Source organism: Lithobates pipiens, unplaced genomic scaffold (assembly GCF_037356315.1).
Source record: "Lithobates pipiens isolate NorthernLeopardFrog02 unplaced genomic scaffold, aLitPip1_a1.2 Scaffold_19, whole genome shotgun sequence".
Lineage (NCBI taxonomy): Eukaryota > Metazoa > Chordata > Amphibia > Anura > Ranidae > Lithobates > Lithobates pipiens.
In genome coordinates, this window is record NW_027507764.1 from 287,119,334 (window position 1) to 288,272,766 (window position 1,153,433).

Here is a 1,153,433-nt window from a genome sequence, read left to right on the forward strand (position 1 = left end):
GTTGGTAGAACTCTGCCCTGTTACCAGCACTTCCGCTGGGGACTCCACATCCTCTGTTCTGGCTAATTATTGGGGCAGGAGGCTGGATTCCTCCACTCCCAAACTGGGTAGCTGCCATTGGGGAGATGAGCTGGCTGCTTCCTTTTCCATTCCCTCATCTGGCTGCTGGGACGACATGTCTCTGGTACTGTGTCCCAGGTGCACAAATCTTTGCTGGGGAGGAAAGACCGCTTCTTCTACCCTGGCCAACTGTTGGGGAGGGACGACAAACACCTCCCTTCTCCCCCTGTATCTGCTGCTGGGAAGTAATTGCCACCTTCTCACCCTGAGCCTGCGAAACTGCCACAGGTGTAGGGCAGAGGTCTTGGACTCTGTCCGTTGACCAGCGCTTCAGCTGGGGAAGTTCCTTGTAACTCCACAGATACTGCTGTTGGTGCTGGGCAGAGCACAGTGAAGTTTGGCCCTAATACCAGCTCTTTTGCTGGAGGCTCAACAGATTGTTTTTCCTCAGCAGAAAAGTCTATCAAATCCCCTATCTCTGTAACTGGTGTCTCAGGATAGAGGTTCACCATCTTCTGTCCATGGAACACAGAAGATGCTATCAGTGCTGGGCGGTGGTTAGCAGAGCTCTGCCCTATTGTCAGCACTTCAGCTTTGGGGATGGTAATCTCCAGATTTTCCACTGCCGATTCTCTGGCATGCTGCTGGACAGGCACATTCCTCCATCCAAGATCATCCCATGCAATAACAGGATCATCAATGTCAGTCAGCACTTGCTGCATCCGCCATAAGACCTCCACGTCCTGCGGGGGCAGGTTGGCAAAGTCCACTGTTACTCTGCCACATTGCTGACTCTTCAGCCAGGATTTCAGAGTTGTCAACTGGTATTTCCTGATAGTCCCAGGGAAAGGGAACCCAGCCCTGGCACTGAGCAGAGTCTAGCAGCCATCTGTAGGCGATCTCCAACTCCCATTCCTGAACGGCCAGAAACTCTATATCTTCCAGTACCCAGTGCACTTCCGAGACATTCAGTAGCCCTTCTCTAAAATCCATGATTTTGTCCAACCGCCATTCCAAATCACTCCCAAAGTTAGAGTCCCCTGTCAGCTTCACATACAACAGTCCCAGGCCTCCGTAGCTTAAGACTTGGGCTGTCATCCGGTATCCAGGGACATGCTTGGGATACATGCCACTGGAGGGCTCTTTAACTCTCATCCAGCTTCATCTCTGCCCAGGGCAGCCTGCTTAATTCAGCTGTCTGCTCCTTGTGCAGTTTTTCTCCAAAAAACAGTACCCACAATCCATACTGCGACCAGTACCTTTCCTGGTTGGAGGGGAGAACCTTTCCCTGGTGACGCTGCTCACAGGCTAGCGCTACCTTCCAGAGTTTGCAGCGGATAGAGTCAAACCATCCCAGCAGGACCTGCTCTGATACTGGTCCTCTGTGCTGTATCTGCATCTCTTGCAACCTCCTTCTGAATTCCTCTTCTATGGCGGTAGTATCTGTACCTCTCCCTTCCTTCTATCCAGACCTTGGATCCAGGTGGAGGGACCCAGACTGCAGGAAGCATCTCACTGTTTGCCACCAATGTGATGAAATGTCCCTACACTCTGCTTGAGTACTTTCATCATATATCGCTTCCTCCCAGTCTGAATATAGATATCAGATATTCCAACCGCTCCCAAGCACAAAACAAGACGAGACTTGTTTCATTGCTGACATGGACTCTTTATTAGAACCAGAATACAGTCTTTTTATACACTTTTAACACAAGGGGTTAGATAACGAGGTAGGGCTGGCTCCTGGATACTCCCCTCTCCCCTCTAGTAAACACTTAGGAGACAACTATATAATTAGCATGTTAATTAACACAAACAACAATAGGTGAAATACTCTGTGTCAAGGCAGACTAGACTCATTTGCATTATAGAAGACAACAGACAGGTGGCTAGAGTTATTATATTAGCATCTAACCGTTTGTGTCCCAACAGTATGATTCAGTCACTATTGCTAATATTGCATATACATATCCAGAGTCTGTGTGTCTTGGGAGGGACATGGAACTGAATCCAAAGTAATACCACCTCAGGGACCGTAATCGCAAGGCAGGAGACTGGCATTCAGTCCCCTCCAAAATCCTCTGTCTCGTGTGAGTCTGTCACACCGTACTTGCACAAGTACTCATTGACAGCCTGTTGCTGCAGGTTCAGTATGGTCAATGTGGAGTTTCAGAGCAAGGGTGTATTTCATATCAGGCAGCTGGTAAGTCGATTGAGTCACCACAGATTTTTGGCCAGGGGAACAATCACTGAAGTGACTACACACTTTCTGGCCTGCCACAGGACATCATGCATAGCTTCCAAATGTCCCTGATTTCGAGGGACCGTCCCTCATTTGGAACAAAGTCTCTCTGTCCCTCTTTCCTCCTCAATTGTCCTTTATTTTGGTCTGATCTATATAGTTGTATATAAAATGCACTACTTATCTATAAAAACTGTTTTACTGTGATAAACCTTTCATTCAATTTCTACATTTCGAAAATGTAATTTGTTATTTTGTGTGATCTTGAATTGAATTGCTATTGAGCTCTGACTCTGTCATCCACCTGTGAGGTGCCCAGCATTTGTTAAAGGCCTCTGAAGTAGCCCGTTGCAACAACATAGCTCCTCAGTGCCATTTTCTGTGTTCTTGTATGAATTGTATTCATAGGTCATCGGTCATAGTCGGAAGCAGTGCGTGTAGGTAGATTTGCCTAGCCGCCAGGCAGCCTGCACCATATGAACTCTCTATTAACTGTATATTGATTATTTTCTTATTTTAATTTATATGTAATTACATTTTTGACAGGTTTTACATGACTACTTTATTTTACAGTCTCAATTAAAGCATTTAACTGTTTTTTGACATTGTATGTTATGTTGTGTATAATGTATCCACTATTATGGCGTTAAAGCAAACAGAATGAATTTTTGTTCTTACAGGGTCATGTGTTAATGCATATGGAGACAATCTTACTTGATTAAAAAAAACATGTTTGCTTCTCTGTTCTGTAACTTCGTTTTGAGCTCTCACATTTTTCTTTCATACCGGTTACAGATAGTCTGGGTCCACTGAAGTGGACGTCAATTGTCTAGGGCTGTACCAAATTGTTACTGATCTAGAAATCTGCTCTGTGAATGTGAATGCTAACAGCCACAGTCTGAACTATGGTTTCAAAGTCAGAGGCTCACAGCTGGTAGTTGGGCCTTTGATTTATATAATAGCAGTCTTTTCACTCTGAGAAATTGTCAGTCTTGGTGTGACATTAAAAGGCATCATTTCAATGTAATGTGTAAGTTAAAGAGTACTTTCAAGAAAGACAATAATATGGATGTCATGAGCCTTCTATATCATCAGGAAGCCATTATAGTGTATATAAAAAAAATTCAAGTTCTAAGTAAATCCTTAGCAAAAATGAACATTTGGTTTTCTAAACTGCTGTGTTGCCAAAATGCTTCACCACTGTTTTCCTCCACTGTTGCATCTTAATGCTGGTGATCTCATACAGCCCCATTTCCATCACTTCTTATCTACATGCACTCCAGCGATGGTCATATGACATTGCTCTGGGTGATAGTGACAAAAGTGAGACATGGCTGCCCAATGTGTTTTGGCACAATTGTTTGTAGTCTTCATTGGGATTATTGATGAGCCAAATACACCTCGGTTCAGTTCAAGCAGGTTTCGGCAAACATTAGTAGAGTTCAGGTGCTGAATCAATATCCCATTGATATCATGGAGAAATGTTAAAAATCAGTTCTGCCATTTTTCAAGTTAATAGATAAGGTATTGACAAACAAATATTGTGGGGGTAGGGGGGGCTGTTCACTGCCATGGGGGACATGTACCAAATTAAAAAAATATAGTTTGGCAGGAGCAGCAATTTTAGTGAAGTAAAGTATTGCGCAAAAATGCAAAATTTCATTAACTTGCCTACTGGGCACTTTTACCCTCTATCTGCCCAGGCCAATGTTCAGCTTTCAACGCTGTTGCATTTTGAATGACAATCGAGCAGTCATGCAATGCTGTACCCAAACAAAATTTTTGTAATTTTTTTTACACAAATAGAGCTTTCTTTTGGTGGTATTTAATCACCACTGGGTTTTTAATTCTTTGCTAAATAAATGAAAAAAGACTGAACATTTTGAAAAAAACAACTTATAGTTACTCATAGTTTGTTATCAAATTTTGCAAACAGGTAATGGGACAGTAAGCAGCTAATTACATAATCTCCAGACAATAATTGAATAAATACACTAAGACAACATATCTGTTTTAATAAAATAACTTTATTTTATTTTATTGGCCGCGGCTTATTTATTGGTTTACCAAGTTCAAAATAACTCATATTAAACCACTCTATAATTAATTCATCCATCAGAATTCATCAATAACTTTTTGCATCATAAATACCAATATCAAACTGAACAACTCAGCTTTTATAGCTCGAGTTGTATAACAATCATAAATTTAATAACTTGTCCCCCTTTCATTAGAAAGGTGACCCAGACCACATAAATATTATAGCTGCAACAGTCCAGGGAGGGAGGGAGGGGAGCTCTGCCGCTGACGACCTCCTGAGGTGACTGGCAGTTATTCCCTGATAGGACCCCCTATATATAGGGTTCCTCAAGGCTTCCAGAAGCTTATATGGCCAGTTTACAGGTCTCAAGGATCCACCCTTCACCTGTTTCAAGGTACCCTGACCTACTTTTAAAAGGGGGGCCTGGAAACCTTTTTTAGCTGCCACTGTCCCATTAGAAAAGGGGCCGGGGGAACTTGAAACCCCTATCCCTTTTCTTTCAAATGGGACAGTAAGCAGCTAATTACATAATCTCCAGACAATAATTGAATAAATACACTAAGACAACATATTTGGGTTAATAAAATAATTTTATTTTATTGGCCACGACTTATTTGTTGGTTTACCAAATTCAAAGTAAATCATATTAAACCGCTCTATAATTAATTCATCCATCAGAATTCATCAATAACTTTTTTCATCATAAATACCAATATCAAACTGAAGAACTCAGCTTTTATAGCTGGAGTTGTATAACAATCAGATTTAATAATAACTTGTCCCCACAAAGGCAGGAGCCATAACAAGCCTCCTGCATATCCCCAACCTGTGCCCCATTCAATTATTGTCTGCAAATTCAAATTCAATATATCCAGGCCTATATCCGAAAGATGAATGCCATCCCTCCAATACAGCCTCGGAAAAACTCCTTCTAAATCCGTATGTCTAAAAGACATACCAAAACCTAATGACATAAACTTTCCTATTCTTCTATTAATACGATTCCTTACTTTTTCAAAAAACTGAAAACATATCATTGTGTAACCAAACCAATCGAGGAATAATTTCTGAGAAGGCAATGTCGGTCCTGGGAAAAGACAACTTTAGTTCTTGGATGGTTGATCTAATTTTAAACAATATATTCAGGGTTTTTAACCTGCTAATATCATTACCACCTAGATGTAAAATCAGAACATCTGGTAAAGGCCATCCATAAGTCAATCTTCCCAACCCGACATCAATTCTTCCCAAATCATGTCTCTTTTACCAAACCAATAAATCTGAAAAATGTTCGGATTCAAATCCAAATTTTCTCCGTAAACCCTGTTCAATGCTCTCTTATTGGCCCAGAACACAAAGGAGTGTCCGATGAGCCATACAATTTTTGGAGTACCTGCAATTCAAAACTAGACATTAGGTCTCACATATGAAGTATAAGCTTTTGATTTCCATCTGCCAATCCACTTCATTTTAGTCTTATCTAAACCAAGTTTTGGAGCTTCTGTTGCAGCTCCAATTCTAAATGAATGACAGGACAGATGCAGGTTGTCTAATTTTAAGAGCATGCAGACATTTATTTAAAACTCTACTGAATTGGAATCTGGTCAATGGAATACTGTCCTCATGAAAAAATAACCATTCATGACCAAGTGGTGAAATATTAAAATACTTATTCAATAGCTGTAGATTACCGGATTATTACAATTATAAAGTGTAATCCATGAGCCTTTTCCTAATTGATCAGTTTTTGATGGATGTAGAAAAATACGCATGCAATGTTCACTACTTTTCACAGCTGCAAACTGAAGACCACTTTTTTATTGTTTGTTATTAATTCAGAAATTCTCAATGCTGCAAAAAAAAAAAAAAAATAAATGGAATAAGCAGTTTTAAAGCGGGACTGTACTGGGGAAAAAAATATTAAAAGCCAGCAGCTATAAATACTACAGCTATAGGAATTAGCCGCGCTGTCTCTGGGACCCGTGTGTGTCCCAGCAGACAGCGCGGCAGGACAGGAAGAGGCATAGACTCCCATGGGAGTCTATGCCGGGAATTGGGTGTAAATACCTGTCTTTGACAGGTATCTGCACCCCCCTCCCCCCTGAAAGGTGCCAATTGTGACATCGGAGGGGGGAGGGTTCTGATCAGCGGAAGTTCCACTTTAGGGTGGAACCCCGCTTTAAATAAACAAGCTTCATATTTAGAAAAATAAATACTATCTTTAATGAAGCTTTTCCAATTAACTCAGATGAAATTGGACGTCTGTCAGCACTCAAAAGGTTTGATTTTTTTTATAACCTTTCAGTGCTTGACTTAAGGAAAAATATGTAAACAATGAAGGAAAACCATGTAATTTCTGAAAAATTTAGATAGCATATATTATTTTATTGATATGTGACCACGAAAATTTGTTTTCCTTTAATCCATTAAGGAAAGAAAGAGCCATATTTTCATCAAAGTTTGTCCAATGTACATTCAACAAATTAAAATAATATATCCATGAAAACCAAGGCAGATGAATACCCTAGCCAAGTCTTTGGTGCCAGTTATTATTATTATTATTTTTTATTGTCATAGTTTACACTATGTTCCAAAGATTGCATGGGCATACCATACCTATCTTGTCCGCCTCTTGGAGCAAGTTGAAAAATCGTGTCATCTGTAACCAAGAGAGAGCATCCGCTACCATGTTATCCTTACCTGGGATGTATTGTGCTTTCAACCAAATATTAAACAATAAGCATTTCGATCTTAGATACCTTAACAGTTTTATAACAGGAGGAGATTTGGATGATAAGCAGTTAATAGCAAATAACACCCCTTTATTATCTGTACTAATAAATAAATGATGGTTACTAAAATATTCTTCCCATATTTCAATAGCTACTACAATAGGGAATAGTTCTAATAACACACTATTCTTCAATAAACCCAGATTTTTACATTGTAAAGGCCATCTTTCTGCACACCAATGATTGTTCCATACAGCAGCAAAGCCTATCAAAACTGCTGCATCCATTGCTAGGCAAACATTTTTTAATCGGTAACAAATTCATGCTGCAAATGTTTTTTTTTTAAAAATTATTATTTATTTTTTTATTGAAGTTTGCTAATAATTGAATCCATACAATCATGTCTTCTTTCATGTCAGAAGACATGCGAACCTGAGAATATGGATTCTTTAAACCTGCTATAGCAAAATAAAGTCTTCTTGAAAAAATTCTACCAACTGGCAAAATTCTAGTGGCAAATGCCAGAAATCCTAACAATTTTAGTATGTCTTTCAATAATACTTTTTTTTTTTTTTTTTTTACGGATTAAGATTAGCAATTTGTGCATGGGAAGTCTAAATTTCATAAGGGATGTATCAATGGTTATTGCCAGAAATTCTATGCAATTGACGGGTAAAAACTGTCTTTTCAGAAATGAAAGGAATTCAAAAATCTCTGCATCCCTTAAAAAATAACTGAAGGAAGGGGGCGCATGCGCGAAGCTCACCATGACGGACGCATCCCGTTAGAGCTCCGCTCTCACCGCCGCAATCCCGAGCCATAGCACTGCATTCCCAGTCGGCAATCACCTCGATCTTTGAGGACCCACGTAGCGGACCGCCCTGTGCTTCTCCCGGAATGGTTCTGACCGGCCACCGGGGCAAAAATAAGCCGAAACCAATCAAAGAAGCACTGGCGCGTGCTTCCTCCAAAATGGCGGCGAAGGCCTCAGCGGCGGCCCAGCTCACTACCAGCCCGCAACATCATGGGAGCAGCGATGAGGAGGACACCTCCACGGAGTGTATGAACATAACGCAACCTACCTCACAGACAGGTATGTCCCAAGCAGACTTCTTGAAACACATGGAGACCATGCTCCACAAAGCCCTCAAAGCCACATCCGACCAAATAACCGACCAGATCCGTGACCTAGGCCAGCGCACAGCAGACCTCGAAACGAGGGCAGACGATACGGAACTCACAATACAAGAATTGGTCCGTGACCAAGCAAGCCTCCGAGATGACAACGCGGTCCTCCTAACCCGTTTAGAGGACGCAGAAAACCGCTCACGGAGATCAAATCTTCGCCTTCGTGGCATCCCCGAGACGGTAGACGACTTGCAGTCTTTTACGACCGCTCTCTTTCAGGAACTGTCCCCGTCGATCCCGATCGAACGTCTTGAATTCGATCGGATTCATAGAGCCTTAACGCGTCGTCAACCCGAAGGCCCTCCCCGAGATATCATAGTGAAACTTCACTACTTCCGAACGAAAGAGCAACTGATTTCGGCCGCACGAAACAAACAAGATCTGCTATTCCAAGGCCACGCATATCAGCTCTTCACCGATCTTGCACCCTCGACGATTGCAAAGAGACGTGCCATGAAACCGCAGCTCCAAATATTGATGCAACATCAGATAAAATATGCTTGGCGCTTCCCTTTTGCGCTCCACTTCTCCTTTCAAGGTCAACAACATACCTGTTCTTCATCCGAAGCCCTACAGAATTTATTGGAATCTCTCCACCTTGTGGCACCTGAACCTCGAGACACATCTCTCCCACGCACTCCAGCTCGTCCTGCTCCCTACTCCTATGCAGCCACACCAAGACGGAATCGTCAAGCTACTCCAAGCTCCTCTTCTGCTAAGCGGGACACCCCGAAACGTTCCTCCAGCATAGGCTTCCCTAGCCCGAAGGTCTTTATTCCCCGCTGAGAAACGCTCTTACCAGCTTTTTTGCCCTACTTTTTGCTTTGGCGTCCTCATTTTTTTGAGTCGTCAGTTCTTGGGACTTGCAAACCCTGATCTTCTCACAGTATTCTGTTTATCTCTTTTTCTTTTTGTTTTTTTGTTTTAGCATGGACATCTCTACCAAACATACGATTCTTATGATAGTTTCTCCACAGCTATATCGTAAAGCGAATCATATACTTCCCTTCCCCCCCCTCCCCCCCCCCCTTTTATTTTTATTTTTTATTTATTTATTTTTTTATATATTTTTTATATATATATAATTTTTGATCTATTTTTACCCCCCATACTGTTACTTCACGGTTCACTTTTTACTGTGATTGAAACCCCTTTACACCTCTTTTATGTATACTTGAACTGCCACATTCATCTGGTAGAGTTTGTTATTAAGTTTTGTTTTTTAACTATACTGTTAAATGTTACTTCAACGGGTACGCGGCGGTGAGCAGTCACTGCTCCCCCCATTTGTTGATGCACACTCCGCCTGCCCGCCCTCTGGTTGGGCGGACCGCAACACCAATTTGTTGGGCGGTGTGCCTTTGCTCGCACCGCCTCACACCTCTTCCCCCCTCCCTGCACAAACTTTTCCTGCTCTTACTTTTTCTTTTCCTCTGCTATACCTCTCCCCTCCCTTTCTTCTTGGCTGGTCGGCCCACTCGGGCCCTAACGGGTCCCCCGAACATACTCTTTCCCTCACGCAATGGCCCCCCTGAACATTTTGTCCTTAAATGTTAAAGGACTTAACTCACCACAAAAACGGGTCAAGGCATTTCGCACGTTTCTTACCCTGAAGGCCGGCATAGTGGCCCTTCAGGAAACCCATTTCTCTAAGCACGCTACCCCCAAATTCTTTCACTCCAAATATCCTCAGGTCTTTACAGCCTCCGCAGACACGAAACACAGAGGGGTCCTTCTTGCCTTTTACCATACCCTTCTATTCACCCCCGGAACCGAAATTAAAGACCCTGAGGGTCGATACCTTATACTCACAGGTCTACTCCAGGTCACAATAGTCTCCTACTACGCTCCTAATACGAATCCCAACCCGTTCTTCTCCCACCTCCTTCAGGTCATCCGAACACACCACGTCGGTGCCCTATTTATGTGCGGTGATTCCAATCAAGTTCTTTACCCACACCTCGATAGGTCACCCTACTCCCCGGAACAACTGGCCCCCTCCATGAAACTCCGCAAACAATTTCAAAAGGCGGCACTGGTAGACACCTGGAGGGAATGTAATCCCCTTAAGAAAAACTATACCTTCTATTCTAATCCCCATAAGGCTTTCTCTAGAATAGACCATATCTTTATACCCGTAGCATCTGCTCCCACTCTCCTTCACTCACGCATTTACCCCATTACTTGGTCAGACCACTGCGCTACAATCACGACTGTTTCTTCCATTATCCCTCCTCCCGTTAGCAGAGAATGGAGCATGAATGAAACTCTCCTTTCCAACCAATCATATTGTCTAGATATCCAAGTAGCCCTCACGGAATACCTCACCCACAACACCACCCCAGGTATCTCCCCCACTCTCCTCTGGGAGGCTCACAAACCGGTTATTAGGGGCACGTGTATCTCTGTCGCCTCACAGCTCCAGAAGATCAGGCAAGAGCGTTCCTCCCAACTAGAGGCCACCCTCCACCAACACTATCTCTCTTTCCAATCTGACCCTACGATTTCTAATAGGTTGGCGTTCGAGAAAACTAAACTGGAGCTAGACCTACTTTTAACTGAAGAAGCTGATAAGCAACTCCGTAGATCCTCCCACACTGCTTACATTAAAGCCAACAAGCCCGATACTTTTTTGGCGATGCGTTTAAAGAACCCCGAGAAATCATATAAGCCCATAAGACTTCGAATATCACAAAGAGGTCCCACCAGTAACCCCGCTAAAATTCTCACTGAGTTCTCCACTCAATTGTCAAAGCTATACGCAGCCACATCATCCTTCCCTACTTCTCAAGCTGATGCCCTGCTCCGCCCTCTACAACTACCCCAGCTATCTCCTACAAATCTCGACACAATCGAAGCCCCTATTGCTTTATCTGAAGTATTGGCGGCCATCAAATCTCTCAAACCTCATAAGCGTCCCGGACGGATTACCTGCAGCCTACTACAAAAAATTCTCTGATACGCTAGCCCCAATCCTTACACACTCCTTTAATTCTATCCTCCAGGGTCAGTCTCTGGGCAGGGACACATTGACAGCCATTATCACCATGATCCCCAAACCCAATTCTGACCACTCAATTTGGTCCAATTTTAGGCCCATCTCTCTGCTCAATGTGGACATCAAGATCCTTGCCAAGGTCTTGGCCCTACGCCTGAACCCGATTATAGGTAGATTGATCCATAAAAGACCAAGTGGGATTTATTCCCCAGAGGCAAGCTAGTGACAATATCCGTCGTGTGATTCTCCTCCAACATATAGCAAAATCGAGAAACATCCCTATGCATTTGCTCTCGCTTGATATACGCAAAGCGTTCGACACGGTATCCTGGCCATACCTTCACTATATTTTACAACGTTGGGGCTTCGGCCCCCATTTTCTAAGTTGGATAAACGCTTTGTATGCCCATCCCCAAGCTTACGTTAGATATGCTGGTTCACGCTCATCGCCCTTTCCCATTCAAAGGGGGACGAGACAGGGATGCCCCCTCTCCCTCATCCTATTTGCATTAGCAATAGAACCCCTGGCGGCTCTGATTAGGGCACACCCCGATATACGCGGTCTCGAGTTAGCTTCAACATCACATAAGTTATGCTTGTTTGCCGACGACGCCCTACTTTTCGTCACAACCCCCCACATTACTTTACCTAACCTCTGTAAGCTTCTAGATAGCTTCGCTACTATATCGGGCCTAGAAGTCAATCAAACTAAATCCAAGGCCCTCAATGTGTCCCTGCCAACAGATGACCTTAAACGGCTACAAAATAATTTCCCTTTCTTATGGTCCTCATCCTCCATCCCTTACCTAGGCATCCAATTGACGAACGACCCGTCCTCCCTCTACCGTACAAATTACCTTCCCTTACTCAAGAGATTTACGAGTATCTTGGCTTCTTGGCAGCCGCTTTGTGTCTCGTGGCTGGGTAGAATTACAGCGGTCAAGATGTCCCTTCTACCTAAATTACTCTACCTCTACAGAGTTCTCCCCACCACAGTTCCCCCGTATTTCCATCGTATCATGCAAAATAAAACCTTTAAATATATTTGGGAGCCGACCAGACCGAGGATTGCTAGATCTGTTCTCTTCCGCCACAAGACACAGGGCGGCCTAGGGGTGCCCAACTTCTTACAGTATTATAGAGCAGCTCAAGTGGCCCAACTAGCTCTTTACCATGCTACATCAGAAATTCCCTTGTGGGTTAGCCTTGAAGCTGTAGATGTCCACCCCATTGCCATTTCCAACCTACTCTGGTTACCCCATTCCAAGAGAGGCCCCCTCACAAATCCAGTTACCGTGCATTCCCTGAAAATTTGGGACGCTTCTCGTAAATCCTCCGCACTCATATCCATGCATACTCCATTGTTATCTATTTTTGGTAACCCGCTCTTCCCCCCGGCTCTCACTGAACCAGGCCTTTTTACAACCTGGTTCGGAGCAGGCATAACCAGAGTCTTAGACCTCTTGAGGGGCGGATCGCCAAAAACATTCCATGAACTCCAGGAACAATATCACCTTCCCAGTGTGGAATACTTCCGTTACCTTCAGATTCTACACTTCTTACAATCTCTCCCTAAGCCTAGCCCGACCCAACACCACATATCATTTTTTGAAAAAATATGCAACTCAGACCCACATGCCCCAGGTGTCATATCGCAATTATATGCTCACCTCAATTTCCCCCCCCCGTCCCTCCCACCATACGCAACGAGGTGGTCGGCCGATCTGTCTATAGACCTAGACGTTGACGCCTGGAGCGAGATTTGGACTAATACCAAGAACGCATCTCAAAATGTTGTTGCCTCTGAGGCCAATTTTAAAGTATTAATGCGTTGGTGTGGTACCTAGTGCCAGCTAGAATCGCCAAATACGTTCCAGGATACTCGGCGTTCTGTTTTAGGGGTTGTAGCACTGCTGGCACCCACCTGCACATCTGGTGGACGTGTCCGGTAGCCCAGCAATTCTGGGTAGCAGTGTTCCAAATGGCATCCACTTTATTCAAACTCACTTTACAGCCAGACCCTGTCTTCGCTCTACTCAATAAGTCTCCTGAATGTTGCACTCGCAATCAATTGAAACTTTTTCTCCAGCTTACAACTGCAGCGAAACAAACCATAGCACACGCCTGGAAAACCCCAACTTTACCCCTGCCTGCCGTTAAGAATAGGGTAACGCAGGCCATGATCCACAGTAGGACTGAAGCCAAATTCCTTGACCGTCTCCCCAAGCATAATAAAATCTGGCAACCATGGGCTGATCACTTTTTTCCTGTTAATGTCCACTTAGATGCATTGGACTGCTGATATAGCATGTTCAATACTACCCGAACTCTTGTTCTTTGTAGGCCCCCATGCCTGGGTGGGTCGGCCAGCCCTTTCCCTCCTGTCTCACTCCCCTTCCCCTTCCCTGTTTCTCCCAGTCTTACTTTCACACCTCTTGCTTTTCTTCCCCTTCTCCTAATATGTCCCCCTCACTGAAAATTGTCTATTACACAGGCCAACAATCCCTACCTGGGATTGACCCACAAACTGAGGAAGGTTTTTTCCCTCGTTCTGAAGTTTCTATTATCTTATTACCTTCCTGTTCTCATATTTGTTGTGCATTTGTAATGTATCTTTTCATGCCTACTCTACTTTACTGTTTGGGTCTTGACACCCGTTGTATATGCAAAGTACTTGATACATTGTCGCAAAATGTTCTGTAATTCTGCACACCAACAAGTGAACTACACTGTGTAACTGTTATGATGCTTGTTAATAAAATATGTTTCAAGAAAAAATAACTGAAGAAGATTCATGCACTCAGCAGACCCATATGATCCAAGAAATAAAAATCATGTAAAATATATGTAGAGCCTGAAATTCCTTTTACTACCCATACTAAAAAACTTCAAAATACCGACAGAAAAAGGGAACATCCCATCGGTAAACATTTATCAGTACTTTCCTTCAAAATAAAAGCCTAAAGAGCTAAAACAGTCTGGATGAATTGGCAATAGTCTAAAAGCAGATTTCACTTCATTTTTAGCCAATAGTGTGTTTGAACCCAATTGTCTTACCAATTCAATTGTATCTTCAAATGATGCATATTCTACTGAGCAAATTTCATCGGGAATCTGATCATTAAGAGACTTACCTTCAGGAAAAGATAGTTGATGGATAACCCTGAATTTATTAGGTTCTTTTTTAGGCAATATTCCTAAAGGTGAAATTCTAAAATCAGAAAACGGTGGATTTTGTAAAGGATCCGCAATTTTATGTGCTTTAATTTCATTGGCAATTTTTTCTCTCACAATATGTTTTAAGTCATGTTTTTAACAATTTATAACCCCTTTTATTTAGTTATTATTATTTGTTTTTTAAAAGGGGGTAAATAAAAACCTTCTGTAAAACCTTTATAAAGCATGGTTGCCGTAGGCTGATCTGGATACCCGTGTAACCATGGTAGCATGTTTTGAATGACCCCTGGAGACGGAGCTTTTAAGAAAGGACTCCTTGCCTTGAATTTGATTTGAAACCATTTTTTTTTTTAAACATTTCAATACAGAGTGTGGACCAGTGCAAAATGCACACTCATGTCTAATATCTACCATTAGTAGCCCATTTACAGTGTGCATCATTAAACACAAAACAAATACCTTTTTGTAAGATGTTACAAGACTATTAACTGTTAAATTTTGCATTGTTGCTATTTTTTTGTGTAAATTTTTCATCATAGATGAAACAACCGAAACTTCCAAAATTTTTTTTTTTGCTTCTAGAATGATGTCTATGTGGTGGAATAAACCTACACTACATTCAGGATAATTGTCACTAGACATGTGCAAAAGGAAAAAATTTGTTTAGTTTCGTTTCGTTTTAATTTGTTAATTAATTAATTTAGTTTAGTTATATTCGTTAAATTCTTTAAATTAGTTTTCGTATTTCATTTAGTTTTCTGCCAAATTCGAAAAATCGGTCACATTCGAAAATGTTTCAACCAAATTCGAAAATATTTCTACCGAATTTGAAATGATTTCAACATGATTCGAAATTATTTTCAACCGCATTCAAAACTATTTCAACCGGATTCAAAAATATTTTGTGACCCGACTTTAGGGCCATGTATCTCGGGGTCACTTAGTGCTAGAAATTAGAATTTGGATATATTATAGTGCTAGTTCTATTGTGTTTGCATACCAAATTTGGTGTTTCTAGCTATAAGTGACCCTGAGATATGTGGCCCCAAATTCGGGTCGCAAAATGTCATTCTCTGCTGCAGAAAAGTACTTTCATATTGCCCATATCTGGGGTCGCTTGGTGGCAGGTGACGTGGCAAGTGGACTTGGTCACATGCCACTTGTGGCCGGTCACATGGCACTCGTGTCAGGTCATGTGGCACTCGTGTCAGGCCACATGGCACTCGTGTCAGGTCATGTGGCACTTGTGGCCGGTCACGTGGCACTCGTGGCCGGTCACGTGGCACTCGTGGCCGGTCACGTGGCACTCGTGGCAGGTCATGTGGCACTCATGGCAGTTGTCGTGGCAAGTGAACAATACACAACTTGTGGCAGGTGACGTGGCAAGTGGACAATACACAACTTGTGGCAGGTGACGTGGCAAGTGGACAAATACAATACACAATTTTTGGCAAGTGGACAATGACATACAGCATATGCACTTGCCTTGCGATCGACATCTGTGACTTCTTCAATCAGGCATGCTGACAACTTCATTGATACCATAAATATAAATGAAATAAGATGTGTGTGTTTTTTTTGCACTGGTACACTGCAAGTATGAAAAGTTGATGTGACAGATATATATAAGTAAGTATAAGTAACTAACCATCTTTCAAAATTTCTAATTCAAATCGAAAAGATTAGAACAGAATAGAAAAAAAATTTTTTAATAGAATAAAATAGAAAGAATATACAACCATCTTCTGAAATTCAAATTTGAATAGAATAAATTTGAATTTTGAATAGTATGAATTCAAACTTTTAAATGAATTAATTTTAAATTTGGATAGAAAAGATTATAATAAAATAGAAAATAGACTAGAATAATGATAGAACAGAAAAGAATAGAATATATACATATATATATATATATATATATATATATATATATATATTTCCAACATTTAAATTTCGTATAGAATGAATTTGAATAGAAAAGATTAGAATAGAAATAGAGAATAGACTAGAACAATAGAACAGAATAGAATATAGATACTATCTATTTCATTTTTATTTTTTTGCAGATTACCATTTGTTTTAATAAGATCTCCTGCAGACTATTAGCATCTATTTCATTTTTTTTTGCAGATCTCCTGCAGACTATTTGTATCTATTTCGTTTTTTCACCAGATCTCCTGCAGACTATTAGCATCTATTCTTTTTTAGCAGATCTCATGTAGACTATTAACAGCCATTTCACTTCTTTTTTTGCAGATCTCCCGCAGACTGTTAGAATCAATTTCATTTTTCTTTTTTTTGCAGATTACTATTTATTTCCATCAGATCTCCTGCAGTATATTAACATCTATTTCATTTTTTGCAGATCTCCTGCAGACTATTAGCATCTATTTCATTTTTATTTTTATTTTTTTGCATTAGAACAGCCATTTCCTTTAGATATAGATGCTAATAGTCTGCAGGAGATCTGCAAACAATGAAATATATGTTATTATACTGCAGGAAATCTGATGGAAATAAATAGTAATCTCCAAATCTCCCAAAAAAAAATTAAATTGATTCTAACAGTCTGCAGGAGATCTGCAAAAAAAAAAAGTAGTGAAGTGGCCGTTAATAGTCTACAGGAGATCTGCTAAAAATAGATGCTAATGGTCTGCAGGAGATCTGGTTAGAAAAAAATAGATACTAATAGTCTGCAGGAGATCTGCAAAAAAATTTAAATAGATGCTAATAGTCTGCAGGAGATCGTATGGAAACAAATAGTAATCTGCAAAAGAAATTAAAAATGAAATAGATAGTATCTATATTCTATTCTGTTCTATTGTTTTTCTAGTCTATTCTCTATTTCCATTCTAATCTTTTCTATTCAAATTCGAATTCATTCTATAAGAAATTCGAATGTCGGAAAGAAATATATATATGTTATAAAACCACCATCTTCCGAAATTCGAATTTAGTATATAATGATTTCGATTTTAATAGAAAAGATTTTAATCGAATATAAAAGAATAGACTAGAAAAACAATAGAACAGAATAAAATACAATATATTCTATTCTGTTCTGTTCTATCATTTTTCTAGTCTATTTTCTATTTTATTTTCTTGATCATACATCAGACACAGGAGCTTCATTACATAGTGGGTTATATAGGCACCTCTGGTGATTGGACACTGGTTAACCCCAATTAAGGAGAATTCCTCCCCTATATAACCCCTCCCATATGGGAGGCACCTCAGTTTTTTCGCCAGTGTCTATGGTGGTTGGTCACGTAAAACTTTAGCTCTGTGCAGGTCCCTGTGGGGGCCTAAGGGCTACAACAAACCGGATCCATATCTCGGGCTGATATTTGACTCCCAAGATGGTATGGTACCCCGGCCTCGTCAGCCAAAGAAATGAGGTTTGGCCTGTAAGTCCTCTCCTATTGGAAGACTGGGCTCTGGGAAAACCAGACTTGGTGTACTGTTTACACAGAGTGCACAAAAGTTTCTGGCAGAGTCTTGAAGAGCCCCAGATAAACCTGAAGGTTGGCTAACACTGCCTGCCATGATGGGTGAAGGCTGGAATTTGTCTGTTTCAGCAATTCCTGCGGCGGGGACAGGTAAGGGAAGTTAATCCTATATATATATTTATATGATTGATTTCTTCATTGTTAGTAGTTGTATGTCTTACCTGGTTTCCACCACTAGAGGGAGTAAGAGCAGCCTGATGCATACTTACATGCCTTTCAGTACACACGCTCAGTGAAGCCTGGTTCTCCAGCTGTCTCACGTCTCCACTGCAGTCCCTGCCACAATAGAGATAATATAAGGGTCCCACGTAGTCTGGAGGTCCCACGCAGCTCCGATTGAGTTTTCCTTCCCCCCCTGGATTCCGCGGTCCTCGTGCATGCGCGCGTGCACGTACACGCATGCCGGGAGCGTTCCCAGCCTAACGGAGGAGGGGGGAGTGTGGTTGTGAGCCGTGCACGTCAGTGTGCACAGCACTGTACTGCGCAGGCGCCAGGCGGCAATTTTAAAAAGCCCAGAGCATCAGGGGGCTTTAAGTAGAGACACAGGAGCTGTGGGCAGTAAGCATCCCAGGGGATTGTATCCAGGCAAACCTTAGACACCTACTCAGCATCAGGTTGTGCAGTTTAAGCATATATGTTTATTGTGAGACTTTAAGCACAACAGTGATTGCACTTTGTACTAGTACCTCTGCTTTGTAGCTTAGGACTATGTCTCCTCGTAAGAGGGTCTCAGGGGGAGGTAACAAGAGCACTGGTAAATCACCGCCTAGGTCCAGGGGTTCTAAAAGTGCCTGTAAGTTACCATCCCCCCCTGCAAGACTGGAGCCAGCCTCTCAGGACGAGTCAGTGCCCCTGTCAGGTTTTGCAGCCTCTCCTAATGTGCTAGCCCCGGTTTATGTTACTAAGGACTCCCTTAGGGCTACATTGGAGGGTTTTGAAGGGAGAATAATGAATTTTATTTCTGCTTCCCTGAAAGATAGCAGGAAAAGGGGTAGATCCCCTCCCTCTGCTGAAATTCCTCTCTCAGATGATTCTTCTGACAATGAGGAGAGATCCCTATCTTGGGACAGGGATCATGAGCAGTCGGATGAAGCAGAGGAAGAGGAGAGAGTCCCCTCCTCCCAGGCGCTCAGAAAACAGGTGCAGTATTATACTGAATTGGTAAGTACCACATTCAGAATGCCTGCTGCTGAAGTCGCTACGTCCTCTGTTTCTTCCCTGGGAGTCAGGAAAGCCCCACAGACTGCCTATTCCTTCCCAATTCATCCCTTAGTGGATGAATTGTTGTATGAGGATTGGGGACATCCTGATAAACTGTTTGCTCCTCCTAAAAGGTTTTCTATGCATTATCCTCTGGAGGAAAGTTTCACCAAGAAGTGGGGGGTCCCATCCGTTGATGCGGCTGTTTCTTGCGTGAATAAAAACCTGACTTGTCCCTTGGATAATGCGCAGGTATTTAAAGATCCAACTGATAAGAAGCTGGAAACTGTATTAAAAGTCTCCTTTTCCATGACTAGCGCTGTAGTGCAACCTACAGTCGCAGCCGTGGGGTTGTGTCAGTTCCTCAAGGAACAGGTTAAGCAGATGCTTGGGCTCCTTCCCAGTGAGGAAGTAGAGAATTATGCAGAATTGCCTCATATTCTGTGTTTCATGATTGATGCGATTTTGGATTCTGTCCAACAAGCATCACGTTTGTCTCTCATGTTGGTACACATGCGAAGGGCCCTATGGCTAAAGAATTGGGCAGCTGAGCTGTCATGCAAGAAGCATTTGACTGGGTTCCCGTTTAAAGGGGAACATTTGTTTGGAGAAGAATTAGACAAATTCGTCCAAAGAATTTCAGGAGGTAAATCTACTCTCCTTCCAGTCAAAAGGAGCGTCCTTCATTTAGGTGTGCTCTCTCTCCCGGAGCATCAAGCTCTAAGCAGTGGCGACGGCCTTCTCAACCCTCCTCTACAGGAAAGGCTCAGGGTCGAGCCCAGGGGCAGAAAAAGACTTGGGGCGAAAGCCTGCCAAGCAGAGCCCAAAAGCTTCCTTGTAAAGGGGTGCCCCCGCTCGGCTGAGTGGGGGGAAGGCTCCTGCAGTTTGCAGGAGCCTGGCGGGAAGAGATCCGGGACAAGTGGGTGATCTCTTCGGTATCTCTGGACTACAGGCTAGAGTTTCAGGAGATTCCACCTTCTCGTTTCCTAAGGTCAAGGATCCCCAGGGATCCAGTAAAGCAAAAACCGCTATTTCTGGCCTTAGATCACTTACTATCCCAGGGGGTGATAGTAGAAGTGGACCCAAAAGAACAGGGTTCAGGGTTTTACTCAAATCTCTTCACCGTTCCGAAGCCAAATGGAAGTGTCAGACCTATCCTAGATCTGAAGGATCTGAACCGGTTTTTATGCATCCGGTCCTTCCGAATGCAGTCAATCCGCACTGTGGTCTCCTCCCTGCAAGGGGGAGAGTTTATGGCATCAATAGACGTCAAAGATGCATATCTCCATGTGCCAATTTTTCCCGCACACCAAAAATTTCTAAGGTTCGCGGTAGAGCGCTCCATTTTCAATTTGTGGCCTTGCCGTTCGGGCTTGCTACGGCCCCTCGAGTCTTCACAAAGATTCTGGACCCTCTCTTGGCAAACCTAAGAGCTCAGGGTATAGCCGTCATGGCTTATCTAGACGATTTACTGCTCATGGAGAAAACAGTAGCGTTCCTGAACCACAGCGTTACCAGGATGCTAGAACACCTGGAACGCCTAGGTTGGATTATAAACCTAGAAAAGTCGTCCCTACAGCCTGCCACCAGGTTGGAATACCTGGGTATGATCATTGACACCGCTCAGGGCAAGGTGTTTCTTCCAAGGCCAAAAGCCTTGGCCATTGGGGATCTGGTGCGCCTAATTCTGGGCAGGAGATCATCCCCCATTCGATTGTGCACGAGACTGTTAGGGAAAATGGTCGCCTCCTTCGAGGCCGTCCCTTTTGTCTAGTTCCACTCAAGGCCTCTGCAAAGATGCATCCTTGGGGCTTGGAACAGGAAGCCCCAATCCTTGGATCTTCTTATGCATCTATCCCCAGGGACACGCAAGAGTCTCGTCTGGTGGTTACAAACCAAGAATTTGCTGAAGGGTAAAACTTTTCTTCCTCTTCCATGGAAGATTATCACGACAGATGCCAGCCTGACAGGCTGGGGAGCAGTGTTGGAGGAGATGTGTTCGTAGGGGAAATGGTCTGTGATCGAGAGGCTATTGCCCATAAATGTCTTGGAGATCTGGGCAGTTTATATGGCCCTCATAAAGTGGTCTTACAGACTACGAGGTCTCCCTGTTCGAATTCAGTCCGACAATGCCACAGCAGTGGCTTATATCAATCACCAGGGCTGTACCAGGAGTCTGGTTGTGCAAAAAGAGGTGAATCGCATACTTGTCTGGGCAGAAAAGCATGTTCCATGTCTTTCTGCAGTCTTCATTCCAGGAGTGGAAAATTGGCAGGCATATTTTCTGAGCCACCAGCAGCTGTGCCCAGGAGAATGGGCTCTGCACCCCGACGTGTTTGGGAACATATGTCACAGGTGGGGTACTCCAGACGTAGATCTGTTTGCATCCAGGTTCAACAGGAAACTGGACAATTTTGTGTCAAGGACAAGAGATGCACTTGCTCAGGGGTCAGATGCTCTGACAGTTCCCTGGGATCAGTACAATCTGATCTATGCCTTCCCCCCGAGCCTGCTTCTGTCTCGGTTCCTGGGAAGAGTCAATAGGGAGACAAAATCGGTCCTTTTAGTGGCCCCAGCTTGGCCCAGGCGACCGTGGTATGCAGAGATCATGAAGTTGGCAGTAGGCAGGCCATGGATCCTCCCTCTCCGGCCAGATCTGCTCTCACAGGGTCCAATTTACCATCCTGCTTTACACAGTCTAAATTTGACGGTTTGGCTGCTGAGACCCACATTCTGAGAGACCGTGGCCTTTCGGGACCAATCCTTTCTACTCTGGTCAATGCCAGAACGGCCTCGAGGCTTATTTATTACAAAATCTGGAGGGCATATGTTTCCTGGTGTGAACTCAGGAAATGGCATCCTAGAAAGTATGCCATTAGTAGAATCTTGGTCTTTCTCCAGTCAGGCCTAGAAATGAATTTGGCCATAAGCACTATCAAGGTGCAGATTTCGACCCTGTCAGTGTTTTTCAGAAGCCACTTGTATCGCATTCCCTGGTGCGGGCTTTCATCCAGGGTATGATAAGACCGCCAGTCAAACCTCCGGTATGCCCATGGGATCTGAATTTGGTTCTCTCGGCTTCGCAGGGGCAACCATTTGAACCTTTGCATCTGGCTTCATTAGTTCTCCTGACTAAAAAATTGGTTTTCTTGATAGCCATATCCACAGCTAGAAGAGTATCAGAGCTAGCAGCTCTTTCCAGCAAGGAGCCGTATCTAATTATTCATAAGGACCGGGTGGTCATGCGTCCCAACAGGTCCTTTCTACCTAAGGTGGTTTCGGGATTCCATTTGAATCAAGATGTAATCCTACCATCCTTTTTTCCGGACCCACAGTCCGCAGAAGAAGAATCTTTGAACACTTTGGATGTGGTTAGGGCAATCAGTATATATCTTCAAGCAACTGCTCGGATAAGGAAAACTGATTGCTTGTTTATTTTGCCGGAAGGGCCAGGCGGCGTCAAAATCCACTCTCTCAAGGTGGATTAGACAGATTGTTTCTCAGGCTTATAGTGTTAAAGGGAAAATCCCTCCTTTTCCAGTGAAAGCGCACTCTACTAGGGCTGTAAGTGCTTCTTGGGCAGTGCATCACCAGGCCTCCCTGGCTCAGATCTGTAAGGCTGCAACTTGGTCATCAGTCCACACATTCACCATTCTATCAGGTGGATGTCAGAGGGCAAGAGGATATCGCCTTTGGGCGCAGTGTACTGCAGGCTGCAGTTTAGGTCCTCCGGTCCCTGGCGATCTATAATTATGATCTGTATCTCCCTCCCCTCAATCTGAGCATTGCTTTGGGACATCCCACTATGTAATGAAGCTCCTATGTCCCGTGATGTATGATCAAGAAAATGGGATTTTTATATACAGCTTACCTGTAATATCCTTTTCTTGAGAGTACATCACGGGACACAGGGCTCCCGCCCCTCTTGGGTTTTACGGGGTTTCTTATTGCTTTGCTACAAAACTGAGGTACCTCCCATATGGGAGGGGTTATATAGGGGAGGAATTCTCCTTAATTGGGGTTAACCAGTGTCCAATCACCAGAGGTGCTTATATAACCCACTATGTAATGAAGCTCCTGTGTCTCGTGATGTACTCTCAAGAAAAGGATTTTACAGGTAAGCTGTATATAAAAATCCCATTATAATCTTTTCTATCCAAATTTAAAATAATTAATTAAAAAATTTGAATTCATACTATTCGAAATTCAAATTTATTCTATTTGAAAGTGACCAAGTGACCCCAAGTTATGGGGCCCCAAAGTCGGGTCGCAAAATGTCAAGCACTTTTCTGAAGCAGAGAATGACATTTTGGGGCCAAGTATCTCGGGGCCACTTATCGCTAGTAACCCCATTTTGGATATGTTGTAGTGCTCGTTCTACTGTGTTTACATACCAAATTCGGGGTTCCTAGCTATAAGTGGCCCCGAAATACATGGCCCCAAAGTCGGGTCGCAAAATGTCATTTTTTCGAATTTGATTTGAATTTAAATTGGATTCGTTAGCATTTCAATTCGGTTATTCGGATGCATCCGAATGTCCGAATAATGAAAATTCATCCGAAGTTCGATTCGTAACGAAACAAAATGTCTATTTGTCACAAATTATACTAGCATAAATACATAAGGCCTGTAGCCAGTTATTAAAATTCCTGGCCACAGGCCTTCTTCTATCATGTCATTTTCAGATTTCTCTCTATCATTTTGAAGAAATTCTTTAATAGAAGGAATTAATGATAATCATTCCATAAGTTCCTTATTCCAAATCTTTTCTTTAACAGAACTGATATGTCATATTTTCTTTTATACATGTTTCAGGAATAGTGATGGGCGAACTTCCGACGGGACGTTTCGCGCATGCGAAACGCGAACGCGGCCGATAGTTCGCGAACCGTAACGTTCGCGGCGGGCCCCATTGACTTCAATGGGAGGCGAACTTTACAAACCTACAGGTCAAATTTGCAGCCACAAAAAAATTACTAGCTGTGCACACATAGTCCCACCACATGGCCAATGACATAACACATGTATGAGGTGAATCTGGGATCGACAACTGCAAGCATTCTTTTTTTATATGTGAAATTCTGACAATTCAGGACTCTGGAGCGCATGAAGGCAATGGAGGAGAGGGAAGGTCAGAGTAGGCAAAGAAGAGGGTGCAGGAGATGATCACCAGCACCGTGATATAGAGCACTGACACCTGCACCGTGATAGAGTCATCTGACACCAGCACCGTGATAGAGAGCACTGACATCAGCAGCGTGACATAAAGCACTGACACCAGCACCGTGATATACAGCACTGACACCTGCACCGTAAGCAGCCCCAGGAGGAAGTCAGCATAGCACAGGGATGGTGGGAGCCCCTCATAACAAGCAGCCCCAGGAGGAAGTCAGCACAGCACAGGGATGGTGGGAGCCCCTCATAATAGGCAGCCCCAGGAGGAAGTCAGCATAGCACAGGGATGGTGGGAGCCCCTCATAATGAGCATAGCACAGGGATGGTGGAAGCCCCTCATAATGAGCATAGCACGGGGATGGTGGGAGCCCCTCATAATGAGCATAGCACAGGGGTGGTGGGAGCTCCTCATAATGAGCATAGCACAGGGGTGGTGGGAGCTCCTCATAATGAGCATAGCACAGGGATGGTGGGAGCCCCTCATAATAAGCAGCCCCAGGAGGAAGTCAGCATAGCACAGGGATGGTGGGAGCCCCTCATAATAAGCAGCCCCAGGAGGAAGTCAGCATAGCACAGGGATGGTGAGAGCCCCTCATAATGAGCATAGCACAGGGATGGTGGGAGCCCCTCATAATGAGCATAGCACAGGGATGGTGGGAGCCCCTCATAATGAGCATAGCACAGGGATGGTGGGAGCCCCTCATAATGAGCATAGCACAGGGATGGTGGGAGCCCCTCATAATAATCAGCCCCATTAGGAAGTCAGCATAGCACAGGGATGGTGTGAGCCCCTCATAATGAGCATAGCACAGGGATGGTGGGAGCCCCTCATAATGAGCATAGCACAGGGATGGTGGGAGCCCCTCATAATATGCACAGCAGAGGGTGCAGAAGAGTAAGGCTGAGTGAGCCACTCAACCAATTCTGGCGCTTCCCTTGACGTAATCGCACTCACCTTCTGCAATTTCCCACTTTGGCTCAAGCCTGTTACTCCTGCCCTACCCCTACCACCCCTGCAGAAGGGCCTGCCTCTTCCTCTGCCTGTCATTTTTTAAATGACCCTGTGACAAAACTCTAAAGAAGTGCAGTATGTATGTGGAAGAAGGTATATAACACCCCGCTTTAATCTATTGTTTTTGGGGGCCACTGGTCTATCACACCAGTTACAATACTTTTTTTGGGGATTGTGTTTGTCACTATTTGTAGTATCGCTGCAGAACCGCTCAGCAGTCACAATGCTGGACAGTGGAAAAGCACTATACTATGCTTTCTATATGTGCAAGTATTTTATACGTGTCTTACACAACTATATACTGCACACCAAATAGTACACCTATACCAGTCCTTAAGGACCTTTGTGAAACTAGTAGGTTGTGATTAGCAGACTGTACCTCAGTCCCTATACTCATAAAGGACTACTGCAGCAGAAGGGCAGAAGTCAGCAGTAGTGCACCTCATCCCTATATATTGTGGACCTATATCAGTCCTTAAGGATTAGCAGACTGTACCTCACTCAACCCTATATACTGTAGTACACTATACCTTACCAGTCCTTAGAAGGACCTTTGTGGAACTAGTAGGTTGGGATTAGCAGACTGTACCTCAGTCCCTATACTCATAAAGGACTACTGCAGCAGAAGGGCAGCAGTAGTGCACCTCAACCCTATATATTGTGGACCTATACCAGTCCTTAAGGATTAGCAGACTGTACCTTACTCAACCCTATATACTGTTCAAATTCAAATCCCGTATTAATATAAACAAGTACAATTTGAAGTTCACTATGACATATATGAAATTCAGAGCATTAAGTTTTTGGACGTTGTGATAGGCCGTACCCCAGAGAACTTAATTTTTACCTCGTTGTACCGTAAGAGCACCGCGGGCAACACGGTATTGCACACGGACAGCTTCCACCCCACTCCCTTAAAGCGGTCCATACCGTATGGTCAATACCTGCATCTCCGTAGGAATTGTTCAAATGATAGCCTTTTCAGAGAAGAGGCTTATAAGTTACAGACTAGATTCCTTGCACGAGGAGCCATTCATGCCTGCGTAGGGCTTATAACAAAGTGGTGGTATTGCCTCGCCGGGATCTCCTGTTTACTAAAAAGGAGCATGGCGACCCTACTTTGGATCCACCTAGGATCACTATGCGTTTCTCTAAACAACATAACATTATTCGTAACATTATTCAGAAATACTGGCCTATCTTAAAGGATGATCCTAAAATTGGATGCCTTCTTCCTGTATGCCCTCCCATTTCTTATAAAAGGGCCTCTTCATTATATGATAGGTTGGTGCAGAGTGAATATAAAAATGAAACTAAAAGATCTAAACACTGTTCGGTCGTCTGTTCTTTTCCTTGCAATCACTGCTCTTGCTGCAAATACATCAGACGTGATAAGCTGTTTCGCTTACCGAACAGGGTTATTTTTCGACCTATCCATTTTGTAAATTGCCAAACACGGGGTGTGGTATATCTCATGGAGTGTGAATGTGGGGCATACTACGTTGGTAAAACCAAACAAGAATTTCATTGTCGAATGTCCAAACATGTCTACAGCATGGAAATTGGCAATCACTATTTGCCAATAGGACGACATGCTGTAACAGTACACAACTACAGAATGCCCAAGATTACATTCACCGCCCTGGATCGAATACATATACCAGCTCGGGGGGGGGGGGGGGTGACTGGAATAAGACTCTACTTCAACACGAACAGGGGTGGATACATAAATTGAATGCTGAAAGAAAAAAATTTTGGGACTTTAAATGAGGCCAAATCACCTCCATCCCTATTGACACGGTAAAAAAATGAGAAAGGGTTGGGACTTTGACGAAGCATGCGATTTTGGAAGCAAAAGGCAGAAGAACAACAGAAACCAGATGGTTCTTAATTATAGGTTACTGGCGCTACCTCCAACCAACTTATTCCAATACCACTATTTATTTCCTCAAACTTTTATGTCTATTACCTCAACCAGTCCCCAGGGACTACGTGAATTGAACCCCTGTTCCGTGTTTTAATTCAGCACCACCCCACTTATCCAACACCTCAAACTCAAACCAAAAGTGATTAAGCACCACTTTATATCTCCTCTACTAGGTGAGCTGATACCACTTATTCTACATATAATTTCATTAGTACTTCAAATCAAAAAATGTAAGTATAAGTGAAAAAGTGATAAATGATTAATAAAAAAATGATTAATAAAAACCTCTACCGCAAAAAAAAAAAAAAACCAACATTTTTTAAAAAAAATCCAAACAAAAAAGACAAAAAAACACAAAAAACCCAAAAAAGAAGGTAAAAAACCCCCAAAAAAAGGGGGGAGAGAAAAAGCTTCCAGGTGTTATATAGTGCAAACACTTCCTAACTGGGAAGCAAAACTACCTTCAATTTTTGTACAAATTACTTGTGCTAATTATTAAATATCCCAAATATCCCTACATTAGTAAATGTGAAAAATATAAAGAAATATATAAAAAGTCCGATTACATCCAGTGATATATGTACCAATCCAAAACCATATAAAATTGTGAAAGGATCAATAAGGCAAATATATATACAAAATAACCAGTGTATGTATCATAAAAATATTTCAGTCCACAGTGAGTCTTCTATAGCCGTATCAATGTGCCATTACACCTCTTCAAAATACAGGAAAGGTGACTTTCGTGAGAGTGCCTGCGCTTTATTAGTGACTTTCGTGCTTGTTCCCCCTCAAGGATCCCCACTCACCAGATCCATTCACCCCCTAAGGGGTTATACGCCCATAATCTGTATCCCGTTTGTCCGGAGATTCCACCAACTAGTTGTGTCTTCAGCGGATCCTTCTCAGGGTTTTTGTAAAGAGATGCAGGAAGATCCTTATATCCACTAGTAATTCCTCAAATAAAAGAAAATTCCCTCATGGTGTAGTATTTTTGATTATACTTGGGAAAGAGGGGAGAACAGTCTGATATTCTTCTTTAAGGCAGGTATTTTTAATTATGTAGAAACAGTAGGAGGCTAGTATCCACTTAAAAAAATGCTTTATTACCAAAAACTTTATACAACACTGTATGCAAAACAAGGGTTTTTTTTATGCAAGATGCAGTTTAACAAACCATACATCAGCATACACCGTATATGAATTGTATTATACGGCTAACAAAAAAAGGACCAACCCTTTTCAGCAAAAAAAGAAAAACAATATATCTTTAAAAAATGTAAAATAAAAACAAAAATACAAACCAAAAAAAAAAAAAAAATATATAACGCACTGATTCCGGAGTGCAAAAAATAAATATATATATATATATATATATATACCAAAAAATCCACAAATTGTAAGAGTAAAAAATGTAAAATAAAAATAAAATCCAAAGTCACCTACAGCCCTTGCAGCAATAACTGCACTTCGTCCCAAAAAAGCCCTATTCCCCCAGTGCTAGAGTCCCCTTACTGTAATGGAGTTAGATGATGGTCTCCCCAGGGGACCGTTTACCAGGCTTAAGTAGGTTAAGAATGGGGCTATGTAGGTGAAAACAGCCAATATAGGATGAAAAAACCATAAAGGTTAAAAGGATTTGAAAGGTTGTTATTGGGCTCGCTTTCTTCAGCCCAAGTATTCAAACTAGCCGGTCCGCCGCGATGCAATTCCCCTGAACGCTCGGCGTGCGCTCCAGGCTGCGTTCCAGCGGGTCTGGCGCACCGGAAGTGACGTGTGTGCGTAATGACGCTGTACGCGTTTCGTCAGAGACGTCCTCAGCAGCGATGGGGACAGGTTGAGGTAATAGACATAAAAGTTTGAGGAAATAAATAGTGGTATTGGAATAAGTTGGTTGGAGGTAGCGCCAGTAACCTATAATTAAGAACCATTCCATGAAAGCAGGTTGTCAATGCAGCCTGTGCACACTAGGGTGGCAGCAACCTCATAAAATCAGAGAAAACTCCTAATAAACCTTTTAGGTTAAAGAATTAGAAAGTAGAATTGTAACCAATAAACATCATAAAAAAATCATACAAAATACAAGGTTACAGGTATAAATTAACACCTATATATATTCCTGCTGGCCAGAACCCATTCCATAGCGCGGTTTCACCTGCTTAATTCTAACAGAAACCAGATACTGTAAATTTATTAACTATAAATTAAATGTATAACATGGGGCGCAGAGATACACATTCTATAATCCATAATCCATCATAAGTAGTAAATATATTAAAGTATTGCACATCAAAAACATCAATCCCATGATTCATACATCAAAATAATTAAATTAATGTATAAACATATTGCACATAGTAAGAGTCAATAAAGTTAAGTAAAAACATTACAGAGTCTGGTAAAACTGCGTGTTTTAATGTAATTTGTAGTATTTAAATCTCTACGCGTTTCGTGGCTACATTGCCACTCATCAGGAGCTGATATATGATGAATATCTGTGGGTCGAGAAATGGTGTGCCAACAATTAGTCAAGTTTATATAATAAATAAGAAAAAAATGGGGGAAAAGAGCAATGTGTCCAATTCGAGCGCCCATACTTACGGGTCAAGGGATGGCGGGAGGCGCAACTAGGGGCATCGGAAGTAGCCAGGAGCATCATCCGATATTGGAGCTGAGGCGGACAGAGCGTACGGTATCGTGATGAGGCAGTGTACCATGATTGTAAACCAAAAAGTGATCATCACCCTAGGATGAATGATTGCATGTGTAAGTGTAAAAATTAAGACATCTAAATGACTGTGGTGTGATGTGAATTGGATTAAAATTGGTGTGGCATAATCAAAGGAATGTAAGATAGTGAAATCATGTTGAGAGCAATAGAGATGCTCCAACAGTGGTGAACACCATCGTGTATGAATAAAAATAAAAAATGAACTTAAACAAACCAAAAACAAAAATAAAAAAGGTGAGTGTTGAAAACAAAAACCACGAAATGAGTGTACTGTGAAATAATACCTGGATATATTGAACATAATGTTCATTCCATCTAAGTGCATTGGGCTATCAAGGGCAACAATCGCCATACTAGTAGTGTCCGCTAGTCTTGTGCCAAAAGTTGTTTGCGCCTCACCGCGGCCGCGCGATGCCGCCAACGTCACGCTGGCAATCCGAGTAGGAGGGGGCGGCGTCGTCTCCCGGAGGAATCAGCCCCCCGGCGAGCGGCGCCAAAAGCTAGCTCTCTCCCAACAAGGCGCCAGGTAAATACACGGCGCCCACGTGATGACGCCAGTCGGCGTCAATCACGTGACGTCTGATGCGTGACGTTGATGCGCAGCGGGGAAACCGCCCAATTCCCCAACAGGGAGGAAGGGCGAAAGCCCCGGTGCGCATCGCAGCTCCCATAGTCAGAGGAAAACACCAACCACAGAACCAAAGACACAGAGTTTGCGCCCCATACCACAGCAGACCCAAATTGAGTATAATAAAATAAAATAAAAAGTTGCACAAACATTATCATGAAGGGAATTTAATCATGACCTTACCCTGCAGTATTGCAGGAAAAGGGGCTAGATCTGACATGAAGGTATGATGTCAGAGTGCTCCAATAGCCTATCCTAAGTCCCATTCCGCAGTTTTGCAGGGACAGGAGAAGAGGAAATAAGCCTAACACGTTGGATTAGCTGTGTTGGCTAGGATGCTACACCAAAAAACGCATGCTTCCATCCCTGGTTCATATAGACTGAAAGAAAAAAATGTTGGGACTTTAAATGAGGCCAAATCGCCTCCATCCCTATTGACACGGTAAAAAAACAAGAAAGGGTTGAGACTTTGACGAAGCATGCGATTTTGGAAGCAAAAGGCAGAAGAGCAACAGAAACCAGATAATGTAAATTTATTAACTATAAATTAAATGTAAGAAGATTACCCTCGCGCCACAGTAATTATAGAAAAAGGAAAGTACACAAAATTAATAAAAAAACAAAAAGGATTATGGTTGCAGCAAAGCACCGACAGGGGTTCAAACCCTCCCCTAAGTGAGTGAAATCTAAATGTATACAGTGGGGAGGAAAACACTGATGTCCCTGCTCGCCTAGTCTCCTGTTGCCATGCAGTGGAATAGAGCTGCACAGACTGACTGACAAGACTGACGCACATATAAGACTCTATCTGTGTAGCTCTATTCCACTGCATGGCAACAGGAGACTAGGCGAGCAGGGACATCAGTGTTTTCCTCCCCACTTTCCCCGTATGGACTAGACTGTGTGTTTTTTATTCTAACTGTTGACTTCCAGGAGAGGAAATTCGACAGCTCACTATACTCACCCAGGTGCAGCGTTTTCTCTTCTCCTATGGATGTATATGCTGCCTGTGACTGAGGACCTAGAGAGGGGGGCACCCATTGCTGTTTACATCTACCACCTGCTTAAAAGGATATATGCTGTTACCTTACAGCAGTAAGGTAAGGTAGCCATTGCTACCAGTGTGTGGACACCTTGCACGTTATCACCTATGGAATAACGATTCACTCACGGGATTATCAGATATTTGCACACAGAGTGGATTTTTTTCAGTGCATGATTTAATACGGACTGTGGAATATACTTTATATAATTTTTTTTTTTTTTTTTTTTTTTTTTTTAGAATTCTTATATATATTTTTATTGCTTTATTTATTTCCCTGCTGCACCTTTGGACATTATATTATCAAGCGTTTAGTCACGTTGTAGATCCTGCTATCACTGCAATCTGTGCACTTTAGATTGAGATATATTATATACCTATACCTGCTGCACCTTTGGACATTTTATTATCAAGCGTTTAGTTACGCTGTAGATCCTGCTATCACTGCAATCTGTGCACTTTAGATTGAGATATATTATATGCCTATCTTTGCACCTAAATGCACTTTATTTAATGCACTTTTTGGATGTTAAATTATGTATTTATAGTTAAACGTTTGTAGGATTACTCACTTTTTAATTTTTGTACACTGTGTACTTCACATATTTATTGACATAGTTAATTAAGGAGCGCAACACCACTGTATACATTTATATAAATTAAATGTATAACATGGGGCGCAGAGATGCACATTCTATAATCCATAATTCATCATAAGTAGTAAATATATTAACCACTTCCCGACCGCCGCACGACGATGTACGTCGACAGAATGGCACGGGCAGGCATATGGGCGTACCTGTACGTCCCTGCCTTCCTGCGGGTGGGGGGCCCGATCGGGCCCCCCCCGGTGCCAGCGGCGGTCGGTATCCGTGCAGGAGCGATCTGGGATGAGGGGGCGGCCATTCATTCATGGCCACCCCCTCGCGATCGCTCCTGACGAATGGGAGTGAAGCATTGCATCACTTCCTCTCCTGTAATGTAAACACAGAAGAGGAAGTGATGTAATCTCTCCTCCGTGTCGGTATTTTTCGTTCCGGCACCGAGGAGAGAGGATCGGTGAGTTGCACCAACACAACACTTCACAGTAGAACATGCCAGGCACACTCACACCCCCCCTTTACCCCCCGATCACCCCCCCAATTACCCCTGCCCCCCCAGTCACAGTGACACCAATGCATTTTTTTATTTTTTTTTTGCATTGGTGTCATTTGTGACTGTAATAACTGTTAGGGCAGTTAGGGTTAGCCCCCTTTAGTTCTAATGTACCCCCTAACCCCCCCAATAAAGGTTTAACCCCGTGATCACCCCCCGTCGCCAGTGTCACTAAGGCTGGGTTCACATTGCAGCGGTTTATGAGAACGGATGTGATTCGCACCGCACTGCAGTGCAAATCACATCCGATCTCTGCGATTCGAGTTCAGCCATTCGCCGCACCCGCCGCAAATTCGCACGGGACCCTTTTTTTGGTCCGCAGCAGAATCAGATCGCATGGGTGTTCACACCATGCGATCCGAGTTTGCAGATCGCACTGCGATATGCGAACTGATCTGGGGGTGTCATTAACATTTCACTGACACTCCCAGGACTTAGCATAGGGCAGTGTGAACTGCCGCCGGGAGGCATGCGATGCGGGAACCCGCCGCGGATTTGTGGCGTTCCCGCATCACTCCAGTGTGAACCCAGCCTAATAAGCGATCGTTTTTCTGATCGCTGTATTAGTGTCACAGGTGACGCTAGTTAGGCAGGTAGGTATTTAGGTTCGCCGCAGCTTTTTATAGCGCCAGGGACCCCCATATACTACCGCATAAAGCCCCCTGATTGCCCCCTAGTTAACCCTTTCACCAGTGATCACCATATAACTGTTACAGGTGACGCTGGTTGGTTAGTTATTTTTTTATAGTTTCAGGGCACCCGCCATTTATTACCTAGTCCCACTAGTGTACCCCTAAATTTAGGGGTGTCTACTTTCCAAAATGGGGTCATTTGGGGGGGGGGTTTGTGCCATCTTGGCATTTTATGGCCTTCAAAACTGTAACGCCCTTAGAAAGCCTGAAGGCGGTGCTTGGTTTTCGGGGCCCCGTACGCGGCTAGGCTCCCAAAAAGTCCCACATATGTGGTATCCCCGTACTCAGGAGAAGTAGCAGAATTTATTTTGGGGTGTCATTTCACATATGCCAATGGCATGCGTGAGCAATATATCATTTAGTGACAACTTTGTGAAAAAAAAAAAAAAAAGTTTGTAATTTTCCCGCAACTTGTGGCAAAATATAAAATATTCCATGGACTCAACATGCCTCTCAGCAAATAGCTTGGGGTGTCTACTTTCTAAAATGGGGTGATTTGTGGGGGTTTTGTGCCATCTTGGCATTTTATGGCCTTCAAAACTGTAATAGGTAGTGAGGAGTGAAGTCAAATATTTACGCCCTTAGAAAACCTGAAGGCGGTTCTTGGCTTTCGGGGCCCCGTACGCGGCTAGGCTCCCTAAAAATCCCACACATGTGGTATCCCCGTACTCAGGAGAAGCAGCAGAATTTATTTTGGGGTGTCATTTCACATATGCCCATGGCATGTGTGAGCAATATATCATTTAGTGACAACTTTGTGAAAAAAAAAAAAAAAAAAATTAAAGTTTGTAATTTTCCCGCAACTTGTGGCAAAATATAAAATATTCCATGGACTCAACATGCCTCTCAGCAAATAGCTTGAGGTGTCTACTTTCTAAAATGGGGTCATTTGTGGGGGTTTTGTGCCATCTTGGCATTTTATGGCCTTCAAAACTGTAATAGGTAGTGAGAAGTGAAATCAAAAATTTACGCCCTTAGAAAGCCTGAAGGCGGTGCTTGGTTTTCGGGGCCCCGTACGCGGCTAGGCTCCCAAAAAGTCCCACATATGTGGTATCCCCGTACTCAGGAGAAGCAGCAGAATTTATTTTGGGGTGTCATTTCACATATGCCCATAGCATGTGTGAGCAATATATCATTTAGTGACAACTTTGTGTAAAAAAAAAAAAAATATTTTTTTTGTCATTATTCAATCGCTTGAGGCAAAAAAATAAAATATTCAATGGGCTCAACATGCCACTTATCAATTTCCTTAGGGGGTCTACTTTCCAAAATGGGGTCATTTGGGGGGGTTTTGTACTGCCCTGCCATTTTAGCACCTCAAGAAATGAGATAGGCAGTCGTAAACTAAAAGCTGCGTAAATTCCAGAAAACGTACCTTAGTTTGTAGATGTGACAACTTTTGCGCAAACCAATAAATATACAGTTATTGACTTTTTTTTTACCAAAGACATGTGGCTGAATACATTACTGAATATCGCAAAAAATAAAAATCGCAGAGGCAATCAAATACCATCAAAAGAGAGCTCTATTTGTGGGAAGAAAAGGACGCAAATATTGTTTGGGTACAACATTGCATGACCGCGTAATTACCAGTTAAAGCAGCGCAGTGCCAAAGTGTAAAAAGACCTCTGGTCATTTACCAGCAAAATGGTCCGGTCTGAAAGTGGTTAAAGTATTGCACATCAAAAACATCAATCCCATGATTCATACATAAAAATAATTAAATTCATGTATAAACATATTGCACATAGTAAGAGTCAATAAAGTTAAGTAAAACATTACAGAGTCTGGTAAAACTGCGTGTTTGAATGTAATTTGTAGTATTTAAAGCTCTACGCGTTTCGTGGCTACATTGCCACTCATCAGGAGCGGGCTTGTCCCGCCCAGTCATGGGGGACACCTATTCCCTTGCCGATGGCATCCTTGGACACTTCCGGATGCGTATCTCACGCGCGCGCGCACCTTAGCGGGCGCACGTGACGTACTGACGTCACGCAGTTGCGACGGAAGTGACGTCATTTCGGGGCCGCTCGCGGCCTTCCGGGATGCCGGGGTGGCCACACGCGGCTTGCCTGATTAGGCGGCCATGCGGAATGAGGCAAGTACCGGCCATTAGGCAGGTGGTCCACACCTGTGAGGAATCCCAGGGTTCAATATAAGTATCCCTCCCTATAGGAAGTGAACACTCATTGTCTATTATCACATGAGGAAGGACTCAGGAACCTCTAGCTCTCGGACGGTATGCTTGGCTATTTTCCCTCTTGATCTGCATTTATCCATTTACTATATCTATGTAACATTTTGAAATTCCTGTAGAATAATATTTTGATTTATTTATCAAATTATAGATTGGGTGACTCCATATAATTGAGTCAGCGACTGCGTCTGTTACCTTTCCCGGGCTAGATTTCTGGTCACAGTCCCCCCTTCCCCATTTGGGAACCCTTTTACCAATCTTATTCATTCAGGTAATAGCCTTGATTTTTACTATGGAGTTTGTTCACCTAATTAGGTTAGCATGTCCACTTTGGTTTTTGTTGTTGTTTGTTTTACTTTTTCACCTCTCCAGCACTTTTCTTCCCCTTATGTAATTTTTTACGCATAAGTCAGCATTATGTTTACCAACACACACCTGGTCCTTTTTAGGTACCCCGTCACTATTTGTCCCTCACATTACTTACATATTTCTCACATTGACTCACCTTAGTATACATACAGCTTTGTTGCTTCATACACACATTATACCTCCTCACTGGCACTTTTTCTACTTAGCGTTCCTTCTTCTCACCTATTTTTGCTGTTTTTGTTGTTTCCTTTTATTGATTCATCTATTTATTTATTTATCATTTTTTAATTGGTTTTTGGTTTTTCACTTTTTCCTTTTTCTTTCTTTTTCTTTTCTTTTCAAGTGCACAGTTTTGCCCCCCCCCCCCTTTTTTTTTTTAATCAGAAACCGAGTCTGTGAGTGTTGTTTTCCTTCTTCCTCTTCTTCCTTCTCAAATTATCATATAGATATACCTAAACATCTAGGTGTGGTTATCCTCTATATACATAGATTATAGGTATGACAATAGTTTCATGCCGTATATACACCTTGTGTTCATACGTTAAAAATATATGTCCCTAATTTTATTTATATATTGGGATTCTATCATAGGTGTGACTCACCATATTATCTGGCTGCCAACGTCCGCACCCACTCCCTATACCCATGGGTGGTGAGGTATCTGTGTGACCTCTCGTGAGCCACGCCTCTGGACCTTTGACCTTTCCCTCCTGGCATTTGGTGACATCTTTGGATTTGGTAACATTCTTTATATGTGAAGGGAAATCAAGGCACTACCCCGAGGGGGAACTCCACTAAAAGCACTTTAATTTATTTTATTTCCTTGGACGTGCATTATTGGGTAAATTATACAAAAAAATATAAGGTATTCCCAGTATAATTAACATTTGATGTATTTATTTTACTGCATCTTTGTTTTAGAACAGACCATTTCTCTGGAGAAGACCCCCTGAGTGAGTTGAAACGCTTTAGGACTATACTTCTACTGTTGTTATATTGTACAGTGTCATTTATAGTTGTGTCTGCTTGTGCACATCCATTGTTATTATTGTACTCTTTATACAGGAGACTTTTTAACTGTTCAGGTGGAGCTCATGTTTTTACCTCTGCGCCATGTTGCTATTTTTTCATGGTAATAAATATTAAAATATTTTTCATGTTACCCTGATATGCATTTATTATTGTTTTTTGCTGCCTAAAAACCCCGATTGTGGGGGAACTTGTTCCATTTTTTCATTCGTGTGGGGTGAGCAGCACTCTCCAAGCCCTTTGTGGCAGTGTGTTCTTTTCCAATGTCAACCCTATATACTGTAGTACACTAGACCTTACCAGTCCTTAGAAGGACCTTTGTGGAACTAGTAGGTTGTGATTAGCAGAGTGTACCTCAGTCCCTATACTCATAAAGGACTACTGCAGCAGAAGGGCAGAAGTCAGCAGTAGTGCACCTCAACCCTATATATTGTGGACCTATACCAGTCCTTAAGAATTAGCACACTGTACCTCACTCAACCCCATATACTGTTCAAATTCCAATCCCGTATTAATATAAACAAGTACAATTTGAAGTTCACTATGACATATGACATTCAGAGCATTACGTTTTTGGACGTTGTGATAGGCCGTACCCCAGAGAACTTAATTTTTACCTCGTTGTACTGTAAGAGCACCGCGGGCAACACGGTATTGCACGCGGACAGCTTCCACCCCACTCCCTTAAAGCGGTCCATACCTTATGGTCAATACCTGCGTCTCCGTAGGAATTGTTCAAATAATAGCCTTTTCAGAGACGAGGCTTATAAGTTACAGACTAGATTCCTTGCACGAGGTTATAGCCGCTCATGCCTGCATAGGGCTTATAACAAAGTGGTGGTATTGCCTCGCCGGGATCTCCTGTTTACTAAAAAGGAGCATGGCGACCCTACTTTGGATCCACCTAGGATCACTATGCGTTTCTCTAAACAACATAACATTATTCGTAACATTATTCAGAAATACTGGTCTATCTTAAAGGATGATCCTAAAATTGGATGCCTTCTTCCTGTATGCCCTCCCATTTCTTATAAAAGGGCCTCTTCATTATATGATAGGTTGGTGCAGAGTGAATATAAAAATGAAACTAAAAGATCTAAACACTGTTCGGTCGTCGGTTCTTTTCCTTGCAATCACTGCTCTTGCTGCAAATACATCAGACGTGATAAGATGTTTCGCTTACCGAATGGGGTTATTTTTCGACCTATCCATTTTGTAAATTGCCAAACACGGGGTGTGGTATATCTCATGGAGTGTGAATGTGGGGCATACTACGTTGGTAAAACCAAACAAGAATTTCATCATCGAATGTCCAAACATGTCTACAGCATGGAAATTGGCAATCACTATTTGCCAATAGGACGACATGCTGTAACAGTACACAACTACAGAATGCCCAAGATTACATTCACCGCCCTGGATCGAATACATATACCAGCTCGGGGGGGGGGGGGGGGGTGTGACTGGAATAAGACTCTACTTCAACACGAACAGAGGTGGATACATAAATTGAATGCCACCTCTTTTCCAGGACTCAACGAGTCGGTCTCCTTTGCTCCTTTTTTAAAGGGGTTTACCTCTGGAAGGACACAGTAGAGACCACCTGTTGAGCCCTTTCCCATTTGGTTCCTTCTTCCCTCCCACTTCTTAAGTAATTCCTTAGTGATACTTCCTGGCTATGTCTCTTTAAATTATTAGAAACACCTTAGCCACTGTTACCACATTTGGGTCTTAAGTATTGTACCCTATATGGCCAATTTTTAGAGATTGCACCTTATATGGTTAATTTTCTAGAAATATTATTTATTTTGCTATTATAGAATCATTGTGGTTGCATATTCATTGTGGTCGTGCTCTAGGTAATGCATGCATCTGCATGCCAGTAAATGCATGATATATATGTGAATCAATTTGAAATTACACAATATGACCGGTGAAACAAATGTGCGTTAATGTGTTGTTATGCTTTGACTTACCGTTTATGTCCCCCCCATGCCCCCCCCTTTTTTTTTCTTTTCTTCCTCCCATCCCTTTCACTCCCACACTCCCCGTCCTAATCAACCTTTTTTAGGCGCGGTGGGGGTGTGGACTGATGCGGTGTGCCACAGCATTGGCACCACATGTTCTATCCCCCTTGGGTGAATGCCACTCCCCACTATCATGGTTCGGTCACCAGTTGCTTTGGGGGAGGTAGGTGCTCTGCCGTGACTCCCCGGCAAGGGTAGGAGGGGCTTTGGTTATTCACACGAGCCCCTCCACAGGTCTCCCTTTGTCTTATGGGCGGGCTTGTCCTGCCCAGTCATGGGGGACACCTATTCCCTTGCTGGCGGCATCCTTGGACACTTCCGGACGCGTACCTCACGCGCGCCTGCACCTTAGCGGGCGCACGTGACGTACTGATGTCACACAGTTGCGACGGAAGTGACGTCATTTCGGGGCCGCTTGCGGCCTTCCGGGACGCCGGGGCGGCCACACGTGGCTTGCCTGATTAGGCGGCCATGCGGAAGGAGGCAAGTACCGGCCATTAGGCAGGTGGTCCACACCTGTGAGGAATCCCAGGGTTCAATATAAGTATCCCTCCCTATAGGAAGTGAACACTCATTGTCTATTATCACATGAGGAAGGACTCAGGAACCTCTAGCTCTCGGACAGTATGCTTGGCTATTTTCCCTCTTGATCTGCATTTATCCATTTACTATATCTATGTAACATTTTGAAATTCCTGTAGAATAATATTTTGATTTATTTATCAAATTATAGATTGGGTGACTCCATATAATTGAGTCAGCGACTGCGTCTGTTACCTTTCCCGGGCTAGATTTCTGGTCACAGTCCCCCCTTCCCCATTTGGGAACCCTTTTACCAATCTTATTCATTCAGGTAATAGCCTTGATTTTTACTATGGAGTTTGTTCACCTAATTAGGTTAGCATGTCCACTTTGGTTTTTGTTGTTCTTTGTTTTACTTTTTCACCTCTCCAGCACTTTTCTTCCCCTTATGTAATTTTTTACGCATAAGTCAGCATTATGTTTACTAACACACACCTGGTCCTTTTTAGGTACCCTGTCACTATTTGTCCCTCACATTACTTACATATTTCTCACATTGATTCACCTTAGTATACATACAGCTTTGTTGCTTCATACACACATTATACCTCCTCACTGGCACTTTTTCTACTTAGCGTTCCTTCTTCTCACCTATTTTTGCTGTTTTGTTGTTTCCTTTTATTGATTCATCTATTTATTTATTTATCATTTTTTAATTGGTTTTTGGTTTTTCACTTTTTCCTTTTTCTTTTGTTTTTCTTTTCAAGTGCACAGTTTTGGGCCCCCCCCCCCTTTTTTTTTTTTATCAGAAACCGAGTCTGTGAGCATTGTTTATCTTCTTCCTCTTCTTCCTTCTCAAATTATCATATAGATATACCTAAACATCTAGGTGTGGTTATCCTCTATATACATAGATTATAGGTATGACAATAGTTTCATGCCGTATATACACCCTGTGTTCATACGTTAAAAATATATGTCCCTAATTTTATTTATATATTGGGATTCTATCATAGGTGTGACTCACCATATTGTCCGGCTGCCAACGCCCGCACCCACTCCCTATACCCATGGGTGGTGAGGTATCTGTGACCTCTCGTGAGCCACGCCTCTGGACCTTTGACCTTTCCCTCCTGGCATTTGGTGACATCTTTGGATTTGGTAACATTCTTGATATTTGAAGGGAAATCGAGGCACTACCCCGAGGGGGAACTCCACTAAAAGCACTTTAATTTATTTTATTTCCTTGGACGTGCATTATTGGGTAAATTATACAAAAAAATATAAGGTATTCCCAGTATAATTAACATTTGATGTATTTATTTTACTGCATCTTTGTTTTAGAACAGACCATTTCTCTGGAGAAGACCCCCTGAGTGGGTTGAAACGCGTTAGGACTATACTTCTACTGATGTTATATTGTACAGTGTCATTTATAGTTGTGTCTGCTTGTGCACATCCATTGTTATTATTGTACTCTTTATACAGGAGTCTTTTTTAACAGTTCAGGTGGAGCTCATGTTTTTACCTCTGCGCCATGTTGCTATTTTTTCATGGTAATAAATATTAAAATATGTTTCATGTTACCCTGATATGCATTTATTATTGTTTTTTGCTGCCTAAAAATCCCGATTGTGGGGGAACTTGTTCCATTTTTTCATTCATGTGGGGTGAGCAGCACTCTCCAAGCCCTTTGTGGCAGTGTGTTCTTTTCCAGTGTCAACCCTATATACTGTAGTACACTATACCTTACCAGTCCTTAGAAGGACCTTTGTGGAACTAGTAGGTTGTGATTAGTAGACTGTACCTCAGTCCCTATACTCATAAAGGACTACTGCAGCAGAAGGGCAGCAGTAGTGCACCTCAACCCTATATATTGTGGACCTATACCAGTCCTTAATGATTAGCAGACTGTACCTCACTCAACCCTATATACTGTAGTACGCTATACCTTACCAGTCCTTAGAAGGACCTTTGTGCAACTAGTAGGTTGTGATTAGCAGACTGTACCTCAGTCTCTATACTCATAAAGGACTACTGCAGCAGAAGGGTAGAAGTCAGCAGTAGTGCACCTCAACCCTATATATTGTGGACCTATACCAGTCCTTAAGGATTAGCAGACTGTACCTCACTCAACCATATATACTGTAGTACACTATACCTTACCAGTCCTTAGAAGGACCTTTGTGGAACTAGTAGGTTGTGATTAGCAGACTGTACCTCAGTCCCTATACTCATAAAGGACTACTGCAGCAGAAGGTCAGCAGTCAGCAGTAGTGCATCTCAACCCTATATATTGTGGACCTATACCAGTCCTTAAGGATTAGCAGACTGTACCTCACTCAACCCTATATACTCTAGTACGCTATGCCTTACCAGTCCTTAGAAGGACCTTTGTGCAACTAGTAGGTTGTGATTAGCAGACTGTACCTCAGTCCCTATACTCATAAAGGACTACTGCAGCAGAAGGGCAGCAGTCAAGTATAATATTCTTTCTATATTTGGAAGAAAGAATATTATAAGTGTACAACCCTATTTCCATACCAGTCCTGAAATGGAGCTTTGTGGACCTAATAGTAACAGCTAATGATTAAACTGACTGTCCCTCACTGCTACACACAGCTTCCTGTCTGTCCCTATTTAAACTGACAAAACACAGGCTGCTGCAACAATAACTTGAATAGCACTGCACTCAAAACTATATCCTGTACTACTACACCATACCAGTCCTGAAAAGGACCTTTGTGGACCTAATAGTAACAGCTAATGATTAAACTGACTGTCCCTGCTGCACACAGTGTCCTGTCCCTATCTGCACTGAGAAAAGACAATCTGCTGCAACAATGATTTGAATAGCAGTGCCTCAAACCTATATCCTGAACTACACCTTTACCATACCAGTCCTTAAAAGAACTTTTGTGGACCTAATAGCTAGCGATTTATGTCACTGCAGTCTCTCCCTGCTCCACACAGCAACCTCTCCCTATAGTGACAGTAGAAGGAATATAAAATGGCCGCCGGATCGGGTCTATTTATAAGTTAGGGGGAATGTCCAAGTGTCCATGTGCTGTAATGTCTCATTTGGCTGTCCTGTACCACATGATGGATGTGTCATCATAGGTCAAAGTTCTTTTACACAGTAAATGCGTGGGTCCGCTGGGCGAACAGCGGCAATAGTCCGCCGATCGGGCGAATCGCGAACAGCCGAAATTCCCCGCGAACAGACCGCCGGGCGAACAGTTCGGCCATCCCTATTCAGGAACATTCGTTTTACTAATATCGGCTCTGCACAACATGATCTATATTGGATGTATGTATATTAGACATATTATTCATAGATATTTCTTTTAGAAATGATAAAGAAAAAGCTAAATTATAAATAGAATCAGACAGGTAGTCATCATATTAATATTACCTAACTCACCTTGTTTTGCAGCAGAAGGCAATGACATTTCACTACTATTGTAAATTTCAGTGTTGTCTCTTGCTGCTGTTCTAAATGAGCTATGTGCTGTTTCATCTCTGCTGGGCATGACACCACTGCAGCTGCTGCTTGCCCTAGCATTACCTTTATTAGGTTGCCTAGATAACCTCCTCAAAGGAATTGTTGATAGACTCCGGCTCCTCTTCGTTTTGTTCCCGCCGTACATGACGTCATTTACCTTCGTTCGTGCCCCTTGAGAAGACGACCTTTCCGCTGCTGTACCACTTGCTGCCACCACGGGGTTGTACAGTCGTCGTGCTTTGCTCTTTCTCTTCTCCCTGGAGGATACAATGGATCTTCCAGCCGCCTTCCAGCAGCTGACCTTGATGCTCCGGAACTAGAAGGAGGGGAACTTCTTCCTGCATTATTTCTGCCAATGTTTCTTCCATCCAGCCACCGACACCGCTTCTATCCGCCCATTTAGGCTCACTGTTGGGGATAATTCTTCAGCCTCCAGCCCTGAAGATAAGGCAAGGCATTGGCGCAGCCACTCTTCTCCTCCTTCTTGCTCAGCTCTTTTCTATTTAGCTGGCGTAGTAAGGTCTTCATGTCACCTCAGGAGTTAGCGGTAAAGAGCTTAGTAATATAGATTTTCCGCAGAGCTCTGCCGCTGATGACCTCCTGAGGTGACTGGCAGTTATTCCCTGATAGGTTCCCCTATATATAGGGTTCCCCCAGGCTTCCAGAAGCTTCTATGGCCAGTTTACAGGTCTCATGGATCCCCCCTTCACCTGTTTCAAGGTACCCTGACCTACTTTCAAAAGGGGGGCCTTGAAACATTTTTTAGCTGCCACTGTCCCATTAGAAAAGGGGCCAGGGGAACTTGAAACCCCCTATCCCTTTTCTTTCAATTTTTTCTCCTTCACTGATGTGTGCCGATGACGCTGCACTGATGGGCGCTGATAGGCAGCACTGAAAAAAAAATTGAGCAGGGTAATTCCACATTCTCTTGATTATTGTGTGGCGTTCTCATTAAATCTATATCAGGTCCATGGAGTCATGTACAAATCCAGAAAAGAAAGCATGGTATCTCCCTCAAAAGTCCCTACCAGACCCTTTTCTGACCTTGCAGTCTGGAAAGGGACAAGCAACCTGATCCACACTAGGCCACATGCCTTTAACATGAGGGGTACCATGCCAAGCAGGTCCACCCTGGTAAAGCATCCTGCCCCATCCTGCTTATCAGACTCTTTAAGCCTCCTTTAATAATGAGGCAGCCCCCAGATACTGCCCCCCTATGTGAATGAGTAAAGGGTACAAACCCCCTTAATCAATTACAAAAAAATGTAAACGATAAAAAGCCACACAAACACACACGTTTTTTGATGATGGAACCTTCATGATATCTAAACACAGTTTTGCAACTTTAGCATGCGTTAGTAAAACTATACATAGCATCGCAACTACTTAGTGTATCCAGATTGTCATGGTTATGCAGTGATCTTCCTCTGGTTGCTTACATCCCCTCTTGTGTTCTGACTAAGAGGCCAGCCACTTCCACCTGGTGGTTTTTATAAACTCTCCTTTAAGCATGGCTCCACCCCAGGCCCTATCAGGGAACCCTATATTAACCTGTGCACTGCAAACCAACAGTGCTGATCAACCATTGTGTATTCATTGTGTGTTTGGCTTCCTGGTTCCTGCTTGCCGTGTGTTCTATGTTACCGACCTTGGCGTGTACTCAACGATTCCTGTCTGCTTGTGACCTTGACCTTTTGCATGTCCCTGACCATCCCTGTCTGCCTGTGACCCTGAACCTTTGGCATGTACTCTGTTGTTCCTGTCTGCTGGTTGCCCTTACCTCTACCATATCCCCTTACTATCCTTGTCGTTCCAGCCTGCTGCTTCCTTCTCATGTAGTCTACTGTGAGCAAAGTCCATCCTCACCACTGGAGGCTCTGGCGAACACCCGCTATGCTATGCTCCAGCTCCCATTGGGATCTGTGTTAGTGATCCTGTAGACCTGTGTCCTGAATATCCCTGGGTACAATCTGCAGCAGTCAGTCCTAAGGCCCACTACCTAGCGGTGCACATGCGACTCCTATGGAGTGCATCTGTCACCTGGTCTCAGGTGACCTGACACAGATGAATTATACCTTGTTTTTTTCAGGACAAATTGGGTTTTCATTTAGTGGTAAATCGATAGCTCCTAATTTTTTTAATTATCAAATAAGAAAAAAAATATCACTTTTTAAAATGTAGCTGTATATTTCTTTCTATTACCATAACCTACCCCCAAGAACAACCCAAAATATATTATTCTGCTCCTGATGATTGCAGCGATACCACATATGTATATAATATATTTGTTTGTGCACATTTTGCTTTTTTATCCTACCTAAAACACACTGGTAGGAATTCAATAAAGCTGCTGCACCACTTTTCTGGCATTGTATTAGCATAAAAAGTCAGGCTACTTAAGTGAAATTAACCAATAATAAGTAAAAAACATATAGACTCTCCCCTGTTCAGGGGTAAAGGCAAACCAAATAAAAAAAATAAAAGTTCATGTATAACACAAGACTTAAAATCAAGAAGCAAAGTCCTCTTCTTAAGTGTTCATACAGTATCTCACAAAAGTGAGTACATCCCTCTCATTTTTGTAAATATTTTATTATATCTTTTCAAGTGACGCCTGAAGAAATGACACTTTGCTACAATGTAAAGTAGTGAGCATACAGCTTGAATAACAGTGCAAATTTGCTGTCCCCTCAAAATAGCTCAACACACAGCCATTAATGTCTAAACCGCTGGCAACAAAAGTGAGTACACCCCTAAGTGAAAATGTCTAAATTGGACCCAAAGTGTCAATATTTTGTGTGGCCACCATTATTTTCAAGTACTGACTTAACCCTCTTGGGTGAGGAGTTCACCAGAGCTTCATAGGTTGCCACTGGAGTCCTCTTCCACTTCTCCATAATGACATCACATAGATGGTGGACGTTAGAGACCTTGCACTCCTCCACCTTCCGTTTGACGATGCCTCACAGATGTTTAATAGGGTTTAGGTCTGGAGACATGCTTGGTCAGTCAATTACCTTTACCCTCAGATTCTTTAGCAAGGAGGTGTGTTTGGGGTTGTTCTCATGTTGGAATATTGCCCTGCGGCCCAGTCTCCGAAGGGAGGGGACCATATTCTGCTTTAAGATGTACAGCTTCAAGTACATGTTGGCATTCATGGTTCTCTCAATGAACTGTCACTCCCCAGTGCCGGAAGCACTCACGTAGCCCCAGACCATGGCACTCCCACCACCATGCTTGACTGTAGGCAAGACACACTCCTCACCTGGTTGCCACCACACGCTTGACACAATCTGAACCAAATAAGTTTATCTTGGTCTCACCACACCACAGGATATGGTTCCAGTAATCCATGTCCTTAGTCTGCTTGTCTTCAGCAAACTGTTTGAAGACTTTCTTGTGCATCATCTTTAGAAGAGGTTTACTTCTGGAACAACAGTCATACAGACCAATCTGATGCAGTGTGCGACGTATGGTCTGAGCACTGACTGGCTGACACCCCACCCCTTCAACCTCTGCAGTAATGCTAGCAGCACTCATACGTCTATTTCCCAAAGACAGCCTCTGGATATGACGCTGAGCACATGCATTCAACTTCTTTGGTCGACCATGGTGAGCCCTGTTCTGAGTGGAACCTGTCCTGTTAAACGGCTATATGGTCATGAAAAGATATAATAAAATATTTACAAAAATGTCAGGGGTGTATTCACTTTTGTGAGATACTGTATGAGATTGTGCATAATAGGCATCAATCACCTTTGAGGAATAAACACAGTGACACCACAACCTCCTTATGGAAGAATTGCAAACTTACCAGCTCAATATGACCTTCTGATTAGAGAAAGGTCAAATGAGCTTGTGGCCGAACCACCTGGCCATGGTCTTCCCAGTGCAGTTCCAGAGGTTCTCCACAATAGCAGATGGTTAGACACGCATGATCATCCCAGCATCATCCCAAAAGGCTTACTTAGAAGGAAAATGCTCCAGATAGTGTAAAATCTTCTGGATATCTTTACCTAAGTTTTGATTTGGAAGAAATATTTATTCTCCAGTTTATATAGTACCAGATAATCCGCAATGCTGTACATAGAGCAAGAAAAAGTTAGGGTCTGGAAAAACCATTCTACCACCTCCATCCTTACAATACACAAAAAAGAACAAGAGCCCTAGGACTTTGAGTGAGGTGGGAGAAATTTGGCAAACGTTCACAAAAAAATGCAATAAGGTCAATTTATTAATTACAAAATGTTGCATAACCAATGGGAACAGCAATAAATGTGCATTACCCGGCATAGTGGCCCAGTTAAGAACACAAGCAAAGATAAATATCAAGTCATTACATTGAATACACATCCATTAAATAATAAAATTGATTTACATTGGTAGAAACAATTGATATATATACATCATCATAGGAGGTAGAAATTGTACATGCGTAAATAAAACACTATGTAAACAGTAGTAACACACTGCAAAAAGTGCCCAGCAGTGTAAACATAACAGGAAGCATCGATCGTGCCCTACGCGTTTCGCGAGTCTATTGCTCGCTCTTCAGGGGCAGATGCATTATTCTCTGAAACAAAAAATATATATAATGCAGAATTAATATAAAAAATATAAAATATAAATAAAAATAAAAAATTGAAAAGGGGAAGGTTTGGTTGGCAGGAGGGGTCAAAAAGACGAGAGCCTCCTACTTACCAATCCGCTGGGCTAGGTCTCCAAAAACTGATGACAAGACGGCGGCAGTAGAAAGTGTCCAAGTCGGGGACTGAGGGGACGCAGCAAGTGAACCGCAGAAGGAAGGAACCAGGACGTCCAGCACAGGCTGCACAAAGCACTCGGTCAGCGGTCTCTAGTATATCAAACACGTATCTAGAAAGTATGTGTATATAGATGTATAAGGGTATGAATAGATATGCACATGTCTAAAGAGACAGAGTGAAACCATAGAGAAAGCATAACATACTAAACTCCAATGATAGGAGTCAACATACTTGTCTAGGTTCATACAGGTTAAAATGCTCCATATCTCTGTATGCATATAGTAGTCAATACTCTAAATGGTATGGGGGCTGTGCTAAATTAAAATAAATTAAACAAACAGACAATACAATATGGGTGGATAGGTAGTATTGAAGTAAATCCATGAGTCTGCTTGATGTATTACCTTTAGAAACTAAAAAGAGCCACAGCACGGGACGTGCATGCCTAAACCTGTGACCACTACATCAGACCGACATCCCGCAAATGCAAGTTGCAGCCGCGCCGGACATCCGGATATACCCACGGCAAGTCCACAAACTCCGCCCCCAGCGTCATGTACGGATGGTGATGTGCTGGCGTCAATGGCGCCAACCATCACAGGGGGTGTGCACCTGCAATCACCCAACCTCCATCCGAGATGTTCCACACAGCCCACAGTAATGTGAAATCGAAGGACATCACAGTGTGGGCGTGGAAAACATGGCGCCGAAGTGCAGGTGGCCACGCCCATCGGAAAGACAGGCGGGGACAGCAGGAGGCCAGACGAGCCTCCCTTTTGCACGACGCAGCCCCCGAGCTGAGCAAACACCGCCGCCATCAGGGCAAAAGGTGAGAAGAATTAAAAAAAAACCCGGAATACATCCCCCAAAAATAACAATAAACAAAACTAAACAACAGTCAAATGATGTATTGGATGAGATAGTGAACACTTGCCAGCAGTTTAGACAGACCGGATTGTGGGCAAATTGGGTGTCTTCCACCCGGATTAATGTGAGCAAGAAAAAGTTAGGGTCTGGAAAAACCATTCTACCACCTCCATCCTTACAATACACAAAAAAGAACAAGAGCCCTAGGACTTTGAGTGAGGTGGGAGAAATTTGGCAAACGTTCACAAAAAAATGCAATAAGGTCAATTTATTAATTACAAAATGTTGCATAACCAATGGGAACAGCAATAAATGTGCGTTACCTGGCATAGTGGCCCAGTTAAGAACACAAGCAAAGATAAATATCAAGTCATTACATTGAATACACATCCATTAAATAATAAAATTGATTTACATTGGTAGAAACAATTGATATATATACATCATCATAGGAGGTAGAAATTGTACATGCGTAAATAAAACACTATGTAAACAGTAGTAACACACTGCAAAAAGTGCCCAGCAGTGTAAACATAACAGGAAGCATCGATCGTGCCCTACGCGTTTCGCGAGTCTATTGTTCACTCTTCAGGGGCAGATGCATTATTCTCTGAAACAAAAAATATATATAATGCAGAATTAATATAAAAAATATAAAATATAAATAAAAATAAAAAATTGAAAAGGGGAAGGTTTGGTTGGCAGGAGGGGTCAAAAAGACGAGAGCCTCCTACTTACCAATCCGCTGGGCTAGGTCTCCAAAAACTGATGACAAGACGGCGGCAGTAGAAAGTGTCCAAGTCGGGGACTGAGGGGACGCAGCAAGTGAACCGCAGAAGGAAGGAACCAGGACGTCCAGCACAGGCTGCACAAAGCACTCGGTCAGCGGTCTCTAGTATATCAAACACGTATCTAGAAAGTATGTGTATATAGATGTATAAGGGTATGAATAGATATGCACATGTCTAAAGAGACAGAGTGAAACCATAGAGAAAGCATAACATACTAAACTCCAATGATAGGAGTCAACATACTTGTCTAGGTTCATACAGGTTAAAATGCTCCATATCTCTGTATGCATATAGTAGTCAATACTCTAAATGGTATGGGGGCTGTGCTAAATTAAAATAAATTAAACAAACAGACAATACAATATGGGTGGATAGGTAGTATTGAAGTAAATCCATGAGTCTGCTTGATGTATTACCTTGAGAAACTAAAAAGAGCCACAGCACGGGACGTGCATGCCTAAACCTGTGACCACTACATCAGACCGACATCCCGCAAATGCAAGTTGCAGCCGCGCCGGACATCCGGATATACCCACGGCAAGTCCACAAACTCCGCCCCCAGCGTCATGTACGGATGGTGATGTGCTGGCGTCAATGGCGCCAACCATCACAGGGGGTGTGCACCTGCAATCACCCAACCTCCATCCGAGATGTTCCACACAGCCCACAGTAATGTGAAATCGAAGGACATCACAGTGTGGGCGTGGAAAACATGGCGCCGAAGTGCAGGTGGCCACGCCCATCGGAAAGACAGGCGGGGACAGCAGGAGGCCAGACGAGCCTCCCTTTTGCACGACGCAGCCCCCGAGCTGAGCAAACACCGCCGCCATCAGGGCAAAAGGTGAGAAGAATTCAAAAAAACCCCCGGAATACATCCCCCAAAAATAACAATAAACAAAACTAAACAACAGTCAAATGATGTATTGGATGAGATAGTGAACACTTGCCAGCAGTTTAGACAGACCGGATTGTGGGCAAATTGGGTGTCTTCCACCCGGATTAATGTGAGCAAGAAAAAGCCTCCTGCTGTCCCCGCCTGTCTTTCCGATGGGCGTGGCCACCTGCACTTCGGCGCCATGTTTTCCACGCCCACACTGTGATGTCCTTCAATTTCACATTACTGTGGGCTGTGTGGAACATCTCGGATGGAGGTTGGGTGATTGCAGGTGCACACCCCCTGTGATGGTTGGCGCCATTGACGCCAGCACATCACCATCCGTACATGACGCTGGGGGCGGAGTTTGTGGACTTGCCGTGGGTATATCCGGATGTCCGGCGCGGCTGCAACTTGCATTTGCGGGATGTCGGTCTGATGTAGTGGTCACAGGTTTAGGCATGCACGTCCCGTGCTGTGGCTCTTTTTAGTTTCTCAAGGTAATACATCAAGCAGACTCATGGATTTACTTCAATACTACCTATCCACCCATATTGTATTGTCTGTTTGTTTAATTTATTTTAATTTAGCACAGCCCCCATACCATTTAGAGTATTGACTACTATATGCATACAGAGATATGGAGCATTTTAACCTGTATGAACCTAGACAAGTATGTTGACTCCTATCATTGGAGTTTAGTATGTTATGCTTTCTCTATGGTTTCACTCTGTCTCTTTAGACATGTGCATATCTATTCATACCCTTATACATCTATATACACATACTTTCTAGATACGTGTTTGATATACTAGAGACCGCTGACCGAGTGCTTTGTGCAGCCTGTGCTGGACGTCCTGGTTCCTTCCTTCTGCGGTTCACTTGCTGCGTCCCCTCAGTCCCCGACTTGGACACTTTCTACTGCCGCCGTCTTGTCATCAGTTTTTGGAGACCTAGCCCAGCGGATTGGTAAGTAGGAGGCTCTCGTCTTTTTGACCCCTCCTGCCAACCAAACCTTCCCCTTTTCAATTTTTTATTTTTATTTATATTTTATATTTTTTATATTAATTCTGCATTATATATATTTTTTGTTTCAGAGAATAATGCATCTGCCCCTGAAGAGCGAGCAATAGACTCGCGAAACGCGTAGGGCACGATCGATGCTTCCTGTTATGTTTACACTGCTGGGCACTTTTTGCAGTGTGTTACTACTGTTTACATAGTGTTTTATTTACGCATGTACAATTTCTACCTCCTATGATGATGTATATATATCAATTGTTTCTACCAATGTAAATCAATTTTATTATTTAATGGATGTGTATTCAATGTAATGACTTGATATTTATCTTTGCTTGTGTTCTTAACTGGGCCACTATGCCGGGTAACGCACATTTATTGCTGTTCCCATTGGTTATGCAACATTTTGTAATTAATAAATTGACCTTATTGCATTTTTTTGTGAACGTTTGCCAAATTTCTCCCACCTCACTCAAAGTCCTAGGGCTCTTGTTCTTTTTTGTCAATGCTGTACATAGGAGTGCTTAGTCTTTGGCGCTGGCAGCCTGGCACAGTTGTCTTTGGCATGGGGCTGCTGGCAATTGAAACAAGTAAAAGAGGTGTAATTCACAGGAGCTGACCCCCAACTCTCCCAGAGCCTGATTCTTAGAGGAGACAGGAGGAAAGAGTTAACAGTGAACAGCGCAGTCTCTAGTCAGTCTATTAGCTTGGAGAAGTGAGGAGGAGGAAGGAGCAGAAGAGTGCCTTAGAAAAAGAAGCCTGAAAAAGAAAACTAGTTCAGCCACCAAATTTCAATTGCCGGCAGCCCTGCGTGCGTGTGTGAAATACCCCATGGTAGAGTCCCTGCTTCCTGTCACTGTATTATTTACTTCTGTTTAGCTCAAGCGCACTTTCTGTGTAATTTTGCACTTTTCTGGCATTACTCCCTCTTAATGTATTACACCAGATTCGTGAAGCATTTGTGACATTTTTGGTTCTGTCAGCAAATTGTACACCAAATTCAGTTAGTTCTAAAATACACCACTTCTACATTGTGGCACTATGAATGCTCCAAATTCAAAGTAGAATACTGACAGTTTGTATCTTATGAAAGTGGAGCTAATCAACCACTTCAATATCAGACACTTTCACCCCCTTCCTGCCCAGGCCAATTTTCAGTTTTCATCCCCATCTCATGCTTGGTGCCCCGAGTCCTATGACACAATCTGCTCACCACATATTTCATAACTTACTGCATGGTCCGGTAATTTTTACTGTGAACATCCAGTCCTTACAATTTCCTTAGCAGGCTGGCTTCCTGGTGAAGGTGATGCTCCTGTGCCTATGCCCCTTTTCCCTTTTGTACATTACCTAGTTTTGACTGTTGTACTTGACTAGTGTAGTCTGAATGTTCCCCTTATACTATTTCTTACCTATTAGGAACGAGACCACACCATAGGTTGGAGTAAAACTGGCCACAACAGCCTTTATTAAACATAACTCAAAATTCACTCCAATAACTTGTAAATATGAAAATATATAAATATATAAATATATATAAATATATAAATATAAATAACTTTATTAACATTAAACCACATTAACATAACATTAACTGCCCATTCTGGTGATCTCTGACGGTGACCCCACTTAAGCCAATACCAAATCACTGCGGTACACCTGACCAACTTCCCAAAGGCCTCCACCTGTGACCGGTCGGAGACAACTTCCGCCAGTGAACATAACCGTATTCCCTCCAACGTTCAGGAATACCCAGAGGGGCCGATCGTTAGATGAGCCCCCCACACCCTCAGATCCCTTCTGAGTACCTGTCTACCGTCAGAAACCACCAGAAAACACACCGCCAACACGAAAACTTTCAGCTGCCGTGACAACCGATGAAACCTGCAAAAGACGAAAAAAGACCAGCAACAAAACACCATAAAACAAACACATAACAATAGGGCGGGAGGGTGGGAAAAACTGCCTCCTCTGTATCACACTGGGCTCCGAATGATCCCTTAAAGCCACGCCTCTCCCTTTTATGTGACCCCTCCCCTACCCTGAACTTGTTTCCTGCAAACCTCTTTCTCCACTCCACCCCCTAAAGCTTAACCCTCTGTGTCCCTCATCCACACTGTCATGTCCAGCACTCCTTATATCATTTCATTCTTAATCCGTGCTTCTCTTGACTAGTGTAGTCTGAATGTTCCCCTTATACTATTTCTTACCTATTAGGAACGAGACCACACCATAGGTTGGAGTAAAACTGGCCACAACAGCCTTTATTAAACATAACTCAAAATTCACTCCAATAACTTGTAAATATGAAAATATATAAATATATAAATATATATAAATATATAAATATAAATAACTTTATTAACATTAAACCACATTAACATAACATTAACTGCCCATTCTGGTGATCTCTGACGGTGACCCCACTTAAGCCAATACCAAATCACTGCGGTACACCTGACCAACTTCCCAAAGGCCTCCACCTGTGACCGGTCGGAGACAACTTCCGCCAGTGAACATAACCGTATTCCCTCCAACGTTCAGGAATACCCAGAGGGGCCGATCGTTAGATGAGCCCCCCACACCCTCAGATCCCTTCTGAGTACCTGTCTACCGTCAGAAACCACCAGAAAACACACCGCCACAGCCCGAAAGGGTGACCCCCTCAACCTTGAGGGCCACCCCACACCCGAAGAGCTTTCTGTATCCCCTCCTGCAAGCCAAAGGACCAGAGGTCAATCCCCACATCCGATAGGTGAACGCCATCCCGCCGAAGATAAAGCCCTACATTCACCTCCAATTCCCTATGTCTAACCACAATGCCCCCGTTCTGCACTACAAACCGCCCAACTACCTTATTAACCCTAATCCTGGTTTTTTCAAGGCTGGCTAAAGACCTAGCCCCCCGCCACACCGTTCTGGCCACAATGTCCGACCACACCAAAATGGTGCCCGGGAAAAGGACTCGCATGCGCAACACATCAGCCTTAATATCCGCCAAAATGTCCTTCACCTTCCGAACTCCCAGGTCATTGCCCCCCGCATGAACAACCAGCACATCCGGGGGCCTATCCCTCAAAGCGAAGCGCTCCACCTCCCTCATGACACGCTCCCACCTCATGCCCGGGAAACCCAACCACATCACCCTAGCTACCCCCCTGGGGATACCCAATTGCCTGCCTGCTGGTAGAGAATCACCTCTCCTGGCCCCCCAGCAGACGTACGAATGCCCCAGGATCCAAACGAGGCGTTGAGAACCTCCATCTGGAATGAAAACAAGAGAAATAACACAACAACCAAAGGAATGTTACAAGCACTGCCCCCCCCCCCCCATAAAACCAACAGCAAACAACACCCCCAGCCGCACCCACCTTATCCCAGTAGCAACTGCGGCCGGACATAGGACCGGAACCTCCGGGACTCCCATCTACCAATCCGGCGAACCACCGCCTCCTCCAGCCCACATCGAGCCGCTTCCGTAGCCGCCCCAATCCGAAAAGAGTGGGACGCGTAGTCCCGCTCATCCAAACCCACCGCCCTCAGGCATTGCCGAAAGACCGACACAAACTGAAACCGGGATAAAAAAGAGCCCTCCGCGTGCACCAAGAAGGGGCCCGCCCCCACAGGCCGTACCGCCCGGAAAGCCCGTACCGCCGCCACCGGGCACACTACCGAGCCCGGAAGGGCGAGCAGCGTAATCGCTACTCCCTTGCCCCGTTGATCAGTCTTGGACCTACGCAACCGTATACTCACCCGATCCGCAACCACCTGCACATCCTGATCCAACAGACCCCCAGCCACCCGTTTTGAGCGACACACCAACTCCCCTATCCTAAACGCCCCATAAAACGCCAACGAAAACGCTGCCGTAAACAGAACGGTCTCGTAAGCAGACGAGCAAACGTCCACCAGCCGAGAACAAATTGCCACCAAATTGTCAAACGACACCGGCCGGCGCGCATCCCGACCCTTCCAATCCCTCCTGTACCCCTTCAACGTTTGCCGCACCCAAAAATCCTTCGTCCCGTCCGGCTCCCCCCACAGTTTGAACAAAAAGGCCAACCCCGCCAGCTTCCGCTCAATCGACGCGGGAGACAGGCCCGTCTCAATGTTCCGGGTCACCCAGTACAATACCACCCAGCGCCGGTCGGATCCCCGACCAGCCACTCCAACATCCCGCAGGAACGCCCACCATTCCGCCCACACTCTAGAATAAGCGGACCATGTAGCCTCACTCAACGACCTTTTTAACCAACCTGCGGCGATTCCAAGGGAAGCTCCCACATCCACCCGGGGCAGGGCGCCCCTGACTCTTCCGCTCCCGGCGCCAGCTGCCGGAACTTGTCCCACTGAAAACGAGAGAGCGAGTCAGCCAAAGAATTCTCCACCCCAGGTATGTGCACAGCATAAACGTAAACATTGAGCCGCAAACAGCGAAAGACCAGCTGTCGCAGCAGCTGGATGACCGGGGGGGAGGAAGCAGTCATCCGATTGATGACCTGAACCACCCCCATGTTATCGCAATTGATGCGCAACTTCAAATTACGAAACTCCACCCCCCACAGCTCCAATGCCAACACTATCGGGAACAATTCTAGCAAAACCAAATTGCCCAACAACCCCGCAACCTCCCAGGAGCGTGGCCAAGGTTCCGCACTCCACCGGCCCCGGAAAAATGCCCCATAACCCGTAGAGCCAGCCGCGTCAGTAACCAACTCCACATCGAAGTTGCTCACTGGCCCCGACATCCACATAGCCCGCCCATTATACGACTCCAAAAATTCATGCCAAGCCCGCAGGTCCTCCCGGTGTTCCCTTCGCAAACGCACAAAATGGGTAGGGGCGGTTACCCCGGCGGTGGCCCCCGACAGCCGTCGGCAGAACACACGGCCCATAGGGATGATCCGGCAAGCGAAATTCAGCTTGCCCAACAGGGACTGCAGGGCCCGAAGCTGAACCTTCGGCCGGCCCTGCATTCCTGCCAACTCCGCCTGCAGATCCCGTAATTTATTCTCTGGCAAGCGACACTCCATTGCCAGAGAATCAATCACGATCCCCAAAAAACTCAATTCCGTCACCGGGCCTTCCGTCTTATCCCCCGCCAACGGCACCCCGAACCTGCCCGCAATGTGCTGCAACGTGGACAGAAGAATCGCACACACATTGGAGGCAGGCGGGCCCACGCACAGAAAGTCATCCAAATAGTGGATGACCGACTCCAGGCCCGAAACATCTCTCACCACCCATTCCAAAAATGAGCTAAAAGCTTCAAAATAGGCGCATGAAATGGAACAACCCATGGGCAGGCACAAGTCTACATAAAACTTGCCCCGCCAATGGCATCCCAACAGCCGGAAGCTGTCCGGGTGGACCGGCAGAAGACGAAACGCCGATTCCACATCCGCCTTGGCCATGAGAGCCCCACGACCATACCGCCTGACCCACCGAACCGCCGCGTCAAAAGACGTGTAGGAAACCGTACACGCCTCCGGGTCAATGAAATCATTGACCGACCCCCCTTTCGGAAAAGACAGGTGATGAATCAAGCGAAACTTCCCCGGCTCCTTCTTAGGAACCACACCCAACGGGGAGACCACCAGGTCCCCCCACGGCTGCACTTCGAAAGGACCGCCCATCCGGCCCAGTGCCACCTCCTTACCCAATTTTTCATCCACAACCCCCGGGTGATCTAAAGCTGATCGCAAATTCTTGGCCAACGGCGGCACCCCTCCCAAAAAACAGGGAATCCTAAAACCGTCCCGAAAACCCGAAATCAACCCCCGCACCGCCTCACCATCCGGATACCTATTTAGGAAAGGAAGCATCCTTCCCAGGTTCACCGGCGTCATCCCTTTTGTGACCGGCGGCACCGGCGCGCTGACCTTTTTTGAAACAGCGGGACAGGGGGTGGGTGCCGCCGCACCCGGAGCACTCATGCTTGAAACGGCACGCGCCCCCGAATTTACAAGCCCCTTCATTAAAGGGCCAGCACACCCCCCACTTCTTTCCGGCCGGCAGCCCCGAGGACGACGCACTCCCGGCCCCCCCCTGAAGAAACGGAGTGGGCGTCCGCGGAGCAGACATAAGCCTCATCCAGAGGCTTATGTCCTTGTGATCCCAGCGCAGGTCAGCCCGCACTGCCTTACGCTGACGGAACTGCTCATCATAGCGCAGCCACGCCAGCCCTCCGTACACCCGATGAGCCTCACCAATCGCGTCCAGGTAACAAAATAACGCCGAGCAATGCTCGGGGTTCTTTTCCCCTATCATGCTAGCCAAGATAGCGAACGCCTGAAGCCAATTCGCAAATGTGCGTGGGATCAGCCGATACCTACGCTTCTCCTCGTCGTCCTTCTTGGAACTGTCCGGCTTGACCCTGTCCAAATTAAATTTCTCGAGGGGGAGCAAAGAGAAAATCTCCACATACTCACCCTTGCCTATCTTGTCCCGCACCTCCTGCTTCAAATGCGCCCCCAACGGGCCTTCAAAACAAACATAGACTTCGCACCGGGCAGCATCCGCGATCCTAACCAGGTCAGACCGCGCCCCCGGGTCCGCGGGCACCGGGGGGACCCCCGAGCCCACAGCCCCCGCATCCAGGCCCCCCGACACCGCAGCAGGCGGTGCATCCCGCGCAGGCATAGCCTCCGCCCCCCCGCCCCCCCCCCAGTACCCAACCAGGGGGCCACCTGAGGCGACCCCGAGCCCCCAGCAAACTTACCAACAAGGGCCTGCAGCCCCTCCAACAGCTCCTGCAACGGACCTGACGGCCCCCCCGGGGCCACTGGCCCCGCCCCCTGCGATGAACCAGCCGAAACCCCCCCAAGACATCCCGGGCTCCCGTGGGCACCGCACCCCCCTGCGCCACCCCCATCAGATCCCGCAAAGCATCCGCCAGCAATGTAGACTCCCGCAACTTACCCGGCCCCCCTGGGGCCTCGGCGACCGGTACCGGTCCGGGTGCAGAAAAGGACACCTCCTCCTCCTGGGACAGCTCGCTCTCCGAACCGACCTCACCAGCGCGCACCGGGGACGCAGCCATCCCCCTGTGCTCCGAGCGGTCCGTCCGGTCCCTGCGATCCGGGACTGCAGGCAATGTCCTCCTCCCCCCTCCGCCCCCGGCATGCCGGCGTCTAAAACCAGCCCTGCCAGGCACCTTGGCGGCCTTCTGCGACCCTCCCTCCCCCCCCTCCAGCATGCGACCCCCCCGGTGCGCCCCCCTCCCCCCCACCGCGCGGATGCTGGCCCCTGACCCAGCATGCCGCAGATCCCCCGCCACGTGCACCCCCCCTGGTCCTCAAACCCAGATCCATCCGCACCCCCCCCCACCTCCACCGGGCCCCGTGCAGTCCCGGCGCCATTGCCATGCGGCCGCGAAGCCCCGCCCCCCTCCGGTCGGCGGCGCAACGACCGCCCGGACCGGGGGGAGCCGAGAACCTTCCGTTTCGCCGGGGGGACCGATCGGTCCTCCGCCGGGCTCCGGGAGTCACGAGGCGGCCGAGGAGTAGGCCCAGGAGAAAAACGCGCCGGAGGCCGAGACCTCCGCGCGCGCAGTGTAACCTCACCTGTCCCGCCGCCGTCCACATCGCCGTCCGCCAGGTCACCCACGCGGTCCCGCAGCCAGTCCGCTCCGTGCACCTCCGCCGCCCGTCGCAGCCGCGCGAAGAGTCCCTCGAGGTCCGCCATAGCAGAGGAGCAGCGAAAAACTGCCTCCTCTGTATCACACTGGGCTCCGAATGATCCCTTACAGCCACGCCTCTCCCTTTTATGTGACCCCTCCCCTACCCTGAACGTGTTTCCTGCAAACCTCTTTCTCCACTCCACCCCCTAAAGCTTAACCCTCTGTGTCCCTCATCCACACTGTCATGTCCAGCACTCCTTATATCATTTCATTCTTAATCCGTGCTTCTCTTTATACACAATGCTGTACATTACCTAGTACTTACCCCTGATTTACTTGGAACAGATAGGGCTTTCGTTTGGTAACCAATTTATTTAAATATAATTTTATTTTCTAGGTTTTGTTTAGGAACAAAATTTCTCCAACGTTTAATTCATTTGATTATCCTCAGCTTTTCTTGCCAACACATTTTTAACAAAGCCTCCTAACATAAACAATATAACATACTGTAAGTGTTATTTTGTAGCACAGAGGAATGGTAAAGTTCAAATAAAAAAGGTCTGCATTTAAATTTAGAAGAGTATGTTTCCCCTTGCGGAGTCCATCGCAAGGTACACAGAAAAAATGTTTGTGTTTTACAGCTATCAAGGCAGATGTGTGTGTGTGTGTGAGTGTATATATATATATATATATATATGTATATATATATATATATTTTTTTTTTAAAGCCCAACTGAAGTCCCAGCTAAAACATTTATTTTAGTTGAGGCTGTACAAAGAAAAGGAACAAGGGTCCAACAATGTGCTGCTCCTATTTCCTTACCCAGCCCAGTCCTGAACTTCTCTCCCCCATGTTGCAAAGAAGGACCATTGCTGAGTAAGAGAAGCAATCTCTTGAAGTGCTCTGACAAGCCCCCCCAGGTAGAGCCCTTTTATCAGTAAAAAGTGTGAGGTTTGCTGATTGGAGAGCTCTAGCTCTGACTCAGCAAGGTAGGATGAAAAGTTGAAAAGTGATGCAGACTTTGAGGGCTTTGTGTGCCAGTGGTTTTGGCATGTTACAATCCCTGAATAATCTAGTGATTTAAGATTCGTATAGCCCTTGATGAATGTTGTAATTAAAATGGATCTAACGCCTCAAGGTTTTATTTTTTTACCTCAATGCATTCTATGCATTACAATAAAAAAACTGCTCTACTACATGATCTCCTAGCCCCCCCGCCCCCCCCATTCTTACCTGAGCCCAATTCGATCCAGCCATGTGCACAAGAGCAGTGGCTCTCGATGCTGTCCCCCCTCCTCAGTGCTGTGATGAGGGAGCGGGGGTAGTATCCTTCAATAAATACATTGCAAAAAAGAGGAATTAGCACAATTAGGTAATTTGTTGCAGATAGACATGATTACCTGAGCTACCTTGGCTCTACTGTAACACAGGAATACTAAACTATATGAGCTCTGTGGGCCTTATTTCATTTATTATGGGAAGACTACTGTTTGATGCAGAGCCAATGAAAGAGTTAAACAGCAAGTGAACACTTCTGTGTACTGACATCCATGATAAGAAAGTCTTGTTGATGGGGTATTCAGTTGGAGCTGGCAAAGAAAAGTAAATCATTGTAAGGGCAACAGAATATCATAAAGCTTGAACGCTGTAGGAGTACTCTGGATTGATGTAATTTCTCTCCTATTTTTCTGTAAATTTGATCCCATGATATATTTGATGTCTCCTCTCCCTTTTATGCTGGGGGGGGAGTCTAGGCACTGCCCAAACTATTAGAACTTTCAGTTCTTACAATGTTGTAAAAGTAATGAATGGGATGGAACGCGGGGCATGCAGACCATGCATTTTACCAATATACTGTAAGTACTGGTTCTCAACCTGAAAACAACGCTTTTGCTGTAAATATTGAGAGAAGAATCATTGCAGACTTTTTTCTAGAGATACAGAACAGAGGAGTTCAGCCACCTCCATTTGTTTCCTGCTGTGGACAGCTCCATTGCAGAACAGCCTGCCTCTGCAGACACAGTACTGTATATACCTATAAAATGATCTTGCTATGAATCTGAATCAGTAACAAAGACATTTCACTCAAATCAAATGGAACTGCTTTAAAGAGGCTGGAGTGCCAAGACGCAGGAGGGGAGAATCTTATCGTACTGTTCCCTGTTTTTAGATGATTCTAAACTGACAAAATGAATATTATTATTAATGAGATTTATGAACTTTTTTTTTATATATATATTATCTCTGATTAGCTTCCTGTTTGAATGCACTTGTCTTGACACTTACTGTATATCTGGGATTCCCTATTTAGTACTGGTAATATCCTTTGTTTACAGGTTGCAGTCCAACAAACTGATGACTTCTCTATGCAGGGTCGGGACAAGGAGTGGGGTGGGTGAGAGGGGTGGGTGCCCTGGGCGCTGTGGTATCATGTGAGGTGGGAGGGCACCACAAGATGATTGGGGGGAGGGGATTTGTGTTGGGAGGGGGAATTTGGAGGGCTGCAGGAGGTAAGAATTGTTCTAGGAGGGGAAATGTGGGGCTGTATTCTAGCAGTGATGATTTAGGGGGATTTGTGCTGGGAGGGGGGAAGATGATTTGTGCTAGGAGGGGGATTTGGGGGGTTTGTGCTATAAGTGGTCATATGGTAGAGGTGGGAGGGGAATTGTGCTAGGAGGGGACTTTGGGGGGGGGGGATTAGTGTTAGCAGGGATAATTATGGGGTGGGGAGGATTTGAGCTAGGAGGGAGATGGGCGATTTGTACTAGGAGGGGGGATTTGGGGGGTCTGTGCTAGAAGAGGTGATATGGTACAGGAGGAAGGGGAATTGTGCTAGGAGGGGAAATATTTTTTGTGGGGGGGGATTTGTACTAGGAGAGGAGATTTGAAGTGTGAGCGTGTGTGTGTGTGTGCGTGTGTGTACGTGTGTGTGCGTGTGCGTGTGTGTACGTGTGTGTGCGTGTGTGTGTGTGGTTGGGGTGGTTGGAAGAGGACGTGTACTCAGAGAGGAAATTTGAGGCATTCGAAGGGTAGAAAAAGTGTGCTAGAAGGGTTAATTTTTTTGGGGGCATTTGTGCTGGTAGGATTTCAGCAGGGAAGCCGATTTATGCTGGGAGCAAGGGAAATTTATGCTTCGATGATAAGCATGCAGATTAGTGCCCAACTTTTTTTTGTGGGTGGGTTGCTGACACATAATGCTATTACATCAGGGGGGGGTGCAGTTTGGCATGTTTGCCTGAGCCCTGGGCTCTAGAAGATCTTGTCTTAGCATTGTCTGTATGAAGAGCATGTGCTATATGTTTTGAAAACTAATGTTACACCTGAACTGCAGTTTGGTTTGGGTATAATTGTTCCAAATTAGGACCTCAGCATCATGACTGGACTAACTGGACTATAGGGTGTTCGACCTGGCCATAGGGGGCACTGTCTCTTCTGGCAGGCATGAAACCGCAGTCTGGTTGGGTGCTTTAAGGTTACTTTCTCTCAGAGCCTGCCCAGCGGAAGTGTCACTCTTGCTGCGCTTTCTGGGAGAGGGTACTTAAGATGCGGATGTCACGTGGTTCGAAGTTCCGGTCCAGAAGTATGTTCTGACTCCATGGTCCTGGTCCTCCTGACCAGACCCCAGCAAGACTATGGCCTGAGGTGCGGATCCCCCCGACTTTATGTCTCGGGACTGGCTAGCTCGAAGCAAGGAAACTAAAGAAAGGATTCCGAGGTGGAACAGTGCCGTCTCCAGTTGTGGAGAGGCCCAGCAACTTCGCAGCTATCCAGGGGAGGACTCTTCAGAAGAAGGCCATGTATGGGTTGGCTTCTTAGCAAGAGCCTGGTGAGGCTGGGGGACCTAAGTGAATCCAATCTTGTGGGTATTGCTGAATCGGCTGAAAGATCCAGGTACCACACAAATGTTCTACAAATTCTAGTTTCCCACATGTTCTACAACAACGTCTGTGGTAGAGACTTACTCCCACATGTTCTACAACAACGTCTGTGGCAGAGACTTGTTCCTGAATTAAGCACCTTGTTGGCTGCTAGGCCTTGTGAGAGAGGGACTATCCAACTTGAGTGAACATCCAGTTGTAAATGGCTACTTTCTGGATTTAGTCAAAGTAAGCAAGTCCTTTGTCATTGACTTTGACACTAAGAGTACCTGAACCTAACCCTCTGATCCTATTTTAAGTGACTGTTCGTTAACTAAGTTTTTTGCAAATAAAAATCCCTTTATGCGGATCTGTCGTCAGTCTCTAAAGTTACTGGGCCATCTACCACGGGACACCCCTAGACGTAAATCGAGGAGAAGAAGGTAACGTTAAGCCCAATTAAACCAGCAGCTCCTTCGGGGCTTAGTGCTATATATATACAGTGGGGACGTGGGAAGTATTCAGACTCCCTTAAATTTTTCACTCTTTGTTATATTGCAGCCATTTGCTAAAATCATTTAAGTTCATTTTTTTCCTCATTAATCTACCCACAGCACCCCATCTTGACAGAAAAACACAGAATTGTTGACATTTCAGACCCTTTGCTCAGTATTTAGTAGAAGCACCCTTTTGCTCTAATAGAGCCATGAGTCTTTTGGGGAAAGATGCAAAACGTTTTTCACACCTGGATTTGGGGATCCTCTGCCATTCCTCCTTGCAGATTCTCTCCAGTTCTGTCAGGTTGGATGGTAAACGTTGGTCGCATTCATCTTTCCATCAATTGCAACCAGTCGTCCTATCCCTGCAGCTGAAAAACACCCCCACGCTGCCACCACCATGCTTCACTGTTGGGACTGTATTGGACAGGTGATGAGCAGTGCCTGTTTTTTTCCACACATACCGCTTAGAATTAAGGCCAAAAAGTTCTATCTGGGTATCATCAGACCAAACAATATTATTTCTCACCATCTTGGAGTCCTTCAGGTGTTTTTTTAGCAAACTCCATGCAGGCGGTCATGTGTCTTGGACTGAGGAGAGGCTTCTGTCGGGCCACCCTGCCATAAAGCCCCAACTGGTGGAAGGCTGTAGTAATGGTTGACTTTGTACAACTTTTTCCCATCTCCTGACTGCATCTCTGGAGCTTAGCCACAGTGATCTTTGGGTTCTAGTCCTATACCACAGGCAGCTACAGCAGTTACAGTCGGTGTATTGTGCCCCCTGCACAGTGTACACCTGAAGCTACCCCAATTGCTGGTGTTGTTCTGGTCCTATACCACCGACAGCTGTAGCAGTTACAGTCGGAGTATTGTGCCACCTGCACAGTGTACACCTGAAGCTACCCCAATTGCTGGGGTTGTTCTGGTCCTATCCCACAGGCAGCTGCAGCAGATACAGTCAGTGCATTGTGCCACCTGCACAGTATACACCTGAAGCTACCCCCAAATGCTCCTGTTGTTTTGCAACGTGTCCTCTTCCCTCATCTCAATGGCATCAGTCACTCCTTCCCTACACCCACCATGTTCTCCTGAGGAGTCCCCCGAACTATTTGAGCACAGTGTTGGGTACATGCTCCAGGAGGATGCCCAGCGTTTTGAAGGCTCGGATGATGATGCCAAGCTAGAGGAAGGCAGTAGCATGAGCCCAGAGAGAGGGGATGCTCAAGAAGGACAGCAATCTGGCAGTCATGTTCCACCAGCTGCAGCATACTGCCAGGTTTGCTCCAGTGATGAAGAGGGAGGGGATGATGAGGTCACTGACTCCAAATAGGTGCCTGATAGGAGAGAGGAGACGGAGGAGGAAGAGGAGGCACATCTACAATGAGGCAGGATGCCCTCCAGGGGCCAGCTTAAGGGCAGCACACTGACTGAATCACACCGCAGAGCTCCGCCTGTGCAGGGCGCTGCCTCTGTGCATTTTTACAAAAGTTCATTGTGGGCTTTTTTTGAGACGAGTGCATCAGATCGCACCGCTGCTATTTGCAACATATGTCTCAAGCGTATCTTGCGTGGCCAAAGCATCAGCCACTTGGGCACCACATGCTTGACCAGACATATGTTAACTTGCCATGCAGTTCGTTGCCAAGCGTACCTTAAAGACCCACACCAAAGAACAAAGCGGGCCTCTCCTTGCTTCTCATCAGCTGGGATCTCCAACCCCACTAGACCTTCAGTCCTCTCTGAAACCTGCACTGAGAGGAATGAAGGTGTAGAATTAGGTGTGTCACAGCCAAGTACTTGCAGGAACTCTGCTAGCAGTACACCAACGTCCGATTGTACCAGGCAAATTTCCCTGCCCCAGCTGCTGGACCGTCGAAAGAAGTTCACTCCACATGCCCAGAGGTTGAATGCTAGCTTGGCTAAATTGCTAGCACTTCAATTTCTGCCTTTTCAGTTGGTAGACTCGGCCCCCTTCTGTGAGTTTGTGCAATGTGCGGTTCCTCAGTGCCAGGTTTCCAAAATGCCACTTTTTCTCATGGCAGGCAATTCCAGCTCTCTACCGGCATGTGGAAGGCAATGTCCATGCCTCGCTAGACAGGGAAGTCAGCCATAAGGTGCATATTACCGCTGACTCATGGTCCAGCAGGCATGGACAGGGACGTTACCTATCTTTCACGGTGCATTGGGTCACTCTGCTGGCAGCTGGCAGCTGGGAAGGATGCAGGAAAAGGCGAAAGTAGTGTTGGAGGTTGTTCCACCACCCCACCTCCAAAATGCTACTACTGGTTGTTGCACACCTCTCTCCTCCACCCCCTCCTCTTCTTCTTCCTCCATGGCCTCTTCCTGTGCTTCGTCCTGAACCAGCGGTACTCCGTAGGCATTCAAGGGGCTACGCAAGTACGCAGGCAAAAAGATGCTATGCCGTACTTGCGCTGGTGTGCTTGGGGGACAGGAGCCCCACTGGGGCAGATATTCTGTCTGCTCTGCAGGGGCAGGCTGAGAGGTGGTTGATGCCATGCCAGCTTAAGCCAGGAATGGTGGTTTGCGACAATGGCACCAACCTCCTCTCCGTCCTCCAACAGGGACAACTGACCCATGTGCCCTGTTTGGCTCGTGTTCTTAACTTGGTGGTGCAGTGGTTCTTGGGCAGGTACCTGGGCTTACAGGATGTCCTGAGGCAGGCCAGGAAAGTCTGTGTGCATTTCTGCCAGTCATATAATGCTAGTGCTCGGCTGGCTGAGTTCCAAAAGGAATTGAACCTGCCCAAGAACCGCCTAATCTGTGACATGCCCACCAGGTGGAACTCAACGTTGGCCATGCTGCAGTGGCTGCACACACAGCAGAGGGCAATCAATGAGGAAGTCAGACTGTGCCCCTGTTGAAGACTTTGAGGTCGAAACGCGTAGGGATAGCAGTTGTCTGCTCCCCACATTGCTATTTTTTATGTATCACGTGATTTTATATTTTTAGTTCTGTTCATCGAAAACTTTTTTCAATAAACCATCATTGGTTGTATTTCACCATGCAAAGCGTTTTTATGCTTTATTCCTTTTATGGTGAACTCTTACGAGACGTCTGGCATCAAGTTCGATCGCAGTGTATGGCACGGAAATCCCACTCACCTTTTCTATCTGGAGACCGTGAGAAACCCTGAGAGGAAAACAACATTGGGTCGGTGTATTGGGGTGAGTGGCTGGAGCCCCCCCATAAGCTCGCAAGACACACTACTATAAGGTGGATGTGTCCAACCCATCCGGTAAGGGTACTTATTCTTTCTACTTGCTTACAATCCAATTCCAAGAGTTGCCGAGGGCTGAGAACGTAGCAGGATAATTCACCTCGAATGCCATCTGTGGACTTGTAATTTAGCTTTGGACGCACCAGAGTGAATAATTTTGGGACTGTTCTCAAATATTTCATGAACTTTTGTATTCACTTGCTTATATTTTCAGTTACGCACATTATTCACTTTTTTCACCTATTCAAATAGGTGCCTTTAAGCGCAGCACTAATTGTATTTAGGCAATCAATGAGTACCTGTGCAACTACGGCACCAGGACAGGTCAGGGGAGCTTGGTTTTTTCCCCACGCCAGTGGGCCATGATCAGGGATGCATGCACTGTCCTGTCACCATTTGAGGAGGCCACGAGGATAGTGATCAGTGACAGTGCATGCATCAGTGACACTGTACCTCTTGTCCACCTGTTGGAGCATACACTGTATGGAATAATGGACAGGGCACTTGAGGCAGAACAGGGGCAGGAAGAGGAGGTCTTCCTTGCCTCTCAAGGCCCCCTTTATCCGAAAAATCCTCTGGGTTACTGGGTCTTGAGGATGGATCACTGGCCAGAGCTTGCACAGTATGCAATTGAGCTACTGGCCTGTCCTGCATGCAGCGTTCTTTCGGAATGCACATTCGGTGCTGCTGGAGGCTTTGTAACCGATCACAGGGTGTGCCTGTACACCGACTCGGTTGATCGACTGACCTTCATAAAGATGAATCAGTCTTGGATCACCACCAGCTACCAAGCACCTGAAGCTGATATAACCGAATAATTTTTTCTGAAATGTCACATCCCTTTAAGACTGCCTATGCTGATGCTGAGTGACAAACCTGTTATGCTGACTGACTATCCTCTTCCTCCTCAATGATCCTGCTGATAGCTTGGAAAAACATTTTTGGTTCTGGGCTCCGCCACCAGTGGCTAAGGCCCAATTTTTCAGCCCCTGTATAACAGGGGCATGTAATTTCAATTTTTGAAGCAATACTTTGCAGCAGAGCTCATTCCTGCACTCAAACTAGAGTATCTGTGAGGGGTTGCAGTGTCGTGGCACCAGCACCAGTGTCTAAGGCCCAATTTTTCAGCCCTGTTTAACAGGGGCGTGTAATTACAATTTTTGATGCAATATTTTGCAGGAGGGTTCGTTGCTGTGCTTAACTACAATATTTGTGAGTGGTTGCAGTGTTGTGGCACTAGCACCAGTGCCTAAGGCCCAATTTTTCAGCCCTGTTTAACAGGGGCATGTAATTACAATTTTTGATGCAATATTTTGCAGGAGGGTTCATTGCTGATCTCAACTACAATATTTGTGAGTGGTTGCAGTGTTGTGACACCAGCACCAGTGCCTAAGGCCCAATTTCTAAACCCCTGTTTAACAGGGGCATGTAATTAAAAATGTTGATGAAATGCTGTGCAGCAGGGCTCATTCCTGCGCTCCAACTAGAGTATCTGTGAGGGGTTGCAGTGTTGTGACACCAGCACCAATGGCTAAGGTGCAATTTTTCATCCCCTGTTTAACAGGGGCATGTAATTACAATTTTTGATGCAATACTTTGCAGCAGGGCTCATTCCTGCTCTCCAATTAGAGTTTCTGTGAGGTGTTGCAGTGTTGTGGCACCAGTGCCGAAGGCCCAATTTTTGTTTAACAGGTGCATGTAATTACAATTCTTGATATAATATTTCACAGCAGGGCCCATTACAGCGCCCACCTAGAGTAACTGTGAGGACTTACAGTGTTGTGGCACCAGCACCACCACCACCACAACCACCAAAGGCCCAATTTTTCTACCACTGTTCAACAATGGCATGTAATTACAATTCTTGATATAATAGTTCACAGCAGGGCGTTCCAGCGCCCACCAAGAGTCACTTTGGGGGCTTACAGTGTTGTGGCAATACCAACACCTTAGGCCCAAATTTCTGCAGAGTATATAGGGCAGACCCCTACTTTTAAACATCCAACTTACAAACGTCTCCTACTTGCAAACAGAAGGAGTCAACAGGAAATTAGGTGAAAAAATATGGACGATAAAAAAAAATATACAGGGGTGATAACCCTTCCCTATGTTTTCCAAAAAGCTTAAAAATAGATTTTTTGACTGGAACTACACTTTAAAAATGTACCACTTCAAATTTACAAACAGATTCTACTTAACACAACAAACCTACACAGTCCCTGACTTGTTTGCACCGCCTGTATACTGCTGTTCTGAGTATACAGGGCCTGGGGGTCCCACGCCTTTCCTTTTTTTAATTTTAGTACAGGGTTCCACTTAATATCCATACAAGACCCAAAGGGGCTGGTAATGGGCAGGGGGGGCTACCCATGTTATTTTTCTCAATGATTTTCATCCATATTGCCAGAACCAGACATTACATTAAAACCGCAAGCAGTTTTAAATGACTTTTTTTCCGTTAGAAATTTCATTTTGTGCAGGGCCTGTTCTAAACACAGGAAACATGTGCCACTTCACAGGCATACTATAGACATCCCCCAGGCACGATATGTAAAGGTATATTTTACTTTTTTTTTCACGTTAAGCGTCATTAAAATCAGTGCTCCCGAAAAAACTGCAGTTTTTAAAACTTTATTTTGCATTGATACATGTCCCCAGGAGGTGGGTCCCCAAACCCTTTTTAGGACAATAACTTGCATATTAGACTTTAAAATGAGCACTTTTAATTTCAAAAGTTTGAGTCCCATAGACTTTAATGGGGTTCTAAAGTTAGCACAAATTTTTGGACCGTTCGCAGGTTCTGGTGCAAACTGAACCGGGGGGGGGGGTGTTCGGCTCATCCCGAATCAGAAGAAATGGACAATCACTCAGTTAAATATATGAGTGTCACAGCAAAGGGTCTGAATACTTAGGACCATGTGATATTTCAGTTTTTATTTTTTAATAAATTTGCAAAAATTTCAACAATTCTGTGTTTTTCTGTCAATATGGGGTGCTGTGTGTACATTACTGAGGAAAAAAAAATGAACTTAAATGATATTAGCAAATGGCTACAATATAACAAAAGTAAAAAATTTAAGGGGGTCTGAATACTTTCCGTCCCCAATATATATAGGAAAATAAATTGCGCTAGACAAAAAACAAAAAATATATAAAATAAAATTAATCTATAAAGAAGGCAGCAGCAATAAGTGGGATACACACACCTAACAGCAATAAGGAAGTATAGAAAGCTGCGCCAACATACAAAAATTGTTATATACACCCACTACCCAAAATATATATAAAAAAATTTGTAATAAAATTATAAATAATTAATATATTTCTAAACTTATGAAAAATAATAACAGTCAATATGAATCCATATTCAATGAGTTCATGAAAAAAAGTCCATAGATAGTCAACACTTGCGATCCTATGTAAGAACACCATGGTGGTTACACACACTTGAAAATGCGCACACGTGCCCGTCACCTTATAGTGAGTGCGCTTACCAGATTAAGGCTTAATGGAAGCGTTGTAAATATGTTCTTAATGGCCTCAGGATACTCCTCCTCTTAATGGATCAGTACACGGTAATTAAGAGCAATATTCATATGCACACATCTTAATCCATGATCCCACAAATTGAGAAAACTGTTTTCCCGGTATGGTCATTGGAACATGCTTCAGGCTGACAAATAAGGTTCACTTTTACAATAAAAGAATAAATACCTCCGATACAGGCAGGCAGTTATGCTCTCACAGGAAGCTCAATGAACTACCTAGAGCGATCAACGTGTGTCCAGATCCAAAGCACGCAGCAGAAACAGTAAGAGATAGCAGGGCTGCCACACACACGTTGATCGCTCTAGGTAGTTCATTGAGCTTCCTGTGAGAGCATAACTGCCTGCCTGTATCGGAGGTATTTATTCTTTTATTGTAAAAGTGAACCTTATTTGTCAGCCTGAAGCATGTTCCAATGACCATACCGGGAAAACAGTTTTCTCAATTTGTGGGATCATGGATTAAGATGTGTGCATATGAATACTGCTCTTAATTACCGTGTACTGATCCATTAAGAGGAGGAGTATCCTGAGGCCATTAAGAACATATTTACAACGCTTCCATTAAGCCTTAATCTGGTAAGCGCACTCACTATAAGGTGACGGGCACGTGTGCGCATTTTCAAGTGTGTGTAACCACCATGGTGTTCTTACATAGGATCGCAAGTGTTGACTATCTATGGACTTTTTTTCATGAACTCATTGAATATGGATTCATATTGACTGTTATTATTTTTCATAAGTTTAGAAATATATTAATTATTTATAATTTTATTACAAATTTTTTTATATTTTATATTTTGGGTAGTGGGTGTATATAACAATTTTTGTATGTTGGCGCAGCTTTCTGTACTTCCCTATATATATATATATATATATATATATATATATATATATATATAGATATACAGTATATACAGTATCTCACAAAAGTGAGTACACTCCTCGCATTTTTGTAAAGATTTTATCTTTTCATGTGATAACAGAAGAAATAACACTTTGCTACAATGTAAAGTAGTGAGTGTACAGCTTGTATAACAGTGTAAATTTGCTGTCACTCAAAATAACACAACACACAGCTATTAATGTCTAAACTGATGTCAACAAAAGTGAGTACACCTCTAAGTGAAAATGTCCAAAGTGGGCACAATTAACCATTTTCCCTCCCTGGCATCATGTGATTCGTTAGTGTTACAAGGTCTCAGGTGTGAATGGGTTCTCACTCTCTCATATTGGTCACTGGAAGTTTAACATGGCTTCTCCTGGCAAAGAACTCTCTGAGGATCTGAAAAAGGGAATTGTTGCTCTACACAAAGATGGGAAAGGCTACAAGAAGATTGCCAAAACCCTGAAACTGAGCTGCAGCACGGTGGCCAAGACCATACAGTGGTTTAACAGGAGAGGTTCCACTCAGAACAGGCCTCACCATTATCGACCAAAGAAGGGCAGTGCACGTGCTCAGCGTCATATCCAGAAGTTGTCTTTGGGAGATAGATGTATGAGTACTGCCAGCATTGCTGTAGAGGTTGAAGAGGTGGGGGGTTAGCCTGTCAGTGCTCAGACCATATGCCACACGCTGCATCAAATTGGTCTTCATGGCTGTCACCCCAGAAGGAAGTCTCTTCTAAAGATGATGCACAAGAAATCCCGCAAACAGTTTGCTAAGGACATGGATTGCAGGAACCATGTCCTGTGATATGATGAGACCAAGATAAACTTATTTGGTTCAGATGGTGTCAAGCGTGTGGGGCGGCAACCAGGTGAGGAATACAAAAACAAGTGTGTCTTGTAGGCTACAGTCAAGCATGGTGATGGGAGTGTCATGGTCTGGGGCTACATGAGTGCTGCCGGCACTGGGGAGGTACAGTTCATTTAGGGAATCATGAATGCCAGCATGTACTGTGACATACTGAAGCAGAGCACGATCCCCTCCCTTTGGAGACTAGGCCGCTTGGCAGTATTCCAACATAATAACAACCCAAAACACACCTCCAAGGCGACCACTGCCTTGCTAAAGAAGCTGAGGGTAAAGATAATGCACTGGCTAAGCATGTCTCCAGACCTAAATCCTATTGAGCATCTGTGTAGCATCCTCAAACAGAAGGTAGAGGAGCGCAAGATCTTTAAATCCCACCAGCTCTGTGATGTCATCATACAGGAGTGGAAGAAGACTCCAGTTGCAACCTATGAAGCTCCGGTGAACTCTATGCCCAAGAGAGTTAAGGCAGTGCTGGAAAATTATGGTGGCCACACAAAATATTGACACTTTGGGCCCAATTTGGACAATTTACACTGTTATTCAAGCTGTACGCTCACTACTTTACATTGTAGCAAAGTGTAATTTCTTCGGTGTTGTCACATGAAAAGATATAATAAAATATTTACAAAAATGTGAGGGATGTACTCACGTTTGTGAGATACTATATATATATATATATACACCCTATTCCAAAATATTATGCAAATTCTATTTCAGTTTCACAAAGATTAAATATTTTGTTTTTCAGTTTAACTCATGGATCGCATTGTGTCTCTCTGCTGCCGAAAAGAGTGATTTGGAGCACAGACGGGTTTTGTGATGATAAAGGGGCATTAAGGAAGATTTCTGCCAAATCCATGCATCGAATCAAGAGAACAGCTGCTAAAACACCATTACATAGCAGCACACATATTTGAAACTCTTGGTGCCTCTGGAGTCCCACAGACATCAAGGTGTAGAGTCCTCCAGAGTCTTGCAACTGTGCATTAAACCTTTCATTCGCCACCACTAACCAATGCTCACAAGCAGAAATGGCACAAAAATACATGAAGACTAATTTTCAAACAGTCCTGTTCACTGATGAGTGCTGTGCAACCCTGGATGGTCCAGATGGATGGAGTAGTGGATGGTTGGACGGCCACACTGCTCCAACAAGATTGCAATGTCAGCAAGGTGATGGTGGAGTCATGTTTTGGGAATCATGGGAAGAGAGCTAGTCGGCCCCTTTAGGGTCCCAGAAGGTGTAAAGATGACCTCTGCAAAGTATGTAGAGTTCCTGACTGACCACTTCCTTCCCTGGTACAGAAGGAAGAACTATGCTTTCCGTAATAAAATCATCTTCATGCATGACAATGCACCATCTCATGCTGCAAAGAATACCTCTGCATCAATGACTGCTATGGGTATAAAAGGAGAGAAAGTCATGGTGTGGCCTCCATCCTCCCCTGACCTCAATCCTATTGAGAAGCTTTGGAGTATCCTCAAGCAAAAGATCTATGAGGGTGGGAGGCAGTTTACCTCCAAACTTGTTACATCTGAAACAGGTTACATCTGAACTTGTGAGTTTTTGGACATTTGCTGCTTGAATTTGTTTGCAAGATGTCAGAGTAGCCTCCCAGAACTTCTGTTTGGATGTAAACTTCATGGGGATACTGAGATCCCTCTACTCTGACTCTGAAGCGAGAGTCAGACTACAGGGTTACTAATCCAGCCTCATCAAAATCGTCAGGGGAAGCAGGCAAAGTTGTCCTTTGTCCCCAATAATCTTCGCTGTAGCGATTGAAACGCCATATTTCTGAAAGCCATAGCGATCAGATCAGATCACAACATAAAAGGTGTACAGCGCACCACTTATTGTGGTGTCCCCAAATGTCCAGACCCCCAATAATGTCCCCTACACTTTCCATCTCCATTAAATTATGGGATGATGAGATACACCTTCCTTCTCTGACATCTGCTACACGCTCACTAGCTCACATCTTCCACAGCCCCCTCTTCAAGCCCAGTATGGACATAAAATCATTCCAATGGCGGTTGGATAAGGGAATGTATTGTATTGGACATTTCTTCTCCACTTCAGGCCTGATCTCTCTGTTGAAAAGTTGGAACTTCCTGAATCAGAAAAATTCAGACACTTACAGATCTCTCACTTCTTGTCCTCTATATAGAAAAACAAACCCACTCCCCCAGAGTTTACACACTATGAGCATTGGTGTTACCAGGCAATGGAGCAAAGAGGGGGTATATCTATAATATACGCATCACTTTCAGAACCCACCTCCAAATTCCCATACATGGAAGCATGGGAAAGAGACTTTCAGGAGACCTGGGACCTGGAGGAATGGCATAAAATGGGAACAAGAGTGTATAACGGTATAATGAATATCTCTTTGATAGAAGAAAATCTGAAAGTGTTAACTAGATGGTACCTGGTCCCTGCTAGATTGGCAATGATGTTTCCCTCTACTTCACCGTTACGCTTTAGAGATTGTCAAGCACAGGGTTCCATGCTCCACACATGGTGGGATTATCTGAGAATCAGAGGATTCTGGAACAAAATATTCAATCTTATCAGGAGAGTCTCAGGCCTCTCTATTCCGAAATTCCCCCAAATAGAGCTATTGAATGCCCCCATTCCCAAGATCCCTAAACAGTCTCATAAATTAATATAATTTATGCTTCTGGGAGTGAAAGTCATCATAGCTAAGGCCTGGAAGCACCCAACGGTCTCTCTTTTGGCCGCCAAGAAGATCTTATGGATCATGTCCCAGGAAAAAATGGTCAGTACAATAATGGACACCACAAAAATATTTGAAGCGATTTGAGAACCCTGTGGTAGGCACATAGGGATCTCCCTAATCCCTGGAGTCAACATAAAATGAACAAACACTTAAATTTCAAGCATTGGCAACTTCCTTTGGTACCCTCTCTCACCTATTCCCTCTCTTTCCCTTCTTCTCCCTAAATAACAATACTATAATGTTTAAGATAGCAGGTGTATATACCCCAGTAACCGCTTTCTGGAGTATATGTTTACACCATCATCTTACTTGCAGGAACATAAACTATAATCTTTCACAGTACCTCCTACTCCACGTGGGATTGTAGCAGAAATGAACAGTTTATTCACCTTGGGACGCTCTAGCTACCTGGGAAATTACTGTTGTGTCCTAGTCTCGAAAGAGCACTTATACTAACTCCCGATATAGTTGGCCCCTGACACAGTGTGAACCCTTACGGGGTGTCAGGCCCGACGTTCGAAACTAGTGCACTTACTTTTTGTACCCCTGTTCAGCTGACACTCAGGAAGAGTCCGTAATGTAAGGATCATCAAGTGTTGAGTGATATTCATTTATCCGGTTGCATATTTCTGTTAATCGTTAGGGATGGCCGAACGGTTCGCCTGGCGGTCGTTTCGCAGCGCATTTCGGCTGTTCGCGGTCCACCCGATCGGCGGACTGTTGCCGCTGTTCGCCCGGCGGACTTCCGTGTTTACTGTGTAAAAGAACTTTGGCCTATAATGACACATCCATCATGGGGTACAGGACAGCCAATTGAGACATTACAGCACATGGACACTAGGACATTCCCCCTAACTTATAAATAGACCCGATCCGGCGGCCATTTTATATTCTTTCTACTGTCACTATAGGGAGAGGTTGCTGTGTGGAGCAGGGAGAGACTGCAGTGACACAAATCGCTAGCTATTAGGTCCACAAAAGTTATTTTAAGGACTGGTATGCTATAGGTGTTAGGTGTAGTTCAGGATATAGGTTTGAGGCACTGCTATTCAAGTCATTGTTGCAGCAGCCTGTCTTTTGTCAGTGTAGAGAGAGGGACAGGACACTGTGTGCAGCAGGGACAGTCAGTTTAATCATTAGCTGTTACTATTAGGTCCACAAAAGTCCTTTTCAGGACTGGTATGGTAAAGTAGTACAGGATATAGTTCTATTCTATTCTATACAGAATAGAGTGCTATTCAAGTTACTGTTGCAGCAGCCTGTGTTTTGTCAGTTTAAATAGGGACAGGCAGGAAGCTGTGTGTGGCAGTGAGGGACAGTCAGTTTAATCAGTAGCTGTTACTATTAGGTCCACAAAGGTTCTTTTCAGGACTGGTATGGTAATAGGCTTGTACACGTATAATATTCTTTCTTCCAAATATAGAAAGAATATTATACTTGACTGCTGCCCTTCTGCTGCAATAGTCCTTTATGAGTATAGGGACTGAGGTACAGTCTGCTAATCACAACCTACTAGTTGCACAAAGGTCCTTCTAAGGACTGGTATGGTATAGCGTAATAGAGTATATAGGGTTGAGTGAGGTACAGTCTGCTAATCCTTAAGGACTGGTATCGGTCCACAATATATAGGGTTGAGGTGCACTACTGCTGACTGCTGCCCAATTCTGCAGCAGTCCTTTATCAGTAAAGGGACTGAGGTAAAGTCTGCTAATCACAACCTACTAGTTGCACAAAGGTCCTTCTACGGACTGGTAAGTTATAGCGTACTAGAGTATATAGGGTTGAGTGAGGTACAGTCTGCTAATCCTTAAGGACTGGTATAGGTCCACAATATATAGGGTTGAGGTGCACTACTGCTGACTGCTGACCTATTCTGCAGCTGTCCTTTATCAGTATAGGGACTGAGGTACAGTCTGCTAATCACAACCTACTAGTTCCACAAAGGTCCTTCTAAAGACTGGTAAGGTATAGCGTACTAGAGTATATAGGGTTGAGGGAGGTACAGTCTGCTAATCCTTAAGGACTGGTATAGTTCCACAATATATAGGGTTGAGGTGCACTACTGCTGACTGCTGACCTATTCTGCAGCTGTCCTTTATCAGTATAGGGACTGAGGTACAGTCTGCTAATAACAACCTACTAGTTCCACAAAGGTCCTTCTAAGGACTGGTAAGGTATAGTGTACTACAGTATATAGGGTTGAGTGAGGTACAGTCTGCTAATCACAACCTACTAGTTGCACAAAGGTCCTTATAAGGACTGGTAAGGTATAGCGTACTAGAGTATATAGGGTTGAGTGAGGTACAGACTGCTAATCCTTAAGGACTGGTATAGGTCCACAATATATAGGATTGAGGTGCACTACTGCTGACTGCTGCCCTATTCTGCAGCAGTCCTTTATCAGTATAGGGACTGAGAGTTTTGTCACAGGGTCATTTAAAAAATGACAGGCAGAGGAAGAGGCAGGCCCTTCCGCAGGGGTGGTAGGGGTAGGGCAGGAGCAACAGGCTTGAGCCAAAGTGGGAAATTGCAGAAGGTGCATGCGATTACATCAAAGGAAGCACCAGAATTGGTTGACTGGCTCACTCAGCCTTACTCTTCTGCACCCTCCTCATCCTCTCGATCTGCACCCTCTTCTTCACTCTCTGCTATGTGCACCCCCAAAGACACTACCACCAACAACACCACCACCACCACCACCACATACCTTCTGCTTGAGTCACAGGAATTATTTTCCGATCCATATCAAGACATTTCTGATGTGCAGCCACTCTTGGCATTGGATCAGGAAGAGGAGGTAGCAAGAACCGCCACTCAGCAGTCTGACGACAGTACCCAGATCAGCCCAAGGAGGAGGTTGGTCACCGGTGTTGCTGCCTACTCCGAGATCTCTACTTATAGCGGTGGGGAAGGTGACGTTGATGATGACGTGTCTAGTGATGTCACGTGGGTGCCCACAAGAGAGGAAGAGGAGGAGAGTTCAGAGGGAGATATGGACCAGCAGATAGGGAGGAGAAGCAGTAATAACTTACATTGCACAGGAGGGACAAAGCAGACTGCTAATGTATCAGGAGCGAGTCATTGACCATGTACGGTCACATCTAGCGCTCTCAGGACGCCGACACATGGCTCTGCAGTGTGGGCTTTTTTTAACGTGTCCGCTGCTGACAATAGTGTTGCCATCTGCAATCTTTGCAGTCAACGCATTAGTCGCGATAAGCCCAACACTCACCTAGGGACGACCGCCTTAAGAAGGCACATGAGCAGCCATCACCGAGCTCAGTGGGAGCAACGGAACACACAAAGCCACTCTCCAGGCTCTCACCGTCCAGCCTCGTCTTCTACTTCTCCTTCTTCTCTCTCCTCACAATTGTCCTCCACTCCACCTTCCATCACGCCAAGCTCACGTTTTTCTGCAAAAAGGCAGGCTTCCGTGGGCCTAATGTTCGAGCGTAAAAAAATGATGACGCTGGATAACCCTCTTGCCCAACGGTTGACGGCTGGCTTGTCAGAACTGATAGCCCGCCAACTACTGCCATATAAACTGGTGGACTCGGAGGCCTTTCGAAAATTTGTGGCCATTGGAACACCACAATGGAAGGTCCCAGGAAGGAAGTATTTCTCACAGAAGGGCATCCCAGAGCTATATGGCCATGTTCAGCGGCAAGTGAATGTATCTCTGTCACACAGTGTCGGTGCCAAGATACATCTGACCACAGACACGTAGTCTAGCAAACACGGGCAGGGAACCTTCTGACGGCCGTCAAGCATGTAACCCGTGGCACCCGTGTAGATTTGGTTTTACCGCCACGGATTGCATGCAGGCCTGGCTCTTCTTCTCCTCCTCCTCCTACTCCATCCTCCTCCCTCTCCTCCTCGGCTGACTCCTCCTTTTCTGCTGCTAGCGTCTCTTCCGTTGCGCCGCCCAAGCTCCCCAGAACCTATTCGACATGCCAGGTGAGACGTTGCCATGCCGTGCTGCGTCTGTTGTGCCTGGAAGCCAAGAGCCACACTGGCCCAGCACTCCTTTCAGCTTTGCGTTCACAGGCAGATCAGTGGTTAACACCGCTCAATTTGACAGTTGGTAAAGTGGTGTGTGACAACGGTGCCAATCTGCTTAGCGCATTGAAACAGGGCAAAATTACGCACGTGCCATGCATGGCACACGTCTTAAACTTGGTCGTGCAGCGATTCGTTGTCAAATACCCTGGGGTCCAGGACATCTTGCGGCAGGCAAGGAAAATCTCGGGCCATTTCAGAAGATCTTACACGGCCATGGCTCGCCTTGCTGACATTCAGCGGTGACACAATCTGCCGGTCAGACGTCTTATTTGCGATTGCCCGACGCGATGGAACTCAACCTTCTATATGCTTGATAAGGCTGCTCCAGCAGAAACGTGCAGTTAACGTCTACCTGTATGAACTCTGCGGCAGAACAGGTTCTGGGGAGCTGTTTTTTTTTTCACCACGCCAGTGGCTGCTCATGCGCGACGCATGCAGACTTCTGCGGCCATTTGAGGAGATCACCAAACTGGTCAGTCGCAGCCATGGCGCCATCAGTGACATGGTACCTTATGCCTTCTTTATGGAGCATGCATTGCGTCGTGTCATTGATCAAGCTGTGGACGAGCAGGAGCGGGAAGATGAGGAAGTCGCAATGCTGGATGAATTCCCAGGGGGGGCTACTCTATCCGAGACAAGTCAACAACAGGAGTCTGAAGAGGAGTCAGAGGAGGATGGTGCCGGGACGGATGAGGAGAAGCAAGAAGAGCATGCTTTAAACCTTTCTGGGATCCCTGTTGTTGTGCGTGGATGGGGAGAGGAGAATGAAGAGGACGACATTATCCTGGATGATGAGCAGGAGCCAGGCCACCAAACCGCTTCCAGTTTAGTGCAAATGGGGGCCTTCATGCTCCAGTGTTTTAATAGGGACCCCCGTATAAAAAGCATAAGGGTCAAGGGCCAGTACTGGGTGGCAACGTACTTAGACCCCCGGTACAAACACAAAATGGCAGAAATGTTACCGCCGTCACAGAGGGCTGTCAGAATGGAGCATTTCCAGGCCTTGCTTCGAGAAATGCTTCATTCTGCTTTTGCGTGCGCTGGCAGAGGAGCAATTTCCACTCCCAGAGAAGGAGTTGCGGGTACCAATCCAACAGCGCCTGCAAGAAGAGGCCGGTTTGAAGATGTGTTGGTGACTTCTGATATGAGGTCATTCTTTCAGCCGACCCATCGACAGGTGTCATCCGGATCCAGCATCAGGGAACGCCTAGACCGGCAGGTGTCCGACTACATCGGGTTAACGGCCGATGTGGACGCTCTGAGGAGTGATGAACTCCTGGACTACTGGGTGGGCAGGCTTGACCTCTGGCCAGAGCTTGCCCAATTTGCAATCGAACTGTTGGCTTGCCCCTCGTCCAGTGTCCTGTCCGAAAGGACGTTCAGCGCAGCAGGGGGGATCGTGACCGATAAGCGTACTCGCCTAGCTCACGACAGTGCTAACTACCTCACATTTTTAAAGATGAATGAGGCATGGATCTCGGAGGAATTCAACACATGTGACCAGTAGACCATGTATATGTCTATAAACAATTTTTTTAATTGAGCACACAGGCCTTCTTTCTTCATTTGGCTCACTTCCTTGTCCAAAAAAAGCACACTGTACTATATGCCCGTACCCTCCTGTTTGAAGAGGTTGAGCGGTGTCATATTTCTACTGGGGCTGCTTATTATGACGGGATCCGCCCATCCCTGTGCTGTGCTGACTTCCTCCTGGGGCTGCTTATTATGAGGGGCTCCCACCATCCCTGTGCTGTGCTGACTTTCTCCTGGGGCTGTACCTCTGCTGTGCATATTATGAGGGGCTCCCACCATCCCTGTGCTATGCTCATTATGAGGGGCTCCCACCATCCCTGTGCTATGCTGACTTCCTCCTGGGGCTGCTTACGGTGCAGGTGTCAGTGCTGTATATCACGGTGCTGGTGTCAGTGCTTTATGTCACGCTGCTGATGTCAGTGCTCTCTATCATGGTGCTGGTGTCAGATCACTCTATCACGGTGCAGGTGTCATTGCTGTATGTCACGCTGCTGATGTCAGTGCTGTATATCACGGTGCTGGTGTCAGTGCTGTATATCATGGTGCTGGTGTCAGTGCTTTATGTCACGCTGCTGATGTCAGTGCTCTCTATCACGGTGCTGGTGTCAGATCACTCTATCACGGTGTAGGTGTCATTGCTGTATGTCACGCTGCTGATGTCAGTGCTCTCTATCATGGTGCTGGTGTCAGATCACTCTATCACGGTGCAGGTGTCATTGCTGTATGTCACGCTGCTGGGGATCATCTCCTGCACCCTCTTCTTTGCCTACTCTGACCTTCCCTCTCCTCCACTGCCTTCATGCGCTCCACAGTCCTGAATTGTCACAATTACACATATAAAAAAAGAATGCTTTAGTTGTCAATCCCAGATTCACCTCATACATGTGTTATGTCATTGGCCATGTGGTGGGACTATGTTTGCACAGCTAGTAATTATTTTGTGGCTGCAAATTTGACCTGTAGGTTTGCAAAGTTCGCCTCCCATTGAAGTCAATGGGGCCTGCCGTGAACGTTACGGTTCGCGAACTATCGGCCGCGTTCGCGGTCCGCGTTCGCGAAACGTCCCATCGGAAGTTCGTCCATCACTATTAATCGTATGCTATGTCTCAAAGTGAAATGATGGCTTTAAGTTGTAATGTACTGCTTTTCAATACAAGATTCAAAAATCAAAAAAAAAAAGTTAAAATGTTGTTCAAAGTTTGATTGAAATAGCTTTTGATTTCAGTAAATATGCTGGAAACACAACAAATGACAATTTTCATTTCTTTACAACCTATAAAGTGTTTTGAAACTTACTGTGCATGATAATTTGGAACAGTGCATTGTAAGTTTTTTATTTGGAAAAAAAAATCATTTACATCAATTATTTAGGTAAATGAGAAAAATATCATTGACATAATAATTTGGAACAGGGTGTGTGTATATATATATATATATATATATATATATATATATATATATATATATATATATATATATATATACTAGATACTCTTATAGAAGTTGCAGTACAGTACCATTGATAATTATTGAATTTTTTTTTACACTTTATGAAACTCATCCCAAGGTTCCCCTAAATGATACCATGAGACTACAATTGGGAGGCATGTCTTTGATTCATGGCATAAATTGTTGTGTGCATTATTATATTTAAATCATGTGCATTAGAACTCTGTTGATATAATTTCTGGTGAATTTCTGGATTATTGTTTTTTTTTTCATATTAATATTGCAGACATACCCTATACATCCTGAAGAAGCAGAACTTTTGAATATTGGAAATACATTGAGTTACCCTCTAACCGCTACAGCAATAAGCATATTCTCAGCAATGAGAATACTATAGATTTTATTATAATATATCAACATAATCTGCAATTATATTCCGTGACAATATATTAATAAGCTGAATAGTGGTTTAGATGAAACTGTATATGGGGTTACATACTAAGGTTGATCAATACTATTTTAGCTATATGAGGAGCGTTCAAGTCAAACCCGGACTTTTGAGTTTATATAATAAAAGAACAAATTCCAAGGAGTGAAAACTACATTTATTTTTTGACATACTCCCTGCTATATTTTTACACTTATCCCAGAATTTAACCACTCAAGCCCCACACCATTAGGCTGCCTAAAGACTGGAGGACTTTTTACAATTTGGCACTGCGCTGCTTTAACTGGTAATTGCAGGGTCATGCAATGTTGTCAGGGCTGCTGTTAGAAATCATGGGGCCCGATACAGCCTACCTGACGGGACCACCTTTAACCCCATCCCTGGCCCCGCCCCTATACCGAGAGGCTAGGGTATACAGACAGCACCCCCCCCCCCCCACCAATTTAACACAACTAGAGGATGATCAAATGAAATTAAATCAGTATACTGAGGTGAACTTTTACTGAGAGATATTAAAGGAACACTCTAACCACAATGACCACTTTAGTGATTTGAAGTGATCAAAGGTGGTAGGAGTCAGTATGTGGGATGGCATATGAATATACTAAGGTGGTATAATGATCAGCTTTTAACAGGGAGGGCTACACATAGATCAAAATTTGTCCGATTACTGCTAAATTGAATTTTGATGTGTGTGTACCCAGCTTTACCCAATTTCTTTCTGTAGCTGGCTTCTTCCAGCGCTGAATGGTTCCTTACAGCGCCTTTGTATGTTTTACTGACTATGCTCAGTTGCTCACACTTCAGCCCCCTTGCGATGTGATGAGGCTAAGGTTTGGTGCAGGAAGAGGGCTCTGCAGCTGGCTGGAGCATGGAAACAGGTAAGTGAAAGAATCTATTCCCCACACACACACACACTGCAAGATTGGATTTTATTTCATTTCCTGGAGATGGGCTGTATTATATATATGTATACACTTTATTTGCTGTTAATACTCAACTTTATAAATATGTTAGGAATATACTGGGACTTTTCAGGTGCTATATAAATATATTCAACATACACATATATTAAAAGAATGATTTTGTGAAATGCATCTGTGTGTAGTATCTGAAAAGTCCCATTATTTTCCTTACATATTCATGAATTTAGCTTTCACTTCCACCAGACCTGTCCTGCTGAGAGACAAGTTTACAGCACAGATTTGTACAGAGGCAGAACAGTGGGGATCACAGGAGAAGAATGCAATCTGTCACCTGTTATCTTGCCTTGAGGAGAGCTCTGGTGCTCTGTCCTTCCCGAGCAGGGGGGAGGGAGGCTCGGGTGCTCATAGGAATACAAGTCCGCTCTTCTCTTATCCATAGACACGTGTGTTATCTGAGCGTTGGTGATATCCAGGCTCCTGGGGTGATGCTCTCCTCCTTCCTCGGTCAGCCCTATGCAGTCAGACTTTTTTTTTTTTTATTATTCTAAATGCTGTTAAGATTTCTCGGGCCCCCCCCCCTTCTGGCCGGGCCCGGTACAACAGGGTCAGTTGTACTGGCTTATCAGTGGCCCTGAATGTAGTACCCAAATGAAATTTGCGTCCCCTTTTCCCCACAAATAGAGCTTTCTTTTTATGGTATTTGATTGCCTCTGTGATTTTTATTTTTTGAAATATAAATGGAAAAATACCGAAAATTTTGAAAGAAAATTATATTAAACTCAATTTTAGTCATACATTTAGGCCAAAATGTCAATAAGCATTTATTTATTGGTTTGCGCAAAAGTTATAGCGTCTACAAACTAGGGTACATTTTCTGGAATTTACACAGCTTTTAGTGTATGACTGCCTATCCCATTTCTTGAGGCGCTAAAATGGCAGTACAACCCCCCCCCCCCCCCCCCAAAATGACCCCATTTTTGAAAGTAGAGAGGCATGTTAAGCCCATTGAATCATTTTTTTTATTTTTTGTCCCAAGTGATTGAATAATAACAAAAAAAAAATTACAGAAAGTTGAATGATATATTGCTCACACATGCCATGGTTATATGGGGAATTGCACCCCAAAATACATTTTGCTACTTCTGAGTACAGGGAATACCACATGTGTGGGACATTTTGAGAACCTAGCCGTGTAAAACCAAGCACCTCCTTCAGGATTTCTAACAACGTAAATTTTTGATTTCACTCCTTACTACGTATCCCAGTTTTGAAGGCCATAAAATGCCAAGATGGCACAAAATCCCCCCAAATGACCCCATTCTGGAAAGTAGACACCCCAGACTATTTGCTAAGAGGCATGTTGAGTCCATGGAATATTTTAGATTTTGACACAAGTTGCTGGAAAATGACAAACCTTTTTTGGGGGGAGGGGGAGCTCAGCAAGAATAGGCTTTGATAGATGGATAGTGGACCATCCTCCAGTCCCTTTCCCATAGACAGGGTCTTTCTCTTAGGTGCCTCCGTTATCGACAAGATTAGTCATCAAAGAAGAGAATGGAGAGGGGGCTATGGACTTTACAAAAGGTTCTTATTAAAAATGTATAATTTTGTTTACAAAAATAGCATTTACATAAATAAATATATAAAAAAATCATAAGCAATCAAAAAGTTCATCAACAAAAGATGTTACCACTATTGATATCACAGTCATAATATAATTACTAAGAGACAAAGATTATTTTCTTCATTGATAGGTACTCCAAGACTTTGATATAATAGACACAATAGTGGAAAATCAGAGATGACAAAATGCTGATACCGGATTTGTGCTCGACATGTTTTGCCTACCTTTACACTTCTTCTGGAGAAAATTTATGACTAATTATTAAACAAAAAACAACAAAGAAATTATTTAATATGAAAAAGATTATTATATTACAGTATCATATTTTATAGAAAAAATGGAAGAAGCGATCTGGACAGTCTAGGCTAAAATGATGTAAAGGAGCAAAATTAGGAATAGCTTATAAGGGGGCACTATGGGGACACACATAAAGAAAAGTGTAAATATAGAAGAAAAAAAAATGTTATATATATAAATTGTGTTGAGTCCATTCCCTTTGCCGCTCTGTTCATTTTTTGTTTCCCTCTGTGACTGGGAGTTTCTATGGATGTTTTTCTGTAACCCATTACCATCTAATAGTTTGTGCTTGTGTTTGAGCCTCTCTCCCCAATATTCTATTGTTAGCGTGTCAGCCTGCTATTGTGACTAAGCCCTCAATACAGTAGTAACTGACAGTTTGATAGGGAATGTAGTTGGGGTGGATATACCCCCACATTAATAGTTAGGTAATCTTTGCCTGTTAATAATTGTTCTAGGTAGACCTTTTTTTATGATATTTAACTGTTTTTATTATTTGGTAAACCTTTCCTTTACAATAATGTTAGTACTGGCGTAGGGGTTGATTTGCCAGTCTCCTATATGGAGCTTTGAGATCCGCCACCCGAGAATCGGATTGAGGCGTGGCTCCTCCTGTGTACTATTTAGCGCAGTGAGTTAGTGTGTCATCCGTGCCCCAGGAAGACATCAGTTTATGACGAAACGCATGTCGGAAGGAGTGCTGTGCTGACGTCATCACGTTGTGATCCCAAGAGGACGGGTGTTCGCTAGCTGGTCGGCTCGTTTTACGATTGATGCTACTTTTTAAAGTGTTTCATGTAAGTGAAACCTTTAATATAAATAAACCTGTGAGTTACATTTAACACTACGGCAAGTTCGTTCCTTTTTTTGTGTACCTGGCTCATGTTTATGACTGCTGAAACCCGTATTGCCCTGGTCTGGATGTGTGGGTGATCTGCCTAATATTTACCAAGAATCCATTGTGTGCTGACAACTCAACAAATGCTGGATAAGGTCCCTGGCTGGGTTGATAGCTGCAAGCACGATTAAGCTTGCCTCTTGTAAGCACGCATTTTATGTGGTGGAGGTTCACTAGTCTGTCGTGATGTCCAGAAGCTGTTCAATCAGTCAGAATATTCAAGATATATACATTTCACTTGCAACTGATGGACTTTGTTATGTATCAGTTATAATTAAGTTCATATTCAATTGTGGTGATTCACAGATTGTTTATGTATCATTATGGTGATTCACTAATTGTTTATGTATCATTCACTATTGCGTTCACATTAAATTATGGCTATTCACGGAATGTTTATTTATTTACATGTTTGTCACATATTAGCGTGGCTCCTTTATTTTTATTTTTACCACAGTAGCTTTAAATTTGTGGTATAAACCAACATGGTGACTCACTGTTTGTTTTTTGCTGTTTTGAATAGAATACATATGATTCCGAATGCATTTCCACAAAGGTCTTTGCATTTTTCCTACATAAAAGGCTTTACAGGAATGTTGCATAAAAAATACAACACCCACAGTTTGGCAATTGATGTTACACCATGGGGTCCAATGTTCTCCATTTGGTAACAAGATACTTTTATCTGCATGAATCCAATTACAAAAATTATATTTTCAACATTTGAATGTACCTGTCTCCTAATGTGGTAAGGTGTAAAAACAGATATATTATTGAAATGGCTGTGTTAAATAGTCGCAATAAGCAACCTCACCCGTCTTAGGGTAACTTGAGGTTTTGTGCCTACATATTTTGCTACCACTGGGCCATCAAATAAGATAATGCTAATGTCTTTTCAAAATATTAAACATTTTACCATGTTATTGAGAATACTGAGTGATGATACAGCATAGTCGAAGGAGTTGATGCACGTTTCTGTTTGTAGATCAAAGATTTACTTGATCAAAGTGTAGCAAGGTCTCTGGCCTTGTCCAGTCTAATGAGAACTTTCCAGGCCAAAGATAGCTGACATCTTTCTGTATGTGGTGAGTTGTGAGGCATAGTGGGTACGAGGTGGACAAAGTTATTGGGCGCCAGACACTTCTTGGATGTAAAAGAGGTTTTATTTCTCTTAACAGTACCTTTTGTATTTTTGGGGGAAAGAGGGTTAGGGCCAGGACACCCTTAAGTAGTTGTAGATTTAATTGGCAGACTCCGAGACTTCAATATTAGGACAGCCATGCAGGGAAAGGCCCCAGCAAGACACCATATCTGTACATGCAGGAATGCTGTCTCCTATGGCAACAGTTTTTAACAGTTCCTAACGCAAACATAACAGTTCCTTCAGCTTCACTACAACTGCCTCTTGTAGTTGTTTAACACTAAGTTCCTGGTCTCTCACTAGACCTTCTGATTCAATGACTCTGAATCATTGAGCTCCTCCACTCTATGCGGTAGTCTCTTCCTCAAGCATCACCCCCGCTTCCCTGCTGGGTCCCTAGCTTAGCACTCCAGATACTTCTTAAGCTTCAGCCCTGCTGACCAGCTCAGTCCCTAGCTTGACACACAAGGCTGCTCTGCAAGCATCACCTCTGCTGGTTGGGTTCCTGACTTGATCACCGCCTGAAGTTTCCCGATTCTCCACCGTGCCCGTTCGGTGTGAATGTTGCTTCGGTACTTGCTTCAGTTACTCACTGTGGTCCGTGGTAATAAGGTGGTGGGTCCCTTTGTGGCAACAACTTCCCTTCTACCTCTGACCACTGACAGGTTCTCTGGCCGGCAGAACCGCCACTTCTGGTTGGACTGAAAGCCACAATCCCAACCCTGCACTGCTCTCTTACTTCTGGATAGGCCCTCACACAGCCTAGCAGCTAGATGTCCCACAACACATGTCCAACCAGACAGCCGTCCAGGTGGCACAGAACATAGATCACCTGACTTCACCAAAATATATAGGTGCTCCCAGCAGGCCAAAGGATTCCCGAAAACCCCTGCCCATTGGCTGAGATACCCCACATACTCATAACTTTACCTTGGGTTGCTCTTCTCATATCTAGTACCACCAAGTACACAGCCACCTAGTGGTAGAAGAGAAAAGTGCAACAAGGCCAAACTTAGGGAAAAATCAATAGATCTCTAGCAATCAACCAGGATAACTACTCTTGGCAAGTAATTTGTAAGGAGCTTTCTGCCTAAACTACAGGTGCTACATAAGTTTTGATGTTTGGAATACTTCCTTCAGGAACTTTTTACTTTAACCCTTTGTAATAGCTGTTTTTGAGGTTTTTTCGACTGAGTAGTAAAATCCTCCTCCCTTGTTCGATTTGAATATCCAAAAAGGTAACATGCTGTTGGTCACATGACATTGTAAATTTCAGAATAAACTCATTGCAACTGATCCATGTCATAAATGTATCCAATTCTGAACATGATCCTATCCAGATCATAAACACATGTTTGATCTACCTATGCCACGACAATATGTGGCACAGGTACACTGATGAACCCTAGTCAAAAATCTAAGATCTCCCCTACACCCGCCCAGGTACAGGTTGACATGCGATGGGGTACAACATGTCTCCATTGCCCTCCCCCTTCACTTGGATGTAGTGGGAGCAATTAAACATAAATACATTTCTAGAAGGGATGTATTCCAAAAGTTCCAGAATAAACTGGTTATAGGACTATGGTATGTGAAATTTAAGTTACCATTGTGGCCCCCTTGGAGGGCTTCTGGGAAAGCTATTGCCAAAACAAATACCATGTGAAGTAATTGCTTTGCCAATTCAAAATAAATGGAAATCTAGTTGAGGGAGGGGTAATAATATTTCAATATTTAAATCACACTTTATTCCCAGCTCTTACAGTATGCCAAAACAAATAAACAATCCCAAATGGCCAAACTTAGTGTGACATACTTGTATCTTCACTATAAATGCCACTTCAGTGAAAACAATTGTAAAAGTGAGCCCTCACCAAATAATAAAACTCTCCAGTGTAAATCGTTCTTAGAAAGAAAAAAAGGAGCTGTGCCAATCTAAGTTTAGCAATAAAAACAGATGAGTTTATTTAAGGTAATGCACACATGAGAGTAAAAGAATATAGACATGTTGTAGCTGTCATAAATTGCAAGTGCATGAGCATAAAGGTAAAATTCACATATAAGTAAAACAACGATGGCGGACCCAATACTTCTGGTTCTGGTGTTTGTATAATATTTGCACTCTGGGTTTGATATATATATTTTTTTTAATATGATATTAAAAACTTTGCAGTCTGGTTCTACTTTTATAAGGTTATTTTAAAGAGTTTTAAAATGAATAAAGGTGTTTTGTATTCAAGACAGAAGGTATAGATACAATTTTTTTCAGGTTTTGAGTATGCCTTGTCATTTTTTACATTTTGTAATAATTTCTACTTTGGTAGTCTCAAAAGTTAGGAAAATATATAAAAAATTATTAAAACAAATACATTATTAAAGTGTGTTATTAAGATTTTCTATTAATTAAATAATCAGCATTCATTCCCTCTATACATTTTAAATTATTTTCTCAGATCACACATTTTTTTCAATTGCAACTTTTGATAAAAAAAATTTCTAAATACATTTGTATTTACGACAGTTATATAAATATCAATTAATGCTTGCTTTTTCTAATGTGCAAGCATTCACTATAAGAATTACCATGTTCCCAAAATACAAACACAGTTATGTGTAATAGTATTATTAGTATGTGTTAGTATTATTTGGTAAAAAAAAGATTCACGAATCACACTAGCTTCCAATGAAGGCAAACTTCAGCTTGTGCTAAGTGATTGGGACTCATAAACAAATTAAGATTAAGATTGCAATAATGTGCAAAATTAATGTTAAATATAGAGGAAGATGTGAATACAATACTTTTATCCTACATTTTGTTACATAAATTGGAAGGGGTGAAACAAGAATATTTGCCATCAATAGAATATAGTCATACTTTTTTATTCCCCAGGTGTCCACAGTTACATTAAAATTTCTCTGCACCCTCTTTTACTTTTCAATCATACTAGTTCTGAAGTGCTACATCCTCTTTTGTTCCAGCTACGCTCCAATACCTTTTTTATTTGAGCAGAGTAAGGCCTTGTACACACAGTCGGAGATTCCATCGGAATGTGTCCGATCAGAGCATTTTGTCGGATATTCCAACTGTGTGTGGTCTGCATTGGACTGTTTCCGTCGGAATATCCGTCGGACCAACTTTTCCAACTTGCCGGAAATATTTTCCGACAAAATGCTCCGATCGGACATACTTCGATCATGTGTAGAGCATTCCGATCGGACAAAGTGCCACGCATGCTCAGATCAAATTTCTACACCAAAGCTATTGGCTACTAGCGTGAACATAGTCCCATCGTAATGAAATAACGTCATCACGTCGGATTTTCCGACAACTTTGTCCGACCGTGTGTATACGACGGACAAAATCCGACAGGATTTGGTTGTCGGAATCTCCGACCATGTGTACAAGGGCTAAGACTGAACAAAGCAAAGACAAGAAGGGATCAAGTATGAAGAAGGAGAAGCTTTTCTATTCTGCATGTTTTCTAAATTCTTTTGAATATGATAAAAGCTATTTCATGTTGTAGAATTATTAAACATATTGTGTATTATTTTTTTATTAAGTTAAACGTGAAATTTTAGTATTTGAACAAATGATTTCCCAAACCACTAAGAATATAGGCTTTATTTAATTGAAATTTAATTGATGTTGTTGATTAGAATACGCAAAGAGCAATGTTAACCAAATCTGCTATTCAGTTTTGTGTAGTTGTTAGAAAGCTAACTTGCATGTTATATTCATATACCTCTCGAGACTCCAGTGCTAGAGTACCACCAAAAGAATACCAAATAGTCAGCGTAAAATTACAGGATTAAATCACTATACCTTAATATATTTGTCTATAGTACAGAACAGACAAATAAATAAGAAGGCCAGTTGACTTTGAGGTATGCGCCAAGGTGTAGAAGAAGCAGAGAAGATATTTGGAAAAAAACATGCTCCGATTTAAATCAAATAAAGTACTGATTGATTGAATTGAATTGAATCCAGTACCACCATAAACATTACAACAAGCTGCCTTTAGGCAGTGCCACCTTAAAAGCGTCATGAGCCCCTGGGCAAAGTAATGCTCTGGGGCCCCTACCAGAAAGATTGAAACCTGCGGCGTGACATACAGTGGGTGTGCCTAAATTATGATACAAATTGGCTGTGTTTTTTTTACTCTGATTAGAAATTTTAGTCCATTTTTTACATTTTTTTTATAATTTTTTACAATTTTTAAAAATAATTTTCACACTTTTTTCACAATGCTGTTGAGGTGTTTGGTGTGATACCAGGAGTCTAAACAGATCCTTGAAGTCTCAATTTTGAAGCAGGAAAAGGGACTTCAGAAACATGTTCCTTTCTGCAGCTGAATAAACAGGAGACAGAGGCTCCTGTTCATTCATAAACTGAAGCACGGTAAACACTGTTTACTGTGCTTCGGTTATGATGGAATACAGTGAGTGATCAGTACCAATCACTCACTGTGTTCATTTAGAAAAAGAGGGGGCTGGTAAAATACGTATTTACCAGGCCCTCCCCCATGTCCCTGCAGTTGGGAGAGGAGAGGAAGGAAGCTAGTAGTGCTGTGGGGGGGGGGGGGGGCACACAGGGGAGAACAGGCAGCTGGGGGGGAATATGACAGTGATCAGTGTGGCCATGGGGGCAATAGCTGGCATCAATCTGTTGTGTAATATTTGTTAATTTCCGCGCTTAGGTGTAAGTTAGGCTGCTGCCTCCCTCAAGGGGCTCCAACCAGAGTACCAATAGTAAAAGTGCGATGTGCCCAATGTCCCCACTGGCTGGAAGTGTCTATCTTTGTCCCTCTCCCTTCTGGGGCCGCGAACTCCGGCTCTGTGACTGGCCAGAGTTGCATGACGTCACTCCCGCACAAGCATGGGAGCAGCCAGTCACGGCATGACCCCAGCTAGAAACGGCACAGCGTGCCCTTTCCAAAGTGTGCATGTGCCGAATACATCGGCGCTAGGGATGGGCCGGGCACCCGCCCCTTCGGTTCGCACCAGAACAGGCAAAAAATTTGCTCGAACACGCAAACACTGTTAAAGTCTATGGGACACAAACATGGAAAAAAACAAAAGTGCTAATTTTAAAGGCTTATATGCATGGTATTGTCTCAAAAACTGTTTGGGTCTTGCCAGAGGGGACATGTATCAATGCAATAAAAAGTTTTAAAAACTGCAGTTTTTTGGGAGCAGGGATTTTAATAATGCTTAAAGTGAAAAAATAAAAGTGTAATACTCCTTTAAATTTGTACCTGGGGGTGTCTATAGTATGCCTGTAAAGTGGCGCATGTTTCCTGTGTTTAGAACGGTCTGAGAGCAAAATGACATTTCTAAAGGAAAAAAAGTAATTTACAACTACTCAAGGCTATAATGATTTGTCGGTACAAGGCCTGAAGGGCTTGGTATGGAATTTGGGGGGAGCCCCCAAGCATTTTTTTTAAATTTTATTATGGGATTCCCCTGTGGGGGGAGTCCCATGCCATTTTTTTCAATTAACGTTTATGTGTATTGCCGGGACCGACAATTCATTATAGCCGCGAGTACTTTTAAATGACTTTTTTTCCTTTAGAAAAGTAATTTTTTTTTATACAAACGTTTTTATTGGGGGTAAAAGAAAAATAAGTAGATCAACAGACACAAGTACATGACTGCATCAATGGAAAGCATAAAAGAAATACACAACATACAAATGTTGCTGGCACAGCAGCGGACCAGGCACAAAAAGGAACTTTTACAAAAGTGATTAACGTACACAGCCTAGACCGTATGCACCAGATGATGCTTATCAAGTTCAAATATGTATATAATAGAAGGTTAGTAAAACAAGGGAAAATAAACTAAACACAAATAAAAATTTAACCGTGCAATAATTATTACAGTTGACTTCACGAACAGATAGCGAATATTCCACAGTACTGTCTCCAAGCTGGTGCTAGTCCTAGGCCTGGGTCAAAGATATGGGAGAATAAACCATCAATAGCAAAAATAGAAAGATTCAGTGGAACCACCTGGACTCTGCTGCATCCCCTACTGGGGGTGTTAGGGGGAAGGTCCCCCCGTGGGACCGGAACCCACCGGCCATTCGGACCATTTGGCGGTATGGACATGCATGGTGTCCATAATGGTGTGGTGTACCCGTTCCATTAGACGGATAGCGTCCATCCTACTAAGGACCCTTGACCAGGAGGTGATCTGCGAGCGCCAATGTAGCGCAATCGTCCAGTGAACAGCGCAGAACAGTGTGTTGATCAACCTTTGGGTGGGACGGGAAACCCCTGTTATAGGAGCGAACAATAAACAGTGTGCAGGTGATAAGTTGACCACGGATCCAACAATCGAGGACACCATGGTGCGTACTCGATCCCATACCCCCTGGAGCTGGGGACAGCTCCAGAAAATATGGACCAGAGAGCCCGTTTCCGGGCAACCCCTAAAACAGTGATCAGGAACCGTGGGGTAAAACCTGTGAATCCTATCCGGGGTGAGGTACCAACGAGTGTGAAGCTTCACCACGGTGTCCCTCACCGCCATAGATCTGGCACACCTATGCATATTCACGAGCATCGTACTCCACTCATCAGGCGAGAACTCTGTGTCTAGATCAGTTTCCCAGAGGCACATCGCCCTAGTCTTCTCTGGCATCTGGGATTCCAGAAGATGTTTGTACACTGTAGAGATAATGCCCCTGTCTCTGGAGTGTCCATAGCATAAAGATTCAAATTGAGTATTGGAGATGGTGTCTAAAGAGCTATAATGTGTTTGAAAAAAGTGTCGAATCTGAAGATATTTGTAAAATTCCGCCCTAGGTACCTCATGTTGTGACTGGAGTTGTGAGAAGGAGGTGAGGACACCTCGTCTACCAGATAAGGCCCGCAGAGTGACCAAGGACTTCTGGATCCACCATCTGAAGGCAGCAGGAGACCCAAACGCCAGAGGGAATCTCCTATCGCCCAAAAATGATGCCAAAGTGGGTCTATTAGGCCGCAGTTTAAATTTAATCCTATACAGTGACCAGAGGTAGAAGGAGCTACTCACTATGTTATTAAGAGGGGCTAAGTCCCTTGGACGGAGACTCTCCTGCCACAGGACGCCCGGGAGGAAATAAGGCCGCAAAGACTGAGTTTCAAATTGCAACCACGGTATACCAACCGTAGGGGCATGCCATTGAGCCGTCTGGGCCAACCTGGCCGCTAAGTAATATAGCCATACATCTGGGAGTCCCAAGCCGCCCTGTAGAAGTGGTCGATGTATTAGGTGTCTCCCCAGCCTGGGCCTCTTGCCCTGCCAGAGAAAAGTGTTAATATTGCGTTGTAAAGCGGTGAGGGCTTGGCGTGACACATAAATAGGGAGAGCCCTGAAGTAATACAGTAGTTTCGGCAAAATAGACATTTTAATAGCTACAACCCTCCCTATCAAGGGGATGCGATAGGTCGACCACAAACGCAGCCACCTCCGAACCATTGTAAAGGTCGGCGGATAGTTGGCGCTATAGATTTCTGGTAAGGAAGGAGCTAGATGGACCCCTAGGTATAATATGGTGCTTTTAGAGAGAGAGAGTCCAAAATAGGAGCGAATATTAGATACGTCTGCGGGGGTAAAGTCGATAGGAAGGGCAGTACACTTAGCTAGATTCACCCCCAGGCCCGAAAGCTTGTGAAAAGTGCCCAAAAGCTCGAGAAGATTGGGAAGAGCTATCAAAGGATTGGGTAAAAACAAAAGGACATCGTCCGCGTAAAGGCTAAGCTTGTACTCCCCTTCCTCTTTCAAGTACCCCCCTATGTTGGGATTAGTAATAATGGCCCTGGCAAGGGGCTCCAGGGCCAAGGCAAATATTAGCGGGGATAGGGGGCAGCCCTGGCGGGTGCCCCGACCTATAGGAAAAAATTCTGAGGAACTACCGGGGAGTTTGATCCTAGTTGGGGTCTATGATACAGTGCTTTAAAACCATTAATAAATTCGCCCCCGAACCCAAGCCTGGCCAAAACCCGATCTAAATAGGGCCAGAGGACACTGTCGAATGCTTTTTGGATATCCAACCCTAAAATCAGGACTCTACGGGAGAAAAGGTTCGCATCTTGAATGATATTCGTTGCCAAACGGATGTTATCAGTGACCTGCCTATTGGGGATAAAACCAGTCTGCTCCGGGCCCACCAGGGTACCCACAATAGGGGCTAATCTGTTTGCCAATATCTTTCCTAGGATTTTAATATCATTATTTAACACCGAGATGGGCCTAAAATTCTGGGGCAGGGAGTGGTCTTTATGGGGTTTGGGGATCAGGGTCATATTAGCACGCAACATCTCGTCAGGGAGAGTCTGTCCTTGTAGCGTCTGGTTAATAAGTCTGGACAATTTAGGGGCCAGGATCTGTGAAAATTTCTTGTAATATGAGGAGGTGTAGCCATCCGGGCCGGGGGCTGTAGAGGATTTGAGTGTCTTAATAGTGTCCAACACCTCCTGGTCAGTGCAGGGGGCGTTAAGTGCAGTCCGCTGTGAATCGGAGAGGGGTGGAAGAGGGAGCGAGTCCAACCACTGATCTACAGTGTTTGGCAGGGGTTGTGAGGGAGGGGATAATAGGTCTCGGTAAAAGGAGGAGAAAATTTTCAGTACTTCGTTAGGGTGTGAAACCAGATTACCCTTGTCATTTTTCAATTTATAAACATGAGTAGGTTGTAAGGATTGGTGTAATTTCCGGGAGAACATCCTGGAAGCTGTGTTAATGTGTAGCAAAAATCTAGCTTTTGACCACCGAAGCGATTTCTCGGTACTCTCCGAGAGGATAGTGTCTAGTTCGGTCCGCTTTTGATTAATCAAGAGAAGGGTATCTGGGGAATGTGCCTGTGCGTGGGACTGGTAGAGGACTCGCAGGTCCCGTGTGAGGACCTGGATCCTAGCATTACTTTGTTTCTTCCTAGTGACTGCTATTTCAATTAAACGGCCACGAAGAACCGCTTTATGAGCGGTCCAAAGAACCTGGGGTGAGATGTCAGGGGTGTCATTAATAGCGAAGTAGTCTGCTAGGTGGTTCTCAATCTGAGTATAGGTAGTGGGGTCAGAGAGTAGGGAATCATTCAATCGCCAGGAGGCGAGAGAGGGGGAGAGGCCTACATGGGAGGTATGGAAGGCCACAACCTGATGGTCAGACCATGGGCACGGGTGGATAGTAGTGTGTGTGGAATTGGCCAATAGAACCGGAGAAGCAAAGATATAATCTAATCTAGCATAACTATCATGAGGATGAGAGTAGTGTGTATATTCTCGAACTCCAATGTTAAGGGCCCTCCAGGTGTCGATGAGCTGCAAACCATCAAATGCTTTAGAGAGGAATTTAGGGAAAACCCTAGCGCTATGTGATGTTCTGCTCCTATCCTCCACGGGATTAGCCACTAAATTGAAATCTCCACCCACTATCAGGTGAGGGGAGATGTATCTGTCAAGAGTACGCAGGAAAAGGTGATAGAAGGCACTCTGTGCAGTATTCAGGGCGTACAGATTAGCAATCGTAACCTCCTTGCCCTGTAATTTACCCTGAACAATTAAGAATCTGCTATCCTGATCTTTAAACACATGCGAGGGTTCAAATGGAACAGTATTACGAATATAAATTGCCACTCCTCTGGTCCTGGAGCCAAACGTAGTAGTGTAATGTAATTTATATGACTTATCAAAAAATGTGGGGCAGGCCCCCGAGGAGAAGTGCGTCTCCTGTAGTAAAATGATATCCGCCCCAATCCGCTTATAGTATCGAAAGGCTTTCCTCCGTTTGTGGGGGGAGTTAAAGCCCCTCACATTATGTGAGATAACATGGAGACCCATATCAGCCAGTGTTTAACCGCAGATGTGCGGTTGGTCCGCAGGGAGAACTGAGATCACTATGACTGGGTCCAGAACCAGAGGAGCTCGCAGCGGCCAACATCAGGCCAAATCTAGTACATATAGGGCCATCAGGAGGTCCGATATGAAACGGAGATCCATCAGCCCCGGGATTACAGTCACAGAAAACACATTCCGTCGTGAAGTCAGCAAAACAAATAAACAAAAACGTGAAAAGAAAACTTAACAGTCTATGGGGTCTGGGTGGAAAGTCCAGCCAGATCAAGAAAATTGTGTAAATACCAGGCCTTGCGGCCCAACTGCCACCTGCTCCACACATGTCCCACAGTGGGTGAAGATCGTTAGCCAGCTGAGAGACTAATCGGTGATGAGCGTATTCAAATAACCTGGTACCCAGGTCTCTGGGACTAAGGATAAGTGGGGAATGGTGTGCAGGTATGGAAGGGGGGGAGCGCAGCTACGAATGTCAGAGAGGGAGATACACAGGAGAAGTAACGTAAAAACAAAGTCACCTCCTTCAGCCTCCCGGGACGTGGAGAAAACAGAAGATAGAGTAGCCGAGAACGTGCTGGGCATTAGGAAATGGGGACTCTGGAAGGTCCAAGGACAGACGAAGGGAGGACTTCTTAAAAGGTTACGGTCCGGAGAACAAGACCTCAAACGTCCAGTAGTGGCTGAAGTCTGCGGGACCTTCTGTCTCTTTGAGGCGATGGTGTAGCCCAGATGGGGGATGGTCGTGGGGTCGGTGGGTGACGGGGTGAACGTTGTCGTTCCAGGAGACCCAGCTTCACCAAAATATCTTTGCCCTCGGATACCGAAGAGGCGATGTAAGTAGAACCGTTGTGAGGCACGATCAGTTTAAATGGGAAACCCCAGCGGTACCGTATGTGGGCCGTCTGCAAGGAGGAGGTAATCTCCTTCATTTTCCTTTGCTTCTCCAGCGTTGCCGGTGAAATATCCGGGTAGATCTGGACAGAAGCACCGTCCAGTTGGATACGAGGCATGTTTCGTGAGGCACGAAGGATTTCCTCCTTTATAAGGTAGTCCTTGAGACACAATACGATATCTCTGGGCGGCTTCTCGGGAGGGGGTTTAGGTCTCAGAGCGCGATGTAAACGATCGCATGTAAAGGCTTCGTTAGGTTGGTTCGGAAGTAGTAATTGAAACAGACGGACGATCGTGGCTGGGAGGTCCGTCACCGACTCGGGGATACCTCGCACATGAACGTTATTCCTCCTGTTGCGGTTGTCGAGGTCCTCCAAGTGGTTTTGAAGTTGAACGACCGTGTCATCGAGCAGCTCATGATCCCTTCGTAAATCCGAATAGGCAAGGTGCAGTTCGTCGTGCTTAACTTCCAGGAGGTCAGTCCTATTGCCAAGGGCCGCCATTTCCTGCGATAGCATGCTCGTGGATTTGTGCAGCTCCGCTTGGAATTTCTTCGCCAGCTTGTCATACATAGAGGACAGGCTGTCCTCCAGGTCAGCCTTAGTGAGGTGAGTGTCGCCCATACCTTTGAGCGGGCCCGCCGGCCGCGAGGCTGCATCAGCCCTGGGGGATTGGGCGCCATCTTGGGACATGTCTGGTCTGTCCGTGGTCCGCAGAAGGTAGGCCGTAAGAGAGCGTTGAGAGGTTTTCCGCTTGCCTTTCTTAGATGTCGGCATGCACAAGTGGTCCCGCAGGAGATTAATGTTATTTATGGGCCGGTAGACGGTCCAAATCGTCCTGGGGAGTGTTGTTTATTCTCCCCTGCCCCGGGAGCTCAGAGACTTAGCTGCTGCCTCGTTCCGCACCGCGCAAGCGCCCCCCTAGAAAAGTAATTTTGATGTGAGAGTGTTCTAAACACGAGAAACATGCACCATTTACTGGCATACTATAGACACCTGTCAGGACCTGGACTTGCACCCGGGACCTCAGCTGTGTTTGGCAATGAATCTTCTCTCTGAGCTATCTGAGATGCTGGACAGTGCCTTGTCAGATCCTTTAGACAACCCTGCCTTGTACCTTGATTTCAGCTGAACCTTGAACTCTTTGCTCCTCCCATGAACTTCCTGATATAAGCCATGTCTCTGCACTTCCTCCTTGCCAGAATATTGTGCTATCTCCAGCCTGTATCTCGCTCCTGTCTTTCCTGCTGCCGTTTATATTTGCTACTGCTCATTATCGACCCTTGGCTTGTTTCCACAACTACGCTTCTGCCTGATCCCAACCTGCAACAACTCGTTACAGACCTTTTGGCTTGCTTACTGACCACACTTCTGTTTGATCCTTACCTGCTCATCCGCTACTGAACCCCGGCTTGCTCACCTCCTGGTGGGGCGATCCTGAGGACCGCGACCTGGTACTAACACGCAGCTAAATCCATCTCCACCATCTGGAGCTCTGGGGAAAACCGGTTAGTACTTAGACTCAGCACCTCAGATGAGCCTGTGTCACTTGCCAAGAACAATTCTCCGTACTGGAAGGTGTGGTGAAGGAGTAGATCCATGCTCTGACAAAACAATTGCTGGATCTATGTTCCCGAGATGATACTAACGCACATATGCCTCACCCACCCAAGTTTAATGGCGACCGCCACCATTACAGAGGTTTTCTTAACCAGTGTCGCATCTATTTTCAAATGCGACCCACTGCATTCATTTCTGAAAGACAGAAGGTAATGTTTATTATCAACCTCCTGACTTGGGAAGCTCTAGCCTGGGCCTCCCCCTATATCGAACAAGACATGCTGAATAATTTCCAGACTTTTGAGGATGCAATGAATCAAGTTTTTGATGATCCCAACCACTGCGCTACGGCTGAAGCAAAGTTGCATAGTTTACGGCAGGGTAAACGCTCTGTTGCTGAATACACAGCTGAATTCAGACGCTGGATGACATCCTTATTTTTTCCAATAACCTGGAAGAGCACCGCAGGCATGTTTGCACTGTCTTTGAAAGATTAAGGCAGAATCAACGTTACATCAAACTGAAGAAGTGTGAGTTTCAACAAGCCCAGATCCAGTTCTTAGGGTATATTATTTCTCCAGATGGAGTGAGCATGGATCCCGAGAAGATTAAAGCAGTGGTAGACTGGCCTGCCCCTGGAAACATTAAGGAAATCCAATGATTTGTCGGGTTTGCCAACTTTTACAGAAAATTCATAAGGAACTTCTCTAAGGTGATAGCTCCAATTACCCAACTAACAAAGAAAGGGGTGCCCTTTGTGTGGTCATCTGAGGCACAGGCTGCTTTTGCAAAGTTAAAAACTCTTTTTACTTCTTCACCAGTATTGGTACATCCCAATCCTGAATTACCTTTTATAGTGGAAGTGGATGCTTCGGACTCTGCCGTGGGAGCTATCCTCTCTCAACGACGTGGTGAAAAGATGCAGCTTCATCCTTGCGCTTACTTCTCTCGTTTAATGTCTTCAGTCTAAAGAAATTATGATATTGGGAATAAGGAGTTACTGGCAATTAAGGAAGCATTTTCTGAATGGAGGCATTTGATGGAAGGCGCTAAGCATCCTGTGACCGTTCTCACAGATCATAAGATCCTGGAATTAATTCGTTCTGCCAAGAGATTGTCTTCTAGACAAGCACGTTGGTCATTGTTCTTTTCCAGGTTCAATTTTATTATCTCATATTGACCTGGGTCAAGGAATGGTAAGGCTGATGCCTTATCATGAATGTTGTCTGGACCTCTCCAGGAAAACAACTCTGAATACATAGTCCTGCCTCAAAAGAACTTTCTAGGTGCTACAAGTTCTAAAGCACTCTTGAGTCTCCTCAAGGAAGGGTATAAGAATGACCCACTCCTCCAAAATCCTTCTATGGACATCATCCTTGAGTACAATAATGGCTTCTGGACTCAAGCACATCGCCTCTATGTACCTGAAGTTGCTCGGCTTGAAGTCCTCAAGTTGGTTCATGACTCCAAACTTGCTGGACATTTTGGTGTTTCTAAGACAGAGGAACTTTTATCCCGTTCCTTTTGGTGGCCTGGGTACAAAAGAGATGTCAAAGGTTATGTAGCCTCGTGCCTGGTCTGTGCTTGCAATAAGACACCCCGAGCTTCTCCTTCGGGGTTGCTCCAGCCACTCCCTGTCCCATCAAGACCATGGGGATCAATTTCTATGGACTTTGTAGTCGATTTACCCCCCTCTAAAGAAATGACCACCATCTTGGTTGTTATTGACCGCTTCACGAAGATGGCTCACTTTATACTGGTCAAGGGGGTACCCTCTGCAGAACAAACTGCAGAGTTGATGGTTCGAGAAATCTTTAGACTCTTCAGGATGACTGGGTGGACTATCTTCCTACAGCGGAGTTTGCTTATAACAATTCTAAACATAGCTATACCTCTCAGACCCCTTTTTCCTAAATACCGGGCATCATCCAGCTTTTATCCCTGATCTCCCTATCTCCACTCCGATTCCTGCTGTTACCAACAGATTAACTGCTTTACAGGAGATCCAGGATAAATTGATCAAGACTTTGAGGGAAGTTCAGGAAAGTTACAAAAAGGCTGCAGATAGACATCGCAGAGCACTTCCTACCTTTCATGTGCGTGATCAAGGTTGGTTATCTACTAAAAATCTGAAGGTTTATGTTCCATCTGCAAAGTTGGAACAAAAGTTTGTGGGACCTTTCCAGATCTCGGCCCAGATCAACCCAGTCGCCTTTCGCCTAAAACTTCCAGCCAGTATGAAGATTCACCCTGTGTTTCACATATCGCTACTCAAACCTTTTCACGAAAATACTTTTTCGGGAAGAATTCTTCCACCCCCTCCACCTGTTAAGGTACAGGGTGAAGAAGAATATGTGGTGGCGAAAATTCTTGATTCCAGGATCTATAGGAACAAATTGCAATATCTGGTTCAATGGGAAGGATATGGGCCAGAAGAAAATTCTTGGGAGCCTGAGCAGAATGTTCATGCTCCTAGATTAACAAGAGAATTCCACCAGAGGTTCCCTCACAAACCGGGCCCTAAGACGTCCAGTGGACATCCTGGGAGGAGGGGAGTACTGTCAGGACCTGGACTTGAACCCGGGACCTCAGCTGTGTCTGGCAATGAATCTTCTCTCTGAGCTATCTGAGATGCTGGACAGTGCCTTGTCAGATCCTTTAAACAACCCTGCCTTGTACCTTGATTTCAGCTGAACCTTGAACTCTTTGCTCCTCCCATGAACTTCCTGATATAAGCCATGTCTCTGCACTTCCTCCTTGCCAGAATATTGTGCTATCTCCAGCCTGTATCTCGCTCCTGTCTTTCCTGCTGCCGTTTATATTTGCTACTGCTCGTTATCGACCCTTGGCTTGTTCCACGACTACGCTTCTGCCTGATCCCTACCTGCAACAACTCGTTACCGACCTGTTGGCTTGCTTACTGACCACGCTTCTGTTTGATCCTTACCTGCTCATTCGCTACTGAACCCCGGCTTGCTCACCTCCTGGTGGGGCGATCCCGAGGATCGCGACCTGGTACTAACACGCAGCTAAATCCATCTCCACCATCTGGAGCTCTGGTGAAAACCGGTTAGTACTTAGACTCCGCACCTCAGGTGAGCCTGTGTCATCTGCCAGGGTGACTGCCTGTGTTCCTATCCTGCTGGTTACATAGTTACATAGTTAGTCAGGTTGAAAAAAGACACAAGTTCATCCAGTTCAACCTTAAAAACAAATAAATAAAATAAAAAATAATCGTACAATCCAAATACCCAATTGTATGCCCACAATTGATCCAGAGGAAGGCGAAAAAAAAACCCCAGCACAGCATGCTCCAATTTGCTACAGCAGGGGAAAAAAATTCCTTCCTGATCCCCCAAGAGGCGATCAGATTTTCCCTGGATCAACTTTACCTATGTTAGTACCTAGTTATATTATGTACAATCAAGAAAGTATCCAGGCCTTTCTTAAAGCAATCTACTGAGCTGGCCAGAACCACCTCTGGCAGGAGTCTATTCCACATTTTCACAGCTCTAACTGTGAAGAAACCTTTCCGTAAAGTAGTTAGTGGTAGTCCTTCAACTGCTATAGCAATTGGCCTTCGAGCCTGACCCCTGATCATGACAACACCCCCCAGGTACGAAATGTAAAGAAATATTACACTCTTTTTTTTATTGTTTATTTATAACGTTTTTTTCAAAAAAAGAAAAAGGTACAATACAGTATAAAGAAAAAGCATTTCAACTTTCGATAATACAAAGCCATGTATATATAAACGTACGAAATTGAGCGTACATACAGGTATGTTCATAAAGTAAGCATCTTCCAACTATGGATCATTCAAGTACATTTAGCATACCATATCATGTGATAAACAAAAGCGGAAGAGGATATATAGTTACGAATAACAACAATACAGAGAAAAAAAAAAAGAAAGAAAAAGATAGCAAGGTACAACTTAATCAGAAGTTTGCATCATGGGAATCAGGAGGTTTGAGGGTTAGCAGACTCAAGGGGGAACTCAGAGTTGTCCCATTTCTTCCATATTTTATAAAAGGAGGGTAGTGTGTCTTCTGTTTTAGCAGTCAAGTGTTACATCCTACATATATCTGCCATTATGGAAAGAAAAAGATGGAATGTGGGGGGAGTGGTGGAGAGCCAATGTCTAGGAATTGCTCTCTTAGCGGCCAGAAGGATAAAGGACATCAGGTTGCGCGAGGCTTTAGACAGTCTCAGAAAAGGGAGGCCTAGAAGGAAGTGCATGGGATTCAGAGGGATAGGTGTCGTTAGTACCGTTTGTAAAAGATCCTGAATTTTAGTCCAATAAGGGTTAATAAAAGGGCAATCCCAAAATATATGGAAATCAGAACCTATGGACTCGCTGCATCTCCAGCAAATATTGGAGATGGCTGGGTTGCGAGCATGCAGCAAGTCTGGGGTCCTGTACCAAAACATCAAGATCTTAATAGCAGTTTCCCTCTGCACTACACAACGTGAAGTTTTGGATGTACATTCTCATATTTTACCCCAGTCTAATAGAGAGATTGGTCGTTGCAGTATGTGGGACCATTTTTTCATGTAATTATGAGTGAGTTCCGTTAGAAGTGGGGTTTCCTGTAGGATTTTGTATATAGATGAAATCTGGTTTCATAGGGGCCGTTGGCACACAAGGCCTCAAAATCAGTCGGTTTCTCCAACGAAAGAGTTGGAGTGGAAGAAATGTTTAAACTGTATGTATGAGTATAGAAGGGAGGTAGGCAGGTCATATTTTGTTTGCAGGTCTGAGAAAGGCATAAGTTTACGTGTAGTCGGATGTACGAGGTGTCACAACTGAAAGATTCCCGCCTCAGTCCAGGGAAGCACCCTCGTATAAGACAGACCATCGGGTATATCCGGGTTAAAGAGTACATTTAGAAATGGGGGACATTTAGAGGATAGGGAAAACTGCTCCACACATCTCTTCCAAATGGAAAGGGTGAAAAGCATTGATGCTAGTCATAAGGATCTCAATTGAGGCATAAATTTAGCAGAGGAAGGCCATAACATGTAGCACAGATGTACTGGAACAGTGACCCCCATCTCAATCTCAGCCCACCTGCTCGGAGCCTTTCTAGAGATCCAGGAAGACAATACCCGGAGGTGAGACGCGTAATAGTATTTAATGATATCTGGTTGATGTATAAAATACCTCTGCGCCAACCAACCAAACAAAGAAACAGAAAACTGCTGCGTACACTAGAAAAGGGGTTTACCTACCCCAAAAGTTTTGCCAATTATAAATGATAGTGTCGCACAGTATGAGACAAGAAAGAAATAGAAAGAAAGAAAAAGGGAAGAAAAAAGAAGGGACAGGGTGGGGGGGGGAAGCAAACAGGGAGGTTAGATAATGGAGCTATAGATGAGAAATAATGAAAGAGAACTATATAAATGGATATGGACTTGATATAAAAAGTATCTTTTACCTTATATGTTGCGTAATAAGCTAGGTAAGTAAATATATAATAGCAATCATAGGCCAGTATCTGGACAACAGAAATCCATATACGTACACTCTAATAATAGTAAACACAACTGTGCAAAAAATGCAATATAGCGTGCCAAGTGAATGTGCAAAATATAGAACAAATCTAAATATATCAAATAAATTAACTAAGAAAAAGTAGTGGCAGCAAAAAAAGAAATATAAAACATGGACTACTAATTCATACAGTGCATTACATTGTGCAAATACTGCTAGCAGCAAAAAAACAGTGCATAGCTTTGTGTAAACGTTGCAAGTGGCAAAAAGGAAAGTAAAGTGCTAATGATACAAATTGATAAGTCCTGAAATATTAAAAAATAGACGTTCAAAATTCTGCAAAATAAAAGTTCAGCTTTGTTTCAAACTCAAGTGTTGGTGTTATCATGCAAACACTTCAGTGCAGTGGTTGTTTCTTTCTTTCATCCAATAAGTGAGTGGATGTGCCCTTACCTCAAGGCTGTGAGGTTACAGCCTTATTATAGTGTAGGTGTATATATCCTATCGCTCCAGTTCTGAAATCTTAGGATGGGTATACCTCACAAGATATAAAGATGGTAATCCATAGTGTAGTAGTTCAGCAAAATGAATTTTATTAAAATATAACAACAGGGTACTCACATTATGGAGCACTCATAAACAGTGGTGTATGAATAAAAAACGAGCGGTGCACTCCAGCGTTCCTTCCGGTTTCCCTCTCACTTTCTCCTTCCTTACGCGTATTCGTCACCGTCACGTGACTTCATCAGGGAATGAATAGAGAGAAGGAAGTATCCTTTATATACTAGAATTTTGTCATTGTGGCGGCCATTTTGTTGGAGTCCGGAGACCGGAAGTCTCATTGCGGCCATTTTTTGTGGGTTATGTCGCCGGAAGTAAGCCGGTAGACATTATTTTGGAGGTTTTGTAGCACAAAGGTTTACTGCGTGCTGGTTAGAGGAGTGATGATACCGGAAATCTACTCGAGCACCTAGATCTATTTAAAATGTATGCTGGGATAAATTAAAATTACAATTGTAAGCCAGGTATTAAATAATCACATAGCTATATATTTCTAATATTTTACAATAGGTCACAAATAATAATATTTGTAAAAATGTGTATATTAAAAAGGAAAATGTAGAAAAAAATATATAAAATATATAAAAAAATGTATAAAAAGATAGAAAAAAAAAATATATATATATATATAGGTGTAAAATATATAAATGAACCCCTAGATGTTACATCGCACTAAAATTATTAAGAAAGGGGATAATGGGGGTGTAAACTATTTAAAAAGAGCCACAGGTGTGATAGGGGGAGTCTAAAAAGGTAATAGATTTGTAAATAACTAGTGTAAATATTAAAAATCACTAATAAAACAATTCAAATCAAAATCTATGTTTAAGCCTTGGGGTGCAAAAGTGTCCAAAATAAAAATCCATTTGGATTCCAATTGGCTCAGTGTTCTTACTTTATGGCCACCACACCAATGTTTGACATAAGGTTCTACACCCCAAAACTTTAAATGAGAAGGGTCTTTGTTGTGGACAGAGGCAAAGTGTCTCGACACACTGTGCTTGTCAAATCCTTTTATAATATTCTGTACGTGCTCTTTCAGACGTATTCTCAGGGGTCTTTTTGTATGGCCTACATATTGGAGGCCACAGTTACATTCCAACACGTAGACCGCTCCCTCAGTATTACAACTTATAAAGTCCTTTATCTCATATGTATTCCCGGTGGTTGTGGATGTGAAGTCCTTCCTTTTCTTATTCTGGCATCCAGTTTTTAAGCAAGCATAGCATTGTTTACAGGGAAAAAAAACCCTTCCAGAGAAGAATGAAAAATTATTTTTGGGGGGGTCTGGGATGTTTTTTACTATCTTATCCCGGATAGTTGGGGCCCGTCTGTATACAAATTTGGGTTTTCGGAGGAAGTATTCGCTGTAGTTGTCTGTCTGCTAACAAAATGTTCCAATTACGTCTAATTATTCTTTCTACATCCTTAAATTGGGTATTGTAGTCGAGGATGATCGGTACTAGGTCATCTGTAGGTTTTTGTTTCGGTTTATCTTCTAGTAGTATTTTTCGATCAATGTCTGCGACTTCCATCATTTTTTTATTAATAAATTCATTATCATAACCTTTCTCTAAGAATTTGTATCTTAGAGTCTCTGCTTGTGCCTTAAATACTTTATTATCAGTACAATTTCTCCTTATCCGCATTATTTGTCCTTTTGGTATATTGAACAGCCAATTGTTATGGTGGCAACTTCCTATTGGGAGGTAACTGTTCCTGTCCACCTCTTTGAAGTGTGTTTTAGAAGAGATTATATTGTTCTGCATAATTTCTAAATCCAAAAAATTAATATATTTATCACTAATCTCCCAGGTTAGCTGAATATTTCTGTTGTTGACGTTCAGGCCTTCCAGGAAATTGGTAAGTTGTTCTTTACTGCCCTTCCAAATTATTATGATATCATCAATGTACCTTTTGTACAATTATAGGCCTTCTGGGATGTCCTTAAATACCTCTTCTTCCTCCCATTGTGCCATAAATAGGCCAGCCACGCTTGGAGCAAATTTGGCTCCCATTGCCACTCCAGTTTTTTGGAAAAAGTAGTTTCGGTTGTACCAAAAATAGCTGTTTTTCAGGACAAAGTCAAGGCATTTGATAATATATTTCCTCTGACTACAAGGTAAAGATGTGTATTTCCTTAAACCCCATTTAGCCGCTTCACATGCCTGGTGGTGTAGAATTACCATATAAAAAGAGGATACATCTGCCGTGGCCAATAGCCATGGCTCTTCATTGACAGGGAGATTGTCTAACAATTGTAACATTTGTTTGGTGTCTCTTAAGTATGCTTGTGTATTTTGGACTGCAGGCTGTAGATAAAAATCAATATATTGTCCCATGTGTGATGTTAATGAATCAATCCCATTTACTATGGGTCTTGGTGGGGGATTGCTTTGATCTTTGTGTATTTTTGGGACTGAATAAATGATGGGGGTCCGGCACGATTCAGGTATAAGATATTTTGCCTCTTTCTTACGTAAAATCTGTCTTTTCAGACCCAAATGAACTACTTGTTCTAGTGCCTTTCTGCATTTAAACATAGGGTTACTTAAAAGACGTGTGTATGTATTCTCATCTTGTAACAGACATTCCATACTTTGATTGTATTGTTCCTTGGAGAGGATCACAATACCTCCCCCTTTATCCGCTGGGCAGATTACTAAATCTTTTCTTTTTGTTAGCTTCCGAATCCCACTCTTTATATATTTAGGGTCTTCTTTCTTTTTAATTTTCAGTGACTTTAGTTCATCTGTCACAATCCTTTTAAAAACATCAATGTGCTTGCTATCTTTTGCTGGTGGATTAAAAGTGGATTTGTTCCTCAAGGTGCTATGTAAAATATCATCATTAGTATACAATGTTTTAGATCTACAGGGATTACTAGAGATATATTTCTTAATATTGAGTTTCCTCACATACTTCTGAATCCCTATATATGCTTGGAACTTATCCAAATTTTTTACGGGAGCATATTTAAGACCCTTATCAAGTGTTCCAATTTCTTCATGTGTAAGTTGTTTACCACTAAGATTAAAAATACCTCCTCCTTTATATATTTTACACACATATATATATATATATATATATATATATATATATATATATATATATATATATATATTTTTTTTTTTTTTTCTATCTTTTTATACATTTTTTTTATATATTTTATATATTTTTTTCTACATTTTCCTTTTTAATATACACATTTTTACAAATATTATTATTTGTGACCTATTGTAAAATATTAGAAATATATAGCTATGTGATTATTTAATACCTGGCTTACAATTGTAATTTTAATTTATCCCAGCATACATTTTAAATAGATCTAGGTGCTCGAGTAGATTTCCAGTGTCATCACTCCTCTAACCAGCGCGCAGTAAACCTTTATGCTACAAAACCTCCAAAATAATGTCTACCGGCTTACTTCCGGCGACATAACACACAAAAAATGGCCGCAACGAGACTTCCGGTCTCCGGACTCCAACAAAATGGCTGCCGTAATGACTAAATTCTAGTATATAAAGGATACTTCCTTCTCTCTATTCATTCCCTGATGAAGTCACGTGACGGTGACGAATACGCGTAAGGAAGGAGAAAGAGAGAGGAACACCGGAAGGAACGCTGGAGTGCACCGCTCGTTTTTTATTCATACACCGCTGTTTATGAGTGCTCCATAATGTGAGTACCCTGTTGTTATATTTTAATAAAATTCGTTTTGCTGAACTACTACACTATGGATTACCATCTTTATATCTTGTGAGGTATACCCATCCTAAGATTTCAGAACTGGAGCGATAGGATATATACACCTACACTATAATAAGGCTGTAACCTCACAGCCGTGAGGTAAGGGCACATCCACTCACTTATTGGATGAAAGAAAGAAACAACCACTGCACTGAAGTGTTTGCATGATAACACCAACACTTGAGTTTGAAACAAAGCTGAACTTTTATTTTGCAGAATTTTGCACGTCTATTTTTTAATATTTCAGGACTTATCAATTTGTATCATTAGCACTTTACTTTCTTTTTTGCCACTTGCAACGTTTACACAAAGCTATGCACTGTTTTTTGCTGCTAGCAGTATTTGCACAATGTAATGCACTGTATGAATTAGTAGTCCATGTTTTATATTTCTTTTTTTGCTGCCACTACTTTTTCTTAGTTAATTTATTTGATATATTTAGATTTGTTCTATATTTTGCACATTCACTTGGCACGCTATATTGCATTTTTTGCACAGTTGTGTTTACTATTATTAGAGTGTACGTATATGGATTTCTGTTGTCCAGATACTGGCCTATGATTGCTATTATATATTTACTTACCTAGCTTATTACGCAACATATAAGGTAAAAGGTACTTTTTATATCAAGTCCATATCCATTTATATAGTTCTCTTTCATTATTTCTCCTCTATAGCTCCATTATCTAACCCCCCTGTTTGCTCCCCCCCCCCCCCACCCTATCCCTTCTTTTTTCTTCCCTTTTTCTTTCTTTCTATTTCTTTCTTGTCTCATACTGCGTGACACTATCATTTATAATGATATCTGGTGCCGCCAGTCCACCTCTAGACTTTAAAGAGTAGACTACGGAGCGTGCAATCCTATGGGATGCATTATTCCATATGAACTTGAGGCATTTTCTTTGGAGAAGTTTCAATTGCGACATTGGGACTGGGATTGGAAGTGTTTCAAATAGATACAGTAATTTAGGAAGTATCGACATCTTAAGGACATTAATTCTACCGAGGAGAGAAATAGGAAGAGGGGACCACAGGTTTAAGAGACGGGTTACTTCTGCAAACATGGGAGGAAAATTAGCTTGATAGAGGGAGTCGTACGAGGAAGTGAGATGAACTCCTAAGTACTTCAAGGAAGAAGGGCACCAACGATAGCAAAAGGTGCGTTGGAGGGTGTCAAGCAATGTTGGTGAAATGTTAATGGATAGGCCTTCTGTTTTTGACTGGTTGATTTTAAACCCTGAGAGAGAACCAAAGGTGGAGAGAATTGTCTGAAGAGAAGGTAAGGAGATGAGGGGATGGGTGAGTGTCAGTAGAATATCGTCAGCAAAAAGTGATAGTTTGTATTCTTGTTGTCGCAACGATACCCCCCGGATGTCTGGGTGGGACCTGATGGCTGAAGCTAGAGGTTCTAAGCTTAGAATAAACAGGGGTGACAAAGGGCACCCCTGTCTAGTGCCATTGCTGAGGGGGAACCGCTGCGACAAGTATGAGGACAATTGAACCTGAGAAGAAGGTGTAGAGTATAGAGCTTGCAAGGCTTGTATAAAGGGTCCTGAGAATCCGTATCTGGAAAGGGCCGCAAACATAAACGGCCAACTTAGGCGGTCAAAAGCTTTTTGTGCGTCTAGGCTTAGGACAATGGTGAATTGCTTAGTTTTAGTCAAAAGATCTATCAGGTCTATAGTCCGTCGCGTATTATCACCTGCATGTCACGTTGGGACAAAGCCTACTTGGTCTTTGTGAATCAACATCGGTAGTAGTGGGGAAAGTCTGTTGGCCAGTAGTTTAGTGAAGATCTTATAATCCGAATGTAATAACGCAATAGGGCGATAATTATCTGGGAGTGACGGATCTTTACCCGGTTTAGGGATGACGGTTATGTATGCATGTAGGAACTGTGAATGTGAGACGAAACCCTTGAGCAAAGAGGAAAATTCTGCAAGTAGGGATTTAGAATTGGAGCGAAGATTTTGTAGTAAATATAAGGGAGCCCCTCCGGGCCTGGGGATTTGTGAGCTGGCAAAGCTTTAATCACCTCCGCTATCTCATCCACAGTAATAGTGGCGTTGAGCTTGGAGTTTTGTGCAATGGACAGTTTGGGTAGGTCTATGGAGGACATAAAGTCATCAATTTTGTCTGGGAGAATTGGGACCTAGAATCCGAACTTAAGCAGTTATAAAGTTTTTTGTAAAATTCACCAAATACCTGGGACTCAGCCTTAGGGCAGTGGGTAGGAGTGCCGTCTGATCGCATCAAATGGTCAGGTATCGAAAGGAAGGGATGTGATTTCAATCTATTAACAAGCATTCTATGTGGTTTGTTTGCAAATTCATAGTACATTTGCCTGGCCCATAGCATAGATTTGGAAATCCTGTTCATGTCAAAAGATTTGATGCGGTTCCGGAGAGAGGTAACTACTCTCAGTCGTTCCACCGTGGGGGAGTTGAGTAGGTGCATCTCTGCGATTTTCAGTTGAGCAAGGAGATCAGTTTTGAATTTGATGGAGTCTCGCTTACGGCGGGATCCTGCAGAGATGCATTCACCCCTGAAAAAAGCTCTATGGGCCTCCCACACGGTGGAAACCTCTGCAACCGATCCATCATTTAGGTGGAAAAATTCAGATAGTTTTTGTTGCAATTGGGTTTGGATTGCTGGGTCTTTTATCAGAGATTCATTAAGACGCCAATGGCAGGTCTTGGGGGTGGAGGCCGTCAAGACAATGTCAAGTTCAATGGGTGCATGATCCGACTAAGTAATGGGGTTGATCTCAGAAGAGACAATGTATGGAAGGAGAGGGGCAGTTACAAAGAAGTGGTCCAATCTGGAATACATCTTGTGAGCGGGAGAGTAAAATGTATAGCTTGTCTGAGTAGGGTGTTTCACTCTCCATGCGTCAAAGAGGTTGTGTGACCTAGTTAGTTTACGGAATGAGGAGGAAAGCTTCTGGACCACGGTTCGCGGGGTGTCTTGAAATAGGGCTCGTCTATCCTTAGTCGGGGACATGCACACATTGAAATCTCCCCCTATAATCATAAAAGGTTGAGAAAACGATTGGAGTTTCTCCAAAACTTTTGTAATAAAACCAATCTGACCCACGTTTGGAGCATAGATGTTAGCCAAAATGAATTGAGTGTTCAGATGACTACAGCTCAGGAGCACAAAACGACCGTGTGGATCCAGATAGGAAGAGAGGATGCGTAGCGGGCAAGAACGTTTAATGAGAATTGCCACACCGGCCTTCCCAGAGGGATCAGAGGCTATATAGGCCAAAGGAAAATGCTTAGATGCGAATTTAAAGGATCCACCCGGTCTGAAATGGGTCTCCTGGACCATGATCACCTCCGCATTGGAGGACCTGAACTCCTTCAGAGCTTGCCATCTCTTGCTGATGGAATTCAGGCCCCTCACATTACAGGAGTATATCTTAAGAGCCATACTAAATCAGACTTGAGTATAGCTAACGTACCATAGTTTGTAAACCAACAGTAATATAACGTTGGTGCAACATGTACAGAAACAAGTAAATATTTAAGTTGAAATGGTATCATAAAAGAAACATTGGTGACCAAAAAAGGGTCAGAAAAAAGGCTTCTGTGATGTGGGATTGAGAAGCTATAAAAAAAGAGAAAAAAAGAAGAAAAAAACAATGGAAAAAATAATTTGAAGACATTTTTAGAGACCCTGAAGAGAAAAAAAAACTTCAGGGAACCCAGGCAGCAGCCTGGGGTATTAGTGAGGGACATGGCAGACTATGCGATTCCCGTCTCTTCAAAGAAAAATAGTCAGCTCCATTCAATGGATGGTTAGCAGTTAAACAAAAGGATTGTAAGCTATTGTAAGATTTGGTAAGTTTGGTAAGTGCTGTAAAAAAGAAAAAGGGGTTTAGAAAGGAGTTCTCCAATGGGAATGGAACGACCCGGTTTCATAGGGTCATTTGCACGACCAGGTAAAAAATTGTCCAGCCGTGGAGAGGGAGAAAGGTAACAGAACCTCAAGAGAGCCTTGAAGAGGGAGCCCCCTCTGGTAGGAAATCTTGCAGGATTAGCTCGTTGAGGAGTGGAGAAGGACGTACGGGGGTCCATATTTTGGCTGGTGTCGTCAGAGGCTTGGGGCTTTGGATGGGAAGCTGTAGGTTCTCCTCAGGGATGGGTGGGAGACCTAGGTTACGAATTAAGGCTTCACTTTCAGAAAGGTCACGTAGGGAGAATTGGGCGCCATCTTTAGATACAGACAGACGAAAGGGAAACCCCCAGCGGTAAGGCATTTGATGGTTTTGTAAGTGCTTGGTAACTGGGTGGAAGCTGCGTCTTTTCGCCAGGGTGATAGGGGAGAGATTGCTGAAATGCGAGACTTGTTGCGAGTTGCGGTAGTGAGGGCTTCCTTACTCTCATAATAATGAAAACGGACAATGACGTCCCTGGGGTTAGAGCCGAGTGGAGGTTTAGGAGCCAGAGATCTGTGAGAAAGAATATATATAAAAAAAATATATATATATATATATATATATATATATATATATATATATATATATATATACCGTATATACTCGAGTATAAGCCGAGATTTTCAGCCTCTTTTTTGAGGCTGAAAGTGCCCCCCTCGGCTTATACTCGAGTCATCGCTGTCTGCCCGCTCGATCAGCGTGTCGAGCAGACAGACAGCGGCCATTCTGATTCAAAAGCCGCGCCTCCGGCTCCCCCTTCGCCTGTGATAGGCGGAACACTGAATTTCCCAGCAGCCTGTGTTCCGCCTATCACGGACTTCGTATCATCCTCGTACTACGGACGAGGATGATACGACGTCTGTGATAGGCGGAACACAGGCTGCTGGGAAATTCAGTGTTCCGCCTATCACAGGCGAAGGCGGCGGCGCAGCTTTTGAATTTTACAATGGCCGCCGACGAACGAAGAGGGCACGGGACGGAGGCAAGGCACAGGACGGCACGGCACGGGACGGGACGGGACGGGACCGGAGGCAAGGCACGGCGGCGAGGCACGGCGGCGAGGCACGGCGGCGAGGCACGGCGGCGAGGCACGGCGGCGAGGCACGGAGGCAAGGAGGCTCGGCACGGGACGGAGGCTCGGGACAAAGGCTCAGGACACAGGTAGGCTGGACACACACACACACACACACACACACACACACACACACACGGATACACACACACACAGGGATGGATGGATGGATGGAGACACACACACACAGGGATGGACGGACACACAGGGATGGACGGACACACAGGGATGGACGGACACACAGGGATGGACGGACACACACACAGGGATGGACAGGCATGTCTTACCCTCGGCTTATACACGAGTCAATAAGTTTGCCAGTTTTTTTGGGGGTAAATTGGGGGCCTCGGCTTATATTCGGGTCGGCCTATACTCGAGTATATACGGTATATAATGGTCCTCGTTTTAGTCTCTACAAACAAATGTACCTATATATTACAGATAGGTGAGAATGCTTGGGACCATATATGTCCCCCTTGCTCCCCCCTTTTCATATAGTCATATTAGATTATATATTATTCATTTGCTTTTTATTTATTTGGCTTTTTTATCTCATTATAGATACCCCCATTTTCTGCATCTGCTCCTGATGAGTGGTATATAACCACAAAACGTGTAGAGCTTACCTTTGATGCATTGTCACAGTGTTTTTATTTATTATTTAGAAATTATTATTTTTTATGAACCTATCTATCATTGAGGTCTATACGCTTTTACTACTATAATTCAGGTCTACATACTGAGGTTGAGTGCTATGCATATTATAATGAATTATCTATGTTATACTATGAAGTATTCAGTTTTTATGGATTTATAATTACCAATTTATAATCAATATAATTTTTTATGAGATGATTATGTGTTCTATTGAATCAATTATGTATTATGATTATGACTCTTTAGCTTAATTATTTATTAATTTATAACGTACTATCTACCTATTGTATGTATGGCTTGTATTAATAAATGGAATAATATGTAAATTGAGTGGTTCATTTAATATAGTGACATGCTTCATACAAAGTTCCACCATTTTCCTTTTTTTCTTTTTTTCAATATATCGGGGATGGAGGTGTATGTATATATTGTATACCGCCTCATATAAAGTCCCAATGTTCACTCTATGCTTCCTACCTATGTCCTGGCTGACCGACGTAGTAGGCTTGGGAGCAGAATCTGCGGGCTCCACTGACCGCGGGGGAAGGGGTGCCCAGCTGTAGATCAATCCGGAAAGGAGATGCAGGTGTAGGAGAGCCGGTGAATCCAGAGAACAGCGGAGGTGTTGCTGCCGGGTAGGCCAAGATGGCCGCCGTTTCCCCCAGACAGGCCGGAGCCGCGGAATCCACTTCAGGCGGCCTGGCTCCAGGAGATCTTTGTGTACCCGGGCCTCAGCGGACCCCTAGCAGGCCCGAGGAACAGCCACGGGAGGGCCCGGGATGGCTGGAGGCAGCAGCGACCGTTGCGCGGGGTGTACCAAGATGGCCGCTGTACACTCCAACTAGGCCGAAGCCGCGGACTCGCATAGTAGCGGCCGCGGCGAGTGCGCAATCCGCGCCTCCGGTGCCCGGAGGCCCCCAGATGCCGAGGGACACCGGGATCCGCGCTGAGGACCAGGCAAGGCCAGAGGGACCCGGCAAACCGTAATGTGGGCCTTCGGAAGGCAGGAGATCCCAGCCAGAGGGTCCACTCAGCTCAACGTCTGGCAACGACCCCCCCCCCCCCCCCCCGGAATATTACACTTTTATTGTTTCACTTTAAGCATTATTAAAATCACTGCTCCCGGAAAAAACATCAGTTTTTAAAACTTTTTTTTTTGCATTGATACATGTCCCCTGGGGCAGGACCCAGATCCCCAAACACTTTTTATGACAATAACTTGCATATTAACCTTTAAAATTAACACTTTTGATTTCTCCCATAGACTTTTAAAGGGTGTTCCACGGCTTTCGAATTTGCAGCGAACACCCCAAATTGTTCGATATTCGGTGAACAGTCAATGTTCGGGTTCAAAAAGACCTATTACCTAAGTGTAGCATTTATTAAAACAGGTTGGTCAAATAAAAAAACAATAAATATGCACTCATATTTAACCACTTGCTTCCTGGGCACCTAAACCCCCTTCCTGCGATTTATTTTGGTGGTATTTGATCACCTCTGGGTTTTTATCTTTTGTTAAAAAAATAAAAAAAGACAGATTTAAAAAAAAAAAATACAAAACTGTTTTATATTTTGTTAATACATTTTGCAAATAGGTCATTTTTCTCCTTCATTGAGGTACGCTGATGATGATACACTGATGGGCACCGATAGGCTGCACTGATGGGCTCCGATAGGCTGCACTGATGGGCACCGATAGGCTGCATTGATGGGCACTGATAGGCGGCACTAGTGGTCACTGATGAGGTGGCACTGATAGGGGGGCATTGGTGGCAACTGAGAGGTGACACTGATGGGTGGCACTGATGGACGGCGCTGAAGGACATTGATAGGTGACACTGATAGGTGGCACTGATGGGTGGTAGTGATGGGCACTGATGGGTGACAGTGATAGGCACTGATCAACACTGGTAGGTGACACTGATAGGCAGCACTACTAGATGGTACTGATGAGCCACTGATTGGCACTACTGGTGGGCATTGATAGGTGGCACTTGGGGGCACTGATAAGTGGCACTGATTGCTGGCACTTACTGTGGGCACTGATTCGTGGCACTGGCAGGCGATACTGGTGGGCACATAGGAGGCTCTTCCTCTTCTGGACCGATCTCCCTTCAAACAGAAGCTGGTGAATGGCTTTTTTCTCCTCATGCTGTCAGCATGAGAAGAGAAAAAACATGATTACCTATCTTTTGTTTACATCACGTGATCAGCTGTCATTGGCTAACATTTGATCACGTGGTAAGGGGCCAGGATCGGCCCCTTACTTGGATCTGTGATCACCCGAGTCTCATTGACTCAGGTGATTACAGTGCGCACCACGCATGTCCTTCAGGGGGCGTGGCAAGCCTACAAAGGGGAGGACGTCAATAGATGTACTCCCGACAAAGCAGATCCACGCTGTAGCCATCATTTGGCTAAAGCAGATTTGAAACAGTTAAAATACATAAGGCACATCTATAGGTCTCCAGCAGATGGCAACCATTTAGGTGTTCAATAGAATTGTTTATCATTCCTTCCCTTTTTTTTGCCAGTTGCACCAGTGCCCCCCTTTTTTGCTCCTGGTTACATTTAGGGTATTAGTGCCCTTTACAAACCTCTTTCAAGTCCGTACAGATGTTGTGCTCCAAGTGACATGAATAGGGCTGCCTGCACAGGGATACATGGAACACCAGTGCATTCCCAGCAGGTAAACATGGCCCTCACATGGGTGTACACTGTGTGAACAAAGCCTTAAAGTGTTACTAAACCCAGGACCCTGCATTAATTATATCTGGTCTCCCACAGTACAAAGAACATAGAAATGCAATTATTTAGGTAAATATAAATGGCCTAATATATACAGTACCTGCCTTTTTTCATCAGCAGTTAGAGCAGTCTTGTGACTTCTATCAGTGTCTGTCTGGTTAAAGCTTGCAGGAGGAGTTTGCATTCACCTCTGATTGTCCTATGAGGCTGCAAACCCCTGACCCTTTGTCTGGACAGTGGTGATTGGACCTGTGCTGACCACATCCACTCTCTGAATAACAGAAACCCCAAAAGCTTTTTAGCAATATACACCAAACTGTGCATGTGCAGCTTGTCCCCAAGGCTCTGTTCTATCAGCAGATAGACTAGGGACCGTGGAAGAAGGAGAGGCTCATAGAAGACAGAATCAAACAGCCTTTTTACAAAATACAGAGCATTAACCCCTTGGGTTCCACAGTAAGTACAACAAGCATGCTTTACTGCATATACGGACTGATTTTACTTTTGTGGGTTTAGTAACAATTTAAGGTGTGTAATTGTAGCAAAGTCCCGGGCCCCTTTAAGCCTAATGATGACCTCCAGAGTCAGGGACAGCTGATATCCTTCCACGTAGAGTGGGTTGCAAGGCACGGTGGGTGTAATGCAATATGAAGCGGTGGGTGTAGAATGCAAAGAGATTTACCCCCATCCCCACTTCCCTGTTGGATCCCTAGATTGGCACTCACAGATACTCCTCAAGCATCACCCCCGCGGACACGCTACATCCCTGGCTTGGAGTGTGCCGATGCTCCACAAACATCTCTTGTGCTTTCCCGCTGGCTTCCTGACTTGGCACTTAATGAGGTTTTCCCACTTTTTCACCATCTCTGAGAGAAGTCTGCTCTGGTAATAGCCTCAGCTTCCTCATGAACAACTGTTTCCCGGCCGGTGGAACCATTACTTCTGGTTGGACTACAAGCCTCCAGTCCCAACCCTCTGCTACTCTACTGCTTCTAGATAGGCCCTTAGACAGCCTAGCAGCTGGATGTCCCCAGGATAGGCCTAAGGCTTATGGCCTAGTAGCCTGGGGTAACATATCACACATCCACCCAGACAGCCATCCAAGTGGCAGGGAACCCCAATCACCCGACCCCCACCAAAATAAATAGGCTCTCCCAGCAGGCCAAGGGACCCAAGAAAATCCCTGCCCATTCATTAATAATCTGTCCTTGCTATGCCCTTGATTTATCCAATGTCACCAGATACCAGGCCGCCTAGTGACAGAGGAGAGAAGTGCAGCACTTTCAGAATTAGGGGGAAATCAATTGATCTCCTAACAATTGGCCAAGGTAACTATCGCCTGGCAACTAAACTTAATAGCAACCCTGCCTAAACATCAGGGTCCTACATCATATATGGCAGCTTACAAGTCCTTTAACCACTTGCTTACTGGGCACTTAAACACCATTCCTGACCAGACCAATTTTCAGCTTTTGGTGCTCTCACACTTTGAATGACAATTACTCAGTCATGCAACACTGTACCCAAATGAATTTTGTGTCCTTTTTTCCCCACAAATAGAGCTTTCTTTTGGTGGTATTTGATCACCTCTGGGGTTTTTATTTATTGCGCTATAAATGAAAAAAGACCGAAAATTTTGAAAAAAAACGCATATTTCTTTGTTTCTGTGATTAAATTTTGCAAATGATAATTTTTTTTTCATAAATTTCGGCCACAATTTATACTGCTACATATCTTTGGTAAAAATAACCCAAATTAGTGGATATTATTTGGTCTTTGTGAAAGTTAGAGAGTCTACAAGCTGTGGTGCGAATCATAAAAAATTGATCACACCTGATGTACTGGTGGCCTATCTCATTTCTTGCGACCCGAACAAGTCAGGAAAGTACAAATACCCCCCAAATGACCCCTTTTTTGAAAGTAGACATTCCAAGGTATTTACTAAGATGCATGGTGAGGTTTTTGATGTTGTCATCTTTTTCCCACAATTCTTTGCAAAATGAAGATTTTTTTTATTTTTATTTTTTTCTCACAAAATTTTCAGTGTAATAGGTTATTTCTCTCACATGGCATGTGTATACCACAAATGACACCCCAAAATGCGTTCTGCTACTCCTTCTGCACCAGGACAATGGAAATGCCCACAAAGTGACCCCATTTTGGAAAGCTAACACCCCAACGTATAATCTAGGAGGCATATTGAGTCGTTTGAATGGTTCATTTTTTTTCCAGAAGTTTTGGGAAAATGTGGAAAAAAAATGAAAAAAGCATTTTTTTTACGCAAAGTTGTCCATTTATAAGATATTTCCAACACATAGCATGTACATAGCAAAAATGACATCCCAAAATACGTTCTACTACTCCTCCTGAGTATAACGATACCAAATGTGTGAGACTTTTACACAGCCTGGCCACATAAAGAGGCCCAATATTGAAATAGCACCATCAGGTGTTCTAGGAGCATAAATTACACATCTTATTTCTCAACCACCTATTACAGTTTTGAAGGCCCTGGAGCACCAGAACAATGGAAATGCCCACAAAGTGACCCCATTTTGGAAAGCTAACACCCCAATGTATAATCTATGAGGCATATTGAGTCTTTTGAATGGTTTATTTTTTTCCAGAAGTTTCAGGAAAATGTGGAAAAGAATTAAAACGCAAAGTTGTCCATTTATAAGATATTTCCAACACATAGCATGTACATAGCAAAAATGACACCACAAAATACGTTCTGCTACTCCTCCTGAGTATGGCAATACCAAATATGTGAGACTTTTACACAGCTTGGCCACATGCAGTTGTCCACAGGATGATAGCACTGGTCCAGGCAGCAGGCAGGGACTTGGTCAGCAAAAGTGAACACAATTTTCCAGGCAACAGGCAGGTATACTGTCCATAGTCAATATTGGCAGCAGGCAGGGATACTGTACATATACAGTCCAAGGTCAGTGCAGGCAGAGATCGTCAGCATTGCCAAAATATTGATCCTGGTAGTAGGCAGGAACATGGTCCATCCATGTGGTGTGGTCAGTTCATGCGACAGGCAGAGGCATGATGGTATAGGTCCTACAGGCAGCAGGCAGAAGTAGGGCCTTGTTCAGGACAGAATGGGGATAGGGGTAGAGGCTTCTCCCACCCAAATCTCTTTGAAGCCTCCGAGTCTCCAGACCCTAATCTAGGAATGAGAAAACAAAGGAAATTGTCTTCTTCATCCAAAAAAACTATTCTGGAGCCCCTCACATATGTGAGACCCCTGTTATGAATCCCACTAGTCCACTGAGAGGGTACAAGATCAGTCCAAGAGGCAGCAAAAGGCATGGTCAAACAGTCCAGGGTCAGTTCCAGATCAGGCAGAGGTATGTACAGAATCAGTAGGCAGAAGCGTGGTCGAATAACAGTCCAGGGTCAGTTCCAGATCAGGCAGAGGCATAAACAGAATCAGTAGGCAGAAGCGTGGTCGATTAACAAGCCAGGGTCATGTTACAGAGCAAGCAGAGGCATAAGGGGTGTGAAGGTAAATGGCAGGAAGTGAGGGTTATGGTTACCATACTTCACTAATAATTCACTGAAGTATGGTAACGGCGGAAACAGTCACCTATGCAGAGGCCTGGTTGGGAAGGGCATTGGGCACAATGATAAGTGGTGTCTCTTCTCAATCCTCATTTGCTGCACACCCGACATTTTTTCTGATGTCTTCGGCCTGTTGGTCTGGGAGGGATTTTATCAGGAAAGTGGCGTTCAGAGAGTCTGCTAATTACATTGGATCGAATGTTTTGTGGTGGGCCGTTGGGGTATATAAGGGCAGTGGTGATTTCCTCCTGGTAGCCAAGGAAGGGTATGGGTCTTTCTGTGGATTTACGATAAATTACATATGTGTTGTATATGGCCAAATTAAAGAAAGAAATTGAAATTTTTTTTATACCACTTGTATGTTCTTCTCGTGGCAAGATAGGGTTCGAGCATCTGGTCGTTCAAGTCGACACCCCCCATGAACATGTTGTACTCATGGATACAAGTGGGTTTTTGTATTGGGCCATCCCTCCTGGTGATCTCAACAAAAGTGTTGTTGTGGATCGAAGAAAGCATGTAGACATCCCTTCTGTCCCTCCACTTCACAGCCAAAATTTCCTCGTTCCGTAAAATCGCCGCTTCGCCTTTTCTTAGCCTTTTGTTGACGAGGCTTTGAGGAAAGTCCTTCCGGTTCGTTCTTACGGTGCCACATGCTGGAGTTTGCTTTCTATGGAGGTTACGGAACAGGGGTAAACTGGTATAAAAATTGTCCACATACAGATGGTAGCCTTTCTCCAGGAGTGGGTTTATGAGTTCCCAAACAACTTTCCCACTCGATCCGATGTATTCGGGGCAATTAGGGGGATGTAGCTGGGTGTCCTTCCCTTCGTATACCATGAAGGAATATGTATACCCTGTGGCTCGATCACACAATTTATACATTTTCACCCCAAAGCGGGCCCTTTTGGAGGGAATAAATTGCTTTAGGCCCAGCCTGCCAGAAAATTTGATCAGGGACTCATCCACACATTTGTGTTGGTCTGGGGTAAACAACTGGGGGAAAATCTGAGAAAAATAATTTATTAGCGGCCAAATTTTGTAAAGTGTATCAAAATTTGGGTCATTCCGGGGAAGGCACTGGGTATTGTCGTTAAAGTGTTGGAATCTCATTATCATTAGATATCTGGTCCGGGACATTATTGAGGAAAGGCCTAATGTTCGAGCGTAAAAAAATGATGATGCCGGATAACCCTCTTGCCCAACGGTTGACGGCTGGCTTGTCAGAACTCATAGCCCGCCAACTACTGCCATATAAACTGGTGGACTCGGAGGCCTTTTGCAAATTTGTGGCCATTGGAACACCACAATGGAAGGTCCCAGGAAGGAAGTATTTCTCACAGAAGGGCATCCCAGAGCTATATGGCCATGGTCAGCGGCAAGTGAATGTATCTCTGGCACACAGTGTCGGTGTCAAGATACATCTGACCACAGACACGTGGTCTAGCAAACATGGGCAGGGAAGGTATATCACTTTTACTGCCCACTGGGTGAACCTTCTGACGGCCGTCAAGCATGTAACCCTTGGCACCCGTGTAGATTTGGTTTTACCACCACGGATTGCATGCAGGCCTGGCTCTTCTTCTCCTCCTCCTCCTACTCCATCCTCCTACCTCTCCTCCTCGGCTGACTCCCCCTTTTCCGCTGCTAGCTTCTCTTCCGCTGCACCGCCCAAGCTCCCCAGAACCTATTCGACATGCCAGGTGAGACGTTGCCATGCCGTGCTGCGTCTGTTGTGCCTGGAAGCCAAGAGCCACACTGGCCCGGCACTCCTTTCAGCTTTGCGTTCCCAGGCAGATCAGTGGCTAACACCGCTCAATTTGACAGTTGGTAAAGTGGTGTGTGACAACGGTGCCAATCTGCTTAGCGCATTGAAACAGGGCAAAATGACCCACGTGCCATGCATGGCACACGTCTTAAACTTGGTCGTGCAGCGATTCGTTGTCAAATACCCTGGGGTCCAGGACATCTTGCGGCAGGCAAGGAAAATCTCGGGCCATTTTAGAAGATCTTACACGGCCATGGCTCGCCTTGCTGACATTCAGCGGCGACACAATCTGCCGGTCAGACGTCTTATTTGCGATTGCCCGACGCGATGGAACTCAACCTTCTATATGCTTGATAGGCTGCTCCAGCAGAAACGTGCAGTTAACGTCTACCTGTATGAACTCTGCGGCAGAACAGGTTCTGGGGAGCTGTTTTTTTTTTTCACCGCGTCAGTGGCTGCTCATGCGCGATGCATGCAGACTTCTGCGGCCATTTGAGGAGATCACCAAACTGGTCAGTCGCAGCCATGGCGCCATCAGTGACATGGTACCTTATGCCTTCTTTATGGAGCATGCATTGCGTCATGTCATTGATCAAGCTGTGGAGGAGCAGGAGCGGGAAGATGAGGAAGTCGCAATGCTGGATGAATTCCCGGGGGGGGGGGGGCTACTCTATATGAGACAAGTCAACAACAGGAGTCTGAAGAGGAGCCAGAGGAGGATGGTGCCGGGGCGGATGAGGAGGAGCAAGAAGAGCATGCTTTAAACCTTTCTGGGATCCCTGTTGTTGTGTGTGGATGGGGAGAGGAGAATGAAGAGGACGACATTATCCTAGATAATGAGCAGGAGCCAGGCCACCACACCACTTCCAGTTTAGTGCAAATGGGGGCCTTCATGCTCCAGTGTTTTAACAGGGACCCCCGTATAAAAAGCATAAGGGTCAAGGACTAGTACTGGGAGGCAACGCACTTAGACCCCCGGTACAAACACAAAATGGCTGAAATGTTACCGCCGTCACAGAGGGCTGTCAGAATGGAGCACTCCCAGGCCTTGCTTCACGAAATGCTGCATTCTGCTTTTGCGTGCGCTGGCAGAGGAGCAATTCCCACTCTCAGAGAAGGAGTTGCGGGTACCAATCTAACAGCACCTGCAAGAAGAGGCCGGTTTGAAGATGTGTTGGTGACTTCTTTTATGAGGTCATTCTTTCAGCCGACCCATCGACAGGTGTCATCCGGATCAAGCATCAGGGAACGCCTAGACCGTCAGGTGTCCGACTACATCGGGTTAACGGCCGATGTGGACACTCTGAGGAGTGATGAACCCCTGGACTACTGGGTGGGCAGGCTTGACCTCTGGCCAGAGCTTGCCCAATTTGCAATCGAACTGTTGGCTTGCCCCTCGTCCAGTGTCCTGTCAGAAAGGACGTTCAGCGCAGCAGGGGGGATCGTGACCGATAAGCATACTGGCCTAGCTCACGACAGTGTTAACTACCTCACATTTCTAAAAATGAATGAGGCATGGATCTCGGAGGAATTCAATACATGTGACCAGTAGACCATGTATATGTCTATAAATGATTTTTTAAATCGAGCACACAGACCTTCTTTCTTCATTTGGCTCACTTCCTTGTCCAAAAAAAGCACACCGTACTATATGCCCATACCCTCCTGTTTGAAGAGGTTGAGCGGTGTCATATTTCTACTGGGGCTGCTTATTATGAGGGGGCTCCCACCATCCCTGTGCTGTGCTGACTTCCTCCTGGGGCTGTACCTTTGCTGTGCATATTATGAGGGGCTCCCACCATCCCTGTGCTATGTTCATTATGAGGGGCTCCCGCCATCCCTGTGCTGTGCTGACTTCCTCCTGGGGCTGTACCTCTGCTGTGCATATTATGAGGGGCTCCCACCATCCCTGTGCTGTGCTGACTTCCTCCTGGGGCTGCTTATTATGAGGGGCTCCCACCATCCCTGTGCTATGCTGACATCCTCCTGGGGCTGCTTATTATGAGGGGCTCCCACCATCCCTGTGCTGACTTCCTCCTGGGGCTGTACCTCTGCTGTGCATATTATGAGGGGCTCCCACCATCCCTGTGCTATGCTCATTATGAGGTGCTCCCACCATCCCTGTGCTATGCTGACTTCCTCCTGGGGCTGCTTACGGTGCAGGTGTCAGTGCTGTATTTCACGGTGCTGGTGTCAGTGCTGTATATCACAGTGCTGGTGTGAGTGCTTTATGTCACGCTGCTGATGTCAGTGCTCTCTATCACGGTGCTGGTGTCAGTGCTCTCTATCACGGTGCTGGTGTCAGTGCTGTATATCATGGTGATGGTGTCAGTGCTTTATGTCACGCTGCTGATGTCAGTGCTCTCTATCATGGTGCTGGTGTCAGATCACTCTATCACGGTGCAAGTGTCATTGCTGTATGTCACGCTGCTGATGTCAGTGCTCTCCATCACAGTGCTGGTGTCAGTGCTGTATATCATGGTGCTGGTGTCAGTGCTTTATGTCACACTGCTGTTGTCAGTGCTCTCTATCACGGTGCTGGTGTCAGATCACTCTATCACGGTGCAGGTGTCATTGCTGTATGTCATGCTGCTGATGTCAGTGCTGTATATCATGGTGTTGGTGTCAGTGCTGTATATCACGGTGCTGGTGTCAGTGCTTTATGTCATGCTGCTGATGTCAGTGCTCTCTATCACGGTGCTGGTGTCAGATCACTCTATCACGGTGCAGGTGTCATTGCTGTATGTCACGCTGCTGATGTCAGTGCTCTCTATCACGGTGCTGGTGTCAGATCACTCTATCATGGTGCAGGTGTCAGTGCTGTATGTCACGCTGCTGATGTCAGTGCTCTCTATCACAGTGCTGGTGTCAGATCACTCTATCACGGTGCAGGTGTCATTGCTGTATGTCACGCTGCTGATGTCAGTGCTCTCCAGCACGGTGCTGGTGTCAGTGCTGAATATCATGGTGCTGATGTCAGTGCTTTATGTCACGCTGCTGATGTCAGTGCTGTATATCATGGTGCTGGTGTCAGTGCTGTATATCACGGTGCTGGTGTCAGTGCTGTATATCACGGTGCTGATGTCAGTGCTCTCTATCACGGTGTTGGTGTCAGATCACTCTATCATGGTGCAGGTGTCAGATCACTCTATCACGGTGCAGGTGTCATTGCTGTATTTCACGCTGCTGATGTCAGTGCTCTCTATCACGGTGCTGGTGTCAGTGCTGTATATCATGGTGCTGGTGTCAGTGCTTTATGTCACGCTGCTGATGTCAGTGCTCTCTATCACGGTGCTGGTGTCAGATCACTATATCACGGTGAAGGTGTCATTGCTGTATGTAACGCTGCTGGTGATCATCTCCTGCACCCTCTTCTTTGGCTACCCTGACCTTCCCTCTCCTCTATTGCCTTCATGCGCTCCACAGTCCTGAATTGTCACAACAATTTCACTTATAAAAAAAGAATGCATGTAGTTGTCGATCCCAGATTCACCTCATACATGTGTTATGTCATTGGCCATGTGGTGGGACTATGTTTGCACAGCTAGTAATTATTTTGTGGCTGCAAATTTGACCTGTAGGTTTGCAAAGTTCGTCTCCCATTGAAGTCAATGGGGCCCGCCGCGAACATTATGGTTCGCGAACTATCGGCCGCGTTTGCGGTCCGCGTTCGCGAAACGTCCCGTCGGAAGTTCGTCCATCACTAATCCTAAATACAACAATCTGTCCCTTTCCAGTCTTTTGGGCTCCCTCAATCAGAAATATTTCATTACCTTCAAATTAAGAACTTTTGTATTCCTTTCCTAAGCATTGACGACTCTGTAGATGATTTTACTAAGTTTAAAAATATATGCATGAAAGACTCTCATGCCAGAGGTCTCATATCAACAATATACTCCACATTGCTAGTTAAATCAGATGTTAAATTACCATCTTATGTGGTGATATGGCAAAAAGATCTTGCTCGAACTATAGATAAAACAGAATGCTCTGTAACCTGGTCCAATATCAAATCTTTTCCTCCTAATGTGACAGATATTGAAACCACCTACAAGGTACTCTCACGCTGGTATTTGGTTCCTGCTAACAATAGCTAAATTCGTGCCTGATTACTCAGGTCTCTGCTTTCGTGGCTGTTCAGAACAAGGAACATATATACACATGTGGTGGAATTGTTATATTATAAAAAAAAAATCTGGAAAAATGTTTTTTACTCGCTTCAGAAATGTTTGAAATAGCAATAATACCAGATCCAGAAATTGCACTTTTAATATACACCTGATTACATGACTCGTAAACAATTCAAGCTATTCATACAACTTATGACGGCTGTGAAACAGACAATAACTAAAGCATGGAAAACTCCTTTACTAAACATAGCAGAAACCAAGCACAGAATGAATCGATCAATGTTGCATGCAAAAATGGAAGCCCTAGATAAAGAAAATCTGAAAGGATATGAAGGTCTATGGAAACCATGGATCACACATTGTTTACCTATAAACTTTGACCACCAGGTACTCCAGTCATGGTAACTAACATTTTTATATGCAACAATGATAAAACTATAAGAATAGATTATGCCTCCGGAACACCCCATGCCCTCTGCCCCCCCCCCCCCTTTCCTTACCCTTATTTTCTTTCTTTCTTTTTTCTTCTCTTCCTTATTTCTCTCTTTTTATCATTTCATAAGGTACCTAACAGCAACAGGTGATATGGAATATATTTAAAATATCAAACTCAGTAGTTTATTCAAGTGTGTAACACACATAAGAACTAACCTAATATTGAAACAGTCTGAAAACCATATCATTTTGATAAAAAGAGAACTTATCTAACATTAATTTTGCCTTCTGTGTGCTATATTAATACAATGCCATAACCTGCTTCTTTAACCACTTTCAGACCGGACCAATTTGCTGGTCAAAGACCAGACCACTTTTTGCGATTCGGCACTGCGTCGCTTTAACTGACAATTGCGCGGTCGTGCGACGTGGCTCCCAAACAAAATTGACGTCCTTTTTTTCCCACAAATAGAGCTTTCTTTTGGTGGTATTTGATCACCCCTGCGGTTTTTATTATTTGCACTATAAACAAAAATAGAGCAACAATTTTGAAAAAAACGCATTATTTTTTACTTTTTGTTATAATAAATATCCCCCAAAAATATATAAAAAAACATTTTTTTCCCTCAGTTTAGGCCGATACGTATTCTTCTACATATTTTTGGTAAAAAAAATCGCAATAATCGATTATTGATTGGTTTGCGCAAAAGTTATAGCGTTTACAAAATAGGGATAGTTTTATAGCATTTTTAATAATAATTTTTTATTATTTTTTTTTACTAGTAATGGTGGCGATCAGCGATTTTTATTGTGACTGTGACATTGTGGGGGACCCATCGGACATTTTTGACACATTTTTGGGACCATTGTCATTTATACAGTAATCACTGCTCTATAAATGCAGTGATTCCTGTGTAAATGACACTGGCAGTGAAGGGGTTAACCAGTGGGTGGCAGTGTAGGGGTTAAGTGTTCCTAGGGCTGTGTTACTAACTGTGGGGGGGTTGGGCTTTCATTTAGTGAATACTGATCTCTGCTCCAATCACATGGAGCAGAGATCAGCGTCACTAGTTGCTAGGCAGAATGGAGAAATGTTGTTTACAACGGCACTTCTCCATTCGGCCGCTCCGTGAGACGATCGCGGGGATGTCCGCGGCGATCGAGTCCGCAGGTCCCGCGACCGGACTCACGGGGGTCCCGACCAGCGCGGGAGCGCCCCGCCGGCGGCACGCTCCCGATGGCAGGGCGGCAAATTTAAAGGGACGTACATGTACGCCCATTTGCCTGCCCGTGCCATTCTGTCGACGTACATCATCGTGCGCTGGTCGGCAAGTGGTTAATTTACATGTAACTACTAAAATACCTGGGCTCCTTAAGGGTAGGGACCGATGTGAGCGTGCAATGTACAGGGATAGGGACAATTGTAGACACTCACAAGTTGAACTGGGTGGACTTGTGTCTTTATTCAACCTTACTAACTATGTAACTATGTACCTTTAATTGATACATTATACTTGTTACCTTATGTTGATCTTTCAATAAAAAGATAGCAACAAATGTAACCATAACACCTAAAGACTGGTAAGATGCAGTATAATACATTTTTGGTTTTGGATTTAGTGATGCTTTAAAGAGTCAACTGTGTGTTTGAAATTGAAGTGGAACGTTGTTGCCTGTTAGCTATGGGTCAATGAATTTTGTTTGAATTGCAATCATTCAATACAGCTCCAATCTCTTCTTTAGGCCGCGTACACACGCGGGGACTGTTCGCCCAACTTTGTTCGTCAAACAGTTTGAGCGGACAGTCCGCTCAAAATTAGCATGGACGGACTTGGCCACACACGACGAACGAACAGTCCGCTGAAACTTGCGCGATGACGTGAACGGCACGTACGACGGGACTAGAAATACGACGTCCTATACACTGCAATGCAACCTTCGCCGTGTAAATCCTTTCTGAGCATGCGCGGAACTTAGTTTGACGAACAAGCCTACACACGGGCGGACTGTCCGCTCAAACCAAGTTTCAGCGGGCAGTTTTACGGAATTTCCGAAAAACTTTGTTCGTCAGACTGTCCGCTGAAACTGTCCGCTGAAGCCCACACACGAGCGGACTGTCCGCCGAAACACTGTTCAGCGGACAAAGTTGAGCGAACAGTCCCCGCGTGTGTACGCGGCCTTAGACATGGTAGTCTAAATTGTAACATACCACAAAATGCTTTACTGTCTTACTGTTACATACCTTATACTATCTCCACGTTTTGCAATGTAACATATGGAACTAATAATATTTTGTTGATACAGAAAGCCGGGACTGACACAAGGTGACAGTTGTTTCAGCAAGTCATTGGATTGGAAAAAAGATCAGCATTTTCTTCTCTGCTTTCTTTATAGGCAACAAAGACCATGGGTATCAGGGCTAGCAGAGATGGCACACAGCTACCTCTAGACATGTCACTGTCAGTATCACATTCTGATGCACACAGATTTCAGAATGCCACCCTTTCTGCTGGTGAAATTCATTTGGGTCCTTAATGTTGCTTTCTTTGCAAGAGAAATTTCCTCTTATGCCTGGTACACACGATCGGACTATCCGGCGGACTTAGTCCGGCGGACAAACCGCCAGACTTTGCCGCGGAGGTCTGCCGGACTTTCCGAACTAGCGGACCTGCCCACACACGACCTGACTTTTCCGGCGGATTAGGTCGCTGGACTTTTGAAATGAACGGACTTGCCCACATACAGAGAAAAGTCTGATCATTTTGAACACGGCTCCAGGTAGACGGGACTAGTGAAGGAGGTCAATGTCGCCTGGTATGGACTTAAAGGGGAAGCCCTATACCGAAAAAATGGCGTGGGGGTCCCCCCAAAGTCCATATCAGATCCTTATCCGAGCACGTAGCCTGGTCGGTCAGGAAAGGGGGTGGGGGCGAGCGAGCGCCCATCCCTCCTGAGCCATACCAGGCCATGTGCCCTCAACATGGGGGGTGCTTTGTTGAAGGGGGCCCTGCGGCCCCCCACTCCAAAGCACCTTGTCCCCATGTTGATGAAGACAAGGGCCTCTTCCCAACAACCCTGGGCGTTGGTTGTCGGGGTCTGCGGGCGGTGGGCTTTTCAGAATCCGGAATCCGGAATTAAAGGGGACCCCCAGATACCGACCCCCCACCCTATGTGAATGAGTATTGGGGTACCATGTATCCCTAACCATTCACCTGGTGAAAAAAGTGTAAATAAAAAAACACAACACATGTTTTTATTGGACAGCTCTGGTGGTCTTCTGTCTTGGGGGGTCTTCTCGCTGGACTTCTCCGCTATCTTCTGCTCTTTTACTAGCTCTTTTACTAGCAGAGGAGCCCGGCTTTCTTCTTTGTTGCCGCCATCCGAGGGTCTTGTCCCGCTCTTCTGGGGTCTTGTCCCACTCTTCTGGAGACTTGTCCCGCTCTTCGGGGGTCTTGTCCCCCTCTTCGGTTCTTCTGCCGGGCCTCCGCTTTCTTCCAGCTCTTTTACTAGCGTTGGCCTGGTCTTCTGTCGCCGCCGCCTTCTCTTCTTTTTCTTCCTTGAGATGTTGACTCAACGCTCTCTCTGGCCGCAATGACAGGGACGCATTGTGCAGCGACTTATATAGGGACAAGGGGCAGGGTCACCAGCTGTCCAATAAATTATTTAAAAAACTTGTGTTGTGTTTTTTGCTTTACACTTTTTTTCACCAGGTGAATGGGTAGGGGTACATGGTACCCCAATACTCATTCACATAGGGTGGGGGGCCGGTATCAGAGGGCCCCCTTATTAAAGGGGGCTCCTGGATTCTGATAAGCCCTCCCACCCGCAGACCCTGACAACCAACAGCCAGGGTTGTCGGGAAGAGGCCGTTGTCCTCATCAACATGGGGACAAGCACCCCCCCATGTTGAGGGCATGCGGCCTGGTATGGCTCAGGAGGGGGGCGCTCGCTCGTCCCCACCCCCTTTCCTGACCGGTAGGGCTGCGTGCTCGGATAAGGGTCTAATATGGCTTTGAGGGGGACCTCACGCCGTTTTTTCGGCGTAGGTCTTCCCCTTTACGTCCATACCAGGTGACAGGGCCAGCAAGGTGTCAATCTCGCAGATGGAGGCGGCGACATTAACTTCCTGTGCTAGTCCCGGCTACCTGGAGCCATGTTCAAAAATTGGACTTTGCTCCGTGTGGGGGCCACTCCGTTCATTTCAAAAGTCCGGCGGACAAGCACACAGATGGCCGGATTGTCTGCCGGACGACAATTTTGAGTCAAAACTTCTTTCTAAGTCCACACATGGGCAGAGTCCGCCGTACCAAGTCCGCCGGATTGTCTGATTGTGTGTATGTGGCATTAGGGTTATCTCCTTACGTGTTCTATAGCCAAAACAGAAAGTGAGAGAGAATCCCTCCAAAGTAAAGAAATCCATGGTTGTCACTTGGGTCACCAGAAATAGTGATCCCTTTTACATTTCCCCTTTGTTACTGTTCTGGTGACAACCCACATTTTTTTTTCTTTCACTTCACTCTTGGTAATCACAGAAAACAGGAAAAATAAAGAGATTATGGCTACTTCTAACAGGGTACAGGCAGCAATATAACATCTGGAAGGTGGCAGGATCTAAAATTTTCCGACAACAAAATCTGATTACCTAAATTCCAATTGTGTGTAGAGAATTCCGATGGACAAAGTGCCACGCATGCTCAGAATAAATTACGAGACGAAAGCTATTGGCTACTGCCCTCTTTATAGTCCTGTCGTACGCGTTCTAAGGCACTGCGTTCAGAATGATCGGATTTTCCGACAACTTTGTGCGACCTTGTGTATGCAAGACAATTTGGGGTCAAAATCCAACGTATTTTGTCGTCGGAATGTCTGACCGTGTGTATGGGGCATAATGATCAGTTTTTAGAAAACTTTAATTAAATTTTTGAAGCTCAAGTAAGTTTGTGACGTTTACGTCTTATGCCCTGTATACACGACCAGACTTTCCAGCAGACTAGGTCCGACGGACTTCCCGCCGGAATTCCGGTGGAGTTCCGATGGACTTTCCGAACAGACTTGCCCACGCATGACCGGACTTTTCAGTAGACTAGGCCCGTCGGTCTTCCTGACGGAGTTCCGGCAGACTTCCAAATGAACGGACTTGCCCACACATGGACTAAAGTCCATTCATTTTGAACGTGATGAGTTACGACGGGACTAGAAAAGGAAGTCAATCTCGCTGATTTTATCGGCGAGATTGAGACCTTGCGAGCCCTGTCGACTGGTATGAATTTTAAGGGGAAGCCCCTATGCCAAAAAAAAGGCGTGGGGTCCCCCCAAGATCCATACCAGACCCTTATCGGAGCACGCAGCCTGGGCCGGTCAGGAAAGGGAGTGGGGACGAGCAAATGCCCCCCCTCCTGAGCCGTACCAGGCCACATGCCCTCAACATGGGGGGTGGGTGCTTTGGGGACGGTAGGTGCCCTGCAGGCCCCCCCACCCCAAAGCACATTGTCTCCATGTTGATGAGGACAAGGGCCTCTTCCCGACAACCCTGGCCATTGGTTGTTGGGGTCTGCGAGTGGGGGCTTATCGGAATCCGGGAGCCACCTTTAATAAGGGGCCCCCAGATACCGGCCCCCCACCCTATGTGAGTAAGTATGGGGTACATCGTACCCCTACCCATTCACCTGGGGGAAAGAAAGTCAATAAAAAAACACACTACACAGGTTTTTAAAGTAGTTTATTAGGCAGCTCTGTGGGTCTTCTTCTGACTTCGGGGGTCTCTTCCGACTTCTCATCGCTTTCCGGTTCTTCTCCCGCTCTCCGGCCTCTTCTCCCGCTCTCCGTTCCTTCTGCCAGGCTTCTCCACTATCTTCTGCTAGCAGTGGCCCGGCTTTCTCCTTAGTTGTGGGCTCCTTGAGGGTAGGGACCGATGTGAGTGTGCAATGTACAGGGTTAGGGACAACTGTAGACACTCACTCAGGTTGAACTGGATGGACTGGTGTCTTTATTCAACCTTACTAAGTATGTAACTGTAATCGTCGTCGTCTTCTTGTTCCTTCTTCTGTTCTTCCGATGTTGACACAGCGCTCTCTCCCACTGTAATGCTGTGGACACGGTGCGCAACGACTTATATAGGCATAAGGTGTGGGGTCACCGGTTGATGTCACCCAGTGACCGCACCTCTTATGATGTCAAAATCCCAGCATGCCCTATTACATCACCCGGTGACCCTGCCCCTTATGCCTATATATGTCGTTGCGCACAGTGTGAATGAATGAAATACTTGTTTAGCGCACAATGCAAACTTAATCGCCTCAAGGCGCTGTGGCGAGCTTTGATAATCAGCTAGAAGAGGAAGGTCTTGAGTTTTTTCCTAAAAGCCAGGTGATTTTCTTCAAGGCGGATGTTGATTGGTAGAGCATTCCATAGCCGAGGACCTTGGACAGCGAAACTCCGATCCCCTTGGATTTATACCGGGTTTTGGGCACGAGGAGGAGGTTTTTTTTGGCCGATGGAAGACTGCGGTTTGGTGTGTAATGATTTATTTTCTCCATTAGGTATTGCAGAACTTCTGTATGCCCGCATTTGTGGGTGAGGTAAAGGGTCTTGAATGTGATCCGATGTTTTACGGTTAGCCAATGTAGGCTCCTCAGGGAAGGAGAGATTGATTCCCAGGGTTTTTTTCCTGTTATCAGCCTTGCCGCCGTGTTTTGGATAAATTGTAATCACGCAAGTTGATATTGTGGTAATCCTATGTAAAGTAAGTTTGCGTTGTCCAGTCGTGAATTAATGACGGTTCCAACGACCACTGCTTTGCCATTCTTTGGGATAAAAGGTATGAGTCTACGAAGCATGCGTAGCAGATGGTGAGATCCACTGACTACTGCTCCTATTTGTGCATCCATTGACATTTGTGCATCTAAAATAACCCCTAGACTCTTGGCCTTGGTCCTTGGGGAGATGGTCTGCCCAAAGACGGTGGGTGGAGTCCAGGTGGTTTTGGTTACAGGATTATGATTTGGGTGTAAGATAAGAAGCTCTGTCTTTGATTCGTTGAGTTTGAGGGAGTTAGTGGTCATCCAGTCCTCTATTGATTTGAGGCAGTTTTCAAGTTGTTGTTGGTGATCTTTTTTTCCATTGATACGGAAATAAAGTTGCGTGTCGTCAGCGTAAGAGTGGAAGCAAAGGTCTGAGCATCTGATGATTTGGAGGAGTGGGCGGATGTAAATGTTGAAGAGAACGGGCGACAAAAGAGATCCGTGAGGGACTCTGCAGGTGACTGCCCAAGATTCTGAGAGGAATTTTCCTAGTTTCACTGTCTGTGAACGATTTCCTAGGAAGGACGCAAACCATTGGAGATGTACATCTTGGACTCCAGCTACTTCTGTGAGCCAGACGAGTAGAGCATTGTGGTCTACTGTATCAAACGCTGCGCTTAGGTCTAACAGTACGAGGAGACATGGCTCTCCGTCATTCGCTGCTTCGAGGGCGTCGTCCCAAATCTTAAGGAGTGCTGTTTCTGTTCCATGACCCGGGCGGAAGCCTGATTGCAGCGGGTCCAGGAGTTTGTGAGTATCCAGGTGGAGTTGTAGCTGTTGTACTACTGCTTTCTCCATGATCTTTGAAATGGTGTTGAGGCTTGTAATTGGCCTACGGTTGTTTGGGTCCTGAGGGTCCAGGTTTGGTTTCTTGAGTAGAGGTTTGACGATGCCTTGTTTAAGGATGCTGGGAACAATCCCTTCGTGGAATGATCGGTTTATGAGGTGCGTTATGGTTGGAGCCACAATGTCGGAGTATTCTTTCAGTAGTTTTGTGGGGATGATATCAATTGGTGAGATATTGTCAGGAAGTTTATTAATGATGTTTTTTGTGGTGTCCGCAGTAATTGGGGTTAGTGAAAATTTTGGCGGTTGCGGAATGTCGGTGTAGACATCCTCTTTACGTATTTGCTGGCTGAGGTTGGAAGTTTTCTTCTGACAAATTGTTCTCCTGATGGTTTTGACTTTATCGATGAAAAAATCCAACAGTTTGTCACAGTAATCCTGAGATTCATGTTCTGGGGGTTCTAGGCATACCGGATTCATTGATTGACTAGTTTAAACAGTTCCCGTGGTTGGTTTGCGGCCGTTGAGATTGTATATGAGAAGTGATCCTTTTTGGCTTTGAAGATTGCTTTGCGATAATTCTCTGTGAGACCTTTGTAGTTGAAGTGGTTTTCCTCGGTGGGATTTCTTCTCCATGTTCTTTCCGCTCTTCTGCATTCTTGCTTTGGTATGGAGAGGGAGCTATTAAACCATCCAAAGTTTTTCTTCCTGATGAGAGCCCTGCGTTTTGGAGCTACCGAGTCTGCTGATTGCAGTAATGCCTTGTTCAGGGAGTTGAGTGTTTCCTCCGCAGAGATTGTTTTAAGGTTATTGTAGTTATCTTATTGGATAGAGTGGTTTTTAAGGATTCGGAGTACAGTTTTTTATGTGATCTGGTCCAGTGCGTTGTTACAGGTTTCCGTTTTTTTGTGGGTGATGTTGGTGGCGATTTTGAATTTGATAGCGTGGTGGTCCTTCCATGGCAATGTTATGTTGTCGAGTATGTTGACGTCAATGTTTTGTTTGAAAATTAGGTCCAGGGTGTGTCCTGACCCATGCGTGGGAGTCTTTATCAGTTGCTGGAGACCCAATTCTTCCAGTTAATTGATGCAGGCAGTCGCAATGGAGTCTTTGGGCTCGTTTGCCACAGTATGACAGCGGAAGAGAGCGTCGTGTCAACATCGGAAGAAGGCCAGACCACCGCTAGCAAAAGAGCAGAAGATAGTGGAGGAGCCCGGCAGAAGAACCAGAGAGCCATAGAAGAGGCTGGAGAGCGGAAGAAGAACCGGAAAGAGCGGAGAAGTCGGAAGAGACACCCAAAAGTCAGAAGAAGACCCCCGGAGCTGCCTAATAAACTACTTTAAAAACCTATCTAGTGTGTTTTTTTTTATCGTCTGTCTTTCAATAGGTAGTGGTACGATGTACCCCATACTTATTCACATAGGGTGGGGGGCCGGGATCTTGGGGCCCCCTTATTAAAGGGGGCTCCCGGATTCTGATAAATTTAAAATATGTTCTATTTCTAAAGTCCGTCTGATTTTTGGCAAGCAAAGGTCCGATGGAGCCCACACACGATTAAATTGTCCGACTGATTCGTTCCGTCGGACCTTTGCTGTCAAAAAGTCCAGTCGTGCCATTAGGGTTTGTTAGTGAACATTTCCACTATAGTTTTGGTTCCATTTTGTTACACGCCACTACTATTCTTTAGCACGATACTACATCTGTTTATCCAAAGTATAGACTGTCTTTTAACGTTTCCATAAAAGATAATTGATAAGAACATGAGTCTTCTTACATCTGTACATGATCCCTTTAGTCTCTTGTCACATGGCTAGGGAAGATTTTCTTGTACTTTTATGTAGTGATATCAAAACGTGTTAGTTTTATTTCTGCCAGAGATGAACTGCTTTAGAGATAAAATTAGCATACCGAGTAACTTTCAAACTCAAAGCAACGTCTGCCCATTGTCATTCGGCGTTACAGAAATATTTTATTACTTTCATTTGCAGAACACGTTGACATTATCTTTACAGCATATCCTATTTCTATCAGCACGTCCTTTGCCATCATCTTAAAAAAAATGCCATAACTTTAGGAGAAGGTAATGGCTCAGATAATAGTGACTAAAGTAGATTTGTTGAACTGAGGTCATAATAAAGTTAATTTAACATTGAGAGGCTGCCATCAAAGACGTGAGTGCCATCACATATGTCTTATCACAGTCTAGTTCTTCAACACACCATAATTAAAAGAAAATCACATGATTCAAAATAAACCTCAGATTGTGAAGCAGAAACAAAGGTTTCAGGGAAAACATTACTCTTATTCATAAACATGAACTTGTCATTTGTGGATTTTAAAATTGTCCTTAGCTTTCAATTTAAATTACAACATTTAATAGCTGAGTTAAAGCAGTTTCATTTTGTAAGTCTTTGTAGTTTGTAACTCACTTCTAGGTAAAAAATATTATAATGAAGTGCGTGATGTGAATGTGTGATAAATTAGGACATCACTGGTGGGGGTGTATTTTTAACATGTTAAATTAAGAATTGGCGATGACAGAGAGAGTCTTAAAATGGTTCTAAAGTCTTAATGTTTTTACGTTAATGCATTAAGGTAAAAATCTTTTTGTGTAGATGATTCCCCCTCAGCCTTCCCCCCATACATACCTAAGCCTGATTTTAATCTAGCACTGTGCATGAGAGCAGTGGCTCTCTCCACTCTCCACCCTTTTCAATATAAAAACAACTTTTCTCTTTTAACCACTTGCAGACCGGACCATTTTGCTGGTCAAAGACCAGACCACTTTTTGCGATTCGGCACTTTGTCGATTTAACTGACAATTGCGCGGTCGTGCGACATGGCTCCCAAACAAAATTGACGTCCTTTTTTTCCCACAAATAGAGCTTTCTTTTGGTGGTATTTGCTCACCCCTGCGGTTTTTATTTTTTGCGCTATAAACAAAAATAGAGCGACAATTTTGAAAACAACACATTATTTTTTACTTTTTGTTATAATAAATATCCCCCAAAAATATTTAAAAAAACATTTTTTTCCCTCAGTTTAGGCCAATACGTATTCTTCTACATTTTTTTGGTAAAAAAAAAACCGCAATTAGCGATTATTGATTGGTTTGCGCAAAAGTTATAGCGTTTACAAAATAGGGATAGTTTTATAGCATTTTTATTAATAATTTTTTATTATTTTTTTTTTTACTAGTAATGGCGGTGATCAGCGATTTTTATTGTGACTGCGACATTGTGGGGGACCCATCGGACATTTTTGACACATTTTTGGGACCATTGTCATTTATACAGTAATCACTGCTATATAAATGCAGTGATTCCTGTGTAAATGACACTGGCAGTGAAGGGGTTAACCAGTGGGTGGCAGTGTAGGAGTTAAGTGTTCCTAGGGGTGTGTTACTAACTGTGGGGGGGTTGGGCTTTCATTTAGTGAACACTGATCTCTGCTCCAATCACATGGAGTTGCTAGGCAGAATGGAAAAATGCTGTTTACACGGCATTTCCTCCATTCGGCCGCTCCGTGAGACGATCGCGGGGATGCCCGCGGCGATCGAGTCCGCGGGTCCCGCGACCGGACTCATGGGGGTCACGACCAGCGCGGGAGCGTGCCGCTGCCGGCGCGCTCCTGATGGCAGGGCGGCATTGAATATTGGACGTACCTGTACGCCAATATGCCTGCCCGTGCCATTCTGTCGACGTACATCGTCGTGCGCTGGTCGGGAAGTGGTTAATGTGATCTTCCTGATTTATAAGTAGCTAATATAGATATAGTACTGATATGCAAGTCCTTACAGAAATTAAAGATGTTAAAAATCATCACTAGGAAATCTACTGTGTCCAGTTTAAATGATTACCGTCCTGTGGCAGTTAAACCAATTATAGTGAAATGTTTGGAGAAACTGTTTTTTGCATTTAGTTACCCAAGTTACAAAAAGAACTGAATAACTTTCAAACTTTATCTGGCCTATGCATTGTCAGGGAATTAGTAGACCAGACTGTGTGGACTGCACAGAGGAAACCAGAAACACATGTAAGTGAATAATAATGGTATTTATTTACATAGGTGACAAGTAAGTGAAAATAACAGTGCACAACCAACCCAAACCCACAAACAATGGTATATACAAATATGTGAAATACCGGAATTGTAGGAAGTGTTACCTGCTCCATACTGCCAGGATCCATCCGCTGATGGACACCAGTACTGTGGCCCAATGATGACATAACACCAGCAGGGAAAGTCTCTCCTGACAGTTACAAACTGCAGGGAGACACCTGCTGGTGGACCTCAGCATTACATGCCAAATGATGGCTCTTACCAGTGGATGGACCCTTTCCTGACAGGACCCCCCCTCAAATAAAGCAGCCTCTGGACGTTCCAACTGGCTGAAATTGTCCATAGTCTATGGCATCAAGCAGAACACTGGACGGGGGTATGTCAGGCTGGGCAACAGGCTCTTCAGGCAGGGCATCTTGTACATCAGGGCTGACAGTGGGCTCCGGGTCATCGAGCTGGGCAGCAGGCATGGGTACTTTAGGCTGGGCAGCAGATAACGACACCTCAGGCTGGGCAGCAGACTCCGGGTCGTTGAGCTGAGCAGCAGGCTCCGGCTAATCGAGCTGAGCAGCAGGCACTGAGACATTAGGCCAAACAGCAAGTACCATAGGGGAAGGCTGGATCACAGGCACTGGCTCAGCAAGCTGGATAATGGGCCCCAGCCTAGTGGGCTGGGTGACGGGCCCCGGTTCAGCAAGCCGAATAACGGGCACTGGCTTAACAGACCGAGTGATGGACTCTGGTTTAGCAGACTGGGTAGCGGGCACCGGTTCCGCAGACTGGGTAGCGGGCACCGGTTCCGCAGACTGGGTAACAGGCATCGGTTCCGCAGACTGGGTAACGGGCACCGAAACTTCAGGCTGAGACACTGGGACTTCAGACTGGAACACCAATATCAAAAAATCAGGCTGGAAAGCTGGCACATCAGACTGGGAAGCTGGCACATCAGACTGGGAAGCTGGCACATCAGGCTGGGAAGCAGGGACATCAAACTGAAGGGCTGGCACATCAGACTGGGAAGCTAGCACATAAGACTGGAAGGCTGGCACATCAGACTGGGAAGCAAAACAAACTGGAAGACTGGCACATCAGACTGGGAGGCTGGCACATCAGACTGGGAGGCTGGCACATCAGGCCGGAAGACTGGCACATCAAACTGGAAGACTGGCACATCAAACTGGGAATCAGGGACATCAAACTGGAAGACTGGCCCATCAAACTGGGAAGCTGGCACATCAAACTGGGAAGCTGGCACATCAGGCCGGAAGACTGGCACATCAAACTGGGATGCAGGGACTTCAAACTGTAAGACTGGCCCATCACACTGGGAAGCTGGCCCATCAGACTGGGAAGCTGGCACATCCGACTGGGTAGCAGGCGCTGGGGCATCCGACTGGGTAGCAGGCGCTGGGGCGTCAGACTGGGTAGCAGGCACTGGGGCATAAGACTGGGTAGCAGGCACTGGGTTGGTTGGTGTGGAGGCAGATTGGTTTACTGGCAGGATGGTGTGGGTCAGAAAGAACTTTCTTTTCTTTTTTGGCTTTGTCACTGCAGCTTTGTATGTAGGTGCAGGGCTGTAGGAAAAGAATGTAGCTGGGCAAAAGGAAGACCAAGGAACAGTGGCTGGAGTAGGGTTCTGTGGGATTGTTACAGGTGGAGGAGAAGAGGCAGGTGGATTGAAGGCAGGATAGGTGCTACACTTGGAGACTGGGTAATAAGGTGCTTTGGGAAAGGGGGCCCGCAGGGCCCCCCCCTTCCCCAAAGCACCCCCCCATGTTGAGGGCACGCGGCCTGGTATGGCTCAGAAGGGGGGGTGCGCTCGCTCGTCTCCACCCCCTTTTCTGAGCGGCCGGGCTGCGTGCTCGGATAAGGGTCTGGTATGGACTTTGGGGGGACCCCACACAGTTTTTTCATCGTATGGGGTTCCCCTTTAAATCCATATAAGGTGACGGGGCTCGCAAGGTGTTAATCTCGCTGATGGAGGTGGCGACATTGACTTTCTGTGCTAGTCCCGTCTACCTGGAGCCACATTCAAAATTAACAGACTTTACTCCATGTGTGGGCAAGTCCACTCATTGAGAAAGTCCGGCGGACCTTTGCTGCAAAGTCCGGACTAAGTCTGACGGATAGTCTGATCGTGTGTACGCGGCATAACAGTGTATTATCACATTATAGAAGTGATGGGCCGTAGAGTTCCACTCACTATACTGCAATTGCCAGCTTCACCTACCAGGCAAAGGAGATTAGCAGAACATACTAAAGTCAGCTGGGATGACATGGTGACCCTTTTCACCTAAGCTAGAAATCTACTGATTGTCTATCCTGCAGTTTTATACAATAATATTTTTGGTTATCATTTTTAATCAGAATCATTTTACATTTTGATTGTACTGTAGATCATCAAAGTAAAGTAAATCAGTATTTCTAAGGAATGAAATTGGCAACAGGAATTATTGATTAAACGTTGTACAGCAATGATTTAATATATAATCTCTTCAAGTTATGCAGAACCCAGGTGGAGACAGGCTCTCTAACTACTTTAATAAAACTTCAATAGTGTAAAGGAGAATAAAAGTGCTATTGATTCCCAGCCTAACGACTGCTTTGCGCTCCTGCATTTTGTCAAAGGCTCTGTAGGGAGCACAGTGTATGTTATGTGCTGTTTGACTGATTAATTATTTTATCATGTTGCTTCAAAGGCCCTGCTCTATAGAAGCAATATCCTGTAATAATAAGGAATAGCAAGCCCAAAACAACTGTTTGCAAGTTCCAAAATATTTTTCTATAATTTTAGGATGAATCAGTGTTATGGAAAGGTATATCTAGATTAAAGCCCCATACACACGAGTGGACTTATGTGCGACAGACTTCCGAAGGAGTTCTGCCGGAGTTCTGCCGGAGTTCTGACAGAGTTCTGACGGACTTTCCGAATGAGCGGACTTGGCCACACACAATCACACCAAACTCCGACGGATTGGAACGTGATGACGTACAACTGGACTCGAATAAGGAAGTTCATAGCCAGTAGCCAATAGCTGCCCTAGCGTCGGTTTTAGTCCGTCGGAATAGCATACACACGAGCGAATTTTTCGGTAGGAACTGGGTCCGGCCGAGTTCCGTCTGAAAAATTTGAAGCATGTTCCATTTTCTAAAGTCTGTCAGACTTTTGCGAATCAAAAGTCCGTTGCAGCCCACACACGATCGAATAGTCTGCCGGAATCATTCCGTCAGACTTTGGATGTTGAAAAGTCCGCTCGTGTGTAAGTTTCCTTAAGGGTGCCTCTGCTTTTGGGGGAATTCTCAGGTTTGGAATCCCCTGAAAGCAGCCTTAATATAGTATTGAGCTATATTGCTCTTAATTTCAGTTATTGCTCTCCCACTGTTACTTTCCCACAGAAATATTGCAGTAAAGACAATTTCTGTGTTTTTATCATAACGTGTTTCTCATTTGTCCTTACACTTACACTATTGCCAGGTGTGCCAGAGGGGGTTGAGACTGTTATTGGGGTTGAGAGGCAGTGTGACAGACTGAATAAACTTAAGTGTGTCCTCCGGGGGTAGCGCTACATAAAACCTGGGAGGTGTTTCTAACTGTGGAGGGGGAGTGTTACACTGGAGGAAAAAAGAGATCGTTATTCAGCTTAGCTGTAATGCGATCTCTCACATTCCCTCCCTGACAGATCAGTGGTGTGCTTTGTTTACATTGGCACACCGTTGATCCGTCTCTTCTGTGAACAATCAGCCATCACAGCCACCACAGCTGATTGACTCCTGCTGTGTCCAATCACAGCGGGAGTGGTGCACCCCCTGAATGGCATGCATGAAATCACGTACAGGTATGTGATTTTTTTGCACCTGGGCCGCCCTGCTGCAGTAAATGTATATGGGACAGTTCGGAAGCGGTTAAAGGGGTTGTAAAGTCTCATGATTTTTCACCTTAACCATTTCAGCCCCAGGAGGATTTACCTGGCCATTTTTTTTGTGATACGGCACTGGTTCTGTTTAACTGACAAATGCACGGTTGTACAACATTGTACACAAACAAAATTTATGTCCATTTTTTCCCACACATAGAGCTTTCTTTTGGTGGCATTTGATCCCCTCTGTGGTTTTTATTTTTTGTGCTGTAAACAAAAAAAAGACTGACAATTTTGAGAAAAAAATATATTTTTTACTTTCTGCTATAATACATATCAAAAAAATATATATATTGAAAAAACTAATTTATTCATCAGTTTAGGCCATGTATTCTGTTGCTTATTTTTGGTAAAAAAAATCGCAAGAAGCGTATATTGATTGGTTTGTGCAAAAGTTATAGCTTCTACAAAATAGGTACATAGATATAGGGACTAGGGATGGCTGAACGGTTCGCCCAGCGGTCGGTTCGCAGCGAATTTTGGCTGTTTGCGGTCCGCCCAATCGGCGGACTATTGCCGCTGTTTGCCCGGCAGACTTACGTGTTTACTGTGTAAAAGAACTTTGACCTATGATGACACATCCATCATGTGGTACAGGACAGCCAATTGAGACATGGACTGGTATGGTATAGGTGTAGTTCAGGATATAGGTTTGAGGCACTGCTATTCAAGTCATTGTTGCAGCAGCCTGTCTTTTGTCAGTGCTGAGAGAGGGACAGCATGCTGTGTGCAGCAGGGACAGTCAGTTTAATCATTAGCTGTTACTATTAGGTCCACAAAAGTCCTTTTCAGGACTGGTATGGTAAAGTAGTACAGGATATAGTTTTGAGTGCTATTCAAGTTATTGTTGCAGCAGCCTGTGTTTTGTCAGTTTAAATAGGGACAGACAGGAAGCTGTGTGTGGCAGTGAGGGACAGTCAGTTTAATCAGTAGCTGTTACTATTAGGTCCACAAAGGTTATTTTCAGGACTGGTATGGTAATAGGCTTGTACACGTATAATATTCTTTCTTCCAAATATAGAAAGAATATTATACTTGACTGCTGCCCTTCTGCTGCAGTAGTCCTTTTTGAGTATAGGGACTGAGGTAAAGTCTGCTAATCACAACCTACTAGTTGCACAAAGGTCCTTATAAGGACTGGTAAGGTATAGTGTACTACAGTATATAGGGTTGAGTGAGGTACAGTCTGCTAATCCTTAAGGACTGGTATAGGTCCACAATATATAGGGTTGAGGTGCACTACTGCTGACTGCTGCCCAATTCTGCAGCAGTCCTTTATCAGTATAGGGACTGAGGTACAGTCTGCTAATCACAACCTACTAGTTCCACAAAGGTCCTTATAAGGACTGGTAAGGTATAGTGTACTATAGTATATAGGGTTGAGTGAGGTACAGTCTGCTAATCCTTAAGGACTGGTATAGGTCCACAATATATAGGGTTGAGGTGCACTACTGCTGACTGATGCCCTATCCTGCAGCAGTCCTTTATGAGTATAGGGACTGAGGTACAGTCTGCTAATCACAACCTACTAGTTCCACAAAGGTCGTTATAAGGACTGGTAAGGTATAGTGTACTACAGTATATACGGTTGAGTGAGGTACAGTCTGCTAATCCTTAAGGACTGGTATAGGGCCACAATATATAGGGTTGAGGTGCACTACTGCTGACTGCTGCCCTATTCTGCAGCAGTCCTTTATCAGTATAGGGACTGAGAGTTTTGTCATAGGGTCATTTAAAAAATGACAGGCAGAAGAAGAGGCAGGCCCTTCCGCAGGGGTGGTAGGGCAGGAGCAACAGGCTTGAGCCAAAGTGGGAAATTGCAGAAGGTGCGTGCGATTACGTCAAAGGAAGCACCAGAATTGGTTGAGTGGCTCACTCAGCCTTACTCTTCTGCACCCTCCTCATCCTCTCGATCTGCACCCTCTTCTTCACTCTCTGCTATGTGCACCCCCAAAGACACTACCACCAACAACACCCCCACCACCACCACATACCTTCCGCTTGAGTCACAGGAATTATTTTCCGATCCATATCAAGACATTTCTGATGCGCAGCCACTCTTGGCATTGGATCAGGAAGAGGAGGTAGCAAGAACCGCCACTCAGCAGTCTGACGACAGTACCCAGATCAGCCCAAGGAGGAGGTTGGTCACCGGTGTTGCTGCCTACTCCGAGATCTGGGGAAGGTGACGTCGATGATGACGTGTCTAGTGATGTCACGTGGGTGCCCACAAGAGAGGAAGAGGAGGGGAGTTCAGAGGGAGATATGGACCAGCAGATAGGGAGGAGAAGCAGGAATAACTTACATTGCACAGGAGGGACAAAGCAGACTGCTAATGTATCAGGAGCAAGTCATCGACCATGTACGGTCACATCTGGCGCTCCCAGGACGCTGGCACATGGCTCCACAGTGTGGGCTTTTTTTAACGTGTCCACTGCTGACAATAGTGTTGCCATCTGCAATCTTTGCAGTCAACGCATTAGTCGCGGTAAGCCCAACACTCACCTAGGGACGACCGCCTTAAGAAGGCACATGAGCTGCCATCACCGACCCCGTTGGGAGAAACGGAACACACAATCCAGGCTCTCACTGTCCAGCCTCGTCCTCTACTTCTCCTTCTCCTCTCTCCTCACAATTGTCCTCCACTCCACCTTCCATCACGCCAAGCTCACGTTTTTCTGCAAAAAGGCAGGCTTCCGTGGGCCTAATGTTCGAGCGTAAAAAAATGATGACGCCGGATAACCCTCTTGCCCAACGGTTGACGGCTGGCTTGTCAGAACTCATAGCCCGCCAACTACTGCCATATAAACTGGTGGACTCGGAGACCTTTCGAAAATTTGTGGCCATTGGAACACCACAATGGAAGGTCCCAGGAAGGAAGTATTTCTCAGAGAAGGAAATCCCAGAGCTATATGGCCATGTTCAGCGGCAAGTGAATGTATCTCTGGCACACAGTGTCGGTGCTAAGATACATCTGACCACAGACACGTGGTCTAGCAAACACGGGCAGGGAAGGTATATCACTTTTACTACCCACTGGGTGAACCTCCTGACGGCCATCAAGCATGTAACCCGTGGCACCCGTGTAGATTTGGTTTTACCGCCACGGATTGTATACAGGCCTGGCTCTTCTTCTCCTCCTCCTCCAACTCCATCCTCCTCCCTCTCCTCCTCGGCTGACTCCTCCTTTTCCGCTGCTAGCGTCTCTTCCGCTGCACCGCCCAAGCTCCCCAGAACCTATTCGACATGCCAGGTGAGACGTTGCCATGCCGTGCTGCGTCTGTTGTGCCTGGAAGCCAAGAGCCACACTGGCCCGGCACTCCTTTCAGCTTTGCGTTCACAGGCAGTGGCTAACACAATTTGACAGTTGGTAAAGTGGTGTGTGACAACGGTGCCAATCTGCTTAGCGCATTGAATCAGGGCAAAATTACACATGTGCCATGCATGGCACACGTCTTAAACTTGGTCGTGCAGGGATTCGTTGTCAAATACCCTGGGTTCCAGGACATCGTGCGGCAGGCATCTCGGGCCATTTCAGAAGATCTTACATGGCCATGGCTCGCCTTGCTGACATTCAGCGGCGACACAATCTGCCGGTCAGACGTCTTATTTGCGATTGCCCAACGCGATGGAACTCAACCTTCTTTATGCTTGATAGGCTGCTCCAGCAGAAACGTGCAGTTAACGTCTACCTGTATGAACTCTGGGGCAGAACAGGTTCTGGGGAGCTGTTTTTTTTTCACCGCGCCAGTGGCTGCTCTGCAAATGTGGCTATTTGAGGAGATCACCAACTGGTCAGTCGCAGCCATGGCGCCATCAGTGACATGGTACTTTATGCCTTCTTTATGGAGCGTGTCATTGATCAAGCTGTGGAGGAGCAGGAGCGGGAAAATGAGGAAGTCGCAATGCTGGATGAATTCCCGGGGGGGCTACTCTATCTGAGACAAGTGAACAACAGGAGTCTGAAGAGGAGTCAGAGGAGGATGGTGCCGGGGCGGATGAGGAGGAGCAAGAAGAGCATGCTTTAAACCTTTCTGGGATCCCTGTTGTTGTGCGTGGATGGGGAGAGGAGAATGAAGAGGACGACATTATCCTGGATGATGAGCAGGAGCCAGGCCACCACACCGCTTCCAGTTTAGTGCAAATGGGGGCCTTCATGCTCCAGTGTTTTAATAGGGACCCCCGTATAAAAAGCATAAGGGTCAAGGACCAGTACTGGGTGGCAACGTACTTAGACCCCTGGTACAAACACAAAATGGTGGAAATGTTACCGCCGTCACAGAGGGCTGTCAAAATGGAGCACTTCCAGGCCTTGCTTCGAGAAATGCTGCATTCTGCTTTTGTATGTGCTGGCAGAGGAGCAATTCCCACTCCCAGAGAAGGAGTTGCGGGTACCAATCCAACAGCGCCTGCAAGAAGAGGCCGTTTGAAGATGTGTTGGTGACTTCGGATATGAGGTCATTCTTTCAGCTGACCCATCGACAGGTGTCATCCGGATCCAGCATCAGGGAACGCCTAGACCATCAGGTGTCCGATTACATCGGGTTAACGGCCGATGTGGACGCTCTGAGGAGTGATGAACCCCTGGACTACTGGGTGGGCAGGCTTGACCTCTGGCCAGAGCTTGCCCAATTTGCAATCAAACTGTTGGCTTGCCCCTCGTCCAGTTTCCTGTCCGAAAGGACGTTCAGCGCAGCAGGGGGGATCGTGACCGATAAGCGTACTCGCCTAGCTCACGACAGTGTTAACTACCTCACATTTCTAAAAATTAATGAGGCATGGATCTCGGAGGGATTCAACACATGTGACCAGTAGACCATGTATATGTCTATAAACGATTTTTTTAATCGAGCACACAGACCTTCTTTCTTAATTTGGCTTACTTCCTTGTCCAAAAAAAGCACACCATACTATACGCCCGTACCCTCCTGTTTGAAGAGGTGGAGTGGTGTCATCTTTTTGGGGCCCAGCAGCAAGTTGCTGGTATCAGTGCTGCTGTTAGTGCTCTCTATCTCGGTGCTGGTGTCAGTGCACTCTATCACGGTGCTGGTGTCAGATCACTCTATCACGGTGCAGGTGTCAGTGCTGTATATCACGGTGCTGGTGCTGGTGATCATCTCCTGCACCCTCTTCTTTGCCTACCCTGACCTTCCCTCGCCTCCATTGTCTCAAGAGTCCTGATTTGTCAGAATTTCACATATAAAAAAAGAATGCTTGTAGTTGTCGATCCCAGATGCAAATATGACCTGTAGGTTTGTAAAGTTCACCATCCCTGTGCTGTGCTGACTTCCTCCTGGGGCTGTACCTCTGCTGTGCATATTATGAGGGGCTCCCACCATCCCTGTGCTATGCTTATTATGAGGGGCTCCCACCATCCCTGTGCTGTGCTGACTTCCTCCTGGGGCTGCTTATTATGAGGGGCTCCCACCATCCCTGTGCTCTGCTGACTTCCTCCTGGGACTGTACCTCTGCTGTGCATATTATGAGGGGCTACCACCATCCCTGTGCTATGCTCATTATGAGGGGCTCCCACCATCCCTGTACTATGCTGACTTCCTCCTGGGGCTGCTTACGGTGCAGGTGTCAGTGCTGTATATCACGGTGCTGGTGTCAGTGCTGTATATCACGGTGCTGGTGTCAGTGCTTTATGTCAAGCTGCTGATGTCAGTGCTCTCTATCACGGTGCTGGTGTCAGATCACTCTATCAGGGTGCAGGTGTCATTACTGTATGTCACGCTGCTGATGTCACTGCTCTCTATCACGGTGCTGGTGTCAGATCACTCTATCACGGTGCAGGTGTCATTGCTCTATGTCACGCTGCTGATGTCAGTGCTCTCTATCACGGTGCTGGTGTCAGATCACTCTATCACGGTGCAGGTGTCATTGCTGTATGTCACGCTGCTGATGTCAGTGCTCTCTATCACGGTGCTGGTGTCAGATCACTCTATCACGGTGCAGGTGTCATTGCTGTATGTCATGCTGCTAATGTCAGTGCTCTCGAGAGGTCGACCGATATGGGTTTTTCTCTGGCCAATGCCGATATTTAGAAATCGTGGCGGCCGATGGCCGATATATGATGGCGATTTTTTTGTGCTGATATGTTAGGCCGATTTATTTATTTATTTTTTTCCTTTTTTTTTTTCCCCCTTCATCTCATAAAATCTAAGTTGGACACCTTTCACACTGGGGCGTTTTTCCGGTCGATTTTGGGCTAAAACTAGCGCCTGTAAATTGCCTTCAAAACGGCTCCCCTGCAGTCTGTGTGAAAGCCCGAGTGCTTTCAAAATGAGGAGATGTGCTGGCAGGACGTTAAAAAAAAAAAATAATAATCCTGCAAGCAGCATCTTTGGAGCGGTGTAAACCTCTCCTCCATCACTCCTGCCCATTGAAATGAATGCTCACCACTGCTGAAGCACATGCAATGCGATTTTGCAGCAGTGCTTCACTGCCCCGCTAGCAGCCGAATAGCGGGGCTAAAATGACGGTAAATTGCTGCTAAAACTAGCAGCGTTTTACCATCAACGCCTGCCCGATCCAGTGTGAAAGCAGCCTTAATAAGTGATGCAGAAAATTTTTTACACATTTATTAAACAAAACAAACCTCCAATCAGTTCACTTGTATGTATAATTTAGATTAAAAAAAGAAAAACTATTTATTAAATACACAAAAACAGGTACTCAAAACTTTTGGACGAAAAAAAAGGGCTAACTTGCGTTTGAAAGACCTCTGCGCAAATACCGCGTCACATAAAATATTGCAACAATTTTATTCCCTAGGGACTCTGCTAAAAAATATATATAATTTTTGGGGCTTCTGAGTGATTTTCTAGAAGAAAATACTGGATTTTTACTTGTAAGCAACAAGTGTCAGAAAAGATTTAGTCTTTAAATGGTTAAACTGAGAACTTCTACACAGGGAGTTCAGCCCATTGAAGAAGAAACATTTGATCTTTTCTTGGCAGCCTGCCCAGAGAGGAGGAAAGTCCTTCACTGATGTCTTCAGGCAACTTACATTGACTTCTATTACAGAAGTCTTTTGCAAGTCGCGCTGAACATGTATTAGGCTTTTTTATCAGCACAATCGGCCGATGCCGATGAATTAAAAAATGACAAATATCGGCGGATATATCGGTCGACCTCTAGTGCTCTCTATCACGGTGCTGGTGTCAGATCACTCTATCACGGTGCAGGTGTCATTGCTGTATGTCACGCTGCTGATGTCAGTGCTCTCTATCACGGTGCGGTTGAATATCTCCTGCACCCTCTTCTTTGCCTACCCTGACATTCCCTCTCCTCCATTGCTTTTAATGCGCTCCACAGTCCTGAATTGTCACAATTTCACATATAAAAAAAGAATGCTTGTAGTTGTCGATCCCAGATTCACCTCATACATGTGTTATGTCATTGGCCATGTGGTGGGACTATGTGTGCACAGCTAGTAATTATTTTGTGGCTGAAAATTTGACCTGTAGGTTTGCAAAGTTCGCCTCCCATTGAAGTCAATGGGGCCCGCCGCGAACGTTACGGTTCGCAAACTATCGGCCGAAAAAATAAATAATTTTTATTAGTGGAACTGCGATATTGTGGCGAACAAATCTGACCCTAAGTGACACTTTTTGGTGACCAGTGACACCAATAGAGTGATCAGTGCTATAAAAATGCACTGATCACTGTATAAATGACAGGGAAGAGGTTAACACTAGGGGTGATCAAAGGGTTAAGTGTTCCCAAGGAAGGTGTTTCTAACTGTCAGGGGGGTGGACTGACTGGGAGTAGAGAGAGATCGCTGTTCCTGATAACTAGGAACAGCTGATCTCTCTCTCCTCCCCTGTCAGATCGGGGATCCGCCTTGTTCACATAGGCAGATATCCATTCTGCTTCTCTTTACCACAATTTGCTGTATCTAATGCATTGACCGACGTACAGATACGTTGGTTCATGCAGCCGGGCCGCCCTGCCGCAGTATATGTGCGGTGGGCGGTCCAGAAGTGGTTAATACTTTCCTTGCATTAAGATAAAAAAACCTTCTTTGCTACAGCTGCCCCGAGAGTTCCCCCTTTTTCTTACCTGAACCTATCCATTCCAGCGACATGCATAAGCCCAGCGGCTCCAGCTTTAGTCTCTGTCCCCATTGGCTCCCTCTGCTGTCAATCAAATCCAGTGACATGAGAGCTGGAAGTCCTGCTGTCTGAGTCAATAGCCCTGAGCACGCTGGAAAGCATCTCTCTGAGGGGGCACCCGATGAAGAGGAGGAGCCAGGAGCGCCAATGGGGCATCCCAGAAGAGGAGGATCGGGGCCGCTCTGCAAAACCCTTGCACAGAGCAGGAAAGTATAACATGTTTGTTATTTTGATTTAAAAAAATGCAAACCTTTACAACCACTTTAAAAAGGTATAGTCTCTACATATGGTGGGGTTTTCTCAAATTTGATTGAAAAAAGTGCAAATATGCGCTAAGGTACCACTACACCATACACAAGGACACCTAAATCTGAGGCGACACATTGTACATTTTAACTTTTTACAGTAGCTAAAATGTCACATATTGACAAAGCCACATATTTTTCGAAATTGCTGCACTTTCAGAACTTAAAAAGCTTTACAGGTACATCAAGATTGGTAGAATGGGGGGGGGGGGGGGGAGATGCTTTGAAGTATGCTAATCTATTTTGAGACTGACATAATTACATAATGGAAGACTGCTGCAAGAGAAAGTTTAATATTGCATCATGAGTTAAACAAGAAAGGGCAGCAGACAAAATTCACAAATTTCACTTAGATAATTGCCCCACAAGTGATTGGAAATATGATAGGCTAAGCATAAAGTATGAATTAAAGAATGTGATATTTAAAGCGGAAGTCCGCACACTGCTGCAAAAATTAAAAGCCAGCAGCTACACATACTGCAGCTGCTGACTTTTAGTAAACGGACACTTACCTGTCCTGGAGTCCAGCAATGTCGGCACTGCAGCTGATGTTTCCATCAGCTGTCGGGTGCATGCCGCCTCCATTGTAAGTAAGGGAACTCGGCAGTGTACATTTAGGTACATTAGGTCCTTGGTTTATTCCAAGACAGTCTGTTCCTTCCAGCAGCATAGCCAGACATTTGCATGCAGGGCCACTAGTACTGCTTGTGTTGATTACAAAGAAGGGGCTGGCTTAGTGCCAACAGAACAGTCTGCTTTTACACAGTAATATCCCCAATTAATAACATACCCTCATATACTCAGCCAGACATGACAGAGAAGAGGGACAGCAATCATTGCTTCTTGCCTGAAGCTACATTCTCATGCAGTGCTTAGAACTTTACAGGCAATGGAGAATCTATGTTACAAGACAAATAAACACGTGCATTGTGCTTCTGTGTACATTCCATGGAAATACTGCTAATTTTAGGACATGACATTGTATAACAGATACTACTACATAATAAACTAACTCTGCCAGACCAATACCCAGCTCTGCTTTACCTTGCCCTTACTCATGAATGGAAACCACACCAAGCTGGAGTAAATATTGGCCGTAGCAGCCATTTTTTCTCGTTCAAAAGTTTTTATTTTATGTTAAAATAAATTACATGTACAGAATATAAGACAAATTATGTGATACCAGAAATAAAAAGTAGACATATTGAAGTACGGATGATACAAAGCAAAGAAGAATTTCAAGATATTCTCATGGGAATGACAATAAATGGCCTTATATATTTTAGAATTTGAAAACATTCTTATATCTGAGTTTTAAACATTTTAATCCCAAGAAAATATAAAAATGTCTAAAAGAAAATATATGATTTTAAAGTTTTGACCATAACTTCTAAAGTATGTTTATAGTAAGTATTATATAGTAAGGGAAGAACATAAAAGGTATATAGGACGGGAAGGGGAGGGAATAATTCTCCGGAGGGGGGTTTTATATATCAGCTAATTGTAATTCTATAAAAAATCTTAATCACCATAGCAATAAAACTTGGTTATCAATATTATCTGACGTATAATATTTAATCCAGGGTTTCCATATGATATCAAACTTTGTCATCTGGTTTTTATCTATAGCGTCCATTTTAGCATGGATGAAAGATTGATTCATTCTACGTTTGGTTTCTGCAATATTCACCACATCTGTTTTCCACGCATTGGCTATAGTCTGCTTTGCGGCTATCAGGAGTGTAAGAACTAATTTGAATTGTTTCGGATTCAGAAAGGCTGGTTTTAAATTAAGGAGAGTTATAATTGTGTCTGGAAAAATTGGACGATCAAAAAATTTTGTAATTATCATAAAGATCTTTTTCCAAAATGATTGTACAATTGAGCAATGCCACCAGGTATGTATATAGGTACCTTTTTCCTGACAACCACGAAAGCAGAGGCCAGTGTTGTCTGTTGAGAATTTGGCGATTCTCGTAGGAACCAAATACCAGCGTGTGAGAACTTTATATGATGATTCAGACACCAATATATTTATAGAGGAAGATTTTGTGAAAGACCATATGTTGGACCAAGACCTAGAATCGATCGTACAATCCAAATCTTTTTCCCACTTAGCCACATATTTAGGTATAACAGTATTAGAATTAGATATCAATTGTGTATACAATGATGTAATACGACCTTTAGCATGTGGTTCCTTGAGACAAAATCTTTCAAATTGAGAAATATTATGTAAGTTTACATTTAAATTGAGAAGAGGAGTATAAAAATCTTTGATTTGGAGATATCTGAATATTTCTGATTGTGGAAGCTTATATAATTCACATAGATCTGTAAAAGATTTTTTTGATGTAGTTGAAGTTAAATTATATAGACAAGTGATACCAGCCTTAGACCAAGCTTTAAAGGTTTTGGGATATTTCCAGGCTGGGTAAAAAGTTCCATTCTTGTGGAAAGATAATAGCGGATTTTGTGGAGATTGCAGACCATGTGAATTTCTATACCTATCCCATAAAGATAGAGAGTGCTTAGAAATGGGATTATTTATAGACTTACGATCCACAGGTTGTAACCATAATATATTGTTTATAGGAAGAGGATCACAGTCTACAGCTTCAATGAGGACCCATAAAGGAATCTCTGTAGAAGAGTGATATTTTGTCAATTGAGATAATTGAGCTTCCTTATAATATATGTTAAAGTCTGGAAATCCAAAACCACCCAAAGCTTTGGGGAGAACAAGTGTTTTTTTGTGAAGTCTGGGTTTTATTTTCCCCCAAGTAAATTTTGTTTCTTTTTGTTGAATCAGCCTAAGAAAATATGCAGGAATATGAATCGGGAGAGTTCTGAATAAATATAAAAATTTCGGAAGAACAGACATTTTTATTGTATTGATTTTCCCAAACCATGATATCGGCATTGATGACCAATTAGATAACGACCTTGTAATATTTTTTAATAGAGCTGGGTAATTAGCTGCAAATAAATCGGAGGGGTTAGGAGTAAACTGCACACCCAGATATGGGAGGCTATGATCTACCCACTTAAAGGGTAGTGAATTTTGTAAAGATTGTTTATCTTTCTCGACAAGTGAAATGTTTAATGCTGAAGATTTTTGAATATTGACCTTAAGGCCCGAAATAAATGAGAATTCTTGTAGTACAACCATAAGATTTGGGGCCGAAACATGTGGAGAAGATTATGATGAAAGCCACCCATTTCAATACCTGTTATAGTGGGTTCCATCCTAATTCTTTGTGCTAAAGGTTCAATGAGTAAAGCAAATAATAATGGTGAAAGTGGACATCCTTGACGAGTCCCCTTCAGTATATTAAACTCGTCCGATTTGTACCCTGCATATCTGATATAAGCTTTGGGATCTTGATACAAATTAGAGATCCCTCGTAAAAAATGAGGGCCGAATCCCCATTTGGAAAGGGTATAGTTCATATATGACCATGATACTGTGTCAAAAGCTTTCATAATATCTAAAGAAAGAAAACAAGTGGGAATACGTCTTTTTTTAGCGGCATGTGACAGGAGTGTTGCGTGTCTAATATTATCTCCTGCTTGACGTAATGGAATGAAGCCCACTTGATCACGATGTATAAGATTGCCTATAATAGTATTTAATCTGTTAGCTAGAATTTTGGCTAAAAATTTTATGTCCAAATTTAGTAACGAAATAGGGCGATAATTAGACCATATTGAATCATCTGTGTGAGGTTTAGGGAGCATACAGATAATTGCAGTTAGGGTTTCTCTTCTAAAAGAATGACCTTCCAAAAGGGAATTAAAAGTGTTTGTCAAGACTGGAGATGGGGTGTCTACAAAAGTTTTGTAATACAGCGCAGAAAAACCATCAGGACCTGGCCTTTTATTTAGTTTCAGATTTTTGATAACTTCAGATACCTCTATAATTGACACTGGTTCCTCCATAATTTCCATTTGTGTCGGTAGAGATATATGAGAGAAAAAATCATTCGCTCTACAAGGGTCCAACTCATTATTAGAGTATACATTTTTTAATTGTGTTTTGAATTTTTGTAATATTTTTAAAGGATTATTTGTGTATACCCCCCTAGAGATTTTCAGATGTATCGGTTTCGTTGGGTTCTGGCAGGATTTTAATGCCCTGGCTAATAGTGTGTGAGGTTTATTCGCATTGATATAGAAATTGTGTTGTGATCTCTTGATGGTTTTATCCGCTGCTTCAGTAAGGAATAGATCAAATTCCAATTTAGCTTTGTCAAGATTTATTTTAGATAAAGAAGAAGGGTTATTTTGGAATGCTGTGTGACATTTATTGAAATTTGTTTCTAAAGTCTGACAAAGGATTTTCCGCTCTCTGTTGAATATGTTTGCTTGCTGTAGATATATGCCACAGAGAACAGGTTTGTGTGCTTCTCATAATGTAGTCGGAGAGACGTCAGGTGTGGAGTTATATTTTATATAATCTTTGAGCGCAATTTCAATATTATTTTTATGAGCTGGATTTTTGAGTAGGAAATCTCTTAATATCCATGTTGGATCTTTTTTGGGGAATTATTGAGGCAACAGTAATGTACAGTGCACTATGATCGGACCATGGGATGGGAATACTTTTTGTAGATATTATTTCTGGAATTAGCCCTATGGACATAAATATATGGTCTATCCTAGAGAATGAGCGATGAGGGAACGAGTAATGTGTGTATTGTCTCTTGGTTGGATTCAATTCTCTCCAAGTATCTACTAGGTTATGTTTTGTAATTAGTTTTGATAAGAGTTGTTTGTCTGCTGTATGTGACTGTGGGATTGGTGATTTATCCAAAAATGGAAATATGGTCTGATTAGAATCTCCACATAGAATTGTAGTACCTATTTTGTGGTGTTCTATAGTTTGAAATAAATGAGAAAGAAAAGAAATAGGATTTTTGTTAGGAGCGTAGTATGATGTAATGGTGATAGCGGTATCAAGTAGGTGTCCTTTAAGAATCAAGTAACGACCTTCTGGATCCTTGATTTCCTTCATTAGTGAAAATGGTGTATTGCAATGGAAAGCTATAAGCACGCCTTGTTTTTTAGAGGAGGCCGAAGCTGTGTATACTTGGGGGTAGTCTTTACTGAAAAATTTGGGAGTGGATTGTGACGCAAAATGAGTCTCTTGGAGGCAAACTATATGTGCTTTTTTGGATGAAAATGTGCGGAAGGCTTTAGTGCGTTTGTGTGGAACGTTTAGTCCCTGAATATTTAATGATATGATGTTTAATGGGGCCACTGAGTTGGGAAAAGTAAATATATGTTGGTGTTTATGTTAGAATGTGTGTCATATAAGAAATTATTTGTCTCCAGAGTATAGGGGTGGAGGGAGGGAGGGGAAAGGAGATAATGACTGAAAAAGAAAATACAATTAATATACAATATTGAAATATATCTTAACATATCTATGTTCTTAATGTGTCCGTTGGGAGGAGAAAATCGCTCCCTCCAAGGGTATATGAGCCACTGTCAACTGCCCGGTGTACACCGAGCTGCTGAGGGTAGCAAGAGAGGGTGCAAGGAACTTCCCTGCAGAACACCAGGAGCCAAACATATACCGTATTTATCGTCGTATAACACGCACTTTTTTCCCCTTAAAATCGGGGGGGAATCATGGGTGCGTGTTATACGCCGATCCCCCCGCCGATCTGCCGATTTGCGCTGTCTGTGGAGCGCCGCCGTCATTTACCGAGCTGAGCCGAGTGTACTGTGTACTCGGCTCCGCTCTCAGTCACGCCCAGTCCCGCCTCCTAGCCTTTACGTCCCGCCATTGGCCCGGTGTTGTGTCCATCACAGGAGCCAGGACAAGGGGCGGGACGGGGGCGTTACTTCGAGCAGAGCCGAGTAGCCGAGTACCCTCGGCTCGGCTCGGCTCTGTCTATGTTGGCGGCGGGAGGAGCCGAAGATCTGGATGGCGGCGGCGGGAGGAGCCGAAGATCTCGGCGGCGGTAAATTTAAAACTAACCAGTCCCGCCTCCTAGCCTTTACGTCCCGCCATTGGCCCGGTGTTGTGTCCATCACAGGAGCCAGGACAAGGGGCGGGACGGGGGCGTTACTGCGAGCAGAGCCGAGTAGCCGAGTACCCTCGGCTCGGCTCGGCTCTGTCTATGTTGGCGGCGGGAGGAGCCGAAGATCTCGACGGCGGCGGCGGGAGGAGCCGATGATCTGGATGGCGGCGGCGGGAGGAGCCGAAGATCTCGGCGGCGGTAAATTTAAAACTAACCATGCTGCAATTGTGGGAAAGGATGTAGGGGGACAGTTGAAGGTTTCTAGGGGTACAGTGGAAGGCTGCAGGGGGACAGTGTAGGGCTGCAGGGGGACAGTGTAGGGCTGCAGGGGGACAGTGGAAGGCTGCAGGAGAACAGTGTAGGGCTGCAGGGGGACAGTGGAACGCTAAAATGATGGGCATTTAAAATGTAAGGTTTTTTCCTTAAACTTGCCTCCTAAAAGTTTTTTTCCTTAAACTTCCCTCCTAAACTTGGGGTGCGTGTTATACGCCGGCGCGTGTTATACGCGGATAAATACGGTAATTTCATTTTTCAAGCAAAAAATAAAAATGTAAGATTAAGGCAACCTCAGAGACAAAAAAAACTGTTATAATAAGGTGCCTAAATTATTAGGAACATTTCTTAAATAAGATTATGATAAAAATATTGATTGGAAGTCATAGAAAAAACTCGGCAGTAGCCATTCTGTTGAAAAAGCAAGATAGTAGCCTCAGTACAGGTGTTTATCAGTCCATAGTGTCAGCCAGATCTGGATCCGGAGGTGGAGATTGTATGCGACTTCTTTTCTGTGGATTGTAGTCTTCTTCTCTTCTGGAAGCAGAGGAGGGATTATCAGCATATGAGGATGATTTTTGGCGAGTGTTCGCAGCATCTCTTGATGTATTTATCATCCCTAGTTTCTGTAAAGTAGTTTGCAGGTCCTTAGCTGTTCGGCACATATATTTGCGACTTTGGAAAGTAAAACGCACTGAGAAAGGAAACCCCCATTGGTAGATTATGTCATTTCGCTGTAATATTTGCAGTAGTGGTTTCAGGGTTCTTCTTTTGTTGATTGTAATTTGTGAGAGGTCTGTGAATAATTGATATTTATGACCCTGGAAAATTAGGGTATCTTTATTTCTAGCTGTATTTAGCAGTAGTTCCTTAGTGCGGTAGAAATGCAATTTTGCGATAATGTCACGGGGAGGACCATCTGTTTTCTTTGGTGTTAGGGCTCTATGAACCCGGTCCATTTCAAGACGCTCTAGTGGGATAGCTGGTTGTAATTCTTGAAAAAGTGCAGTAATAGCACCGTTTAAATCAGTCACAGATTTGGGTATTTCTACTACCATAATACGTATATTGGAGCGTCTTGCACGATTTTCGAAATCCTCCAATTTGGATTGTAATATGTAATTTTCCTCTTTAAGAAAATCAACTTCTGAGGCAATGTTAGATGTATAATTTTCCAGATCGTCTGCTCTAATTTCCAGTGCTGATGTACGCTGACCAATTTCATTAGTAAGGTTTGTGGTGATGGTATCTGCAGTGGATTTTAGTGATTTTTGAAGCAGATTTTCTATTTGTTTCAGCGTTACAGGAGGGGATAAGTCTTTTTGTGTGGAAAGTTCTAAATTCTCCAGAGCTGACATATTTTTCTCAGGTATTTGGTTAGAGAGACTATGTGCCTTTAATGAGAGAACATCTTTATGTAAAGCAGCAGAAGGGGCTGTCTGTTTGTTCTCCTCACTGTGTCTCCCCTCAGAGGGGGAGGGTTTCAGTGCCATACTGCTGTATGTGTGAGGCGGTGCTTTCTTGTTAATTTTCTGCCTCATGAGTCTCCTCTGACCCCCCCCCCCCCCCCGAATGTCACCTATGTAAGGTAGGGATATTTATCTACCGTTTGGTATGATATATGTGCAGAGGGTCGAGTTACCTCCGCCGTTATATGGCTCCGTTGTCCTGCTGAGAATGGAGCTCTAAGCCAGCATTACCTCTCGGCTCGGCTCAGCCTTCTCCCTAGCCAGCCATTTTTTATTAACACTCGAGTAAATTTACATAACTTTATAAAAACCACCGTTAAACCACCACCCATCAGTTATGTACTTGTGTTGGTTTTTGCAGGAAAACCTCAAGCTTGTCACATGATCCAATCTGGCACTGCGGTACCTTAAACTTAAATAAGCCTCCAGCTGACATGCTAGCTCGGAGAGACAACCAAACACTGACCGCAGTGCACCTATTAACCCAGTTCCAGCGAAACCCCCGTTACTTGAAATACCAACAAAGAGTCCCATACCACCGATGGGTCCCAAACTCTTCCGTATCCAAGGTTACTTCCTTCAGCCTCCACGACCAACAACCGCCACAACAAAAAAGGGGAAAACCTTACCCTTATGTGCACCGCCACACCCTGTACGCTCTGTATCCCATCTTGCAAACCTAGAGCCCACATATCAATCCACACAGCATTGAGGTGCACCCCATCTTAACGAAGGTAACGCCATGTATCGACTTCCAAGTGTCTGATCACCAACCCACATTTCCGAATCACAAATCTGCTGACTTCTCTGTTTATTTACGATATTTGATCACCCAACCCCAAAGCCGCCAAAAATTTCTTAAAGACTGCAATAAACTGAAATCTTGTTAACGAACTGCTGCCCCTATGTACCAAGAATGACCCATCACGTCTGGACATACTGTTATGCCGCGTACACACGAGCGGACTTTTGAACATCCAAAGTCCGACGGAATGATTCCGTCAGACTATTCGATCGTGTGTGGGCTGCAACGGACTTTTGATTCGCCAAAGTCTGACGGACTTTAGAATATGGAACATGCTTCAAATTTTTCCGACGGAACTCCGCCGGACCCGGTCCCTCCGAAAAATTCGCTCGTGTGTATGCTATTCCGACGGACTAAAACCGACGCTAGGGCAGCTATTGGCTACTGGCTATGAACTTCCTTATTCGAGTCCAGTCGTACGTCATCACGTTCGAATCCGTCGGAGTTTAGTGTGATTGTGTGTGGCCAAGTCCGCTCAGTCGAAAAGTCCGTCAGAACTCTGTCGGAACTCCGGCAGAACTCCTTCGGAAGTCTGTCGGACATAAGTTCTCTCGTGTGTACAGGGCTTAAGGAATCCCTTCACCAACCCCTCTGGGCAAAGGGCAAATTCAGTATTGCAAATACCTGCACGTTTTTCCCCTTGCCCCGCTGATCCATTTTCGATCTGCTCACCCATATGGGAAACTGATTATCACCACAGATGACCTCGGTTGACCCCAAACCCCCCTTTAACTTCTTGGAAGGGTAAAGCAACTCACTGATCCGAAAAGCCCCAAAAAATGCCAGAGAAAATGCCGCTTTAAAGAACACCCCCTCATATTGGGAAGAACACGTATGAACCAACTGCCCCAATAACCTACCCAAGAGCTCAAAAGAAACGGGTCACCAGGAATCCCTACTTGGCATGGATCACCTGTATCCCTTCATTGCCTGCCTTACCCAAAAATCTTTAGTAAAGTCTGGGGAACCCAGGAATTAAAAATTAATAGGCCCAGCCTCGCCAACTTCTTTTTCAATCCTGATACCGACACCCCCTCTTCCAAATTACGCAAAACAAAGTACAGTACCATCAATCTCAAGTCTTGCTCCTCCCGGTCACTCGTGACCTCCTGCAACAGGGACAACCATTCTTGCCATACCCTATTATACACCACCCATGTCGCCAAGCTCAACGACTACCTTATCCATCCAGATACTCTTCCAAGGCAACTCTCCACAGCTCTTCGGGACAAGGAACCCCTCGTTGCTCCGCCTCTGGTGCCAACTCCTGGGAACTTGTCCCACTGAAAGCGAGAGACAAAGCGTCAGCAATGACGTTTACTCAATAGTAACTGCAATGTCCGAAGTTGCACCTTGCATAGTCCCAATCTCAGCCTGTAGTGCCAACAGCTTATCCTCTGACAGTCTGCACTCCATGGCGTCCGAATCCAGGACAATGCCTAAGAATCTCAGCACCGTAGTCGGTTCTTCCGTCTTTTCTAGGGCCAATGTGATGCAGAAACGAGCGGCAACATGTTCCAGCTTAGTCAATAGGACTGCACAAACGCCCAACGAGGCTGGGCCCACACACAGAAAATCATCCAGGTAGTATATGATTGAATTCACTCCTGCGATGTCTCAAACCACCCACTCCATGAATGAACTAAACTGCTCAAACAAGGCACAAGAAATAGTGCAACCCATAGGCAGGCAGCGGTCTACATAACTCCTCCTGCCAATGGTAACCTAGTAACCTAAAACTATCCGGGTGTACCGGAAGAAGTATAAAAGCCGATTCTATATCAGCTTTTTCCATACGGGGCGCCCTGCCTGTACTTGCAAACCCAAAATACAGCCGCATCAAAAGATGTGTATGATACTGCACACATTTCCAGGTTAATTGCGTCATTGACCAATCCCCCTTTGGGAAGAAAAGATGGTGGATAAACCTAAATTTATTTGGCTCCTTCTTTGGCACAACCCCCAAAGGTGAAACCACCAAATCCGGTAATGGCAAACTAGGGAATGGGCCACCCATGTGGCCCAAAGCCACCTCCTTCCTTAGTTTCTCGGAAACTATGTCTGCATGCTGTAAACTTGAGCGCAGATTGTGAGCCACCGGAGGTGCATTGACCAGTGTCGACTGAATTCTAAACCCCTCTAAAAACCCCATGCTCAACAAGCAGGCCACACCCCTATCTGGGTGCCTATCGAGAAAAAACGGCTGCCTTTTTTCCACTTTCACCGGCGTCGTCCCTCTTACTAATAGACTCCCCGGCATGGCCCTTTTCTTGCTTAAAGCAGTGGGACAATGGGTGCCCACCTGAGCCTCCTGAGCACTCGTGTTTGTACTTGCAGGACCCTCCAAACTTGCAGGAGCCCTCGTTATATTGCCAGTACACCCCCTTTTTTCTTTGTTTCTTGTGGCCGATTGGCTGGGGTTGGATGAGCCACCAGCCCACCCTGGAAAAAACGGACTTGTTGTCCTCGCCGATGTCATAAGTCGCATCTACAGACTAATATCTTTGTGGTCCCACCCTAGTGACGGCCATATCGCCCTCCTCTGCCTGAACTGCTCATTATAGTTCCCCCGTAGACTCTGTGCCTCACCCATGGCGTCCAGGTAGCAGAAAAGCACTGAACAATGTTCAGGGTTCTTCTCACTGATCACACTAGCCATTATGATGAAAGCCTGGAGCAAAGTCCGCGGAATAAGCCTGTATCTCCTCAACCTCTTTGTTATGATCCTCCGGCTTTGCCCCATCTAAATTAAATTTCTCCAGTGACAGACGTGTGAATATCTCCACGTACTCACCTTTCCATATCTTCTCCCTAACCTCCAACTACAGGTGCGCCCCAAGAGGCCCCTGGATACACACATAGACCTCACATTTTGCAGCGTCTGCCAACCTGACCAGATCATGTTTTTTAGAAGCCTCCTCTGCTGTGTCCCCCGTTGCCATCTTGGGAGACTCCTCCTGTCCTACCACCATCGATACACCCACAGTGGGCGTTGCCACTGCCATGGGCACAACCCCTGCAAGGGGATTCCCCGCTACTGTGAACCCCCCCACCATTTTCCATGCCATAGCCGGTGACGGGACCCCACTCGCCCCTGGCTCAAACCGTTTTACCAAATCCTTAAAACCCAGCAGAAACCCCTGTAACCCCAGGTCAGCTGTGGCGTGGTCGCTGACCGACGCTGCCAGAGTGGGGGAAGGGGTGGAAACACCTGCTGCGGGGGGTCTGACTACAAGGCCTTATCCCAACACCTGCCTAGCATCCCCCGCAATACACATTTGAGGGAGAGTCCCACCAGCTGGCGGTCTCGCCTCCATTGCCGCTGGATGTGTTCACTGCACTTCATCATCCGACAGTGACAGCTCACCCTCAGATCGATCTCCCACCATTTCTTGGGCTCCTGCTGACAGCCCTCTGGTGAATTCATCCCCAGATGCAGAGGCTCCGCGCTGCTCTCTGCCATGCCTCCGTCCGTGGTGGATGGGCCCCAGGAGGACGTAAGGTATTCCGAAACATGTTGGGCTGTTTATGCTGATACCACCACGTTTACAGTATCCCCCAGCATGGGTGTATATTTGTTCTTAATTTAACTGTTTTTTTATTTTATGTATTTATTTCCTTTTTTATTTGTTATAACCTGGCCATTTTTGGGTCATACCTCTGGTCCGTTGTATTTTTTAATTTTATAAATTCGTTGATTGTTTAATGGTACGTTCATGATTGGAGTCCACCTTTGTTTCCCCTTCCCGCCGCTCGCGGCCGGGCGGCCCGAGCGTTTTATGTCTTACTACAGGTTTGTCTATTGAGGAACCTTTGTGTATGATAGCCTATCGGAGAGCTCTTCAAAACTCCGGAAACTAACAGTGATTGGACGGTCATCCTGTCCATCTGTTCAGCGTCAACTGAGAGGGAAGAAGGACGTTCGGCTGGTTCCGGAAACTTTCGGCCCGCTTCGGAAATCTTCAGAGGATCCACACGTGCTTACGCCCTCAGCAGCGTGTGAGAACAGAGTACGCACCTACGATCCTTGCAGAGGGTCTGCCAGCGCTAACGATTCCGTTGGTCTGGAGTCCATCCATTGCGGTAAGAGTGCAACTTTTTTCTGGTCATAGAATATATGTTGGGGTCTTTGCTTTCCAAAATGGGGTCATTTTGTGGGCATTTCCATTGTCCTGGTGCTCAAGGGCCTTTAAAAATGTAATAGATAATCAAGAAATTAGATGTGATATTTATGTCTCTAGAACACCTGATGGTGCTCCCTGCATATTGGGCCTCTCTATATGGCCAGGCTGTGTAAAAGTCTCACATGTGGTATCGCCATGACCAGGAGGAGTATAAGAATGTATTTTGAGGTTTCATTTTTGGTATGTACGTGCTATGTGTTAAAAATATCTTGTAAATGGACAAATTTGTGTAAAAAAAAAAAAAAAAATGTTTTCATTTTCTTACCACATTTTCCAAAAACGTGTGGAAAAAAATGACTTTTTTTTTCATCATTAAATTTTTATTAAAGTTTTTACAGAGTACAATAAGCAAATCATAAAGACTTGAAACCAAAAACAGAGACAAGGAATTGCATAAGCAAAAACAGAAGAACAGAAAAAGTACAATATACACAGTCTAGCCTCACATAGTAGATGAAAGGGTATGGTGGGATTCCGCCACAGTCTATTAGGAGCCCAAAATCGAATACGTAAAGGCATATAACCAGATATCAGTGTGATCAATACCGAGAATTTTGAATGAAGCTTCTTTGGAATCAAGTGTTCCATTCACCTCTCAGGGACTATTATGTTTAGTCCATATGGACCAACTTTTATCAAATTTCCCACTTTGTAAAGAGTTAATAGCAAGAAGACGTTCAAATGTGTAGTTTCTGTGGACTGCTTTTGATATATCAGAAAGATTAATGGTAGTATTTGTTTTCCACGTGCGTAATATGACCACTCTGGTCTCTAATAGTATATAACTAACTACAGCCTTATGCTCAGGTGGGAATCTAACAATACCTATATGGAGTAATGCCAGGGCCAGCGAGGGGGAGGATAGTATCCCAGAGATAGAAGAGATTAGACCAAACGCTTGATTCCATAAGCTTCCACATTGGGACAATCCCAAAACATATGTAACATATTTCCTATTTGTCCACATTGTCTCCAGCAGTATGGTAGGGAGCTTAGAAAATACTTTGATAGTCTATATGGAGTATATTGCCACCTATTTACAATTTTTATTGTCATCTCCCAATGCTTAACACAGTGTGTTGAGTTATGTATTCCTTTAAAGGCTGATTGCCATTGGCTATCCGAGAATGTGGCATTTAGGTCAGTTTCCCAGTTGCGCATTGCTGTAGTTTTCTTAAGGGTTAGTTTATTTTGTAAGTGGTTATAGAAAAAATAAATACCCTTTGTGTTTATATTCGGATTAGTGTAAAATTGCCAAGTTGTTGGTAGGACATAGATTTCTGAATTTGGATGGCTTTTGAGGAAGTTCAAAATGCGCAAGCAAGAGAACAATTTAGTATTAGGTAGGTTGTATTGGGTTAGTAACTGTCCTATGGATTTGGGTTCGGCGGCCATCATACAAGTCCGATATCAAGGAGATACCATGGCCTGTTAAGCCTTTTACTGATAACATTGGGATTTTGGCTTTGAGTAGAATTAAAGGTAGCTGATAAGTCATAGGTTGGGCTACGGTACTTGTCAACCTAAGATAAAGCCTCCATGCTAATAAGGAAGTTTGCATGGGCGGAGACAGAGATGTTAGATTCCAGGGAGTCCAGTTATTGCTCAAAAGGAGTAGTTTTAGGTCATATCAATATTTGATGCTGTCAAGTCTGACTGCATGCAAGTAGTCCTGTATATCCATCAGTCCAGCACCACCAACTTTCTTATGGGCGATGAGGTTGTTTCGTGAGCATCTAGCTTTCTCCCCCCCCCCCCCCCCCCCCCAGATAAATGACCAGGCCATACCCAAAAGCTTGTTAAGGTATTTAGTAGGAATATGAACTGGAATGGTATGAAATAGATAGAGAATCTGTGGCAAGATCATCATTTTGTATGCCGTAACCTTTCCCATCCATGAGAGTTCTCTCTTGGACACCTCTTTAAGTTGGGCATCCAGTTTAGGTAATAGCGCAGCCATATTGGTTTTAATGAGAGTGGAAATGTTATCTGTTAAGGTAATGCCTAGATACACAATACCGTTGTCACTCCATGTATAAGGTAGTTGTGTTTGCATTAAATATCGTATTTTAGGATTTTATGTGCCTGTGGTAATGATCGTTTTGGGTCAGTCAAGAGTAGAATGACATCATCCGCGAAAAAGGTTAATCGAGTGCATGCTGGGTCCACATGGAAACCCTTGTATAAGAGGATGGGTTCTAATAGTTTCGGCTAAAGGTTCTATCATGAGATTGAAAATGGTAGGCGACAATGGACAGCCTTGCCTTGTCCCATGCTTTATATTGAAGATTGTGGATAAAAACCCTGCAGAGTGCACTTGAGCTGATGGACAAGAATAGAGAGCTAATATAGCCGTTAGGATATTGCCTTGAAAACGAATGAACCCGGTCAAATGCCTTCTCTGCGTCAATAGATAACAGCAGAGAAGGCGTTTTGTTCACCCCAGTAGAGTGTATCACATTTATTATCCGCCTAGTGGCGTCCGAAGTCTGTCTCCCCTTCATGAAGCCCATCTGGTCGCGTTGTATAAGTGTCAGAATTATAGACATCAATCTTATGGGCAGTACTTTGGCATAAACCTTCACATCCGAATTGAGTAAGAAATTTGGGCTGAAAATTTGCTGGGGTTGTAGGATCTTTCCCTGGTTTTGGAAGCGTGACTATGTGAGCTCTTAACGTTTCTTGGGGAAAAGAGGCGGTGTCAGCTGCTTTATGAAAAACTTGTGTTAGGTATGGAATTAACGTGAGTTTAAATGTTTTGAGATATTCATTAAAGAATCCATCAGGCCCTGGTGATTTACCATTGGGAAGGTTATCTATTACTCGTTCTATCTCTTGGTCTGATATGGCAGAGTTAAGGTCGGATAGTTGTTGTGTGGATAGACAGGGAAGGTTTAGGTGACGTAAAAAAGGATTGAATCTTATTTGTGGATGGTTGGACTATAGTGGGGTCCTCGTGGAGGTTATATAGTTTGCGGTAGTATTGAGCGAAGTGGTTAGCTATGGCTTGTGGGTCTACAATTTTATGGTGGCTCGTGGGATGGAGGAGAAATGGTATTCTGGATTTTCTATGTGCAGCTTTTAATCTGTTTGATAGGTAATTGCCTGCTCTGCTGGCATTGGCATAACAATTTAATTGTAGGCGACGTAGGTGTTTGTTGTATTGTTGGGAGAGATGTGTCCGTAGTGACTCCCGGAGATGTGAGAGTTCACTAGTTAATTTATGTGTTGGGGTTAATTTATGTAAGCGTTCTGTGTCATGGATTTCTTTCAGCAAGGTGTTTAACTTTTGTGTGTGTGTTTTTTTTTTCCTGGGCCCCTAATTGGATAAGTACACCACGCATAAATGCCTTATGAGAATTCCATAGGACAAAGGGGTCTTGGACTGAATCTTTGTTGTCTGCGAAGAAATTTTGTAGGTGGCTTCGGATTTTAGCATGTGTGTTGGCTTCCTGCAGTAGTCGGACATTACAGCGCCAGATGGGAGGTGAAGAGGAGACACCCTTCTCTAATATAGACAAAGAAACAGCGGCGTGGTCTGACCACGTTATTGTATAAATCTTGGTAGAGTCCACATATTGAAGCAGCCACTTGTCCGTTAGGAACAGGTCAATACGTGAATAGGAGGAGTGCCTATGAGAGAAGAAGGTGTAGTCCTTTTTGTTGGCATGGCGGCACCTTCACACATCAAAAAGTTCCTCAGATTGCAGTATGGTTTGAAGGGAAGCCGTACCTTTAGGTCTGTCTGTGGTGGTATCCATTGTCAGGTCCGGAACTACATTAAAGTCCCCGCAAATGAGGAGATGGCCGTATTTCATAGAGGCCGCTTTTTTAAGTACCTTCCGTAGAAAGCGAAGTTGGTGGGAGTTGGGAGAGTATAGCGTGATCAATGTGTAGGGTTTAGAATTAATATCACCATGGAGGATGATATACCTCCCATTCTCGTCCAGGAGAACTTCCTTGAGTTGAAAGGAAACTGAGTCACTTATAGCCATAAGGACTCCCCCTTTCTTGCGGTCAGGTGTGCTGGCTATAAAAATATGTGGATACTTTTTGTGTGAACAGTAAGGGACTTTAGTCTTTTGGAAATGTGTCTTCTGGACACAGAGTATGTCTGCTTTCTGTGTCATGGCCTCCTTCCATAAAGAGAATCTTTTAGCGGGGTGGTTCAGACCCCTAACATTAATAGATAAGCAGTTAATTACCATTGTTTGGTTGGTGAATGTTGGTATGTGTGCACATGTAGTGGTTACTCACTGTGCGGATGGAGGTTCCGGCGATGGAAGATGGCCACCAGGGCAGGGTGGAAGAGGACCTGGCGGATGCCGTGACGGAAATCCCGTGGACTTCTGGAGATCTGTGTATATCGAGTAAAAAACATGAGGAGTATGGGGTAGTAAGAACAAAACAAAAAGAAACAGTCAACATAGTAAGCATAAGAAATGGATCCAAAAACTGATCCTTGTGCAGAGTCATCTGCTATTTGTTACCAAGGGTGGATGGAGGAGAACTAAGTATTTGTCTCCTGTCCCCGGAGAAACATAGGAGATAGCCATTCGTTATTTCCCGAATTTCCACCAGTTGTTTTCTTCTGAGAACGTTTACGGGATACCACGCCCCATTCCTCCTGCATGTGTGTCGGGTGTGCCTTCTGCGTGCTGGTATCTGTTAGCTCAGGTAAGATGCCCCACTTCCTTAGGGTCTCAATCCCCTCCTCTAACTTGGAGATCATTACTGTAAACCGGTTGTGTGTGATAAAAAGCGTAGCTGGATATTTCCACTTATGGGGAATGTTATGGTTCTTCAGTGCTTTAGTGAGGGATGCCAGGTTTCTGCGGCGCTGTAGGATGTGTCTGGATAGGTCAGGCATCATCCTGATGTCAGCGTATTGTGGGGACAGTTTGTCCAGGTTGCAAGATGCTAACAGGATTTTTTCCTTCACGTGATAATAATGGACCCTTAATAGGATGTCCCTTGGTGTTTCCTCAGGGAGAAAGGTTGGTTTTGGTATCCTATGTATCCTGTCCACTATAAGGTCCTGCACTGTCAATTCAGGCACCAGTGTAGAAAACATAGCTTGGGCATATTGCAGGAGTTGGGTAGGGGGGATAGATTCAGGAATACCCTGCAGTTTGAGGTTGTTCCTCCTGGACCTATCCTCGAGGTCTGCGATTTTATCCTTCAGCCATTCTATATCTTCCCCCTGTGCAGCATGTGCTTCTACCATGACATTGTAGGAAGCTGTATATTCTCCCATTTTTTGTTCCACCCTATCTACCCTGGCACCCAGCACTTGTACTTCTTTGTGGCAGTTGTTAATGCCCCTCATCAGGTCAGAATGAAGAGACGCCCACAGACAGCAGCATTTCTTTCAGGGTGTTCTCTGAAACTGATGCGTCTGTGGTTGGGAAGTCTTTAATAGGGTCTCCTCTGGGTATGTCCTGTGGAGCTGTGTGGTGTTGCGGCCCGCTTATCTCCATGAATGGATCTGGCGTGGTGTTCGGCCTAGTAGGCGATTTCCTCCACAGCCTACATACATTGGGGTGTTTGTTTTCCAAAATGGGGTCATTTTGTGGGCGTTTCCATTGTCCTGGTGCTCCAGGGCCTTCAAAAATGTAATAGGTAATTGATGTTCCTAGAACTCCTGATGGTGCCCCTTGCATTATGGTCCTGTGTATGTGGCCAGGCTGTGAAAGTCTCACACGTGGTATCGCCATAACCAGGAGAAGTAGCAGAGTGTGGCAAATGCCATGTAAGAGAAATAACCTGTTAATATGACAATTCTGTGAAAAAAAAAATCTTCATTTAGAAAAGAATTGTGGGATAAAATTACAACTTTAAAAAACTCACCATGCCTCTTACTAAATACCTCTGAATGTCTACTTTCCAAAAAGGGGTAATTTAAGGAGTATTTGTACTGTCCTGACTGATTTTTGTTTTTTACAAAATTTTCGGTCTTTTTTTATTTATAGCACAAAAAAAGAGATTAAATACCACCAAAAAAGCTCTATTTGTGTGAAAAAAGGACAAAAATGTCGAATAGGTGCAGTGTTGCATTACTGAGTAACTGTCGTTCAAAGTGTAAGAGCACTGAAAGCTGAAAATTGGCCTGGTCAGGAAGGGTGTATACAGTGGTGTGAAAAAGTGTTTGCCCCCTTCCTCATTTCCTGTTCCTTTGCATGTTTGTCACACTTAAGTGTTTCGGAACATCAAACCAATTTAAACAATAGTCAAGGACAACACAAGTAAACACAAAATGCAATTTGTAAATGAAGGTGTTTATTATTAAAGGTGAAAAAAAATCCAAACCATCATGGCCCTGTGTGAAAAAGTGATTGCCCCCTAAACCTAATAACTGGTTGGGCCACCCTTAGCAGCAACAACTGCAACCAAGCGTTTGCGATAACGTGCAATGAGGCTTTTACAGCGTCCTGGAGGAATTTTGGCCCACTCATCTTTGCAGAATTGTCCTAATTCAGTTACATTAGAGGGTTTTTGAGCATGAACGGCCTTTTTAAGGTCATACCACAACATCTCAATAGGATTCAGGTCAGGACTTTGGCTAGGCCACTCCAAAGTCTTAATTTTGTTTTTCTTCAGCCATTCGGTGGTGGACTTGCTGGTGTGTTTAGGATCATTGTCCTGCTGCAGAACCCAAGTTCGTTTCAGCTTGAGTACACAAACAGATGGTCGGACATTCTCCTTCAGGATCTCTTGGTAGACAGCAGAATTCATAGTTCCTTTTATCACGGCAAGTCTTCCAGGTCCTGAAGCAGCAAAACAGCCCCAGACCATCACACTACCACCACCATATTTTACTGTTGGTATAATGTTCTTTTTATGAAATGCAGTGTTCCTTCTACGCCAGATATACTTGGACACACACCTTCCAAAGAGTTCCACTTTTGTCTCATCGGTCCACAGAATGTTGTCCCAAAAGTCTTGGGGATCATCAAGATGTGTTGTGGAGAGATTGAGATGAGCTTTGATGTTCTTTTTGCTTAGCAGTGGTTTTCTCCTTGGAACTCTGCCATGCAGGCCATTTTTGCCCAGTCTTTTCCTGATGGTGGAGGCATGAACGCTGACCTTAACTGAGGCAAGTGAGGCCTGCAGTTCCTTGGACGTTGTTGTGGGGTCTTTTGTGACCTCTTGGATGAGTCGTCGCTGCGCTCTTGGGGTAATTTTGGGCGGCCGGCCACTCCTGGGAAGGTTCACCACTGTTCCATGTTTTCGCCATTTGTGGATAATGGCTCTCACTGTGGTTCGCTGGATTCCCAAAGCTTTGGAAATGGCTTTATAACCCTTTCCAGACTGATAGATCTCAATTACTTTCTTTCTCAATTGTTCCTGAGTTTCTTTGGGTCTCGGCATGATGTGTAGCTTTTAGTGATGGCCGAACGGTTCGCCCGGCGGTCGTTTCGCGGCGAATTTCCGACATTCGCGGTCCGCACGTTCGAACGCCTTTTTCCGTCGTTCGCCGCGGCGGACTTACGTGTTTAATGTATACAAGAACTTTAACCTTTGGTGACACGTTTATCATGTGATACAGGACAGCCAATTGAGACATGACAGCACATGGACACTTGTACATTCCCCCTAACCTATAAATACACCCGATCCGGTGGCCATTTTACATTCTTTCTTCTGTTAAGATAGGGACAGGTTCCTGTGTGGAGTAGGGAGAGATAAACCACTAGCTATTTGGTACACAAAAGTTCTTTTCAGGACTGGTATAGGTGTTAGGTGTTGATAGGTTTGCTGTGCTGCTGATTCTTGCAGCAGCCTGAGTGTCTTTTGTTAGTTTAGAGAAAGGGAAAGGACGGTGTATGCTACAGGGACAGCCAGATTAGTCTTTCATCATCATCATCATCATCATCATCATTAGCTGTTACTATCAAGGTCCACAAAAGAGCTGTTCCAGTAACCACTAATCGTTCTCTTTTTTTGCCAATTTGTATAGGGACAGGAAGGAAGCAGTGTTGTCAGGCAGTGAGGGTAATTTTAAAGACTTGCTGTTATTATTAGTTCCACAAAGGTTCTTTTCAGGACTGGTATCAGTGGTACAGTAATAGGCTTGTACATGTATAATATTCTTTCTTCCAAATATAGAAAGGATATTATACTTGACTGCTGCCCTTCTGCTGCAGTCTGCTAAACATTCACAACTCACTTGTTCCACAAAAGTTCTTATAAGGACTGGTAACTTGGTATAGGGTGCTACGGTACATAGGCTTGAGTGCGGTACAGTCTGCTGTTCTGTAAGGACCGCTATCGGTCCACAATAGATAGGGTTGACGTGCACCACTGCTGACCGCTGCCCTATACTGCAGCAGTCCTTCAGCGGTATAGGGACTGACGTACAGTCTGCTAATCACTAACACACAACCTGCTTGTTCCACAAAAGTTCTTATAAGGACTGGTAACTTGGTATAGGGTGCTACGGTACATAGGCTTGAGTGCGGTACAGTCTGCTGTTCTGTAAGGACCGCTATCGGTCCACAATAGATAGGGTTGACGTGCACCACTGCTGACCGCTGCCCTATACTGCAGCAGTCCTTCAGCGGTATAGGGACTGACGTACAGTCTGCTAAACACTAATACACAACCTGCTTGGTCCACAAAAGTTCTTATAAGGACTGGTAACTTGGTATAGGGTGCTACGGTACATAGGCTTGAGTGCGGTACAGTCTGCTGTTCTGTAAGGACCGCTATCGGTCCACAATAGATAGGGTTGACGTGCACCACTGCTGACCGCTGCCCTATACTGCAGCAGTCCTTCAGCGGTATAGGGACTGACGTACAGTCTGCTAAACACTAATACACAACCTGCTTGGTCCACAAAAGTTCTTATAAGGACTGGTAACTTGGTATAGGGTGCTACGGTACATAGGCTTGAGTGCGGTACAGTCTGCTGTTCTGTAAGGACCGCTATCGGTCCACAATAGATAGGGTTGACGTGCACCACTGCTGACCGCTCACCTATACTGCAGCAGTCCTTCAGCGGTATAGGGACTGACGTACAGTCTGCTAAACACTAATACACAACCTGCTTGTTCCACAAAAGTTCTTATAAGGACTGGTAACTTGGTATAGGGTGCTACGGTACATAGGCTTGAGTGCGGTACAGTCTGCTGTTCTGTAAGGACCGCTATCGGTCCACAATAGATAGGGTTGACGTGCACCACTGCTGACCGCTGCCCTATACTGCAGCAGTCCTTCAGCGGTATAGGGACTGACGTACAGTCTGCTAAACACTAATACACAACCTGCTTGGTCCACAAAAGTTCTTATAAGGACTGGTAACTTGGTATAGGGTGCTACGGTACATAGGCTTGAGTGCGGTACAGTCTGCTGTTCTGTAAGGACCGCTATCGGTCCACAATAGATAGGGTTGACGTGCACCACTGCTGACCGCTCACCTATACTGCAGCAGTCCTTCAGCGGTATAGGGACTGACGTACAGTCTGCTAATCACTAACACACAACCTGCTTGTTCCACAAAAGTTCTTATAAGGACTGGTAACTTGGTATAGGGTGCTACGGTACATAGGCTTGAGTGCGGTACAGTCTGCTGTTCTGTAAGGACCGCTATCGGTCCACAATAGATAGGGTTGACGTGCACCACTGCTGACCGCTGCCCTATACTGCAGCAGTCCTTCAGCGGTATAGGGACTGACGTACAGTCTGCTAAACACTAATACACAACCTGCTTGGTCCACAAAAGTTCTTATAAGGACTGGTAACTTGGTATAGGGTGCTACGGTACATAGGCTTGAGTGCGGTACAGTCTGCTGTTCTGTAAGGACCGCTATCGGTCCACAATAGATAGGGTTGACGTGCACCACTGCTGACCGCTCACCTATACTGCAGCAGTCCTTCAGCGGTATAGGGACTGACGTACAGTCTGCTAATCACTAACACACAACCTGCTTGTTCCACAAAAGTTCTTATAAGGACTGGTAACTTGGTATAGGGTGCTACGGTACATAGGCTTGAGTGCGGTACAGTCTGCTGTTCTGTAAGGACCGCTATCGGTCCACAATAGATAGGGTTGACGTGCACCACTGCTGACCGCTGCCCTATACTGCAGCAGTCCTTCAGCGGTATAGGGACTGACGTACAGTCTGCTAAACACTAATACACAACCTGCTTGGTCCACAAAAGTTCTTATAAGGACTGGTAACTTGGTATAGGGTGCTACGGTACATAGGCTTGAGTGCGGTACAGTCTGCTGTTCTGTAAGGACCGCTATCGGTCCACAATAGATAGGGTTGACGTGCACCACTGCTGACCGCTCACCTATACTGCAGCAGTCCTTCAGCGGTATAGGGACTGACGTACAGTCTGCTAATCACTAACACACAACCTGCTTGTTCCACAAAAGTTCTTATAAGGACTGGTAACTTGGTATAGGGTGCTACGGTACATAGGCTTGAGTGCGGTACAGTCTGCTGTTCTGTAAGGACCGCTATCGGTCCACAATAGATAGGGTTGACGTGCACCACTGCTGACCGCTGCCCTATACTGCAGCAGTCCTTCAGCGGTATAGGGACTGACGTACAGTCTGCTAAACACTAATACACAACCTGCTTGGTCCACAAAAGTTCTTATAAGGACTGGTAACTTGGTATAGGGTGCTACGGTACATAGGCTTGAGTGCGGTACAGTCTGCTGTTCTGTAAGGACCGCTATCGGTCCACAATAGATAGGGTTGACGTGCACCACTGCTGACCGCTCACCTATACTGCAGCAGTCCTTCAGCGGTATAGGGACTGACGTACAGTCTGCTAATCACTAACACACAACCTGCTTGTTCCACAAAAGTTCTTATAAGGACTGGTAACTTGGTATAGGGTGCTACGGTACATAGGCTTGAGTGCGGTACAGTCTGCTGTTCTGTAAGGACCGCTATCGGTCCACAATAGATAGGGTTGACGTGCACCACTGCTGACCGCTGCCCTATACTGCAGCAGTCCTTCAGCGGTATAGGGACTGACGTACAGTCTGCTAAACACTAATACACAACCTGCTTGGTCCACAAAAGTTCTTATAAGGACTGGTAACTTGGTATAGGGTGCTACGGTACATAGGCTTGAGTGCGGTACAGTCTGCTGTTCTGTAAGGACCGCTATAGGTCCACAATAGATAGGGTTGACGTGCACCACTGCTGACCGCTCACCTATACTGCAGCAGTCCTTCAGCGGTATAGGGACTAAGAGTTTTGTCACAGGGTCATTTAAAAAATGACATGCAGAGGAAGAGGCAGGCCCTTCCGCAGGGGTGGTAGGGGTAGGGCAGGAGCAACAGGCTTGAGCCAAAGTGGGAAGTTGCAGAAGGTGCGTTCAATTACTTTAAAGGATGCACCAGACTTGGTTGAGTGGCTCGCTCAGCCTTACTCTTCTGCACCCTCCTCATCCTCTCGATCTGCACCCTCTTCTTCACTCTCTGCTATGTGCACCCCCAAAGACACTACCACCAACAACACGACCACCACCACCACCACCACATACCTTCCGCTTGAGTCACTGGAATTATTTTCCGATCCATATCAAGAGGACATTTCTGATGCGCAGCCACTCTTGGTATTGGATCAGGAAGAGGAGGTAGCAACAAGCGCTACTCAGCAGTCTGACGCCAGTACCCAGATCAGCCCAAGGAGGAGGTTGGTCCCCGGTGTTGCTGCCTACTCCGAGATCTCTACTTATAGCGGTGGGGAAGGTGACGTTGATGATGACGTGTCTAGTGATGTCACGTGGGTGCCCACAAGAGAGGAAGAGGAGGGGAGTTCAGAGGGAGATATGGACCAGCAGATAGGGAGGAGAAGCAGCAATGACTTACATTGCACAGCAGGGACAAAGCAGACTGCAAATGTATCAGGAGCGAGTCATCGACCATGTACGGTCACATCTGGCGCTCCCAGGACACCGGCACATGGCTCCGCAGTGTGGGCTTTTTTTAACGTGTCCGCTGCTGACAATAGCGTTGCCATCTGCAATCTTTGCAGTCAACGCGTTAGTCGCGGTAAGCCCAATACTCACCTAGGGACGACCGCCTTAAGAAGGCACATGAGCAGCCATCACCGAGCCCAGTGGGAGCAACGGAACACACAAAGCCACACTGCAGGCTCTCACCGTCCAGCCTCGTCTTCTACTTCTCCTTCTCCTCTCTCCTCACAATTGTCCTCCACTCCACCTTCCATCACGCCAAGCTCACATTTTTCTGCAAAAAGGCAGGCTTCCGTGGGCCTAATGTTTGAGCGTAAAAAAATGATGATGCCGGATAACCCTCTTGCCCAACGGTTGGCGGCTGGCTTGTCAGAACTCATAGCCCGCCAACTACTGCCATATAAACTGGTGGACTCGGAGGCCTTTCGCAAATTTGTGTCCATTGGAACACCACAATGGAAGGTCCCAGGAAGGAAGTATTTCTCAGAGAAGGGCATCCCAGAGCTATATGGCCATGTTCAGCGGCAAGTGAATGTATCTCTGGCACACAGTGTCGGTGCCAAGATACATCTGACCACAGACACGTGGTCTAGCAAACACGGGCAGGGAAGGTATATCAGTTTTACTGCCCACTGGGTGAACCTTCTGACGGCCGTCAAGCATGTAACCCGTGGCACCCGTGTAGATTTGGTTTTACCGCCACGGATTGCATGCAGGCCTGACTCTTCTTCTCCTCCTCCTACTCCATCCTCCTCCCTCTCCTCCTCAGCTGCCTCCTCCTTTTCCGCTGCTAGCGTCTCTTCCACTGCACCGCCCAAGCTCCCCAGAACCTATTCCACATGCCAGGTGAGACGTTGCCATGCCGTGCTGCGTCTGTTGTGCCTGGAAGCAAAGAGCCACACTGGCCCGGCACTCCTTTCAGCTTTGCGTTCACAGGCAGATGAGTGGCTAACACCGCTCAATTTGACAGTTGGTAAAGTGGTGTGTGACAACGGTGCCAATCTGCTTAGCGCATTGAAACAGGGCAAAATCACGCACGTGCCGTGCATGGCACACGTCTTAAACTTGGTCGTGCAGCGATTCCTTGTCAAATACCCTGGGGTCCAGGACATCTTGCGGCAGGCAAGGAAAATCTCGGCCCATTTCAGAAGATCTTACACGGCCATGGCTCGCCTTGCTGACATTCAGCGGCGACACCATCTGCCGGTCAGACGTCTTATTTGCGATTTCCCGACGCGATGGAACTCAACCTTCTATATGCTTGATAGGCTGCTCCAGCAGAAACGTGCAGTTAACGTCTACCTGTATGAACTCTGCGAAAGAAACGGTTCTGGGGAGCTGGGTTTTTTTTCACCGCGCCAGTGGCTGCTCATGCGCGACACATGCAGACTTCTGCGGCCATTTGAGGAGATCACCAAACTGGTCAGTCGCAGCCATGGCGCCATCAGTGACATGGTACCTTATGCCTTCTTTCTGGAGCGTGCATTGCGTCGTGTCATTGATCAGGCTGTGGAGGAGCAGGAGCGGGAAGATGAGGAAGTCGCAATGCTGGATGAATTCCCAGGGGGGGCTACTCTATCTGAGACAAGTCAACAACAGGAGTCTGATGAGGAGTCAGAGGAGGATGGTGCCGGGGCGGATGAGCAGGAGCAAGAAGAGCATGCTTTAAACCTTTCTGGGATCCCTGTTGTGCGAGGATGGGGAGAGGAGAATGAAGAGGACGACATTATCCTGGATGATGAGCAGGAGCCAGGCCACCACACCGCTTCCACTTTAGTGCAAATGGGGGCCTTCATGCTCCAGTGTTTTAATAGGGACCCCCGTATAAAAAGCATGAGGGTCAAGGACCAGTACTGGGTGGCAACGTACTTAGACCCCCGGTACAAACACAAAATGGCGGAAATGTTACCGCCGTCGCAGAGGGCTGTCAGAATGCAGCACTTCCAGGCCTTGCTTCGAGAAATGCTGCATTCTGCTTTTGCGTGCGCTGGCAGAGGAGCAATTCCCACTCCCAGAGAAGGATTTGCGGGTACCAATCCAACAGCGCCTGCAAGAAGAGGCCGGTTTGAAGATGTGTTGGTGACTTCGGATATGAGGTCATTCTTTCAGCCGACCCATCGACAGGTGTCATCCGGATCCAGCATCAGGGAACGCCTAGACCGTCAGGTGTCCGACTACATTGGGTTAACGGCCGATGTGGACGCTCTGAGGAGTGATGAACCCCTAGACTACTGGGTGGGCAGGCTTGACCTCTGGCCAGAGCTTGCCCAATTTGCAATCGAACTGTTGGCTTGCCCCTCATCCAGTGTCCTGTCCGAAAGGACGTTCAGCGCAGCAGGGGGGATTGTGACCGATAAGCGTACTCGCCTAGCTCACCACAGTGTTAACTACCTCACATTTCTAAAAATGAATGAGGCATGGATCTCGGAGGAATTCAACACATGTGACCAGTAGACCATGTATATGTCTATAAACTATTTTTTTAATCAAGCACACAGACCTTCTTAATTCATTTGGCTCACTTCCTTGACCCAAAAAAGCACACCGTACTATATGCCCCTACCCTCCTCTTTGAAGAGGTTGAGCGGTGTCATATTTCTACTGGGGCTGCTTATGATATCCCTGTGCTGTGCTGACTTCCTCCTGGGGGTTCTTATTATGAAGGGATCACACTATCCCTGTGCTGTGCTGACTTCCTCCTGGGGGTTCTTATTATGAGGGGATCACACCATCCCTGTGCTGTGCTGACTTCCTCCTGGGGCTGCTTACGGTGCTGCTGTCAGTGCTGTATGTCACGGTGCTGCTGTCAGCGCTGTATGTCACGGTGCTGCTGTCAGCGCTGTATGTCACGGTGCTGCTGTCAGCGCTGTATGTCACGGTGCTGCTGTCAGCGCTGTATGTCACGGTGCTGCTGTCAGCGCTGTATGTCACGGTGCTGCTGTCAGCGCTGTATGTCACGGTGCTGCTGTCAGCGCTGTATGTCACGGTGCTGCTGTCAGCGCTGTATGTCACGGTGCTGCTGTCAGCGCTGTATGTCACGGTGCTGCTGTCAGCGCTGTATGTCACGGTGCTGCTGTCAGCGCTGTATGTCACGGTGCTGCTGTCAGTGCTCTGTATTACGGTGCTGCTGTCAGATGCCTCTATCACGGTGCATGTGTCATTCCGGTATGTCACGCTGCTGGTGATCATCTCCTGCACCCTCTTCTTTGCCTACCCTGGTCCCTGACCTTCCCTCTCCTCCATTGCCTTCATTAGCTCCATAGTCCTGAATTGTTAGAACAATTTCCCAAATAAAATAAAAATGCTTGTAGTTATCGATCCCAAATTCACCTCATACATGTATTATGTCATTGTCCAGATGGTGGGACTACGTTTTACCCCCTAATAATTACCACGTGGCCGCAAATTCGACATGAAGGTTTGCAAAGTTCGCCTCCCATTGAAGTCAATGGGGCCCGCGGCGAACGGTCGGTTTCGCGAACGTTTGGGTCCGTTCGCATTTCGCGTTCGCGAAACGTCCCGTCGGAAGTTCGTCCATCACTAGTAGCTTTTAAGGATCTTCTGGTGGACCTTACTGTGTCAAGCAGCTCCTATTTAAGTGATGCCTTGATTGTGAACTGGTGTGGCAATAATCAGGCCTGGGTGTGGCTAGAGAAATTGAACTCAGGTGTGGACAACCACAGTTATAGTATGTTTTAACAAGGGGGGCAATCACTTTTTCACACAGGGCCATGATGGTTTGGATTTTTTTTCACCTTTAATAATAAACACCTTCATTTACAAATTGCATTTTGTGTTTATTTGTGTTGTCCTTGACTATTGTTTAAATTGGTTTGATGTTCCGAAACACTTAAGTGTGACAAACATGCAAAGGAACAGGAAATGAGGAAGGGGGCAAACACTTTTTCACACCACTGTAAGTGCCCAGTAGGCAAGTGGTTAAGCTATATTCTGGTAGGCATGTTACATTTTTTTTTTGAGGCCTTAACCCACTGGACCTGATGATAGATGTATTCACTGGAGTGTTGCCAAGTCAACACCAAAAAAATTGTCATGATTGTCATATGAGGTAAATGCATCATTCTGTTGGATGGATGGACCAAACCATTCATATGGTCCCCAAACGTAAGTAGACATCTATATGAATACCTGATTTGTGGAGCATACCACTTACTTTTGTTGTGTAATGAATATCTTTTAGGTTTACGATATTTTTTATTGTTTTTTCAGAAAACAAGATTACATGCTAAGCTCACCATCAAATAGGTGATCATGTATAAGGAAAGCCATAAACGTACAGTTGCAAAAAAAATTATATGAACCATTTTGGAATGATATGGAGTTCTGCACGAATTGGTCATAAAATGTGATCTGATCTTCATCTAAGTCACAACAATAGACAATCACAGTCTGCTTAAACTAATAACACTAATAATTAAATGTTACCATGTTTTTATTGAACACACCATGTAAACATTCACAGTGCAGGTGGAAAAAGTATGTGAACCCCTAGACTAATGAGATCTCCAAGAGCTGATTGGAGTGAGGTGTCAGCCAACTTTAGTCCAATCAATGTGATGAGTTTGGAGGTGTTGGTTACAGCTGCCTTTCCCTATAAAAAACCCACACCAGTTCTGGGTTTGCTTTTCACAAGAAGCATTGCCTGATGTGAAAGATGCCTCGCACAAAAGAGCTCTCAGAAGACCTACGATTAAGAATTGTTGACTTGCATAAACCTGGAAAGGGTTATAAAAGTATCTCCAAAAGCCTTGCTGTTCATCTGTCCACAGTAAGACAAATTGTCTATAAATGGAGAAAGTTCAGCACTGCTGCTACTCTCCCTAGGAGTGGGCGTCCTGTAAAGATGACTGCATGAGCACAGCGCAGACTGCTCAATGAGGTGAAGAAGAATCCTAGAGTGTCAGCTAAAGACTTACAAAAGTCTATGGCATATGCTAACATCCCTGTTCGCGAATTTACGGTACGTAAAACACTAAACAAGAATGGATTTCATGGGAGGATACCACAGAGGAAGCCACTGTTGTCCAAAAAAAACATTGCTGCACGTTTACAGTTTGCACAAGAGCACTTGGATATTCCACAGCAGTACTGGCAAAATATTCTGTGGACAAATGAAACCAAAGTTGAGTTGTTTGGAAGAAACACACAACACTGTGTGGAGAAAAAGAGGCACAGCACACCAACATCAAAACCTTATCCCAACTGTGAAGTATGGTGGTGGGGCATCATGGCTTGGGGCTGCTTTGCTGCGTCAGGGCCTGGATGGATTACTATCATCGAAGGAAAAATGAATTCCCAATTTTATCAAGACATTTTGCAGGAGAACTTAAGGCTATCTGTCCAGCAGCTGAAGCTCAACAGAAGATGGGTGTTGCAACAGGACAACGACCCAAAGCATAGAAGTAAATCAGCAACAGAATGGCTTAAACAGAAGAAAATACACTTTATTGAGTGGCCCAGTCAGAGTCCTGACCTCAAATTGATTGAGATGTTGTGGCATGACCTCAAGAAAGCAATTCACACCAGACATCTCAAGAATATTGCTGAACTAAAACAGTTCTATAAAGAGGAATAGTCAAGAATTACTCCTGACCATTGTGCACGTCTGATCTTCAACTACAGGTAACATTTGGTTGAAGTTATTGCTGCCAAAAGAGGTTCAACCAGTTATTAAATCCAAGGGTTCACATACTTTTTCCACCTGCACTGCGAATGTTTACATGGTGTGTTTAATAAAAACATGGTAACATTTTTTTTTTTATTATTCCATATGTTTTTATTAAATTGTATGAAAAAGGGTGGTACAAGTAGTAAAGCAATAGAAAACATGGTATGTTATTACATTCATATCGTATAACATCAGTTTGCAATCTAAACCTTAGATTTGTGAGAGAGGCAATATTAGGTCATAACACAAGGTTGTGTCCGATATCTCTAGTCGTAAGTGTAGATCAACTTGCGAGCAAATCACTATGCATTCAGATAAAAGTGTAATTCCAAATTAACTTTAACTGTCACATAGGGCAAAAGCTACTCTATAGAAAACTAGAAAACTATACGAATACAAATACAGCTGTGTTCAGGGATCAGGCGGTCTAGCCTAGAGTTGGAAAAAATTATCCCTTTAGGTCGACCCTCCGCTCAGGCACCCCTAATGGGAACACACTGTGCCTGGGGGGGGGGGGGGGATTGTAGACACAGGGAAACGTTTATAGAGGTGGTCTTAAATGTAAGACAGGGTTTCCTCTGATCGCAGAATGACGTGCAGTTCAAACTCTTACTAATCAAGCCCATGTGTGTACGATAGAACAGGAAGTGAGTATGAGGTGATTAACAAGGGGGGACTTGTCAAGCGTGTAATAAGAACGGTGACTAAAGTCCTACTGAAAGACTGGGTATGCCCATGTTTGTGGAGGGAGTGTGTGCTGAGGTGGGTTAGGGATCGAATTTATAAGTTACAAAGAGATTCAGGGTATGTGAAAAGAGGAGTAGGGGAGGAATGTTGAGAAGGGCGGTTATGAACACTTCGACCCAGGTCAGACAACCACCACGTATGAGTGGAGGCTATCTGGTTATATCGGAGGTTGAGGCGACGGGTCCACGAGTAATGCCTTACATTTAGGGGAATCTCGGAAATGAAGCCAGCAGGCCCAGGTCTTACGGTATCGAGTTGGGTTCTCTTTGACTTGATGTATTAATTCCTCCATTTCCGCTATTTTCTCTGTACGTTTCAGCCAGTCTGATATTAACGGGGTGGAAGATGTTCTCCATTGCAATGGGATGCATTGTTTAGCTGCATTGAGAAGATGTAGCAGGAGGGACTTCCTATAGGTGGACTGAGGAAGGGAGGTATGGTGGAGCAAGTACTGAGCCGGGGTGTAGTCAACTGTGTAGGTAGTGATTTGGGTTATCAGAGAGTGCACCTTCTCCCAGAACGCAGTTATGAGTGGGCATTCCCACCAAATGTGAAGAACAGAGCCTACTGCCGAGTTACATCTCCAACAAAGCGAGGATATAGATGGATGGTAGATGTGAAGTCGGTCAGGGGTACGGTACCATCTAGAGTATAATTTATAATTGGCTTCTTGTGCAGAAATATTAACAGAGCCCTTATGCATGTGTTCGTGAATGTTTTCCCAGTCTTTATGGGTGAGGTCTATGTTAAGTTCGTTTGTCCATTTCTGGTTAATTTTAAGAGAATTATGGTCAAAGTCTTCAAAAAGCATAGCATAGATGGCCGAGATGAGATGGGATTGTGGGCTAGAGTTAGAGCAAAGACTCTCAAATGGGTGTTGTTCCCTGTGCCAAGAGGAGGTGGGATTAATACTGTTCAGAAAGTGTCGTATCTGTAGGAATTGAAAAAAAGGGATGTTACTCTCGGGTACCCTAGAGGGCAAGGATGGGAAGGAAATAATGGAGTAGTTTTTTAAAGAAGTGATGAGCTCTAATAGGAAATCCCAGTCTTTCCAGAAGTGTTTTATTGCTATGAAGTCCTGGAGGGATGGCAGGGTTACCGAGTCATCAGCCCCGGTGAAAGATCGACACACATGTTTGAAACTATTAAGTGTAGCACCAGTGAACGGGGGTGTGAGATATGTTCCTTAGGGGTGAGCTTGGCATCTAGTAACATTTAATTATTTGTGTGTTATTAGTTTAAGCAGACTGTGATTGTCTATTGTTGTGACTTAGATGAAGATCAGATCACATTTTATGACCAATTTATGCAGAAATTCATATCATTCCAAAAGGGTTCACATACTTTTTTTTGCAACTGTATCTGCAACAGACAAGTTCTTTAACAGTAATGGTATCATGGGAGAACATCCACCCAAGCTCATGAACATCATACACACTGGAATAACGTTATTTAGTAGCCTAGCGCTCCCAGAAATTCCTTTTAAGACCTGTGGGAAGATAACACTGGGCCACCAAACTAAAAGATAGAGAAGTGCCTACTAGGGATGAGCTTCGAGTTTGCCTGTTCGCCTGTTCAGCGAACAGTGAACAATTTGGGCTGTTCGCAGCAAATTCGAAAAGCCGGAACACCCTATACAAGTCTATGGGAGAAATCTAAAGTGCTCATTTTAAAGGGTAATATGCAGGTTACTATCCTAAAAAGTGTTTGGGGACCCGGGTCCTGCCCCAGGGGACATGGATCAATGCAAAAAAAAGTTTTCAAAACGGCCGTTTATTCAGTAGCAGTGATTTTAATAATGATTAAAGTGAAACAATAAAAGTGTAATATTCCTTTAAATTTCGTAGCTGGGGGGTATCTATAGTATGCCTGTGAAGGGGCGCATGTTTCTGGTGCTTAGAACTGTCCCTGCACAAAGTGTCATTTGTGCAGGAAAAAAAGTCTTTTAAAATCACTTGCGGCTAAATTGTCGGCTCCCCGTAATACAGAGAACACTCAATGAGTGTTCTCTGTATTAGCGGACAATTCATTCATTCATTGATAAAAAAAAAGCGTGGGGGTTCCCCTAAATTCAATTACCAGGCCCTTCAGGTCTGACATGGATATTAAGGGGAACCCCGTGTCAAATTTTTTAAAAAAATGACGTGGGGGTCCCCCTAAATATCCATACCAGACCCTTCAGGTCTGATATAGATATTAAGGGGAACCCCGCATCAAATTTTAAAAAAAATTGACGTGGGGTCCCCCTAAAAATCCATACCAGACCCTTTATCCGAGCACGCAACCTGGCAGGCCGCAGGAAAAGAGGGGGGGACGAGAGAGCGGCCCCCCTCCCTCCTGAACCGTACCAGGCCACATACCCTCAACATTGGGAGGATGCTTTGGGGGTCTGTGACCCCTCAAAGCACCTTGTCCCCATGTTGATGAGGACAAGGGCCTCATCCTCACAACCCTGGCCGGTGGTTGTGAGGGTCTGCGGGTGGGGGGCTTATCAGAATCTGGAAGCCCCCTTTAACAAGGGGACCCCCAGATCCCGGCCCCCCCCTGTTTGAAATGGTAAGGGGGTACAAAAGTACCCCTACCATTTCACAAAGAAAGTGTAAAAATGGTTAAATAAGACAAACACACTTTTGAAAAATTCCTTTATTAAAAATAAAAAAAAATAAAAAAAAGATTCCAGCGGTACTAATCCACTCTTGCTATCCAGCGACGTATCTCCAGGGTCCAGCGATGGATGATCACATCCAGCGACGGGGGATCTCTCAGTCCAGCGCTGTCCATACATCCTTCTTCTGTCTCCACTGTGGAGACTGCGGAGATCCCAGCGCTGACGTTTCTTATATTAGGAGGGCGGGGCCACCCGTCACCTGACCCCGCCCCTCTGACGCTGGAGAGGGAAGCCAGGGGTTCCCCAGTGACGTGTGGGTGACCCCGTCCCCTCTGATGTAATGCAGGTTTCCGTTACATCAGAGGGGGCGGGGTCACCCACACGTCAATGGGGAACCCCTTGCTCCCTTCACCAGCGTGATCATTTTAGATTGTGAACATTCGAGTCCCATAGACTAGTTTAGGTCTGTTCGCAGGTTCTGGTGCGAACCGAACAGGGGGGTGTTCGGCTCATCCCTAGTGCCTACCCAGTTGTTGGCTTATACTGGACACCAGTCCTGCCTCCTACACCGATATGATATTGGATAGGAGAAGGCTCCAAGGTATAGAATGGACAAAAGACCATAATCAGGATAGTCAGAAAAATACAAAAAGTATAAAAATATATAAATTTATTGGATATATAACAATATGGACATCTAAAAGCATAAAGTGGAACTGAGATATCAATATAGAAATGCAGTTTGCTCAATACTGCAGTGTACAATGCATAATTGAACTTTAAATCAAAAGAATTAGTACACTGTAAATAATGCAGAAAAAACACTACATGTTTCGGAAACCACAAAAAAATATTTTTTTTCCTTTTTGTAGAATATCTACTTCCTCCTTCTGGGGTTGGATAAGAGCTTGCTTATATATTTCTATCAAGAGAAATATATGTATAAATAAACAAGCAATACTTAAACCGTAATATAACATGTAACAATTGTTACAAATGATACACAGCATCATTGCAAACGGATGGTGTCCCACTTCCAAAAATCCACTAAGTTGTATAGCAATCATGGGGTAGGGCAGATAGAATACTGCCCTAATCACTACGATCGTGCTACTGACTAAAGTATATCAAGCATTTGGTATTACATGGATCTGTATAGGAGGCCGGAACAATTTCCACTCACGCAGGGCGGCAAGTCAGAGCTCACAGGAACCACCAAGAAAAATGGGGGAAGTGTGCATGGAAAGCATAGATCTAGCAAATAAAAAAACACTGATAAGATATTGAGCTGGCTGGGGGGCCCAGTGAGACCATTCCCCTCTAATTTGACAACTAAGCGGTGGAGACCTGAAGGCCGGACTTGTAAGGAGTCCAGGGTGAATGATTACCCCGGTCACCTAGACACCCATGGTCTGAACTTTAACACTCTACTCCACGATATGGAGATCCATATCTACTGGAGTAGTTCAAAGATCACCAGCGAAGGTCCATCTTGATGGAGAAAAAACAGAAAGAGATGGTTTGTCTCTGGGAGGAAAGGAAAGATAAGGGGAGAGTGAGGATAGCGACAAGAAAAGGAAGGAAGGTCACCTAGGGTTATGAAGTAGGGGCCGCACTGCCGCCTGGATGCCGTATTAGTGAACACAGTCCAAGGATCCCAGATTAAATCAAACATACGGGTTTTGTCTTGGAGAATGCTTACTATATTCTCCATGCCATGATCCAGGATATTTTGCATTTTACTGCAGAGAGCGGTACCAATGGCCTCTTCCAGTTTCTGGCTGTGGTAATTTTGGCTCCCAGGAGCATGTAGAAGATCAGAGATTGGGTATTTTGGGGTATTTACTCAACTTCGTGGTTAAGAAGAGCTATTTCAGGAACGTGTGGGACCGAAACTTCTGAGGAAGAATCTGTTCCAAAAGCTCTGTATTCATGGGCAATACCACCACATGTGGAATAGAGAGCCCAAATGATCACAGTACCTAAAGCACATAGGAGAAGTGTCTGGATATATTTTAGCAATGATAGAGGGGACTTGATACCAGCGTGTGAGAATTTTAAAGTTGGCTTCCATCAATGAAAAGTTCAGGATGCCTTTAAATTAATTTTTAAAGCACTGATACCACTTGTCCAGGTCCCATTCTTCCTCCAGATCAGGATCCCAGAGTCTAGCCTAAAGAGGTTTAACTAAGGCCTTGGCAAGAGAGGAATAGATGATGGATATCCCCCCCCCCCCCCATCCTTGATGTTGGAGCACCAGATTTCATAGTCGATGTAGGGGGTTCAGGTTTATTATACCATATGGATTGTAGAAAGTGTGAGTTTTTTGTGCTAGTGTATACCTCTCCATGTTTGGTATCTCTAGTTTACTGATACAATATCTGGCTGAGAGGTGCCCCATTGAATTGAGAAAGTGTCCTATCCTATATAGGCCTTTATTGAGCCATCATTTGAATGCCAGGATGTTTTGGCCTGGGGGGGGGGGGGGTCTGGGTTATGGAATAGGTGGACAAGTGGTTGGTAGGTAGAAATCAATGAAGGATGCTTCTGTAGTCTATCCCAGAGTGCCAATGAATGGGAGAGGGTGGGGGCTGGTATTGCCAGTCTAAGGCGGGAAAGGGGACCAAAGTAGAAAATCAATGGTATATTGAGATACTGCATGTCTCTCCATTAGGAGACAGTCTGGTTTAGGGCCGTGTGTGTATATCCAATGGAGATCTGTGCTATTTGTGCTGTCTGGTAATACCACAAAATGTTAGGAAGGGGTAGGCCTCTCTGGGATTTAAGAGTATGTCTTTGGAACTGCACCTTTAGACCCCCATACAAATTTCAGAATTGAAGACTAAAATTGTAATAGCTGAGATTTTCTATTCGGGATCAGAAGGGATCTAAAGAGGTACAGGAGATGGGGTAGAAGCATCATTTTGATTAAGTTCACTCGACTCAGCCAGGATAGATCATGCTTGGACCATGTGGCCATATCTAGCTTTGTAAACATTGGGGGGTAGTTACAGGAGTACAGGAGATCAAAATTAGAAGTTAGATTAACCCCCAAGTATGGTATAGACTTCAGGTTCCAGGAGAATGGAAAATGTACCCACATATGTTCCAACAAGTCAGAGGGGACCGATATGTTCAGAGCGGAGGATTTTCAGACATTGACCTGGAGACCGGAGGCAGCACCAAACAGTTGAAGGAGGCCAAGAATATTGGGGGTGGAGATAAGGAGAGATGTAACAAAGAGAAGCAAATTGTCTGCAAAGAGGGCGCATTTATGCTTCTGAGGACCGCACACACAGCAATCGCCAACGTTTCTATGGCAATAGCGAATATAAGGGGTGAAAGTGGGCAGCCCTTTTTTTATATCAAAGGAAGCTGAGTATCTGCCCTGCATTCTTACTTGAGCACTCGGGTTGGAATAAAGGGAGTTTAGTATGCCTAGGAAGTTGGGACCCAGGCCCCACTTCTCCAGGACCCTAAGGATATAAGGCCAAGTGACTGTGTCGAAGACTTTCTGAAGATCTATGGAAAGCAAAAATCCCTCTTGAGGGGCACCCCCATGCCAGTGTGATCTAAGTAAGTTGATAACATCTATGGCCCTTCTTATCTGGTCTGGTCCCTGCCTCCCTGGAATAAATCCTTATTGATCCTTATGAGCATACTGGGCTATGAAGAACGAGAGTCTGTTTACAAGAATTTTCATTAAAAGCCTAAAATCATTATTGATCAGAGAAATTGGGGTGATAGTTCCCAATTGCACTTGGGTCTTTGCCCGGTTTAGGGAGGATGAAATGGATATTTTATAGATAGGCAACTCAAATCCTCATATTGAATAGTGGTTCCAAATTGATAACTACTGCAGTAGGGAACAGACACAAAAGATACGCTCGGCATCTTTCCAAATAACTGTTCTCCTTTATTATGATGCATTTGAAGGGTTTTATACACATGACTACATAGGTATCACATTAATATTACAATTGTACGTTTATGGTAACAAAGGGCATTACATAGGCAGGCTAATTTTAATCAGGACTCGAAAGAATGCAAAACATTTACTGAAAACATTATTAGTGTCGTGTGCACAGTGAGGGTAGAGTGCAATACATATAAAATAGAATACAATTATATAAAGAACTTACACATTTCCATTACAATATCTATGCTAGGTTTAAGGATTTTTCTGATGGAGTACCCACATGGAGAGCAAAGAACCGGACCAGGTAAGGTGATAGGACAACGGATTTTTTTTTATAATAGCCCATTGAAAAACCCATCTGGGATGGGGGCAGAGCCCTGTTTGAGGGACTTGATGGCCTTGATGACCTTGGGTGAGGTAATAGGCTGTTCTAAGAGGGCTGTATGGTCATTTGAGAGTTTGGGTAGAGATATTTTATCAAGGAATTCTTCCAGTCGGGTGTGGGAGCGGAATTAACGGATTTATAGAGGGTAGCGTAGAATTTGTGAAAGCACTCCATAATACGTTGGGGTTTCTGTGTTAAAGCTTCAGAGGGCGTGCGGATTTTAGGAAAAGCAAAAGATTGGGGTTTGGGTGACAGTTGGTCACTAGTTTAGAGCCAATCTTATCCTTTTGGGAATAAAACCGTGCATTAGACCATCTGAGGCACTTTTCAGCTTCAGTGGTAAAGGCCAAGTTTAGGCTTAGTCTGGCTGCCTCCAGCTCATGAAGAGAGGGTCAGGTAGGGTCCTGTTTATGTAGCTTGCTTATTGTATGAAATGTCTTGGTGAGTCTATCTATTGAGGCTCAATGCTCCTGTTTTAAGTGTGATGATAACTGAATAATCTTGCCTCTCAATACAGCCTTGTGAGCCTCCCACAGAGTAGCTGGAGTAGTGGTGTCAGTGTCATTCATAAGAAAATAATCTTTCAGGTCCTTTTCTAGGAGGTCGCAAGAACCGGGTTGCTTAGGAGAACTTTGTCATCATGTAAATTCTTTGCTCGAGTTGTTGCAATAGTTCAGAGATAGCATTACCATGGAGTGCTCTGAGATGGGGGAGTCCCTAATAGCTGATTTAACAGCAAGCGGAATGTTTGCGACTTGTATGAATATATAATCTATTCTGGCATTGGTCAGGTGAGGGGCAGAGTAATGAGTTACAAAATCTTTGGAGCGGGAATTGAGTTCCCTCCAAATGTAAAAAAAACTGGTATCTTATAGAAGTTTAGCTATCTTTAGACTTTGTTTAAAGGGCCGTCTGGTGCGGGGGAGTCCTGATCCTGATTTGTCTATTGAAATGTCAAATGCCACATTTGAGTCGCCCCCAAGGATAACTGCTGATGGAGAGATTTCAGCAGGGATGAAAAAAATTCTTGCTTGGCGACTATTTGTAGTGAAGAATGAAACAAAAGAGTATAGTGTTACATAAATTGTGCCTTTTACCAAATTATATCTGCCTGCGGGGTCCCTGACTACCGACAACATGGAGAAGTTTTAAATGTTTGGAGAAACATATAGCTACTCCTTTCATTTTATTCACTGTATTGGAGAAGTAGAACTTGGGGTAGTGTTGATGCAAAAAGGAGGGGTTGAAAGAAGTGGGGAAGTGGGTCTCTTTTAGCAGGAGGACGTCTATTTTTTGGGATTGGTATAGTTTGAACAGTTTTCTCCTTTTGATAGAATTAAGGCCCTGCACATTATGTGTGACTATGTGTAATGGTGGTGGTAAAGGGTTATCTACGTGCATGGATCAGAGGGAGGGGTAGCTGCATCATCTGTGTGGATCTTACCGAGAGCAGACCAGAGGGAGAATTCGGACCTGGAGAGAGATTGACTTCTAGGTGACTTTCTAGGGAGAGGAGAAGAAGAGAAGAGCAAGTGGAGGAGAGGTGGACCATCTGGAAAGAGAAAAGAGAAGCAAAACATGTGAACATCAGAGTGCAATTAGGGATGGGCGAACGGTTCGGCCCGAGCATACGGTTCAGGAGGGAGGGCACTCTCTCGTCCCCCCTCTTTTCCTGCGGCCTGCCAGGTTGCGTGCTCGGATAAGGGTCTGTTATGGATTTTTTTAATTTTGGTGTGGGGTTCCCCTTAAAATCCATTCCCTTCAGGTCTGGTAATGGACTGGGGAAATCCCATGCTGTTTTTTCCATTAATTTTATCTGTATTGCCGGGACCGACAATTCATTATAGCCGTGAGTACTTTTAAATTACTTTTTTGCTTTAGAAATGTAATTTGGTGCAGGGACTGTTCTAAACACGGGAAACATGCAACACTTTACAGGCATACTAAAGACACCCCCTGGTACGAAATTTAAAGGAATATTTCACTTTTATTGTTTCAATTCAAGTGTTATTAAAATCACTGCTGTGAAAAAACATCAGTTTTTAAAACTGATTTTTGCATTTATACATGTCCCCTGAGGCAGTACCCAGGTCCCCAAACACTTTTTATGACAATACCGTGCATATAAGGCTTTAAAATTAGCACTTTTGATTTTTCATGTTTGCATGTTCAAACTAATTTAATTCCTGTTCGCATGTTCTGCTGCCAACCGAGCCGGGGGGTGTTCGGCTCATCCCTACTTCTTATAGTTTTGCAATTAGGAGGGAGCTCTGTGAGTGTTCAGATTTTATTTTCTTGAAGTGACTTTAATTCTTCTCCTGCTGCCTTTCTCTATTTATTTGCTTCACATTTTAGCAGTTTTTCTATGTCTTACCAGAATGTTGGTTCAAGTGTGCTATATGTTTTGACGGTGTATGACGGCTTGTAAGGTGGTATCCCCTTTGTAGTCCGAGTGGATCTTCTGATTTCAGGCACTTCAGCAGGATCTGGTGAGAAACGTGATTTAGGCATTGTGAGTTCCATCTGTTGTTCTGACTCCTGCACAGGTTCGCTTTGTTGAACCTTTTCTTCTGGTTTGCTTGGCATACTCACTTCACAGCTTTCAGGCATTGTGATACTGATGATGGGCTTTCATCAAAATAAACACTATTGCTTGTCACTTTTTCAGTCTTTGGGTGTAGGATTTTGTAACCCTTAGTTTGCTCCTACTAGAATGTCCGCCATGACTCTGTTCTCCAGCTTGGACCGCTTTTCACTTGGAATATAGGCATATGCTTTACATCCAAACACTCTAGTGTGCCCTATGCCAGGCTTTGATCAATGCCATGTTTTGAATGCAGTACTTTTAATGGTTCTTGAGGGTAATCTGTTATGCAGGTAGGTTGCAGTTATGACTGCTTCTCCCCAGTACTTGTGAGGTACGTTGGCATCTGACAACTTGCATCTGGCCATTTCTATAATAGTGCGATTTTTATTTTCTGCTACACCATTTTGTTCAGCATATGGTGTGGTTGTCTGATGTACTAGTCCTTGTCTCTTCTGGTATGCGGCCACTTTGCTTATTGTAAAGGAAATTTGTAAGTTCTGTATATAATTGTATTCTATTTTGTAGGTATTGCACACTGCACTAATAATGTTTTCAGTACGTTTGCATTCTTTTTGAGTTCTGATTAGTATTAGTCTGCCTATGTTATGCCTCTTTCTACCATACAAGTACATTTGTAATATTAATGTGATACCTACAGTACTTCAATTGTGTCATAATAAAGCAGAACAGTTGTTTGGCAAGATGCGGAGTGTATCTTTTGTGTCTGTTCCCTACTGCAGTAGTTATTAATTTGGAACCATTAATCAATATGAGGATAGGCATTGCCTATCTATAAATTTCCATGTCACTGTATTTTCCCCTATTGTCATTGTGAATTATGGCAATGAACTCTTGAAGTTTCTCTGTTTTGTTCTTGTGTTTCATCAGTTAAGTATTTTTGTACCTGGAATAATTATTAGGGTTGCACTGATACCACTTTGTTAAGACCGAGTACAAGTACCGATACTTTTTTTTTCAAGTACCCGCCGATATTGATTACGATACCGATTATGAAGAAGAGAAGAAAAGAAGAGAAGGCGGTGGCGACAGCGGTGACAGAAGACCGGGCCACCGCTAGTAGTAAAAGAGCTGGAAGAAGAAGTGCAGGCCCGGCAAGAAGAACCGAAGAGGGGGACAAGACCCCTGAAGTCGGAAGAAGAGGCAGTGGTGACAGAAGATCGGGCCACCGCTAGTAAAAGAGCTAAAGGAAGAAAGAGGAGGCCCAGCAAGAAGAACCGAAGAGGGGGGCAAGACCCCCGAAGAGGGGGACAAGACCCCCGAAGTCGGAAGAAGACCCCCGGGTGGCGACGAATAAAAAAGCCGGGCTCCTCCGCTAGTAAAGAGCTAGCAAAAGAGCAGAAAATAGTGGAGAAGACCCCCCCAAGACAGAAGAAGACCCCCGGAGCTGTGCAATAAATGATTTTGAAACCTTGTGTGGTGTTTTTTTTTTATATATTTTTTTTACCAGGTGAATGGGTAGGGGTACATTGTACCCCATACTCATTCACATAGGGTGGGGGGCCGGTATCTGGGGGCCCCCCTTATTAAAGGGGGCTCCAGGATTCCGATAAGCCCCCCGCCCGCAGACCCCGACAACCAAAGGCCAGGGTTGTCGGGAAGAGGCCCTTGTCCTCATCAACATGGGGACAAGGTGCTTTGGGGTGGGGGGGCCTCAGGGCCCCCCTTCCCCAAAGCACCCCCCATGTTGAGGGCACGCAGCCTGGTACAGCTCAGGAGGGGGGCGCTCCCTCATCCCCACTCCCTTTCCTGACCGGCCGGGCTGCATGCTCGGATAAGGGTCTGATATGGACTCTGGGGGGACCCCCACACCGTTTTGTCGGCGTAGGGCTTCCCCTTTAAGTCCATACCAGGTGATGGGGCCAGTGGCGTGTCAATCTCGCTGCCAAAGGCGGCGTCATTGACCTCCTTCGCTAGTCCCGGCTACCTGGAGTCACGTTCAAAATGAATGGACTTTTCTCAGTGTGCGGGACGTTAATCCGACGGACTAGCACACAGACGGCCGAATTGCCCGCCGGACTCGTAGTCCGGCGAACAATTTTTGAGTCAAAACTACTTTCTAAGTCCGCCAGACTTTTGGGGAAAAAAAAGTCCACCGGAGCCCACACATGGGTGGATTGTCTGGCGGACTCTGGTCCGCTGGACCAAGTCCGCTGGATAGTCTTGATCGTGTGTACGTGGCATTACAATCACTTTAACTGTGATGCCGCATACACACGAGTGTAATGTCTGACAGAAAAAGTCTGACGGGAGCTCTTCATTATATATTCCAATCGTGTGTATGCCCCATCCAACTTTTTAAGTTGAAAATTTTGATGGGAAAGATTGTTTGTGTAAGTTTCTGTCCTTGTTTAAAAGAAAAAGAGAAAAATAAAGAAATTAAAAAAAAAATAAAAATTCTGATGGACCTAGATGGACCATGTTCTAAATATTTTTGATGGAACCAATTCCTATTGGGAAAACCGCTCATCTGTATGTTGATCCGACGAACCAAAAAACGACACATGCTCTGATGCAAGTACGAGACGGAAGCGATCGGTGTCGTAAAACTAGTGTTCCTATTGGAGCTAGCACATTTTTCATGCTGCTTATGATCTTTTATTAATGCAGCACATTCTTTTCTTCTTTATAATGCTAGAAGAATGAAGCTGTTTTGCAGCTCTTATTTACCCAGAGTTCTCACAAACTGATTTCTTCATTATTTATCCTGATCTCATGAATAATATTATATTTTTTAAAAGCCTGATCTCCATAATAATGTTTACAATAATTTTTTTATAGTCATCTTTTAGAATTTTTTATTTCATCAAGACTTATTTTAGGATTACTTAAAAATAATTTTCTAGTGATCTCCATATAATTAGTTTTTTTGTGTGTGTCAAGTTACCACAATAACATTATTATCTTATATTTTTTTATTAACCTCAAGGAAGTTGGTGTCCCTTGTTAATTTGACATTGTCTTTTTGAAACGTACCTGCATACTCACAAACAAACTGTCCTTTTTGAAGAAAAACAAATAGGAAAGTATTTATTGAAAATAAAATATCCATTTATTTTGGGTAACAAAATAAACAGGAAGTCAACGCTGGAGAAACTTTTGAAATTTGCAAAGCCTTTTGGCTCCCAGGGCACACATCAAGTGTGTGGAAAATAAATTGGAAGCTTGAGGAGTCCATATAATAGGGAGCACATTCTGGTCCAGGAATCCCAGAGATCAGGACCAGCAGCAGATGACATATCTGTCCCCAGGCTGTGGTACTACACCAGCCTGTGTCTGCTGTCAGACCAGACTGAACCCAGGTCATCACTTTCTTGTCTTCCCTGCAGACTTCCATGCAGCCTTCCTTGCAGCCTTCCCTGCAGCCTTCCTTGAAGGCTGTGGCTCTGGTGGTGGACTTGTGGCCGGAAAAGGAGGAGGAGGAGGAGGAGGATGGGCTTGCTCATATATGTTGCTGTTCTCAGTCAGCTGGCCCCTAAACCCCTTCTGAAGGGCATTAAAAAAAATCCCCCACAGAGGAGGCGTTGGCCCTTCTCCAATTCCAGCAACCTGGTGGCTAGATAGATAGCAGCCATAGGCCTCTTCAGCATTGGGGAGGCTCCTGAAGAAATCGCTGGCTTCCCTAATGAGGCCCAGTGCTGCCTCCTCTATCATTGTCCCCTTCCTGGGCCTTTTGGTGGTAAGGCAGAGGGGAGGCAACTGGGATTGGGTGAGGGTCCTACTGGGCCCAGCCACCTCCTGGTTGTCACTGGGCACAGCCTCCTCCTGGCTGCCACTGGGCATGGCCTCCTTCTGGCTGCCACTGGGCACGGCCTCCTCCTGGCTGATGCTTTCCAGACCCTCCTCCTGGCTGAGCTCATCGTCCGGAAACCACAGTTTGTTGAAGTACCACAGCCTGGGGACATAATCATTCTCTGCTGATGCTCCTGATCGGAGTGATTTCTGTATCTTATTATTCTCCTTTTTATACATGTTCCTCAAGATCCCAATTTTATTTTCCAAAAACATCATGTTTGCATCGGGGACCCGAGTATTCACAAATTCCAGGAGTTTCTCCAGCGATGACCTCCTAGCTTGTTTATTAGAATATAAGCTGTGTTTCACCTCCCACAAATTCCTATTCTCCCTGTATCTGTCTATGAAACTGGTCATAAATTCTGGGTCATTAAAGTGATTCATCTTTGCTGTAAGACAATACACAAGACAAAAACACTAATGTCAGCCTAAACTCTCATTATCATATCCCAACATAGGCATCAATCTTGAAGTAGTATAGGCCACTGTGATGGGCCAAATTCAAATTATACTTTTGTTTAGGACACTCACCACTTCCATTCGCCCTTCCTCCATACACAGATCGGACATACGACATATGCGTGTTAGCTTGATATAGACTGCGCATGTGTGAAAATCGCCCACCCCTGACATTCTTTCTCAAAGATTCCCCGCCCCGTCTCTTTCATCGCAGTGGGAGAGGAACATGGTGGAGACACAGCAGCTGGTCACTACTACTAGTAGTAATGGGGAGGAAAGCTCGGAGGCCAATATGCAGCAGCATAAGATTATGTGGTTGAGTGTATACTCTGCCATGTGTATGGCTGACAGAAACTGGCTGACCATTCTTCACGACTCTTCTGACTCTGGCCAGCTGGTAGTTAAAGACCCTCCTCTCCGAAGTGAGGGTCCTTTGGGGGAATGGCCTCATCAGGTGCTCACCTAGACCGAAGGCTTCATCTGCAATAAAGACGAAGGGGAGGCCTTCCACATTATCCACATCATGTGGCAATGCCAGGCCACCAGTCTAGAGATGCTGGTAAAATTCCATCTGGGCAAAGACTCCTCCATCCGACATCCAGCCATTCTTCCCCACTTCCACATAGAGGAACTCAGTGTGCCGACACCACCGTCATTAACACTACACTATTAAACCCCTTATAGTTATAATAGTAAGACCCCCGAATGGGGTGGTGGCACAATGTGGACATGCTTCCCATCTATAGACCCTCCACAGTTGGGAAAGTCTCAATGGTCAGCAAAATGGGAGGCCACAGTCTGCCATTCCTGTGGCATTGAAGGAAACCATGGAGTCAAACAAGAAAAAAAATATATAAGTACTTTTGCACATAACATTGCAAGCAGATTACACTAAAACAATTCTTGCACAACATCAGTATAACATTTATTTTAAGGAGGGTTTGAGGTGACTTTGGGAGCCAAAAAAAGCTTTCAGAATTCTGCCTGAATTTAAGGACACACATAACATTTGGACACATTTTAGGGGGTGTTTCAGAGAAATCAGTACAATGGAGCTGACAATATGCATTGTTAAGTGACTAGGCTATAGGTGTATATGGGCCCGGGATAGCATGCTGGGGAGGTTAGTGAAGGCAAATATGCATGTAGGCAAAAAAAAGGAGCATTAAAAGCTTCCAGCATGCATGAGTATAAAGGGGACATTCACAGCATATTCCAATCATGGTAATTAGAGAATGATGAAATAAATACCATACATTAGCAAACATTAAATACATATAATGTGATGTTAAAGGAGAAAACTTACCTTAATATAGTCCTTCTTCAGGACCCACATGATGGCAGAACAGGTCTCTGGAATAATGATCCCCAGAGCCTGGGGGGAGATGCCTGTTGAGAACTTGAGGTCCTGTAAGTTTCTCCCAGTTGCCAAGTACCGCAAGGTGGCGACTAGCCTCTGCTCTGGAGTAATGGCCTGCCTCGTGCAGGTATCCTTCCTGCTGATATAAGGGGTCAGCAAAGCCAACAGATGGTGATAAATGGGGTCCGCCATGAATGAATGAATGAATGAAATACTTATATAGCGCACAATGCGAACTGAATCGCCTCTAGGCGCTGTGGCGAGCTTTGATCATCTGCTAAAAGAGGAAGGTCTTGAGTTTTTTCCTAAAAGCCAGGTGATTTTCTTCCAGGCGGATGTTTATTGGTAGAGCATTCCATAGCCGAGGCCCTTGGACAGCGAATCTCCGATCCCCCTTGGATTTATACCGGGCTTTGGGCATGAGGAGGAGGTTTTTGTTGGCTGATCGAAGACTGCGGTTTGGTGTGTAATGATTTATTTTCTCCATTAGGTATTGCGGAGCTTCTCTATGCACGCATTTGTGGGTGAGGCAAAGGGTCTTGAACGTGATCCGATTTTTTACGGTTAGCCAATGTAAGCTCCTCAGTGAAGGAGAAATGGATTCCCAGGGTTTTTTTCCTGTTATCAGCCTTGCCGCCGTGTTTTGGATCAGTTGTAATCGCGCAAGTTGATATTGTGGTAATCCTATGTAAAGCGAGTTTGCGTAGTCCAGTCGTGAATTAATGATTGTTCCAACTACCACTGCTTTGTCATTCTTTGGGATAAAAGGGATGAGTCTGCGAAGCATGCGCAGCAGATGGTGAGATCGACTGACTACTGCTCCTATTTGCGCATCCATTGACATTTGTGCGTCTAAAATAACCCCGAGACTCTTCGCTTTGGTCTTTGGGGAGATAGTCTGCCCAAAGACGGTTGGTGGAGACCAGGAGGTTTTGGTTGCGGGCTTATGATTTGGGTGTAAGATAAGAAGCTCTGTCTTTGATTGGTTCAGCTGGAGGGAGTTGGTGGTCATCCAGTCCTCTATTGATTTGAGGCAGTTTTCAAGTTGTTGTTGGTGATCTTTTTTCCCATTGATCCGGAAATAAAGTTGCGTGTCGTCAGCGTAAGAGTGGAAGCAGAGATCTGAGCATCTGATGATTTGAAGGAGTGGGCGAATGTAAATGTTGAAGAGAACGGGTGACAACGGAGAGCCTTGAGGGACTCCGCAGGTGACTGCCCGAGTTTCGGAGAGGAATTTTCCTAGTTTCACTGTCTGTGACCGATTTCCTAGGAAGGACGCGAACCAATGGAGATCTATGTCTTGGACTCCGGCTACTTCTGTGAGGCGGACGAGTAGAGTATTGTGATCTACTGTATCAAACGCTGCACTTAGGTCTAGCAGTACGAGGAGACACGGCTCTCCGTCATCTGCCGCTTCGAGGGCGTCATCCCAAATCTTGAGGAGAGCTGTTTCTGTTCCATGACCCGGGCGGAAGCCTGATTGCAGCGGGTCCAGGAGTTTGTGAGTATCCAGGTGAAGTTGTAGCTGATGTACTACAGCTTTCTCCATGATCTTAGAAATGGTGTTGAGGCTTGTAATTGGCTTACGGTTGTTTGGATCCTGAGGGTCCAGGTTTGGTTTCTTGAGTAGAGGTTTGACGATGCCTTGTTTGAGGATGCTGGGAACAATCCCTTCGTGGAATGATCGGTTTATGAGGTGGGTTATGGTTGGAGCCACGATGTCGGAGCATTCTTTCAGTAGTTTTGTGGGGATGATGTCAATAGGTGAGGTACTGTCACGCAGTTTATTAATGATGTTTTTTGCGGTGTCTACGGTAATTGGGGATAGTGAAAATTTTGGCGGTTGCGGTATGTTGGTGCGGACATCCTCTTTATGTATTTGCTGGCTGAGGTCGGATGTTTTCTTCTGACAAATTGTTTCCCTGATGGTTTTGACTTTATCGATGAAAAAATCTGACAGTTTGTCACAGTAATCCTGGGATTCGCTTTCTGGGGGTTCTAGGCACACCGGATTCATTGATTGATTAACCAGTTTAAACAGTTCCCGTGGTTGGTTTGCGGCCATTGAGATTGTATATGAGAAGTGGTCCTTTTTGGCTTTGAAGATTGCTTTCCGATAATTCTCTGTCAGACCTTTGTAGTTAAATAGGTTTTCCTCGGTGGGATTTCTTCTCCATGTTCTTTCCGCTCTTCTGCGTTCTTGCTTTAGTACGGAGAGGGAGCTATTAAACCATCCAGCATTTTTCTTCCTGATGAGAGCCCTGCGTTTTGGTGCTACCGAGTCTGCTGATTGCAGTAATGCCTTGTTCAGGGAGTTGAGTGTTTCCTCCGTAGAGTGGTTTAAGGTTATTGTAGATATTTTTTTGGACAGAGTGGTCCAAATCATCAGGATTATTCTCCTGGATCTCACGAAGCAAAGGCATGTGCGAGAACTGGTCAGGCTGGAGTAACCAATTCTTGGTCCATGAACACCTCCTCACCCTGTTCATGGACTGGCCTTGGGTCAAAGTATGAACCCCAACACCAAGCCCCTACACGAACTGTACGACGAGTATGTACCCCCATGGTTTCAAAATGGTTGGCTGGTCAGAAAAAAATAAACAGAATGCACTGAAGAACAGCAAGGCCTGTGAAGAGTGAGCTGAAAATCAGCAACGAGTGGAAAAGAACACACTGAAAAACAGATACGAAGTGACTACACACACTGAAAACCAAATAGAAACCCACAAGCACAAACGGAACATCAGTAAAACGATCTGAAAAAGCTGGAGTCTGAAAAGCGTGAGTTGTCTTTCACCAAACTTCTACTAACACGAGATTAGCAGAAGGAGCCCAAAGGGTGGCGCACTGGGCCTTGAACTTCCTTTTTCTAGTCCCATCATACGTGCTGTATGTCACTGCATTCTTGTCGATTGGACTTTGGTGTGATTGTGTGTACGCAAGACAGTTTCAGCGGAACTCCGTCAGAAAAACCTTCAGAGTTTATTCCGACGGGAAAACCGGTCATGTGTACGAGGCATGAAACCGTTGTTTTAAAAGACTTTTCACTGATAGAAGGCTGCCTTCTAGTTCTGGAATGTACAGCACTTTCTTTACAAGGATACTATGCTTGTCCTCCTTGTGGTGTAATGCAGTTCAGGAAGCCCTGGCCTTTACCTTCTGAAGTGCTTTTCCTATTTGCTAGGAAAACTTTGTCATTTGCACTGTAATCAATGTTTGTAAAGAAAGTCTCATCGCTAGTCATGTGGCTTGTCGCACCTGAGTCTATGCACCAGCCGCGTGTCTTGCCCCTCTGTGTCACTTTAAATGTTCCACTCCATGATGTGTCTTCAATTTCCTTTGTGGCTGCTCTGACTTTCTTTTGTGGATAGCTCTAGCTTTCGCCGCTCGGCTTTCCAGATAGAACAGACCTTTTTTTTAAGTGACTGGTCTTTTTACAGCAAAAAAACAGGCTCTGCTTTCTTTGTTGTGCTTTGTGCCTTTGTACATGTTGAAAGCTTTGTCATCATGGTGCATATTTTCTTTCCTTCTGCCATATTTATTGATTAATTGCCCTTTGACATAATCTATTTTCAGCTGCTGCTGGAGTCTGGTTTCTAAAGCTTCAATAAGAGCAGTATATGTCTCTGGAAGACTGCAGAGGAGCAGGGCAACAATACGGTTATCTTTAATATCCTCTCCAATGGTGTGTAGTTGCTCTATGATTTATAGCATAGCTTTCATGTGGCCACACATTTTCTGGCCTTCTTCTAGTCTACTCTTATAAAGCTTTCTTAGTAGAAATGACTTACTATTGAGGCGTGAACGCTCATGCAGTATTTGTAATGAAGTTCACATACCTTTGGCTGTTTTCTCTGTTCTTATGTGGTTTAGCTGGTCATCTCCCACTAGCAAGCTTATAATCGCTTTTTCTTGTCTATCCTCCCTATCTCTATCCTCCATCTCTCCGTCTGTGGGTCTGGCTGTATTTAGCACTTGCCACAAGTCATCCTTGCTGAGAAACACTTCCAGTTTAAACTTCCACAGCTGGTAATTAACATGGTTCAGCTTTGCAATTGCAAATTTCACATCTGTTCCGCTTGCCATCTTTCAGTAGCTTACATACAGTACTCACTGACTCAGTGTAGAATTCTTTCCAGTGCCTGGGGGACTGTGTGCCTGCTGGGTGTGCTGGGTTTGCTGCTGGGTGTGCTGGGTGCCTGCTGGGCCCATAACCTGTTGGCTGAGTATAGAAATAATGCGCTGGAAGCTTCTTGTATACAGAAATAAGTTTTTATTTTATGGAGGAATATCAGAACATGTCTTTTCTTGGAAACAGGAACAAGGAGCTTAAGAGAACACATACGCTGAGAAAGATAACACTTCCTCTGATGACATTACCATAGACAGACACTACAGTGCCACCTGCTGGATAGATAGGTATAATGCATACAGTATATAGTTCACAGTATTTTACATTACTTGTTGTTCTTTCAACAGGCCCTTGGCTCCTCTAGAAAGTAGCACAGACTTGAAGTAACTGCTTGCATATAACCTCTGGCTGAGGCCATGCGATTAAATCCAGATATAAGTGGAGTGGTGATGCGACAGAAGGAATATAAACTCTCTTTTTGCAGACGTTTTGTTGACTCTTACTGACCTCTTCATATCACTCCCTTCTTTGCATCGCCTTTTTTCCTCCTTTAGTGGCATTTCGGTGTATAATATATATATATATATATATATATATATATATATATATATATATATATATATATATATATATATATATATATAAATATTCACCTGGGGTCCCTGTTGTGGTGTCTCAGTGAGCAGTTTTTACATAATGATTCCTTTTTTAAAGTGTATGTGCATTACTCCAATGATCTAATGCTTTCTAAGGTTCTCTCTCTCCTCACCATGCCCCCGCCCCCCCCCCCCCCTACTATTTTCTACTGTTTTCTATAATACCAGACAGTTTGTCTCTAGGCCATGTAATGTCATGGATTTAGGTTTCCCTTTTCTAACTTTGACATTTGGTACACCCAGTCACATGTAGGTTACATACTTTTGATGAACTCCGGAAGAAAATTGATATCCCTGCACATATATTTTATTTTTATCTACTAGTAAGACATGTTTTCTACTCTTTGTCCATGTCCCTGACACTAGATAAGCCCACCTCTTTTGAATATCTCTGTGCCCAAGGTCCACAACAATTACATTTGGTGTCCTTCATATACCGCATCCTTCAAGACGTTACCCCTCTCACAGAAAATACTAATTAATACATGTGTAGATGGGCACAACTGTTCCATAGGCCTATCACCTCTCAGATGTGGGACAGAATTTGGACCTCTACTTTTAAAAGTTTCAAATGCGTGGTGCAGAGAGAGACTACCATTCAAACTCTGATGCTCTGGTATAGGACTCCAGAGTTTATACACAAACACGACCCCTCTAGTTCAGCGTTGTTGGCGTTGTTGACTCAAAGTGGGATCATTGCTCCATATTTTCTGGCAATGCACTCTTATATAGCCTTTCTGGAATGAGGTGATGCTATTGCTTCAGAAAGTTGCCAATTTATCTATCCCCCTTGATCCAATTCACAATCTACACGGCCTGCCCTTTTCTAGGGTTGCCAAGCCCATCAAATGATTGATTTCCGTTATTCTCCTGGCCACCAAGAGAGTTATCCCACTTTATTGGCTGTCAAATATACTTCCGTTGTGGTCTAGGTTTCTCCAGCTGATAGCTGACATCCAGAGAATTAAATATTTACTGCCACTGTACATGATGCTGTCCCTGCAATTTAATAAAATATGGGAATGCTGGGATCTTGGGTCTCCTCTGCCAAGCACTATGACTTAATACTTGGAAAATCCTAATTTTATGTTTTGCTATGCATTTCTTATGCCTAATATATTTTAGGCCATTACCTCACAATTTTATTGTCCACATGAGCCCGCTTTAAGTGTACAATACTAATATGTTGATTCTCCTTTTGCGATATCTGCAGAGACTCTGTGTTTTGTGTTATTTTGGACAGTCTATGTTTTTGTTTAATTTATTTTATGTCATGTGATCTTCATATATTCTCTTTGTCCTTTTTATTTTTGGAAACATTAAAATAAAAATACAATTATATAAAACGTAATTGCTTGCCAGAGTGTATCCCCTCCCTCTGTGGATCCGGTCCCAGCTCCACTAATCTGGCTGCTCTGGAGATCACTCAGTGTAAGGATGAAGGGATGAAGCAAAACCCTGTGCCTCCAGAATGCTAACTATTAGACATGTGCAGAGTAAAATATTTCGTTTCGGAATTTCGTTTTCGTCTGAAAACTTAATTTATTTAGTTACTCCCGAAATTCGTTTTTATTTATTTCGTTTTTCGTTCAAAAATTGCATTCGTCCGAAAATCCACATGAATTACGGTCGAATCTGTCTTGGAAGGCTTATGGTGTCTGTCGAATGTATAAAGAAGATTCGACGGAGCTAACTATATAGCATACTTTAGAACCCTATTAAAGTCTATGGGACTCCAACGTTCAAAATCTAAAGTGCTAATTTTAAAGGCTAATTTGCAAGTTACTGTCCTAAAAAGTGTTTGGGGACCCGGGTCCTGCCCCAGGGGACATGTATCAATGCAAAAAAAAGTTTTAAAAACGGCCGTTTTTTCGGGAGCAGTGATTTTAATAATGATTAAAGTGAAACAATAAAAGTGTAATATTCCTTTAAATTTCGTAGGGGGGGGTTGTCTATAGTATACCTGTGAAGGGGCGCATGTTTCCCGTGCTTAGAATTGTCCCTGCACAAAGTGTCATTTATGCAGGAAAAAAAGTCCTTTAAAATCACTCGCAGCTATAATGAATTGTCGGCTCCCGTAATACAGAGAACACTCATTGAAAGTCATTGATAAAAAAATAAATAAATAAATAAATAAAAAAAAAAGCGTGGGGGTCCCCCAAATTCAATTACCAGGCCCTTCAGGTCTGGTATGGATATTAAGGAGAACCCTGCCTCAAATTTAAGAAAAAATTGGACGTGGGGTTCCCCCTAAATATCCATAACCAGACCCTTCAGGTCTGGTATGGATATTAAGGGGAACCCCGCGTCAAATTAAAAAAAAAATTGACGTGGGGTTCCCCCTAAAAATCCATACCAGACCCTTTATCCGAGCACGCAACCTGGCAGGCCGCAGGAAAAGAGGGGGGGACGAGAGAGCGGCCCCCCCTCCCTCCTGAACCGTACCAGGCCACATGCCCTCAACATTGGGAGGATGCTTTGGGGGTCCGTGACCCCTCAAAGCACCTTGTCCCCATGTTGATGAGGACAAGGGCCTCATCCCCACAACCCTGGCCGGTGGTTGTGGAGGTCTGCGGGCGGGGGGCTTATCAGAATCTGGAAGCCCCCTTTAACAAGGGGACCCCCAGATCCCGGCCCCCCCCCTGTTTGAAATGGTAAGGGGGTACAAAAGTACCCCTACCATTTCACAAAGAAAGTGTAAAAAATGTTTAAATAAAACAAACACACTTTTTAAAAATTCCTTTATTAAAAATAAAAAAAAGATTCCAGCGGCGGTAATCCACTCTTGCTATCCAGCGACGGACGGTCAGCTCTCCATCGATGTCTAATGTCATCCAGCGCAGCGCAGCATCCTTCTTCTGTCTCCTCCACGGAGACACTGGAGGCATTCCGGCGCTGACGTTTCTTATATACGGAGGGCGGGGCCACCCGTCACCTGACCCCGCCCCCCTCTGACGCAAGGGGAAACCCGGGGTTCCCCGTGACGTATGGGTGACCCCGCCCCCCTCTGATGTAACGGAAACCTGCCTGTGTTACATCAGAGGGGTGCGGGTCACCCCTACGTCACAGGGAACCCCGGGTTTCCCCTTGCGTCAGAGGGGGGCGGGGTCAGGTGACGGGTGGCCCCGCCCACCCTATATAAGAAACGTCAAGCCGTCGGAATGTCTGTAGTGTCTCCTCCACGGAGACAGAAGAAGGATGCTGCGCTGCGCTGGATGACATTAGACATCGATGGAGAGCTGACCGTCCGTCGCTGGATAGCAAGAGTGGATTACCGCCGCTGGAATCTTTTTTTTATTTTTAATAAAGGAATTTTTCAAAAGTGTGTTTGTTTTATTTAACCATTTTTTACACTTTCTTTGTGAAATGGTAGGGGTACTTTTGTACCCCCTTACCATTTCAAACAGGGGGGGGGGGCCGGGATCTGGGGGTCCCCTTGTTAAAGGGGGCTTCCAGATTCTGATAAGCCCCCCGCCCGCAGACCTCCACAACCACCGGCCAGGGTTGTGGGGATGAGGCCCTTGTCCTCATCAACATGGGGACAAGGTGCTTTGAGGGGTCACGGACCCCCAAAGCATCCTCCCAATGTTGAGGGCATGTGGCCTGGTACGGTTCAGGAGGGAGGGGGGGCCGCTCTCTCGTCCCCCCCTCTTTTCCTGCGGCCTGCCAGGTTGCGTGCTCGGATAAAGGGTCTGGTATGGATTTTTAGGGGGAACCCCATGTCAAATTTTTTTTAAATTTGATGCGGGGTTCCCCTTAATATCCATACCAGACCTGAAGGGTCTGGTTATGGATATTTAGGGGGAACCCCACGTCAAATTTTTTCTTAAATTTGAGGCAGGGTTCCCCTTAATATCCATACCAGACCTGAAGGGCCTGGAAATTGAATTTGGGGGACCCCCACGCTTTTTTATTTATTTATTTATTTATTTTTTTATCAATGACTTTCAATGAGTGTTCTCTGTATTACGGGAGCCGACAATTCATAATAGCTGCGAGTGATTTTAAAGGACTTTTTTTCCTGCATAAATGACACTTTGTGCAGAGACAATTCTAAGCACGGGAAACATGCGCCCCTTCACAGGCATACTATAGACAACCCCCCCCTACGAAATTTAAAGGAATATTACACTTTTATTGTTTCACTTTAATCATTATTAAAATCACTGCTCCCGAAAAAACAGCCGTTTTTAAAACTTTTTTTTGCATTGATACATGTCCCCTGGGGCAGGACCCGGGTCCCCAAACACTTTTTAGGACAGTAACTTGCAGAATCTTTTCTCTCTGTCAAATCTTTTTTCTCTGTCGAATATTTTCTCTATATAATCTTGGACTAATAGAGGTAAGGTTAAGCACATTCGACCACAGGTTCTATAGACACAGATTGTTATCGTCAGTGTCATGTCGAATCTCTTATTCTATATCGAACTGTTGTAACAATGAAAACGAAAATAAAGCATTTATTTATGTCGGATCTTTCGTTTTTCGGATTTTGTGCTTTCGTTATCGTTTGTCAAAACGAAAACGAAAATAGCTGAAATTCGGACGAAAATGCATTCGGACGAAAACGAATGCACATGTCTACTAACTATATATGGAAGACTTTACCCTTGTAGTATCCCTGGGTGTGCTGATGTACCCACTGTCCTCTCCTTGCTCCCACTGCTCCCAGGTGGTGATCCCAATCACACTGCACTGCAGATGGGATCCTTCCTGAACCAGCCCAACCCTCCTGGCTGTGCCGCCCCCCCCCCCCCCCCCCCGACCTAAAGAGCCCCTCAAGGCCACCAACAGATTCACCAGCACTCTATCTCCTTCTTTAATTAATAATTAAAAGTTGTAATGCCCATAACTAATTAAATTATTGTACTTTGAAAATATTTGCAGTGTGAGTCAAAAGCAAGATCAAAATTTTTTTATTTTTATTGCAAGCAGCAGCATGGGATTCTTATTAATTCACTATAGTCTGCCCTATAGATGCACATAACTTTGATCTTTTATGATATATTTTTGAAAGGAAAGCTTATAATGACAGTGTCCTTCTCATATTTTAACAAGTAACACAGAGAGAATAGTAATTTAGTTGGTGATTCACCCTAGAGTAAAATATTCATCTCAAATCAAGCCATTTAGAAATTGCTTAAAATTACACTATATAGCTAGATTTGTGTTTTTACAAAACAAATCCAAAGTGCTTTTGTATCCATACTGTGTCTATTATAAGGTTTTTGCTCTAAAAGAAGGATGTCAAGTAGGCTGGCATGACAATTATATTGGTATATATGCCTGGATTGGGGTGTCTGTTAACAGCTAACATAATTTAATCAGATGTAAAAAGCATACTAACATTTTAGGATACCTGTCAGTACATTCAGTACTTAGGCTGCAACAGCTAACTTCATCCTGAAAATGTCAGTATATAAATCAAAGGACCAAAATGATTTCCTGGCTGAACACATTTTCAACTTCTCAACTTTTATCAGTGGAGTTGTTTTAAGCCAGCCATAAGTGGTTTGAAATTTGGCAGATTCAGGCGGAGGAATTTTGATCAATGTATGGGCACCATAGTTGTACACAAGCTGATCAATCAATCTACTTGGGTACAAACAGCTGTCAGTTTTTTCTAGAATGAAATAGCCTCTGGCTATAGCCTGCAAAACTAATCATTGTGTTCCCTGCCAGCAGAACACAATAGCACTGCAGCAGGGATTCCCCCATCAACACTGATTGTGTTGATGGATAAATCAAACAATTTTCATTCCTTCCACCCAAAATATTAATAATATCCAGGCTATTAGGAAGTGTAACTTGTGAGGTAGGGACAGAAGAACATATAGCTATTTCCTAAGGGAAACCTGATGTCTCACAAGAGGGAGCCTTCACAGTAGAGGTTGGAAGGGATACACAAGTAATTTTACTACAGTATTTATCCAGAGTATGAGATTGTTGTTTTTATAGGGTCTGATTTTGGTGGGTCTAACTACCATACCAAGGCCAAACGTTTCCACAGGCCCTGTGAACATGAGACCTTTTGGATATTTTCTTTAATCACCTTATGTTCTCAAGGCCTGAATGACAGGATTGAATGCAAAACATATATAAGTCAATAAAATCATTAGGAGATCATCACCTTTGAAAATCTTTTTTTTTTTTATATTTCCAATAATGTCTAATAGAACATCAACAAATGAATCATAATCATAAAGTCATAAGGTAATTCTGAATTCAAATAGAACATAACATAACAATCGTGGACTGCCATCACCACCTAATTAGCATTCTTGCTGTTTTTTCCATTCTCAACCAACAAAAAGATCTGCTGCATAGCAGTCTTGAAGTAATTCATTTGAGTTGCACATTTCCCATTCATAACTATTTAACCACCTCAATACAGTGCAGTTACACCCCCTTCCTGACCAGACCAATTTTCAGCTTTCAGCGCTCTCACAGTTTGAATGACAATTACTCAGTCATCCAACACTGTATCCATATGAAACTTGCGTCCTTTTTTCCACACAAATAGAGCTTTCTTTTAGTGGTATTTAATCACTAGTGGGTTTTTTATTTTTTGTGTTATAAATAAAATAAAACGTAAATTTTTTGAAAAAAATGCCTTTTTCTTTGTTTCTGTCATAAATTAGTAATTTTTCTTCATACATTTTGGCCAAAATTTATACTGCTACATATCTTTGGTAAAAATAACCCACATTAGTATATATTATTTGGTCTTTGTGAAAGTTATAGAGTCTACAAACTATGGTGCCAATCACTGAAAATTGATCACTTCTGATCAGGCCTTCAGTACATCAGGTGTACCTCATTTCTTGAGACACTAACAAGTCAGGAAAGTACAAATACCCCCCAAATGACCCCTTTTTACAAAGTAGACATTCCAAGGTATTAAGTAAGTAGCATGGTGAGTTTTTTTAAGTTGTAATTTTTTCCCACAATTCTTTGCAAAATGAAGATTTTTTTTATTATTATTTTTTTTTTACAAAATTGTCATATTATCAGGTTATTTCTCACACACAGCATATGCATACAACAAATTACACCCCAAAATACATTCTGCTACTCTTCCCGAGTACGGTGATACCACATGTGTGAGACTTTTACACAGCCTGGCCACATACAGAGCACTAACATTGATGTAGTACCTTCAGACGTTCTACGAGCAAAAATGACGCATCTCATTTCTCAACCACCTATTACATTTTTGAAGGCCCTGGAGTACCAGGACAATGGAATTTCCCATAAAATTACCCCATTTTGGCAAGCAAACACCCCAACGTATAATCTGTGAGGCATAATGAGTCTTTTAAATGGTTAATTTTTTTTCAGAAGTTTTTGGAATATGTGGAAAAAAATTAAAATGCATTTTTTTTTACACAAAATTGCCAATTTATAAGATATTTCTAACACATAGCATGTATATAGCAAAAATTACACCCCAAAATACATTCTGCTACTCCTCCCGAGTATGGCGATACCACATGTGTAGGACTTTTACACAGCCTGGCCACATAGAGAGGTCGAACATTGAAGTAGTACGTTCAGGCATTCTAGGAGCATAAATGACACATCTCATTTCATTCCTACCTATCACACTTTTGAAGGTCCTGGACCACCAGGACAGTGAAATTACCCACAAAATGACCCCATTTTGGAAAGCAAACACCCCAACGTATATTCTATGAGACATGGGCTGCAAATAGGTACTCGGGTACTCTGATGGCCTGGTGACAGGTACTCGGGTACTCTGATGGCCTGGTGACAGGTACTCGGGTACTCTGATGGCCTGGTGACAGGTACTCGGGTACTCTGATGGCCTGGTGACAGGTACTCGGGTACTCTGATGGGCTGGAGATAGGTACTCTGGTACTCTGATGGCCTGGTGACAGGTACTCGGATACTCTGTTGGCCTGGTGACTGGTACTCGGGTACACTGATGGCCTGGTGACTGGTACTCGGGTACTCTGATGGCCTGGTGACAGGTACGCGGGTACTCTGATGGCCTGGTGACAGGTACGCGGGTACTCTGATGGCCTGGTGACAGGTACGCGGGTACTCTGATGGCCTGGTGACAGGTACTCGGGTACTCTGATGGCCTGGTCACAGGTACTCTGATGGTTTGGTGACTGGTATTTGGGTACTCTGAAGGGCGGTGACAGGTACTCAGATTGACTGGAACAGGTACTCGGGTACTCAGATGGGCTGTGACAGGTACTCGGATACCCTGATGGACTGTGACAGGTACTCGGTACTCTAATGGACTGTGACAGGTACTCGGTACTCTAATGGACTGTGACAGGTACTCGGGTACCCTGATGGACTGTGACAGGTACTCGGGTACTCAGATGGGCTGTGACAGATACTCGGGTACCCTGATGGACCGTGACAGGTACTCGGGTACTCTGATGGGCCGTGACAGGTACTCGGGTACCCTGATGGGCCGTGACAGGTACTCGGGTACCCTGATGGACTGTGACAGGTACTCGGTACTCTAATGGACTGTGACAGGTACTCGGTACTCTAATGGACTGTGACAGGTACTCGGGTACCCTGATGGACTGTGACAGGTACTCGGGTACTCAGATGGGCTGTGACAGATACTCGGGTACCCTGATGGACCGTGACAGGTACTCGGGTACTCTGATGGGCCGTGACAGGTACTCGGGTACCCTGATGGGCCGTGACAGGTACTCGGGTACCCTGATGGGCCGTGACAGGTACGCGGGTACTCTGATGGGCCGTGACAGGTACTCAGGTACTCTGATGTGCCGTGACAGGTACTCGGGTACTCTGATGGGCCGTGACAGGTACTCGGGTACTCTGATGGGCCATGACAGGTACTCGGGTACTCTGATGGGCTGTGACAGGTATTCGGGTACTCAGATGAACTGTGACAGGTACTCGGGTACACAGATGAACTGTGACAGGTACTTGGGTACTCAGATGGGCTGGGACAGGTACTCAGGTACTCTGATGGGCTGGGACAGGTACTCGGGTACTCTGATGGGCTGGGACAGGTACTCGGGTACTCTGATGGGCTGTGACAGGTACTCAAATACTCTGATGGACTGTGACAGGTACTCTGATGGACTGTGATTGAAAGGTACTATGAGGGGTGGTGACAGGTCCTCTTTATTGGGGGGGCAGGCAGGCAATCAGTGTGATTGGTGTACACTAGGCGGTAACGAGATGTTACCGCAATCTCCTCCTCACACACGATCGGTGTGTGAGGAGGAGAACAACCCGGTAACATCTCGTTACCGCAGTTTGTTTACATTTTAGTGATCGGCTGTGAAAGAATCACAGCCGATCAAGTGGGTAAACAGCCGGCCAATGGCTGTTTACCAGCGTCGGTGACGAGCAGTGTTCCCGGGGAACACGCCGCTACCGACGTGCACGCGCAGCGCACTCACGATCGCGCGCATGCGCCATGCACAACCGGGGTGTAACCATCTGTGATCAGCTGTGACTTCATCACGGCCGATCACGTGGTAAACAGCCATAACCAATGGCTGTTCACCCCCTTCGGTGGCGAGCGGTGTCTCCGTGACACGCCGCCACCGAAGAAACAGGGATGCGCGCACACGATCGCGCGCATTCCCGGTTTAAACGGGAGGCCGTCATATGACGGCCTCCCGCCACAATAGGTGCGCCGCCTGGCCGTCATTTGATGGCCGGCGGTCAGCATCTAGTTAAATAAGGCTGTAATCCAACCTATACTTATTTTTTTGGCCTGAAGGGGCAGTCCCAAAATGCCCTCTTATGTCCTCAACACCAAACTAAAATAAATATGAAAAAATATATGCAGCGCTACCTCACTTCCTCAAAAAAACTAAAGTAGCATGAAAAATGATGATAACCCTGATGCAGAGAAAACTGTGCAAATAAAGCCGCGTACACACGGGGCGGACTGTCTGGCCAACTTAGTCCGTCAGACAATCCGACGGACAGTCCGTCATACTTTTGAATGAACGGACTTGCCCACACACGGCACTTTTTGAGCGGACTAATACGGCGTACTAAGTCCGCCATACTACCCGCCCTACTTTTGAAATGAACGGACTCGCCCACACACGCGGAGGAAAGTCCGCTCATTTCTAGCGTGTCTCCAGGTAGGCGGTGCCCGCGAAGGAGACGTCGCTGACCCCGCCGCCTGGAATGGACTTAAAGGGGAACCCCAACGCCGAAAAAAATCGGCGTGGGGGTCCCCCCAAGTCCACAACAGACCCTTGTCCGAGCACGCTACCCGGCCGGCCAGGAAAGGGGGGCGAGCGAGCGCCCCCCCCCCCCTCCTGAGCCGTACCAGGCTGCGTGCCCTCAACATGGGGGGGTGCCTTGAACGGAAGGCGGCGGCGACAGAAGACCGGGCCACCGCCTGTAAAAGAGCCTGTAAAAGAGCTATAAGAAGGCGCGGTGGCCCGGCAGAAGAACCGAAGAGAGGGACAAGACCCCCGAAGTCAGGAGAAGAGGCCGGCGGCGAGGAAGAAAGCTGGACTCCTCCGCTAGCAAAAGAGCTACAAGAAGATAGCGGAGGAGTCCGGCGAGAAGACCCCCGAAGACGGAAGACCCCCGGAGCTGTGCAATAAAGTATTTTATTTCGTGTGTTGTGTTTTTTTTGGTACTTTTATTTTACAGGTGAATGGGTAGGGGTACATTGTACCCCATACTCATTCACATAGGGTGGGGGGCCGGTATCCGGGGGCCCCCTTATTAAAGGGGGCTCCCGGATTCCGATAAGCCCCCCACCCGCAGACCCCGACAACCAACGGCCAGGGTTGTCGGGAAGAGGCCCTTGTCCTCATCAACATGGGGACAAGGTGCTTTGGGGTGGGGGGGCCACGCGGCCCCCCCTTCCCCAAGGCACCCCCCCATGTTGAGGGCACGCGGCCTGGTACGGCTCAGGAGGGGGGGCGCTCGCTCGCCCCCCTTTCCTGGCCGGCCGGGTAGCGTGCTCGGACAAGGGTCTGTTGTGGACTTGGGGGGAACCCCACGCCGATTTTTTTCGGCGTTGGGGTTCCCCTTTAAGTCCATACCAGGCGGCGGGGCCAGCGACGTCTCCTTCGCGGGCCCCGCCTACCTGGATACCCGCTCAAAATCAGCGGACTTTTCTCCGGGCGGGAAAAGTCCGCTCATTTCAAAAGTACGGCGGACTGGCACACACACGGGCGGATTGTCTGCCCAAATGCGAGTCCGACGGACAGTATTACGGAAAATTCGGAAATACTTAGTCCGCCAGACTGCACGCTGAAAAAGTCCGCTGAAGCCTACACACGAGCGGACTGTCCGCTGAAATGTGTTTCGGCGGACTAAGTAGGCCAGACAGTCCGCCCGTGTGTACGCGGCTTAAGCAAATATAAAACAATATAAAGTGATACGTGCAATATAAAACAAAATTCAGAATGCAATATAAATAAATAAACACTATAATGCAGAATCAAAGTGCAGTGTAATCAATACAAATAATCAGTGCAGTACAGTGTCCTAATAGCAGCAATGTTCATAAAAGTGCAAAACGTGCAGATGGTTCATGAATTCCAAGATGCTGTGATCATATAATAAATCCATGCAGTGGAAAAATAAAACTCCTCCAAACAAGTAGCTCAGAAAAAACTGTGACAGTCCACCAATCATTCAGTGCTTGGGCTTGTGCACCACCTATTTCCCCCAGCCTCTCACCTCCAGTAAAGACCATTAATGGCCAAATCCAGCGTAATGTGTGTGTCCCACTGGCTGCTTTCTCCTCTCCTCGTAATGTCAGCCCATCAATATAATAGATCCACCAGATAAGCACCGGATAATAAAGAACAAAGAAAGGGGGGGGGGCTCCCATGTGTAGAACATATTAAACACACTTTATTATAAAAATATCCACACTTACAGTTATGTTAGAACACTTGCGAGATAGTAAACACAGGAACTTCCTGTCTCGGCCGCGGCCGGTAGTGACGATCGTGACACCTGGCTCCTCCCTTTCTCCCTTTCGTTAATCACTCTCTGCAAAATCCACTCTTGTATCCTACATGTGTTGTATCGTTTTCTCCTTGCTAGAGAACAAGAATGTATACAAATAAAAAAAAATCTAGGTTAATTTTTTTTACTACTACTACTAATAATAATAATAAAGATAAAATAGCTAGATCAGGACTTGATCTAGGTTGGTGTCTGGGTCAGAGTCAGGGTGTCAGGAAATTTTCCATCCGCTGGTAATATCTGTCTTTTGGCGTGCAGTACTGAGGTCCACCAGCAGGTGTCTCCTGGCAGTTTGGAACTGTCAGGAGAGTTTTTCCCTGCTGATGTTATATCATCTTTGGGCTGCAGTACTGGCGTCCACCAGTGGATGGATCCTGGCAGTGTGGAGCAAACAGCACCTCCTGCAATCAGGTGTCACTTGAGGCCAATCACAGGCCTTAAAATATCCGGCAAGCACTCACACGTTTGCCTTGGTTTTGTCCTTGAGCCCTAACCTGCATCCTGTTATCCTGATCCTGAACCTTGATTCCCGCATCCTGAACCTGTTATACATGATCCTGTCTATTCTTGCATCCCTGGAACCTTGTCCTGCAACCTGATCACTTTCTCCTTGTCCCCCCATCTTCTGAACTCCTGTTTATGACCCTGGTCTGACTTGACTACAATTCTGGTATCCCCTTTGTTATATATACTGGTTGGTTGTCACTGTTGTTTATTTTTCTAACGCTGTTTGGTATTGGTGGTGTATTCACATTGTATGCATTTATCTTAATAAAATCACTTACTTTCACCTACTTATGTTTGGTTTACTCTGTCACAGTCACACAGTTCTGGTCACATCCGGTTTATGACACAGGGCCATGGTCAAGGTCAGGGTCAGGATGTTTTAAATATAATAAAAAAATAGGTTATAAGGTTATCACATACCTGGTAGCAGAGACCAGGCACCCACACCCCCGCTGTTTGCCGGTTTGTCTGGCACTTACCCCATCGGCGGGGGAAGGTAACAGGCAGCATGGTGCAGCGAGCTCCGGTCCTCTCCTCCATGGCAGCTTGCAGCTCCTCCCCTCCTCCTCCTAGGCATCTAATAGGTTCGCCTGGGAGGTTCAGTCAATCGGGTGACCAATGTCAAAACCCGCTTCCCACGGACGGGAGGAGGATCAGTGTTACAACAGCGAATTTCATTCACTGTTGTAACATGCCTGGGTGAGATTATAGCGCACTCTCTGCAACCCAAACCCACCCTATATTGAAGACAATTAGAGCCTCTGTCTCTAATTGGTGCTTCAAAAAAACAGCCTCCCCGCATTGGAATAGGGGAGGCTTTGAAGGACAGGAGACTGTGAAGGACATTAAGGGCGCCCATGCGCCCTTAATGGACAGACCCTCCCTGGTCGTCTGTAGTCTTTAGTGAAGCAAGCGGGCCGGTAGACATCTGGTAGAGGGCAGACTGAAGCAGGCTGGTACTGGCGACAGCAGGTGCGTGAGGTACAGTATACACTGATAGCAGACTGCAGAACAGCAGGCACAGCAGGCAAGGCAAGTCCTGGAAACCTTAGGAAGATTAGCAAGGTGAGGCAGGCTAGGTCATACCCTGGCAGGATGGATCAGGTAAGGAAGAGCAGGCAAAAGCATGGTCTGGGTACAAGCTAGGTCAGGCTGGGTACAAGCTAGGTCAAGAGAAGCAAAGGGCAGACAGAAGCAGAGGTCAAGGACAAGCCAAGATCGGTGCAGGTGAAGTTTAGAGAATGCTCAGACAAGCCGGGTTTGCAACTATGAGCATATTGATGTGTGCACCTATTTGCGTGCCCGTATGCATGCGCATAAGTAATAGCCATATTCCTACATCAATGAGAGAAAGTCTCATTGAATTTGTGTGTGAAGAGGTAAAGAATTCCATCGAGAGGGGGCGTGGCCTGGACCGAGACCGAGATGGCTGCCTAACTTGGGAGCTCCCGCGTTCTGGGGATATAATACCTGCTCATACGGGAGCCTACCACCCTTTCATGCTATGCACAGGTCCACCAGAAGCTTGTCTACCTCCTGCACCCCTAAGGAATCCCAGGCCCTTCAGGGGAGACACATCCCGGAGATATTTCGATCGCAGAAACACCAGGCACACGCGCCTCCACAGGCCCAGTCCACAGCCTCTATATACAAGTATTATGGCGCTCATAAAAACACCCACCCGCCTATCACTATTTTTCAAGAAGTGAAAAACACTTAATAAACACAATATTTAAAAAACATATTTAAAAGGCATAATGATAATGCAGCAAGTAATAATGCTATAGGTGCAATTAGCACAAGAGGGGGAATGGAAAGGGATGGGGGGGATGGGAGTGAAAGGGGCGGAAGTAAGGAGAGGATCCCTTCCTTAACTAGGACTAAAATCCGACAGGGAAGGGGTTAATCACTCTCGGGGGGGGGGGGGGGTAAAAACTCTCAGGGGGGTAAAAGTACGGTCCAAACACGGCAGCCATCCAGTGGAAACTGAAACAGGTTCCCAATTAGTACTGTAAAGATAAGAGAGAGAGGCGCCTCTGAGTGTAGACTGTAAAATTCTTATTTAATGCACAGGTGGTTAAAAACACTCACATTAGGTAGTATATTAACAGGCAATGTAAAGATTCCAAACCGGAGGGAGAACCTCGATGTGTCATCTGTATCCCTTGCGCTGGGGGAGTCCTGTTGGCGTGTGTCCGCTCCTGGGGGCTGTATTACATGTGCAGAGCCGGCCGATGTAGAGCCGTGAGCGTTAGTCCGAGGCGTGGAACGCACGAGGAACTCCAGGCGATGGGAGATGACGTCACAGGGCATGCAACGCGTTTCCTGAGCTGGCAAAACCGTGTATGACAGGACGGCTGCGCTCCTTTATCAAGCTGGGCTCTTGGAATCAGGGCAGGCATATAAATAGCACACAGGGGAGGGGAAGGGGGCGGGGATGCCGGAACCAATATACAGGCATAGGAACTAATAAGGCACGGACCAATGGGGGGGGACCATAATAATGTGAGGACACAGAACTAAATACAATGGAAACAGGAAGAAGAGGAGTAAATGGGAGAAAGAGTGGTGCAAGATATATGTATGGACATGTATATATATTTATTTATATATGTGTGATGAAGTAAGAGGAGTTAGTAATGAAACTAAAGTGAAAAATGATAATAATGAAAAAAAAAAAAAAAAACACACACAAGTGAAAAAATGTGAAAAAAACAGAAAAAAAAAAAAGAAAAAAAAAAATATAAGAATGAAGAAGAAATAAAAATGAAAATGATGGATGTGGAAATAAAAATAAAAATAAAAATAGATATAAATATAAAAATAAAAAAATAATTAATAAAAATAAAAATAAATATAAAAATAATAATAAAAAATAAAATAAAAATAATAATAATAAAAATATATATGAAAAAGGAAAAATGGATGAAAGTGGGTGGGAATTCGTAAATATTAGCAAGGTGGATACAAAGGATACTTGACAACAGAATATATACTATTCCTGTAAAGCCAACTGTATGAAAGGGAAAAAAAAAAAAAAAAAAAAATATATATATATATATATATATATATATATATATATATAAAAAAAATAATAAAAAAATAATAATAAAAAAAAATATATATGTATACATAATAACAAGTAATTATAGAAAGAGGAGGAATCAAAGAATAGTCGAAATCTCAATACTTTCGTTAATTCCACCAGGCGCTAAGGTGTCTAGGCAGTAGATCCAGTAAATTTCCCTGGCGCAAAGTTTTTTGAAGCATTCAGCTGGGGGAAGAGAGCTGGAAATTTGTTCTATGACCCAAACCCTGAGGCCAGAGGTGGACCCATGGTGTGCAGTGATAAAATGTCTGGGGACACTGTGTGGGTCAGTTTTGCCTTCGATCGACTGCCTGTGTTCCCCAAACCTTTGTCTAGCCGGCCGGATAGTTTGGCCAACATAGATAAGACTGCAGGGGCAAGTAAGGCCATATACCACATAATCTGAGGAACAATTATAAAAGTCCCTCAGACTATAGGTAGTGCCTTTGGTGTGGAAAGACTTCTGACCATGTTCCACAAAGATGCACATTTTGCACAGTTTCTTATGACACCGGTACATTCCCACAAGAGGGATGAGGGTAGGTACCGTGATAGACATGGGAGTCGTTTTTAATTTACTAGGAGCAATTTTACTCTTGAGGTTGGGCGCCCTACGGTATGTTGTTCTGGGCCGGGACGGAAGAATAGGTTTCAGGTGGGGGTCTTGTTGTAGTATACCCCAGTGTTTTTCCATGATTTTCTCAATTTTTTTGTGTTTACAGTGAAAGATGGTAATGAAGTTGCTGGAATGGTCTCTATGGCTAGGATCGACTTTTTTAGGTTTGCCGTGTAGGTATAGCTGGTATGTATCCTCCACGAGACTCTCGGGGTATTGTTTTTCTTTGAATTTTGTTTTGAGGGATGAGCTGGATTGGATGTAATCAATGTCCCGTGTGCAGTTCTGTCTCAAACGACAGAACTGTCCCTTAGGTATATTTTTAATCCATTTTGGAAAGTGACAGCTTTTGAAGTGCAGGTATGAGTTCCCCGCAGTAGGCTTTGTATAGTTTTTTGCATATATTAGGGGGCCGTCATGGCCGAGTTCGAGATCCAGAAAGGCTAAGGATACTTGGTTACTCTCATGGGTGAAAGAGAGGCCATATGTATTTTTATTGCAGTACTCAATGAATGGCCTGATGCTATCTGGAGTACCATCCCAGATGATTATCAAATCATCTATGTATCTCCCGAAGAAGATAATGTTTGGGGCAAAAGGATTGTTGTGTTGAATGTAGTGGTGTTCCCAGTAGCCCATAGCGAGGTTGGCGTAAGAGGGAGCAAAATTGGCTCCCATAGCCGTGCCCTGTTGTTGTAGATAGAAGTCACCGTTGAAAATAAAATAGTTGTGGGTCAAACAGAATTTAGTGGCCTCAATAATGAAGGAAGCCTGACGGGCATTCATTAGAGGATCACTGGTCAGGAAATGTTCGAGAGCCATAATGCCAAAGGAGTGTGGGATCGATGTGTATAATGAGCTAACATCTAAGGACACCCACATGTATGTGGGTTCCCAGGTGTATGAGGACAAAAGTTCCAGGAGGTGGGTTCCGTCTCTGATGTATGACGGAAGGGATTGGACTAAAGGTTGTAGAAATTGATCAATGTAGAGACTGAAACCAGAAGTGACGCTGTCCATGGACTACTCTCAGACCAATCCACCTATATCAAGCTAAAAACAGACCCTACTAATATTTTTGCACAAGAAGCCGACCAACTCATCAAAATTGTCCTTTCAAATGGCATCATTACCAAAATTGAAAGTTCCTTTTTACACAAAGATTTTTACTCCATACCGTATTTTTACCATCTTCCTAAAATCCACAAAGATCAGCTACATCCCCCCGGCAGACCCATAGTGGCATCCATGGACAGCGTCACTTCTGGTTTCAGTCTCTACATTGATCAATTTCTACAACCTTTAGTCCAATCCCTTCCGTCATACATCAGAGACGGAACCCACCTCCTGGAACTTTTGTCCTTTTTTTTTTCTTTTTTTTTTCATTATTATCATTTTTCACTTTAGTTTCATTACTAACTCCTCTTACTTCATCACACATATATAAATAAATATATATACATGTCCATACATATATCTTGCACCACTCTTTCTCCCATTTACTCCTCTTCTTCCTGTTTCCATTGTATTTAGTTCTGTGTCCTCACATTATTATGGTCCCCCCGCATTGGTCCGTGCCTTATTAGTTCCTATGCCTGTATATTGGTTCCGGCATCCCCGCCCCCTTCCCCTCCCCTGTGTGCTATTTATACCCCTGCCCTGATTCCAAGAGCCCTGCTTGATAAAGGAGCGCAGCCGTCCTGTCATACACGGTTTTGCCAGCTCAGGAAACGCATTGCATGCCCTGTGACGTCATCTCTACCATCGCCTGGAGTTCCTCGTGCGTTCCACGCCTCGGACTAACGCTCACGGCTCTACATCGGCCGGCTCTGCACATCTAATACAGCCCCCAGGAGCGGACACAGGCTGACAGGACTCCCCCAGCGCAAGGGATACAGATGACACATCGAGGTTCTCCCTCCGGTTTGGAATCTTTGCATTGCCTGTTAATATACTACCTAATGTGAGTGTTTTTAACCACCTGTGCATTAAATAAGAATTTTACAGTCTACACTCAGAGGCGCCTCTCTCTCTTATCTTTCCAGTCCACAGCCTCGCCTGACGGACCGCCACCCGCTCACATGCCTGGAGCGTCTTCATCTAGCCTCTGGGGGGCCCTTCCCCCTAGCCTCCTGGACTTGGAGAAAGTCACTGAAGACATTAAATGCACGGTGACAGCGGCGATTGCGGATTTAAAGGCAGACCTGCTTGCTGTCGCCCACCGCATTGACAGCGTAGAACAAACAGCCCAGACTCATGCTGCAGCCATTCGTCAGGTACAATCTGCCTACGATTCCCAGCTCTCCCAGGTTTTTGAGCTCCATAGACACGTAGAAGACCTGGACAATCGTGGGCATAATATCAGGGTGCGGGGAGTCCCCAAAACCATCGAGCCCGACGCCATTCAGTCAACTCTGTGTGCCATATTTAATGATCTCATGGAACGCCCGGCAGACTCCCCCATAGACATGGAAAGAGCTCACCACACCCTCCGTCCCCCACCCAGGGATTCTGAGCCTCCTAGAGATATTATTTGTTTTATTGTGAACTTCCCCCTCAAAGAAGAAATTCTCTGCAAGGCACGGAAACTGTTTCAGGATCTCTCGCAGATCACCCTCCAGAATAGGAAGGCCCTGCGACCACTGCTAGATGCTTTGCGCTCTAGAAACATTTAGTATCGCTGGAGATTTCCCTTTGACCTGTTTGCATCCTCCAGAGGGCGCTCCACCCTCCTCCGCACTCCAGAAGATCTTCCAGCCTTCTGTGATCAACTCGACCTTCCACACATCGAGCTTCCGGACTAGTACGCAATCTTCTTCCCGACGGAAACCCTGGCGTCCTGTTTCCCTCAAACCTTCGCCGAAAGCCGCCCGGCAGAGATCCCGTCGTCGTAGACCTGGACCAATGTCACCGAACGCCCGCTCGTTACGCCGTGATCTGCACCAACGTAGCCCCTCTCCTCCGCTAGCGAGAGGTGAGGTCTTGGAGGACTGAAGGACTTCGATGTCGCTAGAGGCCTGCCGCATGTGAGTACTTCCTTCAGCTTACCAATCCCACCTGCCACCACCCCATCCGAGACTTTTGTTGCCCCCTCTCCTACTTCCACCCGTGCCATCGCAGCCTTCTCCGGCTGAACACCCCGGCCAACAGCCTCTCCCACTATCCGTGACTATACGAGACCTCCGAGACTTCTGTGTAACACCTCATGCAGCCTTATTTGCACCTGCCAGCATATGGCTGCCCCCTGGCATTGACGACGCTACTCCTGGGCTTCTCCGGTCCCCCTGGAGCCCGGAGGTTGACCGGAGTTGCCCAGGACCTACCATGCTGCACCCGTTAAGATGCCTTTTTACCCCAGACTGGTCTCTGCATCCATGATGGTCTCGCCATGCTACCTCGGACCCCCGCCCGGATCTTTTGCTCCATGGATATACGCTACACCCTCCCTATGACTTATTTTTGTTGAAACTTTCCCTACACCACCATCAGAGGTCCCGGGGCCTGGCTGGGCCTACGATTCCTGGTGGGGGGGCCCCTGCCTCCCTTCCTTTTGCAGTTCAGAATGCTTACCAGGCTTCCCCCCCCCACCCCCTCTACTGAAGCCGGGAGGGTGTGATCCCAACTGTCTATCACTTCCCCCTGCGACCGCTTGCCTAGCGGCTTCCTCCGGCTTGCTCCAGACGGTGTGCATTTGTTCTTACCCCACCCTCCGGACTGGATTTTTGCTCCAAGGTTGCTCCTACCCCCCCCCCCCCTCCCTCCCCATCCCTTCCTTCCCCCCCTTTTTTCTCTTTTCCATCTTTCCCCCCTCCCCCCTCTCTCCCATCTTCCTCCAACGCTCCATCCCAATGTGGATGGTTCCCCTATCCTCCTCCCTGGGGGGATTGGTACCCGATTAGGATACTCCGCAGGGCTATCTTATTGGCCAGGTCTCGTATTTTGCTAAGGTTCTGATTATTGGCCGAATCGTTTATACACTGTTTCTATATTGTTGATACTCTGTGGCTTATGGCCCGTGAATCCTGCTTGCTAAGTTATATTGTTCTCAAGGTTTTTTCTTACTGTTCATATATATGTTTTCTTTTCAGGCTCCCTCTCACTGGTAGGCTCCCCACTACGCTATGACCCACCTCATCGTAGGTGAGGTCCCTCCTATCTCTATCTCGCCCCCCCAGACCGCGGCCATCCCGTGGTCCCCGCCCGTTCTACAATCCCCACACAGCAGTCTCTCCGAGACAAGGCTGACATACCAGGTTTCCCCCTCCTTGCCTTCAGGTGGGTAGCTCGACTAACCCTACCTCTGGTTTACTTTCTCCACGGATCCCTGCCCTCACCTTCTCTTCCTCTCCTTTCCTTTTCCCTCCTTCCCTATTCTTCCCCCTTGCCTTTCCTGCTCTCCTCCCTTGCCTGGCTCTCTCATCCCCCCCACTTTTTCTTTTTTTCTGACCTCCCCTTTCCCCCTCCTTCCCCCTTCTTTACTTCCCCATAGGGGTGTAGCCCTCGCCCCTCCTTCTTCCGTGCAGAACCCAGCATCTCCATGGGTAATAGCCTCTCCCGCCGTTTAGCCTCTCACGATGCAGCCCACTCCCCCAATTAGCAACCCTCTGAAGCTGAAGTGTGTATCCCTTAATGTGAAGGGTCTCAACCTGCCGGAAAAGAGGTCCCAGGTTCTCTCCTCCCTCACTAAATTCAAAGCGCATTTTATTCTTCTACAGGAGACCCACTTCCATTCTGATGCCATCCCTAGGCTGTCGAACCAGATATACCAGTCTGCCTTCCATGCCACCAATCCTGATGCGAAATCGAAGGGCGTCTCCATTCTTGTTTCTAAATATATCTTCCTTAAGGGCACTTACGCTTCCACACCGATCATGTTGGCCAACATCTACTGCCCCATGAACATCAGGTGACTTTTTTCCGCAAAACCTGCGCCCTTTTATCCTCTTTCCAGAGCGGGCTACTCCTTCTGGCCGGCGACTTCAATGTGCCCCTGAACCCCCTTCTAGACACGTCTACGGGGTCATCCTTGTTGACGTACAAGGCCCTACGCCAGATCAAAGCCCAACTCCAAGCCTTATCTCTCCATGACGCTTGGCGCACCCTCTACCTTTCCACCAAAGACTATACCTACTTTTCGGCCCCCCACCAAAAATACTCCAGAATTGACTTATTTTTTCTGTCCCAGACTGACCTCCCCCTCTTACAACACTCCTCCATCGAACCCATGTTCCTCTCTGACCACCATCCCATTACAATCACGCTGTCTTTCCCCGAATCCTGTCCCAAAACTAAAATTTGGCGCTTTAACCCATCTCTACTAAAGGACCCACTTGCCCTGGAACGCATACACACGCGTATTCGGTTATATTTCCAAGAGAACACTGACTCAGACGTCTCCCCTGTTTCCCTTTTGGGAGGCGCACAAGTGCGTGATCCGAGGAGAACTGTTAGCTATGTCCTCACAGGCCAAAAAACTCCATCAGGAACGTGTGACTACTCTCCTGAAGAAGTTGAAAACATTGGAACTGTCTCACAAACAAACACAAGCACAGACTGCCCTTCAAGAACTGATCCGCACCCGCACTCTACTCGCGGAGGAGTTGGGCAGGCGCACTAGAAGACGGTACATCCTTGGCCAAAGGATCTTTTATGAACATGGCAACAAGTGTGGCCGCCTCCTGGCGCGATCAGTCCAATCGGCCAAACTGTCTTCTACTGTCCATAATTTACGCAGTCCCAGAGGCTCTCTACTAACTAAAAATTAGGACATTGAGAAGGAGTTTGAAAACTTTTATGCCAAACTCTATAACCTTCAGCCACACCAACAGTCCCAGACCGCTCGCGATGCGCACAACACTCTTATCGCGGACTTTCTCTCTCTCTGCATGGCCCCAAATCCATTTCCCCCCAGTGTGTGCAATCTCTAGAAGCACGGTTTTCGCCCCTTGAGCTAGACACCGCTTTGAAACAAATGAAAATCGGCAAAAGTCCGGGACCCGACGGGTTTACGCTCCAATATTACAAGACCTTCCTAGATATCCTCTCCCCTAACCTTCTACACACTTTTAACGCCCTGGCCAATCCACAAGTGCAACCGGATAGGATGTTGGCGGCCCACATCACCGTAATACCTAAGGAAGACAAGGACCCCCTTCTAGTAGCAAATTACAGGCCAATATCGTTGTTGTATGTGGACATAAAAATTTACGCCAAGATCCTTGCCAATGGATTGTTGCCCCTGATCTCTGGTTTGATTAGGTGGGTTTTGTTCCGGGCAGGGAAGCCCGGGACAACACCACCCGTGCTCTGAACCTACACCACTGGCTTACTTCTTCCAAAGCCCAAGGCTTCTTTCTTTCATTAGACGCTGAGAAGGCGATAGAGTGGCCTGGGACTACATGCGAGCAGTCCTGGCAGCAATGGGACTGGGAGACCGCATGCTCGCTTCCATAATGGCATTGTACTCTGGCCCCACTGCGGCGGTGAGAGTTAATGGCCACCTATCGAATGCCTTCCCCATCAGCAACTGCACTCGCCAAGGTTGCCCCCTTTCCCCGCTGATCTATATCCTCACCTTAGAGCCCCTCTTAAACAAACTTAGAGCGAACCCAGATATCAGGGGAGTGCTGGTGAAGGGCAGGGAGTTCAAGGTCTCAGCTTTTGCTGACCACATCTTGCTTTCCCTGACGTCCCCGCGCACCTCCCTGCCATCACTCCTTCAGGACTTGGAGGCCTTCGGGAAGATCTCAAACCTCAGAATCAACTATACCAAATCTCACGCTTTAAACGTCACCTTACCCCCCCAGGATGTGGCCCACTGCCAAGAATCCTTTCCATTTCAATGGGAACGAACCCGCGATCTCCTACCTAGGAATTAAAATTCCGCACCGTCTTTCAGACCTTTATTCACTCAACTTTCATACTGCCTTGGTCCAAGCCCAAAACTATCTTAAAGACTGGCTGCATTTAAATGTGTCATGGTTTGGCCGTGCAGCCTTGATCAAAATGATTGTTTTACCTCGTTTCCTATACCTGATCCAAACCATTCCTATGGCCTTACCTGCTTGCTTTTTCTTCTCCTACCGGAAGACTTGCTCTTCCTTTCTTTGGAGGGACTCCCCCCAAGGATCAAGTACGCTCGACTTACTTTACCCAAATCCAAAGGAGGTATCGCGCTTCCGGACTTACATAAATACTACATAGCCTGCCACCTCACAAGAATTGCGGACTGGAATATCCATCCCCTCGAAAAGTTATGGGTCTCCCTTGAAAACGCTTTTTCCCCCACTCCTGTCCACCTTCTTCCCTGGCTGTTCCTGAAACAATGGCCACAAACGCTCGCCACACACCCGTTCATTTACACTTCGCTGATGTTATGTAAGAAAATCCCTGCCAGCACAGCTCTCGCACCGACTCCAGGCCCACTAACCACACTGAGAGGCAATCCTGACTTCCCCCCTGGAAATTCACCTAACTTCCTCAGGCAGGAATGGCCTTTTGAGGATGTTCTTGCCTCCCACTTTTACCCAGAGGGCAGGATCGCTTCCATAGATACTCTTAGAAACCTCTCGAGAACCTCGTCCTTCTCGTTCTGGACGTACAGACAAATTAGCCACTTTTTATCCACCCATGCTGCCCCAGACAGTTGGACGAGACGACTCACCCCATTTGAGGACCTATGCAACCGTAAGACGCCTCAAAAACATCTCGTCTCCCTCTTGTATGCTCTTCTCCTTGACCCTGGTGACTTGACCCTCTCTCCGTCGCAATCCTCCTGGCACAGAGACCTGACGACTTCTTTAACTCCAGGGGAATGGACCAGGGTCCACGAATACGCACATGGTGGCTCATTGAAGGTCGCCATTCAGGAGAATAGCTATAAAATTCTCACTAGGTGGTACAGGACCCTCTCCCGCCTCCACAAATTCTCGCCCGCCATACCGAATATCTGCTGGAGATGTAACGCAGACGTAGGGACCATGATGCACATTTGGTGGGATTGTCAAGGTATCCAACCCTTCTGGAGGGAGGTCCATAGACTCATATCAGCAGTCACCACCTTTGCTTTAGACTTTACACCGGCGCAATTCCTCCTTCATCACATGTCTCTATCTAAAATGGTTTACTTCAAATCCCTGGCCATGAACATGGTCAATGCCGCAAGACTGTGTAACCCCAGGCACTGGCGTACTACCCACACCCCAACTCTGGGGAATGGTTTGCGAGCATTTCAAGGATTGGTGACATGGAAGAGTTGATCCACATTTCACAAGAGAGAATGGAGAAATTTTCGGTTACCTGGGCCTGTTGGTCTCATTTCACAACTACCCCAGAATACAAGCAACATGTCCCTCCAGATTGAGAGACGGCTCTCCCCTGGGGACCTGCAACCCCATTCCACTCCACCTTACAGAAATAGGGCGAGTTGCTACCCCCCTTTCTTCCCCCCCCTCCTTGATCCCCCCTCTCCCTTTCCCCCTTCTGGTCCCTCCGTTCCCATCCCCGCTGCCCCTTCTCCCTTTACCTTCTTTCCTTTCTCTCTTTTTTCGTTGCTTTTACCTACCCTAACCTCTGGCCCATATACCTTTCCTCCAGCGATACAGGCATGTGCTGGTAGCCGCCTGTGTCGCCCTCTTCAACAGTAATGGTCATACGCAAGTGAAATTAGAACTAATGTTCACATAGACTTCAGGTTGGGCCTCCCTCCCCTATATCTAACTGGGTACACCCAGGAGTCTCCTCCTGGCTTATCATAGATTGTGTCTTTGACTGTATCGTACGCTGTATTTGTTTAATTGTAAGTACCTGTTTCTGTCTTTATTGTAACCTCAATAAAATCTTTGTGGAAAAAAAAAAAAGAATTCCATCGAGAGAAACCATGTTGTCTACTGGCTTGCCCTTCCTGACAGTAGATTGTGCACCCATGCTCCCAGCTCTGGTGCACAGATTTTTTTTATTTATTATTGTCTACTGTTTTTATCCAGTGTCAATCACATCATCCAGTGATGTAATCCACATCAGTAATGATAACTGCCAATATTTACCTGCTGAACTCCTGTTGCTAAATAGTCTATTCCCAGCGCTTTGAATGTAACTACTGAACATGCAATCCAGGGTGACATGATGTTATTGACTTTATTTGGTCCCATGAGGCTTAATGTTGCATGTTACAGGGCGGCATCACTGGTTGTTTAGTCCAAATTTAGATACCGTCCTGTGCATGAATGGTGGATGGAGGCCTATACTTACCATCCTCCTGGCCCTTACACTGTTAACCCCTTCTTTTCAGTAGTACTTACAGCCCTGATCCTAGTGCACACTTGGCCAGGCTTGCACCAGAAAGCACACCTCTCACTCTGTGCCTCAGGCAGACTGTGATAGGAACTTTTTTAAACATTTACACGAAGGCTTCAGAGTAGTAAAATAAATGCCTTTACTTGCTTAGAGGTAGCAATGAAACATAACAGTCCAGTTATTGGTATAGACAGCATTGCTGCAATTAGGAGGCATGAGATGTCTCTTGGCTCATCCTCAATCATGCATAGTCTTTCTCCTATGCACTGTAACCAGTAATCTGTGGTAGCACCAGGGACGGACTGACCATTGGGCCACTCGGGCACTGCCCGAGGGCCCCGGGCCACTAGGGGGCCCCATCAGGGATGACAGCCTCAGTAAAACCAGGGACAGTATGTAAAAATCTGTGTTTTTTTTACATCTGTCTCTGAAATGTCCCTTACCGACATGCTTTTGGTCTAAAAATCCTGAGATTATAGCTGCCCCACCTCTCCAGTACCTTCTCAGCCAATAGAAACATGTCTGTGTATACTGTGTGATTGTATACTGTGTGTGTGTATACCATGTGGCCCCATAATCTCCTATTGCCCGGGGGCCCCATGAGTTGTCAGTCCACCCCTGGGTAGCACACTACGCTCCCAGGAGGGGAGTGCCAGGGGAAACATCAAATCATCTTCCTGATGGAACCAAGCCTGAGAACCCCAGAGCGGCCCTTCCCCGAAGGGAAAAACAAGAGCACCCCCTGTAGGCCTCTCTCTCTCCCCAATCTTTCCTTGGGCCGAAGACCCTATATAGGGTTACCCATAATACTCCACCAGCAGGATGAGTAGCCCTTAAAGAGAAAGCCTAGCTCTACCTGCCTACAAGTATTTTAAAAAAAAAATAGTTTACTGTAGATATAATGGGGATCATTTATGATAGCGCCGCACTAATTAGCGCTAAACAGTATTCACTATAACACTGGTGCAAAAAATACTCTCAAAAATGAATTTACTATAGCTTCCTAAAAACAATTAGTGTCCAAACCATGACTCTTGTTAGGACCACCACTATTGCGCATGGAAATAATGTTTAGAGCATGATATAATTGCCTAATAAATGGTACTGAAATATGCAGTGATTTCTACACTGAAAGTCGGAGAAGAGATAAATTCCCCATCTCTTTACAACTGGGTGCCAACACAACTGAGCATGTTCAGACCTGCAAACTCATTTTAACTCCCGTGACTTTTTTACCAAGAGTTATAAAAAAATACCAAAATGAGCACTAGGTTAAAAAAACATTTTTTGGGAGTGAAAATTAGTTATGTAGCCCAATCCAAGTTTAAGCCATTGATTCTAATGGTACAATTGTAACTTCCCCAAATAAATACTTTTCATGTTGAGATGAAATGTATCTTTCTCTCAAAGAAATTGTCTTTTTCATCTATTTTGTTTTTAAGAACACTAGAATGTGTAATGTTTTCATGTTTTGGTAAAATATATTTGTATCTGTCACTTTCACTTGTTGCACTCCATCTCACAAAAATTGTTATCCAAAAATCATTATCCAAATTCACCCAGGTTTCTTTACAAAACCCAAACAATACTATTGCTGATGCAAATTTAAAATTAATTTAAATGTTGTGTGTTTTTTATTATCTCAAAATAATCATAATTTGGGCCCAAAAAATGTGATATATGTACCAAAATCAGAAATCAAAATGCTATTCCCAAAAATCAGAGGGTAACATCATTCTACACTCACACACCAAGAACCACCAAATATCACAGAATAAATCAAGAAGAATAACTCCTGACTAATGTAATTTCACCACCTATATGTCCAAAGTAATGCAATATTTATGTGTATTTATGTGTAAGAGGGCTTCACATGTGGCAGCTCAGTGGCTTAGAGGTTACCGTTTCTATCTACCAGCACTGAGTTTCTAGGTTTGCATCCCAAACATGCCACTTCATGTAGAGAAGTTCTGCTCTCCCTATGTTGTTAATCCTGACTCTGGGACTTCTCTAAATGTAGTACCCACAAAATGACAGCTGTTTATTTCGCAGCATGCTGGCAGTAATCAGCCATAACCATCCTTCAAAACAGATGGCATATGCCAGAAGCAGGTTGTTCACTGGCTCTCTGGCCTTCCACAGTACATCTGCATTGATTAACATCTTGCACCCCTGGGACTTAGGACAGACAGTTTGACACCACAGAGATGCAGGCTTAAAACATGGAACAGCATGGTGGCTCACAGCCTAGAGCTTCTACCTAGCAGCCCTGAGTTTTTGGGTTTGTTTTCCAAACCTGTTAGCTGGCTACAGGTTTATATGTTGTGCTGTCCATTTTTTTATTTTTTTTAACCAGTGCTAACATTTTTGATGGGTTTCACATAATGGAACCCCAAGAAATCACTTTATAAATCAAGCAAGTCTGGGTTTGCACCAAATCTAGAACTGGGGTGTTTTGGCCCAGATATGGATGTATATGTCCAGTGTGATGCTGCACACATATTTTAATGTTGTATGCTTATGATGAATGAGGCCTTTTTTCATTTGTAAATAGTGTGCATTCCTAATGAACAGGTGAGTCCACCTCAAGAGACAGAATCAATTAAACTGGTGGGTGTGTCCTTTACTGGGTGTGTGGAGGTGAGCAGGCTTAGGCCCTTTTCACACTGGGCCGTTTTTAAGGTGCTACAGTGCTAAAAATAGCGCCTGAAAAAAATCTGTCCCCTTTCACTCCAGTGTGAAAGCCAGAGGGCTTTCACGCTGGAGCGGTGCACTAGCAGGACGGCTAGCCACATCTTTGGAGCGGTGCATTCACCGCTCCTAAACCGATCCTACCCATTGAATTCAATGGGGCAGCGCTGCTATATAGCCGGCAAAGCGCCGCTGCAGCGGCGCTTTGCGGGTGGTTTTAAACCCTGTTTTCGCCCGCTAGTGGGGGTTAAAACCGCCCCGCTAAAACGATGGTAAAGCGGCGCTGAAAATAGCCGCTTCCGCCTCAGTGTGAAAGGGGCATTAGGGGCAACATTTGTAGTGCCTTTTTGGCATAAGAACAGGCCTGAATTTTTCTTTGCAGGAGCCTAAGAACAGAACTGAATTTTTCTTACAAAGATGGCGCCTCTACCTCCTGACTCAAGAGCGGGTTTCATGTATGCCTAGGCTTTGGTTTGGGGTATTCTAGGGGCCCTTCTTCCAGGGGGACCCCCTGGATAAACGAGAGGCCAAATAAAGGTGGAACTAATAAAGGTCGTCGCTATGTTGCAGGGTTCAATGCATTTGTGAAATTCTATGAGAATACAGGTAAAGCCTGAATACCATGGTGAAGTGGGTTTGAAGACGATCGCTGTGGATGTTACAGAAGTTGCTGAATTTACAGGTCTGTGATAAATTCGCTCTCCAGGATATTGTGGCCAGTGGTCAATACAAGGTTTCTTTTCAGTCTGAGGATACCTGTCAATTTGCATATGAGAATTTGGGTGAAGATGGATCTGGAAGGGAATATGCTCACTAAGAATATGGATACTGGATTATTTTTTGATCCTGAATTGTAGATCATGATTGTACATTGTTAAGTGAAAGATATATTTGCATGATTATTAAAATGTACTGTGTATTATTGTTAATTTGTTTGGTGCTCATATGATGTGGAGGAGGCAGTCACTAAGTACTGACAGTATATGTGTACTGTTGTCCGTTTACTGAGACTATTAAAAAAAAGCATATATTGGATTACAAATAGATGTGGTTTTGGGGAGGGTTGCATAATTCCTAACCCTGCACACCCCACTAAGGCTGTTTGATGATTGTTTCTAAATATCACATGTTAGACTTACAACTGCTATGTAATGTTTTAGATAAAAAGGATTGTTCCTACTAATTCATTCCTGGTGTGTGTGTGTGTCAATGTGTCAATGTAGATTGTCCTCTGCCTTTTTGTATTTTGTATTTTTTTGCTTATAATTCTGCCATGTAAATTTTTGAGGGTTTGAGGCGAGGACTTCTGATCATAAGAAAGGTTAGTCATGCATGTTAACTTGATTTGTACCCCTGCTTTTCTAATGTGATTGGTTTAATGTGTCTAATTTTTAGTGTCCTACCCTTGTAGATTGTAAGCTCTTTTGAGCAGGGCCCTTCTAACTATTGCCAAATGCCGCAGCATCATTTCCATGCATTTTTTTTGTTTAGCCCAAGTACATTAATGTAACAAATATTTATACTAATGTTGAAATAAAAAGTTGATTGTTTGTTTGTTTTTTTGCTTTGACTCTTGCAGACTCGAAATACATATTTTATAAGTGCAAACAATTCATACCCATTCAAATCTGTATTAAATCTAGTTGCATACAAAAGTATTTGGTTGTACAAGTCCTTGAGTAGAAAATGTAATGGGGGGAGTGGAGAAGAAAAGACCCAAAAAAAACAAACAAAAAAAAACCTGCTCCAAAGCTGAAATTCAGGGCTCTACTAACAATTTTTTAGACTAGGTAAGCCATGACACATGTCAACTAAATGTGAATTCCCTTTAAACACCAAATTAGGCACAAAATACCTCAAAAAACTGTTGTTTAAAAAAAATGGTGTAGGGCTCCTCCTAAGATCCATATCAGGCCCTTTGTTGTGTGGCGTCTCTTACATAACCATGGATTGGGCTCTCCGGATGACATCATCAGATGGCAAAGCCCCATGGCTATGTAAGAGAAGCCACACAGTGGGGGGGACAGAAGCTGCAGAAGAGGAGAGGCTTTTTTTTTTATAAGCGGGTAACCGGCATCGCAGAAGAACACAGCAGCAGGAGAAGACGGCAACTGCAGGAGAGATGCCACGGGGAGAAGATGGCAGTGGGAGAGACAGCAGCAGAAGAAGATGGTGGCGGGAGAGATAGCGGCAGGAGACGATTGCAGCGGGAGAGACATCGGCAGAAGAAGATGGCTCGGAGCTATTTTACAATAAAGGACTTGTCAAAAAACAGCTATAGTTTTTTTTTTTTTTTTTTTTGATGAATGGGCAGGAGTACAATTTCCATTCACATGGGGGGTGGCAGAGTCTGGTTGCTCCCTTTTAAAGGGGGCTTCCAGATTCTGATAAGCCCCCTGCCCAAAGCACCCTCCTGCAGAAATCATGAATCAGACTGAGACAGAAGTACAGTTAAATCACACTTGTTTATTAATAATAATAATAATAAAAAGGTAAACAGAGTAAATGTAGTCAAAACATAGCCAGAGTTCAGGAACTGGATAGTCAGGGAGTCAGAGATGAACGTAGTAGAACAGAAGGCAGGATCTGGAGCCAAAAGGAATGTCAGCTAAGCAAGTCTTTAACAGGAACACAGGAGAGCGTCTCTAGAGATGTGACCAAGGCGAAGGCAGAGAGCATCTGGGCTGGATGGCTTCAGTAGACAGGACTGAAGAGTAGGATATCATAAACAGGTGAGTCACTGTGGAGAGAAAGGAGCTGGCAATTAGCTGACAGCTGAGCAGCCAGCTTTGAAAAGGAAGAGCTGAGCCCAGCCCTGACACCTCCCCATGTTGAGGACATGTGGCCTGGTATGGTTCGGGGGGGCTTGCTCGCTCCCCCTATCCTGACCTCCCGGCTGCATGCTTGGATAAGGGTCTGGTATGGATTTTGGGGGACCCCATGGCAATTTTTTACACTTTGGTGTGGAGTTCCCCTTAAAATCCATACAGGACCCAGAGAGCCTATTATGGATTTGGGGGGGACACCACACAATTTTTTTTAAATGTTAGTGTGTGTGGGGGCGTACCTTCCAAATCCATACTAGATTCAAAGGGCCTGGTATGGACCTGGGGGTGGTTTTATTTTTTTTGGCAAGTTTTTTTTTTACATTTACCCTGCTGACAGCTGAGTACTAATCGGATGTTAAGGATGCGGTGTCCGGCTTCCCTTTTTTTTTCCCTCTTGCTTAGCAACCAGCTATATACGGTGCATATAAAAAGCGCAAAGTTTACATCTTAATCAGCAGCATATGCTGACAATAGGCAAATGCCTAATAGCCAATGCCACAGGAGCATGGTTGTTACCATAATATTACTGCCTCAAATGCAAAACATTATTAAATAGAATGAAAATAATCAAACATTAGTAATTGTATTTTCAATCTATGCTCAAGCTCAGCTCTGTAGTGTAGTGGTATTCTCTGCTACCTTCAAAGGTTCAAGGTATGGGTTTGAATCCCACTGATGGTATCACATCCTGAAAATGTGCTTTGTACTCAGCAACATAATTAGCCAATGCATATATGTTTGGTTTATTCCATAATTCTAAGCCCTTGTACACACGGTCGGAGATTCCGTCGGAATGTGTGCGATCGGAGCGTTTTGTCGGACATTCCGACTGTGTGTGGTATGTAGGGATGAGCCGAACACCCCCCGGTTTGGTTCGCACCAGAACTTTCGAACGGACCCCAAATTCGTATGAACTTTAGAACCCCATTGAAGTCTATGGGACTCGAACGTTCGAAATTAAAAGTGCTAATTTTAACGGCTAAAATGCAAGATGCTGTCTTAAAAAGGGTTTGGGGACCTGGCTCCTGCCCCAGGGGACATGGGTCAATGCCTAAAATGTTTTTAAAAATGGCCGTTTTGGTGGGAGCACTGATTTTAATGACGATTAAAGTGAAAAAAAAAAGTGAAATATTCCTTTAAATATCGTGCCTGGGGGGTGTCTGTAGTATGCCTGTGAAGTGCCACGCGTTCCCCGTGTTTAGAACAGTCCCTGCACAAAATGACATTAAACGGAAATAACATCATTTAAAACTGCTTGCGGTTTTAATGTTATATCTGGTTCCTGCAATATGGTTGAAAATCATTGAGAAAAATGGAATGGGTAGCCCTCCCTGCCCATTACCAGCCCCTTTGGGTCTTGACGCATATTAAGGGGAACCCCGTACCCATATTAAAAATAGGAAATGCCTGTGGCCCCCAGGCCCTAAATACTCAGAACAGCAGTATACAGGCGGTGCAAACAAGACAGGGACTGTGTAGTTTGTTGTGTTAAGTTGAATCTCTTTGTAATTTTCAACTGGTACATTTTTAAAGTGTAGCTCCAGTCAAAAAAACTATTTTTAAGCTTTTTGGAAAACATAGGGAAGGGTTATCACACCTGTATAATTTGTTTTGTCGTCCATCTTTTTTCATCTCACTTGCTGTTGTCTCCTTCCGTTTGCAAATAGGAGATGTTTGTAAGTTGGATGTTCGAAAGTAGGGGCCTGCCCTATATGCTCTGCAGAAATGGCGGAACAAGGTGTTGGTTTTGCCACAACATTGTAAGCCCTCAAAGTGACTCTTGGTGGGCGCTGGAGCGCCCTGCTATGAACAATTATATCAAGAATTGTAATTACATGCCATTGTTGAACATTGGTAGAAAAATTGACCTTTGGTGGTTGTGGTGCTGGTGCCACAACACTATAAGTCTTCACAGTTACTCTGGGTGGGCACAGGAACGGGCCCTCCTGTGAAATATTATATCAAGAATTGTAATTACATGTCCCTGTTAAACAGGGGCAGAAAAATTTGGCCTTAGGCACTGGTGCTGGTGCCACGACACTGCAATCTCTCCCATATACTCTAGTTTTATTGCAGGAATGAGCCCTGCTGCAAAGCATTGCATCAAAAATTGTAATTAAACGCCCCTGTTAAACAGGGGCAGAAAAATTGGGCCTTAGGCACTGGTGCTGGTGCCACCACACTGCAACCTCTCCCATATACTCTAGTTTTATTGCAGGAATTAGCCCTGCTGCAAAGCATTGCATCAAAAATTGTAATTAAACGCCCCTGTTAAACAGGGGCAGAAAAATTGGGCCTTAGGCACTGGTGCTGGTGCCACCACACTGCAACCTCTGCCATATACTCTAGTTTTATTGCAGGAATTAGCCCTGCTGCAAAGCATTGCATCAAAAATTGTAATTAAATGCCCCTGTTAAACAGGGGCAGAAAAATTGGGCCTTAGGCACTGGTGCTGGTGCCACTACACTGCAACCTCTCCCATATACTCTAGTTTTATTGCAGAAATTAGCCCTGCTGCAAAGCACTGCATCAAAAATTGTAATTAAACGCCCCTGTTAAACAGGGGCAGAAAAATTGGGCCTTAGGCACTGGTGCTGGTGCCACCACACTGCAACCTCCCCCATATACTCTAGTTGTAGTGCAGGAATTAGCCCTGCTGCAAAGCATTGCATAAAAAATTGTAATTAAACGCCCCTGTTGAACAGGGGCAGAAAAATTGGGCTGATGGCATCACCCAGAACCAGAAATGTTCTTCCAACATATCAGCGGAGGAGGAAGAGGATAGACAATCAACATAACAGGACAGCCACTCAGCATCAGCATAGGCAGTCTCGAAGGGATGTGATATTTCAAAAAAATTATTCGGTTACATCAGCTTCAGGTGCTTGGTAGCTGTGGGTTATCCAAGACTGATTCATCTTGATGAAGGTCAGTCGATCAACTGATTCGGTGGACAGGCGCACCCTGTGATCGGTAACAAAGCCACCAGCAGCACTGAAGGTGCGTTCCGAAAGAACGCTGGATGCAGGACAGGCCAGTAGCTCAATTGCATACTGTGCAAGCTCTGGCCAGTGATCCATCCTCAAGACCCAGTAAGCCAGAGGATTTTTGGTGGGAAAGGTGTCCAAGTCTGACCTTGCCCCTAGGTATTCCTGCACCATGTAAATCAGACGCTGGCGATGGTTGCTGGAACCGATTATACCTTGGGGCTGCGGACTAAAAAATTGTGTGAAAGCATCAGTCAGACGGCCACCTTCTCCATCGCTCCTTCTGACCAATGCCTCAGCAACACGTTGTCCAGGACCAGGAGTTTGTAACCTCCCAGTCTCTGGGAACGCATTGCACAGACCTTTCTGCAAGGCCTCCCGGAGATGTCTCATACTCTGCTCCCTCTGCGATGGCAAGATAAGGTCGGCAACCTTACCCTTGTACCGTGGATCAAGGAGAGTGGCCAGCCAATAATGGTCCTTCTCCTTGATCCAAAGAATACGAGGATCCTTCCGCAGGCTTTGCAGGATCAGGGAGGCCATGCAGCGTAGGTTAGCTGAGGCATTCGGTCCGGAGTCCTCTGGGTCACTAAGGACAACATGATCCTACCTCCTCCCAGCCACGTACAAGTCCACGGGTTTCTTGGGACTGTAAATCATCCCTACAAGACTGCTGCTGCTGCTGATGCTGAGTGCCAGCCTCCACCTCCATGCTGACACAATCATCCTCCTCCTCCTCTTCCTCCTCCTCATCCTCTTCCTGTGTGATGGGTGGCACAGCAGGAACACTGTCTGGATAAAGGGGGCCTTGAGAGGCAAGGAAGTCCTCCTCTTCCTGCCTCTGTTCTGCCTCAAGTGCCCTGTCCATTATTCCACGCAGCGTATGCTCCAAGAAGTGGACAAGAGGTACAGTGTCACTGATGCATGCACTGTCACTGCTCACCATCCTTGTGGCCTCCTCAAACGGTGACAGGACAGTGCATGCATCCCTGATCATGCCCCACTAGCGTGGTGAGAAAAAACCGAGCTCCCCTGACCCTGTCCTGTTGCCGTAGTCGCACAGGTACTCATTGATTGCCCTCTGCTGCGTGTGCAGCCGCTGCAGCATGGCCAACGTTGAGTTCCACCTGGTGGGCATGTCACATATAAGGCGGCTCTTGGGCAGGTTCAACTCCTTTTGGAGCTCAGCCAGCCGAGCACAGGCATTAAATGATCGGCGGAAATGCACACAGACTTTCCTGGCCTGCTTCAGGACATCCTGTAAGCCCGGGTACCGGCCCAAGAACCGCTGCACCAACAGGTTAAGGACATGAGCTACACAGGGCACATGGGTCAGTTGTCCCTGTCGGAGGGCGGAGAGGAGGTTGGTGCCATTGCCGCAAACCACCATTCCTGGCTTAAGCTGGCGTGGCGTCAACCACCTCTCGTCCTGCCCCTGCAGAGCTGACAAAACATCCGCCCCAGTGTGGCTCCTGTCCCCCAAACAAACCAGCGCAAGCAGGGCATGGCATTGTTTTGCCTGCGTACTTGCGTAGCCCCTGGAACGCCTACGGAGCACCGCTGGTTCTGAGGACAGAGCACTGGAAGAGGCCATGGAGGAAGAAGAAGAGGAGGGGGTGGAGGAGAGAGGTGTGTCACAACCAATAGTAGCATTTTGGAGGCGTGGTGGCGGAACAACCTCCAACACTACTGCACCTTGTCCTGCATCCTTCCCAGCTGCCAGAAGAGTGACCCAATGGGCCGTGAAAGACAGGTAACGTCCCTGTCCATGCTTGCTGGACCATGAGTCAGCAGTAATATGCACCTTACCGCTGACTGCCCTGTCCAGCGAGGCAAGGACATTGCCTTCCACATGCCGGTAGAGAGCCGGAATCGCCTTCCGTGAGAAAAAGTGGCGTTTGGGGACCTGCCACTGAGAAACCGCACATTGTACAAACTCACGGAAGGGGGCCGAGTCTACCAACTGAAAAGACAGCAGTTGAAGTGCTAGCAATTTAGCCAAGCTAGCATTCAACCGCTGGGCATGTGGATGGCTGGGAGTGAACTTCTTTCGCCGGTCCAGCAGCTGGGGCAGGGACATTTGCCTGCTATAATCGGACGTGGGTGTACTGCTAGCAGAGTGCCCGGAAGCACTTGGCTGTGACACACCTAATTCTACACCTTCATTCCTCTCAGAGCAGGTTTCAGAGAGGACTGAAGGTCTAGTGGGGTTGGAGATGCCAGCTGATGAGGAGCAAGGAGAGGTCCGCTTTGTTCTTTGTTTAGAAAAGGTTTTTACAACAAACCAAGAAATTGCGTGCATCAAAAACAGTCTTTCACCTAATTTTTGTTTACTTGGTGTTTTTGTGTAAACAGGCATGTGTCAAAGCGTAAAATACAGAACACAGGAACTTACAAAGTTCAACTTTGAAAAGCGAAGACAATATCAGACATGAGTATGTACAAACTGGGCTGATATTGCCTTCATCACATGGGGTATCACCCCTGTAAAATCCAAATTTGGAAGATGCACACAGTGTGTCAACATGTGCTGTCTCCCATCATGGGGGATCAATGTACATGTTTTGGGGCTGCAACCCCTTCATCTCAGCCACTTTCCACAAATTGGAATCAGAAAAATTGGGAGAGAAGTCTGGTCCCGAAGTCCTAGAGATCAGGAAAATCAGATGCCATTTATGTCCCCAGGATGTGGTTCTTCAAGAGGCTGCATCTTCTGGCAGACCAGACTGAACCCAGGCCATCACTCTCTCGTCTTCCTTAGGAACTTCCCACCAGGCATCCTTCGAGGCGGTGGCTAGGCTCCTGTAGTTGGGGCAGGAGGAAGAGAAGGAGGGCGTTGGTCGACCTCCTGGCTGCCACTTGCCACAGCCTCCCCCCCGACTGAGGTCTTCCTGTGTATGAAAATGGGACATAGTTTTAGTTTTTTGAACATCAATCACACCATTTTGAGCTCCTGACTTTTGCAAATTGAATGTTACCAAATAGAACAGACTATCATTCTGAGCCCAGCATTTTTCTTTCCCGTCCCAATCATTTTTGGTCACTACTGTCTATTGATATGTAAACCACTTTGTTAAATCACAACTTACTGAGCAATTAGAACATCTAGTTAACATCATTAAATGTACCACAAGAAATATGTTCAACAATGCAATACCTGTCTCAAGCTGGACCCCACCACATGTTGCTGCCTGGAAGGCCCAGGTTGGACGTTGGAAGCCTCAGCTGGGGGGTGAAGGATGCCTTGAAGGAAGACGGTCGAGTGGTGGCCTGGGTACCCCCTGGTCTACCAGAAAATGCAGCCTGTGGAAGTAAACCATCCTGGGGTAATAAACGGCATCTGGATCTCCTGATCTCAAGGACTCCAGGTGCTTCTTTCTCTCCCTGAGATATGTAATCTTCATGGCCCCAATTTTCCTATTCATATAGGCCATGTCTGCCGTGGGGACCATGATCCGCACCAAAGAAAGAAGTTTCTCCAGCGCTGCCTTCCTCTTTCTTCTGTCGTAATAAAACTGGTTGTTGATCTGCCACAGGCAGGGCATCTCCTTGTACAGTTGGAGGAATAGCCCCATAAAATTGGGGTTTTCGAATGGATCCGTCTTGTCTGCAAGACACAACACAAGACAAACCCTAAAATACTAATAATGCCATGAAAAACCCTCCTAATCTTGTCCCAACATCGGCCTAGATAGAAGCAGTCTAGTCTAGTGATGCACCAAGTTAAAAATGTTACCTTCGTTTGCACAATCGTCACTTCTGCGCCTCACTCTGTTCCCAGATCGTACGTACGACACATGCGTGTTGCATTTTATATACAGTGCGCATGCGTGAAACTCCGCCCGCCCCTGACGTTCTTTATAGACTATTCCCCGCCCCTTCGCTTTCGGCGCAGTGGGGAGAGCACATGGCGGAGAGAACGCAGATGCGCAATCACAGTTCCACCAACGAGGAGGAGGGTGAGGAAAGCCCGGAGCCTGAAACGTCCCGATCCAAGAAGAGAAGATTTAAGGCCTCAAATATGTCTTTTGGAGAGATGTTGGAGATGGTGAACATATTGAACAGGACTGACTATGATGGGCAGTATGGACCTTACCCAAACCCAAATATCAGAAAGGCCAAGATCATGACTAAAGTTGTGAAGAGTCTTCAGAAGAATTTTGGGGTACGCCGATCCAAGGATCAACTGAGAAAACGCTGGTCAGACCTGAAACTGAGGGAGCACGAGCAGTACATAAGGATCAAGCGTGTTCTTAAAAAAAGTAAGTAGTTGTCGTGTGTTCATATGATTATTGTTGCTTGCATACTGCTCCATGTGCTTTGATTTCATGTTGAGCATTTTAAAATGGCCACTTTCAAGTTCATGGTTTCATTCGTTCGTAAGAAACATCGTTTTGCAGGTAAGTATTCCAGCTTAACAAAGTGTCCACAATAATGTTCTCACCTTGGAACTCGGCCAAAAAACACAATTGTACAACACTTCCAAGCAATGTTTCATATTCCTATTTCTGCCCTCTGTGTGCTAATTATTCTTTTTTTACATTCTCATAGGGGAGAGAAGACTCGGCAAGTATGAGGACACCAGGGACCACACCCCTCCCAAAGAAGACCAAATTCGAAAACCAGAAACAGAGGAGGAGGAGGAAGGAGAGATCGTTGAGGTTGGACAAATTGTCACCACAACAGGTGAGTGTCGGAGAACACAGCTTCCGTCACCATATTTTTATTACATGGTGTGTTTTTTTGCTTTGTTTTGTAGGTGATGTGGAAGAAGATTCCCGTTTTACCAGTGAAAGTGCCCAGATCCTGATTGGAGAGATAATGGGGTGCAATCGGGATTTGAAAAATATACAGCAAAACATCAATGATGTTAAAAATAAAATGAAGAACATCATTGATGTTTTGGGGAGAGTGTGAAACAGCCCAAACTAGCTAGGGTTTTAGTTTTGCTATTTTAAAACACAACTTTAGTATTTTTCTAAATTCCAAATTTGGAAGATGCACAGAGTGTGTAAACATGCGCTATCTCCCATCATGGGGGATCAATGTACTCGTTTTGTGGAAAGTGGCTGAGATGAAGGGGTTGCAGCCCCAAAACATGTACATTGATCCCCCATGATGGGAGACAGCACATGTTGACACACTGTGTGCATCTTCCAAATTTGGATTTTACAGGGGTGATACCCCATGTGATGAAGGCAATATCAGCCCAGTTTGTACATACTCATATCTGATATTGTCTTCACTTTTCAAAGTTGAACTTTGTAAGTTCCTGTGTTCTGTATTTTACGCTTTGACACATGCCTGTTTACACAAAAACACCAAGTAAACAAAAATTAGGTGAAAGACTTAGATTAGTGTTTTTGATACACGCAATTTCTTGGTTTGTTGTAAAAACCTTTTCTAAACGCACATGTGAATGTGCTTGGATTAAAAAGTTAAATTATCAACAATGTGTGGCTTCCTTTTTCATTGCGCCAAAAATGTATTTGGAGTAAAATTTTAGTTTGTGGTGAGAATGGGTGTTATTTACTAAAGGAAACTCCACTTTGCACTCCAAGTGCAGTTTCAGGTGCACTCTTGCAGTGCACTTGTAGTGCATAGTGGATGTGCCTTTAGTAAAAAACACCCACAGTGATGTGTAAATTTAGACAATAATGCAATTTTCCTGCCATGGTGCTGAAAATGAGCACGATTTTGGTCAGTAATGCACTACATACATTAGTTACCAAAAACAAGGTGTGTATGTAGCAGACTGTTAGGAATTTCCCTTGTGATCAGTAAAAACTCCAGGTGTTCTTGAGAAGCAAACAATTTATTTCTGATGTGGCCCACAACAGGGAGACATGCTTACAGGACAAGCTGCAGGAAAAAAGTCTCAACAAAAGAAAGTGTTCCGCCCTCACATATCCCACAAGAATAACATCTCTATGCTTCTATTGGCTGAGGGAACATAAATAACGTTGTCATGGTACGAACTAGTGCCTTTATTAGCTATCCATGTTCCGTACATTCTTAGGCTATCATATTTAGTTAAATCTAATCATCCTACTTACTATGGAGTTAATTAGGACAAAACAATACAATGAGTTAATACAATAATGTGCTCAGAAGTAAGCTTTTTAACAAATCAGTCTCAGGACTATTGTTTTTCTAATAGTCACACAATAAACATTTAAAACTTTTCTAACATTCCCTCCTCTTTGTGTGACTATTTTATCTCAACACATTTCGATGAAAGTCCCTGTGTTATACACTTTCGGACTGTATGTCATTAAGTTGAGCTTCAATGTCCACATAGGTATCCTCAGAGGTAGAGAGGGTTTGATACATTGTTCTTGAGACTGCAGTTTCAATGAGTTTTTGTGAAAGTCCTCGAATACAGGGAATGCAGCAGCATCCGCAAGTGACCAAAACAGCCAAAGCCACAGCGATTGAGATCAAACATGATGTGATAAATCCAGTCCATTTACCGAACCATCCTTCAAGCCAAGTTGTGAATGGATCATTAATACCTGAGTTTTCCGCCAATTCATTCGATAGCGCAGTCAGTCCTTCCAAGGCTCTGGTCACTGTCCCTCCAGGAGCTGTATTGTTGGGGATAAATGTACAACACATGCTACCAAACATTTTGCATACCCTCCTCTTTCAGCTAAAACCATATCTAAAGCCATTCGGTTCTGCCAGGCCATTAGAGATGTGGGGGCCAACTGTTCTGCTAGGCCCTTCACAGCATCCCTAGTATAGTTTACAAATTGTTGTTGGTTATAATATATATAATTAATCCAGTCAACATTTTTATTTATAGTCACCCACCAGAGAAGAGACTCAAACCCAGCTGTCACCTGATTCCTGGCTTTAAACTCGTCCGGCACCCCGCGAGGAACCCCAATCTCATCTATGTAGATATGAGAGTCAAATGACCCCAAGGGAGAGGTGTCCCTACGATACTGTCGGTGACTCTTAGTCCACGGGTATTCTGACAGGATTCTCAGGGGCATAGCCAGCTGGACCATAGCGCAATCCCCTTGGGCATTGGCTGGTAGTCTAGCTCGCAGTTTCTTATCCCCACACATCCACCAGACATCAGCTCTCTGAATGTCATGTTCAACCCAGTCACCGTTGTCCGTGTTAATCCTCTCCACACAGTAGTCATCAGGTAGTGACCCAAGATCCACCGCGCTACGGGTCCCTGGGAGTGCAAAACAAGTAAAGTTGCCCGGATAAGCGGTAACCGCTGGAGGTATCTGAGGTCTCTGTACTGGGGGAAACAACAAACTCAATGTGTGACAAGTAGAATTTGTTTCAGGTTTATAGCTCTTATTATACAATTGCAACATACATTTTAAACCTACTGGATCTGTATTGTGATCTAGAGGAAAAGGAACTGTTGCTAAATGTGGTCTGGCTCCGGCACAAACTAAACAGTTTTCCTTTTTCAGAGTTCTAACCGTGTACCTCAACCATTCTAACCACTCATTTTTTTCTTGGTAGCCCGTCTCCAAAGCTATGGCATCTTCTATTGTTAGGTTAGTGAATCTTATAGTTATACTCAGAACTTCTATTTTAGTATGGCCTTCTTCTTTCCCTTCTGAGTCTACTTTTTCCTGTTGTTTAATTTTATTAGGTGGTAATACCTCAAGGAAAAATGTTCCTGAGGGATCAGTTCCTGACACCCATGCTCCCATGGAATACAACCGCTGATCTTCCTTCCTCGGCTCCTTTAATGTTATTAATAGTTGGTTACAGTTCTTACTATGTATGCAGTGGGAGTTGGCCGCTTTTGTGATTATGAGTCTCTCCGCTATACCACTCTTTTTAGCCCTTGGTTGATTATACCCCCAATCTTGATGCACTGTAGTCCACAGGGCCTGATCCCATGCTTGACATCCTGCCTTATTCCAGACCCAGCAGATATATTTATCTGCCCATAGAAGTCCTCTAGCCCCAGTTGTATCCCCACAATCTGCAATCTGACAGAAGTCTACCAGTATAGTGCTAGTTATTCCCTCTATAAAGTTTTAGATTTAATGCTTTTCCTATTCTTTCCTAATTCAAAGGTTCCTCTACTCTTCCATAGCGCCTACCCCCTCTTATGGATGCCTCTCCTAGAGTCACCAGTAACCCAAGGATAATTACTGTCCCTTTCATCCTAACCAGCTACAGAGTTCCAGCGGATAGGATAGGGGAGTTGGAAGGGGAGGGAGACTTCACCGGTTTGAGACAAGTCCCACCTTGTGTGAGACCTCCCTTTGTAGCCGGATTTTCTGGACCTCTTGTAGCCAACTGGCCCTACTCTGCCTGTGAAACGTTTTTAAAATGGGACTGGTGAATCCAGGTAGACCTCTCTGCAATCCTTATCACAGTAGGGGTAGTTAAAAGGACTTTGAAAGGACCATCCCACCTTGGGGAGTTACCACTGCTTTTTTTTCTTATTACTTTTTATTGAGACCCCAATCTCCCACATGCACCTTTTTCATCTTCTTTTGTGGGTGTGATATACATACTGGTCACAGCTACTAGTAGGCAATACATCCAATTATTTTTACCTATTTCTTCCATAGCTTTTCTCAGTTTGCTTTTTAGAATGCCATTATGTCTTTCTACCAATCCAGCTGATTGGGGATGATAGGCACAATGGTATTTCCCTTTAACCACTTCAGATCCGCGCTATTGCCAAATGACGGCATTAGCGCGGACCTACATTTTCGGGACTACGTCTATTGACGTAGTCCCGGTTACGAGCGGCCTGCGCGCCCCCTGAGGGGCGCACGCGGCGCGCTCTGTGATCGGCGAGTCCGTGAGACTCGCCTGATCACCGATCCGTGTAAGGGGTCGATCCCGACCCCTTATCACGTGATCAGCTGTCAGCCAATGACAGCTGATCATGTGATAGAACGGAGCCGGTAATCGGCTATTATTCCTCCTCGCGCTGACAGCGCGAGGAGAGAAAAAAAAAGCCGATCACCGGCGGCCGTGATCGGGACATCAGTCCCGATCACGGCCATCAATACAAGGGACCACCTGCCACCTGCCTGTGCCCACCTGCCTCCCGCAGTGCCATCCTGAAATTAAATAAAAGCAAAAGTAAGTGCTCCCCGTCAGTGCCCCCCGTCAGTGCCCATAGTGCCCACAGTGCCACCCACAGTGCCACCCACAGTGCCACCCCACAGTGCCACCCACAGTGCCACCCACAGTGCCACCCAATCTGCTCAAAGGTGCTGCACCCCAGTGCCGCCCATCAGTGCCCAGCAGTGCCGCCCATCAGTGCCCAGCAGTGCCGCCCATCAGTGCCCAGCAGTGCCACCTATCAGAGCCACCTATCAGTGCCCATCAGTCCCATCTATCTGTGGTACCTATCAGTGCCCATCCATGCCACCCATCCGTGCCACTTATCCGTGCCACCCATCCGTGCCATCTTATCTGTGCCCATCTTTGCCCATCAGTGCCGCCTTATCTGTGCCCATCAGTGCCGCCTTATCTGTGCCTATTAGTGCCGCCTTAACTATGCCTATCAGTGCCCACCGGTGCAGCCTATCAGTGCCCACCAATGCAGCCCATCAGTGCCCACCAATGCAGCCCATCAGTGCCCACCAATGCAGCCTATCAGTGCCGCCTAATCAGCGCACTTCAATGAAGGAGAAAAATGACCCGTTTGCAAAATTTTATAACAAACTATTAAAACATGATTTTTTTTTTTTTTGCATCTTTTTTTGTTTGTTTAGCAAAAAATAAAACTCCGAGCTGTAACTAAATACCACCAAAAGAAAGCTCTATTTGTGGGAAAAAAATGATAAAAATGTCATTTGGGTACAGTGTTGTATGCCCGCGTAATTGTCACTCAAAGTGCATCAGCGCTGAAAGCTGAAAATTGGTCTGGGACTGAGGGGCGTTTAAGTGCCCAGTAAGCAAGTGGTTAATTCTCATCACTTCTATCAAATGTTGTATATTTTTTAATTACAAAATGGGGTCCATTATCACTGTAAATCCTTTCAGGGATTCCAAATCTAGGAATAATATCTCTTAGTAATGCTTTGGCTACAGTCTGTGCATCTGCACTTCCTGTCGGGAATATCTCCACCCATTTGGTCAGGGTGCCTGGGTACCAAACAATATTTCTTCCTTTCACATTTGTCTAATTCAATAAAATCCATGCAAATGTGTTGGAATGGATATTGTGGTGTAGGGAACTTCCCTTTCTATGGTCTTATACCTCCCTGAGCATTGTGTCTTGCACATATAAGACATTGAGAGCAAAAAGTTTTTTTAGTAATTTGTGAATCCATAGGCTGTACATACTTTATTTAACATCTCAGTCACCCCCCTGTTTGACACATGCGTTACTCCATGTGTCAATACTGCTGCATACCTAAATAAAGATTTTGGTAATACCGGTTTCCCTTCAGGTGACGTGTAAATGTCATCAATTATTGTGCAACCCTTTGTTTTCCAATATTGTTTCTCCCCAGGGGGGGGGGGCATTTTGCTGCATATCAGTAAGGACTGTATGATCTATCACTATGATTTCTCGTCATTATTTTATGTGCAGCTTCATCTGCCCTTTTATTTCCCTTTGAGATGGGGTCCGTATATTTTGTGTGTGCTTGACATTTACAGATTGCAAGCTTTTTTGGTAACTGTATTGCATCTAGGAGTTCTAAAATGAAGTCCGTATGTGAAATTGGTTTACCACTGGAGGTGACCATCCCCCTGTTTTTCCATTGTTGTGCAAAAACATGCACTGTTGAAAAGGCATATTGACTGTCAGTGTATATGGTTACAGATTTTCCTTCTGACAGTATACATGCTCTTGTCAGTGCTACAAGTTCTGCAACTTGTGCTGAATAATGTTTTGGTAGTGGCCCCGCTTCCAAAATCTCATCCTGTGTCACTACTGCATATCCTGTTGCATTTGTGCCATCTGGATTTTTCTTACTAGAACCATCAACAAAAAGTATCATGTCAGGGTTAGATAATGGTACATCTTTCAGATCACTTCGTGGCAGTACCTTTTCAGTGATGGCAGCAGTGCAGTCATGTTTATACCCGTCAGTAGGAAGTGGTAGTAGTGTGGATGGTTTTAATGTAGTACACCTCTGTATTGTTAAGTGAGGTTTTGTCAAGAGTATTGTCATGCAGGAAAGATGTCGTGCTGGGCTCAAATGTGATATCTTTTGCTGTAACAGGATAACAAACACTGCATGTGGTACCTTTTCAGTTAGTAAAGTTGAATAAAGACACCAGTCCATCCGGTTCAGCCTGAGTGAGTGTCTAGCCTCTACCCCTGTACACCCACATCGTTCTCCACCCCCAAGGATCCAACGTCCCCATTCATATACCAGGGCCAAACCGGGACAGAAGCCAATCAACCCACCTGCATGTCCCCGGAGTGCAGGAGGAAACCAGAGCACCCGGAGGAAATCCACGCAGGCACAGGGAGTACATGCAAACTCCAGGCAGGCAGCGTCATGATTGGGATTCGAACCAGTGACCCCCTTCACTGCTAGGCGAGAGTGCTAACCACTACACCGCTGATGCTACCAGTGCTTGTACACAGGGTGGAAGTACTCTCGTTGCACTGTCTATTTCTGTAGAGTAATCCTTCCTCTAAAACCACCTGCGCCTCTTCCTCTATGAGACCCCTCTGGTTTTGCCTCAGCAGTGTACTCTTCTGCATCCTCCTCTCCTTCATCACCTTGCACAAAAACCTTTACTTTCACATTCTTTTTTGCTTTTAAATACTTATCAGAATGCTTAGCATATTGTAAAACATCTAAAACTGATGCAGTTCGGTAAGTAACCATGTTTTTAACAATGTAATCCTTATGATCCTGTTTCAATCCATTTAAAAAGCAATCTTTAGCTGTTGCTGATATGCACTATTCACATCCTCAGCTTCGGGGAGCCCGGAGAACACTCTAAAAATCTCTCGTAATTAATTTAGGTAGTCACTGACACTTTCTTTATCTTCTTGTACTGTCATATTTATTTTTTTGCCAATCAGTCCGTTGTACCCATCTAAGCTGGCATCTGTTCAGTAGGGCAGTCAACCTGTTTCCTAAGTCTGGGTTTTCTGGAGGCAATGGATCCCCCCGTCCATGTGCATTTGCTGGGGCGCAGGGGTCCCAATCCCCCTTCACCGAAGCCCAATCTGATCCTAATACTCTCCTCAGGGCTCTCTCTACTTCCACCCCATTCAATTTATAACTGTTCCGTAATCCCTCTATGTTTTCAATGAATTCAGCTGGACCTAATTTTGGATGTTTTATGTGTTCTGTAGCTTTTTGTATATCACTGTCAGTCCATGGTCGAAAAACAGTCATAGTCAAGGGATATGGCTGGCCCAGTGCATCATTCTGTCCTCCCCTTGGGTTTGGGACCTCTATCAAGGGGTATTCCTCACCGTCCTCCACACCATACCTAATAGGAGGTTTACTTAGTCTCTTGGCTCCTGCTGGGGCACCCAGTGCATGAGTTATGGCGTCAGTTAATGTTTCAAGGATCGATCTGTTCATCTCCAGGACTGAACTACTGTCTGGAGAGATTGAGGAAGTGGAGTTGGGGTTTTGTTCAGAGGCGGTTCCTTTGACAGGGGTGGATGTCACAGGGAAGGTGTTACTCTGGGCAGTTACTTGCACCTGAGGGGGAGGACCACCATAGGGAGGTGGTCTCTGGGTACAGCAGATGAGATCATCCTCTTTGTCCACTAGGGGCAATTGGGCTTGGCATTTTTCCTTTGTTCTTTTTCCTTCTACCCTAATTCTAGCATGCTGAAGCCAATACTCCGCCATTTCCAACCCATACCTTTTTTGATCTTTAGCCTTTTGACTTTATAAATGTATCCAAATATAAACAGCATTGCATCATTAACACTTCACAGTTGAAAGTCTATGAATTCTAAAAATAACTCCAATCCAATATAAATATTTACTTTAAGACTATTATTCAGACTCTTTCCCACCAAAAGTCCTAATATTTTCACAGATGCACAAATTAACCTCTGTCAGGCAATCTGCATTTTCTTGTTTCTGAGAAACAGCTTCTTGACCTTCATAGCAATGAAAACATTCTCAGCCTTTTTTTCTTTTCTTTTTCACATTCATCAAGCCACCTGATAATTCTACACATTCTTTTTACTCCAAAATGCAATCTACCTTCTTTTTCTTTTATGCTAAGTTTCAATATTTACAATATAACCCTTCTGTATTGTCATAGCTAATCAAGGGTTAACTTTTACAACTTCTGGCAGAAGCAATCCTTCCATGAGGGGAGGGGGAGGGTGAGTGCAGTGCGTTAGGTGAAGAATGACTTCTTATCTCCATTTAGAAATATGCAGCACAAAAACATGTAAACGAACAAAGCAGCAATACAAGAGAAAAAACATCAGCACTCCCCACACTATCGAGAGAATCAAAAAGGGTTAAACATGAACAAAGATAAGTAAACACACACAGAAAAAAGATAGCCTTGCGATCTTTGTAGATCACTTAACTAAACAGCGCTGAAATAGTCAGGCATTCAACCTCTGACATTCGGTATACCTCAAATCTTTTTGTTATCTGTCCGGACAGCGGGCGACGTAATTTTTTACCTTAAACAACGTCCCCAAGTGTCTCTGTCTACGAGCACTGGATCATCTAGATATTATACGATCAATACCAATGTCGGCAATTACAACACATTAAACCAGAAGCAAAGAGAGAGAAGAAAAGACTCAGAAAGAATTAAGAATAATTTAAATGATCTTACCTCTCAAACACCTGGACTGGATCACACAAGGTTCGGAAACAGACAGTGGAATTCAGATCTGTGGCCCCGCCCCTTTTTCACCAATAACATTGATTGGGGGGACTTGTAAGCGTTCGGTGAGCTTCAAAGTCCAATACTCACCGAAGTGTTGTCGGGCCGTCTGATCTGAAAACCAGCGTGTTGCTTCCGGCTCGAAAGACCAAAAATGTTAGGAATTTCCCTTGTGATCAGTAAAAACTCCAGGTGTTCTTGAGAAGCAAACAATTTATTTCTGATGTGGCCCACAACAGGGAGACATGCTTACAGGACAAGCTGCAGGAAAAAAGTCTCAACAAAAGAAAGTGTTCCGCCCTCACATATCCCACAAGAATAACATCTCTATGCTTCTATTGGCTGAGGGAACATAAATAACGTTGTCATGGTACGAACTAGTACCTTTATTAGCTATACATGTTCCGTACATTCTTAGGCTATCATATTTAGTTAAATCTAATCATCCTACTTACTATGGAGTTAATTAGGACAAAACAATACAATGAGTTAATACAATAATGTGCTCAGAAGTAAGCTTTTTAACAAATCAGTCTCAGGACTATTGTTTTTCTAATAGTCACACAATAAACATTTAAAACTTTTCTAACACAGACCCACAGCATAATAAGATTATCTGAAGAAGAGACTGTCCCCTCATCTCGCTCAGAAATTGGGTTTGCACTGTTGGTGAAAAAGGCACAACTTGAAAAAAACTAAATATACCTAGGAGTAGGGATGAGCCGAACACCCGCCGGTTCGGTTCGCACCAGAACTTTCAAACGGACCCCAAATTCGTATGAACGTTAGAACCCCATTGAAGTCTATGGGACTCGAACGTTCGAAATTAAAAGTGCTAATTTTAACAACTAATATACAAGATACTGTCCTAAAAAGGGTTTGGGGACCTGGCTCCTGCCCCAGGGGACATGGGTCAATGCAAAAAAAAGTTTTAAAAATTTCCGTTTTGGCAGGAGCACTGATTTTAATGACGATTAAAGTGAAAAAAAAGTGAAATATTCCTTTAAATATCATGCCTGGGGGGTGTCTGTAGTATGCCTGTGAAGTGCCACGTGTTTCCCGTGTTTAGAACAGTCCCTGCACAAAATGACATTTAACTGAAATAACGTCATTTAAAACTGCTTGCGGTTTTAATGTTATATCTGGTTCCTGCAATATGGTTGAAAATCATTGAGAAAAATGGCATGGGTAGCCCTCCCTGCCCATTACCAGCCCCTTTGGGTCTTGTACGCATATTAAGGAAAACCCCGTACCCATATTAAAAAAAGGAAATACGCGTGGCCCCCAGGCACTATAAACTCAGAACAGCAGTATACAGGCGGTGCAAACAAGACAGGGACTGTGTAGGTTTGTTGTGTTAAGTTGAATCTGTTTGTAATTTTAAACTGGTACATTTTTAAAGTGTAGCTCCAGTCAAAAAAACTATTTTTAAGCTTTTTGGAAAACATAGGGAAGGGTTATCACCCCTGTATAATTTGTTTTGCCGTCCGTCTTTTTCAGAGCACGCAGACAGCACGCACAATCTCCTACCGCTGACTGCAAGCTCTATTTAAAACGAGCAAGATAGTTAGCTATATAGGTGGATATAGTGTGGTATACTGCGTTCAGAGCACGCAGACAGCACACACAATCTCCTAACACTGACTGAAAGCTCTATTTAAAACGAGCAAGATAGTTAGCTATATCGGTGGATATAGCGGTGTATACTGGGTTCAGAGCACGCAGACAGCACGCACAAGCTCCTACCGCTGACTGCAAGCTCTATTTAAAACGAGCAAGATAGTTAGCTACAGGGCCGCTGATAAGCCAGTACAGCCAGCCCTGTTGTACCGGGCCCGGCCAGCAGGGGGGGCCTGTGCAGCTTCAAAGACAGTTCAGTGGAGAAAACCCAAAAAACGCTTTCTAATTTACAAGAGGCTCCCTGCGCTCATTGTACACTACACACTGGATCTTTCCATTACAAAATCCTGGAAACAGAATCCAGGAATCTGTGTCTCCCAGGACCTCAGCTGAGCTCTGTAATCCAGTCCAGAGCTTCTAGATTGCCTTCTCCACAGACCCAAGACCACACCCCTCCGCTGCTCTCATTGGTTGGTGGAGAGAAGTCTAAGGATTAGCAGCCCGGGACGGGAGCTTCTTAGGTAAGAGACATGCTGCTGTGCAGGAGAGTTCTCTCATGTTGGCACAGATTAAAACAGGCCCACTGACACTGCATCTGGCCTGCCAGCACAGACACAACACGAACAGTAAGAAATGTTTTGTAATGTAAACGATCCTAACACCTCCTGAGAGGCCCCCTCCCCCACCAACCTGAAATGGGGACTGATGTTGAGAGGTGCTCTGATGTGATATAAGGGGCTCTGCTGTGATGGAGGGGGCTCTGCTGTGATGGAGGGGGCTCTGCTGTGATGGAAGGGGCTCTGCTGTGATGGAGGGGACTCTGCTGTGATGGAGGGGGCTCTGCTGTGATGGAGGGGCTCTGCTGTGATGGAGGGGGCTCTGCTGTGATGGAGGGGGCTCTGCTGTGATGGAAGGGGCTCTGCTGTGATGGAGGGGGCTCTGCTGTGATGGAGGGGACTCTGCTGTGATGGAGGGGGCTCTGCTGTAAAAGGAGGGGGCTCTGCTGTGATATAAGGGGACTCTGCTGTGATGGAGGGGACTCTGCTGTGATGGAGGGGACTCTGCTGTGATGGAGGGGACTCTGCGGTGATGGAGGGGGCTCTGCTGTAAAAGGAGGGTATGGAGGGGACTCTGCTGTGATGGAGGGGACTCTGCTGTGATGGAGGAGACTCTGCTGTGATGTAGGGGGCTCTGCTGTGATGGAGGGGGCTCTGCTGTGATGGAGGGGGCTCTGCTGTGATGGAGGGGACTCTGCTGTGATGGAGGGGGCTCTGCTGTGATGGAGGGGGCTCTGCTGTGATGGAGGGGGCTCTGCTGTAAAAGGAGGGGACTCTGCTGTGATACAAGGGGCTCTGATGTGATATAAGGGGCTCTGATGTGATATAAGGGGCTCTGCTGTGATGGAGGGGGCTCTGCTGTGATGGAGGGGGCTCTGCTGTGATGGAGGGGACTCTGCTGTGATACAAGGGGCTCTGGTGTGATGGAGGGGACTCTGCTGTGATGGAGGGGACTCTGCTGTGATGGAGGGGGCTCTGCTGTGATGGAGGGGACTCTGCTGTGATGGAGGGGACTCTGCTGTGATACAAGGGGCTCTGCTGTGATACAAGGGGCTCTGCTGTGATATAAGGGGACTCGACTGTGATGGAGGGGACTCTGCTGTGATGGAGGGGACTCTGCTGTGATGGAGGGGGCTCTGCTGTAAAAGGAGGGGACTCTGCTGTGATACAAGGGGCTCTGCTGTGATATAAGGGGATCTGCTGTGATATAAGGGGACTCTGCTGTGATATAAGGGGACTCTGCTGTGATGGAGGGGACTCTGCTGTGATGGAGGGGGCTCTGATGTGATGGAGGGGGCTCTGATGTGATGGAGGGGGCTCTGATGTGATGGAGGGGGCTCTGATGTGATGGAGGGGGCTCTGCTGTGATGGAGGGGGCTCTGCTGTGATGGAGGGGGCTCTGCTGTGATGGAGGGGACTCTGTTGTGATGGAGGGGGCTCTGCTGTGATACAAGGGGGTCTGATGTGATATAAGGGGACTCTGCTGTGATGGGGGGGACTCTGTTGTGATGGAGGGGGCTGTGATGGAGAGGGCTCTGCTGTGATGGAGAGGGCTCTGCTGTGATGGAGAGGGCTCTGCTGTGATGGAGGGGGCTCTGCTGTGATGGAGGGGGCTCTGCTGTGATGGAGGGGGCTCTGCTGTGATGGAAGGGACTCTGCTGTGATGGAGGGGGCTCTGCTGTGATGGAAGGGACTCTGCTGTGATGGAGGGGACTCTGCTGTGATGGAGGGGACTCTGCTGTGATGGAGGGGACTCTGCTGTGATGGAGGGGGCTCTGCTGTGATGGAGGGGGCTCTGCTGTGATACAAGGTGCTCTGCTGTGATACAAGGGGCTCTGCTGTGATACAAGGGGCTCTGCTGTGATACAAGGGGCTCTGCTGTGATACAAGGGGCTCTGCTGTGATATAAGGGGACTCTGCTGTGATGGAGGGGACTCTGCTGTGATGGAAGGGGCTCTGCTGTGATGGAGGGGGCTCTGCTGTGATGGAAGGGGCTCTGCTGTGATGGAAGGGGCTCTGCTGTGATGGAAGGGGCTCTGCTGTGATGGAAGGGGCTCTGCTGTGATGGAGGGGACTCTGCTGTGATGGAGGGGGCTCTGCTGTGATGGAGGGGGCTCTGCTGTGATGGAAGGGGCTCTGCTGTGATGGAGGGGGCTCTGCTGTGATGGAGGGGACTCTGCTGTGATGGAGGGGGCTCTGATGTGATGGAGGGGGCTCTGATGGAGGGGACTCTGTTGTGATGGAGAGGGCTCTGCTGTGATGGAGGGGGCTCTGCGGTGATGGAGGGGGCTCTGCTGTGATGGAGGGGGCTCTTCTGTGATGGAGGGGACTCTGATATGAAATGGGGGACTCTGTCCGTTGTTCTACTGACCTACCCCCCGCATCTTCTGCCAGTTATACTGACTTTGCTGCATATTTTAATATAATGCACATAAATAAAAAAAGATTGTAAGTTTACAAAGTAAGACATGGGCACCTCTTGGCATCATTAACCCCTTCCCACCTATATCAGCCCTTTCGCTGGATGGATAGGTGGGGTTGAGGTTGGGGCAGAAGGGGGCCCCATCAGGTAGGCTGTACGGGGCCCCATGGTTTCTATCAGCAGCCCTGGTTAGCTATATAGGTGGATATAGCGTTGTATACTGCGTTCAGAGCACGCAGACAGCACGCACAATCTCCTAACACTGACTGAAAGCTCTATTTAAAACGAGCAAGATAGTTAGCTATATAGGTGGATATAGCGGTGTATACTGTGTTCAGAGCACGCAGACAGCACGCACAATCTCCTAACACTGACTGCAAGCTCTATTATAAAAGATAGATATATCGCTAGCTATATAGGTGAATATAGCAGTGTATACTGCGGTCAGGGCATGCAGACAACAACCACTACAGAAGAGCAAGAACGAAAAATCGGCCGATAACGATCGGTGTATACTGTGTTGAAGGTACACAGAACACCCACTAACTGCTACAGACGCCAACACACTACACAAGGTTGCCGCGCTGGCGGCCTTATATAGTGTGGGGCGTGTACTACACAGCCTGAGCTATGCTTGGCCACAGGCATCCTGCCTGTGGCCAATCATGGCTCTCCTCGCTGCCGGCGCTGTGATTGGCCAAGCATGCGGGGTCACAGTGCATGCTTGGCCAATCATGAGCCAGCAATGCACTGCACCATCACAGTGCATTGTGGGCCGTGAGCGTCACACGAATTTGGCGCGTACGGCCCATAACGTTTGGAATTCGCCGAACGGGCGAACAGCCGATGTTCGAGTCGAGCGTATGTGAATATTGAAGCTCATCCCTACCTAGGAGACACCTAAAACCAAGCCAAGCTGTCATGAAAATCGCATGAAGAGACTGACCCCCAGGTCTTCTGGTTTACATTCGCGGGCGTCACCGCGGGTGCGCGCGTTCGTGCGCGGGCACGTGCGCTGTCGCGTGCGCGTGTCCGTGTTGGCGCCAAACGGCCTATTTAAACTAGCCTCTTGCTAATGGTCTCTGCTGTCTGCTCTACATCGTTATACCTGTGAGACCTGATCCGTAGTATTCGTTCCTGATTGACCCGGCCTGCCTGTGACCCATCTGCTATCTGCCTGCACCCCGACCACGGCTTGTTGTGACGATTCTCCTGCCTGTACCCTTGTACTTCGCTTCCAGTCTGATATCTGACCCGGCTTGCTTTGACCATCCATCTGCTAAGGTGAACCTGCTTATATTGAACTACGTCATCTGCTGCAAGTAACCTGCTTATATTGAACTGTTCACCTGCTGCAAGTACCTGGTTATATTGCACTGTTTATCTGCTAAAAGTTACCTGTCTTATTGAACTGTTCACCTGCTGCAAGTACCTGCTTATATTTAACTGTGTCATCTGCTGCAAGTAACCTGCTTATATTGAACTGTTCACCTGCTGCAAGTACCTGCTTATATTGCACTGTTCATCTGCTACAAGTTACCTGCTTATATAGAACTGTTTCATCTGCTGCCAGTTCCTTACTATTCATCTGCTACAAGTTGCCTGCTTCTCTGCACTGCTTTCATCTGCTGCAAGTTACCTGCTTCATTGAACCGTGTTACCTGCTATAAGTTTCCTGCTTTGCTGAACTGTGACATTTGCTATCAATTACCTGCTGATCCATCCGCTGTGATTAACTGTTCCACTGAACTTCACCTATCCATACTTCTCATCTGTTGATCCTGCCAGGCACCTGTACCCCTCCTTACTCCTGTGTTCCCTGTTACATTACCAGGAAACCGGTAGTGGGAGTTGTAAAGGGAGGCCTCTTTCCGCAATCCGGGCTCGCTACTAAAAGGTACGTGACAGTAGCAGACAGCCAATGTCTGAGCCCGAGCGGGGAGCCTCCGCCATGGAAGAACTTTGTCAACACCTGGCAGGACTTTCTGAGGCAGTTAAGGGCCTCCAGCAAGGCTACACCCGGCTGGAAGAATGGGTGATCGCCCTTTCCAACCCCTCTGGATCCTTGGGGGCCCCTCAACCATCAGTTTCTTAAGCTGAAGCTGGACCAGCACCTACAGTTGTGATGTTACCACCAGAACCTAAAGTTCCAACACCCGAGCGATTTTCTGGGAATCGCAGTGGCTTCAGGGCCTTCCGCAACTCCTGCAAATTGTATTTCGCCCTCCAACCACGGACCTTTTCTCTGGACGCTACCAAGGTTGGTTTTGTGGTATCTTTACTCTCTGGAGACCCCCAGACCACCGCCTGTTAGAACAGAAGGACGCAGCGTTGGCTAATCTTACTACCTTTTTTGATGCAATGGCTCAATTATACGAAGATCCCCAACTTTCAGCGACTGCAGAAACCGCTTTGCGGACCCTCCAGCAGGGACGAAGGGCGGTAGAAGATTATGTGGCCGAGTTCAGGCGATGGGGTGCGGATACGAACTGGAATGATGCTGCCCTTCGTCATCAGTTCCACATGGGACTCTCTGATTCCTTGAAGGATGAGCTTGCTAGAGTCGGTGTTCCACAGACCTTAAATGCACTAATTGACTTGGCGATACAGATCGATCGTCGTCTGAGAGAGAGGAGAGCCGAGAGGGCCACAGGTTCCTCTCGCCCAACCTGGATGCTTCCAAAGGCCCCAAGCCATTTACATCCAGCACCTGCCGCCCGATCCGGGGCCACGTCTGACACACCTGAGCCTATGCAACTTGGGGTCTTGCGACCATCTCTTACCCCCGAAGAACGTCAATGTCGGCGGAATAACAATCTATGTCTCTATTGTGGAATGTGGACATTAGGTCAGGAACTGTCCTATTAAGCTCCGTAAGTGTCCATCTATGCCTCCTGGTCTCCCAGACTCTTCAATAAAGTTTTCATCTCATCTTATCATTTCTGTCTCCTTTCAGTTCCCAGGAAAGACTTTACAGACGCCCGCCATTATTGATTCCGGGGCTTGCAGCTGTTTTATGAATTCATCCTTTGCTGCCCAACATCAGATTCCTCTCCTACCTAAGACCCGTGGACTCTCTATCCATTTGGCCGATGGCTCCGCTATTAAATCTGGTCCTGTAATTCAAGAAACTGCACCTCTATCTAATGTTATCTCTGGTTCGCATTGAGAACTTCTCCGTATGGACATTATCACCTCTCCACTTTTTCCTGTAATACTTGGGATGCCCTGGCTACAGGCCCACAATCCAACCATAAATTGAGCCACAGGAGAAATTACTTTTTCTTCACCTTATTGCCAGAAGTTCTGTGGTTCCTCCGGTTTCCTGAGACCAGCAACCTTATTATCTATCGACTCAGAGACCGAATTATGTCAGGCCATTCCCGAAGTTTACCATGAATTCCTAGACATGTTCAGTAAACAAAAGGCAGAGGTGCTCCCGCCCCACCGAGCTTATGACTGCCCCATTGAGTTACTTCCTGGAGCCAAAATTCAGTTTGGAAGGGTTTTTCCCTTAACGGAGGTAGAGCAGGAGAAACTCAAAGAATACCTCGAAGAAAATTTAAAGAAGGGGTTCATTCGCCCGTCTACGTCCCCAGCAGGTGTGGGTATTTTTTTTGTTGAGAAGAAGGACCACACTCTCCGACCCTGCGTAGACTACCGCAAATTAAACAACATCACTATAAAGAACCGGTACCCTCATCCTTGTAAGGAGATTCCATAATACATTGCGTTATTGATTGTTGATTCTGATTATTGCTTTTACCCTGGAGATATATTGCTTATATCAATACAATACAAATCAATACAGGATTGCTTATCTGCTTAAGTGATTTAAAGAAACTTTTCTTAATACAATTTAGAAAATCTATCTCATGATAGTATTGCTTAATACTGAATTATCTCATGATCATGTCTATCTATTTCTGTTAAAATGTCTTTGTTTCAGGAAGCATCTGTTTGTGGTTTTCCTCTCTGTACACTGTTACTGGGTATGGAAAGGCTAGACTTGGTTTTTAGGAAGTTGTGGCTGGCACGTCATGGTCAGCAGACGGTAACAGAAAGTAAGGAATTATTGAACTTAAGCTTTGAAATACAGAGGTTAAGGTCACAAGACATTACAGAATAATGAGCTAATGAACAATGTGAGCTAATGTGTATAATTTTGATTGGTCCCCAAAATTGGGGCAGAGTCTTGTAAAAATAGTATAAAACGGCAAAACCAGAATTAAAGATTGTAACCATTTCAGCATCACAATTGTGTATGAGTCATTGGTTATCTCGCCGGCGAGGACTTCCACTGAGCCATCTCCAAGAGCCTAGGCCACAAGGAGAAGTCGGGCGACCTAACAGTTTTGGTACCAGAAGTGGGGTCTGGCGTTTGTTTGAACAGGTAAGACACATTCTGCTCCTTTTTACCTATTTTTGGTGAACTGGTGTTGGTGCTTGCCTTGTTCAAATAACCTTGTATATCCACCCACTTACATAACTGTGCCTTCGCAACGGGCTAGGCTGGCCCCTTGGAAGGTTAGAGGGGCTCGCAGGTATTTTGTTTTTTTTTAGAGTAGTCTGACTAGGCTGGTCTGACTGTATTGAGTATGTTAGGTAGAGGTAGAGGTATATATAATAAGTGTGTTTAAAACTCGGGAAGTATAGGATACGCCCGCAGTATAAGGAGTGGCTGAGTGGACGCCCAATCTTTTTGGGGGAAATATAGTGCACTTATAATAACATGTTGATATAATGTAAATTTGTTTGGCCATTGTATATATATATGATTTTGCTTGTTTTTCTTTTAGGTACCACCGTAAGTATTTAGGGTGTATAGAGAATTAGAGATAAGTGTATGGTATATATATGTATGACAACTGAATGTAAAGTATTGTATTGATTTGAAGGGTTTTATTAAGGCATTACACATATATGCACTAAATGAACAACATAAATCAGGAACCCGATTGTAGTGAGATAGCGCCCGCCTGCCCACGTTGCACCTTTGGTTTACTGTTCCTTAGTGTTGACAGGACGTGGATCCTGCTAACTACTAGACCAACTGGGTTCTCATACCGACTTGGTGCAAGGGGAGTATATCCTACCACGAGGAGGGGTTTCCTATACCGAGTACTGAGGGTTAACCTTCATAGCTATATCAGCCCCACAGCAATAACAGACGAGGGGACATATTCACAAGTCAGGGAACAGATTATAGCACAAACAGGTTGCTTTCATCTCTGTCCCTGTACTAGACACACCCTACCAAGGTTATTCTGCAGCAACCCAGACCACGGCCAACCCATCCCCCTATGAGTATGTTAAAAACACACTACCGGGACCACAGGTAGAACCTTTTTGGACACAGGTCAGAGAACGGTGCCAACAGCTGGGAATACATGACCCAGGACCACTAGGTCCCTGTTCAGAGGATGAATGGAAAGAGGTGAGCAAGGTGTGTCAGGTGCACAAGCACTCTTATCCACCTGGGAAATGGGAAGACACCCAGTACATGAAAGATTGTTACAAAACATGGAATAAATGCTTAGCCAAGTACAAAACAAAGTATGTAACTAAAGTCCCCACAGTAAAGCCTGTAAACTCACCCGCCCTATCTCAGCAACCTGAGGCACCACCACCCCCCCCTTATGTGATGGTTAAACAGGAAGATGGAACATTGGGTCCATGTCTTCAGCTGTATCCATCTTTAGACTCAGCAGTGTTGGCCACCATAGTGTATGGGGCAGCTGATCAGGCACAAGTTACACGATGGGAAAACGAAAGTAGAAGCAGGAAAGAGGAAGTCCGGGCAGAGGGTATACAAAGTAGGGAAGAAGAGAGGATTAGAAAAATGGAAAGGGAATTAGAAGAGAAGTTAAAAGAGCTTAGAGAAAGAAAGGAGGAAATAGAGCAGAAAATGTCTAGAAGGGAGGAAGAGCTGGAAGAGTACAAAAGAGAGCTGGATAAGAGGGAAGGTGAGATGAGAGAATATTCTGCGATAACTAAGGAAGAAAGGGATGGAAAGACCCTGAAAGAGGGGGGAGAGGAAGGAGTCGGGAAGTTGAGCCCCAGGGAAAAGGAATGGGAGGAGAAACAGGAAGAATTTAATAAGAGACAGCAGGAAGAGGAAGAAAGAATACAGAGGAAAAGGGAAGATTTAGAGGCATACGAAAGGAAACTAGAGAAAGAGGCAAGAAGGATTGAGGAGGCCAAGGGAAAGATAATTTCACAGCCATCCACCACACTCAGAAGCCAAACGAAATCGGCCATAAGCCAGAAACCCCCACAGGAGGAAAGGGAGCAGGGTGAGAAAGAAATAGACGTGGAACAGGAAAGTCTGGGTGCCACCTTTAAAGCACCGCTTATGCATATAGGGGAGACGGAAGTCCATATTCCCCTACCTTTAGGCACACTGTCAAAAATAAAGGAATTATGCCCCAGCCCAAAGAAAAGCCCAAGGGAGGCTGGCGCTTTCCTTGCAAAATACAGTGCAGGGACAAGCTTGGATAAGGAAGATATAAAAGGGATCCTTAGTATAATTGACCCTGACAGTCCAGAAGGGCATCCCGTAGAGGCCTTATGGACAGCCCACATAAAGGAAGATAAAGATTGGGTATCTTTTTGGAAAGGCATGGGGAATCACTGGTCTACTATATACAAGGGTTCATCCGCACTCCAGGAACTTATCCTAGCAAAACAGGGACCAAAGGAAAAATTCTATGAATTTTGTACCCGGGTGTATGGCTTGTGGAAAGCAATAGATAACGCCACCCCCCAATTGTTCACCTCCACCATTATGGCTGGTGGCGATACGAAGGTGACACAGCTGCTTAAATTCACTAATCCAAAGTGGGCAGAACAAGCCCCAGATGAATTTATGAAGGATACTAGATCACGAGAAACATCAGGGGTATTTGAGCAGAAGGGTGGCATTTTTCCCTCCCTGACACCAACCCAGACTCCGCCCACCCACATAATGACAATGCAACCTTATCCACCAATGCAATCTTATCCCCCAGATCAGGCTTACCCACCAGACAAGGGATGCTTTAACTGTGGGGAACTGGGACACTGGAAGTCCCAATGTCCCTACAGAATTGGAACAAACGCTCAGAGAGGAAGAGGTAGGAATCTAAACACCACCGCCCCACATCGCCTTCAGGATATCAGGTATCCTCACCCACCACAACCCCAATACCAGCCTCAGCCTCATAGACCACCCCCACGCATCCCGATGCAGTGGCCATCCGCTCGGCGGACCCCACAATAGGGATGCCAAGAGAATGTCCCGTCCCTCAGCCTTGTGTGTTATAATTCATCGTGGAAAAGTCTTCCGCAGGTACTATTGCGGGTAGACAATCACCTGATATGTCTATTATTAGATTCAGGGGCTACATTCAGTAGTTTGAATGATGCCATATATGACACACCGCACTGTACTGAGGGAAACTCTATTGGTATAAATGGGACATCAATTACCCACCCCATCACTCCACCATTGCCCGTGGCTACTCCAGAAGGGCAGGAACTATGTACCCAGAGTTTTGCTGTCCTTGTGGATTGTCCAGTATCTTTAATGGGGAGGGACCTACTCTCAAAACTGAATATCACCATTAAATTTGACAGAGGGGGCTCCCTCACTGCCAGCTCACCATTTTGCGATTTACATGCTCCAAAGAGACACACTTACAGGGGACTCTTTGCATCATTACCACCCACTCTAGAAACACATGCCATATGGGCAGAAAACAAAGGGAGTGTGGGTTTTATTAACTGTACACCTTACACACCACAAATGCGTCCAGACGCCAAAGTACAATATCACAAGCAATACCCCCTGCCACTCGAAAAAATTGAAGGCATCACACCATTAATTGATGATTACATAGCAAAAGGGATTCTGAAACACATTATAAGCCCCTGGAATACACCAATCTACCCTGTGAAAAAGGCGAATGGGGAGTGGAGGCTTGTACAGGACCTAAGGGCCGTCAACAAGCAGGTTATACCTCTGCCACCTTTGGTGGCAGATATTACTTTCATCTTTTTGAAAATGCCTGCTGATTCCCTTTGCTACACAGTAGTGGACCTGGCAAATGCATTTTTTAGCATCCCGATCGATGAAGGGGTATTGCCCATGTTCTCGTTCTCATGGGGATGGGGAAAAAAGGCTCAGCAGTTGACCTGGTCAAGATTACCGCAGGGGTATGTGGACAGTCCGGCAGCCTTCTCCATGGTCCTTAATGAGACAGTTAAGTCATGGACTGCTGAGCGCGGGTCGGTACTAATACAGTATGTGGACGACTTGCTCCTGTGCAGTCGATCTGCTGAAGATTGTGCGGTCGATTCCACATCTCTGTTACATCACCTGGCCAGGTCTGGCCACCTAGCATCGCGGAAGAAGATACAATGGTGTCAAAGTCAGGTAGAATACCTGGGATGCATTTTGAAGGAGGGAACCAGGCTAGTATCCCCCAAACGTGCCGCAGCCCTGCAGGCTCTCAGTCCTCCGAGAGACAAAGCAACCTTGCTGTCATTCTTGGGCGCAATCGTATATTGCCGCCAATGGATCCCAGATTGTTCATATTATGATGGCATTCTGAGGGAGGCTACCTTGTCCACCGCCCCAAAGACAGTAGATTGGACAACAGAAAGGCTCCATGCTTTTCAGGCCTTGTTAAAAAGTCTGACTCAGGCCCCCGCCCTGGGATTGGTAGAATATGGCAAACCTTTTCAATTATACTGTGTGGTGTCGAGAAATTCTTTTGCTGCGGTTTTGACACAGCAACATGGAACCGGGTACCGGCCAGTCTCCTATCTCTCAAAAAAGTTGCCTACCCAAGTACAAGGGATGCCATCTTGTTTACAAAACCTTGCTGCTTGTGCAATGGCAGTTCAAGAAGCTAACAAATCAGTATTAGGCCATGAGCTGACTCTCTACACTACTCATTCAGTGACTCACCTCCTGCAAAACATGAACACGCAGCATATGACAGCACAAAGGCTTAGTGGGTATGAGATCACACTTCTGAATACTGATAACCTCACCCTCAAACACGCACCACCAAGTAATCCCACTGTCCGCCTTTTGCATTCTTTGCTCAGGCTGCCACGAGACCCTGATCAGAAACACAATTGTGTTGAACAGGTTGCAGCAATAACCAGCCCTCGCCCAGATCTCACTGATATTCCCCTGCCAGGAGTACAGGACGTCTTCATAGATGGCAGCTGCTCCCGCCCCTCTGATGCAACATTCCTGACAGGGTACGCCATTGTCCAACTCCCTGATGTGGTGTTGGAAGCAAAAGCTTTACCACCCTCCTCGGCACAGGTAGCAGAATTGGAGGCGCTCACAAGAGCTTGCATACTTTTCTCAGATCAGGAGGTAAACATCTACACAGATAGTAGGTACGCTTTTGGGGTCACGCATGACTATGGCGTAATATGGGCAAATAGAGGATTTAAAACTGCTGACAACAAGCCAATTGCTAACTCTACGCAAATTAAAGCACTCTTGCAAGCGATTCTTCTCCCAAAGCGGATAGCGGTCATCAAGGTAAAGGCACATTCATCAAATAACAGCAGAATTTCCAAAGGAAACGCGCTGGCAGACAGAGAAGCAAAAAAGGCCGCTGCCCTATACATTGGTCAGCCAGCCCCCACAACAATGTTCTTCAAAGAACATTTTACATCACCCAACTTTAAAACCATTGTGGCACAGATACAGGGATTAGCTACAAAGGAGGATGTTTCTTTTTGGGTCAAGGATGGTTTGACCAAGGACCAAGAAGGTCTTTGGTCAAAAGAGGGGAAGATATTGGGCATACCAGAAGCAAGCAGTGTTCTCATACTTTCCTATCTCCATGGTCCAGGACATATAGGTACCACCGCCCTAACAAACATATACACAAAGTCTTTCTGTACAAACAACTTAAATAAACAGGCAAAACTCCTCACCAGCAGTTGTATGACCTGTGCACAAAACAATGTCCAAGGGAAACATCATGGATTACATGGCCACCTGCCCCCACCCCTAGGTCCCCTAACAGATTTACAAATAGACTTTACACACATGCCCAAACAAAGAGGCAACTTGAGATGCCTTTGCGTAATCGTATGTAAATGGTCAGGCTGGATTGAAGCTATTCCGTGTGCAGGTGAGACTGCTAGAATTGCTGCCAAATGCATACTGAACCATTGGGTTTGTAGGTTTGGAATACCAACGGCCATATGGTCAGACAGAGGACCTGCCTTCAGCTCCTCTGTTACACAGACTTTAGCTAAGCTACTAGGCTTACAGTGGAAACTGCACATCCCTTACCACCCACAAAGTGCAGGGGTAGTGGAAAGAATGAACAGGAACATTAAAGACAAGTTAAAAAAGGCTACGGGGGGCACCATGAAAGGATGGTTGGATTACCTTCCTTCTGTCCTATTTCAGATCAGAACAACACCACATGCCAGAACAAAACTCTCGCCCTTTGAGATTTTGATGGGAGTTCCTGCAAACATAGAGCTGCCCCTCTTAGATCAAAACACTGACATTAACATCTATTCCCAACAGGAAATGTACGTGAAAAATCTGGTAAGTATGCTACAGGAAATGAACGAACATGTCTCTGTCACCTTTTCTCCTCTTCCCACAGAGCCGACACACCCCTTCATCCCAGGAGATCAAGTGCTAGTCAAGCAACTGGCCCACAAAAAGAGGATCGGACCAATCTACTCTGGACCTTGGAAGATAGAGAAGGTTTCCAGAACTGCTGTACTGACCGATCTAGGAAACACCTGGATCCACGCCAGCCGGCTAAAGAAGTGTCCACAGCAACCCCAGACCCCAGACCCGCCTCCAGCACCCCAGGACTCCTCTGACCAGGAACAGCAACCAGATTTGAAGGACGTTCAAGAAGGCATAAAGCAAATCTCTCTGAACAACGAGACAAATCCCTCACCCACAGGAAGAAACGAGTAGCAGAACTTTGTACACAGTACCTGACAAAAATGATTTCCACTTTTGTGTCAGGAAAAACATTATGCTTCTGGACATGTCTGATTCTGATAGTATTCTGTTTGGTTAATAGCAAATTGTGTGTACCATCCAGAAGATTCAGGGCTACTAGAAGGCATATGTGGGAAAGCACAGACAGCCAATGCACCACCTAGTTTAAAATATAAAAGAAGTATACACCCCACTGAACCCCCTTCAGGTTTCACCGACAGGATGTTGTTGTTAAAGTTTAAGTACAGTTATGCACAAAAGTCTGGTTTTGAGAAATGTTGGATATGCAGCAAACTCCACCCTAGTACAGCCAGAATCCCATTAATGGCCATTCCCTTAAACATCACTCCTTTCCTGAATGGAACACCCCCTATTGTTCTTGTATGCATGCTTCATGTTACTCAAATGCCTCTGCAGGAAGGGTAGCGAAGCACGTTCCGAAACCATGAAGCTGACTTCCATTTCCAGAGATCCCACTGTATGGTACGAGAGTCAGGAACATGAGGCCGGAGGATATGAATCCATGAGGCCTAACGAAATGGGTAGAGAATGACCATTTCGATAATATCGAATGGTCAAAGGGAGGATTGTAAGGAGATTCCATAATACATTGCGTTATTGATTGTTGATTCTGATTATTGCTTTTACCCTGGAGATATATTGCTTATATCAATACAATACAAATCAATACAGGATTGCTTATCTGCTTAAGTGATTTAAAGAAACTTTTCTTAATACAATTTAGAAAATCTATCTCATGATAGTATTGCTTAATACTGAATTATCTCATGATCATGTCTATCTATTTCTGTTAAAATGTCTTTGTTTCAGGAAGCATCTGTTTGTGGTTTTCCTCTCTGTACACTGTTACTGGGTATGGAAAGGCTAGACTTGGTTTTTAGGAAGTTGTGGCTGGCACGTCATGGTCAGCAGACGGTAACAGAAAGTAAGGAATTATTGAACTTAAGCTTTGAAATACAGAGGTTAAGGTCACAAGACATTACAGAATAATGAGCTAATGAACAATGTGAGCTAATGTGTATAATTTTGATTGGTCCCCAAAATTGGGGCAGAGTCTTGTAAAAATAGTATAAAACGGCAAAACCAGAATTAAAGATTGTAACCATTTCAGCATCACAATTGTGTATGAGTCATTGGTTATCTCGCCGGCGAGGACTTCCACTGAGCCATCTCCAAGAGCCTAGGCCACAAGGAGAAGTCGGGCGACCTAACAATCCTCTATTCCCAGAGTTATTCCAAAGACTGGGAACTGCTATTGTTTTCTCTAAACTCGATCTCCGCGGGGCTTACAACTTGATCAAGGCCGGAGATGAGTGGAAGACCGCTTTCTGTACCCAATTCGGACACTTTGAGTATTTGGTGATGCCCTTCGGTTTGTGTAATGCCCTCGCCACCTTCCAATACTTTATCAATGATGTGCTCCGGGACTTTCTGGACTTATTCGCTGTCGTTTACTTAGATGATATTTTAATTTTTTCTTCCTCCCTTGAAGCCCATCGCAAGCACGTCAAAAGCGTGTTGGGTCGGCTCCGCCAACACGGTCTATATGCAAAAGCAGATAAGTGTTTGTTCGAACAGGAAAGTATACCATTCTTGGGGCTGATTATTTTTACTAAGGGTATAAAAATGGACCCCCAAAAGATCGCTGCGATTGGCCAACTCCTGTAGACAGGAAAGGAATCCAACATTTTATTGGATTCGCCAACTTCTATCGCAAATGTATTAAGGGTTTCTCGGCTATTGTCGCACCCATCACACAACTAACTAGACAAGGAACCCGTTTTCATTGGACCTCTGAAGCTCAAGAAGCATTCGAGACTCTCAAGGGACTTTTCACCTCCGCTCCTATTTTAAGACATCAGGATTCCTCCCTGCCATTAGTTTTAGAAGTGGATGCATCCGAAATCGCTTTAGGGGCTATATTATCCCAAAGACAAGGAACTAGGGCCCTGCTCCATCCTGTGGCTTTATTTTCGCGCAAACTATCAGCAGCCGAGAAAAATTACGATGTTGGAGACCGGGAGCTGTTAGCGATTAAATCTGCATTAGAAGAATGGCGCTATTTGTTAGAAGGAGCTTCTCATCCAATTTTAATATTTACCGATCACAAGAACCTGGAGTACTTAAGATCTGCAAAAAGGCTAAAACCAAGACAAGCCAGATGGGCACTCTTCTTCTCCCGGTTCTCTTTTCATGTAACTTATCGCCCAGGGTCTAAGAACATAAAACCAGAGGCCTTGTCACGGATGTTCCACAAGTCCCAGGAAATTTCTCCTCCAGATACCATTCTCGCTCCTGGGAATTTCCTTCTGCTTCAGGAAGATCTTCTCTCCCGGCTTAGACAAGCCTCCATGGAACAAAGACCTTTTTCAGAACCAGAACTACAAACCAGAGGTGGGTTACTGTGGTATAAAGACAAGATCTACATCCCCAAAACTCTGCGGGTATCTATCCTAGAGCTGTGTCATGACCACGCACTCGCCGGACATTTTGGTATCACTAGAACCATTGATTTGGTACAGCGTACTTTTTGGTGGCCTCAGTTACGGGAGGATTGCAAGAAATACGTGAACACCTGCACTACGTGCATTAGAAGTAAGAACTGTAAGACTAAGGCCTGGGGCCTCCTTAAACCGTTGTCTGTTCCGGATAGGCCATGGAAAATGCTGTCTCTAGACTTCATTGTTGAATTGCCTCCGGCAGACGATCATACCACTATCTTTGTGGTGGTTGATCGTCTGTCAGAGATGACACATTTTATTCCCATGAAAGGTACCCCCTCAGCCTCTGAAACTGCACAAGTGTTCATCAAGGAAATCATTAGGCTCCATGGGGTACCAGCCAATATAGTTTCGGATCGAGGGGTACAGTTCACCTCTCGATTCTGGAAGTCCCTCTGCAAGGCTTTGAATATTGAACTGTCTTTCTCATCCGCCTATCATCCTCAGTCCAATAGGCAGACTGAGAGGACGAACCAAACTCTCGAACAATATTTACGCTGTTTTTCCTCTTTTGCACAAAATGATTGGATCTCCTTGCTTCCAGTAGCTGAGTTTGCGTATAATAATTCTCTCCATTCCGCCACCAAACAGACGCTCTTTTTCGCCAATCACGGCTTCCACGCTTCATTCCTACCCAACTCCCTTCCTGAATGCTCAGTACCAGCAGTCCAGGAAAAGATTAACTTTTTCTCAACCAACAACAAACTTCTGCAAGAAACAATGACTAGAACTCAAGAGCAAAACAAGACAACCTTTGACAAGAAGAGACGAGGAGAGTTAGTACTGGTACCCGGTGATTTGGTGTGGCTATCCACGGTAAACTTGAAAATGGCGTGCCCTTCAAGAAAACTAGGTCCCAAATTTTTAGGACCTTTTTCAGTCAAAAGGAAGATTAACGAAGTTGCTTTCGAACTAGAACTTCCAGACTCACTAAAGGTCCATCCGGTATTCCATGTGTCCTTATTGAAACCTTTCACTCCCAATCCATTTCCTAACCGAAATACCACTCCTCCTGATCCGATCTTGGTTGATGGTGAAGAAGAATTTGAAATGGAAGCCATCCTAAATTTCAGAAGAAGAGGAAACCAGAACCAGTTCTTAATCAAATGGAAAGGATATGGTCCCGAAGAGAACTCCTGGGAGCCCGAGGACAACATTCATGCAAAAAATCTGATTCAATCCTTTAAAAGGGCCCATCCGGAAAAATTTGGCCGAAAGGGCATGCGGAGGCTGCCCCTTGGGAGGGGGCAATGTCATGAAAATCGCATGAAGAGACTGACCCCCAGGTCTTCTGGTTTACGATCGCGGGTGCGCGCAATCGTGCGCACGTGCGCGGTCGCGTGCGCGCATCCGTGTTGGCGCCAAACGGCCTATTTAAACTAGCCTCTTGCTAATGGTCTCTGCTGTCTGCTCTACAGCGTTATACCTGTGAGACATGATCCGTAGTATTCGTTCCTGATTGACCCGGCCTGCCTGTGACCCATCTGCTATCTGCCTGCACCCGACCCCAGCTTGTTGTGACGATTCTCCTGCCTGGTCCCTTGTACTTCGCTTCCAGTCTGATATCTGACCCAGCTTGCTTTGACCATCCATCTGCTAAGGTGAACCTGCTTATATTGAACTATGTCATCTGCGGCAAGTAACCTGCTTATATTGAACTGTTCACCTGCTGCAAGTACCTGCTTATATTGCACTGTTCATCTGCTACAAGTTACCTGTCTTATTGAACTGTTCACCTGCTGCAAGTACCTGCTTATATTGAACTGTGTCATCTGCTGCAAGTAACCTGCTTATATTGAACTGTTCACCTGCTGCAAGTACCTGCTTATATTGCACTGTTCATCTGCTACAAGTTACCTGCTTATATAGAACTGTTTCATCTGCTGCCAGTTCCTTACTATTCATCTACTACAAGTTGCCTGCTTCTCTGCACTGCTTTCATCTGCTGCAAGTTACCTGCTTCATTGAACCGTGTTACCTGCTATAAGTTTCCTGCTTTGCTGAACTGTGACATTTGCTATCAATTACCTGCTGATCCATCCGCTGTGATTAACTGTTCCACTGAACTTCACCTATCCATACTTCTCATCTTTTGATCCTGCCAGGCACCTGTACCCCTCCTTACTCCTGTGTACCCTGTTACATTACCAGGAAACCGGTAGTGGGAGTTGTAAAGGGAGGCCTCTTTCCGCAATCTGGGCTCGCTACTAAAAGGTACGTGACACAAGCAGTAAATGAAGGAGTTTCAAAGAAAAATGTATTGGGATAATGCCTCTCAGACATTGTCTGGCATATCAATGGCCCCCCTACCCACAAAGTAGTCCATGTATTGGGTTCTAACCTCATGGGCGCTTTAGGGGGGCAAGCCAGGATGAGCAGGTTCAAGGCCTGAGAGATTATCATCATTTTCAAGCAAGTCTGCTTCTTGTTGGCCAACTGAGACCGCATAGTTCGCAGAAACTTTTTTAAGAAAATTGTGCAGAACACAACACGCCAGCACTATATGATTGAATTTGTATTCCGCCATGTGAATAGGCGTTAGAAAAAGGCGGAACCGGCTGGCCAGTATACCAAAAGTGTTCTCCACCACTCTTCGGGCTCTGGACAGGCGGAAATTAAAAATCCTCTGGTCTGGGGTGAGGGTCCTCATCGGGAAAGGCAGCATCAGATGGTTCGCCAGGGCAAACGCCTCATCCGCGACGAAGACGAACAAGAGTCCTTCCTGATTATCTTCTGGGGGTGGCAAGCCCAGACTGCCACTCTGGAGACGCCAGTAGAACTCCGTCCATGCGAAGACTCCACCATCCGACATCCATCCCATTTGCCCCGTGTCCACATACAAAAACTCATATGTCGCAGACACCACCGCCAACATCACGATACTATGAAACCCCTTATAATTATAATAGTACGACCCCGAGTTGGGTGGTGGGATGATGCGGACATGCTTCCCATCTATTGCTCCTCCACAATTGGGAAAGTTCCAACTACTGGCAAAGTGGGAGGCCACAGTCTGCCATTCCTGTGGCGTTGAAGGACACTGTGGAGTGAAACAAGACCAAAAATTAGTAATTTGACAAATCAACATTGCAAGCAGATTAGACACCAACATTTTTGGGCTAAATTAGTCTAACATTTTGGGAACTGAGTATTTAAAGCCTAAAGTATAAGGTCCCCTTATCAGAGTCATCACCCCCCCCATCCCTCCCCCACCCCCCATCCCCCCATCTGATGGGCCCTTGCTAAAAAATGAGGAGGGATGTTTTGGACAGGTAACCCTCTCCACTTGATTGAGAGCTGAATGCCAAAATAATGTATGATACTTTGGGAAGCCCCTCCTTAGTTACACTATTGGCAGCCCACCGGACAGGTAAGAAGTGCCATAATACCAAAAAGAAACAAAAATGGAAGCACATTTTGACATTCTTCTATTACATATCAAGATAATTAATAGGTGAAAAAACTAAATAAAAATTGCATTTGAAAGTATTGAGACAGGCCCTTGCACTACATGCTTAGGTGAATTCATCCATAAATGTGACCATCAAAAAGGTAGGTATAGTGTGTATTGCGTTTGGTAAAGTCATCAGATAGAGGATTGCTATCAGCTGAGCTAGCAGTTGGGGGGAGGGGGGTTCCTAATGAGTTTGGCACAACCAAAAAATTTTTTAAAAGTCACTCTGCATGAATTGAAGCACACACATAACATTTGTAGAGATTTTAGGGGGTGTTTAGGGGAAAGCAATACTATGGAGCTGACAGAAGACATTGGTAAGTGACTAGACTATAGTTTTATGGGCCAAGAAGAGCATGGTGGGGAAGTTAGTAAGGCAAATATGCCTGAGGACAAAGGGGCAGAGTATATGAATTAGAGCATATTGCAATGATGGTAATTAAATAAATGCAAGACATTAGCAATCATGAAATACATAGAATGTGATGTTAAAGGATAAAACTTACCTTCATATAGTCCTTATGCAGGACCTGAATGATGGCAGAACAGGTCTCTGGAATAATGATCCCCAGAGCCTGGGGGGAGATGCCTGTAGAGAACTTGAGGTCCTGAAGGCTTCTCCCTGGCGCCAAGTAGTGCAACGTGGCGATGAGCCTCTGCTCCGGAGGGATGGCTTGCCGCATGCAGGTATCCTGCCTGGTGATATAAGGGGTCAGCAAAGCCAGCAGACGGTGAAAAACGGGGTTCGTCATCCGGAGATAATTCCTGAAATCATCAGGATTATTGTCCCAGATCTCACGGAGCAAAGGCATGTGCGAGAACTGGTCACGCTGGCGCAACCAATTCTTGGTCCACAAATGCCTCCCCTCCCTGTTCATGGACCGGGCTTGTGTCAAAGTAACAACCCCAACACGAAACCCCTGCACAGCACAAACTCTACGACGAGTACGTACACGAAGCATGGTTTCAAAACGGTCGGCTCGTCAGAACGGACAACAGAAAGCACCGATAAACAGCAATGCCTGAAAGAACGAACTGAATAGCAGAAGCAAGCAGACAATAAGAAATGCAAATCAAAGCGTATTATACCAAGATATAGTCCACAATGAGAAACAAATACTGACTGCATGCACTAATTATCAGATACGCAAAGACAAGCACAAACTGAAGAGCAGTAGCGATCTGAATCACAAATCTGAAAAGCACGAATCGTCTCTCACCAAACTTCTATTAACATGTGATAGACACGAGATCAGCAGAAGGAGCCCAAAGGGTGCCGGACGTGGTGCTGAACTTCCCTTTTGTAGGCCAGCCGTACACGTCTTACGTCACTGCGTTCTTGGCAACCGAAAATTCCGACGACTTAGTCCGACCGTGTGTATGCAACATCACTTCCGGACCTCGTCCGGAATGAATCCGTCGGAATAACTCAGACGGATTTGGTCGTCGGAATCTCTGACCGTGTGTACAAGGGCTAACTCTTCAAATGTATGTAATAATATTATGGTGTGGAATTCCAAAAATCTGGCTATTCAAAAATCAAGAAAAAAAATGGCGTAGGGTCCCCCCCCCGGTATGGACTTTAAGGGAAACCCCACGCCTAAATTTTTTAAAAAATTGATATGCCCCCCACCCGAAAATCCATACCAGACCCTTATCCGAGCATGCAGCCTGGAGGTCAGAAAAAGGGAGGGCAAGCAAGCGCCCCCGCCTCCTTAACCATACCAGGCTGCATGCCCTCAACATAGGGCGGGTGCATTGTGGTCCCCCCAAAGCACCTTTTCCCCATTTCGATGGGGACAAGAGCCTCTTCCCGACAATCCTTGCCCGGTGGTTGTCAAGGTCTGCGGGTGGGGGGTTTATCGAAATCTGGAAGCCCCCTTTAACAAGGGGACCCCTAGATCCTGCCCCCCCATGTGAATGAGTATGGGGTACATTGTACCCCCACCCATTCCCCAAAAAAGTAGTGTAGTGTGACAAAAGACAATAGCCAATTTTTGACAATTTATTTATTAAAAATTTCTGCTTCCCCGCTTAGTCTCCTGGTCTTCTCCTTCTTCCTTTACCTTTCCTCTGGCTTCTTCTTCCCCCGCTTCTTCCATTCATCTTCTTCCTCCTCTGCTGCCTCTCTTGCCACCAACCCACTGAACATGAAAAAAATGACCCTCCTTCAAACCTGCGGCCGATCTGTCCTCTTGCATAGCGCACATTTCATATATAACTATGGGGCATGGCCACTGGATGACATCATACAGAGACTCCAGCCCCTTGTCACATCATGGACCCATCATGCCCCGGGCGGTGAAGTCACAAGGGGTAGGGTCATCCACCCTATTGCAGCATCGGAGGAGGCTTTTTTTTTCATCTTCAGCAGCAGTGGGAGTGGTGGCAGCAGGAGCGGTGGTGGAGGAAAAAGAATGGAGGGTGAAGCGGGGTAAGAGGAAGACAGAGGAAGAAGAAGACATTTTAAAAAAAGGAATAGTCAAAAACCAGCTATTGTCTTTTGTCACATTACACTACACTACTTTCTTGGTGAATGGGTAGGGGTACAATGTACCCCTACCCATTCACATAGAGGGGGCCTGGAATCTGGGGGCCCCTGTTAAAGGGGGCTTCCAGATTCTGATAAGCCCCCTAACAGCCCCCGACAACCACTGGGCAAGGATTGTGGGGAAGAGGTCTTTGTCCCCATCAACATGGGGACCCCAAAGCACCCTCCCCATGTTGAGGGCATGTGGCATGGTATGGTTCAGGAGGGGGGCACTCACTCCTCCCTCCCCTTTTCCTATTCTCCAGGATAAGGGTTTGGTATGAATTTTGGGGAGGGTCCCACACCAATTTCTTTTTTAATTTTGGTGTGAGGTTCCCCCTTAAAGTCCACATCAGATCTGAAGGGCCTGGTATGGACGGGGGAGGGCTACACCATTTTCTCATAGATTTTTCATCTATATTGCCGGGAGCCCGGAAATGCATTACAGCCACAAGCAATTTTGAATGAAATTTTTTCCTTTACAAATGTAATTTTGCTGCAGTACTGTAAAACACATTGACTAGGTGAGCTAATTTACAGGCAGACTAAGGGGATCCCCCAGGCAGGATATTTAAATGAATTTTTCATTTTTATTGTTTCACTTAAAGCATTATAAAAATCACTGCTCCTGAAAAAAACGATCTTTCTATTTTTTTGATTGATACATGTCCCCCAGGACAGTATCCAGACCCCCCCTGAAAGAACTTATGTATATAGTGTTAGGATCAGGGCCGGTGCTTCCACTAGGCAAACTAGGCAGCCACCTAGGGCGCATTGCTGCCTAGGGTGCCCAGCCACTGGTGTTCCTACTTTCTTCTCTCTGCAGTAAGCAACTCAGCCTCAGCATCAGCAAGCAGCTGCGTTCGCACATGTCAGAGGTGCAGCGGCGGCAGAGGACTGTGCCTGTGTCTCAACTTCCGAATGAATGGAAGCAAGCAAACATTCATTGATGAGCACTTGCAGGCTGCATTAATGGGTGCTGGTGAGGCTGCATTTTATGGGCACTTCATTATAAAGGTGGGGTATACATGGGCAGGCCAAAGGGGGTGGAGTCAGGGGTGGAGCTGGGGGGGGTGGCAAAATTAGGTTTCGATTAGGGTGTCAAAAAAACCTTGCACCAGCCCGGGTTGGGATCAAAATTAAATGCAGAATATTTCAAGAACTTGGTAAACTCACTGAAGTACAATTCATATATACAGAATATATATATATATATATATATATATATATATATATATACTTATTGTTCTTGCATCTTAATTCTCCTATTGAATTCAGATGTAGTGACAATTTTTTAAAGTGAAAATCAGTATATTAAACAAGAGAAGTACATTTTTCTGTTAATACTGAATAGTAATGAACAGCACTCCAAACAGAACTTCCTTTTCTCCTAGCTGAGTTTCCGCCTTGCCTTGTGTGTGAAACCCTGTATTGTTCATCTGTCTTTGGATGAATCCTAAGTCACCATTATGCCAGTGGTTTATAATTTTATACTTCTCTCTTTCATTAGCCCCCCTTTGTTAAGACAGCAATTCCTTTATTGCCTTATTTGCATGTTCTCCAATTCACACTGTGGATTTTCAGATGCTGGCTGCCTTATTCGTGTGTCTTCTCTTTTTCATTTGACAGTTGTATTATGTTCCCTGCTAAACATTTGTGAACACTGATGCTTAGCCATTATTTTTAACACAGCATTAAGTGTTGGAAGGATAGATTGGTGAGGAAACACATCTGTTTAATTCTGTTCTTGTTAACAATATAGCCTACAAAGAATGATGCATCTGAACACGGGCATTCATCTTTTCTACTTCTATCTCTTCTAGTACAATGTATGGTATGAATAAAAGATATGTTTATGTCAGAACACAGGTTATTTTACAAAATGTGCCTCTGTTGCTGATTTTATTCAATTACAGAATAAATACAAAATTACAGATGCAGCAGGACACTACATATTTAGGTAGCTCATGTAAGATATTATATTCCATCCCCATAGACCATGGAAGGACTAAGAATGAGAAAAGGGAGAAGAGGAAAAGAAGTGGTAGGTATGAAGAAAAAGGTAAGACAATTGGACAATGGTGTTGGTATAAAGAGAAAATGTGTAGCTACACTTGGAGGCTGATATTAAAATAAGTTTCTGATTAGAGTTGGAAATACAAAGGAGTACAATGCCAGGGGTGAGAAGGTACAACAAATATGTGACTCCCTGATATATATTCAGCAGGACCAGCTGCCACAGAAAGACATATAAATATTGTGCACAGCATAAACTCCTCTATTCACATGATGGCAATAAGAGTAATGCCGCATACACACGGTCAGAATTCTCGTCGGAAAAAGCTCTGATGGTTTTCCCATCGGAATTCTGACGGAATTCCACTAAAACTGTCTTGCCTACACATGGTCACATCAAATTTCGACCGCCAAGAACACGATGAAATACAACACGTATGATAGTTACATAGTTAGTCAGGTTGAAAAAAGACACAAGTCCATCCAGTTCAACCTTAAAAACAAATAAATAAAATAAAAAAATAATCGTACAATCCAAATACCCAATTTTATGCCCACAATTGATCCAGAGGAAGGCGGAAAAAAAACCCCAGCAGAGCATGCTCCAATTTGCTACAGCAGGGGAAAAAAATTCCTTCCTGATCCCTCAAGAGGCGATCGGATTTTCCCTGGATCAACTTTACCTATGTTAGTACCTAGTTATATTATGTACCATCAGGAAAGTATCCAGGCCTTTCTTAAAGCAATCTACTGAGCTGTCTAGAACCACCTCTGGCGGGAGTCTATTCCACATTTTCACAGCTCTAACTGTGAAGAAACCTTTCTGTACTTGAAGATGATATAGATATAGTCTAATGGGACTATAAAAAGGAAGTTCAATACCTAGTAGCCAATAGCTTCCATCTCGTAGTTGAATCTGAGCATGCATGAGTTTTTGCTCGTCGGAATTGCATACACACGATCTGAAAGTTTTTCCATCTGGAAAATTGAGAACATGCTATAAAATTTTAGCGGGCGGGAATTCGGCCAGCTAAATTCCAATGGAGCATACACATGGTCGCATTGTCCGATGAAAAGCTCTTATTTTGCTGGCTGAAATTCTGATCGTGTGTACGCGGCATTCGGTTCTGGGACTTTCAATATCTAGCTGCTCAAAGTCAAAAAAACATTGGAGCTGGGGCTCATAGAGAAGAGTTTACATGGATTCCTAGAGATACATCATTAGTTAATTCACCTTGTTGATTAGTTGATTCACCTTGTCCAGAACTCTTAAATTATTGTGTAAAACCACAAAATGTGTAATTAATTTAACCCTTGCAATTGCATTCCCAGCAAATACTGGAGGAACCAGCATGAATAAAGATAAGGATGAATGGAAATGGGATGACTACACTCTCAGATCCCCTCTTGTGCAGATATTTTCTGCTATGGGACAACAATCTAAGCACCAGCAGAGTGATTATCAACTGGGGGCAGGTTAACTACACATGTAACCCTACACACATACACCGTTTTAATGGAAACACATACCATTCACAGCATCTGCTGTTGCAAGTCTGACCTTTAAAGTGATATTAAAGGTTTTTTTTTCATATAAAATAATAAATATGTCATACTTACCTGCTCTCTCTATTGTCGCAGACCAGGCAGCTTGATCTCACCCTCAAACCTCGTCACATTTGATAGACAGCATCAGAAGCCAATGACTCCCTGTCAGGAATCCGTCCGTTCCGTGCGATCGGGTCTCCGTTCGCGCACGCGCGTTCGTGCCGCGGGTCGTCGTGGGCACGCGCGTCTCCAAACGCACGCGGGTGCACGCCGTTCGTATGTGCGCGCGGCACACGCACGCACGTGTGCGCGCTAGCGCGATTGGCGCCAGTGGCCCTTTTTATTTTTAATACGAACTTTTATTGAGACAGAAAGAAAAAAATAGGCACATACATTAAGCGACTGATTGCTCCAGAACATGAGCATCATATCACAAGAAACAGAGTGACAACAGTACAATGATTGCGGTAATGGAGTAACAGGCTTTCTAGTGCATAACAGAAGATTGTCTGAAAAGTACCTGCCACCCAACATATTAGTCATCGCTCGTGGGGGTATGGAAAGCAAGGAATCAATCAGGGTCAGAGCATCCCCCACTATACCAAGCACTGGAGTAGCGACTGTAACGTCAAATAAAAATAAGTATGGATATGCCATTGAAAACCTAAGAAAGACAAGAAAAATAGCACAAAACATAATCTAAATTGTAATAACTAAATAAGTGCTCCAAAAGGTACGGGACTAAAAGATCCTCGAACTAGGTCAGTGCCCCGTTTGGGGGCGAGCAGACTCCCAGACTGTCCCAGCCCGAAGGCACAAGGCCTCAAGGGGTCCAAGACTTCCACTTAAGGTCGTATACCTGCATGGTGTCCAAAATTGTGTGGGAAATCCTCTCCATTAACTGTATTGCAGCCATCCTCTTAAGCACCTGATCCCATGCAACCGTAGGCGATCGCCAGAATAAGGCAATCGACCAGTGTACTGCACTAAAGAGGGTATGGGAAAGTTTTTGTTCAGGGGGGGTAGAACCAGGGATATCAGCAAAGAAGAGGCACATTTGGAAGGTAAGCGTGATAGGGGTGCCAATGAACCCCGATACTCTATCCTGCACTTTCTGCCAGAGGGTCCTGAGAGCCGGGCAGCTCCAAAATATATGGAGATGAGTACCTGAGTCAGGGCAACCCCGAAAACAAGATCCAGAAACGGTGGGGAAGAAGGTATGTATTTTCGCAGGGGTGTAATACCACCTGGTATGTAGCTTCATCACCGTTTCCTTCACCGCCTCGGACCTGGTGCACTTGTGCATATTAGAAATCCTGCGAGTCCACTCCTCCGGGGAGACTTCCTCTCCCGTCTCCAGCTCCCACTTAAGTATGGCCGCAGATTTCTCCGAGAGGCCCACGTCAGCAAGGGATAAGTATATGATGGAGATACCGCCCCTATCTCTAGATTCCGGGCCACAGAGTCTCTCAAAAAAGGTGTCTGCCCCCCAGGTGGCCTTTGGGAAGTAAGTGTTATAAAAATGTCTAATTTGCAGGTAGCGAAAAAATTCTGAATTAGGCAGGGCGTGGGAGGACCGGAGAGATCCGAAAGACCGAAAAGTCCCCCTGACATGTAGGGAACCGTAGGTGATCAGATCCCCCCTAGTCCATAATGCAAAACCATTGTGATCATGGAGGGCAGCCGGGAACTCAGGATTCCCGATAAATGAGGCCATCTTCGGGTTAGGGGGACGAAGTGAGAATTTCCCACTGTACAGGGACCGCAGGCGAAGTGACTGGCTCACAACTGAGTTCAGGGCCGAGATCTCTTTTATGTGTAAGGATTTATTCCAGAGAAGGCCGGGGAGGTAATAGGGGGCTACCGAGGAGCGCTCGAAGCGCAACCAGGGCACTGTCCTCGGGGAATAGTGCCATTGGGCTAGTTGGAGGAATCTGGCTGAAAGGTAATACAACCAGATGTTCGGCAGACCCAGACCCCCCCCTGTCTCTGCTCCTGTATACCATATGCTTGCCTAAACGGGGCTTTTTGTTGTGCCAGACGAACTTATTGATATCACTTTGTAAAGATTCTAGGGTGAGGCGGGAAATATAGTTGGGTAGGGATCTGAATAGAAGTTTAGGGAGGATCGACATCTTAACCGCCTGAACCCTGCCCAGAAATGAAATATGGTAAGAGTCCCAGGTGTGTATCAGTTGTCTAACGCGGGAAAACATAGCCGGGTAATTAGCGAGGTATATTTTATGGCTAGAAGCTGCTAGTTTAATCCCCAAATAGGAGAAGGTCTGACCATCCATAGGAAAGCCAAAATTCGCTTGATTCTGTGCTGCAGTCCGTTGGGGAAAATTAATCGGTAGAGCCGAACATTTCGCGAGGTTAACACCTAGACCAGACAGACCCCGGAAATCATGCAGGATGGAAACTAGGTTAGGTATGGAGACAATGGGGTCCGTCAAAAACAGGAGCACATCGTCCGCATACATGCTCAGCTTAAACTCCTGATCCCCCTTAACATAGCCCCTAATATTGGGGTTAAGGTTAATTGCCCGGGCCAGAGGTTCTATGGCCAGGGCAAATAGCAAGGGCGATAATGGGCACCCCTGCCTGGTTCCACGACCCAGAGTAAAATAGTCTGAGTTACAGCCTGGCAGCTTAATTCGGGTGCGGGGGTGGTGGTAAAGTGCCCTGAAGCCGTGAACAAAGGCTCCGGAAAAAACAAATTTCTCCAAAGCCAGTTCTAGATAGGACCATAACACACTATCGAACGCCTTGTGGATATCAAGGCCCAACAGTAAAACTCTACGGGAAAATAGATCAGCATCCTGTATAACATTAGAGGCAAGCCTGATATTATCTGTGATCTGTCTGGTCGGTATAAAACCCGTTTGGTCTGGGGAGACTAGAGAGGTGATTATTTTAGAGAGCCTGTCGGCTAAAATGCGCCCAAAAATCTTAAGGTCGGTGTTAATAACCGAAATCGGCCTAAAATTCTGTGGGAAAGTGTGATCCTTATTAGGCTTGGGGATCAGAGACATATTCGCTAACAGCATGTCCTCCGGGAAGGTATTACCCTCAAGGACATGGTTGAATATGGCCCTGAGGTACGGTGTCAGGGAGTCCTGAAATTTTTTATAGTATTGGGCCGAGAATCCATCCGGCCCGGGAGTTTTGGAGGGTTTAAGGGATTTAATAACTTTATAAATTTCCTGATCAGAGCACGGGGCATTTAATTTTTGAAGCTGGTCCGGAGTTAGACTAGGGAGTGGCATCCCCTCCAGCCAAGTCTCGATCCAATTTCTCCATTCTGTCCGACAAGATTCTGTCAAGTTCTAGTCTGTGCGAGTTGATTTGTTGTAGGAGGTCAGGGTCGTGATTTTGAGAGTGTAAGTGATAAAGTCTATCAAGTTCGATCGTGAGTCTGCGAGTGTCTGCCAACCTCTGCCTATTTCTTTCTGCCGCTAACTGAATCAGGTGTCCCCTGACCACTACCTTATGTGCAGCCCACAGTATAGAGGGGGACACCTCATTCGTATCATTATGAGCAAAATAATCCGTAATATGGGAGGAAATCTGCGTTACCAAGATTGGGTCGGAAAGAAGTGCCTCATTTAGCCTCCAACCCGCCACCGAGGGCTTAAGGCCCATATGGGACAGGTCCAAAGAAACCATCTGATGGTCCGACCATGGGCAGGGGTGAATGGTCGCAGTAGTGGAGTTTGCCAGGAGAATCGGTGAACAAAACAAATAATCTAGCCTGGAGTAACTGTCATGAGGGTGGGAATAAAAGGTATACTCCCTGGCCCCTGTATTATGGGCCCTCCAGGAGTCTGTCAAATTATGGGAAAGAAGCAATGCTTTTAGAGATTTCGAAAAGGCGTTAGCGGAGCCTCTGTCCCTACTACGGTCTAGCACTGAGTGAGCTACCAAGTTGAAATCACCCCCCACTAACATGTGAGGAGAAATAAAACCGTCTAGGACCCGGAAGAACGCCTTAAAAAAAGCAAGTTGTGAGTCATTGGGTGCATATACATTTGCCAAAGTGACCTGTTTACCCTGCAAGGAGCCCTGAAGGATGATAAACCTGCTCTCAGGGTCTTTATACACTCTATCCATGTTAAACAGAACCCCATTACGGAAAAAAATAGCCACCCCCCGGGATCGGGAAGCATAAGAGGAGTAATAACCACGAGAATAAGCCTTATCAAAAAATGAGGGGTGATTACCCGTAGAGAAATGCGTCTCCTGCAGGAGCAACACATCCGCATTTAACTGTTTATAGGCTCTGAATGCTTTTTTTCGTTTTTGAGGGGAGTTAAACCCCTTAACATTATGTGAGATCATCTTAATCCCCATTGGATATATAGAGGGGCAAGCATAACCCTATAAAAGAATATATCTCTGATCCCGAGGGGGGGGGGTGAAAAATAAACATATACACACTGTACAGCCCAATAGGCCGCACTGCAGAAGAAAGCAATAAAAGTATACAAATAAGTGTCTCCAGAGGATCATATCCTTAGTTAACCGAGCAGTATAACAGAAAAGTGTCTCGTACCTGAAAATAAAAACAACCATAAAAAAACATAGTGAACAAATAAACCATTGGGGTCGGGAGGGGATAGACCATCCCGACATAACGATAAACCATATCTGTCAGGTGAGTGACCTTCCTGAACAGTAGGACCTCAGGGTCCAACACTCTGGTCCTCCTGAGAGGAGACAGAGGGCAGGAGGAGCAGGGACCAACTCGCCTCCGCTCACCCCAACTCTCCATGCTCCCGCGGGGACGTAAGAGCGGGGGGACAAACAAGCGCGGGGCCTGTATCCCAACACAGCGGGGACTAGGTAGAGCTAAAGGTGCATCAAGAGTTGCGCAGTGGGCCAGAGGGGGGAAGGGTGTTGCAGGCACTGTAGTCAAGGCAAAAAATCCCCCATCTGGCCGATATACCAGTCCACCAGTCCCATCAAATCCCAGGCCAGGGAAAAAAACTGGGCCAACGGGTTAAATAGCAAAATGGAAAAAACAAGCCCTCACATGAGGTGGGCTCTGAGGTTTTGCCTTTGCCGCCTGCGGTCTCTGTGTGGGGAAGGGGTGGCCCAAATGGCCGAAGGGCGAGGTGTAGAAGGCATCCTGGGGAGGTCTTCCTTCGCCATGAGTCCCAGCTTGACCAGGAGCTCCTTGCCTTCCTGAATGGTGGTAACCGAGTACGTGGTGCCGTTTTGAATAACCTGAAGTTTGAATGGAAATCCCCATCTGTACCGTATTCGGGCTTCTTGCAGGGGAGTTGTGATTTCTTTAAATTTACGCCTCTTGTCAAGGGTCGCCGGGGAAATGTCCGGGTAGATTTGGATCTTGACCCCCTCTAGGGTAATGTTGGGGGTGGCTCGAGAAGCCCTCAGGATCTCCTCCTTCGCCAAATAATCTTTGAGGCACAAAATAATGTCCCTTGGAGGTTTGTCTTCCGGGGGCTTGGGCCGCAAAGCTCTATGCAGCCTGTCGCATGTAAATGCAGTGATAGGAGAAGCAGGCAGTAGGGATTGAAACAGCTTCAGCACGGCAGGGGCTAGGTCAGTAATGGCCTCCGGGACCCCCCTGAGCCTCAGGTTGTTACGTCTGTTTCTATTGTCAAGGTCCTCCAAATGGCCCTGGAGCTGGGAGACAGACTCAGAGAGGGTTTCATGATCCCTGCGGAGGTCAGAGTATGCAAGCTGTAGCTCATCATGCTTAGTTTCCAATAAATCAGTTCTGCCCCCTAAAACAGCAAGCTCCTGTTGCAAAGTGCTGGTGGACTTATGGAGTTCGGTTTGAAACTTCTCCGCCAGTTTTGTATACATAGCTGTGAGGCTTTCATCTAAGTCCCCTTTAGTGAGTTGTAGAGGGTACTCACCATCCCTGATCGAATGTGCAGGGGAGGCTGCAGGACTGCCTCTGAGCTCCGGCGTGCGTCCCAGGTCAGCGCCATCTTGGAAATTCCCCGCCATCTCCCGGGCCCTGAGGAGATAATTTGTGAGGGACCGCTGTGCTGGTTTCCCGCGACGGGACTTGGCGGACGGCATGCACCGATCTTTCCCCCGGGGGTGCAGGTACTTCAGGTGCTCGAACAGCGTGTTAAATGGCCCCGGGGAGTGAGATGGTGTCCCCGCTGTGACGGAGCTCCGCTCAAGTGCGACCGTCCAGGTTCGCGCCGCGCATGCGCCCCTCCAGTGGCCCTTTTTAAAGGTACAGCTGCAGATGTTCTGTGCTGTTCGTCTGCAGCTAGTACCTGAAGCAACCCGTTATTCTGCCTGTATCCTACCTGACACCTGACCCGGCTTCCGTTTGACTCTGCTGCCTTCTCCTGCTCTGACCCCGGCTTGTTTGACCCTTCTTGGACTGATACCTGTTGCCGAACCCCTGCTTGTTACCTGATTCTTCTGCTGGCTCCTGCTTGCTGCTGTTTCTGCTGCTCTCCCACCCAGTGATCCTTCCGGGCTTGCTTCTGCCTCTCCAGACCCGTGCACTACCCGGTCTAATACCACAGCCAGTTTGCCAACCATCATCGGCTGCCTTCTGCTGCAGAGAGCTCCTGCATCTGAAGATCTTCACCTTCACCAGCACCTGCTGCTGCATCTGGCCAGACGCTCCTACCCCGCTGTGCTCCTGTCCCTCTGTTCCCACTTCAGAGAGACTTGAACCAGAGTCGTAAGAGAGGTCTCCTTCCACCAAGTCAGACTCACCATCCGAAAAACCTAACAGTACGAACAGCCATGACTGAGTCTGCGGAAGGGGCCTCCACCATGAAGGAGATCTGCTCGCACCTTGCGGCCCTCACTCAGGCCGTGAAATCCCTTCAGGACGGTTACACCAGGTTGGAAGAGCGTGTTCAGCATCTATCTACTTCCGGTCCATCAGTTACCGCACCTCAGCCTCCTCCTGTTCAGCCAGCCACCCATTCAGCCGTTATGATGCTTCCACCTGAACCAAGGGTTCCCATTCCGGAGAGGTTTGCAGTTGACCGCTCCAAATTCCGGCCCTTTCGCAACGCCTGCCAGCTGTATTTTGCCCTTCAGCCTAGGACCTTCTCTCTGGAGGCAACTAAAGTGGGTTTCGTTATCTCCCTTCTGCAAGGAGAACCTCAGTCCTGGGCCCATCATCTTCTGGAGAATGACAACCCCCTTACCCAGACCCTCTCTTCCTTCTCCGAGGGAATGGCTCAACTCTACGATGATCCCCAGCGATCCGCCACTGCGGAATCCGCATTAACTGTGCTCCAGCATGGCCGTAGGGCGGCTGAGGACTATGTATCGGACTTTAGACGCTGGAGCGCAGATACCAAGTGGAACGAGTCGGCCCTAAGACATCAATTCCGCATGGGCCTGTCTGAGGGCCTAAAGGATGAATTAGCCCGTGTCGGTACCCCAGACTCTTTGGAAGACTTAATTGCCTTGGCCATTCGGATTGATCGGAGACTTCGTGAGCGTAGGGCCGAACGCTCCTCTCAACCCCGAAGACCAGCCTGGATGACCGCCAGAACCCCTTCTCCAGCACCTTTCTTCACTCCTTCCCCTCAAGGGGGGCCTGCCAGTGTTGCTCAAGCTACTGAGGAGCCCATGCAGCTCGGACTACTCCGGCCTACCCTGTCACCTGAAGAGCGAGCCCGTCGCCAACAGATGAATTTATGCCTGTATTGTGGCGGTTCCGGACATTACGTGACCAACTGTCCAGTTAAGACACGTAAGTGCCTCTCTTCTGTGTCTCGCAGTTCCGTAACCTTGCCTTCCAACACTTTCCATGTTGCCCTTCTACTCTCATTTCAGCTGCAGGAAAGAACAATTCACGTCAACGCTATCCTTCATTCCGGGGCCTGCGGTTGTTTCATTGACGCTGCCTTCACCAACTTGCACTCCATTCCTCTTCCGAAAAAGTCTCATGAACTTTCCATCTTCTTGGCCGATGGTTCACAAATTAAATCTGGCCGAGTCACCTAGGAGACCCTTCCACTACCAGCTACCACCTCCTGCCAACATACGGAACTGTTAACACTTGACGTCATCTCATCACCACTTTTCCCTGTGATCTTAGGCATACCATGGCTGCGGGCACATAATCCCTCCATTGACTGGTCCTCCGGAGAGGTGAGGTTTCTCTCCCCTTACTGCCAGGATCACTGTCTTCCTGGGGTTCCTGACCAGCCCAGAACGCTCCTCTGTCTGGACCCAGACCTGGACTTGTGTCAGTCAGTTCCCGAACCTTATCACGAGTTTCTGGACGTTTTCAGTAAACGGGGGGCTGATTCCCTTCCCCCGCATCGCCCTTACGATTGCCCCATTGAGCTTCTTCCTGGGGCAGAGATCCCGTTCGGACGTGTCTTCCCGTTGTCTGAGAAAGAACAAGAGGCCCTGAAGGTCTATATCTCCGAGAACCTCAAGAAGGGGTTCATCCGCCATTCCACATCTCCTGCCGGTGCCGGAATATTCTTCGTTACAAAAAAAGATCAGACCCTTCGACCTTGTGTGGATTACCGGGAGCTGAACAGAATTACGATTAAAAATCGTTATCCCCTACCTCTGATTCCGGAACTTTTTCAAAAACTGAGGTCGGCTACTGTTTTCACCAAGTTGGACTTGAGGGGAGCTTATAATCTGGTCCGTATACGAGCGGGCGACGAGTGGAAGACTGCGTTCCGAACTCGTTTTGGGCACTACGAGTACTTAGTAATGCCTTTCGGGCTTTGTAACGCCCCCGCCACCTTCCAGCATCTGATTAATGATGTTTTCCGGGACTTTCTGGACATTTTCGTCATTGTATACTTAGACGACATTTTGGTTTTCTCCGGGTCTCTAGAACAGCATCGTGGGCACTTCAGCAGAGTGCTGCTTCGGCTCCGGCAACACGGACTATACGCTAAGGCCGAAAAATGCAAATTTGAACAGCAGAATATCCAATTTCTTGGCCTTGAAATTTCCCCAGCAGGCATCAAAATGGACCCGCAAAAGGTTTCCGCTGTTCTTGAATGGCCAGCTCCTACGGATAAAAAGGGGATCCAGCGCTTTGTGGGCTTCGCCAATTTTTATTGAAAGTTTATTAAGGGGTTCTCGGCCATTATCTCTCCCATCACCCAGCTCACTAAGCAAAATATACGTTTTCATTGGGGTCCTGAAGCACAGGCTGCCTTCGAGAAACTCAAGAACTTGTTCACCTCTGCCCCCATTCTCAGCCATCCGGATCCGTCAAGACCCTATATTCTGGAGGTAGATGCTTCTGAGGTAGCAGTAGGGGCGGTGGTTTCCCAGCGTCAAGGTAAAGATGACCTGATGCACCCCGTGGGGTTCTTTTCTCGAAAACTCTCTCCGGCAGAGAGGAACTATGATGTGGGGGACCGGGAGTTACTTGCCATCAAGTCTGCTTTGGAGGAGTGGAGATACTTACTGGAGGGGGCGGTACACCCCGTACTCATCTACACGGATCACAACAACCTTGAGTACCTCCGTACCGCTAAACGGTTAAACCTCGGCAGGCCCGCTGGGCTCTCTTCTTCTCTCGGTTCTGTTTTCACATTACCTATCGTCCTGGTTCAAGAAATGTGAAGCCGGAAGCGCTTTCCCGCATGTTTGATAGCTCCAAGGACATCGCACCTCCAGATACCATCCTCCCTGCTAACACCTTTTTGCTCGTCCAGCCAGACCTATTGTCCCAGTTAAGAAGAGCTTCCCTCATATCCTCCTGTCCCCCAGAAATTTCATTAGTATCCAGAGAAGGGCTGCTTTGGAAGGACGATTTAATCTTCGTTCCTGAAAACGTCCAGATAAGGATCTTGGGTCTCCTTCATGATCATCCCCTCGCAGGGCACTTTGGTGTCCGCAAAACATTAGAGCTTGTACAGCGCACCTTCTGGTGGCCAGGCATGAGGGAATTCTGCAAGCAATATGTGAATTCTTGCCCCGTTTGTAGTCGGAATAAGGTTCCCAGAAACCGGGCCTGGGGTCTGCTTAAACCACTTCCCGCACCTGATCGACCCTGGCGGATGATTACTATGGATTTTATTGTAGAACTCCCTCCTTCTGAGAACTGTACAGCCATCTTTGTGGTTTGTGACCGTTTGTCTAAGATGGCCCATTTCCTACCCTTGAAGGGAACCCCCTCCGCATCTGAGACGGCTCACATCTTTATTAGGGAGATAATCAGGCTTCACGGGGTGCCCACCAATATCGTATCCGACAGGGGGGTCCAGTTCACCTCTCGTTTTTGGAGAGCCCTATGTGAGGCCTTGAAAATAGAATTGGCCTTGTCCTCCGCCTACCACCCGCAGACCAATGGGCAAACGGAACGTACCAACCAAACCCTCGAGCAGTACATCAGATGCTTTTCATCCTTTGTGCAGGACGATTGGGTTTCCCTTTTACCCCTGGCGGAATTCGCCTATAACAATGCCAGCCATGCTACCACAGGGCAATCCCCGTTTTTTGCTAACTATGGTTTTAACTTGTCCTTTCTTCCTGATATCCTTTCAGAATCCCATGTTCCAGCGGTACAGGACACAGTGTCTTTTCTCCAGCGGAATAACCGGACCCTACAGGAGGCCATAGCCAAGGCTCAGGCTGACAGCAAGAGGAACTTCGACCAAGGAAGAAGGGGAGAATTAATTCTGCAAGTCGGGGATCAGGTATGGCTTTCTACTTCTAACTTGAAATTAGCTTGTCCCTCTAAGAAGTTGGCACCCAAATTTCATATGAACTGTCCTTACCTGATTCCATGAAAATACACCCAGTCTTCCATGTAGCTTTGCTTAAGCCTGCTGTACCTGATCCCTTCCCCGGTAGAGGAACAAGACCACCTGACCCTGTGCTGATTGATGGCAATGAGGAATACGAAGTAGAGGCCATTTTGGACTTCAGAAGACGACAAGGACAAGGTCAGTTTTTGATTAAATGGAAGGGCTATGGTCCGGAGAATAATTCATGGGAACCTGCTGTTAACCTACATGCTGATAGACTAATTCAGGCCTTTTTTTCTGCACATCCGGAAAAGAGAGTCGCTAGGGGCACCCGGAGGTTGCCCCTTGTGGGGGGGCAATGTCGGGAATCCGTCCGTTCCGTGCGATCGGGTCTCCGTTCGCGCACGCGCGTTCGTGCCGCAGGTCATCGTGGGCACGCGCGTCTCCAAACGCACGCGGGTGCACGCCGTTCGTATGTACGTGCGGCACACGCACGCACGTGTGCGCGCTAGCGAGATTGGCGCCAGTGGCCCTTTTTAAAGGTACAGCTGCAGATGTTCTGTGCTGTTCGTCTGCAGCTAGTACCTGAAGCAACTCGTTATTCTGCTGCTTCTGTTATTATTCTGTATCCTACCTGACACCTGACCCGGCTTCCGTTTGACTCTGCTGCCTTCTCCTGCTCTGACCCCTGCTTGTTTGACCCTTCTTGGACTGATACCTGTTGCCGAACCCCTGCTTGTTACCTGATTCTTCTGCTGGCTCCTGCTTGCTGCTGTTTTTGCTGCTCTCCCACCCAGTGATCCTTCCGGGCTTGCTTCTGCCTCTCCAGACCCGTGTACTACCCGGTCTGATACCACAGCCAGTTTGCCAACCATCATCGGCTGCCTTCTGCTGTAGAGAGCTCCTGCATCTGAAGATCTTCACCTTCACCAGCACCTGCTGCTGCATCTGGCCAGATGCTCCTACCCCGCTGTGCTCCTGTCCCTCTGTTCCCACTTCAGAGAGACTTGAACCAGAGTCGTAAGAGAGGTCTCCTTCCACCAAGTCAGACTCACCATCCGAAAAACCTAACACTCCCACTGCTATCAATCTGCCCAGAGAGGAGGAAAGATGGGAGCAGCTCTTATGTACTCTACTGGATCATAAATCAACTCAGGTGTGTATAAGGGAGGGCAGGGGGTGGGATTCGGTTACACAGAAGGTTTTTTTACCTTCATGCATAGAATGCTTGAAGATTGCATGAAGGTAAAAAACCTTTAGTAACAAGATACCGCTGCTCACAGGTGAGTTGATATGGCCGTGATACCACATAGCATAATGCAAACGGGAAGGTGTGCGTCCTGCCAATGCTTGCACAGTTTTCTTTAAATCAAAAGTCGGATGGCTGCAAACTCACACAATGCAATTTTGGCTTTATTCAATAGTACAAAAATTCTTTAAAAACAATCAAGCCCAGACTGGCAGGGGGGTACAAGGTTGATGCATTTCACACGAAATCTGTGCTTTATCAAGACAACAAGGGAATGCAGTCACTGACCCAGTATATATATGAAATTACATGTATAACAGGTCACATGATTGCACATCCCCTTAAAAATTCCATAGCATATATGTTTATATATTTGAAATATTTAGTATTCGAAACCCAAAGTATCTTTAAAGACCCAGACAGTCGATATTTGATTTTAAAAGGTTCCATAAAAGGATGCTCGGTTACCATTGCTTCAGCATATGTTTCCAATAACAAGCTTTTTTTCAAAATTCTTTGACACCCTTTGCCGCATACACATGATCAAATTGTCCGGCGGACTAAGTACTTAGTCCGCCGGACCGCATTTCACTGAACAATCCGATCGTGTGTGGGCTTCAGCGACTTTTTCAGCGTAAAGTCCGGCGGACTTAGAAAGTAGTTTTGCAGCCCAATCTTTTAAGAATGACGCATGCTCAGAAGCAAGTACGAAAAGGAAGCTATTGGCTACAGGCTGTTGAACTTCCCTTTTCTAATCCCATTGTATGTGCTGTACGTCATCACGCTAGCAATTGCCGGACTTTCCGTGCATCCGTGTGTGGCCAAGTCCGTTCTGTAGAAAGTCCGCCGGACTATCCGCCGGATTGTTTGCCGGACTAAGTACGCCGGACAATTCAATCGCGTGTACGCAGCATTAGACAAATTCCACTCCACACATTTAATAGTAGGGGGTGCTTTCAATCTAGCTGCACAATCAACATTAGACAGAAGCAGAGTAGTCCCATCCTCTAAATCATTCCCCAAATCTTTGAATCAATCGGTATACAATCACCAACTAGATATATGGAGAGCTCACTATGTAGGTATCAAAGCCTACACATTGTACTCTCACCCACATGATAGCTTCACACGGCTGGATTATATTTTTTGTACCCCAATGCTATTAGCCAATTCATCAAAAGCAGAGATCCACCCATGTCCCTGGTCAGACCACAATATAGTCTCCTTCAATACCTCACACATAGGCATAGCAACCACAACACACAAATGGCGAATAAATGATCCCCTGCTAACTGACCCAACAATCACGCAACAAATTTCATCTCACTTTGAACAATACTTTGCACTTAACATCACCCCAGACATGCCACCTACAACTATGGATGGCCCACAAGGCAGTTATGAGAGGCCATTTGATAAATAACGCATCAAAAAAACCAAAAATCAAACTTGCTGATATAAGATCTCTCACAAAATAACTAGATATCTTACATCACAGAAACAACCAAAACTCCTCCAGCGATCTCTTTAAGCACTTCCCGACCAGCGCATACTCATATACGTCGGCAGAATGGCACGGACAGGCAAATGAGCGTACAGGGACGTCCCTTTAAATTTGCCGCTGTGCCGGTCGGGACCTCCGTAAATCCGATCGCTGGTCCAGCGGAAATATCCGCGATCGTCTCACGGGGAGGAAGAACGGGGAGATGCTAAAGTAAACAAGCATCTCCCCGTTCTGCCCAGCAACAGTGACACTGATCTCTGCTACTTGTGATTGGAGCAGAGATCAGTGATGTGTACAACACAGCCACGCCCCCCCCCCCACAGTTAGCAACACGCCCTTGGAAACACTTAACCCCTACACTGCCACCTAGTGGTTAACCCCTTCACTGCCAGTGTCATTTACACAGGAAGCAGTGCTTTTTTATAGCACTGATTGCTGTATAAATGACAATGGTCCCAAAAATGTGTCAAAAATGTCCGATGTGTCCGCCATAATGTCAGTCACGATAAAAAAAAACGCTGATCGCCGCCATTACTAGTAAAAAACAAAATTATTAACAAAAATGGCATAAAGCTATAACTTTTGCGCAAACCAATCCATAATCTCTTATTGCATTTTTATTTACCAAAAATATGTAGAAGAATACGTATTGGCTGAAAATGAGGAAAAAAAATGTTTTTATACATTTTTAGGGGATATTTATTATCGCTAAAAGTAAAAAATAATGCGTTTTTTTAAAATTGTTGTTTTTAGCGCAAAAAGTTAAAACCGCAGGGGTGATCAACTACCACCAAAAGAAAAAAAGGACATCAATTTGTTTGGGAGCCACGTCGCACGTCCGCGCAATTGTCAGTTAAAACAACGCAGTGACGAATTGCAAAATGGTCCGGTCTGCAAGTGGTTAAACAGATCCAAGAAAGACGCACAGCCTTAGACTCATTTCTTACATCAGACACAGAAAAAGCCATTAGATGGTCTCAAGCTAGATTTCTACTTAATAGAAATTCATACTCTACTACAATATGTTTGCCAGAAAACTAAATCAAACCACAAAACCTCCCCACACCTATAATGTAAGGAATTCATCAGGCAACTTAGTATCCCATCCCAAAGGAGTTATGAACATATTTTTTTACTTTTATAAAAAGCTTCTCTCCACTCCTCAATCATCACCTAAACAATCCTCCCTTAATCAGCTTAAGGATATTACACTACCCGCTCTCTCTAACCAACAAATAGAAATCCTCAATTCTCCATGCTCAGACATAGAAATCAACAGAATTATAAGCTCATTAAAAACCTTGACAGCCCCAGGCCTGATGGTTACTCCACATCCTATTATAAAAAAAAAATTGCCTCTACATTAACCCCACACCTTACAAAATTATATAATCATATCCTACAAGGAAATAGTTACATAGTTAGTCAGGTTGAAAAAAGACACAAGTCCATCCAGTTCAACCTTAAAAACAAATAAATAAAATAAAAAATAATCGTACAATCCAATATACCCAATTTTATGCCCACAATTGATCCAGAGGAAGGCAAAAAAAAACCAGCAGAGCATGCTCCAATTTGCTACAGCAGAGAAAAAAAATCTTTCCTGATCCCCCAAGAGGCAATCAGATTTTCCCTGGATCTACTTTACCTATAAATGTTAGTACCCAGTTATATTATGTACATTCAGGAAAGTATCCAGGTCTTTCTTAAAGCAATCTACTGAGCTGGCCAGAACCACCTCTGACGGGAGACTATTCCACATTTTCACAGCTTGTCAGGTCACCTTGAGGCGAGGTGACAGATGCACACCGTAGGAATCAGGAGTGCACCGCAAGGTTGTGGACCCTACGGCTGACTGCTGCAGACGGGAGACAGATCCCACTGGGGTTAGAGCGTAAGATTCCCTGGGGCGCGGAGTCTAAGGCCGCGTACACACGCGCGGACTGTTCGCCCAACTTTGTTCGTCCAACAGTTTCGGCAAACAGTCCGCTCAAACTTAGCATGGACGGACATGGCCACACACGACGGACGAACAGTTTGCTGAAACCGTGCGCGATGACGTGAACGGCACGTACGACGGGACGAAAAATACGACGTCCTATACACTGCATTATAGCTTTCGGCGTGAAAATCCTTTCTGAGCATGCGCGCAACTTTGTTTGACGAACAAGCCTACACACGAGCGGACTGTTCGCTGAAACAAGGTTTCAGCGGACAGTTTTACAGAATTTCCGAAAAACCTTGTCCGTCCAACTGTCCGCTGAAACTGTCCGCTGAAAGCCCACACACGAGCGGACTGTCCGCCCAAACACTGTTCAGCGGACAAAGTTGGACGAACAGTCCGCCCGTGTGTACGCGGCCTAAGAGCCAGCAGGTGTTCACCAGCGCCTCTAGTGGTGAGGATGGACTTGGCTGCAACTGGCTCCAGGTCGCGACCCCCAAGGTCCCCCAGCTCACACCCACAGTAGGCAACAGGAGGATAGGGATAGTGAGGGACAAAGCCAAGGTCGGAGCCACAAGCAGACAGGAATAGTCAGGGACACGCCAAAGGGTCAGGATCACAGGCAAACAGGGATAGTCAAGGACACGCCAAAGTCAGTAACGGAAAACAACAGCAGAGCACACGGCAGGTAACAGGAAGCTAACACACAAAGGTTGATCAGCAGCATTGGCCTGCAGTGCACAGGTTAATATAGAGTTCTCTGATAGGAGCTAGGGTGGAGTCATGCCAGAGGATGGATTACAAAAGCAGTCAGGTGAGGGTCGGCTGGTCTCTAGAGATGAACACATGGAAACAGGTAAGCAGACCAACTCTATTGCATAACCATGACACAGCTCTTACTGTGAAGAAACCTTTCCGTATTTGAAGATGAAATCTCTTTTCCTCTAGACGTAAAGAGTGCCCCCCTGTCCTCTGGGTTGACCAAACAGAGAATAACTCAACACCAATTTCACTATATGGACCCCTTATATATTTGAACATGTTGATCATATCCCCCTTATTCTCCTCTTCTCAAGAGTGAATACATTTAGTTCCTCTAATCTTTCCTCATAGCTGAGCTCCTCCATGCCTCTTATCAGTTTGATTGCCCTTCTCTGCACTTTCTCCAGTTCCCCGATATCCTTTTTGAGAACTGGTGTCCAAAACTGAACTGCATATTCCAAATAAGGTCTTACTAATGATTTGAGCAGGGGCAAAATTATATTTCTCTCTCTCTGGAGTCAATCAATTCCCATCAGAAATGCAAACATGTCCCTTCTTCCCAAACCAAATAAAGATTATTCCATTCCACAAAACTATCGCCCAATTTCAGTCATTGATAATGATCTTAAAATATTTGGCCGTATGCTAGCCGACAGATTAGCTGCAGTCATCTCCCCATTAATAGATCCAGAGGAAACAGGATTCATTCCGAACAGACAAATAACAGATAACATAAGACTAACTACAAACATCATTCAAGACTCTAACCTTGAAGGTTTGTATTTCCTCCCCAGGAGACAGAGGATTCATTTCCAAAAGTTATAAAAATCTAAACTAAATTCAATATGCCTGAAAAATCACACCCCATGCTACAATGGGAATCCGACCTAAACATATCACTCTCCCCTGAACAATGGGATACCATATATTTGAAAACTTACACATATGCACTAAAACATCAGAGAATCTGCCAAACTCAACTCATTCTACCCATCAACATCCCCCCTCTGTTTCAGGGGCTGCCCTACATATGGGACACCACTACATATATTTTGGGATTGCCCCCATCTAAAAAAACATTTGGCACAATACAAGTCTCATGATTGAATCAATCTCAGGCAGAAAGATACCACTAACACCCCAAATATGTCTTTTATTCTCCCCCATACAAGATATACCAATAGCAAGTTCCAGATTAATCCACACTCTATTTAGCTCTATCCACTGGACCATTGCTTTCAACTGGCGTTCATCCAATGTCCCATGGCCACAGGTTCTTAAACGTATGGCGAACATCAAACTATCAGAAAGAATACATCACACACTATATGACACCATGCACATTTACCAAAAGAAATGGACTCCATGGGAAACCTCACTCCTGGCCTAATGTCCACTACTGTTATTTTATTTAAACAAGTTTATTGATCCTTACTCACAAATACAATATGGGTTTATAATCTAATATATGTATTTTCCCATTTGATATGTAAACGCTCATATATAATGTATAATCAAAATTACTTGCTTACCTATATCTTTTCTACCACTGTAAATACCTTGTATTATGACCTTATTCAATATTCATAATAAAAACTGTTTGTAAACAAAAAGAACTTGAGGACCTTCAATAAAGTAATCTTAATAAATAATAATAATAATATTAAGGAAAGAAAAAAAAATATTTACAAAAAAGAAAGCAAAAACAAGAAAAATAAATAACTAAAATACCAAAAAAAAAAACACTATAGAACTAAAAACATAACAGATGCAGTAGCACATCACTGTGGAAATTTCCATCATCCAAGCACCACATAAGTGGAAATACCTGGAAATACAGGAGAAATATATATAGCTGATGACAGATAGTGCCAAATATATACCATAAAACCAATACAAATTGTTAAATATAGCAGTATACGTCATGAGCTATTATAAAATAAATTATATGTATATCGTTAGACTTTTTGAGAAGAAATACTAACACCTTTTTAATTTTTATATGTCCCATGAGAAAAAGGTTAAAAAAGGGTCACAATGACTTCAGTTACTTCCAAACTTCTAAGGGCTTATCAGGCCTTGAATACCCCAAACAGTTTGCAGAGTTGAAAACCAAAGAACCAAAGATTTTTACATTCTCTGGTTTGTTAAATAAAAGGAGGAGGAAAGCATGATACCACTAAGATAAGTTGACAATACAAACACTTGACTGATTGTTCTTTAGTAAAAAGACCTGTCTTTAGACCAAATTTATTGAGAAAGCTTTAAGATTTGTTTGTCCAGCCTACCACTTTCTAGAAAAATGAGCAAGGCTGTTCAAAGTCCATTTGAGAGGACTACCAAAGAAATACAATCTCTTGTTACTAAGAAGTGTCATATTCCCTCTTCTAAACGTGTATGATTATAAGTCATTCATAATATAAATAATATTCCATCTCATAAATATAGTCATGATTTCAGTATCGATTGGTGCAATAGTCATGCTGTATAACATAAAAATATATTATTTAGACTTAGAGCATATTAGAAGTAAGAATTGTATTAAGTATACCAATCATTGCTGTGAATGACATATATACAGTTGTGCTTATAGGTTTACATACCCTAGAAGAATTTATGATTTCTTGGACATTTTTCAGAGAATATGAATTATAACACAAAGACTTTTCTTTCACTCATGGTTAGTGTTTGGCTGAATCCATTTATTATCAATCAACTGTGTTTACTCTTTTTAAATAATAATCACAACAGAAAAGACCCAAATGACCCTGATCAAAAGTTTACATACCTTGGTGATTTTGGCCTGATAACATGCACACAAGTTGACAACAAAGGGGGTTGAATGGCTATTAAAGGTAACCATCCTCATCTGTGATCTGTTTGCTTGTGCTACACTTGTAATTAGTGTGTGTGCATAAAGGGTCAGTTTCTGGACTCCTGACAGACCCTTGCATCTTTCATCCAGTGCTGCACTGACGTTTCTGGAGTCATAGAGAAAGCAAAAAAATTGTCAAAGGATTGCCAGAAACCATTAAATTAGACCAAGACAGAAGTACAGTTGAATCACACTTGTTTAATAATAAAAGTAAAAACAACAAACGTAGTCAAAACATAGCCAGAGTTCAGTAACTGGAATGGATAGTCAGCCAAGCCAGAAGTCAGGGATCAAAGTAGTGGAACAGCAAGCCAGATCTGGAGCCAGAAGGGATGTCAGCAAAGCCGTTCTTTAAACAGGAACGCAGGAGATAGTTTATTGTGAGGTGACCAAGTCGAAGGCAGAGCTCCTCTGGACTGGATGGCTTAAATAGGCAGGACTGATGAGCAGGATCATCAACGGCTGAGTAACTGTGGAGAGAGATGCGGGCTTTCAATTAGCCGACAGCTGAGTGGCCAGCTCAGAGAAGGAAAGGCTAAGCCCAGCCCTGACAAGGATCTGCGGGAAAAGGTAGTTGAACTGTATAAAACAGTAAAGGGATATACAAAAAATATCCAAGGAATTGAGAATGTCAATCAGCAGTGTTCAAACTCTAACCAAGAAGTGGAAAATGAGGGGTTCTGTTGAAACCAAACTATGGTCACGTAGACCAACTAAAATTTCTGCCACAACTGCCAGGAAAATTATTTGGGGTGCAAAGAAAAACCCACAAATAACTTCAGGCGAAATACAGGACTCTCTGAAAACATGTAGTTTGGCTGTTTCAAGATGCACAATAAGGATGCACTTGAAGAAAGATGGGCTGCATGGTTGAGTCGCCAGAAGAAAACCATTACTATGCATATGCCACAAAGTATCCCGCTTATAATACGCCAAAACAGCCAGAGACAAGCCCTAAACCTTCTGGCACAAAGTCATTTGGAGCGATGAGACCAAAATTGAGATTTTTGGCCACAACCATAAATAGTACATTTGAAGAAGAGTCAACAAGGCCGATGAAAGGTACACAGGTATGTACTGACCATTGGGATTAACAGGAGTTTCCCTGTGGGCTGATGGCTCAGTGGGCCAGTTTCAGTGACAGACAGCCTGTCAAAGTAATGGCTGTGCAGCTCACGCAGCTATTACTGTGGGCACCGCTGTACTGCCCAGGGCCGGCCCTACCATTGAACTCAGGCGGCAATTCAGGGCTGGACTGGGCCAGGATGGTGGGGGCCTACTGTGAGCTTCAGTGCTTCTTATTGTTGGCCGGCCCGCCCACCACCTGTAGCACAGAGCCAACAGGCTTTTGGAGCACTTTGTTCAGCTCCGCTGCTGTGATAGGTGTACGAAAGGTCAAGCTGGTGGGTGGAGACAAAAGTCATCCAACAGCCGCTGCCACTCCATCCTCCGGGTCTTCCTTGATGTCAGTGTGTGGCAGGTGACAGCCTAGAAGAGGGGATCCACACACTGCTCCACCCAGCTTGCCTGAGCCAGCTTGTGACACATACTGCTTCTCTCGCCCCTCTTTCCCTGCCCGTTTGCTGCATCTATGAAGAGGAAGAGGGGGCGGGAAGATTAAACAAGTAGCCGACAGCCACATTAACCACTTTCTGCCTGGCCTATAGCAAAATGACGGCCGGGCGGTGGTTCAGTTATCCTGAATGATAACAGACGCCACGCGCCTGTGGGAGCATGCATCATGGCGATCAGTGGAGCGGTGTGTCAGTCTGACACACCGCTCCACTGATCTTGGTAAAGAGCCTCTGTTATATAATGGTGCCAGTCAGTGCCCATTTGTGGGCACTGATTGGCACAGATTGGGCATCATTTGCACATGTGGATGGCCATGAGGTACATACCTGGCCATTCACAAGTTGCCCCCTTCCCTGGTGGTTCTGGCGGCTCTCCTGGTGGTCTAGTGTGGGCATCCAAGGGGGGCTGCGCTGATAAATAATCATTGCAGACCCCCCATCAGGAGAGCGGCCGATCGACTCTCCTCAGATGCGAGTGAGAAAAAGCTGATCAACGGCTTTTCCTGTTGACATCATGATCAGCCATGATTGGACACGGCTGATCACGTACTAAAGACCCTCTGTCGGAGGCTCTTTACCAAGATCGGTGGAGCCGTTTGTCAGACTGACACCGTTCTACCAATCGCCCATTATATAACATGATGCCCAGCAATGCCGTCCATCAGTGTCATCAGTGGCACCAATCAGTTTAATCAGTGCCACCCATCAGTGTCCATCAGTGCCACCTATCAGTGCCCATCCGTGCCCATCAGTGCCCATCAGTGCCCATCCGTGCTACCTATCAGTGCCACCCATAAGCACCCATCAGTGCCACCCATAAGTACCCATCAGTGCCACCTATGAGTGCCCATCAGTGCCACCTATCAGTGCCCATCAGTGCTCATCATCAGTGCCGGTCAGTGCCACCTCATCGATGCCCATCAGTGCCGCTTTATCAGTGTCTGTCAGAGAAGCCATATCAGTGTCCGTCATTGAAGAAGAAAACCTACTTATTTACAAATATACATTTTTTTTAACAGAAACAAAGAAAAAAACGTTTATTTTTCAAAATTCTATTTTTTTATTTGTTGCGCAAAAAATAAAAACCGCAGAGGTGATAAAATACCACCAAAACAAAGCTCTATTTGTGGGAACAAAATGATAAAAAAAATTGTTTGGGTACAGTGTTGTATGACCGCGCAATTGTCATTTAATTTGCAATAGCGCTGAAAGCTGAAAATTGGCTTGGGCAGGAAGGTGTCTAAGTGCCTGGTATTGAAGTGGTTAAAGCCACTGACTGAGAGCCCCCCTGGACAATCCAAGTGAGTGAGCTGAGCACTTTCACTGACTAGACCATGAGCCATCTCTCTACCCCTCCTCCCTCTCTCTCCCTCCCTCCTCTCTCTATCCCCTCTCTCTACCCCCTCTCCCTGCCCCCTCTCCTCTCTCTCTCTCTCTCTCTCTCTCTCTCTCTCTCCCTGTCTCCCCTCTCTCTGTCTCTCTCTCCCCTCTCTCTGAACCCCCCTCACCCTCTCTCCATGCCCTCTCTCTGGCAGCAGGCTATGGGTGATAAGTGACATGCTGCATCTGGGTGGCAGGTGATGGTAGCAAGTGACAAGCTGAATCTGGGTGGCAGGTGATGGTGGCGAGTTACACACTGCATCTGGTGGCAAGTGACGGTGGCAAGTGACATGCTGCATCTGGTTGCAAGTGATGGTGCCAAGTGACACACTGCATCTGGTGGCAGGCGGCAATGGCAAATTACATACTGTATCTGGTCGCAGGCAATAGTGACATGTTGCATCTGGTGGCAAGTGACAAGCTGCGTCTGGTGGCAGGAGACAGTGGCAAGTGACACACGCTGCATCTGATGGCAGGAAATGGTGGCAAGGGACATGCTGCATCTGGTGACAGGCGACAGTGGCAAATGACTTGTTGCATCTGGTCACAGGCAATGGTGGCAAGGTGCATCTGGTGGCAGGCAACAGTGGCAAGTGATATGCTGCATCTGATAACAGCCAACAGTGGAAAATTACATGCTGCATTTGGTCACAGGCAATGGTGACACACTGCATCTGATGGCAGGAGACAGTGGCAAGTGACATGCTGCATCTGGTGGCAGGCGATGGTGGCTAGTGACCCGCTGCATATGGTTCAAGTGACAAGTTCAGGGTTCCCACTGATTCTGCACTATGGTGAGTTGAACTATTTCATTATATATTACAATGTAGTAATATAAATAATGTGAGTTGATCATCCTGACACCACATTAAGCATGGTGTTGGGATGATTTCAGTGCTTCCACCAGCCATTCACCTGACAATTCCTCATCAACCCTGAGACTACATACCCCCCCCCCCCCCCGGGTACTTGGTAAAATTGTCCCTGAATGGCAGTTTGGAAATGTGGTCACCCTACCAGGGAGCAGGGTGGCAATTTTCCTTCGGGCCATTCTGATGCCCCATACAAAGGCCACACCACTTCCCTCAGATCCATCTAGGTGAAGTCCAGGGCCAAATTTTTGTCCCAGTCCAGCCCTGAAGGTACACCATTCCTACTGTGAAACACAGAGGTGGATTGCTGATGTTTTGGGGATGTGTGAGCTACAAAGGCACAGGAAATTTGGTCAAAATTGATGGCAAGATGAATGCAGTATGTTATCAAAAAATACTGGAGGAACATTTGCATTCATCAGCCAGGAAGCTGCGTATGGGATGTACTTGGACATTCCAAAATGACAATGATCCAAAACACATGGCCAAGTCTACCTGTCATTGGCTAGAGCAGAATAAAATGAAGGTTCTGGAGTGGCCATCTCAATCTCCTGACCTCAATGTCATTGAGCCACTCTGGGAAAAACATATGGTTCATGTAAGACAGACCAAGAATTTACAGGAACTGGAGGCTTTTTGCCAAGAGGAAGCCCCCGTACACTCGGTCGGACATTCCGGCAACCAAATCCTTCAGATAAATTCCGATGGATTTAGTCCAGAAGTGATCCGGAAGTGGTGTTGCATACACACGGTCGGACTAAGTTGTCAGAAGTTCCGGTTGCCAAGGATGCGGTGACATAAGCCGTGTACGACGGGACTAGAAAAGGGAAGTTCAGCACCACGTCTGGCACCCTTTGGGTTCCTTCTGCTGATCTTGTGTTTATCGCGTGTTAGTAGAAGTTTGGTGAGAGACGATTCGTGCTTTTCAGATTTGTGCTTCAGTTCATTACTACTCTTCAGTTTGTGCTTGTGGATGCGTATCTGATTATCAGTGCGTGTAGTCAGTAAGCATTTTTTGCTCATTGTGGACTATATCCTGGTATAGTACACTTTGATTTGCATTGCTTATTGTCTGCTTGTTTCTGCTTTTCAGGTCGTTCTTTCAAGCATTGCTGTTTATCGGTGCTGTCTGTTGTCCGTTCTGACCAGCCGATCGTTTTAAACCATGTTTCGTGTACGTACTCGTCGTAGAGTTTGTGCTGTGCAGGGGCTTGGTGTTGGGCTTTTAGCTTTGACACAAGCCCGGTCCATGAACAGGACGAGGAGGAGTTTGTGGACCAAGAATTGGTTGCACCAGCGTGACCAGTTCTCACACATGCCTTTGTTCCGTGAGATCCGGGAGAATAATCCTGAAGATTTCAGGAATTATCACCGGATGACGGACCCCGTTTTTCACTGTCTGCTGGCTTTGCTGTCCCCTTATATCACCAGGCAGGATACCTGCATGCGGCAAGCCATCACTCCGAAGCAGAGGCTCATCGCCACGTTGCGCTACTTGGCAACAGGGAGAAGCCTTCAGGACCTAAAGTTCTCCACAGGCATCTCCCAACAGGCTCTGGGGATCATTATTCCAGAGACCTGTTCTGCCATCATTCAGGTCCTGCATAAGGACTATATGAAGGTAAGTTTTATCCTTTAACATCACATTCTATGTATTTCATGATTGCTAATGTCTTGTATTTCTTTCCTCATTCCTTAATTACCATGATGGGGGGGTGATGACTCTAATAATAAGGGGACCTTATACTTTAGGCTTTAAATACTCATTTCCCAAAATGTTATACTGATCTTGGCCAAAAATGTTTGTGTCTAATCTGCTTGCAATGTTGATGTGCAAAATGACACATTTTTTGTCTTGTTTCACTCCACAGTTTCCTTCAGCGCCACAGGAATCACAGACTGTGGCCTCCCACTTTGCCAGCCATTGGGACTTTCCCAATTGTGGAGGTGCAATTGATGGGAAACGCGTCGTCCCACCCCCAACTCGGGGTCATACTATTATCCGACTTACAAACAGATTCAACTTAAGAACAAACCTACAGTCCCTATCTTGTTTGTAACCAGGGGACCGTCTTTATCTCCATTATGGATCCCATTAAAGTGTCCAGCGACATTAGTGGCACGTTCCTTATCAGTATCCTGGACATAAACGTTTAATCGATCTCTTAATCTTCTAGTTGTGCAACCTACATATTGAATATTACATTCTTTGCAGGTAATCAGGTAAATAACATTTCTAGTATTATAATTTATAAATGTCCTGATACTGTAAGACCTGCCACCAATGCTAGACTGAAAATGGTCTCCACTAATAATACGTGGATAGCATGTTAGCTCCACATTTAAAATTACCGACAAAGTCAAGCCATGTTATCTTAGAGGTATGTGAACTAAAATCACTGGGTGATAGAGCACTGCTCAAAGAGGGAGCCTGTTGAGATACTGTTTTAAAGCCCTTAGACAGAATATTGGCATAGACACCGTCTTCATATAAAATGGGGACGTGTCTTTCAACTATTTACCTGATTTTATGAAGGCTATAGGGGGTAGAGAAAAATGGAACTCTAACTGGAGATTGTTTACATTTTTTTATCTTGCAAAGAACCCCATAACCACTGGGCAAGGGTTGTGGGGATGAGGCCCTTCTCCCCATTAACAAGGGGACAAGGTGCTTTGAGAAGCAACCTAAAAGCACCCTCCCAATGTTGAGGACATGTGGCCTTGTACGGTTCAGGAGGTCGGGCGCTCTCTCGCCCCCTCTTTTTCCTGAGGCCTACCAGGTTGCGTGCTCGGATAAGGGTCTGGTATGGATTTTTGGGGGACCCCACACCATTCCCGTTTACTCGGCTGCCAATGGCGCCGGTTTTAAAATAAAAATTGGCGTGGGGTTCCTCTTAATATCCATATCAGACCTGAAGGGCCTGGTATGGAATTTAGGGGGACCCCCACGCCTTTTTTTTTTAATTTTGGTTCGAGGTTCCCCTGTGGGAAAATTCCCATGCCATTTTAATCAATTAACTTTTATGTGTATTGCGGACTGACAATTCATTGTAGCCGTGAGTAGTTTTAAATTACTTTTTTTCCTTTAGAAATGTAATTTTGCTGTCAGACTGTTCTAAACACGGGAAACGTGCACTCTTTTACATGCATACTATAGACACCCCCCCAGGTACAAAATTTAAAGGAATATTACACTTTTATTGTTTTACTTTAAGCATTATTAAAATCGCTGCTCCCGAAAAAAAAGGGCAGTTTTTAAAACTTTTTTTGCATTGATACATGTCCCCTGGGGCAGGACCCAGGTTCCCAAACACTTTTTATGACAATACCATGCATATAAGCCTTTAAAATTAGCACTTTTGATTTCTCCCATAGACTTTTAAAGGGTGTTCCACCGCTTTCGAATTTTCTGCGAGCACCCAAAATTGTTCACTGTTCGGCAAACAGCCAATGTTCGACTCGAACATGAGTTTGACTCGAACATGAATTAGCCTATCATGTTGTCAACAGGATGTAGCAATGCAGCCATGCCCATATAGGAATATAACAGAGTTTAAAATACCGTAGCTCCTTATAGAGGCAAAAGTTCTTTAACCCCTTCCCGCCTAGCGTACGCAGATCTGCGTACTTGGCTTCCGGGGAGTGTACTGGGATGATGCCGGCACCTGCAGGCATCTTCCCGGTACCGTTTTTTCCAGCGGGCGATTGGCTATCCAGCCATAACAACCGATGTGGCTAAAAGCCACTCGGCTGTTATGCCGGAGGAGCGGGAGGGGACGTTCCCCCCTCCCGCCGCCTCCCGCCATTGTTACCGGTGCTCCCGCTCGATCGGGAGCACCGATTCCACATCCGCTGCCTCTGGCTGCTGGGGAGAAACTGGAACAAAGATGTTATCGGCTTCGTTCCAGTATCCAAATAGTAAACACAGAAGCGACGTCATGACGTCACTTCCCGTTTACTCGGCTGCCAATGGCGCCAGTTCTAAAAAAATATACGGTATTCAGAATAGCCGTTTTTGGCGATCTGAATACATTGAAGTGTAAAGGAGGGATGGGGGGTCTTTTAAGAGTACCTGTCACCACCTATTATTATCACAAGGGATGTTTACATTCCTTGTGACAGCAATAAAAGTGATCAAATTAATTTTTTTTTTAAAGCAATTTAGTCATTTTAAAATAAATAAAAAACATATAAAATAAAATGTTTTAAAGCGGAAGCGGAAGTCGCGCCCGCATATGTAAACGGTGTTCAAATCACACATGTGAGGTATCACCGTGATCATCAGAGCGAGAGCAATAATTCTAGCACTAGAACTCCTCTGTAACGCTAACCTGGTAACCATAAAAAAATTTAAAGCGTCGCCTATTGAGATTTTTAGGTACCGTACTTTGTCGTCATTCCACGAGTGCGTGCAATTATAAAGTGTGACATGTTTGGTATCTATTTACTCGACGTAACATTATCTTTCACATTATGCAAAAAAATTGGGCTAATTTTACTGTTTCATTTTTTTAATTCATGAAAGTGTCCCTTTTCCCAAAAAGTTGCGTTTAAAACACTGCTGCGCAAATATCGTGTGACATAAAATATTGCAACAATCGCCGTTTTATTCTCTAGAGTCTAAATAAATATATATATAATGTTTGGGGGTTCCAAGTAATTTTCTAGCAAAAAATGTGGATTTTAACTTAAACACCAAATGCCAAAAATAGGCTTAGTCATGAAAGGGTTAAACTTCAAATTATAGCATTTAGATATTAATGTAACAGTTTTTCCATATGGTTTTTGTGACAAACACAGGTGTTGAATCCCTGCCCTCTTCGCTAACTTGCAACAAAGGACCGGCCAACCTCACACCATGCTGTCACTTACGTAACAATGCCACTCTCAGCTGCACCCAGCACAAAGATTTTCCAGCTTGCGGGACCACAATATAGGTGCCAGCAGCCTGAGAGCGATTGTCACTGGGCTAATTATGCAATTAACTCTTTAACTGCCACCACCCCCGACAGAGCCGGGAGAGACTCGTAATTTTAGCAATACCAATTATAATTTTAGAATAAGCGTCTCCAACACACACTGCCACCACAGACAGGTCTGCTCAGAGGCCTTACTCTACAACAGTAGCACTCTTTAAGAGGCAGGTTAGCTTGCATTAAGCGCTTCGGAGACAAAGTTAACACTTTTCAACATAAGGGTTTATTATGAAAAGGTCAAAGTTGGTGCAAATAAACATTTACAGAAAAAAAATGTTTCAAAAAGAGAAATACAATATACAGCCACAAAGAAATAAGGTAGAATTGGGGAGGAAGAATACTCGCAATTAATGTCCGAGGGTTGATCAGAGTTTGATCAATGAGCTGGGTAATCGGTTTTCAAACTTGACAGATGTTCCTCTTTGGATGGTAAAAGGGGAACTGACCATTGTCTTGGCAGCTCCCTTTTCTGTCAGATCAAAGGGGTGTTGACAGGGCCGCCATCAGAGGGGTACAGCAGATACACATGTACCGGGCCTGAGTGTCTGCAGGAGCCCAGCAGCAACCAGGAAGTGTGCAGGAGCCGGAGGAAATATAGTGAATGTCTGCAGGAGAGAAGCAGCCGTAGGCTAAGCATAGTAAACTGGCACAGCTGGGACTCCGGAGATGGTATGAGGTAGGGACTCAACAGCCTTTCAGTTGCTCATTGACTCCAGAGATGGTATGAGGGAGGGACTCAACAGCCTTTCAGTTGCTCATTGGCTGAGGAGGCAGCAGGAGGTGGCCTGCTCCGCCTCCTGCTGCCTCCTTAGCCAATAGGTACACAGAGTGCACTGTCCATTAATGAAGAGCCTCCTGCTTCCTGTGTTGGTGGGAGGGACAGAATTCCTCTGTAAAGAAGCTGCTGCAGAGATCGAGGGAAGTGAAAAAAATAAGTGTTTCCCTGAAGCTGCTAGAAGACATGTACAGTGCACAGCCTTTGCTCCCCTATTAATACCAATCACTGTATTGTCAGACCTAATGACAGTGGCGGCTAGTGAAGTTTTAGGATGGGGGGGCCAGACCCCATCCTTCCTTTTCGACCCCTCCCACTTGGTAAAAATGGGCATGGTTTTCAGCAAAATAGTGGGTGTGGCTCTAAGGTGGTGTGGTTAGTGTCTTAGATGAATGAGGGATGGAGGGAGAGGGAGAGAGGGATGAGGGAGAGAGGAATGGAAGGACAGCAGGGACAGATCCTACACAACAATAGAAATATGTGTATTCTAGAAAGTTTAACAATCAGCAGATAAAGATATTCAACTCACCATAATGCAGAATCAGTGGGAGCCCTGAGCGTGTCACTAGCTACGTCGCCTGCCACCAGATGCCATCAGGTGTCCTCAGCGGAGTCCCTCCTTACATGCAGCCTGTGTCCCACCAAATGCAGCCTGTGTCACCATCAATTGCAGCAGTATGTGTCATCACTAAATTGCAGTAGTATGTGTCACCATCAATTGCAGCAGCATGTGTCATCAGCAAATTGCAGCAGTATGTGTCACCATCAAATTGCAGCAGCATGTGTCACCATCAATTGCAGCAGCATGTGTCACCATCAATTGCAGCAGCATGTGTCATCACCAAATTGCAGCAGCATGCTTCATCACCAAATTGCAGCAGCATGTGTCCTCATCAAATTGCAGCAGCATGGGTCACCATCAAATTGCAGCAGCATGTGTCACCATCAAATTGCAGCAGCATGTGTCACCACCAAATTGCAGCAGCATGTGCCACCATCAATTGCAGCAGCATGTGTCACCATCAATTGCAGCAGCATGTGTCACCATCAATTGCAGCAGCACGTGCCACCATCAATTGCAGCAGCATGTGCCACCAACAAATTGCAGCAGCATGTGTCAAAATCAAATTGCAGCAGCATGTGTCACCTTCAAATTGCAGCAGCATGTGTCACCTTCAAATTGCAGCAGCATGTGTCACCACCAAATTGCAGCAGCATGTGTCACCACCAAATTTCAGCAGCATGTGTCACCATCAATTGCAGCAGCATGTGTCCCACCAAATTGCAGCAGCATGCATCCCACTAAATTGCAGCAGCATGTGTCCCACCAAGTTGCAGCAGCATGCATCCCACTAAATTGCAGCAGCATGTGTCCCACCAAGTTGCAGCATCCTGTGTCACCATCAATTGCAGCAGTATGTGTCATCACTAAATTGCAGTAGTATGTGTCACCATTAGGGATGAGCCGAACACCCCCCTGTTCGGTTCGCACCAGAACCTGCGAACAGACCTAAACTTCGTGTGAACTTTAGAACCCTATTAAAGTCTATGGGACTCGAACGTTCACAATCTAAAGTGCTAATTTTAAAGGGTAATATGCAGGTTACTGTCCTAAAAAGTGTTTGGGGACCCGGGTCCTGCCCCAGGGGACATGGATCAATGCAAAAAAAAGTTTTAAAAACGGCCGTTTGTTCAGGAGCAGTAATTTTAATAATGATTAAAGTGAAACAATAAAAGTGTAATATTCCTTTAAATTTCGTAGCTGGGGGGGTATCTATAGTATGCCTGTGAAGGGGCACATGTTTCTGGTGCTTAGAACTGTCCCTGCACAAAGTGTCATTTGTGCAGGAAAAAAAGTCTTTTAAAATCACTTGCGGCTATTGTCGGGTCCCGTAATATAGAGAACACTCAATGAGTGTTCTCTGCATTAGCCGACAATTCATTCATTCATTGATAAAAAAAAAAAAAAAAAAGCGTGGGGGTTCCCCTAAATTCAATTACCAGGCCCTTCAGGTCTGACATGGATATTAAGGGGAACCCCGTGTCAAATTAAAAAAAAAATTGACGTGGGGGTCCCCCTAAATATCCATATCAGACCCTTTATCCGAGCACGCAACCTGGCAGGCCGCAGGAAAAGAGGGGGGGACGAGAGAGCGCCTCCCCTCCTGAACCGTACCAGGCCACATACCCTCAACATTGGGAGGATGCTTTGGGGGTCTGTGACCCCTCAAGGCACCTTGTCCCCATGTTGATGAGGACAAGGGCCTCATCCTCACAACCCTGGCCGTTGGTTGTGAGGGTCTGCGGGCGGGGGGCTTATCAGAATCTGGAAGCCCCCTTTAACAAGGGGACCCCCAGATTGAAATGGTAAGGGGGTACAAAAGTACCCCTACCATTTCACAAAGAAAGTGTCAAAATGGTTAAATAAGACAAACACACTTTTGAAAAATTCCTTTATTAAAAATAAAAAAAATTAAAAAAAAGATTCCAGCGGTGCTAATCCACTCTTGCTATCCAGCGACGGGTCTCCGGGGTCCAGCGATGGATGATCATATCCAGCGACGGGGGATCTCTCAGTCCAGCGCTGTCCATACATCCTTCTTCTGTCTCCACTCCGGAGACACTGCAGAGAGCACAGCGCTGACGTTTCTTATATTAGGAGGGCGGGGCCACCCGTCACCTGACCCCGCCCCTCTGATGCTGGAGAGGGAAGCCAGGGGTTCCCCAGTGACGTGTGGGTGACCCCGCCCCCTCTGATGTAACGCAGGTTTCCGTTACATCAGAGGGGTGGGGTCATCCACACGTCACTGGGGAACCCCTGGCTTCCCTCTCCAGCGTCAGAGGGGCGGGGTCAGGTGACGGGTGGCCCCGCGCTCCTAATTTAAGAAACGTCAGCGCTGTGCTCTCTGCAGTGTCTTCAGAGTGGAGACAGAAGAAGGATGTATGGACAGCGCTGGACTGAGAGATCCCCCGTCGCTGGATATGATCATCCATCGCTGGACCCGTCGCTGGATAGCAAGAGTGGATTAGCACCGCTGGAATCTTTTTTTTATTTTTTTTATTTTTAATAAAGGAATTTTTCAAAAGTGTGTTTGTCTTATTTAACCATTTTGACACTTTCTTTGTGAAATGGTAGGGGTACTTTTGTACCCCCTTACCATTTCAAACGGGGGGGCGGGATCTGGGGGTCCCCTTGTTAAAGGGGGCTTCCAGATTCTGATAAGCCCCCCGCCCGCAGACCCTCACAACCAACGGCCAGGGTTGTGAGGATGAGGCCCTTGTCCTCATCAACATGGGGACAAGGTGCTTTGAGGGGTCACAGACCCCCAAAGCATCCTCCCAATGTTGAGGGTATGTGGCCTGGTACGGTTCAGGAGGGAGGGGGGGTGCTCTCTCGTTCCCCCCTCTTTTCCTGCGGCCTGCCAGGTTGCGTGCTCGGATAAAGGGTCTGATATGGATTTTTAGGGGGACCCCCACGTCAATTTTTTTTTTAAATTTGATGCGGGGTTCCCCTTAATATCCATATCAGACCTGAAGGGCCTGGTAATTGAATTTAGGGGAACCCCCACGTTTTTTTTTTTTTTTTATCAATGAATGAATGAATTGTCGGCTAATGCAGAGAACACTCATTGAGTGTTCTCTGTATTACGGGACCCGACAATAGCCGCAAGTGATTTTAAAAGACTTTTTTTCCTGCACAAATGACACTTTGTGCAGGGACAGTTCTAAGCACCAGAAATATGCGCCCCTTCACAGGCATACTATAGATACCCCCCAGCTACAAAATTTAAAGGAATATTACACTTTTATTGTTTCACTTTAATCATTATTAAAATCACTGCTCCTGAAAAAACGGCCGTTTTTAAAACTTTTTTTTGCATTGATCCATGTCCCCTGGGGCAGGACCCGGGTCCCCAAACACTTTTTAGGACAGTAACCTGCATATTACCCTTTAAAATTAGCACTTTAGATTTCTCCCATAGACTTGTATAGGGTGTTCCGGCTTTTCAAATTTGCTGCGAACAGCCCAAATTGTTCACTGTTCGCTGAACAGGCGAACAGGCAATGTTCGAGTAGAACATGAGTTCGACTCGAACTCGAAGCTCATCCCTAGTCACCATCAATTGCAGCAGCATGTGTCATCACCAAATTGCAGCAGTATGTGTCACCATCAAATTGCAGCAGCATGTGTCACCATCAATTGCAGCAGCATGTGTCACCATCAATTGCAGCAGCATGTGTCATCACCAAATTGCAGCAGCATGTGTCCCCATCAAATTGCAGCAGCATGGGTCACCTTCAAATTGCAGCAGCATGTGTCACCACCAAATTGCAGCAGCATGTGTCACCACCAAATTTCAGCAGCATGTGTCACCATCAATTGCAGCAGCATGTGTCCCACCAAATTGCAGCAGCATGCATCCCACCAAATTGCATCAGCATGTGTCCCACCAAGTTGCAGTAGCATGTGTCACCACCAATTGCAGCAGAATGCATCCCACTAAATTGCAGCAGAATGTGTCCCACCAAGTTGCAGCAGCATGTGTCCCACCAAGTTGCAGCAGCATGTGTCCCACCAAGTTGCAGCATCATGTCCCACCAAGTTGCAGCAGAATGTGTCACCAAGTTGCAGCAGGATGTGTCCCACCAAGTTGCAGCAGCATGTGTCCCACCAAGTTGCAGCAGGCTCACATCAAACCCCCCTTACTTAACTTGTAGTGTGTTGTCCTCTCCAGTGATGTGTCCTCATACTTCCTGGTACCTCTCTCCTGGGCGAAATTGGAGAGAGAAAACAGGAAGTGACATCATCTTAGATGTCAATCAAACCGCCCGACCACCATCAATTGCAGCAGCATGTGTCCCACCAAATTGCAGCAGCATGCATCCCACCAAATAGCAGCAGCATGTGTCCCACCAAGTTGCAGCAGCATGTGTCACCCAGTTGCAGCAGAATGTGTCACCAAGTTGTAGCAGAATGTGTCACCAATTTGCAGCAGAATGTGCCATCAAGTTGCAGCAGCATGTGTCACCAAGTTGCATCAGAATTTGTCACCAAGTTTCAGCAGAATGTGTCATCAAGTTGCAGCAGAATGTGTCACCAAGTTAGAGCAGCATGTGTCACCAAGTTCGAGCAGCATGTGTCACCAAGTTGCAGCAGAATGTGTCACCAAGTTAGAGCAGCATGTGTCACCAAGGTGCAGCAGAAAGTGTCACCAAGTTGGACGGGCCGCCCCTGCCTATTGCTGTCCTTTTAGCAGAGTGAAAGAGAAAGTAACATTACACATGTGTAGCATAGGTGTCAGCTTATGTCAGCATGTTAAAAGGACAGCAATATGGGTAGCATTACAGTGATTGTTATTAGTCCAGGTCCACTAAACTAGCCAATGCTCTGAAAAGCAATCCATGCAATCCATACTGTCTGTGTTAATGGGGGAATGGAGCAATTTTTTTCCTGCAATCCGTGGGACACAGATGGGGGGGGGGGGGGGGGATCATAATTTGGCCAAAATGGGGAAAAAAGTGCTTGCTTTATATATATAGTTTAGTATGATACATAACTAGAATATCTAACAGGGTTATGTCATTGCAAGAGATTTCCCCTCACTTTCTGTCTTGATGTCACCAGAACAGGAAGTGAGGGAATCTCCCTGTGGGAATATAGCCAGCAGTATATATAAAATAAATATTATAATTTGGACATTATAAGGCAACAACTGCAAGCTATTTCCCCACAGTGAAATCCCCCCACTTCCTGTTCTGGTGTCACTAAGGCAGGAATGAGGGTAAATCTCATGCAATGATATAACCCTATTAGATGTTCTAGTTATGTATAAAAAGTATATATAAAACAAGTCCTTTTTTTCCATAAAAGACCATACAGCAGGACAAAATATTATAGCGCACACATGCAAAAAAGACATTTACCTCCTGCAAGGCTATTTAAAACATCAAGACATTTTCAAAAAATATGGGGATTTGGTCACTCCATATTGCTATATGGTGCTTAAGCCCACTTAATGCGACAAAGTACCCCATGGTAAGTGGGTCCTATGCTATCCATAGACTGGGAGATCCTGCTTCTCTGAACCATGGGATCATTAGTGTCCACCTGTCATAGATGGAGACCTCTATTTCTCCCATGGTTCAGTGTTGACAGCGACCAGTGACCAATCGTCTGGTCATCTTGTTTAGGGGTTAGTTGCTGGGAGGTGTCTACACTCATGACCATGTCCCAGGTACACTTTGTGATACATATTCATAGCTCTGTATCTATAGTGTTTACAGACTGCAAATATCCATATTATTGTTCAGCATGAGATTTCCTTCAAAACAGATATAAACATGCCTTGTCTGTACTTGAAATGTTACAAATTATCTGAGGAAACTAAATATGTTCATATTATGGCTATGCTATTATTACTTTGGAAAATATGAAACATGCTGACATTTCATACTTATTCCGCTGTTTAAGCTTTATGTGCACTAAAGTATTTACAACCGGTGTCTGAATTGAGAGGGTAACAGTTTTACGATAGGCTGGGAAATCCTGCCAGGCTGACATGAACAGTTTTTACAGACCTAGCATGGTTATGCTTTCTCTGTTGAGATAACAGCCCCTTTGATGAATAAACCTATGAATTCCTGAACACAAGGAAGGAGGGAGTGTGTTCAGATTTTTCTGTAATATTACATGGTTAGCCAAGCTGTCATAGCTGCCCTAAGGTTCTCAAACAACATGGTCACTAGCTGCAGCTTTTGTGATATTGGTACAGCTTTAACCATTTCAGCCCTGGAAGGATTTACCCCCTTAATGACCAGTATTTTGCGATATGGCACTGCGTTGATTTAACTGACAATTGCGTGGTCAAGCTGCATTGTGCCCAAACAAAATTTTTTCCCACAAATAGAGCTTTTTGGTGGTGTCTAATCTCCTCTGCATTTTTTTTTTTTTTTACGCTATAAACAAAAAAGAGCGACAATTTTGAAAAAAAATATATATTTTTTACTTTTTGCTATAATAGATATCCCCCCCCCCAAAAAAACGAAAAAAAATAATGAATTTCTTCATCAGTTTAGGCCAATATGTATTCTTCTACATATGTTTGGTAAAAAAAAAAAAAAATCGCAATAAGTGTATATTGATTGGTTTGTACAAAAGTCATAGCATCTACAAAATAGGGAATATATTATGCCATTTTTAAAAAAAAAAAAATTTTTTTTTACTAGTAGCTTGCGACATTGCGGTGGACAGATCTGACACTTTTGCCACTTTTTTTGGACCATTGACATTTACACAGCGATCAGTGCTAAAAATAGCCACTGGTTACTGTATAAATGTCACTGGCAGGGAAGGAGCAATCGAGGAATTAAATGTGTTCCCTGGGAAGTGTTTCTAAATGTGGGGGAGGGGACTGACTGGGAGTAGAGCGAGATCTCTGTTCCTGATCACTAGGAACAGCAGATCTCGCTCTACTTCTCTGTCAGAATGGTGATCTGTCTGTTTACATTGACAGATCCCCATTCTGGCTCTCTGAGGAGGTCTGTACAGGAGGTTTTTTACAGAATAAACACAACTAACACCACACAACTAATTCATGGCACTTAGGGGTGTGCTAAAGGGCTTGTTGAAGTATTTTATTATGCTCATGAACACACCCTTAAAGCCAACTATTTGTTAGAGACCACAGGGGTTATTTAACGAAAGGCAAATCCTTTTTGCACTACAAGTGCACTGCAAGTGCACTTGGAAATGCACTTGGAAGTGCAGTAGCTGTATATCCGAGGGTGACATGCAAGGAAAATAAAAGACAGCATTTTAGCTTGCACATGATTGGATGATGAAATCAGCAGAGCTTCCCCTCATTTCAGATATACCCCTCAGATTTACAGCGAATGCACTTGAAGTGCAAAGTGGATTTACCTTTCGTAAATAACCCCCTATATGTGATATGGATTTTATGCACATCTTACCTAGGAGATCTAATGTGTTAACCTCGTAGACCTGGTAATATAAGTTTGTGTAGTGTCTAACTCAGTGATTCTCAACCAGGGTTCAGTGGAACCCTAGGGTTCCTCCAAAGGTTGCTAGGGGTTCCTTCAGCATTGGGCAATTTCTGCCCCTCAGATAAGTTCCCACTGACTCCATTGATCTTTTTAGCTATCTGTAAGGAGGTAATTCTTCCCAATGACCACAAGTGTAAGTACCATTCTTTCCACTGACCATCACACTAATGTATCATGAGTTAAAGATTTCAAATTTTTAGCAGAGGTTCCCCGAGATCGGAGAACTATTTCAAGGGTTCCTCAGTGTTGTAAAGGTTGAGAAAGGCTGGTCTAACTGATTGACGCCTTCCTATTCATTAGTATAATTTTGTTTTACAAAGGTTTCCCCATCACAGTAAGAATTCTAGAGATGATATGAAGCTTAACTCGGTGCGTTTCATTTGTACATTAGCATAGGTCACTACCTCCATTCTCGGACATCCCAACCTGCGAAAACTCATTTCAGGGAGGTGGCAAACTCATCTCAGGGAGGTAGCGCTCCACGCCCCCCCCCCCCCCCCATACCTGCGGCAAAATATTATTTAAATCACCTTTTCAATATTTTTTCACAGTGCTTCTAGGGAAGGGGGTGGGCAGTGGGTGGCCGTGGATGGTTCATTAGTTGTTTTACTTTTAATAATTGATTTATTTACATTTTAATTTTTAATTTTTTACACTTTTTCTTTTTTTAGAATTGTTTTACAATATTTTATTTTTTATTTTTGGGGGGCTTTGGTGAGATGTCAGGGGTCTAAACAGATCCCTGACATCTCCCCTTTGAGACAGACAAAGGGACTGAGGACACATTCCCCAGTCCCTTTCTCAGCACTAAAGATGAATGAACAGGAGACAGAGGCTCCTGTTCATTCATAAACTGAGCAGAGTAAACACAGTTTACTCTGTTCAGTAATCACAGGACACAGGCGCGATCTCACTCACTGTGTCCTATTACTAGTTCCCCCCACAGCTGGTGGGAAAGGAGAGGAGCTGGTTGCGAGGGGGGGGGGGCGGAGAAGGACACAGAGGGGGATGGGGGTGGAGTACACAGAGAAGCTAGGAGTGATCATTCCAGGGAGATTGGGAGGCGCTTGCGGGTGTGCAGGAGCCACCACAGAAATGCAGGAGTCTCCCGCACCTTCCGGGAGACTTGAGATGTCCGCTTTCTAGACATTGTGTATTCATTGGTTATTCTGCAGATAGCTTACAACAGGACATTTTTCAAAAAGGCCCAATCCTCCATTGGGGATTTTATGACATCTCTCTTTTTTTCCTGCTTGGGCTGTTTTATGTCAATTGTGCATTAAACTGGAACATTTTTTTTGTTTAATATCATGCCTTGCATGGCTAGCACAAACATGTTTTTATTTATTTATTTATTTTTTATAATAGAATTCATTATTCAATTCATATAAACAATAATAGGAAAAGGAATAAACGTAAATTATAATGGACAATGGATCTGGAATGTTTTTTTGTTTAATTTCATGCCCTGCATGGCTAGCACAAACATGGGTTTTTAACACTTGCCGTTTTGATTGTTTTGGGGGAGATGAAGATGGAGTGGCCTTCAGAATGACTCTCCCATTCTTTCCGCTCATCAGACCTCAGTATCACTACAGGAATGATATACCTTCTAGACAAGATGATGTGCTGATTTCCCTAAGCATTGGATGCAGTAGTGAACTTACAGGTGAAGATTATAGCTAGTCATTAGCCCTAAATGAGTTATTCAAAGCGATGTTCTATCTCCTGATAAAGATAATACCCTTATCTGTTGTCTCATTGCACAGCAGTCCTAAAAGCAATGAAATTATAGATTTATTGGAATGTGCCAGGCATCACAATTTTTACTGAGAAGATTGGAGAGCATGTTTTTATCCAGTCTCTTGGTGAAGACCGGGGCCTCTTATAAGCCAGTACAACTGGCCCTGTTGTACCAGGCACAGCCAGCAGGGGGCCCCAGTCAATCTGACAGCAGAATGCACGCAGAATTAAAAAAAAAATCATCACCAACCAGTGCCCACTCCAACTTATTTGCAGGCTTGTTTTAACTTTCTGGGTCCCTGTGTAGATGTTCTTGTGGGTGTGTGGGAGGGAATATTTCTTGTGTTTCCGGTGAAAGGTCACCACCGCTGCCGACCGTGCTGACTCAGTGCTGGCTCAAGTCCCGGCCAGCCTTCCCTGGCAAAGTGATTTATCCCTCTCCACAATCAATCATGGGGGCGTTATGGAGCTGGGATCTGAACTGTTCGGCAACCGTCCACTCACTGTAACAAAGCCCTGCCTTCTAAACCATGATAGACAGAACACTGATCCAATGCCGGGAAATTGGATCAGTGTTCTGTCTATCACAGTCTAGGAAGTGGGGCTTTGTTACAGTGAGTGGATGGCAGCTGAACAGTTCAGACCCCAGCATAACACGGTGGGAGATAGAAATATGGAGGACCAAGGGTACACAGGACATCAAAGACACCCACCGGAGTTGAGTTCAAGGAATGGATGGGACAGCAATCAAGGAAGAGAGATGGGGCCGATACAAATAAAATTATAAACAGGAAACAGACAAGAGGAAAAAGAGGAAGGAAGAAGAAAAAATGACTAGGGGAAGGAATATACAATCTAAGTAACATTCAGTTTTTAGATGAACAAATGAACGTCTTAGACCTAGGACTAAAATTCGCACCTGGCAAAACATTGGATAAATTTAAGGTCTATATAGATCTCCAAAAATTCATGATTAATTTCAAGAAACACTTTGCATTAAATGAGGACAAGAGGATAATAAGAGATCCAAGATATGTCCAAACTAAACTCATAAACAATTCTATTTTTAATCCAAAGATACTTGGGAGTCAATGTCTTGGGTCTTTTAAGGAAATGGTTGAAGATGACCTAAGAAAGTTGGAAAAGAAGGATATGAAGACCAATAACATCTGGAAAACCATTAAGGAAATAAGGAAGAAAAAGGAAGTAGTAATACGCCTGGCAGATAAAGAGGAAGGGTTGGTCATACTGAACAAAAAGGATTATGAAGAGGAGATGGACAACCTACTCAGAACAGAGGACACATACAAGAAGTTAAAAGGGAACCCTAAGCAAAAATACGAGAAGAAGCTTAAGGCCTTTAGAAAAAAGGGGAAAGAAAAAGGAATATTAAGTAAGAAAGAAGTGGAGTACCTTCTAAGACACCAGTTATATACCATGTGCCAAAAAATCCATAAAAGGGTAGAGAAACCATCCGGCAGACCGATCATTAGTGGTAATAACTAAATTTTTTCACGTCTAGGAGAATACCTAGATTAATATTTAAAACCGCTGGTCAAACAAGGGAGGTCCTATTTGAGAGACAGCACGCAACTTATAATAGACCTTCAAAAAGTTACTGGGGTTCACAACTGCATATTGGCCACCATAGAGGTCAATTCACTATACACTAGCATTGTACAGAGGGATGGACTAAAAGGAGTGGAGAAGGCATTACACAAAAATAACGGACTAAAACAGGAACAAATTGGATTTATCCTAGAAGGTCTCCAACTAGCCATGGAAAGCAATTATTTCTAGTAGAAGAAGAACTACTATGTTCAAACCAAAGGGGTAGCCATGGGGGCATGCTATGCACCTAGTGTTGCTAACCTCTTCATGAATATGTGGGAGGAGGAACATATTTATGGGAATAGGATACCCCAAAAAAAACTGTACCATCAGTATATAGATGACTTGATCATTTTATGGGAAGGAACGGCTGAGACCTTTGAAATTTTCCTTGGAGAACTGAACAAAAACAAATATGGAATTACCTTCACCGGGAAGTGGAACGACCAACAGATTATTGGAACTGCAGATATTCAAAAGTGGGGAAGACCTATGTAGCAGGAACATATTTGTTTATTAACGTGGTTATGCATATGTCAATGTTAAATCTGTGGACATTGCGATGGCTTAGTGTTTGGCGCCACCTACTGACAAAATCTGGTAATGCACAGATATGGTTAATATAAGCACAAGTTTGTTTTGATAAGAGGTTTGACCTTTGTTACTCAGGAGTCTGTGTGACATACCCATGAACACTGTGATATGCAGTGCATGCTGGGTAGGGGGATAAAAGGGACGGCAGCGGCCATATTTGGTCTCTTGGGACCACGCTGCCTGTCTGTGCGGAACTGTGAGGAGGGTTCTCGGACACATAGGCAGGAAGTCAACACGGATTGCAAACTGGACTGTTTGCGAGGTGACTTGACGGAGCTTGAGAGCTGGTGATCAGATTGACGAGGTTCGGAGACGCTTGTCAGGGTAGCGGAGGACCGGATCCAGTCAGCGGAGTGACACAGAGCATCTGGCCCAGTCTAAGCTGAAGCAAGCTGCAGTTATCGGACCAAAGTCATCACCCAGAACTCTGGTCCAGTTGGTGAGTGGGTTACGGCCCGCCGTTTATTATTATTGCACGCAGTTAGACTCACTCATAGGCCTCGCTGTTGTTCCACGGAAACGTAACTGAGCAACTGATTTTGAGTAGGCTTGAGGCCCAGTTCACTCTAGCACCCAAGTGTGATTACAAGTTCTTGGAACTATACCTGGAGCATTCTAAGTTAACTTTTACACTTACCCATTTGGATTACAAATAATACCATACTTTATATATATTTCTTACTGTATTTGACTGTTGATTTATGCTGTACTGAGGTTCTTCGTGCAGCCTCTGTAACCTTCTATTTGTTACACTTCCAGTAAAGGTATTTCTGCTTAAGAGTACAATTGTGTGGAGTACTGTTTTTCCCACCAGGTTGAGCCAGAGGATCCTGAGGGATCGATACAGGTACCTTATACTGTCTTATATTTTAATGTATTATTATTGCACCACAGCTGTGTCAAGGGGACAGTGTTACGTTAAAGGGGGGTTTCTCAGAATAGTGCAGGCCCAACTCAAACTAGCAGCTCCTTCGGGGGGTCAGTGCTACACCTATATACCAAAACATTCTTCAAAAAGACAGACCGCAGTGGATATATACCAACTTTCAGCTGCCATCATCCCAAGTGGAAAAGGAATATTCCCAAGGGGCAACTACTAAGACTGCGGAGAAACTGATTCATTGAAAGATTTTGGATTACAAGCGGATATCTTGAGTAAAAGATTTCAAGAAAAAGGGTACCACCTATCAAATCTGATGAAGCTGAAGACAGAAATAATGAAAACAGATAGGATTATTTACCAAGAGAGTAAAGAAAAAGGAAAAACATATGGCTATGGCCTTTATTACAGGATATAACACACAATATCAAGCCTTTGAACATATAAAAAATATTGGCCCATTTTGAGGAAAGATATAGTACTATTCAAAATATTTCCAACAAAACCTAAATTCGTGTACAGAAGAGCTCCAAAACTCCGAAACCATCTAGTCCACAACTTGATTGACCCCTTCAAAACCAGTCAAGATTTTTTCACAAATGAAGGGCTTCTACAAATGCCAAAGATGTCTGCCGTGTAGAGTGAGCAAAAAGCAACCATGTAAAAGAGAAACATTTAAAACCAAGGTTGACCATAAAGAATATCAAATAAAATAATTTATCACATGCAACAGCACTCATTTTACATACGTTACCAAAGGTCCTTGCCATCTCCAGTATATGGGTAGAACCACCCGACCTTTGTTTGTTAGAGTCAGGGAGCATATTAACAACATAAGAAAAGGGTTCCCTAAACACAATTTGTCACGACACGTCAATGAAATACATAGTAGCGATCCTTCGGGCTTATTTTTTATGGACTAGATATTATTAAGGCTCATTGGAGAGGGGGCAATAAGAAAATTTTGATCTCACAGAGTGAAACCAGGTGAATATACTGACTGGGGTACCTGGCTCCTGGGGGCCTCAACCTGGATATAGATCTAAATTGTTTCATATCCAGCCCCTAAGTATTCCTTTTTTCACTATGGCATTCAATATGAATTGGGCCTAGTGTGTAATATGGATGTGAAACTAATATATATCTAATATTTAGTGGTGTAACCCCCTATGGAACATGCTATTAGACCATGGAGGTAGAATATATACATAATCCAACGATCTCATTCAAGTAGGAATTATCATCTAGAAGTAAAGAATATGGAAGAAGTTATACACATACATGTAAAAAACCTATCTGTTAGAGATGGTGTCTAGGACTGAGTTAGGTAGTCCAGGTAGGCTTATACTGGACCATTGTCTGACCTCTTGCCTACGAAGAACCCTGGGAATTTTCCTTTTGAGGGGGCTAATTTTGGCTGTCCCAGGGGTTGCTAAAGTAATAGGGGTGTGGAAAAGTAGTGTTGAAGGATGTGAGCATAGGACCAATTGCGGAATGCAGGATTTTAAAAAGCTGCATTCGGCAATGGGGTTCTTATCAGATTTGGATTAGCACTTTGGATACTCACTGTGCTCAGTTTAGTACTTTCAGATGGGTCTCCCACTAACCCATGATCCTTACTAGGTAATATCAAAGGGCAAAGGTCAAATACAGCTGGTGGTATCGGAAGGACTCCCTAGCAATTCCCGGTCAGACCACTAGGGCAGATTAGAGCAGTGGGACGGATTAATGTAAAGAGCCATAGATAGGATAGGCTTAGTGGGGATATACATAGCTCTGCCACCGCTGATAATATAATGTTTAGGCATAATGAATAAGAATTCAAGGTTTAAAAATGAGGGCTGAAATAGCCTGCATACATTATTAGTAATGAATGTCTGTTTACCTGTCAAATACAGGAATGCAATGGGAGAGCAGCAGTGTGGGGTATTATTTAGATCTTCCCCCGGGATACTAACTACTTTTTGACCCCTAGGAATATAAATTAGAATATAATCCTGAATGTCACAGCATTATTATTATGGATTAATGGTGCTCATTTCAAATACCAATGGGATCAGCGTAACTCCTTATACCGCCCACATGCAATTAACTAGAGGGGGGTGGATCCCACATGGCTGTATAATTAATGAATGCTACACGATAATATTTACCAATCATCATAATAGATGGAGATTTAGAGCCCTTAACACTGTTCAAATTAATTGTGATATTTCACTTTAACATACACTTCCTGTGAAGGGTGATTTATTATATATAATAGACAGTGCCATTTATCCCCATTTATCTCCAACTTACACATTTTCACAGTGGGAGCTACCAGCTCTGTGTAATCAGGGTGCTGATGAGGCTGCAGATGGGTACAGTGAGGCTGCAGTTGGGCACAGTGAGACCACATTGATGGCACTGATGAGGCTGAATTGATGGCACAGTGAGGCTGCATTGATGGCACAGTGAGGCTGCAGATGGGCACAGTGAGGCTGCATTGATGACACTGATGAGGCTGCAGATGGCACAGTGGGGCTGTAGATGGCACAGTGAGGCTGTGTTGATGGCACTGACAAGGCTGCAGATGGGCCCAGTGAGGCTGCAGATGGGCACTCACTGTGAAGCTGTAGATGGGTACAGTGAGGCTGCAGTTGGGCACAGTGAGACCACATTGATGGCACTGATGAGGCTGAATTGATGGCACAGGGAGGCTGCATTGATGGCACAGTGAGGCTGCAGATGGGCACAGTGAGGCTGCATTGATGACACTGATGAGGCTGCAGATGGCACAGTGGGGCTGTAGATGGCACAGTGAGGCTGTGTTGATGGCACTGACAAGGCTGCAGATGGGCCCAGTGAGGCTGCAGATGGGCACTGACTGTGAAGCTGTAGATGGGCACAGTGAGGCTGTATTGATGGCACAGTGAGGTTGCATTGATGTGCACTGATGAGGCTAAAATGGGCACAGTGAGGTTGCAGATGGGCACAGTGAGGCTGCAGATGGGCACAGGGAGGCTGCATTGATCTCCTGCATAGTGTCTGCAGTATCTGACCATCTCTTGTATCATCACAGTATTTCTTTTGGATAATCAAACTTATAACTGGCTGGAGAAAGATAGATATCACTTGAAAACAAACTTGCACTTTGTTTCAAGGTGGGGTCTGGGGAGAGGCTAGGGTGGGGCTGGAGGGAGGCCTATCAGGTAGGCTGTACAGGGCTCCGTGACTTCTATCAGCGGCCCTGGTTAAGACCCTTTGTATAATAACATTATTTTGGAAATATAGTTATCCTTTAATCTATTATAAGAGAGGGGAGATCTGAGGAAAGCTCTAAGAAATTTCTAGTAACAGTATATAACAGTCTTTTTGGGGAGGTGTGCTTCTCTGTAGTGGCATTTATAGTTTTGAAAGTAAGTCTTGCCATAAAATAAAATCTTTTACTTCAACCCGATGTCTCCTCTTAAGCGTTTCTACCCGTTTTAGTTGCTGTTTAATCTTAGTTTAATCTAGTATAATTTGAGGTGACCAACCACCCAATCCGAAAACTTTTTTTCTCATGTCAATTTGAAAATGCTAAATTAGGTTTCTAAAAACTGTATGCTCTCAGAAAAAGTAAACGTTTTAGAAAATCATCCTTTTTATAACATGTATGGGGTCAAACCAAGAATAGGTGTCTATAGTTCTAACTTTTTCAGATATTCAGCTACTTTATGGCATAAATGATGCTGAAATTTCCAAATCATAAGAACTTTTTCAGGGTACATGAGGATTAATATAATGACATACAGGGAGAGCTTAGTGTGCTCAACTGATCTAAATGACCTGAAGTCTTACAGCCATTGTAAGGTACCGTATTCAATTGTAAGATTAAACAATATCACAAGGGGTCAGAGAGAGCAATGTACCAGGTGTTATAATTTATACTGAGAAGATTGGCGAGCATGTTTTTAGTCACGTCTCTTGGTGAAGACCCTTTATATAATGTCATTATTTTGAAAATAAAGTTATCATTTAAGCCATTCTGAGAGAGGGGAGCTCTGAGAAGGGCTCTGAGAAATTCCTACTTATATATGTTATTAGTCTTTTTGGGCAAGTGTGCTTTTTTGCAGTGGCATTATTATTTTTGAGAGTATTACCTCTTGTCATGCTATAAAACCTTTTACGTCAACCTGATGTGTCTGTTAAATGCCCCGTACACACGATCGGACATTGATCGGACATTCTGACAACAAAATCTATGGATTTTTTCCAACGGATGTTGGCTCAAACTTGTCTTGCACACACACGGTCACACGAAGTTGGTCGGAAATTGTGAACGTCAAGAATGCGGTGACGTACAACACGTACGACAAGCTTAGAAAAATTAATTCAATAGCTAGTGCGGCTCTTCTGCCTGATTCCGAGCATACGTGGAATTTTGTGCAACGGAATTGTGTACACACGATCGGAATTTCCGACAACGGATTTTGTTGTCGGAAAATTTGAGATCCAGATATCAAATTTTGTGTGATGGAAATTCCGATGGAAAATGTCTGATGGAGCCTACACACGGTTAGAATTTCCAACAAAAAGCTCCCATCAAACATTTTCCGTCTAAAAATCTGACCGTGTATACGGAGCATAAGAGTTTATACTAGTTTTAGTTACCATGGTCAAGATCCTTGATCTTTGGGAACAAATAAAAATATTTTACGTCAAACCCTTTAGTATTTGCACCTTCCAAACTCAAGCACTATTAACTGCAGTAAGCTGTAAAGTGTAACTCATTCAGCATACAAGGTAAGCACAATAAATTTGAGCTAATTGAGACAGTGATTACCATAAGTGTTATGTTTAGATGTATTTGCCTTATAAAACTAATATTGAATAAATCCCAGTTTATGTGGATCAGTTTGGGGATACAAGGCTGTAGTAAACTGACTCAAAATGAAATGAAATGATAGAGATTACAATAAGGGGGGTCTTTATCTTGTTTAGGTTGTAAAGTAAGGGGAGCTCTTAAAGACTACAGAAGGAAGGGATTCTCAGGGAGGATGGTGATAAAAAATAAAATAAAAATTAAGAAACAAGAATTTGAAATCAGTTTTAAATCATTTATAGAATCTTGTATTGAACCTCTCATGACCCAGGCAGGTAGCAACCTATTTTATTGGAAATGAGAAGTTCCTCCTTAAATAGAGCATTCAAAAAAATGCCTAGTAAAGGTTTTTTCGGGAGTATATAGCTACTTTTTTTGTCTTTCTCCTCCTTATTAGGGAATGAAAACTCTTTATTTTACTAATGCCTACATATGATATGCAAATTCATTTTTATACAAGTGAGCTGTTCATTGTTTTTTTTTGTAAGAAGTAGGGTATGTGTTGTTTCAATGGGTTTAGGGTCCTAGCTACACATTGAACACACTGATATAAAGGTTCATAAACACCAATGGTCCCTGTCATATAAATAATTCTGATGCAAAAGGTTAAATTAAATCTGGGAGCAGGATAATATTAATTACTGATTATAATATTAATTACTATAAGGTACCACATCCAAAGTGCAATGGTATAAACATAAATGAAAGGAAAATAGACTTTTAATGTACCCAAAATGAGACATTTTTAATGTTATAGAAAAAATACACTTTTATATATATATATATATATATATATATATATATATATATATATATATATATATATATACACACACACACATGTGATACACATAGTTTTACATGATTACTCATTATATACTTTTATAATTATGAACTCTAGCAAAGTGTGGCTGTTAAAAGTGTTCCTTGGGCAAGCGTAAGGATTCAGAGAAGAGGCAGCATGGGTATCAAAGTCAGCCATAATAAATTGAAAGAAAGGAAAATGGCGCTGTTCTATGCAACCAAACTATAAAGTTTGAATGTGATACAGGGGAAAATCTTCCCAAACACAGGTGAGATGATGTGTAGACCAAATGTGAAAATCCGTGTGGAGGCTACTGTGGTAAGTCCAGAAAAAAACAGTAAAAAAATTATATAATATGATATTAAAAATATATATGAGGGGCGTGGTTTGCCTTGACTGGAAATGGCTGCTTAATCTCCCAGCTCTGTCAGACTATAGCCTAAACGAAGCTACCGACGGGGAATCCAATCTTTATTTTGGTGTGCCAAGCATGGGGACTGCCTCCAGAACAAACTCTACCTCACGCTTGAGATCTCCGAGAGGCAACAGAAGCCAGAATGTGCCCGGCATCCCAGAGTTGTTCCGGACCCATAGGGCTAATATGGCGGCGTCCTCCTCAGCCTCCTCACAAGCGCGCAACGAGATCGTGTTGACACTGGCTTCAGCGCATACTCCGGCGGGTCCCGCTTCTCCTCCCTCTCAACACCCGACCCTGCAGGACCTCCGCGCGGTGGCATCCGACATAAAGGATACCTTTACCGCCGCGATTACTGACCTCCGCCAGGAATTACACGTGATGGCGGGAAGAGTACAAGAAGTTGAGAGGAAGACGGCCTCTCAGCAATCAGGAAGATCACCATGACTGTGTATACTCACACAGTCCACCTGAGAGAAATCCAGAGGCATGTTGAAGACCTCGATAACCGCAGCAGAAGGCATAATTTGAGGGTGCGGGGTCTGCCGGAGAGTGTGGACAATGCTCAACTTCTCCCTACAGTATCCTCCCTATTCAGACAACTGCTCGACTCACAGGACACAAACCATATTGAAATGGAATGGATCTACAGGGCTCTCAGACCGAAAGGCGGACATCAACATTCCGGGTACTACTTCTAAGCTGATTTCCGAAGACCCCATGGAAACACAGACCACTCACTTCAGGAGACGGCGATCTCCATCCACTACAATATCAGGCCCAAATTCTGCCTCACATCACTATCCTTACAGTCCTACAGCAGCTCCACTACCCAGAAGAGCTCACAGAGATCGCTAGCTACCCTACTTACCTCCTATCCTGTGTATGAGTTAGCGACACGTTAAAGAAAGTTATAATCGCCCCTTATTTTATTTCTTTCATGTTTCCCTTTTCTAGCCGGAGAGCATATGGATGCGCAAGGATATCAAACTAAGCTAGACGGTAAATACCAGTTGTTCTAAGTTCCCTCCTGGACGTGAGTATCAGATCCATCTACATGTTCTGGCATACATATTACTTTATGTCACCAAAAAGTGAGGTTCATGTATTACAACTATACCTTCCCACGGTTTGTTAATTGAGTTTACAGGGCCCCTTGTAATTTCCTATGGAGTCTCCCATAGATGAGCCATTACATGCATTATCCCACTAGAGAGCCCAATAACAAGTTTATCAGGAAAGGGAATGCAATTCCCTGTGTGCTGCTCTTGACTCTGTCATATGTGACCACACACATGCAACTTGATGGTTTTTCCATCTCGCTAGATAGCCATGGAGGTCTCACCCTCTGACCACGATTTCCAGTTTGGCCTAGTGCATCAGGATTGAATTGTTATCTTTTCCGTGGTCTATCCCTTGCGAGCATATTGATTGGGATTACAGCACCTCGCATATATTCTGGAGACACCTACACGATAGTGTTCCTGCATACTTGCTATGAAGCCATCCCTATCCCGTATATTCCTTGCGGACATTGAGCAAGAATATCTACTTTGACAATGGGAACGATACCCACATCATAGCATAATGGTGTTCATCGAACAGTTTTTTTTTTTTTTTTTGTGACATAGGAACATGGACATGCTTCGTCAATTGCATAGGCTTCAGGGACCTACTCAGCAATTGAGTCCTGTGGTGCGGTCGTAACGGATCTACACTATAGCATACTGTTGCCACTCGTGCAACACAACCATAGGAGTCTGGTTAATCCCGATTGCACATGTATCTACAGGCCATATGGGCCAAGGTTCACCAAGGTGTATAGGGACCCTTATGGTATACCTCCTGACCGGACTGCCTTAGCTTAAGTTTCACGTATACACACGAAGCTGATTTGTTTTTGGTACTGCTGAAAAAGCCTTTTGTCACTGTCTTTCTGGTAACATTGGCGCTTTGGCCTCATTTCCGTATGTTCCCTTTTTTTTTTTCCCCCTTCACAGGTTTAGATTATAACTATGAATTGTCTCACATATAGAGACTTTTGGTTTTATCTTATTAATTGTTTAATAGAATGGGTTTAGTTCATATAATATTTTTACTCTCGATTGCTGAGAGATCACTAGTTGCTCTTTACCGTTGTAGGTCTTCCCTTCTCTTACATATCCCTACTAGAACGTTTTACTCAACTACAGCTCATCCAAAGTCGCCTCACACACTCTATAATCCCTTGCATCTATTACAATACGTGAGCTTTCTCCCAAATCCTCTCACAATGCATTCCCCACTTTGCACCGTTTTTCTAGCCCCTAGGCACATAGTCTGACAAATGGTTCTTTTCCTTCCTTCTAGTCATCCAAGCCACCACCCACAAAGTGGTACGATTTCCTATTCTACTTGTATACGACATTCTCATATACTAAACCACTGCTCAGTTCCAGCTCCAATCTTCCCCCATCTTGATAGGCGAGCTGGTTCTCACCTATCGCCGGATATCCTTCTCCTCAACCGACGTCCCTAACCCACTTACAGTGGTGTGAAAAAGTGTTTGCCCCCCCCCCTTCCTCATTTCCTGTTCCTTTGCATGTTTGTCACACTTAAGTGTTTCGGAACATCAAACCAATTTAAACAATAGTCAAGGACAACACAAGTAAACACAAAATGCAATTTGTAAATGAAGGTGTTTATTATTAAAGGTGAAAAAAAATCCAAACCATCATGGCCCTGTGTGAAAAAGTTATTGCCCCCCCTTGTTAAAACATACTATAACTGTGGTTGTCCACACCTGAGTTCAATTTCTCTAGCCACACCCAGGCCTGATTATTGCCACACCTGTTCACAATCAAGGCATCACTTAAATAGGAGCTGCTTGACACAGTAAGGTCCACCAGAAGATCCTTAAAAGCTACACATCATGCCGAGACCCAAAGAAATTCAGGAACAATTGAGAAAGAAAGTAATTGAGATCTATCAGTCTGGAAAGGGTTATAAAGCCATTTCCAAAGCTTTGGGAATCCAGCGAACCACAGTGAGAGCCATTATCCACAAATGGCAAAGACATGGAACAGTGGTGAACCTTCCCAGGAGTGGCCGGCCGCCCAAAATTACCCCAAGAGCGCAGCGACGACTCATCCAAGAGGTCACAAAAGACCCCACAACAACGTCCAAGGAACTGCAGGCCTCACTTGCCTCAGTTAAGGTCAGCGTTCATGCCTCCACCATCAGGAAAAGACTGGGCAAAAATGGCCTGCATGGCAGAGTTCCAAGGAGAAAACCACTGCTGAGCAAAAAGAACATCAAAGCTCGTCTCAATTTCTCCACAACACATCTTGACGATCCCCAAGACTTTTGGGACAACATTCTGTGGACCGATGAGACAAAAGTGGAACTCTTTGGAAGGTGTGTGTCCAAGTATATCTGGCGTAGAAGGAACACTGCATTTCATAAAAAGAACATTATACCAACAGTAAAATATGGTGGTGGTAGTGTGATGGTCTGGGGCTGTTTTGCTGCTTCAGGACCTGGAAGACTTGCCGTGATAAAAGGAACTATGAATTCTGCTGTCTACCAAGAGATCCTGAAGGAGAATGTCCGATCATCTGTTCGTGTACTCAAGCTGAAACAAACTTGGGTTCTGCAGCAGGACAATGATCCTAAACACACCAGCAAGTCCACCACCGAATGGCTGAAGAAAAACAAAATGAAGACTTTGGAGTGGCCTAGCCAAAGTCCTGACCTGAATCCTATTGAGATGTTGTGGTATGACCTTAAAAAGGCCGTTCATGCTCGAAAACCCTCTAATGTAACTGAATTAGGACAATTCTGCAAAGATGAGTGGGCCAAAATTCCTCCAGGACGCTGTAAAAGCCTCATTGCACGTTATCGCAAACGCTTGTTTGCAGTTGTTGCTGCTAAGGGTGGCCCAACCAGTTATTAGGTTTAGGGGGCAATCACTTTTTCACACAGGGCCATGATGGTTTGGATTTTTTTTTCACCTTTAATAATAAACACCTTCATTTACAAATTGCATTTTGTGTTTACTTGTGTTGTCCTTGACTATTGTTTAAATTGGTTTGATGTTCCGAAACACTTAAGTGTGACAAACATGCAAAGGAACAGGAAATGAGGAAGGGGGCAAACACTTTTTCACACCACTGTACCTCTCCTTTACCTACCCATCCCCTGCATTACACTTTACTTAGAGTGCCTTATAGTCCAGTAATACGATTACACGAAATACAATATAATACATCTCCACTTATAGTCGCCTGGACAACATTATATCTTTTAATTCCACATTTCTGAACCTTGCATTAGGAACCAACACACGCATTGCTAATGGCTCCCACAACTAATACATCCCCTTCCACACAACTCAAATTCACCTCCTTGAATGTCAAGGGTCTGAATATACCTGGGAAAAGATCACAACTCCTCCTAACTATGCAATGCAATAAGGTTGACGTCGTTTTTTTTACAGCAAGCACATTTCCGTACTAATTCTATTCCGAAACTTTACAATTTCTACTACCCCACAGTATTTCATTCAACAAATGAAATAGCAAAAACGAAAGGTGTCTCCATACTTATTTCAAAACAAATCACGGGTGAGCTGTCTGATCAACAAGGTAGATTCCTCTTCCTGAAGGGCACATATAGGAACAGGACAATCACACTGGTCAATATTTATGCCCCTAATAGTGGTCAAGTACCCTTCTTCCGTGACTTGACGAAACAATTAGCCAATTTCCAAGAAGGTACATTAATCTTAGGGGGAGACTTTAATACCCCACTAAACCCCCTCCTGGACTCCTCCACAGGTACTTCCTCTTTACCTTACACGCACTTAAAGCAATCAAACTGGAATTACAATAATTTTTACTCCATGATACTTGGCGTACGCTTCATCCTGATCATAAAGACCACACCTATTTTTCTCCACCTCATCTAAATTACTCTAGAATTGATTACATCTTCTTATCCCAACCAGATCTCCCACTACTTCAGAAAGCTTCAATCGATCCTATGTTCATATCTGACCATCATCCAATCTCAATAACCTTATCATTCCCGGCTTCACTTCCACGCTCACAAACATGGAAATTAGATCCTTCCTTGCTCACGGACAAGGCTATAGTGACAGAAATTGAGAAAGACTTACAACAATTCTTTGCTGAAAATAATACCACCGATACTTCACCACAAATCACATGGGAAACACATAAGTGCGTAATTAGGGGGAATTTTATTGCTGAGGCCTCTAAAAGGCGGAAACTTAGATCTCAATACCAAAACGAATTACTACAAAAGATTAGTCGTTTAGAAAAAGTACATAACTTTAGCCCGAGATACCCTGCACTCGTTAATTTTATGTAGAAAGGAACTAATAACACTACTAGGCAAACAAACCAGACGTAAATTTATCCTAACCCAAAAAGCATTCTATGAATATGGTAATAAAGCTGGCAGACTATTAGCTAGAGCTTTACAGACTAAGAAAGCCAAAACGACAATACACTCCATCACCACCACGCAAGGCCAAAAACTTACTTCCACTCCGGACATAGCTAAACAGTTCTTGTTATACTACTCTAAATTGTACAACCTGAGCTCTCCGGACCCCACAAAAACAGCAGAAGAATGGGCACACCTGACCAAGTCCTTCCTCACTCGTTATAACCCTACTCCCATCTCTGAATCCATCTACCAAGACCTAGACAAGCCCATAACCAAAGAAGAAGCAGACTTAGCCTTAAACATGCTGAAAACTGGTAAAACCCCGTGACCAGATGGCCTCACGGTCGGCTATTATAAATCTTTCAAACAGTACTTAACTCCTATCTTTACCAACACCTTTGATGCCTATGCTACACCGACTTCACCCCCAAGAGACCTACTAATGGCCCACATAACGGTCATCCCGAAACCAGGCAAAGACCCCTCACTAATATCCAATTACAGACCAATTTCACTTCTAAACGTTGACCTTAAATGGTATGCTAAGATCTTGGCTAATAGACTCCTTCCCTTACTTCCAGGTTTGGTCCATCTTGATCTGGTGTAATTCATTCCTGGCAGGGAGGCGAGGGATAACACCCTCAAAGCCATAAATATTTACCATTGGCTTAACAAATCCAACCAAAGGGGATTCTTCTTGTCATTGGATGCGGAGAAGACGTTCGATAGAGTGGCCTGGGATTATATGTCGGAGGTCTTGAGGGCCACAGGCCTTCCTGATCGGATGCTACACTTTATCCTTGCGCTTTACTCTGGCCCTACCACTAGAGTCCGGGTCAACGGCCACCTGTCGGACGCCTTCCCCATATCCAACAGCACGCGACAGGGTTGTCCCCTGTCCCCACTTATTTTTGTACTTACCTTAGAACTGCTTCTTCGCTGCATACGGGAAAACCCAGATATCAAAGGAATTGACATACATAACCATACTTATAAACTAGCTGCCTTTGCAGATGATATCTTTTTGTTTCTAACAGAGCCTTTGACTACACTGCCGAACCTTTTGAAAACACTTGAACACTTCACTTACTTGTCCCATCTCAAGATCAATTTTCTAAAATCAAAAGCCTTAAATATCACCTTAACCCCAACACAATGCTCACATTGTCAGCAAAATTTCCCATTCAAATGGAACACTCAAACCCTTACTTATTTGGGCATCCACATTTCTGTTTCCCTTACCAAACTATACGATGTAAATTATCTACTCATGTTACAAAATATTATAAGGATCTAAAAAACTGGGCCTCCGGACTATTTTCCTTGTTCGGCAGAGCGGCCATACTCAAAATGAATATCCTCCCGAGGGTCTTATACTTGTTACAAACAGTCCCAAATAAACTCCCTCCAACATTTTTCATTACATACCGGAAAATTTGTACTAAATTTATCTGGGGAACACTACGCCCCAGACTGAGTTATGCCAAACTTACATCCCCCAAGCTTCATGGAGGTCTTGGGCTCCCGGACGTGGAAAAATATTATCAGGCAAGCCATCTAACGAGGATTTTAGACTGGAACATTCACCCCTCCTCCAAGGACTGGGTTCAATTGGAAAATATGTTTTCACACATTCCACTAGCCTCACCACCATGGATACTGGCCACTCACATCCCTTCAACATACGGCTCTTATCCACTGATTCACCCCACATTGTCTGTCTTTCAAAAGGTCTGCTCACGATTTCAGATATCGTCTATTGTTGGCCCTATGACCCCCCTCAAGCTAAATCCAGCTTTTTTACCGGGCATGCATTTATCCTTTTTGAAAGATTCTTGGCCCCATGCAAAAGTCCGGGCCATGCATTTCTTTAATAATGGCAAAATTCTGTCATACTCTACTTTATCGGATCGTTTACAACCACACATATTTCCGTATTGGAATTACATCCAAATCAAACATTTTCTCGAATCACAAGCTCAAACCTCAGCATTGACCAGATCTCTAACCCCATTTGAGGACATGTGCCAAAAAGCAGAACCACAGAGGCATCTCATTTCCTTTACGTATTCCCTTCTGTTCCCATCCCACAATAATGATCCATCAGGCGAAAGACACACCTTCTAAATACGTTCAGACCTGGTCTTGTTGGAAGTCTTTTTTTCACCACCCCGAAATACCGAGCGTTACTTACATGATGTGATAACTTAATTGGCGGGTATACTTAACCCAATGTATCCCCTTGCCAAGCCGGTTTCACTACCCCGTTTATCCCACAGATACACTTAATGTATTTTCTCCCTTTAGCGATGAGTCCAGGAAAACAGAGATTCTATCTACTACACCGGGGAACTCCCTTATCGATCAGCTCCTCTCTTCTCATGGTGACACCATAACTGACTGGATGAAGTTCTTAATGGTTCTATACATGGCACTCCAGCCCTTCACACGTTACCCCATTTTCCCGACACCCTTGACAATCTTCCCTTCCTAGTCCTGATGGACAACTTTGATTCTGATACATTGGTTAGGCCTTTAAATCTTTATACGTATTACTGCTGACTAGCGGCTGGCTCCGCTATCACTAGATCTGTTGTTCTTGTTTATGTACATTAACAAATGTTTATAATATTTACGAGTTCCTTTTCGTTACTTCTTACATCCATACTTTCTAGTGCTCAGGGTACTACCGTACTTCTAGAAACGTTATCTCTATCCCCCACCCAGTCGTAGTCTGATCCCAAATGGGGCGACTGGATGCCGAGGGCTCGTATTTGTACACTCGCATCTCAGGGGTACGGTACATACCAAGTGCACTAAAACTCCACCTCCCTTTTTTTTTTTTTTGGGGAGCAGTTATACATACCCAGCCACGACTCCTAGCAATGTCCGAGCATGGTAATATACTAATCACTTCACATTGTTGTATTAGATCCTAGACTGTTAGTTATACCAACAAGCTTTATGCCTGACGATGTCTCCCAAATGATATTGCATTGCTTGTATCTAACTGGAGTTGTATTCTTATACTTCATGTTCTTATTCTGTTGAATATTACAGTTATTGCTTTTGTTCACTTGTGAAACTTCAATAAAAACTTAGAAAAAAAATATATATATAATAATCGCACACACATATATATATATATATATATATATATATATATATATATATATATATATAATGAAATATGAAACCCAATTAACGTGCAAAAGACATATTAATATAATCAATATAATCAAAAAGTATTTGCAATAGCGTAAATTAATGTCCATGTATCAAAATATAAAAATTTAATAGAAAATTCCCAAAGTGACTGGTGCAAACTCAAAAAGTAAAAAAATCTATAAAAAATATTAATGGTGACAGTCTGTTTAGGATTCCAGTGCCAGAAAAATATATAGGCGACTTTCCGTGCTCCCCTCTCATATTTGCACTCACCAGAGCGCCTTACCCCTGCAGGGATGAAAGGCATATATGTGGGATATACGCCTATCCCTGGTGGCTCAATCCCAGGATGTATCCTCCTCCATTATCTGATGCAACCGATCGTCTCCACCTGGAATCTGATCCCTCCTGGGGTGAGTAACATATTGTGGGGTAAGGGCAGGCTATTAGAAAACCCCTAATAGTACCCTCCTCTCTCCACTGCGAGCTGGGGGTGTTCGGGTATCGCTGTAATTTAGCAGAAAAAACTGACCCTCATAGCTAATTACCACCATAAAAAATGTGTATTTTATTTGTAAAAATATAAAGGCAATAGCCTAGGTTTATATTTTTACAAATCATAAACTCCTTTTTTTATGGTAATACGCTATGAGAGTCTGTTTTTTTCTGGCACTGGAATCCTAAACAGACTGTCACCATTAATATTTTTTACTTTTTGAGTTTGCACCAGTTACTTTGGTAATTTTCTATTTATTTTTATACTTTATCTATAAATTGCGGCATGTAATACCACCATACAACCCAGCACAGCTATAATTTTATATATATATATATATTGTAGCAGAGCGTCCCAGAGAGAGCCAGGAAAAGTCCTGTTCGGGGTTTATACGTCTCCCAGGCTCCTCTCGTACACGTTCCGAAATCTCTGATCCATGGTCCAGTTTGGGTCTTGGTCCTCTTCCCCAGGCTAATTTAAGCTCACCTGAGCAGACATCCTTGGCTCTCTGCCTGGGACATATACACAAAGTTGGTCTGTGAAGAGAGTAAGGTTGGTAAAAGCTGTTAAGCAGTTTTTGTGGAGACTGACAAGCGTTAGGCTTGTTCAGCCTGGTAGTGAGGGCCTGCAGATTGTACAGTTAGAGTCGTGACACGGCTAGGATTTGTGTTTTGCTACTTTGCCCTTTATTTTGTTTTCTGGAACACTGTACAGCACCTGTATATGGACTTGTTTATAACACAAATAAACACCGCACTGTTTGTCACTTCATCTCTGGATTTAGTAACTGTGCCTGAGAAACTGCTCATCCCAGGGAGCTTTATACCTGCTACCTGTCCCCCAGGTTCCATATGGTGGAGAATGCGGGCAGCTGTAATAAGTTACTTTTTAAAAGGCCAGTACCTAGAATGACTAAACATGGAGGAAATCCTAAAACAATTGATGATATCCAACGCTGCACAACAGCAAGCAAACGCTGCACAGCAGGAAACAAATGCTGCACTACAGCAAGCTAATGCTATCGCACAGGAGCAAACCAAGGCACTGTTCCAAAAGATTAGTGCTGTACAGGAGCAAACAAATGCTGCAATTAATGCTGCACTACAGAAAGCTAATGCTATCGCACAGGTGCAGTCGCAGAGGCTGTTTGAACAGCTAGCCACTGATGCCAAAGCGGATAGGAAGACCTTGACGGAGGTTGTGGAGACGCTAGCACAGTGGTCACCTGCTAAAGTTGATGTTGGAGACAAGCCCTCAGCCATCCATGAGGGTCGCTTTCTTTCTAAGATGACTACAGATGATGATCCAGAGACCTTTCTGCTAACATTTGAGCGGACCGCTGAGAGGGAAGGTTGGCCTAAAACCCAGTGGGCAGGACTGGTTGCTCCCTTGCTTTCTGGAGAATCACAGAAGGCCTACTATGATTTGGAATCAGCAGAAGTGGGAGACTATGAGAAGGTCAAACGGGAAATCCTGGCACGACCTGGTGTCACTTTGGCAGTTCGAGCACAGCGGGTCCACAGCTGGTTCTTTCAAGGGCAGAAGCCCCAGGATCGCAGATGTTCGACCTAATTCACCTGGTGAGGAAATGGCTACAGCCGGAGTCCCTGTCTAGGCCACAAATAGTGGAGCGTGTGGTCATGGACCGGTTCCTGAGGTCACTACCAATTCCCCTACAGAAGTGGGTGAGTCAAGGAGACCCCAAATCAGCGGACAACCTGGTGGAACTCGTTGAAAGGTACTTTTCTGCAGAAAACCTGGTCACCACCCCTACAACTGCGTGGACTTTCCACCCAAAGCCACGGTCTCCCCAGGCAACCGGTAAGACTTTTCCAGGGGAAGTGGGTGGTAAAAATGGCAAGGAAATAGGGGGGAGGAATTTTGTTGCCAGGACTGAAGTTTGGCATCCCAAACAAGGGAAGCCATTGTCTGTCAGCAAACCAAACTGGGGAAACGTCAGGTGTTTTCGTTGCCAAGAACTGGGACATGTTGCAGCAAATTGTCCATTGACAGATGAACTGATGCAGTGCAATTTTTCCATTAGGAGACAGTCTATTTTGCAGCTGTTTCATGTGCTGCAGCGCCAAATATGGGAAAACCAATGTGCCAAATGACTGTTAATAATAAGCTTATTAGCCTATTACAGCCTTGCTGGACTCTGGAAGTCTAGTGACTTTGGTTACAGCTGAAATGATTGAACCTGTGAATTGTCAAACTAAAAAAATTGCTGTGACCTGTATTCATGGGGATACCAAGGAGTAGCCTATAACCACTGTTCGGTTTAAAACTGGCTTAGGTACGGTGACCTATCAGGTTGGACTTGTCCCCCCCTTGGTGCCTGAGGCCATCATTGGTAGAGACTTCCCTAAGTTTTGGGAACTGTGAGATCGTCCTGACCCGGTCGTGGTACCTGACTCAGTGGCAGAACTCCTGGCCACTACTGACAAAGTGGGTGCAGGGGATTCCTCTCAGGGCTCCCCGGGTTTTCCTCTATCGGTTTTGGCAGGAGAACTGGAGGAGTCTGAGGAAGTCCCCACCACCAGTAGAGCTGGACAGCCGTCTGCTGAATCCGAGCCTACGTTGGAGTTTGCTGACCTTAATGTGCACAAAGAAAATTTTGGTACTGAGCAAAGAAAAGACCAGACCCTTGCCCGGGCCTGGGAAAATGTAACAGTGATTAATGAGGTACCTGTCGAACCAGGGGACAGGCCCCGTTTTCCTTATTTCAGCAGCAGTGAGGATTTACTGTATCGTGTATGTAAAATGAATGATGAACTGGTTGAACAGTTGGTGGTCCTTAAGCCATACAGACAGGTGGTGTTGGAACTTGCCCATGGGCACTTGCTAGGAGGCCATTTAGGGGTTGAAAAAACGACTGAAAGGGTGTTGCGTAGGTCTTACTGGCCCGGGGTACAGAAATATATTGAGAATTATTGTCAATCCTGTCCTGTGTGTCAGATATCAGCCCCACTACCCCACTTCCGTAGTCCTTTAGTGCCATTACCTATTATTGAAGTGCCCTTTGAGAGGATTGCCATGGACCTTGTAGGTCCACTCCCCAAGTCTGCCCGGGGTCATCAGCATATCCTAGTAATCATGGATTATGCTACCCGTTACCCTGAAGTGGTTCCCTTACGCACCGCTTCTGCTAAAAACATTGCCAAAGAGCTGTTTATGGTGTTCAGTCGGGTGAGCATCCCTAAAGAAGTCCTTACAGACCAGGGCACTCCATTTATGTCGCGAATAACTAGGGAGCTCTGCAAGTTGTTTAAGGTGACACAGTTGCGAACCTCAGTGTACCATCCTCAAACGGATGGCTTGGTGGAACGCTTCAATAAGACGTTAAAGAGCATGTTAAAAACAAGGATGGGAAAAACTGGGACTTCCTGATACCATACTTGATGTTTGCCATCAGGGAAGTTCCCCAGTCCTCTACGGGGTACTCTCCATTTGAGTTGCTTTATGGGAGACACCCTCGGGGACTTTTAGACATAGCCAAAGAAACTTGGGAGGGAGAGCAGACACCCCATAAAAGTGTCATTGAGCACATGGCTCAAATGCAGGAGAGGATTGCAGCAATCATGCTGATGGTAAAAGAACACTTACTGCAGGCCCAGGCAGCCCAACAGAGAATATACAACAGGGGGGCCCAACTCTGGATGTTCTCACCTGGTGACCGTGTCCTGGTGTTGGTTCCTACTGTTGAGAGCAAGTTCCTGGCTAAGTGGCAGGGTCCCTTTGAAGTAATTGAAAGAGTTGGGGAAGTCAACTACAAGGTGTATCAACCAGGAAAAAGGAAGCCTGAGCAGGTTTACCATGCAAACCTGTTAAAGCCCTGGAAGGATAGACTGGCGTTAACTGCGAGGTCCATCCCGGTAACGCCCAAGGGTAATGAGCCCCCTCTGATTCCTGAGGTCACAATTCCAGATACCTTGTCATGTTCCCAAAAAAAGGAAGCTAGAGAGTTCCTGATAAGGAATAGAGAGAAATTTTCAGAGTTACCTGACATGACTTCAGCAGTTCAGCATGATATTGTTACTGAACCTGGCGTACGTGTCAAGCTCAAACCGTACAGAATTCCTGAAGTGAGGAGAAAAGACATCAGCAATGAAGTTAAAAGAATGTTGGAGCTAGATGTTATTGAGGAATCCAATAGTGACTGGTCTAGCCCCATCGTGTTAGTGCCAAAACCGGATGGCACTTGGAGGTTCTGTAATGACTTCAGGAAGCTTAATGCAGTGACAAAATTTGACACATACCCAATGCCCAGAGTAGACGAACTTATAGACCAACTTGGCAAAGCTCGCTATATTACTACTTTGGACTTGACAAAAGGGTATTGGCAAATACCCCTGACTGATAGCGCCAAAGAGAAGACTGCATTAGTGACCCCGGAGGGTTCATTTCAATATAAAAAAATGCCTTTTGGGTTGCAAAATGCCCCCGCGACATTTCAGAGGGCCATGGATAGGACCCTAAGACCCCACCGACGATATGCAGCAGCCTATTTAGATGTCATAGTCGTATATAGCACTGACTGGGAGTCTCACTTGCCTCGTGTCCAGGCTGTCCTTGATTCTCTCTTCAAAGAAGGTTTTACAGCAAATTTAAAAAAATGTGCCATTGGTCTAGAGGAAGCCAAGTATTTGGGCTACACTATTGGCCGTGGTGTCATAAAACCTCAAGTGAGTAAAATAGAAGCCATCCAGGAGTGGCCACGTCCTGCAAACAAGAAGCAGGTCAGGGCCTTTCTTGGCATTGCGGGGTATTATAGAAGATTTATTACAAATTTTGCAACTATAGCTGCCCTTCTGACAGACCTGACGAAAGGTAAAGACTCTGTAATGGTGAAATGGATCTCAGTAGCAGAGGAGTCTTTCCAAGTCCTGAAGAAGGCTCTTTGTACACAGCCAGTACTGTACTCCCCCGATTTCTCCAAAGATTTTTTGGTTCAGACGAATGCGTCTGATGTTGGTATCGGGGCAGTACTATCGCAGGTACACAATGGGGAAGAACACCCTGTGGTATACCTAAGCAGAAAGCTCAATGACCATGAGAAAAAGTATGCAGTCATTGAAAAGGAATGTTTAGCCATAAAGTGGGCCGTGGATGCGCTCAGATACTATTTGTTAGGGCGCCAGTTTGAGTTAGTAACTGACCATGCTCCCCTGAAATGGATGGCCCAAAAGAAGGAGACTAATAGATGGGTGAAGCGGGGGTTTTTGGCTCTACAGGATTACTCCTTCACCATAAAACACAGGCCAGGTGTTGAGATGGGGAATGTAGATGCCCTGTCCCGTGTTCACTCCTGTTGGGCCACAGGTGTTCCAACCCTGGGGTTGAAACAAGGGGGGAGGATATGTAGCAGAGCATCCCAGAGAGAGCCAGGAAAAGTCCTGTTCGGGGTTTATACATCTCACAGGCTCCTCTCGTACACGTTCCGAAATCTCTGATCCATAGTCCAGTTCAGGTCTTGGTCCTCTTCCCCAGGCTAATTTAAGCTCACCTGAGCAGACAGCCTTGGCTCTCTGCCTGGGACATATACACAAAGTTGGTCTGTGAAGAGAGTAAGGTTGATAAAAGCTGTTAAGCAGTTTTTGTGGAGACTGACAAGTGTTAGGCTTGTTCAGCCTGGTAATGAGGGCCTGCAGATTGTACAGTTAGAGTCGTGACACGACTAGGATTTGTGTTTTGCTACTTTGCCCTTTATTTTGTTTTCTGGAACACTGTACAGCACCTGTATATGGACTTGTATATAACACAAATAAACACTGCACTGTTTGTCACTTCATCTCTGGATTTGGTATCTGTGCCTGAGAAACTGCTCATCCCAGGGAGCTTTATACCTGTTACCTGTCCCCCAGGTTACTATATATATATATATATATATATATATATATATATATATATTTTTTTTTTTTTCTTACTGTGTGTATATGTCAACCCCAATGATCAGGTCAAATAAACATAATTAGATAAGTGGATAACTACATCTACCAATTACCCCAACAAAAGCTTTTTGAAATATCTTCATAGTAGAAGTCACTGCTAACCTGCTTTTTATTTGTTGCCAAAAAAGAGTGGTCCTGGCAGCTCCCTCAGTGTGTGTCCAAACAAAATGGGACCACACACCCCAAACCTACTCTGCTTCCTGGCTCCCAGCCTCACAGTGTAATTTAGGCAGCAATTATAGTTTTGTAAAACTGTAAGCAATTTCAAACAGTGGCAATTTTTGGTTTGCCCATCCTCCAGACACATAGACTGATTTGGCATTAGGATGTGGATAAGCCCCTAGCCTTGTTTGCTCTGCTTGAAACATAGAACAGTATTTGTCAACATTTTACGGTAAATTACCCCTACAGGTCTAAAAAAATTCCTATGTACCCCTGTCTCAAGAAAGTTTCAAGCAGGCCAGGCCAAGCCAGGGTCCCCCCCTAGATTCCTCTTTAGAGCAGACCAGGCCAGGGTCCTCCCATAGACCCCCCTTTAGAACAGGCCAGGGTCCCCTATATAGACACCCCTTTAGAGCAGGCCAGGGCAGTTCCCCTATAGATCCCCCCCTTAGAGCAGGCCAGACCAGGACCCCCCATAGATCCAATTTAGGGCAGACCAGGCCAGTGTCCCCCATATAGATCCCCTTTAGAGTAGGCCAGGGTCCCCCATATAGATCCCCCATTAGAGCAGGTCAGGGTGGGTCCCCCATATAGATCCCCCATTAGAGCAGGTCAGGGTAGGTCCCCCATAGATCCCTCTTTAGAGCAGGCCAGGGCAGGTCCCTGTCAGGGCTGGGCTCAGCTCTTGCTTCTCTGAGCTGGCCGCTCAGCTGTCGGCTAATTGCCAGCTTCTATCTCTCCACTGTGACTCACCTGTTGATGATATCCTGCTCGTCAGTCCTGGTTACTTAAGCCGTCCAGTCTAGATCTTTTCTGCCTTCGCTTTGTTTACATCTTTAGAGATGCTCTCCTGTGTTCCTGTTAAAGATTTGCCTGGCTGACGTTCCTTCTGGCTCCAATCCCTGCTTGTTGTTCTACTACGCTGATCTCTGGCTCCCTGATGTTTTGGCTTGTCTGACTATCCGTTCAGATTTCTGAACTTTGATTTATGGTTTCCCCCATGGATCCCCCTTTAGAGCAGGCCAGGCCAGGGTCCCCCCTATAGATCCTCCTTTAGAGCAGGCCAGGACAAGTCCCCCATAGATCCCCCTTAAGAGCAGGCTGGGTCAGGGTCCACCATAGATCCCCCTTTAGAGCAGTCCAGGGTCCCCCAAAGATCCCCCTTTAAAGCAGGCCATGCCAGGGTACCCAACAGATCCCCATTTAGAGCAGGATTCCCATAGATTCACCTTTAGAGCAGGCCAGGCCAGGGTCCCCCAAAGATTCCCCTTTAAATCAGGCCAGAGAATAGATCCCTATTTAATTTTCTTACTCATTTTCTCACCTGAATATACTAGAATATATTTGGTTGAATCCTGCAGCACCACAGTCCAGGCTCTCCAGCCTCTCCCCCTTCAAAGAATATGTTATGTATATATTGCCCACTCCTTCTCCTCGGCTCAGGCTGCCTGTTCTCTGGTTCTGCTGCCCTGGGCAGACACTGCACAGCTAACAGGGACAGGTGTGACCTGAAATCTGTGGACTGCAACAGAGTGTACCAAACACAGATAAGTGTAAATAATATGATTGATTAAAAGATAAGTGAACAACAAAGACAACGCACCTCCAATACAGTAAATAATGTAACCCAAGCAGTGAACCAACAACCAGTGAACACAAAAACCAACGACAATCTAAAACCAATATATACAGAGCATGGGATAACCAAATCATAATCTTACCAGAGCCAGGGTCAAACACGGGAGATCAAGCAGAGGGTAGCTGGGAACAAGACAAGAGTCCAGCAACAGGAGACGGATGCAGGCTTCAGGAACACAGGAACACAGATTAGGGGCACAAGGAGAAAATACCAAAGCAAAATGTAATAGCATTCATCAGGTTTAAATACACATCCTGCAATCAGCGTCAGGTAATGTCTGATTGCAGGGGAGGATTTCAGCTCCTGACTGCCGAGAGACACCAGCTGGTGTACACTGGAATTGCAGCCTAAATATCTGGGAGCACAGTGCAGCCAGCAGGTGAACCTTCTCCCAACCATCAGCCTCCAACTGCTGAGAGACACCTGCTGGTGGACACCGGAACTGCAGCCCATAGATCTGGGAGCCACAGTGCCACCAGCATGTGAAACCTTTCCTGACAGTACCCCCCCCCCCCCCAAAAAAAAAACAGCCATAGCTGAAAGAGTCCAGAGAGAAAATGTCTCATAAGCCTAAGGAGAGCCGGGTTCCAAATAAGAAGCTTTGCTGCCGGGATCCAAAAAGAAGCTAGATGTTGAATCACCTAGGTCTGGTAACTGACTAGGTACCCCACAGCTGGGGCTAGGCAACTGATTAGATATCCTGTCGGCCAGATTCTTAGAAGCATAAGACATTTGATACCTCAAAACAGTAGGCATCCCAATGCTGGGGTAACATGGGTAATTTTCAAATTTAGCCCTGGGGTCATGTGACAACACCAAAACTCTGAAATCGGAATGTCTGGTTACAATCATGTAGCTTGCCTGATCTCCAGGACTCTAGATTTCCCCAAGGCACTGGTTACCCGACACGGGTAACCTAATGCAACTGGAGTTGTGACAATCGCATCTGGGTTTGACAAGGCACTAATGGTGCTGGGCAGTGGGCAGAGGCACATCAGGCTGGGCAGCGGGCAGAGGCACATGAGGCTGGGCAGTGGGCAGAGGCATATCAGGCTGGGCAGAGACACATCAAGCTGGGCAGCAGGCCAAGGTACATCAAACTGGACAACGGACTGAGACACATCAGGCTGGACAATGGACTGAGACACATCAGGCTGGACACCGGGCACCAGATCATCAGGGTAGACGGTGGGCACTGGGTCATCAGGCAGACAGCCGACACTGGATCATCAGGATGGACAGCGGGCACTGAATCATCAGGATGGACAGCAGACACAGGAACATCAGGCTGGACAGCAGGCACTGGAACATCTGGCTGGACAGCAGGCACAGGAACATCAGGCTGGACAGCAGGCACAGGAACATCAGGCTGGACAGCAGGCACTGGAACATCAGGCTGGACAGCAGGCACTGGAACATCAGGCTGGACAGCAGGCACTGGAACATCAGGCTGGACAACAGGCACTGGAACATCAGGCTGGACAATGGGAACTGGATCTTCAGGGTGGACATTGGGCACTGGAACCTCAGGCTGGACAGTGGGTACCAGAACATCAGGCTGGAGCGGGTACTGGAACATCAGGCTGGACAGTGGGCACCGGAAACATCAGGCTTCGATAGTGGGCGCCAGAACATCAGACTGGACAGCAGGCAGAGGGTTGGCAAAGTCAGGTGGGCCATCAGTTTCAGGACCATCAAAGGCTAGCCTAACGCAACTGCCAATTATAGAGGCATGCTGGAGCAGATCGGCTGGCATGGAGGCCGGGTGGAGCAGATCAGCTGGTGTGAAGGCAGGCTGGAGCAGATCAGCTGGCATGGAGGCTGGCTGGTGCAGATCAGCTTGCGTGGAGGCAGGCTGGAGCAGATCAGCTTGCGTGGAGGCAGGCTGGAGCAGATCAGCTTGTGTGAAGGCAGGATTGGATAGTGGCAGAATTGTGCGGGTTGGGAAAAAACTTGTTTCTTTTTACGTTTAGCCACTGCAGCGTTGTATGTAAACGCAGGGCTGTAAGTAGGGGATGCTGCTGGTGGAAGAAAAAAAGCTGGAGAATGGTAAACAAGAGGGAGCAGATTTTTGTGGGATGGCTGCAGATAGCGGAAAAGAGGTAAATGTGTTGAATGCAGGGAAGGTGTCAGGTGGGAACACGGTGCTTATACTTAGTTGGCAGCATGGTATACTGGGCTGCAACTACGGTTGCTGTGGGTGATGGAGAAAGAGACATCTGAGCAGGCAGGTCTCGGGTAGCAGGAATGGGCTGTTGCAATCTGACTGAGGCTAAGTGCAATATATCTGACCATGCATGTAGTAAAGGTTGAACAAAATTTGTCTTACACCCTGCCTGTCTGATCAGAGACTGCACTGCATTATTACACTCCAATAACACCTGCTGGGAACATGATGAATAGCGCTCAAAGAAATAAACAGTGTCATCCTCCAATAACCACACCAGAGATTCTACCTGAGCTATACTGAAGGGGTGAGAAAAGTAATCACAGCCTTTAGCAGTATTGGATAAAGCTAACTCTGCATAAACCTGAAACAAAGGTTGAACAACTCCAAACAAGGTACTGCCCTGATCAACTAGGAAATTATCAAGTTGGATACATTCTAATAGCTGGTCACTGGTTCACTCCTTCAATATCTGGTAGCGGTATTCATTATCCTCTGTCATCAGCAAAGAAAAATAAATAACCTCCTCCGGATGCATTTTCCCCCAAATGGCAGAACCAAGATGGCTTCCCTGTGCAGCCACATCCAGTCAGGACTGGCCTTGGTATTATATCAGGGACCGGTGTGACCAGAAATGTGTGGACTGCAGCAGATTGTACCAAACACGGGTAAAGTGTAAATAATATGATTTATTAAAAGATAAGTGAACAACAAAGAAAACACACCTCCGATACAGTAAATAGTGTAACCCAACCAGTGAACCAACAACCAGTGAACACAAAACAAACACCAGTCTAAATCCAATATGTACAGAGCATGGGATAACCAAATCGTACCAGAGCCAGGGTCAAACACGGGAGATCAAGCAGAGGGGAGCTGGGCACAAGGCAGGACAGGGAAAGAGAACCAGGAGACAGACTGAGTTGGTAGGAAGAAATCAGGCTGCAGGATCAGGGTCAGGGTCAGAGTTCAGGAACAGGAGACAGGATGCAGGCTTCAGGAACACAAATCAGGGACACAAGGAGAAAATGCCAAGGCAAAGTGTAATAGCATTCACCTGGTTTAAATACAACTCCTGCAATCAGCATCAGGTGATGCCTGATTGCAGGGGATGAGGTCAGCTCCTGGCTGCCGAGAGACACCCGCTGGTGGACACTGGAACTGCAGCCTAAATATCTAGGAGCACAGTGCCACCAGCAGGTTTATCCTCTCCCAACCACCAACCTCTGACTGCTGAGAGACATCCGCTGGTGGACACTGGAAATGCAGCCCATAGATCTGGGGCCACAGTGCCACCAGCAGGTGAAACCTTTTGCTGACAACAGCACAGTCCCTCCTAGACAGTCCCACAGATCACTCTGCACGCAGGACTCCATGACCACTCCACTTCAGCGGGTGGTGCTGCCCAGATCTACATCTCCAATACACAGGAGGGAGGGACTGGAGCCAAGTGGCTGAGATATTGCATTGGGGTGAGGGAGGGATGGTCTCAGTGCGCAACACGAAGCGGCACTCGGGAGAATGGGTCAGGGGGGCTTTTTTTGTGTGGGGGCCTAGGCCAAGACACAGCACTGGGGTACCCCTTGCACTTGGTGCACGTACCCCCCAGTGGTACATGTACCACAGGTAACCCTGTAATAGAAGACAGTTTACCCTTATCTGCTAATTTTACATGTCAATCTAATCAGTGTTGATGGGGGAATGTCTCCTGCAGTGTTCTGCACAGGGAGCCTTCCCAGCCGGCAGGACACAATGATTACTGCTAGTGACTATAGCCACCAGCAAAATCTGACAGGCTGTACCCAAATCCATCAATGGATCGACTTGGGTACAATCAGCCTGCCTACACATGGATTGAATCTCAGCCGGGCCCTGCTGTATGGCTGGCTACAGGTTTAAAGGCAGCTAACTGATTTATCAAATTTTTGATCCCAACATGAAAAGACTCTATCTGCAGTTTTCTGGCCGTTCGCTTAACACCTGAATATGAGTGCATTCTGCGCTCCTGATTGGACAAAGCCTGTGTCCAAATATACAGTATCCTACAAAAGTGAGTACACGCTCACATTTTTGAAAATATGTTATTATATCTTTTCATGTGACAACACTGAAGAAATGACACTTTGCTGCAATGTAAAGTAGTGAGTGTACAGCATGTATAACAGTGTAAATTTGCTGTCCCCTCAAAAAAACTCACACAGCCATTAATGTCTAAACCACTGGCAACAAAAGTGAGTACAGCCCTAAGTGAAAATGTCCAAATCGGGCCCAAAGTGTCAATATTTTGTGTGGCCACCATTATTTTCCATATCAAGGAGCTGGTAGATGTTAGGCCGCGTACACACGCGGGGACTGTTCGCTGAAACTGTCCGCTGAAACCAAGTTTCAGCGGACAGTCCGCTCGTGTGTGGGCTTTCAGCGGACAGTTTCAGCGAACAGTCCGCTGAACAAGGTTTTTCGGAAATTCCGAAAAACTGTCCGCTGAAACCTTGTTTCAGCGGACAGTCCCCGCGTGCGTAGGCTTGTTCGTCAAACAAAGTTGCGCGCATGCTCAGAAAGGATTTTCACGCCGAAAGTTATAATGCAGTGTATAGGATGTCGTATTTTTCGTCCCGTCGTACGTGCCGTTCACGTCATCGCGCACGGTTTCAGCAAACTGTTCGTCCGTCGTGTGTGGCTATGTCCGTCCATGCTAATTTTGAGCGGACTGTTTGCCGAAACTGTTTGACGGACAAAGTTGGGCGAACAGTCCCCGCGTGTGTACGCGGCCTTAGAGACCTTGCGCTTCTCTGCCTTCTGTTTGAGGATGCCCCACAGATGCTCAATAGGGTTTAGGTCTGGATGCTTGCCCAGTCCATCACCTTTACCCTCAGCCTCTTTAGCAAGGCAGTAGTCGTCTTGGAGGTGTGTTTGGGGTCGTTATCATGTTGGAATACTGCCCTGTGGTCCAGTCTCCAAAGGGAGGGGAGCATGCTCTGCTTCAGTATGTCACAGTGAATGTTGGCATTTATGGTTCCCTCAATGAACTGTAGCTCCCCGGTGCGTGTAGCACTCATGCAGCCCCAGCCCCAGACCATGACACTCCCACCACAATGCTTGACTGTGGGCAAGACACACTTGTCTTTGTAGCTGGTTGCTGCCACACACACACTTGACACCATCTGAACCAAATAAATTTATATTGGTCTCATCAGACCACAGGACATACAGTGGTGTGAAAAAGTGCTTGCCCCCTTCCTCATTTCCTGTTCCTTTGCATGTTTGTCACACTTAAGTGTTTCGGAACATCAAACCAATTTAAACAATAGTCAAGGACAACACAAGTAAACACAAAATGCAATTTGTAAATGAAGGTGTTTATTATTAAAGGTGAAAAAAAATCCAAACCATCATGGCCCTGTGTGAAAAAGTGATTGCCCCCTAAACCTAATAACTGGTTGGGCCACCCTTAGCAGCAACAACTGCAACCAAGCGTTTGCGATAACGTGCAATGAGGCTTTTACAGCGTCCTGGAGGAATTTTGGCCCACTCATCTTTGCAGAATTGTCCTAATTCAGTTACATTAGAGGGTTTTCGAGCATGAACTGCCTTTTTAAGGTCATACCACAACATCTCAATAGGATTCAGGTCAGGACTTTGGCTAGGCCACTCCAAAGTCTTCATTTTGTTTTTCTTCAGCCATTCGGTGGTGGACTTGCTGGTGTGTTAAGGATCATTGTCCTGCTGCAGAACCCAAGTTCGTTTCAGCTTGAGTACACGAACAGATGGTCGGATATTCTCCTTCAGGATCTCTTGGTAGACAGCAGAATTCATAGTTCCTGTTATCACGGCAAGTCTTCCAGGTCCTGAAGCAGCAAAACAGCCCCAGACCATCACACTACCACCACCATATTTTACTGTTGGTATAATGTTCTTTTTATGAAATGCAGTGTTCCTTCTACGCCAGATATACTTGGACACACACCTTCCAAAGAGTTCCACTTTTGTCTCATCGGTCCACAGAATGTTGTCCCAAAAGTCTTGGGGATCATCAAGATGTGTTGTGGAGAAATTGAGGCGAGCTTTGATGTTCTTTTTGCTCAGCAGTGGTTTTCTCCTTGGAACTCTGCCATGCAGGCCATTTTTGCCCAGTCTTTTCCTGATGGTGGAGGCATGAACGCTGACCTTAACTGAGGCAAGTGAGGCCTGCAGTTCCTTGGACGTTGTTGTGGGGTCTTTTGTGACCTCTTGGATGAGTCGTCGCTGCGCTCTTGGGGTAATTTTGGGCGGCCGGCCACTCCTGGGAAGGTTCACCACTGTTCCATGTCTTCGCCATTTGTGGATAATGGCTCTCACTGTGGTTCGCTGGATTCCCAAAGCTTTGGAAATGGCTTTATAACCCTTTCCAGACTGATAGATCTCAATTACTTTCTTTCTCAATTGTTCCTGAATTTCTTTGGGTCTCGGCATGATGTGTAGCTTTTAAGGATCTTCTGGTGGACCTTACTGTGTCAAGCAGCTCCTATTTAAGTGATGCCTTGATTGTGAACAGGTGTGGCAATAATCAGGCCTGGGTGTGGCTAGAGAAATTGAACTCAGGTGTGGACAACCACAGTTATAGTATGTTTTAACAAGGGGGGCAATCACTTTTTCACACAGGGCCATGATGGTTTGGATTTTTTTCACCTTTAATAATAAACACCTTCATTTACAAATTGCATTTTGTGTTTACTTGTGTTGTCCTTGACTATTGTTTAAATTGGTTTGATGTTCCAAAACACTTAAGTGTGACAAACATGCAAAGGAACAGGAAATGAGGAAGGGGGCAAACACTTTTTCACACCACTGTAGTTCCAGTAATCCATGTCCTTAGCCTGCTTGTCTTGAGCAAACTGTTTTCATGCTTTCTTGTGCATCATCTTTAGAAGAGACTTCTTTCTGGGATGACAGCCATGCAGACCAATTTGATGCAGTGTATAGTCTGAGCACTGACAGGCTGACCACTACCCCTTCAACCTCTGCAGCAATGCTGGCAGCACTCATACGTCTATCATACGTCTATTTTCCAAAGACAACCTCTGGATATGATGCTGAGCATGTGCACTCAACTTTTTTGGTTGACCATAGGGAGGCCTGTTCTGAGTGGAACCTGTCCTGTTAAACCACTGCATGGTCTTGGCCACTAAGGATGAGCCGAACACCCCCCAGTTCGGTTCGCACCAGAACCCTGTGAACAGACCTAAACCTCGTGTGAACTTTAGAACCCTATTAAAGTATATGGGACTCGAACGTTCAAAATCTAAACTGCTAATTTTAAAGGCTAATATGCAAATTACTATCCTAAAAAGTGTTTGGGGACCTGGGTCCTGCCCCAGGGGACAAGTATCAATGCAAAAAAAAGTTTTAAAAACTGAATTTTTTTCAGGAGCACTGATTTTAATAATGATTAAAGGTAAACTATAAAAGTGTAATATTCCTTTACATTTTGTACCTGGGGGTGTCTATAGTATGGCTGTGAAGGGGCGCATGTTTCCCGTGCTTAGAACTGTCCCTGCAAGTGTCATTTCTGCAGAAAAAAAAGTCATTTTAAATCACTCGCGGCTATAATGAATTATCGGCTCCTGTAATACAGAGAACACTCATTGAAAGTCATTGATAAAAATAAAAAAAAGCGTGGGGTTCCCCCAAATTCAATTACCAGGCCCTTCAGGTCTGATATGGATATTAAGGGGAACCCCGCTTCAAATTTTAAAAAACATTTACGTGGTGTTCCCCGTAAATATCCATACCAGACCCTTCAGGTCTGGTATGGATATTAAGGGGAACCCCGCATCAAATTAAAAAAAAAATTGACATGGGGTCCCCCTAAAAATCCATACCAGACCATTTATCCGACCATTTACTGCAGGCCGCGGGAAAAGAGGGGGGGCAAGAGAGTGCCCCCCATCCTGAACCGTACCAGGCCACATGCCCTCAACATTGGGAGGATGCTTTGGAAGGTCTGGGACCCCTCAAAGCACCATGTCCCCATGTTGATGGGGACAAGGGCCTCATCCCCACAACCCTGGCCAGTGGTTGTGGAGGTCTGCTTGCAGGGGGCTTATCAGAATCTGGAAGCCCCTTTTAACAAGGGGACCCCCAGATCCCCCCCCTATTTGAAACTGTAAGGGGGTACAAAAGTACCCCTACCATTTCACAAAGTAAGTGTAAAAAATAGTTAAATAAGACAAACACACTTTTGAAAAATTCCTTTATTAAAAATAAAAAAAATTAAAAAAAGATTCCAGCGATAGTAATCCACTCTTGCTATCCAGCGATGGATGATCATCTCCCCGGGGTCCAGCAATGTCTGATCTGATCCAGCGCAGCGTATCCATCCATCTTCTGTCTCCACGAAGGAGACACTGCGGGATCCCGGCGGCCTGACGTTTGTTATACGCGGAGGGCGGGGGCCACCCCTCACCTGACCCCGCCCCCCTCTGACACGATTGGGGAAGCCGGGCTTCCCCAATGACATGTGGGTGACCCCGCCCCTCTCTGATGTAACGGAAACCTGCGTTACATCGAAGGGGGGCGGGGTCACCCATACGTCATTGGGGAAGTCCCTCACTAGCTTCACAGACCCCCAAAGCATCCTCCCAATGTTGAGGGCATGTGGCCTGGTACAGTTAAGGAGGGGGGGCGCTCTCTTGTCCCCCCCTCTTTTCCTGCGGCCTGCCAGGTTGCATGCTTGGATAAAGGGTCTGGTATGGATTTTTAGGGGGGCCCCCACGTAAATTTTTTTGCAGCTCAGTTTCAGGGTCTTGGCAATCTTCTAATAGCCTAGGCCATCTTTATGTATTCTTTGCCATGAGGTGTCATGATTAACTTCCGGTAACCAGTATGAGAGCGATAAAACCAAATTTAACACACCTGCTCCCCATTCACACCTGAAGCATGACTCCGGGGAGGGAAAATGGCTAATTGTGCCTAATTTGGACATTTTCACTTAGGGGTGTACTCACTCTTGTTGCCAGTGGTTTAGACATTAATAGCTGTGTGTTGAGTTATTTTGAGGGGACAGCACTCTACACTGTTATACAAGCTGTATGCTCACTACTTTACATTGTAGCAAAATATAATTTCTTCAGTGTTGTCATGGGAAAAGATATAATAAAATATTTACAAAAGGGGTGTGCTCACTTTTGTGAGGTACTGTATATGGACCTAACTATATATATATATATATATATATATATATATATATATATATACATACATACACAGCAGGTAAAATAAATATTAAACGTCGCCTTTTTTTATAGGTAAATATATCGCTAATGGCGCTATTGACACAAAATTTTCATCACATGTGGAGGAGGAACTTGACTGGCCTGCACAGAGTCCTGACTTCAATCCCATAGAATACCTTTGGGATGAATTTGAGCGGAGACTGCAAGCCAGGCCTTCTCGTCCACATCAGTGCCTGACACACTCCTAAATTTTGTGGACAGCCTTCCCAGAAAAGTTGAAGCTGTTACATCTGCAAAGGCTGGGCCAAATCAATATTGAACCTAATAACCTAGTGTAGCACTGACTCCCGAAGGAGCAGCTGGTTTGAGTTGGGCTTGCACTCTGGTAATAACACCCCACTAACTTGGCTCTCTATCTCCTTGACACAGCTGTGGTGCAATACAATACAGTACAATATAATACAATGCAAGGTACCTGTATTATTATTTTTTATTTTTTTTAAATTAATGTTTATTGAAGAAAAGAAGCATGCACAATAACATAAAAGACAATACGTGAACCAGCACACGGGACAGTCGTATTACATTATCAGCAACTATGGTTCAAGGCAAGGAACCGCCCATAAGGGCCAAAACAGCAGAAGTAGTACAGTAACATGAACCACCGGTAAGATTCCAAAGTCACATGGCTAAGTGATCACTACGAATCACAGCTGCTGGAACCATCAAACCTCTGCGGCAATAAAAGTACATCCCTCTCTTCCAGTTTTGAGAAAAGAAGCACAATAGATGGAGATGGAGAAAGAAAAAAGAAAAAAAAAGGGCAGGAAGTAAAGAATATAGAAAAGGGTGGGGAATGTGGGGGTGGGGGTGGGTGGGAAGGGGGGTCAGGTCCGCCTCTGATACCAGCTCCAAAATTACAGTAAGAACCTTAAGTGCTAAGATTACAATCATAGTGGTTGAGACATTATATCTGCATAGCTGGAAAAATATTTAAAGGCAACCCAACAGGCCCAAATTTTCTTTGCTAGCTCAGGTTTGCCACGGAGGGAGAGGGTCAGGTCCTCCATGTAATAAGTGTTATCCACGTTGAGTAACCAACGCCGGAGCGTAGGGATCTTCCTCCGTTTCCAAAATTGTGGGATGAGGGTTTTTGCGGCATTAAGAAGGTGGGGTGTAATTGATCTTTTATAAGGGCCTGTTGGCTTCCCCGTACAGTGGAACAAAACATACCAAGGATCATTAGGGACCTCCCATCCCTGGATCTCTTTGATCCAGTATAAAACCATTAGCCAGAATGGACGGATCCTCGGGCAATACCACCAAATATGAGGTAGCTCTCTCACCGCATTCCCGCCAACACAGTGGGGATGTCAGGGGGAAAAACCTATGTAATACCACAGGCGTGTAATGCCATCTGGTTAAAAGCTTATACGCCATTTCTGACGTTTTAGAAGATCCGGAGGATGTATGTGCCAAGGCAAGAATATGCGATTTTTGGGTCGGCGAGAGTTCCATTTGTAGATCCTGCTCCCAGTTGCGTAGAAATGTAGGGGTTCTGGTAGAAGTAAGGGACAGCAGTGCGTGATAGAAGTACGAGATTGGTTTCTCGGTTGGGTGAGTATCAGAAAATGCGGTTTCCAGAGGTGTAAGCTCAGCCAAGGAGCGTAAGGGTTTTGGGAGTGAATGAACAAAGGCCATTAATTGATGATGTTTCCAGCGGTCCATATAAGATATGGGAGATGCGCCCATGATGGTAGAGAGTGGTAAAATGCCGGAGGGGCCGGCAATTTGATGCAGGTAGAGTTTATTGCCCAGATGCCATGAGTGAGTTTGAGGGTCCATATTGCCTGGCGGGAAGTAATTGTGTCCTGTCAAGGGCATCAGAGGGGAATTATACGCCCATCCATGTGTCTTGCACAGAGAGTCCCATACCATCAAGGTCGATTGCGATAGCGGCGATGTAGTAGGCAAGAGAGTCCGGAATTTCCTCGGGATCCACATCAGCGTGGAAAGTTCAGTGCCACAGCGGTCTGTCTCTAGATTAACTCATAATTTAGTCTCCTTGCAGAATTTCCAATCAGAGAGCCTAGTCAACACAATGGAGCGGTAATAAAGCTTAAAATCTGGCACTGCTAGTCCTCCATCGCATTTAAGGCGGGTGAGGAGAGACCTAGGGAGTCTGGGTTTTTTCCTATTCCATATATATCTATACACCATAGAGGTCAAAATCGTAAAAAAAAAAACACCGGTATCCCGAATGGGATCATCTAAAGCATAAAGAGCACCCTGGGCAGCAAATTCATCTTGACCATCCCGATTCTACCCAGCCAAGAGTGTCGCAGCTGGGACCATTTCTGGATATCTGACCTAAGCGTGTTAAAGCGGGAGTCCGCCGGGACTCCGCATTTTTTTTTTTTTTAATCAGCAGCTACAAATACTGCAGCTGCTGACTTTTAAAATGGTGACACTTACCTGTCCAGCGCGCCCGCGATGTCGGCACCCGAAGCCGATCTTTAGATCGACACTCGGGTGCTGCCGCCGCCATCTTGGGTATGGGAATCAGGAAATGGAGCCTTTCGGCTTCATTTCCCGATTCCCTACTGCGCATGCGCGAGCCGCGCGGCGCAATCCGGACGGTCCCCGCTGCCTCTGGGAACTGTGTGTTTCCCAGCAGGCAGCGGGGCACTTGCGCAAAGGGGCGGGCAGTTGTGGAAAGGGGCGTAATCTACGCCCCTTTCCGCAGACAGCTATCCCGGAAGTGGGTGCAGTTACCTGGATTATCCAGGTAACTGCACCCCCCTCCCCCCTGAAAGGTGCCAATTGTGGCGCCGGAGGGGGGGGGATTCCGATGAGCGGAGGTCCATTTTAGGGTGGACCTCCGCTTTAAGTAGAGGTATGAGTAGAGTGAGGTGAATACCTAAATATTTCATAGATCTTGTCTGCCAGGTAAAGGGGTAGTTCCGTTTCAGGTGAGACACCTGTCGAGCGGGGACAGAAATACTTAATAGTTCCGATTTGGACATATTCATTTTAAAATTCGAAACTAAGCCTAGGCCGAGAATTCAGACATAAGATTAGGGAGGGTGATCAGCGGTTGTTGGATATAAAATAGTATATCATCAGCGTATGCTGCGTATTTGTGTTCTGTTTTGCCTATTGATATACCATGTATACTCGGGTTGCGCCTAATGAGGGAGAGAAATGGTTCTAGGGAGATCGCAAACAAAATTGGTGAGAGAGGGCATCCCTGGCGGGTACCATTGTACAAGGATAAGGGGTCACTAAGGGTGCAATTAATTCGTATTTGAGCAGTGGGTCGTTGGTATAAGGCCGATATTTGGGAGTGCAAAGAGGGGCCAATTCCTAGGTGCGTCAGCCTGTCAAACGCCTTCTCAGCATCTGTGGAAAGTAACAGGGTGGGCTGGGAAGTCCGCCGTACATACGCCATCAGGGAGAGTGTGCGCAGGGAGTTATCCCACGCTTCCCTACCCGGGATGAATCCCGTCTGGTCTTTCGAGATCCATTGTGGTATCAGGGGGAGCAGTCGGTTTGCAATAGCTTTAGCATAAATTTTTGCGTCAATGTTCAACAGCGAAATAGGGCGGTAACTCGCGCAATCACTGGGGTCTTTGCCCGCCTTGGGGATAACAGTAATGTGGGCATGGGTGGTTTCCGGACGCAGAGCTCCGCCGGTCAAGGTCACGTTAGCATAGTTGGTCAATTGAGGGATCAGTATGTCAGCGTACGATCGATAATAAGTCACCGTGAGGCCATCAGGCCCCGGGGCCTTGCCACAGGGATAACAGTAATGTGGGCATGGGTGGTTTCCGGACGCAGAGCTCCGCCGGTCAAGGTCACGTTAGCATAGTTGGTCAATTGAGGGATCAGTATGTCAGCGTACGATCGATAATAAGTCACCGTGAGGCCATCAGGCCCCGGGGCCTTGCCACAGGCCATGCCCATCATGGCACCCAGGAGCTCCGCCGATGTAAACTCACCCTCTAAGGAAGCCAGGACTTCCGCAGGGAGTGTAGGAAGGTCGGCACGGGCCAAGTATTCCCGGATAAGGTGCCCCCTTGTTTCCCCATCACTGATATCATGGTGCACCTGATACAGGCGTTGATAGAAGTCCCTAAACTTCTTGGCTATGTGGGGGGTGTCAAACACTTTGTCGATTCAAGGGCGGCGATCCTGGTCGGTGGTGCGTCGGGCATGGCCCGCTTTCTGCCATCCGTGGTCGGCCCCGCTTGGTAAAGGTGGGATGCCATCTTGCCAGCCAGGTAGATCCGGGACACTGATATTCAGGTCTTTGCAGAATCTGGCCAAATCTTCTGGGAAGCGAAGTATTGTGGTTCTGCCATCCTTAGAAGCAATCAGGGCCGCTGGAAAGCCCCATTTATATTTAATGGACGCCGCCCGGAGCAGTTCCGTAAGGGGACGCAGGGCCCTGCGTCTATCCAAAGTATCCCTTGCCAGATCGGGAAAAAAGGATAGCATCACCCCATCAAAATCGAATGGTGTGGAGCCCCTGGCCTTCTGCATGATCAGCTCCTTCTTGGGGTAATGGTGGACCCTGCAAATAACGTCTCGTGGAGTGTCAGCGGTGAGGTTGTGGGGCCGGAGAGCTCTATGCACCCGGTCTATCTTTAAAGGAGCACCCACCGCTCGCCCGAGGAGGCTGTTGAAAATGCCTCTGGCGGACGGTAAGAGGTCATCGTCCCCAGTTGCTTCAGGCAGGCCTCTAATCCGAACATTATTACATCTGTTGCGGTTCTCCTGGTCCTTGAGTTTGTAAAGGGTCGTTCGGTGAGCAATGGCAAGCTGACGGGTAGTCGCCTGCAAAGTCCTAATGGCGCTCGCATGCCGATCCAAGCGCTGCTCGGATTCTTCCACCCGCAGTAGTATTGTGACAGGTCCGATCGGACCGCGGAGACCTCCTTCTTAATGACCCGCTCTAAATTTAGCAGCATAGAGGCTAGGTCAGATTTGGTAGGCAGGTTGCTCACCTTAGTCGCCGCTCCGGCCGAACTAGGCAGGTCCTCCTCATCGCCCGAGTCCGCAGAAGATTCAGGCGAGTGCGGTCTCTGCTCCGGCCTATCGCAGGAGGCGGGGTCCACTCCCAGAGGCGCGCAACGTGGCGAGCGGCCTAGGCCGTCCTGTCCCTCCGCATCCTCGGGTTCCACGGAAAGGAACCGTTTAATTGACCCCGTAGAGGTATCTTGGGTAGGGACTTGCCCGTTCTCCGTCCCATCGTCAGGTGAGAAGGTTGCGAGAGGATCCGTGTAATTAGGCTAATTTAGTAGTGTCGGCCCCGGAGCTCACGGAGCACAGGACCGCTCTAGTGCATTGCCAGGCCACGCCCCCAAGGTACCTGTATTATAACCTCAGGATCCACTGGCTCCGCCTGCTGGGAGAAAACAGTACACCACACAACTGAATGCTTAAACAACAGTGTACTTTACTGTGAAAATATTCAAAGAGGTGATTACAGTAATTGCGCTGTCATCCCAACATAGGACGACAGTACAATGGGATTCACTACAAACAATATCAAACAATATACATGTAGATAAATACCGTGAGCTCCCCTTACTTTTTAAGCTATGCCTGAGATCTCACTTAAAGTACTTGGTCTTTGGTCTTCTTGTCTTCGCTAGCTAAAGTAATCCCTTGTGATTTGTAATCCACAGGTTAAAGTAAGTTAAGTTAAGGTGCTCCTGGTATAACTTCAGTACTTATACTACAAGGCTTGGGATGTCAGAATAGGTAGGCCTCAAGCCTGCTCAGTGTCAGTTGCTCTGCTCCTCCTCTAGAAACTATAACTATAAACTATAAATCTCAGTGAGGCCTGTGTATGAGTCTAAACTGTGGGCCGTAACCCGCTCACCGACTGGATCGGAGCTCAATGTAGTAAATTTGGTCTGGTCACTGCAGCTTGCTTCTCCGGCAGCTGTCCCCATCTCTCTGTTCCGCTCTGCTGGGTGAGCCTGGTTCTCCGCTGCTCAAATGAGTGTCTCTGGATCTCTCCAATCCACTCACTGTCTCTCTGGCACCTTCAGGTCACTCGCACAAACAAGCGAGGTTGCGCTCTGCAAATGGCCGTGGGCCCTGTCTCCCGGGAGGGCCTTCACACAGATCCTCACAGGCTGGCCATGCGATCCCAAGAGAGCTAAAATGGCCGCTCAGGGTCCTTTTTATGTCCTATCCAGCATTCACTGCTAGAGAAAGTGTTCATGGGTAGGTCATCAAGCCTCCTGGGTAAAAGGGTCAACCTTCTGATCAAAAACAACAGTCACTTCCTGTATACGTCTTTTGTGCTTTCTTCAAATCAGTAAACATTTAAGTTCGGTACCGGTATTTGTCTGCTAGATGGTGCCAAATACTAAGCCATAGAAACGTCCATAGACTTTTGATTATTATATGGAAACACACATTAATAAACAAGCATGTCAGGGCTACACTAATATTGTCTAAGACTGGGATGCCAGGTAATGTGCGCGTAAAAAGGCAATTACCCCAATACTTTTGACAATGTAGCGTGTGTGTGTATATGTATATATATATATATTATTATTTTTTTACACTGGAGAAGACATTTCTTCAGTGTATCACTGCACCAAAGATGGTAATATCCTTCTGAGTTAGAAGTCTTTCGTTATTTATATTGTTAGACATGTAAGGTAATTCCAGTACGGCGACTGACACATAGATATGCGCATGTGCATAGCATGACTAATAGAAATGTGCGTGGACTAATTGGTCATAGGAATGTGCATGCGCACGAGGGAGTGTGCGCGCATTCACAAGGGAGTGTGCCCACAATTTGTGGCCCCAGATGAGCTATTTAAGGAATGATCTTGCTCTTGCTCACTGTCAGTGCTAGCTTGTCTTCAGCTTTCCCTGTGTCCTGATTGTATCTTGTATCTGACTTGATGACTGGCTTGTTACTGACCAGATCCTGGATTCTGCTTGTACCTCTGCCCACATGTTCCTGACTTTGGCTTAATTCCTGACCATGGGTCCACCTATGCTTCTGTACCTCATTGCCCGCCTGCTACTGACTTAAGCTACCTCTGCGACCTTGCTCCTTATTCTGATTTAGCTTCATACCACTTTTGAGTGCCTGCTATGGCTGTCCTTCATAACCGCTCCAGTCATCGCAGTGTGTTCTTGCCTAAAGTTTGCTGAGAGCTTCAACAAATCACGCTTCCAGAACCTGCAGTACATGCGGAGTGCCCCTTTAGCCTTGGCTGGTCCAGTGTGTATTACATCTGCTCCTGGCCTGATGTTCTGCCTGACTTCTCAAGCATGCATCTCCTGCTGCAAGCTCTGCTAGCAACACCTGTCTGCACTCCTGTTCCTCCTGTCCATTGGCACCACCTGTTCCACTTTTAGTGGGGCCTGGGCTGGAGATACAAGAGAGGCCAACCTCGTCAAGTCTCCTACCAGTACGTGACAACACACTACAAATCAGGTTTAATATTTTTCTTTTTCTTTAGTAACACCGATTTCTAAAAAAAAAAACTTTTCCAATTAGAAAATCAGCTTCAGTGACATGTCATTTTTTTGTGGCATGTCTTTAACTAAACACCCCTTCACTGGCTTTTAAAGCATTAAACATCTTTGCTAAAGTGGAACACTAGACTGTGGAGCACTCTTTCAGCCTTTAGGTCGCATGAACAAAAGACATTGGGTATTTGTGCACTGGCTGCTATATATATATATATATATATATATATATATATATATATCTTTATAAGAGCACTCTTATCTGTCACTGCATTGCTCTAATTGGACAGGGGGGTGGTTGGCAGGTGGAACAAAGACAGGGGGTTAGTAGTGAAAGAAAAAAAGATGAGCCCACAGGCTCCAGACAGCCAAATATTCTGTCATATAGGAGACACAATGTAACATTGCCATAGATGCAGCCCATAAAAAGAAATATAGTTATCCCTGAAGAGTATGCCATACATTTATAATAATTACCAATTTGTTTCAATTTTTTTAGGATAAAAGTGATTAGCAAGATCCAATTTATGCAAGATACACGACCATGCAATTATTGATTACTGACGCACAGCCTCTGTGAACAGCTGTCACACTGGAAGCAGGTGTCTAATCCTTCATCCAACTCAATAATAATATATTGTTTCTCATTTGCAATGATGAAGGACTCACTCAGGTTCATGTGTTTAAGGTAAAGACAAGTGGGTGATGCAAATTTGACAACAGATGAGCTTTTTGAGCTCATACTGAATATTGAGAGAGAATATATTATAATTTCACTGCATATGTTCAGTATGACATGTATCAGACCTAAATAGATTTGCAAGCAGGAATAAATAAATTAGAGGGCATTACTAATTCAAATTTCCTCCACTAATAAAATTGAAATATGTTTTGTTTGTTGCCATTTTGTTCACATGCATTTGCAGTCAGTATTCTTTTTGAATTATTATTGTGATATTTATCCTTCTTTTATAAACGACTCACTTTTTTCATGCTGTTTGTGTCAAATTGCCATGCTTATATTTTATATATATGTAGTGCAACCCCCGAAGGAGCCATTAGGTAATTTTGGGTTCTCTATTCTGTACTTTAACTCCAAGAACAATCTCAGCCCCTCTGGCACACCAGGTTGAATAAAATCACTGTGAACACGTTAAGGCCGGTTTCACACTTGTACGACAAATGCTCCGATATTGGGAGCTCATGTCGCATGACGTGTGAAAATCTATGTTTCCCTATGAGAGCCATCTTAACTGGTCCAACTTTGAAAATGCTCCCTGCATAACTTTGGTCCGACTTTGATCCTACTTCAGCCCATTGAATATCACTGAAGTCAGATCAAAGTTCGGATTAAAGTCGGATCGCTGTCTTAAGTGATCCTACTTAGGCATGCGACTTGTGCTCTGATGATCTTGAAGGGGAACTCCATGGCAAATTTAAAATAAAACCTGGCATGAGTTTTCCCTCCAAGAGCATACCAGGCCCCTTGGTTTGGTATAGATTTTAAGGGGAATCCCCAAGCCGATAAAGCTGTGTATCCCCCCCCCCCCAAATCCATCTTCTCACTCTTTGTCCAGGTCTTGTCCGCTATCTTCTCCCTCTGTTCTTCTTCCGATGTTGACTCAACACTCTCTCCAGCTCTAATGCTGGGTGTGCAGTGTGCTACTACTTATATGACATCACCTGGTGACTCTGCCCCATGCCAATATAAGTAGTAGCACATGGTGCACCCAGCATTAGAGTAGGAGAGAGAGCGCAGAGTCAACATCAGAAAAACAGAGGGAGAAGACAGCGTACAAGACCCAGCAAAAGAACGAGAATATAGAGGCAGAAGACAGCGGACAGAGGGAGAAGAATAGGAGAGGGCTAGAAGACATCAGCGGAGAGCGGACAAGACCCGGAGAGGAGAGAAGAACCAGCAGAGGCAGAAGACATCAGCGGAGGAGGCAGAAGAGCCAGAGAGGGGAGAAGAGATTGTAAGAGACGACGGAGTTGCCTTAATAAATTACTATAAAAACATGTGTAATATGTTTTATTTTTTACACTTTTTTAAGGTGAATGGGTAGGGTTACAATGTACCCCATACTCATTCACATATGGTGGGGGGGCAGAATCTGGGGGCATCCTTGTTAAAGGGGGCTTACAGATTCCGATAAGCCCCTCCGCCTGATGACCTTGATAACCAATTGCCAGGGTTGTCAGGAAGAGGACCTTGTCACCATTAACATTGGGGCAAGTTGATTTGGGATGGGGTGGTATAGGGCCCTCCTGCCCCAAAGCACCCACCCCCCATGTTGAAGACATGCGGCCTGGTATGGTTCAGGGTGGGTGGCACTCGTTTGTCCCCACCCCCTTTCCTGACTTGCTGGGCTGTGTGCTCGGATAAGGGTCTGGTATGGATTTTGTAGGAACCCCCATGCCGTTTTTCGGCGTGAGAGGTCCCCTTAAAATCCAGACCAGACCAAAGGGCCTGGTATGCTCTTTGAGGGGGAACCCATGCCAGTTTATTTTTTTTAACATTTTTCGTGGAGTTCCCCCTAAAGATACATACCAGACACAGTGCCTGGCATTATTGGGGATCAAAGTCGGATCCCTGTTCATTGAAGTCGGAAGCATGTCGCACTTCAAGTCGCAAAGCAAAGTCGGATTCCAAAGTGGTATGACTTGTCTTGACCTGACTGTCATACCAGTGTGAACCCGGCCTTAAAAACGCAAGTGCAAAATATTGCACTTATATATATACTGGCTGTGGATTATTACTCGTAACACCCCCGTTTAGTGATAAACAAGCTTGACATATTATTATAGATTAGAATAAGTGGCAAATTAGAGCACAGTTGAACCTTAACACACAGTACCAATGCAATAGAAACAACAAACATCAATAGTTGGCAACTGTAGGTGCAAGAATAGGCTGCAACTATATGCTGGTAACACATGCACTAAGAGGGAGGGGAGAAGATTTATTGACTTTTCAACCCCCTCCTAGCCACAGACGCTATCAATCTGTAAAGAGGAAACAAGACAAACACATAGGCTCCATGCACACTGAAGCTCCAAAAAGCCTTTTCTGGATGCCAGATTGCTGGCAGAAAATGCTGGTTGAAAAACGTGCTTTTAACAGCGTTTGTACTAGCGTTTATGAGCGTTTATTAGCGTTAGCGTTTATGGGCATTTTCAATAAAAATACACAGAGGACACTCCAAAAATCCCACAGTGCATTCCAAACTCTCACAATGCATTGAAAAAATGGAATGCCAAACACTAATTAATGCGCGTTTATAAGCGTTTATCGGCGTTTGTCGGTTTTTGGCGGTGAAAAACGGCACTTTGAACGCAAATTTCTGGCGTTCAGAAAAAAGCCCATAAACTCCACTGCTCATTAAAGCCAAAAAACTTCCATGTGTGCATGGACACATAGGCTAACATAGAGTGGAGTTTATGGGATTTAAAAAAAAACGCCCAAACTCCAATAAACTGCAGTTTATGAGCTCCAGTGTGCATGGAGCCTTATTATATAGAGCAAGAGAAAGAGAAAAAATTAAGAAAAAGGCTTTTCTTGTATTTTTTCTTAATATTTATTGTTAGTAACATATTCAGGTACTATGTGCATAACTATATGAGTTATCAGGTTTTTTGTTTTTTTGTATATTAAAGTTGGACTTCTGTTTGTCAAAAAGCAATATTTTTTGTTTATGAAGCTTGGTTTTATTTATAAAGACGTTATATATCACAATGGCTAAATCTGTGTTTGCAGTGCATGTTCAAACCTTAATTCCATAAATAATAACATTATTAGATTTTTACTCCAGGAGTATATAATAAGTTTGGAAATTCTAGAGAAATTATTAAATAATGCATTACAATTTACCTAAACCTGTACGAACCTTAACACGCAGTACCAATGCAATAAAAACAACAAACATAAATACTTGGCAACTGTAGGTGCAAGAATAGGCTGCAACTATATGCCGGTAACGCAGGCACTAAGAGGGAGGGGAGAAGGATTATTGACTTCTCAAATCCCTCCTAGCCAGAGACACTATCAATCTGTAAAGAGGAAACAAGACAAACACATATTATATAGAGCAAGAGAGAAAGAGAAAAAAATTAAGAAAAAGGCCTTTCTTATATTTTTTCTTAATATTTATTGTTAGTAACATATTCAGGTACTATGTGCATGACTATATAAGTTATCAGTTTTTTTCTATTTTAAAGTTACACTTCTGTTTGTCAAAGAGCAATATTTTTTGTTTATGAAATTGGTTGTATTTATAAAGACGTTATATATCACAATGGCTACATTTGTGTTTGTAGTGCATGTTCAAACTTTAATACCATACATAATCAGTGATGTAAGTAACTGAGTAAAAATAAACGGAGTTACGTAAAGCAGTTACTTTAGAGGGTAACGAGTAATCTAACTGATTACTCTTCCCCTCATGGTAACTCAGTTCCCATTACTTGGGCAGAGTTACCTCAATTACATCTACCACCCAGGAGGCCCTGTCGTGGCCACGCTGCCTGGCATTTAATTCTGCCACGGGGAGGGGGGCTCTCGCCTGCTGAGCTGAGAAGAGGCTGAGGCTCAAAGAGACTGTCTTGACCACCCCATCCCGTCCTGCCTATCCAGGGACAGAGAATGTAGGGAGGCAGGGCGAACACTGAAAAATTAAGTCAGCTGACCAGCTGACACCAATCGAGTGAAGGGGAGGGTCTCTCTTTCCCCATGAGGAAAGGCTTCCCTGGAGGCATTCAAGTAAGTGACCGTCTGACGATTCGAATTGCAGTGCAATCGATCCATCCCAAGTCCTCTACCACCTCTGCTTCTTACTGATCCCGTCCCTACCCACCCACCATCACTTCTGCAACAGAAGTGATGGGGGGATAGGGTAGGGATGAGATCAGTGGTGGTGGGGGATGGGATCAGTAAGAGTCAGAAGTGGTGGGGGTGGGAGAGGATTGCACCACCCCCGCTGCCACCCCCGGAAGAACCACGCTGCCTGCCACCCCCCCAAGTACACCACCACCGCTGCCACCCCCCAAGTACACCACCACCGCTGCCACCCTCCCAAGTACACCACCACTGCCACCCCCCAAGTACCACAGCTGCCACCCCCTCAAGTACCACCGCTGCCACCCCCCTCAACAAATGTTCTAAAATACTGTATATATTGTTTTTATTCTTCAATCAGTTAGTATGTTACTAACAATCAGGAGATTAAGGGGGGATATGATCAACATGTACAAATATATAAGGGGTCAATATAGGGAACTTGGTGTCGAGTTATTCACTTTACAGTTAACAAAGAGGACAAGGGGGCACTCTTTATGGCTAGAGAAAAAGAGATTTAATCTCCAAATACGGAAAGGTTTCTTCACAGTAAGAGCTGTGAAAATGTGGAATAGACTCCCTGCAGAGGTGGTTATGGCCAGCTCAGTGGATTGTTTTAAGAAAGGCCTGGATTATTTCCTAAGTGTATATAATATAACTGGGTACTAACATTTTAGGTACGGTTGATCCGGGGAAAATCCGATTGCCTCTTGGGGGATCAGGAAGGATTTTTTTACCCTGCTTTAGCAAATTGGATCGTGCTCTGCTGGGGTTTTTTGCATTCCTCTGGATCAACTGTGCGTACAGAATTGGGTATATGGGCTGGTATGATATTTATTCTATTTATTTTTTTTTATTTTTTTTTGTGGTTGAACTGGATGGACTTGTGTCTTTTTTCAACCTGACTAACTATGTTAACTATGTAATATAAATATCTTTGATATTAAAGAGTTATAGAATGTAATTGCATTATAGAATATTTAAAAAAAAAGTCATAGTTACATTGCTGAGTAACTAATTACTTTTCCAATGTAGTAATTGAGGGGGCGTGGCTATCTGGCAACTATTCTGTAACACACTAAGGAGCACAGCTGAGGTGGAGAGAGGAGGAGACACAGGGGAGAGGACTGGACGGATTTGTTTGGCGCTGATTTCAACTTGATGTACTGCTGTCAGGTACCATACAGCTATCATTAATAGAGACAGTGTTCATGCTGTTAACCCTGCCAGTGTCTAGTGTGCTCACCGATGCCTCTGAGGAAAGGAAGCTGTTGCTGAGAAGTGGAGTGTTTTGAAGTGCTTTCATTCAAGTTTGGTTCATGTGAGTGCAATAATGAGTGGTTTTTATTGAGATTAAAAGATTTTTACAGTGTTACACTATGGAAAGTCTATTTGTCTCCTTCAGGTACTCTGAGATGAAAATCTATTGATTTCTGAAGGGAGTTATACTGCAAGTGATTGCTGGATATTGATCAACACCATTCATAAGATCTTTAAACGCTTTTCTGGCTCAACACGAGAGTGCTGAGCAGTACAGCTGGTGAGTGCTCCATACGAGGGGGGTCACGAACACCAAGGGTGTGGTGAAGGCTTTATGTTACACGGACACTGAATTTTCACATAACAGAAAGTTTTCTGCAACTTGGATTTCTTTTTATGGACTATATATATTCTCTGTTCTCTACACACTGTATATTTTTTTGAATATTTTTCCATATTTGGAGTGTATTGTAATAGAGTCTATCACTATAGAGTCACTATTGATTATGCACATGTGAATTTAATTAATGGTGGGGTAATATAGTTTCACTATTTATGTGTATAAGTTTATTTACTCCAGTAGGAGTTCAGCGCTACAAGGTGATTTCTCTGATAATTCATTTTGTTTTATTTTCCGTATTCACCTTCTGATTTATATACTTGCATTTTTTAAGTAGCAGCTGGAGGGAGGGGAGGTTTAGCACTGTGATGATACACTAGTTTGGCGTCTTTTAAGTGTGTATCCTGATTTTTATAGTAATTGAGTTACTAACGCAATTACTTTTTGGGAGAAGTAATTTGTAACTTAACTAATTACTTTTTTAAAGTAAGATGACCAACACTGTACATAATAACATTATTAGATTTTTACTCCGGGAGTATATAATTAGTTTGGAATTTCTAAAGAAATTACTAAATAATGCATTACACTTTAACTAAACCCATTCAATTTTAGTTGACTAAAATGTATTAGATTTTAGTGGACCAAAATGTACTGGAGAGTAGACTAAAATATAACTAAAACTAAAACAATTCTGATTACTAAAATACGACTAAAACTAAAATGGCATTTTAGTCAAAAGTCTATTACTAAAACTAAATCTAAATTTTAAGTAAAAATTAACACTTCCTGGCAGCTGCTTACAGAAATTATATGGCTGTGACTTCCAGAGATCAATCAGCTTGTGTTTTCCAGGGAAACCCAAGTTCCTCAGTAACACTCTGTCACCAGGCTGCAGATTATGTACCCTCACCTTCAAGTCAAAATGTCTTTTGTTTAACTGCCCTTGGGCATCTGAGGCAGCCTGAGCTTATTCATACGCTGTGTAGCACTGACCCCCAAAGGAGCTTCTGGTTTTATTGGGCTTACCGTTACCTTCTTGATCTCTTCTCCGTCTAGGGGTTCCCGTGGTAGATGGCCCAAAGAAATGTTGAAACTGACACTAAATCTTCTTTTGGGTTATTTATTTGAAACAGAAACAGTCTTTAGATAAAGGTAGAGGGTTAGGATTAAGTTCAGGTACTTTAGACTGCAAAAATGGAAAGTCTCTTGTAGGAAAAATCCAGAGAACAGCAACCGTTTCACAACTGGATTTTAGATAGGGCCAATTTTTCCTCTTAGTGGGACTTTGAAAGGCAGGAGCCTTAAAGGAAATTATATCAAAGTATCAATTTTATTAGAAAAGTTAAAATATATGCAACAATAAAAATATGTATGGATGCATAGCTACAAGATATACAAAAGAACACATGTTAATGAGGACAGGCACAGTAAAGATCATAACACTACTCTAATAGATCTTAGGCAGTGAAATTGAAACCAACAAAGCCTGATGCGTTTTGAGGTAGTTAAAGAATAAGACCTCTTCCTCAGGGGATGATGCTGTAGTATATATCATCATCGTGTGATATTGTACATCGGGGTTCAAAAGGCATCCAATATAGTAAAACTGGGAAAAAGGCTGAAAAATGTGCCAACCGGAATCCGATCCATGTATCAGTGCATGCCGTCTGGGGAGTGTCACAGATTCGGTCAATCGGCAATACACAAAGGGCGTATCCGAACCACATATGTTACACCCGATATACGGAACCCCAAATTTTGATTCTCCGATCTGTTAATGCGTAATATGTTTAGGAGGGGGTGGTGAGTTAGCTATCCATACGCCATACACTGCCACACCGGTCTAATCAGAGGATTTAACAGGCCAAGAGTATCTGTGTTTCCATATGCAGCAACACGACCGGTCTGATGCCTGAACAGCACAACTGGATTTTACAACCCCTGGATAGACCTCCTCTCTCTAGGCCTAGCAGCCGGTAGGGTGTTAAGCAAAATCTCTGCCTCAGACTTAAGCGTAGAATATTTGAGAAAGTCTCGGCCACAGACTTGAGCGTAGAATATTTGAGAAAGACTCTGCCACAGACTTGAGCGTTACTGAGGGACATAGACAAATTTAAAGAGCTATCATACAGTACCAGTATCTCTCAGCCGATCCGGCGATACCGTATGAGTGTAGATCCATGTAGTGTCCTTCAATTAAGCCTCCAAGCTCCTTCACAGAAGCCAGCCTTGCGCACGGCCTTCTCCTGAAGAGTCCTCCCCTGGGATTTCTCCAGTTGCTGGGCCTCTCCCTTAGATGAGATGGCACTGGACCATCTTTGGAACAATAGGCCCTGAAATCCATTCAGGCTTGTTCCTGCAGTTGCTTTGCTTGGGGCCAGCCGGCCCCGAGACACGGGAAGCGTTGTTTCCCACCCCAGGCCAGGAGGGCCATGGGGCTGGTCAGAGAATAATCTCTCGAACAGAACCCCTGAAGCACGTGATGTCAGCACCTTAAATACCACCTCCCAGAATGCACAGCAGGAGAACACTCCCACCGGGCTGGTTCCGAAAGAACAGTGGCATTCAAAACACCCAGCTAGACTGCATTCTCACTCTTGCCAGCCGGTGACAGCGACATCTGCAGTCAATGAGAACCCAGTGCAACCCAGCTTGATTGGTACCGAAACCAGAAATTTCGAAAATTAGCCCCAAAGCCCAACTGTGGTTTCAGGAAAATTAACTTTGGAAAAACCATAGCGCCTGCTCATCAAGAGCCAGTGCTACATGCTGTTTTTAGACTCTTCTTCAATCGGTCAATATATCCTCTGTGGGACATCATCGAAGTATGGTCCAGTAATCTGCCAAATGCTAAGTCAACTGGCATTCGAGCTTCCCTTCCAAATATTAGCCTGTAAGGTCTGGCATAATTTTCGGTGCTACTGTAAGCATGTACAATGGCTGCAATTTGCCTACTCCAATGCTGCTTTTGCTCTGAAGTAAGAGTCCCAAGCATATCTAAAAGGGTGTGATTAAACCTGTCCAGCTGAGGGTCCCCTTGAGGGTGGTAGGGAGTTGTTCTTAAATTTCTGAATGTCCAAAAGGTTTAAAAGTCTCTTGATGAGTGTGCTCAAACTCTCTCCCCTGATCAGAGTGAATACATTGAGGTAGGTCATACTGTACAAAGAGCTTCTCTACCAGAATTTTAGCCATGATAGATGCTTGCTGGTCTTTAGTTGGAAATGCCTGGGCATATCCGGTGAAATAGTTGTTCACCACCAGACCATTTCCCTGTCCACTCGAGTCAGGCTCCATTCACAGAAAGTCAATAAACACCAATTCCAGTGGTCCTCAACTTTGAAGAGGGCCCATTGGAGCAGCTTTGTGGGGTCAAGTCTTCCTCTGTATACACCGTATGCAGGAGTGACAGTATCACTCAATTTCAGCCCTCATACAGGGCGAATAAAAATGATCTTGCACCAGTTTGAATGTCCTCCCGGGTCTCAGGTGGCCATGATTATCATGTGAGGCAGTAAGCACAATCTATCTAGGATATAGAGGGAAGAAAAAAGAGGAAGAAGCGCCAGAGCAGTATTTTGCAGCTATAAAGACTTTTATTATAAATGACAAGCTGTGGGGAAAATTTGCACACTCACATAATGCTCAGTAGGTGCGGGGCTTAACCCGTCCAGCATGGAAGACAGAAAAACACTGCTGTGTCTTGTTGTTTTGCAACCGCAATCGCCTGGTGTCAGCAGGGAGCTGAAGCCACGAGGAATCTCGGAGGGACACCAGCTGGGTGGTCTGGAGTGGAGGTATTCAGAGCTGCCACACTAGGGAACCGCCCACCATTGTGGTAGCCAATCAGTAATTATATAATTAACCCTGGGTATGCTGTGGAATCGCTTACACCTGGGTGTGTGGTCATATTAAAGGCTGCCGGCAGAGTATATTTAAAAAGCACAATAGAAACATAATGTATAAGATAATAAGAGGGGGGGGGGGGGGGGGAGCATATGGAAATCAGAAATCATAAAAATGGAAAAACTAAATAAAAATATTTTGAACATATACAGTTAATACAGTTAATCAGGGAATTCAGCATGGAATTATTAAAGGTATAAACAGAGATCAGTATGTGTCAAAGAATTGAGCTAAAATAAATTAAAATGATATAAAAATGTATTATTTGATGTTATTTGGGTGGTGATACACCTATAATAAGGTTAACCATTATTTGGGTGGTAAACTGAATTTGATTGGGGCTTACCAATTACCTCCTCCAGCTCATACTCGTTGTCCTTGTCTAGGAGTTGATAACTGAGTAACTGTAGAGACCGACACTTGAATTCCTTGTTAGGATTTTTAATTTGTGTAAAACGGTTGAACAAACTCAGTCTCTGAGTTGGGAATAGAGGGTATCAGGATAGAGTTTAGCTCAGGTGCTTGGAACTGTTGACTTCAATAAAAGTCTCTCTCTATGTACACAGTCCAGGGAACAGCCGCCCACAACTGGACTCTTTAACTGTTGGATAAATCCTTAAGTTTTAAGTTTAGCAGCCAACAGGTAATTCTAGCTTTTCAAAGTCTCTCACGCAGACTTGGTTGGAAACTTGGAAACTTAGTTACAACTGGAAGGGTAGAAGTAGGAACTTTTCTTACTGTACCAGAATCTTTCAGCCAGTCCAGCGATACCGTAAGAATTGTGGATTCAATCCATGTAAATGGCAGCTCAGCTTCTTACTTAGCAACCAGCCTTATGCATGGCTCTCTCACCGAAGAGTCCTCCCCTGGTCGCAAATAGAGTTGCTGGGCCTCTCCAAAACCCAAGATGGCACCAGAACACCTCAGAATCCTCCTTCCAGTTACTGGGCCTCAAACTAGCCAGTTCTGAGGCTCGAAAATGGATGGATCCGCACCCCAGGCCATGAGGGCCCCTAGGGGTTGGTCAGGAGGACCAGGACCACAGAGTCAGCAACAACTTCTGGACCGGAACCACGTGACTTCGGCACCTTAAGTACCCCTTCCCTGATTACGCAGTGAGACAAACTCCCACTGATTGGTTCCGAGACAGAGATTGGTATCTATTGGGCAAAAACTAAATTCAACATATAGTGCGTACTCGTTAGGAGTACCGGCGATACATTTGTTTTTATGAATATTGTGTTATATGTGGGTGGATTGGTAGCTTGCCTATAGATATATACTTTCCAATATTATTTTATCCAGCATAAGTGTCATATTAATTTTATGAAGGAAGTTTTACTTGATCATTATATCTGTATTCACGATATGTGTGGTCTCTCTCAGACACCTAAACACTTGTTATCCCTGATCTACAAAGACATTCAGCTACACTCTTATAACACACTCCCAAATTATACACAAAAATGGTCCAGGGACCTTGGCACTGAACTATCCACGACACACTGGAACACATCGTTCATGATCACTCACAAATCTTCCATATCTGGATTCACGCAAGAAAAAAACTGCAAACTGTTGACGAGATGGTATAGGGATCCAGTCACGGTGAGCAAAATGTATCCGGAGGCTTCGGATAGGTGCTGGCGTTGCCACGGAGGAGCGGGCACGTATATCCACGTGTGGTGGGAATGTGACTGGATACGCCCCTTTTGGGATAAGGTATTTAAAATTCATAATGATATGTATGATGTCTCTGTGTCACCGACACCACACATAGCTTTACTTTCCATACTCCCGGGTTCCGCGAGCTCACACCGAAAGAGTTTGTTCCGATTCTTTCTGTCCGCAGCTCATCATGTCATTTCGCAGTTCTGGAAAAAGGATGTTATCCCCCCGATTACGAGATGGACTGATGCCATGAACGATATTATGCTCATGGAAGAACTGCACGCCAAACAAACTGACAAATGGGATAACTATATGTCCCTATGGTATCCTTGGCTCCATCACTCTTCATCAGCCCGCTTTCTCAGTAGTGTGGCTTGATGACACGGAGGCCATGCAGACATGGGGCATGGGCAGACTGCTCGGAGTAGTCTCACGGATCACAGAGCTTACAGCGGACCCCCAGGTGAATTATCTGGGACCGCTCTTACCGATAGTTTGCGAACCGTAACGTTCGTGGCGGGCCCCATTGACTTCAATGGGAGGCGAACTTTACAAACCTACAGGTCATATTTGCAGCCACAAAATAATTACTAGCTGTGCACACATAGTCCCACCACATGGCCAATGACATAACACATGTATGAGGTGAATCTGGGATCGACAACTACAAGCATTCTTTTTTTATATGTGAAATTCTGACAATTCAGGACTCTGGAGCGCATGAAGGCAATGAAGGAGAGGGAAGGTCAGGGTAGGCAAAGAAGAGGGTGCAGGAGATGATCACCAGCACCGTGATATACAGCACTGACACCTGCACCATGATAGAGTGATCTGACACCAGCACCGTGATAGAGAGCACTGACATCAGCACCGTGATATAGAGCACTGACACCTGCACTGTGATAGTAGTGATCTGACACCAGCACCGTGATAGAGAGCACTGACATCAGCAGCGTGACATAAAGCACTGACACCAGCGCCGTTATATACAGCACTGACACCTGCATCGTGATAGAGTGATCTGACACCAGCAACGTGATAGAGAGCACTGACATCAGCACTGTGATAGAGAGCACTAACATCAGCAGCATGACATAAAGCACTGACACCAGCACCGTGATATAGAGCACTGACACCAGCACCGTGATAGAGAGCACTGACATCAGCAGCGTGACATAAAGCACTGACACCAGCACCGTGATATACAGCACTGACACCTGCACCATAAGCAGCCCCAGGAGAAAGTCAGCATAGCACAGGGATGGTGGGAGCCCCTCATAATGAGCATAGCACAGGGATGGTGGGAGCCCCTCATAATATGCACAGCAGAGGTACAGCCCCAGGAGGAAGTCAGCACAGCACAGGGATGGTGGGAGCCCTTCATAATAAGCAGCCCCAGGAGGATGTCAGCATAGCACAGGGATGGTGGGAGCCCCTCATAATGAGCATAGCACAGGGTTGGTGGGAGCGCCTCATAATATGCACAGCAGAGGTACAGCCCCAGGAGGAAGTCAGCACAGCACAGGGATGGTGGGAGCCCCTCATAATAAGCAGCCCCAGGAGGAAGTCAGCACAGCACAGGGATGGTGGGAGCCCCTCATAATATGCACAGCAGAGGTACAGCCCCAGGAGGAAGTCAGCATAGCACAGGGATGGTGGGAGCCCCTCATAATAAGCAGCCCCAGGAGGAAGTCAGCACAGCACAGGGATGGTGGGAGCCCCTCATAATAAGCAGCCCCAGGAGGAAGTCAGCACAGCACAGGAATGGTGGGAGCCCCTCATAATAAGCAGCCCCAGGAGGATGTCAGCATAGCACAGGGATGGTGGGAGCCCCTCATAATGAGCATAGCACAGGGATGGTGGGAGCCCCTCATAATATGCACAGCAGAGGTACAGCCCCAGGAGGAAGTCAGCACAGCACAGGGATGGTGGGAGCCCCTCATAATAAGCAGCCCCAGGAGGATGTCAGCATAGCACAGGGATGGTGGGAGCCCCTCATAATATGCACAGCAGAGGTACAGCCCCAGGAGGAAGTCAGCAACAGCACCGAGATAGAGAGCACTAACAGCAGCACTGATACCAGCAACTTGCTGCTGGGACCCAAAAATATGACACCGCTCAACCTCTTCAAACAGGAGGGTACGGGCATATAGTACGGTGTGCTTTTTTTGTACAAGGAAGTGAGCCAAATGAAGAAGGTCTGTGTGCTCGATTAAAAAAATCGTTTATAGACATATACATGGTCTACTGGTCACATGTGTTAAATTCCTCCGAGATTCATGCCTCATTCATTTTTAGAAATGTGAGGTAGTTAACACTATCGTGAGCTAGGCGAGTACGCTTATCGGTCACGATCCCCCCGTTGCGCTGAACGTCCTTTCGGACAGGACACTGGATGAGGGGCAAGCCAACAGTTCGATTGCAAATTGGGCAAGCTCTGGCCAGAGGTCAAGCCTGCCCACCCAGTAGTCCAGGGGTTTATCACTCCTCAGAGCGTCCAAATCAGCCGTTAACCCGATGTAGTCGGACACCTGTCGGTCTAGGCATTCCCTAATGCTGGATCCAGGTGACACCTGTCGATGGGTTGGCTGAAAGAATGACCTCATATCAGAAGTCACCAACACATCTTCAAACCGGCCTCTTCTTGCAGACGCTGTTGGATTGGTACCCGCAACTCCTTCTCTGGGAGTGGGAATTGCTCCTCTGCCAGCGCACGCAAAAGCAGAATGCAGCATTTCTCGAAGCAAGGCCTGGAAGTGCTCCATTCTGACAGCCCTCTGTGACAGCGGTAACATTTCCACCATTTTGTGTTTGTACCGGGGGTCTAAGTACGTTGCCACCCAGTACTGGTCCTTGACCCTTATGCTTTTTATACGGGGGTCCCTGTTAAAACACTGGAGCATCAGATTAGTGTGGATTCCAGATACAGAAATACCAGTAGGAATGAGAAAACATCCAATACTAGGGGAGACATTACGAATAACTAAAAGAGTATTCAGAAAAACATCTATTTCAAGAATTCCCAGTCCGCTCCTTCCCATTCTGGGTACTCCAGCATTTCTACCGGGAATAACAGATCGAAAATTTAAAACAATACGAGACAGAGGCATGAGCAGAATTTGTCATTTCTCGGTAGGTAATCGGTTAATGACTAAAAAAGATATTGAAAAAGGAATGACATTAGGGCTAGATCCCTTCAGAATGAGGCAATTATAAGCCTTTATTAGATCTAAATCAAAAGTATACGTAGAAATAAGGGCATTGACTGAGTTTGAAGAGATCTGTTTGAAAGGAGAGGAACTGAGACATTTGATGTCTTATTTTTATAGTATGTTAATAGAACAGGAGACTCCACAAGAATTGCCCTTTCTGCAGGCTTGGGAAAGAGACTTAGGGACTAAGTTTTCCCCAGAACAAAAGGATAAGATGTTGCTGTTTAATCAAAAGGCCTCGATGGCAAGCAGATATCAAGAAGGGGGATATAAGATTCTCACTAGGTGGTATAGAACACCAAAAGTGTTACATCAAATTTACCCCCAGATATCAGAGACATGTTGGAGATGTCATGGAGCAGAGGGAACACTACTACATATATTTTGGGAATGTCCAAAAATTAGAGTGTTCTGGGAGATGGTAGTTGATACTATTGTAAGGATTACAGGAATTGACCTGGGAGATAAACCGGCAACTTTTCTGTTGCTGGATATCCCAATGGCAATAGAAAGATTCAAAAATTCTTTGCTGAGACACTTATTGATAGCAGCAAGGGCATGTATTCCGGTTCTGTGGAAAAAAAAGCAGCCCTCGAGATAGAGCACAGTGGTTTCAGAGAATTGCAGAAATCCAACAAATGGAAAATATAACAATGACAATGAGAGATCAAGATGAGAAATATCAGAAGATTTGGGCTCCATATCTAAATTATAGAGAAAATATGATGTAAAACATTTGAAATATGATAGAGCAGGCGGGTTGTGGGGGGGGGGGGGGGGGGATTTTAGTGAAAACTCTGTTTTTTTTTGTTGTTTTTTTTTTTTTTTTAGTTTGTTTATCTATTTATTTATTTATTTATTTTTCTGGGAGGGAAGGGTGAGGGACGGGGGAGGATGACGTGGAATTGAGGTATGGATTGAAATATTATAAGACATAGCTGTTAAAGAAGTTGTAGATATATAACGAAATGTAATGTGAAATCTATGGAAAGAAAAGATGAAAAAATAAAGAATTTATAAAAAAAAAACACTGGAGCATGAAGGCCCCCCATTTGCACTAAACTGGAAGCGGTGTGGTGGCCTGGCTCCTGCTCATCATCCAGGATAATGTCGTCCTCTTCATTCTCCTCTCCCCATCCACGCACAACAGGGATCCCAGAAAGGTTTAAAGCATGCTCTTCTTGCTCCTCCTCATCCGCCCCGGCACCATCCTCCTCTGACTCCTCTTCAGACTCCTGTTGTTGACTTGTCTCAGATAGATTAGCCCCCCCCTGGGAATTCATCCAGCATTGCAACTTCCTCATCTTCCCGCTCCTGCTCCTCCACAGCTTGATCAATGACACAACGCAATGCACGCTCCATAAAGAAGGCATAAGGTACCATGTCACTGATGGCGCCATGGCTGCGACTGACTAGTTTGGTGATCTCCTCAAATGGCCGCAGAAGTCCGCATGAGCAGCCACTGGCACGGTGAAAAAAAACCCAGCTCCCCAGAACCTGTTCTGCCACAGAGTTCATACAGGTAGACGTTAACTGCACATTTCTGCTGGAGCAGCCTATCAAGCATATAGAAGGTTGAGTTCCATCGCGTCGGGCAATCGCAAATAAGACGTCTGACTGGCAGATTGTGTCGCCACTGAATGTCAGCAAGGCGAGCCATGGCCGTGTAAGATCTTCTGAAATGGGCCGAGATTTTCCTTGCCTGCCGCAAGATGTCCTGGACCCCAGGGTATTTGACAACGAATCGCTGCACGACCAAGTTTAAGACGTGTGCTATGCATGGCACGTGCATAATTTTGCCTGTTTCAATGCGCTAAGCAGATTGGCACCGTTGTCGCACACCACTTTACCAACTGTCAAATTAAGCAGTGTTAGCCACTGATCTGCCTGTGAACGCAAAGCTGAAAGGAGTGCCAGGCCAGTGTGGCTCTTGGCTTCCAGGCACAACAGACGCAGCACGGCATGGCAACGTCTCACCTGGCATGTCGAATAGGTTCTGGGGAGCTTGGGCGGCACAGCGGAAGAGACGCTAGCAGCGGAAAAGGAGGAGTCAGCCGAGGAGGAGAGGGAGGAGGATGGAGTAGGAGGAGGAGGAGAAGAAGAGCCAGGCCTGCATGCAATCCGTGGTGGTAAAACCAAATCTACACGGGTGCCACGGGTTACATGCTTGACGGCCGTCAGAAGGTTCACCCAGTGGGCAGTAAAAGTGATATACCTTCCCTGCCCGTGTTTGCTAGACCACGTGTCTGTGGTCAGATGTATCTTGGCATCGACACTGTGTGCAAGAGATACATTCACTTGCCGCTGAACATGGCCATATAGCTCTGGGATGCCCTTCTGTGAGAAATACTTCCTTCCTGGGACCTTCCATTGTGGTGTTCCAATGGCCAAAATTTTTCGAAAGGCCTCCGAGTCCACCAGTTTATATGGCAGTAGTTGGCGGGCTATGAGTTCTGACAAGCCAGCCATCAACCGTTGGGCAAGAGGGTTATCCAGCATCATCATTTTTTTACGCTCGAACATTAGGCCCATGGAAGCCTGCCTTTTTTCAGAAAAACGTGAGCTTGGCGTGATGGAAGGTGGAGTGGAGGACAATTGTGAGGAGGGAAGAGAAGAAGTAGAAGACGAGGCTGGACGGTGAGAGCCTGGAGTGTGGCTTTGTGTGTTCAGTTGCTCCCACTGGGCTCGGTGATGGCAGCTCATGTGACTTCTTAAGGCGGTCGTCCCTAGGTGAGTGTTGGGCTTACCGCGACTAATGCGTTGACTGCACAGATTGCAGATGGCAACACTATTGTCAGCAGCGGACACGTTAAAAAAAGCTCACATTGCGGAGCCATGTGCCGGCGTCCTGGGAGCGCCAGATGTGACCGTACATGGTCGATGACTCGCTCCTGATACATTAGCAGTCTGCTTTATCCCTCCTGTGCAATGAAAGTTATTCCTGCTTCTCCTCCCTATCTGATGGTCCATATCTCCCTCTAAACTCCCCTCCTCTTCCTCTCTTGTGGGCACCCACGTGACATCACTAGACACGTCATCATCAACGTCACCTTCCCCACCGCTATAAGTAGAGATCTCGGAGTAGGCAGCAACACCGGGGACCAACCTCCTCCTTGGGCTGATCTGGGTACTGTCGTCAGACTGTTGAGTGGCGGTTCTTGCTTCCTCCTCTTCCTGATCCAATGCCAAGAGTGGCTGCACATCAGAAATGTCTTGATATGGATCGGAAAATAATTCCTGTGACTCAAGCGGAAGGTATGCGGTGGTGGTGGTGTTGTTGGTGGTAGTGTCTTTGGGGGTGCACATAGCAGAGAGTGAAGAAGAGGGTGCAGATCGAGAGGATGAGGAGGGTGCAGAAGAGTAAGGCTGAGTGAGCCACTCAACCAATTCTGGTGCTTCCTTTGACGTAATCGCACGCACCTTCTGCAATTTCCCACTTTGGCTCAAGCCTGTTGCTCCTGCCCTACCCCTACCACCCCTGCGAAAGGGCCTGCCTCTTCCTCTGCCTGTCATTTTTTAAATGACCCTGTGACAAAACTCTCTACAGAAGTGGAGTATGTATGTGGAAGAAGGTATATAACACCCCGCTTCAATCTGTTGTTTTTGGGGGCCACTGGTCTATCACACCAGTTACAATACTTTTTTTTTGGATTGCGTTTTTCACTCTTTGTAGTATCGCTGCACAACTGCTCAGCAGTCACAATGCTGCACAGTGGAAACACACTATACTATGCTTTCTATATGTGCAAGTATTTTATACGTGTATTACACAACTATATACTGTACACCAAATAGTACACCTATACCAGTCCTTAAGGACCTTTGTGGAACTAGTAGGTTGTGATTAGCAGACTGTACCTCACTCAACCCTATATACTGTAGTACGCTATACCTTACCAGTCCTTATAAGGACCTTTGTGGAACTGGTAGGTTGTGATTAGCAGACTGTACCTCAGTCCCTATACTGATAAGGGACTGCTGCAGAATAGGGCAGCAGTCAGCAGTAGTGCACCTCAACCCTATACATTGTGGACCTATACCAGTCCTTAAGGATTAGCAGACTGTACCTCACTCAACCCTATATACTGTAGTACACTATACCTTACCAGTCCTTATAAGGACCTTTGTGGAACTAGTAGGTTGTGATTAGCAGACTGTACCTCAGTCCCTATACTGATAAAGGACTACTGCAGAATAGGGCAGCAGTCAGCAGTAGTGCACCTCAACCCTATATATTGTGGACCTATACCAGTCCTTAAGGATTAGCAGACTGTACCTCACTCAACCCTATAAACTGTTGTACGCTATACCTTACCAGTCCTTATAAGGACCTTTGTGGAACTAGTAGGTTGTGATTAGCAGAATGTACCTCAGTCCCTATACTGATAAAGGACTACCGCAGCAGAAGGGCAGCAGTCAAGTATAAAAGGGACCTTTGTGGACCTAATAGTAACAGCTAATGATTAAACTGACTGTCCCTCACTGCTACACACAGCATCCTGTCTGTCCCTCTCTCAGCACTGACAAAACACAGGCTGCTGCAACAATCACTTGAATAGCAGTGCACTCAAAGCTATATCCTGTACTACACCATACCAGTCCTGAAAAGGACTTTTGTGGACCTAATAGTGACAGCTAATGATTAAACTGACTGTCCCTCTCTGCTACACACAGCGTCCTGTCTGTCCCTATCTGCACTGAGAAAAGACAATCTGCTGCAACAATGACTTGAATAGCAGTGCCTCAAACCTATATCCTGAACTACATTTTTGTAGTTACTATATATTGTGGACCTATACCAGTCCTTAAGGATTAGCAGACTGTACCTCACTCAACCCTATATACTGTCATACGCTATACCATACCAATCCTTAAAAGGACTTTTGTGGACCCAATAGCTAGCGATTTGGGTCACTGCAGTCTCTCCCTGCTCCACACAGCAACCTCTCCCTATAGTGACAGTAGAAAGAATGTAAAATGGCCGCCGGATCGGGTCTATTTATAAGTTAGGGGAAATGTCCAATTGTCCTTGTGCTGTAATGTCTCAATTGGCTGTCCTGTACCCCATGATGGATGTGTCATCATAGGTCAAAGTTCTTTTACACTGTAAACACGGGAGTTCGCCGGGCGAACAGCGGCAATAGTCCGCCGATCGGGCGGACCGCGAACAGCCGAAATTTGCCACAAACCGACCGCCGGGCGAACCGTTCGGCCATCCCTACTGATGATATAAGAATTTTTTTGCCTCATACTGTCATATAAGTGTTATTGTTATAGATATACTACCATACAGAATACGTTTTTTCAGTTGTTTCTTTGTCACAACATTTAAATTGGTTTGATCACTCACATCACATCACACTCACACTCACATTCATGAAAGACAGAAGTTGTCAGACAAACCTGATTTCTTTTTATGAGGTGGTAAGTAAAACCTTGGACAGAGGGGTGGCGGTGGACGTGATATATTTGGATTTTGCAAAAGCATTCGATACTGTTCCGCACACACGGCTCATGTGTAAGGTAAAGTCTACAGGTTTGGAAACATCAGTTCGTAGATGGATAGAAAACTGGCTAAAAGACAGAATTCAGAGAGTAGTGGTTAATGATTCTTACTCTGAATGGTCTAAGGTTATGAGTGGTGTACCCCAAGGTTCAGTGCTGGGACCCTTACTTTTTAATATCTTTATAAATGATATTGGGTCTGGGATCAAGAGTAACATTTCCGTCTTTGCAGATGACACCAAGCTATGTGGTGCAATAACGTCCTTACAGGATGTCACCAATTTACAAGCAGACCTCAATGCTCTGTCTAATTGGGCGACTATGTGGCAGATGAGGTTTAATGTTGAGAAATGTAAGGTTATGCACTTGGGGGCTAAGAATATGCATGCATCATACACGTTAGGGGGAGTACAACTGGGGGAATCCATAGTGGAGAAGGATCTGGGGGTTTTGGTAGATCATAAGCTCAATAATAGCATGCAATGCCAAGCTGCGGTTTCCAAAGCGAGCAAAGTCCTTTCCTGTATTAAGAGAGGTATGTACTCCAGAGAGAGAGATATCATTTTGCCCCTGTTCAAATCATTAGTAAGACCTCATCTGGAATATGCCGTTCAGTTTTGGGCACCAGTTCTCAAAAAGGATATCGGGGAACTGGAGAAAGTGCAGAGAAGGGCAACCAAACTGATAAGAGGCATGAAGGAACTCAGCTATGAGGAAAGATTAGAGGAACTGAATTTATTCACTCTTAATAAGAGGAGATTAAGGGGGGATTTGATCAACATGTACAAATATATAAGGGGTCCATATAGGGAACTTGGTGTCGAGTTATTCACTTTAAAGTCAACAAAGAGGACAAGGGGGCACTCTTTACGTCTAGAGGAGAAGAGATTTCATCTCCAAATACGGAAAGGTTTCTTCACAGTAAGAGCTGTGAAAATGTGGAATAGACTCCCTGCAGAGGTGGTTATGGCCAGCTCAGTGGATTGCTTTAAGAAAGGCCTGGATTATTTCCTAAGTGTACGTAATATAACTGGGTACTAAAATGTATAGGTAAAGTTGATCCGGGGAAAATCCGATTGCCTCTCGGGGGATCAGGAAGGAATTTTTTCCCCTGCTTTAGCAAATTGGATCATGCTCTGCTGGGGTTTTTTGCCTTCCTCTGGATCAACTGTGGGTATAGAATTGGGTATATGGGCTGGTATATGTATGTGTGTATGTATGTGTGTATGTATATGTATATATATGTATGTATGTATATGTGTATATGTGTATATATATGTATAGTATATTTTATTTTATTTATTTTTATTTATTTTTTTTGGTTGAACTGGATGGACTTGTGTCTTTTTTCAACCTGACTAACTATGTAACTATGTAACTATGTACATCGGCCAAGCGCAATATTCAAATAATCAAAAAAATCTAAAAAATATAGCTGCGCAAAAACTTATAAAACAAAATTATAAAGTGACATAATCTATCTGATTTGCAAAAATCCCAAAAACATGCAAAATAGTGCCAAAGTAATGATTTCCAGGCATATAAGCAGTCCAAAGAAAAGGAAAGATGGATAGGATGCTGAATCTTAATCCGTTTTCGGTGACTTTCAAAACCACCCTTTCACACACGTAGCAGGTGCACCCAGAGGAGAAGGAGATTATCCACCACCAAACTAGAGGAGGCTTACCAGCTGTCAAGATCTCTTTTTTAAGGAGATCATACGGGCTTGTAAAATGATACGTTCCTGGTCCCCTCACTGGGCTCTGTTGGTAACACCAATCAATCTGCTCCCTCTTTAAGATATATCTCGTTCCACCACAATCATTTAGTAGGGCAAAAAAAGAAGAAGAGAAGCTCCCATAGCATAATTCCGTAAAGATTTATTAAAATATAAAAAGTAAAGTAACAACTCACGAATTCCCAGCAGAGTATAAGCGTATAGCGCATAAAAAACACGAGCCGGCCGGCTCTCTCTTGTTTGCACTGCCCGCCCTTCCTGGTTAACGTGGAAATGCGGTGACGTCAGCACGCCGCTCACCCTACGTCGTTTCGTCAAAAGTGACTTCTTCCTGGGGTACGAGCGGCGTGCTGACCCACCGCCATAAAATACTCACTGGTGATTGTAACCGCCCATTTCCGAGCTCCTGGTCACAGTTCCCAATTCGCCATCTTAGGATAGGGCAATGTTTAACCATCTGCCCATACTAGATCGTCGCCTGTTCCAAAGGGAAAAGGAAACCATTTCCCAAATGAAAATAGCAAGTTTACACCTACATTGGAACAATATACCTAAGAAACCAATTTGTTTATTTATTTAATTGGTCAACAAAGGCGTCTGTATCCGAACGCGCAAACTCCTTATGCGCAAGCTATTTAATGGTCACATGCTTCCTAACTGAATAAGGGGTATGCATCAAGAACCAGTAATTAGATTGTTACACCAGTCCATACAACCAATAAAATCAATAAAAATCTACAACCCATATTAATATTCCTCCTCCTAGGGTATAGTCAAAAAATATACCACTATCGGGAGCTATTAAAAATAAAAATAAAGATAAAGATAAATTCTTGTCTTAAACTGTATATTGAATAAGTTCATTTATACCCCCCAAAAATAAAATAAAGGGGATCAGAACACCCCCCAATTGCCACTACCGTAATTGCCAAAAAGGCAGGGCTTTTACTTACCCATATAGGCAAAGTGTATTACTACATCCATACGGATGTTAATATTACTTAACCTCATCCTAGAGGGAGGAATAGTATTTTTACGTTTAACCATTACCCCCCCTTAGTAAATAAACACAGGGATGACCGGACCCATCTCAAATATCGTACCGAGGTCCCTCCGATGGGTCTAACCACACCCCGGGATCAATATCCTATATCCCAAGAGACGTGCATATCTAAATGCACTGATTCCAAAAGTTGTAAAAATCTCCCATACCACCTCCTCCCTAAAGGCAACATGAGTTAAATGGAAACAGCGACTATCACCTTATAAACCATATGTCTTAACGACACTTATGTTATTAAAGAGTGTATTATAAATAAAATCGCTTAACAGAATGACTTCAAAATTAATTGATGGATCCAGACCAGGAACTCGAAAATAGTTCACAAAAAGAGGGATTCTAACTGTTGTCAATGAAAGCATTCACGTCAACGTCTACATTAAGGCCATACGGTGTGTAACATTGTATTTTGTGTACCCACATCATTTGCAATCTAGACATTAGCAATATTCAAATACACTCTTGTACACCTTTCCTCTTGATAGTTTTCTACAGTGGAAACTAGCTCTCTGCATAACCTCCCTCACCAGGGAGTCCAAAATAGTGGATATTGAATAGTGGATATCTCACCAATACTTTCTCCCAAACCCCTGAGAGTCACCTGTCACCTCCCCCTACCCCCCATCAGGTATTGAAGATCAGGATTCCTCCAAGGAAGATTTAAAATTCATGAAAAAAATATTTAAAAAATGTAGAAGATTTGATGAAATATGAATTTATGCAGTGGTGGGACACTGAATTTGCAAAGAAATATTATGATATGAAAGTCACTCCTAGAGGCCTGAGGGCCACTCAGATGTATACATTTCTAGATGATGACCTAAATCTTCAATGGCTCACTATTTCCACTAAATGCGCCCTAGAATGGCTGAATGTCATTAAAGAACAAATAATCAGGATGCTTCAAAAGAACCAAGAAGAAATTGATTACCTATGGACTGAACTACAAAAGCTGAAAAATCATGAGAAATATATACGGAACTAGAAAATAGGATGTATAAACATGTACAAGACAACGAGGAGAATACAGAAAAAAAACCTTATGTTTGAATGAGACATCAGGGATTTCAAAACTTTGAATATCCTACAGTGGCCAAAAACCAAGTATCCCAATTCTCCATCAGGAGTGACACACTTTGAGGACAACAAAAAAGAAGGAACATCAATCAACCACATTGAAGGACAATCATCACAACAGACGCACAGACAACATTCAAAAAAGCCTAAAACCAACCATAAATCAGATTATTTCCACTCTAATCACACCCGTCCCCATTCCAGAATGTCCGGACGCCAGGACGACCACCTCAACAATATCAATATAAGTTACATCACAATAACTCAAAAGACTCTGCACCACAAAGAGACTCCTATCAGATCACAAAACGTACAGCTTGGACAAAATCATTGTCAGGTCACCTGAGTTCAGGTGACATATGCACACTGTTGGAGTGGGGGGGGGCACCGCTAAGGTAGTGGACCCTACGGCTGACTGCTATGGATGAAACTCTGGGTGGTTCAGGAAGGCGGGTCCACTGAAGCACCAACACAGATCGCACTGGAAGCTAGAGAATAAGATTCCCCAGGGTGCAGAGTCTAAGAGCCAGCAGGTGTTCACCAGAGCCTCTACTGGTGAAGATAGACTGCGCTGCAACTGGCTCCAGGTCATGGCCCCCAGGGTCTCCTAGCTGACACTCACAGTAGGATACAGGAGGATAGAGAGGAAGCAGCCGCCCAGGACAACAAGGGATAGTCAGGAGATAAGCCAAAGGTCGGGGCAACTAGCAGACAAGGATAGACAGAGAACACGCCAAGGTCAGGGTAACAAGCAGGCTGGGATAGTTAAAGAACAAGCCAAAAAAAGTAACATAGACAGACATAGAGCCCACGTGTCACAATGGCCATGCACCTGATGTTAGACTGAAGTAGTGGGGAGGCCTCCCTTACACCTCGCTCGGGTCCTTAGCCATAACAGGTGGTTCAGCAGGGCTCAGAACAGAGGGATTGGCCACTGCAGTCAGCCAACCTTTCGGTTGAAAGTACTAATCTTGTAAGGACGTAAGGGCCTGAGACACAGAGGCCATTTGTTAGCACAGGGCCTTGAAAGCAGAAGCACTCCCCTCAGTCTGAGACATGGCTGGATTGTTCTGTCACAATGGCCATTTACCTGATGTGAGTTTAAAGTAGTGGGGGGCCTCCCTTGCATATCGGGTCCTTGATGCCTCTGGAGATGGAGACAGAGACTTGGTGGACACCGAGTGGCACGGGTGTGTCGGTGTGTGGAGTAGCATGCAAGCCTTAGTCCGAGATCTGAGCCGAGGTCAAGTCCAGTTTGGCAAAGAAGTATAATAGGGTTAATCAGAAGAACAATAGTTGAGATCCAAGCCGGGGTCAGTTCCAAGCTGAGTACAAATGGGACAAAGAAGTAGAATGGCCAAGGTACAAATCTGAGGTCAATGGCAAGCAGCAAACAAGAGTAGTCAAATAGGTTTCCGGGTCACAACAAGTTCAGACAGATCACACACTAGCACAGGAACAAGGGGGGACTAAAGATAATCCGGCTATTTGGCAGGGTCTGGGCTGGTCCTATATAGGGAATAGGGATGAGCTTCGTGTTCGAGTCGAACATACGTTCGACTCGAACATCGGCTGTTCGTCCGTTCGGCGAAGTCCAAACATTTTGGTCCGTTCGCGCCAAATTCGTGTGGCGCTCACGACGGCCCACAATGCACTGCGATGGCGCAGTGCATTGCTGGCTCATGATTGGCCAAGCATGCACTGTGACCCCGTATGCTTGGCCAATCGCAGCGCCAGCAGCGAGGAGAGCCATGATTGGGCACAGGCAGAATGCCTGTGGCCAATCATAGCTCAGGCTGTGTAGTGCATGCCCCACACTATATAAGGCCGCCAGCACGGCGGCCTTGTGTAGTGTGTTGGCGTCTGAAGCAGTGGGTGTTCTGTGTACCTTCAACACAGTACACACCGATCGTTTTCGGCCGATTTTCGATCTTGCTGTTGTGTAGTGGTTGTTGTCTGCGTGCCCTGACCGCAGTATACACCGCTATATTCACCTCACCTATATAGATAGTGATCTATCTTTTATAATAGAGCTTGCAGTCAGTAGTGTTAGGAGCTTGTGCGTGCTGTCTGTGTGCTCTGTACCCAGTACATACCGCTATATCCACCTACATAGCTGTTCTCTATTTGAGCCTACTTGCCATCTGCAGGAGTTATTGGAAGTTGTGTGTGCCTCCAGCACAGCACAGTATACATCTGTATATACCCCTTTATCTCTGGTGTTCTATAATAAAGGCATCTGCAGGAGTTAGGCCGCGTACACACGGGTGGACTGTTGGCTCAACTTTGTCCGCTGAACAGTGTTTCAGCGGACAGTCCGCTCGTGTGTGGGGCTTCAGCGGACAGTTTCAGCGGACAGTTTGACGAACAAAGTTTTTCGTAAATTCCGAAAAACTGTCCGCTGAAACTTGAGCGAACAGTCCGCCCGTGTGTAGGCCACTTTCGAAATGAGCAAACTGTTCCCGCTCGGAGGGAAGTCTGCTCATTTCGAGCACGTGTGCAGGTAGGCGGGGCCCGCGACGGAGACGTCGCGGGCTCCGCCGCCTGGAATGGACTTAAAGGGGAACCCCAACGCCGAAAAAAATCGGCGTGGGGGTCCCCCCAAAGTCCACAACAGACCCTTGTCCGAGCACGCTACCCGGCCGGCCAGGAAAGGGGGGCGAGCGAGCGCGCCCCCCCTCCTGAGCCGTACCAGGCCGCGTGCCCTCAACATGGGGGGTGCCTTGGGGAAGGGGGGCCGCGCGGCCCCCCCACCCCAAAGCACCTTGTCCCCATGTTGATGAGGACAAGGGCCTCTTCCCGACAACCCTGGCCGTTGGTTGTCGGGGTCTGCGGGCGGGGGGCTTATCGGAATCCGGGAGCCCCCTTTAATAAGGGGGCCCCCGGATACCGGCCCCCCACCCTATGTGAATGAGTATGGGGTACAATGTACCCCTACCCATTCACCTGTAAAATAAAAGTACCCAAAAAAAAAACACAACACACGAGATAAAATATTTTATTGCACAGCTCCGGGGGTCTTCCGTCTTCGGGGGTCTTCTCGCCGGACTCCTCCGCTATCTTCTTGTAGCTCTTTTGCTAGCGGAGGAGTCCGGCTTTCTTCCTCCCCGCCGCCGGCCTCTTCTCCCGACTTCGGGGGTCTTGTCCCCCTCTTCGGTTCTTCTGCCGGGCCACCGCGCCTTCTTATAGCTCTTTTGCAGGCAGTGGCCCGGTCTTCTGTCGCCGCTGTCGCCGCCGCCTTCCGTTCTTCTTCTTCTTCTTGTTCTTCTTGTTCTTCTCCAGGAGATGTTGACACGTCGCTCTCTCCGGCCGGAATGCCAGAGCCGCGCTGAGCGGCCACTTATATAGTGACAATGGGGCGGTGTCACATGGTATATGTCACATGGGTTGGCACGCGGCCTGGTACGGCTCAGGAGGGGGGGCGCGCTCACTCGCCCCCCTTTCCTGGCCGGCCGGGTAGCGTGCTCGGACAAGGGTCTGTTGTGGACTTTGGGGGGACCCCCACGCCGATTTTTTTTCGGCGTTGGGGTTCCCCTTTAAGTCCATTCCAGGCGGCGGAGCCCGCGACGTCTTCGTCGCGGGCCCCGCCTACCTTGACACACGCTCGAAATGAGCGGACTGTTGCCTTGTGTGTGGGCGAGTCCGCTCATTTCAAAAGTTGCGCGGACTTAGTACGACGAACAAAGTTTGCCGTATTTGTCCGCTCAAAAAGTGCCGTGTGTGGGCGTGTTCGTTCATTCAAAAGTTTGAGCGGACTGTTTGACGAACTTAGTTTCGGCAGACAGTCCCCGCGTGTGTACGCCGCCTTAGTGGGTGTTCTGTGTACCTTCAACACAGTACACACCGATCGTTTTCGGATGATTTTCGATCTTGCTGTTGTGTAGTGGTTGTTGTCTGCGTGCCCTGACCGCAGTATACACCGCTATATTCACCTCACCTATATAGCTAGTGATCTATCTTTTATAATAGAGCTTGCAGTCAGTAGTGTTAGGAGCTTGTGCGTGCTGTCTGTGTGCTCTGTACCCAGTACATACCGCTATATCCACCTACATAGCTCTTCTCTATTTGAGACCACTTGCCATCTGCAGGAGTTATTGGAAGTTGTGTGTGCCTCCAGCACAGCACAGTATACATCTGTATATACCCCTTTATCTCTGGTGTTCTATAATAAAGGCATCTGCAGGAGTTAGTGGGTGTTGTGTGCCTCTAGCACAATATACACTACCCAACTGCTTTTTTACCCAACTCCCTTCAGGCCATTACCATGTCTGGAAGGCCAGCAAGGAGAGGCAGACAGGCGCGAGCCGATAAAAGAGGGCAAGCAGGCTCTGTGTCTAGAGACAACAGTGCTGGTCGTGGACGTGGTGCATTGTCATCAGCACGTGGCCATGGGACACGCTTCTCCTTCTTTTCGGCAGCTGGACATGTTGAGCCGCAACATGCCAACGACTTGGTAGAGTGGATGACCAAGCCCTCTTCATCCTCCTCATCCTCTCTCACCCAGTCTCAGGGTACTAGCAAAGCAGCTGCCAACGCATCGTCTTCCCTCTCAATGTCATCATCAGTGACTCCTTCCCTAGACCCACCACGTCCTCCTGAGGAGTCTCCTGAACTCTTTGAGCACAGTGTTGGGTACATGCTCCAGGAGGATGCCCAGTGTTTTGTGGGCTCTGATGATGACACTCAGCTAGAGGAAGGCAGTAGCGTGAGCACAGAGAGAGGGGATGCTCAAGAAGGACAGCAATCTGGCAGTCATGTTCCACAAGCTGCAGCATACTGCCAGGCTTGCTACAGCGATGAAGAGGGAGGGGATGATGAGGGCACTGACTCCACGTGGGTGCCTGGAAGGAGAGAGGAGGAGGAGGAGGAGGAGGCACATGTCCAACGAGGCAGGATGCTCTCCGGGGGCCAGCTTAGGGGCAGCACACCGACTGAATCACACCGCAGAGCTCCGCCTGTGCAGGGCGCTGCCTCTGCGCGTTATTCTAAAAGTTCTTTGGTGTGGGCCTTTTTTGAGACGAGTGCATCAGATCGCACCGCTGCTATTTGCAACATATGTCTCAAGCGTACCTCGCCTGGCCAAAACATCAGCCGCTTGGGCACCACATGCTTGACCACACATATGTTGACCTGCCATGCAGCTCGTTGGCAAGCGTACCTCAAAGACCCACACCAAAGAACAAAGCGGACCTCTCCTTGCTCCTCATCAGCTGGCATCTCCAACCCCACTAGACCTTCAGTCCTCTCTGAACCCTGCTCTGAGAGGAATAAAGGTGTAGAATTAGGTGTGTCACAGCCAAGTGCTTCCTGGAACTCTGCTAGCGGTACACCCACGTCCGATTATAGCAGGCAAATGTCCCTGCCCCAGCTGCTGGACCGGCGAAAGAAGTTCACTCCCAGCCATCCACATGCCCAGCGCTTGAATGCTAGCTTGGCTAAATTGCTAGCACTTCAACTGCTGCCTTTTCAGTTGGTAGACTCGGCCCCCTTCCGTGAGTTTGTACAATGTGCGGTTCCTCAGTGGCAGGTCCCCAAACGCCACTTTTTCTCACGGAAGGCGATTCCGGCTCTCTACCGGCATGTGGAAGGCAATGTCCTTGCCTCGCTGGACAGGGCGGTCAGCGGTAAGGTGCATATTACCGCTGACTCATGGTCCAGCAGGCATGGACAGGGACGTTACCTGTCTTTCATGGCCCATTGGGTGACTCTTCTGGCAGCTGGGAAGGATGCAGGACAAGGTGCAGTAGTGTTGGAGGTTGTTCCGCCACCACGCCTCCAAAATGCTACTATTGGTTGTGACACACCTCTCTCCTCCACCCCCTCCTCTTCTTCTTCCTCCATGGCCTCTTCCAGTGCTCTGTCCTCAGAACCAGCGGTGCTTCGTAGGCGTTCCAGGAGCTACGCAAGTACGCAGGCAAAACGATGCCATGCCGTGCTTACGCTGGTTTGTTTGGGGGACAGGAGCCACACTGGGGCGGATGTTTTGTCAGCTCTCCAGGGGCAGGCCGAGAGGTGGTTGACGCCACGCCAGCTTAAGCCAGGAATGGTGGTTTGTGACAATGGCACCAACCTCCTCTCCGCCCTCCGACAGGGACAACTGACCCATGTGCCCTGTGTAGCTCACGTCCTTAACCTGGTGGTGCAGCGGTTCTTGGGCAGGTACCCCGGCTTTACAGGATGTCCTGAAGCAGGCCAGGAAAGTCTGTGTGCATTTCCGCCGATCATTTAATGCCTGTGCTCGGCTGGCTAAGCTCCAAAAGGAGTTGAACCTGCCCAAGAACCGCCTTATATGTGACATGCCCACCAGATGGAACTCAACGTTGGCCATGCTGCAGCGGCTGCACACGCAGCAGAGGGCCATCAATGAGTACCTGTGTGACTACGGCACCAGGACAGGGTCAGGGGAGCTTGGTTTTTTTCTCACCATGCCAGTGGGGCATGATCAGGGATGCATGCACTGTCCTGTCACCGTTTGAGGAGGCCACAAGGATGGTGAGCAGTGACAGTGCATGCATCAGTGACACTGTACCTCTTGTCCACCTCTTGGAGCATACGCTGCGTGGAATAATGGACAGGGCACTTGAGGCAGAACAGAGGCAGGAAGAGGAGGACTTCCTTGCCTCTCAAGGCCCCCTTTATCTAGACAGTGTTCCTGCTGTGCCACCCATCACACAGGAAGAGGATGAGGAGGAGGAAGAGGAGGAGGAGGATGATTGTGTCAGCATGGAGGTGGAGGCTGGCACTCAGCATCAGCAGCAGCAGCAGCAGCAGTCTTGTAGGGATGATTTACAGTCCCAAGAAACACGTGGACTTGTACGTGGCTGGGAGGAGGTAGCTGCGGATCATGTTGTCCTTAGTGACCCAGAGGACTCCGGACCGAATGCCTCAGCTAACCTACGCTGCATGGCCTCCCTGATCCTGCAAAGCCTGCGGAAGGATCCTCGTAATCTTCGGATCAAGGAGAGGGACCATTACTGGCTGGCCACTCTCCTTGATCCACGGTACAAGGGTAAGGTTGCCGACCTTATCTTGCCATCGCAGAGGGAGCAGAGGATGAGACATCTCCGGGAGGCCTTGCAGAAAGGTCTGTGCAACGCGTTCCCAGAGACTGGGAGGTTACAAACTCCTGGTCCTGGACAACGTGTTGCTGAGGCATCGGTCAGAAGGAGCGGTGGAGAAGGTGGCCGTCTGACTGATGCTTTCAGACAATTTTTTAGTCCGCAGCCCCAAGGTATGATCGGTTCCAGCACCCATCGCCAGCATCTGATTTACATGGTGCAGGAATATCTAGGGGCAAGGTCAGACTTGGACACCTTTCCCACCGAAAATCCTCTGGCTTACTGGGTCTTGAGGATGGATCACTGGCCAGAGCTTGCACAGTATGCAATTGAGCTACTGGCCTGTCCTGCATCCAGCGTTCTTTCGGAACGCACCTTCAGTGCTGCTGGTGGCTTTGTTACCGATCACAGGGTGCGCCTGTCCACCGAAACAGTTGATCGACTGACCTTCATCAAGATGAATCAGTCTTGGATCACCCACAGCTACCAAGCACCTGAAGCTGATGTAACAGAATAATTTTTTTTGAAATATCACATCCCTTCAAGACTGCCTATGCTGATGCTGAGTGACTGTCCTGTTATGTTGATTGTCTATCCTCTTCCTCCTCCGCTGATATGTTGGAAGAACATTTCTGGTTCTGGTTGATGCCATCAGCCCAATTTTTCTGCCCCTGTTTAACAGGGGCGTTTAAGTACAATTTTTGATGCAATGCTTTGCAGCAGGGCTAATTCCTGCAATCAAACAAGAGTATATGGGAGAGGTTGCAGTGTGGTGGCACCAGCACCAGTGCCTAAGGCCCAATTTTTATGCCCCTGTTTAACAGGGGCGTTTAAGTACAATTTTTGATGCAATGCTTTGCAGCAGGGCTAATTCCTGCAATAAAAGTAGATTATATGGGAGAGGTTGCAGTGTGGTGGCACCAGCACCAGTGCCTAAGGCCCAATTTTTCTGCCCCTGTTTAACAGGGGCGTTTAATTACAATTTTTGATGCAATGCTTTGCAACAGGGCTAATTCCTGCAATAAAACTAGAGTATATGGCAGAGGTTGCAGTGTGGTGGCACCAGCACCAGTGCCTAAGGCCCAATTTTTCTGCCCCTGTTTAACAGGGGCGTTTAAGTACAATTTTTGATGCAATGCTTTGCAGCAGGGCTAATTCCTGCAATAAAACTAGAGTATATGGGAGAGGTTGCAGTGTGGTGGCACCAGCAGCAGTGCCTAAGGCCAAATTTTTCTGCCCCTGTTTAACAGGGACATGTAATTACAATTCTTGATATAATATTTCACAGGAGGGCCCCTTCCTGTGCCCACCCAGAGTAACGGTGAGGACTTATAGTGTTGTGGCACCAGCACCACAACCACCAAAGGTCAATTTTTTTTACCACTGTTCAACAATGGCATGTAATTACAATTCTTGATATAATCGTTCACAGCAGGGCGCTCCAGCGCCCACCAAGAGTCACTTTGAGGGCTTACAATGTTGTGGCAAAACCAACACCTTGTTCCGCCATTTCTGCAGAGCATATAGGGCAGGCCCCTACTTTCAAACATCCAATTTACAAACATCTCCTACTTGCAAACGGAAGGAGACAACAGCAAGTGAGATGAAAAAAGATGGACGACAAAACAAATTATACAGGGGTGATAACCCTTCCCTATGTTTTCCAAAAAGCTTAAAAATAGTTTTTTTGACTGGAGCTACACTTTAAAAATGTACCAGTTGAAAATTACAAACAGATTCAACTTAACACAACAAACCTACACAGTCCCTGTCTTGTTTGCACCGCCTGTATACTGCTGTTCTGAGTATATAGGGCCTGGGGGCCACACGCATTTCCTTTTTTTAATATGGGTACAGGGTTCCCCTTAATATGCGTACAAGACCCAAATAGGCTGGTAATGGGCAGGGAGGGCTACCCATGCCATTTTTCTCAATGATTTTCAACCATATTGCAGGAACCAGATATAACATTAAAACCGCAAGCAGTTTTAAATGGTGTTATTTCCGTTTAATATCATTTTGTGCAGGGACTGTTCTAAACACGGGAAACACGTGGCACTTTACAGGCATACTACAGACACCCCCCAGGCACCATATTTAAAGGAATATTTCACTTTTTTTTTTCACTTTAATTGTCATTAAAATCAGTGGTCCCGCCAAAACGGCCATTTTTAAAAACATTTTAGGCATTGACCCATGTCCCCTGGGGCAGGAGCCAGGTCCCCAAACCCTTTTTAGGACAGTATCTTGCATATTAGCTGTTACAATTAGCACTTTTAATTTCGAACGTTCGAGTCCCATAGACTTCAATGGGGTTCTAAAGTTCGTTCGAATTTGGGGTCCGTTCGAAAGTTCTGGTGCGAACCGAACCGGGGGGTGTTCGGCTCATCCCTAATAGGGAAGTATAAGGTCACTTCCTGTGCGCCTCCTAAGCATTTTCCCGCCTTTTTCCATCAGGTTGAGGTCACTTCCTGTGTGCCTCCTGGACATTTTCCCACCTTTTTCCTTCAGGTTGAGGTCACGTCATGTCATTGGCGCATGCGTAGTAAGCCGTGGACTCTTACAGAGCCCCTCTGAATGGGTGGCCTCTGGACGCCCTTCCAGGATGAAGCTCACTGAAAGAACTTCCGGAGAAGATCTGGAGCATGGGTATGGGACTCGGGGTCCCATGAATTCTCTTCAGGGCCGTAACCTCTCCACTCTACTAGAAATCGGCATCCACAGCCCCTTCTATGGCAGTCCTGGATGGCCTCCTCCCTTTAATCATAGAGGGAGACGGAGGACGGGTCCCACATTCCCCAGAGGGGTTCAGGGTCACAGGCTTTAGGAGGGAGGCAAGGAAGACGAGGGCAGTTTGAGTTTGTAGACAACAGGGTTGGTCGGGATAGGACAGGGAAGGGCCCAAGGAACTTAGGGCCCAATTTCTTGGAGGGACAGGCCAACGTCAAATGCCAGCCAAACCTTGTCTCCCAGTTGAAGATCCAGGTCCCCCCGCTGCTGTCGATCATAGATAGTCTTGTAATCCAGCTGTCCCTTGGCCATGGTATTCTTTAGTACATAGAAAAAAAGGGGTCGGGACTTTAAATGAGGTGTCTATATTGTAGCTAGTCGAAGGAGTCAAAGTAAAGCGTAAACAAGTATTGGTATCCTTTAGGAGCTTTAAGTTGACCAAGCCGGAAGAGGGTAGGATAGGGGAAAAAGAAGGGTGGTACCCCAGGTTAGCGTAGAAAGGTGATTGCTTAGAGGTAGAATGTATTGCACTGTTGTATGAAAATTCTGCAAAATGAAGTAGGGACACCCAATTGTCTTGGTCAAAGGTGGAGAAACAATGAAGTTACTGTTCAAGAGTTTGGTTCGTACGTTCCGTTTGTCCATTGGTCTGAGGATGGTAGTCCAAAGAGTAGTGGTTCTCGATGTCTAGAGCAAGACAGAGCTCCTTCCAGAATTTAGAGGTGAATTGGACCCCACAATCTGATACAATATTCCTGGGGACCCCATGGAGGCGAATGAACTGTTTGATAAAAGCCTTAAGGGGGCGTAGGAGACTCCATGATTTATTATTTTCAGTTTTGCTGTGATTGCATACCGGGCAGAAATTGACATAAGCGTGGCAGTCTGCCTTGAGGGTAAGCCACCAAAAGGTTCTCAAAAGCAGATAGGGAGTTTTGGTCACCTCGAAATGCCCTGCTAACTTGTTGTCATGGCAGAGTTTGAGTACAGGAAATATCAGTTGAAGGGGCACAAACACAGCATGGCCATGGAAGAAAAGTCTGTCAGATGTTTTCTTGCAGATGTTCTCCTGAGGGCAGTTGGTCTACAGAGGAGGCCAGTTTAAGTAGGAATACATTATAGACAGGGAGTATCGTGTCTGTCATTGGCGAGTTGTCTGATGTGGGATACACGTGGGATAGAGCATGATCCAATTCTTGGATCCCGGACGGTACGTGATATGCATTTGAAATCAGGTGAAGAAGAGAGCCATAAGCGTGCACACGGGGTGTACTGGGTGTGCCTGGGCACACCCTAATCACCGCGTGCTGTCTCCAGAGATTTGCCCCAAAATGCTGCATCCAAGAGAGTTTGTGGCCCACGCTGCCTGTGAAACAGTTTTACAGGCAGCAGATCTTGAGAATTGCCAGAGCTGTTCAGTGTATGAAACTCAGATTTTGACAGTGCATGCAGGGAGAGACACCAGTTGTCAAAAGTCAGTATCGATGTCGGAGGTGGGCGGGACCAAACAACCATCAAACACCAGTCAATGGGATGGGGTCTGGGTGGGCTGCTACATTTATGTGGCCCTGCCCCCTATCTGAAGCATCTCAAACATTGGCTGGTGTTTATAGCACTTGGTCCCGCCCACCCCCAACATCGCTGAGTTGTAAGGCCGCGTACACACGCGGGGACTGTTCGCCCAACTTTGTCCGTCAAACAGTTTCGGCAAACAGTCCGCTCAAAATTAGCATGGACGGACATGGCCACACACGACGGACGAACAGTTTGCTGAAACCGTGCGCGATGACGTGAACGGCACGTACGACGGGACGAAAAATACGACGTCCTATACACTGCATTATAACTTTCGGCGTGTAAATCCTTTCTGAGCATGCGCGGAACTTAGTTTGACGAACAAGCCTACACACGAGGGGACTGTTCGCTGAAATAAGGTTTCAGCGGACAGTTTTTCGGAATTTACGAAAAACCTTGTTCAGCGGACTGTTCGCTGAAACTGTCCGCTGAAAGCCCACACACGAGCGGACTGTTTGCCGAAACACTGTTCAGCGGACAAAGTTGGGCGAACAGTCCCCGCGTGTGTACGCGGCCTTAATCATCTCAACTCAGCTGTGATGTCAGGGGTGGGCAGGACCAAGAGCCAATACCAGCCAATGATTGAGCTGCTTCAGGGAGGGGGCAGAGCCAGAGAAATGTAACAGCCTGCCCAGACCCATCCTATAGGTTGGTGTTTGGTAACTGTTCAGTCCCGCCCACCACCGACATCACCGCTGACTTTTAACAACTGACCTCTCTCCCTGCATGCAGTGTAATTATTTGACAGTTTCATACACTGATCAGCTCTGACAATTCCCACGATCTCCTGAATGTGAAACTCTCCCTTTCCCCTATCTGTGCCACCCAATGCTGCCAATCAGTGCCAACCAGTACTACCTATCCGTGCCAGTGCTGCTTATCAGTGCCAACTAATGCTGCCTTTCAGTGCCAACCAGTGCTGCCTATCAGTGCAAACCAGTGCTGCCTATCAGTGCCAACCAATGCTGCCTATCAGTGCCACCTATCAGTGCACATCAGTGCTACCAATTAGTGCCCATCAATGCTGCCAATCAGTGCTGCCAATCAGTGCAGCCTATTAATGTCCATCAATGCTGCCTATCAGTGCCCATCAGTGCTGCCTTAGTAGGGAGGTGGAAGCCCCTCTACAGATAATTGCAATACAAATTACCTTCAAGTGCACCGACTTTTTAGTTGGGAGGTTCACACTATTATAGTATTTTGGAATTTTTATTTTTTAGAGTGTTATGCCGTGTACACACGATCGGAATTCCGACCAGAAAAAGACTGATGAGAGCTTTTCATTGGAAAATGCGACCGTGTGTATGCTCCATCAGAATTTAGCTGTCTGAATTTCTGCCAGCAAAAAATTGATAGCATGTGCTCAATTTTCCCAACGGAAATGTCGATCATGTGTATGCAATTCCGACACACCAAAACTCACACATGCTCAGATTCAACTACGAGATGGAAGCTATTGGCTACTTAGTATTAAACTTCCTTTTTCGAGTCCCGTCATACGTGTTGTATGTCACTGCGTTCTTGGCGGTTGAAATTTGGTGTGACCGTGTGTAGGCAAGACAGTTTGAGCGGAATTCCATCAGAATTCCATCGGGAGAACCATTAGAGCTTTTTCCGACGAGAATTTAGATAGTGTGTACGCGTGATTACACTTAATTGTATATGTTTTCCTTATGGTTATAATGTGAATTATTGCATTTGAAGTTAATTTCCCCCTGCTAAGTCCATGTCTTTATGGACCTTGCATTGTGCACTGGTGGGCAGTCACGTTGGAACAGGGAGGGGCCATCCCCAAACTGTTCCCACAAAGTTGGGAGCATGAAATTGTCCAAAATGTCTTGGTATGCTGATGCCTTAAGAGTTCCCTTCACTGGAACTAAGGAGCCAAGCCCAACCCCCAGAAAAACAACCCCACACCCTAATCCCCCTCCACCAAATTATTTTAACCAGTGCACAAAGCAAGGTCCATAAAGACATGGATGAGTGAGTTTGGGGTGGAGGAACTTGACTGACCTGCACAGAGTCCTGACCTCAACCCGATAGAACACCTTTGGGATGAATTTGTGTGGAGACTGGGAGCCAGGCCTTCTTGTCCAACATCAATGCCTGACCTCACAAATGCCCTTTTGTAAGCCCACGTACACACGGTCGGAGATTTTGCCAACCAAATCCGTCGGATTTTGTCCGTCGGATTTAGTCCGACGGATTGTGTCCGAAACTGTTGCATACACACGGTCGGGCTAAGTTGTCTGATTTAGCGGTTGCCAAGAATGCGGTGACGTAATTTCATTACGATGGGACTACATTCAGGCTAGTAGCCAATAGCTTTGATGTAGGAATTTGAACTGAGCATGCGTGGCACTTGGTCCGATCAAAATTCGCTACACATGATCGGAGTATGTCCGACCGGCCCAGTTGGTCGGGAAATATTTCCATCATGTTGGAAAATTGGGTCCGACGGAGATTCGGGCGGAATCAGTCCGATGCATACCACACACAGTCGGATTATCTGACGACACGGTCCGATAAGACGCATTCCGACGGATTCTCCGACCGTGTGTACGCAGCATAAGAATGGTCAAACATTCCCATAGACCAGTGAAGGCGAACCTTGGCACCCCAGAGGTTTTGGGACTACATTTCCCATGATGCTCCACTACATTGCAGAGTGCCAGAGCATCATGGGAAATGTAGTTCCAAAACATCTGGGGTGCCAAGGTTCGGCATCACTGCCATAGACACACTCCTAAATCTTGTGGATAATCTTCCCAGATGAGTTGAAGCTTTTATAGCTGCAAAGGGTGGGCCAACTCAATATTGAACCCTATGGACTAGGACTGAGAGATGCCATTAACCACTTCAATACAGGGCACTTTTGCCCCTTTCCTTCCCAGCCCAATTTTCAGCTTTCATCGCTCTAGCGCTTTCAGTGACAATTGCGCGGTCATGCTACACTGTACCCAAATGAAATTTTTATCATTTTGTTCGCACAAATAGAGCTTTATTTTGGTGGTATTTATTCACGACTCCGTTTTTTATTTTTTGCGATATAAGCGCAAAAAAAGCGGAAATTTGGAATAAAACAATATTTTCTTTTTTCTATTTTAAAAGAAATCCAATAAAATCTAATTTTGTCATAAATTTAAGCCAAAATGTATTCTGCTACATGTTTTTGGTAAAAAAAAAATCCGTTAAGTGTATAATAATTGGTTTGTGTGATCATGGACATATGTACGCAAATGATCATGTACATATGTGTGCAGGTGATCACGTACATATAATCATTGGGACATGTGATTTTAGTGGGACAAATGTGGGGGGACATGTTTTTTTATTATTAGGGACATGTGTTTTTATTATTTGGGGACATGTGTGTTTTGGGGACATATGTGGGGACATTGTGTTTATACTGTGTGGTGACATGTGTGTTTGCACTAGACTGGTGATCAGTGAGTAAAAAGCTGTAAAAAACAGCTCATACTCACTGATCATCAGCCGGCTGCAGCGATCTGCTCTCCTCTCCTCAGCGATGACTTCTGTGTGAGGAGAGGAGGAGCCGATTGCCTAGCAACCGGCTGTTTGTTTACATCACATGACGGCCGTGATTGGACACGTCCGTCATGTGATCAGGAGGGCCAAACACAGAGCCCTCTTGCTGATCTGAGATGCGCCGTGTCCGGGTGACACGAGCACATCGGGATCGCGCCGCTGCGCAGGCACGCGCGCGCGTGATCCCGCTCTTTTTGAAGGACGTTCCTGAACGTCCTATCAGAAGTAGATGGCTCCCACCCGGCCGTATATGTGCATTGGCCGGGTGGGAAGTGGTTAAAGTTCATGTGCGTGTAAAGGCAGGTGTCCCAATACTTAAAAAATATATATATATATATATATATACACACACACACATATATTAGGAATGTTACTGACATCACAGACATCGACTTCACCTGACTCCTCCCCCCTTCCCTTCGTTAGCAGATGGAGGCACTTGGGGAAGGGGGGATGAGTCTGGTGACGTCGATGTCCGTGATGTCACCGGATCTCTGACGGAACTCCCTGAAGACCTGGAAGCCGGCGGAGAGGTGAGTACCGATCGAAAGAATTTTGATCGATCGAACGATTAATGGAGGAATTCATCTTTAATATATATATATATATATATATATATATATATATATACACACACAAAAAACTCCCGTATGTGTGCTTGAGCTTTCAGGGGCATACCCTGATGCAATAGGCTGTGTACGCTTATGAAGAGAGTCCATCTGGCTTGTCTAGGTCTGAGACATTTAGCTGTACAGATTCCAAATTCCTGTGATCAGTGTAGATAAGTATAGGGTGCAAGGCTCCTTCTAATAGATATCGCCATTCTTCCAGGGCCAGTTTAATAGCAAGAAGTTCCCATTCCCCTACATCATAGTTCCTTTCAGCTGGGGACAACTTCCTGGAAAAGAAGGCAACAGGATGTAACATGGCTGTGGTTTTGTGGCGCTGAGAAAGGACTGCCCCAACCGCAATCTCTGAAGCATCGACCTCCAACACGCAAGGCATGGCTGGGTCGTGATGACGAAGGTGGTGAAAAAAGACCTTTCGTATGTGGATGTGATGTGCCTCAAGGGAAGGTGAAACAAGGATGTCATCTAAGTACACTATCATGAAGAGGTCAAGAAAATTCTGAAAGATGTCGTTCACCAAGTGTTGGAAAGTAGCTGGGGCGTTACACAGCCCAAATGGCATGGCCAAATACTCAAAATGGCCCAAACCTAGTACGAAAGGCCATTTCCATTTATCACCCTCTCTTATCCATATTAAATTGTAGGCCCCCCGTAGGTCCAATTTTGAGAAGACCTTGGCGGTGCGGAACATCTGAACGAGCTCAGGGACTAGAGGCATTGGGTATCTACTGTTCAATTCTCTGTAGTCAATACATGATCTTAAAGAATGGTCTTTGTTTTCCACAAAAAAGAGTCCAGCACCAGCAGGAGAGGTAGAGGGCCGGATGAACCCTTTCCTAAGATTGTCATCAAAGTATGTGCGGAGGACTTCTAATTCAGGCTTAGCAAGTGGAAAGATCCTCCCAAATGGTATTGCAGAACCAGGAAGAAGCTCAATAGGGCAATCATACGGCCCGTGAAGCGGTAGAGATACAGCCCCCTTCTTGTCGAAATGAAGTCCAGCTGAAGATATTCCCAATGGTCTGCTTCGATGGTGGCGAATATGAGGATGGTCTTATGGGTTATTGGACCCGAGGTTGGTGCGGAGCCATCTGCCTGATGAATGGTAAATGGCTGTGGTTTCTTGCATAGTGGGATTCCATACGCTTTGGAGAGGGGATGTCAATAAAGCAGCTACAAGCCCCAGAGTCAATAATGGCTACTACTCGGATTATCCTTCCCGGTATCTGCAAAGAGAGGCAGATAGTGAGATGTGAGGATTTAACAACATATGGTGAAACAGATGAGGTTTTGATCCAGTTACTTGGCCTAATGGGACATCCCTGAAGAAAGTGACCCGCTCCACCACAATATAGGCATAAATTGTTCAGGTGATGACGTTGTTGCTCTTCGGGTGTTAGAGGTGTACGAACTAAGCCGAGTTGCATTGGTTCTCCGTCATGAATTGGGGTTGATGCGTGGGTCTCAGGGTTTCTCAGGTGTGGAGCCATGGGTACTCATGAATGCATTCACGTGGGACGGGCCATACCAGATCGTTCCCTGCGACGTTCTCTGAGTCTGTGATCAAGCTGGATGGTCAATTGAATTGTAGGTTCTAACGTATCAGGGAGCCCCACTCTTGCTAATTCGTCTTTGAGGGGCTCGGACAAGCCTAAGCGAAACAGATGGCGCAAGGCGGCATCATTCCATGCATTGTCTGCAGCCCACTTGTGGGATTCCGTGACATAGTCCTCAACAGGGCATTTCCCCTGTTGTAGAGGTCAACACTGTTTCAGCCGTGGTTGTTTGTTGTTTGCCATCATAGAGCATGGCCATGGCATCGAAGAAAGCAGACACTGAGTGCAGTATAGGTTTCTCCCTTTCCAATAGTTGATGAGTCCATGCCTGGGGTTCTTCTGCAAGTAAGGCTACTACGAACCCAATCTTTGTATCCTCTGAAGAGAAGGTCCTAGGCTGTAAGGGGAAGTTTAGCCAACAGGCCCAGAACTTGTGGTGAGCCCCTGAAAAGCTTTCTGGCATAGGAACCCGTGGTTCAGGTGCTGGAGTAGAGATGGGCTGCTCCATAGCCATAACAGGTGATTCCGCAGGGCTCAGAACTGAGGGAATGGCCATTGCAGGTAGCCGACCTTCCAGTTGAAAGTACCCCTCTTGCAAGCTTTAGTCCAAGATCCAAGCCGAGGTCAAGTCCAGTTTGGCAACGAAGTAAAATAGGGTTAATCAGGAGAAGAATGGTCGAGATCCAAGCCGAAATCGGTTCCAATCTGGCAGCTGAGTACAAAAGGGACAAAGAAGTTGAATGGTCAAGGTACAAGTCTGAGGTCAATGGCAAGCAGAAACAACAGTAGTCAAATAGGTTTCCGGGTCACAACAAGTTCAGACAGATCACACACTAACACAGGAACAAGGGGGACTGAATATAATCCCGCAATTTGGCAGTGTCTGGACTGGGCTTATAATGGGAAGTATGAGGTCACTTCCTGTGTGCCTCCTGGACATTTTCCCTCCTTTTTCCATCAGGTTGAGGTTACTTCCTGTGCTCCTCCTGGGCATTTTCCTGCCTTTTTCCATCAGGTCTTCTGTGCATGTGTGGGTTGGCTGACTGAGGAGTCTTTGGTGCATGCTCAGTTGGCACGGGTTTCCTCTTTCTGCCATTGGCACATGCGTAGCAAGCCCTGGACTCTTACAACACGACAAGCAGGAGACAGGAAACCAAACACACAATATTGTCGGCAAGACAGGATTGGAGACACATGGTGTTAAATAGTGGTTCCTGTTAAGGCTAGGGTGGAGCCACACTGAGGGAATTTTACCTAACCATACAGGTGTGAGATTGCAGGCCCTAAGGCTATAATATGGTTGATTTTGTAATCCGCCATATGGATTGCTGTCATAAATAGGCAGAACCAGCTGGCCATTATCCTGAAGGTATTCCCAACGACTCTTCTCGCTCTGCTCTCCTGGGTGAGGGTCCTTTGGGGGAATGGCCTCATCAGGTGCTTGCCAAGACCGAAGGCTTCATCTACAATAAAGACGAAGGGGAGTCCTTCCACATTATCCGCATCAGGTGGCAATGCCATGCCACCAGTCTGGAGACGCTGGTAAAACTCCATCTGGGCAAAGACTCCTCCATTCGACATCCGACCATTCTTCCCCACGTCCACACAGAGGAACGCATAGTGTGCCGACACCACCGTCATTAACACTACACTATTAAACCCATTATAGTTATAATAGTAAGACCCGGAATGGGGTGGTGGCACATTGTGAACATGCTTCACATCTATAGCCCCTCCGCAGTTGGGAAAGTCCCAATGGTCAGCAAAATGGGAGGCCACAGTCTGCCATTCCTGTGGCGGTGAAGGAAACTGTGGAGTCAAACAAGAAAAAAAAATGTAAGTACTTTTGCACATAACATTGCAAGCAGATTACACAAAAACATTTTTATTTTAAGGAGTATTTAACCACTGTCGGCAAATATACGCCGGCAGAATGGCACAGCTGGGCAAAGTAACGTTTCCCGCCGTGCGCGCTCGTGAGCCTGCCTGGGACCTGTGGACTCAATAGCCGTGGGGATACCCGCGATCTTGTCACGGAGCTGAAGAACGGGCAGATATCAGGCAGCGATCAGTGTCAAGTCACACACAGCCCCTCCCCTAGACAGTTAGAAACACTCCCCTAGGTCACACTTAACCCCTCCCTGCCCCCTAGTAGTTAACCCCTTCACCGCCTGTGACATTTTTACAGTAATCAATGCAATTTCATAGCATTGATCGCTGTATTAATGCCAATGGTCCCAAAAATGTGTCAAAATTGTCCGATGTGTCCACCATAATTTCACAGTCATGATAAAAATCGCTGATTGCTGCCATTACTAGTAAAAAAAAAAAATTATTAATAAAAATGCCATAAAATTATCCCCTATTTTGTAGACCCTCTAACTTTTGCGCAAACCAATCAATAAACACTTATTGCGAATTTTTTTTTTACCAAAAATATGTAGAATACGTACCGGCCTAAACTGAGGAAAAAAAATGTTTTTTTATATATTTTTGGGGGGTATATATTATTGCAAAAAGTAAAAAAGAATGTGTTTTTTTCAAAATTATCGCTCTTTTTTTGTTTATAGCGCAAAAAATAAAAACCGCAGAGGTGATCAAATACCACCAAAAGAAATCTCTATTAGTGGGAAAAAAAGGACGTCAATTTTGTTTGGGAGCCATGTTGCATGATTACGCAATTGTCAGTTAAATAGACGCAGTGCCAAATCGCAAAAAGTGCTCTGGTCAGGAAGGGGGTAAATCCTTCCGGGGCTGAAGTGGTTAAAAAGACAAAAATATAAGGCCCACTTATCAGATTCTTCACCCCCTCTGATGGCTCATTGATAAAATTGTATGAGGGGAGGGAGGGTTTGAGGTGACTTTGGGAGCCAAAAAAAAGCTTCCAGCACTCTGCCTGAATTAAGGACACACATAACATTTGGACACATTTTAAGAGGAGGGGAGGGTTATAAATGAATTTAAGGGCCCGCATAACATTTGGACACATTTTAGGAGGGGGAGGGTTATACATGAATTGTAAAGACACACATAATATTTGGACACATTTTAGGGAGGTTTTTCGGGGAAAGCAGTATAATGGAGCTGACAATATAAATTGTTAAGGGACTAGGCTATAGGTGTATATGGGCTCAGGATAGCATGCTCGGGAGGTTAGTGAAGGCAAATATGCATGTAGGCCAAAAAAGGAGCATTAAAAGCTTCCAGCATGCATGAGGATAAAGGGGACAGTCACAGCATATTCCAATCATAGTAATTATGGGATGATGAAATAAATACAATACATTAGCAAACATTAACTACATATAATGTGATGTTAATGGAGACAACTTACCTTAATATAGTCCTTCTGCAGGACCTGAATGATGGCAGAACTGGTCTCTAGAATAATGATTCCTAGAGCCTAGGGGGAGATGCCTGTTGAGAATTTGAGGTCCTGCAGACTTCTCCCAGTCGCCAAGTACCACAATGGGTCAACTAGCCTTTGCTCCGGAGTGATGGCTTGCCTCATGCAGGTAACCTGCCTGCTGATATAAGGGGTGAGCAAAGTCAAGAGACCGTAAAAAACAGGGTCCATCATCCTGAGATAATTCCTGAAATCATCAGGATTATTCTCCTGGGTCTCATGAAGCAAAGGCATGTGGGAGAATTGGTCACGCTGAAGTAACCAATTCTTGGTCCATGAACTCCTCCTCACCCTGTTCATGGACAGGACTCAGGTCAAAGTATGAACCCCAAAACAAAAGCACCCACACAGCATGATCTCTACAATGAGTACATACCTGCACCATGGTTTCAAAATGGTCGGCTGGTCAGAATGAACTTAACAGAACACACTGAAGAACAGCGAGGCCTGTGAAGAGCGAGCTGAAAATCAGTAACAAGTAGACCAGAACGCACTGAAAAACAGATACGAATTGACTACACACACTGAAAATCAGATACAAACCCACAAGCACAAACGGAACAGCAGTAAAAAGATCTGAAAAAGCTGGAATCTGAAAAGCATGAATCGTCTCTAACCAAACTTCTACTAACACGAGATCAGGAGAATGAGCCCAAAGGGTGACATACTGGGTCTTGAACTTCCTTTTTCCAGTTCTGTCAAACGTGCTGTACGTCACCGCATTCTTAACAATTGGACTTTGGTATGATCATATGTACACAGTTTCAACAGAACTCCATCGGAACTGTTTCGGAAAAACCTTCGGAGTTTATTGCTGACGGGAAAAACGGTCATGTGTACGCGGCACAAGAATGACCTAAGCTCCTTTACATTGGTAGGTCTTAGCCAAGGGGTGACAGCCTCCAGCTTCTGAGGGTCAGTAGCTATTCATTCAGTTGAATCAACATGGCCAAAGTAATTCGCTGAAGGCTGCTAAAGCTGACATTTTTCCAGGGACAAGAACTCCATCATGGAGTCTCTACAGGACCTTCTCCAGACGCTCTTCATGCTCTTCAAGGGTTTTGCCGAAGACAATGATATTGTCTATGTATAACAGCACTTCGATCAGGTTCATGTCTCCTACTGTCTTCTCCATCAGTCTCTGAAATATCCTGGCAAACTCAAATTACCTCATCTTCTCCCTATCTTCAGGGTGCATGGGAATTTGATAGTACCCACTTTTCAGATCCAGCACACTGAACCACTTTGCCCGCAACAGGCTCTGTAGGGCATCTTCTATTCTCAGAGTGATGTACTGATCAGGGATGGTCCTCTTGTTGAGTGTCCAACAATTGATGCACAGCCTTCTTCCACACCACCACTATGGGGGAGTCATAAGGGCTCCTTGACTCTGATGATGCCTGATCTCTTTCATTTTGCCAGCTGCTCACGTAAATCTTGTAGGTCCCCTAAAGGAATCTGTCAGACTCTTTCCTTGAATGGCTTGTCTTCCTGAAGATGAATCTGGTGTTGGGAACTTTTTGAACATCCCACATTGAACTTACTCTTTGAAAACATATGCTGCCATCTCAGGAGCTGGGTGTTGATTTCTTTCCACTCGGGTGAGTGTGTAGTGTTCTTCAGGTAGAACTGTTTCATGGAGATTCTGTCCTTCTCTCACTTCCCAAAATAAGATGGTGAGACTGGGGCTGCTGGATTCATTTGTCTTAACAGCATTCGGGCCCGCAGTTTCATTTCAGACGCTGACAGGGATCTTCCTACAACTCCGTTGCAGAGCCCTAGTTGATATCACTTCTGGGCTTCCTCCACTCCCTTGTCCTCTCCCTGAGGCCGCGTACACACGGGCGGACTGTTCGCCCAACTTTGTCCGCTGAACAGTGTTTCAGCGGACAGTCTGCTCATGTGTGGGCTTCAGCGGACAGTTTCTTTTTTTTTTATAATACTTTATTTCTCTGCAGGAATACATGACAAAGATCACAAAAAAATAAATAAATAATAATTACATAGATCAACTTATCAAATCAATTTACAAAACAAAAACGTATTAATTTAACCAATGATACACATTGCATTCCTGCGAATTTTCCTTTTTCTTTTCCTCTTTTTTTCCCCTTCTAAACAACTAACAATATTACAAAAACGATTCCCCTCAACAACCCTCTGCTCCAAGGCCTTAGATCCCGTGAGGGACTTATAGAACCGAGGAGAGAGAGAGGGGGGAAAAAAAAAAAAAAACCCCAGGGAATCCCAAATGGAACAAATAAAAATATGTTGCCCCTGCCGACAGAGGGACCTGTGCCACATCACTTACTAGCTATTCCTCTAGTTCCTCTCCAATTAGCCCTTTCCCTTCCTCTGATTGTAAAAATGACTCCCATGGAGCCCAGACTTGCAGTAGACACTCCCTTTCCTCCAAAGACATAGGGATCAATTTTTCCATGATCCCAATTCTTCTTACTTTATTTAACCAATTAGAGATTCGGGGTGTCCCTGATTCTTTCCAACATATGGTGATGCAGCTTTTAGCTGCATTCACCAAATGGCATAGCATTGAGTTCTTGTATCTCTCTAAAGGAATTTGTGAGCATTGTAGTAAGAAAAAAGCTGGGTCTTCCGGAATCTGGTAGTCAGTAAATAATTGAGAGATTCTCTGAACTTCTTGCCAAAACTGTCTAATTACTGGACAAAACCAGAAAATATGGGCTATGGTGCCTCTCTCAGCGGACAGTTTCAGCGGACAGTCTGTCGAACAAAGTTTTTCGGAATTTCCGTAAGACAGTCCGCTGAAACTTGGTTTCAGCGGACAGTCCGCTCGTGTGTAGGCTTGTTCGACAAACTAAGTTTCGCGCATGCTCAGAAAGGATTTACACGGCGAAGGTTGCATTGCAGTGTATTGGACGTCGAATTTCTCGTCCCGTCGTACGTGCCGTTCACGTCATCGCGCACGCTTTCAGCGGACTGTTCGTTCATCGTGTGTGGTCAAGTCCGTTCATGCAAATTTTGAGCGGACTGTTTGTCGGATTGTTTGACGAACAAAGTTTGGCGAACAGTCCGCCCGTGTGTACGCGGCCTGACAGTCAGCTTCAAGGACAACAAAGAGGCCTGGTTGTTCCGAATTGAGCTTGACTGAAACTTGTAGACACACCACCTTTCCAGGTTGTAGTATCTTCTCACTTCTGTCTAATCCCCAAATTTTTCCCACTCCTTCAGCTGGGGCTCTCTGTTCTTGAACTAGGTGCTGATAGACTTGTCCCAGCATAGGGTTATGCCCTTGGTTGGGGTGTCGGGCTTCAATACAAGAGGAGTGAGCAGCCTTCTGACAAGGTCAGTGTTAGTTCCTATTATCAGAGAACACTTGTTGACCCTTTGAGCGAAGGGCATAGGGAAGGGTATCAAATACTTTTGTTTTTCTAGCAACAGAGGGGTCAAAAGTCAACTTGTCCGGTAAGTATCCATCATATGGGAAATTCTGGGTTCCAATACCCCATATCTCTAGTTCCTCCAATTTCTGCAAGTGTTTGAGGTGCTTGTCATAAAAGTCTTGATATAGCAGGATCACTTGTGCAACCATGTCCACAAGGACCTTTGTATAGATGCCTTCCACTTGGATTGACACAATGGGGGAAGGTCCCACTAGTTCGTCAGGGAAACTATTAGGAGTAGGGTATTTAGCTAGTCCTGTTTGTATTTGTGCCCCCTTCTTGAAAGGCTTTCATTTTTTTTTGCCATCTCAGTTGAGCCCCAGAGTGCTATTATGCACTGACTCTCCGTGACCGGGTACTTGAGGTCAATGGGAGCAGATTGTCTGGTTGTTCAGAAACAGCAGTGAGGGCCCTCTGCGACAGTTTAGGCTTCCGCCGTGGCGTCCCTGCAATGTTGCCTTTTAAATTAACTTCTGTAGGTGGGCACCCATTTGACTTCCCTCTGAGGTTTCTTGACAGCTTTCCCGGGACCAGCTGACATATTTTAGTGGACTTGTGCAGTTGTGTCGGTAATGACCCACTCCTCCATAGTTAAAACAGACTACTTGACTCATAGGCTTCTCTGCAGGAATGACTGTAAGGTTCAATGTCTGCTTGGACTCTGAGACATTCTCTTTAGCTGAAGGGGTGATTCTAGCTCCTAGCAGCATCATTATCTTCATCATTTGTGACACCTGGGTTTTCAAGAGCTCTACCTCTGGGTCATCACTAGTTGCACTAATCACGCTAACCTCAGCGTTAGGTTCTAGTTTCAGGTTTCTCTTTTTACTCTCCTTGAGAGTTTCTTCTTCTCACATTGTCCAGATGAATTCAGGGTACTTCAAAATTCCACCATCTCTTTGAGTTTTCAACTGGATCATAAAATGATCTAAGGGCTGAGCCCCCTTAAAACCTGTTGTGCCCCGGACCAACCCTTTCAACTGACCTGGGATCTATACCTTTCTATAGCAGTATCTGGTGCATTATCTTGTCAATATGTTGCATGTATTCAGAAAGATTCCCCCCCAGGTATGCTCAAACTGGTACACGAGGTCGGAGGCCTTTTCTGTTCTCCCAGAAAGGTCTTGCAAGATATCTAAGTAGGCGTGAGCAATACAGTCCTGTTTGCTAAATTTCAGGTTGTTAATAGCTTCTGAGGCTGGCCTCCACAGACTCTATGATTCTCTGCTTTTTCTGGGCCTCAGGGATGTCCCACTCATCCAATCTAAAATCTTATGTTTAGAAACTGATTCAAGTCTTTTAGATCTAGAATAGGTCTGACATGCCCGTTCAGTTTTGGAACCATAAAGAGCTTTGAGTAGAACCCGAGCCTTGCTCGTCTAAGGCTACTTCTATAATTACCCCTTGGGATAACAGATGTTCTAAGGATAAAAACAAGGGCCACCTTTTTCTGGATCCTTGGAGACCTTTGACCTTAGGAAACGAGATGGCAGAAGCTCCCAGAACTCCAGCTTGTATCCCAGAGACACCGTGGAGGTTACCCATTTGTCCTGAATCTCTTCACTCCAGGTGCCTGCAAACTGCAGCAGCCTTTCCCCCACTCAGCCGAGTGGGAGAGGCTTTGGGGTTTGGCTTACCAGATCTTGGACCCCAACACTTATTTTGTCCGTGGAGAGGCCGTCGCCACTGCCTGGAGGTCGATGCTCCAGTGGCTGGGGAAAAAAAACATCTAAATGAGGAATGTTTATTCTTCTTCTTGACTGGTAACAATGTGGTCTTGCCCCCGGTAATCTTCTGGATATATTTGTCCAGATCATCCCCAAACAGGCATTCCCCATAGAATGGGAACCCAGTCAAATATATTTAGCATGAAGCCTCAGCTGCCCAAAGGAACCTGTGCATGTGTACCAGCAGGAGAGTAAGGCGGGATGCTTGCTGAACAGAATCTATAATGGCATCAACCGCAAAACACAAGACCTTTGGAAGGTCTGCATAAACCTCGACCTCCTTGGTGGAAAGGAGGTTAAAGAGGGATTCCACCTAAAAAAAAAAAATATTAAAAGCCAGCAGCTATAAATACTACAGCTGCTGACTTTTAATAAATGGACACTCACCTGTCCCAGGTTCCAGCGATGCCTTGGCTCTCGGCTGCTGCCTTCACCATTCTAGGTGAGGGAATCAGGAAGTGAAGTGAATCGGCTTCACTTCCCGGTTCCCTACTGCGTATGCGCGTGTCACGCAGCGCAATAGGAATTCTCCGTGCTGTCTCTGAGACCCGTGTGTGTCCCAGTAGACAGCGCGGCAGGACAGGAAATGGCGTAGACTCCCACGGGAGTCTATGCCTGGAAGTGGGTGTAAATACCTGCCAATTGTGACACCGGAGGGGGGGAGGGTTCCGATCAGCGGAGGTTCCACTTTAGGGTGGAACCCCGCTTTAAGCACCTGCTTCATCTGTTCCTTGAAGAACTAGCACATGCCAATTGTTGCTACCACAGGTTGGACCACAGCGCCAGCCACAGAGAAAGAGGCTTTAAACAAAGTTTCAAGCTTTTTATCAGTTGGATCTTTGAACCCCTGAGCATTTTCAACAGGACAGGTCAGTCCTTTATTCACATAGGAAATAGCTGCATCAATTGCTGGCACCCCTTATTTCTTGGTGAATTTTTCCTCTACTGGATAAAGCATGGAAAACCTCTTAGGAGGAGAAAATAGTTTATCTGCATGAACCCAGTCCTCATACAACAATTTCTCCAGCAAGGGATGAATTGGGGAGGGATGCACAGCCTGTGGGGATTTCCGGGATCCCTAGGAGGAAACAGAGGATATGGCAGCCTCAGCAGAGGGCAATTTGTATTTGGTATGCACCAACTCTCTCCGACTATAATATTGCACCTGCACCCTGAGGGCCTGAGAGGCAGAAAAGAGCTTCTCCTCTTCCCCTGAATTGTCTGACTGCTCCTGATCAGCATCCCCAGATAGGGATACTTCATCATTATCAGAATGTTCATCCGATAGGGAACCCAGAGCAGAGGAAGGCACACGTGCATGGCGCCACAACCACACCCCCTCCCCACCGCAACTGCTGTAAAAGAGTGCCCCCTGCGCACACATGTGCATAGGACCATCATTGAGGTGGCCAGGGGGGAGAAAGGAGAGCACCTGAGGACTACGCGGGACCCCCAGACTGCGTGGGATTCCCCTTTTCATCTTATGTGGCAGAGCCTGCAGCAAAGGAAGGGAGCGGCTTCTCAGACCAGCTTTACTAAGCGTGTCTCCTGGATGTCATGTAAGAATACACAAGGTTTGTCTCTTACTCCCTCTGGTGGCGGAAACCAGGTAAGACATGCAAACTATAAAAAAAAAAGATAATCCATAAATTAAATTTAGGATTGTCTTCACTTGCCTTATCCCCACTGCAGGAAACTGCTGATAACAGACAGATCCAACCTTCACCCATCATGGCGGGTACGTTGCGCCAACTTTCAGGTTTCCTACTCACAGGATCCTCTTCCCTGGACCTGTAGAAGACTCTGCCATAAAAACTTTTCGCGCAACTTAATTTTTGTGAACCAAAGTTCTGGATCCCAGAGCCCTGTCCTCAAAGAGAGACATTACAGGCAAAACCTAATTTCTTCTTTCACAAGGACCAGGTACCATCCATCTTAGGCATATTGGCCTGAGGCATGGATCTGGTTGTATAGCGCCTAGGCCCCCGCAGCCAATGTTCAAGTCAAAATATTGTTCAACCCAAACATAAAGCCCATCCCTAGTCCTCAGTATACTGTCATGGAATGTAAATGCTTTCTCTGCCATTCATTTATATTCCATGACAGTATACTGAGAACAACCTATGCTACAGTTTGCCTGTGGGACAACACAGCCCAGCCATCTATACAAGCGCTTATGACTTCTGTCATGGAAGTTCTAGATATCTGGTGAGTGAGAGGGCACACAGAAGGGAGCATGGATCGGACAGATAGTTTTTTTCAGCACTTGCCACTTTATATTATACAAATTAAAATTTGAAGTTGCACTGGAAGATTATGAAATTTATGAACTTTATAAGGATTTATTAACTTTTTATGGACTTTAGTTATGGTTATGGATTATTGTTACATAGTTACATATTAGGTGAGGTTAAAAAAAGGATACAAGTACATCAAGCACAACCCATGTGTGGGATTATGTGTCCGTATTACATTGTATATCCTGGAATGTTGCAATCGTTCAGGTGCTTATCTAATAGTTTATTAAAACTAACGATGCTCCCCGCTGAGACCACCACCTGTGGAAGCAAATTCCTCATCCTTGCAGAACTTACAGTAAAGAACCCTCTACGTAGTTTAAGGTTAAACCTCTTTTCTTCTAATTTTAATGAGTGGTCACAAGTCTTGTTAAACTCCCTTCTGCGAAAACATTTTATTCCTATTGTGGGGTCACCAGTATGGTATCTGTGTATTGAAATCATATCCCCTCTCAAGCGTCTCTTCTCCAGAGAGAATAAGTTCAGTGCTCACAACCTTTCCTCATAACTAATATCCTCCACACCCTTTATTAGCTTTGTTGCCCTTCTTTGTACTCGCTCCATTTCCAGTACATGCTTACTGAAGACTGTTACCCAGAACTGGGCAGCATACTCTATGTGTAGCCAGACCAGAGACTTGTAGAGCGGGAAAATTATCGTTTTATCTCTGGAGTTGATCCCCTTTTTAATGCATGCCAATATTCTGTTTGCTTTGTTAGCAGCAGCTGAGCTTATCATCTACTAGGATCCCCAATTCCTTTTCCATCTTAGATCCCTCCAAAGGTTCCCCCCCCCCCAGTGTATAGATTGCATTCATATTTTTGCCACCTAAATGCATTATTTTAAATTTTTTCTACATTGAACCTCATTTGCCATGTATTTGCCCACCCCATTCATTTGTTCAGATCTTTTTGCAAGGTTTCCACATCCTGCGGAGAAGTTATTGCCCTGCCTAGCTTAGTATCATCCACAAATACAGAGATTGAACTGTTTACCCCATCTTACAGGTCATTTATGAGCAAATTAAATATGATTAGTCCCAGCACAGGACCCTGGGGGACCCCACTACCCATCCCTGACCATTCTCAGTACTCCCCGTTTATCACCACCCTCTGAACTCACCCTTGTAGCCAGTTTTCAATCCATGTACTCACCCTATGGTCCATGTCAACGGATCTTATTTTGTACAGTAAACGTTTATGGGGAACTGTGTCAAATGTTTTTGCAAAATCCAGATCCACATCACCATGCTCACGGGCCTTCCTTTATCTAGATGGCAACTCACCTCCTCATAGAAGATTAATAGATTGGTTTGACAAGAACGGTTCTTCATGAATCCAGGCTCATTACTGCTAATGATACCGTTCTCATTACTAACATCTTGTATATAGTCCCTTATCATCCCCTCCGAGAGTTTACATACTATTGATGTAAGGCTAACTGGTCTGTAATTCCCAGGGATGTATTTTGGGCCCTTTTTTAATATTGGTGCTACATGTGTTCTTTGTTCTTAAGATTTTATCACAATTTATGCCTATTAAGGCCCGTAGTTTAGGGAAGTTGGCTCTTTTGAAATTCAGTATCTTTGTATTCCCCTTATGTTTCCTATTTGTGTAATTTATACTGAAGCCAATTGACCTGTGATCACTGTTACCTAACTTGCCCCATATTTCCACATCCGTGATCAGGTCTGCATTGTTGGTAATCAGTAGATCCAGTATCGCTTTATTTCTAGTTGGTGCATCTACCATCTGACCCTTAAAATTGTGCAAGACGTTTAGGAACTGGCGAGCCTTAGGTGAATGTGTGGTTCCCTCCGCCCAGTCTATGGATAGTTAATATTTACCATTAAGATAACACCTCCCATCCTTGCTGCTCATCCAAATTGTGATAGCAGATCCCCTTCCTCCCTCAGGTTAGGGTCCTAGACAAAAAGAATTGGCAGAAAAAATTGTGTGCAGAGTGACGGTACGTCAGAGACTGGTCTATCGCATCCCGAAATTACAACAAAATCGAAAAAGGCCTGGTGCACTAGGCACAGCACATACCCCTTGGGACGTTTTAGTAAGATAAACCAGTCAGTATTTAAAATATATATATATTTATTGAGAAGACAAATCGGTATAGAATTGTATATGAACGTAATACAAAACACTGACGATTTATATCATAGATGCATCACAATGCTGATTCAAAAGAGGCTTGAGACATATATTGTGTTAAAAATGATGCCGACCTGTTTCAGACTATCCGTCCTTTTTCATAGGCATTACAATCATCTCATATACATATAGTCTATAATATAAGCACAGTCAAATTAGTACGGATATAACAAAGACAGAAAGGTGCGTAGCTCTATATATTTGTCATAGTATATGGTGCCAAAAAAAGGTGGATATGCTCACAAGCCAAAAACTCTTCTCTACAGTCAGCAACAGGGGATGAAAGTACTGTAGTGTAGACTAAAATCATCAATAGTACAGTGGGTTGGGTGTAGCTGTATGCCACTGGTAAAACAGGCGTCAAGAAGACACAGCGCAAATCATTGGGCTAACTACTAGAGATGGACGAACTTTCGACGGGACGATTCGTGAACCGCGAACGCGGGCAAAAGTTTGCGAACCGCAAAGTTCGCGGTGGGCCCCATTGACTTTAATGGCAGGCAAACCTTAAAATCCTACAGGTCATATTTTCAGCCACAAAATACTGACTAGCTGTGCACACATAGTCCCACCACATAGATACTGACATAACAAAAGTATGAAGTGAATCTGGGATCGACAACGACAAGCATTCTTTTTTTATCTGTGAAATTTTGACAATTCAGGAATGCATCAAAGCCATGGAGGAGAGGAAAGGTCAGGGCAGGCTATGAAGAGAGTGCAGGAGATGATCACCAGCACCGTGATAGAGAGCACTGACACCAGCACCAAGATAGAGAGCACTGACACCAGCACCGTGATAGAGAGCATTGACACCAGCACCGTGATAGAGAGCACTGACACCAGCACCTAGTTAGAGAGCACTGAGACCACACCAGCACCATGATAGAGAGCACTGAGACCACACCAGCACCGAGATAGAGAGCACTGACACCACACCAGCACCATGATAGAGATCACTGACACCAGCACTGAGATAGAGAGCACTGACACCACACCAGCACTGTGATAGAAAGCACTGACACCACACCAGCACCGAGTTAGAGAGCACTGACACCACACCAGCACCATGATAGAGAACACTGAGACCACACCAACACCGAAATAGAGAGCACTGACACCACACCAGCACCGTGATAGAGAGCACTGACACCAGCACCGAGTTAGAGAGCACTGACACAACACCAGCATCGAGTTAGAGAACACTGACACCACACCAGCACCATGATAGCGAGCACTGACACCACACAAGCACCGTGATAGAGAGCACTGATACCAGCACCGTGATAGAGAGAACTGAGACCACACCGAGATAGAGAGCACTGGCACCAGCACCGAGATAGAGAGCACTAACACCAGCACCAAGTTAGAGAGCACTGACACCACACCAGCACTGTGATAGAGAGCACTGAGACCACACCAGCACCGAGATAGAGAGCACTGACACCACACCAGCACCGTGATAGAGAGCACTGACACCAGCACCGAGATAGAGAGCACTGACACCACACCAGCACAGTGATAGAGAGCACTGACACCACCACCGAGTTAGAGAGCACTGGCACCACACCAGCACCATGATAGAGAGCACTGACACCAGCACCGAGTTAGAGAGCACTGACACCAGCACCAGCACAGAGATAGAGAGAGAGCACTGACACCAGCACCGACATATAGAGAGCGAGCACTGAAACTAGCACCGTGATAGAGAGCACTGACACCAGCACCGAGATAGAGAGCACTGACACCACACCAGCACCGTGATAGAGAGTACTGACACCAGCACCATGATAGAGAGCACTGACATCAGCACTGTGATAGAGAGCACTGACACCAGCACCGTGATAGAGAGCACTGACACCAGCACCGAGATAGAGAGCACTGACACCAGCACCGTGATAGAGAGCACTGACACCAGCATTGTGATAGAGAGCACTGACACCAGCACCGTAATAGAGAGCACTGACACCAGCACCGTGATGGAGAGCACTGACACCAGCACCAAGATAGAGAGCACTGACACCAGCACCGAGTTAGATAGCACTGACACCACACCAGCACCGTGATAGAGAGCACTGAGACCAGCACCAAGATAGAGAGCACTGACACCAGCACCGAGTTAGATAGCACTGACACCACACCAGCACCGTGATAGAGAGCACTGAGACCACACCAGCACCAAGATAGAGAGCACTGAGACCACACCAGCACCGAGATCGAGAGCACTGACACCACACCAGCACCGAGATAGAGAGAGAGCACTGACACCAGCACCGAGATAGAGAGCACTGATACCAGCAACTCACTGCAGGACCCAAAAATATGACACAGCTCAACCTCTTCAAACAGGAGGATACAGGCATATATAGTATGGTGTCCTTTTTTTGTACAAGGAAGTGAGCCAAAGGTAGAAAAAAGGTCAGTGTGCTCGATTAAATAAATTGTTTATAGAGTTATGCATATACATGGTCTACTGGTCATATGTGTTAAATTCCTCTGAGATCCATGCCTCATTCATTTTTATAAATGTCAGGTAGTCAACACTGTTGTGAGCTAGGCGAGTGCGCTTATCGGTCACGATCCCCCCTGCTGCACTGAACGTCCTTTCGGACAGGAAACTGGACGAGGGACAAGCCAACAGTTCCATTGCAAATTGGGAAAGCTCTGGCCAGAGATCAAGACTGCCCAACTAGTAGTCCAGGGGTTCATCACTCCACAGAGCATCCACATCAGCCATTAACCTGATGTAGTCGGACACCTGTCGGTCTAGGCGTTTCCTGATGCTGGATCCAAATGACACCTGTCGATAGGTCGGCTGAAAGAATTACCTCATATCAGAAGTCACCAACACATCTTCAAACCGCCCTCTTCTTGCAGGCGCTGTTGGATTGGTACCCGCAACTCTTTCTCTGGGAGTGGGAATTCCTCCTCTGCCAGCGCACGCAAAAGCAGAATGCAGCAGTTGTCGAAGCAAGGTCTGTAAGTGCTCCATTCTGACAGCCCTCTGTGATGGTGGTTAGTGATGGACGAACTTCCGACGGGACGTTTCGCGAACGCGAAATGCGAACGGACCCAAACGTTCGCGAAACAGAACGTTCGCCGCGGGCCCCATTGACTTCAATGGGAGGCGAACTTTGCAAACCTTCATGTCGAATTTGCGGCCACGTGGTAATTATTAGGGGGTAAAACGTAGTCCCACCATCTGGACAATGACATAATACATGTATGAGGTGAATTTGGGATCGATAACTACAAGCATTTTTATTTTATTTGGGAAATTGTTCTAACAATTCAGGACTATGGAGCTAATGAAGGCAATGGAGGAGAGGGAAGGTCAGGGACCAGGGTAGGCAAAGAAGAGGGTGCAGGAGATGATCACCAGCAGCGTGACATACCGGAATGACACATGCACCGTGATAGAGGCATCTGACAGCAGCACCGTAATACAGAGCACTGACAGCAGCACCGTGACATACAGCGCTGACAGCAGCACCGTGACATACAGCGCTGACAGCAGCACCGTGACATACAGCGCTGACAGCAGCACCGTGACATACAGCGCTGACAGCAGCACCGTGACATACAGCGCTGACAGCAGCACCGTGACATACAGCGCTGACAGCAGCACCGTGACATACAGCGCTGACAGCAGCACCGTGACATACAGCGCTGACAGCAGCACCGTAAGCAGCCCCAGGAGGAAGTCAGCACAGCACAGGGATGGTGTGATCCCCTCATAATAAGAACCCCCAGGAGGAAGTCAGCACAGCACAGGGATAGTGTGATCCCTTCATAATAAGAACCCCCAGGAGGAAGTCAGCACAGCACAGGGATATCATAAGCAGCCCCAGTAGAAATATGACACCGCTCAACCTCTTCAAAGAGGAGGGTAGGGGCATATAGTACGGTGTGCTTTTTTGGGTCAAGGAAGTGAGCCAAATGAATTAAGAAGGTCTGTGTGCTTGATTAAAAAAATAGTTTATAGACATATACATGGTCTACTGGTCACATGTGTTGAATTCCTCCGAGATCCATGCCTCATTCATTTTTAGAAATGTGAGGTAGTTAACACTGTGGTGAGCTAGGCGAGTACGCTTATCGGTCACAATCCCCCCTGCTGCGCTGAACGTCCTTTCGGACAGGACACTGGATGAGGGGCAAGCCAACAGTTCGATTGCAAATTGGGCAAGCTCTGGCCAGAGGTCAAGCCTGCCCACCCAGTAGTCTAGGGGTTCATCACTCCTCAGAGCGTCCACATCGGCCGTTAACCCAATGTAGTCGGACACCTGACGGTCTAGGCGTTCCCTGATGCTGGATCCGGATGACACCTGTCGATGGGTCGGCTGAAAGAATGACCTCATATCCGAAGTCACCAACACATCTTCAAACCGGCCTCTTCTTGCAGGCGCTGTTGGATTGGTACCCGCAAATCCTTCTCTGGGAGTGGGAATTGCTCCTCTGCCAGCGCACGCAAAAGCAGAATGCAGCATTTCTCGAAGCAAGGCCTGGAAGTGCTGCATTCTGACAGCCCTCTGCGACGGCGGTAACATTTCCGCCATTTTGTGTTTGTACCGGGGGGTCTAAGTACGTTGCCACCCAGTACTGGTCCTTGACCCTCATGCTTTTTATACGGGGGTCCCTATTAAAACACTGGAGCATGAAGGCCCCCATTTGCACTAAAGTGGAAGCGGTGTGGTGGCCTGGCTCCTGCTCATCATCCAGGATAATGTCGTCCTCTTCATTCTCCTCTCCCCATCCTCGCACAACAGGGATCCCAGAAAGGTTTAAAGCATGCTCTTCTTGCTCCTGCTCATCCGCCCCGGCACCATCCTCCTCTGACTCCTCATCAGACTCCTGTTGTTGACTTGTCTCAGATAGAGTAGCCCCCCCTGGGAATTCATCCAGCATTGCGACTTCCTCATCTTCCCGCTCCTGCTCCTCCACAGCCTGATCAATGACACGACGCAATGCACGCTCCAGAAAGAAGGCATAAGGTACCATGTCACTGATGGCGCCATGGCTGCGACTGACCAGTTTGGTGATCTCCTCAAATGGCCGCAGAAGTCTGCATGTGTCGCGCATGAGCAGCCACTGGCGCGGTGAAAAAAAACCCAGCTCCCCAGAACCGTTTCTTTCGCAGAGTTCATACAGGTAGACGTTAACTGCACGTTTCTGCTGGAGCAGCCTATCAAGCATATAGAAGGTTGAGTTCCATCGCGTCGGGCAATCGCAAATAAGACGTCTGACCGGCAGATGGTGTCGCCGCTGAATGTCAGCAAGGCGAGCCATGGCCGTGTAAGATCTTCTGAAATGGGCCGAGATTTTCCTTGCCTGCCGCAAGATGTCCTGGACCCCAGGGTATTTGACAAGGAATCGCTGCACGACCAAGTTTAAGACGTGTGCCATGCACGGCACGTGCGTGATTTTGCCCTGTTTCAATGCGCTAAGCAGATTGGCACCGTTGTCACACACCACTTTACCAACTGTCAAATTGAGCGGTGTTAGCCACTCATCTGCCTGTGAACGCAAAGCTGAAAGGAGTGCCGGGCCAGTGTGGCTCTTTGCTTCCAGGCACAACAGACGCAGCACGGCATGGCAACGTCTCACCTGGCATGTGGAATAGGTTCTGGGGAGCTTGGGCGGTGCAGTGGAAGAGACGCTAGCAGCGGAAAAGGAGGAGGCAGCTGAGGAGGAGAGGGAGGAGGATGGAGTAGGAGGAGGAGAAGAAGAGTCAGGCCTGCATGCAATCCGTGGCGGTAAAACCAAATCTACACGGGTGCCACGGGTTACATGCTTGACGGCCGTCAGAAGGTTCACCCAGTGGGCAGTAAAACTGATATACCTTCCCTGCCCGTGTTTGCTAGACCACGTGTCTGTGGTCAGATGTATCTTGGCACCGACACTGTGTGCCAGAGATACATTCACTTGCCGCTGAACATGGCCATATAGCTCTGGGATGCCCTTCTCTGAGAAATACTTCCTTCCTGGGACCTTCCATTGTGGTGTTCCAATGGCCACAAATTTGCGAAAGGCCTCCGAGTCCACCAGTTTATATGGCAGTAGTTGGCGGGCTATGAGTTCTGACAAGCCAGCCGCCAACCGTTGGGCAAGAGGGTTATCCGGCGTCATCATTTTTTTACGCTCAAACATTAGGCCCACGGAAGCCTGCCTTTTTGCAGAAAAATGTGAGCTTGGCGTGATGGAAGGTGGAGTGGAGGACAATTGTGAGGAGAGAGGAGAAGGAGAAGTAGAAGACGAGGCTGGACGGTGAGAGCCTGCAGTGTGGCTTTGTGTGTTCCGTTGCTCCCACTGGGCTCGGTGATGGCTGCTCATGTGCCTTCTTAAGGCGGTCGTCCCTAGGTGAGTATTGGGCTTACCGCGACTAACGCGTTGACTGCAAAGATTGCAGATGGCAACGCTATTGTCAGCAGCGGACACGTTAAAAAAAGCCCACACTGCGGAGCCATGTGCCGGTGTCCTGGGAGCGCCAGATGTGACCGTACATGGTCGATGACTCGCTCCTGATACATTTGCAGTCTGCTTTGTCCCTGCTGTGCAATGTAAGTCATTGCTGCTTCTCCTCCCTATCTGCTGGTCCATATATCCCTCTGAACTCCCCTCCTCTTCCTCTCTTGTGGGCACCCACGTGACATCACTAGACACGTCATCATCAACGTCACCTTCCCCACCGCTATAAGTAGAGATCTCGGAGTAGGCAGCAACACCGGGGACCAACCTCCTCCTTGGGCTGATCTGGGTACTGGCGTCAGACTGCTGAGTAGCGCTTGTTGCTACCTCCTCTTCCTGATCCAATACCAAGAGTGGCTGCGCATCAGAAATGTCCTCTTGATATGGATCGGAAAATAATTCCAGTGACTCAAGCGGAAGGTATGTGGTGGTGGTGGTGGTGGTCGTGTTGTTGGTGGTAGTGTCTTTGGGGGTGCACATAGCAGAGAGTGAAGAAGAGGGTGCAGATCGAGAGGATGAGGAGGGTGCAGAAGAGTAAGGCTGAGCGAGCCACTCAACCAAGTCTGGTGCATCCTTTAAAGTAATTGAACGCACCTTCTGCAACTTCCCACTTTGGCTCAAGCCTGTTGCTCCTGCCCTACCCCTACCACCCCTGCGGAAGGGCCTGCCTCTTCCTCTGCCTGTCATTTTTTAAATGACCCTGTGACAAAACTCTTAGTCCCTATACCGATGAAGGACTGCTGCAGTATAGGGCAGCGGTCAGCAGTGGTGCACGTCAACCCTATCTATTGTGGACCGATAGCGGTCCTTACAGAACAGCAGACTGTACCGCACTCAAGCCTATGTACCGTAGCACCCTATACCAAGTTACCAGTCCTTATAAGAACTTTTGTGGACCAAGCAGGTTGTGTATTAGTGTTTAGCAGACTGTACGTCAGTCCCTATACCGCTGAAGGACTGCTGCAGTATAGGGCAGCGGTCAGCAGTGGTGCACGTCAACCCTATCTATTGTGGACCGATAGCGGTCCTTACAGAACAGCAGACTGTACCGCACTCAAGCCTATGTACCGTAGCACCCTATACCAAGTTACCAGTCCTTATAAGAACTTTTGTGGAACAAGCAGGTTGTGTGTTAGTGATTAGCAGACTGTACGTCAGTCCCTATACCGCTGAAGGACTGCTGCAGTATAGGTGAGCGGTCAGCAGTGGTGCACGTCAACCCTATCTATTGTGGACCTATAGCGGTCCTTACAGAACAGCAGACTGTACCGCACTCAAGCCTATGTACCGTAGCACCCTATACCAAGTTACCAGTCCTTATAAGAACTTTTGTGGACCAAGCAGGTTGTGTATTAGTGTTTAGCAGACTGTACGTCAGTCCCTATACCGCTGAAGGACTGCTGCAGTATAGGGCAGCGGTCAGCAGTGGTGCACGTCAACCCTATCTATTGTGGACCGATAGCGGTCCTTACAGAACAGCAGACTGTACCGCACTCAAGCCTATGTACCGTAGCACCCTATACCAAGTTACCAGTCCTTATAAGAACTTTTGTGGAACAAGCAGGTTGTGTGTTAGTGATTAGCAGACTGTACGTCAGTCCCTATACCGCTGAAGGACTGCTGCAGTATAGGGCAGCGGTCAGCAGTGGTGCACGTCAACCCTATCTATTGTGGACCGATAGCGGTCCTTACAGAACAGCAGACTGTACCGCACTCAAGCCTATGTACCGTAGCACCCTATACCAAGTTACCAGTCCTTATAAGAACTTTTGTGGAACAAGCAGGTTGTGTGTTAGTGATTAGCAGACTGTACGTCAGTCCCTATACCGCTGAAGGACTGCTGCAGTATAGGTGAGCGGTCAGCAGTGGTGCACGTCAACCCTATCTATTGTGGACCTATAGCGGTCCTTACAGAACAGCAGACTGTACCGCACTCAAGCCTATGTACCGTAGCACCCTATACCAAGTTACCAGTCCTTATAAGAACTTTTGTGGACCAAGCAGGTTGTGTATTAGTGTTTAGCAGACTGTACGTCAGTCCCTATACCGCTGAAGGACTGCTGCAGTATAGGGCAGCGGTCAGCAGTGGTGCACGTCAACCCTATCTATTGTGGACCGATAGCGGTCCTTACAGAACAGCAGACTGTACCGCACTCAAGCCTATGTACCGTAGCACCCTATACCAAGTTACCAGTCCTTATAAGAACTTTTGTGGACCAAGCAGGTTGTGTATTAGTGTTTAGCAGACTGTACGTCAGTCCCTATACCGCTGAAGGACTGCTGCAGTATAGGGCAGCGGTCAGCAGTGGTGCACGTCAACCCTATCTATTGTGGACCGATAGCGGTCCTTACAGAACAGCAGACTGTACCGCACTCAAGCCTATGTACCGTAGCACCCTATACCAAGTTACCAGTCCTTATAAGAACTTTTGTGGACCAAGCAGGTTGTGTATTAGTGTTTAGCAGACTGTACGTCAGTCCCTATACCGCTGAAGGACTGCTGCAGTATAGGTGAGCGGTCAGCAGTGGTGCACGTCAACCCTATCTATTGTGGACCGATAGCGGTCCTTACAGAACAGCAGACTGTACCGCACTCAAGCCTATGTACCGTAGCACCCTATACCAAGTTACCAGTCCTTATAAGAACTTTTGTGGACCAAGCAGGTTGTGTATTAGTGTTTAGCAGACTGTACGTCAGTCCCTATACCGCTGAAGGACTGCTGCAGTATAGGGCAGCGGTCAGCAGTGGTGCACGTCAACCCTATCTATTGTGGACCGATAGCGGTCCTTACAGAACAGCAGACTGTACCGCACTCAAGCCTATGTACCGTAGCACCCTATACCAAGTTACCAGTCCTTATAAGAACTTTTGTGGAACAAGCAGGTTGTGTGTTAGTGATTAGCAGACTGTACGTCAGTCCCTATACCGCTGAAGGACTGCTGCAGTATAGGTGAGCGGTCAGCAGTGGTGCACGTCAACCCTATCTATTGTGGACCGATAGCGGTCCTTACAGAACAGCAGACTGTACCGCACTCAAGCCTATGTACCGTAGCACCCTATACCAAGTTACCAGTCCTTATAAGAACTTTTGTGGACCAAGCAGGTTGTGTATTAGTGTTTAGCAGACTGTACGTCAGTCCCTATACCGCTGAAGGACTGCTGCAGTATAGGGCAGCGGTCAGCAGTGGTGCACGTCAACCCTATCTATTGTGGACCGATAGCGGTCCTTACAGAACAGCAGACTGTACCGCACTCAAGCCTATGTACCGTAGCACCCTATACCAAGTTACCAGTCCTTATAAGAACTTTTGTGGAACAAGCAGGTTGTGTGTTAGTGATTAGCAGACTGTACGTCAGTCCCTATACCGCTGAAGGACTGCTGCAGTATAGGGCAGCGGTCAGCAGTGGTGCACGTCAACCCTATCTATTGTGGACCGATAGCGGTCCTTACAGAACAGCAGACTGTACCGCACTCAAGCCTATGTACCGTAGCACCCTATACCAAGTTACCAGTCCTTATAAGAACTTTTGTGGAACAAGTGAGTTGTGAATGTTTAGCAGACTGCAGCAGAAGGGCAGCAGTCAAGTATAATATCCTTTCTATATTTGGAAGAAAGAATATTATACATGTACAAGCCTATTACTGTACCACTGATACCAGTCCTGAAAAGAACCTTTGTGGAACTAATAATAACAGCAAGTCTTTAAAATTACCCTCACTGCCTGACAACACTGCTTCCTTCCTGTCCCTATACAAATTGGCAAAAAAAGAGAACGATTAGTGGTTACTGGAACAGCTCTTTTGTGGACCTTGATAGTAACAGCTAATGATGATGATGATGATGATGATGATGAAAGACTAATCTGGCTGTCCCTGTAGCATACACCGTCCTTTCCCTTTCTCTAAACTAACAAAAGACACTCAGGCTGCTGCAAGAATCAGCAGCACAGCAAACCTATCAACACCTAACACCTATACCAGTCCTGAAAAGAACTTTTGTGTACCAAATAGCTAGTGGTTTATCTCTCCCTACTCCACACAGGAACCTGTCCCTATCTTAACAGAAGAAAGAATGTAAAATGGCCACCGGATCGGGTGTATTTATAGGTTAGGGGGAATGTACAAGTGTCCATGTGCTGTCATGTCTCAATTGGCTGTCCTGTATCACATGATAAACGTGTCACCAAAGGTTAAAGTTCTTGTATACATTAAACACGTAAGTCCGCCGCGGCGAACGACGGAAAAAGGCGTTCGAACGTGCGGACCGCGAATGTCGGAAATTCGCCGCGAAACGACCGCCGGGCGAACCGTTCGGCCATCACTAATGGTGGTAACATTTCCGCCATTTTGTGTTTGTACTGGGGGTCTAGTACGTTGCCACCCAGTACTGGTCCTTGACCCTTATGCTTTTTATATGGGGGTCCCTGTTAAAACACTGGAGCATAAAGGCCCTCATTTGCACTAAACTGGAAGCGGTGTGGTGGCCTTGCTCATGCTCATCATCCAGGATAATGCCGTCCTCCTCCTTCTCCTCTCCCCATCCACACACAACAACAGGGATCCCAGAAAGGTTTAAAGCATGCTCTTCTTGCTCCTCCTCATCCGCCCCGGCACCATCCTCCTCTGACTCCTCTTCAGACTCCTGTTGTTGACTTGACTCAGATAGAGTAGCTCCCCCTGGGAATTCATCCAGCATTGCGACTTCCTCATCTTCCTGCTCCTGCTCCTCCACGGCTTGATCAATGACAAGATGCAATGCGCGCTCCATAAAGAAGGCATAAGGTACAATGTCACTGATGGCGCCATGGCTGCGACTTACCAGTTTGGTGATCTCATTAAATGGCCACAGAAGTCTGCATGTGTCACGCATGAGCAGCCACTGGCGCGGTGAAAAAAACCCAAGCTCCCAGAACCTGTTCTGCCGCAGAGTTCGTACAGGTAGTCATTAACTGCACATTATTGCTGGAGCAGCCTATCAAGCATATAGAAGGTTGAGTTCCATTGCATCGGGCAATCGCAAATAAGACGTCTGACCGGCAGATTGTGAATGTCAGCAAGGCGAGCCATGGCCGTGTAAGATCTTCTGAGATGGGCTGAGATTTTCCTTGCCTGCCGCAAGATGTCCTGGACCCCAGGGTATTTGACAACGAATCGCTGCACGACCAAGTTTAAGACGTGTGCCATGCATGGCACGTGCGTAATTTTGCCCTGTTTCAATGCACTAAGCAGATTGGCACCGTTGTTACACACCACTTTACCAACTGTCAAATTGAGCAGTGTTATCCACTGATCTGCCTGTGAACGCAAAGCTGAAAGGAGTGCAGGGCCAGTGTGGCTCTTGGCTTCCAGGCACAAAAGACGCAACACAGCATAGCAACTTCTCACCTGGCATGTCAAATAGGTTCTGGGGAGGTTGGGCGGCTCAGCGGAAGAGACGCTAACAGCGGAAAAGGAGGAATCAGCTGAGGAGGAGAGGGACGAGGATGGAGTAGAAGGAGAAGAAGAGCCAGGCCTGCATGCAATCCGTGGTGGTAAAACCAAATCTACACGGGTGCCATGGGTTACATGCTTGACGGCCGTCAGAAGGTTCACCCAGTGGGCAGTAAAAGTGATATACCTTCCCTGCCCGTGTTTGCTAGACCATGTGTCTGTGGTCAGATGTATCTTGGCACCGACACTGTGTGCCAGAGATACATTCACTTGCCACTGAACATATAGCTCTGGGATGCCCTTCTGTGAGAAATACTTCCTTCCTGGGACCTTCCATTGTGGTGTTCCAATGGCCACAAATTTTCGAAAAGGCCTCCGAGTCCACCAGTTTATATGGCAGTAGTTGGCGGGCTATCAGTTCTGACAAGCCAGCCATCAACCGTTGGGCAAGAGGGTTGTCCGGCGTCATAATTTTTTTACGCTCCAACATTTGGCCCACGGAAGCCTGCCTTTTTCCAGAAAAACGTGAGGATGGCATGATAGTGGAGTGGAGGACAATTGTGAGGAGAGAGGAGAAGGAGAAGTAGAAGACGAGGCTGGACGGTGAGAGCCTGGAGTGTGGCTTTGAGGGGTTCCGTTGCTCCCACTGGGCTTGGTGATGGCAGCTCATGTGCCTTCTTAAGGCGGTCATCCCTACGTGAGTGTTGGGTTTACCGCGACTAATGCGTTGACTGCAAAGATTGCAGATGGCAACACCATTGTCGGCAGCGGACACGTTAAAAAAAGCCCACACTGCGGAGCCATGTGCCGGGGTCCTGCGAACGCCAGATGTGACCGTACATGGTTGATGCCTCGCTCCTGATACATTCGCAGTCTGCTTTGTCCCTCCTGTGCAATGTAAGTTCTGCCTGCTTCTCCTCCCTATCTGCTGGTCCATGTCTCCCTCTGAACTCCCCTCCCCTTCCTCTCTTGTGGGCACCCACGTGACATCACTAGACAAGTCATCATCGACGTCACCTTCCCCACCGCTATAATTAGAGATCTCGGAGTAGGCAGCAACACCGGGGACCAACCTCCTCCTTGGGCTGATCTGGGTACTGTCGTCAGACTGCTGAGTGGTGGTTGTTGCTACCTCCTCTTCCTGATCCAATACCAAGAGTGGCTGCGCATCGGAAATGTCTTGATTAGGGATGAGCTTCGTGTTCGAGTCGAACATATGTTCGACTCGAACATCGGCTGTTCGCCCGTTCGGCGAATTCCGAACGTTATGGGCCATTCGCACCAAAATCGTGTGGCGTTCACGGCCCACAATGCACTGCGATGGCGCAGTGCATTGCTGGCTCATGATTGGCCAAGCATGCACTGTGACCCCGCATGCTTGGCCAATCACAGCGCCGGCAGCGAGGAGAGCCATGATTGGCCACAGGCAGGATGCCTGTGGCCAATCATAGCTCCGGCTGTGTAGCACACGCCCCACACTATATAAGGCCGCCAGCGCGGTGGCCTTGTGTAGTGTGTTGGCGTCTGAAGCAGTTAGTGGGTGTTCTGGTTACCTTCAACACAGTATACACCGATCGTTATCGGACGATTTTTCGTTCTTGCTCTTCTGTTGTGGTTGTTGTCTGCGTGCCCTGACCGCAGTATACACTGCTATATTCACCTATATAGCTAGCGATATATCTATCTTTTATAATAGAGCTTGCAGTCAGTGTTAGGAGGTTGTGCATGCTGTCTGCGTGCTCTGAACCCAGTATACACCGAAATATCCACCTATATAGCAAACTATCTTGCTCGTTTTAAATAGAGCTTGCAGTCAGCGGTAGGAGCTTGTGCGTGCTGTCTGCGTGCTCTGAACCCAGTATACACCGCTATATCCACCTATATAGCAAACTATCTTGCTCGTTTTAAATAGAGCTTGCAGTCAGCGGTAGGAGCTTGTGCGTGCTGTCTGCGTGCTCTGAACCCAGTATACACTGCTATATCCACCTATATAGCAAACTATCTTGCTCGTTTTAAATAGAGCTTGCAGTCAGCGGTAGGAGCTTGTGCGTGCTGTCTGCGTGCTCTGAACCCAGTATACACCGCTATATCCACCTATATAGCAAACTATCTTGCTCGTTTTAAATAGAGCTTGCAGTCAGCGGTAGGAGCTTGTGCGTGCTGTCTGCGTGCTCTGAACCCAGTATACACCGCTATATCTACCTATATAGCAAACTATTTGCTCGTTTTAAATAGAGCTTGCAGTCAGCGGTAGGAGCTTGTGCGTGATGTCTGCGTGCTCTGAACCCAGTATACACCGCTATATACACCTATATAGCAAACTATCTTGCTCGTTTTAAATAGAGCTTGCAGTCAGCGGTAGGAGCTTGTGCGTTCTGTCTGCGTGCTCTGAACCCAGTATACACCGCTATATACACCTATATAGCAAACTATCTTGCTCGTTTTAAATAGAGCTTGCAGTCAGCGGTAGGAGCTTGTGCGTGCTGTCTGCGTGCTCTGAACCCAGTATACACCGCTATATCCACCTATATAGCAAACTATCTTGCTCGTTTTAAATAGAGCTTGCAGTCAGCGGTAGGAACTTGTGCGTGCTGTCTGCGTGCTCTGAACCCAGTATACACCACTATATCCACCTACATAGCTCTTCTCTATTTGAGCCATCTGCCATCTGCAGGAGTTAGTGGAAGTTGTGTGTGCCTCCAGCACAATATACACTACCCAATTGCTGTTTTTCCCAATTCCCTTCAGGCCATTACCATGTCTGGAAGGCCAGCAAGGAGAGGCAGACAGGCGCGAGCCGATAAAAGAGGGCAAGCAGGCTCTGTGTCTAGAGACATAAGTGCTGGTCGTGGACACTGTGCATCGTCATCATCAGCACGTGGCCATGGGACACGCTTGTCCTTCTTTTCGGCAGCTGGACATATTGAGCCGCAACATGCCAACGACTTGGTAGAGTGGATGACCAAGCCCTCTTCATCCTCCTCATCCTCTCTCACCCAGTCTCAGGGTACTAGCAAAGCAGCTGCCAACACATCGTCTTCCCTCCTCTCAATGTCATCATCAGTGACTCCTTCCCTAGACCCACCACGTCCTCCTGAGGAGTCTCCTGAACTCTTTGAGCACAGTGTTGGGTACATGCTCCAGGAGGATGCCCAGTGTTTTGTAGGCTCTGATGATGATACTCAGCTAGAGGAAGGCAGTAGCGTGAATGCAGAGAGAGGGGATGCTCAAGAAGGACATCAATCTGGCAGTCAAGTTCCACAAGCTGCAGCATACTGCCAGGTTTGCTCCAGCGATGAAGAGGGAGGGGATGATGAGGGCACTGACTCCACGTGGGTGTCTGGTAGGAGAGAGGAGGAGGAGGAGGCACATGTCCAACGAGGCACATGTCCAACGAGGCAGGATGCCCTCCGGGGGCCAGCTTAGGGGCAGCACACCGACTGAATCACACCGCAGAGCTCCGCCTGTGCAGGGCACTGCCTCTGCGCGTTATTCTAAAAGTTCTTTGGTGTGGGCCTTTTTTGAAACGAGTGCATCAGATCACACCGCTGCTATTTGCAACATATGTCTCAAGCGTATCTCGCGTGGCCAAAACATCAGCCGCTTGAGCACCACATACTTGACCAGACATATGTTGACCTGCCATGCAGCTCGTTGGCAAGCGTACCTCAAAGACCCACACCAAAGAACAAAGCGGACCTCTCCTTACTCCTCATCAGCTGGCATCTCCAACCCCACTAGACCTTCAGTCCTCTCTGAACCCTGCTCTGAGAGGAATGAAGGTGTAGAATTAGGTGTGTCACAGCCAAGTGCTTCCGGGCACTCTGCTAACAGTAGACCCACGTCTGATTATAGCAGGCAAATGTCCCTGCCCCAGCTGCTGGACCGGCGAAAGAAGTTCACTCCCAGCCATCCACATGCCCAGCGCTTGAATGCTAGCTTGGCTAAATAGCTAGCACTTCAACTGCTGTTTTTTCAGTTGGTAGACTCAGCCCCCTTCCGTGAGTTTGTACAATGTGCGATTTCTCAGTGGCAGGTTCCCAAACGCCACTTTTTCTCACGGAAGGCGATTCCGGCTCTCTACCGGCATGTGGAAGGCAATGTCCTTGCCTCGCTGGACAGGGCGGTCAGCGGTAAGGTGCATATTACTGCTGACTCATGATCCAGCAGGCATGGACAGGGACGTTACCTGTCTTTCACGGCCCATTGGGTCACTCTTCTGGCAGCTGGGAAGGATGCAGGACAAGGTGCAGTAGTGTTGGAGGTTGTTCCGCCACCACGCCTCCAAAATGCTACTATTGGTTGTGACACACCTCTCTCCTCCACCCCCTCCTCTTCTTCTTCCTCCATGGCCTCTTCCAGTGCTCTGTCCTCATAACCAGCGGTGCTCCGTAGGCGTTCCAGGGGCTACGCAAGTACGCAGGCAAAACGATGCCATACCGTGCTTGCGCTGGTTTGTTTGGGGGACAGGAGCCACACTGGGGCGGATGTTTTGTCAGCTCTGCAGGGGCAGGCCGAGAGGTGGTTGACGCCACGCCAGCTTAAGCCAGGAATGGTGGTTTGCGAAAATGGCACCAACCTCCTCTCCGCCCTCCGACAGGGACAACTGACCCATGTGCCCTGTGTAGCTCACGTCCTTAACCTGGTGGTGCAGCGGTTCTTGGGCAGGTACCCGGGCTTACAGGATGTCCTGAAGCAGGCCAGGAAAGTCTGTGTGCATTTCCGCCGATCATTTAATGCCTGTGCTTGGCTGGTTGAGCTCCAAAAGGAGTTGAACCTGCCCAAGAACCGCCTTATATGTGACATGCCCACCAGGTGGAACTCAACGTTGGCCATGTTGCAGCGGCTGCACAAGCAGCAGAGGGCCATCAATGAGTACCTGTGCAACTACGGCACCAGGACAGGGTCAGGGGAGCTCGTTTTTTTCTCACCACGCCAGTGGGGTATGATCAGGGATGCATGCACTGTCCTGTCACCGTTTGAGGAGGCCACAAGGATGGTGAGCAGTGACAATGCATGCATCAGTGACACTGTACCTCTTGTCCACCTCTTGGAGCATACGCTGCGTGGAATAATGGACAGGGCACTTGAGGCAGAACAGAGGCAGGAAGAGGAGGACTTCCTTGCCTCTCAAGGCCCCCTTTATCCAGACAGTGTTCCTGCTGTGCCACCCATCACACAGGAAGAGGATGAGGAGGAGGAGGAGGATGATTGTGTCAGCATGGAGGTGGAGGCTGGCACTCAGCATCAGCAGCAGCAGCAGCAGTCTTGTGCTAACCTACGCTGCATGGCCTCCCTGATCCTGCAAAGCCTGCGGAAGGATCCTCGTATTCTTCGGATCAAGGAGAGGGACCATTACTGGCTGGCCACTCTCCTTGATCCACGGTACAAAGGTAAGGTAGCCGACCTTATCTTGCCATCGCAGAGGGAGCAGAGGATGAGACATCTCCGGGAGGCCTTGCAGAAAAGTCTGTGCAACGCGTTCCCAGAGACTGGGAGGTTACAAACTCCTGGTCCTGGACAACGTGTTGCTGAGGCATTGGTCAGAAGGAGCGGTGGAGAAGGTGGCCGTCTGACCGATGCTTTCAGACAATTTTCTAGTCCGCAGCCCCAAGGTATGATCGGTTCCAGCAACCAACGCCAGCGTCTGATATACATGGTGCAGGAATACCTAGGGGCAAGGTCAGACTTGGACACCTTTCCCACCGAAAATCCTCTGGCTTACTGGGTCTTGAGGATGGATCACTGGCCAGAGCTTGCACAGTATGCATTTGAGCTACTGGCCTGTCCTGCATCCAGTGTTCTTTCGGAACGCACCTTCAGTGCTGCTGGTGGCTTTGTTACTGATCACAGGGTGCGCCTGTCCACCGAATCAGTTGATCGACTGATCTTCATCAAGATGAATCAGTCTTGGATCACCCACAGCTACCAAGCACCTGAAGCTGATGTAACCGAATAATGTTTTTTTAAATATCACATCCCTTCAAGACTGCCTATGCTGATGCTGAGTGACTGTCCTGTTATGTTGATTGTCTATCCTCTTCCTCCTCCGCTGATATGTTGGAAGAACATTTCTGGTTCTGGGTGATGCCATCAGCCCAATTTTTCTGCTCCTGTTTAACAGGGGAGTTTAATTACAATTTTTGATGCAATGCTTTGCAGCAGGGCTAATTCCTGCACTACAACTAGAGTATATGGGAGAGGTTGCAGTGTGGTGGCACCAGCACCAGTGCCTAAGGCCCAATTTTTCTGCCCCTGTTTAACAGGGGCGTTTAATTACAATTTTTGATGCAATGCTTTGCAGCAGGGCTAATTCCTGCACTACAACTAGAGTATATGGGAGAGGTTGCAGTGTGGTGGCACCAGCACCAGTGCCTAAGGCCCAATTTTTCTGCCCCTGTTTAACAGGGGCGTTTAATTACAATTTTTGATGCAATGCTTTGCAGCAGGGATAATTCCTGCACTAAAACTAGAGTATATGGGAGAGGTTGCAGTGTCGTGGCACCAGCACCAGTGCCTAAGGCCCAATTTTTCTGCCCCTGTTTAACAGGGACATGTAATTACAATTCTTGATATAATATTTCACAGGAGGGCCCGTTCCTGTGCCCACCCAGAGTAACTGTGAGGACTTATAGTGTTGTGGCACCAGCACCACAACCACCAAAGGTCAATTTTTCTACCACTGTTCAACAATGGCATGTAATTACAATTCTTGATATAATCGTTCACAGCAGGGCGCTCCAGCGCCCACCAAGAGTCACTTTGAGGGCTTACAATATTGTGGCAAAACCAACACCTTGTTCTGCCATTTCTGCAGAGCATATAGGGCAGGCCCCTACTTTCAAACATCCAACTTACAAACATCTCCTACTTGCAAACGGAAGGAGACAACAGCAAGTGAGATGAAAAAAGATGGACGACAAAACAAATTATACAGGGGTGATAACCCTTCCCTATGTTTTCCAAAAAGCTTAAAAATAGTTTTTTTGACTGGAGCTACACTTTAAAAATGTAACAGTTGAAAATTACAAGCAGATTCAACTTAACACAACAAACCTACACAGTCCCTGTCTTGTTTGCACCGCCTGTATACTGCTGTTCTGAGTATATAGGGCCTGGGGGCCACACGCATTTCCTTTTTTTAATATGGGTACGGGGTTCCCCTAAATATGCGTATAAGACCCAAAGGGGCTGGTAATGGGCAGGAAGGGCTACCCATGCCATTTCTCTCAATGATTTTCAACCATATTGCAGGAACCAGATATAACATTAAAACCGCAAGCAGTTTTAAATGATGTTATTTCCGTTAAATGTCATTTTGTGCAGGGACTTTTCTAAACAAGGGAAACACGTGGCACTTCACAGGCATACTACAGACACCCCCCAGGCACGATATTTAAAGGAATATTTCACTTTTTTTTTTCATTTTAATCGTCATTAAAATCAGTGCTCCCGCCAAAACGGCCATTTTTAAAAACATTTTAGGCATTGACCCATGTCCCCTGGGGCAGGAGCCTGGTCCCCAAACCCTTTTTAGGACAGCATCTTGCATATTAGCCATTAAAATTAGCACTTTCATTTCGAACGTTCGAGTCCCATAGACTTCAATGGGGTTCTAAAGTTCGTACGAATTTGGGGTCCGTTCGAAAGTTCTGGTGCGAACCGAACGGGGTTGTGTTTGGCTCATCCCTAGTCTTGATATGAATCAGAAAATAATTCCTGTGACTCAAGCGCAAGGTATATGGTGGTGGACGTGTTGGTGGTAGTGTCCTTGGGGGTGCACACAGCAGAGAGTGAAGAGGGTGCAGATCGAGAGGATGAGGAAGGTGCAGAAGAGTAAGGCTGAGTGAGCCACTCAACCAAGTCTGGTGCGTCCTTTGACGAAATCGCACGCACCTTCTGCAATTTGACACTTTGGCTCAAGTCTGTTGCTCCTGCCCTACCCCTACCACCCCTGCGGAAGGGCCTGCCTCTTCCTCTGCCTGTCATTTTTTAAATTACCCTGTGACAAAAGTCTCTAGAGAAGTGCAGTATGTATGTGGAAGAAGGTATATAACACCCCGCTTCAATCTGTCGTTTTTGTGGGCCACTGGTCTATCACACCAGTTATAATCCATTTTTTTTTATTGCGTTTGTCACTCTTTGTAGTATCACTGCAGAACCTCTCAGCAGTCACAATGCTGCACAGTGAAAATGCGCTATACTATGCTTTCTATATGTGCAACTATTTTATACATGTATTACACACCTATATACTGCACACCAAATAGTACACCTATACCAGACCTTAAAAGGACCTTTGTGGACCTAGTAGCTAGTGATTTGCAGACTGCCCCTCAGTCCCTACACTGATAAAAGACAGCTGCAGAATTGGTCAGCAGTCAAGTATAATATCCTTTCTATATTTGAAAGAAAGTATATTATACGTGTACAACCCTATATACTGTACACCTATACCAGTCCTTAAAAGGACCTTTGTGGACCCAGACTGTCCCTCAGTCCCTACACTGTTAAAAGACAGCTGCAGAATCGGGCAGCAATCAGCAGCAGTGCACCACAACCCTATATATTGTACACCTATACCAGTCCTTAAAAGGACCTTTGTGGACCTAGTAGCTAGTGATTTGCAAACTGTCCCTCAGTCCCTACACTGATAAAAGACAGCTGCAGAATCGGGCAGCAGTCAAGTATAATATTCTTTCTATATTTGGAAGAAAGTATATTATACGTGTACCACCCTATATACTGTACACCTATACCAGTCCTTAAAGTGGTTGTAAACCCTTACAAACCACTCTGACCTACAGGTAAGCCTAGATTAAGGCTTACCTGTAGGTCCAAGAAATATCTCCCAAACCTATACGGTTTAAGAGATATTTGCCCGAAGACGGGCACCGCTGTCTACGGCGCATGCGCCGTAGACAGGGGCGCACAGGCGCACTGAGCGTGGCATCCTCGATGACGAAGATGCCGCGCAATGCCGCGCGTCTCGGCTCCCGTGCGCATGCGCGGGAGTGATGTCATCGCGGCTTCTCCGAATGACAGCGGCGGAGTGCGAGACCCCACCGAGAAGATGGATGCGCCGAACTACAGGGGACAGCGGTGATTTCGCTAGCTCCTGTGTCAGGTAAGTGACACATAATGGACTACTAAACCCTTACAAACCACTCTGACCTACAGGCAAGCCTAGATTAAGGCTTACCTGTAGGTCCAATAAATATCTCCCAAACCTATACGGTTTAGGAGATATTTGCCCGAAGACGGGCACTGCTGTCTACGGCGCATGCGCCGTAGACAGGGGCGCACAGGCGCACTGAGCGTGGCATCCTCGATGACGAAGATGCCGCACGTCTCGGCTCCCGTGTGCATGTGCGGGAGTGACGTCATCGCGGCTTCTCCGAATGACAGCGGCGGAGCTGCGAGACCCCACCGAGAAGATGGACGTGCCGAACTACAGGGGACAGCGGTGACTTCACTGGCTCCTGTGTCAGGTAAGTGACACATAATGGACTACTATGCGATGCATAGTAGTCCATTATGCTTTGCCTTTGCAGGGAATGAAAGAGGAAGTAAACTCATCAGGGTTTACTGCCTCTTTAAAAGGACCTTTGTGGACCTAATAGTAATAGCTAGTGATTAAACTGACTGTCCATGCTCCACACAGCGTCCTGTCCTTACACTGACAAAAGACAGCTGCAGAATCGGTCAGCAGTGCACTCAGCAATCACCAGCACAGCAGTGCACCAGCACCCTATATACTGTAAACCTATACCAGTCCTTAAAAGGACCTTTGTGGACCTAATAGTAATAGCTAGTGATTAAACTGACTGTCCCTGCTCCACACAGCGTCCTGTCCCTACACTGACAAAAGACAGCTGCAGAATCAGTAAGCAGTGCACTCAGCAATCACCAGCGCAGCAGTGCACCAAACCCTATATACTGTACTACACCTATACCAGTCCTTAAAAGGACTTTTGTGGACCTAATAGCTAGTGATTTGTGTCACTACAGTCTCCCCCTGCTCCACACAGCGTCCTGTCCCTACACTGACATAAGAGAGAATGTAAAATGGCTGCCAGATCAGTTCTATTTATAAGGTAGGGGGAATGTCCAATTGTCCATGTGCTGAAATGTCTCAATTGGCTGTCCTGTACCCCATGATGGATGTGTCATCATGGGTCAAAGTTCTTTCACAATGTAAACACATATGTCCGCTGGGCGAACAGTGCCAGAAGTAGGCTTGTGCAATTAGTTTCGTAACGAATCGAAATTCAGCCGAATTTTGCATCTTTCGGACATTCGGATGCATCCGAATGTCCGAATAAAAAAATAACAAATTACAACGAATACGAAAGAAATATAACGAATGAATTCGAATGAATTCGACATGATTCGAAATTATTTCAATCGCATTTGAAATTATTTCAACATGATTCGACATTATTTCAACTGCATTCGAAATGATTTCAACATGATTCAACATTATTCCAACCGCATTCGAAAATATTTTGTGACCCGACTTTAGGGCCATGTATCTCGGGGTCACTTGGTGCTAGACACTTCAAATTTGGATATGTTGTAGAGCTAGTGTTATTGTGTTTGCATACCAATTTGGGGTTTCTAGCTATAAGTGACCCCGAGATAAGTAGCCCCAAAATCGGGTCGCAAAATGTCATTCTCTGCTCTATTAACTAATAACATTTTGCGACCCGATTTTGGGGCCACATATCTCAGGGTCACTTATAGCTAGAAACCCCAAATTTGGTATGCAAACACAATAGTGCTAGCACTACAACATATACAAATTTGGAGTTTCTAGCACCAAGTGACCCCGAGATACATGGCCCTAAAGTCGGGTCACAAAATATTTTCGAATGTGGTTGAAATATTGTCGAATTATGTTGAAATCATTTTGAATCCGGTAGAAATATTTTCGAATTTCGTTGAAATATTTTCGAATGTGGCCGATTTTTCGAATTCGGTAGAAAACTAAACGAAATCCGAAAACGAATTTAAGAAAGTTAACGAATATAACTAAACGAAATTAATGAATTAACTAATTAAAACGAAACGAAACTAAATAAATTTTTTCCTTTTGCACATGTCTAGCCAGAAGTCCGCCGTTTTGGCGAATCGCGAACACGCAAAATTCGCCGTAAACCGACTGCCGAGCGAACCATAAGGCCATCTCTACTAACTACATTGGTATTCCAATAGTTCCAGGTGCTTAGACGACCCTGACCGCTTCCTCTCCCCCTAGGTGACCTTCCTTCCCTTTCTTCTTCTCCCCCTCTTAATTTCTTGCTGACTGTTCTCTCCCTAGCTTTACTATATCCTCTACTCCTCCTGCTCCTACCTACCTTTACTCCCTTCACACAGAGACAGAACATCCCCCTTGTCTGATTCCCTTACAAGCGGAACATGGCTGTTAGTACTAATCTATCCTTTTATCCGGGACAGCCCAGACCACAATGCAAGGCATCCAGGATTGACTACATAACATACAGCCCTGTATGTGAGAGCCTTAGACCGCTACACACAATGTAAAACTAGCAAAGTAACATTACTGATAGACCAGTGGAGTCATGCTTTTTCCCTCTGACCGCCCACGTCATCTTTAGGGGAGTGATTGTCTCAGTCCACCTTCTCCACAGTGTGATCCCCTTGGGGTGGAGAACGGCCCAACTCAAGCAATCTATCTCTCAGTCTATCTCAAGTAATAGGGTCCGAGGGAACTGTGCAGACCTCTTTCCACACCTGGTCATTCTGATTGTACTTATGTGCCTGTCTGGTCTCATTTTAAACCCACTCGTAACCCTCCCAAGGGTAGGGTTACTTTTCACTAGCCTTGAATAGGGATCTAGGTATTACTTACTGTACACCCATGTTATTTTGGTTCTATCAACTGTAATTTCTCACAGGAATTGGATATTTTTCATGTATTTTTCATGTATTCTTTTTTGTTATAAATTCAATAAAAATATTGAAAAGAAATTTGCCATGACAAGACAATTTGCCTCTTAACTCTGCAGGAATAAGAAGACACAGTATTATTTATGTATTTAAAAAAATGTCCCATATTGATTACTATTGCAGAACACAATTTAAAAAAAAGTCTATTGGCAGCATTATACAGGGAACATTAGGGTATCAGATTTTATCAGAAAATATTTTTTTAACTAATAATTTAAATGATATATAATCCCTAGCTGAATGACGTTGATAAAATACTGTGTATTGCTAATTGACAATTTTAAATAAAATACTTGTGCTGCCATCTGTTTGCAGCCACTTCATATGCACCCCAGAGAGACTCCATGGCATTTCTCAGGGTGGGATTCCTGGTTAGTGATGGACGAACTTCCGACGGGACGTTTCGTGAACGCGAACCGCGAACGCGGCCAAAAGTTTGCGAACCGCAAAGTTTGCGGCGGACCCCATTGACTTTAATGGTAGACGAACCTTAAAAACCTACAGGTCATATTTTCAGCCACAAAATACTTACTAGCTGTGCACACATAGTCCCACAACATGGACACTGATATAACAAAAGTATTAAGTGAATCTGGGATCGACAACGACAAGCATTCTTTTTTTTATCTATGAAATTCAGGAGCGCATGAAAGCCATGGATGAGAGGCAAGGTCAGGGCAGGCTATGAAGGGGGTGCAGGAGATGATCAGTGCCACAGTTAGGGCAGCACAGTCCTGTGCCAGTGTCCCAGTGTGTCAACCTGTGCTTGAGCCCCTCCCTCTGCCAGGCCCTTACCCCCACCTATGCAGGGCTCCACTGCGGTGGTCCGGAGGTGCCAGTCCAGTGCTGATCCTCAGCCATGGTGTGGCACTGCCTGCTGATTGGCTTCTCCACTGCTATCTCTCTCACTGACACCAGCACTGAGATAGAACACTGACACCAGCACCGCGATAGAGACTGAGCACTGACACCAGCACCGTGATAGAGAGCACTGACACCAGCACCATGATAGAGAGCACTGACACCAGCACCGTGATAGAGAGCACTGACATCACACCAGCATTGTGATAGAGAGCACTGACACCAGCACCGTGATAGAGAGCACTGACAGCAGCACCATGATAGAGAGCATTGAGACCACACCAGCACCGAGATAGAGAGCACTGACACCACACCAGCACCAAGATAGAGGGCACTGAGATCACACCAGCACCGTGATAGAGAGCACTGAGACCACACCAGCACCGAGATAGAGAGCACTGACACCAGCACCAGCACCGAGATAGAGAGCACTGACACCAGCACCGTGATAGAGAGCACTGACACCAGCACCGTGATAGAGAGCACTGACACCAGCACCGTGATAGAGAGCACTGACACCACACCAGCACTGAGATAGAGGGCACTGAGACCACACCAGCACTGTGATAGAGAGCACTGAGACCACACCAGCACCGTGATAGAGAGTACTGAGACCACACCAGCACTGAGATAGAGAGCACTGACACCACACCAGCACTGAGATAGAGGGAACTGAGACCACACCAGCACCAAGATAGAGAGCACTGAGACCACACCAGCACGAGATAGAGAGCACTGACACCACACCAGCACAGTGATAGAGAGCACTGACACCAGCACCGTGATAGAGAGAGAGCACTGACACCAGCACCAAAATAGAGAGCACTGACAGCAGCACTGATACCAGCAACTTGCTGCGGTACCCAAAAATATGACACCGCTCAACCTCTTCAAACAGGAGGGTATGGGCATATAGTACGGTGTGCTTTTTTTGTACAAGGAAGTGAGCCAAAGGTAGAGAAAAGGTCCGTGTGCTCAATTAAATAAATTGTTTATAGAGTTATGCATATACATGGTCTACTGGTCACATGTGTTGAATTACTCCGAGATCCATGCCTCATTCATTTTTATAAATGTGAGGTAGTCAACACTGTTGTGAGCTAGGAGAGTGCTCTTATCGGTCATGATCCCCCCTGCTGCACTGAACATCCTTTCGGACAGGACACTGGACGAGTGGCAAACCAACAGTTCCATTGCAAATTGGGCAAGCTCTGGCCAGAGGTCAAGCCTGCCCACCCAGTAGTCCAGGGGTTCATCACTCCTCAGAGTGTCCACATCGGCCGTTAACCCAATGTAGTCGGACACCTGTCGGTCGAGGCGTTCCCTGTTGCTGGATCCAGATGACACCTGTCGATGGGTCGGCTGAAAGAATGACCTCATATCAGAAGTCACCAACACATCTTCAAACAGGCCACTTCTTACAGGCGCTGTTGGATTGGTACCCGCAACTCTTTCTCTGGGAGTGGGAATTCTTCCTCTGCCAGCGCACGCAAAAGCAGAATGTAGAAGTTGTCGAAGCAAGGTCTGTAAGTGCTACATTCTGACAGCCCTCTGTGATGGTGGTAAAATTTCCACCATTTTGTGTTTGTACCTGGGGTCTAAGTACGTTGCCACCCAGTATTAGTCCTTGACCTTTATGCTTTTTATACGGGGGTCCCTGTTAAAACACTGGAGCAGGAAGGCCCCCATTTGCACTAAACTGGAAGCGGTGTGGTGGCCTGGCTCCTGCTCATCATCCAGGATAATGTCATCCTCCTCCTTCTCTTCTCCCCATCCACGCACAACAACAGGGATCCCAGAAAGGTTTAAAGCATGCTCTTGCTTCTCCTCATCCGCCCCGGCACCATCCTCCTCTGACTCCTCTTCAGACACCTGTTTTTGACTTGTCTCAGATAGAGTAGCCCCCCCTGGGAATTCATCCAGCATTGCGACTCCCTCATCGTCCTGCTCCTCCACGGCTTGATCAATGACACGACGCAATGCACACTCCATAAAGAAGGCATAAGGTACGATGTCAATGATGGCACCATGGCTGTGACTGACCAGTTTGGTGATCTCATCAAATGGCCGCAGAAGTCTGCATGCGTCGTGCATGAGCAGCCATTGGCGTGGTGAAAAAAAACAAGCTCCCCAGAACCTGTTTTGCCGCAGAGTTCGTACTGGTAGTCGTTAACTACACGTTTCTGCTGGAGCAGCCTTTCAAGCATATAGAAGATTGAGTTCCATCGCAATCACAAATAAGACGTCTGACCAGCAGATTATGTCGCCGCTGAATGTCAGCAAGGCGAGCCATGGCCGTGTAAGATCTTATGAAATGGGCCGTGATTTTCCTTGCCTGCCGCAAGATGTCCTGGACCCCAGGGTATTTGACAACGAATCGCTGCACGACCAAGTTTAAGACGTGTGCCATGCATGGCATGTGCGTAATTTTGCCCTGTTTCAATACGCTAAGCAGATTGGCACCATTGTCACACACCACTTTACCAACTGTCAAATTGAGCGGTGTTAGCCACTGATCTGCCTGTGAAGGCAAAGATGAAAGGAGTGCAGGGCCAGTGTGGCTCTTGGCTACCAGGCACAACAGATGCAGCACAGCATGGCAACGTCTCACCTGGCATGTCGAATAGGTTCTGCGGAGCTTGGACAGCGCAGCAGAAGAGGCGCTAGCAGCGGAAAAGAAGGAGTCAGCCGAGGAGGAGAGGGAGGAGGATGGAGTAGGAGGAGGAGAAGAAGAGGCAGGCCTGCATACAATCCGTGGCGGTAAAACCAAATCTACACGGGTGCCACAGGTTACATGCTTGACGCCCATCAGAAGGTTCACCCAGTGGGCAGTAAAAGTTATATACCCTCCCTGCCCGTTTTTGCTAGACCACGTGTCTGTGGTCAGATGTATCTTGGCACAGACACTGTGTGCCAGAGATACATTCACTTGCCGCTGAACATGGCCATATAGCTCTGGGATGCCCTTCTGTGAGAAATACTTCCTTCCTGGGTCCTTCCATTGTGGTGTTCCAATGGCCACAAATTTTTGAAAGACCTCCGAGTCCACCAGTTTATATGGCAGTAGTTGGCAGGCTATCAGTTCTGACAAGCCAGCCGTCAGCCGTTGGGCAAGAGGGTTATCCGGCGTCATCATTTTTTTACGCTCCAACATTTGACCCACGGAAGCCTGCCTTTTTCCAGAAAAACATGAGGAGGGCATGATGGAAAGTGGAGTGGAGGACAATTGTGAGGAGAGAGGAAAGGGAGAAGTAGAAGACGAGGCTGGATGGTGAGAGCTTGGAGTGTGGCTTTGTGGGTTCCATTGCTCCCACTGGGATCGGTGATGGCAGCTCATGTGCCTTTTTAAGGCGGTCATTCCTAGGTGAGTGTTGGGCTTACTGCAACTTATGCGTTGTCTGCAAAGGCTGCAGATGGCAACATTATTGTCAGCAACGTACACGTTAAAAAAAGCCCAGACTGCGGAGCCATGTGCTGGCATCCTGGGAGCGCCAGATGTGACCGTACATGGTTGATGCCTCGCTCCTGATACATTAGCAGTCTGCTTTGTCCCTCCTGTGCAATCTAAGTTCTGCCTGCTTCTCCTCCCTATCTGCTGGTCCATATCTCCCTCTGAACTCCCCTCCTCTTCCTCTCTTGTGGGCACCCACGTGACATAACTAGACACGTCATCATCAACATCACCTTCCCCACCACTATAATAAGAGATCTCGGAGTAGGCAGCAACAGCGGGGACCAACCTCCTCCTTGGGTTGATCTGGGTACTGTCATCAGACTGCTGAGTGGCGGTTGTTGCTACCTCCTCTTCCTGATCCAATGCCAAGAGTGGCTGCGCATCGGAAATGTCTTGTGATGAATCAGAAAATAATTCCTGTGACTCAAGCACAAGGTATATGGTGGTGGACATGTTGGTGGTAGTGTCTTTGGGGGTGCACACAGCAGAGAGTGAAGAGGGTGCAGATCGAGAGGATGAGGAGGGTGCAGAAGAGTAAGGCTGAGTGAGCCACTCAACCAAGTCTGGTGCGTCCTTTGACGTAATCACACGCACCTTCTGCAATTTGACACTTTGGCTCAAGTCTGTTACTCCTGCCCTACCCCTACCACCCCTGCGGAAGGACCTGCCTCTTCCTCTACCTGTCATTTTTTAAATGACCATGTGACAAAAGTCTCTAGAGAAGTGCAGTATGTATGTGGAAGAAGGTATATAACACCCCGCTTCAATCTGTCGTTTTTGGGAGCCAATGGTCTATCACACCAGTTATACTTTTTTTTTATTGTGTTGGTCACTCTTTGTAGTATCGCTGCTGAACCGCTCAGCAGTCGCAATGCTGCACAGTGGAAATGCAGTATACTATGCTTTCTATATGTGCAAATATTTTATACGTATATTACACCACTATATACTGCACACCAAATAGTATACCTATACCAGTCCTTAAAAGGACCTTTGTGGACCTAATAGTAGCTAGCTAGTAGCTAGTGAATTGCAGACTGTCCCGGCTCCAAAAACCAAACTGTCCCTCCCTACACTGAGAAATGACAGCTGCAGAATCGGTCAGCAGCACTGCATGCAGTGCACTATAATATGCTTTCTATATTTGAAAGAAAGTATATTATACATGTATAAACCTATATAAGGACCTTTGTGGACCTAGTAGCTAGTGATTTGCAGACTGTCCCTGCTCTGAACACCAAACTGTCCCTCAGTCCCTACACTGATAAAAGACAGCTTCAGAATCAGGCAGCAATCAGCAGCACAGCAGTCAAGTATAATATGCTGTCTATATTTGAAAAAAAGTATATTATACGTGTACAACCCTATATACTGTACACATATAAAAGGACCTTTGTGGACCTAGTAGCTAGTGATTTTCAGACTGTCCCTGCTCAGAACACCAAACTGTCCCTCAGTCCCTACACTGATAAAAGACAGCTGCAGAATCGGGCAGCACTCAGCAGCACAGCAGTCAGCAGTGCACCATAATATACTTTGTATATTTTAAAGAAAGTATATAAAACGTGTACAACCCTATATACTGTACACCTATACCAGTCCTTAAAAGGACCTTTATGGACCTAATAGTAATAGCTAGTGATTAAACTGACTGTCCCTGCTCCACACAGCGTCCTGTCCCTACACTGACAAAAGACAGCTGCAGAATCGGTCAGCAGTGCACTCAGCAATTAGCAGCACAGCAGTCAGCAGCAGTGCACCATAACCCTATATACTGTACACCTATACCAGTCCTTAAAAGGACCTTTGTGGACCTAATAGTAATAGCTAGTGATTAAACTGACTGTCCCTGCTCCACACAGCATCCTGTCCCTACACTGACAAGAGACAGCTGCAGAATCGGCCAGCAGTGCACTCAGCAATCAACAGCACAGCAGTCAGCAGCAGTGCACCAGAACCCTATATACTGTACACCTATACCAGTCCTTAAAAGGACTTTTGTGGACCTAATAGCTAGCGATTTGTGTCACTACAGTCTGTCCCTGCTCCACACAGCAACCTCTCCCTACAGTGACAAAAGACAGAATGTAAAATGGCCGCCAGATCAGGTCTATTTATAGGTTCAATACGTTTTTATTAATCTTTTTTATCAGAATATAGGCAATTAAAGATTGTAAAGTCAATAAAAAAAACATAAGGTACGAACAGGGCCAGGTGTCCAACAATGGACTGGCTGGTCCAACAATGTTAAACACAGTATATACTTTACAGGTAATGATAGGATAAGGCATAATGTTACAGTCATGTAGCACATTGGGGTTCCCATCTATATTCACAGTAGAAAGCATGTAAATTATACAATACGGGTATCCTACTCCCTAGATTGGGCGCCCCTATGGGAACCTGCTGCGTCCAGTACCAGGGGATGGCAGGAATTAATGCTAAGTCTGCTACGAAGAGCCTGACCAAAAGGACAAGGTCCAAAAGGAGCCCTTAACCACTTGAGGACCGCCGTATTGCCATTGTACGTCAGCACAATGGCACAGGCAGGCATAATCACGTACATCTACGTGATTGCCTTCCAGCGGGTGGGGGGTCCGATCGGACCCCCTCCCGCTGGTTACGGCGGTCCGATTCGGTCCAGGAGCGCTCCGTGATGAGGGGATGGCCGTTGGTTTTCGGCCACCCTCTCTGGATCGCTCCTGGCCAATGAGAAGCTTCCTCCCCTGTGTATTGTTTACACAGGAAGGAGGAAGTGATGTCATTCTCCTCGGGGCGGTCTTTTTGACCGGACTACGAGGAGAACAGTAAAAGTAAGTGTGCACCAACACTACACTGACATGTAGGTACACACAGGCACACAAACCCCCCCCGATCCCCCCCCCGATCGCCCCCCGATCCCCCCCCCGCCCCCCCTCCCCCCCCCAGTCACAGTGTCACTGATTGCATTGATCATTTCTTTACTGATCAATGCATTCAGTGTCAGTTGTGACAGTAAAAACTGTCAGGACAGTTAGTGTTAGGTCCAGGGTAGCCCCCTATCACCCCCCAATAAAGATTTAACCCCCTGATTGCCCCTAGAGTTAACCCTTTCACCCCCTTTTGCCAGTGTCACTAAGCGATCATTTTTCTGATCGCTGCATGTGTCGCTAGTGTCGCTAGGTAGCTAGTTATTTTTTTAGGTTCACCGCCAGGTTTTTATATCGCTAGGTACCCTGATATACTACCCAATAATGTTTTTAACCCCCTGATTGCCGCTAGTTAACCCTTTCACCCCCTTTTGCCAGTGTCACTAAGCGATCGTTTTTCTGATCGCTGCATTAGTGTCGCTACAGTCGCTAGGTAGCTAGTTATTTTTTTAGGTTCACCGCCAGGTTTTTATAGCGCTAGGTACCCCGATATACTACCCAATAATGTTTTTAACCCCCTGATTGCCGCTAGTTAACCCTTTCACCCCCTTTTGCCAGTGTCACTAAGCGATAATTTTTCTGATCGCTGCATGTGTCGCTAGGTAGCTAGTTATTTTTTTAGGTTCACCGCCAGGTTTTTATATCACTAGGTACCCCGATATACTACCCAATAATGTTTTTAACCCCCTGATTGCCGCTAGTTAACCCTTTCACCCCCTTTTGCCAGTGTCACTAAGCGATCGTTTTTCTGATCGCTGCATTAGTGTCGCTACAGTCGCTAGGTAGCTAGTTATTTTTTTAGGTTCACCGCCAGGTTTTTATAGCGCTAGGTACCCCGATATACTACCCAATAATGGTTTTAACCCCCTGATTTCCGCTAGTTAACCCTTTCACCCCCTTTTGCCAGTGTCACTAAGCGATAATTTTTCTGAACGCTGCATCAGTGTCGCTAGTGTCGCTAGGTAGCTAGTTATTTTTTTAGGTTCACCGCCAGGTTTTTATAGCGCTAGGTACCCCGATATACTACCCAATAATGGTTTTAACCCCCTGATTGCTGCTAGTTAACCCTTTCACCCCCTTTCACCAGCGATCACAGTATAAGTGTCACTGGTGACGCTGGTTAGCCAGTTAGTTATTTAGGTTCCCCGTCAGGTTTTTATATAGCGCCAGGGACCCCCATATACTACCTAATAAAAATTTGAACCACCTGATTGCCCCTAGTTAACCCTTTCACCACTGATCACCGTATAAGTGTTACGGGTGACTCTGGTTAGTTTGTTTTTTATAGCATTTTATATTCAAATCCGGAAGGCAGTGCTTGGTTTTCAGGGTCCCGTACGTGGCTAGGCTCCCAAAAAGTCCCCCACATGTGGTATCCCCGTACTCGGGAGAAGCAGCAGAATTTATTTTGGGGTGTAATTTGACTTCTGCCCATAGCATGTGTGAGCAATATATCATTTAGTGACAACTTTGTGCAAAAAAAAAAAAGTTTGTAATATTCCCGCAACTTTTGGCAAAATATAAAATATTCCATGGACTCAACATGCCTCTCAGTAAATAGCTTGGGGTGTCTACTTTCCAAAATGGGGTCATTTGGGGGGGTTTTGTGCTATTTTGGCATTTTATGGCCTTCGAAACTGTGATAGGTAGTGAGGAGTTAAATCAAAAATTTGCACCCTTAGAAATCCTGAAGGTGGTGATTGGTTTTCGGGGTGCCGTGCGCGACTAGACTCCCAAAAAGTCCCACACATGTGGTATCCCCGTACTCGGGAGAAGCAGCAGAATGTATTTTGGGGTGCAATTCCACATATAACCATGGCATGTGTGAGCAATATATCATTTAGTGACAACTTTTTGTAAAAAAAATTTTTTTTTTTTTTTTTTGTCATTATTCAATCCCTTAGGACAAAAAAAATAAATATTCAATGGGCTCAACATACCCATCAGCAATTTCCTTGGGGTGTCTACTTTCCAAAATGGGGTCATTTGGGGGGGATTTGTACTGCCCTGCCATTTTAGCACCTCAATAAATGAGATCGGCAGTCATAAATTAAAAGCTGTGTAAATTCCAGAAAATGTACTCTAGTTTGTAGACGCTATAACTTTTGCGCAAACCAAAAAATATTCGCTTATTGACATTTTTTTTACTAAAGACATGTGGCTGAATAAATTTTGCCCTCAATGTATGACTAAAATTTAGTTTATTCGATTTTTCTTATAACAAAAAGAAGAAAATATCTTTTTTTTTCAAAATTTTCGCTCTTTTTCCATTTATATCGCAAAAAAAAAAAATCGCAGAGGCAATCAAATACCATCAAAAGAAAGCTCTATTTGTGGGAAGAAAAGGACGCAAATTTCGTTTGGGTGCAATATTGCATGACCGCGCAATTACCAGTTAAAGCAGCGCAGTGCGAAATTGCAAAAAGACCTCTGGTCCTTAAGGTATTTATTGGTCCGAGGCTGAAGTGGTTAATGTGCAGCGGTTACAAATGAGTGAACGAGGATGCCTGTAAGCACGTAGGAAGGCCAAGAGAGGCCTGATAGGATAGGAAAGAAGAAAAGAGGTGAGGGAGAGTAGTGGGGGGAAAGGCAGACAGGGGGGAAAGGAGGGACAGGAGGGGAGAGGGGCAGGGCAAAGAGACAGCGAGCTTCATTGAGACTGGGAGTTTCATTGTATAAGACCTAAGGTCTTCCAGAGAGATTATATCAATAGCTCAGGTGGATGTGAATGCTAAGAGTCTACATTTTAATTTGTCTGAAGTAGAGTAATGCCTCCATATACTCCAGGTAAAGGAGAATTTAGCCTGTTTATCAAGTACCTTTGCTTGCATGTCCTCCATGAGCATCAAGTTGTTAATTTCACCCACCCATTGGGGAGGTAGTAGTTTTCCAATGTCTAGGGATAAGCTGTCGCCCTGCAGATAGGAAAAATGCTAGTAAATTATTTTTCTGTGATTTAATAGAGCCTGGGAGAAGAGACAGAAGGGCAATGGCGGGGGAGGACGGAAGCGGTTTTTCATAGATATCTGTATAGATCTGAAAGATTTGTTGCCAAAACGGTAGGAGTACAGCACACTCCCACCAAACGTGAATGTACATACCTTTTGCGGAGTTGCATCTCCAACAGATGTCGGAGGTAGAGAGGTACATTTTTTTGAGACTGGTTGGAACCTGGTACCACCTTGACACCAGCTTGTAGTTTTTCTCTTGTGTGTAACTAGACATTGAAGATTTGTGGGTAAAGAAAAAGACTTTACTCCACTCAGCATCGGTTATATCTCTCCCAAGTTCCTCCGACCAGATTTTAGCGTACTTAGGTAGTGATCCCTGTGAGTGGGTCAGAATCAGTTTGTAAAGTAGGTAAAGGATATGACGAGGTGTCTCTGGGAGCATGCATAATTGTTCATATCCCAACAGGGGTCTATGAACTTGACTAGAGTCATGGAGTGTTTTGCAAAAGAACGTCAGGTGTAGTTGAGTTAGCCAGTTAATTTTAGAGGGAGCGTCGGTTCGATTTGTTACAAAAGTACCTAGTGTGCTGTTAACAAATTGTTGTGCCATAGGCCAGGAGGACCTGTCATAGTCATCCAAGGTCTGGATGGAAATGCCTTCTGGGAAGGCTGGGTTGTCAAACAGAGGAGTGAGGGGGCTCGGTTCAGAGGATAGTGAGTAGGTCTCTCATTTGCGGTACAACATCGTCAAAGAGTCTTTAGTAAGGGGGGGATAGGCCCGTTAGAGACTTATGTGTTTGGTTGTATCCCCAGAGTAGCGCACAAAGATCTGTAGAGGATAGGTCTTGTTCCACAAAGACTGAGGCTTTGACTAGGGGGTGGGGGAACCACTCCAAGATATGGGAGAGCACCGTAGATATATGATAGAGCTCAAAGTCCGGTAAGCCGGTACCCCTTTTGTAATGGGAGAACATAGGAGTTTGTGTTTCAGTCTGGGATGGTTCCCCTGCCAAACGAATCGAATGGCCATTAAAAGTAGGGTACAGAAGAACGCTGCCGGGAGAGCTATGGGAAGAGCTTGAAAAAGATACAAGAGTTTGGGGAGTCTGTCCATCTTCAGGGTTTGCATGCGACCAAACCAGGACAGTGGGAGATCGATTCGACTTTCCATGAGGCGTCTAAGTTTTGTAAGAAGAGGGCTGAAGTTCAAGGAATATATGTCTGGGATATGTCTTGGGATGGCTGTTCCTAGATAAGAGATAGAGTGTACTTGCCACTGAAAAGAAAAATTATTTTTGAGGGAGGTGAGGGCATTATGTGTCAATTTTAAGTTCAATGCCTCAGTTTTTGAGATGTTCAGCTTGTAATTACTGTGATGGCCAAATCGGTCTATCTCCGCCAGTATGGGGGGTATGCTGATGTGAGGCTGAGTTACATAGAGGAGGAGATCATCCACGTATAAGGAGAGTTTATAGTGGCCGGAAGGGGTGTGGATGCCGTGTACAGTTAGGGTTAGCTCTAATAGCCTGGGCCAAGTGTTCAATCACTAGTGCAAATAAGAGAGGAGAAAGAGGGCAGCCTTGTCTAGTGCCGTTTGCAATCGTGAATGTATCAGAGTGGAAGCCATTTACCAGAATCTTGGCTGTGGGTGTGGAGTATAGGAACATGATGCGGGAGAGCATAATAGGTCCTAAGCCTAGTTGGGACAGGGTGGCATGAAGAAAGGGCCAGCTGATCCTGTCAAAGGCCATCTCTGCATCACAGGAGAGAAGGCAGGTAGGCAGTTGGTGGCATTGAATGTAATGGATGAGGTGAACAGTTTTGGTGGTGTCCCTGGCTTCGTGGCCGGGGACAAAGCCAACCTGATCATTGTGGATTATGTCTGGGAGCAGAGGTGATATGCGGGTAGCAAGAATTTTTGCGTATAGTTTCAAATCAATATATAAGAGAGAGATAGGTCAATAATTAGGGCATAGAGATGGGTCTTTGCCCGGTTTTGGAATGACAACTATTTGGGCTTGGAGAAGGGCAGAGGAAGGGGTAAGATTCCCATCAATGGCGTTGAAAGCTTTAACTAAAAAGGGGATAAGTTGAGGTGCAAAGGTCTTGTAGAAGTGTGCGGAGAACCCATCTGGGCCGGGGCTCTTGTAATTTTTTTTTTTTTTTTTTTAAATGTATTTTTATTGAAGAAAAAAGATTTTCATACAACAGGTGAAATCGTACACAGTGATACAAATAGTCAAGATTGATAATGCAACATCGTCAAAGAAAACCGCCGCAGGCGGGAAATAGACTGTGAACATTTCAGTATATCACATCAAAAAGTAAAAAGAAAAAGGACACACCACGAGTCTACCAGTAAAAATGCGTAGAAAAACCAAAGAATATATATATCAGTGTGGGAGGGGTTGTGGGGCAGAAATCCCAAGGCCAAACCTGAGAAAACCATTCCCTAGAGCACATGGTCAAAGGAGTTAAGGTACAGTCTCAGGGTTAACCATGGAAATGTCCCACTTGTCCCATATTTTAGAAAACTTGGGTAGAGTATCTTGCACCAGCGCAGTCAGATGTTCCATTCTGCGTATATATGCAATAGCAGAGATTAGCTGCGATTGGGACGGAGGGGAGGTGGACAACCAAAGAGTGGGAATCGTTCTCTTAGCAGCTAGAAGAATATAGGCTGTTAATTTCTTGGCGTATTTAGATAACGCCGCGATAGGCAGGCCTAATAAGTAGTGTTTAGGGTCTAATGGAATATCTACCTCCAAGACAGACTGTAGTAGGGATTGGACCATGGACCAGAAAGGCACAATCAAAGGGCAGCTCCAGAAAATATGGTAATGGGTGCCCTCATCTCGTTGGCATCTCCAACACAACTTAGATACGGAATGATCATATTTATGTAACATTTCAGGGGTTTTGTACCAGAACATTAGTATCTTGTAGGCCGTCTCTCTCTGCTCCACACATCTGGAAACTCTAGAGGTAGAGGTCCAGATGTCCTGCCATTGGGAAATGGTTAAGGGGGATGGTAAAATTGTAGCCCATCTTCTCATATAGAGATGTGTGTCTGTGGTGGGTGAGATTGAATTGTGGAGGGCACTATAAATAGAGGATATAAGTCCTTTCTGGTACGGGCCTTGTGAGCACAAAGTTTCAAAAGTGTTAGGATTGGCCAGAGTCAGGTCAGGAGATCTAGAGTGGAAATAATGTTTGAATTGAATGTAAGAGAAAGAGAGTCGATCAGGAATGCCATATTTGTCCTGAAGCTCAGGAAAGGATAGGAATTTGCGAGATACTGGATGCACCAGATGGCGGAGTTGAAAGACGCCAGACCTATACCAAGGAAACATATTCTTCACCGAAAGGCTGTCAGGCATATCTGGGTTAAAAATGACATTCAGCAGGGGTGAGCATGGAGAAGAGAGAGAGAACCGTGTGTGACACTGTTTCCATATGGAGAGAGTAAAAAGCATCGGTCCCAGGCATATACGCCTAAGCTGAGCCATAGAGGAGGTCAGATCAGACCATAGCATGGAGCACGGATGGACCGGGGTGACCACACTCATTTCTAGCTCTGACCATCTACTGGTAGCAAAATATGACGACCAGGAGACAGCCGCCACTAGGTGCGACGCATAGTAATACTTCACGATATCGGGGGCTCCCAGTCCTCCATGAGATCGTGGAGCAAAAACCACCGTTTGGGCAATCCGATGCCTCTTATTCCCCCATATAAATTTAGCAAAGGCTCGCTGAATATTCCTAAGCTGAGGCATGGAGATAGCAACTGGTAATGTTTCGAAAAGATATAAAAATTTAGGGAGTATGGCCATTTTCAATACATTAATCCTACCCAGGAGAGATAGGGGGCAGGACGACCAACTTCTGAGTAGACCATGCGTTTCCGCTATTAAGGATATATAGTTAGCTTCATAAAGGGAGCCGTACTTGGCGGTCAGGTTAATGCCAAGATATTTGAGAGAAACGGGGCACCAACGGTAGGGGTACGTGGATTCTAAGGAAGCTTGAAGTGCGGGGGGGATATGAATAGGGAGCGCTTCGGTTTTAGACGTATTTACCTTATAACCCGAGAGCCTACCGAAGGAATCTAAAAGAGTGTGAAGTTTGGGAAGGGAGGTTAGGGGTTTCGTCAGTGTGAGGAGAATGTCGTCCGCATAAAGAGACAGCTTGTATTCTTTCAGTCTGAGGGAGACTCCCCTTATGTCTGAATCCGCCCGTATAGCTGCAGCCAAGGGTTCTAAGCATAATATAAACAGCAAGGGGGATAAGGGGCATCCCTGTCTGGTACCATTACTATGTGTGAATAGCGGGGATCTGTAAGATGCCAATTGGACTTGGGACGTGGGAGACGAGTATAGGGCTTGAAGGGTCGATAGGAAAGAACCAGAAAGGCCAAAGCGCTTAAGCGTTGCAAACATGTAGGGCCATCCCAGCCTGTCAAAGGCTTTTTGTGCGTCTAAACTCAAAACAATAGCCGGGCGAGACATTTTATCAAGTAGATCTATGAGGTCAATGGTACGCCTGGTATTATCCCCAGCCCGTCTACCCAGTACAAATCCCACCTGGTCATTATGAATCAGAGCAGGAATCAATAAGGAAAGCCTATTAGCTAAAATTTTGGTGAAGATTTTATAGTCGGAGTTGAGTAAGGCTATGGGTCTGTAGTTATCTGGCAGTGTAGGGGATTTACCCGGTTTCGGGATAACTGTGATATGTGCGTGGAGAAACTGAGAATGCGGAACATTGCCCCTTTGCAGGGAGGTGAAAAGATTAAGCAGATGGGGGCTCAGTGTCGGGAGAAAAGTTTTATAATAAACATAAGGAAGCCCATCAGGACCCGGGGATTTATGGGACGGAAGGTCTTTTACAACCGCAGCTAGCTCCTCCGGTGTAACGGGGGCATTTAAGGTGTCTACTTGTGGGGAAGACAACACTGGTAATTTCAAAGAAGCGCAGAAATCATCAAAGCTACTTTGGGAGAACTCATGATTGGGGTCAGAAGCTAGGCAGTTATATAATTTTTTGTAAAAAGTGCCAAACACTTTAGTCATCGTCAAGGGGCAGTAAGTTGGAGTGCCGTCCGGCTGTAGCAGGAGGTCAGGATAGGAGTGAAATGGACGGGGCTTCAGCTTGTTCACCAGCATCCTATGAGGCTTGTTGGCAAATTCATAGAACCTTTGTTTAGTCCAAAGCAGAGCCTTAGAACACTTGTGCATATCCAAGGACTTTAACCGTTCGCGGAGAGAGGTCACTGTGCGAAGACGCGGCACCGATGGGGAGGACACAAGCAGAGCTTCAGCTCTTTGCAATTGCGAGAGGAGGTCCAGTCTCTGTGCTGCCGAGTCCCGTTTAAGGCGAGAGCCAGCCGAGATACATAATCCTCTAAAAACAGCCTTGTGGGCCTCCCAAAGGGTGGACACGTCCCGCACCGACCCTTCATTAAGCTGAAAAAATTCGGCTAACCCGTGGGATAGATGAGCTTTGGTAACCGGGTCGCGGAGGAGGAACTCGTTAAATCTCCAGTGGCAGGTCTTAGGTGTAGAGAGGGTGAGGGCGAGGTCAAGCTGTACCGATGCGTGATCAGACCACGTTATGGGATTCAACTCCGAGGCCACTATCGACGTTAGGAGAGGCGCCGAAACAAAGATGTAGTCCAATCTAGAGTACATCTTGTGTGGGGGAGAGTAAAAGGAGAATTGCCGATGTGTAGGGTGTTTAATCCTCCAGGTGTCCAAAAAATTATGGGACCTAATGAGCTTGCGAAACGCAGCAGATTGACGTTCCGTTTTTAAAGAGGGATTGTCTGAAAACAGGGTCTGCCTATCCTTCCTAGCAGACATGGCCATATTAAAGTCCCCGCCAAGGATCATGAAAGGCTGGGCATAGGTGCCCAGGCTGTCCAATACCTCAGTGAGAAAGTGAATCTGGCCTGAGTTGGGAGCATAAACATTGATTATAGTAAGAGAACGAGATAAGTAGTCACAGTCCAGGAGAATGTACCTGCCCCGAGGATCGATAAATGAGGACTTAACCCGTAGCGGGCATGTCTTTTTAATCAGTATTGCCACCCCTGCTTTACCAGAGGGGTCGGAGGCCATAAAAGAGACCGGAAAATGTTTGGCCGCAAATTTTAGAGATCCCCCCGGGCGAAAGTGGGTCTCCTGGACTAGGACCACATCCGCATTAGAGGACCTGAACTCCTTCAAAGCCAACCAGCGCTTATGGATTGAGTTCAGGCCCTTAACATTGTAAGTAAGTACCCTCAAAGCCATCGTGTAGAAATCAGAGAAAGCTCAAGACATCCATAATATACATATAAAAAACGGACATAACCATACCAACCATGAAGAAACCGGGACTCGTGGCGCGTCCTAGAAGTAAAAGGCAAATGAAGACATAGAATAACAACAATGTGATTATAAATTGTAGTAGAAAGCATCCAAATTGAACAAAAGATGAAAAAAAGGCCAAAAAATAGGCCTAGAAAGTAGAAGAAAAAAAAAACATTACTGATAGAAAAAAGGCCTGGGGGGTGAAAACCACCCAGGAGTCCACAGCCGTAGCCATGGAACCAAAGAAGGCACATCAGGGGTTCCAGCTCATCTGGAGAGACCCCGCCACCTTCCAGCAAAAATTACAGGAAATAAGAGCAAAACACTGTAGTCCCAACAACCAAAAAAGAACAGGGGCAGTGGAAAATGTAACCTGTAACTAAAGTTGCAAATATCCCATGTTAAAGAGGAAACATGGTGAGACAGGGGCCGAGGCCAAGATCAGCCAAATATGACACTTGGAAGCTTCCATCAGGGAGGGAGTCTAGGATGCAGGTTACGTTGAGGGGTAGAGAAGGATTTCTGCGGCTTCTGGCGTGCAGGGGTCCAGATCCGAGCAGGAATGGAGGAGGGTCTGGGCGTCGTCGGAAGCGGCATGGGGTCTTCGTCTGGAAGCGGTGGTAGGCCCAGGTTACGTATGAAAGCTTCACTCTCCTGAAGATCTCTCATAGAGTATTGAATCCCATCTTTAGTAGCAGAAAGGCGGAAAGGAAACCCCCAACGATATGGAAACTGATGATTTTGTAGATGAGCAGTCACGGGGCGAAAGCTGCGACGCTTGGCAAGAGTAATGGGGGATAAGTCACTAAAAATTTGAATCTTGGCTCCTTTAAATTCCAAGCGTGATTTGTTCCGGGTGGCCATGGTCAAAGCCTCTTTGCTATCGTAGTAATGAAAGCGTACGATAATGTCTCTGGGGTTGGCTCCGGCAGGCGGTTTTGGGGCCAGGGATCTGTGGGCCCTATCCATTCTCCAGTCTATGTCCGGGACTTTAGGGGCAACAACGTTAAAGAGGCTGAGTAGGTAAGGTTTGATCTCCCCCTCACTAACAGCCTCTGGAACGCCTCTGATCCGAAGGTTTTGGCGACGTTCCCTGTTCTCCAAATCTTCCTGTTGGGATTGGAGCTGAGAGACCGATTGTTTCAGACCGGCGTTGTCTTCTTCCAAAACGTGGACATATTGTATCAGGTCATCAAATTTGGTTTCCAGGACATCAGTCCGTTCTCCAATCTGGGCGAGCTCTCCCCGCAGTTCATGGGCCAGCTTACCCATTTCCTTTGAAACATTGCTCGTCAAGTCTTGTAGGAGAACTCGCAGTTTATCGTCAAGCACATCAACCGTGACCGGGGCGGACATCGTGTCTGAGTGGCTGTGTGACAAGGAATGTGGACTGTCGTGCGCCGGTGCTTGGGAAGCCACTTGTGCATACGTGAAGGAACCTGGAGAAGGGGCTGGGGAGGCCGGCCTGCTTAAAAATCGATCCAGAGTCTGTGTCTGTGGGGGCCGCAAATCCAGGGACGTAGACTGAGGAAGGTGTTTCGGCCCGTATTTCACCATGAGGCGTTGGGACTAGGCGTATAATCAGTTACATGCGGTGTTTCCCATAGAAAAGTAGCGACTGCGAGTAGCACGGGAGCATTGGAAGGCGGCTAAGGCCTATGTAGGATGATCACATGGCTGTCAAACAAGTGGGACCCAAGATGAGACCCCAAGATAGTATGCAACCGTTCAGAAGATCCAAACCAACCGTGGGGGGAGGGGGGGATGGAGCAGGAGTGCAGGCCGCAGCAGTCAACTGTAAGGGGAGGGAGATGAAGTAGGAGGGCAGTCTGTAGCAGTCCCGAGCAACCAGGGGGGGGAATCCAGACCCCACTGCCCCACTGAGTGGTATAAGGGGAGAGGGCACCAGTTAAGGCAGGAACCAGGGCAATTAGCAGGCAGGTACAGTCCACTGGTAGTAGGAGAAGGAGATGGGTGGACCAAGATGGCCGCTGAGCAGGCCGAGGGTAGGTGCAGGGTAGGAGGGTGAGAGAGATTTAGGCAGGCAGATACTCAGGAGGGTTGCTATGCCCAGCAGGGGTAGGGATCAATGCCTGTTCTGGATGGGTCAGCTATCCGGCCACAGAGGAGGGAGAGCAGATATGCTGGTAAAGGCCTCGGGTGGAGCAAGATGGCCGCCGGAGCTCACCTTTCCAGCTGGGGCCTGTGCTTCCTCTCAGGCATCCGAGCGGCGGCCAGCGGGGGTCCGGTGTAGGAGAGGCTATCCGAAGGTATCCGCGCCTGGTGTCCGCTGTAGTCCCGGCCGAGATGGGGCCTAGGATGCGCCGTTCGGAGGCTCCGTGTGTCGGCGTAGGCCGCAAGATGGCGGCGTCCGGCCTGCCTCGCCGCCCGCCCGTTGCTGCAGAGCGAGACCGGCGGCGGACTCAGCAGCAATATCAGCTCCGTCCGGAGCCCCGATGGCCCACCGACGAGATGGAGAGGTCGGTGGGCAGAAATAGGGTGCGGTGGCCGAGGATGGGGTTCGATTGGAGCTAGGCCTCAGCGGAGCTCTCCCCAGGCACGTCCGTCGTCCTCGGCTTCCGGTCACGCCCCCCTGTAATTTTTAAGGTGTTTTATGGCCGCCTGAAAGTCTGCATCGGTGAAGGCAGATTCTAAATCTGCTTGATCGGTGACTGGAATAGTGGGAAGTGCCGTGCCCTGGACATATGTGGATAGGTCTTGCAGGTGAGATGGGAAAGAGGAAGACAGGGGGGTAAGATTATATAAATTGAAGTAATATTGGTGGAATTCCTCTGTTATGCCATGTTATTCATCACTGTGCCTTTTGTCGGGGAGTTAATAAATGGGATGGGCTTCCTGGCTTGTCTGGGTTGAAGTGTATGCACTAGGTGTCTACCGCATTTGTTGGCATGTGAATAATGGGCAAACCGCCCTTTATCCCTCGCAACTGCCTCACGGTGGGAAAAGATTTGCAACAGGTCTCTCCTGGCATTAGTGAGTTCTAGCAACGTTGTGGCTACCGGAGATTTCTTGTGCGAAGCCTCTAAAGTGGCTATAGTATTGAGGAGACGTGTGATATCTTCAGTATGTGCGCGTTTGATACGGGAACCATGTTGGATAAGTTTATAGATCAGGTCTATTTATAAGGTAGGGGGAATGTCTAATTTTCCATGTGCTGAAATGTCTCAATTGGCTGTCCTGTACCCCATGATTGTGTGTCATGGGTCAAAGTTTTTCACAATGTAAACAAATATGGCCGCCGCGAACAGCGCCAGATGTCCGCCGGTTTGGCAAATCGCGAACGAGCAAAATTCGTCACAAACCGACCGCCGGGTGAACCGCAAGGCCATCTCTATTCCTGGTGATGACCACAGTAGACTATGCGTTTCTATTATGTGCTAAATCAGTAATAGCTTTTTACCAGCAGTTCTCACTGGGGATGTTAATGGTGGTTATGATGTAGGCAGGATATGTGAGGGAGCACTGCAAAGATGAGTATCTGGGGTCTAGGGAGGCTTTATAAAGTCACTGTCAAGCTGCCCAGTACTGGTAAAGTGATAGTGTCTCTTTAAGGGCTTGTTTATATTCACAGTAACCCTTGCCGTCCCTCTGAAAAGCGATCCGCACTATATTTCGCTTTTTAGAGGAGATGAGATGATCAAACTCAGGAAATGCTACAGTGTGGCCTTATTAGCTTGAATGGGTCATGTTTGGTACCAGTACCACCCACCAATTGTGGCATGCTGTTTCATTTTTGAAGCCACTGTGACATGTGTACAGCCCTGAGAGGCTGCATGCCTTTGTTTATGTGGGTGGTTGGGAAATTGGTAAAATCATGGCTTGACCATCTGATTTTTCTTTCCTCTGGCCATCTTTGAGAAAAAGCCCTAAGAAAGTTATCTTAGTGCACTTAAAAGAAAGTTACTGCAAGGAAGCTGGAGAAGGTCAGCGGCACTGTAATGCAGAAAATAATTGAAAAGGGGAAAGCAATATAATATATATATATATATATATATATATATATATATATATATATATATATGTGCAAATTACGTTGTGCTTTAGCAATCAAAATGTAAGTCAGTTATTGTTTAAGCTTTCTGTACAGTATGTGAGACATTAAAAAAAAAAAAAAAAAAAAAAGATTTCAGTTTGCCCTTCTTATAATACTGGTAAGCTAAGGAGGTTTTACATCATCACATCACATTACAAAAAAAAAAAAAGAGAGACTGCACTATACTAGAGCAAAGCTATAGCCTGAAATACTAAACAGGCAGCTTGTGCTACATCTATCCATTTCAGAAAAATGTATCTAGGATGTACCTTGGTACAGAATATTACAAAATTAAATCTTTAGCACCATCATTTCTGCTAAAATGAATCCTTCCCGGAACTAACTTTTGCTTATTTCAGTTATGCATCTAAATCCCTAGTGCAAATAATATGTAGCACTGTTTCATGGTTTACACTTAGCTTGCTATGAAGCATGCCGTGTATTGAAGTTATTTTTTTCCATTTGTGTTTAATAAAAGGCATACAATAGGGACTTCATTAACAAAGTTACTTTTGTTTCTAGTTCAGTAATAATCTGTTCTTCTTTTTAAGGACATAGAGAAACAGCATAATGAAAAAGTTGTAGAAATGCCACATTTCGTGATTTTGCTAAATGTATTATCTACCCCCACTTCATCAGAATTGCAGACTTGTTGCCAGTTTCTATATCTAATCTCTTCATCAGGATCTAATCTCTTCTCCTCTGAGTGGGAGATCAATTGCTTTAGGAAATAAATGTTCTTCTCAGTGCTTCATTTACTGTATAAGCAGATGTCATATTTTTTATAAAAATCTATTCATTGTTTAATCTTTTCATGACAGTAGTTGTTTACAGTTAAAGATCGTTAACTAAGTAAGGTATATGTCACGTAAATCGGAAGTAAGAAATACTGGGTAAAAATTTGGGGAACATATAGTACATGGTTTATATTTTCAGAGACAAAAAAATCCCCAACAATAACTCTTTTTTGCTACTGTATGAGATTGCTGGGTGGATTAATCTCATGGGACTAATTTTATTGAGTATACATCAATGGGAAAAATTGTCCAAGAAACTGCTAAATGTAGTATTATCCAGGACTAAATGGGTGCTCTGATTAAGGCCTATGGAAGAGGAGGATATTTTCCATTTAACTGTTACATTGTGGCATTGAGCAAGGTTTAATTGTACAAAGGAACTGCTGAAAATCAAAAATGTAGTAACTAACATTAACCACTTGCTTACTGGGCACTTAAACCCCCTGCCCAGACCGATTTTCAGCTTTCAGCGCTGATGCACTTTAAATCACAATTGCGCGGTCATACAACATTGTACCCAAATTAAATTGGTATAATTTTTTCCCCACAAATAGAGCTTTCTTTTGGTGGTATTTAATCACAGCTTGGGTTTTTATTTTTTGCTAAACAAACAAAAAAATATGGAATTTTTTTTTAAATTAATAATAATGTTTAATAGTTTGTTATAAAATTTTGCAAACAGGTAATTTTTGTGCTTCATTGATATGCACTGATGAGGCGGCACTGGTGGGCACCGATAGGCTGCACTGGTGGGCACCGATAGGCACAGTTAAGGTGGCACTGATAGGCACAGATAAGGTGGCACTGATGGGGACAGATAATTTGGTACTGATGAGCACAGATAAGGTGGCACTGATGGCCACTGATAAGATGGCACTGATGGGCCTGTATGGGTGGCAGGGATGGGTGGCACTGATAGGTACCACTGATAGATGGCACTGATGGGCATTGATAGGTGGCACTGATAGGTGGCACTGATGGGCACTGATAGGTGGCACTGATGTGCAACATTGTTCTTCAGGCACTGATTGTAGGCACTGACAGGTGGCATTGTGGGCACTGACAGGTGGCAATGTGGGCACTGACAGATGACCCTGTGGGCACTGACAGGTGGCTCTGTGGGCACTGACAGGTGGCACTGTGGACAATGACAGGTGGCGCTGGTGGGCACTGGTAGGCGGCACTGTTGCCTACTGCTAGATGGCACTTGTAGAGGGCACAGGTGGGCACTGAGGATCTGGCGGCACATCAAAGTGATCGGGACTGATGTCCCTCTCACTGCCGCCAGTGATCTGCTCTCTTTTTCTGACAGTGCGAGGAGAAAAAAATAGCCGATTATCGGTTTTGTTGACATCACATGATCAGCCTCATAGACTTGCTGATCACAGAGCGTGCCGTGTGCGCCCTTCAGGGGGCGCGCAGGTCGCTCGTGCATGGGATGACGTCAATAGACGTTGTCCCGGCAATGCAGGTCCCTGCTGTAGCTGTCATTCGGCTATAGCACGGATCTCTAGTGGTTAAACAAATTGTGATACAAAGAGATGAGATCTCCTTACATTTTATTGGCATCATTCGGCTGCTTAAAACAGAACTTCACTTTATGCTGATCTGAGGAATGGTATGATGGGAATCTCTTTACCGCAACTCACTGGGCTCTACCATAGGGGAGCCACCAAGAACCTGTATTCAAGGAGTACTAGATGGTTTTGGTTATGTTTTATATGCAGTTTTTGTGTGTTTTGTATGTGTCATTTTTTATCATATAAAAATATTTTTTTGATACTTTTTACAAAAATTGATACAGTTATAGTCCTTACATTTAGTTTGTTAGGGTCCAATATTTTGTATATCATTGATTAGGATGAGGTAACAGACCTACATAGTCTACCCAATGAGGGTCTCTCATTGAGGCCTTCCTCCCAATTTCCTATTTTTCGGAAGAGGAGGATAATTTCTGCTTAGTTTTTACATTGTGACATTGAGCAAGGCTTAACTGTACAAAGGAACTGATGAAAATCAAAAATGTAGTAACTAACATTAAACAAATTGTTATACAAAGAGATCAGATCTCCTCAAATTTTATTGGCATCATTTGGCTTAAAACAGAACTTCACTCCATGCTGATCTGAGGAACGATATGATGGGAATCTCTTTACCTACCTAATATAATACCTTGTATATCACTAGGTGCATACTATATGATTTGACTAGTGATACCTAGTTCCAATTACATTGGAACTAACGGCTATCTCGGAAAATGAGGAGGACCGTCCTGTGGCATTACATGGGTGACAGTGACCATTTGTAGGAGGACCATTCAATGTATTTCTAATTTGATGTTTTTGACTATTAGCTATGAGTGTTTTTGCTGAAATTTTTCCTGAAGAAGTGGGTTATCTCCTGCGCAAACTGCGCCAAAATTACAGAAACTCACTGGACTCCACCATAGGGGGCCACCAAGAACCTGTATTCAAGGAGCACTAGATGGTTTTGGTTATGTTTTATATGCAGTTTTTGTGTGTTTTGTATGTGTAATTTTTTATCATATAAAACATTTTTTTTTATACTTTTTACAAAAATGTGGTACAGTTATAGTCCTTACATTTAGTTTGTTAGGGTCCATTATTTTGTATATCATTGATTAGGATGAGGTACCAGACCTACATAGTCTACACAATGAGAGTCTCTCATTGAGGCCTTCCTCACAATTTCCTGTTTTTCGGAAGGGGAGGATAGTTTCTGCTTAGCTGTTACATTGTGGCATTGAGCAAGGCTTAACTGTACAAAGGAAACTGCTGAAAATCAAAAATGTAGTAACTAGCATTAAACAAATTGTTATACAAAGAGATGAGATCTCCTGAAATTGTATTGGCATTATTTGGCTGCTTAAAACAAAACTTCACTCCATGCTGATCTGAGGAATGAATTTGATGGGAATTTCTTTACCTACCTAATATAATACCTTGTATATCACTAGGTGCATACTATATGTTTTGACTATTGATATCTAGTTCCAATTACATAGGAACTAACGACTATCTTGGAAAACAAGGAGGACCGTCCTGTGGCATTACATTGGTGACAGTGACCATTTGTAGGAGGACCATCCAATGTGTTTCTAATTTGATGTTTTTGGCTATTAGCCATGAGTGTTTTTGCTGAAACTTTTCCTGAAGAAGTGGGTTATCTCCTGTGCAAACTGCGTCAAAATTACACCAACTCACTCCAGCATAGGGGAGCCACCAAGAACCTGTATTCAAGGAGTACTAGATGATTTTGGTTAGGTCAGATCTCCTGACATGTTATTGCCATCATTTGGCTTCTTAAAACAGAACTTTACCCATAACAACTTGAAGTGATTGTAAAGGCAGAAGGTTTTATACTTTTTATCTTAATGCATTCTTTGCATTAAGATAAAAATTAGACATGTGCAGGACGAAAAAAATAGCTTTGTTTCATTTAGTTTAGTTTGTTATTTACATAAATGTATTTAGTTAAGTTTGTTTCATTCATTTAATTTGTTTTCAGAATTCATTCAGTTTATTTGGGTTCAATCAATTTATTATTTGCATAAATTTGTTTAGTTAAATTAGTTACATTTATTTAATTCAATCTTATTTTTATTGAGATATAAAAGCAAGATAGGAGGGGAAAAAAAAAACAAAAAAATACAGAATATTCTAACATATTCGTTTTACATTGTTACATAAACATAAAAAAGGAAATCACAAAGAAATCCACTCTACTACAGTGGTGTCGAACTATCACGAGGGTAAAGTGTTTGTCTTGAGCTTCGATTTAGGTAGTATGGTAGAAGAGCCTGTAGTCCTACAATGATTAGTCTAAGTTAAAGTGGGTGTGTGCGCACCACTATCCTCTCAGCGAGTGATGCCCACTCATTACAGGTAGACTAGGGCTATTGTTCTCATTCTGGTAACGTTCACTCTGGGGGGGAAGCTCTGTATGTGCCACCATTCTGGTCTAATGAGACTGGAGGTCATAACTTAAGTAATCGGGTATTACTGCAACTTGTATAGGGGAGGGAAGAAAGGGGGAAGAGAGTGAAGAAAGAGGGGTCAGGACAGTAAAGAGCTTAGGGATCAAAAGGTATACATTCCACCCTGATCACACAGGTGTATCGGTAGAGTCCTCTGTGGCCCATGAGATAAACTCTGAGGAATATCGAAACATCGACCATGAGGTCCAGGTCTTAGAGAATTGTTCCTCCCCACCCGTTTCCTGCAACAACAATCTTTCCAAACTATTAATTCGGTCCACTTCAATTGCCCAATCCCCCAGGGAAGGCATGCTTGTCGACTTCCAATGTCTGGGCAACACCGTTCTAGCAGCCGCCAAAAAGTGACACAGAACGTCTTTCTTGACTGACTTAAGTGGTCCCGGGAGCAGAGATAGCAGAGCCATCTCAGAAGAGGGTGCGATGGAGGTCGCCATGAGCTTGCAGTACAAGTCAAGGATCTTTTGCCAGAACTTCCTCACAGGGGGGCATGCCCACCAAATGTGAAGTAAGGTTCCCTTAGATGACAAGCAATGCCAGCAAGTATCCGGAAGTGTCGAATTGATTCGGTGCAAAGTCGAAGGGCATCTGTACCAGCGGTTCAACGGCTTGAACCCCTTTTCTTGAGAGTTGGAGGCTATGGACATTTTATGGGTCAGTATGAAGCACTTTTGCCAGTCTACAGGCGAGATGGAGTGGCCCAGGTCTTCCTTCCATGCCTGTGTGTATGGGGGAAGGTCAGGATTATAAGCCACATGTAAGAGGGAATATAATTGAGAGACTACATGTGTAGGAGGGGTGGCCTGGAGCAGCATGCCCTCCAAGTCCGTTAAGTCAGCGAGTACATTAGGTAACGATGGGAAAGTGCGAATGAAGGAAATCACCTGTTGTCTCTGCAGCCAGTGCGTAGAGGCCTGAGAAGATGGGTCAGAGGGAACGTCATGAGTCAGAGAGGGGTCTGAACGTAGGACTTGGGCAAGTTGCCTGTGGTCCTCCTTACACCAAGGTCCAAAACTCGCTCCCTGTAGGGCCGGTGGAAAAGCCGGAGTTCCAAACAGTGGAGTCATGGGTCCCTGCATGGGAGATAGGGTCTTGAAGGAATTCATTCGGGTCCAGATTTGTATTGCTTTGTCGGGTGAGGTCGCTCAGTGGTACCTCTCCTTTCAGGAATTCAGTAGGTGTCCACGGCAATGCACAGAGATCTTCTGGGTTAATATGGCTCTCTATTTGTACCCACAATTTGGAGGAGGAATGATGGAACCAGTTAAGTATACGCGTGAGCACAGCTGCTCTATAATATAAGGAGGCATCCGGGGCTCCTGCTCCGCCACGAATCTTGGGGAGTGATAAGGTCTCGTAGCGTATCCGGAGACGAGCCCCTCCCCAAATAAAGGAGGAGAATAGTTGGCAGAGCTTCCTGAAAAACCAGGAGGGTATGGAAATGGGAAGTGTTTGGAACAAATAGAGAAACCGAGGGATTACGTCCATTTTTAGGGCATTTACTCTGCCTAGCCACAATAGGCATTTCTTTGCGTAGTTTGAGAGATCCATCTTGGTTCTAAGCAGCAGGGGTGCATAATTCAAAGAGAATAGATGGGACCTTTCCGTGGGTATTTGGATTCCGAGGTAGCGGATGGAGGTAGAGCCTGTTTTAAATGGGTACCTAGCGGATATCTGGCAGGGGACCTCTTGGGACAGTGAGATGTTCAGGATTTCTGATTTAGTATGGTTTACTTTGAAATTGCTCAGCATGCCAAACCTCGTGAATTCCTGCATTATATGTGGTAAAGATAGGTGGGGTTGGGTTACAAACAATAGCAAGTCATCCGCGAACAGCGCCAGCTTAGAATGAGTGGGGCCTATCGATACAACTGAGATGTTGGGGTTATTGCGTAAGGCTATTGCTAGGTGTTCCATGACAAGGACATATAGAAGGGGAGATAGAGGACAGCCCTGTCGTGTCCCATTTTTAATGGCAAATGTAGGGGACAGTGAACCATTTACCCGAATTCTAGCGGACGGTGAGGAGTAAAGGGCCATAATTCGAGATAGCATTTTGGGACCCAGGCCTATCTGTTGCAGAGACATCCGAAGGAATTGCCAGTCAACCCGGTCGAATGCCTTTTCGGCGGCCGTCAAAAGGCATAGAGGGATTTCGTGGGTGCGGGCATAGTCGGTAAGAAGCAGGGTTTTCAGGGTGTTATCCCTTGCCTCTCGGCCACTTACAAAACCCACCTGGTCCAGATGTATAAGGCGGGGGAGTAGCGGTTACATTCTAGTAGCTAATATTTTGGCATATATTTTCAGGTCCACTCCAATTAATGATATGGGCCTATAATTTGCACACAAGCTAAGGTCTTTGTCTGGTTTGGGGATAATGGTGATGTGGGCTTCAAGCGTTTGTGGAGGAAACGCTGAGCCTTCTGATAGAAAGTTAAACACCTTAGCCATAAAGGGGGTCAGTAGAGGAGCAAATGTTTTGTAGAATTTAGGGGTAAAACCGTCGGGTCCTGGGCTTTTACCGGAAGGGGTGGCCGCTATCGCTCCCACTACCTCGTCTGCTGTGATTACTTTCTCTAGCTCTTCTGCAGTATTGCCATCTAATATAGGGAGCTCAGTTTCCTCGATATAGGACTGTCCATCGGGCGCAGGGGTGTGGGATGGGCTAGATGGGATACCGGTCGGTAGGTTGTACAGTGTTTGATAGAAATCTCTGAATGTTTGTGATATCTTGGAGGGCTCATTAAGCATTTCTCCAGAAGGGGTCCGAATATGAGGTATAAATGTGGAAGGCGTGTTTGGATGGATGGTGCGGGCCAATGGCCTACCACATTTATCTCGAAATCGGTACTGATGTAAAGCAAGTCTGTCTGCATAAGTACGAGCTGAGGCCTCGTATAGGTCCCTGAGTTGGGATCGGGCCAGTGAGACCTCTGTCAAAGTCACCAGCGTAGGGGCTCGTTTATGCTGGGTCTCAAGGTCCCGAAGCTTTTGTGTTGCTGAGGTTATTGCAGCTGAACGAGTCTTTTTCAAGCGGGTTCCCACCTGAATGAAGAGTCCTCGCAGAACAGCTTTAAGCGCCTCCCATTAGAAGGGTGGCGAGGTGGTATCTGTGGCATGATCTAGCAAGAAATTAGAGATAGTTTCCGAGACCTTGTGGGAACACTCAGGGTTCGTGAGGAGGGAATCATTCAGCCTCCATGTCCATTCCCTCACCGGTGTGGAAGGGATAGATAATGCCAGATATATAGGAGAGTGGTCAGACCAGACCATTGAGTCTATGTCACATTCAGGTGACCAATCTAAGCAGCTATGGTCAAGAAGGAAGTAGTCGATACGACTATAGGAGTGATGGACCTGTGAGAAATGGCTATAATTCCGATTTGTTGGAAACAGAACCCGCCAGATGTCGATTAGACGGAGGTCGTATATAGCCCGTTTAAAAGCCCTCAACTTAGTAAAGGAGATGGATGAGCGAGAGGTGGATGAGTCTAAGAGTGGGTCTAGGGGGGCATTAAAATCCCCGCCTATAATTAGTTTACCTTCCGCGAATTCTGACAAGAGCTTCATGTATCGCAGAGCAGTCGAGATTTGGTTAGTGTTTGGTAGGTAGAGGTTGGCTATAGTAAATTTGGTGCCCCATAGGGAGAACTTTACGAACACATACCTTCCCTGAGGATCCGACAGCTGGTCTATCAGATCGATCGGGAGCATTTTGTGGCAGGCAATAGAAACGCCTTTAGTTTTCTGAGAGGGGTTTGTACTGTGGAACCATCTGTTAAAGTACCTGTTGGAGCAGTAAGGGGTGGAGTTTGTGTGGAAATGTGTTTCCTGTAACAGTAGTACGTTGACCTGCTGTTTATGCATGTGGTAAAGGATTTGTCCTCTCTTGGATGCAATATTGAGGCCATTTACATTGTACGAGCAATACTTCAAGCGAGGACAAGATAGTACTGTGTGAGCCATAGTGGAATGCGGATAAGAAAATCAGGTTATAGACAGTGGGGGGGGGGGAGTAGGAGAAGAAAAGGGGGAACTTATAATGTAGCAGAAAGTGTACTAGTACAAAACTAAAAAAGGAAAAGAAAAGGGAAAAAAAAAGGGGAAAGAGGGCTCCTAGGCAAGGAGCCTGGTAAATCTAAGGGGTCCACAAGAACGGGACACCACGTGAAAGTTCACGTAAACGAGCACTATTCGTGCCCGGCCTATTGAGGGTGAAGGGTCGAAGCGGAGAACCTGAGCCATGAGCCCAGTAGCACGGCAGGCATGTAAAACTTCACTGAGGCACATTAGTATAACAAGATATTAATACAGAACACACATCAGATCCTCCACGAAGGGGGAGACGGTCCGCATGGGCAAATAGCTCCACACCAGTCCAGTCTCCCCCCTCCGCAGAGGAGACAACAGTCCGTGAGACACCTCACGGGAAGGGAGCAAAGATTGTCAACATATGTTTCCACATACCCCAACGAGGGGCCAGAGATCCATCCGTGTAATACTACAGAGAGCGCATTAGGGTGAAACTACCCGGTGTGTAAGAAACCGTGTGTATATAACTAAGGAAGCCCACGTGGATAGCGGCAAGGGACCGTGGACCCAACCGGTCCATCAGCCGCCCCTCCACCCATATCCAGGTGGGCTCCTACCACTAAACATCTAGAGAGTAGACCTGTACATCAAAGTAGATTAGATTAACTCAACATTTACATAACTAGATTAAGCATGAGGAACCCGCTGTTCCATTGCCTCTCCCGAACCCCAGCCAGTCACAATACACTAGCAAAGGGCTAATTAGATTCGAAAATGATTCAAATTCAATTTGAAAACTCTCTAAATTCAATTAAAAAACGATCCAAATTTCATCTGAAAATTTTGTTTTGGTATTTCGGATTAGTTTAAGTTCAATACTATTGTTATTCGGAAATTCGGATTACTGAAAATTAGTTCGAATTTTGATTCTGAACAGATGGATTCGCACATGTCTAATAAAAAGCCTTCTGTGTGCAGCAGCCCCTCTCAGCCCCTCTAATACTTACCTGAGACCCATCTCTGCGCGAGAGACTTGGCTGTCCGGGACTCTCCCTCCTCATTGGTTGAGACAGCAACAAAGAGACATTGGATCTCACTGCTGTCAGTCAAAGTCAGTGAGCCAATGAGAAGAGAGAGGGGGCAGGACCTGGCCACAGCCCCGTGTCTGAACAGACACAAAAAGCTGCTGCTCAGTTCGGGTGCCTCCATAGCAAGCTGCTTGCTGTGGGGGCACTCAGCAGGAGGGGCCAGGAGCGCCAAAGAGGGACCCAAGAAGAGGAGGGTCAGGCTGCTCTGTGCAAAACCACTGCACAGAGCAGGTAAGTATAACATGTTTGTTATTTTTAACAAAAAAAGCAAACAAGACTTTAGTATCAATTAAAAAAAAGGTGTTTTTTTTTTAGCAAAGAACATACATTCCACATTAATAATTATGCTACCAAAATTAGTGTGTGCTGTAAAATGCCTCCAGCATAGGGTTGCCACCTTTTCTTCAAGTCAAACCCGAACACTTTAGCGGCGCACAGCAATTTTTTTTAATAGTATAAACTATACATATATTTTTCTATTAAATAACATTTCTAATCATATGAAGTTAATAACAAGAGTCCCCCTTTACATCAGAGTCCACAGAGTTCCCCTTTTACATCCGAACTCGCAGAGTTCACTTTCACTGTAAGGGGGGACTCTGCAGACTCTGATGTAAGGGACTCTGGGGTCTATAACATAAGCGACGCTCTGGGAACCATGATTTATGGGGGGACACTGAGGACTCTGATGTAAGGGGAAACACTGTGGCCTCTGGTGTAAAGGGGAACTCTGATGTAAGGGTTGTTCTGAGAGCCCTGATTTGCCTTAGTGTACTTACTCAGATGTGGGAGAAAGAAGGGGGAGACTTCAGTCACAGATAGGGATGGATGGTGAGCTCAGAGGTGTAAATCGAGCCCTCTCTCCTCTCCCGCCTGTGTGTGTATTTGGGGGCAGTGAGAAAGGGTGTAACGCACACTCTAAGCCAGCAACCCTGCTGGCAAGCCATAGTCCAGTCTAAATAAAGTGTACGGGTTTCAGGCAGTCTGAAACCTGGACACATGATTCCAAACCCGAACTATCCAGGTGAATCCTGGACAGGTGGCAACCCTACTCCAGCATTGCTCCTGTTTCTTTTTGACAGAGGCTACCATCTTGCTGAAGCCCAAAGCCCCTAAGCAAAAGTAAATATAAATCAGTTCAGGAATCACTGTTTTCAGGAAATGGAAAATTTGGAAATTGAAAGTAAACAGCAGAGGAGAAGCTGGAAAGCATGCAGGGATTTCAGGAAGTTGTGGAAAGAGATGGACAGGAGACAGACAGCATCCACAACATGAAAGGAGATTTTTTTTCATATACATTGAATTATCAAATGACTGACACTTGTATTGCTATTACAATGCTGATGCTATAAAATGTATGCTAAGACTATAGATCTCCTTTAAGAAATTAATTCTGAGTTACAGCACTTTGCATATCCTCATTGCTATTGTGTATCTGAATGAGTCTTTGGGACTATGCATGCTATAAATGTTGTATTTGTAGAAATAAATATTTGGGGGAGCTTGGGCACAATGTGCAGAAAGAATATATGTGTATGCATTCATTTTTTTATCAAGGACAACAGATAAACACAACTTTGATGTCGTGCATTACAACATACAGTCTAGCAATAAATCTCCTATATGTAACTAAATAATTGCACATTTTAATCTAAATATTAAGCAACATGTTCTTATTCAATAAAAGTTAAAGGGCATGTAAACCCAAAATCTATTTTTGAGTATGACTGACATGGAGTGGAATTTTCCCCCAGAGCTTAGTGAATGAGGGGAATTCATCTGACTTCCATCATCCAATCATGTACAAATAAACTAGGGCTGTTACTGATTAAAATGTTTGTTAGATTAATACATTTTTTTAATCGATTGATTGACTAATTTTGATTAATTATAATGCACATACAGATCCAACTACTTTTAGCTGATCTCCTTGCATTGCAACTCTGCATTAGTCAGTGGTAAATGTGGTATACACTATATACAATCACCCGACACTAGTTAGTTTCCACAGTTCATGACAACTTCACAGTTCACACAAATAAGTTTTAAATTCAAACTGTAGCACTGACGTAAGTATTTTTTTCCCACAGTAGCGTGATAATCCCTCCACCTCCGGTATAGCTAATCATTCTCACCTTATGGCATAGACCCCTGTGCAAACAGGTTGTCATGCAAGTGGGTATCAAAAGGGTTAACACGGACCATAAACTTCTCACGTCTCCTTAGATCTCAGCAAGGTCGCCAGGTCATGGGTAGAAAGAAAAGATCTAAGTGCTCACCGCTTAAGTATAAGATTACATTTTTGTGTTCAAAAACAAACTACTCACATAAAGATAATAAAAACACAGCATGTAAAGCCGACAATCATGTTAGTTACGTAGGGCAGCAGCAGGTCACGTCATGCGTAGCTCCTCCCCCGTACGCGTTACGTTCACTCAGAAATTCAACATCACCGGACTCCTCCCCCTTCCTTTCGTTAGCAGATGGAGGCACTTGGGGAAGGGGGAGGAGTCTGACGGAACTCCCTGAAGACCCGGAAGCCGGCGGGGAGGTGAGTACTGATCAAAAGAATTTTGATTGATCAAAAAAATTCATCGATTAATCGACAAATTAATCTTTAATTTCCACAGCCCTAAAAAACTTTTTTTATTTTCATTTCGCCTAATTGGGTATTCTTTGCAAATTTTAATTTTCCCACATTCACTAAGCCCCGAGGCAAATTCTTTTACAAAGTGAACAGCCTGTTTGCCTTTATTAAATCATCCCCATGTCTCAATGTATACAATTGTAGATGGATGTAGGACACTTTAAATGTATTTCCCGCCTCCAAGGTTCCAGACAATGTCCCTGTTAGTTGTGGGCTTGGGAAGAGTGCGTAAATAATGAGAGGGTTGAGTTAGAGTGGTTGTTGGCAGCAGGAAATGGAACTAAGGAAAGGGACAAAGGAAAGGGATGTTGTATCGCCAAGTGAGTTAGGACTTTGAAAGTACTCCCCTGAAGGATTTTTCTCCCTCTGTGAAACAGGGATTGAGGACAGTTATACTCTGATGAGATGGAGCAGAAGGAATAATGAACTGTATTGTTACTAATGGTGGTGGACACTGAATTTCTCCTATGGGAGCTGTTGTAAAGATACTTTGCCTGTGAAGGAACAGCAGTAAATGTTGATATCCTGTATGTTGGAAATGATGCAGGTCTGATACATCAAGTTTAGTAAAATTTAACTCATTCAAGCGGATGCCTTACAGTCTGGCCTTTTTTTTATTTCTGGAAAATATTCTTTTGTAAGGAGATCCTGCATTTAAAGAAATGTGGAGACAGATACTGTGGGGACTCTGGTGGTTGAAATTAATCAAGCACTTCTAAGTTGGTTCACTACCCTGTAGAGTCTTGGGAGCCCCAGCTTTGATTAGTTCATGATTGTGTAGTGGATCATTAGATGTGAGCCTGCCCATTACAGTGGCCAAGTTTATGGAGAGTCCAGAATTCTGGCACATCCTCTCCAAGAGGGCTGAACTGCATTTTTACTGATGTCCTGGGTCCTAAGAGCTTACTGCAAGTAAACCCTGTTACACAGTTTCCTTAAATAGATTTTTGGCGAATCTATTGCAAAGTGCCTTACCTATAGATTTTAAACTTCCTGCTGCAGGCTGATAGCGCTTCTCAATCAACAACAATGTTCTCAGCCATCTTTCAAATGGTAATTTGGACTGCCGATCACATCTGTTGGAATAAAAGTTCAATTGCCACTGTATACACTGTATCATAGTCACTATGACAACCATACTTCTCCCTAAGGAAGAAAAAGTCCATCAGCTAAGGACACTAGCAACAAACAGAGTAGGTTAGATTTATAGGGGTATGCCTAGGGAGAATGTTTAAAACCAGTGTCCAATGACCTGAAGGTAGCAGCTTATAACACAGGGTCTTGTACTCTATGATTAAGATAACAGATTTAGGGTTTACATACATGTTAAACCCACAATGTACAACAATAGATTATATAAAAAAAATGATACATGAAAACCATCCAACAGAGGCTAAAGACACCTGGCTGATGTGATGAGTTGGTTATAGGCATAAATTTACAACTACTCTACATCTCAAAATCAGCATATGTGGATGTGCTTTGATTGTTGATTAATTCACACTGTTAACAAGTGATCTGCCTGGCCAAACTGAGTGATGAGAAATACTGTACATACTGAATTAGTCATAAAGCATACTGTTCATTAGAGCCCTTTCACACTAACAACGTGGCTGCGTTAGCGGTAAAGCGCTGCTAGCTTTAACATTGTTTTAGCAGTGCCTTTCGGCCACTAGCAGGGCACTTTTAACTCTGCTATCGGCTGAAGAAAGGGTTAATAGCGCCCATGTAGCACTGCTGCAGAAACACTTTGCAAGCGATTCGGCAGCGGTGTCCATTAATTTCAATGGGCAGGGGCAGTGGAGGAGCGGTGTATACACCGCTCCTCCACTGCCCCAAAGATGCTGCTTGCAGAACTTTTTTTAACATCCTGCCAACGCAGCTCTCCAGTGTAAAAGCACTCGGGCTTTCACATTGGGGTGGCAGGGGAGTTGTTTTTCAGGCACATTACAGGCACTATGTTTAGCCCTTTAGTGCCTGAAAAATGCCCCAGTGTGAAAGGGGTCTTCCCAGGCATATTTCAGAACTGTTATAGATTTAATTACCTGTAAAGCCGCGTACACGCGGGCGGACTGTCTGTCCAACTTAGTCCGCTGAAACACATTTCAGCGGACAGTCCGCTCGTGTGTGGGCTTCAGCGGACTTTTTCAGCGGACAGTCTGGCGGACTAAGTCTTTCGGAATTTCCGTAATACAGTCCGTCCAACTTTGGTTTCAGCGGACAGTCCGCTCGTGAGTAGGCTAGTTGGACGGACTAAGTATGACGCATGCCCAGAAAGGATTTACAGGGCGGAAGCGCTCGGTCTTGTAAAACTAGTGTTCGTATTGAAGCTAGCATATTCGTCATGCTGCTAATTTTGTGTTTTTTTAATATAGCCCATTCTTTTCTTCTTCATAATGCAAGAAAAGTGAAGTAGCTTTGCTGCTTATATTCACACAGAGTTATCCCAAATGTTTTTATTCATCCTCATCCTATGATTAATATTCCAATTTTAGAAAAATATAAAAAAAAAAAAAAAAAATTTTTTTTTTAAAAATATATATATATATCTATATATATCTATATCTATAGCTATATCTATATATATATATATATATATATATATATATATATATATAGATGGACTTGCGTTTTTTTTGGCCAAGCAGGACTATGTAAGTAGAGATAGATAGATAGATAGATACCCAAACCAGCATTTTAGCTTACACATGATTGAATGTTCAAAATCAGCAGAGCTTCCCCTCATTTCAAATGTTAAGCCTCAAATTTACAGCGACTGCACTTCCAAGTGCACTTGCAGTGCTTTAAAAATTGCACTTGAAGTTAGCATATTTATATTAACATGAACGTGTGTTTTGTAAATAACCCCCAGAGTCTTTTGACATGTACCTGCCTACTCACAAATAAACTCTGTTTTTTTTAAGCCAAAATAACAAAAAAAAAACATACAATATTTTTGGAAATAATAAATATTTATTTTTCGTCAGAACAAAACTAAATCAAGAGGGAGGCAACACTGGAGACAATTTTGAAGTTTGTGAAGCCTTTTGTCCCCCAGGCACACATCAAGTGAGTGGCCACCAAAATTCAGAACCTGTGTAACATGTAAATAGGGAGCACAACATGGTCCTAGAATCCCAAAGACCAGGAACAGCAGCAGATGAGATCTATGTCCCCAGACTGTGGTACTACAAAAGCCTGCGTCTTCTGTCAGAGCAGACTGAAGCCAGGCAGTCACTTCCGACTCTTCCGTGTAGCCTTCCCTCCACGCTTCGCTGGAGGCTGTGCCTCTGGTGGTGGACTTGTGGTAGGAGGAGGAGGAGGAGGAGGAGGAGGAGCAGTAGGGTCTGTGTTATACAGTCTGGTGGTCGGTGTTAGCTCACCCTTCAGACCCCGTTGAATCGCATCAAAAAAAATGGCTTCGCACAAGTTGCGCTGTGCCTTCTCCATTTCTAGCAACTTGCTTGCCAAATATGTACCGTGGGCCTCCTCAGGATTGGGGGGTTTGCTCAGCACTTGGGTGGCTTGGCGTATAAGTGCCAATGACTCCTCCTCTGTCCGTGTCATCCTCCTGGGCCTTTTGCTGGCTAGGCGGAGGGGAGGGACCTGACTTTCTGTCCGACTCCTGCTGGGCCCAGCTTGCTCCTGTGTGTGGCTGGTCCCGGCCTCCTCCTCCATACCACTGGTCCCGGCCTCCTCCTGGGTGAGCTCATCCTGTGTAAAAAACAAAGAAATCAATAAATAAAATATGTCTATATTTTGAAATCATCAATCACTAACAATTTTACAGTTCTCACTTGCAAATACATTTGTCTTGAAATACAAAAGGCTATCATTTTGACACCATAATTTTTCTATCAGTTCACCAAGATTTGAGCCACATTTGTGGAAACTACTGTATCCTTATATCTAATTTAATTTGTGATGAAATCCTAGATTTGGAAGCAATTCAAACATAGAACTTTACATCATTAATATTTGAGCAATCCTAACTTTAGAAACTAAAATATACCTGGCTCCAGCTGGGCACATCAACTTCGTCCAGCAAGGAAGGGTCTGGATCTTCCAGGGATGGCTCACCTGAGGTGGAGGGAAGGGTGGAGGGAAGGGTAGACGGAAGAGTGGAAAGTGACTGCCTGGCTTCTGACGTGTCATCCAGAAAACGCAGCCTGTCGTAATACCACAGCTTAGGTACATAGATCTGATCTGCTGCTGCTCCTGATGTTTGGGAATCTAGGACCTTTTTGCGCTCCCGCCTATACACGTTACGCAGGTTCTGAATTTTGGAGCTCACAAACTTAATGTCTGCCTGGGGGAGTCGGGTTTTCACAAACGTCAAAATTGTCCCCAGTGTCTTCCTCTGGCCAGGACGGTTTGAATATTGTGGGTGCTTGGAATCCCACAGGCTCCTGTGCGACTCTAATATATCTAGAAATGTGGAGAGGAAGGCCTCCTCCTTAAAGGGGTCTGGAGTATACTTTTGCATTTTGATTTCTGAAAAAAAAAAAAAAATACTAATGTCAGACCAAATGCACACTATTTATATTGTGACAATGTAGGCGAGACCCACACTACACCCACACACACACTACCACACACGCTACCCCCCCACACACACACTACCCCCCCACACACCCACACTACCCCCCCACACTACCCCCCCACACACACACTACCCCCCCACACCCACACTACCCCCCACACCCACACTACCCCCCCACACACACACACTACCCCCCCGCACACACACACTACCCCCCCACACACACACACACTACCCCCCCACACACACACTACCCCCACACACACACTACCCCCCCCACACACACACTACCCCCACACACACACTACCCCCCCCACACACACACACTACCCCCACACACTACCCCCCCACACACACACACTACCCCCACACACTACCCCCCCACACACACACTACCCCCCCATACACCCACCCCCACCCCCACACACACACACACTACCCCCCCCATACACCCACCCCCACCCCCACACTACCACACAAAACACCAACCCCACTCAACCACCAACCCACATAAAAATCAATTAACCATCAACAAGGTGAAATCTCACTATATACATTCCTAACGCAGGCTTAAAATGAAAATAAAATAAAAAGATAACCATCTTACCGTCGCGTGTAGCACTCGCTGCTTCCGTTCGGACAAACGTACGGCCTCGCGGTAACGCTTTATATACAGCGCATGCGTTCAAGCTCCGCCTGCGTCGCCCACGTTGCCCGCCCCTGACGTTCCGTGTGACCGTATTTCCCCGCCCCTTTTACCCTCGTTCCGCTGTGGGAGATTGATAGGTGAAAATGGCGGACGGAATTTCAGTGAGCAGCGCGGAGGAAAGCCCTCAACCCCATGCTTCCGGAGCAAGGAAGAGGTATAAGGCCACAAACATGGCCTTTGAAGAGATGGTGGAGATGGTGGATATATTGAGAAGGGAGGATTACGATGGGGAAAATGGCCCATATCCCAAACCCAATATCCACAAAAACGGCATCATGGATCTAGTTGTCGAAACTTTGCAAAGCAAATTTGGGGTCCGAAGAGGCAAGGATCAGCTCCGGAAACGATGGTCCGACATCAAATCCAGGGAGCCGGACCAATACCATCGAATCAAAAAGGCCCTGAAAAAAAGTGAGTAAACTCCGCGTTTATCGTGACTGTCGGACATAATCTTTCGTATAGGTATAATATATTTGTAAATCTGGCGAATTTGATAGTTCGCGTGGTTAATAGTTCATGTAATGAGCGAATATGCTTGTTCGTATATGTGGACGTAAATAGCATGAATTCGTATATGGTGTAAATTTATCTGGTGTTGGATTAGATTTTAATTAGTTATTAATTTTTTTGTATTGTTCGTGATAAACTGAATTGTCACACTCAGTTTAGGATATAAATTTTTAATAAAGTTTCATAAATTTATTCAGTGTAATGTAGTCTCCATAAAAAAATTTGATAGATAGATAGATAGATAGATAGATAGATAGATAGATAGATAGATAGATAGATAGATAGATAGATAAAATGCTGGTTCAACATCTGGACTGGGAATCATTTAGTGTAGTTTGGGACATCATAGAACATTTTTTGACATAATCACACACAGGTTCTCCAGGGGATGATTCGAGTGTGTCCGTCTGTGAAACTTGGACAAAAGATATAAAGTATCACAGTTTGGTTAAAGGCTAGGTTCACATTGCTGCAATGTACGAGATCGAATGTGATTTGCACTGCACTGCAGTGCAAATCACATGTGATCTCTGTGTGATGCGATTTCAGCCATACATATAGTATGGCTGAATTCGCATCGCATCCGGCCCAAACTTGTACATGGCCCTTTTTTTAGTCCACAGCCGAATCGGATCACACCATGTGGTCCAATTCCTGTCCGAGTTTAAAGATTGCACTGTGATATGAGAAATAATTTGGAGGTGTCAATAAAACTTTACACTGACACTCCCAGCAGGTCACATAGGGCAGTGTGAACTGCCTCCGGGAGGCATGCGATGCGTGAAACCACAGTAGATTTGCAGCGTTCGCACATCGCAGCAGTCTGAACACAGCCTAACTAAAAAAAATTCATTTTAATGATGTATTAAACTAGGATCTTGTAATAACCAGCTAATAATTGTACACCACTTCAAACCAATGTTTCAGATTCCAATTTCTGAAATCAAATTTCACTATGCTTAAAAGTATACCTTTTTTTTTCTTTTTTTTCATTCTCATAGGGGAACAAAGACTCAGACAAGAGGCGGAGCAGCCCAGGACCCCCCGACCTCACCAGCCTGATTGGGCAGTTAGCCCAAGCCCAGTGTCCGTGATGGAGCTGCCCAGCCCAGTGTCCGTGAGGGAGCAGCCCAGCCCATTGTCCGAGCTGGATCAGCCCAGCCCTGGGCTAGATGTGGAGGAGGAAGAGGTGGTGGAGATACGCACCCCACAAAGTGAGTGTCTGACAACCCAGCTTAAGGTAAACAAATATGGATCAATTTGATGCAGAACAACATCCATACCATGCAATGAGAACTGGACACTATGAGGCAGGAAATGAAGAACATGATCGATGTTTTAGGGAGAATCTAAGCCCCTTTTCCCTAAAACGAAAGATCATGTTCTTCATTTCCTTGTCAAAAAGTTTTTAATGTTTTTAAAACATTGTTTTTAGAGGCCAAATTTTGAAGATGCACACGGTGTGTCAACATGTGCTATGTGCCATCAGAGGATCGCAATGTACGCATTTGGTGTTTGCAAATCCTTCCTCATTCTAGTATGTGAGAGGAAGGGATTGCACCCACCAAACACGTCCATTGATCACTCATGATGGTACATAGCACATGTTGACATTACCAATTTTTGGTGTGCATCTTCAAAATTTGGCTTTACCCCTTGTTTTCTGTAAATAGTTCAAAATTAGATTTTATGTATTTTTTTTATAATTTTATTTTATATATATATAGATATATCTATATATTTATATGTTTCCAAAAAAAAAAAAATTACAAAAAAACAAAAAAAAAATATCTAAAAAAGAGGCACTGGTTGGAATGTGCACTATTAAAAATTAAAAAAAAAAAGATGTGTGTGTGTCTACTTCTTTCAATACTCAATACCAGTTTGGTAAGTCATTTTGTGTTTTCTGTCACAAAGGGCCTTATTTACTATTGGCAAAAACCACTTTGCAATACAAATGCACTAGAACAGGAATATGCAATTAGTGGAAATCCAGCTGTTGCAGAACTACAAGTCCCATGAAGCATAGCAAGACAGACAGCCACAAGCATGAGACCCAGAGGCATGATTGACTTGTAGTTTTGCACCAGCTGGAGGTTGGCCAATTGCATATCCCTGAATTAGGAGAATGTAGGAGACAAGCACCGTGAAAAGCAAACAAGAACCAAACTTAAAAATTTGAACAGAAAATACATATTTCCAGAAAAAAAAATTTTTATTGGTCAGCTGGCATTGGAATAGCCCCCCCTACCATTAAAATAGCTGACATACCGGTCACGCACCTCACGTGCTGTTTGGGGGGCTAAGCCAGGATGGGCATGATCCAGCCCTGTGAGTTCAGGTAATATTAGTCCGGGCTCAGGCCCAATTGGTTGCAGGTACTGGTTTCCTGAAAGTTTGCGTAGAAAATTGTGCAAAATGCAGCAGCAAAGAATTACATAGTTCAGTTTATACTCTGCTAAGTTGATTGCTGTCATAAACAGACGGAACCGGCTGGCCATAATACCAAAGGCATTCTCCACAACCCTTCTTGCTCTGGCCAGCCGGTAATTAAAAACACTCCTCTCCGGGGTGAGGGTCCTTTGGGGGAAGGGTTTCATCAGATGGTCACTCAGACCGAACGCTTCATCAGCAAGAAACACAAACGGTAGACCCTCCACATTCTCAGCATCTGGTGGCAAGTCCAGGCCACCAGTGAGGAGACGGTGGCAGAACTCGGTCTGCCTAAAGACTCCTCCGTCAGACATCCGGCCGTTCTTCCCCACATCCACATACAGAAAGTCACATTGTGCTGACACCACCGCCATTAACACCACACTATGGAACCCCTTATAATTCCAATAGTAGGACCCCGAATGGGGTGGGGGCACAATCCTCACATGTTTCCCGTCGATCGCCCCTCCGTAGTTGGGAAAGTCCCAACGGGCAGCGAATTGGGAAGCCACAGTCTGCCATTCCTGTGGCGTGAAAGGAAACTGGGGAGTCAAACACAGGAAAAAAAAAAAAATAGTCATTAAATCCAAACAATGCATAACAAATAAAACTCAAAAACATTTTGGAACAACGGTTAAACAGAAATATTGAAAAAGTTTTTCATCAAACAAAAAAAAAGACGGCCCAATTCACAGATTACTCAGCCCTCTGATGGACCAGGGGACATAAGTTAGGTGGGTGAGTGGGGTGGGGGACTAATTAATGAGTAGAGAATACCTGCAACCAATTTGAGTGGGGTGGGGGACTAATTAATGAGTAGACAATACCTGCAACCAATTTGAGTGGGATGGGGGCCTAATTAATGAGTAGACAATACCTGCAACCAATTTGAGTGGGGTGGGGGCCTAATTAATGAGTAGACAATACCTGCAACCAATTTGAGTGGGGTGGGGGACTAATTAATGAGTAGACAATACCTGTAACCAATTTGAGTGGGGTGGGGGACTAATTAATGAGTAGACAATACCTGTAACCAATTTGAGTGGGGTGGGGGACTAATTAATGAGTAGACAATACCTGCAACCAATTTGAGTGGGGTGGGGGACTAATTAATGAGTAGACAATCCATATATATATATATATATATATATATATATATATATATATATATATATATACACACACACACACATACACACAAAGGGTGTATACAAAGAGTATACAAAGGGTGGGGGGGCAGTAAAATAGTACAATGGAGCTGACAATATGAATTATAGAGAAAAACAGTCTCGGCTGTGGGTGTATAGGGGCCCAGGATTGCATGCTGGGGACGTTAGTGAAAGCAAATATGCACGTGGGACATAAAAAGGTAAAAAGCTCAAAAAAAATGACACTAAAAAAAAAAACATAAAAAAAAAAAATGCATGCATTCATATAAAGGGGACATTCACATCATATTCCTGTCATGGATATTAAAAGTCATGATGAAATTAATACAAACATACAATGCATATAATGCAATATTAAAAGAACAAACTTACCTTCATATATTCCTTCTGCAGGACCCGAATAATGGCAGAACAGGTCTCTGGAATAATGATCCCCAGAGCCTGGGGGGAGATGCCTGTCGAGAACTTGAGGTCCTGAAGGCTTCTCCCTGTCGCCAAGTAGCGCAACGTGGCGACGAGCCTCTGCTCCGGAGTGATGGCTTGCCGCATGCAGGTATCCTGCCTGCTGATATAAGGGGTCAGCAAAGCCACCAGAGGGTGAAAAACGGGGTCCGTCATCCTGAGATAATTCCTGAAATCATCAGGATTATTCTCACGGATCTCACGGAGTAAAGGCATATGCGAGAATTGGTCACGCTGGCGCAACCAATTCTTTGTCCATGAACTCCTCCTCACCCTGTTCACAGACTGGGCTCGGGTCAAAGTATTAACCCCAACACCAAGCCCCAATATAGCACGAGCTCGTTCCCGAGTACGTCCACTCTCCATGGCTTTGAAACGGTTGGCTGGACAAACAAGCTCAACTGAACGCACTGAAGAACAGCCAGACCTATGAAGATAGACCTGAAACCCAGAAACGAGCGGACCAGAAGCGCCTAACAACAGGTACCAACTGATCCACGCGTACCGAAAGACAGATACAAACCTCACAGGTAGACTGCGCCGCAGTAAACGGACAAATTAAGCTGAAGTCTGAAAAGCGCGAATCGTCTCTAACCAAACTTCTACTAACGCAAAGTCAGCAGAAGGAGCCCAAAGGGTGCTTTGCTGTGTCTTGGACTTCCTATTTCTAGTCCCGTCGTACGTGCTGTATGTCATCGCGCAAGCTTTCGGCGGACTGTTTGGCTATCCGTGTGTGGTCAAGTCCGTTCATTCGAAAGTAGGACGGACTGTCCGTCGGATTGTCTGACGGACTTAGTTGGCCAGACAGTCCGCCCGTGTGTACGCGGCTTAAGACTGTTTATATTGATGCCCTTTAATTTGTGGCACACCAGGTGAAATTTCATATCAGTTTGACAATAGGCGTTCCTACACAAACTGCTGCAATAAAGGCAAGGATCAAAACATAGACAGATTGACACAAAATTATAGCTGCTTAATTCTATCTTCTATCTGCATGATAACATTCATATATTGGGAATTGGTGGAGGTATTTAGTTAGATTCTCTTAAAGAAATAATTGTAGCCCCAGAAATGTAGTTTTCATGCTTCAGAAGAAACATAAGACACTAACAAAGTAAAGACTGGCTAAGAATATTGATAGTGTACACAAAGGTCGAGTTGTCCCTTACAATTTACTATAGTGAATGAAGACTAAAATACTTGTACATTGGGCATCGCTGCATAGTACTGTATACACTTGCACTTGATATTACAGTATTCTGTACAACATCCAAAATATATATTACAGGTAAAGGTAAAGTAAAATGAGTGATTCTGAAACATATTTACTAAAATTAGTGATAAAGAGACGTAAATTGAAGCATACCTGGGTTCACTTTAGATATCAAGTGAACTCAATTTGTTTCCAAATTTCCCTTAATTTGCAAGGTTGATTGACTAGAATTCAAGTTACCTGAACTCATTGTACATTTCAGTAACTCATCACTCCACCTCTCTTTATGCTTTTGTAAATGAGGCCTATTGTCTTTGTTATCTGTTAGATTTAATCTCTTTAAGAAGTGTAAGTGTAGTGTGACTGCTCCATCAAAAAGTTCAATGTGTGAATAAAGTATGTTTTGTAATCCAAGAGGGCATTTGTTAAAACTAAACCTTCCACACTTTAAGGCTCCATGCACACTGAAGCTGATAAACTGCAGTTTATTGGAGTTTGGGCGTTTTTTGTAAAAGCCCATAAACTCCACTCTATGTTAGCCTATGTGTCCATGCACACATGGACGTTTTTCAGCTTTAATGAGCAGTGGAGTTTATGGGCTTTTTTCTGAACGCCAGAAATTCGCGTTCAAAGTGCCGTTTTTCAGCGGCAAAAAACGACAAACGCTCATTAACGCTCATTAACGCTCGTTCATTAGTGTTCGGCATTCTATTTTTCAATGCATTGTGGGATTTTTGGAGTGTCCTCTGTGTATTTTTATAAAAAACGCCCATTAACGCTAACGCTGTAAAACGCTCATTAACGCTCATTAACGCTAGTATAAAACGCTGTTAAAAGCAGGTTTTTCAACCAGCGTTTTCTGCCAGCAATCTGGCGTCCAGAAATAGCTTTTTTGAGCTTCAGTGTGCATGGAGCCTAATTGCCCTACGCTGATGTATGTTGGCAGAATGGCAGGGGTGCACAAAAAAATACTTTGTAATTTAGTTAACTTTAGTTATTCATGGGAAAAACACATTTGAATTAATTAACTTCTTTTGTGCCACACAATTCAGTCTTTATCCACATTAATTCTTTCTGTATCAGGTATGTGGTTGTTTGCTCTCTGAAAGAGGAGGACAGAATCAGTCATGCACCATTTCAATGGCAAAGCCCTATGGGCAAACTTTTAAAGTTTGATATAGTCATTTTATAAATTTCCTTTTCTGTTGAAAAAAAGTTTATGCTTTTGAATCCTCTTTTCAACATACTGTATATCAGGCGTCATAGGCATTTAAACAATACACTCATTCTGTTGATAATCTGATCTTTTAAAAACCTGCTGATGATGAAGGAGGGGTATTCCCAAAAAGCAAGATGTTTCTCATTCCTACCAGTCAATATCACATCTCTTTTTGAAGTATGAATGTATTTGGTGAAACGGGCAACAGAGAAAGAAGTTATATAGCTCAAATACAAAAACTCAAAAACGTAAAACAGACATTCACTAGACATTCAGGGTTGACAAATCTTCCTGGTGCATGTGTTTTAATTGCAGTGATTGATTCACCTTCAGTAAATTTTTAGTGAATGTGACATTCATTGTTTTTAAAATATGCACCAAAGTGGCCCTTTAAGGTACTTCCTGGATTCTGGTTGCACATTACAGTTTTGTGAAGCTTAAAAGCCCAGACCAAGCAGCATCAGTATGAGTCAAGTAACCGACAATAGTTTTGTTAATAATTTGTCTGCTTACGAGGAACACACAAAGTTGTGCTTTACAAGTTTTCTGCTGCGTGGTTCATGTGGCAGGGCATCCCGTAAGCACAAAATCACGTACCTGTACATGATTTTTTACTACGGGTCTATCGGGTCTGCCGGAGCACCCGCCAATTGTTCAGAGAGAGGCAGAACAGTGGTCTGCCTATGTAAACAAGGCAGATCACCGTTCTGCTAGTAAGGAAGACAGGGTTCTTGTGTTTCTGCTTAGCAGTAACACATATTTCTGTCTTCCTACAATTAAACCATCCCCACACAGTAAGCACTCCCAGGGAACACATTTAACCCTTTTGTTTGCCCCTGATGTTAACTCCTTTCCTGCCAGTGTCAGTAGTACGGTGACAGTTCTTTTTTTTTAGCACAGATCACTGTATTGGTGTCACTGGTCCCCAAAAAGTGTCACTTAGTGTCAGATTTGTCTGCTGCAATGTAGCAGTCCTGCTAAAAATAGTTGATCACCACCATAACTAGTAAAAAAAAAAAAAAAATTCCATAAATACAGTTGTGCTCATAAGTTTACATGCCTGGGCAGAATTTATGATTTCTTGGCCCTTTTTCAGTGAATATGAATAATACAAAAACTTTTCTTTCACTCATGGTTAGGGTTTGGCTGAAGCCATTTATTATCAATCAACTGTGTGTTTACTCTTTTTAAACCATAATGACAACAGAAACTAGCCAAATGACCCTGATCAAAAGGTTATATACCCCTTAGTTCTTAATACCATGTATTGCCCCATGTATTAAGATCAATGACAGCTTGATAAATGACAGCTTGAAGTCTTTTGTGGTATTTGCGGATGAGGCTCTATATCTACTCAGATGGTAAAGCTGCTGTCAGTAAAATTCCATTCTCTTACTGATCAGTCAACTCCGGTCATGTTGATTAGAAGACAGATTTATTACAGATGTACAGTACAAAGGGGTGATAGAACCCTTACAGCAAGGAGTTCCACAGCAGAATCACATCAGCAAATCCATACACAGTTCTCTTATAGTAGTATTTGGCAACCTGCCATTGGCTAAGGCACACTGGTGACTCATGGTGCATTGTCAGCTTTATTGCCAAATCCAGCGTGCCTTTCACAAGGCTTCCTTTTATGGTAACATTTGCTAGTTCTTTAAGTATTGTTTAGGATGTTGGTCAGAACAAAGAAAGTTGCATAAACAATAAGTCAGCGCCATTTCAGCTAGAAAAAGTGCATCTAAGGAACAAGGCAAATGTCAATATCACCTGTAATTCTTTGCATATTTCTTATCAGCTGCCCATTCCTCTTGGCAAAAAACCTCCAGTTTCTGTAAATTCTTGGGCTGTCTTGCATGAACTGCACATCTGAGATCTCCCCAGAGTGGCTCAATGATATTAAGTTCAGGAGACTGTGATTCCCACTCCAGAAGCTTCAATTTATTCTGCTGTAGCCAATGGCAGGTCGACTTGGCCTTGTGTTTTGGATCATTGTCATGTTGGAATGTCCAAGTATGTCCCATGCGCAACTTCCTGGCTGATGAATGCAAATGTTCCTCCAGTATTTTTTGATAACATACTGTATTCACCTTGCCATCAAGTTTGACCAAATTTCCTGTTTCTTTGTAGCTCACACATCCCCAAAACATCAGCGATCCACCTCCGTGTTTCACAGTAGGAATGGTGTACCTTTCATCATAGGCCTTTTTGACTCCTCCATGACTTTGTGACAGGTTTGAGGCTTGTCTCTGTGCTGTTTGGCATATTGTAAGTGGGATACTTTGTGCCATTTGCGTAGTAATGGCTTTCTTCTGGCGACTCAACCATGCAGCCCATCTTTCTTCAAATGCCTCCTTATTGTGCATCTTAAAACAGCCACACCACATGTTTTCAAAGAGTCCTGTATTTCACCTGAAGTTATTTGTGGGTTTTTCTTTGCATCTCGAACAATTTTCCTGGCAGTTCTGGCTGAAATTTTAGTTGGTCTACCTGACCGTAGTTTGGTTTCAACAGAACCCCTAATTTTCCACTTCTTGATTAGAGTTTGAATACTGCTGATTGACATTCTCAATTCCTTGGATATCTTTTTATATCCCTTTCCTGTTTTATACTGTTCAACTACCTTTTTCTCGCAGATACTTTTACAATTCTTTTGCTTTCCCCACGACTCAGAATCCAGAAACGTCAGTTCAGCAGTGGATGAAAGATGTAAGGGTCTGTAAGGAGTCCAGAAACCCACTGACCTTTTATACACATACACTAATTACAAGCAAACAGATCACAGGCAAAGATGGTTACCTTTTTAATAGCTATTCAAACCTCTTTGTGTCAACTTGTGTGCATGTTATCAGGCCAAAATCACCAGGGTATGTAAACATTTGATCAGGGTCATTTGGGTGGATTCTGTTGTCATTATTATTTAAAAAGATTAAACACAGTTGATTGATAATAAATAGCTTCAGTCATAAATGCTGCCAGGGTATGTAAACTTATGAGCACAACTGTATATCCCATAGTTTGTAGACGCAATCACTTTTGTGCCAACCAATTTTTTTTACCAAAAACATGTAGCAGAATGCATATTGGCCTAAACTGATGAAGAAATTCGATTTTATTTTTGGATGTGTTTTATAGCAGAAAATAAAGAAATATTGTTTCTTTTTTAAAATTGTCTTTTTTGTTTATAGTGCGAAAAATAAAAAACGCATAGGTGATCAAATACCACCAAAAGAAAGCTCTATTTGTGAGAAAAAAAAGGACATCAATTATATTTGGGTGCATTGTCACAGGACCGCACAATTGTCAGTTAAAGCAATGCAGTGCAAAATATAAACAAATGGCCTAGTCAGGGAAGGGGGTGAAACTTCTGAAGCTGAAATGGTTAAAGTTCTCATGCAGGGGACATTTGGACTTAAAAAGAGTTAGATTTAGAGAAAAAACGGAGAGCCAAAAGGCTCTAGATCAGACTTTCCAGGCAAAATGGACGAAAGTATAGTAAAATTATATTTTATTCCGCAAATCATTACGAGTCAAGTAGAAAAGAGTTTAAAAACATACAATTCACACATAATGAACGTAAATAGATGGCAGGAACAAAAGGTTGACACCAAATAGACAGCAGCGAGCCCATGTGCGTCAACGCGTTTGACTGTTTCGCTTTATCAGGACACACTCGGGGGTTGTTGAAAGGAACAGGTCTCACTGTCTATGATAAAACACATTAATCAGACATTGTGTAACAATAACAAATGATAAAAGCTTTAGCCTCTGCCATATCCAGAAGACATATATACAACACACACAAAACCTCAACTACTTTGTCGGCACAAAGTTATCCCCCCAAAGGAAATCTCCCAAATTAAACATCAGAGTATCAACCGAGTAGAAGGGGAATCAAAACTCTGCCAATGTTAGCATCAATGTATTATGCTGTAATAATCAACACAATGATCTAGATTAACATCTAAAACAAGCCATGTTCATCATTAGAATTGATACCAGACATATGTAAGAAAGCATGCTTACTAGCACAAGGATATAAATATAAATATCTCTTTGCAGATTGTTATTCAGCGGTAATAAACCGTGAACATCAAGATCATTGGGAGAGAAGGGGGGGGGGGGGGGGGTGGTAGAAACAAAACCTTTCCAACCATGCTTTGTCCGTAATGTCAAGGATGTAGATGTTTACCCACATAGACATACAGTATCTCAAAAAAGTACACCCCTCATATTTTTGTAAATATTTTATTATATCTTTTTATGTGACAACACTGAAGAAATTATACTTTGCTACAATGTAAAGTAGTGAGTGTACAGCTTGTATAACAGTGTAAATTTGCTGCCCACTAAAAATAACTCAACACACAGCCATTAATGTCTAAACCGCTGCCAACAAAAGTGAGTACACCCCTAAGTGAAAATGTCCAAATTGGCCCAAAGTGTAAATATTTTGTCTGGTCACCATTATTTTCTAGCACATCCTTAACCTTCTTGGGCATGGAGTTCAGCAGAGCTTCACAGGTTGCCACTGGAGTCCTCTTACACTCCTCCATGACATCATGGAGCCGGTGGATGTTAGATACCCTGCGCTCCTCCATCTTCCGTTTGAGGATGCCATACAGATGCTCAATAGGGTTTAGGTTTGGAGACATGCTTGGCCAGTCCATCACCTTTACCCTCAGCTTTTTTGCCAAGGCAGTGGTTGTCTTGAAGGTGTGTTTGGGGACTAGGGATGAGCCGAACACCCCCCCCGGTTCGGTTCGCACCAGAACTTTCGAACAGACCCCAAATTCGAACGAACTTTAGAACCCCAATTGAAGTCTATGGGACTCGAACGTTCGAAATTAAAAGTGCTAATTTTAACGGCTAATATGCAAGATACTGTCTTAAAAAGGGTTTGGGGACCTGGCTCCTGCCCCAGGGGACATGGGTCAATGCATAAAAAGTTTTTAAAAATGGCCGTTTTGGCGGGAGCACTGATTTTAATGACGATTAAAGTGAAAAAAAAAGTTAAATATTCCTTTAAATATGGTGCCTGGGGGGTGTCTGTAGTATGCCTGTGAAGTGCCACGTGTTTCCCGTGTTTAGAACAGTCCCTGCACAAAATGACATTAAACGGAAATAACACCATTTAAAACTGCTTGCGGTTTTAATGTTATATCTGGTTCCTGCAATATGGTTGAAAATCATTGAGAAAAATGGCATGGGTAGCCCTCCCTGCCCATTACCAGCCTATTTGGGTCTTGTTTGCATATTAAGGGGAACCCTGTACCCATATTAAAAAAAGGAAATGCGTGTGGCCCCCAGGCCCTATATACTCAGAACAGCAGTATACAGGCGGTGCAAACAAGACAGGGACTGTGTAGGTTTGTTGTGTTAAGTTGAATCTGTTTGTAATTTTCAACTGGTACATTTTTAAAGTGTAGCTCCAGTCAAAAAAACTATTTTTAAGCTTTTTGGAAAACATAGGGAAGGGTTATCACCCATGTATAATTTATTTTGTCGTCCATCTTTTTTCATCTCACTTGCTGTTGTCTCCTTCCGTTTGCAAGTAGGAGATGTTTGTAAATTGGATGTTTGAAAGTAGGGGGCTGCCCTATATGCTCTGCAGAAATGGCAGAACAAGGTGATGGTTTTGCCACAACATTGTAAGCCCTCAAAGTGACTCTTGGTGGGCGCTGGAGCGCCCTGCTGTGAACGATTATATCAAGAATTGTAATTACATGCCATTGTTGAACAGTGGTAGAAAAATTGACCTTTGGTGGTTGTGGTGCTGGTGCCACAACACTATAAGTCCTCACCGTTACTCTGGGTGGGCACAGGAAGGGGCCCTCCTGTGAAATATTATATCAAGAATTGTAATTACATGTCCTTGTTAAACAGGGGCAGAAAAATTTGGCCTTAGGCACTGCTGCTGGTGCCACCACACTGCAACCTCTCCCATATACTCTAGTTTTATTGCAGGAATTAGCCCTGCTGCAAAGCATTGCATCAAAAATTGTACTTAAACGCCCCTGTTAAACAGGGGCAGAAAAATTGGGCCTTAGGCATTGGTGCTGGTGCCACCACACTGCAACCTCTCCCATATACTCTAGTTTTAGTGCAGGAATTAGCCCTGCTGCAAAGCATTGCATCAAAAATTGTAATTAAACGCCCTGTTAAACAGGGGCAGAAAAATTGGGCATTAGGCACTGGTGCTGGTGTCACCACACTGCAACCTCTGCCATATACTCTAGTTTTATTGCAGGAATTAGCCCTGCTGCAAAGCATTGCATCAAAAATTGTAATTAAACGCCCCTGTTAAACAGGGGCAGAAAAATTGGGCCTTAGGCACTGGTGCTAGTGCCACCACACTGCAACCTCATCCATATACTCTAGTTTTATTGCAGGAATTAGCCCTGCTGCAAAGCATTGCATCAAAAATTGTAATTAAACTCCCCTGTTAAACAGGGGCAGAAAAATTGGGCCTTAGGCACTGGTGCTGGTGCCACCACACTGCAACCTCTGCCATATACTCTTGTTTTATTGCAGGAATTAGTCCTGCTGCAAAGCATTGCATCAAAAATTGTAATTAAACGCCCCTGTTAAACAGGGGCATAAAAATTGGGCCTTAGGCACTGGTGCTGGTGCCACCACACTGCAACCTCTCCCATATACTCTAGTTTTATTGCAGGAATTAGCCCTGCTGCAAAGCATTGCATCAAAAATTGTACTTAAACGCCCCTGTTAAGCAGGGGCAGAAAAATTGGGCCTTAGGCACTGGTGCTGGTGCCACCACACTGCAACCTCTCCCATATACTCTTGTTTGAGCGCAGGAATTAGCCCTGCTGCAAAGCATTGCATCAAAAATTGTACTTAAACGCCCCTGTTAAACAGGGGCAGAAAAATTGGGCCTTAGGCATCACCCAGAACCAGAAATGTTCTTCCAACATATCAGCGGAGGAGGAAGAGGATAGACAATCAACATAACAGGACAGTCACTCAGCATCAGCATAGGCAGTCTTGAAGGGATGTGATATTTCAAAAAAAATTATTCTGTTACATCAGCTTCAGGTGCTTGGTAGCTGGGGTGATCCAAGACTGATTCATCTTGATGAAGGTCAGTCGATCAACTGATTCGGTGGACAGGCGCACCCTGTGATCGGTAACAAAGCCACCAGCAGCACTGAAGGTGCGTTCCGAAAGAACGCTGGATGCAGGACAGGCCAGTAGCTCAATTGCATACTGTGCAAGCTCTGGCCAGTGATCCATCCTCAAGACCCAGTAAGCCAGAGGATTTTCGTGGGAAAGGTGTCCAAGTCTGACCTTGCCCCTAGGTATTCCTGCACCATGTAAATCAGACGCTGGCGATGGGTGCTGGAACCGATCATACCTTGGGGCTGCGGACTAAAAAATTGTCTGAAAGCATCAGTTAGACGGCCACCTTCTCCACCGCTCCTTCTGACCGATGCCTCAGCAACACGTTGTCCAGGACAAGGAGTTTGTAACCTCCCAGTCTCTGGGAACGCGTTGCACAGATCTTTCTGCAAGGCCTCCCGGAGATGTCTCATCCTCTGCTCCCTCTGCGATGGCAAGATAAGGTCGGCAACCTTACCCTTGTACCGTGGATCAAGGAGAGTGGCCAGCCAGTAATGGTCCCTCTCCTTGATCCGAAGAATACGAGGATCCTTCCGCAGGCTTTGCAGGATCAGGGAGGCCATGCAGCGTAGGTTAGCTGAGGCATTCGGTCCGGAGTCCTCTGGGTCACTAAGGACAACATGATCCGCAGCTACCTCCTCCCAGCCACGTACAAGTCCACGTGTTTCTTGGGACTGTAAATCATCCCTACAAGACTGCTGCTGCTGCTGCTGCTGATGCTGAGTGCCAGCCTCCACCTCCATGCTGACACAATCATCCTCCTCCTCCTCTTCCTCCTCCTCATCCTCTTCCTGTGTGATGGGTGGCACAGCAGGAACACTGTCTGGATAAAGGGGGCCTTGAGAGGCAAGGAAGTCTTGCTCTTCCTGCCTCTGTTCTGCCTCAAGTGCCCTGTCCATTATTCCACGCAGCGTATGCTCCAAGAGGTGGACAAGAGGTACAGTGTCACTGATGCATGCACTGTCACTGCTCACCATCCTTGTGGCCTCCTCAAACGGTGACAGGACAGTGTATGCATCCCTGATCATGCCCCACTGGCGTGGTGAGAAAAAACCAAGCTCCCCTGACCCTGTCCTGGTGCCGTAGTCGCACAGGTACACATTAATGGCCCTCTGCTGCGTGTGCAGCCGCTGCAGCATGGCCAACGTTGAGTTCCACCTGGTGGGCATGTCACATATAAGGCGGTTCTTGGGCAGGTTCAACTCCTTTTGGAGCTCAGCCAGCCGAGCACAGGCATTAAATGATCGGCGGAAATGCACACAGACTTTCCTGGCCTGCTTCAGGACATCCTGTAAGCCGGGGTACCTGCCCAAGGACCGCTGCACCACCAGGTTAAGGACGTGAGCTACACAGGGCACATGGGTCAGTTGTCCCTGTCGGAGGGCGGAGAGGAGGTTGGTGCCATTGTCACAAACCACCATTCCTGGCTTAAGCTGGCATGGCGTCAACCACCTCTCGGCCTGCCCCTGCAGAGCTGACAAAACATCCGCCCCAGTGTGGCTCCTGTCCCCCAAACAAACCAGCGCAAGCACGGCATGGCATTGTTTTGCCTGCGTACTTGCGTAGCCCCTGGAACGCCTACGAAGCACCGCTGGTTCTGAGGACAGAGCACTGGAAGAGGCCATGTAGGAAGAAGAAGAGGAGGGGGTGGAGGAGAGAGGTGTGTCACAACCAATAATAGCATTTTGGAGGCGTGGTGGCGGAACAACCTCCAACACTACTGCACCTTGTCCTGCATCCTTCCCAGCTGCCAGAAGAGTGACCCAATGGGCCGTGAAAGACAGGTAACGTCCCTGTCCATGCCTGCTGGACCATGAGTCAGCGGTAATATGCACCTTACCACTGACCGCCCTGTCCAGCGAGGCAAGGACATTGCCTTCCACATGCCGGTAGAGAGCCGGAATCGCCTTCCGTGAGAAAAAGTGGCGTTTGGGGACCTGCCACTGAGGAACCGCACATTGTACAAACTCACGGAAGGGGGCCGAGTCTACCAACTGAAAAGGCAGCAGTTGAAGTGCTAGCAATTTAGCCAAGCTAGCATTCAACCGCTGGGCATGTGGATGGCTGGGAGTGAACTTCTTTCGCCGGTCCAGCAGCTGGGGCAGGGACATTTGCCTGCTATAATCAGACGTGGGTGTACCGCTAGCAGAGTTCCCGGAAGCACTTGGCTGTGACACACCTAATTATACACCTTCATTCCTCTCAGAGCAGGTTTCAGAGAGGACTGAAGGTCTAGAGGGGTTGGAGATGCCAGCTGATGAGGAGCAAGGAGAGGTCCACTTTGTTCTTTGGTGTGGGTCTTTGAGGTACGCTTGCCAACGAGCTGCATGGCAGGTCAACATATGTCTGGTCAAGCATGTGGTGCCCAAGCGGCTGATGTTTTGGCCACGCGAGATACGCTTGAGACATATGTTGCAAATAGCAGCGGTGCGATCTGAAGCACTCGTCTCAAAAAAGGCCCACACCAAAGAACTTTTAGAATAACGCGCAGAGGCAGCGCCCTGCACAGGCGGAGCTCTGCGGTGTGATTCAGTCGGTGTGCTGCCCCTAAGCTGGCCCCCGGAGGGCATCCTACCTCGTTGGACATGTGCCTCCTCCTCCTCCTCCTCCTCTCTCCTTCCAGGCACCCACGTGGAGTCAGTGCCCTCATCATCCCCTCCCTCTTCATCGCTGTAGCAAACCTGGCAGTATGCTGCAGCTTGTGGAACATGACTGCCAGATTGCTGTCCTTCTTGAGCATCCCCTCTCTCTGCGCTCACGCTACTGCCTTCCTCTAGCTGAGTGTCATCATCAGAGCCCACAAAACACTGGGCATCCTCCTGGAGCATGTACCCAACACTGTGCTCAAAGAGTTCAGGAGACTCCTCAGGAGGACATGGTGGGTCTAGGGAAGGAGTCACTGATGATGACATTGAGAGGAGGGAAGACGATGCGTTGGCAGCTGCTTTGCTAGTACCCTGAGACTGGGTGAGAGAGGATGAGGAGGATGAAGAGGGCTTGGTCATCCACTCTACCAAGTCATTGGCATGTTGCGGTTCAACATGTCCAGCTGCCGAAAAGAAGGACAAGCGTGTCCCATGGCTATGTGCTGATGACAATGCACCGCGTCCACGACCAGCACTGCTGTCTCTAGACACAGAGCCTGCTTGCCCTCTTTTATCGGCTCGCGCCTGTCTGCCTCTCCTTGCTGGCCTTCCAGACTTGGTAATGGCCTGAAGGGAGTTGGGTAAAACAGCAGTGTAATGGAGTCACACAACACCCACTAAGCCCTGCAGATGGCTCTATTAGAGAACAGCAATAAACGGTAGATACAGGTGTATATTGTGCTGGAGTCACACAACACCCACTAACTCCTGCAGATGCCTTTATTATAGAACACCAGAGATAAAGGGGTATACTGTAATTGAGTCACACAACACCCACTAAGCCCTGCAGATGGCTCTATTAGAGAACAGCAATAAAGGGTAGATACAGGTGTATATTGTGCTGGAGGCACAAAAAACCCACTAACTCCTGCAGATGCCTTTTTTTATAGAACACCAGAGATAAAGGGGTATATACAGATGTATACTGTGCTGTGCTGGAGGCACACACAACTTCCAATAACTCCTGCAGATGGCAAGTGGGCTCAAATAGATAAGAGCTATGTAGGTGGATATAGCGGTGTGTACTGGGTACAGAGCACGCAGACAGCACGCACAAGCTCCTAACACTACTGACTGCAAGCTCTATTATAAAAGATAGATCACTAGCTATATAGGTGAGGTGAATATAGCGGTGTATACTGCGGTCAGGGCACACAGACAACAACCACTACACAACAGCAAGATCGAAAATCGGCCGAAAACGATCAGTGTGTACTGTGTTGAAGGTACACAGAACACCCACTAACTGCTTCAGATGCCAACACACTACACTAGGCCGCCGCGCTGGCAGCCTTATATAGTGTGGGGCGTGTACTACACAGCCTGAGCTATGATTGGCCACAGGCATCCTGCCTGTGGCCAATCATGGCTCTCCTCGCTGCTGGCGCTGTGATTGGCCAAGCATGCGGGGTCACAGTGCATGCTTGGCCAATCATGAGCCAGCAATGCACTGCGATGACGCAGTGCATTGTGGGCCGTGAGCGCCACACGAATTTGGCACGAACGGCCCATAACGTTCGGAATTCGCCGAACGGGCGAACAGCCGATGTTTGAGTCGAACGTATGTTCCACTCGAACATGAAGCTCATCCCTATTGGGGACGTTATCATGAATATTGCCCTGTGGTCCAGTCTCTGAAGGGAGGGATCATGCTCTACTTCAGTATATCACAGTACATGTTGCCATTCATGGTTCCCTCAATGAACTGTAGCTCCCCAGTGCCGGCAGCCCAAGACCATGACACACCCCCACCATGCTTGACTGTAGTCAAGACATACTTGTCTTTGTACTCCTCACCTGGTTGCTGCCACACATTCTTGACACCATCTTAACCAATTATGTTTATTTTGGTCTCATCAGACCACTGGACATGGTTCCAGTAATCCATGTCCTTAGTCTGCTTGTCTTCAGCAAACTGTTTGCAGACTTTCTTGTGAATCACCTTTAGAAGAGGCTTCCTTCTGGAACAACAGCCATGCAGACCAATTTGATCCAGTGTGCGACGTATGGTCTGAGCACTGACAGGCTAAACCCCCCCCCCCCCACTCCTTCAACCTCTGTAGCAATGCTGGCAGCACTCATATGTCTGTTTCCTAAAGACAACCTATGGGTATGATGCTGAGCACGTGCACTCAACTTCTTTGGTCAACCATGGTGAGGCCTGTCCTGTTAAACCACTGTTTGGTCTTGGCCACCATGCTGCAGCTCAGTTTCAGGGTCTTGGCAATCTTCGTATAGCCTAGGCATCTTTATGTAGAGCAACAATTCTTTTTTTCAGATCCTCAGAGAGTTATTTGTCATGAAGTGCCATGTTTAACTTCCAGTGACCAGTATGAGAGAGTGAGAGCAATAACACCAAATTTAACACACCTGCTCCCCATTCACACTGAGACCTTGTAACACTAATGATTCCCATGACACCGGGGAGGGAAAATGGCTAATTGGGCCCAATTTAGACATTTTCATTTAGGTGTTGGTGTACTCACTTTTGTTGTCAGCGGTTTAGACATTAATGCCTGTCTGTTGAGTTATTTTGAGGGGACAGCAAATTTACACTGTTACACAAGCTGTACACTCACTGCTTTACATTACATTTACATTGTAGCAAAGTGTAATTTCTTCAGTGTTGTTACATGAAAATATATAATAAAATATTTACAAAAATGTGAGGTATGTACTCACTTTTGTGAGATACTGTATATTAGCAGAGATTAAAATGGTGGCCCCAAACATGGAGCATTAATTATTTGATTGTTTTATTTACACTGTTCTTATTTTTTTTGTTTCACTTTTAATCCTATCACAAGCATCCCTTGTGATAGAAATAAGGGATGACAGGTCCTCTTTATGCAGACATCTGGGGTCTATAAGTCCCCAAATCTCTACTTTACCATTGAAATCATGATATAAACAAAAAAGCACAAATAACCACACATTTGTCTCATGCTTTAAAAAAATAAAAATAAAATGTTGTAAGTAAGGGGGGGGGAGTTTTTTGGGACTTTAAATGAGGCCTGGATACATGCCTCCATCCCTGTAATTTGATATGTATAGAAAAGGAGGTTTGGGACTTTAAATGAAGCGCTTGGATAGTGGAGGTGAGTTTTAGTCATGATTGGATATTTATTGATTATTCAATGGAGAACCATAAATTATAATAATGGAACAAATTCATAATATATATAAGTATCAATACATTAAAACACAATATATAGTATCCACATAACAGTACTTGACAATGGTAATGTACAGTAAATAAATGAAGTGGCATAGTGATGCCTATGACAGCATGCCCGGCATCGATAGGTGTACCCACATGGTAGATGAGCATCCACTAAGTATAATTGATATATATATTTAAGTTCATCAATTCATAACACAATAAACATGATTCCATATAAAATATAAAACTGGGACATCTAATCAGTAAAGCTCGACGCGTTTTGTGGGTATCTCCCCACTCATCAGGAGATGATGTTATTACAGAGTTCCTGTGGAGTAAAATAACAAATAAAAAATAAAAATAATGTACCAACCATAATAATGAGGATTTGATAGACATAGATGGTTTGGCCAAAGCAGACTCACCAATCCAGGCGGCAAGCGCTGTGTGTGCCGGTGGATGCTGGGTGGGCTAAGGCACATACTCGCTCCCCGGGAACTGAGGCGGCTGAAAGATGGATGCGACCTCAGGTAAAGCAAGGAAAGCACCAGCAATAAAGTGTGTCTAAAAATAAAAAGTGTGATGATAGTTAAACCCAATTAATCTAGGGACAAGGTGTGGGATATACACTAGAGTAATAATGTAATAATGAAAAATTATTTTAAAATAATTGGTGAAACCCAATGAAACCCAAAAAGAGATGAACAAATAAACCAAATGGTGCTGTGTTGTGTTTGTGTGAATAAAAATGTCATTTTATATGATGCACTAGTTAATGGATGCTGGGTGGGCTAAGGCACATACTCGCTCCCCGGGAACTGAGGCGGCTCAAAGATGGATGCGACCTCAGGTAAAGCAAGGAAAGCACCAGCAATAAAGTGTGTCTAAAAATAAAAAGTGTGATGATAGTTAAACCCAATTAATCTAGGGACAAGGTGTGGGATATACACTAGAGTAATAATGTAATAATGAAAAATTATTTTAAAATAATTGGTGAAACCCAATGAAACCCAAAAAGAGATGAACAAATAAACCAAATGGTGCTGTGTTGTGTTTGTGTGAATAAAAATGTCATTTTATATGATGCACTAGTTAAAGGGAATAGTATGGGTGTATGCATGGAAGTGTAGGTGCATAAATTAAGGTGAGTGAAATAAGTAAGAATGTGATGTGTGTGTATCATAATAGACAGGGGGGAATGATGAAGTTGCCCATGAACGCAAATGTGATGGTTGTATAAGAAAGGGGACAGAGTTTTTACCTGAAAGTCGCTCCAAAGATACCACCAACAAACCAAGAGGTTGGTGTATATACACCCCATACAGAGACCAGCGGCAACATACAGCTGGCTCCGAATGGGGTTTAAGTATGCCGCCAACGCCACGCACGTGAGAACACACAGGGAGGGGCCACGCCTGGCCTGGATTGACAGCCAGCGACAGGCGTGCCAAACCCCCCCAATGGCTACACGGAGATGGAAGTACCGAGCGCCGGCGCGATGGCGTCAGAGGCTGACGTCACACGCACGGCGTAGGCTGCGTGGCGCCGATGCGCAAAGCGGAGTCCACCGAAACATCCCGATCAGAGAGTGATGGGGGAGGAAGGGAGGATACGCTGGCGCATCGCAGTTCCCACAGGGAGGAAAAAGAGCCCAGCAACGCCCAAACATCCAACAGCCCCACACAGGACAGCACCAGCTGGCTAGTGAGCGTGCAAAAAAAGGGGCCCTAATAGTTAAACATCCATGTGGGGTACCTATACAGTGTCGATGAGTTCCATTATTATAATTTATGGTTCTCCATTGAATACCGTATATACTCGAGTATAGGCCGACCCGAGTATAAGCCGAGGCCCCCAATTTACCCCCAAAAAACTGGGAAACCTATTGACTCGTGTATAAGCCGAGGGTGAGATATGCCTGTCCATCCCTGTGTGTGTGTCCATCCATCCATCCATCCCTGTGTGTGTGTGTGTGTCCATCCATCCATCCATCCCTGTGTGTGTGTGTGTCCATCCATCCATCCATCCATCCCTGTGTGTGTGTGTGTGTGTCCATCCATCCATCCATCCCTGTGTGTGTGTCCGTCCATCCATCCATCCATCCATCCCTGTGTGTGTGTCCATCCATGTGTGTGTGTGTGTGTGTGTGTGTGTGTGTGTGTGTGTGTGTGTGTGTGTGTGTGTGTGTGTGAGGCCTTGTGTGTCCAGCCTACCTGTGTCCCCAGCCTCCGTCCGGTCCCGAGCCTCCGTCCGGTCCCGTCCCGTCCCGAGCCGAGCCTCCGTCCGGTCCCGTCCCGTCCCGAGACTCCGTCCGGTCCCGTCCCGTCCCGAGCCGAGCCGAGCCTCCGTCCGGTCCCGTCCCAGGATCACCGCTCTTCGTCGGCGCCCATTTTCCGGTTCAAATGCCGCGCCTCCCTGTCTGTGATAGGCGGAACACAATTTCCCAGCAGTCTGTGTTCCGCCTATCACGGCCATCCTTTCATCCTCGTCCGTAGTACGAGGATGAGCGGATGTCCGTGATAGGCGGAACACAGGCTGCTGGGAAATTCAGTGTTCCGCCTATCACAGGCGAAGGCGGAGCCGGAGGCGCGGCTTTTGAATTAGAATAGAATGGCCGCTGTCTGTCTGCTCGACACGCTGATCGAGCAGGCAGACAGCGATGACTCGAGTATAAGCCGAGGGGGGCACTTTCAGCCTCAAAAAAGAGGCTGAAAATCTCGGCTTATACTCGAGTATATACGGTAATCAATAAATATCCAATCATGACTAAAACTCACCTCCACTATCCAAGCGCTTCATTTAAAGTCCCAAACCTCCTTTTCTATAAAAATAAAATGTTGTTTCCATCTGGCCTGAACCAGAAGCGATGTCATGACATCACTCCAGTCTTCCTAGATCATAGAGGTGAGGAGAGATAATCTGGTCTTTCCTCACCTCTATGGCTAGCTGCACAAACCGCCAAATCGTTTCCTGGGCTTGCAGATGAGAACGGTTATGCCCCGTACACACGGACTTTCCGACGGAAAATGTGCGATCAGATCATGTTGACGGAAAATCCGACCGTGTGTGGGCTCCATCTGACTTTTGCCATTGGAATTTCCGACGCACAAAGTTTTAGAGCTGGATCTCAAATTTTCTACAACAAAATCCGATCCTGTAAATTCCGATCGTGTGTAGCCTAGTCTGACGCACAAAGCCACGCTGCAATGTTAAAAATTGTTTAACCTCTAGAGATCCGCACTATAACCGATGGACGGCTACAGCGCGGACCTGCATTGCTGGAACTAGGTCTGTTGTCCCGTGCACGAGTGGCCTGCGCACACCCTCTGCGATCAGCAAGTCTATGAGACTTGCTGGATCACAGATCGGAGTAAGGGGTCAATCCCAACCACTTACCAGGTGATCAGCTGTCAGCCAATGACAGCTGATCATTTGATGTCAACACAGCCGGTAATCGGCGGCAAGAAAAAAAAGTCAATCACCGGCGGCAGTGAGAGGGACATCAGTCAAGTGCCCACCAGCGGCACCTGTCAGTGCTCACCAGCACCACCTGTTAGTGCCCACAGTGCCATCTGACAGTGCCCACAGTGCCATCTGTCAAAGCCCACAGTCAGTGCCTGAACAGTGTTGCACATCAGTGCCACCTATCAGTGCCCATAAGTGTCACCTACAAGTGCCCATCAGTGTCACCCATCAGTGCCACCTATCAGTGCCATCTATCAGTGCCCATCAGTGCCATCTATCAGTGGTGCCTATCAGTGCCCATCCGTGCCACCCATCTGTTCCACTCATCAGGGCCCATCAGTGCCATCTTATCAGTGGCCATCAGTGCTGCCTTATCTGTGCCCATCAGTACCAACTTATCTGTCCCCATCAGTGCCACCTTATCTGTGCCTATCAGTGTGGCCTTAATTGTGCCTATTAGTGCCCATCAGTGCAGCCTATCAGTGCCCACCAGTGCCGCCTCGTCAGGGCATATCAATGAAACAGAAAGTTTACCTGTTCCCAAAATTTTATAACAAACTATTAAACATGATTTAAAAAAAAAAAAAATTCAATTGTTTTTTTGTTTGTTTAGCAAAAAATAAAAAACCCGGCTGTGATTAAATACCACAAAAAGAAAGCTCTATTTGTGGAGAAAAAATGATAAAAATTAAATTTGGGTACAGTGTTGTATGACCGCGCAATTGTTATTCAAACTGCGTCAGCGCTGAAAGCTGAAAATTGGTCTGGGCAGGAGGGGGGTTTAAGTGCCCAGTATGCAAGTGGTTAATACAGCGCATTCTCTTTTTCTTTATAATGCTAGAAGAATTAAGTTGTTTTGCTGCTCATATTCACACAGAGTTCTCACAAGCTTCTTTCTTAATTCTTTCTCCTGATTTCATAAATATAATATTTTTATTTGTCAGATCTCCCGAATAATTATTTTAGTTTTATGTTTTTAATATTTTAAATTATTTTGTGTTTTTTTTTTATTCAAGAACTTCATTTTTTTGGGGGGGGTTATCTTCATAATTTTTTTGTGGATTTTGTGTGTCAAGTTTCCACAACACCGGGGGGGGGGGGGGGGCGCGTCCTGACGTGAATGGTGGCAGACACTTTTGCTGTGAGCTCCAGACACCCACGGAGCAATCTGTTGCCATCCGCACATCAGCGCTTCAAATCTGGTCACTAAAGCTACTCCAGTCGGATCAGATCAGCCCGCTGCAGTGTCCTGGGTTGTTATTGCGGCGAAAAACAGACCACGGACACCCAAGATTCACTACACTCTCGGCCGCCGCCATCTTACCTCCTTAAGGCCTCCCAGAGAATCAAGATCCTCGCTGCTTGGACAGGTAAGGGACTTTCATCCGTCCCCTTCCATCACCCACCCTCCTGTCTGGGACTTTCTGGGGGCTGTTCTGGGCTTCTGCGACACCTGGGGAGGCCACAGCCGGACCCGGCCTGGTGCGGCCTAGCAAGGCCTGAGGATCCCCGGCATTTCCTGCAGCTGTTACCTGTGAGTGGGTTCGGCCTACCTTCGAGGCCTACCATCGAGGCCATGGACTTTCTTATTACACCGGCCTGGTCACCCATTTATTGCCCCCTCACAGCAGTGTGTGCAGCTGGACACTGCCCAATTGAACTAAGCCACCCAGGACTTGATACCCCCAGTTTTATCCTACGGGCTCACTGCCCCAGGCCTTCACTATACTGGCAACCCCTGCTGTCCTATGAGACCACTGTGCAGTGGGTAAACACTGGCTCATACGTAATACACATTTGCCTTGTTGGAGTAGGGGCCTTGCATCCCATAGCTTGCCTGTGTCCCAACTGGGCCATTGGCCCTAGTTTCACCAGCAGAGCACACACCAGCTATTTGGCACAGCACTAATAATACTTAGGATTGACAGTCCCCTTGGAGGAATATTCAGACCCTGCCCCTCTTCCGGAGCCCCCCCCATCGGGACAGTATAGTACCTCAGTTTGGAGGTGGGACCCCTCCCCACATGTGCAGCGAATGACAGTTTTGGCCCATACCTCGTAGCCGCACTAGTCAACCATCCCGCTGCAACCTGCCCCAATATTTTACAATCATAGTGATCTATCCGGGAAAACTATCTGGGTCAGCTGACATCACTAGTATAATCCATCCGTCATCGCAGCCAAAAACAAGAATACCCCCAGGCAGCAATCCGTGGGTGACTTTATCAATCCTGACACCTTGTTTCCACACACTCGTGTGACGACATGGCTACCTCTTGCTTTGTGTAAGAGCCAACAGGATGAACTAAGCTCTCACTCCTAGCTAAAATGGGGCTCATACTTGGCGAGATGCAGATCAGCTACAATATGTGAATACTCCATCGGTTCAGCAAAGATTTTAAGCACACTGCAAGGGGATTCCCAAAAAAATAAAAATAAACATACAACAGATCACCTCCGCTTTAATTACCTCCCCTGCAGATCAACTCAGTGCATGCCGTCGGACAAGAAGGCACCCCGTCGCCACTCACAACAACACTCTCTGACCTCATATCCTCTGCGCAACAAGGAGCAGAAGAAAATGTCTCAAAAAGGTGCTGGTACCTCAAAGGACGTACGATCTCCTGTGACAGCGGGTGCCCCCCTACAGGAGATTGCTTCCGCTAAAAACAACAGTGAAAACCCTGCTCAGATCCCAAAAGCCGATTTAGATGCCAGCTTAACTAAGATTTATGAAAAACTTGCAGATAAAATACAATTTGAGCTTCAAAAAACAACAAGCCCACTTACACAAGAAATAGCCACCCTCAGGGGGCGTACAGACATACTTGAAATCAAACACGATGAGCTATCACTGGCTCACAATGACCTTAGGAAAGACTTTGAGCTTCTTGCCGAAAACTACTCATATCTGCAATCACAAGTGGAGGATCTTGATAACCGTAACCGTAGGAACAACCTCAGGATTCGCGATATCCCAGAATCAGTCTCAGACTTAATGCCTGCGGTATCCAAATTGTTCCACAATCTCCTTCCAGAGTTACCACCATCTTCATTTGCCTGTGATAGAATCCATAGGGCCTTGTGCCCCAAACCACCACCAGACAAGCCCCCACGGAATATTATATTGGTCATGAAGGACTTCATCACCAAAGAGAACATATTAAGAGCTTCCAGAAACATGCACAACATCGAATTAGATGGCACCAAAATCCAAATATTTCCTGACATTTCCCAGGCCACCCTAGAAAGAAGACGCAAAATGAAGAAAATAACCTCGGTACTACAATCGGCTCACATAAGATACAGATGGGGATTTCCCTTTAAATTAACAGTGCCCCCCAATGGCACCACCTACACCGTATTTAATGTCTCAGAAGGAAAAGACCTCCTGGTGAAGTTGGGACTTTTGGATGCGGTTGCGGAGGCAAGACCTACTACTCCCAATGCCTCACCTATCTGGGCTACCCCTGCAACACTTCGAGACCAAAGAAGATGGCGAAAATCCTTTAGGAATCTGTAAGCTTGATTAAGCTGTCCCATTCCCTCAGTTACTTTGTTTTCCTCCCTCCTTGAATGCATTTAGGAAAAGAAAGGAACTTAAACGAAACAATGATCAAGGATCCCTACTTACTCTATCAAACTAAAAGAAAGGTTATTATAATGTTGTAAGGTTGCAAGTTAATATAGCAGCTCAAAGCAAACAGTTGATACACCCCTCTGAGGGGTTACTTGTTGATATTTTATATCTCCTTTTTATATGAAGTTATATACTTTTTTATTTTTCACTCTTTCAATATATGACGCAATGCACGTCCATACCTCTTCTGAGTTATAGAATCTTCGCTGAGGCTGGTCTGTTCCATCTCAGTTAGTTTGTCCCCCTACTCACATTGGGTTCCCAAATTATGGTCCAGTTCACAACATTTTTTGCGAAACTGATCATGATATCTATCATTGGTATAGATAGGGCTCCCTTTGTGAGTTTTGGACAATTTAGTCCACACCAAAATGATTTTTGGTTAGGTAGTGTCTCCCACCCTGACTCCCTACCCTACAGTAAATGTTATTACAAGTTATCTCTCTTTTATTTATTTTTTTTATTTTTTTTAAGTTTCAAAAATCGTTTATTAAAACTTTCAAGAATAACATCCATCCGACAATGACAACAGAATGCAGAGGGTGAAATTGGTACAAAGCATAAGTCAACAGACTCTGAACGTCGAGGCAGGTATGACAAAATACGGGTGGATGAGGAAACTACATACTCTCTAAGAAGTAAAACCAAAAAAGAAAACAGTACATAAAGGGTTCTGGGTAATAGAGTAGACTTCCTTGTGAGTATCTGTCTACTTGGAGTGCTCAGCCAGCTCTGCTAACAGGTCTTGGATGGAGAGATTGTACACATAAGTGGGCGGGACCCTGTTTCTAGGTCCCCCAGGATCAAACCCCGGTCAGGACCCCTCACCCCATAGGGATCTTGCTGTGAGGGGGCTGGCCAAGGAGACCCTGAAGGACCAGCGAAATAAGCCCAGGAGGGCCCTCAGTCCTGAAACCCAAACCTGAGAAACACTAGTACCTCTAAGAGGAAATGCAATTAGCATAGGGAAGTTGCCATGAAATGGGCCGAGGGAGAAAAGACCCTCCAGCCCATACTCTGGAAGGGAGCCCAAATCAGAGGTCGTTATAGAATACAAAAAATTACATCATATACATACAAACAGGGAAGGGAAACAAAAATCAAAAACCTAAACGGGAAAAAGGAACCGGCGTAGTGCCCGGGGGGCGTGACCGGATGTGCAAGATGGAGTAAGTGAGAGATGTGAGACGCCGTGTGTGACTCTCTCCCAGACCCCCATGACGAGAGCGTGGAGCGCTTAGTGCTACGGCCGGACGCAGCGTGAGGTGGGCTGGAGCTGTTCATCGAAGCTGGACGGGAGGAGGAGTGACAGCGCATCACTGTACTATTGTGCCGAGCCCTCGGAGATTCACGCTTACTTCCGGGTCCCGAACCCCAGCGAACACGGCCGAAGAAGCACGAGTACCCCCGACCAAGCCGAACGCTTTTGAACCCTGCCGAGAGACGCCGCACACAGTGGACACCAAGAGGCTCTCCCGCTCTCCAGTAAGCCGCGATAGGAGGAAGGAGGTAAGCGGCAGGATTGCGGGGGGGGAAGAAGTCGGAGGTGTGAGGGGCATAGCAGGCGGAGGTCTGGCAGAGCAAGTTGTGGACATAACGATGCCCGAGAACTGGTAACAAGTAAACAAGAGGGCGCTGGCCGGGGGTGAGAAGGACTTATAGCTCTTGTTCTCTGGAACTTATTGCTTCGTTTTGTGCTCTAAGACGAATGAATGATAACCCAGGTAGTATATGCAAAGAAGTACCTGCTGTAAAAACGAACGTCTGTAAGCAGTGAACCAGGAAGTCTGTGATATTTGAATTGCTTCGTTTTGTGCTCTAAGACGAATGAATGATAACCCAGGTAGTATATGCAAAGAAGTACCTGCTGTAAAAACGAACGTCTGTAAGCAGCGAACCAGGAAGTCTGTGATATTTGAATTGAGTGCTTGTGGACTGGCTATAAGACAAGATCAGTATCGCATTAAGTGATTAACTGAGGGATGGTGGCTGTTCTAAAAATCAACTGGTTGAACGGTATTTGAACTAAGTGCATGCAAATAAATGTCCGCTGTGAAGCATTAAAACAGGAAGTGTTGGTGATACATGAAGTGAATACTGGAGAACTGGTTATAAGATACGGCTAATATTGCACTAAGCGATCAAGCGATCAACTGAGCGATGGGCGGCTGGGTTAAAAAGTTAAAAATATATTAAAATACGATATATCCAGGACTGTTCTGAGGAAAGGGGCGAGAAAAGGAAAGTAAGATGCAGCACCTGCGTTCTGCAAAGGAAAGAGGGGAAAAAAGTTCGCAACAGTCTGCCACAGCAGCTAAATTAGAACAATTTGCTCATAACCCTGTACAGTCATCGCAGACCCCTCCAAAAAAAGGGCAGACAAAGGGGCAGCATGGAGAAATGTCTGAAAGGAAAAGCATGGGTCAGTCGAACATTAACATTAATACGCAGGCTGGAGCAGTGGCCAAATGTTCAGTTAATAAAAAAGCGGGTGCAGGGGAACAGAATATGGAGATCACAACGGGTGACTCTCCTCCGTTAGAAAAAGAGCCAACAATTAAGGACGTGTTATTGGCCGTAAACGCATGTAACATCTCACTGAAAGAACTCTGTAATCAAATGAAGGGAGTGAAGGAAGATCTAATGGTGGTAAGGCAAGACCTACAGAAAGTGGTGGAAAGGACGACAGAACTTGAGATAAGGACTAGCAGATTAGAAGACGATACAACATTCCTAATTAAAGAAATAGAAAGCCTGAAGGAGCAGTTCGGTGGATATAGAACAAGAATGGACGAAATGGAAAATAGGCTCAGGAGGGACAATGTGCGAGTAGTGGGGCTTCCGGAAAAAAGTGAGGGTGTAAACCCTGCTGAATTTATGGAGCATCTTCTGGTTGAACTGTTTGGGAGGGATGTTTTTTCAACAGCGTTCTCAATAGAGAGGGCGCATAGGGTACCCTTTAGAGCACCATTGGAGGGGGGCCGTCCTAGGCCATTATTAATGAAATTACTGAATTATAAAGATAAAGTGGTGTTATTACGGAAGGCAAGGGAAATGGGGAATGTATTGTATAAGGGTGTTAGAATTTCATTATATTCTGATTTTTCCCCAGAACTTCAGAGAAAAAGGGTAGAGTTCCTCCAGGTGAAACGCAGGTTACAGAAGCTCAGGGTGCCGTATGCTCTTCTTTATCCTGCAAAGCTACGGATTAACGCACTAGGGCATACTCAGGTTTTTTGTTCCCCAATGGAAGTGGAAAAATGGATAGAAGAAAATAAAGAAAAGTTGTAGTTGTTGGGGTTTCTAGTACTGAGTGGGATAGGAAGATAGAAAGAGAAGGGGGGATGAAGTATGTGTGTTCTTGGTTTTTTTTTTTTTTTTGTTTGTTTGTGTGTGTCTGTATGGGAGGGGGGTTGGGAGGGAGGTAACACACGGCGAGTGTACTAGGTGAGGGTGGTAAATAGGTTGTGAAGAGAGTGGTATAAGGTCACTAATAGCCCCTATTGTAACACCTAGGAAGGTGGGGGAGGGGTGGGAGGGAGGTAGAAAGGGGGGAGAGGGGGTGGGTGCAGTAGGGAAAATAGGGGGGAGGTTGAAGGGGAAAAAAAATATATGAATGCACTAATAAATGGAGTACAGGAAATAACTCAAATCAAAAAAGGACACAAACTGGGGGGTGGTAAAATTTGGGGTGGTAAAAAACAAGGAAAATATATTGGTCACAAGGGGGAAAATGGTAATAAACAATTATATAGTATAATTTATATCCAAAGACACATAATATATGAGTTAATGGTGACGCCTAATAAATTTGTTATTATACAAGGGAGTAATATTTGGGGAGTGCGGTATAAGGTAATAAAAGAAGTTAGGGGGGAGTTGGTGGGTACTGGGAGACAAATGGTTCTCAATTCTGTCCTCAGTAGACTGGTTATTTCGCTCTCTCTCTTTCCTGCCTTAGGTTTTTCTTTTTTTTTTCTCTCTCCTTTTATTTGTCTATGGCTATGCAGGACGGTAAAATTAAGATAGGCTCCTGGAATGTGAGGGGTCTGGGGACGCAGCTGAAACAAAAAGCTGTGCTATCCTTGCTGGAGGGATGTGGAGTAGAGCTGCTCTGCCTACAGGAGACCCATTTAAATAGAGATACAATATACCGGTTGCAGAGCAGAAAATATCAATTTCAATATCATTCTGTTTATTCGACATATAGCAGAGGGGTGAGTGTCTTGGTAAAAACGGGGGTGAATTTTGTAAAAACCTAAACGGTTGTAAAGACCCACTGTCATCCAGTATACTCCAGTACATGTGGTGGGCCAAGACGGCCTCGCCAAAAGGTAAGTAGTAATAGAGCAAGTCAGAGAGGGAGATTGGGGTAGAAGGAAGAAGAGAGGGGGGGAAGAGGGGGGTTAAGGAGGAAGGGGAGGACAGGAACCTTCGTGTACGAACCTGTATATTAGGGGGAATCGGGGGGGTAGGGATCTAGAGGAATATCAGGGCAAAAGGGATATTCCAACGTAAGCAGCCCAAGGTTCCTATATAAGTCTAAATTTCTCAGACGAGTCCAGGTTCCTGCTGGCCACCTTTTCTTGTGCCATTATCCAGGAAGTTTTTTGTTTGGCCTGGGAGAAGGAAACTGAAGGGGATTTCCATGAGTGTGCCAGCGTGATCTTGGCTCCCAGAAGGATAAAGTGGATTAGAGAGTACGTCTGTTTAGAAACCTTGGGAAAGCCAGCGTTGAGAAGGGCTGTGGTGGGCTCCTGTTTAATTGCGTGGCCCATACACTTGCGAATGAGATTGAAAATCTTGTTCCAGTAGCCCCTGATTTTGGGGCATTCCCAAAACGTGTGCAGGAGAGAGCCCTGAAGGCTGCACCCCCTGAAGCAGAGCGGGGAAGACTGGGGGAAAAACTTGGTGAGCTGGATGGGGACCAGGTACCATCTAGATATGACCTTAAGGTCTGCTTCCACAAGGGCATAATTAAGAATGCTCCTGTAGGAGCGAGCGAAATTGAGGTGCTAGGTGTCCAGATCCCATTCGAACTGAAGGTCTCGCTCCCACATCACCATGTAGTTCGCTTTTCCCTGGGGATCAGCTAGCGCAGAGTAAATAAGGGAAATTCCCCCCCCTGACTCCCATGGCTGAGGAGCACCAAAGCTCATATGGAGTTACCGACAGAGATTTGTCATGGCTCATCCAAATCCCCTGCAGAGAGTGTGAAAGTTGATGGTAGCGAAAAGATTCTGAGGGTGGCATGTCTAATTTGGAGATGCAGTGTTTAAGAGATAAGGGGCCATTGCAGTTGAAAAAATGTCCTATTCTATAGAGGCCCTTGTCTAGCCACCACTGGAAAGCCTTGATATTGAGACCAGGGGGGAAGTGGGGGTTATGGAAGATGTGTGCGAGGGGGTGCCAGGGCGAAATCAGGGACTGTTTTTTGTGAAGAGTGTCACACAAGGCTAGAGTGTGTGACAAGGTTGGAGAAAGGATCGGGGGCCTTTCTTTTTGTGGTCTCCAGACGAGAAAGTCAAGGGTATGATGCGGAGTAGCCTGTCTTTCTAAGTCTACCCAGTCGGGTTTTGGACCTTTCGAGTATATGGCCGAGAATTGGCATAGTTGGGCAGCTTGAAAGTACCACCATAAGTTAGGTAGCCCCAGGCCCCCTTTTTTTCTAGGTCTGAAGAGAACTGACTTAGAGAGACGGTGGCCTTCCCCCCTCCAAATAAATCGAATGATTGCTGACTGGAATTTATCCAGTGTGCATTTTGGAATGGGTATGGGAAGGGACCGGAAAAGATATAAGATCCTGGGGAGCAGGGTCATTTTAATTGCATTTACTCGTCCCAGCCACAACAATTTATAGAGCGACCATTGCTCAAGATCTTCAGATAACTTCTTGAATAAGGGAGGGTAGTTATGGCGGTATAAAAGGTTTATCTTGGGGTGAGGTGAATACCCAGGTAGGGTAGAGAGGAGAAAAAGGGCAGTGGGTTTTGATTCTATCTAACAGTTCTTGAGGGGTGGATATGTTAAGGGCGGTAGACTTGGACATGTTAACCTGAAGTCCTTAAATTACCCCAAATTTTTGAAGGAGTAGGAGAACATTAGGTGTGGAGATGAGGGGGGCGGTGATGAACAGCAAGACGTCATCCGCAAAGAGGGCGCACTTGTGGGTTTTTGGACCACATTGTACTCCATGTATATCTGGGTGTTGTCTCACAGCTAAGGCTAGCGTCTCGATTGCTATGGCAAAAAGAATGGGTGAAAGAGGGCAGCCTTGCCTGGTTCCCTGAAGAATTGGGAATTGGTCGGAGAGATGACCCTGCAATTTGACTTGGGCTTTTGGAGAAGAATAGAGGGCTGAAAGTGTTGTGAGAAACATCGGGCCAAAGCCCCATTTTTGGAGAGTGGTAAAGAGGTACGGCCAGGTGACAGTGTCAAAGGCCTTTTGGAGGTCTATGGAGAGAATAAATCCAGATTGGGGGGAGTTCCCATCCCAAGAGGATTGCATGAGAGAGATGAGGTCAATAGCTCTCCTGATCTGGTCCGGCCCCTGTCTCCCCGGAATAAAACCAACCTGGTCTTTGTGTATATATTTACCAATAAACGAGGCCATTCTGTTCGCTAATATTTTTGTCATGATTTTTAGATCATTATTAATTAAAGATATTGGCCTGTAATTGCCTACATCACTGGGGTCTTTGCCCGGCTAGGGGATGACCGAAATGAATGCGATGTTTGCCGCTGGCTCCAATTGGGAGCCCTCCTGGAGAGAGTTGAAGAGCCGGACCAGATAAGGAGAGAGGACCTCAGAAAAGGTTTTATAGTAGCATGACGAAAATCCATCCGGCCCGGAGCGGAGTCGGGCTTGAGGCTCTTGATGATGTCCTGAACTTCCCTGATCTAGAAAGGGGAGCCCATGACGTCACGGTGAGAATTTGTGAGTTTGGGAAGTGCCATCTCATCTAAAAATGCATTAATGGAATCTGGATCGGTCGGGGTGGAATTGGAGTATAAATTCGAGTAAAAGGTATGGAAGGCCTCTAGTATTTTATGGGGGTTCTGAGTAAGGACACCCGCTCGGGATTTTATCTTGGGTAAAGAGAAAGCCTTAATTTTAGGGGAGAGTCTTGCTGCCAGCTGCGGACCAATTTTACCGGCCTGTAGATAGAACCTGCCGCTTAGCCAGCTTAAGTGTTTGTTCGCATTGGACATAAGGGCTAAATTGAGGGCCACACGGGCCAAATCCAGCTTAGCAAAGGTTTCCAGGGTAGGGTTGCTTTTGTGGGCTTTACTACAGGACTTAAATTCGCTTTCAAGTTTTTCCACATCTATTTTCCTTTCCCGTTTTAGTTTAGACGCTAATTGAATTATTTTCCCCCTCAGGACCGCCTTATGCGCACCCCATAAATTGCTTGGGGAAATGTCCCCAGTATCATTGAGACTGAAGAATTCCCGAATATCTCTTTCCAGCAAGGTGCGATGAACTGGATTGGACAGAAGGGTCTTACTATGGCGCCACTGAGGGGGGCCAGGAGGGGAGAGGGAGCTAGTTATGCGCAAGGTCACAAGAGAGTGGTCCGACCATGGAACTTCGTGGATATCAGCATGAGTCGCAGTGTGGATCTCTGAGTTGGGGATGAAGATATGATCAATCCTGGCGTACGTTTTTTGCGGTGCAGAGTAGTGAGTGTAGTCTTTGGCCGTAGGGTTTAGTTCTCTCCAAGAGTCAATCAGACCTCTGTCATGGAGGAGACGACCAATTCGTAGACTCTGTTTAGGGGGTCTTTTTAGTTTGGCTTTGTCTAGAGTGGTTTTGTCAAGCATGTGGTCAAACTAAATGTTGGAATCACCTCCCAAAACAATTCTGCCTTCCAAGTGTGGGGCAAGGGTGGAAAGCATGGAGGCAAAGAAGCGTGTTTGGCCCTGGTTGGGGGCGTAGTAAGAGATAATTGAGTACATAACTCCCGCAATTTGACCTTTAACTAGTATGTATCTACCTTCGGTGTCTTTTATCGTGTGAGAGTGTAGGAACAGAATTCGTTTTGCCAGTAAGATGGCCACCCCCCTTTTTTTGGAGTCGGCATTAGCTAGGTAAAATGTTGGAAAGCTGCTGTGAAGAAAGGAAGGTGTATAGCTGGCAGGGAAATGGGTCTCTTGGAGGAGCACAATATCAAGGCTTCTGGTATGGTAGCTCTGAAATGCCTTACGGCGTTTTGAGGGCGAGTTGAGCCCTTGGGTGTTATGCGAGGCGATCTTGAGCGTGAGAGTATGGGGTATAGAATCAGCCATGGAAGTCAGAGGTGGGTGGCGAGCATGAGTGAGTGGGGCTTACCTTAGTCCTTGGAGCGTTGGGCACGGATTGTGGGGGACCATCCTCCCGGGGGTCTCCTGAGAGATGAATGAGTGACGGTCTCCGCGAAGGTTCCTGGAGGGAGAGGGGAGGGGAGGCGCCCGAGAGAAGGCAAAGATAGAAGGAGGAGAGGGGAAAAGAAAGGTGGATCGAGGAAGACGAAAAAGAACATATTTAGTACAGCAGATAAGCAAAACATAACTATCAGCTATTCTCTTATGAAAACAAAAAGGACTGGCGAACCAAGTCCAAGTCCAGGGCCCCCTGGTAAGGAGGGCTCGGAAAAAGTACAACCGCTAAGGGTTGTTTTCCTGGTGTCACCCGGGGGAGGTGCGTCCCTCCAAGTCACAACAGGTAGGGGGGCATGATGGACTGCTCCGGCCGTGGTCCCCAAGAATTAAAAGATAAAAAACATAGTACGGGGACAAGTGATATAATATATATCTCTAAGGACAACTATAGAATAAAAACTAGTGTCAAGATCTAGAATAGTGCAAAAAATATATATATAATAAAAGAAAAAGGGGGGGGACCCCCAAGCAAGACACTAAGTAGAATCAAAATAGGAGAAATTTGCATCACAAAAAAAAAAACACCTTTGTATGAGAGGCCTAAGCTTCCTGGGTAGAAGGGTAGGGTGGAGTGTCTTTGGCTGGAGGCTGGGGAGAGGGGAGCCTCACCGAACTTGGCTAAAGGCCGGGGTATACTGAGGGAAAAGGCAAGAGAAACAACAGTATCAAAAAAAAAAAGGATAAACAAATTGCGAAGTGGGGGGATAGAAGTCCATGAGGGAAGTCCCCTCCCTTGCCAGGGTGGGGGCAAATAAAGGCATGGACGGGTATCCCAGTTAGCCATAAGGGGGCTAATGGAGCCTGACCATAGAATGCAGAGGATTCCGCAAGGGTCCAACCTAAAAGTCAGAGTCCAGGGGGGATTGTCCACTCACTCATTTAAGTGGGTCCCCCCTGCAGTCCCATGAGAGGAGAAAAAACGGATCCGGGTTAGGATCCCGAGGAAAAAAATTCATCTAGGGGGCGTGAGTCCCGTTGCCTCTTTGGAAGCTGTTTGTTCCATAGTGGGGTTAGGGGGCTCCCTGGAGGAGGTCGCTTGGAAGAGCTTGTCTTGGTCGGTTGAAGCAAAGGAGCTAGTTCCTGGGAAATAAGTCTGAGTTGCAGTAGCAGACGCTCGCCATCTTGGAAACAGGAAAAGCCATACTGTTTATCTCTTAGTTGAAACTGGAGGCGAAAGGGGAATGACCAGCGGTATTTGATGGAATTCTGATTCAGGATTTCAAGCAGGGGTTTAAGGGCTCTGCGCTTCTGAATGGTGGTGGGGGATATGTCCGCAAAAATTTGGATTTTTTGACCCTGGAAGGAAAGGTCATCCAGATTACGGGTTTTTCTCATCACTTCTTCTTTGATGCTGTAAAAATGGGGTTTAACGATAATGTCCCTTGGGAGGCCATCTTGGCGGGGGAGCTGTAACGCTCTGTGGGCTCTATCGAGCTCTAGCCTATGGCCCTGAATATCTGGGATGAGTTCCTTAATAAAGAGTTTGACAGTGCTGGGTACATCTGCGACAGATTCGGGTAACCCCCGTATGCGAAAATTGTATCGTCTGCTTCTGTTCTCAAGGTCGTCAATTTTAGCCTGGGCGGCTTCTAATTGATCCTGGAGTGTTTGGATGCAGGTCGAGTTCTGGGCGGTGCGGGCCACTGTGTTGTCCACTACATGTTCTATTGCATCCAAACGGGCCCCTAGGTCTTGTAAATCTGCCTTGATGGTGGATGTAATCTGCTTAGCATTTTGGGCAAGCCCTGCAGCAAGCATGTCAGAGAAGCTCTGAATTAGTAGGTTTACATCATGGGACTGGGCCGGCAGCATGGGGGACGAGTGCATGGTGCTTGGGATGCCTGCGAGGCCTGCCGGGCCTATGGGAGTATGCAGGGAGGGAGTCTGGAGAATGCCCCTTACTGTTCTGTCTAGCAGGGATTCCGTGGAGGCAGGGGAAAAGCCTTGTGGGGAGGCTGTACTCACAGGGGTTGCCAGCAGTGAAGACCGGTGCTGAATAGGGGATGGAGGATCTGCTATGGATGCTTGTTCATCCGTGGTGTCTCGTGCCTGTGACGCGGCCGCCATCTTAGCTGCTCTAGGGGCCTTCTGTGTGAAGTCCAGCTGGCAGCTGACGTCCGTCTTTCTGGGACCGGTCGGCATGCGACTTGATGCCTGAGTGGTTCAGGAAGCTTGGGGGTCCGTGCAGAGTGTGTCCCACTCGGTGTAGAAGGAAGGGGAGCCGAACGGGGCCGGAGCGGTGCGGAGCTCTCGGTTAGAGCGTCTTCCTGGGAGTCCCGCGCATGCGCACCCCTACAAGTTATCTCTTAAAAAAAGGTCAACCATAGTAAACTCACATTTAAGTTCATTATATTTAACGATATTGTATACTAGTGACAGGTCACACCTTATCATACAAAATAACAGCTTGATCTCTCTCTTAGATCCTACCGTAACCCTAAGGCCAACAGGGATGATGATATTGGTAACCACATATCTCTATGCATGTGGGCTGTGCCCTGGGCCTCGTGAGCCTTTTCTTTCATCCTATATCTACCACAGTCTCTTACCACCTGTCCAATGGGGTTTAGGGTGATATCTCACAATGACCAGGGCATTAACTCTCCCCAAAAGAGGAAGAAGGCTTTCCGTCACTATAAGAGATTAGGGGCTGACATTATCCTGTTGCAGGAAACCCATTTTGCAACAGATAAACATCCTAAATTTTTGACAAGAGTTATAGCCAATTCTATTGCACACCGTACAATACTAAATCTAGAGGAGTAGCAATCTTTGTAAAGAATTCAGTTGTTTTTGAAACCCAAAGTGTTTTTAAAGACCCTGACAGCCGATATTTGATTTTAAGAGGTTCAATAAAAGGACGCTCAATCACCATAGCCTCAGTATACGCCCCTAATGACGCACAAACAAGCTTTTTTTCTAAATTCCTTGAAACATTAGATAGATTTCATTCCACACAACCAAAACCCTTCTAGTGATCTCTTCAATCAAATTCAAGAAAAATGCACAGCCTTAGGCCGCGTACACACGCGCGGACTGTTCGCCCAACCTTGTTCGGCAAACAGTTTGTCAAACAGTCCGCTCAAAATTTGCATGAGCGGACTTGCCCACACACGAGCGGACTGTTTGACGAACAAGGTTGGGCAAACAGTTCGCTCAACTTTTGAAATGAACGGACTCGCCCACGTAAGGCGGAGGCAAGTCCGCCCATTTCGAGCGCGTGTACAGGTAGGCGGGGCCCGCGAAGGAGACGTCGCGGGCTCCGCCGCCTGGAATGGGCTTAAAGGGGAACCCCAACGCCGAAAAAAATCGGCGTGGGGGTTCCCCCCAAGTCCACACCAGACCCTTGTCCGAGCACGCTATCCGGCCGGCCAGGAAAGGGGGGCGAGCGAGCGCGCCCCCCCTCCTGAGCCGTACCAGGCCGCGTACCCTCAACATGGGGGGGTGCCTTGGGGAAGGGGGGGGCCGCGCGGCCCCCCCACCCCAAAGCACCTTGTCCCCATGTTGATGAGGACAAGGGCCTCTTCCCGACAACCCTGGCCGTTGGTTGTCGGGGTCTGCGGGCGGGGGGCTTATCGGAATCCGGGAGCCCCCTTTAAGAAGGGGGCCCGCGGATACCGGCCCCCCACCCTATGTGAATGAGTATGGGGTACAATGTACCCCTACCCATTCACCTGTGAAATAAAGTACAAATAAAAACACAACACAGGGGGAAAAAATATTTTATTGCACAGCCGGGGGTCTTCCGTCTTCGGGGGTCTTCTCGCCGGACTCCTCCGCTATGTGTGTGTAGCTCTTTTGCCAGCGGAGGAGTCCGGCTTTCTTCCTCCCCGCCGCCGGCCTCTTCTCCCGACTTCGGGGGTCTTGTCCCCCTCTTCGGTTCTTCTGCCGGGCCACCGCGCCTGGTCCGGTGGCCCGGTCTTCTGTCGCCGTCTTCCGTTCTTCTGTCGCCGCCTTCGGTTCTTCTGCCGGGCCACCGCGCCTTCTTGTAGCTCTTTTACAGGCGGTGGCCCGGTCTTCTGTCGCCGACGCCGCCTTCCGTTCGTGTTCTTCTTCTTGTTCTTCTCCAGGCGATGTTGACACGTCGCTCCCTCCGGCCGGAATGCCAGAGCCGCCCTGCGCTGTGACTTATATAGTGACAATGGGGCGGGGTCACATGGTATATGTCACATGGGTTGATGTCACATGGTGACCCCGCCCCCTTACGATGTCATAGTCCCCATGTGACATCAACCCATGTGACCAACCCATGTGACATATACCATGTGACCCCGCCCCATTGTCACTATATAAGTGACCGCACAGCGCGTCCCCGGCATTCCGGCCGGAGAGCTCGTCGAGTCAACATCTCCAGAAGAAGAACAAGAAGAACACGAACGGAAGGCGGCGACGGCGACAGAAGACCGGGCCACCGCCTGTAAAAGAGCTACAAGAAGGCGCGGTGGCCCGGCAGAAGAACCGAAGGCGGCGACAGAAGAACGGAAGACGGCGACAGAAGACCGGGCCACCGGACCAGGCGCGGTGGCCCGGCAGAAGAACCGAAGAGGGGGACAAGACCCCCGAAGTCGGGAGAAGAGGCCGGCGGCGGGGAGGAAGAAAGCCGGACTCCTCCGCTGGCAAAAGAGCTACACACACATAGCGGAGGAGTCCGGCGAGAAGACCCCCGAAGACGGAAGACCCCCGGCTGTGCAATAAAATATTTTTTCCCCCTGTGTTGTGTTTTTATTTGTACTTTATTTCACAGGTGAATGGGTAGGGGTACATTGTACCCCATACTCATTCACATAGGGTGGGGGGCCGGTATCCGCGGGCCCCCTTCTTAAAGGGGGCTCCCGGATTCCGATAAGCCCCCCGCCCGCAGACCCCGACAACCAACGGCCAGGGTTGTCGGGAAGAGGCCCTTGTCCTCATCAACATGGGGACAAGGTGCTTTGGGGTGGGGGGGCCGCGCGGCCCCCCCCTTCCCCAAGGCACCCCCCATGTTGAGGGCACGCGGCCTGGTACGGCTCAGGAGGGGGGGCGCGCTCGCTCGCCCCCCTTTCCTGGCCGGCCGGGTAGCGTGCTCGGACAAGGGTCTGGTGTGGACTTGGGGGGAACCCCCACGCCGATTTTTTTCGGCGTTGGGGTTCCCCTTTAAGCCCATTCCAGGCGGCGGAGCCCGCGACGTCTCCTTCGCGGGCCCCGCCTACCTGTACACGCGCTCGAAGTGGGCGGACTTTCCGAGCGGGAACAGTCCGCTCATTTCGAAAGTACAGCGGACAGGCCCACACACGGGCGGACTGTTCGCTCAAACACAGTTTCAGCGGACAGTTTTTCGGAATTTCCGAAAGACTTTGTCCGTCCAACTGTCCGCTGAAACTGTCCGCTGAAAGCCCACACACGAGCGGACTGTCCGCCCAAACACTGTTCAGCGGACAAGGTTGGGCGAACAGTCCGCCCGTGTGTACGCGGCCTTAGACTTATTACTTACATTAGATACTGAAAAAGCCCTTAGATGTTCTAAAGCGAGATTTTTGCTTAATAGCAACTCTTACTCAACTATGTTTACCAGAAAACGAAATCAAACTACAAAACACCTATAAACTTCGTAACTCATCAGGCAACTTAGTATCCCATCCCAAAGATGTTATGAACATATTTTTAGACTTCTATAAAAAGCTTCTCTCTACTCCTCCATCCCTACCTAAACAATCTTCCCTGAACTGGCTCAATGATATTACACTGCCCACTCTATCTAGTCAACAAATAGAGATGCTCAACGCTCCCTGCACGGACTTAGAAGTTAATAGAATCATAAGCTCATTAAAAACATCTACAGCTCCAGGCCCTGATGGATATTCCTCATCATATTATAAAAAATTTGCCTCCACATTAACCCCAAACCTAACAAAACTATAAAATCACATTCTACAAGGAAATCAATTCCCATCAGAAATGCTCTTTCCCTTCTTCCCAAACCAAACAAAGATCATTCCATCCCACAAAACTATCGCCCTATTTCAGTTATTGACAATGATCTTAAAATATTTGGTCGTATGCTAGCTGATAGACCAGCTGCAGTTATCCCCCCACTAATTAATCCAGACCAAACAGGATTTATCCCGAACAGACAGATAATGGATAACATAAGATTGACCACAAACATCATTCAAGACTCTAACCAATACTCTAAATCCACACTTCTACTCAGTCTTGATATCCATAAAGGCTTTGACAGCGTCAGCTGGTCATATTTAGACATATTATTCCCTAGATACGGCATAAACAGAGAATTCCTTCATGGTTTTAAAGCTCTATACCATAACCCACAAACACGCATCAAACTCCCCAGCTCCAATTCTGACTTTTTCCCTCTGAGCAAGGGTACTAGAGAAGGATGCCTGCTTCCTTGCTTCTCTTTGCCCTGGCAATAGAGCCCCTTGCCTGCACAATTAGAAATAACACAGATATTAAAGGATACACTAAAGGGTCCAGGGAATTTAAACTAAGCCTCTATGCCGACGACGTCCTTCTCTTTCTAATAGATCCCTTAATTTCCTTACCGAATCTGACCAAAACACTAGACATTTTTCATGACCTGACTAGCCTAGGTGTAAAATTGTCTAAATGCTCTGCCCTTCCCATTATTATCCCACCAACCATGATCACAACACTTAAAGACAAATTTCCATTCAACTGGTGCACAGACTCATTTAAATACCTAGGAATTCATATTACACCCTCTTACAAAACACTATTTCACGCTAATTACCCTCCAATATTTAGTAACATCAAAAATTTAATGAAAATATGGTCATCATACCAAATATCATTCTCTGGTAGAGTAGTGGCTACGAAAATGGTTATACTACTTAAACGCTTATTCTTTTTTAGAGCCCGTCCCCTTCCAGTGCCCAAAAACACATTGGATTCTCTCCAAAGAGAAATCAACAAATTCATTTGTCAAAACAAAAAACCAAGATTCAGTTACTCCTTAATGTTTAGGCCCAAACTAAAGGGAGGTCTAAATATCCCAAATTTATGGATATACTCTCTGTCAGCCAGATTTAACCAACTTGCACAATGGTATGCTTCTTCCTCACAAATCCCCTGGCTCCTGTTCGAAGAACAATCAGTCCTCCCATACCATCTACAAGGACTACTTTGGTCCAAGTCTATCTCGCCACAAAAAATAAGACCGTTGAATATAATTGTTACACATATCTTACAACTGTGGAACAGACAAAATACCAAATTTAACATGTCCTCTGACATCCCTCCCCTAGCTTCCTTTCTAGGAGACCCTCACTTCGCTTCTTTTTTTTGTACTAATTTCTCTTTATTACATTTTTTTAAAGATTTACAATAGCTTTCACAATTCACAAAAACTCATCATCTCATACATATATAGTAAAGCCAAAGCCATATACAACACTCAAGTTACCGCAGGCATGACGGCATAAATATTCCCCAACCCCCCACCCTACCCGCCCCCCACTTTGAACACACGCTGCGCGCCCCAGCCACCTCAATCATGGTTGGCTGGTTGGAAGATGATGGATGCCGTCGGGATCAAAAGAAAAGAAGAAAGAAAAGAGAGGGGGGATACACCCATAGGGCAATCCATCGAGGGGGGGTGCAGAAGAGAAAAAAATGCTTCAATGGGAATCAGACCTAAACGTTTCATTCTCCCCCAAACAATGGGATACCATATTTGAAAACCTACACAAATCTACCAAAACTACCACCATCAGGGAATCTGCCACTAAATTGCTCTATAGGTGGTATCTTACCCCTTCCAAACTCAACTCTTTCTACCCTTTAACATCCCCACTCTGTTTCAGAGGCTGACCTAAACATGGAACATTGCTACACATATTCTGGGACTGCCCCCTTCTAAAAAACATTTGGCACAACGCTAAGCTAATGACTGAGCGTATTTCAGGCAGAAAGATCCCACTAACACCCCAATTGTGCCTTTTATTCTTCCCTATATTCCAATAGTAAGTTCTAGACTAATACATAATTTATTCAGCTCTATCCACTGGACCATCGCCTCTAATTGGCACTCATCCAACATTCCATGGCCTCAGGTTCTCAACCGTATGGCAAATATCAAGCTGTCAGAAAGAATACATCACACGTTATATGACACTATGCATATTTACCAAAATAAATGGACTCTATGGGAAACTTCACTATTGAGGTAATTTTCACTACTGTTATCTTACTCAAGCACATCTACAGATCCTTTTCTGCTAAGATTTTATAGATTTCAAGTCCACTGTAAGTATCTTGTCATTTGATCTGTCATTATAATTATAATGTATTACCAAATTGAATCTTTTACTTGTACAACTCATACCACTGTCAACATTTTGTACTATGACCTTACCCATAATAAAAACCGTCTGTAAACAAAAAAAAAGTTTCCACAACACCATTATTATCTTGTATTTTGAAACCTCAAGGAGATTGGTTGGTCTTGGTGTCCCTTGTTAATTTACCTGCCTACTCACAAATAAACTGGGCTTTTTGAAGTAATAAAACACATAGGCAAGTATTTCTGAAAAATAAATATACCTTTATTAGGTGGTCATAAGAAAATAAAGAAAAAGGCAACCATGGAGAATCTGGTGAAATTGGCTAAGCATTTGGCCCCCAGGGCACATATCAACTATTTCAAGGCAAAATTGGTGGCCTGAGGAGTCCATATATAAGGGAGTACAGATGGTTGACTTCCTGGCTGCCCCTTACCCCTGCCACCTCCTGGCTGACTCTTGCCACAGCCTCCTCCCAGCTGTGGTCTTCCTGTGTATGAAAATGGGACATAGTTTTAGTGTTTTTGTTCATCAATCAGACAATTTTGAGCTCATGACTGTTGCAAATTGAATGTTAACCGGTTCCGGACCAGCGCATGCCGATGTACGTCAGCAGAATGGCACGGGCAGGCATATTGGCATACAGGTACGTCCAATCTTCAATGCCGCCCTACCATCGCAAGCGCGCCGCCGGCGGCATGCTCGCATGCCAGTCAGGACCCCCGTGAGTCCGGTCGCGGGTCCCGTTTGACTCGATCGCCGTGGGCATACCCGCAATCATCTCACGGGACGGCTGAATGGAGAAATGCCATTGTAAACAGCATTTCTCCATTCTGCCTAATAACTAGTGACGCTGATCTCTGCTCCATGTGATTGGAGCAGAGATCAGTGTTCACTAAATGAAAGCCCAACCCCCCACAGTTAGTAACACACCCCTAGGAACACTTAATCCCTACACTGCCACCCACTGGTTAACCCCTTTACTGCCAGTGTCATTTACACAGGAATCACTGCATTTATATAGCAGTGATTGCTGTATAACTGACAATGGTCCCAAAAATGTCCAATGTGTCTGCCATAATGTCGCAGTCACAATAAAAATCGCTGATCACTGCCATTACTAGTAAAAAAAAAATAATAATAAATTATTAATAAAAATGTCATAAAACTATCCCTATTTTGTAAACGCTATAACTTTTGCGCAAACCAATCAATAATCGCTTATTGCAATTTTTTTTACCAAAAATATGTAGAAGAATACATATCGGCCTAAACTGAGGGAAAAATGTTTTTTTATATATTTTTGGGGGATATTTATTATAACAAAAAGTAAAAAATAATGCGTTTTTTTTTCAAAATCTTCGCTCTATTTTTGTTTATAGTGCAAAAAATAAAAAACCGCAGGGGTGATCAAATACCACCAAAAGAAAGCTCTATTTGTGGGAAAAAAAAGACGCGCAATTGTCAGTTAAAGCGACGCAGTGCCGAATCGCAAAAAGTGGTCTGGTCTTTGACTAGCAAAAAGGTCCGGTCTGTAAGTGGTTAATAAACAGAACTTCTGACCCCAATATTTTTCCTTCTTGTCCAAAAACATTTTTGGTCACTACTGTCTATTGATGTGTAAACCACTTTGTTAAATCAAAACTTACTGATCAATAATAACATATAGTTAAAATTTACGAAAATAAATATGTTTAACAATGCTCTACCTGACTCAAGCTGGGCTCCTCCACATGTTGCTGCCTTGAAGGCCCAGGTTGGACATCAGAAGCCTCAGCTGGGGGGGAAGGAAGTCTTGAAGGAAGACTGTAGTGTGCTGGCCTGGGTTCCCTCTGGTCTGCCAGAAAATGCAGCCTGTCATAGTACCACAGCCTGGGTACATAAATGTCATCTGCATCTTCTGATCTCAGGGAAATCTGGACCTTCTTGTGCTCCTTCATGTACTCCTCATGATCCCAATTTTGGACTTCAAATAGGTGATGTCTGCCGTGGGCGCGATCGGCTTCACAAAAGCAAGCAGTTTCTCCAGCGCTGCCTTCTTCTTTCTTAGGTCCTTATAAAAGGGGTGGTTCCCCTGCCATAGGCAGGGCAGCTCCCTGAACAGATCAATGAAGATGGGGACAAATTCATGGTCTTTGAAGGGTTCCATATTCTCTGCAAGACACAACACAAGACAAACAATAATGTCAGGCTAAACTCTTCTAATCTTGTCCCAATATAAGCCTCAATCTAGAAGCAGTGTAGGCCACTGGCCAGTGATGTACGTACGATGCACGCGTGTTACGTTTTATATTTTCATTATATTTTACATTCTCATAGGGTAGAGAAGACTCAGGACGTCTGAGGACACCAGAGAGCCCACACCTCCCAAAGAAAGGGAAATACCAACACCAGAAGCATGTGGATGTTGTGGAAGAAGAATCGCATTTTACCTGTGAAAGTGCCCAGATCCTCATCAGGGAGATAATGGGGTGCAATCGCGATTTAGATAATCTTAAGAAAAACATCAATGAGGTTCAACAAAAAATTAAAAACAACACTGATGTTCTAGGGAGAATCTGAAACACACAAAACTAGCTAACATTGATTTTATCTTTTAAAAAACAGTTTTATATTTTGACAAAAGCCAAATTTTGAAGATGCACACAGTGCGTCAACATGTGCTATCTCCCATCATGGGGTATCAATGTACGCATTTTGTGGGTACAACCCCTTACTCGCTACTAAAGTGGCTGAGATGAAGGCAGGGCTGGACTGGGACAGAAATTTGGCCCTGGACTTCATCCAAACTGGACTACGTACATTTTGAGTGTCCCATCAGCACCCCCTTACATCAGAGTCCCATCAGCAGCCCCCTTACATCAGAGTCCCATCAGCAGCCCCTTACATGAGATTCCCATCAGCACCCCCTTACATCAGAGTCCCATCAGCAGCCCCCTTACATCAGAGTCCCATCAGCAGCCCCTTACATCAGAATCCCATCAGCATCCCCCTTACATCAGAATCCCATCAGTAGCCCCCTTACATAAGAATCCCATCAGCAGCCCCTTACATCAGAGTCCCACCAGCAGCCCCTTACACCAGAGTCCCATCACCAGCCCCTTACATCAGAGTCCCACTAGCACCCACTTACATCAGAGTCCCATCAGCAGCCCCTTACATCAGAGTCCCATCAGCAGCCCCCTTACATCAGAGTCCCATCAGCAGCCCCTTACATCAGATTCCCATCAGCACCCCCTTACATCAGAGTCCCATCAGCAGCCCCCTTACATCAGAGTCCCATCAGCAGCCCCTTACATCAGAATCCCATCAGCAGCCCCCTTACATCAGAATCCCATCAGTAGCCCCCTTACATCAGAATCCCATCAGCAGCCCCTTACATCAGAGTCCCACCAGCAGCCCCTTACACCAGAGTCCCATCACCAGCCCCTTACATCAGAGTCCCACTAGCACCCACTTACATCAGAGTCCCATCAGCAGCCCCTTACATCAGAGTCCCATCAGCAGCCCCCTTACATCAGAGTCCCATCAGCAGCCCCTCACATCAGAGTCCCATCAGCAGCCCCTCACATCAGAGTCCCATCAGCAGCCCCTTACATCAAAGTCCCATCAGCAGCCCCTTACATCAGGGTCCCATCAGCAGCCCCTTACACCAGAGTCCCACCAGCACCCCCTTACATCAGATTCCCATAAGCAGCCCCTTATATCAGAGTCCCATCAGCAGCCCCCTTACATCAGAGTCCCATCACCAGCCCCCTTACATCAGTGTCCCCCTCCCACGTGTACTCACAGTTCTGAAGGCAGCTTCTCTTCTTCCTCTCTCCAGTCATGTGATAACAAGTGATAGGGGAGAGAGGAAGGAAAGTCTGCCGACCGTCTATCTCCCACTGCAGGCTGGAGGGAGCAGAAAGCCTAATGTGCTCTCCAGCATATGACGGAAGCTGCTCCTCCTGACAGGAGTGAAATCGCGATCACTCACTGTCAGAGAGGAGCGGCTCCAGGACTGCACCTGACTGGCCCACTGAGCCATCGGCCCACTGGCAATCTCCCGGTAGTCTCGATGGCCAGTACATGCCTCGATGAAGGGGTTGCACCCCCAAAACATGTACATTGATCCCCCATGATGGAAGATAGCACATGTTGACATTAGGCATGGGATCATGAGGAAAATTCCCAGTTTGAATCCCAATTTGTGTGCATCTTCGAAATTTGGCTTTTACAGGGTTGACACCCCATGTGATGAAGGCAATATCAACACAGTTTGGACATACTCATGTCTGATATGCCTTCACTTTTCAAAGTTGAACTTTGTAAGTTCCTGAGTTGTGTATGTTATGCTTCTGAAACATGCCTGTTTTCTAAAAAACGGCTAGTTATATTAATGTTACCAAAAATAATGTTAGATACACCAAAAATGTTGGTTTGTTGTAAAACCCTTTTATAAACGCACATGTGTGAAAAGTTTTATTATCATTAACAATGTGTAAAAGCAGTATTTGTAGTAAAGTTGTTGTTTTCTGTGGCAATGGGTGTTATTTATTAAAGGCAAATCCACTTTGCACTCCAAGTGCAGTTTCAAATGCACGTTTGCAGTGCACTTGTAGTGCATAGTGGATTTGCCATTAGTAAATAAAACCCACAGTTAGGGATGAGCTCGGTGTTCGAGTCGAACACATGTTCGTCTCGAACACCGGCTGTTCACCCGTTCGGCGAATCCAGAACTTTGTGGGCCGTTCACGCCATGTACATATGGTGCTCACGGCCCACAATGCACTGCGCTATCGCAGTGAATTGCTGGCTGATGATTGGCCAAGCATGCACTGTGACCCCGCATGCTTGGCCAATCACAGCGATGGCAGCGAGGAGAGCCATAATTATAGCTCAGGGGGTTTAGTACACGCCCCACACTATATAAGGCCGCCAGCGCGGCGGCCTTGTGTAGTGTGTTGCGGCGTTCAGGGAGAGAGCAGGATAGGCAGGGACAGTGTCATCTTTACTTGTGAACCTAGCGCAGTTACAGTGGGTGTATTGTGCATCCTGCACAGTATACACCTGAAGCTACCCCCAATTGCTGGTGTTGTTCTGTTTCTATACCACAGGCAGCTGCAGCAGTTAGAGTCCGTGTATTGTGCCACCTGCACAGTATACACCTGAAGCTACCTCCAATTGCTGGTGTTGTTCTATTTCTATACCACAGGCAGCTGCAGCAGTTACAGTGGGTGTATTGTGCCTCCTGCAAAGTATACACCTGAAGCTATCCCAATTACTGGTGTTCTGTTCCTATACCACAGGCAGCTGCTGCAGTTAGAGTTGGTGTATTGTGCCTCCTACACAGTACACACCTGAAGCTCCCCCAATTGATGGTGTTGTTCCGTTTCTATACCACAGGCATCTGCAGCAGTTACAGTGGGTGTATTGGGCCTCCTGCACAGTATACACCAGAAGCTACCCCCAATTGCTAGTGTTGTTCTGCTCCTATAACACAGGCATCTGCAGCAGTTACAGTGGGTGTATTGGGCCTCCTGCACCGTATACACCTGGAGCTACCCCCAATTGTTAGTGTTGTTCTGTTCCTATACCACAGGCAGCTGCAGCAGTTACAGTTGATGTATTGTGCCTCCTGCACAGTATACACCTGAAGATCCTCAAATTGCTGGTGTTGTTCTGTTTCTATACCACAGGCATCTGCAGCAGTTACAGTGGGTGTATTGGGCCTCCTGCACAGTATACACCTGAAGCTCCCCCAATTGCTGGTGTTCTGTTCCTATACCACAGGCAGCTGCAGCAGTTAGAGTTGGTGTATTGTGCCTCCTGCACAGTACACACCTGAAGCTCCCCCAATTTATGGTGTTGTTCTGTTTCTATACCACAGGCATCTGCAGCAGTTACAGTGGGTGTATTGGGCCTCCTGCACGGTATACACCAGAAGCTACCCCCAATTGCTAGTGTTGTTCTGCTCCTATAACACAGGCATCTGTAGCAGTTACAGTGGGTGTATTGGGCCTCCTGCACCGTATACACCTGGAGCTACCCCCAATTGTTAGTGTTGTTCTGTTCCTATACCACAGGCAGCTGCAGCAGTTAGAGTTGGTATATTTTGCCTCCTGCACAGTATACACTTGAGGCTACCCCCAATTGGTGGTGTTGTTCCGTTTCTATACCACAGGCATCTGGAGCAGTTACAGTCGGTGTATTGTGCCACCTGCACAGTATACACCTGAAGCTACCCCCAATTGCTGGTGTTGTTCTGTTTCTATACCACAGGCATCTGCAGCAGTTACAGTGGGTGTATTGGGCCTCCTGCACAGTATACACCAGAAGCTACCCCCAATTGCTAGTGTTGTTCTGCTCCTATAACACAGGCATCTGCAGCAGTTACAGTGGGTGTATTGGGCCTCCTGCACCGTATACACCTGGAGCTACCCCCAATTGTTAGTGTTGTTCTGTTCCTATACCACAGGCAGCTGCAGCAGTTACAGTTGATGTATTGTGCCTCCTGCACAGTATACACCTGAAGATCCTCAAATTGCTGGTGTTGTTCTGTTTCTATACCACAGGCATCTGCAGCAGTTACAGTGGGTGTATTGGGCCTCCTGCACAGTATACACCTGAAGCTCCCCCAATTGCTGGTGTTCTGTTCCTATACCACAGGCAGCTGCAGCAGTTAGAGTTGGTGTATTGTGCCTCCTGCACAGTACACACCTGAAGCTCCCCCAATTTATGGTGTTGTTCTGTTTCTATACCACAGGCATCTGCAGCAGTTACAGTGGGTGTATTGGGCCTCCTGCACGGTATACACCAGAAGCTACCCCCAATTGCTAGTGTTGTTCTGCTCCTATAACACAGGCATCTGTAGCAGTTACAGTGGGTGTATTGGGCCTCCTGCACCGTATACACCTGGAGCTACCCCCAATTGTTAGTGTTGTTCTGTTCCTATACCACAGGCAGCTGCAGCAGTTAGAGTTGGTATATTTTGCCTCCTGCACAGTATACACTTGAGGCTACCCCCAATTGGTGGTGTTGTTCCGTTTCTATACCACAGGCATCTGGAGCAGTTACAGTCGGTGTATTGTGCCACCTGCACAGTATACACCTGAAGCTACCCCCAATTGCTGGTGTTGTTCCATTTTTATACCACAGGCATCTGGAGCAGTTATAGACAGTGTATTGTGCCACTGCACAGTATACACCTGAAGCTACCCCCAATTGCTATTGTTGTTCCGTTTCTATACCACAGGCATCTGGAGCAGTTACAGTCGGTGTATTGTGCCACCTGCGCAGTATACAGTTGAAGCTACCCCCAATTGCTGGTGTTGTTCCGTTTCTATACCACAGGCATCTGGAGCAGTTACAGTCGGTGTATTGTGCCACCTGCACAGTATACACCTGAAGCTACCCCTTATTGCTGGTGTTGTTCAATTTCTATACCACAGACATCTGGACTGGAGCAGTTACAGTCGGTGTATTGGGCCTCCTGCACAGTATACACCTGAAGCTACCACCAATTGCTGGTGTTCTCATCTCCCTGCAGGCTTTAGTATGTCTGGAAGGCCAACAAGGAGAGGCAGACAGTCACGAGCCAATAAAAGAGGGCAAGCAGGCTCTGTGTCAAGAGGCAACAGTGCTGGTCGTGGACGAGGTGCATCGTCATAAGCACGTGGCCATGGGATGCTCTTGTCCTTATTTTCGGAAGCTGGACGCGTCGAGCCGCAAAATGCCGAAGACTTGGTAGAGTGGATAACCAAGCCCTCCTCATCTTCTCTCACCCAGGCTCAGGGTACTGGCAAAGCAGCTGCCAACGCGTCCTCTTCCCTCGTCTCAATGTCATCAGTCACTCCTTCCCTAGACCCACCATGTCCTCCTGAGGAGTCCCCCAAACTATTTGAGCACAGTGTTGGGTACATTCTCCAGGAGGATGCCCAGCATTTTGAAGGTTCTGATAATGATACACAGCTAGAGGAAGGCAGTAGCGTGCGCCCAGAGAGAGGGGATGCTCAAGAAGGACAGCAATCTGGCAGTCATGTTCCACCAGCTGCAGCATACTGCCAGGTTTTCTCCAGTGAAGAAGAGGGAGGGGATGATGAGGTCACTGACTCCACGTGGGTGCCTGATAGGAGAGAGGACGAGGAGGAGGAGGAGGCACATCTCCAACAAGGCAGGATGCCCTCCGGGAGACAGTTTAAGGGCAGCACACCAACTGAATCACACTGCAGAGCTCTGCCTGTGCAGGGTGCTGCCTCTGCGCATTATTCCAAAAGTTCTTTGGTGTGGGCCTTTTTTGAGATAAGTGCATCAGATGGCACTGCTGCTATTTGCAACATATGTCTCAAGCATATCTTGGGTAGCCAAAACATCAGACGCTTAGGCACCACATGCTTGACCAGACATATGTTGACCTGCCATGCAGTTCGTTGGCAAGCGTACCTTAAAGACCCACACCAAAGAACAAAGCAGACCTGTCCTTGCTCCTCATCAGCTGGGATCTCCAACCCCACTATACCTTCAGTCCTCTCTGAAACCTGCACTGAGAGGAATGAAGGTGTGGAATTAAGTGCGTCACAGCCAAGTACTTGTGGGCACTCTGCTAGCAGTACACCGATGTCAGATTGTAGCAGGCAAATTTCCCTGCCCCAGCTGCTGGACCTTCGAAAGAAGTTCACTCCCAGCCATCTACATGCCCAGGGGCTGAATGCTAGCTTGGCTAAATTGCTAGAACTTCAACTTCTGCCTTTTCAGTTGGTAGACTCGGCCCCCTTCCGTGAGTTTGTGCAATGTGCGGTTCCTCAGTGGGAGGTTCCCAAACGCCACTTTTTCTTACGGAAGGCAATTCCGGCTCTCTACAGGCATGTGGAAGGCAATGCCCATGCCTCGCTGGACAGGGTGGTCAGCAGTAAGGTGCATATTATGCTGACTCATGGTCCAGCAGGCATGGACAGGGACGTTACCTATCTTTCACGGCGCATTGGGTCACTCTTCTGGCAGCTGGGAAGGATGCAGGACAAGGTGCAGTAGTGTTGGAGGTTGTTCCGCCACCACGCCTCCAAAATGCTAATATTGGTTGTGACACACCTCTCTCCTCCACCCCCTCCTCTTCTTCTTCCTCCATGGCCTCTTCTTGTGCTTTGTCCTCGGAACCAGCGGTGCTCCATTGGCGTTCAAGGGGCTATGCAGGTACAAAAAGATGCCATGTCGTGCTTGCGCTGGTGTGTCTTGGGGACAGGAGCCACACTGAGGCAGATATTTTGTCAGCTCTGCAGGGGCAGGCCGAGGGGTGGTTGATGCCACCAGCTTAAGCAAGGAATAGTGGTTTGAGACAATGGCACCAACCTCTTCTCTGCCCTCCGACAGGGACAACTGACCCATGTGCCCTGTGTGGCTCACGTCCTTAACCTGGTGGTGCAGCAGATCTTGGGCAGGTACCCAGACTTACAGGATGTCCTGAGGCAGGCCAGGAAAATCTGTGTGCATTTAATGCCATATAATGCCAGTGCTCGGCTGGCTGAGCTCCAAAAGGAGTTGAACCTGCCCAAGAACCGCCTTATATGTGACATGCCCACCAGGTGGAACTCAACGTTGGCCATGCTGCAGCGGCTGCACATGCAGCAGAGGGACATCAATGAGTAACTGTGCGACTACGGCACCATGACAGGGTCAGGGAAGCTAATTTTTTTTTCACCACGCCAGTGGGGCATGATCAGGGATGCATGCACTGTCCTGTCACGATTTGAGGAGGCCACGAGGATGGTGAGAAGTGACAGTGCATGCATCAGTGACACTGTACCTCTTTTCCACCTGTTGGAGCATACGCTGCGTGGAATATTGGACAGGGCACTTGAGGCAGAACAGAGGCAGGAAGAGGAGGACTTCCTTGCCTCTGAAGGCCCTCTTTATCCAGACAGTGGTAGAGAAGGTGGCCGTCTGACCAATGCGTTCAGACAATCTTTTAGTCCACAGCCCCAAGGTATGATCCGTTCCAGCAACCATCGCCAGCGTCTGATTTACATGGTGCAGGAATACCTAGGGGCAAGGTCAGACTTGGACACCTTTCCCACCGAAAATCCTCTGGCTTACTGGGTCTTGAGGATGGATCACTAGCCAGAGCTTGCACAGTATGCAATTGAGCTACTGGCCTGTCCTGCATCCAGCGTTCTTTCGGAATGCACCTTCAGTGCTGCTGGAGGCTTTGTAACCGATCACAGGGTGTGCCTGTCCACCGACTCGCCGACTTTGCAGCAGGGCTCATTCCTGCACTCCAACTAGAGTATCTGGGAGAGGTTGCAGTGTCGTGGCACCAATGCCTAAGGCCCAATTTTTCAGCCCCTGTTTAACAGGGGCATGTAATTACAATTTTTGATAAGAGAGAGAGGCGCCTCTGAGTGCAGACTGTAAAATTCTTATTTAATGCACAGGTGGTTAAAAACACTAACATTAGGTAGTACATTAACAGGCAATGTAAAGATTCCAAACCGGAGGGAGACCCTCAATGTGTCATCTGTATCCCTTGCGCTGGGGAGTCCTGTTGACGTGTGTCTGCTCCTGGGGGCTGTATTAGATGTGCAGAGCCGGCCAATGTAGAGCCGTGAGCATTAGTCCGAGGCGTGGAATGCACGAGAAACTCCGGGCGACGGGAGATGACGTCACAGGGGATGCAACGCGTTTCCTGAGCTGGCAAGACCGTGTATGACAGGACGGCTGCGCTCCTTTATCAAGCTTGCACATCTAATACAGCCCCCAGGAGCGGACACACGTCAACAGGACTCCCCCAGCGCAAGGGATACAGATGACACATCAAGGGTCTCCCTCCGGTTTGGAATCTTTACATTGCCTGTTAAAGAGGAAGTAAACCCTGATGGGTTTACTTCCTCTTTCATTCCCTGCAAAGGCAAAGCATAATGGACTACTATGCATCGCATAGTAGCCCATTATGTGTCACTTACCTGACACAGGAGCCAGCGATGTAACCGCTGTCCCCTGTAGTCTGGCGCATCCATCTTTTCGGTGAGGTCTCGCAGCTCCGCCGCTGTCATTCCGGGGAGCCGCGATGACGTCACTCCCGCGCATGCGCACGGGAGCTGACACGCGCGACAGCTCCATTGTTGGAAATGCCGCGCTCAGTGCGCCTGCGCACTGCTGTCTACGGCGCATGCGCCGTAGATAGCGGTGCCTGTCTTCGGGCAAATATACAGTTTAGGAGATATTTCTTGGACCTACAGGTAAGCCTTAATCTAGGCTTACCTGTAGGTCAAAGTGGTTTGTAAGGGTTTACAACCACTTTAATGTACTACCTAATGTGAGTGTTTTTAACCACCTGTGCATTAAATAAGAATTTTACAGTCTACACTCAGAGGCACCTCTCTCTCTTATCTTTACAGTACTAAATGGGAACCTGTTTCAGTTTCCACTGGATGGCTGCCGTGTTTGGACCGTACTTTTACCCCCTGAGAGTTTTTACCCCCCCCCCCCCCCCCGAGAGTGATTAACCCCTTCCCTGTCGGATTTTAGACCTAGTTAAGGAAGGGGTCCTCTCATTACTTCCGCCCCTTTCACTCCCACCCACACCCCCATCCCTTTCCATTCCCCCTCTTGTGCTGATTGCACCTATAGCATTATTACTTGCAGCATTATCATTATGCCTTTTAAATATGTTTTTTAAATATTGTGTTTATTAAGTGTTTTTCACTTCTTGAAAAATAGTGATAGGCGGGTGGGTGTGTTTATGAGCGCCATAATACTTGTATATAATTAAAATTTTTGATGCAATGCTTTGCAGCAGGGCTTATTCCTGCACTCCAACTAGAGTATCTGGAAGAGGTTGCAGTGTCGTGGCACCAGCACCAGTGCCTAAGGCCTAATTTTTCAGCCCCTGTTTAACAGGGGCATGTAATTACAATTCTTGATATAATATTTCACAGCAGGGCCCGTTCCTGCGCCCACCGAGAGTAACTGTGAGGACTTATAATGTTGTGGCACCAGCGCCACCACGACCACCACAACCACCAAAGGCCCAATTTTTCTACCACTATTCAACAATGGCATGTAATTACAATTCTTGATATAATCGTTCACAGCAGGGCGCTCCAGAATCCACCAAGAGTCACTTTGAGGGCTTACAGTGTTGTGGCAACACCAACACCTTAGGCCCACATTTCTGCAGAGCATATAGGGCAGGCCCCTACTTTCAAACATCCAACTTACAAACGTCTCCTACTTGCAAACGGAAGGAGACAACAGGAAGGGAGATGAAAAAACAGGTGTGATAACCCTTCCCTATGTTTTCCAAAAAGCTTAAAAATAGATTTTTTTGACTGGAGCTACACTTTAAAAATGTACCAGTTCAAAATTACAAACAGATTCTACTTAACACAACAAACCTACACAGTCCCTGTCTTGTTTGCACCGTCTGTATACTGCTGTTCTGAGTATATAGGGCCTGGGGGCCCCACACCTTTACTTTTTTTAATTTGGGTACGGGGTTCCCCTTAATATCCGTACAAGACCCAAAAGGGCTGGTAATGGGCAGGGGGGGGCTACCCATGCCATTTTTCTCAATAATTTTCATCCATATTGCCGGAACCAGACATGACATTAAAACCGCAAGTAGTTTTAAATTACTTTTTTTCCGTTAAATGTAATTTTGTGCAGTGACTGTTCTAAACATGGGAAACACGTGCCACTTTACAGGCATATTATAGACACCCCCCAAGCACGATATTTAAAGGAATATTTCACAGTTTTTTTTTCACTTTAATCGTTATTAAAATCAGTGCTCCCGAAAAAAAAGGCAGTTTAAAAAAAAAAAATTGGCATTGATCCATGTGGCAGGAGCCGGGTCCCCAAACCATTTTTAGGACAATATTTTGCATATTAGCCATTAAAATTAGCACTTTTGATTATTTTTATTTTGTTTACACAAAGTTGTCACTAAATAATATATTGCTTAAACATGCCATGGCATATGTGGAATTACACCCCAAAATACATTCTGTTGCTTCTTCTGAGTATGGGGATACCACATGTGTGGGACTTTTTGGAAGCCTAGCCGTGTACGGGACCCCAAAAACCAAGCACCGCCTTCAGGCTTTCTAAGGGTGTACATTTTTTATTTCACTCCTCACTGCCAATCACAGTTTCGGAGGCCATGGAATGCCCAGATGGCACAACCCCCCCCCCCCCCCCAAATGACCCCATTTTGGAAAGTAGTAGAAGCAGTGCAGTGCGAAATTGTAAAAAGACTTCTGGTCCTTAGGCTGACAATTAGTCCGGGGCTTAAGTGGTTAAGTCATGCCAAACTGAGCACAGATTTCAGCTTTCCTGAATGAAAAGCTAGCTGTCAAGTAAGTCATCAGAGATAGATGAACATACAGAGGATGTGGTTCTCTCACTTAACCAAGAAAGACTCTAAATTGACTTACTGATTAAAGTGGAAAGAGAAAGACATCCCATGGATAAAAGTAGTCTGGGGTTTTAGAACTATTCTGTCCAGGTAGAACGTTAGGTGAGGCTCCTTGAGTACAAGGCCTGCAGCTCTGACATCCTTTTCACAGAGGTTGGAGCAACCAGAAATAAGGACTTCGGGGGTTTTATTGCAGAGTGTAGCCATTTCTGTACTATAAAAATGAAGTCTTGATAGAGCTGAGAACCATGAGCAAGTCCCACATAGGGAACAATGGTTTCCTGGCAGGTCCATAATTTCATGCAAGCATTTTAAGAATTGCATCAGGAAAGGGTTAAGGACTTAAATCCTTGTAAATGCAGACGAGGCTGAACTTTAAACATATTTGAACCTAGGCCCCTGCTCAGCCTTAGTTGTAAGAACTGCAGAAACTTGGCTGGTTTAGGTGATAAAGGACTCCAGGCGTTTTCTACTTGAGATCTGCATAATTTACCCATATTCTCTGGTAAGTCTTATTAATGAAGACCTTTCTGGCGTTTGCTACTTGAGATCTGCATAATTTACCCATATTCTCTGGTAAGTCTTATTAATGAAGACCTTTCTGGCTTCTAGGAGAGACACACACTAGAGCCTCTTAAAGCAGTGTTGTACTCAAATTTGCAAGTTCATCTTAATGAAATCTGTTAGGGCCATAGATGCTCCAATGCCCATTAAAAAAAACTTATAATTTTGCCATAATTACCTTTTAAGCGTAATTAGTATGTTGACCTCCGGGCTCTCCTCCCGTGGGAGTAGGCGTGTTTATCGCCTTTCCCCGGCTATGCAAAGACCCCTGGGAGCTTTGTCAGAGTCTTCCCAAGAATCAGTGGGGAACGCAGTCATGCCGAAATCTCGCGAGATCTCGGAATCGAGTGACGCCGATCACGTTGCGATGGCAAACCGGATTTTTACGGCGCTGCTCGCTGTTATCGTTGAGCATTCACCGCCTCCCAGAAATAAATGCTTTTGGGCTTCAAATGCCCACAAGCAAAATGACAAGTTATTGTTGTTGACGAAATCGGCAAGCAAGGGAACTTAAAACCACAAAAAGTGAGTACTATCATTACATTAATAAAGTATATAAATTAACCTGGAAAAAATATATATATATATATAGGTGGGCGGAATCCCGCTTTAAGCCAAAATGGTATACTTGCAATTACTGATACAGGAAGTTCCACTGACAGCCTAAGAATTCTACTATTCTACTGCCGTTTAGGCACAGTACAACTCTTCTCTTGTAAAAGGAGTGAATGGCAGAAGAGAGCATTCAATACTATGCCTCATAAGCTGCACATCCCATGACCTTGAGCAGCCTGCTCTTTTAAATGCGCCCCCCAACCTTTCTGTCTGGGGTCTGATACGATGATGTTCCATTCGAAAAAAACAATTGGTCAGCTATGAAGAACCAAGAATACTCAGGCACTTTTCTGCTGGAAGAGACTTCGCTCCCAAAGAACCTTTGACTTTCCCTATCACAGGACTGAATTTTTTCTGTCACTATTGCAGACAGTAAGACCTTTGTGAATGCCTTGGGGAAGGTGTACAGATTGAAGGAGAGGCACTGAAACTGGTAGAGGAATGAGAATGGATTGGGAGAAGTAGGTAGGTGTCTGATAAACCTGAAGAGCATCCAATCTTCCATATTTATCAATTACAATTGATTGGAGGTTCTCTAGCTTGCACGACTCTGTGCTTGTTGAGTTTTTTTCACGTTTAGCACTGGGCACAGATTACCTGATCTTGATTTTTTTTTTTCGCTAGGAACAGAGGTGAACCAAATCCTCATCTCCTCTGGACACTTGGAACCTTCACGATTGCTTGTTTTTTATTTAATCCGGCTTACAAACTGGACGAGAATTTTTAACTTTTCCATCAAATAGACAGGTGTTTCAGATTTTTAAGGCTTCAGCAATGAACATTGGGTAATTCTTTTGCCTCCTTCCATCTACTTGGGAGTTGCTGCCTGTATGCTTTTCAGATTTTTCTGTTTTTTTGTCAGATGATATTTGCCCTGTCCTGCTAGTGGTCATCCTTGAGATGGCTGTATCCTGTCTAAGAGATTGGATCAGTTGTCTGGTATCTTGCACCAGTTTTTTTTCTAAGGCAGGGTCTGCCGACCATGGCTTCAAATATCTTTGCCGTAAACTGCAGGGAACACCGCTCCTGAAAAACATCATGTTTCAATTCATGTCTGACGGATCCGCCACAGAGTCTCCTGTGACTTTCCTCAATGTCCTGCAGATGCAGCAGCTGGTTGATAATTATGAAACCACTCCCATAAACTACATTACTGCACCACTTTTGAGTCCAGGGTCAGGGGAGTCACGGTCTTTATCAAGGGCAGCATCCCGTTTGTACCCACCCATGTTTATAGAGATCCCAACAATAGATTTATAATTATACAAGGAGAACTGCAGGGAAAGGCTATAACTATCGCCAATTTATACGCCCCAAATACAGCCCAGAGCACCTTCTTTAAAACATTTTTGCATATTTTGGCCAATCCCTCCTTAGAAGTAAGGTAACACATTATGTCAACACATTTCCCAAATTACTTACCAGATCCTTAGATAAATTGCAACTTATTGATACCTGGAGGGCCTGGAATATTGGCGCTGGGGAGTATACACATTACTCACACCCTCACGAAAGCTACGCGAGACTGGACTACATTCTCGCCTCCCCCATATTGTTGGCCAATTCGGCTTTAGCGGCCATTCACATTTGCCCATGGTCGGACCACCAAATAGTGTCTTTACACACGTCCCATGTAGGACTTTCCCTTACAGTTGCCTCATGGAGATTGAACGACTCCCTACTGACAGACCCAGAATCCTTTCCCCAAATTGCTGACCACATTGAAGAATACTTTAGACTTAACGACACTGACGATATTTCCCCTCAGATCCTATGGACAGCCCATAAAGCGATATTGCGAGGCCACCTTATTGAATTGGCAGTCACCAAAAAAAGACAGAAAGGTGCGTTGATCCAGACCCTTACCTGTGATTTGAATAGATTATACCAATCTCATACTCAAACATATTCCTCGGATATTTTACTCCAAATCAACCAAAAGAGTCCTGAATTAGACACTATACTTTCGGAGCGCACAGAGAAATCTCTACGTTGGTCCAAGGCCAGATTTCTCTTACAGTACATAGCAACACAGCCTCGGATATGTTCTCTCGTAAACTTCACCAATCCCTTCAACCCACTCATGTATACAAATTAAAAAATAGCTCTGGCCAACTAGTTACGCACCCCAAGGAAGTACTGCAAATCTTTACATCCTTTTACCAAGCTTTACTATCCCCTCCTGTGACACCTATGGACGATGGTCTGGATCAATGGCTTGACTCATTGTGCCTCCCATCTATCTCAGAAGCACAAATAAATAGCCTAAATGCCCCTTGCACAGACCAGGAAATCTTATCCACTACAAAATTGCTCAAATCCTCCACCGCCCCTGGCCCAGATGGCTATACCTCTTTATATTATAAAAAATTTGCCCATTTACTTGCCCCTAAATTAAAGAAACGTATTTATAAATCAGACACTGGAGGGGCATAAACTCCCAGACGAAATGCTCTGTGCCAATATGACATTGATACCCAAACCGAACAAAGACTATTCTATGCCCCAGAATTATAGACCTATTTCAGTTCTCAAGAACAATATTAAAATCTTAGGGAAAATTTTAGCGAATAGATTAGCCCCCATAATCTCTACACTAGTCGGCCCGGAACAAACTGGTTTTATCCCCAATAGACAGATTACCGATAATATTAGATTGGCCACGAATATCATACAGGACACAAACCTTTTCTCCGGTAAAGATTTGATCCTGGGCCTAGATATACATAAAGTCTTCGACAGTGTCCTTTGGCCATATTTAGATGCGATTCTCGCCAAATTTGGGTTTAGAGGGGAGTTCGTAAATGGTTTCAAAGCACTGTACCATAGTTCCCACACTAGAATTAAGCTTCCTGGTTGCTCATCAGAGTTCTTCCCCTTGGGCAGGGGCACCCGGCAGGGTTGTCCCCTATCCCCTCTTGTGTTTGTCCTGGCCATGGAGCCCCAGGGCGATCATTTCCAACCCGAATATTAGGGGTTATGCAAAGGGGGAGGGAGAGTATAAGTTAAGTCTATATGCGGACGATGTCCTCTTGTTTTTACCAGACCCGTTGGTGTCGCTCCCTAACCTTCTTGGGTGTTAACCTTACAAAATGCTCAGCTCTCCCTATAAATTTCCCTCCACAAACTATTTCAAACCTTAAAAATTCATTCGGCCTCTCTTTATCTAGCCCTACCCTGCAATACCTCGATGTGCACTTAGCTCCCTCCCTAAAAGCCATGTATAATGCCAACTACCCGCCAGCTTTTATTAAGATTAAACAATGGTTGAGATTATGGTCCACATACCATATTTCTCTACTTGGTAGAGTTATGGCAATCAAAATGTTGATCCTGCCAAAGCTGCTGTACTTTTTTAGAGCCCTCCATTTATATGTTTCATACCAAACCCTTATTTTGAGACAACGTGACATTAACACCTTCATATGGCAAAACAAAAGGCCCAGATTTGGAAAATCCCTAGTGCACCATCCTATGCCACAGGGTGGACTGGGTCTGCCTGAGTTATGGCTATACTATCTCACGGCAAGGCTAGCCCAGACAGCGCAATGGCATGCTCCTACTGGGGGGATGCCCTGGCTGCAATTTGAAACCCAGTCGATACGCCCATACTATCTCCCAGGCATCCTGTGGCAGGAGGGCTTGAGACCTGGAGAACTGGCTTCACTTAACAGTATAGTCAGCCAGTCTTTATTTCTCTGGTTCCTATACCATCAAAAGTTCAAATTATGCCTCAATAGACCCCGGTTGTCATCATTCTTAGGAGTTAAGAGATTTCCTTCGGCTTTTGAGGCACCTAGAACTTTCCATTGGTGGATACTAGACATTTGCATTCCGTTTCATTCCAAATCGAAATTCGGACGAATTTTCATTATTCAGACATTCGGATGCATCCGAATTACCAAATTACAATGCTAACAAACTCAACCGAATTCGGACGAAATTTGAATCAAATTCGAAAAATGACATTTTGCAACCCGAATTTGGGGCCAAGTATCTAGGGGCCACTTGTAGCTAGAACACAGTAGAACTATCACTACAACATCTCCAAATTTGGGGTTTCTAGCTCCAAATGACCCCAAGTTACGGGGCCCCAAATCGAGTCACAAAATGTCAACAAAATGTTTTCTGCAGCAGAGAATGACATTTTGTGACCCGAATTTGGGGCCACGTATCTCAGGGTCACTTGGGGATTTTGTAGGGCCAGTTATACTGTGTTTGCATACCAAATTTGGGGTTCCTAGCTAGAAGTGGCCCCCAAGATATGTGGCCCCAAAGTCGGGTCGTAAAATGTCATTCTCTCCTGCAGAAAAGTACCTGACATATTGTCCATATCTTGGGGTCACTTGGTGCTAGGAACCCCCACAACTTGTGGCAGGTGACGTGGCAAGTGCACAATCCACAACTTGGTCATGTGGCACTCGTGGCAGGTCACGTGGCACTCGTGGTAGGTGTCATGGCAAGGGGACAATACACAACTTGTGGCAGGTGATGTGGCAAGTGGACAATGACATACAGTATATGTACTTGCCTTGCGATCGACATCCGTGACTTCTTCAATCAGGCATGCTGACAACTTCATTGATGTGATAAATATAAATGAAATAAGATGTGTGTGTTTTTTTGCACTGGTACATTGCAAGTATGAGAAGTTGATGTGACAGATGTATATAAGTACGTAACTAACCATCTTCCAAAATTTCTAATTCAAATAGAAAAGATTAGAAAAAATATAATTTAATAGAATAAAATACAAAGACTATACAGGTACAACCATCTTCTGAAATTCAAATTTCAAATAGAATAAATTTGAATTTCGAATAGTATGAATTCAAATTTTTTAATTAATTAATTTTAAATTTGGATAGAAAAGATTGTAATAAAATAGAAAATAGACTAGAAAAACAATAGAACAGAACAGAATAGAATATATTATATTTTATTCTGTTCTGTTCTATTGTTTTTCTAGTCTATTCTTTTATATTCTATTAAAATCTTTTCTATTAAAATCAAAATCATTATATACTAAATTCGAATTTCAGAAGATGGTGGTTTTATAATATATATATATTTCTTTCTGACATTCGAATTTCGTATAGAATGAATTCAAATTTGAATAGAAAAGATTAGAATAGAAATAGAAAATAGACTAGAAAAACAATAGAACAGAATAGAATATATTATATTTTATTCTATTCTGTTCTATTGTTTTTCTAGTCTATTCTTTTATATTAAAATCTTTTCTATTAAAGTCGAAATCATTATATACTAAATGTGAATTTCGGAAGATGGTTTTATATATAGTAATCTGCAAGGAAATTAAAAATGAAATAGATGGTATCTCTATTCTATTCTGTTCTATTGTTTTTCTAGTCTATTCTCCATTTCCATTCTAATCTTTTCTATTGAAATTCGAATGGTGACTGTTCTGGCTTTTAAGAGGTTTCCTTCATTTGGAGGTCATTGCAGGGGTGTATCCTGCTTGTTCCAGGCCGACTCGACATACTCGCTTGGCAGGCAATGACTTTCCACCACAAATGCAGCAACTATTAGGACTGATAACTTGTGATAATTGTAAACAGGAAGCAATGATAGTGAGAGGTGAAATGATGACCTTGATCAAAATTTCCTGGATACCTTTAGAGGTCTCCCTCCATCTTGAGGTCTTTACAAGGCTGTAGATATTGGCTCTCTTTTTCTCAATCTTCACTACTTAGCTAATCCCAATACCTTAAAAACAATAGGTGGTCTGACTGGGCAGTGTTCCCCAAAGAAACAGAGCAAAGAAGAAGACTGAAATGAAAACAGCATGATGCAGTGATCCCGGAGCAAGTATGAGAAGGGGATAGGAAGAGTCCAGGTGAATGTCATAAAGAGCACAGTGATTCCAGAGCAACACCGAGAAGGAGCTAGAAAAGGCTCAGGTGAATGCCATAAAAAGGGAAAACATACCTGCAAACAATGACCACATGTCATGAAAAGGTCCACCCGTTCCCATTTATTGTGTATATATATATATATTCCCTGTTGTTGTGGTTGGTAGTGCACTGTTTGTTTTCACTTTCCTTTTATTTATAATAAACACTTTGTTATTTCACTCACATGCATTCTGGGTTTCCTCTGTGCAGTCCACACAGTCTGGTCTAATAATTCCCTGACAGTATACCAAGGCCATCCCTGACCAGACGCGGCTGCATTGAGGAACCATCCTGACCTGTTAGTCTGCCATAGATTTCAATGAAATCTCGTATTTTTCTCTGCTGGTAGAAGAGGATGGTGAATATTGTCGCCAGCTTCTAAAAAGGTGGACTAGTGACCAGCTGATGGAAACCATCCGATCAGCTCATTCCCTGGTGGATCAGGGCTACATGTCATTTGAGTATGTTCAGCCCTTGAGCCAATTATGTGCAAAGTCAGCCCTGTCATGTTATCCCGAAGGAAGTGATGATTTTTCTCCCCCCTTCAATTTGGGCCAAGTTGAATCTCTGGTATGGTTGTTAGAGGATGATCCAGCCTATTTCATGGAATGTTATTCCTCTTGTCCACAGCAGGTGTTGTCTGATTGCATCCATTCAGTGCAATCTCTGGTTAGTCAGGCTCTGTGTGAATCAGTGTTTGTTCAACCTGTGCTACAGGCATGGTCAGATCTCCTGCATTTAGCCAAGCCACAACCTTCCAGCCCTGTCATTAATCACCTGCCTTCCCAAGTATCTATCTCCCCATTGCCTATGGCAACCTCAGCTACAGCCCAGTCTACTCCACTTCCTACCAAATACTACTATCCTGTCACCAAGTGTTGCACCTATCCTGCCTTCAATCCACCTGCCTCTTCTCCTCCACCTGTAACAGTCCGACAAAACCCTCCTCCTGCCACTGTTCCTTGGTCTTCCTTTTGCCCAGATACTTTCTTTTCTTACAGCCCTGCACCTACATACAAAGCTGCAGTGGCTAAGTAAAAAAAGAAACAAAAGTTCTTTCCGACCCGCACAATCCTGCCAGTAACCCAACCCAACGTGTCAGCCTTCCAGTCTGATGTCCTGTCGCCTGCCTTCCAGTCCAATGTGCCAGCCTTACAGTCTGATGTTCTGCTGCCTACCTTCCAGTCCAATGTGACAGCCTTCCAGTCTGATGTCGTGCTGCCTGCCTTCCAGTCTGATGTCGTGCTGCCTGCCTTCCAGTCTGATGTCGCGCCTGCCTTCCAGTCTGATGTCGTGCCAGCCTTCCAGTCTGATGTCGTGCCAGCCTTCTAGTCTGATGTCGTGCCAGCCTTCCAGTCTGATGTCCTGCTGCCTGCCTTCCAGTCTGATGTCCTGCTGCCTGCATTCCAGTCTGATGTCGTGCCAGCCTTCCAGTCTGATGTCCTGCTGCCAGCCTTCTAGTCTGATGTCGTGCCAGCCTTCCAGTCTGATGTCCTGCTGCCAGCCTTCCAGTCTGATGTCGTGCCAGCCTTCCAGTCTGATGTCCTGCTGCCTGCCAATCTGATGTCATGCTAGCCTTCCAGTCTGATGTCCTACTGCCTGCCTTCCAGTCCGACGTGCCAGCCCTCCAGTCTGATGTCCTGCTGCCAGCTTCCCAGTCTGATGTGCCAGCTTCCCAGATTGATGTGCCGGCTTCCCAGATTGATGTGCCGGCTTCCCAGATTGATGTTCCGGCTTCCCAGCCTGATGCCCCTGCTTGCCAGCCTGATGCCCCTGCTTGCCAGCCTGATGCTCCTGCTTGCCAGCCTGATGCTCTTGCTTGCCAGCCTGATGTTCCAGCTTCCCAGTCTGATGTTCCAGCTTCCCAGAATGATGTCTCTGCTTGCCAGCCTGATGTTCCGGCTTCCCAGATTGATGTCTCTGCTTGCCAGCCTGATGCTCCTGCTTGCCAGCCTGATACTCCTGCTTGCCAGCTTGATGCTCCTGCTTGCCAGCCTGATGCTCCTGCTTGCCAGCCTGATGTTCCAGCTTTCCAGCCTGATGTTCCAGCTTCCCAGTCTGATGTTCCAGCTTCCCAGATTGATGTCTCTGCTTGCCAGCCTGATGCTCCTGCTTGCCAGCCTGATGCTCCTGCTTTCCAGCCTGATGTTCCAGCTTTCCAGCCTGATGTCCCAGCTTCCCAGCCTGATGTTTCAGCTTCCCAGCCTGATGTCTCTGCTTGCCAGCCTGATGTTCCGGCTTGCCAGCCTGATGTTCCAGCTTCCCAGATTGGTTTCTCTGCTTGCCAGTCTGATGTTCCGGCTTGCCAGCCTGATGTCTCTGCCTCCCAGTCTGATGTGCCGGATTTCCAGTCTGATGTGCCGGCTTCCCAGCCTGATGCTTGGATATTGGTGTTCCAGTCTGAAGTGCCCGTGTCTCAGCCTGAAGTTTCAGTGCCCGCTACCCGGTTTGCGGAGTCGGTGCCTGCTACCCAGTCTGTGGAGTCGGTGCCCGCTACCCGGTCTGCGGAGTCGGTGCCCGCTACCCAGTCTGCGGAGTCGGTGCCCGCTACCCGGTCTGCGGAGTCGGTGCCTGCTACCCAGTCTGCGGAGTCGGTGCCCGCTACCCAGTCTTCTGAACCAGTGTCCATTAACTGGCCTGTTAAGCTTGTGCCCATTATTCGGCTTGCCGGACCAGTACCTGGTGTCCAGCTCGCTGGGCCGGGGCCCCCGTTACTCAGCTTGCTGAGCCAGTGCCTGTGATCCAGCTTGCCCTTACAGTACTTGCTGATCGGCCTAAGGACCCAGAGATTGCTGTCCAGCTCGATGGCCCGGTGATTGCTGCCCAGCTCGACGATCCGGTGATTGCTGCCCAGCTCAAAGACCCGAAGCCCGCTGACTGCCCAGATGTGCCCGCTGTCTGCCCTGATGTGCCCGCTGTCTGCCCTGATGTGCCCGCTGTCTGCCCTGATGTGCCCAGTACCCAGCTTGACGTGCCCTCATCCGTGGTGTGGTTTGAGGCCATTAACTTTGGACAATTACACCTAGTTGGAGCGTCCGGAGGCCGCTCCTTTGAGGGGGGGTACTGTCATGAAAAGGTCCACCCGTTGGTGGCGCTGTTGATCTCTTGGATTGCAGTACCAGTGTCCACCAGCGGGTGTCTTCTAACACCCAGGGTCTGTAATAAGAGGACCTACCTCCTGGTGGCACTATTGGATCCCTGGACTGTAGTACTGGCATCCACCAGCGGGTGTACTCCGGCAGTGTGGAGCAGACAGCACCTGCTGCGATCAACTGTTACGTGAGGGTAATCATCAGTAGTCTTATAAATACCCGGCAAGCCCTAACATGCTGGCCTTGGTATCACTCTCTCCATGTGCCCTGACCTCTGAACCTGAACCCTGTATCTACCTGACCTGTTCCTTTCCAATCCTGAGCCCTTCCTGGACCTGTTGTCCCTCCTGCCTCCTGCTACCTAGATCCCTGCTCTGCAGCCCATCCATCCGTCCTTACCCATCTACTGATTTCCCGGTGTATGACCTCGGCCTGGCTTTCGTTGACGTCTTCGGTAGTTCCCATTTATTGTGTGTATATATATATATATATATATATATATATATATATATATATATATATATATATATATATATTCTCTGTTGTTGTGGTTGGTAGTGCACTGTTTGTTTTCACTTTCCTTTTATTTATAATAAACACTTTTTTATTTCACTCACATGCGTTCTGGGTTTCCTCTGTGCAGTCCACACAGTCTGGTCTAATAATTCCCTGACACCACATAAGCATCCAGCATGCATGAGTAGAGAGCTCTACCATCTGTTGCCCAAAAATGCCATGAAACCATTTAAAACTGTGACATTTTGCCATTATTGATAATATCAGTGCCTGAGCATGTTTAGATCATGATCTTGGAAAAGGGCTAGCCAGGAACTGGCAAAAGAGGCTGCATCACTTCCTGCCTTTCATGCTCAGTATGTACTTTCACTGCTGCAGCCATTTTGAAAATGGCAAACGCCCACAAAACAGAGAAAAGAAGTTAAAGCTATATGGAAAGCGAAGGGAAAATACTGTCACTTAAGTCAAAGCTTGTTTAAAGATTTTTTTGACAGGCCTTATATATCTTTTAGAGACTGTACAGGAAGGACTTCCACCCAGATGAGGCTGAACCTGGCTGGGGTGACAAACGGTAAGGGATACCTCGTGACTCCAGTCCTGATCAGCTAAGAACAAAAAGGAGAATGCTGTGAGCCGGGTCTGTCTTTGATTTATATATATTTAACCAGTCCCATAAGGTTGTGGGGGCAGAGCCACAACCCGTTGTATGCCGCCACGATGCACCAGGAAATTGCTTTATATGTATGTAAATAAGCAAGGACTTGTCTGGTAGTTTCTCCTAGTACATCTTACATCAGATCTGGTAGAACTATTGGCTATTGGAAGCAAATTGTTCACATATTTCATCCTGCTCAGGATTGAACTAGGACTAGAACTGTTTCAGTAAAATTGTTAGCAAATAAAAGGGTTTGTTAGGTACATCATTTTGCTTAATCGGCATACCCATCATATTTAAATTCAAGTGAATTAAAATCTGACTTTTTGAAGTAGGTTTTCATATACCAATCCTCTACTATTTATTGTGCATGTACCATATTGAATTTTGCACAGACTTATCCCAATAAATGAATTAAATAAAATGTGTTTATCTTTTCTTTATATTTAAGAGTTCCATTTTGAAATACTATGATTTAAGTGTAACTGATTTTGTAGCACCATGGGAAACATGACTTGTGAAAAACCTGTATTTGGCATACAGTGGTCTGAAACCAACATGGAGTATACACAATATCCTGTAGAGCTCAGAGGCATTCCAAAGATAGATTGTCTATATGAGGAGATCGTTTCTGGTTTATTGTTTTTGTTTTCCCTAAATGTCTCATATAAAAGATAGTGTTACGGTGAGACAATTTAACAAGGTTTCCCAGAGGTGCAATGATTTAGGATTCTAATTCCTGCAACTGATGATGCATTTATAATGGAAATAAATTTTGATGACATAATTACTAGAGGGATAAATCAAGTTTATGCATTGGAAAGGTCAATTAGACATTTATGTACCAATACATTATTTGCCAAATAACAAGGATTGGGAAACATAGGGTCATGTTCCACTAAGCTTTTAAATCCAGCTGTATTTGTAGTATGACAAATGTAGTGCTCAGCACTTGATTGTATTGCAAACCCACTGGTCCTGAATTATTAGGGATTGAATGATGAAGTATCATATAGTATAATCACTGCATGTCTGGTGCTCCCACTCCGTATATAACCATGGTCTGCTTCAATTGCTGTCTATCTAGGTGATCAAGGAAATGTAAAAAGAATGCATAATTTAGCAAATTTTCCAACACAAAGAATATAGTAAAAGTATTAGTAGAAGTTTGTCAAACATGTACGAAATAAGTACACATTTAATAAATAAGTAGAGCATGTCCTCTTTGCAAAGTGAATTTCCACTTGCAACAGAATTTCCACTTGCAACAGAATTTTCACTTAGCTTAGAGAAGCTCTGTTGACTTCCGTAATCAAATACAAGAAAAAAAAATCCTGTTTTCTCCTTGGACGTGTTTGAATATTCTTTGTAGTGAATTTTTTCCACATTCTTAAAGGTAAGTGAAAATTTGTTTTGAAAAGTGAACATTTGTTATGCCTTCAGTAAATCAGCCATGTGTGCACAATATAACTGATCTATATAATCTTTGTTTATAGTAAAATATCACATTTACTGAGTAAAAGGGAAATAAAAAAATATAAATTTACCACAAAACAACCAACATTAGAAACATGGTAATTGTCTCAATCTGAAGGCATTACTTTTAGAATAACTATACTGAAAATGCAATGTTTATCTGTATAGAACACCAATATTGTGAGTTTGTTCTAAATGTGGACTGTAATCTTTGTGCAGTAAAAGTCCGACTTGTTTGTGTTTCCATGTTTCCTTCCACTCAATCAACTGTAGCCAAAGGCTAAATTTGCCTTCATGATGCTTTTGGCAGTCCTTTGAGTATTCTGCTGAACAGCAGACCAACAATTTCTGCAGTATAATGGATGACTGTAGTAAACTGCAAGAGACCAGCATCCACGAGAAAAATTTTTTTTTTGCATGGAGGATAATAGTGTTTTGTAATCCACTTGCTTGCCTATCTGGGCATTCTGTTCTGTAATGTAAATAAAGGGACACTGGACACTGGATCCACAACACTTCCCGATAAAGTATGCATGGAATATTTGATCTACAGGTTAAGCAAAACATGTTCATTTCTAGCTCCCTCAGGCAAAATAATCAATCATCACAACAGGGATTCACAACGGTATGTCTTATAGATCCCTTTTTCTAACAGCTGAAATTGTTGAAGTTGCATGCCAGCCACATTATATATTTTGTATATACTGTAATCATGATCAAAATGATTATTTAAAAAAAAAATTGGAATACCATAAAATATTCAGCTGAAATAAAATACTTTCATGTAACACATATGTTTCAATCCCCCCAAAACATAATCTATCACTTTATTTTTGATTGATATATAAATATAGGCTAAAGGGATAGAAAAAAAAATTAAATTTTTTTTTTCAGATATATACAGTCATGTGACCTTGGGCCTTAACCATTTGCCCTCCAGAAGGTTTACCTCCCTTCATGACTTGGCCAATTTTTATACAGCAGTGCGTTCATTTAAATGACAACTGCGTGGTCGCACGACACTGTACCCAAATAAAATTTTTTTCCCCACAAATAATGTTTTGGTGGTATTTGATCACGTCCACGTTTTTTTTTTTTTTTCGCTATAAACAAAAAAAACAAAAATTTTGAGAAAAAAAAATGGAATCAAATTTTTTCATCCATTTAGGCCAATATGTTTTGTGCTACATGTTTTTGGTAAAAAATCCAATTGCCGTATATTGATTGGTTTGCACAAAAGTTATAGCGTCTACAAACTATGGGATAGAGTTATGGATTATTTTTTTACTAGTAATGGCAGTGATTAGCAACTTATAGTGGGGCTGTGACATTGCAGCGGACAAATTGGACACTAAGTGACACTTTTTGGGAACCTGTGACACTAATATACTAATCAGTGTGAAAAATATGCACTGTCACTGTACTAATGACACTGGCAGGGAAGAGGTTAACATCAGGGGCGATTAAAAGGTTAAATGTCTCCCTAGGGAGTGCTTGCAAACTGTGTGAAGGCAGGACTACTTTTAACTATGGGAAGGCAGAGATGCTACAGAACGGTGATCTGCCTTGTTTACATGGGCAGACCGCCATCCTGCCTGTGTCCTGAATGATCTGCGGGTCCCAGTGGGCGTTACGTCTGCTGGACTCACTGTCCAATTACAGCGGGAGCAGGTCGCCGGCGCCGTGCGTGCGTGTCCCAGACCCGGCAGTGCAGGATCCTGTACAGGTACAGGATCCTACCCAGGGAAGCTGCCTTGCCACTGTATGTTTACCGTATACGGTCAGCAAGTGGTTAAAGCTAGTTTTGCCCCCTTAGCAGAAGTGACTACTTGCTATGTACAGTAGATCAGGGCTAAAAAAGGTTAAGTCCTGAGCTACTTGCCAGGTCTTAAGGGTTACTCGCCACCAGTTGCCCCACCCAACCCCTACTATGCCCTGTCCCTAATCCCGCCCCTAAACACGCTCTCATAAATTCACATTAAATGACACTTAAATATTTATCCAGAATTAAGTTACACAAATAAATATTAACAACAACTTTATCAACGCAGCGTGACCAGAGCCCACTAATGCAGCCTCACCCATGTCCATCATTGCAGCCTTAGCTGTGTAGCCTCACCTGTGTCCATCATTTCAGTCTCACCTGAGTCCATCATTGCAGCCTCACCAGTGCAGCCTCACCTGTGTCCATGATTTCAGCCTCATCTGTGCAGCCTCACCATGATGGACATGATGGACACAGGTGAGGCTGCAATAGTGGGCACTGGTAATGCTGCGTTGATGGATATGGGTGAAGCTGCATTGATGGGCATGGGTGAGGCTGCATTGATGGGCACAGGTGATAAAGTTGTTAATATTTATTTGTGTAACTTAATTCTGCATAAAACGTTTAAGTGTCATTTCATGAGAATTTATGAGGGAGTGTATAGGGGCAGGATTAGGGGTGGGGCAACTGGTGGTGAGTAACCCTTAAAGCCTGGCTAGTAGCTCAGGACTTGACATTTTGAGCCCTGTTATACACTATATTGTCAAAAGTATTGGGATGTCTGCCTTTACACACACATGAACTTTAATGACAACCCAGTCTTAGCCTGTAGGGTTCAATATTAAGTTGACCCACCCTTTGCAGCTATAACAGCTTCAACTCTTCTGGGAAGGCTGTCCACAAGGTTTAGAACTGTGTTTATGAGAATGTTTGAACATTCTTCCAGAAGCACATATGTAAGGTCAGACACTGGTGTAGATGAGAAAGCCTGGCTTGCAGTCTCCACTCTAATTCATCCCAAAGGCGTTTTATCGGGTTGAGGTCAGGACTCTGCTAAAAGTACAGGCCAACTTTGCCACATTGAGGGACCAATGGACAGGGCCATGTATTTTAAAATCTTGGCTGAGAACCTCCCTCATCCAGAAGACTGCAGATGGGCAGTGAATGGGTCTTCCAGCATAACATTGTCCCAATTCATCCCAAAGGCTTTCTATCAGGTTGAGGTCAGAAATCTGTGCAGGCCAGTCAAGTTCCTCCACCCCAAACATGCTTATCCATGTCTTTATGGACCTTGCTTTGTGCACTGGTCCAATTAATTTGGTGGCGGGGGGGGTTATGGTGTGGGGTTATTTTTTTAGGGGTTGGGCTTGGCCCCTTAGTTCCAGTGAAGGGAACTCTTAAGGCTTCAATATATGAAGACAATTGTGGACAATTTCATGCTCCCAACTTTGTGAGAACAGTTTGTGGATGGCTCCTTCCTGTTCCAACATGACTGCAAACCAGTGCACAAACCAGGTCCATAAAGACATGGAAGAGCACCTTCAGGGTGGAGGAACTTGACTGGCCTGCACAATCCGATAGAACATCTTCAGGATGATTTTGGTCATTCTCATGCTGGAAGACCCATCCATGACATCTGCAGTGTTCTGGATAAGGTAAGAATGTTCTCAGACAAGATTTTACAATACATGGCCCTGTCCATTGGCCCCTCAATGCGGCAAAGTCGGTCTGTACCTTTAGCAGAGAAACAGCCCCAAAGCAATTTCAATTTCACTCTGGGCCCCCTGACTTTTGGTCTAGAGCCTTCAGGAATATACCCAGGCATGTACTGGTGTCAGGTCACCTTGAGGCGAGGTGACAGATGCACACCGTAGGGATCAGGAGTGCACCGCAAGGTTGTGGACCCTACAGCTGACTGCTGCAGACGGGGGACAGATCCCACTGGGGTTAGAGCGTAAGATTCCCTGGGGCGCGGAGTCTAAGAGCCAGCAGGTGTTCACCAGCACCTCTAGTGGTGAGGATGGACTTGGCTGCAACTGGCTCCAGGTCGTGACCCCCAGGGTCCCCAAGCTCACACCCACAGTAGGCAACAGGAGGATAGGGATGGTGAGGGACAAAGCCAAGGTCGGGGCCACAAGTAGACAAAAATAGTCAGGTACATGCCAAAAGGTCAGGATCACAGGCAAACAGGGATATTTAAGACACGCCAAAGTCGATAACGGAAAACAGAAGCAGAGCACACGGCAGGAAACAGGAAGCTAACACACAAAGGAATACACAATGGTTGATCAGCACTGATGGCCTGCAGTGCACAGGTTAATATATGGCTCCCTGATAGGGCCTGGGGTGGAGCCATGCTTAGAGGAGAGGTTATAAAAACCACCAGGTGGAAGTGGCTGACCTCTTAGTCTGAAGACATGAGGGAAGGTAAGCAAACACAGGAAGATCACTGCATAACCATGACAGTACCCTCCCTCTCACGAGGCCTCCCCCTCCCCCACCTGGGTCCAGGCTTAAAGGGAAACTCCAGATGGAACCTCCTTAACAGACAGGGAGCAAAGACCTCAGATGCAGTGATCCAAGACCTCTCCTCAGGACCCAACCATTTCCAAAGTACGACGTACTGAAGAATGCCTTTACGGAGCCGGGAATCCAAAACTTGACTAACCTCGTATTTTAGATTATCCTCAGAGACCGAAACAGAGGAAGGGAGAGGACGAGAGGACTTGAGGACTAAAGGCTTTTTAGGAATGGGTAAGGGCATGAGAAGATCAGGAGTCTGAGCAGGGTCCCCCACACCCTTAAAGATGAGCTGGGCATCCATAAAAGGACCACCAGACTGGGAAGAGGTCAGTGGATCCCTGAGGTCAGGTTGGTTAGAAAGTGACATGTCACAAGAGTCAAGCTGGATAGCTGCAACACAAACAGAATGCAGAGAACCCTGAGAAAAGGATTGAAAACCCCTCCTGGCCGAATGAGGTATTCTATCCAAAGGATGAATTGAGCCTCTTAAATGGGTTTGAACGGACATAGTATCAGTAGGGTGAGGCCAGGTCACCGAAGGTGCTGAACAAGAAGCAGGAAGCTCATTGGGCATGGGCTGGACTGGCATAACTGGTGCAGAGGTCGACTGAATAGTATTGTCAGGTGTAGCGACCATCTCAATCGCATCACAGGGCTGGCTGTGCGTCCAAGGGAGATTAGGGACAGACAAAGGTAAATGGTCATGCAAACTGGAGTGAATGATCGACTCGGGTTCATAGGTCGGCTCCTCATCCAGAGTAGCACATGACCTAGAGAGTGCATTAGTCCAACTATTGCAGGACGCGTCCCAGAGATCGCTATATACAGTGGGAATAGCAGAAGATACTGGGATGGTGGTAACAGGAAGTTTCTCTTTTGGGGTACCCTTGAGTAAGCAGGAAGAGGAACAGGAGGAACCCCAAGCCAGGATCTGACCAGCAGACCAGTCGACGTGTGGAGAATGGAGCCGTAACCAAGGAAGACCTAATATGATAGGAGATGAAGCCTTAGGTAAGACAAGGAAGGATATCCACTCCTGGTGGAGTGTCCCTACTGACATCTTAACAGGAAGAGTCTGGAAGCGGATAGGGCCCCCTGGGAGAACAGTGCCATCAATCGCCAAGACCACCAATGGAGTTGTAAGGGGCAAAAGGGTAAGTCTCATGGAGGATGCAGTTTCCCAATCCATGAAATTGGCAGCGGCTCCGGAATCCAGATATGCTGAGACCGAACGAGAGGAAGCACCGACATGAAGCAACACGGAAAGGAGAAGATGAGAAGGTGAAGGTGATATTTCAGGGTCTAATACTCCACCTTCCAGATGTATTAGCCCTGAGTGTTTTTCCGGACGAAGAGAACAAGTATCACGGAAATGACCTTTGGCTCCACAATAGAGGAATAAGCCCAGAGGTCTGCGCCTAGCACGTTCTTCGGGAGATAACTTTGTCCGGCCCAACTGCATAGGTTCCTCAGCAGGCAGGGGTTGCTCCTCAGATCGAAGAGAAGGGACTGGGGGCTCAGACTGCCTAAAGAACGGGGAGTGCTTTTTTCCAGGGCCCTCTCCTGAAGGCGAATATCGATCTGGTTACACAAGGTGATGACACTGTCCAGATCAGCAGGAAGGGATCTTCCTGCTAATTCATCCTTCACTCTATCAGAGAGGCCATGTAAAAAGGTTGCAACTAGGGCCTCATTATTCCAGCTCAATTCAGCTGTGAGGACACGGAACTGAAGAGCATACTGTCCCACAGACGCAGACTCTTGACGGAGACGTAAAAGAGCGCTAGCCGCTGAGGAGACACGACCCGGTTCCTCGAAGATATTCCGAAAAAGTTTCAAGAAATCAGACAGGCTAGAAACCACTGGATCATTCAGTTCCCACAGAGGGGCGGCCCAAGCTAACGCCTCGCCGGACAGGAGGGATATGATATATGCGACTTTTGCCCGATCGGACAGGAAGTTTTGGGGCTGAAGTTCAAAATTAATAGTGCACTGGCTAAGGAACCCCCTGCAAGCCTTGGAGTCCCCAGAGAAACGGACTGGAGCTGGTAGTAGTAATGAATGTGTGGCTGCGACTGATGAGATAGGTGCAGCGTCAGATAGCAGTTGAGGTTGTTGAACCGGGGGTCCTAATGAGGCCTGAACCTGTTCAACACGGGATGCCAAATCCTGAAGGAATCGCATCACCTGGGTCTGATGCGATTCTTGGGTCTCAGGTCGCCGAACTAAGCTCTGCAATGGATCATCTGCAGGAAGCGGCACGTCAGCCGGGTCCATGGCTGATCAAACTGTCATGTCACCTTGAAGTTGCTGACCTCTTAGTCTGAAGACATGAGGGAAGGTAAGCAAACACAGGAAGATCACTGCATAACCATGACAACTGGCCATTGGGACTACAGGGAGTTTCCCGGTGGGCCGATGGCTCAGTGGGCCGGTTTCAGTGACAAAGTAACGGCTGCGTGGCTCATCCTCAACTTCACGCAGTGATGTAAGAAAGATGAGAAAAATACAGAGGAGAATAAGTGAAATAATAAAAGAGGTTAGTGAGGATTCCTTATGTTATACTACTTATGTTTTTTTGTACAATTGCGTATAGTTTTATAAACAGTTTTTGAGCTTGTTTGCAAAATTAAAGTGGGCTGGTCTGGATGAAGTCCAGGGCCAAAATTTTCTCCCAGTCCAGCCCTGAATATACCTCCTCTGGTCCTGGCTCAGTTTACCCAATTTATTTGTTGTATTTTTGAGTTTGGTTTTTGTCATCTGTGCCGATCTCTCCCATCCATCACTGTTTTAGGTTTATCGTTTATAGGGACAGGACAACTTCACCGCATCAAAGAGATGATGGACGTGGCCATGTACTGTCAAATCTTGGGTGAGAAACTCCTTCCCTCAGCCAGGGCATTGAAAATGGGTCGTGGATGGGTATTCCAGCATGACAATGACCCAAAACACACGGCCAAGGCAACAAAGGAGTGGCTCAAGAAGAAGCACATTAAGGTCCTGGAGTGGCCTAGCCAGTCTCCAGACATTTATCCCATAGAAAATATGTGGAGGGTGCAGTAGGTTGGAGTTACTAAACGCCAGCCTCAAAACTTTAATGACTTGCAAAGGAGTAGGACAAAATTCCTCTTGAAATGCGTGCAAACCTGGTGGCCAAGTATAAGAAACGTTTGACCTCTGTGATTGCCAACAAGGGTTTTGCCATCAGGTACTAAGTCATGTTTTGCGAAGGGGTCAAATATTTATTTCACTAAAATGCAAATCAATTCATAACTTTTTTGAAATGCGTTTTTCAGGATGCTTTTGTTGTTATTCTGTCTTTCACTGTTAAAATAAACCTACCATTAAAACTATAGACTAAACATTACTTTGTCAGTGGTCAAACGTAAAACATCAGCAGGGGATCAAATACATTTTTACCCTTACTGCATATATATATGTATCACTGACCCCCCGAAGGAGCTGCTGGTTTTATTGGGCTTACTGTTACCTCCTTGTTTGCTTCTCCGTCTAGGGATTCCAGTGGTAGATGGCGCAAAGAATGTGGAAACTGACACTGAATCTTCTTTTGGGTTATTTAATTGTAACAGAAACAGAGTCTTTAAAATAGAGGGTAGAGGGTTAGGAGAAAGTTTGGGTCCTTTGACTGCAAAAATTAAAGGAAGTCCTTATAGTAAATCCAGAGAATAAAGACCGTTTCACAGCTGGATTTTACAACCCCCAGATAGACCTCCTTTCACTAGGCCTAGCAGCCGGTAGGATGCTTGACAAAGTCTCTAATAGGGATGAGCTCGGTGTTAGACTCGAATGCATGTTCGTCTCGAACATCGGCCGTTCGCACCAAATTTGTGTGGCAGAAACGGTCCACAATGCACTAAGCCATCGCAGTGCATTGCTGGCTCATGATTGGCCAAGCATGCACTGTGACCCCGCATGCTTGGCCAATCACAGCGCCGGCATTGAGGAAAGCCATAATTGGCCACAGGCAAGATGCCTGTGGCCAATTATAGCTCAGGGGGTTTAGTACACGCCTCACACTATATAAGGCCACCAGCGTGGCGGCCTTGTGTAGTGTGTTCCGACGTGCAGGGAAAGAGCAAAATAGGCAGGGACAGTGTTCTTTTCTTAGGCATCTGCAGGAGTTAAAGTGGGTGTTGTGTGCCTCCGGCACAGTATACACCTGTATCTACCCTTTTTTGCTGGTGTTCTCTAATACAGGCATCTGCAGGAGTTAGTGGGTGTTGTTTGCCTCCAGCATAGTATACACCTGTATCTACCCTTTTTTGCTGGTGTTCTCTAATACAGGCATCTGCAAGAGTTAGTGGGTGTTGTGTGCCTCCAGCACAGTATACACCTGTATCAACCCTTTTATGCTGGTGTTCTCTAATACAGGCATCTGCAGGAGTTATTGTGTGTTGTGTGCCTCCAGCACAGCATAGTATACACCTGTATCTACCCTTTATTGCTGGTATTCTCTAATACAGGCATCTGCAGAAGTTAAAGTGGGTGTTGTGTGCCTCCAGCACAGTATACACCTGAAGATGCCCCTTATTGCTGGTGTTGCCTGTTGCATATCTTGCATATTAGCCTTTTAAATTAGCACTTTTGATTTCAAACGTTCGAGTCCCATAGACTTTAATAGGGTTCTAAAGTTCGTACAAGTTTTTGGTCCGTTCGAAGGTTCTGGTGCGAACCGAACCGGGGGTATTCAGCTCATCCCTAGTCTCTAACACAGACTTGTGATGTACACTTGAGCGTTACTGAGGGAAGCAGACAAATTTAAAGAGCTAACATACGGTACCAGGTTCTCAGCCGATCCTGTGATACTGTATGAGTGTAGATCCAGGTTGTGTCCTTCAACTAAGCCTCCTGGCTCCTTCAGAGAAGCCAGCCTTGCGCACGGCCTTCACCTGAAGAGTCCTCCCCTGGGGTTCTTCAGTTGCTGGGCCTTTCCCTTCAGATGAGATGGCACCGGACCACCCTTGGATCAATAGGCCTCGAAATCCACTCAGTCCCTGCAGTTGCGTTGCCTCGGGCCAGCCGGCCCCAAGACTCAGAATGCATGGTTCCGCGCCCCAGGCCAGGAGGGCCATGGGCTGGGTCATGAGGACCACCAGAACCGAACAGACAGAAAATCAAAGATGGAACCCCGAACCACGTGGTGTCAGTACCTTAAATACCACCCCCCAGAATGCACAGCAGGAGAACACTCCCACTGGGCTGGTTCAGAGAGAACAGTGGCATTCAATAGACCCAGCTAAACTGCGTTCCTACTCTTGCCAGCGGTGACATCGACACCTGCGGCCAAGGAGAACCCAGTGCAACCCAGCTGGACTGGTACTGAAACCAGAAATTTAGAGAATAGTCCTGAAACCCAACTGTGGTTTCAGGCAAATTAACTTTAGAAAAAAAAAACATAGTGTCTGCTCGTCAGGAGCCAGCGCTACATACTCCCCCCTCCCATTTAGAGGATGTCCTTATTGTCTGGGAAGGAAAAAAAACTAAAAAATTTCAGTCCTGAAAGTCGGGTACCTGAACTTAAAATTTGGGGTGAGGGATGGAAAGGAAAAGGGAAGAACATGGAACATACATTACGTTAAGCAGTTGACATAAAATAAGTCACATAGTACACAAAACCCAAATCCTGACTATCTACACCACCCACTCTCCAGCAGCTTGATAGGTGATCTCGGTGATTCCTGAAAAGAAAATACACACACAAAAAAAAACAGGAACACATACTATGTGTGCAATTATAGGAGGTAAAGTTCAATTCCCAGCAGAGAATGAGACTCTCTCTCAAGTGTTATTAACCTACATGTCTGCGTGCAATTGTCCAGGTGTTTGTGCAGACTCTCACCATCTGGTAGCCAGAGCAACAAAATGCAAGTCCTTCATATAAGTGCTGTAGCCGGCAGATAACCTTGACACAGAGCTTTCTTACAATAGACCTAACACTTGCTAACTAGCCCCACAGTCCTTGTACTTTATTTATTTTTTCTCAAGCAGATGAAAAAAACAGTCTCTATAATTGCTTTACCAATAAAAACAAGGATCAGGCAAAGTTAATGTTTTCCCTTTGGCATCCACCGTGGTTATGAAATATACTACATTGTCCTTTCCTGGCCGGCAAATGACAACTTTATCCGAGTATATGTGTCTTCCAAAACTCCAGTGCTGAAGACACCCAGTGAAACACTTGTACTTACTGGGGAAACATCCTTGTTTCCTAAAGGGCTTTGGCACTTTCAGGTAGTCCCACACATCACTGGCATACCAATGCTCTCGGTTTTTCTCAATTTCTTGCATTATCTCCTTAGGAACATGAGGGAACTCCAAACCATATTCTGTAGCCACCCGCTTGTTCAGCAGCTGCTGAGATCGTGCAAGCCTAGGCAGAGCTCGGGCACTTCCATCCCCGGGAGGCACACAAGAATTTGGTGATTTACGTACCATAGAAAAAGACATTCTCTTGGACTCTGGCAAACTAACATTTTTGGGCAAAGTCAAGTCAATAGTTGTAGGGGTTCCCGCCCGAGGCGATGCACTCCCCGAATTCAAAGCCAACCAGCCAGATACATTGCAGGTTGCGGCCACATTATTGGCATTTGGCCCATAACATTTCCTGAGATAAAGTCTCGAACAGATCGTCATCCCCTGACAAATCAGACAGAGAATCTATTTCTGAGTCCCACAACTCCTCTGCTGGCAAATATTTACATACAGTCCCACTCATTACAACTTTCCCAGAACTCTCATCTGTATCTGCACCGGATTCCTTGGAAGCGATCTCTTTCTCCCGATCCGATCCAGGCGATGTCTGAGTTCGGCCTCTACCGCGGCCGCAGGAGGCTTTCACATACCCCACCTTCCTCTGAGCAGGCGTAGGGATTGTGGTCATGGTAGCCGAAGTAGTGTCCATGATGTCCGGAGTGGCTCCTCCGGTGATGGTGGTGACAGCATCTCCCTCCGGGACACTAATTGTAGCGGTCGGTATACAAGATGCAGGCCTTGCCACAGGAGCATATACAGCAGACTCCTCGGTGGCGACGCCCGTGGCCCAGTCCATACGGTATGCATGAGGCGGCACGGTGGGTTGCTCCACTTTAAACAGATACTCTCCACATTTCAGGCATCGGACAAATGGCCGGAGACTTGCGATCAGTCCCTCACACTTATTGCAGAGCATTCCCAGTGCCTCGACATCTCCCATCATATACAGTACAAAACCCTCCTGCGGTTTCAGGCGAATTCCTGTATCTGTGAGCAAAGTCCCCGGCATTCTCACACTTGTTGTGTTTCCCACTAAAGGCATGCTGGGTGCCATGATAGACGATGTTCCTGGCATCCGGAACATTTATTTCTCCTTAGTAAAGAAAAAAACAAACTTTTCCTCTTTCTCCTACAACACACTCTCGTGCTGCCTCGTGCAGGGAAAAGAAACAGGCAAGACTCCTCCCACTGGTTCCTCCGGTCATGCAACTCGCTGACTTTTTCCAACTCCGCCCTCAGTTTACGCGCCAAACAGTATCTGTCAATCACTCCTTGTAAAATGGCGCAGTCCAAAAAACAGACCCTCTACCATATGAATTCCACACAGGAAATTCTCTCCAGTTGCGAGAGGTAATGGCAAATCCCAGACAAGCCCCTGCATGTAGCACTGACCCCCGAAGAAGCTGCTGTTTTTTTTGGGCTTACCGTTACCTCCTTGTTTGCTTCTGTGTCTAGGGATTCCCATGGTAGATGGCCCAAAAATGTGGAAACTGACACTGAATCTTCTTTTGGGTTATTTATTAAGTAATGTATGTAACAGAAACAGAGTCTTTCAAATAGAAGGTAGAGGCTTAGGAGTAAGTTCAGGTACTTTAGACTGCAAAAATTAAAGGAAGTCCTTATAGTAAATCCAGAGAATGTAGACCGCTTCACAGCTGGATTTTACAACCCCTGGATAGATCTCCTCTCACTAGGCCTAGCAGCCGATAGGATGCTTGACAAAGTCTATGCCACAGACTTGTTCTATACACTTTAGCATTACTGAGGGACGTAGATGAATTTAAATAGCTAACATACGGTACCAGGTTCTGTCAGCCGATCCGGCGATAACGTATGAGTGTAGATCCAGGTTGTGTCCTTCAACTAAGCCTCCAGGCTCCTTTCAGAGAAGCTAGCCTTGCACACGTCCTTCTCCTGAAGAGTCCTCCCCTGGGGTTCTTCAGTTGCTGGGCCTCTCCCTTCAGATGAGACAGCACCGGACCACCCTTGGATCAATAGGCCTCAAAATCCACTCAGGCCTGTCCCTGCAGTTGCGTTGCCTCGGGCTAGCCAGCCCCGAGACTCGAATTACATGGTTCCGCACCCCAGGCCAGGAGGGCCATGGGCTGGGTCAGGAGGACCACCAGAACCAAACAGATAGAAAATCAAAGATGGAACCCCGAACCACGTGGTGTCGGTACCTTAAATACCTCCCCACCAGATTACACAGCAGGAGAACACTCCCACTGGGCTGGTTCAGAGAGAACAGTGGCATTCAATACAACCAGCTAAACTGTGTTCCTACTCTTGCCGGCGGTGACATCGACACCTGCGGCCAATGAGAACCCAGTGCAACCCAGCTGGACTGGTACTGAAACCAGAAATTTAGAGAATAGTCCTGAAACCCAACTGTGGTTTCAGGCAAATTAACTTTAGAAAAAAAAACATAGCGCCTGTTCATCAGGAGCCAGTGCTACACACACACACACACATATATATGTATATATATTCACAAATGCTTTGCCTTTCATCCAAAATGTTTTGATGTGATGTAGAATTCACAGTTGACTCAATGACTACAATCTGTTCAGGTAGCAAAGCAATCCAAACTATGACATGCTTTACACAAGATATGAGTTTCTGCTCTTGAAAGGCTGTCTTATGATTGCTCCAAACATGTCCACTGTTAGGCAGGCCATAGTTCAACCAGTAGAACAAGAAGAACCCCTAAATGGAACTCTGACAGACCACCAACACATTAAATAGGAGAATACAGTATTAATTTTAATGGTACAAAAAAATCAAAACTTCACACGAGAAAAACAGAGGACTAGCATCTGAACAATGTGCAATACAATACATATCGACAATAAGACATCACAAATAACACTTATGCTTTTATTAGGGTAAGATGCCCCAATACCCAACGCGTTTCCAGTTTGCCTTGAAAACTTTCATTGGGGTAGAGCGTAGAATGAGATGAAGTGTAATTTAAAGCTCTAAAAAATGAGAGAGAGTCATGTCAAAGGAGGCAACACCTGAAAATGAATACAGCACATATCATACCCTGCATGTCCCAATCAGATCAGTAATACCACCCGCAGATCCCACATACCATGATAGAGCAATTCCTCAATAAGATGTCATCATAGATGATGCAGACACAGCTGGATGCCAAATCCCTAGCGACCCACGCACAGAGAGTAATTCACCCCTCCACAGAGTATACAGGCTGGTGTAAATCAAATTTGAGAGTCCACCCCTCTGTTGGCAATATATGAGAATAAAGGAATTAATCCAAAGAATGAAACACATAAACAGCCCCCTCAGCCCTCCATAGAATGAGAGTAATGAAAATGAAAGGGGTAGTATATAAACTTAATCCCCCCCCCAGTATATGTGGAGAGCAGTAAAATGACTTCAACACCAGACCCTAGCATACATAGGGGCCCATATGTCTACATAACCTCCAAAATGAACTGCAAATATCGACAAGTGTGGATGGTCAATGCACTTACCTCTATAGATGTGGGGGGTATACGAGCCTCAAATGTGGCACCCAGGAGGTCCCCTGTTTTTTGGATCCCTTGTTAGAAACACCTACACCACACCAAATCAGATGAAAACTTCAGTCAATTTCAACTAACAAACACAATTCCAAGATCTCTTCCTATACTTTACAGTGAGGATGTCCTGTGAAGTGTCACGCCTTGGAAAAATACAGCACACCACTGCAAAAGGTTGGAGGGGTTTAAATAATGGGGTGCATGGCTCGCACTTTCGCTATGAATGAATGAATGAATGAATGAAATACTTGTATAGTGCTCAATGCGAACTGAATCGCCTCAAGGTGCTGTGGCGAGCTTTGATCATCAGCTAGAAGAGGAAGGTCTTGAGTTTTTTCCTAAAAGCCAGGTGATTTTCTTCCAGGCGGATGTTGATTGGTAGAGCATTCCATAGCCGAGGGCCTTGAACAGCGAATCTCCAATCCCCCTTGGATTTCTATCGGGCTTTGGGCACGACAAGGAGGTTTTTGTTGGCTGATCGAAGACTGCGGTTTGGTGTGTAATGATTTATTTTCTCCATTAGGTGTTGCGGAGCTTCTCTATGCACGCATTTGTGGGTGAGGCAAAGGGTCTTGAACGTGATCCGATTTTTTACCGTTAGCCAATGTAAGCTGAGCGATTGATTCCCATGTTTTTTTTTCCTGTTATCAGCCTTGCCGTCGTGTTTTGGATCAGTTGTAATCGCGCCAGTTGATATTGTGGTAATCCTATGTAAAGCGAATTTGCGTAGTCCAGTCGTGAATTATTGATTGTTCCAACTACCACTGCTTTGTCGTTCTTTGGGATAAAAGGGATGAGTCTGCGAAGCATGCGTAGTAGATGGTGAGATCCACTGACTACTGCTCCTATTTGCGCATCCATTGACATTTGTGAGTCTAAAATAACCCAGAGACTCTTGGCCTTGGTCTTTGGGGGGATTGTCTGCCCAAAGCCGGTGGGTGGAGACCAGGAGGTTTTGGTTACGGGATTATGATTTGGGTGTAAAATAAGCAGCTCTGTCTTTGATTCGTTGAGCTGGAGGGAGTTAGTGGTCATCCAGTCATCTATTGATTTGAGGAGTTTTCAAGTTGTTGTTGGTGATCTTTTTTTCCATTGATCCGGAAATAAAGTTGTGTGTGGTCAGCGTAAGAGTGGAAGCAAAGGTCTGAGCATCTGATGATTTGGAGGAGTGGGCGGATGTAAATGTTGAAGAGAACAGGTGACAAAGGAGAGCCTTGTGGGACTCCGCAGGTGACTGCCTGGGATTCAGAGAGGAATTTTCCTAGTTTCACTGTCTGTGACCGATTTCCTAGGAAGGAAGCGAACCATTGGAGATCTATGTCTTGGACTCCGGCTACTTCCGTGAGGCGGACGAGTAGAGTATTGTGGTCTACTGTATAAAATGCTGCGCTTAGGTCTAACAGTACGAGGGACGCGGCTCTCCGTCATCTGCTACTTCAAGGGCGTCGTCCCAAATCTTAAGGAGTGCTGTTTCTGTTCCATGACCTGGGCGGAAGCCTGATTGCAGCGGGTCCAGGAGTTTGTGAGTATCCAGGTGGAGTTGTAGCTGATGTACTACTGCTTTCTCCATGATCTTCGAAATGGTGTTAAGGCTAGTAATTGGCCTACGGTTGTTTGGGTCCTGAGGTTCCAGGTTTGGTTTCTTGAGTAGAGTTTTGACGATGCCTTGTTTGAGGATGCTGGGAACGATCCCTTCGTGAAATGATCGGTTTATGAGGTGGGTTATGGTTGGAGCCACGATGTCGGAGCATTCTTTCAGTAGTTTTGTGGAGATGATGTCAATTGGTGAGGTACTGTCACAAATTTTATTATTGGTGTTTTCTGTGGTGTCTGCGGTAATTAGGATTAGTGAAAATTTCAGCAGTTGCGGAATGTTGGTGCAGACATCCTCTTTGTGTATTTGCCGGCTGAGGTTGGATGTTTTCTTCTGCCCAATTGATTCCCTGATGGTTTTGACTTTATCAATGAAAAAATCCAACAGTTTGTCACAGTAATCCTGGGATTCATTTTCTGGGGGTTCTAGGCACACCGGATTCATTGATTGATTGACTAGTTTAAACAGTCTCCGTGGTTGGTTTGTGGCCATTGAGATTGTATATGAGAAGTGATCCTTTTTGGCTTTAAAGATTTCTTTCCGATAATTCTCTGTGAGACCTTTGCAGTTAAAGTGGTTTTCCTCGGTGGGATTTCTTCTCCATGTTCTTTCCGCTCTTCTGCTATACAATGACGCAGATGCTTGCGTGCCTATTAGCCCTCGTGTTCGCATATGCGCCATATAGCCACATAGTATTGACTATCGCGCACACATAAGTGCACATATACAATGGCCCGGCGCATGCATACATCCACAAACACCAACCCCTTCCTTTCTCAATAATAAGCACAACGCACTCCTAATCATGGTTAAATGGGGGAAGACAACACTTAACCCATATGTACTCCGGGAGCCACTGCAAATCTAAAAACATAAAACCCCTGATCGAAGGTTACACAGAGGCTACCAAACAAGAGATAAACAAGGGCATGCTGTGTAAGGCAACCAGCACCATCTAGTGTACAAATATATTAGGGCAGGATATCCCTTTCTTATATACTCTCAATGGGAACAAACAATCCCCCAGGGAGCAATGAGGACTCACATCATGGCATATGGTATCCTGCCGGAAAGAACCACCAATCCACTGACTGAACCATGCAGGGAACGATAAATGGAACCAACTCACCCCGTAATGCAGACACCATAATCAATAAAGTGAAAATTAGAAAATTAGAACAAAATGGAAGATAAGTTAAAAATCTAGCATACACCAATCTACTGAAAGAACCAACAAATGGATGAATTCCTCATACCTCGGACCCTATTCGATAATACAGTGGCGTGACCCCACGTTACTTCAGTTCAGCACAGTCCTTCCCATGTACCAGACATAAAGCCTTCCAAAAATGTCCGGCAGCTAATGCAATCATTGAGGCCAGGTGGTCGTCTGGCCTATAAGGCCACTATCCACCTGGTCTCTTGTTGCAACAGGGTCTTATCCCAATCACCCCCCTAGGGTTTGGGTATACACAATCTAGTACTAGAAACTTGATTTTCGGAAAAGTACCCAGATGTATGTCATGAGCGTGTCTCCTCAATGGACAATCCAGATTGCAGACATGTATACTCTGTACGTGTCTGCTCATCTTTTTGTGTAGTTCTTGTTTCGTTTTCCCTACGTAAAAGCAGCCGCAGGGGCAAGTCAAAAGGTAGACTACCCCATAGGTGCGACAATTCACAAAATGGGAGGGTTTAAATTTTTATCCTTTGGGTAGCATGACCTCACGATCAGTGTTCATGAATTGGCATTGGGGGCAACTACCACACTTAAAGGTACCCCGACGTTTGCAGGGGTCTCCCTAAACTTCTCTGTATAATCACTGTTAACTAGTCTAACGTTTAAGGACTTCATACGTTTGAATGTAATAAGGGGTTCCTTGGGTAAAAATTGGTTCAGTGTTGGGTCAATTTGGAGTATGTGCCAATGCTTCTTCAGAATTTTTCTAAGAACTTGGTGTTGTTTACTATAGATCATAATTATTCTCATTTGGGTGTGTTCTCGACTGGCCTTTTTGATCTTTTTCGAATTGTCGCACCTATGGGGTAGTCTACCTTTTGACTTGCCCCTGCGGCTGCTTTTACATAGGGAAAATTAAACAAGAACTACACAAAAAGATGAGCAGACACATACAGAGTATACATGTCTGCAGTCTAATAAATTTCCATCCCTCAACCAGAATGCAAATTTGAAATCTTTCATAGCCATGACAACTAAAGATATTCAATTGACTAAGGACACAGATAATCTATCTGTGAATGAAAGGAAAGCATTAGATGTACTTAGTAGTCAACACCAATTAACAATCAAACCCTCTGATAAAGGGGGAACATTGTAATTATGAATAACTCTCAATACTTATTGATGTGTAGCAAAATTTTGTCTAATAAAGAATGGTATCAACCGATATCCAAGACAATGATACAAACGTTTGATAGTGAGTTTTTACATTGGTAGATCAGGCTTATTTGGAAAATACCATTACTCAGCAAACATGGGAATTTATACACACAAAGCTTTCTAAAATCCCAATGTTCTATAGTCTCCCAAAAGTCCATAAAGACCTGAACAACCCCCCGGGTAGACCGATTGTTTCCAGTAGGGGGACATTAGCAAGTTTATTGATGAACAACTACGCCCATAGGTGAACAATCTACCTTCTTATATTAGGGACACCACTCAGTTGTTACAATATGTTCAAGATCTTTGTGTCCCCATGGATTTCATTTTGGTTATAGTGGATGTTGAAGCACTGTATTGCTCTATTCCACAAAAGAAGGGATTGGAGGTTATAGGACGTTTTCTGTCCCAATCACCCAAAGATGATAAGCCATTGCATCAATTTATTTTGCGTGCCTTGGAGTTTATTTTACTACACAATGCTTTTGCATTGCATGGCTCCTATTTCCTCCAGATACAGGGGGTGGAAATGGAGACTTGTTGTGCCCCATCATACACCAACCTGTATCTGGGGGGATGGGATAATGCGCTGCTGTCATCAGATGCTGCGTTTGCAGACCAGATATTAATCTGGTACAGATTTATCGACGATATCTTTCTTGTGTGGATTATGCGCCGGTAGAATCCGTAACCGTCACGCAAATGAACCGTCAGGCAAGGTACTCACAAGGGACATCAATAAATGTAACCCTGATCATAAATAATCATCGGTTGCGTGAGTGGAGCCCGAAAGGTTCTCTACTCTGCATCCCACAGTCCACCGCCCAAAACGGGCACAAATGGTGTGCCAGCAGATTGAATATATGAAACACACAAGCCAGCACGTATGTGTGGAGGCTGATACCGGGCTCACGTCCTGAGCTCACGTGAGCCCGGTATCAGCCTCCACGCATACGAGAACCATTCGGGCTCCACTCACGCAACCGATGATTATTTATGATCAGGGTTACATTTATTGATGTCCCTTGTGAGTACCTTGCCTCACGGTTCATTTGCATGACGGTTACGGATTCTACTGGCGCATAATCCATCTTCCAGGGTTTTGATAGAGGGTTTCTTTTCCCTTTTTACTAATGTACATCCTCCAGACTGTGCAAATTATTGATTTTGGCCATTATAGCGATTTCCTGCTTTCTGTGTGATGCAATTTTCTTATACCCCTGATGAAGAGAGTTTATTTATTTAAGATCTCGAAACGCGTTGGGTTTGTTGCCCTCCGTCCACTTTAGGGCTTCTTTATACAGTTGGATCGAGGAAGTACACAGTGTAATAGGACATGTACAATTATTATTCCATGTCTGTAAACATATGTTATTTGTATTGTATTTAATATTGTTAATTTTAATTATTCTATATTATTAAATTAGGTATTGTCACTTTGATCTAATTTTGTATATTTTGTATGGCCACCTGCCCATGTTAAAGTCCTCTCCCTAGAGGAGTAAAATTTTCTAAAAGAAAAAGGAGGGAGCATAGTAGCGTATGACAGTAAGTATCAGAAAAGGAACCATTATGGTCCGATGCAAAGCCATTAAGGTCCAGTATGAATGCCTTATAAGAATGGAAATAGGTTAGGGCAAGAGAAGCCAAACCTACAAAGAAACTTAATGTTATAGAGAAGGGGATCAGCAAAGTTTGGGCTGTAAAAAAACAGAAACTTACCGATAGCTTAAACAATGCAGAGTGTAGCGCAGACCCTCCGGCTCTGGCCGTAAGGGGTGGCAGTGAATTGGCCTGCTTTTAAACCGCCCTCCATCGAGCCGGCGTCTGACATCACCGGCTCTATACGGACATGCAGGCGCCATTGTGCATGCCCCCGAAACAGGGAGATACAGAGACTACATCACCCATAAAGCACCACGGCTGGAGGAGGAGCCAAGACATGGACGGCGGTTGTAAATCGCCGTGCGGACATAGTTTAAATTTTGACCATTCAAAAAAGGTCAAAAATGCCAGTCAAGAACACACCCAAACGAGAATAATTATGACCTATAATAAACAACAGCAAGTTCTTAAAAAAATTCTGAAGAAACATTGGCACATACTCCAAATTCATAGTTTCATAGTTTCATAGTTAGTAAGGTTGAATAAAGACACCAGTCCATCCAGTTCAACCTGAGTGAGTGTCTACCCTATCCCTGTACATTGCACACTCACATTGGTGCCTACCCTCAAGGAGCCCACAATCTAAGATCTCCATTCATATACTAGTGCAAATTTTGGACAGAAGCCAATTAACCTACCTGCATGTCTTTGGAGTGTGGGAGGAAACCAGAGTACCCGGAGGAAACCCACGCAGGCACAGGGAGAACATGCAAACTCCAGGCAGGTAGTGTCGTGGTTGGGATTTGAACCAGTGACCCTTTTTACTGCTAGGTGAGAGTGCTAACCACTACACCACTGTGCCGCCCAATACTGAACCAATTTGTACCCAAGGAACCCCTTATTACATTCAAATGTAAGTCCTTAAAAGATAGACTAGTTACCAGTGAATATACAGGGGAGTTTAGGGGGGACCCCTGCAAACGTCGGGGTACCTTTAAGTGTGGTGGTTGCCCCCCATGCCAATTCATGAACACTGATAGTAAGGTCATGCTACCCCATGGACAAAAATGTAAACCTTCTAATTTTGCGAATTGTCGCACCTATGGGGTACTCTACCTTTTGACTTGCCCCTGCAGCTGCTTTTACGTAGGGAAAACAAAACAATAACTACACAAAAGGATGAGCAGACACGTACAGAGTATAAGTGTCTGCAATCCGGATTTACCATTGGGGAGACATACTCGTGACATATATATGGCCACTTTTCCCAAAATCAAATTCCTAGTACTAGATCCTGAACACCCAAACCCTAGGGGGTGATTGAGAGACCAAATGGATAGTGGCCCTACAGGCCACATGACCACCTGGCCTCAATGATTGCATTAGACATTTTTGGAAGGCTTTACATCTGGTACATGGCAAGGACTGGGGTGAACTGAAGTAAGGTGGGGTCACGCCATTATCGAATAGGGTCTGAGGTATGAGGAATTCATAAATTTGTTGGTTCTTTCAGTAGATTGGTGTATGCTAGATTTTTTACTTTATTTTTTATTTTTGTTCTAATCTTCTATTTTGTTCTAATTTTCACCTTATTGATTTTGATGTCTGCATTACGGGGTGGTGAGTTGGTTCCATTTATCATTTCCTGCATGGTTCAGTGGATTGGTGGTTCTTTCTGGCGGGATATCATATGCCATGATATGCTGGTTGCCTTACACAGCATGCCCTTATTTATCTCTGGTAGCCTCTTTGTAACCTTTGATCAGGGGTTTTATGTTTCAGATTTGCAGTGGCTCCCGGAGTACATATGGGCTATGTGTTGTCTTCCCCCATTTAACCATGATTAGGAGTGCATTGTGCTTATTATTGAGAAAGGAAGGGGTTGGTGTCTGTGGATGTGCGCATGTGCCGGGCCATTGTATATGTGCACTTATGTGTCCGTGATAGTCAATATTATGTGGCTATATGGCGCATGCGCGTGCGGGATGCACGCGGCGCATATGCGGATGCAAGGGCTAATAGGCACGCACGCATCTGCGTCATTGTATGGCATAGGTGCAGGTGATGCACACCATTATTTAAACCCCTCCAACCTTTTGCAGCGGTGTGCTGTATTTTTCCAAGGCGTAACGCTTCACAGGGCCTCCTCACTGGCATGTAAACTATAGGAAGAGATCTTGGAATTGTGTTTGTTAGTTGAAATTGACTGAAGTTTTCATCTGACAACAGGGGACCTCCTGGGGGCCACATTTGAGGCTCGGATCTTCGTTGACTACAGCTCATATACCCCCCACATCTATAGTGGTAAGTGCACTGACCATCCACACTTGTCGATATTTGCAGTTCATTTTGGAGGTTATGGCGACATATGGGCCCCTATGTATGGTAGGGTCTGGTGTTGAAGTAATTTTACTGCTCTCCACATATATAGGGGGAAAAAGTTTATGTACTATCCCTTTCATTTTCATTACTCTCATTCTATGGAGGGCTGAGGGGGCTGTTTATGTGTTTCATTCTTTGGATTAATTCCTTTATTCTCATCTATTGCTAACAGAGGTGTGGACTCTCAATCTTTGATTTACACCGGCCTGTATACTCTGTGGAGGGGTGAAGTACTCCCTGTGTGTGGGTCGCTAGGGATTTTGCCTTGACACCCAGCTGTGTCTGCATCATCAATGATGACATCGTACTGAGGAATTGCTCTATCGTGGTATGTGGGTGGTATTACTGATCTGATTGGGACATGCAGGGTATGGTATGTGCTGTATTCATTTTCAGGTGTTGCCTCCTTTGACATGTCTCTTTCTAAATTTTTAGAGCTTTAAATTATACTTCATATCATTCTACGCTCTACCCCAATGAAAGCTGTAGATATTATTTGTACACAATTTGACACTCTCCCCACAGTCTCTCCTCTGGCTTCACACCCAGCTCCCCTGACATGTCTTATCCAGAAATCTACTGCGGCCCACTCACCGACCTTCTCCTGCTCCGAGTCCATGATGGAGAAGTTTAACTGGACATACATTCCGGCAGCTTCTCCAGCCCCTCTGTACCGGAACACTTCATCCATGACCATGTATGGGCGAAGATCCTTCATCTATGACCGTGTAAAGATGAAGCTCCTTCCCAGCTCTCCCGGACTCCTCTGCTAGGCCTCGCACCCCCCAGATGGGGATAGGGCCCCTGCTGCTGCCTAGTACTCCATTCTCCACATTTCCTGGCCGTCAACTCCTCCCCAGTGGGCTGTTACCTCAGCTTATATGGGAGGCCTGTCCCCTGCCAATTCCATTTGGGGATTGGTCAAGGCTCCTCACATGAGCTGCCTGCCATTCAAAGACCCTGCCCCTCTTCCAGAATATTCTCCCTGGAAGCAGGGAAGGAGTCCCAGAACTAAAGCACAGGTGGTCACACCCACTGCTGTACTAACCACTCCCTGCCCCCAGATCAAAACATGCAGGCCTAGCCTGAAGCATAGGCCTGCCCAAATTTACCTGCACTGGCATCTTCCCTTACAAAAATTCTCAGTCTAGCACCTACTTATGGTAGAAGGTGCTACATGTGGAATAAAAGTGAACGGTGTTCCTTGCAAACTCTAAGGAGATCTTTATAGGTGGAGCGGGCAAGAGTGGCCTTATGGGAGCATTTCAAATTACGCATCTGGGTAAAAAGTTCTTCCATATGGTGAGACCTCTCCCTTTTTTTTTGATTTTCAAAATTCTTTTATTGAAAAGCAGTACATTACATTTGAATGCCTCCATTTCACTCTGGGGCATAACAAATGACAAGCAAAAATATACATCCGTGAGATGAAACATCAGTTTAACAGTTAAAGTAACATGATGACTAACTCAACCGGCACCGACACCCCATATCGGGATCAGACTTTGTCAGGTTTCGAGAGAGTCTGCCGGTATCCTGAGTACTCTTGCGCAGATGGGAGAGTCCTCAGCTCCCAAGGCACCTAGAGGTTCCCCCAAAGGTGAGGACCCTCCACGGTGAGCCAGCTCTGTAGCTCTGATCGATGCTTAAAGCATGCAAGCAGTGCTCTGCAGGGTTGAAGGCACAGTAAACTATTCCCTACAGATAAGACTAGAATGTAAACAGAGGTCCCAGCAGAGCCTCTACTGGCTTAGGAAAGCCCGTTGTATAAATCAGCATGAACTAGGTAGGAGGAAAGAAGAAAAGAGAGAGGGTGGAGGGAGTAGAGGGTAAAGAAGGGGGTTGCCTTAATGCCAGAGTAAAACTGTAGTTGCGTTATGCCCTGACTCCAGGAATGAGAGAGATACCCATGTGCCTAGCCCAGGGCTCCCAGAATGCTTCAAATCTTTTAAAGTTGTCCATTATCATGCTGATCATCTTTTCCTGTGACATTATCCACAAGATCTTCCTCTTGGCAGCCAAGAGGAATATTTTTAGACTTTTCCAGGCCTTTGCTATTACTATCTTTGCTCCCAAAGGCATAAACAAAATCAATTTGTGAGAGTTTTTGGGGATCTTGGGAATGATTACATTCAGTAACGCTATTTGGGGGGATTTCTGTATAGCGAGTCCTGTGACTCTCCTAATGAGATTAAAAATTTTATTCCAAAATCCTCTGATTCTCGGACATTCCCACCATATGGGGAGCATGGAGCCCTGAGCTAGGCATTCTCTAAAACATAACGGTGAGGTAGAGGGAAACATTCTAGATAATCTAGCGGGAACTAAGTACCATCTCGTTAATACTTTCAGATTTGCTTCTATTAAGGTAATATTCAGTATACCTTTATATGCTCTCGTCCCTATCTTATGCCATTCCTCCAGGTCCCAGGTCTCCTGTAAATCTCTTTCCCATGCTTCCATATATGGGAATTGGAGAGAGATTCTGAGAGTGAAGTATAAAATTATAGATAAACCTCCTCTATGCTCCATTGCCTGACCACACCAGCCTTCATACTGTGTGAACTCCAGCGGGGAAGGTTTATTCTTCCATAAAGAGTGCAAGAAGTGAGAAATTTGGTGGAATCAAAATTTTTCAGATTCGGGCATCTCCAATTTCTGAATGCAGTGTTTCAACGAGATGGGGCCTGAAGCGGAGAAGAAATGTCCAATATGATACATCCCCTTATCCAGCCACCATTGAAATGATTTGAAGTCCATACCAGGTCTGAATAAGGGGTTATGAAATATGTGAGCTAGAGGGCGAGTCGTGGGAGTCAGCGATGGGAGATGTGACATGTCGTCCCAGAGTTTAATGGAGATGGAGAGTGTAGGTGATAAAACTGGGGGTCTGGATTTTCTGGGACACCAGAGTAAATAATCTAAAGTGTAATTAGGGACAGCTTGTCTCTCTATAGTAATCCAGCCTGGTCTCTCAAGTCTGAAATAAACAGTTGAGAGTTGGGCTAATCTGGCCTCTTGGTAATATTTAAAGAGGTCGGGAAGACCCAGTCCACCTCTTGTTTTTGGGCTGTATAGAATACGTCTGGATAGTCTGTATCCATTTTCCCCCCGATGAATTTAATTATTTTTCCCTGGAAAGATTTAATGTGATCTCTTCTGATTAGGATGGGGAGGGATCTAAATAAGTAGAGGAGTCTAGGGAGAACCGCCATCTTAATGGCATGAATTTTGCTTAGCCAGGAGATGTTGTGAAGTCACCATTTTTGGAGATCGTGTTCTAGCCTGCGATACATTGGGGGAAAGTTTGCCTGATATAGTTGTTCTATTTTGGGGGTGAGATTTATACCTAAGTAGCAAATTGAGGAATCGCTCCACTTAAACTTAAAAGAGGGTTTCAGCTGATCTACTAGAGCCAGATTCAGAGAAATATTTAATGCCTGGGATTTTTTCATATTAACCTGTAGACCTGAAATACTCCCAAATGTTTCCAACAGTTTATTTATATTTGGGAGGGAGGTAATTGAAGATGTGACAAACAAGAGAATATCATCCGCAAATAGTGCGCACTTGTGGGTAGTGTTTCCACACTGAATGCCCTTGATGTTATGGTCCGATCATGTTTGCTACAGCAGAGCTAGGGCGAAGATTATAGGGGACAGAGGACAGCCTTGCCTGGTCCCCCTAGCGATTTTTAAGGGTGCAGAATAATATCCTTGCATTGTGACAGTCGCTTCCGGGCCAGAGTAAAGGGATCTCAATATCCCCAAAAAATGCTTCTCAAAACCCCAGCGCTTAAGGACCGAGAACAAATAGGGCCAGGCCAGGGAGTCAAAGGCTTTCTGTAGGTCCAGAGACAAGAGAAGATCTTCCTGGGGGTGGCTCCCTTCCCAACCTGATTGCAGGATAGAGATGAGGTCTATGGGTCTCCTTACCTAATCCAGACCCTGCCTCCCTGGCATGAACCCTACCTGATCTTTGTGTACATATTGGTTAATGAATGAATTCATTCTATTTGCTAGTAGTTTAGTGAGTATTTTAAGGTCATTATTGATGAGGGAAAGGGGTTTATAATTATCTACTCTTTCATGGTCTTTTTCTGATTTGGGAATTACAGAGATATAAGCTGTGTTGAGGTGGGTGTCTAAGGGATCTCCATTTCTTTTGGAGTTGAAAAATTTGGTAAGGTGAGGGGTTAGAGTGTCAGCGAAAGTTTTGTAATATAGGTTGGGGAACCCCTCAGGTCCAGGGGACGAGCCTCCTTTCAGATTATTGATCACTTCCAGGACTTCTTCTGTTGAGAAGGGGGCTTCCATGATATCTACATGCTTCTTCTGAAGAGTGGGTAAGGGGAAATGTTCCAGGAAGACGTTTATGGATAATTCATCTACTGTCTTTCCTTCTAGAAAGATTTTATCAGAATGAAGGTAAAATTTTGCTCCAGTCCAACACAAGGAACTCTCGGCTTTGACAGTCAGCGCCAGGTTTAAAGCTAAACGGGCTGCGTCTAGTTGAGCAATTTGGACCTCTGAAGGGTCTTTTTTGTGTCGTTTGGATAGAGCAGAGAATTCTCTCTCTAGCTTCAATACGTCGAGGCTTTCTCTTTCTTTAATTGAGCAGTAATTTGTATAAGCTTCCCTTGGATCGTGGCTTTGTGGGCAGCCCATAATGTTTCGGCCGACATTCCCTATGTATTGTTTAGGGGGAAAAATTCCTTCAGAGCATTCCTGAGAATTGAGACTTGAACGGGGTCATTGAGTAGGGTTTCTTTTAGTCTCCAATGTGGTTGGGATGGTCTGGCTAGATGATCTTGTACTGTGATTTTGACCATAGAATGGTCCGAAAGAGCTGTTTCTTTGATGTAAGCTTTAGTCACTGCTGGAATGTGGCTTGAGGATATAAAAATGTGATCAATTCTAAACTTGCAAGTTTTTGCTATGAGGATTGCTACCCCTTTAGTCTTGTCCTCTGCATTTTCTAAGAAAAATTGGGGGTAGTGTGCATGGATAAAAGTAGGGGTGTATCACATTGGAAAATTAGTTTCCTGTAATAAAACAACTGCAATTTTTTTAGATTGATATGACTGGATGACTTTTCTTCTCTTAACTGCTGAATTAAGGCCTTGCACATTGTGGGACCTTATTTTTAGGGTCAGAGGGGGTAAGTTATTACTAGGCATGAATATTGGAGGGAGGAAACATATCTATGACAACTTCACTTACCCCTCTTGTAGACCGGTGGGACGTTCTGTAGTTAGCTGTGGAGCTGGGGGAGGAAAGAAAGGAGGAAGAAGAAGAGAAAAAAGGAGCCCAAGTCGGGCCTGCGGTGATGGGGGGGAGAAAACTTTTCCCCCCTCAACGCCATTCCAAAAAGAACAGTAGTCCCCAAGAGGGACTACTGGTCCAACCCCCGAAAATGATATTATCATGATTGAGAGATGGGTGGAGGCGCATGACTGCTGCCCCCTCCAGAGCCAACCCTGGATTGAATAAAAACTTTTGAAGACATAACACTGTATCTTAAGAAAACTGTAACATAGTGTAAATAATGGATCAATGCCAGCAGGACCTTGAGAACTTAGTCCTTGTAAACATATTGGGGAGAGGGGGGGGGAAATCGGGGAGGTGGAGAGGGTAGGGGGGAGAGGGTATGGGAGAAGGAGAAGGAGGGGGAGATGGGAAGAAGTGAAAAGCTGCTTCAAGACCCTCAAACACAATTATTTAGAGGGATCATAGCCTTCCCATGCTCGGAAGGGAAACCATCCAGGTGCCAGTCCCAATAGAACTGGTGAGTCTGGGTACTGTTTCTTGAGGCCCTCAGGATGAGGAGCAGTCTGGTGTCCCTGGCCTTCATTGTGATTATCCTCTCTGGAGGATTACCAAACAGGGGAGATTCCTCTTGAACCAGGTGAATGTCAGTTGGAAGCCCGCTGCTGCTCCCAGGCATGAGATAACGAACCCCTGGGAACAGAGCTGTGATAAAGAACAGAAGGGCTCCCCTTCTAGGGTGGGAGCACCTTGAGACCGGTCACAGAGTGACATCCAGGGTGGATTACCAACAAAGATTGAATATTGAACAACTTCAGGTGAGAGTGGGTTCCTTCACCCTCTTGCTTTTAATTGTTTTCCAAGCGGGGGAGATTGGGCTCGTGGGTGACGGACGTTTGGGTGATCCTATTTGCAGGTTTGAAGTGCCCATCGCGGGATCTTGTGAGATCAATTTAAGGGAGAGAAGTATTTGTTCACCCGCAGGGAAGGTAACAAATGAAAAGGTTTTGCCTTTGTGGGTGAATTTCAGGGCAGAGGGGAAGGCCCACCAGTACTTTATTTCCTTTTGTGCAAGAATCTGCAGTAGTGGTTTGAGGGCTCTGCACCTCTGGATTGTCATGGGAGAGATGTCCGCAAAAATCTGAATGTCCTGGCCCATGAATGATATGCGGGGTTGCTGACGTGAGATTTTCATGATTTCCTCCTTCACGCTGTAGTAGTGCAGTTTCACTATTACATCTCTCGGGGACCCATCTTTCCTGGGGGGCCCCAATAATCTGCAAGCTCTGTGTTAGATTCTGGGATACCGCTGACCCTGATGTTGTCCCTTATCAAGCAATTTTCAAGGTCATCAATTCTGTTTAGGGCAACGTCCAATGGCTCTTGGACAGCATGGATGTGATCAGTGTTCTGGTTCGCCCTGGACACTGTGATGTCGAGTTTATGTTCGATGGCTTCCATCCTGGAGCCTAAGTTTTGGAAATCAGAGTGTATGTCGCTTGTGATTTTGTTGGCAGTGTGAGAAAGTCCCCTTTCTAATAAATCAGACAGTTTGAGGAACAAGTCTCCTGCATTCAGTGGTATGTCAGGGCCTGGGCTCCCTGGGAAGGCCATGGCGCCCTGCAGTGCAGGAGTATTACACAGGGGTGAAATCATGTAATTGTCCAATGACCGTTCTATGAGTGATTCAGTAGATGTTGGCGATGGGGTCCCACTGTGGGAGATGCTTGGGTTTGCCTGGGATGTGAACACTAAGATAGCTGGAGAGATTACTTGCCTGCATTCAGCTTTTCCTCCTGTGTGTGTGCCTCGTGGCTAAGACGTGGCCACCATCTTGGATTCGGCCTGGGTTCCCTCGGCTGTGAACTGCGGTCCCAGGTCCTGGTGGACAGAGCTGCTTGGCATGGGTGGGGTGTGCAGATGCTCCCCGATCGGTTCCCGCTGTCATCGGGGGTCCTGCTGGCCTCGATCCGGGGCTAGGGCTGCTGGCTGGCTGGCTGGAGCAGAGATCCCGGCTTAAGCGGCCATCTTGGAAGTCCCCCGCATGCACTCCCCGAGACCTCTCCCTTTTAAGGTGAGCTTCTATTCTGATCAAAGCACCCCGGATGACTGTTTTATGGGCATCCCACATCACCAATGGATTGAGGTAAAAATGCTCTTGTAAGGTGGTCAGGGATTCTAAACGGATCTCTTTCGATTGGAGCAGAGACTCATTTAGTCTCCAGAATGGAGAGGCCTGAGTCACTGGTCTCAGTTGGAGTGTCATGTGAGTAGGTGTGATAGACAGGGGAAAAAAAGGAATAGTCATGGTCCTATGGATGTAGCAACCACCAGGTAGTCAACCAGATGCAGAGTTTGCAGGTCTGCCTTCATCCGCCCGAAGGCAAGCATAAGGGAGGTGAGAGGAGCCATGCGAAACATCCAATAGTGGGTTCATAGTGAAATTGAGGTCTCCCTCAAAGATAAGGAGACCCTCCGCGAACTTGAGGAGCTCTTGGAGAAGCATCTGAAAACTGGGGGTGGTCCACGTTAGGAAAATATGCATTTGCAAAGGTGACCCGCATGTCAAACTCCTTCCCCCTGTGGAGTAGAAAACGACCCTGGGCGTCCGACCGCTGTGCCTCAAAAGTTCAGGGGACCGATTTGGCGAGCAGGATGCTTACCCCCTTAGACTTGGAGATGGGAGAAACACTGTGATATGCCGTTGGAAAGGTCTCATTAGTCAATTTAGAGATATGGTCACCATGAAAATGCGTTTCCTGTAGGAAAGCATCTTGGGTTTTAACTTTCCTCAAACCAGCCAACAGCTGGGAGTGTTTCTCAGGCGTATTAAGACCCCATACATTGAGGGAGGTGATCTTACGGGACCCATCCTGTCCACTTACCAGTAGGTGGACCCAGTAGAGTATGTGAGACAGACCCAATCAACAGATCACCCCGAGGTGAGAGGCAGAGAACAAAAACAGAGAAAGAAAGAGAAAAGAAAAAAAAAAAAGGGGGAGAGATGGGGAAAGGGGAGGAGAGAAGAGGAGAGGAGAAGGGGAGGGAGAAATCTATGAATAGTGTAAGTAAGCCAAGGACTCGGGCTAAGCACCAGCAGTGCCCAATCATGAGTCTCTATTTGATTCAAGCAACTAAACTGTATAGAAAACAAAATATTAGGAGATGGAGGACAAGGTGAGAACATCAAGAACCCCATTATAACTATTAATAAAGCCAGAAAAATTACAAATAATAGTACAAAGAGTACAAATAATAGATGTGGAAATGAAACATGGTGAGCAAGGTAAGAAAGAACCATTAACTGAGACCATACTGTGGTGGTGGACCAGGGGGGAGCACTCGTAATGAGACTCCAGGTGGGCAGCAAATGATAGAGAACAGAGGGGGTGTAGAGCCTTTACTCCACTCCCCAGGGCACCAAGACAGAAGGTCAGTGACAAAATGCACGTACTACATCTGGGGTTAGGGAGCAATACGGGTATACAACAGTAGTACTATAAACATAAAAAACACACCCCCGCCCGACAGGCCCCACCACCCCATCAACAAATGGGGAACAACACCCGCTACCTGCCAGGATAGGGTTAGAAATAAATGGGGTGTTCAAAGGTCGGGACTAGTGATGGACGAACTTCCGATGGGACGTTTCACGAACGCGAACCCGCGAACGCGGCCGAAAATTTGTGAACCGCAAAGTTCGTGGCGGGCCTCATTGACTTTAATGGCAGGCGAACTTTGAAAACCTACAGGTTCAACCACAAAATACTTACTAGCTGTGCACACATAGTCCCACAACATGGACACTGACATAACAAAAGTAATAACTGAATCTGGGATCGACAACGACAAGCATTCTTTTTTTATCTGTGAAATTTTGACAATTCAGGAGCGCATTGAAGGCCATGGAGGAGAGACAAGGTCAGGGCAGGCTATGAAGGGGGTGCAGGAGATGATCAGTGCCACAGTCAGGGCAGCGCAGTCCTGTGCCAGTGTCCCAGTGTGCCAACCTGTGCTTGAGCCCTTCCCTCTGCCCGGCCCTTATTCCCACCTATGCAGGGCTCCACTGCGGTGGTCTGGAGGTGCCAGTCCAGTGCTGATCCTCAGCCATGGTGCTGGCATGCTGGCACTGCCTGCTGATTGGCTTCTCCGCTGCTATCTCCCTCACTGTCTGAAACCAGCACCACGATAGAGACTGAGCACTGACACCAGCACCGAGATAGAGAGCACTGACACCACACCAGCACCGTGATAGAGATCACTGACACCAGCATCGAGATAGAGAGCACTGAGACCACACCAGCACCGTGATAGAGAGCACTGACACCAGCACCGTGATAGAGAGCACTGACACCAGCACCGTGATAGAGAGCATTGTTGGTGGTAGTGTCTTTGGCGGTGCACACAGCAGAGAGTGAAGAGGGTGCAGATAGAGAGGATGAAGAGGGTGCAGAAGAGTAAGGCTGAGTAAGCCACTCAACCAAGTCTGGTGCGTCCTTTGACGTAATCGCACGCACCTTCTGCAATTTGCCACTTTGGCTCAAGCCTGTTGCTCCTGTCCTACCCCTACCACCCCTGCAGAAGGGCCTGCCTCTTCCTCTGCCTGTCATTTTTTAAATGACCCTGTGACAAAAGTCTCTAGAGAAGTACAGTATGTATATGGAACAAGGTATATAACACCCCGCTTCAATCTGTCGTATTTGGGAGCCACTGGTCTATCACACCAGTTATAATACTTTTTTAATTGCGTTTGTCACTCTTTGTAGTATCGCTGCAGAACCACTCAGCAGGCACAATGCTGCACAGTGGAAATGCACTATACTATGCTTTCTATATGTGCAAGTATTTTATACGTGTATTACACACCTATATACTGCACACCAAATAGTACACCTATACCAGTCCTTAAAAGGACCTTTGTAGACTTAGTAGTGATTTGCAGACTGTCCCTCAGTCCCTACACTGATAAAAGACAGCTGCAGAATCGGTCAGCAGTCAACTATAATAGGCTTTCTATATTTGAAAGAAAGTATATTATACGTGTACAACCCTATATACTGTACACCTATACCAGTCCTTAAAAAGGACCTTTGTGGACCTAATAGTAATAGCTAGTGATTAAACTGACTGTCCCTGCTCCACACAGCATCCTATCCCTACACTGACAAGACAGCTGCAGAATCAGTCAGCAGTGCACTCAGCAATCACCAGCACAGCAGTGCACCAAACCCTATATACTGTACTACACCTATACCAGTCCTTAAAAGGACTTTTGTGGACCTAATAGCTAGTGATTTGTGTCACTACAGTCTCCCCCTGCTCCACACAGCATCCTGTCCCTACACTGACATAAGAGAGAATGTAAAATGGCTGCCAGATCAGTTCTATTTAGAAGGTAGGGGGAATGTCCAATTGTCCATGTGCTGAAATGTCTCAATTGGCTGTCCTGTACCCCATAATGGATGTGTCATCATGGGTCAAAGTTCTTTCACAATGTAAACGCATATGTCCACCGGGCGAACAGCGCCAGATGTCCACCGGTTTGGCAAATCACGAACACGAAAAATTCACCGCAAACTGACCGCCGGGCGAACCGCAAGGCCATCTCTAGTCGGGACTAATAGTCAAATCTGACACAGGAGGCAGAGGTATCAGGGGGGTGAACCTCTATGCAGATCCCACAGTCCTGAACACCAGTCACCCCCTCCCCATCACCTAAAATGGTGATGGATGGGGGAGAGGCAGCACAGACGACAAAAAACAAACCCAACAAATACAACAAATTAAATTGGGTAAACTGAGGAAGGACCAGAGGAGGTATACTCCTGAAGGCTCTAGACCAAAAGTCAGGGGGCCCAGATTGAAATTGGGGGATTTTTGGTTCAGCGGAGAGGTGACAGTATACTTGGCTGCATAGCCCAGTGGCTTGGAACATGGAAAGATAAGTATCGTGTTCATTTGGCCTGAAATAAAGGAATTGCCGGGTCTGAAGGGATCCACCAAGTCATGTTTTAGGATGTTATACCAGCCACCTAGGCCAATGGCAATGATAAACAGTGCCAATAGTCAGAAATCATGGCATCCAGAGAGACATTGCATGCTTCTTTGAATAGAAAAGGAAACATCAAAACATGTCGGCAAAGCACAGAGTGTCAAGGCTTGACAGGAGCCTTGACATCCAGGTCATTAGGTCTGAGATAGAAAGACCACTGGGACACTCGGGGAAATCTACCAAATCAGGCTTTGCAAAGACTTACCAGCTACTTAGAGCAGTGGGGAGGTCAGTCCTTGGGAGGAGGTTGGATGAGATCTAAGGGCTTCATGACTTGAAGCATGAGAGCGGGGTCGCCTTATCCATTGTGGTCCTAGTAAGGGTGGGCCGAGCACCTCATGGGTAAGCAGATAGTCATGCCAATTGGGGACGCTAATAGTGTCTTCCTGGAAACATCTAGATATATCCGCATAGGAGCTCCATCAAAGTCAATGGGGCCCTTCAACTAAGCCTGTCGCAGGGCCTTGTGTGGAAGAGGGAGACACCCTCGGGCATGGCTTTAGGTGCACCCTGTCCAGCTCCAGTTTGTTGGTGGGAGGCTTGCCCAGTACCTGGTCCAGGATAGCCACCACTGTGGCATGTAGGTCTGAGCCCATGGTGGCCTCTGGGATGCCACAAATGCGTAGATTATTTCTCCTGCTCCTATTTCCTTATCATCTAGCTGCAGCTGGATTCAATAAGATGGCGGCAGAAGGCCTGGTGTTCCAGGTCCGGGGGGGGGGGGGGGGGGTGAGGCGGGCCTCTGTAGCATTGGTAGATGATTCCAGGTCTGTCACCCGTTCTTCCACCATGTCTACCTGCTGGTGTAAATCATGGAGCTCTCTTGTGAGAGCATTGACAATTGAAGCCGCCATAGCCTGCAGGTCCTGTTTAGTGGGCAGCACCACAACTATATCACAAAGGGTTTCCTCTGAGCAGCCACACAACCCGCATTTGACTCAGATGCATGCTGCAAGTCTGACTGTGGGAGGTGCGGGACAAGATAGGGGAGTGTAACTTTCTTACTTGAAGTGGCGGCGGCGCTCCGCGGGGCGACTCTCGGCGGCACCATCTTGGATAAGGCCATGGGTATAGAGATGGTGTGCTGGAGGAGAAAGTAATTTGTAATCTCAGTACCCCTCCATTCCCCCAATGTCGGTGGGTGTTTGTGATCCCCCGACATATGAAAACGGCTCGCCTGGGAAGTTCACCGAGTGGGTCTTAGCTTGTGCAGAGCTCCAAAAAGGACATCTTCATGCTGCCATTGGTAAGCCACATCCCTATGATCTGTTTTATTAATTTTGTTTAACAAAAAGGTATAAAAAGATTTTTATACAGCAAAAAAATGCTAATGTCTTTTCATTTTTCACTCTCCATTAGAATTGTACAGTTCTGTTACACTACATACAACTTAAAGGCATCTCCCAAGCATGTCAGGAATTAATTTCTCTCTCATTTCTCACTCTAAGTTGCATCAAATAATTAGATGGTATTCCTTTTTTAAACATTCTTTATTTATACATTTTCAAAGTACAGACAAGGAAGCAGACAGAACAAAATAGCAGTCAAAAAGACCCTAACTAGAAAGTGGAGGACTTTGAAGGTACCATGTATGTATAAAAAGTCAATATATTATTTTAAAAATGTTAAAAAACATATACGACACATAAAAAGACATAGTATTTTCCATGTCAACTTTACAAGTACATGAGTGTATATTGTGTATTATCATTCATCATCCCCGCCCCATTGGGCAATGGATTGCTTTCAGTAAGTTTGACGCGTTTCACAGGTCCATCCTGCTTCATCAGGAAGGCATCTACAGTCATGAATGGTTCTCTAACAAACCTCTGAGGATTTCACAGAACAGCTGTATTTATACTGAGATTAAATTACACACAGGTGGACAGAAATTGGTTGCACTAGAGTTTAGTTAGGGGTATCGGAGTAAAGGGGGCTGAATACAAATGCACGTCACACTTATCAGATATTTAGTTGTAAAACATTTTGAAAACCATTTATCATTTTCCTTCCACTTCACAATTATGTGCCTTATTTTGTATTGGTCTATCACATAAAGTTTCAATTAAAATACATGTATGTTTTTGGCTGTTACATGAAAAAGTTTGGAAAATTTCAAGGGATGTGAATGTATGGCCACTGTATACACATAATTGCATTCATGTTTTTGACTGTATATTCTTTTGATTTTAAATAAATTATTTACATGTAGCTCATTTAAATTATACACTACCTTGTTTTTATATTTATAAAATTTTTCTTAAATGTTTTGCTGCTATGGGCTTTTGCACACACAAATTCATTCTCAGACATGTTTACACATGAGGCCTGAAATGTTTTCCATACAGCTAAACTGGGTTTGTATGATAAGTAATGTAACACAAATCGAATGGAATTTATTAAATTTCCCCCAGCTGCTGTATGCTTAATTAGTAGATATTGTATATATTATCAGATGTCCTAAGAGATTCCCAGTTGAGTCTATTCACATTCGCCTTTTGTTTATTAATAACAGGGGATGATACCACCCCTTAAACATTGTGGTGCTCATTAGTGCTTTGTTATTGACAGGAGTCCCCAGGCAGCTTAGTAACTTCTAACAGAAAAGATGAGTAGCAAAGAATATTCTGGTTTTGCAAAGTTAATCAAATCTATTCTCCATTCTTCACAGATTTACAGAACTCTTTAATTTAAGAAAATTAAAAACACATTTTTATTACTCTTGACCATCAGCATAAACTTTGAAGTGTTGTCTTTGCCATTGGTAAGTATGCTTTAAAGCTAAATTCTAGTCAAATAGCTGAAAATAGAATTTAAATAATTCAGGATTGTAAGCTCTTTGAGGGCAGGGACTGATATGAATGTACAATAAATATATATATGTAAATCACTGCATAAAGTCTTAAAGTGACCGCATTGTATAAGTGCCTGTAATAAATAAATTAAATACACATACTGTATATTTTGTCTGCTTTGGACAGATATAATCCCAAATACTAAACCTGCTCCATAATTTAATGTTAGAAGTATATTGGTACATAAATATCATAAAGTAATCTAAAAATATACAAATAAAATGTAAAATATGTGAATTTTATATATATATATATATATATATATATATATATATATATATAAATAAATAATAAAGTCCCCTGTGCTCAATGTGAGAAAAATATTTTTAAACTAAGCATAAGAATCCAGTGCCTCTCATATTTCAGATAGGCAAAATTGCTTTAGAACAGCAGTTTTGCTTCTCCTCAACAAACACCTCTCCTTCTGAACTCCGCTTTCAGTGTGATAATAAGCTCATGACATGTAAGGAAAAAAAGCTTCCAATAGTGTAATAAAATCCACAAATCTATATTTTATTCTATATAAAATGAGGCTCACCAGACAAATTCTTGTGCATGTTATTATTTATGGTATTAATGTTTGCACAAACTACAGACACAGATTGAGGTGTTATATAAAGCGGAAGTTCACGTGGGTTACACTTTTGTTCTGTTTTCGTTCGTTGCAGAAAATTGATTTCTGTCATAGTTTTCATCAATGGACCAAAATTCTAATTGATTTTCATTTTGTTTTCAACCCTGGAAATATGTCTCTGACGAAAATTCTGACAAAAATATTTTCGTCAATGAAATTAACCCTGAATGTCCATTTGACATATTGTAATTCACATGACCGCTGTATGTACAGTGAATGAGTAAACTCACACCCTGTTTATGCCCATCCACATCCTGACATGTTTTGTCTTAACTGTCTTTTTCCAGGAGATCAAGAGAGGAATCTTAGAAGAAGTCGGAAAAGACGAGACATGTCGGGCTATGGATGGGTGTGAAGAGGGAGTGAGTTTATTCATTCACTGTACATAAAGCAGTGATGTGGATTATGTCATATGTGATATGCTAAGTTTCAAGAATGTGTCTGACGAACCTCATTTTATATGGACTAAAATATAGTTTTGGATATTACACTATTGGGTGCCTTGTTTTTCCTTAAATGGCATGAGCCTATTATTACACGGAAAGCAAAGTTCAGGAGGAGAGGTGTTTGTTGAAAGCAAAACTGGTCTGGATACTGTTCCAAAGCGCTTTTGCTTATCTGAAATATGAGAAGCAACATGATCTGTTTGCACCGGATTGGGGTGATTGGTGGTAGTCACTGAAGGCACCATTTGTGATACATGTTTAAAGGGTAAGGCCTCATGCACACGAGACGCAGTTAAACGCGCGTTCAGATGCAGTTGGACAGTTTTTTCAACTGCCCCTGAACTCATTCAATGTTATCCTATGTGTCCATGCACACAGTCTAGTTTTTTTCCGTTTTTATGCAGTTGCGTTTAGTCTCGTTTTTCCAGAAGCAAAAAAATGCGTTCAGAAACAAAAATTTCCACGTTTCAGACGCAAAACGCGGCAAAACGCGGCAAAACGCGGTAAAACGCGGCAAAACGCCGCTACCGCGTTTAGCCGCGTTTGCGTTTATATGCGTTTTTAAAGGTGACCTTTTTTTTTTTACATTAAAAATCTCAAAAATGATTGCAAATGATGAAAAACCATTACAAAAATATTTTAAACAATTGCAATTGCAAGTGGACAATCCACAACTTGTGGCAAGTGACATGGCAGGTGGCAAGTGACGTGGCAAGTGGACAATCCACAACTTGTGGCAAGTGACATGGCAGGTGGCAAGTGATGTGGCAAGTGGACAATCCACAACTTGTGGCAAGTGACGTGGCAGGTGAAGTGGCAAGTGACGTGGAAAGTGGACAATCCACAACTTGTGGCAGGTGACGTGGCAAGTGACCTGGCAGGTGACGCGGCAAGTGACCTGGCAGGTGACGTGGCAAGTGGAAAATCAACAAATTGTGGCAGGTGACTGGCATGTGACGTGGCAAGTGGACAATCCATAACTTGTGGCAGGTGACGTGGCAAGTGACGTGGCAAGTGGACAATCCACTTGTGGCAGGGGACGTGGCAAGTGGAAATCCACTTGTGGCAGGGGATGTGGCAAGTGACGTGGCGAGTGGACAATCCACAACTTGTGTCAGGTGACGTGGCAAGTGGACAATCCACAACTTGTGGCAAGTGACGTGGCAGGTGAAGTGGCAAGTGACGTGGAAAGTGGACAATCCACAACTTGTGGCAGGTGACGTGGCAAGTGACCTGGCAGGTGACGTGGCAAGTGACCTGGCAGGTGACGTGGCAAGTGGAAAATCAACAAATTGTGGCAGGTGACTGGCATGTGACGTGGCAAGTGGACAATCCATAACTTGTGGCAGGTGACGTGGCAAGTGACGTGGCAAGTGGACAATCCACTTGTGGCAGGGGACGTGGCAAGTGACGTGGCGAGTGGACAATCCACAACTTGTGTCAGGTGACGTGGCAAGTGGACAATCCACAACTTGTGGCAGGTGATGTGGCAAGTGATGTGGCAAGTGGACAATCCACTTGTGGCAGGTGACGTGGCAGGGGACGTGGCAAGGGACGTGGCAAGTGGACAATCCACAACTTGTGGCAGGTGATGTGGCAAGTGGACAATCCACTTGTGGCAGGGGACGTGGCAAGGGACGTGGCAAGGGACGTGGCAAGTGGACAATCCACAACTTGTGGCAGGTGATGTGGCAAGTGATGTGGCAGGTGATGTGACAAGTGGACAATCCACATCTTGTGGCAAGTGACGTGGCAGCTGACGTGGCAAGTGACGTGGCAAGTGGACAATCCAAAACTTGTGGCAGGTGACGTGGCAAGTGACGTGGCAGGTGACGTGGCAAGTGACGTGGCAAGTGGACAATCCACATCTCGTGGCAAGTTATGTGGCAGGTGATGTGGCAAGTGACGTGGCAAGTGACGTGGCAAGTGGACAATCCACAACTTGTGGCAGGTGATGTGGCAAGTGACGTGGCAGGTGATGTGGACAATCCCCAACTTGTGGCAGGTGACGTGGCAAGTGACGTGGCAAGTGGACAATCCACAACTTGTGGCAGGTGACATGGCAAGTGACGTGGCAGGTGATGTGGCAAGTGACGTGGCAAGTGGACAATCCACAACTTGTGGCAGGTGATGTGGCAAGTGGACAATCCCCAACTTGTGGCAAGTGACGTGGCAAGTGGACAATCCAAAACTTGTGGCAGGTGATGTGGCTGGTGACGTGGCAAGTGGACAATCCACAACTTGTGGCAGGTGGCATGGCAGGTGACATGGAAAGTGGACAATCCACATCTTGTGGCAAGTGACGTGGCAGGTGGCAAGTGACGTGGCAAGTGGACAATCCACAACTTGTGGTAAGTGACATGGCAGGTGGCAAGTGATGTGGCAAGTGGACAATCCACAACTTGTGGCAAGTGACGTGGCAAGTGACGTGGCAAGTGGACAATCCAAAACTTGTGGCAGGTGACGTGGCAAGTGACGTGGCAAGTCACGTGGCAAGTGGACAATCCACAACTTGTGGCAGGTGACGTGGCAAGTGACGTGGCAGGTGATGTGGCAAGTGACGTGGCAGGTAGACAATCCACAACTTGTGGCAGGTGATGTGGCAAGTGACGTGGCAGGTGATGTGGCAAGTCACGTGGCAAGTGGACAATCCACAACTTGTGGCAGGTGATGTGGCTGGTGACATGGCAAGTGGACAATCCACAGCTTGTGGCAGGTGGCATGGCAGATGACGTGGAAAGTGGACAATCCACATCTCGTGGCAAGTGACGTGGCAGGTGATGTGGCAAATGACGTGGCAAGTGGACAATCCACAACTTGTGGCAGGTGATGTGGCAAGTGGACAATCCCCAACTTGTGGCAAGTGACGTGGCAAGTGGACAATCCAAAACTTGTGGCAGGTGACGTGGCAAGTGACGTGGCAGGTGATGTGGCAAGTGGACAATCCACAACTTGTGGCAGGTGACGTGGCAGTTGGACAATCCACAACTTGTGGCAGATGACATGGCAAGTGACGTGGCAGGTGATGTGGCAAGTCACGTGGCAAGTGGACAATCCACAACTTGTGGCAGGTGACGTGGCAGTTGGACAATCCACAACTTGTGGCAGATGACATGGCAAGTGACGTGGCAGGTGATGTGGCAAGTCACGTGGCAAGTGGACAATCCACAACTTGTGGCAGGTGCCGTGGCAAGTGACACGCTAAATACAAGTACACTGCAGCTCTCACAGCTGCTGCTACTCACTCTGGTCTCACAAAATTGCTGAAATAGTTAATTTTTGAGCTGGGGAGGGTCTATGATGTTAGCTTAACTAAACGCTTCTAGACGCAAACGCGGTAAAACGCGGTAAAACGCCGCTAAATCGCGGTAAAAATCGCGGCAAAACGCGCGTTTCTAAACGCCGGTTTCAACATGTGTCCAGCAGCGTTTGCATCTGCATCTCGTGTGCATGAAGCCTAAAGAAGACACAGGAGTAGACTTTGTGTTTATAACATTATTTCAAAGATTCTTGGAACTGAATGCACTGGATACTTATGCTTTGTTTACAAACATATTTTTCACTTTGAGCACAGTGAACTCACATTTTTGTAAATATTTTATTATATCTTTTCATGTGACAACACAAATTACACTTTGCTACAAAGCAAAGTTGGGGGTATACAGCTTGTAGAACAGTGTAAAATTGCTGTTCCCTCAACATTTCTCAACACACAGCCATTAATGTCTAAATCACTGGCAACTAAGGTGAGTGAACCCTTAAGTGAAAATGTCCAAATTGGGCCCAATTAGACATTTTGCCTCCCATGTGTCATGTGACTCGTTAGTGTTACAAGGTCTCAGGTGTAAATGGGGAGCAGGTGTGTTAAACTGGTCACTGGAAGTTCTACATGGCACCTCATGGCAAAGAACTCTGAGGATCTGAAAAAAAGAATTGTTGCTCTACATAAAGATGGCCTAGGCTATAAGAAGATTGCCAGGACCCTGAAACTGACCTGCAGCATTATGGTCAAGACCATACAGCGTATTAACAGGACAGGTTCCACTCTGAAAATGCCTCACCATGGTCAACCAAAGAATTTGAGTGCACATGCTCAGCATCATATCCAGAGGTTGTCTTTGGAAATAGATATAGGAGTGCTGCCAGTATTGCTGAAAAGGTTGAAGGGGTGGGGGGGTCAGCCCACCAGTGCTCAAACCATACGCCGCACACTGCATCAAATTGGTCTGCATGGCTGTCATCCCAGAAGGAAGCCTCTTCTAAAGATGATGCACAAGAAAGCCGCAAACAGTTTGCTGAAGACAAGCAGACGAAGGACATGGATTACTGGAACCATGTCCTGTGGTCTGATGAGACCAAGATAAATTTATTTGGTTCAGATGGTGTAAAGCGTGTGTGGCAGCAACCAGGTGAATAATACAAGTGTGTCTTACCTACAGTCAAGCATGGTGGTGAGAGTGTTATGGTCCGGGACTGCATGAGTGCTGCCGACACTGGGGAGCTACAGTTCATTGGGGGAACCATGATTGTCAATGTGTACTGTGACATACTCAATGACAGAAAAGGAATGGGACTTTGTGAGGCATGTCACTGAATGGATACCTTATTCATATTATTCATGGAATTGTTTATTAATTACAAATCACGTTATAAAAAGTGTCAATCTGTGATAAAGGACACAATATACTATGATACACTTTTATGAATATACAGTTATTATACAAAATAAAATACAACATGATTGGCAGTACAGTTACATAAAGACACTCATCCATTCATAATGGTTCAATAAACATAAACATTTGCTCATGTTGAGCCAAACTTGTCTGGACATCAGTTCGATGTATACTCTACACACTTTTCATGGCTCATGCCATTCATCAGGAGTAAAATGCTCTGAAATTAAATCAGTGATATCTATAGATATAGGAAACCGTTTAAATGAAGAACCATGTCTCAAAAAAAGGTCTATAACTTACAATGCGATCCAGTAGTGACGCCCAGCCTATGTTCAAGGGAAGACAGGGATGACGATCTACCCCGGGGCTGAGGTGAGGAATCCCATCCAGACCTGAGACAGCAGCCAGGTGAAGACCAGGCAACCAAGTCACGACCATGTGAATCTGGTGTATGCTTAACAGACCACACTGCTCTGTAAGGATATGGAGATAAAACCATGTGAAATTAATATACTATTGATGGGATGAACCTATGCCTGTGAATGAGTGGAAGTGGTGGATGGTGTGTAACTACTGCAGTGATATGGAGTGTACTAGCCAAGGAAAATGTGCATACATATACCCACAACAGATAAATCCAAAATCAAACCCACCATATTGTTGTGAATTGTGAAATGTGAAACTGAAATTAACCCAAAAAGTGTTATGTGTAGGTATGAGTGAAACTCAATTACCTTATGTATGATTCTATGGCCGTATGCATGCCTGAAATCCCACCTGTGTGAATTGGCCATGTAAAATGGTCAGTTGGCCAGCCCGAGCAGCTTATATCCCCAGTAAGGGGCAGGTCCCCACCAACATCACGAGATCCCGTCAATGAGGCGGGAAATGGCAACAAGCTTTGGCTCCGTCAGCGGCATGCAAATCCGCTGTGGTACCCAGCAAGTCCCAGCCCCAACTAGATGGATAGAGGGAATCTGCTCCATAGTCAGGTGTTAACGCACTGAGCAGGGCATCCAATCATGACGCTGATGCATAGAAGGCAAGGCCCTTCCCCCAAGCCTGTTTAGGGGGATAGTGGGGGAAGGGGAGAGACTGCTATGCATGGCAGTCCCGGGGTCAGAAAATGTCCCATCACCCCCCCCCCCCCCCCATCTGCTTGACAAGGGGGTTCACCCACGGGCCGAAGGAAGTACACTATAATGCAACCTATATACTGTGTCTAATACACCTACATGCCAGCAATAAAAGTCAGGGTATAAATGATTATAGATGTATGGTGATTCAAAAAGTTTTAAAGACAGGCGGCTCATTACAAAATGGAATGTACATATGGATGAGTAGTTAACTATTTTTGTTAAGGTTTGGCAGGTCACTAGGAAAGCGGTTGTCTTCTACCCTATGGCAATATAGTAATGCGACCTGACACAACCTGGTTATAGCAGTGTCACGCCTCCATCCCTGATATATGTTGAACGACAGAAAAGAAAAAGAAATGGGACTTTGCGTGAGGCATGTCACTGAATGGATACCTTATTCATAGAATTGTTTATTAATTACAAATCACGTTATAAAAGGTGTCAATGTGTGACAAAGGACACAATATACTATGATACACTTGTATGAATATAAATTATTATACAAAATAAAATGCAACATGATTGGCAGCAGTGGCGTAACTAGAACCTTCAGGGCCCCCTGACCTCCAGCCAGGGCTCTTCCCACTGATCCCGGAGGCAGCAGGACCCAGATAGGAGGGGGAACAAATCCCCTCTATTTTCCTCCTGCAGTTACGTAATCCCTATCAGAGGGAGAGGAGGAGAAGCAGACTTTTAGTGGCTGCAGGAGAAAAATTTAGGGGATTTGTTCCTCTAAATGCCCCCCTCCCCCATCTAGGTTTTCAGGGGCAACATGTGCGCTATTGTAATTGTGACCCCTGTAGTTACGCCCCTGGGATGAGTGCCAGTGGTGGTGGTGGGGGATGGGATTAGTGGCAGCAGTGGTGGTTGAGGAGGGATAGGGTCAGTGGCATCGGTGGTGGGGGATGGAATGAGTGGCAGTGGTGAAGGAGAGATGGGATGAGCGGCACCGGTGGGGAGGATGGGAAGAGTGTGTTACGTACCTGCCGGATGAGTCTGATGTGCAGTGGGAAGGCTGTCTCGTACAACCCCGGCTCAAGGGCCACTGATGTTGCAACAGTGGCCGCAAGAGCCTGGTGGTGTATGGGTGCCTGGTTCGTCTTTGGTCTTGTCAGTTCAGCTGGTGCAGCAGGAAACAGGAAGCAGGCTGGTAAGCTGGGGAGACACTGAATACGTAGTCAGACAAGCCAGGTTTGGTAACAGGTGATCAGATGTAGATATAGACGACAGGCAGAGAATGGTCAGGATACAGGCAAAGTTCGGCAACAGGATATCAAGCAGTGTAGAGCAGAGCATGGTTACAAGGCAGGCCAAGGTCAGGATAGCAGAGATCAAATCGTAGTCAAACAAGCCGGGTCAAACACAGGAAACAGATCGGATCACAGGAACAGGTAGTCACTGGAACAGGTATGAGCTGCAGACCAGACAGCAAAGACACAGTGCTGCTGAGGTGTTTAAATAAGGCAGCCTGTTACCAATCACTGAAACTAGTCTGCACTATTTTAACCCCTAGGTGGCAGATTCATGACAGAGTGGCAGCGGTGGGGAGGATGGGATCAGTGGCAGCAGTGGTGGTTGGGAATGGGATGAGTGGCAGCGGTGAGGGTGATGGGATCAGTGGCAAGGGTTGTGTTTGGGGGTGGAATCAGTGATAGGGGGGTTGAATGGGATGAGTGGCAGATGTGGTGGTGGGAATGGGATCAGTGGCAAGGGTGATGGTTGGAGGGGGATGGGATGGGATGAGTGGCAGTGGTGGTGGGAGGATGGGATCTGTGGTGAGGGTGGTGGGATGGGATGAGTGGTGGGGAGGGGAATGGTATCAGTGGCAAGGATGGTGGTTGCAGGATGGGATCAGTGGCAGCAGTAGTCATGGTGAGGTGGATCAGTGGCAGCAGTGGTTGTGGTGGTGTGAGGGGTATCAGTGGTGGTGGTGTGGGGGAGGGGGTATCAGTGGCAGTAGTGGTGGTGGTGTGGGGGGTATCAGTGGCAGTAGTAGTGGTGTGGGGGTATCAGTGGCAGTAGTAGTGGTGTGGGGCTATCAGTGGCAGTAGTGGTGGTGTGGGGGTATCAGTGGCAGTAGTGGTGGTGTGGGGATATCAGTGGCAGTAATGGTGGTGTGTGGGTGGTATCAGTGACAGTAATGGTGGTGTGTGGGTGGTATCAGTGGCAGTTGTGGTGGTGTTCGGGGGTGTCAGTGGCAGTTGTGGGGGGTATCAGTGGCAGTTGTGCTGGTGTGGGGGTATCATAGGCAGTAGTGGTCGTGTGGGGGGTATCAGTGGCAGTAGTGCTGGTGTGGGGGGTATCAGTGACAGTAGTGGTGGTGTGGGGGATATCAGTGGCAGTTGTGGAGTGGGGGTATCAGTGGCAGTAGTGGTGGTGGGGGGGTAGTGGCAGTAGTGGTGGTTCCGGGGGTATCAGTGGCAGCAGTGGTGTGGAGGGGGGATCAGCGGCAGTGTTGTTATTAAGAGATGGGTGCAACTCACTTATAGATCACTTGGTTCCCCCTCCTTGCTCGGTCTTGCTTGGACGAGCAGAGAGGCTGGGCGGGGCCTGTGATTGAAGGTGTGGACGGAGAAGATGGAGTGGAGCAGGCGGGGACAGAAAATTTAGACGGAGACTGTGCAGGTGGAGAGGATGGGCGAAGCAGGCGGGGACTGTCCCCGTGAGTACAGGAGCAGAGGATGGGTGGAGAGGATGGGCGGGGAGGATGGGCGGAGAAGCCGGAAAGGATGGGTGGAGCTTACCGTGACTCCACGTAAATTAATATCTCCCGGGCGGCGGCGGGCCCCCCCTACAATGGCGGAACTAAGGGACCAGTCGCAAATGCGACTGGTGTGACCCTGATAATTCCGCCACTGATTGGCAGTACAATTACATAAAGACACTCATCCATTTATAATGGTTCAATAAACATAAGCAATTGCTCATGATGAGCCAAACTTGCCTGGGCATCAGTTCGATGTATACAATGTGTATCAATGCACATTTCATGGCTCATGCCAATCATCAGGAGTAAAATGCTCTGAAATTAACCACTTCAGCCCTCAAAGATTTGGCTGCTCAATGACCAGGCCATTTGTTTGCGATACTGCACTGCGTCGCTTTAACTGACAATTGTGCGGTCGAGCGATGTTGTACCCAAACAAAATTGATGTCCTTTTTTTCCCCACAAATAGGGCTTTCTTATTTGATCAGCTCTGTGGTTTTTATTTTTTGCGCTATAAACAAAAGAAGAGCGACAATTTTGAAAAAAACACAGTGTCTTTTACTTTTTGCTGTAGTAAAAATCCCATTTAAAAATAAAATAAAATGTCCTCAGTTTAGGCTGATATGTATTCTTCTACATATTTTTGGTAAAAAAAAAATTGCAATAAGCATATATTGATTAGTTTGCACAAAAGTTATAGCGTTTACAAACTATGGGAAAGATGTATGGCATTTATATGGCGTTTTTATTATTATTATTTTTTTTTTTAATAGTAATGGCGGTGATCTGCGATTTTTAGCTGTATTGCGACGGGCAGGTCGGACACTTTTGACACATTTTTGGGATCATTTACATTTACAGCGATCAGTGTTATAAATATGCACTGATTACTATGTAAATGTCACTGGCAGGGAAGGGGTTAACACTAGGGGGCAATCAAGGGGGTTACCTGTGTTCCCTATGTGTGTGTTCTAACTGTGGGGGGGATGGGACTAACAAGGAGAGATGACAGATCGTGTGTTTCTAGAAACACATGATCTGTCTTCTCTCCTCTGACAGCACATGGATTTGTGTGTTTGCACACACAAACTCCCGTGCTGCCGCTCATACACGTTATCGTGCATGGTCGGCGGCAATCGCGCCAGCCACGCGCATCGGGTCCCCACGTGCCCTTCTGGTGGCTCTCCTGGGCAAAGCCGTATATATATACAGGATTTCACCCAGGGGAGACATTCTGACACAGTATATCTGCGTAAGCCGGTCGGGGATATCTATAAATATAGGATACCCTTTAAACGGAGAACCATCTCTGAAAAAAGGTCTATAACTTACAATGTGGCCCAGTAGTGACACCAAGCCTATGTCCAAGGGAAAACAGGGGACAGGGACCACGAGCTCCCCAGGGGCTGAGGTCAGGAATCCCGTCCAGACCAAGACAGCAGCCAGGTGAAGTCCAAGCGATCATGTCATGACCATGTGAATGTGACATACTGAAGCAGATCATAATCCCCTCCCTTCGGAGACTGGGCTGCAGGGCAGTATTTCAACATAACAGCCCCAAACACACCTCCAAGATGACCACTGCCTTGCTAAAGAAGCTGAGGGTAAAGGTATTGGACTGGCCAAGCATGTGTCCAGACCTAAACCCTATTGAGCATCTGTCACCCTCAAATGGAAGGTGGAGGAGCGCAAGGTCTCTAACATTCACCACCTGTGATGTCGTCATGGAGCAGTGGAAGAGGTCCAATGGCAACTTGTAAAGCTCTGGTGAACTCCATTTCCAAGAGGGTTAAGGCAGTGCTAGAAAATAATCGGGGACATACAAAATATTGAGACTTTGGGCCCAATTTGGACATTTTCACTTAGGGGTGTACTCACTTTTGTTGCCAGTGGTTTAGACATTAACCACTTGCCGTCCGCCCATAGGCAAATGACGGCGGCAAAGTGGTTTCAAAATTCCTGGGGCGCGCATCGCGGTGATCGTAGTTGCGGGGTGTCAGTCTGACACCCCGCAACTACGATCTAAGTAAAGAGTCTCTGGCAGACACTCTTTACCACGTGATCAGCCGTCAGACGCGAGTAGAGGAGAGCCGATCGGCTGCTCCTCTGACGGGGATCGATTATCAGTGCAGCCCCCCCGAGGATGCCCACACTGGACCACCAGGGATGCCACCAGACCACCAGGGATGCCCAGCACCAGGTATGCCACCCTAGACCACCAGGGATGCCAGTCAGTGCCCACAATGGATGCCAATCAGTGCCCACAATGGACATCACTGATTGGCATGCATTATTGTTTGGCACTGATTGGCATCCATCAGTACAATACAATGCCGCCTATCAGTGCCCATCCGTGCCAACTATCAGTGCCCATCCATGCAAACTATCAGTGCCCATCCATGCCCATCTGTGCCGCCTATCCATGCCCATTAATGCCGCCTATCCATGCCAACCCATGCCAGCTATCAGTGCCAATTTGTGCCACCTATCAGTGTCCATCCGTGTCGCCCATCAGTGCAACCTATCAGTGCCCATAAATGCCGCCTATCAGTGCCACATATCAGTGCCCATCAATGCCACCTCATCAGCGCCACTTCATTGGTGCTACCTCATCAATGCTGCCTTATCAGTGCCCATCAGTGCCGCCCCACCAGTGAAGGAGAAAACGTACTTATTTACAACGTTTTGAAACTATAACAAAAAAAACTTATTTTTTTTCAAAATTTTCGGTTTTTAGTTTTATTTTGTTTAGCAAAAAATAAAAACCGTAGAGGTGATCAAATACCACCAAAAGAAAGCTCTATTTGTGGGGAAAAAATGATAAAAATTTTATTTGGGTACAGTGTAGCATGACCGCGCAATTGTCATTCAAATTGTGACAGCGCAGAAAGCTCAAAATTGGTCTGGGCAGGAAGGTGTTTAAGTACCCGGTATTGAGGTGGTTAATGGTTGTGTGTTGAGTTATTATGAGGGGACAGAAAAATTTACACTGCAAGACCCCTTTCACACTGGAGGTGTTTTTCAGGCACTAAAAATAGCACCTGTAAAGCGCCTGAAAAAAACCTCATCTGCAATCCCAATGCGAAAGCCCGAGTTTGTAGTCCAAAAGGCATTCTTTTGTACTGAAAACTCCCCTCTGGGGTAGAAAACGCAGTTTTCTCTCTAGCAGCTTTAGTCAATGGGATTTAACAATACCCCTTAGTAAGGTCTAATGTAGTGATACACCTGGCTGGACCTAGTATCTAAAAAAGCTCATCTACCCGGGGCATGGGGTAGGCATCAAAACTTGAAACTTCATAAAGTTTCCAGAAATCATTGCAGAATCGCAGAGTCCCATTGGGCTTCGGTACTAACACAATCGGGTTTGACCACTCACTCTGTGATTCTTCAATAATCTCCAGGTCTAACATTGTTACATAGTAGGGATGAGCCGAACACCCCCCGGTTCTGTTCGCACCAGAACTTTCGAACGGACCCCACGTTCGTTACGAACGTTAGAACCCCATTGAAGTCTATGGGACTCGAACGTTTCGAAATGGAAAGTGCTAATTTTAACGGCTAATATGCAAGATACTGTCCTAAAAAGGGTTTGGGGACCTGGCTCCTGCCCCAGGGGACATGGGTCAATGCCTAAAATGTTTTTAAAAATGGCCGTTTTGGCGGGAGCACTGATTTTACTGACGATTAAAGTGAAAAAAAAAAGTGAAATATTCCTTTAAATATGGTGCTTGGGGGGTGTCTGTAGTATGCCTGTGAAGTGCCACGTGTTTCCCGTGTTTAGAACAGTCCCTGCACAAAATGACATTAAACGGAAATAACACCATTTAAAACTGCTTGCGGTTTTAATGTTATATCTGGTTCCTGCAATATGGTTGAAAATCATTCAGAAAAATGGCATGGGTAGCCCTCCCTGCCCATTACCAGCCTATTTGGGTCTTGTACGCATATTAAGGGGAACCCTGTACCCATATTAAAAAAAGGAAATGCGTGTGGCCCCCAGGCCCTATATACTCAGAACAGCAGTATACAGGCACAAGACAGGGACTGTGTAGGTTTGTTGTGTTAAGTTGAATCTGTTTGTAATTTTCAACTGGTACATTTTTAAAGTGTAGCTCCAGTCAAAAAAACTATTTTTAAGCTTTTTGGAAAACATAGGGAAGGGTTATCACCCCTGTATAATTTGTTTTGTCGTCCATCTTTTTTCATCTCACTTGCTGCTGTCTCCTTGCGTTTGCAAGTAGGAGATGTTTGTAAGTTGGATGTTTGAAAGTAGGGGCCTGCCCTATATGCTCAGCAGAAATGGCGGAACAAGGTGTTGGTTTTGCCACAACATTGTAAGCCCTCAAAGTGACTCTTGGTGGGCGCTGGAGCGCCCTGCTGTGAACGATTATATCAAGAATTGTAATTACATGCCATTGTTGAACAGTGGTAGAAAAATTGACCTTTGGTGGTTGTGGTGCTGGTGCCACAACACTATAAGTCCTCACCGTTACTCTGGGTGGGCACAGGAAGGGGCCCTCCTGTGAAATATTATATCAAGAATTGTAATTACATGTCCCTGTTAAACAGGGGCAGAAAAATTTGGCCTTAGGCACTGCTGCTGGTGCCACCACACTGCAACCTCTTCCATATACTCTAGTTTTTTTGCTGGAATTAGCCCTGCTGCAAAGCATTGCATCAAAAATTGTAATTAAACGCCCCTGTTAAACAGGGGCAGAAAAATTGGGCTGCTGGCATCACCCAGAACCAAAAATGTTCTTCCAACATATCAGCGGAGGAGGAAGAGGATAGACAATCAACATAACAGGACAGTCACTCAGCATCAGCATAGGCAGTCTTGAAGGGATGTGGTATTTCAAAAAAAATTATTCGGTTACATCAGCTTCAGGTGCTTGGTAGCTGTGGGTGATCCAAGACTGATTCATCTTGATGAAGGTCAGTCGATCAACTGATTCGGTGGACAGGCGCACCCTGTGATCGGTAACAAAGCCACCAGCAGCACTGAAGGTGCGTTCCGAAAGAACGCTGGATGCAGGACAGGCCAGTAGCTCAATTGCATACTGTGCAAGCTCTGACCAGTGATCCATCCTCAAGACCCAGTAAGCCAGAGGATTTTCGGTGGGAAAGGTGTCCAAGTCTGACCTTGCCCCTAGGTATTCCTGCACCATGTAAATCAGACGCTGGCGATGGGTGCTGGAACCAATCATACCTTGGGGCTGCGGACTAAAAAATTGTCTGAAAGCATCAGTCAGACGGCCACCTTCTCCACCGCTCCTTCTGACCGATGCCTCAGCAACACGTTGTCCAGGACCAGGAGTTTGTAACCTCCCAGTCTCTGGGAACGCGTTGCACAGAGCTTTCTGCAAGGCCTCCCGGAGATGTCTCATCCTCTGCTCCCTCTGCGATGGAAAGATAAGGTCGGCAACCTTACCCTTGTACCGTGGATCAAGGAGAGTGGCCAGCCAGTAATGGTCCCTCTCCTTGATCCGAAGAATACGAGGATCCTTCCGCAGGCTTTGCAGGATCAGGGAGGCCATGCAGCGTAGGTTAGCTGAGGCATTCGGTCCGGAGTCCTCTGGGTCACTAAGGACAACATGATCCGCAGCTACCTCCTCCCAGCCACGTACAAGTCCACGTGTTTCTTGGGACTGTAAATCATCCCTATAAGACTGCTGCTGCTGCTGCTGATGCTGAGTGCCAGCCTCCACCTCCATGCTGACACAATCATCCTCCTCCTCCTCTTCCTCCTCCTCATCCTCTTCCTGTGTGATGGGTGGCACAGCAGGAACACTGTCTGGATAAAGGGGGCCTTGAGAGGCAAGGAAGTCCTCCTCTTCCTGCCTCTGTTCTGCCTCAAGTGCCCTGTCCATTATTCCACGCAGCGTATGCTCCAAGAGGTGGACAAGAGGTACAGTGTCACTGATGCATGCACTGTCACTGCTCACCATCCTTGTGGCCTCCTCAAACGGTGACAGGACAGTGCATGCATCCCTGATCATGCCCCACTGGCGTGGTGAGAAAAAACCAAGCTCCCCTGACCCTGTCCTGGTGCCGTAGTTGCACAGGTATTCATTGATGGCCCTCTGCTGCGTGTGCAGCCGCTGCAGCATGGCCAATGTTGAGTTCCATCTGGTGGGCATGTCACATATAAGGCGGTTCTTGGGCAGGTTCAACTCCTTTTGGAGCTCAGCCAGCTGAGCACAGGCATTAAATGATCGGCGGAAATGCACACAGACTTTCCTGGCCTGCTTCAGGACATCCTGTAAGCCGGGGTACCTGCCCAAGAACCGCTGCACCACCAGGTTAAGGACGTGAGCTACACAGAGCACATGGGTCAGTTGTCCCTGTCGGAGGGCGGAGAGGAGGTTGGTGCCATTGTCGCAAACCACCATTCCTGGCTTAAGCTGGCGTGGCGTCAACCACCTCTCGGCCTGCCCCTGCAGAGCTGACAAAACATCCGCCCCTGTGTGGCTCCTGTCCCCCAAACAAACCAGCGCAAGCACGGCATGGCATCGTTTTGCCTGCGTACTTGCGTAGCCCCTGCAACGCCTACGGAGCACCGCTGGTTCTGAGGACAGAGCACTGGAAGAGGCCATGGAGGAAGAAGAAGAGGAGGGGGTGGAGGAGAGAGGTGTGTCACAACCAATAGTAGCATTTTGGAGGCGTGGTGGCGGAACAACCTCCAACACTACTGCACCTTGTCCTGCATCCTTCCCAGCAGCCAGAAGAGTGACCCAATGGGCCGTGAAAGACAGGTAACGTCCCTGTCCATGCCTGCTGGACCATGAGTCAGCGGTAATATGCACCTTACCGCTGACCGCCCTGTCCAGCGAGGCAAGGACATTGCCTTCCACATGCCGGTAGAGAGCCGGAATCGCCTTCCGTGAGAAAAAGTGGCGTTTGGGGACCTGCCACTGAGGAACCGCACATTGTACAAACTCACGGAAGGGGGCCGAGTCTACCAACTGAAAAGGCAGCAGTTGAAGTGCTAGCAATTTAGCCAAGCTAGCATTCAACCGCTGGGCATGTGGATGGCTGGGAGTAAACTTCTTCCGCCGGTCCAGCAGCTGGGGCAGGGACATTTGCCTGCTATAATCGGACGTGGGTGTACCGCTAGCAGAGTTCCCGGAAGCACTTGGCTGTGACACACCTAATTCTACACCTTCATTCCTCTCAGAGCAGGTTTCAGAGAGGACTGAAGGTCTAGTGGGGTTGGAGATGCCTGCTGATGAGGAACAAGGAGAGGTCCGCTTTGTTCTTTGGTCTGGGTCTTTGAGGTACGCTTGCCAACGAGCTGCATGGCAGGTCAACATATGTCTGGTCAAGCATGTGGTGCCCAAGCGGCTGATGTTTTGGCCACGTGAGATACGCTTGAGACATATGTTGCAAATAGCAGCGGTGCGATCTGATGCACTCGTCTCAAAAAAGGCCAACACCAAAGAACTTTTAGAATAACGCGCAGAGGCAGCACTCTGCACAGGCGGAGCTCTGCGGTGTGATTCAGTCGGTGTGCTGCCCCTAAGCTGGCCCCTGAAGGGCATCCTGCCTCGTTGGACATGTGCCTCCTCCTCCTCCTCCCTCCTTCCAGGCACCCACGTGGAGTCAGTGCCCTCATCATCCCCTCCCTCTTCATCGCTGTAGCAAACCTGGCAGTATGCTGCAGCTTGTGGAACATGACTGCCAGATTGCTGTCCTTCTTGAGCATCCCCTCTCTCTGTGCTCACGCTACTGCCTTCCTCTAGCTGAGTGTCATCATCAGAGCCCACCAAACACTGGGCATCCTCCTGGAGCATGTACCCAACACTGTGCTCAAAGAGTTCAGGAGACTCCTCAGGAGGACGTGGTGGGTCTAGGGAAGGAGTCACTGATGATGACATTGAGAGGAGGGAAGACGATGCGTTGGCAGCTGCTTTGCGACTACCCTGAGACTGGGTGAGAGAGGATGAGGAGGATGAAGAGGGCTTGGTCATCCACTCTACCAAGTCGTTGGCATGTTGCGGTTCAACATGTCCAGCTGCCGAAAAGAAGGACAAGCATGTCCCATGGCCACGTGCTGATGACAATGCACCGTGTCCACGACCAGCACTGTTGTCTCTAGACACAGAGCCTGCTTGCCCTCTTTTATCGGCTCGCGCCTGTCTGCCTCTCCTTGCTGGCCTTCCAGACATGGTAATGGCTTGAAGGGAGTTGGGTAAAACAGCAGTTGGGTAGTTTATATTGTGCTGGAGGCACACACAACTTCCAATAACTCCTGCAGATGGCAATTGGGCTCAAATAGAGAACAGCTATGTAGGTGGATTATAGCGGTATGTACTGGGTACAGAGCACGCAGACAGCACGCACTATCTCCTAACACTACTGACTGCAAGCTCTATTATTAACGATAGATCACTAGCTATATAGGTTAGGTGAATATCGCGGTGTATACTGCGGTCAGGGCACGCAGACAATAACCAGAAAACAGCAGAGATAAAGGGGTATATACAGATGTATACTATGCTGTGCTGGAGGCACACACAACTTCCAATAACTCCTGCAGATGGCAATTGGGCTCAAATAGAGAACAGCTATGTAGGTGGAATATAGCGGTATGTACTGGGTAAAGAGCACGCAGACAGCACGCACTATCTCCTAACACTACTGACTGCAAGCTCTATTATTAAAGATATATAAATATAGTGAAGTGAATAGTGAATATAGTGGTGTATACTGCGGTCAGGGCACAGACAATAACCACTACACAACAGCAAGATAGGAAATCAGCCAAAAACGATCGGTGTGTACTGTGTTGAAGGTACACAGAACACCCACTACTTCAGATGCTAACACACTACACGAGGCCGCCTCAATGGCGGCCTTATATAGTGTGGTGCGTGCACTACACAGCCTCAGCTATGATTGGTCACAGGCATCCTGCCTGTGGCCAATCATGGCTCTCCTCGCTGCTGGCGCTGCGATTGGCCAAGCATGCGGGGTCACAGTGCATGCTTGGCCAATCATGAGCCAGCAATGCACTGCGCCATCGCAGTGCATTGTGGGCCGTGAGCGCCATGCGAATTTTGACGCGAACGGACCAAGTGTTCGGATTTCGCCGAACGGACGAACAGCCAATGTTCAAGTCGAACATACGTTCGACTCGAACACGAAGCTCATCCCTATTACATAGTTAATGAGGTTGAAAAAAAGTCTATCAAGTCCAACCTATGTGTGTAATTATATGTCAGCATTACATTGTATAACCCTGGATGTTGTGGTTGTTCGGGTGCATATCTAATATTTTTTTTTTTCCTCTGTATCATTTCAAATATGTCAATAAAAATATACTAAGTCAAAGAGACATATATATGTAGTTTCTCAAACAAATATATTCAATGACATAGGAAATAAGCCGCTTTGCCAAGCGTCGAAGTAGCTGGTGTGCGGCAAACATATTAACGCAAATAGTGTAACTACCAAGTTGCACATTTGTGGAAGCAACTAGAAGTAGAGGTCAGAAAGACCTATGCAGGTCATTTGAGGTTGGTGGGGGGGACATCTCCACCCGAGCACCCCCAAGGGGAGCTAATCTGTGCTCGTGGTCTACCCCTTAGTTCAGAGGTCAAGGTCATTGATCAGCAGTTGAAAATAGTAAAAATCCATCAATTATGTAAGATGTAGTGTTTAACGAACAATTAACTAGCGGTAGACTAATTTAAGAGCCTTCACTCAGAGTTGAAGGTTAAACGCTATAACAAGGCTGGGAGAACCCATCCATTCAGACCACTGTTGCCACATTTTGAGACTTTGTGTTTTATTGCCATGTCTTAGTGCTAGGGTCGTTTCATGTGTAAAGTGCACATGTGTGGTTTGAACTACATCTGTAAGTGTAGGGGGATATAGCTCCTTCCATTTCCTAGAGATACTGAGACGTGCTGCTAATGCCGTGTACACACGATCAAACAATCCGGTGGAAAAGTCCGGCGAACTCAAGTCCACCGGACAATCCCCCCGTGTGTAGCCTCCGGCGGACTTTTTTTACCCAAAAGTACGGCGGACTTAGAAAGTAGTTTTGCACTCCAATCTTCCCGTCGGACTCGCATTTCGGCGGACAATCTGGCCGTTTGGTATGCCAGTCCGCCGTACTTTTGAAATGAGCGGACTTTTCCTGCGCGGAGAAAAGTCTGCTCATTTTGAGCGCGTCTCCAGGTAGACGGTGCCAGCGAAGGAGGCGTGGCTGGCCCCGTCACCTGGTATGAACTTAAAGGGGAACCCCAACGCCGAAAAAATTGGCGTGGGGGTCCCCCCCAGGTCCACATCAGACCCTTGTCCGAGCCCGCTACCCCGGCCGGCCAGGAAAGGGGGGGACGAGCAAGCACCCCCCCTCCTGAGCCGTACCAGGCCGCGTGCCCTCAACATGGGGGGGTGCCTTGGGGTACGGGGGGCCGCGCGCCCCACCCCAAAGCACCTTGTCCCCATGTTGATGAGGACAAGGGCCTCTTCCCGACAACCCTGGCCGTCGGTTGTCGGGGTCTGCTGGCGTTAAAATAGTTTATTGCACAGCTCCGGGGGCCTTCCCTCTTCGGGGGTCTTCTCGCCGGACTCCTCCGCTATCTTCTTCTAGCTCTTTTGCTAGCGGAGGAGCCCGGCTTTCCTCTTCGCCGCCGCCTTCTTCTTCCGACTTCGGGGGTCTTGTCCCCCTCTTCGGTTCTTCTTGCCGGGCCACCGCGCCTTCTTCTAGCTCTTTTACAGGCGGTGGCCCGGTCTTCTGTAGCCGCTGTCGCCGCTTTCGCCGTCTTCTGTTCTTCTCTTCTTCTCTTCAGATGTTGCCTCGTCGCATCCTCCGCTCACAATGGCACGGACGCGGCGCGCGGCGACTTATATAGGGACATCACCGGATGATGTCCCCGCCCATTATGGTGTCACAGTCCCAGAGGATGCTGGGACGGTGACATCATAATAGGCGGGGACATCATCCGGTGATGTCCCTATATAAGTCGCCGCGTGTCGCGTCCGTGCCATTGTGAGCGGAGGATGCGACGAGGCAACATCTGAAGAGAAGAACAGAAAGCGGCGACAGCGGCTACAGAAGACCGGGCCACCGCCTGTAAAAGAGCTAGAAGAAGGCGCGGTGGCCCGGCAAGAAGAACTGAAGAGGGGGACAAGACCCCCCGAAGAGGGGGACAAGACCCCCGAAGCCAGAAGAAGAGGGCGGCGGCGGCGAAGAAGAAAGCCGGGCTCCTCCACTAGCAAAAGAGCTAGCAGAAGATAGCAGAGGAGTCTGGCGAGAAGACCCCCGAAGACGGAAGACCCCCGGAGCTGTGCAATAAAACTATTTTAACCCTTGTGTGTTGTGGTTTTTTTTTTTACTTTTTTCCACAGGTGAATGGGTAGGGGTACATTGTACCCCATACTCATTGACATAGGGTGGGGGCCGGGATCCTGGCCCCCTTATGAAAGGGGGCTCCCGGGTTCCGAGAAGCCCCCCACCTGCAGACCCCGACAACCAACGGCCAGGGTTGTCGGGAAGAGGCGCGGCCCCCCTTCCCCAAGGCACCCCACATGTTGAGGGCACGCGGCCTGGTACGGTTCAGGAGGGGGGTGCTGCTCGTTCGTCCCCGCCCCTTTCCTGGCCAGCCGGGTAGCGTGCTCGGACAAGGGTCTGATATGGACTTGGGAGGGACCCCCACGGCGATTTTTCCGCATAGGGATTCCCCTTTACGTTCATACCAGGTGACGGGGCCAGCAACGCCTCCTTCGCTGGCCCTGGCTACCTGGAGACGTGCTCAAAATGAGCGGACTTTCCTCCGTGTGTGTGGGCAAGTCCGTTCATTTCAAAAGTACGGCGGATAGTCCGGCGGACTTAGTACGCCGTATTAGTCCACTGAAAAAGTGCCGTGTGTGGGCAAGTAGCCCGTTCGGAAAGTCCGGCGGACAGTCTGGCGGGAAATCTGCCGGACTAAATCCGCCAGATAGTCCGCTACGTGTGTACGTGGCATAAGAGTACGTGTATGATTATATTCCTTGTCGGATTGGGGAACTTTTCTATATCTAGGGATAGCAGAGCTAGGGAGGGGTTTTCCTCTATTGTCAGTTTTGTGACATCAGAAAGTAATCGGAAAACTGAGTGCCAGTAACGCGTGAGTTTGGGGCAGTCCCAAAATGTATGTAGTAGATCACCCTTTTGTCCACATTTCCTCCAGCATGTGTTGTCAGGTGCAGCGTCAAATTTGGACAATCTGTCAGGGGTCAAATACCAACGGTAAGTCAGCTTAAACGCAAGTTCCCAAAGTGTACAGAAGCAGGTAGCTTTATATGTGAAGTGGCAAGCCTTTTCCCATTTGGCTAGAGTGAAGTGTTGTCCTAGGTCTTCTTCCCAGTGCAGTATTGCTGCAGAGCTAGTAAATGTGGTTTTATGATGAAGTAAATTATGAAATAGAGATATTCCCTTTCGATGCTCTGTGGGGGATCTAAAGAAGATCCAGGCTTTTTGGGGGAGTTTACATGTCCATGTATTGAGTGATGCAAGGCAGTGTTTGGTACAAATGTACAAGAATATATCAGAGTTTGAGAGTAGGTTTTCACTTTGAAGCGCGGAAAATGTTTTGATTTTATCATTATCTATCAGGTCAGATATGTAGGTAATGGCCCTGCCTTTTCAGCTTGAGTAAGATGTCGAGCGTATGAGATGTTGTAGGGTTTCTATGGAAATGTGAATTGTCGATTGGATAGGGTGAGTTGATGAGATGTGTGTTAGTTGGGACCAAACTTTAATAGTCGCCGCTATGGTCGGTGAAGGGCGGATAGGGAGTTTCGCTCAGAGTGTGGTGGCGAATAGCCAAGAGGATAGGTTACCACCTGGGACCAGAGAGGCCTCCACTCTCCCCTACAGGGTGGTAGGGGGGGGAGAGCCCGAAACCACTCCTTTGATTGTGTGAGGATATATGACATGTAATAGTCTTGAAAGTCAACATACCCCGTTTCCCCTGCTATAGCAGCAAATAGATCCCGCAGTATCCAGGCAGCGTCTGCTGGATACTGTGGGATCTATTTGCTGCTATAGCCTAATGTGAAGCCTTTCCCAGGTATCAACTGCCTGAGAATCCATAACTATGCACCCTGTCACAGTGCACAAGCCTGTTTGACTACATGTGTGCCTTTAGACGTTCTCAACATCTTGCTTCCCTAGAACCTTACTGCCAATGCTTGTTTGGCTGAGGATCTTAAGATATACGCCTTACCAGCACTTGAGTATATTACTATCTTCATTCTCCTAGATTACATGAATCTTAAGCTCCTGAAGAAGCGTACTCTTACGTGCAACATGTCGAACAACTAGCTAAGCGTTTTGCACCTGGATACATAATCTGACTCACAATCGCTATATAACTACACTACTACCTGGAGATCGTTTGTTGGAAAATTTCTATTTACCGATTTCTGTTGTGGTTATAATATGATAATAGTGTGTAATATGATGTCTTTGTGCAGGGTGCTTCACAATTACTAGCTTTTTGAATATTTTCTACAGTGTATACACTGATATGTACTATTTCTAAAAAAAACTTTTTTATCTACGTAAAAAATTATAATAAAAAAACTATTTTTAGTTTGTTTATCAGTGTGCCTTTAAAGTCCAAACATTTAGACCTTAGGTTAGAGATGATGATCAACAATATTTTGTGCAAGTAAACTGTGTTTGCCTGGAGAGGTTAGGAGGCACAAATACGGTAGAGAGGCTAGAACTGAAAAAGTAAAACAAGAAAAACAAAACAGAAGACACACAGGAATGTCAGCAGGGAACAGCTCGGGTGAGCAGCAGACTCAGTGTGGGGGAAAGTTCAGCAAGCAGGTGTTTGAGCGCAGGACCAGACTGGACTAGGACAGTCGCTCATTGTAGTAGAGTGGGCTGGATGCTCAGTGACGATTGCGCTTGTGTTTCTCCCAGCCAAGACCAAAAGTAAACGGGTTTGGGTTCTCGTTTGCATCTGTTTGGTTTTGGGAAAGGTTCTGGCAGGATTCCCCAGGCATGTAGAAGTTTCATACCCTCTTCCAAGGTGGAGATGGTGGGAGGTATACCATTGTAGGTGGCCAATATGGTCACTGGATGGTGGCATTTGTATGTAATTTTGTGGTTATTCATGGCTGTAGTGATGTTTTTTAGCTGCCTCTGCATTTGAAGCATATATTGAGGTAGGTCAGCATACAGCTGAATGTCAGAGTATGGCGCTGGGAGTGGCGATAACCCTCTAGCTTTCATAAGTATTTGTTCTTTCTCCTGAAAAAAGTGAACCCCCAAAAGTACATTTCGGGGTACATTCGCCTCAAGATGGCAGGGTTTAGGAAGCCTATGTATGCGATCAATAGTAAGCTCAATTGGGGAGAGATCAGGAAGCATGCTAGAAAACATTGTGGTAGCGAAGCTGTGCAACGCTTTGGGCTGGATGGACTCTGGGATTCCATGTATTTTAATGTTATTGCATCTGGAGCGGTCCTCAAGGTCTGCTAGCTTTGCTTTGATCCAGAGAGATTCATCTTTCTGTTCCCTATATGCATCAACTAGCTCATTGACTGTATCAGTTCTCTCCTCCATTTTGTTTTCCATCAACTGCATCCTATTATCCATCTGTTTAATTTCTAATGAAAACCTATTGATCAGCGACGATAGGTTAGTCATGAGAGAAGATTGCAATGATAGAAGCATGTCCTTCATAGTGGTGTCTAGCACCGGTTGCCCTGAGGTTGGAAATTGTGCTATGGAGGATTGCAATGAGGAGATAGCAGAGTCATGGAGGCCTGTCCTCACTGTGTCTGAAGCCTGGTTAGGGAGATCCATCCGCATCCTCCATTTTGCTCAGCTCTGAGATGCTCGGGTTGCAGACGAGGCATCAGGAGGGAAGGAGGACGGCAATCCTGCGTGCATGTCCCGTGGATGGGCTCCCCGGGAGGTCTGTGTAATCTAACGAATGTCTCGCTGTGCCTCTGACGGCACCATTTTGGTTTTTGCGGCGGGGCTGAAAGGAGAAGGTCTCCAGCCGTTTTGAGCCTCTGTCCTGGTTCCTTTTGCGGGATATTGTGGCGGTGGGGCTCAGGAGAGACGATCGTGGCACTTTGGGGCAGGATGTTGCAATGAGTTCGCCCAGTAGTCGCTTCTCGTCCGGTCTGGGTAGCGGAGCTCACTGCTCAAGCGTCCATCTTCGTCCACGCGCAAGCCACGCCATATTTAATAGTTTTTTGAAACCATCGATGCTCCCCACTGACACCATCGCCTGTGAAAGGGAATTCCACATCCTTGCTGCTCTTACAGTAAAGAACCCTCTACGTAGTTTAAGGTTAAACCTCTTTTCTTCTAATTTTAATGAGTGGTCTTGTTAAACTCCCTTCCACAAAAAAGTTTTATCCCTATTGTGGGGTCACCATTACGGTATTTGTGAATTGAAATCATATACCCTCTCAAGCTCTCTCTTCTTCAGAGAGAGTAAGTTCGGTGCTCGCAACCTTTCCTCATAACTAACATCCTCCAGACCCTTTATTAGCTTTGTTGCCTTTCTTTGTACTCGCTCCATTTCCAGTAAATTCTTCCTGAGGACTGATGCCCAGAACTGGACAGCATACTCTAGGTGCGGCTGGACCAGACTCTTGTAGAGTGGGAGAATTATCATTTTATCTCTGGAGTTGATGCCCTTTTTAATGCATGCCAATATTCTGTTTGCAATGTTAGCAGAAGCTTGGCATTGTATGCCATTGCCGTGTCTATCATCTACTAGGACCCCCAGGTCTTTTTCCCTCCTAGATTCTCCCAGAGGTTCTCCCCCCAGTGTATAGATTGCATTCATATTTATGCCACCCAAATGCCTTATTTAATTTTTTTTTACATTAAACCTCATTTGCCATGTAGTTGCCCACCTCATTAATTTGTTCAGATCTTCTTCCAAGGTTTCCACATCCTGCGGAGAAGTTATTGCCCTGCTTAGCTTAGTATTGTCCGCAAATACAGAGATTGAACTGTTTATCCCATCCTCCAGGTCGTTTATAAACAAATTAAATAGGATTGGTCCCAGAACATCTTCTTTACTTCCTCTGAAATGGCCTTTCTTTGGGCCTCTGGGATGCGGTAGGGCTGGACAAAAACTTTGACTCCTTGTTCCATGATAATATCGTGCTACATTAGTTAGACCTGGAAAGTCTGAAAAATATCCTTTATATATCTGCAAGAACTCCTTTGCCTGCTGACTTTGGATTTTATACAGGGTATTTGCTACTTGGACACTCTTCACTAGGGATGAGCCGAACACCCCCTGTTTGGTTCGCATCCAGAACATGGCAAAAACTTTGTTCGAACACGCGAACACCGTTAAAGTCTATGGGACACAAACATAAAAGATCAAAAGTGCTAATTTTAAAGGCTTATATGCATTGTATTGTCATAAAAAAGTGTTTGGGGACGGCTGTTTTTTTCGGGAGTAGTGATTTTAATAATGTTTAAAGTGAAATGATAAAAGTATAATATTCCTTTAAATTTCGTACCTGGGGGGTGTCTATAGTATGCCTGTAAAGTGGTGCATGTTTCCTGTTTTTAGAACAGCCCGAGTGCAAAATGACATTTCTAAAGGACAAAAAGTAATTTAAAAGTACTATTGCTAGCGCCGGCTATAATGAATTGTCAGTCCGGCAATACACATAAAAGTTCATTGATAAAAACAGCATGGAAATTCCCCACAGGGGAACCCAGAACCAAAATTAAAAAAAAAATGACATGGGGTCCCCCCAAAAATCCATACCAGACCCTTATCCGAGCATGCAACCTGGAAGGCCACAGGAAAAGAGAGGAGGACAAGAGAGCCCCCCTCCCCCCGAACCATACCAGGCCACATGCCCTCAACATTGGGAGGGTGCTTTGGGGTAGCGGCCCACATAAACAGAGTGGCCTAGTCCGTAAGTATTTCTTTAGGAAAACCAGTCCATGTAAACAGCTGGAATAGCTCCCGGGCAATAGCCTTAGAGGAGGTATTCCGCAGGGGTAGCGCTTCAGGATATTGGGTGGCATACTCCAGGATCACCAGTATGTAGGAGTGACCTCGAGCTGACTTTACCAAGGGACCCACTATATCCATGGCTATCCTTTTGAATGGGACCTCAATTATGGGCAGAGGGACTAAAGGGCTCCAGAAGTGGGTAACTGGAGCGGTCAACTGACAGGTGGAACAAGAGGTACAGTATCTCCTTACCTCTACTTTCAGACCTGGCCAGTAAAACAGGTTGGTGATCCTGTCTTCTCAAGTCCCATGTGTCCCCCTAAAACATTATCATGGGCCAGGTCTATACTGTTGGGGTACCAACAATTGTTCTGCCGCATTTTCTCTCACTTTGTTAACCCGATAAAGCAATTCATTACATACTGCGAAGTGTGACCATTACTCATTCACACCTGGCTCTTGGGGAACCCCATTTACCACTACAAGCTGTTCCTGTGCCCGGGCCAAAGTGGGATCCTGCATCTGGGCAGTACCAAATGCCCCCAGGGGAACACCCAAATCTGGCAGGGCCCCTCCCCCCCCAATGTTCAGGTAGGTCTGTGAACCACACATTTTGGCATTCTTAACAGTATCAACATTACTTTCAACACCATTAACCAAATTATTAGCATTTTCATCATCTGTAGCCACGTTACCAACATTTGGCAGTTCAGGGTTATTCCCCTCAACAGCAGGAACAGAGGAACTCATTTCTCACCAGTCTCTAGACCGTTCAGGCAGTTCTCCTTGTTCCCACAGTTTTGCAAATAATGGACAGTCCCGACCTATTATAACATCATGTACCAAGTTCTTCACCACCCCCCCCCCCCCCTTGAATACCAGTGCCACATGCTTTGGAGATGGACACTGAGATGAGAGGGTACTCTCTAGTGTCTCCGTGAATACACACAACCCGTAAAGTTTTGCTTACCGGGCCGATCTTCCCAATTACTCTGGGAGGAACCAGGGTTACCATGCTTCCGGAGTCCAACAGAGCCCTGGCAGGGAGGTGATTCACTCGAAATTCACACTCAAATTTTCCAGCACCAAGGTTAAGATGTGTTTATGGGCATAAAAAGACCCCCTCGGGAGAACCCCGCATTCCATGGGCTCCTCTTGCAGTGGGCAGTGTGCCCGGGTGTGGCCCCAGGAATGACATCGCCAACATTGTATATGTGCTCCTCTCTGAACAGGAACAGAATGCTGAGGTGGTACCGGGAGTGACTCTTGGACTTTCGGGGTGTTTTTGTTCCAGGGCTCCGCGAGACATCCTTTAGAAGGGTGGCAGTTGATCGAATAGGCCGTGGCAGACTGGGTCCTTGGTGCTTGGTAGGGCAGAGTAGATCCTCTACTACTGTATATCTTTCCACCATCTCGACAAGGTGGTTCACCATTTTGGGGTCTCCATGGCTGACCCACCATTGAAGGTCATCTGGCAGGGACCTCAAGTATTGGTTCAGCACAACTTCTCCACGATTTGGGGCCCAGACAACACCTCAGACTGCAGCCATTTTTTTACTAGTTGCACCAGGTCATGCATTTGAGACCTGGGTGGCCGATCTGGATGATACTTCCATTGGTGCACTCGTTGGGCCCGAACGGCCATAGTCTCCCCCAGACAAGCCAGAATTTTTGCCTTTAGCTTTTGATAATCTTTGGCGTCACCCGTGGCAGGCCAAAGTATGCTTTTTGAGGATCTCGGGTGAGGAAAGGAACAATAAGTGCTGGCCCAATGGTCCTGGGGCCACCCTTCTCTCTCTGCCATCCTCTCAAATGTAGCAAGAAATGCCTCTACATCATCACTCAGGGACAACTTCTGCAGAAAATGGCTCACCCTGATGGTCACCTGGTTGCCAGAGGCAACAGCTGCTTGCTCACGGCCCTGAAAAAGGTGCTGCACTGCTTCTTGCAAGGCAATCACCTGAGCCTGCATAACCCCTTTCTGGGTCACTAACAGGTGAGTACTTTATTGCTGCAGAGCCAGCGCCTCTTTGTGGTGAGTTTGTTGTACCTCCAGCTGAGTTGCTAAGAGCTGATTAGTTTCCTCGTAGAGAGTCTGCGCTTGCATATTGGCCAGGAACAGCTGTTTAATTAGCTCCTCCATTGGTTCAGCTTTCAGGGTTTGTGCAGCTTTAACCCAGGACATAAATCCAATGTACTGTTCCTTTAAATGTCAGTTTAAGTCCAATGCCAAAAGAAAACCCAGCAAAAATGTTTTATTTATTTTTTCTTCTTATGCCTGTTAATCTGTCCTGCCCGCATTCTCCACCAGTTGTACAGTTTGGGGAACCAGCTAGATCGCAGGACACAGGCTTTGCAATGAAAAGAATGTTTATTTAACTTACATAGCTTCACAGCAGCAAAAACAACAGAAAGAAATATCAGTCTTGTCGACTTGCAGAGCTCAGAACTGCTATCACAGTTAAACAGTCCTTGGTTTTTTGTAGCAGGTTTCCAGGCAGGACACTGCTGTGCACTCTTACTGCTGTACACCAAACCACCATCCACAGTCACCTCTATACTCCTCCACACCCACCTACAACTCTCTGTCTTTTTTTAAACTCACTTCCTCTGACAGCTGAGTTAACCCTTTTGCTTACTTAAAGGTACCACAGTCCAAATAGAGGGGCAATATAGCATCCTTTGAGGACACAGCCATGGCATCCTGTACTATATATATATATATATATATATATATATATATATATATATATATATATGGTCGGGGGCCCTAAGACCGAGACACATGTGATCATATAAACACGCGACAAGACTTACAACATAAGTAGACCTGAGGTGTGGCTTTTGGTCATCTGGTAGGGAAGTCAAGAGAATGGGAGATACCCAAGATAAGATCATGGATGATTGTGGAGGTGAATGTGCTGAGAAATGCTGTAAAAGGGGAATGGGAGGGAGGGAGGGACGGTATCATGCAATGGAACTGATAAAGAGCAAGGGCGAGTGGTCAGCTTACATACCCTATGGGCCCCTCCCATATATTCAGGCCACCATACTTGTCTTCAAATTTTTGGTTGTGGCCCTAAGACTGAGACAAATGTGGATCACATAAACACGTGACAAGATTTACAACATAAATAGACATGAGGTGTGACTTTTGGTCGTCTGGTAGGTAAGCAAAGAAAAGGGGACAAAAATGAGCAGGTAGGGAGGTATATATTATTGGCACTAACCTCATTGAGCAAGCTTGGAGAAGGCTAGGGCCATCTCCACTTGAGGGTTTGGAATACATCTGGCGAAGCAAGAGGACTTCCATTTGCCTAGATTCTTGATCATGTGGTTTGGTACTCCGCACTGGGATGAGGCTGAGCCGATCCAGAAAGGAATGTCCGGAGTACTGCATGGGGTCTAGGCCTAAGTTGAGCACAAGGGCCCTAACATGTTTAATAAACTGGCTGCCACTCCGGGGGTTGACTGAGAAGGCAGTAAAGGGCTGGTGCTTGACTGGTTGGGTAGGTGAGAGAGCAGATGGTCAAGGATTGTAACTGGGCATCAGGAGACCATAACATGAAGAACATAATGATTTGGGAAGCAAGTCAGGAGGTGTCTGTACAGTATCTGACTACTAGTAATGCCAGAGGTGAAACGGCTTGGCCGTAGGAAGTAATCGATAGCCAGGTAGATGGTCACCTGGATGACTAGACTGTGCAAGAGCCCAAAGGGGAAAAATTTGAGGATTTTGGACATGCCCCTAAGATAGGGCTCATGATGGGTAAGCATTTGCAGCCACACTGCGCCTACCATTGCAGTCACACAGTGTCCAACATTGTAGTGTCACTGTGCCCACCATTGTAACCATGCTGTACCCACCATTGCAGACACGCTGTGCCCACCAATGCAGACACACTGTGCCCCCCATTGGAGCCTCATTGTGCCCACCATTGCAGCCACACTGTGCCTACCTTTTTCAGCCACACTATGCCCACCATTACAGCCACACTGTGCCCACTGTTGCAGCCTCACTGTGCTCATTGCAGCCACACTGTGCCCACTGCCCACTATTGCAGCCTCACTGTGCCCATTGCAGCCACACTCTTCCCACTGCCCACCAATGCAGCCACACTGAGCCCACTATTGCAGCCCCACTGTTCCCACTGCCAACCATTGCAGCCACACTGAGCCCACTATTGCAGCCTCACTGTGCCCACCATTGCAGTGTCACTGTGCCCACCATTGCAGCCACACTGTGTCCACCATTGCAGCCACATTGTGCCCACCATTACAGTCACACTGTGCCCACCATTGTAGCCTCACTGCATTGTGCCCATCATTGCAGCCACACTGTGCCCACCATTGCAGACACACTTTGCCCACCATTGCAGACACACCGTGCCCACCATTGGAGCCTCATGGTGCCCATCATTGCAGCCACACTGTGCCCACCATTGCAGCCACACTGTGCTCACTTCAGCCACACTGTTCCCACTGCCCACCATTGCAGCCTCACTGTGTCCACCATTGCAGCCTCACTGTGCCCACTATTGCTGCCTCATTGTGCCCATTGCAGCCATGCTGTGCCCACCATTGCAGCAACACTGTGCCCACCATTGCAGCCTCACTTTGCCCACCTCTGCAGCCACAATATACCCCCTTTTTTCCAGCCACACTGTGACCGCTATTGCAGACTCACTGAGCCCACTATTGCAGCTTCACGGTGTCCACTGCAGCCACACTGTGCCCACTGCCCACTATTGCAGCCACACTGTGCCCATTGCAGCCATAATGTGCCCACTGCCAACTATTGCAGCCTCACTGTGCCCATTGCAGCCACACTGTGCACAATTCCCACTATTCCAGACACACTGTGCCCACCATTGCAGTCACACTGTGCCCACCATTGTAGCCTCACTGTGCCCATCATTGCAGCCACACTCTGCCCACCATTGCAGGCAAACTGTGCCCACCATTGCAGACACACTGTATCCACCATTGGAGCCTCATGGTGCCCATCATTGCAGCCATACTGTGCTCATTGCAGCCACACTGTACCCACTGCCCACCATTGCAGCCTCACTGTGCCCATCATTGCAGCCTCACTGTTCCCACCATTGCAGCCACGCTCTGCCCACTATTGCTGCCTCACTGAGCCCATTGCAGCCACACTGTGCCCATCATTGCAGCAACACTGTGCCCACCATTGTAGCCTCACTTTGCCCATCTCTGCAGCCACAATATACCCACTTTTTTCCAGCCACACTGTGACCACTATTGCAGCCTCACTGTGCCCACTATTGCAGCCTTACTGTGTCCATTGTGGCCACACTGTGCCCACTGCCCACTATTGTAGCCACGCTGTGCCTGTTGCAGACATAATTTGCCCACTGCCAACTATTGCAGCCTTACTGTGCACATTGCAGCCACACTGTGCCCAATGCCCACTATTGCAGCCACACTGTGCCCACCATTGCAGCCTCACCTGAGCAGAGGAAGAGAGAGGGCGGCCGAATCATGACTGGAGGAAGAGGAGAGCCACTGGATCACAGAGCGCGGATAGCATGCTGTTACATCTTACATTACAATTGCCTCTGCTTTGCTCGCGGTCACACACACATTCTGTCAATCACAGGCACAGGACAGGAGGAGGTGGGGCTGTGTGTGGCGCCGAGCAGAGCGGAGGCAATTGTAGTGTAAGCTGTATCAGCATGCTATCCACACTCTATGATCCCGTGGCTCTACTCTTCCTCCATACTCTCTTCCCCCAGGCAATTGCTGGGAGAATGGTTCCCGATCAACCCCGTCGGTGTTCGCCCCCCCCCCCCCCCCGCTCCCAGGCAGCCCAGCTCCTCACCAGCCCTCATTTTCCAGTAGGCGTGTGGAAAATTTGAATGCTGCTCTAATGCTTTCGCTACTCTTTTAAACTCAGGTGGCCAGACCAACTGTGCAGTTTTTCCATTGCATTTTTATATTTCCCTTACAGCTGAAGCTTACAGCTGCTAAATACCTACTAAATGTAAAAGCTCTACCTGTACTGAGTTAATAAATAACAAATATTTGTACATTTTAAATTACGCCTTTTCGTACAACATAACTTACAAAATTTCTGCTAAATTCCTACTAAGGCCATGTTTAACTGCATGGGGATATGCAAGTGTTCTGTGCATCCTCATGCAAGTAAGCAGTCTCATTCATGTCAGTGGGGACTAAAGCCGCGTACACACGGGCGGACTGTATGGCCAACTTAGTCCGTCAGACAATCCGACGGACAGTCCGTCCTACTTTCGAATGAACGGACTTGACCACACACGGATGCACAAACAGTCCGTCGAAAGTTTGCGCAATGACGTGTACAGCACGTACGACGGGACTAGAAATAGGAAGTCCAATACACAGCAATGCAACCTTTCGCCGTGTAAATCCTTTCTGAGCATGCGCCATACTTAGTCCGTCGAACTAGCCTACTCACGAGCGGATTGTCCGCTGAAACCAAAGTACGACGGACAATATTACGGAAATTCCGAAATACTTAGTCCGCCAGACTGCACGCTGAAAAAGTCCGCTGAAGCCCACACACGAGCGGACTGTCCGCTGAAATGTGTTTCGACGGACTAAGTTGGCCAGACAGTCCGCCCGTGTGTACGCGGCTTTAGAGTCTGCAAGGACAGAGCTGCTGCTGCCGATCTGAAATCTATTCAGGTATAGGTGCATGGCCCCAAACGCAGACAGTGTGAGTTCAGGGACACACATCCACACAATGTCAAGCATTGGCTGTGTTTATGCAGCCGCTATATCTCAATTGACACTAATGGAACTTCCTGCAAAGGAATGCATGGAACACCTGTGCATTCCCGTGCGGCAGCTATGTCCCAGTTGAGATCTTTCTGCCCCGTTAAGGTCCTTGCGAATGTATGTTAGGCTGCTTGATGCATCCCCCTGACCTCCATGGAGTGTTGCCATGCAGCCACCCTATCAAGCAGGATTGAATGTGGTTCTACTGGTCTTTTGCATTTATATGATTGACACCTGTGAGGCCGCGTACACACGCGGGGACTGTTCGCCCAACTTTGTCCGCTGAACAGTGTTTCGGCGGACAGTCCGCTCGTGTGTGGGCTTTCAGCGGACAGTTTCAGCGAACAGTCTGCTGAACAAAGTTTTTCGGAAATTCCGAAAAACTGTCCGCTGAAACTTGGTTTGAGCGGACAGTCCACCCGTGTGTAGGCTTGTTCGTCAAACTAAGTCTCGCGCATGCTCAGAAAGAATTTACAAGCCGAAGGTTGCATTGCAGTGTATAGGACGTCGTTTTCTAGTCCCGTCGTACGTGCCGTTCACGTCATCGCGCACGGTTTCAGCGGACTGTTCGTTCGTCGTGTGTGGGCAAGTCCGTCCATGCTAATTTTGAGCGGACTGTCCGCTGAAACTGTTTGATGGACAAAGTTGAGCGAACAGTCCCCGCGGCCTAAGTATCAATAGCCTGTAATCAGGGCCGCTGATAGGCCAGTACAACTGGCCCTGTTGTACCGGGCCAGGCCAGCAGGGGGGCCCAGGTAAGCTGAGCAGATAAATAATTAATATAAAAAAAAACCTCCAGCCATGGCCGATCAGAGTCCGTCCGACTCAACTACCAACCAAATAGCCCCCACCACCCCCGGTTATTTTTACGTTTTTTTTTTTGTGCAGATAGCTATCTGCAGACCAGGTGGTGGCAGGGGAGGGGCTATTTCCTCTTTTTTGGGTGCGGAAGAATGCCTCTTCCACGCCCACTCCTCATGCTGGCTGTGGCTCAAGTCCCAGCAAGTGTGTCCTCTATCGTGCTGTCCCCCTGGCACTGTGGAGTGATTCCTCCCCCTCCTCATGAGAGAAGTGTCATTGAGGCGAGTGGCGGTGGCAGAACACACACAAAAAAAGAAGTAGCTGCCATAATTGACATTGCATCTGAATGGAATAATTTGTGGACACTCCAGTCCAGGCAGCAGCAGGATCAGGGAAGAAGTGCCTCAAAAATTACACAGGCTAAAAATTACACAGGTGTGTGCTTGCTTGGGGTGGATTCAAGATCTACTACTGATGCAGCAGCATATATACATTATGTTATTAGCAGCATGGGTGACACTGTCTGCAGCAGAATATGGCATTGGTGGCATCATGGCATGGGTGGCACTGTCTGCAGGTAGCACATGCGTTATGGCCCATAAGACATGTGCTGCCTACAGACAGTGCCACCCATGCCGCCAATGCCATATTGTACTGCAGACAGTGCCACCCATGACGTTAATGTCATAACGCATGTGATGCCTGCAGAGACAGTGCCACCCATGCTGCCAATGGCATTATGTCATTGGCGGCATGGGTGGCACTGTCTGCAGCACAATATGGCATTGGCGGCATGGGTAGCGCTGTCAGCAAGTAGCACATGCGTTATGCCATTAGTGTCCCAGCTGGCACTGTTTGCAGCACGTTACGGCATTGGTGGCACTGTCTGCCGGTAGCACATGCATTATGGCCCATAACGCATGTGCTGCCTGCAGAGACAGTGCCACCCATGCCGCCAATGCTGTAATGTGCTACAGACAGTGTCACCCATACCGCCAATGCCATAATGTGCTACAGACAGTGCCGCCAATGCCGTAATGTGCTGCAGACAGTGCTACCCATGTCGCCAATGCCGCAATGTGCTGCAGATAGTGCTACCCATGCCTATCACTTGTAGACAAACCTGCACTTTGTTTCAAGGTGGGGTCTGGGGAGGGGCCAGAGGCAGGGCGGGTCTGAAGGAGGAATCAAGGGTGGGGCCAGGGGTGGAGCTGAAGGGGGCCCTGTCAGGTAGGCTGTACGGAGCCCCATGATTTCTATCAGCGGCCCTGCCTGTAATATGTAATGAATTATGATATATTGACATATGTACAATTAAGTTTGTTCTGCTCTCACAATGTTTTCAAAGTACAAGGATTGTCAGACAGCTAACAGCTTCCCAATAAAGACTCAGGAGGAAGGGCTAATAGTTGTAATCTTTACTGAGAATACATTTTTTTGTAAAACTGAAAAACACAAATTGTAAAAATATGTGCAGCGCTGACATTTTTGCCTACTAATGCTATGTTAATGTGAATGCAATGTAAACCTATGGACAATGTTATTCTTTAGTATTTGGCGCCATCTAATGACTAAAACTAGAAATGGACTTTAGTTATTTTCTTTGCTGAATAATGTTGAAAAGATAACAGGAAGTGACTGTTGTTTACATTTAGCTATGACCTTACCTACCCAGAAGGCCAGGTGACCTACCCATGATCACCCTGTACTGAACTGCATGCTGGGTAGGCTATATAAGGTCTTGCGCGGCAATTTTCTTTCTCTTCTGGATGAATGGCCTGCCTGTAAGGACCTGTGAGGAGGTTCCAGAGAACTGCAGCCTGCGGAACAGCAATCTGAAGCCAGAGGAGGACTTCACACCACAGTATGCTGGGACAGCAGTGTGGTCGGATCGGGGAGGATCCAGGGGCACCCTGGCGGAGGTAACTGAGAGCTCCTGGTGACCCTGTGAAGTGGAACAGCGTGACGGCGTGGCCGTAGCAAATGGACTGAGACCAGCGGAGTGGAGGTGTTTTGTTCTTCAGGCCCAGTTTGGTGAGAGGGCTGTTGCCCACAGTTTATTATGCACTTTGTTACACACCTAGACTTTGACACAGTGTTGCTGGGACCTGTAGTCCCATGGAGGAGAACCTAACAAAGAGACTGAGTCTAAACAGGCCTCAAACACTATTAGCACTGTGTTATTCCAAAGCAATACACCAAAGGGAATTACAATTGGATTATTGTTGGATTACAAATTGTCACAACACCAATAGCTGGCAGAAGACTGAAGACTAAAGAGACTGCATCTGCTATTGCAAGGCCTTGCATCCTATTAAAGTAGGGGGAGCTCCCTTGTAGCGGTGTTATATTTCATTATTGACTTTGCATTTGTGTATTCACCAGAGTGTGCTGGAAGTGGGAAGGTGCCCAGAGTAAGGCATAGTCACTCTGAGCCCCAGTCCCAATTGGAGCCACATTCTCAGGGATCATTTAAGACAACTGTACATGTGCAATCTGTTGTGTATATCTACTGTAGTGTTACGTTATATCTATGTGACAGTTCAAATGTTGTATAGGGATGAGGTTCGAGTCGAACTCATGTTCGACTGGAATATTGCCTGTTCGCCTGTTCAGCGAACAGTGAACAATTTGGGCTGTTCGCAGCAAATTCGAAAAGCCGAAACACCCTATACAAGTCTATGGGAGAAATCTAAAGTGCTCATTTTAAAGGGTAATATGCAAGTTACTGCCCTAAAAAGTGTTTGGGGACCCGGGTCCTGCCCCAGGGGACATGGATCAATGCAAAAAAAAGTTTTAAAAACGGCCGTTTTTTCAGGAGCAGTGATTTTAATAATAATTAAAGTGAAACAATAAAAGTGTAATATTCCTTTAAATTTCGTAGCTGGGGGGTATCAATAGTATGCCTGTGAAGGGGCTCATGTTTCTGGTGCTTAGAACTGTCCCTGCACAAAGTGTCATTTGTGCAGGAAAAAAAGTCTTTTAAAATCACTTGCGGCTAAATTGTCGGCTCCCCGTAATACAGAGACCATTCAAAGAGTGTTCTCTGTATTAGCCGACAATTCATTCATTCATTGATAAAAAAATCAAAAAAAGCGTGGGGGTTCCCCTAAATTCAATTACCAGGCCCTTCAGGTCTGACATGGATATTAAGGGGAACCCCGCATCAAATTAAAAAAAATTGACGTGGGGTCCCCCTAAAAATCCATACCAGACCCTTTATCCGAGCACGCAACCTGGCAGGCTGCAGCGCTGGGATCTCTGCAGTGTTTCCGGAGTGGAGACAGAAGACGGATGTATGGACAGCGCTGGACTGAGAGATCCCCCGTCGCTGGATATGATCATCCATCGCTGGACCCCGGAGATTCGTCGCTGGATAGCAAAAGAGTGGATTAGCACCGCTGAAATCTTTTTTTAATTTTTTTTATTTTTAATAAAGGAATTTTTCAAAAGTGTGTTTGTCTTATTTAACCATTTTTACACTTTCTTTGTGAAATGGTAGGGGTACTTTTGTACCCCCTTACCATTTCAAACAGGGGGGGCGGGATCTGGGGGTCCCCTTGTTAAAGGGGGCTTCCAGATTCTGATAAGCCCCCCGCCCGCAGACCCTCACAACCACCGGCCAGGGTTGTGAGGGTGAGGCCCTTGTCCTCATCAACATGGGGACAAGGTGCTTTGAGGGGTCACAGACCCCCAAAGCATCCCCCCAATGTTGAGGGTATGTGGCCTGGTACGGTTCAGGAGGGGGGGCGCTCTCTCGTCCCCCCCTCTTTTCCTGTGGCCTGCCAGGTTGCGTCCTCGGATAAAGGGTCTGGTATGGATTTTTAGGGGGACCCCCACGTCAATTTTTTTTTTAATTTGATGCGGGGTTCCCCTTAATATCCATATCAGACCTGAAGGGTCTGCTATGGATATTTAGGGGGACCCCCGCGTCAATTTTTTTTAAAATTTGACACGGGGTTCCCCTTAATATCCATGTCAGACCTGAAGGGCCTGGTAATTGAATTTAGGGGAACCCCCACGCTTTATTTTTTTTTATTTATTTTTTTATCAAAGAATGAATGAATTGTCGGCTAATACAGAGAACACTCATTGAGTGTTCTCTGTATTACGGGGAGCCGACAATTTAGCCGCAAGTGATTTTAAAAGACTTTTTTTCCTGCACAAATGACACTTTGTGCAGGGACAGTTCTAAGCACCAGAAACATGCGCCCCTTCACATGCATACTATAGACACCCCAGCTACGAAATTTAAAGGAATATTACACTTTTATTGTTTCACTTTAATCATTAAAATCACTGCTCCTGAAAAAACGGCCGTTTTTAAAACTTTTTTTTTGCATTGATCCATGTCCCCTAGGGCAGGACCCAGGTCCCCAAACACTTCTTAGGACAGTAACTTGCATATTACCCTTTAAAATAAGCACTTTAGATTGTGAACGTTCGAGTCCCATAGACTTTAATAGGGTTCTAAAGTTCACACGAAGTTTAGGTCTGTTCGCAGGTTCTGGTGCGAACCGAACAGGGGGGTGTTCGGCTCATCCCTAATGTTGTAACTACCCTTTTACATTACTCAATACAAGTTCCAGTAAAAATAAGTTTCCGGTTAAGTACTTTGGTGTTGAGTATTGTTCATTTTTCAGCAGGTGGAGCCATTAGATACCCAGGTAATAACAAAGGTATACTGTTATTATATTGTGGGGTTATCTTTCACCATTAACTCCACACCAACTTTGCACCACAGCTGTGTCAAGGGGACTGAGCCAAGTCAGTGGGGGTTCACTAGCAGAGTACAGGCCCAAACAAATTCAGCTGCTCCTTCCGGGGTCAGTGCTACATATGCATTAGCATTTAACATTACTTCACAAATGCAAATAGTAACAGGCATTTCTACAATGCTGTTAAGGCACTAGCTAGCAAAAATGTGGCCTAGCAGAGTGAATTCCCTGACAGAAACATCCCACCAAACAAACAAATAAAATGTAGTTGCATTAGTAGAACATATACTAACTAATTGAAAACTAATGACTGCTTACTTACAGACTTATGCTTCCAAGGCCAGTATTAAGAAATTGTGGAGGTCTTTAGCATGCTTCCTTCACTGTGGAAATATTATCTAATATGACCGCTGGGCAGGAAGTGGGCGTAATATACTACAGTTACTATTAGTAATGGATACCAATTTAAAGCAACAGCACGATCAGTAAATATATACTTTATAATCAGAACAAAGTTAAAGTGGTTGTAAACCCATGGGGGGTGGGCGAAAAAAAAAAGCAACCTGCAAGGCAAAGGCATAATGAGCTAGTATGCATAGCATACTAGCTCATTATGAATAACTTACCTGAGAACGAAGCCCCCGAAGCGGTCCTCCGTCTTCATGTCTGCCGCTGCCATGGATCCCGGAGTGACTTCCGGGTCTCGCTGCTCTGGCGCTGTGATCTGCCGGAGCAGCGATGACGTCACTCCCGCGCATGCGCACGGGAGCCAAAACTCGCGGCATATCACTGCGATCTGTGGCCTGCCCAGTGCACCTGCGTGTCGCTGTCTACGGCGCATGCGCCGTAGACAGCGGTGGCTGTCTTTTTGGAAATATCTCCTAAACCGTATAGGTTTAGGAGATATTTCTTGGACCTACAGGTAAGCCTTAATCTAGGCTTACCTGTAGGTCAAAGTGGTTTGTAAGGGTTTACAACCACTTTAAATTCTTATGTAATTACTGATTGCCATGTATCTATGTTTTAGAAATACAAATACCCACTATCTACCTTGAGGAAGGACCACAGGTCTTAAACATGTCAGGTTTAATCAAATCAGTTCACTTGGGATGACCTTGTTCTCAGAACTGGCAACCCCTTGGATGTATCTGATGTCTGTAAGGTATTATGAATACAATATCATTATATGTCAACTAGGGATGAGCTCGGTGTTCGCCCGTTCGTTGAAGCCAGAACTTTGTTGGCCTTTAGCGCCATATTCGTGTGGCACTCACAGCCCACAATGCACTGTGGCATCGCAGTGCATTGCTGGCTGATGGTTGGCCAAGCATTCACTGTGACCTCGCATGCTTGGCCAATCACAGCGCCGGCAGCGAGGAGAGCCATAATTGGCCACAGGCAGGATGCCTGTGGCCAATTATAGCTCAGAGGGTTTAGTACACGCCCCACACTATATAAGACTGTCTGCGCAGCGGCCTTGTCTAGTGTGTTGCGGCATTCATAGAGAGACAGATAGGCAGGGACAGTGTCTTCATTTCTTGTGAACGTAGCACTATTACAGTCGGTGTATTGTGCCCCCTGCACAGTGTACACCTGAAGCTACCCCAATTGCTGGTGTTGTTCTGGTCCTATACCACAGGCAGCTGCAGCAGTTACAGCCGGTGTATTGTGCCACTTGCACAGTATAGACCTGAAGCTACCCCCAATTGCTCATGTTGTTCTGGTCCTATACCACAGGCAGCTGCAGCAGTTACAGTCGGTGTATTGTGCCACCTGCACAGTATACACCTGAAGCTACCCCCAATTGCTTGTGCTGTCCTGGTCCTATACCACAGGCAGCTTCAGCAGTTACAGTCGGTGTATTGTTCCCCCTGCACAGTGTTTACCTGAAGCTACCCAAATAGCTGGTGTTGTTCTGGTCCTATACCACAGGCAGCTCCAGCAGTTACAGTCAGTGTATTGTGCCACCTGCACAGTATACACCTGAAGTTACCCCCAATTGCTTGTGTTGTTCTGGCCCTATACCACAGGCAGCTGCAGCAGTTACAGTCAGTGTATTGTGCCACCTGCACAGAATACACCTGAAGCTACCCCCAATTGCTCGTGTTGTTCTGGTCCTATACCACAGGCAGCTGCAGCAGTTACAGTTGGTGTATTGTGCCACCTGCACAGTGTTTACCTGAAGCTACCCCCAATTGCTCATGTTGTTCTGGTCCTATACCACAGGCAGCAGCAGCGGATAGTTGGTGTATTGTGCCACCTGCACAGTATACACCTGAAGCTAACCCCAATTGCTAGTGTTGTTCTGGTCCTATACCACAGGCAGGTGCAGCAATTACAGTCAGTGTATTGTGCCACCTGCACAGTATACACCTGAAGATACCCCAATTACTGCTGTTGTTCTAGTCCTATACCACAGGCAGCTGCAGCAGTTACAGTCAGTGTATTGTGCCACCTGCACAGTGTACACCTGAAGCTACCTCCAATTGCTTGTGTTTTTCTAGTCCTATACCACAGGGAGCTGCAGCAGTTACAGTCGGTGTATTGTGCCCCCTGCACAGTGTACAACTGAAGCTACCCCAATTGCTTGAGTTCTTCAGATCCTAGACAACAGGCAGGCAGCTACAGTAATTACAGTCGTGTACTGTGTCATCTGCTCAGTGTGCACCTAAAGCTGCCCCAATTGCTGGTGTTCTCATTTCCCTGTGCAGGCCATTAGTGTGTCTGGAAGGCCAACAAGGAGAGGCAGACAGTCACGAGCCAATAAAAGAGGGCAAGCAGGCTCTGTGTCTAGAGGCAACAGTGCTGGTCATAGACGCGGTGCATCATCATCAGCACGTGGACATGGGACACGCAACATGCTGAAGACTTGGTAGAGTGGATGACCGAGCCCTCCTCATCCTCCTCATCCTCTCTCACCCAGGCTCAGGGTACTGGCAAAGCAGCTGCCAACGCGGCCTCTTCCCTCATCTCAATGGCCTCAGTCACTCCTTCCCTAGACCCACCATGTCCTCCCGAGGAGTCCCCCGAACTGTTTGAGCACAGTGTTGGGTACATGCTCCAGGAGGATGCCCAGCATTTTGAAGGCTCTGATGATGATACCCAGCTAGAGAAAGGCAGTAGCGTGAGCCCAAGGAGAGGGGATGCTCAAGAAGGACAGCAATCTGGCAGTCATGTTCCACCAACTGCAGCATACTGCCAGGTTTTCTCCAGTGATGAAGAGGGAGGGGATGATGAGGTCACTGACTCCACGTGGGTGCCTGATAGGAGAGAGGAGGAAGAGGCACATCTCCAACGAGGCAGGATACCCTCCAGGGGCCAGCTTAAGGGCAGCACACCGACTGAATCACACTGCAGAGCTCTGCCTGTGCAGGGTGCTGCCTCTGCACGTTATTCCAAAAGTTCTTTGGTGTGGGCCTTTTTTGAGATAAGTGCATCAGATCACACCGCTGCTATTTGCAACATATGTCTCAAGCATATCTTGGGTAGCCAAAACATCAGCCGCTTGGGCACCACATGCTTGGCCAGACATATGTTGACCTGCGATGCAGTTCGTTGGCAAGCGTACCTTAAAGACCCACACCAAAGAACAAAGCAGACCTCTCCTTGCTCCTCATCAGCTGGGATCTCCAACCCCACTATAAGTTCAGTCCTCTCTGAAACCTGCACTGAGAGGAATGAAGGTGTAGAATTAGGTGTGTCACAGCCAAGTACTTGTGGGCACTCTGCTAGCAGTACACCGACATCCGATTGTACCAGGCAAATTTCCCTGCCCCAGCTGCTGGACCGTCTAAAAAAGTTCACTCCCAGCCATCCACATGCCCAGCGGTTGAATGCTAGCTTGGCTAAATTGCTAGCACTTCAACTGCTGCCTTTTCAGTTGGTAGACTCTGCCCCCTTCCATGATTTTGTGCAATGTGCGGTTCCTAAGTGGCAGGTTCCCAAACGCCACTTTTTCTCACGGAAGGCGATTCCGGCTCTCTGCCGGCATGTGGAAGGCAATGTCCTTGCCTCGCTGGACAGGGCAGTCAGTGGTAAGGCGCATATTACCACTGACTCATGGTCCAGTAGGCATGGACAGGGACGTTACCTATCTTTCATAGTGCATTGGGTGACTCTTCTGGCAGCTGGGAAGGATGCAGGACAAGGTGCAGTAGTGTTGGAGGTTGTTCCGCCCCCACGCCTCCAAAATGCTACTACTGGTTGTGACACACCTCTCTCCTCCACTCCCCCCTCCTCTTCTTCCTCCATGGCCTCTTCCTGTGCTTTGTCCTCAGAACCAGCGGTGCTCTGTAGGCTTTCAAGGGGCTACGCAAGTACACAGGCAAAACGATGCCATGCCATGCTTGCACTGGTGTGCTTGGGGGCCAGGATCCACACTGGGGCAGATATTCTGTCAGCTCTGCAGGGACAGGCTCAGAGGTGGTTGACACCACACAAGCTTAAGCCAGGAATGGTGGTTTGCGACAATGGCACCGACCTCCTCTCCGGGAGGCCTTGCAGAAACGTCTGTGCAACGCGTTCCCAGAGACTGGGAGGTTACAAATTCCTGGTCCTGGACAACGTGTTGTCAAGGCTTCGGTCAGTCACAGAAGGAGCGGTGGAGAAGGTGGCCGTCTGACCGATCTGTTCAGACAATTTTTTAGTCCACAGCCTCAAGGTATGATCAGTTCCAACAACAATCGCCAGCGTCTGATTTACATGGTGCAGGAATACCTAGGGGCAAGGTCAGACTTGGACACCTTTCCCACCGAAAATCCTCTGGGTTACTGGGTCTTGAGAATGGATCACTGGCCAGAGCTCGCACAGTATGCAATTGAGCTACTGGCCTGTCCTGCATCCAGCATTCTTTCGGAACGCACATTCAGTGCTCCTTGAGGCTTTGTAACTGATCACAGGGTGCGCCTGTCCACCGACTCGGTTAATCGACTGACCTTCATAAAGATGAATCAGTCTTGGATCACCACCAGCTACCAAGCACCTGAAGCTGTTGTAACCAAATATTTTTTTTTTTTAAATGTCACATTCCTTCAAGACTGCTTATGCTGATGCTGAGTGACTATCCTGTTATGTTGACTGACTATCCTCTTCCTCCTCAATGATCTTGCTGATAGCTTGGAAGAACATTTTTGGTTCTGGACCCAATTTTTCAGCCCCTGTTTAACATGGGCATGTAATTACAATTTTTGATGCAATACTTGGAGTGCAGGAATGAGCCCTGCTGCAAATTAGAGTATCGGTGAGGGGTTGCAGTGTCGTGGCACCAACACCAGTGCCTAAGGCCCAATTTTTGAGCTCCTGTTTAACAGGTGCATGTAATTAAAATTCTTGATATAATATTTCACAGCAAGGCCCGTTCCAGCGCCCACCGAGAGTAACTGCAAGGACTTACAGTGTTGTGGCACCAGCACCACCAAAGGCCCAATTTTTCTACCACTGTTAAACAATGGCATGTAATTACAATTGTTGATATAATAGTTCACAGCAGGGCGTTCCAGCACCCACCAAGAGTCACATTGAGGGCTTACAGTGTTGTGGCAACACCAACACCTTAGGCCCAAATTTCTGCAGAGCATATAGGTCAGGCCCCTACTTTCAAACATCCAACTTACAAACGTCCCCTACTTGCAAACAGAAGGAGACAACAGGAAGTTAGATGAAAAAAAATGGACGGCAAAAAAAAATTATACAGGGATGATAACCCTTTCCTATTTTTTCCAAAAAGCTTAAAAATAGATTTTTTGACTGGAGCTACACTTTAAAAATGTACCAGTTCAAAATTACAAACAGATTCTACTTAACACAACAAACCTACACAGTCCCTGTCTTGTTTGCACTGCCTGTATACTACTGTTCTGAGTATATAGGGCCTGGGTGCCCCACGCCTTTCCTTTTTTTAATTTGGGTACGGGGTTCCCCTTAATATCCATACAAGACCCAAAGGGGCTGGTAATGGGCAGGGGGGCTACCTATGCCATTTTTCTCAATGATTTTCATCCGTATTGCTGGAACCAGACATTACATTAACTAGATGCTGACCGCCGGCCGTCAAATGATGGCCAGGCGGCGCACCTATTGTGGCGGGAGGCCATCATATGAGTACCCGAGTACCTGTCCCGGCTCATCAGAGTACCCGAGTACCTGGCCCGGCACATCAGACTATCCGAGTACCTGTCCCGGCACATCAGAGTACCCGAGTACCTGTCCAGGCCCATCAGGGTACCCGAGTACCTGTCACAGCCCATCAGGGTACCCGAGTACCTGTCACGGTCCATTAGAGTACCCGAGTACCTGTCAGTCCATCTGAGTACCCGAGTACCTGTCACAGTCCATCAGGGTACCCTAGTACCTGTCACGGTCCATCAGGGTACTCGAGTACCTGTCACAGTCCATTAGAGTACCGAGTACCTGTCACAGTCCATCAGGGTACCCGAGTATCTGTCACGGTCCATCAGAGTACCCGAGTATCTGTCACAGTCCATCAGAGTACCCGAGTACCTGTCACAGCCCATCAGAGTACCCGAGTACCTGTCACAGCCCATCAGAGTACCCGAGTACCTGTCACAGCCCATCAGAGTACCCGAGTACCTGTCACAGCCCATCAGAGTACCCGAGTACCTGTCACAGTCCATCTGAGTACCCGAGTACCTGTCACAGTTCATCTGAGTACCCGAGTACCTGTCACAGTTCATCTGAGTACCTGTCACAGTTCATCTGAGTACCCGAGTACCTGTCAAAGTTCATCTTAGTACCCGAGTACCTGTCACAGTCCATATGAGTACCTGTCACCGCCCTTCAGAGTACCCAAATACCAGTCACCAAGCCATCAGATTACCTGTCACCAGGCCATCAGAGTACCCGAGTACCTGTCACCAGGCCATCAGAGTACCCGAGTACCTGTCACCAGGCCATCAGAGTACCCGAGTACCTGTCACCAGGCCATCAGAGTACCCGAGTACCTATCTCCAGCCCATCAGAGTACCCGAGTACCTATTTGCAGCCCATGTCTCATAGAATATACGTTGGGGTGTTTGCTTTCCAAAATGGGGTCATTTTGTGGATAATTTCACTGTCCTGGTGGTCCAGGACCTTCAAAAGTGTGATGGGTAGGAATGAAATGAGATGTGTCATTTATGCTCCTAGAACGCCTGAAGGTACTACTTCAATGTTCGGTCTCTCTATGTGACCAGGCTGTGTAAAAGTCCTACACATGTGGTATCACCATACTCGGGAGGAGTAGCAGAATGTATTTTGGGGTGTAATTTTTGCTATATACATGCTATGTGTTAGAAATATCTTATAAATTGACAATTTTGTGTAAAAAAAAAATGCGTTTTAATTTTTTTCCACATAAAAAAAAATAACCATTCAAAAGACTCATTATGCCTCACAGATTATACGTTGGGGTGTGTGCTTTCCAAAATGGGGTCATTTTATTGGAAATTCCATTTTCCTGGTACTCCAGGGCCTTCAAAAATGTAATAGGTGGTTGAAAAATGAAATGCGTCATTTTTGCTCGTAGAACGTCTGAAGGTACTACATCAATGTTGGTGCTCTGTATGTGGCCAGGCTGTGTAAAAGTCTCACATGTGGTATCGCTGTACTCGGGAAGAGTAGCAGAATGTATTTTGGGGTGTAATTTGTTGTATGCATATGCTGTGTGTGAGAAATAACCTGATAATATGACAATTTTGTAAATAATAATAATAATAAAAAAAAAAATCTTCATTTTGCAAAGAATTGTGGGAAAAAATTACAACTTAAAAAAACTCACCATGCTACTTACTTAATACCTTGGAATGTCTACTTTGTAAAAAGGGGTCATTTGGGGGGTATTTGTACTTTCCTGACTTGTTAGTGTCTCAATAAATGAGGTACACCTGATGTACTGAAGGCCTGATCAGAAGTGATCAATTTTCAGTGATTGGCACCATAGTTTGTAGACTCTATAACTTTCACAAAGACCAATTAATATATACTAATGTGGGTTATTTTTACCAAAGATATGTAGCAGTATAAATTTTGGCCAAAATTTATGAAGAAAAATTACTAATTAGCAAAAATTTATGACAGAAACAAAGAAAAATGCATTTTTTTCACAAAATTTACGTTTTATTTTATTTATAGCACAAAAAATAAAAATAAAACACTAGTGATATAATACCACTAAAAGAAAGCTCTATTTGTGTGGAAAACAGGACGCAAGTTTCATATGGATGCAGTGTATGATGACTGAGTAATTGTCATTCAAACTGTGAGAGCACTGAAAGCTGAAAATTGGTCTGGTCAGGAAGGGGGTGTAACTGCACTGTATTGAGGTGGTTAAAACCGCAAGCAGTTTTAAATGACTTTTTTTCCGTGAGAAATGTCATTTTGTGCAGGGACTGTTCTAAACACGGGAAACATGTGCTACTTCACAGGCATACTATAGACACCCCCCAGGCACGATATTTAAAGCAATATTTCACCTTTTTTTTCACTTTAAGCGTCATTAAAATCAGTGCTCTCGAAAAAACTGCCGTTTTTAAAACTTTTTTGTGCATTGATACATGTCCCCTGGGGCAGGAGCCTGGTCCTCAAACCATTTTTAGGACAATAACTTGCATATTAGCCTTTTAAATTAGCACTTTTGATTTTGAACGTTCGAGTCCCAGAGACTTCAATGGGGTTCTAAAGTCCGTACGAATTTTCGGTCCGTTCAAAAGTTCTGGTGCGAACTGAACCGGGGGTGTTCGGCTCATCCCTAATGTCAACACATGTATGGTTATTTGTTGTAATGTTATTCTACTAGGACACAGGTCCTTTTTATTGAATGATTCTCTAATAAAAAATATGAACTTTGAGATGTGGTTCTGCCTCCATAGTCCATGAGGGGTTTTGGTGCACTATGTGCACATATTGTTTGTTCAATTTACATCAATGGGACTGCATGCATGAGGATGAATCCACTTTACAGTGCTGACCAATGAAGTAAATCCTTCTGTTAAAGTGTCACAGAGGAAAAGAGTGGTTTTCATTGGTCAGTGTGGTCATGTGATCATGTTGACCAATGCACGCATTATAAAGGACACTCACGTGTGTATTTCAATGTACAAACTGCTATATAGGCAGTACTGGGCACCTCCACCTTCATTTTTTAATGTACATCTAGTTTTGGCTGCGGACCAGGCAGGCACCAAGGCTTTCACAGCAGCTTAGGATCTCACAGGGTGCCTCGAAGTGGTGTGTACCCTGTGTGCTTTTCAATTGAGCACAGCAGGCTTCACAGTTAGGATGCTGGTGCTGGGAACCCGAAGGCTAATGAAGAACTATCCTGGGTGAGGATGGCATGGGATTCCTGGACAGGTAAGCGTCCTTTTTAATATCTTAAAAATTGTAAATTAAATACATATTTTGTATAACTCATGATCAGCTATTTCTAAATCAGACACATTTTCCTATATTGGAATTTAAAAAGGAAATGTGGTCAGAACTAGAAGGTCTTTGGTTTCCTCAAGTAAACCTAGTAATCAGAGAAAGGAAAGTCTAATTATATACACAATACTTAGAACCCATATTCTGTATGTAACCGCTGGGACCAATTGTGTCATTGCAATCATGTGTTTGCTTTAGAAAGTACATATGTAAACCTCTCACTTGTCATAACAAGATTGGTTTTTGCATATTAGTAAGGTACTAAACAGCTAAGTGTGAGTCCTCTCTATTGCTCGAATAACTTGAATAGTTCCGGGAGTCAGGAACCTGGGTTCACCTTGAATCCCAGAGCTGTGGTTTTCCAACCAAGATAGTCAACATGCGCATGTGATCCTTTGTGATCAATCGGTCTAGTAAGTGGCCATCCTTTACTCTAAGGCACGGTGGTGATGCACAAGCACTTTGAAGCATAATTGGGAGGGAAACAAAGACAATTCCCCAAAGCATTTCTTCAATGAGAAACAGACAGTTTAATTAAAAAAAAAAAATATATATATATATATATATATATATATATATATATATGTATGCATTTATTGCAAAAATTCACTTAACGCTAATCAAAAATAGAAAATACCTCCACCAATTTCATTAAAATTAGACAATGTTGCCTACAGACTCAGATGGCCACCACACTCATACATACACCCCCCAGTAATATCATTATACACTTTATAAAATAAATGGTAATTACCATGTTGGTATAAATGATAATGTTGTCAAGGCAATATATTCATATTAAATAGGTGTCAAGCAAAAAGTTGAAATCCCATCCATGAGTCTATTCAGCTTCAATAATGTGTGATGGTGGGAGCAGTTGGCTCCAAAAAGCATTAATTAGAAAATCAATTTTTCAAGCAGCTGGATGGGTACACCTAGTTGGTTACACTTTCCTCAACTATGATCTTTCTAAACATGATTTTTTTTGGATTATTGAAGAACTGTATTTAATTCTCAGCCATTATATATCAATATAGCACTGTTCAATGTGTATTTGCTTTGCATTTTGCACTTGAATTTATATTCGCATGGTATAAAAGTTTTATATGTTTATCACTTATTTCATGTACACACGACTGGACTTTCCGTCAGACTAGATCCAACGGTCTTCCTGACAGACTTTCGCTGGACTTCCGACGGACTTTCTTTACGAACGGACTTGGCCACACACAATCACACCAAAGTCTGACGGAATCAAACGTGATGACATATGACTGAACTAGAATAAGGAAGTTCATAGCCAGTAGTCAATAACTGCCCTAGCGTTGGTTTTCGTCCGTCTGACTAGCATACAGACTAATGGATTTTTCAACCGGACTCGAGTCCATCGGAAAGATTTGAAACATGTTCTAAGTCTAAAGTCCTTCTGATTTTTAAACAGCAAAGGTCAGATGAAGCCCACACATGATCGAATTGTCCAGCAGATTCGTTCTTTCGGACCTTTGCTGTCAAAGTCCGGTTATGTGTACACGGCATAAGAATACTAATGGGCAGTGATGTATTCCTTTTAGGCACATATCACTGGATCCAGCATATTTGTTTGATTATATTGCATAGTTGTTTTTCATTGGGCGCCATTTGAGACAGTGCACTATTACCACTTTACCATTATAATTAGTAAAAAATAAACTATGAAAATGAATTGGCGTAACATTTTCCATTACTATTAGAGGGCCTGGCTACACTGCACTGTGAAGGGATTGTATGTTCTGCCAAATTAGAGGGCAGCCATATGGGATTTAAGAGCACCTCTGGGGTGCTAGTATGAGCCCTCACTCTTCATGGTGGATGTGACACCCCTCCTCAGAATCAGTTACTGACCTACTGTTCTCAACGGATTTGTATTCAGAATCTGAGTCTGGCAGTGTGCATTCCCAGCTACTCTCATGTATCATGATCAGAATCTGGAATGCCTTTTCACTGGTGTACAATGTTTTAGACATTCATATTCAGAGTTCAGATGCTGCACTGCTGATACTATTGCAAGTGTTGATGCTGCACTGCTGACACTGTGATAGATGTTGCTGGTGCACTGGTGACACTATGACACATGTTGGTGCAGGGGAACACTGGGACAGATGTTGATGGTGCACTGGGACACTATGACAGATGTTGGTGCACTGGGACATGGAGAGGTGTTGTTGATTCACTTGCATACTCAGACTGATGTTGTTGGTGCACTGGGACACCTACAGATGTTGTTGGTGCACTGGGACACCATGGCAGATGTTGGTGCACTTGGACACAGACAGATTTGATGGTCTACTAGGATACAGTGACAGACATTGATGGCCCACTGGGATGTTAATGTTCCACTGGGACATGGTAACAGATATTATTTGTGCATTAGGACACCGACAGATGTTTATGGTATTGTGAAAGATATTGATGTGCACCGGTACACTGTGACAGGTGTGGATGGGTTAAGTATACTGCGAGTGGGCAGCAGGTGCAGGCCCAGTGTCACTGAGCACAAGCGCAATGGCACCCCCCCCCCCCCCCCTCAGGGCATGCTGCAGCACAAGGTTGATCAGTACCCACCCACTATGAGCGACCAGGTATCATGTGATTGCTATGATTGGTTGCTTAGTTGCTTAGACTGTTTTGCTTAGTATTGTGATGCTGTGATTTGCCACAGCTATCACATGGTACCATGTGATTAGCTGTAGTCAATCACAAATTACAACAGGAAGCAAGCTGAATTAAAGCCACCCATGGCAGCCAAAACGATTCCATACTACCAGTGACCAACACTGTTGTAAACAATGAGCCCCTGTACACACGGCTGGAGATTCCCGCAACCAAATCCGTCGGATTAATTCCGACGGATTAATTCCGGAAGAGGTCCAAAAGTGATGTTGCATACACACAGTCGGACTAATTTGTTGGAATTTCCAAGTGCCAAGAACGCGGTGATGTAAGCCACGTACGGCGGCACTAGCAAAAGGAAGTTCAGCACCACGTTCGGCAACATTTGGGCTCCTTCTGCTGATCTCGTGTTTATCGCGTGTTAGTAGAAGTTTGGTGAGAGACGATTTGCGCTTTTCAGATTTGTGCTTCAGTTCGGTACTGCTCTTCAGTTTCTGCTTGTCTTTGCGTATCTGATTATCAGTGCGTGTAGTCAGTAAGCATTTGTTTCTCATTGTGGACTATATCTTGGTATAGTACGCTTTGATTTGCATTGCTTATTGTCTGCTTACTTCTGCTTTTCAGGTCGTTCTTTCAGGCATTGCTGTTTATCGGTGCTTTCTGTTGTCCGTTCTGACCAGCCGACCGCTTTCAAACCGTGTTTCATGTACGTACTCGTCGTAGAGTTTGTGCTGTGCATGGGGCTTGGTGTTGGGCTTTTAACTTTCACACAAGCCCGGTCCATGAACAGGGAGAGGAGGCGTTTGTGGACCAAGAATTGGTTGCGCCAGCGTGACCAGTTCTCGCACATGCCTTTGCTCCGTGAGACCCGGGAGAATAATCCTGATGTTTTCAGGAATTATCTCCGGGTGACGGACCCCGTTTTTCACCGTCTGCAGGCTTTGCTGACCCCTTATATCACCAGGCAGGATACCTGCATGCGGCAAGCCATCACTCCGGAGCAGAGGCTCATTGCCACGTTGCGCTACTTGGCGACAGGGAGAAGCCTTCAGGACCTGAAGTTCTCTACAGGCATCTCCCCCCAGGCTCTGGGGATCATTATTCCAGAAACCTGTTCTGCCACCATTCAAGCCCTGCAGAAGGACTATATGAAGGTAAGTTTTATCCTTCAACATCACATTCTATGTATTTAATGATTGCTAATGTATTGCATTTCTTTCCTCCTTCCCTAATTACCATGATTGCAATATGCTCTAATTCATATGCTGTGCCCCTTTGTCCTCATGCATGCTGGAAGCTTTTCAAGTACCTTTTTTGTCCTTCATGCATATTTGTCTTCACTAGCTTCCCTACCATGCTCTTCTACAACTATAGTCTAGTCACTTACCAATGTCTTTTGTCAGCTCCATAGTATTGCTTTCCCCTAAACACCCCCTAAAATGTCTACAAATGTTATGTGTGTGCTTAAATTCATGCAGAGTGACATTTAATTTTTTTTGGTTGGCCCAAACTCCTTAGGAACCCCTCTCCCCCCAACTGCTAGGTCAGCTGATAGCAACTCTCTATCTGCTGATTTTACCAAACACAATACACACTCTACCTACCTTTTTTATGGTCACATTTATGGACAAATTCACCAAAGCATGTAGTGCAAGGGCCTGCCTCAATACTTTCAAATGCTATATTTTTTTATTTTTTTACCCTATTATTATCTTGATGGGTAATAGCAGAATGTCAAAATGTGCTTCCATTTTGTTTTAGTTTTGGTATTATGACACTTCTTACCTGTCCGGTGGGCTGCCAATAGTGTAAGTAAGGAGGGGCTTCCCAAAGTATCACACATCATTTAGGCATTCAGCTCTCAATAAAGTAGAGAGGGTTACCTGTCCAAAACATCGCCCCCCCCCTCATTTTTTGCAAGGACCCATCAGATGGGGGGGATGGATGGGTGATGACTCTGATAAGGGGACCTTATACTTTAGGCTTTAAATACTCATTTCCCAAAATGTTATACTGATCTTGGCCAAAAATGTTGGTGTCTAATCTGCTTGCAATGTTGGTTAGCAAAATTACTAATTTTTTGTCTTGTTTCACTCCACAGTTTCCTTCAACGCCACAGGAATGGCAGTCACTGGGACTTTCCCAATTGTGGAGGTGCAATTGATGGGAAACACGTCCGCATCGTCCCACCCCCCAACTCAGGGTCGTATTATTATAATTACAAGGGGTTTAATAGTATCGTGATGTTGGCGGTGGTGTCAGCGACCTATGACTTCCTGTATGTGGACGTGGGGCAAAATGGCCGGATGTTGGATGGTGAAGTGTTCTCACGGATGGAATTCTACTGGCATCTCCAGAGTGGCAGTCTGGGCTTGCCACCCCCAGTCAGGAAGGACTCCCATTCGTCTTCGTCGAGGATGAGGCGTTGTCCCTGGCAAACCATCTGATGCGGCCTTTCTCGATGAGGACCCTCACCCCGGACCAGAGGATCTTTAATTTCCGGCTGGCCAGAGCCAGAAGAGTGGTGGAGAACACTTTTGGAATACTGGCCAGCCGGTTCCGCCTTTTTTTTAAATTGAATATTTGTTTATTGTTACAGTTCAGGTAACAGTTTAATACAATAAGAATTGAGGGGGGAAGGGGGGTACAGAATAAAGAAAGTTGGGGAAGGGGGAAGGGGTAGGGAGTGCATTGCATACAAAACAACTTACAGGCATCTGCAGAGTTCGCTCATCAAGTTTTACAGTGAAACCCATACAAGAAGGAAATTATCATAAAACCTCCTCTGCGGTTACGTCTATACAAGGACCCTGTTTGGGGGGGTCTATGCAGTCAAGGAGCCTGAGAGCCTAAAATGGTAGCCTATGCGGCATGGGACAAGTTCGCTGCTTGCGTGACCTCTTGGGCCACCTGGGTGGGGGGGCAGGGTATAAATAAAGGGGACTCAACAAGAAAAGTCCCAGTTTGTCCACCTGGGGGTCCGCTTTAAGCCCTTTGGTCCATCCCGAACAGTCTGCCCATGCCCCATGTTTACAAGGCCTCGTTTTCACTAAGCCACACTACTGAGAAAGAGGGCCGATGAGGAGTGAAGGAGCCAGGGATACCAGAGAGACATATATTTATCCCATTTGTCAGTTTGTTTGGCGTGCAGTGCATAATATCATTCATGGCATCAGTCCACCTCGCAATCGGGGGGACAACATCCTTTTTCCAGAACTGCGAGATGACATGACGAGCTGCGGGCAGAAAGAACCGACTCTTTCGGTGTGAGCTCAGGGGTCCTGGGAGTATGGAAAGTAAAGCTATTTGTGGTGTCGGTAACACAGAGACATCATACAAACCATTATGAATTTTGAATACCTTGTCCCAAAATGGGCGTACTCGGTCGCAATCCCACCACACGTGGACATACGTGCCCACTCCTCCATGGCAACGCCAGCACCTGTCCGAGGCCTCAGGATACATTTTGCTCACCGTGACTGGATCCCTGTACCATCTCGCCAGCAGTTTGTAATTTTTTTCTTGTGTGAATCCATATATGGAAGATTTGTGAGTGATCATAAACGATGTGTTCCATTGTGTCGTGGATATTTCAGTGCCGAGGTCCCTGGACCACTTTTGTGTGAAATTTCGAAGCGTGTCATAAGAATGTAGTTGGATGTCCTTATAGATCAGAGATAATGAGTGTTTAGGCGTTCGAGAGAGACCACACAAATCCTCAAAGGTTGTGAGAGGTCTATGTACCTGTCCAGAGAGATGAAGTGACTTACAGTATTGTGTTATAGTTAGTCTGGAGAGCCAGTCTATCTGAGAGGAGAAGAGACGTTTGTTTGCGGTACCAGAGGGTAAGTGCTGCTATCGTCAGAGGGGATAGTCCGCACATGGTGATAAATTTCACATGATAGCCCCACAGGAGGGCTCCAAGGTCAACCTGAGCCATGGTTTGTTCGATTATCATGGACGGTTTAGTCAGGGGGCATGGAAACCAATCAAGGAGTCGTGACAAAATGGCTGATAACAACAACTGAAAGTCCGGGAGACCCATGCCCCCCTTGTCTTTAGGAGCGCATAAAATTCTATGTCTTAGTCTAGGTGGGTGATTCTGCCAGACGAAACCTGACCGCTAAGTAGCGAAGCGTGTGGAAAAAGACCAGGGGAAGAGTTATGGGTAATGTCTGAAACAAGTACAGCAGCTTAGGCAGGATGTCCATTTTCAGCACATTCATACGGCCCCACCAGGATAGTTTGAGGTTATGCCAAGATTCCAGCGAGCGACGAATTTTCGCAAACATAGGGCTGTAATTCAAGGCATAGATGTCTGTGAAATTCTTAAGTATCTCCGTCTCCAAGTACTTAACCGATTGCGGTTGCCACTTAAATGGGAACCTCTGCTTTAGTAAAGATACTGTACGTGGTTTTAGAGATACATTCAAGGCCTCCATTTTTGTTATATTTCATTTAAAGTTACTATGCGTTCCAAAGTGGTCAAGCTCGTGTAGTAATGCCGGGATGCTAGTTAGTGGTTGAGTGATGTAAATGAGCAGGTCATCTGCGTATAACGAGAGTTTGCTGGGTTCTGTGGAGGTCGGGATCCCGTGAATGGCAGGGTTGGCCCGAATCGCTTGTGCGAGATGTTCAATCGTGAGTGCAAACAGCAAGGGTGACAAGGGGCACCCCTGTCTGGTGCCGTTTCTAATTGTAAATCACTCAGAGGAGTCTCCATTCGTTGCCACCTTTGCCAAGGGATTAGAATATAAGGACATCACTTTAGATAGTAATTTTGGCCCCATCCCTATTTGTACTAGTGTTGCTGGTAGGAAGGACCAGTCTACACGGTCAAATGCCTTCTCAGCGTTGCACGCCAGTAGACACGTCGGAATGTTACGTTGTTGGGCGTATGAAATAAGATGTAATGTCTTAGTAGTGTTGTCACGAGCCTCACGGTGCGGGATAAAACCAACCTGGTCACTGTGCACTAAGGATGGCAAAAGAGGGGCTAAACGGGTGGCTAGAATTTTGGCAAAAAGTTTGAGATCGACATTAAGGAGGGAACTGGGTCTGTAATTACTGCAATGAGAATGATCTTTTCCAGGTTTGGGCAGTACCACTATTTGGGCTTGGAGGATGTGGGAAGATAGGGGGTGGGTATCATCTATTCCCTCAAACGCATGAGTCATAATAGGGGCCAATTGTTGTGTAAACGTTTTGTAAAACTGTGGGGTGTACCCATCCGGACCCGGGCTTTTCCCCGTTTTCAGGCCCTTAATAGTGGTGGTCAGGGGCAGTTCTAGATCGTCAGCTTCCGTGGGCGTTATGGTGGAAAGGGCTGTGTCCTGCACATAACCTTCTAAGTCCAATGTGGTCGTGGCGGCCTGCATGTCTCTGACAGCCTGCGGCTGGAGGTTATAGAGGGAAGAATAATAGTCCCTGAATTCAGAAACAATTTCTGAGTTCTTGTGCCATTTTTGTCCTGTATTGGTAACTATAAATGGGATATTTTGTCTTTGCTGTCTGGGGTGCAAGACCTTGGCCAAGTGTTTCCCGCATTTGTTCGCTTGGGAGTAATGGATATAGCGACCTTTGTTGTGAGCTGTCAGCGCCCTGTCAGAAAAGATGCTTAGTAGGTCGCGGCGGGTGTTGGACAGTTCCACTAGTATTGCTGGGTCAAGGGAAGTTTTATGAGTGGACTCGAGTGTGTGGAGTCGGTTAAATAATAGTTTAATGTCCTCTGTACTCGCCCTTTTCACCCGTGTTGGATAAAAATCCCCCTAAGCACGCGTTTAAGGGTTTCCCATTGATTCATAGCAGATGTCCCATCATTAACATGATTTCAGACAAAGTCAGTGATGGCTGTCGACACTTCTGCAGTACAGATGCTGTCGTGCAGCCGATTATCATTCAGTCTCCACGTGGTTCTACGTGCATGTTGTGGGATGCGTCCCAGAGTGACATGTACAGGAGAGTGGTCTGATCACAGCTTTAAGCCTATGTCGCTCCGGGGATCCAGGTCTAGTAGTGGTTGGGACAAGAATATATAGTCTATCCTGCTGTATGAATTGTGGGCTGAGGAGTAATGTGTGTAGTCTCTCTCGGAAGGGTGGAAGAGTCGCCAGGTGTCAACTAGAGACAGATCCGCTAAGATCGCTCGCATTTTAGATAAGGAGGAAGAAGTGACGTGTGACTTACCTGTAGAGGAATCCAGTCTAGACACGAGTGGAGCATTAAGATCACCTCCCAGTATCAAGTTGGGTGAGCTAAAGGACCTCAGGTGAGCTGCCACGGAGGAGAAGAAGTGGAGCTGATCCTGGTTCGGAAGATAAACATTGACAATTGTTATAATCAACTATTGAACGGCAATTTTCAAAAACAAATATCTCCCCTTAGGGTCTATGTCAACTTCTAATACCTCGGGTGAAAAAGAGCGATGGAATGCTATTGACACCCCTTTGGTCCTAGCCGAGGGGTTGGTGCTATGAAACCACTTAGTGCAGTGTTTATCCTGAAAAGCGGGAATAGAGTCAGTACGGAAATGGGTTTCCTGCAGTAACAGTATGAGAGTTTTAGCCTTGTGGAAGTGATGCAATATCTGCCTGCGTTTCTCTGGTGTGTTCAAACCTCTGCAGTTAAGCGAGGATACCTTAAGTTCTATGGGGGTCGCCATAATGAGGTGGGACATAGATGGTGTGGTGTGTACTGGTAGTCTGAGAGCTTGCAGAGCCGGAGTAAATAGTAAGGTGTGGAGTAAAGCAGAGAGGGAAAAAGAAGGTAGGTGGGGAAGGAGGGGAGGAGGGTGAGTGCAACTCTAGAACAAGATAATGTGCAAATGAGCCTGCTGTGCCCTGATATAGTGCACAGGGATGTAATCCACACAGGTGTTGAAGCCCATGTGGCATGTAACATGCTATAAAAAGTTTTGGATGGATGGTACCCTCTAAAGTCCATTTTGGTAGGAAGGATGTCCTCTGAAAAACTAACTGAAATTGTAAATACAGAGTCAGCAAAGTCTCTGCTAGTCCTAAGGGGGGGAACCGTGGAACGTTAAATAGTATCCCGCCCCCGTCTAAGTGTAAACACATAAAAAAGAAGTATGAACAAACAATATAATGCACAAGATTAATAATTTCTAGGCAGCATCAAAGCATGTGAGGTTAGACGGCAATCTAGCACCATTCCAGAAGCAGAGAAACGTAAACCAACGGTGAATAACTAGAACCGCAAGGTGGTTCAAACTCTAATAAAACCTGTGCTTCCAAGGTGCAATGCAACATATACATCATACACTTCAACCTTCAAAATATCTCAAGGATTCGTGGACCGAGTAAAGTTAGCGAATAAAACCCCCACCAGCCGGTGGGTTTGGGGGAGTCTCATCCATTTGGAGATTTAGAGGTACGGGAACGAGAGCGCTTCTTCTTGGTGACCTTTGTCCAGCCAGTAGACAGGGGGAGGCCAGGTGTGGCTGAATGAAGTGGCCAGTCTGGGATCCGTATTTGTGGTAGCTCAAAAGTTCCAAGGAAGGCAGGTAAGTCCCCCAATGTGCGGAAAGTCGCAGAATTACCATTCTGGGTTGCGGAGAGCTGGAAAGGGAACCCCCAGCGATTTTTTATTTGTTTGGCTTGCAGGGCGTCGGTAACTGGTTTTTAAGGCCTTCCTCATCAGAAGGGTTTGCCTGGACAGGTCCGTCAGCGACATGATAGGGGTCTCGTTGAACAAAATGGTCTCCTGATGTCTGGCTGTTTGCATAATGTCTGATTTGACATTGAAAAAGTGCACACGGCAAATAACATCTCTAGGATAAGCCAAGTTCTGTTTGCAGGGGCCCAGAGATCTGTGAATGCGATCAATTTCAATTAGAGAGTCTGCAGGCTTGTTAAGCAGTTGGTTAAACACCTTTGGGGCCGCCGCAATCAAGTCCTTGTTTTCAACAGACTCCGGAAAGCCGCGCATGCGGATGTTATTGCGACGACTCCTATTTTCCTGGTCATCCAAACCATAAAATAGCTGCTGTGTTAGTGTGTTCCTGCAATATGGTGTCCTGTTCAGACAACCTGGAGATCGTTTCCTCCACTGAGTGTTCAATATCTTCCAATCTATGCCCGATATCCTTGCGGAGCTCATTCATCTTTCTATCATAAGACCTTTCCAGCCTGTTAATATAGGATTCAATGTCCTGCTTAGTGGGGAGGACTTTAAGATAGGCCTCCATATCCCAGCTATCCCTCCCTCTGTACGTGGCCCTGGGGGGACGGGCTCCTGGATGGAGAAGGGCTGCCCGGGGGGTCCCCATCTAGGTCCGGGGATCGGGGTCGGTCGCCCGCAGGCCGTACCTGAGACCGCGGAGCGGGTCGCCGCCATCTTGGGTGTGGAGGCCACTCTGTGTCCGGTGCCTTTCGTGGGGAAATAGCTACCTATTACACCCGGTTTTGATGTCCTGGAGGAGCGGGGGGTGTTGCTGGGTCCCCTCCTGCTCATGTGGAGCTGCATTACGGCCTCGGTCCGTGCCGCTGCCGGCGGGAAGAGAGACGGGAGCGGGAGCTGGGCGCTTACACGTCCGTCCTTGCCATGCGCTAGGCCATGCCCCCTTCCGGTTCCATGTTTTTTTAAAGCCTATTCACATGGTGGAATATAAAATCGATCACATAGTGCTTGCCTGCTGTGTTCTGCACAATTTCTTAAAAAGACATTCAGCAAACTATGTGGTCTCAGTTGGCCAAGATGCAAACTTGCCTGAAAATGAGAACCTCATGGCCCTTGAAGCTGCTCGTCCTGGCTTGCCCCCCCCCAAAGTGCCTGTGAGGTCCGAACCCAATACATGGAGTACTTTGTGGGTAGGGGGGCCATTGATATGCCAGACAATGTCTGAGAGGCATTTTTTAATAAATTTTTCTTTGAAACTACAATAATCTTTGTTTTCATTTACTGCTTGGCTTGGTTTTAGGTGTCTCCTAGGTACATTTTTGATTTTTGTTGTTGTGCCTTTTTCTACAACAGTGCAAACCCAAGTTCTGAGCGAGATGAGGTGACAGTCTCTTCTTCAGATAATCTTATTATGTTGTGGGTCTGCTACACACACACCTTGTTTTTGTTAACTAATGTATGCAGTGCATTACTCACAAAAATCTTGCTCATTTTCAGCACCATGGCAGAAATATGTGGGGTCAGGAAAATGGCATGATTGTGATAATTAACACATCACTGTGGGTGCTATTTACTAAAGGCACATCTACTATGCACTACAAGTGCACTGCAAAAGTACACCTGAAACTGCACTTGGAGTGCAAAGTGGCGTTACCTTTAGTAAATAACACCCATTGTCACCGAAAACAACAATTTTACTCCAAATACTGCTTTTGCGCATTGAAAAAGGAAGCCACACATTGTTGATAATTTAACTTTTTAATCAAAGCACATTCACATGTGCGTTTAGAAAAGGGTTTTACAACAAACCAACATATTGGGTGTATCAAAAACATTATTTAAGGTAATTTTTTTGTAACTTGGTGTTTTTGTGTAAACAGGCATGTATCAAAGCATAACATACAGAACACAGGAACTTACAAAGTTCAACTGAAAAGTGAAGACAATATCAGACATGAGTATGTACAAACTGGGCTGATATTGCCTTCAGCAGATGGGGTGTCACCCCTGGAAAATCCAAATTTGGAAGATGAACACAGTGTGTCAACATGTGCTATCTCCCATCATGGGGGATCAATGTACATGTTTTGGGGGTGCAACCCCTTCATCTCAGCCACTTTCCACAAAACACGTACATTGATCCCCCATGATGGGAGATAGGGCATGTTGACACACTGTGTGCATCTTCAGAATTTGGCTTTTTGTAAAATACAAAAGTTGTTGTTTCAAAACACAAAAAAAAACACTAGCTAGTTTGGGGTGTTTCAGACTCTCCCCAAAACATCAATGATCTGGGCACTTTTACTGGTAAAATGTGATTCTTCTTCCACATCACCTACAAAAAAAAGCAAAAAAACACACCATGTATTATGAATATGCCGACGTACATTGATTAGCTTACTGGAAGCTGTGGTCTCCGACACTCACCTGTTGTGGTGACAATTTGTCCAACTTCCACAATCTCTCCTTCCTCCTCCTCCTACTCCTCTGCTTCTGGTGTTGGAATTTTGCCTTCTTGGAGAGGTGTGTCTTCTCTCCCCTATGAGAATGTAAAAAAGGAATACTTAGCACACAGAGGGCAGAAATAGGAATATGAAAAATTGCTTGGAAGTGTGGTACAATTGTGTTTTTTGGCCAAGTTCAAAGGTGAGAACATTATTGTGGACACTTTGTTAAGCTGGAATACTTACCTACAGAACGATGTTTCTTACGAACGATTGAACCCATAAACTTGAAAGTGGCCATTTTAAACTGTACAACATGAAATCAAAGCACATGGAGCATGTATGCAAGCAAGAATAATCATATGAACACACGACAACTACTTACTTTTTTGAAGAACACGCTTGATCCTTCTGTACTGATCGTGCTCCCTCAGTTTCAGGTCTGACCATGGTTTTCTCAGTTGATCCTTGGATCGTTGTACCCCAAAATTCTTCTGAGGACTCTTCACAACTTTAGTCATGATCTTGGCCTTTCTGATATTTGGGTTTGGGTAAGGTCCATACTTCCCATCATAGTCGGTCCACTTCAATATGTCCACCATCTCCAACATCTCTACAAAAGACATATTTGAGGCCTTAAATCTTTTCTTCCAGGATCGGGACGTTTCAGGCTCTGGGCTTTCCTAGCCCTCCTCCTCGTTAGTGGAACTCTGATTGCGCACCTGCGTTCTCTCCCCGCCATGTGCTCTTCCCACTGCGCCGAAAGAGAAGGGGCAGGGAATAGTCTAGAAAGAACGTCAAGGGCACTGTATATAAAACGCAACATGTGTGTAGTATGTATGATCTGTCAACAGAGTGAGGAGCTGACGTGACGATCGTGCAAATGAAGGTACAATTTTAACTTGGTGCATCACTAGACTAGACTGCTTCTATCTAGGCCTAAGTTGCGACAAGATTAGGAGGGTTTATCATGGCATTATTAGTATTTTAGGGTTTGTCTTGTGTTGTGTCTTGCAGACAAGATGGATCCCTTACAAAAGGCCAATTTTAGGGGGCTATTCCTTCAACTGTTCAAGGAGATGCCCTGCCTGTGGCAGATCAACAACCCATTTTATCATGACCGAAGAAAGAGGAAGGCAGCGATGGAGAAACGTCTTGCTTTGGTGCGGATCATGGTCCCCACAGCAGACATGACCTATGTAAAAGTTGAAAATTGGTGCCATGAAGAGTACATATCTCAGGGAGAGAAAGAAGCACCTGGAGTCCCTGAGATCAGGAGATCCAGATGCCATTTATTACCCCAGGATGGTTTACTTTGAGAGGCTGCATTTCCTGGTAGACCAGGGGGTACCCAGGCCACCACTCGACCGTCTTCCTTCAAAGCTTCCTTCACCCCCAGCTGAGGCTTCCAATGTCCAACCTGGGCCTTCCAGGCAGCAACATGTGGAGGGGCCCAGCTTGAGACAGGTATTGCATTGTTGAACATATTTCTTGTTGTACATTTAATGATGTTAACTAGATGTTATTATTGATCAGTAAGTTGTGATTTTACACAGTGGTTTACATATCAATAGACAGTAGTGAGCAAAAATGTTTGGGATGAGAATGAAAAATGCTGGGCTCAGAATGATAGTATGTTCTATTTGGTAACATTCAATTTGCAACAGTCATGAGCACCAAATTGTGTGATTGATGAGCAAAAAACTAAAACTATGTCCCATTTTCATACACAGGAAGACCTCAGCCGGGAGAGGCTGTGGCAAGTGGCAGCCAGGAGGTCGACCATCGCCCTCCTTCTCCTCCTCCTGCCACAACTACAGGAGCCCAGCCACAGCCTGGAAGGATGCCTGGTGGGAAGTGCCTAAGGAAGACGAGAGAGTGATGGCCTGGGTTCAGTCTGGTCTGACAGAAGATGCAGCCTCTTGAAGAACCACATCCTGGGGACATAGATGGCATCTGCTCTTCCTGATCTCTAGGACTTCTGGACCAGACTTCTCTCCCTGAGATATGTACTCCTCAGGCCACCATTTTTTCTTTTTCGAATTAGTTCATGTCTGCCCTGGGGGCCAAAGGCTTCGCCAAATTGACAAGTTTCTCCAGCGCTGCCTCCCTCTTTTTAGTTGTTTGACACCTAAATAACGTTTTTTTTGGTTTGAAGAAATACTTGCGTATGTGTTTTACTTCAAAAAGGACAGTTTATTTGTGAGTAGGCAGGTACATTTCAAAAATACAAAGTGAAATGAATAACAAGGGGCAGCAACACCAAACAACCTCCTGTAGATTAAAAAAGAAAAACAAAATACAAAAAAGATAATAATGGTGTTGTGGTAAGTTGAAACCCAAAACACACCCCAAAAAATGCAAAGATTAGCAAACTGATAAAAAAGGAGATGTTGATGAAAAAAACCAACCACAAAATTCCCCCACAAAATTTAAAAATCAGCAGCTACAAATACTGCAGCTGCTGGCTTTTAATAATCGGACACTTACCTGCCCCAGGGTCCAGCGATGCGGGGGAACGAAGCCCCCCCCCCTCGTTCCCCGCTCCGCTCGCGGCGCCGTCATGCATACTGTGGGCACCCGGCTGTGGCTTCACAGCCGGGCACCCACTGCGCATGCGCGAGCGGCGCAGGGCGCCGTGATACGCCGTACAGTCACCTGGGACACGTGACAGGTCCCAGGTGAATGTGCGACGCAAGGGGAAGTGATGTCACCAGCCCGGGCAATGAAGAAGGCAGACTACGAGGGACCCCCTAGCAACCGGTATTTAGAGGTGAGTAAAAAAATTTTTTTTGCCAATTATTTTATTTTTTATTTTTTTATGAATTTTAAGCAGCTTTTCATTTTTTGGTGGCAACACCACTTTAACTACTCTGATGACAGGATGTTGAAAAAATAGTAAAAAGGAAAAAAACACTTTTAAAAAACGAAAAAAATAACATTTAAGTTATTATTATTATTATTTTAATTCTGTAACAAGTCAGTATCCCTGATCACTGCCACACCAGGCATATGATGATGCTGTACTGCACTGGTGAGAGTATGTAAAAACAAATTGAAAGGAAACACATTTTATTTAATTTCTTAATTTTCCAAAAAATTGAGAGAAAAAAAATTAACTTAAAAAAAATTGCCATGCCTCCTACTAAATACCTTGCTAAATACCTACTTTCCAAAAAGGGGTCATTTGGGCAGTATTTGTACTGTCCTGGCATTTTGCAGCCTCAAGAAATTATATAGGCCATCAGTACATCAGGAATAATCAATTTTCAAATATATATACCATAGTTTGTAGACTCTAGAATTTCCACACAGACTAAATAACATACACTGATTTGGGTCATTTTTACCAAAAAAAAAAAATCTGACTATTATATTATATATTATTAGGGCTGTTACTGATTAAAATTTTTGTGTTTGATTAATCTTTTTTTTAAAATCGATTAATCTACTAATTTAGATTTTAATTTTGATTAATTAATTATAATGCACATAAAGATCCAACTACTTTTAGCTGATCTCCTTGCATTACAACCCTGCATTAGTCATTGGTAAATTGGTATACACTATATACAATCACCCGACACTAGATCGTTTCCACAATCCATGACTTAACTTCACAGTTCACACAAATGCGTTTTAAATTCAAACTGTAGCCCTTACGTCAGTATTTTTTTTTTTCTACAGTAGCGTGACAATCTCTCCACCTCCGATCTAACTAATCACTCTCACCTTATGGCATGGACCCCTGTGCAAACAGGTGGTCATGCAAGCGGGTATCAAAAGGGTTAACACGGACCATAAACTTCTCTCACATCTCCTTAGATCTCAGCAAGGACGCCAGGTCATGGGTAAAAAGATCTAAGTGCTCACCGCTTAAGTATAAGATTTATTTTTTGTGTTCAAACACAAACTGCTTACATAAAGATGATAAAAACACAGAATGTAAAGCCGACAATCGTGTTAGTTCCATAGGGTAGCAGAGGGTGACGTCATGCATAGCTCCTCCCCCGTACGCGTTATGTTCAATCAGAACTTCATTGTCACTGGACTCCTCCCCCCTTCCCTTCATTAGCAGATGGAGGCACTTAGGGAAGGGGGGAGGAGTCCAGTGATGTTGATGTCCGTGATGTCACCGGATCTCCGACAGAACTCCCTGAAGACCCGGAAGCCGGCGGAGAGGTGAGTATCAATCAAAACAATAATGTATCGATTAATCAAGGAATTAATCTTTAATTTCCACAGCCCTATATATTATATACTATTATAGACAGTATTTTATACCAAAAGTTCACAAGGATCCTTTACACCCCCCTGGACGTCCAACCATGAGTGGCATTTATTTCTGTGACTATTGATTTTTACCTGCAGCCACTAGTTAGACAAACACTTTCCTTTCTTAAGGACACCAAGGATACGATTAAACTTCTAGAGAGTACTAATATACAAGAAGGGATGAGCTCGATGATTGGGTCGAACATCGGGTGTTTGCCCGTTCGCAGAACAGCAAACTTTATGGGGCGTTCAAGGGAAATTCAAGCACCGCAGAATGCCCCATAATGCACTGCAAGTGTTTGCCCGTTCGCAGAACAACAAACATTATGGGGCGTTTGCAGGAAATTCAAGCGCCGCAGAATGCCCCATAATGCACTGCGAGATCGTAGTGCATTGCTGTATGATGATTGACCAAAGCATGGTGCATACTTTGGTCAATCACAGCGCGCTCTGCTGATAATTGTCCAAAGCCAGGGTGCTTTTGGCCAATCATGGCTCAGGGGGACCATGCCCCACACTATATAAGGCTGCTTACATGGCGACCGTGTGTAGTGTTGTTGGTGTGGACAGAGAAATAGCTTGAGTAATGCTGCGTACACACGATCAAACAATCCGGTGGAAAAGTCCAGCGGACTCGAGTCCGCCAGACAATCTGCCTGTGTGTGGGCTCCGGCTGACTTTTTTTACCCAAAAGTCCGGCGGACTTAGAAAGTAGTTTTTCACCAAAATTTGTCCGCCGGACTCGCAGTCCTGTGGACAATATGGCCATGTGTGTGCTAGCCCACCATTCTTTTGAAATGAAGGGACTTTCCCACGCACAGAGAAAAGTCCGTTCATTTTGAGCGCGGCTCCAGGTAGCCGGGACCAGCGAAGGAAGCGTCGCTGTCCCCGTCGCCTGGTATGGACTTAAAGGGGAGGCCCTACGCCGAAAAAACGGTGTGGGGGTCCCCCCCAGGTCCATATCAGACCCTTATCCGAGCACACAACCCGGCCGGTCAGGAAAGGTCACGAGCCGGTCACAAGCGAGCGCCCTCCCCCCAAGCTGTACCAGGCTGCGTGCTCTCAACATGGGGTGGTGCTTTGGGGAAGGGGGGCCGCGCCGGCCCCCCACCCCAAAGCACCTTGTCCCCATGTTGATGAGGACAAGGGCCTCTTCCCGACAACCCTGGCCATTGTCGGGGTCTGTGGGCGGGGGGCTTATTGGAATCCGGGAGCCCCCTTTAATAAGGGGGCCCCCGGATACCAGCCCTCAACCCTATGTGGATGAGTATGGGGTACAATGTACCCCTACCCATTCACCTGTGAAAAAAATGTAAATAAAACACAACACACAAGGGTTAAAAATTGTTTATTGCACAGCTCCAGGGGTCATCTTCCGTCTTCGGGGGTCTTCTCGCCGGACTCCTCCGCTATCTTCTGCTAGCTCTTGTACTAGCGGAGGAGCCCGGCTTTCTTCTTCATCGCCGCCCTCTTCTTCCGACTTCGAAGGTCTTGTCCCCCTCTTCGGTTCTTCTTGCCGGGCCTCCGCACCTTCTTCTAGCTCTTTTACAAGCGGTGGCCCCGTCTTCTATTGCCGCTGTCTTCGCCGCCTTCTGTCGTTCTCTTCTTCTCTTCTTGAGCTGTTGACTCGTCGCTGTCTCTGGCCACAATGACAGGGACACGGCGTGCGGCGACTTATACAGGGACATCGCCGGGTGATGTCCCCACCCATTATTAGTCCAGCGTGTGTGGGCAGGTCCACTCATTCGGACAGTCCGGCGGACTTTACAGCGGTTTGTTCCGCCAGACTAAGTCCGCCGGATAGTCTGATCGTGTGTACGCGGCATAAGATTAAGCAGGCAGGTTATTCAGTTAGTGGCAGTGTATTTGATAGTCAGTCTAATATATATATATATATATATATATATATATATATATATATATATATATATTTATACTCTGCATTTAGCATAGACTATCCAGTGTTTACTCAATATTCAGTCAGTGCAGGCAGTGTATTAATATATAATGTCTTTATATATATATTTATGGTCCAGAGCCCTCAGACCGATACGGATAAGGATGACAAACAAGGTTAACATAAACTCGCTTCCTTGAAATGGACCTGAAAGTGTGCCCTGGTCTAACGTACGGTATGCCAAAATAAGGGGGCATACCTTAAAATGAAATGAATATGAAATGGGTGAAATGAGTACTCACTTGAGGAGTATGCTTAGAGAAATGCCCTGATAAAGGGGATGGGTGGGCGGGTATCGCGCACCGGAACCGACGAGGAAGACGGGCGGACGGCTGGTTATATACTCCACCGGGCTCCTCCCATAATTTCAGGCCACCATACTGGCCTTTCTATTTATGGTCCAGAGCCCTCAGACCGATACGGATAAGGATGACAAACAAGGTTAACATAAACTCGCTTCCTTGAAATGGACCTGAAAGTGTGCCCTGGTCTAACGTACGGTATGCCAAAATAAGGGGGCAAAACATCCAGGTAGGGGTTGCACTTTATTGAGACAAGACTGTCACTGGGTGAGATTGACAAAGGCCTGGGCCATCTCTATTTGCAGTTTGAGTATGTAACGGGCAAAACAGGAGGACTTCCATCTACCCAATTACTTGATAACATGGACCGGGACCCCTTGGCGGGAGGCAGTAGAAGCTGCTTCGATACGGAATGAATGTCCGGAGTAGTGAGCAGGATTGAGGTGAAGGATGCCCAGGAGTATCCTGACATGCTCCATGAACTGGGCTGCGTCGAGAGGTTTCGTGTGAAAAGGCAGAAGTGGGCCAGTTCCTGGTTGGTTGGCCAAAAGGGTCAACAAGCGGATGAGAACAGTGACCGGGCACCAGCGGTTGTTGGTTTTATAGAAGTGTATGTCCATACCCGAGCCAAGCTGCTGCGTCTTGGAGACTGCTAAGTGTAAGATGAAATGGTCTTCGTATCGGACCAGGTGGTGCTTGTACAGCATGCGTGCTGTGAGGCTACTACAAGTAAACTGGCTTGGTCGTAAGAAGCCGTAGAAGGCCAGGTGTATGGCTGCTTGTAAATGCCACTCATGTGGAGACCGAAAGGTGAAGTGGCCAGGATATCTGACATAGTTCTAGAACGTCTCCTGTGAAAGGCGGTGGTTTGGTGCCGGCCATCGGCTGGCGCTTCTGGACACTGCGCATAACAGCCCGGACGGTGTGGTAAGAAAATAAGGAGGGTACAGTAGGGTCCTGGAGGGATGTGAAATGTTGTACACCGGTCAGGTATAGCCGGATCGTATTAACGGATAACACCAACTGCGAGTGGCAGTAGGAAATGAAGGCTACGACTCGCTTGACACGGGACGTCACTGTGCTGTGATACGTGATCAAGCGGTTAAAGGCCCTCCAGGCTGACTGATAGGCCTTGAGGGTATTGCGGGAAAGGGGGTGATCGATAAGTTGGGTAGCCGCTAGGAGGTGAGGGGCTAATCCAGGGTTACTTGAGACCAGTCCGGGATAGCTGCTGATGTTGGTCCGGCTCCGGGTACCTGATCGGAAAAGAGACAAGGTTACAGCGGGAGAGGGCGTCCGCTGCCTGATTGAACTTACCGTGGATAAAGGAACAATAGATGTTGAACTGAAACAACAACAAGAGCTGGACCAGTTGACGTAGGAAGGACATAATCAACAGAGAGGACGCCTTGGCGCAGCCAGGAATTGCCAGTAACTGGGGAGGCCAGGGAGCTGCGAGCCGGAGGTGGCCAAAAAACAGCCGCAAGCCCGTGGAGGCCGCTGCGTCGGTCATCACCTGGGGCGAAAGGGAAGACACGGAGGGAATGAACAGGGAGACGCCATTCCCAGACGATAGGAATTCCTCCCGCATAGCAAGGACTGCTATTGCCGCGGGACAGTAAAACCAATAGGCGTGACACAAGGCGCGACCCTGAGGGATGATGCGCATAGCGAACTCAACATGCCGTGTAGGGACTGTAGGTGTCTTTTGGACGACTAGACTGGAGAATATGCGAGGATATAATATGCCCCTAAAGATGGCAGTTGTGATGGCGAGCGTTTGCCGTTGGCTATGGGCTGATGCCTCTGGATGCCCCGAGGTGGGGATCTTGCTGTATGGGCCGTAACGACAGATGGCTCTCCGTGCACTGTCAGGATAAGAAATGCTGAACGCTGGCTAGAAATAGCCTGGGCGTGCTACAGGAAGAAGCCAGTTGCGTGCGACAACATGATCCTGGTGCGGGACGGAAGCTGAACTCAACTGTCCTAAGGAAGAGACGGATAGACAGACAACAGTGAGTGGTTTGTAAGAAAGCCACGGGAGACGAGAGGCCAATTAAGTGCTGCTGAAAATGACGTGTAGCCAGTTTGTGTGCCACTGAGAACGTGCTTGCCAACGAATGATTGCAAGAAGTTATGCTAAGTCACGAGCCTTGGCGTGACTAAAAGTTGTGTTTAAACATGTGCTTGCGACAATTGCCCGGGAGTTTGTCACTGGAGATGTATACGTAGTGACTGTGAGCCATTCGTGTTACCGCATGTGCACTGCGAAGACTACAGGAGTTGTGCTTGAATGCATGTTTGGATGCGTGCTTGCGATGATTGCAAGATGTTACCCAGGATGCGTGCTTGCCATGACTGCAAGATGTTATGCTAGGATGTGTGCCTGCAACTAATGCAAGGAGTTGTGCCAGGACTCGTGCCTGCAACGACTGCAAGGAATTATGGTAGGCTTCATGGGTAGCCAGGCCGGAAAAGACAGAAGTCCATCCGGTCCAACCAAATCAAAATAAATAAGGTATCACACAACCCGACACACCCAATTCTACGCCCGCAGCTGATCCAGAGGAAGGCAAAAAAAAACCAACAGAGCATAGGCCAATTTGCTACAGCCGGGGAAAAAATTCCTTCCTGACCCCTCGAGAGGCAATCGGATTTTCCCTGGATCAACTATACCTATAAATATAAGTACCCCGTAATACAACGTACATTTAGGAAGGTATCCAGGTCTTCCCTAAAGCAATCTATTGAGCAAGCCAGAAGTGCCTGCCAGCAATGATTGCAACAAGTTGTGCCTGGACACCTGCTTGCAACGATTGCAAGAGGTCTATGCTCAAATGCGTGCTTGCCATGATTGCAAGAGAACTATGCTCGAATGCGTGCTTGTGATGAGTGCAAGAGGTCTATGCTCGAATGCGTGCTTGCAATGATCGCCAGAGGTCTATGCTCGAATGCCTGCATGCAACGATTGCAAGAGGTCTATGCTTGAATGCATGCTTGTAATGAGTGTAGGAGGTCTATGCTCGAATGCGTGCTTGTAATGACCGCGAGAGGTCTATGCTCGAATGCGTGCTTGCAGCGATTGCAAGAGGTCTATGCCCGAATGCGTGCTTGTAATGAATGCAAAAGGTCTATGCTCGAATGCGTGCTTGCAATGATTGTAAGAGGTTTATGCTCGAATGCGTGCTTGCAACGATTGCAAGAGGTCTATGCTCGAATGCGTGCTAGTAATAAGTGCAAGAGGTCTATGCTCGAATGCGTGCTTGTAATGATTGCGAGAAGTCTATGTCTGGATGCGTGCTTGCAACGATTGCAAGAAGTCTACGCTTGGATGTGTGCTTGCAACGATTGCAAGAAGTCTACGCTTGTATGTGGAGAAAACAGCGAGACACGCCTAAACGAAGCTGTGTTTCCCTTTTGAAGGCAATCTACAATGAAATGAGGCCGAGGAGCAAGGCCCCCGGCAGGCATCCAACATTGAAGAATCAACTGGACCCAAGCCGGGAAGCGGTATGTGACAGTGAAATGAGAGAACCTGCCATGACAGAGATCCGGATCGCCATGCCACAACTTGCGACCGAGCACGAAACGGATTCTGGAGCATGTACTGAAATGAGGCCATTCCTGGGGCACGCCGAAACGAATTTGGTACACAGATGTGACTATTCGTACCGGAACGTGATAGGTGAAATGAAATGAAAAACCCATGACAAAGACAAGAATCAGAGGACGAGCCCTTGAACCAAATAGATGAATCCTGTCTTTGGAGCATGTACTGAAATGAGGCGTAGCAGCTGGGCACACCAGAACGAATCGGTGCGTAAGGAATGCGACAGGATTCGAATTGGAGCGTAATAAGTGACAGAAATGATATGCCATGACAGAGACAAGATTCAACGACTGGACTGATGGTTACAACAAAGAATCCGTCTCTGGAGCATGTACTGAAATGAGGCGTAGCAGCTGGGCACACCAGAACGAATCGGTGCATACAAGAATGAGACAGGATTCGAATTGGAGTGTAATAAGTGACAGAAATGATATCCCATGACAGAGGCCGGATTCAACGACTGGACTGCCGGTTACGGAAAAGAATCCGTCTCTGGAGCATGTACCGAAATGAGGCGTAGCAGCTGGGCACACCAGGACGAATCGGTGCATAGAGGAATGCGACAGGATTCGAACTGGAGCGTAATAAGTGACAGAAATGGTATGCCATGACAAAGACAAGAATCAGGGACCGTGCGTGAACCTGCGAGTGACTCAGTCTCTGGAGCATGTACAGAAATGAGGCTGAACCCTGGGGCACTTCAAAGCGAATCGGTGCACCAGAGGTGCGACAGGATTCGCGCCGGAGCGCGGCTAGTGACAGAAATGTTTTGAAACGGTAGAAATGAGTGGGACTGAAATGACTTGAATGAGATGAAATAAGATACATAACACAACTGCATGAATGACGAGATATATCCGAACTGGAGCAGATACCAACCGATACGTGCGGACTGCTTGCTTTGTCGTAACAAGCAGTCGGCTGTGAGTCGAACGATTCGACCGATACTAAACAGAAATGCTCGGGGAGTCGAACGGTTTCGAATGTCGTACCTGCGAATGAATCGCCTGACGTGGCGTGATCAACCGAAGGTGATAACGACTACATCGAAAGTAGAAACAGTGACATGAGTACGAGGGCCACAGTAACATCCGAGCGGTTCGTGAGTTCAGGGAACGTTGAAGGGACATCGTAATACATAAACCGAAAAGGGGGTGCCGAAGCCCTACCTGCGACAGGCGGCCCGACGTGTAGCGACAAATTCGATGGGTAGGACGACACTCCGACGGCGAAACCTACGGACGCTGATGAACGGGAAGACGGTCAAGACGGAGACGAACAACGCGAACGGGCTCACTGCGTCTGGTCTAGGATAGTCGGCCCTTGATATCTGACGTATCAGGTATCGCGCACCGGAACCGACGAGGAAGACGGGCGGACGGCTGGTTATATACTCCACCGGGCTCCTCCCATAATTTCAGGCCACCATACTGGCCTTTCTATATATATATATATATATATATATATATATATATATATATATATATATATATATATATAGACACACACATACTCTCTGCATCCAGTTTAGCCTATATCTACAGTGCATTCGGTGGTGTAATTTTTCTAATATAATACACTTCAGATGGTGTACACAGTATCTACTATAATGTGTACAGTTTCTACTACACTTCTGTTGGTGTACACAGTATAAAATACAGTGCAGCCATAGTACAGTTTCTAATACGGTGCAGGTGGTGCACACAGTATCTACTACACTTCTGGTGATGTACATAGTATAAAATACAGTGCAGCCATTGTACAATTTCTAATATAGTGCAGGCGGTGTACACAGTATATAATACAGTTTACAATTTCTACTACACTACTGGTGGTGTACACAGTATAAAATACAGTTCAGCCCTTGTACAGTTTCTAATACAGTGCAGGTGATGTACACAGTATCTAATACAGTGTGTACAGTTTTTGCTACTGTTCTGGTGGTGTACACAGTATCTACTACAGTGTGTACAGTTTCCAATACACTTCAGGCGGTGTATTAATATATATATACATATATATATATATATATATATATATATATATATATACATATACACACACACACATACACTGTATACTCTGCATTCAGTGTAGCCCATATATACAGTGCACTCGGTGGTGTATAGTTTCTAATACACTACATGTGATGTACACAGTATATAATACAGTGTAGTGTGGTGTTTCAAAACAAAAAATACATGTCTGGAAGGCCACCAAGGAGAGGCAGACACTCACAGGCCACTAAAAGAGGGCAAGCAGTCTCTGTGTCTACAGTCAACAATGGTGGTCGTGGACATGTTGCATCCTCTGCAGGTGGCCGTGGGGAATGCTTGTCCTTTTTTGCTGCTGCTGTCTAGGGATGAGCTTCGTGTTCGAGTCGAACATATGTTCGACTCGAACATTGGCTGTTCGCCCGTTCGGCGAATTCCGAACGTTATGGGACGTTCGCTCCAAATTCGTGTGGCGCTCATGGCCCACAATGCACTGTGGCGCAGTGCATTGCTGGCTCATGATTGGCCAAGCATGCACTGTGATGCCGCATGCTTGGCCAATCACAGCGCCGGCAGTGAGGAGAGCCATGATTGGCCACAGGCAGGATGCCTGTGGCCAATCATAGCTCAGGCTGTGTAGTACACGCCCCACACTATATAAGGCCGGCAGCGTGGCGGCCTTGTGTAGTGTGTTGGCGTCTGAAGCAGTTAGTGGGTGTTCTGTGTACCTTCAACACAGTATACACCGATCATTATCGGCCGATTTTTCGTTCTTGCTCTTCTGTAGTGGTTGTTGTCTGCGTGCCCTGACCGCAGTATACACCGCTATATTCACCTATATAGCTAGCGATAGCTAGCGATATATCTATCTTTTATAATAGAGCTTGCAGTCAGTGTTAGGAGCTTGTGCATGCTGTCTGCGTGCTCTGAACCCAGTATACACCGCTATATCCACCTATATATCAAACTATCTTGCTCGTTTTAAATAGAGCTTGCAGTCAGCGGTAGGAGCTTGTGCGTGCTGTCTGCGTGCTCTGAACCCAGTATACACCACTATATCCACCTATATAGCAAACTATCTTTCTTGTTTTAAATAGAGCTTGCAGTCAGCGGTAGGAGCTTGTGCGTGCTGTCTGCGTGCTCTGAACCCAGTATACACCGCTATATCCACCTATATAGCAAACTATCTTGCTCGTTAAATAGAGCTTGCAGTCAGCGGTAGGAGCTTGTGCATGCTGTCTGCGTGCTCTGAACCCAGTATACACCGCTATATCCACATATATAGCAAACTATCCTGCTCATTTTAAATAGAGCTTGCAGTCAGTGGTAGGAGCTTGTGCATGCTGTCTGCGTGCTCTGAACCCAGTATACACCGCTATATCCACCTATATAGCAAACTATCTTGCTCGTTTTAAATAGAGCTTGCAGTCAGCGGTAGGAGCTTGTGCGTGCTGTCTGCGTGCTCTGAACCCAGTATACACTGCTATATCCACCTATATAGTAAACTATTTTGCTCGTTTTAAATAGAGCTTGCAGTCAGCGGTAGGAGCTTGTGCGTGCTGTCTGCGTGCTCTGAACCCAGTATACACCGCTATATCCACCTATATAGCAAACTATCTTGCTCGTTTTAAATAGAGCTTGCAGTCAGCGGTAGGAGCTTGTGCGTGCTGTCTGCGTGCTCTGAACCCAGTATACACCGCTATATCCACCTATATAGCAAACTATCTTGCTCGTTTTAAATAGAGCTTGCAGTCACCGGTAGGAGCTTGTGCGTGCTGTCTGCGTGCTCTGAACCCAGTATACACCGCTATATCCACCTATATAGTAAACTATCTTGCTCGTTTTAAATAGAGCTTGCAGTCAGCGGTAGGAGCTTGTGCGTGCTGTCTGCGTGCTCTGAACCCAGTATACACCGCTATATCCACCTACATAGCTCTTCTCTATTTGAGCCATCTGCCATCTGCAGGAGTTAGTGGAAGTTGTGTGTGCCTCCAGCACAATATACACTACCCAACTGCTGTTTTTCCCAACTCCCTTCAGGCCATTACCATGTCTGGATGGCCAGCAAGGAGAGGCAGACAGGCACGAGCCGATAAAAGAGGGCAAGCAGGCTCTGTGTCTAGAGACAACAGTGTTGGTCGTGGACGCGGTGCATAATCATCATCAGCACGTGGCCATGGGACAAGCTTGTCCTTCTTTTCGGCAGCTGGACATGTTGAGCCGCAACATGCCAACGACTTGGTAGAGTGGATGACCAAGCCCTCTTCATCCTCCTCATCCTCTCTCACCCAGTCTCAGGGTACTAGCAAAGCAGCTGCCAACGCATCGTCTTCCCTCCTCTCAATGTCATCATCAGTGACTCCTTCCCTAGACCCACCACGTCCTCCTGAGGAGTCTCCTGAACTCTTTGAGCACAGTGTTGAGTACATGCTCCAGGAGGATGCCCAGTGTTTTGTAGGCTCTGATGATGATACTCAGCTAGAGGAAGGCAGTAGCATGAATGCAGAGAGAGGGGATGCTCAAGAAGGACAGCAATCTGGCAGTCATGTTCCACAAGCTGCAGCATACTGCCAGGTTTGCTCCAGCGATGAAGAGGGAGGGGTTGATGAGGGCACTGACTCCACGTGGGTGCCTGGTAGGAGAGAGGAGGAGGAGGAGGCACATGTCCAACGAGGCAGGATGCACTCCGGGGGCCAGCTTAGGGGCAGCACACCGACTGAATCACACTGCAGAGCTCCGCCTGTGCAGGGCGCTGCCTCTGCGCGTTATTCTAAAAGTTCTTTGGTGTGGGCCTTTTTTGAGACGAGTGCATCAGATCGCACCGCTGCTATTTGCAACATATGTCTTAAACGTATCTCGCGTGGCCAAAACATCAGCCGCTTGGGCACCACATGCTTGACCAGACATATGTTGACCTGCCATGCAGCTCGTTGGCAAGCGTACCTCAAAGACCCACACCAAAGAACAAAGCGGACCTCTCCTTTCTCCTCATCAGCTGGGATCTCCAATCCCACTAGACCTTCAGTCCTCTCTGAAACCTGCTCTGAGAGGAATGAAGGTGTAGAATTAGGTTTGTTACAGCCAAGTGCTTCCGGGCACTCTGCTAGCAGTACACCCACGTCCGATTATAGCAGGCAAATGTCCCTGCCCCAGCTGCTGGACCGGCGAAAGAAGTTCACTCCCAGCCATCCACATGCCCAGCCGTTGAATGCTAGCTTGGCTAAATTGCTAGCACTTCAACTGCTGCCTTTTCAGTTGGTAGACTCGGCCCCCTTCCGTGAGTTTGTACAATGTGCGGTTCCTCAGTGGCAGGTCCCCAAACGCCACTTTTTCTCAAGGAAGGCAATTCCGGCTCTCTACCGGCATGTGGAAGGCAATGTCCTTGCCTCGCTGGACAGGGCGGTCAGCGGTAAGGTGAATATTACCGCTTACTCATGGTCCAGCAGGCATGGACAGGGACGTTACCTGTCTTTCACGGCCCATTGGGTCACTCTTCTGGCTGCTGGGAAGGATGCAGGACAAGGTGCAGTAGTGTTGGAGGTTGTTCCGCCACCACGCCTGCAAAATGCTACTATTGGTTGTGACACACCTCTCTCCTCCACCCCCTCCTCTTCTTCTTCATCCATGGCCTCTTCCAGTGCTCTGTCCTCAGAACCAGCGGTGCTCCGTAGGTGTTCCAGGGGCTACGCAAGTACGCAGGCAAAACGATGCCATGCCGTGCTTGCGCTGGTTTGTTTGGGGGACAGGAGCCACACTGGGGCGGATGTTTTGTCAGCTCTGCAGGGGCAGGCCGAGAGGTGGTTGACGCCACGCCAGCTTAAGCCAGGAATGGTGGTTTGCGACAATGGCACCAACCTCCTCTCCGCCCTCCGTCAGGGACACTTGATCCATGTTCCATGTTTGGCACACGTCCTGAATTTGGTGGTGCAGCAAGCGGTTCTTGAGCAGGGACACAGGCTTTAAAAGATCTCCTGAGGCAGGCCAGAAAAGTCTGTGGTCATTTCCGCCGGTCATACAATGCCAGTGCTCGGATGGCTGACATTCAAAGGGAATGCAACCTGCCCACCAACCAGCTAATTTTTGACATGCCCATAAGGTGGAACTCAACGTTGGCAATGCTGGAGCGGCTTCACACACAGCAGAGGGCCATCAATAGGCACTTGTGCGAGTATGGCACCAGGACAGGGTCAGGGGAGCTTGGCTTCTTTTCGACACTCCAGTAGCTACTGATCAAGGATGCATGCACTGTCCTGTCACCATTTGAGGAGGCCACAATGATGGTGAGCAGCGACAATGCATGCATCAGTGACACTGTCCCTCTAGTCTTTCTGCTGGAGCACTTTGTGGAATCATGGACAGGGCACTTGAGGCAGAACAGCGGGAGGAAGAGGAGGATTGTGTCAGCATGGATGTAGAGGATAGAACTCAGCAGCAGTCTTCAATGAATGGTTTTCAGTCCCCAGAAGCCTAAGGAGTTGTACGTGGCTGGGAGGAGGTAGTTACAGATAATATGATCCTTAGTGACCCAGAGGACTCAGAATCAAATACCTCTGCAAACTTACACTGCATGGTCTCCCTGATTCTGCAAAGCCCATGAAAGGACCCTAGGATTTGTGGTATCAAGGAGAGGGATCATCATCTGGCTGGCGACCCTTCTTGATCCACGTTACAAGGGTAAAGTTTCAGAACTCATCCTGCCTTCACAGAGGGAGCAGAGGATGAAAGGTCTTCAGGAGGCCTTGAAGAAAGGTTTGTGTAATGCATTTCCAGACCCTGGGATGTTACCATTTCCTGGATAACATGTTGCTGAGGCTTCGTTCAGTCAGAGGAAGGGCGGGGGAGAAGGTGGCCGGCTGACCGATGCCTTTAAACCATTTTTCAGTCCTCAGCACCAAGGTCTGATCAATTCAAACAACCATCACCAGTATCTGCATTATATGATGTAGGAATATCTAAGGGCAAGAGCAGACTTGGAGACCTATCCAACAGAACATTCACTGGGTTACTGGGTCTTGAGGATGGACCACTGGCCAGAACTTGCTCAATATGCAATTGAGCTACTGGCCTGTCCTGCACCCAGCGTGCTTTTTGAACGTACATTCAGTGCTGCTGCAGGGTTTTGATTGCCTCTGTGGGTTTTACCTTTTGCTATAAAAAATACCACACATTTTTTATCATAAAAACACATTTTTTCCTCAGTTTAGGCTGATATGTGAACGTGGGAGTCTTGATAGCTAGCGCCCTAGTGGCCAAAAAGGCGAAGCAACGTAAGGCAACGTCGTTTCACCCAGCCATGCCATTCTGCCGCAGTAAAACTGCGGCGGCTGATCGGTAACCAGTTACTTAATATTATAAGCATGAATCTTCTTTTTTTCCCTTCCTCTTTTTGTATCCTCATCTCAAATTGAGGCATGGTTTCATCATTTTGTTTCTGGACGAAGTGGTCTGATGATGCTGCGGTTGTTGATGTAAGCCTAGTCTTCGGGAACAAGGCTTTGTCCGTACATGTCTGTGTCATCTTTTCCTCCTAGGAAGTTACTTGTTAATGATGCGGTGGATGTGGTGGCTGGCCGGGTTATCCAAAAGAGGCTTGACCCGCATGCTCCCCCGCCATCTTTTCATCCAGGAAGCATTTTTTTCAGTACACAACTGTACACACCAGGTCACAGGTTGGTACATTTAGGGTTCACATTTTCTATATAAGCACAATGACCAAGACAGGCTCACACCCCAGATAATGTCTATTCAGACTAAACACATAGGGTCGAGCTCTGTTGGTGCCATTGTGTTGTGCTGATTGCCATATGAAGGGACAGTTCTAAGCACGGGAAACAAGCGCTACTTTACAGGCATACTATACACACCCCCTAGGTACGAAAATGAAAGGAATATTTCACTTTTATTGTTTCAATTTAAGCATTATTAAAATCAGTGCTCCTGAAAAAACATCAGTTTTTAAAACTTTATTTTACATTGATACATGTCCCCTGGGGCAGGACCTGGGCCCCCAAACACTTTTTATGACAATAACTTGCATACAAGCCTTTAAAATTAGCACTTTCGATTTTTCATGTTCGAGTCCCATAGACTTTAACGGTGTTCGGATGTTCAAACTAATTTATTGCCTGTTCACATGTTCTGATGCAAACCAAACTGGGGGGTGTTCGGCTCAACCCTAGTGGTAAACAGGCATGTTTTTAAAGCCATAAAACATACACAACTCAGGAACTTAGAAAGTTCAACTTTGATAAATTGAAGGCTATATCAGACATTAGTGTGTCTAAACTGTGTTGATATTGGCTTCATCAGATGGGGTGATGTCACCCCTGTGAAAGCCAAACTTTGAAGATGCACACAAATTGAGAGTCAAAATGGGGATTTCCCTCCTGATCCCATGCCTAAGGTCAACATGTGCTAGCACCCATTATGGGGGATCAATGGACGTGTTTTGGGGGTGCAACCCCTTCCTCTCACTTACTTGAGTTGCGAGGAAGGGATTGCACCCACAAAACGCTTACATTGATATCCCGTGATGGCAGATAGCACATGTTGACGCACTGGGTGCATCTTCAAAATTTGGCTTTCAATTTTTTTTAGAAAAGTTAGAAAAAAAAAACAATTACAAAAATGTTGGTGTGTTTTAGATTCTGCCTAAAACATCAATCATGTTTTTGAGTCTTTTTTCCACATCATTGATGTCTTCCTTGATCTTCTGTAAATCCAGATTGCACACCATGAACTCCTCGATGAGGATCTGTGCACTTGCACTTGTAAAATGTGTTTCTTCTTCCACAACATCCACATCACCTAAAATAAAAAAACTCACCATGTATTATAAATATGCAGGCATACATCTATTACCTGAAGCTGTGGTCTCAGACACTCACCTGTTGTGGTCACTAGTTTGCCCAATTCATAAACCTCTCCTTCCTCCACATCCTGAGGTTGAGGTTTTGGGATTTCCCATTTTTTTATGATTTTGTTGGTCCCTGGTGTCCTCTGATGTACCGAGTCTTTTCTCCCCTATGTGAATAAAAAAAAATATACTCAGCACACAGATATTTGAGGGCAGAAATAGGAATATGAAACATTGCTTGAAAGTGTCGTACAATTGTCTGTTTTGGCAGAGTTCCAAACTGAAGACATGATTTTTTCCCTTTCTTAAAGTTGCAATACTTATATGTTTTGGTAAAGCTTCACACATGGAGACACCCCTAGTATCCACTGGAGCACCTGTGTGGGACACCCTAAAAAGTTTGTTCTGGTGTCCCACACTGGTGCTTCTGCGTCCAGATGTGTAAACAGTTGCTGAGTGTCCTCTCCTTACACTGAATCAAGTTTACATTTAATTCTAGTTACAAACCCATCTAGACAACAATGTACTAAACTTCTTTGAATACAAATAGGCTTGACAACTACTTTCTTTTTTGCAGAACTCTTTTGATCCTTCTGTACTGATCGTGCTCCCTCGTCAATTTGAGGTCTGACTATCATTTCCTGAGTTGACCCCAAAATTCCTGTGCAGACTTTTCACAACTTTAGTCATGATTTTGGCCTTTCTCACATTTGGGTTTAGGTAAGGTCCATGCTTCCCATCATAGTCGGCCCTCTTCAAGATGTCCACCATCTCCACCATCTCTACAAAGGACATATTTGAGGCCTTAAATCTCCTCCGGGATCAGGACATTCATGGCTCCAGGATTTTGTCATTGCTGCTGCTGTCTTCATGCACTTGTTCTTTCTCCGCCATGTGCTCTCCCACCGCGCCAAAAGAGAAGGGGTGGGCAGAGTTTAATGCATAAAGTGGAACATGCGTGCGTCGCACGTACGATCTGTGAGCTGAGGAAGGAGTAGAGGAAGCACTGATCATTCTAAGGAAGGTACAATTTTAACTTGGGGCATCAGTGGCCTATACTGCTTATAGATTAAGGCCTATATTGGGACAAGATTATGCGAGTTTAACCTAAAATTAGGGTTTGTCTTGTGTTGTATCTTCAACGATCATGATTTCCTCCCCAATTCATTGATTTGTACAGAGAACTGCCTTATCTGTGGCAGACAAAACACCCCTTTTATACAAATCGACTAAAGAGGAAGGCAGCACTGGATAAATTGCTGGAATTTGTGAATCCGCAGATCCCCATGGCAGACATCAACTATTTGAAGTGCAAAATTGGTGGCCCAAGGAGCACACATAATAGGGACTGCAAGAAGGTCCACAATTCCCAGAGATCAAGAGCAGCAGCAGATAACATTTATGTCCCCAGGCTCTGGTACTACGACTGCGATTTCTGTCAGACCAGACAGAAATCAGGCCATCACTCTCAACCCTTCCTTCCATTCTTCCTTCCACCCCAGCTGAGGCTTCCAATGTCCGACCAGAAAGAAGATGTGAAGGAGCCCAGCTTGAGTCAGGTATAGCATTGTTCAACATATTTCTCAAAATTGTGTGTGATGATGAACAATAAACTAAAACTATGTCCCTTTTTCATACAAAGGAAAGACTCAGCCAGGAGGAGGCTGTGGAAAGTGGCAGCCAGGAGGTGGCAGGGTAAGTGGCAGCCAGGAGGTGGCCGGGCCCAGTAGCCTAACCGAATCCCAGGTCCCTCCCCTCCGCCTTCAACAAAAGTCCAGGAAGGGGAGGAGCATGGAGGAGTCAGCACTTGGGTTAATTCAGCAGGCTTCTGCTGCCCTCAACCCCCCCCCCCCCCCAGTCTTATTGAGGCCCATGCCTGCATGGCTGCCAACAAAATACAGGAAATAGAGTTGGACCAACACCTCTTGTGTGAGGAAGTGATATATATGGCCCTAAATAAGGGTCTGAGGAGCGAACTCACAAGCAAAACCCACCTGTGTGAGTTGGACCATCCTCCTCCTTTCACCAGTTTATCCAGCGTTGCTTTCCTCTTTATTGTATCATGACCCCTTAACCACTTCCCGACCACCTCACTCAGATATACTGTGGCAGAAGAGCACGTACAGGCAGAATCACTTACCTGTACCTTGCCCTTTAAGAGGCAGCTTGCGGGCACGTGCACGCAGGGAGCTCCGTGACTGTCCCACGGACCCGATGCCCACAAGAATACCCGTGATCATCTCACAGCGAAGAAGAACGGGGAGATACTAAAGTAAACAAGCACCTCCCCGTTCTGCCTAATGACACTGAGCGCTGATCAGTGATGTGTGACACACAGCCCCTCCCCCCACAGTTAGAATCACTCCCTAGGACACACTTAACCCCTACAGCACCACCTAGTGGTTAACCCCTTCACTGCCAGTGACATTTTTACAGTAATCAATGCAATTTTTTAGCATTGATCGCTCTATTAGTGCCAATGGTCCCAAAAATGTATCAAAATTGTCCGATGTGTCCGCCATAATGTCGCAGACACAAAAAAATCGCTGATAAAAATTGCTGATCGCCGCCATTACTAGTAAAAAAAATTATCAATAAAAATGCAATAAAACTATCCCCTATTTTGTAGATGCTATAACTTTTGCGCAAACCAATCAATAAACTCTTATTGCGATTTTTTTTAACAAAAATATGTAGAAGAATACGTATCAGCCTAAAATGAGGAAAACTTTTTTTATTTTTTATGGGGGGATATTTATTAAAGAAAAAAGTAAAAAATAATTTTTTTTTTTCAAAATTGTTTATAGGGCAATGTCAAATTAACAAGGGACACCAACACCAACCAACCTCCTTGAGGTTAAAAAATACAAGATACAATGGTGTTGTGGTAACGTGACACACAAAACGAAAAAAATATTATGGAGATCACTAGAAAAAAAAAAAAGATCTTGATTTTAAAAGAAAAAGAAGATTACAAGAAAAAAATATATAAACATTATTCTGGAGATCTGGCAAAAAAATAAAAAACATTATTCTTGAGATCACAAGAAATAATAAAGAAATCTGTTTTTCAGAACTCTGTGTGAATATCAGCAGCAAAACAACTTCATAATTCTAGAATTATAAAGAAGAAGAGAATGTGCTGCATTAAAAGATTAAAAAATGTGCAGCGTAACAAAATTTGCTATCGCTATTCCGAACGCTAGTTTTACAAGACTGAGCGCTTCCGTCTTGTACTTGATTTAGAGCATGCGTGGAATTTTGTGCAGCGGAATTGTGTACATACACTCGGAATTTATGACAACGGATTTTGTTGTCAGAAAATTTGAGAACCAGCTCTCAAATTTTTGTTGTCGAAAATTCCGACAAAAAATTTCTGATGGGGCCTATACACGGTCGGAATTTCCAACAAGCTCCCATCGAACATTTGTTGTCAGAAATTCCGACCGTGTGTAGGCAGCAATACGGGTTATTTTCACATTATTCAGCACTGCACATTTATTCTTCAGGCTATATTTTGGCCTACATGTATGAAGAAAGATTATTTGTTTGCAAAATGTTATGCAGCACTAACCCCCGAAGGACCTGCTGGTTATTTTTAGGCTTACCGTTACCTTCCGTTCTCCTTGTGACACCTCTAGGAGATGTCCTGTGGTAGATGACCCAGTAACTTGAGACCGACAATAGATCCACTTGAATGGATTTTATTTGCAAAACTCAAACCATTGAACAGTCTTTCAACTTGGGATCAAAGGGAAGTTCAGGTACTCTCAATGTCAAAGTCCAAAAATGTTCAAGAACTTGCTTACTTTGACTGCATCCAGAGAATAGCCATTTGCAGCTGGATGAACACTCAGGTTGGACAGTCCCTCTCTCACAAGACCTAGCAGCTAACAACAAGGTGCTTACTCGAACAAATTCTTTGTCACAGACGTTGTTGCAGAATATGTAGGGAAACTAAGCTTTAGAACACTTGTAGGATACCTGGATCTTTCAGCCTGCTTGGCGATATCCACAGGACCGGATTCTTTTGGTAACTTCAGCCCTTCCAGGCTCTTGTTAAGAAAACCAACCCATACGTGTTGTTCTTCTAAAGAGTCCTCCCCTGGAATGCTCGAAGTACAATGGGTCTCTCCCGAACCGGAGACGGCACCCAACCACCTTAGACTCCTCCTTTAGTTTCCTTGCCCTGGGCTAGCCAGCCCCGAGGCATTACAGTCGGGTGGATCCGCACCCCAGGTCATAGCCTTCCTGGGGGCTGGTCAGGAGGACCAGGACCATGTAATCAGCACATCATACTGGACCGGAACCCCAAACCACGTGATGTCCGCATCTTAAATACCCTCTCCCAGAGGGCACAGCGAGAGGGCCACTCCCACTGACCTGGCTCCAAAAGAGAGTAACTTAAGCGCCTGACCAGACCATAGTTCCATGCCTGGCACCAGAGACAGTGCCCCCGTGGCCAGGCCAAAGTCAAATACAGAAGTAAAATTTAGACAATTAAACCCAAACCTAACTGCAGTTTAGGCAAAGTCTAATTTTGAAAAACACATAGCTTCAGGAGCCCGCTGCTACATTTATAACAGAAACTAAGAAAAATTTGTGTTTTTTTTTTCAAAATGTTCAGAATTTTTTACATTTATATAGCAAAAAATAAAAACCTAGTGGTGATTAAATATGACCAAAAGAAAGCCTGATTTGTGTGAAAAAATGTATAAAAATTTAATTTGAGTACAGTGTGACTGTGCCATTTCCAGTTAAAGGAGCACAGGGCTGAACAGCAAAAAATGCCCTGGTCATAAAGGGGGTAAAACCTTCTGATGGTCAAGTGTTTAATGTGCACTGGGGACAGATGCCTGCATTGTCAGTGAATCCACTGATCCTAGCAAACACAAGTTGGCTCTTATTCTCCTCACTCTCGCTGTCTGTGTGGGGAGGACAGTTGATCAACAAACACAAACGTTGTGTTTACATTTTGTGATGGCTGTGATTGGACACAGCTATCATGTGGGTACAAGAGCCAATCAGAGGGCCCTTATCCAGATCGTTGATGCGCTGTCCAAGAGACGCAGGCAGGGGCATTGCTAGGTTTTAAAAAGATCTGGGGCTAGAGTCCATAGCAGCGGTCACCAACCTTTTTGCAGGGGGGAGGGGGGCGGCACACCAGATTGTCCAATTGTGGATTGTCACTTGCTGCTGTCACCTGGCACCAGACCCCATATGTGGATTGTCAATTGCCACGTCACATGCCACCATTTGCAGATTGTCACTTGCCACGTCAACTGCCACTAATTTCAGATTGTCACTTGCCATGTCTTCTGCCACCATTTGCAGATTGTCACCTGCCACTAGATGTGGGTTTTTCACTTGCCACATCACCTGGCACCAGATGTGGATTGTCACTTGCCAACCAATGTGGATTGCAACTTGCCATGCCAGCCAGTGCCACCAAATGTGCATTGTTGCTGCATTGGTGGCAGGCTGGCAGCACTGGTCCATTTAGTGAGGGCAGGAGAGCGGTAATGCGGGGCGGGCAGTAAGAGATAATGTAATCTCGCTGCTCCCCGCTGCACCTCCGACATTAAAGCAAGGGGGTCTGGCTGCAGAGTGGAGCTCCTCCGATGATAGGAAGCACGTGACCTCCACTCCACCGTGCTGTGAGGGCAGACGAGCACTGATGTGTGGCAGGCAGTGAGAGATGATGTCATCTCTCTGCACCTCGCTCCCACATTGAAGAAGCCCGGCTGTGAAGAGCACTGATGTGGAGCGGTCGGAGAGAGACCTTGTCATCTCTGCTCTTCTGCTAGTCCTCACTTCTCTTCTCTGCCTCTCTCATGCAGCCAGCCTGCCCATCGCAGTCGCGTCCGCTGGCTAGGCAGGGACCCTGCGGGAAGAGATTCTGGGCTATAGCCCCAATAGCCACCCCTAGCGACACCTCTGGACGCAGGCATCACAAGATAGTGCTGCTGTGCTGCCTCAAAAGTGGGAGGACATATGGGTACGTCCTCCCAGATCCGCTTGTCATGCCTGCCTGTTTATATGAAGTGGTTAAAGATGAAAAAAAATTAGGTAGACTATGGCATTTCTTTCTAGGGTAGTTTGTGTTTATTGTATGAAAGTGCTATGAGTAAAGATTAGATAGCCAATAGCATTTTCTTCCTGAGAGAGGTCTGCCAATGAAGTCTGTGGAAGACCATAGACAGCTTATTAAAAAAAAAATTGTTAGACATAGATTATAATCATGTAAAAGTATTTTATAATTATAATTGGTAGAGTTCTGCATTTTCTTTTACATGTATGATACAGTATTTTGTATATCAGTACGGATTGCATGCTGCTTTGTATTGACCAAAATGAGCGCTGACATACACTATTTTGAGTTTTTACGTTTTTGAATAGATTATAATTATCTAATGTTCCGTTTAGCTTTTTTTTATTATAAGATCTCAATATTTCATGATATTAAAATAATTTTACAATGTAAATATATGTGTTTTTTTTTCCCAAAAATTTACATTTAAATTGAAAAAGTGATTAAAGGGAAACTATAGTATATAGGCCATTCAGAAAGTGCAGTGCACTTAGTGCATGCGCAGTAGGGAATCGGCTGCAAAGCCACAAGGCTTCACTGCCAGTGTCCCTTACAGGCTATGGCAGCGGCAGCAGCCGAGAGCTGTTGAAAACATCGGCTGGGGTGCGAACATCGTTGGATTCCAGGACAGGTAAGTGTCCTAATATTAAAAGTCAGCAGCTACAGTATGTGCAGCTAGAGGTAGTATTCTTGAGTAGGGATGAGCCGAACACCCCCCTGTTCGGTTCACACCAGAACCTGCGAACAGACCTAAACTTCGTGTGAACTTTAGAACCCTATTAAAGTCTATGGGACTCGAACATTCACAATCTAAAGTGCTCATTTTAAAGGGTAATATGCAAGTTACTGTCCTAAAAAGTGTTGGGGACCTGGGTCCTGGGGACATGGATCAATGCAAAAAAAAGTTTTAAAAACGGCCGTTTTTTCAGGAGCAGTGATTTTAATAATGATTAAAGTGAAACAATAAAAGTGTAATATTCCTTTAAATTTCGTAGCTGGGGGGTATCTATAGTATGCCTGTGAAGGGGCGCATGTTTCCCGTGCTTAGAACTGTCCCTGCACAAAGTGTCATTTGTGCAGGAAAAAAAGTCTTTTAAAATCACTTGCGGCTAAATTGTCGGCTCCCTGTAATATAGAGAACACTCAATCAGTGTTCTCTGTATTAGCCGACAATTCATTCATTCATTGATAAAAAATAAAAAAAAAGCGTGGGGGTTCCCCTAAATTCAATTACCAGGCCCTTCAGGTCTGACATGGATATTAAGGGGAACCCCGTGTCAAATTAAAAAAAAAATTGACGTGGGGGTCCCCATAAATATCCATACCAGACCCTTTATCCGAGCATGCAACCTGGCAGGCCGCAGGAAAAGAGGGGGGACGAGAGAGTGGCCCCCCTCCCTCCTGAACCATACCAGGCCACATACCCTCAACATTGGGAGGATGCTTTGGGGGTCTGTGACCCCTCAAAGCACCTTGTCCCCATGTTGATGAGGACAAGGGCCTCATCCTCACAACCCTGGCCGGTGGTTGTGAGGGTCTACGGGTGGGGGGCTTATCAGATTCTGGAAGCCCCCTTTAACAAGGGGACCCCCAGATCCCGGACCCCCCTGTTTGAAATGGTAAGGGGGTACAAAAGGACCCCTACCATTTCACAAAGAAAGTGTAAAAATGGTTAAATAAGACAAACACACTTTTGAAAAATTCCTTTATTAAAAATATTTTTTTTTTTAAAAAATTCCAGCGGTGCTATTCCACTCTTGCTATCCAGCGACGGATCTCCGGGGTCCAGCGATGGATGATCATATCCAGCAACGGGGGATCTCTCAGTCCAGTGCTGTCCATACATCCTTCTTCTGTCTCCAGTGCGGAGACACTGCGGAGATCCCAGCGCTGACGTTTCTTATATTAGGAGGGCGGGGCCACCCGTCACCTGACCCCGCCCCTCTGACGCTGGAGAGGGAAGCCAGGGGTTCCCCAGTGACGTGTGGGTGACCCCGCCCCCTCTGATGTAACGCAGGTTTCCGTTACATCAGAGGGGGCAGGGTCACCCATACGTCACTGGGGAACCCCCGATACGTCACTGGGGAGCCGACAATTTAGCCGCAAGTGATTTTAAAAGACTTTTTTTCCTGCACAAATGACACTTTGTGCAGGGACAGTTCTAAGCACGGGAAACATGCGCCCCTTCACAGGCATACTATAGATACCCCCCAGCTACGAAATTTAAAGGAATATTACACTTTTATTGTTTCACTTTAATCATTATTAAAATCACTGCTCCTGAAAAAACGGCCGTTTTTAAAACTTTTTTTTGCATTGATCCATGTCCCCTGGGGCAGGACCCAGGTCCCCAAACACTTTTTAGGACAGTAACTTGCATATTACCCTTTAAAATGAGCACTTTAGATTTCTCCCATAGACTTGTATAGGGTGTTCTGGCTTTTCGAATTTGCTGCGAACAGCCCAAATTGTTCACTGTTCGCTGAACAGGCGAACAGGCAATGTTCGAGTAGAACATGAGTTTGACTCGAACTCGAAGCTCATGCCTATTCTGGAGCAAGATCAGTAGCTGTGTGTACATATAGGAAGTTCCATTTAAAAAAATGACTCTTAGTTTATCTAATATATATACACAATAAGTATTTATATGCACAGTCCAATGATAATATGGAGGAGTTGATGAGGGTAGGTTTGAGCGGCAGCTATCCTTAGAGTAAGCCAGCTCTGGGTAGGAAATATCAAAGGGGAAGAGGAGGAAGTGCCAGCTCAATGCAGAGTTTTAGCAAACCATGTAATAGTAGGTTAAAATTACACTTACACAATGCAAGTATCCAGCTCAGTAGATGGAGGGTCAGTGGAAGGGAGATGTGTCCCAGTCAGTCCATTGATGTGGCACCATCTGCCGGATATATTATCCGACGCTCGGTTCCATAGAAGTCCTGTGGCCACTTTTAAAGTTTAAATTGCTGCCTAGAACTCTTCTCCTCTAGGCCTGTAGAAGAAGCAGGAGCTCTGAGTGTGTAGCCTCTATTGCCTGTATTGTCTCTGTGATCCTGCCCATCACGTGACATCAATTCCACCTGCATTCCACGCTGGTTTTACTTTCTAGTGGCCACAGGACATCTGTGGAGCCGCACATTGGATCATACATCCCGCGGATGGTGCCACATCGTTCGACTGACTGGGACACATCTCCCTTCCACTGACCCTCCATCTACTGAGCTGGATACTCACTTGTATTGTGTAAGTGCATTTTTAACCCACTATTAAATGGATTGCTAAAATTCTGTACTGAGCTGTCACTTCCTCCTCTTCCCCTTTACAGTATGTGTAGCTGCAGACTTTTTATTTTTCCGTGGGAGGCCTGGCGCACCGCTTTAATACAAGCCTGGGCTTATGGGCTCAGTAAAAACAGTCAGTTAGGATTAGCCTGATTGATAATGCAAAAAGGTGCTCAGAGCTGCACCTGCTGGTGGAAATGTAAATATAAAATAATTCAAAGCATTTTTTCACATTTAACTGACAAGAAATACCTTATTTATTGGTGTATAACACGCTCCGGCGTATAACACGCACCCCAAATTTAGGAGGGAATTTTAAGGAAAAAAACTTTTAGGAGGGAAGTTTAAGGAAAAAAACTTTTAAATGCCCATCAATGCAGCCTTATCAGTGTCCATCTGCAGCCTTGTCAGTGTCATTTGCAGCCTTGTCAGTGTCATTTTCAGCCTTGTTATGCAGCCTTGTCAGTGTCAGTTGCAGCCTTGCCATGCAGCCTTGTCAGTGTCATATGCAGCCTTGTCAGTGTCATATGCAGCCTTGTCATGCAGCCTTGTCAGTGTCATTTTTGGCTTTGGCATTTAAAAATGGCGCCGCCGAGATACAGAGCTGGATGTCCTGTTTATCTCGGCGGCGCTCGGTACCCCTCGGCCGTTCTCAAACCGCTGAGAAAGGCCGAAAGCGGCCAAAAGCCGCTGAGAATGCCCGAAAGTGTCCGAAAGCCGCCCAGAGGCTCACAATCAGCGGGGGATCAGCGTATAACATGCACCCACAATTTTCCCCTGATTTTAAGGGGAAAAAAGTGTGTGTTATTTGCCGATCAATACGGTAAATAAAAGTTGCTGTTTAAATTTGTACTTTTTAGACCTCAACATAAAAAAAGAATGTATATGCAAAAATACTATACTGTATATTCCTTTTAAGATGTATATTTTTTTTCTTTTTCTTTAATGTAAATAAAATAGGAAGGAAGAAGTTGCATCGAATGTTAAAATGGTTATAGCATCCCTGTATTTCCTTCCAGTTATTAGTTCACTGAATAGAAAGCATCTCAAGCAGACACAGAGACAGTCTGCACAATAACAGGCAATCTGACTGAAATCAGACTTGCTAATGCTAATCTCTCGGGGGCGTTTGAATACACTTAAAGCAGTTGATTTAGCCATTCATTTGCTCTTTGTGATCTTACACAGCACCATTATGTTTTATTCCATTGTAAAAGGCAATTTCCTAAGAAAACCAAAGAGTGTGCTGGTGCCTATACTGCCGACATTATTTTGAGAGGCTACCCTTTATTCCCACAAGTGGCAAATGATCTCTATGCAGTTCCAAGACAAGTGTATTGAATTGCTCATAGAGCAATGAGATAAATAGACAAGGCCTTCCCATCTATCGCAAACTGAATAAAAGTTTTGGATGCAGTTGCCCTTACAATTAAATCTGCCTGGATTTGAGCCAGCATTATGTAAGGGGTTAATTATTAGTAATTACTTGATTTCAGATATGTGTCCTCATGCTTTATTTTGTTTTTCATTTTGTCACCCCGTATTTGACAAATCTTTGTGGCCATACAGGTCCATACATAATAAATCATATAAAATGAACAAGACTATGCATTAGAAATCTAAGCAGCAGACAGCTTTGGAAAATGATCACGGAAGGCACAAGGTCTATGTCTATGAGGCTCGCAGACTGAAATTGGAAGGCTACAGCATACTGTATGTAGACTAACCATTTTATTAGGTACACCTTGCTATTACCGGGTTGGACCCCCTTTTGCCTTCAGAACTGCCTTAATTCTTCATAGCATAGATTCAACAAGGTGATAGAAACATTCCCCAGAGATTTTGATTCATATTTGATTGAGATCTGGTGGCTGTGGAGGCCATTGGAGTACAGTGAACGCATTGCATAGCTGCTGACTGTCCCTGATTTGGAACAAAGTCCCTCTTTCCATTTTTCCCCTCTTCATTTGTCTCTCATTTTGATCTAATCTACACTAAATTGTCAAAAGTATAGGGACATCTGACTTTACACGCACATGAACTTTAATGGCATCCCAGTCTTGGTCCATAGAGTTAGTATTGGGCTGCTGATTGACTCTATACCCCACTGGCTACCCTGACTCTGCAGATCCTCTCTAACCTCTGACACCTTGGGTTCCATTCTGCAATGCAACATAAGCAATGAGAAACTCACACAATATCATTAAACCACTTAGAAACGTTTACTAAAATAAGTAATGAAACACAATGAAGGGCATGAATGAACACAAATTATGATTGACAAGTGTTATCACTTAATGCACATTTACAGAACGTATAACCTTATAATCACGTTAAGGAGTATATGTGAACAGGTGCACAGAGGATTAGGTACTCAATATCTTCAAAACTGTCAGGGCTCTGCTCGCACTGTACGGTTGGCGCCAGTGGCCCTATTTAAAGGTACAGCTGCAGATGTTCTGTGCTGTTTGTCTGCAGCTAGTAGCTGAAAACCATGTTACCTGTCTGTTTGATTACTGTTATCGACCTGGCTCTCGTTTGAATCTGCTGATCTCTCCTGCCCTGATCTCAGCTTGCCAGACTCTGCTACGGACTGCTTATTGCTGCTGAACTCCTGCCTGCTTGTGACTGTGCCTTGCCTACCGTTCCTGCCTGATTATCTGTCTGCTGGACCCGGCCTGCCTGACCTACCTTTGCCTGTGCCTAACGTTCTGAGTCCTTCCAGAATCCGCTGCTGCCATCCAGGGCCTTCTCCTACACTGATTGCCACTGGTCTACCTGCCCTGCCTACTGCTGCCAGCTCTGTCAGCCGTCTCCTGCTTCTTCCAGCTCATGCGGTTCCAGCCATCTGGAGGATCATCTACCCTGCCTACATCAGCTGCTGCATCCGGCCTAGACGCTCCTACCCCGCTGCGCTCACGTACCACTGTTCCCGCTCCAGTGGGACTTGAACCAGAGCCGTAATAGAGGTCTTCTTCCATCAAGTCAGGCTCACCACCCAGGTACCTAACAAAAACATTGCATTACAATATTAAATACCTTTCCACTGAGGTTTCAACACACAGACCAAAATGCAGTAAATATATTCTTTACATTCAAGAACACGGTGTAAAATCTAGCATATACTCTATGGCTCCCCCTAGGTTGTAATTCAGAGTTCAACTTATGAGTGTAGCAGCAATGCTTGTTAAAAGAGGAAGTTGATGAAAGTTCTTTCAACTCTGGATATCTTCAGCTAGCCTGATTTTTAACCACCTGAGGTCCGGGCCATAGCCGAATGATGGCTACAGCCCGGACCTCAATTTCCTGGAGGCCGTCATAGTACGTCCTCCCCTTTGCACGCTCCCAGCGCGTGCCCTGCAGGGGGCGTGCGCTGTGCGCGCTGTGATCACCGAGTCACTGAGACTCGGGTGATCACCGATCCGAGTAAGGGGCCAGTCCCGGCCCCTTACCATGTGATCAGCTGTCAGTCAATGACAGCTGATCACATGATGTAAACAAACGCTCGGTAATCATTTTTTTTCTCCTCACACTGACAGTGCGTTTGCAAAATTTTATTACAAAATATTAAAAAAAAAAATTTTTTTTTTCAATTCAGTCTTTTTAATTTTTTTTAACAAAAAACAAAACAAAAATGCAGAGCTGATCAAATACCACCAAAAGAAAGCTCTATTTGTGGGAAAAAAAATGAATAAAAAAAATGATAAAAATGTCATTTGGGTGCAGTTTTGCAATTGTCATTCAAAGTGCATCAGCGCTGAAAGCTGAAAATTGGTCTGGACAGGAGGGGGGTTTAAGTGCCCAGTAAGCAAGTGGTTAAACTGGAGTTTTTGTAATCCACAAGAACAAAGGAAAATAAATGATTGTAGAGCAAAAGATATGCCGATGGCTGTTAAACTGAAGAAAAATCACCACCTGTAGATTCCTCCTTACATGTGAGTGCAATACAGTACTGACTAGGGATGAGCCGAACACCCCCCGGTTCGGTTCGCACCAGAACTTTCGAACGGACCCCACGTTCGTTACGAACGTTAGAACCCCATTGAAGTCTATGGGACTCGAACGTTCGAAATGGAAAGTGCTAATTTTAATGGCTAATATGCAAGATACTGTCCTAAAAAGGGTTTAGAGACCTGGCTCCTGCCCCAGGGGACATGGGTCAATGCAAAAAAAAAGTTTTAAAAACGGCCGTTTTTGCGGGAGCACTGATTTTAATGACGATTAAAGTGAAAAAAAAAAGTGAAATATTCCTTTAAATATGGTGCCTGTGGGGTGTCTGTAGTATGCCTGTGAAGTGCCACATGTTTCCCGTGTTTAGAACAGTCCCTGCACAAAATGACATTTGACGGAAATAACACCATTTAAAACTGCTTGCGGTTTTAATGTTATATCTGGTTACTGCAATATGGTTGAAAATCATTCAGAAAAATGGCATGGGTAGCCCTCCCTGCCCATTACCAGCCTATTTGGGTCTTGTACGCATATTAAGGGGAACCCTGTACCCATATTAAAAAAAGGAAATGCGTGTGGCCCCCAGGCCCTATATACTCAGAACAGCAGTATACAGGCGGTGCAAACAAGACAGGGACTGTGTAGGTTTGTTGTGTTAAGTTGAATCTGTTTGTAATTTTCAACTGGTACATTTTTAAAATGTAGCTCCAGTCAAAAAAACTATTTTTAAGCTTTTTGGAAAACATAGGGAAGGGTTATCACCCCTGTATAATTTGTTTTGTCGTCCATCTTTTTTCATCTCACTTGCTGCTGTCGCCTTGCGTTTGCAAGTAGGAGATGTTTGTAAGTTGGATGTTTGAAAGTAGGGGCCTGCCCTATATGCTCTGCAGAAATGGCGGAACAAGGTGTTGGTTTTGCCACAACATTGTAAGCCCTCAAAGTGACTCTTGGTGGGCGCTGGAGCTCCCTGCTGTGAACGATTATATCAAGAATTGTAATTACATGCCATTGTTGAACAGTGGTAGAAAAATTGACCTTTGGTGGTTGTGGTGCTGGTGCCACAACACTATAAGCCCTCACCGTTACTCTGGGTGGGCACAGGAAGGGGCCCTCCTGTGAAATATTATATCAAGAATTGTAATTACATGTCCCTGTTAAACAGGGGCAGAAAAATTTGGCCTTAGGCACTGCTGCTGGTGCCACCACACTGCAACCTCTTCCATATACTCTAGTTTTTTTGCTGGAATTAGCCCTGCTGCAAAGCATTGCATCAAAAATTGTACTTAAACGCCCCTGTTAAACAGGGGCAGAAAAATTTGGCCTTAGGCACTGCTGCTGGTGCCACCACACTGCAACCTCTGCCATATACTCTAGTTTTATTGCAGGAATTAGCCCTGCTGCAAAGCATTGCATCAAAAATTGTACTTAAACGCCCCTGTTAAACAGGGGCAGAAAAATTGGGCCTTAGGCACTGGTGCTGGTGCCACCACACTGCAACCTCTGCCATATACTCTAGTTTTATTGCAGGAATTAGCCCTGCTGCAAAGCATTGCATCAAAAATTGTACTTAAACGCCCCTGTTAAACAGGGGCAGAAAAATTGGGCCTTAGGCACTGGTGCTGGTGCCACCACACTGCAACCTCTGCCATATACTCTAGTTTTATTGCAGGAATTAGCCCTGCTACAAAGCATTGCATCAAAAATTGTAATTAAACGCCCCTGTTAAACAGGGGCAGAAAAATTGGGCCTTAGGCACTGGTGCTGGTGCCACCACACTGCAACCTCTGCCATATACTCTAGTTTTATTGCAGGAATTAGCCCTGCTGCAAAGCATTGCATCAAAAATTGTAATTAAACGCCCCTGTTAAACAGGGGCAGAAAAATTGGGCTGCTGGCATCACCCAGAACCAAAAATGTTCTTCAAACATATCAGCGGAGGAGGAAGAGGATAGACAATCAACATAACAGGACAGTCACTCAGCATCAGCATAGGCAGTCTTGAAGGGATGTGGTATTTCAAAAAAAATTATTCGGTTACATCAGCTTCAGGTGCTTGGTAGCTGTGGGTGATCCAAGACTGATTCATCTTGATGAAGGTCAGTCGATCAACTGATTCGGTGGACAGACGCACCCTGTGATCGGTAACAAAGCCACCAGCAGCACTGAAGGTGCGTTCCGAAAGAACGCTGGATGCAGGACAGGCCAGTAGCTCAATTGGATACTGTGCAAGCTCTGGCCAGTGATCCATCCTCAAGACCCAGTAAGCCAGAGGATTTTCGGTGGGAAAGGTGTCCAAGTCTGACCTTGCCCCTAGGTATTCCTGCACCATGTAAATCAGACGCTGGCGATGGGTGCTGGAACCAATCATACCTTGGGGCTGCGGACTAAAAAATTGTCTGAAAGCATCAGTCAGACGGCCACCTTCTCCACCGCTCCTTCTGACCGATGCCTCAGCAACACGTTGTCCAGGACCAGGAGTTTGTAACCTCCCAGTCTCTGGGAACGCGTTGCACAGAGCTTTCTGCAAGGCCTCCCGGAGATGTCTCATCCTCTGCTCCCTCTGCGATGGCAAGATAAGGTCGGCAACCTTAACCTTGTACCGTGGATCAAGGAGAGTGGCCAGCCAGTAATGGTCCCTCTCCTTGATCTGAAGAATACGAGGATCCTTCCGCAGGCTTTGCAGGATCAGGGAGGCCATGCAGCGTAGGTTAGCTGAGGCATTCGGTCCGGAGTCCTCTGGGTCACTAAGGACAACATGATCCGCAGCTACCTCCTCCCAGCCACGTACAAGTCCACGTGTTTCTTGGGACTGTAAATCATCCCTATAAGACTGCTGCTGCTGCTGCTGATGCTGAGTGCCAGCCTCCACCTCCATGCTGACACAATCATCCTCCTCCTCCTCTTCCTCCTCCTCATCCTCTTCCTGTGTGATGGGTGGCACAGCAGGAACACTGTCTGGATAAAGGGGGCCTTGAGAGGCAAGGAAGTCCTCCTCTTCCTGCCTCTGTTCTGCCTCAAGTGCCCTGTCCATTATTCCACGCAGCGTATGCTCCAAGAGGTGGACAAGAGGTACAGTGTCACTGATGCATGCACTGTCACTGCTCACCATCCTTGTGGCCTCCTCAAACAGTGACAGGACAGTGCATGCATCCCTGATCATGCCCCACTGGCGTGGTGAGAAAAAACCAAGCTCCCCTGACCCTGTCCTGGTGCCATAGTCGCACAGGTACTCATTGATGGCCCTCTGCTGCGTGTGCAGCCGCTGCAGCATGGCCAATGTTGAGTTCCATGTCACATATAAGGCGGTTCTTGGGCAGGTTCAACTCCTTTTGGAGCTCAGCCAGCCGAGCACAGGCATTAAATGATCGGCGGAAATGCACACAGACTTTCCTGGCCTGCTTCAGGACATCCTGTAAGCCGGGGTACCTGCCCAAGAACCGCTGCACCACCAGGTTAAGGACGTGAGCTACACAGGGCACATGGGTCAGTTGTCCCTGTCGGAGGGCGGAGAGGAGGTTGGTGCCATTGTCGCAAACCACCATTCCTGGCTTAAGCTGGCGTGGCGTCAACCACCTCTCGGCCTGCCCCTGCAGAGCTGACAAAACATCCGCCCCAGTGTGGCTCCTGTCCCCCAAACAAACCAGCGCAAGCACGGCATGGCATTGTTTTGCCTGCGTACTTGCGTAGCCCCTGCAACGCCTACGGAGCACCGCTGGTTCTGAGGACAGAGCACTGGAAGAGGCCATGGAGGAAGAAGAAGAGGAGGGGGTGGAGGAGAGAGGTGTGTCACAACCAATAGTAGCATTTTGGAGGCGTGGTGGCGGAACAACCTCCAACACTACTGCACCTTGTCCTGCATCCTTCCCAGCAGCCAGAAGAGTGACCCAATGGGCCGTGAAAGACAGGTAACGTCCCTGTCCATGCCTGCTGGACCATAAGTCAGCGGTAATATTCACCTTACCGCTGACCGCCCTGTCCAGCGAGGCAAGGACATTGCCTTCCACATGCCGGTAGAGAGCCGGAATCGCCTTCCGTGAGAAAAAGTGGCATTTGGGGACCTGCCACTGAGGAACCGCACATTGTGCAAACTCACGGAAGGGGGCCGAGTCTACCAACTGAAAAGGCAGCAGTTGAAGTGCTAGCAATTTAGCCAAGCTAGCATTCAACCGCTGGGCATGGGGATGGCTGGGAGTAAACTTCTTCCGCCGGTCCAGCAGCTGGGGCAGGGATATTTGCCTGCTATAATCGGACGTGGGTGTACCGCTAGCAGAGTTCCCGGAAGCACTTGGTTATGACACACCAAATCTTACACCTTCATTCCTCTCAGAGCAGGTTTCAGAGAGGACTGAAGGTCTAGTGGGGTTGGAGATGCCAGCTGATGAGGAGCAAGGAGAGGTCCGCTTTGTTCTTTGGTGTGGGTCTTTGAGGTACGCTTGCCAACGAGCTGCATGGCAGGTCAACATATGTCTGGTCAAGCATGTGGTGCCCAAGCGGCTGATGTTTTGGCCACGTGAGATACGCTTGAGACATATGTTGCAAATAGCAGCGGTGCGATCTGATGCACTCTTCTCAAAAAAGGCCCACACCAAAGAACTTTTAGAATAACGCGCAGAGGCAGCGCTCTGCACAGGCGGAGCTCTGCGGTGTGATTCAGTCGGTGTGCTGCCCCTAAGCTGGCCCCCGGAGGGCATCCTGCCTCGTTGGACATGTGCCTCCTCCTCCTCCTCCTCCCTCCTTCCAGGCACCCACGTGGAGTCAGTGCCCTCATCATCCCCTCCCTCTTCATCACTGTAGCAAACCTGGCAGTATGCTGCAGCTTGTGGAACATGACTGCCAGATTGCTGTCCTTCTTGAGCATCCCCTCTCTCTGCGCTCACGCTACTGCCTTCCTCTAGCTGAGTGTCATCATCAGAGCACACCAAACACTGGGCATTGTCCTGGAGCATGTACCCAACACTGTGCTCAAAGAGTTCAGGAGACTCCTCAGGAGGACGTGGTGGGTCTAGGGAAGGAGTCACTGATGATGACATTGAGAGGAGGGAAGACGATGCGTTGGCAGCTGCTTTGCGACTACCCTGAGACTGGGTGAGAGAGGATGAGGAGGATGAAGAGGGCTTGGTCATCCACTCTACCAAGTCGTTGGCATGTTGCGGTTCAACATGTCCAGCTGCCGAAAAGAAGGACAAGCATGTCCCATGGCCACGTGCTGATGACAATGCACCGCGTCCACGACCAGCACTGTTGTCTCTAGGCACAGAGCCTGCTTGCCCTCTTTTATCGGCTCGCGCCTGTCTGCCTCTCCTTGCTGGCCTTCCAGACATGGTAATGGCCTGAAGGGAGTTGGGTAAAACAGCAGTTGGGTAGTTTATATTGTGCTGGAGGCACACACAACTTCCAATAACTCCTGCAGATGGCAATTGGGCTCAAATAGAGAACAGCTATGTAGGTGGATTATAGCGGTATGTACTGGGTACAGAGCACGCAGACAGCACGCACTATCTCCTAACACTACTGACTGCAAGCTCTATTATTAACGATAGATCACTAGCTATATAGGTTAGGTGAATATCGCGGTGTATACTGCGGTCAGGGCACGCAGACAATAACCAGAAAACAGCAGAGATAAAGGGGTATATACAGATGTATACTGTGCTGTGCTGGAGGCACACACAACTTCCAATAACTCCTGCAGATGGCAATTGGGCTCAAATAGAGAACAGCTATGTAGGTGGATTATAGCGGTATGTACTGGGTACAGAGCACGCAGACAGCACGCACTATCTCCTAACACTACTGACTGCAAGCTCTATTATTAAAGATATATAAATATAGTGAAGTGAATAGTGAATATAGTGGTGTATACTGCGGTCAGGGCACAGACAATAACCACTACACAACAGCAAGATAGGAAATCAGCCAAAAACGATCGGTGTGTACTGTGTTGAAGGTACACAGAACACCCACTGCTTCAGATGCTAACACACTACACGAGGCCGCCTCAATGGCGGCCTTATATAGTGTGGGGCGTGCACTACACAGCCTCAGCTATGATTGGCCACAGGCATCCTGCCTGTGGCCAATCATGGCTCTCCTCGCTGCTGGCGCTGCGATTGGCCAAGCATGCGGGGTCACAGTGCATGCTTGGCCAATCATGAGCCAGCAATGCACTGCGCCATCGCAGTGCATTGTGGGCCGTGAGCCAATGCGAATTTTGATTTGATTTCGCCGAACGGACGAACAGCCAATGTTCGAGTCGAACGTACGTTCGACTCGAACACGAAGCTCATCCCTAGTACTGACCTTACAGCGCAGGGGAAAAAGACAAGGCCCCCGAAGTCCAGCTGTATGATGCCTGTGAAGAAGTACATTCACATCTGTGGAACTACAAGTCTCACCAGCAGCCTGTAGAAAGAACTCACTCAGCAATACTGTACTGTCTACTGGAATGGGCAGGTGCCCTCTCACCACAATGGACTCCAATGGCTGTGAGGCTCCATCTGGAATCCCCTCCTGGTGTCTCTGTATGGTGAATATGGCACCCCCCCATGCTATGCTGCAACTCCTGATGGGCTGAAGTGCAGAGGTTTCCAGTTGCTCTGAAGCACAGGCCGGTCCATTTGCTAGGATGGCAAGGCTGTATTCCGAGATCCCTCAGAGGCAGGTGATCCAGCTCTCCGCTGTATAGGCCGCAGTCTCTGACTCCTGGTCACACACACACAGACCTCCTGCTGGAAAGTGTTGAATGGCATCCAGAGAGGCTGAAAACAGGAGGCGCCTCTCCTTTTATCACTTCTCCCAGCAGGCAGTGCTGTGTGCTTTGCATTGCCCAGCAGCCACTAGATGGAGCAAAACTCATGTGAAACTCTTTAACTCTTCTGGGAAGGCTGTCCACAAGGTTTAGGAGTGTGTTTATGCTAATGTTTGACCATTCTTCCAGAAGTACATTTGTGAGGTCAGGCACTTATGTTGGACAAGAAAGCCTGGCTTGCAGTCTCGGCTCTAATTCATCCCAAAGGTGTTCTATCGGGTTGAGGTAAAGTTCCTCCATCCCAAACTCACTCATCTATGTCTTTATGGACCTTGCTTTGTGCACCGGTGTGCAGTCATGTTGGTACAGGAAGAGGACATCACCAAACTGTTCCCGCAAAGTTGAGAGCATGACATTTGTCCATAATGTCTTGGTATGCTGACGCCTTAAGAGTTCCCTTCACTGTAACTAAGGGACCAAGCCCAACCCCTGAAAAACAACCCCACACTATAATCCCCCATCCTCCATCAAAGGATTTGGACAAGTGCACAAAGCAAGGTCCATAAAGACATGGATAAGCGAGTTTGAGGTGGAGGAACACCATTTGGATGAATTTGAGCGGAGACTGTGAGCCAGGCCTTCTTGTCCAACAACAGTGCCTGATCTCACAAATGCTCTTCTGGAAGAATGGTCAAACATTTCCATAGACACCCTCTTAAACCTTGTGGACAGCCTTCCCAGAAGAGTTGAAGGGTGGGCCAACTCAATATTGAACCCTACAGACTAAGACTGGGATGCCATTAAAGTTCATGTGCGTGTAAAGGCAGGCATCCAAATACTCTTGACAATATATTGAATATAGAGAAAGAAAAACCACCGCTCCAAGATAGCCCTCCAGGGCAAATCTCTTCCTCCAATCAATGAGCCCCAGGTGCTGGCTGATACATACACAATAGGCAGGTAGGCAGAACAAAACTCTGGATAGCCGCACACTGGAAAAAGACTTGAAATCCTGTGTTTTATTGAAAAACAGTGCTTACTCATAGCTGAGTAAGCACTGATGCCAGTGTGAAACGCGTCAACATTGTTGCACCCCCCTTTTCTTTTTGTTGTGGATTACTGGATATGATGTGACCTACGATTTTTCAATAAAACACGGGATTTTAAGTCTTTTTCCAGTGTGCGGCTATCCAGAGTTTTGTTCTGCCTACCTGCCTAATATAGTGAATATAGTTGTGAATAAAATGTACTTTTCTTCTTTCAAAAAGTGTTTCCCAGTGCTAAACCTTTAATCCAATTTCTAAACTGCTGCATTTGGAAATGTCAAAAGCCAGTATAGAGAGTCCCGGAGCAAAATGCCAGAAGAAATAGGCGCAGGGACGACATGACTGTGCTGGACTGCACAGTTGCCGTTTTAAATGGTTGGCACACTTTAAGAGAGGGAGAGGGGAGGAACTGGGGGCGGAGCCTGGGCTAGTGAAGTGAGAAGGTTAGGGGAAGTGACGTGCAGTCACAGAGCGGAGGAGGAAGCGTTTCCCACCCACCCGCCCTAAAGTTGGGGTTAGGTAAATGGAAGTTGTGTGGTAAGGCAGCTCTTTGGGTTGCTGGGAGAGGAGATCGGAGAAGTACATGTGTAAAAACATGCTGTATCTATCCATGTGATGGGAGTGGTTTATGGTACTTCCAGGTATAGGGGGTACCTGGAAGGGTTATAAGGGGTAGGTTCACTGCTAGGTTTGATAACGCCTCTGAGTCAGGGGATTCCGACTGGAGGCATAAGGTTGAAGTTAAAATAGGTGGTAGCAGTGACCCCCCCCCAACCAGGAACCAGTTTAAAAGTTTAAAGTGTTGGTAATGTTAATTTATGTTATTTATTAAAGTTTATATTTGTTAATAAAATAATGCTGGATGGTCATTTACTCCAAAGCCTAGTTGGGTCTTTTGTAAAGAGGGTTTTGGAGGGTGGTATGTGGTCATGGGGTAGTAGGCATTAGGTTACTGGGCCTAAGTCCTACAAGGTCAAGGATTAGTAGTGGTAAAAAATCTTGTGGCTTTAACTAATCATTTTTTTTTGTTTAATTCACCTTTAAGGGGGCATGGCAGGGGGTGTGTCCTATGCCTACATACATTGGCTAATAGGTGTCCCTCATTCCCATCTCAAAAAGTTGGAGGTATGTCATTATCGTGTTCAAGAAAGCAGTTTCAGATGATTTGGGTCATAAAGGGATGGTCAGCAACAATACTCAGGTAGATTGTAGCATTTAATCAATGCTCAATTGGTACTTGGGGGCCCAGAGTGTGCCAAGAAAAAATCCCCCACACCATTACACCACCGTTGCCAGCCTAAACCATTGATACACGGCAGGATGGATCCATGCTTTCATATTGTTTATGCCAAATTCTGACCCTACCATCTGAATGTCACAGCTGAAATCAAGACTCATCAAAACCAGGCAAAATGTTTCCAATTTTCTATTGACTTGAATTTTGATGAGCCTTTGCGAATTGTAGCCTCAGTTTCCTGTTCTTAGCTGACAGCAGTGGCACCTGGTGTAGTCTTCTGCTGCTGTAACCCATATGCTTCAAGGTTCGATGTGTGTTCAGAGATTGTATTCTGCATACCTTGATTGTAAAGATTGGTTATTTGAGTTACTGTTTTTGTTCATCTCGAACCAGTCTGCCCATTATCCACTGACCTCTGACATCAATAAAGCATTTTTGTCCACACAACTGCCACCCACTGGATATTTTCTTTTTTTGGACCATTCTCTGCAAATTCTAGAGATGGTTGTGTGTGAAAATCCCAGTAGATCAGCCTGATTCAAAGTCACTTGAATCCTCTTTCTTCCCTATTCTGATGCTCAGTTTAAACTTCAGCAAGTCGTCTTCACCACATCTAGATGCCTTAAAGCATTGGGTTGCTGCCATGTGATTGGCTGATTAGCAATTTGTGTTACCAAGCAATTGAACAGGTGTACCTAATAAAGTGGCAAGTGAGTGTATATATTAATAGTGCACTTTTTAAGGTTCGGTTATGCAGTTATTTTTTTGATTTTTCATGTGTTTTTATTTATGCATTTCTTTTATACGTTACATTTATTCATATCATTAGCCTACTAGGTAGTCTTGTTCTAAACATACTGTGCATACCAATAGAGTAATATTTTAGGTTTATGGATGCAGTTTTTATACATGCGATTTCATGTATGCATTACTTTTATGTGCATTTTTTATATATACATGTGTATTCTATATGTACTTGCTATATATTCTTCATATTAGTTTGGTTATAGTCTCTTTTTTTCTCTTATTATTAATCGGTTGCAAGTGTAATTGGTCTGCTGCATTATATGCAGGAGATGTGGTTTTGTGTTTGTCTTTTCCTTTCCTCTCCTTCTTGCTTTGCGTTGTCTATTTATTGCTGAGTGTTTTGTGATTGGCTGAGCCTGGGATACCCATCCCCAACCCCCTCTCTTAAATAGAGCTTGCCTGTCTATGATTTTCAATGGTTTGAGATAGGAACCAATAGAACTTCTGAAACACGTCACCATAGTAACCAGCCGCTTCAGGTGTGACATCACATCCTGCCTTGTGTCCCACAGTGGCTCTCCTCAACCCCTGGAACATTGGACTTGGTTTCTTTACTGACTACACCAGGGCTCAAAATTTCAAGTCCTGAGCTACTAGCCAGGCCTTAAAGGTTACATGCCACCAGTTGCCCCACCCGACCTCACCCTGCCCCACCCCTAATTCTGCCCCCAACCACACCCTCATAAATGATTTTATGAAATTACACTGTTAAATGTTTTATGTAGAATTAGGTTACACAAATAAATATTAACAACTTTGTCAGTGCCCATCAATGCAGTCTATCAGTGCTCTTCAATGCCCATGAATGCAGCCTATCAGTGTCACCCCATTAGTGCCGCCTCATCAGTGTCCATCATTGCCATTTCAGCAGTGCCCATCAATGCAGCCTCATTAGTACAGCCTGATCACTGCCCATCAATATAGTCTAATCAGTGCCCATTAATGCAGCTTCACCAGTGATATAAACGATAAAAACTGTGGCTCAAGACTGATGTATGTAGCTTAACCTCTTCCCGCCCGCCCTATAGCCGAATGACGGCTATAGAGCAGGCGCTTTCGTCTGGGAGGCCGTTCCTGGACGTCCTGGTGTTTACTTCCGCAATGCGCGCCTGCCGTGGGCACGCATCGGGGAAGTTCTGTATTTGTCGTGTCCCCCGGAGACAGGCAAACACAGATCGCTGTAAACGGCCAATCACAGCGGCCGTTTACAGCGTGATCGGCGTGTCCAATGTCAGATGATCTCATATGTAAACATATGAGATCATCTCTCAGCGCCGCGCTCCCTCCTCACACAGACAGCGTGTGAGAGGGGAGAGATGAACGGCTACAGCGGCCGTATATGGGGAAAAAAATTATAAATAAAAAAAAGCCATCCGCCCCAGTGCCTTCTCCCCCAGTGCCATGCTCCCCCAGTACCATCCTCCCCAGTGCCATCCTGCCCCAGTGCCATCCACCCCAGTGCCATCCTGCCACAGTGCCATCCACCCCAGTGCCATCCGCCCCAGTGCCATCCACCCCAGTGCCATCCACCCCAGTGCTACCTTCCCCCAGTGCCACCTGTTAGTGCTATCTGTCCCCAGTGCCACCTGTTAGTGCTATCTGTCCCCAGTGCCACCTGTTGTCAGTTTCATTTGTCCCCAGTGTCATCTGTCATCAGTGCCACGTATAAGTGTCATCTGTCATCAGTGCCATGTGTCATCAGTGCCACATAGTGCCATCTGTCATCAGTGCCACATATTAGTGCCATCTGATATCAGTGCCACGTATCAGTGCCATTTGTCATTAGTGTCATTTGTCAGTGTCACGTGTCATCAATGCCACTTATCAGTTCCATCTGTCATCAGTGTCACGCGTCATCGGTGCCACGTATTAGTGCCATCTGTCATCGGTCCCACGTATTAGTGCCACGTGTCATTAGTGCCACGTATAAGTGCCACGTGTCATCAGTGCCACGTATAAGTGCCATCTGTCATCAGTGCCCCATATTAGTGCCATCTGTCATCAGTGCCACGTGTCATCAGTGCCACGTATCAGTGCCATCTGTCATCAGTGTCACGTGTCATTGTCCTGGTGCTCTAGGGCCTTCAAAAGTGTAATAGGTAGTCAACAAGTTAGATGTGTAATTTATGCTCCTAGAACACGTCATGGCGCTCCCTGCATGTTGGGCCTCTCTATGTGGCCAGGCTGTGAAAAAGTCCCACACATGTGGTATTGTAATACTCAGGAGGAGTAGCAGAATTTTTTGGGGGTGTCATTTGTGGTATACACATGCCATGTGAGAGAAATAACCTATTGCAATGACAATTTTGTGGAAAAAAAAATAAAAAAATGAAAAATCTTAATTTTGCAAAGAATTGTGGGAAAAAAATTACAACATCAAAAAGCTCACCATGCCTCTTACTAAATACCTTGGAATGTCTACTTTACAAAAAGGGGTCATTTGGGGGGTATTTGTACTTTCCTGAAAGGCTCCATGGCAGCATACGTGTGGGTAGCCCCGCCTCCACGATTACCCAATAGGACCCAACTCCCATAAATCTTTGCTCCCGGCTACTAAGAGTGTCTCTTTTTTTTCCTCCCCAGTAGGACCAGATGGTTTCTTTCCTGGAAACAAAACTTCACGACGATCGATTGGCTGATTGACTGAGAATTTTTCCTCCGATAGGCCCTGACTGTTAAGCAGGGTATGGAGAGTATTTGCAGAGTAGCGCTGAAGAAAGGATTTCCTACCTGAGTGCGCACGGTCTGTGTCCCGTTGCTATGGGTGACCATTATCTGCTTGGAGGTATGGCGTGTGTGTTCCAGTCCGTTCGGCCAGGTGATCGTTGGTGGAGTGGTGAGCCTTTTATCTATCCATGGCAGCATTGTATTTGTGTGTATTTCTCTTGTTTGTCTTGCGGTCTCCTCCATGCCGTTTGCGTTCGCTTCCGCGTTCCAGCAAACCTCTCTCCTACTTCCGGGTTATGCAGGCGTTCTGCGCATGTGCGAACCCGGTATGAGACCGAGGCTTGGTTCCCGCGCATGCGCGCGAGCGCCTCGCGTCTGACGTCGGCGATGACGTCACGGGCGCCAAATTTAAAAGGCTTTGGAAGCTGTCAGAACCCTGGGAATGTTTGCAGTGGTCGCAGCGACTTCCCGGGGCTGTCAGTGCGGCGGTTTAAGGTAAGAGCATGTCCCTTAGGCTGGGGAAATGCTTTTAAAAAAAAAAAAAAAAATTATTTTTATTTTTCTCTTTGGTTGCAGTGTTTCTTAAACTGTGGGTTTATTTTGAATATGGACGCCTTACTGCCTCCTAGTGGCCAGCCCGCTCATGTTAGGTAGGTCTTTAGTATTTATGTTTTTTATATAATGGAGAGAGTGTTTGGCATAGGTAGGATTGACTGTGTATCTTTTTCTCTCTCTGTCTGTTTTACCCTTACAGCCCTTCTGGGTCTGATCCACAGCCTAACACCTCTAGACGCAGTGGATCATCAAGATCACACCGCCATAAATCCTCCTCAAGATCTAGCCAGCATAGGTCAAGGTCTGAACAGCGTGATAAGAATTATTCTCACCCCCCTGCTGCTCACTCCAGCAAGCATACGGAAAAATCATGCTGGGGGTGCAGGATGCCTGTTCCTTCAGACAAATCCTTATGCGATCATTGCTTCTCCAAAGCTGCAGATGAAAGGGATGGTGCAGACCAGCGTTTGGAGTCAATAGTAAGACGGGTTGTGAAGGAGTCTCTGCAGGAGAGGGATGCTCTACAGCTGTGTGAATCCCCGTCAGAATTATTGGCTCCTCCACCTGGAGAGAACCCATTGCAGGAGACATGGGAATCCTCTCAGCCAAGCCGCCTATCTGCTCCCATCTCAGACAGTGAATCTGACTGTGAGGATCCTGGTTTAGGATTTGACTATGGACTGGTGCCTTCATTGGTCAAAGCAGTGAGAGAGGCTCTGAAGTGGGAAGACCCTGTTACTTCCCCACCAAAGCAGAGAAAGTTCTTTAAACAGCTCAATAAGGAGCGACAATTTTTTCCCTTGCTTTCAGAGTTGGGTGACATTATTACCGAGGAATGGAGCAAGATGGATAAAAAGGGTTCCATGCAGTCAAAAATCCTGAAGTTATACCCTTTTAAAGAAGAGGATGTGAAGCACCTGGAGTCAGCACCACTGGTGGATGCAGCGCTCATGCGTTTGGTGAGATATGTAACCCTACCCTTAGAGGATACGGTATCCTTTAAAGATCCTTTGGAAAGGCGGATCGATTCAGACCTTAAAAGGATATATCTGACTTCTGGAATGGCTTGCAAACCAGTGCTTGCAATGGCAGCGGTATCCAAGGCCATAGAATCCTGGGCTGATTCTGTAGAAGAATTCCTGAGGGGTATTTCTATTGAATCAGCAAAAGACTCCCCTATTCAAGAAATCAGGATGGCGTCTGCCTTTTTGGGGGAGGCATCTATTGATGTTATCCGCCTGATATCTCGGGATATGTTAGCAGCAGTCTCAGCTCGCCGTGCGTTATGGCTCCGTCCATGGCTGGTGGATCCAGCATCCAAACAGGCCTGGTGCCGTATTCCCTTTGAGGGGTCATCTTTGTTTGGTAACAAGCTGGATACTGCCATATCCCGGGCTACAGGTGGGAAATCTGTGTTTCTTCCCCAGGACAGACGTCTTCAAAATCAAAGGCGTCCATTTCCTAGAAGACAAGGCCCTGATCGTGCCAGGGAGGCACGGAGCTATAGACCTGGTCGAGAATTCTCAAGGTCATGGAGATCCAGGCGATCTTCTTTCAAAAATACCTCAAAAGGGGGTTCGTCCGGCAAGCAGGATTCCGTGAAATCCTTTTGAAATTGGGCCCGCTCAAACTTGTCAGGTGGGGGCTCGTCTTCTCCACTTCAGGCATGTTTGGGCGGCCTCAATTCGGGATTTTTGGACTGTAAAAACAATTTCCTCAGGTCACAAGTGGGGTTTTATCAGCGCCCCAAGGCTAAGATTTATTCCCACAAATCTTCCAGAATCAAAAGAGAAGAAACAAGTCCTATTGACCTACGTGAACTCTTTACTGGATCAAGGCGCAGCCGTTCCCGTTCCAGAAGAAGAACGTGGAGAGGCCTTTGTTTCTGGTTCAAAAGAAAAACGGCACATGGAGGCCGGTAATAGATTTGACCCATCTCAATTCCTTCATTCGCAAAGAGAAGTTCAAGATGGAATCTCTGCTTACCATCCAGCAGTCCGTGTATCTGGGGGACTGGATGATAACAGTCGATTTGAAGGACGCTTACTTCCATGTTCCCGTGGCAAAGGAGTTTCAACAATACCTCCGCTTTGCAGTAGGCAATCAACATCTTCAATTTACATGTCTTCCCTTTGGGTTAACAACGTCCCCACGGGTCTTCTCCAAAGTTCTTTTGGCAGTTGTGGCCTTTCTCAGAGTCAAAGGTGTTCGTCTCCACCACTATCTCGACGACCTTCTTCTGCTATCCCAGAACAAAGATCAGCTCTTGGAGCACAAAGACCTAGTCATCTCCACTCTACAGGAGTTCGGGTGGCTTCTGAACTTAGAAAAGAGTCACCTAGATCCAACTCAGTCTCTTGTTTTCCTAGGGGCGCAGTTCAACACAGTGGAAGGTACTATCGCCCTTCCAGAAGAGAAGGTTGGAGTCATACGAGACAGGATTCATGCAGCCCTTGCAGCATCCCATCTCTCGGCTCTCCAATGTCTGAGGGTGATTGGCACAATGTCAGCCACCATTCCCATGGTAAAGTGGGCCCAGTGGCACACTCGTCCCTTTCAGAAGGGGTTTCTACAACAGTGGGACTTATCCAGCCAGACACAGCGCATATTCCTCGCTCCAGCCATGAGGACGTCTCTTCTTTGGTGGCTGCAGGGGAAGATCCTGCGCAACCACCATTCAATCATTCCCATCTCATGGGTCACAGTAACTTCAGATGCCAGCAACCGAGGATGGGGTGCTCACTGTCTTTCGGAGGTCGCTCAGGGCAGGTGGACATTTCCATCACAAAGAGTCGTCTCCAATGTTCTGGAGCTAAGAGCAGCCTTCCAGGCGCTTCGGTCATTCCACCATCTGACAGCGAATGCCTCGGTCATGCTAAGGTTGGACAACACAACCGCGGTGGCTTACGTAAAGAAGCAAGGGGGAACTCGCAGCTGGTCCCTGTTACAGGAGACGGAGCCAATAATGAATTGGGCTCAGAAGAATTTGTCCAACCTTTCTGCAGTCTACATCCCAGGGGTGCAGAATGTTCAGGCGGACTTCCTATCGCGTGTCGAGTTGGACAACAACGAGTGGTCTCTACACGGGGAAGTATTCGATTGGCTCCTGACCTTAGGATTGTCCCTGGAAGTCGACTTGTTCGCTTCCCCGTGCAATCGGAAGCTTCCGAAATATTACTCAAGGTTCAGGGATCCTCAGGCATATGGGATAGATGCCCTCACAGAACATTGGAAGTTTCAGACAGCTTACGCCTTCCCTCCAGTTCCGGTGATCCTGCAATTCCTTCGGAGACTCAGGTCAGAGAAGGTGGAGATTCTCGCAGTGATTCCTTTCTGGCCCAACAGACCTTGGTTCCCTCTACTGCTGCTCCTCAGTTATCAAGAGCCAGTTCCCCTGCCTCTCAGGTCGGATTTGCTATCTCAAGGCACAAGGTTACATCCATGCCCATCATGTCTGAACCTCAAGGTATGGTTTTTGAGAGGGAAAGGCTAGAAGCTCTTGGTTGTCCGGAAGAGGTCATTCCAACCCTTCTCAATTCCAGACGCGGGAGTACTAATAGGGTATATGAGCGCATATGGTCCAAGTTTTCAGCCCATATGTCCTCCAGAGAAAATTCTTGCAGTTCTCCAACAATACAAGACATACTAAGCTTTCTCCAAACAGGCCTTGATTTACCTCTAGCTATCAGTTCATTGAGAGTCCAAGTGTCGGCTATTTCAGCCTTTACGGGTATTTCCTGGACAAACCATGCACTGGTACGACAATTCTTCAAGGGAGCTACCAGGCTCAGACCCCAAAGAAAACCAAGGTTTCCTAAATGGGACCTCCCTTTAGTGCTGGATTTTCTCTCAAACCTTGGAAAGGATTCTACGGAGCCTCTGTCCATAAGGGATCTCACTCTCAAGACCATCTGCTTGGTAGCTATAACCTCAGCCAAGAGAGTTTCTGAGATTAGGAATCTAGGTTCGGAGGAACCTTTTCTGACTTTCTTTCCAGATAGGGCAGTATTGATTCCCATGTTGGGATCGAATCCCAAAGTAACCTCGGTCTTCCATGAGAATCAGGAAATTGTGCTTCCCACTTTCAAGAACTCAGAGAGTCAGGATGTTCATCCTCTGGACGTAGGACACGCGCTTAAACAATATTTGGAAGTCACAGCTCCTTTTAGACAAACAAAATTTCTTTTTGTTCTCCCTCATGGCAAGAATAAAGGATTGCGAGCTTCGGCTAGATCTATCTCTACCTGGATCGTTCAGATCATTCAGAGGGCATACAGAGCAAAGGGCTTGGCTCCTCCTGAGGCATTAACGGCTCATTCAACACAGAGTATTTCAACATCGTGGGCAGCTTCTCGCCATTTGGCGCCTGAAGTTATTTGCAGAGCAGCCTCTTGGTCTTCTATTAATACCTTTGTTTCTCATTGCTGTGTAGAGCCAGCGGCTCTGTCTTCTGTTAATTTTGGTTTGCAAGTTTTGTCGGTTGACAATGCAAAATAAACTTTTGTTCTTTGCTCGACATTTTGCCCACCCGGGTGTGTTTTGCGAGTTATTTCCCACACATATGCTGCCATGGAGCCTTTCAGGAAAACGGAAAATTTATATCAAATACTTACCGTAATTTTCCTTTCCTGATAGGCTCCATGGCAGCAGGAGTTCCCTCCCAAATGTCTGGAGTTGGCTAGTTACGGAACACTGATAGTAGCCGGGAGCAAAGATTTATGGGAGTTGGGTCCTATTGGGTAATCGTGGAGGCGGGGCTACCCACACGTATGCTGCCATGGAGCCTATCAGGAAAGGAAAATTAGGTAAGTATTTGATATAAATTTTCCGTTTTCCTGGCTTGTTCGAGTCACAAGAAGCGAGATAGGCCACCAGTACATCAGATGTGATCAATTTTGTGCGATTGGCACCACATCTTGTAGACTCTCTAACTTTTACAAAGACCATATAATATCCACTAATTTGGGTTATTTTTACCAAAGATATGTAGCAGTATAAATTGTGGCCAAAATTTATGAAGAAAAATTAATAATTTGCATAATTTTGTCACAGAAACAAAGAAATATGTTTTTTTTTTTTAATTTTCAGTCTTTTTTCATTTATAGTGCAATAAATAAAAACCCCAGAGGTGATCAAATACCACCAAAAGAAAGCTCTATTTGTGGGAAAAAAAGGACAAAAAATTCATTTGGGTACAGTGTTGCATGACTGAGCAATTGTCATTCAAAATGTGAGAGAACCGAAAGCTGAAAATTGGTCTGGGCAGGAAGGGTGTTTAAGTGCCCAGTAAGCAAGTGGTTAAATGCAACTTATATAAAACAATGACTGAAATCTAATGTATAGCTAGAGCAGTCAGACCAAGCCTAATGTTGACACAGAGTAAAAGAAATAACATAGATACTCATATGAATTGTCTTATGCCCTGTACACACGGTCGGACACTCCGACCACAAAATCCGTGGGATATTCTCAGACGGATTTTGGCCGAACTATAAAGAGGCCAGTAGCCAATAGCTTTCGTCCCGTAATTTATTCTGAGCATGCATGGCACTTTGTCTGTCAGAATTCTCTACACACAATTGGAAAAAGTCAGATTGGATTTTGTTGTCAGAAAACTTTATATTCAACTCTCAAACTTTTTCCATTGGAAATTCCGACGGAAAAAGTCCGATAGAGCCCACACACACGATTGGATTTCCCGACAACATAATCCAATCAGATTTTTTCCATCGGAATTTCCGACCATGTGTACAGGGCATTCATCCATTAATAAAGTCCATAATGATTGTTCAATCAGCACTATGAGGCAGCACTGCACTTTTGGGGTAGAAAGCAGGATCAGAAGGGCGCCAGTGAAATATTAAAATCGTGGTTTTAACCACTTCAGCCCAGGACTATTTTGTTGGCCATAGACCAGAGCACTTTTTGCAATTCGACACTGCGCCAATTTAACTGATAATTGCGCGGTCGTGCGGCGTGGCTCCCAAACAAAATTGACGTCCTTTTTTTTCCTCACAAATAGAGCTTTCTTTTGGTGGTATTTGATCACCCCTGCGGTTTTTATTTTTTGCGCTATAAACAAAAAAAAAGAGCATACATTTTGAAAAAAAGCATAATTTTTTACTTTTGCTATAATAAATATCCCCCAAAAATATATAAAAAAACATTTTTTTCCTCAGTTTAGGCCAATACGTATTCTTCTACATAATTTTGGTTAAAAAAAATCACAATATGTGTTTATTGATTGGTTTGTGATACAAAATAGGGGATAGATTTAGGGCATTTTTATTAATATTTTTTTTTTACTAGTAATGGCGGCGATCAGCAATTTTTATCATGACTGCGACATTATGGTGGACACATTGGACAATTTTGACACATTTTTGGGACCAGTGGCATTAATACAGTGATCAGTGCTATAAAATTGCATTGACTACTGTAAAAATGTCACTGGCAGTGAAGGGGTTAACCACTAGGGGCGGGGGGGTTAAGTGTGTCCTGGGGGGTGATTCTAAATGTCTGTGGGAGGGACTAGCAGTGACACAATACTGATCGCTGCTCCCGATGACAGGGAGCAGACGATCAGTGTCCTGTCACTAGGCAGAACGGGGAGAAGCTATGTTTATATCGGCATCTCCCCATTCTTCAGCTCCATGACATGATTGTGTGTATTCCTACGGACATCGAATCCGCGGGCACGGTCACGGAGCTCACGGCAGGCGGGAAATTCAAAGTAACATACGGGTACGTTACTTTGCCCAGCCGTGCCATTCTGCTGACGTAAAAGTACAGGAGCCGGTGGGCAAGCGGTTAATGAATTAAAAACAAATGTTCACGCTGGTTATGGCAGTGATCTGCTGCCTTCCTGGTTCCATCATAACACAGCCTGTGCTCGAGGCTGCCACGCTAAACAGGGCAGCTCGGAGAGGATCACGGGACTGATGACTACTATTCCATATGCTTTTAATATTCAGCTACTCTGTGAGTTGCCATTTGTTCTTTTTTTTTTTTTTTGCCACATCAACGTACTCATTCAAGAGACTTGATTCACCTTGTATCTCCTTATGTCTCTTCTCAATTCCACATCATCGTGGCCTTTATAATTCTCTTATACCACTTTTATTCTGTTTCGTTTCTTGTGAGGGTTTTTTTCCCCCCCTCCTCACCTGTTGTTAACAAAAATACACGTTATGTATTCTCATTATAACAATATAACTTTAACCCCCCCCCCCCCCACCATCCCCAACTCCCCCCTCCCCTAATCTTCCCTGGTACCCACCCCTACCTCCGTGCGGCCTTTCTATTTCTCTTCCTTGAGCTATTTTTGTTCTAAATATTCATTTCCTAGGACCTCAGAGCTTCAGCATAACTCCAAGTTTTTTTAAATTCCCTCCAACACTTCCATTTTTCCCTCGTCCCTTCGTTCCTTTCCTCGAGGTTATACCTTAAACATTCCATGTTGTATGTTTCCTCTGCCGCATCTACCCACTCCCAATCTGATGGGCTATCCGCCACTCTCCATTTTTTAGGGATGAGTCTTTTTGCTGCATTCAGGAGATGTGGTACTAATGAATCTTTATATCGTTCAATCCCTCCTTTCACTCCGTGCAGTAAAATAGCCCATGGATCGTTCGCTATTTCTTTTTTGGTGATTTCTCTTATATATCATAGGATCTTTTCCCAGTAGTTTTTGATAATAGGACAATCCCACCACAGGTGGGCCATTGTTCCTGTCTTATTACATTCTCTCCAACACTCGGCTGAGTTACCAGTTTGGTAATTACTAGTTTTATCAGGAGTGGCATACCACCTAGTTAAACATTTGCAAGTCATCTCAGCTGTTCGGCTGTCCACCGCCGAACTATGGGTTAATGTCAAAACTTTTCCTATAGTGATCCTATCAATTTGTGTTCCTAGTTCCCTCTCCCATTTTTTAATATATGGCGGGATCTCCAGTTCATCCATCTTCAACAACAGGTTATACATTCTTGATATGATATTTTTTGTGTTGTCCGTTGTACATAGCCTTTCTAACGGCATCAAATCATCACCTGCTCTGATAGGCTGAGGTAAATTTTTTATGAAGTGACTCAGCTGTAGATACCACCAATTGTTGATTTCCATTAATTCCCTTTTATTTCTTATTTCATGCAGTGTCAAAATGTTCCCCTCCTTCATAACATCTCTCAATTGGACCCTGTCTCCCTTTATCCAACCCCCTCCTATTGACTTTTTCCCAGGTGTAAAATAATTATTTTAATTCAGTGAAATCAGTGGTGAATTATATTTCCCATTTAATTTTTTATATATTTTATCCCAAATATTTAATGTGTTTCGTGTCAAAACGTGGGTTTTATCATCTAGTGCTCTAAAGTTTGGGGGGGTTCCATATTATACTATTTAAGATTACCTTGCACAGTGCATTTTCTATATTAACCCACCTATCGCATTGTAGTTTTTTTGAATGTCGGGGATTGCTAGGCCTCCGTGTCTTTTGTCCTGTGTTAATATTGAAATAGAAACTCTGGGTTTTTTATTTTTCCATACGAAATTCATCGCCAACGATTTGAATTTTCTGAAATATAATTGTGGGAGTGGTACTGGAAGCATTTGAAACTTATATGTTATCTTGGGAAGCTTAGTAATTTTTTACGTATTTGTGCATCCTATCCACGAGAGTGGCCTATTTATTAACTCTTAACTCTTTACTTGCTTTTTTTATTTCATCTAATAAGGGAATATAGTTTATTTTGTATGTCTTCTTCATAGAATTCGCAAATTTGACTCCTAAATATTTTAGTTCTTTCCTCCACAGGAACTTAAATTCCTGTTGCCTGTAGCCTCGTGACTTGACTTCATTTTTATTCAAGTTAATATTTAATATCTCCGATTTTGTTAGGTTTATTTTGAAGTTCTAGATTTATCCATACTTTTCCAGGATCTTTAATAGGTTGGGCATTGTATTCCATGGGTTCATTATGTAAAAAAGTTTATGTTCGTCGTCCCCTATCCTTATTACTCTTATTTCAGGGTCTTTTCGGATCATAGAGAGTAATGGCTCTAAAGACAAAACAAAAGGAGGGGGGCAGGGGACACCTCTGTCTCGTCCCGTTTTTCATCTCGAAGGATGTAGAAACTGCACCGTTTATTTTTACAGTTGCTGTCGGCTGATGGTAAAATGTTTTAACACGCTGGACCATTCTTGGGCCAAGTCCCATATTTTCCACTGTCTGGAACATGAATCCCCAGTCTACTCTGTCGAACGCTTTTTCTGCGTCCGTCGACAGGAATAGACCTGGGGACCCACTCTCTCTTATCTCTTGGAGGATTAACAAAGTTCTCACCCGTTGTCTCGTCCTTCTCTTCCTGTTACAAAACCAACCTGGTCAGGATGTACCAGGGTGTTCAACAAGCCTCTCAGCCGTATATTGGCCTGTAGCTTGAACACAGCGAGCCTTCCTTTCCTTCCTTCAGGATGACTGTAATCGTTGCGTCCGAGGCTTCCCTATTAATTTCGTAATCTTTTCCTAATCCGTTCATGTAGCAGCGTAACTTAGGAATTAAAATCTTTTACTTTTTAAACTTTTTATAATATAGTGTTGTGAACCCGTCCGGGCCCGGGCTTTTGCCCGGGTGGGAATCCCCCAATGCTCAATTTATTTCCTCATCAGTGATGATGCTTTCCCTGTCACTTTCAGAGATTTTTGGCAGTTCTGCGTTTTTCAAAAAGGTTTTAATTCTATCACTTTTCCCTCTGAAATGGCTTTCCTTCTGTTCTACTGCATACAACCCCTTATAGTAGTTCTTAAATATTTCTTCTATTTCCTTTGTCTTGAACACCATTTCCCCATTTTTGGTTTGTATTTTTTCTATGTAATTTATAGATTTCTTTTTCTGCAGCATTCTTGCTAATGTTTACTGGGTTTGTTTCCCCACTGATATCTCTATTTAGCAATTCTATTGAAGGTTTTTTTTGATTCTTTCTCCAAGAGCTCTTTAAGTTCGTCCCTTTTTAAAACAATTTTTTGATATAACTCTCTATTTTGACCCTGATAAGTTTTATGTTCTTGTTCAGCTCTATTAATTTCATCAACAAATTTTTTAATTTTCTCCAATCTCTCTTTTTTTTTTCCTCGCTCCCAAGGCTATAAATACCCCCCCCAATGTAAGCTTTATGAGCTTCCCATAAAATCGATCCTGAGATTTCTTCTGTATTGTTAATTAAGAAGTATTGTTCGAGTTCTTCTCCCACTCTTCCAATATCCTCCTCATCTCGGAGAATCTTCATTTAATCGCCAATTGCCCATTTGACTTTGAGTTCCGGGGGCTATTTTCATTCTCACTGGTGTGTGATCTGATAACGTAGTTGTTTCTATATTAGTTTCAATATTTCCCAACATATTATGATCAACCAGTATATAGTCTATCCTCGAGTAAGTCTCGTGTACAGGGGAGTAAAACGTAGTCTTGTATTTTAGGATGCTGGATCCCCCATGCATCGACTAATTGACATAAATGCATTTTTTTTAATCATTTTTAACTGAACGTTATTTGTCCCCCGCACATGGGGTCTAAAACAAAAATTCAGGTCCCCCATTATGATAACTTGTCCTCTCTTAAAATCCATAAGTTTTTCCAAGATTCCCCTAAAATATTTTGTCTGATTTTTATTGGGTGCATAAATGTTTGCTAGGGTACACTCCATTCCACTTAAATTACCCCTGAGGAAAAGGAATCTGGGTCCATTTTTTTTCCCTCTAACTTAAACTGTATTCTTCATGCAAAGCCTATTGCTACCCCTCTTGCTCTTTTTGTTATTGTGTCCCCGTAGTACCACGTGGGGTGGCTATTTGAATATAATTTCACTTTGGATGTGTGAGAGAGGTGTGTCTCCTGGAGGTATACTACCGCCCCATACCCTTTTAATTCTTTTAGGATCTTGCGTCTCTTACTCGGGGTGTTGAGGCCTCTCATATAAGTCATAAAGTTTATGTCTATCATCTCTAGATTTTTATTTCACTTTTAAGATCCTTGTCTGTTGTCCAACCCACGTTGTTCTCCTTTCATTAATACCGCTGGAGGTATCATTTGTCTTTGTTTATTTTATGATTTCTTTAAAATCTTCTCTCTTCTCCTCCAAAATTGAGCGTATTCTCAGATTTTGCCTTCTGTTACGATTTTCCTGGTCTTCTAGTCTGTAGAGGATATTTCTCTGATTTTGTTATACTGTTTTAAATTGTTCCTTTAGATTGCAGACGTCCTGGACATATTTGTCCGTTCTCTCTTCCACCACCTCTACTCTTGCCAGCAAGTGTCCAAGGTTTGCTTGCAGTAGGTTCATCTCAGCTCTAATCATCTTCTCTAGTTTTGTGAACATCTCCAACATTTCCCATTTAGTAGGTATAGCAGCGGATATACTTGATTCATCTACTCTGCTAGATTCTAACTCGCTCTCTGTTGTTAGTTCCTCTCTAGACTGGTCAGGTGTTTCCCTAGATTTTTTGTCTGTACCCTTCTTCTTATCCATTCTGGTCTGGGGTCGTTTCCCTGGGCCAACAGCTTGAGGACTTCCTCCCTGGCTCATGTACTGCTTAATGGTGCTTGTTGATGCTTTTGGGGTTTTGGGTGCGCCTCCCTTCCTACTTTTACTCGTGGTTTTGCTCATGCTGCTCTTCTTTCCTCTCCTTGCACTCTTCCCCAGTTTGTTAGATTCACTACTCCCTTAATAGGGGATTTTTATGTGTATAATATTTGGAGAGGACGTAGATATAATCTGATGGTTATTATTAATAAAAGTCTTTCTATGAGCTGTTTTTTATATTTTAAACCATACAGAGCCGTTGGTCTGACTAGCGGCGTAAATACATTAAGGTAATGTCTTTTGTTAATTCCTATGCGTTTTTATGGGCAGACACATTCAAGTTCAACAAATCCTTTTTACAAGTAGCATAGGATTTTTAGTGCCATTCATTCACTCATAAGGATCTGAACAGGAAGATGTTATGTAAAAGCAGCAGTCATTCCTTCTCAATATTGCTACCTCTTCTCCTAATGTACCGCTGTTCCGGAGGGGTTTTTATTTATTTTTACATACTCACAGCTCTCCAAGGAATCACTGCAGCTCCTTTCACTCCCGTTCTCACCAACTGAGAAGTAAGCCTCCTGTCTGCTGCTGGGCTACATAGCATAGAGCGCGGTTCCGCTTGATCAGGGCGGGTGAGTGTAGAGGGGGGGGTTCTTGTATCCCATGACCTGTCACCAGCGGTGGCACTTGGGGGAGTTGTCGGCTGTCAGGGACTCTCACTCCCTGTGCTCTCCACGGCTGTCTGGGTTGGCGCCACGATCTGGCCGACTCCCTCAGACTCCTCCCTCCGTGACGATCGTTACGTCATCACGGCAGCCCTCCTTGCCATTTGTTCTTAATTCATTAACCACTTCAGCCCTGGAAGAATTGGCTGCTCAATGACCAGGCCATTTCTTGCAATTCGGCATTAGGTCGCTTTAACTGACAAATACTCCAACAAAATTGATGTCCTTTTTTCCTACAAATAGAGCTTTCTTTTGGTGGTGCTTGATCACCTCTGCAGTTTTTATTTTTTGTGCTATAAACAAAAAAAGAGTGACAATTTTGAAAAAAAACACAATATTTTGCACTTTTTGCTGTAATAAATAGCCCCATTTTTAACCACTTAATAACCGCCCTATAGCCGAATGACGGCTTTAGGGCGGTTTCTTAACTGTGGGAGGCAGTCATATGACGTCCTCCCAGAATTCCGCTCTCGCGCGCCCCCACAGGACCCGGCGCATCACGGATCACGGTAAACGGCCGCTCGTCGCGGCCGTTTACCACGTGATCGCTCCGTCAAATGACGGAGTGATCACTTGTAAACAAACCGGCGTCATGTTATGACGCCGGTTCCTCCCTCCCCCTCTCTGTACCAATCGGAACAGCGGAGGGGGGGGGAGATCGGTGTCAGCAGCGATGTGGGCTGCATCTGCAGTGCCCACATCGCTGCTCACCGAAAATTAACCCCTCAATTCCCTGCAAATACTCTGCATTACTCTGCAATACCCTGCATTACTCTGCATTACTCTGCAATACCCTGCATTACTCTGCATTACTCTGCAATACCCTGCATTACCCTGCATTACTCTGCATTACCCTGCATTACTCTGCATTACCCTGCATTACTCTGCATTACTCTGCATTACTCTGCATTACCCTGCAATACTCTGCAATAGTCTGCATTACACTGCAATACCCTGCCATTACTCTGCATTACTCTGCATTACCCTGCATTACTCTGCATTACCCTGCATTACTCTGCAATACCCTGCAATACCCTGCAACACTCTGCAATGCTCTGCAACACTCTGCAATGCTCTGCAACACCCACCAATACCCTGCAACACTCTGCAATGCTCTGCAACACCCGCCAATACCGTGCAACACTCTGCAATGCTCTGCAACACCCTCTAATATCCTGCAACGCTCTGCAACACCCGCCAATACCCTGCAACACTCTGCAATGCTCTGCAACACTCTGCAATGCTCTGCAACACCCACCAATACTGTGCAACACTCTGCAATGCTCTGCAACACCCGCCAATACCGTGCAACACTCTGCAATGCTCTGCAACACCCTCCAATATCCTGCAATGCTCTGCAACGCAATACTCTGCAACGCCATACTCTGAGATACCCAGCCATACTCTGATATACCCAGCCATACCCAGCCATAGTCGGTGATACCCTGCAATACCCAGCCATAGACACACCCCCCCCCCTCCCGCCGCCCTCCCGTGCTTCTACCGACTCGCCAATACTATCAAATCCAGAATCTTTTTTTTTTTTTTTTTTTTTTTTTTTCAGGCTTCCCAGCTTAGAGGTGAGATGTGGGGTCTTATTGACCCCACATCTCACTGTAAAGAGGACCTGTCATGCCATATTCCTATTACAAGGGATGTTTACATTCCTTGTAATAGGAATAAAAGTGATCAAAAAATTTATTTTTGGGGAAAAAAATGTCAAACTAAAATAAATAAAGTAAAATGAACAATAAATTTTTTATTTTTTTTTTAAAGCGCCCCTGTCCCCATGTGCTCGCATGCAGAAGCGAACGCATACGTAAGTTCTGCCCACATATGAAAACGGTGTTCAAACCACACATGTGAGGTATCGCTCCGTACGTTGGAGTGAGAGCAATAATTCTAGCCCTAGACCTCCTCTGTAACTCAAAACATATAACCAGTAAAAAAAAATTAAATCGTCGCCTATGGGGATTTTTAAGTAGCGACGTTTGGCGCCATTCCACGAGCCTGTGCAATTTTGAAGAGTGACATGTTAGGTATCGATTTACTCGGTGTAACTTCATCTTTCACATTATGCAAAAATTGGGCTAACTTTACTATGTTTTTTTTTTTTTAAGCACAAAACAGTTTCTTTTCCAAAAAAAATTGCTGCGCAAATACCGTGCGAGATAAAAAGTTGCAACGACCACCATTGTATTCTCCAGGGTGTTTGCTAAAAAAACATATATAATGTTTTGGGATTCGATGTAATTTTCTAGCAAATAAATGATGATTTTTACATGTAGGAGAGAAATGTCAGAATTGTCCTGGGTGCTCCAGAACGCCTGATGGCGCTCCCTGCATGTTGGGCCTCTGTATGTGGCCGCACTGTGTAAAAGTCTCACACATGTGGTATCGCCGTACACGGGAGTAATAGCAGAATGTGTTTTGGGGTGTAATTTGTGGTATGCATATGCTGTGTGAGAAATAAACTGATAATATGACAATTTTGTGAAAAAAAAAAAAAAAAGTAAAAAAAATCTTGATTTTGCAAAGAATTGTGGGAAAAAATGACAACTTCAAAAAACTCATCATGCCTCTTACTAAATACCTTGGAATGTCTTCTTTCCAAAAAGGGGTCATTTGGGGGGTATTTGTACTTTTCTGGCATGTTAGGGTCTCAAGAATTGAAATAGGCCGTCAGTACTTCAGGTGTGATCAATTTTCAGATATTGGCACCATAGCTTGTGGACTCTATAACTTTCACAAAGACCAAATAATATCCACCAATTTGTACTTATTTTTACCAAAGATATGTAGTGGTATACATTTTGGCCAAAATTTATGAAGAAAAAATTACTAATCTGCTAAATTTTATAACAGAAATGAAGAAAAATTCATTTTTTTTTACAGAATTTTTTGTATTTTTTCTTTTATAGCACAAAAAATAAAAAACCCGGGTCATCATCGGATCTCACAAGTCGGGACTATTGATCTCCTGGTTCGGGTAAGCAAAGCCGGCATGCACTCGCACCTTTTCCCTCACACCCATGGCTGATGACGATCCCAAACCACAACCTCTAAGGATCGCATCTCATAATACACAGGGCCTAAACTCTCCCATGAAAAGGCGCAAAGCTCTGCACAGCTACCATTCCAAGAGCCTGGATGTCGTCCTCATTCAAGAGACGCATTTTCCTAAAAGCTTTAATCCCTCCTTCCTGCACGGTAACTACCCTACCTTTTTTCTGGCCAATGCAGATGACAAGAAGCGGGGAGTAGCTATCCTAATTTCAAAACGCACCCCTTTCACACTGTCCCAGGTGATTAGGGATGGGGAGGGAATATATATTTTAGTCAAGGGACATATCAATGGATCCCTCTTCTCTTTTGTGTCTTACTATGCTCCCAACAAGGGTCAATCTCAATTCTTTTCCTCCATGCTAACCTTTCTTTCCCCTCATTTGGAAGGAAAGGTTCTCATGGGTGGCGACTCTAACGTCGCCTTTGATCATGTGTTAGACAAGTCTGCCCCTAGTAAAGCTCTCCTGAAAAGACCTCCCAAACAGAGTCTCCGCATTGCTAGACTCTTTCATGCCTTGGGCATGATCGACTCCTGGAGGGAACTCAATCCCTCGTCCCAGGACTACACCCACTATTCTGCTCCACATAGGACATTCGCACGTATAGACCATATCTTCCTTCACTCCTCAGATATCCACCATGCGCTTCACGCTACTATTGTTGATGTGCCTTGGTCGGATCATTCCTTGGTTATCCTGAAAATCTCGGGCTGCCTCTCCCAATCGCAAACTCCACAATGGCGGCTGAAGGAAACATTGCTTTCCAACTCCGCTCATCGCACTGCCCTTGAATGTGACATCAAGGAATACTTTCACACCAACGATACTGAAGACATATCCCCCGGGGTGTTATGGGGGGCACATAAAGCGGTGATGAGGGGCAAGTTTATACAACTTGCCTCGCGTCTTAAGCGGGAAAAACACATCGACATTCTTAACCTAGAGAAAAATTTCCGGGCCTTAAGTAAAGCACACAAGCAGCATCCCACGGCCTCTTCCCTGGCTATGCTGGACACAGCCAAAATTGCCCTCAACACTGCACTTACCTCTAGCGCCGAAAAACATTTGCATTGGACGCAGGGCAGATTTTATCTTAATTCCGACAAATTTGGTCCTCTCCTTGCAGCAAAGCTGTCCCCTAAATTTAGAACCCAGGCCCTCCCTAAAATCAAATCTCTTTCAGGCTCGCTCACACAAAACCCGAAACATATTTTGAATGCGTTCCATGCATTCTATTCGAAGCTCTATTCCTGCCCTGTCCCGGACAACACTCAGTCATCTAACACCTTTATGGATAACATTCCCCTCCCCAAGATTTCAGAAGCACACCGCACAATGATGGAAGCCCCCATCTCTGAAGCTGAAATTAAAGCAGTCATTAAGACTCTTAAGATCAACTCCGCCCCTGGTCCTGATGGGTTCTCCACTTCTTATTACAAGACCTACTCTGAGATCCTGTCCCCTTATCTGGCCCGGTTCTTTAATTCCCTGAACAAAGCGTCACCCTTGGACCCTGAAGCCAACTTGGCATACATTTCGGTCATACCAAAACCGGGGAAAGACCAGAGCCTGGTCAGCAATTACAGACCTATCTCGTTGATTAATAACGACCTAAAGATAATGACTAAAATTCTCTCGAACCGTTTGGGCTCCTTTATTGGAGCATATGTCCATAAGGACCAAGTTGGCTTCATTCCAGGAAGGCAGGGGCCGGACCAGATAAGAAGGGCGGTTGACATTATTTCTCTACTTAAGTCAGGTTGGGACGGGGGACCCTCACAGGAAGGCTTCCTCCTCTCAATTGATTTACAAAAGGCTTTCGATACTATCACTTGGCCATACCTTTTTAGTGTTCTAGAAAGATGGGGCTTCGGCCCACATTTCCTCCATCTCCTGGGAGCCCTTTATTCCCAACCTAAGGCTAGAATCAGACTTCAGGGCCACCTTTCCGAACCCTTTCTGATTCGGAAAGGTACTAGACAGGGGTGCCCGCTCTCCCCCCTCCTCTTCACCATCGGCATTGAAACCTTAGCTATCTCCATTAGGAACCACCCAGACATTCAGGGAGTTAAATGCGGAACGGTAACACATAAATGCGCTCTGTTTGCGGACGATGTCCTCCTCTTTATAACCTCCCCCCTCACCTCGACTCCTAATATTCTCCAACTCCTCCGAAAATTTGGGGAGGTATCCGGGTTGCAAGTTAATATGGCCAAATCGACAGCCCTCAATGTTTCTATCCCCTCAGACCTTGTTAACAGGCTCAAGGAGCATTTCCCTTTCTCCTGGAGCAACCCGTCCATTACCTATCTAGGTGTCCAGCTTACGCACACCATCGAACACTTGTATAAACATAACTACCCTCCCATGTTTAAGAAACTCAAACAGGACCTAGAGCAGTGGTCTCTCCACAAGCTGTCATGGATTGGGAGGATCAATGCAGTCAAGATGACTCTTCTCCCTAGACTTTTATATCTCTTCCGATCATTGCCGATACCTGTCCCCAAATCCCACATCCAAACCCTACAGTCAGCGATCATTAGATTTACCTGGGGCAAGTCTAACCACAGACTCCCCAAGACAACGCTATTTAGACCTAGACGGAAAGGCGGGCTTGGGCTGCCTAACCTCTGGTGTTACTACCAAGCGGCACAACTCTGCCAGATTTCTACGGTATTTTCCAGAGGTCCAAAGCCTGACTGGCTCCTAATGGAAAGACAAGCTATCCCCAAACACACTATTGATTACCTGTTGTGGCGCCCCCCGAAATCTAGACCCCCGATCATGGCCCCTACCCTCTCCCATTCCTTTGCGCTTTGCGACACGCTCTTCAAGACCAACATTCTCACCTCAGATTGGCGACCTCTTACACATCTCTTCAATAACCCCTCATTCCCACCTGGGAGGGATGTTAGAGCATTCCAGTGGTGGATAGATAAAGGCCTTTATAGAATAGGGCACTTTCTCAACCAGTCTGGGCCACTCAAACTCGGGCATTGCATATCTAAACTGGAGATGCCAGATTCAGAAAGATTACGATTCCGCCAAATTTCCCACTTCCTACACACTCTGATTTCCCATCATCCCCTCCCCCTTTCTATTTCCCCTTATGAACTTTGGTGCTCGTCAGCCATGGACGTGAGGGGGGGCATTTCCCTGATCTACTCTGCTTTGGTCGATCCAAGGGAAAAGGCGAGTTACATGCTGAGCTGGGAACGCGACCTAGATATTGAATGGGACCTGGACACTTGGCACTCCTGTTTCTCGAGTGCCTTCAGGGGGATCCTTAACATTTCTCTGATGGAGGCAGACGTCAAAGTCTTCTCGCGCTGGTATCTGGTCCCGACTCGTTTGGCCAAATTTTACCCCCAATCCTCGCCCCTGTGTTTTAGGGGCTGCGGCCATCTAGGGTCACTCCTCCATATTCTATGGGAGTGCCCCAGGATTAGAAGCTTCTGGAACAAGACCTTTGGCCTTATTCGTAGGGTCACTGGTCTTGTTATCCCGCAATCCCCTGCTATTGCCCTTCTGAATCAAGCGATACCCCTAACCACTAAGCATAGCCGAGTTCTGATTCATTTTTTCTTTATCGGTGCTAAACTGACGATTGCCAGGTCCTGGAAGTCCCCCAGGGTCTCCTTCCCACTATTTAAACAAAAAATTACTTGGATTATGTTCAACGAAAAAACTTCGCACTCAATTTTGGACAAAATAGACAAATTTAAGCGGGTGTGGGAACCTTGGGCCAACTTTATTGGGATCCTTCTTTAAGACCAGTCTCAGGGCTCGGTTATTGTTTAGCCCCCAGTTCCATGTTATATCATGTTGTCCACGGTCTCTCCTTGGTCCAGGCACACCTCTCTGTACACCTATCTCTCTCTCTTTTTTCCCCTTTCTCTTTCCTATTCCTTTCTACTCTTTCCTTTCTCTACCCTGTCCACATCCTCTCCCTCTCCATGCCCTGCTCAGCCGGGTTTTGGTGATTTTTGGGACTCAGGACAGGTCATAGCAGTTTTTTACTTATTTATTTTATTTTATTTTTATTGTTCTATCACCTTGTGGCCTTAGATTCACTAGCTTCGCACTGTTGGTCCCACTACTCCTGGGCCTTTTCTTCATAAGCTGATGGTAGCTATGTTAATAGTTGGGACTCTCAGAGGCCTGCACCTAGTTCACTGTACGTTCTCTTGATCCATTACTTATCTCAGTCAATTTTTGCTAATGTTAGGCATATAGTCCTCCGGTTATATCAGCAGGTTAGGGGGGTTTCGAGACCCCGACACAGCATGATCCCTGTCGGGGTGTCGGGGCCTTGATCCTCCCAGAGGTCGTTTCCGGCTGTTCATGTTTTTTAATGTGGCCTTTTATTGGTTTTTTTTTTATGCTGACTGGAGGTTTCTTTTTGTTTTTTTCTATTTTCTCACGTATTGATGTTTACTTAGAACTCCGAAATTTAATATTCGGATGATACTGTTGGTGTCGGGCGGGGAACCCCCTCCTTATTGGGAGGGGTCCATATCTCCTCCTGAGGTCTCTCAGTGTTTGTCTTAGGTTTGTCTTTTTGCTCTCCGAGCTTTCAATCCTGTCTTGCAACACCGTCATTGTAATCCCCTGCGAGGGAGTTAAGTTCATGTATTATTTGCTATACTTCAATAAAAAATTTAAAAAAAAAAAAAAAAAAAAAAAAAAAAACCCAGCGGTGATTAAATACCACCAAAAGAAAGCTCCATTTGTGTGAAAAAAAGGACAAAAATTTCATATAGGTCCAGTGTTGCATGACTGAGTAATTGTCATTCAAAATGTGAGAGCACCGAAAGCTGAAAATTGGTCTGGTTATTAAGGGTGTTTAAGTGCCCAGTGGTCAAGTGGTTAAAAAAAAAAAAGCAAATTTTTCCCTCAGTTTAGGAAATTTGTATTCTTCTACATATTTTTGGTAATAAAAATTGCAAAACATTTATGACATTTTTATTATTATTTTTTTTTACTAGTAATGGCGGCGATCTGCAATTTTTATCAACACTGCGACACATCAGAGACTTTTGGGTCGATTGACAATTATACAGCGATTGGTGCTATAAAAATGCACTGATTACTGTATAAATGTCACTGGCAGGGAAGAGGTAACACTAGGGGGTGATCAAGAGATTAACTGTGTTCCCTATGTGGTTGTTCTAACTGTGGAAGATGGGAGTGACTATAGGAGCTAAGAGACCATGGTTCCCAGCTCATAGGAACTCACAATCTCTCTGTCCTCTCCTCACAGAACTGGGATGTGTGTGTTTACACACACATGTTCCTGTTCTGCCTCTCCTGCCCGTGAACGCTTGTGGCCAGTGGTCACAAGCATCGGCACCCCTGCTGTACAGTGGGCGCATGACTGCTATCCTGTTTGAAGGGACCAAAATATAGCTACAACAGTTTGTGGGGTAGTGCTGCAGTATTGTCGGCAAGCAGTTAAAAACACAATTTTTATACTGCACTTAGTCTGCCCCCCCTCTGTCCTGCAGCCTCAGCAGTGCCCAACAATGCAGCCTCACCAGTGCCCATCAGCAAAGCCTCACCAGTGCTCATCAATGCAGCCTGATCAGTGCCCATCAATGCAACAACACCATTGCCCATCAATGCAGCCTTACCAGTGTCCATCATTGCACCCTCACCGGTGTCCATCAGTGCAGCCTCACCAGTGTCCATCAGTGTTGCCAACCTACCAGATTGAAATTGACTGACATGACACCGAAAATTTACTGGCATAGCCAAGTTTTTACTGGCGTTTCCAAAAGTTTCAGTTCTTGGACTACAAATAAGTATAATATGCAATTAGCAATGGTGATTTAAGGTAGCTATTCAGGCAAAAAGCATATTTCTTATTTTATTTTCAATATCGTAAGTGGCTCAGGGACAGGAAATTAGAATGGACAGCACACATATGAAATTGACTCTTATGCTGCGTACACACGATCATACTATCCGGCTGACTGGGTCCGGCTGACCAGAGTCCGCCGGACAATCCGCCCGTGTTGGTTTCGGCGGACTTTTTCTTCCCAAGAAGTCTTGACTCAAAATTGTCCGATCTGTGTGCTAGCCTGCCGGACTTTTGAAATGAATGGAATTGCCCACACACAGAGTAAAGTCCGTTCTTTTTGAACGCGACTCCAGGTAGATGGGACTAGAGAAGGAAGTCAATGTCGCCGCCTCCATTGTGTGGGCAAGTCCGTTCATTTCAAAAGTCCGGTCGTGTGTGGACATATGTGAGTTTGATCGTGTGTACGTGGCATTAGTGACAGTGACAGCAGTGTGAAGCAGCACAGATCACCGACACAACACCACCCCCTCCTAAATCACAGTGGCAGTCTTTCTCCATGCCAGGTGGTCCCTTCAGTTCCCTCCAGTCCAAACAGCACTGACAGTTCAGTTCCTGGCTTGCCTTGCTCCTGTACCGCAAATCCGCACACAAGGCTCTGGCCGCTTGGCTCGGTTCCCTTGCACCATGATATCACACAAGTAATACTTCATATTCCCATCGCACACATTCCTGGTATAAGCTCTCAAGATTTAGGTGCTGCAGCAACAACCAGCTGGATACTGGTTCAAGTCACAACGTAGATATTTGCCAGCACACCAAAGATCGGCACAAAGTAGCATCCAAACGGGTGGTTTAATGCATGATCACAACACAAGAAAGGTGCAACATTTCAGGGTCACGCAGGACCCCTTCGTCAGGCATGTAATAAACGTGGGATTACAGTGAAAATAATTTAAATAACCATCAACCAATCAGAAAAGAAAGAAAACCAGAGATCCTCCCACCCCCAGCTAGGCATGATGCCACAAATCCCCCCAAAAAGACTAAAAAATAAGCATAATTAAACAGATCCAAAAACGTTTGTGAAGAAGGGGTTAACACAAAAAAACCTGTTCTTCACACGTTTTTGGATCTGTTTAATTATGCAAATTTTTGGGGGGGATTTGTAACGTCATGCCTAGCTGGGGTGGGAGGAGCTCTGGTTTCTCTCTTTTCTGATTGGTTGATGGTTATTTAAATTCTTTTCACTGTTATGCCACGTTTATCACATGCCTGACGAAGGGGTCCTGCATGACTCTGAAACGTTGCACATTTCTTGTGTTGTGATCATGCAATAAACCACCTTTTTGGATGCCACTTTGTGCTGATCCTTGGTGTGCTGGCAAATATCTACATTATGACATCACACAAAATGCTCAGGAAACGCCTCCGCCAGACCAGCCCCCCACCAGTACCGCCCGAACACACTGTAGCAGACACTTTGATGGTCTCGGCCAGTTCTATTTTTTACTGGCAAACTTTTCCTCTTACTGACATTTACTGGCAGGAGAAAAGTGCCTGTTTTTAACTGGCTGCCAGTAATAATACTGATGGTTGGCAACACTGGTGTCATCACACAGAGCGGGGATTATCTGCTGTGACAGCTTTGATTTAAATCGCCCGGAAACATGCAATAACACAAAGTCCTGCCTCCTGGATAGACGTCACATGTCCCGGCATTAGGCTAGTATGCTGTCTATCAAAGGAGCTGGCCGAGAAGGTGGGGCATAGTGTGACTGCCTCTGCCAGGCAATTCAAATCAAAGCTGTCACAGCGGACGTCCCCACTCTGTGTGATGATCTGGACGGCTTTCTTCTTCCTCTCCTTTCTCTTCCTTTCTGCCGACGGTGTTGCCCCCCCCCCCCCCCCCACCGAAGTAGCCCCACACTCGCCCTCAAGCTTTTGGCGAGTGGAAATTTTGAGGGCTGGACAACACGCTGCTTGCTGTCACAAGCAGCTCTTCTGGTGGACGGCTTCCATTCAATGTGGCATGGCTGCAGATAAACTCTTTAATGTTATATTTCTGTGAGTTTGCATTTGGCTTTTTAATCATAAAAAAATAAATAAAAAATTGATGCTGCACTTAGCTGGTTTTCCTTTTTTAATGGGGATAGAAGAGGGCACGTTATCGGACTGACTCTTTGTGACCAAACGAGGCATGTACCTTGAACTACTGACAAGTGTATTCTGAATTTGTTGAAAATAAGTGTTCTTTGTCTACATATTCCCATTACAGGATCATAAGGCACCCTATAGGCAGGGGCGTAACTAGAAATCATAGGGCCCCATAGCAAAATGTTGTATGGGCCCCCCCTGCAAACAGCCCCCCCCCCCCACAAAAAAATTAACTAATTCCATTGAACAACAGATTACCACACTCATGTGGCACAGTACCCAGGCAATAGCTTCCTCAGTCACCGTGACCAGTAAAATCATTTGACCGTGACCAGTAAAATCATTCATCAGTGACTGTGACTAGTAAATTCATTCATCAGTGACCGTGACTAGGGAATTCATTCATCAGTGACCGTGACTAGTGAATTCATTCATCAGTGACCGTGACTAGTAAATTCATTCATCAGTGAACGTGACTAGTGAATTAATTCATCAGTGACCGTGACTAGTAAATTCATTCATCAGTGACCGTAACCAGTAAATTCATTCATCAGTAACCGTGACCAGTAAATTCATTCATCAGTGATCGTGACTAGTAAATTAATTCATCAGTGTCCGTGACCAGTAAATTCATTCATCAGTGACCATGATTAGTAAATTCATTCATCAATGACCGTGACCGGTAAAATAATTCGACTGTAAACAGTAAATTCATTCATCAGTGACTGTGACCAGTAAATTCATTCATCAGTGACCGTGACCAGTAAATTCATTCATCAGTGACCGTGATCAGTACATTCATTCATCAGTAATTATACTAGAAGTGCCAAAAACTGAGTGGAGAAAGACTATCTGCCCACATCCTTAATAACTAGTAAATCAAACCAATTCTTCCTCTTAGTGGGATGTTGGAAGGCAGGAGTCTTAAAGAAATTATATCAAAATATCAATTTTATTAGAAAAAATTTAAATATATGTGACAATAACAAAATATATGGATGCAAAGCTGCAGAATATACAAAGAAGCACATTGAAATTAGTACAAACACAATATAGATCATGACACTACTCTAATAGGTCATAGGCAGTGACATTGAAAACAAGGCCCGACACGTTTCGAGGTAATTAAAGAATAAAACCTCTTCCTCAGGGGCTGGTATTGTAGTGTATATCATTATCTGTGGACGTTACAAAAAAAACGTAGTAAAAAAAGTAAACAGACAAGATAAATGTACTCAACAGTTCTGGTTTACAGAATAGTAAAGTAGAAATTAACATCCATTAAATATCATATTCTAACCGTGTGAAGTTGCACATCAAGATTCAAAAAGCATCCAATGTAATAAAACTGGGAAAACGGCTGGAGAACTTGCCACCAGGAATCCAACCGTATATTAGAGCGTGCCGGCCAAAAGGTGTCGGAGGTTCGGTCACCAGGTAGTACACAAAGGGCATATATCCGAAACCACATATGTCACACCTGATATAGGGAACTCCAGATTTTGGTTCTCTGGTCTAATAAAGAGCAAAAGAACCAAAACACAACAATAGAAAACATAGATAGAAGGAATTACTACAGGCTGGCTAATATAATATACTGGTAGGGGCAACCAGGCTACCCCCATATAAAGACATACCTGTTAATGGACATTAAGTGGGGGAGGGGGAGGCAAATTAGCTATCCATCCGCCAAACACTGCATCAGCGATCAAATCAAGCCAGAAATGTCTATAAGGAAACAAAGGCAAAAAAAGCTAACTACCCACTAAATATACATAGAGACTTTATTGGGGAAGCAGCTCAATCAATCTTTAATAAGAGAGAACCTATATAGTAGTGGGAAAACATGGATAAAATATCCATAGACCCACTCAGCCTTCCCAAAGTAAAGGAAATGACCGCATTATAATAAAAAGTATTTACGTGTGTTTCCCTGTGCAGCAACACAACCAGTCTGATGCCTAAGCAGCATGAGACTGGACGAGTGTAAGCTGCAGTTATAGCCGTGTAGATTAATGAATCAGCACCAGCTGATCCATAGAGGGTTAGTCATTAAAATGCAATGGGAGTGCTGTCCCGCCGATCTCCATACCTACCGGCATCCATGTAGCCAATCAGGCGAAGTGGGCGGGACCGTCCTCCAGTTCTAAGGTGCCCTAGGAGGAACCATCCTCCCAATGTCCACATCCACCTGAATTATGGTGGCCAATTGAGCGAAATGGGCGGGGCCGCCCTCCGGGTCTATGGCGCGGAGGTCAGCCCCCACCAGCCCAGGCACACAACGCCATACAAGCAAACTCCCACCAAGAGGAAAAATTGGTTCTATTTACTAGTAAATTCATCCATCAGTGACCGTGACCAGTAAAATCATTCGACCGTGACCAGTAAATTCATTCATCAGTGACCGTGACCAGAAAATTCATTCATCAGTGAACGTGACCAGTAAATTCATTCATCAGTGGTTGTGATCAGTAAAATCATTCGACCATGATCAGTAAAATCATTCGACCGTGACCAGTAAATTCCTTCATCAGTGGCCGTGACCAGTGGCAGTACATTAATACAGAAGTTATAATGACCAGTGGCAGGGCATTAATACAGAAGTTAGTATGACCAGTGCAGGACATTAATACAGAAGTTACTATGGCCAGTGCAGGACATTTACCTCCCCCGCCATGTTGCATATTAGAAAAATCAGACGGTTCATAATCTTTAGACTACAGGACGGTCCTATGGCAACACTGCATCAGCTTAACCGCTTTGCGCCTGCCCTATAGCTGAAAGACGGCTACAGAGCGGACACTAACTGCCGGGAGGCCGTCCCTGGACGTCCTCCTGTTTACTTCCGCAATGTGCGCTCCCGCGAGCGAGCATCAGGGAAGTTCTGTGCTGGCCGTGTCCCTCGGACACAGCCAGTCACAGATCGCTGTTAAAGGCCAATCACAGCGGCCGTTTACAGCGCAATCGGCCTATCCAATGAGAGATGATCTCATATGTAAACATATGAGATCATCTCTCAGCGCCGCTCTCCCTCCTCACACATACAGCGTGTGAGAAGGGACAGATGAACGGCTGCAGCGTCCGTAAGTAAAAAAAATAAAAGTTAAAAAAAGTTTAAAAAGTGCCATCTGCCCCAGTGCCATCCTCCGCCAGTGCCATCCGCCCCAGTGCCATCCTCGCCCAGTGCCATCCTCGCCCAGTGCCATCCTCCCCAGTGCCATCCTCCCCAGTGCTACCTGCCCCCAGTGCCACCTGTTAGTGCTATCTGTCCCCAGTGCCACCTGTTAGTGCTATCTGTCCCCAGTGCCACCTGTTGTCAGTGCCATTTGTCCCCAGTGCCATCTGTCATCAGTGCCACGTATAAGTGCCATCTGTCATCAGTGCCACGTGTCATCGGTGCCACATAGTGCAATCTGTCATCAGTGCCACATATTAGTGCCATATATCAGTGCCATTTGTCACCAGTGCCACCTGTCAGTGTCATGTGCCATCTATTGTCAGTGTCACGTGTCATCAATGCCACTTATCAGTGCCATCTGTCATCAGTGCCACGCGCCATCAGTGCCACGTATTAGTGCCATCTGTCATCGGTGCCATGTATTAGTGCCACGTATTAGTGCCATCTGTCATCAGTGCCACGTATTAGTGCAATCTGTCATCAGTGCCACATATTAATGCCACGTGTCATCAGTGCAACAGATAAGTGCCATCTGTCATCAGTGCCACGTGTCATCAGTGCCAGGTATAAGTGTCATCAGTGCCACGAATCAGTGCCATCTGTCATCAGTGTCACGTGTCATTATCCTGGTGCTCCAGGGTCTCCAAAAGTGTAATAGGTAGTCAACAAGTTAGATGTGTAATTTATGCTCCTAGAACACATGATGGCGCTCCCTGCATGTTGGGCCTCTCTATGTGGCCAGGCTGTGAAAAAGTCCCATACATGTGGTATCGTAATACTCAGGAGGAGTATCAGAATTTTTTGGGGTGTCATTTCTGGTATACAAATGCCATGTGAGAGAAATAACCTATTACAATGACAATTTTGTGGAAAAAAATTTAAAAAATAAAAAATCTTAATTTTGCAAAGAATTGTGGGAAAAAAATGACAACATCAAAAAGCTCACTATGCCTCTTACTAAATACCTTGGAATGTCTACTTTCCAAAAAGGGAACATTTGGGGTGTATTTGTACGCTAGAAATGAGATAGGTCACCAGTACATCAGATGTGATAAATTTTGTATGATTCGCACCACAGCTTGTAGACTCTCTAACTTTCACAAAGACCAAATAATATCCACTAATTTGGGTTATTTTTACCAAAGATATGTAGCAGTATAAATTGTGGCTAAAATTTATGAAGAAAAATGTATAATTTGCCTAATTTTGTCACAGAAACAAAGAAATATGCGTTTTTTTTCAAAATTTTCGGTCTTTTTTCATTTATAGCGCAAAAAATAAAAACCCCAGAGGTGATCAAATACCACCAAAAGAAAGCTCTATTTGTGGGAAAAATGGACAAAAAATTCCTTTGGGTACAGTGTTGCATGACTGAGTAATTGTCATTCAAAGTGTGAGAGCACCGATAGCTGAAAATTGGTCTGGGCAGGAAGGGTGTTTACCGTATATACTCGAGTATAGGCCGACCCGAATATAAGCCGAGGCCCCCAATTTACCCCCAAAAAAACTGGCAAACTTATTGACTCGTGTATAAGCCGAGGGTGAGACATGCCTGTCCATCCCTGTGTGTGTGTCCGTCCATCCCTGTGTGTCCGTCCATCCCTGTGTGTCCGTCCATCCATCCCTGTGTGTGTGTGTGTCCATCCATCCATCCCTGTGTGTGTGTGTCTCCATCCATCCATCCATCCATCCCTGTGTGTGTGTGTCTCCATCCATCCATCCATCCATCCCTGTGTGTGTGTGTGTCTCCATCCATCCATCCATCCATCCCTGTGTGTGTCTCCATCCGTGTGTGTGTGTGTGTGTGTGTGTGTGTGTGTGTGTGTGTGTCCAGCCTACCTTTGTCCCGAGCCTCCGTCCCGTGCCTTGCCTCCTTGCCTCCGTCCCGTGCCGTGACTTGCCTCCTTGCATCCGTCCCGTGTCGTGCCGTGCCTTGCCGCCGCCGTCCCGTCCCGTCCCGTGCCGTGCCTTCCCTTGCCTCCGTCCCGTGCCCTCTTCGTCGGCGGCCATTGTAAAGTTCAAAAGCTGCGCCGCCGCCTTCGCCTGTGATAGGCGGAACACTGAATTTCCCAGCAGCCTGTGTTCCGCCTATCACAGACGTCGTATCATCCTCGTCCGTAGTACGAGGATGATACGATGTCCGTGATAGGCGGAACACAGGCTGCTGGGAAATTCAGTGTTCCGCCTATCACAGGCGAAGGCGGAGCCGGAGGCGCGGCTTTTGAATAGAATGGCCGCTGTCTGTCTGCTCGACACGCTGATCGAGCGGGCAGACAGCGATGACTCGAGTATAAGCCGAGGGGGGCACTTTCAGCCTCAAAAAAGAGGCTGAAAATCTCGGCTTATACTCGAGTATATACGGTAAGTGCCCAGTAAGCAAGTGGTTAATTTAGCTTGTACCTGTACAATTGAAATTAATGGTCTTCAATAAAGTGGGTGCATTGAGGTTCCTCCTCTAGCGGCACTGCCTGGCTCCTCTTGGATGCAGGCTGCAGCAGCTAAGTCTTGACACTCCTCCCATCGCGCCTCTGGCCGAGTGACGTCACAATGCTGGTACGGGTCTGGTGCCGGTGTTCTGTGCAGGACAGGAGCTTGCCGATGCAGAGCCTCGGACCACTCGACAGCGGGCTCCAGTTGAGGGCTCCACTTGGCAGTGGTCCCCACTCGGCTGCGGGCTCCATAGCGACCAAGTGGGTCGCTATGACAGTAGTTATGCCACTGTCTATAGCAGGCATGTCCAAAGTCTGGCCCGCGGGCCACTCGCGGCCCGCGGCCCGGTTTTGAACGGCCCGTCTGGCTATCAGGGCTGTCAGATAAACGATCCCCTGCCGAGCTGTTCATCGGCACTGTGAGAAGCTCCTCAGCCCCAAAAGTGAAAGTAAAGTGCAGAGGAGTGCGCTGTGCTCTCTGCTTCCCCCTACAGTGCAGTACCCGGCTGAATGAGGAAGCTGGAAAGATACTGTACTATGCTACAAGCTAGATTCATTTTAAAAGTGCTTTATTCATGTGTGTGGTCATGTCTGTCTATCTGTATGCATGTCTGACTGTCTGCATGCCTGTCTGTCTGTCTGTACGCATGCCTGCCTGTCTGTCTGTATGCATGCCTGCCTGTCTGTCTGTCTGTATGCATGCATGCCTGTCTGTCTGTGTGCATGCCTGTCTGTATGCATGCATGCCTGTCTGTCTGTATGCATGTCTGTCTGTATGCATGCATGCATGCCTGTCTGTCTGTCTGTATGCATGTCTGTCTGTCTGTATGCATGCATGCCTGTCTGTATGCATGCATGTCTGTCTGTATGCATGCATGTCTGTCTGCATGCATGCCTGTCTGTATGTATGCATGCCTGTCTGTCTGTATGTATGCATGCCTGTATGCATGCCTGTCTGTCTGCATGTGTGTGTATGTGTGTGCGTGCATTTGTCTGCATGTGTCTGTGTGTATGTTACTTTTAATCCAGACCCCCCCCCCCCCCCCCCATTCCTGTACCATCAGAACTGCTTTTGTAAGGCTTGTGTGTGATAGCAGCCAGTACTGCTGCTCCTCTGCAAAGCAATCCATGCACAGATCGCTTTTCAGAGGCATTTGAAAGGTGGTAAAGAGGCCTATGTTGCCTCTTCACCACCTGTTTTAAGCCCGTAAATGCAGCATCACTATACCGCAACTGTGTGGATTGCACCCTGGGTATACCTCCAGCTGCAGCCATATCATGTGTACACCCCCAGCTGTTCCCTCTGCAGCTTAAGGGGGAGAAGTTGGGGGTGGTAAAAACAGCTTAACCATGTAGTTTTACTGCCCCTCCAACCTGACATGTGAACAAGCCCTTGGTTTACATCTGTGTGGCTGCGCGCTGCATGTAGGGAAGCCCATTCATTTCAATGGGCTTCCCTACCCACAAAAATGCAGGGAAAGAAGTCCCCAATCTTCTTTTTTTTATTTATTGAACTGCACCAAAAGCACCCCACGTTTTCCAATGTGTGGGGTATGGTACCCCTAAAGAGCAGAGGCAAGAGAATTCTTGCTGGGCAGTGTATTAGTGCTTGAACGAACACGCAGACAGAATTTTAATGGTTCAATGGTCGGCCCTCGTGCATGTTCACTTCATCAAATCTGGCCCTCTTTGAAAAAAGTTTGGATACCCCTGGTCTATAGGGTGTGTTATTGATCAAACTGCAGGTAAATATATGTCAAACATATGTGCAGATATGCATACTGTGTATGAGGGAAGTACTGTATAATATACTGTATATGCTAATTCCTCTTGGATAATTTTTCTTGGATTGTATACACACCTGTTGGTTGGTTTAGTGATTACAGATGGGAGGCTGGATTACAGATTGGATATTGGAGGCTGGATTAGAGAGGCTCCTTTTAAAGTCCTGTTATTTATGTGTATTATGCCATTTGAGATGCTCATAGAGATTGTGCTGTACACGCTGTCATCACAATCCAAAAAGGTTTTATGTTTAGCACAACAAAACTGCATACTCAACAGTTTAAAAGAATAATTAGAACAGTTCAACCAAATATTTAACCAACATTACATTATACAAATTAAACTGTCATGATAGTGTCACTCTAGTGTTCACTACAGTATATTATATTGCACCTAGTCAAATGTTTGATTTTACATTATTGTTTCTCTGAAAACTCATATAAAGAAATATATGAAAAAATAGTAATTCAACAACGAGCATTCTACCATACCACTATGCTTAATCCTATGTTTATTTTTTCACTAATTTATTCCTAAACCTGTTTATTAGTTGTGTCATCAACAGTGGCGTATCCAAGGTATGGCAGATATGGCAAGTACCTTGGGCGCCATATGAAGGGGGCACTCGTGAGTGGCTGGGCAGCAAGTGGGTGCCCACAGTGTCCGGCATGAAATGAGGACACACAACCAGTCAGCCACCCTAAAAGCTGATTGCCATAGCTAGTTGCTAGGGCTGCCACGCTTGGCATCTAGCAACCAGTGATGTCACAAGCAGAGTCTCAGAGCGAAGTCCAGAAGAGCGAGGCATGAAGCTAGTACTCTGACTCCACCCACCTCCTCTCCTTCTCTGGTCATAGCGCCCAGACAGTGACTTGCAGCCAGGGGACTTGTTCACTCTGCGTGACTTACTGTATCTCCTCCAGTCTCCACCCACCTCCTTCTCCAGTCTGGCGGGATTCTGCAGTGCTGACTAGGCTCCTCCTTACTGGCTCGGATCCATGGCTGCCCCTGTCCTGCCCGTAGCACAGTGCAGTGCACGGCGACTTCTCCTCATCCATCCTGCGGCCCTAATGCCTGAGGTGCCCCCCCCCCCCCCCCCCCCGGCCCAGACCAGTGGACCACAACCAGCGCTCACATTCACCAGTCCAGATTAGAAGGTGAGGAAATGGAATAGGATTGGGAGAAGGTGACGCAAGTCGGGGGCGGGCCCTGGGGACAGTAATACACAAGGCTGACAAGTGGGAAACAGTAATAAATGAAGCTGACAAGTAGGGGACAATAATAAATTAAGCTGGCAAGTGGGGGTCGGGGGACAGTACCCACATTTCAGCCTTATTTTTTACTGTCCTCCACTTGTCAGCTTCATGCATTACTGTCACAGTAATACATGAAGCTGACAAGTGGGGGATATGAAGGTGACACGGGAACAACAACTGAGGAGACAGTAATGAAGAAGAAGGTGACACAAACGGGGGGCAGTATTGAAGAAGGTGACACAAGTGGGGGACATTAAGGAGAAGTTGACACATGTTGGGGGCAGTAATGAAGGAGAAGATGACACAAGTTGGGGATAGTAAATAAGCTGACAAGTGAGGGGATATGAAGGTAACACAGGGGAACAGCTGAGGGAATAGTAATGAAGGTGACACAAGGAACTGACAGGACGTTAATAAAGGTGACACACATGGAATTGAGAGGACATTGATGAAGGAGACAGAGAACTGAGGGGACACTAATAAAGGAAACACACAGAGAACGGGGGGGGGGGGGGCACTAAACAGGGTGAATTTGATTTAAATCAAGTTGATTTAAATTCAGATTCAAATACAGCCTGCAGATGTTGACCTTCTTTTGAAAGTGCCAGTAGCCTGGCTGTCATGTTAAGCTTGATTATCTAAGGTCATCTGAAAGATGGGTTTCACATGTTTTGATAGGGACGCAGTTTCAGTGCTTGCCATAGGCACCATTTTCACTAGATATGCCTGTGGTCACCAATATAAAGTCAGCATTTGTGTGAGCACCCTATACAATTCTGTGTTTTCACCTTGATTTTAGCTATCATTTTTGTTCAGATCATGGGATAAAACATAATGTTTGAGTGTGTTGACTTTGAATTTACAATATGTTCAATGAATTTTGAAAAATAAAAGCTTTCTATTTTCTCACATCTCTATAATGTTCAATTTGTTTGGTATTCACTATTAAGGGCAATATTCTCAGCTATTAGTATTATTATACATTTCTTTCCTTTTGTGCTCTTCTCTATGTATGTTGTTTTTGATAATAGCTCTATTAATGTCTGAATGCCATTTTCCACCCACACGCTTCCAGTCAGCAAGACAAATAATGTGCATGCAGAGACATGTTCAATGTACAAAACCAGGGTTTTTTGACATAAGCAAAATTAATTCTTCTAAATAAACATTTGGATACTTTTGAGTATTTGGATATGCTTCTAAGTTGAATAAAAAAAATTGTGAAAATGTCTCTTTCATACATCATGAGACACAGAGTCAGGCTAATATTCATTACCTGCTGGGTTATACTTCATCATTAGGTGACTGGACACTAGTAGACCAAAGGTCTTTAGACAGAGAGTGATCCCCTATATAACCTCTCCCATACAGGAAGCATTTCAGTTTTTTTATCAGTGTCTGCACGGTGGATGGCACGGTTTGTTTGAGCTCTCTGAGCTCGAGGACTCTAGTCCCACAAACAGTTCCAAAAATGAATCAAGGGATTGACCGATTGGATCCATTTGACACAGGCTTTTATGCTTAGATAAATGGTACCCGTGTCTCGCAAAGAAGACTCAAGATCCTGCAAGATTTTGCTTGTAATGTGGCCTCCGGCTGCTGGACCCTGCGGAGTGGAAATCCTGGACACTACAGCACCAAGGCATTTCCTGCTGTACAGTGCTGTACAGGTCCAAGGGAGTGGACCCTAGACATGAAAGAGTACCCAGTCCTTGAAGGTCCAAGTGACAGGAACCCACTGTTAAGGGTGAAGATTGGCCCTGCACCTGGATGGGTAAGTGAAACCCCTTTATTTTATTATTGTGGGGTGTCCCAGTGATTGTAACAATCAGTCAAGCTAGCTAAAGGCTGGACACCTGTGTGCGGTGACCATATGGGGGAGTTCTGGGCTAGCTGTGGGTGTTTGAAAAGTGTACTTTATTGCTTGTGTCTGGCTGTTTTTACCTGTATGATGGCGCACCATTGTGCGGCATTTCGCCTTGGTTCTCCATGGCGCACGTGCATTCGCAAGAGAGTCGCTGGGCTCAGCAATTGGTTTGTTTGGCGGCCATGGTGCATGTGGCTTCACCCGCACATGCACTGTAGCCTTTATCTGGGCACACAAATATTTGCATTGTACACAAATGCGGTCACACCCATTCGCCGTGACTGGACACATGCATGTGCACACACACATAAAACGTTCCACACCCAGCTTATTTAAGCTGCGCAGGCCAAGCATGTGTTGCTCTGAGAAGGCAGCTGTAAGACACAGAGCAGGCTCTGAACAAACACTTGCAGTGGTTCATTTTTCCTTACCCGGGTCACGTGAGTCACCAGGTGTTGCTTGGCAGGCTAAAGGTGCTAACAGGATTGTTGTATAGGGGCTTAGTGAGCCCTATTAAACGGTCTCCCTTCTGAGGTGTCTTAGTTTTAAGTACTCTTTGTTTGCTGACATTGAATGTCTTCCAAAAAGAGGAGCGGGACTAACACTACAGGGAAGGGCACACCTACGTCATCAGTAGTTCCTGATGAACCTAGTTGTATCCCAAGTGTTGTATCCCCTGGAAGACCAGAGGCTCCCGGGCATTATGAGCCACTGCTCCTATTAAGTATTGTGCCCACAGTCAACGCTGCTGCTTCAGCCTTTATCACTAAGGATGAATTGTCCTCAGCCCTAGCTGTGTTAGAGCACAGGATTGCCGGCATGATTGCCTCCATCCCGCAGGGTGGCAGGAAGCGTGACAGATCCCCCTCCCCGGAGTCTCTTTGTCTGTAGCAGGAATGGGTTGCGGATGGGGAAGAGCTTAAAGCTCAGGATTCGGTGGAGTGCCCGGCAGATGAGTGCTTCTGAGCAATCTGGACAAGAAGATACTCACTCGATATCTGCCTCTCAGTCACAGAGGTTTTTGATCCTGACTCTGACTGAAATGGTTTGTTCTGCCTTTAAGTTTCCTCTTGCAGAGGTGATTGAGCTCCCCTGGTCCTCTTTGGGATCTCTGAGACCTTTTCAGGTCGCACAGACTTTCCCGCTACACCCCCAGTTGGAACAGACAGTGTATGCTGATTGGGAACATCCTGGCAGGACTTTTTGGCCACCTAAAAGGTTTTCCCTTTTATATCCTGTGGATGAAAAATGTATTAAAAAATGGAGCATACCAGCCGGTATGGGCTTGAAAGACCCTGTTGACAAGAAATTGGAATTATTATTAAAAGCTTCCTTTTCCTTGGCCAGTTCAGCTATTTAGCCAGCTGTTGCAGCAATTGGTATTTTCCAGTCCATAAAGGACCAGGTCAAACAACCTGATAGGCCTAACCAGGAGGATAATCTGCCTGAAAGCAAGACAGATATTCCTTGAGTACTGTGTTTTGCTGTTGATGCTTTAAAGGATTCAAAATCCTCTCTTGTCTGTACATATGCACAGACTTTTATAGCTTAACCACTACAATACAGGGCACTTTCGCCCCCTTCCTTCCCAGCCCAATTTTCAGCTTTCATCGCTCTAGCGCTTTCAGTGACAATTGCGCGGTCATGCTACACTGTACCCAAATTACATTTTTATCATTTTGTTCGCACAAATAGAGATTTATTTTGGTGGTATTTATTCACGACTCCGTTTTTTATTTTTTGCGATATAAGCGCAAAAAAGCGGAAATTTGGAAAAAAAACAATATTTTCTTTTGTCTATTTTAAAAGAAATACAATAAAATCTAATTTTGTCATAAATTTAAGCCAAAATGTATTCTGCTACATGTTTTTGGTAAAAAAAATTCCGTTAAGTGTATAATAATTGGTTTGTGTGATCACGGACATATGTACGCAAATGATCATGTACATATGTGTGCAGGTGATCACGTACATATGTGTGCACATAATCATTGGGACAAGTGATTTTAGTGGGACATATGTGGGGGACATGTTTTTATTATTAGGGACATGTGTTTTTATTTTTTGGGGACATGTATGTTTTGGGGACATGTGTGTTATGGGGACATATGTGGGGACTGTGTTTACACTGTGTTGTGTGTTTACACTAGACTGAAGATCAGTGAGTAAAAAGCTGTAAAAAACAGCTCATACTCACTGATCATCAGCCGGCTGCAGCGATCTGCTCTCCTCTCCTCAGCGATGACTTCTGTGTGAGGAGAGGAGGAGCCGATTGCCTAGCAACCGGCTGTTTGTTTACATCACATGACGGCCGTGATTGGACACGGCCGTCATGTGATCAGGAGGGCCAATCACAGAGCCCTCCTGCCGATCTGAGATGCGCCGTGTCCGGGTGACACGGGCACATCGGGATCGCGCCGCCTGAACGTCCTATCAGGAGTAGACGGCTCCCACCCGGCCGTATATGTGCATTGGCCGGGTGGGAAGTGGTTAAGAACTGGTCAGCCAAGCTTCCCTGTAAATAGTTATTGGCTGCTTTCCCGTTTCAAGGGGAACGTTTATTCGGTGATCACTTGGACAAATACCTGTGTATCCAAAAGATTTCCGGAGGGAAGAGTTCTCTACTTTCTGTGAAGAAAAGCACCAGACATCCCTTGTTTAAAAACCCAGGGACTGCTTCCTCAAATGTCTCAATATCAGGGAGGTTCCACCGCCAATAGGGGGCTAGGGCCAGGGGCAAGCTGCAAGGCCAGGGCCATAAAAGACGCTGGGTCAAAAATTCTTCTAAAACCAGCACCAAACCCTCCTTTTGAGGGGACACCCCCACTGCATCGGGTGGGGGGAAGGCTGCTGCACTTTGCGGACATTTGGAAAACAACAATTCAGAACGACTGGGTCACCTCAATTATATCTCGCGGTTACAAGCTGGGGTTTTCAGGGGGGCCCCCTCAGAAGTTTCTAAGATCCAGCATTCCCTCGGATCCTCCAAAAAGAAACTTATTGCTTCAGGGACTTCATCATCTAGTGCATCAAGGAGTGATTGTAGAGGTTCCAGTATCCAAAAGGGAACAGGGTTTTACTCAAACCTATTTACGGTTCAGAAACCAAACTGGGACACAAGGCCCATTTTGGACCTAAGATCCCTGAACAAGTATCTTTTGATACAGTTCTTTTGGATGGAGTCTGTCTGCTCAGTAGTAACCTTACTCCAGAGGGGAGACTTTTTAGCCTACATCAATATAAAGGACACGTACCTACCTATCTTTCAGCCTCAGAGATCCTACGTTTTGCAATAGGAATTTACAGTTTGTGGTTCTACCCTTTGGCCTTACTACAGCTGCCCAGGTGTTCACAAAGGTCCTAGCACCAGTACTGGGTCGCTTAAGGGCCCAATGGATCCTGGTGCTTTGGTATGTGGATGACTTCCTGCTCAGAGATCACTCAGTACAGGCTCTAGAACAGAGCATAATATACACAGTGAAGCTTAGGCCGGAGCATACATACCAAAAAGTCAGCCTTTTGAGACCAGCTCAAAGTCTAGATATTTAGAAAGATATTTAGGTCTGATTCTAAACTCTGGGAACAGCGCTCTACAGCCAATATGGTGCCAGCCGCTTCCCTGCCTATCTCTACCTGTGTCTGTGATCCTCCTGTCAGCTGCCTGTGACTGACAGTCAGATCGCCACGGAACCCCTGGGGACCTCCAGTGGAACTCCGGTTGAGAACCACTGCCCTAGAAGGAGGAACTGGAGAGAGAGAAAAAGTCTCAGTAACATGTCCTGTCCATGCTGCTAAACTCCAAGCCAGAAGGGACTATTATAAGTGATCCGATAGTTTAACTGCAGCTGCTGAGTATATATCTAATTCATTGTGATAGACAGAGAATCTCAGCCCTGTCCTTGTTATTATTTTACATGCACAGGGCAAGGTGGCTAGATCTGTGCTATTGTATCTGTAGGGGGCCACTTTCCAGCATATTAGTAGGTGAACCAGTTTATTGCAAGAGAGTTTATATGCAGACCCTGTTATTCTAGTTAACCATGTTCCTTCTGCTCTTGGATTCTATAGCTATTTTTAGCTAAGGGATAAATAACCAGCATATGGTAGAGACAGGTTAGGTCTCCAGTGGCCACATTGAGATCATAGGCTTAGAGTAAGGTAATCAGATTTTTAAAATGAAATTCAAGGACATTTTTCTTTTTATTAGCAAATAGTAAACTATTTTATGAGTATATTTTCCTCAAGTTATATATGCAGTGTGTGTGTGGTATGTGTTTATGAAATGATTGCATGACATTTACCTTATTTCTCACATTTCGTCCATGAGATTTAAAAAAAAAAGATACTTCTCATGCCCCGTACACACGAGCGGACTTTTCGACATCCAAACTCCGACGGACTGAGTCCGGCGGACTATCCGCTCGTGTGTGGGCTGCAACGGACTTTAGCTTCGCAAAAGTCTGACGGACTTTAGAAATGAAGCATGCTTCAAATTTTCCCGACGGAACTCCGCCGGACCCAGGTCCGATGTAGAAGTCCGCTCGTCTGTATGCTGTTCCGACAGTCCTAAAACGACGCATGCTCTGAAGCAAGTACGAGACGGAAGTGCTCGGTCTTGTAAAACTCCAGTTCGTATTGGAAGTAGCACATTAGTCATGCTGCAAATTCTGTGCTCGTTTAAATGTATAGCGCATCTTCTTTATAATGCTAGAAGAACGAAGCCTTTTTATTTATAATGCTAGAAGAACGAAGTTGCTTTGCTGCTCATATTCACTCACAGAGTTCTCACCAAACACATTTCTGTTTTATTTCTCCTCATCTCATGAATGATCTTGTTTTTATTTTAAAGCCCCATCTCAATATTTTTTATTTTTATTTTTTTTTTTATAATTTTTTTTACTCCATATTTTTGGTACAATTCTTTACCATGTTTTTCTTGTGATCTCCATATTTAATTATTCTGTCAATTAAAACCAAAAAAAAAAAAAAAAGTTGTTAACTTGACCGAATAATTAAATATGGAGATCACAAGAATAAAAATGTTCATGATTTCACCCAAAAATATTGATGAAAAAATTACTCCAAAAAAATTTAAAAAAACAAGAAAAAATGTTGGTGACTAATTTTTGGCCTACATATTTTTGGTACAATTCTTTACCATTTTTTTTTTATTGTGATCTCCATATTTAATTGTTCCGTCAAGTTAAAACCAAAAACTTTATTTTATTTTATTTTTTTTTCATTACCACAATAACCTTTTTATTTTTATTCTGCTGACAAGTTACCACAATAACATTTTTATTTTGTTTATAACCTCAAGGAGGTTAGTGTCCCTTGTTAATTTCACATTGTCTTTTCTAGAAAGGTATTTGACCAAAAAACACATAGGCAATTATATTTTCAAACAAAAATATCCATTTATTCTGGTTCTACAAACATAAAAATGAAGGCAACACTGGAGAAAATTGTGACATTTGTGTAGCCTTTTGGCCCCAGGGCAAACGTGAAACTATGTGGACAAGAAAATTCAAATATTACAAAATCCAATATGGTCCCAGAATCCCAGACATCAAGAGCAGCATCAGATGGTATATATGTCCCCAGGCTGTGGTTGGTCGGACCAGAGTGAAGCCAGGTCATCACCTTCTTCTCTTCGCTCCACCCTTCACTGCACCCTTCCCTGCAGACTTCCCTGTAGCCTTCCTGGGAGGCTGTGTCTCCGGTGGTGGACTCGTGGCAGGAGGAGGAGGAGGAGGAGGAACAGGAGGAACTTGCTCCACAATATTACTGTTGGCAGATAATTCTCCACTGAACCCCTTCTGTAACGCCAGGAAAATGAGCCTTTCACAGTGTAGACGTTGGCCCATCTCTAGTTGCTGGAGCCGGCTGGCGATGTAGCAGCCATAGGCCTCTTCTGCGTCAGGGGGGCTGTTTAAAACATTAGTAGCCTCTCTAATTAGTCGCAGGGATTCCTCTTGGGCCTGCGTATTTTTTTTGGCCCTTTTGGATGGAAGACGGAGGGGAGGCACTTGAGATGTTGTCATGCTTCTACTAGGCCCGGCCACCTCCTGCCTGACAGAGGGCATGGACTCCTCCTGGCTGAGAGTGGGCATAGCCTCCTCCTGCCTGCCACTTTCCCCACCTTCCTCCTGGCTGAGCTCCTCCTGTGTATAAAAAAGGGACATTGTTTTAGTTTTTTGTTCATCAATCCTAAACATTTTTCAGCTCCTGACTTCAAAATTCTGTTAATACATATAAAAGAGTATCATTATGACACCACTATTTCTTGTTTCTGCTGGTGACAAACATTTGTGGCCACTACTGTAAATTGATATGTCCAAATTTTAACTATTTTTTAACATCAATAATAGCGTACAAATTCGAATAACATCTAGTTAACATCATTAATATTCTGAATATCACTATTTTTGGTAAAAAAATACCTGGCTCCAGCTGGGTGCATCCGCTTCTTCCAGGATGGAAGGCTCATCAGCCTCTGCTGAGGTGGAGGGAATGCTGCAGGGAAGGGTGGAGGGAAGGGTGGAGGGAAGAGTAGAAAGCGACTCCCTGGGTCTACACCGGTCGTCCAGGAACCGTAGCTTTTCAAAGTACCACAGCCTGGGTACATATACATCACCTGGTGCTGCTCCTGATGTTTGGGATTGAGCGATTTTCCTCTTTTCCTTTCGGAACATATTTTGCAATATTTGAATTTTCTTATCCACAAAGTCCACGTCTGCCTCTGGGATCCAAGTCTGCACAAATGTCACAAATCTCTCCAGTGTTGCCCTCCTTACTTGTTTATTAAAATAATCCTTGTGCTTGGTATGCCACAGATTTGACATCTCTTTATACTTGTCGATAAACAGACTTAAAAATTCTGGATCCCTGAATTTTTTATTCATTTTTCTGCAAGACAATACACAAGCCAAAAAACATAATGTTAGCTCAGACTCTCCTAATCTTAGCCCAAGATAGACTCCAGGATCTGCCACTTATTTGGGGAAATGGTTTAAACTTACCTTCGTTTTTCTTGCTCCCAACTTCTGTTCCTATTTTCGCAAACGAACATACGACATGTGATTTTTGTCGTTATATACAGTGCGTACGCGTAGAACTACGCCTGCGTTGCCCGCCCCTGACGTTCTTTTAGTCAAGTTCATGTTTTCCCGCCCCTTTCTGCGCACTTAACGTACGTACGACATGTGCATTTTGGCTTAAGATCCAGTGCGTACGCGTAGAACTACGCCTGCGTTGCCCGCCCCTGACGTTCTTTTAGTCAAGTTCATGGTTTCCCGCCCTTTCTGCGCACTTAACGTACGTACGACGTGTGATTTTGTCGTAAGATCCAGTGCGTACGCGTAGAACTACGCCTGCGTTGCCCGCCCCTGACGTTCTTTTAGTCAAGTTCATGTTTTCCCGCCCCTTTCTGCGCACTTAACGTACGTACGACATGTGCATTTTGGCTTAAGATCCAGTGCGTACGCGTAGAACTACGCCTGCGTTGCCCGCCCCTGACGTTCTTTTAGTCAAGTTCATGGTTTCCCGCCCTTTCTGCGCACTTAACGTACGTACGACGTGTGATTTTGTCGTAAGATCCAGTGCGTACGCGTAGAACTACGCCTGCGTTGCCCGCCCCTGACGTTCTTTTAGTCAAGTTCATGTTTTCCCGCCCCTTTCTGCGCACTTAACGTACGTACGACATGTGCATTTTGGCTTAAGATCCAGTGCGTACGCGTAGAACTACGCCTGCGTTGCCCGCCCCTGACGTTCTTTTAGTCAAGTTCATGGTTTCCCGCCCTTTCTGCGCACTTAACGTACGTACGACGTGTGATTTTGGCGTAAGATCCAGTGCGTACGCGTAGAACTACGCCTGCTTTGCCCGCCCATGACGTTCTTTTACAAGAATATTTCCCGCCCCCTTTTCTCTACGGGGCGCAGTAGGAGAAACATGGCGGAAACACAACAGGTGCTTGATATGAACGACTCCAGTAGTCAGGAATCCCCGGAGCCACAAACGTCCCGATCCGGAAAGAGGAGATTTAAGGCCTCAAATATGGCATTTCAAGAGATGGTGGAGATGGTGGGAATCTTGCGAAGTAAGGATTATGATGGCAAGCATGGACCATACACCCATCCGAACTTGCGCAAGGCCAGAATCATGGCCAAAGTAGTTAAGACCCTGCATAATCGTTTTGGGGTATGACGGTCAAAAGACCAATTGAGGAAACGGTGGTCCGACCTGAAATTGAGGGAGCCGGATCAATACAGAAGGATCAAGAAAGTTCTGAAAAAAAGTAAGTACTTGTCGTGTGTTCCTATTTTATGATTATTGCATACAGATCCATATGCTTTACCTTTGTACAATGTAAAAAATTGCTGCTTTCATGTTGTATACAGTAAAAGAATCGTATCGGTTTTTTTAAACCCTCGTAAATTGTTCGTGGCAAACCTCGTTTATGATACAGGGTTTGAACAGCATTTTTTGGATGTGTAATTTTTAGGACACAACAAATGATTAGGACATTGTGGTTTAGATGTGTTTCAAAATACAATGACTAGAAAAGAACATTCAGTGTAATTGAAGGAGAGGACACTTGGCAGCTGGGTAAAAACACATCTGCACTCATTGAGCAAAGGTGTGGGACACCAGAGAACATTTATTAGGGTAAACCACACGCCACACGGGGTTCCCTGGTATACTTGGGGGGGGGGGGGGGTTGGGCATGTGTGAACCTTCGCACAAAAAGCAAATTATTTGCTTTTTTGTCAAAGTGAATTGATTTCTCATGTCTTCACATTTTGCATCTCTTCATAAACCGACAATTGTACAACACTTCTAATCAAGGTTTCATCTTCCTAGTTCTGGCCTTAAATATCTGTGTGCTAAAGTATACCTTTTTGTTTGTTAATTTCTCATAGGGGAGAAAAGCCTCACAAAGCAGGATCCCAGGGACCGCCACCCTTGCCAGCAGGAATGTGAGGTTAGCCCCATCCCCCCCGTGGATGTGCATGTGGAGGAAGGAGAGGTGGAAGAAGGAGAGGAGATGGGCACCCCACCAGGTGAGTGTCTGACACCACAGCTTCAGGTAATCGATGTATACCTGCATATTTCCAAACACATTTTTTTACATCTATTTTAGGTGATGTTGTGGTTGTGGAAAGCGACACATTTCCAAGCACCAGTGCCCCCCCCGAGGATGTCGAGGAAGGAGAGGTTGAGGAAGGAGAGGTGGAGGAAGTAGGGGAGCTGGGCACCCCACCAGGTGAGTGTCTGACACCCCAGCTTGTTGAAATCCATGTATGACTGCATAATTTTTGACCCAATTTTTCCCATCTATTGTAGGTGATGTTCTGTTTGTGGAAAGGGCCCCATTTTCCAGTGACAGCGCACAAAGGCTGATTGGCCAGATAATGGGCTGGAATGGGGAACTAGATGACATGCGAACTAGCCTGGATCTCATGAAGACTCAGATTGACAATATGCAGCTGGAAATGAAGAACATGATCGATATTTTGGGGAGAATATAATCCGTTTCTCCATAATATCGATCATGTTCTTCATTTCCCTTGTTTTAGTTCAAAGATTGTTACTTCACCAATTTTTACGATTGTGGCTGATTGTTGTTTTATACATTTTTCATATTTTTTATAGAAAAATAAAAAGCACAAAAAAAAAAAAAAAAAAAAAAGTTTTTAAAAAATTGAAAAAAAAGCAAACCAAAAAATGTTTGGCAAAGAAAGTTAAATAAACCCAAAAAAAAAATTTAGATCACGAAATATTCAATGGCACATGTGAATGTGGCCAAATTAAAATTTTGAATAATCAACAATGTGTGGCGTATTCTTTCAATGCTTAATACCAGTTTGGGAAAAGGGATTTTGTGTATCCAGTGACAATGGGCCTTATTGAATTTAATGAAAATACACTTGGCACTACAAGTGCACTAGGATAACATAGGAGACAGCACAAACCAAAAGCAAGCAAGAAAACACATTTCAGATTTGAGGTTATTTTATTATTTTCCTCTTTTTAAAAATTAAATATTGGGTGGCATTGCAATGGCCCCCCTACCGTTAAAATAAGTCACATATCTTTCGCGCACTTCACGTGCACTTTGGGGGGCCAAGCCAGTACGGCCAGTATCCAGGCCTGTCATGGATTCTGGACCAACTCCAGCCTCCGGCATTATTCCTGATAAGTAAGTATTGGAGTATTTGTGTAAAAAGTTGTGCAAAATGCAGCACGTAAGGATGACATAGTTCAGTTTGTATTCCGCTAGGTTTAGAGCCGTCAGAAATACACGGAACCGGCTGGCCATTATTCCAAAAGCATTTTCCACCACTCTTCTCGCTCTGGCCAGCCGGTAGTTGAAAACCCTCCTCTCCGGGGTGAGGGCTCTTTGGGGGAATGGCCGCATTATGTGGTTGTCAAGAGCAAAAGCCTCATCCGCGATGAATACGAAGGGTAGTTCCTCCACATTCTCCGAATCAGGTGGCAAGCCCAGGCCACCTGTCTGTAGACGGCGGTAGAACTCCGTCTGGGCGAAGACTCCTCCATCCGACATGCGGCCATTCTTCCCCACGTCCACATAGAGAAATTCATACTGTGCCGACACCACCGCCATTAACACAATACTGTGAAACCCCTTGTAATTAAAAAAGTATGACCCCGAATGGGGTGGTGGCACAATGTGGACGTGCTTCCCATCTATGGCACCACCGCAGTTAGGAAAGTCCCACCGGGTGGCAAAATGGGATGCCACAGTCTGCCATTCCTGTGGCGATGAAGGAAACTGGGGAGGCAAAAAGAAGAAAAAAAACAAAATCTGCTCCCTGTCATTGGGAGCAGTGATCAGGGTCATGTCACTGCTAGCCCATCCCCCAGACAGTTAAGAAAAACACTCACCCAGAACACACTTTAAACCATTCCTTGGCCCCCTTGTGCTTAATAAAACACCTTCACTGCATGTGACATTTTTACAGTAATCAAGACAATTTTTGACAGCATTGATCACTGTATTAATGACAATGGTCACAAAAATGTTTGGAAATTGGCCAATGTGTCCGCCATAATGTGGCAGTCACCAGAAAAACAAAAAAAAAAAAAAAAAACGGTTAGCAACGCCATTACTATTTTCAAAAATGGCAAGATTTTACAAATGCCAGCAAAATAGACCATATTTACGAAACGATTGAACTTTTAACCAAAACAATCAAGAAACGCTTAAATTGTGATTCATTTTAACACATTTTTGTTTACTAAAAGACTACGTATCAGCATCAAATGATGTCCCAAAAAATCATGGTGATATATTTTTGTGCCTATCTTTCTTTAGAGCGAAAAGAGAGAAAAAAATGCATATTTAGAAAAATGCATTTTGGGTTTGTTGGTGGTTAATCACCAAAACTAAAAAAGCAGAGGTGATCAAAGACAACCAAATACAAAATCGCTTTGTGCTAATAAAATGAAGATAATTTACTAGGAGGAGCCATGTTACAAGGACGCACAATTGTCAATTCAAACAACGCACTGCCAAATCACCCAAAAAAGTGATGAAGGTCAGGAAGGGGGGAAAATCATTCCAGGGTTGAAGTGTGTTAAAAATACAATATATAATTCAACATTAATTTAAGGACACACAGACTCGTTGGAATTATATTAAGTGTGTGTGGGGGGGGGGATCCAGTTAAAGGACACACAGACCATTTGGGATACTATTAAGGGGGGGGGGGGGGGATTCAGTTAAGGGGACACAGACCATTTGGAATAAGCTTTAAAATGTTTGGTTTTAGGATAAAGCAATAGAATGGAGCTGACAAAAGACATTTTAAGTGACTAGACTAGGTGGATATGGGCCTACCATAGCATGTTGGTGAGGTTTAATGAAGGCAAATATGCATGAAAAACAAAAAAGGAGCATTAAAAGATTGCAGCATGCATGAGGACAAAGGGGACATTCACAGCATATTGCAATCATGGTAATTAGAGATTGAGGAAAGAAATACAAGGCATTAGCAAACATTAAAGACAATAAAATGTGATGTTAAATGCTAAATCTTACCTTAATATAGTCCTCCTGCAGGACCTGTATAATGGCAGAACAGGTCTCTGGGATAATGATCCCCAGAGCCTGGGGGGAGATGCCTGTCGAGAACTTCAAGTCCTGAAGGCTTCTCCCTGTCGCCAAGTAGCGCAACGTGGCGACGAGCCTCTGCTCCGGAGTGATGGCTTGCCGCATGCAGGTATCCTGCCTGCTGATATAAGGGGTCAGCAAAGCCAGCAGACGGTGAAAAACGGGGTCCGTCATCCGGAGATAATTCCTGAAATCATCAGGATTATTCTCCCGGATCTCACGAAGCAAAGGCATGTGCGAGAACTGGTCACGCTGGAGCAACCAATTCTTCGTCCATGAACTCCTCAACACCCCGTCCAAGGACTGTTCTTGGGTTGCAGAATGAACTACAACACCAAGCGCAAGCAAAGCACGAACTCGACGACGAGTACGTACACGCAACATGGCTTCAAAACGGTCGGATTGTCAGAGCGGACTTAACAGACGTCACTGAAGAACAGCAAGGCCTGTGGAGAGCGAGCTGAAAGTCAGCGAGCGCAGTTAGATCGCACTGCAAAATACAGACACGAACTGACTACACGCACTAAAAAACAGATACAAACCTCACAAGCACAAACTGAAAAGCAGTGAAAAACGGTCTGAAAAATACGAGTCTGAAAAACGCGAATCGTCTCTCACCAAACTTCTACTAACACGAGATAAACACGAAATTAGCAGAAGGAGCCCAAAGGGTGGCGCACTTGGTATTGAACTTCCGTTTTATAGTCTCGTCGGACCTGGTGTACGTCACAGCGGACCAGACGGGCGGACTTTAGTGGGATCGTGTGTAGGCAAGTCCGTTGCGTCGGAACTCTGTCGGAACTCCGGCGGAACTCCGGCGGAAACTCCTTCGGATTTAAGTCCGCTCGTGTGTACGGGGCATTAGAATTTTTTGGGGATGGGACTACCAAATGTTATGTAAGATAAGATTGAGAAAAACCTAGGAGGGAAGGATGAGGTGGCAAAATTCTAATCCAAATCGGGCAGGGGCAGCTCCAGACAATTTTTTGGAGGGATCTTGAGGTAAAAGTGACAATGCTAATGTGGCACGTTACCGCACACCTGTGGGCATGGCCAGAAAGTGGGTGAGCCCAGCAAGTGGGCGTAAGTAAGTAAAATGTGCAGTATTAATATGCTGTCTTTAAAGTGAACCAAGACAGAGTTTTTAAACAAGGTGCACAATATATGCAAACACCTTGAATAAGAAAAAATTACCAATAAGTGTATACAAAAGTGAATGTACACTATATAAAAAAATAGATAAAACAGTACTCATAAAGGTTGTTAAAAGATCATGAGAAGACCAAACATTCAATGTAATAATTAAGTTGACATATCTCTAATATAAAAAAACAATTGTGTGAATATAATAGAAAACTAATGGAGGGGGCGTGTCCGGAAGTAGAAGGGAACGGACGTGCTACTGGAGAGCTCCGCTGTCCCTTACAAAATCCATAGCCATCCGACAGGAAGGAAGCCTAGGTGAGCCTCCAAACTCTCCCCATCTGCTGCTGTGTCCCTACCACACCAACCCCAGGGGAAATTGTGGCGCCCGACCACCCGATTAGGCCTTTTCCCAGAGCGCGGCCGGCTCCACACAGCAGAGGCCCGCCGCCATCTTGAGGCCTGTAAGGCTTTCGACGTCCCTGCAATCGGCGGGACGGGAGGCAGCTAATTCACCCATACCAGGGTAGATTACTACCGGGAGGGGTCCGGGCTGTGTGGAGACAACACCCGCAGCCGCCTGGAGGACAGGCCCCTTTTCTGGCCTGGCCTCAGAAGTCGCGGTCATCTTGCTACATCCAGCCATGGAATACACTCTCAATTCGGGTCCCCTGGGCCAGCCTGTATATCCCAAAGCCTCCGGAGCCTGTTCCCCCTACCGCTCGCAGCCCGTACCACCCACAGATCCTTTCCCCCAAAGGCCTGCAGGAAGAGTACCAGCTCAGGCCTAGTATATGGCGGCCATTTTGCTCCACCCAGAACAGCACCAACACTGAATCTGGGCTCCTCAGACCGATTGGATATTACTCTCCCTCCTGAGGTCATCCACCTGCTACCAGCTGCCTATATCTTCCATTGGCACTCCCCCATAGCAACCTGTAGGAAGAATATCAGCCTGATGTACAGTGGCCATCTTGGTACTATCCTACATCCTCTATGACTGGTAAGCCACCCCTGGAGATCAGATCACTTTGGCCGGCTGGGCCACGGCCCCCCCCCCAGTAATGGACAGTTAATTTTCTTCAATTGGGCGCATGTGCAGCTTCTGGAAATGAGGGACGAGTGAACCCATTGCTCTGTCCCCCGCCGCCTTCCCGGAACTCCCACTGATTAATCAGAAACCCCGCTAGCCCCGGGAGTTACCTCCTCAGACTCCTGAAATGGATGCGCACCCCATGGGCAAGATTGGAGACCAAAGACAGACCTACGCCACAACACTTCAGCATCAGGCCCCCTCCACCATGGACTGCTACATACATAGGCCCTCATCCGCAACCTCAAGTAGCCAGAATGTAGCGCTGGACCCTCCAGAATTCTCTGAGCCTGTGACAGGTACTCTCTTTGATACTGTTCCTACACATGTACAGGGGTAACCTCTCCCATTGACGGCTGACATACTTGAAGCCAAGCTACAATCATTACTCCAGGCCATTACACATAACATTGCTCAAGAGGTGAGTAAACTTGCCAAAGAACTAAAGGGAGAACGCACAGACACACTAGTATCTAAATTTGACGAGCTTGTACAGTATGTACAAGTCCTTGAAGAGGACAATTCCACCATGAAACACTCAATCACACAGCTCCAAGCACAACAGGAGGACCTCAAAAATAGGAAACGCAGACAGAACTTGCGAATCAGAGGTATTTCTGAAGTAGTGGAAGACAGAGACCTCTGTTCCTATCTTTTAAGCTTGTTTAATGTTGTGGCCCCCAACATCCCTTGCCCCTAAACACCCGAATGGAGCCAACCCGAGGGATATGACTGTCAGATTTCACTACTACGACAGTAAAGAGGCACTCACTATCGCCACCCGCAACCAATCTAGGCTGGATTTGAAAGGATCCAAGATCCAGATCTTTAATGATCTCTCGCCTATCACCCTAGCCAGGCGAAGAAATCTACGCCCATTGACACTTCATTTTCAGACCCACAAGGTCATGTATCATTGGGGGTTCCCATTTCGCCTCTCTGCATCTTGTGAAGGCATACAGTATTCTCTATGTGACCTCCATAAAAGTGACAATGTCCTACGTAACTTAGGCCTACCGCCTCTCCCTGATGAAGATCCTGTGCCACTTCCTGCTACTCCTAAACCACTGATGGCTCCAGGCCGCATCTGCATCCCGGCGCGGCAGAAGACATCTAAATCCAACTTCACACCACAGAGGCGCCCCTCCCAGGTATCGGATTAGGCATCGGGAGCATGTGTGCGAGTGCAAGTACTCGCACAAATACTTGGTGTCAGTCACAAATCACAATACCAATACTAGTATCGGGACAACCCTACTTTATACCCATTTACTATTTACTAAAAGTCAATGTTGACTGAGAGAGTGAAGTTCTGCTTTAACAAAGTATAACAAGTACAAAAAATATTCATGCAGTAAGAGTCATGAAGGTTCTGAATGAATTAACATTGCTAAGGCATGCCTTTTTTCATCAGAACAAGACAGAAATCAGTTCTGCATTGCAATTGGATTGATTTAATCTTAAATATAATCAACAGGTAGTTTAATAGTGACTGCCCAATGGCAGAAGTGATGAAAGATATGCAAAATGCTGTATCGCAATTCCCTATGAATATTTCAGTAAATCAAAGCACTTGTAAGACCTAACAATATAGACATTTTCTCCAATCAACCTCTTTTTACATCAAATATATCTGTTAGTTTTGGAAGTGTTCTACCTGTTCTTTCCTGTTTAGCATTTTAAGATGGTAAATGAAAAAAAAATCTGAAATTATAACACAAATAAACAGTATTATTAAAATCTAAAGTGTTTCAAAAAGTATAGAATAATAAAGTTTATGTCACGTGGGCACTCTGGGTCTGCCTTTTTATGCATTTTCTTTGTTCTGCAGAAACTGACCGATATTGCCTCCGGGTGCTATTTTAATTATTGCCATCAGTTAATTATTTGTTTCAGATTCACGAAATCATGCAGTTCTTGACAGCAATCAAGACGCTCATCATTAGTATCTTCTCATTACCAAGTGAATTTTCTGTTTCATCAAGTAGAGATTTCATTTTAACTGGAGCTGTAGGGTCACAGTGCCACCATATGACACCAGGATGCTCTCCAGGTAGAGGTTCCACTGATGACTTCTGAGTGTTGAGCTGGAAGGAGCTTGGTAAATTTCCATAAATGCAGCAGAAAACAAGTTTATGGATGCAGTACACAAGGACAATCCCCCAGGGAAATGGTGGGTAATATTGGAATGTGGACAGGATCAGAAAGCAAGATGCATGGACAAGTAAACTCAAGGTCAGAAGGCAGGCGGTAGACAGAGCAGATTCAAGTACAAGTTGCGAACAGGTAGCCAGTTAAATCAGACAATGCTCATAATACAAACATTATCTACCTGGTACCTACAATCAGGTAATCAGCTTGGGGTTATTCTGTTATTCTAAATGACTGAACTATCTGCAGCAGAGGAACACACCAAGCAACAGTAGGGATAATGTACACAGAACTGTGATGATCTCTCAAACAAGTTTGCCAAGAAGGAGAAAGGATTGTCAAGAATGTAAGTATAGACAAATACTTACCAAGCCTCAGTCCAGCCCTTAAGGGGCTTATGTTCCCTCTCATCATATGACTTTGTTTTAGCAGGGGACATTCTTAGTTACTGTGCAGTAGCTGATTATGTGTGAGCAGTGTGCAACCAAGGGCCATCACACCCGTACCAGAGAACTCCTAAACTACTGTACTTAAAAAGATTTCTGCCAAGTCCAAGTTATTTAACAGCATTATATTGTAGAAAGGTCCAAGACAGTATAGCTAGTCTCGGCAGGTAGGCGTGAGTGCCTGAAGCTACTTATGAACTGTTACAGCGGTCTGAAGACTTGCAATGAGGAGTGGCATGCAGCCTGGCTGGTCCACACCCAAAACGGGAGGTTTCCTGAAGCAAGGTAGATGTAGTCCATGTACTGTCCCTACTCCTACAGAACCTTTCCCTACCACAAAGCTCCATCCTTGCCAGACAGGAAACACGTGCCCTCAACATGGGGGGGGTGCCTTGGGGGAGGGGGGCTTGCGCCCCCCCCACCCCAAAGCACCTTGTCCCCATGTTGATGAGGACAAGGGCCTCTTCCCGACAACCCTGGCCGTTGGTTGTCGGGGTCTGCGGGCGGGGGCTTATCGGAATCCGGGAGCCCCCTTTAATAAGGGGGCCCCCGGATACCGGCCCCCCACCCTATGTGAATGAGTATGGGGTACAATGTACCCCTACCCATTCACCTGTAAAATAAAAGTACAAAAAAAACACAACACACGAGATAAAATACTTTATTGCACAGCTCCGGGGGTCTTCCGTCTTCGGGGGTCTTCTCGCCGGACTCCTCCGCTATTCTCTTGTAGCTCTTTTACTAGCGGAGGAGCCCGGCATTCTTCTTCGTCGCCGCGGCCTCTTCTTCCGACTTCGGGGGTCTTGTCCCCCTCTTCGGTTCTTCTGCCGGGCCACCGCGCCTTCTTATAGCTCTTTTACAGGTGGTGGCCCGGTCTTCTGTCACATGGGTTGATGTCACATGGTGACAGTCCCAGCATCCTCCGGGACTGTGACATCTTAAGCGGGCGGGGTCACCATGTGACATCAACCCATGTGACCAACACATGTGACATCAACCCATGTGACACTGCCCCTTGTCCCTATATAAGTGGCAGCGCAGCGCGTCCCTGGCATTGCGGCCGAAGAGAACGTCGAGTCAACATCTCCAGGAGAAGAAGAAGAAGAACGGAAAGGCGGCGGTGGCGACAGAAGACCGGGCCACCGCCTGTAAAAGAGCTATAAGAAGGTGCGGTGGCCCGGCAGAAGAATCGAAGAGGGGGACAAGACCCCTGAAGTCGGAAGAAGAGGCCGCGGCGACGAAGAAGAATGCCGGGCTCCTCCACTAGTAAAAGAGCTACAAGAAGATAGCGGAGGAGTCCGGCGAGAAGACCCCCGAAGACGGAAGACCCCCCGGAGCTGTGCAATAAAATATTTTATCTCGTGCGTTGTGTTTTTTTTGTACTTTTATTTTACAGGTGAATGGGTAGGGGTACATTGTACCCCATACTCATTCACATAGGATGGGGGGCCGGTATCCGGGGGCCCCCTTATTAAAGGGGGCTCCCGGATTCCGATAAGCCCCCCGCCCGCAGACCCCGACAACCAACGGCCAGGGTTGTCGGGAAGAGGCCCTTGTCCTCATCAACATGGGGACAAGGTGCTTTGGGGTGGGGGGGCGCACGCCCCCTCCCCCAAGGCACCCCCCCATGTTGAGGGCACGTGGCCTGGTACGGCTCAGGAGGGGGGGCGCCCGCTCGTCCCCACCCCCTTTTCTGGCCGGCCGGGTAGCGTGCTCGGATAAGGGTCTGGGGGGGACCCCCACGCCATTTTTTTTGGCGTAGGCGGTTCCCCTTGGAATCCATACCAGACCTAAGGGCCTGGTATGCTCTCGGAGGGGGAACCCACGCCAATTTTTTTTTCAGAAATTTGGCGTGGAGTTCCCCCTTCAGAGCTAATAATTCTGTCAAAGTCTCCTCCGTATAGACAGATATCCGACTAGGAGGCGACCTCCATTGAAATCAATGGGTACAAGTCGCCTACAAGTCGGATTGAAATAGTACAGGAACTTCTTTTGAAGTCGGAGGCGACTTCAGTAGCGTGCATTAAGACGGCTCTCATTCACTTACATTGATTTTTAAATGTTGTCCGACCTGAGGCGACTAGGGGCGACCTGAAGTCGGATCGCAGTCGCCCCTGTGTGAACCGAGCCTCACTCAGTCAGGGTAACATGCGGCTGCATTGCATAGACAGTATAACAGCAGAAATTCAAGCTAGAACCACTACTTCATTAAAACAGTAAAAAAACACAGCTACTGTCAATAATCCACAGCATGGGACAGTGTACATAACTCATCAAAACTCATCCAATAAACTTAAAGCTAGCCCAGTCACTACGGCTCAGGCAGCAACACAAAATACCCAAAACTTGAAACACTATAAGTAAAAAGCCATAATAACTTGTCCCCCTTTGCTGTTTCAATTTCTGTATATAAATTTTATTTATTCATTTGTTTACCAAACTCAATACTTATCTTTTTTTTGCAAAGGTGACTTACCACATAAAAACAACCGCAAAAAAATAAATTAACATAACCATACCATACAAAATTAAAATACATTTAAATGCAAATTTTTTTTTTTTTAGGAAGGGAGGGAGGGGAGAAAACACCACAGCTCTTCTTCTGAGGCGAATGAGCCCCCTCAGCGGAACCCCCTTTATATAGACCCACATACCCCAAGAAAACTGGTTTAAAACAGTTCTTCCCGGGCTTTTTCACATGTCATGAAGAGGGGTCACCTGTACCCCTCCTCAAAAACATGTGACTAACAGCTGTTTCCCCGCTGGCCACAGGCTCTGCGGGGGGAACTTGAAACAGCTGATCCAGCCACTCTCCCATGAGGAAAAGGGGGGTAAGAAACTGCCCTCTCCCTTTTCCTGTCATGGGACAGCAGGCTGGAATTTTATTCAATAACTTGAAATAAGACAAGCAGACAGGTATTTGGATAATAAAGGCTGCGGTTGTTTATTACTGGTTTCAAATTATGTACATAACTCATCAAAACTCATCCAATAAACTTAAAGCTAGCCCAGTCACTATGGCTCAGGCAGCAACACAAAATACCCAAAAGGGCAGGAGGACCTAAGGCCAACTGCCCACAGAACCCCAACCCGTGGCCAGCTCAACACAATAACTTAAATCTACATTGAAAATATCCAAGCCAATATCAGACAGATGGATGCCATCCTGCCTGAAAAGGCCTGGGATACCCCCTTCCAGCTCCGTGTGCCTAAAGGATAGCATTCCCAATCTTGATAGTAACTTAGTAACTTGGATACTGCCCTATTCACTCTCTTCCTGATTTTCTCAAAAGGACGTACAGAAGGATAGGAAAGCCAACCTATTCTCTGCACAATTTCTGAAAAAAACACTACTGAATTGGGAAATGATAACTGTATTTTCTGTAGATCATCCCTAATCTGAAAAATAAGGTCCAAGGTTTTATGGTAACCAATATCATTACCACCTAGATGAATAATTAAGATACCCGGAGAGGGAAAATGAAGAAGAAGCTGTGAAACAAAAGAATTTAGATCTGACCATAACATTCCCCTCTTTCCACACCAAAAAATCTTAAATTTAGAAGCATCCAATCCTAAATTGCTAGTATAAACTCGTTGCTGAGCTCTCAAATTCGCCCAATAGATGAAGGAGTGTCCAATCATCCACAGAATGCGAGTGTTACCTGAAATAAATCATAGTATTGCGTTAGGACGAATATAAAGAAAATACCTATCCGACTTCCATCTACCAATCTGTTTAATAGATCTAACATCAAAACTCAATCTAGCGGCCTCTGCTGCTGCTCCAATCCGAAAAGAATGCGACGATAAATGTTCCTGATCTAAATTTAAGGCCTTCAAACATCTCCTGAAAACACATACGAACTGGTATTTAGTAAGGGGTAACCCCGATTCATGAATGAAAAACGTAGAAAACCCCAAAGGCCTAATTGATGAATATGACGTATCAGAGCCACCGGGCAAATGCTAGTACTCATACACATATCTAATGTTAACCAATTACCTTTACCTACCTGATCCGTTTTGGATCTGCTAATTAAAATTTTAATGAACTTTCAAAAATAACAACTTCAGACATGTGTATTTGAACCAGTTCAGATGACCGCAAAAAACATAACTGAAAAAAACGCCCGAAAAAGAACCGATTCAAAATGAGAAAAACTAATTTTATCCGTCACGGAGCAAAGCTCACCCAGTACTAGAGGAGTGATGGGCTTCCTTTAATCAGGCCTAAAATTATTCCTTTTGTAACCTTTTAAAGCTTGTTTTATAGAAAAATACTGCATACAAGACGGCATGTTATTTAATTTCAAGAAAAAATAAATTCCCAACAGGGTTTTATGTATGTACGACCAAGAATAATTCTGCTCAAACAAAGAACCAAGAAACTTCAATAACAGTAATTCAGACACGGAACCCAACGGTTCACCTAACATGTTTAAAAATTCTTGATACATAAACTAAGCAGACTGATATCCTGCCCAAGTAGAAGGTGCCAAAGAATTGATAATATAAACAGAAATGGGCCTTAAACCAGGTCCCATAAATTGATTGGACAGAAGTGTCCCACTCGATCCGCCTCCAGAAATAGCTTGAAAAAACGCTCCATCTGTGAACGAGACAATGCATCCGCCAAATCATTGTCCTTACCTGGTACGTGTACAGCCTTCAACCATATGTTCAAACTTAAGCATTTAAAAATCAGGTATCTCATAAGGACAATGACTGGCGGAGACTTAGATGTTAAACAATTAATAGCATACATTACTCCTTTATTATCTGTACGTATCAAAATTCTTTTATTTTGGAAGAAAGAACCCCAAAGTTGAAGTGCAACAATGATAGGAAATAGTTCCAAAAAGACGTTTTTAATGTAACCCTTCACTACCCAAGAGACATGCCAACATTCAGCGCACCAATGCTTCTGCCAAATTGCGGCAAAGCCATGCGACCCTGCGGCATCAGTAAAGAGAAGGAAATCAGAATCTAGAATGAAATCCCCCTGCCACAATGCCCTTCCATTGAAATGAGAAAGAAACTGCAACCAAACTAGCAAATCCTCTTTCATATCACTGGATAATCGCACATGAGAAAAGGGGGACTTTAAACCAGATTTAGCGAGGTAAAGTCTCCTGGAAAATACCCTGCCCACTGGCATGACCCTTGAAGCAAAAGCCAGAAGGCCCAAAAGAGACTGCATCTCCTTCAAGCAGGCTTTTTTCTTCCTGATTAGCTTTAACAATAAAGAGCCAATCTTCTCAATTTATTCGTCCGGTAACCTGAACTCCATAAACTCAGTATCAATAATGATACCTAGAAATTCCGGACAAGTTGAAGGCCAAATAGTCTTCTCATGAGCCAATGGGATACCAAAATGGTTGCAAACCTCAAAAAACTTCTTTAATAAGTTAGCACAATTAAAAGAATCCTGAGGGCCTAAAAATAAAAAATCATCTAGATAATGAATTAAAAATTGTGACCCGGAAATGGCAGAAACTACCCACTCTAAAAATGAAGAGAGACTCAAAATAAAAGCAGGACAAGGAACAACCCATAGGTAAACATTTATCAAAATAAAAGTTACCGTTAAAGAAAAAACCAAGGGAATTAAAAGATGAAAGATTAATGGGAAGTAAGCAAAAAGCTGACTTAACATCCGCCTTTGCTAAAATAGCTCCCTTCCCCAACATTCTCAATTTTACTAAAGCATCTTCAAAAGAAGCATATGAAACTGAGGACATACTCTCATCAGTTTGGTCATTAAGGGAATTTCCTTTAGGAAAAGATAAGTGATGAATTAATCTAAAAGAATTATTTTCCTTTTTTGGAACTACACCTAAAGGGGAAATCCTGAAATTTTCAAACGGAGGGAAAGAAAAGTGGCCCGCCACCCTTCCTTCTGAGATTTCAAAATTAACCTTATCCAAAACTACTTGAGGAAATTCAGATACCGATTTCAAATTCTTAACTATGGTACAACCCTGACCTTGAAATAAAGGCAATAAAAAACCATCCCTAAAACCTTCAATGAGAAGATGTGCCTTCAACTTGTCTGGATACGCCTGAAGCCACGGGAGCATTTTTGCTAAAATCACTGGTGTGTGTGCTTTTTGAAAAATTTCCAGATTGCAAATTTGTTGCTGACATTTTTTTTAAACATTTTGAGACTGAGTGCGCTCCAGCACAAAAGGCGCATTCATGCCTGTATTTACATGAATTGGGCCATTTACACTGACTATCGTTGTAGTTGAAACAAATTCTTCTTTTGTAACCTGAAGCATTTTGAACTGGTGGTGCTGAAATTGGCCTTGCCACCGTTTGCCTCTGGAGTGGTGGAGAACACCTTTGGAATACTGGCCAGCCGGGTTCGCCTTTTTTTTAACGCCTATCCACATGGTGGAATACAAACTAAATCACATAGTGCTGACCTGCTGTGTTCTTCACAATTTTCTAAAAAGACATTCTGCGAACTATGCGGTCTCAGTTGTCCAGCAAGAAGCAGACTTGCTGGAAAATGATAACCTCACGGGCCTTGAACCTGCTCATCCTGGCTTGCCCCCCCAAAGCGCCCGTGAGGTTAGAACCCAATACATGAACTACTTTGTGGGTAGGGGGGCCATTGATATGCCAGACAATGTCTGAGCGGCATTTTCAGAATACATTTTTCTTTGAAACTCCTTCATTTACTGCTTGGCTTGCTTTTAGGTGACTCCTATGTCAATTTATGTTTTTTCTTGTTGTGCCTTTTTCACCAACAGTGCAAACAAAAGTTCTGAGCGAGATGAGGGGACAGTCTCTTCAGATAAGCTTAATATGTTGTGGGTCTGCTACACACACACCTTGTTTGTGGTAACTAATGTATGTAGTGCATTACTGACCAAAATCGTTGGTCATTTTCAGCACCATGGCAGGAAAATTGTGTTTTTTACTAAAGGCACTTCCACTATGCACTACAAGTGCACTGCAAAAGTACACCTGAAACTGCACTTGGAGTGCAAAGTGGAGTTACCTTTAGTAAATAACACCCATTCTCACCGAAAACAACAATTTTACTCCAAATACATCTTTTGCGCAATGAAGAAGGAAGCCACACATTGTTGATAATTTAACTTTTTAATCCAATCACATTCACATGTGCGTTTAGAAAAGGGTTTTACAACAAACCAACAAATTGTGTGTATCAAAAACAGTCTTTCAGACAATTTTTTTTTACACTTTGTGTTTTTGTGTAAACAGGCATGTATCAAAGCGTAACATACAGAACACAGGAACTTACAAAGTTCAACTTTGAAAAGTGAAGACAATATCAGACATGAGTATGTACAAACTGGGCTGATATTGCCTTCATCACATGGGGTGTCACCCCTGGAAAATCCAAATTTGGAAGATGCACAAAGTGTGTTAACATGTGCTATCTCCCATCATGGGGGATCAATGTACATGTTTTGGGGCTGCAACCCCCTTCATCTCAGCCACTTTCCACAAAACACATACATTGATACCCCATGATGGGAAATAGGGCAAAAAATACAAAAGTTGTTGATTAAAAGTCAGAAAATAAAACCCTAGCTAGTCTGGGCTGTTTCACACTCTCCCCAAAACATCAATGATGTTCTTCATTTTATTTTTAACATCATTGATGTTTTGCTGTATATTTTCAAAATCCTGATTGCACCCCACTATCTCCCCAATCAGGATCTGGGCACTTTCACTGGTAAAATGGGATTCTTCTTCCACATCACCTACAAAACAAAGCAAAAAAAACACACCATGTATTAAAAATATGATGACATACATTGATGAGCTTACCGGAAGCTGTGTTCTCCGACACTCACCTGTTTTGTGGTGACAATTTGTCCAACTTCAATGATCTCTCCTTCCTCCTCCTCCTCCTCCTGCTCCTCTGCTTCTGGTTTTTGAATTTCGCCTTCTTTGGGAGGGGTGTGGTCCCTGGTGTCCTCATACTTGCCGAGTCATCTCTCCCCTATGAGAATGTAAAAAAAGAATAATTAGCACACAGAGGACAGAATTAGGAATATGAAACATTGCTTGGAAGTGTTGTACAATTGTGTTTTTTGGCCGAGTTCCAAGGTGAGAACATTATTGTGGACAATTTGTTAAGCTGGAATACTTACCCGCAGAACGATGTTTCTTACGCACGAATGAAACCATGAACTTAAAAGTGGCCATTTTAAAATGCACAACATTAATTCAAAGCACATGGAGCAGTATGCAAGCAAGAATAATCATGAACACACGACAACTACTTACTTTTTTGACGAACACGCTTGATCCTTCTGTACTGATCGTGCTCCCTCAGTTTCAGGTCTGACCATCGTTTTCTCAGTTGATCCATTGATCGGCGTACCCCAGGCTCCGGGCTTTCCTCACCCTCCTCCTCGTTAGTGGAACTGTGATTGCGCACCTGCGTTCTCTCCGCCATGTGCTCTCCCCACTGCGCTGAAAGCGAAGGGGCGGGGAATATTCTAGAAAGAACGTCAGGGTGCGGGCGGAGTTTCACGCATGCGCACTGTATATAAAACGCAACACGCGTATGTCGTCCGTACGATCTGGGAACAGAGTGAGGAGCTGACACGACGATCGTGCAAACGAAGGTAAAATTTTGAACTTGGTACATCACTAGACTAGACTGCTTCTATCTAGGCCGATGTTGGGACAAGATTAGGAGGGTTTTTCATGGCATTATTAGTATTTTAGGGTTTGTCTTGTGTTGTGTCTTGCAGAGAAGATGGATCCATTCGAAAACCCCAATTTTATGGGTCTATTCCTGGAACTGTACAGGGAGATGCCCTGCCTGTGGCAGATCAACAACCAGTTTTATTACGACAGAAGAAAGAGGAACACAGCACTGGAGAAACTTCTTTCTTTGGTGCAGATCATGGTCCCCGCGGCAGACATGGCCTATGTGACTAGGAAAATTGGTGTAATGAAGAGTACATATCTCAGGGAGAGAAAGAAGCCCCTGGAGTCCTTGAGATCAGGAGATCCAGATGGCGTTTATTACCCCAGGATGTTTACTTCCAGAGGCTGCATTTTCTGGTAGACCAGTCTTCCTTCAAGGCTTCCTTCACCCCCAGCTGAGGCTTCCAACGTCCAACCTGGGCCTTCCAGGCAGCAACATGTGGTGGGGCCCAGCTTGAGACAGGTATTGCATTGTTTAACATATTTCTTGTGGTACATTTAATGATGTTAACTAGATGTTCTTATTGATCAGTAAGTTATGATTTAACAAAGTGGTTTACATATCAATAGACAGTAGTGACCAAAAATGATTGGGACGAGAATGAAAAATGCTGGGCTCAGAATCATAGTCTGTTCTATTTGGTAACATTCAATTTGCAAAAGTCATGAGTGTCATTGATGAGCAAAAAAATTAAACTATGTCCCATTTTCATATTCAAGACCTCAGTCAGGGGGAGGCTGTGGCAAGTGGCAGCCAGGAGGTCGACCAACGCCCTCCTTTTTTTTTGTTTGAAGAAATACTTGCATATGTGTTTTCCTTCCAAAAGGCCAGTTTATTTGTGAGCAGGCAGGTACATTTCAAAAATACAAAGTGAAATGAATAAGGCCCCTTTCACACGGGGCGGATCAGTAATGATCCGCCCGGTGATGATCCGCTCGCTCAGCGGGGATCGCTCCGTTGTCCCCGCTGAGCCGGCGGCGGACAGGGCGGTCTCTGCACACTGTGCGGGGACCACCCTGTCAGCTCTCCGCTCTCCTCTATGGGGATCGGATGAGCACGGACCGTCTGTCCGTGTTCATCCGATCCGCTCTGCAGACGGACAGAAAAATAGGATTTTCCTCCGTCTGCAGAATCGGACTGTTGCGGAGGCGGAGGAAATCGGGTGTCTGCGGATGTTCATCCGCAGACACCCGCTATCCCATAGGGATGAATGTATGCCCGTAATTCATCCGCAAACGGATGGATGAAATACGGACATATCATCCGCATGTGTGAAAGGGGCCTAACAAGGGGTAACAACACTAAACAACCTCCTGTAGATTAAAAAAGAATAAGAAAATATAAAAAATATAATAATGTTGTTGTGGTAAGTTGAAACCCAAAACACACCCCAAAAAATGGAAAGATGAGCAAACTGTCAAAAAAGGAGATGTTTAGGGGAAAAAAAATACAGCCAAAAATGAATAAACAAAATCTAAAATTGTGTAGATGTGACGAATTCAAAAATTGTATTGCCGAAATGAGTAAAAAAGAGTCAGGAAATACGTTTGGGAGAAGTGTGTGTGACTATGAGCATCAAAAGAAGTTCCTTCTTCCAGCATTGTAAAGAATAAGAGAATGCGCTTCATGAAAAAAAAATTTACATTGCGAATGTGCTATATGGAGTACGAGCAGTAGTTTTACCTGAGCGATCGCTTCCGTGTCCGAATTTGATTGTGAACATGCGTGGCATCTTGTCCGTCGGAGTAGGCTACACATGATCGGAGTATGTCCGATCGGAGCATTTTGTCGGAAAATATTTCCGGCAAGTTGGAAAAGTTGGTCCGACGGATATTCCGACGGAAACAGTCCGATGCAGACCACACACAGTCGGAATATCCAACAAAACCCTCCGATCGGAAACATTCCGCTGGAATCTCCGACCGTGTGTACAAGGGCTAAGACTTTGGCAGACCTGCAAAGAAAAAAGTGCTGGCAGTGAGTGACAACACAGTGGCAGAGTGGTTAGAACCTTTGTCTTGCTGCGCTAGGGTCTTCGATTTGAATCCAGGATGCTATATGCCTGGAGTTTGCATGTTCTCCCTGTGTTTGTGTGAGTTTCCTCCCTTATTTCAAAGACATGCTACATTGTAATTGGCTCTAGTATATGTGTGCTTGTACTGTGCATGTGTGTTTATATGTACGTGTGAAAGATTTTCTTGCATATCTTTAAAAAATAACCCCACTTCTTCTGGCATATCTTTAAAGAATAACCCCACTTGGGTGTTCAATGTACATTGCAAGGATTTTAACAACTTTTGTTGCAGATTCCTACCATTTGTTATAGTAAAGAAATCCCTGTGTGTGTGTCTGTGTCTATGTGGTTAGTGAATCTAATGGTAGTGCTTTCATAATGATTAATTAGCTGCTGCACTGCAGGGCTCTAATCAGGAAAACTGAAGGATCTGCATCCCTTTAGATGTGATTTCCTGTTAGGAGTATCTCACCAAAAATTATATTTTTGTTGCAGGGGATGCCTGAAATCTGACTTGTATCTTAATGCAGACTTCTGGGAAAGTCAGTGATCCACTCACACAAGCAGGGAATGCTGTTTCTGGGGGGCGTTCTGTACACATTCTGTGTACAGAACACCTCAAGATAGCCATATTGCATTTCATTTACAAAAAATTCAGGGGCTGCAAATTGAAAAGGAAAGGTCATTTTTAATTACATTCAGTTATTATTGTCACAATTCTATATTCTATATTAATTTTGTGTATAAGCAATTTTTTCCCCACAAAGGTGGAGTTACTATTTAAACGACCGTAAAGAGGCAGTGATAACCTCCCCAGCACTGCGGAGGTCTACTGAGTGAACTTGCAGACCAGAAGTCTTGAAGGCACCAAGAATCTGGACACAAAGTTATCTATTTCAAAGTGCTTCTGTTTCTTTAGCTGTACTAATAGTCTTGATCCTTCTGCATATATATCTGCAGCGCTATTCTCTGAAATCTCAGAAGATTCAAAAAAGCATGCTGATTTAGGGCTGGCTCACACAAGGAATCATATCCCTGGCCACCAGTAGCGGCTGGTGGAGTTTTAGGATGGGTCCTCGTCCTTCCTGTTTGGCCCCTCCCACTTCTCATAAGCCCCACCCCTTATATAATCCACCCACTCCATCCCATGTATTACTTTTGCTTCCACCCATAGTGTCAGGAGTATACAGCTCAGCATCACAGGACAGAGTATGCAGCCCCAGAATCAAAGGACAGAGTATATCGCTCAGTATCACAGGATAGGAGTATATAGATCAGCATCAAAGATCAGGTTGTATAGCCCAACAATACAGATAGTGTATATAGCCCAGCTTTACAGATAATTTATATAACTAAGCATTACAGATAGTGTGTATATAGCCCAGCGAAACAGATAGTGTATCGTTGCACAACTGACCCCACAGGCTCGCGGCACCACTGACATCACCTCACCTCCCCACGCAGCACTGACAGCAAAAATAACTGACAGAAACCCCCCCCCCCCAGGTCCAGCACTTAACAGACTGTGAAGAGGATCCTCCTGTCACTGTGTCTCCATTCTCCTCCATTCCTCCACAGTGCGGGCAGCAGCAGCCGCAGAGGTGTCTGCTCCTTATGCTTCTTCCGCTCGCCTAAGTGCCGCTAGGCATCCAATAGATTGTCTGGCGCTTTGGCCAATCGGGAAACAGGTCCCACAACCTGCCTTCTGATTGGCAGGGAGGCGCTGTAGTGTGTAAAATAGCAAAACTTAATTTGCTATGGTCACACAATTGGGTGGGATCAGGGCACACTCTCTGCACCCCAAGCGCACCTTTTTTGAAGCCTATTAGAGCCTCTGGCTCTAATCAAATGCTTCAAAAGAAAACACTCCTGCCCAACCCCGTCATAAGAATCCATGCAGCCAGCATCCTGAAAGGGGCCGGGTGAGTGGATAGGGAGGTGGCAGCAAGGATGGGTGGGGGGGGGGGGGGGGGCGGCCACAATGCAAGGGCTCATCGTAGTGACTCATCCACCATATTTCCAGTAGTCTTTTCAGAGATGGCACATTGTAGTCCTGTGTTATGTAGTGATGAAACAAAGGAGTGGAGTGCACCTGTCAACTGAGAAAAAAAGTTTGTCACAGCTTTGGGAACCTGAAGGTTGTATCAGTGTATGTATGGAATGTGTAGCACAGTTTTTTCTGTAGCTACACCTACACCCCACCTTTTATTCCCCAATTATAGCACTGACTGGTTATGTTGTCAGTACTGTGGCCCCCATCTGAGAAATATTTCTGCATCTCTATTGTTATGTACTCCAACTGACTCAAGTCCAGCAAGCCAATCACCTGTTCTTCAGGAAAAGACAAACCAGATCATTATTGATAGGTTCTCTATGTTTACCTGTCCCATGTCCCATTACGCTTTAAACAGAACCCTGCGGTGTCAACATTGTTTATTTTTTAATTTCATGCAACACAAGACTTGCCATAGTTTCAATTATCCCATTTTGCACAAATATGGGATGTACAGTATGTTTGCAGTATGCTATTCCGTGGTGTACCTAGAGATGAAAAGGCCTGGATAAAACAGGAAAAATGTAAAAAAAAAATACTTTTTTTTTGTTTCTTTCAAAGCTGTAGTGGAATATGTTTTTTACAATGATAAATATGTCTATGACATGGTATTCAAACAATATAATATAAAGACCTTAATGAACGATTTTTGAGACTTAATGTAAAGTCTTAAATTATTGTAAGTTCTCTCAGCTAAAGACAAGCAAATCCTGCTGTGTATGGCAATGTAAGGGTTAAATCTGCTTAGACCTGGACAATCAGTGAGAATTCTTTCAGAGCTCTGGAAGCATCCAATGCACACAAGAGAGTCGTTCAATGAATGCTTGCTTTTAATGGTAAGGGTCGTACCTTTATAAAAATTGTAATGTTTATGCAGAATCACTGTGACCCTTAATCCCTTTCTCCTGATACATGCTGGGGGAGGGGCTGTACCAGGAAGTCAGTCACAGTGCGTTTGAGACTGGAAGCAGCAGCATGAAACTTAGAGGGAGATCTGTTGTATATGAATCCTCCATGTAAGAATGTACATCACTTTCTGAGTGAGTAATAAACCCTTCCCTGGTTAAGAAGTGCATCCAGCCTATGTGCTGAGCAGATACTTGCTGAGCAGATACTGGCAGCATTGCTAGCAACACCCTGAGAGACCCTGTGTCAAAGGGACATAACAGTGGTGACGAGGATTGTGGATTTTAGCACACATGGCTTTCATACGGTTTATTCAACCATTTGATCCTGCTGATGAATCATGGAGCTCCTGGGTGGAGAGGCTGGAGCAGTATATGGAAGAAAATAGCGTGGCTGTAGAAAAAAAAGTTGCAGTTTTCCTCACAGCATTGGGTCAGGCTGCATATGGCACTCTCAGAGACTTAATTTCTCCAGACAAGCCAGCCTCTAAGCCCCTGCCTGAGTTAATTCAGAGTCTACATGAGCACTAAAACCCAAAGCCATTAGAAATTGTAGAGCGTTTTAAATTCTACAGTAGGAGGCAGCATGCTGGGGAGGATATAAAGACTTATATCATTGCTTTACATAAACTAGCTGCCACTTGTCAGTTTGAGGACTACCTGGAGACAGCTCTCCGCGACATGTTTGTCATGGGACTCTGCGACCCAGCCATACAGAAATGTTTACTCACAGAACCCGACTTGACTCTGACAAAAGCCACAGACCTTGCTACGGTCATGGAGTTGGCTACACGGGACGCCACCCTACTGAAGGCACCACCTGAACCTCCTGCAAGCCAGGGAGAGGAAATATTCCACACTAAATTGACAATACTGTTGCGCACGAACCTCGCCAGATGAACCTGATCTTATTTTTAGAAAGCTGCTCACATATAAAAAAAGTGTTCTCTACACTCAAAGTTATGGATATAAGGGGTGTTTTATGTGGCGCTACCTAAATAATTGAATCCTAAATGGATCTTAATAAATGTGAACTCTCAGAAAAATATATATAATACCGTAAATCAATCTAATCCATATGTAAGGAAATTCATAGGGTGCAATCATTTTCAAAAAATATGTGCAATAATATAAATATAAAAAGTGTAGAAATCAATTGCATATATAAATGAATACGTGCAAATGTGCAATAGTGCAAATTGCATAACACACAATCAAACCGATAAATAAATAAAAATCATTAAATAGTGTTGCTCCAAACAGAATGCAAAGTGCAAATAAATCAGTCCACCGTTCCTCCACACTTCAGTGCTTATGGTGCACCCCTTGTTTCCCCCAGCCTCTCACCTCTAATCAAGGTCCCTAGGGACCGGATCACACTTCAGCCTTTGAGAAAGTCACGTGGTGTGTGATGCAACGCGTCAGGGAGGAGCTAGGTGTCGATCGTCACTTCCGGCGTGGTCGAGACCGGAAGTACTGTTGTTTACATTCGCGAATTGCTGCATTTACATGTAAGTGTGGATATTTTTATGAATAAAGTGGATTTGAATTTACTACACATTGGAGGCCCCCTTATTCTCTTCCCTTATTATCATATAACCAGGATTGTGGATTGTGGAGAGTACAAGCTGGTGTCCCGGAGTGTATATTTGGGAGGAGTTGGAAGATTGTTAGCCCACTATCCCTGAAGTGTGATCCGGTCCCTAGGGGCCTTGATTAGAGGTGAGAGGCTGGGGGAAACAAGGGGTGCACCATAAGCACTGAAGTGTGGAGGAACGGTGTATTTGCACTTTTATTCACATCGCATGGTTACCATCATCCTTTGGACTTATTGCACATTCTGTAAAGATTTGAGTGGACTGATTTATTTGCACTTTGCACTTTGTATTCTGTTTGGAGCAACACTATTTAATGATTTTTATTTATTTATTGGTTTGATTGTGTGTTATGCGATTTGCACTATTGCACATTTGCACGTATTCATTTATATATGCAATTGATTTCTACGTTTTTTATATTTATATTATTGCACATTTGCACATATTTTTTGAAAATTATTGCACTGTATGAATTTCCTTACATATGGATTAGATTGATTTAAGGTATTATATATATTTTTCTGAGAGTTCACATTTATTAAGATCCATTTAGGATTCAATTATTTAGGTAGCGCCACATAAAACACCCCTTATATCCAAATATTCCACACTGCTATCACCCGACACCCACGACGGCCGGCGCCAAATCAACCTAAACTTTGCCACCCTAATTCTTCTGTCTCTAGGATACCAACTTGCTACCATTGTGGTAACACTTTTCACAGTGCACCTGCTTGCAAGTTCAAGGATGTCATTTGTTTTCTTTGTGGAACGACTGGTCATATTGGGCATGTTTGCCGCAGCTCACACTCCCCAAACACTACCACAAAAAGTGGAAGTAAACAGACATTTCATGTGGATACTGACAATAACGGCTCCAGCTCTGATGAGGAGACCTGTGTCCAGCATGTTGGACTGTTTCAGGTAGCTGGGAACACTCCTGCAATAAAAGTGGATGTCACACTCAATGGCTGTCCTGTCTCCATGGATGTTGATACAGGGGCGGCTGTGTCCGTCATTTCATGGACTGATTTAAAGGCATCGGGTCTGTCCCTACCGCTCCAACCTACAAATCTCACTCTACAAACCTACAGCAAGGAACTGCTACAGCCCTTAGGTTATGTGAAACCCATTGTGACATTAGGCAAGTGCAGTAAACCTCTACGCCTTTATATTGTAAGTAAAGGAGGTCCTCCGCTGTATGGTAGGGACTGGATCAAAGCCTTGGGCATGCCCCCTCTTGCCATTGCCTAATGTACATTACTTTCTGAGGTAGACCATTGGGTGGAATCCCTGAAGTCACGCTTTAAGGAGCTTTTTGAGGACTCTTTGGGCTTGGTAAAAGGAATAATTACCCACCTTTTCTTAAAGGCTGGTGCTACACTTGATTTTTGTAAGGCAAGATCAGTGCCCTTTGCCTTGCGGAAGAAAGTGGAAGCAGAGCTGGACCATCTATTGGCTGAAAAGATCATAACTAAAGTTGATAGAAATGAATGGGCATCGCCAATTGTGCCTGTCAAGAAAAAGAATGGAGACATTAGAATTTGTGGGGATTTCCGGGTTACCCTGAACAACCAACTTCTTGTGGATCAATACCCATTGCCTCGACTTGAAGATCTATTTGGCTCACTGGCTGGGGGGCAAAAGTTCACAAAATTAGACTTAAAGCAAGCTTACCTGCAACTGCAAATACACCCAGATTCAGGCCATCTGTTGACCATTACCACCCATAAAGGATTATTCCAATACAACCGCATGGTTTTTGGCATAGCCCCAGCTCCAGCCATCTGGCAGCGGATCATGGATGAGGTCATGGCAGGCATACCTTTGACCCAATGTTTACTAGATGACATGCTCATTACTGGTCCCATTGATGAAGAACACAGAAAGAATGTTGAAGCTGTGCTAGAGAGACTCCAACGGTATGGTTTATGTGCCAATCTTTCAAAATGTGAATTTTTCAAGTCTCTACGGGAATTTTGTGCTCACACTGTGGACCGACATGGGTTACACACTACTGAAGAAAAGGTGAAAGCCCTTAACCATGCCCCTACTCCCCAGAATGTCACACAGCTCAGGTCCTACCTTGGCCTCCTAAATTACTACCACCGTTTCTTGCCGAACCTAGCACACCAGCTCTACCCATTACATCACTTACTGGATACAAGAGCTAAATGGATATGGGCAGACAAATGTAAAGAAGCTTTTCAGCTTTCTAAAGAGCTCATTCTGTCCTCTCAGGTTCTGGTCCACTACGATTTAAAGAAACACGTCACCTTGGCTTGTGATGTCAGATGGCACGGAGCGCCCCATTTCTTTTGCCTCCAGGTCTTTAACCTCAGCAGAACAAAGCTACTCCCAGATAGGCAAGGAAGCTTTGGCCATTGTATGGGCCACAAAAAAAATTCACACGTATATCTATGGACGGGAGTTCACACTTATCACTGACCACAAACCTCTGTTCTCCATACTGAATCCTGAGAAAGGAATTTCTACAACAACCGCATCTCGCTTACAAAGGTACACTTTATTCTTGGGAGGTTATACTTATTCTATCAGATACCGCTCCCACGAGGCCCATGGCAATGCAGATGCATGTTCCAGATTGCCAATTGGTGATCACCCACCTAGAGACATTGTGCATAGTGGAAGTACACAGGCCACGGTCCTGCATGTCCACCTCCCTAATTGCCAGACATACAGCCACAGATCCCTTCCTGTCTCAGATATTCTTGTATATTCAGGCTGGATGGCCAGAGAAAGTCCCAGGTGAATTTTGTCCATACTTTACCAGAAAATGTGAGCTTGTGACTAATGCTGGTTGCTTACAGTGGGGCAATAGAGCGATTATACCTCAGTATTTGCAACCAACCATGCTAAGGATACTGCATGAGGGCCATCCTGGCGTGGTGCGCATGAAGCAGCGAGCCCGGAGCTATGTTTGGTGGCCACAAATGGATAAAGCAATTGAAGATTATGTGGCTCAATGTCCTGGGTGCTGTCAAGCTCAGCGACCCCAAAAGAAAGGAACCCTGCTACCTTGGCCATGGCCGACAGACCCGTGGTCAAGACTCCATCTTGATTTTGCTGGCCCAATCCAGGGTAAAATGTATTTGATCATGGTAGATTCAAAATGGCCGGAGGTACAGTTAGGGCCATAAATATTTGGACAGTGACACAAGTTTTGTTATTTTAGCTGTTTACAAAAACATGTTCAGAAATACAATTATATATATAATATGGGCTGAAAGTGCACACTCCCAGCTGCAATATGAGAGTTTCCACATCCAAATAGGAGAAAGGGTTTAGGAATCATAGCTCTGTAATGCATAGCCTCCTCTTTTTCAAGAGACCAAAAGTAATTGGACAATGGACTCTAAGGGCTGCAATTAACTCTGAAGGCGTCTCCCTCGTTAACCTGTAATCAATGAAGTAGTTAAAAGGTCTGGGGTTGATTCCAGGTGTGTGGTTTTGCATTTGGAAGCTGTTGCTGTGACCAGACAACATGCGGTCAAAGGAACTCTCAATTGAGGTGAAGCAGAACATCCTGAGGCTGAAAAAAAAGAAAAAATCCATCAGAGAGATAGCAGACATGCTTGGAGTAGCAAAATCAACAGTCGGGTACATTCTGAGAAAAAAGGAATTGACTGGTGAGCTTGGGAACTCAAAAAGGGCTGGGCGTCCACGGAAGACAACAGTGGTGGATGATCGCCGCATACTTTCTTTGGTGAAGAAGAACCCGTTCACAACATCAACTGAAGTCCAGAACACTCTCAGGGAAGTAGGTGTATCTGTCTCTAAGTCAACAGTAAAGAGAAGACTCCATGAAAGTAAATACAAAGGGTTCACATGTAGATGCAAACCATTCATCAATTCCAAAAATAGACAGGCCAGAGTTAAATTTGCCCAAAAACACCTCAAGAAGCCAGCTCAGTTCTGGAAAAGTATTCTATGGACAGATGAGACAAAGATCAACCTGTACCAGAATGATGGGAAGAAAAAAGTTTGGAGAAGAAAGGGAACGGCACATGATCCAAGGCACACCACCTCCTCTGTAAAACATGGTGGAGGCAACGTGATGGCATGGGCATGCATGGCTTTCAATGGCACTGGGTCACTTGTGTTTATTGATGACATAACAGCAGACAAGAGTAGCCGGATGAATTCTGAAGTGTACCGGGATATACTTTCAGCCCAGATTCAGCCAAATGGTGCAAAGTTGATCGGACGGCGCTTCATAGTACAGATGGACAATGACCCCAAGCATACAGCCAAAGCTACCCAGGAGTTCATGAGTGCAAAAAAGTGGAACATTCTGCAATGGCCAAGTCAATCACCAGATCTTAACCCAATTGAGCATGCATTTCACTTGCTCAAATCCAGACTTAAGACGGAAAGACCCACAAACAAGCAAGACCTGAAGGCTGCGGCTGGAAAGGCCTGGCAAAGCATTAAGAAGGAGGAAACCCAGCGTTTGGTGATGTCCATGGGTTCCAGACTTAAGGCAGTGATTGCCTCCAAAGGATTTGCAACAAAATATTGAATAAATAAATATTTTGTTTGGGTTATGTTTATTTGTCCAATTACTTTTGAGCTCCTAAAATGTGGAGTGTTTGTAAAGAAATGTGTACAATTCCTACATTTTCTATCAGGTATTTTTGTTCAACCCTTCAAATTAAACGTTACAATCTGCACTTGAATTCTGTTGTAGAGGTTTCATTTCAAATCCAATGCGGTGGCATGCAGAGCCCAACTTGCGAAAATTGTGTCACTGTCCAAATATTTATGGCCCTAACTGTATTTCAAATGCCTTCTACTACCTCAGCTGCTACCATTCTAGTCTTAAGGAAGCTCTTTGCTCAGTATGGCTTGCCAACAGCCATAGTCTTGGACAATGGAACTCAATTTACATCGCATGAGGTTTAATCCTTCCTCAGTGGCTTGAGCAACCAACACTGCAAGACAGCTCCTTATCTCAGCCTCGAATGGGCTGGCAGAACGGTTTGTGCAGACGTTTAAGAAGCACTTACTGTCCACTCTGGACCAGATTGGACTGTCAGAGGAAAAGCTGCTGGACTTCTTGACCATGAACCGAAAACAAAACACGCTACTACTGGGCTGTCCCCTGCTTTTCTTATGTTTGGCAGACATCTCCGCACCAAAGTTTTGCCTCATTGGCTTCCTGGCATAATTGATGGACCTCTTGGAAGAAGAATGTACCTTGTTTGCCTGGTGAATGGAGTTTATGTTCGACAACACCTTTTGCAATTGAGGAAGCGCATTTGCCGACCACTAGAGACAAACCCGACCCTTCTTTCTAACCAACCACCATAGTCTACTCGGGGCTCTACTGGTGACATATGGCATGGTGTCTGGCATGATCCCACAAGTTTACAACCAACCCCTGAAAAGTTTGGTGACCATATTCCTGAGGAATCCGGACATGTGCCTGGAGTCGCATAGACTGATTGGTCTGTTGGACACTCACTGACATCTCCAGAACCCTTGACCGACTCTATCCCTTCCAATGCTGTGCCACTTCGTAAGTCTGCCCGCCAAACACATCAGACTCCTCTTTGGCAAAGAACTGAAATCTTACGGGACAGGAAACAGAGAAAAAGGGCTCCTGAAGTGCTGCGGGAGCCACAGGACTGAGTTGGAGATACTAGTTGCTGAACTGATCCTGTTTGCCTTCTTCATTATGTGTTGAGTATTTTATGTGTTGTGTATTTGTTCTCTTGTTATATATATATATATTTTTTTTTATGTTTCATATTTTTTTTCTTTGAGAAAAAGAGGAGGTGTAACGTTTATGCAGAATCACTGTGACCCTTAACCCCTTTCTCCTGATGCATGCTGGGGAAGGGGCTGTACCAGGAAGTCATTCACAGTGTGTGTGGGACTGGAAGCAGCAGCATGATACTTAGAGGGAGATCTGTTGTATATGAATCCTCAATGTAAGAATGTACATCACTTTCTGAGTGAGTAATAAACCATTCCCTAGTTAAAGTGGTTGTAAACCCTTACAACCAACTTTGACCTACAGGTAAGCCTAGATTAAGGCTTACCTGTAGGTCCAAGAAATATCTCCTAAACCTATACGGTTTAGGAGATATTTGCCCGAAGACAGCCACCGCTGTCTACGGCGCATGCGCCGTAGACAGCGGCGCGGAGGCGCACTGGGGCAGGCCGCAGATCGCGGCGATATGCCGCGAGCATCGGCTCCCGTGCGCATGCGCAGGAGTAACGTCATTGCGGCTCTGGTGAATCACAGAGACCTGGAAGTCGCTCCGGGATCCATGGCAGCGGCGAAGAGGAAGACAGAGGACCGCTTCGGGGGCTTCATTCTCAGGTAAGTTATTCATAATGAGCTAGTATGTTATTCATACTAGCTCATTATGTCTTTGTCTTGCAGGATTTTTTTTTTCAGGATTTTTTTTAAAAGGGTTTACAACCACTTTAAGAAGTGCATCCAGCCTGTGTGTAACTTGCTGAGGAGATACTGGCAGCATTGCTAGCAACACCCTGAGAGACCCTGTGTCAAAGGGGCATAACACAAATTATGGACAAAGAATAATGCACAAAGAAAAGGAGGGAGAGAAGACAGAGTTCATCACATGAGGCATAATTCCTGTATAAACATATAGCATCTCATAGTCTAAACTAGTATTTTAGCTAACGGTTGATATTATCTAAAAACACAATTTAAACTATTTAAATGGGGGGGGCGTGTCCAAGATGGCGCTGGGAGCAGACGTTTGTTAACTGAGCTCCTGTCTCTGGCTGCTTATCCTGCCGTTATCCTGGTGTACGAGACTCCTTATCGTGTGATCCATCAGCGGAGTGCCTGAGGGGGATTTGGGCGATGCCCGGTGGCCGAAGAAATAGCCAGAAAAAGCCCGCTACGACTCCTGCCTCTGCTCGCTCGGCCCTGCGGCCTCCCGCACACGCGGTCAACCACATGGAGGCACAGACGGACCCCCCCTCGAACGGCGCTATCCATGCCAGCTCGGAGGCTTTCGATGCTCTGATGCTGGCTATCTCCACCTGTCAGGCTGCCCTCACTACGAAGATTGACCATGTACAGACCGAGACGGCCCTGATTCGGCGAGACATGGACAAGTTTCGTGACCGGGTGTCGGAGGTTGAACGCCGAGTATCCGGAGCGGAGGACGTCCAAAGGACCCATGATGCTGACATCCAAGCCCTGAAGATCAAGGTCAGACATCTGGAAATGAGAGCCGAGGACGCCGAGAACCGAAACCGGCGCAACAACTTGCGGGTTATTGGTCTCCCCGAGGGAGCGGAGGGACAGGACCCGGTTGCGTTTATGGAGGGGCTCCTTCCATCCTTGCTTCCCAGGGCTAAATTCTCCCCGCACTTTTCCATCGAACGGGCCCATAGGATGCCGGCAGCCAAAGGCCTCCAGGGCTCCCCCCGCACTTTCATCTTTAAGTTGCTCCATTATCGCGACCGGGACACTATGTTGCAGGCGGCGCGGCTGCAAGGGGAGCTCAAATTTGAGAATGCGAGGATCCTCATATTCCAGGATTATTCGGTCGAAACTCAAGGACAGCGGAAATCCTTCGATCATGTCAGAAGCCTGCTGCGGCAGCGGGGGGTAAAGTATAGTATGCTTTTCCCAGCCAGATTGCAGGTTCAGGATGGTGAGAAGAGGATCTTTTTTACTTCGCCCCGGGAGGCCGTGGACTGGGCCGAGACTCTCCCACGCTGAGCCTACCATGGTATGTGATCCTAATTCCCCTCCTTTGTGACTTTGCCTAGCTGACTGTGTCCTCTCCCCTGCGAGATCACCCCCTGTACCTAGCTCCTCACCGGTCTGGTAGTGAAAACCTCCATGTAGCCCTGGGGTCTGCTGCGGTTTATACGATACACTCTGTGGATCTTGGCGGCCCTACCGAATATGTTCTCCCTTTACCTGGGGTGGGACAGGAAATATACGACTGGCGGAGGTTTGGACACATTGCAACATTTGGACTGCTTGCAACCGGTGCTGGGGTATGAGGGGGTGATTGGGAGACGAGTAACTAGATCTGGGGTTTTTTGTTCCTCTTTGCATCCCCTCACGCCGGGTGGGATTCTGTTAATGCGGCGCACTGACTGTGCCCACATGCTTTTTACCTGATCCCGCGTAATGGGCTCCGAGGACCATGGACGCTGTCTCTTATCACTCCTTGGAACTGGAGACCTGTTCTATCGAGGGGTTTGGGACACGGATCCTAATGTATGATTTGTTCTTCCTTTTGTTTGGACTTTAAGTATGCACCCCCGGGGATCCGGGAGATCTACACTTACTATCCATGCCAGACTGCAGTTTAACTGTTTTTCCACAGCACCTGTAGCGGGAGGCATAGCTCCTCTTGCACACAGCCCTCATGGGTGGCTATCTAACCACCATAGTTTTGGTAAGGGAAGCCCTCCTACCGAGTTTGGGGATGGGCGGGGTGGGGGGGATGGTTGGGTTATGTTGGTCTGCCGTTGCAGGCCCCCAGTTATTATTTTTATGTTTGGTGATTTGGTTATGCTTGACAGTACTGCTGCTGGTTTTCCTTAATTTGGCAACGTGTATAGTTCAGCCTTTTGCATACCCCTCCGGGTCTGGTTGTCTGGATGGGGGGGTGGGTGTCCCACCTTCCCACCTCACATTATTTCTTGCCCCAACTGATGTCTTCTCTTAGTGTCATCTCCTGGAACACGAGGGGTTTAAATTCTCCTGTCAAACGCTCCCTGGTTTTTCAGTTTGTTAAATCTTACCATCCGCACATCTGCATATTCCAGGAGACTCACCTAGTGGGAAAGAAAACCTTTAGCCTCAAAAAACCTTGGGTGGGCTACCACTATCACGCGACCCACTCTACGTTTTCGAGAGGGGTTAGTATTTTGGTTGTAAAGTCACTCCCATTCAGGCTCCTTGATCTTGCCCTTGACCAGGGGGGTAGGTATGTAGTGTTGCATGCTTTGATTCATAATCAGCCATGGGTGATTGCGGGCCTGTATCTCCCACCTCCGGCCTCCCTACAGGTATTGAATCAGGTTAATGCCAAAATAGCGGAATTCTCCACTGACCGGGTTTTGTTGCTGGGTGACTTCAACCTTGTCCCTGATGCAGGTCTGGATCGGCTTCTTCCTACGGGAGTGAGCCGACAGGGCCTGGCAGAATGGGCTGAGACCTATGGCCTCGTTGACGTCTGGAGATGGCGACATCCCCAGACTCGAGTTTATACCTGTCACTTTGCCTCTCATAGAACGTTCTCCCGGATTGATTTGATTTATGCGGGTGCCCCTGTTCTCCCTAGAGTCCGAGACATCTTGATTCTTCCCCGAGGTATTTCGGACCATGCCCCACTTCTCATTGACCTGGACCTATCCTTAGCCCCTTCGGACAGATTATGGCGCCTGTCCAGGTTCTGGGTCACGGACGAGGGGGTGGAACCGAAGTATAGGGACACACTGGAAATGTACTGGAGGACAAATGCTGACTCGGCCCCGGCCTCCTCTGTTTGGGATGCTTTCAAAGCATACTCCAGGGGCCAATATCAATCTATCATAGCAGGGGTTAGGAGAGAGCTTAGGGCAGAGCTCACGGAGCTGGAGGCAGAGGCTGCCAGGCAGGAGGCGCTCTACGTTCGGTCCCCAGAACCGCACCACTATGATAGACTGCAATCTCTGTTGAGGGATGTACTCCTTCTGCGGACGACTTTGACGCAGAAAAGGATGCTCTATCAAACCCAGAGGCTGTTTGAGCAGGGGGAGCGGACTGGACGCCTTTTGGCCTGGCTCTCTAGGGAGTAGTCGGTGGGAGGGACTATAAGTCAGATTAGTGCGGCCGACGGTTCAATTTTGACCCTCCCAGTGGACATCAATCGGGAATTTGCTTCCTATTATCAGCAACTCTATAGCTTCCGCGCTTTCTATGACCTGGAGGAGTTGGATACGTACCTCCAGGGGATTGACATCCCGACTCTCACCCCCACGTACTCTAAGGCCCTAGATGCCCCTATTTCGACTGAGGAGATAATTAGGGTGCTGAAATCCATGCAGACAGGTAAAACGCCGGGACCGGATGGTCTCCCGGTAGAATTTTATAAATTGTATGCGGAACAACTAGCTCCACGATTTCAGACCTTACTAACTAGAGCCACGCTCGACGGTAATCTCCCTGACTCCATGCATGAGGCGGTGATTGTAGTTATCCACAAACCTGGGAAGGACCCCACCCTTTGCTCCTCCTACCGTCTCATTTCCCTCCTAAATGTGGACACAAAGATCCTTTCTAAAGTGTTGGCCCTGAGAATCAACTCTGTCATCATGGCCTTAGTGCACCCGGACCAAACGGGGTTCATGCCAGGAAGGGGAACGGACATAAACATCCGGCGGCTGCACACGCATATTGCGTCGTCTGGGGAGTCAGGAGTGGTTGCCTCACTCGATGCCAAGAAGGCCTTTGACTCAGTCGAGTGGGGCTTCCTTTGGGAGGTCCTGGCCAGGTTCGGATTTGGGCCTGGGATCCGTGCCTGGCTTCGGATGCTCTATGAGCGGCCCAGGGCTCGTGTCCGGACCAATGGAGTCCTGTCGGAGGCGTTCCGGCTGGGGAGGGGCACGCGACAGGGTTGCCCACTCTCCCCGGCTCTGTTCGCCCTGGCTCTGGAGCCTCTCGCCATCCTTCTTAGAGCGGATAGGTCGGTTAGGGGTATACAGGTGGGAGTGGTAGAAGAAAAGATCTCCATGTACGCCGACGACTCCCTACTGTATCTGGCAGATGCCGGGGACTCCCTGCGAGCAGCTCTGGATGTCTTTGACAGGTTTGGCGGATACTCGGGCATCCGCATAAACTGGAATAAGTCAGTTCTGTTTTCACTGGGCCGACCTCTCCCCCGGGTAGACACGGGCACTCCACTGGAGAGGGTAAGCGAGTTCACCTTTCTGGGAGTGCGGGTGGGGGCAGACTTGTCAGGATATCTAGCTAAAAATGTTTACCCGCTGCTCACTCAGCTCCAGCAGAAATGCGCCACCTGGAAAGATCTCCCCCTGTCGCCAGTGGGTAGGGGTAACCTTTTGAAAATGATCTACTTACCTAAGTTCTTGTATTACTTTAGGCAGACCCGACTCCCATTTTTAGATCCTTCTTTCGTAAACTCGATAGCGTGGTGGTATCCTTTATCTGGGCGGGGAAGCCCCCTCGGGTGTCGAAGACTGTACTTTATCTCCCGTTGTCGAGGGGTGGTCTGGCTCTCCCCAATTTTTTGGTATACTATTGGGCGGCGGTCTTAGTCACGGTGAGATGGTGGTTCTCGCAGCCTCGTCAAAACCCAGCAGTTACCCTGGAGGCCGCCCTTCTCGGATCCTATGCGGCGCTGTCCAATCTCCCTTATAGGGGGGAAAGGGCCAGCCCTAAGGTGACTGGGCCTATGGTAACTGTGATCTGGGTGTGGAGAGCCTCCAGGGCGGCTGTCCTGAAAGGAGGGTGTATTTCGCCCCATACTCCTCTCTGGGCTAACCCCTCGCTACCCCATCTGCTCACGGTCCCTGATCCGGCAGCTTGGGCCAGGAGGGGAGTCATAAAGCTGCGACAGGTAATGCCAGGAGGGAAGATAGCTACGTTTCGGGAGCTGCGACAGACCCACCATCTACCGGGGAAATTCTTATTTAGATACTGGCAGCTTCAGCATGCCCTCAGAGCCCAATTCCCTTCCCGACCCATGCTAGAATCTGACCCAATTGAAAGCCTGCTAATCTCGGCAGGTCTGGAGAAGCCTCTCTCCTCCCTGTATCTTCACCTGATGGTGACTCATGATGTCAAGACTTGTAGATCCAGGCTTAAATGGCAGGGGGACATTCCCTCCTTGAGGGAGGAAGAATGGGAAGAGTACCTGACCACCTATATCCCCTCTATGATTGCGGCCAGAGATAGATTTATACAGCTAAAATTTGTGCACAGGGCCTATTATACACCTCGGAGAATTGCGAACATCTACCCTGGCCTTAGCCCCAACTGTACTAGGTGCAACTCGGAGGAGGGAAAGTTTTTTCATATGGTCTGGACGTGCCCGTGGCTGCACCAGTTCTGGAGTGCGGTGGCGGATACCCTGGGTGAGGTGTGCGGGATGCCGATACCACTGGATCCCTTGACATTCTTACTCAGTCATTTGGATGACATAGAGGGAGACCGCTATGTCAAGCTGTGCCTGACTTACGCGTTATTCTATGCGAGGAGGGAGATACTGCTCAGGTGGAAGCAGGCAGAACCACCATCTGAAATGTCGTGGCGAAAAACGATAAACAATGTACTGCCGCTATACCGTATTGCATTCGAAAGTAGAAATTGTCCGCAAAAATACGACAAGATCTGGTCAAATTGGATTGACGCATGCGGCTGACCCCCTTCAGATGGGGTGGGCCTCATGCAGGTCTAATCTTAACATGGTGCCTGGTCTCACCTCCTGTTCAGCCTGTGCCGGAGGTGGATTTCCTCCCCCCCCCCAGCAGTCATTAGGCTGCGGGTTTGGGTCTAACCCCCAAGTGCTGTGCCTTCTGTGTCAGTAGGCTCCTCTCAGCAATGATATTTGAGCGCCCCCTTCGGGTTGCTAGTGCTCATACCCTATCAGATGCGGACAGGAGATCCTGCTGTCCCTCACGGTGGGTGGAGGGCTGTTAAGGATGGGTATTACTGTCTGTTGATGTTAAAGGCTTGATGTCCCCTCAGGTACTCATGTTTTGATATATGTGCCTTACGATCTTTTTGTACATGACTGTTATGCAGCTACTGTCTTGTTTTGTTATCACCTTGTAAAAAACAATAAAAAAAAATCTTTTTGGTAAAAAAAAAAACAATTTAAATGCTGACATTTTGACTTTGTCTAAAGACATCATTTCAAAACCAGTTCTTACCAGACCTTATCCATCCTGTGGTCATCGTGGCAAACAAGACCCTAAAATAAAGATAATCCTCTGTCAGCTATTTTAAAGTTTTAGTCATGTTAACTTTGGCTACTTTCACACTGAGGCATTCTACAGGTGCTACAGCGCTAAAAATAGCACCTGTGTAGCGCCTGTAAAGAGCCTCTCCTGTGTCTCCAGTGTGAAAGCCTGAAGACTTTCACACTGGAGCGTTGCGCTTGCAGGACGGTCAGAAAAGTCCTGCAAGCTGCATCTTTGCAGCGCTGCAGGAGCAGTGTATTCACCGCTCCTAAAGCACCCCTTCCCATTGAAAACAATGGGGCAGTGCCACTAAATTGCCGGCATAGCACCACTGCAGCGGCGCTATGCAGGCAGTTTTAACCATTTTTCGGACACTAGAGGGGGGTTAACAACGCCGCTTTACCGCCGAAGCCTGCCCCAGAGTGAAAGTAGCCTCTCTTTTCCTTCAGGTAAGCTAATGCTTACCTTACCGCAGCCACTGTTTTATGACACTCTTGACTTGGAAATTAATATATAATTCGTTCTGGGTGAAAACACTAGATGAGCCCCATTACTGCTCATGTGGGGAACTTGTAGTAGGATGGAAATTATTTAGATCACCAAAAAATGTGATGCCCCAGTGTAACTGATCTCTCCTTGAGCTTTTCAACAGGCAACACCTCCTCGCTGTTATTGATCCCCTCCCTAGTATCAGCAGCAGTGTCGGCGCATAGGCACTGCCCCTCTCTCCAGCCACCCCCTCTATGACTAATGGATAGATCCATGCATTGCATGAATCTATCCATGGCCTCTGCTGTCATCCCCTATTCAGGCGCCCGGCTCCTTTTTGGGTGCCGGGTGCCTGAATTACAGCAGTGGGAGTGTTTTTGAAGTACATGATTAGAGCTATAGGCTCTAATAGGCATCAAAAAGGTGACCTGCATGCGCCATGCCAGGTATGTTAGAAAAGCTATTTGAATATTCGCTTTCCTAACACTGAACCGCCTCTCCACTAATCAGGTGCTTGGGTCTGTTACCTGTCACCTGATTGGACACCTATCAGGCATCCAATCGCCTATAGGAGAGGACGGGAAGAGAGAACGGAGGAGCATGGAGGACACCACTTGCCACCGTCACCCACTGCCACCAAGACAGGGTAAGTGCCGAGCAGATGGCGAGCGGGCAGGGGGGGGTTACAGTGGCAGCATTTGATGAGCAGAGTGACTGCATTCGATGGGCATAGTAGGTGCATTTGATGGGCACAGTGGGAGCATTTGATGGGCACAGTGGGAGCATTTGATGGGCAGAGTGGCTGTGTTTGATGGTCAAGTGGCGGCAATTGATGGGCACAGTGGCGGCATTTGATAGGCACAGTGGCTGTGTTTGATGGGCAGAGTGAGGCTGCAATTGATGGGTTATTATTTGCGCTCCCCCAAAAATTTTGGAGCACCAGCCGCCACTGATCAGCAGCCAGGTATCAAATTGACTCCATCAGCAGTCCCCATAAACATGAAAGGCACACTTAACCCCAGGGAGTGCAACATTCTGGTACTTTGAGGTGCTCACTGCCAGAGGAACAAAATTGGCAGCAGAACTGTGGGAGGATAAAGAACTGAACAGGGATACCAGGGAAGAATGACAGTGAGGAAGCATAGCAGGGGAGTGGTAGCTACTGGGCTTCTGGAACGCAGAGGCTCAGATTATTTTCCTACTTGAACTATTGGACCAGAAGATAAGCTTTTAATCCTGCAGAGATTTCTTTAATAGGATAAAATGGAGGACTGTTAAGTGGTTACTAAACCACTATTGAAAATCATGTTTATGAATGCCAGGGGAAAGTCAGGTTTAGAGAAGAGATTGATTATAGGTGATAGGGTTGTCTGAAACCTAAACCTGTATTGAGTCCCTTGTGATAATACTTTATTTGTTGATCCTTAGCCTCCTGTCAAATAAAGTAAGATTTCTGAAGATGTTTGATTATGTCAGTCCATAGCACAGGGATTGGAGGACTCCACAGTAACAAAGAATTCAGGGGATGCAAGATCATTTTAAAGCTGAAGTTTAGTGATTTATTTTAAACAGCACCAGGGACAGTAGTTAGTGTAGTGCTATCTGTCCCACACCAGTGATGGGAACAGAGGGGCACCAGACTGCGTGCAGTATAAATCATATATTTAATAAAAACAAGTAGTAACTCACAGTTTAAAATAGATGAGTTCAGTATGTGGTGAAAATCGCCAGTCCTGGAGTCTCATAAATGTCTTCCCTTTGCAGCCTGGGGCACTGGTGTGATCTTACAGGTGTTAAGTGCAATTCTCAAACCAATTGCTTTTCCTCTTTGTAATGCTGAGTTCGAATCTTATGCTTCTGATAGAAATGAAGTACAGGAGACCTTTCTGTAGCTCAAATCCAAGCTGGATGGCCCAAATACGTTTATTGTTGCACAGTTTTTATACACTCAAAAATGACGAGTCATACACTTCTTAGATAAAACAAAAATACCATAAAAGGAGAAAACAGCCTTTCCCCATCTTGTGGTTAGCAGGCGGGCGTAGTCTGAGTGACTTTACACTTTTCACAATACCTATTTCTTAACACAGTTGTTTTGTTCAAATAATGTCAAGTTATAACTTAAGCTAGAACTCTGATCCTATCATTTTCCCCCTTTGACATCATCCTTCTCCAAACTCTGGGTCCTTACTCATAAGTTACAGCCAATACTTTCCTGAGTACTATCCCTGACCGCGGGTTGTCAGAGAAGAACAATGTCCTCATCCCCCAGTTCCATATCAGCATCTCAAAAGCAAAGAGAATCTAAGAGAAGGGTGACGTCAACTCATAATCTCAAACTCAGAGTTCTATAGGGCACCCCTATTCATTCTTTTAACTTTCTTTTGAATTCTCTTGTATATACAACAATTAATAATTGTCATTATAGCAAAAGCAAGCATAAGTATTAGTATAGGACTCAACATCCAATTAAGTATAGTAGTGGCGGTAGGGGACCATCCACTGAAAACATCGTACCAGTGGTGGGTAGTTTCATCTCTTATCTGTGAGGATAAATGTATTAATTTTCCTTTATCTATAACTGCAGATATTAGATTATTTTGATGGGTATGTTCCTGTGTCTCTATGTGTTTTCTAAGTATTTCAGACTCATTTAAGATTTGTTGTAAGGGCTCTAATGATATTATGAAAGGGGTAGTATCAGTAAGGTTATCTACCGTCCATTCTTGATTGAATATTCTATGTGCATCTGGTTCAAAAAGGAAAGTTTCATTCTGCCATTTAAGCATTTTAACATTCTTTACACATCCTGAATAAGGAGCTGTTTTATTTAAACTTTCCATAGTTTCCTGATCATTTGTGACTAAACAAATATGTTGTGGTCCTATCTCCATAAATCGGTTTCCTACACTTACTGGTAGTCTCTGAAACTTACATATATTAGATTGATGTTTCAATAAGCAAGGTTCATAGACCGGAGAACTTCTTCCACAAACTATTCCCTTATTAGTTTTAGCACATAGACTTAGATCATGAGTCATGTTTTGTGTATCTACATAATGTCCATAGATCTCAGGGTACCAAAATTCAGGTAGATCCTTTCCTATCAAGAGTGGCATTACTATTAACTTACACATCACCTCAATCCTTTCTACTTTATATACATCAAATCTTCCAGCACACCATCTTTCCTCACATTCCACTTCCTTTCCTGGTACTTCAAACCATGTACTTTCTAAATTTAAACCCTTGAAATAATTCATCCAAGTGTGATAATTCCCCAATCGTAGCTCATCTCGAGCTCTATTAATTTGAATGTGATAAGATAGTGTAGAAAAAGCACATTGAGTAATGTTTATGAACTTTTGATTTGCTTTCCACAACTCCAAACTGGCTAGTGCTGTGTGATTAACCATAATATTGAGATATTTAGTTAACTGCACCTGGCTAATTTGTGTTTCAAATGTTGTAGGTAACCATTTGCTTGTGATTATTAAACTATCAGCTATGTGACTTCCTGCACGTTTCCACTTATTTTGTATCATTTCCATCTGTATCCCATTCATTACTCCCATTCCGGTTCCTGCAGCTCCCAGAACTGTATCATACCATTCTCGTCGATACCTACAATCTGGTAGCTGGGGAAAGGTTACATTAAATTAGATTTTTGTTTTCTGTTGTGATACCGAAACATTTATGCAAGATTTAGGAATAGGAGTTAATACAGAGGATTCGAAGATGATGGGTAGAGCGTCCTCTATCTTTATATCGAAACCATAATGTTGCCATTGTATATATCCTCCTGTTGTTTTACCTGATTTCCTTATTGGTACAAAATACCATGCTGCACAAATATAAGTTGCAGATTGATTTGTACTAATAGGACCTGTTAGATTGAATTGTTCACTTCCACTTACTGGTCTGGGACCCTTTTCCCTCTGTTGGTCCTCGAAGTTACGGGAATTTGGGGTAAAAAGTAACATTCGTGTTTTGTCAAATACTTCCCTCCATGTTTCAGATGGACCTAACTTATGACATTTATGTGGTGTGTTATTAAAGAGCCATGTTAAATTGTCCCTCCAATGGAAAGTTATGTTTACTTGTGCTTGTGACTTAGCTTTTATCCACACTACTGGTGAATCCACATTCTGCATCATGTAAAAAGGACCCTCCTGCCCTGACACCGTGAAATGTCCCACAGTATACCATTCATAGTAAGGATATTGCGTTATACTCTTATCCTGATTTATCCATCTAAGATCAGTACTGTTTTCATGAACTGTTACATTGATACCGGGAGTCCATGTGTAAACAAACATTTGAAAACATTCAAGCACTATTATCATAGTTAGAAAGATCGTCATTCTGTTTCTCTCGGTTCAGGACTCTTTTTGCAGTGTGATGCGTGGATCCAGGCTGCTTTTCCCTCCAACTTGACCGATGTGGGAGTGGTCAGCAGTACTTGATATGGTCCTTCAAACCGTGGCTCTAAAGCTTTTTCTGGTATGTTTCTTTACATAGACCCAATCTCCGGGGCTCAGCGAATGAGTACCTGCTATAGAGTTGGGATCTGGAAGGGAAGAATACACATTCTTGTGGATCTTGGTTAGATGCTGTTGTAATTGTATCACATATGCAGTCAAACTATCACATTGCAATTGCATACTCTGTGGAAAGTATAAACCTAATCTAGGTGCATTCCCAAAAAGTATCTCATATGGAGACAACCCCGTTTTTCCTGTTGGGGTATATCTTATGGAGAACAAAGCCAAAGGCAGGCATTCTGGCCATGGCTTGTTTAACTCTTGCATGGCTTTCTGTATTTTTAGCTTTATTGTCCCATTTACTCTTTCTACTGATCCTGAACTCTGTGGGTGATAAGGGGTGTGGAAACTCTGTTGAACCCCTAACATGGTCATCACATTCTGCATTACTTCACCTGTAAAGTATGTCCCCCTATCTGATTCTATTGTTTCAGGTAATCCGAACCTTGGTATTAATTCAGTGATCAGTTATTAGCCGTGGCTTTTGCCGTGGCTGATTTTAATGGATAGCCCTCTGATCAACTTGAAAATAAATCAATGCACACAAGTACAAATTCAAAGGGCCACTTTTTGGCAACTGTATGTAGTCAATTTGCAGCCTTTGAAAGGGGTACTGGGCCCGAGCTTGGTGTTTTCGTGGCATTTTTACCTTTTGTCCTGGATTATTCAGGAGACAGATTTGGCATGCTGCACAGTAGTTTTTGGCCATACTACTGAATCCTGGTGCAAGCCATCCTTGGTTCACAATTCTACACATGGAATTGGAACTGACATGGGTAGGTAGGTGGATTGCCGTGGCCATGGCTGGGTACAGAGAGGCCGGTAGGCATACTTTACTTCCTGCCCTCCATACATTGTCAGGGTCAATTTGGGCTCCCATCCTTACCCACTTGTCTCTTTCACTGTCTGCCGCTTGCTCCTGTAGCTTGCTCAACTGTTGCCATGAAGGCTTTACTGTACTTACCTCTGCCACTGCCACTGTCTCAGGGTACATCTCTTTCTGGGCTGCCTGTTTCGCAGTTAAATCTGCAAAGGCATTTCCTTTTGCTTCCCTTGTCTTTGCACTTGTGTGTGCCGCTATCTTCAAGATGGCTACCCTTTTAACTTTTTGAAGATGTGTCAAAACCCGTTTTATTCCTTCCGCATGCTTTACTGGTGTGCCTGCTGCTGTCAGATACCCTCGAGCTCTCCATATATGGCCGAAATCGTGCGCTACGCCGTAAGCGTAGGCAGAGTCAGTGTAAATATTTCCTTCTTGTCCTTGCAAATATTCTAAGGCTTGTTCTAAAGCTTTTAGTTCTGCTTCCTGTGCTGACATATGGGCTGGTAAGGGCTGTGCTTCAATCACCTGTGTATCAGTTACTACTGCATATCCTGTGTGATATCTTCCTTTATCATCAGCAAATCTGCTGCCATCTATATACAAAGTGTGCTCAGCGTCTAAAATTGGTGTATCTATAACATGAGGGAACCCCATTGTCTCTTGTTCCATGAGCTGAAAACAGTCTTGCTCAACTATCTCTTTAAACAGAAGAGTGTCAGTTTCCTCATCTCCTTCCTCCTTATTCCCCCTTGTCAAATCTGGTGACTGAAGAGGCAAAAAGGTGGCCAGATGTAAAGTTGTACAGCGCTGAAAAGTGACATTTGGAGGTAAAAGTAAAGTACACTGTAACCTTAGTTGCCTAGCCATTGAAATGTGTTTGGGCTGTACTTGAGACAAGATTGCATGTATGTCATGTGTGGTGTGCACTACAACTGGATTGTCTAGAACAATTTCTGATGACTTATCTATAATTATTGACACTGCTGCTACCGCCCGTACACAGGACGGTGAACCTCTGGACACTGGATCTAGAGCTGCTGAGAAGTAAGCAACAGGCCTTTGTTTTATATGTGACTGCGTCAAAATTCCTGTTGCGTGTCCGGTGATCTCAGCAATGTATAGATGGAATGTCTTTGTATAATCAGGGATACCTAGAGCCGGTGCAGAAATCAACAACTGTTTCAAAGTGACAAACGACTCTTAAGCTACTTCTGTAAGCATATACGGTACGATTTTCAAACAATCGTATAATGGCTGCATCAAAGAGCTAGCGTGGGGTATCCATTGTCTACAATATGACACGATACCCAGAAACATACGCAATTGTTTGAAATTTCGTGGGGGTAAGATTCCCTTTATCGCCTGTACTCTCTCGTCTGTGAGATGTCTTGTTCCTTGTGATATGCAATGTCCTAAGAAGACAACTTTTTCCTGACACACTTGTAACTTTTTCCTGTTAACCTTGCAACCCTTTTTTGGCAAGAATTGCAAAAGTGCCAAAGTGGCATGGAGACATGTTTCCCTATCTGAACAGCATAGCAATAGGTCATCCACATATTGTAGCAATACACAAGAGTCTGGAGGCAACCATTCCTCCAGCACAGTTTGTAGAGCCTGAGAATAGAGGGTGGGCGAATGCGCCATTCCTTGCGGTAGGCGTGTCCAGGTTAGTTGTTTATTTTTGAAGGAAAATGCGAACCATAGTTGGCATTCTTCCGCCAATGGCACAGAAAAGAAGGCCTTAGCCAAGTCTATTACCGAAAAATGCGTGCTGGTGGATGGCATCTGTGACAACAGTGTGTGGGGGTTTGGTACTAAAGGTGTCATGGGTGCCAAGATTTTATTCACTGCCCGCAAGTCCTGCACCATTCTATATTTAACTTGACTGTCAGTGCCGGGCTTCTTTTTTACTGGATACAAGGGAGTATTAGCGGGTGATTTTACTTCCTTCAATGCCCCCGCTTTAAGCAAAGATTGTATTTGTGTAGCTATAGCTGCTTCTTGCGGCGCACTAAGAGGATATTGTTTCAGCTGGGGTAGGACGGCACCTGGGATCAACTGCAATTTAACTGGGGAAACAGGTAGTAAACCAACATCTGCTTGATGACTTTCCCACAAATCTTCTGGGAGTGTCTGCAGAGCCTAAAAATATCTGGAGGAGGGTGACACGGAATTTCGGGTTCCTCCTCAAAATATTGGATCACATTACACGTGTCGAGGTGTTGTTCCTCATCTATCGTTAATGTTACTGTACCATCTGTATGATATGCAATATTGGCTCCCAATTTTTGTAAAATATCTGCTCCCAGCAGATTTGTTGGTGCTCCCCGTGATATTAAAAACCGAGAAAGAAAAATCCTATTTCCAACTTTAACCTTTAGGGGCTTTGTCAGGGGAGCGTCAGATAAAATTCCATCATACCCCGTAATTAATACTGTTTCAGTGGACTCCTGGCCGGGCCGTATCACCGAGTCTGAAAGCAGGCTGTGCGAAGCTCCACTGTCCACTAAACATGAGATGTTTTTATTGTCTATTTGTATTGGGATGTGTAACATTTTTGTATGTGATTTTCGTAAGACAGGTCCTCTGATCTTCTGATTGATTAGGAGGTCCGGAGGTCTGTCTAGATCCATATCTAGTATCAAACCTGGCTGGAGATGAAAATCGTCTCCCTCATCTCTCATTCTTTTCCTACAATGGCGTTTCACGTGGCCAATTTTGTTGCAGTAGTGACAAGTCAAAGGTTTTCGATACTGTCCTTTTTCCCTATCGTGTGGGGTGGTTATGGCATTAACTGTAGGGTGTCTTCGGGTTTTCGTCTCTACCAGGTCAGCCTCTATTCCCTGTGCTTTTTGCAACAATGTTCCTCTATCTCTAGTTGCTCTCCACTCCGGTGTACAGGCTTTCAGTCTTTCACTTATCTGTGGAATTAATCCTTCCATAAATTGTCTATTGAAGGCTCGGATCGTAGTTGGCTGAGCCAAATCCAATCCTTCATCTGCCATCATACTTTCCATAGACAAGTAAAAGTCTGATACTGTCTGTCCTGGAGTTTGTTTCATGGGTGATATGGACCCTCTCTCTATTTGTTTTGCCGTACAGAAAGCTTCCAACCTAACAACAAATGGGGCCCTTGAATCTATGTGTCTGACGTGTCCTGCCTGTTGGTTGCCGTCTGCGTCAAACCGGTCTATAGGTCGGTGCGGACCTATTTCTGTCACAAATTGCTGAAACAGAGTAGGAGTCATTTTATGTCTACACAAATCTTCCCCATCTTGCCAGGTTGCATCATGTGTATCCATCAACTGTCTTACAAATCTACAAAACGCGGCTGGTTTCACTACTGGGTCTGGGGCATTCTGTATTAGTGCCATAAGGGCGTCTGGTGCCCAGGTCCTTATCTGCATCCTACGAGTAACAGTAGGTGGGGCATTTGGATGGGCTACTTGTCCAAATTCCGGATTATTTACCTGTACAATGTGTGTATCAGTGCGTACGGGGGCTACAGTTTCTGGATGAGGTTTTTGTGCCCCACAATGCACACAATGCACACTATTGCCCATTCTGGGTTTTGTGCTCCACAAACCTGACAAACCCATCCCCTGCCTTGGAGTGAAGGATATATCTTATGTGGTTTATGTTCTATGTCAGTGTATGGGGGTGGAATGGCTGAGCTGGGGTCAAACAGAGCCTCAGCATTTTTTGTTCTTCTATCCTTCATGTCCCAACCATCACAATTTGGGTTATATTTCCACCCCTCTTCTTTCGCTCTATTAGAGACCTTAATTAAGCACTGAACCTGACGCATCCATTGCTTCTCTAACACCTCTCCTTGTCTGTCCCTTTTTATTTCCTTCCACACGTCTGGGTCTAAACCCGCTGCTCCTTTTACTTTGAATTTATGAAGTATGGTTTTTAAATTTTGTGCTTCATCTGTCCCATATATGTTCTTAATTATCTGTGGCACCATATAGTGGGCCACAGTTCCTTGACGGGGTTTTGTGTACCTCTGACCCATTCTAACAGTCCGTGCCTAGGTAGCGTGTGGGACACTGTTATATGTCCCAAAATAAAAAATAAAAAAGTGTATATGCGGGACCCTACAACAGTTCCTCGTTGCCTTCCTCCTACGGTGCTAGAATACTAAAAACCTCTCCGGGATGAGATTTCTGAAATCGAATTACTTTATATGCTAGCCAACTTACAAATATTATAACCAGAATGGCGGCTACAACATATACAAGCATTCCTTTAAGTGGCCAGGTATCCAACTAGATCTCCGGGCTTATGGAGACCTTATTCCCCCCGTATCTGGGATCCTTCTCGTGCACTCTTATCCCTGCTTTATGGAGCAGACAGGGCTTATACTTTCAACCAGTCTTATGGTTTATGACTTAGATGTGAAGGTTAAGCATAGGCGTGTGACCCCCCCCGAAAGGGCGCTTTCACTTGCCTAGTTCGGCAATCCTCCTTCTAATTCATACCATCCTTAACATGGCTCATTCTTTTATTCCAACAGACAGACAAAAAGGACATACAACAATTTATCAGCAAAACAAAGGTATTACTTATAATAGTTCAAGACTCACCCCTACAGAGGTTGCAGTTAATATGCTGCGTGGAGACCCGTTTCTGACAGAACTGGCTAAAGGCACAAATCAGGGAAGCTCAGAGTATAAAGAGAAATAAAGGCTTTCTCTTACCTGGCCAGGCTTCGTGATCTGTGGTTCCCGAAGTGCCCCAGTGTTATGGTTCCGTCAGCTCCGTTCGTCCACCTCTAGTAGGATCATTGATGAGTCCTTGTTCGGGCGCCAAAATTGTTAAGTGCAATTCTCAAACCAATTGCTTTTCCTCTTTGTAATGCTGAGTTCGAATCTTATGCTTCTGATAGAAATGAAGTACAGGAGACCTTTCTGTAGCTCAAATCCAAGCTGGATGGCCCAAATACGTTTATTGTTGCACAGTTTTTATACACTCAAAAATGACTAGTCATACACTTCTTAGATAAAACAAAAATACCATAAACGGAGAAAACAGCCTTTCCCCATCTTGTGGTTAGCAGGCGGGCGTAGTCTGAGTGACAGTTGTTTTGTTCAAATAATGTCAAGTTATAACTTAAGCTAGAACTCTGATCCTATCACAGGGATCCAGAGAATGCTGGGAATCGGGAGGCAGGAAACAAGAAGCAGCTGTTTGTGACTTCACAGGAACAGGAAATGTGATTATTCACAGTAGCAAGGCATGGTAATGCATTTCGAAGCTACAGCTTCTTCATCAGACCACCCACACCAGTGATGACTCATCATGAGTCATTACTCACCACGGTGACACCAATACACTATTTAAACTTTTAGCTGGGCTTTATTAGAACTAGCAATAATCCCTGAAAAGAGATAAACTGATTAACAGAATACAAATATTAAATGCAATGACATATTACAACAGCTCAGCAAATTAAAACAGGATTGATGTTCGTTCACTTTAACCACCCATGGGAGGCCTTGCCTGAAATGCACTGAACCAGTGGTGAACAAAACTGTCAGTTGCACAATACAAAAATAATGTTCAACAATTACCCAAAAGTGATATTACTGACTATAAAAGCCTATCTAGGTCTTGTAGGTTCTAGCTAACCACTGGCCAGTGGGAATTCTATACACACAGACACAGAGTCTGCCAGCTTTGGAGCCCTTTAAATCCTGTGTTTGAGTACTCAGAATTTGTGAAGTAATATTTTTAATCCGCAGAATGGAAAGGGGTATCTTCGCAAAGTGTCACAAAGATCAACAGATGTGGTGATCCACCTTCAGATAGAGCTGCATTAGCTGTAAATAGGACCTAGCAAGATTAAGCAAGATCCACTTACACAAGGCAGAATAACCCACTGCAAACTCCCCTCTCACGTCTGCACTTCCCTTTAGGAAGTGTCATGGACAGCATCACAGTCTCTGGAAGTGCTTAGGAGACAGGCACATAGGGTACTTTTTACTGTCTGGCTGCCACAATGCCAGTAGGTCTCTCCTCCTGTGTCCTCATGTCTTTATCCCAATCACAGCTCTCCTGGGCTGCTATCCAATCCTGTCCTTTCTTTTTTTTATTGTTAGGGGTGGGCTTCCTTCTTGGCTACAGCAGTAACCAATCTTCCTTCAGTCCAGCAGCTGTACCCAAAAGAGTCTCTCCTCCTGCCATCAGTTTAGCCAGAAAATGCAATGAAACGTTTCAGAAAGCAATACTCGGCATATATTACAGAGGCAATACTAAGCCGGTGCTACATCCATCCCTTTCCAAAAAATCTTTTGCCCCTCAAAGAGAGAAATTAGTGCAGTTAATAATAACATGGCATTTGTACAGTAAGTTTACACATGAACCAACAAATTAGGCCCGTGATCTTAGGCTAATTTTATGACATTTCCTAACAAATGCATTAGGTAATGGTAAATGCCACCAAAGCGTGTTAGGAGATGGGTTGGGGACATCAGTCCCTGGTACCACCATAGAATGTGCCTGAGAATCAGGAATAGTGATGGACGAACTTCCGATGGGACGTTTCGCGAACGTGGACCGCGAGCGCGGCTGATAGTTCGCAAACCGTAACGTTCGTGGCGGGCTCCATTGACTTCAATGGGAGGCGAACTTTGCAAACATACAGGTCAAATTTGCAGCCACAAAAAAATTACTAGCTGTGCAAACATAGTCCCACCACATGGCCAATGACATAACACATGTATGAGGTGAATCTGGGATCGACAACTACAAGCATTCTTTTTTTATATGTGAAATTGTTGTGACAATTCAGGACTGCGGAGCACATGAAGGCAATGGAGGAGAGGGAAGGTCAGGGTAGGCAAAGAAGAGGGTGCAGGAGATGATCACCAGCAGCGTGACATACAGCAATGACACCTGCACCGTGATAGAGTGATCTGACACCAGCACCGTGATAGAGAGCACTGACATCAGCAGCGTGACATAAAGCACTAACACCAGCACCGTGATATACAGCACTGACAGCAGCACTATGATAGAGAGCACTGACATCAGCAGCGTGACATACAGCAATGACACCTGCACAGTGTTAGAGTGATCTGACAGCAGCACCGTGATAGAGAGCACTGACATCAGCAGCGTGACATAAAGCACTAACACCAGCACCGTGAAATACAGCACTGACAGCAGCACCGTGATAGAGAGCACTGACATCAGCAGCGTGACATACAGCAATGACACCTGCACCGTGATAGAGTGATCTGACACCAGCACCGTGATAGAGAGCACTGACATCAGCAGCATGACATAAAGCACTAATACCAGCATCGTGACATACAGCACTGACAGCAGCACCGTGATAGAGAGCACTGACATCAGCAGTGTGACACACAGCAATGACACCTGTACCGTGATAGAGTGATCTGACACCAGCACCGTGATAGAGAGCACTGACATCAGCAGCGTGACATAAAGCACTAACACCAGCACCGTGATATACAGCACTGACAGCAGCACCGTGATAGAGAGCACTGACATCAGCAGCGTGACATACAGCAATGACAATTGCACCGTGATAGAGTGATCTGACACCAGCACCGTGATAGAGAGCACTGACATCAGCAGCGTGACATAAAGCACTCACACCAGCATCGTGATATACAGCACTGACACCAGCACCGTGATATACAGCACTGACATCAGCAGCGTGACATACAGCAATGACACCTGCAAAGTGATCTGACACCAGCACCGTGATAGAGAGCACTGACATCAGTAGCATGACATAAAGCACTGACACCAGCACCGTGATATACAGCACTGACACCAGCACCATGATAGAGAACACTGACATCAGCAGCGTGACATAAAGCACTCACACCAGCACCGTGATATACAGCACTGACACCAGCACCGTGATATACAGCACTGACACCTGCACCGTAAGCAGCCCCAGGAGGAAGTCAGCATAGCACAGGGATGGTGGGAGCCCCTCATAATGAGCATAGCAGAGGGATGGTGGGAGCCCCTCATAATGAGCATAGCAGAGGGATGGTGGGAGCCCCTCATAATATGCACAGCAGAGGTACAGCCCCAGGAGGAAGTCAGCACAGCACAGGGATGGTGGGAGCCCCTCATAATAAGCAGCCCCAGGAGGAAGTCAGCACAGCACAGGGATGGTGGGAGCCCCTCATAATAAGCAGCCCCAGTAGAAATATGACATCGCTCAACCTCTTCAAACAGGAGGGTACGGGCATATAGTACAGTGTGCTTTTTTTGGACAAGGAAGTGAGCCAAATGAAGAAAGAAGGTCTGTGTGCTCGATTAAAAAAATTTTTTATAGACATATACATGGTCTACTGGTCACATGTGTTGAATTCCTCCGAGATCCATGCCTCATTCATTTTTAGAAATGTGAGGTAGTTAACACTGTCGTGAGCTAGGCGAGTACGCTTATCGGTCACGATCCCCCCTGCTGCGCTGAACGTCCTTTCGGACAGGACACTGGACGAGGGGCAAGCCAACAGTTTGTTTGCAAATTGGGCAAGCTCTGGCCAGAGGTCAAGCCTGCCCACCCAGTAGTCCAGGGGTTCATCACTCCTCAGAGCGTCCACATCGGCCGTTAACCTGATGTAGTCGGACACCTGACGGTCTAGGCGTTCCCTGATGCTGGATCCGGATGACACCTGTCGATGGGTCGGCTGAAAGAATGACCTCATATCCGAAGTCACCAACACATCTTCAAATGGCCTCTTCTTGCAGGCGCTGTTGGATTGGTATCCGCAACTCCTTCTCTGGGAGTGGGAATTGCTCCTCTGCCAGCGCACGCAAAAGCAGAATGCAGCATTTCTCGAAGCAAGGCCTGGAAGTGCTCCATTCTGACAGCCCTCTGTGACGGCGGTAACATTTCCGCCATTTTGTGTTTGTACCGGGGGTCTAAGTACGTTGCCACCCAGTACTGGTCCTTGACCCTTATGCTTTTTATACGGGGGTCCCTATTAAAACACTGAAGCATGAAGGCCTGCATTTGCACTAAACTGGAAGCGGTGTGGTGGCCTGGCTCCTGCTCATCCAGGATAATGTCGTCCTCTTCATTCTCCTCTCCCCATCCACGCACAACAACAGGGATCCCAGAAAGGTTTAAAGCATGCTCTTCTTGCTCCTCCTCATCCGCCCTGGCACCATCCTCCTCTGACTCCTCTTCAGACTCCTGTTGTTCACTTGTCTCAGATAGAGTAGCTCCCCCTGGGAATTCATCCAGCATTGCGACTTCCTCATCTTCCCGCTCCTGCTCCTCCACAGCTTGATCAATGACACGACGCAATGCATGCTCCATAAAGAAGGCATAAGGTACCATGTCACTGATGGCGCCATGGCTGCGACTGACCAGTTTGGTGATCTCCTCAAATGGAAGTCTGCATGCGTCGCGCATGAGCAGCCACTGGCGCGGTGAAAAAAAAACCAGCTCCCCAGAACCTGTTCTGCCGCAGAGTTCATACAGGTAGTCGTTAACTGCATGTTTCTGCTGGAGCAGCCTATCAAGCATATAGAAGGTTGAGTTCCATCGCGTCGGGCAATCGCAAATAAGACGTCTGACCAGCAGATTGTGTCGCCGCTGAATGTCAGCAAGGCGAGCCATGGCCGTGTAAGATCTTCTGAAATGGGCTGAGATTTTCCTTGCCTGCCGCAAGATGTCCTGGACCCCAGGGTATTTGACAACGAATCGCTGCACGACCAAGTTTAAGACGTGTGCCATGCATGGCACGTGCGTCATTTTGCCCTGTTTCAATGCGCTAAGCAGATTGGCACCGTTGTCACACACCACTTTACCAACTGTCAAATTGAGCGGTGTTAGCCACTGATCTGCCTGTGGCTTCCAGGCACAACAGACGCAGCACGGCATGGCAATGTCTCACCTGGCACGTTGAATAGGTTCTGGGGAGCTTGGGTGGCGCAGCGGAAGAGACGCTAGCAGCGGAAAAGGAGGAGTCAGCCGAGGAGGAGAGGGAGGAGGATGGAGTAGGAGGAGGAGGAGAAGAAGAGCCAGGCCTGCATGCAATCCATGATGGTAAAACCCAATCTACACGGGTGCCACGGGTTACATGCTTGACGGCCGTCAGAAGGTTCACCCAGTGGGCAGTAAAAGTGATATACCTTCCCTGCCCGTGTTTGCTAGACCACGTGTCTGTGGTCAGATGTATCTTGGCACCGACACTGTGTGCCAGAGATACATTCACTTGCCGCTGAACATGGCCATATAGCTCTGGGATGCCCTTCTCTGAGAAATACTTCCTTCCTGGGACCTTCCATTGTGGTGTTCTAATGGCCACAAATTTTCGAAAGGCCTCCGAGTCCACCAGTTTATATGGCAGTAGTTGGCGGGCTATCAGTTCTGACAAGCCAGCCGTCAACCGTTGGGCAAGAGGGTTATCCGGCATCCTAATTTTTTTACACTCGAACATTAGGACCACGGAAGCCTGCCTTTTTGCAGAAAAGCGTGAGCTTGGCGTGATGGAAGGTGGAGTGGAGGACAATTGTGAGGAGAGGGTAGAAGACGAGTCTGGACGGTGAGAGCCTGGAGTGTGGCTTTGTGTGTTCCGTTGCTCCCACTGGGCTCGGTGATGGCTGCTCATGTGCCTTCTTAAGGCGGTCGTCCCTAGGTGAGTGTTGGGCTTACCGCGACTAATGCGTTGACTGCAAACATTGCAGATGGCAACGCTATTGTCAGCAGCGGACACGTTAAAAAAAGCCCACACTGCGGAGCCATGTGCCGGTGTCCTGGGAGCGCCAGATGTGACCGTACATGGTTGATGACTCGCTCCTGATACATTTGCAGTCCGCTTTGTCCCTCCTGTGCAATGTAAGTTATTCCTGCTTCTCCTCCCTATCTGATGGTCCATATCTCCCTCTGAACTCCCCTCCTCTTCCTCTCTTGTGGGCACCCACGTGACATCACTAGACACGTCATCATCGACGTCACCTTCCCCACCGCTATAAGTAGAGATCTAGGAGTAGGCAGCAACACCGGGGGCCAACCTCCTCCTTGGGTTGATCTGGGTACTGTCGTCAGACTGCTGAGTAGCGGTTGTTGCTACCTCCTCTTCCTGATCCAATACCAAGAGTGGCTGCGCATCAGAAATGTCTTGATATGGATCGGAAAATAATTCCTGTGACTCAAGCGGAAGGTATGTGGTGGTGGTGGTGGTGTTGTTGGTGGTAGTGTCTTTGGAGGTGCACATAGCAGAGAGTGAAGAAGAGGGTACAGATCGAGAGGATGAGGAGGGTGCAGAAGAGTAAGGCTGAGTGAGCCACTCAATCAAGTCTGGTGCGTCCTTTAAAGTAATTGAACACACCTTCTGCAACTTCCCACTTTGGCTCAAGCCTGTTGCTCCTGCCCTACCCCTACCACCCCTGCAGAAGGGCCTGCCTCTTCCTCTGCCTGTCATTTTTTAAATGACCCTGTGACAAAACTCTCAGTCCCTATACTGATAAAGGACTGCTGCAGTATAGGGCAGCAGTCAGCAGTAGTGCACCTCAACCCTATGTATTGTGGACCTATACCAGTCCTTAAGGAATAGCAGACTGTACCTCACTCAACCCTATGTACCCTAGACCTTACCAGTCCTTATAAGGACCTTTGTGGAACAAGTAGGTTGTGAATGATTAGCAGACTGTACCTCAGTCCCTATACTGATAAAGGACTGCTGCAGTATAGGGCAGCAGTCAGCAGTAGTGCACCTCAACCCTATGTATTGTGGACCTATACCAGTCCTTAAGGAATAGCAGACTGTACCTCACTCAACCCTATGTACTGTAGCACCCTAGACATTACCAGTCCTTATAAGGACCTTTGTGGAATAAGTAGGTTGTGAAGGATTAGCAGACTGTACCCCAGTCCCTATACTGATAAAGGACTGCTGCAGTATAGGGCAGCAGTCAGCAGTAGTGCACCTCAACCCTATGTATTGTGGACCTATACCAGTCCTTAAGGAATAGCAGACTGTACCTCACTCAACCCTATGTACTGTAGTACCCTAGACCTTACCAGTCCTTATAAGGACCTTTGTGGAACAAGTAGGTTGTGAATGATTAGCAGACTGTACCTCCGTCCCTATACTGATAAAGGACTGCTGCAGTATAGGGCAGCAGTCAGCAGTAGTGCACCTCAACCCTATGTATTGTGGACCTATACCAGTCCTTAAGGAATAGCAGACTGTACCTCACTCAACCCTATGTACTGTAGCACCCTAGACCTTACCAGTCCTTATAAGGACCTTTGTGGAACAAGTAGGTTGTGAATGATTAGCAGACTGTACCTCAGTCCCTATACTGATAAAGGACTACTGCAGCAGAAGGGCAGCAGTCAAGTATAATATTCTTTCTATATTTGGAAGAAAGAATATTATACTTGTACAAGCCTATTACCATACCAGTCCTGAAAAGAACCTTTGTGGACCTAATAGTAACAGCTACTGATTAAACTGACTGTCCCTCACTGCCTCACACACAGCTTCCTGCCTGTCCCTATTTAAACTGACAAAACAGAGGCTGCTGGAACAATAACTTGAATAGCACTTTTGTGTACCTAATAGTAACAGCTTATGATTAAACTGACTGTCCCTGCAGCACACAGCGTACTGTCCCTCTCTCTACACTGACATGAGACAGGCTGCTGCAACAATCAGTAGCACAGCAGTGCCTCAAACCTATATCCTGAACTACACCTAACACCTATAACAGTCCTGAAAAGAACTTTTGTGGACCAAATAGCTAGCGATTTGGGTCACTGCAATCTCTCCCTGCTCCACACAGCAACCTCTCCCTATAGTGACAGAAGAAAGAATGTAAAATGGCCGGCGGATCGGGTCTATTTATAAGTTAGGGGAAATGTCCATGTGCTGTAATGTCTCAATTGGCTGTCCTGTACCCCATGATGGATGTGTCATCATAGGTCAAAGTTCTTTTACACAGTAAACACGGAAGTCCGCCGGGCGAACGGCGGCAATAGTCCGCCGATCGGGCAGACGGCGAACAGCCAAAATTCGTCGCGAAACGACCGCCGGGCGAACCGTTCGGCCATCCCTAATCAGGAAGTCTGCGAACAGTGGGAATAGCTTCTTCTGAGCTTGTTCCAAGGGTGACATATGTTAGTCTGAGTGGGGTTCTCACTGTCCTCTTAACTCTGTTCTTTGGGCTCAAGATTAGTCTCTTCACAGGATTCTCCATCAGGTTCAAGGTGGCTTTCCTCAAACAGTTCTTCAAGTTCAGAGGAACTCCCATCCAGAAACCCTTCATCAGGTTCACAGACTAACTGGTAGGCTTGCTCTACTATCTCTGAATTGCCTTGCACCTGGGGCACAAATTCTGATGCATCAGGCCGGAGCACACTCGAGGCAGTTGATGTGGAGGGAGTAGCATCCATGGGCTCAGATGGCCACAACCATCCTGCCTCATCTGGCAGTAGAGGTTTAGACTTGGTAACTTGAACTTGCCTGGAAGAAGACAGATTGGGTAATGAAGTCTCAGTTCTCACAGGTACCCTAATGGTTTCACTCAGAGGCAGTAAATGATTTTGATGCCAGGTCTTCGGGGCTCTGTTTTCCCATCAGGCCAGATTTAGTATACAGGAAGACCAGGCAGTTGCTTACAGACGACATATTGTTGAGAACTCCACCGGTCAGCTTACTTATGCTTTCCAGAGAGACCCAGATTCCTCAGCAGCACCTTGTCACCCAGCTGTAAATCATGAATCCTAACTTTCAAATCATAATTCTTCCAGATCCGCTGACCTCTAACACCAGAAGCTTCTTGTGCCTTCTCATAGGCTGTCTTTAGGTTCTTTCTGAGCCTATCCACATAGCCCCTGTAGGATGTAGCTGAAGTTCTGTCTATTGAGACACCGAAGGCAAGGTCCACTGGCAGACGCGCTTTTCTTCCAAACATCAGTCTATATGGTGAGTAACCCATTGCGTTATTTTCAGTACTATTATAGGCATGAACCACAGCAGAAATGTGCCTTCTCCAATGCTGTTTCCTGTCAGATGGAAGGGTTCCAAGCATGTCAAGGAGGGTACAATTAAATCTCTTTGGTTGAGGATCCCCTTGAGAGTGGTAAGGTGTCGTTCTCAATTCATTGATGCTCAGCAGTTCCAATGGCTGTATAATGAGCCTGCTTTCAAAGTCTCTTCCTTGGTCAGAGTGAATTCTCTGAGGTAATCCATAATGAACAAAGAATTTCTCCACTAACACATTGGGGACTGTAGCAGCTCGTTGATCTCTTGTTGGATAAGCCTGGGCATAACGGGTGAAATGATCAGTCACTATCAACACATTCCTTGACCACTCGTGTCGGATTCCAGACACAATAAATCGATGTACACCAGATCCATAGGACTTTAACTCTGTAGATGGCCCATTGGGGCAGCTCTGGAAGGCAATGCCTTTCTCTAGATGCAGTGAAGGCAGGAGTGACATTAACGTTCGATTTCAGTTTTCATACATGGCCAGTAGAAACGATCCCTAAATCCCTAACACAAAGCCTGAATGTCTTCTGTCGTCAGTTGAGTCCACCCTTCCTTATGAGTTAGCGGGCCATAGGGTCTCCTTGACAGAGCATCAGCATCCCTATTTCCTACTCCAGGTCGGTACTTCAAGCTGAAATGGAAACTAGAAAGTGCTGCCAAACATCAATGTCCTGTGCAATCTAGTTTAGTCATGGTAAGGACATATGTGAGCAGGTTGTAATCCGTTTTGACTTTGAATTCTGCACTATACAGGTATTCTTTTTAGCTTGTCCACGACAGCCCATTTCAACACCAAAAATTCCAACTTGTGGGTAGGGTAAATTCTCTCTCTCATAAGCAACAGGTCTCAGACGTCCATCATATTCTTGGTAAAAACACACCACCTAGTCCTTCTCTGCTGGCATCAACATGGAGCTCATAGGGCTTGCAGTTGTCTGCATAGTCTAAAACTGGTGCATTGGTCAAGCTCCATTTCAATTGAAGGAAATCTTGTTCGCATTGATTAGACCACTCTCCCTCTATGGACTCCCAAGACTTTCTCACTCCACTAGTTTTCCGGACTACTTCTGAGACCTCTTGCTCTCCGTCATTTTTCCAGCCCACAAAAGTTCAGTAAGAGGTCTGGCTGTTTTGGCAAATCCCTCCACAAACCTCCTGTAGTAGGAGCAGAACCCAAGAAAAGCTCTTGCACATTTCTGGGCCTGGGCCAAGTGGTTACGGCTTCCAAATTCTTGGGTTCATGGCCGCTCCTCCCCCTGAGACAACATGCCCAAGGTAGGTGACTGATGACTGGTAGAACTTGCAATTCTCAAGGGACAGCTTCAACCCTTCTTCATAGAGCCGCTTCAGAACCTTCTCTAGACGCTCCTCATGTTCCTCCAACGTCCATCCAAAGACAATTATGTAATCTAGGTACACTAATGCCGCGTACACACGATCAAACAATCCGGTGGAAAAGTCCGGCAAACTCAAGTCCGCCAAACAATCCCCCCGTGTGTAGTCTCCGGCATACTTTTTTGACCCGAAAGTACGGAGGACTTAGAATGCCGTGTTGCACTCCAATCTTCCCGCCAGACTCGCATTTCGGCGGACAATCCGGCCGTGTGTATGCCAGTCTGCCGTACTTTTGAAATGAGCGGACTTTTCCCGCCCGGAGAAAAGTCCGCTCATTTTGAGCGGGTCTCCAGGTAGGCGGGGCCGGCGAAGGAGACGTCACTGGCCCCGCCGCCTGGTATGGACTTAAAGGGGAACCCCAATGCCGAAAAAAATCGGCGTGGGGTCCCCCCCAAGTCCACAACAGACCCTTGTCCGAGTACGCTACCCGGCCGGCCAGGAAAGGGGGGGGCGAGCGATTGCCCCCCCCTCCTGAGCCATACCAGGCCGTGTGCCCTCAACATGGGGGGTGCCTTGGGGAAGGGGGGCCGCGCGGCCCCCCACCCCAAAGCGCCTTGTCCCCATGTTGATGAGGACAAGGGCCTCTTCCCGACAACCCTGGCCGTTGGTTGTCGGGGTCTGCGGGCGGGGGGCTTATCGGAATCCGGGAGCCCCCTTTAATAAGGGGGCCCCCGGATACCGGCCCCCCACCCTATGTGAATGAGTATGGGGTACAATGTACCCCTACCCATTCACCAGTATAATAAAATTACAAAAAAAACACAACACACGAGATAAAATACTTTATTGCACAGCTCCGGTGGTCTTCCGTCTTCGGGGGTCTTCTTGCCGGACTCCTCCGCTATCTTCTTGTAGCTCTTTTGCTAGCGGAGGAGTCCGGCTTTCTTCCTCGCCGCCGGCCTCTTCTTCTGACTTCGGGGGTCTTGTCCCCCTCTTCGGTTCTTCTGCCGGGCCACCGCGCCTTCTTATAGCTCTTTTACAGGCGGTGGCCTGGTCTTCTGTCGCCGCCGCCGCCTTCCGTTCTTCTTCTCCAGGAGATGTTGACTCGACGATCTCTCCGGCCGCAATGCCAGGGACGCGCTGCGCTGCCACTTATATAGGGACAAGGGGCAGTGTCACATGGGTTTATGTCACATGGGTTGGTGTCACATGGTGACCCCGCCCCCTTACGATGTCACAGTCCCGGAGGATGCTGGGACTGTCGCCATGTGACATCAACCCATGTGACCAACCCATGTGACATAAACCCATGTGACACCGCCCCTTGTCCCTATATAAGTGGCAGCGCAGCGCGTCCCTGGCATTGCGGCCGGATAGATCGTCGAGTCAACATCTCCTGGAGAAGAAGAAGAAGAAGAACGGAAGGCGGCGGCGACAGAAGACCGGGCCACCGCCTGTAAAAGAGCTATAAGAAGGCGCGGTGGCCCGGCAGAAGAACCGAAGAGGGGGACAAAACCCCCGAAGTCGGAAGAAGAGGCCGGCGGCGAGGAAGAAAGCCGGACTCCTCCGCTAGCAAAAGAGCTACAAGAAGATAGCGGAGGAGTCCGGCGAGAAGACCCCCGAAGACGGAAGACCCCCCGGAGCTGTGCAATAAAGTATTTTATCTCGTGTGTTGTGTTTTTTTTGTACTTTTATTTTACAGGTGAATGGGTAGGGGTACATTGTACCCCATACTCATTCACATAGGGTGGGGGGCCGGTATCCGATAAGCCCCCCGCCCGCAGACCCCGACAACCAACGGCCAGGGTTGTCGGGAAGAGGCCCTTGTCCTCATCAACATGGGAACAAGGTGCTTTGGGGTGGGGGGGCCGCGCAGCCCCCCTTCCCCAAGGCACCCCCCCATGTTGAGGGCACGCGGCCTGGTACGGCTCAGGAGGGGGGGGGCGCTCGCTCGCCCCTCCTTTCCTGGCCGGCCAGGTAGTGTGCTCGGACAAGGGTCTGTTGTGGACTTTGGGGGGACCCCCACACCGATTTTTTTCGGCGTTGGGGTTCCCCTTTAAGTCCATACCACGCGGCGGGGCCACCGACGTCTCCTTCGCGGGCCCTGCCTACCTGGAGACGCGCTCTAAATGAGCGGACTTTCCTCCGCGTGTGTGGGCGAGTCCGTTCATTTCAAAAGTAGGGCGGATAGTACGGCGGACTTAGTACACCGTATTAGTCCGCTGAAAAAGTGCCGTGTGTGGCCAAGTAGCCCGTTCGGGAAGTCCGCCAGACTAAGTACGTCGAACAGACGGCTACGTGTGTACGTGGCTTTACAGTTCAATTAAGTTCATATCACCAACAGTCCATTCCATCAAGTATTGGAATGTACCAGGGACTCCAGACAGACCCTGTGGCATCCGTTCAAACTCAAAGAACCCCACTTGGCAGATGAAAGCGGTTTCTCCTGTTCATCTGGAGGCATGGGGATCTGATGGTACCCATTCCTCAGGTCCAACACGCTGAACCATTTGGGTCCTGAAAGGTATTGCAGGGCATCTTCTATTCGTGGAATGGTGTACTGGTCTGGGATAGTTCTTTTGTTGAGAGTGTGATAATCGATACACAGCCATAATGGCCCATTTTTCTTCCTCACCACCACAATGGGAGAAGCATAGGGATTTTGGCACTCCCGAATAATTCCGGTCCTCCTCAATTTTGCAACATGTTCTCTAAGGTCATCTAAATCAGCTAATGGGATTCGTCTAGACCTTTCTCGAAATGGCCTATCCTCTTGTAGACGAATATGATGCTGTGCACTCTCTGAGCATCCCACATCAAACTAGTTTTTAAAGAAAAATTTTCTCCACTTTAAGAGTTGTGCTTTTGCCCGTTCTTTCCATTCAGATGTCAGATTCAGATGTCATAGGAGAGCCTTTTGGCTAGAAATACTCCTCCAGTAACTCTTCCTTGGCTTCCCCCACTACACCATGTTGTGTGATGGGTGTGGCTGGATTTACCTGCCCTATCATCATTCGGGCCAGAAGCTTCACTGGAGAATCAGCAACATTATGAACACTGACAGGAACCTTTCCATGGGTACTCTGTAAGGCCTTCATAGATATTACTTCCGGAATAAGTTCCAAACCAGAATTTGTCTTCTGTGGGTCACTTTCAAGGATAACATAAGTATCAGGTTGGTCACAATTCAGTTTGACTGAAGCCCGCAGACATGCTACTTCACCTGGCTGCAAGACCCTTTCCGTCTTGTCCAAGTTCTACAATTTTCCCACACCTTCTGTTGGGGCCTTTTGTTCCTGGACCAATTGTTGGTACACTAAGTGCAACATCAGATGTACACTTTTAGCTGCATTCTCACCCTCTGAGACCTGAGGAGCGAGTAACCGTCGAACCAAGTCAGTGTTCGTCCCCACAATCATGGAACTCCAATTAGCCATTGTATGTCCCTGGCCCCGGGGGTTAATGTGTCAGAAGTCTCTGCCCTACAACAGATGGGCCAAATTCAAGCTTGACTGGAATATAGCCGTCATAGGGGAGCTTCTTAGTTCCTATACCCCAGATCTCTAGACTTTTTTACTTCTGCAAGGGCAGGTGTTTCAGGTGTTTATCATAGAAATCACTGTCACTTGGACACCAGAGTCTAGAAGGGTTTTTTGCGTATACACCTTCCACCTAAAGTGGCACTATAGGAGAAGGATCCACCAGTTTGTCAGGGAACTTGCTTGGCTGTTTTGGTGCAGCTTGCTTGGCTGTTTGGGCTTTAATTCCTCTTTTGGTCTGTACCCGTTTCCGTTGTCGTCTGGACTGACGGTTTTGGTTGTGGTGTGCACCGATCTGGAACCCGACTCAGAGTAGCTTGGGCAGTCTAACTGAGGCTTTGGATGAGGCTTGGTACAAAGGTTTAGGCCTTACTCATCATTTATTTAAGACTTGTGAACTGGAGCGAGTTGACTTAGATGGGCCCCTGGCTGGCTCCCAAACCAGGACCCTCTGGGGTTTCCCACCGGTTTATGATGTTCTGTTCATGGCTTTGGTGGGCTGGGACAGTCACGTTGATAGTGACCAATACCCCCGCAATTATAGCAGACTACTGAACTAGAGGGTTCTTCAGCAGGAGAATTCTGTATTGCCTCTGCCCTGGTTGGTTTCAATGTCTTTTTCCCCTGTGGTATGGCAATCCTGGCAGACAGCGATGTCATCAACTCCATCATCTGTGACATCTGAGTTTTCAAAGCCATTACTTCGGACTGGACTTCCACTATGCCCATGGTTCCTACTTCTACGGTGAAAGCTGCATGTGAAACACTAGCAGTTTTTTAGCCTTAATTAAAGACTCTTCTTCTAGGATAGCTTTGACCAATTTTGAATAAGTCAATGGCTGGTACTGGTCTCTAGTTCTAAATTTCAACATTATGGGATCCAATGGGAGTGCTCCTTTAAGAATTTGATCCAACAAAGCTTTGCTTGCATGACTCTGCTCCATGCCTCCTTTTAGAATGACCTGATGAAGGATTTTATCCAGCCGCCGGATACCGGAAGCGGATAACTCTTCTCCTTCATTTTGATAGGTGTGTGAGAACATATAAATTAGCTCAGAACAGTCCTCCACCCCTCCAAAAATCTCTCGTAAAGCTTTTAGACACTCAGCGGCCCTGCAGCCTGGCTTGTCACTTTTTAGGTTTCTGATTTCATCTGAAGTTGGAGCTCTTAGGCTCTCGATTAACCTTTGTCTTTTTACTGTGTTAGTGACTTTCCCATTCTTCCACAGCCTGCACTTTCAGATCCTATCCAGGTTTTGAAGTCCTCTTCCCCAGATGGCACAGGGACCTTCCTGGAATAGAACCATTACTTATGATATCCATAATTGGCAGACGCGGCTGAGTTTTAGGCCAACGTTTCCACCAGCTTTCCCATATCAGTAAAGAATGTAACAGGCGGGAACCCTGTAAGTGGGATGGAAGTAGTAGCTGATACTCCTGGTGCTGATGTTTTTGAGTTTCAGGGTGATCATACGGCATACTTGGCTGTGTAATCTGAGCTTCGAGGTCCCCTGGTAACTGGAAACAGGTCAGGATCCCTCTTTTCCATTTTAGCAAAGCATAGGTGCGAGAGGCTGTCTGATAAACTTTCAGGTCCAATATGAATGTTTTCCGAACAGGTATCAAAGCTGACATTACTTGCTGGACCTGTTTCTCAGTCCAGGTGGCACCAGTGAGACTCATAATTACACAGAGCCCCAACCTGCCATTTTGCTCTTCACACCACTTTGCAGCAATGATAGGGTCCATCATGATGACTTGGCTGGTAGAAGTAGTTATCACTCTGTGATATGGACCAGAAGGTATCCCAGACGAGGACCCCCATGTGTAGCGCTACCCCTGCAAAGACCGCTGTAACATACAGGTCTTTTGTCCCACACCAGTGATGACTCATCCTCACCTGGATACAAGTAACACCAATACACTGTTTAAACTTTTAGCTGGGCTTTATTAGAACTAGCAATACGCCCTGAAAAGAGATAAACTGATTAACAATACCAATATTAAATGCAATGATATAGTACAACTGCTCAGCAAATTAAAACAGAATTGGTGTTCGTTCACTTTAACCGCAAGTGGGAGGCTTTGCCAGAAATACACTGAACTTGTGGTGAATGAAACTGTCAGTAGCCCAATACAAAAATAATGTTCAACAATTACCCAAAAGTTATATTACTGAATAGGGATGAGCCAGAACCTGCGAACAGATCTAAAATGTGTGTGAACTTTAGAACCCTATTAAAGTCTACGTTCAAAATCAAAAGTGCTAATTTTAAAGGCTAATATGCAAGTTATTGTCCTAAAAAGGGTTTGCGGACCCGACTCCTACCTCTGGGACATGTATCAATGTAAAAAAAAAAACGTTTAAAAACAGCCGTTTTTTTCAGGAGCAGTGATTTTAATAATGCTAAAGTGAAACAATAAAAGTGTAATATTCCTTTAAATTTCGTACCTGGGGGGGCTTGTATAATATGCCTGTAAAGGGGCGCATGTTTCCCGTGCTTAGAACTGTCCCTGCACAAAGTGTGATTTCTGCAGGAAAAAAAGTCCTTTAAAAGCACTCGTGGCTATAAATGAATTGTCGACTCACAGTCATTGAAAGTCATTGATAAAAAATGCGTGGGATTCCCCCCAAATTCAATTACTAAGCACTTTAGGTCTGGTATGGATATTAAGGGGAATCCCACGACAAACTGAAAAAAAAATTACGTGGGGTTCCCCCAAATATCCATACCAGACCTAATTTTTAGGGGAACTCCACGCCAAATAAAAAAAAATGGCGTGGAGTTCCCTCCAAAAATCCATACCAGACCCTTTATCCGAGCACGCAACCTGGCAGGCCACAGGAAAAGAGAGGGGGACGAGAGAGCGCTCCCCCCTCCTGAACTGTACCAGGCCACATGCCCTCAACATTGGGAGGATGCTTTGGGACAGCTCAAAGCACCATGTCCCCGTGTTGATGGGGACAAGGGCCTCATCCCCACAACCCTGGCCGGTGGTTGTGGGGGTCTGCGGGCAGGGGGCTTATCAGAATCTGGAAACCCCCTTTAACGGTTCAGGAGGGGGGAGCGCTCTCTCGTCCCCCTCTATTTTCCTGTGGCCTGCCAGGTTGTGTGCTCGCATAAAGGGTCTGATATGGATTTTTGGAGGGAACTCTATGCCATTTTGTTTTATTTGGCGTGGAGTTCCCCTTAAAATCAGGTCTGGTATGGATATTTGGGGTGAACCCCACGTCATTTGTTTTTCAATTTGTGGCGGGGTTCCCATTAATATCCATATCAGACCTGAAGTGCCTGGTAATTGAATTTGGGGGAACCCCATGCATTTTTTAAAAAATATATTTTTTATCAATAACTTTCAATGACTGTTCTGTGTATTACGGGGAGCCAATTCATTATAACAACGAGTGCTTTTAAATTACTTTTTTCCTGCAGAAATTACACTTTGTGCAGGGAAAGTTCTAAGTACGGGAAACATGTGCCCTTTTACAGGCATACTATACACACCCCCTAATTATGAAATTTTAAGGAATATTACACTTTTATTGTTTTACTTTAAGCATTATTAAAATCACTGCTCCTGAAAAAACTGACGTTTTTAAAACTTTTTTTGCATTGATACATGTCTCCTGGGGCAGGACCCAGGTCCCCAAACACTTTTTATGACAATAACTTGCATATAAGCCTTTAAAATTAGCACTTTAGTGTTCAGTGGCTTTTCGAATTTGCCGTGAACACTCCAAATTGTTCGCTGTTCGGCGAACGGCGAACAGGCAATGTTCGAGTCAAACATGAGTTTCACTCGAACTCGAAGCTCATCCCTATTACTGAATATAAAAGCCTATCTAGGTCTTGTAGGTTCTAGCTAATAACTGGCCAGTGGGAATTCTGTCTCTCCTCCTGTGTCGTCCTCTCTCTCCCCCAATCACAGCTCTCCTGGGCTGCTATCCAATCCTGTCCTTCCTTGTTTTTGTTGTTAGGGGTGGGCTTCCTTCTTAGCTACAGCAGTAACCAATCTGCCTTCAATCTTGCAGCTGTACCCAATAGAGTCTCTCCTCTTGCTATCAGTTTAGCCAGAAAATGCAATGCAATGTTTCAGAGAGCAATACTCTGCATATATTACAGAGGCAATCAGTGGTGGGTCGTCCATAGGGGTCGCCTGGGCGCCGTGCCCCCTCCAGGCAGTCACACAAAAAATTTTTTTTTTTAAAGATGGCCCTTTAAAAATAAAAATACAAAAAAAGGTCCTTAACCACTTCAGCCCCGGACCAATAAACACCTTAAGGACCAGAGGTCTTTTTCCAATTTCGCACTGCGCTGCTTTAACTGGTAATTGCGCGGTCATGCAATATTGCACCCAAACGAAATTTGCGTCCTTTTCTTCCCACAAATAGAGCTTTCTTTTGATGGTATTTGATTGCCTCTGCGATTTTTATTTTTTGCGATATAAATGGAAAAAGAGCGAAAATTTTGAAAAAAAATGATATTTTCTTCTTTTTGTTATAAGAAAAATCGAATAAACTAAATTTTAGTCATACATTGAGGGCAAAATTTATTCAGCCACATGTCTTTAGTAAAAAAAATGTCAATAAGCGTATATTTTTTGGTTTGCGCAAAAGTTATAGCGTCTACAAACTAGAGTACATTTTCTGGAATTTACACAGCTTTTAATTTATGACTGCCTATCTCAATTCTTGAGGTGCTAAAATGGCAGGGCAGTACAAACCCCCCCCAAATGACCCAATTTTGGAAAGTAGACACCCCAAGGAAACTGCTGATGGGTATGTTGAGCCCATTGAATATTTATTTTTTTTGTCCTAAGGGATTGAATAATGACAAAAAAAAAAAAAATGTACAAAAAGTTGTCACTAAATGATATATTGCTCACACATGCCATGGTTATATGTGGAATTGCACCCCAAAATATATTCCGCTACTTCTCCCGAGTACGGGGATACCACATGTGTGGGACTTTTTGGGCGTCTAGTCGCGCACGGCATCCCGAAAACCAATCACCACCTTCAGGATTTCTAAGGGTGCAAATTTTTGATTTCACCCCTCACTACCTATCACAGTTTCGAAGGCCATAAAAAGCCAAAATAGCACAAAACCCCCCAAAATGACCCCATTTTGGAAAGTAGACACCCCAAGCTATTTACTGAGAGGCATGTTGAGTCCATGGAATATTTTATATTTTGCCACAAGTTGCGGGAATATTACAAACTTTTTTTTTTTGCACAAAGTTGTCACTAAATGATATATTGCTCACACATGCTATGGGCATATGTGAAATGACACCCCAAAATACATTCTGCTGCTTCTCCTGAGTACAGGGATACCACATGTGTGGGACTTTTTGGGAGCCTAGCCGCGTACGGGACCCCGAAATCCAAGCACCGCCTTCAGGATTTCTAAGGGCATAATTTTTTTATTTTACTCCTCACTACCTATCACTATCTATCACAGTTTTGACGTCCATAAAATGCCAAGATGGCACAAAACCCCCCCAAATGACCCCATTTTGGAAAGTAGACACCCCAAGGAAACTGCTGATGGGTATGTTGAGCCCATTGAATATTTATTTTTTTTGTCCTAAGGGATTGAATAATGACAAAAAAAAAAAAAATGTACAAAAAGTTGTCACTAAATGATATATTGCTCACACATGCCATGGTTATATGTGGAATTGCACCCCAAAATATATTCCGCTACTTCTCCCGAGTACGGGGATACCACATGTGTGGGACTTTTTGGGCGTCTAGTCGCGCACGGCATCCCGAAAACCAATCACCACCTTCAGGATTTCTAAGGGTGCAAATTTTTGATTTCACCCCTCACTACCTATCACAGTTTCGAAGGCCATAAAAAGCCAAAATAGCACAAAACCCCCCAAAATGACCCCATTTTGGAAAGTAGACACCCCAAGCTATTTACTGAGAGGCATGTTGAGTCCATGGAATATTTTATATTTTGCCACAAGTTGCGGGAATATTACAAACTTTTTTTTTTTGCACAAAGTTGTCACTAAATGATATATTGCTCACACATGCTATGGGCATATGTGAAATGACACCCCAAAATACATTCTGCTGCTTCTCCTGAGTACAGGGATACCACATGTGTGGGACTTTTTGGGAGCCTAGCCGCGTACGGGACCCCGAAATCCAAGCACCGCCTTCAGGATTTCTAAGGGCATAATTTTTTTATTTTACTCCTCACTACCTATCACTATCTATCACAGTTTTGACGTCCATAAAATGCCAAGATGGCACAAAACCCCCCCAAATGACCCCATTTTGGAAAGTAGACACCCCAAGGAAACTGCTGATGGGTATGTTGAGCCCATTGAATATTTTTTTTTTTTGTCCTAAGGGATTGAATAATGACTAAAAAAAAAAAAAATGTACAAAAAGTTGTCACTAAATGATATATTGCTCACACATGCCATGGTTATATGTGGAATTGCACCCCAAAATATATTCCGCTACTTCTCCCGAGTACGGGGATACCACATGTGTGGGACTTTTTGGGAGTCTAGTCGTGCACGGCATCCCGAAAACCAATCACCACCTTCAGGATTTCTAAGGTTGCAAATTTTTGATTTCACCCCTCACTACCTATCACAGTTTCGAAGGCCATAAAAAGCCAAAATAGCACAAAACCCCCCAAAATGACCCCATTTTGGAAAGTAGACACCCCAAGCTATTTACTGAGAGGCATGTTGAGTCCATGGAATATTTTATATTTTGCCACAAGTTGCGGGAATATTACAAACTTTTTTTTTTTTGCACAAAGTTGTCACTAAATGATATATTGCTCACACATGCTATGGGCATATGTGAAATGACACCCCAAAATACATTCTGCTGCTTCTCCTGAGTACAGGGATACCACATGTGTGGGACTTTTTGGGAGCCTAGCCGCGTACGGGACCCCGAAATCCAAGCACCGCCTTCAGGATTTCTAAGGGCATAATTTTTTTATTTTACTCCTCACTACCTATCACTACCTATCACAGTTTTGACGGCCATAAAATGCCAAGATGGCACAAAACCCCCCCAAATGACCCCATTTTGGAAAGTAGACACCCCAAGGAAACTGCTGATGGGTATGTTGAGCCCATTGAATATTTATTTTTTTTGTCCTAAGGGATTGAATAATGACTAAAAAAAAAAAAAAAAAAAAATGTACAAAAAGTTGTCACTAAATGATATATTGCTCACACATGCCATGGTTATATGTGGAATTGCACCCCAAAATATATTCCGCTACTTCTCCCGAGTACGGGGATACCACATGTGTGGGACTTTTTGGGAGTCTAGTCGCGCACGGCATCCCGAAAACCAATCACCACCTTCAGGATTTCTAAGGGTGCAAATTTTTGATTTCACCCCTCACTACCTATCACAGTTTCGAAGGCCATAAAAAGCCAAAATAGCACAAAACCCCCCAAAATGACCCCATTTTGGAAAGTAGACACCCCAAGCTATTTACCGAGAGGCATGTTGAGTCCATGGAATATTTTATATTTTGCCACAAGTTGCGGGAATATTACAAACTTTTTTTTTTTTGCACAAAGTTGTCACTAAATGATATATTGCTCACACATGCTATGGGCATATGTGAAATGACACCCCAAAATACATTCTGCTGCTTCTCCTGAGTACAGGGATACCACATGTGTGGGACTTTTTGGGAGCCTAGCCGCGTACGGGACCCCGAAATCCAAGCACCGCCTTCAGGATTTCTAAGGGCATAATTTTTTTATTTTACTCCTCACTACCTATCACTACCTATCACAGTTTTGACGGCCATAAAATGCCAAGATGGCACAAACCCCCCCCAAATGACCCCATTTTGGAAAGTAGACACCCCAAGCTATTTGCCGAGGGCCATCTTGACACTATTGAATATTTTTTTTTTTTGTCCCAAGGGATTGAATAATGACAAAAAAAAAATAAATGTACAAAAAGTTGTCACTAAATGATATATTGCTCACACATGCCATGGTTATATGTGGAATTGCACCCCAAAATATATTCAGCTACTTCTCCCGAGTATGGGGATACCACATGTGTGGGACTTTTTGGGAGTCTAGTCGCGTACGGCACCCCGAAAACCAATCACCACCTTCAGGCCATAAAATGCCAAAATAGCACAAAACCCCCCCAAATTACCCCATTTTGGAAAGTAGACACCCCAAGCTATTTACTGAGAGTCATGTTGTCTGAACGAAAAAAAAGAGATTGATCGGTGGGTATGCCCACCATTAGATACCTTCCTTCATCCACCCACTTCTAATGATGGACATACATGCACCATTTATATATGCCGAAGCATGGGGGCATCCTCCCGCAAAAAAGTTATGCCGCGTACATACGTTCAAACTTTTCCATGGGCAAGCCCCCTGTCGGAATTTTGACCGTATGTACGTGGCATTAGGAGCAAAATCGCTCCTCCACCCCTTATGCCCCCATGCTTCGGCATATATGCTCTTTTTTAACTGTGGTGGTGAAATCACCGCCTACAGCACTGGAGTCACGGCTTTATGTATCGTGGGAGCAAACGCTGTTGCTGTCAAGATAAATAAATCCACGCTGCAGCTGAATGGCGTACCTGAAAACATGAAAAATGGTTAACAATAACACAGTAAACAGTAAAGTATAAAAAATTAGAGAGAAGAGAGAGAGAGAGAGAGAGAGAGAGAGAGAACAATAAAACGACAACTATTTTTGGTTTTTATATTTTATATTTTTTTTGGTTTTTTTATTTTACTTTTTTTTTTTTTTTATACACTTTTTTTTGAACTGTAAACTGTAACTGTAACGGTTCGGGTCTCTCAAAATGCGATGGCATCTTGGGAGACCCTGTGTAAGTGTGCCTAGCCTGTGAAAGGCTGTACCCTACGCTAATACTTCACTAGTTCATGGTAGCGTTCAAAACACTCACCCTGACAAAGACCAAGATTGCCAGGACAGCGTGGACAATAAGAACGGGTTTCACGCCTATATCCGTGCTTGCTACAGACACAACATCTTTTTTGGGGGGCTCGTTGGGTAGGGGTACTCGGGAGGACATAAGAATAATGCCTCTCATGCAGCTGGCTTACTGCATTTGGTTGGGAATGGTGAGGTACAGGACCCTCTGGATACAGAAGCTCTGTGACAACCTCTCTTTGGAAGAAAAGAAAGGTTAATGTTCCGCCTGAAGTTTTGTATAGCACAAAAGCATTCAGCAAAGCCAATTGAAATAAGTAAGTAGACACTTTTTTGTACCAGCGTCTGGTCTTACGGGAAGTTAGATACGGCGCCAACATCTGGTCATTGAGGTCCACCCCTCCCATATTTTTGTTATATTCGTGGACACAGAGGAGTTTCTCCACAATACCAGTCGCCGTAGAAATTTGGACCGTCGTGTCTGCATGAAGGGAGGTAAGAACGAAAACATTCTTATTATGCCTCCACTTCATAGCGAGCAAATTATTACACCGATAGCAGGCTCTCTCCCCCAGCCTAAGACGGGAATCTACAAGCCGCTGGGGAAAGCCCCGGCGATTAGGTCGCACGGTGCCACATGCTCCAATCTGATTATCAAATAAATGACTAAACAGTGGCACGCTGGTGTAATAGTTGTCCACGTACAAGTGGTACCCCTTTCCGAATAAGGGTGACACCAATTTCCACACTATCTTGCCAGCGCTTCCTATGTAATCAGGGCAGTTCTCCGGCTCTACGTAACTATCTTTACCCTCATAAACCATAAAGCTCCATGCATAGCCTGTGGCCCTGTCACAGCACTTATAGAGCTTGACCCCGTATCTGGTACGTTTGTTGGGAATGTACTGTTTGAATGACAAGCGACCAGTAAACTTAACCAGGGACTCATCAACGCAGACAACTTTTTGGGGAGTAAACAAGTCTGCAAAACGTTGGTTGAAGTGGTTTATGAGGGGCCGAATTTTGTAGAGCCGATCGTATTCAGGGTCTCCACGTGGACGACAAAGTTCATTGTCACTGAAGTGGAAGAACCGCAAGATCTGCTCGTATCGTTTCCTGGACATGGAGTTAGAGAACACGGGCCTGTGGTCAACCGGATGCGTGGACCAATAAGCCCGCATCCGCATGAATTTATGTGTGCCCATGTTGAGGGAAAGGCCCAAAAACGTCTTAAATTCGGAAACCGTAACTGGTTTCCAATCTCTGGCAAGAGACGGCAACTGGGGATTAGCGGCGATGCGTTGACCAGCATATAAATTGCTTTGGTCCACAATAGATCTATAGAGATCTTCCGTGAGATACAGAGAATAAAAATCGAGTGGCGTAAAATCATCTGTATCCACCTGAATACCGGGTTGGGCAGTGAATGGGGGAAGTACGGGTTCTGCAGAAGTGGTGGGCACCCAATTAGGATAGGCTAATTCTGCAGGAAGGGCACTATGGGTACGACGGGCCTGTCTTTGTCTTCTTCTTGGTGGCAGCGGGACACTACTTGTGCTTGCCACCTCGCCAGCTTGAACTGCACTTATGGGACTCGCCACGTCACCACGTGATACTGCAGTGCTGGATGTACGTCCAGGGTGTACTAGGCCGCTGGTGCTTGCCAGTTCACCAAAGGGATGAGCGGCGCTAGTACTGGCTCTATACTCCATACGAGGGACTTGCGGTTCCTGCACCTCAACAACATCAGAAAATCGGGGTTGGGTACGCCTGACAATAGCAGGGTCCTCTTCTTCGTCGTCAGAGCTATCTGACATGGAGGCGCTGTCCTCTACAGGTTCGTATTCTGAGCCTGAATCTGACAGATCAGTGTCTTCCTCTTCACTATCTGTCATGCTCAGAAACGTGTAGGCCTCTTCACTAGTGTACCTTCGCTTTGCCATTTTGGGCTCTAAATTTAGGGGTACAGTAGTGAGACTCACAGGTAAAAAAGCACCTAGCCTGTCAGCGACTGTATAAAACGCTACAAAAAAAAACTGTTAGCGATCGCAGGGATCAGGCCTGACTCTGCGAACGCTGCAGTTATGTGTGTTGTGTTTTGTAAGTGACAGTGATCGATCGATACTGCACTTGGGTGGGCTGGGCTGGGCTGGGCAGAGGGGCAAAACGCAGGTGCTAGCAGGTATCTGGATTGATCCTGCTAACAATGCGTTTTTTTAGAACCCTAAATTGCTGGGCACGCTAGTATAGATCTGATCAGATCAGATATTGATCTGTTCGGATACTATACCACTAAGGGAGGTGTATGCTTTGTGCGTGGGTGTTAGCGGTGCTGGCACTAACCTAGTACTGCCTGGGGCGACGCAGACCCTTTCTGACCCTAAAACCAAATTTATATCACCCGCCGGGTGATCAGGGGGTTAAACCTTTATTAGGTAATAAATGGCGGGTGCCCTGATGCTATAAAAAGCGAACTACCTAACCAGCGTCACCCGTAACACTTATACGGTGATCACTGGTGAAAAGGTTAACTAAGGGCAATCAGGGGTTAAAACCTTTATTGGGTATTTATATGGGGATACCTGAAGCTTTATAAAAACCTGACGGGGAACCTAAATAACTAAATAACTAACTGGCTAACCAGCGTCACCAGTGACACTTATGCAGCGATCGCTGGTGAAAGGGTTAACTCTAGGGGCAATCAAAGGGTTAAAACCTTTATTAGGTTATATATCGGGGTACCTAACGGTATAAAAACCTGGCGTTGAACCTAAAAAAAAACTAGCTTTCTAGCGGGACCAGTGACACTATTGCAGCGATCAGAAAAACGATCGCTTAGTGACACTGGTAAAAGAGGGTGAAAGGGTTAACTGGGAGGGCAATCAAGGGGTTAAACCTTTATTAGGGGGGGTAGGGGGCTACCCTGGACCTAAAGGGGCCTAACACTAGCTGCCCTGACACTTTTTACAGTCACAACTGACACTAAATGTAGTGATCAATAAATAAATGAACACTGCATTAGTGACACTGTGACTGGGGGGGGGCGGGGGGCCGATCGGGGGGGTGATCGGGGGGTGACTGGGGTGAAATGTGTGCCTGTGTGTACCTATGTGTCAGTGGACTGTTGGTGCACTTACTTGGACGTCTTCACTCCTCGCTGTCCGGTTCAAAAAGACCGCCACGAGGAGTGTGACATCACTTCCTCCTCCTGTGTTGACATTTTCACAGGGGAGGAAGTTCGTCACTGGCCAGGAGCGATCGAGAGGGGATGGCCAGAAACCAACGGCCATCCCCTCATCGCGGATCGCTCCGGCACCGAAAAGGACCGCCGTATCTAGCGGGAGGGGGTCCGATCGGACCCCCCACCCGCTAGAAGGCATTCACGTACATCTACGTGATTGTGCCTGCCTGTGCCATTGTGTTGACGTACATTGGCAATACGGCGGTCCTGAAGTGGTTAAGTACACTGTGTTCGGACACCGGACACAGTGCAACACCAGACACTTATGGGAAGCACCACGTCTATGCAATCACGAGATTGCAGATGTGGCGTTTCATTTGTGGGCATTTAGCCAGCCTTGCTGCACTTTCTGAAGCACCATGTAGCTTCCGCCAGGTGCTCGTAGTATATATTACTACGGCCAGGCAGTTTGATTGACATCTGAGTTTGATGTTAAAAAAATGGAAATATAAATAGTAAAGGCGCTCCACTCTAGAGATTATACTCTGGAGATTTATAATTAGAGTGGAGCGCCTTTACTATCTATATTTCCATTTTTTCGCTATTGTTCCTACCTATGGTTGTGAACTTTGGATAGTGGCAGCCCTCCTTTTTGCATGGTAATTCTTCTGTTGCTTTCCATAGCGCAAACCCACTATAATTTTTTGTGTTTTGAGTTTGATGTTACTTCCTGTTTTCTCTCTCCAATTGCACCCAGGAGAGAGAAAACAGGAAGTATAAGAGGAGCGGAACTCTCCATCGCCACTGTGGAAGGAGACACTGATGGAGAGGACAACACACAGCAAGGTAAGTAAAGGGGGAGGGGGGGTTTGATGGTGACACATGCAGGCAGCTGCATTTGATGGTGACACATGCTGTTGCAATTGGTGGTGACACATGCTGCTGCTGCAATTTGGTGGTGACTAGGGATGAGCTCAGGCGTGTTCACATGGAACACGTGCAGAGCCCGCCAGGAAGTGAGCGCAGCACTGCGCTAATCACAAGCAGTGAGACATTGCCTGATCTCTGCAGCCGCACATCGAGGCAATGTCTCACTGCCTGTGATTAGCGCAGCGCTGCGCTCACTTCCTGGCGGGCTCTGCACGTGTTCCATGCGAACACGCCTGAGCTCATCCCTAGTGGTGACACATGCTGCTGCTGCAATTTGGTGGTGACACATGCTGCTGCATTTGATGGAGACACAGGCTGCTGCATTTTGGTGGTGACAAAGGCTACTGCAATTGGTGGTGACACAGGCTACTGCAATTGGTGGTGACACATGCTGCTGCAATTGGTGGTGACACATGGTGCTGCATTTGGATGATGACACATGCTGCTGCAATTGGTGGTGACACAGGCTGCTGCATTTGGTGGTGACACAGGCTGCTGCATTTGGTGGTGACACAGGCTGCTGCAAATGGTGACACAGGCTGATGCATTTGGTGGTGATGCAGGCTGCTGCAATTGGTGGTGACGCAGGCTGCTGCATTTGATGGTGACGCATGCTGCTGCATTTTGATGGTGACACATGCTGCTGCATTTTGATGGTGCCACAGGCTGCTGCATTTTGATGGTGCCACAGGCTGCTGCATTTTGATGGTGAAACAGGCTGCTGCATTTTGATGGTGAAACAGGCTGCTGCATTTTGGTTGTGACACAGGCTGCTGCATTTGATGGTGCCACAGGCTGCTGCATTTTGATGGTGAAACAGGCTGCTGCATTTTGATGGTGAAACAGGCTGCTGCATTTTGATGGTGATACAGGCTGCTGCATTTTGGTGGTGACACAGGCTACATTTTATGTGACACAGGCTGCATGTAAGGAGGGACTCCGCTAGGGGCACCTGATGTAAGGACAGACTCCACTGGGGACACCCCAGGCTGCTGCAATTTGGTGGTGACACAGGCTGCTGCAATTTGGTGGTGACATAGGCTGCTGCATTTTTATGGTGACACATGCTGCTGCATTTGGTGGTGACACATGCCACTGCATTTTGATGGTGACACATGCTGCTGCATTTGGTGTTGACACAGGCTAGTGCAATTTGGGGGTGACACAGGCTTCTGCATTTTGGTGGTGACACAGGCTGCTGCAATTTGGTGGTGACACAGGCTGCTGCATTTGGTGGTGACACAGGCTGCATAACCGCAAGCAGTTTTAAATGACTTTTTTCCATTAAATGTCATTTTGTGCAGGGACGGTTCTAAACACGGGAAACACGTGCCACTTCACAGGCATGCTATAGACACCCCCCAGGCACAATATTTAAAGGAATATTTCACTTTTTTTTCACTTTAATTGTCATTAAAATCAGTGCTCCTGAAAAAACTGCAGTTTTAAAAAAAAATTTAAGCATTGACTCATGTCCCCTGGGGCAGGAGTCGGTTCCCAAACCTGTTGCAATTGGTGGTGACACATGCTACTGCAACTTAGTGGTGGCACGGGCTACTGCCTTTGATGGTGACACAGGCTGCTGCAATTGGTGGTGACACAGGCTCCTGCATTTGGTGGTGACACATGCTGCTGCAATTTGGTGGTGACACAGACTGCTGCAATTGGTAGTGACACAGGCTTCTGCATTTTGATGGTGACACATGCTGCTGCAATTGGTGGTGACACAGGCTGCTGCATTTGGTGGTGACACAGGCCAAAATTTTAAGTGACACAGGCTGCATGTAAGGAGGGACTCTGCTGGGGGCACATGCTGCATGTAAGGAGGGACTCGGCTGGGGGCACCTGATGTAAGGACGGACTCTGCTGGAGACATCTGATGGCATCTGGTGGCAGGCAATTTAGCTAGTGACACGCTCAGGGCTCCCACTGATTCTGCATTATGGTGAGTTGAATTATTTCATTTTATATTACAATATAATAATAGAAATAATGTGATTCAATCATCCTGACACCATAACAACCATGGTGCTGATGGGGATGATTGAAGTGCTAATACCAGGTGTTTGGAATATCTTTATCTGCTGATTGTTAAACTTTATAAAATATACATTTCTATTGTTGTGTAGGATCTGGGCCTGCTGTCCCTCCATCCCTCTATCCCTCTCCCTTCATCCCTCGTTTATCTCAGACACTAACCACACCACCTTAGAGCCACGCCCACTATTTCGCTGAAACCACATCCATTTTCACCAAGTGGGAGGAATCAGGAAGGAAGGGGGGATCTAGTGCCCCCCATCCTAAAACGTCACCAGCCGCCACTGGAGGCAATACTAAGCCAGTGCTACATTAATTAAAATGAATGAAAAGTGTCCCGTGTGGTGCTGTGTGCTGTGTTATGCTGGCCACACACTATACAAAAAATCGGCCAAACCCAATCTTGTCCTTCGTTTTTTCGGCTCAAAAACATCCCAATGAGTATCAATTTTGTGCCCATTAATTGTCCAAAAAATGAATCAACTGTATAAATGACCAAATGTCGGTCAATTTTTCGTTTAGTGTATGGCCAGCACTAGTTTGAGATCGTCATTCACCCTGAGTATCGTTGCAGCTGTGATCTTCCAGTACTGTGAAAATTAATATGAGCAGCTTCATGCACTTATTAAAGGGCAGAATGTGCCCACCCTTTCTGCCCCCATGCTCCATTCATAGAAGCCAGATTTTCAGTTCCCACAATGAAATGCAATGAATGGAGGACTGGTGGAAGAATGAAAACTCCACTTGCTGTTGACTATTAGGGATGAGCCAAACACCCCCCGGGTGCTAATTTTAAAGGCTAATATGCAAGATATTGTCCTAAAAAGGGTTTGGGGACCCGGCTCCTGCCCCAGGGGACATGGATCAATGCAAATTGACGACTCACGATTAAAGTGAAAAAAAAGTGAAATATTCCTTTAAATATCATGCCTGTGGGGTGTCTTTAGTATGCCTGTGAAGTGGTACGTGTTTCCAGTGTTTAGAACAGTCCCTGCACAAAATGACATTTAATGGAAAAAAATTCATTTAAAACTGCTTGCGGTTTTAATGTAATGTCTGGTTCCGGCAATACAGATAAAAATCATTGAGAAAAATGGCATGGGTAGCCCCCCCTGCCCATTACCAGCCCCTTTGGGTCTTGTACGGATATTAAGGGGAACCCCTTACCCAAATTAAAAAAAGGAAAGGTGTTGGGCCCCCAGGCCTTATATACTCAGAAAAGCAGTATACAGGCGGTGCAAATAAGACAGGGACTGTGTAGTTTGTTGTGTTACATATAATCTGTTTGTCATTTTGAAGTGGTACATTTTTAAAGTGTAGCTCCAGTCAAAAAAACTATTTTTAAGCTTTTTGGAAAACATAGGTAAGGGTTATCACCCCTGTATAATTTTTTTGGCCGTCCGTCTTTTTTCATCTCACCACCTGGTGGTGGTGCTGGTGCCACAACACTGTAAGTCCTCACAGTTACTCTTGGTCGGTGCTGTGAAATATTATATCAAGAATTGTAATTACATGCATCTGTTAAACGGGCTGAAAAATTGGGCATTAGCCACTGATGCCACAACAATGCAACCCTTCACAGATCTCTAGTTGGAGGCCAGGAATGAGCCCTGCTGCAAAGCATTGCATCAAAAATTGTAATTACATGCCCCTGTTAAACAGGGGCTGAAAAATTGGGCCTTAGGCACTGGTGCCACAACACTGCAACTCCTCAAAGATACTCTAGTTGGAGGCCAGGAATGAGCCCTGCTGCAAAGCATTGCATCAAAAATTGTAATTACGTGCCCCTGTAAAACAGGGGCTGAAAAATTGGGCCTTAGGCACTGGTGCTGGTGCTACGACACTGCAACCTCTCCCAGATACTTTAGTTGGAATGGAGGAATGAGCCCTGCTGCAAAGCATTGCATCAAAAATTGTAATTACATGTCCATGTTAAACAGGGGCTGAAAAATTGGGCCTTAGCCACTGGTGCCGGCACCCAGAACCAAAAATGTTCTTCCAGGCTATCAGCAGGATAATTGAGGAGGAAGAGGATAGTCAGTCAACATAACAGGACAGTCACTCAGCATCAGCATAGGCAGTCTTGAAGGTATGTGACATTTCAAAAAAAATTATTCGTTTACATCAGCTTCAGGTGCTTGGTAGCTGGTGGTGATCCAAGACTTACTCATCTTTATGAAGGTCAGTCGATCAACAGAGTCAGATTGACAGGCGCACCCTGTGATTAGTTATAAAGCCTCCAGCAGCACTGAATGTACGTTCCGAAAGAACGCTGGATGCAGGACAGGCCAGTAGCTCAATTGCATACTGTGCAAGCCCTGGCCAGTGATCCATCCTCAAGACCCAGTAAGCCAGAGGATTTTCGGTGGGAAAGGTGACCAAGTCTGACCTTGCCTCTAGGTATTCCTGCACCATGTAAATCAGACGCTGGCAATGGTTGCTGGAACCGATCATACCTAGGGGCTGTGGACTAAAAAATTGTCCGAACGCATCGGTCAGACGGCCACCTTCTCCACCGCTCCTTCTGTGACTGACCGAACACGTTGCACAGACCTTTCTGCAAGGCGTTCCGGAGATGTCTCATCCTCTGCGACAGCAAGATAAGGTCCGCAACCTTACCCTTGTATCGTGGATCAAGGAGAGTGGCCAGCCAGTAATGGTCCCTCTCCTTGATCCGAAGAATACGAGGATCCTTCCGCAGGCTTTGCAGGATCAGGGAGGCCATGCAGCGTAGGTTAGCTGAGACATTCGGTCCGGAGTCCTCTGGGTCACTAAGGACGATATGATCCGCAGCCACCTACTCCCAGCCACGTACAAATCCATAGGTTTCTTGGGACTGTAAATCATCCCTAAAAGACTGCTGCTGCTGATGCTGGGTGCCAGGCTCCACCTCCATGCTGACACAAGCCTCCTCCTCCTCCTCTTCCTGTGTGATCGGTGGGACAACAGGAACACTGTCTGGATAAAGGGGGTCTTGAGAGGCAAGGAAGTCCTCCTCTTTCTGCCTCTGTTCTGCCTCAAGTGTCCTGTCAATTATTCCACGCAGCATATGCTCCAACAGGTGGACAAGAGGTACAGTGTCACTGATGCATGCACTGTCACTGCTCACCATCCTCGTGGCCTCCTAAAATGGTGACAGGACAGTGTATGCATCCCTGATCATGCCCCACTGGCATGGTGAAAAAAAACAAGCTCCCCTGACCCTGTCCTGGTGCCATAGTCGCACAGGTACTCATTGATGGCCCTCTGCTGCATGTGCAGCCACTGCAGCATGGCCAAAGTTGAGTTCCACCTGGTGGGCATGTCACATATAAGACGGTTCTTGGGCAGGTTCAACTCCTTTTGGAGCTCAGCCAGCTGAGCACTGGCATTATATGATCGGGGGAAATGCACACAGACTTTTTTGGCCTGCCTCAGGACATCCTGTAAGCCCGGGTACCTGCCCAAGAACTGCTGCACCACCAGGTTAAGGAAGTGAGCCACACAGGGCACATGGGTCAGTTGTCCCTGTCGGAGGGCGGAGAGGAGGTTGGTGCCATTGTCGCAAACCACCATTTCTGGCTTAAGCTGGCATGGCGTCAACCACCTCTCGGTCTGCCCCTGCAGAGCTGACAAAATATCTGCCCCAGTGTGGCTCCTGTCCCCCAACACACCAACGCAAGCATGGCACTGCATCTTTTTGCCTGCATACTTCTGTAGCCCCTTGAATGCCTATGGAGCACCGCTGGTTCCGAGGACAAAGCACAGGAAGAGGCCAAGGAGGAAGAAGAAAAGGAGGGGTGGAGGAGAGAGGTGTGCCACAACCAGTAGTAGCATTTTGGAGGCGTGGTGGTGGAACAACCTCCAACACTACTGCACCTTGTCCTGCATCCTTCCCAGCTACCAGAAGAGTGACCCAATGGGCCGTGAAAGACAGGTAACATCCCTGTCCATGCCTGCTGGACCATGAGTCAGTGGTAATATGCACCTTACCGCTGACCGCCCTGTCCAGCGAGGCATGGACATTGCCTTCCACATGCCGATAGAGAGCCAGAATCGCCTTCCGGGAGAAAAAGTGGCATTTGGGAACCTGCCACTGAGGAACCGCACATTGCACAAACTCACGGAAGGGGGACGAGACTACCAACTGAAAAGGCAGCAGTTGAAGTGCTAGCAATTTAGCCAAGCTAGCATTCAACCGCTGGGCATCTGGATGGCTGGGAGTGAACTTCTTTTGATGGTCCAGCATCTGGGGCAGGGAAATTTGCCTGGTACAATCGGACGTCGATGTACTGCAAGCTGTGACACACCTAATTCTACACCTTCATTCCTCTCAGAGCAGGTTTCAGAGAGGACTGAAGGTATAGTGGGGTTGGAGATCCCAGCTGATGAGGAGCAAGGAGAGGTCCGCTTTGTTCTTTGGTGTGGGTCTTGCCAACGAGCTGCATGGCAGGCCAACATATGTCTGGTCAAGCATGTGGTGCCCAAGCGGCTGATGTTTTGGCCACACGAGATACGCTTGAGACATATGTTGCAAATAGCAGCGGTGCGATCTGATGCACTCGTCTCAAAAAAGGCCCACACCAAAGAACTTTTGGAATAACGCGCAGAGGCAGTGCCCTGCACAGGCGGAGCTCTGCGGTGTGATTCAGTTAGTGTGCTGCCTTTAAGCTGGCCCCCGGAGGGCATCCTGCCTCATTGGAGATGTGCCTCCTCCTCCTCTCTCCTATCAGGCACACACATGGAGTCAGTGACATCATCATCCCCTCCCTCTTCATCACTGGAGCAAACCTGGCAGTATGCTGCAGCTGGTGGAACATGACTGCCAGACTGCTGTCCTTCTTGAGCATCCCCTCTCTCTGCACTCATGCTACTGCCTTCCTCTAGCTGGGTATCAACATCAGAGCCTTCAAAACGCTGGGCATCCTCCTGGAGCATGTACCCAACACTGTGCTCAAACAGTTGGGACATGGTGGGTCTAGGGAAGGAGTGACTGATGACATTGAGACGAGGGAAGAGGACGCGTTGACAGCTGCTTTGCCAGTACCCTGAGCCTGGGTGAGAGAGGATGAGGATGGCTTGGTCATCCACTCTACCAAGTCTATGGCATGATGTGGCTCAACACGTCCAGCTGCCGCAAATAAGGACAAGCGTGTCCCATGGCCACGTGCTGATGACGATGCACCATGTCCACGACCAGCACTGTTGTCTCTAGACACAGAGCCTGCTTGCCCTCTTTTATTGGCTCGTGACTGTCTGCCTCTCCTTGTTGGCCTTCCAGACATACTAATGGTCTGCATGGAGATGGGAAAACCAGCAATTGGGGTAGCTTTAGGTGCACACTGAGCAGATGACACAGTACACCGACTGTAATTAATGCAGCTGCCTGCCTATGGTATAGGATCTGAAGAACACCAGCAATTGGGATAGCTTCAGGTGTATACTGTGCAGGTGGCACAATACACCAACTGTAACTGCAGCAACTGCCTGTGGAATAGAAACAGAACAACACCAGCTATAAGGGGTAGCTTCAGGTGTATACTGTGAACGAGACACAATACACCCACTGTAACTGCTACAGATGCCTGGGTTAGAGAAACAGAACAACACTAGCAATAAGGGGTAGCTTCAGGTGTATATTGTGCAGGAGGCACAATACACCCACTGTAACTGCTGCAGATGCCTGTGTTAAAGAAACAGAACAACACCAGCGATAAGGGGAGCTTCATGTGTATACTGTACAGGAGGCACACTGCACCCACTGTAACTGCTGCAGATGCCTGTGTTACAGAAACAGAACAACACCAGCAATAAGGGGTAGCTTCAGGTGTATACTGTGCAGTAGGCACACTACACCAAATGTAACTGCTGCAGATGCCTGTGTTAGAGAAACAGAACAACACCAGCAATAAGGGGTAACTTCAGGTGTATACTGAGCAGGAAGGACACTACACCCACTGTAACTGCTGCAGGTGCATGTGTTACAGAAACAGAACAACACCAGCAATAAGGGGTAGCTTCATGTGTATACTGTGCAGGAGGCACACTACACCCACTGTAACTGCTGCAGATGCCTGTGTTAAAGAAACAGAACAACACCAGCAATAAGGGGTAGCTTCAGGTGTATACTGTACAGGAGGCACACTACACCCACTGTAACTGCTGCAGATGACTGCTGCAGATGCATGTGTTACAGAAACATAACAACACCAGCAATAAGTGGTAGCTTCAGGTGTATACTGTGCAGGAGGCACACTACACCCACTGTAACTGCTGCAGATGCCTGTGTTAAAGAAACTGAACAACACCAGCAATAAGGGTAGCTTCAGGTGTAGTGATGGACGAACTTCCGACGGGACGTTTCGCGAACGCGAAATGCGAACGGACCCAAACGTTCGCGAAACAGAACGTTCGCCGCGGGCCCCATTGACTTCAATGGGAGGCGAACTTTGCAAACCTTCATGTCGAATTTGCGGCCACGTGGTAATTATTAGGGGGTAAAACGTAGTCCCACCATCTGGACAATGACATAATACATGTATGAGGTGAATTTGGGATCGATAACTACAAGCATTTTTATTTTATTTGGGAAATTGTTCTAACAATTCAGGACTATGGAGCTAATGAAGGCAATGGAGGAGAGGGAAGGTCAGGGACCAGGGTAGGCAAAGAAGAGGGTGCAGGAGATGATCACCAGCAGCGTGACATACCGGAATGACACATGCACCGTGATAGAGGCATCTGACAGCAGCACCGTAATACAGAGCACTGACAGCAGCACCGTGACATACAGCGCTGACAGCAGCACCGTGACATACAGCGCTGACAGCAGCACCGTGACATACAGCGCTGACAGCAGCACCGTGACATACAGCGCTGACAGCAGCACCGTGACATACAGCGCTGACAGCAGCACCGTGACATACAGCGCTGACAGCAGCACCGTGACATACAGCGCTGACAGCAGCACCGTGACATACAGCGCTGACAGCAGCACCGTAAGCAGCCCCAGGAGGAAGTCAGCACAGCACAGGGATGGTGTGATCCCCTCATAATAAGAACCCCCAGGAGGAAGTCAGCACAGCACAGGGATAGTGTGATCCCTTCATAATAAGAACCCCCAGGAGGAAGTCAGCACAGCACAGGGATATCATAAGCAGCCCCAGTAGAAATATGACACCGCTCAACCTCTTCAAAGAGGAGGGTAGGGGCATATAGTACGGTGTGCTTTTTTGGGTCAAGGAAGTGAGCCAAATGAATTAAGAAGGTCTGTGTGCTTGATTAAAAAAATAGTTTATAGACATATACATGGTCTACTGGTCACATGTGTTGAATTCCTCCGAGATCCATGCCTCATTCATTTTTAGAAATGTGAGGTAGTTAACACTGTGGTGAGCTAGGCGAGTACGCTTATCGGTCACAATCCCCCCTGCTGCGCTGAACGTCCTTTCGGACAGGACACTGGATGAGGGGCAAGCCAACAGTTCGATTGCAAATTGGGCAAGCTCTGGCCAGAGGTCAAGCCTGCCCACCCAGTAGTCTAGGGGTTCATCACTCCTCAGAGCGTCCACATCGGCCGTTAACCCAATGTAGTCGGACACCTGACGGTCTAGGCGTTCCCTGATGCTGGATCCGGATGACACCTGTCGATGGGTCGGCTGAAAGAATGACCTCATATCCGAAGTCACCAACACATCTTCAAACCGGCCTCTTCTTGCAGGCGCTGTTGGATTGGTACCCGCAAATCCTTCTCTGGGAGTGGGAATTGCTCCTCTGCCAGCGCACGCAAAAGCAGAATGCAGCATTTCTCGAAGCAAGGCCTGGAAGTGCTGCATTCTGACAGCCCTCTGCGACGGCGGTAACATTTCCGCCATTTTGTGTTTGTACCGGGGGGTCTAAGTACGTTGCCACCCAGTACTGGTCCTTGACCCTCATGCTTTTTATACGGGGGTCCCTATTAAAACACTGGAGCATGAAGGCCCCCATTTGCACTAAAGTGGAAGCGGTGTGGTGGCCTGGCTCCTGCTCATCATCCAGGATAATGTCGTCCTCTTCATTCTCCTCTCCCCATCCTCGCACAACAGGGATCCCAGAAAGGTTTAAAGCATGCTCTTCTTGCTCCTGCTCATCCGCCCCGGCACCATCCTCCTCTGACTCCTCATCAGACTCCTGTTGTTGACTTGTCTCAGATAGAGTAGCCCCCCCTGGGAATTCATCCAGCATTGCGACTTCCTCATCTTCCCGCTCCTGCTCCTCCACAGCCTGATCAATGACACGACGCAATGCACGCTCCAGAAAGAAGGCATAAGGTACCATGTCACTGATGGCGCCATGGCTGCGACTGACCAGTTTGGTGATCTCCTCAAATGGCCGCAGAAGTCTGCATGTGTCGCGCATGAGCAGCCACTGGCGCGGTGAAAAAAAACCCAGCTCCCCAGAACCGTTTCTTTCGCAGAGTTCATACAGGTAGACGTTAACTGCACGTTTCTGCTGGAGCAGCCTATCAAGCATATAGAAGGTTGAGTTCCATCGCGTCGGGCAATCGCAAATAAGACGTCTGACCGGCAGATGGTGTCGCCGCTGAATGTCAGCAAGGCGAGCCATGGCCGTGTAAGATCTTCTGAAATGGGCCGAGATTTTCCTTGCCTGCCGCAAGATGTCCTGGACCCCAGGGTATTTGACAAGGAATCGCTGCACGACCAAGTTTAAGACGTGTGCCATGCACGGCACGTGCGTGATTTTGCCCTGTTTCAATGCGCTAAGCAGATTGGCACCGTTGTCACACACCACTTTACCAACTGTCAAATTGAGCGGTGTTAGCCACTCATCTGCCTGTGAACGCAAAGCTGAAAGGAGTGCCGGGCCAGTGTGGCTCTTTGCTTCCAGGCACAACAGACGCAGCACGGCATGGCAACGTCTCACCTGGCATGTGGAATAGGTTCTGGGGAGCTTGGGCGGTGCAGTGGAAGAGACGCTAGCAGCGGAAAAGGAGGAGGCAGCTGAGGAGGAGAGGGAGGAGGATGGAGTAGGAGGAGGAGAAGAAGAGTCAGGCCTGCATGCAATCCGTGGCGGTAAAACCAAATCTACACGGGTGCCACGGGTTACATGCTTGACGGCCGTCAGAAGGTTCACCCAGTGGGCAGTAAAACTGATATACCTTCCCTGCCCGTGTTTGCTAGACCACGTGTCTGTGGTCAGATGTATCTTGGCACCGACACTGTGTGCCAGAGATACATTCACTTGCCGCTGAACATGGCCATATAGCTCTGGGATGCCCTTCTCTGAGAAATACTTCCTTCCTGGGACCTTCCATTGTGGTGTTCCAATGGCCACAAATTTGCGAAAGGCCTCCGAGTCCACCAGTTTATATGGCAGTAGTTGGCGGGCTATGAGTTCTGACAAGCCAGCCGCCAACCGTTGGGCAAGAGGGTTATCCGGCGTCATCATTTTTTTACGCTCAAACATTAGGCCCACGGAAGCCTGCCTTTTTGCAGAAAAATGTGAGCTTGGCGTGATGGAAGGTGGAGTGGAGGACAATTGTGAGGAGAGAGGAGAAGGAGAAGTAGAAGACGAGGCTGGACGGTGAGAGCCTGCAGTGTGGCTTTGTGTGTTCCGTTGCTCCCACTGGGCTCGGTGATGGCTGCTCATGTGCCTTCTTAAGGCGGTCGTCCCTAGGTGAGTATTGGGCTTACCGCGACTAACGCGTTGACTGCAAAGATTGCAGATGGCAACGCTATTGTCAGCAGCGGACACGTTAAAAAAAGCCCACACTGCGGAGCCATGTGCCGGTGTCCTGGGAGCGCCAGATGTGACCGTACATGGTCGATGACTCGCTCCTGATACATTTGCAGTCTGCTTTGTCCCTGCTGTGCAATGTAAGTCATTGCTGCTTCTCCTCCCTATCTGCTGGTCCATATCTCCCTCTGAACTCCCCTCCTCTTCCTCTCTTGTGGGCACCCACGTGACATCACTAGACACGTCATCATCAACGTCACCTTCCCCACCGCTATAAGTAGAGATCTCGGAGTAGGCAGCAACACCGGGGACCAACCTCCTCCTTGGGCTGATCTGGGTACTGGCGTCAGACTGCTGAGTAGCGCTTGTTGCTACCTCCTCTTCCTGATCCAATACCAAGAGTGGCTGCGCATCAGAAATGTCCTCTTGATATGGATCGGAAAATAATTCCAGTGACTCAAGCGGAAGGTATGTGGTGGTGGTGGTGGTGGTCGTGTTGTTGGTGGTAGTGTCTTTGGGGGTGCACATAGCAGAGAGTGAAGAAGAGGGTGCAGATCGAGAGGATGAGGAGGGTGCAGAAGAGTAAGGCTGAGCGAGCCACTCAACCAAGTCTGGTGCATCCTTTAAAGTAATTGAACGCACCTTCTGCAACTTCCCACTTTGGCTCAAGCCTGTTGCTCCTGCCCTACCCCTACCACCCCTGCGGAAGGGCCTGCCTCTTCCTCTGCCTGTCATTTTTTAAATGACCCTGTGACAAAACTCTTAGTCCCTATACCGATGAAGGACTGCTGCAGTATAGGGCAGCGGTCAGCAGTGGTGCACGTCAACCCTATCTATTGTGGACCGATAGCGGTCCTTACAGAACAGCAGACTGTACCGCACTCAAGCCTATGTACCGTAGCACCCTATACCAAGTTACCAGTCCTTATAAGAACTTTTGTGGACCAAGCAGGTTGTGTATTAGTGTTTAGCAGACTGTACGTCAGTCCCTATACCGCTGAAGGACTGCTGCAGTATAGGGCAGCGGTCAGCAGTGGTGCACGTCAACCCTATCTATTGTGGACCGATAGCGGTCCTTACAGAACAGCAGACTGTACCGCACTCAAGCCTATGTACCGTAGCACCCTATACCAAGTTACCAGTCCTTATAAGAACTTTTGTGGAACAAGCAGGTTGTGTGTTAGTGATTAGCAGACTGTACGTCAGTCCCTATACCGCTGAAGGACTGCTGCAGTATAGGTGAGCGGTCAGCAGTGGTGCACGTCAACCCTATCTATTGTGGACCTATAGCGGTCCTTACAGAACAGCAGACTGTACCGCACTCAAGCCTATGTACCGTAGCACCCTATACCAAGTTACCAGTCCTTATAAGAACTTTTGTGGACCAAGCAGGTTGTGTATTAGTGTTTAGCAGACTGTACGTCAGTCCCTATACCGCTGAAGGACTGCTGCAGTATAGGGCAGCGGTCAGCAGTGGTGCACGTCAACCCTATCTATTGTGGACCGATAGCGGTCCTTACAGAACAGCAGACTGTACCGCACTCAAGCCTATGTACCGTAGCACCCTATACCAAGTTACCAGTCCTTATAAGAACTTTTGTGGAACAAGCAGGTTGTGTGTTAGTGATTAGCAGACTGTACGTCAGTCCCTATACCGCTGAAGGACTGCTGCAGTATAGGTGAGCGGTCAGCAGTGGTGCACGTCAACCCTATCTATTGTGGACCTATAGCGGTCCTTACAGAACAGCAGACTGTACCGCACTCAAGCCTATGTACCGTAGCACCCTATACCAAGTTACCAGTCCTTATAAGAACTTTTGTGGACCAAGCAGGTTGTGTATTAGTGTTTAGCAGACTGTACGTCAGTCCCTATACCGCTGAAGGACTGCTGCAGTATAGGGCAGCGGTCAGCAGTGGTGCACGTCAACCCTATCTATTGTGGACCGATAGCGGTCCTTACAGAACAGCAGACTGTACCGCACTCAAGCCTATGTACCGTAGCACCCTATACCAAGTTACCAGTCCTTATAAGAACTTTTGTGGACCAAGCAGGTTGTGTATTAGTGTTTAGCAGACTGTACGTCAGTCCCTATACCGCTGAAGGACTGCTGCAGTATAGGTGAGCGGTCAGCAGTGGTGCACGTCAACCCTATCTATTGTGGACCGATAGCGGTCCTTACAGAACAGCAGACTGTACCGCACTCAAGCCTATGTACCGTAGCACCCTATACCAAGTTACCAGTCCTTATAAGAACTTTTGTGGACCAAGCAGGTTGTGTATTAGTGTTTAGCAGACTGTACGTCAGTCCCTATACCGCTGAAGGACTGCTGCAGTATAGGTGAGCGGTCAGCAGTGGTGCACGTCAACCCTATCTATTGTGGACCGATAGCGGTCCTTACAGAACAGCAGACTGTACCGCACTCAAGCCTATGTACCGTAGCACCCTATACCAAGTTACCAGTCCTTATAAGAACTTTTGTGGACCAAGCAGGTTGTGTATTAGTGTTTAGCAGACTGTACGTCAGTCCCTATACCGCTGAAGGACTGCTGCAGTATAGGGCAGCGGTCAGCAGTGGTGCACGTCAACCCTATCTATTGTGGACCGATAGCGGTCCTTACAGAACAGCAGACTGTACCGCACTCAAGCCTATGTACCGTAGCACCCTATACCAAGTTACCAGTCCTTATAAGAACTTTTGTGGAACAAGCAGGTTGTGTGTTAGTGATTAGCAGACTGTACGTCAGTCCCTATACCGCTGAAGGACTGCTGCAGTATAGGTGAGCGGTCAGCAGTGGTGCACGTCAACCCTATCTATTGTGGACCGATAGCGGTCCTTACAGAACAGCAGACTGTACCGCACTCAAGCCTATGTACCGTAGCACCCTATACCAAGTTACCAGTCCTTATAAGAACTTTTGTGGACCAAGCAGGTTGTGTATTAGTGTTTAGCAGACTGTACGTCAGTCCCTATACCGCTGAAGGACTGCTGCAGTATAGGGCAGCGGTCAGCAGTGGTGCACGTCAACCCTATCTATTGTGGACCGATAGCGGTCCTTACAGAACAGCAGACTGTACCGCACTCAAGCCTATGTACCGTAGCACCCTATACCAAGTTACCAGTCCTTATAAGAACTTTTGTGGAACAAGCAGGTTGTGTGTTAGTGATTAGCAGACTGTACGTCAGTCCCTATACCGCTGAAGGACTGCTGCAGTATAGGGCAGCGGTCAGCAGTGGTGCACGTCAACCCTATCTATTGTGGACCGATAGCGGTCCTTACAGAACAGCAGACTGTACCGCACTCAAGCCTATGTACCGTAGCACCCTATACCAAGTTACCAGTCCTTATAAGAACTTTTGTGGAACAAGTGAGTTGTGAATGTTTAGCAGACTGCAGCAGAAGGGCAGCAGTCAAGTATAATATCCTTTCTATATTTGGAAGAAAGAATATTATACATGTACAAGCCTATTACTGTACCACTGATACCAGTCCTGAAAAGAACCTTTGTGGAACTAATAATAACAGCAAGTCTTTAAAATTACCCTCACTGCCTGACAACACTGCTTCCTTCCTGTCCCTATACAAATTGGCAAAAAAAGAGAACGATTAGTGGTTACTGGAACAGCTCTTTTGTGGACCTTGATAGTAACAGCTAATGATGATGATGATGATGATGATGATGAAAGACTAATCTGGCTGTCCCTGTAGCATACACCGTCCTTTCCCTTTCTCTAAACTAACAAAAGACACTCAGGCTGCTGCAAGAATCAGCAGCACAGCAAACCTATCAACACCTAACACCTATACCAGTCCTGAAAAGAACTTTTGTGTACCAAATAGCTAGTGGTTTATCTCTCCCTACTCCACACAGGAACCTGTCCCTATCTTAACAGAAGAAAGAATGTAAAATGGCCACCGGATCGGGTGTATTTATAGGTTAGGGGGAATGTACAAGTGTCCATGTGCTGTCATGTCTCAATTGGCTGTCCTGTATCACATGATAAACGTGTCACCAAAGGTTAAAGTTCTTGTATACATTAAACACGTAAGTCCGCCGCGGCGAACGACGGAAAAAGGCGTTCGAACGTGCGGACCGCGAATGTCGGAAATTCGCCGCGAAACGACCGCCGGGCGAACCGTTCGGCCATCACTATTCAGGTGTATACTGTGCAGGAGGCACACTACACCCACTGTAACTGCTGCAGATGCCTATGTTACAAAAACAGAACAACACCAGCAATAAGGGTAGCTTCAGGTGTATACTGTGCAGGGGGCACACTACACCCACTGTAACTGCTGCAGATGCATGTGGAATAGAAACAGAACAACACCAGCTATAAGGGGTAGCTTCAGGTGTATACTGTGAACGAGACACAATACACCCACTGTAACTGCTACAGATGCCCGGGTTAGAGAAACAGAACAACACTAGCAATAAGGGGTAGCTTCAGGTGTATATTGTGCAGGAGGCACAATACACCCACTGTAACTGCTGCAGATGCCTGTGTTAAAGAAACAGAACAACACCAGCGATAAGGGGAGCTTCAGGTGTATACTGTGCAGGAGGCACACTACACCCACTGTAACTGCTGCAGATGCCTATGTTACAAAAACAGAACAACACCAGCAATAAGGGTAGCTTCAGGTGTATACTGTGCAGGGGGCACAATACACCAACTGTAACTGCAGCAACTGCCTGTGGAATAGAAACAGAACAACACCAGCTATAAGGGGTAGCTTCAGGTGTATACTGTGAACGAGACACAATACACCCACTGTAACTGCTACAGATGCCTGGGTTAGAGAAACAGAACAACACTAGCAATAAGGGGTAGCTTCAGGTGTATATTGTGCAGGAGGCACAATACACCCACTGTAACTGCTGCAGATGCCTGTGTTAAAGAAACAGAACAACACCAGCGATAAGGGGAGCTTCATGTGTATACTGTACAGGAGGCACACTGCACCCACTGTAACTGCTGCAGATGCCTGTGTTACAGAAACAGAACAACACCAGCAATAAGGGGTAGCTTCAGGTGTATACTGTGCAGTAGGCACACTACACCAAATGTAACTGCTGCAGATGCCTGTGTTAGAGAAACAGAACAACACCAGCAATAAGGGGTAACTTCAGGTGTATACTGAGCAGGAGGGACACTACACCCACTGTAACTGCTGCAGGTGCATGTGTTACAGAAACAGAACAACACCAGCAATAAGGGGTAGCTTCATGTGTATACTGTGCAGGAGGCACACTACACCCACTGTAACTGCTGCAGATGCCTGTGTTAAAGAAACAGAACAACACCAGCAATAAGGGGTAGCTTCAGGTGTATACTGTACAGGAGGCACACTACACCCACTGTAACTGCTGCAGATGACTGCTGCAGATGCATGTGTTACAGAAACATAACAACACCAGCAATAAGTGGTAGCTTCAGGTGTATACTGTGCAGGAGGCACACTACACCCACTGTAACTGCTGCAGATGCCTGTGTTAAAGAAACTGAACAACACCAGCAATAAGGGTAGCTTCAGGTGTATACTGTGGAGGAGGCACACTACACCCACTGTAACTGCTGCAGATGCCTATGTTACAAAAACAGAACAACACCAGCAATAAGGGTAGCTTCAGGTGTATACTGTGCAGGGGGCACACTACACCCACTGTAACTGCTGCAGATGCATGTGTTACAGAAACAGAACAACATCAGCAATAAAGGGTAGCTTCAGGTGTATACTGTGAAGGAGACACAATACACCCACTGTAACGGCTGCAGATGCCTGGGTTAGAGAAACAGAACAACACTAGCAATAAGGGGTAGCTTCAGGTGTATATTGTGCAGGAGGCACAATACACCCACTGTAACTGCTGCAGATGCCTGTGTTAAAGAAACAGAACAACACCAGCAATAAGGGGTAGCTTCAGGTGTATACTGTGCAAGAGGCACACTACACCCACTGTAACTGCTGCAGATGCCTGTGTTAAAGAAACAGAACAACACCAGCAATAAGGGGAGCTTCATGTGTATACTGTACAGGAGGCACACTGCACCCACTGTAACTGCTGCAGATGCCTGTGTTACAGAAACAGAACAACACCAGCAATAAGGGGTAGCTTCAGGTGTATACTGTGCAGTAGGCACACTACACCAAATGTAACTGCTGCAGATGCCTGTGTTACAGAAACAGAATAACACCAGCAATAAGGGGTAGCTTCAGGTGTATACTGTGCAGGAGGCACACTACACCCACTGTAACTGCTGCAGATGCATGTGTTACAGAAACAGAACAACACCAGCAATAAGGGGTAGCTTCAGGTGTATACTGTGCAGGAGGCACACTACACCCACTGTAACTGCTACAGATGCATGTGTTACAGAAACAGAACAACATCAGCAATAAGGGGTAGCTTCATGTGTATACTGTGCAGGAGGCACACTACACCCACTGTAACTGCTGCAGATGCCTGTGTTAGAGAAACAGAACAACACCAGCAATAAGGGGTAGCTTCAGGTGTATACTGTGCAGGAGGCACACTACACCCACTGTAACTGCTGCAGATTCATGTGTTACAGAAATAGAACAACACCAGCAATAAGGGTAGCTTTAGGTGTATACTGTGCAGGAGGCACACTACACCCACTGTAACTGCTGCAGATGCCTGTGTTACAGAAACAGAACAACACCAGCAATAAGGGGTAGCTTCAGGTGTATACTGTGCAGAAGGCGCAATACACCCACTGTAACTGCTATAGATGCCTGTGTTACAGAAGCAGAATAACACCAGCAATAAGGGGTAGCTTCAGGTTTATACTGTGCAGGAGGCACAATACACCCACTGTAACTGCGCTAGGTTAACAAGCAAAGATGACACTGGTCCTGCCTATCCTGCTCTCTCTCTGCACACCAACACACTACACAAGGCCGCCACGCTGGCAGCCTTATATAGTGTGGGGCGTGTACTAAACCCCCCTGAGGTATAATTGGCCACAGGCATCCTGCCTGTGGCCAATTATGGCTCTCCTCACTGCCAGGGCTGTGATTGGCCAAGCATGTGGGGTCACAGTGCATGCTTGGTCAATCATCAGCCAGCAATGCACTGCGATGGCGCAGTGCATTGTGGGCCATGAGCGCTATACAAATATGGTGCGAATGTCCCACAAAGTTCTGGATTTGCCGAACAGGTGAACAGCCGTTGTTCGAATCGAACATGCGTTCGACTCGAACACCAAGCTCATCCCTATTGACTACAGTGAACTGATTCTTAATAGTAAAGCAGATGAATACATTATTTCTTTATATGTAGGGTAAACTGGTGCAGGAATTAATATAAAAAAGTTGTGTAAAGGCCCATACACACGATCAGACTTTTTGACAACGAACATGCAAATTAGCTGTTTTGGAGCAACATCCGACTGTGTGCACGCTCCATCGGACAAACTTTTTTGGTTTTCATCAGACTTTTGTTGGCTGTGTGAACGGACAAACTTTCTGGCAACAAAAGTCAGATGGAGCAAAGTCTGATCGTGTGTACAGAAAACCATAGGACTTTTGTACAAAGTACAAACACGCATGCTCAGAACCAATGCAAAAGATCAGACAACAATACAGAAGTTGACCAAAGGTGGCGGTAAAGAGCAGAAAAACCACGTGATTTGGTGAAAGTTGGCTGAAAAAGTCCTGCTGTGTGTATGCAATACAAGTTCAGGGCCGACGCCCTTTGTACAAAAATCCAAGGGAAAGTTTGTACAAAGTCCTATCGTGTGTATGAGGCTTAAGGAGTCTGATACTACAAACTAAACTGAATCTCCTGTATTCAAGGTAGCTTCAGCTAATCAGAGGTGAAATAGTTTCCCCCGAAGAATCAATTCATCAGTATAATTCAATAACAAAATAAAATACTCTAAAGGTCCATACACACGATCAGACTTTTTGACAACAAACATGCAAATTAGCTGTTTTGGAGCAACATCCGACTGTGTGTACGCTCCATCGGACAAACTTTTTTGGTTTTCATCTGACTTTTGTTGGCTGTGCGAACGGACAAACTTTCTGGCAACAAAAGTCAGATGGAGCAAAGTCTGATCGTGTGTACAGAAAACCATAGGACTTTTGTACAAAGTACAAACAGGCATGCTCAGAACCAATGCAAAAGATCAGCCAACAATACAGAAGTTGACCAAAGGTGGCGGTAAAGAGCAGAAAAACCACATGATTTGGTGAAAGTTGGCTGAAAAAGTCCTGCTGTGTGTATGCAATACAAGTTAAGGGCCGACGCCCTTTGTACAAAAATCCAAGGGAAAGTTTGTACAAAGTCCTATCGTGTGTATGAGGCTTAACACTCTTCTCTAGTGATGGACGAACTTCCGACGGGACGTTTCGCGAACGCGAAACGCGAACGGACACAAACGTTCGCGAAAACGACCGTTCGCCGCGGGCTCCATTGACTTCAATGGGAGGCGAATTTCGCAAACCTTTAGGTCGAATTTGCGGCCACGGGGTAATTATTAGGGGGTAGCACGTAGTCCCACCACCTGGACAATAGCATAATACATGTATGAGGTGAATTTGGGATCGATAACTACAAGCATTTTTTTTTTATTTGGGAAATTGTTCTGACAATTCAGGACTATGGAGCTAATGAAGGCAATGGAGGAGAGGGAAGGTCAGGGACCAGGGTAGGCAAACAAGAGGGTGCAGGAGATACAGAGCACTGACAGCAGCACCGTAATACAGAGCACTGACATCAGCACCGTGACATACAGCGCTGACAGCAGCTCCGTGACATACAGCGCTGACAGCAGCTCCGTGACATACAGCGCTGACAGCAGCTCCGTGACATACAGCGCTGACAGCAGCTCCGTGACATACAGCGCTGACAGCAGCTCCGTGACATACAGCGCTGACAGCAGCACCGTGACATACAGCGCTGACAGCAGCTCCGTGACATACAGCGCTGACAGCAGCTCCGTGACATACAGCGCTGACAGCAGCTCCGTGACATACAGCACTGACAGCAGCTCCGTGACATACAGCGCTGACAGCAGCTCCGTGACATACAGCGCTGACAGCAGCACCGTGACATACAGCGCTGACAGCAGCTCCGTGACATACAGCGCTGACAGCAGCTCCGTGACATACAGCGCTGACAGCAGCTCCGTGACATACAGCGCTGACAGCAGCTCCGTGACATACAGCGCTGACAGCAGCTCCGTGACATACAGCGCTGACAGCAGCACCGTGACATACAGCGCTGACAGCAGCTCCGTGACATACAGCGCTGACAGCAGCTCCGTGACATACAGCGCTGACAGCAGCTCCGTGACATACAGCACTGACAGCAGCTCCGTGACATACAGCGCTGACAGCAGCTCCGTGACATACAGCGCTGACAGCAGCACCGTGACATACAGCGCTGACAGCAGCTCCGTGACATACAGCGCTGACAGCAGCTCCGTGACATACAGCGCTGACAGCAGCTCCGTGACATACAGCGCTGACAGCAGCTCCGTGACATACAGCGCTGACAGCAGCTCCGTGACATACAGCGCTGACAGCAGCTCCGTGACATACAGCGCTGACAGCAGCTCCGTGACATACAGCGCTGACAGCAGCACCGTGACATACAGCGCTGACAGCAGCTCCGTGACATACAGCGCTGACAGCAGCTCCGTGACATACAGCGCTGACAGCAGCACCGTGACATACAGCGCTGACAGCAGCTCCGTGACATACAGCGCTGACAGCAGCTCCGTGACATACAGCGCTGACAGCAGCTCCGTGACATACAGCGCTGACAGCAGCTCCGTGACATACAGCGCTGACAGCAGCTCCGTGACATACAGCGCTGACAGCAGCTCCGTGACATACAGCGCTGACAGCAGCTCCGTGACATACAGCGCTGACAGCAGCTCCGTGACATACAGCGCTGACAGCAGCTCCGTGACATACAGCGCTGACAGCAGCTCCGTGACATACAGCGCTGACAGCAGCTCCGTGACATACAGCGCTGACAGCAGCTCCGTGACATACAGCGCTGACAGCAGCTCCGTGACATACAGCGCTGACAGCAGCACCGTAAGCAGCCCCAGGAGGAAGTCAGCACAGCACAGGGATGGTGTGATCCCCTCATAATAAGAACCCCCAGGAGGAAGTCAGCACAGCACAGGGATGGTGGGAGCCCCTCATAATAAGAACACCCAGGAGGAAGTCAGCACAGCACAGGGATGGTGGGAACCCCTCATAATAAGCAGCCCCAGTAGAAATATGACACCGCTCAACCTCTTCAAAGAGGAGGGTAGGGGCATATAGTACGGTGTGCTTTTTTGGGTCAGGGAAGTGAGCCAAATGAATTAAGAAGGTCTGTGTGCTTGATTCCAAAAATTGTTTATAGACATATACATGGTCTACTGATCACATGTGTTGAATTCCTCCGAGATCCATGCCTCATTCATTTTTAGAAATGTGAGGTAGTTAACACTGTGGTGAGCTAGGCGAGTACGCTTATCGGTCACAATCCCCCCTGCTGCGCTGAACGTCCTTTCGGACAGGACACTGGATGAGGGGCAAGCCAACAGTTCGATTGCAAATTGGGCAAGCTCTGGCCAGAGGTCAAGCCTGCCCACCCAGTAGTCTAGGGGTTCATCACTCCTCAGAGCGTCCACATCGGCCGTTAACCCAATGTAGTCGGACACCTGACGGTCTAGGCGTTCCCTGATGCTGGATCCGGATGACACCTGTCGATGGGTCGGCTGAAAGAATGACCTCATATCCGAAGTCACCAACACATCTTCAAACCGGCCTCTTCTTGCAGGCGCTGTTGGATTGGTACCCGCAAATCCTTCTCTGGGAGTGGGAATTGCTCCTCTGCCAGCGCACGCAAAAGCAGAATGCAGCATTTCTCGAAGCAAGGCCTGGAAGTGCTGCATTCTGACAGCCCTCTGCGACGGCGGTAACATTTCCGCCATTTTGTGTTTGTACCGGGGGTCTAAGTACGTTGCCACCCAGTACTGGTCCTTGACCCTCATGCTTTTTATACGGGGGTCCCTATTAAAACACTGGAGCATGAAGGCCCCCATTTGCACTAAAGTGGAAGCGGTGTGGTGGCCTGGCTCCTGCTCATCATCCAGGATAATGTCGTCCTCTTCATTCTCCTCTCCCCATCCTCGCACAACAGGGATCCCAGAAAGGTTTAAAGCATGCTCTTCTTGCTCCTGCTCATCCGCCCCGGCACCATCCTCCTCTGACTCCTCATCAGACTCCTGTTGTTGACTTGTCTCAGATAGAGTAGCCCCCCCTGGGAATTCATCCAGCATTGCGACTTCCTCATCTTCCCGCTCCTGCTCCTCCACAGCCTGATCAATGACACGACGCAATGCACGCTCCAGAAAGAAGGCATAAGGTACCATGTCACTGATGGCGCCATGGCTGCGACTGACCAGTTTGGTGATCTCCTCAAATGGCCGCAGAAGTCTGCATGTGTCGCGCATGAGCAGCCACTGGCGCGGTGAAAAAAAACCCAGCTCCCCAGAACCGTTTCTTTCGCAGAGTTCATACAGGTAGACGTTAACTGCACGTTTCTGCTGGAGCAGCCTATCAAGCATATAGAAGGTTGAGTTCCATCGCGTCGGGCAATCGCAAATAAGACGTCTGACCGGCAGATGGTGTCGCCGCTGAATGTCAGCAAGGCGAGCCATGGCCGTGTAAGATCTTCTGAAATGGGCCGAGATTTTCCTTGCCTGCCGCAAGATGTCCTGGACCCCAGGGTATTTGACAAGGAATCGCTGCACGACCAAGTTTAAGACGTGTGCCATGCACGGCACGTGCGTGATTTTGCCCTGTTTCAATGCGCTAAGCAGATTGGCACCGTTGTCACACACCACTTTACCAACTGTCAAATTGAGCGGTGTTAGCCACTCATCTGCCTGTGAACGCAAAGCTGAAAGGAGTGCCGGGCCAGTGTGGCTCTTTGCTTCCAGGCACAACAGACGCAGCACGGCATGGCAACGTCTCACCTGGCATGTGGAATAGGTTCTGGGGAGCTTGGGCGGTGCAGTGGAAGAGACGCTAGCAGCGGAAAAGGAGGAGGCAGCTGAGGAGGAGAGGGAGGAGGATGGAGTAGGAGGAGGAGAAGAAGAGTCAGGCCTGCATGCAATCCGTGGCGGTAAAACCAAATCTACACGGGTGCCACGGGTTACATGCTTGACGGCCGTCAGAAGGTTCACCCAGTGGGCAGTAAAACTGATATACCTTCCCTGCCCGTGTTTGCTAGACCACGTGTCTGTGGTCAGATGTATCTTGGCACCGACACTGTGTGCCAGAGATACATTCACTTGCCGCTGAACATGGCCATATAGCTCTGGGATGCCCTTCTCTGAGAAATACTTCCTTCCTGGGACCTTCCATTGTGGTGTTCCAATGGCCACAAATTTGCGAAAGGCCTCCGAGTCCACCAGTTTATATGGCAGTAGTTGGCGGGCTATGAGTTCTGACAAGCCAGCCGCCAACCGTTGGGCAAGAGGGTTATCCGGCGTCATCATTTTTTTACGCTCAAACATTAGGCCCACGGAAGCCTGCCTTTTTGCAGAAAAATGTGAGCTTGGCGTGATGGAAGGTGGAGTGGAGGACAATTGTGAGGAGAGAGGAGAAGGAGAAGTAGAAGACGAGGCTGGACGGTGAGAGCCTGCAGTGTGGCTTTGTGTGTTCCGTTGCTCCCACTGGGCTCGGTGATGGCTGCTCATGTGCCTTCTTAAGGCGGTCGTCCCTAGGTGAGTATTGGGCTTACCGCGACTAACGCGTTGACTGCAAAGATTGCAGATGGCAACGCTATTGTCAGCAGCGGACACGTTAAAAAAAGCCCACACTGCGGAGCCATGTGCCGGTGTCCTGGGAGCGCCAGATGTGACCGTACATGGTCGATGACTCGCTCCTGATACATTTGCAGTCTGCTTTGTCCCTGCTGTGCAATGTAAGTCATTGCTGCTTCTCCTCCCTATCTGCTGGTCCATATCTCCCTCTGAACTCCCCTCCTCTTCCTCTCTTGTGGGCACCCACGTGACATCACTAGACACGTCATCATCAACGTCACCTTCCCCACCGCTATAAGTAGAGTAGGCAGCAACACCGGGGACCAACCTCCTCCTTGGGCTGATCTGGGTACTGGCGTCAGACTGCTGAGTAGCGCTTGTTGCTACCTCCTCTTCCTGATCCAATACCAAGAGTGGCTGCGCATCAGAAATGTCCTCTTGATATGGATCGGAAAATAATTCCAGTGACTCAAGCGGAAGGTATGTGGTGGTGGTGGTGGTGGTCGTGTTGTTGGTGGTAGTGTCTTTGGGGGTGCACATAGCAGAGAGTGAAGAAGAGGGTGCAGATCGAGAGGATGAGGAGGGTGCAGAAGAGTAAGGCTGAGCGAGCCACTCAACCAAGTCTGGTGCATCCTTTAAAGTAATTGAACGCACCTTCTGCAACTTCCCACTTTGGCTCAAGCCTGTTGCTCCTGCCCTACCCCTACCACCCCTGCGGAAGGGCCTGCCTCTTCCTCTGCATGTCATTTTTTAAATGACCCTGTGACAAAACTCTTAGTCCCTATACCGCTGAAGGACTGCTGCAGTATAGGTGAGCGGTCAGCAGTGGTGCACGTCAACCCTATCTATTGTGGACCTATAGCGGTCCTTACAGAACAGCAGACTGTACCGCACTCAAGCCTATGTACCGTAGCACCCTATACCAAGTTACCAGTCCTTATAAGAACTTTTGTGGACCAAGCAGGTTGTGTATTAGTGTTTAGCAGACTGTACGTCAGTCCCTATACCGCTGAAGGACTGCTGCAGTATAGGGCAGCGGTCAGCAGTGGTGCACGTCAACCCTATCTATTGTGGACCGATAGCGGTCCTTACAGAACAGCAGACTGTACCGCACTCAAGCCTATGTACCGTAGCACCCTATACCAAGTTACCAGTCCTTATAAGAACTTTTGTGGACCAAGCAGGTTGTGTATTAGTGTTTAGCAGACTGTACGTCAGTCCCTATACCGCTGAAGGACTGCTGCAGTATAGGGCAGCGGTCAGCAGTGGTGCACGTCAACCCTATCTATTGTGGACCGATAGCGGTCCTTACAGAACAGCAGACTGTACCGCACTCAAGCCTATGTACCGTAGCACCCTATACCAAGTTACCAGTCCTTATAAGAACTTTTGTGGAACAAGCAGGTTGTGTGTTAGTGATTAGCAGACTGTACGTCAGTCCCTATACCAATGAAGGACTGCTGCAGTATAGGGCAGCGGTCAGCAGTAGTGCACGGCAACCCTATGTATTGTGGACCGATAGCGGTCCTTACAGAACAGCAGACTGTACCGCACTCAAGCCTATGTACCGTAGCACCCTATACCAAGTTACCAGTCCTTATAAGAACTTTTGTGGACCAAGCAGGTTGTGTATTAGTGTTTAGCAGACTGTACGTCAGTCCCTATACCGCTGAAGGACTGCTGCAGTATAGGGCAGCGGTCAGCAGTGGTGCACGTCAACCCTATGTATTGTGGACCGATAGCGGTCCTTACAGAACAGCAGACTGTAACGCACTCAGGCCTATGTACCGTAGCACCCTATACCAAGTTACCAGTCCTTATAAGAACTTTTGTGGACCAAGCAGGTTGTGTGTTAGTGATTAGCAGACTGTACGTCAGTCCCTATACCAATGAAGGACTGCTGCAGTATAGGGCAGCGGTCAGCAGTAGTGCACGGCAACCCTATGTATTGTGGACCGATAGCGGTCCTTACAGAACAGCAGACTGTAACGCACTCAGGCCTATGTACCGTAGCACCCTATACCAAGTTACCAGTCCTTATAAAAACTTTTGTGGACCAAGCAGGTTGTGTGTTAGTGTTTAGCAGACTGTGCGTCAGTCCCTATACCGCTGAAGGACTGCTGCAGTATAGGGCAGCGGTCAGCAGTGGTGCACGTCAACCCTATCTATTGTGGACCGATAGCGGTCCTTACAGAACAGCAGACTGTACCGCACTCAAGCCTATGTACCGTAGCACCCTATACCAAGTTACCAGTCCTTATAAGAACTTTTGTGGACCAAGCAGGTTGTGTGTTAGTGATTAGCAGACTGTACGTCAGTCCCTATACCAATGAAGGACTGCTGCAGTATAGGGCAGCGGTCAGCAGTAGTGCACGGCAACCCTATGTATTGTGGACCGATAGCGGTCCTTACAGAACAGCAGACTGTAACGCACTCAGGCCTATGTACCGTAGCACCCTATACCAAGTTACCAGTCCTTATAAAAACTTTTGTGGACCAAGCAGGTTGTGTGTTAGTGTTTAGCAGACTGTGCGTCAGTCCCTATACCGCTGAAGGACTGCTGCAGTATAGGGCAGCGGTCAGCAGTGGTGCACGTCAACCCTATCTATTGTGGACCGATAGCGGTCCTTACAGAACAGCAGACTGTACCGCACTCAAGCCTATGTACCGTAGCACCCTATACCAAGTTACCAGTCCTTATAAGAACTTTTGTGGACCAAGCAGGTTGTGTATTAGTGTTTAGCAGACTGTACGTCAGTCCCTATACCGCTGAAGGACTGCTGCAGTATAGGGCAGCGGTCAGCAGTGGTGCACGTCAACCCTATGTATTGTGGACCGATAGCGGTCCTTACAGAACAGCAGACTGTAACGCACTCAGGCCTATGTACCGTAGCACCCTATACCAAGTTACCAGTCCTTATAAGAACTTTTGTGGACCAAGCAGGTTGTGTGTTAGTGATTAGCAGACTGTACGTCAGTCCCTATACCAATGAAGGACTGCTGCAGTATAGGGCAGCGGTCAGCAGTAGTGCACGGCAACCCTATGTATTGTGGACCGATAGCGGTCCTTACAGAACAGCAGACTGTACTGCACTCAGGCCTATGTACCGTAGCACCCTATACCAAGTTACCAGTCCTTATAAAAACTTTTGTGGACCAAGCAGGTTGTGTGTTAGTGTTTAGCAGACTGTGCGTCAGTCCCTATACCGCTGAAGGACTGCTGCAGTATAGGGCAGCGGTCAGCAGTAGTGCACGGCAACCCTATGTATTGTGGACCGATAGCGGTCCTTACAGAACAGCAGACTGTAACGCACTCAGGCCTATGTACCGTAGCACCCTATACCAAGTTACCAGTCCTTATAAGAACTTTTGTGGACCAAGCAGGTTGTGTGTTAGTGATTAGCAGACTGTACGTCAGTCCCTATACCAATGAAGGACTGCTGCAGTATAGGGCAGCGGTCAGCAGTAGTGCACGGCAACCCTATGTATTGTGGACCGATAGCGGTCCTTACAGAACAGCAGACTGTACCGCACCCAAGCCTATGTACCGTAGCACCCTAGACAGACCAAGTTACCAGTCCTGATAAAGAGCTTTGTGGAACAAGTGAGTTGTGAATGATTAGCAGACTGCAGCAGAAGGGCAGCAGTCAAGTATAATATTCTTTCTATATTTGGAAGAAAGAATATTATACGTGTACAAGCCTATTACCGTACCACTGATACCAGTCCTGAAAAGAACCTTTGTGGAACTAATAGTAACAGCAAGTCTTTAAAATTATCCTCACTGCCTGACACACTGCTTCCTGCCTGTCCCTATACAAATTGGCAAAAAAGAGTAGGCTGGAACGATTAGCTGGAACAGCTCTTTTGTGGACCTGATAGTAACAGCTAATGATGATGATGATGATGATGATGAAGAAAGACTAATCTGGCTGAGCTGTCCCTAAAATAGCAGCATACAGCGCTCTGTCCCTTTATCTAAACTGACAAAAGAAACTCAGGCTGCTGACCTAACACCTATACCAGTCCTGAAAAGAACTTTTGTGTACCAAATAGCTAGCGTTTTCTCTGTCCCTACTCCACACAGGATCCTTTCCCTACAGTGACAGAAGAAAGAATGTAAAATGGCCACCGGATCGGGTGTATTTATAGGTTAGGGGGAATGTCCAAGTGTCCATGAGCTGTCATGTCTCAATTGGTTGTCCTGTAACACATGATAAACGTGTCACGAAAGGTTAAAGTTCTTGTATACATTAAACACGTAAGTCCGCCGGGGCGAACGACGGAAAAAGGCGTTCGAACCCGCGGACGGCGAAAGTCGGAAATTCGCCGCGAAACGACCGCCGGGCGAACCGTTCGGCCATCACTACTCTTCTCTACTCCTCTTCTCAAAACCCAAGGCAACATAAATTATCAATAAAAAAATACAGCTGTCTCTTTGCATTTAATTAGAATTATTCTATTCATCAGCCAGATATTATGATATTATATTGGACTCAGGTTGTGGCCTACACAGTTTCCATAACAACCAATACTACTGTTGTATTTTTCTCATTCTAAATGCCCATACACACGATCAGACTTTTTGACAACAAACATGCAAATTAGCTGTTTTGGAGCAACATCCGACCGTGTGTACGCTCCATCGGACAAACTTTTTTGGTTTTCATCGGACTTTTGTTGGCTGTGCGAACGGACAAACTTTCTGGCAACAAAAGTCCGATGGAGCAAAGTCTGATCGTGTGTACAGAAAACCATAGGACTTTTGTACAAAGTAAGCCTCATACACACGAGAGGACTTTGTACAAACTTTCCCTTGGATTTTTGTACAAAGGGCGTCGGCCCTGAACTTGTATTGCATACACACAGCAGGACTTTTTCCGCCAAATATGCACCTTACCCCTGACCGCCCTGTCCAGCGAGGCATGGACATTGCCTTCCACATGCCGATAGAGAGCCAGAATCGCCTTCCGGGAGAAAAAGTGGCATTTGGGAACCTGCCACTGAGGAACCGCACATTGCACAAACTCACGGAAGGGGGACGAGACTACCAACTGAAAAGGCAGCAGTTGAAGTGCTAGCAATTTAGCCAAGCTAGCATTCAACCGCTGGGCATCTGGATGGCTGGGAGTGAACTTCTTTTGATGGTCCAGCATCTGGGGCAGGGAAATTTGCCTGGTACAATCGGACGTCGATGTACTGCAAGCTGTGACACACCTAATTCTACACCTTCATTCCTCTCAGAGCAGGTTTCAGAGAGGACTGAAGGTATAGTGGGGTTGGAGATCCCAGCTGATGAGGAGCAAGGAGAGGTCCGCTTTGTTCTTTGGTGTGGGTCTTGCCAACGAGCTGCATGGCAGGCCAACATATGTCTGGTCAAGCATGTGGTGCCCAAGCGGCTGATGTTTTGGCCACACGAGATACGCTTGAGACATATGTTGCAAATAGCAGCGGTGCGATCTGATGCACTCGTCTCAAAAAAGGCCCACACCAAAGAACTTTTGGAATAACGCGCAGAGGCAGTGCCCTGCACAGGCGGAGCTCTGCGGTGTGATTCAGTTAGTGTGCTGCCTTTAAGCTGGCCCCCGGAGGGCATCCTGCCTCATTGGAGATGTGCCTCCTCCTCCTCTCTCCTATCAGGCACACACATGGAGTCAGTGACATCATCATCCCCTCCCTCTTCATCACTGGAGCAAACCTGGCAGTATGCTGCAGCTGGTGGAACATGACTGCCAGACTGCTGTCCTTCTTGAGCATCCCCTCTCTCTGCACTCATGCTACTGCCTTCCTCTAGCTGGGTATCAACATCAGAGCCTTCAAAACGCTGGGCATCCTCCTGGAGCATGTACCCAACACTGTGCTCAAACAGTTGGGACATGGTGGGTCTAGGGAAGGAGTGACTGATGACATTGAGACGAGGGAAGAGGACGCGTTGACAGCTGCTTTGCCAGTACCCTGAGCCTGGGTGAGAGAGGATGAGGATGGCTTGGTCATCCACTCTACCAAGTCTATGGCATGATGTGGCTCAACACGTCCAGCTGCCGCAAATAAGGACAAGCGTGTCCCATGGCCACGTGCTGATGACGATGCACCATGTCCACGACCAGCACTGTTGTCTCTAGACACAGAGCCTGCTTGCCCTCTTTTATTGGCTCGTGACTGTCTGCCTCTCCTTGTTGGCCTTCCAGACATACTAATGGTCTGCATGGAGATGGGAAAACCAGCAATTGGGGTAGCTTTAGGTGCACACTGAGCAGATGACACAGTACACCGACTGTAATTAATGCAGCTGCCTGCCTATGGTATAGGATCTGAAGAACACCAGCAATTGGGATAGCTTCAGGTGTATACTGTGCAGGTGGCACAATACACCAACTGTAACTGCAGCAACTGCCTGTGGAATAGAAACAGAACAACACCAGCTATAAGGGGTAGCTTCAGGTGTATACTGTGAACGAGACACAATACACCCACTGTAACTGCTACAGATGCCTGGGTTAGAGAAACAGAACAACACTAGCAATAAGGGGTAGCTTCAGGTGTATATTGTGCAGGAGGCACAATACACCCACTGTAACTGCTGCAGATGCCTGTGTTAAAGAAACAGAACAACACCAGCGATAAGGGGAGCTTCATGTGTATACTGTACAGGAGGCACACTGCACCCACTGTAACTGCTGCAGATGCCTGTGTTACAGAAACAGAACAACACCAGCAATAAGGGGTAGCTTCAGGTGTATACTGTGCAGTAGGCACACTACACCAAATGTAACTGCTGCAGATGCCTGTGTTAGAGAAACAGAACAACACCAGCAATAAGGGGTAACTTCAGGTGTATACTGAGCAGGAGGGACACTACACCCACTGTAACTGCTGCAGGTGCATGTGTTACAGAAACAGAACAACACCAGCAATAAGGGGTAGCTTCATGTGTATACTGTGCAGGAGGCACACTACACCCACTGTAACTGCTGCAGATGCCTGTGTTAAAGAAACAGAACAACACCAGCAATAAGGGGTAGCTTCAGGTGTATACTGTACAGGAGGCACACTACACCCACTGTAACTGCTGCAGATGACTGCTGCAGATGCATGTGTTACAGAAACATAACAACACCAGCAATAAGTGGTAGCTTCAGGTGTATACTGTGCAGGAGGCACACTACACCCACTGTAACTGCTGCAGATGCCTGTGTTAAAGAAACTGAACAACACCAGCAATAAGGGTAGCTTCAGGTGTATACTGTGCAGGAGGCACACTACACCCACTGTAACTGCTGCAGATGCCTATGTTACAAAAACAGAACAACACCAGCAATAAGGGTAGCTTCAGGTGTATACTGTGCAGGGGGCACACTACACCCACTGTAACTGCTGCAGATGCATGTGTTACAGAAACAGAACAACATCAGCAATAAGGGGTAGCTTCAGGTGTATACTGTGAAGGAGACACAATACACCCACTGTAACGGCTGCAGATGCCTGGGTTAGAGAAACAGAACAACACTAGCAATAAGGGGTAGCTTCAGGTGTATATTGTGCAGGAGGCACAATACACCCACTGTAACTGCTGCAGATGCCTGTGTTAAAGAAACAGAACAACACCAGCAATAAGGGGTAGCTTCAGGTGTATACTGTGCAAGAGGCACACTACACCCACTGTAACTGCTGCAGATGCCTGTGTTAAAGAAACAGAACAACACCAGCAATAAGGGGAGCTTCATGTGTATACTGTACAGGAGGCACACTGCACCCACTGTAACTGCTGCAGATGCCTGTGTTACAGAAACAGAACAACACCAGCAATAAGGGGTAGCTTCAGGTGTATACTGTGCAGTAGGCACACTACACCAAATGTAACTGCTGCAGATGCCTGTGTTACAGAAACAGAATAACACCAGCAATAAGGGGTAGCTTCAGGTGTATACTGTGCAGGAGGCACACTACACCCACTGTAACTGCTGCAGATGCATGTGTTACAGAAACAGAACAACACCAGCAATAAGGGGTAGCTTCAGGTGTATACTGTGCAGGAGGCACACTACACCCACTGTAACTGCTGCAGATGCATGTGTTACAGAAACAGAACAACATCAGCAATAAGGGGTAGCTTCATGTGTATACTGTGCAGGAGGCACACTACACCCACTGTAACTGCTGCAGATGCCTGTGTTAGAGAAACAGAACAACACCAGCAATAAGGGGTAGCTTCAGGTGTATACTGTGCAGGAGGCACACTACACCCACTGTAACTGCTGCAGATTCATGTGTTACAGAAATAGAACAACACCAGCAATAAGGGTAGCTTTAGGTGTATACTGTGCAGGAGGCACACTACACCCACTGTAACTGCTGCAGATGCCTGTGTTACAGAAACAGAACAACACCAGCAATAAGGGGTAGCTTCAGGTGTATACTGTGCAGAAGGCGCAATACACCCACTGTAACTGCTATAGATGCCTGTGTTACAGAAGCAGAATAACACCAGCAATAAGGGGTAGCTTCAGGTTTATACTGTGCAGGAGGCACAATACACCCACTGTAACTGCGCTAGGTTAACAAGCAAAGATGACACTGGTCCTGCCTATCCTGCTCTCTCTCTGCACACCAACACACTACACAAGGCCGCCACGCTGGCAGCCTTATATAGTGTGGGGCGTGTACTAAACCCCCCTGAGGTATAATTGGCCACAGGCATCCTGCCTGTGACCAATTATGGCTCTCCTCACTGCCAGGGCTGTGATTGGCCAAGCATGTGGGGTCACAGTGCATGCTTGGTCAATCATCAGCCAGCAATGCACTGCGATGGCGCAGTGCATTGTGGGCCATGAGCGCTATACAAATATGGTGCGAACGTCCCACAAAGTTCTGGATTTGCCGAACAGGTGAACAGCCGTTGTTCGAGTCGAACATGTGTTCGACTCGAACACCAAGCTCATCCCTATTGACTACAGTGAACTGATTCTTAATAGTAAAGCAGATGAATACATTATTTCTTTATATGTAGGGTAAACTGGTGCAGGAATTAATATAAAAAAGTTGTGTAAAGGCCCATACACACGATCAGACTTTTTGACAACGAACATGCAAATTAGCTGTTTTGGAGCAACATCCGACTGTGTGCACGCTCCATCGGACAAACTTTTTTGGTTTTCATCAGACTTTTGTTGGCTGTGTGAACGGACAAACTTTCTGGCAACAAAAGTCAGATGGAGCAAAGTCTGATCGTGTGTACAGAAAACCATAGGACTTTTGTACAAAGTACAAACACGCATGCTCAGAACCAATGCAAAAGATCAGACAACAATACAGAAGTTGACCAAAGGTGGCGGTAAAGAGCAGAAAAACCACGTGATTTGGTGAAAGTTGGCTGAAAAAGTCCTGCTGTGTGTATGCAATACAAGTTCAGGGCCGACGCCCTTTGTACAAAAATCCAAGGGAAAGTTTGTACAAAGTCCTATCGTGTGTATGAGGCTTAACACTCTTCTCTACTCCTCTTCTCAAAACCCAAGGCAACATAAATTATCAATAAAAAAATACAGCTGTCTCTTTGCATTTAATTAGAATTATTCTATTCATCAGCCAGATATTATGATATTATATTGGACTCAGGTTGTGGCCTACACAGTTTCCATAACAACCAATACTACTGTTGTATTTTTCTCATTCTAAAGGCCCATACACACGATCAGACTTTTTGACAACAAACATGCAAATTAGCTGTTTTGGAGCAACATCCGACCGTGTGTACGCTCCATCGGACAAACTTTTTTGGTTTTCATCGGACTTTTGTTGGCTGTGCGAACGGACAAACTTTCTGGCAACAAAAGTCCGATGGAGCAAAGTCTGATCGTGTGTACAGAAAACCATAGGACTTTTGTACAAAGTAAGCCTCATACACACGAGAGGACTTTGTACAAACTTTCCCTTGGATTTTTGTACAAAGGGCGTCGGCCCTGAACTTGTATTGCATACACACAGCAGGACTTTTTCCGCCAACTTTCACCAAATCACATGGTTTTTCTGCTCTTTAGCGCCACCTTTGGTCAACTTCTGTATTGTTGTCTGATCTTTTGCATTGGTTCTGAGCATGCCTGTTTGTACTTTGTACAAAAGTTCTATGGTTTTCTGTACACATGATCAGACTTTGCTCCATCGTACTTTTGTTGCCAGAAAGTTTGTCCATTCGCACATCCAACAAAAGTCAGATGAAAACCAAAAAAGTTTGTCCGATGGAGCATACACACGGTCGGATGTTGCTCCAAAACAGCTAATTTGCATGTTTGTTGTCAAAAAGTCTGATCGTGTGTATGGGCCTTAAGTTGTCTGACAAGCAGGCATTATATAAGACACGTGCACTGTTATCTAGGCCAGTGTTTCTCACCTCCAGTCCTCAAGGCGCTTCAACAGGTCATATTTTCAGGATTTCCCTCAGAAGAAGCGGCTGTGGTAATTACTAATGCCGGCCATACATGGTTCAAATTTCAAAAGAATTTTCTTTCGAAAATCATATCTAAGAATTTTCGTATGAATTTCGCACCATTAGTGGGCTGCAGCAACAGCCGATTTTCGTGTGGAAATAAAATTTGAGGAATCGGACATGTTGGAAATTTTTTGAAAAACGAACGATTTTCTAATCAATGATGGGAGAATCGTGCGACAAATGTAATAAGAAAAGAACATTTATGGAGATAAAAGAAAATTTACGGAGAGAAAAGAAGATTCCCCGCCAAGAAAATTCTTTTCTGTAGCAACATCAGGTGAAATTGAAGGCTTGGTCGGCCGAATTTCGAAAATCAATGGTGGCATCATCGGATCACAAAAAAAAACAAATTTTCTAATTTTGAAAAGAAAATTTGTTCGAAATTCGACCATGTATGGCCTGCATAAGGCAGTGAAACTGATCAAATCACCTGTGCAAAATAATGTAAATCCTGAAAACATGATCTGTTGGGGCACTTTGAGGACTGGAGTTGAAAAACACTGATCTATTCAACCAAACTACTTAGTGGCTACTTTTAACTACACACTGACTCGAAACAAGAGCTGTGAGTGTATTCCTACTGTCACATGGTCGTTATCTCACTGACCCCAGTGCCTAGGGGGTGGTGGGTGGTCCTTCATTACTGACACTAATGCCCAAGGTGGAAGGAGAGAATGATTCTTTACTGGCACTAATGCCCCCTAGGGGGAGGTTTTTTTTTTTATCCTTCCCATTTTATTATTCTCACTAATTATAAGTCAGACTGCCCTGAATTCAGTTCCAGCAGGGGTTCACAAACTTCAAAGAGGTTAGGATGCCGAACCCAAAACCCAGCGAAATCAATGAGTCGAACCTGTAAAAAAAAAAAAATGTCCATTCTGGGCTAATAGACAGGAGTGACAAAAAAAAAAAATAGCATTTGAGGGAGGTGGACACCGCCCTGTGGAACATGAGGCAATGTGATTTTTTTTAAATTCCATGCACAATTGGCAACAGTGATAAAGCACTGACATTACAAAGGGAAAATAAAAATGAATTGCTGGCAAAATGACAACTCCCTACTGGCTTATTTGTTTTAAAGACAAAACACCACACAGTCCCCAAAGGTCCCCAACAATACATCGCTAAAATCTAAGGGTTTGGTATGTGCTGTGGGGGACCTTTGAAAGGGTCAGGTGTGCAGGTTATTTTGGGTTTTGTAAAAAGAAGTCTGGTGTGGATTTTAAGCAGTGGTGGCTGGTGCTGTATATTTTGAGGGGGAGGCAGCAAACAAGACACTCCTCGCCAACCCCAAACCCCCCCCCCCAGTTGTTCCGTCTGTCGGTTGCCCATTCCCCCACCAGCCCCACACTTAGCCCATCTAGCAGATTCAGCTCCCTCCTGTGTCTCTTCCTCCTCGGTGGCGCCTTCCTTCTCTGCAGCTTCACCCTGCGTTTCCAGCTTTCATGGTGGCTTCATCTAAAAACGGATTTCCTCCTCCTTCCCTCGGTGGCCAATATGATGGCTTCTCCTCTCAGTCAATCGAGTCTTAAGACCTGCTTCCTGATTGGCCAGGAGGAGAATCAGTGGGCTCAGGGTGCAGTGCTCTGTGCCCCGAGCCCATCCTTTTTTGAAGCCAATTAGATCCTCAGGCTCTAATCATGTGCTTAAAAATAAATTAAAAAAAACCATTGAAATCCATGCATCCGGCGCCCTGCATGTAGATTAAGGGCCGGACGTATGGATTAGGGGTTTTGATTCTAAGGGGTTAACTCATGTAAAAAAAGAAACATGCATGTACCCCATAGGCGTGTGCAGGGGGTGTGCCAAGTGTGCCCAGGCACACCCTAATCATCCCCTACCAACTGTCCCTGCTTTACTGAGACACTGCCTCTTTTTAGGTTGTCCCGCATCAGTCACGTCCTGAGTTATGCCCCGGGAACCCTGTGAGCAGAGCTCTCTGTGCCACAGTCAGCACACTGTGATCTCCCCTCTCCACCTACAGCAATGCCCCTTGTGACGTCAACACCCGGGGAATTATGGGGTGATGACATCGCAATGGGCGTGGCCTCTATCTTTAGTCATTAGGTGGCCCCGTCCCATGCCAGTATAAGTCATTGCACATGGCGGACCCAGCATTACACTGAGAGATCACCTCGAGTCAACATCAGAAGAAGAACACAGGGATAAGACCCAGCAAAAGAACAGCGGAGATAGAGGACAGTGCAGAAAGAAGAACCGGAGAGGGGAGAAGGACCGAGGAGGAGGGAAAATGTCGCCAGAAGAGGGAGAAGAGCCAGACCTGCCTTAATAAAATATCTTAAAAACCTGTGTAGTGTGTTTATTTTTGACACTTTTTTATTTAGGTGAATGGGTAGGGGTACGATGTACCCCATACTCATTCACCTAGGTTGGAGGGCCGCAGACCCCGACAACCACTGGGCAAGGGTTGTCGGGAAGAGGCCCTTGTTCTCATCAACATGGGGAAAAGGTGCTATGGGGTGGGGGGGCGCAGGGGCCCCCTCTGCCCCAAAGCACCAACCCCCCCCATTTTAAGGGCATGTGGCCTAGTATGGTCCGGGGGGTGCTCGCTTACCCCCCCCTTTCCTAACCTGCCAGGCTGCATGCTCTAATAAGGGTCTGGTATGGATCTTGGGGAAAACCTCACGCCAAATTTTGCCAGGGTTCCCCTTCAAGATTCTCAGCACACAAGTCGCACCGCAAGTCGGATCATCTTGATCCGACTTCTGGTGCGAATTCTACTTAAATCAATGGACTCCCATAGGGAACCACTGATTTTGAATAGAGACAGAGAAACATGGCTGAAAGCTAGCGTGGCTAAACACGCATTGACCCCAATGCAAAATGTGAAAAAAAATTGCGTTTTTAATGCCGCTTTTTCCTGGTGCCAGTACTAGCTTTGCAGCTCGTTTTTTAAAACGCCCGTGGACTAGGGTGCCCACGTGTCCCGGATTGCCCGGGATTGTCCCTGATTTAACATTTTTGTCCCGTGTCCCGGGCACCTTCATTCCGGGACAATACAGTGTCCCGGAATGCAAAAAAACACAGTGATCACCAGAGTGTCTGCTCCGCGAGGCTCCCTGTCTGCTGCCGCGGCACCGCCACAGTCACACTCACTACACAGACAGCACAGGAGGATGAGTCATTATATGCTGGCAGTCTGGTTGCTAGGCTAGGGGCCGCCCCGCGTCTAGCAACCAGTGACGTCAGCCTGAGGGGCGGGCTGAGAAGGAACTGGTCTGGCACTAGCAGTCAGTGTGGGCAGTGCACCCCCCCCCCCCGCGCAGGCCCCCGCACAGTACGTACCCCAGCCAGAGTGACGCCACTGACGACACAGGGACAGAGCGCCTCACTTAAATTGGTCTCCAGCCACCTTGAGTCTCGTCTCCTCTCACTCAGAGTCCTCCTCCAGAGCCCAGGCTCCTCCCGCCCACGAGGTCCCCAAGTTTGCCTGCAGTGAATTTACAGACATTGACAAACTTCCAGGAGTCCAGGTTAGTGTACAATTCTGCTGCTGTCCCCCTCCCCCTCCATTCTGCTGCTGACTGTCCCCCTCCATTCTTTCTGCTGCTGTCCCCCTCCAGCTTTTCTCTGTGTCCCCCTCCGTTCTTCCTCTGTGTCCCCCTATTTTCTGTTGCTGTCCCCCTCCGTTCTTCCTCCGTGCCCCCCTCCGTTCTTCCTCCGTGCCCCCCTCCATTCTTCCTCTGTGTCCCCCTCCGTTTTTCCTCAGTGTCCCCCTCTGTTCTTCCTCAGTTTTTCCTCCGTGTCCCCCTCTGTTCTTCCTCCATGTCCCCCTCCGTTGTTTCTCAGTGTCCCCCTCCGTTGTTTCTCAGTGTCCCCCTCCGTTCTTCCTCCATGTCCCCCTTCATTCTTTCTCAGTGCCCCCCTCCGTTCTGCTGCTGTCCCCCACCGTTCTTCCTCCGTCTCCCCCTCCGATCTTCCTCCATGTCCCTCTCTGTTTTTCCTCCGTGTCCCCCTCTGTTCTGCTGCTGTTCCCCTCCATTCTTCCTCCGTGCCCCCCTCCGTTCTTCCTCCGTGCCCCCCTCCATTCTTCCTCTGTGTCTCCCTCCGTTTTTCCTCAGTGTCCCCCTCTGTTCTTCCTCAGTTTTTCCTCCGTGTTCCCCTCTGTTCTTCCTCTGTGTCCCCGTCCGTTGTTTCTCAGTGTCCCCCTCCGTTGTTTCTCAGTGTCCCCCTCTGTTGTTTCTCAGTGTCCCCCTCCATTGTTTCTCAGTGTCCCCCTCCGTTCTTCCTCCATGTCCCCCTTCATTCTTTCTCAGTGTCCCCCTCCGTTCTGCTGCGGTCCCCCACCGTTCTTCCTCCGTCTCCCCCTCCGATCTTCCTCCATGTCCCCCTCTGTTTTTCCTCCGTGTCCCCCTCTGTTCTGCTGCTGTTCCCCTCCATTCTTCCTCTGTGTCCCCCTCTGTTCTTCCTCTGTGTCCCCCTCTGTTCTGCTGCTGTCCCCCTCCGTTCTTCCTCCGTGCCCCCCTCCGTTCTTCCTCCGTGCCCCCCTGTGTTCTTCCTCCGTGCCCCCCTCCGTTCTTCCTCTGTGTCCCCCTCCGTTTTTCCTCAGTGTCCCCCTCTGTTCTTCCTCCGTTTTTCCTCCGTGTCCCCCTCTTTTCTTCCTCCGTGTCCCCCTCCGTTGTTTCTCAGTGTCCCCCTCCTTTGTTTCTCAGTGTCCCCCTCCGTTGTTTCTCAGTGTCCCCCTCCGTTCTTTCTCAGTGCCCCCCTCCGTTCTTTCTCAGTGTCCCCCTCCGTTCTTTCTCAGTGTCCCCCTCCGTTCTTTCTCAGTGTCCCCCTCCGTTCTTTCTCAGTGTCCCCCTCCGTTCTTTCTCAGTGTCCCCCTCCATTCTTTCTCAGTGTCCCCCTCCGTTCTGCTGCTGTCCCCCACCGTTCTTCCTCCGTCTCCCCCTCCGATCTTCCTCCATGTCCCCCTCTGTTTTTCCTCCGTGTCCCCCTCTGTTCTGCTGCTGTTCCCCTCCATTCTTCCTCTGTGTCCCCCTCTGTTCTTCCTCTGTGTCCCCCTCTGTTCTTCCTCTGTGTCCCCCTCTGTTCTTCCTCTGTGTCCCCCTCCGTTCTTCCTCCGTGTCCCCCTTCGTTCTTCCTCTGTGTCCCCCTCCGTTCTTCCTCTGTGTCCCCCTCTGTTCTTCCTCCGTATCCCCCTCTGTTCTGCTGCTGTTCCCCTCCGTTCTTCCTCCGTGTCCCCCTCCGTTCTTCCTCCGTGTCCCCCTCCGTTCTTCCTCCGTGTCCCCCTCTGTTCTTCCTCTGTGTCCCCCTATGTTCTGCTGCTGTTCCCCTCTGTTCTGCTGCTGTCCCCCTCCGTGTCCCCCTCCGATCTTCCTCCATGCCCCCCTCTGTTTTTCCTCCGTGTCCCCCTCTGTTCTGCTGCTGTCCCCCCCTCCGTTCTTTCTCCGTGCCCCCCTCTGTTCTGCTGCTGTCCCCCTCCATTCTTCCTCCGTTTCCCCCTCTGTTCTTCCTCCGTGTCCCCTTCTGTTCTGCTATCCCCCTCCATTCTTCCTCCATGTCCCCCTCCATTCTGCTGTCCTCCTCCATTCTTCCTCCGTGTCCCCCTGCGTTCTTCCTCCGTGTCCCCCTCTACACATTGCATACCACCTGTCTAAACTGGTTACCACTGTTTGCTTTTTTCCCCAAAAATTGGCAAAAAAAGTATCAAAAACCATCTTTTTTGGGGGGGGGGGGGTGTCCCTGAATGGCCATTTGGAAATGTGGTCACCCTACCGTGGACATGAGGCCTTATAACACTGTCATTTGTTTTTTTCTGCCATTTGTGTCCCATTCACTTCCTGTCATAATCAAAACAGGAAGGGAGACGAAAACTCTCCAAAGTGAGAGAATCCCTGGATGTTCTCTTTGGAGGATTCCCCTTCTAGCCCTGGTCTAGTGACAACCTGTCATTTTGTGATTATAGTCAGTGGCATTGCTATGGGGGTGCGGCCCGCAACAGGTGACACCCACCAGAGGGGTGACACAGGGGCCGCCACTAAACACTGTACTTTTTTGCCTGCAGCGGAGCGAGCAGGGCACTCAGCCATGCAGGTGAGGCTGCCTGTTTGTCATAATGAAAACAGGAAGTGAGACAAAAACTCTCCAAAGTGAGAGAATCCCTGGATGTCCCCTTTGGAGGATTCCCCTTCTAGCCCTGGTCTGGTGACAACCTGTCATTTTGTGATTATAGTTAGTGGCGTTGCTATAGGGGTGCAGCCCGAAACAGGTGACACCTGCCAGAGGGGTGACACAAGGGGCCGCGGCTAAACACTGTACTTTTCTGGCTGCAGCAGAGTGAGCAGGGCACTCAGCCATTTGGGTGAGGCTGACTGTAACACTCCTCACTCAGTCAGGCTAATATCAACGAGTTTCGCCCCGGTTTGTTGCCAGAGCTGGGTGTGTGGCTGCCTCCTCCAATACTCCCACAGACTCCTTCACTATGGCTGATCCTGCAGCCTGCTCTATGCCACAATAACCTGCCCTATACCACCCAGCCTGCCTTATGCAACACTAACTTTGCCTATACCACCCCAAATTGCCCTACACCACCCCAACCTGCCTTGTGCTACCCTAACTTGCCCTACACCACCCCAACCTGCCCTGTGCCATCCTAACTTGCCCTACACCACCCCAACCTGCCCTGTATCACCCCAACCTGCCCTATGCCACCCTAACTTGCCCTATACCATGCAACCTGCATCGTGCCACTCCAACCTGCCCTATACCACCCCAAACTGCCCTGTGCCAACCTAAATTGCCTTATACCATCCTACCTGCTCTGTGCCACCCCAGCCTGCCCTGTACCACCCCAACCTGCCCTGCGCCACTCTAACTTGCCCTATGCCACCCCAACCTGCCCTGTGCCACCCCAGCCTGCCCTGTATCACCCCAACCTGCCCTATGCCACCCCAACCTGCCCTATACCACCCCAACCTACCACTATACCACCCTATACTATCCTTTACAGGGGCCGGTTACGGGGTGCGCTCCATGACCATGTGATGTTTTACCACAACAGGTGACACCAACCCTAGTGATGCCACTGATTATAGTGTACTTTCACTCCTGGTGATAACAGTAAACAGGACAAATAGAGAGGGTGAATCTCCCTAACAGGAGCACAGACAGCAATAAAAACCTGACAGGGGTTTTAATCTCGCTCTGCTCTAAATAAAGCTTAAAAAATGTTTTGCCCTTAATTGTATTTTAATTAAAGCTGAACTTCAGGAATTCAGTCGCTTTCTAAAATGTGCTAGTTTGCTGTTGGTTAAGTTTAACAAGGTGCATGGCATTCCTGAACCATACCAAGCCACATGCTCCCCCACCCCAGCAAAGCACCTTGTCCCCAATTTGAGAAGAACAAGGGCCTCTTTCCCACAAACCTGACCAGTGGTTGTGGGGGTCTGTGGGAAGGGGACCTATCAGAATCCAGAAGCCTCCCTTAAATAATAAGGGAGGCCTCATAAATCCCCCTCCCCCCATGTGAAAGAGTATGGGGTACATAGTACTCATTCACAAAAAAGATATCACCTAGGAATAAAAACACCTAAAAATCGCCCAAAAATACCCATCATTAAAAATTCATTGCCAATAACAATGCTCGCAACAAAGCAACACATGGGGTGTAGGGAATATCAAGTGCAGCAGGGATAGCCAGTTCAGTGTAGATGTATGTGGGAAACTTAAATCAGACTGAGTATGATCAAAATTAAGTTTATTCCCACTTGCCGACTGCCCCCAGTAAATATATGCCAATCTGTGCTCATCTGTGATGACAATCTATACCCATCAGTGACACCAATCTGTGCCCATCGGTGATGCCAATTTGTGTCCTTCAATGAGGCCAATCTGTGCCCATGAGTGATGCCAATCAGTGTTGCCTTTCAGTGCCTTCCTTCATGAGGACTGGTGTCCAGAACTGGACAGCATATTCTAGGTGCAGGAGAATTATTGTTTTATCTCTGGAGTTGATCCCTTTTTAATGCATGCCAATATTCTGTTTGCTTTGTTAGCAACAGCTTGGCATTGCATGTCATTGCTGAGCCTATCATCTACTAGGACCCTACGGTCCATTTCCATCCTAGATTCCCCCAGAAATTCTCCCCCAGTGTATAGATTGTATTCATATTTTTGCCACCCAAATGCATTTTTTTACATTTTTCTACATTAAACCTCATTTGTCATGTAGTTGCCCACCCCAATTATTTGTTCGGAACTTTTTTGCAAGGTTTCCACATCCTTTGGAGAAGTTATTGCCCTGATTAGCTTGAACTGTTTACCCCATCCTCCAGGTCGTTTATGAACAAAATAAATAGGATTGGTCCCAGCACAGAACCCTGGGGGACCCCGCTACCCAACCCGACCATTCCGAGTACTCCCCATTTATCACCACCCTCCGAACTCACCCTTTTAGACAGTTTTCAATCCATGTACTCACCCTATGGTCCATGCCAACAGACCTTATTTTGTACAGTAAACATTTATGGGGAACTGTATCAAATGCTTTTGCAAAATCCAGATACACCACGTCTACGGGCCTTCCTTTATCTGGATGGCAACTCACCTCCTCATAGAAGGATAATAGATTGGTTTGGCAAGAATCCATCCATGAATCCATGCTGATTTCTGCTAATGATACAATTCTCATTACTATAATCTTGTATATAGTCCCTTATCATCTCCTCCAAGAGCTTGCATACTATTGATATTAGGCTAACTGGTCTGTAATTCCCAGGGATGTATTTTGGGCCCCTTTTAAATATTGGTGCTACATTGGATTTTCTCCAATCTCCAATCAGCTGGTTCCATTCTAGCCAGTAGACTGTCAGTAAATGTTAGGAACAATGGTCTGGCAATACTTGACTGAGTTCCCCAAGTACCCTTGGATGCAAGCTATCTGGTCCCATTGATTTATTAATGTTAAGTTTGCCAAGTCTAATTTTAATTCTGCCCTTTGTTAACCATGGAGTTGCTTCCTGTGATGTGTCATAAGGATAAACACTGCAGTTTTGGTTACTGAAGCCCCCCAATTTCCTCATGAAGACTGAAGAGAAGAATAAATTCAATACCTTTGCCATCTTCCCCTCCTTTGATGTCCTTTTTCATTCTTTATGGGGCCAATATGGTCCCTCCCTCTTTTACTTTTTTACATACTTAAAGAATTTCTTGGGATTTTTATTTTTTTGCTCTCCTCCACTATGTGTCTTTCTTGTTCTATCTTAGCCGCCCTAATTGCACCCTTACATTTCTTGTTGCATTCTTTATAAAGTCTGAATGCTGATGATGATGCCTCAACCTTGTATTTTTTGAAGGCCTTCTCCTTTATTTTTATATGCATTTTTACATTGGAGTTAAGCCACCCAGGAGTTTTGTTCGCCCTTTTAAATGTATTACCCAATGGGATACATTGGCTAATGCCCTTATTTAATATGCCCCATTATGATAACACTTCCCATTCTTGCTGCTAGGAGATAGGAGATATTTGTGATAGGAGATCCATCTCCCCCTCCGTCCTCAGGTTAGGGGGCCTATAGCATACTCCCATTGCCACCCCCCATTCTTCTAGAAGGTTCCAGTATATTCTAGAAGTAGGGGGGAGGTCCCAGTGATGCTGCTTGTGAGTCATCCAGCTCTCCCTGGATCTCTGCCCAACCCAGGAAAAACACAGACAGGCTGGGCTGCAAGCTAAGCCTGCACAAATTTACCTACACTAAACAAACAAAATCTGATTACACTTCTAGCACACTAGAGGGTGCTACACCCCCAAAATTACCCGCTAAACCCTGGTTAATTGCTGGCTATCCCTTCATCTGGTCCCTCCCCCCAAATGCCTAGTACGGCCATCTTCTCTCCCAACAGAGCTGCACCCTCCTCATTTAGGTGCAGCCACCCCTGCTAAAGAGCCGGTAACTGGCTGAAAAGTCAGCCCAGTTCTGCAGAAACCCAAAGCCACCAGCTCCCAACCAACCGAACACCAGCTCCTCAGCCACTTGTTAATTTCCCTAATCTCCTGCTGCCTCTCTAGTGTGGCTCGAGGTTCAAGTCATGGGCGTCCGCAGAAATATTTGCGGGGGGGGGGGGGGCATCATTTCAAGGCCACTCATGCTCCGCCCCTTTTTGACAATCTCATGAAAATCTTTCCACTGGTAATACATATGTGTTATATAACAGATAATTCATCTTCACTTTGTATTGGAAGTTACTCTGGCGGCTGTGTTCCATGCCCATATAGCCTAGAGAATGTACATTTTTTTACATTGCAATACATCTGTTGTGGCCATATTTTGATCTCATACTGTCACTGTATAGGCTGTTTTCATCAAAATAAAAATATGGCAACAACAGATGTATTGCAATGTAAAAAGATGTACATTCTCTAGGCTATATGAGCATGGTACGCAGCCACCTGAGTAACCTTGCGGACGCCCATGCTTTCAAAAACCAGCCCTGGAAAAAATTTCATACCAGCCTCACAGCATTATTATACCAGCCCAACAGCATAACGTCATTATTTTCTTGTTCATGAAAGGGAGAACCATACATTTTAAAGCACATTTGATGAAGAGAGTATTAGATATAGATATGAAATCACATAGGGCTTTATATATATATATATATATATATATATATATATATATATTCAAATTCCAGTTAATAGTGGTAAGTGATCAATCATCAAGGGGGACCCCAGAAACTCAGAACGTGGGGAGGACCACCTTCTGCAGAAAGAATACTCTAAGGTAAGGGGGGTGGGTTACTAATATAAGGAGGAAACCCTTTATATCAGTGCCCCTTACATTATCATATTCACTCGCCCCTTACATCAGTGACCCCCGACTGGCCTGGCGGTGCTTTCACTGACCTCCTCTCAGGTGCACTGTGCAGGGCTCAGTCAGTCGGCTCCAGCTTGGAGCTTTTATCCTATAGTCTCCTGTCCACAGTCCACACAAGTCTGACTTCCTCCATGACCCCCATCCCGGCGGTGCTCCCACTCTTGACTCCTCTTCAGACTCTCTCAGAGACTGCAGACATGCTACAGGAGATGGACAGAGACTGCAGACTTGATGCAAGAGCTCAATGCAGCCTCACCAGTGCCCATCAAATTCAGCCTCACTGTGCCCACCAATGCAGCCTCACTGCATCCACCAAATGCAGCCTCACTGTGCCCATCAAATGCAGCCTCACTGTGCCCACCAAATGCAGCCTCACTGTGCCCACCAAATGCAGCCTCACTGTGCCCATCAAATGCAGCTTTACTGTGCCGTGAATGCAGTCTCACTGTGCCCATAATTGCAGCCCCTCCTGTGCCCCATGTCGCAGTCTGCAGTCCCTGTCTGTGGGAAGGTGTGTTGTTGATGCTCGGTACAGTACCTTGCATGCCAGCAGGATATCCATGACAGCCAGCAGCAGGCAGGGTCTGTTCTCGTTTTGGATGGGGGCGGTGCTCCTTTCAGAGGATCTGTCTGCTGTGAGATGGAATGGTCTCTGGCCACCTGCACCTTCAGCCATCCTCATTTTCCGGCCCAGTCAGCCTGCCCTCTGGTCCTGGGGAAGTGGAGAGCACTGAGTGGGAGTTGGAGAGAAGTCGGGCAAAGAGTACTGGCGGGGTTGGAGAACACATGGGTGGGGGCAAAGAGCGAGGGGGAGTGGATATCACAGGGGTAGGGAGCGCAGAGTGCTGTGGGGGAACTTGAGAGCACTGGGGGGGGGGCAACAAGAACAGGGGTAGAGAGCATGGTAGGCTGAGAGCACTGAGGGGGCTAAGAGTGTGGGGTGGTGGAGAGCACTGGGGGGGGGCTAAGAGTGTGGGGTGGTGAAGAGCACTGGGGGGGGAAGAAAAACAGGGGTGGAGAACACGGGGCTGGAGAGTACTGGGGGGGGTACAAAGAGCAGGGGGGAGTAGAGAGCAATGGGGGGAGCTTGAGAGCACCAGTGGGGGCCAGAAAGAACAGGGGTGGAAAGCATGGGGGACTGGAGAGCACTATGGGGGGTGGAGAGCACATGGGCGGGGGCAAAATGTAGTGGGAGTGGAGAATACAGGGGTGGAGAGTGCTGGGGGGAGCCAAAAAGAACAGGGGTGGAGGGCATGGAGGGTAGTGAGCACTGGGGGGGCTGAAGAGCACCAGGGGGGCAGAAAGAACAGGGGTGGGGAGAATGGAGAGCACTGGGGTGGGGGCTGGAGTGTGATGGGGAGAGCTGAAGAGCACGGGGGGGGAAAGAACAGGGGGAGAGTACTCGGGGGAGTGGAGAGCACTGGGGGGAAAGAACAGGGGGAGAGAGGAGAGCACTGGGGGGGGGGAGAACAGGGGGAGAGCACTGGAAGGAGTGGAGAGCACTGGGGGGAGAACAGGGGGGAGAGCACTGGGGAGGAGAATGGGGGGAGAGCATGGAGGGGAGAGGACTGGGGGGAGTGGAGAGCACTGTGGGGGGGAGAACAGGGGGGGAGCACTGGGCGGAGTGGAGAGCACTGGGGGGAACAGGGGGGGAGAGCACTGGGGGGAACGGGGGGAGGGTACGGGGGGGGAGAGCACTGGGATGGTGGCTAGAGAAGGATGGGGAGAGCTGGAAAGCAGCAAGAACAGGGGAGGAGAAAACTGGGGGGGGGCAGGAGAGTGTGGCAGTGGAGGAGAGCACTGTGGGGGGGGGCAGGAGAGTGTGGTGGCAAAGGAGAGCCCTGGAGGGGGTGGCAGGAGAGTGTGGTGGTGGAGGAGACCACTGGGGGGGCAGGAGAGTGTGGCGGTGGAGGAGAGCACTGGGGGGGGCAGGAGAGTGATGTGGGGGAGGAGAGCACTGGGGGGGCAGGAGAGTGAGGTGGTGGAGGAGAACACTGGGGGGGGCATGAGAGTGTGGTGGTGGAGGAGAGCACTGGGGGGTGCAGGAGTGTGTGGTGGTGGAGGAGAGAACTGGGGGGGGCAGGAGAGTGCGGTGGTGGAAGAGAGCACTGGGTGGGGGGCAGGAGAGTGTGGTGGTGGAGGAGAGCACTCCTCGATCCTCCTATCCAGGCACTGTGGCACGGATGGGCATCTACTGCTCTGGATCACAGCGCTGGATGGCTGTGTTCGGCGGCCGTTCTGTAACACAGTCCCGCCCCCCCAGACCAGCTCATGTGATAGGCGGAACGTGATTCTCTCTACTATCACACGAGCAGGTCTGGGGGGGCGGGACTGTGTTACTGAGCGGCCGCCGAACACAGCCATCCAGTGCTGTGATCCAGAGGAGAGAGCGGAGGATGCAGCCGCCAGCGGACTCAGAAAAAAAATGCAGCATGGCGGTGGCTGCAACACCTTGGGGATTCCAGGGGGGGCACTTAACCCCCCTTGCCCCCTGCTGCGGACGCCCATGGTTCAAGTATTATTTCTGAGAACACTACCTTGGAGGTCCTTCTCTTCAATGTAGTTCCTAATGCTGTGTACACACGGTCGGAATTTTGCCCAGCAAAAGACCAATGAGAGCTTTTCATCGGAAAATGTGACCGTGTGTATGCTCCATCGCAATTTTGCTGGCTGAATTTCCGCCAGCAAAAGATTGAGAGCATGTACTCAATTTTTCAGAGGGAATAAGTTTCTATCAGAAATTCCAATTGTGTGTATGCAATTCTGAATCGAAAAAAAACACGCATGCTCAGAATCGAGTATGAGATGGAACCGCTCGGTCTTGTAAAACTAGCGTTTGTAGTGGAGATAGAACTTGGTGCTGCAAATTTTTAAATCTTTAATGCCACGCATTCTCTTCTTCTTTATAATGCTAGAAGAATTAAGTTGTTTTGCTGCTCATATTCATACAGAGTTCTCACAAACTTATTTCTTTATTATTTCTAGGGATCTCCTGAATAATCTTTATTTTAATTAAAGCCAGATCTCCATAATAATGTTTACCTTTTTTTTTTTTTTTAGAGTCATTTTTTTTTTCTCAAGATTTCCTGTTTTTTTTAAATTATTTTCTCGTGATCTCCTTTTTATTTTTTTATGTCACGTTTACACAACACCATTATTATCTTGTATTTGTAAACCTCAAGGAGGTTGCTTGGTGTTGGTGTCCCTTGTTAATTTTGACATTGTATTATTGAAATGTACCTGCCTACTCACAAACAAAATTTGCTATGTGAAGAAAAACATATAGGCAAGTATTTTCAGAAACAAAAATCTAATTTTTTTTCCTCATAACAAAAGAAAGATGAAGGCAATGCTGGAGAAACTGATGTAATTTGCGAAGCCTTTTGCCCCCAAGGCAGACATCAACTTTGTGGCTAAAAAACTTGGTAGCTTGAGAAGTCCATATAGAAGGGAGGTGTCAGAAACCATGAATCAGACTGAGACAGAAGTACAATTAAATCACACTTGTTTATTGATAAAAATAAAAAGGTAAATAGAAAAAGCGTAGTCAAGCATAGCCAGAGTCCAGTAACCAGATCGGGTAGTCAGCCAGGCCAGAAGTCAGAGATCCAAGTAGAGCAACAGCAAGCAGGATAAGAAGCCAGAAGGGATGTCAGAAAGCCAGTCTTTAAACAAACCGCAGGAGATGGTTTCTAGTGATGTGACCAAGGCGAAGGCAGAGGTGAAGTGAGCTGGAAGGCTTTAAGTAGGCAGGTCAGACGAGCATCATCAGGGACAGCTGGTAACTGTGGAGAGAGAAGAGAGCTGGCAATTAGCCGACAGCTGAGCAGCCAGCCCAGAGAAGGAAGGGCTAAGCCAGCCCTGACAAGAGGTCAATCTGGTCCAGGACTCCTAGAGAACAGGAACAGCAGCAGATGACATATATGCACCCAGCCTGTGGTACTACCACAGGCTGCGTGTTCTGTCAGACCAGACTGAACCCAGGCAATCACTTTTGACTCTTTCGTGCAACCTTCCCTGGAGGCTGTGGCTCTGGAGATGGACTTGCAGCAGGAGGAGGGGGAGGAGGATGGGGGAGCGCACGCAGGTGGACGTCATCTGTCATTTGCCCACTCAACGCTTTGTGGATGGCCTCAAAAATTCTTTTTTCACAGTTGAGGTGTTGGATCTCCTAATTTTTCTGTAAATTTTAGGCTATGTAGATGCCATAGGCCTCTACAGCATCGAGGCGGGATTTTAGGACCGCTGTAGCCTGCTTAATGAGGGCCAGAGCTGCCTCATCCACGTTCCTCCCCTTCCTGGGCCTTTTGGGTGGAAGGCATAGGGGAGGCACCTGGGATTGGGTGTGACTGGGCCCTGCCACCTCCTGGCTGACACTTACCCCCGTCTCCTCCTGTGTGTCAAATTCCAGAGCCTCGTCCTGGCTGAGGTCTTCCTGTGTATGAAGAAGGAACATAGTTTTAGTTTTTGGTTCATTAATCACATACAATTTTCAGCTCATGACTGTTGCAAATTGAATGTTAATAAATAGAAAAGACTATCATTCTGAGCCCAGCATTTTTCATTCTTTTCACATGCGTTGAACTCCGCCCGGCCCTGACGTTCTTTTTAGAATATTCCTCGCCCCGTCTCTTTCGTCGCAGTGGGAGAGGAACATGGCAGAAACACAGCAGGTGCATAATTGCAGTAACGAGGAGGAGAAAAGCCCAGAGCCAGAAACGTCACGATCCAGGAGGAGATTTAAGACCTCCAATATGTCCTTTGGTGAGATGTTGGAGATGGTCGACATCTTGAGGAGGAACGACTATGATGGTGATTATGGACCGTACCCAAACCCAAATATGAGAAAGGCCAAGAACATGACTAAAGTTGTGACAAGTCTGCACAGGATTTTTGGGTTACGACAATCCAAGGATCAATTGAGGAAACGCTGGTTGGACCTCAAATTGAGGGAGCAGGATCAGTACAGAAGGATCAAGAAAGTTCTTCGAAAAAGTAAGTAGTTGTCATGTGTCCCTATTATTATTATTACTTGCATGCTGCGCCATGTGCTTTTTTTTACTGTTGGATATTTTAAAATGCCTACTTTCATGTTCGTGGGCACAGTAATCATTCGTAGTAAACATTGTTCGTTTGTCAACTAAATACAATGTTTTTCCCAGATATAGGGTTAAATACATTTGGTCATGATAAGTTGCATTTAAAAAAAGTTTAGGACATAGTTGTCTATAGATGTGTTTGAAACTAGAAGGAATAGCAAACTAGATTCAGTGTAGTGTAAGCAGAGGACACTCAGCAGCTGTTTACACATCTGGACTCAGGAGCACTAGTGTGGGACACAAGAACAAACTTTTTAGACTGACCCACACAGGTGCTCCAGTGGATACTTGGGGTGTCTCCAGGTGTGAAACTTGTCCAAAAAAGGTAAGTGTTCCAGCTTTGGTAAGGAAATGAATCATGTCTTCAGCTTGGAACTCTTCCCAAACAGACAATTGTATCCCACTTCCCAGCAATGTTTCATATTCCTATTTCTGGCCTCAAACATTTTTGTGGTAAGTATACCTTTTGTTTCATTCTCATAGGGGAGCAAAAACTCGGGACGTCTCAGCACACCAGGGACCCCCCCCACCTCCTGAAGAAGGGGAACAGAGGTCACAACCAGAGGAGGTGGACGAAGGAGAGGTGGTTGAGATTGTCACCACAACAGGTGAGTGTCTGACACCACAGATTCAGGTAATACATCTATATGCATGCACATTTATAATACATGGTGTGTATTTAATTTTTTAGACAATGTACAGGCTGTGGAAGAACAATCTACTAATTTCACCAGTGACAGTGCCCAAAGGCTAATCCAAGAGATAATGGGGGTTATTTAAGAAAGGCAAATCCACAATGTTTGCCGCAGATCACGGGTGCTTTGGGGGGGGGGGGGGGGGCAAGCCAGAATGGCCCGCTTCCAGGGCCATCAGTGTTTCATTACTAAATCCGGCCTCAGGCCCAACTGTTGCAACATAATGTAGCGGCGGCTCCTGAAGAGCATGCGCTATGCGTTTTTCAATGTTAAACTTTGCCTAAACTGCAGTTTGGTTTGGGTATATTTGTCTAAATTGGACCTCTGCATCAGTCTGACTGGTCTGTGAGATGTTCCGCCTGGCCACAGGGGGCACTGTCTCTGGTGGCAGGTGTGGAACTATAGTCTGGTTGGGTGCTTGAGTTACTCTCTTTTGGAGCCAGGTCAGTGGGAGTGGCCCTCTCACTGTGCCCTCTGAGAGAGGGTATTTAAGATGCGGATGTCGCGGGGTTCCGGTCCAGTATGATGTGCTGATTACATGGTCCTGGTCCTCCTGATCAGCCCCCAGGAAGGCTATGGCTAACTTTAATGTCTTGGAGCTGGCTAGCCCAAGGCAAGGAAACTAAAGGAGGATTCTGAGGTGGTTGGGGGCCGTCTCCGGTTCGGGAGAGACCCAGTGTACTTCAAGCATTCCAGGGGAGGACTCTTTAGAAGAACACCACGTACGGGTTGGTTTTCTTAACAAGAGCCTGGAAGGGCTGACGTAACTGAGAGAATCTGGTCTTGTGGATATCGCCAAGCAGGCTGAAAGATCCAGGTATCCTACAAGTGTTCTAAAGCTTAGTTTCCCTACGGGTTCTGCAACAACGTTGGTGACAAAGACTTTGTTCCTGAGTAAGCACCTTGTTGGCTGCTAGGCCTTGTGAGAGAGGGACTGTCCAACTTGAGTGATCATCCAGCTGCGAATGGCTATTCTCTGGATGCAGTCAAAGTAAGCAAGTTCTTTAACGTTTTTGGACTTTGACATTAAGAGTACCTGAACTTCCTTTTCCAACCCTCTGATCCCAAGTTGAAAGACTGTTCAATGTTTTGAGTTATGCAAATAAAATCCATTCAAGTGGATCTATTGTCAGTCTCAAGTTACTGGGCCATCTACCACGGGACATCCCCTAGACACGAAACAAGGAGAACAGAAGGTAATGGTAAGCCCAAAAATAACCAACAGCTCCTTGGTGGTTAGTGCTACAATAATTAGCATTGTTTCTCTTTAAAAGGTTGTGCAGGATGCAGCAGCTCAAAATGATATAGTTCTGTTTGCATTCCGCCATATTTATGGCTGTTTGAAACAGGTGGAAACAGCTGGCCAGGATCCCAAACGCATTCTTCACAACTCTTCTGGCTCTGGCCAGCCGGTAATTAAAAACCCTTTTCTGCGGGGTGAGGGCCCTCTGGGGGAATGGCCTCATCACATGCCTCACCTGCGACGAGCACAAATGGCAGTCCTTCGACGTTCTCCTTCGGGGGTGGCAATCCCAAGACACCACTCTCGAGATGTCGGTAGAACTTGGTCCGGGCAAATACTCCTCCATCCAACATCTGACCATTCCTCCCCACTTCCCCACGTCCATATACAAAAACTTGTATGTCGTAACCCCTTATAGTTAATGTAACACTGACCCCCGAAGAAGCTGCTGGTTTTATTGGGCTTACTGTTACCTTCTTATTTACTTCTCCGTCTAGGGGTTCCTGTGGTAGATGGCCCAAAGAAATGGGGAAACTGACACTGAATCTTCTTTTGGGTTATTTATTTGAAACAGAAACAGAGTCTCTCAATAAGGGTAGAGGGTTAGGAGCTAGTTCAGTTACTTTAGACTGCGAAAATCAAAGGAAGTCCTTATAGAAAATCCAGAGAATAAAGACTGTTTCACAACTGGATTTTACAACCCCCAGATAGACCTCCTTGCATTAGGCCTAGCAGCCAGTAGGGTATTTGACAAAGTCTCTGCCACAGACTTGTGATGTACACTTGAGATAGGATGGTTGACAAAGTCTCTGCCACAGACTTGTGATGTATACTTGAGCAATACTGAGGGACGTAGACAAATTTAAAGAGCTATCATACGGTACTAGTATCTCTCAGCCGATCCGGCAATACCGTATGAGTGTTGATCCAGGTAGCGTCCTTCAACTTAGCCTCCAGGCTCCTTCAGAGAAGCCAGCCTTGCGCACGGCCCTCTCCTGAAGAGTCCTCCCCTAGGGTTTTCCAATTTTTGGGCTCTCCCTTCAGATGAGATGGCACTGGACCACCTTAGGATCAATAGGCCCTGAATTCCATTTAGGCCTGTCCCTGCAGTTGCGTTGCCTCGGGCCAGCCAGCCCCGAGACTTGGAATGCATGGTTCCACACCCCAGGCCAGGAGGGCCATGGGGCTGATCAGGAGGACCAGAACCTAAACAGACAGAAAATAATCTCCGGAACGGGACACCACGTAATCCCGATACCTTAAATACCACCCCCCCAGAATGCACAGCAGGAGAACACTCCCACTGGGCTGGTTTCCGAGGGAATAGTGGCATTCAATACACCCATCTAGACTGCACTTCTAACCTTGCCAGCGGGCACAGCGACACCTGCTGCCAAGGAGAACCCAGTGCAACCCAGCTGGACTGGTACTGAAACCAGAAATTTAGACAATTAGCCCCAAAACCCAACTGTGGTTTCAGGAAAATTAACTTTGAAAAAAAACATAGCGCCTGCACGTCAGGAGCGAGTGCTACATTAAAATAGTATGACCCCGAATGGGGTGGTGGGACAATGTGGACATGCTTCCCATCGATTGCCCCTCCACAGTTAGAAAAATCCCACCGCTGGGCAAATTGGGAAGTCACAGTCTGCCATTCCTGTGGCGTTGAAGGAAACTGTGGAGTCAAACAAAAAAAATCTAATTAGTAATTTTGCACCTAAACATTGCAAGCAGATTAGACACAAACATTCTTGGTAACATCAGTAAAACATTTTTTAGAAGGAGTATTTAAAGGCAAAAATATAAGGCCCACTTATCATTTTCCTCACCCCCTCTGATAGCCCCTTGGAAATATTTTAGGGGGGATGGGGTATGTTTTGGACAGGTAACCCTCTCCACTAAGTAATGGAGTAACAAAGTATCGTGTGTTACTTTGGCCAGCCCCTCCTTAATTACACTATTGGCAGCCCACTGGACAGGTAAGAAGTGGCATAATACAAAAAAATAAAAATTGGAAGCACATTTTTACATTTTGCAATTACCTATCAAGATAATAGGAGAACAAAACTTTAAACAGTACCATTTTAAAGTATTCAGGTAGGCCCTTGCACTACATGCTTTGGTGAATTCATCCATACATATGAACACAAAAGAGGTAGGTATAGTGTGGATGGGTTTGGCAAAGTCAGCAGATGGAGGATTGGTATCGGCTGATGTAGCGGTTGGGGGAGGGAGGGTTCCAAATGATTTTGGGCCCCCCCAAAAAAAGAGAATCTGACACTCTCTGAATTTAAGGACACAAATAACTTTTGAACATATTTCAGGGGGTGTATAGGGTAAATTACTAAAATGGAATGTGATGTTAAAGGATAAAACTTACCCTAATATAGTCCTTCTGTAGGACCTGAATGATGGCAGAACAGGTCTCTGGAATAATTATCCCCGGAGCTTGGGGGGAGATGCCTGTCGAGAACTTGAGGTCCTGCAGACTTCTCCCAGTCGCCAAGTACCACAACGTGCCTGCTGATATAAGGGGACAGCAAAGCCAACAAATGGTGAAAAATGGGGTCCATCATCCGGAGATAATTCCTGAAATCATCAGGGTTATTCTAACAGATCTCACGGAGCAAAGGCATATGAGAGAATTGTAGAAAAGACAAGAAGTGCGCCAAACTAAGTGGAGTATATAAGGTAGATTACATTTAATCTGATAAAATCACACAGCCAATTGGCTACTCACAAAAGGACATTGTAGTCAGGCATAAAATGTTAAGGAGGGAGGGTAATCACAGCCACTTCCATCCGGAGGAGCAGAGATGATAAACAGCTGGAACGGCCATTCAAGATGTTCAGCAGCAGAGGCTGCGGTGTAGCAGCCTAGGTTTTGTAGAAAACGCTGCCTCGTGGATGTCCAGATGATGGCAATAGGCAGTATCAGTGCCTTCTAACGTCCGGAGAGTCCGAGAACCCGGAACCGGAAGTGCGTTCCAGCGTGGAACGCAAGCTCCGTATACCGGAAGTGGCGTTTTTTTTTTTTTGCATGTGTACATATATATATATATATATATATATATATATATATATTGTGCATGTGTGTGTATATATACACATATATATATATATATGTATATATATATATATATATATATATATATATATAATTTTTATTTCCCTTGATCCCATTTTCTTCCCCCCCCTCTTTCCCCCTTCCCTCCCTCCCCCCCCCCCCCCGTTAGTATAGAGGTTTTGGGACGGTGTTTGATCTTTGCGCCATCTTATTACTATTTCTTGGTTACCATATGAGAGAATTGGTCACGCTGGAGCAACCAATTCTTGGTCCATGAACTCCTTGCCCTGTTCATGGACTGGGCTCAGGTCAAAGCTAGAAGCCAAACACCAAGCCCCCGCACAGCATGAACTCTATGATGAGCACGTGGCTTCAAAATGGTTGGCTAGTCAGAACGAACTAAACAGAAAGCACTGAAAAACAGCAAGGCCTAAAAGAACGAGCTAAAAAATCATAAACGAGGGGACCAGAATGTAATGGAGATCAAATACGGTACTACTATAAATAGCACGCACTGACAAACAAATGTGAACTGACTACATGCACCGAAGAACAGATATGAACCCACAAGCACAAACTGAATAGCAGCAACGATCTGAAAAGCACAAGGCTGAAAAGCATGAATCGTCTCTCGCCAAACTCCTACTAACACAAGATAAATGCAAAATTAGCAGAAGGAGCCCAAGGTGTGGCGCACTAGCTATTGAACTTGCCTTTTATAGTCCCGTCATACGTGGTGTACGTAACCGCGTTCTTGGCGGTCGGAATTTGGTGTGATCGTGTGTAGGCAAGACCACTTGAGCGGAATTCCGTCGGAACTCCTTTGGAAAAACTCTCAGAGTTTATTCCAATGGAAAAAACAGTCATGTGTACACAGCGTAAGTCCCTGAAATCTTTTTATAGGACACTCCACCTTCCTCTAACTTTGTCATTGGTACCAACGTGTATCATGACAGCTGCGTCCTCCCCTCCAGCCCCACCCAATAATCTGTCCATCTGATCCGCAATGTGCTGAAGTCTATGAGAGTGGAATCTTAGACTTTAGTAATATCCATTTTCTGGGCTAATAGGCAAGATACTGCCAAAGAAAATACATAGGGGGCCGGGCTGTGACCTAGAAGACATGTACAAATGACATTTTTTTTAAATACATTTTTAGTTCCGAGAGGAGAGGATCTTTTTAGGCGACTTATATGTAGCACTACTTCCGTAGGAGTTTCAAATGTCAGGGTTCCCCATTGCTGCACAGCCAGTCACATGGCATTTCCTTCTCGCATCCAGATACAGAAAACAGTCTTTTGCTTGTTTTTTTATTGGGAGATAATAACTTTGATGGGGTGGGGATTATGGAATACCCAACTTGAAAAATAACAAAAGAACCAGGGACAACTCCCCCCCCCCCCCTCATATTTACAGTTTCCACTCAATTCTCCTGCACAGCAGCGGCTAGTGCTCAATATTTTTTTTTTTTTTGGGGTGGGGCGACATTCTGGGAAGGCAGCAATATAGCCCCTCCCTGCAGGAAATGGACAGGAAGGGGTTGATCAGAGGCCTCCTCACCTTAGGAGGCAGATGGTAGGGCTGCTGCTCCTCGCTCTGGGGCCATTGCTTCTGCTCCAGGCCGAACAGGAAGTGGGTCCTAAAATTCCCTGGCCAATCGGGACTCAGGACCTGCTTCCTGAGTGGCTGTGAGGAGAATCAGGAAAAAGGGTGCACCCCCGAGCCCACCCCCCCTCAGGCTCTAATCATGTGCTTCTAAAAAACAAAAAACCCTGTTGAAATCCATGTGTCCAGCACCCTGGATGTAGGTGAGGGGCCAGGCGCATGGATTAGGGAGGCGGCCACTGCTCCTGCACAAGTCTTGATCCTTTCATGGCTCTGATGGGTTCAATCCTTTAGGAGCTACCAGTCTTTGTTAGCTTAGCAACAGCCCATTACAGGCTAGGAACTCTCAGTCCCTTGGAAAAAAGTAGCACATGTGAAGTGACCTGCTTCCTGAACACTTTCAGCTACCTTGTAGACACTTGTCCCAGCTCTACTTCTTGCAGGAAATGTTAGCCCACCTGGCTGCCATTCCACCAGCCCACCTGGCTGCTTCATCTTCCCAGTCTACCTGACTTCTAGCCTCCGCCGCCCACAATTTGTTAGAATATTCTTCAACATTCTAGAACCGGGGGAGGCCCCACAGAGCTCCCTGGGTAAGTCACCCAGCCCTAACCTTTAAAGCGGAGGTCCACCCTAAAGTGGACCTTCCGCTCATCGGAACCCTCCCCCCCTCCGGCGCCACAATTGGCACCTTTCAGGGGGGAGGGGGGTGCAGATATCTGTACAGTACAGGTATTCTGCACCCACTTCCGGGATAGCTCTCTGCGGAAAGGGGCGTAGATTACGCCCCTTTCCGCAAGTGCCCGTCCCTTTCCGCAAGTGCCCCACTGCCTGCTGGGAAACACACAGATCCCAGAGGCAGCGGGGACCGTCCTTATTGCGCAGCGCGGCTCGCGCATGCGCAGTAGGGAACCGGGAAATGAAGCCGAAAGGCTCCATTTCCTGATTCCCATACCCAAGATGGCGGCAGCAGCACCCGACAGACGATCTAGAGATCGGCTTCGGGTGCCGACATCGCGGGCGCACTGGACAGGTAAGTGTCACTATTTTAAAAGTCAGCAGCTGCAGTATTTGTAGCTGCTGGCTTTTAAAAAAAAAAAAAAAACGTGGAGTCCCGGCGGACTCCCGCTTTAATAACCCTGATCCAGATTTCATGTCTCAGGCTTAGTCCTGGGCCAGACTGTGGTTTACCTGCATGACTAGTGTAGTCTAGATATCCCCAACCTTCTTTTACTGTCCTTGGACCACACATACTACCCCAATCCCCTTTTCTTTTACCCCCATAAAATAATGAGACCACACAGGAGTTTGGAGTATAAATGGCCATAGCAGCCTTTTTATTAACCAAATATTAAATATTTTCCAATTTTATCATATAACCTTTGTAACGACAACTTTTTTAAATCACAGTCTATTGGTCTATGATGGCACCCCAAACTTAACACTTTCCACCACTACACTGCGGAACCTTTTTCACCATACCAGGCCTCCAGCCGAATGATCAGTTTGGAGACAACCCCCTTCCCGCAGTGCAACCATTACCGTATTTCAGCAGACACCGTTCCACTGGAATAAACCAGAGGGGCACATACTACCGATGAGCCCCCCACCACTTCCATCACGTATGATTTTGCCACCATCAAAGACCAAAGACACCGCCGTTACACAGCTGCTATGACGACCCAAGTCCATGGTTCCTGAAATAAAAGGAAACAAACAGACAACACACAACAAAAAACACAGGGAGAGTGGGTGGGAAAACGGCTTCCTTCTGTCTCTCTCACTGACTGTTACCGGAAGTCCCCGCCTCCCCTTTAAATAAACTCTCCTCCCCCTCAGATTCCTTTATTTCTTAAATCCTCCCCCCTAAGACCTCTCACACTTTTTAACCCCTTGTTGTCTCCCTTTCCACATAGTCATGCCCGGCTCTGCACTATTTTGTTTCTCTTTTTGTTCGTCCTGGGCCTCACTTGACTAGTGTAGTCTAGATATCCCCAACCTTCTTTTACTGTCCTTGGACCACACATACTACCCCAATCCCCTTTTCTTTTACCCCCATAAAATAATGAGACCACACAGGAGTTTGGAGTATAAATGGCCATAGCAGCCTTTTTATTAACCAAATATTAAATATTTTCCAATTTTATCATATAACCTTTGTAACGACAACTTTTTTAAATCACAGTCCATTGGTCTATGATGGCACCCCAAACTTAACACTTTCCACCACTACACTGCGGGACCTTTTTTACCATACCAGGCCTCCAGCCGAATGATCAGTTTGGAGACAACCCCCTTCCCGCAGTGCAACCATTACCGTATTCCAGCAGACACCGTTCCACTGGAATAAACCAGAGGGGCACATACTACCGATGAGCCCCCCACCACTTCCATCACGTATGATTTTGCCACCATCAAAGACCAAAGACACCGCCACAGCCCGCAAGGATAACCCATTACCCTTAAGGGCCCCTCCACACCCGTAGGGCCCGCTGAATCTCCTCATAAAAACCCAGCGCCCACCGGTCAATACCCCCAGCTGAGAGGTGAATCCCCTCGCCCCACGGAAAACATACCCACCTTAGGCTCCAACTCCATGTGTATAACTGCCCAAACCTCCTTACATGAAACCACTCACCCACAACCTTTTCCACCACAGGCAGGCTTTATTATACTTTGCCACTGATCATGCCATGAATCTTGTAGTCCGGGCAACAATGTCGGACCACCCATTAACCCGGCAGGGAAAAGTCGAGCGGAGTGTCAACCTTCTGACTTAACAGCCGAGATTACCCCCCTGATGAGACTGACCCCTAAACATTCTCTCCCACCCGGAGAACCAGAACGTCCAGTTGCCTGACCGAGCCAAGCTTAATGTTGTACCTCCGGTACCACCCTGTTCCACACCATCCCAGGGGTCCCCATCCAGCGGATACCCACCTCCTTCCGAGAAACACCCAGCCGCCTGCCATCTGATCTATCCTCCGCCCACCTGGCCCCCCAACAACATAGGGATGCCTCAATATCCAGACAAGGCGTATGCGCACTTCATCCGAAAGGACAGAACAACAAACAAGGGTATCACCAAAGACACGGGGATGCCCCCACAGCCAGACAAGGCGTATGTGCACTTCATCTGAAAGGACAGAACGACAAACAAAGGGGTAGCACCAACAGACCTAGGGATGCCGCCATATCCAGACAAGGCGTATGTGCACTTCATCTGAAAGGACAGAACGACAAACAAAGGGATAGCACCAACAGACATAGGGATGCCGCCATATCCAGACAAGGCGTATGTGCACTGCATCTGAAAGGGCAGTACGACAAACAAGGGTAGCACCAACAGACATAGGGATGCCCCCACATCCAGACAAGGCGTATGTGCACTTCATCTGAAAGGACAGCACGACAAACAAATGTAGCACCCACAGACATAGAGATGCCCCTATATCCAGACAAGGCAGATTTGCACTTCATCTGAAAGGACAGAATGGACAAAACCAGGGTAACACCAACACAGAACACATTCCACAACTAAAGCAAAGCCAACTATTAGATAGCTACCTCCAACCCCGTACCACGCCCACTCTCAATTGTGTAACAATTTGTAGGCAAATGCCAGTGCGGAAATACCTACCTTCTCACCGTGCAATCCTCATTACCGCCACCTCATCCAGCCCCACCCCTGGCACCCCTGTGGCTGCCCAGACAGTCCAACCCCACCGCCCTAAGGCTTTTCCGATAAACTACCACGACTGGAACGTGGATACTCAGGAACCCCCCTTGCGCAACAAGAATGGCCCACCCCCCTGCAAAATGAACTCTCAAAGAGTCCATCACCACCCTCCCAGGGCAAACCCAGGGACCAGGCAATGTAAACAGCTGCACACTCATCCCTCTCCCTCTGGTCTGACCTAGACCTGCACAAACGTAACACCACACTATCCTCCCCGATATCCACATCTAGAGCCGTAAGAAAAAACCTTTTTCCCTCCTGCAGGGGCTCACCAACACCCCCCCCCCCCCACACTCGAATGGCGCCAAAAACGCTATGTAAAAACAGCTGTATAAAAAATTATCCCTTAATTCAAGGAACACATGGAACCCCAATGGCCGCCCATGTCCCGAAGAACACAAAGCAAATGGCAGCCAAGGGTCCGTATGCTTGTGACACCTCCGAAGCCTTGTAAACGCGTGTGGCTCCCAACACTCCGTCCGTGACGTCCATCTGGCCCACGAGATTGGATTAACAAAGCCAAACCAGCCATTTGCCACCTAACGGCGGACACCGCCCCCCCATACCTTCATGTGCATGGAAGGAAATACCCCACCCACAGTCTGACCTCCGACCCAACCAACACAGCCCCCAGCAAGCCATACAGAAACCATCCACTCACTCCATACCGTGTTGCAAGCCACCAGGCCGACCCACTCACCGACCTCCTGATCCATCATGTGGCGACTCCAATACAATCTCCCAAAACCAACACCCCCCCGGGGACCCCCCCTTCTCTGCAGATGGAGCTAGCTCCCGAACTCGGCCCACTGAAACCGAGACAGTAAATCAAACAGAGTATGGCCACTTCCCAGGAGGCGTACAGCATACATAACATTGTTCAACTGCATGCAATGCCCATACCAAAGGTGCAGCAACCGTACCACCATCTGTTATGACGTGGGTATGCGGTAGATAACCTGCACCACACACAGTGTCAAACTGCCCCCCACTCTTCAAGTTCCTACACGTCTCCCCCACAACTCCATAGCCTGGACCACTGCAAACCAATCAATATCAACTTACTCCCCGGTCCAGCCCAAATCGATCGCCCATGATACTCCTCCAACACGTGCGCCCAACAGTCAGATCCCCTTTGTATTCCTTAGAAAAAACCTTATAAATCGGGCCTGGGCCTGCACCCTGGCTGTTGCCACCGACAGCCGTCGGCAGAAATCCCTGCACGTCGGACTGCTGCGACCTGCAAAAGTAAAAACCCGCCCAGCAAAGACTGTAATAACCCGAATCAAACACCTCGCTGACCCGACATCCGCGAATCTCAATCCTGACCGCCTCCACTTGAGGATCCGGGGTCAACCCTGATGCCCCAGAAAAATAATATCTGCCTTCGAGCCCTCAGTATTTAACCGCCACCCATGGCACGCCGAACCTACCTGCAATGTGCCGTAACAGACAGGATAATCGCACCCACCTTCGAGGTCGGTAGCCCCACACCAAGAAAGGCATCCAAATAGCGGATGACGGAAACCAGGCCCAACACATTCTTAACCACCCACTCCACCGTGACTAAACATATGAAACTTCTTGCAAGACATGGAGCAACCCCTGGCCAGATATCTATTCCTGTAATGGTCCCTTGCCCCAGCACCCCCGAAGCTCAATGAAAAGCTACCTCGATGTCAGGCTATGCCCTGAATGTTCCTTTCTCATAGCGCTAACCCACCTGTCAGCAGCGTCAAGGAAGAATAAGTCACCGTACCAGCTTCGGGGTCCCTCGCCACAGTAACCGAATCCCAGCTTGCAAACGAGAAGTTGGGCATAAGACTAACCTCATTTGATTCCTCCTCAGGGACCACCCCTATTGGTGAACAAACCAAAACCCACCATATTATTTTTTTTATTTTTATTTTATTTTTTTATCATAACAAGGGCCCTCCCCCATGCCCCACCGTCTCTATTTTCACCGAAAACACCCCCAGATTTGTTTTGGAGCCCAAGAAACCTTCCACACACCCATCAGCCAACAGCCCAGCCGCCCCCCCAATCAGGGTACCTATTTTGGAAAAGGCTGCATCCTTCCCCTTCTCCCCACCGTTGCCATCCCCCTTGTTCGCAAACTCCTCGACACACGTAACTTCTCTGAAAACACCGGGACAGGGGATATGAACCCCCACAGCAGATGCCCTCCTGCCTAGGACAGCCGTAACCCCCCAATCCACCGTAGCTCCCATAGAAATACCGAGGCGGGTGTCTCCCCAGCCCCCTCCCCCCTGAAGAAAAACTACATTGGGGGGCCCATGCCTAAAACATCAAGCACCCACAGAGGCCGATATCCCGCCATCCCACCAGAGAGATCGACGAACCACCCCCATCCTGTTTAAACGAAGTACCATACTGCAGCCCAGCGGACCCCCCCCGAAACCTAATGTGCCCCCCCAATGGCTGCAGTGTAACCGGCAAGAGCCGAGCAATGTGCCTGTTGACCCTTGACCGTTCATGCTCGCCAACATAGCAAACGCCTGCAGCCAAGGCACAACGTCCCAAAATCTACAAGGTGCAGCAAGAGAAGAACTCCCCATACTCACCCCTACCGAGCTGGATTCGAATCCCCGCCGTAAATGGGCTCCCAACAGCCCCTCAGAGCATAGGGAAACCCATTTCGTGGCCTCTGCAATCATAACCTACCCGGGACCACCTGCACCCCTCATATTGCACCAGCCTGCCCACCAGGACGCTTGGCAGGGGGCCTTGCCAAGGCCGAGGGGGCCCCGCGCCCTGTCTGCTCTTTTCACCCGGCAACCCATGGCGATACCTGCGGGGGCCCCCCAAACAGGTCCTACCAACCCCCCAACTGCGCAGTTTCCCCACTGTCCCAAAAGTGCCAGGCGAAAAATGCCCGATGCCCCCGGGACAACCGCTGCATCCGTACGTGCCTGCAGCATAGTACCCCCATTTCCCCACTTCCAGCAACTGACAAAGAGCATCAATAAACTCGACGTGAGACAATGTTCAATCTTACCTAGCTGACGGGTAGGGCCCCACAGCCGCTGCTCCTGCCACTCCAATGATGCGAGATCCCAAGGCTGCTCCTCTTCCTCCGAACTGGACCGTTCCTCCCCCGACCTCACCTCATGAGCTGGGCCCATAGGTGGAAGCAGCCTCCCAGGTGCAGCAGGCCTGGGGGCCGTAGATTCCCAGCTGCACAGTGGGCCTCTCCCTTTCGGTGGATCCGTCCACCGCAGCACAAGCCCCACGCTTGCCTATCTCCAAGTGGGCCGCCCCACTGTCCTCCTCCATTCTGCGCTTCCCTCAGGCCCCGTTGAGCCGCAGAGTAACACAGCACCTCCCCCGCTGGCTCTCCCCCCTGGCTGGCACTGTTGAAGGGGGGGAACGCAATCTCCACCGTCCTACGCACGCTGCCAGGGAACGGGCACCATTACGGCCCACAGCCCCACCCCCATCGCTCCCCCAGTGACGAGGATTTCACCTGTACCTCATGGAGGCTGAATCCAGTGTGCTCCTCGCCGGTGGGGTCGACGGACCGCTAAAAGGGGGGGGGGCACCGAAGTGGCGCTGATCGGCGCTGGGGGAGAGGAGCAGGGGCGAGAAATGCCCTGTACACCGGGACCTCCGAGCGCAGAAATGACCCTCACTCCGTGGCGCTGCCCCCTCCGCACGATCCCCATAGCCGCACCGCCGCTGTAAAACCACTCTGTCCCCCCGCTTGCCGCTGCAGCCCGCCATCGCGCCGTGATCAAATCGACCTCCGTATCGCTCTGACAGAGGAGCAGCACGTGTAAAACGGCTTCCTTCTGTCTCTCTCACTGACTGTTCCCGGAAGTCCCCGTCTCCCCTTTAAATAAACTCTCCTCCCCCTCAGATTCCTTTATTTCTTAAATCCTCCCCCCTAAGACCTCTCACACTTTTTAACCCCTTGTTGTCTCCCTTTCCACATAGTCATGCCCGGCCCTGCACTATTTTGTTTCTCTTTTTGTTCGTTCCGGGCCTCACTCTACCGCTAGTAGCACACTAGAGGGTGCCACATAAGGAACAACATTGAAAATGCAAAAATCCTTCAAATGACATGCTTAGACGTGACTTGCATGGTTTTACAAAACGTTACCATTTTCAGGGACAGCACCAGCAACACATTATTGTGGTATCACATACTGTAAATTTAATTTGTAATAGATTAGTTTACTTTTTGAATTATTAATTGACTTTCATGAAGCAGCAGCAATATAGATAATTTCCAAAAGAAAAAAGGCTTTATTAGGTAATTTTTTTAAAGACAGCAATTGTCTGGGAAAATGTATTTAATAATACACTGGCTCATCAGAGTGTTCCAAGGAATATCAGGGAAAGAGATGAGGGAGACTGTATTGCAGATTTAAGAACATACACTGGTCTGGAGTAACCTGGATATGAGTTTCAGCAGCTATTATAAAACAATGAAGCGCAGGGAACTGTCTCAGAGTAAATTAGCAGGTTAAAATGTCAGAGTTGATGGTAATGGTAGTGAAAGGGTCAACACTTCATCCACAATAATAGTAATTTTGAAGATTTGAATTTATGAAACAGTGCCAAAGATAAGAATCCTGCCTATGCTTTGGAAGTGAGAAAAGATCAAAGGGAAGTACAACCAATGTCCTTTGTGTAGAGGAGCCGACAGCAGTGGGTTCAAAGACCAGGAGGTGCACTGTCAGAAAATGCAGAGTGGTAGAGCGGCAGTGTATCAGTGTGCAGTGTGTAGGCGCAAAGGAGTTTGATCTGGGTACTCAGGGGGCAGGAAGGAATCACTGTTTGCTATGACATAAGTCGGAGCAATTTCTCCTGTGTTTATTTTTTCCAAAGTATACGTTATCTGTGACAAACGCAGATGTCAGACTACTGCCCTTCTCCCCAACCCATGACATAAGACTGGTCTACTTCACCCTGCTCTGTCACTTATGCAACAATGACACTCTGCTTTTCACAAAGATTTTCCAGCTTGCAGGATCACAATCTAAGCACCAATAGACTGAGAGCGATTGTCACTGAGTTAAGTTAATAAAGCAATTAACCCTTTAAACTACCACCACCTGCTTTACCGAAAAGCAGGAAAATGTCACCAGCATATAAAAATCCTAAAAAATAAATGACTGTACAGACGCGGTCACCACAGACAGGTACAGGGCCGGCGCTACCACTAGGCGAAGTAGGCAGCCGCCTAGGGCGCACTACCACCTAGGGCGCAACCACGGCCTCTGTCCAGTTTGAGCTCAGCTCTCCTCTCCTGATCGCTCGCTCCCCATGGTGTGCCGCCGGCGCCACCAATCCCCCATGTTTCCCGCTGAGCGCCCCGCTGTGCTCAGGCGGGTTTATCTCACAGCGCCGCTCCGGGACTCCTTTGCTCCAGCCTGTCCCTGTGGAGCGGCGCTGTGTGTCTCTGTGAGTGCAGTGGAGGGGCAGAGATGGGAGCATTGAGAGGTCTGTCAGCTGACCTCCCGCCCGGCGGGGACATCGTGGAGCGGGTGGATGGCGCTGGCCTGGCCCCGGCGGGGACATCATGGAGTGGGTGGGTCAGTGTATGTGTCAGTGTATGTATCAGTGTGATGGTCAGTGTATGTGTCAGTGTATGTGTCAGTGTGATGGTCAGCGTATGTGTCAGTGTCAGTGTATGTGTCAGTGTATGTGTCAGTGTCAGTGTATGTGTCAGTGTGATGGTCAGCGTATGTGTCAGTGTATGTGTCAGTGTGATGGTCAGCGTATGTGTCAGTGTATGTGTCAGTGTGATGGTCAGCGTATGTGTCAGTGTATGTGTCAGTGTGATGGTCAGTGTATGTGTCAGTGTGATGGTCAGCGTATGTGTCAGTGTCAGTGTATGTGTCAGTGTGATGGTCAGTGTATGTGTCAGTGTCAGTGTATGTGTCAGTGTGATGGTCAGCGTATGTGTCAGTGTATGTGTCAGTGTGATGGTCAGCGTATGTGTCAGTGTATGTGTCAGTGTGATGGTCAGTGTATGTGTCAGTGTGATGGTCAGCGTATGTGTCAGTGTCAGTGTATGTGTCAGTATGATGGTCAGTGTATGTGTCAGCGTATGTGTCAGTGTCAGTGTATGTGTCAGTGTGATGGTCAGCGTATGTGTCAGTGAATGTGTCAGTGTGATGGTCAGTGTATGTGTCAGTGTATGTGCCAGTGTCAGTGTATGTGTCAGTGTGATGGTCAATAGACTGAGAGCGATTGTCACTGAGTTAAGTTAATAAAGCAATTAACCCTTTAAATTGCCAACACCTGCTTTACCGAAAAGCAGGAAAATGTCACCAGCATATAAAAATTCTAAAAAATAAATGTCTGTACAGACGCGGTCACCACAGACAGGTACAGGGCCGGCGCTACCACTAGGCAAAGTAGGCAGCCGCCTAGGGCGCACTACCACCTAGGGCGCAACCACGGCCTCTGTCCAGTGTGAGCTCAGCTCTCCTCTCCTGATCGCTCGCTCCCCATGGTGTGCCGCCGGCACCACCAATCCCCCATGTTTCCCGCTGAGCGCCCCACTGTGCTCACACGGGTTTATCTCACAGCGCCGCTCCGGGACTCCTTTGCTCCAGCCTGTCCCTGTGTCAGTGTCAGTGTATGTGTCAGTGTGATGGTCAGTGTATGTGTCAGTGTATGTGTCAGTGTGATGGTCAGCGTATGTGTCAGTGTGATGGTCAGTGTATGTGTCAGTGTGATGGTCAGTGTATGTGTCAGTGTGATGGTCAGCGTATGTGTCAGTGTCAGTGTATGTGTCAGTATGATGGTCAGTGTATGTGTCAGCGTGATGGTCAGCGTATGTGTCAGTGTCAGTGTATGTGTCAGTGTGATGGTCAGCGTATGTGTCAGTGAATGTGTCAGTGTGATGGTCAGTGTATGTGTCAGTGTGATGGTCAGTGTATGTGTCAGTGTATGTGTCAGTGTGATGGTCAGTGTGATGGTCAGCGTATGTGTCAGTGGGATGGTCAGTGCCAGTGTATGTGTCAGTGGGATAGTCAGTGTATGTGTCAGTGTAATGGTCAGCGTATGTGTCAGTGTCAGTGTATGTGTCAGTGTGATGGTCAGCGTATGTGTAATTATCAGTGTATGTGTCAGTATGATGGTCAGTGTATGTGTCAGTGTGATGGTCAGCGTATGTGTCAGTGTATGTGTCAGTGTGATGGTCAGTGTATGTGTCAGTGTATTTGTCAGTGTAATGGTCAGTGTATGTGTCAGTGTGATGGTCAGTGTATGTGTATGTGTCAGTGTGATGGTCAGTGTATGTGTCAGTGTCAGTGTATGTGTCAGTGTGATGGTCAGTGTCAGTGTATGTGTCAGTGTGATGGCCAGTGTCAGTGTATGTGTCAGTGTGATTGTCAGTGCCAGTGTATGTGTCAGTGTGATGGTCAGTGTCAGTGTATGTGTCAGTGCGATGGTCAGTGTCAGTGTATGTGTCAGTGTGATGGTCAGTGTGTGTGTCAGTGTGATGGTCAGTGTGTGTGTCAGTGTGATGGTCAGTGTAGGTGTCAGTCTAATTGTCAGTGTAGGTGGCAGGTGGGTTAGTGTAAGTGCCAGATAGGTCGGTGTAATTATCAGGTAGGTCAGTGTAAAGGTCAGTGTGATGTGAGTAGTGCAGGAAGTAGGAGTCAGGTGGATTAGTGTATGTGTCAGGGGGTCAGTGTAGGGGTCAGATAGGTCACATGTGTAGCAAGGGCAGGGTAAAGTGGAGTCAGGGGTGCAGCCGGGGGGGGGGCGTCAAAATTAGGTTTCGCCTAGGGTGTCAAAGATCCTTGCACCAGCCCTGGACAGGTATATTCAGAAAGTTATACTACAGTAGTGCTCTTCAAGAGACAGGTATTCGTTTAGTTTGAGTCAGCACATTAGAGATAGTTTCAACACTTTTCAAAATATAATTTAATAGTGAAAAGGTAAAAAATGGTGCAAATAAAATACAGTACACCCCTCACATTTTTGTAAATATTTTATTATATCTTTTCATGTGACAACACGGAAAAAATGACACTTTGCTATCATTTAAATTAGTGAGTATACAGCTTGTATAACAGTGTAAATGTGTTCTCCCCTCAAAATAACTCAACACACAACCATTAATGTCTAAATTGCTGCCAACAAAAGTGAGTACACCCCTAAGTGAAAATTTCCAAATTGGCCCCAAAGTGTCAATATTTTGTGTGGCCACCATTATTTTCCAGCACTGCCTTAACCCTCAAGGGCATGGAGTTCACCAGAGCTTCACAGGTTGCCGCTGGAGTCTTCTTCCACTCCTCCATGTTGACATCACGGAGCTGGTGGATGGTACAGACCTTGCACTCCTCCATCTTCAGTTTGAGGATGCCCCACAGATGCTCAATAGGGTTTAGGTCTAGAGACGTGCTTCCTCTGCTTCTTTAGCAAGGCAGTGGTCATCTTGGAGGTGTGTTTTGGGTCGTTATCATGTTGGAATACTGCCCTGCAGCCCAGTTTCCGAACGGAGGGGATCATGCTCTGCTTTAGAATGTCACAGTACAAGTTGGCATTCATGGTTTTCTCAAAGAACTGTAGCTCCCCAGTGCTGGCAGCACTCAAGCAGACCATGACACTCCCACCAACTTGCTTTATTGTAGGCAAGACACACTTGTCTTTGTACGCCTCACCTGGTTGCCGCCACACATGCTTGACATCATCTGAACCAGTCCATTATCAGGACCTTTGGGTCTGGTATGAATATTAAGGGGAACCTCCGAACCAAAATGTAAAAAAAATTGCGTGGGGGTCCCCCCAAATTCCATGCCAGGCCCTTCGGGTCTGGTATGGATATTAAGGGGAACCCTGTGACAATTTTTTTTAAAATGGCGTAGGGGTCCCCTCAAAATCCGTACTAGAAACGCCAAAATGAAAAAAAAATGGTGTGGGGGTCCCTCCAAAAATCCTCCCCAGACCCTTATCTGAGCACACAACCTGGCAGGCTGCAGGAAAAGAGGGGGGATGAGAGAGTTCCCCCCTCCTGAACCATACCAGGCCACATGCCCTCAACATGGGGAGGGTGCTTTGGGGTAGTGTCACAATGTTAAAAAAAAGACACAACCTGGGACAAGTCCTTTATTAAAAATAATACATTTAAAATAAATAATAAAATAAAAATGTCCCACAAAGTCCATTCATCTTCTACTATCTCTCCGCCAACGGACCTTTTTTTTTTTTAAATGGTACCGATCCACCTCCATGGGAGGCACCCGCCGTCGAATGCGTCCTTGCAGGTGACAGTTCTTATATAACTGAGGGCAGGGCCACACGGTGACGTTCTCTGGTGACCCCCGCCCCCTCTGATGCTCTGAAGTGTCACTAAAAAACAAATGCGTAAATCTGCTGCAACTAAAAATGAGAGACACACATACTGTACAAAACTGCAAAAAGGTTTAGCTGCGCTGAAAAAATAATAATATGTGATAACAAATGACTAGACTGAAAAAAATTCAATCATTAAAATTAAATATAGTCATTTGTTATCACTTATTATTTTTTCATCCATGTCTTTATGGACCTTTCTTTGTGCACTGGTCCAAATAATTTGGTGGAGAGGAGATTATGGTGTGGGGCAGAGGTGTAACTAGAAGAGCCTTTCTTAACCTTTTGAACACAGAGGAACCATTGAAATAGTTCTCTGGTCTCGGGGGAACCCCTGCTAAAAATCTACAACTCATGATACAATAGTTTGATGGTCAGTGGGAAGAATGGTCCTTACACTTGTGGTCATTGGGAAGAATTACCTCCTTACAGATAACTAAAAAGCTCAATGGTGTCTGTTGGAACTTATCTGAGAGGCAGAAATTGCCCAATGCTGAAGGAACCCCTAGCAACCTTTTGAGGAACCCTGGTTGAGAATCACTGAACTAGAACCTTCAGGGCCCCAGTGCAAGGAACCATGAAGTGTCCCCTGTTCTCTGGTCCCTTTGTAATGATCCTTGGGTCCTTTTCTCCCATTGTGGGCCCTTGATTACGGTCCTGTAGCAAGACCTCTTCCTGCTGTCTTTTACACCTTTGAACCGATCGGACCACCCATTGTTCTGTATGAGGAGGCAGATGTAAACAGACATGTGTCCATTTACACCTGCATGCATTCGTTCCAATGAAAACAGACAGATGGAGATCCATTCCTTATCCATCTAGCGCATTGGATTACAGTCAGACCGATCCATAGAGAACAACAGTCTGTGTCCACTCTGCACAAGTGGAGCAGACATGGACATGTCATCGGCCTGCTCAGCAGGGATCAGCGGAGAGATCTCCCACTAAGCAGGTGGATTAGCTTGGTAGAGTCTGCCCATGTGAAAGGGCCCTAAGAGAGAGCTCTGTGGACTGTAATGTAGAGGAAAACTGATGTAAGGGGTGTTCTTGGAATCCTGATGTAAGGGGGTCTCTGCTCACCAAAGCCCTCACTTACATCAGAGTCCCCCTTTAAATTAAAGTCCACAGAGCTCTCCCTTACATTAGTGTGCTCAGAGGCTGGAGGGATAAGAGAGGAGGGGGGACACTTCCCTTACCATAGATCAGTCATGTCCAAAGTCTGGCCCGCGGGCCATTTGCGGCCCGCGGTCCGGTTTTGTATGGCCCCCACCTTGCCCCCAGCTTCTCCTAGTATTGTGGCCCGCCTGGCTCCGTACACCCCGAGCACCTCACTGACAAGCTGGGGCGTGTGCGGCAGGTCCAGAGCTTGTGATTCCGGCAGGGATTGGTGGCGGTGATTGGCTGCTAGTGCCTCTCACCCCGCCTCTCACTGACAATCAGGGGCAGGGGGTGGTCCAAGGCCTCCGGGAAGCTGACAGCACACGCCGCCAATAGCAGACACTGAGCTGTCCCTGCAGCAGCTGCAGATCTCTCAGTGCCTGTGATTGGCGGCGCGGATTGGCGGCGCGGATTGGCTGCGGCGCCGCGTGCTGTCAGCTTCCTGATAGCGAGAACGAGAGGAGAGAGAATTAAAGGTAAAGAGAATAAAAGAAAATTAAAGATAAAGAGAATTAAAGATAAAGAGAATTAAAGATAAAGAGAATTAAAGAGAAAGAGAATTAAAGAGAGAGAGAAATAAAGAGAGAGAGAAATAAAGAGAAAGAGAATTAAAGCGGGAGTCCACCGGGACTCCGCGTTCTTTTTTTTTTTTTTTTAAAGCCAGCAGCTACAAATACTGCAGCTGCTGACTTTTAAATAGTGACACTTACCTGTCCAGCGCGCCCGCGATGTCGGCACCCGAAGCCGATCGCTCGCTCGGCTGCCGGGTCCCGCCGCCATCTTGGGTATGGGAATCAGGAAATGGAGCCTTTCGGCTTCATTTCCCGGTTCCCTACTGCGCATGCGCGAGCCGCGCGGCGCAATCCGGACGGTCCCCGCTGCCTCTGGGAGCTGTGTGTTTCCCAGCAGGCAGCGGGGCACTTGCTGAAGGGGGCGGGCACTTGCGGAACGGAGGCGTAACCTACGCTCGTTCCGCAGAGCGCTAGCCCGGAAGTGGGTGCAGTTACCTGGATTATCCAGGTAACTGCACCCCCCTCCCCCCTGAAAGGTGCCGATTGTGGCGCCGGAGGGGGGGGGGATTCCGATGAGCGGAGGTCCATTTTAGGGTGGACCTCCGCTTTAAAGAGAAAGAGAGAAATAAAGAGAAAGAGAATTAAAGAGAAATAAAGAGAAATAAAGAGAAAGAGAATTAAAGAAAAATAAAGAGAAAGAGAGAGAAATAAAGAGAAAGAGAATTAAAGAGAAAGAGAGAAATAAAGAGAAAGAGAATTAAAGAAAAATAAAGAGAAAGAGAATTGAAGAGAAAGAGAATTGAAGAGAAAGAGATAATTAAAGAGAAATAAAGAGAAAGAGAATTAAATATATATATCCAAATAACAGCTCATCTTCACCACACACAGCCGCAAAGGTAGGAGAATTCTTGCTGGGCAGTGTATTAGTGTATCGGACGAACGCGCTTAGACCAAAACCTCTGACACTGCGCTCATATTATCATTTCCCCTTCTGGTCAATTTCTAAAATGGGGACTGTAAACAAGAGAAGGAAAGTTGACAGTGAGGGCCGCGGCTTCCAGGACAAGTGGAAAGTGGAATATTTCTTCACTGAAATAAGGAATCACTGTGTTTGTCTGATATGCCAAGAGACTGTGGCTGTTTATAAGGAATGTAATGTCAAGAGGCACTACCAGTCGCGACATAGCACATACGACAAGCTAACAGGGCGCGACCGCAGTGAAAAGTTGAAGCAACTTGAAGCTGTTTTAATGTCGCAACAGCGATTTTTCACAAGAGCCCGTGAGTCAAATGAAAATGCCACAAAGGCAAGCTATGAGGTGGCAACGTTAATTGCTAAAAATTGCAAATCTTTTGCTGAGGGTGACTTCATCAAAGAATGCGTTATGAAAATGGTGGAGAATATCTGTCCCGAGAAGAAGCAAGAGTTTACCAACATTTGCCTGGCTCGTAACACTGTAGCACGGAGAATTGAAGAGATTTCATCAGATATTAAGAGACAGTTGACATCCAAAGGAGCGGATTTTGACTTCTTTTCAATAGCCTGTGATGAAAGCACGGACCTATCTGACACGGCTCAGTTGCTGATTTTTATGAGAGGGGTGGACGATGAAATGAATGTGACTGAAGAGCTACTTGACCTCCAGAGCCTTACGGACCAAACAAGAGGAAAAGATTTGTTTGTTTCTGTTAGTTTCGCCATAAATGACATGAAACTGCCTTGGAACAAAGTTACTGGGATTATTACTGATGGTGCACCTGCCATGGCTGGTGAGAGAAGTGGATTAGCAACCCTAATCTGTAACAAGGGGATTGAAGAAGGAGGCAAAGCTATTAAACTCCATTTTATCATTCATCAACAAGTTCTCTGTGCTAAACATCTCAAATATGACCATGTTATGAAACCAGTGGTGAAGACTATTAATTTTATTCGCTCTAAAGCCCTGTGCAACCGCCAGTTTAAACAGTTTCTACTGGACATCCAGGCTGAATACGAAGATGTTTTATATCACAACGATGTAAGATGGCTCAGTCGGGGGTCTGCACTGCAGCGTTACTACTCTCTCAAAAAGGAAATTGGAAGGGGCGTGGCTAGCCAGCGGAGCGGATGGTCGCATGTTAGAGAAGCTCCGCTTCATCCCAGGCTTCAGCGGCGATAAACACCGACAGCAACCCTCGTTTCAGCCCTAAAACGATCTGACCACCTGCGGGCAACCCCTGAGATGCCATCCAGGAAAAGAAAAGAGGCCCACAGACCGGGCAAGATGCTAAACTTTTTCGGCCACCAGCGTCCACCCTCCATCCAAGATGGCGCCGGCAGTCTCGGCTGTGCACGAGATCCACAAGGCCAGCGGGAGAGGACAGAGAGCCCGGCCAGCGGAATGAGTACCCCGTCCTTACATCCCTCACCATGCCCATCACCACCCTCAGCTTCGTCGAGCCCGGCGAAAAGCAGGCTGAAAACGGCGGCTGCAGCTACTGACATGGGGGAGGTGAGTGACCATAACTCATCACTAGATGACACCAAGGAACTGCAGGACTCCATTACTGAGTTCCCAACCCTGAACCAACCTGGATTGGACACCACACTTAAGGACATGTTAGTGTCCCTCCGCTCCACCCTACATGCGGACATAATATCCATGACACAACAATTTAAAACTGAAGTGACCGCAGTTGCCAACAGGGTCTCACACATAGAGGTGAAAATGGGTGAATTTGCTAATACATTTAACGATCTAGTAGACACCTATAATGACCGAGACAATGAGATCGCAAATATTAAGGCAAAACTCGCGGACCTCGAAGACAGGTCGAGACGTAATAACGTTAAGATCCGTGGAATCCCTGAGTCGATTAAACCGCAGGAGTTGAGAGACTATTTCATTAACATAATGCGGGTGGCGCTCCAAGATACTCCGGCAGAGGAACTAGTGGTGGACCGCATTCATAGACTACCGAGGCCTAAAAACATTACGTCCCACTTGCCTAGAGACACTATAGTACGGGTGCATTTCTACCACGTAAAGGAGAGATTTGTGATGGCGACTAGGCAGGCAGAAGGAGAATCTGCCCACTGATCTTAAGGACTTGTCTTTCTTTGCAGACCTCTCAGCCTACACCATGCAGCAATGCAGACAGCTGTCTACCATCACAAAGCCCTTGAATAATCACCGTATCCCCTATAGATGGCTACATCCAGCTAAACTACTAATAACCCAAGATGGGGAGTCGCACCTGATTACAAATGTTGAGGACGGCATCCGCCTCCTGGAAACCTGGCAGATTCTTCATCCGCCACATACAGCCCAAGGGAAATCAGGGCCTCCTCTGCCCATACGCCCCAGCTCAGTGGCTGAAACAGGGTGAATTTATTTCACATAACTGTGACTTAACCGTCTGGACGCCTGGGAGGAAGGTTTAAAGAAATCTATTCAAGTTTCTGTATTTTGGATTACAAAACTGACCGCTCCTGCCCCCCGAGAGTTAGCGGTTCTACACCAGCACAGATTCCATCAGGAATCGCAGTATACCTTTTTATCTTTGTTCTTTTTCCTTAGTTTGTTTTTGTTTGACTCTCATAGTTTGACCCTCCCTATATCTATCCTCCCCCTATCCCCCTATTGCAGATATCAGCACAGCCTGTTTGTGAAAGAGAGGTTGACTCAACAGGAAGCCCTTGTTCCAGCCCACAGCGCCGTCCATATCACAACCAGTGGAACGTCTCTAGACGGAGAGTGAAAGACCAGGTATTAACACAGGGTAACGTAACATGGCTTTTACCATCGCATCGTTAAATGTCAAAGGCCTTAATAGCCCCCAGAAGCGCCAGTTAGCCTGGAGGGAAGCAGCTACACTGCGCTGCGACATTATATGCTTCCAAGAGACACACTTCATGTTGGGCAAGCACCCTCCCTTCTCCAATCGCAAATTCCCACATGTGTTCCTAGCATCCGGCCCTAAGAAAAAAGCAGGAGTAGCGATCGCTATTAAGGACTCTATTTCCTTTTCCCTCATGGATACTTACCTGGACCCATCTGGTAGATTCGTAGTCCTTCTCTGTGAGATTTCCCAACAGAAATATACTATCGTTAATGTGTACCTGCCAAATGTTCATCAACTCAAATTTATGCGGAAAATTTGGAGAAAGGTTTCTGAGATGAGACAGGGCCATGTTCTTATCTGCGGTGATTTTAATGCGGTCCCCAATGGTGATCTGGATGTCTCCAGTTACCGGCGGAGAAGGTCCCACAGACCCAACCTCAGGAACTTTCTCTCCACCTCTGGTCTCCACGATGTTTGGCGATGTCAGCACGCCTCTGAAAAGGACTTTACTTTTTTTTCCAACGTCCACCATACTTACTCACGTATAGATTTCTTTTTGGTAGACAAATTTCTGCTGCAAAAAATTGTAAGATCTGACATACATACTATTACTTGGTCGGATCACGCTCCGGTGTCCCTGGGGGTGGGGGGTAGAGGTGCCGAGACCAGAGCGAACAGGTGGAGGAATGACATCTCCATCATTTCTCAGCCTACAAATTTGAAATATTTGCGGGACAAACTAACGGAATTTTTTGAGATTAATGCTCCCTCGGTATCGGACCCCTTCACCCTATGGAACACCCACAAGGTCTATATGAGAGGCCTACTGATCCAGTTAGGAGTGCAAGTTAAAGTGGAGGGCCACCCTGAAAACAAAAAAAATATTAAAAATTACAAAAAAATATTAAAAAAAAAATGAAAACATTTTTTTTTTTTTACTTACCAGAAATGCCTGTTGCTAGGCACTTTCTCCTAATCTTCCTCTTCCTCCTCCGCGGAGATCTTCTGTCTTCTGTCTTCGTCGCGGCGTCTTCTGGGTAATGAGTCGCGCTGTGTTCTGGGAACTGTGTGTTCCAGAACACAGCGCGTCCCATTCAGAAAGCGCTGCGGGACTCGCGCATGCGCAGTAGCTGCGGGACTCGCGCATGCGCAGTAGGAAACGGGCAGTGAAGCCGTAAGACTCCACTGCCTGTTTCCCTTACAAGGAATGGCAGCACCGGGACCCGAGAGCCGAGGGACGGGTCGGCCTCGGGCGGCCGACATCGCGGGCACCCTGGACAGGTGAGTGTGTTGATTAAGTCAGCAGCTGCAGTGTTTGCAGCTGCTGACTTTTTTTTTTTTTTTTTTGTATAACCTGCCCTCCTCTTTAAACGGCAGCGGATGAAGCGGCTCAACTCTCTGCTGGGGGAAATACACACCTTAGAATCGTCCAACAAACAGCTGTCCACGCAGAGGACAAGGGATGCTTTGTTCTCTGCGCGACAAGAGCTACGTGCGTTCTTGGTCTCCCAACAGGAGAACCATTTTCGCATTTTGAAAGCTAATAACTATCGTTATAGTAATAGAGCAGGGAAGTTACTGGCAAGCCAACTCAAAGAAAGATTTTCCCATCAGAGAATTGGCAGTGTGCTCAACCCCAATACTAAACAAAAGGTATACAACCCAAAAGACATCACTGATGCTTTTAGTGATTACTATGAGGCCCTATACAACCTCAGCGATGATCCTAACACTCATCAACCCTCGGACCACATGATTACAAAATTTCTGGGGGAGATTGACCTACCCAGTGTCTCTCAGAGCGAATTAGAAAAGCTGAACCTTCCGTTCACAGTCCCCGAAATTCAATCAGTGATTAAGAGTATGCCCCACAACAAGGCGCCAGGCCCAGATGGTTACTCATCGGAATATTATCAGTTGTATCAAGCTGAACTATCCCCGTACCTAAAGCAGATTTTTGATGCCGCGATGTCCGCTGCCGCCTTTCCAAGAGAAATGCTGACGGCCTCAATCATTACCATACCCAAAGCGGGTAAAGATACCTCTCTACCTCAAAGCTATAGACTGATATCTTTATTGAATGTCGACGTTAAAGTGTATGCAAAGTTAGTGGCTAATAGACTAGCAGAACTTTTACCAAGACTTATTAATCACGACCAAGTAGGCTTCGTTTTGGGACGGCAGGCACACAACGCCACTAGGAGACTGATTAATCTTGTTCATTCAGCCGAAAAGTCGGGAGGGCCTTCTCTGCTCCTATCCTTGGACGCAGAGAAGGCCTTCGATCGCATTCACTGGGGGTACATGACTAAGGTACTACAGAAATTCGGATTGACGGGAGGGATTCAGCGGGCCATTCTGGCGCTCTATTCCTCCCCGTCGGCATTTGTGTTTGCGGAGGGGATGTTCTCCAAAAATTTCAATATAACAAATGGCACCAGGCAGGGATGCCCGCTGTCTCCGATCATTTTCGCCATGGTGATGGAACCCGTGGCGGAGATGGTCAGGAGGCATCCGGGAATACAAGGCATCTCCTCCTAAGGTATACAACATAAGATCTCGCTCTTCGCGGATGATGTCATTTTGACAATGTCCAACCCCTACCAATCTATGACAGCAGCGCAGGAGGTGTTAACAAAATTTAGTAAAGTGGCCTTTTACAAGATTAATGAGAATAAATCGTGCATTTTGGGGATGGGAATTGATGTCCATTTAAAAGCTAAATTACAAAGGGACTTCCCGTACCCCTGGTCCTCTGACTCTATTCAGTACCTGGGTACCCAAATAACTCCTACCACAACGAAATTGTTTCAAGCTAATTTTCCCCCAATGTTGGAGGTTCTCCAAAGTGAAATAATTAGACTCCAGAAGCATTATCTGTCCTGGCCTGGCAGCCTATAAAATGCTACTACTCCCCAAACTAACGTACTTGTTCAGGGCATTACCGATAGTTATTCCCCCCCCCCCTTTTTAAAACCCTTCAAAGGCAAATGCTAAACTTCATTTGGGCAGGGAAAAAGGCGAGATTTCCATCTAGTATGCAGGGTAAAAATAAACAAGTGGGGGGTATAGGGATCCCAGTTCTCCAAGACTATGCTACAGCAGCAGTGTTAGATCAACTAAGAAGCTGGATCTCTCCAGCAGAACCCAAGCCTTGGTGTCAACTAGAGCAGTCGTGGGTGCAACCTAGATCATTAAGCTCTCTTTTAATAGCTATTAGTGTTGAACAATCCCACTTCGGTATAGATCACCCCACCATACAGGCCTCACTACAAGCGTGGTGTAGGCTCCTATCCTCGTCCCGTAAACAAGGGGATCACTCTAGTCCAAGAGCTTACGGAAGGAGAACGTATTCTATCCTTCGAGGACTGTTGCACTAAATTTAACATTCCCCCATCTGAGTTCTTAACATATTCTCAGATTGTGTCCTGGCTCCGTCAATCAGGGACCTCCAACTCCTTGATCCCCTCGGGGGTGTGGGAGTGTTTGACCTCGTCAAGTCCCAAACCTAGAGGGATCACTATATTGTACGATCTCCTAGATGCTAAATCCTCCTTCTCTAAATTTGGTCACTTGGTAAGATGGGAAACAGACCTTGGGAAACAATTTATTGATAAACAATGGCTATTAGCGATTAAAGACAATATCCGCTTCTCAAGATGCTCGAACTACGGGGAACTGGCGATTAAAATTACAGCTAGATGGCACTTTACCCCCTATATCATAGCAACATTTTCAGAGGAAAAATCCAACCTATGTTGGAGAGGATGCGGCCAGGTGGGCACACTAGTCCATATGTGGTGGTCATGCCCACATTTGCGGAGCTTCTGGAATGAAGTTTTCAAACTGATAGCGAGAATCACAGGTGTTCTGAACAAGTCATCCCCCGAAAAAGCATTGTTGAGCATAGGTATGTCGGTCTACCCCTTACCACTGAGAGCCACAGCTATGAATATCATACTAGCAGCGAGGTCCCTGATAGTGCAGAGTTGGAAATCAAGGGACATCCCCACACTACGTGAACTGATTGCGAAGGTCAATATCATTTCAGAATATGAAAAAATTCTAGCATATAGAGACGGTGCAGGCGCCATGTACAGGGCATATTGGTCTGCTTGGAACTGTTGGTTCCAAGATAAAGGGGGAACCTCATGAATGCGACTCGTAGCACTTATACTTTCACAGAGATCGCCACCTTTCATGTTACTCCCCCCCTCCCCCCCCTTGTCTTCCCCTTCTTTTTATGTTTTAAAAAGTGTTGACTTATTACGTCTCCTGAACCATAGTGTTGTGAGTACAAGTTTGACTAGATGGACCTCAACTCTGTTATACATCATGCAATGCTATGGTAGATAAGCTCTCAGATGAGTATCAATATTTTTTTTTAAGTAGTCGGTTTACCAGGATATAATTTGCAGAGAATGGCAGTAGTATACTCGTTCTCAGTTTTACAACCTCTGTATGTACACCACTGTAACGTTATGACACTGTATCCTGGTACTTATATGTTCATGTACTATCCCTTTTTTTTTCAATAAAAATGTATTTGGTAAAAAAAAAAAAAAAAAAAGGAAATTGGAGAATTCTTGGAAACAAAGGGACAATCAATGCGAGAACTATCTGATCCGATGTGGCTGGCCGATTTGGGGTTTCTAGTTGACATAACCATGCATCTGAATGTCCTGAACATGAGTCTTCAGGGGAAAGATGCAGCGGTGAACCAGCTTTATTCACACCTCAAAGCCTTTTCGAACAAAGCTGCAACTTTTTCATAAGGCAGTTGTCACAAGCACAACCCAATCTTATACATTTTTCAGCGTTACAGGAAATAATGGCCAGTTTTCCACAGGACAATATCAGTGCACAAATGAGCAGATATGCAGCAGACATAACATCTCTGGCTGGGGAGTTTAAACTGCGCTTTCAGGATTTTGCAGCTATTGAAAAGGAGATCAGCCTTTTCTCCTCTCCATTCTCTGTTGACCCCGATGATGCTCCAGATGAGCTGCAGCTTGAATTCATTGAGCTGCATTGTGACAGCGAGTTACGCAGTCGTCACCAATAACTCTCTCTTGTGAACTTTTACCGCCAACTGGATAAAAGCCGGTTTCAAGAGATACGAACATTGGCTAAGAAAATGCTGAGCTTGTTTGGCTCAACATATATATGTGAGAAGACGTTCTCTGTTATGAACTTTAACAAGACCTGCGTGAGGACAAGACTAAGGGACTCTCACCTGCGGGACATTTTGCTCATCAAAACCACTGCCTTTGACCCAGACCTGGCCTATGTGCTGCAGTCCAGATCGTTTCCAATAAACTTTGGTTAAAAATGTAATTTGCATTTCATGTTAACGGGTTCAAAAAAAGTCAGGCAAAATGGTCGGCCCTCATACATGTTCACTTCATGAAATCCGGCCCTCTTTGAAAAAAGTTTGGACACCCCTGGTCTATTTGTTTAATAGGAAAATAAATTAACTGGGTCTATTTAATTTCTTGGTTTTAATGTTTCATATAAATACTATTGTAATAGTTTAATTCCTTGTTTATAAACGTGGCACAGAACAATGTGTCTTAGCACTGGAAATTACCATTAGTACCATCTATTATATCTCGGTTTATTAGGATAGATCATATCATATCCCTGGAGGAATTAACACAGCATAGCTGACAGACTTTGAATTGCAATTTATGGGACGCTTTGAGAACTTTTAAAATTGAAAAAAAATATTTGCAGCTTTTTATCTCTCAGAAGGAAATACCTAATGAATCAATGACCCATTGATTAAACATCTGATCTTACTGTATAGTTGTAAATTGTACATATGTACATTAAGGATACATTATTATTTATGTTATACTGTAATTAATGTCAGATTAATCGACATTCCTTTTCTTTCTTGCTTTGTTTTTTGTTTGTTTTTTTCTTACTGTATTATTGTTTTAGTTAGCTCTCTGTCTCATTAGAGGACACATTAGAGGACACAAGGGAGTTAACAGACCCCTTCAGTGCTTTCCCCACCGCTGATAGACCTGTCTCAGATACCATGCTCAAGGAGATGCTGCTCTCCCTCCGCACTTCCATGCATGCAGACATGTCGAGTCAAAAATGGGGGAATTTGCAACTTCCCACAACACATTGATTGATGCTTTTCATGAGCAGGCAGATGAAATCACATGGCTAAAGAGTAAAATCGCAGACCTTGAGGACAGGTCGAGAAGGAATAATATCAAAATAAGGGGAGTCCTCCCTGCGCATCTACAACAATATGCCAAAGAACTCATGTGTGCGTTCCTTCCCTCCACAGATGAAGCGGAGATGCAGGTAGATCGCATACACAGGCTGCCTAAACCATCCCATCTGCCAGATAACATCCCTAGGGATGTGTTAATGCGAGTGCACTTTTTCCAAACCAAGGAGAAGCTCATGATGGCGTTTCGAAAGCAGCAGTTCCCTCCTGAAAAATTTACCCACATCCAACTGTTTGCGGACCTTTCGCAGTACACGATGCTAAAAAGGAAATCGTTAGTATCCGTGACCAAAGCCTTGAGGAATCACAATATTCCGTATAGATGGGGCTACCCAGTGAAATTGACTGTTACCCATGAAGACAACACCACTGTTGTGACCAATATCGCAGAGGGCCTAGCCCTGCTACGCTCCCTGGCCATCTTACCAGTACAGGCGGATGACGAGCCTGCTTCCGCAAAGGTGGCACATTCCCCAGACGGATGGCACACGGTGTCGCATAAGAAGAAGAAGAACTCTAAGAAAAGTAATCCTTGACATGCTTTCATCCCTCGCCGAGGAACAGTCGCATACGTATTGGGGCCTTGCCGCACTATGGAGCAATAGTGCGTTCCTTTCACCCCCTTGTAATAATGGACGGTTTTTCCGCCCTCTGGTTCTTGTTGAATCCTACCTTTTTATTACTGTTTTGTCTCCTTTACATGGACATGACTTTATCCCTCCCTCTTCCCCTTTTTCATTTACGTTCCCCAGGGTCTGGTGGTCTTCATCTTCTTTCGAGAACAGAAAGTATGGTGAATAGACTCATACATCCGTGTGGTCGCAGCAGAAGCATGTGGGTCGTTGGTAGTACCTGCCCCAAGTGTCGTGAGTATCATCAAATACCTGATAATTATGTCTTTCAAAGTAGTTTCATTTAACGCTAATGGGTTGAATCACCCTGCAAAGCGCTCCACGGCCTGGAGGGAAGCTCTCAAACTTAAAGCAGATGTCCTATATATACAGGAGACGCATTTTGAAGCTGGTAATGCACCAAAATTCCAACATAAAAGCTTTCCGTCCCTTTTTATGTCCTGTGCACCGAAGAAACACAGAGGGGTCCTTATTGCTATTAGAGACTCTGTGTCCTTTGTCCTGAAAGAGTTACATACAGACCCATCGGGTAGATACCTAATTGTTCAAGGAGAGCTTAATAATAAGCCGTATACCCTGGTCAATCTCTACGCTCCCAACACCCACCAAATTCGGTTTTTGCAAAGACTATATAGGAAGATTGCAGCTATAAGATGGGGTTCCCTAATTATCTGTGGAGATCACAACATTACTCCTGATTTTGCCTTGGACTCTACTACAGTTGCCAAGAGGTCTCCTCCCAAATTGCAACCTCTTCTAAATGCGACAGACGTGTATGACGTTTGGAGGTGCCAACACAGTGAAGAACGAGACTATACATTTTATTCTCCCAGGCATAACTCGTATTCCCGTATTGACTTGATACTTGTCGACAAACAGTTGTTACAGTTAATCTCTGCATCTACTATTCATGACATTACGTGGTCTGACCACGCCCCGGTTTCCATGGTGGTGATGGAGGGACGTACTCCTGGTCCGGCTTACATATGGAGAGCCAACTCCCGTATCTTTCAGATGCCAGAACATGCTGCTAGCATTAGAGCACATTTGAAGGACTACTTTGTTTGTAACGAAGGTTCGGTAGATGACCCGATGGTTTTATGGTGTGCCCATAAGGCATATATTAGAGGGGTGATGATTAAGATTTGTGCGGGGGAGAGGAGGCGGAGGACACAAAAGGTCGACCAATTGCTTACCACCATAAAAACTCTTGAATCCCTCAATAAAACCAATACTGACTCCCAATTAGCTCAACAGCTTTCTAGAGCTCGTTCCGATCTCAGACTTATGTTAATCGAACAAAATGATAAATATGTGTGCTCACTGCGTATGTCCTTTTACTCCTCAGGGAACAGAGCAGGCAAGTTTCTGGCTCAAAGGCTTAGGGGCATTAGGGCTAAATCTAGAATATCATATCTATTAGGGTCTCAAGACAATAGAAAGCTAGTTAATCCACAGGAGATAGCAGAATCATTTGCCGACTATTACGCAACACTTTATAACCTGGATAGAGACCCAAACACTCTCAATCCTACCGACGAAGCCATACAATCGTTCCTGGCCAAAATTCGGTTGCCAAAGCTCACGGAGGAGCAGCTAATTACCCTCAACTCCCCAGTAACAAGGTCTGAGATCGAAAGAGTCATTAGCACGCTCCCATTAGGAAAGTCCCCTGGTCCGGATGGCCTATCAAATGACTATTATAAGGCTTTCGGTGAGCAATTGTCTCCAACGCTGCAGCAGGTGTTTGCAGCGGCGGTGTCCTCGGCCTCCTTCCCTAGGGAGATGCTTAAAGCATATGTAGTCACGATCCCGAAACCGGGCAAAGAGCCCACAACTCCAGCTAATTTTAGGCCGATATCTTTACTTAATACCGATGTTAAGGTCTATGCAAAGATTTTAGCGCTTAGATTACTCCCGATACTTCCATCTATCATTAACCCTGATCAGTCAGGCTTCACTACGGGCAGGTAGGCATCTGATGCCACCAGAAGGGTCATCAATGTCGTCCAGTATGCAAAGACCTGTCGGACGCCTTCTCTGCTCCTATCTTTGGATGCGGAGAAGGCGTTCGACAGGATCCACTGGGGATACATGAAGCAGGTCTTGATGAAGTTTGGTTTCTCAGGCCCCATACTTTCGGCAGTGCTGGCCCTGTATTCTTCTCCTTGTGCACAGGTTTACACATCTAATATGTTGTCATCAGTTTTTGATATATCTAATGGTACGAGACAGGGGTGCCCCCTGTCCCCTTCCATTTTCAATCTCCTCATTGAGCCACTGGCGGAGAGGGTGAGGTCCGACCCCTCCATCACTGGCTTCAAAGTCCAGGGCAGGGAACACGTGCTGAATTTATTTGCCGATGACATTATTTTATTTCTAACCACCCCAGCCATCTCTCTTAGACGGGTTCATCAGACCCTGAAGGAGTTTGGAGACATCTCTTTCTATAAAATTAATTCAACTAAATCTTTAATCCTGGGTCTGGACATTCCCCCTCCCCTAGAGGCCGCATTGAAACAGGAATTCCCCTATAGCTGGAGCACGGAACACATTACCTACCTGGGAATTAAGGTAACAAAAGAATTAAAACAATTGGCCCCTTCTAATTTTTCTTCCTTACTGACAAAACTTAAAGCTGAAACCGCCCAACTGAACAAAACTGAATTGACCTGGACAGGAAGGCTAGCCACCTTTAAAATGATTATTTTGCCACAAATTCTGTATATGTTCCGAACCCTCCCGATCCCCCTAGGGGATGTTCATTTTGGTCCCTTTAATGCACTACTCAGACAATTCATTTGGAGAGGCAAAAAACCAAGATGTGCTAAATCACTACTGGTGAAGCATAGACGGGCGGGAGGTATGGGGCTGGTGGACCTCCGGGATTACTATAGGGCCTCACTTCTTACACAACTTAAACATTGGTTTAATCCCTCCTGCGAGACTCCTTGGGTCGCGCTGGAAAAGGCCCTATGCCCGACAGACGACCTGAAATTATTGCTTTTCTTAGACACCTTGAAACCATACCCTGTGCATACCCTTCCTCCTACTATACGGGCCTCCTTGTTGGCCTGGAAAACTCTCCCTAAACTTGCTTCGGAAGGACAGGAAATTCTGGAGTTACCTGTACCGTTAGAGGTTGTTTCTCACATTGTTCCCAACCTTTCTATGGCTAAATGGCATAACAAAGGAGTTAAATTCATTGCTGATTTATATACTGACTCTGGACCTATTGACTTTGACGTGCTTCAGAAACAATATGGTCTTCTCCCCTCAGATAGATATACCCACTACCGAGTGATGCATTGCTTGGGATCCATAAAATCACACCAGGTGCTCATCCCTAAGGTTGCTTGGAAGTTCTATAACTCCAGTTTCCTAGCCAGAGGTGGGATTTCCCTTTTTTAAATATTTACCAAAACAAGTTAGAATTTATTAAATCTCGCCCCTACCTGTTGTGGGAGAGGGATATGAACACTACATTTACGCTTCAGCAATGGAAAGAAGCCTTCCGAGCCATCTATGCCTCTTCCAAATCCGTTAACCACTGGGAACTATCACAAAAGATCGCCCTAAGATGGTATCTCACACCCTACAAAATATCTAAGTTTGACAGTGGGGGGTCCCCGTTGTGCTGGAGACGGTGTGGAGATATTGGGAATTTATACCACGTGTTTTGGAGCTGTAGGAGCCTGACTAGCTTCTGGAACTCCCTGTTCCGCGTTGTGTCCAGCATATCGGGAATCATAACTAGACCTAACCCCTCCCTAGCTATACTGAACATAGGAATAAATAATTTTCCCCCGGGGTCCAGAGTAGTGATAACACACATTCTTTTGGTGGCTCGTACACTAATAGCGAAATATTGGAAATCCGATTATGCCCCGAAAGTATCTGAAGTCTTGGTTACTACCCAAACCCACTATGTATATGAAACCTTAATTGCTAGTAGACAAGGTAATAGAATGAAGACGATTAGTAAATGGCAAGTGTGGACAGAATGGTACAAACCTGCTTGACCCTACTAAGTGATACTAAGTGATACTAAGTGATACTAAGTGATACAGACGTATTGATTGGAGAAGAGCACTAGACCCTAGACCCATTACCCCCCATTGTTCTTTTCTTTCTCTTTCCCTTATACCCCGTCTCTTTCCCCTCCCTCCCTTCCCCTTTCCTCCATTTTGACTACCTACTGTCTTATATCAAAGCAGAGAGAATGGTACTCACCATCGAGAAATATTGGAAAGTATAATATACAGTTTATAATAGCGTTCCAATGAGGTATTGATATCATATTTGTGCTCTGCCAATTGACATATGTATTCTTTTCAACTTAAGAGAATTGTACATTTCCTTGTCATCTCTATTATTTGTCATCTTTTGTTTTTTTGTATTTTTTTTACTCATTCCTTCCTGTACATGTTATACAAAAAATTTCAATTAAAACGAATTGGAAAAAAAAAAAAAAGAATACAGTCACAGAGATCAAATAATGTGAAAAACCTAAATAATGTGAAAAGTCATTAGTGAAAAATACTTTGAAAACCCAAATGTCCAATGAAGTCAAAAGATATTAATCTGTAACTCAAATGTCCATTAAAGTGAAAAACCAAATAATCATAAAAAATAATGTGACACAATATAAAGTCCCATGTGAAATATAAGACAAAAAAAGATGATTGATCTTGTTTGTTCAAAACAACAGTAATAATGCTTGACCACGTGGACCCTTCACCTCTGTAAACCAATAATGAATGGAGGCTTACCAGATCACCAGTGACCCCCTGTTAAGGGAGGTCAGTTTGCACAGATACGATCACATAGACGTTTCGATCAGGAAGCCGAAAGCCGACCCAATCCTTCGGTGCAAGAAGCCGGGAAACGACCCAATCCTTCGGATTTCACGTAGTCTCCAAATACGCTCGGATCCTCTCTTAGGCCCTGGTGTGCTGCACATGTGATCAGGTCACATCAGGTCACATCAGGTCCTGATCACATGTGCAGCACACCAGGGCCTAAGAGAGGATCCGAGCGTATTTGGAGACTACGTGAAATCCGAAGGATTGGGTCGTTTCCCGGCTTCTTGCACCGAAGGATTGGGTCGGCTTTCGGCTTCCTGATCGAAACGTCTATGTGATCGTATCTGCGCAGACTGACCTCCCTTAACAGGGGGTCACTGGTGATCTGGTAAGCCTCCATTCATTATTGGTTTACAGAGGTGAAGGGTCCACGTGGTCAAGCATTATTACTGTTGTTTTGAACAAACAAGATCAATCATCTTTTTTTGTCTTATATTTCACATGGGACTTTATATTGTGTCACATTATTTTTTATGATTATTTGGTTTTTCACTTTAATGGACATTTGAGTTACAGATTAATATCTTTTGACTTCATTGGACATTTGGGTTTTCAAAGTATTTTTCACTAATGACTTTTCACATTATTTAGGTTTTTCACATTATTTATACACACACATTTTTCCTATTAAGTCACATTTATATTTAAGAGGCTAAGCGCTGCACTTTTACTTTTTTCTGCTTTTGTGTGCCCAGTATCCGGGTTATAGTGTTCAGCTGCTGATTTTATATTATTTTATTTATTTTACTAAGCGCAGATTTTTAATTCTTTTTACAGAGATCAAATGAGTACATATTTTGATAAGAAGGGGTGGTGAACTGTATCAAGGGCTGCAGAAAGGTCCAGAAGTAGGAGTACAGAATAGCTTCCATTGGTTTTGGCTGTTAGTAAATAGTTTGTGAGTTTTAAGAGAATAGTTTCTGTGTAGTGTTGAGGGTAAAATCCAGACTGAAGGGGATCAAGAAGGCTATCCTTACTGCGGTGGTCACCAGTAGGGATGAGCTTCGTGTTCGAGTCGAACATACGTTCGACTCGAACATCGGCTGTTTGCCCGTTCTACAAATTCCGAACGTTATGGGCCGTTCGCCCCAAATCCGTGTGCCGCTCACGGCCCACAATGCACTGTGATGGCGCAGTGCATTGCTGGCTCATGATTGGCCAAGCATGCACTGTGACACCGCATGCTTGGCCAATCACAGCGCCGGCAGCGAGGAGAGCCATGATTGGCCACAGGCAGGATGCCTGTGGCCAATCATAGCTCAGGCTGTGTAGTACATGCCCTACACTATATAAGGCCGCCAGCGCGGCGGCCTTGTGTAGTGTGTTGGCGTCTGTAGCAGTTAGTGGGTGTTCTGTGTACCTTCAACACAGTATACACTGATCGTTATCGGCCGATTTTTCGTTCTTGCTCTTCTGTAGTGGTTGTTGTCTGCGTGCCCTGACCGCAGTATACACCGCTATATTCACCTATATAGCTAGCGATATATCTATCTTTTATAATAGAGCTTGCAGTCAGTGTTAGGAGATTGTGCGTGCTGTCTGCGCGCTCTGAACGCAGTATACACCGCTATATCCACCTATATAGCTAACTATCTTGCTCGTTTTAAATAGAGCTTTCAGTCAGTGTTAGGAGATTGTGCGTGCTGTCTGCGTGCTCTGAACGCAGTATACACCGCTATATCCACCTATATAGCTAACTATCTTGCTTGTTTTAAATAGAGCTTTCAGTCAATGTTAGGAGATTGTGCGTGCTGTCTGCGTGCTCTGAACGCAGTATACACCGCTATATCCACCTATATAGCTAACTATGTTGCTCGTTTTAAATAGAGCTATCAGTCAGTGTTAGGAGATTGTGTGTGCTGTCTGCGTGCTCTGAACGCAGTATACACCGATATATCCACCTATATAGCTAACTATCTTGCTCGTTTTAAATAGAGCTTTCAGTCAGTGTTAGGAGATTGTGCGTGCTGTCTGCGTGCTCTGAACGCAGTATACACCGCTATATCCACCTATATAGCTAACTATCTTGCTCGTTTTAAATAGAGTTTTCAGTCAGTGTTAGGAGATTGTACGTGCTGTCTGCGTGCTCTGAACGCAGTATACACCGCTCTATCCACCTATATAGCTAACTATCTTGCTCGTTTTAAATAGAGCTTGCAGTCAGCGGTAGGAGATTGTGCGTGCTGTCTGCATGCTCTGAACCCAGTATACACCGCTATATCCACCTATATAGCTAACTATCTTGCTCGTTTTAAATAGAGCTTGCAGTCAACGGTAGGAGATTGTGCGTGCTGTCTGCGTGCTCTGAACCCAGTATACACCGCTATATCCACCTACATAGCTCTTCTCTATTTGAGCCATCTGCCATCTGCAGGAGTTAGTGGAAGTTGTGTGTGCCTCCAGCACAATATACACTACCCAATTGCTGGTTTTCCAAACTCCCTTCAGGCCATTGCCACGTCTGGAAGGCCAGCAAGGAGAGGCAGACAGGCGCGAGCCAATAAAAGAGGGCAAGCAGGCTCTGTGTCTAGAGACAACAGTGCTGGTCGTGGACGCGGTGCATCGTCATCATCAGCACGTGGCCATGGGACACGCTTGTCCTTCTTTTCGGCAGCTGGACATGTTGAGCCGCAACATGCCAACGACTTGGTAGAGTGGATGACCAAGCCCTCTTCATCCTCCTCATCCTCTCTCACCCAGGCTCAGGGTACTAGCAAAGCAGCTGCCAACGCATCGTCTTCCCTCCTCTCAATGTCATCATCAGTGACTCCTTCCCTAGACCCACCACGTCCTCCTGAGGAGTCTCTTGAACTCTTTGAACACAGTGTTGGGTACATGCTCCAGGAGGATGCCCAGTGTTTTGTAGGCTCTGATGATGATACTCAGCTAGAGGAAGGCAGTAGCGTGAATGCAGAGAGAGGGGATGCTCAAGAAGGACAGCAATCTGGCAGTCATGTTCCACAAGCTGCAGCATACTGCCAGGTTTGCTCCAGCGATGAAGAGGGAGGGGATGATGAGGGCACTGACTCCACGTGGGTGCCTGGTATGAGAGAGGAGGAGGAGGAGGAGGCACATGTCCAACGAGGCAGGATGCCCTCCGGGGGCCAGCTTAGGGGCAGCACACCGACTGAATCACACTGCAGAGCTCTGCCTGTGCAGGGCACTGCCTCTGTGCGTTATTCTAAAAGTTCTTTGGCGTGGGCCTTTTTTGAGACGAGTGCATCAGATCGCACCGCTGCTATTTGCAACATATGTCTCAAGCGTATCTCGCGTGGCCAAAACATCAGCCGCTTGGGCACCACATGCTTGACCAGACATATTTTGACCTGCCATGCAGCTCGTTGGCAAGCGTACCTCAAAGACCCACACCAAAGAACAAAGCGGACCTCTCCTTGCTCCTCATCAGCTGGGATCTCCAACCCCACTAGACCTTCAGTCCTCTCTGAAACCTGCTCTGAGAGGAATGAAGGTGTAGAACTAGGTGTGTCACAGCCAAGTGCTTCTGGGCACTCTGCTAGCACTACACCCACGTCCAATTATAGCAGGCAAATGTCCCTGCCCCAGCTGCTGGACCGGCGAAAGAAGTTCACTCCCAGCCATCCACATGCCCATCGGTTGAATGCTAGCTTGGCTAAATTGCTAGCACTTCAACTGCTGCCTTTTCAGTTGGTAGACTCGGCCCCCTTCCGTGAGTTTGTACAATGTGCGGTTCCTCAGTGGCAGGTCCCCAAATGCCACTTTTTCTCACGGAAGGCGATTCCGGCTCTCTATCGGCATGTGGAAGGCAATGTCCTTGCCTCACTGGACAGGGCGGTCAGCGGTAAGGTGCATATTACCACTGACTCATGGTCCAGCAGGCATAGACAGGGACGTTACCTGTCTTTCACGGCCCATTGGGTCACTCTTCTGGCAGCTGGGAAGGATGCAGGACAAGGTGCAGTAGTGTTGGAGGTTGTTCTGCCACCACGCCTCCAAAATGCTACTATTGGTTGTGACACACCTCTCTCCTCCACCCCCTCCTCTTCTTCTTCCTCCGTGGCCTCTTCCAGTGCTCTGTCCTCAGAACCAGCGGTGCTCCGTAGGCGTTCCAGGGGCTACGCAAGTACGCAGGCAAAACGATGCCATGCCGTGCTTGCGCTGGTTTGTTTGGGGGACAGGAGCCACACTGGGGCGGATGTTTTGTCAGCTCTGCATTGGCAGGCCGAGAGGTGGTTGACTCCACGCCAGCTTAAGCCAGGAATGGTGGTTTGCGACAATGGCACCAACCTCCTCTCCGCCCTCCGACAGGGACAACTGACCCATGTGCCCTGTGTAGCTCACGTCCTTAACCTGGTGGTGCAGCGGTTCTTGGGCAGGTACCCGGGCTTACAGGATGTCCTGAAGCAGGCCAGGAAAGTCTGTGTGCATTTCCGCCGATCATTTAATGCCTGTGCTCGGCTGGCTGAGCTCCAAAAGGAGTTGAACCTGCCCAAGAACCGCCTTATATGTGACATGCCCACCAGGTGGAACTCAACGTTGGCCATGCTGCAGCGGCTGCACACACAGCAGAGGGCCATCAATGAGTACCTGTGCGACTACAGCACCAGGACAGGGTCAGGGGAGCTCGGTTTTTTCTCACCACGCCAGTGGGGCATGATCAGGGATGCATGCACTGTCCTGTCACCGTTTGAGGAGGCCACAAGGATGGTGAGCAGTGACAGTGCATGGATCAGTGACACTGTACCTCTTGTCCACCTCTTGTAGCATACGCTGCATGGAATAATGGACAGGGCACTTGAGGCAGAACAGAGGCAGGAAGAGGAGGACTTCCTTGCCTCTCAAGGCCCCCTTTATCCAGCTGTGCCACCCATCACACAGGAAGAGGAGGAGGAGGAGGATGATTGTGTCAGCATGGAGGTGGAGGCTGGCACTCAGCATCAGCAGCAGCAGCAGCAGCAGCAGCAGTCTTGTAGGGATTATTTACAGTCCCAAGAAACCCGTGGACTTGTACATGGCTGGGAGGAGGTAGCTGCGGATCATGTTGTCCTTAGTGACCCAGAGGACTCCGGACTGAATGCCTCAGCTAACCTACGCTGCATGGCCTCCCTGATCCTGCAAAGCCTGCGGAAGGATCCTCGTATTCTTCGGATCAAGGAGAGGGACCATTACTGGCTGGCCACTCTCCTTGATCCACGGTACAAGGGTAAGGTTGCTGACCTTATCTTGCCATCGCAGAGGGAGCAGAGGATGAGACATCTCCGGGAGGCCTTGCAGAAAGGTCTGTGCAACGCGTTCCCAGAGACTGGGAGGTTACAAACTCCTGGTCCTGGACAACGTGTTGCTAAGGCATCTGTCAGAAGGAGCAGTGGAGAAGGTGGCCGTCTGACCGATGCTTTCAGACAATTTTTTAGTCCGCAGCCCCAAGATATGATCGGTTCCAGCAACCATCTCCAGCGTCTGATTTACATGGTGCAGGAATACCTAGGGGCAAGGTCAAACTTGGACACCTTTCCCACCGAAAATCCTCTGGCTTACTGGGTCTTGAGGATGGATCACTGGCCAGAGCTTGCACAGTATGCAATTGAGCTACTGGCCTGTCCTGCATCCAGCGTTCTTTCGGAACGCAACTTCAGTGCTGCTGGTGGCTTGGTTACCGATCACAGGGTGCGCCTGTCCACCGAATCAGTTGATCGACTGACCTTCATCAAGATGAATCAGTCTTGGATCACCCACAGCTACCAAGCACTTGAAGCTGATGTAACCGAATAATTTTTTTTGAAATATCACATCCCTTCAAGACTGCCTATGCTGATGCTGAGTGACTGTCCTGTTATGTTGATTGTCTATCCTCTTCCTCCTCCGCTGATATGTTGGAAGAACATTTCTGGTTCTGGGTGATGCCATCAGCCCAATTTTTCTGCCCCTGTTTAACAGGGGCGTTTAATTACAATTTTTGATGCAATGCTTTGCAGCAGGGCTAATTCCTGCACTACAACTAGAGTATATGGGAGAGGTTGCAGTGTCGTGGCACCAGCACCATTGCCTAAGGCCCAATTTTTCTGCCCCTGTTTAACAGGGACATGTAATTACAATTCTTGATATAATATTTCACAGCAGGGCGCTCCAGCGCCCACCAAGAGTCACTTTCAGGGCTTACAATGTTGTGGCAAAACCAACACCTTGTTCCGCCATTTCTGCAGAGCATATAGGGCGGGCCCCTACTTTCAAACATCCAACTTACAAACATCTCCTACTTGCAAACGGAAGGAGACAAAAGCAAGTGAGATGAAAAAAGACGGACGGCAAAACAAATTATACAGGGGTGATAACCCTTCCCTATGTTTTCCAAAAAGCTTAAAAATTGTTTTTTTGACTGGAGCTACACTTTAAAAATGTACCAGTTCAAAATTACAAACAGATTCAACTTAACACAACAAACCTACACAGTCCCTGTCTTGTTTGCACCGCCTGTATACTGCTGTTCTGAGTATATAGGGCCTGGGGGGGCCACACGTATTTCCTTTTTTTAATATGGGTACGGGGTTCCCCTTAATATGCGTACAAAACCCAAAGGGGCTGGTAATGGGCAGGGAGGGCTACCCATGCCATTTTTCTCAATGATTTTCAACCATATTGCAGGAACCAGATATAACATTAAAACTGCAAGCAGTTTTAAATAACGTTATTTCCGTTAAATGCCATTTTGTGCAGGGACTGTTCTAAACACGGGAAAGACGTGGCACTTCACAGGCATACTACAGACACCCCCCAGGCACGATATTTAAAGGAATATTTTTTTTTCACTTTAATCGTCATTAAAATCAGTGCTCCCGCCAAAACGGCCGTTTTTAAAACTTTTTTTTGCATTGACCCATGTCGCCTGGGGCAGGAGCCAGGTCCCCAAACCCTTTTTAGGACAGTATCTTGCATATTAGCCGTTAAAATTAGCACTTTTAATTTCGAACGTTCGAGTCCCATAGACTTCAATGGGGTTCTAACATTCGTACGAATTTGGGGTCAGTTCGAAAGTTCTGGTGCGAACCGACCCGGGGGTGTTCGGCTCATCCCTAGTCACCAGGTGTTCAAGGAGTTTGGCGGAAAAAGGGAGCAATAGAATAGGATATCTAGTACACAAACTACCAATGGGTAAGTATTGCGCCTAAAACAATATTTTAAGCTGAACGTGTCTACAACACTCTTTAGAATTTCATTGTGCCATTGCAGAAAAAAATGATGGCGTAGACAAGAGATTCATGTACCTGTTGGAAGAAGGTATATGAATTGGGGCAAGCAGTGCACCATATGCAGAGATGCAATAAGGCCAGAGTGTTTATACGGACACCACCTTCAATGCAGCTAAGCTCCTTCCTGCTGCTGCAGCTGAAGCTTTCACACAGACAGAGCAGCAGCTGAGGATTTTTGAAGCTGGGTAGGCACCCATTATTTGTGAACATCCACAGAAATAAAATCACACTTGAGATAAGTGTTTATGCGATTCTGCAATAAAGTAGCACATTTTAAGAAATAGTTCCTGCACTATTTATGGTGATTTCATATGCATTCACATCTGTGCATGAAATCGCACAGATGTCAGCAAGCCGCATATGAAATCATACTGACTGGCGGCTTTGAAATCCTGCTGTGGTAGAAAAATCTCAAAGCTGCATTCGGTGTGTATGGGGGCTATATGTTAGGCAATGTTTATTTGCAGACCTAGGCTTTTGAAAAAAGGAATACCATTTTTTGAGACATTTGGCAAAGCATAACTTCAAATTAGTTGGGTTTTGCAATGAAGTGACTGTTTCAAAATGTTGGTGTACTGTTTCAAAATGTAGCTAGTCAGTGCCCTAACTTTGGAATTTACATCACTGCAGCTTGCTATAGATTTCAAGGGTGGCTATTCTAGGATTTAAGGGAACATGTCATTTTTATTTATTTTAGTTATTGTTTTAAGTTTTTTTTTTTTTTATGCATGCATATTCTGCATTCTGAGTCATTGGCTTACTATTAGTTACTATTGTGCAAAAAAAATTGGACTGTCAACTTCATTTTTAGTTGCTAAAACTCAAAAACACTGAAATGATACAGTACTGTATATGCAGTTTCTAAAATGTATCTAAAATGTTTAGACTATGCCTAAAATATTAGTCCTGCTTTAGAAGGTTGCAATAAAATTCTCAGTTAGGAAACTGCTAAATGTTGTTGTAATGGTCAGCAGGACTCTAATAGTATGTTCAACCAAAATAAATAAAGTAATTAAAATTCATAAACCACAGTCCGCCTAGGGATTAATTCTCAGAGGGATTAAAGTACTGCTCTGATGGCAAAAGCATGATAGGAAATAGGAGATGGAGGCAATGCAATTATTATTTTATTTCCATGTAAATATAATGGCAAATGCATAATAGGAAAGAGAAGACCGGGCAGTACAATTAATATTTTCTTTGCGTGTACTGTGAATATAATTTTATAATTTACTGAAAAAATAAACAGCTTACACAAATTTTAAGACCAAAGTGCTGACTAAAATGTAAATTAAAATATGCAGTTTTGACCTTTATAAATTATATGTATACTACAGTGACTTGGAAAAGTATTCACCCCTTTGGCTTTTTACCTATTTTGTTACATTATAGCCTTTAGTTAAATGTTTTTTTTTTTAATATGAATTATATGTGATAGAACAGAACACAATAGTCTAAATTGGTGAAGTAAAATTTGAAAAATATATACATAAAACTATTTTTTCAGAAATAAAAAACTGATAATTGGCATGTCCGTATGTATTCACCCCCTTTGTTATGAAGCCCATAAAAAGCTCCGGTGCAACCAATTACCTTCATAAGTCACATAATTAGTGAAATGATGTCCACCTGTGTTCAATCTAAGTGTCACAAGATCTGTCATTATATATACATCTTTTTGAAAGGCCCCAGATGGCACGTTTTGAGTTTGCGAAAAGGCACACACTGCTAAAGCAACAGTGGTTGTTGAGTGGTTTAAAGGGGAAACATGTAAATGTCCTGGAATGGCCTAGTCAAAGCCCAGACCTCAATCCAATAGAAAATCTGTGGTCAGACTTAAAGATTGCTGTTCACAAGCACAAACCATTCAATTTGAAGGAGCTGGAGGAGTTTTGCAAGGAGAAATAAGCAAAATTCCCAGTGGTAAGATATGGCAAGCTCAGGGACTTATCCAAAGCAACTTTGAGCTGTGATAGCCGCAAAAGGTGGCTGTACAAAGTATTGACTTTAGGGGGGTCAGTAGTTGAATTAAATGTTTCTGTTATTTTGTCCTATTTGTTGTTTGCTTCACAATAAAAAAAAAACTAATCTTCAAAGTTATGGGCATGTTCTGTAAATCAAATGATGCAAATTCTCAAACAATCCATGTTAATTCCAGGTTGTGAGGCAACAAAACATGAAAAATGCCAAGGGGGTGAATACTTTTGTAAGGCACTGTAATTAGTAGACATGTGCAGAGTAAAATATTTCATTTCGGAATTTCGCTTTCGTCCGAAAAATTAATTTATTTAGTTACTCCCGAAATTCGTTTTTATTTATTTAGTTTTTCGTTCAAAAATTGCATTAGTCCGAAAATCCACATGAATTACGGTCTAATCTGTCTTTGAAGGCTTATGGTGTCTGTCGAATGTATAAAGAAGATTTGACGGAGCTAGTATATAGCATAAAACTTAAGATATGTTGGTATTGCGCTGCCCCTATATTAAATAACCCTCCGAGGATGATAAGTATAATGCCTAGTTACATAAATCAATAGTGTAATATAAATATATATATATATAATGTTTACTGAATAATATCAAAAGGTGCAAAGTGCTACATTAAATAAAATAAAATAAACACACCACAGAGGTGATAGAATCCAAATAAATGAAAATCAAGTGAACAAAGGTAAGTAACTAAAAACAGTCTCTTAAAAAATTACTATTTTGATAAAGTGCAGAGAAAATGCAAAAAAAAAAAAAGAAAAAAAGTAAACGCACTACAGAGTCAATTGAAAACCTCCACGGAAACACAACTGCTTCAATTGAGTGCAAAGCCAAAAAACAGGGAATTGATCATAAAGTGCCAAGTGTGTCTTATAAATGTGCAAATCAGTAAACACTCTCCAGAGGTGATATAAGTGAACCACCCTAATAATAAACAAATGATATACAAGAAAATAAGAAAGAGTATACCTAGACCAAAAAAAGGGTACCCTCTCCTGATCACATGGAAATAAACTTTAGAATTAAACAAAAAATATATATAGTAGTAAACGCACTACAGAGCCGGCTGTAACATACGTTATATCAGAATGAATCCGGCCTCTATAGATTAAATATACATATTGAAATCCATCAAGAAGAAAAAAAAAGAAAAAGATATAAATATTCAAGTCCATAAATAAACAACGGTCTCCTTTAAGTGCAAGTGCTTTGTGCAAACTTGTGCAAATTCAACTGAGGTGTGGATCTCCCAGTGCTTAATCCCGTTGTGAACACACTTTAGTGGGCAGTGGTCCCTTACCTATAGCAAGGAGGGATTCGCATAGAGGTATATGGATTTCTTTATATGTCTTCTCTTCTGGTAAATTCGGTCACCTTCTCCTTTAAACTTTAAATTTTATTCTTATTGCTCCATAGGACCCAATAGATTAATTTATTAAAAAATTTCATACACAGGGTACTCACACATTAATAGATAGAAAAAAACCTTTTTCTAGTAATCAGCAGAAAGTGCATCCACAGTCAGCTTCCTTCCCGTCCCTACGCGTGACATCACATCACGTGACTTCATCAGGGGATAGTATATAGCAGTGATGGCGAACCTTGGCACTCCAGATGTTTTGGAACTACATTTCCCATGATGCTCATGCACTCTGCAGTGTAGTGGAGCATCATGGGAAATGTAGTTCCAAAACATCTGGGGTGCCAAGGTTCGCCATCACTGGTATATAGCATACTTCGTGTGAACTTTAGAACCCTATTAAAGTCTATGGGACTCCAACGTTCAAAATATAAAGTGCTAATTTTAAAGGCTATTTTGCAAGTTACTGTCCTAAAAAGTGTTTGGGGACCCGGGTCCTGCCCCAGAGGACATGTATCAATGCAAAATTTTTTTTTAAAAACTTCAGTTTTTTCGGGAGCAGTGATTTTAATAATGATTAAAGTGAAACAATAAAAGTGTAATATTCCTTTAAATTTCGTAGGGGGGGGGGGGGTGTCTATAGTATGCCTGTGAAGGGGCGCATGTTTTTGGTGCTTAGAACTGTCCCTGCACAAAGTGTCATTTATGCAGGAAAAAAAGTCCTTTAAAATCACTCGCAGCTATTATGAATTGTCGGCTCCGTAATACAGAGAACACTCATTGAAAGTCATTGATAAAAAAAATAAAAAAATAAAGCGTGGGGGTTTATTAAAATCACTGCTCCCAAAAAAATGGCCGTTTTTAAAACTTTTTTTTGCATTGATACATGTCCCCTGGGGCAGGACTCGGGTCCCCAAACACTTTTTAGGACAGTAACTTGCAGAATCTTTTCTCTCTGTCAAATCTTTTTTCTCTGTCGAATATTTTCTCTATATAATCTTGGACTAATAGAGGTAAGGTTAGGCACATTCGGCCACGGGTTCTATAGACACAGATTGTTATTGTCAGAGTCACGTCAAATCTCCTATTCTATATCGAACTGTTGTAACAATGAAAACAAAAATAAAGCATTTATTTATGTCGGATCTTTTGTTTTTCGGATTCTGTGCTTTCGTTATCGTTTGTCAAAACGAAAACGAAAATAGCTGAAATTTGGACGAAAATGCATTCGGACGAAAACGAATGCACATGTCTAGTAATTAGAAACTAAAGTAACAGTTTCAATCTGGCTAATTTAAAGGTATTGGGATGTGTGTGTTGAGATACAATCTAATGCCGCGTACACACGATCAAACAATCCGGTGGAAAAGTCCGGCAAACTCAAGTCCGCCAAACAATCCCCCCGTGTGTAGCCTCCGGCATACTTTTTTGACCCGAAAGTACGGCGGACTTAGAATGCCGTGTTGCACACCAATCTGCCCGCCGTACTCGCATTTCGGCGGACAATCCGGCCGTGTGTTTGCCAGTCCGCCGTACTTTTCAAATGAGCGGACTTTTCCCGCCCGGAGAAAAGTCCGCTCATTTCGAGCGGGTCTCCAGGTAGGCGGGGCCCGCGAAGGAAACGTCGCTGGCCCCTGCCGCCTGGTATGGACTTAAAGGGGAACCCCAACGCCCACGTGGGGGTCCCCCAAAGTCCACAACAGACCCTTGTCCGAGCACGCTACCCGGCCGGCCAGGAAAGGAGAGGCGAGCGAGCGCCCCCCCCCCCTGAGCCGTACCAGGCCGCGTGCCCTCAACATGGGGGGGTGCCTTGGGGAAGGGGGGCCGCGCGGCCCCCCCACCCCAAAGCACCTTGTCCTCATGTTGATGAGGACAAGGGCTTCTTCCCGACAACCCTGGCCGTTGGTTGTCGGGGTCTGCGGGCGGGGGCCTTATCGGAATCCGGGAGCCCCCTTTAATAAGGGGGCCCCCGGATACTGGCCCCCCACCCTATGTGAATGAGTATGGGGTACAATGTACCCCTACCCATTCACCTGTAAAATAAAAGTCTGACACCAGCACCGTGATAGAGAGCACTGACATCAGCAGCGTGACATACAGCAATGACACCTGCACCGTGATAGAGTGATCCGACACCAGCACCGTGATAGAGAGCACTGACATCAGCAGCGTGACATACAGCAATGACACCTGCACCGTGATAGAGTGATCTGACACCAGCACCGTGATAGAGAGCACTGACATCAGCAGCGTGACATACAGCAATGACACCTACACCGTGATATACAACACTGACACCTGCACCATAAGCAGCCCCAGGAATAAGTCAGCATAGCACAGGGATGGTGGGAGCCCCTCATAATGAGCATAGCACAGGGATGGTGGGAGCCCCTCATAATGAGCATAGCACAGGGATGGTGGGAGCCCCTCATAATATGCACAGCAGAGGTACAGCCCCAGGAGTAAGTCAGCATGGCACAGGGATGGTGGGAGCCCCTCATAATAAGCAGCCCCAGGAGGAAGTCAGCATAGCACAGGGATGGTGGGAGCCCCTCATAATGAGCATAGCACAGGGATGGTGGGAGCCCCTAAAAATATATGTGCACCAGAGGTACAGCTCCAGGAGTAAGTCAACCTAGCACAGGGATGGTGGGAGCCCCTCATAATAAGCAGCCCCAGGAGTAAGTCAGCATAGCACAGGGATGGTGGGAGCTCCTAATAATGAGCATAGCACAGGGATGTTGGGAGCCCCTCATAATATGCACAGCAGAGGTACAGTCCCAGGAGGAGGTCAGCACAGCACAGCACAGGGATGGTGGGAGCCCCTCATAATAAGCAGCCCCAGGAGGAAGTCAGCACAGCACAGGGATGGTAGGAGCCCCTCATAATAAGCAGCCCCAGGAGGAAGTCAGCACAGCACAGGGATGGTGGGAGCCCCCTCATAATGAGCATAGCACAGGGATGGTGGGAGCCCCTCATAATATGCACAGCAGAGGTACAGCCCCAGGAGGAAGTCAGCACAGCACAGGGATGGTGGGAGCCCCTCATAATAAGCAGCCCCAGGAGGAAGTCAGCATAGCACAGGGATGGTGGGAGCCCCTCATAATGTGCATAGCACAGGGATGGTGGGAGCCCCTCATAATGAGCATAGCACAGGGATGGTGGGAGCCCCTCATAATGAGCATAGCACAGGGATGGTGGGAGCCCCTCATAATAAGCAGCCCCAGGAGGAAGTCAGCATAGCACAGGGATGGTGGGAGACCCTCATAATGAGCATAGCACAGGGATGGTGGGAGCACCGTGATAGAGAGCACTGACATCAGCAGCGTGACATACAGCAATGACACCTGCACCGTGATAGAGTGATCTGACACCAGCACCGTGATAGAGAGCACTGACATCAGCAGCGTGACATACAGCAATGACACCAGCACCGTGATAGAGTGATATGACACCAGCACCGTGATAGAGAGCACTGACATCAGCAGCGTGACATAAAGCAATGACACCTGCACTGTGATAGAGTGATCTGACACCAGCACCGTGATAGAGAGCACTGACATCAGCAGCGTGACATACAGCAATGACACCTACACCGTGATATACAACACTGACACCTGCACCATAAGCAGCCCCAGGAATAAGTCAGCATAGCACAGGGATGGTGGGAGCCCCTCATAATGAGCATAGCACAGAGATGGTGGGAGCCCCTCATAATGAGCATAGCACAGGGATGGTGGGAGCCCCTCATAATATGCACAGCAGAGGTACAGCCCCAGGAGTAAGTCAGCATAGCACAGGGATGGTGGGAGCCCCTCATAATAAGCAGCCCCAGGAGGAAGTCAGCATAGCACAGGGATGGTGGGAGCCCCTCATAATGAGCATAGCACAGGGATGGTGGGAGCCCCTAAAAATATATGTGCACCAGAGGTACAGCTCCAGGAGTAAGTCAGCATAGCACAGGGATGGTGGGAGCTCCTAATAATGAGCATAGCACAGGGATGTTGGGAGCCCCTCATAATATGCACAGCAGAGGTACAGCCCCAGGAGGAGGTCAGCACAGCACAGGGATGGTGGGAGCCCCTCATAATAAGCAGCCCCAGGAGGAAGTCAGCACAGCACAGGGATGGTAGGAGCCCCTCATAATAAGCAGCCCCAGGAGGAAGTCAGCACAGCACAGGGATGGTGGGAGCCCCCTCATAATGAGCATAGCACAGGGATGGTGGGAGCCCCTCATAATATGCACAGCAGAGGTACAGCCCCAGGAGGAAGTCAGCACAGTACAGGGATGGTGGGAGCCCCTCATAATAAGCAGCCCCAGGAGGAAGTCAGCACAGCACAGGGATGGTGGGAGCCCCTCATAATAAGCAGCCCCAGGAGGAAGTCAGCATAGCACAGGGATGGTGGGAGCCCCTCATAATGTGCATAGCACAGGGATGGTGGGAGCCCCTCATAATGAGCATAGAACAGGGATGGTGGGAGCCCCTCATAATAAGCAGCCCCAGGAGGAAGTCAGCATAGCACAGGGATGGTGGGAGACCCTCATAATGAGCATAGCACAGGGATGGTGGGAGCCCCTCATAATATGCACAGCAGAGGGTGCAGAAGAGTAAGGCTGAGTGAGCCACTCAACCAATTCTGGTGCTTCCTTTGACGTAATCGCACGCACCTTCTGCAAATTCCCACTTTGGCTCAAGCCTGTTGCTCCTGCCCTACCCCTACCACCCCTGCGGAAGGGCCTGCCTCTTCCTCTACCTGTCATTTTTTAAATGACCCTGTGACAAAACTCTCTACAGAAGTGCAGTATGTATGTGGAAGAAGGTATATAACATCTCACTTCAATCTATTGTTTTTGGGGGCCACTGGTCTATCACACCAGTTACAATAATTTTTTTTGGATTGCGTTTGTCACTCTTTGTAGTATCGCTGCAGAACCGCTCAGCAGTCACAATGCTGGACAGTGGAAACGCACTATACTATGCTTTCTATATGTGCAAGTATTTTATACATGTATTACACAACTATATACTGCACACCAAATAGTACACCTATACCAGTCATTAAGGACCTTTGTGGAACTAGTAGGTTGTGATTAGCAGACTGTACCTCAGTCCCTATACTCATAAAGGACTGCTGCAGAATAGGGCAGCAGTCAGCAGTAGTGCACCTCAACTCTATATATTGTGGACCTATACCAGTCCTTAAGGATTAGCAGACTGTACCTCACCCAACCCTATATACTCTAGTATGCTATACCTTACTAGTCCTTATAAGGACCTTTGTGGAACTAGTAGGTTGTGATTAGCAGACTGTACCTCAGTCCCTATACTGATAAAGGACTGCTGCAGAATAGGGCAGCAGTCAGCAGTAGTGCACCTCAACCCTATATATTGTGGACTGTAAGGGATCTTCCCGGGGTAGGGTGTGTTTGGACACAGTTCACAGCAGACTTGGAATTTATAAAGCAGATCTTGGCGTTTATTCGTGGTACAAACAGTCCAGCAAACAAAATATACAGCAACACCGTGCTTTCTAAGTACAACAAAAATAAAAGTCCTAGCCCGGCTGGGCGCTTACTAACAGGTTCTGCTCACCTATCTGACTCTTACAAACACAGCGTCTTTCGCCTGGATGTCGCAGGGTGAGTTTTAGCTCCAGCAGTGGCTGTGCTTGCAGCTTCCTTCAACACACAGATTGTTCATTCCCTGACTGAGAGCGAACACCTGCAGACCCTACAGAGCCTTTAGCTTCCCAGGCTAATTAGGATCCAAGCTCACCTGATCCCAAACCCAGAACTGGATCGGGGGATGTGGAATGACAGGTCCCTCTACCAAACCTACCTGCCATTCCATATAAACCCAGGCCCGGCAAAATTAAATAACTACTCAGCAGCATATCGCTGCTGAGAAACTGATCCATCCTGGATTTACCATCTCACACTGTGTAGCAACCTAGGTGAGATGTACACCCCCTGGATCACTTCTCCAGTGACATGTCTACATATCCCCCCCCTCTTTTTCAGACCGGAGGGCTGAGCCTTTTGTCCCCACAGACAACTTACCCTTGACAATGCGTCAGCATTTGCCTGTAATTTCCCTGGCCTGTGTTCCACAGTGAAATTAAAGTTTTGTAGGGAGAGAAACCATCTAGTCACTCTTGCATTTCTCTCCTTGTTTAACTTCATCCATGTTAGGGGGGCATGGTCTGTCACCAACTTGAATTTCCTGCCTAGCAAGTAATACTTTAAAGATTCTAGGGCCCACTTTACTGCCCGCATTCTCCACCAATTGTAAGGGATCTTCCCGGGGTAGGGTGTGTTTGGACACAGTTCACAGCAGACTTGGAATTTATAAAGCAGATCTTGGCGTTTATTCGTGGTACAAACAGTCCAGCAAACAAAATATACAGCAACACCGTGCTTTCTAAGTACAACAAAAATAAAAGTCCTAGCCCGGCTGGGCGCTTACTAACAGGTTCTGCTCACCTATCTGACTCTTACAAACACAGCGTCTTTCGCCTGGATGTCGCAGGGTGAGTTTTAGCTCCAGCAGTGGCTGTGCTTGCAGCTTCCTTCAACACACAGATTGTTCATTCCCTGACTGAGAGCGAACACCTGCAGACCCTACAGAGCCTTTAGCTTCCCAGGCTAATTAGGATCCAAGCTCACCTGATCCCAAACCCAGAACTGGATCGGGGGATGTGGAATGACAGGTCCCTCTACCAAACCTACCTGCCATTCCATATAAACCCAGGCCCGGCAAAATTAAATAACAACTCAGCAGCATATCGCTGCTGAGAAACTGATCCATCCTGGATTTACCATCTCACACTGTGTAGCAACCTAGGTGAGATGTACACCCCCTGGATCACTTCTCCAGTGACATGTCTACAGGACCTATACCAGTCCTTAAGGATTAACAGACTGTACCTCACTCAACCCTATATACTCTAGTACGCTATACCTTACCAGTCCTTATAAGGACCTTTGTGGAACTAGTAGGTTGTGATTAGCAGACTGTACCTCAGTCCCTATACTGATAAAGGACTGCTGCAGAATAGGGCAGCAGTCAGCAGTAGTGCACCTCAACCCTATATATTGTGGACCTATACCAGTCCTTAAGGATTAACAGACTGTACCTCACTCAATCCTATATACTCTAGTACGCTATACCTTACCAGTCCTTATAAGGACCTTTGTGGAACTAGTAGGTTGTGATTAGCAGACTGTACCTCAGTCCCTATACTGATAAAGGACTGCTGCAGAATAGGGCAGCAGTCAGCAGTAGTGCACCTCAACCCTATATATTGTGGACCTATACCAGTCCTTAAGGATTAACAGACTGTACCTCACTCAACCCTATATACTCTAGTATGCTATACCTTACGAGTCCTTATAAGGACCTTTGTGGAACTAGTAGGTTGTGATTAGCAGACTGTACCACAGTCCCTATACTGATAAAGGACTGCTGCAGAATAGGGCAGCAGTGAGCAGTAGTGCACCTCAACCCTGTATATTGTGGACCTATACCAGTCCTTAAGGATTAGCAGACTGTACCTCACTCAACCCTATATACTCTAGTATGCTATACCTTACCAGTCCTTATAAGGACCTTTGTGGAACTAGTAGGTTGTGATTAGCAGACTGTACCTCAGTCCCTATACTGATAAAGGACTGCTGCAGAATAGGGCAACAGTCAGCAGTAGTGCACCTCAACCCTATATATTGTGGACCTATACCAGTCCTTAAGGATTAGCAGACTGTACCTCACTCAACCCTATATACTCTAGTACGCTATACCTTACCAGTCCTTAGAAGGACCTTTGTGGAACTAGTAGGTTGTGATTAGCAGACTGTACCTCAGTCCCTATACTCATAAAGGACTACTGCAGCAGAAGGGCAGCAGTCAAGTATAATATTATTTCTATATTTGGAAGAAAAGGACCTTTGTGGACCTAATAGTAACAGCTACTGATTAAACTGACTGTCCCTCACTGCCACACACAGCTTCCTGCATGTCCCTATTTAAACTGACAAAACACAGGCTGCTGCAACAATAACTTGAATAGCACTCAAAACTATTTCCTGTACTACTACACCATACCAGTCCTGAAAAGGACTTTTGTGGACCTAATAGTAACAGCTAATGATTAAACTGACTGTCCCTCTCTGCAACACACAGCGTCCTATCTGTCCCTCTCTCAGCCCTGACAAAAGACAATCTGCAGCAACAATGACTTGAATAGCAGTGCCTCAAACCTATATCTTGAACTACACCTATACCATACCAGTCCTTAAAATAACTTTTGTGGACCTAATAGCTAGCGATTTGTGTCATTGCAGTCTCTCCCTGCTCCACACAGCAACCTCTCCCTATAGTGACATATGAAAGAATGTAAAATGGCCGCCGGATCGGGTCTATTTATAAGTTAGGGGGAATGTCCAAGTGTCCATGTGCTGTAATGTCTCAATTGGCTGTCCTGTACCCCATGATGGATGTGTCATCATAGGTCAAAGTACTTTTACACAGTAAACACGTAAGTCCACCGGGTGAACAGCGGCAATAGTCCGCCAAACGGACGAACCGCGAACAGCCGAAATTCGCCGTGAACCGACCACCGGGTGAACAGTTCGGCCATCCCTATGTATATATATATATATATATATATATATATATATATATATATATATATATATATATATATATATATATGTGTGTAGCACTAACCCCCCGAAGGAGCTGCTGAATTTTTATGGGCTTACCGATTACCTTCTCCAGCTCGTACTTGTTGTCCTTGTTTAGGGGTTCCCAGGGTTGATAACCCAGTAACTGTAGAGACCGACACTTGAATTCCTTGTTAGGATTTTTATTTTGCATAAAACAATTGAACAAACTCAGTCTCTAAGTTGGAAATAGAGGGTATCAGGGTAGAGTTTAGCTCAGGTGCTTGGAACTGCTGACTTCAATAAAAGTCTCTCATTATGTACACAATCCAGGGAACAGCTGCTCGCAACTGGACTCTTTAACTGTCGGATAAATCCTTACGTTTGGGTTTACCAGCCAACAGGTAATTCTAGCATTCAAAGTCTCTCACACAGACTTGGTTGGAAACTTGGTTACAACTGGAAGGGTAGAAATACTAACTTTTCTTACTGTACCAGAATCTTTCAGCCGGTCCGGCGATACTGTAAGAATTGTGGATTCAATCAATGTCCATGGCAGCTCAGCTTCCAGGCTCTTACGGAGCAGCCAGCCTTGTGCATGGCTCTCTTACTGAAGAGTCCTCCCCTGGTCGCATGTAGAGTTGCTGGGCCTCTCCAAAACCCGAGACAGCACCAGAACACCTTAGAATCCTCCTTCCAGTTACTGCGCCTCGAACTAGCCAGTTCTGAGGCTCGGAAACGGATGGATCCGCACCCCAGGCCATGAGGGCCCCTGGGGGCTGGTCAGGAGGACCAGGACCATGGAGTCAGCACAGAACCCTGAACCACATGACTTCGGCACCTTAAGTACCCCTTCCTGTATTACACAGTGAGACAAATGCACCCACTGGTTCCGAGATAGAGAATGGTACCCAATGCGCCCAACCAGACTGCATTCTATAGCCTCCCATAGGTGCACAACCCCAGGCGGAACTTCTATACAGACCAGCCAAACTGATGTCAAAGTACAATTTAGCACAATTAGTCCCAAAACTCACTACAGTTTTGAGCAAAAACTAAATTTAAACATATAGCGTGTACTCGTTAGGAGTACCGATGCTACATATATATAAAAATTCAGTGTATATATACCGTATATACTATATATATATATATATATATATATATATATATATATATATATATATATATAAAAGCTCAAAAAAGTGAATTCACCCCTCACATTTTTATAAATATTTTATTATATTCTTTCATGTTTCAACACTGAAGAAATTACACTTTGCTACAATGTAAAGTAGTGAGTATACAGCTTGTATAACAGTGTAAATGTGCTGTCCCCTCAAAATAACTCAACACACAGCCATTAATGTCTAAACTGCTGGCAACAAAAGTGAACACCCCTAAGTGAAAATATCCAAATTGGGCCCAATTAGATATTTACTATCACCGGTGTCATGTGACTCGTTACAAGGTCCCAGGTGTGAATGGGGAGCAGGTGTGTTAAATTTTGTGTTATCACTCTCACTCTCTTATACTGGTCACTGGAAATTCAACATGGCACATCATGGCAAAGAACTCTCTGAGGATCTGAAAAAAAGAATTGTTGATCTACATAAAGATGACCTAGGTTATCTTTATGACCCTGAAACTGAGCTGCAGCACAGCTCCCAAGACCATACAGCGGTTTAACAGGACAGGTTCCACTCAGAACAGGCCTCACCATGGGCGACCAAGGAAGTTGAGTGCATGTGCTCAGCCTCATATCCAGAGATTGTCTTCGGGAAATAGACGTATGAGTGCTGCCAACATTGCTACAGAGGTTGAAGGGGTGAGAGATCAGCCTATCAGCGCTCAGACCATATGCCGCACATTGCATCAAATTGGTCTGAGTGGCTGTCGTCCCAGAAGGAAGCCTCTTCTAAAGCTGATGCACAAGAAAGCCTGCAAACTGTTTGCTGAAGACAAGCAGACTAAGGACATGGATTAATGGAACCATGTCCTGTGGTCTGATGAGACCAAGATAAACGTATTTGATTCAGATGGTGTAAAGCGTGTGTGGCGACAACAAGGTGAGGAGTCCAAAGTGAAATGTGTCTTACACCAAGCATGGTGGTGGGAGTGTCATGGTCTGGGGCTGCATGAGTGCTGCCAGCATTGGGGAGCTACAGTTCATTGAGGGAACCATGAATGCCAACGTGTACTGTGACATACTGAAGCAGAGCATGATCCCCTCCCTTTGGAGACTGGGCTGCAGGGCAGTATTCAAACCTGATAAAGACCCCAAACGCACCTCAAAGATGACCACCACCTTGCTAAAGAAGCTGAGGGATGGACTGGCCAAGCATGTCTCCAGACCTAAACCCTATTGAACATCTGTGGGGCATCCTCAAACAGAAGGTGGAGGTGCGCAAGGTCTCTAACATCAACCAGCTTCGTGATGTTGTCATGAAGGAGTAGAAGAGAACTCCAGTGGCAGCCTGTGAACTTTGGTTGAACTCCATGCCCAAGAGGGTTAAGGTAGAGCTGGAAAATAATGGTGGCCACACAAAATAACACTTTGGGCCCAGATTGGACATTTTCACTTAGGGGTGTACTCACTTTTGTTGCCAACGGTTTAGACATTAATGGCTGTGTTGAGTTATTTTGAGGGGACAGCAAATTTACACATACAAGCTGAGCACTAACCACTTTACATTGCAGCAAAGTGTTCTTCAGTGTTGTCACATGAAAAGATATAATAAAATATTTACAAAAATATGAGGGGGTGTATTCACTTTTGTCAGATACTGTATGTGTGTGTATAATAAATATATATATATATATATATATATATATATATATATATATATTTTTATAGATCTCAATCAGATGTTTTACCTGTTACTCTCAAAAAACTAAGGAAAAACACCATTTTAAAGCATCTTTGGATAAAACTAAGGCCGCGTACACACGGGCGGACTGTTCGCCCAACCTTGTCCGCTGAACAGTGTTTGGGCGGACAGTCCGCTCGTGTGTGGGGCTTCAGCGGACAGTTTCAGCGGACAGTTGGACGAACAAGGTCTTACGGAAATTCCGAAAAACTGTCCGCTGAAACAAGGTTTCAGCGGACTGTTCGCTCGTGTGTAGGCTTGTTCGGCCAACTAAGTCTCGCGCATGCTCAGAAAGGATTTCCACGTCGGAAGGTTGCATTGCAGTGTATTGGACGTCGAAATTTTCGATCCGTCGTGCGTGCCGAAACGTCATCGCGCACGGTTTCAGCAAACTGTTCGTCCGTCGTGTGTGGCCATGTCCGTCCATGCTAAGTTTGAGCGGACTGTTTGCCGAAACTGTTGGACGGACAAAGTTGGGCGAACAGTCCGCGCGTGTGTACGCGGCCTTACATATTTTCACAATATGATGTTGTCAACACTGGCAACATTAGACACATTTTTTTATTGTGAACAGCTATTCACCAGTGAGCACAGTACATATTTTTTATTAAATTACCAACTATAGAATTACAAGATCTTTCTAATGGACAAATATGCTTTTGATTTTTTTTTTTCTAACTCTAGCTCGATATGGTAGCTAGACTATCCTGACTTTCACACAAAAATGGATTTTGCAGCAAAAAATAACAGAATAGTCTTGTACCATGGTATCCATCAACAAAGGTAAAAGTTTGCATTTAGGTTTAACCACTTGCTTACTGGGCACTTAAACCTCCCTCCTGCCCAGACCAATTTTCAGCTTTCAGCGCTGATGCACTTTGAATGACAATTGCGCGGCCATACTACACTGTACCCAAATTACATTTTTATAATTTTTTTCCCACAAATAGAGCTTTCTTTTGGTGGTACTTAATTACAGCTGGGAGTTTTATTTTTTGCTAAACAAACAAAAAAAGATGCAAAATAAAAAAAATAAAAAATCATGTTTAATAGTTTGTTATAAAATTTTGCAAACAGGTTATTTTTCTCCTTCATTGAAATGCGCTGATGAGGCGGCGCTGGTGGACACTGATAGGCTGCACTGTTGGGCACTGATAGGCACAGTAAAGGTGGCACTAATAGGCACAGATAATGTGGCACTGATGGGCACAGATAAGGCAGTACTGATGGGCACAGATAAGGCAGCACTGATGGGCAAAGATGGGCACAGATAAGATGGTACAGATGGGTGGCATGGATGGGTGGCATGGATGGGTGGCATGGATGGGCACTGATGGGTACCACTGATAGATGGGACTGATGGGCACTGATAGGTGGCACTGATAGGGGGCACTGCTGGGCACTGATGGGCAGCACTGATGGGAACTGGTAGATGTCACTGATGGGCACGGATATGTGGCACTGAGGTGCAGCACTGTTTTTGCGGCAGATTGTGGGCACTGATAGGTGGCACTGTGGGCACTGATAGATGGCACTGTGGGCACTGATAGGTGGCACTGTGGGCACTAATGGGTGGCACTGTGGGCACTAATGGGTGGTACTGATGAGTTTCACTTTTTCCCCCACTTAGGTGGCACTGGCAGGGAGCTGGTGGGCACTGATGATCTGGCCGTGATCGGGACTGAAGTCCCTCTCATGGCCGCCGGTGATCGGCTTTTTTTTTTTCTCAGTTTTTTTCTCTGTCAGCGCGAGGAGGAAAAATAGGCGATTACCGGCTCTGTTGCGATCACATGATCAGCTGTCATTGGCTGTCAGCTGATCACGTGGAAAGGGGTCGGGATTGACCCCTTGCTCCGATCTATGATCAGGCGAGTCTCATAGACTCGCTGATGACAGAGAGCGCCGTGCGCGCCCCTCAGAGGGCGCGCAGGCCACTCGTGCATGGGACGACGTCAATAGACGTAGCAGGTCCGTGCTGTAGCCGTCATTCGGCTATAGCGCGGATCTCTAGAGGTTAAACTATTTATTATTGTTAGCATATAAAAAATACATGAACGTGGGGCAGGGCAGAGCAGTTAGCCAGTAAATTATATCATCCTAAATCCAAACTTCTACTAGTTAAAGGTGATAAGGGTTTTAGCCCATGTGGAGCTCTAGTGATCAGGAACATCAGCTTGATATGTATCCATGATCTTCCCCCATGGACTAAAACTATACCTAGTAATTTTCAGTTACAACATTCTAGGGGAATAGAAATGGTTAATTTAGTGGAAAATCAAAGCATTCAATTAAGCAATAATACAATTCAAGGAATACATTCAATTGCATGATTTATAGGTTTGTCTGTCCTAAGATGTACAGGCGGCATTAGTTTTGCAGGAATTATTCTTATATTTAGTCTTCATGGCTGTACCCAGCCAGTGTTAGTTTGTAGTCTTGCGTAGCTCAGTTGCTTGGTCTTGTGGCCTGAAGAGGTGCAATTGATATTAGGGTTGCCTTCCTGGGGGAGTCTGCAAGGAAAGGAATTTGAAGTTTTTCTTGAGGAATGTGGACCAGGATAGAAGTCTTAGGTACAGTAATGCTTGTAGTTTCTCCTGAAAGGCATCTCCTGAAATTACTATTGCTGATTATGGAAAGGACACTAGCACTGCAGTATTAGCACTGAAAATAAAAGAGTTCCTTCTGTATGTGTATATACCATGCTGGAGTTCCACTTTTAAGAGTGATCATCTGCCAAATATACACTTTTCTCCCTGACCTTGAGCTGGGTTGCAGGCTAATAATAATGCCGTTATCAATAATCGCATGTAAAATCTGACAGGTTGGTCGATCAATCAACTTGGGTACATTCAGCCTGCCCATATATGATTTGAACCATCTATGGCCAGATTAATAAACCAGTTCTTTATTGTTATCCTAAAGTGACTGGTGCCCATCATTCTGCACTTTTTCGCAATCAAAGCCAGGACTCCACCCTGAAAAACGGAATGTCTGCTCTGTACACACCCGATGGCACCATCTGCCTTTGGGGGGAGGTGTACAGGGGCTATACATGTATTTAAACAAAATAATTGACCAGTGGAGCACAGACCTATCTACCTTCTATGCTACAACAGAAATAGGGACCATTTTATTGTGTTACTGTGTGGATGCCCCTGGGGTAAACCAGGCAGAGCTGATCAATAACAATATTCGTTTTCAAAATGAATTTTTACTCCAGAACTGGACTTCGGGTACCACATGCAGTGATAGTGGCCAGCTGCTCTCTAGTACCATGAATGCAAGAAAATCAGGCATAGCATCTGTTTCAATTCACCCACAGCCTAAGGGCCTAGGGGAGAGAAAAAACTTTATTTCCATATTTGGATCTATATGTGTGTGGTATATCTGGCAGATTTACTGTAGATAACTTAGACAAAGTGGAGATTGTGATGTCACCTTTCCACCTTGTCCAATTGGAGAATAACTTGTAATGATAAAAAAAAAATACAAGGTATTTTGTGAATTGCAGCAGTACTGAGTGAGAGCTGTGTGTGTACAATGAGGGGAAGTTGTTTGTGTGCGTAGATTCTGTGTGTGTACAGATATGGGGGGGGGGGGGGGGTGATTACAGGTAAGGGAGAGCTATGTGTGCATAATCAGGGGAAGCTGTGTGTGCAGGTGGGGGAAGATGTGTTTGTACAGGTAGAGTTGGGGTTTGGAGGGGTGTTCAAGTGAGCGGGCTGTTGGGAGGGCCCTGTTAGGGCACCAGAACAGCCCTACACACTTCAGGTTCACATGAAACCTGAGGGGGGAACTCAGAGCTGTGCAGTGACACTGAGACAAGTGTGGTAGCAGCTAGGAGTGGGATCCCAGCTGCAGAAGACAATCTTGTGTGCACATCACAGGGGTAAGGGGGAGCAGTTTGACAAACTTTGCCCTGGGCACTAGATGACCTTGTCCCTGAAACTAAAAATTACCAAGTAGATCAACCATGTTTGTTTCCTTTTGAATAATCCACGAGAATACCCAATGCCTCAATGTTTATTTATTAAAACCAGTCAACTGGAATACCAACTTCTCTTCTAAATTTCTAGTAGCTGGCGATTGTCAGGCGGAATCCATATCGTAAACTAAAGATTCAGATTTCTCTTCAATACCTCATTCACTCGATGGGTTGTCAACCCAGAACAACTTTATAGTTTATTTTCTTCCTCCATTCATGCTGTTTTTTTGATAATCCCAACAGGCCTGTACCTGTGGGCCGGAGGCCCCTTCTTGGGTGAGGGGAGAGTAATGTTAGGATAGCTGAAGACACTCTGCTGTCTTCTTCTGCTTCAGTCAACACTAGGAGCATGAGTCAGGCTCCTATACAGCCAGTGGCCATTCTCCCTTTCCGGTAGACATGTGCAGAACAGAAAAATGTGTTTAGTCATTTAGTTTCGGACAGATTCATGATGTTACTAGATTTGTTTAGTCATGTGACGTCAGGAGTTCAGCAGTTCTTGAGCAGGTACCCAGGTTTACAGGATCTTCTGAGGCAGGCTAGAAAAGTCTGGTCACTTTTGCCGGTCATACAATGCCAGTGCTCGGCTGGCTGACATTCAAAGGGAATGCAATCTGCCCACCAACCACCTCATTTGTGACATGCCCACCAGGTGTAACTCAATGTTGGCAATGCTGCAGCGGCTGCACACACAGCAGAGGGCCATCAATGACTACCTGTGCGAGTATGGCACCAGGACAGGGGAGCTTGGCTTCTTTTCGCCACGCCAGTGTCTACTGATCAAGGATGCATGCACTGTCCTGTCACCGTTTGAGGAGGCCACAAGGAAGGTGACTAGGGACAATGCATGTATCAGTGATACTGTCCCTCTAGTCTTCCTCTTGCAGAATATGCTTTGTGGAATAATGGACAGGGCACTTGAGGCAGAACAGCGGGAGGAAGAGGAGGATTTCCTTACCTCTCAAGGCCCCCTTTATCCAGATAGCATTCCTGCGGGCCCGCCAAACACACAGGAAGAAGAGGAGAAGGATTGTGTCAGCATGTATGTGGAGGATAACACTCAGCAGCAGTCTTCAAAGGATGGTTTTCAGTCCCCAGAAACCCAAGGAGTTGTACGTGGCTGGGAGGAGGTTGGTATGGATCATGTGATCCTTAGTGACCCAGAGGACTCAGAATCGAATACCTCTGCAAACTTATGCTGCATGGCCTCCCTGATTCTGCAAAGCCTGTGAAAGGACCCTAGGATTTGTGGTATCAAGGAAAGGGATCATCACTGGCTGGCAACCCTCTTCTTGATCCACGTTACAGGGGTAAGGTTGTAGAACTCACCCTGCCTTCGCAGAGGGATCCGAGGATGAAACATCTTCAGGAGGCCTTAAAGAAAGGTTTGTGCAATGCATTACCAGGCCTTGGGAGCTTTCAATTTCCTGGTGCTGGACAACATTTTTCTGAGGCTTCATTCAGTCAGAGGAAGAGCGGTGGAGAAGGTGGCCAGCTGATCGATGCCATTAAACAATTTTTCAGTCCTCAGCGCCAAGGTCTGATTGGTTCAAGCAACCATTGCCAGCGTCTGCATTACATGGTGCAGGAATATCTAGGGGCAAGAGCAGACTTGGAGACCTTTCCAACAGAGCATCCACTGGGTTGCTGGGTCTTGAGGATGGACCACTGGCCAGAACTTGCTCTATATGCAATTGAGCTACTGGCCTGTCCCGCATCCAGTGTTCTTTCTGAAAGCACATTCAGTGCTGCTGGAGGGTTTGTAATGGATCATAGAGTGGGCCTGTCCACAGACTCCGTTGATAGGCTCACATTCATAAAAATGAATCAGTCTTGGATCAGCAGCTATCAAGCACCTGATGCTGATGTAACTGATTGAATTTTCTATAGATGTGGGATCCCTTGAAGACCGCCTATTGTGACTATCCTATTCCTGCTCAATCTTGATGATACTAGCTTCCAACAATATTTTTGTTTTAGGGCACCACCACCACCACCCAAGGCCCAACTTTTCTGCCCATTTAACAGGGGTATGTAATTACAATTCTTGATATATTATTTCAAAGTAGGGCCCTTTCCTGCACCCAACAAGATTAACAGTATTCTGGTACCACCACCACCAAAGGCCCAATTTTTCTGCCCCCGTTTAACAGGGCATGTAATTACAATTTTTGTTATAGTATTTCACAGCAGGGCCCATTCCTGTGCTTACCAAGAGTAACCGTGCGGGCTTACAGTGTTCTGGTACCACCACCACCAAAGGCCCAATTTCTCTGCCCTTGTTTAACGGGGCCATGTAATTACATTTTTTGATATAGTATTTCATAGCAGGGCCTGTTCCTGCCCTCACCAAGAGTAACTGTGTGGGCTTACAGTGTTCTGGTACCACCAACACCTAAGGCCCAATTTCCTGCAGAGTATATAGGGCAGGCCGTATAGTATATATACTTCTGTTCAGGGTATATAGTGCCTGGGGGACTCCCACGCCATTTATTTTAAATTTCGGTGAGGGGTTCCTCCTAATAAGGCCTGGTAATGGACTGGGGGGGGGGACCCATGCTGTTTTTTTCAATGATTTTCATATATATTACTGGGACCCAACAATACAATAGAGCCGCAAGCAGTTTTAAATTACTTTTCCCGGTGCCCCCATGGCAGAATACCTGGAAAAAAGCATACCTGTGATAGAGCTCCACCTCTACTCAGGACTAGTGAATAGCATAAATTAAAGGGCATAGCCCCTCCCCCAACATTCTCCTTTTTTCCTTATACCTCTTGATTGGTGAAGAGTAGCAGTATGTCCATACCTCTGCAGTCGGCAGCATCCGCCAGGTTAAGCCTCTCCCATGCGCAGTCCCTGTTCTTGGACCACTATTAGCGCTGATAAGACTGGGAACCCCTTCTGAGGATCTTTTGGGGTCTTGCAGAGTTTCCTCATAGGAATGCAGTTGTCACATGCCTGGTGTTGGAGCCCAGAATGCAGGGAGCAGCCTTTCCTAAGCCTCTGGCTCGAGAACCCCTGGTAGTGGAGACAGGGACTCAAGAGTTCAGAGGGCACAAGGTGTGGGACTGGTCCGGACCTCTGAAGTAGCTGGAGAAAGGCAGACAGGCAAGAACAGCAAGTTGGAACTGGTGACTGGAACACCACAGACAGCTGGGAGGAGTTCTGTAGTGCAGCAGGAGCACAGGATCTGCAGGCTGCGAAGTGGTGCACAGGAACCTGGCAGGGACACTGGAACAGCAAAATTTCAGAGGTGCCTGAGCTTGGCAGGAACTCTGAAACAGCTGACAGCGAGGAGGTGTCCTGTAGTACAGCAGGAGGGCTGGATCGGCAGGTTGCAGGAAGGTGCTCTGAGGTTAGGCAGGAACGCAGGCAGAGTTTGACAGGCCGGATCAGTAATAGCGGGCAGATCAGGTACCAAACGGAGGTAGAAGGGTAGTCGAGGTACAGGCCGGGTCAGTAACAGGCAGGCAGCGATCAATCCAAAGGAAGAGGCAGAAGGGTAGTTGGACAGCCCAGGGTCGGAGGCAGGCAGCAAACAGACGTCGTCGGGAACAGGCCAGGTAGACAGGAATCAAGTCAACTGGTAACAGGTAGCAGGGTCACAGGAAATGCTGTAGACTGAACAGCAAGGAGGCACAGTGACAGATTCCCTTAAATAGCCTTAAAACAGTCACATGGCACATCTGCACGCACCCACGCACACCCGTGCGTGACCGCACACACTCGTGCGCATCCGCGTGCACCGTTCGCACTGACGCGCACCCGTGTGCACCGGTTAGCTCTTGGGATAGGGATTCTGCGGGCGGGTCTTCCATATACCGCCGGATTATCGGGACATCCTTCTTGACAGCAGTCGGCTGCATTTTCAGCAAATAAAAATGAGTGCTGGTGGATACGGCCGGAGGATCAGCTTTCTTTTCCCTTGGTCAGGTCAGGTTTTCTTTGTACTTTTTACTTTCCTAGAGTAAGATTGCAAAGTTTGATTTAAGTGGATATCAAAAGAAATTTTTGTCCCCTTTAAGAACTTTTATCCTCGGTTTGCGCATGCGCGTTCCGGACGACCTGTTTTTAGGACTTCCAGATCCCTGTTTTTTGGTCCGGTGGATTCCCGGGTGTTTCCTCACCTACCCTGTACCTTTATTATCCCTTCCCTACCTCTGTGGGAGCGGAGGAAGAGGAGAAGACGCCATCATTCTCCCGACATGGAGCGCCGTCCCCTCAGACTCTGTGCGCAGATGCGATCCAGAGCTCAGATTGGTGTGTATTTTTTCTTCCCGGTCCTAGTGTGCACGTGCACATGCGCAGTAGGTTAGTGAAGCCTCGGCGGCCATCTTGGGGTAGGGAAAAAATAATAAAATGCTATATTTTTTGCCAGTAATAGGGTAGGTGATTCTAATTAAGATTTCCCTCCCCTTTGTCTTTAAATTCTTGTTCCAGATTGGACTCAGGGCTTCTCTGCACAAAAAGTGTGTGCCCTGCAGTCCAAAATACTTCAGCTTTTTATCCTGTTTCCATTGCATTAGCCTTATTTGATTCTTTTTTGCAATCAGACTCTATATATTTATTTTGTTTCTTGCTTCGCCTTCCTACAGCTGATCCTCTTGCCCATAATTCACCATGAGCCATTTGTCTCATAGTCAAGATCCTCTTGTATCCAATAGGTATGTGGACCACCTGTACGTGAGAATTAAAAAAAAAAAAGACTTTGTTTGTTTCAGCCCTGTTCCTTCAAAGCGGTCCAGAAAATCCTCAAGGCGCCATGACAATGACGATAGTCCTGAGCGGAGGTCACGCACTTCTCATCATAAATCTTCCAGAAGATCAGGATCTCATAGATGTCATCATTTGCCTTCGCCTCCACCACGGGCATCAAGGAAAAAATGCTGGGCCTGTGGCGCGGTTCCACTCCGAGGGACTACACAGCTAACAGGGAATTAGAAGGTCAACAGGTGGCTGACCTACTCAAACAAACCATGAAAGACTCTCTTTCTGAGTTAATGGCCATGATTCCCGCTCGCATGGTTTCTCAAGCTGCACAAGTATTGGATTTAAAACCCGACATTCCGGGTCCATTAGCTGTTAGTACTCCTTTACCTACATCAGGAAAAACAGCTAAACAAACCCCACCAGTAAATTCATCTGAGGAGTGCTCAGATGATACTGAACCATCTGGTTTCAATCCCTCTCAGTTCAACCCTTTGTACAAGTGGTAAGGGGCACCATTGCCTGGGAAGACCTGAAAGAACCTCCTCAAAAACCAAAGACCTATTTCCCATTTCTCAAGAAAAAGAGATCAGGGAGATCATAGAGGAAGAGTGGAAAAAAACTGATAAAAAGTTTTCTCTAGCACGTTTATCCAAACTGTATCCAATGGCCGATTCGGATACTCAGTCCTTAAGTTCAAATGCTTGTGGTTGATGTGGCTGTAGTGCATCTAGCAAAAAATTTTACGTTGCCAATGGAGGATACAACGTGTTTCAAGGATCCCCTAGATAGCTGTATTGACCTAGACCTCAAGAGGAGCTATCTAGCGGCAGGGGCGGCTTGCAGACCAGCCATTGTGCTGACATCTGTTTCCAATGCCATCAGGTCTTGAACAGAAAATGTTGAGACAGCCCTGCACCAAGACGTTCCTAAAGATGACATAACCAAAGCTCTGGAGAAGCTTAAGTTGGCGGTGGATTTTGTAGGAGAAGCTGCGATTGACACAATCCGTTGTCTACCCAATTCAATGCTGCACTCAGTTATGGCAAAGCCTTGTGGCTAAAACCTCAGACAGCCGATCTAGCATCAAAGCAGAATTGGTACAAGATTCCCTTTTGATGGAAAATCTTTGTTTGGCGAGAAACTCGACAAAGCAATCTCCAGAGTAACAGGGGGCAAATCTGGCTTACTTCCTCAGGACAGGAAGGCCCGGAGAACAAAGGCCTATTTATCCCGATTCTGGCAATCAAATTCTAGAGACTTTAGGCAGTCTCACCCCTTTAGGGACAACAGGTAATCGTGGCGAGGCACCCAGACTTCTTTTTTGGGAGCCAGAAAGAACAAGTCCCTCACCACTCCCTTGGGTCCTACCAATGATCCAGTACGGTCACTCCTTGACTTTCTCTCAGCAGCCTTCTCACACTGGTAAGACCTCATCTGGAATATGCAGTTCAGTTTTGGGTACCAGTTCTCAAAAAGGATATCGGGGAACTGGAGAAAGTGTAGAGAAGGGCAACCAAACTGATAAGAGGCATGGAGGAACTCAGCTATGAGGAAAGATTAGAGGAACTGAATTTATTCCCTCTTGATAAGAGGAGATTAAGGGGGGGTATGATCAACATGTACAAATATGTAAGGGGTCCATATAGTGAACTTGGTGTCGAATTATTCACTTTACAGTCAACAAAGAGGACAAGGGGTCACTCTTTACATCTAGAGGAAAAGAGATTTCATCTCCAAATACTGAGCTGTGAAAATGTGGAATAGACTCCCTGCAGAGGTGGTTCTGGCCAGCTCAGTGGATTGCTTTAAGAAGGGCCTGGATTATTTCCTAAGTGTACATAATATAACTGGGTACTAACATTTATAGGTAAAGTTGATCCGGGGAAAATCCGATTGCCTCCCGGGGGATCAGGAAGGAATTTTTTCCCCTGCTTTAGCAAATTGGATCATGCTCTGCTGGGGTTTTTTGCCTTCCTCTGGATCAACTGTGGGTATAGAATTGGGAATTGTATGATATTATTATTATTTTTTTTGTGGTTTAACTGGATGGACTTGTGTCTTTTTTCAACCTGACTAACTATGTAGCTATGTAACTATGTAATGTCTTTCAAAGGAACACAATTACCGGCCTCCCCACAGAAAGCATTTGCCCTAAACCAATTTGGAGTCTCTGCAGCATCAAGGGGCAGCAGTACCTGTTGCCCCCATCAGAGCGATTTACAGGTTTTTATTGCACCCTTTTCCTGGTGCAGAAAAAAACAGGCGACTGCAGACCTGTAATAGATCTGAAAAAGCGAAATTGATACATCCATCATCCATCTCGAAAGCTTCAAGATGGAGTCGCTCTAGACGATCATCCAAACCATACAACCAGGAGATTGGTTGATATCGATAGACCTGCAGGATGCTTACCTCCACATCCCTATTCTACCATCCTTCCAAAAATACTTAAGGTTCGCAGTGGGTCATGTAAGCCTGCAATTTCAGGCTCTGCCCTTCGGGCTGTGCACCTCCCCTCGGGTGTTCACAAAAGTGTTGATCTCTGTCTTGGCCCCTCCGAGAGAGAGGGTATTAAGAATTTATCACTACCTGGACGATATCCTCTTGCTGTCAAACAAACCAAGCCAGCTTATAGCCCACAGGGAGATTCTTCTTCAGTCGTTGTCGGAGTTGGGATGGTTGGTGAACCATCGAAAAAGAGCCAATTAGTTCCAACACAACAGATGATCTACCTAGGAGCAATGTTTATTACGCACCTAGGCACAGTCTCTTTACCCCAAATGAAGATGAAGGGCATCATTCAGAAGGTATCCAAGACCACACAGAGGTTTTATCAGACTCACATTGTCTAAACCTTATTGGCACAATGTTCTTGTGCATACCTCTAGTTCCATGGTCTTACTGGCATCTGAGACACTTCCAGGTGGGATTCTTAACACAATGGAGATGGCGACATCTTTCTCAAACAATCCGATTAACAGCACTAATGAGTAGGAGTCTACACTGGTGGACGAATCCAAAGAATCTCGTCCAGTGCCATCATTTGGGTTCCCACTCAAGGACCACAATTACTTCAGATGCGACTGGCCAGGGGTGGGGTGCCCATTGCAGAGAATTTCGGATTCAGGAAAGATGGTCCTTTCGCACCAGAGGGAGATCGTTTCCAACATCCTAGAAATGAGGGCAGCATTTCTAGCCTTAACCTCTTTTGCATTTTAGGTCAGGGAAACAGAGCGTGCGTCGGCGTTTGGACAACAAGGCTGCAGTCTCGTACCTTCAGAAGCAAGGGGTACCCACAGCAAGACACTTCTGAGGGAAGTGGAATCTGTAATGCTCTGGGCAGAGAGGAACCTGGTAGACCTCAGGGCAGGCAAAATGAACACGGAGGCAGATGTGTTATCGAGTAGGTTTGGGGACAACAACAAATGGTCTCTCCATCCCCATGTGTTCAACCAGATCTCCAATCTATGGAAAATCCCAAAGGTGGATCTCTTGGCTACGCAGGAGAATTCCAAACTCAGGAAAGTCTTCTCTCGCCTTCCACATCCACAAGCGGAGGTAGTAGATGCGCTATCTTGTCCTTGGACTTTCGAAACAGCTTACGCCTTTCCTCCTCGCCCACTCATATCGAGGTTTCTCCTTAGACTCCTAAGCAAACCAGTCCAGGTGCTGGCAGTGCTACCCTATTGGCCAAAGAGACCTTGGTTTCCACTAGCCATGCACCTCAGTGTGGATCCTCCAATCCGAATTCCTCCCTTACCGCAGATGTTGACCTAGGGCAAGCTGGCCCATCCAGACCCACAGAAGCTGGATCTTTGTGTATGGAGATTGAAAGGAGGAGGTTTGAATCGTTAGGCTGTTCCCAAGCGGTCATATCCACCCTGTTGAAAGCCAGAAAACCTACAACCAACACAATCTATGCAAGGATTTGGGACAAGTTCTTATCCTATGCCAAAGGAAAAGGATTTGATCCTATCTCTTCTTCCACTGCTGATGTTGTGAGTTTTCTGCAAACTGGTCTCGGGTTGTGGCTCAGCCAGCGTTCCCTCAAGGCACAAGTGTCCACAGTTTCTGCAGCAACCAACACCAGGTAGGCAACAGAACCTCTAGTGGTTACATTCTTCAGGGGAGTATTGAAGATGCATCCTCCATCCAGACGTTCCTTGTCCAAAGTGGGATCTTCCTCTAATATTGAAAGTTCTATCAACTCATCAGTTTGTGCCGGTTGAAGAGGTCTCAATTTGGAACTTAACTTTAAAGACAGCTTTTCTGTTGGCTATTACATCTGGCAGGAGGATTTCGGAACTCCACTCTCTGGGTGTGGGGGATGAACATATATCCTTTTTTCCAGATATTGTAGAACTTCACCCCCTCAGAGGGTTTACGCCTAAGGTCACTTCAACGGCAAACTTGTCAGAACCATGGGTGTTACCAGTTTTCATGGACTCAGAATCAAACACCTGTCATGAGTTAGACATATCCAAAGTCCTCAGGGCCTACTTGGAAGCCACAGCAAGTTTCAGGAATTCTGAAAGATTACTCATCATCCCATGGGGTAAAAATAGAGGAAAGGAAGCTTCTACTAGAACCTTGGCATCCTCAGTTGTCAAACTAATTCAGAAAGCATACAGGATGAACAACTTGGACCCTCCGGCTCAGATGAATGTTCATTCAACAAGAGTGGTATCAGCTTCTTGGGCAGCGAGGGCAAATGTTTCTTTGCAAGACCGCCACTTGGTCTTCTCGACACACGTTCCTTAAACATTATAGTGTAGATCCCGGAGCTCTTATGACTGTAGAGTTCGGGAGAAGATGTTATGTCTATATCTGATTAAAAGTTTTCAATAAAGCATTAAACTCACCCGTGTGAGTTAGTTATTTATCACAGGTATGCTGCCATTCCATGGAGGCACCAGGAAAATGGCAAATTGTATCATATTTACCGTAATTTTCCTTTCCTGGTGAAAATCCATGGCAGCATAAGCTCCCATCCTCGGTATTCTATATTACGAAGAATGTTGGGGGAGGGGCTATGCCCTTTAATTTGTGCTATTCACTAGTCCTGAAGGCGGAGTAGAGGTGGAGCTCTATCACAGGTATGCTTTTTTCAAGGTATGCTGCCATGGATTGGCACCAGGAAAGGAAAATTATGGTAAGTATGAAACAATTTTCCATTTATTTCCTTTAGAAATGTCATTCTGCTGTGGTACTGTTCTAAACATGGGAAAAATGCTTTACAGGCGTACTAAGAACAACCCCCAGACATGATATTTAAAGGAATATTTCATTATTAAAATCACTGCTCCCGAAAAAACATCTGCTTTTAAAACTTTTTTTTTGCATTGATGCATGTCCCCTGCGGCAGGACCCTGGGTCCCCAAACACTTTTTATGGAAATAACTTGCATAAAAGCCTATAAAATTAGCACTTTTTATTTTTCATGTTTGTGTTCCATAAACTATAATGGTGTTTGTGTGTTCGAACAAATTTTTTGCTGTGAATTGCACTGGGGGGTTGTTCGGCTCATTTCTGCTTGTTGTCATGTCTTTCCTTGCATCAGCTGTCACTGGCTCCTGCTTTGGATATTAGCTCTCTCTGCAGTTTTTCGGGAGCACTGATTTTAATGACGCTTAAAGTGAAAAAAAGTGAAATATTCCTTTAAATATCGTGCCTGCACAAAATGACATTTTTAACGGAAAAAAAAGTCATTTAAAACTGCTTGCGGTTTTAATGTAATGTCTGGTTCCGGCAATATGGATGAAAATCATTGAGAAAAATGGCATGGGTAGCCCCCCTGCCCATTACCAGACCATTTGGGTCTTGTACGGATATTAAGGGGAACCCGTACCCAAATTAAAAAAAGGAAAGGCGTGGGGCCCCCAGGCCCTATATACTCAGAACAGCAGCATACAGGCGGTGCAAACAAGACAGGGACTGTGCAGGTTTGTTGTGTAGAATCTGTTTCTAATTTTGAACTGGTACATTTTTAAAGTGTAGCTCCAGTCAAAAAATCTATTTTTAAGCTTTTTGGAAAACATAGGGAAGGGTTATCACCCCTGTATAATTTTTTTTGCCGTCTGTCTTTTTTCACTTCCTGTTGTCTCCTTCCGTTTGCAAGTAGCAGACGTTTGTAAGTCAGATGTTTGAAAGTAGGGGCCTGCCCTATATTGAAATTTGGGCCTAAGGTGTTGGTGTTGGTGTTGCCACAACACTGTAAGCCCTCAAAGTGACTCTTGATGGGTGCTGGAATGCCCTGCTGTGAACTATTATATCAAGAATTGTAATTACATGCCATTGTTGAACAATGGTATAAAAATTGGGCCTTTGGTGGTTGTGGTGGTGGCTGTGATGGTGGTGCTGGTGCCACAACACTGTAAGTCCTCACAGTTACTCTCGGTGGGCGCTGGAACGGGCCCTGCTGTGAAATATTATATCAAGAATTGTAATTACATTCACCTGTTAAACAGGGGCTGAAAAATTGGGCCTTAGGCACTGGTGCCACAACACTGCAACTCCTCACAGAAACTCTAGTTGGAGAGCAGGAATGAGCCCTGCTGCAAAGTATTGCATCAAAAATTGTAAATACATGCCCCTGTTAAACAGGGCAACGACTCACAAATATTGTAGTTGAGAGCTGCAACGAACCATCCTGCAAAATATTGCATCAAAAATTGTAATTACATGCCCCTGTTAAACAGGGGCTGAAACATTGGGCCTTAGGCACTGGTGCTGGTGCCACTACACTGCAACCCCTCACAGATACTCTAGTTTAAGTGCAGGAATGAGCCCTGCTGCAAAGTATTGCATCAAAAATTGTAATTACATGCCCCTGTTAAACAGGGGCTGAAAAATTGGGCCTTAGCCACTGGTGGCGGCACCCAGAACCAAAAATGTTCTTCCAAGCTATCAGCAGGATCATTGAGGAGGAATAGGATAGTCAGTCAGCATAACAGGATAGTCATTCAGCATCAGCATAGGCAGTCTTGAAGGGATGTGACGTTTCAAAAAATGATTTGGTTACATCAGCTTCAGGTACTTGGTAGCTGGTGGTGATCCAAGACTGATTCATCTTTATGAAGGTCAGTCGATCAACCAAGTCGGTGGACAGGCGCACCCTGTGATCGGTTACAAAGCCTCCAGCAGCACTGAATGTGTGTTCCGAAAGAACGCTGGATTCAGGACAGGCCAGTAGCTCAATTGCATACTGTGCAAGCTCTGGCCAGTGATCCATCCTCAAGACCAAGTAAACCAGAGGATTTTCGGTAGGAAAGGTGTTCAAGTCTGACCTTGCCCCTAGGTATTACTGCACCATGTAAATCAGACACTGGCAATGGTTGCTGGAACCGATCATACCTTGGGGCTGCGGACTAAAAAATTGTCTGAACGCCAACTTCTCCACCACTCCTTCTGTGACTGACCGAAGCCTCAGCAACACGTTGTTCAGGACCAGGAATTTGTTAACTCCCAGTCTCTGGGAACGCGTTGCACAGACCTTTCTGCAAGGCCTCCCAGAGATGTCTCATCCTCTGCTCCCTCTGCGACGGCAAGATAAGGTCCGCAACCTTACTCTTGTACCGTGGATCAAGGAGAGTTGCCAGCCAGTAATGATCCCTCTCCTTGATCCAAGGAATACGAGGATCCTTCCGCAGGCTTTGTAGGATCAGGGAGGCCATGCAGCGTAGGTTAGCTAAGGCATTCGGTCCTGAGTCCTCTGGGTCACTAAGGACGACATGATCTGCAGCCACCTCCTCCCAGCCACGTACAAGTCCACGGTTTTCTTGGGACTGTAAATCATCCCTAAAAGACTGCTGATGCTGAGTGACAGGCTCCACCTCCATGCTGACACAATCCTCCTCCTCCTCTTCCTGTGTGATCGGTGGGACAGCAGGAACACTGTCTGGATAAAGGGGGCCTTGAGAGGCAAGGAAGTCCTCCTCTTCCTGCCTCTGTTCTGCCTCAAGTGCCCTGTCCATTATTCCATGCAGCGTGTGCTCCAACAGGTTGACAAGAGGTACAGTATCACTGATGCATGCACTGTCACTGCTCACCATCCTCGTGGCCTCCTCAAATGGTGAAAGGACGGTGCATGCATCCCTGACTATGGCCCACTGGCGTGGGGAAAAAACCGAGCTCTCCTGACCCTGTCCTGGTGCCGTAGCCATACAGGTACTCATTGATGGCCCTCTGCTGCGTGTGCAGCCACTGCAGCATGGCCAACGTGGAGTTCCACCTGGGCAGGTGTCAGAGAAGTTACCTAGTTGGTCACGGGGCTGGCCGTGCTGGTGTGCGTCGATGTGCGATGGTGCTCGCTGGTGCGCGTGTTCCCGTGTGCACTGTGGTGCGCGCCCCTGCGGGCGCTGGTGCGTGACAATGTTCGTGCTCCTGTTAGCGCCTTGCACGCCGATGCGCGCTGTTGTGTGCACTCCTGGTGGCACTGGTGTGCGCACTGGCGCTTGGGTGCATGTGCGCTTATGCGCGCGCCTGTGCATGTCGGTGCGCACGCGGGCGCGGTGTTTGGCGACAATCGCCCTATTTAGGTCTGCTGCATACTCCATTCAAGTGCTGCCTGATCATCGGCTCCCCTGTTCCCTGCTCCATTGCCTGTATCTGAATTCCTGTATCTCCAATCTCCTGACGACCTGACTTGCTTTTTGGACTCCCCTGATCTCTGCCTGCACCTGACTTCGGCCTGTTCTGACATCGCTCCTGCCTGTTCCTATTGTACCGTTGCTGCCCGCATGTTGCCGAATCCTGCCTGTATCTGGACCCACCTGCTCAGCCCCTGCTCCGCACTCGATTGCCTGTGTTTCAGCCTACTTGCCTGCTGCTTTGGGGTTCATCTTACTTCCACCTCCTGGACCCTCTTCATAGGCTCTCATACAACTCCGCACTCCCAGCCACCTGTCTACTCTACAAGGGGTTGTGAGTCGGACACATACGGGAGACCACCCTCTGCCCAAGCGGGCTCCCTGGACTGGTAAGTGGAAGTCTGACAGTATCAGGCAGCCATGACCGAGTCCGGGCAGGGGGCCTCCCCCATTGACGAACTATGCAGACATCTGGTTGGTCTGACTCAAGCTGTAAAGAACCTCCAGGAAGGTTACTCAGGATTGGAGGAGCAAGTTCAAGCCTTATCCTCTTCATCTAATCCCCAGGGAACATCTTCAGCCGGGCTTTCACCCGCACCCTCCATAGTGATGCTTCCTCCAGAGCCACGAGTACCTACGCCCGAGAGATTTGCCAGAGAACGCAACAAGTACCGTGCATTCCACAATGCCTGTGAGCTTTATTTTGCACTGCAACCTCGCAAATTCTCTCTTGAAGCAACTAAGGTGGGCTTTGTGATATCCCTGTTGTCCGGCGAGCCCCAGACCTGGGCCCACTGCCCTGGAGCAGAATTCTGGGTCTCTGGATAGCCTTGGTACCTTCTTCTTGGCGATGTCCCAGCTATATGAGGATCCCCAATTGACTGCAACTGCAGAGGCCGCACTGCACTCTCTCCAACAAGGTCACAGAGCGGGCGAGGTCTATGCGGTTGAGTTCAGACGCTGGAGTTCTGACATGGATTGGAACGACGCTGCATTGCGCCATCAATTCCGGATGGGGCTATCTGACCAACTCAAGGATGAGTTGGCACAAGTGGGGATACCTCAATCCTTGGATGAGCTTATCAATCTCTCCATCCAGATTGAGGGAGCATTAGTCGGAGTGATCTTCCAGCCATTTCCGCCCCACTTGGATGCTCCCCAAGGTTCCAAGTTCTGCTGGTCAGTTTCCACCCACCTCTACTGCTCCAGCTCAAGAAGCTCCCGAATCAATGCAGCTTGGTTTGCTCCGGCCCTCACTGACCCCTGAAAAAAAACAGCGCAGACGTACCCACAATCTGTGCCTTTACTGTGGGGAACCTGGGCACTATGTAAGGGCCTGCCCCAACAAGACACGTAAGTGTGTAACCACTTCTTCCATGTGTGCATCTGTTCTGCATAAACCCAGTTCTCCCCTTGCTCTTCTCATCACATTACAGCTTCCAAGAGGGAATATTCCAGTGTCAGCTATCATTGATTCCAAAGCATGCAGCTGTTTTATCGATCAGACCTTCGCTGCCAACCATCATATCCCGCGTCAACCCAAGGCCCAGGGGCTTGCTGTACACCTTGCAGATGGCTCTGCCCTTAGTTCCGGTCCAGTCACACAAGAGACCGTCCCTTTGTTGGCTACTATGGGCACCCGTCACCAGGAGCACCTACGTCTGGATGCCATCTCTTCCCCTCTTTTTCCCCATCATCCTGGGAATGCCTTGGCTGCAGGCCCACAATCCCAGCATAAACTGGGCCACAGGAGAAGTCAAATTCCTTTCGGAGTATTGCCAGCAACATGGCTTAGACTGGCCGTCTGATGAATCCTCTCAACTTTTCTGCTTGGATGTTGATCCAGAACTACGTCAGTCCATCCCCGAACCTTATAGAGACTTTCTAGACATATTCAGCTAGAAAGGAGCAGAGACACTTCCCCCTCACAGGCCTTATAGTCATAGAACTGTTACCAGGCACCGAAGTTCCTTTTGGAAGAATTTTCCCACTAACGGAGCAGGAGCTAGATATGCTGACAGACTATATCAATGAAAACCTGAAAAAGGGATTTATCCGCTATGATCTGCTGCTGCGCCAATTCCCAATGAAGCTCGAGTTACGAGTGAAACATGTTGAATAATTGCAGCGTAGCATTTTTGTTTTTATGCATCAATGTGGGGTAATTTTGGAGATGATCTACACCTAATCTAGCCTCACCATTGATTTTTATGACTGTATATTGTTTGTTTTGCACATCTTTGATGGATGTTGACTGAATAATAATAAAAATATTTTTGCAATTAATAGTTGATTGCATACTTTGTTGATCTGATACCGTTAAAAATCCCAGGGTTGGTGTTTTCCAACCCGTTTTTGCCCCTTCTTTTGTCCTCTATATTGTCCCTTACTTGTTTGGAGAGTTCCTTGGTCTTCAAGGCAGTGTTTGGTTAGTAGTGCCTGTTGCTTAGGTGTTGCAGCCTCTGGGGCCTTTCAAAAAAGGTATGTATATGTAATGACAGATCATGTGACACTTAGAGTGCACATAGGTGGACATCATTTCACTAATTATGTGACTTCTGAAGGTAATTGGTTGCACCAGAGATTTTTATGGGCTTCATAACAAAAGGGGGTGAATACATACGCACATGCCAATTATCAGTTTTTTATTTCTGAAAAATTGTTTCATGTATATATTTTTCTAATTTTACTTCGCTAACTTAGACTATTGTGTTCTGATCCATCACATATAATTTAAATAAATAAAAATATTGAACTAAAGGCTGTAATGTAGCAAGGTAGGTAAAAAGTCAAGGGGGGGGGGGGGGGGGGTGAATACTTTTGAAAGACACTGTATGTCAAATTGCAAGAAATTAAATCTTTGATCTCAAATTCACATCCATTAGATGATGAACTGAACTTAGTAAGACCTCTAATATGAGTATTAACCTGCTGGCACGCCTTATATCTTCTGCATATGTAAAAACCAGGTGTGTGCCAGAACATCTGTGGTCGTGTAGGCGAATCCAACACTTTATTTACTATACTATCCCCAAAAGAAGGGGCTTTTTCGATAAATAAAAGTGGGGTTATCTGGTAATACTCTTTTTAAAGTTTTGTCCATACCTAATATCTTCCAATGCTTTTTAAAAATGTCTTCCACTTCTGCATGTGGAAATTGCTAATGAACTCCCATTCTTGTTTTGTGTCATTGGGTCTTTCTTTGCCTTTTAAACATACAACCTGCAATATCTGCCCTACATCCTCAATTGCTTTGTTCAGCACTAAGGTGTCATAGCCTTTTTGTTCAAAATGATTTTCTATGATTTGTGTTTGATCTCTAAAATCAATGTCTACAGTGCAATTTCTCCTGACCCACATAAACTGCCCTTTCTGGAGGTTTCTTAGCCGTAAAGGATGGTATACGCTCCTTACTGGTAGATAGCTATCCCTATCAGTGGCTTTGAAGAAAACCTTAGTGGTCAGAGCTGTTTTGACTCAACTACAATGCCATAAACTTTATCTCCAGCTTCATATAGGGCTTACATGACCTAGTGTTCTATTTATCCCTTGCATCAATTCAGACAGCTTAACACAATGAATAAACTCACCCTATGGAGGGACATCCAATGAATCCTTTTGAATGTTCCATTTAATGATGAATATTCATAGGTAGAAAAACTTTGGTGTTGTAAGCCATATGGGTTATAGCAATGATGGTATACTGAGCAAATTAATCAGAGATAGGAAAGGGAGGGGAAATACATAGTCCGACGTATGACGTCTTCAAAGAATCACAAAGTTCAGAGTAGAACCTGTAGATAGCAGCAATGTACTCCCTGTCGTGCCAATAGCATGGCTAGTCCTTGCATAAGTCACTCACCTGGCAAAAGAAGTACTAACTCTGTAATTGGTCAAGTAAAGGTTAGTGTCGATCCTCCCTTGGTTACATTGACTTCTACCTTCCGGACCTTGCTATCGTCACTGGGCATAATTTTAGTACTAAGACCCATAGGCCACTCATTTTGACAAACTTATTTGTCTTTTAGAAGGATGAGATCTCTAACCTTAAGATTAGGCTGAGGTGTTTGCCATTTGTTACGACCTTGAAGGTGATGAAGATACTCCTGATTGGCATCAACTACAGGGTTTTTATTTAAGAGAGAACTGTTTTTAGACAATTTGGTTCCATTACTAATTCTCCCAAATTCCTCCTGATACACCTCTTGTTGCACAAAATGGATAATTACCTCTTCTGCGTGTGAAATATCTGCTGCTGTAAAGTTTTCAGAACAGTTATGCCAACCATGACACTCTGCCACAAAGTTCTTCCCAAAGCAACGAGCAATATGAATTAGGCGAGCAATAGCTCTAAGCCCTTGTACACACGGTCGGAGAATCTGTCGGAATGAGTCTTATTGGACCGTGTCGTCAGATAATCCGACTGTGTGTGGTATGCATCGGACTGATTCCGTCCGAATCTCCGTCCGACCCAATTTTCCAACATGTTGGAAATATTTCCAGACTAACTGGGCCGGACGGACCTAATCCGATCATGTGTAGAGCATTTTCATCGGACCAAGTGCCACGCATGCTCACATTCAAATTCCGACACGAAAGCGCTCGTTCAGGTAAAACTACTGCTCGTAAGCGATATAGCACATTCGTCACGCTGCAATGTTAAAAAATCATTCATCAAGCGCATTCTCTTGTTCTTTACAATGCTGCAAGAACCAACTTCTTTTGATGCTCATAGTCACACACACTTCTCCCGAACGGATTTAATTACTCTTTTTTAACCATTTCAGCAATACAATTTTAGTTTAAGTCACATCTACACAATGTTTTTATTTATTTTTTATTTTTTGGATGTTTTTTTTTGGGGGGGGATTCCCTAAAAATCTCCTTTAAAGACACTGCTCATTTCTCCTTTTTTTTTACTTTTTATTTTTGGGTTTAAACTTACAACAACAACATTATTGTATTTTTTAGATTTTCTTTTTCTTTTTTAATCTACAGGAGGTTGTTTAGTGTTGGTACCCCTTGTTATTTAGTTCACTTTGTATTTTGGAAATGTACCTGCCTGCTCACAAATAAACTCTACTTTTTGAAGGAAAACACATTACACAAGTATTTCATCAAACACAAATAAAATGTATTTTGTTTGCTCGAAAATAAAAATAGGAACGCAGCACTGGAGAAAGTTCTTAACTTTGGTGCAGCCTTTGGCCCCCAGGGCAGACATGACTAAATGACATACAAAAATTGGTGGCCTGAGGAGTACATATCTCAGGGAGAGAAGTCTGCTCCTGAAGTTCTAGAGAGCAGGAAATTCAGATGACATTTCTGTCCCCAGGATGGTGATCTTAAAGAGGCTGCATCTTCTGGCACACCAGACTCATCCCAGGCCATCACTCTCTGGTCTTCCTTTGTGACTTCCCACCAGGCATCCTTCCAGGCTGTGGCTGGGCTCCTGTAGCTGGGGCAGGAGGAGAAGGAGGGCGTTGTTGGACTTCCTGGCTGCCACTTGCCACAGCCTCCCCCCGACTGAGGTCTTCCTGTGTATGAAAAGGGGACATAGTTTTAGTTTTTTGATCATCAATCACAACATTTTGTGCTCCTGGCTTTTGCTATTTGACTGTTACCAAATAGAACAGACTATCATTCTGACACCAGCATTTTTCTTTCCCGTCCCAATCATTTTTGGTCACTACTGTCTTGAGATGTAAACCACTTTGAGAAATCTCAACTTACTGATCAATAAGAACATCTAGTTAACATCATTAAATGTAACACAAGAAATATGTTCAACAATGCAATACCTGTCTCAAGCTGGGCCCCACCACATGGTGCTGCCTGGAAGGCCCGGGTTGGACATCAGAAGCCTCATGGATGCCTTGGAGGAAGCCTGGAGAGTGGTGGCCTGAGTGGTGGCCTGGGTACCCCCTGGTCTACCAGAAAATGCAGCCTGTCAAAGTGCACCATCCTGGGGTAATTAACAGCATCTGGATCTCCTGCTCTCAAGGACTCCAGGTGCTTCTTTCACTCCCTGAAATATGTAAGCTTCATGGCCACAATTTTGCGATTCAGATATGTCATGTCTGCCATGGGGACCCTGATCTGCACCAAAGCAAGCAGTTTCTCCAGTGCTGCGTTCCTCTTTGATCTGTCATAATAAAATTTGTTGTGGAACTGCCACAGGCAGGGCATCTCCATGTAGAGCTCGAGGAATAGCCCCATAAAGTTGGGATTGTTGAATGGGTCCATTTTTTCTGCAAGACACAACACAAGACAAACCCTCAAATACTAATAATGCAATTAAAATCCCTCCTAATCTTGTCCCAACAGCGGCCTAGATACAAGCAGTCTAGTCTAGTGAAGCACAAAGTTAAAAATGTTACCTTCGTTTCGACGTTCGCCGCGTCCGTGACTCACACTCTCCTCCCAGATCGTACGGACGATACACATGTGTGGTGTTTTATATACAGTGTGCATGCGTGAAACTCCGCCCGCCCCTGACGTTCTTTCCAGACTATTCCCCGCCCCTTCGCTTCCCGCGCAGTGGGGAGAGCACATGGCGGAGAGAACGCAGGTGCGCAATAATAGTTCCACTAACGAGGAGGAGGGTGAGGAAAGCCCGGAGCCTGAAACGTCCCGATCCAGGAAGACAAGATTTAAGGCCTCAAATATGTCTTTTGGAGAGATGTTGGAGATGGTCGACATATTGAATAGGACCGACTATGATGGGAAGTATGGACTTTACCCAAACCCAAATATCAGAAAGGCCAAGATCATGAATAAAGTTGTGAAGAGTCTTCTGAAGAATTTTAGGGTACGCCGATCCAAGGATCAACTGAGAAAACGCTGGTCAGACCTGAAACTGATGGAGCACGAGCAGTACCTAAGGATCAAGCGTGTTCTTAATAAAAGTAAGTAGTTGTCGTGTGTTCATATGATTATTCTTGCTTGCATACATGCTCCATGTGCTTTGATTTCATGTTATGCATTTTAAAATGGCCACTTTCAAGGTCATGGTTTCGTTCGTTCGTATGAAACATCGTTCTGCAGGGAAGTATTCCAGTTTAACAAAGTGGCCCCAATAATGTTCTCACCTTGTAACTCGGCCCAAAAAACATTTGTACAACACTTCCAAGCAATCTTTCATATTCCTATTTATGCCCTCTGTGTGCTAATTAATCTTTGTTTACATTCTCATAGGGGAGAGAAGACTCGGCAAGTATGAGGACACCAGGGACCATGAGGACACCAGGGACCACACCCCTCCCAAAGAAGGGCAACTTCCAAAAGAAGAAACAGAGGAGCAGGAGCAGGAGGAGGAAGAAGAAGGAGAGATCGTGGAGGTTGGTCAAATTGTCACCACAACAGGTGAGTGCCGGAGAACACAGCTTCCGGTAAGCTCATCAATGTATATCACCATATTTGGATTACTAATTACTATTAATGTTTTGGGGAGAGTGTGAAAACGAAAAAACTAGATAGGGTTTTATTTTTGTTTTTTAAACAAAAAATTTTGTATTTTGCATAATTCCAAATTTGGAAGATGCACAGAGTGTGTAAACATGCGCTATCTCCCATCATGGGGGATCAATGTACATGTTTTATGGAAAGTGTCTGAGATGAAGGGGTTGCAGCCCCAAAGCATGTACATTGATCCCCCATGATGGGAGTTAGCACATGTTGACACACTGTGTGCATCTTCCAAATTTGGATTTTTCAGGGGTCACATCCCATGTGATGAAGGCAATATCAGCCCAGTTTTTACATACTCATGTCTGATATTGTCTTCACTTTTCCAAGTTGAACTTTGTAAGTTCCTGTGTTCTGTATTTTACGGTTTGATACATGCCTGTTTACACAAAAAAACAAGTAAAAAATAAATATGATTAAACTGGGTTTTGGATACCCAAAATATCTTGGCTTGTTGTAAAACCCTTTACTAAACGCACATATGAATGTGCTTGTATTAAAAAGTTGAATTCTCAACAATGTGTGGCTACCTTTTTCATTGGGATTAAAATGTATTTGTAGTGAAATTTGAGTTTGTGCTGAGGAGTGCAATTTACTAAAGGCAACTCCACTTTGCACTCCAAGTGCAGTTTCAGGTGTACTTTTGCAGTGCACTTGTAGTGCATAGTGGATGTGCATTTAGTAAAAAGCACCCACAGTGATGTGTAAATTTGGACAATCATGCCATTTTCCTGCCAAGGTGCTGAAAATGAGCATGATTTAGATCAGTAATGCACTACACATTAGTTAACAAAAAGAAGGTGTGTGTGTAGCAGACCCACAACATAGTAAGATTAGCTGAAGAAGAGACTGTCCCCTCATCTCGCTCTGAACTTGGGTTTGCACTGTTGCTGAAAAAGGCACAACTTGACGAAAAAAAGCAAAGTGGGAGGCCACAGTCTGCTATTCCTGTTGCGTTGAAGGACACTGTGTAGTGACACAAGAAAAAAAACTAGTAATTTTACAAATCAACATTGCATGCAGATTAGACACCCACATTTTTGGCCAAAATTAGTATAACATTTTTTAAAATGAGTATTTAAAGCCTAAAGTATAAGGTCCCCTTATGAGAGTCCTAACCCCCCCATCCCCCCCATCTGATGGGCCCTTGATAAAAAATGAGGGGGGATGTTTAGGAGAGGTAACCCTCTCCACTTGATTGAGAGCTGAATGCCTAAATAATGTGTGATACTTTGTTAAGCCCCCCTTAGTTACACTATTGGCAGCCCACCGGACAGGTAAGAAGTGTCATAATAACAAAATGGAAGCACATGTTGACATTCTGCTATTACATAGCAAGAAAATTAATGTGTTAAAAAAATCAAAATAGCATTTGAAAGTATTGAGGCCCTTACACTACATGCTTTGGTGAATTGTTCCATAAATGTTATCATGAAAAAGGTATTTAGAGTGTGTATTGGGTTGGGTCAAGTCATCAGATAGAAGATTGCTATCAGCTGAGGTAACAGTTGGGGAGAGAGGGGTTACTAAGGAGTTTGGCACAACTCCAAAAAACAATAAAAGGTCACTTTGCATGAATTGAAGCACACACATCACATTCGTAGAGATTTTAGGGTGTGTTTAGGGAAAAGCAATACTATGGAGCTGCCAAAAGACATTGTCAAGTGACTAGACTATAGTTTTAGGGGCCAAGAAGAGCATGGTGGGGAAGTTAGTGAGGCAAATCCGCATGAGGACAAAGAGGCAGAGCATATGAATCAGAGCATATTGCAATGATGGTAATTAGGGAATGAGGAAAAAAATGCAAGACATTAGCAATCATGAAATACATGGAATGTGATGTTTAAGGTTAAAAATGAGCATAATATAGTCCTTCAGCGGGAGCTGAATGATGGCAGAACAGGCCTCTGGAATAATGATCCCCAGAGCCTGGGGGGAGATGCCTGTAGAGAACTTGAGGTCCTGAAGGCTTCTCCCTGTCGCCAAGTAGTGCAACGTGGCGATGAGCCTCTGCTCCGGAGTGATGGCTTGCTGCATGCAGGTATCCTGCCTGGTGATATAAGGTGACAGCAAAGCCAGCAGACAGTGAAAAACGGGGTCCGTCATCCTGAGAATAATCCAGAAATGATCAGGATTATTCTCGCGGATCTCACGGAGCAAAGGCATGTGGGAGAACTGGTGACGCTGCCGCAACCAATTCTTGGTCGTCCAAACATGTTTCATCCAAGTACTCATCGTACAGTTTGTGCTGTGCAGGGGTTCTTACTTTGACTTTGACACAAGCCCTTTGGCTTGTGTCAAAGTCAAAGTAAGAACCCCTGCACAGCACAAACTGTACGATGAGTACGTAGACGAAACATGTTTTGAAAACGGTCGGCTGGTCAGAACGGACACCAGAAAGCAATGCTAAACAGCAAGGCCTGAAAGGACGACCTGAATAGCAGAAGCAAGCAGACAATAAAAAATGCCTTTCAAAGCGTACTATACCAAGATAGAGTCCACAATGAGAAGCAAATACTTAATGACTGCACGCACTGATTATCAGATACGCAAAGACAAGCACAAACTGAAGAGCAGTAGCGATCTGAATCACTAATCTGAAAAGCACGAATCGTCTTTCACCAAACTTCTACTAAAACACGAGATCAGCAGAAGGAGCCCAAAGGGTGCCGGACGTGGTGCTGAACTTCCTTTTTCTAGTCCCGCCGTACACGGCTTACGTCACCGCGTTCTTGGCAACCACTAAATTAGACAACTTGGCCCGACCGTGTGTATGCAACAGTTTCGGACACAATCCTTCGGAATAAATCTGACGGGCAAAATCCGACGGATTTGGTTGGCAAAATCTCCGACCATGTGTACGTTGGCTTAGAGCAGATGACCAGGTGGAAAAACGATCAAAACGGTGTAATTGCAGCTTCTGTTTTACAGAAGTATGGAGTGAGATGTTCACAGTTCTTATTTCCCTATCATCTTCGGGACTTACTATCCCATAGGTGGTGTCCATAGGCGGCAAGTAGGAGTCCTCACACAAAAACCTTGGAGGTGACAGCCATAAGCTGTGATGAAGAACAGCAGATGACACAGCTCTGGTTCCACAGTCAGCTGGGTTTAGTTCAGTGGGAACGTAATCCCATTGACTTGGTAGAGAGAATCTCTTAATACGTTCAACCCTGTTGCTGACGTACACATAAAATTGTTTTGTTTAGTTGTATATGTAACCAAGTACTACCTTACTGTCTGCATAGAAAGTGAATTGATCAATTCTAGTGTCCATTTCACTTCGTATGACTTCAGCAATTTCTACCACTAGCACGGCTGCACAAAGTTCAAGTCTTGGTATGGTATGTGCAGGTTTTGGAGTACGTTTTGCCTTACCTAGGACAAAAATACAGTGTGATTCTCCATTCATTTCAAATAGGCTACTGTAGCAATAGCTTCAACTGATGCATCAGAGAAAATATGAATTTCTCTTCAGTTAACAGTTGACATGGAACCTGGAACATAGTAACGAAAGATCTGAAGTTATTCTAGTGACTTCAAAGAATGTCTCCACCTTTCCCACTTGTGTTGATTCTGACTAGGTAAATGAGCATCCCAGTCAGTAGTGTTTCTAGGTGGGGGCGGGGGTGCTGGCCGCAGCCGGGTGACACCCGCCAGAGGGGTGACACCTGTGTATTGCGGGACCGCTAACACCGCTGCTGCCCTAATGATCTGTGCCTCGCTGTGTCCCTAGTGGAGCAGACTGGAGATGCCTCCTCTTACTCTATGTTTACATCCAGTGAGGAGGAGGAGCCCGAGGGACACAAACCGCTGTGTGTGTATGCCCGCGGCCGTGCTGTACTGAGGTATGTATATGTCTACTTATAAGTAGATGGACATGTGTGGGGGGCGCTATGGGAGGGAAGAGGGGTGCCTATGCTGATGGGGGGGTCTGCACTAAGGGGGATTCTATACTGATAGGGGTCTGCACTAAGGGGGGATTCTATACTGATGGGGGGTCTGCACTAAGGGGGGATTCTATACTGATGGGGGGTTTGCACTAAGGGGGGATTCTATACTGATGGGGGGGGGGGTTTGTCTTTGTGCCATAGAAACCTGAGGTAGTTTCTGTTGTCTTCTGTGACAATGAAGCAGTGAAACATCTGTTGAGTGTCGGCCATTACTGCTATAGGCTCTTGTCTGAAGCAAATCAAGACTCCTATTAGATTGTTCAAGTTTGGCCTAAGGAGCATGTTGTTAAAAGAAACACCTTCATGCTGAGCACTGAAATCAAAGACAACTCTGATTTGGTCTGGTTTGCGTGGGTGATACATTCCAAAGGATGGCAGGTACCAGCATTCTTCTCCCTCCTTTAGTGGGGGTGCGGGCTCTGCATGATCTCTGTCAAATATATTTTGCATAAAGTCTACAAAGTGCTTTTTCATCTCTGTTTTCCTGCTTAAGTTTCATTTTAAGGAGGAGAATATACTGATGGCCTGCTGCAAGTTGTTGGGCAATCTCTCTCTTGGGAGACAAAAAGGTAGGAGTGCTACCCAGTTATTGGAATCGTCTTGAAAGAACTCATTGTCCATTACCTTTATGAATTCTTTGTCTTCCATTGAAGGAGCCAGTACGTCATCTTCACTGGTTGCATTAAACACTGTAGAGCCTAAGTCGTCATCATGGCAGGAGAAAGGGCTTGTGTTACTTGAGATACCATGTTGCCACTCGTGGCTGGCTATCTTCTCTTTAACCCAGTAGTGATGTGGGCATGGCTCAAAGTAAGTGTTTTGGCCATTTGGCAGAACATTTGTCTTGAATGACAAAATGTTGGTAGGTCTCTTCATTTTGCCTATACAGACATCGCCTATGATGGCCCAACCTAGATCCATGCGCTGGGCAAATGGGGCATCTGGGGGTCCACTGACTTGTCTGTTTATCTTGTGAACTCTTAGCCCCTGTACACACAGTCGGACTTTCCGGCCACAAAATCCGTCGGAAAAAATCATACGGATTTTGTCTGAAACTGGTGTTGCATACACATGATCGGACAAAGTTTGTTTGGAAAATCCGATCGTTCTGAACGTGATGACGTCCGTTCGTTACGGCGGGACTACGTTGTGGCTACTAGCCAATAGCTTTGGTCTCGTAATTTGATCTGAGCATGCGTGGCACTTTGTCCGATCGGAATTCTCTACAATTCTACAAACTATCGGACAAAGTCCGATTGGATTTTTTTGTCGGAAAATTTGAGATCCTGCTCTCAAATTTGTTCCGTCTGAGTCTCCGACCGAAAAAGTCCAATAGAGCCCACACACGATCGCATTTTCCAACAATATAATCCGATCGGACCTTTTCCGTCTGAATTTTGGACCGTGTGTACAGGACATTAGAATGTCTTTTTCTAACAGCAAAATAATCTGAGCATCTTTGTCAAGTGGCGGTTTCTCATTTGCTATTACCTTCAGGTGAGGGTGATGAAAAGCAGCAGCTGGAGTAGCGATTTCGTCCCTGTTAGCAGGTGTCTGAGTGCACTCAACAAGTATAGGTAGGGGTACAGTGCCTTGCGAAAGTATTTGGCCCCCTTGAACTTTTAAACCTTTTGCCACATTTTAGGCTTCAAACATAAAGATATAAAATTTAAATTTTTTGTGAAAAATCACCAACAAGTGGGACACAATTGTGAAGTGGAACGAAATCTATTGGATCATTTAAACTTTTTTAGCAAATAAAAAACTGAAAAGTGGTGCGTGCAAAATTATTCGGCCCCTTTACTTTCAGTGCAGCAAACTCACTCCAGAAGTTCAGCGAGGATCTCTGAATGATCCAATGTTGTCCTAAATGACTGATGGTGATAAATAGAATCCACCTGTGTGTAATCAAGTCTTTGTATAAATGCACCTGCTCTGTGATAGTTTCAGGGTTCTGTTGAAAGCGCAGAGAGCATCATGAAGACCAAGGAACACACCAGGCAGGTCCATAATACTGTTGTGGAGAAGTTTAAAGCCGGATTTGGATACAAAAAGATTTCCCAAGCTTTAAACATCTCAAGGAGCAGTGTGCAAGCGATCATTTTGAAATGGAAGGCGTATCAGACCACTGCAAATCTACCAAGACCTGGCCGTCCCTCTAAACTTTCAGCTCAGACAAGGAGAAGTGTCACGTTACCTGGTAGGAGAGCCCAGAAAGCAGGGAGCGGCGCCTCGTAAGCCTACGGCTCGAGAGCCCCTGGAGGTGGAGACAGGGATTCAAGAGTTCGGAGGGCACAAGTGCCAGGCCGGGTTGCAGCAACGGAGATCCACCACCGACTGGCACAGGAGGTCAGACTGGAACGGGAGGTGGTAGACAGCGGGCACCACAGGAGCAGCTGGTACTGGCAGACAAGCAGGAACAGCAGGAGCAGCTGGTACTGGCAGGCAGGCAGGAACAGCAGGAGCAGCTGGTACTGGCAGGCAGGCAGGAACAGCAGGAGCAGCTGGTACTGGCAGGCAGGCAGGAACAGCAGGAGCAGCTGGTACTGCCGTTCAGGTGGGTGCAGCAGGCGTGGTCAGGAACGAGCCGGGTCGGTATCTATTGGGCAGCAGAGGTACAAGGCAGAAGGCAGAAGCGTAGTCAGGTAGGCAAAGGGTCGGAGGCAGGCAGCAATCAACAAGGTCAAACAGGCTGGGTTCAGTATCAGGAACAGGCAGGAGCAAGAAGCAGAAGTCACGGGAACGCTGTAGACAGGACAGCACGGGAGAACAGGAGCTGATCCCTTAAATAACCTATTGGGCGCCAAGAGCGGTCGCACGGTGAGTTTGCGTGCCCCCGCGGGTAACCGTGCTCCCGTTCGTGACCCCGCGTCCCTGCGTACGCCCGTTCGCTTGGTCGCGCGCCCGTGTGCGCTCGCTCGTGTCAACGCGCACCCGCGTGCGCCTGTTAGGATCTACACGCACACGCGTGCGTTCGTTCGCGCCAACCTGCGTCTGAGGACGCCTGCGGGTGAGTCTCCTATGTACGATCGGAACAGTAGGTCGATCGTGACATTGCCCCCCCCCCCAAGGGGCAGCCTCCGGATGCCCAACCGTGCCATCTTATCTGGATGAGACCTCTTGAAGGCAAGGATTAGCCTCTTCGCATGCAGGTTGGATTCCGGTTCCCAGGAGTTTTCCTCTGGGCCATACCCCTTCCATTTGACCAGAAACTGAGTCCGATTCTGTCTTCTCCTGCAGTCCAGGATGGATTCGACCTCGTATTCCAATTCTCCATCAATCATCACAGGTACCGGGGGGTTGGCATTCCGATTGGGAAAGGGGTCCGGAACAGTGGGTTTAAGCAATGAGGCGTGAAAGACTGGGTGGATCCGAAACGACTCCGGGAGCTTCAATTCAAAAGCCACGTCATTCAGCTTCCTCACAATAGGGAATGGGCCCACAAACTTCGGGCTCAGCTTCTTGGATGGGCAGGCCAATTTCAGGTTTAGAGTGGACAACCAGACCTGGTCCCCGACCTTGAGGTTGAGCTCCCCCCTTCTCTTCTTATCGAAGACCTCCTTGTTGTGTTCCTGTGTTTTAGCCAGAGTCTCTTGTAGGAGTTTATTGTTGGTCTCGAAGAAATTGAGGTCTTCCTGTACCGCCGGTACTGAACATTCAGGAAGATTACTGGACAGAAAAAGCGGGTGGAAGCCAAAATTTACAAAAAATGGAGACTGTTTGGTGGCAGAATGGATAGAATTGTTATAAGCAAATTCTGCTAGTGATAAGAGCGATGCCCAGTCATCCTGGGAGAAGGAAGAAAAGCAACGCAGATATTGCTCCAGTGTTTGGTTGGTTCTCTCGGTCTGGCCGTTGGTCTGAGGGTGATAGGCCGAGGAAAGACGAAGCTCAATTTTCAGGGCCCCACAGAGTGCTTTCCAAAACCTGGACGTGAACTGCACCCCCCTATCTGAAGTAATGTTGGCAGGGATGCCATGAAGCCTCACCACTTCTCTAATAAAAGTCTTAGCCGTCTCTGCGGCCGAAGGGGTCCCCTTCATAGGCAAAAAGTGGGCCATTTTAGTGAGTCGGTCTACTACCACAAAGATTGTGGAAAAATCCTCGGAAGGAGGCAACTCCACGATGAAGTCCATGGATATCATCCTCCAAGGTCTATCCGGAACGGGCAGTGGTCTCAGCAGCCCCCAAGCTTTTGATTTGCTACCTTTATTCCGAATACATGTGGAGCATGCCTCCACATATTCCCTGCAGTGCTTCTTCATCTGTGGCCACCAGAAGGTGCGCTGAAGCAAGTCCGTGGTCTTGAGCACCCCAAAGTGGCCGGCCAGCAGGTGGTCATGGCAGGAGCTGAGGACTGCAACACGTACTTCTTGGGGAACGTAGATCTTGTCCTGATGCCAAAGAAGACCATCTCTAGAAGTTAATGGAATGTCAGGTGGGAGGACCGGATCGCTGGAAGCTTGCTTAATTTGGGTGAGTAGGTCCTCCTGAAGCAGGAGAAAGTTCCCTGAGGAGAGGATAGTATCAGGAGTAGAGAGCTCCACTGGTTCACTGTACATGCGAGAGAGAGCATCGGATTTGACATTCTTAGATCCCGGGCGATACGTAATGTGAAACACGAATCTAGAGAAGAAGAGTGCCCACCTGGCCTGTCTTGGCTTCAGTCTCTTGGCCGACTTAAGATATTCTAGATTTTTATGATCAGTATAGACCAGGATCGGGTGGGAAGCGCCCTCGAGAAGGTAGCGCCACTCCTCGAGTGCCGCCTTGATCGCCAGCAGTTCTCGGTCACCGACATCGTAATTACGTTCAGCCTCCGAAAGCTTGCGGGAAAAGAAGGCGACCGGATGCAAGAGTGACTTAGGCCCCTGTCTCTGGGAGAGCACCACACCGACCGCAACTTCCGAGGCATCCACCTCCAGGATATAAGGCAGGGTTGAGTCAGGGTGTTTTAGGATTGAGGCCGATACGAACAAGTCCTTTAGGGTTTTGAAAGCCTCTTATGCCCTAGAGGTCCATTGAAACTTTTGACCCTTTTTGGTCAGCTCGGTGATGGGGGAGATGATGGAGGAAAATCCCTTGATGAATTTCCTGTAGAAATTAGCAAATCCTACGAATCGTTGGACCCCTTTCTTGTCGGAGGGAGCGGGCCAGTCTAGGATGGCTGAGATCTTCTGGGGGTCCATCTCTATTCCTTTCACTGAAATAATTAGACCAAGGAATTGAATACTTTGCTGTTTGAAAACACACTTCTCGGGCTTGGCGTACAGGCCATGGAGACGGAGTCGGCCTAGGACATTCTTCACATGTTCCCGGTGCTCGGCTAAGGAGGAAGAAAAGATTACGATATCATCTAGATACACTATAACAAACAAATCAAGGTAATCTCTGAAGATATCATTTACGAAATGTTGGAATGTAGCAGGAGCATTACATAGTCCGAAGGGCATAACTAAGTATTCGAAGTGCCCAAAACGAGTACGGAAGGCGGTCTTCCATTCATCGCCTTTACGAATGCGGACAAGGTTGTAGGCACCCCGAAGGTCTAGTTTAGAGAATACTTCGGCCGACCCCAGTCTCTGAAATAGTTCGGGCACTAACGGTAGGGGATAGCGGTTCTTTATTGTGACCTTGTTAAGTGCCCAATAGTCCACACATGGGCGCAGGGAATGGTCTTTTTTCTCCACGAAGAAAATCCCTGCACCTGCCGGGGAGGTGGACGGTCGAATAAAACCCTTCTCCAAGTTCTCGTCCCGTTAGATTTTCAGGGTTCCCAGTTCGGTTTCGGATAAGGGGAAAATTCTTCCGAAGGGAATCTCTGCCCCCGGGAGCAACTCGATAGGGCAGTCATATGGCCTGTGAGGGGGTAAAGTCTCGGCGCCCTTCTTGCTAAACACATCCAAGAAGTTGTGGTAAACCTTGGGCACAGCCTGCCGGATCTCGGTGTCCGTTTCTAAGCAAAGCAGGGAAGAAAGGTCCGTGTTAACAACTGGGAGACAGTGCTGACGGCAGTAGGCAGACGGGAACTCAATTCCCCCGGTGGACCAATTGATGAGGGGGTTATGGGCCTTCAACCAGGGCATGCTGAGAATAACGGGAAAAAGTGGAGACTTAATGATGTCCAGACACAGGAGCTCCTGGTGGGTTCCGGCGATGATGGCAAAAAGAGGAGACGTCTCCTGGGTCACTGGTCCGGACTTAAGGGTGGAACCGTCGGCCAAATAAATTGAAAGTCCTTTTACCCTAGGCCGAAGTGGGATGTCATTTCTTAAGGCAAAGGACAAGTCCATAAAGCCGCTGCAAGCCCCAGAGTCAATAATCGCGTTGGTTTTGATAGTCCTTCCTGAGAGCTGCAAAAGAAGAGGCACAGCCAGATGAGAGGTGTTACTAAGCAAGGCAGAAGAAGAAGCAAGAGGAAGGAGGAGGCACTTACGCAATTTGGCAGGGCAAGTGCGAACATAATGTCCCGGTTCTCCACAGTAGAGACACAGATTGCCGGCTCTTCGACGTTGGCGCTCCTCAGGTGTCAAAGATGGGCGAAGGAGTCCCAGCTGCATGGGCTCTGGAGCATCTGGAGAGGGTGGAACAGGAGCGGAGGGAACCGGAGAGTTGGAACTTGGAACCCGTGGTAACATCCAGACAGGGCGAGAGGTAGAAGAAGAGCGCTCCAGGCGACGTTCTCTTAGGCGCCTATCAATCTGGACAGAGAGGTCAATGAGTGCTTCTAGGGTTTCAGGGATACCCACGCGAGCCAGTTCGTCTTTTAACGATTCAGAGAGGCCCATCCGGAACTGGTAGCGGAGGGCCGAGTTATTCCAGTCTGTGTCGGAGCTCCAGCGTCTGAACCCAGACACGTAATCCTCCACCGGCCTGCGACCCTGTTGGAGCGCATGCAGGGCTGCTTCTGCGGTGGCAGCCAGCTGGGGATCCTCATACAGACGAGACATCGCTTGGAAGAAGGTATTTAAAGTGTCCAGAGAGGGATCCTTCCGTTCCAAAAGACGATGCGCCCAGGCCTGGGGCTTGTCTGTCAGTAACGAAATGACGAACCCCACTTTAGTCGCCTCGAGGGAGAAAGTCCGGGGCTGTAAAGCGAAGAAGAGCTCGCAGGAGTTGCGAAAGGCCCTGAACTTGTTTCGGTTGCCGGAGAAACGATCTGGAGTGGGGACCCTTGGTTCAGGCGGCATCATCACCACTGAAGGTGGAGCTGGGGGTCCGGGAACAGCAGATGATGAGGCAGATAGGGCCTGGACCTGTTCTTCCAGACGACCGTAGCCTTCCTGCAAGTTCTTCACCGCCTGGGTAAGACCGGCTAGATGGCGGCAGAGCTCGTCCATTGGGGAGGCTCCCTGCGTGGGCTCAGACATGGCTGTCCTGTACTGTCACGTTACCTGGTAGGAGAGCCCAGAAAGCAGGGAGCGGCGCCTCGTAAGCCTCCGGCTCGAGAGCCCCTGGAGGTGGAGACAGGGATTCAAGAGTTCGGAGGGCACAAGTGCCAGGCCGGGTTGCAGCAATGGAGATCCACCACCGACTGGCACAGGAGGTCAGACTGGAACGGGAGGTGGTAGACAGCGGGCACCACAGGAGCAGCTGGTACTGGCAGACAAGCAGGAACAGCAGGAGCAGCTGGTACTGGCAGGCAGGCAGGAACAGCAGGAGCAGCTGGTACTGGCAGGCAGGCAGGAACAGCAGGAGCAGCTGGTACTGGCAGGCAGGCAGGAACAGCAGGAGCAGCTGGTACTGGCGTTCAGGTGGGTGCAGCAGGCGTGGTCAGGAACGAGCCGGGTCGGTATCTATCGGGCAGCAGAGGTACAAGGCAGAAGGCAGAAGCGTAGTCAGGTAGGCAAAGGGTCGGAGGCAGGCAGCAATCAACAAGGTCAAACAGGCTGGGTTCAGTATCAGGAACAGGCAGGAGCAAGAAGCAGAAGTCACGGGAACGCTGTAGACAGGACAGCACGGGAGAACAAGAGCTGATCCCTTAAATAACCTATTGGGCGCCAAGAACGGTCGCACGGTGAGTTTGCGTGCCCCCACGGGTAACTGTGCTCCCGTTCGTGACCCCGCGTCCCCGCGTACGCCCGTTCGCTTGGTCGCGCGCCCGTGTGCGCTCGCTCGTGTCAGCGCGCACCCGCGTGCGCCTGTTAGGATCTACACGCACACGCGTGCGTTCGTTTGCGCCAACCTGCGTCTGAGGACGCCTGCGGGTGAGTCTCCTATGTATGATCGGAACAGTAGGTCGATCGTGACAAGAAGACTGATCAGAGATGCAGCCAAGAGGCCCATGATCACTCTGGATGAACTGCAGAGAACTACAGCATAGGTGGGAGAGTCTGTCCATAGGACAACAATCAGTCGTACACTGCACAAATCTGGCCTTTATGGAAGAGTGGCAAGAAGAAAGCCATTTCTCAAAGATATCCATAAAAAGTCTCGTCTAAAGTTTGCCACAAGCCACCTGGGAGACACACCAAGCATGTGGAAGAAGGTGCTCTGGTCAGATGAAACCAAAATCAAACTTTTTGCCCATAATGCAAAACGATATGTTTGGCGTAAAAGCAACACAGCTCATCACCCTCAACACACCATCCCCACTGTCAAACATGGTGGTGGCAGCATCATGGTTTGGGCCTGCTTTTCTTCAGCAGGGACAGGGAAGATGGTTAAAATTGAGGGGAAGATGGATGCAGCCAAATACAGGACCATTCTGGATGAAAACCTGTTGGAGTCTGCAAAAGACCTGAAATTGGGATGGAGATTTATCTTCCAACAAGACAACGATCCCAAACATACAGCAAAATCTACAAAGGAACGTATCCAGGTGTTAGAATGGCCAAGTCAAAGTCCAGACCTGAATCCAATCGAGAATCTGTGGAAAGAGCTGAAAACTGCTGTTCACAAACGCTCTCCATCCAACCTCACTGAGCTCGAGCTGTTTTGCAAGGAAGAATGGGCAAGAATTTCAGTCTCTCGATGTGCAAAACTGATAGAGACATACCCCAAGCGACTTGCAGCTGTAATCGCAGCAAATGGTGGCTCTACAAAGTATTAACGCAAGGGGGCCGAATAATTTTGCACGCCCCACTTTTCATTTTTTTATTAGTTAAAAAAGTTTCAAAAATCCAATAGATTTCGTTCCACTTCACAATTGTGTCCCACTTGTTGGTGATTCTTCACAAAAAAGAAAAATTTTATATCTTTATGTTTGAAGCCTGAAATGTGGCAAAAGGTTGAAAAGTTCAAGGGAGCCGAATACTTTCGCAAGGCACTGTAATTGTAAGTTACCTTTGAGAGAGAATACCAAGAGTCTATGAGCCCTTCTTCCAGAAACGTCTGCAGTTCCACTAAAGGTAGCCAAGGTGTAAGGCGGAACTTCGCCTTTTATTTCAAATAGATTAAACAGTTCTGATTTTGCAAGCAATCTATTGCTCTGATCGTCTAATGCCGCGTACACATGATCAGACTATCTGGCGGACTTGGACAATCCGCCCTTGAGTGGGCTCCGGCAGACTTTTTCTTTCCAAAAGTCTGGCGGACTTTGAAAGAAGTTTTGACTCAAAATTGTCCGCCGGACTCGGCAGTCCGGTGAAAAATCCAGCTGTCTGTGCGCTAGTCTGCCGGACTTTTGAAATGAACGGACTTGCCCACACATGGAAGAAAGTCCGTTCATTTTGAACATGGCTCCCGGTAGACAGGACTAGCAAAGGAAGTCAATGTCGCCTTGGCGAGATTGACACTTCGCTGGCCCCGTCACCTGGTATGGACTTAAAGGGGAAGCCCCCCAAAGTCCATATCAGACCCTTATCCGAGCACGCAGCCTGGCCGGTCAGGAAAGGGAGTGGGGACGAGCGAGCACCCCCCCCCCCGAGCCGTACCAGGCCACATGCCCTCAACATGTTGATGAGGACAAGGGCCTTTCCCCGACAACCCTGGCCGTTGGTTGTTGTGGTCTGCGGGCGGGGGGCTTATGGGAATCCGGGAGCCCCCATTAATAAGGGGGCCTCCAGATACTGGCCCCCCACCCTATGTAAATGAGTATTGGGGTACCATGTACTCCTACCCATTCACCTGGGGAAAAAAAGTGTAAAGAAAAAAACACGTTTTTAAAATAATTTATTGCACAGCTCCGGTGGTCTTCCGTCTTGGGGGGTCATCTCGCAGGACTCCTCCACTATCTTCTGCTCTTTTACTAGCTCTTTTACTAGCGGAGGAGCCCGGCTTTCTTCTTCGTTGTCGCCGCCGCCATCTGGGGGTCTTCTTCCGACTTCAGGGGTCTTGTCCCCCTATTCGGTTCTTCTTGCCAGGCCTCCGCTTTCTTCTTCCAGCTCATTCCTGCACTGGCAGAGGAAAAACACACTACTGCTTAGGAGATGCACAGAGGTACACTACAATGCGGAAACACTCAGTCCATGCACTTTTCATGCACCGAATTCAAATCACACCCCCCTTGCAATCTGCAGTGGGTGTCAGTGTCTTAACGTCAGCCCAAACAAAGGTCGCAAAACACAGTGAGCTTGCCTGCACCAGATTGCATTCACAAAATGACCGTGGCAACCGGTTGCAGTGTGGTTCCAAAATTGGTGCATGCATGACTTTGGTGCGATTTGTACCTATTCAAAATGAATGGGCCTTGATTGCAACATAATACACAGATCACACACAGTAAACCTGGTTTCACACTATAGTTTGCATGTAAATCACACAGGAACTGCACCGCATTCCTGTGCAATTCACATGCGATTCTGTGTGATGTGATTTGATCACACCACATCGCACCAAAGAAGTGCAGGCATCTTTTTTTGAAAACCAACCATGCAATTTGGTTCAAACACTGCGTTTGTGACGTTCTTTTGGGGAGCTGTTAACTTTGATATGCACATGTTTGTTAATAGGATGTACACTGTAAATAGACAGTACAACACATTCTTTGTTTTAATTATAAAACTGACTAGTTTCTCCCTTTTTAAATTGTAAAAGTGCTTATCTTATCTGTGAGTCTACACAATATTTGTGGCTGCTGTCTCTGAAATGGTGAAATGTAGAGTTAGGTGACCCAAGCAAAGATTCAGCCCGAACAACATTGCCTGTTCGCCCATTCGGTGAACACCCTGTGGGTGCTCACCGAATCTGTGGGGTGTTCAACGGGATGTTCACTTTGCTGTTGAAGCGGAGCTAGAGCAAGGCTCAGTTTGCTAGTAGGGCGCTATGCCACGTACACAAGATCTGAGTTTTTTCGTCAGAAAAATCTTGGATAGTTTTTCCAATGGAATTCCACTCAAGCTTGGTTTGCATACACACGGTCACACAAAAGTTCTCTGAACTTTCCACTGTCAAGAACACGGTGACGTACAACACTACAACGAGACGAGAAAATGAAGTTCAATGCTTCCAAGCATGCGTCAAATTGTTTCCGAGCATGCGTGGGAATTTTGCACGTTGGAATTACTACAGAGGATCAGAATTTCCAATCTGAACTTTTTCCGTCGGAAAAATAGAGAACCTGCTCTCAATCTTTTGCTGGCTGAAACTCCACCAGCAAAAGTCCGATGGAGCATACACACGGTCAGAATTTTCCAACCAAAAGCTCCCATGCATTATATTTAACCCCTTCAGATCTGTGTTATAGCCGAATGACGGCTACAGCATGGACCTACTTTGCCGGGAGGCAGTCAATAGACGCCCCCCCCCTTTCCATTCTCCCGCGCACCCTCAATGAGACTGGGGTGGTCACAGATTATAGTAAGCCAATGACAGCTGATCACATGATGTAAACAGAAGATTATTTAATAAAATTATTTAATAAAATCGTTTTTTTTTTCACCGACTTCTGTGCAAGGAACATCGGTCCCAAAGAGGAAGAGGTCAAGCCGCCTCATCTGTGACCACCAGTACCGCCTGCCAGTGCCACCTGTCAGTGCCCACAGTGCCACAAATCAATGCCCACCAGTGCATAAATGCCAGCAATCAGTGCCCCTATCAATGCCCATGAGTGCCCCTATCAATGCCCACCAGTGGTGTCAATCAGTGCCTCATCAGGGCCATCTACCAGTGCTGCCTATCAGTGACACCTACCAGTGCCAATCAGTGCCCATCACTGCCAGCTATCAGTGCCAGCTATCAGTGCCCTTCAGTGCCACCTATCAATGCCCTTCAGTGCTGCCTATCAGTACCATCCTTCAGTGTCGCCTTATCAGTGCCCATCAGTGCCGCCTTATCAGTGTACATCAATGAAGGAGAAAATTTACCTGTTTACAAAATGTATTAACAAAATATAAAATGGTTTTGTATAATTTAAAAAAAATGTTTTTAACAAAAAAACTAAAAAACCCAGAGGTAATCAAATACCACCAAAAAAAGCTATATTTGTGGGAAAAAAATTATAAAAATTTCATTTGGGTACAGTGTTGTACGACCGTGCAATTGTCATTCAAAGAGTGACAGTGCTAAAAGCTGAAAATTGGTCTGGGCAGGAGGGGGGTTTAGGTGCCCAGTAAGCAAGTGGTTAAAGGATTTTTTTTTTTATGTACTATGTACCAGCTGACATAACTGGGTGACCCTGCCCTCCTCTGCTCCTCTGATGTCGCATGATGTCAGAAGGGGGTGTTTCACTCAGTTACATCACCGGTTGGCCCAACCCTTGCCTATATAACAGCTGTCACAGCCAAGAGACAGCAGTCGCCGGGAGGTCTCCCATTGAGGCAGACTTTTTTTTTTGGGTCTGTCGGGCGGCATGATTGAAGATGGATGGACATCACGGGACTTTTTAGTTTTTTTTCTTTTTTAATAAAGGAATTGTCAAAAACTGTCTATTATGGCTTTTACTTTTTTACACTTTTTTGATGAATGGGTAGGGGTTCAATGTACTCCTACCCATTCACATAGGATTTAAAGGGGGCTTCCAGATTCTGAAAAGCAACCCACCTGCAGACCCCCACAACCACCGGGCCAGGGTTGTAGGGACCCCAAAGCACCCTCCCCATATTGAGGGCAAGTGGCCTGGTATGGTTCAGGAAGGGGGCACTCGCTCATCCCCCCCTCTCCTGGTCTGCCAGGCTGCTTGCTCAGATAAAGGTCCGGTATGGATTTTGGGGGGGGCGCCAAATTTTTAAAAAATGTTGGCGTGAAGTTCCCCTTAAAATCTATGCCAGACCCAAAGGGTCTGGTATGGATTGGGGGGGGGGGGGGGACTCTACGCTGTTTTTTTTTACATTTTGGCATGGAGTTCCCCTTTAAAATTTATACCAGACCCAAAGGGCCTGACTGCACTGTGTGTGTGTGTGTATACACACATATACATATATATATATATTAGACTGCCTGCACTGTATATATAGTCTACACTGAATGCACTATATATGTGTGTATTAATATATATATATATATATATATATATATATATATATATATATATATATACATACATTTCTTGCACTGTATATAGTCTACACTGTGTGTATGTGTGTGTATGTGTATATATACTAGACTGCCTGCATGCCACTAACTAACCTGCCCAATCTAGCTCAACTTCTCACTCTCCACTATCATACTACATATGGCCGCCATGTAAGCAGCCTTATATAGTGTGGAGTGTTGACTTAGCCCCCTGAGCCATGATTGGCCAAAGCTACTCTGCCTTTGTTCTATCATGGCTCTCACCGCAGATTGCACTGTGATTGGCCAAAGCAGGTGCATGCTTTGGTCAATCAGCAGCCATCAATGCACTGCTATGTCATTTACGTTCAATTCAAACATAGGGACCATCCCTATTCAGCATTTTTTTCTAGCTTTTTTTTAAAAAACTGTAGTGTGCATGGAGCCTCAAAATAGGCCCATGTTGCAGAACTCTTTAAATTTGCTACCTATCCAAGTACTTGGGTACGGTACTAAAGATATCTAATTTCTACCAAACACATACCCAAAGTCTGAATATTGAATATTTTAGGTTCTGGGAATGTGGGGTTGTGGTTTTGAAATGTTTTGATAGATTCACCTTTAAAACATTTTTAAGAAGAGCCAGCCGAGGAAATTTTTTTTTAAAAAGTCAGCAGCTACAAACACTGTAGCTGCTGACTTTTAATAAGCACACTTACCTGTCCTGGATGCCCGCGATCTCGACCACCCGAGGCCGACCATCCCTCGGCTCTCGGGTCCCGGGGCCACCATTCCAACTAAGGGAAACAGGCAGTGGATCCTTGCGGCTTCACTGCCCATTTCCTACTGCGCATGCACGAGTCGCGCAGCGCTTTGTGAATGGGGCGCACTGTGTTCTAGGACACACACAGTTCACGGAACACACCTCGCCCCATTCACTAGAAGATGTGATGTGAGGAGGAGAAGACTGAAGATCACCGCGGAATAGGAAGAGGCAGATTAGGAAGATCTGCCTAGCGACAGGCATTTCTGGTAAGTTAAAAAATTATTATTTTTTTGTCCTCCAATTTTTTAGCATTATTTTTAGGATTTTTTTTTTTTTTTTGAGTGGCCCTCCACTTTAATTGTAGTTAAATGCAGTGTGCTATTGCCATAAAGAGAAAGCACACCAACTGCACCATCAAACTGTTGTTCCACTGGTCAGTTTGTAAAAACTTAAAGGTGTAAACTTTATTTTTTTTAAATTACACATTCCTATATCTTTTAGATCAGTCTTGGCTGTCTGCTAAATTCCATTGGTCAATTCACATGACTGGGGTCACATCCAAAAAGCTATTTTTTCCCAAATATACATTAAGAATAAATCAGACTGGGATGCTGCCAATACTATATTACAACCAAGCACTAACGTTAAAGTAAAGCATGTATTACACATGCAATATACATAATGCTAGCATTTGATGTCACTGATCCTGGAAGTGCGCACTGTACTGTTCTGTAACACCACATGAAGTTTGAAAGGCATCTTTTCACCCAAATAAAGCTTTATTTAGGTGGTATTTAATCACCACTGGGTTTTTAATTTTTTGCTAAATAAATGAAAAAATACTGAAAATTTGTAAATAAAACGTGTTTTTCTTTGTTTCTGTTTTAAAATTTTGCAAATAAATAATCTTTCTTCATAAATTTAGGCCAAACTGTATTCTTAAAAAAAAAAAAAACATATCAGTGTACCGTATTTTTCAGCGTATAAGACGACCTTTTACACTTAAAAAAACTGAGCAAAAAGGAGGGGTCGTCTTATACGCCGGGTCAGCTGCTGGGATGCCTTCTAGATGTCCGGTAATACTGTATGTAGCTTCGGCTACATACAGTATATACCACTGAACCAATCCCAGTGAGCGATGTATTCAAATGAATACAGAGCCTGCTCGGATTGGAGTAGCAATCTCTGCCAATCCGAGCAGGCTACACACAGTAGCCTGCTCCGATTGGCTTTGAGAGTGAGGCGCGGGCTGATGATGTAACAGCCTCCGCCAAACCCAGCAGGCTTTGTATTCATTAATAGAATACATTGCTCGCCGTGATTGGCTCCAGCACCAGCAAGAAGGAAGAAGGAAATGGCTCCAGCAAGAACGAAGAAGAGGGATATGAAGCGTCGGAAGCCTCGGAATGGGGGGTCGTCTTAAACGGTGAGTACGGGCAAAACATTTTAACTGTGCAGGTTTTTAGGGGGTCGTCTTATATGCCGGGTCGTCTTATACGCGGGCAAATACGGTATATTATTTTGTCTGTAGGAAATTTATAGAGTTCATGAACTATGGTGTATACTGTATATCTGAAGATCGATCAATCCTGATGTACTGATGGCCTATCTCATTTCTTAAGGGCCCAAAAACGCTAGGAAATGTCAAATATCCCCCAAATGACCCCTTTTTGGAAAGTAGACAGTCCAATGTATTTAGTAAGAGCCATGGTAAATTGTGTGAAGTTGTTGAAATTTAGAAAAAAGGTTTTAAATAAAAAAAAAAATCATACTGTCACTAGTGCAATGCAGCATCATTATATAACTGGTGTGACAGTGATCAGGGACACTGACTAGTGACAATATGTAAAAAAAAACAAAAAAAAAACAAAGCAAAATTATACTTTTTTTTCTTTTTTGTTACAGGCTGGATGGGAAATGGTTAAAGACTCTTTTCTTAAATAATTCAGCATTGAAAAATCCTACTTGGTCCTGTTTGTTTATGAGGGGGCTGGGGAGCTGTGTTTGTTTTAGTAAATGCTGTTTGTTCTGTGCTGGTAGATCACATTAACAGTTGTAAAATATATTTGAACACTGTCTCCTAACAAAGGAATAAAAATTTAGAATGTGGGTATTTGGCATGTATGTTAAAGAGAGGATATTCAGCCTGTCTTTCTATTTGGACAAACTTACTCTGACAATGTTCTTAAATGCTGGCAGTCTGCCATGAAGCCTTCACCTGAGCAACAGCAAACAGTTAAGAAATATACATATATATACTGTATATATATATATTATTTTTTTAAGCATGCTGTGTGAATGGAAATACATAACAAACATATGGTGTTTTTTTTTTTTTTTCAAATTTGAGAGCAAACATGGAAATACACTAGGGATGGCCGAACGGTTCGCCCGGCGGTCGTTTCGAGGCGAATTTTGGCTGTTCGCCTTCTGCCATTTTGGCGGACTATTGCCGCCGTTCGCCCCGGCGGACTTCCGTGTTTACTGTGTAAAAGAACTTTGACCTATGATGACACATCCATCATGGGGTACAGGACAGCCAATTGAGACATTACAGCACATGGACACTTGGACATTCCCCCTAACTTATAAATAGACCCGATCCGGCGGCCATTTTACATTCTTTCGTATGTCACTATAGGGAGAGGTTGCTGTGTGGAGCAGGGAGAGACTGCAGTGACCCAAATCGCTAGCTAGTAGGTCTACAAAAGTTCTTTTCAGGACTGGTATAGGTGTTAGGTGTAGTTCAGGATATAGGTTTGAGGCACTGCTGTGCTAGTGATTGGTGAAGCAGCCTGTCTTTTGTCAGTGTAGAGAGAGGGACAGGACGCTGTGTGCAGCAGGGACAGTCAGTTTAATCATCAGCTGTTACTATTAGGTCCACAAAAGTCCTTTTCAGGACTGGTATGGTAAAGTAATACAGGATATAGTTTTAAGTGCTATTCCAGCAGCCTGTGTTTTGTCAGTTTAAATAGGAACAGGCAGGAAGCTGTGTGTGGCAGTGAGGGACAGTCAGTTTAATCAGTAGCTGTTACTATTAGGTCCATAAAGGTTCTTTTCAGGACTGGTATGGTAATAGGCTTGTACATGTATAATATTCTTTCTTCCAAATATAGAAAGAATATTATACTTGACTGCTGCCCTTCTGCTGCAGTAGTCCTTTATCAGTATAGGGACTGAGGTACAGTCTGCTAATCATTCACAACCTACTAGTTCCACAAAGGTCCTTATAAGGACTGGTAAGGTATAGGGTACTACAATACATAGGGTTGAGTGAGGTACAGTCTGCTATTCCTTAAGCACTGGTATAGGTCCACAATATATAGGGTTGAGGTGCACTACTGCTGACTGCTGCCCTATACTGCAGCAGTCCTTTATGACTATAGGGACTGAGGTACAGTCTGCTAATCATTCACAACCTACTAGTTCCACAAAGGTCCTTATAAGGACTGCTAAGGTATAGAGTACTACAGTACATAGGGTTGAGTGAGGTACAGTCTGCTATTCCTTAAGGACTGGTATAGGTCCACAATATATAGGGTTGAGGTGCACTACTGCTGACTGCTGCCCTTCTGCTGCAGTAGTCCTTTATCAGTATAGGGACTGAGGTACAGTCTGCTAATCATTCACAACCTACTAGTTCCACAAAGGTCCTTATAAGGACTGGTAAGGTATAGGGTAATACAGTACATAGGGTTGAGTGAGGTACAGTCTGCTATTCCTTAAGGACTGGTGTAGATCCACAATATATAGGGTTGAGGTGCACTACTGCTGACTGCTGCCCTATACTGCAGCAGTCCTTTATCAGTATAGGGACTGAGGTACAGTCTGCTAATCATTCACAACCTACTAGTTCCACAAAGGTCCTTATAAGGACTGGTAAGGTATAGGGTACTACAGTACATACGGTTGAGTGAGGTACAGTCTGCTATTCCTTAAGGATTGGTATAGGTCCACAATATATAGGGTTGAGGTGCACTACTGCTGACTGCTGCCCTTCTGCTGCAGCAGTCCTTTATCAGTATAGGGACTGAGGTACAGTCTGCTAATCATTCACAACCTACTAATTCCACAAAGATCCTTATAAGGACTGGAAAGGTATAGGGTACTACAGTACATAGGTTTGAGTGAGGTACAGTCTGCTATTACTTAAGGACTGGTATAGGTCCACAATATATAGGGTTGAGGTGCACTACTGCTGACTGCTGCCCTTCTGCTGCAGTAGTCCTTTATCAGTATAGGGACTGAGGTACAGTCTGCTAATCATTCACAACCTACTAGTTCCACAAAGGTCCTTATAAGAACTGGTAAGGTATAGGGTACTACAGTACATAGGGTTGAGTGAGGTACAGTCTGCTATTCCTTAAGGACTGGTATAGGTCCACAATATATAGGGTTGAGGTGCACTACTGCTGACTGCTGCCCTATACTGCAGCAGTCCTTTATCAGTATAGGGACTGAGGTACAGTCTGCTAATCATTCACAACCTACTAGTTCCACAAAGGTCCTTATAAGAACTGGTAAGGTATAGGGTACTACAGTACATAGGGTTGAGTGAGGTACAGTCTGCTATTCCTTAAGGACTGGTATAGGTCCACAATATATAGGGTTGAGGTGCACTACTGCTGACTGCTGCCCTATACTGCAGCAGTCCTTTATCAGTATAGGGACTGAGGTACAGTCTGCTAATCATTCACAACCTACTAGTTCCACAAAGGTCCTTATAAGGGCTGGTAAGGTATAGGGTACTACAGTACATAGGGTTTAGTGAGGTACAGTCTGCTATTCCTTAAGGACTGGTGTAGATCCACAATATATAGGGTTGAGGTGCAGTCCTTTATCAGTATAGGGACTGAGGTACAGTCTGCTAATCATTCACAACCTACTAGTTCCACAAAGGTCCTTATAAGGACTGGTAAGGTATAGGGTACTACAGTACATACGGTTGAGTGAGGTACAGTCTGCTATTCCTTAAGGATTGGTATAGGTCCACAATATATAGGGTTGAGGTGCACTACTGCTGACTGCTGCCCTTCTGCTGCAGCAGTCCTTTATCAGTATAGGGACTGAGGTACAGTCTGCTAATCATTCACAACCTACTAATTCCACAAAGATCCTTATAAGGACTGGAAAGGTATAGGGTACTACAGTACATAGGTTTGAGTGAGGTACAGTCTGCTATTCCTTAAGGACTGGTATAGGTCCACAATATATAGGGTTGAGGTGCACTACTGCTGACTGCTGCCCTATACTGCAGCAGTCCTTTATCAGTATAGGGACTGAGGTACAGTCTGCTAATCATTCACAACCTACTAGTTCCACAAAGGTCCTTATAAGGGCTGGTAAGGTATAGGGTACTACAGTACATAGGGTTTAGTGAGGTACAGTCTGCTATTCCTTAAGGACTGGTATAGGTCCACAATATATAGGGTTGAGGTGCACTACTGCTGACTGCTGCCCTATACTGCAGCAGTCCTTTATCAGTATAGGGACTGAGGTACAGTCTGCTAATCATTCACAACCTACTAGTTCCACAAACGTCCTTATAAGGACTTGTAAGGTATAGGGTACTACAGAACATAGGGTTGAGTGAGGTACAGTCTGCTATTCCTTAAGGACTGGTATAGGTCCACAAAATATAGGGTTGAGGTGGACTACTGCTGACTGCTGCCCTTCTGCTGCAGCAGTCCTTTATCAGTATAGGGACTGAGATACAGTCTGCTAATCATTTACAACCTACTAATTTCACAAAGATCATTATAAGGACTGGTAAGGTATAGGGTACTACAGTACATAGGGTTGAGTGAGGTACAGTCTGCTATTCCTTAAGGACTGGTATAGGTCCACAATATATAGGGTTGAGGTGCACTACTGCTGACTGCTGCCCTTCTGCTGCAGTAGTCCTTTATCAGTATAGGGACTGAGGTACAGTCTGCTAATCATTCACAACCTACTAGTTCCACAAAGGTCCTTATAAGGACTGGTAAGGTATAGGGTACTACAGTACATAGGGTTGAGTGAAGTACAGTCTGCTATTCCTTAAGGACTGGTATAGGTCCACAATATATAGGGTTGAGGTGCACTACTGCTGACTGCTGCCCTATACTGCAGCAGTCCTTTATCAGTATAGGGACTGAGGTACAGTCTGCTAATCATTCACAGCCTACTAGTTCCACAAAGGTCCTTATAAGGACTGGTAAGGTATAGGGTACTACAGTACATAGGGTTGAGTGAGGTACAGTCTGCTATTCCTTAAGGATTGGTATAGGTCCACAATATATAGGGTTGAGGTGCACTACTGCTGACTGCTGCCCTTCTACTGCAGCAGTCCTTTATCAGTATAGGGACTGAGGTACAGTCTGCTAATCATTCACAACCTACTAGTTCCACAAAGATCCTTATAAGGACTGGTAAGGTATAGGGTACTACAGTACATAGGGTTGAGTGAGATACAGTCTGCTATTCCTTAAGGACTGGTATAGGTCCACAATATATAGGGTTGAGGTGCACTACTGCTGACTGATGCCCTATACTGCAGCAGTCCTTTATCAGTATAGGGACTGAGGTACAGTCTGCTAATTATTCACAACCTACTAGTTCCACAAAGGTCCTTATAAGGACTGGTAAGGTATAGGGTACTACAGTACATAGGGTTGAGTGAGGTACAGTCTGCTATTCCTTAAGGACTGGTATAGGTCCACAATATATAGGGTTGAGGTGCACTACTGCTGACTGCTGCCCTATACTGCAGCAGTCCTTTGTCAGTATAGGGACTGAGGTACAGTCTGATAATCATTCACAACCTACTAGTTCCACAAAGGTCCTTATAAGGACTGGTAAGGTATAGGGTACTACAGTACATAGGGTTAAGTGAGGTACAGTCTGCTATTCCTTAAGGACTGGTATAGGTCCACAATATATAGGGTTGAGGTGCACTACTGCTGACTGCTGCCCTATACTGCAGCAGTCCTTTATCAGTATAGGGACTGAGGTACAGTCTGCTAATCATTCACAACCTACTAGTTCCACAAACGTCCTTATAAGGACTGGTAAGGTATAGGGTACTACAGAACATAGGGTTGAGTGAGGTACAGTCTGCTATTCCTTAAGGACTGGTATAGGTCCACAAAATATAGGGTTGAGGTGGACTACTACTGACTGCTGCCCTTCTGCTGCAGTAGTTCTTCATCAGTATAGGGACAGAGGTACAGTCTGCTAATCATTCACAACCTACTAGTTCCACAAAGGTCCTTATAAGGACTGGTAAGGTATAGAGTACTACAGTACATAGGATTGAGTGAGGTACAGTCTGCTATTCCTTAAGGACTGGTATAGGTCCACAATATATAGGGTTGAGGTGCACTACTGCTGACTGCTGCCCTATACTGCATCAGTCCTTTATCAGTATAGGGACTGAGGTACAGTCTGCTAATCATTCACAACCTACTAGTTCCACAAACGTCCTTATAAGGACTGGTAAGGGATAGGGTACTACAGTACATAGGGTTGAGTGAGGTACAGTCTGCTATTCCTTAAGGACTAGTATAGGTCCACAATATATAGGGTTGAGGTGCACTACTGCTGACTGCTGCCCTATACTACAGCAGTCCTTTATCAGTATAGGGACTGAGGTACAGTCTGCTAATTATTCACAACCTACTAGTTCCACAAAGGTCCTTATAAGGACTGGTAAGGTATAGGGTACTACAGTACATAGGGTTGAGTGAGGTACAGTCTGCTATTCCTTAAGGACTGGTATAGGTCCACAATATATAGGGTTGAGGTGCACTACTGCTGACTGCTGCCCTATACTGCAGCAGTCCTTTGTCAGTATAGGGACTGAGGTACAGTCTGATAATCATTCACAACCTACTAGTTCCACAAAGGTCCTTATAAGGACTGGTAAGGTATAGGGTACTACAGTACATAGGGTTAAGTGAGGTACAGTCTGCTATTCCTTAAGGACTGGTATAGGTCCACAATATATAGGGTTGAGGTGCACTACTGCTGACTGCTGCCCTATACTGCAGCAGTCCTTTATCAGTATAGGGACTGAGGTACAGTCTGCTAATCATTCACAACCTACTAGTTCCACAAACGTCCTTATAAGGACTGGTAAGGTATAGGGTACTACAGAACATAGGGTTGAGTGAGGTACAGTCTGCTATTCCTTAAGGACTGGTATAGGTCCACAAAATATAGGGTTGAGGTGGACTACTGCTGACTGCTGCCCTTCTGCTGCAGTAGTTCTTCATCAGTATAGGGACAGAGGTACAGTCTGCTAATCATTCACAACCTACTAGTTCCACAAAGGTCCTTATAAGGACTGGTAAGGTATAGAGTACTACAGTACATAGGATTGAGTGAGGTACAGTCTGCTATTCCTTAAGGACTGGTATAGGTCCACAATATATAGGGTTGAGGTGCACTACTGCTGACTGCTGCCCTATACTGCATCAGTCCTTTATCAGTATAGGGACTGAGGTACAGTCTGCTAATCATTCACAACCTACTAGTTCCACAAACGTCCTTATAAGGACTGGTAAGGGATAGGGTACTACAGTACATAGGGTTGAGTGAGGTACAGTCTGCTATTCCTTAAGGACTAGTATAGGTCCACAATATATAGGGTTGAGGTGCACTACTGCTGACTGCTGCCCTATACTACAGCAGTCCTTTATCAGTATAGGGACTGAGGTACAGTCTGCTAATTATTCACAACCTACTAGTTCCACAAAGGTCCTTATAAGGACTGGTAAGGTATAGGGTACTACAGTACATAGGGTTGAGTGAGGTACAGTCTGCTATTCCTTAAGGATTGGTATAGGTGATCAAACGGGCTTTATGCCGGACAAAGGCACTGACATTAACATAAGACGCTTGTATACTCACATCTCCAGGGCGAGGACTGGGCAAGCACAGGGAGTCGTTGCGCCGCTCGACGCGGAAAAGGCGTTCGACTCTGTCGAATGGCAATTCCTCTGGGGGGTTTTAGAACGCTTTCACCTTGGCCCTAAATTTATATCCTGGATTAGGTTGCTTTATAACAGACCCCTAGCCAGAATTCGCACCAATGGTATGGTGTCTGAGGAGTTTTCGCTGGGCAGGGGCACGAGGCAGGGATGCCCTCTGTCCCCTGGCCTATTTGCGCTGGCAGTGGAACCCCTGGCCATACTTTTAAGGGCATCGGAGGAGTTTGAAGGGCTACGGGTGGGCCCCCTAAGGGAAAAATTATTTTTATATGCGGATGACTCCCTCCTATACCACCCTGACGCATCCGCCTCATTACAACAGGCCCTGTGTATCATGGACGAGTTTGCTTCCTTCTCAGGGATTAGGATCAATTGGGATAAATCCTTGCTATTCTCACTCTCTCAGAACCCCCGGGATATGAGCACGCCGACGCCCCTGAAATTTGTTCAACAATTCCGATACCTAGGGATAGTAGTGCGAGGGGACCCCAAACAATATTTGGACGATAATGTATACCCAATCCTAGATGACCTGATTGCCAAATGCCAAATGTGGAAGTCTTTGCCTTTATCACCAGTGGGTAGAATCAACCTTTTAAAAATGACCTTCTTGCCAAAGTTCTTGTATGTCTTTCGGAACACCCCTAACCCGATCCCGAACTCCTTCTTTCTAAAGGTAGATAGGGTGACCACTAGGGATGAGCTTCGTGTTCGAGTCGAACGTACGTTCGACTCGAACATTGGCTGTTCGTCCGTTCGGCGAAATCCGAACACTTGGTCCGTTCGCGTCAAAATTCGCATGGCGCTCACGGCCCACAATGCACTGCGATGACGCAGTGCATTGCTGGCTCATGATTGGCCAAGCATGCACTGTGACCCCGCATGCTTGGCCAATCGCAGCGGCAGCAGCGAGGAGAGCCATGATTGGCCACAGGCAGGATGCCTGTGGCCAATCATAGCTCAGGCTGTGTAGTGCACGCCCCACACTATATAAGGCCGCCATTGAGGCGGCCTCGTGTAGTGTGTTAGCATCTGAAGCAGTGGGTGTTCTGTGTACCTTCAACACAGTACACACCGATCGTTTTTGGCTGATTTCCTATCTTGCTGTTGTGTAGTGGTTATTGTCTGTGCCCTGACCGCAGTATACACCACTATATTCACTATTCACTTCACTATATTTATATATCTTTAATAATAGAGCTTGCAGTCAGTAGTGTAGTAGTAGTGTTAGGAGTGCGTGCTGTCTGCGTGCTCTGTACCCAGTACATACCGCTATATCCACCTACATAGCTGTTCTCTATTTGAGCCCACTTGCCATCTGCAGGAGTTATTGGAAGTTGTGTGTGCCTCCAGCACAGCACAGTATACATCTGTATATACCCCTTTATCTCTGCTGTTTTCTGGTTATTGTCTGCGTGCCCTGACCGCAGTATACACCGCGATATTCACCTCACCTATATAGCTAGTGATCTATCTTTAATAATAGAGCTTGCAGTCAGTAGTGTTAGGAGATAGTGCGTGCTGTCTGCGTGCTCTGTACCCAGTACATACCGCTATATCCACCTATATAGTAAACTATTTTGCTCGTTTTAAATAGAGCTTGCAGTCAGCGGTAGGAGCTTGTGCGTGCTGTCTGCGTGCTCTGTACCCAGTACATACCGCTATATCCACCTACATAGCTGTTCTCTATTTGAGCCCACTTGCCATCTGCAGGAGTTATTGGAAGTTGTGTGTGCCTCCAGCACAGCACAGTATACATCTGTATATACCCCTTTATCTCTGGTGTTCTATAAAAAAGGCATCTGCAGGAGTTAGTGGGTGTTGTGTGCCTCCAGCACAATATAAACTACCCAACTGCTGTTTTACCCAACTCCCTTCAGGCCATTACCATGTCTGGAAGGCCAGCAAGGAGAGGCAGACAGGCGCGAGCCGATAAAAGAGGGCAAGCAGGAGAGACAACAGGCTAGAGACAACAGTGCTGGTCGTGGACGCGGTGCATTGTCATCAGCACGTGGCCATGGGACATGCTTGTCCTTCTTTTCGGCAGCTGGACATGTTGAACCGCAACATGCCAATGACTTGGTAGAGTGGATGACCAAGCCCTCTTCATCCTCCTCATCCTCTCTCACCCAGTCTCCGGGTAGTAGCAAAGCAGCTGCCAACGCATCGTCTTCCCTCCTCTCAATGTCATCATCAGTGACTCCTTCCCTAGACCCACCACGTCCTCCTGAGGAGTCTCCTGAACTCTTTGAGCACAGTGTTGGGTACATGCTCCAGGAGGATGCCCAGTGTTTTGTGGGCTCTGATGATGACACTCAGCTAGAGGAAGGCAGTAGTGTGAGCGTAGAGAGAGGGGATGCTCAAGAAGGACAGCAATCTGGCAGTCTTGTTCCACAAGCTGCAGCATACTGCCAGGTTTGCTACAGCGATGAAGAGGGAGGGGATGATGAGGGCACTGACTCCACGTGGGTGCCTGGAAGGAGGGAGGAGGAGGAGGCACATGTCCAACGAGGCAGGATGCCCTCCGGGGGCCAGCTTAGGGGCAGCACACCGACTGAATCACACTGCAGAGCTCCGCCTGTGCAGAGCGCTGCCTCTGTGCGTTATTCTAAAAGTTCTTTGGTGTGGGCCTTTTTTGAGACGAGTGCATCAGATCGCACCGCTGCTATTTGCAACATATGTCTCAAGCGTATCTCACGTGGCCAAAACATCAGCCGCTTGGGCACCACATGCTTGACCAGACATATGTTGACCTGCCATGCAGCTCGTTGGCAAGCGCACCTCAAAGACCCACACCAAAGAACAAAGCGGACCTCTCCTTGCTCCTCATCAGCTGGCATCTCCAACCCCACTAGACCTTCAGTCCTCTCTGAAACCTGCTCTGAGAGGAATGAAGGTGTAGAATTAGGTGTGTCACAGCCAAGTGCTTCCGGGAACTCTGCTAGCGGTACACCCACGTCCGATTATAGCAGGCAAATGTCCCTGCCCCAGCTGCTGGACCGGCGGAAGAAGTTTACTCCCAGCCATCCACATGCCCAGCGGTTGAATGCTAGCTTGGCTAAATTGCTAGCACTTCAACTGCTGCCTTTTCAGTTGGTAGACTCGGCCCCCTTCCGTGAGTTTGTACAATGTGCGGTTCCTCAGTGGCAGGTCCCCAAACGCTTTTTCTCACGGAAGGCGATTCCGGCTCTCTACCGGCATGTGGAAGGCAATGTCCTTGCCTCGCTGGACAGGGCGGTCAGCGGTAAGGCGCATATTACCGCTGACTCATGGTCCAGCAGGCATGGACAGGGACGTTACCTGTCTTTCACGGCCCATTGGGTCACTCTTCTGGCTGCTGGGAAGGATGCAGGACAAGGTGCAGTAGTGTTGGAGGTTGTTCCGCCACCACGCCTCCAAAATGCTACTATTGGTTGTGACACACCTCTCTCCTCCACCCCCTCCTCTTCTTCTTCCTCCATGGCCTCTTCCAGTGCTCTGTCCTCAGAACCAGCGGTGCTTCGTAGGCGTTCCAGAGGCTACGCAAGTACGCAGGCAAAACGATGCCATGCCGTGCTTGCGCTGGTTTGTTTGGGGGACAGGAGCCACACTGGGGCGGATGTTTTGTCAGCTCTGCAGGGGCAGGCTGAGAGGTGGTTGACGCCACGCCAGCTTAAGCCAGGAATGGTGGTTTGCGACAATGGCAGCAACCTCCTCTCCGCCCTCCGACAGGGACAACTGACCCATGTGCCCTGTGTAGCTCACGTCCTTAACCTGGTGGTGCAGCGGTTCTTGGGCAGGTACCCCGGCTTACAGGATGTCCTGAAGCAGGCCAGGAAAGTCTGTGTGCATTTCCGCCAATCATTTAATGCCTGTACTCGGCTGGCTGAGCTCCAAAAGGAGTTGAACCTGCCCAAGAACCACCTTATATGTGACATGCCCACCAGATGGAACTCAACATTGGCCATGCTGCAGCGGCTGCACACGCAGCAGAGGGCCATCAATGAGTACCTGTGCGACTACGGCACCAGGACAGGGTCAGGGGAGCTCGGTTTTTTCTCACCACGCCAGTGGGGCATGATCAGGGATGCATGCACTGTCCTGTCACCGTTTGAGGAGGCCACAAGGATGGTGAGCAGTGACAGTGCATGCATCAGTGACACTGTACCTCTTGTCCACCTCTTGGAGCATACGCTGCGTGGAATAATGGACAGGGCACTTGAGGCAGAACAGAGGCAGGAAGAGGAGGACTTCCTTGCCTCTCAAGGCCCCCTTTATCCAGACAGTGTTCCTGCTGTGCCACCCATCACACAGGAAGAGGATGAGGAGGAGGAAGAGGAGGAGGAGGATGATTGTGTCAGCATGGAGGTGGAGGCTGGCACTCAGCATCAGCAGCAGCAGTCTTGTAGGGATGATTTACAGTCCCAAGAAACACGTGGACTTGTACGTGGCTGGGAGGAGGTAGCTGTGGATCATGTTGCCCTTAGTGACCCAGAGGACTCCGGACCGAATGCCTCAGCTAACCTACGCTGCATGGCCTCCCTGATCCTGCAAAGCCTGCGGAAGGATCCTCGTATTCTTCGGATCAAGGAGAGGGACCATTACTGGCTGGCCACTCTCCTTGATCCACGGTACAAGGGTAAGGTTGCCGACCTTATCGTGCCATCGCAGAGGGAGCAGAGGATGAGACATCTCCGGGAGGCCTTGCAGAAAGGTCTGTGCAACGCGTTCCCAGAGACTGGGAGGTTACAAACTCCTGGTCCTGGACAACGTGTTGCTGAGGCATCGGTCAGAAGGAGCGGTGGAGAAGGTGGCCGTCTGACTGATGCTTTCAGACAATTTTTTAGTCCGCAGCCCCAAGGTATGATCGGTTCCAGCTCCCATCGCCAGCGTCTGATTTACATGGTGCAGGAATACCTAGGGGCAAGGTCAGACTTGGACACCTTTCCCACCGAAAATGCTCTGGCTTACTGGGTCTTGAGAATGGATCACTGGCCAGAGCTTGCACAGTATGCAATTGAGCTACTGGCCTGTCCTGCATCCAGCGTTCTTTCGGAACGCACCTTCAGTGCTGCTGGTGGCTTTGTTACCGATCACAGGGTGCGCCTATCCACCGAATCAGTTGATCGACTGACCTTCATCAAGATGAATCAGTCTTGGATCACCCACAGCTACCAAGCACCTGAAGCTGATGTAACAGAATAATTTTTTTCAAATACCACATCCCTTCAAGACTGCCTATGCTGATGCTGAGTGACTGTCCTGTTATGTTGATTGTCTATCCTCTTCCTCCTCCGCTGATATGTTGGAAGAACATTTCTGGTTCTGGTTGATGCCATCAGCCCAATTTTTCTGCCCCTGTTTAACAGGGGCGTTTAAGTACAATTTTTGATGCAATGCTTTGCAGCAGGGCTAATTCCTGCAATAAAACTAGAGTATATGGCAGAGGTTGCAGTGTGGTGGCACCAGCACCAGTGCCTAAGGCCCAATTTTTCTGCCCCTGTTTAACAGGGGCGTTTAATTACAATTGTTGATGCAATGCTTTGCAGCAGGGCTAATTCCTGCAATAAAACTAGAGTATATGGCAGAGGTTGCAGTGTGGTGGCACCAGCACCAGTGCCTAAGGCCCAATTTTTCTGCCCCTGTTTAACAGGGGCGTTTAATTACAATTGTTGATGCAATGCTTTGCAGCAGGGCTAATTCCTGCAATAAAACTAGAGTATATGGCAGAGGTTGCAGTGTGGTGGCACCAGCACCAGTGCCTAAGGCCCAATTTTTCTGCCCCTGTTTAACAGGGGCGTTTAAGTACAATTTTTGATGCAATGCTTTGCAGCAGGGCTAATTCCTGCAATAAAACTAGAGTATATGGCAGAGGTTGCAGTGTGGTGGCACCAGCACCAGTGCCTAAGGCCCAATTTTTCTGCCCCAGTTTAACAGGGGCGTTTAATTACAATTGTTGATGCAATGCTTTGCAGCAGGGCTAATTCCTGCAATAAAACTAGAGTATATGGCAGAGGTTGCAGTGTGGTGGCACCAGCACCAGTGCCTAAGGCCCAATTTTTCTGCCCCTGTTTAACAGGGGCGATTAAGTACAATTTTTGATGCAATGCTTTGCAGCAGGGCTAATTCCTGCAATAAAACTAGAGTATATGGAAGAGGTTGCAGTGTGGTGGCACCAGCAGCAGTGCCTAAGGCCAAATTTTTCTGCCCCTGTTTAACAGGGATATGTAATTACAATTCTTGATATAATATTTCACAGGAGGGCCCCTTCCTGTGCCCACCCAGAGTAACGGTGAGGACTTATAGTGTTGTGGCACCAGCACCACAACCACCAAAGGTCAATTTTTCTACCACTGTTCAACAATGGCATGTAATTACAATTCTTGATATAATCGTTCACAGCAGGGCGCTCCATCGCCCACCAAGAGTCACTTTGAGGGCTTACAATGTTGTGGCAAAACCAACACCTTGTTCCGCCATTTCTGCAGAGCATATAGGGCAGGCCCCTACTTTCAAACATCCAACTTACAAACATCTCCTACTTGCAAACGGAAGGAGACAACAGCAAGTGAGATGAAAAAAGATGGACGACAAAACAAATTATACAGGGGTGATAACCCTTCCCTATGTTTTCCAAAAAGCTTAAAAATAGTTTTTTTGACTGGAGCTACACTTTAAAAATGTACCAGTTGAAAATTACAAACAGATTCAACTTAACACAACAAACCTACACAGTCCCTGTCTTGTTTGCACCGCCTGTATACTGCTGTTCTGAGTATATAGGGCCTGGGGGCCACACGCATTTCCTTTTTTTAATATGGGTACAGGGTTCCCCTTAATATGCGTACAAGACCCAAATAGGCTGGTAATGGGCAGGGAGGGCTACCCATGCCATTTTTCTGAATGATTTTCAACCATATTGCAGGAACCAGATATAACATTAAAACCGCAAGCAGCTTTAAATTGTGTTATTTCCGTTAAATGTCATTTTGTGCAGGGACTGTTCTAAACACGGGAAACACGTGGCACTTCAAAGGCATACTACAGACACCCCCCAGGCACCATATTTACAGGAATATTTCACTTTTTTTTTTCACTTTAATCGTCATTAAAATCAGTGCTCCCGCCAAAACGGCCATTTTTAAAAACATTTTAGGCATTGACCCATGTCCCCTGGGGCAGGAGCCAGGTCCCCAAACCCGTTTTAGGACAGTATCTTACATATTAGCCGTTAAAATTAGCACTTTTAATTTCGAACGTTCGAGTCCCATAGACTTCAATGGGGTTCTAACGTTCGTAACGAACGTGGGGTCCGTTCGAAAGTTCTGGTACGAACCGAACCGGGGGGTGTTCGGCTCATCCCTAGTGACCACTGCGTTTATATGGGCCGGAGCGGTGCCCAGGGTGGCGAGGACTGCCCTCCAGCTACCCCTGTCTGCTGGGGGGCTGGCCTTGCCGTGCCTGAAACAATACTACTGGGCGGCGGTGCTAGTGACGGTGCGGTGGTGGTTTGTGCAATCGCGGTCCAACCCGTCGGTCAACTTAGAGGCGGCAATTCTGGGGTCTTATGCCGCACTTAGTAATCTGGTCTTTAGAGGCCCTAAAGCCCATCCAGCCATCACGTCCACTATGACAACGACGGTGCGTGTGTGGATGCAGGTGTCGACAAAACTTAGTGGCCCCTTAGATGTCTCACCCCATATGCCGTTGTGGGGCAATCCGCAGTTGCAACACTTAAACTCTGTTCCTGACCCTGCACTGTGGGCCAAATATGGCATTACGACCCTACAGCATGTTATGCCTAGGGGGGTTCTCCTCAATTTTGACACCCTAAAAGCGGAATTCGGGCTACCGAATAAAATGTTTTTTCGATACCTGCAGCTGCGCCATGCGACACGGGCCCAATTCCCTGACCAGATCTCCATATGTTCACACCAGATTGAGAAGTTCCTAATTTCCAAGCAGGCGGATCGTATTCTTTCCTCCCTGTACCTTAGGCTCTCCACTTCGAAACCCGTAGAGGAGACTGAGCTTTTCTGCAAGTGGAGGTCTGACCTCCCGTCTCTGAGGGGGGAGGATTGGATGGAGGGGATTCAGAATTATATCCCCCTGATGATCTCGGCGTGGGATAGGTTTATTCAACTGAAGTTTATCCATAAGGCCTACTACACTCCACAGAGACTATCGAGAATATACCCACTGTGCTCCGATAGGTGTCCGAAATGTTGCACGGCAGTTGGGACATTTATGCATGTAGTGTGGGAATGCCCAGTTATTCAGACCTTCTGGACGGAGGTGGTGGGGGTCCTGAACTCGGTGGGGGGTCTCTCGTTGGGGCTGGATCCTATGGTCCTGCTTTTGGGGGTGTGTGATGGAGTGGCAGTGGGTACACACAAGCAACTCTTTGTATTTTATGCGGCATTCTATGCCAGGAAGACCATCCTGCTTAACTGGAAGAAGGCTGACCCCCCTGGGATCTCTCAATTGAAGGGGTTGATAGACTCTGCTCTTCCTCTATACAAATTGACGTATATGAGTCGGAAATGTCCGTCCAAATTCGACAAGATTTGGGGATGCTGGGTGGGAGTGTAACTATTGTATTCTGATGGTGGTTTGGTAGTAGGGTTTGCGGTACTTTCTTATAATCACCTGCTAGAATGTGGTTACTGGGGGAAGAATGATGTATTGCCGAAGAATGCTTTCTACTATGAGCCGTATCCGGGCTCCTGACTTCTGTTCTCTCCTCCCCCCCCCCCTCTCTCCTCCTCTTATTTCTCAAGGTGTTTCATCTCCTATCCTCTTCTTTTGACCTGATCCTGTTGATATGTAATGACTGAAAAACTGATTGTACACTGAATACTGTGCTTTGTTTGTATTGTACGATGCGCTGTTGTATTGTACCAATGATTTTCTCCTAAATGGAGACAAATAAAAACGTACCTGTTAAAAAAAAAAAGGATTGGTATAGGTCCACAATATATAGGGTTGAGGTGCACTACTGCTGACTGCTGCCCTTCTGCTGCAGCAGTCCTTTATCAGTATAGGGACTGAGGTACAGTCTGCTAATCATTCACAACCTACTAGTTCCACAAAGATCCTTATAAGGACTGGTAAGGTATAGGGTACTACAGTACATAGGGTTGAGTGAGGTACAGTCTGCTATTCCTTAAGGACTGGTATAGGTCCACAATATATAGGGTTGAGGTGCACTACTGCTGACTGCTGCCCCATACTGCAGCAGTCCTTTATCAGTATAGGGACTGAGGTACAGTCTGCTAATCATTCAGACCCACTAGTTCCACAAAGGTCCTTATAAGGACTGGTAAGGTATAGGGTACTACAGTACATAGGGTTGAGTCTGCTATTCCTTAAGGACTGGTATAGGTCCACAATATATAGGGTTGAGGTGCACTACTGCTGACTGCTGCCCTATACTGCAGCAGTCCTTTATCAGTATAGGGACTGAGGTACAGTCTGCTAATCATTCACAACCTACTAGTTCCACAAAGGTCCTTATAAGGACTGGTAAGGTATAGGGTACTAAAGTACATAGGGTTGAGTGAAGTACAGTCTGCTATTCCTTAAGGACTGGTATAGGTCCACAATATATAGGGTTGAGGTGCACTACTGCTGACTGCTGCCCTTCTGCTGCAGTAGTCCTTTATCAGTATAGGGACTGAGGTACAGTCTGCTAATCATTCACAACCTACTAGTTCCACAAAGGTCCTTATAAGGACTGGTAAGGTATAGGGTACTACAGTACATAGGGTTGAGTGAGGTACAGTCTGCTATTCCTTAAGGACTGGTGTATGTCCACAATATATAGGGTTGAGGTGCACTACTGCTGACTGCTGCCCTATACTGCAGCAGTCGTTTATCAGTATAGGGACTAAGGTACAGTCTGCTAATCATTCACAACCTACTAGTTCCACAAAGGTTCTTATAAGGACTGCTAAGGTATAGGGTACTACAGTACATAGGGTTGAGTGAGGTACAGTCTGCTATTCCTTAAGGACTGGTATAGGTCCACAATATATAGGGTTGAGGTGCACTACTGCTGACTGCTGCCCTTCTGCTGCAGCAGTCCTTTATCAGTATAGGGACTGAGGTACAGTCTGCTAATCATTTACAACCTACTAACTCCACAAAGATCATTATAAGGACTGGTAAGGTATAGGGTACTACAGTACATAGGGTTGAGTGAGGTACAGTCTGCTATTCCTTAAGGATTGGTATAGGTCCACAATATATAGGGTTGAGGTGCACTACTGCTGACTGCTGCCCTTCTGCTGCAGCAGTCCTTTATCAGTATGGGGACTGAGGTACAGTCTGCTAATCATTCACAACCTACTAGTTCCACAAAGGTCCTTATAAGGACTGGTAAGGTATAGGCTACTACAGTACATAGGGTTGGGTGAGGTACAGTCTGCTATTCCTTAAGGACTGGTATAGGTCCACAATATATAGGGTTGAGGTGCAATACCGCTGACTTTTGCCCTATACTGCAGCAGTCCTTTATCAGTATAGGGACTGAGGTACAGTCTGCTAATCATTCAGACCTACTAGTTCCACAAAGGTCCTTATAAGGATTGGTAAGGTATAGTGTACTACAGTACATAGGGTTGAATCTGCTATTCCTTAAGGACTGGTATAGGTCCACAATATATAGGGTTGAAGTGCACTACTGCTGACTGCTGCCCTTCTGCTGCAGTAGTCCTTTATCAGTATAGGGATTAAGGTACAGTCTGCTAATCATTCACAACCTATTAGTTCCACAAAGGTCCTTATAAGGACTGGTAAGGTATAGGGTACTACAGTACATGGGGTTGAGTGAGGTACAGTCTGCTATTCCTTAAGGACTGGTATAGGTCCACAATATATAGGGTTGAGGTGCACTACTGCTGACTGCTGCCCTTCTGCTGCAGAAGTCCTTTATCAGTATAGGGACTAAGGTACAGTCTGCTAATCATTCACAACCTACTAGTTCCACAAAGGTCCTTATAAGGACTGGTAAGGTATAGGGTACTACAGTACATAGAGTTGAGTGAAGTACAGTCTGCTATTCCTTAAGGACTGGTATAGATCAACAATATATAGGGTTGAGGTGCAGTACTGCTGACTGCTGCCCTATACTGCAGCAGTCCTTTATCAGTATAGGGACTGAGGAACAGTCTGCTAATCATTCACAACCTACTAGTTCCACAAAGGTCCTTATAAGGACTGGTAAGGTATAGGGTACTACAGTATATAGGGTTGAGTCTGCTATTCCTTAAGGACTGGTATAGGTCCACAATATATAGGGTTGAAGTGCACTACTGCTGACTGCTGCCCTTCTGCTGCAGTAGTCCTTTATCAGTATAGGGACTAAGGTACAGTCTGCTAATCATTCACAACCTACTAGTTCCACAAAGGTCGCTATAAGGACTGGTAAGGTATAGGGTACTAAAGTACATAGGGTTGAGTGAAGTACAGTCTGCTATTCCTTAAGGACTGGTATAGGTCCACAATATATAGGGTTGAGGTGCACTACTGCTGACTGCTGCCCTTCTGCTGCAGTAGTCCTTTATCAGTATAGGGACTGAGGTACAGTCTGCTAATCATTCACAACCTACTAGTTCCACAAAGGTCCTTATAAGGACTGGTAAGGTATAGGGTACTACAGTACATAGGGTTGAGTGAAGTACAGTCTGCTATTCCTTAAGGACTGGTATAGGTCCACAATATATAGGGTTGAGGTGCACTACTGCTGACTGCTGCCCTATACTGCAGCAGTCCTTTATCAGTATAGGGACTGAGGTACAGTCTGCTAATTATTCACAACCTACTAGTTCCACAAAGGTTCTTATAAGGACTGGTAAGGTATAGGGTACTACAGTACATAGGGTTGAGTGAGGTACAGTCTGCTATTCCTTAAGGACTGGTATAGGTCCACAATATATAGGGTTGAGGTGCACTACTGCTGACTACTGCCCTTCTGCTGCAGTAGTCCTTTATCAGTATAGGGACTAAGGCACAGTCTGCTAATCATTCACAACCTACTAGTTCCACAAAGGTCCTTATAAGGACTGGTAAGGTATAGGGTACTACAGTACATAGGGTTGAGTGAAGTACAGTCTGCTATTCCTTAAGGACTGGTATAGGTCCACAATATATAGGGTTGAGGTGCACTACTGCTGACTGCTGCCCTTCTGCTGCAGCAGTCCTTTATCAGTATAGGGACTGAGGTACAGTCTGCTAATCATTCAGACCTACTAGTTCCACAAATGTCCTTATAAGGACTGGTAAGGTATAGGGTAATACAGTACATAGGGTTGAGTCTGCTATTCCTTAAGGACTGGTATAGGTCCACAATATATAGGGTTGAGGTGCACTACTGCTGACTGCTGTCCTTCTGCTGCAGTAGTCCTTTATCAGTATAGGGACTAAGGTACAGTCTGCTAAATATTCACAACCTACTAGTTCCACAAAGGTCCTTATAAGGACTGGTAAGGTATAGGCTACTACAGTACATAAGGTTGGGTGAGGTACAGTCTGCTATTCCTTAAGGACTGGTATAGGTCCACAATATATAGGGTTGAGGTGCACTACCACTGACTTTTGCCCTATACTGCAGCAGTCCTTTATCAGTATAGGGACTAAGGTACAGTCTGCTAATCTTTCACAACCTACTAGTTCCACAAAGGTTCTTATAAGGACTGCTAAGGTATAGGGTACTACAGTACATAGGGTTGAGTGAGGTACAGTCTGCTATTCCTTAAGGACTGGTATAGGTCCACAATATATAGGGTTGAGGTGCACTACTGCTGACTGCTGCCCTTCTGCTGCAGCAGTCCTTTATCAGTATAGGGACTGAGGTACAGTCTGCTAATCATTTACAACCTACTAACTCCACAAAGATCATTATAAGGACTGGTAAGGTATAGAGTACTACAGTACTTAGGGTTGAGTGAGGTACAGTCTGCTATTCCTTAAGGACTGGTATAGGTCCACAATATATAGGGTTGAGGTGCACGACTGCTGACTGCTGCCCTATACTGCAGCAGTCCTTTATCAGTATAGGGACTGAGGTACAGTTTGCTAATCATTCACAACCTACTAGTTCCACAAAGGTCCTTATAAGGACTGGTAAGGTATAGGGTACTACAGTACATGGGGTTGAGTGAGGTACAGTCTGCTATTCCTTAAGGACTGGTATAGGTCCACAATATATAGGGTTGAGGTGCACTACTGCTGACTGCTGCCCTTCTGCTGCAATAGTCCTTTATCAGTATAGGGACTGAGGTACAATCTGCTAATCATTCACAACCTTCTAGTTCCACAAAGGTCCTTATAAGGACTGCTAAGGTATAGGGTAATACAGTACATACGGTTGAGTGAGGTACAGTCTGCTATTCCTTAAGGATTGGTATAGGTCCACAATATATAGGGTTGAGGTGCACTACTGCTGACTGCTGCCCTTATGCTGCAGCAGTCCTTTATCAGTATAGGGACTAAGGTACAGTCTGCTAATCATTCACAACCTACTAATTCCACAAAGATCCTTATAAGGACTGGAAAGGTATAGGGTACTACAGTACATAGGATTTAGTGAGGTACAGTCTGCTATTCCTTAAGGACTGGTATAGGTCCACAATATATAGGGTTTAGGTGCACTACTGCTGACTGCTGCCCTATACTGCAGCAGTCCTTTATCAGTATAGGGACTGAGGTACAGTCTGCTAATCATTCACAACCTACTAGTTCCACAAAGGTCCTTATAAGGACTGGTAAGGTATAGGGTACTACAGTACATAGGGTTGAGTGAGGTACAGTCTGTTATTCCTTAAGGACTGGTATAGGTCCACAATATATAGGGTTGAGGTGCACTACTGCTGACTGCTGCCCTTCTGCTGCAGAAGTCCTTTATCAGTATAGGGACTAAGGTACAGTCTGCTAATCATTCACAACCTACTAGTTCCACAAAGGTCCTTATAAGGACTGGTAAGGTATAGGGTACTACAGAACATAGGGTTGAGTGAAGTACAGTCTGCTATTACTTAAGGACTGGTATAGATCCACAATATATAGGGTTGAGGTGCAGTACTGCTGACTGTTGCCCTATACTGCAGCAGTCCTTTATCAGTATAGGGACTGAGGAACAGTCTGCTAATCATTCACAACCTACTAGTTCCACAAAGGTCCTTATAAGGACTGGTAAGGTATAGGGTACTACAGTACATAGGGTTGGGTGAGGTACAGTCTGCTATTCCTTAAGGACTGGTATAGGTCCACAATATATAGGGTTGAGGTGCACTACCGCTGACTTTTGCCCTATACTGCAGCAGTCCTTTATCAGTATAGGGACTGAGGTACAGTCTGCTAATCATTCAGACCTACTCGTTCCACAAAGGTCCTTATAAGGACTGGTAAGGTATAGGGTACTACAGTACATAGGGTTGAGTCTGCTATTCCTTAAGGACTGGTATAGGTCCACAATATACAGGGTTGAAGTGCACTACTGCTGACTGCTGCCCTTCTGCTGCAGTAGTCCTTTATCAGTATAGGGATTAAGGTACAGTCTGCTAATCATTCATAACCTACTAGTTCCACAAAGGTTCTTATAAGGACTGCTAAGGTATAGGGTACTACAGTACATAGGGTTGAGTGAGGTACAGTCTGCTATTCCTTAAGGACTGGTATAGGTCCACAATATAAAGGGTTGAGGTGCACGACTGCTGACTGCTGCCCTATACTGCAGCAGTCCTTTATCAGTATAGGGACTGAGGTACAGTCTGCTAATCATTCACAACCTACTAGTTCCACAAAGGTCCTTATAAGGACTGGTAAGGTATAGGGTACTACAGTACATGGGGTTGAGTGAGGTACAGTCTGCTATTCCTTAAGGATTGGTATAGGTCCACAATATATAGGGTTGAGGTGCACTACTGCTGACTGCTGCCCTTCTGCTGCAATAGTCCTTTATCAGTATAGGGACTGAGGTACAATCTGCTAATCATTCACAACCTACTAGTTCCACAGGTCCTTATAAGGACTGCTAAGGTATAGGGTAATACAGTACATACGGTTGAGTGAGGTACAGTCTGCTATTCCTTAAGGATTGGTATAGGTTCACAATATATAGGGTTGAGGTGCACTACTGCTGACTGCTGCCCTTCTGCTGCAGCAGTCCTTTATCAGTATGGGGACTGAGGTACAGTCTGCTAATCATTCACAACCTACTAGTTCCACAAAGGTCCTTATAAGGACTGGTAAGGTATAGGCTACTACAGTACATAGGGTTGGGTGAGGTACAGTCTGCTATTCCTTAAGGACTGGTATAGGTCCACAATATATAGGGTTGAGGTGCAATACCGCTGACTTTTGCCCTATACTGCAGCAGTCCTTTATCAGTATAGGGACTGAGGTACAGTCTGCTAATCATTCAGACCTACTAGTTCCACAAAGGTCCTTATAAGGACTGGTAAGGTATAGTGTACTACAGTACATAGGGTTGAATCTGCTATTCCTTAAGGACTGGTATAGGTCCACAATATATAGGGTTGAAGTGCACTACTGCTGACTGCTGCCCTTCTGCTGCAGTAGTCCTTTATCAGTATAGGGATTAAGGTACAGTCTGCTAATCATTCACAACCTATTAGTTCCACAAAGGTCCTTATAATGACTGGTAAGGTGTAGGGTACTACAGTACATGGGGTTGAGTGAGGTACAGTCTGCTATTCCTTAAGGACTGGTATAGGTCCACAATATATAGGGTTGAGGTGCACTACTGCTGACTGCTGCCCTTCTGCTGCAGAAGTCCTTTATCAGTATAGGGACTAAGGTACAGTCTGCTAATCATTCACAACCTACTAGTTCCACAAAGGTCCTTATAAGGACTGGTAAGGTATAGGGTACTACAGTACATAGAGTTGAGTGAAGTACAGTCTGCTATTCCTTAAGGACTGGTATAGATCAACAATATATAGGGTTGAGGTGCAGTACTGCTGACTGCTGCCCTATACTGCAGCAGTCCTTTATCAGTATAGGGACTGAGGAACAGTCTGCTAATCATTCACAACCTACTAGTTCCACAAAGGTCCTTATAAGGACTGGTAAGGTATAGGGTACTACAGTACATAGGGTTGAGTCTGCTATTCCTTAAGGACTGGTATAGGTCCACAATATATAGGGTTGAAGTGCACTACTGCTGACTGCTGCCCTTCTGCTGCAGTAGTCCTTTATCAGTATAGGGACTAAGGTACAGTCTGCTAATCATTCACAACCTACTAGTTCCACAAAGGTCGCTATAAGGACTGGTAAGGTATAGGGTACTAAAGTACATAGGGTTGAGTGAAGTACAGTCTGCTATTCCTTAAGGACTGGTATAGGTCCACAATATATAGGGTTGAGGTGCACTACTGCTGACTGCTGCCCTTCTGCTGCAGTAGTCCTTTATCAGTATAGGGACTGAGGTACAGTCTGCTAATCATTCACAACCTACTAGTTCCACAAAGGTCCTTATAAGGACTGGTAAGGTATAGGGTACTACAGTACATAGGGTTGAGTGAAGTACAGTCTGCTATTCCTTAAGGACTGGTATAGGTCCACAATATATAGGGTTGAGGTGCACTACTGCTGACTGCTGCCCTATACTGCAGCAGTCCTTTATCAGTATAGGGACTGAGGTACAGTCTGCTAATTATTCACAACCTACTAGTTCCACAAAGGTTCTTATAAGGACTGGTAAGGTATAGGGTACTACAGTACATAGGGTTGAGTGAGGTACAGTCTGCTATTCCTTAAGGACTGGTATAGGTCCACAATATATAGGGTTGAGGTGCACTACTGCTGACTACTGCCCTTCTGCTGCAGTAGTCCTTTATCAGTATAGGGACTAAGGCACAGTCTGCTAATCATTCACAACCTACTAGTTCCACAAAGGTCCTTATAAGGACTGGTAAGGTATAGGGTACTACAGTACATAGGGTTGAGTGAAGTACAGTCTGCTATTCCTTAAGGACTGGTATAGGTCCACAATATATAGGGTTGAGGTGCACTACTGCTGACTGCTGCCCTTCTGCTGCAGCAGTCCTTTATCAGTATAGGGACTGAGGTACAGTCTGCTAATCATTCAGACCTACTAGTTCCACAAATGTCCTTATAAGGACTGGTAAGGTATAGGGTAATACAGTACATAGGGTTGAGTCTGCTATTCCTTAAGGACTGGTATAGGTCCACAATATATAGGGTTGAGGTGCACTACTGCTGACTGCTGTCCTTCTGCTGCAGTAGTCCTTTATCAGTATAGGGACTAAGGTACAGTCTGCTAAATATTCACAACCTACTAGTTCCACAAAGGTCCTTATAAGGACTGGTAAGGTATAGGCTACTACAGTACATAAGGTTGGGTGAGGTACAGTCTGCTATTCCTTAAGGACTGGTATAGGTCCACAATATATAGGGTTGAGGTGCACTACCGCTGACTTTTGCCCTATACTGCAGCAGTCCTTTATCAGTATAGGGACTAAGGTACAGTCTGCTAATCTTTCACAACCTACTAGTTCCACAAAGGTTCTTATAAGGACTGCTAAGGTATAGGGTACTACAGTACATAGGGTTGAGTGAGGTACAGTCTGCTATTCCTTAAGGACTGATATAGGTCCACAATATATAGGGTTGAGGTGCAATACCGCTGACTTTTGCCCTATACTGCAGCAGTCCTTTATCAGTATAGGGACTGAGGTACAGTCTGCTAACCATTCAGACCTACTAGTTCCACAAAGGTCCTTATAAGGACTGGTAAGGTATAGTGTACTACAGTACATAGGGTTGAATCTGCTATTCCTTAAGGACTGGTATAGGTCCACAATATATAGGGTTGAAGTGCACTACTGCTGACTGCTGCCCTTCTGCTGCAGTAGTCCTTTATCAGTATAGGGATTAAGGTACAGTCTGCTAATCATTCACAACCTATTAGTTCCACAAAGGTCCTTATAAGGACTGGTAAGGTATAGGGTACTACAGTACATGGGGTTGAGTGAGGTACAGTCTGCTATTCCTTAAGGACTGGTATAGGTCCACAATATATAGGGTTGAGGTGCACTACTGCTGACTGCTGCCCTTCTGCTGCAGAAGTCCTTTATCAGTATAGGGACTAAGGTACAGTCTGCTAATCATTCACAACCTACTAGTTCCACAAAGGTCCTTATAAGGACTGGTAAGGTATAGGGTACTACAGTACATAGAGTTGAGTGAAGTACAGTCTGCTATTCCTTAAGGACTGGTATAGATCAACAATATATAGGGTTGAGGTGCAGTACTGCTGACTGCTGCCCTATACTGCAGCAGTCCTTTATCAGTATAGGGACTGAGGAACAGTCTGCTAATCATTCACAACCTACTAGTTCCACAAAGGTCCTTATAAGGACTGGTAAGGTATAGGGTACTACAGTACATAGGGTTGAGTCTGCTATTCCTTAAGGACTGGTATAGGTCCACAATATATAGGGTTGAAGTGCACTACTGCTGACTGCTGCCCTTCTGCTGCAGTAGTCCTTTATCAGTATAGGGACTAAGGTACAGTCTGCTAATCATTCACAACCTACTAGTTCCACAAAGGTCGCTATAAGGACTGGTAAGGTATAGGGTACTAAAGTACATAGGGTTGAGTGAAGTACAGTCTGCTATTCCTTAAGGACTGGTATAGGTCCACAATATATAGGGTTGAGGTGCACTACTGCTGACTGCTGCCCTTCTGCTGCAGTAGTCCTTTATCAGTATAGGGACTGAGGTACAGTCTGCTAATCATTCACAACCTACTAGTTCCACAAAGGTCCTTATAAGGACTGGTAAGGTATAGGGTACTACAGTACATAGGGTTGAGTGAAGTACAGTCTGCTATTCCTTAAGGACTGGTATAGGTCCACAATATATAGGGTTGAGGTGCACTACTGCTGACTGCTGCCCTATACTGCAGCAGTCCTTTATCAGTATAGGGACTGAGGTACAGTCTGCTAATTATTCACAACCTACTAGTTCCACAAAGGTTCTTATAAGGACTGGTAAGGTATAGGGTACTACAGTACATAGGGTTGAGTGAGGTACAGTCTGCTATTCCTTAAGGACTGGTATAGGTCCACAATATATAGGGTTGAGGTGCACTACTGCTGACTACTGCCCTTCTGCTGCAGTAGTCCTTTATCAGTATAGGGACTAAGGCACAGTCTGCTAATCATTCACAACCTACTAGTTCCACAAAGGTCCTTATAAGGACTGGTAAGGTATAGGGTACTACAGTACATAGGGTTGAGTGAAGTACAGTCTGCTATTCCTTAAGGACTGGTATAGGTCCACAATATATAGGGTTGAGGTGCACTACTGCTGACTGCTGCCCTTCTGCTGCAGCAGTCCTTTATCAGTATAGGGACTGAGGTACAGTCTGCTAATCATTCAGACCTACTAGTTCCACAAATGTCCTTATAAGGACTGGTAAGGTATAGGGTAATACAGTACATAGGGTTGAGTCTGCTATTCCTTAAGGACTGGTATAGGTCCACAATATATAGGGTTGAGGTGCACTACTGCTGACTGCTGTCCTTCTGCTGCAGTAGTCCTTTATCAGTATAGGGACTAAGGTACAGTCTGCTAAATATTCACAACCTACTAGTTCCACAAAGGTCCTTATAAGGACTGGTAAGGTATAGGCTACTACAGTACATAAGGTTGGGTGAGGTACAGTCTGCTATTCCTTAAGGACTGGTATAGGTCCACAATATATAGGGTTGAGGTGCACTACCGCTGACTTTTGCCCTATACTGCAGCAGTCCTTTATCAGTATAGGGACTAAGGTACAGTCTGCTAATCTTTCACAACCTACTAGTTCCACAAAGGTTCTTATAAGGACTGCTAAGGTATAGGGTACTACAGTACATAGGGTTGAGTGAGGTACAGTCTGCTATTCCTTAAGGACTGGTATAGGTCCACAATATATAGGGTTGAGGTGCACTACTGCTGACTGCTGCCCTTCTGCTGCAGCAGTCCTTTATCAGTATAGGGACTGAGGTACAGTCTGCTAATCATTTACAACCTACTAACTCCACAAAGATCATTATAAGGACTGGTAAGGTATAGAGTACTACAGTACTTAGGGTTGAGTGAGGTACAGTCTGCTATTCCTTAAGGACTGGTATAGGTCCACAATATATAGGGTTGAGGTGCACGACTGCTGACTGCTGCCCTATACTGCAGCAGTCCTTTATCAGTATAGGGACTGAGGTACAGTTTGCTAATCATTCACAACCTACTAGTTCCACAAAGGTCCTTATAAGGACTGGTAAGGTATAGGGTACTACAGTACATGGGGTTGAGTGAGGTACAGTCTGCTATTCCTTAAGGACTGGTATAGGTCCACAATATATAGGGTTGAGGTGCACTACTGCTGACTGCTGCCCTTCTGCTGCAATAGTCCTTTATCAGTATAGGGACTGAGGTACAATCTGCTAATCATTCACAACCTTCTAGTTCCACAAAGGTCCTTATAAGGACTGCTAAGGTATAGGGTAATACAGTACATACGGTTGAGTGAGGTACAGTCTGCTATTCCTTAAGGATTGGTATAGGTCCACAATATATAGGGTTGAGGTGCACTACTGCTGACTGCTGCCCTTATGCTGCAGCAGTCCTTTATCAGTATAGGGACTAAGGTACAGTCTGCTAATCATTCACAACCTACTAATTCCACAAAGATCCTTATAAGGACTGGAAAGGTATAGGGTACTACAGTACATAGGATTTAGTGAGGTACAGTCTGCTATTCCTTAAGGACTGGTATAGGTCCACAATATATAGGGTTTAGGTGCACTACTGCTGACTGCTGCCCTATACTGCAGCAGTCCTTTATCAGTATAGGGACTGAGGTACAGTCTGCTAATCATTCACAACCTACTAGTTCCACAAAGGTCCTTATAAGGACTGGTAAGGTATAGGGTACTACAGTACATAGGGTTGAGTGAGGTACAGTCTGTTATTCCTTAAGGACTGGTATAGGTCCACAATATATAGGGTTGAGGTGCACTACTGCTGACTGCTGCCCTTCTGCTGCAGAAGTCCTTTATCAGTATAGGGACTAAGGTACAGTCTGCTAATCATTCACAACCTACTAGTTCCACAAAGGTCCTTATAAGGACTGGTAAGGTATAGGGTACTACAGAACATAGGGTTGAGTGAAGTACAGTCTGCTATTACTTAAGGACTGGTATAGATCCACAATATATAGGGTTGAGGTGCAGTACTGCTGACTGTTGCCCTATACTGCAGCAGTCCTTTATCAGTATAGGGACTGAGGAACAGTCTGCTAATCATTCACAACCTACTAGTTCCACAAAGGTCCTTATAAGGACTGGTAAGGTATAGGGTACTACAGTACATAGGGTTGGGTGAGGTACAGTCTGCTATTCCTTAAGGACTGGTATAGGTCCACAATATATAGGGTTGAGGTGCACTACCGCTGACTTTTGCCCTATACTGCAGCAGTCCTTTATCAGTATAGGGACTGAGGTACAGTCTGCTAATCATTCAGACCTACTCGTTCCACAAAGGTCCTTATAAGGACTGGTAAGGTTTAGGGTACTACAGTACATAGGGTTGAGTCTGCTATTCCTTAAGGACTGGTATAGGTCCACAATATACAGGGTTGAAGTGCACTACTGCTGACTGCTGCCCTTCTGCTGCAGTAGTCCTTTATCAGTATAGGGATTAAGGTACAGTCTGCTAATCATTCATAACCTACTAGTTCCACAAAGGTTCTTATAACGACTGCTAAGGTATAGGGTACTACAGTACATAGGGTTGAGTGAGGTACAGTCTGCTATTCCTTAAGGACTGGTATAGGTCCACAATATAAAGGGTTGAGGTGCACGACTGCTGACTGCTGCCCTATACTGCAGCAGTCCTTTATCAGTATAGGGACTGAGGTACAGTCTGCTAATCATTCACAACCTACTAGTTCCACAAAGGTCCTTATAAGGACTGGTAAGGTATAGGGTACTACAGTACATGGGGTTGAGTGAGGTACAGTCTGCTATTCCTTAAGGACTGGTATAGGTCCACAATATATAGGGTTGAGGTGCACTACTGCTGACTGCTGCCCTTCTGCTGCAATAGTCCTTTATCAGTATAGGGACTGAGGTACAATCTGCTAATCATTCACAACCTACTAGTTCCACAGGTCCTTATAAGGACTGCTAAGGTATAGGGTAATACAGTACCTACGGTTGAGTGAGGTACAGTCTGCTATTCCTTAAGGATTGGTATAGGTTCACAATATATAGGGTTGAGGTGCACTACTGCTGACTGCTGCCCTTCTGCTGCAGCAGTCCTTTATCAGTATGGGGACTGAGGTACAGTCTGCTAATCATTCACAACCTACTATTTCCACAAAGGTCCTTATAAGGACTGGTAAGGTATAGGCTACTACAGTACATAGGGTTGGGTGAGGTACAGTCTGCTATTCCTTAAGGACTGGTATAGGTCCACAATATATAGGATTGAGGTGCACTACTGCTGACTGCTGCCCTTCTGCTGCAGAAGTCCTTTATCAGTATAGGGACTAAGGTACAGTCTGCTAATCATTCACAACCTACTAGTTCCACAAAGGTCCTTATAAGGACTGGTAAGGTATAGGGTACTACAGTACATAGGGTTGAGTGAAGTACAGTCTGCTATTCCTTAAGGACTGGTATAGATCAACAATATATAGGGTTGAGGTGCAGTACTGCTGACTGCTGCCCTATACTGCAGCAGTCCTTTATCAGTATAGGGACTGAGGAACAGTCTGCTAATCATTCACAACCTACTAGTTCCACAAAGGTCCTTCTAAGGACTGGTAAGGTATAGGGTACTACAGTACATAGGGTTGGGTGAGGTACAGTCTGCTATTCCTTAAGGACTGGTATAGGTCCACAATATATAGGGTTGAGGTGCACTACCGCTGACTTTTGCCCTATACTGCAGCAGTCCTTTATCAGTATAGGGACTGAGGTACAGTCTGCTAATCATTCAGACCTACTCGTTCCACAAAGGTCCTTATAAGGACTGGTAAGGTATAGGGTACTACAGTACATAGGGTTGAGTCTGCTATTCCTTAAGGACTGGTATAGGTCCACAATATATAGGGTTGAGGTGCACTACCGCTGACTTTTGCCCTATACTGCAGCAGTCCTTTATCAGTATAGGGACTGAGGTACAGTTTGCTAATCATTCACAACCTACTAGTTCCACAAAGGTCCTTATAAGGACTGGTAAGGTATAGGGTACTACAGTACATGGGGTTGAGTGAGGTACAGTCTGCTATTCCTTAAGGACTGGTATAGGTCCACAATATATAGGGTTGAGGTGCACTACTGCTGACTGCTGCCCTTCTGCTGCAATAGTCCTTTATCAGTATAGGGACTGAGGTACAATCTGCTAATCATTCACAACCTTCTAGTTCCACAAAGGTCCTTATAAGGACTGCTAAGGTATAGGGTAATACAGTACATACGGTTGAGTGAGGTACAGTCTGCTATTCCTTAAGGATTGGTATAGGTCCACAATATATAGGGTTGAGGTGCACTACTGCTGACTGCTGCCCTTATGCTGCAGCAGTCCTTTATCAGTATAGGGACTAAGGTACAGTCTGCTAATCATTCACAACCTACTAATTCCACAAAGATCCTTATAAGGACTGGAAAGGTATAGGGTACTACAGTACATAGGATTTAGTGAGGTACAGTCTGCTATTCCTTAAGGACTGGTATAGGTCCACAATATATAGGGTTTAGGTGCACTACTGCTGACTGCTGCCCTATACTGCAGCAGTCCTTTATCAGTATAGGGACTGAGGTACAGTCTGCTAATCATTCACAACCTACTAGTTCCACAAAGGTCCTTATAAGGACTGGTAAGGTATAGGGTACTACAGTACATAGGGTTGAGTGAGGTACAGTCTGTTATTCCTTAAGGACTGGTATAGGTCCACAATATATAGGGTTGAGGTGCACTACTGCTGACTGCTGCCCTTCTGCTGCAGAAGTCCTTTATCAGTATAGGGACTAAGGTACAGTCTGCTAATCATTCACAACCTACTAGTTCCACAAAGGTCCTTATAAGGACTGGTAAGGTATAGGGTACTACAGAACATAGGGTTGAGTGAAGTACAGTCTGCTATTACTTAAGGACTGGTATAGATCCACAATATATAGGGTTGAGGTGCAGTACTGCTGACTGTTGCCCTATACTGCAGCAGTCCTTTATCAGTATAGGGACTGAGGAACAGTCTGCTAATCATTCACAACCTACTAGTTCCACAAAGGTCCTTATAAGGACTGGTAAGGTATAGGGTACTACAGTACATAGGGTTGGGTGAGGTACAGTCTGCTATTCCTTAAGGACTGGTATAGGTCCACAATATATAGGGTTGAGGTGCACTACCGCTGACTTTTGCCCTATACTGCAGCAGTCCTTTATCAGTATAGGGACTGAGGTACAGTCTGCTAATCATTCAGACCTACTCGTTCCACAAAGGTCCTTATAAGGACTGGTAAGGTATAGGGTACTACAGTACATAGGGTTGAGTCTGCTATTCCTTAAGGACTGGTATAGGTCCACAATATACAGGGTTGAAGTGCACTACTGCTGACTGCTGCCCTTCTGCTGCAGTAGTCCTTTATCAGTATAGGGATTAAGGTACAGTCTGCTAATCATTCATAACCTACTAGTTCCACAAAGGTTCTTATAACGACTGCTAAGGTATAGGGTACTACAGTACATAGGGTTGAGTGAGGTACAGTCTGCTATTCCTTAAGGACTGGTATAGGTCCACAATATAAAGGGTTGAGGTGCACGACTGCTGACTGCTGCCCTATACTGCAGCAGTCCTTTATCAGTATAGGGACTGAGGTACAGTCTGCTAATCATTCACAACCTACTAGTTCCACAAAGGTCCTTATAAGGACTGGTAAGGTATAGGGTACTACAGTACATGGGGTTGAGTGAGGTACAGTCTGCTATTCCTTAAGGACTGGTATAGGTCCACAATATATAGGGTTGAGGTGCACTACTGCTGACTGCTGCCCTTCTGCTGCAATAGTCCTTTATCAGTATAGGGACTGAGGTACAATCTGCTAATCATTCACAACCTACTAGTTCCACAGGTCCTTATAAGGACTGCTAAGGTATAGGGTAATACAGTACCTACGGTTGAGTGAGGTACAGTCTGCTATTCCTTAAGGATTGGTATAGGTTCACAATATATAGGGTTGAGGTGCACTACTGCTGACTGCTGCCCTTCTGCTGCAGCAGTCCTTTATCAGTATGGGGACTGAGGTACAGTCTGCTAATCATTCACAACCTACTATTTCCACAAAGGTCCTTATAAGGACTGGTAAGGTATAGGCTACTACAGTACATAGGGTTGGGTGAGGTACAGTCTGCTATTCCTTAAGGACTGGTATAGGTCCACAATATATAGGATTGAGGTGCACTACTGCTGACTGCTGCCCTTCTGCTGCAGAAGTCCTTTATCAGTATAGGGACTAAGGTACAGTCTGCTAATCATTCACAACCTACTAGTTCCACAAAGGTCCTTATAAGGACTGGTAAGGTATAGGGTACTACAGTACATAGGGTTGAGTGAAGTACAGTCTGCTATTCCTTAAGGACTGGTATAGATCAACAATATATAGGGTTGAGGTGCAGTACTGCTGACTGCTGCCCTATACTGCAGCAGTCCTTTATCAGTATAGGGACTGAGGAACAGTCTGCTAATCATTCACAACCTACTAGTTCCACAAAGGTCCTTCTAAGGACTGGTAAGGTATAGGGTACTACAGTACATAGGGTTGGGTGAGGTACAGTCTGCTATTCCTTAAGGACTGGTATAGGTCCACAATATATAGGGTTGAGGTGCACTACCGCTGACTTTTGCCCTATACTGCAGCAGTCCTTTATCAGTATAGGGACTGAGGTACAGTCTGCTAATCATTCAGACCTACTCGTTCCACAAAGGTCCTTATAAGGACTGGTAAGGTATAGGGTACTACAGTACATAGGGTTGAGTCTGCTATTCCTTAAGGACTGGTATAGGTCCACAATATACAGGGTTGAAGTGCACTACTGCTGACTGCTGCCCTTCTGCTGCAGTAGTCCTTTATCAGTATAGGGATTAAGGTACAGTCTGCTAATCATTCATAACCTACTAGTTCCACAAAGGTTCTTATAAGGACTGCTAAGGTAAAGGGTACTACAGTACATAGGGTTGAGTGAGGTACAGTCTGCTATTCCTTAAGGACTGGTATAGGTCCACAATATAAAGTGTTGAGGTGCACGACTGCTGACTGCTGCCCTATACTGCAGCAGTCCTTTATCAGTATAGGGACTGAGGTACAGTCTGCTAATCATTCACAACCTACTAGTTCCACAAAGGTCCTTATAAGGACTGGTAAGGTATAGGGTACTACAGTACATGGGGTTGAGTGAGGTACAGTCTGCTATTCCTTAAGGACTGGTATAGGTCCACAATATATAGGGTTGAGGTGCACTACTGCTGACTGCTGCCCTTCTGCTGCAATAGTCCTTTATCAGTATAGGGACTGAGGTACAATCTGCTAATCATTCACAACCTACTAGTTCCACAGGTCCTTATAAGGACTGCTAAGGTATAGGGTAATACAGTACATACGGTTGAGTGAGGTACAGTCTGCTATTCCTTAAGGATTGGTATAGGTTCACAATATATAGGGTTGAGGTGCACTACTGCTGACTGCTGCCCTTCTGCTGCAGCAGTCCTTTATCAGTATGGGGACTGAGGTACAGTCTGCTAATCATTCACAACCTACTAGTTCCACAAAGGTCCTTATAAGGACTGGTAAGGTATAGGCTACTACAGTACATAGGGTTGGGTGAGGTACAGTCTGCTATTCCTTAAGGACTGGTATAGGTCCACAATATATAGGGTTGAGGTGCACTACTGCTGACTGCTGCCCTTCTGCTGCAGAAGTCCTTTATCAGTATAGGGACTAAGGTACAGTCTGCTAATCATTCACAACCTACTAGTTCCACAAAGATCCTTATAAGGACTGGTAAGGTATAGGGTACTACAGTACATAGGGTTGAGTCTGCTATTCCTTAAGGACTGGTATAGGTCCACAATATATAGGGTTGAAGTGCACTACTGCTGACTGCTGCCCTTCTGCTGCAGTAGTCCTTTATCAGTATAGGGATTAAGGTACAGTCTGCTAATCATTCACAACCTATTAGTTCCACAAAGGTCCTTATAAGGACTGGTAAGGTATAGGGTACTACAGTACATGGGGTTGAGTGATGTACAGTCTGCTATTCCTTAAGGACTGGTATAGGTCCACAATATATAGGGTTGAGGTGCACTACTGCTGACTGCTGCCCTTCTGCTGCAGAAGTCCTTTATCAGTATAGGGACTAAGGTACAGTCTGCTAATCATTCACAACCTACTAGTTCCACAAAGGTCCTTATAAGGACTGGTAAGGTATAGGGTACTACAGTACATAGGGTTGAGTGAAGTACAGTCTGCTATTCCTTAAGGACTGGTATAGATCAACAATATATAGGGTTGAGGTGCAGTACTGCTGACTGCTGCCCTATACTGCAGCAGTCCTTTATCAGTATAGGGACTGAGGAACAGTCTGCTAATCATTCACAACCTACTAGTTCCACAAAGGTCCTTCTAAGGACTGGTAAGGTATAGGGTACTACAGTACATAGGGTTGGGTGAGGTACAGTCTGCTATTCCTTAAGGACTGGTATAGGTCCACAATATATAGGGTTGAGGTGCACTACCGCTGACTTTTGCCCTATACTGCAGCAGTCCTTTATCAGTATAGGGACTGAGGTACAGTCTGCTAATCATTCAGACCTACTCGTTCCACAAAGGTCCTTATAAGGACTGGTAAGGTATAGGGTACTACAGTACATAGGGTTGAGTCTGCTATTCCTTAAGGACTGGTATAGGTCCACAATATATAGGGTTGAAGTGCACTACTGCTGACTGCTGCCCTTCTGCTGCAGTAGTCCTTTATCAGTATAGGGACTAAGGTACAGTCTGCTAATCATTCACAACCTACTAGTTCCACAAAGGTCGCTATAAGGACTGGTAAGGTATAGGGTACTAAAGTACATAGGGTTGAGTGAAGTACAGTCTGCTATTCCTTAAGGACTGGTATAGGTCCACAATATATAGGGTTGAGGTGCACTACTGCTGACTGCTGCCCTTCTGCTGCAGTAGTCCTTTATCAGTATAGGGACTGAGGTACAGTCTGCTAATCATTCACAACCTACTAGTTCCACAAAGGTCCTTATAAGGACTGGTAAGGTATAGGGTACTACAGTACATAGGGTTGAGTGAAGTACAGTCTGCTATTCCTTAAGGACTGGTATAGGTCCACAATATATAGGGTTGAGGTGCACTACTGCTGACTGCTGTCCTATACTGCAGCAGTCCTTTATCAGTATAGGGACTGAGGTACAGTCTGCTAATTATTCACAACCTACTAGTTCCACAAAGGTTCTTATAAGGACTGGTAAGGTATAGGGTACTACAGTACATAGGGTTGAGTGAGGTACAGTCTGCTATTCCTTAAGGACTGGTATAGGTCCACAATATATAGGGTTGAGGTGCACTACTGCTGACTGCTGCCCTTCTGCTGCAGTAGTCCTTTATCAGTATAGGGACTAAGGTACAGTCTGCTAATCATTCACAACCTACTAGTTCCACAAAGGTCCTTATAAGGACTGGTAAGGTATAGGGTACTACAGTACATAGGGTTGAGTGAAGTACAGTCTGCTATTCCTTAAGGACTGGTATAGGTCCACAATATATAGGGTTGAGGTGCACTACTGCTGACTGCTGCCCTATACTGCAGCAGTCCTTTATCAGTATAGGGACTGAGGTACAGTCTGCTAATTATTCACAACCTACTAGTTTCACAAAGGTCCTTATAAGGACTGGTAAGGTATAGGGTACTACAGTACATAGGGTTGAGTGAGGTACAGTCTGCTATTCATTAAGGATTGGTATAGGTCCACAATATATCGGGTTGAGGTGCACTACTGCTGACTGCTGCCCTTCTGCTGCAGCAGTCCTTTATCAGTATAGGGACTGAGGTACAGTCTGCTAATTATTCAAGAGGAAGTAAACCCTTCCAAACAACTTGGACCTATAGGTAAGCCTAGATTAAGGCTTACCTGTAGGTCCAAGCAATATCTCCTAAACCTATATGGTTTAGGAGATATTTGCCCGAAAATGGGCACCGCTGTCTACGGCGCATGCGCCGTAGACAGCGGCGCGCAGGCGCACTAAATGCGGCAAATCCAAGAATGGATTTGCCAAATTTGTCGACTCCCGTGCGCATGCGCGGGAGTGACGTCATCGCGGCTTCTCCGTATGACAGCAACGGAGCTGCGAGGCGCGACTCCCGTGCGCATGCGCGGGAGTGACATCATCGCGGTTGCGCCGCTGTCATTGGTCGGAGCTGCGAGACGCCACCAGCAAGATGGACGCGGCGGACTACAGGGATCAGCGGCGACTTCGCTGGCTCCTGTGTCAGGTAAGTGACACATAATGAGCTACTATGCGATGCATAGTAGTCCATTATGCTTTACCTTTGCAGGGAAAAAAAGAGGAAGTAAACCCATCAGGGTTTACTTCCTCTTTCACAACCTACTAGTTCCACAAAGATCCTTATAAGGACTGGTAATGTATAGGGTACTACAGTACATAGGGTTTAGTGAGGTACAGTCTGCTATTCCTTAAGGACTGGTATAGGTCCACAATATATAGGGTTGAGGTGCACTACTACTGACTGCTGCCCTATACTGCAGCAGTCCTTTATCAGTATAGGGACTGAGGTACAGTCTGCTAATCATTCAGACCTACTAGTTCCACAAATGTCCTTATAAGGACTGGTAGGGTATAGGGTACTACAGTACATAGGGTTGAGTCTGCTATTCCTTAAGGACTGGTATAGGTCCACAATATATAGAGTTTAGGTGCACTACTGCTGACTGCTGTCCTTCTGCTGCAGTAGTCCTTTATCAGTATAGGGACTGAGGTACAGTCTGCTAATCATTCACAACCTACTAGTTCCACAAAGGTCCTTATAAGAACTGGTAAGGTATAGGGTACTACAGTACATAGGGTTGAGTGAGGTACAGTCTGCTATTCCTTAAGGACTGGTATAGATCCACAATATATAGGGTTGAGGTGCAGTACTGCTTACTGCTGCCCTATACTGCAGCAGTCCTTTATCAGTATAGGGACTGAGGTACAGTCTGCTAATCATTTACAACCTACTAATCCCACAAAGATCCTTATAAGGACTGGTAAGGTATAGGGTACTACAGTACATAGGGTTGAGGGAGGTACATTCTGCTATTCCTTAAGGACTGGTATAGGTCCACAATATATAGAGTTGAGGTGCACTACTGCTGACTGCTGCCCTATACTGCAGCAGTCCTTTATCAGTATAGGGACTGAGGAACAGTCTGCTAATCATTCACAACCTACTAGTTCCACAAAAGTCCTTATAAGGACTGGTAAGGTATAGGGTACTACAGTACGTAGGGTTGGGTGAGGTACAGTCTGCTATTCCTTAAGGACTGGTATAGGTCCACAATATATAGGGTTGAGGTGCACAACTGCTGACTGCTGCCCTTCTGCTGCAGAAGTCCTTTATCAGTATAGGGACTAAGGTACAGTCTGCTAATCATTCACAACCTACTAGATCCACAAAGGTGCTTATAAGGACTGGTAAGGTATAGGGTACTACAGTACATAGGGTTGAGTGAAGTACAGTCTGCTATTCCTTAAGGACTGGTATAGATCCACAATATATAGGGTTGAGGTGCAGTACTGCTGACTGCTGTGCTATACTGCAGCAGTCCTTTATCAGTATAGGGACTGAGGTACAGTCTGCTAATCATTCACAACCTATTAGTTCCACAAAGGTCCTTATCCTTATAAGGACTGGTAAGGTATAGGGTACTACAGTACATAGGGTTGAGTGAGGTACGGTCTGCTATTTCATAAAGACTGGTATAGTTCCACAATATATAGGGTTGAGGTGCACTACTGCTGACTGCTGCCCTTCTGCTGCAGTAGTCCTTTATCAGTATAGGGACTGAGGTACAGTCTGCTAATCATTCACAACCTACTAGTTCCACAAAGGTCCTTATAAGGACTGGTAAGGTATAGGGTACTACAGTACATAGGGTTGAGTGAGGTACAGTCTGCTATTCCTTAAGGACTGGTATAGGTCCACAATATATAGAGTTGAGGTGCACTACTGCTGAATGCTGCCCTATACTGCGGCAGTCCTTTATCAGTATAGGGACTGAGGTACAGTCTGCTAATCATTCACAACCTACTAGTTCCACAAAGGTCCTTATAAGGACTGCTAAGGTATAGGGTACTACAGTACATAGGGTTGAGTGAGGTACAGTCCTCTATTCCTTAAGGACTGGTATAGGTCCACAATATATAGGGTTGAGGTGCACTACTGCTGACTGCTGCCCTTCTGCTGCAGCAGTCCTTTATCAGTATAGGGACTGAGGTACAGTCTGCTAAGCATTCACAACCTACTAGTTCCACAAAGGTCCTTATAAGGACTGGTAAGGTATAGGGTACTACAGTACATAGGGTTGAGTGAGGTACAGTCTGCTATTCCTTAAGGACTGGTATAAGTCCACAATATATAGGGTTGAGGTGCAGTACTGCTGACTGCTGCCCTATACTGCAGAAGTCCTTTATCAGTATAGGGACTGAGGTACAGTCTGCTAATCATTCAAAACCTACTAGTTCCACAAAGGTCCTTATAAGGACTGGTAAGGTATAGGGTACTACAGTACATAGGGTTGAGTGAGGTACAGTCTGCTATTCCTTAGGGACTGGTATAGGTCCACAATATATAGGGTTGAGGTGCACTACTGCTGACTGCTGCCCTTCTGCTGCAATAGTCCTTTATCAGTATAGGGACTGAGGTACAGTCTGCTAATCGTTCAAAACCTACTAGTTCCACAAAGGTCCTTATATGGACTGGTAAGGTATAGGGTACTACAGTACATAGGGTTGACTGAGGTACAGTCTGCTATTCCTTACGGACTGGTATAAGTCCACAATATATAGGGTTCAGGTGCAGTACTGCTGACTGCTGCCCTATACTGCAGAAGTCCTTTATCAGTGTAGGGACTGAGGTACAGTCTGCTAATCATTCACAACCTACTAGTTCCACAAAGGTCCTTATAAGGACTGGTAAGGTATAGGGTACTACAGTACATAGGGTTGAGTGAGGTACAGTCTGCTATTCCTTAGGGACTGGTATAGGTCCACAATATATAGGGTTGAGGTGCACTACTGCTGACTGCTGCCCTTCTGCTGCAGTAGTCCTTTATCAGTATAGGGACTGAGGTACAGTCTGCTAATCATTCACAACCTACTAGTTCCACAAAGGTCCTTATAAGGACTGGTAAGGTATAGGGTACTACAGTACATAGGGTTGAGTGAAGTATAGTCTGCTATTCCTTAAGGACTGGTATAGATCTACAATATATAGGGTTGAGGTGCAGTACTGCTGACTGCTGCCCTATTCTGCAGCAGTCCTTTATCAGTATAGGGACCGAGGAACAGTCTGCTAATCATTCACAACCTACTAGTTCCACAAAGGTCCTTATAAGGACTGGTAAGGTATAGGGTACTACAGTATATAGGGTTGAGTGAGGTACAGTCTGCTATTCCATAAGGACTGGTATAGGTCCACAATATATAGGGTTGAGGTGCACTACTGCTGACTGCTGCCCTTCTGCTGCAGTAGTCCTTTATCAGTATAGGGACTGAGGTACAGTCTGCCAATCATTCACAACCTACTAGTTCCACAAAGGTCCTTATAAGGACTGGTAAGGTATAGGGTACTACAGTACATAGGGTTGAGTGAGGTACAGTCTGCTATTCCTTAAGGACTGGTATAGGCCCACAATATATAGGGTTGAGGTGCACTACTGCTGAATGCTGCCCTATACTGCGGCAGTCCTTTATCAGTATAGGGACTGAGGTACAGTCTGCTAATCATTCAAAACCTACTAGTTCCACAAAGGTCCTTATAAGGACTGGTAAGGTATAGGGTACTACAGTACATAGGGTTGAGTGAGGTACAGTCTGCTATTCCTTAAGGACTGGTATAAGTCCACAATATATATGGTTGAGGTGCAGTACTGCTGACTGCTGCCCTATACTGCAGAAGTCCTTTATCAGTATAGGGACTGAGGTACAGTCTGCTAATCATTCACAACTTACTAGTTCCACAAAGGTCCTTATAAGGACTGGTAAGGAATAGGGTACTGCATTACATAGGGTTGGGTGAGATACAGTCTGCTATTCCTTAAGGACTGGTATAGGTCCACAATATATAGGGTTGAGGTGCAATACTGCTGACTTCTGCCCTTCTGCTGCAGTAGTCCTTTATCAGTATAGGGACTGAGGTACAGTCTGCTAATCATTCACAACCTACTAGTTCCACAAAGGTCCTTATAAGGACTGGTAAGGTATAGGGTACTACAGTACATAGGGTTGAGTGAGGTACAGTCTGCTATTCCTTAAGGACTGGTATAGGTCCACAATATATAGGGTTGAGGTGCAATACTGCTGACTTCTGCCCTTCTGCTGCAGCAGTCCTTTATCAGTATAGGGACTGAGGTACAGTCTGCTAATCATTTACAACCTACTAATTCCACAAAGATCATTATAAGGACTGGTAAGGTATAGGGTACTACAGTACATAGGGTTGAGTGAGGTACAGTCTGCTATTCCTTAAGGACTGGTATAGCTCCACAATATATAGGGCTGAGGTGCACTACTGCTGACTGCTGCCCTTCTGCTGCAGAAGTCCTTTATCAGTATAGGGACAAAGGTACAGTCTGCTAATCATTCACAACCTACTAGTTCCACAAAGGTCCTTATAAGGACTGGTAAGGTATAGGATACTACAGTACATAGGGTTGAGTGAAGTACAGTCTGCTATTCCTTAAGGACTGGTATAGGTCCACAATATATAGGGTTGAGGTGCACTACTGCTGACTGCTGCCCTTCTGCTGCAGCAGTCCTTTATCAGTATAGGGACTGAGGAACAGTCTGCTAATCATTCACAACCTACTAGTTCCACAAAAGTCCTTATAAGGACTGGTAAGGTATAGGGTACTACAGTACATAGGGTTGGGTGAGGTACAGTCTGCTATTCCTTAAGGACTGGTATAGGTCCACAATATATAGGGTAGAGGTGCACTACTGCTGACTGCTGCCCTTCTGCTGCAGAAGTCCTTTATCAGTATAGGGACAAAGGTACAGTCTGCTAATCATTCACAACCTACTAGTTCTACAAAGGTCCTTATAAGGACTGGTAAGGTATAGGGTACTACAGTACATAGGGTTGAGTGAAGTACAGTCTTCTATTCCTTAAGGACTGGTATAGATCCACAATATATAGGGTTGAGGTGCAGTACTGCTGACTGCTTCCCTATACTGCAGCAGTCCTTTATCAGTATAGGGACTGAGGTACAGTCTGCTAATCATTCACAACCTATTAGTTCCACAAAGGTCCTTATCCTTATATTGACTGGTAAGGTATAGGGTACTACAGTACATAGGGTTGAGTGAGGTACAGTCTGCTATTTTATAAAGACCGGTATAGTTCCACAAAATATAGGGTTGAGGTGCACTATTGCTGACTGCTGCCCTTCTGCTGCAGTAGTCCTTTATCTGTATAGGGACTGAGGTACAGTCTGCTAATCATTCACAACCTACTAGTTCCACAAAGGTCCTTATAAGGACTGGTAAGGTATAGGGTACTACAGTAAATAGGGTTGAGTGAAGTACAGTCTGATATTCCTTAAGGACTGGTATAGGTCCACAATATATAGGTTTGAGGTGCAGTACTGCTGACTGCTGCCCTATACTGCAGCAGTCCTTTATCAGTATAGGGACCGAGGAACAGTCTGCTAATCATTCACAACCTACTAGTTCCACAAAGGTCCTTATCAGGACTGGTAAGGTATAGGGTACTACAGTACATAGGGTTGAGTGAGGTACAGTCTGCTATTCCATAAGCACTGGTATAGGTCCACAATATATAGGGTTGAGGTGCACTACTGCTGACTGCTGCCCTTCTGCTGCAGTAGTCCTTTATCAGTATAGGGACTGAGGTACAGTCTGCTAATCATTCACAACCTACTAGTTCCACAAAGGTCCTTATAAGGACTGGTAAGGTATAGGGTACTACAGTACATAGGGTTGAGTGAGGTACAGTCTGCTATACCTTAAGGACTGGTATAGGTCCACAATATATAGGGTTGAGGTGCACTACTGCTGACTGCTGCCCTATACTGCAGCAGTCCTTTATCAGTATAGGGACTGAGGTACAGTCTGCTAATCATTCACAACCTACTAATTCCACAAAGGTCCTTATAAAGACTGGTAAGGTATAGGGTACTACAGTACATAGGTTTGAGTGAGGTACAGTCTGCTATTCCTTAAGGACTGGTATAGGTCCACAATATATAGGGTTGAGGTGCACTACTGCTGACTGCTGCCCTTCTGCTGCAATAGTCCTTTATCAGTATAGGGACTGAGGTACAGTCTGCTAATCATTCACAACCTACTAGTTCCACAAAGGTCCTTATAAGGACTGGTAAGGTATAGGGTACTACAGTACATAGGGTTGAGTGAGGTACAGTCTGCTATTCCTTAAGGACTGGTATAAGTCCACAATATATAGGGTTGAGGTGCAGTACTGCTGACTGCTGCCCTATACTGCAGAAGTCCTTTATCAGTATAGGGACTGAGGTACAGTCTGCTAATCATTCACAACCTACTAGTTCCACAAAGGTCCTTATAAGGACTGGTAAGGTATAGGGTACTACAGTACATAGGGTTGAGTGAGGTACAGTCTGCTATTCCTTAAGGACTGGTATAGGTCCACAATATATAGGGTTGAGGTGCACTACTGCTGACTGCTGCCCTATACTGCAGAAGTCCTTTATCAGTATAGGGACTGAGATACAGTCTGTTAATCATTCACAACCTACTAGTTCCACAAAGGTCCTTATATGGACTGGTAAGGTATAGGGTACTACAGTACATAGGGTTGACTGAGGTACAGTCTGCTATTCCTTACGGACTGGTATAAGTCCACAATATATAGGGTTCAGGTGCAGTACTGCTGACTGCTGCCCTATACTGCAGAAGTCCTTTATCAGTATAGGGACTGAGGTACAGTCTGCTAATCATTCACAACCTACTAGTTCCACAAAGATCCTTATAAGGACTGGTAAGGTATAGGGTACTACAGTACATAGGGTTGAGTGAGGTACAGTCTGCTATTCCTTAAGGATTGGTATAGGTCCACAATATATAGGGTTGAGGTGCACTACTGCTGACTGCTGCCCTTCTGCTGCAGCAGTCCTTTATCAGTATAGGGACTGAGGTACAGTCTGCTAATCATTCACAACCTACTAGTTCCACAAAGATCCTTATAAGGACTGGTAAGGTATAGGGTACTACAGTACATAGGGTTGAGTGAGGTACAGTCTGCTATTCCTTAAGGATTGGTATAGGTCCACAATATATAGGGTTGAGGTGCACTACTGCTGACTGCTGCCCTTCTGCTGCAGCAGTCCTTTATCAGTATAGGGACTGAGGTACAGTCTGCTAATCATTCACAACCTACTAGTTCCACAAAGATCCTTATAAGGACTGGTAAGGTATAGGATACTACAGTACATAGGGTTGGGTGAGGTACAGTCTGCTATTCCTTAAGGACTGGTATAGGTCCACAATATATAGGATTGAGGTGCACTACCGCTGACTTTTGCCCTATACTGCAGCAGTCCTTTATCAGTATAGGGACTGAGGTACAGTCTGCTAATCATTCACAACCTACTAGTTCCACAAAGGTCCTTATAAGGACTAGTAAGGTATAGGGTACTAAAGTACATAGGGTTGAGTGAAGTACAGTCTGCTATTCCTTAAGGACTGGTATAGGTCCACAATATATAGGGTTGAGGTGCACTACTGCTGACTGCTGCCCTATACTGCAGCAGTGCTTTATCAGTATAGGGACTGAGGTAGTCTGCTAATCATTTACAACCTACTAATTCCACAAAGATCCTTATAAGGACTGGTAAGGTATAGGGTACTACAGTACATAGGGTTGAGTGAGGTACGGTCTGCTATTTCAAAAAGACTGGTATAGGTCCACAATATATAGGTTTGAGGTGCAGTACTGCTGACTGCTGCCCTATACTGCAGCAGTCCTTTATCAGTATAGGGACCGAGGAACAGTCTGCTAATCATTCACAACCTACTAGTTCCACAAAGGTCCTTATAAGGACTGGTAAGGTATAGGGTACTACAGTACATAGGGTTGAGTGAGGTACAGTCTGCTATTCCATAAGCACTGGTATAGGTCCACAATATATAGGGTTGAGGTGCACTACTGCTGACTGCTGCCCTATACTGCAGCAGTCCTTTATCAGTATAGGGACTGAGGTACAGTCTGCTAATCATTCACAACCTACTAGTTCCACAAAGGTCCTTATAAAGACTGGTAAGGTATATGGTACTACAGTACATAGGTTTGAGTGAGGTACAGTCTGCTATTCCTTAAGGACTGGTATAGGTCCACAATATATAGGGTTGAGGTGCACTACTGCTGCCCTTCTGCTGCAATAGTCCTTTATCAGTATAGGGACTGAGGTACAGTCTGCTAATCATTCCCAACCTACTAGTTCCACAAAGGTCCTTATAAGGACTGGTAAGGTATAGGGTTCTACAGTACATAGGGTTGAGTGAGGTACAGTCTGCTATTCCTTAAGGACTGGTATAAGTCCACAATATATAGGGTTGAGGTGCAGTACTGCTGACTTCTGCCCTATACTGCAGAAGTCCTTTATCAGTATAGGGACTGAGGTACAGTCTGCTAATCATTCACAACCTACTAGTTCCACAAAGGTCCTTATAAGGACTGGTAAGGTATAGGGTACTACAGTACATAGGGTTGAGTGAGGTACAGTCTGCTATTCCTTAAGGACTGGTATAGGTCCACAATATATAGGGTTGAGGTGCACTACTGCTGACTGCTGCCCTATACTGCAATAGTCCTTTATCAGTATAGGGACTGAGGTACAGTCTGCTAATCGTTCACAACCTACTAGTTCCACAAAGGTCCTTATATGGACAGGTAAGGTATAGGGTACTACAGTACATAGGGTTGACTGAGGTACAGTCTGCTATTCCTTACGGACTGGTATAAGTCCACAATATATAGGGTTCAGGTGCAGTACTGCTGACTGCTGCCCTATACTGCAGAAGTCCTTTATCAGTATAGGGACTGAGATACAGTCTGCTAATCATTCACAACCTACTAGTTCCACAAAGGTACTTATAAGGACTGGTAAGGTATAGGGTACTACAGTACATAGGGTTGAGTGAGGTACAGTCTGCTATTCCTTAAGGATTGGTATAGGTCCACAATATATAGGGTTGAGGTGCACTACTGCTGACTGCTGCCCTTCTGCTGCAGCAGTCCTTTATCAGTATAGGGACTGAGGTACAGTCTGCTAATCATTCACAACCTACTAGTTCCACAAAGATCCTTATAAGGACTGGTAAGGTATAGGGTACTACAGTACATAGGGTTGAGTGAGGTACAGTCTGCTATTCCTTAAGGATTGGTATAGGTCCACAATATATAGGGCTGAGGTGCACTACTGCTGACTGCTGCCCTTCTGCTGCAGCAGTCCTTTATCAGTATAGGGACTGAGGTACAGTATGCTAATCATTCACAACCTACTAGTTCCACAAAGATCCTTATAAGGACTGGTAAGGTATAGGGTACTACAGTACATAGGGTTGAGTGAAGTACAGTCTGCTATTCCTTAAGGACTGGTATAGATCCACAATATATAGGGTTGAGGTGCAGTACTGCTGACTGCTGCCCTATACTGCAGCAGTCCTTTATCAGTATAGGGACTGAGGAACAGTCTGCTAATCATTCACAACCTACTAGTTCCACAAAGGTCCTTATAAGGACTGGTAAGGTATAGGGTACTACAGTACATAGGGTTGGGTGAGGTACAGTCTGCTATTCCTTAAGGACTGGTATAGGTCCACAATATATAGGATTGAGGTGCACTACCGCTGACTTTTGCCCTATACTGCAGCAGTCCTTTATCAGTATAGGGACTGAGGTACAGTCTGCTAATCATTCACAACCTACTAGTTCCACAAAGGTCCTTATAAAGACTAGTAAGGTATAGGGTACTAAAGTACATAGGGTTGAGTGAAGTACAGTCTGCTATTCCTTAAGGACTGGTATAGGTCCACAATATATAGGGTTGAGGTGCACTACTGCTGACTGTTGCCCTATACTGCAGCAGTGCTTTATCAGTATAGGGACTGAGGTAGTCTGCTAATCATTTACAGCCTACTAATTCCAAAAAGATCCTTATAAGGACTGGTAAGGTATAGGGTACTACAGTACATAGGGTTGAGGGAGGTACAGTCTGCTATTCCTTAAGGACTGGTATAGGTCCACAATATATAGGGTTGAGGTGCACTACTGCTGACTGCTGCCCTATACTGCAGCAGTCCTTTATCAGTATAGGGACTGAGGAACAGTCTGCTAATCATTCACAACCTACTAGTTCCACAAAAGTCCTTATAAGGACTGGTAAGGTATAGGGTACTACAGTACGTAGGGTTGGGTGAGGTACAGTCTGCTATTCCTTAAGGACTGGTATAGGACCACAATATATAGGGCTGAGGTGCACTACTGCTGACTGCTGCCCTTCTGCTGCAGACGTCCTTTATCAGTATAGGGACTAAGGTACAGTCTGCTAATCATTCACAACCTACTACAGTGGTGTGAAAAAGTGTTTGCCCCCTTCCTCATTTCCTGTTCCTTTGCATGTTTGTCACACTTAAGTGTTTCGGAACATCAAACCAATTTAAACAATATTCAAGGACAACACAAGTAAACACAAAATGCAATTTGTAAATGAAGGTGTTTATTATTAAAGGTGAAAAAAAATCCAAACCATCATGGCCCTGTGTGAAAAAGTGATTGCCCCCCTTTTTAAAACATACTATAACTGTGGTTGTCCACACCTGAGTTCAATTTCTCTAGCCACACCCAGGCCTGATTATTGCCACACCTGTTCACAATCAAGGCATCACTTAAATAGGAGCTGCTTGACACAGTAAGGTCCACCAGAAGATCCTTAAAAGCTACACATCATGCCGAGACCCAAAGAAATTCAGGAACAATTGAGAAAGAAAGTAATTGAGATCTATCAGTCTGGAAAGGGTTATAAAGCCATTTCCAAAGCTTTGGGAATCCAGCGAACCACAGTGAGAGCCATTATCCACATGGAACAGTGGTGAACCTTCCCAGGAGTGGCTGGCCGCCCAAAATTACCCCAAGAGCGCAGCGACGACTCATCCAAGAGGTCACAAAAGACCCCACAACAAGGTCCAAGGAACTGCAGGCCTCGCTTGCCTCAGTTAAGGTCAGCGTTCATGCCTCCACCATCAGGAAAAGACTGGGCAAAAATGGCCTGCATGGCAGAGTTCCAAGGAGAAAACCACTGCTGAGCAAAAAGAACATCAAAGCTCGTCTCAATTTCTCCACAACACATCTTGATGATCCCCAAGACTTTTGGGACAACATTCTGTGGACCGATGAGACAAAAGTGGAACTCTTTGGAAGGTGTGTGTCCAAGTATATCTGGCGTAGAAGGAACACTGCAGTTCATAAAAAGAACATTATACCAACAGTAAAATATGGAGGTGGTAGTGTGATGGTCTGGGGCTGTTTTGCTGCTTCAGGACCTGGAATACTTGCCGTGATAAAAGGAACTATGAATTCTGCTGTCTACCAAGAGATCCTGAAGGAGAATGTCCGACCATCTGTTCGTGTACTCAAGCTGAAACGAACTTGGGTTCTGCAGCAGGACAATGATCCTAAACACACCAGCAAGTCCACCACCGAATGGCTGAAGAAAAACAAAATGAAGACTTTGGAGTGGCCTAGCCAAAGTCCTGACCTGAATCCTATTGAGATGTTATGGTATGACCTTAAAAAGGCCGTTCATGCTCGAAAACCCTCTAATGTAACTGAATTAGGACAATTCTGCAAAGATGAGTGGGCCAAAATTCCTCCAGGACGCTGTAAAAGCCTCATTGCACGTTATCGCAAACGCTTGGTTGCAGTTGTTGCTGCTAAGGGTGGCCCAACCAGTTATTAGGTTTAGGGGGCAATCACTTTTTCAGACAGGGCCATGATGGTTTGGATTTTTTTTCACCTTTAATAATAAACACCTTCATTTACAAATTGCATTTTGTGTTTACTTGTGTTGTCCTTGACTATTGTTTAAATTGGTTTGATGTTCCGAAACACTTAAGTGTGACAAACATGCAAAGGAACAGGAAATGAGGAAGGGGGCAAACACTTTTTCACACCACTGTAGATCCACAAAGGTGCTTATAAGGACTGGTAAGGTATAGGGTACTACAGTACATAGGGTTGAGTGAAGTACAGTCTGCTATTCCTTAAGGACTGGTATAGATCCACAATATATAGGGTTGAGGTGCAGTACTGCTGACTGCTGTCCTATACTGCAGCAGTCCTTTATCAGTATAGGGACTGAGGTACAGTCTGCTAATCATTCACAACCTATTAGTTCCACAAAGGTCCTTATCCTTATAAGGACTGGTAAGGTATATGGTACTACAGTACATAGGGTTGAGTGAGGTACGGTCTGCTATTTCATAAAGACTGGTATAGTTCCACAATATATAGGGTTGAGGTGCACTACTGCTGACTGCTGCCCTTCTGCTGCAGTAGTCCTTTATCAGTATAGGGACTGAGGTACAGTCTACTAATCATTCACAACCTACTAGTTCCACAAAGGTCCTTATAAGGACTGGTAAGGTATAGGGTACTACAGTACATAGGGTTGAGTGAGGTACAGTCTGCTATTCCTTAAGGACTGGTATAGGTCCACAATATATAGGGTTGAGGTGCACTACTGCTGAATGCTGCCCTATACTGCGGCAGTCCTTTATCAGTATAGGGACTGAGGTACAGTCTGCTAATCATTCACAACCTACTAGTTCCACAAAGGTCCTTATAAGGACTGCTAAGGTATAGGGTACTACAGTACATAGGGTTGAGTGAGGTACAGTCCTCTATTCCTTAAGGACTGGTATAGTTCCACAATATATAGGGTTGAGGTGCACTACTGCTGACTGCTGCCCTTCTGCTGCAGCAGTCCTTTATCAGTATAGGGACTGAGGTACAGTCTGCTAAGCATTCACAACCTACTAGTTCCACAAAGGTCCTTATAAGGACTGGTAAGGTATAGGGTACTACAGTACATAGGGTTGAGTGAGGTATAGTCTGCTATTCCTTAAGGACTGGTATAAGTCCACAATATATAGGGTTGAGGTGCAGTACTGCTGACTGCTGCCCTATACTGCAGAAGTCCTTTATCAGTATAGGGACTGAGGTACAGTCTGCTAATCATTCACAACCTACTAGTTCCACAAAGGTCTTTATAAGGACTGGTAAGGTATAGGGTACTACAGTACATAGGGTTGAGTGAGGTACAGTCTGCTATTCCTTAGGGACTGGTATAGGTCCACAATATATAGGGTTGAGGTGCACTACTGCTGACTGCTGCCCTTCTGCTGCAATAGTCCTTTATCAGTATAGGGACTGAGGTACAGTCTGCTAATCATTCACAACCTACTAGTTCCACAAAGGTCCTTATATGGACTGGTAAGGTATAGGGTACTCCAGTACATAGGGTTGACTGAGGTACAGTCTGCTATTCCTTACGGACTGGTATAAGTCCACAATATATAGGGTTCAGGTGCAGTACTGCTGACTGCTGCCCTATACTGCAGAAGTCCTTTATCAGTATAGGGACTGAGGTACAGTCTGCTAATCATTCACAACCTACTAGTTCCACAAAGGTCCTTATAAGGACTGGTAAGGTATAGGGTACTACAGTACATAGGGTTGGGTGAGGTACAGTCTGCTATTCCTTAAGGACTGGTATAGGTCCACAATATATAGGATTGAGGTGCACTACCGCTGACTTTTGCCCTATACTGCAGCAGTCCTTTATCAGTATAGGGACTGAGGTACAGTCTGCTAATCATTCACAACCTACTAGTTCCACAAAGGTCCTTATAAGGACTAGTAAGGTATAGGGTACTAAAGTACATAGGGTTGAGTGAAGTACAGTCTGCTATTCCTTAAGGACTGGTATAGGTCCACAATATATAGGGTTGAGGTGCACTACTGCTGACTGCTGCCCTATACTGCAGCAGTCCTTTATCAGTATAGGGACTGAGGAACAGTCTGCTAATCATTCACAACCTACTAGTTCCACAAAAGTCCTTATAAGGACTGGTAAGGTATAGGGTACTACAGTACGTAGGGTTGGGTGAGGTACAGTCTGCTATTCCTTAAGGACTGGTATAGGTCCACAATATATAGGGTTGAGGTGCACTACTGCTGACTGCTGCCCTTCTGCTGCAGAAGTCCTTTATCAGTATAGGGACTAAGGTACAGTCTGCTAATCATTCACAACCTACTAGATCCACAAAGGTGCTTATAAGGACTGGTAAGGTATAGGGTACTACAGTACATAGGGTTGAGTGAAGTACAGTCTGATATTCCTTAAGGACTGGTATAGATCCACAATATATAGGGTTGAGGTGCAGTACTGCTGACTGCTGTCCTATACTGCAGCAGTCCTTTATCAGTATAGGGACTGAGGTACAGTCTGCTAATCATTCACAACCTACTAGTTCCACAAAGGTCCTTATAAGGACTGCTAAGGTATAGGGTACTACAGTACATAGGGTTGAGTGAGGTACAGTCCTCTATTCCTTAAGGACTGGTATAGGTCCACAATATATAGGGTTGAGGTGCACTACTGCTGACTGCTGCCCTTCTGCTGCAGCAGTCCTTTATCAGTATAGGGACTGAGGTACAGTCTGCTAAGCATTCACAACCTACTAGTTCCACAAAGGTCCTTATAAGGACTGGTAAGGTATAGGGTACTACAGTACATAGGGTTGAGTGAGGTACAGTCTGCTATTCCTTAAGGACTGGTATAAGTCCACAATATATAGGGTTGAGGTGCAGTACTGCTGACTGCTGCCCTATACTGCAGAAGTCCTTTATCAGTATAGGGACTGAGGTACAGTCTGCTAATCATTCACAACCTACTAGTTCCACAAAGGTCTTTATAAGGACTGGTAAGGTATAGGGTACTACAGTACATAGGGTAGAGTGAGGTACAGTCTGCTATTCCTTAGGGACTGGTATAGGTCCACAATATATAGGGTTGAGGTGCACTACTGCTGACTGCTGCCCTTCTGCTGCAATAGTCCTTTATCAGTATAGGGACTGAGGTACAGTCTGCTAAGCATTCACAACCTACTAGTTCCACAAAGGTCCTTATAAGGACTGGTAAGGTATAGGGTACTACAGTACATAGGGTTGAATGAGGTACAGTCTGCTATTCCTTAAGGACTGGTATAAGTCCACAATATATAGGGTTGAGGTGCAGTACTGCTGACTGCTGCCCTATACTGCAGAAGTCCTTTATCAGTATAGGGACTGAGGTACAGTCTGCTAATCATTCACAACCTACTAGTTCCACAAAGGTCCTTATAAGGACTGGTAAGGTATAGGGTACTACAGTACATAGGGTTGAGTGAGGTACAGTCTGCTATTCCTTAGGGACTGGTATAGGTCCACAATATATAGGGTTGAGGTGCACCACTGCTGACTGCTGCCCTTCTGCTGCAATAGTCCTTTATCAGTATAGGGACTGAGGTACAGTCTGCTAATCGTTCACAACCTACTAGTTCCACAAAGGTCCTTATATGGACTGGTAAGGTATAGGGTACTACAGTACATAGGGTTGACTGAGGTACAGTCTGCTATTCCTTACGGACTGGTATAAGTCCACAATATATAGGGTTGAGGTGCAGTACTGCTGACTGCTGCCCTATACTGCAGAAGTCCTTTATCAGTATAGGGACTGAGGTACAGTCTGCTAATCATTCACAACCTACTAGTTCCACAAAGGTCCTTATAAGGACTGGTAAGGTATAGGGTACTACAGTACATAGGGTTGAGTGAGGTACAGTCTGCTATTCCTTAGGGACTGATATAGGTCCACAATATATAGGGTTGAGGTGCACTACTGCTGACTGCTGCCCTTCTGCTGCAGTAGTCCTTTATCAGTATAGGGACTGAGGTACAGTCTGCTAAACATTCACAACCTACTAGTTCCACAAAGGTCCTTATAAGGACTGGTAAGGTATAGGGTACTACAGTACATAGGGTTGAGTGAAGTACAGTCTGCTATTCCTTAAGGACTGGTATAGATCTACAATATATAGGGTTGAGGTGCAGTACTGCTGACTGCTGCCCTATTCTGCAGCAGTCCTTTATCAGTATAGGGACCGAGGAACAGTCTGCTAATCATTCACAACCTACTAGTTCCACAAAGGTCCTTATAAGGACTGGTAAGGTATAGGGTACTACAGTACATAGGGTTGAGTGAGGTACAGTCTGCTATTCCATAAGGACTGGTATAGGTCCACAATATATAGGGTTGAAGTGCACTACTGCTCACTGCTGCCCTTCTGCTGTAGTAGTCCTTTATCAGTATAGGGACTGAGGTACAGTCTGCCAATCATTCACAACCTACTAGTTCCACAAAGGTCCTTATAAGGACTGGTAAGGTATAGGGTACTACAGTACATAGGGTTGAGTGAGGTACAGTCTGCTATTCCTTAAGGACTGGTATAGGCCCACAATATATAGGGTTGAGGTGCACTACTGCTGAATGCTGCCCTATACTGCGGCAGTCCTTTATCAGTATAGGGACTGAGGTACAGTCTGCTAATCATTCACAGCCTACTAGTTCCACAAAGGTCCTTATAAGGACTGCTAAGGTATAGGGTACTACAGTACATAGGGTTGAGTGAGGTACAGTCTGCTATTCCTTAAGGACTGGTATAGGTCCACAATATATAGGGTTGAGGTGCACTACTGCTGACTGCTGCCCTTCTGCTGTAGCCGTACTTTATCAGTATAGGGACTGAGGTACAGTCTGCTAATCATTCACAACCTACTAGTTCCACAAAGGTCCTTATAAGGACTGGTAAGGTATAGGGTACTACAGTACATAGGGTTGAGTGAGGTACAGTCTGATATTCCTTAAGGACTGGTATAAGTCCACAATATATAGGGTTGAGGTGCAGTACTGCTGACTGCTGCCCTATACTGCAGAAGTCCTTTATAAGTATAGGGACTGAGGTACAGTCTGCTAATCATTCACAACTTACTAGTTCCACAAAGGTCCTTATAAGGACTGGTAAGGTATAGGGTACTACAGTACATAGGGTTGAGTGAGGTACAGTCTGCTATTCCTTAGGGACTGGTATAGGTCCACAATATATAGGGTTGAGGTGCACTACTGCTGACTGCTGCCCTTCTGCTGCAGTAGTCCTTTATCAGTATAGGGACTGATGTACAGTCTGCTAATCATTCACAACCTACTAGTTCCACAAAGGTCCTTATAAGGACTGGTAAGGTATAGGGTACTACAGTACATAGGGTTGAGTAAAGTACAGTCTGCTATTCCTTAAGGACTGGTATAGATCTACAATATATAGGGTTGAGGTGCAGTACTGCTGACTGCTGCCCTATTCTGCAGCAGTCCTTTATCAGTATAGGGACCGAGGAACAGTCTGCTAATCATTCACAACCTACTAGTTCCACAAAGGTCCTTATAAGGACTGGTAAGGTATAGGGTACTACAGTACATAGGGTTGAGTGAGGTACAGTCTGCTATTCCATAAGGACTGGTATAGGTCCACAATATATAGGGTTGAAGTGCACTACTGCTGACTGCTGCCCTTCTGCTGCAGTAGTCCTTTATCAGTATAGGGACTGAGGTACAGTCTGCCAATCATTCACAACCTACTAGTTCCACAAAGGTCCTTATAAGGACTGGTAAGGTATAGGGTACTACAGTACATAGGGTTGAGTGAGGTACAGTCTGCTATTCCTTAAGGACTGGTATAGGCCCACAATATATAGGGTTGAGGTGCACTACTGCTGAATGCTGCCCTATACTGCGGCAGTCCTTTATCAGTATAGGGACTGAGGTACAGTCTGCTAATCATTCACAACCTACTAGTTCCACAAAGGTCCTTATAAGGACTACTAAGGTATAGGGTACTACAGTACATAGGGTTGAGTGAGGTACAGTCTGCTATTCCATAAGGACTGGTATAGGTCCACAATATATAGGGTTGAAGTGCACTACTGCTGACTGCTGCCCTTCTGCTGCAGTAGTCCCTTATCAGTATAGGGACTGAGGTACAGTCTGCCAATCATTCACAACCTACTAGTTCCACAAAGGTCCTTATAAGGACTGGTAAGGTATAGGGTACTACAGTACATAGGGTTGAGTGAGGTACAGTCTGATATTCCTTAAGGACTGGTATAAGTCCACAATATATAGGGTTGAGGTGCAGTACTGCTGACTGCTGCCCTATACTGCAGAAGTCCTTTATAAGTATAGGGACTGAGGTACAGTCTGCCAATCATTCACAACCTACTAGTTCCACAAAGGTCCTTATAAGGACTGGTAAGGTATAGGGTACTACAGTACATAGGGTTGAGTGAGGTACAGTCTGCTATTCCTTAGGGACTGGTATAGGTCCACAATATATAGGGTTGAGGTGCACTACTGCTGACTGCTGCCCTTCTGCTGCAATAGTCCTTTATCAGTATAGGGACTGAGGTACAGTCTGCTAATCGTTCACAACCTACTAGTTCCACAAAGGTCCTTATAAGGACTGGTAATGTATAGGGTACTACAGTACATAGGGTTGAGTGAGGTACAGTCTGCTATTCCTTAGGGACTGGTATAGGTCCACAATATATAGGGTTGAGGTGCACTACTGCTGACTGCTGCCCTTCTGCTGCAGTAGTCCTTTATCAGTATAGGGACTGATGTACAGTCTGCTAATCATTCACAACCTACTAGTTCCACAAAGGTCCTTATAAGGACTGGTAAGGTATAGGGTACTACAGTACATAGGGTTGAGTAAAGTACAGTCTGCTATTCCTTAAGGACTGGTATAGATCTACAATATATAGGGTTGAGGTGCAGTACTGCTGACTGCTGCCCTATTCTGCAGCAGTCCTTTATCAGTATAGGGACCGAGGAACAGTCTGCTAATCATTCACAACCTACTAGTTCCACAAAGGTCCTTATAAGGACTGGTAAGGTATAGGGTACTACAGTACATAGGGTTGAGTGAGGTACAGTCTGCTATTCCTTAAGGACTGGTATAGGTCCACAATATATAGGGTTGAGGTGCACTACTGCTGACTGCTGCCCTTCTGCTGCAATAGTCCTTTATCAGTATAGGGACTGAGGTACAGTCTGCTAATCGTTCACAACCTACTAGTTCCACAAAGGTCCTTATATGGACAGGTAAGGTATAGGGTACTACAGTACATAGGGTTGACTGAGGTACAGTCTGCTATTCCTTACGGACTGGTATAAGTCCACAATATATAGGGTTCAGGTGCAGTACTGCTGACTGCTGCCCTATACTGCAGAAGTCCTTTATCAGTATAGGGACTGAGATACAGTCTGCTAATCATTCACAACCTACTAGTTCCACAAAGGTACTTATAAGGACTGGTAAGGTATAGGGTACTACAGTACATAGGGTTGAGTGAGGTACAGTCTGCTATTCCTTAAGGACTGGTATAGGTCCACAATATATAGGGTTGATGTGCACTACTGCTGACTGGTGCCCTATACTGCAGCAGTCCTTTATCAGTATAGGGACTGAGGTACAGTCTGCTAATCATTCACAACCTACTAGTTCCACAAAGATCCTTATAAGGACTGGTAAGGTATAGGGTACTACAGTACATAGGGTTGAGTGAGGTACAGTCTGCTATTCCTTAAGGATTGGTATAGGTCCACAATATATAGGGTTGAGGTGCACTACTGCTGACTGCTGCCCTTCTGCTGCAGCAGTCCTTTATCAGTATAGGGACTGAGGTACAGTCTGCTAATCATTCACAACCTACTAGTTCCACAAAGATCCTTATAAGGACTGGTAAGGTATAGGGTACTACAGTACATAGGGTTGAGTGAGGTACAGTCTGCTATTCCTTAAGGATTGGTATAGGTCCACAATATATAGGGCTGAGGTGCACTACTGCTGACTGCTGCCCTTCTGCTGCAGCAGTCCTTTATCAGTATAGGGACTGAGGTACAGTATGCTAATCATTCACAACCTACTAGTTCCACAAAGATCCTTATAAGGACTGGTAAGGTATAGGGTACTACAGTACATAGGGTTGAGTGAAGTACAGTCTGCTATTCCTTAAGGACTGGTATAGATCCACAATATATAGGGTTGAGGTGCAGTACTGCTGACTGCTGCCCTATACTGCAGCAGTCCTTTATCAGTATAGGGACTGAGGAACAGTCTGCTAATCATTCACAACCTACTAGTTCCACAAAGGTCCTTATAAGGACTGGTAAGGTATAGGGTACTACAGTACATAGGGTTGGGTGAGGTACAGTCTGCTATTCCTTAAGGACTGGTATAGGTCCACAATATATAGGATTGAGGTGCACTACCGCTGACTTTTGCCCTATACTGCAGCAGTCCTTTATCAGTATAGGGACTGAGGTACAGTCTGCTAATCATTCACAACCTACTAGTTCCACAAAGGTCCTTATAAAGACTAGTAAGGTATAGGGTACTAAAGTACATAGGGTTGAGTGAAGTACAGTCTGCTATTCCTTAAGGACTGGTATAGGTCCACAATATATAGGGTTGAGGTGCACTACTGCTGACTGTTGCCCTATACTGCAGCAGTGCTTTATCAGTATAGGGACTGAGGTAGTCTGCTAATCATTTACAGCCTACTAATTCCAAAAAGATCCTTATAAGGACTGGTAAGGTATAGGGTACTACAGTACATAGGGTTGAGGGAGGTACAGTCTGCTATTCCTTAAGGACTGGTATAGGTCCACAATATATAGGGTTGAGGTGCACTACTGCTGACTGCTGCCCTATACTGCAGCAGTCCTTTATCAGTATAGGGACTGAGGAACAGTCTGCTAATCATTCACAACCTACTAGTTCCACAAAAGTCCTTATAAGGACTGGTAAGGTATAGGGTACTACAGTACGTAGGGTTGGGTGAGGTACAGTCTGCTATTCCTTAAGGACTGGTATAGGACCACAATATATAGGGCTGAGGTGCACTACTGCTGACTGCTGCCCTTCTGCTGCAGACGTCCTTTATCAGTATAGGGACTAAGGTACAGTCTGCTAATCATTCACAACCTACTACAGTGGTGTGAAAAAGTGTTTGCCCCCTTCCTCATTTCCTGTTCCTTTGCATGTTTGTCACACTTAAGTGTTTCGGAACATCAAACCAATTTAAACAATATTCAAGGACAACACAAGTAAACACAAAATGCAATTTGTAAATGAAGGTGTTTATTATTAACCACTTTCAGACCGGACCATTTTGCTGGTAAATGACCAGAGGTCTTTTTACACTTTGGCACTGCGCTGCTTTAACTGGTAATTGCGCGGTCATGCAATGTTGTACCCAAACAAAATTTGCGTCCTTTTCTTCCCACAAATAGAGCTTTCTTTTGATGGTATTTGATTGCCTCTGCGATTTTTATTTTTTGCGATATAAACGTAAAAAGACCGCAAATTTTGAAAAAAAATGATATTTTCTACTTTTTGTTATTAGAAAAATCCAATAAACTCAATTTTAGTCATACATTTAGGCCAAAATGTATTCAGCCACATGTCTTTGGTAAAAAAAAAGTCAATAATTGTATATTTATTGGTTTGCGCAAAAGTTGTCACATCTACAAACTAAGGTATGTTTTCTGGAATTTACGCAGCTTTTAGTTTACGACTGCCTATCTCATTTCTTGAGGTGCTAAAATGGCAGGGCAGTACAAAACCCCCCCAAATGACCCCATTTTGGAAAGTAGACCCCCTAAGGAAATTGATAAGAGGCATGTTGAGCCCATTGAATATTTTATTTTTTTGCCTCAAGCGATTGAATAATGACAAAAAAAAAATTTTTTTTTTTTTTTTACACAAAGTTGTCACTAAATGATATATTGCTCACACATGCTATGGGCGTATGTGAAATGACACCCCAAAATAAATTCTGCTGCTTCTCCTGAGTACGGGGATACCACATATGTGGGACTTTTTGGGAGCCTAGCCGCGTACGGGGCCCCGAAAACCAAGCACCGCCTTCAGGCTTTCTAAGGGCGTAAATTTTTGAGTTCACTTCTCACTACCTATTACAGTTTTGAAGGCCATAAAATGCCAAGATGGCACAAAACCCCCACAAATGACCCCATTTTAGAAAGTAGACACCCCAAGCTATTTGCTGAGAGGCATGTTGAGTTCATGGAATATTTTATATTTTGCCACAAGTTGCGGGAAAATTACAAACTTTTTTTTTTTTTTTTTTTTTTTCACAAAGTTGTCACTAAATGATATATTGCTCACACATGCCATGGGCATATGTGAAATGACACCCCAAAATAAATTCTGCTGCTTCTCCTGAGTACGGGGATACCACATATGTGGGACTTTTTGGGAGCCTAGCCGCGTACGGGGCCCCGAAAACCAAGCACCGCCTTCAGGCTTTCTAAGGGCGTAAATATTTGACTTCACTCCTCACTACCTATTACAGTTTTGAAGGCCATAAAATGCCAAGATGGCACAAAACCCCCACAAATGACCCCATTTTAGAAAGTAGACACCCCAAGCTATTTGCTGAGAGGCATGTTGAGTCCATGGAATATTTTATATTTTGCCACAAGTTGCGGGAAAATTACAAACTTTTTTTTTTTTTTTTTTTTTTCACAAAGTTGTCACTAAATGATATATTGCTCACGCATGCCATGGGCATATGTGAAATGACACCCCAAAATAAATTCTGCTGCTTCTCCTGAGTACGGGGATACCACATATGTGGGACTTTTTGGGAGCCTAGCCGCGTACGGGGCCCCGAAAACCAAGCACCGCCTTCAGGCTTTCTAAGGGCGTTACAGTTTTGAAGGCCATAAAATGCCAAGATGGCACAAACCCCCCCCCAAATGACCCCATTTTGGAAAGTAGACACCCCTAAATTTAGGGGTACACTAGTGAGACTAGGTAATAAATGGCGGGTGCCCTGAAACTATAAAAAAATAACTAACCAACCAGCGTCACCTGTAACAGTTATATGGTGATCACTGGTGAAAGGGTTAACTAGGGGGCAATCAGGGGGCTTTATGCGGTAGTATATGGGGGTCCCTGGCGCTATAAAAAGCTGCGGCGAACCTAAATACCTACCTGCCTAACTAGCGTCACCTGTGACACTAATACAGCGATCAGAAAAACGATCGCTTATTAGGCTGGGTTCACACTGGAGCGATGCGGGAACGCCACGAATGCGCGGCGGGTTCCCGCATCGCATGCCTCCCGGCGGCAGTTCACACTGCCCTATGCGAACTGCTGGGAGTGTCAGTGAAATGTTACTGACACCCCCAGATCAGTTCGCATATCGCAGTGCGATCTGCAAACTCGGATCGCATGGTGTGAACACCCATGCGATGCGATTCTGCTGCGGGCCAAAAAAAGGGTCCCGTGCGAATTTGCGGCGGGTGCGGCGGGTGCGGCGAATGGCTGAACTCGAATCGCACAGAGATCGGATGTGATTTGCACTGCAGTGCGGTGCGAATCACATCCGTTCTCAAACCGCTGCAATCTGAACCCAGCCTTAGTGACACTGGCGACGGGGGGTGATCACGGGGTTAAACCTTTATTGGGGGGGTTAGGGGGGTACCTTAGAACTAAAGGGGGCTAACCCTAACTGCCCTAACAGTTATTAGTCACAAATGACACCCGCCGGGTGATCAGGGGGTTAAACCTTTATTAGGTAATAAATGGCGGGTGCCCTGAAACTATAAAAAAATAACTAACCAACCAGCGTCACCTGTAACAGTTATATGGTGATCACTGGTGAAAGGGTTAACTAGGGGGCAATCAGGGGGCTTTATGCGGTAGTATATGGGGGTCCCTGGCGCTATAAAAAGCTGCGGCGAACCTAAATACCTACCTGCCTAACTAGCGTCACCTGTGACACTAATACGGCGATCAGAAAAATGATCGCTTATTAGGCTGGGTTCACACTGGAGCGATGCGGAAACGCCGCGAATCCGCGGCGGGTTCCCGCATCGCATGCCTCCCGGCGGCAGTTCACACTGCCCTATGCGAACTGCTGGGAGTGTCAGTGAAATGTTACTGACACCCCCAGATCAGTTCGCATATCGCAGTGCGATCTGCAAACTCGGATCGCATGGTGTGAACACCCATGCGATCCGATTCTGCTGCGGGCCAAAAAAAGGGTCCCGTGCGAATTTGCGGCGGGTGCGGCGGGTGTGGCGGGTGCGGCGGGTGCGGCGAATGGCTGAACTCGAATCGCACAGAGATCGGATGTGATTTGCACTGCAGTGCGGTGCGAATCACATTCGTTCTCATAAACCGCTGCAATGTGAACCCAGCCTTAGTGACACTGGCGACGGGGGGTGATCACGGGGTTAAACCTTTATTGGGGGGGTTAGGGGGGTACATTAGAACTAAAGGGGGCTAACTCTAACTGCCCTAACAGTTATTACAGTCACAAATGACACCAATGCAAAAAAAAAAAAAAAAAAAAAAAAAATGACATTGGTGTCACTGTGACTGGGGGGCAGGGGTAATTGGGGGGGTGATCGGGGGGTAAAGGGGGGGTGTGAGTGTGCCTGGCATGTTCTACTGTGTGTGTAGAGTGTTGGTGCAACTCACCGATCCGCTCTCCTCCGTGTCGGAACGGAAAATACCGACACGGAGGAGAGAATACATCACTTCCTCTCCTGTGTTTACATTACAGGAGAGGAAGTGATGTCACCGGGGATTTCCATTCGTCGAGAGCGATCGCGAGGGGGTGGCCATGAATGAATGGCCGCCCCCTCATCCCGGATCGCTCTCGAAGAAATGCCGACCGCCGCAGGCACCGGGGGGGGGCCCGATCGGGCCCCCCACCCGCGGGCAGGCAGGGACTTATATATACGCCCATATGCCTGCCCGTGCCATTCTGCCGACGTATATCGTCGTGCGGCGGTCGGCAAGTGGTTAAAGGTGAAAAAAAATCCAAACCATCATGGCCCTGTGTGAAAAAGTGATTGCCCCCCTTTTTAAAACATACTATAACTGTGGTTGTCCACACCTGAGTTCAATTTCTCTAGCCACACCCAGGCCTGATTATTGCCACACCTGTTCACAATCAAGGCATCACTTAAATAGGAGCTGCTTGACACAGTAAGGTCCACCAGAAGATCCTTAAAAGCTACACATCATGCCGAGACCCAAAGAAATTCAGGAACAATTGAGAAAGAAAGTAATTGAGATCTATCAGTCTGGAAAGGGTTATAAAGCCATTTCCAAAGCTTTGGGAATCCAGCGAACCACAGTGAGAGCCATTATCCACATGGAACAGTGGTGAACCTTCCCAGGAGTGGCTGGCCGCCCAAAATTACCCCAAGAGCGCAGCGACGACTCATCCAAGAGGTCACAAAAGACCCCACAACAAGGTCCAAGGAACTGCAGGCCTCGCTTGCCTCAGTTAAGGTCAGCGTTCATGCCTCCACCATCAGGAAAAGACTGGGCAAAAATGGCCTGCATGGCAGAGTTCCAAGGAGAAAACCACTGCTGAGCAAAAAGAACATCAAAGCTCGTCTCAATTTCTCCACAACACATCTTGATGATCCCCAAGACTTTTGGGACAACATTCTGTGGACCGATGAGACAAAAGTGGAACTCTTTGGAAGGTGTGTGTCCAAGTATATCTGGCGTAGAAGGAACACTGCAGTTCATAAAAAGAACATTATACCAACAGTAAAATATGGAGGTGGTAGTGTGATGGTCTGGGGCTGTTTTGCTGCTTCAGGACCTGGAATACTTGCCGTGATAAAAGGAACTATGAATTCTGCTGTCTACCAAGAGATCCTGAAGGAGAATGTCCGACCATCTGTTCGTGTACTCAAGCTGAAACGAACTTGGGTTCTGCAGCAGGACAATGATCCTAAACACACCAGCAAGTCCACCACCGAATGGCTGAAGAAAAACAAAATGAAGACTTTGGAGTGGCCTAGCCAAAGTCCTGACCTGAATCCTATTGAGATGTTATGGTATGACCTTAAAAAGGCCGTTCATGCTCGAAAACCCTCTAATGTAACTGAATTAGGACAATTCTGCAAAGATGAGTGGGCCAAAATTCCTCCAGGACGCTGTAAAAGCCTCATTGCACGTTATCGCAAACGCTTGGTTGCAGTTGTTGCTGCTAAGGGTGGCCCAACCAGTTATTAGGTTTAGGGGGCAATCACTTTTTCAGACAGGGCCATGATGGTTTGGATTTTTTTTCACCTTTAATAATAAACACCTTCATTTACAAATTGCATTTTGTGTTTACTTGTGTTGTCCTTGACTATTGTTTAAATTGGTTTGATGTTCCGAAAAACTTAAGTGTGACAAACATGCAAAGGAACAGGAAATGAGGAAGGGGGCAAACACTTTTTCACACCACTGTAGATCCACAAAGGTGCTTATAAGGACTGGTAAGGTATAGGGTACTACAGTACATAGGGTTGAGTGAAGTACAGTCTGCTATTCCTTAAGGACTGGTATAGATCCACAATATATAGGGTTGAGGTGCAGTACTGCTGACTGCTGTCCTATACTGCAGCAGTCCTTTATCAGTATAGGGACTGAGGTACAGTCTGCTAATCATTCACAACCTATTAGTTCCACAAAGGTCCTTATCCTTATAAGGACTGGTAAGGTATATGGTACTACAGTACATAGGGTTGAGTGAGGTACGGTCTGCTATTTCATAAAGACTGGTATAGTTCCACAATATATAGGGTTGAGGTGCACTACTGCTGACTGCTGCCCTTCTGCTGCAGTAGTCCTTTATCAGTATAGGGACTGAGGTACAGTCTACTAATCATTCACAACCTACTAGTTCCACAAAGGTCCTTATAAGGACTGGTAAGGTATAGGGTACTACAGTACATAGGGTTGAGTGAGGTACAGTCTGCTATTCCTTAAGGACTGGTATAGGTCCACAATATATAGGGTTGAGGTGCACTACTGCTGAATGCTGCCCTATACTGCGGCAGTCCTTTATCAGTATAGGGACTGAGGTACAGTCTGCTAATCATTCACAACCTACTAGTTCCACAAAGGTCCTTATAAGGACTGCTAAGGTATAGGGTACTACAGTACATAGGGTTGAGTGAGGTACAGTCCTCTATTCCTTAAGGACTGGTATAGGTCCACAATATATAGGGTTGAGGTGCACTACTGCTGACTGCTGCCCTTCTGCTGCAGCAGTCCTTTATCAGTATAGGGACTGAGGTACAGTCTGCTAAGCATTCACAACCTACTAGTTCCACAAAGGTCCTTATAAGGACTGGTAAGGTATAGGGTACTACAGTACATAGGGTTGAGTGAGGTATAGTCTGCTATTCCTTAAGGACTGGTATAAGTCCACAATATATAGGGTTGAGGTGCAGTACTGCTGACTGCTGCCCTATACTGCAGAAGTCCTTTATCAGTATAGGGACTGAGGTACAGTCTGCTAATCATTCACAACCTACTAGTTCCACAAAGGTCCTTATATGGACTGGTAAGGTATAGGGTACTCCAGTACATAGGGTTGACTGAGGTACAGTCTGCTATTCCTTACGGACTGGTATAAGTCCACAATATATAGGGTTCAGGTGCAGTACTGCTGACTGCTGCCCTATACTGCAGAAGTCCTTTATCAGTATAGGGACTGAGGTACAGTCTGCTAATCATTCACAACCTACTAGTTCCACAAAGGTCCTTATAAGGACTGGTAAGGTATAGGGTACTACAGTACATAGGGTTGGGTGAGGTACAGTCTGCTATTCCTTAAGGACTGGTATAGGTCCACAATATATAGGATTGAGGTGCACTACCGCTGACTTTTGCCCTATACTGCAGCAGTCCTTTATCAGTATAGGGACTGAGGTACAGTCTGCTAATCATTCACAACCTACTAGTTCCACAAAGGTCCTTATAAGGACTAGTAAGGTATAGGGTACTAAAGTACATAGGGTTGAGTGAAGTACAGTCTGCTATTCCTTAAGGACTGGTATAGGTCCACAATATATAGGGTTGAGGTGCACTACTGCTGACTGCTGCCCTATACTGCAGCAGTCCTTTATCAGTATAGGGACTGAGGAACAGTCTGCTAATCATTCACAACCTACTAGTTCCACAAAAGTCCTTATAAGGACTGGTAAGGTATAGGGTACTACAGTACGTAGGGTTGGGTGAGGTACAGTCTGCTATTCCTTAAGGACTGGTATAGGTCCACAATATATAGGGTTGAGGTGCACTACTGCTGACTGCTGCCCTTCTGCTGCAGAAGTCCTTTATCAGTATAGGGACTAAGGTACAGTCTGCTAATCATTCACAACCTACTAGATCCACAAAGGTGCTTATAAGGACTGGTAAGGTATAGGGTACTACAGTACATAGGGTTGAGTGAAGTACAGTCTGATATTCCTTAAGGACTGGTATAGATCCACAATATATAGGGTTGAGGTGCAGTACTGCTGACTGCTGTCCTATACTGCAGCAGTCCTTTATCAGTATAGGGACTGAGGTACAGTCTGCTAATCATTCACAACCTATTAGTTCCACAAAGGTCCTTATCCTTATAAGGACTGGTAAGGTATAGGGTACTACAGTACATAGGGTTGAGTGAGGTACGGTCTGCTATTTCATAAAGACTGGTATAGTTCCACAATATATAGGGTTGAGGTGCACTACTGCTGACTGCTGCCCTTCTGCTGCAGTAGTCCTTTATCAGTATAGGGACTGAGGTACAGTCTGCTAATCATTCACAGCCTACTAGTTCCACAAAGGTCCTTATAAGGACTGGTAAGGTATAGGGTACTACAGTAAATAGGGTTGAGTGAGGTACAGTCTGCTATTCCTTAAGGACTGGTATAGGTCCACAATATATAGGGTTGAGGTGCACTACTGCTGAATGCTGCCCTATACTGCGGCAGTCCTTTATCAGTATAGGGACTGAGGTACAGTCTGCTAATCATTCACAACCTACTAGTTCCACAAAGGTCCTTATAAGGACTGCTAAGGTATAGGGTACTACAGTACATAGGGTTGAGTGAGGTACAGTCCTCTATTCCTTAAGGACTGGTATAGGTCCACAATATATAGGGTTGAGGTGCACTACTGCTGACTGCTGCCCTTCTGCTGCAGCAGTCCTTTATCAGTATAGGGACTGAGGTACAGTCTGCTAAGCATTCACAACCTACTAGTTCCACAAAGGTCCTTATAAGGACTGGTAAGGTATAGGGTACTACAGTACATAGGGTTGAGTGAGGTACAGTCTGCTATTCCTTAAGGACTGGTATAAGTCCACAATATATAGGGTTGAGGTGCAGTACTGCTGACTGCTGCCCTATACTGCAGAAGTCCTTTATCAGTATAGGGACTGAGGTACAGTCTGCTAATCATTCACAACCTACTAGTTCCACAAAGGTCTTTATAAGGACTGGTAAGGTATAGGGTACTACAGTACATAGGGTAGAGTGAGGTACAGTCTGCTATTCCTTAGGGACTGGTATAGGTCCACAATATATAGGGTTGAGGTGCACTACTGCTGACTGCTGCCCTTCTGCTGCAATAGTCCTTTATCAGTATAGGGACTGAGGTACAGTCTGCTAAGCATTCACAACCTACTAGTTCCACAAAGGTCCTTATAAGGACTGGTAAGGTATAGGGTACTACAGTACATAGGGTTGAATGAGGTACAGTCTGCTATTCCTTAAGGACTGGTATAAGTCCACAATATATAGGGTTGAGGTGCAGTACTGCTGACTGCTGCCCTATACTGCAGAAGTCCTTTATCAGTATAGGGACTGAGGTACAGTCTGCTAATCATTCACAACCTACTAGTTCCACAAAGGTCCTTATAAGGACTGGTAAGGTATAGGGTACTACAGTACATAGGGTTGAGTGAGGTACAGTCTGCTATTCCTTAGGGACTGGTATAGGTCCACAATATATAGGGTTGAGGTGCACCACTGCTGACTGCTGCCCTTCTGCTGCAATAGTCCTTTATCAGTAAAGGGACTGAGGTACAGTCTGCTAATCGTTCACAACCTACTAGTTCCACAAAGGTCCTTATATGGACTGGTAAGGTATAGGGTACTACAGTACATAGGGTTGACTGAGGTACAGTCTGCTATTCCTTACGGACTGGTATAAGTCCACAATATATAGGGTTGAGGTGCAGTACTGCTGACTGCTGCCCTATACTGCAGAAGTCCTTTATCAGTATAGGGACTGAGGTACAGTCTGCTAATCATTCACAACCTACTAGTTCCACAAAGGTCCTTATAAGGACTGGTAAGGTATAGGGTACTACAGTACATAGGGTTGAGTGAGGTACAGTCTGCTATTCCTTAGGGACTGATATAGGTCCACAATATATAGGGTTGAGGTGCACTACTGCTGACTGCTGCCCTTCTGCTGCAGTAGTCCTTTATCAGTATAGGGACTGAGGTACAGTCTGCTAAACATTCACAACCTACTAGTTCCACAAAGGTCCTTATAAGGACTGGTAAGGTATAGGGTACTACAGTACATAGGGTTGAGTGAAGTACAGTCTGCTATTCCTTAAGGACTGGTATAGATCTACAATATATAGGGTTGAGGTGCAGTACTGCTGACTGCTGCCCTATTCTGCAGCAGTCCTTTATCAGTATAGGGACCGAGGAACAGTCTGCTAATCATTCACAACCTACTAGTTCCACAAAGGTCCTTATAAGGACTGGTAAGGTATAGGGTACTACAGTACATAGGGTTGAGTGAGGTACAGTCTGCTATTCCATAAGGACTGGTATAGGTCCACAATATATAGGGTTGAAGTGCACTACTGCTCACTGCTGCCCTTCTGCTGCAGTAGTCCTTTATCAGTATAGGGACTGAGGTACAGTCTGCCAATCATTCACAACCTACTAGTTCCACAAAGGTCCTTATAAGGACTGGTAAGGTATAGGGTACTACAGTACATAGGGTTGAGTGAGGTACAGTCTGCTATTCCTTAAGGACTGGTATAGGCCCACAATATATAGGGTTGAGGTGCACTACTGCTGAATGCTGCCCTATACTGCGGCAGTCCTTTATCAGTATAGGGACTGAGGTAAAGTCTGCTAATCATTCACAGCCTACTAGTTCCACAAAGGTCCTTATAAGGACTGCTAAGGTATAGGGTACTACAGTACATAGGGTTGAGTGAGGTACAGTCTGCTATTCCTTAAGGACTGGTATAGGTCCACAATATATAGGGTTGAGGTGCACTACTGCTGACTGCTGCCCTTCTGCTGTAGCCGTACTTTATCAGTATAGGGACTGAGGTACAGTCTGCTAATCATTCACAACCTACTAGTTCCACAAAGGTCCTTATAAGGACTGGTAAGGTATAGGGTACTACAGTACATAGGGTTGAGTGAGGTACAGTCTGATATTCCTTAAGGACTGGTATAAGTCCACAATATATAGGGTTGAGGTGCAGTACTGCTGACTGCTGCCCTATACTGCAGAAGTCCTTTATAAGTATAGGGACTGAGGTACAGTCTGCCAATCATTCACAACCTACTGGTTCCACAAAGGTCCTTATAAGGACTGGTAAGGTATAGGGTACTACAGTACATAGGGTTGAGTGAGGTACAGTCTGCTATTCCTTAGGGACTGGTATAGGTCCACAATATATAGGGTTGAGGTGCACTACTGCTGACTGCTGCCCTTCTGCTGCAATAGTCCTTTATCAGTATAGGGACTGAGGTACAGTCTGCTAATCGTTCACAACCTACTAGTTCCACAAAGGTCCTTATAAGGACTGGTAATGTATAGGGTACTACAGTACATAGGGTTGAGTGAGGTACAGTCTGCTATTCCTTAGGGACTGGTATAGGTCCACAATATATAGGGTTGAGGTGCACTACTGCTGACTGCTGCCCTTCTGCTGCAGTAGTCCTTTATCAGTATAGGGACTGATGTACAGTCTGCTAATCATTCACAACCTACTAGTTCCACAAAGGTCCTTATAAGGACTGGTAAGGTATAGGGTACTACAGTACATAGGGTTGAGTAAAGTACAGTCTGCTATTCCTTAAGGACTGGTATAGATCTACAATATATAGGGTTGAGGTGCAGTACTGCTGACTGCTGCCCTATTCTGCAGCAGTCCTTTATCAGTATAGGGACCGAGGAACAGTCTGCTAATCATTCACAACCTACTAGTTCCACAAAGGTCCTTATAAGGACTGGTAAGGTATAGGGTACTACAGTACATAGGGTTGAGTGAGGTACAGTCTGCTATTCCATAAGGACTGGTATAGGTCCACAATATATAGGGTTGAAGTGCACTACTGCTGACTGCTGCCCTTCTGCTGCAGTAGTCCTTTATCAGTATAGGGACTGAGGTACAGTCTGCCAATCATTCACAACCTACTAGTTCCACAAAGGTCCTTATAAGGACTGGTAAGGTATAGGGTACTACAGTACATAGGGTTGAGTGAGGTACAGTCTGCTATTCCTTAAGGACTGGTATAGGCCCACAATATATAGGGTTGAGGTGCACTACTGCTGAATGCTGCCCTATACTGCGGCAGTCCTTTATCAGTATAGGGACTGAGGTACAGTCTGCTAATCATTCACAACCTACTAGTTCCACAAAGGTCCTTATAAGGACTACTAAGGTATAGGGTACTACAGTACATAGGGTTGAGTGAGGTACAGTCTGCTATTCCATAAGGACTGGTATAGGTCCACAATATATAGGGTTGAGGTGCACTACTGCTGACTGCTGCCCTTCTGCTGCAGTAGTCCTTTATCAGTATAGGGACTGATGTACAGTCTGCTAATCATTCACAACCTACTAGTTCCACAAAGGTCCTTATAAGGACTGGTAAGGTATAGGGTACTACAGTACATAGGGTTGAGTAAAGTACAGTCTGCTATTCCTTAAGGACTGGTATAGATCTACAATATATAGGGTTGAGGTGCAGTACTGCTGACTGCTGCCCTATTCTGCAGCAGTCCTTTATCAGTATAGGGACCGAGGAACAGTCTGCTAATCATTCACAACCTACTAGTTCCACAAAGGTCCTTATAAGGACTGGTAAGGTATAGGGTACTACAGTACATAGGGTTGAGTGAGGTACAGTCTGCTATTCCAAAAGGACTGGTATAGGTCCACAATATATAGGGTTGAAGTGCACTACTGCTGACTGCTGCCCTTCTGCTGCAGTAGTCCTTTATCAGTATAGGGACTGAGGTACAGTCTGCCAATCATTCACAACCTACTAGTTCCACAAAGGTCCTTATAAGGACTGGTAAGGTATAGGGTACTACAGTACATAGGGTTGAGTGAGGTACAGTCTGCTATTCCTTAAGGACTGGTATAGGCCCACAATATATAGGGTTGAGGTGCACTACTGCTGAATGCTGCCCTATACTGCGGCAGTCCTTTATCAGTATAGGGACTGAGGTACAGTCTGCTAATCATTCACAACCTACTAGTTCCACAAAGGTCCTTATAAGGACTACTAAGGTATAGGGTACTACAGTACATAGGGTTGAGTGAGGTACAGTCTGCTATTCCATAAGGACTGGTATAGGTCCACAATATATAGGGTTGAGGTGCACTACTGCTGACTGCTGCCCTTCTGCTGCAGTAGTCCTTTATCAGTATAGGGACTGATGTACAGTCTGCTAATCATTCACAACCTACTAGTTCCACAAAGGTCCTTATAAGGACTGGTAAGGTATAGGGTACTACAGTACATAGGGTTGAGTAAAGTACAGTCTGCTATTCCTTAAGGACTGGTATAGATCTACAATATATAGGGTTGAGGTGCAGTACTGCTGACTGCTGCCCTATTCTGCAGCAGTCCTTTATCAGTATAGGGACCGAGGAACAGTCTGCTAATCATTCACAACCTACTAGTTCCACAAAGGTCCTTATAAGGACTGGTAAGGTATAGGGTACTACAGTACATAGGGTTGAGTGAGGTACAGTCTGCTATTCCATAAGGACTGGTATAGGTCCACAATATATAGGGTTGAAGTGCACTACTGCTGACTGCTGCCCTTCTGCTGCAGTAGTCCTTTATCAGTATAGGGACTGAGGTACAGTCTGCCAATCATTCACAACCTACTAGTTCCACAAAGGTCCTTATAAGGACTGGTAAGGTATAGGGTACTACAGTACATAGGGTTGAGTGAGGTACAGTCTGCTATTCCTTAAGGACTGGTATAGGCCCACAATATATAGGGTTGAGGTGCACTACTGCTGAATGCTGCCCTATACTGCGGCAGTCCTTTATCAGTATAGGGACTGAGGTACAGTCTGCTAATCATTCACAACCTACTAGTTCCACAAAGGTCCTTATAAGGACTGCTAAGGTATAGGGTACTACAGTACATAGGGTTGAGTGAGGTACAGTCTGCTATTCCTTAAGGACTGGTATAGGTCCACAATATATAGGGTTGAGGTGCACTACTGCTGACTGCTGCCCTTCTGCTGCAGCCGTCCTTTATCAGTATAGGGACTGAGGTACAGTCTGCTAATCATTCACAACCTACTAGTTCCACAAAGGTCCTTATAAGGACTGGTAAGGTATAGGGTACTACAGTACATAGGGTTGAGTGAGGTACAGTCTGATATTCCTTAAGGACTGGTATAAGTCCACAATATATAGGGTTGAGGTGCAGTACTGCTGACTGCTGCCCTATACTGCAGAAGTCCTTTATAAGTATAGGGACTGAGGTACAGTCTGCTAATCATTCACAACTTACTAGTTCCACAAAGGTCCTTATAAGGACTGGTAAGGTATAGGGTACTACAGTACATAGGGTTGAGTGAGGTACAGTCTGCTATTCCTTAGGGACTGGTATAGGTCCACAATATATAGGGTTGAGGTGCACTACTGCTGACTGCTGCCCTTCTGCTGCAATAGTCCTTTATCAGTATAGGGACTGAGGTACAGTCTGCTAATCGTTCACAACCTACTAGTTCCACAAAGGTCCTTATAAGGACTGGTAAGGTATAGGGTACTGCATTACATAGGGCTGGGTGAGATACAGTCTGCTATTCCTTAAGGACTGGTATAGGTCCACAATATATAGGGTTGAGGTGCAATACTGCTGACTTCTGCCCTTCTGCTGCAGTAGTCCTTTATCAGTATAGGGACTGAGGTACAGTCTGCTAATCATTCACAACTGACTAGTTCCACAAAGGTCCTTATAAGGACTGGTAAGGTATAGGGTACTACAGTACATAGGGTTGAGTGAGGTACAGTCTGCTATTCCTTAAGGACTGGTATAAGTCCACAATATATAGGGTTGAGGTGCACTACTGCTGACTGCTGCCCTATACTGCAGCAGTCCTTTATCAGTATAGGGACTGAGGTACAGTCTGCTAATCATTCACAACCTATTAGTTCCACAAAGGTCCTTATCCTTATAAGGACTGCTAAGGTATAGGGTAATACAGTACATAGGGTTGAGTGAGGTACAGTCTGCTATTTTATAAAGACCGGTATAGTTCCACAATATATAGGGTTGAGGTGCACTACTGCTGACTGCTGCCCTTCTGCTGCAGTAGTCCTTTATCTGTATAGGGACTGAGGTACAGTCTGCTAATCATTCACAACCTACTAGTTCCACAAATGTCCTTATAAGGACTGGTAAGGTATAGGGTACTACAGTAAATAGGGTTGAGTGAAGTACAGTCTGATATTCCTTAAGGACTGGTATAGGTCCACAATATATAGGTTTGAGGTGCAGTACTGCTGACTGCTGCCCTATACTGCAGCAGTCCTTTATCAGTATAGGGACCGAGGAACAGTCTGCTAATCATTCACAACCTACTAGTTCCACAAAGGTCCTTATAAGGACTGGTAAGGTATAGGGTACTACAGTACATAGGGTTGAGTGAGGTACAGTCTGCTATTCCATAAGCACTGGTATAGGTCCACAATATATAGGGTTGAGGTGCACTACTGCTGACTGCTGCCCTTCTGCTGCAGTAGTCCTTTATCAGTATAGGGACTGAGGTACAGTCTGCTAATCATTCACAACCTACTAGTTCCACAAAGGTCCTTATAAGGACTGGTAAGGTATAGGGTACTACAGTACATAGGGTTGAGTGAGGTACAGTCTGATATTCCTTAAGGACTGGTATAAGTCCACAATATATAGGGTTGAGGTGCAGTACTGCTGACTGCTGCCCTATACTGCAGAAGTCCTTTATAAGTATAGGGACTGAGGTACAGTCTGCCAATCATTCACAACCTACTAGTTCCACAAAGGTCCTTATAAGGACTGGTAAGGTATAGGGTACTACAGTACTTAGGGTTGAGTGAGGTACAGTCTGCTATTCCTTAGGGACTGGTATAGGTCCACAATATATAGGGTTGAGGTGCACTACTGCTGACTGCTGCCCTTCTGCTGCAATAGTCCTTTATCAGTATAGGGACTGAGGTACAGTCTGCTAATCGTTCACAACCTACTAGTTCCACAAAGGTCCTTATAAGGACTGGTAATGTATAGGGTACTACAGTACATAGGGTTGAGTGAGGTACAGTCTGCTATTCCTTAGGGACTGGTATAGGTACACAATATATAGGGTTGAGGTGCACTACTGCTGACTGCTGCCCTTCTGCTGCAGTAGTCCTTTATCAGTATAGGGACTGATGTACAGTCTGCTAATCATTCACAACCTACTAGTTCCACAAAGGTCCTTATAAGGACTGGTAAGGTATAGGGTACTACAGTACATAGGGTTGAGTAAAGTACAGTCTGCTATTCCTTAAGGACTGGTATAGATCTACAATATATAGGGTTGAGGTGCAGTACTGCTGACTGCTGCCCTATTCTGCAGCAGTCCTTTATCAGTATAGGGACCGAGGAACAGTCTGCTAATCATTCACAACCTACTAGTTCCACAAAGGTCCTTATAAGGACTGGTAAGGTATAGGGTACTACAGTACATAGGGTTGAGTGAGGTACAGTCTGCTATTCCATAAGGACTGGTATAGGTCCACAATATATAGGGTTGAAGTGCACTACTGCTGACTGCTGCCCTTCTGCTGCAGTAGTCCTTTATCAGTATAGGGACTGAGGTACAGTCTGCCAATCATTCACAACCTACTAGTTCCACAAAGGTCCTTATAAGGACTGGTAAGGTATAGGGTACTACAGTACATAGGGTGGAGTGAGGTACAGTCTGCTATTCCTTAAGGACTGGTATAGGCCCACAATATATAGGGTTGAGGTGCACTACTGCTGACTGCTGCCCTTCTGCTGCAATAGTCCTTTATCAGTATAGGGACTGAGGTACAGTCTGCTAATCGTTCACAACCTACTAGTTCCACAAAGGTCCTTATAAGGACTGGTAAGGTATAGGGTACTGCATTACATAGGGCTGGGTGAGATACAGTCTGCTATTCCTTAAGGACTGGTATAGGTCCACAATATATAGGGTTGAGGTGCAATACTGCTGACTTCTGCCCTTCTGCTGCAGTAGTCCTTTATCAGTATAGGGACTGAGGTACAGTCTGCTAATCATTCACAACTGACTAGTTCCACAAAGGTCCTTATAAGGACTGGTAAGGTATAGGGTACTACAGTACATAGGGTTGAGTGAGGTACAGTCTGCTATTCCTTAAGGACTGGTATAAGTCCACAATATATAGGGTTGAGGTGCACTACTGCTGACTGCTGCCCTATACTGCAGCAGTCCTTTATCAGTATAGGGACTGAGGTACAGTCTGCTAATCATTCACAACCTATTAGTTCCACAAAGGTCCTTATCCTTATAAGGACTGCTAAGGTATAGGGTAATACAGTACATAGGGTTGAGTGAGGTACAGTCTGCTATTTTATAAAGACCGGTATAGTTCCACAATATATAGGGTTGAGGTGCACTACTGCTGACTGCTGCCCTTCTGCTGCAGTAGTCCTTTATCTGTATAGGGACTGAGGTACAGTCTGCTAATCATTCACAACCTACTAGTTCCACAAATGTCCTTATAAGGACTGGTAAGGTATAGGGTACTACAGTAAATAGGGTTGAGTGAAGTACAGTCTGATATTCCTTAAGGACTGGTATAGGTCCACAATATATAGGTTTGAGGTGCAGTACTGCTGACTGCTGCCCTATACTGCAGCAGTCCTTTATCAGTATAGGGACCGAGGAACAGTCTGCTAATCATTCACAACCTACTAGTTCCACAAAGGTCCTTATAAGGACTGGTAAGGTATAGGGTACTACAGTACATAGGGTTGAGTGAGGTACAGTCTGCTATTCCATAAGCACTGGTATAGGTCCACAATATATAGGGTTGAGGTGCACTACTGCTGACTGCTGCCCTTCTGCTGCAGTAGTCCTTTATCAGTATAGGGACTGAGGTACAGTCTGCTAATCATTCACAACCTACTAGTTCCACAAAGGTCCTTATAAGGACTGGTAAGGTATAGGGTACTACAGTACATAGGGTTGAGTGAGGTACAGTCTGATATTCCTTAAGGACTGGTATAAGTCCACAATATATAGGGTTGAGGTGCAGTACTGCTGACTGCTGCCCTATACTGCAGAAGTCCTTTATAAGTATAGGGACTGAGGTACAGTCTGCCAATCATTCACAACCTACTAGTTCCACAAAGGTCCTTATAAGGACTGGTAAGGTATAGGGTACTACAGTACTTAGGGTTGAGTGAGGTACAGTCTGCTATTCCTTAGGGACTGGTATAGGTCCACAATATATAGGGTTGAGGTGCACTACTGCTGACTGCTGCCCTTCTGCTGCAATAGTCCTTTATCAGTATAGGGACTGAGGTACAGTCTGCTAATCGTTCACAACCTACTAGTTCCACAAAGGTCCTTATAAGGACTGGTAATGTATAGGGTACTACAGTACATAGGGTTGAGTGAGGTACAGTCTGCTATTCCTTAGGGACTGGTATAGGTACACAATATATAGGGTTGAGGTGCACTACTGCTGACTGCTGCCCTTCTGCTGCAGTAGTCCTTTATCAGTATAGGGACTGATGTACAGTCTGCTAATCATTCACAACCTACTAGTTCCACAAAGGTCCTTATAAGGACTGGTAAGGTATAGGGTACTACAGTACATAGGGTTGAGTAAAGTACAGTCTGCTATTCCTTAAGGACTGGTATAGATCTACAATATATAGGGTTGAGGTGCAGTACTGCTGACTGCTGCCCTATTCTGCAGCAGTCCTTTATCAGTATAGGGACCGAGGAACAGTCTGCTAATCATTCACAACCTACTAGTTCCACAAAGGTCCTTATAAGGACTGGTAAGGTATAGGGTACTACAGTACATAGGGTTGAGTGAGGTACAGTCTGCTATTCCATAAGGACTGGTATAGGTCCACAATATATAGGGTTGAAGTGCACTACTGCTGACTGCTGCCCTTCTGCTGCAGTAGTCCTTTATCAGTATAGGGACTGAGGTACAGTCTGCCAATCATTCACAACCTACTAGTTCCACAAAGGTCCTTATAAGGACTGGTAAGGTATAGGGTACTACAGTACATAGGGTTGAGTGAGGTACAGTCTGCTATTCCTTAAGGACTGGTATAGGCCCACAATATATAGGGTTGAGGTGCACTACTGCTGAATGCTGCCCTATACTGCGGCAGTCCTTTATCAGTATAGGGACTGAGGTACAGTCTGCTAATCATTCACAACCTACTAGTTCCACAAAGGTCCTTATAAGGACTGCTAAGGTATAGGGTACTACAGTACATAGGGTTGAGTGAGGTACAGTCTGCTATTCCTTAAGGACTGGTATAGGTCCACAATATATAGGGTTGAGGTGCACTACTGCTGACTGCTGCCCTTCTGCTGCAGCAGTCCTTTATCAGTATAGGGACTGAGGTACAGTCTGCTAATCATTCACAACCTACTAGTTCCACAAAGATCCTTATAAGGACTGGTAAGGTATAGGGTACTACAGTACGTAGGGTTGAGTGAGGTACAGTCTGCTATTCCTTAAGGACTGGTATAAGTTCACAATATATAGGGTTGAGGTGCACTACTGCTGACTGCTGCCCTATACCGCAGAAGTCCTTTATCAGTATAGGGACTGAGGTACAGTCTGCTAATCATTCACAACCTACTAGTTCCACAAAGGTGCTTATAAGGACTGGTAAGGTATAGGGTACTACAGTACATAGGGTTGAGTGAGGTACAGTCTGCTATTCCTTAAGGACTGGTATAGGTCCACAATATATAGGGTTGAGGTGCACTACTGCTGACTGCTGCCCTTCTGCTGCAGCAGTCCTTTATCAGTATAGGGACTGAGGTACAGTCTGCTAATCATTCACAACCTACTAGTTCCACAAAGATCCTTATAAGGACTGGTAAGGTATAGGGTACTACAGTACGTAGGGTTGAGTGAGGTACAGTCTGCTATTCCTTAAGGACTGGTATAGGCCCACAATATATAGGGTTGAGGTGCACTACTGCTGACTGCTGCCCTTCTGCTGCAATAGTCCTTTATCAGTATAGGGACTGAGGTACAGTCTGCTAATCGTTCACAACCTACTAGTTCCACAAAGGTCCTTATAAGGACTGGTAAGGTATAGGGTACTGCATTACATAGGGCTGGGTGAGATACAGTCTGCTATTCCTTAAGGACTGGTATAGGTCCACAATATATAGGGTTGAGGTGCAATACTGCTGACTTCTGCCCTTCTGCTGCAGTAGTCCTTTATCAGTATAGGGACTGAGGTACAGTCTGCTAATCATTCACAACTGACTAGTTCCACAAAGGTCCTTATAAGGACTGGTAAGGTATAGGGTACTACAGTACATAGGGTTGAGTGAGGTACAGTCTGCTATTCCTTAAGGACTGGTATAAGTCCACAATATATAGGGTTGAGGTGCACTACTGCTGACTGCTGCCCTATACTGCAGCAGTCCTTTATCAGTATAGGGACTGAGGTACAGTCTGCTAATCATTCACAACCTATTAGTTCCACAAAGGTCCTTATCCTTATAAGGACTGCTAAGGTATAGGGTAATACAGTACATAGGGTTGAGTGAGGTACAGTCTGCTATTTTATAAAGACCGGTATAGTTCCACAATATATAGGGTTGAGGTGCACTACTGCTGACTGCTGCCCTTCTGCTGCAGTAGTCCTTTATCTGTATAGGGACTGAGGTACAGTCTGCTAATCATTCACAACCTACTAGTTCCACAAATGTCCTTATAAGGACTGGTAAGGTATAGGGTACTACAGTAAATAGGGTTGAGTGAAGTACAGTCTGATATTCCTTAAGGACTGGTATAGGTCCACAATATATAGGTTTGAGGTGCAGTACTGCTGACTGCTGCCCTATACTGCAGCAGTCCTTTATCAGTATAGGGACCGAGGAACAGTCTGCTAATCATTCACAACCTACTAGTTCCACAAAGGTCCTTATAAGGACTGGTAAGGTATAGGGTACTACAGTACATAGGGTTGAGTGAGGTACAGTCTGCTATTCCATAAGCACTGGTATAGGTCCACAATATATAGGGTTGAGGTGCACTACTGCTGACTGCTGCCCTTCTGCTGCAGTAGTCCTTTATCAGTATAGGGACTGAGGTACAGTCTGCTAATCATTCACAACCTACTAGTTCCACAAAGGTCCTTATAAGGACTGGTAAGGTATAGGGTACTACAGTACATAGGGTTGAGTGAGGTACAGTCTGATATTCCTTAAGGACTGGTATAAGTCCACAATATATAGGGTTGAGGTGCAGTACTGCTGACTGCTGCCCTATACTGCAGAAGTCCTTTATAAGTATAGGGACTGAGGTACAGTCTGCCAATCATTCACAACCTACTAGTTCCACAAAGGTCCTTATAAGGACTGGTAAGGTATAGGGTACTACAGTACTTAGGGTTGAGTGAGGTACAGTCTGCTATTCCTTAGGGACTGGTATAGGTCCACAATATATAGGGTTGAGGTGCACTACTGCTGACTGCTGCCCTTCTGCTGCAATAGTCCTTTATCAGTATAGGGACTGAGGTACAGTCTGCTAATCGTTCACAACCTACTAGTTCCACAAAGGTCCTTATAAGGACTGGTAATGTATAGGGTACTACAGTACATAGGGTTGAGTGAGGTACAGTCTGCTATTCCTTAGGGACTGGTATAGGTACACAATATATAGGGTTGAGGTGCACTACTGCTGACTGCTGCCCTTCTGCTGCAGTAGTCCTTTATCAGTATAGGGACTGATGTACAGTCTGCTAATCATTCACAACCTACTAGTTCCACAAAGGTCCTTATAAGGACTGGTAAGGTATAGGGTACTACAGTACATAGGGTTGAGTAAAGTACAGTCTGCTATTCCTTAAGGACTGGTATAGATCTACAATATATAGGGTTGAGGTGCAGTACTGCTGACTGCTGCCCTATTCTGCAGCAGTCCTTTATCAGTATAGGGACCGAGGAACAGTCTGCTAATCATTCACAACCTACTAGTTCCACAAAGGTCCTTATAAGGACTGGTAAGGTATAGGGTACTACAGTACATAGGGTTGAGTGAGGTACAGTCTGCTATTCCATAAGGACTGGTATAGGTCCACAATATATAGGGTTGAAGTGCACTACTGCTGACTGCTGCCCTTCTGCTGCAGTAGTCCTTTATCAGTATAGGGACTGAGGTACAGTCTGCCAATCATTCACAACCTACTAGTTCCACAAAGGTCCTTATAAGGACTGGTAAGGTATAGGGTACTACAGTACATAGGGTTGAGTGAGGTACAGTCTGCTATTCCTTAAGGACTGGTATAGGCCCACAATATATAGGGTTGAGGTGCACTACTGCTGAATGCTGCCCTATACTGCGGCAGTCCTTTATCAGTATAGGGACTGAGGTACAGTCTGCTAATCATTCACAACCTACTAGTTCCACAAAGGTCCTTATAAGGACTGCTAAGGTATAGGGTACTACAGTACATAGGGTTGAGTGAGGTACAGTCTGCTATTCCTTAAGGACTGGTATAGGTCCACAATATATAGGGTTGAGGTGCACTACTGCTGACTGCTGCCCTTCTGCTGCAGCAGTCCTTTATCAGTATAGGGACTGAGGTACAGTCTGCTAATCATTCACAACCTACTAGTTCCACAAAGATCCTTATAAGGACTGGTAAGGTATAGGGTACTACAGTACGTAGGGTTGAGTGAGGTACAGTCTGCTATTCCTTAAGGACTGGTATAAGTTCACAATATATAGGGTTGAGGTGCACTACTGCTGACTGCTGCCCTATACCGCAGAAGTCCTTTATCAGTATAGGGACTGAGGTACAGTCTGCTAATCATTCACAACCTACTAGTTCCACAAAGGTGCTTATAAGGACTGGTAAGGTATAGGGTACTACAGTACATAGGGTTGAGTGAGGTACAGTCTGCTATTCCTTAAGGACTGGTATAGGTCCACAATATATAGGGTTGAGGTGCACTACTGCTGACTGCTGCCCTTCTGCTGCAGCAGTCCTTTATCAGTATAGGGACTGAGGTACAGTCTGCTAATCATTCACAACCTACTAGTTCCACAAAGATCCTTATAAGGACTGGTAAGGTATAGGGTACTACAGTACGTAGGGTTGAGTGAGGTACAGTCTGCTATTCCTTAAGGACTGGTATAAGTTCACAATATATAGGGTTGAGGTGCACTACTGCTGACTGCTGCCCTATACCGCAGAAGTCCTTTATCAGTATAGGGACTGAGGTACAGTCTGCTAATCATTCACAACCTACTAGTTCCACAAAGGTCCTTATAAGGACTGGTAAGGTATAGGGTTCTACAGTACATAGGGTTGAGTGAGGTACAGTCTGCTATTCCTTAAGGACTGGTATAGGTCCACAATATATAGGGTTGAGGTGCACTACTGCTGACTGCTGCCCTTCTGCTGCAGCAGTCCTTTATCAGTATAGGGACTGAGGTACAGTCTGCTAATCATTCACAACCTACTAGTTCCACAAAGATCCTTATAAGGACTGGTAAGGTATAGGGTACTACAGTACGTAGGGTTGAGTGAGGTACAGTCTGCTATTCCTTAAGGACTGGTATAGGTCCACAATATATAGGGTTGAGGTGCACTACTGCTGACTGCTGCCCTTCTGCTGCAGCAGTCCTTTATCAGTATAGGGACTGAGGTACAGTCTGCTAATCATTCACAACCTACTAATTCCACAAAGGTCCTTTTAAGGACTGGTAAGGTATAGGGTACTACAGTACATAGGGTTGAGTGAGGTACAGTCTGCTATTCCTTAAGGACTGGTATAAGTTCACAATATATAGGGTTGAGGTGCACTACTGCTGACTGCTGCCCTATACCGCAGAAGTCCTTTATCAGTATAGGGACTGAGGTACAGTCTGCTAATCATTCACAACCTACTAGTTCCACAAAGGTCCTTTTAAGGACTGGTAAGGTATAGGGTACTACAGTACATAGGGTTGAGTGAGGTACAGTCTGCTATTCCTTATGGACTGGTATAGGTCCACAATATATAGGGTTGAGGTGCACTACTGCTGACTGCTGCCCTATACTGCAGCAGTCCTTTATCAGTATAGGGACTGAGGTACAGTCTGTTAATCATTCACAACCTACTAGTTCCACAAAGGTCCTTATAAGGACTGGTAAGGTATAGGGTTCTACAGTACATAGGGTTGAGTGAGGTACAGTCTGCTATTCCTTAAGGACTGGTATAGGTCCACAATATATAGGGTTGAGGTGCACTACTGCTGACTGCTGCCCTTCTGCTGCAGCAGTCCTTTATCAGTATAGGGACTGAGGTACAGTCTGCTAATCATTCACAACCTACTAGTTCCACAAAGATCCTTATAGGGACTGGTAAGGTATAGGGTACTACAGTACGTAGGGTTGAGTGAGGTACAGTCTGCTATTCCTTAAGGACTGGTATAGGTCCACAATATATAGGGTTGAGGTGCACTACTGCTGACTGCTGCCCTTCTGCTGCAGCAGTCCTTTATCAGTATAGGGACTGAGGTACAGTCTGCTAATCATTCACAACCTACTAATTCCACAAAGGTCCTTTTAAGGACTGGTAAGGTATAGGGTACTACAGTACATAGGGTTGAGTGAGGTACAGTCTGCTATTCCTTAAGGACTGGTATAAGTTCACAATATATAGGGTTGAGGTGCACTACTGCTGACTGCTGCCCTATACCGCAGAAGTCCTTTATCAGTATAGGGACTGAGGTACAGTCTGCTAATCATTCACAACCTACTAGTTCCACAAAGGTCCTTTTAAGGACTGGTAAGGTATAGGGTACTACAGTACATAGGGTTGAGTGAGGTACAGTCTGCTATTCCTTATGGACTGGTATAGGTCCACAATATATAGGGTTGAGGTGCACTACTGCTGACTGCTGCCCTATACTGCAGCAGTTCTTTATCAGTATAGGGACTGAGGTACAGTCTGCTAATCATTCACAACCTACTAGTTCCACAAAGGTGCTTATAAGGACTGGTAAGGTATAGGGTACTACAGTACATAGGGTTGAGTGAGGTACAGTCTGCTATTCCTTAAGGACTGGTATAGGTCCACAATATATAGGGTTGAGGTGCACTACTGCTGACTGCTGCCCTTCTGCTGCAGCAGTCCTTTATCAGTATAGGGACTGAGGTACAGTCTGCTAATCATTCACAACCTACTAATTCCACAAAGGTCCTTTTAAGGACTGGTAAGGTATAGGGTACTACAGTACATAGGGTTGAGTGAGGTACAGTCTGCTATTCCTTAAGGACTGGTATAAGTTCACAATATATAGGGTTGAGGTGCACTACTGCTGACTGCTGCCCTATACCGCAGAAGTCCTTTATCAGTATAGGGACTGAGGTACAGTCTGCTAATCATTCACAACCTACTAGTTCCACAAAGGTCCTTATAAGGACTGGTAAGGTATAGGGTACTACAGTACATAGGGTTGAGTGAGGTACAGTCTGCTATTCCTTATGGACTGGTATAGGTCCACAATATATAGGGTTGAGGTGCACTACTGCTGCCCTATACTGCAGCAGTCCTTTATCAGTATAGGGACTGAGGTACAGTCTGCTAATCATTCACAACCTACTAGTTCCACAAAGGTCCTTATAAGGACTGGTAAGGTATAGGGTACTACAGTACATAGGGTTGAGTGAGGTACAGTCTGCTATTCCTTAAGGACTGGTATAGGTCCACAATATATAGGGTTGAGGTGCACTACTGCTGACTGCTGCCCTTCTGCTGCAGCAGTCCTTTATCAGTATAGGGACTGAGGTACAGTCTGCTAATCATTCACAACCTACTAGTTCCACAAAGATCCTTATAAGGACTGGTAAGGTATAGGGTACTACAGTACGTAGGGTTGAGTGAGGTACAGTCTGCTATTCCTTAAGGACTGGTATAGGTCCACAATATATAGGGTTGAGGTGCACTACTGCTGACTGCTGCCCTTCTGCTGCAGCAGTCCTTTATCAGTATAGGGACTGAGGTACAGTCTGCTAATCATTCACAACCTACTAATTCCACAAAGGTCCTTTTAAGGACTGGTAAGGTATAGGGTACTACAGTACATAGGGTTGAGTGAGGTACAGTCTTCTATTCCTTAAGGACTGGTATAAGTTCACAATATATAGGGTTGAGGTGCACTACTGCTGACTGCTGCCCTATACCGCAGAAGTCCTTTATCAGTATAGGGACTGAGGTACAGTCTGCTAATCATTCACAACCTACTAGTTCCACAAAGGTCCTTTTAAGGACTGGTAAGGTATAGGGTACTACAGTACATAGGGTTGAGTGAGGTACAGTCTGCTATTCCTTATGGACTGGTATAGGTCCACAATATATAGGGTTGAGGTGCACTACTGCTGACTGCTGCCCTATACTGCAGCAGTTCTTTATCAGTATAGGGACTGAGGTACAGTCTGCTAATCATTCACAACCTACTAGTTCCACAAAGGTCCTTATAAGGACTGGTAAGGTATAGGGTACTACAGTACATAGGGTTGAGTGAGGTACAGTCTGCTATTCCTTAAAGACTGGAATAAGTCCACAATATATAGGGTTGAGGTGCACTACTGCTGACTGCTGCCCTTCTGCTGCAGTGGTCCTTTATCAGTATAGGGACCGAGGTACAGTCTGCTAATCATTCACAACCTACTAGTTCCACAAAGGTCCTTTTAAGGACTGGTAAGGTATAGGGTACTACAGTACATAGGGTTGAGTGAGGTACAGTCTGCTATTCCTTATGGACTGGTATAGGTCCACAATATATAGGGTTGAGGTGCACTACTGCTGACTGCTGCCCTATACTGCAGCAGTTCTTTATCAGTATAGGGACTGAGGTACAGTCTGCTAATCATTCACAACCTACTAGTTCCACAAAGGTGCTTATAAGGACTGGTAAGGTATAGGGTACTACAGTACATAGGGTTGAGTGAGGTACAGTCTGCTATTCCTTAAGGACTGGTATAGGTCCACAATATATAGGGTTGAGGTGCACTACTGCTGACTGCTGCCCTTCTGCTGCAGCAGTCCTTTATCAGTATAGGGACTGAGGTACAGTCTGCTAATCATTCACAACCTACTAGTTCCACAAAGATCCTTATAAGGACTGGTAAGGTACAGGGTACTACAGTACGTAGGGTTGAGTGAGGTACAGTCTGCTATTCCTTAAGGACTGGTATAGGTCCACAATATATAGGGTTGAGGTGCACTACTGCTGACTGCTGCCCTTCTGCTGCAGCAGTCCTTTATCAGTATAGGGACTGAGGTACAGTCTGCTAATCATTCACAACCTACTAATTCCACAAAGGTCCTTTTAAGGACTGGTAAGGTATAGGGTACTACAGTACATAGGGTTGAGTGAGGTACAGTCTGCTATTCCTTAAGGACTGGTATAAGTTCACAATATATAGGGTTGAGGTGCACTACTGCTGACTGCTGCCCTATACCACAGAAGTCCTTTATCAGTATAGGGACTGAGGTACAGTCTGCTAATCATTCACAACCTACTAGTTCCACAAAGGTCCTTTTAAGGACTGGTAAGGTATAGGGTACTACAGTACATAGGGTTGAGTGAGGTACAGTCTGCTATTCCTTATGGACTGGTATAGGTCCACAATATATAGGGTTGAGGTGCACTACTGCTGACTGCTGCCCTATACTGCAGCAGTTCTTTATCAGTATAGGGACTGAGGTACAGTCTGCTAATCATTCACAACCTACTAGTTCCACAAAGGTGCTTATAAGGACTGGTAAGGTATAGGGTACTACAGTACATAGGGTTGAGTGAGGTACAGTCTGCTATTCCTTAAGGACTGGTATAGGTCCACAATATATAGGGTTGAGGTGCACTACTGCTGACTGCTGCCCTTCTGCTGCAGCAGTCCTTTATCAGTATAGGGACTGAGGTACAGTCTGCTAATCATTCACAACCTACTAGCTCCACAAAGATCCTTATAAGGACTGGTAAGGTATAGGGTACTACAGTACGTAGGGTTGAGTGAGGTACAGTCTGCTATTCCTTAAGGACTGGTATAAGTTCACAATATATAGGGTTGAGGTGCACTACTGCTGACTGCTGCCCTATACCGCAGAAGTCCTTTATCAGTATAGGGACTGAGGTACAGTCTGCTAATCATTCACAACCTACTAGTTCCACAAAGGTGCTTATAAGGACTGGTAAGGTATAGGGTACTACAGTACATAGGGTTGAGTGAGGTACAGTCTGCTATTCCTTAAGGACTGGTATAGGTCCACAATATATAGGGTTGAGGTGCACTACTGCTGACTGCTGCCCTTCTGCTGCAGCAGTCCTTTATCAGTATAGGGACTGAGGTACAGTCTGCTAATCATTCACAACCTACTAGTTCCACAAAGATCCTTATAAGGACTGGTAAGGTATAGGGTACTACAGTACGTAGGGTTGAGTGAGGTACAGTCTGCTATTCCTTAAGGACTGGTATAAGTTCACAATATATAGGGTTGAGGTGCACTACTGCTGACTGCTGCCCTATACCGCAGAAGTCCTTTATCAGTATAGGGACTGAGGTACAGTCTGCTAATCATTCACAACCTACTAGTTCCACAAAGGTCCTTATAAGGACCGGTAAGGTATAGGGTTCTACAGTACATAGGGTTGAGTGAGGTACAGTCTGCTATTCCTTAAGGACTGGTATAGGTCCACAATATATAGGGTTGAGGTGCACTACTGCTGACTGCTGCCCTTCTGCTGCAGCAGTCCTTTATCAGTATAGGGACTGAGGTACAGTCTGCTAATCATTCACAACCTACTAGTTCCACAAAGATCCTTATAAGGACTGGTAAGGTATAGGGTACTACAGTACGTAGGGTTGAGTGAGGTACAGTCTGCTATTCCTTAAGGACTGGTATAGGTCCACAATATATAGGGTTGAGGTGCACTACTGCTGACTGCTGCCCTTCTGCTGCAGCAGTCCTTTATCAGTATAGGGACTGAGGTACAGTCTGCTAATCATTCACAACCTACTAATTCCACAAAGGTCCTTTTAAGGACTGGTAAGGTATAGGGTACTACAGTACATAGGGTTGAGTGAGGTACAGTCTGCTATTCCTTAAGGACTGGTATAAGTTCACAATATATAGGGTTGAGGTGCACTACTGCTGACTGCTGCCCTATACCGCAGAAGTCCTTTATCAGTATAGGGACTGAGGTACAGTCTGCTAATCATTCACAACCTACTAGTTCCACAAAGGTCCTTTTAAGGACTGGTAAGGTATAGGGTACTACAGTACATAGGGTTGAGTGAGGTACAGTCTGCTATTCCTTATGGACTGGTATAGGTCCACAATATATAGGGTTGAGGTGCACTACTGCTGACTGCTGCCCTATACTGCAGCAGTCCTTTATCAGTATAGGGACTGAGGTACAGTCTGTTAATCATTCACAACCTACTAGTTCCACAAAGGTCCTTATAAGGACTGGTAAGGTATAGGGTTCTACAGTACATAGGGTTGAGTGAGGTACAGTCTGCTATTCCTTAAGGACTGGTATAGGTCCACAATATATAGGGTTGAGGTGCACTACTGCTGACTGCTGCCCTTCTGCTGCAGCAGTCCTTTATCAGTATAGGGACTGAGGTACAGTCTGCTAATCATTCACAACCTACTAGTTCCACAAAGATCCTTATAAGGACTGGTAAGGTATAGGGTACTACAGTACGTAGGGTTGAGTGAGGTACAGTCTGCTATTCCTTAAGGACTGGTATAGGTCCACAATATATAGGGTTGAGGTGCACTACTGCTGACTGCTGCCCTTCTGCTGCAGCAGTCCTTTATCAGTATAGGGACTGAGGTACAGTCTGCTAATCATTCACAACCTACTAATTCCACAAAGGTCCTTTTAAGGACTGGTAAGGTATAGGGTACTACAGTACATAGGGTTGAGTGAGGTACAGTCTGCTATTCCTTAAGGACTGGTATAAGTTCACAATATATAGGGTTGAGGTGCACTACTGCTGACTGCTGCCCTATACCGCAGAAGTCCTTTATCAGTATAGGGACTGAGGTACAGTCTGCTAATCATTCACAACCTACTAGTTCCACAAAGGTCCTTTTAAGGACTGGTAAGGTATAGGGTACTACAGTACATAGGGTTGAGTGAGGTACAGTCTGCTATTCCTTATGGACTGGTATAGGTCCACAATATATAGGGTTGAGGTGCACTACTGCTGACTGCTGCCCTATACTGCAGCAGTTCTTTATCAGTATAGGGACTGAGGTACAGTCTGCTAATCATTCACAACCTACTAGTTCCACAAAGGTGCTTATAAGGACTGGTAAGGTATAGGGTACTACAGTACATAGGGTTGAGTGAGGTACAGTCTGCTATTCCTTAAGGACTGGTATAGGTCCACAATATATAGGGTTGAGGTGCACTACTGCTGACTGCTGCCCTTCTGCTGCAGCAGTCCTTTATCAGTATAGGGACTGAGGTACAGTCTGCTAATCATTCACAACCTACTAATTCCACAAAGGTCCTTTTAAGGACTGGTAAGGTATAGGGTACTACAGTACATAGGGTTGAGTGAGGTACAGTCTGCTATTCCTTAAGGACTGGTATAAGTTCACAATATATAGGGTTGAGGTGCACTACTGCTGACTGCTGCCCTATACCGCAGAAGTCCTTTATCAGTATAGGGACTGAGGTACAGTCTGCTAATCATTCACAACCTACTAGTTCCACAAAGGTCCTTATAAGGACTGGTAAGGTATAGGGTACTGCAGTACATAGGGTTGAGTGAGGTACAGTCTGCTATTCCTTATGGACTGGTATAGGTCCACAATATATAGGGTTGAGGTGCACTACTGCTGCCCTATACTGCAGCAGTCCTTTATCAGTATAGGGACTGAGGTACAGTCTGCTAATCATTCACAACCTACTAGTTCCACAAAGGTCCTTATAAGGACTGGTAAGGTATAGGGTACTACAGTACATAGGGTTGAGTGAGGTACAGTCTGCTATTCCTTAAGGACTGGTATAGGTCCACAATATATAGGGTTGAGGTGCACTACTGCTGACTGCTGCCCTTCTGCTGCAGCAGTCCTTTATCAGTATAGGGACTGAGGTACAGTCTGCTAATCATTCACAACCTACTAGTTCCACAAAGATCCTTATAAGGACTGGTAAGGTATAGGGTACTACAGTACGTAGGGTTGAGTGAGGTACAGTCTGCTATTCCTTAAGGACTGGTATAGGTCCACAATATATAGGGTTGAGGTGCACTACTGCTGACTGCTGCCCTTCTGCTGCAGCAGTCCTTTATCAGTATAGGGACTGAGGTACAGTCTGCTAATCATTCACAACCTACTAATTCCACAAAGGTCCTTTTAAGGACTGGTAAGGTATAGGGTACTACAGTACATAGGGTTGAGTGAGGTACAGTCTTCTATTCCTTAAGGACTGGTATAAGTTCACAATATATAGGGTTGAGGTGCACTACTGCTGACTGCTGCCCTATACCGCAGAAGTCCTTTATCAGTATAGGGACTGAGGTACAGTCTGCTAATCATTCACAACCTACTAGTTCCACAAAGGTCCTTATAAGGACTGGTAAGGTATAGGGTACTACAGTACATAGGGTTGAGTGAGGTACAGTCTGCTATTCCTTATGGACTGGTATAGGTCCACAATATATAGGGTTGAGGTGCACTACTGCTGACTGCTGCCCTTCTGCTGCAGCAGTCCTTTATCAGTATAGGGACTGAGGTACAGTCTGCTAATCATTCACAACCTACTAATTCCACAAAGGTCCTTTTAAGGACTGGTAAGGTATAGGGTACTACAGTACATAGGGTTGAGTGAGGTACAGTCTGCTATTCCTTAAGGACTGGTATAAGTTCACAATATATAGGGTTGAGGTGCACTACTGCTGACTGCTGCCCTATACCGCAGAAGTCCTTTATCAGTATAGGGACTGAGGTACAGTCTGCTAATCATTCACAACCTACTAGTTCCACAAAGGTCCTTTTAAGGACTGGTAAGGTATAGGGTACTACAGTACATAGGGTTGAGTGAGGTACAGTCTGCTATTCCTTATGGACTGGTATAGGTCCACAATATATAGGGTTGAGGTGCACTACTGCTGACTGCTGCCCTATACTGCAGCAGTTCTTTATCAGTATAGGGACTGAGGTACAGTCTGCTAATCATTCACAACCTACTAGTTCCACAAAGGTGCTTATAAGGACTGGTAAGGTATAGGGTACTACAGTACATAGGGTTGAGTGAGGTACAGTCTGCTATTCCTTAAGGACTGGTATAGGTCCACAATATATAGGGTTGAGGTGCACTACTGCTGACTGCTGCCCTTCTGCTGCAGCAGTCCTTTATCAGTATAGGGACTGAGGTACAGTCTGCTAATCATTCACAACCTACTAATTCCACAAAGGTCCTTTTAAGGACTGGTAAGGTATAGGGTACTACAGTACATAGGGTTGAGTGAGGTACAGTCTGCTATTCCTTAAGGACTGGTATAAGTTCACAATATATAGGGTTGAGGTGCACTACTGCTGACTGCTGCCCTATACCGCAGAAGTCCTTTATCAGTATAGGGACTGAGGTACAGTCTGCTAATCATTCACAACCTACTAGTTCCACAAAGGTCCTTATAAGGACTGGTAAGGTATAGGGTACTACAGTACATAGGGTTGAGTGAGGTACAGTCTGCTATTCCTTATGGACTGGTATAGGTCCACAATATATAGGGTTGAGGTGCACTACTGCTGCCCTATACTGCAGCAGTCCTTTATCAGTATAGGGACTGAGGTACAGTCTGCTAATCATTCACAACCTACTAGTTCCACAAAGGTCCTTATAAGGACTGGTAAGGTATAGGGTACTACAGTACATAGGGTTGAGTGAGGTACAGTCTGCTATTCCTTAAGGACTGGTATAGGTCCACAATATATAGGGTTGAGGTGCACTACTGCTGACTGCTGCCCTTCTGCTGCAGCAGTCCTTTATCAGTATAGGGACTGAGGTACAGTCTGCTAATCATTCACAACCTACTAGTTCCACAAAGATCCTTATAAGGACTGGTAAGGTATAGGGTACTACAGTACGTAGGGTTGAGTGAGGTACAGTCTGCTATTCCTTAAGGACTGGTATAGGTCCACAATATATAGGGTTGAGGTGCACTACTGCTGACTGCTGCCCTTCTGCTGCAGCAGTCCTTTATCAGTATAGGGACTGAGGTACAGTCTGCTAATCATTCACAACCTACTAATTCCACAAAGGTCCTTTTAAGGACTGGTAAGGTATAGGGTACTACAGTACATAGGGTTGAGTGAGGTACAGTCTTCTATTCCTTAAGGACTGGTATAAGTTCACAATATATAGGGTTGAGGTGCACTACTGCTGACTGCTGCCCTATACCGCAGAAGTCCTTTATCAGTATAGGGACTGAGGTACAGTCTGCTAATCATTCACAACCTACTAGTTCCACAAAGGTCCTTTTAAGGACTGGTAAGGTATAGGGTACTACAGTACATAGGGTTGAGTGAGGTACAGTCTGCTATTCCTTATGGACTGGTATAGGTCCACAATATATAGGGTTGAGGTGCACTACTGCTGACTGCTGCCCTATACTGCAGCAGTTCTTTATCAGTATAGGGACTGAGGTACAGTCTGCTAATCATTCACAACCTACTAGTTCCACAAAGGTCCTTATAAGGACTGGTAAGGTATAGGGTACTACAGTACATAGGGTTGAGTGAGGTACAGTCTGCTATTCCTTAAGGACTGGTATAAGTCCACAATATATAGGGTTGAGGTGCACTACTGCTGACTGCTGCCCTTCTGCTGCAGTGGTCCTTTATCAGTATAGGGACCGAGGTACAGTCTGCTAATCATTCACAACCTACTAGTTCCACAAAGGTCCTTATAAGGACTGGTAAGGTATAGGGTACTACAGTACATAGGGTTGAGTGAGGTACAGTCTGCTATTCCTTAAGGACTGGTATAAGTCCACAATATATAGGGTTGAGGTGCACTACTGCTGACTGCTGCCCTATACTGCAGAAGTCCTTTATCAGTATAGGGACTGAGGTACAGTCTGCTAATCATTCACAACCTACTAGTTCCACAAAGGTCCTTATAAGGTCTGGTAAGGTATAGGGTACTACAGTACATAGGGTTGAGTGAGGTACAGTCTGCTATTCCTTAAGGACTGGTATAGGTCCACAATATATAGGGTTGAGGTGCACTACTGCTGAGTGCTGCCCTATACTGCAGCAGTCCTTTATCAGTATAGGGACTGAGGTACAGTCTGCTAATCATTCACAACCTACTAGTTCCACAAAGGTCCTTATAAGGACTGGTAAGGTATAGGGTACTACAGTACATAGGGTTGAGTGAGGTACAGTCTGCTATTCCTTATGGACTGGTATAGGTCCACAATATATAGGGTTGAAGTGCACTACTGCTGACTGCTGCCTTATACTGCAGCAGTCCTTTATCAGTATAGGGACTGAGGTACAGCCTGCTAATCATTCACAACCTACTAGTTCCACAAAGGTCCTTATAAGGACTGATAAGGTATAGGGTACTGCAGTACATAGGGTTGAGTGAGATACAGTCTGCTATTCCTTAAGGACTGGTATAGGTCCACAATATATAGGGTTGAGGTGCAATACTGCTGACTTCTGCCCTTCTGCTGCAGTAGTCCTTTATCAGTATAGGGACTGAGGTACAGTCTGCTAATCATTCACAACCTACTAGTTCCACAAAGGTCCTTATAAGGACTGGTAAGGTATAGGGTACTACAGTACATAGGGTTGAGTGAGGTACAGTCTGCTATTCCTTAAGGACTGGTATAGGTCCACAATATATAGGGTTGAGGTGCACTACTGCTGACTGCTGCCCTTCTGCTGCAGTAGTCCTTTATCAGTATAGGGACTGAGGTACAGTCTGCTAATCATTCACAACCTATTAGTTCCACAAAGGTCCTTATCCTTATAAGGACTGGTAAGGTATAGGGTAGTACAGTACATAGGGTTGAGTGAGGTACAGTCTGCTATTCCTTAAGGACTGGTATAGGTCCACAATATATAGGGTTGAGGTGCACTACTGCTGACTGCTGCCCTATACTGCAGCAGTCCTTTATCAGTATAGGGACTGAGGTACAGTCTGCTAATCATTCAGAACCTACTAGTTCCACAAAGGTCCTTATAAGGACTGGTAAGGTATAGGGTAGTACAGTACATAGGGTTGAGTGAGGTACAGTCTGTTATTCCTTATGGACTGGTATAGGTCCACAATATATAGGGTTGAGGTGCACTACTGCTGACTGCTGCCCTATACTGCAGCAGTTCTTTATCAGTATAGGGACTGAGGTACAGCCTGCTAATCATTCACAGCCTACTAGTTCCACAAAGGTCCTTGTAAGGACTGGTAAGGTATAGGGTACTGCAGTACATAGGGTTGAGTGAGATACAGTCTGCTATTCCTTAAGGACTGGTATAGGTCCACAATATATAGGGTTGAGGTGCACTACTGCTGACTGCTGCTCTTCTGCTGCAGTAGACCTTTATCAGTATAGGGACTGAGGTACAGTCTGCTAATCATTCACAACCTACTAGTTCCACAAAGGTCCTTATAAGGACTGGTAAGGTATAGGGTAGTACAGTACATAGGGTTGAGTGAGGTACAGTCTGCTATTCCTTATGGACTGGTATAGGTCCACAATATATAGAGTTGAGGTGCACTACTGCTGACTGCTGCCCTATACTGCAGCAGTCCTTTATCAGTATAGGGACTGAGGTACAGCCTGCTAATCATTCACAGCCTACTAGTTCCACAAAGGTCCTTGTAAGGACTGGTAAGGTATAGGGTACTGCAGTACATAGGGTTGAGTGAGATACAGTCTGCTATTCCTTAAGGACTGGTATAGGTCCACAATATATAGGGCTGAGGTGCACTACTGCTGACTGCTGCTCTTCTGCTGCAGTAGTCCTTTATCAGTATAGGGACTGAGGTACAGTCTGCTAATCATTCACAGCCTACTAGTTCCACAAAGGTCCTTGTAAGGACTGGTAAGGTATAGGGTACTGCAGTACATAGGGTTGAGTGAGATACAGTCTGCTATTCCTTAAGGACTGGTATAGGTCCACAATATATAGGGCTGAGGTGCACTACTGCTGACTGCTGCTCTTCTGCTGCAGTAGTCCTTTATCAGTATAGGGACTGAGGTACAGTCTGCTAATCATTCACAGCCTACTAGTTCCACAAAGGTCCTTGTAAGGACTGGTAAGGTATAGGGTACTGCAGTACATAGGGTTGAGTGAGATACAGTCTGCTATTCCTTAAGGACTGGTATAGGTCCACAATATATAGGGCTGAGGTGCACTACTGCTGACTGCTGCTCTTCTGCTGCAGTAGTCCTTTATCAGTATAGGGACTGGGATACAGCCTGCTAATCATTCACAACCTACTAGTTCCACAAAGGTCCTTATAAGGACTGGTAAGGTATAGGGTACTGCAGTACATAGGGTTGAGTGAGATACAGTCTGCTATTCCTTAAGGACTGGTATAGGTCCACAATATATAGGGTTGAGGTGCACTACTGCTGACTGCTGCTCTTCTGCTGCAGTAGTCCTTTATCAGTATAGGGACTGGGGTACAGTCTGCTAATCATTCACAACCTACTAGTTCCACAAAGGTCCTTATAAGGACTGGTAAGGTATAGGGTACTACAGTATATAGGGTTGAGTGAGGTACAGTCTGCTATTCCTTAAGGACTGGTATAGGTCCACAATATATAGGGTTGAGGTGCACTACTGCTGACTGCTGCCCTTCTGCTGCAGCAGTCCTTTATCAGTATAGGTACTGAGGTACAGTCTGCTAATCATTCACAACCTACTAATTCCACAAAGGTCCTTTTAAGGACTGGTAAGGTATAGGGTACTACAGTACATAGGGTTGAGTGAGGTACAGTCTGCTATTCCTTAAGGACTGGTATAAGTTCACAATATATAGGGTTGAGGTGCACTACTGCTGACTGCTGCCCTATACCGCAGAAGTCCTTTATCAGTATAGGGACTGAGGTACAGTCTGCTAATCATTCACAACCTACTAGTTCCACAAAGGTCCTTTTAAGGACTGGTAAGGTATAGGGTACTACAGTACATAGGGTTGAGTGAGGTACAGTCTGCTATTCCTTATGGACTGGTATAGGTCCACAATATATAGGGTTGAGGTGCACTACTGCTGACTGCTGCCCTATACTGCAGCAGTTCTTTATCAGTATAGGGACTGAGGTACAGTCTGCTAATCATTCACAACCTACTAGTTCCACAAAGGTGCTTATAAGGACTGGTAAGGTATAGGGTACTACAGTACATAGGGTTGAGTGAGGTACAGTCTGCTATTCCTTAAGGACTGGTATAGGTCCACAATATATAGGGTTGAGGTGCACTACTGCTGACTGCTGCCCTTCTGCTGCAGCAGTCCTTTATCAGTATAGGGACTGAGGTACAGTCTGCTAATCATTCACAACCTACTAATTCCACAAAGGTCCTTTTAAGGACTGGTAAGGTATAGGGTACTACAGTACATAGGGTTGAGTGAGGTACAGTCTGCTATTCCTTAAGGACTGGTATAAGTTCACAATATATAGGGTTGAGGTGCACTACTGCTGACTGCTGCCCTATACCGCAGAAGTCCTTTATCAGTATAGGGACTGAGGTACAGTCTGCTAATCATTCACAACCTACTAGTTCCACAAAGGTCCTTATAAGGACTGGTAAGGTATAGGGTACTACAGTACATAGGGTTGAGTGAGGTACAGTCTGCTATTCCTTATGGACTGGTATAGGTCCACAATATATAGGGTTGAGGTGCACTACTGCTGCCCTATACTGCAGCAGTCCTTTATCAGTATAGGGACTGAGGTACAGTCTGCTAATCATTCACAACTTACTAGTTCCACAAAGGTCCTTATAAGGACTGGTAAGGTATAGGGTACTACAGTACATAGGGTTGAGTGAGGTACAGTCTGCTATTCCTTAAGGACTGGTATAGGTCCACAATATATAGGGTTGAGGTGCACTACTGCTGACTGCTGCCCTTCTGCTGCAGCAGTCCTTTATCAGTATAGGGACTGAGGTACAGTCTGCTAATCATTCACAACCTACTAGTTCCACAAAGATCCTTATAAGGACTGGTAAGGTATAGGGTACTACAGTACGTAGGGTTGAGTGAGGTACAGTCTGCTATTCCTTAAGGACTGGTATAGGTCCACAATATATAGGGTTGAGGTGCACTACTGCTGACTGCTGCCCTTCTGCTGCAGCAGTCCTTTATCAGTATAGGGACTGAGGTACAGTCTGCTAATCATTCACAACCTACTAATTCCACAAAGGTCCTTTTAAGGACTGGTAAGGTATAGGGTACTACAGTACATAGGGTTGAGTGAGGTACAGTCTTCTATTCCTTAAGGACTGGTATAAGTTCACAATATATAGGGTTGAGGTGCACTACTGCTGACTGCTGCCCTATACCGCAGAAGTCCTTTATCAGTATAGGGACTGAGGTACAGTCTGCTAATCATTCACAACCTACTAGTTCCACAAAGGTCCTTTTAAGGACTGGTAAGGTATAGGGTACTACAGTACATAGGGTTGAGTGAGGTACAGTCTGCTATTCCTTATGGACTGGTATAGGTCCACAATATATAGGGTTGAGGTGCACTACTGCTGACTGCTGCCCTATACTGCAGCAGTTCTTTATCAGTATAGGGACTGAGGTACAGTCTGCTAATCATTCACAACCTACTAGTTCCACAAAGGTCCTTATAAGGACTGGTAAGGTATAGGGTACTACAGTACATAGGGTTGAGTGAGGTACAGTCTGCTATTCCTTAAGGACTGGTATAAGTCCACAATATATAGGGTTGAGGTGCACTACTGCTGACTGCTGCCCTTCTGCTGCAGTGGTCCTTTATCAGTATAGGGACCGAGGTACAGTCTGCTAATCATTCACAACCTACTAGTTCCACAAAGGTCCTTATAAGGACTGGTAAGGTATAGGGTACTACAGTACATAGGGTTGAGTGAGGTACAGTCTGCTATTCCTTAAGGACTGGTATAAGTCCACAATATATAGGGTTGAGGTGCACTACTGCTGACTGCTGCCCTATACTGCAGAAGTCCTTTATCAGTATAGGGACTGAGGTACAGTCTGCTAATCATTCACAACCTACTAGTTCCACAAAGGTCCTTATAAGGTCTGGTAAGGTATAGGGTACTACAGTACATAGGGTTGAGTGAGGTACAGTCTGCTATTCCTTAAGGACTGGTATAGGTCCACAATATATAGGGTTGAGGTGCACTACTGCTGAGTGCTGCCCTATACTGCAGCAGTCCTTTATCAGTATAGGGACTGAGGTACAGTCTGCTAATCATTCACAACCTACTAGTTCCACAAAGGTCCTTATAAGGACTGGTAAGGTATAGGGTACTACAGTACATAGGGTTGAGTGAGGTACAGTCTGCTATTCCTTATGGACTGGTATAGGTCCACAATATATAGGGTTGAAGTGCACTACTGCTGACTGCTGCCTTATACTGCAGCAGTCCTTTATCAGTATAGGGACTGAGGTACAGCCTGCTAATCATTCACAACCTACTAGTTCCACAAAGGTCCTTATAAGGACTGATAAGGTATAGGGTACTGCAGTACATAGGGTTGAGTGAGATACAGTCTGCTATTCCTTAAGGACTGGTATAGGTCCACAATATATAGGGTTGAGGTGCAATACTGCTGACTTCTGCCCTTCTGCTGCAGTAGTCCTTTATCAGTATATGGACTGAGGTACAGTCTGCTAATCATTCACAACCTACTAGTTCCACAAAGGTCCTTATAAGGACTGGTAAGGTATAGGGTACTACAGTACATAGGGTTGAGTGAGGTACAGTCTGCTATTCCTTAAGGACTGGTATAGGTCCACAATATATAGGGTTGAGGTGCACTACTGCTGACTGCTGCCCTTCTGCTGCAGTAGTCCTTTATCAGTATAGGGACTGAGGTACAGTCTGCTAATCATTCACAACCTATTAGTTCCACAAAGGTCCTTATCCTTATAAGGACTGGTAAGGTATAGGGTACTACAGTACATAGGGTTGAGTGAGGTACAGTCTGCTATTCCTTAAGGACTGGTATAGGTCCACAATATATAGGGTTGAGGTGCACTACTGCTGACTGCTGCCCTATACTGCAGCAGTCCTTTATCAGTATAGGGACTGAGGTACAGTCTGCTAATCATTCAGAACCTACTAGTTCCACAAAGGTCCTTATAAGGACTGGTAAGGTATAGGGTAGTACAGTACATAGGGTTGAGTGAGGTACAGTCTGTTATTCCTTATGGACTGGTATAGGTCCACAATATATAGGGTTGAGGTGCACTACTGCTGACTGCTGCCCTATACTGCAGCAGTCCTTTATCAGTATAGGGACTGAGGTACAGCCTGCTAATCATTCACAGCCTACTAGTTCCACAAAGGTCCTTGTAAGGACTGGTAAGGTATAGGGTACTGCAGTACATAGGGTTGAGTGAGATACAGTCTGCTATTCCTTAAGGACTGGTATAGGTCCACAATATATAGGGTTGAGGTGCACTACTGCTGACTGCTGCTCTTCTGCTGCAGTAGACCTTTATCAGTATAGGGACTGAGGTACAGTCTGCTAATCATTCACAACCTACTAGTTTTACAAAGGTCCTTATAAGGACTGGTAAGGTATAGGGTAGTACAGTACATAGGGTTGAGTGAGGTACAGTCTGCTATTCCTTATGGACTGGTATAGGTCCACAATATATAGAGTTGAGGTGCACTACTGCTGACTGCTGCCCTATACTGCAGCAGTCCTTTATCAGTATAGGGACTGAGGTACAGCCTGCTAATCATTCACAGCCTACTAGTTCCTCAAAGGTCCTTGTAAGGACTGGTAAGGTATAGGGTACTGCAGTACATAGGGTTGAGTGAGATACAGTCTGCTATTCCTTAAGGACTGGTATAGGTCCACAATATATAGGGCTGAGGTGCACTACTGCTGACTGCTGCTCTTCTGCTGCAGTAGTCCTTTATCAGTATAGGGACTGAGGTACAGCCTGCTAATCATTCACAGCCTACTAGTTCCACAAAGGTCCTTGTAAGGACTGGTAAGGTATAGGGTACTGCAGTACATAGGGTTGAGTGAGATACAGTCTGCTATTCCTTAAGGACTGGTATAGGTCCACAATATATAGGGCTGAGGTGCACTACTGCTGACTGCTGCTCTTCTGCTGCAGTAGTCCTTTATCAGTATAGGGACTGAGGTACAGTCTGCTAATCATTCACAGCCTACTAGTTCCACAAAGGTCCTTGTAAGGACTGGTAAGGTATAGGGTACTGCAGTACATAGGGTTGAGTGAGATACAGTCTGCTATTCCTTAAGGACTGGTATAGGTCCACAATATATAGGGCTGAGGTGCACTACTGCTGACTGCTGCTCTTCTGCTGCAGTAGTCCTTTATCAGTATAGGGACTGAGGTACAGTCTGCTAATCATTCACAGCCTACTAGTTCCACAAAGGTCCTTGTAAGGACTGGTAAGGTATAGGGTACTGCAGTACATAGGGTTGAGTGAGATACAGTCTGCTATTCCTTAAGGACTGGTATAGGTCCACAATATATAGGGCTGAGGTGCACTACTGCTGACTGCTGCTCTTCTGCTGCAGTAGTCCTTTATCAGTATAGGGACTGGGATACAGCCTGCTAATCATTCACAACCTACTAGTTCCACAAAGGTCCTTATAAGGACTGGTAAGGTATAGGGTACTGCAGTACATAGGGTTGAGTGAGATACAGTCTGCTATTCCTTAAGGACTGGTATAGGTCCACAATATATAGGGTTGAGGTGCACTACTGCTGACTGCTGCTCTTCTGCTGCAGTAGTCCTTTATCAGTATAGGGACTGGGGTACAGTCTGCTAATCATTCACAACCTACTAGTTCCACAAAGGTCCTTATAAGGACTGGTAAGGTATAGGGTACTACAGTATATAGGGTTGAGTGAGGTACAGTCTGCTATTCCTTAAGGACTGGTATAGGTCCACAATATATAGGGTTGAGGGGCACTACTGCTGACTGCTGCCCTTCTGCTGCAGTAGTCCTTTATCAGTATAGGGACTGGGGTACAGTCTGCTAATCATTCACAACCTACTAGTTCCACAAAGGTCCTTATAAGGACTGGTAAGGTATAGGGTACTGCAGTACATAGGGTTGAGTGAGATACAGTCTGCTATTCCTTAAGGACTGGTATAGGTCCACAATATATAGGGTTGAGGTGCACTACTGCTGACTGCTGCTCTTCTGCTGCAGTAGTCCTTTATCAGTATAGGGACTGGGGTACAGTCTGCTAATCATTCACAACCTACTAGTTCCACAAAGGTCCTTATAAGGACTGGTAAGGTATAGGGTACTACAGTATATAGGGTTGAGTGAGGTACAGTCTGCTATACCTTAAGGACTGGTATAGGTCCACAATATATAGGGTTGAGGTGCAGTACTGCTGACTGCTGCCCTATATTGCAGCAGTCCTTTATCAGTATATGGACTGAGGAACAGTCTGCTAATCATTCACAACCTACTAGTTCCACAAAGGTCCTCCTCAGGACTGGTAAGGTATAGGGTACTACAGTACATAGGGTTGGATGAGGTACAGGCTGCTATTCCTTAAGGACTGGTATAGGTCCACAATATATAGGGTTGAGGTGCAATACTGCTGACTTCTGCCCTTCTGCTGCAGTAGTCCTTTATCAGTATAGGGACTGAGGTACAGTCTGCTAATCATTCACAACCTACTAGTTCCACAAAGGTCCTTATAAGGACTGGTAAGGTATAGGGTACTACAGTACATAGGGTTGAGTGAGGTACAGTCTGCTATTCCTTAAGTACTGGTATAGGTCCACAATATATAGGGTTTAGGTGCACTACTGCTGACTGCTGCCCTTCTGCTGCAGTAGTCCTTTATCAGTATAGGGACTGGGGTAAAGTCTGCTAATCATTCACAACCTACTAGTTCCACAAAGGTCCTTATAAGGACTGGTATGGTATAGGGTACTACAGTACATAGGGTTGAGTGAAGTACAGTCTGCTCTACCTTAAGGACTGGTATAGGTCCACAATATATAGTGTTGAGGTGCACTACTGCTGACTGCTGCCCTATACTGCATCAGTCCTTTATCAGTATAGGGACTGAGGTACAGTCTGTTAATCGTTCACAACCTACTAGTTCCACAAAGGTCCTTATATGGACTGGTAAGGTATAGGGTACTACAGTACATAGGGTTGAGTGAGGTACAGTCTGCTATTCCTTAAGGACTGGTATAAGTCCACAATATATAGGGCTGAGGTACAGTACTGCTGACTGCTGCCCTATACTGCAGAAGTCCTTTATCAGTATAGGGACTGAGGTACAGTCTGCTAATCATTCACAACCTACTAGTTCCACAAAGGTCCTTATAAGGACTGGTAAGGTATAGGGTACTACAGTACATAGGTTTGAGTGAGGTACAGTCTGCTATTCCTTAAGGACTGGTATAGGTCCACAATATATAGGGTTGAGGTGCACTACTGCTGACTGCTGCCCTATACTGCAGCAGTCCTTTATCAGTATAGTTACTGAGGTACAGTCTGCTATTCATTCACAACCTACTAGTTCCACAAAGGTCCTTATAAGGACTGATAAGGTATAGGGTACTACAGTACATATGGTTGAGTGAGGTACAGTCTGCTATTCCTTAAGGACTGGTATAGGTCCACAATATATAGGGTTGAGGTGCACTACTGCTGACTGCTGCCCTTCTGCTGCAGTAATCCTTTATCAGTATAGGGACTGAGGTACAGTCTGCTAATCATTCACAACCTACCAGTTCCACAAAGGTCCTTATAAGGACTGGTAAGGTATAGGGTACTACAGTACATAGGGTTGAGTAAGGTACAGTCTGCTATTCCTTAAAGACTGGTATAGGTCCACAATATATAGGGTTGAGGTGCACTACTGCTGACTGCTGCCTTTCTGCTGCAGTAGTCCTTTATCAGTATAGGGACTGAGGTACAGTCTGCTAATCATTCACAACCTACTAGTTCCACAAAGGTCCTTATAAGGACTGGTAAGGTATAGGGTACTACAGTACATAGGGTTGAGTGAGGTACAGTCTGCTATTCCTTAAGGACTGGTATAAGTCCACAATATATAGAGTTGATTTGCAGTACTGCTGACTGCTGCCCTATACTGCAGCAGTCCTTTATCAGTATAGGGACTGAGGTACAGTCTGCTAATCATTCACAACCTACTAGTTCCACAAAAGGTCCTTATAAGGACTGGTAAGGTATAGGGTACTAAAGTACATAGGGTTGAGTGAGGTACAGTCTGCTATTCCTTAAGGACTGGTATAGGTCCACAATATATAGGGTTGAGGTGCACTACTGCTGACTGCTGCCCTTCTGCTGCAGAAGTCCTTTTTCAGAATAGGGACTAAGGTAAAGTCTGCTAATCATTCACAACCTACTAGTTCCACAAAGGTCCTTATAAGGACTGGTGAGGTATAGGGTACTACAGTACATAGGGTTGAGTGAAGTACAGTCTGCTATTCCTTAAGGACTGGTATAGGTCCACAATATATAGGGTTGAGGTGCAGTACTGCTGACTGCTGCCCTATACTGCAGCAGTCCTTTATCAGTATAGGGACTGAGGTACAGTCTGCTCATCATTCACAACCTACTAGTTCCACAAAGGTCCTTATAAGGTCTGGTAAGGTATAGGGTACTACAGTACATAGGGTTGAGTCTGCTATTCCTTAAGGACTGGTATAGGTCCACAATATATAGGGTTGAGGTGCACTACTGATGACTGCTGCCCTATACTGCAGAAGTCCTTTATCAGTATAGGGACTGAGGTACAGTCTGCTAATCATTCACAACCTACTAGTTCCACAAAGGTCCTTAAAAGGACTGGTAAGGTATAGGGTACTACAGTACATAGGGTTGAGTGAGGTACAGTCTGCTATTCCTTAAGAACTGGTATAGGTCCACAATATATAGGGTTGAGGTGCACTACTGCTGACTGCCGCCCTATACTGCAGCAGTCCTTTATCAGTATAGGGACTGAGGTACAGTCTGCTAATCATTCACAACCTACTAGTTCCACAAAGGTCCTTATAAGGACTGGTAAGGTATAGGGTACTACAGTACATAGGGTTGAGTGAGGTACAGTCTGCTATTCCTTAAGGACTGGTATAGGTCCACAATATATAGGGTTGAGGTGCACTACTGCTGACTGCTGCCCTTCTGCTGCAGTAGTCCTTTATCAGTATAGGGACTGAGCTACAGTCTGCTAATCATTCACAACCTGCTAGTTCCACAAATGTCCTTATAAGGACTGGTAAGGTATAGGGTACTACAGTACATAGGGTTGAGTGAGGTACAGCCTGCTATTCCTTAAAGCCGAGGTCCACCCTAAAGTGGACCTTCCGCTCATTGGAATCCTCCCCCCCTCCGGTACCACAATTGGCACCTTTCAGGGGGGAGGGGGGTGCAGGTACCTGTACAGTACAAGTATCTGCACCCACTTCCTGGATAGCTCTCTGCGGAAAGGGGCGTAGATTACGCCCCTTTCTGAAAGTCCCCCGCTGCCTGCTGGGAAACACACAGATCCCAGAGGCAGCAGGTCCATCCTCATTGCGCAGCGCGACTCGCGCATGCGCAGTAGGGAACCGGGAAATTAAGCCGAAAGGCTCCACTTCCTGATTCCCATTCCCAAGATGGCGGCGGCAATACCCGAGAGACGATCGAGAGATCGGCTTCGGGTGCCGACATCGCGGGGCCGCTGGACAGGTAAGTGTCACTATTTTAAAAGTCAGCAGCTGCAGTATTTGCACTACTGCTGACTGCTGCCCTTCTGCTGCAGCAGTCCTTTATCAGTATAGGGACTGAGGTACAGTCTGCTAATCATTCACAACCTACTAGTACCACAAAGGTCCTTATAAGGACTGGTAAGGTATAGGGTACTACAGTACATAGGGTTGAGTGAGGTACAGTCTGCTATTCCTTAAGGACTGGTATAGGTCCACAATATATTGGGTTGAGGTGCACTACTGCTGACTGCTGCCCTATACTGCAGCAGTCCTTTATCAGTATAGGGACTGAGGTACAGTCTGCTAATCATTCACAACCTATTAGTTCCACAAAGGTCCTTATAAGGACTGGTAAGGTATAGGGTACTACAGTACATAGGGTTGAGTGAGGTACAGTCTGCTATTCCTTATGGACTGGTATAGGTCCACAATATATAGGGTTGAGGTGCACTACTGCTGACTGCTGCTCTTCTGCTGCAGTAGTCCTTTATCAGTATAGGGACTGAGGTACAGTCTGCTAATCATTCACAACCTACTAGTTCCACAAAGGTCCTTATAAGGGCTGGTAAGGTATAGGGTACAACAGTATATAGGGTTGAGTGAGGTACAGTCTGCTATTCCTTAAGGACTGGTATAGGTCCACAATATATAGGGTTGAGGTGCAGTACTGCTGACTGCTGCCCTTCTGCTGCAGAAGTCCTTTATCAGAATAGGGACTAAGGTACAGTCTGCTAATCATTCACAACCAACTAGTTCCACAAAGGTCCTTATAAGGACTGGTAAGGTATAGGGTACTACAGTACATAGGGTTGAGTGAAGTACAGTCTGCTATTCCTTAAGGACTGGTATAGGTCCACAATATATAGGGTTGAGGTGCAGTACTGCTGACTGCTGCCCTATACTGCAGCAGTCCTTTATCAGTATAGGGACTGAGGAACAGTCTGCTAATCATTCACAACCTACTAGTTCCACAAAGGTCCTTATAAGGACTGGTAAGGTATAGGGTACTACAGTACATAGGGTTGGGTGAGGTACAGTTTGCTATTCCTTAAGGACTGGTATAGGTCCACCATATATAGGGTTGAGGTGCACTACTGCTGACTGCTGCCCTTCTTCTGCAGTAGTCCTTTATCAGTATAGGGACTGAGGTACAATCTGCTAATCATTCACAACCTACTAGTTCCACAAAAGGTCCTTATAAGGACTGATAAGGTATAGGGTACTACAGTACATAGGGTTGAGTGAGGTACAGTCTGCTATTCCATAATGACTGGTATAGGTCCACAATATATAGGGTTGAGGTGCACTACTGCTGACTGCTGCCCTTCTGCTGCAGTAGTCCTTTATCAGTATAGGGACTGAGGTACAGTCTGCTAATCATTCACAACCTACTAGTTCCACAAAGGTCCTTATAAGGACTGGTAAGGTATATGGTACTACAGTACATAGGGTTGAGTGAGGTACAGTCTGCTATTCCTTAAGGACTGGTATAAGTCCACAATATATAGGGTCGAGGTGCAGTACTGCTGACTGCTTCCCTATACTGCAGAAGTCCTTTATCAGTATAGGGACTGAGGTACAGTCTGCTAATCATTCACAACCTACTAGTTCCACAAAGGTCCTTATAAGGACTGGTAAGGTATAGGGTACTACAGTACATAGGGTTGAGTGAGGTACAGTCTGCTATTCCTTAAGGACTGGTATAGGTCCACAATATATAGGGTTCAGGTGCACTACTGCTGACTGCTGCCCTTCTACTGCAGTAGTCCTTTATCAGTATAGGGACTGAGGTACAGTCTGCTAATCATTCACAACCTACTAGTTCCACAAAGGTCCTTATAAGGACTGGTAAGGTATAGGGTACTACAGTACATAGGGTTGAGTGAGGTACAGTCTGCTATTCCTTAAGGACTGGTATAGATCCACAATATATAGGGTTGAGGTGCACTACTGCTGACTGCTGCCCTATACTGCAGCAGTCCTTTATCAGTATAGGGACTGAGGTACAGTCTGCTAATCATTCACAACATACTAGTTCCACAAAGGTCCTTATAAGGACTGGTAAGGTATAGGGTACTACAGTACATAGGGTTGAGTGAGGTACATTCTGCTAATCCTTAAGGACTTGTATAGGTCCACAATATATAGGGTTGAGGTGCACTACTGCTGACTGCTGCCCTATTCTGCAGCAGTCGTTTATCAGTATAGGGACTGAGCGTTTTGTCATAGGGTCTTTTAAAAAATGACAGACAGAGGAAGAGGCAGGCCCTTCCGCAGGGGTGGTAGGGGTAGGGCAGGAGCAACAGGCTTGAGCCAAAGTGGGAAGTTGCAGAAGGTGCGTTCAATTACTTTAAAGGACGCACCAGACTTGGTTGAGTGGCTCACTCATCCTTACTCTTCTGCACCCTCCTCATCCTCTCGATCTGCACCCTCTTCTTCACTCTCTGCTATGTGCACCCCCAAAGACACTACCACCAACAACACCACCACATACCTTCCGCTTGAGTCACAGGAATTATTTTCCGATCCATATCAAGACATTTCTGATGCGCAGCCACTCTTGGCATTGGATCAGGAAGAGGAGGTAGCAAGAACCGCCACTCAGCAGTCTGACGACAGTACCCAGATCAGCCCAAGGAGGAGGTTTGTCCCCGCTGTTGCTGCCTACTCCGAGATCTCTACTTATAGCGGTGGGGAAGGTGACGTTGATGATGACGTGTCTAGTGATGTCACGTGGGTGCCCACAAGAGAGGAAGAGGAGGGGAGTTCAGAGGGAGATATGGACCATCAGATAGGGAGGAGAAGCAGGAATAACTTACATTGCACAGGAGGGACAAAGCAGACTGCTAATGTATCAGGAGCGCGTCATCAACCATGTACGGTCACATCTGGCGCTCTCAGGACGCCGGCACATAGCTCCGCAGTGTGGGCTTTTTTTATCGTTTCCGCTGCTGACAATAGCGTTGCCATCTGCAATCTTTGCAGTCAGCGCATTAGTCGCGGTAAGCCCAACACTCACCTAGGGACGACCGCCTTAAGAAGGCACATGAGCAGCCATCACCGAGCCCAGTGGGAGCAACGGAACACACAAAGCCACACTCCAGGCTCTCACCATCCAGCCTCGTCTTCTACTTCTCCTTCTCCTCTCTCCTCACAATTGTCCTCCACTCCACCTTCCATCACGCCAAGCTCACGTTTTTCTGCAAAAAGGCAGGCTTCCGTGGGCCTAATGTTCGAGCGTAAAAAAATGATGACGCCGGATAACCCTCTTGCCCAACGGTTGACGGCTGGCTTGTCAGAACTGATAGCCCGCCAACTACTGCCATATAAACTGGTGGACTCGGATGCCTTTCGAAAATTTGTGGCCATTGGAACACCACAATGGAAGGTCCCAGGAAGGAAGTATTTCTCAGAGAAGGGCATCCCAGAGCTATATGGCCATGTTCAGCGGCAAGTGAATTTATCTCTGGCACACAGTGTCGGTGCCAAGATACATCTAACCACAGACACGTGGTCTAGCAAACACAGGCAGGGAAGGTATATCACTTTTACTGCCCACTGGGTGAACCTTCTGACGGCCGTCAAGCATGTAACCCGTGGCACCCGTGTAGATTTGGTTTTACCGCCACGGATTGCATGTAGGCCTGGCTCTTCTTCTCCTCCTCCTCCTCCTACTCCATCCTCCTCCCTCTCCTCCTCGGCTGACTCCTCCTTTTCCGCTGCTAGCGTCTCTTCCGCTGCGCCGCCCAAGCTCCCCAGAACCTATTCGACATGCCAGGTGAGACGTTGCCATGCCGTGCTTCATCTGTTGTGCCTGGAAGCCAAGAGCCACACTGGCCCGACACTCCTTTCAGCTTTGCGTTCATAGGCAGATCAGTGGCTAACACCGCTCAATTTGACAGTTGGTAAAGTGGTGTGTGACAGCGGTGCCAATCTGCTTAGCGCATTGAAACAGGGCAAAATTACGCACGTGCCATGCATGGCACACGTCTTAAACTTGGTCATGCAGCGATTCGATGTCAAATACCCTGGGGTCCAGGACATCTTGTGGCAGGCAAGGAAAATCTCGGCCCATTTCAGAAGATCTTACACGGCCATGGCTCGCCTTTCTGACATTCAGCGGCGACACAATCTGCCGGTCAGACGTCTTATTTGCGATTGCCCGACGCGATGGAACTCAACCTTCTATATGCTTGATAGGCTGCTCCAGCAGAAACGTGCAGTTAACGTCTACCTGTATGAACTCTGCGGCAGAACAGGTTCTGGGGAGCTGGGTTTTTTTTCACCACGCCACTGGCTGCTCATGCACGACGCATGCAGACTTCTGTGGCCATTTGAGGAGATCAACAACAGGAGTCTGAAGAGGAGTCAGAGGAGGATGGTGCCGGGGTGGATGAGGAGGAGCAAGAAGAGCATGCTTTAAACATTTCTGGGATCCCTGTTGTTGTGCGTGGATGGGGAGAGGAGAATGAAAAGGACGACATTATCCTGGATGATGAGCAGGAGCCAGGCCACCACACCGCTCCCAGTTTAGTGCAAATGCGGGCCTTCATGCTCCAGTGTTTTAATAGGGACCCCCGTATAAAAAGCATAAGGGTCAAGGACCAGTACTGGGTGGCAACGTACTTAGACCCCTGGTACAAACACAAAATGGCGGAAATGTTACTGCCGTCACAGAGGGCTGTCAGAATGGAGCACTTCCAGGCCTTGCTTCGAGAAATGCTGCATTCTGCTTTTGCGTGCGCTGGCAGAGGAGCAATTCCCACTCCCAGAGAAGAAGTTGTGGGTACCAATCCAACAGCGCCTGCAAGAAGAGTCTGGTTTGAAGATGTGTTGGTGATTTCGGATATGAGGTCATACTTTCAGCCGACCCATCGACAGGTGTCATCCGGATCCAGCATCAGGGAATGCCTAGACCGTCAGGTGTCCGATTACATCGGGTTAACGGACGATGTGGACGCTCTGAGGAGTGATGAACCCCTGGACTACTGGGTGGGCAGGCTTGACCTCTGGCCAGAGCTTGCCCAATTTGCAATCGAACTGTTGGCTTGCCCCTCGTCCAGTGTCCTGTCCGAAAGGACGTTCAGCGCAGCAGGGGGGATCGTGACCGATAAGCGTACTCGCCTAGCTCATGACAGTGTTAACTACCTCACATTTCTAAAAATGAATGAGGCATGGATCTCAGGGGAATTCAACACATGTGACCAGTAGACCATGTATATGTCTATAAACTATTTTTTTAATCAAGCACACAGACCTTCTTTCTTCATTTGGCTCACTTCCTTGTCCAAAAAAAGCACACCGTACTATATGCCCGTACCCTCCTGTTTGAAGAGGTTGAGCAGTGTCATATTTCTACTGGGGCTGCTTATTATGAGGGGCTCCCACCATCCCTGTGCTGTGCTGACTACCTCCTGGGGCTGCTTATTATGAGGGGTTCCCACCATCCCTGTGCTGTGCTGACTTCCTCCTGGGGCTGTACCTCTGCTGTGCATATTATGAGGGGCTCCCACCATCCCTGTGCTATGCTCATTATGAGGGGCTCCCACCATCCATGTGCTGACTTCCTCCTGGGGCTGCTTATTATGAGGGGCTCCCACCATCCCTGTGCTATGCCGACATCCTCCTGGGGCTGCTTATTAGGAGGGGCTCCCACCATCCCTGTGCTGTGCTGACTTCCTCCTGGGGCTGTACCTCTGCTGTGCATATTATGAGGGGCTCCCACCATCCCTGTGCTATGCACATTATGAGGGGCTCCCACCATCCCTGTGCTATGCTCATTATGAGGGGCTCCCACCATCCCTCTGCTGTGCTGACTTCCTCCTGGGGCTGCTTATTATGAGGGTCTCCCACCATCCCTAAGCGATGCTGACATCCTCCTGGGGCTGCTTATTATGAGGGGCTCCCACCATCCCTGTGTTGTGCTGACTTCCTCCTGGGGCTGTACCTCTGCTGTGCATATTATGAGGGGCTCCCACCATTCCTGTGCTATGCTGACTTCCTCCTGGGGCTGCTTATGGTGCAGGTGTCAGTGCTGTATATCACGGTGCTGGTGTGAGTGCTGTATATCACGGTGCTGGTGTGAGTGCTTTATGTCACGCTGCTGATGTCAGTGCTCTCTATCACGGTGCTGGTGTCAGTGCTGTATATCACGGTGCTGGTGTCAGTGCTTTATGTCACGCTGCTGATGTCAGTGCTCTCTATCACGGTGCTGGTGTCAGATCACTCTATCACGGTGCTGGTGTCAGATCCCTCTATCGCGGTGCAGGTGTCATTGCTGTATGTCACGCTGCTGATGTCAGTGCTCTCTATCACGGTGCTGGTGTCAGATCACTCTATCACGGTGCAGGTGTCATTGCTGTATGTCACGCTGCTGGTGATCATCTCCTGCACCCTCTTCTTTGCCTACCCTGACCTTCCCTCTCCTCCATTGCCTTCATGCGCTCCACAGTCCTAAATTGTCACAACAATTTCACTTATAAGAAAAAGAATGCTTGTAGTTGTCGATCCCAGATTCACCTCATACATGTGTTATGTCATTGGCCATGTGGTGGGACTATGTTTGCACAGCTAGTAATTATTTTGTGGCTGCAAATTTGACCTGTAGGTTTGCAAAGTTCGCCTCCCATTGAAGTCAATGGGGCCCGCCGCGAACGTTACGGTTCGCGAACTATCGGCCGCGTTCGCGGTCCGCGTTCGCGAAACGTCCCATCAGAAGTTCGTCCATCACTAAAATACACACTAAGTTCTTAAGGAATGCTTTATTTCACTTAAAGTGGATGTAAACCTTCATATTTACCCAGTGAAATGAACAGCCTCAGATTATACACAGAGTTGAAACAAATCTCCCTACATAAGTTTTACATGTATATCTGCTGTCTTCAGCTTTATACACTGTTTAGAAAGTGCATGTTCTGTTGTCATTTTCACTTCCTGGTTCCCCTGTAGGTGTGGATACTTGCTATACACTGTGAGAGACTGTGAGATGATGCTGATTGGAGGAAAGGTACACACCCCTTCCCTGCTCATGCAAAACCGTACCTGTGACTAGTATAGCTTTGTGCTAATCTATTTAAAGCAACCTCCCCGACACACACATTTATCTCCTATCAGGGAGATCTTGTCAAAAGGTATCAGGCTGATAACAGAAGAACAGAGCAGGACAAAGCTATGGGACGTAGTGCTTTGAAAAGAGATAACAAAACAGTGCAGATATATTGTATGTGCCCAGCTTTCATGAATCGGGTTTACATACACTTTAAAGCGGGGGGTAAACCCGTTAACTTTTTTTTTCTACAGCTGTAAGGGAAAAGGCAAAATTAGCTAGTATGCTCCGCATACTAGCTCATTATGAAATACTTACCTTAGAACGAGACGCCAGCATCTCACTGGGTTCCGGGTATCGCTGCTTCGGCACTGTGAGTGGCCGAAGCCACGATGTCATCACTCCTGCGCATGCGTGCGGGAGTTTTCTTCCCGGCAGGGTCTGGCGTCTACCAGATTTTCAGCCGAGAATCCCCAGAGTGCATGTCCCGCTGTAGTTTGGGGCTCATTGCGAGGGGAATGTCTCCTAAACCGCACAGGTTTAAGAGATATTCTTTTTACCTACAGGTAAGCCTTATTATAGGCTTACCTGTAGGTCTAAGTTAAAAATACTGACTATACAACCGCTTTAACACAGAGAAGGCTATAAGCAGACATTGGCCACTGGCCTATCACTTACTGATATTTATTCAACCAAGCTTTGTGTCGTTTTCCAGCCATTTGTTTCTTTACTGTTATATACATACTGTATCTGGTGTTGCTTTGTGAATACATACTGTGAAAAGTAGAAATTGGACAAAATCATTTTTCTAATTATATATTTTGAAGATTGTGTTCTGAATACAACATTACAAATGCCAACATCTCAAGGACTGAGTAATATTAAAATGTCCATTATCTGCCATCTGTCTTTATTGTCATCCTACTTAGCGATACTTGCTTACCAAATACTGTTTGTATAGTTTTCCGGACTTCTGTGTCTTTGCTGTTACAGTATATACCAGGGGTAGCCAACCGTTTGAGCATAGTGTATCCAAAACGGTTTTCAAAGAATTCCTGCATTTTCACTCTTCCGATCAGCCCTAATAGCTACACCTTTACACCTCAGATCAGCCCTAATTCCTGCCTTTTCACATCCCAGATCAGCCTCAATTCCTGCACCTTCACACTTCAGATCAGCCCCAATTCCTGCATTTTCACACCTCAGATCAGCCATAATTCCTGCACCTTCATATGTCAGATCAGCCCCAATTCCTGCATTTGCATACTTCAGATCAGCCATAATTCATGCACCTTCACACCTCAGATTTCCCCCCTATACTTTCGAAACTCAGATCAGCCCCAATTCCTGCATTTTCACACCCCAGATCAGCCCTAATTCCTGCACCTTAACACCTCAGATGACCCTAATTGCTTACTTTCTTACCTCAGATCAGCCTCAATTCCTGCATTTTCACACCCCATGTCAGCCCCAAATCCTTCACCTTCACACCTCAGACAAGCCCCAATTCCTACATAATCACACCCCAGATCAGACCCAACGTCCCTGCACCTTCACACCTCACATCACCCCAATTCCTGAACTTTCACACCTCAGATCACCCCCACTCCCTGCACCTTCACACCTTAGATTCACCCCAATTCCTTTACCATCACATCTCAGATCAGGCCCAACATCTGCACTTTCAAATCTCAAAAAAGCCCAATTCCTGCACCTTCACGCCTCAGATTACCCGAATCCCTGCACCTTCACACCTAAGATCACCCCAATTCCTGAACATTTACACCACAGATCACCCCAATTCCTGAACCTTTAAAGCTCAGATCACCCCAATTCCCAAACCTTCACACCCCAGATCAGCCCTAATTCCTGCACCATCACACCTCAAATAAGACCCAACGTCTGCACTTTCAAATCTCAAATAAGCCTAATTCCTGCACCTTCACACCTCAGATCAGCCCATTCCTTCACGTTCCCACCTAAGGTCAGCCCCAAATCATGTACCTTTACACCTCAATTGAGCTCCAGTTCTTTTACCACCAGACCTGAGATCACCCCAGTTCCTGCACCACCACACCTCAGATCACCCCAATTTCTGCATCATCACATATCAGATCTCCCTAATTCCTGCACATTCACACCTCATATCACCCTTATTCCTGCACTTTCACCCTTTAGACAACCTCAATTCCTGCACCTTCACAGCTCAGATCTTCTGCCATTTCTGCACCTTCAAACCTCAGATCAGTTCCAATTCCTGCACCTCTAAATTAGTAGTTTCCAAGCTAGCTAGCTAGTTAATTATCAATCCAAAATGAGAGCAGGCAGCTTTGGGCATCTGACTCAACTCCAGGACTGGACCTAGCCTGTCTGATGTGGGGGTGCAGTTAAAAAAAAGTCAGAGGAAAGAGGATTGGTTGGTCAACAGGGCAAACGATAGTGTCAGCAGTTTGTAGTTAAGTGTTCAGCGACCAACAGGGCAGAGGATGGGAGGTCAACAGGGGTCAGCAAAGTATAATACAGGGTCTTAACAGGAGCAGTGTTTTAACACACTTAAAAAAATTTGATCCGCACAGAAAATAGCCTAATACCATCCATTTTTTGCCAAACTTGCAGAGAACATTGCTACATGCAGACGAATAGCTATGCAAATTTTTATAAATACGCTGTGAAGTGTGTTCTACTGCTGAAAAACAACTGATTGTAAAAATGGGCTTTAAAACAGTGTTTTTTTTTTTATCTCTATTCATAGTGCACTAGAAGCAAACTGTTAGCAGAATATTTGACAATGGGGTTGATTTCTAAAACTGGAGAGTGCAAAATCTGGTGCAGCTGTGTATGATAGCCAATCAGCTTCTAACTTCAGCTTGTTTAATTAGGCTTTGGTAATAAAACCTGGAAGCTGATTGGTTTCCATGCATGGCTGTACCAAATTTTGCAAGCTCACCTTTTAGTAAATCTCCCCCATTGAGTCCACTTCTGAGTTTTTAAACTGAGTAACTTTTTTTTGGTGGTATTTGGTCACCTCTGCGGTTTTTATTTTTTGTGCTATAAACAAAAAAAGCGAAAATTTTGAAAAAAAAACACAATATTTTTTACTTTTTTCTATAATAAATATCCAATTTAAAATAGATATTTTCCTCAGTTTAGGCCGATACGTATTCTTCTACATATTTTTGGTAAAAAAAATTGCGTATATTGATTGGTTAGTGCAAAAGTTATAGCATCTACAAAATAGGGGATAGATTTATAGCATTTTTGTTTTTTACTAGTATTGGCGGCGATCTGCGATTTTTTTCGTGACTGCGACATTATGACGGACACATCGGACACTTTTGACACATTTTTGGGACCATTCACATTTACACAGTGATCGGTGCTATAAAATTGCACTGATTACTGTGTAAATCTGACTGGCAGGGAAGGGGTTAACACCAGGGGGTGCTGCAGGGGTTAATATGTTCCCTATGGGAGTGATTCTAACTGTGGGGAGAGGGGACTCACAGGGGGAGGAGAGCGATCGGTGCTCCTCTGTATTGGGAACACACCATCGGTCTCCTCTCTACTGACAGGATGTACATCTGTGTTTTACATACACTGATCCACGGTCCTGCTGTGTTACCAGGCAATGGCGATTGCCCGGCAGACATCGCGGTCGCTGGGCACGCACACCGGATCTCGAGCGATGCTGCGGGTGCGTGAAGGGGAATGAGAGGACATCATATAACGCCCACCCAGGATGTGAGATCCCATCTGTGGGCATCATATGACTATACGCCGGGACTGAAGTGGTTAAAATACATATGTCTGCAGTATTTACTGCAATATACAGGTTTCATCCACACTGCAAAGATTTTGTGTTTATATAAAAGCTGTCAATCCCCTATCTTCCTACACAGAAAAGTGACTATGATACATGATTTAAAACCATTCATCATCTGCTATGTAGGCTGCAAAATGATTTTCTTGCAGCTGCAGAGAAGTGAAAATTGTATTAGAACTGGATATTTTGGGATATCTAGCTGTTCCCAGAACGATAACTTTTCACACAAAAGACAAAGAAAACATGTTCATTTGACTTGTCAGCTGTGACAAAGGACCAATTAAAGCAGAGAAGACAAAACAGTATTCCATACAGAGGCAATAAATTACATGAAAAAGTAAAAAACAAAAAAAAAATCCAGCTTGGTAAGTAAGATACTTCAAATAAGAAAGCGTATTTTCAAATCAATCCACATTGTTCTTCACCTTGCCATTCCTTTGTGATATTTCCCCGCCGTTTTCTATATATTCCTCTTGTTAGACAGGCTCACTTAGTAAGATGGTAAGGGAATATATCTAGATGTTGGTGATGGTTTGAAAAATGGGAACGCAATGATTTTTCTTTACTCTCACTGGTTAATTGTCATCGCAAATGACAAGAAGGGACACTTTTCATCTGGAGGAAATTACGTTTACATCTACATACACAACTAATTCTTTACAGTAAGAAATTTGAGAATGTGGAACAGACTTTAAAGTGGTTGTAAAGGCACAATGTTTTTTACCTTCTGTGTGCAGCATTCCCCCAGCCCTCCCTAATACTTACCTGAGCCCTCTCTTGATCCAACGATATCGACGAGAGCCTTGGCTCTCCAGGGACTCACACTCCTAATTGACTTTTGGCATTTGCCATTGGCTCCCACTGCTGTCAATCACGGCCATTGAGCCCGTCAGGAGACAGAGGGGTGGGGCCAGGCCATGGTCCTGTGTGTGAGTGGATATACAGAGCCGTGGATCAGAAGCGCACCTGCTTGGGTGCCCCCAGAGCAAACTGCTTGCAGTGGGGGCACCTGGCAGGAGTGAGGTCCTGGCCGACAAGGGACCCAAGAAGAGGCGGATCCGGACTGCTCGTCCGGACAGACGAACAGAGATCACATCATCTCTCTCTCTCTGCCAGTTTCACATCACCACTCTTTTGCCCTCACAGCTGGGCCTCTTCAATGTGGGAGCGAGGTGCGGCGGGGAGCAGAGAGATGACATCATCTCTCACTGCCTGCCACACATGAGCACTCTTCCGCCCTCACAGCGTGGGTCTCTTCAATGTCGGAGGTGCGGCGGGGAGTAGTGAGATGACATCATCACTCACTGCCCACCCCACATCACTGCTCTCCGCCGTCACTAAATGGACCAGTGCTGCCAGCCTGCCACCAATGCAGTGACAATGCACATTTGGTGGCGCTGGCATGGCTAGTGACAATCCACATCAGCTGGCAAGTGACAATCCACTTCTGGTGCCAGACGACGCGGCAAATAACAACCCACATCTGGTGGCAGGTGACGTGGCAAGTGATATTCTGCAAATGGTGGCAGGTGATGTGGCAAGTGACATTCTGCAAATGGTGGCAGGTGACGTGGCATGTGACAATATGCAAATCGTGGCAGGTGACGTGCCAATCTGAAAATGGTGGCAGGTGACGTGGCAAGTGACAATCCACATCTGGTGGCAGGTGAAGTGGCAAGTGACATTCTGCAAATGGTGGCAGGTGATGTGGCAAGTGACATGGCAAGTGACAATATGCAAATGGTGGCATGTGACGTGGCAAGTGACAATCCACATCTAGTGACAGGTGAAGTGGCAAGTGACATTCTGCAAATGGTGGCAGGTGATGTGGCAAGTGACAATCTGTAAATGGTGGCAGGTGACAATATTCAAATGGTAGCAGGTGACGTGGTAATCTACAATTGGTGGCAGGTGACGGTAGCAAGTAACAAGCTGCATCTGGTGACAAGCACGGTGGCAAGTGATACATTGCATCTGGTGACAGGTGACGGTGGCAAGTGACACGCTGCGTCTGGTGGCAAGTGACATGCCCAGGGCTCCCACTGATTCTGCTTTATGGCAAGTTGAATCACTTCATTATATATTAGAATGTAACAATAGAAACAATGCTCTTCAATCACCCTGACACCATATCAACCATGGCGCCATGATGATTGAAGGGCCAACACCAACCATTGCCCGCGAAAAATTGCTTAACACCAGTATGTCCCCCTCCCTCCGCCGGGCCTGCAAACAGCAGATTGGTGACTTCTGCTATGGGCTCTAGCCCCTGATCTTTTGCAGACCTAACAACGCCTCTGGCCTCACCCATGCCTCATTTATGCTCATTCAGCCTCTTCCATGCCTCATTTATGCTCATCCATGCCTAGCCATGCTCCTCCATGCTCATCCATGCCCAGCCATGCTCATTCATGCTCATCTGTGCCCAGCGTGCTCATCTGTGCCAAGCCGTTCTCATCTGTGCTCATCCATGCCCAGCCATGCTCATCCATGCTCATCTATGCCTAGAAATGCTCTTCCAAGCCCAGCCATGCTCATTTGTACTCATTTCTACCCAGCCATGCTCATCTGTGCTCATCTATGTCCAGCCGTGCTCATCCATGCCCATACGTGCCCAGCCATGCTCATCCGTGCTCATCCATGCCCAGCCACGGTCATCCATGCCCAACCATGCTCATCCGTGCCCAGCCATGCTTATCCATGCATAGAATATACGTTGGGGGGTTTTCTTTCCAAAATGGGGTCATTTTTTGGGCATTTCCATTGTCCTTGGGCCTTCAAAAGTATAATAGGTAGTCAAGAAATTATACAGTATCTGTAAAGTGAGTACCCCCCTCACATTTTTGTAAATATTTTATTATATCTTTTCATGTGACAACACTGAAGAAATGAGACTTTGCTACAATATAAAGTAGTGAGTATACAACTTGTATAACAGTGTAAATTTTCTGTCCCCTCAAAACAACTCAACACACAGCCAATAATGTCTAAACCACTGGCAACAAAAGTGAGTACACCCCTAAGTGAAAATGACCAAATTGGGCACAATTAGCCATTTTCCCTCCCTGGTGTCATGTGACTCGTTAGTGTTACAAGGTCCCAGGTGTGAATGGGGAGCAGGTGTGTTAAATTTGGTGTTATCAGGTTGAGGTTGAACTGGATGGACTGGTGTCTTTATTCAACCTTACTAACTATGTAACTATCACTCTCAATCTTTCATAATGGTTACTGGAAGTTCAACATGGCACCTCATGGCAAAGAACTTTCTGAGGATCTGAAAGAAAAAATAAGTGTTGCTCTACATAAAGATGGCCTAGGCTATAAGAAGATTTTCAACACCCTGAAACTGAGCTGAAGCATGGTGGCCAAGACCATACAGCGGTTTAACAGGACAGGTTCCACCCAGAACAGGCCTCACCATGCTCGACCAAAGAAATTCAGTGCCCATGGTCAGCGTCATATGCAGAGGTTGTCTTTGGGAAATAGACATATGAGTGCTGCCAGCATTGCTGCAGAGGTTGAAGGGGTAGGAGGTCAGCCTATCAGTGCTCAGACCATATGCAGCACACTGCTTCAAATTGGTCTGCATTGGTCTGCATGGAAGGAAGCCTCTTCTAAAGATTATGCACAAGAAAGCCTGCAAACAGTTTGCTGGAGACAAGTAGACTAAGGACATGGATTACTAGAACTATGTCCTGTGGTCTGATGAGACCAAGATAAACTTATTTGGTTCAGCTGGTGTCAAGCATGTGTGGTGGCAACAAGGTGAGGAGTACAAAGATAAACGTGTCTTGCCTACAGTCAAGCATGGTGGTGGGAGTGTCATGGTCTGGGGCTGCATGAGTGCTGGGGAGCTACAGTTCATTGAGGGAACCATGAATTCCAACATGTACTGTGACATACTGAAGCAGAGCATGATCCCCTCCTTTCAGAGACTGGGTCCCAGGGAAGCATTGCAACATAACGACCCCAAACACACCTCCAAGACGACCACTGCCTTGCTAAAGAAGCTGGACTGGGGATGGACTGCCCAAGCATGCCTCCAGACTTAAACCCTATTGATTATCTGTGGGGCATCTTCAAATGAAAGGTGAAGTTAAGTTCTCTAACATCCACCAGCTGCTTGATGTCATCATGGAGGGGCGGAAGAGGACTCCAGTAGCAACCTGCAAGAGAGTGCTCCCCCTCCTGAACCGTACCAGGCCACATGCCCTCAACATTGGGAGGGTGCTTTGGGGTAGCCCCCCCCAAGCACCTTGTCCCCATGTTGATGGGGAGTAGGGCCTCATTCCCACAACCCTTGGCCGGTGGTTGTAGGGGTCTGTGGGCGGGGGGCTTATCGGAATCCTGAAGCTCCTTTTAACAAGGGGACCCCCAGATTCTGGCCCCCCGTGTGAATTGGTAATGGGGTACAAATGTACCCCTACCATTTCACAAACAAAGTGTAAATTTTTTTAAAAAAGACAGTTTTTGACAACTCCTCCTAATTTCTTCTTCTTTCCCTGCTTCTTCTTCCACCTTCTTTTTTCTGGTCTTCCTTCTGTGTTCTTCTTCCTCCATCTTCTTCTTCCCCCACTTCTTCCTTTATCTTCCTCTGGTTTTCTTATCTGGCATCTTCCTCCAGCTTCTTCTTCTCCGCTTCCTCCTCTGCACAATCCGCCTCAGTGGGAGTCTTCAGCTGTGTGACGCTTCTGTTCAGCTGACAGTTCTCTTATAGTGGAGGTCAGGGCCCCCCAGTGACCCCGCCCCCTCTGACACATGGGGACTTCCCTATGGCTTTCCCCGTGTTGTCAGAGGGGGCGGGGTCACCCGTTTAACATAGGAATGTGTCTTTGCAAAGTTAAATGAAATCCTTTCATATTTTTGCTTGGGGATAGAGTGCAGAGGGATTATAACTCTTGTCAGTTTTTGGGGATGTCTGCACCCCTGATAGGATGAAGAGACCGCACAAATTTTGCCAATTTTTCCTTTAAATTTATTAACTTTCTGTCACATAGCCAAACAAGAAGTGGGGGTAAAACCCTACCAATGTCTTCCCTTGGGGGCACACAGGTCAATCTAAATAGTTTCCTCATTAGGTAAATTGCACTCTAGCATTTTGCTGAGTACACCCCGAATTATTAGGTATCTTGGACATTGGGGTTTATTTACTAAAGGCAAATCCACTTTGCACTACAAGTGCATTTGGAAGTGCAGTTGCTGGAGATCCGAGAGGGACATGCAGAGAAAATAAACAGCATCTTTTCTGCTACATGATTGGTAATAAAATCACCAGTGCATCCCCTCAGATTTACAGAGCATACACTTGTATTGCAGAGTGGATTTGCCTTTAATATACCCCAAAATACCTAATAATTTAGGGTGTACACAAAAAAGTGCTAGACTGTAATTTGCCTAATGGGGACACTAGTTAGATTGGCATGTGTGCCCAAGGAATGACATATGGTAGAGTTTTACCCTCACTTCCTGTTTGGCAATGTGACAGAAAGTAAAGCCAATTTTCAGAAAAGGGACACAAAGCCCAATCTAAAAAAAGACAAGCAGGTTTCCCTCAAATGCCCACAATTAGAATATGATTGTCTTGAGCTAGATTTTAGCTCAGTGCCTTAAATCAGTGGTTCTCAACCCTGTCCTCAAGTATCCCCAACAGGCCATGTTTGCAGGTTTACCTTGATCTTGCACAGGTGCTTTAAATCAGAGTCAATGGCTTGGTATTTTGGACAGCTATTTAGCTAAGATAAATTCCCAAAACTGTCGGGGGTACTTGAGGACTGAGGCTGAGAACCACTGTGCTAAAATGGAAAACTGAATACTACCTCTATGTAATTTTCCTTTCCTGGTGCCTAGCCCTATCTATGGCAGCATACGCATGCATATGCTACCATGAAAGCACCAGGAAAGTAGCTTTTAGACAAATCACACCTTTGTTTTGCCATGCCAATCAGCTTAGATGAGCTGCAGCTGGGAAACCTGTTGCATGAAAATTGTTTGGGGGGTGAGAAGAGTGTAAAATGCATTACTTGGACTGAGAATGCACCTGCAAAACAAATTATTAACAAAACACATAAAACTTTGCTACAAATTGTATTGGTCAACCAAACAGGACATGTATGTTAATTTGAGACACTAACAGAATATGGTTTTGAGGTCTGACCATTTAGCAGAGGAAATTAAAAGGAGTTAAAAGGAAAACACAAATGGACAGTCTCTTAGGGATTTAAACATTTATTAGTCACAACAGCTCAAGGAAGATTTTGCAAAATAATGCAGCACAGACAATTAAATAAAAGTGAAACTAACAACTTACAAACAACACAGATTGACAACATCAAATACATTTCAGTGAATAATATCCCCCCCCCCCCCCCCCTGCAAAAAAAAAAGGAAAAAATACTTTCTCTAAAACACATCTGTCTTGCAAAGACATAACAAAGAGAAAATACATGTTACAAACTCTATAAGGACACCCAAATGTACTCTCTACAAACGCACACACACACGCGCGCACATACACACACACACACACACACACACACTAGCTAGTAGCTTGGGGGGCTTGCTCTGCCTGTAAAGTGATGCATCTGTAGCATGTATCTAAAATGCTGCTTCAAAGATGTACGGCTTTAGAGAAAACTTACAAAACTACATTGAAGCTGCAAGAGTTTAACCCAAAACAAAAAATAGCCTACCCCCCAATACATACAAGGCCATTTGGGTCTGTTAAGGCTAAAAAATGAGAACCCCCATGTGAAAAATACCAAGAAGAACCAGCATAAAAAAAATTTTTTTTTAGAGGTGCGCCCGTTCAACCTATTGCATGTGCATTGCTTAACATTTACTAAGATTTTGGCCATGCAGTGAACAAACGCATGTGAATGAGCGCAACAGCCACTTGTACATGTGCACTGCTTACATTGATCTCAAGCAGTTCTAAACGTACTTGCAGGCACAGCAGGCTTTCTCTGAAAAAGTTACTTTCTCATTCTATTTTGGGCATATTTGTTACTTGGGCAGTTGCTACTAAAGTTCCTCACATCACCCCATAATATTGGCACCTCCATCTTCTATCAATATAGATTTGGAGATGCTGTACGCCATGTCCATAGTGGCACACAGATTGCATTCTCCCGCTATAGTAAATGGGGATTCTGTTACCGGCGCACCATTTCGTAAACATGAACTATATCACTCTGTGTGTAATGAATTTATATACTATATGAGTTTCACTTTTTGAATTTAATTACTATAATAAATTAACTTTTTGATGATTTTCACATTTTTTGAGATGCACCTGCACTGTAAGTAATAATACTGTGAAATTGTGATTTGGCCTTAAGAGTGGGAGATATAATTTGGCATTTAGTTTTTTGCCAGATTGGTAGATGTGCATCAAATTTATCTCCTGTTATAAAAATACAAATGTGACAGGAATTCTAGCTTTACCCTACGCTTCTAAAGAAAAGCATTTTTGTTTCTGTATGTGTTGCTGATGGGGAGTAACTCCCACTTTGTGTCTTGATGGGGAGTAACTCCCACTTTGTGTCTTGATGGGGAGTAACTCCCACTTTGTGTCTTGATGGGGAGTAACTCCCACTTTGTGTCTTGATGGGGAGTAACTCCCACTTTGTGTCTTGATGGGGAGTAACTCCCACTTTGTGTCTTGATGGGGAGTAACTCCCACTTTGTGTCTTGATGGGGAGTAACTCCCACTTTGTGTCTTAATGGGGAGTTACTCCCACTTCTTGTCTTGATGGGGAGTTACTCCCACTTCGTGTCTTGATGGGGAGTTACTCCCACTTCGTGTCTTGATGGGGAGTAACTCCCACTTCGCGTCTTGATAAACACTATCCGCAGGAAGTGCTATGATGGAATTTGGAAGTGAGGATAGATTCCTAATAGCAGTGACAATCTGACACGGGTTTTAAGCTTTTCGAACATCATAAAAAAATACAAAAAACAAAAGTAGCTGGACAACTATCTTTATTATGTTTGCCACTAGATATTTACCAATTTGTTGGCAGCATCCTCATTTGCAGAACATTAAAATCAATGTTCTGCTAATTATGATTATGAGCAACAAGTAATTAAGCAACACGTAATTAAATCTCTCAGTAGCAAAGAAATGTAACTGCAAATGAGCACGCATAATTGATGGCTTTGATAAATACAGTCATGTGAAAAAGTACATATACCCTATCGAAATTGTTGACCTTTTCAGCATATTTGAAACTGCAAACATTAGGTTTTCATTTAAACGGTGTTTACAGATAAAGGTAATATACTTGCACAAATGGCACATGAAATTGACATGGTGTGTTCATTCTCATATTTTAAATTAATGAAAATGAAAATTTGTCACATGTAAAAAGTAACTATACCCATACCATTCGTGGCAAAGATTAGAACCTCTTAAGAACCTGATTAGAAGCTGCTTAGGGAGTAAGCAGGTTGATCTTGTAGCCAATTAATTTTATATTAGAAGAAGTTTCCAAGAACCCTAAAATGTAATCATATTATTTGCAGGTAACTGTAGCAACAGATGGAGTCAAAGTGCATTCATCTTTAATCAAAGGCAATTCTATTAATTTAATCTTCATGGGAACTGTGGCAAGAAGTAGACACATTTGCATTTAGTTGCTCCAAGATGGTTGTTTACACAGCTCTTAAGCTCTAGCTAGTAGATCTGCACACAGCTGAATGAGTCAGAAGACAGACTGTTTGCCACTTCCTTCCCCTCCCTACCAGCTCTGTTCAAATGGTTACATACAGACTTTCAGTAATAAAAAGTCTGAAAGAACAGAGCTTCTGCTATGTGATCTCTTTTGAAAATCCTCTGTAAAAGTAGCATCATGGTTGTATTAAAAGTTTAGCATTGAAATAAAGTTTGAATACATATACACAAGAAAAAAAATATCCAAACCCATTACAGCATTCTTTCAGGCTAGCAAATAACAGCTGCATGTGTCATTGCAAGACCTTTAATACACGGACTCCATTGATTTACATGTTTTCTATTTAGTTTGTTTCCAATGTCAAACAAGTCCTGCTGTCATCAGCAAAAATTTAAAAAAATGCCTACTAGCATGGGCGTCCGCAGAACTTTTTCCAAGGGGGGGCATCATTTCAAGGCCACTCATGCTCCGCCCCTCTCTCATGAAAATCTTTCTACTGGTAATACATATGTGTTATATAACAGATAATTCATCTTCACTTTGTATTGGAAGTTACTCTGGCGGCTGTGTTCCATGCCCATATAGCCTAGAGAATGTACATCTTTTTACATTGCAATACATCTGTTGTGGCCATATTTTGATCTCATACTGTCACTGAATAGGCTGTTTTCATCAAGATAAAAATATGGCAACAACAGATGTATTGCAATGTAAAAAGATGTACATTCTCTAGGCTATATGGGCATGGCACGCGGCCACCAGAGTAACCCTGTGGACACCCATGCTTTCAAAAACCAGCCCTGGAAAAAATTTCATACCAGCCTCACAGCATTATTATACCAGCCCAACAGCATAACGTCATTATTTTCTTGTTCATGAAAGGGAAAACCATACATTTTAAAGCACATTTGATGAAGAGAGTATTAGATATAGAGATATAGGGCTATATATATTCAAATTCCAGTTAATAGTGGTAAGTGATCAATCATCAAGGGGGACCCCAGAAACTCAGAACTTCTGCAGAAAGAATACTCTAAGGTAAGGGGGGTGGGTTACTAAAGTAAAGAGGAAACCTTTATATCAGTGCCCCTTACATTATCGTATTCACTCCCCCTTACATCAGTGACCCCCGACTGGCCTGGCGGTGCTTTCACTGACCTCCTCTCAGGTGCACTGTGCAGGGCTCAGTCAGTCGGCTCCAGCTTGGTGGCTCTGGTTTTATCCTATAATCTCCTGTCCACAGTCCACACAAGTCTGACTTCTCCCATGACCCCCATGCCGGCGGTGCTCCCACTCTTGACTCCTCTCCAGACTCCCTCAGAGACTACAGACATGCTACAGGAGATGGTCAGAGACTGCAGACTTGATGCAAGAGCTCAATGCAGCCTCACCAGTGCCCATCAAATGCAGCTTCACTGTGCCCATCATATGCAGCCTCACTGTGCCCATCAAATGCAGCTTTACTGTGCTGTAAATGCAGTCTCACTGTGCCCATCATTGCAGCCCCTCCTGTGCCCCATGTCCCAGTCTGCAGTCCCTGTCTGTGGGAAGGTGTGTTGTTGATGCTCGGTACAGTACCTTGCATGCCAGCAGGATATCCATGACGGCCAGCAGCAGGCAGGGTCTGTTCTCGTTTTGGATGGGGACGGTGCTCCTTCCAGAGGATCTGTCTGCTGTGAGATGGAGTGGTCCCTGGCCACCTGCACCTTCAGCCGTCCTCATTTTCCGGCCCCAGTCAGCCTGCCCTCTGGCCCTGGGGAAGTGGAGAGCACTGGGTGGGAGTTGGAGAGAAGGGGGAGCAAAGCGTACTGGCGGGGTTGGAGAACACATGGGTGGGGGCAAAGAGAGAGGGGGAGTGGAGATCACAGGGGTGGGGAGCGGAGAGCGCTGGGGGGGGACTTGAGAGCACTGGGGGGACCAATAAGAACAGGGGTAGAGAGCACGGTAGGCTGAGAGCACTGAGGGGGCTAAGAGTGTGGGGTGGTGAAGAGCACTGGGGGGGCAGAAAAACAGGGGTGGAGAGCACGGGCTGGAGAGTACTGGGGGGGTATAAAGAGCAGGGCGGAGTGGAGAGCACTGGGAGGAACAGGGGGGAGAGCACTGGGGGGGCAGGGGGGAGAGCACTGGGATGGTGGCTGGAGAAGGATGGGGAGAGCTGGAAAGCAGCAAGAACAGGGGAGGAGAAAACTGGGGGGGGGGGGGCAGGAGAGTGTGGTGGAGGAGAGCACTGGGGGGGACAAGGGGGAGAGCACTGGGGGAGTGGAGAGCACTGTGAGGGGGGACAGCACTGGGGGGTGAACGGGGGGAGTGGAGAGCACTGGGATGGTGGCTAGAGAAGGATGGGGAGAGCTGGAGAGCAGGGAGGGCAGCAAGAACAGGAGAGGGGAGGAGAGAACTGTGGGGGGGGGGCAGGAGAGTGTGGTGGTGGAGGAGAGCACGGGGAGGGGGGGCAGGAGAGGTTTGTGGTGGAGGAGAGCACTGGGGGGGAAGGAGAGTGTGGTGGTGGAGGAGAGCACTGTGGGGGGGGGGGGGGCAGGAGAGTGTGGTGGTGGAGGAGAGCACAGGGGGGGGCAGGAGAGTGCGGTGGTGGAGGAGAGCACGGGGGGGCAGGAGAGTGTGGTGGTGGAGGAGAGCACTGGTGGGGGCAGGAGAGTGCGGTGGTGGAGGAGAGCACTGGGGGGGGCAGGAGAATGTGGTGGTGGAGGAGAGCACTGGGGGGGGCAGGAGAGTGTGGTGGTGGAGGAGAGCACTGGGGGGGCAGGAGAGTGTGGTGGTGGTGTTATTTTTTTATTCGGACATTCGGATGCATCCGAATGTCCGAAAGATGCAACATTCGGCCGAATTTCGATTCGTTACGAAACTAATTGCACAAGCCTAGGGACAAGGGGGAGAGCACTGGGGGAGTGGAGAGCACTGTGAGGGGGGACAGCACTGGGGGGTGAACGGGGGAGTGGAGAGCACTGGGATGGTGGCTAGAGAAGGATGGGGAGAGCTGGAGAGCAGGGAGGGCAGCAAGAACAGGAGAGGGGAGGAGAGAACTGTGGGGGGGGGGCAGGAGAGTGTGGTGGTGGAGGAGAGCACGGGGAGGGGGGGCAGGAGAGTTTTGTGGTGGAGGAGAGCACTGGGGGGGAAGGAGAGTGTGGTGGTGGAGGAGAGCACTGTGGGGGGGGGGGCAGGAGAGTGTGGTGGTGGAGGAGAGCACTGGGGGGGGCAGGAGAGTGCGGTGGTGGAGGAGAGCACGGGGGCAGGAGAGTGTGGTGGTGGAGGAGAGCACTGGAGGGGGCAGGAGAGTGCGGTGGTGGAGGAGAGCACTGGGGGGGCAGGAGAGTGTGGTGGTGGAGGAGAGCACTGGGGGGGCAGGAGAGTGTGGTGGTGGAGGAGAGCACTGGGGGGGGGGGGGCAGGAGAGTGTGGTGGCGGAGGAGAGCACGGGGGCAGGAGAGTGCGGTGGTGGAGGAGAGCACTGGGGGGGCTGGAGAGTGCGGTGGTGGAGGAGAGCACTGGGGGGCAGGAGAGTGCGGTGGTGGAGGAGAGCACTGGGGGGGGCAGGAGAGTGCGGTGGTGGAGGAGAGCACTGGGGGGACAGGAGAGTGCGGTGGTGGAGGAGAGCACTAGGGGGGGGGCAGGAGAGTGTGGTGGTGGAGGAGAGCACTGGGGGGGCAGGAGAGTGCGGTGGTGGAGGAGAGCACTGGGGGGACAGGAGAGTGTGGTGGTGGAGGAGAGCACTGCGGGGGCAGGAGAGTGCGGTGGTGGAGGAGAGCACTGGGGGGGCAGGAGAGTGCGGTGGTGGAGGAGACCACTGGGGGGGCAGGAGAGTGTGGTGGTGGAGGAGAGCACTGGGGGGGCAGGAGAGTGTGGTGGTGGAGGAAACCACTGGGGGGGCAGGAGAGTGTGGTGGTGGGGAGCACTGGGGGGGGGCAGGAGAGTGTGGTGGTGGAGGAGACCACTGGGGGGGCAGGAGAGTTTGGTGGTGGAGAGCACTGGGGGGGCAGGAAACTGTGGTGGTGGAGGAGACCTCTGGGGAGGCAGGAGCGTGTGGTGGTGGAGGAGACCACTGGGAGGGGCAGGAGATTGTGGTGGTGGAGAGCACTGGGGGGGCAGGAGAGTGTGGTGGTGGAGGAGACCACTGGGGGGGCAGGAGAGTGTGGTGGTGGAGAACACTGGGGGGGACAGGAGAGTGTGGTGGTGGTGGAGGAGAGCACTGGGGGGGCAGGAGAGTGTGGTGGTGGAGGAGACCACTGGGGGGGCAGGAGAGTGTGGTGGTGGAGGAGACCACTGGGGGGGCAGGAGAGTGTGGTGGTGGAGAACACTGGGGGGGACAGGAGAGTGTGGTGGTGGTGGAGGAGAGCACTGGGGGGGCAGGAGAGTGTGGTGGTGGAGGAGACCACTGGGGGGGCAGGAGAGTGTGATGGTGGAGAGCACTGGGGGGGCAGGAGAGTGTGGTGGTGGAGAACACTGGGGGGGACAGGAGAGTGTGGTGGTGGTGGAGGAGAGCACTGGGGGGGCAGGAGAGTGTGGTGGTGGAGGAGACCACTGGGGGGGCAGGAGAGTGTGATGGTGGAGAGCACTGGGGGGGCAGGAGAGTGTGGTGGTGGAGGAGAGCACTGGGGGGGGGCAGGAGAGTGTGGTGGTGGAGGAGAGCACTGGGGGGCAGGAGAGTGTGGTGGTGGAGGGCACTGGGGGGGGGCAGGAGAGTGCGGTGGTGGAGGAGAGTGTGATGGTGGAGGAGAGCACTGGGGGGGGGGCAGGAGAGTGTGGTGGTGGAGGAGAGCACTGGGGGGGGCAGGAGAGTGTGGTGGTGGAGGAGACCACTGGGGGGGCAGGAGAGTGTGGTGGTGGAGAGCACTGGGGGGGGCAGGAGAGTGTGGTGGTGGAGGAGAGCACTGGGGGGAAGGAGAGTGTGGTGGTGGAGGAGAGCACTGGGGGGGCAGGAGAGTGTGGTGGTGGAGGGCACTGGGGGGGGGGCGGGAGAGTGCGGTGGTGGAGGAGAGTGTGATGGTGGAGGAGAGCACTGGGGGGGCAGGAGAGTGTGGTGGTGGAGGGCACTGGGGGGGGGGGCGGGAGAGTGCGGTGGTGGAGGAGAGTGTGATGGTGGAGGAGAGCACTGGGGGGGGCAGGAGAGTGTGGTGGTGGAGGGCACGGGGGGAGGAGAGTGCGGTGGTGGAGGAGAGTGTGGTGTGTAGGAGAGCACTGGGGGGGCAGGAGAGTGCGGTGGTGGAGGAGAGCACTGCAGCCCCCCTCTCGATCCTCCTATCCAGGCACTGTGGCACACAGGGCGGGCTGTACGGATGGGCATCTCCTCCTCTGCATCACAGAGCTGAATGGCTCTGTATTCGGCGGCCGCTCTGTAACACAGTCCCGCCCCCCCAGACCGGCTCATGTGATAGGCGGAATGTTGATTCTCTGTACTATCACACGAGCAGGTCTGAGGAGGCGGGACTGTGTTACAGAGCGGCCGCCGAACACAGAGCCATCCAGCGCTGTGATCCAGAGGAGAGAGCAGAGGATGCAGCCGCCAGCGGACTCAGAAAAAAAAATGTAGCATGGCGGCAGCTGCAACACCTTGGGGATTCCAGGGGGGGGGGGCACTTGACCCCCCTTGCCCCCTGCTGCGGACGCCCATGCCTACTAGTAATAGAGTTTATATTACACTATGCATTCTTGCTCTGTGGGAAGATACAGAGTACTATTGGAGTATGAACACCCATACAGCATCACACTAACCTCTGCTCAAGCTTGTCTTCCCACTATCACACAAGCTTGGACTGTCGAAGTAATTTGCCTAATGTATGTTCTTTCAGCATATATGCAGCAATTGGCTATGAGCATGTGTGTATGTTAAAGTTTTAGTAACAGTAGTAATAAGTTGTGCCACAAGTTCCTTGCTGAAGAAAAAGTAACTTATGGGCCAAAAAGGTGATTTATGCTTCTTATATGTACTTAGCATAATGCCTCTGATGTTTAGTACAATATATAATATACCTTTATATATAATATTTCTAATTATATGCTTATACTTACAGTATAATTAGTGTATAACTGACCCCTGAAGGAGCGGCTGGTTTAATTGGGCTTACCGTTAGGTAGGAAGTTCAGATACTCTTTGAACTGCAAAAGATAGGAAGTCTTTTACTATAAAAATCCAGAGAATGGCCACTCACAACTGCATTCTCAGAGCTACCGGATAGGCCTCCTCTCACTAGGCCTAGCAGCCAATAGAGTGTTTGAGTAAAGCAAAGCCTCTGCCACAGGCTTGCATGTAGAACCCTTGAACAAAGTCTCCGCCACAGACTTGATGTAACTGAAGGACATAGGTAAATTTAGAGAGCTATCATACGGTACCATTATCTCGCAGCCGGTCCGGCGATACTGTATGAGTGTAGATTCACTTGGTGTTTCTCAACTGAGCCTCCAGGCTCTTTCTGAGAAGCCAGCCTTCAGCGTGGCCTTCTCCCAAAGAGTCTTCCCCTGGTTGCTTCTCCAATTGCTGGGCCTCTCCACAGATGAGACGGCACCAGACCACCTTTGAATCCTCCTTCCAGTTACGAGAGTCGGAATTGGATGGATCCACACCCCAGGCCATGAGGGCCATGGGGGCTGGTCAGGAGGACCAGGACCAAACAGACAGAAAGATCTTCTGGACTGGAACCCAGAAGCACGTGATCTCAGTACTTTAAGTACCCTCCCCCAGAATGCACAGCAAGATGACACTCCCACTGGGCTGGTTTCCGAGAAAGAATATCACTCAATGCGCCTAGCTAAACCGCATTCTCATGCTTGCCAGTGGTGACAGCGACACCTGCGGCCAAGCAGAACCCAGTGCAATCCAGCTAGACTGGTACTGAAACCATAATTTGGTATAATTGACCCTAAAACCCAAATATTGCTTTAGGAATTTTAAATAAAAAAAACACATAGCGTGTGCTCTTCAGGAGCCGGCGCTACATTAGGATTACATATTTTAGCTTATATTGAGCAATTACCTATAGTCTGCGTAAATATGTAATAATAATATTTAATGATTATGAAGCTTAAAGAAATGACTAAAGTAATGTCATTTTATAGCTCTAGTGTCCTGCTTTTAATAAGTAGGCTGTCATGTCATGATACCTCTGTAATCTTATAATTTACTACATGGACAATCTAGCATTGATGAGGATAATCATTATTAAAGAAGAAACCCATTAATCTGCTATCAATATTTTACTACCCTTTTAAATTTAAAAATTGCATAACAACGATTCTCTGTTTTAATATCTTAACCTGTTGTAGGAATAGTTCCTATTTCTTCATCAAAGTGCTGTATCCCTCTTTTCCACATAAATCATTTCATCACATGAATCCATCTTTTAAACTGCAAGCACAGTCCTTTGTAACTGCCCAGATTGTACTGTTATATGAAAGACATGTACTTTGTACAGTATATTAACTTTTTTCAAAATCTCATATTTAAATGTTTTTTTACCTTACTATTTTTGACAAGAATGTAAGGTTTATAAAGGCGTTTGTTTTCTATTGACTTCATACGTGTCTATGCATAATGCCCCATATACACGATCAGATTTTCCGACAACAAAATCCGATTGCATAAATTCTGATCGTGTGTAGACAAATCCGACACACAAAGTGGCACACATGCTCAGAATAAATTACGAGATGGAAACGCTCGGTGTGGTAAAGCTAGCATTTATAATGGATATAGCACATTCGTCATGCTGCAATGTTAAAAATTGTTTAATGCTAGAAGAATGAAGTTGTTTTGCTGCTCATATTCACACACACTTCTCACAAACATCTTTATTCTTTCTCCTGATTTCATGAATATAATACTTTTCTTTGTCAGATCTCCCAACAAATTATTTTAGTTTTATGTTTTAAATATTTTTAAGTATTTTGTGCTTGTTTTTTTATTCAAGATCTCCATTTTTATTTATTTTTTGTTATGTCCATAATTTTTTTGTGAGTTTTGTGTGTCAAGTTTCCACAACACCATTATTATCTTGTATTTTGAAACCTCAAGGAGGTTGGTTAGTGTCCCTTGTTAATATCACATTGTATTTAGGAAATGTACCTGCCTACTCTCAAATAAACTGTGCTTTTTGAAGTAAAAGGCAAGTATTTCAGAAAAAATAAATGCACCTTTATTAGGGGTCATAAGAAAATAAAAAGGAAGGCAATGCTGCCAAAACTGCTGAAATTGGTGAAGCCTTTGTACCCCAGGGCACACATCAACTATTTAAAGGCAAAATTGGTGGCCTGAGGAGTCCATATATAAGGGAGTACAGTCTGGTCCAGAAGTCCAAGAGATCAGGAACAGCAACAGATGACATCTACGTCCTCACTCCCCAGGCTGTGGTCATATAACAGCCTGCATCTTTTGTCAGACCAGACTGAACACAGGCCATCACACTCTTGTCTTCCTTAGACACTTCCTTCCAGGCTTCCTTCCAGGCTGTGTCTCTGCTGTTGTAGTTGTGGCAGGAGGTGGAACAGGAGGAGGGCGATGGTCGACCTCCTACCACAGCCTCCTCTCGTCTGAGGTCTTCCTGTGTATGAAAATGGGACATAGTTTTAGTTTTTTGTTCATCGATCACACAATTTTGTGCTCATGACTGTTGCAAATTGAATCTTAATAAATAGAACAGCCTATCATTCTGAGTCCAGCATTTTTCATTCTTATCCCAATCATTTTTGGTCACTATTGTCTATTGATATGTAAAACACTTTGTTAAATCAGAATTTACTGATTAATAATAAAATCTAGTTAACATCAATTAATTTACGACAATATATATGTTGAACAATGCTCTACCTGACTCAAGCTGGGCTCCTCCATATGTTGCTGCCTGGAAGGCCCAGTGTTAGGAACTTCCCTTGTGATCCGTAAAAACTCCAGATGTATTTGAGAAGCAAACAATTTATTTCTGATGTGGCCCACAACAGGGAGACATACTTACAGGACAAGCTGCAGAAAAAAGTCCCAACAAAAGAATATCTCTCTCTCTCTCTCATACCCTACAAGAATAACACCTCTATGCTTCTATTGGCTGAGGGAACATAAATAACGTTGTCATGGCACAGGATGGCACTTTATTTGCTATTCATGTTCCGTACATTCTTAGGCTATCATATTAAGTTAAATCTAATCATCCTACCTACTATGGAGTTAATTAAGACAAAACAATACAATGAGTTAATACAATAATGTGTTCAGAAGTAAGCTTTTTAACAAATCAGTCTCAGGACTATTGTTTTTCTAATAGTCACACAATAAACATTTAAAACTTTTCTAACATTCCCTCCTCTTTGTGTGACTATTTTATCTCAACACATTTCGATGATGGTCCCTGTGTTATACACTTTCGGACTGTATGTCATTAAGTTGAGCTTCAATGTCCACATAGGTCTCCTCAGAGGTAGAGAGGGTTTGATACATTTTTCTTGAGACTGCAATGAGTTTTTGTGAAAGTCCTCGAATACAGGGAATGCAGCAGCATCCACAAGTAACCAAAACAGCCAAAGCCACAGCGATTGAGATCAAACATGATGTGATAAATCCAGTCCATTTACCGAACATTCCTTCAAGCCAAGTTGTGAATGGATCATTAATACCTGAGTTTTCCGCCAATTCATTCGATAGCGCAGTCAGTCCTTCCAAGGCTCTGGTCACTGTCCCTCCAGGAGCTGTATTGTTAGGGATAAAGGTACAACACATGCTACATTTTGCATACCCTCCTCTTTCAGCTAAGACCATATCTAAAACCATTGGGTTCTGCCAGGCCATTAGAGATGTGGGGGCTAACTGTTCTGCTAGGCCCTTCACAGCATCCCTAGTATAGTTTACAAATCGTTGTAGGTTATAATATATACAATTAATCCAGTCAACATTTTTATCTATAGTCACCCACCAGAGAAGAGACGCAAACCCAGCTGTCACCTGATTCTTGACTTTAAACTCATCCGGCACCCCGCGAAGAACCCCAATCTCATCTATGTAGATCTGAGAGTCAAATGACCCCAAGGGAGAGGTGTCCCTACGATACTGTCGGTGACTCTTAGTCCACGGGTATTCTGACAGGATTCTCAGGGGCATAGCCAGCTGGACCATAGCGCAATCCCCTTGGGCATTGGCCGGTAGTCTAGCTCGCAGTTTCTTATCCCCAAACATCCACCAGACATCAGCTCTCTGAATGTCATGTCCAACCCAGTCACCGTTGTCCGTGTTAATCCTCTCCACACAGTAGTCATCAGGTAGTGACCCAAGATCCACCGGGCTACAGTTCCCTGGGAGTGCAAAACAAGTAAAGTTGCCCGGATAAGCAGTAACCGCTGGAGGTATCTGAGGTCTCTGTACTGGGGGAAACAACAAACTCAATGTGTGACAAGTAAAATTTGTTTCAGGTTTATAGCTCTTATTATACAATTGCAACATACATTTTAAACCTTCTGGATCTGTATTGTGATCTAGAGGAAAAGGAACTGTTGCTAAATGTGGTCTGGCTCCGGCACAAACTAAACAGTTTTCCTTTTTCAGAGTTCTAACCATGTACCTCAACCATTCTAACCACTAATTTTTTCCTTGGTCGCCCGTCTCCAAAGCTATGGCATCTTCTATCGTTAGGTGAGTGAATCTTTTAGTTTTATTAGGTGGTAATACCTCAAGGAAAAATGTTCCTGAGGGATCAGTTCCTGACACCCATGCTCCCATGGAATACAACCGCTGATCTTCCTTCCTCGGCTCCTTTAATGTTATTAATAGTTGGTTACAGTTCTTACTATGTGTGCAGGGGGAGTCGGCCGCTTTTGTGATTATGAGTCTCTCCTTTATTCCACTCTTTTTAGCCCCTGGTTGATTATACCCCCAATCTTGATGCGCTGTAGTCCACAGGGCCTGATCCCATGCTTGACATCCTGCCTTATTCCAGAGCCAGCAGATATATTTATCTGCCCATAGAAGTCCTCTAGCCCCAGTTGTATCCCCACAATCTGCAATCTGACAGAAGTCTACCAGTATAGTGCTAGTTATTCCCTCTATAAAGTTTTGGATTTAATGCTTTTCCTGTTCTTTCCTAATTCAAAGGTTCCTCTACTCTTCCATAATGTATAACCCCTCTTATGGATGCCTCTCCTAGAGTCACCAGTAACCCAAGGATAATTACTGTCCCTTTCATCCTAACCAGCTACAGAGTTCCAGCGGATAGGATAGGGGAGTTGGAAGGGGAGGGAGACTTCACGGGTTTGAGACAAGTCCCACCTTGTGTGAGACCTCCCTTTGTAGCCGGATTTTCTGAACCTCTGGTAGCCATCTGGCCCTACTCTGCCTGTGAAACGTTTTTACAATGGGACTGGTGAATCCAGGGAGACCTCTCTGCAATCCTTATCACAGTAGGGGTAGTTAAAAAGACTTTGAAAGGACCATCCCACCTTGGGGAGTACCACTGCTTTTTTCTTATTACTTTTTATTGAGACCCAATCTCCCACATGCACCTTTTTATCTTCTTAAATTGGACCTTCTAGACCATAACCAAAATCATTAGTATGTCTTTGTATTAACAACCTAGACATGTATTCTGCTGGTGTGTGCTCAGACTGCTCACTAGGTGTTTCATTTGATTGTAAGGGTATCTTATATGGCCTTATCATTCCAAATGGGCTTAAATCTTCTTTTGGGGGTGTGATATACATACTGGTCACAGCTACTAGTAGGCAATACATCCAATTATTTTTACCTATTTCTTCCATAGCTTTTCTCAGTTTGCTTTTTAGAATGCCATTATGTCTTTCTACCAATCCAGCTGATTGGGAATGATAGGCACAATGGTATTTCCCTTTAATTCTCATCACTTCTGTCAAATGTTGTATATTTGTTAATTACAAAATGGGGTCCATTATCACCGTAAATCCTTTCAGGGATTCCAAATCTAGGAATAATATCTCTTAGTAATGCTTTGGCTACAGTCTGTGCATCTGCACTTCCTGTCGGGAATATCTCCACCCATTTGGTCAGGGTGCCTAGGTACCAAACAATATTTCTTCCTTTCACATTTGTCTAATTCAATAAAATCCATGCAAATGTGTTGGAATGGATATTGTGGTGTAGGGAACTTCCCTTTCTGTGGTCTTATACCTCCCTGAGCATTGTGTCTTGCACATATAAGACATTGAGAGCAAAAAGTTTTTTGAGTAATTTGTGAATCCATAGGCTGTACATACTTTATTTAACATCTCAGTCATCCCCCTGTTTGACACATGCGTTACTCCATGTGTCAATACTGCTGCATACCTAAATAAAGATTTTGGTAATACCGGTTTCCCTTCAGGTGACGTGTAAATGTCATCAATTATTGTGTAACCCTTTGTTTTCCAATATTGTTTTTTTCCCAAGGGGGGCATTTTTCTGCATTTCAGTAAGGACTGTATGATCTATCACTATGATTTCCTGTCATTATTTTATGTGTTTCTTGTGCCGCTATTTTGGCAGCTTCATCTGCCCTTTTATTTCCCTTTGAGATGGGGTCCGTATATTTTGTGTGTGCTTGACATTTACAGATTGCAAGCTTTTTTGGTAACTGTATTGCATCTAGGAGTTCTAAAATGAAGTCCGTATGTGAAAATGGTTTACCACTGGAAGTGACCATCCCCCTGTTTTTCCATTGTTGTGCAAAAACATGTACTGTTGAAAAGGCATATTGACTGTCAGTGTATATGGTTACAGATTTTCCTTCTGACAGTATACATGCTCTTGTCAGTGCTACAAGTTCTGCAACTTGTGCTGAATAATGTTTTGGTAGTGGCCCCGCTTCCAAAATCTCATCCTGTGTCACTACTGCATATCCTGTTGCATTTGTGCCATCTGGATTTTTCTTACTAGAACCATCAACAAAAAGTATCATGTCAGGGTTGGATAACGATACATCTTTCAGATCACTTCGTGGCAGTACCTTTTCAGTGATGACAGCAGTGCAGTCATGTTTATACCCGTCAGTAGGAAGTAGTAGTAGTGTGGATGGGTTTAATGTAGTACCCCTCTGTATTGTTAAGTGAGGTTGTGTCAAGAGTATTGTCATACAGGAAAGGTGTCGTGCTGGGCTCAAATGTGATACTTTTTGTTGTAACAGGATAACAGACACTGCATGTGGTACCTTTTCAGTTAGTAAAGTTGAATAAAGACACCAGTCCATCCGCTTCAGCCTGAGTAAGTGTGTAGCCCCTACCCCTGTACACCCACATCGTTCTCCACCCCCAAGGATCCAATGTCCCCATTCATATACCAGGGCCAAACCGGGACAGAAGCCAATCAACCCACCTGCATGTCCCGGAGTGCGGGAGGAAACCAGAGCACCCGGAGGAAATCCACGCAGGCACAGGGAGTACATGCAAACTCCAGGCAGGCAGCGCCATGATTGGGATTCGAACCAGTGACCCTCTTCACTGCTAGGCGAGAGTGCTAACCACTACACCGCTGATGCTACCAGTGCTTGTACACAGGGTGGAAGTACTCTCGTTGCACTGTCTATTTCTGTAGAGTAATCCTTCCTCTAAAACCACCTGTGCCTCTTCCTGTATGAGACCCCTCTGATTCTGCCTCAGCAGTGTACTCTTCTGCATCCTCCTCTCCTTCATCACTTTGCACAAAAACCTTTACTTTCACATTCTTTTTTTTCCTTTGTTTTCAAATACTTCTCAGAATGCTTAGCATATTGTAAAACATCTAAAACTGATGCAGTTCGGTAAGTAACCATGTTTTTAACAATGTAATCCTTATGATCCTGTTTCAATCCATTTAAAAAAAAACAATCTTTAGCTGTTGTTAATATGCACTATACACATCCTCAGCTTCGGGGAGCCCGGAGAACACTCTAAAAATCTCTCGTAATTTATTTAGGTAGTCACTGACACTTTCCTTGTCTTCTTGTACTGTCATATTTATTTTTTGCCAATCAGTCCGTTGTACCCATCTAAGATGGCATCTGTTCAATAAGGCAGTCAACCTGTTCCCTAAGTCTGGGCTTTCTGGAGGCAATGGATCCCCTCGTCCCTGTGCATTTTCTGGGGCGCAGGGGTATTCCTCACCGTCCTCCACACCATACCTAATAGGAGGTTTACTTAGTCTCTTGGCTCCTAGTACATGAGTTATGGCGTCAGTTAATGTTTCAAGGATCGATCTGTTCATCTCCAGGACTGAACTACTGTCTGGAGAGATTGAGGAAGTGGAGTTGGGGTTTTGTTCAGAGGCGGTTCCTTTGACAGGGGTGGATGTCACAGGGAAGGTGTTACTCTGGGCAGTTACTTGCACCTGAGGGGGAGGACCATTATAGGGAGGTGGTCTCTGGGTATAGCAGATGAGATCATCCTCTTTGTCCACTAGGGACAATTGGGCTTGGCATTTTTCCTTTGTTCTTCCTTCTACCCTAATTCTAGCATGCTGAAGCCAATACTCCGCCATTTCCAACCCATACCTTTTTTGAACTTTGGGTCCTGACAATTTAAGCTTATCCACAGGGCCCCAAAATAGAACTTTCTTTCTTTTTAATTTTTTTTTTTAGTATTCTGATTCAGAACTTAGCCTTTTGACTTTATAAATGTACCCAAATATAAACAGCATTGCATCATTAACACTTCACAGTTGAAAGTCTGTGAATTCTAAAAATAACTCCAATCCAATATAAATATTTACTTTAAGACTATTATTCAGACTTTTTTTCCCACCAAAAGTCCTAATATTTTCACAGATGCACAAATTGACTTCTGTCAGGCAATCTGCATTTTCTTGTTTCCGAGAAATAGCTTCTTGACCTTCTCAGCCTTTTTTTTTTTTTTTTTTTTTTTTTTTTCACATTCATCAAGCCACCTGATAATAATTCTACAACATTCTATTCATTCCAAAGTGCAATCTACCTTTTCCCAGCTACCCAAAACTATAAACAATTTCTGCCACTTGCTTCCTGTAACACCATGGCATGCTAAAATAATAACGCAACCTGGTTTTGTCAGTGTACCTTCTTTTTCTTGTATGCTAAGTTTCAATATTTACAATATAACCCTTCTGTATTGTCATAGCTAATCAAGGGTTAACTTTTACAAATTCTGGCAGGAGCAATCCTCATTCCTTACATGAGGGGAGGGGGAGGGGGAGAGAGTTCAGTGAGTTGGCTTCTTATCTCCTTTTAGAAATACGCAGCACAAAAACATGTAAACGAACAAAGCAATACAAGAGAAAAAAATATCAGCACTCCCCACACTATCGAGAGAATCAAAAAGGGTTAAACATGAACAAAGATAAAGTAAACACACACAGAAGAAAGTTAGCCTTGCGATCTTTTTAGATCACTTAACTAAACAGCGCTTAAATAGTCAGGCATTCAACCTCTGACATTCGGTATACCTCAAATCTTTTTGTTATCTGTCCGGACAGCGGGCGACGTAATTTTTTACCTTAGACAACGTCCCCAAGTGTCTCTGTCTACGAGCACTGGACCACCTAGAATATTATAGGATCAATACCAATGTCGGCAATTACAACACATTAAACCAGAAGCAAAGAGAAAGAGAAGAAAAGACTCTTAGAAAGAATTAAGAATAATTTAAATTATCTTACCTCTCAAACACCTGGACTGGATCACACAAGGTTCGGAAACAGACAGTGGAATCCAGATCTTTTGCCCCCGCCCCTTTTTCACCAAATAACATTGATTGGGGGGACTTTTAATATTCAGTGAGCTTCAAAGTCCAATACTCACCGAAGTTTTGTCGGGGCAGTCTGATCTGAAAACCAGCGTGTTGCTTCCGGCTCGAAAGACCAAAAATGTTAGGAACTTCCCTTGTGATCCGTAAAAACTCCAGATGTATTTGAGAAGCAAACAATTTATTTCTGATGTGGCCCACAACAGGGAGACATGCTTACAGGACAAGCTGCAGAAAAAAGTCCCAACAAAAGAATATCTCTCTCTCTCTCTCATACCCTACAAGAATAACACCTCTATGCTTCTATTGGCTGAGGGAACATAAATAACGTTGTCATGGCACAGGATGGCACTTTATTTGCTATTCATGTTCCGTACATTCTTAGGCTATCATATTAAGTTAAATCTAATCATCCTACCTACTATGGAGTTAATTAAGACAAAACAATACAATGAGTTAATACAATAATGTGTTCAGAAGTAAGCTTTTTAACAAATCAGTCTCAGGACTATTGTTTTTCTAATAGTCACACAATAAACATTTAAAACTTTTCTAACACCCAGGTTGGACATTGGAAGCCTCAGCTGGGGAGGAAGGAAGCCTTGAAGGAAGAGTAGAGAGTGCTGGCCTGGGTTGCGTCTGGTCTGCCAGAAAATGGAGCCTGTCATAGTATCACAGCCTGGGTACATCAAACATCATTTGCAGCTTCTGATCTCAGGGAAATCTGGACCTTATTGCACTCCCTCAGATATGTACTCCTCATGATACCAATTTTGGCCTTCAGATAGGTGATGTCTGCCGTGGGGATCATCGGCTTCGCAAAAGCAAGCAGTTTCTCCAGCGTTGCCTTCCTCTTTCTTAGGTTCTTATAAAAGGGGTGGTTCACCTGCTCCCTGAACATATCCATAGTTGCCAACATTGAAAAAACAAATGTCGGGACACTTTTTTGGCAGTAGGCAGAGTTGTATTATAATTAGGGGGCGGGGCATGCAGTTATAGGTGTGGCATAGAAAAAGATGAAAATACGCAACGCACAGCGTGCCACGGCAAAATATGGGCATGGTTTGCGTAAAATAGTGGCCATGGCTTACATGGGCGTGGCTCAAAGGGGTGTGGTTAGAGTCTGAGATGAATGCGGGATGGAGAGGGAAAGGGGGGTGAGGGGGAGGGATGGAGGGACAGCAGCCCACGATCCTACACCACAATAGCAATATGTGTATTCCAGAGTTTGACAATCAGCAGATAAAGATACTCCAAATACCTGGTGTTAGCTCTTCAATCATCCCGGCGCCATGATTGTTATGGTGTCTGGATGATTGAAGCGCATTATTTCTATTATTACATTGTAATATAAAATTAAATCATTCAACTCACCATAATGCAGAATCAGTGGAAGCCATGAGCACTTCACTAGCCACGTTGCCTGCCACCAGATGCCATCAGGTGCCCCCAGCAGAGTCCCTCCTTACATCAGGTGCCCCATCAGAGGTACCTTCATCACATCTGTGTCCATCAGCAGAGCCCCTCCTTACATCCGATGTCCCCATCAGTCCTCCTAACATCTGGTGCCCCTCTGACATCCAGACTGGCCCCTCTGACATCCAGACTACCCCCGACATCCAAACTGCCCCCCGACATCCAGACTGCCCCCCGACATAAAGACTGGCCCTGACAACCAGACCGCCCCCTGACAACCAGACCGCCCCCTGACAACCAGACTGCACCCTCTGACATCCAGACTGCCCCACCGACATCCATACTAGCCCCCCACATCCAGACTCTGACTGGTCCCAAAATCCAGATTGGCCCCTCTGACATTCACAGACTGGCCCCCGACATCCACAAACTGGCCCCCACATCCACAGACTGGCCCCCACATCCAGACTCTGACTGGCCCCTGACATCCAGACTGGCCCCCGACATCCACAGACTGGCCCCCGACATCCACAGACTGACCCCCACATCCACACTCTGACTGGCCCCTGACATCCAGAATCGCCCCCGACATCCAGACTGGCCCCTCTGACATCCACAGACTGGCCCCGATATCCAGACTCACTGGCCCCCGAAATCCACATACTGGCCCCCGACATCGACAGACTGGCCCCCGATATCCACAGACTGGCCCCCGATATCCAGACTGCCCCCGACATCCAGACTCTGACTGGCCCCCGACATCCACAGACTGGCCCCCGATATCCACAGACTGGCCCCCGGTATCCAGACTGCCCCCCGACATCCAGACTCTGACTGGCGCCCGACATCCACAGACTGGCCCCCGATATCCACAGACTGACCTACGATATCCAGACTGCCCCTCGACATTCATACTAGCCCCCCACATCCAGACTCTAACTGGCCCCCGACATCCAGACTGGCCCCTCTGATATCCACAGACTGGCCCTTGACATCCACAGACTGGCCTTCGACATCCAGACTGGCCCCCGACATCCACAGACTGGACCCGACATCCTCCAGACGTGGCGCGCCGTCATTGCCGCACAGAAAGACTTTGAACTGCGGCACCGCCCACCTTCCATGCACTTCACAGACACTGGCAGCGGGGGTGGGTGGCGCCGCAGCCTCTCTATTGAAGACCAGCTTCTGGTCTTCTTTAAAATGGCGGCTGGCGGAGACATTGTCTCCGCCAGCCACGGACCTCTAGCGGCCGGTGGCGAAAAACGGGGACAAACTGAATTTCCCGGGACAAAATTTAATCGGGACAAAGGTCCTAATCCCGGGAATGTCCCGGGAAATTTGGGACAGTTGGCAACTATGCAGATCAATGAAGATGGGGATAAATTCCCGGTCTTTGAAGGGATCCATATTCTGTGCAAGACACAACACAAGACAAACCCTATTGTCAGGCTAAACTCTTCTAATCTTGTCCCAATATAAGCCTCAATCTAGAAGCAGTATAGGCCAGTGATGTACCAAGTTAAAATTGTACCTTTGTTCGAACAATCGGCGCTTCCGCTACTCCTTCCTCCTCTCACAGATCGTATGTATGACGCACGCGCATGCGTGAAACTTAGAGCGCCCCTGATGTTCTTTCTAGTCTATTCCCCGCCCCTTGTCTTTCGTAGTGGGGAGAGCACATGGCGGAGACACAGCAGGTGCATGCTAATTACAGAAATGAGGAGGACGAGGAAAGCCCGGAGCCAGAAATGTCCCGATCCCAGAGAAGAAGATTTAAGGCCTCAAATATGTCTTTTGTAGAGATGTTGGAGATGGTGGACATATTGAAGAGGAACGACTATGATGGGAAGTATGGACCTTACCCAAACCCAAATATCAGAAAGGCCAAGATCATGACTAAAGTTGTGAAGAGTCTTCAGAAGAATTTTTGGGGTACGACGATCCAAGGATCAACTAAGAAAACGCTGGTCAGACCTGAAACTGAAGGAGCATGATCAGTACAGAAGGATCAAGCTAGTTCTTCAAAAAAGTAAGTAGTTGTCGTGTGTTCATATTATTATTATTGCTTGCATACTGCTCCATGTGCTTTGATTTAATGTTGTACAGTTTAAAATGGCCACTTTTATGTTTATGGGTTCAATCGATCATAGTAAACATTGTTCGTTCACCCACTTAAAATAAAATGTTTTGACAAGTTGCGGTTAACTACATTTGTTCAGGCCTATTTCTAGTCAAAGGAAATTTGTTGTCTAGAGGGGTTTGTAACTAGGGTGAAATGCAAACTTGATTCAGTGTAAAGGAGAGGACACTCAGCAGCTGTTTACACATCTGGACTCTCGACACCAGAACACCCTTTTTAATCAGGTGTCCCACACACATGCTCCAGTGGATATTATAGGGGTGTCTACATCTGTGAAAATTGCACAAAACAAGTAAGTATTCCAGGTTTATAAAGTGTAAAAAATAATGTTTTCAGCTTTGAACTCTGCCAAGAAAAGACAATTATATGACACTTCCAAGCAATGTTTCATATTCCTATTTCTGCCTCAAATATCAGTGTGCTAAGTATACCTTTTTTTACATTCTCATAGGGGAGAGAAGACTCAGGACGTCTGAGGACACCAGGGACCCCACACCTCCCAAAGAAGGGGAAATCCCAAAAGCACAAGCAGAGGAGGAGGAGGAAGGAGTAGTTGTTAAAACTGGCAAAATTGTCACCACAACAGGTGAGTGTCTGAGACCACAGCTTCAGGTAATAGATGTATGCCTGCATTTTTATAATACATGGTGTGTTTTTGTTGTTTATTTTTAGGTGATGTGGATGTTGTGGAAGAAGAATGTCATTTTACCAGTGAAAGTGCCCAGATCCTCATTGAGGAGATAATGGGGTGCAATTGCGATTTAGAAAATCTCAAGAAAAACATCAATGATGTTCAACAAAAAATGAAGAACATCACTGATGTTTTAGGGAGAATCTGAAGCGATTTGCGATTTTAAAAAACAGTTTTATATTTTTTCAAAAGCCAAATTTGGAAGATGCACACAGTGTCAACATGTGCTATCTCCCACCATGGGGGATCAATGTACACATTTTGTGGGTGCAACCCCTTCCTCACTACTAAAGTGGCTGAGATGAAGGGGTTGCACCCCTAAAACACGTACATTGATCCCCCATGATGGAAGATAGCACATGTTGGCTTTAGGAATTGGATCAGGAGGAAAATGGCCAGTTTGAATCACAATTTGTGTGCATCTTCCAAATTTGGCTTTTACAGGAGTGACACTCCATCTGATGAAGGCAATAAAAAATGGCTATTTATATTAATGTTACCCCAAAAAAATGTTATATACACCAAAAATGTTGATTTGTTGTAAAACCCTTTTATAAATGCACATGTGAATGTGCTTTGAGTAAAAATTGTTATTATCATCAACAATGTGTGGCTTCTTCTTTCAATACTCAAAAGCATTTTTTGTAGTAAAGTTGGTGTTTTCTGTGACAACGGGTGTTATTTACTAAAGGCAAATCCACTTTACACCCCAAGTGCAGTTTCAAGTGCACTTTTGCAGTGTACTTGTAGTGAATAGTGGATTTGCCTTTAGTAAATAACACCCACAGTGCTTTTTAATTTGTCCCAATCACGCCATTTTCATGACTTCACACATTTCTATCATGGTGCTGAAAATGAGGAATATTTTTGTCAGTAATGCATTACATACATTAACAACAAAAACAAGGTGTGTGTAGCAGACCCACAATATAATAATATTATCTGAAGAAGAGATTTCACCTCATCTCTCAAAGAAATTTTGTTTGCACTGTTGAAGAAAAAGGGCCAAAAAATGTCAAAATAAAAACCTAAGAGACAGCTAAAACAAACCCAAGCAGTAAATGAAAACAAATATTGCATTTTCAAACATAAATTTATTTAAAAAAGTTTCTCAGACTTTGTCTGGCATATCAATGGCCCCCCTACCTGCAAAGTATTCAGTTTATCTGTTTCTGACCTCACGGGCAATTTTAGGGGGCAAGCCAGGACGGCCAGCTTTAAGTGCCGTCAGGTTTGAAAGTTCTGGAAAGTCTGCCTCAGGCCCAACTTAGGCCACATAGTTTGGTGAGTTTTTTGAGAAAATTGTGCACAATGCAGCAGGAAAGCACTATATGGTTCCGTTTATATTCTGTCATGTGGATTGGAGTCAAAAATAGGTGGAACCGGCTTGCCATTATCCCGAAAATGTTCTCCGCCACTCTTCTGGTTCTGGCCAGCCGGTAATTAAAAACCCTCTGGTCTGGGGTGAGGGTTCTCATCGGGAATGGCCGCATAAGATGGTCCCTCAGCGCAAACGCTTCATCCGTGACGAAGACGAAGGGGAGTCCTTCCACATTCTCCTCTGGAGGTGGCAAGCCCAAGCTGCCACTCTGGAGACGCCAGTAGAACTCTGCCTGGGCGATCACTCCACCATCCGACATCGGGCCATTTTTCCCCCATGTCCACATACAGGACCTCTTAGGTAGCTGACACCACCGCCAACATCACTATACTATTATACCACTTGTAATTATAATAGTAGGACCCCAAGTTGGGGGGTGGAACGATGTGGACGTGTTTCCCATCAATTGCACCTCCACAATAGGGAAAGTCACAACGGGTGGCAAAGTGGGAGGTCACAGTCTGCCATTTATGTGGCGTTGAAGGAAACTGTGGAGTCAAACAAGAATTTTTTTTTTTAATTTTGCACATCAACATTGCAAACAGATTAGACACAAACATTTTTGACCAACATAAGTAGTGATGGACGAACTTCCGACGGGACGTTTCGCGAACGCGAAACGCGAACGGGCACAAACGTTCGCGAAAACGACCGTTCGCCGCGGGCTCCATTGACTTCAATGGGAGGCGAATTTCGCAAACCTTTAGGTCGAATTTGCGGCCACGGGGTAATTATTAGGGGGTAGCACGTAGTCCCACCACCTGGACAATAGCATAATACATGTATGAGGTGAATTTGGGATCGATAACTACAAGCATTTTTTTTTTATTTGGGAAATTGTTCTGACAATTCAGGACTATGGAGCTAATGAAGGCAATGGAGGAGAGGGAAGGTCAGGGACCAGGGTAGGCAAACAAGAGGGTGCAGGAGATACAGAGCACTGACAGCAGCACCGTAATACAGAGCACTGACATCAGCACCGTGACATACAGCGCTGACAGCAGCTCCGTGACATACAGCGCTGACAGCAGCTCCGTGACATACAGCGCTGACAGCAGCTCCGTGACATACAGCGCTGACAGCAGCTCCGTGACATACAGCGCTGACAGCAGCTCCGTGACATACAGCGCTGACAGCAGCACCGTGACATACAGCGCTGACAGCAGCTCCGTGACATACAGCGCTGACAGCAGCTCCGTGACATACAGCGCTGACAGCAGCTCCGTGACATACAGCACTGACAGCAGCTCCGTGACATACAGCGCTGACAGCAGCTCCGTGACATACAGCGCTGACAGCAGCACCGTGACATACAGCGCTGACAGCAGCTCCGTGACATACAGCGCTGACAGCAGCTCCGTGACATACAGCGCTGACAGCAGCTCCGTGACATACAGCACTGACAGCAGCTCCGTGACATACAGCGCTGACAGCAGCTCCGTGACATACAGCGCTGACAGCAGCACCGTGACATACAGCGCTGACAGCAGCTCCGTGACATACAGCGCTGACAGCAGCTCCGTGACATACAGCGCTGACAGCAGCTCCGTGACATACAGCGCTGACAGCAGCTCCGTGACATACAGCGCTGACAGCAGCTCCGTGACATACAGCGCTGACAGCAGCTCCGTGACATACAGCGCTGACAGCAGCTCCGTGACATACAGCGCTGACAGCAGCACCGTAAGCAGCCCCAGGAGGAAGTCAGCACAGCACAGGGATGGTGTGATCCCCTCATAATAAGAACCCCCAGGAGGAAGTCAGCACAGCACAGGGATGGTGGGAGCCCCTCATAATAAGAACCCCCAGGAGGAAGTCAGCACAGCACAGGGATGGTGGGAGCCCCTCATAATAAGAACACCCAGGAGGAAGTCAGCACAGCACAGGGATGGTGGGAACCCCTCATAATAAGCAGCCCCAGTAGAAATATGACACCGCTCAACCTCTTCAAAGAGGAGGGTAGGGGCATATAGTACGGTGTGCTTTTTTGGGTCAGGGAAGTGAGCCAAATGAATTAAGAAGGTCTGTGTGCTTGATTCCAAAAATTGTTTATAGACATATACATGGTCTACTGATCACATGTGTTGAATTCCTCCGAGATCCATGCCTCATTCATTTTTAGAAATGTGAGGTAGTTAACACTGTCGTGAGCTAGGCGAGTACGCTTATCGGTCACAATCCCCCCTGCTGCGCTGAACGTCCTTTCGGACAGGACACTGGATGAGGGGCAAGCCAACAGTTCGATTGCAAATTGGGCAAGCTCTGGCCAGAGGTCAAGCCTGCCCACCCAGTAGTCTAGGGGTTCATCACTCCTCAGAGCGTCCACATCGGCCGTTAACCCAATGTAGTCGGACACCTGACGGTCTAGGCGTTCCCTGATGCTGGATCCGGATGACACCTGTCGATGGGTCGGCTGAAAGAATGACCTCATATCCGAAGTCACCAACACATCTTCAAACCGGCCTCTTCTTGCAGGCGCTGTTGGATTGGTACCCGCAAATCCTTCTCTGGGAGTGGGAATTGCTCCTCTGCCAGCGCACGCAAAAGCAGAATGCAGCATTTCTCGAAGCAAGGCCTGGAAGTGCTGCATTCTGACAGCCCTCTGCGACGGCGGTAACATTTCCGCCATTTTGTGTTTGTACCGGGGATCTAAGTACGTTGCCACCCAGTACTGGTCCTTGACCCTCATGCTTTTTATACGGGGGTCCCTATTAAAACACTGGAGCATGAAGGCCCCCATTTGCACTCAAGCGGAAGGTATGTGGTGGTGGTGGTGTTGTTGGTGGTAGTGTCTTTGGGGGTGCACATAGCAGAGAGTGAAGAAGAGGGTGCAGATCGAGAGGATGAGGAGGGTGCAGAAGAATAAGGCTGAGTGAGCCACTCAACCAAGTCTGGTGCGTCCTTTAAAGTAATTGAACGCACCTTCTGCAACTTCCCACTTTGGCTCAAGGCTGTTGCTCCTGCCCTACCCCTACCACCCCTGCGGAAGGGCCTGCCTCTTCCTCTGCCTGTCATTTTTTAAATCACCCTGTGACAAAACTCTTAGTCCCTATACCGCTGAAGGACTGCTGCAGTATAGGGCAGCGGTCAGCAGTAGTGCACGTCAACCCTATGTATTGTGGACCGATAGCGGTCCTTACAGAACAGCAGACTGTACTGCACTCAGGCCTATGTACCGTAGCACCCTATACCAAGTTACCAGTCCTTATAAGAACTTTTGTGGACCAAGCAGGTTGTGTGTTAGTGATTAGCAGACTGTACGTCAGTCCCTATACCAATGAAGGACTGCTGCAGTATAGGGCAGCGGTCAGCAGTAGTGCACGGCAACCCTATGTATTGTGGACCGATAGCGGTCCTTACAGAACAGCAGACTGTACTGCACTCAGGCCTATGTACCGTAGCACCCTATACCAAGTTACCAGTCCTTATAAGAACTTTTGTGGACCAAGCAGGTTGTGTGTTAGTGATTAGCAGACTGTACGTCAGTCCCTATACCAATGAAGGACTGCTGCAGTATAGGGCAGCGGTCAGCAGTAGTGCACGTCAACCCTATGTATTGTGGACCGATAGCGGTCCTTACAGAACAGCAGACTGTACTGCACTCAGGCCTATGTACCGTAGCACCCTATACCAAGTTACCAGTCCTTATAAGAACTTTTGTGGACCAAGCAGGTTGTGTGTTAGTGATTAGCAGACTGTACGTCAGTCCCTATACCAATGAAGGACTGCTGCAGTATAGGGCAGCGGTCAGCAGTAGTGCACGTCAACCCTATGTATTGTGGACCGATAGCGGTCCTTACAGAACAGCAGACTGTACTGCACTCAGGCCTATGTACCGTAGCACCCTATACCAAGTTACCAGTCCTTATAAAAACTTTTGTGGACCAAGCAGGTTGTGTGTTAGTGATTAGCAGACTGTACGTCAGTCCCTATACCAATGAAGGACTGCTGCAGTATAGGGCAGCGGTCAGCAGTAGTGCACGTCAACCCTATGTATTGTGGACCGATAGCGGTCCTTACAGAACAGCAGACTGTACTGCACTCAGGCCTATGTACCGTAGCACCCTATACCAAGTTACCAGTCCTTATAAAAACTTTTGTGGACCAAGCAGGTTGTGTGTTAGTGATTAGCAGACTGTACGTCAGTCCCTATACCAATGAAGGACTGCTGCAGTATAGGGCAGCGGTCAGCAGTAGTGCACGGCAACCCTATGTATTGTGGACCGATAGCGGTCCTTACAGAACAGCAGACTGTACTGCACTCAGGCCTATGTACCGTAGCACCCTATACCAAGTTACCAGTCCTTATAAGAACTTTTGTGGACCAAGCAGGTTGTGTGTTAGTGATTAGCAGACTGTACGTCAGTCCCTATACCAATGAAGGACTGCTGCAGTATAGGGCAGCGGTCAGCAGTAGTGCACGTCAACCCTATGTATTGTGGACCGATAGCGGTCCTTACAGAACAGCAGACTGTACTGCACTCAGGCCTATGTACCGTAGCACCCTATACCAAGTTACCAGTCCTTATAAGAACTTTTGTGGACCAAGCAGGTTGTGTGTTAGTGATTAGCAGACTGTACGTCAGTCCCTATACCAATGAAGGACTGCTGCAGTATAGGGCAGCGGTCAGCAGTAGTGCACGTCAACCCTATGTATTGTGGACCGATAGCGGTCCTTACAGAACAGCAGACTGTACTGCACTCAGGCCTATGTACCGTAGCACCCTATACCAAGTTACCAGTCCTTATAAAAACTTTTGTGGACCAAGCAGGTTGTGTGTTAGTGATTAGCAGACTGTACGTCAGTCCCTATACCAATGAAGGACTGCTGCAGTATAGGGCAGCGGTCAGCAGTAGTGCACGTCAACCCTATGTATTGTGGACCGATAGCGGTCCTTACAGAACAGCAGACTGTACTGCACTCAGGCCTATGTACCGTAGCACCCTATACCAAGTTACCAGTCCTTATAAAAACTTTTGTGGACCAAGCAGGTTGTGTGTTAGTGATTAGCAGACTGTACGTCAGTCCCTATACCAATGAAGGACTGCTGCAGTATAGGGCAGCGGTCAGCAGTAGTGCACGGCAACCCTATGTATTGTGGACCGATAGCGGTCCTTACAGAACAGCAGACTGTACTGCACTCAGGCCTATGTACCGTAGCACCCTATACCAAGTTACCAGTCCTTATAAGAACTTTTGTGGACCAAGCAGGTTGTGTGTTAGTGATTAGCAGACTGTACGTCAGTCCCTATACCAATGAAGGACTGCTGCAGTATAGGGCAGCGGTCAGCAGTAGTGCACGTCAACCCTATGTATTGTGGACCGATAGCGGTCCTTACAGAACAGCAGACTGTACTGCACTCAGGCCTATGTACCGTAGCACCCTATACCAAGTTACCAGTCCTTATAAGAACTTTTGTGGACCAAGCAGGTTGTGTGTTAGTGATTAGCAGACTGTACGTCAGTCCCTATACCAATGAAGGACTGCTGCAGTATAGGGCAGCGGTCAGCAGTAGTGCACGTCAACCCTATGTATTGTGGACCGATAGCGGTCCTTACAGAACAGCAGACTGTAACGCACTCAGGCCTATGTACCGTAGCACCCTATACCAAGTTACCAGTCCTTATAAGAACTTTTGTGGACCAAGCAGGTTGTGTGTTAGTGATTAGCAGACTGTACGTCAGTCCCTATACCAATGAAGGACTGCTGCAGTATAGGGCAGCGGTCAGCAGTAGTGCACGGCAACCCTATGTATTGTGGACCGATAGCGGTCCTTACAGAACAGCAGACTGTACTGCACTCAGGCCTATGTACCGTAGCACCCTATACCAAGTTACCAGTCCTTATAAGAACTTTTGTGGACCAAGCAGGTTGTGTGTTAGTGTTTAGCAGACTGTGCGTCAGTCCCTATACCGCTGAAGGACTGCTGCAGTATAGGGCAGCGGTCAGCAGTAGTGCACGGCAACCCTATGTATTGTGGACCGATAGCGGTCCTTACAGAACAGCAGACTGTAACGCACTCAGGCCTATGTACCGTAGCACCCTATACCAAGTTACCAGTCCTTATAAGAACTTTTGTGGACCAAGCAGGTTGTGTGTTAGTGATTAGCAGACTGTACGTCAGTCCCTATACCAATGAAGGACTGCTGCAGTATAGGGCAGCGGTCAGCAGTAGTGCACGGCAACCCTATGTATTGTGGACCGATAGCGGTCCTTACAGAACAGCAGACTGTAACGCACTCAGGCCTATGTACCGTAGCACCCTATACCAAGTTACCAGTCCTTATAAGAACTTTTGTGGACCAAGCAGGTTGTGTGTTAGTGATTAGCAGACTGTACGTCAGTCCCTATACCAATGAAGGACTGCTGCAGTATAGGGCAGCGGTCAGCAGTAGTGCACGGCAACCCTATGTATTGTGGACCGATAGCGGTCCTTACAGAACAGCAGACTGTACTGCACTCAGGCCTATGTACCGTAGCACCCTATACCAAGTTACCAGTCCTTATAAGAACTTTTGTGGACCAAGCAGGTTGTGTGTTAGTGTTTAGCAGACTGTGCGTCAGTCCCTATACCGCTGAAGGACTGCTGCAGTATAGGGCAGCGGTCAGCAGTAGTGCACGGCAACCCTATGTATTGTGGACCGATAGCGGTCCTTACAGAACAGCAGACTGTAACGCACTCAGGCCTATGTACCGTAGCACCCTATACCAAGTTACCAGTCCTTATAAGAACTTTTGTGGACCAAGCAGGTTGTGTGTTAGTGATTAGCAGACTGTACGTCAGTCCCTATACCAATGAAGGACTGCTGCAGTATAGGGCAGCGGTCAGCAGTAGTGCACGGCAACCCTATGTATTGTGGACCGATAGCGGTCCTTACAGAACAGCAGACTGTAACGCACTCAGGCCTATGTACCGTAGCACCCTATACCAAGTTACCAGTCCTTATAAGAACTTTTGTGGACCAAGCAGGTTGTGTGTTAGTGTTTAGCAGACTGTGCGTCAGTCCCTATACCGCTGAAGGACTGCTGCAGTATAGGGCAGCGGTCAGCAGTAGTGCACGTCAACCCTATGTATTGTGGACCGATAGCGGTCCTTACAGAACAGCAGACTGTAACGCACTCAGGCCTATGTACCGTAGCACCCTATACCAAGTTACCAGTCCTTATAAGAACTTTTGTGGACCAAGCAGGTTGTGTATTAGTGTTTAGCAGACTGTGCGTCAGTCCCTATACCGCTGAAGGACTGCTGCAGTATAGGGCAGCGGTCAGCAGTAGTGCACGGCAACCCTATCTATTGTGGACCGATAGCGGTCCTTACAGAACAGCAGACTGTACCGCACCCAAGCCTATGTACCGTAGCACCCTAGACAGACCAAGTTACCAGTCCTTATAAGAACTTTTGTGGAACAAGTGAGTTGTGAATGATTAGCAGACTGCAGCAGAAGGGCAGCAGTCAAGTATAATATTCTTTCTATATTTGGAAGAAAGAATATTATACGTGTACAAGCCTATTACCGTACCACTGATACCAGTCCTGAAAAGAACCTTTGTGGAACTAATAGTAACAGCAAGTCTTTAAAATTATCCTCACTGCCTGACACACTGCTTCCTGCCTGTCCCTATACAAATTGGCAAAAAAGAGTAGGCTGGAACGATTAGCTGGAACAGCTCTTTTGTGGACCTGATAGTAACAGCTAATGATGATGATGATGATGATGATGAAGAAAGACTAATCTGGCTGAGCTGTCCCTAAAATAGCAGCATACAGCGCTCTGTCCCTTTATCTAAACTGACAAAAGAAACTCAGGCTGCTGACCTAACACCTATACCAGTCCTGAAAAGAACTTTTGTGTACCAAATAGCTAGCGTTTTCTCTGTCCCTACTCCACACAGGATCCTTTCCCTACAGTGACAGAAGAAAGAATGTAAAATGGCCACCGGATCGGGTGTATTTATAGGTTAGGGGGAATGTCCAAGTGTCCATGAGCTGTCATGTCTCAATTGGTTGTCCTGTAACACATGATAAACGTGTCACGAAAGGTTAAAGTTCTTGTATACATTAAACACGTAAGTCCGCCGGGGCGAACGACGGAAAAAGGCGTTCGAACCCGCGGACGGCGAAAGTCGGAAATTCGCCGCGAAACGACCGCCGGGCGAACCGTTCGGCCATCACTAAACATAAGTATAAACATTTTTGAAATGACTATTTAAAGACAAAAGTATAAGGTCCACTTATCAGATTCCTCACCCCATCTGATGGCCCATTGCAAAAATGTAGGGGGGGGGGGGTGTTTTGGACAGGTAACCTTCTCCACTTCATTGAGAGCTGAATGCATAAATAATGTGTGTTAACTTTGGCCAGCCCCTCCTTGCTAACACTATTGGCAGCCCACTGGACAGGTAAGAATTGTCATAATAACAAAAAATAAAAATACACACTGAACAAACGGAAGCACATTTTTACATTCTGCTGAAAGTATTCAGGCAGGCCCTTGCACTACATGCTTTGGTGAATTCATCCATAAAATCTGACCACAAAAGAGGTAGGTATAGTGTGTATGGGGTGGAAAAGTCAGCAGATAGAAGATTGCTATCAGCTGACTTAGTGGTTGGGGGAGGGGGGATCCAAATGACTTTGGGACACCAAAACAAAAGCCTCTGGAACTCTGCATGAATTTAAGGACACACATAACATTTGTACACATTTTAGGGAATGTTTAGGGGAAAGCACTACTATGGAGCTGACAAAATACATTGCTAAGTGACTAGGCTATAGGTGTATATGGGCCAAGAAGAGCATGCTGGGGAGGTTAGTGAAGGCAAATATGCATGGAGGACAAAAAAGGAATGTTAACCACTTCAATACCAGGCACTTAAACACCTTCCTGCCCAGACCAATTTTGAGCTTTCAGCGATGTCGCACCTTGAATGACAATTGCGCGGTCATGCTACACTGTACCCAAATGAAATTATTATCATTTTTTCCCCACAAATAGAGCTTTCTTTTGGTGGTATTTGATCACTTTTTTTTTGTTTCAGTTTCAAAACTTTGTAAATAAGTAAGTTTTCCCCTTCACTGATGGGCACTGATGGGGCTACACTGATGGGCACTGATAAGGTGGCACTGATGGGCACCGATGAGGTGGCACCAATGATGTGGCACTGATGGGCGGCACTGATGGGCACTGATAGGCGGCACTGATGGGGGGCACTGATGGGTGACACAGATGGGCACTGATAGGTGGCACAAATTGGCACTGACAGCTGGCACGGATTGGCATGGATGGGCGGCATGGATGGGTATGGATAGGCGGTACAGATGGGCATGGATAGGCGGCACAGATGGGCATGGATAGGTGGCACAGATGGGCATGGATGAGCACTGATAGGTGGCATGGATGGGCACTGATAGGCGGCACAGATGGGCACTGATAGGCGGCATTGTATTATATTATACTGCACTAATGGATGCCAATCAGTGCCAAACAATAATGCATGCCAATCAGTGATGCCCATTGTGGGCACTGATTGGCATCCATTGTGGGCACTGACTGGAATCAATGGTGGTCTAGGGTGGCATACCTTGTGCTGGGCAGCCCTGGTGGTCTGGTGGTGTCCCTGGCGGTCCGGTGTGGGCATCCTCAGGGGGGGCTGCACTGATAATCGATCAGCACAGACCCCCCCCTGTCAGAGGAGCAGCCGATCGGCTCTCCTCTACTCGCGTCTGACAGACACGAGTGAGGAAAAGCCGATCACCAGCCCTTCCTATTTACACTGTGATCAGCCGTGATTGGACACGGCTGATCACATGGTAAAGAGACTCTTTACCGAGATCGTAGTTGCGGGGTGTCAGACTGACACCCTGCAACAACGATCGCCGAAATGCGTGCCCTCGGCTCGAAATCCTGATCACGTCATATGACGTCCGGTCAGGATTTTGAAACCACTATGCCGCCGTGTATCTGTTATAGGGCGGGCGGCAAGTGGTTAAAAGCTTCCAGCATGCATGAGGACAAAGGGGCACAGCATATTACAGCATATTAAAATCATGGTAATTAGGGGATGATGAAATAAATACAATACATTTGCAAACATTAAATACATAGAATGTGATGTTAAAGGAGAAAACTTACCTTAACCACTACAGATCCGCGCTATTGCCAAATGACGGCATTAGCGCGGACCTACATTTCCGGGACTACGTCTATTGACGTGGTCCCGGTTACGAGCGGCCTGCGCGCCCTGTGATCGGCGAGTCTGTGAGACTCGCCTGATCACCGATCCGTGTAAGGGGTCGATCCCGACCCCTTATCACGTGATCAGCTGTCAGCCAATGACAGCTGATCATGTGATAGAACGGAGCCGGTAATCGGCTATTATTCCTCCTCGCGCTGACAGCGCGAGGAGAGAAAAAAAGAGCCGATCGCCGGCGGCCGTGATCGGGACATCAGTCCCGATCACGGCCATCAATACAAGGGACCACCTGCCACCTGCCTGTGCCCACCTGCCTCCCGCAGTGCCATCCTGAAATAAAATAAAAGCAAAAGTAAGTGCCCCCCGTCAGTGCCCCCCGTCAGTGCCCATAGTGCCCACAGTGCCACCCACAGTGCCACCCACAGTGCCACCCAATCTGCCTCAAAGGTGCTGCACCCCAGTGCCGCCCATCAGTGCCCAGCAGTGCCGCCCATCTGTGCCCAGCAGTGCCCAGCAGTGCCGCCCATCAGTGCCCAGCAGTGCCACCTATCAGTGCCCATCAGTCCCATCTATCTGTGGTACCTATCAGTGCCCATCCGTGCCACCCATCCGTGCCACTTATCCGTGCCACCCATCCGTGCCATCTTATCTGTGCCCATCTTTGCCCATCAGTGCCGCCTTATCTGTGCCCATCGGTGCCGCCTTATCTGTGCCTATTAGTGCCGCCTTAACTATGCCTATCAGTGCCCACCGGTGCAGCCCATCAGTGCCCACCAATGCAGCCCATCAGTGCCCACCAATGCAGCCCATCAGTGCCCACCAATGCAGCCCATCAGTGCCCACCAATGCAGCCTATCAGTGCCGCCTAATCAGCGCACTTCAATGAAGGAGAAAAATGACCCGTTTGCAAAATTTTACTATTAAAACATGATTTTTTTTTTTTTTTTTTTTGCATCTTTTTTTGTTTGTTTAGCAAAAAATAAAACTCCGAGCTGTAACTAAATACCACCAAAAGAAAGCTCTATTTGTGGGAAAAAAATGATAAAAATTTCATTTGGGTACAGTGTTGTATGCCCGCGCAATTGTCACTCAAAGTGCATCAGCGCTGAAAGCTGAAAATTGGTCTGGGACTGAGGGGGGTTTAAGTGCCCAGTAAGCAAGTGGTTAATATAGTCCTTCTGCAGGACCTGAATTATGGCAGAACAGGTCTCTGGAATAATGATCCCCAGAGTCTGGAGGGAGATGCCTGTGGAGCAGTGTTTCTCAACTCCAGTCCTCAAGGCGCCCCAACAGGTCATGTTTTCAGGATTTTACTCAGATGGAACGGCTGTGGTAATTACTAAGGCAGTGAAACTGATCAAATCACCTGTGCAAAATAATGGAAAGGTCCTGCAGGCTTCTTCCAGTCCCCAAATAGGCAACTAGCCTCTGCTCCGGAGTGATGGCTTGCCACATGCAGGTATCCTGCCTGCTGATATGAGGGGTCAGCAAAGCCAACAGACAGTGAAAAACGGGGTCCGTCATCCTGAGATAATTCCTGAAATAATCAGCATTATTCTCCTGGATCTCTTGAAGCAAAGACATGTGTGAGAATTGGTCACGCTGGAGCAACAAATTCTTGCTCCATAAACTCCTCCTTGCCCTGTTCATGGACTGGGCTTGTGTCAAAACTAAAAGCCCAACACCAAGCCCCTGCACAGCATGAACTCTACGACGAGTACATACACGCAACATGGCTTCAGAACAGTCGGCTGGTCAGAACGGACTAACAGAAAGCACTGAAAAACAGCAAGGCCTGAAAGAACAAACTAAAAATCAACAACGTGTGGACAGAACACACTGGGTATCAAATACAGTACTACTATAAATAGCACACACTGACAAACAAATGTGAACTGACTACACGCACTGAAAAGAAGATATGAACCCACAAGCACAAACTGAAGAGCAGTAATGATCTGAAGCACAAGTCTGAAAAGTGCAAATCGTCTCTAACCAAACTTCTACTAACAATATAGCGATAAACACAAGATCAGCAGAAGGAGCCCAAAGGATGCCGCACGTGGTGTTGAACTTCCCTTTTATAGTCTCGTCGTATGTGCTGTATGTCACCGCATTCTTGACGATCGGAAGTTCCGACAACTTGGTGCAACCGTGTGTATGCAAGACAAGTTTGAGCCAACATCCGTTGGAAAAAAATCTGATGGATTTTGTTGTTGGAATGTCTGATCATGTGTATGGGACATCAGAGGTTTTGCTCTTTTCCCTCACATTTAGTGCTATAAAGAGTTCCTATTAGGTATCGAATAAAGTGGATGTATTAATTCACAAAGCAAAAAGGCCATTACTTCTGCATAAGGCCTGGTTCACTAGTCACATAGTTAGTCTGGCTGAAAAAAGACATCTAGTTCAACCAAAAAAAGAAAAAAAACTTCTAAATACATACAGACACACACACACACACACATACACACATGTATAGTACTATATATACAATCCTATACCCACAGTTAATCCAGAGGAAGGCAAAAATAAAAAATAAACATAATAAAATAAATAAAGCATGATTTAATCTGCTCCAGTAGGGGAAGAAAATCCTTCCTAGTCCCCCAAGAGGCAATCAAATATTCCCTGGTAGGGATGGCCGAACGGTTCGGTCGGCGGTCGTTTCGCGGCGAATTTCGGCTGTTCGCCGTCCGCCCGATCGGCGGACTTCCGTGTTTACTGTGTAAAAGAACTTTTACCTATGATGACACATCCATCATGGGGTACAGGACAGCCAATTGAGACATTACAGCACATGGACACTTGGACATTCCCCCTAACTTATAAATAGACCTGATCCAGTGGCCATTTTACATTCTTTCGTATTTCACTATAGGGAGAGGTTGCTGTGTGGAGCAGGGAGAAAATGCAGTGACCCAAATCGCTAGCTATTTGGTCCACAAAAGTTCTTTTCAGGACTGGTATAGGTGTTAGGTGTAGTTCAGGATATAGGTTTGAGGCACTGCTGTGCTAGTGATTGTTGCAGCAGTCTGTCTTTTGTCAGTGTAGAGAGAGGGACAGGACGCTGTGTGCAGCAGGGACAGTCAGTTTAATCATCAGCTATTACTATTAGGTCCACAAAAGTCCTTTTCAGGACTGGTATGGTCAGGGGAGGGCTGACAGCCTTAGGCCTGGGGGGCAAGTCCAGTCACGTGGCCCACTTTAACCCCAAATAAGTTCACTATCTATGCCCACCTTGTATTACAAGGTTACCCATGGCTAGTGGCCAGCAGAGCCCTACAGGCCATGATAAGCTCCCAGCAGGACCTACAGGTGCATGGCCAGCTCCCAGCCTGTGGGTCCTGCTGGGCACTGGCCATAGCCAGCTCCCAGTAGGACCAACAGGCAGCGGTGGTGCGTCCATAAAGGCGCATGAGCGCTGCCCCCCTGTCACTCGCTCTCTCACATAGATAGATTGCATGAATCTATATATGGTTGCTGCTGCCGCCCCCTATTCATGTGCCTGGTCCTTTGTTGGGCGCCATGCATATGAATTACAGCGGTGGAGTTTCTTTGGAAATGCCTGATTAGAGCCATAGGCTCAAATAGGCTTCCTGATTAGAGCCATGGGCTCTAATAGGCTTCCAAAAGGGAAAACAGCGGGCACACTGCTGTGCGTTCGCCGATTACTTATTGGTGTGTTAGAGAACCGAAGACATTGCTTTCCTAACACTGACCTGGCTCACAGCCAATCAGGTTGCTCAGGTCATGTTACCTGTCACCTGATTGGCTGAAACAACAGGCGCCGCTATTGGACGCCTGATGGGAGGAGAGGACGGGAGGAAAAGAAGTGCAGGAGACGCATGAAGGACCCACTCGTTGTCACCTGCTGCCCCACAAGACAGGGCAAGTGCAGGGCAGAAGGCAAGCGGGTGGCACACTGTCACACTGGCAGCATTTGATTGGCACAGTGGCTGCGAATAATTTTTTTTTTCAAATTTTTTTCAGTTTGCCCCCCCCCCAAAATATTTTAGCACCAGCCGCCACTGCCAACAGGCCATGATTAGTTCCAGCAGGACCCACAGGGAATGGCCAGCTCCCAGCAGGACATCATGTACTGTACCATTCCCGAGTCTTTTCTGCAGGTGATCCCTCTGTGTAACGCGGGGACAAGGTCATCCATTGCCCAGGCAAAGATAGCAAACTGCGCCCCCCCCCCCAGGTGGAAGAGGGAATGGGGGTAATAGTGCCATAATATTTGTGACATGCTGTGGGGTCACTGGAAGGAAAAAAAAAATGCTGCTGCATTTCTGTCAGTTTGAGAAGGACTGATTGATAACTATGTCAGTGCCATCCAGTGCACTGTGATAAAATGTAGAATTACTGTATTTTATTGCAGCTTACTGCACCGCACCTCTGGACGGTACTGCAGTGTAAATGGGGCACATAGAGAACAGCTGTATTCTATGTGCTCTAGCAGTGACTGGTATTTTTTTCAGTGTGGAAAAATGCCAGTCACTGCACTAGTGTGAAAAAGCACAAATTCTGTAGTATAAGTTAATGGAGAGTGAAGGGCTGCATGTGTTAGACTGAGGCATGATTCTGAGAGAACTATTGTATTAGGCAAAAGTAAGGCCGCGTACACACGGGCGGACTGCTCGCCCAACTTTGTCCGCTGAACAGTGTTTGGGCGGACAGTCCGCTCGTGTGTGGGCTTTCAGCGGACAGTTTCAGCGGACAGTTTGACGGACAAGGTTTTTCGGAAATTCCGTAAAACTGTCCGCTGAAACCTTGTTTCAGCGAACAGTCCGCTCGTGTGTAGGCTTGTTCGTCAAACAAAGTTGCGCGCATGCTCAGAAAGGATTTTCACGCCGAAAGTTATAATGCAGTGTATAGGACGTCGTATTTTTCGTCCCGTCGTACGTGCCGTTCACGTCATCGCGCACGGTTTCAGCAAACTGTTCGTCCGTCGTGTGTGGCCATGTCCGTCCATGCTAAGTTTGAGCGGACTGTTTGCCGAAACTGTTGGACGGACAAAGTTGGGCGAACAGTCCGCGCGTGTGTACGCGGCCTAAGCTGGGATGGAAAGGGTGTCAGCCCAAGTACATGTGTGGAATGCCCAGAGCTGAGAGGCTACAGTGATTTATATGAGGAGAGCAGAATTACAAAACAGGAGAGAAGATAAAATGAATGGGAAAAAGATAAGTGAATTGGTGCAAGGAGAGTGTGACTTACCTACAGCAAGATTGTACCGACCAGGAGAGATGAGCGCACAGAGGGAGGGGGAGGGGGATGAAGCATGAGTGAAATCAGCCTGGAATAAATGAAAGAATCTGAACAGAAACAAACGTGAGGTGTCCTGAAAGGAGAGAGAGGTTATAGGAGAGCAGCCAGTAGGAGAGTTAACAGAGCAGCAGGAGAATGATAGCTTGAAGTTGCTGGCTGACCGGCCCCCCTGTGAAGTGATGGGTCTCCCTGCCGGGAATAGAAGTTACCTGCTTTGCTGCTCAGTTCCCTCCAGTCTCTACCCACCAGACTACAACTCTCAGAATGCAGCGCAGCAGCAACACAGCCAATCAGCGGCTGACTTCCTCAAAAAAAAAAAAAAAAAAAAAATATGTCAGCAAACAGCCTGTTTTGATTAAAAGTTAGACGGCCTGGGGGGAGATTTCCACCCTGCCCCCCGGCCCAGCCCGCCCCTGGGTATGGTAAAGTAATACAGGATATAGTTTTGAGTGCTATTCAAGTTATTGTTCCAGCAGCCTGTGTTTTGTCAGTTTAAATAGGGACAGGCAGGGAGCTGTGTGTGGCAGTGAGGGACAGTCAGTTTAATCAGTAGCTGTTACTATTAGGTCCACAAAGGTTCTTTTCAGGACTGGTATGGTAATAGGCTTGTACACGTATAATATTCTTTCTTCCAAATATAGAAAGAATATTATACTTGACTGCTGCCCTTCTGCTGCAGTAGTCCTTTATGAGTATAGGGACTGAGGTACAGTCTGCTAATCATTCACAACCTACTAGTTCCACAAAGGTCCTTATAAGGACTGGTAAGGTATAGGGTACTACAGTACATAGGGTTGAGTGAGGTACAGTCTGCTATTCCTTAAGGACTGGTATAGGTCCACAATATATAGGGTTGAGGTGCACTACTGCTGACTGCTGACCATCTGCTGCAGTAGTCCTTTATGAGTATAGGGACTGAGGTACAGTCTGCTAATCATTCACAACCTACTAGTTCCACAAAGGTCCTTATAAGGACTGGTAAGGTATAGGGTACTACAGTACATAGGGTTGAGTGAGGTACAGTCTGCTATTCCTTAAAGCGGAGGTCCACCCTAAAATGGACCTCCGCTCATCGGAATCCCCCCCTCCGGCGCCACAATTGGCACCTTTCAGGGGGGAGGGGGGTGCAGTTACCTGGATAATCCAGGTAACTGCACCCACTTCCGGGATAGCTGTCTGCGGAAAGGGGCATAGATTACGCCCCTTTCCGCAACTGCCCGCCCCTTTGCGCAAGTGCCCCGCTGCCTGCTGGGAAACACACAGTTCCCAGAGGCAGCGGGGACCGTCCGGATTGCGCCGCGCGGCTCGCGCATGCGCAGTAGGGAACCGGGAAATGAAGCCGAAATGCTCCATTTCCTGATTCCCATACCCAAGATGGCGGTGGCAGGACCCGACAGACGACCTAGTGATTGGCTTCGGGTGCCGACATCGCGGGCGCGCTGGACAGGTAAGTGTCACTATTTTAAAAGTCAGCAGCTGCAGTATTTGTAGCTGCTGGCTTTTAAAAAAAAAAAAAAAACGCGGAGTCCCGGTGGACTCCCGCTTTAAGGACTGGTATAGGTCCACAATATATAGGGTTGAGGTGCACTACTGCTGACTGCTGCCCTTCTGCTGCAGTAGTCCTTTATGAGTATAGGGACTGAGGTACAGTCTGCTAATCATTCACAACCTACTAGTTCCACAAAGGTCCTTATAAGGACTGGTAAGGTATAGGGTACTACAGTACATAGGGTTGAGTGAGGTACAGTCTTCTATTCCTTAAGGACTGGTATAGGTCCACAATATATAGGGTTGAGGTGCACTACTGCTGACTGCTGCCCTTCTGCTGCAGCAGTCCTTTATCAGTATAGGGACTGAGGTACAGTCTGCTAATCATTCACAAACTTCTAGTTCCACAAAGGTCCTTATAAGGACTGGCAAGGTATAAGGTACTACAGTACATAGTGTTGAGTGAGGTACAGTCTGCTATTCCTTAAGGACTGGTATAGGTCCACAATATATAGGGTTGAGGTGCACTACTGCTGACTGCTGCCCTTCTGCTACAGTAGTCCTTTATCAGTATAGGGACTGAGGTACAGTCTGCTAATCATTCACAACCTACTAGTTCCACAAAGGTCCTTATAAGGACTGGTAAGGTATAGGGTACTACAGTACATAGGGTTGAGTGAGGTACAGTCTACTATTCCTTAAGGACTGGTATAGGTCCACAATATATAGGGTTGAGGTGCACTACTGCTGACTGTTGCCCTTCTGCTGCAGTAGTCCTTTATGAGTATAGGCACTGAGGTACAGTCTGCTAATCATTCACAACCTACTAGTTCCACAAAGGTCCTTATAAGGACTGGTAAGGTATAGGGTACTACAGTACATAGGGTTGAGTGAGGTACAGTCTGCTAGTCCTTAAGGACTGGTATAGGTCCACAATATATAGGGTTGAGGTGCACTACTGCTGACTGCTGCCCTTCTGCTACAGTAGTCCTTTATCAGTATATGGACTGAGGTACAGTCTGCTAATCATTCACAACCTACTAGTTCCACAAAGGTCCTTATAAGGACTGGTAAGGTATAGGGTACTACAGTACATAGGGTTGAGTGAGGTACAGTCTGCTATTCCTTAAGGACTGGTATAGTTCCACAATATATAGGGTTGAGGTGCACTACTGCTGACTGCTGCCCTATACTGCAGCAGTCCTTTATCAGTATAGGGACTGAGAGTTTTGTCACAGGGTCATTTAAAAAATGACAGGCAGAGGAAGAGGCAGGCCCTTCCGCAGGGGTGGTAGGGGTAGGGCAGGAGCAACAGGCTTGAGCCAAAGTGGGAAGTTGCAAAAGGTGCGTTCAATTACTTTAAAGGACGCATCAGACTTGGTTGAGTGGCTCACTCAGCCTTACTCTTCTGCACCCTCCTCATCCTTTCGATCTGCACCCTCTTCTTCACTCTCTGCTATGTGCACCCCCAAAGACACTACCACCAACAACACCACCACCACCACCACCACATACCTTCCGCTTGAGTCACAGGAATTATTTTCCGATCCATATCAAGACATTTCTGATGCGCAGCCACTCTTGGCATTGGATCAGGAAGAGGAGGTAGCAACAACCGCCACACAGCAGTCTGACGACAGTACCCAGATCAGCCCAAGGAGGAGGTTGGTCCCCGGTGTTGCTGCCTACTCCGAGATCTCTACTTATAGTGGTGGGGAAGGTGACGTCGATGATGACGTGTCTAGTGATGTCACATGGGTGCCCACAAGAGATGAAGAGGAGGGGAGTTCAGAGGGAGATATGGACCAGCAGATAGGGAGGAGAAGCAGTAATAACTTACATTGCACAGGAGGGGCAAAGCAGACTGCAAATGTATCAGGAGCGAGTCATCGACCATGTACGGTCAAATCTGGCGCTCCCAGGACGCCAGCACATAGATCCGCAGTGTGGCCTTTTTTTAACGTGTCCGCTGCTTACAATAGTGTTGCCATCTGCAATCTTTGCAGTCAAGGCATTAGTCGCGGTAAGCCCAACACTCACCTAGGGACGACTGCCTTAAGAAGGCACATGAGCAGCCATCACCGAGCCCAGTGGGAGCAACGGAACACACAAAGCCACACTCCAGGCTCTCACTGTCCAGCCTCGTCTTCTACTTCTCCTTCTCCTCTCTCCCCACAATTGTCCTCCACTCCACCTTCCATCACGCCAAGCTCACGTTTTTCTGCAAAAAGGCAGGCTTCCGTGGGCCTAATGTTCAAGCATAAAAAAATTATGACGCCGGATAACCCTCTTGCCCAACGGTTGACGCTGGCTTGTCAGACTGGTAGCCCGCCAACTACTGCCATATAAACTGGTGGACTCGGAGGCCTTTTGAAAATTTGTGGCCATTGGAACACCACAATGGAAGGTCCCAGGAAGGAAGTATTTCTCAGAGAAGGGCATCCCAGAGCTATATGGCCATGTTCAGCGGCAAGTGAATGTATCTCTGGCACACAGTGTCGGTGCCAAGATACATCTGACCACAGACACGTGGTCTAGCAAACACGGGCAGGGAATGTATATCACTTTTACTGCCCACTGGGTGAACCTTCTGACGGCCATCAAGCATGTAACCCGTGACACCCGTGTAGATTTGGTTTTACCGCCATGGATTGCATGCAGGCCTGGCTCTTCTTCTCCTCCTCCTCCTACTCCATCCTCCTCCCTCTCCTCCTCGGCTGACTCCTCCTTTTCCGCTGCTAGCGTCTCTTCCGCTGCGCCGCCCAAGCTCCCCAGAACCTATTCGACATGCCAGGTGAGACGTTGCCATGCCGTGCTGCGTCTGTTGTGCCTGGAAGCCAAGAGCCACACTGGCCCGGCACTCCTTTCAGCTTTGCGATCACAGGCAGATCAGTGGCTAACACTGCTCAATTTGACAGTTGGTAAAGTGGTGTGTGACAACGGTGCCAGTCTGCTTAGCGCATTGAAACAGGGCAAAATTACGCACGTGCCATGCATGGCACGTGTCTTAAACTTGGTCGTGCAGCGATTCGTTGTCAAATACCCTGGGGTCCAGGACATCTTGCGACAGGCAAGGAAAATCTCGGCCCATTTCAGATCTTACATGGCCATGGCTCGCCTTGCTGACATTCAGCGGCGACACAATCTGCCGGTCAGACGTCTTATTTGCGATTGCCCGACGCAATGGAACTCAACCTTCTATATGCTTGATAGGCTGCTTCAGCAGAAACGTGCAGTCAACGTCTACCTGTATGAACTCTGCGGCAGAACAGGTTCTGGGGAGCTGTGTTTTTTTTCACTGTGCCAGTGGCTGCTCATGCGCGACGCAGGCAGACTTCTTTGGCCATTTGAGGAGATCACCAAACTGGTCAGTCGCAGCCATGGCGCCATCAGTGACATGGTACCTTATGCCTTCTTTATGGAGTGTGCATTGCGTCGTGTCATTGATCAAGCTGTGGAGCAGCAGGAGCAGGAAGATGAGGAAGTCGCAATGCTGGATGAATTCCCAGGGGGGGCTACTCTATCTGAGACAAGTGAACAATAGGAGTCTGAAGAGGAGTCAGAGGAGGATGGTGCCGGGGCGGATGAGGAGGAGATAGAAGAGCATGCTTTAAACCTTTCTGGGATCCCTGTTGTTGTGCGTGGATGGGGAGAGGAGAATGAAGAGGACAACATTATCCTGGATGATGAGCAGGAGCCAGGCCACCACACCGCTTCCAGTTTAGTGCAAATGGGGGCCAGTGTTTTAATAGGGACCCCCGTATAAAAGCATAAGGGTCAAGGACCAGTACTGGGTGGCAACGTACTTAGATCCCCGGTACAAACACAAAATGGCGGAAATGTTACCGCCATCACAGAGGGCTGTCAGAATGGAGCACTTCCAGGCCTTGCTTCGAGAAATGCTGCATTCTGATTTTGCGTGTGCTGGCAGAGGAGCAATTCCCACTCCCAGAGAAGGAGTTGCGGGTACCAATCCAACAGCGCCTGCAAGAAGAGGCCGGTTTGAAGATGTGTTGGTGACTTAGAATATGAGGTCATTCTTTCAGCTGACCCATCGACAGGTGTCATCCGGATCCAGCATCAGGGAATGCCTAGACCGTCAGGTGTCTGACTACATCGGGTTAACGGCCGATGTGGATGCTCTGAGGAGTGATGAACCCCTGGACTACTGGGTGGGCAGGCTTGACCTCTGGCCAGAGCTTGCCCAATTTGCAATAGAACTGTTGGCTTGCCCCTCGTCCAGTGTCCTGTCCGAAAGGACGTTCAGCGCAGCAGGGGGGATCATGACCGATAAGCGTACTCGCCTAGCTCACGACAGTGTTAACTACCTCACATTTCTAAAAATGAATGAGGCATGGATCTCAGAGGAATTCAACACATGTGACCAGTAGACCATGCATATGTCTATAAACGATTTTTTTAATCGAGCACACAGACCTTCTTTCTTCATTTGGCTCACTTCCTTGTCCAAAAAAAGCACACCGTACTATATACCCGTACCCTCCTGTTTGAAGAGGTTGAGCGGTGTCATATTTCTACTGGGGATGCTTATTATGAGGGGCTCCCACTATCCCTGTGCTGTGCTGACTTCCTCCTGGGGCTGTACCTCTGCTGTGCATATTATGAGGGGCTCCCACCATCCCTGTGCTATGCTCATTATGAGGGGCTCCCACCATCCCTGTGCTGTGCTGACTTCCTCCTGGGGCTGTACCTCTGCTGTGCATATTATAAGGGGCTCCCACCATTCCTGTGCTATGCTCATTATGAGGGGCTCCCACCATCCCTGTGCTGTACTGACTTCCTCCTGGGGCTGCTTATTATGAGGGGCTCCCACCATCCCTGTGCTATGCTAACATCCTATTGGGGCTGCTTATTATGAGGGGCTCCCACCATCCATCTGCTGTGCTGACTTCCTCCTGGGGCTGTACCTCTGCTGTGCATATTATGAGGGGCTCCCACCATCCCTGTGCTATGCTCATTATGAGGGGCTTCCACCATCCCTGTGCTGTGCTGACTTCCTCCTGGGGCTGCTTATTATGAGGGGCTCCCACCATCCCTGTGCTATGCTGACATCCTCCTGGGGCTGCTTATTATGAGGGGCTCCCACCATCCCTGTGCTGTGCTGACTTCCTCCTGGGGCTGTACCTCTACTGTGCATATTATGAGGGGCTCCCACCATCCCTGTGCTATGCTCATTATGAGGGGCTCCCACCATCCCTGTGCTGTGCTGACTTCCTCCTGGGGCTACTTATTATGAGGGGCTCCCACCATCCCTGTGCTATGCTGACATCCTCCTGGGGCTGCTTATTATGAGGGGCTCCCACCATCCCTGTGCTGGGCTGACTTTCTCCTGGGGCTGTACCTCTGCTGTGCATATTATGAGGGGCTCCCACCATCCCTGTACTATGCTCATTATGAGGGGCTCCCACCATCCCTGTGCTATGCTCATTATGAGGGGCTCCCACCATCCCTGTGCTGTGCTGACTTCCTCCTGGGGCTACTTATTATGAGGGGCTCCCACCATCCCTGTGCTATGCTGACATCCTCCTGGGGCTGCTTATTATGAGGGGCTCCCACCATCCCTGTGCTGGGCTGACTTCCTCCTGGGGCTGTACCTCTGCTGTGCATATTATGAGGGGCTCCCACCATCCCTGTACTATGCTCATTATGAGGGGCTCCCACCATCCCTGTGCTATGCTCATTATGAGGGGCTCCCACTATCCCTGTGCTGTGCTGACTTCCTCCTGGGGCTGCTTATTATGAGGGGCTCCCACCATCCCTGTGCTATGCTGACATCCTCCTGGGGCTGCTTATTATGAGGGGCTCCCACCATCCCTGTGCTGTGCTGACTTCCTCCTGGGGCTCTACCTCTGTTGTGCATATTATGAGGGGCTCCCACCATCCCTGTGCTATGCTCATTAAGAGGTTGAGCGGTGTCATATTTCTACTGGGGATGCTTATTATGAGGGGCTCCCACTATCCCTGTGCTGTGCTGACTTCCTCCTGGGGCTGTACCTCTGCTGTGCATATTATGAGGGGCTCCCACCATCCCTGTGCTATGCTCATTATGAGGGGCTCCCACCATCCCTGTGCTGTGCTGACTTCCTCCTGGGGCTGTACCTCTGCTGTGCATATTAAAAGGGGCTCCCACCATTCCTGTGCTATGCTCATTATGAGGGGCTCCCACCATCCCTGTGCTGTACTGACTTCCTCCTGGGGCTGCTTATTATGAGGGGCTCCCACCATCCCTGTGCTATGCTAACATCCTATTGGGGCTGCTTATTATGAGGGGCTCCCACCATCCCTGTGCTGTGCTGACTTCCTCCTGGGGCTGTACCTCTGCTGTGCATATTATGAGGGGCTCCCACCATCCCTGTGCTATGCTCATTATGAGGGGCTCCCACCATCCCTGTGCTGTGCTGACTTCCTCCTGGGGCTACTTATTATGAGGGGCTCCCACCATCCCTGTGCTATGCTGACATCCTCCTGGGGCTGCTTATTATGAGGGGCTCCCACCATCCATCTGCTGTGCTGACTTCCTCCTGGGGCTGTACCTCTGCTGTGCATATTATGAGGGGCTCCCACCATCCCTGTGCTATGCTCATTATGAGGGGCTTCCACCATCCCTGTGCTGTGCTGACTTCCTCCTGGGGCTGCTTATTATGAGGGGCTCCCACCATCCCTGTGCTATGCTGACATCCTCCTGGGGCTGCTTATTATGAGGGGCTCCCACCATCCCTGTGCTGTGCTGACTTCCTCCTGGGGCTGTACCTCTACTGTGCATATTATGAGGGGCTCCCACCATCCCTGTGCTATGCTCATTATGAGGGGCTCCCACCATCCCTGTGCTGTGCTGACTTCCTCCTGGGGCTACTTATTATGAGGGGCTCCCACCATCCCTGTGCTATGCTGACATCCTCCTGGGGCTGCTTATTATGAGGGGCTCCCACCATCCCTGTGCTGGGCTGACTTCCTCCTGGGGCTGTACCTCTGCTGTGCATATTATGAGGGGCTCCCACCATCCCTGTACTATGCTCATTATGAGGGGCTCCCACCATCCCTGTGCTATGCTCATTATGAGGGGCTCCCACTATCCCTGTGCTGTGCTGACTTCCTCCTGGGGCTGCTTATTATGAGGGGCTCCCACCATCCCTGTGCTATGCTGACATCCTCCTGGGGCTGCTTATTATGAGGGGCTCCCACCATCCCTGTGCTGTGCTGACTTCCTCCTGGGGCTACTTATTATGAGGGGCTCCCACCATCCCTGTGCTATGCTGACATCCTCCTGGGGCTGCTTATTATGAGGGGCTCCCACCATCCCTGTGCTGGGCTGACTTCCTCCTGGGGCTGTACCTCTGCTGTGCATATTATGAGGGGCTCCCACCATCCCTGTACTATGCTCATTATGAGGGGCTCCCACCATCCCTGTGCTATGCTCATTATGAGGGGCTCCCACTATCCCTGTGCTGTGCTGACTTCCTCCTGGGGCTGCTTATTATGAGGGGCTCCCACCATCCCTGTGCTATGCTGACATCCTCCTGGGGCTGCTTATTATGAGGGGCTCCCACCATCCCTGTGCTGTGCTGACTTCCTCCTGGGGCTCTACCTCTGTTGTGCATATTATGAGGGGCTCCCACCATCCCTGTGCTATGCTCATTATGAGGGGCTCCCACCATCCCTGTGCTAAGCTCATTATGAGGGGCTCCCACCATCCCTGTGCTGTGCTGACTTCCTCCTGGGGCTGCTTATTATGAGGGGCTCCCACCATCCCTGTGCTGTGCTGACATCCTCCTGGGGCTGCTTATTATGAGGGGCTCCCACCATCCCTGTGCTGTGCTGTCTTCCTCCTGGGGCTGTACCTCTGCTGTGCATATTATGAGGGGCTCCCACCATCCCTGTGCTATGCTCATTATGAGGGGCTCCCATCATCCCTGTGCTATGCTGACTTCCTCCTGGGGCTGCTTACGGTGCAGGTGTCAGTGCTGTATATCACGGTGCTGGTGTCAGTGCTGTATATCACGGTGCTGGTGTGAGTGCTTTATGTCACGCTGCTGATGTCAGTGCTCTCTATCACGGTGCTGGTGTCAGTGCTGTATATCACGGTGCAGGTGTCAGTGCTTTATGTCACGCTGCTGATGTCAGTGCTCTCTATCACGGTGCTGGTGTCAGATCACTCTATCACGGTGCAGGTGTCATTGCTGTATGTCACGCTGCTGATGTCAGTGCTCTCTATCACGGTGCTGGTGTCAGTGCCTTATATCACGGTGCTGGTGTCAGTGCTTTATGTCACGCTGCTGATGTCAGTGCTCTCTATCATGGTGCTGGTGTCAGTGCTGTATATCACGGTGCAGGTGTCAGTGCTTTATGTCACGCTGCTGATGTCAGTGCTCTCCATCACGGTGCTGGTGTCAGATCACTATATCACGGTGCAGGTGTCATTGCTGTATGTCACACTGCTGGTGATCATCTTCTGCACCCTCTTCTTTGCCTACCCTGACCTTCCCTCTCCTCCATTGCCTTCATGCGCTCCACAGTCCTGAATTGTCACAACAATTTCACATATAAAAAAAGAATGCTTGTAGTTGTCGATCCCAGATTCACCTCATACATGTGTTATGTCATTGGCCATATGGTGGGACTATGTTTGCACAGCTAGTAATTATTTTGTGGCTGCAAATTTGACCTGTAGGTTTGCAAAGTTCGCCTCCCATTGAAGTCAATGGGGCCCACCGTGAACGTTACGGTTCGCGAACTATCAGCCGCGTTCGCGAAGCATCCCGTCGGAAGTTCGTTCATCACTATTTCCTGGATCAACGTTAACTATAAATGTTAGTATCCAGTTATGTTATGTACATTTAGGAAAGAATCCAGACCTTTCTTAAAGCAATCTACTGAGCTGGCCAGAACCAGCTCTTAAGGGAGTCTATTCCACATTTTAACAGCTCTTAGCCCTTGTACACACGGTCGGACATTCTGACAACCAAATCCGTTGGATCCGTCGACCACACACAGTCGGAATATCCAACAAAACGTTCCGATAGGACACATTCCGTCGGAATCTCCGACCGTGTGTACGAGGGCTAAATGTGAAGAGTAAATAGGTAGAAAAAAAATCTGCGTTTGGCAAAACTCAATATAAAAATCAGCAGCTGAACACCATAACCCAGATACTGGGGACAATAGCAATAGAAACAAGAAAAAAAGTGCAGCGCTTATCCTGTAAATAATAATACTGAAAAAAATGCAATAATTAAAGTACAAATGTGCTAAACAAAAAACGTGTGATAATCAATGCACAAATATACTAACATATATGTACAACACCAAATTAATAAAGATATTAAAAATATATTACTAAAAAAACATAAATTAAGTTCATGTAGAAATAAATCAAATGTTTAGAAAAATATATATGAAAACATTTTTGAAAAAATTATTTAAGTGTCCATATATATTGCAAAAGCAAAATAATAATTTCCAATGTCTATATAAAAATAACTAAAACGTGATTGCTTAATCCATTGTGTTTGACCACGTAGACCCGTCACCTCTAAACACTACTTATAAATGGAGGCTTACCAGATCCTCAGTGACCCCCCTTCTAGGGGAGGTCAAACAGTGCGAGTTGGATCACAGATCCCACCATAGACATCCAGATGCCAGAGATTATCCCGATCTTCCAGGTGTCTCCTAATCATCCGACTTACACGGCTACTCGCAGCAAGCTTCCAAAAATTGTATCAGCATGCAAAATATAAGAAGTGCACAAAATCATGTGATATGGTTTCAGCGGGGGGTTTATTAGAGCCTGATGCTCAAGCACATATAAAACGACTCCAACAAGTCACAAAAAGTACAGGTACCATTTAAAAAAAACAAACGAGATTGCTAGCAAATAAAAAACTCTTCAGTGAAAGTTTGTATTGCGATCGCACATGCACAATAGGTGTGGGCGTGGCTACCCGACGATCATTTCGTCAAAGTTCTGACGTCATCAGGTCTATGCCCACACCACTGTGCCAAGTCATTTTATAGTCCATTAGCAAGGAAAGGAACCCAGCCACAGGTTAAAATGAACGCCCTATCCAGGGCTAAAAGACAATGCCCCAGAAGAGCTATGCACTCAAAAAGCAGGGGTCAATTTCCTAAAATAAAAAATGGCCATATAACAATGTAGGCCGAACGGAATACATAGATATTTATATTCCACTCTCTAGCGGTTATAAATAGTAATTACTAAGAGTAAACACTTAAAGAGGGATTCCACCTACAAAAAAATATTAAAAGCCAGCAGCTATAAATACTACAGCTGCTGACTTTTAATAAATGGACACTCACCTGTCCCGGGTTCCAGCGATGCCGGCAGCCAAGGCCGATCGATCGCTCGGCTCTCGGCTGCTGCCACCACCATTCTAGGTGAAGGAATCAGGAAGTGAAGCGAATCGGCTTCACTTCCCGGTTCCCTACTGCTCATGCGCGAGTCACGCAGCGCAATAGGAATTGTCCGCGCTGTCTCTGGGACCCGTGTGTGTCCCAGCAGACAGTGCGGCAGGACAGGAAATGGCGTAGACTTCCACGGGAGTCTATGCCCGGAAGTGGGTGTAAATACCTGTCTTTGACAGGTATCTCCACCCCCCTCCCCCCTGAAAGGTGCCAATTGTGACACCGGAGGGGGGAGGGTTCCGATCAGCGGAAGTTCCACTTTAGGGTGGAACCCCGCTTTAAAGTAAAAATTGCATAAAAAGGAAAAAATACCACCATCTAGTGGTCACAAAGAATAATTACAATTAAAAAAATATATCAATATATAGAAACAAAAAAGGAAAAAGCTGCGCCAATACATAAACATAGCTGTTACCCTTATGAGAAAAGAACAGCACTACATTCACCATTGAACCTATTAAATTAAATTAAATTAATAACAGTCCATAATGAAATTCATAGGGAAGGTTCTTTGAAAAATAAATCTCTCAGCTTCAAACGGATGCACCACAGTGATTCCACACACTTATTGATAATGTGCCCAGCCACCAACAAACAAATGAGCTTACCAGATGGTAAAAGCGTAAGGAGCGTTATGGTAAAGCCAATCGCAACCCCTCGCCAGCAAAAGGTGTCTTGCTATCGCAGGGGCAAACTTTCATGTGCTGAGGACCACTATGGTGTTCCACACTCCCATTCTCACACAATACTATGTTCAGTAAAAAGAGAGAAGCTTCCCATAGTGTAAAACTATTAATAATTCTTTAATTATAGAAGAAAATGCACTTACATAGACAAGAAATATTCAATCGTATAGATTCAAGCCAGCCGGCAAACTCAGGAGTATAAAATAAAATGTAAAACATTAAAGGGACCTAGAGGATGAAAAACCTATTTTTATCAATATAATATAAATTAACCCCTTACATCATTAGCCATATATCGATCTATGCCAATGGATATATATTGGCTAAAAAAATCTTTAATATTCCCTATTTTTAATTCAAAATATTAAATATCCATGAATAAAAATTGTGCTCATCGTATTGGAAAATTCACCATGAACTATTGTGCCTCTTTTATATTATTATTTCTTATAGACGAATTAAGAAAAATAATAATAAATAAAAAATAAAAATACATGTAAATGAATAATAATAGAATCATGTGATATGAGTTAATTTATCAATTATTAATATCTCCAAAAAAAATTACATAAAAAAGTATATATTCCATGAGGAATTATATATAAATGTGAATAATGCTACAATAGTGATATATCATACTGTTGAAAGAGATAAGTGCAAAAAAGCATATTCCAAAAAAATATTTATCCCCAAAAATCGTGACAATCCCCCATAATCCCTACCCCTCCCCTACCCCCTATACTTAAAAATATATATATAACCGACCCCGAGCAGCCCATACCAGACCCTAAAGACCTGCTTCAGAAGATACAGACCCCAAAAGTTAGCATTATTCACATTAATATATAATTCCTCATGGAATATATATCTATTTATGTAATTTTTTATGTAATTTTTATGTAAAATCGCAATAAGCATATATTGATTGGTTTGCGCAAACGTTATAGCATCTACAAAATAGGGGATCGTTTTATGGCATTTTTATTAATAATTCGTTTTTTTACTAGTAATGGCAGCGAACAGCGATTTTTATTGTGACTTTGATATTATGGTGGACACATCGGACAATTTTGACACATTTTTGGGACCATTGGCATTAATACAGTGATCAGTGCTATAAAATGGCATTGATTACTGTAAAAATGTCACTGGCAGTGAAGGGGTTAACCATTAGGGGGCGGGGAGGGGGTTAAATGTGTCCTAGGGGAGTGTTTCTAACTGTCTGGGGAATGGGCTGTGTGTGACATGACACTGATTGCTGCTCCTGATGACAGGGAGCAGACAATCAGTGTCCTGTCATTAGGCAGAACGGGGCAATGCTTCCCGTACTTCAGCTCTGTGACATGATCGCAGATATCCCTGCGGCAATCGAGTCTGCGGGTCCCGCGGGCACGGCCACAGAGCTTGCGGCAGGCACGCGCGTGCAGGGCGGGAAATTCAAAGTAACGTAGGGGTACGTTACTTTGCCCAGCTGTGCCATTCTGCCGACGTATATTTGCTAATATTTCCGACGTATATTTGCTAACAGTGGTCGGCAAGTGGTTGAATCAATAAAAACGTTTGTAAACAAAAAAAAATATGAATCATTAACCACTACTCCCTGAATTCTGTCTTTTAGCCAGTTTTCTATCTATTTACAAAAATTTTTCCAAGCTTGTAGAATTTACCTTACACATTAGCCTTATGTGGGGAACTGTGTCAAATGCTTTGGCAAAATCTAAATACACTTTTACTTACCTTCTCATAAAAAGAAATTGGATTTGTCTGACAACTTCTGTCTTTCATTAATCCATGCTGTCTGTTACTTAGACAATAACTCATCTACTGTATGTGGTCTTTTATAAAACTCCCCCGTATCTTCTGAACTATAGAAGTTAAAGTGGTTGTATAGCCCTTTTTGGGACTTTTACCTACAGAAAAGCCTATAATAAGGCTTACCTGTAAGTAAAAAAAAATATCTCCTAAACCTGTACGGTTTAGGAGATATTCCCCTTGCAATGCGCCGCTGACTGCAGCGACGCATGTGCACAGGGGATTCCTGGCTGAAAGCCCGGCAGACTACGGACGCTGCCGGGAAGAAATCTCCCACACGCATGCGCGGGAGTGACGATATCGCGGCTCCGGCCACTTACAGCGCTGGAGCCGCGATACCCAGAAGAAACGCAGAGGGAGCATGTCAGCTACCTCGGCGTGGATCGGATCAGATGTCGGGGGCCTCGTTCTAAGGTAAGTATTTCATAATGAGCTAGTATGCGGTACATACTAGCTCATTATGCCTTTTCCTTTGCAGGTAGAAAAAAAAAAGAAAAAAACATCAGTGGGTTTACTCCCGCTTTAAAACTAACAGGTCTATAGTTAATTGGTAAAGACTTTGATCCTTTTTTAAATATGGGAACCACATTTTCCCTATGCCAATCCAGTGGTACTATTCCCATCATTAATGAGTCCAAGACAGAGAGACAGAGCTCAATTATTTTAGGATATGTGTGTGTATGCCATCTGGTCCAGGTGCTTTACTCACCTGTATTCTGTCTAAATATTTTTGGACCATATCAATTTTGAGCCATAGTGGTTCATTTGAGGCTTTGTCAATTTCATCCCCATTATGTGTATGAACTCTGTCCATACTTCTTTGTATACACAGAGCTGAAGAAGGTATTTAATAAATATGCCTTTTCTTTTTCCCCAGTAACCCACTCCAGATTATTTTTGGGGTTTGTCTTATCTCATGCAATCTGTCTTTCGTTTTGAATTTTTGCATCCTTTGTTTTTTGTTTACATATTCTGTTATATTTATAACATCTAAACAATGATAGCAGTCTTTCATGTTCATATTTTTAAATGTTCTTTTCTATTTATTTATAGCTTTTTTTAACCTTGAATGTGAGCCACATAGGTTTTATTTTTAGCCTTTTAACCACTTCAGCCCTGGAAGGATTTACCCACTTGCTGTTTTTTGCGATACGACACTGTGTTGCTTTAACTGGCAATTGAGCAGTCGTGTGACGCTGTACCCAAACAAAATGTATGTCCTTTTTTTCCCCACAAATAGAGCTCTCTTTTTGTGGTATTTGATCACCTCTGAGGTTTTTATTTTTGCGCTATAAACAAAAAGAGTGACAATTTTGAAAAAAAAACACAATCTTTGTTACTTTCTGCTATAATAAATAGCCAAAAAATTATAAAAATAATGAATTTCTTCATTAGTTTAGGCCGATATGTATTCTTCTACTTATTTTTGGTAAAAAAAATTGCAATAAGCGTATATTGATTGGTTTGCACAAAAGTTATACCATCTACAAAATAGGGGATAGATTTATGGAATTTTTATTTTTTTACTAGTAATGACGGCGATCTGCGTTTTTTAGCAGGACTGCGACATTGTGGCAGAAAGATCGGAAACTTTTGACACTTTTTTTGGGACCATTGACATTCAAACAGCGATCAGAGCTAAAAATAGCCACTGATTACTGTATAAATGTCACTGACATGGAAGGGGTTAACACCAGGGGGAGATCAAGGGGTTAAATGTGTTCCCTCAGTGTGTGTTCTAACTGTGGGGTGATAAGACTGACTGGAGGAGGAGACCGATTCGCTGTTCCTAATTACTAGGAACAGACGATCACTCTCTACTCCCCTGACAGAACGGAGATGTGTCTGTTTACATTGACAGATCTCCATTCTGTTTCTCTCAGGAGCGATTGCGGGTGCCTGGTAGACATTGTGGGCTCTGGGCACATGCATCAGTTTCTACATCACATTATGGTAAGTGCTACCCATATGTTCTTTTATATGAACATTATTAATAAACTCTGCATGGTTTAAGAGATTACCAAGTGCAACAGAGCTTCATTCCTAGTTGGGGCCTCTATCAACTGTACCATAAAATTGTCTTGTAATAGGTTTAGAAATTTTGCCCTTTAACTGTCCCTGCAGTGCCATTACTCCAGTCAACATCAAGGTAGTTAAAATCCCCCATTATTATCACTGTCCCAGCTCTTGAATCCCTTTCCATCTGTGCAAGGGCCCCATTCTCCACCTCCTCATTAGCACTGTGTGGCCTATAACAAACTTCAATAAAAAACGTATAACTATGCACGTCTATATGCAGTTCCACTCATAATGCTTCAGCTCAGAGGCGTAACTAGAGCTTTCAGGGCCGTGGTGCAAGAAAAACACAAAGGGCCCCCCTGACCCTTCCCTTTCCATCAGTCCCAGGGTCCTTCCCTCTGAGCCTGGGGCCATCCCCTCAGTGGCATGCAGCATTAATTATAGCCCCCTCCTGAACTCAACCCATTCAAGTGAATTGTGTTGCTCTGCCAGCGCCCCATAACTGCATGCAATGCTCATGGTTATGGCATGCTAGTGCAGAGTTGAAGGGGTTAAAGCAAGCAGTGCAGAGGCAATACAACGCCTCCTTACTGCATGGAAAATTATCTATGAAGAGCAATCTGAATGCTGACTGCTCTACAGAGGCCAAAGCAATTATTTTTTAAACAGTTTTTAGAATTAATTTTTTGTCTTCTTCTTTTTTTTTTTTTTTTTTTACATGTTTAATAGCCCTGTTTGGGTTTGGTGAAACATCATGGATCTAAACAGACCCCTGATAGATCACTTTTGAGATAGCTGCACTATGTGGTTTGGTGCATGTGAAAGTGCATGTGTTAGCAGATGTGTGGGGGTGCCAATAACAATTAATGGCACTGCTGTGCGTTTACTAAAGGACAGTACTCTTCTGTGTATGTCAGGAAAGAAATTTTGTGCACATTCCTAACATGAAAAGGTGTGAACCTAGCCTTAGAGTGGGCTCACATCAGTGTGCTGCAGTTTGGCAGCAGTGTAATTAGGTGTGCTCTCATTGAATCCTATTAGGCAGTGTTTTTTTGAAAGCACATGAAATATGCAGCTTACAGGAATTTGATGTACTTTCATCAAAATGCATATTGAAAGAATTCATTAGGAGCGTACCATAAACCTGTCATACAATCATACTGGGGCCAAACCGTAGCACACTGATGTGAGTCTACAATAAGGCCCCTTTCACATGAGTGGACCAATTAGGTCAGCCTGTCAGTTTTTCAGGCAGACCTGATTGGACCCTCCATTTTCCCCTATAGGGCTCCATGCACACTGAAGCTGATAAACTGCAGTTTATTGGCGTTTGGGCGTTTTTTGTAAAAGCCCATAAACTCCACTCTATGTTAGCCTATGTGTCCATGCACACATGGACGTTTTTCAGCTTTAATGAGCAGTGGAGTTTATGGGCTTTTTTCTGAACGCCAGAAATTCGCGTTCAAAGTGTCGTTTTTCAGCGGCAAAAAACGACAAACGCTCATTAACGCTCATTAACGCTCATTAACGCTCGTTCATTAGTGTTCGGCATTCTATTTTTCAATGCATTGTGGGATTTTTGGAGTGTCCTCTGTGTATTTTTATAAAAAACGCCCATTAACGCTAACGCTGTAAAACGCTCATTAACGCTCATTAACGCTAGTATAAAACGCTGTTAAAAGCAGGTTTTTCAACCAGCGTTTTCTGCCAGCAATCTGGCGTCCAGAAATAGCTTTTTTGAGCTTCAGTGTGCATGGAGCCTAGAGCTTCAGGTGTAAGCAGACATGTGCCTGTTTACACTTGCTGACAACCGATCCGCTAAAAACAGATGGATGGGGATCCGTTCCCCATCTGTCTGAAGGGTTGCATTGGATTGCAGTCAGCTGTAAATAGACAGGTGGTCCGTTTACATTCAACCGCCCACGGAGGTGAACAGGCTTTCTCTGTGTCTGCTCTGCATAAGCCGGTTGGACACAGAGCAGCCATCCGCCTGCTCAGTGGACAGAATCCTCACTGAGCAGGTGGACTCCTGGCAGAGCCTGACCCATGAAAAAGGGGCCTTAGGGATAAGAGTTAGCCCTTGTAGCTACGATCGGAATGTGTCCGATCGGAGCGTTTTGTCGGATATTCCGACTGTGTGTGGTATGCATCGGACTGTTTCCGTCGGAATATCCGTCGGACCAAATTTTCCAACTTGCCGGAAATATTTTCTGACAAAATGCTCCGATCGGACATACTCCGATCATGTGTAGAGAATTCCGATCGGACAAAGTGCCACGCATGCTCAGATCAAATTCCTACATCAAAGCTATTGGCTACTAGCCTGAACGTAGTCCCGTCGTAACGAAATAACGTCATCACGTTCTGAACGATTGGATTTTCCGACAACTTCGTCCGACCGTGTGTGTATACAACAGTTTCGGACAAAATCCGACGGATTTGGTTGTCGGAATCTCCGATCGTGTGTACAAGGGCTAAGAGTAAACAGGCAGGGGTCTAGGTGGTTTTACTAGGTCTTCATGAAGGAGTGCAGAGAAATTATAGGAACAGGACAGTTAGTAGAGTTGTAAACTGGGATATAAAGGGTGTTAGATATATGGGAGTGTGTGATGTGCAGATTTATGGAAGGTAAAGCAGATAGGAGAACCAGAAGAGATGAAGTTAACAGGGCAAAAAGACAGGAGGATCTCTGCTAACTTACTGCATGATTGTGCAGGAATGTAAAGAGAGATGCTGACTGCTGGAGAAGATGAGCAAATCAAGTGAGCCCAGGGGAGTGATTAATAGTTGCAGGAAGAAGGAAAGATAAGTTTGAGTGACTGAAACTGCAGTGTTGGACAATAGGCACATTGTGCATATGAGGGAGAATGACAAATGACAGTCTCCCCTTTCGGGCAGGAGAAGTGTCAGAAGCTCCTTGTGCATCCTTCGCTCCCCCTCCTCACCCCACAGATTAGGAACGTCTGGGGAAGGCTCTTTACTCAGAGTCCATGCTGCCCCTCTTGCCATCTTGTGGCCCCTCCTACAATGGTGGAATGTCCGGGCCCAGCCACAAACGCTGTTTTTTTGAAGCACCAATTAGAGGCAGAGGCTCTAATAGGCTTCAATATAGGGTGGGCTTGGATCGCAGAGAGTGCGTTCCAATACCACCCAGGTGCATTACAACATCAAATAAATATTCACTGTTGTAATACTGATCCTCCTCCCAGCCAATCAGGAAGCGGGTTTTGACACCAGTCACCCGATTGGCTGAAAGGACAGGAGATCCTTTTGGATGCCTAGGAGGAAAAGGGGAGGAGCTTGGAGCCACCATGGAGAAGAGGACACGGAGACACTGCCTGCCACCCGCCACAATGGGTTAAGTGCCGTACCGACTGGCAAACAGCGCAGGGGAGTAATTGCCACTCAGGGTGGATGGGTGGTTGTTGACCACCCCCCAATAAGAAACACCATTTGCCACTGAGTACAAATACCGTATTTGCCGGCGTATAAGGCGGCTGGGCATGTAAGACGACCCCCTAATTTTCGATTTAAAACATTGGTTTTGTGCTATACTCACAGTATAAGACGACCCCCTTGTGTGGTACTAGCGTAAGTTCAGAAACTATGTTGGTACCAGGTAACATGCTGTCTCACAGTATACATACAGTATACCACCCTGAGCCAGTCACGGCGAGCTATGCATTCTATTATTGAATGCAATGCTTTCTCGGATTGGCAGAGGCTGTAACATCATCAGCCCACGCCTCTGACTCTCACAGCCAATCCGAGAAGGCTACTGTATTCAATAGAATACATCGCTCACCGGGATTGGCTCAGCGGTGTATACTGTATGTATACAGTATTACCGCACAGTCAGCGAGCATCCGGAGGGCTTAACATCTAGTGGGTGGCTGGCATATGACAATCACAGCTTTATATCCAGCATATAAGATGACCCCCGCTTTTTGCCCTTTTTTTTTACTGTACGCCGGAAAATACGGCACTATCATCAGACACTTTTGACACTTTTTTGGGACCAGTGAGATTTATACAGTGAACAGAGCTAAATTTAAAAAAATAGCCACTGAATACTGTAAAAATGTCTGATCGCCGGAAAATACGGCACAATCATTTCATTTGTTTGTAACATGGGGACCTTCTTGTCTTGCTTAGTGTGATTTCCAATGTGATTTGTGTCGCACAGAATCGCATGACAATGGAAATCACATCTCCATGGAGCCCATTCACCTCAATGCAGCACAGCATGGCACCTTTTAGAAAATGTACCAGTGATATTTTTCTGCTTGATTTTGGCCCCATAGACTCCCCTTGGTAAAGCACCTTGTCCCCATATCTCTTCCCTACAACCCTGGGCCGAAATTGTGAGGGACTGTGGGCAAGTGGGTTATCGGAAAGAGACCCCTCCACCCCAAAGCACCCACCCCCCAATGTTGAGGGCATATGACCTGGTATGGTTGAGGAGGGGGTGTTCGCTCATCCCCCTCCTTTTGTGGCCTGCTAGGCAGCATACTCAGATAAGGATCTGGTATGCTTTTTGGGGGGGACCCAATGTCGTTTTTTCTTTTGTTTTTGCCAGATGCTGGCAATTAAAACCGCAAGTCAATTTAAGTGTAATTTGACTCGTTTTTTCCTTTAGAAAAGTAATTTTAGCTGCAGCATGTTCTATACATGCTACAGATGCCCCACTTTACAGGCAGACTAAGGGGCACATCTTATTTTTATTTTTTTACTAGTAATGATGGCAATCTGTGATTTTTAGCAGGACTATGACATTGCAGTGCACAGATCAGACACTTTTGACACTTTTTTGGGACCAGTGACATTTATACAGTGATCAGAGCTACAAATAGCCACTATATACTGTATAAATGTCACTGACAGGGAAAGAGTTAACACTAGGGGCGATAAAGGGGTTAAGTGTTCCCTAGGGAGTTGTTTCTAATTGTGGGGGCCGCATACTGACTATAGGAGGAGAAAGATCGCTGTTCACTAGGAACAGCAGATCTCTCTCGTCTCGCCTTTCAGAATGGGGATCTGTCTGTTTACATTGACAGATCCCTGTTCTGGCTTTCTGGGTAGCGATCGTGGGTGGCCGGAGGACGTCGCAGCCACGCGTTTTGGCTCCAGCGTTGTGGCACAGGCATGCGCACACGCAATGCCATGCCAACCTAGCGCAGTACAACTGCCACGGCTGGTTGTCAAGTAGTTAAGCATCATTTAAATCACTGTTCCTTTAAAAACAAAAAAAATTGCATTGATACATGTTCCTCAGGGCAGTACCCATACCCCCATACCTTTTTCATAGCCCATTTAAATATAAGTCTTCGAAATTGGGACTCTTGATTTCTCATGTTCGGCTTCCATGGACTTCAATGGGTTTTGGGTTGAGTTTGGGGTTCAGGGCAGAACTTTTCCCCTGTTCTGCTGTGAACTGAACATAGGAATGTTCGGCCCATGACTAGTGTTGGAAGCTGAATGGATACATGCTATGCAGTCAGGAGCTACAGTCACAAAAGCTGGTCAGCTTTTAGGATATTTCATCTGTGAAGACTTGAAGTATTTTTTCAAGCTAGCAGCTTTTAAAACCCATTGCCATTTTGCACTTAGCTATTCTACATCTCTTACCATGACTTTTGTCTTATACAGAGCTATCCTGTTGTTAGATGCAAATTCCAGATTAGGTTTACAATAAAATCTGCTTTGTGTTGCCTATAAGTACTGTATATAACTTCACCTGATTTAGCGTAACAAGTGTTCAATACAAAATATATCGGAAAATCAATGCATTAACTGTGCAAGAATAATGTGGCAATCTGCTAAAGTCTTTTGTTATAATAACAGACTTCTTTTTTGACAGAAAAATTTATGAAATACAAAGAGAGAGCAGAAACCTGTCCAGAACATATGTGGGAACAATAGCAAGAGAAGATTCAACAAATTCATACACCATATACCAAATAGAGATCAAGCACCCACAATTTGCATATAAATGTTCTGTTCTGGGGATAAGTTTAAAAATGTTTGAGAGCCAACAGCTGAAACTTTGTGAACTTCACCTGGTCATAAGAGGTTTAAACCATCGTAGTCCAGATCAAACACAATCTTCTCGTAACTCATTCTCAGGAATCCGTGTAGTCCATTTAAAAACATCAATATGTTATTTCCCCTATTTTCTCCAACCTTCAAGCACCTGGATCCCAATGCAAGCCTTGCCAAACAACATTTTTTTAAGGCAACTTCAAGAAAGGATGTGATATCATATCAATTTGTGAATGTTCTGATATTTCTAGAAGCTTCTCTTATAAAGAGGGCACAGAGAATCTTAATGTAGGTAGGATGCATTACACAGCAGAAAGCAGTATTTTCAATCATCACAAGCAGGAATCATATTTTCACAAGCAGATTTCATATTTTACATATTTAAGAGTGCTTGTAAGGTTCTTCATTATAATCTATGATAAAGCTGTGTATGTGCAGTACCAGGTGGGCTGCTGGAGGTCAGTGTGATTTATCAGATTCCATCAGACTGTATTGTAATTGCTGATTGCCTTTGGTTACCATAATTACCACATTGTGGTACTTGCCACTGCTTTACTGAACTGGTTAAAAAATTGCCTCTCATAATGTTTCTTTGTGGGATTCTGATAATATTTACATTTTTAGTTAAATTCTTTTTATAGAAGTACATTATTCTTTTATTCATTTCCTCTAAAGAGAAGAAGGCACATATAGATAATGAAGTAAAAGGAAAGGTTAGACTGATAGAATATCACATGTAGCTAATTTTGAAAGCAATAGGGCTATCTTGTTTTCAGAAAATCTCCACAGCAGCCATTGAAAGCAGCAGGAGGAACAAAAAATCTTGATGAGCTTGTGCTGTCTCCAGAATAACAAGTCCTGGCGGTAGCATTTCTAATGGGAAATAATATAATCAGGAGAAAGCATGTAGCAGTGTGATATATTCATTCATCCTTTCCAAAGTATTTATAATAATTTTGGTGCCCTTTCTCCCCCTTAGGCAGTTAATCACTCGAACATAAAAAAGGAATTTTTCAACATTGGTAAAAATAAGACAATTGAATATTAGATCGCGGAACCCCTAAATAACTCAACAAAAAAAGACAATTTTGGATGTTGAACTGAGGTCATGACATGGCAATTTTGTTTATACATTTCGACTATGATTTCAACAAAGATCCTGGAGGATGAAAAATTGAGTAGTTGCTCTTTCTTCCAATCAATGAGACAGTTGTTTTAATTCTACAGCTGAACTATATACAGTATAAAGCTGGCCACAGGCAGTTTGAATCTCGGCTGGTTCAGTAGAAATCAGCTGAGATTCGAACCATGTATGGACTGGCTGAATGTCAAATTTTACATGCAATTATTGCTAGCAGCTGTTATAGCTGTTATATTTATGCACTGACAAATTTGTAGAGGCTGATCTGCTGACAGACTTTAAGTAGAATTAAACCCTCCTATCTTTTACAGCCAAGGAAGCTGCTTCTGTATTGATCTGCAGCTGCCATGGTGCTGAACATGTGATTGGTTAGGACAGCAGCCATTTGATGGTTTGACAGTTTGGTTGAAGACACACATGACTGTTAGCAATCCAGGAATGTAACTGTTTTTTTAAACCATTAAATCAATGGGTTTAGTCCCGCTTTATGTTTAAAGAGGAAGTAAACCCTGATGAGTTTACTTCCTCTTTCATTCCCTGCAAAGGCAAAGCATAATGGACTACTATGCATCGCATAGTAGTCCATTATGTGTCACTTACCTGACACAGGAGCCAGCGAAGTCACCGCTGTCCCCTGTAGTCCGCCGCATCTTCTTGGTGGGGTCTCGCAGCTCCGCCGCTGTCATTCAGCGAAGCCGCGATGACGTCACTCCCGCGCATGCGCACGGGAGTCGACACGCGCGGCAGCTCCGTCGTTGAGAATGCCGCGCTCAGTGCGCCTGCGCGCTGCTGTCTACGGCGCATGCGCCGTAGACAGCAGTGCCTGTTTTCGGGCAAATATCTCCTAAACCATATAGGTTTAGGAGATATTTCTTGGACCTACAGGTAAGCCTTAATCTAGGCTTACCTGTAGGTCAAAGTGGTTTGGAAGGGTTTACAACCACGTTAAATGCTGTTCAGGGGCTCTGGGCTTCAGCAAAAATGGCAGCATCTGGCAAGAAGAAACAGGAGCAATACTGGAGGCAATTTACAGCACACACTCATTTTGGTAGGATAATTATTAATGTGGAATGTATGTTTCTTGCTAAAGAACATTATTTTTTCTTGATTGGTTGAGACGCATGTAGAGGGTGGACTGCAGATGGCCCTCAAACACCCTTGGATTGGGTGGGCATTTCACTCCACCTACACGTCTCATTCGCAGGGGGTTTCGGTACTTGTAGCTAAGTCTGTCCAATTTGAACTTTGCGAAATTCTTACTGACCCACAGGGCAGGTTTGTTTTTTTACATGCTAAACTCTATGGGGAACCCTACCTTATTATGGCTTTTTATATCCCCCCCCCATTTAACATGACGTTGGTGGTTGAAGGACTGTCTTTTATGTCCAGACACCAGACGGTTCCTGTTGTCTGGCTGGGGGATTTCAACACTACGCTTAACCCTTCTCTTGATAGGCTCAAGCCCCCTGAACTGATGATGGGGCCAGCTGGGTCCACTAGGCTGTCCATTCTTATAACCACCGTTCACCTTGTGGACACTTGGAGATACAAATTTCCTCAAAAGAAGGAGTATTCATGCTTCTCACCCACACACGGTTCTCTTTCCCGGATTGACTTTATACTAATATCTAAACAACTCACTCCCAGACTTAAGGAAGTATTGTTCTGCCCCAGACTACTTTCGGACCATAGCCCCTACTCTGTAGTGCTTGACGTACCCCTAGGTTGACCCCCGCGGGCGTGGCGACTGAATCCATTCTGGCTGACATTACTGCCCGATGATGACACTATTGAGACGGAATGGAAAACGTTTTTTGAGAATAATGACCACACGGCATCAGTTCCGGCAGTGTGGGACACGTTTAAATTACACACCCGATCGGTACTGACTGCCCGCATTAATAAACTCAAGGCTGACTCGGCCACCGTTATTGTTGAGGCTGAAGCAGAATTGAGCTCCAGGGAACGCACCTACGTCGATGACCCGTCTACGGCAAATGCAGATGCCCTTAGATTACAGTCGAGAGTGGTTACTCCATGACAAGGCCCGACAGAAACTTTTTTTTTCCAAACAAAAATATTTTGAATCCGGAGAAAGGGCTGGTAAGTTGCTGGCATATTTGGTCCACAGGGAAGACAGACCCCTGGTTGTTATTTCTTTGCGGGGTCAGGGTGATGAGATCATCACGGACCCTTCTGCGGTAACAGAGAGGTTTCGGGACTTTTTTGCGGACTTATACACCACTACAGTCTCAAACGACACCACCCAGATGGACCGTTTTTTGGCTCAGGTTTCCCTCCCTCAGGTTACGGAGGAGCAGGTGCAGGCTCTGGAGGCCCCCCTGACCACCGATGAAATAGTAGAAGCTATTGCGGGATTTGCAAAATCCAAGTCACCAGGGTCAGATGGTCTTCCCATTGAATTTTATTCCTGTTACCAAGACATGCTGGTGCCTAGGCTTCTCGACCTTTATAGGAATCTTTTTGACACGCTAACATTGCCTCCGTCTATGAGGGAGGCAACGATAGTTTTGATTTCCAAACCTGGAAAAGATCCGGGTTTCCCGGAATCCTACCGCCCAATATCCCTATTACAGGTAGATGTTAAGATTCTGGCCAAAATACTTGCTACCAGATCGAACGTAGTGATCCTCAGTCTGATTCAGGCTGACCAGGCGGGCTTTATGCCGGGGCGGAATACGTCGTTCAATCTGCGTAGGCTATATATAAACCTTCAGGCAACACATGAGGAGATGGGTGAGCGCGTGGTAGTGTCACTCGACACGGCTAAAGCATTTGACTCAGTAGAATGGGAGTATTTATGGAAGTGTCTAGCGGGGTACGGCTTCGGCCCGAACTTTATTCGGTGGGTGAGACTGTTGTACCATCACCCAACGGCTAAGGTGGTGGTGAATGGATGGTCTTCCCGGGCGTTTGGCCTCGGTAGGGGTACCAGACAGGGGTGCCCACTGTCCCCGCTACTATATGCCTTGGCGGCTGAACCTTTAGCGGTGGCGATTCGGGCCGACCCTGAGATCAGGGGACTGGCGATGGGTCGACTTACCGAGAAAATCAGTCTATACGCTGATGATACGCTGCTATACCTAGCGGACTCTGGCCCTTCCCTTGCAAAGGCCCTCCACATGATAGAATGGTTCGGTAGCTTTTCCGGTCTCCGCATAAACTGGGAAAAATCCCAAATTTTACCTATTGACAGTTTTCCACAGTCAGAGTCTCAGGCCAGTCTGCCTCTTCAGCGAGTTGGCACTATTAAATATTTGGGGGTCTATGTCTCTAGGAACCCAGCTGATTACATTGTGTTGAATGTAGAACCATTGTTTGCCCTGGTACGTACCAAGATTCAGGCCTGGTCCCGTCTCCCCCTAGGGGTTTGGGGACGAGTTAATCTGATTAAAATGGTCCTATTACCTAAACTATTGTATGTGCTGTGGCATGCCCCGGTATATTTGCCATTGAAATACTTTAAATCCCTTGAAAGTCTCCTTAGGCCCTTTGTGTGGGGAACTGCTAGACACAAGCTTGCTTGGCAGGCTTTGAAAAGCCCGACTGATATGGGGGGCATGGCTCTTCCAGATCTGAATCTTTACTATGTTGCCTCACAACTGTCTCAACTCTTCCACATAGACAAGACTGATAAACAACGTTTTCTAACTCTTCTATGCCCCACTTGGGCACAAATTGCAGATGACCCGATTGCGGCTATCTCGACAGGAGCGGGGAACTCTGCCATGGAGCCAGGTAAACATTCCATGCTTTTTTATTACAGAAGGATTTGGGATCTGGCATCCACTAAACTGAATGTGGCATCGCCGAATGACTATACCCCACTTTGGCATAACAAACATTTGCCGGAACTCCAAAAGCTCCAGGGTATACAGCTATGGGTATCGAGGGGAATATACTACCTACACCACCTAATTCACCAGGGTGTTATTAAAACATTTCGGGCACTGCAGGAGGAATTTAATGTTCCAAACACTATGTTATTTCAATACCTACAGGTTCAGCATGCACTTAGAGCACAATTTTCGCAGTCATTGCCTCGGCCTGCTCCCAATCCTATTGTCGCCATAGTGAAGGATACTGATCCCAAAAAGCTAATCTCGTGCTTCTATGGTATGCTTACGGCCCCCGTCTCGGCGAGACTAGCGTATGCTCTCAAGTCCCGCTGGGAGGGCGATGTGGGTGCTCTGACAGACGAGGAATGGGAGGAGGCTCTGGAAACGTGCAAATTGGTGTCCCCTAGGCTCCAGGACAGGCTCTCTCAGATCTACATAGTACATAAAGCATACCTCACCCCACTCAGGACTGCTAAATATAATGCGAATCAATCTACGCTCTGCTCAATGTGTTCCCTTGAGACTGGGACGTTTTTCCATCTTATCTGGGCTTGCCCCAAACTGCAGGAACTCTGGAAGCAAGTAGTGTCATTTCTACATGATGTCATGGGCTCCCCTTTGGCCCCCGATCCCAAACCCTGTCTACTAGGGATATTTCCTGACGTATTGGATAAAATTACTGGCACTTTCTTACAGGAAACTTTGTTTTCTGTTCGAAAGGTGATAGCTAGACAGTGGATGAGGCCCCTTCCACCCCGAGTTGAGGACTGGAAGCGGAAAGTTAATTTTACTCTCCCATATAAAAAAAATTTGTATAAAAACAGGGGCTGTCCAGCTAAATACCATAGAATCTGGGATAAATGGTTGCAGGAGGTTGCCACGTGTGATGAGGGAATTTGATGTTCTGTTACGATGAATAACATGACACTATTGGGACCCTTTGTTCTTTGTCTGTGATGTATGGTGACTACTGGTTTGGAGAAATGTATTTCCTTTACTGTTATGGCTATGATGCAACACCTCTTTAATGTTTGATATGTACCTCTGTGACTGTACTCTTGCAATAATGTTCAATAAATATTACCTGTTTGAATGGAAAAAAAAAGAGTAAACACAGTTGATTGAAAATAAATGGCTTCAATGAAAAAAAAAAAGAACATTATTTTTTCTTGGCAAATTTGTTTATTATTTTTTTAAATATAACAAACATTGACAAATTGAGTACATATGAGGATGGCGGTACAATATTCAAATAGCAATAAAGCTAAACATATCAATTTATGAATAGGATGAGTACATAACAATGTAAAAATGTAACGAGTAGTGCAACAAATAAACCAATAAAGTATTACATTGAAACCATTAGAAAAGTCCATCAGAAGGAAAAAAGTAAGCTAGTGACTAGGGATGAGCCGAAACACCCCCCCTTCGCACCAGAACTTTCGAACGGACCCCAATTTCGTAGGAACGTTAGAACCCCATTGAAGTCTATGGGACTCGAACGTTTAAAATTAAAAGTGCTAATTTTAACGGCTAATATGCAAGATACTGTCCTAAAAAGGGTTGGGGACTTGGCTCCTGCCCCAGGGGACATGGGTCAATGTAAAAAAAAGTTTTAAAAATGGCCGTTTTGGCGGGAGCACTGATTTTAATGACGATTAAAGTGAAAAAAAAAGTAAAATATTCCTTTAAATATCGTGCCTGGGGGGTGTCTGTAGTATGCCTGTGAAGTGCCACGTGTTTCCCGTGTTTATAACAGTCCCTGCACAAAATGACATTTAAGTAGGAGATGTTTGTAAGTTGGATGTTTGAAAGTAGGGGCCTGCCCTATATGCTCTGCACAAATGGCGGAACAAGGTGTTGATGTTGCCACAACATTGTAAGCCCTCAAAGTGACTCTTGGTGGGTGCTGGAGCGCCCTGCTGTAAACGATTATATCCAGAATTGTAATTACATGCCATTGTTGAACAGTGGTAGAAAAATTGACCTTTGGTGGTTGTGGTGCGGGTGCCACAACACTATAAGTCCTCACAGTTACTCTGGGTGGGCACAGGAACGGGCCCTCCTGTGAAATATTATATCAAGAATTGTAATTACATGTCCCTGTTAAACAGGGGCAGAAAAATTGGACCTTAGGCACTGGTGCTGGTGCCACGACACTGCAACCTCTCCCATATATTCTAGTTTTATTGCAGGAATTAGCCCTGCTGCAAAGCATTGCATCAAAAATTGTAATTAAACGCCCCTGATTCAGTTCGCATTGTGCGCTATACAAGTATTTCATTCATTCATTCATTCATTCATTCAAAAATGGGCCTTAGGCACTGGTGCTGGTGCCACCACACTGCAACCTCTCCCATATATTCTCTAGTTGTAGTGCAGGAATTAGCCCTGCTGCAAAGCATTGCATCAAAAATTGTAATTAAATGCCCCTGTTAAACAGAGGCAGAAAAATTGGGCCTTAGGCGCTGGTGCTGGTGCCACCACGCTGCAACCTCTCCCATATACTCTAGTTGTAGTGCAGGAATTAGCCCTGCTGCAAAGCATTGCATCAAAAATTGTAATTAAAAGCCCCTGTTAAACAGGGGCAGAAAAATTGGGCTGATGGCATCACCCAGAACTAGAAATGTTCTTCCAACATATCAGCGGAGGAGAAAGAGGATAGACAATCAACATAACGGGACAGTCACTCAGCATCAGCATAGGCAGTCTTAAAGGGATGTGATATTTCAAAAAAAATTATTCAGTTACATCAGCTTCAGGTGCTTGGTAGCTGTGGGTGATCCAAGACTGATTCATCTTGATGAAGGTCAGTCGATCAACTGATTCGGTGGACAGGCGCACCCTGTGATCGGTAACAAAGCCACCAGCAGCACTGAAGGTGCGTTCCGAAAGAACGCTGGATGCAGGACAGGCCAGTAGCTCAATTGCATACTGTGCAAGCTCTGGCCAGTGATCCATCCTCAAGACCCAGTAAGCCAGAGGATTTTCGGTGGGAAAGGTGTCCAAGTCTGACCTTGCCCCTAGGTATTCCTGCACCATGTAAATCAGACACTGGCGATGGTTGCTGGAAACGATCATACCTTGGGGCTGCGGACTAAAAAATTGTCTGAAAGCATCGGTCAGACGGCCACCTTCTCCACCGCTCCTTCTGACCGATGCCTCAGCAACACGTTGTCCAGGACCAGGAGTTTGTAACCTCCCAGTCTCTGGGAACGCATTGCACAGACCTTTCTGCAAGGCCTCCCCGAGATGTCTCATCCTCTGCTCCCTCTGCGATGGCAAGATAAGGTCGGCAACCTTACCCTTGTACCGTGGATCAAGGAGAATGGCCAGCCAGTAATGGTCCCTCTCCATGATCCGAAGAATACGAGGATCCTTCCGCAGGCTTTGCAGGATCAGGGAGGCCATGCAGCGTAGGTTAGCTGAGGCATTCGGTCCGGAGTCCTCTGGGTCACTAAGGACAACATGATCCGCAGCTACCTCCTCCCAGCCACGTACAAGTCCACGGGTTTCTTGGGACTGTAAATCATCCCTACAAGACTGCTGCTGATGCTGAGTGCAAGCCTCCACCTCCATGCTGACACAATCATCCTCCTCCTCCTCATCCTCATCCTCTTCCTGTGTGATGGGTGGCACAGCAGGAACACTGTCTGGATAAAGGGGGCCTTGAGAGGCAAGGAAGTCCTCCTCTTCCTGCCTCTGTTCTGCCTCAAGTGCCCTGTCCATTATTCCACGCAGCGTATGCTCCAAGAGGTGGACAAGAGGTACAGTGTCACTGATGCATGCACTGTCACTGCTCACCATCCTTGTGGCCTCCTCAAACGGTGACAGGACAGTGCATGCATCCCTGATCATGCCCCACTAGTGTGGTGAGAAAAAACCGAGCTCCCCTGACCCTGTCCTGGTGCCGTAGTCGCACAGGTACTCATTGATGGCCCTTTGCTGCGTGTGCGGCTGCTGCAGCATGGCCAACGTTGAGTTCCACCTGGTGGGCATGTCACATATAAGGCGGTTCTTGGGCAGGTTCAACTCCTTTTGGAGCTCAGCCAGCCGAGCACAGACATTAAATGATCGGCGGAAATGCACACAGACTTTCCTGGCCTGCTTCAGGACATCCTGTAAGCCCGGGTAACTGCCCAAGAACCGCTGCACCACCAGGTTAAGGACGTGAGCCACACAGGGCACATGGGTCAGTTGTCCCTGTCGGAGGGCGGAGAGGAGGTTGGTGCCATTGTCGCAAACCACCATTCCTGGCTTAAGCTGGCGTGGCATCAACCACCTCTCAGCCTGCCCCTGCAGAGCTGACAAAACATCCGCCCCAGTGTGGCTCCTGTCCCCCAAACAAACCAGCGCAAGCACGGCATGGCATTGTTTTGCCTGCGTACTTGCGTAGCCCCTGGAACGCCTACGGATCACCGCTGGTTCTGAGGACAGAGCACTGGAAGAGGCCATGGAGGAAGAAGAAGAGAAGGGGGTGGAGGAGAGAGGTGTGTCACAACCAATAGTAGCATTTTGGAGGCGTGGTGGCGGAACAACCTCCAACACTACTGCACCTTGTCCTGCATACTTCCCAGCTGCCAGAAGAGTGACCCAATGGGCCGTGAAAGACAGGCAACCTCCCTGTCCATGCCTGCTGGACCATGAGTCAGCGGTAATATGCACCTTACCGCTGACCGCCCTGTCCAGCGAGGCAAGGACATTGCCTTCCACATGCCGGTAGAGAGCCGGAATCGCCTTCCGTGAGAAAAAGTGGCGTTTGGGGACCTGCCACTGAGGAACCGCACATTGTAAAAACTCACGGAAGGGGGCCGAGTCTACCAACTGAAAAGGCAGCAGTTGAAGTGCTAGCAATTTAGCCAAGCTAGCATTCAACCGCTGGGCATGTGGATGGCTGGGAGTGAACTTCTTTCGCCGGTCCAGCAGCTGGGGCAGGGACATTTGCCTGCTATAATCGGACGTGGGTGTACTGCTAGCAGAGTGCCCGGAAGCACTTGGCTGTGACACACCTAATTCTATACCTTCATTCCTCTCAGAGCAGGTTTCAGAGAGGACTGAAGGTCTAGTGGGGTTGGAGATCCCAGCAGATGAGGAGCAAGGAGAGGTAAGCTTTGTTCTTTGGTGTGGGTCTTTGAGGTACGCTTGCCAACGAGCTGCATGGCAGGTCAACATATGTCTGGTCAAGCATGTGGTGCCCAAGCGGCTGATGTTTTGGCCACGAGATACGCTTGAGACATATGTTGCAAATAGCAGCGGTGCGATCTGATGCACTCGTGTCAAAAAAGTCCCCCACCAAAGAACTTTTAGAATAACGCGCAGAGGCAGTGCCCTGCACAGGCTGAGCTCTGCTGTGTGATTCAGTCGGTGTGCTGCCCCTAAGCTGGCCCACGGAGGGCATCCTGCCTCGTTGGACATGTGCCTCCTCCTCCTCCTCCTCCCCCTCTCTCCTACCAGGCACCCACGTGGAGTCAGTGCCCTCATCATCCCCTCCCTCTTCATCGCTGTAGCAAACCTGGCAGTATGCTGCAGCTTGTGGAACATGACTGCCAGATTGCTGTCCTTCTTGAGCATCCCCTCTCTCTGCATTCACGCTACTGCCTTCCTCTAGCTCAGTATCATCATCAGAGCCTACAAAACACTGGGCATCCTCCTGGAGCATGTACCCAACACTGTGCTCAAAGAATTCAGGAGACTCCTCAGGAGGACGTGGTGGATCTAGGGAAGGAGTCACTGATGATGACATTGAGAGGAGGGAAGACGATGCGTTGGCAGCTGCTTTGCTAGTACCCTGAGACTGGGTGAGAGAGGATGAGGAGGATGAAGAGGGCTTGGTCATCCACTCTACCAAGTCATTGGCATGTTGTGGCTCAACATGTCCAGCTGCCGAAAAGAAGGACAAGCGTGTCCCATGGCCACGTGCTGATGATGACGATGCACCGCGTCCACGACCAGCACTGTTGTCTCTAGACACAGAGCCTGCTTGCCCTCTTTTATCGGCTCGCGCCTGTCTGCCTCTCCTTGCTGGCCTTCCAGACATGGTAATGGCCTGAAGGGAGTTGGGAAAAACAGCAATTGGGTAGTTTATATTGTGCTGGAGGCATACACAACTTCCACTAACTCCTGCAGATGGCAGATGGCTCAAATAGAGAAGAGCTATG